Below are 898,856 nucleotides of genomic sequence, written 5' to 3' on the forward strand. Positions count from 1 at the left end.
TGCTATTCAAAATACAATTCATTAGCTGTATTTTGAGGTGGCGTGAAGGCCTGATAAGTGATTACATCAAAGCAGATTTGTTCCTTCAGTATTGAGTCAGGTATTCAATTCATTGAAAGTACGCGAGTGTTCTTAACCAATGATTTTCTTTTCACTAATTTAGAAGTCACAGCACAATAGAGCTGAAATGTTAACTGTTTCTCTCTTCAGAGATGTTACTTTATCTACTGGTATCACTTGTCTAAATACAAAATGTTCATCTCTCCCTTCTCACCTCAGCTGCCAGCAGTTTTTTTCCCACATTCAGGGCTCTCAAACTACCTATCAACAGAATCTTTATACCAAATGGTTACTTTGCTGGGAGCTTGTCTTTGCGCTTCTTAATTTTGCCTCTGTGCAGTGTTCCAATTTTTCTCCCAAATGGTGCCCTGCTTTTCTTTTGGGATGAATTTTTAAGAGGTCTACCATCAGTGTTAAATTCTGTTCCTCCACATGAACATTCATAAATATATATATAGATTTTTTAGAAGAAATAATTAAGGTTTTAATGTGAGAAATGAAATATGGCAAACTGCCTGCTGATCACAATTTAGGCACAGACAAAATATTCATTTTTGAACTGTAAAAAAAACCAAAAGCAGTAAATACAAGAGCAATTAATACTATAATCCAGTGAAAGCAAAGTTGTGGTTCAACTAAAACAGTGCTTAATATGCTGAACTTCAAATACTTTAGAACAGACAAGAACCCCATGAGAAAAATTAAAATTTTTTTTGTTTTCTCACCATTTTGTCATTAAAAAAAAATCACAGTTTTGGTCATTCTCCTTCTCTCCTGTGGAATTCAACTGTACATATGGAGAAGAAAATATTTCCGCAGATGACAGAATGGACAATTTATTAAGCAGCTGAGGCCTTCAAGGCATTATGCAATACGTCCTAATACATCAATATGCCACACTGTTTCCTTGTATGTTGAAATTTCAGTTGCAGCCTGGGGAATACAGGACATGTGCTTCTCAGTAAGGCAATGATTCCCATTGATGTGGCAAGAGCATGTGGTATTCAATTTTCCATGGAATTCACAAGAATTCAAGGTGAGCAAATGTTTTCAAAAAGATAAAACCCTGGAGGTGATGACAACGCTACTCTGAACAGGGCAGACACGAGGCCGAAGCTGAGCTCCTGGCCCTGCTCAACTTGTCTCTTGGTCTCTCTTCGGGTAACAGACTCCTGCTGATGGTCACTTCACTGAGTCTTGAAGCCTGGCCTTGACTATGAATCTGGCAGCAATGTTTTTGCTGCAAAGCTGCAGCCTGTACCCAATACCATACCCCAACTCTGCTGATGACCAAAATTAGCTACCTCAACGTGCATTTCATCCACTTCCTAGTCTCAGATGAAGACAATATTTTTACAAAGCACTTTTAAAACTAAATACTTTAATATTTGTGTGATGTATTGTAGATTAATGAGATTATATCTTGAATTTTACTATTCTACTTTACTGCTATTCTGTTGTTACAGGCATTTAGAGTCATGTTAGATTTCAACTATTAAATGGGGTTGTATTGGAAAGTAATTTGGGAAGCACTGCCATAGAGAGTGATAGAAGAATTGAACAGCTAGTGTCAGAGGTCCATTTTCATGCATTTCCGAGCAGCAGGCACACAATAGCAATAGGAAATTGGAAACCAAGTTTTATATGCATTTCACAGCTCTTGTGAATGTAAGACACACAGGAAAAAATGACCAGTTTGCAAGAAACAAAAGATCTTTTGGTAACCAAGAGAATAATCACAAACAAAAGAAACTTTTCATTCAACAAACTTCACCATCTATGTAATTCTTCCTTTGAGCTTCATGATTGGATCTTTGTTGTTAATAAATTCAAAAAATAAGATCCATATTTTATAAAGATCTTCCTAGTTTTCAAAAGAGAAAAGTTGAGGGACACAAATTTTGAGAAACTCGAATTCTCAACTCCAGATAAAATTTCCCCACTTTTATATAACAGCATTTTAAAAAAGACAGTGCCTTTATGAAATATCCTTGAGGAAATTTGTTTTGATAGATTAAAAAGATGTGGTAAATAATCTGAATAAATAACAAATGTATGCCTAACTGGGATGAGATCAATGTACTGAAACACAGTTCAGTTTTACAAACCTTTTTTGATGCATTACCCCCTTAACATTAGCAGCAATATAAATTTAAAAAAGATCAGATTTCTATAAACAATGTTGGATCCAAGTGAAATCTAACTGACAATTTCCCCAATCAATTAAATTATAAATGATAATTAGAGGATAATTAAGTGCTTTAGATCTAGATTTCAAATGGCAAAATATGATGGTTGGAGCTGGAAAAATATACAGATCAATGGGGACAGGGCTGGAATTGCTTTTAACTAGAAAAAAATCAAAAGCATTCACAATTATTACAATTATTCAGCAAATTTTGAAATCACAGATAAGACACCCTTTTCAAAAAGGTATCAGTTAATTTCCATCTGTGGTAATAAACAAATCAGTTGCTTTCAGAGCTACAGTATGAGGAGATAAACGTCAGTGTGTAATCTTTTGATAAATCAGTCTCCTTCAAAACTAGACAATGCTTTGATAAATGTTAGCTCATGAGATGTAATGATTGCTGCAAGTCTTATCAAAGGAGTACTGTTAAGGAATTCCTGTGGGTAGGTGTCCCCAACAAAACACTACCAACAACTGTTTATTTATGTTCTTGAAACAGTTAGCAAGCTGTGCAAAATACTGCCAACATTCTTGAAACATCAACTGACAATGGCTTTTAGTTCTTGGCTTTTCCCTTTTTAACTGGAAGTTGTCCAGTTGCTTCTAGGTATTTATTGACCAATTCTTCCTGTACACTGGGCAAGCAAGGCTGGTATCTGCTGTAGTCCATTGTGTATTCACCTTTACCCTGGAAAACAGTTAAAAAAGGTTATAACAAAGCTTACCTTTGCTCAAACAAACTTGAAAATGTTCACGTCTTGTAATAATGATAAACAGTTCAATCAATTCAAAACTTAATCAGTTCTTAATTTTTCATCATATTGATTACAAATGAAATCTAAAGCTTTATTTGTCACAAAATAAATCTTACTGATCACTAATAATGAATGTTACAAGTATTTATTTTAAGAATGAGTAACCTCAAGGGAGCAAGAAATGAAACTGAATGCCACGTAAAGAAGACATTTTTAAATGTTTGATAATATACCTCTGTGCAAGATCGCAGTTCTGTAGCATATCCAAACATGCCATTCAATGGTACCTGTAAAACAAGTGAAAACATTTTTCAAGTTTTGTATGTCAACAATATTGATAGTAGCTGGCCCTTCATGTCAAGTTCTGTTGCCTCTCATTCAGGTAAGGATTGCTATTACATAACTTGATAAGACAAGTAAAATAAGCCACAAAAACTGTAAAAATGAACAATTCGAGTTTTGGCTGTTACCCCAATTTTTGACAACACAATCATATAGACATCCTCTGTAGATTATAAAACTTAGCATGAGACTCTTAGAAATAGATTTGCATTCAACCAACAATACCGAGATGAAATTCCCACTAGAACAATTTATCACTGAAACAAAAACACAGATTGGCTTAGTAGCTCTTTATGTAACACCATTAGGATCTTTCCATAAACTTAAATATACCTAAATCTGGAAATTATTCTGAGCTGCTATGTTCAATTATTACTCAAAGTAAATTTCCTGAAGATAGAAATAGACACAAGCACAGGATGAAGAAAACCGAACTTTTAAGTGTGATTAAAAATATTCCAAAATCTACAGGGTGGCACTTCTAAATCAGTTTTTCTTCTGGAAAGCAGGAAGGTGCCAATACTTTGAAGGACCACTGGTATCACATTCAGGGAGTCCCAATACGACCACTGCAAAAAATAATATTTCTTCCCACACTATTCTAAATTTCTTTGATCTTTAACAACTGTCACAAACCTGGCTAATGTTCACTGCAAAGCTGTCCCAATTCGGAAACACACGTTCATGGTGATGTAATTCTGTTTACAGGAATGGTATAAGGGGCCAGATGTGATACCCAGTGAGTAGAAAAACACTTAAAGACTATTTATTACAATAAAAACATATACACAAACAGGACTATAATAGTCTATGACAGTTGCATATATGACTACTAAACACACCCACACACCTTAAGTAGGAATTATCTTTCTAATCCAAAGTAAATTTACAAGATCTGAACTCTTTCAGGACTTCCCTGTTGCCAACATCCAATCCAATAGACCTATAAGTAAAGACTAGCTTATAGAACAAAGAACAAAGAACAACACACAGCACGGGAAACAGGCCCTTCGGCCCAACGAGCCCGCGCTGCCGTCCCGTTGTCTCAGTGACCTATTCATGATTTTAGTCTACGCCTAATGTGCGAGGATCAGGGAGGTCCAACATAGGGACAATTTGTTACCCAATCAATCAGCCTAAAAGCGCATCTTTGGGATGTGGGAGGAAACCGGAGCACCCGGAGGAAACCCACGCAACCACGGGGAGAACGCGCAAACTCCCACAGACACAGGCCCAAATCCATGTGTCCGCACAGCAACAGAGATAGTCTCTGAGCTGTCATGTTGCCCTCGAGATGGTCCAGTTTAAGCACACTAACGACATGAAGCAATAGGCAACTCCCGAAGCAACATCCAAGAGCAGCCCACTACAACCTGCCGCATGCATGCCCCTTGCTGGTCAACAAGTGGACTTAAATGCCTGTGGAGACAAAAAATTCATTATTAAACAGGCAAAGACTGTAACATCCCTGAGGCAAAAACGGAATCCCAAGCCTACAATGTTTAGTAAGGCCTGCTATATCCCCCTATATGTAGACCGCTCATGTGGCTGTCTAAGTGACTCTTAAACAACCCTAGCGTGCCCGCTTCCACCACCTTACTCGGCAGTGCATTCCACACCCCCACTACCCTTTGCGTGAAAAACTGCCCTCTAATATTTGTCTTATACCTAGCCCCCCTCACCCTAAGCCCGTGACCCCTCGTTCTATCCATTTCTAATAGCGGAAAAAGCTTACCACCATTTACTCTATCTATCCCCTTCATAATCTTATAAACCTCTATTAGATCCCCCCTCAGCCGACGTCTCTCAAGGGAAAACAGCCCAAGTTCATTCAATCTTTCCTCGTAAGACAGCCCTTCCATACCAGGCAGCATCCTGGTAAATCTCCTCTGCACTCTCTCCAGGATCTCTACATCCTTCCGGTAGTACGGCGACCAGAACTGGAGGCAGTACTCCAAGTGAGGCCTAACCAACGTTCTATACAACTGCAACATCAGACTCCTACTCTTATATTCTATACCCCTTCCTATGAAGGCTAACATACCATACGCTTTCCTCATCACATTCTGCACCTGCACCGACACCTTCAGGGACTTGTGCACTTGCACCCCCAGGTCTCTCTGCGTATCTATACTCCGGATAGTTCTACCTTTTATCGTATAACTCCCCTCCACATTATTCCGGCCAAAGTGCATCACCTCGCATTTCTCCGGATTAAATTCCATTTGCCATCTATCTGCCCAATCTACCAGCCTGTTTATGTCCTGTTGCATTGCCAGGCACTGCTCCTCAGTACCCGCCAATCCAACCATCTTAGTGTCATCAGCAAATTTGCTGATCACACCACCTACCCCCTCTTCCAAGTCATTAATATATACCACAAATAGAAGAGGTCCTAGTACCGAGCCCTGCGGCACACCACTGGTGACAGACCTCCAATTGGAAAAGGAGCCTTCCACTACTACCCGCTGTCTCCTCCTCCCAAGCCAGTTCTCCACCCATCTACATACCTGGCCTTGTATCCCATGAGCCTTCACCTTTTCTATCAGCCTACCATGAGGGACCTTGTCAAACGCCTTACTGAAATCCATATAGACGACATCAACGGCTTGTCCTTCGTCAACCGTTTTTGTCACCTCTTCAAAAAATTCCACTAGATTCGTAAGGCACGACCTCCCTGTAACGAAGCCATGCTGCGTATCCCTGATCAGATTGCAGCGCTCCAGATGTTCATACATCCTATCCTTGAGGATCCTCTCCATTAGCTTGCCTATAACTGAAGTCAAGCTCACCGGCCTATAATTCCCTGGGTTATCCCTCTGACCCTTTTTAAACAACGGTACTACATTTGCAATCCGCCAATCCTCTGGGACCTCACCTGTGTCCAAAGAAGAGACAAAGATTTGCGTCAGAGGCCCAGCAATTTCATCCTTCACCTCCCTTAGCAGCCTGGGATAGATGCCATCAGGCCCCGGAGATTTATCCGTCTTTATACTGTCTAAAAGTCCCAACACCTCTTCCCTCGTGATGACTATTTCCCTCAACGGATCCTCAAACTCCTCAAGCACAGCACCAGACATCAGGCCCCTCTCCTGCGTGAATACCGACGCAAAGTATTCATTCAAGATGTCCCCCATTCCCCCAGGCTCCAAGCATAGTTCCCCTCCTCTGTCCCTGAGAGGACCAATCTTCCCTCTAACCATCCTTTTGTTTCTAACATAGGAGTAAAATGCCTTAGGATTTTCCTTAATCCTACCCGCCAAAGCCATCTCGTGGCCCCTTTTTGCCTTTCTGATGCCCCTTTTAAGTTCTCTCCTACATTCTCTGTATTTTTCTAACGCTACCTCTGTCTTCAAATGCCTAGATCTAATGTACGCCTCCCTCTTCCTCCTGACCAGGTCCTCAATATCCCTAGTTACCCACGGCTCTCTAATCCTACCCTTCCCATCCTTCCTCTTGACCGGCACATGTCTTTCCTGCAAAGATTTTAGTTTTCCCTTGAGAGACTCCCACATACCCAGCGTTGACCTGCCATCAAACAGCTTACCCCAGTCCGTATCTTTAAGATCCTGCCTAATCCGGTTGTATCTAGCCCTCCCCCAGTTTAACACCCTCCCCTTCGGATAGGCTTCATCTTTATCCATTAATATCTTAAACCAGACAGAGTTGTGGTCACTGTTAGCCACATGCTCTCCTACTTCAACGTCAACCACCTGCCCAGGCTCATTCCCCAGAACCAAGTCCAGTATAGCCCCCTCTCTGGTCGGGCTATCCACATACTGCTCCAGGGATCCTTCCATTACACACTGTACAAATTCCTCCCCGTCAGCACCCTCTGATCTCGGCACCTTCCAATCTACCCCGTGGAGATTAAAATCTCCCACTACCACCACCCTATTCTTCCTGCACTTATCTAGAATGTCCCTGCTTATCCCTTCTTCCACAGCCCTCGGGCTGTTGGGCGGTCTGTAGTACACACCCAACATAGTAACATCTCCCTTCCTATTCCTCAACTCCACCCATAGCGACTCGATTCCTATATCTTCTATACCTCCCTCCCTCTGCACTGCTATGATGCAATCCTTAACTAACAACGCCACTCCCCCACCTCTCAGCGACCCACCCCTATCACGCCTGAAGCACTTATACCCAGGAACATTCAACTGCCAGTCCTGCCCTTCCTTTAACCAAGTCTCTGTCGCCGCCACCACTTCCAACTTCCTTTTGAACATTAATGCCTTCAGTTCATCTGTTTTGCCAGTCACACTCCTAGCATTGAAACACATGCACCGAAGACCCTCAGAAACAATCCGATCCTTCTTCCTACCCTCCGGGCTTACCCTAGCCCCAATCCCAGATCCGTCCACCTCCCCACCCCCCCTCCATATTAGTTTAAACCCTGCCGAAACACTCCAGCTAACCTTCCAGCTAAGATATGCATGCCCTTCCCAGTTAACTGTACCCCATCCCTCTTGTATATTTGCCCCTCTTTCATAAAGACTTCCCAGTGGTCTACGAATCTAAAACCCTCTGCCCTACACCAATCCTTCAACCACGCATTTAGTTGGAGTATCTCATTATTTCTAGCCCTGCTAGCCCCAGGCACCGGCAGCAGCCCAGAGAACTCCACCCTGGAGGCCCTACATTTCAGCCTAGCCCCCAACTCCCTGAACTGCCTACGTATGTCCCCCCTGCACTTTGTTCCTACATCCTTCTCTCCTACGTGCACTATCACATCAGACTCAGTCCCTCCACCCTTCAAAATTCCCTCTACCCTTTCTGAAACATCCTGTACCCCTGCTCCAGGGAGGCAGACTACCATCCTGGAGTCCCGCTTTTGCCCACAGAACCGCCTGTCAATCCCTTTGACTTTCCCATCCCCCACCACTATCTCACACCCTGCACTCTTCCCTTCCTCCGAGGTATTTTGATCTCCCTCCCTTGCCTTCTCTACCCCAGCTGTCACCCCACCCTTGATATTCCGGGGTAATTCCTCCGGGGCGGTCCTAGTGCCATGACTCCTTTTCTTTTCGCTCTTCCTAATTGTAACCCATCCATCTCTCCTCCAGTTACCACTGTATACAATTGAATAGTTATTCTGGGGAATGTCTCTGCAGAGGAGATATGGATTTTAACTGCCTCCCCGTAGGTACTCTGTGCACTTACTTCTGGTCTGCTACCCAGCACTGGCTTACAGGCTGCCAGCTGAATTCTGCACATCAGGCTGCTAGATGGATACTGCCTCTCTCCTTCCATAAAACGGTTGCCAATTATATCATTGCTTCCCTTTGAAGATACTCTATATTTGGCTGTCTGTCCCCTTGGCTTCTGTCAGCTCTGATATTAGCACATGTATGTCTTCCCTGAATGGTACCATGATCTCCCCAAAGTATTTCCTATTAGGAGGACAATGTTTTTCATTTTTGATCAGTCTACACAATCTCATTATTGGGATTCACATCCTGTGAAATACCTTTTGAAATGCTGGTGGCTTTGGACCTACTGGCACATTCAAGACACATTCTCCAAAAGCAAAATCTTTTACTGAACCATCATTTTCTTGAAATAGTTTTTCTAGTGTCACAATCATGAATGTACAGTGAACAGTTCAATAAAATATAAGTATCTACACAAGGTAGAATATGACCATGGTTATTCAATAGTAATACCAGCAATTTTCCATAAAATGAAACAAAACAATGCATTATACATACATCAGCATAAAGTGTGAAGTATCCCTCTGCTCCATCCTGGCCAGTGATTACACCATGTCGGCGATTGACTCCGGCAATTACAGTTCCCTGAAACTCAATTGGTGCTACAATCTCCACTGACATAATGGGCTCCAGAATAACCACACTGGTCTTCTCCATAGCTGAGCAATAGAAACAAAGAGAAAGAAAGCAATTATTTCACAGTTAGTGTAAAGATAGGGGGTTTTGCTTCTCCCAGCATATTACACTTGCAGGGAATTGGGAAAGGTCTAGTAAGATACTCTCGACATATTGAACTCCAGGTAAATTTGAAAGGCCAGCTGCTCTATTCCTGCCTGTCAATTTCATATGCTCAATCTAATTCCCGAAATGCATATGAAATTTTACACATTAGATATGTTTATAACACTTACTTATTTTGATTCACCTGCAAAATAATTGTATTGCCATTATGTTTAGACATTAGCTGATCAGCCTGTATAAGTGACTCTCACAAACAGTTTGGTGAAAGTAAATGCTGATGAATTCACGTGCAGTCAAGATTTCTGAGCATGCTGATTTCCACAAAAGATCAGGCAACATCCTACAGCATTATAAAATAGTCTGGTGTAGAACATAGAACACAGAAAAGCTATTGCACAAACAGGCCCTTCGACCCACAAGTTGTGCCGAACATATCCCGACCTACTAGGCTTAGCTATAACCCTCTATCTTACTAAGTCCCATGTACTTATCCAAAAGTCTCTTAAAAGACCCTATCGAATCCGCCTCCACCACCGGCAGCCAATTCTACGCACCCACCACCCTCTGAGTGAAAAACTTACCCCTGTGATTATTAAAACCTGAGCGCAGGAGTACCGCATGGTAAAACATTATTCCATGATTCCACAAGGCTTGTAAAGTTTATTTATTAGTGTCACACGTAGGTTGACATTAACACTGCAATGAAGTTACAGTGAAAATCCTGAAGGCACCACACTCTGGTGCCTATTCAGATACACCAAAGGAGAGTTTAGCGTGGCCAATGTACTTAATGAGCATGTCTTTCGGTCTGTGGGAGGAAACTGGAGCACCTAGAGGAAATCCACACAGACACAGGGAGAACATGTAGACTCCAAAGAGTGACCTAAGCCTGGAACAGAATGTGGGTCCCTGATGTTGTGAAGCAGCAGTGCTAATCACTGCATCATTGTGCTGCTCTGTATGTGCATAAACAATTATAAAGATGAAATTGAAATAAAAATAACATACAAAACATAAAATAGGAAATTATAACAAAATTATGTCTGTAACATAACTGCATTTTTCTTGCAAATAATCTTTCATCCAAACTGCACACAGTTCCCATTGTGAAAATAATTTAGAAAATTAATTTATGGTATTTGCTTGAGAGAATATACAATGTACAGTTTTGGAATTAGCAAGATGCAAATTATCCATTTATGGACATAAAGATAGACAGGTTCAGTATGAATATCTGCAAAATTTTTATTTTTGTGTCAACTGATACCTGTTTTTCAGCAAGCTCAAGGTTTTAATAAAATTTGATGAAAGATTTCTAGGGACTCTATCGTGGATTTTTAGGGAAGAACATTGAACCATTTATTGTCAGTATTTTGAATTTCTGGTAACTGGTTCTATGAGCTTTACAAACCTTGCCTTACAGCACCCTCTCCAGCTCTGATGAATGAGATTTCATTGGAATCCACCATGTGATGGGCACCATCTTCCAGTACAAATCGTACTCCAGAGACTTTATGTGCAGTAAGAGGACCTTTATCACAAGCTTCAAGGAATCCCTGCCAAAATAATGCACAACACATTGTCATTTATGCCATGTTTTTGGTTGTACAGTTGTAACTTTGAACATTTTGTTTGAACTAAAGCAGCATGTTTAAGCAAGGCAAGATTTGAATATTTTATATATCTTAGCTTTCCCTTTCCATATATTTTAAAATGAGCTATACAGATCAAGGTGGCCCCAGTTTAGTCCACTTCTGTTCTGAAAGAGTGTCAAAGTAAAGATGCAGACATTGCAATTGGCTTTGGTATCACACAGTAAAATGTGGGCAAATTAAGATAAATTATACAAAAACAATTCAATAACATTATAGTAACTAATACAAATCCACAGCAAAACAGACAGATGCATTGTTATGACTGAATTATAAGCATCTTCCTTCTAACTGTATATAATTGCTGGTCAATGAACGGAATCCACAAATTTCTAGTGCTTACTCCTATTCAGTACGTGTCATACGATTTAACAATTTTAAAATACAAAAAATGTAATCTTACAATATCACGAGCTGTGATTTGCAATGGATAAAAGGTTGCAGTTGTGATGTCATCTCATGTTCAAAACACATTACTGCCTCAAAAAAGCTCCCGTCATGGACTGATTTCTATAATACAGATATACGGCCCTATTTTACCATTTTGATTCTAAGTGCTGGGTGGACTTGAAACCGGGAGTGTTTCAGATCTGATTTTTAGGCTCATTCTCAGGCGCTCCCATATGGACTCTGCCTGAGCAAATATTAGCGAGTCCGAATTGCATTGCAGAAGCAGCTCCAATTGGCTCCTCCAATTGCGCATATGCTGAAAAAAATGATAGAATGCGGCTTCCCTGCCACACCGCTCCCAGGCTGAACAGACGTTGCCCCACTCCCACAATATTACTGATCCCCTTATTCCCCCACCCCCTGTGCCACCCAAATAGATCGCAGGCCCCTCTCCCCCCCTCCACTGATCTCAGGCAGAGTGGCAGCGGATCGTCCCCTTCCCCCTCACTGATCACAGGTAGAATGGCAGCAGACCCCACCACCCCCTCCCCCTCACTGATCTTAGGTAAAGTGGCAGCAAATGCACCTCTCCCACACCCCCGCCCCCACCAATCTCAAGCAGAGCGCCGTCGGACGCGCGACACTTACCTCCTCACTGATTGGAATGCCCAAATTGGACTTTCGTGGAGCATGTCTGTTTTGCCCCGATTCTGGATGGGTGGATGCAGAGGTGAAGGGGGAATTGCCAGTAAGATTGGGCATGCAGCCCATTAAGTCAATTTAAATGCATGTTTCGTGGCCATTTTCGGGCCTCGGTAAAGGGTAACTGGTGCGGAGGCGGGCACAGATCACGTTACTCATCTCACATCCAACTTTACCGAGTTTTTGGACCGTGATGGTCAAATAGGGCCTATAGTCTCCATTTCCCTGTTAATTACGGTGCATTTGACAAGTTGTTTCAAACTTCATAAGTTTAGTTCTGTGGCAATACGTTATGGTTAGCAATTATTCCTATTCAATTTCTCTTGGAAAGGTTATATTTTGAAATGCTTAATTTCCTCCACCAGAAGCCAAGGTTTCCAAGTACAATAATTTAGGGTATTTGGTAATATTGCTAGAGGCAAGCAGAAGTCAGTCTAAGATGCCAGAAGGAAGTGAGGTAAGGAGATAATCAGATCCATTACCTTCTCAATGGCTGGTATAAACTGCTTTGGTACATTTGTTCCAATTGTTCTGTCAACAAATTCTAATTTGGTGTAGTTTTCAGGGTCCAGAGGTTCTAGTACACCAATAACTTTGCCATATTGGCCTGCCCCACCAGACTGCTTCTTGTGAGTAAATTCAAACCTGGAAAAATAAATGAAAAACATAATATGAAAAATCATCTGGTCTATAAACTAAGCCATGTTTCTCTTTTCATTAAAAAATATGTAACTTTTCAAAATTATTTATTCATTCGAAGGAGGTAGGCATCAATGGCTAAGCCAACATTTATTGCCCCTTCCCAATTGCCCTTGAAAACATTGTGGTGGAGAGCCGACTTCTTGAACTGCTGCAGTCCATGTGCTATAGGTAGTGTTAAGTTTGTTCCAGGATTTTGACCTAGTGGCAGTGAAGAAATGCAATGTTAGTTTCAAGTCAGCATAGTGTAGGGTTTGGGGTGGTGGTCCCATGCATCTGCTGCTCTTGTCTTTCTAGGTGTTAGAGGTTGTGAGATTGAAAGGTGCCATCTTCTTGTTGAGTTGCTGCAGTGCATCTTGTACATGTTATACACTGCTACCACTGTACATTGGTGGAGAAGGGAATCAATGTTGTAAGTGGTAGGTTGGTGCCAATCAAGCAGACTGCTTTATTAGATTCAGTTTTCTATTATGAGATAAGCGCAAATATTGGACTTGTTTTCCATTGAGGATTATGCAGTGGCACTATTTGATCCTTAAAATGAAGTGCATCTCTGATGCTTTTATTCCACAGTCAGGTCCTGGGAACATGAGACAGTGATATATAAACGCATTTAAAAGTAAAGATGGTTCTGGAATAATTCAACACAAGCATCCAATAGAATGGTTCCGCTGTAACAATGTTATTTTTTAAAAACATTATTGATTTTTATTATAATTAATGATTTTTACCATATACCCCTCCTGTATGCCTAGCTTTTCTACAGAGTTGTCACAAAATATTGGCATCATAAGAAATAGGAGGTGCACAGTAGGCTATTCGGAGGAGGTTTTGTTATGGAACGGTAGCGTCCTACTCCTGAGCCAGAAGTTGCAGATTTAAGTCCCACTCTAGGTATAGATGGCCGAGGAAGGTATGTTAATAATATGGCCAAGTAAGCACAGTATCAACTTGTAAAGCCTTCCAACGTACGCCAATGGCTGGCAGTAAGATCAGGAGAGATTCCTGGTTAGCCCTGAGATGTAAAGAAATTGAAACCTCCACTCCCACTATCCATTAGTGATAGTGGAGGTTTCAACTATCCGATGGTAAGGAAGGAATGTAGGAGAAGGGAGAACCAGCCGTGGTTATCAAAGGAAATAAAGGAGAGCATTAAATTTAAAGCTGATGCGTTCAGAGTGGCTAAAAGTAGTGGGCGATTAGAAGATTGGGAAAAGTTTAAAAATCAACAAAGAATGACCAAGAAGTTGATAAAGAAAGGAAGGATAGACTATGAAGCTAAACTAGCACTAAATATAAAAAAGGACAGTAAGAGTTTTTATAAATATATAAAGAGGAGGCGGCTGGCTAGAGTGAATGTTGGACCCTTAGAGGATGAAAGGGGGGATTTAGTGGTGGGAGATGAGGAAATGGATGAGGCCTTAAATAAGTTTTTTGCCTCAGTCTTCATGGAGGAGGACGTGAATAGTTTGCCAGATATTAAAGATAGAAGGATGGTAGGAGTTGAGGGCCTGAATGTGATCACTGTCACTAGAGAGGTAGTGCTTGATAGACTAACGGGACTGATGGTGGACAAGTCCCCAGGACCGGATGGAATGCATCCCAGGGTTCTGAAGGAAATGGCAGAGGTGATAGTGGATGCCTTAGTGATTATTTACCAAAATTCGCTGGATTCCGGGCAAGTGCCGGAAGATTGGAAAACGGCTAATGTTACGCCGCTGTTTAAAAAAGGTAGCAGACAAAAGGCAGGGAATTATAGGCCGGTTAGTTTAACGTCTGTAGTTGGAAAAATGTTTGAATCCGTCATCAAAGAAGAAATAGCGAGGCACCTGGAAAGGAATGGTTTGATAGAGCAGATGCAGCACAGGTTCGTTAAGGGGAGGTCGTGTTTGACGAATTTATTGGATTTCCATGAGGATGTGACTAGTGCGGTAGACAGAGGGGAACCGGTGGATGTGGTGTTTCTCGATTTTCAAAAGGCATTTGATAAGGTGCCTCACAAAAGGTTGCTGCAGAAGGTTAGGGTGCATGGAGTTGGGGGTAAGGTGTTAGCGTGGATAGAGGATTGGTTGTCTAATAGGAGGCAGAGAGTTGGTATCAATGGGTGCTATTCTGATTGGCGGTTAGTGACTATTGGAGTGCCGCAGGGATCGGTGCTGGGGCCTCAGCTATTTACCATTTATATAGATGATCTGGAGAAGGGAGCTGAGTGTAGGGTGACGAAATTTGCTGATGACACAAAGATGAGTGGAAAAGCAAATTGTGCAGAGGGTGTGGAGAGTCTGCAGAGGGATCTGGATAGGCTGAGCGAGTGGGCAAGGACCTGGCAGATGGAGTACAATGTTAGCAAGTGTGAGGTTATCCACTTTGGCAGAAATAATAGTAGGAGGGATTACTATTTAAAGGGCGAAAAACTGCAGCATGCTACAATGCAGAGGGACCTGGGGGTCCTTGTGCATAAGTCGCTAAAACCCAGTCTGCAGGTGATCAAGAAGGCGAATGGAATGCTGGCCTTTATAGCGAGGGGGATAGAATATAAAAGCAGGGAGGTCTTGCTGCAACTGTACAGGGCACTGGTGAGGCTGCAGCTGGAGTACTGTGTGCAGTTTTGGTCGCCGCACTTGCGCAAGGATATTTCGGCCTTGGAGGGAATGCAGAGGAGGTTCACTAGGCTGATACTGGAAATGAGGGGGTTGCACTATGAAGAGAGACTAAATAGACTGGGTCTGTACTCGTTGGAGTTTAGAAGGATGAGGGGGGATCTTATAGAGACATATAAGATAATGAAAGGGATGGATAGGGGTAGAGGTAGGGAGATTCTTCCCACTTAGAAAGGACAGCAGGACTAGAGGGCACAGCCTCAAGGTAAGGGGGGGGGAGCAGTTTAAAACGGAGTTGAGGAGGAACTTCTTCACTCAAAGGGTGGTGAATTTCTGGAATTCTCAGCCCGTTGAAGTAGTGAAGGCTACCTCGTTAAATATATTTCAGTCAGGGGTAGATAGGTTTTTGACAGACGAGGGAATTAAGGGTTATGGGGAGAAAGTGGGAAAAAGGAACTGATCCACTTCAGATCAGCCATGATCTTATTGAATGGCGGGGCAGGCTTGAAGGGCTAGATGGCCTACTCCTGCTCCTATTTCTTATGTTCTTATTAGCTCCAGGCTACAAAATGCACGTAAAGAAATGTATGCTGCCACAGCAACTTGGAATCTTTGGATCAGTTGGCACAATTGATAGATGGCTGGTGTGAATTTGATTGGTGTCAGTAGTACAGGTTTCGATCTCCATTTTCAGATAGAATTGTTTCAGGACCTGCCTGCTTGCCCTATCACTCATGGTAGAGATTGCAGCACCTGGTGTTGGACCTGCTTTGGGCAGAGAACTCAAGAAGACGATTCTGCCTGTCGAGCTTGAACCGCCATTCAATAACATCACAGTTAACGATTTGAAGGGCTTAAAGAGGACTGTGTAACCAGTGTAACTTTTAGAATGATTTCCACCATCAGTTACAAGGAGTAAAATGAAAGGCAGGAACTGGCTCACATTTGGCGAAAAGGTAGTGAGTTTACCAGAAACTCATCCAACATTAATTCCTGTAAATCATAATCAACATAAAGTTTAACATGGATGGTTTAAATTGAAACAGGCATTTTCCAACTTGATGAATTGCTCACACTTTTATTGCTGCTTTATTAAAATCTGTTTCTTTTCTCTGATAAGACAAAGTCCAACACACCACACAAACCAGGTAAAGAATGGGAGAAAGAAACAGAGTTGCTAAAGAAAGAACAATTGAAAGCAAAGCTCTCCCTTACATCATGTTGATTTAGAATTAAGTTTAAGATAAAGGCTGGAGTAAAGTAAACAAGCTAGTTGCTAGAATAAATCCTAGATAATTTTTCCTACTTCCTTCTCAGCAATGCAGCTGGATCAGATAAGCAAATATCTGAAGTTAAGTCCCAATGTGACCAATCAAATTCAGAACTCCAAATCAAAAGCACAGTGCTCCACTGCATGATCAGAGGCATACCATGGTGTTAAGTTCAACAATATAGTCTCTGATAAGTTTAATAGCTCACCTCTATATATTTTTAATTTATTTTAATTTAACGTTAAAGCAAATTTTACAATAGTCAACAGCAAATTTCTGGATCAATATTCAGTGATTAAATGAAATTTACTTCTTCCATGTGGATGCCTATCGCTCACTGATTTAGGGCATCATACCCCACTAATACCAACATAAGGATGCAGCCAGCGGTTAAATTGATCCACAGACAGCTAAACTTTCCAATAAATATTAGTTTTCAGATGAAGTCAAATGATTACTGATATTAGTTTTGGATTTCTAAACAAGCACAAAATAGCAATATTGGACAGGAATATCTGTAAATTGCATTAGTTTAGTTTTTGACCATTTCAAAATGGTCCACTTTATTCACTACACTACACTGAACAAGCATTACAAAAGGTCAATGAGGAGAAGTTAAATTGCATCCATCATTATGCTCATCTGCATAATTAATAAAGCAAAAGGTTGTGGAAATTAACATGATCACAAAATAATATTCCTTTCTCTCATCACTGATAAATTAAACAGGGAAAAGCACTTCAAAATATCAGATTCTGAACATGAATTGACTCAAATTCAAGAGTGAAAGAAATTTTTGGTGTTGAAAGTAAGATTAACAAAATAAAGTCAGCATTACATTCCAGACTTAAGCAATTAAATGCAGTAAAGACCAGATTAAAGGCAGAAGTGCAATTGTGTTGGAACGAGACGTTGAAACTGTAACAAAGTCCACGCAACATAAGCATTTATCAGTTGAATATATAACCATTAAGGTTGCGAGGGTGCAGCTGTGACGCAACTGCTGAAGCTATATCTTTCACACACTAAGGGCTCAGTTTAGTTCACATTTGGGTTTGCTCAAACATGTACTTAGTTCTATGCTTCATCGTTTGTTTCTTCCCATTATTGTATGGAATGCCAGTTACTACTGCTGCTGAAATTTCTACAACAGCCCACATTTCTCAACAAGCTGCAAATGTGGCTGTCCATTATTTAAACTATCGTTATGGATCCCCAAACAGAATTTATGAATTGCACAAACTGAAGAAAGTCTATACTGAGGTAAGAGTTTTAAAAATACAAACAGTATGAGGAACAAATTTAAACTGCTTGCTTTCTGAATGTTTCATTATGAGTGTGTCTTTTAGAATCCTTAATTCATGTCTTCTCTCTTAATATGTGTGATAAAAATAAATACAAACTAACATAAATGTGCTGCTACTGCAAAATTACAACACAAGTATTATTTATATGTTTCATACAACATGTTCCAGTTAGAACTAGAAGGACAAAATTAAAATGCAAAGCACACCAACAGGGAGATGTTAAATGCTTTTGTTTTTGGAAAAGTTGCTGAATTGGAACCTTTATGCAAGAAGCCAGATAATTGATTTCAATAATATGGGAACTCAGGAGCAGACTACATCTAATTTCCAATAATAATTTTTTTGAAAACAAACTTACAAACTAGTTTATACCAGTGGCTTGAATTGACAATTTTCATTCAATATTAAACTCTATTGTTTCAATACATTTATGAAGGATAGGTGGTGGATTTGGAGAAGAGTATTGCTTTCAAATTTCAATTTATTCCATTCCAAAAGAATGATAAATAAAATCAGTTTGAAAAGAATCAAAGCTCAAATGAAGAACTTTGCTGAAACTAGTAACTAAGGGAAACCCAAAACTCTTCTATCCAGTGAAGGTCAGGGTATTTAACGGTACAAAAACCATTTTGTATTCCAATCCATGGCACTTAGCAACTAAGGGCTTTCTTGCATATTTTCAATCCATAAGCACTTAGTGTTTAAAGTTCCACCTTAGAAATCTAAATAATGAAACCAAAGGTTAAGGTCCTTTCTTCCAGCTCACACATTGCACAGATTTTACTAACAGCTTTTCAATAAATCTTCTTTATATCAGTCAGGTCTCCCTGGTTTTTCAAATCAATTCAAACGATCAACCTGGGGCTAAGAAATTAAAGCTTTTTTTATTAATTCATGGACTGTATACTGACAAAACTGGCATTTGTTATCCCTAATTGCCCTTGAGGTGGTGATGCAGAGCCTCTTCCTTGAACCACTACAGTCTGTATGGTTAACAAGGTATTCCTTTAATTCTAGGATTTAAACCAGTGACAACAAAGAAACAATATATTTATAACTCAAGATGGTGGAGAGACTTGTGGCAGTGGGTGGGGGAGGGAGGTGATGATGGACCTTGGAGACAGTGGCATTTTTAGGGAAGTGGTGCTCCTGTCCGTCTAGCCTATGACTATTACGAACTTGATGTAGACCATTAACAAATAAAAAGAAATTCAAACTCCCAATTTCCTGAAAGAATTACACCATACTGTTTCACATTTTAAATACAAACCTTTATGTAGAAAAATTTACTCATTTAACACAACAAATATTCCACAAACCCTTAGATTTTAAATCTGAAAATATCAACAGACTATGCCCATTCTGTTTTTAGTTCCACAATACTTTCCAAGATCTTCAGGGTTCTTTCATTTCACCTGAGATCAAATTAAAGCATGATACAGCCTTAGTCAACTCTATTTTTTCAATACATAGATGAAGCATGGATTTGGGGCAGAATATTGCTTTCAAATTTCAGCCATTTCAATTTATTCCGTTCCAAAAGAATGATAAATAAAACCAGTTTGACAAGAATCAAAGCTCAAATGAAGAACTCTGCTGATATTAGTAACTAAGGGAAAGCCAAACCCACAGGTGGTAGTGCTCAATTCATTTTGACTCTCTTCAGTTTCCAAGTCTGGCACCTTGACTCCCTTGCTGATCTCTTCTACTACCTTTACCACGCAGATCCGACTATTTTCATCTCTCGTGAAAATGGATTTTTCATTTGAGGTATGGAGATCACTCTCAATTTCTGCTCAGTGACTCCAATTTAGAAATACCCCTGGTTCCTCTCTGCCCCTTGATGTGGTTACCAATAAAGTAACTGTTACTTTCTGATAGCTTTCCAAGTTCACTCACTCCTTCTGTGAGAAAGACAGGTAAACCCAAAACAAAAGATTGTCTCCTTGAAAGCTATTCCCAGGCAATGTGTCCCAGATATAAATTTCAATTGTTAGCTTAAATTTTAAGTCAGTCCTTTGATCTAAAAAGAATATGGATACTTTAATATCTCCCTTGTTTACTCTTTATTTTCGAACCCCTCTTTGATATGGGATACATATGAATAATTTACATTCCTTGTGAAGACAACTGTAAACATCTCATCTCTACCAAGAGGATAACCCTGGCCTTATCACTACACATGAGCGAATACTTTACATGATCTGGCAACTTCCGAATTCCAGAGTTTCTATTACCTTACACCAGTGGTCTCCAAATAGTTGACCATGATTGACAGTTAATCCTGATGTCTCAAATTCCATTGTCATTGACTGCCAAACTGCTGTCAAAAATGTGTGAGATTTGGTCTTCTAACGATGAGGAGTGAATCAACTCTGTGATTGCCAAATCACAGGGGCCAAAACGTAGACTCAGTTGGGTGAAGACAAAATAACGAATGAGGAGCCTGGGGCTTCCAAGAGGACAAAAACCTACCATTTCCACCAGGAATGGGAAAGTGGATTTCATTTTATGAATGTCTAAGACAAGACCACTTGTCAACAGAGTGTACCCTTGAGTAAAAGAGAAAATTTGGAACTGCATCAGAGGACAATGTATGCAAAATTTCAAGAAAATTTCCCTTTTAGCTACACCATTCAGACAAAGAAAGTTGAGGAGTTAATGGGAATGTTGCAAGTTCAACAGTCACTCTTTTCAAAACCTATGACTAAAGGCAAGGCTGGCAAAGAGGCATCTTGCTGCATTAGCACTGGCAAAATATTACAGACCATTCACCAATGGGGAAGTTGTCAAGGAGGCTGTGATGGTTGCTGCTGACACCTTGTTCAAAGACTTTAAAAACAAATTTGAAATTTGACAGTAATCAAAAGCATGCCAGTTAGTATCAGTAGTCAGAAGAGTAGAATTGTTGTCCAAGGATGTGTCTCAGCAAATCCAATGAGGCTTATTTCTCATTGGAGTTTGAGGAGTCAGTAGACATGACAGATATGGCCCTGCTGATTCAAAAATGCAACAATAAAGGAGAACTTCCTCACTCTTTTGCTACTCAAAGAGAAGACAAGAGGCAAGGATGCCTACAACGAATTTAAAAGGTATGTTACTGAGGAAAACATTCCGATCGAGGAACCGGTTTCAATCATAATTGATAGTCCACTGTCAATGCAGACTTTGTTGCATTTTGAGAAATTATCTTGAATTCCCCTCCATGGTCAATTAGCACTGTGATATGCACCAATAAGCACTAGCAAGCAAGTTTGTTGACTTTTTCATGTGATGACATTTGTTGCCAAGATAGTCAACTCAATGCATACCAGAGCACTTCAACATCACTTGTTTAAAATGTTAATCAATGCCACCCACAGTGAGGTAACCTTTCATGGACTTATGAGGTGGTTAAGTTGAGGAAAAGTCCTCCAAAGATTTTTTAGATCTGTTCCCTGAAATTGTCACCTTTCTTCGATCAAGAAGGACATACAGTGAGCTGTCAGATAACGTGTGGCTGCTTGACTTGGCTTTTCTTATGGACACACGTACAAATTTGAATGAGCGGAACCATGAACTGCAGGTGAGAGACAGAGACTTGTCACTCGTGATCAGTGCAGTGAATGTGTTTCAAATTGAAACCGGACCTGTGATCCACCCAGTTAAAGAACAAAATTACTATGCACTTCCCAAATCTGGAGAAAGTCTAACAAAAGGTCAAACAGAGCAGGTTCCATCCAAATAAATTGTGGCCATCTGAACAAATTGGAAAAGGAATTCAACAGGCGATTTCAGGAGTTAAGACGAGATGGAGCAAATCATTATGTTTGTCTCAAATCAATTTCTTCAAGTGGACATTGGAGATCTGACAGCAAAATTTCAACAGGTGATCAAACAAAGCAGTGGACATGACATGGAAATAATCACCACGCAAAATGACACACAACCAAAAGCAAGGTCAAAGGACAAAGGCTTCTGTGGACTTGCAAACAGAGAGAAGTACCCTCTTCTGACATTGTGGGCACGCAAAATAATGGCCATTATGGTTCTACATACCTCTGTGAGATGGCTTTCCCCCCAGGGGAAAATCATCAAGTCCAAGTATCATAGTCGTCTCATAGAACCCATCTGGTGAACTGTATGAGACTGGCCATCTCAAATGACAACCCAGGCTTCAATGCACTCTCAGATAGTGTGATTCTCGTGTTTGCACACTAAGAGAAAGTGACTATTATGCATAAGTACATTTTGGGGGGGGGGGGTTTCAGTAAAGTCCAATTTTTAAAAGTAGATCTTGTGCTGCATTTTGATGCTAAAAGTGACCTTGTGCTTAAAAAGATTGGAGACCACAGTCTTATGTTTATAAACTTAATTTCCCCAAAGTTAAAAATTATATTTCTACATCATTTAATTAGACATTCATAGCCAATTGCTCATCTTGCAAGCGTGGCAACAAAATAGAATGCATCCAAGCTATCCAGCAGGACAATGTTTATTATTATCACTTGTAGACTTCCATTAACACTCCAAGAAAATCCCCTAGTCACCACATTTTGGCGCCTGTTTGGGTTCACTGAAGGAGAATTTAGCATGGCCAATGCGCCTAACCTGCATGTCTTTTGGACTGTGGAAGGAAATCAGAGCATCCGGAGGAAACCCATGCAGGCACTGGGAGAACGTGAAAACTCTAGACAGACAGTGACTGAAACCGTGACTCGAACCCGGATCCCTAGTGCTGCAAGGCAGCAGTCCTAACCATTGTGCCACTGTGGAATCCTGGCCAATTTGACAATGATGTGGAGATGCCAGTGCTGGACTGGGGTAAACACAGTAAGAAGTCCCACAACACCAGGTTAAACTCCAACAGGTTTATTTGGTAGCAAATGCCACTAGCTTTCTGGTGAGTCACTCACCTGACGAAGGGCAAAGCCCTGAAAGCTAGTGGCATTTGCTACCAAATAAACCTGGTGTTGTGACACTTCTTACTATCCTGACAATGTCATTGTTCGTTTTGTATTGCATTATCTCATCATCAAGAGTTACATTATGGTCAGTGTCAGCTACCCAGTTCAGCATTTTTAGCTGCTAGTAGCCTCCCTGAAGTGGAGACTCAGGGCTTTTCATATCAGCACAGCCCTCCAACATAAACTTTAACAGCATTTCTAATGTAGAAAATTATATTGCACAAGCATGCTTTGTCATTTAACTCTGAATGTTACAATTTTAAGCACTTATGCATGTGACATAGTTTATAGTAGGAATCATTCAGTTTAGCTGAGAAGTGCAAAATTTAGTAAAACGATTTTTGTATAACTGAGTGATTTGATTAGATCATATTTTAAAATTTATAGGTGTTGCTGATTGTTAATGTACGGTTTGAATCATAAATGGTTCCATATTTCACAGTAATGATTCAGCTGAATTACATACATTATGAGGATCCCTGATTTTTAATAATTTCTGGCTGTGCCTTCAATAGTCAAGGTCCTAAGTTCTGGAACTCCCACCCTAAATGGCTCTTTCCTCCATTAAAAATGTTAAAAATCTAACTCTTTGGCCATCAGTCCCAATATCTCCTGACCTCGGTATCAAATTTTGCTCTCTAATGCTCTGGTGAAGCACCTTGGGATGTTTAATTTCAATAAAGAGGTGATATAATACATGATGTAATTTTTTTTCTGTCTGAATAATAATTTTTGCTTTAAAAGCCTTTTTCCGAAACATCCAGCCTTTCAGTTGATAGCTTTCCTCTGACAGCTTAAAAGACTTAACAATCAATCAGCATTCAGTACAATGCATTGTATGACAGAAAAAAAATATATAAATAAATCCTAAAGAAGAACCAGATTTGGTTTGGCATTATTATTTAAGTCACGGAAGGGAATGTTATTTAAACACCCTGGTTTTACATATTTCCAATATCTAATTGAAGCACATGCAGAAAATTGTGTTTTGAAACAAATGTTTTGTAGCCATGAATACATACCATGATAGCATTGTGCAGATACTGAACACCCACAATAAAATCATGGAGAAACTTCAAGTGGAGTGCTTAGAAAAATCTACTTTGAACTTTAGCGATAATAGATCTTTTTCACTGCCTCTACAAGTCCTGTACATCCAATATGAAGTATATTGAGCAGAGTTCAGTACAACATATGCGACTCTGCATTCCCTAAGACATCAAGATCTATATCCATAAATTATAATTTCCACAAATTTATAAGTGTACAAAAATGTTTTGACCAATACAAAATGAATTTAATGGAGGTGGCACGATGGCATGGTAGTTAGCATTGCTGCCTCACAGCGCCAGGGGCCTGGGTTCGATTCCTGGCTTGGGTCACTGCCTGTGTGGCGTTTGCACGTTCTCGCTATGTCTGCATGGGTTTCCTCCAGGTCCCACAATCCAAAGATGTGTGGGTTAGGTGAATTGGCCATGCTAAATTTTCCCTTAGAGCTAGGGTAAATGCAAGAGGTCTTGGGGATAGGGCCTGGGTGGGATTGTAATTGGTGCAGACAAAATTGTGTACTTTGCTGTAGTATTAAGTTTGATTCAATATAAACCCAATCAAATAAATGATTTTTTTCCCTCCAGGTGACTTTGAATAAAGGACACAAGTACTACCTAGAATTTGAAGTGAAAAATCAAGAAAGCGCTTCAAATGTAAGTAGAATCATAACAATATGGTCATGTCACATATGCAACATTCATTGTCTAAATGACTCTCATAAAATTTTATTCATATTTTCTGCTTTCGATGATCCATTTTTGGTATCAAGATTAAGTAACAAAGCTTCAGTATCTTTCACTGTTCATGTAAACTTGGGTAACTGAACTAAAATAAGTAGCTTCCTCATATAAATAATACAAGTGCAACAAATACTAAGAACCTAACTAACTCAAGATTACAATTATTGTTTCTCACCACAGGTTACTGCCACCTGTACAGCTAAAGTACTCTTCCATAAGAAAAAAAATCCAGGCACAGCTCTAATGTGTAATCTGAAAGATCAGATGAAGGACAGCTTCGAGAAAGATAATCAATTTTACCTCAATATGAAGGAACAGAAGTACCTTATGGTTGGCTATAATATCCCAGGTATCAAGCTTCAGTCATCCATATCACTCAACAGTTTAATTGGTTATCAAAATGATTTTTAGGATTAGAAAATATTCATAAATACTTGACCTATTTCCAAATCGTTTTTCTCAACATCTTGTTTCATTTTCTCCCTGCATATTAGACAATTTTGGATTTGTTGATCCTAAAATGATGCCAATTTGGCTCCTGGCCAAAGTTAGTGCCAGTTATATAATGTGGAAAAAATCCACTGAAGTCATGAATTATAACATGGTCCAAATCAAGAAAGTTAATCAATTGGTAAGAAATTAAAATATCTTCCTGTCCTTGAACATATATATTGCTGTATTTCCATCAAATGCTTTAGTAACCAAACAACTCTTTTCCAGAAAAAGACAGACACATTTCTTCAGTTTGTCTACATAATTCTTCTCCATGAGTTGCCAACCCAGGTAAATTAAACAACGACAAAAAAAGGATTATCTTTTCAAAGACCACTGATATCCCTTTCACAATGATCATTGCCAACTCATTAATTACATGTTTATAATGCTATTTTCTCTGGCCTGAATAGGATATACTTACTTGCTCTATGTGGGTGATGTGGCATCCCAAACAACCGCCGATTGTGAAATATTTTTGCCCGACTCCTCCATCTGAAAGTTTTCCTGAAGATCCAAGATTGAAGACATTTGAAGGATTGGGACCAGAGAGGTCCGAAGGGTCGGGACCAGAGAGGTCCGAAGGGTCGGGACCAGAGAGGTCCGAAGGGTCGGGACCAGAGAGGTCCGAAGGGTCGGGACCAGAGAGGTCCGAAGGGTCGGGACCAGAGAGGTCCGAAGGGTCGGGACCAGAGAGGTCCGAAGGGTCGGGACCAGAGAGGTCCGAAGGGTCGGGATCCGAGAGGTCCGAAGGGTCGGGATCCGAGAGGTCCGAAGGGTCGGGATCCGAGAGGTCCGAAGGGTCGGGATCCGAGAGGTCCGAAGGGTCGGGATCCGAGAGGTCCGAAGGGTCGGGATCCGAGAGGTCCGAAGGGTCGGGATCCGAGAGGTCCGAAGGGTCGGGATCCGAGAGGTCCGACGGGTCGGGATTTGAGAGATCTGAAGGGTCGGGATCCGAGAGGTCCGAAGGGTCGGGATTCGAGAGATCCGAAGGGTCGGGATCCGAGAGGTCCGAAGGGTCGGGATTCGAGAGATCCGACGGGTCGGGATTCGAGAGATCCGACGGGTCGGGATTCGAGGGATCCGAAGGGTCGGGATCCGAGAGGTCCGAAGGGTCGGGATCCGAGAGATCCGAAGGGTCGGGATCCGAGAGGTCCGAAGGGTCGGGATCCGAGAGGTCCGAAGGGTCGGGATCCGAGAGGTCCGAAGGGTCGGGATCCGAGAGGTCCGAAGGGTCGGGATCCGAGAGGTCCGAAGGGTCAGGATTCGAGAGATCCGACGGGTCGGGATTCGAGAGATTCAAAAGATCGGGATTCGAGAGATTCAAAAGATCGGGATCTAAGAAATCTAAAGAGTTGGGAGGAGAAAGATTAAAAAAAGGCAGGATTGGAGAGATTTGAAAGGTTGGAATCAGAGTCGAAGAGTCAGAATCAGAGAGACTTGAAGGCTCAGCTATGGAAGGTTTGCTCATGAACTGAATGCTAACCACTCATTTAGGATGCATTCCATTTATTCAAAATTATGGATTTCCATTGCACTTGTGGTAGATATAGTACAAAAATGTGAGAAAGGAAATATTACTAACACTGCATCCAAATTAATTTAATTCATATTTGAAACTAAAATGAATGTTCCTCAAATGTTGTCTTCAAGTTTTGAGATTGCATTTTCCATTAATGACAGACAAACATTTAAATGGCACAGGACATTGAGCCTTCAGTCAAGCCAGTAAGCTTACTTAATGTCAGATGAGTAAAACTCCTGTTAATCTCAACAGTTTACTCCCTCACTGCTATCAATTAATAAAGAATATTTATTGAAAAATGCTTTGTGAACAGATCTGTAAAAACTGCACACAAACTGGAAAATTGAATTATCTAACCTTGATAGGGTTTCATTCTTAGTAGGTGGATAAACAATTTTCAGTGAATCAAGAAATCCAAAATTGGCACATAGAACCCTGTCACCTCGAAATGTTTTCCTCCATTCAGAAATTGTTTCTCCAAGTTTTTGATCACAATTTATTTAAAGGAGCTCTTTAATAACACAAGAGTCTCCAAGCATTCCAGTAAGAGTGCGTATGCTGGAGAGGTCAAAACCGAACATTGACAAACAATTTAAGAACACAAGAACATAAGAAATAGGAGCAGGAGTAGGCCATCTAGCCCTTCGAGCCTGCCCCACCATTCAATAAGATCATGGCTGATCTGAAGTGGATCAATTCCACTTTCCCGCCTGCTCCCCATAACCCATAATTCCCTGACTGATCAGAAATCTATCTTCCGTGACTTAAACATATTCAACGAGGTAGCGTCCACCACTTCAACAGGCAGAGAATTCCAGAGATTCACCACCCTCAGAGAAGTTCCTCCTCATCTTTGATCTGAACTGCAGCCCCCCCCCCCCCCCCCCCCCCCAACCCTTATTTTGAGGCTGTGCCCTCTAGTTCTGGTCTCTTTTCTAAGTGGAAAGAATCTCTCTACCTCTACCCTATCTAGCCCCTTCATTATCTTGTAAGTGTCTATAAGATCACCCCTCAGCCTTCTAAACTCCAACGAGTACAGGCCCAATCTACTCGATCTCTCTTCATAAGTTAACCCCCTCATCTCCAGTATCAGCCTGGTGAACCTTCTCTGTACTCCCTCCAAGGCCAATATATCCTTTCGCAAATAAGGGGACCAAAACTGCACACAGTACTCCAGTTGCGGCCTCACCAGTGCCTTGTACAGTTGCAGCAAGACCTCCCTGCTTTTATATTCTATCCCTCTCGTGATAAAGGCCAACATTCCTTCTTGATCACCTGCTGCACCTGCAGACTGAGTTTTTGCAATTCGTGCACAAGGACGCCCAGGTCCCTCTGCACAGTAGCATGCTTCAACTTTTCACCATTTAAATAATATTCCATCCCACTATTATTTCTTCCAAAGTGGATAACCTCACATTTGCTAATGTTATACTCCATCTGCCAGGTCCGCGCCCACTCACTCAGCCTATCGAAATCCCTCTGCAGACTTCCCGTGTCCTCCACGCAATTTTCTTTACCACTCATCTTCGTGTCATCAGCAAACTTTGTTACTCTACACGCAGCCCCCTCCTCCAGATCGTCTATGTATATGGTAAACAGTTGAGGCCCCAACATCGATCCCTGCAGCACGCTACTAGTCACCAACTGCCAACCAGAAAAGCACTCATTTATTCCAACTCTCTGCTTCCTGTTAGATAGCCAATCCTCAATCCACACTGACATTTTACCCCCAACTCCGTGTATCCTAACCTTCTGCAGCAACCTTTTGTGACGCACCTTATCGAACGCCTTCTGGAAATCTAAAAACACTACATCCATCAGTTCCCCTCTGTCTACCGCACTAGTCACATCTTCAATAAAAATCCAGTAAATTCGTCAAACACGACTTCCCCTTCACGAATCCATGCTGCGTCTGCTTGATCAAACTGTTCTTTTCTCGGTGTCCAGCTATTTCTTCTTTAATGATGGATTCTAGCATTTTCTCAACTACGGATGTTAAGCTAACCGGCCTGTAGTTACCTGCCTTTTGTCTGCTACCTTTTTTAAACAGCGGCGTAACAGTAGCTGTTTTCCAATCCACCGGCACTTCCCCAGAGTCCAGTGAATTTTGATAAATGACTATTAACGCGTCTGCAATTACTTCTGCCATTTCTTTCAGAAGCCTGGAATGCATTCTATCCGGTCCCGGGGACTTGTCTACCTTCAGTCCCATTAGTCTACCAAGCACTACCTCTTTAGTAACAGTAATTGTATCAAGGGTCTCATCTCCTACCAACCTTCTATCTTTAATATTCAGTAAGCTATTTGTGTCCTCCACAGTAAAGACTGACACAAAAAACTTATTTAAAGTCTCAGCCATTTCCTTGTTTCCCACCCTCTCATCCTCCAAGGGTCCAACATTCACTCCACAAATATATAAAGAGGAGGAGAGTGGCTGAAAATTTTTTACTTTTTTTATATTTAGAGCTAGTTTAGTTTCATACTCTATCTTTCCTTTCTTTATCGCTTTCTTAGTCATCCTTTGTTTTTTAAATCTTTCCCAATCTTCTAATTTCCCACTATTTTTAGCCGCTCTATATGCATTGGTTTTTAATTTAATATTCTCCTTTATTTCCTTGGACATCTACGGCTGATTATCCCTTTTCTTACAGTCCTTCTTTACCACCAGAATACATTTTTACTGAGTACTAAAAAAGATCTCCTTAAAAGTCCTCCACTATTCGTCAGCTGTCCTACCAACCAGTGTGCGCCCCCAGTCTACATTAGCCAATTCCGCCCCCATCTTATCATACTGCCCTCTGTTCAAGCAGAGGACACTGGTTTGGGACCCTACTTTCTCACCCCCCATCTGTATCAGAAATTCAACAATATTGTGACCACTCATCCCAAGAGGATCCCTCACAAGAAGATCCCTAGTTCTACCTGCCTCATAACACAGTACCAGATCTAAGATAACTCGTTTAACAATCTTACTCAGGTGTGCATTTCCAAATTAGAAAAGTATAGGATTTTTTTACTTGAATGGGTGGAAAGCAGTTATAATTAAATGTCTAGGTTAGCAATCTATTCAACAGCATCAGCTGATGCACTGTGAATGGTGTGATGCCATCAGGAATAGATCTTTCAGGACAGAAGTTCAGTATATGGACAATGGCTTGTCTTGGATGGCTACAGTCATAATTGAGCCATTCAAATTCCACTTGTATCAGAACAACATTGTAACTTAATTTTGGTGTCAGCTTAAGTTACCAAACGTAAATTAAGTTAAGAACTAGCTCATTTGATGATACTCTGACTGTTGAGTCTACTTTAATATCTGCATTTAGAAAAACACCTCTTGGACCGACCCACATTTTTGGTGCCAAACAGCAATGCAAATTCTCATATACTGCCAATAGTTCCTGCATTTTTTAGCCTCCTGTGCCAAAGCTGGTCCCCTGTTTCAAATATTTTTGAAGAGCTTTTTCTTCACTAAATTTTACTTTGTTCCATTTAAATTTCTGCCTTCTTGCCATACTGTCATGATTTAACAATGAGAGCAGTGTTCCAGCTTGGCTTTTTCTGTACGGTTTAGTTCTTTCTTATTTGCCTGCTTTTAAGACTGAATTATCCAAGTTTGTGAAATCTTTCCTCAAAGCTCAATCCTCAGCAACCAACTTCATTACTTTTCATTACTATCTTGTGGACTTGAAAATCGTGGCTGCATCTGACCAACCAAAATTAGAGTACTCAAGTGGTCAGTACAATTTTAGCAGGTCATCTTTGAGTTGTTTTCGAATGAATAGTTAAGTAATTTAATCCACTTGCTCAGTTGACCACTCTTCATCATTAATCCAATACTACAAATGCCAAGTCTACCACCATCTCTGAATTTCCTTTAATATTGGTACTTCAGCATTATTCATGGAACATGTGCTTAATGTATTGCAATCAGCATATCCTTATACACCGCGCTGCGAGAACTCATCAGTGTGGCAACATCAAACTAGCATCTTTCTATCTGTGGCATTAAATGTTGGTATTATGGGCAGCACAGTGGTTGCCACTGCTGCTCACAGAGCCAGGAACCCAGGATCAATTTCCAACTTGGGTCACTGTCTGTGCAGAATCTGCACATTCTTCCTGTGTCTGTGTGGGTTTCCTCCAGGTGTCCCTGTTTCCTTCCATAGTCTGAAAGGCACACTGGTTAGGTGCCCCAGCCATGCTTAATTCTGTGCCAGAACAGGCGCCGGACAGTGGCGACTAGGGGATTTTCAGAGTAATTTCATTGGTGTTAATGCAAACCTACTTGTGACACCAATAAATAAACTTCAAAAAAATTTAAAGCAAAAAGGACAATGCTACTACACCCTACTTAATGTAAAATTTTTGCAAAGTAAACATATCACTGGTATGCTTAATCACTACATTTCCCAATATCAAGATCCTCTTTTATAATTAAAGGGATGGAATATACAGAGAAGTTGTGTTACAGCTATTTAAAACCCAGTTTAAATTTCATCTGGGGTACTTTGTACAAACCCTCAACAATCCACATTAGAAAGGAAAAGTTGGTCGTGGAATGAGTGCAGCACAGATTCACACGAATATTAGGTTAGGAGAGATTACATAATCTAGGTCTATAATCCTAGGATGAAAAGTTTTTAGAATTTGAAAAAATTTGACAGTGTTAATGGAAATGTTTTCCACTAGTGGGGAGTCAAGCAAAGGGGATATAACATTAAAATCAGAACCAGCTTTTTCAGGAGGGAAGTTAGGAAATGTTTATTTGTATAAAGGGTAATACAGGTGTAGAAAACTCTCCTACAAATGTCAGTACACGTCAGATCAATCAATAATTTGAAAAAGGTTTTAACAGATTTTTGCTAGCAAATAACTAAGACAGATGGATGGAGTTAGAATACAGATCGACCACGATCTTGTTTAAAAGCTTGAGGGCTGAATAGCCTACTCCTGTCACACAGATTTTTAGCGCCACAGGAAGATTAAGAAAGATTTTGATGTTAAAAAGTAAACTTTATTGCCAATTAAAAGGATTCCAGAATTCCAATCTCTTGAACTTCAGCTATGCCAAAAATAAAATACAATTTAAATTCCGAAGTACTTAATGACAAATAAGTCCAGTAAATTGACATTTATGAAACTACTTACGGAACACAGGAAGAGATGGTTTCTCTGAAGGCAACTTTCGGTTTTCCCATCACACAGGGACAATTGTATTCTCTTTCTAGTCTCTAAATATGGAGCAGAAAATAAAATAATTAACCATTTATGGCTTCATTTAAAGCAACACAATGGGATTACCATGAGTACTTGATAGCCTCTTTTATACTAATGCTGTTTTAACTGAGAGTTTGGGATACTGATGCTCACAACTTGATTCCTAGTATTTACATGACATTTAGTCAGAAAATTTATCCCTGGAGTAGATTCGACAGCATGATTTTGAAGGCTCTCGAGGTTCTACTCTTTCAGAATCTTAACAAAATCATGTATAAAACCAGCTTATAAAATATTTCACGTGATGTGTACAGCCAAGCTTAATAAGTCTCACTAACTTTCTCAACTAGTATGGGCCAAGTTCAGAAAACCTAGGAGCAGAATTAGGCCATTCGGCTTATCAAGTCCACTCCGCCATTCAATCATGGCTGATATATATGTTTTTAAGGTAAGGATAGATAATTCCTTTACTGTTCAAAAATTGAAGGGCTATGATGAGTGGGTGAGTAGGTGGAGTTGAGTCCATGAAAAGATCAGCTATGATCTTATTTAATGGCGGAGCAGGTTCGAGGGACCAGATAGCCTATTCCTGCTCCTAGTTCTTATGTTCTTTTATGCTCCTCATCCCCATTTTCCTGTCTTCTCTCCGTAACTCTTCAACTCATTAGCAAATAATATTCTGTCTAACTCCTCTTTAAATTTACTCACCAACCCAGCAGCCAAAGCACTTTGGGAAAGTGAATTCCACAGATTCACAACCCTTTGGGAGTAGTAGTTTCTCAACTCTGTTTTAAATTTGCTATCCCCTCTCCTAAGACTATGACCTCGCGTCCTAGAATGCCCCATAAGAGAAGCATCTGCTCCACGTCAACTTTATCCAGACTTTTTACCATCTTGTATACTCAGTTTGATCTCCCCTCACTCTTCTAAATTCTGGAGAGTTTAGACCTGAACTGATCAATCTGTCTTCATATGATAAACCCCTCATTTCTTAAATCAATCTAGTGAATCTCCTATGAGCTGCCTCCAATGCCACTACACCTTCTCTCAAATAAGGGGACCAAAACTGTGCACAATACTCAAGGTGTGGCCTCACCAATGCCTTGTACAGTTGCAACAATACTTCCTTGTCTTTGTATTTTTACTCCTTCGGCTATAAATGCCAACATTTTGTTTGCTTTCTTTATTATCTGCTGACCTGCATGCTAGTTTCTGTGACTCACGAAGGAGGACACCCAGATCCCTCTGCACCTGAGCACTTCAAAGACTCTCCTCATTTAGATAATAATGAGTCGCCTTCCCATTTTTCCCTGTTGTACTCGCAACAAGTCAACAGTAAACTTGTCTGGAAGTGTTTAGTCGAATGGCAGAATGGACTCAATGGGCTGAATGACTAATTCTGTTCCGATGTCTTATGAGTCAAATCAAATAGACGCTTTCCACTGATGTTCAGAATTAAAACTTCATGCTTTATGCTTGAGACTCATGCTGGTTGACACTACGCTAAGGACAGCAAACTGACCCATTCAGCACATTGCCACAACTTGTCAAGATTCCTCTTAACAGGAGTCAGGCAATTAATAGCAACACAACAATCTGTAACAGAGAGATAATAATGTAATACATTTACCAAATATATTTTCCATTGCTGGCACCTTCAAAGATGAAGTAATAGAAACACCATAAACAACACAACACAAACGAATTTATAATCAAGTGAAGCAGCGCAGAAGCAGAGATACAAATCACTTGCAAATTAGAAATGGTGTAAGCTGTTGTGCACCAATATTCTGTTGCCATCTTGGGCATTGCACAGCCAACTATATCACTATGGCAACAGCTTAAGCTTAAACAAACTCTCTTGCTCAGTTTAGATCTGCTCTAATATAAAAGAGCTTGCTCATGCTTTCTGAAAGAAGAAAGACTCTCCAAAAAGCAGTTTGGATATGATTTTTATTATCCACTCAGCTGTTAAAGCTCAACTGAGAGTACATCTAATTTTAAAAAGAATCAGCTTTAGTACTCTTAAATTCTAATACTGATTCTTGCAGGGTTTTGGTTTATGGAATAAACTTGCCCGCGGAACAAAGAAGTCCCCGACTTCTTTGGTGACTTAGAATTACTTCAATGCGAGTGCATTAAGTACTTCTGAAAGTGGGACTGAGACACATCATTGGCAAAAAGTTGAGGGAGATTGATTTTTCATTTGGCCATTCTATTTCAATCTTGTCTTCATAACACAAAATTGATTTCACAAGCCCCTGCTGGTAGTGGCTCCCCTTGGAGATCAGGTGTGTTGTTCATATTAGTTGCACAAGTTAGGGCACCCAACTTGCAGTAAGCCTTATTTTGAAGGAGAGTTGGGATTTTGAGTTTATTTTAATGGCCAGCACAAACCTCAAGAAAGATATAAATGGTTCAGTTCCTGGATTTTGCAGCTTTCTAATTGCTTTCCTACTAATATCAGTAGCAGTGTATCAACCTACTGCACAAGTAGGTTTTTTTACAAACCAACCATAAGGTTTTACAGTTTGGAAGTTTTTCTTCAATTTATCATATTACTACATATGCATTGTTATTAGTCCTTTAATAATTGCTTGAATGACCCAATGGGGTTAGGCTGCGGACAGGGGGAGCTGGGCATCTAAAGCAAAACCCAGAAGAAAAGGTAGAGGAAAACAGGGTATGTAATGTACTTAAAGGTGAAAGGTTGTTATAATTGTTAATTTGTACCATTGTTACTTGTTATTATTTAATAGGCTTTCAATAACAAATGACCAAATCTTCTGGACTCCAGAGATATTGAAGAAACACGTCAGGGCCTTATGGAAGTCCTGATGTGTGGACCTCTTTGGGAATTGCTTGGGATGTTTCAACTTTTGATGCACAATCCCCTGCACTCCAGAAATCTCCATGAATGCCACTGTCTTGGAGTTAAGAGTCAGAGACTTCAAACTGTTATGTAGTGCTTAATCCAAATAGCCAAGAAACGTCAATGCCTGGGTATCAAAATCAACTCCCCAATCAACCCCTGACAACCCTCAACCCCAACTAGCTCTGCACCCCAACTTCCAACACTTGACTACCTAAGACCCCAACCACTCACCAGCTTGATTATCCTGACTATCTGACTACCCCACCTCCGACCTGACCAACCACCCTTCATGGCAACCCACCTACACTGCTCCAGACCCGACCCAACCCAAGTACCCCCTCAAACCACTCACCAATCTGCTACCCAAGGACCCACCTCAACCACTGCCCACTTGCATACCACACGCATTCATAGACTCACCCACTCATTAACATCAGGCTGGACTTTTAAACTTATTATATGGAACTAGTGCTGTACAAGGGGGCATGTCTTCTGTGCTGATCCCCTTTGCAGGTCTCTGCATGGATTCCTGTGCTGAGGGAGGTCTTCTGCATTCCGGAAGTTGGGACTCATTTTAACATGTCAATGTTTAAGTGACCTTATTTTTGCAACCTCACCTTCCTTTAACAAATATTATGGGCAACTATAGAAAATGCAAGATAACCCTTGAACTTCGGCATTCAACAGTTATCATTTTGCAAATACAGGACAAATGCTTATCCTTGATTTGAGGAATTCAGTTAATGAGAAAATATTGAAAAGATTCTGGATAACCGGGTTAAACAATGAAGTTTTTGGCAGGGAATCTCACATCAGCAAAGGTATGACAAGCCAAATGGCCTTCTCCATTTAACAACTGCTTTGATTCCAGATAAATAACACACTTCAGAAATCTAAATTGCAGGATAAGCAAAAGGCAGCAGCAGACTCTAACTTCAGTAAAGTTTATCTATTAGTCATAAGTAGGTTTACATGAACACTGCAATAAAGTTACTGTGAAAATTCCTCAGTCACTACACTCCTGCACCTGTTCGGGTACACTGAAGGAGAATTCAGCACGGCCAATCCACCTAACTTGCACGTATTTGGACTGTGGGAGGAAACCGGAGCACCTGGAAGAAACCCACGCAAACATGGGAAGAATGTGCAAACTCTACACAGACAGTTACCCAAGCTGGGAATCGAACCCAGGTCCCTGGCACTGTGATGCAGCAGTGCTAACCATTGTGTTACTGTGCCACCCTCAGCTCATCATATTGTCTTTTCTGAATCTTGATATCAAGTAACAAGGTATCTATGCCATCAAAGTCTCTCCTCTATATCTTCACTTTTATATACAAACACAAACTATGCACTGCAAGTACCTTTCAGTTTGTCAACTACAACAGGGCTTCCCCCGCAACCCTGTTCAAGATATTTTCTCCTCAAAAAAAGCTGACAATTATACTGCACTGTTACAGCAAAATATACTGAATGAATTTGATCTCGTCTCAGCCTTAAAACAGTTTTAAAAAACAAATTTATTCTCTTGTTCATTTCAAGTCTGTTGAGGTACAGTTCTTCTTATGATCTCTGTTGAGACCAATAATTTTTTTAAAAATTCAAAATCTCAGTTAGTTACTGAAACAAAAATGTGATTGAATCTGTGGTTTCAAAGCTGTAAGTTTTGAGACAAACCCTAATTGGAAAGGGAAATTAAGGAAGGAAACTGTCCCTACCAGTTACCAAGAGAACTCAGACTGAAACTCATACTGAAAGCCAAAGCTTTTGGGAAAACAGAAACTGGTTGAAACCATATTAAAGGGCAGAGTCATTTAAAGTACTCAAGTTCAACGGGATATTTACATTAACAGCCTATGTACACCTTAGTTAGCTGTTTGTTCATTTGATGCAAAGCATTTATGTTGAAGTGAAAACATCAGATTTTCAAATTTATAAGCTGTTTTTCCTCCAATATCATTGAATGAACAGTTTCTTGCCCCCAAAGACTCTTGTTTTGATCCACATAAAGCTGTTTCCACCCTACCCATTGCATAGAGACAGCATTAATCTGACACTGGTGAGACGTAATGTGACTACTATTTCTCCTCAAACATTCAATGCAGTTGAGTACTCCACTTTTTCCCATCATCTCATTTGCATTTTACATTTGGGAGACTTGCCTAAAATAGATTCATTAATATTTTTTCTGACTCAGCCACCATATTTTCAGTAATGGTTCTCCACCCATTCTCTTGCCAAATTAAAATACGTCAAGGTTTCCTGAGTTCCCTTTTCTTTCTGGTTTAAATGCGGTGCCTTGGAAACATCACATGCAGAATAGGGGTCACAGTCAATACTTTGGAACACACTCAACCCCAGCTCATTACCAGTTCCAGTTTCACACTTCTTTTTTGGCAGATTTCTCAAACTGACACTAGGTCACAAACAAGTCAGAACTTCCTTTTACAGAACATAAGGAAAGCTGAAGTTACCTTATTCGAACGCTAATCTTGATCCTGACTCCAATTCTCTCTCAGTCTGTTTACATAGCTGAACTGGATGATGCACAAATTAATTATTTTATATGCGTGAGATTCAAACCCCATATGCTGTCTATAATCAAGGTTAGCATGTTTTGATTCTGATATCCAATTACTGATGATCCGTTGCAGAAAAAAATCTAAAGTCTGATTTACATCATGATCTTTGATTAAATGCAACTCTTTTGCAGGGTCAATACACAAAATAGCAGAGCTAGGAAACACAGAGCTGGATGGGAATAAAGGGTCTAAATCATATTACTAATGACAACTGAGGTTAGTTTAGACATTCCCACTATCATCCATGCCTATGGCTGTTGAGATGACCCAAAGCACATGAGCTCAGCAAGGATGGTTGCAAAGAAAGTTAGAACCTAATTTAAGAAGAGAGGTGACTAGTTTTATGAATGGACTGAATGGGGAAACAACTGAAAAGGAAATCATCAGAGCAACAGTAAATTCACTTGCTGTGATCAGAAGAGAGAAAAAGCCAAAATAAAATTTAAGTCAGTCTATTTGTTGGGAATGCACAAGAAAATCATGCCCAAAGAACTACTCATAGGACCAGCTCTGACTGAAACAGTGTTAGCCTTGACCAGTTTTAAAGTTAGATTGATTAAAGTACTAGCAATATCCCTAATGCAGGAGAAGGCAAGGCAATAAAATTGATTAATTCTCTGATGTATAGAAAAGTGTTTGAAATTAATTGCAGTAAGTGTTGATTATAACTCTTGGTATGTTCACTAGCTATCCATAAGTTAAAACAGTTCAACTATTTATACCTGGCTTCATTCCTGGGCAGCATGGTGGCACAGTGGTTGGCACTGCTGCCTCACAGCACCAGGGACCTGAGTTTGATTCCAGGCTTGAGTCTGTAAGTTCTTCCCGTGTTTGCATGGGTTTCCTCTGGATGCACCGTTTCCTCCCACAGTCCGAAAGACATGCTGGTTAGGTACATTGGCCGTGCTAAATTTTCCCTCAGGGTACCCAATCAGGTGCCAGAGTGTGGCGACCAAGGTGTTTTCACAGTAACTTCATTGCAATGTTAATGTAAGCCTATTTGTGACATTAGTAGATAAACTTTAAATTCACTCAATATTTTCCAGTTCATCCACTAAAAAAGTGGAGAAGCACACGTAAGAAACAATATGCAGTTCAGATCACATGGCTCATTGTTACTTGCTGTCCACTCTCCTCTCCAAGGATCCATGCAGATCAAAACTCAACCATAATACAGCGTTTATTCAAATTCCGATTGGCCTTGAAGGAAATCTGAAGGGAATTATTGATCTCATAGAGGAGCGTGCAGTTTACTTTGATGGCCAATTTGGGTAAGAATATTTTTAAAACGTTCTGGCAAACGCCCAGAGGTTTAGAAAACTATCCTTTAGGGCACTGTATGTGAAATATTTGCAGAAGGAAATCTAACTCTGTAAAAATACCGGAAGAGAAGTAAAAATGTTTGGTTTGCAAAATCACATTCTCTGAAAAATTGTCCTTCGTTTTTAAGGCTGGTAGAAATTTTGCAGCCTTCTTGACTCAGTAGGCCAAATGGTATATTCTTCCTAACAGCTGCATTATGATTGGGTATTATTCCTTGAGGAAAATCTTTACTCAGAGCATAGTAAGGGCATGGAATGCCCTGCCTGCAGCAGTTGTGGACTTGCCAACTTGAAGGGCATTCAAATGGTCATTGGATAGGCATACGGATAATATTGGAATAGTTTAGGTTAGAGGGTCATTAGATTGGTTCCGCTAGTCGGTGCAACATCAGGGGCCGAAGGGCCTGTACTGCATTGTAATGTTCTCTGTTCTATGCTTGTTGACAGAGTTTTGAGCTTTATTGGTGCCACCCTGAAATCCTTGGTCTTGCTACTTCCCTCCTTGTCTTGAAAACAACCCTGAAATGTATCTTTTTAATTGTTCTTTCAGCCAACTGTCCTACATATTCTTCTCCTGGGTTCTTTATGTCCAACAAGAAATTCTTTGGAACACTCTGTACTTTAAAAATGCATTGCAAATGTAATTTTTGCTGTCAATATTAAGCCTCACGTCAGTGACTAACTCAAGTATTTGGTCTATAGCTTTCCAGATTCAAAGCAGCTGAGTTTAATAGAAAAATAAAAATAACAAAGGTGAGAGTAAAGCTGGTCTTGAACACAGCCGTATGTCAGTATCAAAATATCTGAGTTAGATTTCAGGGCAGGGCAAAAGTACTTTGAAGAAAAACATAGAAGATTTTAGACTTTGTTCTAAAATCTGCCATGTAGATACAGAATTGATTTAAATCTATTCAAGAAAATCCAATCTCAGAAATAAAAGGAAATAACATTTCAATTATGTTAATAATCTCATCAAACTCAAGATGATTTGTTTGAGATAAATGAATTACCCAGTGTAAAAATACTTTCCAGTCCATAAATTCAGCTTAGAAATTCCACTTTAATTATTCTACAAGTATGAAGGTTGTACTGGCTTGTTTTATACTTGGGCAGGCTGGTGGCAAGATAAATCATACCAGTCCATAAAGCACACCATATATTAGCAGCCATAAAAATCTATTGGACAGGGTAATTTAAGCAGTGGAATTTTCAGTACTGCCATCCTTATCCCAATATTACGCCAGAAAACAAGGATTCCCAAAGTGGGGTGGTGGGGGGTGGGGGTGGGCGAGAGACGGGGGAGGAGCAAGAGGCTTGGGGGTGGGAGACGGGGAGGGGTGATGACGATGGCGGGAGGCAGGCCAGCGAAGGGTGGGCTGGTGGGATGCCAGCCTGTGTGGGGGGGGGGGGGGGGGGGGGGGCTGATGGTGCCAGGCCGGGAGTGGGGCAGGATGGCACCCGGCCTGTGGTGGGGGCTCAGATGGCACCGGAGGGTGCTGATGGTGGGGCAGGATAGTGCCAGGCTTTGGGGGGGGGTGGCACTGTAGGGCAGGATACCATCAGGCAGGGGGGGAGACGGTGCCCGGCGGAAGGGTGCCGGGTGAGGGAAAGTGATGAGTGTATGGTACAGAGAGGTGATTGGGGTGCATCTCTGAATTCAGGCTTGTTGACAAACCATGATCCCTCGAATATGATAGAATATATTTCACAAATGTTGAACGAATGATCGGAAAAGCCTATCATTCACATATTAACAAAACTATCAACATCAAATGATATAAACAAATAAGTATCTAAGTTTTGATTGGATGCAGAGCGAGCATACGCTCTCATGATCAATGTTGTGCGCAACCAGCACGCACCTTACTGCTTTGCCCTTTATGTGTACATCATTTTGGTCATTTGGAAGAACAAAACTTTGAACAGGAACCAGTGGAATCTGCAACCCTATATATGGGAAATGGTCAACAAAATATCTCGTGTGCTGCACTCACAAGCCTGGTGGACTGCATGTGGCCCTAGGCTGCAGGTTGCTCACCACTGATCCGTGAGGAGTTGTGGCCACATAAAATACATTTATATTGAAACCCAATGTTCACAACACACTTAATGAACTACACCAAAATTCAAACCTTAAAACTAAAATGAAGTTGCAAATAGGTTAAGTACCTGTGCATAGATTTCTAAGTGCAATTCTCCCATTCCAGATACAATTGTTTCTCTACTCTCAGAGTCATAATTAACTCTAAAAGTGGGGTCCTCTCGTGCAAATCTGCCAATTCCTTTGGAAAATTTATCCAGATCGTTCTGAAACAGAATATTGTGCACTTTGAAGTGTTTTCTTTATCATCTTACATTGAAATTTTTTTCAGTCTAAACAATACATTCTTAGTTTCAACATTCCTACTGCATTTGGAAAGCATAATGAAATCTTCCAATTCCCAGTTGTAGTGAGATGTAGGAAAATATCTTTGAATATTTGAGTCCGTGAGCTTAAGAAAGTATCTACAAATTTAATTTAACTTCATAAGCATGTCCAATATCTAATCATAACGATCATTTTTGATACAAAACAACTTTGAGTGCCTCAAATATTAGAAATATGCATATATTTATAATCATAACAGGTATATTTCCCAAAAAAGTAAAATCTTCAGTAAATACATCACTGGAGTATTTCAACTTAAATCATTACTCAACAAAACTGGCCCTCAATTCATATTTTATTTTCCCATGACTTTTACGTCATAGCTCTAACTTCAAATTATTCTTGTCACCTATATGGGTGGCATGATGGCACAGTGGCTAGCACTGCTGCCTCACAGCGCCAGGGACCCGAGTTCGATTCCCGGCTTCGGTCACTATCTGTGTGGAGTTTGCACATTCTCCCTGTGCCTATGTGGGTTTCCTTCAGGTGCTCAGGTTTCCTCCAGTCTGAAGGATGTGCTGGTTAGGTGCACTGACCCAAACAAGCGCTCGAGTGTGGCAACTAGGAGAATATCATAGTAACTTCATTGCAGTTTTAATGTAAGCTTTGTAACTCATAAATAAACTTTACTTTTCAAGTTCTTCAGGCAACCAACTACTCATTTTCATTTCAGATTCTGCATATTGCTATTTTTTCCTGCCACATGTCTGACTCTCAATTTAAAGTACATCACCATTCCTTTAAAAAAATGCAGTTATCAACAAAGGCACATAGGCTGAGGAAAGAATCTCTCAATTTTCATTTAGAATCAGAGTACAGAAATTACGCAAGGCAGAGACTAATGCCCGATTTTCTAAATGTATGCCAAAGCGTATTGCATAAAACCATTTAAGAACATAAAAATCAAAATCATATCATTTCTGTCTCTCCAATTTTACATACCTTGTTGGCAGGTTTTATTGCCACTGATATCACCGGTTCAGGGACATGAATAGATTCCTGTATTGTATTTTTAAAAAGAACAATTACTATAAATATTTCACATCTCAGATTCTTATATTTCTGTGTTACTTGATTACATTGTTGTATTTACATTAAAATTTTCATTATTTTAATACCACATTGTCTCCAACAGACAGCATTTCAATTAAATTAATTAAAAATACCAAACTTGGTTTGACTCTCCCAGCCCCTTCCTAAACTTTACAGATTTCAATATCAGAAAAATATAAAATGCACTTTGCGATACAGTACTGGGTTCTCGTCAATAAAAATAATTTTCTTGTTTCACTGTCATGGAGCTAGTTTACTTGAAGATTGAATAGCTGTGGGGAGACATGAAATACATTTTCTTACTGCCAGATTTTATTATCCAATAATGTAAGCAGTTATCCATCTGGTGATCATTATATATTAGATGAAATGTGTAACAATAAAACTTCAATTGTGTACAAATTGTTTGAAGCTAAAGACAACAAATTAACATTTAAGCAACATAAGTTATTCCCAATTTCCCCAAGTGAAGCTGCAAGTCAAAGCAAATTTGTTGTGCTATCACTTTCTTGTTCAACAGTCAGGTGAAAGGGCACACAACAGAGTGCATTCTTTTGCAATGCTGTGCTATTTTAACATTATCACAATTATGCAGCTCTTCCTTGAAGCTTTTCCCTGTCTAGTTGATGCCTTGTAACTAGAAAGCTGATAAAAGAAATCTCTTTATTAAGAGCTTCCATCTCACTGAGGAGGCTTCAAGCCAATGCACATCCAACATCTGCTCTGAAAACCTCTGCTCATAGTTTGACAGCTGTGACTATTTGCACCACAGTAACTGAGGAAAATGAGTGAAAGCATCAGCCACAGAGAAATCCATGACAAAAGATATTTGATCTCACAGATTGCTCACACTTCCACATGAACACTTAATTTTCCCATGTTGCTTGTTTGTGAGGGGTTTCAAAGATAAGAGTGACTCTTTTGGGGAGGCGGAAGTTATTCGGTCACTGTTGGAGAAACCGAACACTAAGATTTTGTTATACATTTTTTTCCTACCATTGAAAGGTTGTCGTTTGTTCTTGCAGTGAATGTATCACCACTGGCACAGTCAATGCCAAACAAAGCACAAATATCACCAGCATAAACCTCTTCAACATCCTATGGAAGACAAGCAAAAACAATGCAAATTAAACCAGTTTTTCAATAATTGGTCACCTTATTCCCTTCCTCCCAAATCAAACTAGGTGAAAATGCCTATCCAATCACTTCAATCACAGTTTTCATAAAATCAAATTTTGGATCAGTTGATAGCACTTTCAGTACTGATTTGGAAGGTTGTGTTTAAGCCCCACCTTGGGCATAGGCATAAAATTTCACCCTGTACTATGTTATTTTGAGAAAATGCTGCATGGTTTGAGACGTCACTTATGACAAAAATTAAATAGCTCTATCTAGTGTTAATTTTGTAGGGTTTCTCCGAAGTTAATAAGTTTTGAAGAGATTAAAGAAATAACTGTTTGCAGAAATAGTACACAACTAACTTTATGAACAAATATACAGATCTTGTATTGCCTTCATCGGTTTGGAGGTAACCAAATAGCAAACATGCACTATTATGCTGAATATGTGAAGATCAATGGGCCTTACTTCAGCTTACATGTTAAAAGAGGGACATCAAGCATTAAAACCAAATATAACCTACCATTATCAAGGAGTCCTTATTTAAAAAAAACTAATTTCACCAGATGTTACATCTATAAATCTGCATCAGGCCAAATCCCTGGATCAAACACTGCATTAAGCTTTGTCATCTTTCTGAATATCAGATCTAATTTCTAACATGTCACCTGTTGCAAAACACTGGACGACTAGACAAACCATAGATGAAAAAAGCTCACCCAACTTTACTGCAGAATGGACAGGGAGTGGACATTAGGTTAGAAATCATACCTCCATCTGATCAGCGTGCATTCGAACTAGGCGCTGCACTCTAATCTTCTTGCCAGTTCGTGTGTTGTAGATGTTTTCACTCTTTCTCAGCACACCCTGATAAACTCGAATGTATGTTAACTGCCCAAATCGGCCTGCCTGAGAAGTTAAAGGAAAACTAATTACATTGATACTAGCACATCTTTGCATGAGACTTACTCTTTAATAAGTAAAGTCACTGCTATGGTGATTATCTGAAGGATTAAAAATTATGCTATTGCTATTAAAAACAGATTCAAGTAACATTTTTCATTCAAATTTAGGTCGGTCCAGTGTGACATGAAATGTTTGGACTATAATTTCAAGTTCTGAAATAATGGTTCAGTAATATCTCTCATGATAGACCCGATTTTAATTCTGTACAAATGTATGGATTTTCAGTGAGTTAAAGTCTCATCCTTCCCATATTGCTGAACTTCCGATAATTCATATTCCACTTAACCATATCTGGAAATCAATATGGTAAACCTTTTCTGACTTGTGCAAATTCCAGCCTGTTTTCCTCACTTTAAATGTCTGCAACTCTTTAACTTGGGCTGCAGTTAATTACGTTTCTCACTGTCATCATATGTGCTCCTCCATCCATCTAAATCTGAGCATGGAGACATGAATAATTGTGATAACCAGCTGACCACAGAAAACTGAATGGTAGATATCAGGTTACTATTCTGACGACATTTGGGACAGAACTGACTTACACCTGTTCATAAAAATGGCTCCAAAGTTTCATCTGACATCAGTTTTTTTTATTTATTAATGTCACAAGTAGGCTTACAGTAACACTGCAATGAAGTTACTGTGAAAAGCCTCTAGTCACCACACTCTGGTGCCTGTTCAGGTACACCGAGGGAGAATTTAACATGGCCAATGCACCAAAGTAGCATGTCTTTCAGACTGTAGGAGGAAGCTGGAGTACCCGGAGGAAACTCATGCAGACATGGGGAGAACATGCAGATTCTACACAGTGACCCAAACTGGGAATCAAACCCGGGTCCCTGGGCACTGTGAGGCAGCAGTGCTAACCTCTGTACCACTGTGCTGTCATGACAAGAGACTGTAAACCCGAGCAAAGTTAATCATCACTTTGAAAGGACAGTTGATGCTGCAATTCAAACTTGTCCCTCTCTTTGAAGACCTGATAATTTTCTCTGCATCAACCCAGACATTATCAGAATCCAGTAAATAGAATAAACTTGAGACCAGAAGATTTGAACTCCTTCTGCAAGGTGAAAGTTCTTTTAATATTCATTTATTTATATTAGCCTTTAGCTTTTGCTGGTTAAATAATTATTTGTTAGGGAACAAAAATGTAATATAGGTTGGCTTTATTTTGGACAGATGTGCATGTTAGCAATGTTGAGTTACGGGAATTAAAAATTTCTACCAGGCATTTATCAGATAAGACATTCAATGACAGATTCCTTTGTTTGCTTAGGTTTGAGAGCTCCCATTATATATATATATATGTCTAACTTTTCAGGCAAACAGACATCTTTATGACAGTTAAATATGCCCCCAGACATATGTTTTGACATCAATTCAAGGAGTTATAATTCAATAACTAGGGATGTCAACTCCTCCAAGGACTCAGCCACGTAAGGAATGCGGTCAAGTGCTAAAATTGCTGTCGGTCACCTTTATTCTGTAATTGTTCTGCAACAGTCTCCAGTTGAATGATTCAGCTGACATTTCAGTCAAGGTGAAGCTAGAACAAAGTCTGGGGAGCTATCCTTTATTAAAACTTCAGTAGTTGATATGGGACAACAAGTAATCGAATGAACTATTCTATAGAACACATGATTCTACGAAACAGGACTAGATTTAAAAAAGTGTTAGAAAAGATACATCAGGATTTAATGAGGTGTTGTTAGCTTCAAGAAATCCTCAAGCTTAAAAACTGTAACCTACTCAGAATTCTTTGGGTGAACTCAAGATATCAGTATATTCTTCAGTTTATGTGTCATGATTGTCAATTATGGTTATCATAATATGTTTAATTCTGATTTTCAAATAATGCTTTTGAGCCATTAGCTTGAGCAGTAACTTATAACAGCACAAATCTTCTGGCCTTTCCATATGTGAATATGTGAATGAATCAACCAGAAAATACAGAAATACCTCTAGTTTAAAGGCCAAGCCAACAAATGGTTGAGAAGGGTCTCTTTTAGGATCCATTAGAACTTTAACTCTTTCCTCAGAATTCCTGAAGGAAACAAAGCACTTAAATAACATGTCATCAGGACCTCAGATTTGCTATTGAGTATACTTATTTAAACATCAGTGCATCCAAATATCCACTGACCATGCTCTACCCCTGATCAATTGATTTTTATGTTCGTATGCAAGTCCTGCTGCTAAACCTTCACTGCTGTCCTCATTGACCTACATTGGTTTATCATACTCCAGGCCGTAAACTTAAGATCTTGATCTGTATTTAAATCTCTTCATGGCCTCCACTCCCATTACTGTAGCCTCCTCCAGCCATACAACCAACTACCCTTCCCATCATACCTTCTGTTCCCCTGCCTCTGGCCTAATACGCCACTCCTACAATCCTCATTTCACCATTGGAGGCCTATGCCCTACATTTGGAAATTCACTCTCAAAACCCTCATTGATAGATTCTCTTCTTTTTCCTAAGAAAGTCTATAAAATCCTCCTCTTTGGCCAAGCTATTGTTCACCACTCCCTCATCTCTCCTACTTTGGTTCAGGATCCATTTTTTGATCATCACCCATGAAGCATTTAGGGATGTGATGCCATATACACGCAAGTTGTCATTAACATATTTTACTTCATTTTCAAAGTAATCCTCCAGCTCTAATTAAAAGCTCAGTGATTACAGAGAAGTAAGCCATTATCCATCACACATGGATAGAAGCCCAACAAAAAGCAAAATTCTTGAGTAGGAATTCAAGCTTGAAGGTCAGAGGCAGCCATGCTTTCTATATTTTCTACTGCTTGTTGGGAGAACAGTTATAGAATAGTACTTCAATGTGAAATCTCTGATTTATAAACTCTGCCAGTATCTTCTTTAACCACTCGATAAGGTCAAATATCAAATAAAAACATGATTAGTGATTCAGAAGTTATGAGTGTATGCTGCATAAAAAACTGTTAAGCAACAAATGATGAATGTAAAGCACTCACTCTTGATTAATAATGGCGTAATTTGGGACTTCACTAGGGTCTGGCAGATAGTCCAGAACAGCATCCAGTAGTGGTTGCACACCTTTATTTTTCAGGGCACTTCCCATTAATATTGGTGAGAATAGCCTGCTGATAGTTGTTCTCCTAATAGCAGCCTACAAATGGGTGGGAGAATAAAAAAAGTATAATGATCAAAAAATACAGCTACCTGTGAATATTTTCCATTAACAAATTTCAAAAAACATCTGTGTGAGAATAAAATTGCATCATTCCCAGTACATTCCATATTTTTCTTAATGAACTGCAAGCTACAAAATAAAGATCTAAGTATGTTGAAAGTGAAATCACTAATGGAGTATCTTTTTCATTTTTTTCTTAAAACACAGATGTAGTACAAGAAATATGAAACCTCCTCGGAGGCTGAAGTTTCCATTTCTTGAAAATGTGAATTTTTCATCAATAATAACTCACCTTTAAATCAGCAACTGTTGGGACTTTCTCTTCCAGAAACATTTCACCCAGCAGTTCATCCACATTGGCAACACACTCAACTAGCTCCTGGCGTCGATCTGCAGCTTCAGCCCGTAACTCAGTGGGAATGTCATCATATTTTAGATTTTGACTAAGCAAATGAAAATGATAATGTTTTAAGTAGCAAATCCTTTAAAGTACACTATATCTATCATTATCAATTGAAAAGATTGAGTGGACAGGCTGAACATGAATCAGCAAAAAATGTTTCACTTGAAGTTTAAATAAATGGTTTTAAAAAACGTCAATCTGTTACATCAGAAAGAGTACAAACTCTGACTATTGTTACAATCCCGGCTTGGTAGATTGTAACTTTTATTTCTTTGTTTAGAGGCACAGATGAACAGAATCACAGGATTGTTGATTCACTTTTAACAAAAGAATAAAAAATTCATTAAACAAGATTAGCTATAATAGCACTTCATCAACCCAGTCATACCTTCATAGATGTATACAGATTTGTATGAAAAACACAAGTTACAAGTTATTTTAGATTCCAATGTTCACAATACACACATAGTCCATGTAAATCAATGGGAGAAATGTAATCAGACATACCACACTCTGAAACCAAGAGACAGATGCCACCCCAATAAAACTTCTGTGGGTTTCTCATCAAAATCCCCCAGAGGCTTGTCACACTAAGACAACTGGTCTCACTGGAACTCTGGCTTCCACATAGGGGCTTCCAATCACTACTCTCAAAGGTCATACTTCAGAATCTTCTCAGATGCCTCCACTAAGGATCCATATCTGCGGTTTCAACCTCTCCTGTAGGCATTCCTCTGTCACATGCATTCTAAGTTCCTCGTAATGTCTCCGGTACTCAGCCATGCCAACAAACATTACTACTTTGTTCAGGTTCTAGTTCTTTGTCCCTTTGACTTCAGTCTTCCTGGGTCTTGACTTTTCATTCTCTCTGTTTTCTGGAACTTCCGGTTCTTTAGCTTCTGGGACTTCCTTTCTGCCCCTTTGTATTGGCAGCTTCTGTTAATAGTTTCTTGCTTTTGGGTTAGCAGACTGAACCACAATTGCTTGTGCTTCTCAGTATGGGGCTCTGGTTGCTAAGCTTAGTTTTTTAAACCTGAAATTGATTCTGTGTTGTATACCCTTAATTAAAAGGTTAAAGTGAAACCAAAAGCTATAGATTTGCAGGCACCCATGTTTAATGTACAAAAAGAAAACCCTGTGCTTATATATCATGTGTAATATTGTAAAACATCCAGGGCACTTCACAAGAGCATATCAAAGAGTTTGACCTGCAGCCAGCCGGGAAATACGGTGCTTGGTTAAGTGCAATAGGCAGGAGCTTAAATGCAAGCTAGCAAAATATCATTGACTGAAATTCATTGTGGAAATATGTGAAATAATAAACTTTGAGAGAAAGAATAAAGGAAAGATTTTCATACTTTGAGAATTTACATCACTTGGATGGGATTAATCTTTGGCTTAATTTTGGACATGACTTCAACACAAGTCACAATTAAAATTTTTGTGGTTTACTTCAAAAAATTATACTGCTTTTTTGATAAACTATGAAGAAAAGTCGGAGGTGTTGAGATAGTAAAATGACTGTGCACTTTTACAAGTTCTTGCAAAAAATAATTAGCCATGAAAGTTGTATCCCCAAAAACTAGACAGTATGGATAATTTGGGCCGAAGGGCCTGCTTTCATTCTGTAAACCTCTATGACTATAAATGATTTGCAAGAGTAGGCTGCCAATTCCCAATAATGTCAGGAAGCACTATATTTTATGATCTTGGGCATGAGGGGAGATGCGGTTCAGGACAATTAATCTTTTGTTTAAAGTAGGTAGTATTTGAGATTCAAGATGCTTACTGAGTGAATAAAGCTACAAGATTTGTTTGAATGAATTTGAACAACATTTTGAACAACCAAAATAAACTTTACTACACAAGTTCAGAAAGATAAGACAATTTCCAAACCTATCCTACACTCCAACATTTAGAAAACGTATAAGACACATGTGAATTAATAGGTGAACTATAGTAGGACGCATCACACTCCATGATAGATGACAGATGAAGAGAGATTGGATGGATTTCTCAACAACCCACCCAGATGTTTGTCACATTGTGAGCCAATAAATCTTAGGGAAACTTTGTCTTTCTTACCACAATTGCCAATTTCCACATTTCAAGATCTCCCCCTGCATTTTTCTTCATAATAGTCACTTCATAAGAACATAAGAAATAGGAGCAGGAGTAGGCCATCTAGCCCTTCGAGCCTGCCCCGCCATTCAATAAGATCATGGCTGATCTGTTGTGGCTCAGTTCCACTTTCCCGCCCTCTCCCCATAACCCTTAATCCCCTCTCTTATCAAGAACCCATCAACCCGCTTCTTAAAAATATTTAGCGAGGCAGCCTCCACCACTTCAACGGGCAGAGAATTCCAGAGATTCACCACCCTTTGAGTGAAGAAGTTCCTCCTCAACTCCGTTCTAAACCGCCTCCCTTTTATCTTGAGGCTGTGCCCCCTAGTCCTACTGTCTTTTTTGAGCGGGAAGAGTCTCTCCACCTCTATCCTATCCATCCCATTCATCATCTTATACGTCTCAATGAGATCTCCCCTCATTCTTCTAAACTCTAACGAGTACAAGCCTAGTTTATTCAGCCTCTCCTCATAGCTCAATCCCCTCAACTCCACTTGGATATCTTCAATAGTGAGCCACCTCGCAGTGTTTCAATCTCACTTGCCGAGGTGTTTTCCCCTGGATCTCTGAGCACTCTCAAGCTTTGTTTTCCAAGCACAATTTCAGATCTTACGTCAAGCAGAATACCATTGCTTCAAAGGGGCATCTTTACCATAATGGCCCACAGCACAGAGTCATTAACCTTTGGCTACTTTTGCAAATCCTCAGGGCTCCATTACAAAGAGGTCTCAATTATAAACTTGACTAAATTCACTAAGCAAGCTGACAGGGATTGAAAGACATCCTTTTTTTGCAACACAGTAAATTGCAAAACATTAATTGTTCCAGTTTGTTTATATATAAAAAAGATAAACTGATCTATATTTAACTTTGCACATTAAAATGTTAATCAGTCGACCATTCAGAATGTAGAAGAAATGCCTGAAGTGGCACATCCAAGACTACATCAGGCAGTTCACATATCAAGGAGTTTTCATTATCACCCCACATCACACAGACAGATAACTAGATACTGAGTAGTTTATTTATTAGTCACAAGTAAGGCTTACATTAACACTGCAATGAAGTTACTGTGAAATTCTCCTCGTTGCCACAGTTTGGACCCCATTTTGGTCAATGCATCTAACCAGCATGTCTTTCAGAATGTGGCAGGAAACCGGGGCATCTGGAGGAAACCCAGGTAGATACGGAGAGAATGTGCAAATGTGACATAGGCAGTGACCAAAGCCAGGAATCCCTGGCGCCGTGTCCTGGGCAGCAGTGCTAACCACTATCCCACCTATATCCAGTAGTAGAAGTAAACCTATGCCATAGATTCAAGATTTGTGCACGGGAAGAACTTTTGAAGTGGAACCCAGCAGAATATATACTCAACCCAAAATTGGTGACAAATGGTAGAATTTCAAATCAGAGCAGAATAGATTTACAGGACCTTTGCTTTTCAAAAAAGGGGCACATTAAAATGGTAATGGCAAACATATACAAATCAATAGTTAGACTGCAGAAGGCGGGTACCTGAGTCCATTTCACTTAATTTTAAACATTCCATTCTATTGTCATTCAAGCTTTGTCATAGAACAGAGAACATTACAATGCAGTACAGGCCCTTCGGCCCTTGATGTTGCACCGACTAGCGGAACCAATCTAATGACCCTCTAACCTAAACTATTCCAATATTATCCGTATGCCTATCCAATGACCATTTGAATGCCCTTCAAGTTGGCAAGTCCACAACTGCTGCAGGCAGGGCATTCCATGCCCTTACTATGCTCTGAGTAAAGATTTTCCTCAAGGAATAATACCCAATCATAATGCAGCTGTTAGGAAGAATATACCATTTGGCCTACTGAGTCAAGAAGGCTGCAAAATTTCTACTAGCCTTAAAAACGAAGGACAATTTTTCAGAGAATGTGATTTTGCAAACCAAACATTTTTACTTCTCTTCCGGTATTTTTACAGAGTTAGATTTCCTTCTGCAAATATTTCACATACAGTGCCCTAAAGGATAGTTTTCTAAACCTCTGGGCGTTTGCCAGAACGTTTTAAAAATATTCTTACCCAAATTGGCCATCAAAGTAAACTGCACGCTCCTCTATGAGATCAATAATTCCCTTCAGATTTCCTTCAAGGCCAATCGGAATTTGAATAAACGCTGTATTATGGTTGAGTTTTGATCTGAAATTCAAAAAGAAGTTTATTTTCCTTTTTTCATCTTGTTAGTGAGAGTAAGCAATAGTAGCAGGCATACACTATATTGCCCTCAAGCTTGCATTATCATTTAGCAATCATGGCTGATCTTCAGCCTTCACTTTCACATCCACTCTTCATATCCTTTGATTCCATGAGATCAAACAAATCTGTGTGTTCGAGCCTTGAATATATTCAATGTTGGTGCATTCACAACACTCTGGAGAAGAGAATTCTAAAGATTTACATCCTAGTTGAAGAAATTGTTTGAATCTTGATGTTGAGGCTCTGCCCCTGTGCTTTGGATTCTCAAGTTAGGAAAAGCAACTTTTGTGTCCACACCTTCAAGTTGTAATGCTGCTTCAAAATTTTGTACATTTCAATTAGATAATCATTTGACAATCATAACCAGAGCACCAATTATCTCTGCAGCTACTTCTTTTGGAACTCTGGAAGATATGCCTTAGGTTTCCCCAGTCATTCCTCTTTGCTGATATTAGTTACCTTAAGTTCTTAATTCTTATTAGGACCTTGTACTCTCCATTTCTCACACAAAATATTTGTTCAACATCTCAATTCCTTCATTGTTCACGAAAATTGCTCCTGTCTTTGCTTTTAAGGGGTTATGTTTACCTTAGCTACTCTCTTCCTTTGCTTTTAGCTGGCTTCTAAAATCTTCCCAATCTGTTTCAAGAAATAAGAATTCCCAAAACTATTCACAATGGAGACATTTGAAATATAACGTATGCAAACGTGATAGTGATGGATGATACTGCAGTCGGAGAATAGAGGCTGTTCTGTGCTACCATCACTGAGACATCTGAAGGTTGTGTTGTCTGCTGACTGATAGGCCTAGAGACAACTCATTGCTGCTAGAGGTGAACTTAGACTGGAAGGAGGAAGATCTGATTGTTATGGTCTAAATAGGAACCATAATATAGCTGAATTTTATATGAAATGTGAAGTAATATATTCGTCCAAAACAAAAATCTTAAACTTAATCATTGTCAATTATATTGGTCTTAGGGATCCATTGACTGAGATTGATTGAGTAAACAGACTAAAAAGTACTGCTTATGCTTACTGCTATGTTTTACAACATTATAAGCTTTTTATTTTTATTTATCTTAAACTATCTTAACTTCCCTAGTAGGCCAAGAGTGAATCTTTCTCACTGACTTTTTGTTTTTTTATTGAAATGTATTTTAGATTAACATTCTGAATAATTTCTTTCAAAGTTTCCTGTGGTTAATTTACAGCCATATCTTTTAGTCTGTTTACTCAATCAATCTCAGTCAATGGATCCCTAAGACCAATATAATTGACAATGATTAAGTTTAAGATTTTCGTTTTGGACAAATATATTACTTCACATTTCATATAAAATTCAGCTATATTATGGCTCCTATTTAGACCATAACAATCAGATCTTCCTCCTTCCAGTCTAAGTTCACCTCTAGCAGCAATGAGTTGTCTCTAGGCCTATCAGTCAGCAGACAACACAACCTTCAGATGTCTCAGTGATGGCAGCACAGAACAGCCTCTATTCTCCGACTGCGGTATCATCCATCACTATCACGTTTGCATACATTATATTTCAAATGTCTCCATTGTGAATAGTTTTGGGATTTCTTATTTCTTGAAACAGATTTCAAACATTAAGTGAAAATTGAACACTGAAAGCAAAGTACAGGAAGTCTGTACAATTTCCTCTCCAAAGCAGACACCAAAATTTAGTTCACAAAGGGGTCATAGATGTTGTATAGCTGTCATGATTTGGCAGGTAATCGCTGTGCACTATCTCCATATAAACAGGTCCTGGGTTTGAAGTGAGCTAGGCGCTGCCTTAATGATACTGGGAAGGAAGGTATCTCAGAAAAGGCAGAAGGAAAACAAAAGAAATGCACCTGCTTCTGACTGCTAGCTAGTGGAAGGACTAGCTTAACTGCATCGATCCAGAGGTTCAAAACAGCCCATTAACAGATGGTGTCAAAATGCGTAAACAAAGCAGTTACTTAACACCTGTGGAATTGAGAGTCTTACTTCCTTCAAAAAACGCCAGTGAAGAAACAATGAAAACACATTCTATTGACATTGCTCTTGATGAAAAGATCCCTTAGAGTAAAATTTTATCAAGTACTACATAGCTATCACATTATGCCCATTGAATAATTAACTGGCCAGACAACTGTAAGCTCTGTAAAGTACCACAGTCATTTGTCAGAGGCACTTTTGTCACGTCTTAACTGCCATCTAGTGGCAGTAACTTAGATTAGTAGCATCAAAATAAAGTTGGTTCCAAACTGGACAAGAATGGAAAATAAACATTTAAAACACATTTCGGAGTAATAAAAAAGATAAGGGGTATGTAGGGGGGTGAAGGAGGGGTTGGTTTTATGAGACATTACATGGAGGTTGGAGCTCAAAGCTAATGGGCTTGCTCCATTAGTAGAGGTGGATTCGCATTTCTAAATTATGGAAAGGAAATCAAAGATGAAATCTGCAGACTGATTAGCAAGATGAACAGGAATGAAGTAACAAAATTATTGTACCGGGAGTGACCCATATTGATTGGGATAAGGTGAATAAATGGAGAAAAAGGAATGAATTCTCAAAATGTGTGTAGAACTCCTTCCTCAGTAAACACGAGAGAGACATCATTCCCACTACCAAGAGAATCATAGAATAGAACAGAATCATAGAATTCCTACAGTAACAAATGAGGCCATTCAGCCCATTGAGCCTGTACCAACAACTTTCTCACCAAGGTCCTATCCCTGTAATTCCAGGTATTAACCCTACTAATCCCACTGACCCCAAGGGAAATTTTAGCATGGCTAATCTAACCCACACATCTTTGAAGTGTGGGAGGAAATGGGAGCATCCGGAGGAAACCCACGCAGACATGGGGAAAACGTGCAAGCTCCACATAGACAGTCATCCGAAGCTGGAATCTAACCCAGGTCCATGGCGCTGTGAGGCAGCAGTGTTAACTACTGTGCTGCTGTGTCACCCCCAGGGAGAAGAAGATTGTCACCTTATACAGGATGATCAAAAAATTAAGACTCTTTATAAGTATTTTGCATTGATTTTTTACCAAAAAAGGATATCAGAGAGAAGATGAATTTTGAAGTTGGTGAGCATGAAATGGCTGATGTTTTGAGGGAAAAAAGGTGAAACGCACATTTTTGTAAATGAATGTAAGACAACATGCTGGCATGAAAGGGTATATACATCCTTAAGAACTAAAGAATTACATAAGAGCTAGGAGCAGGAGTAGGCCATCTGGCTCCTCGAGCCTGCTCCGCCATTCAATAAGATCATGGCTCCACTTACCTGCCCGCTCACTATAACCCTCAATTCCTTTACTGTTCAAAAATGTATCTATCCTTGTCTTACAACCATTCAATCAAGTAGTCTCAACTGCTTCACTGGGAAGGGAATTCCAGATTCAGAACCCTTTGTATGAAGAAGTTCCTCCTCAACTCATTCCCCTTATTTTGAGGCGATGCCCCCTAGTTCTAGTTTCACCCGCCAGTGGAAACAACTTCCCTGCTTCTATCTTATCTGTTCCCTTCATAATCTTACATGTTTCTATAAGATCTCCCCTCATTCTTCTGAATTCCAATGAATATAGCAAATAATAACTCCAATGAGAATAGCAAATAAATATCCCAATTGATGTGGGTCACTCCCAGAAAAATAATTTTTATTTCATTACAGTATTTCAGAGAGCCTAAAATGATATTTCAGGACTTCACTGAATGTGGATGGATGCTGGAGGTCTGTAATTAACCCAATCTAATACCTATTTCAAAACAAGAGTTTAGAGTTAACTGAGTATTTGTTGGTTTTACATCTGTTGGCATGGAAATATTTCACCTACACTTCAGGATGAGGTTACCATTTTAGATGAAGGAAAAATAGTTGCATGTAACACAGCACAGGTTTCAAAAGGAACATTTAGGCTTGACAAACTTGATAGAATTCTTTCTGTCGATAACAGATATGGTAGATGTGAGAAATGCAGTCAATGAAGCATATATGGACTTCAATAAAGTTGCTGGCTAAGTGAAAGATTGCTGAAGAAGTGAATGTTGCACAGAATTTCAGGAGGTTAAAAATGGATTAACAGTTGACCAGAAGGGAGAAAGTGAAGCTAGGAACAAAGGACAGTTTTTTTTTTAAGTGGTTGAAAGTGGGAACTGCTGTCCTTTAGGGTCCTGTTCTGGGGTAGTTCTCGCTGTCTACCAATTATTTGGAAATGGGCCAAGAGGGAGTGAAATTGCAGTACCAAAATAGGAGGTATAGTTAATACTTTACAGACTAAAAGAAACTGCAAATGAGTAGTTATAAGATTAGGAATAAGCTGCAAGGTGATGTAAAACAAAGCAGAAAAGTGGAAAGCAAAAAAACTTAACATAGATTTATAGAACATTAGAGACAGCAGTTGATGTGTTTTTAAAAAAGATCAGAATGTACTATTCTGTTACTATGTAGTAAATCTTTGCTGTACTCTGCATTGTCCAAACATCTCATCACAAGGGTGACACCAAATGGGCCGATAGGTTTTCAATTTTATGATTTATTGAAGCCAATGTCATAAATGCGACAAAATTTCATATTCAAGCTATTCCACTTCCCAACCCCATCCACAAAAGAAGCTGATTCTGACATGATGGTGTCACATATTGATTATGTCTCGTCTTTGGCTGCATCTATCTTGTAGATGGCACATACTCTCTGCACTGTGCTCAAATATGAATATACCATGTTAACATATCACTAAATAATGGGTGCCATCTATGCATCATCTCTCATTCATTCCTTGTTCCCTAATCCTTACAGTTCTGTGGGTGCCAGTAGCCTCATGGCCCTTAAATGACAGTTTTGAAGTCTGAGCATGGGACACAAATATTCAATGTTTATCTCATCTCCATAAAGTACAAACTTAGTTTACTGTACGTATCTGTAAAAGTCAAATGGTGTACGATAAACAGAGTGCTCAAGTCTGCTGCCAAATGTGCGCATCAAATGCCACGCTAAATTGCAAATTGTCTTCCAGCCCACATACCCTATCACAATACCACCTTCTCACTTAAATACTGGCCTGAAACCAAAGGTATTACTGTAGGTGCAACTGGCAGAAAACAGAAAATATTAGCATTCATGTGAAAATCAGGGGATAGCAAATTAAAATAGACAACTTATCAAAATTTTCCACATTATAGCACAAACCTTATTTGATGAAGAGCTCGATTAGGATTAGCTCCCAACCTGTCCAGTTTATTTATGAATGTTAGAAATGGAACATTGTAACGCTTCATCTGTCTATTTACAGTCATTGTCTGACATTGAACTCCACCGACAGAACATAAAACCAGAATAGCTCCATCCAAGACTCTTAATGCACGCTCCACCTCTATTGTAAAATCAACATGTCCTACAAAAGCAGCAAAGAACAGTGTGATTAATGAACGAGAATATCTGACTTTCTTTGGTATGAAAGCACGTAGAGCACAATCTTTTGACATTCTGTGCTGTGAATGAAAACAGTAATAATTAATGCAAGTAAATAAGTAATTTCTAGAAAAGTGTCAAAATATAATAATGGAAAGACCAGTTTATGAAAATATTAGTGATCAAACCCCTCCATGGTGTTTCCCATCCCCAGCTCTTTTAGCTCCTCCAGCTCTACAACGTGGGCTTTTAGCTTCTGCATGTTGCAAACTATTGCTGAACTATTCCGTGACACAGAAGCTAAAAGTCAGCTTGCAGCAGCACCCCATCAAAAGCCTTTTGCAGGTATATCTCTATATCCCTGATTGAAATGAGCCAAATCAGCAGAAACCACAGCTGGAACAGAAATAGAGAAGCTTCTCCATCAAACTGAGAACACGGGAATCTCTCAAAGAACTATTTGCCTGAAGTCAACACTATTGGAATCTTGAAACTATACGCCTACTGAAATCAGTGCAACTGTCATCTTAAATCACGACAACCACAATGCTCAATCATCTATCCCTCACATGGTTTTATATATTTTTTCTTACTTATTTTGGACTCAGTGCTCACTTTTAATCTGTGTGAACATACTTGCATGTGTTTTACCATTTTTGTGCCTTTAGTAGTCAATACTCATTCTATCATTAACTCAAGAAAGCCAGGTTAAATTGGCTCCTCTTAAAACATAAATATTGGGATTGAGAAAAGGTATCTGCAAAGGGAGGGATCCTTATAAGATTAATCTTGTTATGGCCAGCTAAGGGGATTGAATTAGGTAAGGCAGCCAATTCATCCCTCCTCAATCGGGACATAACGATTCCCAGCCAGTCGGTAAAAAGCTGAGGTATATCGCCAGGGCAACAAATTTGGGGAATCTTACCTGAAGACCAGATGTAACAGCTTATATGTGGAAACTGATGCACACTAACACTGCTGACGTTTTGCATATGAGAGAAACACTAACCAAAAGAGAGAATGCTGCCAGATCTGCTGAGATTCTCCAGCATTTCCTCTTTTTGTTTCAGATTCTAGCATCCACAGAAATTTGCTTAGATAGAGAAACACTGCAACCGATTATAGAACATAGACATAGGACATTACAGCGCAGTACAGGCCCTTCGGCCCTCGATGTTGCGCTGACCAGTGGAACCAATCCAATGACCCTCTAACCTAAACTATTCCAATGTTATCTATATGCCTACCCACAGACCATTTGAACGCCCTTAAAGTTGGCGAGTCCACAACTGCTGCAGGCAGGGCATTCCACGACCTTACTACCCTCTGAGTAAAGAACCTACCTCTGACATCCGTCCTATAATTACCACCCCTTAATTTACAGCTATGTCCCCTTGTGTTAGCCATCACCATCTGAGGTAAAAGGCTCTCACTGTCCACCCTATCCAATCCTTTGATCATCTTGTATGCCTCAATCAGGTCACCTCGTAACCTTCTTCTCTCCAATGAAAATAACCTCAAGTCCCTCAGCCTTTCTTCATAAGACCTTCCCACCGTACCAGGCAACATCCTGGTAAACCTCCTCTGCACCCTTTCCAATGCCTCCACAACCTTCTCATATTGCGGTGACCAGAACTGCACACAATACTCCAAGTGCGGCCACACCAGAGTTTTGTACAGTTGTAACATGACCTCACAGCTCCGAAATTCAATCCCTCTACCGATAAAAGCTAACACACCGCACGCCTTCTTAACAACCTTATCAACCTGGGTGCCCACTTTCAGGGAGCTATGCACATGTGCCCTGAGATCCCTCTGCTCGTCCACACTACTAAGAGTCCCTCCATTAGTCCTATATTCTGTACCCCTGTTATTCTTACCAAAGTGAATCACCTCACACTTTTCCGTATTAAACTCCATCTGCCACCTCTCGGTCCAGCTCTGCAGCTTATCTATGTCCCTCTGCAAACTGTAACATCCATCCTCACTGTCTACAACTCCTCCGACTTTGGTGTCGTCAGCAAATTTACTAATCCATCCTTCTACACCCTCATCCAGGTCATTTATAAAAATGACAAACAGCAGTGGCCCCAAAACAGATCCTTGAGGTACACCACTTGTAACTGCACTCCAGGTTGAATATTTCCCATCAACTGCCACCCTCTGTCTTCTATCAGCTAGCCAATTCCTGATCCAAACTGCTAAATCACCCTCAATCCCATGCATCTGCATTTTCTGCAGTAGCCTACCATGGGGAACCTTATCAAATGCTTTGCTAAAATCCATATACACCACGTCAACTGCCTTACCCTTATCCACCTCTTTGGTCACCTTTTCAAAAAACTCGATAAGGTTTGTGAGGCACGACCTACCCTTCACAAAACCGTGTTGACTATCCCTAATCAATTTATTTCTCTCTAGATGATTATAAATCCTATCCCTTATAATTCTTTCCAAAACTTTGCCCACAACAGAAGTAAGGCTCACTGGTCTATAATTCCCAGGATGGTCTCTACTCCCTTTCTTGAACAAGGGGACAACATTTGCTATCCTCCAGTCTTCCGGCACTATACCTGAAGCCAATGACGACATGAAGATCAAAGCCAAAGGCTCTGCAATCTCCTCCCTAGCCTCCCAGAGAATCCTAGTGTAAATCCCATCCGGCCCAGGGGACTTATCTATTTTCACACTCTCAAGAATTGCCAACACCTCCTCCTTATGTACCTCAATCCCATCTAGTCTACTACCTGGTATCGCAGTATTCTCCTCGACTACACTGACTTTTTCCTGTGTGAATACTGTCGAAAAATACTCATTCAGTGCCTCTCCTATCTCTTCAGGCTCCACGCACAACTTCCCACTGCTGTCTCTGACTGGCCCTAATCTTGCCCTAACCAATCTTTTATTCTTAACATACCTGTAGAAAGCTTTAGGATTTTCCTTGATCCTATCCGCCAAAGTCATCTTATGTCCTCTTCTAGCTCTTCTTAACTCTCTCTTTAACTCCTTCCTGGCTATTTCATAACTTTCCAGTACCCTAACTGAGCCTTCAGGTCTCATCTTTACATAAGCCTCCTTCTTCCTCTTCACCAGAGATTCAACTTCCTTAGTAACCATGGTTCCCTCACTCGACCACTTCCTCCATGCCTAACAGGTACATATTTATCAAGGACTCGCAGTAGCTGCTCCTTGAACATTTCAGATGTTCCCAGCCCCTGCAATTTCCTACTCCACCCTATGTATCCTAAATCTCGCCTAATAGCCTCATAATTACCTTTTCCCCAGCTATAACTTCTGCCCTTCAGTATATGCCTATCCCTTTCCATCACTGAGGTAAACGTGACCGAATTGTGGTCACTATCACCAAAGTGCTCACCTACCTTCAAGTCTAACACCTGGTCTGGTTCATTACCCAGTACCAAATCCAATGTAGCCTCACCTCTTGTTGGCCTATCTACATACTGTATCATGAAACCTTCCTGCACACATTGGGCAAAAACTGACCCCTCTAACGTGCTTGAACTATAGCTTTTCCAAGCGCTATTTGCATAGTTAAAGTCTCCCATAACAACTACCCTGTTACTTTCGCACCTACCCAGGATCATCTTTGCAATCCTTTCTTCTACATCTCTGGAACTTTTCGGAGGCCAACAAAAAACTCCCAACAGTGTGATCTCTCCTTTCCAGTTTCTAATCTCAGCCCATACTACCTCAATAGACAGGTCCACATCAAACGTCCTTTCTGCCACCGTAATACCATTATTGCATACCCCAGAATACACCAGAGAAATCATAGCAGATCTCTCACTCTCTTTTAGTTTTCCTTATTCTCATATCATTTAATTTTTACTTTCATTCTTCTCCCTTTCAATTATTCAAATATCCTCCAACTTCTTCATTTGAAGGATTTATCAATCCTCATCTCACACATCACCTGGTGTATCAATTATATTGATATTCCTTTTATTCCATACTGTGTATGTAGCTGCAGACTGGATAGTGATTCCTCGCTGTCGCTCCAGTTCCATAGAATCCATTATGGCACCCACACCATCCTTTCCTTTTACCTGCAAATTAGAAGCAAAATCATCCCTTTAACACAGATGAGTTAATGAATTAAAGACTGCATTTTACAAAGCCCGCATTTTACAAAGGCCTTCATTCTGAACTAATGATTGGATTTAGTTGGACCTTACACAAGCTGGAATCCAGAAGTTGGACCTTACACAAGCTGGTTATGGTACACTCTATTATCAGACACTGAAATGTTGTAGTGTGAGGGTTACGATGTGCAACATTTTGGACTTTAGCATAGGCTTAACAAGCATGGAAGAGATCAATTGGTACTGAAGAATACTATCTAAAATGAAATTGAGCTCATTAAATGTTCAAAGAAAGTAGATGCTCTCTTCCACATCATCAATGCAATCACACTTTATCAACAAGAGTAGAGCTGTTCACATATGCAAGCACATATAGAATTCTCTCCTGACCATGCGAGTCAGATGAGCAGCCAGGCAGTGATTAAGTAGTTCTGAAGTAGAGGTTTGCGCCTCAGTAGACAAATGTGGAGTTACATGGATTTTTACTACTGCCCTAAATGAGTAACCTGTGAGCAGCTGTTATTCTCTGCTGTTGATTTTTTAAAAAAGCAATTACCTAGGATTGGTCAGAAAGTAAAAACTCCAGGGAGGGAAAATAAAGCTATTCACAAGCCTTGCTTAGGGTTAGACTGCTTTCAGATTTAATTAAATAATATATTTTTAAAAAATGAATATTAAAGTGCTGTATGGTACATGCTGAAGTTTGTGAGCTGGGAAGATATTATGTTACTGATGATGCTATATTAGTGAGTTTTCTTGCCTGTAGCTATTTACAAAGTGCATTATTAACTGGTGATTGTCATTGTGCACGCAGTAACAATGTTTTACTGAAACCATTACAGCAGTATTACTCCCTTGGGCCATAAAACAGAAAATGTCATAACTGTGTCTGGTACTTTGAATGCGTGACTTTCACTTCTGAATTTATCAATCAGATGTATTGCCCTGATCAAGCCACTTATTACACTTTTTTAATGTATACTCTGAATTACCATAAATATAAACAGAAAATGCTGAAACACTCAGCAGGCAGGCAAAACCTGCAAAGGGACACACACCGCTAAAGTTTCAGGTTGATGATCTTTCGAGATGAAAGTTCTTTCCTACCCTGCTGTGTTATTTCCAACATTTTCTGTTTTCACATCAAATTCCCAATATCCACAATAGTTTGCGCTTGGATTTTTATCCCGGCTCAAAATATTGTGGTTGCTTAGCTAAACCCAACAGGGTTCCAACTAAAAACTAACAAAACGTTGTCAGCATAACAAACATGTTAATGACTGAATGACTAGACACCAAGCATTGTTTCTTTATGGAAAAATTATAAACTGACTGGGAGAATACATTTTCCACAAAGTTCAGTGACAAAAATAGAGACATTTGATTCTGTAATAATTGAGTGGGCTTCCAAACAATGTTATTCATTACAAGATAAACTAACAAATTGCAGGATATCATTTTTTCCAGAGATCTCTTTGGCACCAGCCTGATATTTTTAATTAAACAGACAAATATGCTCCACATAAAATTATTTATTTTTGCAGGACACAAATGAAGTTCCAGGGTCATTTCACACTTGGAAATCAAAAAAAAATGTCCTCCCTGCAGGAGTTTAAAATGAGATCACAGAAAGGAAAGACAGCAATTTGTAGACTTTATTTAAAGCTTTGTAATTGATGAAATAAACTTAACTGATTTAGAGGAACTCATCTGGTGACCCAAGTGAAATAGTTTTTCTGGTGGAATTCCAAATACTTTTTATGTACTCTGTACTCAAATGTTTATGCCAGAAGCGTTTCACCTTTCTTTTTGAACTGTCAGAAACTTGGTTATTCACTGGATTGAAAAAAAAATTTATGTATCGGAGCACTTCAAATTAAAATTCACAATACCTCGTGCATTTCTGCTATTCTTCCTGTGTAGTACAGAACTCTTTCTGTCAGCGTGGTTTTTCCAGAGTCAATGTGTGCAGAGATTCCTATGTTCCGAATCATTTTGTTCGGTAAGATATTGGATGAACATTGTCGATAAATGTGTATAAGAATCTGAAAGAAAATATTGATTGTTACCAAACAGAAATGATCTTGCATCTTTTTTGAATTACTCTGGTTCTACGTTAAATTGTTGCTGCCTTTTAAAATCTTGTGTGCTGGTAACATGATTTGAAATTAAAAAAGAAATATGCAAGTCCAATTTCCAAATTAAAATACTATTGATGATGTGACAACGAGACTTGAGCGTTAGACACATCCTCTCCAGCCTTTTCATTTGAGCCCCTCTTGACTAGGATCTGCAAATCTTATTCTGCTAAGTCAAAGCAATATTTAGTGGAATCAAAGTATTAAGCGTATAAGAATAGCTTTAAATATGCATACACCTATGGTACCCCATACTTACATTTAAGGAAAACTCTCCTGGGATTTGTAATCCCATTTTAGGATCAAAGAGAAATGTGAAGTATTATTTTACTTAATGGCAAAGCAACTAAATAAAACAAATAGATGGAGATCTTTAAAAAGTGTCTTAACTGAGAGTTCCGACAGAGATGGGTCTTTGATCCTCAGGAAATAGCTAATACAACTGTCAAGCTATCAAGCACATATTTCACTGACAATTTCTCAACAAAAACATGTAAAGATTTACATGTATAATGTAGAATGGACCATCATAACATCATGATATTTATCAGGTTTACTGTGAGCAATTCATGGCATCACATATGAGGAAGGCCATATTAGTGTTGGAGGAGTGCAACATAGATTTACCAGACCAATGCTTGGACTCTAAGGGTTAAATGACAAGCACAGAAAACACAAATTAGGGTTATAGATAGAGAAACAATATCCTTTGGTTGGGGAGTTTAGGACTAAAGGGCACAGTATGAAAATTTGAGCCAGGCCTTTCAGGACAGAAATTGGGAAACACATCGTTACAAAAAGGCTGAAATATGGAAGTGTCTACTGCAAACAGAAATGCCAAATCAACTGTCAATTCTAAATTGAAGATTGATAGACTCATTGAATAGGGGAAATAGACTCAAGGGGTTAAAAGGTCTTCCCCCTGCTCACACATTCCCAAAAAAGAATACCGGTGCCTAACAAGTTTGAGTTGCAGTGAGACAAGCAGGTAGTTCTTAAGTTTCACATCTCAAACTCTGCCATTGAAAGCTATGGACGTGAAGGTTTCATAGATCCATATTCGTTTATGGCACAGAAGGAGGCAATTGGCCCACATTGTTCATGCCAGTCAAAGATCTGACTACACTAATCCCACTTTCCAATGCTTGGCCCATACCCCTTGAGGTTATGGAAGCACAAGTGAATATATAGATATTTAAATGTTGCAAAGGTTTCTGACTCAACTACCACTCAGGCAGTGAGTTCCAGAGTCCCACCACCCTCTGGCTGAAAGTTGCTCCTCAACGCCCCTCATAGCCTTCTACCTCTTACTTAAATCTAAGCCCCCTTGTTACTGACACCTCTACTATTGAAAAAACACCATTGAGGACTCTAACCATGTATTCCGGGTCTACACACAAGGTGCTGGCACTATTTCTGAGCAGCCTGTGGTTCCATGATGACATGCCTTTGTGGCAGGCTGGATAATCAAACACCTGAGCCAAGCAGATCCACAGCAATACAGGACAATATTATTACATGATAACCGTCCTGATTAATTGGAAAACCTGGAGAGTAGACCAGCTTACTGGGGTTGCAAGTTTTGCCAAATAACACTCCCAGTTAATGCTAAGGTGGTAGTGGCCTTCAGAGTAGCATTAAGAAACTTATCTGCAATTTGTGCTGGTAGGTGTATGATTTTAGGTAGCCGAGTTCTAGTAGCACATCTGGGAACAGCTGGGCCTTGGCTTACCCAAACACTTCTTATTTAGGAATGCGGCACTCCACCCCCTTAAAGGAAAATTACACTCCATATTGGCCAAACAGAAACTCAAGGCAGACATTTTCTTTACTCAGTATGGAAGACTCAAACATGGTAATATCATAGCCAATCAACCTAAGTTGCACATCTCTGGAGTGTCTCCAGAGGAAACCCACGCAGACACTAGGAGAATATTCAATCTCCACACAGACAGTCACCTGAAGCAGGAATTGAACCCAGGTCCCTGGTGCTGTGAAGCAAAACTTACAGGTAGGAAATATACAGTAAACAGCAGAACCCTTAAGAGTATCGACAGGTAGAGGGATCTGGGTGTACAGATACACAGGTTACTGAAAGAGACAACACAGGTGGAGAAGGTAGTCAAGAAAGCATATGGCATGCTTGCTTTCATCGGCTGGGGCACTGAGTTTAAAATTTGGTAAGTCATGTTGCAGCTTTATAGAACCTTAGTTAGGCCGCACATGGAATATAGTGAAAATTCTGGTTGCCACACTACCAGAAGGATGTGAAGGCTTTGGAGAGGGTAAAGAAAAGATTTACCAGGATGTTGCCTGTTATGGAGGGCATTAGCTATGAGAAGAGGTTGGAGAAACTTGTTTTGTTCTCACTGGAACGATGGAGGTTGAGGGGCGACCTGATAGAAGTCTACAAGATTATGAGAGGCATGGAGAGAGTGGATAGTCAGAAGCTTTTTCCCAGGGTAGAAGAGTCAATTACTAGGGAGCACAGATTTACGGTGCGAGGGGCAAGGTTTAAAGGAGACGTATGAGGCAGATTTTTTACACAGAGTAGTGGGTGCCTGGAACTTGTTGCCGGGGCAGGTAGTGGAAGCAGATACAATAGTGATTTTTTAAGGGCGTCTTGACAAATACATGAATAGGATGGGAATAGAGGGATATGGCCCCTGGAAGGGTAGGGTGTTTTAGTTAAGTCGGGCAGTATGGTCAGTGCAGGCTTGGAGGGCCGAAGGGCCTGTTCCTATGCTGTAATTTTCTTTGTTCTTTGCTAACCACAATGTCACCGTGCTGCCCTTGAACAGAGCATAACTTTAAGAGATGTGGATGAACAGAGTTGCAGTACTGCTGATAACTTTTAACCAAAGAATAAAACATTTATTAAACATGAAAAGATACACAGCTCCTTCATCCCACATACATTGTTACAGATGTACAAAGATTTGTAAAGATAACACAAGTTACAAAATATGCCTTGTAGGTTAATGTAGTCAGTAAGATCACAGTCCATGTAAATCAAAGGGCAAAACGTGGTCAGACACACCACACTCCCAGTGGAACTCTGACTTCCATGCATGCGTTTCCAAACTCCACTCTTGAAAAAACACATCTTGGAATCTTCCAAATAATGCTTTTTTTTGGATACCTTCACCAAGGATCTACTTCCAGGATTTCAATCTCTGCCTTCAGCATTCCTTTGCTTTGGATTGCCACATGATCAAGCCACCACATGATCTCCCAAGTGACCAGCATGCCAGAGCACTACTGCTTCACAGGTTGTACTAAGATGTCACCAAACTTTTGACTTCCTTGAATGCCATACTTCACACTTTAAATCTGGTTCTTGCAGCTGTCTCTTTACTGTGCTTTGCTTTAACACTGCTGCCTCACAGCACTAGGGACCTGGGTTCACTGTCTGTGTGGAGTTTACACATTCTCCCTGTGTCTGTGTGGGCTTCCTCCGGGTGCTCCAGTTTCCTCTCATAATCTGAAAGATGTGCAGGTTAGGTAGATTAGCCATGCTAAATTCTCCTTCAGTGTACCCAAACAGGCGCCTGAGAGTGGTGATTAGGGCATCTTCACAGTAATTTAATTGTAGTGAGAATGTAAGCCTATTTGTGACTAATAAATAAAATTTAAAAATTTTTAACCTTCACCCAACAGAACCATGTTGCAATTTCTTGTTCTTTGTTCCTTTAACTTAGCTGGTTGTCCTGAGACATACTTCTTGCCCCAACTCTCTGGTTTCTGGACTTTCACTCTTTCGGGAAGTCTGTTCCCTGCAGTTCCCTTGTCCTGTCCAGCTTTTTCACGGTCCAGTTTAAAACTAAACTCAGAAGTTCTTTCTAACCTAGAGTGGCCTGTGATTGCTAAGCAGCACCTAGTTTTTCCTTGAAATTCTTTACTTACATGTTGTAAACCCTTTAAACTGTTGCAGCATTGCAATTAAAGTGACCTAAAACACAGACATGCATGCACCTTTGTTTAACGTGAAACTAACTAAAGATATAACTTCCTAACATAGAACAACAAAACTAAACTTACTTAAAGCTATACCTGTTTTCTAATATCCACAGATACAAATATAGATGACTTAAATTACCTCTGTTCCCTGACAGTAATCTTCATCAGTGGCATAAGTTCACAAAGTATGGCGGGACATCATTCCATGTACAGACTATGTATATAGTTAATGTAATAATAAAAGATAGGTGTTTGCTCACAGCACCATTACCAGCATTACAATAAGTCTAGGACCATGACTACCACATACCAGACCAAAAACAATAATAACTGTTGCATGAATGGTTATATTTTAAACTATTTAAATCCAAGAAAAATATTAGCGAGTCTAAAGAATAACTGAATAGTATTTCTATCTGGATAGAAGGCCCATGTGATTCACACTGCTTTGGAGACAGGCCTTAAGGAAAGAGGCCTTGGGAAACGACTGCAGGATCGGAGTGCAGGTTTTCCTAAAACATCACTGGAAAGTCAGTCTGCAAGAGTTTAAGTGGGAGAGCGGGAAAGAGAGATACAGGCAAATAGTCTCATTTGTTTACCAGACAGAATGTGGATGGGTGATCAGGCATGGAATAAGAGAGCAGGTTTGTGAGGGTTTAAATGAAGTTGTAAGATTCACCGAGTTTTGCTCAGAGGCCTCCAGAGTAATCCTATCCATGACTTTGGCTGGCAAAATGAAGCAAACTATCAGCAGCTGAGAATAGTGTTAGATGGGTTCCTGAAGGAAGAAGCGTACACTTAAGGGGCATTGTAAGGTACATCTGTGAAGGGGGAATTTTCAGTCAGATGGAATATTTTCTGTAGCTTAGACCATAAACTGCCCATTAAAATAGCATTTTATCAATGTTGCTTTTAGTTTGTTCATTACAGTAGAAGTCTTAAAACTTGAAATCTTGTCATGTGATCCTTTTAGTCAAATCCCTGGAAGTTCCAATTTTTAAAAAAGTTATCGGGATTATAATATATGACAACACATCAAGCCGATCAAAAGAGGTCCCCATTTTCAATTAGTTTCTTAAATCTTCTAAAAGCTAATAATATTATTTACCTAAACATTCCTCCTTTCCTGTTGAACACTTTTTTTCCCCAACACAAGACAGTAACATGTTACATTATGTGTGCTGCATTCTTAATGCAGTAACAGAGATGGAGCTTGTCAAAGGAAACTGCATGAATGAGCCTCTGTCCAGAGGAGCATGTATTACCCTGAAAGGTAACGATGTCAGGAAGGTTGCTGCAGTTCAATGTATATCACTTGGCAGCATGAATGAGTAGAGGATCGCTGTCTGTTTCTGGAGCCATTTCCTTGCAATAGAAAAGCAATAAATGCTGGGAGAGACAGACATCCATTCTCAAAACTGATTAGACCGCCTCCAACTGCAAGTGAGGTTCAAATGACTGAGAAGTTCAATATCCCATCAGTTCCAGTGATCATGAGGCGGAGTATGACGAAGTGTCTTAAAGGAGCTGAAGCATATATTTGTTTTTAATGGGATGCGCACCAGCTCTGTTTACAGCATAGATAATGTACATCACCAGCGTGAACCTTTTTTCAGGTGGTCTTGCTACGAATGAATACAAGTTGATTCGACACAAGCATCCAAGTTAGTATTACAACAACAACTTGCATTTCTACAATACCACTGATGTAGCAAAACATCTCAAGTCATTTCACAAGAGAATGACAAAGACCAAAGGCAGTGGGTGTAGTGACTGAGACTTTGGCGTGTAGTGGTAATGTCACTGGACTGATAATCCAGTAGCTCAGACTAATGCTTTAGGGACACAGGTTGAAATACCACCAAAACAGCTAGTGGAATCTGAATTCTGTTAATAAATCTGAAATATGAAAATATTAAGTGACAATGGAACAATTATAGGTTGTTGTAGAAACCTATGTTGCTCATCAATCTCCTTTAGAGAGGGAAATCTGCCATTCTTATTTGCTTGGCTGGCCTACATGTGATTAGAGACCCACAGTAGCATGGCGACTCTTTACTGCCCTAAGATACAGCCTAACAAGCCACTCAGCTCAAACACAATTAGGCATGGGCAACACATTCTGGCTTGCCAGCGACATCAACATCCTATGAAGTAATTTTTTAAAAACTTACCCCTACTTCCCAACCTCTCTGACACAAGGTAGCCCTATAACAAACTATAACTATCCTCCCTGACAAAAATTAATAACCTAGATCTTAGTGTGCAGAGCATAACTTCAAAGTTTGTGAATGATACAAAACTCGAAAACAGTGTGAGGAAGATAGTGAAGAATTTCAAAGGGAGATAGACAAGCAGGTGAATGGACAGAGAGATGTAAAATGATTCATTTTCATGAAAGAACATGGCGAGACAGTATGAAATAGGAGGTACAACTTGAAATAGGGTACATATGTGCATTAATCGTTGGAAGTAAATGGACAGGTTGTGATAGCTGTTAATAAAATATACAATAGCTTGGGTTTTATTAATTGGGGGCAAAGAGTACAACAGCAAGGAGGTTATGTTGGATTTGTATATGATATTAGTTTGGCCTCAGCTGAAATATCACATTCAGTTCTGGGCTTTGCACTTTAAGAAAGATATGAGAGGGTATGTGGCAAAGATTCACAACAATCTTGGGCAGCACGGTGACACAGTGGCTAGCACTGGTGTTTCACAGCTCCAGGGACCTGGGTTTGATTCCCGGCTTGGGTCACTGTCCGTGTAGAGTTTGCACAGTAAAAAGTCTGACAACACCAGGTTTAAGTCCAACCGAATTTGGTCCCCATGGCTGTTCCGTGTGTCTGGATGAAAAACTGGTTGTGGAAAGTGAAGACATTGTGGTCCAGGATAAAGCAGATGAGTTGTAAAATTGCATCTGGAAACTGGCAGTTGTCGGCATTGAGTACTGAGGCAGTCACAAGACAGCCCCGAACATCACCCAAGCACAACGCAACGCCATCCACGCTCTCAAGACCAACTGCAACATTGTCATCAAACCAGCAGGCAAAGGAGGGGTCATCATCATACTGAACAGAACGGATTACTGTAAAGAAGTATACCGACAACTAAACAATGAGAAACACTACAGACAGTTACCCACAGATCCGACCAAAGAACACACTTGTCAATCAACAATCTGATCAAGACCTTTGATCCGGACCTTCAGAGCACCCTCAGTGCTCTCATTCCACGTACTCCCCGTGTTGGAGATCTCTACTGCCTCCCAAAGATACACAAGGTAAACACACCAGGCCGTCCCATCGTATCAGGCAATGGGACTCTGTGTGAGAACCTCTCCGGCTACGTCGAGGGCATCCTGAAACCCATTGTACAAAGAACCCCCAGCTTTTGTCGCGACGTTACGGACTTCCTACAGAAACTCAGGACACATGGAGCAGTTGAACCAGGGACACTCCTCGTCACAATGGATATCTCGGCGCTCTACACCAACATCCCCCACAACAATGGCATTGCTGCGACTGCCTCAGTACTCAATGCCGACAACTGCCAGTTTCCAGATGCAATTTTACAACTCATCCGCTTTATCCTGGACCACAATGTCTTCACCTTCCACAACCAGTTTTTCATCCAGACACACGGAACAGCCATGGGGACTAAATTCGCACCTCAATATGCCAACATCTTCATGCACAGGTTTGAACAAGACTCTTTCACCGCACAGAATCTTCAACCGATGCTATACACGAGATACATCGATGACATTTTCTTCCTTTGGCCTCATGGTGAACAATCACTGAAACAACTATATGATGATATCAACAAGTTCCACCCCACCATCAGACTCACCATTGACTATTCTCCAGAATCGGTTGCATTCTTGGACACACGCATCTCCATCAAGGACGGTCACCTCAGCACCTCACTGTACCGCAAGCCCACAGACAATCTCACAATGCTCCACTTCTCCAGCTTCCACCCTAAACACGTTAAAGAAGCTATCCCCTATGGGCAAGCCCTCCGTATACACAGGATTTGCTCAGATGAGGAGGATCGTGACAGACACCTCCAGATGCTGAAAGATGCCCTCATAAGAACAGGATATGGCGCTCGACTCATAGATCGACAGTTCCGATGCACCACAGCAAAAAACCGCACCGATCTCCTCAGAAGACAAACATGGGACATGGTGGACAGAGTACCCTTCGTCGTCCAGTACTTCCCCGGAGCGGAGAAGCTACGACATCTTTTCCAGACTCTTCAACATATCGTTGATGAAGACGAACATCTCGCCAGGGCCATCCCCACACCCCCACTTCTTGCTTTCAGATAACCACGCAACCTCAAACAGACCACTGTTCGCAGCAAACTACCCAGCCTTCAGGAGAACAGTGACCACAATACCAGCGCCGTACTTACGCAAGGATATTTTGGCCTTGGAGGGAATGCAGAGGAGGTTTACTAGGCTGATGCCGGAGTTGAGGGGGTTGAGCTATGAGGAGAGGCTGAATAAATTAGGCTTGTACTCGTTAGCGTTTAGAAGAATGAGGGGAGATCTCATTGAGACGTATAAGATGGTGAATGGGATGGATAGGATAGAGGTGGAGAGACTCTTCCCCCTCAGAAAGGATAGCAGGACTAGGGGGCACAGCCTCAAGATAAGGGGGGAGGGGGGGCGGTTTAGAACAGAGTTGAGGAGGAACTTCTTCACTCAAAGGGTGGTGAATCTCTGGAATTCTCTGCCCTTTGAAGTGGTGGAGGCTACCTTGCTAAATATTTTTAAGACGCGGGTTGATGGGTTTTTGATAAGAGAGGGCGGGAATGTGGAACTGAGCCACGACAGATCAGCCATGATCTTATTGAATGGCGGGGCAGGCTCGAAGGGCTAGTTGGCCTACTCCTGCTCCTATTTCTTATGTTCTTATGTACCACACAACCCTGCCACAGCAACCTCTGCAAGACATGCTGGATCATCGACATGGATGACATCATCACACGTGAGAATACCATCCACCAGGTACACGGTAAACACTCCTGCAACTCGGCCAACGTTGTCTACCTGATACGTTGCAAGAAAGGATGTCCTGAAGCATGGTGCATTGGACAGACCATGCAGACGCTACGACAACGGATGAATGAACAATCGCTCGACAATCACCAGGCAAGACTGTTCCCTTCCTGTTGGCGAACACTTCAGTGGTCACGGGCATTCAGCCTCTGACCTTCGGGTAAGCGTTCTCCAAGGCGGCCTTCACGACACACGACAGCACAGAGTCGCTGAGCAGAGACTGATAGCCAAGTTCCGCACACACGAGGACGGTCTCAACAGGGATCTTGGGTTCATGTCGCACTATTTGTAACCCCCGTGACTTGCCTGGGTTTGCAAAACCTCACTTACTGTACTGTCTGGAGACAATACACATCTCTTTAACCTGTGATCAGTGCTCCTTCCACTCACATTGTCAGTCACTTTAAGACTCGAACAGCAGGTTAGGTGTAAAGATTCGCATTCTAATCAGTAATCTGTAAACTGTCTGTGCTTTATATGCTCTGTCTGAGGCCAGAACTCTCCATTCACCTGACGAAGGGGCTAACCCCGAAAGCTAGTGAGTGTACTATCAAATAAATCGGTTGGACTTAAACCTGGTGTTGTCAGACTTTTTACTGTGTTTACCCCAGTCCAACTCCGGCATATCCACATCATGTGTAGAGTTTGCACATTCTCCCCATGTCTGTGTGGGTTTCCTCTGGGTGCTGCGGTTTCCTCCCACAGTCCAAAGATGTGCGGGTTAGGTTGATTGGCCCTGCTAAATTGCCCCTTAGTGTCCTGGGATGCGTAGGTTAGGGGGATTAGTGGGGTAAATATGCAGGGTTACGGGGATCAGGCCTGGTTAGGATTACTTGTCGGTGCAGACTCAATGGGCCAAACAGCCTTCTTCTGCACTGTAGGGATTCTATGGAAGAATGGTTCCTGAAATGAGGAACTTAATTGTAAAGAGAGATTGGAGAGCTTTGCTGGCTGAGCCAGCCTTCATTGCCCATCCTTAATTGCCTTTGAGAAGGTGGTGGTGAGCTACCTTCTGGAACTGCTGCAGTCTATGTAGTTACAGTTACATCTACTGTCCAGGATTTTGACCAAGCAACAGTGACAGAACAATGATATAGTTCCAAGTCAGGATGGTGAGTGTTTTGGGCTGTTTTCCTTAAGAGAAAAGGCTGAGAAATTTACATTCAAAAATGAGCAGAATTCTCCAACCTTGCCTATGGCTGGGATTATCCAGTCCCACTGCTGTGACAAACTTTCCATTCTCGCTGGTAGCAGCAGCAGGGTGCACAAGAGTAGAGAATTCTGGCTGAGGAGTCTGGCAGAGTAGATAAGGAGAAAATGTTTCTACTTGCAAAACAATTGCGAATGAGAAGACATAGATTTAAAGGAATCAGTAAAAGAAACAATAGTGATATGAGGAAAACCTTTTTCATGCGTTGAGTGGTTAGGATCTGAAATGTTCTGCTCGAGTGTGTGGTGGAGACTGGTTCATCTGAAACAGTCAAAAGGGATTTAAACTCATCTGAAAAGGATGGTGCAAGGTCACATAAAAGAATGGAACTAGATGAGTTGTTCATTAGGAGAGCTGGTGCCTCCTCAATCAACCACATTTCAATCCCCAGTGAATCAGCTGATCAGTGCTGGGGTGTTGCATTGAAAGAGACTTGACGTCAAATACTCAATTTGCTTTGGGACATGCCAATGTCAAAAGTTATTTAAATGGAAATTCTTTCTTCTAATTTTGAGTACAAGGGATCAGAGAGGGGGAAAAATATTTTCCCATTCTGGTGGGCAGCACAGTGGTTAGCACTGCTGCCTCACAGTTCCAGGGACCTGGGTTCGATTCCTGGCTTGGGTCACTATCTGTGGAGTCCGCACGTTCTCCCCATGTCTGCGTGGGTTTCATCTCAGTACTCCAGTTTCCTCCCACAGTCCAAATATGTGCAGGTTAGGTGCACTGGCCATGCTAAATTCTCCCTCGGTCTGTCCAAACTGAACCGACAGAAATGGGCGAATGTATTATGGGACACAAAGAATGGCCTTGGTTCTGTCTTCACAAAACAGAACACAAATCAAATGCCAGAAATGTTGGAGAATGCAAGATTTAGTGAGAAGGAAGATCAGAGGGAGATCAATATTAGTAGAGAAATGGTACTGGGAAAATTGATGGGATTGAAGATGGATAAATCTCCAGGGTCTGATCATTTACATCCCAGGTTACTTTAGAAAGTGGCTCTAGAATCAGTGGACGCATTGGTGGTCATCTTCCAGGATTCTATAGACTCTGGAACAGTCCCTGCAGATTGCGGTGGTGGGGGTGCACACGGTGTGTGTGTGTGTGTGCGCGTGTGTGGTGGTAGCAAAATGTCACTCCAATATCCAAAAAGGAAGATAGAGAGAAAACAGGGAATTGTAGACCAGTATGCTTAACAAATTCTCAAATCCATTATTCGAAGTAATTTATAGCAGAGCATTTAGAAAGCAGTTGCAGGGTCAGACAGAGTCAGCATGGATTTATGAAGGCGATATCTGCTTGACAAATTTGTTGGAGTTCCTTGAAGACGTAACTCGTAAAGCTGACAAGGGGAACCGTTCGATATGGTATATTTGGACTTTCATAAAGTGTTTGACAGAGTCCCGCACAAAAGATTATCGTGCAAGATTAAAGTGCATGGGATTGGGGGAAGTGTATTGAGATGGATAGAAAACTGGTTGGCAGAGAGGAAACAGAGTAGGAATTACTGGGTGCTTTTCAAATTGGCAGGCAGTAACTAGCGGAGTGCCACAGGAATTGGTGCTGGGACCCCAGCTATTCACAAAATATATTAATGATCTGGATAAGGGAACAAAATGTAACATTTCTAAGTTTGTAGATGATTCCAAGTTGGGTGGGAGGGTGAACAGTGATCGCCCAATTCAGAATGATTTGGACAGGTTGGATGAGTAGGCTAATCAATGGCAGATGCAGTATAATTTGGATAAGTGTGAGGTTATTCACTTTGGAAGCAAAAACAAAAAGGCAGATTACTACCTGAATGGCTGTAAATTGAGAGAGGGGAGTGTGCAGCGGGAGTTGGGTGTCTTTGTGCACCAGGTACTGAAGGTATGCATGCAGGTGCAGCAGGCAGTAAAAGGCAGCAAATAGCATATTGGCCTTCGTTGTAAGAGGTTTTGCGTATAGGAGCAGGGATGTGTTGTTGTTGTAGTTATACAGGGCCTTGGTGAGGCTACACCTTGAGATGTGTGCAGTTTTGTTCTCCTTTTCTAAGGAAGGATGTTCTTGCTCTCAAGGGAGAAGTGTTGGAGAACGCAAGAACATAAGAAATAGGAGTAGTAGGCCATCTAGCCTGCCCCACTATTCAATAAGATCATGACTGATCTGAAGTGGCTCAGTTCCACTTCCACGCTTTCTCCCCATAACCCTTAATCCCCTTGCCTACCAAAAACCTATCTACCCATGTCTTAAATATATTTAGCGAGGGAGCCTCCACCACTTCAACAGGCAGAGAATTCCAGAGATTCACAACCCTTTGAGTGAAGAAGTTCCTCCTCAACTCTGTTCTAAACTGTCCCCCCCTTATCTTGACGCTGTGCCCTCTAGTCCTGCTGTCCTTTCTGAGCGGGAAGAACCTCTTCACCTCTACCCTATCCATCCCCTTCATCATCTTATATGTCTCAATAAGATCCCCCCTCATCCTTCTAAACTCCAATGAGTACAAGCCCAGTCTATTCAGCCTCTCTTCATAGTTCAACCCCCTCATGTCCGGTATCAGCCTAGTGAACCTCCTCTACACTCCCTCCAAGGCCAAAATATCCTTGCGCAAGTGCGGCGACCAAAACTGCACATAGTATTCCAGCTGCGGCGTCACCAGTGCCCTGTACAGTTGCAGCAAGATTTAGTGAGAGGGAAGAACTGAGGGAGATCAATATTCATAGAGAAATGGTACTGGGAAAATTGATGGGATTGAAGGCGGATAAGTCTCCAGGGCCTGATAATCTACATCCCAGAGTACTTAAGGATGTGGCTCTAGAAATAATCGCTGTATCAGTGATCATCTTCCAGGATTCTAGAGACTTTGGAACAGTCCATGCAGATTGGAGGGTAGCTAATGTCACTCCAATGTTCCAAAAGTAAGGCAGAGAGAAAACAGGGAATTATAGAACATTTACTAGGCTGATTCCAGGGATGGAGGCACTGATTTATATGGAGAGATTGACTAGGTTAGGTTTGTTTTCGCTGGAGTTCAGATGAATAGAGACACAGAGACTTATAAAATTCTAACATGTCTAGACAGGATAGACTAAGGGGGGATGTTCCCAATGGTGGAGGAGTCCAGAACCATGGGTTACAGTCTGAGGATTCAGGGGAGACCATTTAGGATGGAGGTGAGGAGACATTTCTTCACCCAATCAGTGGTGAGCCTGTAGAATTCATTATGTCAGGAAATAGCTGATGCCAAGACATTGAAAATATTCAAGATGCAGCTAAATACAGCACTTGGTGCAACTGGGGTCAAACATTATGGGGAAAAAGCAGATTAAGCTATCGAGTTGGACGATCAGCTATGATTGTAATGAATGGCGGTGCAGCTTCAACACCAGATGGCCTCCTCCTGCTACTATCTTCTACGAATAGGCGACTGGGGGATTTTCACGGCAACTTCATTGCAGTGTTAATGTAAACCTATTTGTGACGCTAATAAATAAATAATGTTTCTGCCGAGAAGTGCCGTTCTTGCAGATCACAGTCAGTTGGGAAATTCAGGACAGCCACGGGAAGGGAGCAGTGACAGCACCCACTGAGCTGGAGAAGGGGGTGAGTAATTCCTCCTGAGAACCAGTCTATTCCCCATATAGTGACCAGTGCGGCACCAGCCCCGGGCAGCACTCAGCCCCTATCCCCGCGTACAGCTGCCGGCTCCGGCCCTCGCTCATCTCACCTGTCTCAGGTTGCGGGAACCCCCCGTGGTCCGCACCAGTTTCTGGCCCACTATCAGGGGGGCTCTGAGCAGGGACATGGCAGCGCCCTCCCGTCACACTCGCCGGCTCCAGAGGAAGGTCAGGCAGCCGGCACAGCGGGAAGATGGCCACCCGGCAAACAGAGGGCCCATACAGCCCATAGGGTGCGCTCCCTGTCGGCCGGAGTACCTCCCTCTCTCCGCAACACGTCCACTCTGAGCCGGAACACCTCGTCGTCGCCACACTGCGCGCCCCCTGCCGGTCAGAGTACCTCGTTGTTTCCGCATTGCGCCCTCTGCTGGATGCCGCGCACTGCCACCCCCGCCACCAATACATTGATAATTGTTTCAGCGCCTTTTCTGTTCTTGCCCCAAACTGGAAAGTGTCATCAACTTTGTTTTCAATGTCGACCCTTCTCACTTTCACAGATTATTTAACTTTCCTGTCTCAACAGCTGGGGATAGTTAATTAACCAATATTCACTGACAGCTCACTGACTCACCCTTAACTGTACATTTTCCGATCCTGCTACCCATGAAAACTCAATTCCATCTCCCAGTTTTTCAACCTCAGCTGTATCTGTTCTGATGCTGCTGCCATTATAAATTGAAACTTCAAACTTGTCATTCATTTTCCTCAACCAATATCTTCTACCGTAATTAATAGGCTCCTCAATCACCCCTGTTCCATTTCCCAAATTTCAGCTCTCATGCCATCTCAGAACCAAGGTGTCATAACCATCTACCTCACCAGTGTCCACATTCAATGGATCATCTTCTGGCATTTCTATCAACTAGTGTGATGCCTCCACCAAATTGGGCAACAACCAGGCAGCTTCTGCTCAAATTCCATGTTACGCTGCAGACCCAGAACCACTGGGGCTGAAGCCTTCACACATGTTGTAGCCTTTGTGTAGATAGGGAGGGCAGAAGAAAACATGACCTACAAGAATGCCGGAACACTTGCTGAAATATCCAGGATCTTATCACACCTCCGTCAGTATTCCAAGTCCTTCCAGATGTTGCAAAGGCAACAGTTCTTAAAAATGACTTTACCTGCAAGTTGGAAGACTGGCCTTGGACCCCTCTTGTTGCTGAAAACCTGGATCTGGTTGAGTGACGTGCAAATCTGTAAAATAGTCTAGCGTAGTCTAAATTTCAAAGAATCCAAGAGTGGTTGCTGCTCTAGGAGGCGGTTTGGTCCAGCACACCTGTGCCAACTCTCTGCAGAGGCCAATTCACTTGCCACTCTCCCTATATCAAAATTTGGGAAATGGGTTTCACATCAGCTCAAGAGGAACATCAACTGAGCTTCTTTTGACGCATGCAATAGGACAGTGGTTAGCATTCTCACAACACCAGGGACCAGGGTTCGATTCCCAACTTGGGTCACTGCATGTTCTCCCTATGTTTGCGTGGGTTTCCTCCAGATACTCCTGTTTCCTCCCAAAGACATGCTGGGAAGGTGCATTGGTGATGCTATGTTCTCCCTCCGTGTACCCAAACAGGCGACAGAGTGTGGCAACTAGGGGATTTTCACAGTAACTTCATTGCAGTGTTAATGCAAGCCTACTTGTGACAAAAATAAATTTAGGCTGGTGAGCTGCACTAGAAGCTGCTGTCAGTGCAATATACACCCTTCTCCCCGCAAGAGTTAGCTTCAGCAGTGTTGGTCATTATGAATTAAAGTCATGCTCATAATTTTGAATTTTGAGGCATAAATAGTAATCTAAATGGGAATGGAGGTGAGGGAACCAAATATCTCTCAAATGATTTCTGCAGATTAACACTAAAACTGCATTGGAAGTAGAGGCAAATAGACAGCCAAGTACTACTGAATGTAGTTAAATACTTCATGAGATCAAGAAGGACAAGTGATTCTGTGCTTCTTGCACCATGAACTCAAACTGGGAAATTGTGAAAATAAGACCAAGTACAAATAACTTTGGCTGCATGCAAATTGTTTCAGTTTTACAATCTGCACTTTTATCTTATACCTGGAGACAATTTTTGTTGTACACAATGTCACGTTTAGATTTAGCAGTAGAAATTCAACTGAATGTGGAAACAAAGTTGCTTAATTCCATAATCTTATATGCCAACTAGAAATTGCATACAGAAAGAACATCACTTTTCTGGCTCAATTAGGATTCTATACCACCAACCAGCTGCTCAGATCCCCTAAGCTTCAGGCTGTTAATATCAAGGGAGCTTCTCATTCATCCCATTACTTATCTGTCTAATTTATACCCTGAGTTAAAATTAGGGCTTTATTCTTGTTATAATCTTTGAATGCCACCAGATTGAGAGATGGATGATTGTGGCTTTTCACTATAATCATGGGAGGTCTGAGGTGACACTTGTCATGTTGTTGCAGCCTTTCTAGATCCTCTTGCTGAGCTTTTACAGTTGTAAATCGCTTCTGGAGCTACATGGCGGTGGGCTGTGTGGCCTTTCAAACTGCTTTCACTATACTGCTGAGATGGATGATGAATATTCTGGCCCTGCCTCAATCTAAGCCCATTTCCTGCTAAAACCATAATCTATTGGAATTGTCACCTCCTGAATAGACAATTCCAATACTCCTTTAGCTAGCCTGCTGTTCTCCATCGAAACCTGCTAATCTAAAACTCTGCTCCCTGTTTTCTAATTTGCACTGAACCTGGCTTACCTATGTACCCACTGAATTATATTGGCTTTCACTTCCACAATACTTCCAATTTCAAACTCTCTCACTGGTATTTAACCATCATCATGCTTCAGCTGTTCTCTATCTCCAGCCTTAAAATCTTCCAAAAATCTGTTCCCCTGTGTCATTTAGTGCAGACCTCATTCATTCCTTCACTTTGCCATTGACAGCCATCCTTTCCAACATTTAGGCTCTAAGCTCCAGTACTCCTTTTCTAAACTGCTTTCTCCTTCTTTAAGGCCTTCCTGAAGACCCACCACTTTAACAAATACTTTTATCACATTTCATACTAGTTCTTTGAATTGTTTGATTCCACTTTTATAAGGCTTCTCTGAAATGTATTTCTACATTGAAGGTACCATATAAATGCAACTTGTATAACTTTAATGTAAAATATCATGTCCAAAAAGGTGCCTGCAAAAAGTTATTAAAGAGCAAGGGACAAAAATAAATTACACAATGAAGACAATTCATAATTTGTATTTTATGTAGACATTTGTAGAAAAATCTTAGTAAAACTGCAATATCAGTGAAGCAAGCTATTACTTAAAAACTTTGTCACATTGCTGATCATGTTAGTACAGTAAAATTAAGTGCCAGGGTACATACTCACGTGGCTGTGCCATTATGTTTCACTAGGCCAAATTAGATAATTTTACTTTTCTTGAAACAAAATAAAGTGAGAATTCATCACTAAGATCATGATCACAGCTAGGCAGAAGTCTGAAATTAATATTTTAGTAAGCTTACTGGTATTTTTATTATGCTATGATGACAGTATTGTATTATCCAGGAGGAAGTTGTATCTAGTAGTCTGAACAATGTGTACATAGGCTTTTCTGCAAATACTGTTATTACTGTTATTGTCCACTTTACTCTGAAATCTTTATGTTGCCCTTAAAAATAAGATTGACATAAAGATTATAAAAAGTAAAGAGTAACCATTATTCACTCTCTCATTATTCACATTATTCAATCTGCAAAACATGGAAGTGAATTTCATTCCTAGAAGTCATGTTAGATTTGAAACGTTAACTTTGGGTGTGATTTTCCTTTCCCTCCGCAGTATGTTTCATGGTGACGAGAGGTGGCGCACTAGTTGCTGGTGTGGGATCATACGATCCTGCTCTTGTCAACATAGTTTCCCGTTGAACACACCCTTTGTTGCCAGGAAACGCATGGTGGGAGTGCACCATCAGTGGGACTGTAAGATCCCATCAGCATAAACGGCAGCAACATTTTGGTGTCTGTTTCTCTTACCACAGACCTGCTGAACCTTTCTAGCATTTGCTTTAGTTTCAGTTTTCCAGCACTTGCAATATTTTGCTTTTATAACAGAAAATCAGGATGCTTTGATAACTGCTGCTTCATAAAGATGCTTCCATCTTTATGAAGCAGCAGGTCCATTCAAAAAGGAACAAACCCACTGGATTTTCCACCTTGTCAAGTCCCAAGTGCCATAAGCAGTACTTGATGCTGGCAATTGGCCACATATTTAAATCATGTCCCTGCTACCACCGCCCCAAAAATAATTCCATCTCCCACCATCATCACCAATGTCACTGGATCAAATCATATTCTTCACCTGCATTTTTTAAACTCATTTTACTGACTGTCTATCTTGACTAAGTAGATAATTACTATAAACGTCTATAAAATGCATTTCCTTTATTTTTTGCATTTTGCTGATGACAGAAGTGAAATGCGGGTTATGAAGCTTACGCCAAAAGCTAAAAATGGACTGAAGTATTCTACATGAACTAAACTAGAACTCAAAAAGCACGGCCTTGGTCTTAACAACAGAGATGGTCTAAGACATACTATGAAGAGCTAGGTAGTTTTAGCTAAATGTTCATTTCCTCCTAGATTTCATCACACATTGTTCATTTTGGCTTCTGCGAGGAGGATTCATAAGAGGACAGCCACAACCACCAGGGGAAGTAACAGGATTTGAAGCTGGGAGCGGAGCAGCCGATCTTCTACAAGCGTTCCTAAAATGCAAAAATCCATAACATTGTTATTTATATTCTTACATTAATAGTGCACAAACAATTTTCATTGCCATCCAGTTTGAATAATACTGACAAAGGGTAGCCCATTTTCTTCAATATTTCTTCTGTTGTCAGAAACGAGCAGCAAGAGTTTATTAATTTCCAGTCCTGAAGTTTGAAACTTAATGATTCCATTCTGTATATTTTCAGGATAGATGATACTGCTTTATGACTCCTGGATGTGCAATGTTAGCACAGAACTTGCAGACAACAATAAAGGAATGATTCTCACTGGTGACCTCAGAAAAGTTATCTATTACTTTTTGCTAATCTTTACTGTCCAGATTTCCTAATCTTTACTGTCCAGATTTCCTATATTTACATGTCATTTTGAATTTGGTACCCTCTACAGGGAATTTGTGACTTTTGGCTATAGCGAAATCATCAAGCCAATCAGACTGAATAATTTTCACTGATAGCAAAGCAGGAACAAAAAAGCAAGGAATATGAGGTGCATTGAAATCTCACAGAAAAGCAAAATAAAGGTTGGGGCATAAACTTGTGGAAGACAGAACTGGAAATATCAGAATACATTCTTTAAAAAAGTCCTTTAAAATCTGTGATTTTAAAAAATGTCACTTACAGGTGATGAGACTTCACATTTAATTATTATGAGACTTCATATAAAATTATTGTCAGAGCAAAGGAGGTTTCTCACAGACATAACTTAGAATGCTACAGAAAACTTAGACTCAATAAAGTTTAACTTTTGTCATTGGGAGTAGGTGAGGATCATTGACACAACCTTTCAGATTTCAGTGTTTAAATGTGCATGTTGTAGGCAGATATTGCTGCCAGTTTTACACAGCAGTAACTTTCAGGCCAATATTGTCCTTCAGGTGAATGCTCTCACATTAAAGAACTATTACAGTGTGTGATACAAAACAATATGCCCTACTTTAAATTTCAAAGTGCTAAAACAGCATAGTCAATACTTTTGTTCATTTGAAGGCAAAATTTACAATAAACATTTGTAACATAAAAAAACTGCTACTGCCTGCTACTCTGGCTTTTTAAATGGCTGAATAGTTCAATCTTTATTTGTATAAGGTATACACTAAATTAAACTTTCACTATTGACCAAAATGAAATTAATTAGTAGTAACTGGCTGAAATGAGTAGATTGCTTTCCATGTTTTAGATTTTCCGACTAGCAGAAACATGCTGTGTCCTGGGGACGTTGGTAAGGTTTTGCCCAAAAAATAAGGTTCTGTTGCAAAAAGCGGAGTGATTCCCATCACCTCATTAAAAATAATACTTAAGCCCACGAGAATCATGCCGCTCCAGCAGCACATTCCCATTGATTTGCCCATCCCGCAAAGATTTACCTGTTGAAAACACTGGGGAGCTCCACATCAACAGCTTCCCAGCACTTGTTCCACAACAACTGCACGAGGATAGCAGGCAAGAAGGCAGCACCATGCTTTTCAGATGAGGCCGTCATCAGGATATTGGATGGAGTGGAGCAGAGGCAGGATACGCTCTACAGGAGATGACCTTTCAACAGGATTGCCAGCCTCACCTGGGATGCAGTGGCAGTCCAGAAGGGGATGGGGCAGCAGTGTCGGAAGAAGATGATTGACCTTTTTCACTCAGCTAGTGTAAGTGAACCACTCCCAGTCTCCCACTGGACTCCCTCGCACACTCCTTGCACTCCCAACCCCTTCACTCACTCAGGCATCAGATACCCCCTTTCTCCTACAATTACCACGTTCCCCCAGTAGTTGCTTTGCTCCTCATACTCCAGCTCCCAACCAAGCACCATGTCTGCCACACCTCTTCATCTTAAAATGTCAACACTCCAACCCAAACTCTTCTTGTGTCACTGCAGGACAACCTCAATAACAACAAGCATGAGTGGGTGCAGCCAGCTGGAATCATGTCCGAACTGAGAACCCTCAAGCAACTTGAGGAGCAAGTCCTTGACTTGGCCAGGAAGGAGGAAGAGTGTGCCTGCGCTGTTGGTGCAGTGGGAGCAGCAGAGAAAAAGTGAGAAATCTTAACACATATACCGTCATTCCTCATGTCTCAAGTGAGTAATCAATGTTCCCTCTATAGCCCTGTAATTTACTGACACTACATCCCTTCTCTTGCAGGCTGACCAGAGAAATAGGACAGACACATCTATTTAGTGGTCTATTCTTGGGTTCACCAAGGGCCAAGGGGGAGAACTGTTACAGGGGATCAAATTAAGTTAATGGAGCCATATATAATCATGAGTTTAAAACACTAACACAATACTGACATGGAGTGAATGGTCTTAGATTAAAGAATGTAACAGACTTGTGATACCAAATAAACCTGTTGGAATTTAACCTGGTGTTGTGAGGCTTCTTACTGTGCCCACCCCAGTCCAATGTCAGGATCTCCACATCATACCCAAGGACCAATTTAGTGAACCTTCACTGAGCCGTCTCCATGCCACTATATCCTCTTTCAAATTTGATGTCAAAAACTGCATAGTGTACTTCACATGCAGTTTCACCAAAGCCCTTAAAACTGTAGCAAGACTTCTCTATTCTTGCACTCCAAACCAGCTACAATAAAGGCCAACATGCCATTTGCCTTCTTACACATTTGCTGCTTGTCAACTTTCTGTATTCTGTATATGAGCACAGTCAAGTCAGTGTAGTGCAAGAGTTTAGAGCTGTCATTGCCTTTCACGTGACAGGGGGGCTGGCAACCATGTTATCTGGTAGTCATACTGTGTGGGGGAAGCCTCCTGTTCGGGCACCTTGTGGGCATAATATTTGATTTTCCCATTCCACTCTGACTTTTATGCTGAAGCAGGGTAGCGTCACCAACCTCTGCATAAAATTCAGCCCAAGAATTCATCAAAAGCAACCAAATAATTGCTAGTACTAACCCAAACAACAGGCTCAAGGTTCAAATGGCAATGCCTGAAGCTTGCCCGCACTTGCTGAACCTGCTTTTCTGAACGGCACTTGCAGAAGATTTGTTGGAAACTGATGTAGGGGGCTAATTAGGTTAATATAAACACAAATCCATTGGTTAAAGAACACTAACATAGTACTGACTTAGAGTGAATGATCTTGGACTATGGGAATGCTGGCAAGGCTGCAGCTATAAAAAACACATGAAAAATGAATTTTTTAAAGAAATATTTATATCTTGAATTTATGAAATCCTGTTTTAGGATTTTTGTGAAACTTTAGTCAATGACAGAATAGCACAAGCTCTGGTGAGAGAGGTATTAAGAAACAAAGTTTCATTGAAAGCAGTTATCAGGAACGAGATGGCTACCAATGCCAATTTGATGAATAAAGTTATACAACTTTGAGCTAATAACACAAGTGGCAAGTAATTATAGGGATTTCTCAGGGTCAGATAAGTGTCATGCAGGTTCAATTTGGTGGGAATTATTCTCACTGTCCAGCATCTCATATTGCAAGGCAACAGGAGGAGAGTACATCCGTAATTTATAACAAATAAAATCCCATTTGGTCTTGATGTGCATTGTTATTAGCTGGAGTTAACGACAGGATGATTATTGACTGCTTTATATTAATGTTTATTGGAAAGGTGAGCAATATGATTTGATAGATGTATAATTGCCTTAACAGAGGTATTGTTCTTCAGAGTGACATTGGGCTGCCTGCATTCACTACCTTGATGGTTGGGCTTCCTTACATCATTCTCCCATTCAATATGGATAGGTTTATGGACGAGAAGGGATTGGTTTAGGTTAGTGGGTCATTGTTTTGTAACTGGTCGGTGCAACATCGTGGGCCGAAGGGCCTGTTCTGCGCTGTAATGTTCTATGTTCTATGTTAATAGTTTGGTTAAATAAAGTCACGTCTTACATCAGTATATTGCATTTCATGAGTCTCTATATTAGCTTAAGTTTAGCAATACATAGCCTTGACAGGAAAACCCCTGTCTACAGAAGCAATACAAAGTAAAGCATGAGTCCAGGCACAATAGGATTTCTATCAGTGGAATTGGTTGTTTCCAAATCTAGAGCACCAGCTGCAATAGCAACTTTTCAAAATCCTAAAAATCTCAAACAAATCACTCCCTAACTTTCCATATTTCAGATAGTATAAGCCTTATTTATGTAATGTCTCTTCATAATGGGGGAGCCATGGGGCGGCACGCTGGCATAATGGTTAGCACTGATGCCTCAGCACCAGGGTCCCACATTCAGTTCCAGCCTTGGGTGAGTGTCTGAGTGGAATTTGTACGTTCTCCCCATGTCTGCACCTGGGTGCTCTGGTTTCCTCCTAGGTTCCAAAGGTATGCAGGTTAGGTTAACTGGCCATGTTAAATTGACCCTAGAGTCAGGGGGATTGGCAGGGTAAATAACTGGGGTTACAAGAGTAGGGCCTAAGTGGGACTGTAGTCAGTGTGGGCTCGATGGTCCAAATAGCCTACTTCTGTACTGTAAGGATTCTATAATAATCCAATTTGCTAACATTCTGCTTTTTCCTGTGCTTGTATTCCTTCCAGGTATAACATATTGTTTCTAAGGTGGAATGTCTTCATACATAGTACTCAAATGTGGTCAAACCCCAGTTGTGTGTAGCTGCAGCAAACTTCTGGATTTTTTTTGGTACCTACCCCAGTCTTAAATATGCAAAACAAGCATATATTTGGCAAGCAAAGTAAATATGTGGGAACATCAATGTGAAGAAGTTTATCAAGGGGAGAAACAAATATGATTAAAATTTCTCACGGAAACAGTTCACAACTTGACCATTAATTTTGTTTATTCAGATTGATGAAATCAACTCTAGAGATGCAATATGTCTTGGTGCAGTTTAAACTCGAAGTATTTTAAATTTCACCTCAATATTAGGCTACTTTTCCTTTCAAAAATAATCCTGTTAAAAGATAAAAGAAAATGATATACCTTTGTCCTTCCAGGACATTTTTCACATCCTGAATACCATATGGATGTTTTCCAGGAGGCATAAACTTTGACACCTTACTTTTCCATTCTTCGTCAAAATCCAGCGCCTCAGCTGTTATTAAAAAAAAGTCGGTTACAAAATAGGCATAGATTCTTGGATTCCACCACCCCACCGCCGCGCCGCACACCACCACCACCACCGCCCCCACCCCACCCCCCCCCCCCCCCACACCATTTCCCCCCCCCACCAAATCCTGGCCATGTACACACACTCAAATGCCCATCAAATGATGAATCCCAGCTGGCAATTGTTAGTGATGTAGAGATGCCAGTGTTGGACTGGGGTAAGCACAGTAAAAAGTCTCACAACACCTAGCTAAAGTCCAACAGGTTTATTTGGTAGCACAAGCTTTTGGAGTGTCGCTCCTTCTTCAGGTGAGCGAGGAGCTGAGTTCACAAACAGGGCATATACAGACACAAACTCAGTTTACAAGATAATGCTTGGCATGTGAGGCTTTACAGGTGTAGACATTGTGAGTGGAGAGACGGTTAAGCACAGGTTAAAGAAGTATATATTGTCTCCAGCCAGGACAGTTAGTGAGATTTTGTAAACCCAGGCAAGTCATGGGGATTACAGATAGTGTGACATGAACCCAAGATCCTGTTTGCAGAACTTGGCCATCAGTCTCTGCTCAGCGATTTGTGTGTCTGATAGCCAAGTTCCGCACATGAGGATGGCCTCAACTGGGATCTTGGGTTCATGTCACACTATCTGTAATCCCCATGATTTGCCTGGGTTTGCAAAATCTCACTAACAGTCCTGGCTCGAGACAATACACACCTCTTTAACCTGGGCTGAACCCTCTCTCCACTCTCATTGTCTGTACCTGTAAAGACTTGATTATCTGTAAAGACTCACATTTTAACCATTATCTTGTAAATTGAGTTTGTGTCTGCATATGCCCTGTTTGTGAACACAACTCCTCACTCACCTGAAGAAGGAGCAACGCTGAAAGCTTATGCTACCAAATAAACCTGTTGGACTTTAACCTGGTGTTGTGAGTCTTCTTATATTGTTAGAGTGGCTGCTCAGAAACTCTAAGGTATGTTATGAAGCCAGACTAGATCCCAACAATTTTTCTATTTTGACATAAATGGGAGGAAAGAAAGCTTCACCTCAGAAGTAATTCAATTAACAAATAAGGAATTTCTTTTATCTCAACAAACTTTATTCATAACAGACTTTAAGCACAACTCTAACAAAACAGAACAGTTTAACTCTTAACTGTTGAACAATCTTTAAACAAGAAAAGGAAGAGCTCTTTACTTTGAACTTATCACTGTTCAGTTCCAATGAAGCAATGTTTCCCTTATATACTTAAACCTTATTTTATAAGTAGTTAGCAACTCTAGGCATACTTGCTTTGACTTGGGTTAACAGCTTTGGAGTTTCTAGAAGAGCTGCTTGTTGGCTTCAATCTTGAAACAGCTCTCTCAAGCAACTGAACTCAGAAAGTTGTTTTTCTCAGTTAAAAACCTAGCTCCTCCCATTTCTAGTATCACATGACTATATGACCCTGCATACCTAACTCACCTTCCATTACTCCAATCAAGAAAACACCCCACAGATCATTTTCTTTGATAAACCAAAACTCATCGAGCCTTCTGATAAATAAACTCAAATGGCCACAAGGAGCAATTATCTTGCTTTCCAGCATCTGCTGTATTCCATCCAAACAAGTTGACTGCTTCTAACAAAACACTGCATTTTAAAGCAGTCCTCCTCAAATATAAAATGTTAATACTGCAGTATTATTGCACAATATTGTGGAAGTGCATCTGAAGCTTCTTGCATTTTCCGTTTGGGGTCATGACTTGCATGTTATGGGTGCATGACAGGAGCAAGGGGAGAAAATGAAACTTATTGATCTGAGCATGGGCTGAAGAGATACCTAACAATAGTCCAGAGAAAGATAGCACAATAGAAATCTAACTGTAGGAAATGCAGTTCAAGAAGATTGTACTATAAATGTAAACATGGATATGATGGTACAAATAGTAGACTAAATAAATGCAAGCAGCTCTATTCGGAGGATTTGCATCTAGTTATGTATATAGTTGCATGAAATTTAGTAACAGGACTGCAACATTAAATCATATTAATGCAATATATTAATTACTCTAATGTATTGTCCTTTTCCAACCACGTGTCACTTCACTTAAAGCTCCCTCTTCCCAGAGGTGCTCATTAAACTTCAAATTCACAGAACAACATCTGCTGAGCAGTCACCTCCCTTGGGTGAAGGACATATTGGACTACCCACTGTTAACTCCTAGTGTTAGCAACTATCCTCAGAGGACATCATTCCTTGAGGGTGTACTGTCACAGGATATAAAGAAATGCAGGGTCAAATATTTTCACTTTGGTGATCACCCTGTTAATGTATCATTTAAATTCCCATCTGGTGATTCATAAGCAAGCACTGGTGGCAGGGATCGCTATGAAGAATCAGTATTGTTGGATTCAATCCTCTCCAATCTTTGCCTTTTTGGAAACAGATACATTAATAGATAAATTGGGGCCATTGATGAGAAGGAGAATGGTAGAGATAGCAGGAGTAACTCTGTAAAGCATTGTCAGTTGTGCCACACACATGCACTCAACAACAGCAGAGAGGATAGTAGAGTCAAAACCAATATTAATGAATTTAGTCTGCCATGGAGAGATTCAGTCTTCCCAGGATTTCAAGCCTGGCTCCGTTTAAGTTTTGTCAACAGCCATGCAGTCTGAATGCCAAAGCATCTACCTCTTTAAACAGAATAACACATGATCTGAGAGTCTGCTAGGTGTCACTGACCATCATCCCAGCAGCGTAAGAGCAGTGATGGTTCAAGAGAGCAGAACGGGATATCAAAGTGGGAACTCCACTCAAAAGATTTCCACTTCTCACCTGCTGACACTGCATCTAGCTGCCCACTCCCACTTCCCGAATACAGCTAGTATTTGCCAGGTTGCATTGTCTCCCAATAGTCGAATAGGGCCCTGCATAGGTACAAACATAGCAGATTTTTATGGGGCTCTGAAATCTGGCGGTGATAGGCCAAAAGCAGTCAAAATAGGGATTAGAGAAGCGGCTCTTAACTCTGCTGAAGTTGCTTGGAATGTACAACACAAAAGCGATATGAAAAGTAAGTTAAAGCATTTTTAATTCACCAAATGTATGCACACTGATGTGTGACAGTGTTCCATTGTTAAGTTTCTGTTTAAACAAGATCAAAGAGCATCGCTTCTAGGTTTGCTTATTGTTGAGTCATGAGTGCAAACTTGCTCTTTTACTTCATGCTGAATGCAAATACATGACAGAACCCACTGTACATTGGGGTTATCTGTGGTCAACGACAGTTTTGTGCAAAGGGGTGGGGTTGGAGGCTGCTGGTGGCTCATTGATGTTGACAGCCTTCACTTGCTGTTGAGTCCATTCAAGTTTCTCAGAACAGTTAACAGAACCTTAAAGCTATGCAGACATCCTTCGAAGTAAATTGCTGGTCAAGTGATGGATGCCTCGTCTTCATATTCCTCCTCCTCTTTAATGTTCTCTTGACATATCGTTACCCGAACTGTTATCTCTGCCCTTATACTCAGATACAAGAAAGTAAATGTTACCTTGCTTGTCCTCCTCCCAATGCCTTTATTTGGTAAGAGGGTGAGAGGGAAACACTAATGTAATGTTTCACGCTTAACTGTTCCTTGAAACCAGTTCTTCCGCTACCCACTGTTCAGTCACGGTGACTGATCCGACTTCTCCCAGAATGCTTCTCAGTCACCTCTGTTGGATGCTGTTCCTCCAATTTATCACTAGGGGGAGAGGGGCAGGGGGTGGTTTTTTGCTGCCCACCATTCAGTCATGATGACTGAGCCAACTTCTCCCAGAATACTCCTATGCGGCCTCTGTTGGATCCATGATCTGTAGGTTTTGGCCTATCCTTAAACAACAAATGTATGATCGTCAATCGACTGTGAGGTTGCCTCACTTAAGTCCATGCTTGCGTTGACTTTACTGTCTCTAGTTCAAAGACTAGAAGTCATATAGTATGCTGCAACCATTTTAATAGCTTTGAGTTCACTTTTAAAACTACATCTTTAAAATTTGTAAAATCTCTGTGGCAGTGCGGGCATGACATTTCTACCTTAGAAGCATGAAAAGAATAACAGGAACAATACTGCTGATAGTAGGAAGAAGGATCAAAAATACATTTTCAGCTACTCAAGGAAGTCAAATGAGAGTGATCACCATGCTCAAGATGGAACATAGAGATTCACAGATGTGCGAACAAAATGGCTCCTGATGGAGGAGTTGACAGCAGCAACAGTTGGATAGCAGTCACATTGTACGTAGTTCTCACTGTGACTTTTGGTGGTAGGGCCCAAGCACCATAGGGATTGTTTCAAACTGTACTTAATTGTGTTATAATCATTTTCAAATGGATTGAGTATTGTACAGCCGGCTCTCCTGGCCTCGAATATTGATGTACACTGTCAAATTAAAAACTGGTAACAAACAATGAATAAATACATTTTAGGCAAATAAGGTCATTCCTTTATGATCCCAAATGTACCAGCAAAATTCTCAGCTTACCATTTAATACAAATGCCATGCATCACATAATATTAGTGACCTAATATATGCATTAAAGGATATTAATACTATTATAAAACAGCTCTTCCTTTGATCCAGAATGAGCAATATCACAAGAGATTTGCAGGTAAATTCTTAAAGAATGGTATGTAGTTTATGACCAATTTGCAAAGTTATTGAGCTTGAGCTACAAATGACAAGTTTTCTGCTTAAGCACTGGTCACTGAACAAGGTTCTAAAAAGTACCAGATTTCTGCCATAACTTTGTCAAGAATCTTATGAAATGGCTAAACACTCAGACTGGACTCTGATATGCCAGGTCCAGTCAAGTGAAAAGTTTTCTGATCAGCCTTATTAATTGGTCGAGTCTTTGATTTGATTTTTTTGTACAAAGCTTGTGGTGAGAAGGATATGAGCCTTGGATGTCTGCTTCTGTAATTCCACTGTCAGTTAAAACACAGGGTTTTGGCTGGTGCACCAATGTGATTTCTCAGTTGGGATTTAAAAATGTTTATAGTCATCAGCTTAGGATCCCGCTTCCAATTATAGTGTGGATCCTTGAAGAGAAGAGAAGAAAGTTATATTTTCAAAGTTTTGAAGTTGTTCCATTTGCACCTCAAATTGTTGAAGGCCTGGGTCCGCAGGCCACTACTGGTGATCCAAGAAACTTTGGTGGGGTTAGCAGCAGTGTCTCACAAAGGGACTCTGATGCCAACATAATTGTCAGGTTTACTCTCTGTGGAGTTTCAAGAGTTTATCCTATCTTGACACAAAAAAGCAATCTGAATGCACATTAAAAAAAAATTAAAAAGGATGCTAGGTCCTGGCATAAAGGCTGACTTTTGAAAATATTCTATACAAAGAATCAACAAGTTATTTCTATGCATATATGTTGACATCTTCAACTTATTTAATGGTATCTTTTGAAATAGACCTAACCAGAATATGGTTGTCTCACCTTCATTCAGATTGATAAATTCTTGATCAATTTCTTCATCACCTGTTCTCTGGTTTCTGGATTTCTGAATGACATGTGCACGGTCTTGAATGTGATGGCCAATTGACATTTTCTCAACTCCACTTTCAGAGTCTTTTAGTGCCTTCCTTACTTCTTTCATCTGTTAATTAATGAATGAATTAGTCCAATAGCTACAAAACCAACCAACAAAGTAACTTGACATTTAACAATGAGCTGTAAAGAGACATCTTTGAACTGAAAACTGTGTAAGCTTGTACATAATTTGCAAGTCACTGATATTTCCAACCATAGTGGTAAGGAATAAACACTGGCAATATAGTATACAATGAATTTATGCTAAAATATATAGGTCCATCTACAAAATTTTAAATAGAATGCTTCAATGTGTAATCTGATGTATTACTGCTACTAAATGATGGTCTTATCAGCGCAACATAGAATTCAATTAAATAATTCTACAGGCAGTAATCCAATATTTAGATTGAATAATAATTCAATGCCAAGAAAGTACAGGGTGCACGCAGGTGGGGAGTTAAAGAATAATAGAGCAATTACAGAACAGGAAGCCATTCATTCTGTAGTCCTGCAAATATTTTTGGTTGAGATAATCATGCAATTTTCGTTTGAAAGGCATATCTGAGTTTGCCTCAGCAACACACTCATGTGGCGCATTCCAGTTCCTAACCAACTGCAAAAAAAAGTTTTCTTCATGCTGCCATTGCTTCTTTTGTCAATCATCTTAAATCACTCTGATTCACAAACTCCTAAAGTGGGAATAGTCTCTCCTAATCTATTCTTCTCAGACTCCTCTTGATTTATTTTTTATTCATGGGATGTGGGTGTAGCTGACTGGTCCGTCCCTAATTGCTCTCAAACTGAATGGTTGACTTGTGAGGCCACGATGGCACAGTGGATAGTACTGCTGCCTCATAGCGCCAGGGACCCTGATTTGATTCTGGCCTTGGGTGACTGTCTGTGTGGAGTTTGCACATTCTCCCCGTGCCTGTGTGGGTTTCCTCTGGGTGCTCCGGTTTCCTCCCACAGTCCAAAGATGTGCGGGTTAGGTTGATTGGGCATGTTCAACTGCGCCTTAGTGTCAAGAGAGATTAGCAAGGTAAATACGTGGGTTAATGGGGATAGGGCCTTGATGGGACTGTTGTCAGTGCAGGTTCGATGGGCCAAATGGCCTCTTTCTGCATTGTAAGGATTTTATGATTCAGAGAGTAGTTAAGAATCAACCATATCACACATAGGCCAGAACGGAAAAAGGATATTTGTGAACCAGATGGGTTTTACAATCAACAGTAGTTTCATGATCATCGTTAGACTTAAATGTTTTTTATTAAATTCAAATTTCACCAACGGCTGTGGTCAGATTTTACCCTGGACCCTCAGAGCATTACTCGGGGTTTCTGGCTTACTAGTCCAGTAACAATACTACTACACAGCCATTTTGAACACATTGAACAAAACTCTTAGGAACATATGAACAAGGAGCAGGAGAAAGCTTCTTGAGCCTGCTCTGTCATTTAAATAGTCATTTAAATAGTCTGGATGATTTAACAGTCACTTCAAATCTGTATCCTGCTAATAGTCAATAACTTATCACTCCCCACTAATCTTTTCTTTTCCAAGGATAAATGTTTCCCAATCTATCCACTCAAATGGTTCTGGGGGTGAGAAACTTTGTTCTTGTCAATCCTTTCTGAACCCTCTCTCATATCTTCACATCCTTCCTAAAGTGTGATGCCCAGAATTGGATACATTGGTTAGACCACATTTGGAATACTTGTCCAATTCTGGTCACATATTACCAGAAGGATTTGGAGGCTTTGGAGAGCGTACAGAAAAGGTTTACCAGGGTGTTGCCTGGGTGGAGGGTATTAACTATGAGGAGAGATTGAATAACTTGGATTGTCTTCCCTGGAAAGATGGAGGTTGATAAAATTATGATGGGTTTGGAAAGGATGAACAGGTGGAAGCTCTTTGCCAGGGCAGAAATTACAGCTACAAGAGGGCATAAGTTCAAGAGGGGGAAGGTTCAGTGGAGATGTATAGGGAAGGTTTTTTTTTAAATACAGACGGTGGTGGATGCCCGGAATGCACTGCCAAAGGAGGTGTTGAGGCAGATTATGACTTAGCTGGACAGACATGAACAGATGGGGAATAGAGGGATTTAAGCGGTTGGTCTAGATAGGATCATGTGATCGGTGCAGCCTATCCTGTGCTGTATTGTTTTTGTTCTTTGTTCTATTACTTCAGCTCAGGCCTTACTTATAAAGCCCAGGATCTTGTATGCTTTATTGGCATTCAATATCAGTGGATAGATTAGAGTATCAAATTTAAAGTTACTTGGATATCACAGAATCCCTACAACGCAGAAGGAGACCATTCAGCTCATCATGTCTACACCAACTACAATCCCATCCAGGCCCTCTCCCCTTAACCCCATGTATTTACCCTACTAGGCCCCCTGACACTCTGGGGCAATTTAGCATGGCCAATCAACCTAATCCACACATCCTTGGACTGTATGTAATCAGAAAATCAGCAGCAAGGAGCTACATTTAATGGTAATTATTGGATCTCTGTCCAGCTTTTCCCCTGGTAGTTGATGATCCCTTTCAGTTGTGATGTAAATGGCCATAACCCATCCTGTGCTGAGAGTTATCTAGTTCCACTTGACTCAAGTGCTCATGATGTCTGTGGCCCTTAGCTGTTAAGCAACAGAATATTCTTTAAACCCTGTTTAATGTTGTAAAACCCTTATTACAATGTAGGCAACTTTTAAAGTGATTAAACTAAAACTGAAGTTTTAACCCGTTCTTAATAATAAATACTGAAACACAAAATTAAATTTGCTTAAACTTATACCTTATTCCAAACACACAATGTTAATATAAACACAAAAATAAACTTTTGAAAAGATTACATATAGATTATGGCTGCCAAAGTCACATCATTCCAAAATCTTGATTTTATTCATGATATGGATATGTGAAATTAGAAAATATTCCACTTCATATGCACATCTATTCTCACAGAATACTTTAGGCTTATCAATAATTCTGAATACTTACTCCACCAGGAACACTGTGTACATGACTGGAAGCTTGGAATATTTTGGGAGGTTCATTCCCCACTTTTGCATAGGTCATTACACTGGAACTGTTCATAGAATGACCACTGGCATCTAAGGCTCGGTTTCCCTGAAAAGAAACAAACTTCTCTAAAAAGAAAGCTCCTGTAGTTTGACAAAGCCCTTCAGAAAATTCACTAAGTCCAACCTATAAGCTTAATGTTTTAGTAATATGAAAAAACACGTAGTATTGTGGAAAATAAGAATTTGCCTTTGGCCATATCCACATTATGCTTACATGCATGTTTTGTGTGTTAAGCATTTCTTTTCTGATTTGTTCCATCATGGCGTTCATCCTATTGAATGGATCTGTCCTGGAAGAACCCTATCAAAGTACAGGAAAAGCAAATCAGAAACTAAAAGCAGAAATCATTCTTTTCTAAACAAAAATGGCATACTTGTAACACTAAAATCAAGTGATAAATGATAAATAGTAAACAGCTACATTTTGAAGTAGGAAAAGCAGTAAGTGGCTATAATTTCCTAACAACTTTTAATTATTTCAAATATTCGTTCTAAGGATGTGGGCATTGCTGGCTAGGTCAGCAGTTGTCCACCCATGAATCTGCCAATAAGGATCATGTTATGTAATCCGTTAAGTTATGCTGGACTTAACTACCTTCTGTGACAATGCCACTGACCAAACAAAATATTGTAATCTGTCAGGTTTTCATTTTCTCATGGGAAGTTCAGTTTTCAAATCCACACTTTCCAAAAGGAGCATTACTTCTTTCCAAATCCCTCACTCCCCACTATTTCAAATGTTTTCACACAGGATTACACAAAGTGTCATCTGAGCAAGTTAACCACTTGATATTGTTAACGTTTTATTACCAGGAAGTCCAAGTCTATACCGTGCTTCTCCATTATTGTTCACCTGATAGTTAGGTTACATTTACCTTTTAAATGTCCACTTCTACTTTTCATAGCCATGTATTACATTAGGTTCAATGGTCTCTCTTGAGCAGGTCTTTCGCACACAGATGGGCATGATTCTTATGTGGATGACACTGTAGCTAAAGCAAGATCTCTGGCTACCAATTTTTATACAGTACTACTGTCACAAAAACATCCCACAGTTTTGAAGCTCAAACTCCATTCCCTCACACCAGTAAGGATCCGATTTTAGGTCTCTGAGTTTTTCAGCCCCTGTGGCTCGAGAGGAATAGTGGGTGTAATAGCTACTGGACAGGTTTTGTCTTCAAAACACTTCAACCATCTTTATTGCTGGATAAAAGGATTGCAAATAAGGGGGAAAGGGGAACACAGATTTTGAGTACTTAGTGTAGAGAAAGGAAATATTGCAGGCTCATAAGGAATCAAGATAGGTGAATGATAAAAAGAGCAGGTTAGGGGACATAAACTCAAGTTCGATAAAAGTGAGATTCAGTAAAAGCCTGCTAGATGTCCAGGACGATCATTCTCACTTGCCTCTAGGATTTTGCTTGTTTGGATCAAGACTGCAATGATATCTGGAGCCCAGTGTTTCTCATGGAACTTAAAAAGAGCTTTGGTGAGCAAGTGCTGCATGACAGCATTGTTGTTAAGTCTTTCCATTGCTTTGCTGATGATGGAGTCAGCTGCGGGGATTGTAATTGGTTGGATTGGATTTGGTCTGCTTTCTGAGGATAGGGCATGTTTGGTCAATTTTTCACATCAGGTAGATGTCAGTCTTGCACCTTCACTGGAATAGCTAAGCTAAAAGCACTGCTCGTTCAGGAACACATTTCTTCAGCACTGTAGCCAGATGTTGTCAGAGCCATAGCGTTTTCTGTACTTAGTATATTCTGTCTTTTCTGAATACTATGTGGAGTGAATCAAATTGACGGAAGACTGTAGAGAGAATGCAGGATTAAACCAAGAAGGACCATTTACTCTGCATACTTGGCTAATATGGCTTCAACCATCAGCCTTTGCGTTTACATGCTAGATTCTGGCACCGATGGATGTAAGGATTTTCAGAATGCATTGTCCTCCCATTGATGTGCCAAGACTGGATAGTTTTGTTCTGTTCCATTAGTGTTGTAGCTTTGTTAATAACACACTGCTTAGCATGTATGTAGTCCTATGTTGTAGCTTGGCATCATATTTTTAGATATGCTTAGGGCTGCTTTTGATTCTCTTAATTACTTGTCTGTATTGTTCCCCTGGTTTTATGGTTACTGTAAAGTGTGGAATATGCCAGGCCATGAGATTACACATTACAGTGGAATACAATTCTGTTGTTGATGGTCAACAGCATCTCATGGATTCCCAGTATTTTTGAACTACCTTTTCAACACAGCAGTACTGCCTCATAACATGTTGGTGTCTGTCCTTAGTGTGAAGATGGGACTTCGTTTCAAAAAGGACTGTTACTTGTACCGAATTGTCATGGACAAACGCACTTGCATCAGGTAGACTGACAACGATTAAATCAAGTAAGTTTTTCCCTTGTGTTGGTTCTCTCAATGCTGGCCACAGGTCCACTCTGTTGACAATGTGTTTCATGACTTGGGAACCGCGGTTTACCAAAGAAGTTGAATCTCTGGTGAAGAGGAAGAAGGAGACTTATGTAAAGATGAGACGTGAAGGCTCAGTTAGGGCACTGGAGAGTTACAAATTAGCCAGGAAGGAACTAAAGAGAGTTAAGAAGAGCCAGAAAAGGACATGAGAAGACTTTGGCAGGTAGGATCAAGGAGAACCCTAAAGCTTTCTATAGGTATGTCAGGAATAAAAGATTGATTAGGGCAAGATTAGGGCCAGTCAGCAACAGTAGTGGGAAGTTGTGCATGGAGCCTGAGGAGATAGGAGAGGCAGTAAATGAATATTTTTCGTCAGTATTCACGCAGAAAAAAGTCAATGTAGTCGAGAAGAATACTGAGACACAGGCTTTTAGACTAGATGGGATTGAGGTCCAAAAGGAGGTGGTGTGAGCAATTCTTGAGAGTATGAAAATAGATAAGTCCCCTGGGCCGGATGGGATTTATCCTAGGATTCTCTGGGAGGCTAGGGAGGAGATTGCAGAGCCTTTGGCTTTGATCTTTATGTCGTCATTGGCTACAGGTATAGTGCCAGAAGACTGGAGGATAGCAAATGTTGTCCCCTTGTTCAAGAAGGGGAGTAGAGAACATCCTGTAAATCATAGACCGGTGAGCCTTACTTCTGTTGTGGGCAAAGTTTTGGAGAGGATTATAAGAGATAGGATTTATAATCATCTAGAGAGAAATAATTTGATTAGGGATAGTCAACATGGTTTTGTGAAGGGTAGGTTGTGCCTCACAAACCTTACTGAGCTCTTTGAGAAGGTGACCAAAGAGGTGGATACGGGTAAAGCAGTTGACATAATGTGTATGGATTTCAGCAAAGCGTTTGTTAAGGTTCCCCATGGTAAGCTACTGCAGAAAATACGAATGCATGGGATTGAGGATGACTTAGCGGTTTGGATCAGGAATTGGCTAGCTGATAGAAGACAGAAGGTGGTGGTTGATGGGAAATATTCAACCTGGAGTTCAGTTACTAGTGGTGTACTGCAGGCATCTGTTTTGGGGCCACTGCTGTTTGTCATTTTTATAAATGACCTATATGAGGGTGTAGAAGGATGGGTTAGTAAATTTGCGGACGACACTAAAGTCAGAGGAGTTGTAGACAGTGAGGATGGATGTTACAGTTTGCAGAGGGACATAGATAAGCTGCAGAGCTGGGCTAAGAGATGGCAAATGGAGGTTAATGTGGAAAAGTGTCAGGTGGTTCACTTTGGAAGGAGTAACAGGATTACAGAGTATTGGGCTAATGGAAGGATTCTTGGTAGCGTGGATGAGCAGAGAGATCTCGGTGTACATGTGCATAGATCTCTGAAAGTTGGCACCCAAGTTGATAAGGTTGTTAAGAAGGCGTACGGTGTGTTAGCTTTTATTGGTAGAGGGATTGAATTTCGGAACCGTGAGATCATTTTGCAGCTGTACAAAACCCTGGTGCGGCCGCACTTGGACTACTGTGTACAGTTTTGGTCGCCGCATTATAAGAAAGATGTGGAAGCATTGGAAAGGGTGCATAGGAGGTTTACCAGGATGTTGCCTGATATGGTGGGAAGTTCTTATGAGGAAAGGCTGAGGGACTTGAGGTTGTTTTCGTTAGAGAGAAGGTGGTTAACAGGTGACCTAATTGAGGCATACAAGATGATCAGAGGACTAGATAGGGTGGACAGTGAGAGCCTTTTTCCTTGGATGGTGATGGTTAACATGAGGGGACATAGCTTTAAATTGAGGGATGATAAATATAAGATGGATGTCAGAGGTAGGTTCTTTACTCAGAGGGTAGTAAGGGCGTGGAATGCCCTGCCTGCAGCAGTTGTGGACTTGCCAACTTTAAGGGCATTCAAGTGGTCATTAACTCTATATTACTTATATGCAGCAATCTGGCACCATCAAAAACAGTGAAGGTCATAAAACAGCAACCTGATGGTTATGTTTGGACAAGGTCTGAAGTCTTGGTCGTGCTGATATGACAATAACACAAAAATGTATTTTAAACATTTTAAGCTGGATCAATTTCAGCAGTAACTCAATTTAGTTAGAATAGTTAGGATCCATTAAACAAATATTTTTAACAGTTCCAGGCTCACAATTCAACTTAATACTTTTTATTAACATATTACATCATCATGGCAATATCAAAACAGACATTTAACTGGAGTATGGAAATATAAACAAGAATACCTCATTTCTTGCTGGTTGTTGATAGGAAGGTCCTGCTGACAATAAGTCTTGCCCCATAAAAGTCGGCACATTGTTCATCATCTGACGGAGGTGGTCATTGTGAGAATGGAACGGTTCCCTAAAATATGGGGGGCGGGGAAGGGTGAAAAATGAACTCCTTTCAACTACAATAATCTAATGGAATATTTCATGCAAGTTATGTAAAACAAATAAACAAGAAGAGTGCAGCTGGTCTACACCAGCAACATGAAGCCTGCTCGTAGTGGGGGGGTCAACAGCCAATTTTCACTGCGTGCAATCTTCCTTCCAACAACGTTCACACAGCAATAGTTCAGAAACCCCTCTGAGGTCCTTTTGCCAAACATCAGTGTCATTTTACTTGATTTGCAATTGAAAATCAACAGAAAATAAAAACGAACAGTTCAAAAAAAAACTGCAGATTTATGATGAGTTCACCTTGTGTTGCTGGCTAAGATCAATTTCACCCTAACATCTGTTAAAAGAAACATACTTTCATAAATAATGTGGCTGAAATTCAGTTCCAACCAATTTAGTTACAAAATACTGAATTTGATGATGTTCATGCCTATAGATCTACACAAATTTCAACTTGGATTAAAGACAAAGAAATGTGTATTTCTTGTTTTAGATATTTGCTAGTTCTTTTATCTTTAATCTACAAATATATTCTTACTCAAGTTACATTTCATGAAAATATACAACTGTGAAGCTATGCTCTGTGAAGCTGTGAAACTATGCTCTTAAATGGGCTGCACAGCTAGTTAGTGATGTAGAGCAATGCCAACAGCATGGTGTCAATTCCCGCATCAGTGGTTATTTATGAAAGCTCATGTGGCAATCCTCAAGTTGAATGACCACCAGTTAGTTCTCCCCTTTAAGGGGGAGAGCAGCCACTGGTCATCTGGGACTACAGCGACTACAATACTGTACCGAGTAACAACAACTCCGTGGGAAAGGGAGGTTTCTGTGCAAAATGTAAATTTGATAATGCAATAAATATTAGATTTGGACATCTTGGTTTTGCATAATATGCCTTGTCAATTCATCAGTACACTGACTTATAAAGTAGAAAAATCTTCACTTTTCTCCCATTCACCCCAAAGATATCCCTACCATTTTGTGTCCAAACACCATCAGCACCATTACAATAGGATAATTAAAAGCAAAAATTAATGAAAAACCAAGGGAAGGAATTGGAAGAGGATGGTGTGGTAGACAGTGCTAATAACTTACACATTTCAGGAAAGACAAGATGCAGTATGACCACTGTCCAATGTAATTGATGACTTTGGTTGGAGAGATTCAAACAAGGAAAGATAGTTTCAGATTCATCAAGGTTGACAGTTTACATGGCTAGAATTCCAAGGGTGTGGTTGTTGAAGGGGCAGTTGATAACCAAGGTTCAAGAATGATGGGGAAAGTGGCTTAAGACAATAATTAATTACTGCACAGGGGGACATTTAGTTGTTGACCTCATGCTGACTCTTGAGAATAATATGCTGTCGCCCTGCCCTGTGTTCTTTCTTTAGGTACTTATCCAAGACCCTTTTGAAAGCCATAATTGAATCTGCCTCCACTAATCTCTTAGGCAATGCTTTCCAGATCCTAATCACTCAAATGTGTTGATAGTTTTTCCTAATACTGCTTGCTGTTAGTTCTTTAGTCAATCATCTTAAACTGACGTCACTTGGTACTTGACCCTTCTGCTGATAAGAGCAATTAATCTCATTTACACCCCTCATTATTTTGACATTTTTATCAGATCCCATCTCACCCTTCTCTAAGGAGAGCAACTCAGCTTCTCTCATCTATCCAAATATCTTAAGTTACTTAATCCTGGAATGTTCTAAATCTTTTCTGCCCTTTCTCTAAAATCTTGACATCCTTCGTAGAATTGGGTCTAATACACCAATTCATGGCAAATCAGTGTTCTATAAATGATCAGCTTAGCAGATGATAAGAATTGTTGCAGCGTAGCAGGCCAATCAGCCCATGTTGTTTGTACTGACTCTCCGAATGAGCAATTCACGAAGTGCCATTTTCCCTGTAACATAGAAAACGGAAGCAGGAGTAGGCCATTTGGCCCTTCGAGCCTTCTTCGTCTTTTTTTATTCAATAGTGTTGCAAATAGCTTACATTAACACTGCAAAGAAATAACTGTGAAAATCCCCTCGTAGCCACACTTTGGAGCCGGATACACGGAAGGAGAATTTAGCATGATCAATGCACCTAACCAAAGTGTCTTTGGGACTGTGGGAGGAAACCGGAGCACCCACAGGAAACCCACGCAGACCCAGTGGTGTAGCTAGGGGGGTGCAGGGGAAGCGACTGCTCCCCAGAACACATTTTTCAGAAGTGGCGCCTTTTCAATGAGGTGTTCCTCATGGGCCCCTGCAGAGGTTGCGAAGGAGACAAATATAGGGCGGCACGGTAGCACAGTGGTTAGCACTGCTGCTTCACAGCTCCGGGGTCCTGGGTTCGATTCCTGGCTCAGGTCACTGTCTGTGTGGAGTTTCCACATTCTCCTCGTGTCTGCGTGGGTTTCCTCCCACAGTCCAAAGATGTGCGGGTAAGGTTGATCGGCCGTGCAAAGAAATTGTCCCTTAGTGTCTAGGGATACATAGGTTAGAGGGATTAGTGGGTATAATAGGTAAGGATATGGGGGTAGGGCCTGGGTGGGATTGTGTTCGGTGCAGACTCGATGGGCCAAAGGGCCTCTTTCTGCACTGCAGGGTTCTATGATTTCTCCCACCCACATCCAACCTCCTGACTGACAGCTTGATTAGCCAATCCTAGGATGATATGTCACCCCCTGCTCTGCCAATGTGGTACATGACTCTCATGTAGTCCTGATTGACAGCTGAGTTCACCAATCACAGCTCGGTGCATCCACAAGCTCCACCAATCCAGACGCGGCTCCTCAGTCCCACTCCATCAGTGGGACGGCCCAGTCTACAGACGAACATCGGGATGCAGCAATCATCATTTTTCAGAAGTGGTAATGTCTTAACATTCACAGCAAGCATTATGCAGGTCAGAGTAAGGTATTCTGTTCGCTGTCTGCAACCATGAACAAAAATGTATTGAAATGCTGTTAAGTCTGCAGCTCCACCTGATTTACCAGTGGAGGGAGGTTTGTTCTGAATAAAGTTGGCCGATAAATTTGGTCTGCCCTTTTCTTGCTTCAGTATAACTTGACTGCTTAACAATCATATATAACAGAGCACTTGATCATCTGTAATCAGTCAATATGACACATCATCTAATTTCACTTAGAGTTTCAATGTTTTGGAATAGGAAGAGGATGAATCAATGCCAAGAATTTGCATTTTATATATTTCAACTAAAACTTACTGAGAAAAAGAAATTGACACCAAGCCAAAAGGAAAAGGAGACAGGTGACCAAAATGGGGGATTTCAATCTACATATTGATTGGTCGACCCATGCTGGACATGGTGGGCTTGAGGAAGAGTTCTTGGAATGCTGCCGGGATAGTTTCCTTGAACAGTGTGTGTTGGAGCTGACAAGGGAGCGAGCTATCTTCGATCTGGTGTTATGTAATGAGGCAGGTAGAATTAGGGACCTTGTGGTGAAGGATCCTTTTGGGAAGAGTGATCATTGTATGGTGGAATTTCTGATGCAGATGGAGGAGGAGAAAGTGGGTTCCTGGGCCTGTGTCCTTTGTTTGAACAGAGGGGAGTACGATAGGATGAGAGAGGAATTGGCGAATGTTGATTGGGGGAGTGCATTGGAAGGTAGGTCTGCTGGGGAACAGTGGAGGATCTTTAAGGAGATCTTCCTTGGTGCTCAGCAGAAATTTATTCCGATGGTTAAAAAGGATTGTAGGAGGAGAGATAATCAGCTGTGGATAACGAAGGAGGTAAAGGAGAGTATTAAATTAAAAGCTGATGCGTTTAGAGTAGCTAAGACTAGTGGGTGAGAAGAGGATTGGGAGAGGTTTAAATATCAACAAAGAATGACGAAGAAGTTGATAAAGAAGGGTAGGATAAACTATGAAGCTAGGCTAGCGCTTAATATAAAAAAGGATAGTAAGAGTTTTTATAAATATATAAAAAGGAAGAGGCTGACTAGGGTGAACGTTGGACCCTTACAGGATGACAGGGGGGACTTAGTGGTAGGGGATGGGGAAATGTCTGAGGCCTTGAATAACTTTTTTGTTTCGGTCTTCACGGAGGAGGACATGAATAGTTTGCCGGGTGTTAGCGATGGAAAGATGGTAGGAGTGGAGGGCCTGAATGACATTATTGTTACTAGAGAGGCAGTGCTCGACAGACTGGAGGGACTGATTGTGGACAAGTCCCCTGGACCAGACGGAATGCATCCAAAGGTTCTGAAAGAAATGGCGGAGGTGATAGTGGATGCCTTGATGATTATTTTCCAAACCTCGCTGGATTCCGGGGAAGTGCCGGAAGATTGGAAAACGGCTAATGTTACGTTGTTGTTTAAGAAGGGTGGCAGGCAAAAGGCAGGGAATTAGAGGCCGGTTAGTTTAACGTCTGTTGTAGGTAAAATGCTCGAATCCGTGATCAAGGAGAAAATAGCGAGGCATCTTGAGGAGAATTGTTTGATACAGCAGACGCAGCACGGTTTCGTTAAGGGGAAGTCGTGTCTGACAAATTTATTGGAGTTCTATGAGGATGTGTCTAGGGCGGTGGATAGAGGAGAGCCGGTAGATGTGGTGTTTCTTGATTTTCAGAAGGCGTTTGATAAGGTGCCGCACAAGAGGTTATTACAGAAGGTTAGGGGGCATGGAGTTGGGGGTAGGGTGTTAGCATGGATAGGGGATTGGCTGTCAAATAGGAGGCAGAGTGTGGGGGTCAATGGGTGCTATTCGGATTGGCGGTTGGTGACTAGCGGAGTGCCCCAGGGGTCGGTGCTGGGGCCTCAGCTATTTACCATTTATACAGATGATCTGGAGGAGGGAACCGAGTGTATGGTGTCGAAATTTGCTGATGACACCAAGATTGGTGGAACGGCAAATTGTGCGGAGGGTGTGGAAAGTCTGCAGAAGGATCTAGATAGGCTGGGCGAATGGGCCAGGAACTGGCAAATGGAATTTAATGTTGGCAAATGTGGGGTTGTCCACTTTGGTAGGAATAATGGTAGGAATGACTATTACTTACATGGCGAAAAACTGCAGCATGCAACGGTGCAGAGGGACCTCAGGGTCCTTGTGCATGAGTCGCAAAAACCCAGCCTGCAGGTGCAGCAGGTGGTCAGGAAGGCGAATGGGATGCTGGCCTTCATAGCGAGGGGGATTGAATATAAAAGTAGGGAAGTCTTGCTGCAACTGTACAGGGCACTGGTGAGGCCGCAGCTGGAGTACTGTGTGCAGTTTTGGTCGCCGCACTTACGCAAGGATATTTTGGCCTTGGAGGGAGTGCAGAGGAGGTTTACTAGGCTGATACCGGAGTTGAGGGGGTTGAGCTATGAGGAAAGGCTGAATAAACTAGGCTTGTACTCGTTAAGAATGAGGGGAGATCTCATTGAGACGTAGAAGATGATGAATGGGATGGATAGGATAGAGGTGGAGAGGCTCTTCCCGCTCAGAAAGGACAGTAGGACTAGAGGGCACAGCCTCAAGGTAAAGGGAGGGCAGTTTAGAACGGAGTTGAGGAGGAACTTCTTCACTCAAAGGGTGGTGAATCTCTGGAATTCTCTGCCCGTTGAAGTGGTGGAGGCTGCCTCGCTAAATATATTTAAGACGCAGGTAGATAGGTTTTTGATAGGCAAGGGGATTAAGGGTTATGGGGAGAAGGCGGGAAAGTGGAACTGAGCCACGACAGATCAGCCATGATCTTACTGAATGGCGGGGCAGGCCCGAAGGGCTAGATGGCCTACTCCTGCTCCTATTTCTAATGTTCTTATGTTCTTAAAAGGTTTTAGGGGCACCCATCCAAATTATAAATGTATTTTTTTGGGGTTTATTTTCCTGTTTTGAGAAAAGAGAAGGGTTTTTGGTCAAAAATAAATGTTTTTTTGAAGGAAAGAAAATAAATTACGAGAACAGAATGGTTGGTTTGCGTGTGATGTGAAGACACCAGACTGTGATGATGTCAGCGCAGGGTTGGGCCTAGACAGGGTGGGCAGGGATTGGCAGAATAATGCCATCAGAATAATGCAGTCCTTTTTCATGTCATGGCGCCTTTTTTTATGTGCTCGCTCCCCCTAACCTTCGAACCTGGCTACGCCAATGTGCAGACCACAGGGAGAATGTACAAACATGGCACAATGATCCAAGCCAGGAATTGAACCCAATCCCTGGCACTGTGAGGCAGCAGTGCTAACCACTATGCCACCATGCTTCCTGATCATGGCTAATCATCAAGTTTAATATCCTGATCCACCCTTTCGTCCCACATGCTTTGATCCTTTTCGGCAATTTTTTGAACAGTAAAGGAATTAAGGTGAGCAGGGATGGGAGGGTTGGGGATGGTAAGTGGAGCTGAGTCCATGAAAAGATAAGCCATGATCTTATTGAGTGGTGGAGCAAGCTCGAAGGCTAGATGGCCTACTCCTGCTCCTAATTCTTATATTCTTATTTAGACAGGCTGAGCGTGTGGATATCTGCAAGGCAAATGCAGCATAATGTGGATAAGTGTGAGGTTATCCCCTTTGGTAGCAATAATAGAAAGACAGGGAGGAAACCGGAGCTATATCTGATTTGTTCTTGAAATCAGACATTTTGGTCTCAACTACATCGTGGTAGTGAATTCCACACATTCACCACCCTCTGGGTGAAAAAATTTCTCCTCACTTCTGTTCGAAAAGGTATACCCCTTATCCTTAAACTATGACCCCTAGTTCTGGACTTGCCCACCACTGGGAACATTCTTTCTGAATCTACCCTGTCTAACCCTGTTAGAATTTCATAAGTTTCTATGAGATCCCCTCTCACTCTTCTGAACTCCAATGAATATAAGCCTAACCAACTTAGTTTCTCCTCATATGACAGACCTGCCATCCCAGGATTCAGCCTGGTAAACCTTCGCTGTACTCCCTTTATAGCAAAAGCATCCTTCCTCAGGTAAGAACACCAAAACCGCACACAATACTCCAGGTGTGGCCTCACCAATGCCCTATAAAATTGCAGCAAAATACCCTCTTTCTATAAAGGCCAGCATACTATCTGCCTCCTTTACTGCCTGCTGTACCTGCACGCTTACTTTCAGTGACTGATGCACGAGGACAGCAAGATCCTGCTGAGCATCCATCTCTCTCAATTTACACCATGTAAGTAATAATCTATTTTCCTATTATCACTACCGAAGTGCATAACCTCACGTTATACTGCAACTGCCTTGCAGATATCCACACACTCAGCCTGTCCAATTAAGAACATAAGAACTACCAGCAGGAGTAGGCCATCTGACCCCTTGAGCCTGCTCCACTCAATAAGATCATGGCCTATCTTTTTGTGGACTCAGCTCCACTTACCACCTCCCACTCATCTTAATTCCTTCACTGTTCAAAAAATTATCTATCCTTGCCTTAAAAACATTCAATGAGGTAGCCTCAACTGCTTCACTGGGCAGGGAATTCCATGGATTCACAACCCTTTAGGTAAAGGAGTTCCTCCTCAACTCAGTCCAAAATCTACTTCCCCCTTATTTTGAGTCCATGCCCCCTCGTTCTAGTTTCACCTGCCAATGTAAAAAACTTTCCTACTTCTTTCTTTCCCATTCCATTCATAATATGTTTCAATAAGATCGCCCCTCATTCTTCAGAATTCCAATGAGTAGAGCCCCAGTCTACTCAGTCTCTCTCATAAGCTATCCCTTTCAACTCTGGAATCAACCTAGTGAATCTCCTGTGCACCTCCTCCAGTGCCAGTGTATCCTTTCTCTGGGAAGGAGGCCAATTAGTACACAGTACTCCAGGTATGGCCTCACAAGCACCTTATACAGCTGCAACATTTCCTCACAGTTTTTAAACTCCATCCCTCTAGCAATGAAGGATAAAATTCCATTTGCCTTCTTAATTACCTGCTGCACCTGCATACCAACTTTTTGTGATTCATCCACAAGGACACCCGGTCCCTCTGCACAGCAGCATGCTGCAATTTTTTACCATTTAAGTAATAGTCCATTTTGCTATTATTTCCACCAAAATGGATGATTTCATATTTAGCAACATTGTACTCCATCTGCCAGACCCTCACCCACTCACTTAGACTATCTATATCCCTTTTCAGACTTTCAGTGTCCTCTGCAAAGTTTGCTCTGCCACTCATCTTAGTGTCATCTGCGAATTTTAACACTACACATGGTCCCCAACTCCAAATCATCTACGTACATTGTTAAACAATTGTGGTCCCAACACTGATCCCTGAGGCACACCACTACTCACTGATCGCCAACCAGAAAAATATCTATTTACCCCCACTCTTTGACTTATGTTAGTGAACCAATTCTCTATCCATGCTAATACATTACTCAGAACACCACGCACCTTTATCTTATGCAGCATTCTTTGGTGCAGCACCCTGTCAAATGCCTTCTGGAAATCTAGACACATCACATCCACAAGTTCCCCATGTAAAGTTCTCAAAGAATTCCACCAAATTAGTCAAACATGACCTGCTTTTCATGAACCCATGCTGCTCCTTCCCAATGGGACATTTATATCCAGCTGTCTTGCTATTCCTTCCTTGATGATAGATTCAAGCATTTTCCCTACTACAGAAGTTAAACTAACCGGCCTACAGTTACCAGCCTTTTGTCTATTCCCTTTTCTTAAACAGTGGCGTCACATTTGCTGTTTTCTAATCAGTCTGGAACCACCACCGAGTCCAGTGAATTTTGGTAAATTATTACTAACTGTATTTGCTATTTCCCATCTCTTTCAGAATCTTGGGATGCATTCCATCAAGGCCAGGAGACTTGTCTAACTTTAGCCACATTAGCTTGTCCAACACTATCTCTTTAGCGATGATGACAGTTTCTCGATCCTCACCAGCCATAGCCTTCTTGTCATCAATTTTTGGCAGGTTATTTGTGTATTCCGACACTAAATACCAGTACAATGCCTCAGCCATTTCCTCATTTCCAGTTATTACATCCACCTTCTCATCCTCTAAAGGACGAATGTTTACTTTAGTCACTCTTTTCCATTTTATAAGCCACTCTTTTCCATTTTATATCATGCTGAAGCATCTCTGCATCTTCCTCAGAGCTCACCCTCCCATCCAACTTTGTATCATCTGCAAATTTGGAGCTAATACATTCAGTTCCCTCTTCCAAATCATTAACATATGTTATCAGTTGGGATCCTAGCACAGATAACTGTGAAACACTACTAGTCGCTGATTTCTAATCAGAAGAAACCCCATTTATGTCAACTTTTTACTTATCTAACCAACTTTCCATCCACTTTGAGACATTATCTACAAAACCTATGTGCTTTAACTTATACAATAGTCTGTTATGAGAGACCTTGTTGGAAGCCTTCTGAATGTGTAAATACACCACATCCACTGGTTCTCCTCAGTCAATTCTACTAGTTACATCCTCAAAAACTTCCAAAAGTTTTGTCAAGCATTATTTCCCTCCTCTAAACCAATGCTGACTTTGTCTGATTATACCACTGCCTTCCAAAGGCCAAGTTATGAAATCCTTAGTTATAGTCTCTAGCAACTTCCCCAGTACTGATGTTAGGCTCACTGGTTTATAGTTCCCTGTTTTCTCACTACCACCCTTTTTGAAAAGCAGGCTTACATTAGCCACCCTCCTATCTATAGGAATCAGTCCATCGTCCAAGGAATTTTGGAAAATAACCAACAATGGATCTACTATTTCCAGGCCACTTCCTTAAAGACTCTGGGATGAAGATGATCAGGACCTGGAGATTTATGCACGTTCAATCCTATCAACTTCCTTAAAACCATTTCTCTGCTCATGCTGATTTCATTCAGCTCCTTACAAAAACACGTTTCTCTCAACATTTCTGGCACATTATTCACATAACACTGTATGTTCTTCCTTCTCAGATAATGCTAACAGCCTAATTCTGTTCTGAAAAGCTTGATTGAAGATGCTGCCATCATGTTTTCAGACAGTATAGAATAATAGAACCCTACAGTGCAGAAAGAGGCCCTTTGGCCCATCGAGTCTGCACCGACCACAATCCCACCCAGGCCCTACTCCCATATTCCTACATACTTTACCCACTAGTCCCACTAACCTACTCATCTCAGGACACTAAGGGGCAATGTTTTAGCAAAGCCAATCAACCTAACCCGCACATCTTTGGACTGTGGGAGGAAACCGGAGCACCTGGAAGAAACCCACGCAGACACGAGGAGAATGTGTAAACACCACACAGACAGTGACCCGAGCTGGGAACTGATCCCAGGTTTTTGGAGCTGTGAAGCAGCAGTGCTAACCACTGTGCCGCCCACTTGCAGACCCCAACCACTCGCTCTATCAAAAAGTTTTCCTTGTGTTACTTTTGGGTTTTTTTGCCAATTGCTTTAACCTGTGCTCTTTCATTCCCCATCCCTTCGTGAATAGGAACAGTTGTTCCTTATTTACTCTGTCCAGATCCCTCATGACTTTGATAACTTTTATCAAATCTCCTCTCAGCTTTCAAATCCTCCCATGGCAGATGGTGAAATTTTAATTCCAGAAAAGTCTGCAATTAAAAGTCTAATGATGACTGTTGATGTCATTAAAAAAACTCATTGGGTTCGCTAATGTTCTTTAGGGAAGGAAATCTGCCATCCTTACCCGATCTAGCCTACGTGCGACTCCAGACACACAACGATGTGGTTGACTCTTAACTGCCCTCTGAAAGGGCCTAGCCAAGCAATCTGTTCAAGAGCAATAAATGTTGGCACAACCCATGAATGAATTTTTAAAAAAAGTCTCAACTCTCTATTTTATCTTCTTAATTCCTCTGCTTTTGTTTTTCTTATGCCTCAAAAAGCTCAGCATCCTGCCCGTTTGAAGGTAGCAAGGAGAAGAATCAATGAGTTGCAATGATTTATCTGTTCATGTATCCCCCTTAGAATAATATCTTTTAGTTTGCATTGCCTCTCCTCAAAACGTCACTGCATTAAATTTAATCCATACATATCCTTCTATATTACTATGTTCTTTTCAAGTCTGTCACTTGCCTCTTACACTTCACAATATCTCGAGGTCTTGTGTCATCTGCAAATTTTGGAATTATGCCCAGTACACCCAAGTCTGAATCATTAATATATGTATACACTAATGCTCAGTAACCCCACTGTAAACCATCCTCCAGTCCAAAACCACAATGAAATTAGCCTTTCTCCAATCAAGTATCTTTACTCCAGGTTGTCCCTTGTTCTTTCCCAAAGTTAATCAAAATTTTAAGATCCCACTTGACAAAAATTTGACTCACATTCCTCAAAGCAGGGGCAGCAATAATTCTTCTAGTTGGAACAGAAACATATTGGCCAAGAAATTCCCTGGATACACTTCAGAAACTCTTCTACTTCTCCACTATTATTATCAGTCTACATATAGCAAGGTAATTAGAGTCCCCCATTATCACTTTTAGTAATTTTAGATGCGTGCTCAACTGAGTGGCTGCATGGCTTTAGTTGACCAAAAATCATGATCAAAGTGGATGAATTAATTGAAGCACTAACAGGCAGATGATGCCATCACAATATGACAACGTAGGATAAAAAGAATGGACTTGACAGGTATGTTGCAGATTTCAAGATAGAAAACAAAGCCATCTGAAGCCACTAGTTATTGAGAAGCAAGAAACAGCTGAACTAGGGTAGTCTTTGTTCCTTAACTAACTTTTGTTGCAAAACAAATTTTCCTGTTAACACTGAATCATGTTTTCATTTCTGTGATTTATTGTCTGGTATCTAAAGTTCTTACAATCTTGTTCATACCAGTTGAGGAAGATCTCCTCAGCATAATCCTACCTTTCTGCAATGGGTCCATAGCAGTGCAGATTTTCAAGTAGATATCCACTTTTTAAGTGAGATAAGATTCTGCCTCTCCAATCCTTTCAGTCAATGAGTTTCCAGGTTCTGAATACCTTCAGGATAAAAAATTGTTTCCTCATCTCCCTGCTAATCCTCTGGCAATTATTTTGAATCTACAATTCCTGATCTTTCTGCTCAGGCAATTGGTTATCCCTAGGCCGCTCAAATATTTTACAGTTAAATTAAGTAACCCCTTAGCCCCCTTCACTTCTGGGAGAAAAACACATTCAATTCTATCTTTCCTCAATATCTCCAGTAGTGCAACATCCATGTAAATCTCCTCTGCACTCTCTCCAGTACAATCATATAGTTCTGATCACCACATGGCAGGAACAATGAACAATACTTGAGCTGTGTACAATTTTCATATGACCTACCTGCAGTTATATTTGGTGCCTTGGTCAGGAAAGCATGTCATCTGCCTTCATAACCAGTTTAACAACCTGGGCATCTGTGGGCATGCACTCCAAGGTCCTTCTGTACCTCTACATGACTCAATATCTTCCTGTTTATTGTATGACTGTCTTGTTGTACTTCCCAAACATTACTTCATACTTCTCCAGATTGAAATCCATTTTACAGCTTTTTGTCCAATACATCAGCTTTCTAAATTTTCCCACAATCTGAAAATTTCTTCCTCAGTCTACCACACATTTATATCATACACAAACAAATGTCTTTATCATGTTGAATCCAAATCATTAAGGTAAACTATCACAAGCATGGAATTGAATACTGAACCTCTCCAAACCTCATTGATAGTAGCCTTCCAATCACAAAAACACCTGTCAACCATTATCTTTTACTTCCCGCTACTCAGCAAATTTTGGATCCAAATTGCCATTCTCCCTTGGATTTCAAGGGCTTTCATTTTTGCCAGTAGGATCTCTCTAAAAGTCTTGGAGACCACATCCATCACACCACTCTCATTAATCCTACTTGTTAGCTCCTCAGAAAATTGAATCAAGTTATTTAGACAAGACTTCTCTTAACAAATTCATGCTGATTTTAATTGATTTATCTTTGCTTTTCTAAACAATGATTTAACTTGTTCCACAGAATTGATTCCAATAATTTTCTCACAATTGGTTTGTCATTATTTGGATAAACAACATAATCCTTTAGCACCACTGGTGTAGTCAGGAATAATTGAAATAAGATAGTCAAGACCATCAAAATGTTTACTCTAGTTTCTTTTAACAATCTAGTTTTTTCATCTGATCCTGGCAACTTATCTACTTGCAGAGAAGTCAACCTCTTTAATACTTCCTCTCATAATATTTATCCTACCCAATAGTTCACATTCTTCTTCTTTAATTACGATGTAATCATTGGTCCCCTCAGACAGCTGCAAAGTGTTCATTATTAGCTCTATTTACATCCTCTGCCTTCATACAGAGGTCACCTTTTTGATGCCTAAAGGTACTGCTCATTCTATAACTATCTGATTGCCCTTTGATTTTCCTTGGATTTTCTTTGCCATTATTTTTTCATACCCCTTCTTTGCTTTCCTAATTTCATCCTTACACTTGATATTTATCTAGGCTTTCTAGAGGTATAGAGGTATATAAGATACTGAAGGGAATAGACAGAGTCAATAGTGAGAGACTGCTCCCTAGATTGGTTACAAATACAAGAGGACATGATTTAAGGGTGGGGGGGGAGAGGTATAATTTGGATATGAGAGGAAGGTTCTTTACGCAGAGAGTTGTGGGGGTATGGAACGCGCTACCGAGTAGGGTGGTGGAGGCGGGAACGTTGGACTCGTTTAAGGTTCAGTTAGATAGGCACATGAGTGAAACGAGGATGGAGGGTTATGGTAGGGGTTATTAAATAAGGGTTAGAACCTCGGGAGACACCGGAAAGGCAGGCTTGTGATTAACGTTTTTGTCTTTTTATTCCGCAGGTGGAGGTCCACCTCGTTGTCAAACGAGGGGCATGCACACGGTGGGTCGTGCGTGGGCTGCTCTTGGAGGTTCCGGGAGTGGCCTAGTACTTCGTGTCGGTGTGTGCGCTTGATCCTGGACCGGTAGACGGGCGCCGCAACAGCTCGGTGACCAGCACTACTAGCTGTGCAGATACATGGATTTGGGCCTGTGTCTGTGGGAGTTTGTGCATTCTCCCTGTGGATGCGTGGGTTTCCTCCGGGCGCTCCGGTTTCCTCCCACACCCCAAAGATGTGCTCTTAGGCTGATTGGTTTTGCCAAATTGACACTATTCTCCCCTGAATCTGGCTAAGTCAGGGGTTCTATTTGTAGATACACAGGGTAGAATAGGTGTAGGGTGATGCGGCGGCGTGGGCTTGTTGGGCCGAAGGGCCTGTTTCCCGTGCTGGGTTGTTCTTTGTTCTGCAATATTAATCATGGTGTCGATATAAGCTTCCCTTTTTTTGTTTCTTCTTACCTCTAGGCACCTTAAATTTCAGAGGGCTCTAGATATGGCTCTCCCTTTTCCATTGTGGGAAGAAGAACCCTTTGAATCTCCTTTATGAATAACTCCCAAGGATTTGAAACTGATTTGCCTTCAAGTAGCTGTTTCCAGTTCATTTTTGCTGAATCCTTCCTATGCCTAATAAAATTGACCTTCCCCAATTTAGAATTTTACTCCTATTTTACCTATGTCCTTTTCTATGGCTTTGATAAATCTAACTGAATTATGATTCCTTACCACAAAATTGTTCCTCCCGCTATGCTCCTTCTACCATCCTTGAATCATTCCCTAAAGCTGAATCCAGAGTTGCCACACCCACTGCACCCTTCTGTTTCGTTCCCACATACTGGCTAAATAAATTCTCCTGAATGCAATTTAGGAACTCTGTATCCCTCATACCCTTTTACACTGACTGTATCTCAGTTAATATTAGAGTGATTGAAATCCTCTATTATTATCCCCTTATTGTTTTGCATGTCAAAAATCTATCTACTATCTCTCACCCTTGGACTGAGAGGAGATCTGTAGTATATTTCCCAGCACGACAGCCATTTTTCTGTTCCTGAGTTCAACCTATATAACCTCATTTTATGAGTTCTCTAACATACCATCATTAAATCAATATTGTTATCACACTTTCCTTTTCAATCTGTTATTTCATCCAAAAATCCTGTAACCAGAAACATTAAGCCAGTAGTCCTGCCCTTTTCTAAGCAGTAATACAGGTTGGATGCCAAAATTCAGTACTCTTGGGACCAAAAACAAAATGAATATTGGATTTTCTCAGATTTTGGATATTAAGTCTATCCAAATTAAATGAAGACGAGAACATGATAAAATATGAAAATAGTAAATAATGTATGCTTTTTAAAAAATAAACCAGTATGCTACTGTAAACAAACTAAAAAAGCTAATAATTAGTCCAGCATATCACCAAGAACAAAAACCTAGCCCAGTTGTCCCAGTATTTGGACAGTAAACTTGAATTTCATTTCACTGAATAAGATAGAACTTCTTTTAAAATGGACATTTCTGTTTTCAGACAGCAAGGATTTTGATTTCCAACCTGCAGCTTAAAAATGTGTGCTCTCGGCTTATTCATTAAACTCCTTGCATTAGCTATGGACCATGAAGTGTGCAGGGAAGAAGCTGTTGTTGAGTTGGTTGGTACGTGGCCTCAGACTTCTGTATCTTTTACCTGATAGAAGGTGCTGAAACAGAGTATGCCTGAGGTGCGTGGCGTCCTTGATTATGCTGGCTGCTTTTCCAAGGCAGCAGGCAGCTGAGAAACTGGTTTGCATGATGTACTGGGCTAGGTTCACAATCGATTTAGTTTCTTGCGGTTTTGGTCAGAGCCGGAGTCATACCAAGTTGTGATGAATCCAGAAAGGATGCTTTTTATGGTGCATCTATAAAAATTGGTGAGTCGTAGTGAACACGCCAAATTTCTTCCTCAGAAAGTAGAGGTGTTGGTGGGCTTTCTGAACTATAGTGGTGACATGGAAGGACCAGGACAGGTTGTTGGTGATCTGGACATGTAGAAACTTGAAGCTCTTGACCATCTCCACCTCATCCCTGTTGATGTAGGCAGGGGCATATCCTCCACTACACTACACTCCTGACGTCGCTTTCTCCTTTGGTTTGCTGACATTGAGGGAGAGATTACTGTTTTCGCACCAGTTCACCAGATTTTCTATCACTTTCCTGAACTCTGTTTCATCGTTATTTGAGATCCAACCTACCATGGTGGCATCAACAACAAACTTGAAAATCGAGTTGAAACAGAATTTGGCCACATAGTCATAAGCGTATAAGGTGCATGGCAAGGGGCTGATTGAATTCTTCCCTACCTCTGCTTGGTTCCAGCACTGCTGTGCCATTCCTGCACTGTTTTTAAATGCTTTGCTCTTCCACTATGACTTACTGCATAGCGGAATAACTTGCCAACCAGGTACGATGCCACATCTCCAGTAATGTTGTGAATGCCTTTATTGTATGATGTTACTAGTAGATACTGCAGGCCTTACACACAAATTTTGATAACGTAATTAAACAGTATAGACTGAGAATCTTAAATCAGAGGTGTTAAAATCTGTGTGACATGACAGTCACTTTAGTCTGACAAAAGATTTACTTTCAGATCATGTTCCTGTGACAAAAATGTTTTTTTCCCTTTGCTGCTAGAGAAATTACTAAACTTCAGAAGTAATTTGTTGGCTGTGAAGCACTTTTGAGACCATTTATAGACACAAATCCCACTATATAAATGCAAGTTGTTTAGTTTTTTCCCACCATTACTAGTACTGGATCTGGTCATCATGAATGATTTTTTCCCCATGCATTCCATAAATAATAACTACTGATATCACCTTGTGCTACTGTCATCATAATTTGCTTTGAGGTTTCAATTGGGAAGGTTTGGGTTCAAGTTAGAATTGAGGAGACAATATAATTATAGAATTTTATTGCACTTTTCTTGTTATCATTGGCTCAGAGAGTGTAGAGGAGGCCCTACGGCCTATCAAGTCTGACGTGAAAAAACACTGAACTCCCACCTCAACCCATCTACAAGCATTCGGCCCATAGCCTTGAATGTTATGATGTGCCATGTGCTCATCCAGGTAATTTTTAATATGGTGCGAGGCAACCCACCTCTATCATTTTCTCAGGCAGTGCATTCCAGACTGTCACCACCTTCTGGGTAAAAAGGTTTTTCTTTGCATTGCCCTGAAACCTCCTGCCCCTCACTCTGAACCCATCTACCCTTGTAACTGACTCTTCAAATAAGGGCAACAGCTGCTCCTCATCTACTCTGTCCACGTCCCTTGTATTGTACACCACAAATCGGGTCACACCTCAGTCTTCTCTGCTCCAACAAAAACAACCCAAGCTTACCCAACCTCTCTTCATAACCTGAAAGTTCCATCCCAGGCAACATCCTGGTGAATTTCTTCTGGACTCCCTCTAATGCAATCACATCTTTCCGATAATGTGGTAATCAGAACTGCACACCTTATTCTAATTGACTATCCTCAATTTCACGCGCTCCATCTCCTGATTTTTCCTTTCCCTTCCTTGTCTCCACTTCTATTAACTAATATTCATTCAGAGCAGCATGATGGCATAGAGGTTTGAGGGCACCATGGTGGCACAGCTGCCAGATTCAATTCCAGCCTTGGGTGACCGCATGGAGTTTTAATGTTCTCCTTGTGTCTGCATGGGTTTCTGTGCAGATTAGGTGGATTGACTATGCTAAATTGTCCCTTAGTATCCCAAGATCTGTAGGTTAGTGGGGTAAAAACATGGGACTAAAGGAATAGAGCAGGAATGGGCCTGGATAAATATACTGTTAGAGAGTCAGTGCAGACTTGAGGCCACCAATTGCACTGTTGGGATTCTATGATGCTATAATATTCATTACAAGTTCACCAACTCCCTACATTTCCTCACATCCTACACCCATTCCATTCTCCCAGTTCCTCAATTTGTGTTAAATCATTTTCAATCAGGCATCACTCCACACTAGCGTTTCTGAGATATCTTCTTTTATCCTCAACTATATTACAATATTTCCTGCAGTTTTGTTCTTATCCCTTCGCTCCCAAAATCAAGATCGGATTCTCCTTATCGCCACTTACAACTGCACCAGCTTGCACACTGAATGGAACATTTTCTGTCATTTAGAAACCATAGAATCCCTACAGCGCAGAAGGAAGCCATTCAGCCCACGAGTCTGCACCGACCACAATCTCACCCAGGCCATATCCCTGAAACCCCACATTTACCCTGCCAATGCGAACATACACATCCCGGGACACTTAGGGGCAATTTAGCATGACCAATCAAGCTAACCTGCACATCTTTTGACTATGGGAGAAAACCCATGCAGACACAGGGAAAACGTGCCAACCCAACACAGACATTCCGAGCTGGGAATCAAATCCGGGTCCCTGGAGCTGAGGGGCAGTAGTGCTAATCACTGTGCCACCATGCTGCCCATCTGCCACCTCCAGCGTTATTCCACCACCGGGCATATCTTCTCCTCCACGAATAGCACTCCCAAAGGATTGTTCTTTCCATGATACCCCAAGATACTACAGCTTAGAATAATTAACCCACACCCATAACCAGTTTTCTGCCTAGAGGTAGCTCTCAAAAAGCAAACTTTGTATTAAAATATTTCATTTAACATTTTGTGGAGATCAAAATGAGCAGGTTCAGAAGCAGTGAGCGTTATTGTGTTTTTTAATCTTCTGGAATGATTAAAATAAAAGCAATAACAAGTAAAATAGACTGAAGTGGGAATGATGGTCTCCATCCCAACAATTGCTGTCGTCACCCCATTGCACTGATTAGGTCCCTCTCAGTTTTCTTCAGCTCCAAGAAGCTTGGGTGATTTATTTTGTTCGTAAACAGCACAAAAGGCGGCTATTTGGCCCATCATGTTTGCACTAGCTTGTAAATGGAGCAATCTACCTACTGCCAATCCTCTGCCTTTCAGCTAGCCCTGCAAACTTTTCAAATAACGATCCAGATAGCTGTTGAATATTTGAATTGACCCTTATTTCCACCCACATTCTCAGGCAGTGCAGACAGATCCTAATCTGCTGGGTGTTCACACTGCAGTCTCACAGCACCAGGGATTCGGGTTCGATCCCCAGCTGAGCTCAATGTCTGTACGGAGCCTGCACGTTCTCCGTACTGCGTGGGTTTCCTCCAGGTGCTCCAGTTTCCTCCCATAGTCCAAAGATGTGCGGGTTAGGTGCATTCTCCCTCAGTGTACCCAAACAGGCGTCGGAGTGTGGCGATTGGGGGATTTTCACAGTAATTTTATTGCAGTGTCAATCTGAGCTTACTTGTGACACTGCGAAATGAAAGGTAAACGTCTTTCCTCCTGTTGGCATTGTTTCAACCGTCTCAACTCTAGCCTCTTGTTCTCGATCCTTCCAGTAGTCCTCGCTATTTACTCTGTACAGTCCCCTTACGATTTTGAATACCTCGGTCACAAAAAAGGAATATAGAAATGACAAAGATGTGTCTGTAACCGAGGCAGACACTGTCACCTAAACTTACGTGAAGAACGGGTCCTCCTCCATTTCACGGAACATGGTGCCGGGCCGGGTTGAGCAAAGGTCGGAGGGGCTGCTGTTGTTCTAATCCCGCTTGGCGTTTTCTCAACGGGCTTTGCTGCCAGGCTGGAGCAGCTTAAGATTGGATCTGATCAGCTTCCCTCTCCACTTCCCCCCCACCCAAAGCAGGGACTCCCTCTCCACTCCCCTCCCTCGCTGCCCCTCTTGTCGCCTAAATCCCGAAGAAACTTCTGGAGGCTCACAGCCACCGCGCAGCGTTTGTTTTGATGCGCAACGTCGTTATGGCAACGCGCAGCTGGGGGCGGGGCAAAGGTACAAGGGAAAACTGCGCATTGATGGACAGCTGTCCAATCCGCTCGGCTCCCGCTCTGAAAGGTCGCCATGGTAACCTCCAATCAGCAGCTCCGATATCACATCACAGAAGGTTGACGTCACGCCATGGTGACCCTTCCCTCCCGCTCTCCCGGCAAAGTTCAGCAGGGCATTGGCACCACGTGTGTGATAGATACCAGGGCAAGCAATCTGTCCAAGGTGGTGCGCTGCCATTCAATGCTTTTATCCCACACGCAAACAGCAGAAAATAATTATCAAGGATACCCAAAATCAGTTAAGTTTTTTAAAATTGACAAAACATTCCAATAAATGTCCTTCCAAAGATAAGGTTGAGATGAAACATGTGAAATTGAGGACAGGGTAGAAATTGGAAGCAGAGCTGATACCATTTTCCAATTTGTTTCTAGGCTTCCTGATAAAATCTATTAACTTACAAATTAAAGGGCAAAATTTAGTAACCCCCCAAAATATCCATGCAAACCTTGAACGTCTAACAATATGCGCTATTTTACCAAATTGGAAAAAGCTTACAATTAACTCAATTATCCTGTTTGACTTATCCCTGTCTTAATTCTAGTGTATGTTGTGAAATGGGAACATTATTCTCACTGTAGCAAAGATAGCAATATTTTAAAGTAGAATAAGTGATGACAATGGAGAAACAAATTTGGGTATCAGTAATTTGATAACCTGGATAGATTGTGCAATGTTGCAAGCATACAATCTCCATTTGGTACATTTAAATGCCATCTTTTTGCACTGTATGTTCATTAATTCATGACAAACAGCACAAAAACTCAAAAAATATATTGGGCAGGAGGCATGTTCAGGTGAGGTCGCACAATGGTGTAGACAGTTAAAGTCTCAGAGTAAATATTATTTGATTCTCCCCCTTCTCAATATTTGGTTAGAAATTTGATATAATATCTCACTATGTAAGCAGATTATTTAAATAGTTGCATTGGGCATTGTGCAAACTGTACTCATCAGGTCTGTGAAAGGCATCATGCAACTTTCGCAACTGCATGGGGCACCATCCAACTTTCATTGCCTGCACCGGGCAACGTATGACCTTCACTACCTGTTTTGGACACATAAGGTCTTCTTGCAACCTAAAGCGTACCGGTCACTATGCAACTTTCACTGAATTGGGCATAATGTGACATTCATTGGCTACATCAGGCACCATGCAACCTTCACTACCTGTATCTTTACTACCTGCATCAGTTACTGTAACATTCACTGGCTGCATCAGGAGCTATGAGTCCTTAGATAAAAGCAAATTATTGCAGATGCTGGAATCTGAAACCAAAAGAGAAAATTTTGGAAAATCTCAGCAGGTCTGGCAACATCTCTAAGGAGAGAAAAGAGCTGACGTTTTGAGTCCAGCCTACCCTTTGTCAAAGCTAAAAGGCATAGAAAGTGAGAGGTATTTGTACTGCAGGGTGAGGGAATGAATGAGTCATAACCACAGAAACTAGGGGAAAAGACTGCGAATAGCTGTCCACAGAGAGAATAAAGTGTGTAAATGGCCAAACGGCAGAGAAGCTAAAATGAAGATTTTCCTTTGGGGGAAAGGAAAATGGATGGGACATAGGTAAGATTTAGAAAAGGAGCAGCAAAAAGGGAGAAATGATCAGGGAAGAAGATAAAGGGGGAATGAGTTGGGGGAAAAGAAAAACGAAGAAAGACAATAAAGAAATAAAAGGTAGAGAACAGAAAAAATTAAATAACATAGATTGAAAACAAGAGAGTCAAGGTGGGGTAGAGCAAATCACCTGAAGTTGTTGAATTTGTTGTTGAGACCAGAAGGCTGAAAAGTGCCCAGCTGGAAGATGAGATGCTGTTCCTCCAGTTTGTGTTGAGCTTCGCTAGAACATTGCAGCAAGCCAAGGACAGACATGTGGGCATGGGAGCAGGATCATGTGTTAAAATGGCAAGCAACAGGAAAGTCAGGGTCCTGACTGCGCACAGACTGAAGGTGCTTAGCAAAGAAATCACCCAGTCTACACTTAGTTTCTGCGATATAGAGGACACCGTATTGGGAGCAGCGAATGCAATACACCAAACTGAAAGAGGTGCAAGTGAAACACTGCTTAACCTGGAATGAGTGCTTTGCACCTTGGATAGAGAGCTTAGAGGTAAAGGATCAGGTGTTACGCCTTTTGCAATTCCATGGCAAGGTTCCATGAGTAAGTGACAGGAGAGGTGTTGGGTATAGTGGATGGGTGGACTAGGTTATCCCAGAGGGAATGATCTCTGTGGAATGCTGACAGAGGGATTGAAGGGAAGATGCATATGGTGGTGGCATCATGCTGGAGTTGACAAAAATGGCAGAGGGTTATGCTTTGCATGCCAAGGCTGGTGGGGTGAAATATGAAAAGAAGGGGGACTCTATCCTTGTTCTGGGAGGGAGGGAAGGGGCTGAGGGTCGTGGCGCAGGAGATGGACCGCACGCTGTTGAAGACCCTGTCGACAACTGTAGATGGGAATCCACGGTTGAGGAAAAAGGAACATATATTAGAGGTACCACAGGAATATCTCCCACTCTCTATGCCTTTTAGCTTTGACAAAGGGTAGTCAACTCTTTCCTCTCCTTACAGATGCTGCCAGACCTGCTGAGATTTTCCAAATTTTCTCTTTTGGACTATGAAACCTTAACTGCCTACATCAGGCATTGTGCAACCTGCACCAACCTTCACCGTCAGCATTGGATATGACATTCACTGCCTGCACTGGGCAGTGTTTTGTTTAAAATCAGGTAAAATCAGACTATCCCATAATCAACAAGATGAATCTGATGGGGGGAAAAAAGTGAGATCATTGAGGAGTGGTGGGGCATGGGAAATGACAACAGCTCAGATTATTTTTGAAGGGCCTGGATCATCTTGGCCCATAAGAATAATTTTTCACTGATCTTTAAGGTCTCCTCTTCTTGCCCAACAGGTTCTGTTCCACCTAGTAGGCATCAGAGTACAATGCTTTTAGGAATCTACAGCTTGAATCAAGTAAACTCCTCCGCTATCTCTCAAACGAGCAGCTGAAAGATGTTAGTCTGATATCAACCAGTTTTGGATTAGATTTTAACTAGGCCAGTAAGTAATACTTTTAAACAAAGAATAACTTAAACCAAAAATATTGAACTTGGGATTAAAATAGTTTTCACAAACTATTGTCATTATTTCTCATCTTCTGAATTCCCAATCCTGAATTGGATTTATTGCTTTGAATTTGTAAATTTATTTTCAAGTATTTTTCTCTAATTATTGCATGATACAACATAAAATTTGCTGCACCACACAGCAATTTTGCTAATAAAATCCCAGAAGCAACAATTTAAGTTTCTGAATAACTATGAGCATGAACAAGTCACACACTTTCCAATAATATGAAATGCAGTGTAACAAATTTAAAGCTAAAGACTCTAGATATGCAAATTACTTAATGAAAAGTAACAGCTGTTACAAATTTAATAGTTTGCTAAATGAGAAATCCTCAACTTTCAACAATTAGCTCTCTTCATAATAGAAAATCATACATTGCAAGATAAAACAATGAAATGCAATAATTTCACAGCAGACTTATTGGCTGATGGTTCAGTCATTTAAGAAACATAAACAACATTCAAAATCCAGACACTGGACTTCCCATTAATTTCTCCTGCCGCAGAGTGATTAACCTCTTGAACCATTTTTCTTCTGCTTCTTTCTTGTCCATGAACAGCTGTAGTGGCAGAATAAGACCAAGTACAGAAATTAGTTCTAACAACGTACTGTTGTTCTTTAACTGAATACTTTTTTAACATAGAGCTGTTTGTCTGACTTACACTTATCCAATTTTTTTTTAAAGTGCAACTGCAAGTGAATGAGAACCCACACAACTTGCTCTTTTGTAAAAGTTGCTGTGCAGACAGTGATGCAAACTCTGTGTGAAGTATCTTCCAACCTTGGTATGTGAATCTCAATGCAGATGTCAAACATTACAGTGCAAGGATGGAATCAAAATGACCCATTAGTCCCTTTCCCAAGGTGTCAGAGGGGTCTCAAGAACAGAATACTGATGAAATATCCTACTTTGAAAATGTACATATATAAGAGTTTAATTTCTTGAAGAACCTTTGAAACTATTGACAAAACTTTCATCTTATAAACTCAGTGTTGCAGACGTCCATCGGGAGGAGCCGTCATGACAAACAAACATGAACAATTGCCTTGAATTTTTAAAGTATTTATCCAGCATAATTACAAAGCATTTTACTATTCTTGCCAAGTATAGTTGCATTGATAACACAGAATCATAGAAAGGCTATGGTGCAGGAGGAGGCCATTCAGCCATAATGTCTGCAACAGCCAAAAAGAGAAAAAATAGCTGTTTATTTTAGTCCCATTTTCCAAGCACCTGGCCCAGTCGGTTACATTAAATCTAATAAATATTCACAAAAAGTCAAAATGAATATAATAAAAGTCCCAACAGCAACTACACAATTTTTTGCTGTTTGGTTACAAGTTTAATGATGTGTCAAGGATGTCAGGATTGCTTGGACAGGTAATAGTTAGTAAAGGGCTAGTGTTGTATACAGGAAACCTTTGTAGTTTGGGACAGGGGCACCATGTTGAAGAAGGGCAAAGGATAAAGAATAGTTTTGTTTTTAAAAGTTCAATGGTGAATTTTCCTTTAGTCCTGTTTTAAATAGGCACTCTGCAATGGGAGAGCTTTAATGATCGAGTCCTGAATATTGAGGGGGTATATGACAGTCAAGAAGAATAGGAAGGTAAGGAAAGGTGAAGGGATAGCATTGTTAATAAAGGATGGCAATTATGCAATAGTTAGAAATGACCTTGCTTTAGGAGATCAGGATATAGAATCAGTTTTGGCTGAGATAAGAAATAGTAGGGAAAAGTCAATCGTGCAAGTGGTCTACAGGCCCTCCTAATAATAACCACAATGTAGGACACAGTATACAAGAAACAGTGTTGGATGCCTGTGATAAAGGGATGACAATAATCATGGGTGACTTTAATCTACAAATAAACTAGAAAGTCAGATTGGCAATAGAAGCCTGGCTGAAGAGTTCATTGAATTCTTTCAAGGCAGTTTTTATCAGCAGCACATTATGGAACCAACCAGAGAACAGGTTAGACTGGACATGACATTGTGTAATGCGATGGCAATTAATGGCCTCAGAGTAAAGGCATTTTGAAGTGGCAGCAACCAAAATATGATGAAATTTACACCAGAATGAAATGGAAAAGAGTAAGTCTAGTACTTTAAACTTAAATGAGAACAACATGTTCATCTTATATATAGGCATGAAAACTGAGCTCGCTGAGGTCAACTGGGAAGAATGACTAAATGGTTAATTGGTGAAGAGAAATTAGATTACGAGAGGAAGCTGCCTAGAAACACAAAAATGTATAGCAAGAGTTTCTACTGGCATTTGAACAGGAACAGAATAAATAAAGTAAGTGAGTGTTAATCCTGTATAAAATGACAATGGAGAGTTAATAGTAGAGAACAAGGAAATGGCAGCTGCAATGAGCAAATATTTTACTTCTGTCTTTACTATAGAGGATCCAAAAAATATTCCAGTAATAGCTATCAATCAGGACCAGAACCAGAGAGAAATTTAGTGAAATTACAATCACTAAGGAAGTTGCACTGACAAAACTTATGAAGTTCCGGGCTAACAAGTCTCCAGGCCTGATGAATTTCATTCTCGGGCCTTAAAAGTGGTGGCTAATGAAATAGTAGATTTGTTGGTGGTTATTTTTCAAAGTTTACTATATTCTAGAAATTAAACTGGAAATGAGCAAACATAACCCCTCTAGTTAAGAAGGGAGGGGGACAGAAAAGGGGAAACTCTAGGTCAGTTAGCTCGACATCTGTCATAGGTAAGGTGGTAGAGTCAATCATTAAAGTGGTTGTGGCTGGACACTGTAGGTAATCTGGAAGTGTCAGTATTGTTTTGTGATGGAGAAATTATGTTTAACCAATTTATTAGAGTTCTTTGAAGGAATAACGTATGCTGTGAATAAAAGGGAGCTTGTAAATGTACTGTATTTGGATATACAAAAGACATTTGATAAGCTGCCACATTAAAAATTACAGCAGAAAACAAAAGCCTATGTTGTAATGTCTGATACATTAGCTTGGATAGATGATCAGCTGGCAGGAAGAAAATAGAGAGTAAATGGGTCATTTAATTGGCAGGATGTGACAAATGGAATCCTGCAGGAATCTGCAGTGCTGGGGCCTCAACGTTTTACCATTCACATCAATGACTTAGATGAGGGGAGTGAAGCATGATAGCTAAGTTTGCAGACAACTCAAAGTAGGAAAGTTTGTTGAGAAGAAGACATAAGGAACTTGCAGACAGGATGAGAGAGTCAGCAAAAATCTGGCAGGTGGAGTATAATGCAGCAGGATGAATAAGAAAAGCAGAGTATTTCATAAATAGAGAATGCCAGCAGATTTCCAAGGTGCAAAGGGATCCAGGTGCATGGATCACCAAAAAATAGTATGCAGACAAAGCAGGTAATCAAGGCTAACGTAATGCTATCTTTTAATTATGAGAGAAATTGAACATGAAAGCAAGAATTTTTGCTTCAGTTATAAAGGGCATTGGTGAGATCACATTTTCGAATACTGTGTGCTATTCTAGTCTCCAAGGAAGGAAGTAAATGCATTGGAGGAGGTTCAGACTGATTAGACATCCTACTTCCAAATCTCTTTCGCTCTGACAAAGAGTCAATCAGGCTTGAAACGTTAACTCTATTCTCTCTGTTCACACAGATGCTGTCAAACTTGCTGAGATTTTCCAGCATTTTCTGTGTTCCTTTCACATTCCAGCATCCACAGGAGTTTGCTTTCATATCTGACTAGATTGTTACCTGGAATGAGTGGATTGTCTTATGGGGATAGGTTGGAAAGGCTGTGTTTGTTTCCAATAGAGTTCAGAAGGGCAAAGGGTGACTTGATTAGATCCTGAATTGTCTTGACAAGGTGAATGTGGGAAGGATATTTCTTCTTGTGGATGATTCCAGAGCTGGGGGGGCACTATTCTAAAATTAGGGGTCACCCTTACAGGACAGATATAAAGAAAATCTTTTTCTCTCAAAGGCTTGTGCAACTTTGGAACTTCCGACCTCAGAAGGTGGTGGGAGCAGAATCACTGAATATTCTTAAGGCAGTTAAGCAAGTGAATCAGAGATTATTGGGGGTAGATAGGAATTTGGAACTTGAAACACAGACAGATCAGACTTGATCTTAATGGCTAGTTCTGCTCCTATTATATATATTCATATTAAAGCACGTTAGTTGTTGTTTTTATTGTACAACCATCTCATTCGGGTGATACCAGGACTTAATATACCTTTATACCATACCTTATCCAGACTCCAAAATCCTCTTTGTGCTTGCTATCCACACTGGGACACAATGAATGCCTCATGTAATTTTGCAAGTTGCAAATACCTGCAGCCAATTTTTCCATATTACTCACCTTCATTCACATATTTAATAGAGTAGTGTCAATGTCGATATAATAATAAAGGTATTGACAACAAATGTCCATGGGAAAGATAATTTGATTTTTTTTAAATTACTGGAGCAGGACGAGTGTCTAATTCACTGATACACCATTCTGGACTTCAATCATTATGCATCAACAGATTCAGAGCAAGTGTAATTTAAATTATGCTCTCATCTTTGGTGTCATTGCAAAATTTCTTTAAAATGTTTTGGTCTGTAAATTTGGATCCTATCAACTGTAGTCTAATTCAAATGGCAAATTAGGTATGAAGCTCTGTGGATACTTCTTAAATGTATGAGTGGTGACAGATTTGAATGACCAATGTTTGATTTGGAAGTTGTAGATTCTTTGTTGTTTGAGAAAGTCCAAAATGTAAGTTATTTCAAACATCACACTTTTTGCAGGTGAACCCATGTTAAAGAATTTGGTGATAGTGAAGGAGGCATGTTGCTGCCCCCAGCCTCTCGACTGCTTTCAAATAGTTACAGAAGCAAGGAGGATCAAAGACATCTGGATAGATTGGTAGTTGCAGTTGTTGATCGGTATAGGGTGTTTCTCTGCTTTTGCCTTTTTGCCGCAGTCCACCCAGGTTTACTCATCATGGCTTATACCACAGTATCACTATGGGACAAGGCAAGGAGATGGGCCAAAAGAACTACCTCATCCAGTGCAGAGATTGAACCTGTACTGTTAGCTTTATTCTGCATCACTCTCTTAGCCAGCAAGCCAACTATCCCTTTGGTTTTTGATTATTTCTAATTCATGCCTTATTTGTAACATGATGTTTCATTGCACTTTACTCTCAGATTTTTAAGTAAACTATTAATTGTTCATCCCAATATAAAACTTGAACCTGAAGTTCATGCAGGCACCATTTGCAGCACACAGAACAAAAATTAGCTATTTGCCAAACAAGAATGAAAGCTGTGGAGGCAATTTGGAATTTTAGCAGAGGCAATAAATCCACAATGGAGAAAAGAAATTTGGATGGGATGTGCAACTAATGGTCAATCTGTTACTCTGAATTTCTGCCTTACTGAAGTCAAAAATTACCTCCAACGCCTTCCCACAAAGCTTCAGAACTCAGTTTTATTGCCCATCATTTCTATTTGACATATTTGTCTTATTTTTAAAAAAAAGTATGACAATACTGCCCCTTTAAGAAATGTGCTTTAATCATGTTTCTCTGCAGGATGTTTCGAGCAGTCCATGGCATTTTATTGGAGCCATTTTTATCTGAAACCAGTATCCTTTAATGTTACTGAAGCAGTTTAATTGATACCATGTTTGTTTTATTCTGAACTAATGCAATGTTTTGTTGTTTTAGTGTTCCCCTGGGATTGCAGCGTAGAGCTTGATTGGGATGGTTGACAGATCAAGTCACATGACTGGAGACAGCTAGACTTTCATGGAGAATTCTAGCTTAGTTGCTGTTTTCAGATGCGGTTTGGAGTTGAGAGACAGAGTAGCATCTGGTTTCCCCTGTCGAGTTGGAGATTCTGCTGTCCTAGTGTAGCGGTTTGGTAAACTACAGAAAGGGAAGTGTCCTTTTCTGTCTCTGAAGTCTGAAGACTGGAAGCTGCTAGAGATTTGCGTTATTTCTGTGCTTTGCTGCCTTAAGGATATATTTTTTGAAAATGGCTGTTTGGATTTCTTGGATTTCTGTCCATAGGTGTTAAAAGCTGGAAATCTAGTATCACGTGAGTATATTTGTTTTAGTGCTAACTAATTCTGAAGAAGGGTGTATGTTTATGGGGTATAGCTTTAAAACTGGAACAAGGGAAACAACTAGCTGTTAAGAATTATACCATGTCATGTTCAAGTCTTGCAGTTGGTAAAAGTTACACTATTTTTGTTATATTCTAAGTTAAATAAACTTTGATAGAAGCTTGTTGCGGGGGGGGGGGGGGGGGGGTCACTTAAATTATTTCTGGAGTGAAATATCAATGCCACAATCAAATATAAAACTTCGGGTCTAGGCTAACTTCACAAAACACCTTGCAGTTTCTGCCATTGGCCTTAACACATGTTAGAAAAGTAGCTTAAAAGGCATAAGTGAATTTTGAGTTTAAATTTTATCAATTAAAAAGGCTGAACTGTCCTCAACTAAAACTTTTAGCTAATATATGATCTGATAATCACAAAATACAAACCAAATCAGCCAGGCATATTTAACCAAATAAAAACTGAAGATTAATTGAAGGAACTGAGATTTGACTGAGTGGTTATAGCGCACAATCATAGAGTCAGGGGGGATTACAGCATGGAAATAGGCCCCTCGGCCCAACTTGTCTATGCCGCCCTTCTTTTTAATACTCCTAAGCTAGTCCTAATTGCCCGCATTTGGCCCATATCCCTCTATACCCATCTTACCCATATAATGCTTTTCAAAACACAAAATTTTATCTGCCACTACTGCTATTCTGACAGCTTGTTCCAGACATTCACCACCCTCTGTGTGAAAATATTCCCCTCTGGACCCTTTTTTACCTCTCCCCTCTCACCTTAAACCTATGCCCTCTAGTTTTAGACTTTCCTATCTTTGGGAAAAGATATTGACTATGTAGCTGATCTATGACTCCTCATTATTTTATAACCTCTATAAGATCACCCCGCAGCCTTCTATGCTCCAGAAAAAAAATACTCAGCCTCTCCATATAACTCAAACCATCAAGTCCTGGTAGCATCCTAGTAAATCTCTTCTGCACTCTTTCTAGTTTAATAATATCCTTTCTATAATAGGGTGACCAGAACTGTATATAATATTCCAAGTGTCGCTTTACCAACGTCTTGTACAATTTCAACAAGATGTCCCAACTCCTCTATTCAATATTCTGACCATTGAAACCAAGCATGCTGCATGCCTTCTTCACCACTCTCTCCACCTGTGATTCCACTTTCAAGGAGCTATGAACCTGTACCCCAAGATTTCTTTATTCGTAACTCTGCACTACCATTAACTGAGTAAGTTCCGCTCTGGTTCAATCTACCAAAATACATTACCTTGCATTTTTCTAAATTAAACTCCATCTGCCATTCGTCAGCCCACTGGCCCAATTGATCAAGATCCCATTACAATCCAAGATAACTTTCTCTTCACTGTCCACTATACCACCAGTCATTGTGTCATTTGCAAATTTACTAACCATGCCTCCTATATTCTCATCCAAATCATTAATATAAATGATAAATAACATTGGATTCAGCACCGATCCCTGAGGCACACCACTGGTCACTGGTCTCCAGTTTGAAAAACAATCCTCCGTAACCACCGTCTGGCTTCTGTCATCTAACCCATTTTGTACCTATTTAACTACCCTGGAATCCGTAAGATTTAACCTTATGCAACAACCTGTCATACCGTACCTTGTCAAAAGCCTTGCTAAAGTCCATGTAGACAACATCAGCTGTTTATTTTAGTTAAATAATTTGTCACCAACTTAGTTATGATTTTGTGATACTGGACATTAGAATTTCCCATGAACACTAAATTGTAATTTCACACCCCAAATGACTGCTTTACAAATGCAAGGCTTTACAGGATGGTTATGTATTAAAATTTCTCTTTTAATTTGAGGCAAAACAGGATGTCCTGAAGAGGAGATGGTGATCATGCTAAACGCTGCCCAGAGATAGGCTCATGTGGTCCATAACTGAACCCGATAGAAAATCAAATGACAGGTTTCACACTTTGATATGGAAGAGGGACAGCTTATTTTCTAGACACAGTGACGAACTCAAAGGAATCACTATTATAAGCAATAATCAGCAACTGCTATGAAAAGCAAAGATAAAGACTGTTTTTTGTGTTAGCCATCAGGAAGGATATTGGTGAGATCAGGAGACAGTGGCATTATGATAATATCACTAGACTAGTCATCCAAAGACCCAGGATAATACTTTGGGACATGCAGTAAAATTCCACCAGAGTTGCTGGTCAAATTTAAGTTCAATGAATGATATTTGGAATTGAAAGCTAGTCTTAGGAATGGTGACCATGAAATTATCACTGATTGTCCATATCCTTTGAAAGATTTAAACTAATCTGGATACCTGCTTGAAGAGACAGGACTTGTGGAGATTTAAGGAATGTGGAGTCACTAAAGTGGGTGTTTTTGTTACAAAGTAGTTCAGGGACAGTTAAAAAACTGAGTGGAATGATTTTCAAAGAATACTGGAAGATTTGCCCTGGCATAGCAGTGAGAGGGAATCTGCTGAAAATCTGGTATGTATTTGTAACTTAAATATTCATGGCGACATATCTACTGGGACTGTGTCATAAAGCAAAAATGGATTTTGGTTGTGTTAGTTTAATGGGGAAGAACTTTTTCATTAGTTTGATATATTGGTTGCTTATTAAGTAATGTTTAGCCTATGTTGATCCAGTTTGTTTGTTAGAGTAAAAGTCTTAAAATGTGAAATCTTGTACTGCATTCTTTCCAGTGGTCACTGGGAAATTCATCCCTTTTTTTGATATTGGTCTCCATCGGGATTGTAACAACCGGCAGCTGATAATTCACTGCAGCTAAAGAAAATGCACACATCAGGTAGCTATGAATACTTAATTTGCATCGGTTCATTATGGTTGTATTTTGTTGTCTATAACTACCAAATCATAAAATTAAGTGGCAAATACAAATTTCTATTTTCAGCACAAAATACTTACACTCGGGTGAGCCAATGAGTCATCATCTTGATATTTAATAGCACAAGGGACATAATCAATTTCTTGTTTGATTTCAACGTTCAAATCAGTTGTTCTGTTGCTAAGCACAGTGGATTCAGACTTGATTTCAGTAGGCTCTTGTGCCTAAGCAATGGAAAAATCAGATTAAACATTTTGAATCAGCTCCCATCCATTCAAAAATACCAATCACTTATGGTGTGGAAAGGCTGTTTCTGCATAGCACATTCAAATATGTAATCTTTTGTCACATAATACCCCAATATTTGCGTAGTTTATCATTTTTCCAGAACATTCAGTAAATGAAGCACATTGTGACAAATTAAATTCTAGCATACCAATTCACCTTTGCTAGATATTGGAAGCATTGTACTTAATAGGAAAGAAGCAGTAGATTTTAAAAGAATAATCAGCAAAAAGTAAAATATTCCAAATTATGCAGAAAAAATATAGCATTAATAATTATCTACGTTAGTATATTTTAATTGCACTTTATAATAAGAATGAGCTCATTTTGACAAACATCTTACAATCCTGCATCCCAAAAGTCTAAATCTAAAATTTCCCAGAACTGCTGTCCTCTTTCAAATCATAGAACTATTGTAATATTCGCAGTCCTCAGCCACCGTCATTATATCCAAGGACAATATGATGATAATGGCTCTTTTATCATCCAGGGGACTCTGACTTTGTTTGTTCTGCCTTTTTCCTCTTCTGTATGTATGTCAACTATACCTGAACTATCTGTTTTGTTAGTTTTGCTGTCTGTCTCTTCCATTTTCATGCTCAGTGTCCTGAGATGCATTTGATCCATTCTGGTGACTTATGCACAATTAACCCCAATATTTCCTCTTCATCAAGCTTTAGCCCATCCAGTATGATAACTACCACTTTGTCACTATGAATTTCTTCCACGGTAAAGCCAGCTGCAAAGTACTTCTTTAATACCAGAGCCAAGTCCCTTTCCTCCAAGCATAAATTCCCCTTAAGGTCCCAAATTGGCCCTACTTCTTTTATTCCTTTTATGCTACTTATATATTTACAGAAGACTTTTGGATTCCCTTTCAAGTTAGCTGCCCATCTGTTATCACACACACTCTTTGCTTCTCTTTTTCTTTTATCCACCTTCCCTCTGAACTTTCGATACACAGCCTGACTTTGACTTATGTTATCAACCCTATCCTATCCTCATCTTACTCTTTACCTTTCATCATCTGGAGATCTCTGACTTTCTTTGTTCTACCTTTTCCCCTTCTGTAAATGTACCTCAACTGTACTCAAACTTTATGTTCTTTAAAGACAGACCATTATTCTGCTACAGTTTTGCCTGCAAATTTTTATCTGGAATAGATCTGTTCTCATCCTATAGAAATTGATCCTCCCAAAGGTATTAATTTTATTGTGGATTGCTGCTCCTTGTCCTATTTCCACATTTAACCTAAATTTTATGGTACCACAATCATTTTTTCTTTAAGTGTTCCCATACTGACACTTGATCCACTTGTCATACCACATTCTCCTAAACCAGATCCAAACATGCTTCCTTCCTTGTTGGACTGAATCATACTAATTTTCTCTTGGACACATGTCAGAAACACTTCCCTCTCTCTCTGTTCTTCATGCCATTTTCTATCTCAAAGTTCCCCATTAGAACTTCTCCACAGTTATTGCAACTCTCCGTAATTTCCTTGCAAATTTGTTCACATATATCCTTCCCACTACTTGGAGGCCATAAAATACACCCAGTAGTGAAATGGTATCACAATTGTTTCTTAGGTACTTTCAAATAGATTTTGCCCTTGTTTCTAAGGATGTTCTCTCTCTGAAGCATTGTTATCTTTAATTAGTATTGATATCCAATCTCCTTAATTTTCTTCCACATCATTCCTAAACATTTAGTACCCAAATTTAAGCAAGGTCTCTAATACAGGTCAATACACCATTTCCTACGTGGCTATCTGCAACTTAATAATCTTATCTGTGAGGATGTGACCAGCAGGATAGATAAAGGAGAACCAGTGGCAATAGTATATTTGAATTTTCAAAAAGTACCTGATAAAATGCCACATGAAAGGTTTATACACAAGATTAGGTTCATAGGACTTGGGTAATAAGTTAGCATGGATGCATGACTCTTAAAAGACAGAAAACAGTGAATAGGATGGGTCATTTTCAGATTGGCAAGTTGTAACTCGGAGGAGAGGTCACAGCCATTTACATTCAATGTTAATGATTTAAATGAAGGGTCAGAGCATATTGTAGCTAAGATTGCTTACGATGCAAAAGTCAGGCAAGAAAGTTAAATTTAAAGGGGATACAAAGAGGCTGCAAAGGGATATAGATAAGTTCAGTGAATGGAAAATAAAGTAGTAGATGAAGTATAATGTGGGAAAATGTGACATTCTTCACATTAGAAGGAAGATCAGAAAAGCTGATTTGAGAAAGTATTGAATGTAGTCACCGAGTCCCCTTGTACAGGAATCACAGCAAGTTAATGTGTGGGTACAGCAAACAAATGAAAGGCAAATAGTATGCTGGTTTTATTGCAAAGGCATTTGAATGCAAGAGTAAGTAAGTCTTGTTGCAATTGAACATGGCTTCACAGAAACTACGCCTGGAGTATTGTGCACAGTTTAGGTTTCTGTATCCAAGAAAGAACATAGCTGCCTTAGAGGGGTCAAATAACATTCACTAGATTAATTCTTGGGATGAGAGGATTGTCCCAGGAGGAGAGACTAAGTACAATGAACTTTATGGACTTTATAAGAATGAGAGGTGATCTTCTTGAAATCTAGAAGGTTTTGAGATAGCATGACAGGTTAGATGCTGAGAAGCTATTTCACTGGCTGGAGCATCTAGAACTGGGGGCATCGTCTTAGAATAAGAGATTAGTCATTTTGCACTGCAAGAAAAGAAATTTCTACAATTTGATTTGATTTATTATCACATGTATTAACATACAGTGAAAAGTATCGTTTCTTGCGCGTTATACAGACAAAACATACTGTTCATTGAGAAGAAAACGAGAGAGTGCAGAATGTAGTGTTACGGTCATGGCCAGGGTGTAGAGAAAAATCAACTGAATGCAAGGCAAGTCCATTCAAAAGTCTGAGAGCAGCAAGGAAGAAGCTGTTCTTGAGTTGGTTGGTACGTGATCTCAGACTTCAGTATCTTTTTCCCGATGGAAGAAAGTGGAAGAGAGAATGACCGGGGTGTGTGGGTTCCCTGACTATGTTGGCTGCTTTCCCAAGGCAGCAGGAAGTGTACACAGAATCAATGGATGGGAATCTGGTTTGCGTGATGGATTGGGTTACATTCACAGCATTTTGTAGTTCCTTGCAGTCTTGGGCAGAGCAGCAGCCATACCAAACTGTGATACAACTAGAAAGAATGCTTTCTATGGTGCATCTGGAAACATTAGTGAGAGTTGTAGCTGACAAGCCAATTTTTTTTTAGTCTTCTGAGAATGTAGAGGCGTTGGTCGGCTTTCTTAACTATAGTGTCTGCAAGGGGGGACCAGGACAGATTGTTGGTGATCTGGACACCTAAAAACGTGAAGCTCTCAGAGGGCAACGAATGCTCGCTCAGTCACTGTCGCCGAAATTCTACCGCCTCGCACACCACAGGATCGGAACCGGCAAGAGGTGGTCAACAGAAATGTCTGTTGACCTTGGGTGGGAATTACCAGCCTTGCTCGAGCAAGGCCCTAAAATCCCGCCCGTGTACATTCAAGGTTATGATCAGTTGGCTTTTCAACTTGAAGGGAATAAAGGGAATTGTGAATAAAGGCAAAGCAAGCTGAGATTCAGAATCAGCCATAATCTTATTAATTGGAGGAGCAAGGTCAAGAGGCCATATGGCTGACTCTTGTTCCTATTTCTGAGCTCCTTATCTGGCTGTATTGTAGTTGACCTACAGGGCACTGGTGAGGCCGCAGCTGGAGTACTGTGTGCAGTTTTGGTCGCCGCACTTGCGCAAGGATATTTTGGCCTTGGAGGGAGTGCAGAGGAGGTTCACTAGGCTGATATGAAGCGGAGATGAGGGGGTTGGACTACGAAGAGAGACTAAATAGACTGGGTCTGTACATGTTGGAGTTTAGAAGGATGAGGGGGGATCTTATAGGGACGTATAAGATAATGAAAGGGATGGATAGGGTAGAGGTAGAGAGATTCTTCCCACTTAGAAAGGATAGCAGGACTAGAGGGCAAGTCTCAAGATAAGTGGGGGGGGGGGGGCAGGGCAGTTTAGATTGGAGTTGAGGAGGAACTTCTTCACTGAAAGGGTGGTGAATCTCTGGAATTCTCTGCCCGTTGAAGTGGTGGAGGCTACCTCGCTAAATATATTTAAGTCATGGGTAGATAGGTTTTTGACAGACAAGGGAATTAAGGGTTATGGGGAGAGAGCGGGAAAGTGGAACCGATTCACTTCAGATTAGTCATGATCTTATTGAATGGCGGGGCAGGCTCGAAGGGCTAGATGGCCTACTCCTGCTCCTATTTCTTATGTCCTTATGACCTAAGCATGCTCAATGTCACCACTAGGTGTCTCAAATGGAAAGTGTTCCATTCTCTAATACTCAGCAAAGTTAGTGATGTTAAACTAAAAACAAAAATAAGAATATTTTTCTCCTGATTTTCTCTATTTAATTGGTTTATCACCACATTATGATTTTTTAATTTTTCATTACCCATTTTGCAACAGATAAAAAAAACAGCAACTCCAATTACAAACACAGCTTTCAAATTTTTGGTCCAAATACTTAGGAAGAACTTACAAACATAGAAAATAATACCTGCCTTTTTTACATCTCGACCTGATCTGAAAGTTTGTTGGACGAAGAAATCACTTTCAATAGCTTCAATACTTTTTACTCGCTTCACTTGTTCTTCAATGGTATACTCTGGGGAAAAGTAGTGCAAGTTTTACACATTTTCATTTAAAGGAATATTAATACAATTTGCAGACATGATCCAAGGCCTTTCAATTCCAAACTGTTTTATAAAGTCATCACATTGGCTGCTGTGACTGAATGGTATTGTGTTGTGAATTTAAGTTGACAATATTATACAGTTTAGTGTAGTTCCAGGAAGGAGTGAAGAACAAGCAATGGTAAAGATAATTAAGGGGGCTAATTTCATGGAGTTGTAAAGGGATCTGGACTCAAACGATTGGTGGGTAAAATGGTAAGTGAAGATTGGGAAGTCTTCCAAGAGGAGATAGCACAGGTACAAATTGGGCATGTTCTTCTGATGAAAGGAAGGGCATTTAAAGTGGGAGTTCCCTGGATGACTAAAGTAATCAAGACTAAAGTCAAACAGAAAACGTGACTTTGAATACATAAAGTGGAATGCAAAAAAGTACAGAGGAGGACTGAAAACATAAATAAGAGGGACAAGGAGAATGCATGAGAAAAGAGTAGTGGGTAACAAACGGGAACACTAACTTGTTTTAAAAAAAAGTATAATGAGTTACAACAGTCAAAGAAATGATGAGGCTGACTAAGGACCAAAAAGAAACACTTAGTGTTGAGGGGTTGTACCATAGCCATGTTTCGTGCATCACAAATCTTCACGAAGTAAGATAATGCTGCCAATGTCACAATAATCATATAAATATATTAACTGTGTGCTCAAGGTAGTTAATCAATGAATGCCCTTCACCTGTGTAACCTTAACCTTGATAATACAGTTAACATATCATTAACACTTGTCATAGAATCCCTACAGTGCAGGCCCATTGAGCCTGCATCAACATCAATTCCACCCAGGACCTATCCTGTAACCCCACACATTTGCCCTACTAATCCCCCTGACACTAAAGTGCAACGTAGCATGGCCAATCATCCTAACCCGCATATTTTTGGACTGTGGAAGTAAAGCAGAGCACCCGGAGGAAACCACGCAGACACAGGAAGAACAAGCAAACTCCACACAGATAGTCACCCAAGTCGGGAATCGAACCTGGGTCCCTGGCATTGTGAGGTAGCAATGCTAACCACTGTGCCACCTGCTGCCCCTTGTGTCTGGTTTGAATTTCCAATCTTATACCTGGGGGCTCAGGTTCAAAATGCATGTTAATCATTCTTACATTATTCTTTTGTGACATAATTTTTTTGATTTTTTTCTTTAAAATAAGACACAAATGGCAATCTAATTTCATCACCATTATGTCATTGCATATGTGTTTATCAACCTAGTAAAAGCATAATCACCCTGTAGGAATTGGAAAGATTTCGAAATAATTAATTATAAAATATCTTGCTGTAAACCTATATTCATTTTTTAATCTTAACAGTAATGGAATGTAAAAAGCAAAACTTATAATTGAAAACTCTTAATTCACTTCTTAAAAACAGGTGCCATCTAGTCATCACAGATTGAACAATATGGAAAATAATTTATATTCATCAGTATGATTTTATTTGGCAATTACATTATGGTTGATAAAATCCCTTCCCTGATATTGTTGGTCAGATATCAGAAGACAATCTATTTGATAGAAAAATCAAATGTAATGGATTCTGAAATCCCCAGAAAGCCTCATATGTCTAGGATCAATATTCCCACATTCAGTAAAATTCTGGTCTGGGGTGAAAGATCATTCTTTTAGCGTTAATTGACATTCAATTTTAAATTTTGATTGTGCTCTTATAAAGAGTTAACAGACTTCTCTTTAGGTATTTAGGATTTCTTGTGCCATTTCAGTAGTCAAATTTAATGAAGTACATGAATAACATGCCTAATGAAATTTATCTTTGGCAATGCAGGTCTCTACCTAATCATTTAGCAACTTAATTTTTATTTTTATGCTATATATATTTTATCTATTAAATAAACATGACTTGGAAGGTAAACTTAAATTATTTCAGGATTGTTATTTTCTTGTAGAAACAGGTACATTTATAATGAAAGAACAAGCATTTTGTTCTTTGCCTTCCACCTGGGTACTGCAGGTATCTGCAGCTACTTGTGGGATGGCATCATGTCCAATGGCCTCTGGTGAATTGACTGAGAATTACAGTGGAGCTGTCACACATTTTGCGGTTTGTTTCATGAGTGGAAAACACATTAAAATCCATAGAATCCATTGAGTTCCTGCAGAGCAGGAGGAGGTCTTTTGGCCCATCAAGTCTGCACTGACTTTCTGAAAGAGAGGCCCTGCCCCAACCCTATCCCCGCAACCCTGCACACTTACCATGGCTAATCTACATCTTTGGGCACTAAAGGATAATTTAGCATAGTCAATCCATCTAACCCTGCACATCTTTGGACTGTGGGAGGAAACCAGAGCATGTGGAGGAAACCCACACAGACACGGGGAGAACGAGCAAACTCCACATGGATAGTCACCCAAAGCTGCTACACAGTACAGTGTCTCAATTGTTTCAAAAAGCAATGAAAAACACCACGTCTTTTTCAATATTTTAGGTCCAATTCCTGTTTTCAGTTTGGTTTGTAGAACAATGGGAAAAGAAAAATACCGGTCAAAGGCTATAATTTCACATCATGTTGTAGTCTAATGTTACCAAAGAAAGTTTAATAAACTATTGAAAGTCACACATTCCTTCAGGTGATTTTTCTTTAGGCGAATAGATTTTTTACATGAAAAATTCAGGTAGCTTTCACTCTTCAATCAACATTCCTAATTTTTCTTGACTATTAAACTTGAAGATCAACATCAAAGCCAGTTTTCTATTGATCACATACGTCATCAAACTCCAAGGAAGAACTCTACTCCCATCAGACCCGGGGTTCCATGGGTCTTCTTCCTCCTCTTCATGCAGTTCCAGTAATGCCCACTAATGTGCTCTTGGCACTGCCAGGAGTGATGGAGCTGCCGGCCACTCAAGATTGGTTAATGGCTCCCGAGGACAGAACTTCCCCCTCAGTTAGACGCCAAAGCCCCACTCAGCCCTTGTTTAACCCATCATTGGTGCATTACGGCTGTGGGGTGGGCTGGTGTGAAACAAGTCGGCTATATGCCAACTTTACTTCGTGGGGGTGGGAGAAGGGAGATGAGCCATCCATGCCCCCGTAATAATCAGCCCTATATTCTGTCATTGCTTATTGAAGTTCATAGTAAACTTGTACTGATATTTAAGTTTTGAGTGACTAGATTAAAATGCATTTAAACTCATAGCCAAATTAAGCAAATTATGTGATGTATAAGATAATATGCAACCTCACCAATGTGAAAGTAACATAACTTAGTAGGGATTGTCCCTTGAAATTTTTGAGACATTTTAGTCTCTTTGGTGGAGAGAAACTATGCATGTAACACACTTGTGACACTGGACATGGAATCTGTTTCTCAAAGCAGCATATGACTTAACAACTCTTTACAACAATTTGAGGTCCCTATCTACTTAAAGATGACCATCATCCCAGTACCAAAGAAATGGCAAGCAGTGTGCCTTAATGATATTGTATGGTAGCTCTGATATCCATCATTATGAAGTGCCTCAAAAGGTTAGACGTGGCACAAATCAATTCCAGCCTCCCTGGATTGCCTGGATCCACTACAGTTTGCCTATCACTGCAACAGGTCCACAGCAGATTCCATCTCCCTGGTCCTGCACTCAACCCTGGAACATCAATATATCAAAGACACCTATGTCAAACTCCTACTTATTGACTACAGTTCAGCCTTCAACACCATTATTCCTATAAAGCTAATCTCCAAAACTCTGGCCTGGGGTTCAGCTCCTCCCTCTGTAACGAGATCCTAAACTTCCTAAATTCATAGACCACAATCAGTAAGGATAGGCAACAACACCTCCTCCATGATCATCCTCAACACCGGTACCCCACAAGGCTGTGTCCTCAGCCTCCTACTTTACTCCTTATACACCTAAGATTGTGTGACCAAATTCCCCTCCAACTCAATTTTCAAGTTTGCTAATGACACCACCATAGTGGGTTGGATCTCAAACAATGACAAGACAGAGAACAGAGATAGAGAATCTGGTGAACAACAATAATCTCTCCCTCAATGTCAACAAAACGAAGGGGATTGTCATCGACCTCAGGAAAACATGCCCCTGTTTACATCAAAGGAGACGAAGTAGAAATGGTTGAAAACGTGAGGTTTTTACATGTCCAGATTACCAACAACCTGTCCTGGTCTCCCTCATGCCAACACTATAGTTAAGAATGCCCTCAACGTCTACTTTCTCAGAATACTGAGGAAATTTGACATGTGCACTATGACTGTCATCAACTTCTACAGAAGCGCTATAGAAAGCATTTTTTCTGGTTGTATCATAGCTTGGTATGGCTCCTGTTCTGCCCAAGACCACAAGAAACTATGAAGCATTGTAAATGAAGCCCAGTCCATTACGCAAACCAGCTTCCCACTCAATGACGCCGTCTATACTTCCCGCTGCATCGGAAAAGCAGCCAGCATAATCAAAGACCCCATGCGCTCCAGACAAACTCTCTTCCAAATTCTTCCGTTAGGGAAAAGATACAAAAGTCTGCAGTCACAACCAACTCAAGAACAGCTTCTTCCCTGCTGCCAAGAGACTTTTGAATGGACCTACCTTGCACTAAAGTTAACCTTTCTCTACACTCCAGCTTGACTGCAATACTACATTCCGCACTCTCTCCTTTCCTTCTTTATGAACAGTTTGCCTTGTCTGTATAGCATGCAAGAAACAATACTTTTCACTGTATACTTGTACATGCAACAATAATAAATCAAATCATATGGTAAGAGTGAGATTGAAAATGACAAACTTCTCATAATGGTCTCAATAAGTCTTAGCGATGATCCCTGGAAGTTTAATCTTGTACTGAACAGCCCGCTGCTAGTCAGAACTTTCCTGTTTTGAGAGCAGTAGTATGCAGGAGGATCAGATTACTTTGCAAAACATTTACAATAAAGTATGAGCAGTTTTATTTCCTCTCATGGCTTTCGCTAAGAAATCAGGGTAAACCATTGGAAAAGGATATTGGACCTTTTTGTAAAATAGAGATTCCAACTATAGGCCGTTCTGCAAAACAGGAATTAATTTGTCTTAAAAACATGGAAATCAGTTGCTTCTGAAGGAACCCATCTACTGTTAAGTTCTGAAATGAAGTCAACTAGGCTTGTCAGGTGTTATCCCTTCCATGTAAGTTTGCATTTTCTGCAAAAAGCAGAGTCCAGGAAATCTGTTCATTCCTGTTTGTCGGTATAACAAAACACTCCAGTGGTGTCAAACAACAAGAAAATTTAGTGCTTCTGAATTGGAGTTTGGAAGTATTGCATTACAAATATGTTGCCTAGTCAGACCTTTGAGGAATTGTCTGCAGATGCTGTTTCTTACGGTGAGGCATTTTTATTTTATTTATATTACATTAGCACTGCAATGACGTTACTGTGACGGATTCTATGGGTAACACGGTGGCACAGTGGTTAGCACTGCTGCCTCACAGCGCCAGAGACCCGGGTTCAATTCCCGGCTTGGGTCACTATCTGTGTGGAGTTTGCATATTCTCCCTGTGACTGCGAGTGTTTCCTCCGGTTGCTCCGGTTTCCTCCCACAGTCCAAAGATGTGCAGTTTAGATGAATTGAACATGCTACATTCGACCACAGTGTACCTGAACAGGCACTGGGGATTTTCACAGTAACTTCATTGACTGTGAATGCAAGCCTACTTGTGACTAATAAATAAACTTTAAAATCCCCTAGTTGCCACACTCTAGTGCCTGTTCAGGTATGCTGTGCGAGAACTTAGCAGGGCCGATGCATCTAACCAGCACATCTTTTTGGACTGTGGGAGGAAACCGGAGCACCCGGAGGAAACCCACACAGACATGGGGAGAATGTGCAGTCTCCACATTGACAGTGACACAAGCCAGAAATTGAACCTGGGTCCCCTGTTGCTGGGGCAGCAGTGCAACCACTGTGCCAACAAATAACAATTGTAAAATATATAAGTGTACTCCAATCAGGGTGCTGTTCCACTGCTTCAGCAAAGTTCTAAAAAGTTGCATAAATTTTCACTAACCAAAGTAAGAGAGCCTTTCACAGGTCACCACATAACAGAGGCAACCAGCATCCGGCTATCCCCGCCTGCTCAGCAATGACCCATTAAGATAACAGGGAAGGGAAAGCCAGTGTGGATGGCAGGAAAGTGGTTTAAAGGCTAGATTTGATGTATCCCATCTGAGATCAGTTGGAAGGAGGATTATAATGCAGTCTGCTAAGAAAGTCAACACTAGGACAAGAAAAAGGAGCAGTGGATAGCATTCACCTGGCATGGTATTATGGGAAGATAACAATTAAGTTTTCCTGTAGCCGAAGTTTCTCAGTAATCACGGTTGAGAGGGCTCCTCTGGGATAAGAAAGTGAAGGTTTCTGATAGTTTGGAAGGGTGGAGAAGTTAAATGATTGAAGGCGCAAAGTGAAGTGGGGGTACGGGGCGGTAATGGGACAAGTAAAGAAGTAAAGATGGTTTAGAGAAATTCCAAATGTGAAAAATAGACCTTCACCCCTTCACCCCTCCTCCCCTCCCCTTGAAGTTAGAACAGGTGAGGCTGAGCAGGAGTGCATTGAAATAGTCAAGTCTAGAGGTAATTAAGGGATGGGTGAGGGTTTCAGCAGCACAGGTGAGATAAGATTAGAATGAGGTAATGTTACCAAGCTGAAAACAAGAACTTCATTACTGCCACAGACATGTGGTCAGAAGCTCATCTAAGGGTCAAATACAACAACAAGATTTTGAACAGACTGGTTCAGCCTCAGACCAGAGAGAGGAATGGAGTTTGTGACAAGGGAAGGGAGCGATGGAGGGGACTAAAAATGACAACTTTGGTTTTCCCCATATTCAGTTGGAAAAGATTTCTGCTCATTTAGAAAATGGATGTTGGACAAGCAACTGATAATTTATAGACAGTGAAGGGGTTGAGAGAGGAGGTGGCAGAGGAGGACTAGGCCTTGCACACATGAAAACCAATGGTGTGCTTTTTTTGGGTGATGTCACCAAGGGGCAGTAAGTGTGAAATAGGCAGAAGCCAAGCATAAATTTTTGTGGGAATGCCAGAGTTAATTGTACAAGAGGGAAGTGAAACTACTGCACCTCATTCTATGACTGGATACATAGGAATGAAACCCACTGGAGGAGACAAATCCAACATTTCGTTGATTTATTTGTGGGATATGAAGGCCCATGGAAAGGCCAGCATTTGTTGCTCATCCCTACTTGCCTTTGAGAAAGTGGTGGTGGTCACCTTCTTGAGTCACTGCAGTCCATGCAGTGTTAGCTACGGAGTTCCAGATGTTTACCCAGTGACAGTGAAGAAATGGTAATATAGCTCCAAGTCAAGTTGGTGTATGACATTGAGGGAAATTGCAAGTGGTGATGTTCCCATGTGCCTGCTGCCCTTGTTCTTCTAGGTGATAGAAGCTGCGGGTTTTGGGTTGCCTCAGTGCATCTTGTAGGTACACACTGTAGCCATTGTATGCTGGTGGTGGAGTAGTGAACATTTAAACTAATGGATGAGGCGCTGATCAAGCAGGCTACTTTGTTCTGAATAGTGTTGAGCTCATCCAGGCAAGTGTAGCATATTCCATCGCACTCTTGACTTGAACCTTGTTGATGGTGGACAGGCTTTGGGGAATCAGGAGATGAATTGCTCGCCACAGAATTCCCAGCCTCTGACCTGCTCTTGTAGCCTGGTGACCCCAGGATGTTGATGGTGGGGGATTCAGCAATGAGAATGCCATTGAAAATTACCGGGAGATGGTTAATTTTTTTTCTTGTTGGAAATGGTCATTGCTTGGCACTTGTGCAGTGAGAATGTTACTTGCCACTTGCCAGCCTAATCTGAATGTATACGAATGTTTAGGACTTGCAGACACAGACTGCTTCAGATTTGAGGAGTTGCAAATGGTGTTGAACATTGCATTGTCATTACTAACATCCCAATTTTTGACCTTATATTGGAGGTAAAGTCATTGAAGAAACAGCTGAAAATGGTTGGTCTGAGGGCACTACCCTGAGGACTCCTACAGTGATATTCTGAGGTTGAGCTGATTTTCCTCCATCATTTTTTAATGTTAGGTTGGACTTCAAACAAGCATTTTACCTTTGATTCCCAGTGACTTCCATTTTGCTAAGGCTGCTTGATTCAACACTCATTCAAATGCTGCCCAGGTATTGACAGCAGTCAATCTCAAACCTCACCTCTGGAATTCAGCTCTTTTGTTCATGTGGGGATCAAAGCTTTAGTGAGGTACAGAGCTGAGTTGGCCTATAGGAAGTGGCTGGACAGCAGTGGAGAGGCTTTGGAGGAGAATGGTTTGGTCTACCATGCCAAAGCCTTCAGATAGGCCAGGAAGGACAAGGATGATAATTTATCCTCATCACAATAAGTTAAGATGTCTTTTGTGACTTTGATAAGAGCCATTTTGTCACTGTGATAGAAACCTAAACCTAACTGGAGGGATTCAAACATGGAGGGTTGAAAAAGACAGGTATGGATTTGGAGGGAGATAACACATACATGGACTTTAGAGAGGAAAGGAAGGTTTAAGATGGTTTGCAAGGAAAGAACAGTCAGCTATTCTTTGGGAGAAAGAGTTAATCATGGTAGATTTGAAGGAGGGGGCTGGAGGGGATAGCAGCTGTATTAAGAGGACTGGATAAGAATATCTGCTAATGTAGGAGGCAGGAAGGAAGATTGGGTAGTCAGCAATCCAGTAGAAATAGGATTGTGGAAGCAGGAAGTGGGTCTCATGGACAAGATGAACTTGCTGTTGGTATGAGGTGAGATAAGAGGGAACATAAGAAAAATATGAAAGTTCAAGGCCAGGATAGGGAAGAACCCCGGAGGAAGTTTGGCCCAGTGGGCTAAGGGAAGGGAGTAAAGTGACAGAGGCAGCTGAACATACAATCTTAGTGACAAGAAGTCCGTGAATGTGTTGCACTTGCTTTGGGGGTGGGGGTGAGGGATACAGGATAAAGTCGTTTAAGAAGGCAGCTTGCAGGTTATCTTTGCTTTCTGGGATGATCCTGGAACAGTGAGCAGTTTTGGCTATCGAGAACAAACCTGCTGGTCAATCCGATCTGGCAGTGAATTAATAAAAATGACAACATCTTTAAAATGGTTTTTGTATTTAAGTAGATCAGTGTGAACTGTAACGTAAACATCTAATCTTCTCGTAATAGCTGTAATTACAGAACTGTTTGAAGGCCTGGGAGTATTGGAGGCAAGAACTGTCGGGTAAGTGCCCTCTGGAATTTCTGCACCTTCCTTTGGTGGAACGCACAGAGTGTTAAGAGTAGACGCAAGTTACAAAAGAGCAAAGGAAGAGGAGGAATAAGCAGTTGAAGGGAAAAGAAGTGGAAATAATGAGAAGGGATAGTGAGTGAGTGAAGCTGCAGGCTCTAAGTTTGAGAAATGGGGAGTGCTGCTGAACATCATTCATTTTCTTAGCAATCTTTGACCCAAATGTAGCCTGCAGCCATTTTATCACCCACTCACTCAGTCCCCGCCTCCCCTCACCACACCCTGACCTCACCCGGCCATGTTACGTGAGAAAGAAACAAATAAATACAGACAATCATATGTGGGGGAGTGGGGAATGGGTAAGGGGGAAGGTAAGGGAGCAAAAAGATACAGGGAGAGAGTAACAAGAGAAGAGAATGAGAGAGACAGAAGTAGAAAAGGTGATTGAGAAAGAAATATAAACAGAAAGGCAGTAAAACGAGTATAAGAGTGACCATATTCTCTGACCAAAAAGATTCACTACATTGCATATCTTTGGATAGATTGTACTTCCTGAAATTACCACTAGATGGCTCATAAAGCAAGACTTTAACTGCATCTGACAAAGGTCATTTGCAACTAAAACCAGCAGATGTCAGTAGATAATAAGCTGTAATCTGGTTTGATTATACATGCTGAACAATGTCAACTTTAAACATTATCATGTGACAAACCATGATTAAAATTACCCCATGAATTAAAAATGCAGAACAAAACTTTTGCAGTTCTATTGGGCACATCTACATTGCTCACGCATTAACTGACATTTTGGTCCTTTTTTTTTACACATTAAAAATGTCACTGCCATTTTGTATTCATTATTTTCCTCTTTATTTGCACATGTGCATTCCTAGTAAACACAAAGCATTGAACTTCGTGAAATTTATCTGAGATAAATTCATGTTTACAATGGGTGTTGAGTTAACTGCTGGAGTATCACACATTAGGAGTAATTTTAAACCTTCACAACCAGCAGAAACTGGGCAGATAGGTGTTTCTCAGCAATTAGGAAAGACGCCCGATGGAAACCAGTGAGTGTTGATGCCATCCAGGATTACGGCTGTTTAAGTCAAGGGGGGTGGGGGGATGGGGGATTTGTGGTTTCCTGAGAAATGAATTTAGTGGGAAGAATCTGGCCCAGAAAGCACTCAAATAGCTAATTTTTCAATTTTTAAAAGTTCCGTTCTTAATGTTATAAAACCAATGTGCAGAGTGGACTGGGCAAACCTTAATCCACCTCCTTGCTTACTGCAAAAACCAATTCAAATTGAACCCAATTCATGGTCCCCACAAGAGAGACATATAAGATCTAAACTGATAAGAAAATGCATTGTACCTGAACTTGGGCTTGATCTGATGCTTGGCTTTAGCCAAAAGGCCAAGTTTAAAAAAAATCCTATTCTTAACGTTACAAAGCTAATGCTCAGAGGCAAACCCAAATCTATTCCTTGCTTGCTCCAAAAACCAAATTCAAAATCCAATTGAATCCAATTCAAGGTTTTTACAAAAGAGATGGACAAAATCCAAGCTGACCAGATAAGGCGTTGCATCCCAACTTGGGCTCGATGTGGTGCTTGATTTTAGCCAAAAGGCTAAGAAGCTAAGTATCTGATCTTAAAGCAAATGTCCTTGTGGGGCCTGATACCTCTGCTCATCATGAAGTCATTCCAGAAACCCCCCTTTTTTTTGGCAACATTTCGCTTCTGCTCGCTGAATTGTTGCCATTTCTGATTGGTTTTGAACACTAGAATGATGGAGGCATGCAAATAAAGCTAGAGTTACATTACTGGGTCTCATGCCCCTAGCTTAAATGCTCTGTATTGTTATGTATGTGAATTGGGGTCACGTATACTAACGTTGTTACCATGAACATCCATCCCTAAAACTATTCAAGGATGTTAGCAAAAAAAATTTATGTTCTTACTTCTGAAATATGTCACCAGCCTACTGCCACTTTTTCTATCCTTTTTACATGCAACAGGATAGTCATTAATTCTGAACTAATAGTGATTATTTAAAGCATATGGGTTACACATCTACTGCAATGTGTCCTATTTTAGCCAGCAGTAATATACTAACTAAAACTGTTGTACAAGGTATTATAATGCTGCAGTTGTATTATAGATAATTGATTCAGCTGGCAGACCCCAGTTACGTTGCTGGCTGCACTCAAGCACTAATTCAAAAACCATGAACCTTCGCACAGAGCTTCATTCCTTGGGCAGTTAATTTTAATCTTACAAGAGGTGCACTTCTTTATAACATTCAAGAAAGTCAAAAAGTAATGTTAAGAGATTCCCAGGAAATCCAGGTGAATGATTGGGCACTAAAAGCTAAGTACAACTGCTGCGCAGTGCGAAACTATTCCCAATAAAAAAAATGCAAGCAGAGAGTGAGCATCTACCTAACCGTGGTGTGGTCTCTGTTTATTGGTCCCACCTCTGAGTCAGATCATCAAACTGACTTTGAGATCAGACTGTGAACATTTGTCAACATACCTCTCAACCACTTCACAACAATCCATTCGCTGTCCTGGAACTGCAGCTGCCTAATAATAATTAATTCTTGCACTGCCAGCTTGTAAAGAAAACATGAGTTTCAGGAAACAATGAGGACAAAGATCGAACAATTTCAAAAAATACATTTGGAGCTCGACATTGAGCAAAAACCTTGAAATGTTTCTCAATATCAATTAAAGACATGTGGTCATTATTTGAAAAGAAAAGCTTGGCTGTGGCTAAATTGTTTGCAAACATTAAATAAGCCCTGTGTTCTGTTCAATGGCATTATGTGATTTCCATGTGTCTGAAGTCTAACACAGCAGAAACCCACAGCTAGGAGAATGGGAAACTGAACAATCTGAATTGATACTTCCACATATAAAAAGAAGAAAACTAACAAAAGCAGACCTTCCTCTGGGCAGACATTGTGCTACCTTTTTTTGTAAGCTGCCTGGGAGCTAAAACGATGATTTGATACTGAGAATATTTCTTGCCGTTGGGAGCAGGGAGGAGGCGTCAAACAATGTGGGGGTAGACTATAGAATCAATGATGCTGTTTTCACTAACTTCAATACATCTGTTGAAAAATAGTTCAACTTTCAACTGTAGCTGTAAACCAGTATAAAGCAGTAGGCCCATGCAAACAGACAACTTCAGGATTATGTCGAACTAATTTACAGATGATTAATTTGTGTTTTCTAAATTAAAATTTAAATGAACATTCTGTATGTTTTTATTTCTGCAATCACATCTAGGATTTTTGCAAAATCAAGAGGTAGCGTTTTCACAAAGGCACAAGTATTACTGGAATCTTTGTAGTGCAACCATTGATGGATTACCCTCCATGACAAACTCCACACTCTGTGTAACCATTAAATTCCTGTAATTTTACACAGCAAACATGCACGTGTGTTGGTCCATAAATACTCAGATTAACGTGAGCAGAAAACATATACCTGCTGTAAACTTAAGAATGACAACGGGTTTCAAGGTAACAAATGATGCTGATTTATTCATTCCATTGTTCTTTATATTTAGAGAGAATTTGACGACACTCCATTAGAAGACAAGTAACTGGAACTATTTGGGACTAGAAATAATATCATTAAAATGGGTTACTGTCAGGATGATCTAATAAAATTCTATTAATACTCAAAAGGATGTGAAATATTAAATAATTCAATGTATTTAAAACCCTCCTGATTGTTTTTTATATTTTGTACCCTCTTTAACTATGGCAGCAGAGGACATGAAATATTATTAAGACACAATAAGATAATAAATGTTTCAAATATTAAACATTTTACAAAACAGACAACACTAAAATAACTGAAGGCAGCCTTACGATCAATTATACGGCTGGAGTTCCTTGAAGGCCATTGATGCATTGATAGAACTGCTCTTCATGAAGGAATGGAACAGAATTCCTAATAAATCTATATTCCTTTTTAACCTTAACTAATTCATTCTGAAACCTTCTGAAAGCTAGCAAACCACCAGATAATAGATTGATTGTTGAAAAAAGCAGTGCCTTAATTTGCTGTTTTCTTGTGCGACTAAAGTGAAAAAATTGAACTCTTTAAGGTGGCTCACTTGTAAAGTTGTCATCTACAGTGGAAACTATGTAATTAAGTGGGATAAACATAATTTTTTGTGAATTTAGCAAAAACTCACATCATAGTCCACTGACTGGAAAAAATGATTGGCCCAAGTTAGCAACAATAGTGTTGCAGCCATTCCAAATTTGGAAGTTCCTTTTGACCCAACTGATTAATTTACTGTGAACCAAAGCACAACATGTTTACAAGGTACCAGTCATTAGATGCCATCTGCTAGCCATCTTCAAACACCCCATAACCACATACAACTGCTCTGTCAGGAGAGGTAACACAGACATTGCAGGGCATACCACATTTGTCACTTAGGCCAACGTCAGAGATATGCCTACAATAAGCAGCTCCCTCTTTCAAATACGCAGGGCTAGATATGTAATTCAATGCTCAATTTACCCTTGCCTCACAGGAGATTTTTGCCTGCTAATTGATAGAAATTAAGCCATTAATCAAGCCACTAGCCATCATTCAAGCCAGGGAAGATGAATACAAACTTTCATAATAACCACCTTCACCATTTTAGTGCTCATTAGCATTAATTTTTAATGCAATTATGCTATTCTTTTTCGCTGAGCTCATAAATTACAGCTCTTCTGTTGCTGGTTGGCCTTGTAAAATCTACAGTAATGCTTTGTAGTCTGATCTTAAAGGCAATTACTGGCTTCTTCTATCTTTTATCTCGCTGTCTACCCAATAACCTTTTACTACTGATTTATTCCAAATCCTTTCTTTCTGTTTGCTTTTATTTTCAGCTCATTGAAATGCTTTGAATCTAAGATTTGCAATATCCAAAAACCCTAAAATTCATTATAATTCAAAGTAAAATATGAGGATTTAGAGCTTTTCTGTATTTGATTGTTATCCTGAGTTTAAATTTGATATGAGATATTTTTATATCATACAATCACCAAATATTTAAAGCCAGAATGATCTGTATTTTACTCACTTTTTAAAAAGGATTGATGCTGAAATAAACATCCCATTATGTGACAAAAGTGTGTTAGTTAAATTTTTTTCCAAAAACATTTGACGTTACGATGCTTTTGAATCCATTTCTAGCTATTTCTATGAATTTTTTTGTAAATATACCTCTCTTACTATTTTGTTTCATTTCGCCTTAATTTTCTTCCCAACTCTTGTGAAGTAGATTTTGAAAAGATGGAAGCTATCGTTTGTCTTTGCCTCTAACCACAGAAGTCCATTCACATTTATCACCCTGACCACTGCCTCAAAAGAGAACAAGACTGTTCACAATTTTGGAGTCTACCTGATCTTGAGTCAACACTTTGACCCCACATTCTCTCTATCAAAAAGACCGCCTATTTCTGGCACTGTGACATCGTTCTTCTCTATCCCTGTCTCCATCTATCTGCTGCTGAAACTCTCAGTGCTCTGTTGTAGCTTTCATTCCATCTTTCACCCTCTTTAAACCTGAAATTATGAAAAACTGCTATCTCTGTCCTAACCCATATTAAGCCCCACGTGCCTGCCACCTTTGTGCTCACTGATGTACATTGGCTCCCAGTCTGGCATGATCTTGACCTTAAAATATTCATCGCTGTGTTCAAATTTCTCCATGATATTGCCCCACTCTATCTCCACAGCCTCGTCTAGCACTCAAACCATCCAAGAACTTGGTTCCTCTCCAGCACTTATCTTTTAGGCATGTCCCACTCCATTTTCTCCACCATCAGCAGCTGATTAGACCCTTAGCTCTGGAATTTGCTCCTTAAACCTCTCTTTTCTCCTGTGAGACTTTCCTTAAAATATACCCTTATAACCAAATTTTAATCACCCTTCCTCATATATCCTCCTTTGATTTGTTGTATATTTTGTTTAATTGCACCAGTGAAAATAATGTTTTTTCCATGTTAAAGGTGTCGATTGAAGGCCACGGTGCAAAGTTTCATGAACATTTAAAATTTCCTGGTACTTCACAGCAACAGGCCATTCATCCTGAGAAAGATTTGGCAATTGGAGTTAAGCAAAAAAAAAAATCATACAGAAATGTCACAGGCAACACTGATCCTCCTGGACAAATTTGTTGGCCACACATTCCATTCTCTAGCACAGGTAACTGGTCAGAATTCAGAAGGATGAATACCAATTTTTTCTCTTCCTTTCATGATTCGACACTGGGAATGCAGGTTTGGTCTAATTACCCTTTGATGTTAAGGTTATAAATAGATACTGACCATTTGAACAAGGTCACCGAAGTTAACTGGCAACTTTATAAAGCGAAATTAAAGCTGTAGCATTTATAAGTCACAAACACCTTCTTTGTCCCTCAATGTCAATGCAAATGGATCTGTGGTGTCTTGAGTCTTGCAATGTAACAGGTAAATCTACAATTGAACTGGGAGTGAGTTAACAGGTCATTGAATGTCTTTAAGACAGATAGATAGGTTCTTGATTAATAAGGGGATCAGGGGTTATGGGGAAAAGGCAGGAGAAAGGGGATGAGAAAAGTATCAGCCATGATTGAATGATGGAGTAGACTTGATGGGCCGAGTGGCCTAATTCTGCTTTTATGTCTTACGGTCTAACAACAGGAGAAGACAATAACCAGGACAATAAGAGCAAGATCAAGCAGTTGGAACAGGGCAACAGAGGCCCCTGAAGCAAAATATGTTCACGAAAGAAGTGGAGTGAATGCGAGTAGATAATTGCTGTTGAGAAAGTATTAAGATCAGATCAGGAAGGCAACAACAGGCCCAAGAAAGAGTTCTGAAAACTTCAGGTGTAAATAAATCCATGTGATCTTTCCAACACAAGAACCAAACCATGGTTTTGCCAATGCTCTAAAAGGAAAGCATTGTTCCTTGACATCAAAATCAGCAGTTGCCAACAGTACAACTGCAGACTTGGCAGTAATATTGTTCAATGTAGATTACATTTCTATCAATTAAAAATTGATTATAAAAACATATTGTAAAAAGTTGTGTCGTATACAATATTATCAACTTCCATTAATAAACTCTTTAATTGTATGATATATCTTTCAAGTCAGGAAAGATATGTTTATGGTTTATTTATTATTGTCACAAGTAAGCTTAACACTGCAATGAAGTTACTTTGAAAATCCTTGGTCGCCACACTCTGGGGCCTGTTCAGGTACACAGAGAATTTAGTTCGGTCAATCCACCTAACTAATCTTTTGGACTGTGGGAGGAAACCAGAGCACCTGGAAGAAACCCACACAGACATGGGGAGAATGTGCAGACTTTGCACAGCCAGTTACCTGCCGAGAATTGAACCTGGGGCCCTACTGCTGAGAGACAGCAGTGCTAACCACTGTGCTGTGTGTGTTCCTGTAATGGAAGTTTGAAGTATATTTGATTTACTGTAAAGTTGTACTAAAGTCAGCATATGTTGTAAATTTCTATTTAAATTTTCCAAACAATTTCACTTATATTTGTCTTGTTTCAATATTACCAGTTTCAACAACAATGCAGTATGATTATTTCCATAGAAAAATTAAGAATGTTAGGAATTGATACTTAAAACAGTAAGGAAAATAAAACTACAATAAATATGGCAATAGGAACATAGGAGCTGGAGTAGGCCATTGAACATAACAGATAAATCTCTAACTGGTCAGGGAGGGAGTTGAGTCCATCGAATCTGCTCTGCCATTCAGTACAATCATGGCTGATCATCCACTTCTACGTCTTCTTCCCCTCATTATCCCCTTATCCCTTTATGTCATTGGTATTTAGAAATCAGTCAATCTCTGCTACAAACATACACAATTACTGAGCCTACTTGGCCCTCTGGGGATTCCAGCGAGTAAAGCAATTTCTCTTCATCTCAGTCCTCAGAAGCTTCCCCCTTATTTTGAAATTGTGTCCTCTATTTCTAGACTCACCAACCAGGGGAAACATCTTACCTGCATCTACTCAGTTTATCCCTTTAAGTATTTTGTACGTTCCACCTCTCATTTATCAAAACATAAGAGATACAGGTTCTGTTCCTCCATCTCTCTTCATAGGACCATCCTGTCAGCCCAGAACAAGTCTGATGAACCTTTATTGTACTCTTTCTATGGCAATCATATTTTTCCAAGGGAAGTGGGCCAGAACTGCGCACACTACTCCAGCTTCAGTCTAAGCAAGATTCTCTACAATTGAAACAAAAATTTGCTACTCCTGTACTCAAACCCTCTTGTGATAAAGGCTAACATGCCATTAGTTACCCTAATTGCTTTCTGCACCAGCAATTATCTCATGATAATAATTTCCAACCAAACAATAAATTTAAGATATTTTGCTTATGCTTCAAGTAAAAGTTGAATTATGTTAATAACATGTAATATTCAGTATTCTACAACAATTCTGATTTTTATTTCAGTTTCCACAAACTACGTGGCACAGAGAAAACCTGTGCTCTGATGTGCTGTATGGTATTCTATGTTTCTGGTCACACTTTGTATTTGATGGTTTTCAGAATGCACTCCATAATGATCATAAAAGTTGGTAAGTTATCAATAGTAAGACAACATGGTGCTCAGTTCTCCTCCCTCCTTCTTTGCCTCCTGGTATGATTCAAAAACCCTTTATTTAAAAAAGAAACCCTCACATCCAACATTTTAGGATAACCCATCTTTGAACCGATGAATGTAGGACAATACTATTTATACAAGTAACCTTGTGCATTGATAGGAGAGGTGTAGACTCTTCATTTAGGGGTTACTCCTCAAATTAGATTTTCATCTTACATCTTTGCAGTGGCTTTCTCATTAAAAATAAGCCACACATATGTTTAAGGTAAAATATTAAACTTCTCTTCACACAATGAATTGCATTTAAATCTAAATGGGAATTTGTTTACACATAACTAAACGTTTGAACAAATGCAGTGGAAGTGTCTCCAGAGTTTTCTTTTAAAAAAGAAATCACCTTTTGGAACTAACCTATGTTTTGTGGAACATTGCAAGTTATCACTTTCAAAAATAAATGTTTTCAGCATTGAAAGTATTATTTTAAAATGTAATAATTTGTTGAAATCATGGAGGGATTACTTCTGCCAAAAAAGAGGAACTGTAACATAAACATCACACAGCTTTTCAGAAGTTTGCACTTCTGATAGTAATAGGAATTTTACACTTGCTGATTTCTTCCTAAAAAAATGTACAATTGAGTTATTCTGCAATTCCCTATTACTGCCCACATACAAACATTCTGGTGTAGCGGGGCATACACAGTTTGCTGACTTGAAACCTTATCTCCAGGGACAAAAGATTGGTGAGTTTTCAATAGAACTGATTACTTGCCCCAACAGGGCTGGCCAGGATAAAATTGCTCCTCCCCGATGAGCTTCTCATTGTTGGTCCCAGTGGCAGCCCCAACCTGAAGCTGCTGTTTTGCTTCAGGAATGGGCTCTGGGCTGGAACTGGGATATTCCTAGTCACGCAACAGATTTCCCTCTATGTTCCAGAGTCTTTTTCAAGAGCAAAGTAGTTTAGTCACATAGCAAATGTGGCCAGGACTGGAACTGAAGAGATTGCCCCTTGAGAGGCAGCTTTAGTTTAGGGGTGAAAAAATATCAAACATCAGGGCTGGAATTGTGTTGAATTTGTGGGAAAACTGGAATAATTCACACTTTTTTTTCAGTGGGAATTCACACTAAAATCACCGCCCAACTGTGCAATGCAGAAGCCACCAATGTCAATATCATTAGATTTCAAGGAGCAGGGCCTATTCCTGCCCAGCAGACTGAAGGGACTCTGAGTGTGTGCAGTGGCCCCAAACTGTCAGCCTCCTGTTTGCTGACCAGCTCGTGGTCCCTGCAGTGCTGCCCCCCACAAACCCTCCATGACCTGAACACAGACTTCTGATCATTCCAGGGTCAGCCTCAACCCCCTCCCTGCCCCCTGTCCCAGACTGCCCCGATCTCCAGAACCCCCCCCCCACTGACTACAGTGCAGACACCCCCAAAGACAGACTCCCCCATCGCTAGCCTCCCTCCTTCCCCCATTGATCCCAGTGGCAGAGGGACCTCCTACTGCACCAATCGTCCCTAGACACCTCCCCATAAGCCTCGCACCCACATGCCCTGCCCCCTTGGCACAGACTGATGCCCAGTGGGCAGTGTCAAGGTACCCATGGGCATGTACATTTTGCCCCTTGGACAGTGCCAGAGAACAGGCTGATACTGCCAGGGTGCCCATGCCAAGGGGGCACCAGCCCCTGCTGCACGATTCCCCTCCCCCATCAGGGGGCCTCGATTGTCTCCCTTCACTCCAGCAAGTCAGGCCATTAGTTCCCCAAATGTGGGGAGCTAGTATATTACACACCAGAGTAAAACACTCTGGCGGTGTAGGAGAGGCTAGCAGGCCTAGAGAATTTAGTCCAGGCCTGCTAATAGCATTTAAATTGTCTTAAAAATATCATTTAAATGTTAATCCCACCAATTTCCAATGTGGAGCAGGCCACACCGGCAATCCAGTGCTGGGAGGTGCTAGTAGGCACAAACTCTTACTCGAATCCTGTGCATCCCACCCCAACCGTGCAATTCTCCTCGCAGTAGTGGGATGGGAGAATCTCAGCCCACTTATTTTCCTGGAACTTCTTGAGAATATAAAACCAAAACCAGTAAAAACAAAATGCGTTTATGAAGAACTAGAATGTGTTTTTTTACTGTATTAGTTATTAATTTTGAGTGGAATCTGTACAATTGTGAATTGCCATTGATCCGATGACACACAAACAAAATTCCTACTGCCGGAGTAAGACTGTGATATTAATGCCAATTAATGCTGAATTAAGGGGCAGTTTGTTCTGTTACTAACTCCCTAAGGCATGCAATGTCCACTTTAATTTGCACCCTCAGCAAAAATCAGTGGGGAGAACTGCATCTGCATCAGGGTTGGAATTGAACCTTGACTATGATTGAAAATGCAGCACTGTTTCATCAGAACCCCTTCAAAATAATGTACATTCCAACTAAAATGAACACATCATTGGAAAAAGCTTAAGTTACTAAAATTTCTACGGCTAGTTTCTGTACACCATAGTAATACTTCTTGCGTACTATTTTGTAAGAAGTTATGGTAATGATATGAAATTCTCTTCTATTGTACATACTATTGGTCAAAGAACCATAGAATCTTACAATGCAGGCGGCAAACATTTGGCCCATTGAGTCTGTACCGATTCAGCATCTTTCCCAGGCACTCCCCTCCACCCGATTGTCTATAGCCTCGTGCAGTTGCCATGGCTAATCCAGTCAACCTGCACATCTTTGGATATCAAGGGTCAATTCCGCACGGTCAATTCACCAAACCTACACATTTTTGGACAACAACGGCAATTTAGCATGGCCAATCCACCTAACCTACACATCTTTGGATACCAAAGGACAATTTAGCATAACCAATCCACCTAACGTGCACATCTTTGGACTGCAGAATGATATTGCACAGAACGGAACTATCAGTCATTATGCCTACGTTAGCTCTCACAGCGTGTTAACCAATTAGTTGCTATTTCTGCACAGCCTGCAAGTCTTCCATTTTTGCACATTTAACATACTTTAAGAATTGGGGAAAATTAAGATTCAACAAAAACAATACAATTTGATTCAGGGAGTTGATTAGAGACAGACATCTGGAGAAATGTTGAATTGTGAAGTAGCCTATCAGTGGAAGAACAAGTGTTTACATTTTTTAAATTCATTTGTGGGACATGGGCATCATTTATTGCCTATCCCTAATTGCCCTTGAGAAGGTGGTGGTGAGCTGCCTTCTTGAATTGCTGCAGTGCTTGTGCTGTGGTTTGACCCACAATGTCATTAGGGAGGGAATTCCAGGATTTTGACTAGAGGAAACAATAGTGCCATGGTAACTTCAAACTGGAGAGATAAGGAAATTAACACGTATCTGCCAAACACCAACTCCACAGGGTGGATAACATCGAAGGGAAAGAAATATTAGAATTGTAGAACACAAACTGGGGAGTAGGGCTGGTGTAGCAGGGGGTGGGGGGAGACACAGCTAACATCAGAGCTGCAGACACAGTTCTTGCATGTACTTTTTCTTTTTAACTTAATAAATGTTCCTTATTAATTGTTCACACAATGACTAGACTGTTTCATCACTGGGTTGTACATCGTTCCTCACATTGGACAGAATTTTACCGCTCCGCCTGCCACAGGGAGGTAAATAAACTGATCTTGGACGGAATTTTACGAGTGAGGCCGTAAAATCCCACCCGTTATATAAAAAAATATATACTCCTTTAAGAGCCGGTATTCCAAGTTGCCCTTCTGGGCTTTGGGATACCCTCACAGATTTGTAACAATATATAATGCACATAATCACATTATTTGCTTTTGAAATTTACTACTGAATCTATTTCCACCACTTCTTCAATTAGTGCATTCTAGATCATAAATATGGCTGCAACTTCCTCAGAGTGGCAATCAGCAGCGAATTGCCACTTTGTGCCTAATTACTTGCACTAAATTTCTTCAATGCTTGTCCGGCCTGACCTTCTGACTCTGGAAGGGTGAGATCTGACACTGCAGCAATCTTCGAGGCCCAGTGCCAAAGTCCAGCAGAATCTGATTGAAGGAGGATGCATCCCCTTTATACATCATTAGCTGCTGTAAACTGGGTAAGTTAAAGGCCCCATTGAAATTGACAGGACAGAGAAAATCTAAGCATCTAAGGTAAGTGAACAGGATTTGGAGGGTAGTGGGGGGAGAAATCAGAGGTTGGAAGGGGGTTCAGAGGCTGGGGTGGGCAAAAGGTCAGGGGAATTGCAGGTTGGAATGGTGGGGGTGCCGAACGGACAGAAGGGAGTTAGTGGTGGAGGGGGGGAGATCCTCTAGGGGGTCAGTAGTGTGGGGGCCACCCATCAGGCAGTGGGGTCGGTCTGGGTCTTTATAATAGTTACCCAGAAGTAACAAGAGATTTTACCCATTAAAAAAAAGAAGTTAATGATGTGTACCACACAGCTGAAGCCACCTGAAGTTGTGATTTAAACAGCACTTTCAGATGTTTCCCAATGCAGTGCAATTGTTCAGAGGAAGTTTTCATTTCTTGTCAATTGCCATGCAAATTCTCAGAAGTTACAGCCTATCCTGCAGGAACAAAATGCTTTGTTAACTCCAGTTCCATTGTCAATCATTTTGATTGTGTCCTCCTGTTAATTTTTCGTCTGCTACTGGAAAAGGTTCTTCCTATTTACCCCATAAAATACATTGATGATTTTGAATAGCTCTATTAAATCTCTGTTGGACCTTTCCTGCTGCAAGGAAACCAACTTCAGTTTCTCCACATAATGGAAATCTGTTACCCTGGTGCCAATCTAATAAATGTCTTCTCCAACCTCTCCGATGTCTTGACATCCTTCTGAAATTATGGTATCCAGGACTGAAAACTATATTCCAACTGGGGCCTAACCTGTGCCTTACAACGGTTCAACATAACTTGCTTGTTTTTGTACTCTATTCCTCAACTAATAAAGTCAAGGATACCACATACTTTAACAGCTTTAAGTTGCCCTGGTACCTTCAAAGATACAACCCCTTGACCTTCATGTTCCTTCAGCCCCTTTAAAATTATTTAGTTTAGATTACTTCCTTTCATTCATCCTATCAAAATTTATCACTTCATATTTCTCTGCTTCATATTTCTATCTTTCCTTGTTGAAGGCATCAGTTACATTTAATTTCATGGCCTATGACGAAAGCAACATGATACAAAAAGCACAAGCTAGTACTTCATCAAGGTCATGTGGGAAAATGAAGACATGACTGTTTATAAAGCAGTGGAAGCCACTCAATTCTCTGTTCAGGAAAGATTTTAATGCATATGTTTTACTGATCATATAAGAATATATATTTATAATTTTTGATATTACCCCTTAGCTTTTCTGTGATAAATTGAACAGATAGTTTAATGAATTTCATTCTATAAAACTACATTATTTTGCAGCCAGTAGGACAAGTATTAGCACAATACCTTACTTGCATTTGTTCACACGTTAGCCTTTCCGAGTTCTTTCCAGTTACGTTGTTGGAAGTAGTTCAAATAAATAAAAGCCACTAAATCAAAAAAACTACACATAATTTCACAGATTAGCTCCCAAAGGAAAAAATTAAGAAGTTTATTTCCATAACTCTAAGCACTCTAATGTAATTTTCTGTGTTATATCAAAATAACGATGTAGACTTTTTCGATAAAATTAAGGCTTATTTTCCTCCAGTGTTTACTGAAATTAAATTTGCATGCAAGTACTCTCATTTATTGATTACATGCCTCCCAGTGTTTTCACAAATCCCATTCAGCCTTTCAGGATTTCTACTTATCTAAAGTCTAGTAGCATTACATATGTATATGGACTAAACACTGCATCATATAGGGAAACTGTTAAATGAATAGTGAATTACTCATGACAGAAGCACTGCCTCCCTGGTGGCCCTGCTAATCAATTAAGAGCTGCCAGCCTCTGATTGGCTGGCAGCTCTCAGCAGGTGGGACTTCAGCCTCTGAGGTCCTTAATTCCGGGCAAGGCCATGCACTGTCCAGTTAAGTGCATGATTTACAGAGCTCTCGCCGGCTGTTCAGCCAGCAGGCCACACTGCCATCACCTCCATTAAATACCTGCTTTTACAACATGCTGCATTGAATTCTTGCCCCAAAATATCCTTGTAACATTTATAACAAGGCATGTGGCAAGTATTTTGGCTTTGTTTGCTATCACAGAAATTGATGCTGCAGTTAATGAGAGGACATAAAAATGCTTTATTATTGAAGAAATACCACAAAAAGACATATGTGTTTGATGACGATAATACTGATTAGCCAAATCACATAAAACAGAAATAATTCATTACCTGTTCAATTTTTGAACAGTCCCGTGACATGAGAAACCTGATTCTAATTTTCACTTAGCAAGTTAAGTGCCTGGTGATAGTTTTTTCCGAACCCAGTTCCATAGGAGTTTCAAACCAAACAAGTTACAATACTTTTCATGAGCTTTGTAGCACTGGCCTTCATTGAAATATGACAAAAATACTTCCAAACATATTCAATATTTGTATGGGTAAAACTCTTTCTCAATAGTTCCATCACACAAATTCTTGCATTGAACTATTAGATTTAAATTAATTTACCCAATCACAAGACCTCACTCCTGTTTTGTCAATACAGTATGGCAAAGAGATGATGGAGAAGAAACAGCAGAATGTCACAGGAGTTAAAAATGGGATTTAACGGAAACCTGAATGAAATTTGAATTGAAACTAAAAATTAAAATTAACTTGTCACTTAAAAAAATGTACTGTACTTAACTGTACAAATTCAAGCTTCTTTGCATTATAAATGCAAATGATTTCAAGGGTCTGTGCAATTTTTCTTTTGAGTTCTCTTTCACCATATGTACACTTTGCCAACCAAGTTGATTCAGACTTTTAAAATACAGGTAACATCCTATAGCTGCTAGAAGACAGTTCATTATCAGCACAAGAAAGACTGAACAAGGCAAACAGAAAGCACACACATACTTTTCTCACCTGTCTTCCATTACTGATGGGAAGGGCAGATTAGGTACACTGGGCAGCCAGTCAAAGTTACTACTCCAAGTAGAATGCCTACCTTGCAATATGGTAACATGAAGCTCCCACATTTCTGTCTTAGTTAAATCTCCACCCTCCCCATAGCCAAAAGGAATGGGATTAAACATGGCTTCTGAGGTGCTGCAAGGAGCTATCTCAATAGCATGCAATGTTTGAGATTATCCCGAATGATCTGCCCACGGAACAGCTAATTAACACTTTGAATCAATATTGCTGAGATTAATTTCAGACTGCTGCCTTATTATCGAGAAAAAAAGTGCTGTGGGCAACATTGAACATTAACCCCACTGAAGCTTAATCTTATGTTGGAGAAACACTCTACAGGAACAACTGTCAGTCAGAGAACAACAACATAATAATCCTGAAGAATTGTACTCTTGTAAAGAATAATGAAGGAAACTATAGGAACTCAGTGGAGAAGTTGTAATATGGTCTGCGAACAATTCCCTCAAACTGAATAAAACAAGACAAAAAAAACAAGTGATAAACTTCAGGAAATAGTTAATGATATTTTGTCTGTGAAGATTCATGATATGAAAATTTAAATAGTTACTAACTACAAGTATCAAGGTGGCAAAATAGGGACATACAAGATCACACCTACCTTGAAAAATCAGAATCCCTTTGAGTAAATCTTACAAGCATGAAAATTTTTCATATGGTTGTAGTTGAGAGCGCTTTTCTCTTTTGGTACTATTGTCTTCTGAAAACAGACTCTTTATGGGTACAGAGATTATTGAACCTGGCAGGAAAGATATTTGATGAGCAGATCTTTCTTGATGAAATCTGCTCTCGATGAATTTTGATGAAAGTCGTGTCATGAACAATGAAAATCACCCCTAGCTTCAGTCTTACTATTGGATGCAATCTGGGAAAGACTACAGTCCCTCTCATACAGGAGAAATTCAGTTCCTTAGCTCATTTGTGCCCTTCTCTACAATAATTTTTAATAGGAGTTTGATGAATGGATAAGGATACACACGCAGGATGGAAATCATTGGCTGATTATTTTAATGTATTGCAATAGTTTTTAATACATACAAACATATGAATTAGGAGCAGGAAGAGGCCACTCTGCCCCTGAACGTGCTCTGCCATTCAATAAGGTCATGGCTGATTTGACTGTAACTTCAACTCCACATTCCCATCTACTTCTGATAGCCTTTGATCACCGCACCCCCTCCACCCACAACCCCTTCCTTATCAGGAATCTATGTACTACCACCTTAAAAGTATTCAAAGATTCTGCTTCCTTTGCCTTTGAAGATGAGAGTTCCAAAGACACTCAACCCTCAGGGAAAAAAGTTGGCCTCATCTCTGTCACTGCCAGCACTGCTGCCACATAGTGCCAAGAACCCAGGTTCAATTCCAGCCTTGGGGGACTGTTTGTGTCGAGTTTGTACATTCTTTCCGTATCTGTGTGCCTTTCCTCCAGGTGCTCTGGTTTCTTCCCACATTCCAATGACGTGCAGATTAGGTTGATTGGCCATATTAAATTGCGCTGTGTCAGGGGGATTTGCGGGGTAAATACATGGGGTAACAGGAATAGGGCTTGGGGTGTTGGTGGTGCAGGCTGATGGACTAAATGGCCTCTTTCTGCACCAAAGCGATTGTATAATTCGGTCCGAAATGGGCCATTCCTTTCATTTAAACAGTGGCCCTTTGTACAAGGTTCTCCTACAAAAATAAAAACTCTTTACTTATCGACCCTTTTTATTCTTTCATTGTTATCATTCATGTTTTAATGAATGGGCAATGTAATGAATTGGAAAAAACTCTAGCTCAGGCAACGCAGGCAAAATCCAAAAAAAATGACCAACACTTGATCAGTCTTGAAGTTTATCAAATCCTGCATTTTTAACTCATCAGCATCTTCCTGTTGCACAAACTGAAGTACAGTAATTAATGTATATTTGTCTTAGTTAATGTTTTTTCTCATGTTTGGGCTCTATTTGGGGTTCTCCAGAGATTGTGCACTTGCCTTACGTAAGCTACGCATGGTTGTATTTTGTGAACACCATTATTATGGTCATGCTTATTTCCTCATGTACAAGTAAATCATCCACACGGTATATTATTCCGTCCATGCCTTCTAGGGTCTGACACACAGTTCATAGAATCCATACGGTGCAAGAGGAGGCCATTTGCCCCATCAAGTCTGCACCGAATCACTGATGGAGCATCTTACCCACAGGCAACTAATGGAATCCACTGGTTAGGTGAACAGGATTACTGCTAGCTAGTTTGGAAGATTGTCATCTACTGATGGTGCCGGGGGATTCACGTTCCACAAGTTTGTTTAGTTCAATCAAATACACGCATATTCTAATTGAACAATTTTGTTTTGCGATTGTGATCATTCGACAACATCATTATGTTGGTATGGTTATGAGAAAGATAATGCCCCACTGTAGTATATCCTCAGTTTCATCCTTGACTTTATTTAAGAGCGAGTGAGAGACTTACCTCCCTCGATGTGGTAGAAAATTGGTTTAGCATCACTCTTAAGATAACATGGCTTTTGGTCTTCAGTTTTCCGAAGCCTTTAAATAATCTTGGAAATTTATTCCTGAATGCACAACTGTGCTTTTTGTCAGCAAGTTCAACAACTTTATTGATCAGCTTCAATTGTAAGCATGCCTTCCTGCTTAATAATGATGGTTCTTGGTTGTGCAATGATGTACAGACATTCAAATATTTCTCTTTCTTTGTATTTTAATTTTGTCAGGTGTTGTCCTACGACTTTCAGTGTAGTCTACCCGGACTATATAACTGGATGGATGATGATTGTATTGTAATGTGCTTCAGCTATCTTACTTTGTTAGAATAGACTGAAACACCTTCTCCAGTATCTAATCCAAATTCTGTGGATTGTCCATCCGATGCAAATTTAATGCATCAGTATTTATTTTCTGTTTCATGTCCTTCTCCAATGAGTGCAATTTCCTTTTCTGTGGTTCTTTCCCTTCTTGTACATGGTGTAGCTTTACTACTTTATCTTTCTTTTTGGAGGCTGAATTCTAGATCTGCAGACAATTTGGAATGTCCTACTTTCCCAAGGTTGTGGCACTCTGATCCCCCTGCTGGACATTCTTCCTGTTTTTGTAGGGTTTTCACCAGCCACACCGAGAGCACATCCAAATGACATTTGGTATACTTTTCTCAGTTTTCAAAGGTCTCTGTTTTGGTAGGCTTTCCCTCCTCTGATCTACATACTGAGTGGCTTCTTTCATGTGTTTAGAAGAGACCTCATTTTCCCTGCAAACTAACACACTATTTTGCCCTGTGATAGGTCCTGCCTTAAGTGGAGTCAAACCTTCTCCTGTTCGCAAGAAATCTGATAGAGCTACATCCAGGACCCCAACTACCATGTGATCATGAATCAGTTCATGCCTCAATATTCCATAGTCACAAATTTCTGCCAGTCAGTATAAATCACTGATGAACTAATTCATGCTCTTGCTTGGTTTTTGTTTTCACTTGTTAACTTATACCCATTCTATAATTAAAGTTTTATGAACACTGAAATGTGAATCAAATGCTTGCAGAACCTCATCATAAGAGCTTTAAGTTTTATCAACTCCTTATCTTACTATTCTGTTGTCAATAATAGTTCCAATTGCAAAGAATAAAGTACTGGTCTCATCCTTTTGTCCCCTTTTGTGGGGTTCTATATCTGGGAAACCTCTTTCTCCAGTTGTCCCAGATACGAGCCTTCAGTACTTCGGAAAGGTTCTGGGTGCGGCAGTGTAGATTCCACACTTACATTGAACTCTGGGCATTTTGCTGCTTTCCTGGTGTTGCTTGTTGATTCTGATTAGTGCTCACAGCTGTCTGGATACCAGGAGGGGAATTCTCTCAAAATAATTCTAAATGTTAAATTCTGAAAACAGAGGTAATACAAGCTGTTTTTTTCAGAGGGAGTTCAAAAAAGAATCACCCATACACTGTGCACTGCAGAGGCCACCAGCATGAATATCATTAAATTTCAGTGGGTGGGGCCTATTGCCGCTGCAAAGGCTGAAATCAGTGTGCTGAGCAGTCTACTGCACAGTGTTGAGATTGGCGCATACACAGTAGGCCCGCACTAACAACCTAATTGCTGGTCAGCTTGATTGCTGGCCAGCCCCGCAACCTCCTCAACGCTGGCTCTCTGCCTCTCCATGGCCCGACTGCCGTCCCCCAACCATTGCCGGGTCCAGCCCTGACCTCTCCCTGCCCTTCTGCCAGAGTAAAGCCCCTCTCCCACTGAACTGACCCACGCCCATTGCCCTGTCCCCCCCCCCCCCCCCCCCCCCACACACAGTTCTAAACCCACAGCAGGCTGACCCTCCCAGCCCAACCCTCTCTCCTTCTCTTGACTGATTCCTATGCAGAGTAGCAGTGGAACCCCACATCCCCACTGATCACCCGTGGCCCTGTCTACATCATGCCCTGTCCCAATAGGGCCCATTCTCTTGTCAGTGCCCAATGCACAGTGGGTAGTTCCAAGGTGCACCTTGTGCATTGGCACTTTGTCTCTTGGGCAGAGCTGGGGGCACAGGCTGACACTGCCAAGAACCCCAGGCCCAGGGGGTTCAGATTGCCTGCCCTTCACTCCAGCAGGATCGGGACTCCCCAAAAATGGGGAGCTAGTGTAATCCCTGTTGGAGTGGAAGAGGCTAGCGGGCCCGTAGACTTCAGTTCCAGGCCCGCTAATCTCATTTAGAGGGAAATTATCTAAATCATTTTCTTGTCTCCCTGACGATTTCCAGGGCAGAGCAAATGCTGCCGAAAATCCAGTGTTGGGAGACGCTATCACAGCAGGAATGCATGCGAAAATCCTAGACATTGCCCGCCCTGAGATTCTCCAGAGTCGCTACCCCTCCCCAGCCTGTACTTCAGCTTGTGTCTATTGCACCTGTGATGCTTGACATATTTTTGGTGATTGTTCAGCTTGCTCCTTCTTTCAAGGATCTGTAGGTGGTGGTGAGCCACCTTCATGAACTGCTGCAATCCATTTGGTGTGGGTACACCATGGTGCTGTTAGTGAGGGAGTTCCAGGATTTTCATTCTTCATTATAAAATAATGATGCTTACAATGAATAAAGGTGTAAGATATGGTAATATCAATGGCCTGGTGGCCATCAGATAATAGTTGTAAATTGAACTGCCCATAACACTGAGAATATTAAGACTTCACCACACAAATGCATTCACTGTGTGCAATAATGAAGAGCTATTAAGGCTATTGATTTCCTGTTTTCAATTGATAATTTCTAGGCTAAAGTAGCACATCAATATTTGCATGAGTAATGCCCAGAAGGTAACAGTGACAAATATAAACCTCTTTTAGTATAACAAAATATTAATTGAAATGTATGAAGGATAATAAAATATAAACATAATTAGACAAATGAGCAGACCAATCAGATGTAATAATTAGTTCTCGGTTCCGGTACCATTTTTTCAAATGATGGGGATGTCCAGAACAAGATAATTTTTTTTTTAAATTGAAGAAACATCAGGCAGGCCGTTGAACGAGTGGCCAATGTGGAAGTATCAGTTGTATGCTGCTTCTCAAGTTGAAAATTGTCCTCATATAATTATGGGATGCCAGCACAAAGACTAACCTTTTCTTCAATCTCAAGATTACTTTCATATATTAATTGGTTCTCTTTTCAGGACAATATGACTTGTGGAACAAATCATTTGGAATGGATCAAAACAACTGTATGCTCATAATGCAAGGACCATTCAAGTTGAATCATTCTCAACTCACAACAAGCAACTTTAATTGCAATAAAATAACAGAAGAAAATGAACAGGCTTAAAGAATTGTAATGATTGGTAATGAGTTCACACATTATATTTGCTGGTAGGAAATAATTAACTGATTTGATGGAAGAGTCTTTTAGTTTGACCTAATTGAAAATCCAAAAAAAGTTCAATAACTCAGTTTAACTGAAGCATCATTCAGTCATTTGGGTAAAAAGATAAAATGAAGGAAGAAGAAATTCAGGTATGTCTTTCAAATAAAACCTTTGAATAATTTGAGTTGTTGAGTACATGTTGTGTCAAAGATTACTGGCTGCATTGGGGTCATTACCAGAAAACAGAAAAATGAAAAGCTGAACTTTAAATCACAGATGGTTGCATAATTGTTAAGAAGCTGTGCTTCCTCTGCTTGGATTAAGGTATTTAGATTTTAAAAATAATGGACGGGTCCTTCAATGATGAAATAGAGGAAATAAAACTGATGTTTCATTTGAATTTATGACACTGAACAGAAGATAATAAACTTATGTCATATAGTGATATTACTATCATGGCAAATGGTGTAATTACAAACTCAAGACAAGGGCCATGGAAGTAAATGGATGACATCGGGAGTGCATTGGAGGGAAGTGATGCACAATATTTCCTCCCAATGGCAACAGCCTCCAACAGGGATTCGAACCAAATTCTGCAAAATTGCTCCCTAATGTTTTCCACCCTCATATGTTGGTGTCTGTTAACACTGATGAATAGATTTTCAAGGCTTGCCACACATACTGTACATGGGGCACAATATGAGGTCAATGATGATCAACATGAGGAGGAAATGACAGTAAATCATTCTTCACCACTTGCCTGAGCTACAGACAGTTATCCCTGGAAAAACTGTGATTCCATCCTCAATGTTGATCAGGAGATGTTTTTGAAAGGGAGTGACGCATCGTACAGGTGCTCAGAAATTTCCACCAACGCTTTTTCATCACAACTGCTTCAAGTTTAAGGAAATACAAACGGGCCTGTTCAGTTAAGTGCTGCTAAGTCCAGTTGTTCTTCAGTCACCTTGTTCTTCAAAAGAAAGGGAAGTGTGACAGTGAGTTAGGTGCAATGTCTTTGGTGATTTGGCAGCCAGGTCCCAGGATTGGACTCCTAGATATTTGGTCCTACTGTCTTCTAATAATTCGTCTGGAAGGCCTTGTGCAGATAGATAACATCTCTCTTCCTTTATATTGCCTTGATCGAGGTTGCTTTCTGCTATTTTGTAATTCAATATTCATCTTGCTCATACACTCTTCCGCAAGAGGCTCCAGCATCTACCTCAGCCAGAATACACTTCCTCTTAGGAGTACTGGGGTGAGCAGTTCTTGACCCCGTGTCTAAGGAAGGCTATGCTGGCCTTGGAAAAGGTCCAGGGGAGGTTCACAAGAATGATCCCCGGAATAAAGAGCTTGTCATATGAGGAATGGTTGAGGACTCTGGGTCTGTACTAGTTGGAGTTTAGAAGGATGAGGGAGGATCTTATTGAAACTTACAGGATCCTGCGAGGCCTGGATGTAGAGACGATGTTTCCATTAGTAAGAAAAAACTAGAACCAGAGGGGCACAACCTCAGGCTAAAAGGGATAATCCTTTAAAACAGAGATAGAAATCATAGAAAAACTACAGCACAAACAGGCCCTTCGGTCCACAAGTTGCGCCGATCTTACCTCTACCTACTAGACTTACCTATAACCCTCAATCCTGTTAAGTCCCACGTACTTATCCAGAAGTCTCTTAAAAGATCCTAACGAATTTGCCTCCACCACCACCGATGGCAGCCAATTCCACTCACCCACCACTCTCTGAGTGAAAAACTTAGCCCTGACATCTCCTCTCTACCTACTCCCCAGCACCTTAAACCTGTGTCCTCTTGTGGCAGCCATTTCAGCCCTGGGGAAAGGCATCTGAGAGTCCACTCGATCAATACCTCTCATCATCTTATACACCTCTATCAGGTCTCCTCTCATCCTTTGTCTCTCTAAGGAGAAAAGATCAAGCTCTCTCAACCTATCCTCATAAGGCATACCACCCACCCAATCTAGGTAAAATCCTTGTAAATCTCCTCTGTACCCTTTCAACGGCTTCCACATCCTTCCAGTAATGAGGTGACCAGAACTGAGCATAGTACTCCAAGTGGGGTCTGACCAGGGTCTTATAAAGCTACAGCATTATCTCCCAACTCCTAAACTCAATTCCTTGATTGATGAAGGCCAGTACACCATACGCCTTCTTAACCACATCCTCTACCTGTGAAGCTGATTTGACAGTCCTATTAACCCAGACCCCAAGATCCTTCTGATCTTCCACACAGCTAAGAATCTTACCCTTAATATTATATTCCTTCATCCCATTTGACCTGCCAAAATGTACCACTACACATCTATCTGGGCTGAAGTCCATCTGCCACTTCTCCACCCACTCTTGCATCCTATCTATGTCATGCTGCAACTTCTGACATCCCTCCAAACTATCCACAACATCTCCAACCTTCGTGTCATTGGCAAACTTACCAACCCATCCCTCTACTTCCTCATCCAGGTCTTTTATAAAAATCACAGACAGCAAGAGTCCCAGAACAGATCCCTGAGGCACTCCACTGGTGACCGACCACCATGCAGAAAAAGACTCATCTATAACCACTCTCTGCCATCTGTGGGCAAGCCGGCTCTGGATCCACAAAGCAACATCCCCTTGGATCCCATGCCCCTTCACTTTCTCAATAAGCCTTGCATGGGGGGACGTTATCGAATGCCTTGCTGAAGTCCATATAAACCGCATCCACCGCTCTTCCTCCGTCAATGTGTTTAGTCACATTTTCAAAAAACTCAACCAGGCACGTAAGACACGATCTGCCTCTAACAAAGCCGTGCTGACTACTTTTGATCATACTATACTTCTCTAAATGTTCATAAATGAGTAGGAATTTCTTCAGCCAGAGAGTGGTGAATCTGTGGAACTCATTGCCGCAGAAGGCTGCGGAGGCCAGGTCATTGAGTGTCTTTAAGACAGGGATAGATAGGTTCTTGATTGATAAGAGGACCGGGGGTTATGGGGAAAAGGCAGGAGAATGGGGATGAGAAAAATAATCAATCATGATTGAATGGCTGAGCAGACTCAATGGGCTGAGTGGCCTAATTCTGCTCCTATGTCTATGGTCTTATCGTCTCTTTAAGAAATGCATGCTGGTTTTATGTGGTGCAGGTTAATTTGAAGTGGTGCCAGTCTCTCATGATTCTGTATCACCTGCTTAGGCATCAAGACATTTCTCAGTGTGCTGAGCCTCGTTGCACAATACTTTAAATTAGTGGGCAGCACAAAGATTGTGTGCTGCTTACATCAGAAGCAATGGGTGCCAGGTAGTCAAGTATCACAACCCACGTTTTCATTTTTGGGACTTACCTAACTTTTGATCATCCTGTTCTATGTGGTAATCTGGCCTCCCAGAAATCAGTCGAGTGGATTTTTCTGAACAGCTTTGATACTTACTCGACTGTTAGTGGCAATATTCTGTTTCTGTGTCTGTGAAGAAATTTGTTCATCTCACATAAAATGGGACCCTTGACACCATTTTGCACCTCATATCAATCTGATGACCTTAGCTTCAATAGCTAGGCAAAAAAATTAAGCAATATTCTCTTTTGGAATAAAAATATCCCATTCATTTGTGCATTAAAAAAAAACAAGAAACAGGAGGAATGGTAGGCTGTTTAGTCCCTGGCACCTTCGTTGTTATTCATTATGATAGCTGAACTTTTATATCAATACTAGTTTCTCATCCTATCCCCATATTCCCGAATGCCCAATAATCTGGTAACTTTGATCTTGAATATACTCAATGGCTGAGCATCCACAGCCCTCCAGGACAGACAACTGCAAAGATTAACATGTCTTTGAGTGAATAACTTTATTCTCGTCTTAGTCTTGAATGACTGACCCTTTCCATTTTAGGATGGTTGGTTTTGTATTGCTCTCATTGGCAAAAAACAAATTATAGTTATTTTTGTTCTTGTCAATGATTCAAACTGCAGCATTTGATGTTCAAGAACACAAGAAACAGAAGCAGAGGTATACTATTCTGCCCATCAAGTCTGCTCTGCCATTCAGTAAGATCATGGTTGATCTGACTGTGGTCTCAACTCTATTTTCCTGTCTGCCACCAATAACCCTCCACTCCCACGTTTATCAAAAAAGTATCTAGCTCCACCTTGAATGAATTCAATGATCCAGCATGCACTGCTCTCTGGGGAAGAGAATTCTACAGACTAACAACTCAAGAGAAAAAAAAAATCCTCAATTCAGTCGTAAAAGGGAGACTCCTAATGTTTAAACTGTGTCCCCTAGTTCTAGGCTCCCCCATAAGGAGAACCACCCTCTTAGCACCCACCCTGTCAAGTCCCCCCAGTATCTTCTAAGTTTCAATAAGGTGATCTCTCATTCTTCTGAACTTGAGTGGGCACAAGTCCAACTTGCTCAAATCCTTTTTCAAAAACTAATCCTTTTGTCCCAGAAATCAGTCGAGTGGACTTTTTCTGAACAGCTTTGAATGTAATTATGCTCTTAAGTAAAGAGCCCAAAACTGCAGACAGTACTCCAGATGTAGTCTAACTAAGGCCTTATACAGCTGGAGCATCACTTCTCTACTTTTGTACTCATTTCCCCTTGCAATGAAGACCAACATTCCATTTACCTTCCTTATCACTTGCTGTAACTACAAACTAACCTTTTGATTCATGTACTTGGACAACTCGACCCCTTGCTTTGTACCAGAGAGATCTGCAGCATTTCCCATTTTAAATAATAAACCACCCCTTTATTCTTCCTGCCAAAGTGGACAAGTTCACATTTCCCATGATTCTTCATCTGCCAAATTTTTGTCTATTAATTTTTGTCCATTAATTTAACAGCTTCACTTGACAGTTACCCACAGAATTTCAAACTGATCTGACTGTGGTCTCAACTCTATTTTCCTGTCTGCCACCAATAACCCTCCACTCCCATGTGTATCAAAAAATTATCTAACTCCACCTTGAATGAACTCAATGATCCAGCATGCACTGCTCTCTGGGGAAGAGAATTCTACAGGCTAACAACTCAAGAGAAAAAAAATCCTCAACTCAGTCGTAAAAGGGAGACTCCTAATTGTGTCCCCTAGTTCTAGACTCCCCCATAAGGAGAACTATCCTCTCAGCACCCACTCTGTCAAGTCCCCTCAGTATCTTTCTATGTTTCAATAAGGTGATCTCTCATTCTTCTGAACTTGAGTGGGCACAAGTCCAACTTGCTTGAATCCTTTTTCAAAAACTAATCCTTGGCAGCTGCTTTATCTATAACCCTGCCCTACATATCCAAAGAAATATATTATCACAGCCTTCTAAACAGTCTGAAACAATAATACCTTTCCAACTTAATCAAGCTTTCCAGAGTGTCAGCTTGAACAGTCAAGTCAAAGAGTTCAGCATTGCATTTTGCCCAGCCCATTATTTCTGTCTCCTATATTTTGCCTTTGGTTTCTCTCAGGTTCTTCTCTTCCCTCTTCTCCCCTTCCAGTAACTGTGTTTCTTTTCTCTTTAACTTGACTCTCCAGGCCCTCATATCACCCTTCACTGTTCCTTTACTTTCCCATTCTCCTGCTTGAAACCACAGGATAAGCATACAGCTATCCTTTGTGCCTCTCTTTGCATTATTTGCAGGGTTCATCAAAACACTCATTTAGACCCAAACACCCAATTCCTTATTTTCTGCCTATTTTCCCACTTAGTGCATACAGTTTATCTTACCAACCAGCTGTTTCACATGTCATCTGCCACTGTCCCACTCATCAGTAAATCAATAATCACCAACATCTTTATTAACTCTCAGAATGTCCATCCGCTTGTGAGCAAAGCTTTTATCATTCATGGTTTGATTGTGGATAATGGCATTGATATCCTGGCTTTAACTGAACCCACATTGCCCACTCCTCTGATTTCACTACCTTCCTGTCCTCCCTGCATAAATTTCTTTTACTCATATTTACAGCCACACTCTTGACCTTGCCATTTCCGATTGGCATCTCTGCTGCCACGTTCTCAATCATGTCAGGTATTTTTAACTTACTAACTGCCCAGTCTGTGGGCTTGCATTCACCATAATATATATATACTGCTGTCAGAATTGAGCAATAAAAAAATGCTTCGCTGGTGCCACAGAAGGAACTCATCTGGTGCTGGGATGAGCCATCAAGAAAAATGAACTTGCATTCATATTGATCTTATAATGAAGTACCACAAGTTACTTTTCAGTGCAAAGACTATTATGTGACAAAAAGGAACAGCCATTTTGAACATAGCAATATCAAAGAATTGCAATAGGAAGGACAGCGCATTAATCTGCTTATAACGGTGATGGTTGAGGAAGGAATGTTGCTCGAGATCTCTCTGCTCTTCTACAATTAGTGCTGTGGGATTTTCAACATCCATCTTAACTAGTGAAACAGGCATTTGAAGGATGACACCACTGCACTGCACTTTTTAGTGCCAAGCCTGGAGGGCAGGTTTGAATTCGCAATTTTGACTCGGGAGGCAATAGGAGTGGCAAATGAACCAATGGCACGGTGCTGTACCGGGTGGGACAGATTAGAGGCATCTGATCTGAAAATGCTTCATATTGAAACTGTGCATCAAAAAAGCTCACTATTCTTCAGTGCTAATATTCCTCATGTTGATCAGAGCCAAGTTCATGCACAACAAGCAATAACATGCTGATAAATTATAATGAATGTCTCATTGCAAGCCATTCTTATTTATTAGAGAAACAAACCTTGAGGCTAAAGGTATCAAAGTGCCTCAGCTCCATCTGCATTATGATTATGATTTCCCATAATAAGCACTGAACAATGAAGAAAGATTTAATCAAAATATTTTATGCACTAATTGCAATCTTGCTGCTTAAATAACTTTATTATAATTACAGTCACTATTGATAACATCTCCTAAAGTATAAAGCTTCAATAGGGTTAAAAGTTAGTTTACATAGGGCACTTTTTGAAAATTGCATTCAGAATCAGTTTTGGACTACTGGCATTTAGCTTTTAGATGACAGTCCCCAGTAATTTCTGGTGGTTTTACACCTTTCTCCTGCCTTCCCATATGAAGAATCCTAATGAGGATCAATCAGCAGGTCAATAGATTAAGATCACAGTCACAGCCAGATGCTAAAGGAACCTCGGGAGGTTGACAATGTACAGGGCAGGTGGCTGAGTCAGCTTAATGAGGCCATGACATATACGCTGGGGAGGCTTTCAACTTCCACAAGACCCATCTGTACAGATTAATGCTGCACTTACCTTACAGAGCTGCCACCGACAGCAGCCCCAACTGTGGCATCTATGTTCTAACGTAAATAAGGTGGGACTGCTGCCTCTGCTGATTCTAAGAATGAACTAAAAAGGTGGATTTTTTCAGTACTCTGGAGGTGACAGCATAAGGCATTTTTGCATTTGGGCTTGTTTACTTCTGATCATGGGATACCTATGATCAGGCTCCATGAGGCAGTTCTGTCTGTGTACACCACTATAAAGAAAAAAGTATCTCCAAATCTACTCCCAGGCAAAGGAAATTAATTTTAGCATCATAGACAAAAACTGGAACATTTTGTCTTCTTGTGATATAAAACAAATAGTGCAATCTACAAATGATGCCAGAGGGACAGATTGCCCTTTTTTGCAGCTGCCAGAAGACTGAATAGTCCCTCCCTCATGGTTTTCACTTGTTGGTCTAAATGGTCCTCTCTCCCATCATTCATTCTGTGGTCAAAAAATATATTTGCAAGTTCTGATTTTAAACCAACAGCACACAGAGATTACAATATGAATATAGCATCAAGTGCTCCAACCCCATCAAGTACTCGGTTAATTATAGCAGCATATTCAGTTAACCTTTGATTTACTCTATCCTAAAACAAAGACCAATCAGTAACTCTAAAAGGTAACAGGCTAATTAATTAAATCATATAAGATCAACCAATTACTTAAAATCAATTAAACAATGCATTAAAACAACAGTACTTTCTGATTTGTTCTTCTAAATTCTTAAAGGATACAATTTGCAAATTGTGTCGTACTTTCTACATTGGTCTGACATGATCTGATTTGCTACAAAAGCTGCCTTATGCTGAAAATGCATTTAAATAATATATCACAAATATTTAGTATTAAGTTCACAAAGTACTTCTGCTGGATTTTATGCTATAAATTATTAATTATCACAGCAGCTGAAAAAAGAAATCTGTTCTATTAATGGTAATACATGATGTCAGTGCCTTTAGCTTTTACTGCTGATCATGGGCTTAGGTCATTATTACACACTCACATTGGGATAAAATATACTTCAGTATTCCTGCGCAATTAAACAAGCAAGTCTGACCTTTGACAAAAGCTAATGAACTGAAATACATCTTAATATATTATCTTATCATCTAGCATAGCACTTAAGGAATTGCACTTGCAAAATTTGACCTTTCCCAAATCGAATGTGGCTCCTGCAAACTTGAACATTGCCTCCTCAAAATTAATCAACAGAAAGCACAAGGCTTTAATGGTTTGTCTTGATATTTTGTTTAAATAGATAGCATAATATAGGCAGAATCTTCTCATTTCAGACTTTATTTCTTTGACTGGGCTGTGTGATTTTGCTAAACTATCAAGAAATAAAGAAAAGTGTATTTTTCACAAAGGTTGCATGACTTGTGGGTATGCTAATCCAGGTCCTGATAGTATCAGAATGTACTTTAGGTTCTCAGGCAATTTACAAAAAAGCTTGCTTGGTCTCCGCCACTCAGTGTCCTCAAGGTAGTTATCTCAGCAAAAAGCTGGCACTGCAAAGCTACGGCTTATTCAATAATAGCAATACAAATGGCATACATATATTTTGCTGTAGACCAACAAGTTTAAAAAGTAGATTGTGAACATTGTATGAATTTCCCCCTTTCATTTATGGGCAGTAACAATTTTTTTACATTTTGTTTTCCCAAAGCACTTCAATGACTGGCCTAGATGCTGGCAATGATCTCTGTGCTAGAACAGGAAAGCCTTAGGCCCATCTGATATTGGGCCTCAGGCCTCATTCAAATGAGAAGATGATTGCTTGTATCCACCAGCAGCTAGTCAGTGAATCAACAGTGGAGTTTGGGCTGCTGCATCAGTGTCCTTTCGTTACGTTCTGGGAAGGAAGTGGATCAGTTGGATAAAAAAAAAGAGTATTGGAGAGGGGTCTTTTGGGTGTAGTGGAGCCAAGATATGGAATCCCCATTCAGGTGAGTATTTCTTTAAACAAATGTGCCAGGTTAGTGGCAGTCTTTTGAAGGTCAGTGTGTGTAGATCATACTTTTCACATGCACCAAACTCAGCATCAGCTGTGTTCAGGCCAAACTAACTTTGCATTGAACATCCATTATTTACATATACAAAGGATAGGATTTTGCGTCTGCACTCGCCACAAGGCCAGAAAATCCCACCTGAAGTCAATGGGCCTTTGCATGGTCCATGTCCCGCCTGCTACAATTCCTGTGATGGGTGGAACAGTAAAATTCCACCCATAGTGTCTAATGTCTGCATCAGGCTCACGTCCTGGATGCTTCTTTTATTGTCTATACCAATACAGTGAGTGGTGCACCAGTGGGGTCCACTGCGCAGTGTATTAGATGCTGAGGTGCCTGTTTTGAACATGCCAGTTTCTGGCAACTTTTGGTATGAACATCTATTTCACTGTTTTTCTGGGTGTTAAGTGACATTTCATCAATTTTCCAGGAATGAATTGCTCAATGATAGGACACCTCAACTACAAACATAGAAATGGTTGTGTAAACTTAAAGACTGCTCTTAAGAAGCTGATAATATTCACTTGAAAACACATATTAAATAAACAGAATCCTACTCAACTTATTAAGCATCAGGATAATAACATTCCAGTGGCTTAGAACATAGAACACTACAGCACAAACAGGCCCTTCGGCCCACGAGTTGCGCCGATCACATCAACACCTATCTATAACCCCCAATCCCATAAAACCCCATATACTCATCCAGAAGTCTTTTAAAAGACCCCAGCGAGTTCGCCTCCACCACCACTGACGGCAGCCGATTCCATTCACTCACCACCGTCTGAGTGAAAAACTTACCCCTAACATCACTTCTGTACTTTCCTCCCCGCACCTTAAACCTGTGTCCTCTCGTAGCGACCATTTCAACCCGGGGAAATAGCCTCTGAGAATCCACCCTATCTATTCCTCTCAACATTTTATAAACCTCTATCAGGTCGCCTCTCAACCTACGTCTCTCCAGGGAAAAGAGACCCAGTTCCCTCAACCTAACTTCATAAGGCATGCCTCCCAGTCCAGGCAACATCCTTGTAAATCTCCTCTGTACCCTTTCAATAGCTTAGAATACAGAAAACACAAATAATTGACATAAGGCTGTAATACTTTAAATCTTGTAACAGGTCAATAGTCCCCAGGTAAAAGATTTAAACAATTTTGTTAGTAACAGATATGTGCTCACCTATGGGATGGGCTGAAGGGCCTTTTTCTGTACTGTATACTTCCGTACTCTATGACTATGAGCGTAAACATTATTTTCAATCATGATTCCTCTAATATGGCATATTTTATTTTCTTCAGAACTTAATGGAAATCATTTCATTCACTTGTCCCATTTTCAACATATGGGGGTGGGAATGAATGGGAATCAAAGTATTCATCTGGCATTAAAAAACGTCCATGATATTTTGAAGGATTTAATCATGATTTCTGTCTGAGATACAAAGATGAACAGAAAAACTGACATTCAGCTTTATTACTCCTGAGTTATACAATAAGTCTCACTCATTAAATAAAAATTATACCAAACATATCAACCTATTGTATCCCATATTTATGTAACATGTGTTTTGAGATTTGCTATGTGAAAAACAGAGAACAGATGGCCATGAGTTTGCCACAAAGATGTAACACAATCTCCGGGTTCTGAAGAATGTCATAAACCACAAGAGTAAAGTGGCCATGAGAGTGTGTTACATCTTGGAGCACACATTTAAAAAAAACATATACCAGGTAATATATATTTGATTTCATTCAAAGTTGAAGGTTATTTGGTTGCAACACAAAGGAATTACTCTTGGAATTCTGTGAGAGTTGTAAGAATAATCACACAATCTAAATTTTGTGGATAATTTCAGTAACCTCGAGGTCAACTAGATTATATTAATTGCATTTGTACGGTTCAAATGAACATAAATAAAAGATTAGAAACCAAACCTTTGTGTGTTGTAAATTATTTTATTTGCATATTTATTAATATTAATGTCCATATTTCCCCTTAGCACAAAACACACTGAGCCGGCAGAATATTTTGGGATTTTGCTGTGTTCTCAATATTTCACAGATTGCTACTCGATTGCCAGTGAATCAACTATAGACACTTAAAATGATATTCTACCCAAACCAACAGCAAATATTAATTACCTGTGCCCATTTTTCCTTCATACAGGATTAATTATATGTCCAATCACAACAAAATCAATGAGATTTACAGCACACATTTAATTTGAATTTCTCAACAAAGAACTCCTCCAACAGAGATGGGGTGCGATGCTTAATCAGTTTAATTAATTCCAACCATTATATAACTTACCTATGGTAAAGCAAGAACTCAGTAGGCAGAGTGCTTTGAAAAGTGCAAAAAAAAAATTGCTTGTAATAAATAAAATGTTAAAGTGGCTAAGTAATGTAGCCATTACATGTTTGGACTCAAAAACAGCAATGAATGACTGATACTATAAATCAGATATGGTTCCTGAAATGATCCAAAATAACTCACACCTAGATGAAACAATAGGCTAGATTTGCAATTAGTAGTGAAGCAAAGTCTTGCTCATCGCAAAGAAAGCCTCCCACAAAGATCTAATCATCTCTGGGTTTGCTAATATTCCCCAATCCCAACGGCAATTTAAGTCTGGCATCAAGTCAAGCGGATCTTAAGGCACGCAACAGCTGTGATGTCAGCAAACAGAATAAGCAACCAATCACAATGAATTATTCTCACAGACAGCAAAGAAAGAAGTTAACATAGTTTAACCTCCACTTATTATTAACATTTTCAGATATTGAATTATTCTAATTGGATTTAATGGAAACTAAAATAGTAATATGAAGTATCTTTTAAGCATGTGGAATTTCTTATTTTCGAGAAGTCTGACATTCAGAATCAGTGAGGGTATGTAGCAAAGATTATGAAGTTAATACGTCACTCAATATCAAAATATAACAGCAGATAAGTGGATGCTCTCATCAATTGTCTGATTGCTTTTAGATTACACTCTGGAGGACCTCAAATTGCACAACCTCTGGGAGCAGCATAAAACCACAGGCAGCTACTTCTGAATTTCTGTAATATTCTGCACATCTGCAGATGCTGAAGTTGTTGTCAGTTTCTGTGGTTAATGATCCTGAGTGCTGACAGTTTCACTATGAAGTTTGGACCACTATTCTTCTAAATTAGAACAAGATACAAATTCTAGAAAAAAACAGCTGGTATAATTAATGGAAAGGGCAGTTTTGCTGTCTGCACAGCAGGCATGAGTCTGATTTTAAATGATATGTTTTAATGTATTTCCATGCCATGGACTCATACAAGCTTGACAACAATACAGGTGCTAACATAATTGACAAGGAGCATCAGTGATTTTTGGTTATTCAGCTCATGCGAAGACCTCCAAGATTCACTCCTGGTGGCATACTTTGTTCACACAATATCTGTGATATTGAAGTTGACTTTCTGTCATTCATTAGTCATTTCTCTGGACTTGCAAATTTATTACATCATCACATTTCTGAGGATTTTCTATTTTTTAAAGTGGAAACCTTGATTATGCAAGATAATAGACATGAGTGTTTGCGAACACAACGCATACCCATTGCATCCATACCACATCATTATCAAATGAGGTGAGAGTAACTGTCCTTGACATCAAGACAGCATACGATGGTGTGTGGCATCAGATGCCTAACAAAATTAAGTTGACAGTGATCAAGGGGAAAACTCTCCACTGGTCAGATTCGCACCAAGTGTAAAGGAAGATAGTTGTGGTTTTTGATGACCAATCACCTCAATCCCAGAACAGCGCTGCAGGATTTCCTCAGGGAAGTATCCTTGGTCTAATTAGCTTCAACTGCTTCATGAATAAACTTTCCCCCATTAGAAGGCCAGAGATGGGGATATTTGTTTATTATTCAGTGTCCAGTACCAACTGCGACTCCTCAGATTTAGATGCAGCTCATTATCAGTATGCAGAAAAAACTGAACAACATTCAGGCTTAGGCTGATGAGGAACAAGTATATTTGTGTCACGCAAGTTTCAGGCAATGACTAATCTCCAACATGAGAGAAGCTGACCATCTCCTCTTAATAATCAATGGCATTATCATTGCTGTATCTCCCATTATCGATTTCCTGGAGGGCACGGAAACTGAATTGGACCAGTCATATAAATACCATGGCTACAAGAACAGGTCAGAGACTTGGAATTCTGTGACACGTAGCTCACCTTCCCAAAGACTGATATAGCACAATTCACAAGTGTAATGGAATATTCTACACTTACCTGGATGAATGTAGGTCCAACTACACTTGAGAAGCTTAACATCATCCAGGATAAAATATTCAGTGCAGTTTGATCAACATCCCATTCACAGCTTTAAACATTAAACATTCATTCCCTCCACGACCGACACGCAGTGACAGCACTGTGTACCATATAAGAGATTCTAAGCCTCCTTTACAGGACCACTCAAACCCATGACCTCCACCACTTGGAAGGAATAAAAAGGCAGGATTCACGTGGAAACATTACCAACCACAAGTTTACCACCAAGCTACAAAACTATCCTTATTTGGAAATATATCGCTGTTTCATCACTGTCACTGGGCGATAATCCTAGAATGCCCTTCCTAACAGCACTATGGGTGCACCTACACCAGATAAGCTGAATTGTACAAGATGACAGTTAACCACTGACTTCTCACGGGCAATCCGTCATTGGCATATATTTTAGGAGAACTAAAAAGGCAAGGGAATACACAACGAATGGTAGAATACAAGGAAGTACAGTGTATCTTGGGGTGCTTGTCCATAGATCCCTGAAGATGGCAGAACAGGTAGACAGGGTGGTTAAGAAGGGAAATGGAATACTTACCTTTATTAGCCCAGTCGTAGAACATAAAAGCATGGGGGTTGTGATGAAGCAATATAAAGCATTTATTTGATCACAGCTGGAGTAGAGCCTGCAATTCTGGTCGCCACGTTAGGAAAGATGCGACTGCACTAGAGGGGATTCACCAGGATGACACCTGGGCTGGAGCATTTCAGCTATGAAGAGAGACTGGTTAGGCTGGATTAATTTTCTTAGAGCAGAGAAGGCTGAGGGGGAACCTGACTGAGGTGTGCCAAACTATGACATGGAGTTGCCGGCTTTAGACTTGGGTCGGCAGATTAAGTCATCTCACAACACCAGGTTAAAGTCCAACAGGTTTATTTGGTAGCACAAGCTTTTGGAGCATTGCCCCTTCATCAGGTGAGTCAGAGATGAGAGGAGAATGATAACTGCAAGCTTCTGTTCTAGAAATCTGAACAATGGGAATGTGAATTCATTTCAACCAAATCCCTGTCCCTATTGCTGCTGCTACCCCTAACTACTCCTACCAGGTGATCTGTGGTTATGGTACGTCACAGTCATCTGTCCTGTGCCATCCTCGCACATTGACTGGAGTTCATCTGCAAACACTCTGGGACATTCATCACCCAACTACACCTAGGCTGACCTCTTTTTGAGGCACTCCACTTTGCTCCCTAGTAGTATTCCAGCTCTGAACAAATGGCTGAAATACTAATATTTTCTTATTCAGATGTCACTTTAAAATCTTCTTTGTGTTCTTGCAATTTCAGACAGTTCTTCGTCTGTCTTATGGTCTATATATGGCATTATTAGCATACATCTTAACATCCACATGCAATGCTCTGTATATATTATTTCACAGATCTGTATTCATTGTCCAGGTTTCTGAAATATACAGGAAAGTGAATAGAATGTAGCATCTGATGAGATTTTTCCTTGTTACAAACTTTAATTTATTTGGTATTAATGCATCCTTCATCTTCACAAAATTACTTTTGGCTATCTCTACCCTTTGGCATCACATCTACCATCTTCTGTTATCTTTTATCCTAAACAGATAAACTTATCTCCTTGTTCCTATGCCAGCTTTATTTACCAACACTTAAATGCAGAACAGTTCAGTTATCTATATGTCTAGCAGCTGCCAATAAGGTCACCCCTTGTTAAATTCTTCCAGATGCAAGTTAATTTCTGAAAAGCATACTTATGTTTCTCAGATATTTCTTTTTAGTGTTTTTTTTCCCTTAAAAGATTGCAGGGACTAAAACGTAAATGGAACAATTGGTTTGCATGTTTGTCCTCTTCAACTAATTTTGTCCTTTGAATATGTAGAACTGAGATTCAAGCAATTACAATGCATTTTCATTTATGTTTTACTGCCAGCAGAATAAATCAAATGTAAAATATTTAAAATGTTTGTTGTTCAACACAATTCAATACTCTGTTTGATAAGAAGAACCTCTGTACAGATGGCACGTGATTTTCCTTTAACTATTGCTCTAGCGTGCTGTCAAAATGTTAAAATGGATGTATCTTTTGAATTTTGGAATTCAAAAAAATGCTGCTTTTCGATCATTTAATTTGTCATGATGGATCTGACTTTCCTCTGCCTAATAAAGAAGTGTTTCTGCTGCACATACTCACTGCAGCATGATTCTGGTTGATGCTGTTTTTTTTATGACACTAACCCTATTAGACAGTGGCTGTACTCATTCAGTCTCACAGGCCACGTGGGTTTTACTTTCAAGCTTATTCAACTGATGTTTCAGTACCATGTGCCACATGACTTGTTCATATAAATAGAGCAAATTAAACTGTCTCCAAAGATATCCTATCACATTTGTACCCCGAATCGCCTATTTAACACGTGGGCAAGACACCACATTATCTGCCTGGAAAGGTCGACCCCTGGATATTAGATTCTGCCACAGTTCTCTCTTGTACTAAACCAAGGGGAAACACTTAATCACCCTCGCCTTTTCAAGAAAAAATCAACTTAAAATTTGCCATGATGAAAAATCAATAAACCTGTAATTGCTTGGCTTATCATCATGTGGAAGGACAAATTGAGAAGTGAAGCTTGGCGTCGACACAGATTTCCCTGTAACACTGACAGTTTCAGGATCACTGGCTTGGAAAAGGGAAAGGTCTCCAAGTGATAATTAAATCTTCTCATGCTGATTTTCTGCCAAATTTATTTCCCAAGAGTGTATAACCCTGATTTGCTGGTTACAAACCAGGCATAACTAATCAATCCAACACAGATGCACTATTTCCCTTTGTAAACATCAATTAAAAAGGTATAAGAAGCTTCACAAATATTTTTTAAAAGGTATAAGTTCCTTACAATTTTGTTAAGGATCATTCCAAAACTTTACACAGAGAAAATATTTCCGTTTGAATTTCTTGATTATCTGCAAAGCTGTTCTGAAAGGTTTTTGTGGAGCTAAATTGCATAAACACTTTTGATATATACAATGTGTTTGGTTGTCATCTCAATAATCAAAATACAAGTACAGTCAATTATAATTCTTTTTTAAAAATCTAGTACTTCTGAATGCTCATGGAGCAGCAAGGCTGTAATTCAAATAGCTGCACCACACAGTAGTCTGCTTAAGTTCTGAGCACATAATTCAATTTGTAAAAAAAAACATTTCCTCAATTGTCCTATGAGGGGGAAGTGCTGAACAGGTACTGGATTTTTGAAATGAGAGAAAATTGATACCCAGGTTATCTTGGCCAGCTCTGGTGCAACCCTTTGCAAATATAGCTGTCATTGAACAAGCAGCAAGCTCTTACCTCCTGTTTCTCTTGACCAGAAAATGCAAAAGGCAGACTTAATTGGAATACAATGAAAAATATACTTTAAAACTACTTTTTTTGTTGTTGTTGTATTTCCTCAGGCTGGCTGCTTAGCTGAAATAAGCCCAATGAAGACTGCTGGAATATTTTCACACATGAATGCAAGTAAAAATAACACATGCACGCTGTGTATTAGCATACTCCATCCATTTCCATTGTAGATTGAAGGATAGAGAGCTGACTAAGATTAAATATGGTAGATGGTCTCCAAGTGCTAAATTCAGTATTCCACCAGGGCACTGAATTTGCATACTAATTTATTCAATCCGAGGTAACTCAAAATCAGCCAGTATGCTTGAAATCCAAGCTGAGACTCAACCTCTATCGTAGATTTCAGTCCCAAAGGATTTGGGACTTAGGGGCTTGCTGGTCATTAACCCATGCTTAGCCATCATTCCCAACTGTGATATGCCTAAAAACATAAATACATTCTCAAAGCCCATTCCATACACTTCTGCATGCCACTTCAGCATGAAATGATGCCCAAAAAATACAGATCTGTGCACGGACAAACAATATCATTCACAGTGGCTGCATCTGCAGTGATTGCACTTGTACAATTTATTTCCAACTTCAGTTTTTTTGCTTTGCCTACAGAGGACCCAAGTCAAGGAAAGGAAATGCATTTAAATGTTGGTGTGCAGAAGCCACATGGTGATGCTTCCTCGTAGCTACCAGCTCCAAAAATCACCAGCAGTATAAATTGATGATTGTACAGGCTGACGGGTACAAGGACGTAAGGTTTTAAAGCAAATTCGACACCCTTTTCAATAACAAACAGGGCATTAATCAGCATGAGGTCTCCACATTAGAATAGAACTCTGAAATCTGCACTACAGCCATTAGTAGATAGATAGCATGATTGCTCACAGTATCACTCTCAAGGTCGAATGACATTCTTAGAACGCAAGATCCTAATAGGAACCAGTGGCTGCTAGTCAACTAATTGGAGTATGTAATATTCATACGTATTGTATTCATAAATACAATACAAGAGTACTTTACAGTTTTCTATAATTGCAATGAACTTATGATCAAATTTCCTTCAGTCACAGAAAGCTACAAAGCACATTGAAAATTTATAGGGCTATTCAAATAAAACATGTTACATTTATGTTGTACCTTATCACACTGAAATTTCTTGATCATGCAATGAATTATTTTTCAAGTGCAGTTGCTTACTTCAAAGATACACACGTGTTTTGATGCTACTATTTGAGCAGGTAACTGGTGTAAATTATTGAATTTACAAAACAATACACAGATTTTTAAGCATCATGTTTAGCATAAATATTTTACTTGGTAATTTTGGTCACATTAGTCACAAACAAATTGCCATTCTTGAGATCACTACTTTTCTCTCGGTTTACTCACTGACTTGAAATATTTAGTAAAAGTTCCAAACATACAGAATAAGTACCATTCATTGAGCTCCTTAAGCAATTATACAAGATCGGGTATTATTTAAAATTGCATGGTACTGATAGAAATATTGTGTGGTGCAGAACCCACATTATTTTTCCCTGTCGGAAGTCCTCAGTTCATTGTGGATCAAGGACAGTTCATTGGGACAAGAAGTTATGCTACACAACCACCTACATTTAACTATTTTGTTTCTGAAAATCTGTCAGTGCAATTTCATTTTATTAAAAAATCAAGTTATTACAAAAAAATGGAAATTCAGTCATAATAATTAAAATTGAGCAACAGATTATTGTGTGATTAAATATAAAGCAATCCAATTATACTTGCATATTCCTGCCCATTTCTAACATGCTATTTACCAACAGTTTTCCAAATATTGTATGTCCTTCAGATGGCAGTGAAGACTACGGTAATTAAAAGATTTAAAGTAGCACAAACCCCTAGCCTCTAATCTAATGCCTAGGTCAGTCGCTTGTAGATTCTAATTTGTCCTCTATTTGTATTCATGACATGATGGTTCTGAATATTTAACAGCAGGAGTGTATTTTGTAGGGCTTGGAGGTCAAATAATTTGATTTTCAAGCAGATTACAGTTAACATTATTGTCCAGTTGCTCACTTGTTTGTTGAGAAGATAAATAGAAAAAAGTTAAGCTAGCCCTACTCCATCATCAATTACAGGATATTCCAAAAGACCAACAGTGAAGATGATGATAAAAATCAATTTATCAACTTTTGAAACAATTTTGGACACTGGAAAGATAGAAAACAATATTCATATTAAAACGGTCATTTTACATTTAATCGGGTGTTAATTGCTGTTCTGGATGTAGTTCAAGGCCAGTTGGAATTCACACAAAATTCATTGCTAAAGCATTTTTAAGTTTACCCATAAAGAATAAAAATAACAAGTGCTAAGCAAAAACAAAAAAAACTACCAACAGTCCAATTATTATTTCAAAAGGAAAGTTGTTTTAAATGAGCAGTCTTCTTTATTTCTCAGGCAATTATTGCAAACACTTCATCAGTGTCCTACGATTTTCCAAGGAATTGTGGCCCAGAAGAAAAGATAGTTTGAGCCCATGTTCCAAAGAACAGTTTTAAAAATATTTTTTAATTCCCTGAAATGCTGGGACCAAACCCAACAGATGATTTATTCACCATTGCTTAAAGGTTTTCCATGGTTCAACTGCAAGCTCATCTTTTCCCATTATCAGTTTGGACAGTCAACTAGCTCCTCTCCTTCAATTAATTAATCAGTTTGTTTTTTTTTGTTCACCCTTGCCCCTTTCTGTCCCCCTCCCCTTCCCTCAACCTTTACTATGTTCCTTTTTACAAGTGCTTCATCTGACATATTTACCATGTAGGGCTATATTTGCAATGGTGATATTTTCCTTTCCTTTCCTTATAGATCCTACCTGACTTGCTGAAGATATATTTGGCACATTAAGTCTTGCGTATTAATGGAATTCCTTCCATGACAGGATCTGGAGGATGCTCCGTGCAACTCTGATTTTGCAGTACTGATGTTATTGGAGTCAAAATTCTGGCAAGCAATAGTTTCAAAAATGTCTACTGAAATCGAAGACCCCAAAAATATCTATTGCACTTGTACAAATGCAATTAGCACCAGAGCGAATGTTTTGGATCTGAAATCACAGGATCTTTTAGAGTCAATCTTGAACTTGCATGCTTTATTTAGTTGGAATAGATACCAGAAATGGGGAGATGAGACAATTTTCCCTGCACTTATTTTATACTTCATCTGTTTTTTTTTAAATGGAATGGAAACACTGAAATATGGCATATTTGAATTTTATCACAATAATCATGAGACAAGTGATACATGTCTTTTAAATGCTAGACAATAGTCAAGTATAAGCTGGGTTTTATCCTATGCACTTTAGGGAAAAACTGGTCAATTTACCAGAAGCTGAAATAAGTGAACAGATTTGGTTGGCTACAGGTGCAATGTAGTTCAGAACTGTATTATGAACAGTACAAAATAGTACAGTACCAAAAATACAGGTGAGGTGAAAGTGACTACTCTTGACATCAAGGCAACGTTTCACCAGCTTTGGCATCAACAAGCCTGCCAAAATTGAAGTCAATGGAACTATCAGAGGAAAACTCGCCACTAGTTAGAGACCTTATTAGCACAAAGAATGATGCTTGTGATTATTGGAGGCCAAACATCTCAACCGCAGTGCATCACCTCAGGAGCTCCTCAGGGTCGTAAGCCCAACCAGTTTCAACTGTTCCACTAATGACCTTCTTCCATCATAAGTAGGGATATTCAATAACGATTGCAGTGTTCACAATCACTCACAACTGTTCAGTTGCTGAAGCAACTTGTATCCTATGTGAAAGACCTGGACTTTATTCAGCCCTTGGCTGATAGATGGCAAGTCTTATTCATACGACGTAAGTATCAGGCAATGACCATCAGGAGAGCATCTAACAATCTCCCCATGACATTCAATGGCACTACCAATGTTGAATTTCCCACCATCGATGTCCTGGAGGTCACTACTGACCAGAAACTTAACTGAAGCATCATACAAATACTCTAACAACAAGAGCAAGTCAGGGATTGGGAATTCTGTTTTGACTAACTCACCTCAAGACTCCCCAAAGTCTCTTCATCATCTACAAGGCACAAGTCAGGAGCATGATGAACTACTCTTCACTTTCTTCGATAAGTATGGTTCTGATCAAGAAGCTCAACACAACCCAGGGCAAAGCAGCCTGCTTGACTGGCACCCCATCCACCACCATAAACATTCACCTTCCCCACTATTGATGCAGAGTGGCAGCAGTGTGTACCATTTACAAGGTGCACTGCAGCAATTCACCAAGGCTCCTTCGATAGAACCTTCCAAACCCACAATCCCTACCACCCAGAAGCATTAGAGCGGCAGGCATATGGGAACAGCACCACCTTCTGGTGTCCCTCCAAACAACATATCACTGATTTGGAATATATCACCATTTCTTCACTCTTGTTAGGTCAAAATACTGGAACAGCCTTTTTAACAGCACTGTAGGTGTAACTATACCAAATGAAGGAACCACCTTCTCAAGGGAAATTAGGCATGAGCAACAAATGCTAGCCTTCACAGCAATGCTCACATCCCTTGTAAGAATAAAGCAAAGCTTTCAGTTTTGACATGGACTGTATTATTGTGGAAGTGTTTCTGTCTCCAGTCAAAAGGCAGAATCTCTCCATACCAGGGACTTGTTCATTTTGTGCCAATGTGGTGGCTAGTCCTTCAGCTTGTGATACAGTTTTAAACGTGTATTTCATTTAGGAGGAGCACAAAGTGTGTGTAACAATTGTATGGGAAACATTCAGTGATGATACTTAGGACTCTTTTCCTCCTTGTTACATTAACTCCATACATAACTTGATGATACATTTTACAAAACACTCAAAAAAAGCTAAAAAGACCTTGCATTTAAACAGTAAGTGAATTAATAAGGGGGAAGAGTGCCAACTGTGTTCACTCTCTGGAAACAACATCAGTGTGGAGCCAATAAGCTCCACTTTGACTCACTCTGCAGCCATACAGCAAAGTGGGACTTCTGCCCCTCACTGGTAATACTTTGAATGTTAAGGGAGCCAAAGAAGGCGTCAGTGACTGCTGCCCAGGCTGCAGAAGAGACCAAGGCCCATAGATCCATGGAGAAGGTAGGTTCACAGTCTTGGGCCAAGAGGATTTGTGTAAGTTAGGGAAAGGGATGGGGAGTGGATTTAAGGGACGGAGGGGCCACGAAGGAGGGGTGGGAGGGCACCTCACAATCGGCAAATGGCAACCCCAAAAGAGGAATCCTCTCCCTCTCCTTCTTCCTACTCTTTAAACAGTTAAGTCAAAAAAAATCAGGCTGCCCACTCCCACCCAGCTGTCCACACCAAACATTAGGCTTGATAACAAGTCAGTTGGCCCTTGATTGCATGCATTTAAATACGACGAGGTGAGCTGCTGATTTCAGCATCCAACCACACCCCATATTGTGCGATGAGCTACTTTATGTGTAAACATTAACTCAGTTTCTCTCTCCACAGATGCTGCCAGACCTGCAGAGTTCTCGCAGCATTTTCTGTTCTTATTTCAGATTTCCACCGTACATAGTAATTTTGCATTTATTAAAGGATCTTTTGTAGTAGACACTTGTCTAATATCGGGAAACACTGGAACCAATTTGCATACAATCTCATATTAACAATAATTAGAAAATGACGAGATATTTTAGTCATGGTAACTGAAAGATAAATATTGGTCACTATACCAGCAGAATTCCCTTGATCTGCTTCCAATAGTGCCATGGGATCCTTTCTATTCAGAGGCATTTCATACCTCATTTGAAACATATCTAGGCTCTATCATGGAATTTATTCCAAACCACGGATTTCCAAAGACGGCAAGTTCTCTGGACGATCAGTTCAGACTACTTACATTTATCGATGAGGTTTACATTTGAGGAGGAATATGGGGCTGTCGAGATATATTACATTCCTTGAGAAATCATATGATTTCAAGACATCTGTTTTCAAACAAATGTCAGTCCTCTTAAAGCAAGTGAAATGGTCTGATATGGAGAAGTTGAGCCAAAAGTCTTTGCATTGAGATTGATTTTGACAAGTTGTATGATGAATATTGCATCTTAGAGCAACTAAGATGAAAAATAATTTCAAAGGAGCAAAAATTGATCAATAATGGGTGGAAATTTTCAAATGAATACAACAAAAACATTCATATTTTTAAACTTGCATTTTTACATTTTCAATTCTAGTTGTAAATACATACTGTGAATTGTTTTCTGTTTAATGACTTAGCTTTGGGACAAAGGAAGGATTTTGTTGAGTGGAAGTTTTGTGAAAGCAGAATCACAGGTGCTGCCAAACTACAAGATGTCTTGTCCATGATTTTGTCAAAAAGCAACCAGAAGCACCACAAAACCAATGTTGGTACCAGCTTAAGATAAAAGAAACTTTTAAACTACCGGGAATCAACCTCTAGTTTTTAAAATTTTATTATTGTCACAAGTAGGCTTACATTAACAGTGCACTGAAGTTACTGTGAAAATCCCCCAGTCGCCACACTCCAGCGCTCATTCGGATATACTGAGGGAGAATTTAGCATGGTCAATCCACCTAACCCGTACATCTTTGGACTGTGGTAGGAAACCGGAGCACCCGGAGGAAACCATTGCAGACACGGAGTTAATGTGCAAATTGCACATAGTCACCCAAGCCTGGAATCGAACCTGGGTCCCTGGCTCTGTGAGATAGCAGTGTTAATCACTGTGCCATTGTGCTGCTTTGTAAGCTAAGTGTCATAACATTTGCAAACCCCAGCAATTGACTGTTACGTGCTCCAGTTTTACGTGATTGGGTATCATGCGATTGAACCTTGAGACAAGTCTAAGCAGAGCTGGTCAAAGAGCCATATGGTGCAGAAGAGTCCCATCAGCCCATCAAGGCTGCACCAACAAAACTACATTAAATCTACACTAATCTCACTTTCCAGTACTTGGTCCATAGCTTTGAATGTGATGATATTTCAAAAGCTCGTCCAAATACTTTTTTAAAGGGTGTGAGTTTTCTGGCTTCTGCCTCCCTCCAAATAATGCATTCCAGACTCCCACCGCACTCTTGTCAGAAAAGTGTTTCCTCAAATCCCTTCCACACCTCCTGCCCCTCACCTTAAAATTATGCCCCCTTCAACTAAGTAGAACAGCTGCTTCCCATCCACCCTGCACATACCCCTGCTGATCTCATCCAGCCCACCTGCAAATTGGGCATTCATCTGCCCAGGGCAGCAAGTAGTATTCCTGATCCCAAAGTTGTCTTCCTTAGTGGGCCTTGCATTAAGGGCCAGTACTCTTTTCTTAAAAAAAAATTGGGGATAATTCTGCGCCCACTTCCTCCTTGAGTGTAAATCATGATGTGGATGCAAAATACCATAAGCAGATAGATCAATTTGAGGAATATAAGTCTGTTCACTTTCTCTACATGCCAGTTGGAACAGGTAATTAAACTCGCCTCAAACAATAATTTTGTTACTGTGCACAGATTTTTCCTTCCATTTTCTTCTCACCATCAGGTCTGATTTAATTTCTAGGTCTGGGTCTTTTCTACATGGGACATCTATGATAATTTTTTCTCTACAATAAACTGACCATCAGAAAGGAGTAAGGGAAAAAAATATATAAATTAAGTTTACTACACCTTCCATTGCTATCAGATGTCTGAAGTGTTTTACAGTCAATAAAATACTTTTGAAGTAATTTTTGGAAAGTGCAGTAACCAATCTGCTCATACTAGAGTCACCCAAAGAAAAAGTGACAATAACCAGATTTGTTTGAAAGAAGAAGTTGTTATTTTAAAACGGAAACTGTGGAAAGCCAGGTTGGCTGGGTTGATGGAGCTATGGTTTTTGACATGCTGATTAGTCTAACAACACTATAAACAGATGTTTTTCTAAAGCAAATTGGTAACAATGGAGAATAGAATATCAAAAGTTAAAGGATAGTAAAAGTTCAAAAGAGAATATGGAGGTGAATTTCACACTTGCTTTCTAAAAGGTAAACCGATGTAATAAAGATAATTAGGAGTGATTTCTGAGAAGACTAGTTCAGATAATGGAATATCAGAAGGAAGTGCAGGATATCAAAAGCAAGTTCACCCTATGAAAAGGAGCTGGTTTGAAACCGAACCCAAGCAGGAAGCTGTGTGCTTTTGTGCCTTTTGGCTAAGATCAAGTGTAGTATTGACATGCTATGCTTGGTGAAGTCATTAGGTTACATTTCAACTTCATTTAAAGCAATTTTTAAAAGCGGCGTCTCGGCTTTTCGGCTAAAATTCAATGAGATCAAGCCTTGGAGGAGGAGCTATGCCTACTACAATCAGCTTGGATTATATAGATCAAGCCCAAGACAGGAGGTGAGAGCCCTGTCTTCTCAACTTGTTGAGACTCTGAATTGGGCTTGATTTGATTGAATAGGAATAAAAACAAATCCCACCAAACTTCACCATTTGAGAAATTAGTTGTCTCCATCCTAAGTCAGAAGCAACCGCAAAACTGTTGTTTGCTTATAGTTTAAAAACCTATGAGTTGTTTAGGGAGGTTTCGCTATGAGGTCAGAAAATAGAGGGATTTGGAACTCGGTAAATTTAAAAATACAATGCATAGCCATTAATTAGTTTATACTGTTTGATAAACATTTATTTTGTTTATCATCACAAAAACATCTGGGGCAACCTTCATCGGTCTTCACATCTTTCCTCACATTATACTAAATTGCAAAACACAGTAGACAGGAAGCATTCCAAATTTCTCTTCTGGAATTTGGAACACCCTAGCATTTAACATCAGCTGTGCTCCTAAAACTGGTTAGCGGCAAAGTGGTTTCAAAGTCAATGGCAGAAACATTTCATATATAAAGTTTTCTTTTGTTTTTCCCCAAGAAAATATATAATTGAGCCAAGTGAGGTGTTGCAGACATAACAGTTGAAGTGCAGTCTATTGAAATTCAAAAACGTATCGTGGAGAATTATTTTTAAAATAACATTCCCACAATGATACAAATGAACCACCAAAAAAAACAAACTCTAGAAATATTCAGGTTTTTACCACTCACAAGCAAACTTTATATCAGCAAGTTAGAGTAAATGAGCAGTCATCTATTTTCCACAATTCACTTCAAAATTAACAGTGATTTTGACAAACCAGAAAATAGCATTCCAAAACATTCAGTATTATTTCACTAAAATTGATTTCTGTTACCTTGCTCTCTTTTCTTTTTGGCATCCTCCTCTTTCCTCTCCTTGGCCTTTAATACTTCATCTGCTTTTGCTGAAAATTAAAAAATATTTATCATTGAGAATGTCTTAAAATTATCTTCTTAATTCTCAAATCTTTGAAAATTAAGTTGTAAAATATTGGAACCATTTTACTTGTTAACAAAATCTTTAAATTATTACATTTTGACCATTTCAATATCTTCACCATTTTGAAGTACACATCACAGTTGTTTGCAAGAATAAACCCAACACTCCAAGTACAATTTTAACTTAATTTTCAAACTATAATGTCAAACATTCTTGCCACATTTACAACAAAGCTATAAAAATAGATTCTTCAAAACTTTTACTGTTCGCAATTTAAACCTCTGCTGTAAATGATGTGAATTAATTCAGTTGCATGCCCACACATCTTCACAAACTGTTACCAGTGCCAATAGATGAGAATCTAGTTCAGGTAAATAACATGAATTCTTTCTGGTCTCATGTTATATGCCTAAGCTATGCACTGAAATGGGATAATACTTGGCACCTGCCCTTGTTCAGTGGAGGATTGCGTAAAATACCAAGGAGACCAAATTCTCAGTTTGAATCCAGCACTAATGGACCAATATATTTACAATTGAACATCACAATTAATCAGAGCAAGGTAACTAAACCGAATGTGTCTTGCAGCATTTATGTAATTAAATGTCCCAATTGAACAGACAAGCCAGTTGTTAAATATTGGATGGTTCTTGCTTAAACAATTTAAGCATACGACACTCAAGATGAACAAAGTCCATCTGGCAGATTTCTGCCAAAAATCAGAAACAATCATTTGGTTATGGACTCCAGACACGCTCTCCCATGGAAAAGTTTTCAGAAGATTCTTTCTGTCCCTACAAAGCAATTGAACTAAGCTTGAGAATTCATGTTTAATTTTGTATTCTACATGATATAACTTTGATCAATTACATTCCATAAACAGTCCCATAATTTCAGAAGCCAAAGACCAATATGTTCCATAGAAGATCTACTTACTTGCATCATTTGCTACCTATTCTCAGAACTTTCAGGCTTGTTTAGGTGTTTATCTTACCAGAAACAAACCTTGTTCGGTTTTTTAGTGGTTTATACAAGAAGAATCCACCTGGAATACAGGCACAGAACTGACACTCCCATTTGGTGAAAAAGACAGGTTTCAAATTTATAATTAAACACCTCCAATCAGTAAAATATTTAATATGTCTATCAATTTTTTCCTTCGCTAGGCCTGCTTTTTTTTCTATCCTAAGCATTACATATAAGGGATTTTTTTCAGGCAGCATTTAAAGAAGCATCATCTTTCTATGGAATGGCGTTTGATCAGGGCTTAAAAATAAAAATACAGCATACATCATTTTATCATCTCATGTTTTGATCTCAGATCTGACATACAATTTTTCAATTTTCATTGGATATGCCTGTTTCTTAGATCAGCGATTCCCACAACTCTTTAGCTAATGCTTCGAATATCTTTGATGCTTCTTTTTATTGATTGACTGAGATCATTCCTCTACGCTGTTGAGCAATTATTCCAGCAATATCTCCCATCTATTTATTTTTGCTTTCCCTTTCTTTAAATATTATAAAACAACTTATTTTTACGTAGAGACTTTAACATGATGAAATCTCCCAAGCTGCTTCACTGGAACATTACAAAATAAAGTACAACACCAGGCCACATAGAGAGATAGTTGGTCAGATGACCAAAAGTTTGGTGAAAGAAGTAAATTTTAATGAGTATCTTAAAGGAGTAAAAGAAGGCAGAGAGGCAAAGGGTTCTGGGAGGGTATTCCAAAGCTAGGGGTCTCAGCAACTGGAAGTATAACTAATGGTGGGACAATTATAATTGAGAATGCACAAAAGGTCAAAATTAGAGAAGTGCAAATATCTTAGGTGGTTTTGGGTTTGGACATGATTTCAGAGATGGGAAAGAGCAAGGCCATAGAGGCATCTGAAAGCAAGGATGTGAATTTAAAAGTTCAAACATTGCTTTACTGGAAGTCAATGTCAGTCAATGAGCGCAGAGGTGGCAAGTGACCAGAACATGCTGAGAGTTCAGGCAAGAACAAATGGGTTATGGATGATTTCAAATTGATGGTGAGTAGAATACGGAAGACCAGTCAGGAATGCATTGGAATAATTGAGTCATGAATGCGAGTTTTATTTTGAGCTTGGGGCTATTTTGAGTTTATTCATTTTTATTTAATGCATTAAGTTAAATTCAGTGCACAAATGGTTAAAAATTATTGACCATGCAGCCTGTCAAGGGAAGGTAGTTATCTGAGGCTTAAGTTATTCATTTTGATGATAGGAGCTAGTAGCTCAGACCAGACAAAGTGTCTGATAGAATTTGTTTCCAAAGTAGTTAGGCATAATGATGTACTTTAACATATTCTAGTGACTTCACACATATAACACGGAAATAGTCTCATTCATTTAAACGGTCAGAAGACCGCCAACTGGAAGGGTGGTTTCAAGTTTGATTGACAAATAATCTGTTCAATCCCCAATATAGATAGCGGGGGGGAGGGTGGAGGGGGAGGTCAGAGAGTTCGACAACATAGAAAAGCTCCATCGATCCATCATATCTTTGCCGGTCAAAAATATAACTTTGAATCTAATTTTCCAGCACTTCTCCATAGCCTTGTATGCCTTGGCATCACAAGTGCACATCAAAATACTTCTTAAATATAATAAGGATCTTCACCATCCTTTTAGCCAGAGAGAGTTCCAGATTCCCATTACCCTCTGGGTGAAAAGTTTTTCCTCATATCCCCTCTGAATCTTCTGCCCCTTACCTTAAATCTATGCCCCCAGTCAATGATTTCTCCACAAAGGGGAAACATTTCTTCCTGTATTCTCTATGCCCCTCATCATTTTATGCATCTCAATCACATCCTCACTCAGTCTCCTCTCTCCGAGGAAAACAACCTGTCCAATCTCTCTTCATAACTAAAACTCACTAGCCCAGGTAACATCCTGGTAAATGTCCTCTGCACCCTTTTCAAAGCTATCATATCCCTCCAATAATGTGGATTCCAGATATACACATAATACTCTAGCTGTGACCTAATCATCATTTTATATAGTTCCAGCATAACCTCCCTAATCTCAAACCCAATGCCTCAGCTAATAAAGGTAAGTATGCCATATGCCTTCTTAACCATTTTATCAACCTGCCCTGTTCCGTTAAGGGATCCACGTACACGCACTTCGCCTGAGCCTCGGTGCTTCCCAGGTTCCTGCCGTTCATCGTGTATTCCTTTGTTTGTCCTGCTCAAATGCATCACCTCATAAGTATCTGGACTGAATTCATTCGTCACTGACCAGCCCATCTGACTAGCCCATTAATATCCTCCTGTACTCTAAGGTTACCCTCCTCATTATTTACCACCCCACTAATTTTCGTATAATCCAAGAACTTACTGTTCAACCCTCCTACATGCAAGTTTAAAACACTATTATAAACCACAAACAGCAAGGGCCCCAACACTGAACCCTGTGGGACTCCATTGGACAGTCTTCCAGAAAAATATCCCTTGGCCATCACACTCTGTCAGCTGCCACTCAGCCAGTCCAGGATCCAAATAAAAGGTCATGTCTACCCCAGGCTAATTTTGCATGGTACCCTTTTACAGATGATCTGTGCCTTTATTCAATAAAACAATTGTTCATGGTAACTTGCTCTGTGTGATTGGCTGCCAAATTTCCTACATTATAACAGTGATTGTACCACAAAAGTCATCTTGGGGTATATGGGACATGAAAGGTGCTATACAAATACATTTTATTCCCTTATTCTGATGCAGCAATCAGGGTAAATTTCAATGAAAACTGTGTTCTATCTGTACATCTGTCACAGGTAAAATAAATCAGTTAGTTGATTTATAATGGTCTCATCAGGTAGAGTGGTCATTTTTCTACCTTCCAATAGTTAGGAGAAACATACAGGGAGATATGTGTTGGATTAGAGTACCCAGCACTCAAAAGGTTTCATTACTTTGATGCAAATTGTACTGTTGCACAATAAATGTTAGCAAAAGTAAACTCCAGATTGCAAAGGAGGTGGAGCCCACCCAAGGGATGCTGAACTTGAGAGAAAATCGAGGGCAGACCAGAAACCACAAATAGTCCTAAGGAAGGGTAATTGACTTGAAACATTGGGCAGGAACTTCACAGGGGAGGTGAGGTGGTCAAATCAGGAAACTTCCCAACTTGGTAGCCCATTTTCTTCAAAATCAGACCATCATCTGACATATTTTCAATTCGGGGAGACAGGTGAAGGATTGATTTAGGGCCAGCCACCTCTTGAAGTGGCCACAAAAGTGGATGAATGGTGAGGCCGGCAAGCTAGAATACTTGCTTCCATTTACTGGGACATTGGCCTAATTGTAGCGATGAATGTCAAGCCCTCAAACTGCCACATGCCCTCTCATACACCTAATCCTCTTCATAACCCCCATACCTCCTCCATCACTCCCATATATCATCTATACCAGTCACCCAGTATCCACTATGCAAATGAGTCATATAAGAGCAATGGGAATCCTTCAAAATGGATTTAAGAAATACACCTATAACAATCTAATAGAGATGTCACTGAAAAACATAGTCATTCATATTATGGAAAATCCTGACTCAATGAAAACGTAAACCATGTAAGTGGCCATTCAGTTGTAAAATAAACAAGCATCTATTCAGGAACCCATTAAAACAGTTAATCTTCTAATGGCCTCTTAAAACTGTTAAGATATGAATTCAACCTCTCCTTGCATTGAGATAAATGGGTTGTTGCTTTTGAAACTCACCCAAGTATTCATAATGATACTAGCTGCCAAAACAATGACTTGAAAATGCAAGCAATAGAGCCTACTACTCAATAAATAGATAACCCAGTGTTTTATAAGCTACACCAGGTACTCTGTTAATTAAAGCAGTTCAGAAGCAGGTCCCTGTTTTTTTTTCCTCAGTCACAGCTGCAAAGGTCTTTTTTCTCCAAATTTAAAGGGCTGTCGATATTTAAATCACTTTAGATCACAGCAGTTTCTAAGTCCCATTTTCTTTCATCTTGAATGCATAACAATTGCCAATGAAAAAATACATGAAAGCTTGAATCAATGCTCTCACAATATGATCAACGTAAAGTCAACAGATTTCTTTTCAGGACAGGGCCCAGCGTAATAAAAAACTGCAGTAAAATTGTATCTATGTTAAAATATAGCATCTAACTATTGAAACTGAAAGAACAGTTTTTTTGCATTTCAAAGTCTGACAATTAAAGAACTCCAAGGGCAATTTTTTTTTGGTTCCCCGTTAAGCAATTGGGCTCCCCTGTGGTTCATGACTCTTTGGAGGTGGGCGTGCTGCATGTGGGCATGTTATCTCCATCACTATCCTGCACTGATTGTCAGAAATTAGAATGGCAGTGTGAATTCCAGAACTGAGTTCCACCCACCATTTTTAAGAGTTCTCAGGTCAGTCCAACATGATGTAATTTTAGGCTGTTAAAATGGGTGAATCTGACCCAGAGTTAAGAGTAAGTGCTGCGCCAGGGGTGGGAATATTACGTGTTTCCCACTGTGGTGGTTGGGAGAAAAATATGGCAAATCATCCGGTCCTGACCTCATTAATTATACACCTAAGTGTATCATGCTATATTCAGTAGCAGGGAAGGCCTCAATTGCACGTGGTCCTCCACCATTTTGAAAAAGGTGCTCATCATCACTGACCCACGATTGAAGAAAGAAGGTGGACCTCCTGGGAATGAAGTTGGATCTCAAGGAGCACTCCTGAGAACAAAGGTAGATTGACAGGAATATTCTGAGGCTAGAAGACAGGACCTTCCAGAACACCAAATCTAGAGGGTCCACCAGTAGATGCACTCCTGGCATTTAGAGTCTAGGGTTGCAGAAAGTCTCCATCCTGAAATCTGCAGGCAGCCTCAGGCATTGTTCAGGTGACATATTGGTGCCTTGTTGCACCAAATACATTTCACACTGGCATGTTTTTCTGCCAACATCACGGAAAGTGTGGTATGGGGAGGGGTTGGGCCTTCACAAACATCACTTTAATTGGATGAATTAAGGTTCACGCTGGCCTCTGGAAGGTTTCCTGACCTGCCATGGTGGGTTCCATTGGAAGATCCCGCTGTAAATTCACACTGGTGTGAAACACATTTCTGGGTATCCTGCCATATTTTTCCCCCGCTATGTCCGCCATTGAATCTGTCGTCAGAGGCTTGGCAGAATTACACCTGCTACTTCTACCTTCACAGGCCTATTAATGGGACGTAGACGAAGGCCTAAATCCATTACTTGGATGAAATTAAGATTCACGCTGGCCTCTGGAGGTTTTTCTGACTTGTCATTTTCGTTTATGGAACTTGTTCATCTTTCAGTTGTGAAGAACACGGTCTGAAACGTTCACCTGTTTTCTCACTCTACAGATGTAGACTGACCTGCTGTGTACCCCTTATTTTTGATTTTGTTTCAGATTTCCAGCATTCTACCTTTTGCTTTTTCAGTACGTTAAAACAAAACTCTCATCAAATGAGTTGACCATCCAATGATTGAAACTCATTGTTAAGGAGCCAGTGGAAATGAAGTTAAGATAATGGTTTTTAAACAGAATTCTGATGTTAAAGTATGGGTTTGCCAAGTTGTCTAGATGTTTAATTTTATTGATGTTAATTGTCATTACTGCTAGTATTCTTTTGTAAATACCAAATAAAACTTTAAAGCAGGATTTTTTTTTATTATTTCATCGGATGTTGGCATCGCTGGCCAGCATTTGTTGCTTATCCCCAATTGCCCTTGATCTGAGTGGAGTGGAGTGGAGTGGAGTCACATGCAGGCCAGACCAGGTAAGGATGGTAGATTTCCTTCCCTAAAGGACAACAGTGAACCCTATGTCTTTTCATGACAATCTAAAATAGTTTCACGGTCACTTTCAACTCAGCCAGCCTTCCAGCTAACTTTAAAAAACAAATTCAATCTTCCAAGGTTTCATGTTTTAGAACTTTTACTGCAACAAATAACTGAAAGAAAACTTGACTGAACAGTATTTTTGTTTTGTAGACTACAGAAAGTAACATTGGAGCTCTTGTGGCACAAGCTCCAGATTCAAGTCTCACACCAGGACTTGATAGCCAAGGAAAGTGTATTCATAATGCAGCCAAAAAGTTGAGTATCAACCTTCAAAGTCCTTCCAATATGCTAACGACAGGTGGTAAGATGGGTGAGACTCCTTGTCAGCCACGTTTGATGTGCAGTGGCAACCCTCAACCTATAAGCCTCTGGCAATAGGCTAGCAACCTATCCCAGGTAAATCTCACTGTGGAGTCAGATGAAAATTAGCCTTGTGCATATGGTGTGGAAAGAGACACATTAAACAAAAGAAAGTGACATAATCCTTGTAAACTTAACATCTATTGTACTCCCCACTGCATTACAGTCCCTTTAGCAAATAGTCCACAGTTGTTGCAAGATTTCATGAGTACTAATTTCCAGTGACAGTCTCCAGGTGCTTTCCTCAGATTTTGGAGAGTTTCTTAAATTCATGACCAGCGGTGAAGCCTCTTCCAATAATTCTTCTTAGAACATACAGCATTACAGCACAGTACAGGCCCTTCGTCCCTCGATGTTGCGCCAACCAGTGGAACCAATCTAATGACCCTCTAACCTAAACTATTCCAATGTTATCCATATGCCTATCCACTGACCATTTGAACGCCCTTAAAGTTAGCGAGTCCACAACTGCTGCAGGCAGGGCGGGCATTCCATGACCTTAACTACCCTCTGAGGAAAGAACCTACCCTCTGACATCCGTTCTATAATTACCACCCCTTAATTTAAAGCTATGCCCCCTCATGTTAGCCATCACCATCCAAGGAAAAAGGCTCTCACTGTCCACCCTATCTAACCCTCTGATCATCTGTACGCTTCAATTAGGTCACCTCTTAGTAAAATAACCTCAAGTCCCTCAGCCTTTCCTCATAAGACCTTCTTTTCCCTGGTCATGCCAGAATAAATCTTCCAGAAACTACAGAAGGCTGCAGGATGCATCTCTTCCAACAAGAGACTAAGTCCTTCCTTCAGCCAGCTATCGGAGCTCACAAGGTCAAATCGCTTTTCTTTCAATTGATCACACAGAACCTCTGTCTTTGATGTTCACTGATTTGTAGGGGAACCCGTAACCCAATCTCAAAAATGGCTTCCTGTGTTTGCTTCACCATGGCAAGGTGAAACACATTAAACTTCTATCTGGATGGAAATACTAATTAACTATTCTTAATTTCAACTCTTTTTCATCTTATAAGTAAATGGACTAGTTGTAGTATAACTATTTACAACATGGAACCTTCAACGCCTTTCTGAGATTTTGGCAAACATTGAGTTCACTCATGGTAAGTTGAGATGCTGCTGCCATTGTCTCCACGTGTAAAAATCTTGAACCCTTTTCTCAGTAAAACAATCTTAGCCTTTCTTTGATTACTGACAATCAAACCATCCAGGCTTATGGTCACGAAAATGCCAGAGCAAGTCACATGACTCTCTTCATTTACCCTAAACTTAAAACTACATCCCCAACATATAAACATAAATCTTATAAACCTTATAAATGTAATACGGTTTTCCAACACTACAGTACAGATGTTAAAAAAAATTAACAATCACTACCAAGTAACCAGGGGTTATCAATAAACTCTGTAAATTAATTAAATTTCTGTTCCAGCATATCATTTATTTCAATGCATAAATGTCTCGAGGGAACCATTTCCTTTTATTACTAAGCTGCTGGTGAGTGAACGACGTGCAAAGTAGTTTCTCGAAATAGACTGTAATAATAGTTGCCAACTTACTTTAACTTGCTTTTATTGCATTATAACAAAACATTTTCTAATTTCTCTTGTCAAAAAGCTCTGCATTCCGCCAAATATTTGCTGTGATTATTAAATCAAAACCACTAATGAATCTTTGCCACACTAAGTTCTGTTATTTAAATGATTGTGGAAATGTTATTTCCCTTTCATGTTTCAATCACGTACCAATCAATTTAAATTATTACTGAGTTAAAGATAAACATGTAAAACATCAATTGAAGTTTCAAATTTACAAATACTTACACTTTAGTTATAAAAAAGGATAATTTGTTGCAAGCTGCATATTGTGCAAAAACTGTGAGTGCAGTTCAAATGCAAGTCTCCAACCTTCCTCACAACTCAAATATATTAAATTAGCTTACAAAAACAATCATTTAGAACAGTAAAGAGCCATACTTCATTTACACTTCATTCTCACTGCCAGAAAAGAAAGGATAATTGAAATTCCATTTAAATTCAATTTTGGCCAAAAGTGTAATTGTAGATATACCCCTTGAGTCATGTAAAACGTTTGTCTAATGTTTCATTCAAATTATCCTGCTCCAGTACACATTCAGCACCATACAACCATCTTCAAAATGTATTAGCAGTACTCATTAGACTGAAATTTAATAACAAAAACATCAGGTGGATTTCAAGAGCCCCCATTATCAGGAGAAGATTGATAGCCATAATGCTGTTCAGAAGCCAACTGGGCACAATTTAGATTCAACAAACTAATGTGCCTTATTTTGATTTATTTGCTGTACTTCACAAGTTTTGTCTTTATAAAGATCTTTTATTACTCTTCAGCTTGATCAATTTATCTGAATTCTGAGCTGGTGTGGGGGTAGGCTTCCAGAAATTTTATTGGAGAACAGTGAGACACATACTTGTACTCCAGATTTAATAGATAATTTATTTTAGTTGTGATGCAATATATTTCATATTGCTTTCAAAATAACTGTGTTTGCTACAGCTTCCATGGTGGATGGGAGAGGTTAAGAAGAATGCAAAATTGCTCAATTCTGGATGTGGTGCTACTCAGTCTTCAAGTGAGGTTAACATCTACATATTGTGAACAAACGAGGCAATCCAATGGGTAAACTCAGAAGATTTTTCTGTTGTTTAAGAATGTTTGTTCCTGAAGCCTTTCCTATTCTTTTTATACAGTTCCCAAATTAATCCATTCAACAACACCTTGAACAGTCAGTTGACACTGACAGTCAAGCTCCTCAGTGAACAGGGGCCATTATTAGTAAGGTACTACAGAGTGGTCATCATCCATCAAGCTGTGCTCCAGCAAGGTTTCTACATCTTTGAAAGAAATGGAAAGGAGGGCATTGGTGGGGAACCAAGGAAAAGGTTTTATCTTGCTTGAAATGAAAATGATGTGACATACAAAAACATATGAGCCTTGAACAGCCAACATTGTTTTGTGAAAGGAAATTATGTTTGGTAAATGTCTCAGAGTATTCAAGAGTGTATGTGGAAGGGTAATTAAGGGAGTACTAATGGATGTTCTATTTTACGAAGGCAATGAATAAGATGCCAAAAAAAGGTTGTTGCACAAGATTAAGGTTCATGGGACTGGACGCAATATATCACATTGGACTGAGATTTTGTTAATAGACAGAAAACAGAGAGTAGGAATAAATGGATCATTATCAGATTGGCAGGTTGTTCTTACAGGGGTGCTGCAAGAATCAGTGCTTAAACTTAGCTCTTTACAATCGAGATCAAAGACTTAGAAGAGGGGATCAAGTGGAACATATCCAAGGCAAAAACAAAATAGTGCGGAAGCTGGAAACTGAAACAAAATAGAAAATGCTGGAAAATCTCAGCAGGTCCAACAACATTTGTGGGGAGAGAATAGAGCCGATGTTGAGTCTAAATTACGCTTCATCAGAACTCTTGACGTTGGCTCTATTCTCTCCCCACAGATGCTGTCAGACCTGTGAGATTTTCCAGCATTTTCTGTTTTTGTGTTGGAACATATCCCAGTTGTTGTTGATACAAAGATAGGTGGAAAATGGGCGAATGGGATGCTGGCCTTCATAGCGAGGGGGATTGAATATAAAAGTAGGGAGGTCTTGCTGCAGCTGTATAGGGCACTGGTGAGGCCGCAGCTGGAGTACTGTGTGCAGTTTTGGGCGCCGCACCTGCGCAAAGATATTTTGGCCTTAGAGGGAGTGCAGAGGAGGTTTACTAGGCTGATACCGGAGTTGAGGGGGTTGAGCTATGAGGAGAGGCTGAATAAACTGGGCTTGTACTCGTTAGAGTTTAGAAGAATGAGGGGAGATCTCATTGAGACGTATAAGATAATGAATGGGATGGATAGGATAGAGGTGGAGAGACTCTTCCCGCTCAAAAAAGACAGTAAGACTAGGGGGCACAGCCTCAAGATAAAAGGGGGGCGGTTTAGAACGGAGTTGAGGAGGAACTTCTTCACTTAAAGGGTGGTGAATCTCTGGAATTCTCTGCCCATTGAAGTGGTGGAGGCTGCCTCGCTAAATATTTTTAAGACGCGGGTTGATGGGTTTTTGATAAGAGAGGGGATTAAGGGTTATGGGGAGAGGGCGGGAAAGTGGAACTGAGCAGCGACAGATCAGCCATGATCTTATTGAATGGCGGGGCAGGCTCGAAGGGCTAGATGGCCTACTCCTGCTCCTATTTCTTATGTTCTTATGGAAAGTAAGCTGTGCCAAGGACACAAACTTCCCAAGAAGATATGGGCTGGTTAAATTAGTGAACTAGCAGGTGGCAGATGGAATTTTTCATAAATACATCCACTTTGGTTGGAAAAATAAGAAAACAGAATATTTGTTTGAAGGGGAAAGATAATAATGTTCATATGCAGAATGATTCGTCAACAGAGTTAACATTGAGGTATAACAAGCATTAGGAAAGCAAATTGTATGCTAGCCTTTATTGGCGAGCATACAATGGAGTGGAGTATAAGGGTGAGGAAGTTGTGCTGTGATTGGGTGCTATGAGACAACCCCTGAAGAAGGTCTCCTTATCTCAGGAAGGATATATTGAGAGCTGGTGTGACCAAACATTCATTAGATTGATTTGTGAAATGAGGCAGCTATGCCATGAGAAGAGATTGAATAGAATGGAACCATTTAATAAATCAAATCAAATCATATCCACTTGAGTTTCAAAGAATGAGATGGTATGATATGCAATGCATTTGATATAAAACCAAAGTCGGAGTGACTGAAAAAAGGCAAGACGTACAAACACCAAGGAACTGGCAACTTAAGTCAATTTGACAAGTAAATTGCAGCTCAGTTAATGGGTCTTGTGATCATAGCGGAAGATCATTGTGCTGTCAAAGGAGAAGTGTGAAGGTGAAAAGTAACTTGTTCATTATTGAAGGGAAGGATCCCCAACTTGAGAAGAGGCACAACAGAGTTAGTGAAAAATAGTCGAGTAGAATGAGCTGCTGTCTATATCAATATATAACCCAGAAATGGGCAGTCCAATTATGTGCAGTGAAAATTTATTTTGGATAGGCAGACTACAATAGTTTTTCATGCAAATCATTGTAGTTCCTGTATTTTAGTTCTGTGATTCTTTGGCTATCAACATTTGAGAAACTGTCAGAGCCCACAGCCACAATCTTCAAAGAAGACTGAATAATTAGAGTGAGCCTTGTCTTAAGTTGTCCAGTTGTTAAATTCAGAGAAACCAAAGTAAACCAATGTGAGCAAAATCTGTGTGAATAAGAGGATTATGATGTGACAAAGGATTAAGACTGAAAATGATCAACTGTCCACAAATATTCCGGAGAGAAAAATAAAACATATCCAGAAAGGTAATTTCAGATGCCTGTGGGCAACAGCAGCCAGCCCATTTAGCAATTAGAATTGTTGATGGACCAATGACAAACTGCAGTATTCACTCACCATGGCAACAACAGGTCACTTAAAAATAGTAAAATCTGTACAAAAAAGGACAATTATCTTTAGCCTGAAAACTGCAGAACAGCAATAACCCAGAAAGTTTTTAAAAATGTTTTTTGACAGCTTTGTTTATCATGAAGTTGCAAACAGAATTTTTTTATTGGTCAAGTGAGATAAACAATAGTTGGGAGGGGATTGAGGTATTAAAGTATTGGGGCAAATCTTGCTATTGACGAGTTTTTTTGGCATCCTTCTGCAAGTTTTTCAGTGTTATAACTTGTTGGAAATATAAGCCAATAATGGTCTGATATGGACAATGGGACATTTGGGACCAACAATGCATCCCTTTAAACAACTAGATTGAAGAATGGAGAAAGAAACAGAAGACCAATGGAAAGCGATATATTATTAAAGTCAAAAGAAGTACAAGCACCAGATCCTTTCTCAAGTGTCTTAAGAACGTGAAAACCGGGCATTGCTCTGGAAACTGCAATCCACATCAGCCATTGCTGTCTGTTATACCCAGGTTATGGCATTCTTTGAATCCAACTTTATTTATTCCTTGTTGGGATTAATGCCACAAAAGCCAGGCGAGTATGCCCTTCACCCCTTCCATCAGGCAGAAAAATCAGCCCATCTTAATTTATTATCCTACCCCTACCCTACAGGACTTAAAATCCAGAAGTTCCACAAATCTGGTACATGTCCAGTCCCGGGCTTTCTAAATACTGAGTCCAGTACCCATTTAGGAAGCTAGAGTTATAGAGATATATAGCATGGAAGCAGGCCCTTTGGGCCCAACTTGCCCATGCTGACCAGGCTTCCTGAACTGAACTAGTCCTACTTGCCTGCATATCCCTTTAACCCTTTCCCACCTATGTACCTGCCCAAATATCTTTTCAATGTTGTAATTGTACCTGCTTCTGGTGAGTCATAGAGGTGTACAGCATGGAAACAGGCCCTTTGACTCAACTTGTCCATGCAGCCCTTTTTTCTTAAACCCCTAAGCTAGTCCCAATTGCCCGCATTTGGCCCACATCCCTCTATACCCACCTTACCCATGTAACTGTCTAAATGCTTTTTAAAAGATAAAATTGTACCCACCTCAACTACTACCTCTGGCAGCTTGTTCCAGACACTCGCCACCCACTGTGTGAAAAAATTGTCCCTCGGACACTTTTGCATCCCTCCCCTTGCACCTGAAACCTATGCCCTCTACTTTTAGACTCCCCTACTTTTAGGAAAAGGATATTGACTATCTGGCTGATCTATGCCCCTCATTATTTTACAGACCTCTATAAGATCACCCCTCAGTTTTCTACGCTCCAGAGAAAAAAGTCCCAGAATATCCAGCCTCTCCTTATAATTCAAACCATCAAGTCCCGATAGCATCCTAGTAAATGTTTTCTCCACTCTTCTAGTTTAATAACATTCTTTCTATAACAGGGTGAACAGAATTGTATACAGTATTCCGAGTGTGACTATCTTGAACAACTTCAACAAGACGTACTTAATGTTCTGATCAAATAAAACCAAGCATGCTGAATGCCTTCTTCACAACTCTATCCACCTGTGACTCTACTTTCAAGGAGCAATGAACCTGTACACCCCTAGATCTCTTTATTCTGTTATTCTCCCCAGCGCCCTACCATTAACTGAGTAAGTTCTGCTCTGCTTTAACCTGCCAAAATGCATCACCTCGCATTTATCTAAATTAAACTCTATCTGCCAATCATCAGCCCACTGGCCCAATTGATCAAGATCCCATTGCAATCTGAGATAACCTTCTTCACTGTCCACTATGCTAACAATCTTGGTGTCATCTGCAAACTTACTAGCCATGCCTCCTATAATCTTAACCAAATCATTAATATAAATGACAAATAACAGTGAACCCAGCACTGATCCCTGAGGCATACTACTGATCATTGGCCTCCAGTTTGAAAAGCAAACCTCTACAACCATCCTCTGGCTTCTGTCATCAAGCCAATTTTCTATCCATTTAGTTACCTCACTCTGTATCCTGTGAAATGTAACTCTACGCAACAAACTACCATGCAGTACCTTGTCAAAGGCCTTGCCCAAGTCCACGTAGACAATATCAACTGCACTGCCCTCATCTACCTTCTATGTTACACCTTCAAAAAATGCAATCAAATTTATGAGACATGATTTTCCATTCACAAAGCTATGCTGACTGTCCCTAACCAGTCCTTGCCTCTCTAAATGCCTGTAGGTCCTGTCTCTCCAAATACCTTCCAACAACTTGTCCACCACAGATGTGAGGCTCACTCACCTGTACTTCCCAGGCTTTTCCCTGCAGCCCTTATTATACAAAGGCACAACATTTACCACCTTCCAATCTTCAGGCACCTCACCTACGACTAACGATGATTCAAATATCTCTGCTACAGGACCCACAATTTCCTCCCTACCCTCATAAGAACATAAGAAATAGAAGCAGGAGTAGGCCATCTAGCCCTTCAAGCCTGCCCCGCCATTCAATAAGATCATGGCTGATCTGAAGTGGATCAGTTCCACTTTTCCGCTTTCTCCCCATAACCCTTAATTCCCCTGTCTATCAGAAACCTCCCACAATGCCCTGGGATACACTCCATCAGGTCCTTGGGATTTATCTGCCTTGATGAGTTTTAAGACTTCCAGCACCTCCTTCTCTGTAATATGTACACTCCTCAAGACATCACTATTTATTTCCCCAAGTTTCCTAACATCCATGTTTTTCTCAACAGTAAATAATGATGAGAAATATTCATTTAGGATCTCATCCATCTCTTGCAGATCTGCACATAGATGATCTTGCTGATCCTTAAGGGGTCCTACTCTCTCCTTAGTTACTCTTGGCCTTTATGTAACTGTGGAAGCTCTTTCGATTCTCGTTTAACTTACCTGCCAAAACAATCTTGTGTAGATAGAGAGAAAAACAAGCATTTGGCTTTACAGCATGAGGAAAAAAAAGATAGAGGAAAGGGAAGGCCAGAACAAAATTCATTTACTGGGGCTGAATTTCTGCATTGGGCACAATTGGCAATCTGGACAAAAACTGCACCCAAATTAGTTTTTGCCTTTCGTTTTTGTTTATTTCTAAATAATTGAGAATAAAATCTGCCACAGACCAGAGCAAATATTCAAGGACATGTTCAAAATTTTACACTAAAAAAATTTAAGACTAGTAACTTGCTGCAATTTGATTAATACAACTGAAAATGGGTTTATCCCAATAAATACGCATTTTTATTATTGCTATTTACTATTTCATTATTGCAAGTAAACTGATTTCAGTCAATTGATAATTACTTATAAAAAGCTGTAGAGAACCAATTGCTAATTGTTGCGTAGTTAATTTCTTAATAAGTAAAAAAATGCACGTTTGAAAGATTTTAAAACATTTCATATTCCTGCACCCCAACGAAAGTGTTCAAGTTTAAGAGCCTGTGTGATGGCTTGCAATTAAAAGAAATGCACAGCAGTGAATAATTTAATGAGGGCATGACTACTTTTGTAGATGGGACTTGCTTCAAGTGCAACTTCTTAAACTAGAGTGAAGGATCACAGAATCTTAATTTGTGCTAGACACAATTTGCGCTCAAAATTTCATCTCTTTTTCTGCAATCTGGCCAATTTTAGGGCAACTGTGCTGAAGAAAACAGCTTATCTTAGAAGCCCCACGCCAAAATGTTTAAAATCTCCAAGAATTTATTACATGCAAGAATGAGACTGAGCAGTTTAAATTGTTCCCTGTCTGGGCCAAAGAAGTTGATAGGTATGCAAAAAAAAATCATGTTGTTAAAAGGGAACTTGCTCATTGATTACCAGTTGTAATTTTTTACGCCAAGTTTCACAGGTTAAGATGCAAATCCAGCAAGTTCTTTAAAATAACAGGGAGGCTAACATTGAGATGCCACTTGTGTAAAGAGGAATCTACATAAATTGACTGGCAAGTTATAAAGATTTGCAACTCATGGTATATCCCAATCTCCTGGACTTGCTAGCTGATATGTACAATAACATAAGCAATTAATAAGCTGTTAATTTTCCAGCAAGACTTGAACATAATAAGAACATAAGAAATAGGAGCAGGAGTAGGCCATCTAGCCCTTCGAGCCTGCCCCACCATTCAATAAGATCATGGCTGATCTGTCGTGGCTCAGTTCCACATTCCCGCCCTCTCCCCATAACCCTTAATCCCCTCGCTTGTCAAAAACCCATCAACCCGCGTCTTAAAAATATTTAGCGAGGCAGCCTCCACCACTTCAATGGGCAGAGAATTCCAGAGATTCACCACCCTTCGAGTGAAGAAGTTCCTCCTCAACTCCGTTCTAAACTGCCCCCCCTTTATCTTGAGGCTGTGCCCCCTAGTCCTACTGTCCTTTCTGAGCGGGAACAGTCTCTCCACCTCTATCCTATCCATCCCATTCATCATCTTATATGTCTCAATGAGATCTCCCCTCATTCTTCTAAACTCTAACGAGTACAAGCCTAGTTTATTCAGCCTCTCCTCATAGCTCAACCCCCTCAACTCCGGTATCAGCCTAGTAAACCTCCTCTGCACTCCCTCCAAGGCCAAAGTATCCTTGCGTAAGTGCGGCGACCAAAACTGCACACAGTACTCCAGCTGCAGCCTCACCGATGCCCTATACAGCTGCAGCAAGACCTCCCTACTTTTATATTCAATCCCCCTCGCTATGAAGGCCAGCATCCCATTCGCCTTCCTGACCACCTGCTGCACCTGCAGGCTGGGTTTTTGCGACTCATGCACAAGGACCCCGAGGTCCCTCTGCACCGTCGCATGCTGCAGTTTTTCGCCACGTAAGTAATAGTCCTTCCTACCATTATTCCTACCAAAGTGGACCACCTCGCACTTGCCAACATTAAATTCCATTTGCCAGTTCCTGGCCCATTCGCCCAGCCTATCTAGATCCTTCTGCAGACTCTCCACACCCTCCGCACAATTTGCCGTTCCACCAATCTTGGTGTCATCAGCAAATTTCAACACCATACACTCGGTTCCCTCCTGCAGATCATCTGTATAAATGGTAAATAGCTGAGGCCCCAGCACCGACCCCTGGGGCACTCCACTAGTCACCAACCGCCAATCCGAATAGCACCCATTAACCCCCACTCTCTGCCTCCTATTTGACAACCAATCCTCTATCCACGCTAACACCCTACCCCCAACTCCATGCCCCCTTACCTTCTGCAATAACCTCTTGTGAGGTACCTTGTCAAACGCCTTCTGAAAATCAAGAAAGACCACATCCACCGGCTCTCCTCTATCCACCGCCCTAGACACATCCTCATAGAACTCCAATAAATTTGTCAGACACGACTTCCCCTTAACGAAACTGTGCTGCGTCTGCTCTATCAAGCAATTCCCCTCTATCCAGTATCTGGTTCTAAAGAACTCTATCCACAATTTCAAAATATAAATCCAATTATGAATATAAACACTAGTTCAGCCAGCCACAGTGTGTCTGGAATTAATGTGTTTCATGTTAATTTCAGGATTCCGAAATTAAGTTACATAGAGAGGAGAAACTGAGGTTGTTCTCCTTAGAGCACAGGCAGTTAAGAGGAGATTTGAAAGAGGTGTTTCAAATCATGAAGGATTTAGATTTTTAAAAATTCTTTCATGGGATATGGCAAGGCCTTGACAAGGGTCACTGACAAGGCCCAAAATTTGCTGCCTCCTTGTCTGCCTTTGAAATGAATGGCTTGCTAGGCCATTCAGTGAGTTAAAAGTCAACCACACTGCTGTGGGTCTGGAGCCACATTAGGCCAGACTTGATAAAAATGGCAGATATCCTTCCCTAAAGGACATTAATAATAGTTTCACAGTCATTGTTACTGTGACTTGCTTTATTGCCAGATTTATTGACTGAACTTAAATTCCACCGGTTGCCAAAGCGGGATTTGAATCCATGTGCCCACAGCAATAGGGTGAGCCCTTGGATGACTAGTCCAGTGACATTACCATTATATCATCCATCATCTGCCAATAGAATACAACTGAATAACCAGAGGTACAGATTTAAATGACTGGCAAAAGAATAACAGGTTAGAATTTGGAATACTATCAGAGTGTGAACATAGACATGTTGGGCAGCTTTGCTCGAGCAGACTTTTTGAGATTAATTCAAACATCAGATACTTCAGAGAAATGTTTAATAGGTTCTTGAATATATGTATTCTGACCTACAGTGTTATAATAATTCTTGCGTAATAATTCTGAGTAATATGAATGCTGAATTCACATTTGGAGATCACAAATTGAATTGCAAACTCAATTCTGAATTCCAATTTGGGTTTGTTTGACTAAGACCATATTTACCGTCCTATTCCATATGCTTTCCTGAAAATTAAAACTTAAATTGACATTAAATATGTTAATGAAATTTACAGATGTTTGTATACATCACTAAACTAAAATAATCTTCAAAATCAATTCTTTTTTTACTTGTTGAAACTGATATTGTACCAGATCTGACGGTATCTTTCTGTAGATTATATGAAAATTACTTTTTTTTTCCCTTGAGTACAGTTGACAATTTAACACAAGACATTTTATTAATGCTTGTTTTTCATAATGGGTGTAAATGCTACCGAAGGTTAATGAAAAGATTATGCCTACTGACCAAGAAACACTAATGAATGAAAATCTGTAATGGCAACCCCACTGATGTTTATCATCAAAATGAATCTCAGTGCAATGAGCCACTGATAGGAACCCAATAAATCAATGTTTTAATAGTCTACTAAAGGACAGCCTACCTGCACTAATGCTAGTTGAGATACAATGGCAATCTCTACACAAGATTAAAAGAATATTGGGAGAGTATCAGTAGCTTTTCTCATGTCTACTTCTTAAAAAAAGGGCTGTTTTAAATAAATTAATTCATCTTTTAAAAACTTGTTCATAAATTTAAAAAGAAACATAATAAGGCTGAAAATTTAATGGAAATCAGAAATGAATTGCATTTAAACTGCAAAAAGCCACTCATGCTAAGTAACTCATGCTTAATTAGATTTTGGAGTTTGACACACAAACATCTTTTTGGTTCTCATACATCTATTGTATTCCAATCTCTCATTTATTTTCAATGGCTCTCAAGTGACTGTTTAAATTAGATGAAATGTTTTTGCTTTGGAAGCCAGTATTACTTTGAAAAACTAAATTCTACTTTTGGTCAGATAATAAAAATAATTTTAAAAAGTTAAATTGGGGAAATTAAATATTAAAATACAATACTGCAGTTGCAGTAAATCTGAAATAAAATCAGAAATTCATCAGGACTTGAAAAAACTAGAGGCATGACAAGTCTTCAGAAGGAAAATAGAAAATGAATTATATAAACAAAAATCCAGTGTTTTAAGAGAAAAATAAAAAAAAGTTGTAATAACAAAAAATGCCAAGCTTGCGGTATCTGAATAAAAATTAGATTTTCAGCTTCACTGTGGCTATTCTCACTTACAAACAAACACTTATTAAAGGAAGTAATATTCGGCTGCTTTAACCTTGTGAATAGAAAAAGTGTTTTGCAACTTTCAAATTACATTTATCTTTGCCATTAGATACATTGGTGAAGTTGTTTGGCAAATCTTTATTGGTAATTGAACAGAACAAATTACAACCCGAAATCAAACATTTCTCATTACTGCAATTTAAAAAATGTAAACATATCATTTTGGTTCAGTAATGCCATTATAATTTTGCAGGGGTTTGTTATTTGAGTTACTAGTTTGTTAAATTTTACACCATTGCTTGGGCCAATCATCCTAAAAAGACCGCTATTTGAATTGTGGTTTCTATTTCTTTCCTATTACTGTGCCATTATCATGATGTCAATATTTTATTACAATTATATTGCCTTTACATAATGATATACCATTATGTGTGGTGCTATTGCAATTCAACATATTCAGTGCAATTATCATTTGTTCTCCCGAGTGACAACAAAACAAGATTTCAATGTGCAGGAGGGGTTACAGAAAATCAAATCTCTATCAACACGTTACAGCGAGTGATGTCAAAGTTGTTATTTAATTTATTGAGAAATGAATCTCAAAACAGTGTAACAGAAATAATTGCAGAATGTTAGCATCATTACTCATATGTGCACATGGAAATAAATGGCACAAGGTGACCACCACAAAGTGCCATTTACTTGCAGCTGATTGGTAAACATTGTGACCAGCATCCTCAGTGTTGTATTTTTTATTTCCACCATAAGAACATAAGAAATAGGAGCAGGAGTAGGCCATCTAGCCCCTCGAGCCTGCCCCACCATTCAATAAGATCATGGCTGGTCTGTCGTGGCTCAGTTCCATATTCCCGCCCTCTCCCCATAACCCTTAATCCCCTTGCCTATCAAAAACCTATCAAACCGCGTCTTAAAAATATTGAGCGAGGCAGCCTCCACCACTTCAACGGGCAGAGAATTCCAGAGATTCACCACCCTTTGAGTGAAGAAGTTCCTCCTCAACTCCGTTCTAAACCGTCCCCCCTTTAGCTTTAGGCTGTGCCCTCTAGTCCTACTGTCCTTTCTGAGCGGGAAGAGTCTCTCCACCTCTATCCTATCCATCCCATTCAACATCTTATACGTCTCAATGAGATCTCCCCTCATTCTTCTAAACTCTAACAAGTACAAGCCTAGTTTATTCAGCCTCTCCTCATAGTTCAACCCCCTCAACTCCGGTATCAGCCTAGTAAACCTCCTCTGCACTCCCTCCAAGGCCAAAATATCCTTGTGTAAGTGCGGCAACCAAAACTGCACACAGTACTCCAGCTGCGGCCTCACCAGTGCCCTATACAGCTGCAGCATGACCTCCCTACTTTTATATTCAATCCCCCTCGCTATGAAAGCCAGAACTTTAAACCAAATAATTTACAGCAAAATTGCCCTAACATTGCATACATTTGCTTGAGAAGTGTACACATTTATCTGAGTATTGTAGACATTTACCGTTGGCACCTAACACCATATTCATTGGACCTTGAACACCATTTTCCTAAAACATCTTCAGATTAAACAGTAACCTGATTTTTCTTTCACAATAGAATACAAAACATTGAAGTGTCACATTGTTTGTTAGCTTTGCATCACAACCCGTATTGCTCAAAACAATTCTGGAAAATTGTCCTTATTGATTACATCACAGAAAGTAAATGCTCCCCATAAGCCATGCTTAAACAGACCAGAAGACAATTCAACATGGAATACATGTTCATGGCAGTTCTGTTCTTAGAGTGATTCATTCACACAAATCGCCCAAACTCCCAGGATCTGAGCCACTTCAAAGTTACTTAGTCCCACTGCTGCATTTTTCCATACACTTCCATTTCCAGTCATGTAACTGTATTTAATGCTGAGTGTTCTGTTTCAAATGTCTCCATCCTGAGATGTACCAAATCTAAAACAATCCCTATGTGATAATCTGATAACACTCTTTAATCCTTTGACAAGCACTCACCTCATTCCCAACTCCATTCTTCATGTTGCAAAGCCAACTGATGACAGTGCATTAAAGATTTTTAAGAACTATTAACCTGTTTGCAGTGAAATGTTCACAATAGAATGCTGACTTAATATGACTGGCACTGCAGAATTGCATGTGTGACACATTTACTTTTTGCACCTAACTGCCTCCAGAACAATTAGGAATGGGCAATACACACAAGTCTTGCCTGCAACGTTCACATCTCATGAATGAGTAACAAAATAATGTTAACACTGTTAAATCTAAGAGATATCAACTTTGGCAGAAAGAGGTTGAACCAAGGATAGTAAATTTTGAAGCAATAGATTGCTAGCAAATAGATTCCAATGAATTGAACTTTAACAACTAATTATGTGTGGTATGTGCACAAGTGTTATGCCATGGACATTTTTTTCCCCATCTCGCTGGTTTGGCCAGCAGTTGTTGCCCATCCTTAATTGCCTTTGAAGAGGTAGTGTGTTGCCTTCTTGAATTACTGTAATAATATAGGTACACCAACAGTGCTGTTGGTAAGGGAGTTCCCATATTTCCCACATGATAGTAAAGGAACAGTGATATAATCCTAATTCAGGTTGGTGTGTAGCTTGGAGGAGAACTTGCAAGAAGTGGTGTTCCCACGCATCTACTGGCCTTGTCTTTCTTGGTGGTAGAGCTCGCACATTTAGAAAGTGGTGTCAAGAAAGCCATGGTGAGCTACTGCAATGCATTTTGCAGATGGTACATACTGCTACTTGAAGATTATTCATTTTGTCTTTTCTTTAAAATGCTCTACAATTATTTTTAAAAGAGTTGTCAAACCAAGGAGAACTGGAATGTTTGCCGCACCAGTCAGTGTGGTGAGCCAGCAAGATAGCATGTGAGGCCTGTTTAGCTGGCAAGAACAGTTTCATGCACAGAAAGGGTGCAAAGCCCATTAGCATAGGATTGACTTAATTTCAATACTAATAACGAGTCCGCCCTCCCGGATGCTTCTCCCTCACTGGCAAGATGTCATGCCAGCGAGAATCACTACTGCTTTGCAATAATAGAGAAGGCTCCACGGCCACGCCAAGGGTATCGGAAGCCACTGAAGCTTCCAGGCGGTCAGGAGAATGGCCAGACAGTGCCAGCTTGGCAGTACCTTCCTGGCACCCTGGCACTGCCTGGTTGGGGCCATGAAGTGAACCAGTGCCAAGGGAGTGTGGCCTGTTGGGGTGGGGTTATGATAGGCAGGATATGTTCAATGATGGGGGGCTTATGCAGGGGGGAGCTTTGCAAGGGGGCAGCTCTGAGAGGGAGTGGTCAGCAGAGGAGCGCTGCAAAGGGGGTCATGACGGGGGTGTTTAGGGGGTATCTCAGAGTCCATCAGGGGACTCATCGGGAAGATCCTGATGCCAGCAATCCATGTTAGTGTGGGGGATATCAATGCCGCTAATGATGCAGGCTGTGGAGTGGGGACTTGTAAGAGATCTCCAGTTTGCTGTCAAATTGGGACGCTTGCACAGTGGCGAGCACTCTGAAGCTAGTTTCACCAGCGTACCAGCACAAAGCTCTCAACTGTCAGAAAAACTGAATGCTGAAAGATTGCAATGCTGAGCTCATCCAAAAGACCGGCGCAGAGGACTCCTGTTTTTATGCTGTTATGACACTTAGAACTTTTGAGGGAAAGTTGTGCCCCTGATTTTTTGCAAATCCTTATTTATGTTGAAATATCAAAGTTTGAGCAGAATATGAATTTCCATTTCATGTGTTATATCTCAGAACTGTCAGTTGGTGGCAGACGAAGCACAACCTTCTGAAAAAAATTTCTAATCTATCGAGGAATTTTAAATCTCAGGTCATCGGGTATTTTATAAGCAGCCTTTTCAACAGCTTTAATAATGTATTCACTCCATGGCTGGCAACTGTTCCGAACAGTCACATTGTAAGTAAAACAGAAAGAAAGCCTAAAATGAAAGTCATGGCTTATGGAAGTAACAGGACCTTTATTTATAACACAATGCAACTTCTTTATCAGCTTTATTAAGTACTACATTTACCCAATTTTAATACTAAAAGCAATGAAGATTTAATTAATATGCTGTATAAATTGATACAAATTGCCTAATTGTTTTCCATGCCGCAGGGCATATTCAATATAAAAGGGAAATTTATTATTTTTATTCTGCTATCAAAAATGTCTGTAGCTTTTTCATAATAATTTAGGACAAAATTAAACTTTTTGACAGTAGATGGCATTATAGCACTGAATATATGAATATAATTCATATTTCTAGGATGATTTATAGTATAAGACTATCTTAAACACAGCTGTTTTTTCTATCTTCTACACAAAACTGATTTCCTTGTTTCACTTCTCAAGATCTTAATGAAAATTCATCAGTTTAATATCTGGATTGAAAGGTTTTCTTTATCTACTTTTGCTGTAAATTAGTTAAAGAAGTAGAAAAAAAAACCCAAACATTAATCAGCAGCCTAAAAATACAAACCTGCAATGACTCAGTGTGGAGTGGATGAGCGTCTTAAATAGTACGACTGAAGAGTTCTTGCTGCCTGTGAATGCCAAGGATTGCTAAACAAGTAGCTCACATGGCAAGTCAAGTGCTAGGACAGCTGAATTTCACAAAAGGGTCCAACAATAAAATAGGACCTTGCTGTAAATTATCATTTAACATGTTTCCAACACATGCCCTGGATATGTGCAAAGCCGCCAAAAATGGCAGGTGGTACACCTACAGTGTGGGACTAAGTGCCTATTTTGTGCCTGCAAAACAGAAATGCAGTCAACAAATTTCTGGACCTGTGTCTCATCAGCATTAGCCAACAGCTGACACAATAAGCTAAGTTCCATTAGGTAGTATGCCTACATGTGGAAATCATACACACAAAATAATACTTGGTTACAGACACATAAACTGCACAATTGATGAAATTTAATAAACTTCCCATGAAGCAGGCTGAAGCGGACTGAAGCGGAGAGGGCCATATAACCAGGTGGGTAGCCATACAGTGCACAACCTGTTGTCTTTCATTCCTTTTAGTACTTCAATTATTTCCCCTGGTTAGGTCAATTGATTAAGTATTTTACGAGTAGTGCAAAGGCCAGATGCCATGTGGAGAGGCCACCAGTGTACTCTGGTGGCCTCATTGCCAGCTCAGTTTGGGAGGGGAGCAGAGCTATTTCCCATGGAATTCCCTGCTCTGAATAAAAGGCCTCGCCAATTAAAAGAAGTCCCTACCCTCCGCAACAGCCATACCCTTCCACCCCTCTCTGTACTGGGCCTGCCTCACTAGTCATGCTGAGCCTGCCGAATTCACCGTTTCCTTGGGCGAGTTTCCTTGGGTGCTGCTGGCCAGGAACCTCCTGCAGTGTCTCTGCTGGGACTGGAGAGCTACCAGCACTCTGGCTGGACAGCAACTCCTGGAGATGGGATCCTCACTTAAGGGCACAGAAACCCCAAAAACAGGCAGTTGGCTGCCTGATGGGTATTTACTCTCATTGGAGCCTGTGGAAATAGCTGTGGCAGGGTTGTCACTGGCTTTCCAGCCAATGAATAGGCCACCACCATGGCCATTAAATACAGCCCCACACCTGCACTTAATATAGACTGGATCTAAAACCAAATTCATATGAATTATACTCCATACAAACATTCCAAGCTGTTTGATTGTACAACAGCCTAATCTATTGCTATCTAGATATACACAACTAACGTATTCTACACTAAACACAACAAATATTACATCGCTGTATGCATACTTATAAGATTGTGAAAAAGCAAGTCCAGCAGGAACTGAAAGTGTTGAGAGCACGAAATAGATTAACCAGCCCCTAAAGAGAGAACATAAATTAGCATTTCAGGTATGTACTCCTTTATCTCGAAACAACAGCACTTAAGGGGAAGGTGGATACATAATAGCCACACAAAAAACAAGTCTAATCATCTTCCTTCCTTTTGTGTGTTCCATTTTAAATGTTACTTTTGTCAGTTAGAATGAGACGTTGTACCCCAAGTTCTTCTCACAAATGCTGACTGACCTACTGAGTGTTAGCAGTATTTTCTGTTTATAAGGGTGTACAATAGTTTTATAGATTGCTCATTTTGATTTCATAAGTGTGATAAGAAAGCTAAGCGTATAATATTCAATCAATCAATATTCAAGATTGAAGATTACACACTTAGCTTGTATTCCCTAAGTCTTTGCTACAATAATGCATCCAATTACAAGTGGTGATTATGAGTGGGATTCTCTGATCTTGAACATGCCCACCCCACTGCAAGTGATTATGGACAATTTGATGCTCCAGCCAAAACTTCATTCATTTTCAGTGGTCAGTGCCACTGAAGCGAGATTAGCAGTTTTCCTCATATATCTTGACCTCACGATATATGAACCTCAAAGCGAGGTTAGCAGTTTTCCTCATATATCTTTTTCCCCATATTCTAATTGTTAGTAATTCCAACCCTTGTTTTCCTGGGTTCGTGCTCTCCTTAATTTTTTGGTTTTAAAGATAAAATCTTGCATTTAACAAATGCTTCTCATAAGCTTAGAACTTTCCAAAACACATTTCAGCCAATGAAATACTTCTGGAATATAATCACGGTTGTGATGCGCAGAAAGGTCTCACAAATGACAAATAAGTAATGTTCAGATTATCTGATTTTGGAGGTTTTGATTGCGGGGTTAATGTTGGCCAGGATTCTAGGGAAAACTACCAGATTCTTCTTCTAATAGTTCCATAGGATCTTTTACATCAAACTGAGGGAGCAGGCTTTTGTTTAACATCTCATCAGAAAGACAAGATCTCCATCAATGCAACGTTCCTTCAGCACTGCACTGGTCAGCCTAGGTTATCAGTTCACACATCTGGTTTAGGATATTACTCCTGAAATATGTATATTAGGCACACATTTTACAAACTGCAGTTCCAAAATTGTTCTTTTTTTGAAGAGTCATTGAGGTAGATTTTCATCCTCATTGCCTGGATGTTAATTTGGCAGAACAGGTTACTTTGTGGAACACACTCAATTTTCATTCAATTATCCAAATCTGCTAGATTGCCTCGGTTTTATAAATAAGCTGCAGTGTCATGCATGTACTGAAACTAATTGTTGTGTGTTTTAACCCAGCTATATCAAAATCTATATTTAAATGTATTTTAAAAAAATACTTTGTTATATTTAGATAAAAGTGGCAGTCTTGCAGACAAGGTAACAAAAATCATGGATCATGCAAATACAAAGAAATATTTACTTTTTTTTAAGATGGAAATGCCAGTGCTCACTGTACTAAAAAGTTAATTATTATTTTGTGACTTTTTAAAAATCACAGAAATCATTGTTCCATTATATGACATTCAGTACAAAATGGGAATTGTTACATTTTAAGCAGGCTATCTCTCCTAAATGTGGCTTTGTGTTGTTTCTTCCTTGGAATGCCAACATTAAGTCAATATGAAAAACATTGCAGAAGCTTAATAATTATTTTAAGAATTAAGGTCATGATAGACCTTAGACCAGAAAGAAATTACCTGCAGCAGATCACAGGAAATTACAACATAATGTGAGCCATTATTTCTTAAGTGGTGAGAGATTGAAAAGTGTTGATGTCCAAAAGGATCTGGCTGTGCTTGTCCATAAGTCACTAAAAGTCACTACCATGTATGTGCAGCAAGCAATTCAGATGGCAAGTGATATGTTGCCCTTTATCATGAGAGGTTTTGAATACAGTAGTAAAAATGGCTTACTTCAATTTTACAGAACTTTGGTGAGATCGCATCTGAACTATTGAGTATAGTTTTGATCCCCTTACCTAAGGGAGAATATAGCTGCAATAGAAGGAGTACACCAGACTAACTTCTGGGACGGCAGGCCTGTCCAGTGAGAAGAGATTACAGAGATTGGAACTTTATTCTCCAGCATTTAGAAGAAAGAGAAATGACCTCATTGTAACTTACAGAATTCTTAAAGGGTTGAAGGGTAAATGTGGCCCTGGCTGGGTGGGGTTTGTCCAAAGCTAGGGGACATGGTCTCAGAAGAAGGGGTAGGCCATTTATGACTGAGATGAGAAGGAATTTCTGCATTTGGAGTTTAGCGAATCTTTAGATTTCCCAACCCGAGAATGCTCATTGAATATGTTCAAGACAGAAATTGAACGATTTTTGGATACTAAAAACATAAGGGGATATGGGGTTCATGGTGCAGGAAAGTGGCATTGAGGTAAATGATCAGCTATGACCTAACTGAATGGTGAAGTACATTTGAGGGGCTGAATGGCTGACTTTTGCTATTAAGTTCCAATTTGGCTCAATGGACCTCTATCAATTTCCTGAAAAAGTTACCCATTTCATCACATTTCCATGCTCAGATCTTTCCACATTTTCCTTTTCAAGCATTTATCTGCTTTTCTTTTAAAAGCTATTCTAGATTCTGGACTTCCACTTGTGTTTGTAATCCAGCATTCCCCAACTTCTTGCTTTTGGCTTGTAAATTCAATTTATGCTCTTCAGTTATTAACTTCCCAACCAGTGGAATTTGTTTTTTTTTACATTTTACTCATCAAGACCCTTCATAATTATGAATATCTCTTTTAAAAAAAACTGCCTTATATTTTAGCATTCTGGTGAAAAGACGCCAGTTTCACTAACCTCCCCATAAAAGTGCAAAATTGTATAATGCTCAACAATGCTTCCAAATTGAAAAATCAAAGAACTATTTGTTGGGTCCATTATTAGTCAGTAAACTGAGACACTTAGGCATGATTCTATAAAAATAACATGGCCACAATAGATTCTGATTTACTTTAAAGATTAAATAAAAAGTTTGCAAACAGCATAAATTTACTAAAACCCAAGCACCTCCTGATATGGTAGCTGAACATTAAAATATTGAAGGTGTAAGCTAATTCAACCATGAAGCTGCACAACACAAGCTAATTCATATGCACATTTTTGAGCTGCAATGAAAATGTTCTGTTAGTCTTTTCAAAAGACAATGGAGAGCTGAGGCAGAGGTAAGGGAAAAAAGATCTCAGCATTTGCAGTAAAAATACGATGTCCCCATAGTCTTGGCAAGTGCTGGTTACTGCTGCTATATTAAGTCTGCCTTTCTCATCACTTAATGCTTATTTTCATCACTTTGTTTAAAATATTGATAATCAATTACAGCTACGTCTGTTTTGCTACAGATTCTATGTCACAGTCTATCAGACTGTCAGGACCAATTCGGTCCTTATTCAAAGTTAATTTTTTCTTCATAAATCTGCCTTTGGAGAAGTCATTAAGTGCAGAACATAGCCTGAGGTGCAATCACCTATTCTCTTTCATTAGGCACAGGCAGGGAAGGTGAGGGAGATTATTAGAACTTTGCAATGATCACAAAGCAGCGTGCTGCCTGTCAGATCCCCCCAACATTTAATTCATCTCACCAACTTCAGGGCAGTCTTGCCAACAGTTTTAAATGGACATTATTCATGAACATCTGTGACACAGTGCGCATTTTGAACTTGAAATGATGAAAAGGAATTGCCCTTTTGACTTTAAAATTAATGTGAACATTAGAATATTAAGAATAAATAAATACATTTGAAGTGTTTCAAGATATTTATTTTGCAGGACTGCAGAATTATGTTCAATTTTAAATTTATAAACTGAAACTTAACAATATTAAGGAATGTATAGGAATTTGGGTGGATTTATTAGCATATAGGCCTGGATTTTTATGCATAACAATGAAAGGACAAAGCTTGTCACTGACCTATCAAAAAAAAAGTTGCCTGCAAAAATTAGCAGGCTGCGATCGTAGATTTCCTCATTTCCGAGATTGAATTTCAATTTTGCTCCATCTGCCAGGGATCCGTGGCATCCAGCAACAGAGCAGGCAGATCAATCAGGTTGAAGAATTTTCACAGACAGTAAAACATGAAGTGTAAAGCACGAAATATAAATCACACTTCAATCAATGAACAGAAATCAAAATAAAGATTGGGGCATACACATGGCATTAAGGGAAAAAAAATCAAAACAATATTTTTCAATAATTATCTCAGCAAACATCTCAATTTTAAATGTTTTCTGAGGGAATGGGACCTTCTCACTGGCAAAATACGTTTTACAAGAACAGAGAGGTCGTTCATTAGTAAACATAACTAAGTCTGCTGTTATAATCTTAGTTACTTCTGCCTGACCACAGCTTCAATTTTTAATTTTGTTTTACAGGACAGTGGGTGGGAGTTTTCAGATGTGATTGCCTCAAAACTGGAAGATCTTGCCAAGGTCAACAAACCTTTCCGATTTCCAGAATTACATAGTCAGCACATAATTAGGATAGTGCAGTAATGGCTAACAATGCAATGGAAACCTTATGTAATTAGTACACGTTCAAAAGCAGAGTCCACTGAAATTTTATTGAAACATTTAGAGATGCAGTGAGAACAAACAATTGCTGGAATTTTATCGCATTGCCGGCCTGAGGCTTGTAAGATCTCGTCTGAGGCCAACGGAAAATGCCATCCTGGAATCAGGGCGATAAAATTCCAGCAAACGTGTTTAATCCTAAATTTTACCTGAATTCTACATGCTTGAGTCATAGTGGGGTGTGCAGAAAGGGAAAAATCTGCCCCAGTATATTATCAATTGAAGTCCACAACTAACCAATGATGTTGAATAATTCCTTTGTGAAATCTGCAAAGAATGGGGGCATCACTGACAGCAACTTCTGGATTTCCAGAAATTATTGCAACTTTTACACTGTAATGATCATGAGCGTTAACAGTTTTGCCATCATGACAACTGCTAATTCCAGATGAATCATCATGAACGCTATATGAACAATGAAACTCATAAAGGGAACAGGTAGGTAATTTCAGCTAAGTAAGAAATACACAAATAAGGAAAAGAGTTGAAAGGGTTATTTAGGTTGCAGCCTGTATATTTCTCCTAAGCTGTTGTTTGCTGTTGTTTTCGTTATGGACAACTTAACAGGTAACAGGGCTGAAGTACTTTCTTTGGTATCTACAGGCTTGTTTCACACAATGTGCAACATTAATTAAATACCTCACTGGGGGGAAAAATGGTAAAATATAAAACTAGTTAGTGATTTTTCAAATATATAGCATTCAGGTAAAATTTAGGATTGAACACATTTGCCAGAATTTTACCGCCCTGATTCCAGGATGCACAGAACAGCATTCACTGTTGGCCTGGGGTGGGATCTTACAAGCCTTGGGCAGGTGAGGCAGTAAAATTCCAGCAATTGTTTGTTCTCACTACATCTCTAAATGTTTCAGTGGACTCTGCTTTTGAACGTGTACTAATTACATAAGGATTCCATTGCATGGTTAGCAACTGTCACACACTATTGGTGCATCTAAGGGAGCTGCACTATCCTAATTATGTACTGACTATATAATTCTGGAAACCCAACACAAACTGGATTTATACTAATTGCCAAAAACGATAGACAGTGATGTACACTTAAGTATAATGAATGTGCAAACTGAAAAGAGTTTTGAAGGCAAAGATCGCAAAGTTCAGGATCCAAATACTGATCCAAAAAAAAGCCATTTTTGAAAATACACTTCTGTGTACTCGTGTAAAGCAGATTGTCATGAATTTCATTGCAACTTCGAAAACATATCAATTTCAATACAGTTGCAATTAATTTTTATAACACCAGTTATTTTCCTTGGACTCTGAACCAGTTTTGCAACCATATAAGAACATAAGAAATAGGAGCAGGAGTAGGCCATCTGGCCCTTCGAGCCTGCCCCGCCATGCTGCAATATTATTGTCCAGGGTAAAATGCTCTTTCAGAGAGTTGGTGCAGACTCGATGGGTGGAATGGCCTCCTATGAATCGTGCTGTTCTGGAATTTTAGCAAATCTAGCTCACTGGGGACATTGTCTTTATGAAATTGAATCACACTTGTACTACCTGTTACGATGGGCACCATTTGCCTGCTGATTTAATGAATAATTTATTTAAGTTGCAATGGTATAATAACTCGCAGTATGAAACTCTGTGCACAGAAAATTAAAGAGATTATCCTAACTGACAATAAACCAAAACTATCACAAATTGCTCGGTGGCAATGGGTAAAGCAAATCACATATCAAAAGATCAATATTGAGCTAAAATAGTGAGGTAAGCCTTCCACTTTGTAAATCATTGGTAACACCGCACTTAGAACATTGGGTACAAGTTTGGTCATCACAGTATAAGAAAAAGATATTGCAGATATTAAACATTAACAGAAAAGAGCAACCAGAAATACTGAGGGGATAGAAGGAATGGATCATTTGGAGAGCATATGTAAATTGGACATGTTCTCACTGGAAAAAGAGAAGATTGGATGATTTTAGGATTCTAAAGTTAATCTACACCATGACAAGCTATTTCACAAAGTCCAGAACAGTAACATCATAGACATTCTGCATTTAAAGGAAGGTAAATTCAAAACTAATCAAATCTTCAAAGGTTTGGCCATTACTGTCAGACTATTCTGCTCCTACTTTTCTGCAGCATAGTGGAACTCGGCATTTCTGCCCAGGCTTTCCAATGCCGGCTTCTTCTTAAGTGTGGAGCATACCTTCAGTGGAACTGCTTCCTCGGAGCATTGGATTGTTGGGGGAAAGACAAGCCATGCCCACTTTTTATGACACACGCTAAGTGTTGTGGTAAAGCAAATTGCGTGGAGGGTGTGGAAAGTCTGCAGAGGGATCTGGATAGGCTGAGTGAGTGGGCGAGGACCTGGCAGATGGAGTATAATGTTAGCAAGTGTGAGGTTATCCACTTTGGCAGAAATAATAGTAGGAGGGATTACTATTTAAAGGGTGAAAAGCTGCAGCATGCTACGGTGCAGAGGGACCTGGGGGTCCTTGTGCATGAGTCGCAAAAAACCCCGTTTGCAGCTGCAGCAGGTGATCAAGAAGGTGAATGGAATGCTAGCCTTTATAGCAAGGGGGATAGAATATAAAAGCAGGGAAGTCTTGCTGCAACTGTACAGGGTACTGGTGAGGCCGCAGCTGGAGTACTGTGTGCAGTTTTGGTCGCTGCACTTGCGCAAGGATATTTTGGCCTTGGAGGGAGTGCAGAGGAGGTTCACTAGGCTGATACCGGAGATGAGGGGGTTGGCCTATGAAGAGAGACTAAATAGACTGGGTCTGTTCTCGTTGGCGTTTAGAAGGATGAGGGGGGACCTTATAGAGACGTACAAGATAATGAAAGGGATGGATAGGGTAGAGGTAGAGAGATTTTTCTCGCTTAGAAAGGATAGCAGGACCAGAGGGCATAGCCTCAAGATGGGGGGTGGGGGGGACAGAGTTTAGATCGGAGTTGAAGAGGAACTTCTTTAGTCAAAGGGTGGTGAATCTCTGGAATTCTCTGCCCATTGAAGTGGTGGAGGCTACCTTGCTAAATATATTTAAGTCACGGGTAGATAGGTTTTTGACAGACAAGGGAATTAAGGGTAATGGGGAGAAAGCAGAAAAGTGGAACTGATCCACTTCAGATCAGCTATGATCTTACTGAATGGTGGAGCAGGCTCAAAGGGCTAGATGGCCTGCTCCTGCTCCTATTTCTTACGTTCATTAGAACACTGAGAAGCTTTGGGGTATTTAAGCAACTTCTCAATGAGTTAGTGAATGAGTGTAAAGTGAATGTGTATGTATGTCAGGTGAGTGAAGTTACTGGATAGGTTGAGTGATGTAAGTGGATAGGGTGAGTGAAGTAAGTAGAAGGGGTGGTAGGTTAATGAGGTGATTAGATAGGTTAAGGGTAATCAAGTCAGGACAGTAGTTGTATGGGGTTGCTGGGAAGTCGGGAAGGATTCGGTTTTTGGGGGGGGCGGGGGCGGTGGGTGGTGAGGGGGAAGAGGCATGATTTGGGCTGACCAGGTCTAGTAAGGGGAAGTCAGAGGAGCATTGGGAGATAGTCAGGTGGCGGGGGGAGTCAATCGTGTCGGGTGGCAGGGGTTAATAAGGTCAAATGGCGGTGGGGGCATGTTGGGATGGGTTGGCAGGAAGTCAGACAGAATTGGGCTGGGTGAGAAGGGAGTTAGGTGGTAGGGGTTTATAGTCAGGTCCAGGTGGCGGGAAAATTGGGGGTGGCAGTGTGTCGGTTGTATAGTTACCTAGGAGTTTGACTAAGATTTTTCGGTCTAAAATTATCCAGGTAAGCAAGTCAGAACTGTATCAAGTCTGTGACCCTAATTCACAATTGTCCCATTGTCAGAGTGTTCCTGGTAGTAGGGGAATTGCCCAGTGGAAGATCAAACTTCCTGAGCAACTCCCATGGAATTATTCCATCAGGACCTGCGAGGGGTCTTGAAGTGCATCTTGGAATGGTTTATGCAGTCTCTGGCAATCCAGAGACTAGACATTTTACTGTCTGAACAGTCAATCTATGGAACAAACCTCCCACAGAAATGGTAAAGGCTCATTTAAAGGAAGATAAATTCATGGTTCATGCTGATTCATTCAGTTGTAAATTAGTAATTTCCTTCATAAATAATATTTTGCAGAATAGTTCATCAGTAATTTGAGATAAATGTGGTAAATGTAATATGCATGAGGGACAACAAACTTTGGACTTCTTGTTCCGAAGTTATCTACCACTGGGATTTTTCTCATACCGTTTCTGGAGTTGTTCCAGACTAATTGATAGAGACAGCTGTAATCAGTCAACAAGGTACTCCAATTTTCTCCCACAGTCCGAAAGGATGCTGGTTAGATGTTAAACTCTGCCTCAATGTACCTGAACAGGTGCTGCCAGAGTGTGGTGGTTCGGGGATTTTCACAGTAACTTCATTGCAACACTAATGTAAGCCTACTTGTGACACTAATAAATGAACTTATTTGCAAATAAATACCTGTGTGGCCATGCTAATAGGGCATGGAGGGATTGTTGTTGGTGTAGGTTTGATGGGCCAAATGGTCTCCTGCACTGTAGGGATTCTGTGACTCAATGAACTCCACTATTATTGAATCAAGTGACTTGTTTGCACCACTTGCACTATCCTAATTTTTCCCAGTCACCTATATCAACCAGGTACAACCAGTTTTCATCACCTTGTTATTTTTTATTAACATTACTATGCTCAATGGTTCTCTGAACATGCCACTCATTCTTGTTCGATTCAGTCTCCTTACAACCTCACAGTACTGAAATCAAGGCACTCTTCACTTCCTTATACATTAGTCTTCCATTCATCCTGCAATCTTCAACCTCAATGCATTTCACATCAGGCTTTAGCTCCTCGTCTGAATGCACAATGAAGGAAACATGATTAAGTACACAGAATATGGACTAGCAGATGGTCGCTATTGAAACATGAAGGCCAGTGTACTTTATTGTAGGAAACATAGAATATCGAAACAAACCATGTACACAATAGCTGAATGTCAACTGCCATTGAATAAAAATGGTGTAATTAAAAGACTGTGCTCTCTTATATCAAGTCAACTGAAAACTCTTAGGTTATTTAAAATGTTGCATGTTACAGTAGTTTCGGCAGGTTCATGAAAAAGTGGCAAGGATGTATTCAGGAGTCAAAAAATATTGGCAGTCAGAATTGGGTTTCTCCTTATTGGAGGAAAGAAGGTTGAGATTGGATCTGATCTCAGTGTTTAAAATGCTGATCAGCATAGATAATGTGATATAAGCAGGTTATTAAACTTAAGCTGTGGTTGCAGGGCCGGAAGACATGAATACAAAATTAGCCTGCCTCAAGCAGTACTAGAGATTAGAAGAATTTTCAAGAAGATTCTTTCTTTGCAGACCAGTAGATATGCAGAATAGAATCCCTCCAAAAGCAATTAATTTTATGTCAATCTAATTTTTCTAAATAGGAGTGGGCCGGATATCTAGTTATGAAACGGATTGAAGGTTACAGGGATAAGTGTAGGAATAGATGATTAAATATTTTACAGACTCTTTGGTTCCAATGCTACTGATGCATGGGAATGTCATACATAGGGTGCAGCCAATCACACTTGAATGATGTTCATTAGTAAGTTTGCAAAAAAGTGGCTGTTTGTTTTTTCATTGTTTGATTTGGAAGAGGCAACATTTTCAGTTTTTAAACATTTTAAATGTTTTACCTGTACTACTCTTATAGATTCACATCAGTTAGGGGAAATTCATAAGAATATAAATTGCTCATGTTCCATTGAACACAAAGTACCAGAACATAAGAACATAAGAAATAGGAGCAGGAGTAGGCCATCTAGCCCCTCGAGCCTGCCCCGCCATTCAATAAGATCATGGCTGATCTGTCGTGGCTCAGTTCCACATTCCCGCCCTCTCCCCATAACCCTTAATCCCCTTGCCTATCAAAAACCTATCAACCCGCGTCTTAAAAATATTGAGCGAGGCAGCCTCCACCACTTCAACGGGCAGAGAATTCCAGAGATTCACCACCCTTCGAGTGAAGAAGTTCCTCCTCAACTCCGTTCTAAACCGCCCCCCCCTTTATCTTGAGGCTGTGTCCCCTAGTCCTACTGTCCTTTCTGAGCGGGAAGAGTCCCTCCACCTCTATCCTATCCATCCCATTCAACATCTTATACGTCTCAGTGAGATCCCCCCTCATTCTTCTAAACTCTAACGAGTACAAGCCTAGTTTATTCAGCCTCTCCTCATAGTTCAATCCCCTCAACTCCGGAATCAGCCTAGTAAACCTCCTCTGCACTCCCTCCAAGGCCAAAATATCCTTGCGTAAGTGCGGCGACCAAAACTGCACACAGTACTCCAGCTGCGGCCTCACCAGTGCCCTATACAGCTGCAGCAAGACCTCCCTACTTTTATATTCAATCCCCCTCGCTATGAAGGCCAGCATCCCATTCGCCTTCCTGACCACCTGCTGCACCTGCAGGCTGGGTTTTTGCGACTCATGCACAAGGACCCCGAGGTCCCTCTGCACCGTCGCATGCTGCAGTTTTTCGCCACGTAAGTAATAGTCCTTCCTACCATTATTCCTACCAAAGTGGACCACCTCGCACTTGCCAACATTAAATTCCATTTGCCAGTTTCTGGCCCATTCGCCCAGCCTATCTAGATCCTTCTGCAGACTCTCCACACCCTCCGCACAATTTGCCGTTCCACCAATCTTGGTGTCATCAGCAAATTTCAACACCATACACCTGGTTCCCTCCTCCAGATCATCTATATAAATGGTAAATAGCTGAGGCCCCAGCACCGACCCCTGGGGCACTCCACTAGTCACCAACCGCCAATCCGAATAGCACCCATTGACCCCCACTCTCTGCCTCCTATTTGACAGCCAATCCTCTATCCACGCTAACACCCTACCCCCAACTCCATGCCCCCTGACCTTCTGTAATAACCTCCTGTGAGGCACCTTGTCAAATGCCTTCTGAAAATCAAGAAACACCACATCCACCAGCTCTCCTCTATCCACCGCCCGAGACACATCCTCATAGAACTCCAATAAATTCGTCAGACACGACTTTCTCTTAACGAAACCGTGCTGCATCTGCTCTACCAAACAATTCTCAAGATGCCTCGCTATTTTCTCCTTGATCACGGATTCTAATATTTTTCCTACAACAGACGTTAAACTAACCGGCCTATAATTCCCTGCCTTTTGCCTGCCACCCTTCTTAAACAACGGCGTAACATTAGCCGCTTTCCAATCTTCCGGCACTTCCCCGGAATCCAGCGATGTTTGGAAAATAATCACCAAGGCATCCACTATCACCTCCGCCATTTCTTTCAGAACCCTTGGATGCATTCCATCCGGTCCTGGGGACTTGTCCACAATCAGTCCCTCCAGTCTGTCGAGAAATTATAAATATTTTACCAATGATTATCTGGTAGCCTATTTAGCTTTTTCTTGCTTCATGTACTATGCAATACCTCAGAAAACAAGTGTGCCCTTTTACATTTTCAGTCAAAAGTGCTGCGGTTGCCAATGAGCCATTACCAAACCCTCCTGTTTCAAGCATCTATAAACAAAGGCAACAGTAGTTCAACCACAACTGTCTCAAATAGACTGGACAGTGAGATTCTATTGGCAGTAAACAGTGGAAGGGAGTGGTCCTGACTGAGAATGTCACTGGATATGGGATGACTGGAGTATCAATCAGCATTGGAGCAGAAAGTGCTGGAACTAAATCGTATGGAAGTAATAATTCAAAGTAGAGTCTCTTGCTGTCCCCTGCAATATCCACTCTGTCAACATTCTCTCCTGTTCAAATTTCAGTACACCCCGCCCCCCCACCCCCCCGGAAACAAACCTCACAACATTGCTTGTTCATATCCACACCAAGGTGACAACTAACACACAGAAATCAAGTCTCTTCTGAATTGAAATTGCCAGCTTCAGTTTCTGTTAGCTGAAGTCAGTTTAGACCAAGGTGAACAAAGAATACTTATTACAGCTGGTCATCACTGATGATTACAACGGATGCCAACTATGTTCTTCTGTTACCTCAAAGAGCAAAACATACTAAATTGTTAAGCTATTGTTTTCAATTAAAAGTTCCTCCTTGAGTTCAACCCATATGGTCTTATTTGATTATCCTTCTACAACGGAATTAATATTGCAGCTGTATATGGTGCTGGTGAGGCCAGTGCACAGATTTGGTCTCCTCACTTGAGAAAGGATAGACTGGCACTGGAGAGAGTGCAGAGGAGATTCACTAGGTTGATTTTGGAGTTGAGAGAGTTGGCTTATGAGGAGAGACTGAGACGTGGGACTATACTCGTTGGAATTCAGAAGAATGAGGAGCGATCTTATAGAAACATATAAGATTATGAAGGGAATTGATAAGATAGAAGCAGGAAGGCTGTTTCCACTGGCAGATGAAACTAGAAATAGGGGGCATGGCCTCAAAATAAGGGGGAGTAGATTTAGGACGGATTTAAGGAGGAACTTCTTCACCCAAAAGGTTGTGATCTGTGGAATTCCCTGCCCAGTGAAGCAGTTGAAGCTACCACATTGAATTTTTTTTAAGGCAAGGATAGATAAATTTTTTTGAACAGTGAAGGAATTAAGGATTATGGTGACCAGATGATAAGTGGAGCTGAGCCCATGAAAACATCAGCCATGATCTTATTGAATGGTGGAACAGGCTTGAGGAACCAGATGGCCTACTCCTGCTCCTAGTTCTTATGTTCTTGTATCATTCCCCACATAGCTTTGATCAGTATTGCAAGCCCCATCTTTTTTGTTCTCCTGAAGATGTTATAACTAGAAATGCTGAGCTGCCATTCCTACCCTTATTTCAGCCATGTCTCATTAATAGCTGTAATATCATACTCCCATCTGTCAATCTGCTTATCAGCCTTAATCTCTCGTTTCTTGAAGATTTTGAACTGCAAAAACTAAGGAAAGCTAATGGGGCTCAAGGTTGAAAAGTCTTCTGAACCTGATAGCCTGCATTCTGGGGTCTTAAAAGTAAGTGACTTCAGAGATAGTGAATGTGTTGGCTGCACTGTTCCCTAATTCTCTAGATTATGGAAAGATCCCAGTGGATTGAAAAACACCAAATATAATAGCACTATTCAAGAAAAGAGGGAAACAAAAAGCAGGAAACTATAGGCCAGTTTGCATAACATTTGTCATTAGGAAAATACTAGAATCTATTATTCAATAATATGCAACAAAAACATAAGCAACATATTAAATACATAAGGAGTGATAACTCCCACTGACAGGGCAAAATTGATGACAAATATCCTCCAAGTTGTAGTAGGACTACAATTTCCATAACTTTCATTTTCTTTAGCTGTTGTTGCCAACTGGCGAGTCACCTTACGAAAGTAAACACCTTTATAGAGGCTTTACATGACCACTGAATGGCTCAAAGTGCTTTACAATGAATGAAGTACTTTTGGAAGTGTAGTCACTATTGCAATGTAGGAAATGTAGAAAATGCAGGAAAGACAGCAGCCAATTTACACACACCAAGCTCCCATGAACAAGTTTGTCTTTGCAATGTTGACTGAAAGATAAATATTGGCCGGGACACAAGGAAAAAATCCCCGGCACTTTGAAAAAGTGCCATGGGACCTTTTAAGCCTATCAAGAGAATAACAAGATCTGAGCATAACTTCTCAGCCGAAAGACGGCACCTTCAGCAATGCAGCATTCCTTCAGTACTGCACTGGAGTGTCAACCTTGATTTTTGTACAGAAAATCCTGGAGTAGGACTTGAACCCAGAATTTCATGACATGAAAGCTTCCAACAGAGCAAGGGATTTTTTAAAATTAATTCATGGGATGTGGGTGTTGTTGGCTGGGCCAGCATTTATTGTCCTTTGAGAAGGTGGTGGTGAGTTGACACAACTTGTATTGGAATCTTACTACAATGTGTGCACAGTGAATGCATTGCTAATGAATACCAGGTGTTTGTGGAGGAGAAACAAATTACTGCTATTTAGTACTTCTCAATCTTCTGTATTTATTTTCAAATCACTTGCACCACAGATTCCAGCTGAAAGTCCCCAACTAATTCTTGACCATTTGATGGGCTTGAACTAGACAAGTCTTGATGGTGAAGGGCAGGCAAACAACATAATCTACAGTAAATCTGTTTAAAACTTCTCAAAAGTATTGACATCCTCTCCCAAGGAGTGGTGCCCAGAATTTAGCACAATACCTCAGCTGAGACCTAATTAGTATTTCAAAATAGGTTAGCATGATTTTTAGTATAATTCTTGTACTCAATTCCACTATTAATAAAGCTAAGGATATTTTACCAGCTTTCTCAGTTTTTTATTATTTATTTATTAGTCACAAGTACGGTTTACATAACATTGCAATAAAAATTATTGTGAAACTCTCCCAGCTGCCAAACTCTGACACCTGTTCGGGTCAATGCATCTAACCAGCACATCTTTCAGACTGTGGGAAGAAACCAGAGCACCTGGAAGAAACCCACACAGACATGAGGAGAATGTGCAAACTCCACAAAGAGAGTGATCTAAGCCGGGAATCCAACCCGGGTCCCTGGCGCTGTGAGGCAACAGTGCTAACCATTGTGCCACACATGCCGCCCCGATTTAAGTAAAATATTGCAGATGAAGGAATCTGAAAGAAGAATAGTTGCTGGAAAATATCAGCAGATCTGGCAGCATCTGTAGGGGGAGAATGATGAAGACTCAGATGCACTCGAAATGTTAACTCTGCCTTCTCTCCTGATAGTTGCTGCCAGACCTGCTGTATTTTTCCAGCATCCTCTGTTCAGCTTTCTCAACTTGCTCTGCCACTTGCATACATACACTACTAGATCTTTCTACATTGCACCCTCTTTTAAAATTGAAAATTTAGGTCAAATTTCCTCTCCCCATCCTTTCTATAAAAAATGTATCATTTAACATTTCTGTGCGTTAAATTTCATCTGTTACGTGTCTGCCATTTTACCAGTCTGTCTGCATCCTCCTGATATCTGTTATTATTTCCTTGAGGTATACCATATTTCTGAGTTCTGTATTATCTGCAAACTTTAAAATTATGTCCAAAGTCAATAACGTAAATCAAAAAGAGTGGACTTCAAGACAACCCCAAGGGAACACCATGGTAAACTTCCCTCTAATCTGAAAACTAACTTTCACCATTTTTTTTGTCCTTTGGCTTGGTTTGTATCCATGCTACCACTCTTGTTGTATTTTATCAAATGTCTTTTCAAAGTCATGTGCACAACATTAACTGGATTACCCTCAAACACTGTTATATCATGAATAAATTGCACCAAATTAGTCAAATTATGTTGACTTTTATTTATTAGCCCATGTTTGTTCCAATGCCAAATAATTTTGTCCTGAATTATTGTCTCCCCACCACTGATGTTAAGCTGACTTACCCTGTAGTTGCAAGGTTTGGCCCTCTCCCTCTTTTTAAACAGCAATCTTTTATTTGCAGTCCTCCACTCCTCTAGCACCACCCTCATATCCAAGGAGGATTGGAAACTCCAGTCTTGCATCAGTGCACCCCATTTCCAGAGGGTAACTTTTCTATTTCACAGCTGACAACCTAAGTACAACTTCTTCATCTATTTTATCTTATCCACTGGGCAGGATTTTACGGCCTTGCTCGATCTGAGATCAGAAAATCCCACCATAGGTCACCAGACATTCCCATTGTTCTCTCTTTTCCTGCTTTGATTCTGTGGTGGGTGTGGTGTAAAGTCCCAGCAAATATCTTTATTGCCTTGCCCTCTATTACTCCACTGTCACAAATGAAAACAGCTCCACTTATTGCATCAACATGCTCTTTGCCTTCACATCTCCTTCCTTGAATGACTGCTTTCCTATTTGTGTGCTTATAAAAATGCTCAGGTTGTCTTTCATGCTGGCCATATATCTTTCTCATACTTTTTTTAAAAGATTTTCTCTATTCTTACTGTATTCAACTTGATTCTCTACTGTACTGTACTCTGAACCTCACAATTATCATAAGTCTAATTTTTATTAGGTTTAAGACTTGCTGCAATTGTACATGGGTTTTGCTGAGACCAAACCTGGAGCATTGTGTACAGCTGTGATCTCCACATTACAGAAGGATATACTTACCTTAGATGAGGTGCAATAAAGGTTGACAAGATTGAATTCTGGGATGAGATGGTTCATTCACACAAACTTGTTGCTCTCCCACTCTATAACTGAACTGTATCCCACACAAATTTAAGGTTTTGCCTGCATTATAGAAAACCATCCCAATATAATTTTTGGTGAAAAATGTCCTCCTGAAATCCAGTTTTTGCCCATGTTTTATTGTTACTGGATGACTTTGAATTTACAACAATTCAGGATAGAAACAGTTAACACACATTTTTACACATTTGCTTATTGCAATATTAATTTATATTTCAAATTTGTTGGCAGTACAAAACTGTATTTGACGAAGGGTCATCTTGACTTGAAACGTTAGCTCTATTCTCTCTCCACTGATGACGTCATACCTGCTGAGATTTCCCAGCATTTTCTGGTTTTTGTTGCAATATTGTAACTAATAGTCTGGCAAACAACACAAAACAAATGTCCTCCATTTATAAACAGTTTTGGTATATGTTACAACTAGGTAACAAATAGATTCATGTTTCACACAACATCAATGTCATAATGACACTGAAATAAAAAAAACACTTGAAAATTGGAGCAAAAACAATCACTTTTCCTGACAAGCATAACCTTTTTATGCTAATACTTTTACTGACTGTAAACTGAAATAAGTTATATAAAGTAAGGTGTTTTGCTTGGAGAAAAATGTGCACAAAACGTCAGGCTGCATACAGGCAGTTAATTTTGCTGTTTATATTTCACCTACCTGTCTTGGTGAAGGCTACATAACTTGTCTTCTATTACTTGTGCTGTACTTCTATTCTATCCAACACCTGGGGTATTACATCTCACAACACCAGGTTAAAGTCCAATGGGTTTGTTTGGTAACGTGAGCTTTTGGAGCGCTGCTCCTTCATCAGCTCAATCGCTCACCTGATGAAGATGCAGCACGCCAAAAGGTTGCGCTACCAAATAAACCTCTTGGACTTTAACCTGGTGTTGAGAGACTTCTTACTGCGCTCATCCCAGTCCAATGCCAGCATCTCCACATCATGGAGTATAACAAGACAAAATGTGGATGCTCTCTATTACTCACTAATTTCCATCGCTCATCATTGTCGTCAACACCTGAATGGCGCATTACAGCTTATTATTAATTCAATGTGATATGTCTGATGTAGAAAAAGTTCAGTTTTGAAACTGTTTTGTATTTCAATAAGATCATAGTTGACCTCCTTCCTAACAAAAATCCATCAATCTCAGTTTTGATATTTTCAACTGACCTAGCTGCAACAGCTTTGTGTATGTTGGCCAGAAGAGACTGGGAGATGGAGGAGTCATGGCATTAGGGGGGAGGAAAGGGTTCTGATTGTAACTACCATTTGTGTGAAGAGATTCATTACATCACTTCTGAATAACCAAGCTTTATTGCTATGCATCCTTGTTTTAGGCTCTCCCACTATGGAAGATCATTGCCCCCCATCTACTTTACCAAATCCTTCAATCATCTTAAACACCTCAATTAATCCCATTAATTAAACATTTGTTGATTACTAAAGTAGCATTAATATTAAACTAGGACTCTAATGTACATATGAGTAGTCTCACTTTCATTCATTATTTAATCTGCACAACAATGTTTATTGAACTTCAAATACACGTCAATTTTCCCAAGATGTGACTACTGAGTCATTGTCGGATTGACAAGTATTCTCCATGATACGATGCCAAATGACTTAATCTCAAAAATATTACAATATTCTTATTTATATGCTTGAACTGATCTGATAAGTGACGTTACTTTGGTTTTAGAGCTGATCAGATATTGTGAGGTCTCTAGTCTGGTCTGTGGTATAGTTTGACAACACTGGATTCTTCAAAGTGAACCGAACTATAATCACCATTTGAGTATTGGTGGGTTCAGGTTTGCAATCACTTAGCCTACCCCATTCACTTTGAAATAGCAGAACATACATTTAAGAATAGTAATTACTTATAACTAACACAGCAATTGGAAGAATCATTTGCTAAGTTAAATTAAAGAGCCACAAGAAACTATAGGTTGTAGCATAAAGCCTGTAATTTGCTTGTGGATGAGGAGCAAGACAATGCATGATAAAGATAGTTTTGAGTGAGATTGTCTAGTACCAGTGTTGTTATTTTGTTATTTGTATATGGCTTGTAAGCAGTTGTCCTTCTGCTACTTGAAAGATCATAGAATGTTTGAAAATAGATTCAAAACTTGTGCCCAAAATGAAGATATGATTAAGTATAGTTTCTCACAAATTTGTAATTAGCAGAATTTCACTTAAACTTAGTCTGAAAAACTGGTTCATGCAAATAAATGTGGTTATTTTTCCACCCTTTTAAAATAACCATATATTTATAATTATACAATAATAAATAGAAGCTGTGATATTATCCTCATTTGGTTAAATAAGTTATATTATCACTTCTTGTCAAATCACTGTTTGAATAGAGGTTATTATCTGTTGTTGCACATCCTTGTCAACAGAGTAGAAAAATGTGAGGATATCATTAAATTCATATATATTATATAGAATAAAACACTTTACAGCATGATGTGAAGCAATAACACACTGATGACTTGAGATAAAGTCATATTTCATGACAGCAAAACTCAAGGTCCCCTACATAATTCAAATTGCGTTCTCAATTGTCCTATCTTTCCCATATGCACAATATTCCCCAGTTTTATGTCCATGGATCATGCCATACTAACATACTGCGGTGATGACATCATAATCCCTTTACAGTTCAGTAATCCTATTTCTGCATGACTTTTTACTGTTGCTGTAGCATTTATTTAAATGTAATATAAAAATTCAGGGACAGTAGAGAGTATGCAAAAGGCTTCAATTTAATTTTGAAGTTCAGATGACTTTCATCGACAACTACAGCATTATTTTCATGATTTGTAACTTTGCCTTGTGTTCTAGCCTTAGTATTCATCATTATCTTGCAAATTCAACACTTTGGTTAAAGTTTTTTCAAAAACTTGTAAAAGCAGATCAATCAACTTTTGAAATGATGACATTATGTGTATTATGCAAGTAAGAATCCATAACATTAGTTGAGCTAACTGCTTGAAATATTTATTGAAGTCTTGATATATTATAACCTGGCAACATTATGTTTTTAATGCAGCATTTAAGTTGAATCGAAAGAAATTTGTTTTGGTGCGATGTTCTTAGAATTTACACTTCGAAGTTTAGCAGAGGTGTGAATCAGTTTCAGGAATTGGTTAAAATAGTGCAGTGCAGGTCGGATGTCAAGGCTTGAGCTGACTTCAAAGTGAAGCAGAGTCAAACTCTTTTCTCCAGGCAGCCCAGTTGGACCCTGCCTTGAGATTAAGGCCGCATTATCCCATAACTGCAGCACTGCTGCAAAGCAAATGTATTTCATGATTTTAAATATTAGCAATTTGCTTTGTGAAGCTATTTTCTTGTGCTTATGAGATACAACCATGCTGGTTTGAGAATTAAATGAAACACTCACGAAAGCAGTCAATACGATTATGGTGATGTTGGTAGCTGAAATGCATTGGATAATAAATCATATAAGAATAATCTGTTACATGTTGTGTTTAAAACAGTCTTTGTTCAATTACATGAATTTCCTGAAAATGTGTGAATCAGCTGGAATAGTAAATGCTTTGCACAGAAGAAAAAAATTAATTTGCCTTTTTTTCCAATAATGCCTGTAGCAAACTGTGGTCAAATACAAGTGTGGAGTTCATTTTAAGAGGAGGCAGGGATATATCATAGTCAAAGCTTACCTCAGGATAATATTACAGCAAGTAAATATATTGACTTTCAACATATGTATTTGAAACCATTTTTATTTATTAAAAATCACTTGTTTTAGGTTTGAAGCTATATCTAACTCACACTTTATATCCAAAAATATGTAACATTACTCAGTCAACAAATGAACAATCCTATTTAATCACACCGTTACCAACCATTACTTAATAAAACAACAACACTGATTTTCTTGCATTCTACAAACTAAAACCTTCTCCTTGCATCTTTACCTTCAACTGGCAATGCCTGAGGAAAAGTGGCATTAATTTTATTTTAAACATTAGATCACTCTTGCGAAAAGCAAACAAGTAATCTTTCCTGCTCATATTAGATGGAAGCTTAGCACCACTGTCATTGTTTAAAAGTAATTTATGGGATTGGGCATTACCACCAAGGACAACACAATGTCCATTTTAATTATCCTTGATAAGATGGTGAGCCTTCTTCTTGACTGCTGCAGACTGTGCTGTGTCAATGTTGTATTGACACAATGCTGTTTGGGAAGAAGGTTCAGAAATTTGACCCAACAACAGTGAAAGTACCAGAGCAACATTGTTCCAAGTCAGGATGGTGTGTGGCTTGGAGGGGAATTTGCAGCTGATGATGTTCCCATGCAACTGTTGCCCTTATCCTTCTCAATAGTAGCGGCTGTGAATTTGGAAGGTTGTATTGAAGCAACCATGGTAAGTTGACGTAGTACATTTTTTATATGGTGCATATTGCTGTCATTTACAATGGTGGTGGAGGGAGTGGCCATTTGAGTTGGTGGTGGCTGGGGTGCCAATCAAAGGAGCTGCTTTGTCCTGGATGGTGTCAAGCTTGTTGCATGATGCTGAAGTTGCAATCAAGACAAGTGGAGAGTATTCCAGCAATCTCTGAACTTGTGCCTTATAAATGCTGGATAGATCTTTAAGAATCAGGAGCCGATATACTCGGACCTGCTCTTGCAGCCATGATATTTATATGATAGGTCCATTTAAGTTTCTGTTCAATGGTGAGATCATAAGGTCATTTGAAATAGAAACAGTAGGCCATCGAACCTGCCCCACATCAGGATGCAGATGGTGGGGCTTTTGCGACAGTAATGCCATTAAATGTCAAGGGGAGTTGGTCAGATTCATAACCACCTTGATGGAGATGGTTATGACCCAGCAATCATATGGTGAGTCTTACTTGCCATTTCTCAGCCTAAGCCTAAATTTGTCCAGGTCTTATTGCATATGGGCGCAGATTGTTTCATTATCTAACTGAACACTATGCATTCTTCAGCAAAGACTTCCACTTATGATGGACAGAAGGTCATTGCTGAAGCAGCTGAAGACGTTTCAGCCAAGGCACTACCCTGAAAAACCCCTATAGCAATGTCTTATAATTCAGATGAATGGCCTCCACCTACCAAAGCATCTTCCTTTGTGCTACGTATGACCACAGACAGTGAAGATATAGTCCCCCTCGATTCCTATTGTCTTTAATTTTAACTCAGGCTCTTTGATGTCACATTTGCTCAAATTTTGTCTCAACATCAAGCGCAGTCATTTACATCTCATGTGGAATTCAGTTCTGCCATCCAAGGCTATAATGAGGGCTGCAGCTGAGTGGTCCTGACAAAACCAAACTGAGCACTGACAAACAGATGTTGCTTGATAACATTGTCATCAACACCTTCCATCACACTGTTGATGTTGGAGAGTAGCCTGATGGGGCTATAATTGGCTGAAAGAGATTTGTCTAGTTTATTATGGATAGGACATACTTGGGGCAGTTTTCCAGGTTGTTGGTTAGGTGCCAGTTTTGTAGTGTAAAAAACGATTTTCTAATAATATACTTTTTAAAAAACTAACTGAATATTATAGAAATAACTCTCCCTCTAAGAAAAATCCTGTAGCAGGTGGCTGGGCTGAAAAGAAAACAGAGCAGCAGAGGCCTCTCCACCAAGAATACAACTCTAGCATGGCTCTGAAATTAAATATCACTAAAGCTGATAAATTTGGATCTCGCAGAATCCATACAGCGCAGGAGGAGGCCATTCAGCCCATCGAGCCTGCACCAACAACAATTCAACCAGATCCTACCCTCATAACCCCATGTATTTATCCTGCTAATCCCTTGACACTAAGGGGCAATTTTACATGGTCAATCACACCTTTGGACTGTGGGAGGAAACCAGAGCATCCAGAGGAAAGTGACACAAACATGGGGAGAATGTACAAACTCCACACAAACAATGACCCGGGGACGGAATTGAACCCAGGTTCCTGGCACTGTGAGGCAGCAGTGTTAATCACTGTGCCACTGTACACCCTCATGACCCAAGCTAACTGCTGGAGCAGGCAATAAACACGAGAGGTTATTGGGAAGAAAATGTGTTTGTCTCAAGTACCTATCCCTCAGTGACTGGATAAATGGAATCAAAGTAATTGACATGGCATATCCTTCAGTCACTAAAAATAATGTACTTTGGCAGGTTCTTGGAGGGGAAGTCTTCAATCTTTTTTACACAGAAAAGACCAAAGGAGAGTTGTATAGTACTTTAGTTAGCTCAAGAACAAGCAAAATAGGAGCACAAGTAGGCCATTTGACCCCTTGAGCCTGTTCTCCAATTCAATAAGATCATGGCTGATCTTTTTGTCTCAAATTCCACATTTGAATCCACCCCCATAAGCAGGATAAATGCATTCCCTTGCCCATGAAGAAGTCATCTACTTCGACCATTAAAATATTTAATGATTTCTCTGCCTCTTGAGTCAGAGTTCCAAAGTTGCACAACCTTCACAGAATAAATTTCTCCTCATCTCTGTTCTAAAAGGGTGACTCCTAATTTAAAATAGTGCCCCCTAGTCCTGGACTCACCCACAAAAAGAAACATTGATTCAAAGTCAATCTTATCAAGACCATTCAGCGGACTATATAGTTCAATCAAGTCACCCCTCAATCTTCTAAACTGGTAGAAACAAACCTGTTTTGTCCAACCCTTCCTAAGACAACCATGTTCATTCCAGGCATCAATTTTATAAACCTCTGAATCACCTTCAATGTATTTGCATTCTTCCTCAAATAAGGAGACCAAAACTGCAGTGTTCAAGATGTGGTCTCCCCAATGTCTTGCATAACGGAAACTTGCCATCCTTACTTTTATCTTAAGATTTCTCTTGTAATAAAGGACAGCATTCCATTGACCTTAACTACTTACTAACATTTTGTGACTAATGCACAACACCCTTGTACCTTGGAAACTTGCAGCTGTTCTCCATTTAACTAATACTCTGTCATTTAAAACTGAGAATGGAAAGGTGCTACCAGTCACTAAGATCAGCATTCCCACTGTTTCCTCTATCCATTCATCCAATCTGGGACATTTAATTGTTCTCACATATTCTGGGCCATGTGTCTTTTCTGTCTATTTATCCATGTATCATACCTGAATTGTTGCTTCTTGGTAAACTGCTTTAAAATCACCTATGATTTTCACCCCATTTTGAGTAATATGCAACTTCAATTTTGAGTACAGAATATAGGGCTAATGGAAGGACTCTTAGTAGTGTTGACAAGCAGAGAGATCTCGGGGTACATGTGCATAGCTCCTTGAAAGTTGGCATCCAGGTTGATAAGGTTGTTAAGGCGGCGTACGGTGTGTTAGCTTTTATTGGTAGAGGGATTGAATTTTGGAGCTGTGAGGTCATGTTGCAACTGTACAAAACTCTGGTGAGGCTGCACTTGGAGTATTGCGTACAGTTCTGGTTGCTGCATTATAAGAAAGATGTGGAGGCATTGGAAAGGGTGCAGAGGAGGTTTACCAGGATGTTGTCTGGTATGGTGGGAAGGTCTTATGATGAAAGGCTGAGGGACTTGAGGTTATTTTCATTGGAGAGAAGAAGGTTACGAGGTGACCTGATTGAGGCATACGAGATGATCAAAGGATTGGATAGGGTGGACAGTGAGAGCCTTTTACCTCGGATGGTGATGGCTAACACAAGGGGACATAGCTTTAAATTAAGGGGTGGTAATTATAGGACGGATGTCAGAGGTAGGTTCTTTACTCAGAGGGTAGTAAGGTCATGGAATGCCCTGCCTGTAGCAGTTGTGGACTCGCCAACTTTAAGGGCGTTCAAATGGTCAGTGGATAGGCATATGGATAACATTGGAATAGTTTAGGTTAGAGGGTCATTAGATTGGTTCCACTGGTCTGCGCAACATCGAGGGCCGAAAGGCCTGTACTGCGCTGTAATGTTCTATGATCTATGTTCAAGACTAAATCTTACAATAGTTATGTTGGAAAAACTTGGCTAGGAGTACAACCAGCTCAGGAGCACGAGTCTTCAGCAGTACAGGGTGGTTATCCTGGTCCATAGTCTTTTCTGTACCAGTATAGTCAGTCGTTTCATGATATAATGTGTAGCAAATTTAATTAATTGGCTAAAGACTGGTTTCTATGATGTTGGGGAACCTTAGCTGGAGAGTGAAATGAATTACCCACTTTTCAACCTCTCTGGTTGAAGATGGTTACAAATATTTCAGGCTTGACTTTTGCACCAACATGCTGGACTTTGCCATTATTGAGGACAGATCTGAGCATAGAACATCCTCCTCCAATTAGTTGTTTAAATGTCCACCATCATTCATGACTGGACCCGACTGTAATGCAGTGTTGAAACTCTCATTTTTGCAGGATTGATTAGTTCGGCCTATCGTGTTAGAATCTGCTCCAGTGGACTTGACACTGCTGATGCTGCTTGGACTGATTGGTGTTCTTTCGTAACTTTCAACAAGGTTTTTGTTCTGGATTCCTACCCTCAGCTTGCTCCTGATTTCCTTAAAGACTGTGAAGTTCACTTTCATTTCTCTATTTACTTCTTCTGCTTTCCTTTCAGTGTCATTTTCAGTTCAGCTTTGCTTTTAAGGCAGGGTCACCTCAAAAACATACAAATTAATTTAGAAAATATAAATTCCTTAACAATAACATCGTTTCAGAGTGCATGTTGTCCTGAGTTGAAGCTTCATCAGGTTGGCACCTTATTTTTAGGTATGCGTGGTGTTACTCCTGGCACTCTCTCGACCTTCTTCACTGAACCAGTTTCAGTGGTCTGGCTTGCAATGTAAAAGCAAAATACCAAATTTTAATAAAACCAAACAGTGCAGGAAATACTCAGGGTGGTTCTAGACCTGTAATAATAACTCTGTTTCTCTTCACAGATGCTATCAGAACTGATGAGTATTTTGAGCATTTTCTGTTTTTATTTGATCTCATAGCTGAACGTGGCAGAGTGGGGGATATGCCAGGCCATGCAGTTTCAGATGCTGGTGGAATAGAATTCTTATGATGGTCACACCATCTCAGTGGATGTCCACTTTTGAGCTCCTCTCCCAACTTATCACAGTTAGTGCAGTGATAGTGTCACTGAACAAAATGGAGGTTGTCCTCAGAAAGGAGGGAGGGCTTCATCTTCACAAACACAATGCAATGGTCACTGGTACCAGCACTGTCATGAATAGATTGATGAGGATGAGGTCAAGTCTGTTTTTCCCCCTTAAGGTGTTTCTCTCCCACCTTCTGGAGGCTAGTCTGTCAGATATGTTTTTCGAGAATCAGCCAGCTCGGTCGCTAGTTGCGCAACTAAGCACCTCTTGGTGATGGACAATGAAATTCCCACCCACTGTACATTCTGTGCCTTTGCTACCTCATTGCCTCTTGCAAGTGGTGTTCAACATGGAGAAATACTGATGCATCAGTTGAGAAAAGGTGGTAGCTGGTAATGAGTAAGGAGTATTCTTGGCAATATTTGATTTGATGTTTTGAGATTTAATGGGGCCTGGAGTCAATGTTAAGATTCTCAGGGCAAGTCCCTCCTGCCAACTTATCAATTGCCACTAGCTCTGGTGAGTCAGTCCTGACAATGAGAAAGGACATACTTAGAGAAGGTGATGGAGGAGTATGGGATGTTGGCTGCAAGTTATGATTCAATGAACATAATGATTATGTCAGGCAGCTGTTTGACTAGCCTTTGGGACAACATGCCTGATTTTGGTTCTAGCCTTCAGAGGCTAATGAGGAAAACCTTGCAGAGTCAACTGGGCTGGGAGTGTCTTTGCGTTTTCCAGCGCCTAGGTTGATGGCCTGTGTTTGGTCTGGATTTATTTTTCTTCAACATGTTTTTGTTGTGATTTGATATAATTGGTTGGCTATGTTATTTAGGAGGGCAGTTAAGAGTCAATCACATTGTCGTGATCCAGAGTGAGATCATATAAGGACGGCAGATTATGTTTGCCATAAAGAACACTAGTGAACCAGATGGGTTATTACAACAATTTGGCTGTTGTCATAGTCATCATTACTGAGACTACCATTTTATTCCAGGTTTATTTAATTAACTGTATTTGACTAATCAAGCTCTTAGAATTTAAACTCGTATCTATGGAACTCAGGTCTCTGGATTACTAGTCTGTATAACCACTCTAACTTTCCACTGCAATTAGAGTTATGTTTCACTAAAGTTTCAAATTGAGTGGAGTTTTATATTTAAGTAGTTGCTGATTGCTTTAAGAGCTCATCACATAATTTGGTGGTGATGTCATTAGGTTGTTGCAGAGGTTTCACTTTCAGCATGTACTCTATACAAGCAAGACCTCATAGAATAAATCTGTGGCTGCTAGTTTGAATCTATGGATGCAAACAATATTATTTTCCTCTTCATTTACTCCTAACATGGTTAGGACATTACAAAAAGGAAATTGGCGCCGAGATACAATTTTGTTTCATCAAGAATGTGGAGAAAAGATCCTAATTAGAGGAAAGAAAAATATTGAGAGTCTCAGAAGGCTGGGGAGAAGCGACAATAGAATTAAAGATTGAAGTGCCAGTATAGGAAGACAAGAAAGAAAAAAGCTCTGTGATTTTAAAAGAGGGGAATTTTTCTATGAGAGAAGTGTGAGATTCCAGGCAGTACTTGGCATTTTTGAAAAGAATGAATGCTTGGTTGTTTGAAAAAGTCAATAGTCTCCAGGATGAAGAAAGGGTGTAGTTGAAGACAGTACAGAAACATAAACAGAGTGATCTCAAGTTGCTAGTGCCTGCATGAAAAATGGTGCTTCAATTAGGCTCTGTAGGCCCTATAATGAAGAAAATGAATCATGGAGTTCCTATGCAGAGCTTTTTCAGTACTCTATATGAGAAAATAAAATTGCCAAAAACTTGTACATACTTGTTTTTCTCAGTGCATTAGCAGGTAAAACTTTTAATTTGCACTGGAGCTTGGTTCATCCAGCAAAACCAGGAACCAAAACTTACTATGATTTGAAGAAGATCCTTGAAGAACATTACTGTGCAAAGCCATTGATCACCACAAAAAAGTTCAGGTTCCACTGAAGGAGTCAAATGAAAGATGAAGGTATTACTCAGTTTGTGGCAATCTTTAAAAGACGGGCACAACTTTGAGAGTTTATTGAATCATTAGAAGATACTCCTCGAGATTGTTGGGATTGTGGTCTCCAGAAGTCAGCTACCCAAAGAAGATTGCCGACTGAACATGCTTTGACTTTAAAGAAAGCAGTAGAAATCACAGTGTCAATGGAATTAAAGTTCATTTATTTGTCACAAATGGACTTAACACTCACTCTGCAATGAAGTTACTGTGAAAATCCTCTAGACGCCATACCCTGGCACCTGTTCGGGTACACTGAGGGAGAATTTAGCATGGCCAATTCACCTAACCTGCACGCATCTTTGGACTGTTGGAGGAAACTGGAACACCTGGAGGAAACCAATGCAGACACAGGGAGAATGTGCAAACTCCACACAGACAGTGACCCAAGGCCGGAGTTGAACCCGGGTCCAGGGCTCTGTGAGGCAGCAGTGCTAACCACTGTGCCAAAGAAGGGAATATCCAGAAATTTGACAATGAGCTCTAGTTGAACATCTTATCCACACAGAGTGAATCACATAGATTCTGGATGATTCCAATGTTAAATGGACAAACTATTAAGATTGAGATTGATACTGGTGCTGCTTTCTCTTTAATTCCTGAGATTACATACCAGCAAAAGCTGAAGCATCTTCCTTTAAAACAGGCCAATGTGATTTTAAGTACATACATGGAAGAGATGGTGCTGTTAAAAGGTTACATTGTGGTCAATATACAGTTGAATGGACAAACAGTGGACTTGCCTCTCCATGAAGTCTGTGGTAATTTTTCAGACACGTTTGGGAGATCATGGTTGAAGATAAAGCTGAACTGCAATGCTGTCAATGGATAGGTCATTGCAAATGCAGGCCTACAGCACCTTCTGGATAAATACAAGAGCACATTCGAAGAGACACTGTGCTCACTGACGGATTTGCTGTGTGGCTCATTTAGGAATTCCAGAAGCCACAAGCAGACCAGTCCTTTGCAGACAGAAGGAGCAAGTCCATACTTTGTGCCTTTTTCAACGTAACAAATCTTGGAGGACAGCTATTCCCCATGGTAATGTCGTGACAAAAGAGTGTTGACCTCCTAGGTTTGAATTGAACAAAAGCTTGGCAGTTAACTGTTCTCTGCTGCCTTCTCCACAGTAATACCTCTACAAATCAGAGTTCACTTGCCAACCAATCAGTGCTGTCTTCTAATGAAGTATAAATTGTTGTTCCCTTTACTTTTGGTTTATCTTGCATAGATATTCTGATGAGTGCAAGATAAAAAGCTTCAATAGCATGTCTCTTTTTTTTGGCAATGTTCAAATACTCAAGTTCTGTGAACCAAGCAATAAATTGACTTGGGTTAGCTGCAACAATACCCTTCATAACCTTTTACATGTTAATTTGATAATCTTTCCTCAGCATCTTATTCCACACCAGAGACGTCTACTATTCAAAAGATCAAGACAACAAATGTATGACAACACCACTACCTCCAAGTCCCCCTTCAATGTTGCGGCATCAAAATCCTAAAATTTATTGCCCAACAAAATTTTTGGAACACCTTCACAAAACAAACTACAGCAGTTCAAAATAGGCTCATACCTTTCAAAGGGAACTAGCGATGGGCAATAAGTTCATGCTTGAAAGTGATGGCCACAGATCAAGACTGGATTAGATCACCTCCAAGTCTCTGCTTTCCAAAGATAAGTGCAATTTCTTACCTGGCTAATACTGGCCAACAGTATGAAGCCACATTATTCATCTGTTTCACATAAATTAGGTTCATTGGATTATAGGTGAAAGATCCTACAATTGTTATTAGGTTAAGAGGTAACAGGCATTAGTCATGGCTCCGTGTAGCACAGCCTCTGATACAAAGGATCCTGCATCCACACCGCATTCTGTAGATTTGAGCACATAATCCAATCCAACACTCCAATGTTATACAAGGGAATGCTGCACAGTTGAAGATGGCACCTTTCAGATAACATGTTAAATTGAGGCCCTGTCTTTCTTCTGAAATGATTGGAAAACATCTTGTGGCACTTGAAGAAAAGCAGTGAGTTCTGGCTGGTCCTGTTTAAGATATGGTCACTGTTACATCACGGTTTAAGGGACTTTGCCCCAGTGGACTACTGCATTTTCTACATCAAAAGAAGGAATAGACTTCAAAGGTATTGTATTGTATTGTACTTTGAGACACCCAGTCATGAAAGAAGCGATTATAAAAGCAATCTATTTATGAAGCAATCTTGAAAACAAATTGAAGTTAAGAAGGAACTGAAGATATCGCACAACTGAAGAACAATCTTTTTCACTAAAACTATGGTTATATTCACTGATTTGCTCTTTGTGAGACCTTGACGTACAATGTGGTCAGCTATACAACAGGGATTACTTCAAAATAATTTATTGTATGTGAAACTTTTGAGAATATTTCTGAAAACTGTTCAGGTGGAAGTTTATTTTGCTTTCTCTTTCACTGTACAAAATGGCAACTGTATGTATTTGGAGATTGGAGTACATTGCCTACATTGGAGATTTGCAATACTTCAGTTAAAGAGGTTTCCAGTATATCAATCTTTTTGTTGTACCTGCATTTGCTGTAACACAGAACCTTGCTTGTCAACTAAAGATCCACAAAATAACCAGAGTATACTGTTTCATGGATTCCAAACTAGGGTGAAAATATAACTAATTATGGGTTAGGATATTGTGACATGAGTATACCCTTAAGAAAGGTTTTTTTCATAACTCTTGTTCTGTGCCGTTGGAAGCAGATCTTTTTCAGCTTGGTGTCATTGCTGCCAAATTGTCCAAGAGGGGTCCTTTTATTGCTGTTTCAATAGTTTAAATGGGGTTTGGTTATTCAAACTCTGGATTGTTTTACGATCCTGCATTGTTAGGAGGATGGTTGTGTATTTTTGGGCAGTTATTTTCCCCTTTCCAGTCAGTTTAAGGTTCTATTTTCTGTTTGGTTGCAGTTAGAATAGAGTTTTAGAAGGGACAACAAGCTGAAAAGAACTTTCTCTCCCTGGTTTTGGAAATTCTGCTGGTTAGCAGAAAGCAAGGTCTTGCCTTTCTGAAGGGGGGCGAAATTGGCTGTTGGTAGCTTGCCTAGAGTTCCTGATATTTTGGGAAGTTGTCCTGAGTCTATCCAGAGAACTGCAGACTTCGTCCAAAGGACTCAATTCCAATATCACGTGAGCATTAGTCTAAACTGTGTTGAATCTGTTTTAAGGGTTTTGTGTGTGGCAAGGCTTTTGTTTGATTGGGACAGCTCCAATATTCATTAAGGGTTAAACATTATCATGATTGTTTCATTTTTATTTGTAATTGATAAAAGTTACTGTGAATTTTCTTTCCATACGCTTACTCACATTCTTAAATAAACTTTGTTTGATAAAAGCTCCTTAGTGGGTCAGTTGAATCATACTTAAGTGAAACATATCATGCTTATCCTAGCCAAATTCACAGTGCAAAACTTGCCATCCAGGCAGGCTCCATAAAACACTTTGGAGTTTCTGATATGAACCACAACAATATTAGCTTTAGTTAAAATACGTGTCACACGGTGGTTGTTTCCACCACAAACACTGCCTAAATTAGCTTTACAATATTTAGACCCAGTATCACACTCTAAAATCTGCAATTAACAACTATAATCTTCCAACATCATCTTGAATTTCTATCCCAAGTCATAGTGCAGCTTATGGAAGGAATTAAGATAATTTTGCAGTGAGTTACAACACAAAGAAAAATTCCTCAATACTTTCAATCTCATCAAATTTGTTAATTTTAATTCCGAAAGACAGAACGTGTTAATTTTCAGAAATTGTTGTCTAATTGGCATGTTGCACTTTTTCAGAAATGGAATCAAAAATATTGACATGGCTATCCCTGCCTGCAAGCACACTTCTTGGCAACTAACCAGAATGGAATTAACAACAAGCATAAAGATTGCTGCAGCATGGAATAACGGTTTATCCTACATTCAAGAATAGCTGAGGGACAATTGGCCTTGTGGTGAAGCAGAAAATCAGAAAACAAAAAAATGACCAAGAATATTTGAAAAATATTTTATCAAATTAACTTTATGGTTAAAATATTTTACAGATCCTAAACTATCCAAAAATCACAAAGGAAATATGGTATATAGTTCACTTCAAGGTCTGAAGCAAAAACCTTGCTTGAACCCCCTGGCCTTTTTCTTCCTCATGTATGGCTCACATCAACAGGGTCCTTTGCCGCTGTGGAAATACTGGGCTGCTGCACCCTATCGATCTCTTTTAAACCTACTGAATAATAAATTTCAGGACAACATAGCACATGCCGACTAAAGCCCTTTAATTACATCACTGCTGAAAGGAAATCATTGATCAATGGCATTATGGGAAATTAAACCACCCCCAAAACTGGATCAAAGTCAATGAAATAGCCTACTCTCTATCCCCAGTTGGGACACATGGTGGATTAGTGATTGTGGACAGGCAGAAGCAGCTCTACCATCATGCAATGCATGCAGTCCTTTTGAAGCTCTCCCAGGCAGGTGTCATGCTCTTAGCATGGTTTTTGATTACTCCAATTAACTATAATACTATTAACAGACATTCATATTGATCCCCTTTAAAACCCCTGCTAAATGGAAAATTAAAAGAACTTCAAGAAGAATGGAAGGAGTATCAAGGCAGTGTTGCATGTCGATTTAACTTGCCACCTTAAATGGTTCCTTTAAATACTAGTGTCTTATCTAGAAAATGCCGCATCACTTGGAGACCTCTCAGGATATAAAATTACAATTATTTCTGTAATTTATTTGCTCCAATACTGATGTTGCAATAGAAAATGACACAGAGGATCAGCTCAAAATCAATCTATAAACAGTAATAAATTAATGCTTAATTTATAACAACACCCACAGTATGAGTACAACGCTAATTCCACACTGGGTTATCAGGTGGGCAGAAATTCACAAGATTGATCTTTCACACATATTTACAGATGAATGTAACTGCTGAATCACAACCATTGCATACGATTATCATAAAGAGACCCTTCTGTCCATCACATATGCACCAGCCATCAAACACCCATCTATTAGAATCCTATTTTCCAGTCCACTTTATCCATAGCTTTGTATGCTGTGGGATTTCAAGTGCTTATCTAAATGCTCCTTAAACATTGTGAGGGTTCCTGCCTCTACCACTCTTTCAGGCATTAAGTTCCACATTCCCAACACCCTCTGGGTGAAGAAGTCTTTCCTCAAATCCCCTCTAAATCGCCTGCCCATTAACTTAAATCTGTGCCCCCAGTTATTGATCCCTTTACTCACGGGAAAGATTTCTTCCTATCTATGCCCCTCATAAATTTGTACCCCTCAATAAGGTCTTCCCTGGAAAAAGTTGGCTGAATAGTATTACTTTTGTATAATTACTTGGGCAAATGCAGTCAGCTTAATATTCAGTTCAAGCCAACTGATGACACATTATTTGGAGTGTGTGTGGAGTGGAAACTGCAGTTCCAGGTTAAATAAAATAAATTAATTTCATTCTTCAAACTGACATGCAAATACATGAAGAGAAACAGTTAAGATCAATTTTGAGTCCAATTTTAAAGATGTAGCTTGGGCCAACCTATATGTTTTAACCAAAAACCATGAAACCCAAATTGCAGAGTTTTAAAACTGGATTTAAAAAGGATGCTAATTTTTGGAGTCATTTATACACAATCTTCAGCCCATCGTAGTTCAAGTGGGCAGTATAAACACATGCATCATATTCCTCTGTAGCATGTTATTAAACTATCAATTTAATTCATATTTTAAAATGTTTGTCAGAACAATCAGTATGGAACTTGAATACAAAGGATCCAATTGAAATAATTATTGTATTGTGCGATATGTTTACTGCATGACATAGACAGATTACATATTTTACTAATAGGTAACATGAACTGTAGTGATAATTTCATAATGCAATCCAGATATTTGTCATTAGATAATCAATGACTGGCTGCTCTCACCTGCCCCTCCCCCATCCTCATCCCCTATTATTCAATCCAATTCCCTCAGGTGGTTCTTGTTGCCCGAGTCCAAATGGTTACAACCTGTTGTTCATTCAGCTTGTCTGTAAAATCCAGCCTTCTGGCTAATTTACCCATGGATTAATACTTTAAGACGATTCCAACCTGCTGCTGTGTTTCTATACAAAAATCCTGCCCATCAGGGTGATGCTGCTAAAAGCGAAGAGGTCACTTGTAAATAATTGATACACAAAGCATAAACTATTTCATTTCCACCTGTGTACCAAAATTGTAATAAACAGGTAGACTGGAATTAGAGTTTAGTGGAAAGTATGTCTGCTCTTACTATACAATTTTGGAAGGTTTTCAGCTCTTACATTTATGTACCAAAGAAAAATGATACACACATTGAAAACAAAAGCAGTTCATTTCATAGTGTCTCTTCTGCTTACTTGAAGGACTGCACATCTTTGTTGAATAAAATTACCAAGAAAGGAAAGTATAATTGAACACAGCAAATCAATCGCCTAGTTTGAATAATGTTGTTCAATTTCCGATTACATTTCAAAGTGTGATTTACTAAAACTGTCAATATAACATAACTAGAAAATTTGAAAAATGTTTCTTCTAAAATTGTGGTTCAAATTGTAATCTATAAAGAAATAAAACTTAACATATTAAATGTCTGACTTCCATTTTTTATTTAAGTAAAGGATGACAAGAAATTGTAACTCATCCAAAGCTTTGGGTATGTGAACATGACTTCTAACAAAAGCAGTTGAAACAAAGCCCAGTAACACATGTTAACTGGAGCTGGATAAAACATTTGGTTGGTAACACGACTGGCTGCATGCAGACAGGTAGATAAACACTCCAGAGGGCACCATGGTTCATCATGCTGTCAGGATGGGAAAAGTGAATGAGCTATGAGGAGTGCTACAGGCAGGATGCCACAGTGAAAATGTTCAGATAGACAAATATTCTGGAGTTTTCTTTAATAGCATCTGATGATCAAGGAGTATTTACACAGAATTCTCTCCTAGGATATTACTTGAATGGGACATGGCCCATCACTGTACAACACACTTGATCTGTGCGTGTGTTCTGTACATTCTCTCTCTAAATCGCAGTGATGAAGTGTTAGCTGTTTTTGTTCGACACTTGTTGTCACCTTATACTTTCTGATGTCTTTAAATGCTTCAAAAACAGTCCAACGGAAAATAAAAAGAATGCACACTTTCATTATTTTTTCCAGTTTCCTCCACATCTCTACTGAAATCACTGGGACACAACTCATGACTGTTGGCAACCCAACAGTGTCCTGTCAAAGTAGCCATTACTTTTATGTACCAGAGTAGGCAATTGGTTTTAACATACTAATCAAACAAAGACAATATCTCAACCAAGCCAGATTTTGTTCTCACAGACATCAACACATATAAGCTTTCCAACAGCACTTACTGGATAACAATCAGAAGTTGGAATCCTGACTGATTTTCCTCCTCCTAGGCGCAGAAGAACTGAGAACAAATGCAGCTATCCCAGCTGAGATTAACAAGCTCAAAACAGACATAGAATTTGACACAAGATCTTCTGATTTGTGTATATTTAGCCATTAAAGCACCAGGAGACTTGTTTCCATTGTTTTAAAACTGCCAACGATTGCTTGAAAAAGGTTGAAAGGATAATTTGTATAATGTTGCAATCGTTTTTCACAATACCTGTTAATTAAAAACTCTGAACTTTTGTTTAAAATGTGTATGCAAATTGACATCACATCAGAACTTCAATAGAGAATTGGTAAATGTTGACCAAGAACTTTAGAAAAATTCAAAGTCCACAAAGCTGAAAACCTACATTTACTTTATACAGCTCCTTTAACATAGTACAACAAACTCATTAGAGACCAACATCTTGTCAAGAAATGTGAACTTCAAGATAATAGTTGAAAGGATAACATAGCAAGATTGCTTGTTTTAAAACTTCTAATGTAACAAAGGTTTGACTTCAGAACAGATCACATGACCCCCTTTAATTTTATCCGAAATTGAAGAGTTCCAAAGCATAACAATCATATAAACTTCAAATCTGTTACATCAATGAAAACATCAAAAGAAGCTTCACTGAAGTATTAGCAACCTAGTTTGACGCTGAGCACAGAATATTAGGACGGGTGACCGGAAAGCTGTTGGCTCAAGTGTTGAAAGTCATGGTTGAAATTAATCTGACCAGGGGTAACACCTGAATCTGAAATAAATCTGACCACCATCAACATTGCTGCCTCACAACGTCAGGAATCTGGGTTTGATTCATGGCTTGGGTCACTGTCTTTGCACTTTCTCCCTGTGTCTGCATGGGTTTTCTCCGGGTGCTCAAGCTTCCTTCCACAGTCCAAAAGATATGCTGGTTGGGTGCATCAGCCATGTTAAGTTCTCCCTCAGTGTACCCGAACAGGTACCAGAATAGGAAATTTTCACAGTAACTTCATTGCGATGTTAATGTAAGCCTACTTATGACATCAATAAAAAAACTTGGAGAGAGGAATGGCACAACATGGCATCACTAGTTTTGCAAGTAGTGTAAAAGTATTACTGCAAAATTTGGAATACAACTTTCCTCTTTAACTTTTAAATCCACCGAAAACTCACAGCTCTACAGTACGCTGTCCATTCAGTAGATGATAAATTCTCCTTGAACCAATCAAGATCAGGCCAAGTCAACATGGCTCTGTGAAGGGCAATTGTACTTTAAATAATTTATTTGAATGTTCTAAGAATGTTACAAGCAAAGTGGATAAAAGCATTTGGAAAGGTGCTACATTAAAGGTTATTACACAAGATACTACTACACATGGTTAGGGAGTAATATATTAGCATGGACAAAGGAATTGGTTAGCGTGCAAAACATAGGGATAAATGGATCATATTCAGGTTGGCAAGTGAAATGTCACAGGGTGCTGGGGTGTCAACTATTTACAATCTGCACCAATGACTCTGACGAAGGGACTAAATGTGTGGCAACTAAATTTGTGATGACTCCAAGATAGGTAGGAAAGTAAGATGTCAAGAAGACGTAGAGTACTAACTGATACGGACAGTTAAGCAAGTGGGCACAAAATTTGGAAGAGTAAGATGTGGGAAAATATGAACTTCTCCACTTTGACAGCAGAAACAGAAAAGCAGGATATTATTTAAATGGAGAGAGACTGAAGAACTCAGGGGTACCAAAGGATCTCAATTTCCTGGTAAATGAATTACAGAGTTAGTATGAAATTACAGTGATTAGAAGGTAAATGAAATCTTGGTGTTTATTGCAAGGGAAATGGAATATAAAAAGTAGGGAAGTTTTCATCTCCTTATTTGAGAAAGATAAAATTGTGTTATAAGTAATTGAGAAGGTCCACTCGACTCATTCCTGGAATGGAGAGCTTAGCTTATGAAAAAAGGTTGAACAGGTTTGGGCCTATACCATTAGAGCTTGGATAAATGAGAGGTCATCTTATTGAAACACATATCCTGAGGAGACTTGAAAGGGTAAATACTGGGAGGATGTTTCCTCTTGTGGGGGAGGCTACATATAGGGGAACAAAGGTGTCCCTTTTAAGATGAAGATGTGGACAACTTATTTTCTCTCAGCAGAAGGATAGAATTCTCTTCCCAAGAAAGCAGTAGAATTTGTGTCGTTGAATCTATTCTAGGCAGAATTAGATTGATTTGTGATAGACAAGGGAGTCAAGGATGATGAGGGATTGACGGCAAAGTGGAGTTGAGACCACAGCCAGATCAGCTATGATTTCATCGAATGGCAGAGCAAATTCAGAGAGCCAAATGGACTACTCCTGCTCCTAATCCTACGTTCCGTAAGTGCTGCCAATTGTTTTCTTCTGTTCTTTCCTTTCCCAGCTTAGTAACTGCAAAATCCAGAAATGTTCTCCACAGTGAGTTTCCTGGGATGCAAATAAAGCAAATCTTCCAGTCTTGTTTCAAAACCTCACAAATTTGGTTTGAGTTCTCACCTGGTTTCCTGTATGGTGAACCTTTGAGACTTTTGGCCTCTCACTATCTTTCTGGAAACTGGCAAACTGTCTGCATCTGAAGTTTCAGGCATATCTCAGAAACCATTATCCTCTTGCGGCCCATCTCCATGGCAGTGTGAATCACATGGGCTGTGTGTGTCCAGATAGGAATGCTGATCAGCTACTCTTTGATTTCCAACCCTACTCTACCTTGGAAGGAAATAAACAGTTAAACATAACTATTTACAATCTGACATTCTCAATACCTCAGCAGGTCTGACATCATCCTCTCTGAGCTCTATCTAAGAGTCAACCAAACTTGAAACAGTAGCTTCTCTCTCCCCAGATACTGTCAGAGTTGCTGGGATTTTCCAGCATCCACAGTAATCTGTTTTTATTCTCAACACCTTCCTGGAGGGTTTGAAGACGAGCAGTCTAACCACTGTAAGCACAAATACTACTGCCACCTTTCACTTTCTATCCATCACAACAACCCTGGCCTTCCTTGAGTCTTCAACGGTCGTGTTACACAGACCTGTTTTTCACTACTTCCTAAATTAAAGACAGTTCCAAAGCATAACAATCTTACAAACCTCAAATTTGTAACAGTCATGATAACATCTAAAGCTGCTTTACAGAAGCACTATCAAACAAGATGTGGCATGGAACCATATAGAGAAATGAGAACAGATGATCAAAAAGCCTGAGACTAGGGCAAGTGCTCAAAGTCATGGTTAAAAAGAATCTGATGTGGGGATGCTGGCGTTGGACTAGGGTAAACACAGTAAGAAGTCTCACAACACCAGCTTAAAGTCCAACAGGTTTATTTGGTAGCAAATATCACTAGCTTTCGGAACACTGTTCCTTCATCAGGTGAATGGGAGTTCAGTTCACAAACAGGGCACATAAAGACACAAACTCAATTTACAGAATAATGATTGGAATGCGAGCCTTTATAGCTAATCAAGTCTTAAAGGTACAGACGATGTGAGTGAAGAGAGCATTAAGCACAGGTTAAAGAGATGTGTATTGTCTCCAGACAGGACAGTTAGTGAGACAGTTAGCAAGTCCAGGCAAGTAGCGGGGGTTACAGATAATGTGACATGAACCCAAGATCCCGGCTGAGGCCTTCCTCATGTTTGCGGAACTTGGCTATTAGTCTCTGCTCAGCGACTCTGCACTGTCGTGTGTCATGAAGGCCACCTTGGAGAACGCTTACCCAAAGATCAGAGGCCGTATGCCTGTAACATAAGAACATAAGAAATAGGAGCAGGAGTAGGCCATCTAGCCCTTCGAGCCTGCCCCGCCATTCATAAGATCATAGCTGATCTGAAGTGGATCAGTTCCACTTTCCCACTTTCTCCCCATAACCCTTAATTCCCTTGTCTGTCAAAAACCTATCTACCCGTGACTTAAATATATTTAGCGAGGTAGCCTCCACCACTTCAACGGGCAGAGTATTCCAAAGATTCACCACCCTTTCAGTGAAGAAGTTCCTCCTCAACTCCGATCTAAACTGCTCCCTCCCCCCCCCCCCCCCCCATCTTGAGGCTGTGCCCTCTAGTACTGCTATCCTTTCTAAGCGGGAAGAATCTCTCTACCTCTACCCTATCCATCCCTGTCATTATCTTATATGTCTCTATAAGATCCCCCCCTCATCCTTCTAAACTCCAATGAGTACAGACTCAGTCTATTTAGTTTCTCTTCATAGTCCAACTCCCTCATCCCCAGTATCAGCCTAGTGAACATCCTCTGCACTCCCTCCAAGGCCAATATATCCAGCTGTGGCCTCGCCAGTACCCTGTACAGTTGCAGCAAGACCTCCCTACTTTTATATTCTATCCCCCTCGCTATACAGGCCAGCATTCCATTCGCCTTCCTGATCAGCTGCTGCACCTGCAGACTGGGTTTTTGCGACTCGTGCACAAGGACCCCTAGGTCCCTCTGCACCGTAGCATGCTGCAGCTTTTCGTCCTTTAAATAGTAATCCCTCCTACTATTATTTCTGCCAAAGTGGATAACCTCACACTTGCTAACATTATACTCCATCTGCCAGGTCCTCGCCCACTCGCTTAGTCTATCCAGATCCCTCTGCAGACTTTCCACACCCTCCATGCAATTTGCTTTTCCACTCATCTTCGTGTCATCAGCAAATTTTGTCACCCTACACTCAGCCCCCTCCTCCAGATCATCTATATAAATGGTAAATAGCTGAGGCCCCAGCATCTATCCCTGCGGCACTCCACTAGTCACCAACCGCCAATCAGAATAGCACCCATTGATACCAATTCTGTGCTTCCTATTAGGCAACCAATCCTCTATCCACGCTAACACCTTACCCCCAACTCCGTGCACCCTAACCTTCCGTAGCAACCTTTTATGAGGCACCTTATCAAACGCCTTTTGAAAATCTAAAAACACCACCTCCACCGGTTCCCCTCTGTCTACCGCACTAGTCACATCCTCATAACAATCCAATAAATTCGTCAAACACGACTTCCCTTTAACAAATCCGTGCTGTGTCTGCTCAATCAAACCATTCTCTTCTAGGTGCCTCGCTATTTCTTCTTTGATGATGGATTCAAGGATTTTTCCAACAACAGACGTTAAACTAACCGGCCTATAATTCCCTGCCTTTTGTCTGCTACCTTTTTTAAACAGCGGCGTAACATTAGCCGTTTTCCAATCTTCTGGCACTTCCCCGGAATCCAGCGAATTTTGGTAAATAATTACTAAGGCATCCACTATCACCTCTGCCATTTCTTTCAGAACCCTGGGATGCATTCCACCCAGTCCGGTCCTGTTTGTGACCACTGAAGTGTTCCCCAACAGGAAGACAGCAGTCTTGCCTGGTGATTGTTCAGTGGTATTCATTCACCTGTTGTCATTGTCATCTGCTCAGATGAGGAGGATGGCAATAGATACCTCCAGACGCTGAAAGGTGCCCTCATAAGAACAGGATATGGCGCACGACTCATCGATCGACAGTTCCGGCACGCCACAGCGAAATACTGCACTGATCTACTCAGAAGACAAACACGGGACACGGTGGACAGAGTACCCTTTGTCGTCCAGTACTTTGGAGGAGATGTTGTAGCTTCTCCATTCCAGGGAAATACTGGACGACAAAGGGTACTCTGTCCACCATGTCCCGTGTTTGTCTTCTGAGGAGGTCGGTGCAGTTTTTCGCTGTGGCACTGCGAACTGTTGACCGATGAGTCAAGCGCCATATCCTGTTCATCTGAGGGCATCTTTCAACGTTTGGAGGTGTCTGTTGCCATCCTCCTCATCTGAGCAGATGACAATGACAACAGATGAATGAATACCACTGAACAATCACCAGGCAAGACTGCTGTCTTCCTGTTGGGGAACACTTCAGTGATCACGAGCATTCGGCCTCTAAGCGTTCTCTAAAGTGGCCTTCACGACACGCGACAGTGCAGAGTTGCTGAGCAGAGACTGATAGCCAAGTCCTGCACACATGAGGATGGCCTCAATTGGGATCTTGGGTTCATGTCACACTATCTGTAACTCCCATGACTTGCCTGAACTTGCAAAATCTCACTAACTGTGCTATCTGGAGACAATACACATCTCTTTAATCTGTGCTTAATGCTCTCTCCACTCACACTGGCTGTGCCTTTAAGATTTGATTAGCTGTAAAGACACGCATTCCAATCATTATTCTGTGAATTGAGTTTGCATCTTTATATGCCCTGTTCGTGAACAGAACTCCTACTCACCTGTTGGACTTGAACCTGGTGTTGAGGGACTTCTTACTGTGAAAAGAATCTGACCAGCCAAGAATGAGGCAAAGCACAACACAGGAAAGAGTGGACTCTAAGGTTTTCGGACACTGCACTTGACATTTTGGTGCAGGATGTGGAAGTGAGAAGAGACATCCTGTACCAGCAGCGGGAAAAGAAGACCCTGCCAGTACACATTCAAAAGGCAGTAGGTAAAGTAGGGACCATTGCCAGAAGTCAAGCCCTGCGCACCTGGACGCAGTGACACAAAATGTTCAATGACCTTATGTGAGTTGTCGAGATAAACAAATGCAGCTTCATGTGGCATATCCTACCAACTGCACAAGTGGGATCAGCAACAGCTCAATGCAGCACACCCCATTATTCACTGATCAACCATCTCTATCTATCATATCTCATTCCTAACATTCATAAGCTTAATTTCATCCTTACAAACCTAGCATGCTGCAAGCCCACATCTCACAGGCTCTACACACTTCCAACCATTTAACATGACAGGCACATCAGTCAAACAGATTGCATGACACTCACTGACACACTTTTCTTTCTCTTGCAGAGTTAGGTGGCATACCACTGAAGGCAGCAGGGGCTAAGCTGAGAGGAACAGGCAGGGAACTGGCTGCGGCCATGGCCAGGAGCAGGCTGTAAACATCAAATATGATAGTATCCTTGTACCTAATTTTTCCTTCTCGCATCCAATTTCCCCCTTAACCTATTATGATGGCAGCAGTCTAAGCTTTCGTGGCAGTGAGCTAAATTTGCATGATAGTAGTATGAACTTCCACTGCAGCACACAGCTGTTTGGTGGCTGGCGTTTGTGATTTAACAGAAGCTGTTGCTGTTCAAATACACAGAACTCCTATGATACACTACCTATGGTCATGCACCAGGTCATGGAATGCCTTTCAATTCTGATATATAATATAACTGACATGAGACACCTACAAAGTGATGTGCATACTGGCAGCACGGAAAGCCTGTTATCATAGCAATGTCATGTGTTCACTCCCCCAGCTTGTCGGTGGCACAGTGGTTAGCATCGCTGCCTCATAGTGCCAGGGACCTGGGTTGATTCCCGGCTTGGGTCACTGTCTGTACAGAGTCTGAACATTCTCCCCATATCTGAATGGGCTTCCTCCGGGTGCTCTGGTTTCCTCCCATAGTGCAAAGATATGCAGGTTAGGTGGATTGACAATGCTAAAATGTCCCTTACTGTCAGAGTTCCAACTAGGGTAAATACATGGGATTATAGGGATAGGGCCTGGGTCGGATTGTGGCCGGTGCAGAGTCAACAGGCCGAATGGCCTCCTTCTGCACTCTATGATTCTAAGGTACGACAGAATGAACAGTAGTTAACTTTCTGAATAGAAACTCTCAGTAACTTCTCTTATATAACAGTGAATGGCAGACAGGTACAGCCACCTTCACAAGTGCTGGGAATGGAGGTCGTTCCCTGCTCTGAGATTGCTGTTCTAGCTGCAGCAATTAACAAAGTTCATTGAGGACATCCTTATTCCACCACACATTGTTCCTTGCTGAGATTCAGGTAGGAAAATTGCCTGGGCAGACTCCTTTACCATCATCCAACAGCTTGCTGCTTTCCACATGGCCTCTGGTTATTCTCCAAGTCATGCTTTGTTCCAATAAAAATCCCTACTCAGACACTCATATCTGGAAGCAATTGGCTTGAGTCAAAGCCTTGAAACTAGCAGTAAGTCCTTCTGTAACTCTCTGTAGATTTCTTTGCAACTTGAAACACTATGCGAACAATTTTAGAATCACTGCAATAGCCAGAAGACCTCATGCAACAACTAATCTGCAAGCACTTGATTATCCCTTAAAATTATGCTATTGGGCGCTGGATTCTTTCTGCTGCTGAACATGGAGTCAGCTTTGCAAGGCTAAAAAAAGAAATAGCACACTGAGCTCTGAAACAGCACCGCTGATTTCACATCAGCATTGCACATTGACTGCCATCATAATCTGCTGGCTCTGCATTTCTATGACAGATATTCATGCAAGCTCATAATAAATGTGGTCGATAGGAAAGCTGCAACTGATGTGGTGGATGCTCTTTTTTCAGAAAAGTATCGATTTGGTACCACACAGGAAATTACCAGTGGAGATTTAACAGGTGTGTATTTATGGGAAGGACAAATAACTGGAGGGAAAATTGGTTTGAAAAGAAACAAAAGGATTAGGAGTTAAGGACTATGAAATAATGTTTCTTAGGGTTTCATTCTGGGGCCACTTCTGTTTGTTGTGTATATTCTTCCTGTGGGTGGTGTCAAAATTTACCAAAATTGATGGCATAGTGAATTACCTAGAAGGTCAAAGGAAACTGTAAACATGTACTGCTAAGATTGGGAATAGAAAGGGGCATAAGAAAATGGCAGATGGAATTCAACATCAGTAACAGTGAAATGCTATATCTGGGTAAAATAATAGAAATAATTAGATAAGAATATGAGAAATAGGAACTAACATTGGGCGTTTGGCCCTTCTAGCCTGTTCTGTCATTCAATAAAAGATGATCATGGGTGAAATTCTATTTCAACTTTACCTTCTCAGGCTTTCACATTGTGTGTTACTTCCTTCAATATCCCAAACATCGACTGAACTCTATCATGAATATAGCTAATGATCTAGCATCCACAGCTCTCTATGGTAGAGAATTCCAAAGATTCTACCCGGTGAAGGACCTTAAGAATTTTATACATTTCAATGAGATGGCCTCTCATTCTTCAAAACACCAGGCAATACAGGTGTAACATAAACAGGGCCTAGTTTTAAGGCTGATAAAATTGGATATCCTAAATTAAAGAATTGGGCATATTAAAAATCAAACACAGTCAAACCTCAGGCAGGCCAGTTGTACAATACACAAACCTGTCTGGGCCCAATTCATCAATCTCCCCTGCATCCGACTGATACTTGGCAGGAGATCATTGCACTCCACTGAAATTTACCAGTCTACTGTTAGAAGCCCAGATTGGGCCAGACTTTCTGTCACCAAGAGTTCCTGCAGTTGGCTCAATCTGATAACAGGTTACGTGTAAGCAGCAGCATGGAGATGGACACCTGGGGGCAGACCCTGGTGTACTGTCAGGCAGACATCAAGAAACCCACTGGGTATTGGAACCCCCCCCGGGACCTCATTGGCCAGAAGCCAGAGAAGTTTCTGGAAAGGCAAGCAGGCAGGGGGTAAAGGAACACATTTTCAGACACCAGGAGTGAAGATTCGATGAAGGAGGCGACCCTTGACCATTTGGAAGACTGACCAGAGAAGAAAGGAAGGAAGAAGCTGCCATTGAGACTCAACTTCGTGATGACAGACCAGAGGGACTCAGAGAATCGAGCCAGCAGTTTTAACCAAACCATCTTTGCGGGTAGTATATCTGATTTTGGGTGTATCCTCTTGTTTTATGTGGGTAATGTTGGCAAGTGTGAGGTGGTCCACTTTGGTAGGAAAAATGTTAGGAAGGACTATTACTTACGAGGCGAAAAACTGCAGCAGGCGACGGTGCAGAGGGACCTCGGGGTCCTTGTGCATGAGTCGCAAAAACCCATCTTGCAGGTGCAGCAGGTGGTCAGGAAGGCGAATGGGATGCTGGCCTTCATAACGAAGGGGATTGAACATAAAAGTAGGGAGGTTTTGCTGCAGCTGTATAGGGCATTGGTGAGGCCGCAACTGGAGTACTGTGTGCATTTTTGGGCGCCGCACCTGCGCAAAGATAGTTTGGCCTTGGAGGGAGTGCAGAGGAGGTTTACTAGGCTGATACCGGAGTTGAGGGGGTTGAGCTATGAGGAGAGGCTGAATAAACTGGGCTTGTACTCGTTAGAGTTTAGAAGAATGAGAGGAGATCTCATTGAGACGTATAAGATGATGAATGGGATGGATAGGATAGAGGTGGAAAGACTCTTCCCGCTCAAAAAAGACAATAGGACTAGGGGGCACAGCCTCAAGATAAAAGGGGGGCGGTTTAGAACGGAGTTGAGGAGGAACTTCTTCACTCAAAGGGTGGTGAATCTCTGGAATTCTCTGCCCGTTGAAGTGGTGGAGGCTGCCTCGCTAAATATTTTTAAGACGCGGGTTGATGGGTTTTTGATAGGAGAGGGGATTAAGGGTTATGGGGAGAGGGCGGGAAAGTGGAACTGAGCAGCGACAGATCAGCCATGATCTTATTGAATGGCGGGGCAGGCTCGAAGGGCTGGATGGCCTACTCCTGCTCCTATTTCTTATGTTCTTATTTCTTATGTTCTTATGTAATTTAAGGGTTAGTAGTGTCATTGTTAATAAACTTGTTGAACCTTTACTTGTGCTTGTCCTTTGTCCACCTTGCAAATAAGGGCACTGGGGTAAAACACTGGAATAAGCAAATTGGTCGAAAGAATCTGAGATTTTTTAAAATTACAACACAGGCCTCATCTACTCAGCACACCCCAAAATATTTTATTGCATACAACAGTGCCCTTGGCCCAAGAACCAGTCTAGTGAACTTTCATTGATGGAAGTCGGCTCGGCGCTATGGTAGAGTAGAGGAATTTGGGAGGACAGATTCATAGAGTGATAGAGATTTACAGCATGGAAACAGGCCTTTTAGCCCAACCTGTCCATGCCGCCCAGTTTTTACCGTTAAGAATGACCCAATTGCCATGTTTGGCCCTCTCGACCAATCTTACCCATGTAAGGGCACAGAACATTAATGTAGCAACTCAGGTTCATGCGGCTAAAAAGCTAGCTAATGGAATTCTAGATTTTATCACAATGCTTAGGATACAAAAGTCTCAAACTAGTGATGAGTCTACATGAAACCTTAATAAGATCTGTGTTAGAAATGTGTGTACAATTTTGGGCTTTGCCCCACAAAGGATATTGGAGCTTTATAGAGGGCACAATGTAGATTCACATGGGTGTTTCCTGGTACAATCCAAATAGGCTTGGAAAATTAGATCTTTTTCTCATTAGATGAATGAAGTTTATGGACAAATAGAAGTGTTTAAAATTATGAAACAATCAGCCAGGGCCAACTAAACAAAGAACAAAGAACAACCCAGCATGGGAAACAGGCCCTTCGGCCCAACGAGCCCGCGCCGCCGCATCCTCCTACACCTACCCTGCCCTGCGTGTCTGCGAGTGGAACCCCTAACTTAGCCAGATTCAGGGGAGAATAGTGTCAATTTGGTATGCCAATTAGCCTAAGAGCACATCTTTGGGCTGTGGGAGGAAACCGGAGCACCCGGAGGAAACCCACGCAACCACAGGGAGAATGCGCAAACTCCCACAGACACAGGCCCAAATCCATGTATCTGCACAGCTAGCAGTGCTAGTCACCGAGCTGTTGTGGCGCCCGTCTACCGGTCCAGGATCAAGCACACACACTGACACGAAGTACTAGGCCACTCCCGGAACCTCCAAGAGCAGCCCACGCACGACCCACCGTGTGCATGCCCCTTGTTTGACAACAAGGTGGACCTCCACCTGCGGAATAAAAAGACAAAAACGTTAACATATAAGTCTGCATTTCCGGTGTCTCCCGAGACTCTGACCCTATTTAATACCCCCTACTATAACCCTCCATCCTTGTTTCGCTCATGTGTCTATCTAAGTAAACCTTAAACAAGTCCAACGTGCCTGCCTCTACCACCCTACTCGGTAGCACGTTCCATACCCCCACAACCCTCTGCGTGAAGAACCTTCCTCTCACATCCAAATTATACCTCTCCCCCCTCACCCTTAGATCATGACCTCTCATAATTGTACCCAATCTAGGGAGCAGCCTATCACTATTGACTCTCTCTATTCCCTTCAGTATCTTACATACCTCTATCATGTCTCCCCTGAATCTCCGTCTTTCCAAGGAGAAAAGTCCCAGTTTCTCCAACCTTTCCTCATAACTCAGTCCTTCCATGCCAGGCAACATCCTGGTAAACCTCCTCTGCACTCTCTCCAGGGTCTCCACGTCCTTCCGGTAGTAAGGTGACCAGAACCGGACGCAGTACTCCAAATGCAGTCTAACCAACGTTCTGTACAACTGAAGCATTAGACGGCAGCTCCTGTACTCTATACCCCTTCCTATAAAGGCTAGCATTCCATAAGCTTTCCTCACAACCTTCTCCACTTGTGTCACAACCTTCATAGACTAGTGAACCTGCACTCCCAGGTCCCTCTGTATTTCTATACTCCTAATCGGTCTACCTTTTATCACGTAGCTCCTCTCTGCATTATTCCTTCCAAAATGCATCACCTCGCATTTGTCAGGATTAAATTCCATCTGCCACCTATCTGCCCAATGTACCAACCTATCTATATCCTGCTGTATCACCTGACATTCCACCTCAGTATCCGCCAATCCTGCCATCCTGGTGTCATCCGCAAACTTGCTGATCACACCACGTATGCTCTCTTCCAAGTCGTTTATGTATACTACAAAGAGGAGAGGTCTCAGTACTGAGCCCTGCAGCACACCACTGGTCACTGGCCTCCAGCCCGAAAAGGTCCCCTCAACAACTACCCTCTGTCTCCCATTGCCCAGCCAGTTCTCAATCCACCTAGCTACCTGTCCTTGTATCCCATGCGCCTTAACCTTTTCTGCCAGCCTACCATGAGGGACTTTGTCAAACGCCTTACTGAAATCCATATAGATGACATCAACGGCTCTCCCATCGTCAACCGTTTTTGTCACCTCCTCATTGAATTCTACCAGATTCGTAAGGCAAGACCTCCCCCTAACAAAGCCATGTTGCGTATCCCTAATCAGATCGCAACGCTCCAAATGCTCATACATCCTACCCCTAAGTATTTTTTCCATTAATTTCCCTACCACCGATGTCAAACTCCGGTCTATAATTACCAGGGTTATCCCTACTACCTTTTTTAAACAGCGGTACCACATTAGCTACCCTCCAGTCTTCTGGGACCTCACCTGTGTCCAAAGAAGAGACAAAGATTTGTGCCAGAGGCCCAGCAATTTCATCTTTCACCTCCCTAAGCAGCCTGGGATAAATACCATCAGGCCCCGGAGCTTTATCCGTCCTTACGCTACCTAAAAGCCCTAGCACTTCCTCCCTCGTAATAGATATTTCCTGCAACTGATCTACAGCTCCCTCCAAGACACTGCACGACACCGAACCCCTCCTCTCCTTCATGAATACCGACGCAAAGTATTCATTCAGGATCTCCCCCATTCCCTCCGACTCAACACATAACTCCCCACCTTTGTCCGTAAGAGGACCAATTTTCCCTCTAACTACTCTCTTGCTCCGAATTTAGGAATAAAATGCCTTCGGATTTTCCTTAATCCTATCAGCCAAAGCCATTTCATGCCCTCTCTTCGCCCTTCTAACTCCCCTTTTTAGCTCCCTCCTACTCTCTCTATATTCCTCCAGCGCACTCTCCGTACCCAGTTGTTTCGACCTAACATACGCCTCCCTCTTCTTCCTGACCAAGTCTTCGATACCCCCTGTAATCCACGGTTCTCTAATCCTACCTTTCCCATCCTTTCGCTTAACCGGAACATGCCTTTCCTGCAACATTTTCAGTTTCGCCTACCTCAACCTCAACCACCTGCCCCGGCTCATTACCCAACACTAAATCCAGTATAGCCCTCTCCCTAGTCGGGCTAGTTACATACTGCTCTAGGGACCCTTCCAAATCACATTTTACAAACTCATCTCCCTCCGTACCCCCAGCTCTAGGCCCCCTCCAATCCACTCCAGGAAGATTAAAGTCACCCACTACAACCACCCTATTCTTTCTGCACCTATCCAAAATGCCCCTGCAAATGCCTTCCTCCACTGACCTCGGGCTGTTGGGTGGCCTATAGTATACCCCTAGCATCGTAATCTCTCCCTTCTTATTCCTCAACTCCACCCACAGCGACTCAATCCCTAACTCCTCCATATTGTCCTCCCTCTGCACTACTGTGATGTTCTCCTTTACTAACAGTGCCACCCCTCCACCTCTCTTTAACCCTCCTCTGTCACACCTAAAACACTTATACCCAGGAACATTCAGCTGCCAGTCCTGCCCTTCACGTAACCACGTCTCCGTTACTGCCACCACATCTAACTTTCTCACAAACATGAAGGCCCTAAGCTCATCCGTTTTTCCTGTCACACTCCTCGCATTGAAACAGACACAGTTCAACCCACCAGTGTCCCTTGGAACCTCCTTCTCCCTGATAATTTTCCTTTCACCCAACTCTCTCCCAGCCCCAGTGTCGAATGAGCTATCAGCCACATCTCCACCCCCCCTCCCTATTAGTTTAAACCATTCCTAAACACACCAACTAACCTCCCCGCCAAGACACTAGTTCCCCTCCCATTCAAATTCTCCCCACCCCTCCTGTACAGTTGCCCTTCTCTCATAAATACCTCCCAGTGGTCTACAAAAGTAAAGCCCTCTACCCTACACCAATCCCTCAACCATGCACTCAGCTGCATGATCTCGTCATTCCTAGCCCTGCTGGTACTAGGCAACAACCCAGAGAATGCCACCCTGGAGGTCCTGCTCCTCAGTTTGGACCCCAACTCCCTAAATTGCCTACGGACATCTACCCTACTCCTCCTCCCTACGTCCCTCTCCCCTACGTGTATTATTACCTCTGCCTGGGTCCCCTCCCCTTTCAAAATTCCCTCTACCCTTTCCGTAAGTAGATGGGTCAGGGCCAGGGATACAATATTAAATGTAATAGGGAGTTAGATCAGATGGCAAGGCAAACCTCTCCAAACAGAGTTATAAATCTAGGATCACGTGGTTCAAGCAAAAATGTTATCTTCATTGGGATTACATTATATTTACATCAATCAATATAAAGGGGTTGAAGGAACCTGGGAAAAGAATTAGTAAATGTGATTGCAGCTGTTGCACACTTGGGGGGGTAAATGCTAACTATAGACTGGTTTGGCGTAAAGCCTTGTTTCTGAGTTGGTGTTCTACAAAAAAATAAGAAAGAATGCTGCATTCCCCAACCTCAGCACAGCCCAAAATGCTTCATTTCAGTGTTATAATTTATATAACTGTTATAATTTAAGAAACATATTTTAAATTTTAATCACATTGGATAGGTTTTATAGTTTTATTTAGTTCTTGTCACCCAGAACCAATTGTTTGTTCCATTTTTAAATAACTTTATTATCTTTGATATTTACTCTGTTTTTAAGCTATTCTCTGATCTCTATGTACCAAAAAAACCTTCTTTCCTTCAAATAAGTAAGAACTGTTTTCAAATAAGAAAACAGTTCTTACCCTCATTAAGTTTTCAAAGTCAATCTGCTTTTACTAAAAGAGCCCAATAACAAATTCTAAAATGAGCGTCAACACTGTGCATTTAGTGCTCGAAGGATTCATCCTCATAGCTGTTTCAAACCGAAGACAACAGGTGAAATTGCTGCTTTAGTAAATATTAACTGGCACAAATATATTCCAAAAAGAATCATATGCTTTAAAATCTGCCTGAAACTAAATCTTGATATAACTTTATGATGCTTTGCAATTGAGGTTTAAAATGCATACATTTCTGTACACATGGTTTAGTTTGTGCAGCTCAGGTGTCCGGCCAAGAAAGAATCTTCCACGGTACATTAAGAAAGCTTCAATTAAAACTTTATGAACATCTAATTACAAACCTAACCAAAAACAAAATCATTACAGTTGGTCTGGTTTGTTCACAATCTCTGATGCCACTGTCCGATTTTGGATAGCTCAGTTCCTTCACACAACATCAAATGCCTATACCTTCCATTCTGTTAATGTTTAGCTGTCAACAATCCAAATATAATTAAAATGATGGTAGCAGCTGCAAAATTCTACTTAATTGGTGAAGTAACTGTATGTTGTACAAAAACTCTCGTATCATCATTTTTCAATTATCTACACATGGTCAGGTGGGAGGTCAGACATGGTAATATTGACATGTGCAATAATATAAAATGTATAATAGCAAATTAACAACCACTTATTTCTCAATTTCCAAATGAAAATACAGATCAGGCTAAAGGTAAAACAGGCTGCAGACACACTGGTTAGAACTGCTGCCTCACAGCGCCAGGGACCCGGGTTCAATTCCTGGCTTGGGTTGCAGTCTGTGCAGAGTGTGCACTTTCTCCCAGTATCTGGGTGGGTTTCTTCCACGTGCTCGGTTTCCTCCCACAGTCTGAAAGATGCGCTGGTTAGATGTGTTAGCCATGCTAAACTCTCCCTCAATGTACCCAAACTGGTGCCGGAGTGTGGTGACTAAGAGATTTTCACAGTAACTTCATTGCAGTGTTAATGTAAGCAGACTTGTGACACTGATAAAATAAACATGAGGATTCACTATTACCTTTACTGAGATTTCCAAGAAATTAAGGCATTACAAATATATCTTAGGAGCATTTCCTTGTTGCTTGAAAATGGCTTAAATAAATGATTATTTAATAACTTACATAATAAACTATTATATGGTCAAATTCTACTCCAACGATTTTAAAAGTCTACATGGCTTTAGCAGAATATTGTCAAAAGCGAACACCAACTGCTCTCAAAAAACACAGCAATTGCAGTCATAAAACTCTCACAAACAGTGATCATATGCTGTTCCAGTCCATTAAAGATGTAATTTAATCATTTTCTATTCTCTTCCAAAATCACATTCAGACAAATTTTATTGCCACGCTATCTAAATAGTAAATAGTTATTATAGGCTCAAAATGAGTTTTTACTTGCCATGGGCAACTACTTTGCCTTTATTGTTCAGTTCTGTTACAGCAACAAGAAGTTAAAAAGGTTATAAAAACACGATTAACATCATGTGACGGTCTTGACACAACTTAAAAGTGCTTAGTAATTGAAGGTTTTATTCAAAGTATATTAGCCCCATATAAGGGAGCAGTTAATATATTGCTGTAGGCTTTATTATGTTGCAGCCTACCATGGTCACCTACATACTACTGAACAATCTGAAAAGACTCTCTTGAAAACATGGGTCATTTTATCATGTTACAGACTGGGCACTTTGAATGAAATGTCAATAATAAAATGTTATAAGGCAAGGAGGGGGAAAACAGCAAACGAGGGAAATACTTTGAATTATGAGTAATTGGGACAGAGAGCCTGTGCTGAAGGTACTTTTTCCACAATTTACTTTCATCAGTTTTCGACATAATTTATTTCACTCATCCATGAGGGATATGAATTGCAAACAAAGTGAGAAAACTGTAACGTAGTAAGACAGCCAGTTTCATCTTAATTGTTGAATGTGTACTGCATGGTTCATGTCAGTCTAAATACTTGCTCAATCAACCATTTTGAACTATGCAAAATGATTAGAGTTTACATAACAATGATACACCGAACTATCTATTTGTTTTTAAAAAAAATTAAATTCCACCATAAACCTAACCTTAATATCCACCATACTGTGGCAGATTTTGATCTGCTCTGTTTAGTATGAAGGTTTCATGATCTGTGAAACAATGCATATTATTCCCAAGATCATGTTTTCACACTTTTTATGCTCTTTACAGGTTTTCCAATTTATCCCTGGCAGATTCAAATCACCCAAAATAATACCTTCAGCAGCTCCTGAATCTAACTATCACGATGTTGGTCCAAACCCTGCTACAAGTCTGGCAGTTTTCTTCTAGCTGTTAACCCTAATCTTAGATTTACTTTCCTTAACATACAAGCCATTTTAAATTCCTCACAAATAACCTGACTCCACACTTCCTTAAAACTTTATTTATTAGTCACAAGTAGGCTTACATTAACACAGCAATGAAGTTACTGTGAAAATCCCCTGATCACCAAACACTGGCACCTATTTGGGTACATTGAGGGAAAATTTAGCATGGCCAATGCACCTAACCCACACATCTTTAGAATGTGGGAGGAAACCAGAGCATCCGGACGAAACCCATGCAGACATGGGCAGAACATACAAACTCCACACAGACAGTGACCCAAAACAGGAATCAAACCTGAGTCCCTGGCAGTATAAGGCAGCAGTGCTAATCACTTTGCCATCGTGCCGCTCTTAGTGGTTGCAGTTCATTTCAAGACTGGTGTTATGTTTACTGTAGAATATTTCCCAGTTTACACTGACTACTCTGTCTACTTCTTGTCATATCGCTGTACCTTTCCTCACCATTGTTCCACGCAGGCTCTGGTTCAAGAGTTGAAGACCTTTGGGCTGACATGATTCTGGAATTAGAAGACATTCTTGGAGATGTTTCATTGTTTGGAACACCTCTCTTCAGTCACAGTCAACCAAATTTGTTTGGTTGCATCCCCATTTTTGCACAAGGGCTTTGTAATAGACAACAACAATACTCAGGCCATAGATGCACAGTCAAGTAGGACATATTTTACTGCACCTTACTGAGAGGGATTCCTCTGGGTCCTCAGACAACTCAGATGCCTTCCTCTGTAGATATGTTGATGAATCAGCAAGGTAACAGATATCAGGGTTGCAGTCTACGAGCTAGACAATATGCAGTAAACTGCTCCACAACTTGAGTATCTCCAGAGCTTTCTGGAAAAGAGGGTGATGATGGTCCATTTTGTCTGTTCTACTGTTGTTGGAACTTGCTCCCTTATGGTGGGTAATACTACACCAACAAGCAGGTACAGATCATTCATTTCAGTAGTCTCAGGCAGCCAGTAATAGTTGCACTGAGGATGAGATCTAACTTATTGGTCAGTATTCCCAGGCAGGCATATGTCAGCTGCTCAGCAGCACAGAGCAAGGATAGTTATTCATCATGCTTTAGGTCAGTTCTCCACTTAGAATTGACCAGCTTCCTTTTTTTTTGGTTTCCATCTTCTCCTTTGACATGATTGTTGAAGCTTATGGTGTGATCTTACATTACTCCAGGTACACTGACTTAAAGTTTTGTGCCAGTGGTCTTCCATGCCAACATATGTTAAGCCCTTACTTTGTATCTCTATCTCTTAGATGAAAAGAATGGATTGTTGTCTTTTCAAGGTTGGCCCACAAATGATTAATCACCAGCTCAGCTAGTTCATCGCCAAGAAACTTCACTATTATAACTGAAGGATTGGTCCTATGATGCTATGTAAAGTCATCAACATAGAGGAAACTTCTGCTATGTGGATGAATGGGCTGGTCATTGGGGGTCACAGAAGCAGACTTCATATTGTAGTCCATGTCAGGTTTTGCTTAGCCTATGAGTCCTTCCGTGTGACTTAATCTAACTTTCTGTAACCAGAATCCACATACCTCTAAAAACTAGCCAGTCATGTTTCTAATTTTAAAAGAAATTAAACAAAAATGATTTGGCAAGAGCTGCATTTCAAAACTGAACTTTCAAAATAAACAATTGTCACTCCTGGAAAGTTGCCGATTTGCTTCATTAACTCCAACTTTAGAAAAATCAAGGCTGACACTCCTGTGCCTCAGTGAGAAATGCTGTATTCTTGGAGATGGTGTACTTTAGATTAAATGTTAAACTGAGGCTCCATCTATCTGCTCAAGTGAACATAGAAGATCTCATGACTCTAATTCCAGGAAGAGCAGGGGAGATATCCCCAGGGTCTTTATCAATAGTTATCCCTCAATCTACATCACACAAAACATCACCTAGTCATCATATTGCTGCTCGTACAAGCTGGTTGTGTACAAATCACAATTGCAAAAGGTGTCCCATTTCCTGCATTACAACTATGACCACATTGCTGTAAAGTGCTTTCAGACATCTGTGCCAAGATACGCCACAAAGGGAATTAAAAAATACTTCAGATGGTCAGCCAGTGTCCTTGTCTTTGAAGTGAATGAATTAACCCATTCCTGAGAAACCTGTTCCAACCACTTTGAATGATATGTTGTGGGAAATTAGCACATCGCCTGAGAATTATTGAGGACATTGCTGGATAGAATAATACGAAGGTTCTATACAAGAGTTATTAGAATTTGAATATAAAAGTAGGGAGGTCTTGCTGCAGCTGTATAGGGTATTGGTGAGGCCGCAGCTGGTGTACAGTGTGCAGTTTTGGGCGCCGTACTTACGCAAGGATATTTTGGCCTTGGAGGGAGTGCAGAGGAGGTTTACTAGGCTGATGCCGGAGTTGAGGGGGTTGAGCTATGAGGAGAGGCTGAATAAAATAGGCTTGTACTCGTTAGAGTTTAGAAGAATGAGGGGGGATCTCATTGAGACGTATAAGATGATGAATGGGATGGATAGGATAGAGGTGGAGAGACTCTTCCCGCTCAGAAAGGATAGTAGGACTAGGGGGCACAGCCTCAAGATAAAGGGGGGGCGGTTTAGAATGGAGTTGAGGAGGAACTTCTTCACTCAAAGGGTGGTGAATCTCTGGAATTCTCTGCCCGTTGAAGTGGTGGAGGCTACCTCGCTAAATATTTTTAAGACGCAGGTTGATGGGTTTTTGATAAGAGAGGGGATTAAGGGTTATGGGGAGAGGGCGGGAATATGGAACTGAGCCACGACAGATCTTATTGAATGGCGGGGCAGGCTCGAAGGGCTAGATGGCCTACTCCTGCCCCTATTTCTTATGTTCTTATGTACTACCTTTTGCTCCACAGGAACAACCTACAGAAACATATCAATTCTTTAATTAATTGAACAGAGTTTGTCAAGCCATCATGCACAGCCTCTAGAGCTTACAGTGATCACTTATAATCAAATGGGTGATGTACCTAATATTTGTGACCAGGCAGAGAATCTGATAAAAATTCTTGACAGAAAAGCTGCTTCATTTTGCTCCAAATAGTGTAACAAAGTGTTATGATCCCAGTGAGGTCAGTAAATCTCACAAACCAAATTTTCCAAACTACCCCTAAATGAAGGAATTACCAAAGAAGATTTCACTTTTTGTGGCTTTTACTTTAACACAAATCAGAATCAACACAAATGAAGTATAAATTAACAGGCAAATCACTGCCAGTAGGAACTAAAAATTAAACATGGAATAGACAATGCAACAAAGAAACTTCGGAGATCTTACAGGCTGTCCTGTGTGGTGCCAATTTTGGCTAGACATTTCTTTCAAGCTTGCTCTTCATCAGGTAGAATTCCAGTCTCTGTTCTTCAAGGACTTAGCTGGCAGCAGCTTTCATGTAAACGGGGTTCCTCCTGTGCATTCTTCCCCACAATTCTGCACTTCTTTCTGGAAACATCTTAACTCTCACCTCTCATCGATTATGATAATGTGGATCTACCAAAATTACCTTTACCTTTCTATGATATGGCCGATTCTGGACAATCAGAAGGAAGTGGCCCAAGAAATAGTGGATGCATTGGTGGTCACCTTTTAAGATTCTCTAGACTCAAACAGTTCCTACAGGTTGTAAGGTATCTAATGCAAAAGAGGGAGGTAGAGAATAATAAGCCAATCTGATGTCAGTCATGGGGAAAGTTCTTGAATTCATTATCAAAGATTTCTTAGCAGAGCATTTTGAAAAAAGTGTCAGAATCAGACAGACTTGCACGAATTTAAGGAAGGGAAATTAAGCTTGTCAAATCAACTGGAATTCTTCAAGGAAATAAGTAGCAGAATTGATAAAGGAGAGTCAGTGGATGTGATTTAATTGGACTTTAAGGAGGCTTTCGACAAAGGCCCATGTAACTGATTAGAGTGTGAAACTGAAGTGCACTGAATTGTGAATAATGTATCGAAGATGGATAGAAAACTGGTTGGCAGACAGGAAACAAAGAGTGGAAATAAATGTGTCTTCTTCTGAATGGCAGGTGGTGACTAGTAGGATACTGTAGAGATCATTCCGAGGACTCCAGTTGTTCACAACATAGATCAATGATTTAGATGAGAGAGCTAATGCAATACAGTGCAGCCCCGTTGTAACGCGATGGTTGGGGTCCATAAAATGTTATTGGGGTCGCGCTAAATCACTAAACTGGAAAGAGCAACAAAAAGGTTCCTTCTGTCATATCCGATTCCGTGGCTAAATCAATGTGCGTAAATTCGGGGTTCCACTGCACCTCCAAATTTGCAGATGACACAAAGTTGGATGGGAGGGTGAGCTGTGAGGAGAATGGGAGATGCTTCAGTGTAATTTGGAGAAGCTGAGTGGAAAAATGCATGGCATATGCAGTATGATGTGGAAAATGTGAGGTTATCCACTTTGGTAGCAAAAATAGGAAGGCAGATTACTATCTGAAAGACTCTCAGTTGAGAGGAGAAATATCAATCACTGAAGGTAAGCATACAGATGTAATAAGCAGTAAAGAAGGAAAATAGTTTGTTGGCCTTCATATCAAGAGGATTCAAGTATGGGAGCAGGGATATCTTGCTCCAGTTATGCAAGACCTTGATGAGGCCACACCTGGAAGACAGTGCATAGTTTTGGCCTCCATATCTTGGGAAGGTTGTTCTTGTCAAAGAGGGAGTGCAGAGGTTTACTAAGCTGATTCCTGGGATGGCGTTACTGATTTAGGGCGTGAGATTGAGTCAGTTAGGATTATCTTCATTGGAGTTCAGGAGAATGAGGGGGGAATCTCATCAAAACTTACAAAATTATAGACAGGGCAGATCCAAGAAGCATATTCCCGATGGTGGGAAAGTCCAGGATCAGGGGTCATAGAGTAAGAATAGGGGGTAAACCTTTTCGGACTGAGATGAGGAGAAGTTTCTTCACCTAGACCGTGTTAAGCCTTGTGGAATTCTATACCACATGAAACGCTTGAAGCCAAAACATTGTATGGTTTCAAGGAGGAGTTAGCTCTCAGGGCAAAAGGGACCAAAGGATATAGGGGGAAGGTGGAATCAGTCTATTGAGTTGGATGATCAGCCATGATCATACTGAATGTTGGAGCAGCTCGAAGGGCCAAATAACAGGAAGCAGTTGCATTGATAAGCATACTTTCTGAAAGCTCAGGAATCCAACTCTGACTCAGCTCATTGAGCACCTTCTTTATCCAGCTCTTCCATTTCCACTTTGTCTCTGCCATGCACCTCCACACTTTAATTTCCTTCTTGTTGGGACACCCAGGTTATGTATTGCTAGGCCATTTGGACCAGTACTTAATATCCAAAAATTTTAACTGATCCCTGTACAAGTGAAACAAACTCTTAAAAAAACTTTTTCAAACATTTTTTTTAAGTGACAGATTCCCCAAACATTTTGAAGCAGTTAGAATTTTTCCTTTAATGTTACTGCTTCTGAGGTAAAACCTGTCACAGAAAAATAGCAATTTTTTTCAAGGTCTTCTAATTTGTTGGTTAGTCAGAATCAGGGAGTCGCTCTGCAACAGTAATTTTGTTCCATCTGGTTGCCTTTCTCAGTTATTTGTTCAGTTGTTAGATAAACTTGCTGGTTAAGTTCTAAGGTAAAGCATTGCACTTTCCACGTGAAATGTTGCATCTTCTTCCAATTAGTCTCATTTAGAAGTACACTTCTCGTATTGATATTGGCTTTTAGTATGTTTATATAGTTTGGTGCTCCGTAAAATTGAGTTTCATTGATTTGTACTATTCAATTAGTTCTGTTGCTTCAAGCCAGTGTTTTACTGATTATCTCACGCTGCATTTATCAACTTCCTTGTGATTACATACCGAGTGCTCACAACCTCCAGTCTTCTTGTTGTCTTGAACCCCTCCCTGCTTTCATTACAACAATAAAATTCATCTTTTTTTCTATTCTTCAAAGACATAAATCCTCAATGTTTGAAATCTAACCAATCTATTCGCCACCCTCAATCCCTCTTCATCAATCATTTCTTTTAGCTCTGACCTTACAAGGAACTGCCACATCTCCTGGTCACCCAATAAGCAATTTCCTACTTGCATTTCCTCCAAAACAGGCACAACTGCATTTATGTGGAGCTTGCAACATAGTAAAATGTAATATGGTGCTTCTCACAGTTAGTGCTTTCAAACAAAATTTGCTATCAATCCACTTAAGGAGTTCCTGGGGCATATAACTGAAAGCACAATCAAAGAGACAGTTTTTTAAAGGAATGTTTCAGAGGAGGAGAGGGGTTTTGGGAGGAAATTCCACAGCTTAATGTCTGAGCAGTTGAATGGTGGAGTAATTAAAATTTTGGTTGTTCAAGATGCCAGAACTTAAGAACCAGAGATATAGAGGTTCACAGCACGGAAACAGGCCCTTCGATCCAATTTGTCCATGCCACCCAATTTTTACCACTAAATTAGTCCCAATTGCCCACATTTGGCCCATACCCCTCTATACCCATCTTACCCATGTAATTGTCTAAATGCTTTTCAAAAGACAAAATTGCACCCACCTGTACAATTCTGGCAGCTCATTCCAGACACTCACCACTCTCTGAGTGAAAAAATTGCCCCCCTGGGCCCTTTTGTATCTTCCCCCTTTCACATTAAACCTATACCTTCTGGTTTTAGACTCCTCTACCTTTGGGAAAAGATGTTGACTGTCTAACTTATCTATGCCTCTCATTATCTCAACAGTTTGTAGGTCCAGAAGAGATCTCAGAGACAGAGACGAGTATGGCCATGTAGGGATTTGAAAAGAGGGATGAAAATTGTAAAACCGGGACACGGGTGATTCAAGAACCACTGTAGGTCAGCGAGCATTGAGATAATACAACAGCAAGTTTTGAATGACCTCTAGTTTACAGAGGGTAAAAAATAGGAGACCGCACTACTGCGTGGGGAAGTGGAGTCAAGAGGAAACAAAGTTAAGTTCCTTTTGTCTCTTCATTTTGCTGTTGCTATTACAGCTGTGCTCCTCTTGTTTACGTGCAGGGATTCCAATGATTGCACAATTAGCAGCTTACCGGATTTGCATCAAATTGTACACAAAGTCCTTTTTTGTTTGGCTTCTGCCATTTTACTTGGGCCGCCATGATGTAGGTTATCACCAATTCCATCTCTCCTTATCAACTCACCCATCTCTCTTCTAATCTGCATCTGCAATTCTTGTCACTACCACACCTTTCCATCTGGTGTTAGGCCTTCCTCTTCTCCTCCTTCCTGCCAGTCTCACGTCCATGACTCACCTCACAACATTTCCTCTCTCTCTCCCTGCAACAGATGACAATACTATTTCAATCACTTCTTGACTCCCTCAGTGTACCTGAAAGATTGTGGTGACTAGGGGATTTTCACAGTAACTTCATTGCACTGTCAATTGAAGGTCTACTTGTGACACTAATAAATAAACTTAAACAATGCGTGCTTATTAGTTAATTCAGTATCAGCCTAGATCTAGGATTACGAACTCTCAGTCCAGTAATATCTATTTGGTTCACCAGTTTTGAATTGCATTCCATTCAAAGTTGTGAAGGGGACTGACTTGGAAGAGAATAATATGCCAATAAATATATTAGATATGTGCTTTCAAGTGGCAGTAAATATTTAGAAGCCTTGGTTTCAATTACAAGATTGTGCTGGAAAATAACTTCTGCATCTCAAGAGCTTTTAGAACCTTGAGTAGAAAGCAAAACAAAATAAAAAATTTATAGATACATTCACTTATGTCAGTATTGCCCAAAATGTTAGCCACATGTGACAAATCCAGATGAGGCTAATTGCATTTTTGAGTAGTAAATAAAAAATGAGCAATGGAAACCATTGTTGGGAATACAATAGCAACACTCAGATTCACATGATATACTTGAACTTTATGTCCATTCATTGGCAAAATTGATGAATTTAAAGCAGTGTAAGTCTTGTTTGCTGACCATGTGTAGTTACTACTAAAATTGTGTGTAACATGGCTGGAACACCAATAACGCTGTATGTTCAGAGGAAACATTGTATGATGAGGGGAAGTGTCATTTAAGCCAGCTTGACCAATAGGAGTAACCATTCAGCTCGACAGAAGATAAATAAGACCAATGAATATCAAGCAGCTCAAATAAGGCAATGAAATGCAATTCAAAATTGGTGAACGAAATAGATATTTCTGGAACTGAGTGTTTGTAACCCTTGATCTAGACTGATACAGAATTAATTTCTTAGCTGTAGAAATTATTGTACTTCTCTGACAAAAAAAAGTTTGTTTCGGAGTTCTAACAGTCCTGGTATAGGGCTCAGAAGAGGCAGATTGAATATTACTACCCCACACTGTATTTCAGAGCCATATTTTATTTACAATAGACTTACTTTCTCAATGCAGGGAAAAAGCAACGTTCTTGAAAAATATTGCATTTACACCACAATAGATTTCTTGACGGTAAAAAAAGTTTTTTAAAACTAAATTACTTTAATTGGAAAGACAAATTATATCAACATGTATCAATTTTTCCTGAATTCTATTTTATTATATTTGAAAATAATGCCACAGTACATGCCAGTGAGGCTTCAGTGAGTGAATGAAAAGGTTTCCATCATTTCAGCTGGAACAAATCTTCAAGACTATGAAGAGTTGCGAAGAGATAAATAGTGGCAGATTATTTTCATTGGTTGCCAGTAAGGTAATAGAGGCCATAAATAACAAACAGAATTAAAGGGAAAGTTAGAAACATGTCTTTATAAAGAGTAGTTAGAATTTAAAATTCTCTGCTCAAAGCCTCACTAACGTAGAATTCATAAATTTAACAAGGAGTTGGGACAGTTGCTTGTGAAAAATTAAAGAATATAAGAAATGCGCAAGAAAATTGGATTTGATGAGACGGTATCTTGGAGAAAAACCTCAGTGTAAATAGGCTGAGTGGTCCATATATGCTCTACCATCCAAATGGAATTGTTTTAGCAGATCATATCCCAACTTTGATATGATTAGAAAGCCCAATTTGAAACCAGAGAAAACTAGGTTCACTGCACCACTGCAGATTATTTCGAGTTGGTTATCAGTTAAAATTCAGATGCCAGTAAGTGCAAGAAAGTAGGACAAAACTAGTAGTTTTGCTAGGGAAATGCCATAAGGATATGTGAAATGGAAAAGGTCACTGCAATGAAATATTTAATTTAAAAAGAACATTTTTTAGGAAGAGGAGGGATGTGAACACACAAAGACTGAGCATAATAGTAGAGTTTTGGGGCATTACCTTACTGATATGGATTGGCAAATAAAAGCCAAATACAACCAAATAGAGGTCATGTCTATTTATAATAAGTGGAAAAACAATAATATGCAGTGATATTTCACAGGAAAATAAAGCTTCTCGTAACTGAATTTCTGTTATTTCTATTCTAAAGAGTTCAGCTCAATTTATCTCTTTTAGTCATAGAGTCATAAAGGTTTACAGAATGGAAACAGGCCCTTCAGCCCAACTTGTCCATGCCACCCCTTTTTATAATCACTAAACTAATCCCAATTGCCCGCATTTGGCCCATATCCCTCTACACCCATCTTACGTCTAAATGCTTTTTAAAAGACAAAACTGTGCCCATCTCCACTACTACCTCTGGCAGATTGCTCCAGACACTCACCACCCACCCATGTAAAAAAATTGCTGATGTGGAGATGCCGGCGTTGGACTGGGGTAAACACAGTAAGAAGTCTCACAACACCACGTTAAAGTCCAACAGGTTTATTTGGTAGTAAATGTCACTATCTTTCAGAGTACTGCTCCTTCGTCAGGTGAGTGGGCCCTACGGACACTTCTGTATCTCTCGCCTCTCTCTTTAAACCTTTGTCGTCTAGTTTTAGACTCCACTACCTGTCATTATTTTATAGACCCTTATAAGATCACCTCTAATCCTCCTAAGCTCCAGAGAAAAAAGTCCCAGTCTATCCAGCCTCTCCTTTTAACTCAAACCATCAAATCCCAGGAGCATCCTAGTAAGTCTTTTCTCCACTCTTTCTAGTTTAATAACATCCTTTCAATAATAGGGTGACAAGAACCGTACACAGTATTCCGAGTGTGGCCTTACCAATTTCTTATTCAGCTTCAATAAGATGTCCCAACTCCGGCATTCGATGTTCTGAACAATGAAACCAAGCACACTAGATGCCTTCTTCATCTCTCTGTCCACCTGTGACACCACTTTCAAGGTGCTATGAACTTGTACCCCTAGATCTCTGTTCTATAAATCTCCCCACCACACCACCATTAACTAAGTCCTGCCCTGGTCCGATCTACCAAAATGCATCGCCTTGCATTCATCTAAATTAAACTCCATCTGCCATTCGTCAGTCCACTAGCCCAATTGATCAAGATCCTATTGCAATTGGAGATAACTTTCTTCACTGTCCGCTATACCACCAATCTCGGTATCAACTGCAAACTTACTAACTATACCTACCAAATTCTTTACATACTACTCTATATACATATATATATATACATATATATATATATATATATATATGTGTATTTGTTAGCCATCATTCTTGTCACACAGATTATACGCGTTATTTACAGTTCTCTCCATAACTTTGTTTTAAATTTTAAATGTCTTAGGAACTAACTTATTTTGGAATCCTTTTCAAAATGGTTCATATTGATGCAACTTTTAAGAGATCATCTTATTGATTTGATTTGATTTATTATTGTTACATGTATTAACATACAACAAAAAGTACGTTTCTTGCACACTATGCACACAAAGCATACTGTTCATAGAGAAGGAAAGGAGAGAGTGCAGAATGTTGTGCTATAGTCATAGCTAGGGTGTAAAGAAAGATCAACTTAATGCAAGGTAAGTCCATTCAAAAGTCTGACAGCAGCAGGGAAGAAACTGTTCTTGAGTCAGTTGTTATGTGATCTCAAACTTCTGTATCTTTTTCCCAACAGAAGAGGGTGGAAGAGAGAATATCCGGGGTGCGTGGGGTCCTTAATTACATTGGCTGCTTTGCTGAAGCAGCGGGAAGTGTGGACAGAGTCAATGGATGGGAGGTTGGTTTGCGTGATGGATTGGGCTACATTTTTGACCTTTTGACCTTGTGGTCTTGGACAGAGCAGGAGCCAGACCAAGTTCTGGTACAACCAGAAAGAGTGCTTTCTATGGTGCATCTGTAAAAGTTGATGAGAGTCGTACTGACATGCCAAATTTCATTATCCCACTGAAGAAAATTACTCTAACTTTGTGTTTGTTATCAACTATTTGGTATAAAGTTCCAATTAACATAAATGTGCTGAAATATAAAGTGAAGATGGGAGTTAACAACATACATTGAAATATGTGGATTAAATGGGAGAATGCAACTCCTTTTTAAGGAAATTAGTTGGACACTATTTAAATGCTGCAATTCACAGGCATTCCTCAAAAGTATCACCAAATGAGTTCAACATTCAGTAAGCAAGTTAGGTTAACCATATGCTTTGCAGGTGCAGAGTCCCACAACAGATCCTTTATTGTGAATATTAATAGAAATGTAAATAAATCAGGAAAACTGTACATACCTTGCATACATGTTAACTCCTGGTTATAAATGGTTTACAGTTAGTCAGTACTTCATTGCACATTAAATCTTGCAGCAGCATGAAATAGTTCATCCAAGAGGGAAATTTTTAACGACTGCCAAATTGAGATTTAAAAGATTATCACAGTCATGTTTAGTTTCCAACATTCACTGTTTCTATGCATTAATCAGAAATCATAATAAATCTACATGCTTCTTTTGACAGCACATTAGTCAGAATAGTTTTGCGACATATGGACATTGACTAATGGGCTGCTTGTTGGAAGGGTCAATCATAAACTCATCAAATGCTTCATTTAATTTCTTAATTTAGACAAACACAATTTGTTTAGGGGAAAGAGATCAGGTGTTCTTGAATGAATAATGGCTGTGAAACCAAGCCCCATTAATCAGCCCATGATTACAAATTAATTTGCGAGTATTTATTCTAATTTCTCTCATTTAGGTTAACAAAGAAAACACAAGCAACAGTCATATGGAAAAGGACATTGTGAATCTTCATACCAATTTTAAGGTCATAATTGCCTTGCATTTGTTGAACCAAATGCCTTCAATCCATAATATATGTGTATATCAAATACAAACTTCAAAGTAGTGCACTGCCCAAAATTTCTTCTCTTAACCAAACACAGATTAAACAGTTTTTCACTTTGTGATTACAGAGTTTTGCCTTTTGGAAATCATTCTACACAAAAGCAGTCATTGCAATTCCAAGTAATTCATTATATGTAAATACATCCAAGATATTTCCCCATGTATTGAAATTTAACATTTGCATCAATGCTATAACATTTGTAATGGATTCAATACCTAAGTTCACAGCACTATAAACATCCTTAAGTAATTCTCATAATTGAAACACAAAACTCAATAATGGTCTCTGTCCACAGCTTTCATTTCACATCAAGTAAAAAGTATCAAGTCTCTGATTAAGTTTCACTAACTCAGTGATCAATCAGATGGAGACAAATACAAAGGTTAATGAGATCAATCTAAAAACTTCCTCTGAAAAGATTTGAATGTAGATAGAAAATGTGTTCCATATGCATGCCACAAACTGGACTGAAAGTATGAGGTAATTCAGGCTCTTAGTTTATGTAACAAGACAATGAGAAAGAAAATCTAACATGATTGCAAAGTTTACTTTCAGTTAACATTAATCACAAACAAATGGCTTAAATTTATCGTTCAGAGAATGTTCTATTATATCAATGATGTCATGCCTGAGAAGAGAATCTGCTGTTACTTCACATCCAAAATACACATCAGAAGATTATGGTCAAAATTAGCACATATACATGTTTACAAAGCAACATTACACTTAGAATAGAAGTCAAAATTTGCAAGTTGAGCCAAATCTCCACCTTCAACTCAGACATTTCAAGTCAACAGTTTGCATATTTTTTTCTAACATGGTCAATTGTTTGAAGATGACCATTTGGTTTGAAGCTCACATTTTGGATTGTTCAAAACTACTTCAACATCAAGGCAGCACTTGATCAAGTGTTGCATCAAGAAGCCTGAGCAAAACCAGATTTGATGGGAACAGAGGAGAAAACTCAGCACTGGTTTGAGTCACACCTAGCACAAGGAAGATGGTTGTAGTTTATGGAGGTCAATCATCTCAGTTCCAGGACATCACTGAATAAGTTCTTCATGGCAGTGTTCAATGCCCAACCATCTTCAGCTGCTTCATCAATGACTTCCTCCCCACCTCCAACATACTGTCAGCAGTGGGGATGTTCACTGATAACTGCATAATGTGCAGCGCCATTCATGATTCATCAGATATTGAAGCAGTCTGTACTCTTATGCAGGAAGATCTAGGCAACATTCAGGCTTGGGTTGACCAGTGGCAACTAACATTTACACCTCAAGTGCCAGATAATGACCATCTCCATCAGAAGAGAATCCCAATCTCTCATTGACATGCAATGGCATTACCATTACTCAATCCCCCACCATCAATATCTTAGGGATTACCATTGACCAGAAACTGAATTGGACCAGCCATATAAGTCTGGGGCTACAACAGCAGGTCAGATGATGGGATTTTTGCAGTAACTCACCTCCTGGTTCCCCAAACTCCTTTCCACTATCTACAAGGCAGAAGTGGGATGGAATACTCTCCACTTGCCTGGATGAGTCCAGCTCCAATAACACTCCAGAAGCTCAACACCACCGAGGATAGAGCAGCCTGCCTGACTGACACTTCATCCATCACCTTCAACATTCACTCTCTCCACCATCAACACTCAGAGGCAGCAGTGTGTACCATCTGCAATACGCTCTTCAGAAATTCATCAAGGCTCCTTTGCCAATACCTTCTGAACCCACAATCTCTAACATCCAGTCGGGCAAAGGTAGAAAGTACATGGAAACACTACTGCCTGCAAGCTCCCCTCCAAGACACACATCACCCTGACTTGGAACTATATCAATGTTCCTTCACTGTCACTGAGTCAAAATCCTGGATCTCCCTCTGTAACAGCACTATGTGTGTGCCATTACCACATGGACTGCAGCAGTTCAAGGCAGGAAAGCACACCATCTTCTCAGGGCAGTTTGGGAGGGACAACAAATGCTAGCCAAGCCAGTGATGGCAAAATCTCCAGACAGAATGAAAAAAGTAAACTTTTGTATTTTCTCAAACAGCTTGGATTTCTGATGCTGAAATATTGGCCATGCTCTGCAAAATACAGCTCCACAAACAATGAAGCCACAAACATTAATAAATCACTTACTGGGTCCCTAAGGCTAGTCTACGACATCTCCCTGCACCACTCGCCATATCTTCTACTCAAGACACTTATTGCTGTTTTCTTTCAAACAGTAATCCCATTGCTCAATCCCATTTTCCTTTGAGCCTTCCCATCCCACAGGAGGGGCAAATCCTCCCAATCTCTCCCCTTTTCAATTCACTACGCCATGTTTCCTGTGTTGGTCTTGTTGACTCTACCAGAGGACTGGCTATAACCATTCCCTTACCACACCTCTCTCCACAATGTCATCCCATTTGTGAACAAGGTCCTTGCCAATCATGAGCTTAGTGTGAATTATTGCACAGCCTTGATGGAAACTTAGCTGAGGAGTAATGATACTTCCTCACTAAATGAAGCTTGGCTATACCTTCCACAACTTTCCCTGTCGAGGCCATCACAGTGGCAGTGTGGCCCTTATCACCAAATCACACCCTGGTTCATTCTCTTTCTCTGGCACTTCTTCCTCCTTTGAACAATTGTTTTATTCTGAAGGACCATAAAAAAAAGCGTAGAAGACCATTCAGCCCATCCAGTTTGCACCGACTTCCCAAAAGAGTTTCTTATCCAGGCCCACCCCTACCCTATCCCTGTAACCCCAGGCATTTACCATGGCCAATCTACCTAACCTACATATCTTTGGACTATGGGAAGAAAGCCATCCAGATACAGGCAAATGTGCAAACTCTACATAAACAGTCCCCCACGGCCAGAATCAAACCTGAGTCCGTGATGCTCTAAGACAGTAATACTAAGCACTGTGTCGATCTGTTATTCAATCCATCTTAGCTCTCATTTAAAATCCCCATTCTCTACCACCCACCTCAGCATCATAAAGATTTTCTCACTGAGACATGTTACTAACTTTCCTCCCTCAACCCCTCCACTGAATGACCTCTCACCCTCAATAATTACAAACTTCATTTCAGTTTATCATGCATTAATTCTTCTGAATCTGCTAACCTCCTGTCTTCCCTTAATCTCTCCCTCCATGTAAATTCCACAATTTATATTCACAGCCACTCTTTGACCTTGCCAGTTCATGTAGTTGATCGCTTTCTTGGAGTGCATTCCACCCATTCTCTTCTTAACCTTACTATCTTCTGAGCCCCTCTCTTGAAAAAATATTCCCAATTCACATACAACTACACAATCAGAATTTCATCGTCTAGTCTTTGGCCTTCAACATCATTATTCTTATGAAACTCATTTCCAAACTCCGTGGCCTGGGCCTTCACTCCTCCCTCTAAGATTGGATCCTGAACTACCTAACTCATAGACCACAACTGAGAAGGACAGACAACAACGCCTCCTCCACGATCATCCTCAACACCGGTGCCCCACAAAACTGTGTCCTCAGCCCCCGGCCATTCTCCTTATACATCTATGACTGTGTGGCCAAGTTCCCTTCCAACTCGATTTTCAAGTTTGAGGGTGCCATCACTGTAGTAGGTCAGATCTTAAATACTGATGAACGCAGTACAGGAATGAGATAGAGAATCTGGTGAACTGGCACGACAAAATTAATCTCTCCCTCAATGTCAACAAAATGAAGGAGATTGTCACTGACTTCAGAGAACCTACCCCCGTCTACATCAATGGAGACAAAGTAGAAATGGTTGAGAACTTCAAGATATTAGGTGTCCAGATCACCAACAAACTGTCCTGGTCCCCTCTTGCCTACACTGTAGTTAAGAAAGCCCACCAATACCTCTACTTTCTCAGAAGACTGAGGAAATTAGGCACTTCCACTCTGACTCTCATCAACTTTTACAGATGCACCATAGAAAGCATTCTTTATGGTTGCATCACAGCTTGGTATGGCTCCTGCTCTGCCCAAGATTGCAAGAAACTACTAAGTTGTCAGTCTACACTTCCCACTGCTTTGGAAAAGCAGCCAGCATAATTAAGGACCGTTACATCCTGGACATATTCTCTTCCACTTTCTTCCATTGGGAAAAAGATACAAAAGTCTGAGGTCACACACCAACCATCTCAAGAACAGTTTCTTCCCTGCTGCCATCAGACTTTTGAATGGGCCTACATCACGCTAAGTTGATCTTCCTCTACACCCTAGTTATGACTAACATGACATTCTGCGCTCTCTTCTTTCCTTTATGTACGATATGCTTTGTCTGTACAGCAAGCAAAAACCAATACCTTTCACTGTATACTATACATGCGACAAATCAAATCAAATAATATTTTTGCAACTACCGATTTCCTCATCCACACCCTTGCCTCCACCATTATGCCTTCATCCCAAGGAAAATATTACTTCCTTTCACCCTGGGCAATCCTTATGGAACGGCCCTGATCAGGGTCCAAGGGTCTCAATGAAATCATTTGCCTCTGCGACTCCCCTCCCTTGTCCTCGCCAGTGAATTTGATCTCTGAAGCTTCTCTCTGCCCTAACCTGAACTCACGTATTTCTACTTTCCTTCCTATCGCTTCTTTTGTGGTCAGTTATATATAGCATTGTTTGTAACATTTCAGCATATGAACACAATTAATTGGGGATGGCACAGTGTTGAGCACTACTACCTCTCAGCACCAGGGACCTGGGTTTGATACCCGGCTTGGGTTGCTGTGGGTGCTGAGTCTACATATTCTCCCCGTGTCTGCATGGGTTTCCTCCGGGTGCTCCAAATTCCTCCCACAGTCTGAAAGACGTGTTGGTTAGTGCATTGGCCATGTTAAATTCTCCCTCAGTGTACCCAAACAGGCACAGTAACTTCATTAGGGGTTTAACGTAAACCCACTTGTGACACTAATAAATAAACCATGTTCTTTATTTTATGATCTGGACTGCTAATAATTGACAATTCTTTCCTGAATAGAAATATTCTTGTCCAGATGACACTGCAAGAAAGAAAACAAGTCAGAAAGAATGTCATTTCTATAACATCCTTTACAACATCAGCACATCTCAAGGCACTTTACAGTCAATGAAATCCCTTTGAAATGTCAATATAGTTGTACTGCAGAGAAATACAGTAACTGTCTTGAACATAAGATCCTACAAAGAGCAATGAGATAATAACTAGACAATGTATGTTAGCATTGTGGCTTGTGGGATCAATAATGCCAAGGATCATGGAGAAGCATCCTTTTCTTCTTCAAATAGTGCCTTCGGATCTGAGAGGGCAGCTCCTCAGTGAAACCCACCACGCTAAAATGTTACCCACGTTTATGTCCTCAAGTCTCTGCAATGAGACTTAAACCCACAACCTCTGACCTGAGGCAAAATTGTTCCCAGTGAGCTATTATTGATGCTGTATAATCCAACAATTAAATGCATAACTGAAAATTTTCTTTTATTTCTCCAACTATTTTAATCCACTTTTATATCTTATCAGCAATGGCAGGTGCGTGGTACTTCAAATTAGCCAACAAGAAAAGAAAGCTTGTGGGTAGATTGACAAAGACGTGCAAGGTGGTCACAACCTTTTACGCACCATCTTGCCAAGACTTGAAAAAAAGATAGAAGTGCTTGAAGAACTACACAATCTACTTACATTAAGCATGTAACAATACATGTGCAACACAGGAAGAAAACCACCATTACTATTAAACTTTGGAGCTGTCAATTCATGCACTCTTGTGAAACCATTAATAATAGCAAAGTGAAATAAGTCTGTCTTCCTCAGATGAACAAAATTATTTGCTGGAAATTAACAATTGGTGCACTTAGCTGTAGAGGTCAGTGTGGCCATTTGCAATTATCTCTGCCCATTTGTGATGGGCTGAAAATGGCAATGCATCACTTTCCATCATTCTGCTGCATGAATCATCACCATTATTGTTTTCTGGGCTTTAAGCAGCTTGGACAAATAAGTAACTTTAAAGTACCAAAGGAATGAGTACACACTGTGCATGCTGTACCTATTAATACCAAGCCACATAAAAATTAAATACTGCGGACACTGGAAATCTCAAAATTAAAGCAAAGAAATGCTGGAAGTACTCAGCTCAGGCAGATTCTGTGGAGAGGGAAAAAGTTAACATTCTAAGTCATTGACCTTTTATAGTTCTATTATATTTCTCTCTTCATGCACGCTCTCCAAACCGCTGAGTATTTGCCGAATTTTCTGTTCTTATTATCGGTATTTAAGCAACCTAACCAGTGCACTGAACGGGACTGCTCTGAAACCAGTTAAATTTCTTGGTTACTTTAAGGAGATTTTTTTGGGGTGGTGGGGGAACAAGAGGAAGGAAGCCCTCCTGGCTTTACAGAAATCAGCTGGTCCACTGCCAGACTGCCAAGATGAAATCCATGAGAAGATCAATAGCCAGACTCCAGGTGAGGTCACTAGAATTCCTGCTAAACTGAGTGGAATCGGCTGCCTTCAGTGGTGGTAGAGGCGAAGTCACTGGGGTCTTTTAAAAGACTTCTGGATGAGTATATGGGATTTAATGGGATTGGGAGTTACAGGTAGTTCTATGGCTTGGTAGGTATGAATGTGATCGGTGCAACTTGTGGGCCGAATGGCCTGTTTGTGCTGTAGTGTTCTATGTTCTAAACTTGACCAGTGAGTTGCCCAAACGATGCTCGCGGCTCAAGAATGATGAAAACAAGGCCAGCCACAAAAATAGAGTCTCTGCAGGGACAGTACAAAGCGAGCAGCAGATTGCACACTAAAGCAGAAGGTGCCCCCCCCCCAACAATTCTATGTGTAGGCCAATACGACAGCCTTCTCATCATAGCCTCCATGCAGTGCTCAGGAGCAATCCTTTGACTTCTTTCTCTTCTACTAACAGCTTCGCTATGGCTAACAAGATACTGTGAGGGGAAATGGTGTATTGAACCACTTGCTGTAATAAGAAGATAGTAATTTTTTTCCTGCTTAACAAGCATTCTTACACATTATCTTTATCATCACATATGACCTAAACATTGATAGAATAAAGGGCCTTTCATGTTGAAAAGTTGGTAGTATTCTGAAAAGTGGCATTTCTGGCCATGTGAGGGTGGTGGTGGACAATTCCGCTCCTCCTTCAAAGTTAATAAGCCGGGACAACATGGTGGCAGAGTGGTTAACAGTGCCACCTCACAGTGCAAAGGACCTGGGTTCGATTCCAGCCTTGGGTGACCATGTGGGGTTTGTACATTCTCCTTGTGTCTGTGGGGGTTTTCTTCAGGGTGTTCCAGTTTCCTCTCATAGTCCAAAGATGTGCAGGTTATGTGGATTGGGCATTTAAATTGCTTCTTCGTGTCCAACAATGTTAAGGGGATTAGCAGGTTAAACGCATGGAGTTACAGGAATGATATGATACGTTGTTGGAGAGTCGGTGCAGGCTTGATGAGCCAAATGCTCTCCTTCTGCACTGCAGGGATTCTATAAAATCTCACATACGATGCTGCATAACCATTGAAAAGTTACTAAATAATCAACTTTGGCAAACAAATCTTCTGTGGCTTGCCTGATGCAGAATTGACTAGGGATGTTACATTTATCTCCTGATGTAGTCCAAAGGAATTAGTGTCATAGTGGTTAACATTGGCACTATGGTGCCTGTGGCAGAGGTTTGAGCAAGCATGTGGTACAATATCTGATTTGCCTCAATGAAGGCAGTGCAGCTATTTTGGAGCAATAATGATCGATGTGGTTGAGATATAAACACCTGGGCTGATAAATACTGAAGTATAGATACCTGTAGATAGGTCCCAAATGCCCACGTGGTGCCATCTCAATCTGACCTCCCTGCACTATCCTTCCCTACTATCCCAGGACAGATAATGGGAAATCCCAATTGGAACAATACATTGGTCTGGAATTTTGAACCCTTCAAAGATGTCGGGTGGATGGGTCCTAATTCTGGGTTTTCCAGCCCCATTCGCAGGGTTTCCAATTTTAGGCAGCACCTTTTAAGGCCATCAGCCAGTTCAGGTCAAAAGCCCACACCCTGCACTCCCAACATGCAACTTCCAGCATCATTGTAGGGTTACATATGTCCTAGATCTTCACAATTTTCATGGAGTCAGCCCAGCATTTCAAAGAATCAGAAGTGTCATAATTCTTAAAATCTCATAGAAGTGTCATACATTCTGCATGAAGTGAGTTCAAAAGCTGTTCCTCATGCCTCCTCAAACAACCCCCATGCCTGTGCCCAAGTATGCCCCACAAAAACCCCTTTGCAATCTGCTCTGACAAAAAAGTGGACTGTAAAAGCTTCTTTAAGTATATAAAAAGAAAAGAATTAGTAAAGACAAATGTAGATCCCAATAAGTCCAAAACAGGAAAATTTATGAGAGAGAACAAGGAAATGGCAAAATAATTACACAGAGGAAGACACAAAAAGCTTTGCAAAAATGCTAAGGAATCAAGGGTTGAGTGAGAAAGAGGAATTGAATGAAATCAGTATTACTAAAAAAAGTGCTGGAGAAACTAAAGGGACTGAAAGCCGACAAATCGCGAGGTAATCTTCATCCTGTGGTATTAAAAAAAGTGGCCTTCGAAATAGTGGATGCTTTGGCTGTCCTCTTCCAAAATTCCTAGGTTCTGTTACAGTCCTGGCATATGGGAAGGTGGCTACTTTTGTTTTTATTCACATGTGGGACATGGGCATCGCTGGCTGACCAGCATTAATTGCCCATCCCTAAATGCCCTTGCTCACATTGCTGTGGCTCTGGAGTCACAAGTAGGCCAGACCAGTAAGAAAAGCAGATTCCCTTCCCTAAAAGGCATCAGTGAATCAACAGGTTTTTACAACAATTGACAATGGTTTCACAGTCATCAGTAGATTCTTAATTCCAGATTTTTTTTATTGAATTCAAATTCATCATCTGCCGTGGCGTGATTCGAACAGGGGTCCCCAGGATATTAGCTGAGTTTCTGGATTAATAATCTAGCAATAATACCATTAGGCCTTTTGTTTTAAAAAAAATAAGCAGAAAACAGGGAATTACAGACAGGTTAGCCTAACATTAGTGGGGAACAGGATTAGATAAAATCAACATGGATTTATGAAAAGGAAATCATGTTGGACAAATCTATTGGACTTTTTTTGATGATACAACCAGTAAAATAGATAAGGGTGAACCAGAAAATGTGACGCATTTGGATTTTCAAAAAGGTTTTGATAAAGTCTTACATTGGAGATTAGTGTACAAAAGTAAATTGGGTTTGGGGGTAACATACTGGCATCATTTGAGAATTGGTTGGATGACAGGAAACGGAGAGTAGCAATAAATGGGTATTTTTTCAAGCGGCAAGCAATGACTACTAAGTTCCTGCAGGGAACAGCGTCCCTGCCCCATCTATTCACAATACAATGAATTTGGATGAGGGAAACAAAAGTAATATTTCCAAGTTTGCTGATGACACAAAACTTGTTGGAAAGGTGAGAAGTGACAAGAATGTCATGTGGTTTCCAGATTATTTTGACATGTTGACTGAATAGGCAAATACATGGCAGATGCAGTATAATGTGGATAAATATGAATTTATCCGCTACTACTTATCCACTCAGAATAACGAAGAAACATGTTGGGGAATAAAGGTAGTTTTTAAGCGATTTACATTTGTATTGGTAAACATTAGAAATAAGGTATGTACTTAAGTGGGTTTATTTAACATTTATGTGCCTGAAAGGGTGAAACAAAGAGATAGATTCATGTTGGACAAAGGTGTTTGTATGTGTTGGCAGTGGTTTCAATTCCAAACGTGATTCTATTCTGCTTGGAGAGGGCTACAAAATGTAGAGTAAATAAACCAGCAGTGGCTGCTTAGCAACTGTGGCATTGTAAGATAGAGAAACTTTTAAGTTTTACTTTAGTTAATTTAATTGCTGTTGGAGATAGGGAGTGAGAGAAAAGGCATCTCTCACAGCTTTGCTGGAAGAAAAGCCGTACAATGGAGTCTTATTGCAGCTGTACTGACCTTGGTCAACTATACTGGGAATAACGTGCAGTTTTGCTCTCCTTATCTGAGAAAAGATATACTTGTCATCAAGGGATGCAGCAAAATATCAGACTGATTTTTGGGAGGACATGATTGTCATAGGAGGAGAGACTGGGTCAACTGGGCCTGCATTCACCAGAACTTTGAGGAATGAGAGATCTAATTTTAATGTATAAAATTCTGACAGGGTTAGATGGACTGAATGCAAAGATACTGTTTCCTCTGGTTGGAGAGTCAACAAGTGATCATAGCCCCAGGATGATTAGGTCATTCAGGACCGAGATGAGGTGAAATTTCTTCATTCAGAGGTTGGTGAACTTATGAAATTCTCTACCATAGAAGGTTGTGGAGGCCAAACCACTGAATATATATAAGGAGGAAATAGATAGATTTCAAGACACTGTTCCCGTCAAAGAACTCCACGGCCTCTCATGCCCCTATACTAAGTTATGACACTACCATGCCCAATGATCCAGTATGTACTGCATTTAAGCAACAAACCCTAAGGTGGTAGGGTAGGAATAACAGGTAATAAGAGTGATAGGTAAGGACTAATTTGACAAGCAAGTGAAGGAGTAATTTGTCAGGGAAGTATACTATGAAAGGTCTGACACTAGAAAGTTCTGAAGATCAAAGGGACCTTGGCATGTTTGTCCATAAATCTCTGAAGGCGGAAAGGCAGGTTAATAGGGTGGTAAAAAAGGCATATAGCACACTTGTATTTATCAATTGGGGTATAGATTACAAAAGCAGAGAGGTCATGGTAGAGTATAGAACTTTGGTGAGGCCACTGTGAAGTACTGTGTGCAGTTTTGGTCGCCACATTATAGGAAGGACATGAACGCACTGGAGGGGATGCAAAGAAGGTTTACCAAGATGCTGCCTGGGATGAAACATTTAAGTTATGAAGAGAGGCTGGATAGGCTTGGGTTGTTTTCGTTGAGGCAAAGAAAGACTAAGGGGCCACCTGATTGATGTATTCAAGATTATGAGAGGCATGGACAAGATGGATCGGGAGCAGCTGCTCCACTTAGCTGAAGGGTCAATTATGAGGGGACACAAGTTAAAAGTGACAGTGGAAGGTTCCGGGGGACTTGAGGAAAAACATTTTTACTCAGAGGGTGGTGACAATCTGGAATGTGTTGCCTGGGAGGGTGGTAGATGCAAGATGCCTCACATCCTTTAAAAAGTACTTGGATGAGTACTTGGCACACCATAACATTCAAGGTTATGGGCCAAGTGCTGGCAAGTGGGATTACGTGGGCAGGTCAGGGCATTTCATGTGTCAGTGCAGACTCTGAGTCGAAGAGCCTCTTCTGCATTGTTGTATTCTGAGATTGTAGGATATGTTTTTTTTAAAGTCGTTGATTCTTAAAAATATATTTTACTACAGCCAAATAAAAGTGTTAATCATCCAGAGCCTTTAAATTTTCAATTGCAAAAATCACAAGCACTTGAAACCTCTTAATAAGTAAATATTGTGAAATTGACAGAAGAGATCAGAGAGTCAGAGGTGTCAATCAAGAAAGGTGTTTTCGGACTCTGATAGATCTCTGGGCTCTTAGCAGATAATACATAATGAAGCTTGGCTGAAAGTTCATAAATCCATCTGTCTGTTGAAATACCTGGCATCCCAAAATTTTCATTGCTTGCAAGTATTTTCAAAGTGTAGTCACCATTGTAATGTGGGAAGCGTAGCAAACAATTTTCATATTGCTGGTCAGAATAACAGCAATGAAAATAAATAGCTAGAAAGTATGATTTTCTTAATGGCAAAGAGTGATAAATATTGGCCAGGACTCTGGGAGAAATACCCTGCTCACCCTGGAGTAGTGCTATGGTAACTTTTAAAACCCAAGAGAACAGATGCAACTGTGTTTTAAGGCCTCACATGAAACATGGCACCTTCAACTGTGCTCCTCACTCATTACTGCACTGGATTATATGCACAAATCCCTGAACTGGGAAATAAATTTGTTACTTTGAAAAGTTCTATAGCTTGCATCTGATGTGGATTTGGAATTTTGGAATTGAGAACGTTAGGATGAGTCATGACAGTTTTATAGCACAGAGAGTGGTCCTTTGGTCCATCATGTCTGTGCCCGCCATCAAGCACTTATCTATTCTAATCCCATTTTTCCAGGACTTGGTCCACATCCTTGTATGCAATGGCATTTCAAGTGCTCATTTAAATATTTCTTAAACATTCAAGATTCCTGCCTTGACCTCCCTTTCAGGCAGAGAGTTCCAGGTTCCCACCCCTTTTGCGTATAAAAGATTTTTCTCAAATCCCCTCTAAATCCTAAATCTCACTACCTAAGAGCTACACCCAATGGTTATTGACTCTTCAACTAAGGGGAAAAGTTTTTTCCTATCTATGTCTTTCATAATTTTGTATATCTTGATCAGGTCCATCCCCTCTCCCCACCCTTCTCTGCCCGAGGGAGAACAACCCCAGTTACTCAGCCTCTCTTTATAATGCTTCAGCCCAGACAGTGTGCTAGTGAATCTCCTCTGTACCCGTTCTAGTGTAATAACATCCTTCCTATAGTGTGGCAACCAAAACTGCACACAATATTCAAGCTGTAGCCGAACGAGCCTTTTATACAGCTCCATCATAACCTTCCTGCTCTTAGATTCAATGCCTCAGCTAATAAAGGCAAGTATCCTATATGCCTTTTTAACCACTTTACCATGCTGCCTCAGGGACCTATGGGCATGCACCACAAGGTCTCTCTATACTTCCTACATTGTATTATTCATTGTGTATTCCCTTGTCTTGAGTCCTCCCAAAATACATCACCTCACACTCTAAATTCCATTTGCCACTGTTATGTCCGTCTGACCAGCCCATCTGTCTATCACCCTAGTATCTCAGGCTTTTCTCCTTGCTCGTTACCACGAACCAATTTTTATGTCATATTTGAACTTAGAGATCATATCCCATACATCCCCATCTAGATCATTAAGGTACACTATAAACAGCAAGGATCACAGCACTGATCCCTCTGGCACATCACTGGACACAGGTTTCCAGTCACTGCCACTAAGCCAATTTTGGGTCCAATTTGCCAAACTGCCCTGGATCCCCTGGACCTTCCTGAACAGTTTCCCATGTGGGAACTTGTCAATAGCCTTACTGAAGTCCATGCAGAGTACATCAACTGCACTGCCCCCCATCTGGTCACCTCCTCAAAAAATTCAATCAAATTTGTTAGACATGATCTCCCCTTGACAAAACAATGACTGTCCTTGGTTAACCCTTGCCTTTCCAAGTGGAAGTTAATTCTGTCACTCAGAATTTTTTTCCAATAATTTCACTACCACTGATATTGGACTCTCCGACCTGTAATTATCTGGCTTTCCTCTACTTCCCCTCCCCTAGTCCTCTGTCGCTGCTCCTGGGGCCAAAGAGGATTTGAAAACCAATGTCAGAGCTACTGCAATCTCCTCTCTTGCCTTACACAATAGCATAAGGTACATCTAATCTGGGCCCGGGGTTTTATCCATTTCTAAGCCTGCTAAAATCTCCCTCTCAATGCTAATCTGTTCAACTACATTACAGTCCCCCTCCCTGCTTTCTATAACTACATCATACTTCTCCTTTGTGAACACGGATGCAAAATACTCAAAAACTATTACCAACAACTTTTGGCTCTACACACAGGTTGCCGCTTGGGTCTTTACTCTTTCTCTAAAAATGCTTATAAAACGCCATGAGATTTTCCTTTATTTTGCCCACTAGTGTTTCTTTATGGCACATGCACACGCACACAGAGCGCTAATCAACGCCCTCAGTTCATCAGCCTTACCCATAACATTCCTTGCATTAAAGTGAATGCCATTCAGCTGTGCCATACTCCTTCATGCCTTCAGATGTCTATCTTTGCTCTGCCTTCCAGACTGAAAACTTCAGTTCAAATAGAAGTGTCACATTAGATTTGAAACACTAACTCTGTTCCTCTCTCCTCAGCGAGACCTGCTGAGTTTTTACAGTACTTTGTTTTTATTTCTAATCTCCAGCACCTGGTATATTTTGTTTTCATTTTTCTCTTCCAGCTCCTTTGAATCTGCCTCGATGTAGGTGGAACAAGAGAAGAATAAGTGAACCAATTGTATGAACTGCATCACCTGCTGAATGCATGAAGCCATGATGTGGAGATGCTGGCACTGGACTGGGGTGAGCACTGGGGTAATGCGTGAGGTACCATTACCTTGCTAAGAGACAGCTAAACTTAGTTCATAGAGAAGGGGGTTTCATTTTTTCAAGCCATTTTGGATTGGCTCAACAACTATAAGTTAATAGAATATAGTTCAACAGTTACTTGGTGCTTTGAAAAATGAAGCAATTTCTTTTAAAATGAGAAAATGATGGAAACATTCTGCACATCAGGCAGCATCTGTGGCATGTTAATGTTTCAAATCATTACTCTTGTGATGGAACATTATCAGCCTGAAACATTAACTGTTTCTCTCTCCACAGATGCTGCCTGACCTGCTGAGTGCTTCCAACTTCAAACATTTTTATTTCAGATTTCACATATCTGATGTTATTTTAGTTTCATTTAAGAATCAGCATAACTGGGTTTATTTAGCTTAATTTACTAAGCTAGTAATTTAGCTTATTACAAAGAAAAATAAATTAAGTTAAAAATTATTCCACAATTCCTATAAGGTTTCTGATGAATAAATACAGGAATATGGGAGGATAACAAAATGCGTCAAATCTAGGCCATGTACATGGTTGCATTTTCATTATTTTTAGTAGGAGCACAATGTTCTGCTATGACCCATTTCTTAATCATTGTTTCACATTGCAGACCAAATGCTTTAGGTCATGCATTTTAGGTGTGGTATATCACTCATATCACAAAACATACTCCGTGTAACAAGTTAAGTGAGATGCTTTTTACGGGTTAACCCTGCCCAATACACAACACAGCAGATGTGGCATACCAATCTATGAAAATAAACAGGCACCGTATTTTTAATTACTCAGTCCAAATTGAAATTTAAGTTTACAATAAACTAAAATATGATGTGCCACTGCAAGATCATTGGAACTGAATCAAAATGTTAACCTTCATTTTCTTATGGACAACACTGTAAAATAATTATGTCATTTTTGAGGGTCCTTGCAGCTTCCTCCTCCTTCCTCTCTGTGATATAGAAAAAATACAAATTGCAAAAAGCAAAACAAAGAGTTTTTTTTCTGATAGAACAGGCCAGAATACAAATTTTGCCACATCAAATTATGTTTAACTTAGATATGCTATCATGCACAAATGTATTAAATGTCACAAATATAATGAAAACTATAAACAGGCGAGTGAGAACTCTTCAGTAACACAATTAATACCGAAATTAGAATATTGCCAAAAGGCAGATTTTCACACGTTTCACATATGTAGCCACCTGTCAGTAATTTTTTTGTTCTCCATATCTTCCCACATACAGATTGGCTGAATGGGATCCTCTTTTATTTTTAAAACAGTTCTTATAATAAGCCTAGGCCTCTGAAAGTGAAGAGTGATCCAATTAGTTCCACCAGAGTAAAATGATACAGTCTATGTATGTGGTCTCCTCTGCCACATCTGTCATGGGCCATTTCGAAGTTCAGGCTCCTGCAGAGTTCAGATCGCTTAATGCTCTTATTTACTGTGTAGGCATTAGGGAAAATCCAACGACTTTCCATTTCTCAAATGAATTAACCACAAACAAAATGATCTATAAAATAAATGTACATATGACAGTCACTGAGGGAGCTTCCTTTATTTCAACATACAATTAAATTGTAAGATCTGTGTTTTATATTACAGTGAAATACTAAACTGAAAACAAGATTTAACTGCAAAATCTATTTTAAACCACATTTTAGAAATGATATTAAAATGAATTTAAATTACAGTTTCTAATATAAATGCTGAAAAAATACATTTACTTATTCTGAAAAGTTTACTTAAGATTTCAAAAAAATAAATCACCGAACACCCTCATAGTTTGGCAGCTCTAAGTGACAGAAGCTTCACTAAATCCTCTGTTTACACTAGGGATTAACTGAGAAGATATTGAGCAGCAAAGTGAACTGTCCATGGTCAAGGGAACCTGCTCTCTGTCAGCCATTGGGGCATAAGGACAAAGCACAGCCCCGGCAGGAAGTGACCCATAAATACATCTTTACACTAGATTTCTACAAAGAAAGTCTGCCTGTCACAAACCCCATATGACCATTAACTGCCCTGCAAGGCTTGCCAGGAGGCCTAATTACAGGTCTACAGAGTCTAATAACAAAAGCTGAAGAGCTTTAGCCTAGGGATGATCTGCTTCATACTGACTTGAGAGAGTCCATATAGTGTGACATTAGAAAAAGGCCCTGCTTTAAACCTCTCCAGGGACACAAAACAGGATCCAAGACCAAGGAGCCATGTGCAACTCAGCTTTGTACAAGCTTATGGCATCAGTTTTGTAACATTAACATTCAACTTCTGCGTGCTTAACATCTGCTTAAGAAAAGACAGACTTTCAGTTACAATTTTCCTTGCATTTTGCTGTCCACAAAAATGGGGGCATTGAGGTAAATAAACAAGAGAAAAATAGCATGCATCTATAAATAAGCAATCTTTACATTTTGACCATGCTGGTTTTTAAAAGTAATTGTCATTTGTTAAATGGGTGTGGGAAAATGAGTTCCAGCAAAGGGTTAAGAAGTTTGCAGGTCTTTGTTTCAAATCCTACCCTTTCATACACAAAGCAGGAAAACACATTGCAATTCTAATGTGGAAAAATATTTGCAATATACATATAATTTATTACATTACTGAGCATGAGTATGGTAAATACTGCAACTTTCTGAACCCATTTTCCTTCAAAGGAAAGATGATTGGCAAGGTGGAGGAATGATGTGATTTTATGATAGGCTGCATAATCAGATTGTCTCAATATGGGGAAACACGCTTGGACTGGCAAGAGTAATTATTTTCTTATACAAACTACAAAACTCAGTAGCATTTTCTTGACCAAATACATTTAATCTATGGCTGAAAAGGTTTTCTAAATCATCAGTGCATTACAATCATTTGTAAATCAGTACAATTCGAGATAAAACCACCTTTAGTTCTCCAATGCCACATTTTCAAATTATTTTATGGTACGTTTGTCTATTATGCAAAAGGTTAAATAAAGCAAACTAGCCATTTCCAATTTTGTTATGGAAATTGTGCACAACTATTAAAAGTTACACATTTTTCAATACCATACTGAATGAAACAACATGGGGCAATAAAATATTTTATGGTGTTAACATTCTACAGGGTACTTGGTGCATAGTGTAATGCCACTGGACTAATAATCCAAAGGCATAGACTAATGCTCGAGGGAAGAGAAACAAATCCCATGACAGCAGCCAGTGAAAGTTAAATTAAATTCATAATTCTGGAATTGATAAGAAATGGTTACCAGGAAACCATCAATTGTCACACAAAGGAAGGAAGTCTGTGGTCCTTGCCTAGTCTGCCCTACGTGTGACTCTAAGCCCACAGCAGTATGGCTGATTCTTAACTGTCCTCTGAAATGGAGTTACCAGCCACTCAGTTCAAGAGCAATAAGGGATGAACGAGCAATGCTGGCCTAACCTGCCCATAACCCAGAAAAAAGGAGTTAAAAAAAAAAAAGATTGACGAGCACTTTAAAAGTGTGATTCAGGGGTCTTGTTCAGTCAGATTCTGGTATACATGGAATGAGACTGCCTTCATATTGTGATCAATTCCTTTACAAGGCAACCTTATCTTCCCCACGGAACCTTTGCCAATCGTTTTAGACAAAAATTCTTATTTGAGTGGTAGAAAATTACTGTAAGTTTTCTTCTCACATGTTTATGGCTGGCAGTCTTACTTTTTTTTTAACTTGGTTGCAGTTACTTTGGCTGCCGTCAAAGGAACACTGTGGTAGAGATTGGAAGTATCATTGATTCAGGTCAGAGGTCATTTAACACTTCATGGGGTTGCTCATTCCAGCTTGTTCTGGAGAGATCATGTTATCCCATTCATGTTATTTAAATCAATGAATAACAGGACACCAAGATTGAACGCTATAGTACGCCGAATGCCACCATACAATGAACCCCAGCTTTTACAGTAACTTGGTTTCAACTAGCTACTATACATTCATGGAGAATATTTAACATCTCATTAAGTCTGGGTGCAAACTAAAAAAATGAGAGAAATTTGCTCTTAACTTGGAAATGGGGTGGGTTTTTCTGGCACTTCGCGCTCGCAGGATCTTCATAGAATCATTCAGTGCAGAAGGTGGCCATCTAGCCCATTGTGTCTGCACTGACCACAATCCCATCCAGGCCCTATCCCCATAGCCCCATGAATTTACTCTAATTAGTCCTTGACACTTAAGGGACAATTTAGCATGGCCAACCTACAAATCTTTGAAGTGTGGGAGGAAATCAGAGCATCTGGAGGAAACTCATGCAGACATGGAGACAATGTGCAAACTCCACACAGACAGTGACCCAAGCAGGGAATCAAACCCAGGTCCCTGGCACTGTGAGGCAGCAGTGCTAACCGTTGTGCTGCCTCTCTTCTAGTCCCTGTGGTGGGATGGTTGAGCCACACAAAATGCTGTGGACTTCGGCTGGACAAGAAGATGCAACTAGCAGCCAAAACACGTTGCAGGGAGTGTGGTGGTGGTTGGGGAGGGGGGTGGGGGGGAGGCAGTCTCTTTTGAGCTCCAAGAAGTGCAAGGTACAGATAATCCAACATGAAACAACAAACAACAACAATAAAAGTAAAATTATTTAAAATACATTACCAATCTGGAGGTATCTAAAAGGTGAAAGCAATAGATGAAATGTTGACATTTTTTAGTTGATGGCTTACCTTGTGTTCTTGCAGCAATGTTTTGCTTTGATTCTGATTTTCAGCATTTGTTCACATATGTCTCAATGTAAAACTATATTGATCTTGCAGGTGAAGTGTCAAATTGACTCATTAAAGCACTGTCAGCTGGTCAAACTGTTGCGTACTCTAGCTACCCACCACCTCTGCAACAAGGCTTTGAGCACATCACCCATGTTAAATAGACACTTCTGAGAGAGGACTGCTTTTCCATGGGAGCTGTCTCTTCGAGGAATTTTAGGTTTATAATACTGGATCAGCAACCCAAAAGTTGTAAGTTTATCTTAAAGTTGATTTATTAGTGTCACAAGTAAGCTTACATGAACACCGCAATGAAGGTACTGTGATAATACCCTACTTGCCACACTCCGATGCCTGTTCAGGTACAATGAGAGAGAATTTAGCATGGCCAACGCACCTAACCAGCACATCTTTTGGACTGTGGGAGGAAACTGGAGCACCCGGAGGGAACCGGAGCACCCAGAGGAAACTGACGCAAATATGGGGAGAACATGCAGATTCCGCACAGACCGTGTCCCAAGCCGGGAACTCAACCCGTGTCCCTGGGGCGATGAGGTAGCAGAGCTAACCACAGTGCCACCGTGTCACCCCTTATCTTCCCTTTGACAAATTAAGAAAGTGAATTTAATAAATACCATCATCTGTGGATTAGCACTAGAAAAAAAACTGAACACTGCCACAGTAAAAATCCAACCCATCACATTCCAGCCACATACTGAGTGACTGAATCTTGACAATCTCAGAGGAAACTAGGAATGGTTGAATAAACAATTGCATACCATCCCAACAATAAATAAATTGGGGTGCACCTAAAAGATCCTACAACACTAGCCAGGAGATAGCAGAGTTCCCCAAGTATCTTGACCAATAAAACTGAACCACTTCTACTACCATTGACAGGTTAATTACTTCACTTGTTGTTTGTGGAAACTTGTTGTGTGCAATTTGCTGAAAAGTGACAACATTTCAAAAATTATTCATTGGTTGTGAAGCACTTTGGTTGACCAGAGATTGTGAAATGTATTACATTAATATAAGTTGTTGTTTCAAGTTTAAGGAAGTATATTTCAAGGACAGAAACTACATTGTGCGATTGGTTTGTAGCTCATGTTTCAAATGACTGCTGTAAACATGAGACTCCTCTTCCTAATAAGGGAACATTAATCTTGAAAATATATAATGCTTGCCATTTTTTCATCAAGTGGAAAATTAAAAAAGTGGGAGAGAGTGATCTCATAGTCCATGACGAAAAAAGAAGCTTGTCACAACAAGGAAGCTTCTCCCAGTTGTCTCTATTCATTTAGAACTCCATTAAACTGCCATTTTTTTTCATCAATAGAAAGCCGCTCCAGACAGACAATGATGCAAATGTAACTGAAACAAAGGTATCAAATAACAATCTGACTCCTACACACACTAAATCTAGGAGGCTGCTTTGATCCTGATCAGGTGCAGTGCAGGTCCAACATTTTGACTGCCAATTCTGCACTTTCAGGCACTTACCGAACACTTTTCTCAATGCTGGGAGAAAGTAGAAATTCTCTGCGCTTCGATGACATTAAAACTTTGCCCCACACAAGAGCAAACTCTGCACAAGTCAAAGCTGCACATCTTACTCTGCAGATACTGATCTGAAACTCGTAGCTGCAGTTGATTCCAACCTAAAAATACATCAATTGCTTCTGTAGGGCAATAACACACCCTGTTATGGCCTTTGATCTTATTAGAAACTCGTCTGAGAAATAGGTTTCTTAGGGCTGCATCTATTGAATGTCAGCATAATAGGTGATTATGCAAAAACCTAAATAATCATATGATCCATATTATGTCCTGTTGTGATATAAGTTGCAAATAACAAGTTAACTGCATTCAATTAACATTATTTTATTCTTTGGATTAGATCCTACTAAATTATGCTTTTAAAGTAGCCACCACAGTCCAAAATGTACTTGCAACTCAGCAGCTCTTCCCATTATCAATTGCTAATTGGATGTTATGTGTCTGAGCAAATGCATCCTTAAAAACATTCTCAATGTTTGCTTCCAAGTAATGCACCACATAACAAGGTTCTCATTAACCACCATTTACTGCACTGTAAGATTTATTTAATAAACAAAATCAAAACATCCTGCACATCATGCAATACAACTTAAGTTTCTTGAAAGTCAGAGCATTTTTAATCAAATAAAAACAAACCATCTTTATCTACGTTGCTATCAATGCAATTTGGATCAAAATTAAACTGCTTCATAAATTGGTGCTTTGAACAACTACCATATATTGACGTCTATTGAATTTTGAATGGTTTTAAGTAAAACAGCTGCGAGCAGCCATAAATATTATAGCTCTAAATACACTTTGATTATTGCTTAGCTATCAATGACTATTTGCTAACTGCCAAAATAAATATTGCTTTTTTAACTCAAGTAAAATTAAATAATGACATATGAATATGCTCTACATTGCTGACATTGTTAACCACACTCCTTGAAATAAGGTTATAAAAGTGAAATTCAAATAGAGAATAATCTTTTTCAACAGAAACAGGTTCCTGTTTCCCACCAAGACTGCGTGTGATCTATTCTCTCCTTCAATTTTTCACTCTAAAAATAAGATGCCATGCACTATATATTTCATTTGAATCACACAGATTCAAGACTGGAATGATATATAACCCATAGTAGCTTTATCATATTTTGGAGAGTAAGATTAAGAAATAAATGCTGACAGCTCTGTGCAAATTAAACAAATTGTACCATTCAGCTCACAACCGTCACATCTACTTTATAATTATACATTTCAAAAATATATTAAAGGTTCTCCAAGTTATATATACAATTTGAACCATGATACAATTCTACTCCTTTACTGTTTCTGTGCGTGTGCACGCGCGCATGCAACGCATGGGGAGGGGGTTGGTGGGGAGCATACCTGCATTGAAAGTTCAGCTAATATGGTGAGCTAAACATGCAATGCAATCAGTTAGCAAGTTCTAATTGAAATGTTTTCATTTTGCTCATATCAATTGCTTTTATAAATGAAAATTAGACAATTTATTTAAAAGGTAAAAATGAAAATAAAATATCGATCATGTATAGTAATTTGCAAAAAAAATCCAACTAGATTTCTGAGATAATGTCGAAGTGTCAAATTCACCAAAATTCATTGTCAAGGAGACAGAAAATTAGTTGTACTTTGTGAAAGCAATATGCATGGCGAATGAAATGTTTCATTTCTTTCATACATTATTTTCTTCCTTTTGGAAGGATTAACTCCTTGCCGGCTCCAGTTCCATAGGTGCCAGTTTGCCAATAGCTTGCCACCCAAGAGGCCTTTACTCATGTGTAAGCAATTATCTTTTGCTCGCCAGTTACAGCAGCCTGAACACAGTGGGACAGATACCATAACAAGGGAACAAGAAAAGAAGTGAAAAACATGCCGAGCCCAGGATGAGGTCTCAGCAGGTCCAAAAGAGACTAGAAGACATCAGTACTCACACAGAGAATCAGTACAACCCAAGTCCCTGTCACTTTGTATCTATCTGCCAATTATCTTGTGATACGGACATTGATCCTCTTTTCACCTTTGCAGCCATGTCAATTCCTGATTTCCAACGTCATCAAATCAGCAAATGATTGCACAATAAATTACTGCTACTTTACAAAGGTGCCTGACAGGACAGTACACTCCACTGCCAATGCTGATGTTGCTGTACTCAGCTGCTCTGGTCCTGTTGCTAATGCTCCAGTTATTCTCATGTGTTTAGCTATCCAAAAATTGGGAATTGCTCACCAAACATGGGACAGTCTTCAGCTGCCGAGAACATAGGAGATTATCAGGGAGTTAACACTGAAAAGAGAATATTCTGATCAGCATTTCATCTAAATCTAACAATATAATTTTTAAAAATGGGGAACTGTGTCTGTAATAACAGTAATTGCAGTCAATATCCGATTCTTGTTTCATACAAAAGCCTGCTTCAAAAGTGATATAAGGTCAGCACTAAATTGTGTATGAGGAGTGATAGCAAGGTAAATAAAATTGTGACAATTAGATTTCTCATCCCTCTCCCAATCTGAATTCTCCATTAACTGGAATTCTGGGGTTGGATCTGTTTTCTGATTGGATATATCAAATTCACTAGTAATATTGATTGGCCACTTATCCTTGCTCTGATCTCAGCCTCCCACTGCTCTGCTGCACCAGCTGTCCTTGGTGCATCCACTTGATCCACACGCTCCATCCGTTTGACCCATACGCTCCATCACCTCTCGAGACCCCAACACCCCCTGAATGAGCAACCTGGAATGTTCCAATTGGATAAAAATGTGGAACTCACCTTAAATTTCAGTTAACAGTATATTCATGTATATTTGATTATCTGGCACCTCCCATTCCCATAGTATGCCAGACAACAGAGATTTTACTGTAGTAAGTAAATGACAAACCAACATTATTCTGAGAGTAAATGGTCCAAGTTGTTCATCAGGAATTCGCTTGTGCCCCGAGAAATAGGAACAGACTGAAAATGTGGATTTGGGTCAGGTTGATTTGGGTTAAGTGATGTGCATTCATTAAGTGTACCTGTAAATAAATGCTTAAAGTATGTAAAAATTGACTCAATTTCTATTCTTCATCACCTGGTTTTCTGGTAACATACATCAGTGCTGTGGTTAAAAAAACCCAAACTTGCGAAAAACAAGCAGCAGACAAGGATCAGGTCGGCTGTCACAGCAGCTGCTCGACTGCAAGCAACAAAAAGCAAGGTCTGAAAGCTTGGCTTTCGCAGGGTAGAAAGGCTACATCTCCCGAAATCTTTCTAGATGGGGTGGGTTCTCAGCAGAGGACTGGGTTGACCATCAAGAACAGGATCTCTAAGTGGTCACATTGTTGCAATTAGTTCCTCATCACAAAACCTAATCTTCAATATGTCCTTCAGAGACACCTTGAAGATGATTTTGGCATGAACCACATTCCTCAATGTTGTTGTCCAGCATCAGGACCTTGAAAGCTTTGGCTTGAGATGGACACTGGAGAGCTGCAGAAACACAAGTGCTCATTATAATCAGATATATAAATATAGAATCATAGAATGGTTTTAAAAGCACAGGAGGAGGCTTTAGGGCTATTGTGTCTGTGCTGGATCTCTGAAGGAACAATTAACCTAGCTCTTCTCCATAGCCTGCAAAATTTTCCCTTTTCAGATAATGGTCCAATTCCCTTTTCAAAATCTCAACTGACCCTGCACCCATCACACCCTTAGTGTATTCCAGATCCTAAACACCTGCTGCATGGAAAGATTTTTCCTCATGTCACCATATACAAAAAAAAGGGGTTTGGCAGTGGGCAATATGTCTCCTGATCAATTCAGTTTCTGTTTCTCAGTTTTGAATGTTATAGCTACATTTTGCAAAAAACCTTTTCTGCCAAAAAAACAAATTCAACTGAATAGCGATAGAACCAACAATGATGTAAATATGGTTTTAGCTTTGCTTCTACGTTGTCAGGGAAACACAAAGTAAGCATACAAGATTTAATCATGCCAAGTTTGTAATTCATGCTTTTTTTCCTCACATGGTTTCTGGGAAGTGTGTGGTCCACAAAAAAATTGCAGTAGTGGTATGAAATGTTTTTTTGATACCTTTCTGTACTAAACATAGCTTTCTGACAATTATACACTAAAAATACAGAACAAAAATGAATCTACAGATCATTTTTGAAAAGCAGTCCAAATGTGTTTGCAGCTATAAATATACTTGGAAATGAAGAGTAAAAACATGGATTCATATAGCTGCAACTGAAAATCAACAATTGTATGAGGTTTGCAATATTGGGGTCCAAAGGATCCCAACCATTTTATTTGTCTCAAAATGCCCGGATTGACAGCCAGGTAATCAGGGAATTAGAAATGGTAACTGTAAGAATCTGTGTTGTTCCTACTATTGGCTGAAATGAAGCTCTAGCAAGAAGAGGTGCACAGGAAGAGAAGGTGAGCAAGAAAATAAGGCACAACTAAAAAGACAGAGGGAAAAGTGCAGACTGAAAATAGAAAAGATACTGTGGGATGGTGAAAACAAACATCCACAGGTAAAAGGAAATGCAAAAGTTGTCCTTACAAAAAACGCTGAGTGAATCTGGAAGAATTAGAAACCTGAATACCTGTTGGTGATTGAGAGGAGGATAGCACTCAATACACCACAGGTTAAAGGGGTATAAATGTTTATTGGAGCAAAAATGATTCAAATACTTGTCAGGTTAAACTGGGTGCAAATTTCTACCTGTTCAGACAAAATGTGTAAACAATAAAAATAGTTCCTGACAGTAGTATAAAGATAATGGTGAAGAACAAACCTGATTTAAAATAATCCAGAATTTGAATGAAAATCCCCAAATTACAATCAGGGTTAATAAATGCTATATTATTTAGAGTATCTGAACAATGAGAAAAATGCAAACATAAATGCTATGTTCTGTATTATATTTGTAATGCTAGGCTTTCTCTACAATAAGCCCTTTAAAAAAAAAATCAGGTTTCGTTTTAATTGCCAGACTGCAGCAGTGTAAAAATCACAAACAATTCCTTAATCTTGTCACCACCTCGCCACCTGTCGCAAATGCATCTGTCCATGATAGTATCAGTAGGAATGAATAGCATACAGGCCTTATTGAGACAAGTCCTGTCTTCGCTCTGCGCAGCAAGGCATTACTACCGTGCTAAATACGATAGATTCAGAACAATTTAGCAGTTCAAATCTGGGCACTCCATGACGCATTGGGATCATCAGCAATCTGTAACCTCACAGCCCAGATATCGCTGACTCAACCATTACCATCATGTCAGGTGACCAATTCTCATTCAATAAAGTGTGTCACATAGCATGCTAGGAGATACCAGACATAGTTGAACATTCAGTGCCAATCCGGTGAAGGTGCAATAAGATGATATCTATGTTAAACAGTAGAAGCAACATGCAATAGATAGAGCAATGGAGCAGATCCAAGCCCTCAAGTCCTGCTACATCCTTCCATGAATCGTGGTGGACAATGAAACAACTTACAAGAGGAGGTGGCTGCACGAACAGCTCAATTTTCAATAATGGCAGAGGCCAGCAAAGGGGTGCAAAAGACGAGGCTGAAACATTCGCAATCATCTTCAGCCAGAAGAGCTAAATGCATGAACCATTATAGCCTCTTCCTAAGGTCTCAACATCACAGATGCCAGACTTCAACCAATCTGATTCAGATTGAGAGATTCCAGGAAACAGGAAATGCACTGGACACAGCAATTCAGCAATAGTACTGAAAGATGTGTGTTCCAAAATGAGCCTCACCTCTAAACAAGCTGTCCACTACAGCACCTGCCCAACATAGTAGGAAATTGCTGAAGTATGCAGTGCCCACAAAAAGCAGGACACCAGTTCCTTACCTCTTCATTAGTTTACTGACAATCAGCAGCAAGGTGAGGTGGTGTCAGGGGCAATGATATCAGTTCCACCTACACACCAATAAACTATTTGCTACTAAGTTTGGGTTCTACCAGGATCAATTGGCTCCCAGCTTCATTACAGGCTTGGTCTAAAAAAAAACACAAAAAAGCTGGGTTCCAGAGATGGTGCGAGAGCCACTGCCCTTGACATCAAGGCAGCAGTTCGCAAAATGTGGCATCAGGGACTCCTAGTAAAATTGAATTCAATGGGGAATTAGGTTGGAGGCATACCGAGTCAAGGGAACATAGTTACAATCATTGCAGACTAATCATCACTCCAGAACATCATGCAGGTGTCCCCCAGGATAGTATTGAAGGTTCAACCATCTTCAGCCACTTCATCATTGGACTTCCCTTTATGATAAGGTCAGAAGTAGGGATATTCACCAATAATGAATTGCACAGTATATTCATAATTCTGATGAAACTGATGAGTATGCCCACCTGCTGGACAACATTCCAGCATCCAATGATTTGCATGCAAGTTTCATGCTAAACAAGTGCCAGAAAAGACTATCTCCAACAAAAATAGCTTAATCGCCTTCTCTTGACATTTAACAGCATTGCCATGATCAAATCCTCCACCATCAAAATCCGAGGGATTACACTGACCAACGACTTAAGTGGACCGGATCAAATAAAAACTGTAGTTATAAGAGAATGATGTGGGTATGCCGGAGTTGGACTGGCGTAAACACAGTAAAAAGTCTGACAACACCAGGTTTTAGTCCAACCTATTTATTTGATAATATACTCACAAGCTTTCGGGGTTAGCCCCTTCGTCAAGTATATTATCAAATAAATAGGTTGGACTAAAACCTGGTGTTGTCAGACTTTTTACTGTGTTAAAAGAGAAGTCAGAGGCTGGGCATTCTGTGACAAGTTCCTCACTCTCTATATCCTTTCTACCATTTACATGGCACAATTCAGGAATGTAATGAAATACTGCGTACTTTCCTACATGCAGCTCCAACAATACTCAAGAAGCCTGAGACCATACAAGCCAAAGCAGCCTGCTTGATCAGCACCTCATCTACCATCTTAAGAATTTTCTCTAGCCACCACCACTGCACTGTGACTGCAGCGTGCACCCCACAGAAGATGTACTAAACAACCCTCCAAGGGTTCTTTGACAGCAATTTCCAAACTCACCGAGAAGGACAAGGGTAGCAAGAGTGAAGGGAAATGACCCACCTCTAAATAACACACATCCCGAGTTGGAAATAGATTGCCATTACACCAACGCTGCTGGGTTAAAAGTCCAGAAACTCCCCATCTAACAATCTGTAGGAGTATCTTCACCACATTAACTGTAGGGGTTCAAAGAGGCGGCTCACTATCACTTTTCTTGAGGGAATTTCGGGATGGGCAATAATGCTGGACTTTATAATGACATCTATAATTCAGAAACAAATAAAAACCAATCTTCATATTTCCCAATGGTGCATTCAAATTAAGAATTCACTGCCTGATTAAGTCCAAATTTGTACCAAACACAGTAAAGATTAGGTTGTCAATGTGACAAATTTACAGATATATCAATACAATATAAATAGCTGCCACATGAATCTCACATAAATTCCAATGAAAATTTAACAGTCATTTTAAAATATTCATACAGATAATTTATTGAGGAAGATACAGAGTAACTGACAAGCAGTGATACAACATAACTTGCCTCCACTTTTCCTGCAACACCCAGGCATTTTATTTTAAAATTAGTCAACACATATTAATGGCCTGGAGATTCTTGAAAAACAATGTAACCAGCAAGTTACATAAAAATGTACTGTGATCTTCCCAGAGGCAAGTTATGCCAACATTTTCTGAGAACCTAACTAACATATGCAGAATGGAAAAATAACTGTCTGAAATGTGGAAATCATTGTAACAAATCTCAGCCCAAGGACAGTGCTGAACCAACACCATATCCCTTTTCAAGCATGAAAATTAAAATTTCAAGCCAACAAATCATTATTTACGTACATTAAGCACAGGTAGAAGTATTTCTGTTTTTAATGCCAAATCATTCTTGCGGCATAAAGATGCATTAAAATATATAGAGTGTACTTCATGACCCAGCAAGGAAAAAATTGCCATAAATCTGAGGCATGCATTTACAGCCAGTTCTGAGCTCCTGTAAATTCAGGGAATTCACGTGAGCTGTTCTTTTGTATTGGCCTTGGATCCACGTCATTAAGTGCCAGAAGGTTTTGGCAGAGGTTACGCTAAATTGATACAAGAAATGCAAGTAATCTGTACAAGGCATAAAAATTAGAGAACATTTTTATACCCAAATGTCCTTCATCTTTTGCACCTTAAACTGGCATTAAGCCTTGATTATATAATTTTGTCGCACAGAAAATTCCACATTACTAAATCTACAGAACGTGCTTGCATGGTGGTCTCCATTAATGCTCTCTGTTAGCTGAAACAAGATGCACCATTCTCAGGCAATATAGACAGATTCTGCTCTGTGCATAATTATTAACTATTTCTTCAACCTCTCCATCGTGCACACATGTTCTATCTTCATCAATCAAGTTCAAGTTGCCCCGCCACCAGATGATAACAGTAACAGAAGAAAAGCTAAGTTTCACCAAAATGTTAGAGGAACAGCAACAAAATACTTGCTCATATATATATGAAAATAGTAAGAACGGTTTGCTTGGTCTGTAAATGTGAAATACTTTGGTAAAACCCATCATCATTAATCAGTCTTTTACAAGCAAATACATGTTTCTAATTAAGAACTCATACAAGTCTATGTCAACTTAATTTGAATCTAAGTTTCAAGAAACTGAAATAACTTGGCAGGCAAATACAAACAATTCTTTTCTGCCAAAGAAAGAAATTGCACCAAACATTCAACAACCAATTTCAAAATCTGGTTTCAGCAAGCAAAAGTCTGGGCTTAATAGCTTTCATGGAAATAAACATTTACTTTATTTTTAGTGAGACAAAGCTTATTTTTACAACTAAGAAAATAATGAACAGAATGAAAATATAAACCATCGTTTGAAAATATCTACACAATATGTGTACAAGGAAATTCAATCTCATACAGTGCATGATACTTCAATATCGTCACCTACCAGCAGCCTGGAGGACCAACTGTAATCTTGCTTTGGCCTGTTCCGCAGGGGGCTGCAAAACAACAAAGATAAACTCACATCCTTTATAATGGATCTCTGTATTAATGATGAGATAGTCCAAGGGATTTTCATTCATCAAGAAATAAAAGAACTGTGCACGACAATATACAATTCTTTGTGTAATCAAAATGACGCAGCATTCAAAAAAAAGAGTTTGAATGACTGGTGAAACACCGTCAGTTTCTGATTCAGAGTAGAATACTAGGTACCCATAAAAACATTGACCAGCCAACGTTAAGTATCCTAGTTAAACACGACACAAGTAAAACATGGTTCCCAGTTATCATTTCAAAATAACTGCATAACATTACTTAAAATCTATCATCTTTTAGCAGCACTGTTCAAATAACTGAGACATAATGAAATATAAAATGTTAAGTTGCCAAAATATAGTTAAATATACTGTGACCAACATTTTATACAATACTCATCCTACAAATCTTAAAAATTACTCTTCCCACCAATTGTTACAAAAAATCCTCTTCATTTTCACATGCATGCTTAGGTGCTGCATCTATTATAGCAAAGTTCCAAAAAAATGAAAAAGATGTAAACTTTGCTTTAATTCTTTGTAGTTTGGGATCATTAGATTATTTGAGGATTTGCATAGTCAGTTCATACACATGTGCCACCAGAGCTCCTTGCAATCCCATTCAGCAAAGAAATGTTCAAATTTGCATAATCCTTCAAAGGCATCAACCTCCTCCTCCCCCACACAAATCCTCAGATTTAACACTACAGCTTCAAGTATTATCAAAATTATACTTTCTGCAACTTTGTGTAATGCAAATACATACACCACTTTGTATAATGGTTTTATTAAGACAAACTGGGGGCATAGAAACATTAGAGAGACAAAAAACATCAAAATGTATTCTGTAATATCTGAGAGGTAGTTTACAGGAATGCTTTCAAACATGACATACTGTTATGTCTCTATTTCTGCCAATTTTCTTCCTTTCCTTCATCTCCTAGAGACACTGGCACCTTGCAGGGACACATTCCAATCCTATTCTAATGTGTCAAAACATCCATTTTTCACATATGAGCCCTGACAGTGAGCGTTAACTGGCTATTTGAATATGGGTGCTATCACACTCAAGCCAGATCATGTCCTCAATTGCCTACGTGCAGATAGGTTATATAGACTGAACAGATTTCCTGGCCAATCCCTTCTCAAGCCTGGATTGCTAAAAACCTTTTGTAGTATAACTAATTGCCATACCCCAGCGGAGATCAGATAACTTAAAGCAAGATGAGGATCAGACTTGCTATAATAATCACATTTTTAAGAACGACATACATTTATATTGCGTCTTTCACTACCGCATAACATAAATTAAAACTAATTATGCACCTGCAAAGCAGTCACGGTTGCAATGTAGAAATGTAAGTAACCAGTTTGTGCAATACAAGCTCCAACAATAGCAATGTGATGATGATTGACAGATAAGTGAACAATTCTTTGAAGAATGCAGAGTGGACTCCAGCCTCTCAAACACCCAAAGCTGTATGTAGTGACATATAGGACCTTGGAATGTGCTAGTCTGCAACACTAGGTCGAGAACAAATCTTTGCACTAGAAGATCAACATGCTTCAGGCAGACGAAAGAGTTTCTCTCACTGACTTAATATTCCTCCAGAAGCAGTTGATGTTTGTCTTGGTGTATGTTCCTGGGAACAGCCCATATAGAATCCTGCATCACAGAGGTGCTAGGGATAAAACTTGACAAATGCAACTGCGACTCTCTTCAGATCCTCTATGAGAAGGCATGCGAACATCTCTTTTCCACAAGGGACAGGTGATATAGTACGGTCCAACTACCGGGAGCATTCTGTGGCAACATAGTCAAGCTCATCCTTCACAACGCCAGGGACAAGTCGGAGCTCAGTATATTGTGACACTTCGTGTTTGCGTACCAAGGATGTACACAGCTTGATGCAACTGCACACAAAGGTGGTCATCAGGACGAAGGCGGCATTGAGTTCCTTTTTACCACTTTATCCAGAAATTTGTACATGGTGCCCTTTCAGACACAATCCATCCTGGATCTCCAGATGAAATTGAAAATGGCTCAGGTGACTGCTATGATGAAGATTCAGAGTATGGGCCAGACCAATCCCCAGAGTACCTCACACCTGATGACAAGGCTTTTCTGGCAATGAAGAGGGAGCATTGCTCCCACATGCCCAACTTTTGCTTCACCTTGGCCCACACCCTAGCTGCTGCAAATCATATTCCCACCTGCTTCACATAATCTGAAGGGTCAAAGGATTAGTCTGTCCAGTCCCAAAGAACATAGCTTCACTCTTACCATGATTTACCTTGGCTCCTAAGATCATCCAAATTGGTCAAAGACATTCAGGAGCCTGCACACCAGCATCAGATCTGTGCAGAAAACAGCGACATCACTCGTGTACAGTGAGGCTTTGACTTGAGTGCCTCTGCTGCCTGGGATTGTCACTCCTCTTATACCCGATCCTTCCTGATTGTCTCGGCAAAAGGTTCTATACAACACGCAAACAGGACAAGGGAGAAAGGACAGTCTGCCTGTCTCCGGCTTTGAACAGGAAACTTTTTGATTTCTACCCACTGACTGAAACTGTGCTACTGATATTTATGAAGAGCCATTGGACCCAATAGCAGGTTCCCTCCTCAAACCCCATTTTGGTCAGCAAATCCATCAAGTAGGTGCATGATATTTAATCAAACACCTTCTCCTGCCCCAGGCTGTTGAGACAGGTGTCCACCCTCCTCTCCTGCACATAGGCAATCGTATCCAAACAATGGAGCGTGATTTTTTATATATCCAATTCAAAGTCTCAACAAGTGAGACATTCCAGATTCAAGCTGACAAGGCAGGCGAGCCACTTCCTGTCTTGGGCTTGATCTACATGATCCAATCTGATTGGAGCAGGCATTGCACCTACTCCCAGTCTTGATCTCATTTGCATATCAGCCAAATGGCCTAAGTGCCACTTTAAAAAATTGCTTCAAATGAATTCAGTGTAACCTCGTTGACTTTGACCCAGTGCAGGGCTGCTTGATCTTAGCCAAAAGACCGAAAAGCAATGGAGCACGAATTGCACTAGTATCAGCTTCAAAGCATCATTTACATCAATCGAAAAACAATAGAGCTCTTCATCATTTCTCAATAGTAACTCTTTCATGTTAGCCTTGATCTCTGTAATTAACTTGGGAAATGGTGAAATACATATTAAAATGCTAGAAAATACAAATTATATGTAACAAATTTTACAGTTACATCTTCAAAGCATTTCTTGCTCTGGTCAAAGCATTTCTATAATCCATACATGTAAACAAGTAAGTTACATGTGGCATGTGAAGAATACACAATCAACCAAAACTACATTTAAAACTTACAGTAAAGTGAAAACAAACGGACAGAGCTGGAGTTAGAAAGCAGACATATCAATTGAACCAGAACTAACTGTAGCCAACAAACCATTAGCCTTACTACTTGTCGTTTATCTTCAATAACCTTTGGACTGCAAGTAAATTACAGACCCAAATAATGTGACACCCCTCAACAGATCTTCTAGGACGTGTGCGAAGAATATACATAGCTGAGCATCTTGTTCACCTATCAGCCCACACCCCACCCTGTGCATACCCACCTACACTAGCTGCCAATTGAGCAATACACTGATTTGAAAATTCTCAACTTAGTTTTCAAATCCCTCCACAGTCTCATCCCCTCCTGATCTCTGCACCTGACTCCAACTCCATAACTTTCCAAGCTAACTGCACTCCTCCAATTCTGACCTCTTCTGCATTGCTGATTTCACTCACTTCAACACTGACAGCCAAGTGTTGCTCAAGGCCAAAGCTCTGGAATTCCTTTCCTAAAAATCTCTAACTCTTTTTCCTCCTTTAAGGCAACCATTTGACAAAGATTGTCGTCACCTGTTCCAATATTATCTCAGTGTCAAATTTTGCTTGATAATGTTCTGCTACCTCCAGCAATACATTTGCACCTTAGTGTTGCACTGAAGTGTCAATCCAGATTATGTGCTCAGTCTCAAGAGTGTGACTTAAACCCAAATCTTCTGACAAAAGTGATAGCGTTCTACTGAACCTTTACATTATGCAGTTTTAGACAAACAGATACAAATTGTAAATTGCCCACACTCACAGAAAGAGCTAAACAAACAGATCGATTGTCCAGACAGACAATTAAAAATAAAAACAGAAAACGCTGAATAAGCTCAGCAGGTCTGGTGGCATCTGTGGAGAGAGATACAGAGTTAATGCTTTGAGTCCAAATGACCCTTCAACAGAATGATAGACCTGAAACATTGGCTGTAATTTTACCGGTCCGCCCGCCATAGGAATTGGTAAGGGCAAGACGCTGACCATGAAAGATCCGTTGATCTCAGGCGGGATTTTCAGAATGAGCAAGGCTGTAAAATTCCATCCATTAACTCTGTTTCTCTCTCCACAGATGCTGCCAGACCTCCTGAGTTTATCCAGCATTTTCTGTTTTTATTTGAGATTTTCAGCATCCGTAGTATTGTGCTTTTATTTGGGATAATTAAAATGTGTTGCATAGCACAGTTTATTAGTTCATAAAATATGAGCATTGCTAGCACGGCCAGTATTTATTGTTCATCCTAATTGGTCAAATGGATGCTAGACAGCCACCTTCTTGAACTGTTGCAGTTTATATGGCAAAGATATTCTTTATCTGTCCTTTTAGAGAAGGTGTTCCAGGTTCTTTCCCAGTGAAAATGAAGGAGGAGCAAAAGCTTTGCAAGTCAGAATAGTAGGAGAATAATATCTTGGAGGTTGTAGTTTTTCCATATACCTGTTCCCCTTGTCGTTGATGCTTGAGGTCACAGATTTGGTAGGTAACATTGAAGAAACAGTTTGAGTTGTTGCAGCGCATATAGTAGATGACACACAATTACACACTGCACAAACAGTAGAGGGAAGAGGTGCCAACCAAGCAGGCTGCTTTGGCTTGAATGTGTTTGGAGATGTGTGCATCCAAACAAGTGGATAATATCCCATCTCACTCCTGATCTGTGACTTATAGGCAATGGAAAAGGTTTGGGGGTCAGTCAATACAGAATACCAGACTCTTATCTGCTCTTGTTGCCATGGTAATAATGTGGCAAATTCAGGTATGTTCCTTATCAATGGCAACCCCCAAGATATTGACAATGGGGAAATCAATGACGACAGCACCGCTGAACTTCAAGGGGAGGTGGTTAGATTCTCTCATTGAACAATGTCATGGCCTGGCATTTTTGTGGCCCAGATGGTACTTGAAAACTATTAGTGCAACCCTGTTGCACATGGCGTAGGTGCCTTGGTTTTGAGGAATTATGAACAGAACTGAACACTGTACAATCATCAGTAATAATCCCCACTGCTGACCTGACAATGGGAGGAGGTCATCGATGAAGCAGCAGACAGTGGTTGGGTCTAAAATAATGCCCTGGAGAACTCCTGGTGAAAGGTCCTGGGACTGAGATGATTTGCCCTCAAAAACCTTCTTCTAGACCATATCTTCACTGTTGCAGCCATGATGTTATCAGGGTCCATAACCTTTGCAGCATCCAGGGCACTCAGTCAGTTTCTTGATATCACATTGGCTTCAGATGTCTCTGATGGAGAGAACCTCAGGAAGAGGCAGATTGGTTCATCCACTCAGCAGCTCTGGATGGTTGCAAATGCTTGTCATTTACATGTGTACCATTATTTAAGATAAGGTATGAAGGGAGCCTTCTCCTCCCATTACTTGTTTTACTACCCTGTCATTATTCATGACCAAATGTCACACAGCCACAAAACTTTGATCTGAACTTGGTTGGTTGGGGGGGTGGGATTCATTTATTTCATCTATTGCATATAATCCCCACTGGTGTTACAGGTTCATCAGGTTGAAACCTTATTTTCAGGTTGGAACCTCATTTTCAATTTGATACAAAATCTCTGGGTCTGGTGTCACTCAGAGGTCAGAATGGGTAAGGGTGGCAAGTTTCCTTGGATGGAAAATGGACTGCCAATTGCATATGACAAATCTAATTATTATAATGGAAATTTTCTACCACAAATTACCAGATCAACAATAAAATTAGATCACAACTACAATATTTTAATTAATATAAACTGTTGGCATTCATCAAATTCAAGAATATTAGTTCTCAAGAGTAAAATGAGTTTTTTGGTCAGCACTAGCCATGGTGAAGCCAAGTGTAACCCAGGATAAAGTTTATTCTACTATGCCTCAAAATTGCATCTCAACATTCATCCCAGAGATTATCCCTGTCACGTCAGTGTAAAACAGATGTTTAGAAACAAACCATGGTCCAGAGAGAAATGGCCAGCTTCATGCTGAATTACAAATTACAACTAGTTTCCACTACAACATTGCCTGCTTATTAGTGGATATTTTTCACCTTTTTGTTTCTCCAATCTGAATACAACTATTTCAAAAAGTTTCTAACATTAATTGTAGAAAATGGGCTTCTGGTGTCACAGGAATCCACAATTCAAGTTAGTATATCACAAAACCGAAATAAGATACCAATCTTAAATGATATACGATTAGCAGTTTTACATACTACACTTGCAAAAAACGCAACTGAAAGACTATGCAACTAGCCACATATGAAGCTGACCATTTGATAAACTGCAATATTTCAAAAGTAACTTGACGTAAAACGTTTTTGGATTCTCTAAGAATGGAAAGGTAGGACATAAACATAAGTTTGTTTGTACTCATCTGCACTGTATGATTATATTCTAACCATCTGATGTATAGAACAACTATAGTAAAATTTCTTTCTTTATACATCTTAAACAAAAATGAAATAGGCTGTTGTAACTGTTGTGTACAAGTCAAATCTTCGTGCACCCTCTCCTCTGAGTAAAGGGCAACAATTTTTAAAGCAGTACAAATTCAGGCTCTGGGAAATACAAGAATGAAAAAGGACCTAATTCATAATCTGGATGGTCACAGTAATGAAAAGCCAAATTAAAAACTGCAAAATTATTCCAAATGAAAATCCAGTTAATTAGCTAACTTTGTACAAATGTACTCCACTGCTGGTGTAAGCAATGCATTAGATTATTCAAAAATTTCATGAACTAAGGCAACATCAAATCTAGCCTTTCCTTTCAAAAAATAGTTACATGGCGATCCTTAACAGAAATGGTTTAAAATTAAAAACACAATTTCAGCAGCATTTCTTTAAGTTGCTTCACGTACCATTATGGCACAGGGAAATGCTGACCTCCTGCAAAAGTGTTTTACCACCAGAAAGCAATTTATTCCTATGTTTCTTTAAAGGAGAGTAGGCGCATAATAATGTAATTTATATTGGCTCAATTTTATTTTGTAGCTTTGCACCATTTCTCAAACTTCATGACCTTTAAAATTGTCCCAAACTTTTATTTCCACTTATTATTCTGAACAGATTTCATTACATATTTTAAATGTAAACAACTCTGAATAATGATGTGGACTGTTCTGTGATTGTTGCTCTGACATTTGCGCATGAAGCCGAGATGGAAACCTACTGCATTAATTTAGCTCTCATCTCCAGTAACTGCGCGTCTGTAAAAAGTTTTAGACTGAATGCACATAAATCATGTACAAGAAAAATGAGAAAATCTGGTACCTAACTCATCTTCTACCATTCTGTGAAATGAAATCCACTAAAATACCTATCAAAACTGCAATCATCAGTAGATAATATCGTCTTAGGTCTATCTGCACTTTCCGATTTAATTTCCTCCATGCCCTTGACATCCACAGATACCATTAAGATTAAGCACATACAGTAACTGAGCATTTTTCATATTTTGATATACGAGGCCCAGGCGCTAAATGTAATATCATCATTTGAAAATTAATGCAATATTTCTTTTGTTATTTTTGACTTGGAAAGCAGGATGAATATTTTGGTTTCTCTAAAGTAATTTCCCCATCAGAATGACATACAATTATGAATAGATATGCAACTGGTCAAAGGTCAGCTAAATTACTACATCATTAAATGAGGGAAGAGATCAAAACTGAGCATGGTACTGCTGCTGAAATGGTTATACTGCCTGGTACATCAAATATGATGAAATCATTAGAGTAATAAGCATGGAAATCTGTTTGCAGATTAACCCGTGGTTTCACGCTGCTTTTATCTAATGGGGCACTGTGGAAATCTTGTCAGCTTTTCATCAGCCACGATCAAATTACTGAAACCATGAACATATCATGGCTGCAAATGAGAACAGCATGCCTGATTGGCATTTTTATTTCCACAGCAGCAAAAGGTTTAATTTTATGCCAATAAACATAGACAGACAATCCATCGTTTGGAATTAATACACCAGTGAACATCTGAGCTGATCTTTCATGTAGCTGCCGAAAATTCACATTTGAGAAACAAAATATTTGTCAGAGATATAAGCCCACCACAGTTTACAAATTACTCCCACTACCAAGTGGATGAAAAGATGGTCCCTTCAGTTGAATTCTATTTGTGTTGCTTTGAACCATTCCAGGGATCTCTGAGACCAACATCCATTTACTATCTTTCCTTCCTTTGGGGACGTCCCCATCTACACTCATCATACTATCGATGAATCCAAGTTCAGATCATGAGCATATTTTGTGGGGAATAAGAATTATGGCATTCCCCAATAAAGGGGAGCATACAGATGTACTGCACTTGAATTTGCATAAGGCATTTGATAAGATGCAGAAAACAAAGGCTACTAATATAGGGAGCAACATTTTAGCATGTATGAAAGATAGGCTGGCTGACAGAGACTGAAGAGTATGTGAAAATGCATCTATGATTGATTGGCAGGATGTGACAAATGGAATCCCACAGAGATTGGTGGTGGGGCCCCAGTTTTTCACAATTTATAGCAATAACTTAGATGAGGGGTGTAAAGGCATAGTAGCAAAATTTGAAAAGAACATCAAGGTAGGAAAACATTTTGTGAAGGTATAAGGAGTTTGCAGGTGAATATGAAGAGGTTGAGTGAGTAGATAAAAATCTGACAAATGGAGTACAATGTGGGAAAACATTGTTCACTTGGCAGGAAGAATGAAGAAGCAGAGTATTATTTAAACAGGAAACAACTGCAGATTTCTTAGCTGCAGTGGGATCTTCATGTTCTAGTGTACAAATCAAAAAAGCTCGCAAGCAGTTACAGAACTGATCAAGGTTAAAGAAATGTTATCCTTTATTATGAGAGGAAGCAAACTTAGAAGTAAGGATTTTATACTGCAGTAATGCAAGAATTGGTGAGACCACATCTCAAATACAATGTGCAGGTTTGGTTTACTCATTTAAATAAGGATGTAAAGTCATTGGAGGCAACTGACAGGAGGTTTACTGGATTAATACCTGGAATGACTGGGTTGTCTTATGTGGAAAGGTTAGACAGTATGGGTTTGTTTCTGCAGGAATTCAGAAGGGTGACTTGACTGAAGTATTTAAGATCCTGAATGATCTTGACAAGATGGACATGGAAAGAATGTTTCCTCTTGTTGGTGGACCCAGCACTAGGGGACAGTGTATTAAAATTAGGGAATGGCCTTGTAGGACAGAGATGAGGGCAATTATTTTCTTTCAAGGGTTGAGAGATTTTGGAACTCTCTGCCTAGAAGGCAGTGGAAGCTGAGTCACTGAATATCTTTAAGGTACAGGTAGATAGATTCTTGTTAGGCAAGGAAATAAAAATGCTATCGGCGGTAAGTGGGGAACGTGAAACTGAAGACAAAAGGATCTTATAAAAGGCTGAGCAGGCTCAAGGGACCAAATTTTCCACGTCTGTATGTCATACATTTTCAAAATAATAAAATCAGTGCCACTGAGAAAAAGTAAAATAACACATTACCCATACATCATTCGATAGTTCTTGCCAAACTCCATCGAATGGACAAGTACTATCAAGTCATACACCAGAATACTACTGCCCCCAAGAACTGGAGTGGGCAAGGGGCGAACAAGGGAAAGTCCGTTGACCTCGGTAGGGATCTTCCGGTCTCAGGTCAAGCGAAGCCGTAAAATCCTGCCCATCGGCTCAATATGAAAAACAGGTTGACTTTGCAACATTTATCAGTAAATAGCACACATTGTCCAACCTTTCCTCAAAAGACAACTCATTAATTCCAGATATCAATCCAGTAAACCTCGCTTCAATTGCCTCTGATGCATTTGCATGCACCATAAGATTTGAAATAATAAATCCAGAGAAATGCTTTGGTAAATGTCATGTTTGTGTTGATCAAATGTTGCAATTTGAAACATCTTACACAAAATTCCCTTTCACATGGAAATTCTCCAAAGTGTTGTAAGTAGCAGACATGTTCAATGGAGCACAACTTAGTAGAATAGAAATAATCATTCGCCTTTGCCCAGGCTCTTCAAATTCTTCTCCAATGTAGTCAGATGCAATGGACATTGATGTTCTCACGAAGACATCTGAAAGTTTTCAAAATGCTTAAAATAACATTTCTTTGAAAAATCCATGCATAATATCTATTCAAAATGGTTGTTTTTTTTATTCAGTTGTGGGACATTGGCGTCGATGGCTGGCCAGCGTTTATTGCCAATCCCTTGTTGCCCTTGAGGTGGTGGTGACAAATTGCCTTCTCATTCGCTGCAGTCCACATGATGTGGGTTGACCCACAATTCTGTTAGGGAGGGAATTCCAGGATTTTGACCTAGCAACTGCGAAGGAACAGCCATATATTTCCAAGTCAGGATGGTAAGTTACTTGGAGGGGAACTTGCAGATTGTGGTATTCTCATGTATCTGCTGCCCTTGTCCTTCTAGATGGAAGTGATCGTGAGTTTGGAAGGTGCTGTCGAAGGACCTTTGGTGAATTGCTGCAGTGCATCTTGTACACACTGCTGCTTTTGAGCATCAGTGGCGGAGGAAGCAATGTTTGTGGATGTGCTGCCTATCACATGGACTGCTATTACGACAATAGATATAAGACAAAGTAACCTGTCAAGTTATCCAAACAGGCAAAACCTGTGAGAAACATTGAGAAAGTTGAAACAAATGTGGATTGTGGCAAGGACACTGCAAAAATGATAAATGCTTCGCATGCTGCAAACACGTCCAGTCCCATCTTGTCATATGTTCACATTGATGCAAAGACAATTAGTTATAATTCCATGACAAATCATATTTACGAATGAGAGTGGAATTATGTTAACAAAAGCAAAATACTGAGGGTGCTGGGAATCTGAAAGAAAAACAAAGTGCAGGAAAAAAACTCAACAGATCTGGCAGAAATTGTAGAGAAACAGAGTTAACATGTTGAGTTTGTATTAACATGCAAAACTATGCTGAATCATAGTGTTATTAGATAGGCTGTAGAAATGAACTAAGCCTGCTAAATTCAACTTAATTACCTCCATCACTGAAGTAATGTTTTTGCCCCTGTCTGTAAATAATATCTCAAAAACTAATGAATAGATTTCAACAAAACTTGGTGCGCAATTAAGGAATGGCCCAAGGAAGAACTGATTAACTTTTAGGTAAGGTGCAGATTCAGATTTGGATTCTGAAATGTTTTAGATCATGCACTAACATATACATTTTTTTAAAGAACGTTATGGGTTGTTTTACTTCGAGTGCTTTTGATTTTTGTGGTTTGTTTTAGCTGCTGTGGCAGAATTTGTCACACTAGTTGAAATGTAAGTAGAGATTTCAGAGCAGGTTATTGGATATGGATTGGATTGAAGCCTCCTTAATGAGATCAAAACTTTCAATATTTATTCAGCTTCATAGTTAAGGTGTCAACCAGGCAGGGAAAAGCCTCAAGAATGAGTTGCATAATTGTATTAACAGAGTTAATACAGAGTGGCGGAGGTATGCATTCTACTGAGTGCCCCCTCATTTGTGTTAACAGTATAATTTTATACACATTTAAAGAAATAGTTCTAAAATGATCCCAAAACATTAACTGGAGGTTATCATGTACCAAAATTCTCCTTTCAAAGTTAAATAATACAATTTCATAGGAACACGAGTTGGTCATTCAACTCCATGGGCCTATTCTGCCATTCAATGAGATCACAGAACATAGAAAACTACAGCACAAACAGGCCCTTCAGCCCACAAGTTGTGCTGATCTTTTCCCTACCAACTAGGCCTAGCTATAATCCTCAGTCCCATTAAATCCCATGTACTCATCCAGAAGTCTCTTAAAAGACCCCAACGAGTTCGTGTCCACCACCACCGATAGCAGCTGATTCCACTCACCCACCACCCTCTGAGTGAAAAACTTACCCCGACATCTCCTCTGTACCTACACCCCAGCACCTTAAACCTGTGTCCTCTCGTAGCAACCATTTCAGCTCTGGGAAATAGCCTCTGAGAATCCACTCAATTTATACCTCTCATCATCTTATAAACCTCTATTAGGTCACCTCTCATCCTTCGTCTCTCCAGGAAGAAGAGTCCCAGCTCCCTCAACCTATCCTCATAAGGTATGCACCCCAGCCAGGCAACATCCTTGTAAATCTCCTTTGCACCCTTTCAATAGCTTCCACATCTTTCTTGTAATGAGGTGACCAGAACTGCGCACAGTACTCCAAGCAGGGTCTGACAAGGGTCTTATAAAGCTGCAGCATTATCTCCCGACTCCTAAACTCAATCCCTCAATTAATGAAGGCTAGTACACCATGCACCTTCTTGACCACATCCTCCACCTGCGAGGCCAATTTAAGAGTCCTGTGGACCTGGACTCCAAGGTCCTTCTGATCCTCTACACTGCTAAGAGTCTTACCCTTGATATTATACTCCTTCATCCCATTGGACCTGCCAAAATGGACCACTACACATTTATCTGGGTTGAAGTCCATCTGCCACTTCTCCACCCAGTCTTGCATCCTATCTATGTCCCGCTGCAACTTCTGACATCCCTCCAGACTATCCACAACACCACCAACCTTCATGTCGTCGGCAAACTTACTAACCCATCCCTCCACTTCCTCATCCAGGTCATTTATGAAAATGACAAACAGCAAGGGTCCTAGAACAGATCCCTGGGGCACTCCACTGGTGACCAACTTCCATGCAGAAAAAGACCCATCCACAACCACTCTCTGCCTTCTGCAGGCAAGCCAGTTCTGGATCCACAAGGCAACAGCCCCTTGGGTCCCATGTCCTCTCAAGAAGTCTTGCATGGGGGACCTTATCAAATGCCTTGCTGATGTCTATATAAAACACATCCATCACTCCTCCTTCGTCAATGTGTTTAGTCACATTTTGAAAGAACTCAACTAGGCTCATAAGGCACGACCTGCCCTTGACAAAGCTGTGCTGACTACTTTTGATCATACTAAACATCTCTAAATGTTCATAAATCCTGTCCCTCAGGATCCTCTCCATCAACTTACCAACCACTGAGGTCAGACTCACTGGTCGGTAATTTCCTGGGCTATCCCTGTTCCCTTCCTTGAATATAGGAACCACATCCGCAATCCTCCAATCCTCCGGAACCTCTCCCATCTCCATCGACAACGCAAACATCATCGCCAGAGGCTCTGCAATCTCTTCCCTCGACTCCCACAGTAACCTGGGGTACATCTCATCCGGTCCCAGTGACTTATCTATCTTGATGCAATTCAAAAGTTCCAACACATCATCTTTCTTAACGTCCACATAATCAATCTTTTCAGTCCGCCGCAAACCTGCAGTACAAACACCCAGATCATTTTCCACCGTGAATACCGAGGTAAAGTATTCATTAAGCACCTCTGCCACTTCTACTAGTTCCGCACAAACTTTTCCCCCTTCACCTTTTATAGGTCCTATTCCTTCACATCTCATCCTTTTACTCTTTACATATTTGCAGAACGCCTTGGGGTTCTCCTTAACCTTACCCGCCAAAACCTTCTCATGACCCCTTCTGGCTCTCCTAATTTCGTTTCTAAGCTCCTTCCTATAACCCGTGTACTCCTCTAGATCCTTAACATTGCCTAGCTCTCCAAACCTTCTATACACCTTTCTTTTCTTTTTGACTAGGTTCATTATAATCTTCGTGCACTACGGTTCCCGTAACCTACCAAAACCTCCCTGTCTCATCGCACGTTGTCATACAGAGCTCCAGACAAACATTCCTTGAAAATCTGCCACCTTCCTTCAGTACTTTTCCCCAAGAATAACTCCTTCCAATTTACTCGTCTAACTTCCTGCCTTATGGCTTCATATTTCACCTTGCTCCAGATAAACACTTTCCTAGCCTGCCTGATCCTATCTCTTTCCAATGCTATTGTGAAGGAGATAAAATTACGATCGCTATCCCCAAGATGCTCTCCCACCGAGAGATCCGACACCTGACCAGGTTCATTAGCCAGTGCCAGATCAAGTACAGCCTCTCCTCTTGTAGGCTTATCCACGTGTTGTGTCAGGAAACCCTCCTGAACACACCTAACAAACTCCTCCCCATCCAAACCCCTTACCCTAGGGATATTCCAATCGATGATTGATCGTGAAGATCATAATAAATGTGTCTCTGAACTCCACCTTCCTGCCTTTAATACTTTTGAGAGCAAGAATCACAAGCCGACAGTTATTAATTAATCTGCTGTTCTTTTTATGGAACAGAGTTCCATACTACAACCACCCTGCTCATGAAGTGCTCATGAACTGCAGAACAGACCGTCTGATTTTAAGTTATTGTTTCCTTCTTCCAGAGGTTGAAAAGTTTCTCTCCGTCTATCATAGCAATTTTTCCAAAATTCTAAAAAGAAACACAATCCCTTAGATTTATAAACCCCAGGGAATGCAAATTTAATTTATGCAATTTCTTCTCACAATCCAACCACTGGAGCCCTAGTAATCACAGGTGAATCATTCCAAACTCAATGTATCCATTCCAAGATATTCTGCACAGAATTGTACACAATTGTCTTTATGTAGCTGTAGCAAAAGTTCCTTTACCTTATATTCTATCTATTTTTCTAGTTTTAATGGCTAACTTTCCATTTCATTGATTGATTTGTTTTGAATCTGACTGTTATGTTTTAGAATTTTGAAAGGATCGCTGAATCACTTCAGAACTCCACTGTTTCTTGTTTTTCACCATTTGAAAATACCTCCGTATGTTTAAACATTTTTAGTCCAAACTTGGTAACTTCACAACATTCTTTGTTAAAATTTATCTGCCACAATTTTGCCCAATCTAAAAATGTTTCTTTCAAAATTTACGCTCTTATCTATACTTGTTCCTACACCACCAATGTGTCATTGGCAAAGGTGGATACATGTCTCGATTTTATCATTGAAGTAATTAACAAATATAGTGAGTAGTTGGGGCCCCAGAAAAATCCTTGTGGGACACCACCACTTTCTTTTGATTAAAGTGCATATTCATTATCCTTATTCTGCATCCTGTCACCAAAGCAATCTCCTAACCTAGTCATTTTTTAAAATCATTTCCATAAACTCTTCTTTTTGTTGACAGTATATGGAAACACTGGATGCTTTCTGAAAGTTCATAGAAAGCACAACCATAGACACTGCCCTGGTCTACTGTTTTAGTTACTGTCTCAAAAAAGGTTGCATTAGGTTTGTTTGACATGACCTCCCCTTTCCAAATCCCAGTTGGCTGTCAGTAATCAGCTCAAATGTCTCTTAAGTGCTTAGTCACTCTGTCCTTAATGAGATTCCAATAACTTTCCCACAATAGATGTTGGACTAACAGGGTTATAATTTCCTGGTTTTCCTTTTTCACCTTTTTTTGCCTCTAGAATGGAAAACATCCTAAGGTGCTTTCACAGACATACAAAATGTAACAAGATCTGAAGATTGGAATGGGCATTTCTTCCTATTCGTGGAATTTGGGCTGCTTTGCCAGCATTTATTTTCCATCCCTAATTGCTTGAGTGAAGGCAGATAAGCCAACTTCTTGAATCACTGCAGTCTTGCAGTTTCAAAGGGAGACTAAAAGTTTCGCAAAAGTGTTGGGATTCGAGGAGATTTTTTTAAGAGGAGAAAGTTAGAAAGGTTTAGTTTGGGTATTTCAGAGTGTGTTACTCTGACGCCTATCAATTATGAGACAAAGGGATAAGATACGCACAAAATGTCACGCGCAGAGGAACAGGATCCTTAGGATGGTCGTGGGCTGGTGGAGGTAACAGGGAAAGATCACATAAAGACGATGGGAGATTTATGGATGAGAATTTCCAATTTCAGGCATCGGAAGGCAGAGATTCCACATTAATCAGCAAGGACAAAAGGAATGGATGAGTAAGATTTGTTGCGGGACAAGATACAAACTGCAATTTGAACAAGTTACATAAAGTGAAAGTGAAAAATGGAAGGCCACAAGGCCAGCTTTCTTTTGGCTGAACTTAAAGACGACAAGAACTTTTAGATGTTCTTACACAGGGTTGAAGATGAACACTTGTGAAGGTGGAAGAAATTTAACTTGTAGACAATATAAACTGAGTTCCACAACCTATGGTCAAATAGGACATAAAGGGTGGGATTTAGCAGGCCTGTTAGTCTCTGGCATAAATCCTGATGGCCACTTAGTATTGCAAGAGGCCAAAAATAGGATTTGCACTGGCAAGATTTTGGAATGCAATCTTTCCGGGTCCTCCGCAGTTCATGCTGAGGGAAGGTGCAAACCTGATTAACATGATTTTGAATCCACTAGCATCACTTAGTGGGCTTAGTGTCGCATCTTCAGCCCGCATCGAATCTTCCCACCTAGCTGGTGCGGCATCACACTATTTTCTACTGCTTTTTAAAAATAGACATCAGACACTGAGCACTGGGAGGGAGGAAGGAGGTGAGCACAACCGTCTACACTGAGTCAATGAGCACTGAGGTATCCAAGGTTTTGAGGGTTGGGGGGGGGGGTGCAAGGAAGCTGTTGAGGGCATAAGGCTGTACTTGTGTGGCAGGGTGAGGGTCATGGTTGGTGTTGGTGGTCTTGGAGTCTGTGTTCAATGCATTCAGTACTCTATAAGTCTGCTATTTGTGTTGTTCGAGTATGCAGTCTGTGGCATGGGAGACTGCAGACACAGGGGTTGGGATACGTTGGGAATCATGGAACTAAGCCTAATAATGGACTATGTGGATGAGTCCCTGAAAGAGAAAGCAACATGGCACCCACCTAGAGATTGTGTGTGTGTGTGTGTGTGTGTGTGTGTGTGTGTGTGTGTGTGTGTGTGTTGGGGGGGGGGGTGCATTGGGGATCGCTGTCCAGGGGGCAGTAATGAATTCTGAATTATGCGCATGACTCGGAAGGGTGTCTATTAGCTCTGCCTCTCACTGAAGGAGAATGCAACTGTTCCCTTTAATATTCCTGAGACTCATGCTTGTGACACTGTTGGCCACCAAGAGTTAACACTTAGCATTGTTACCTCCCAACAGTCTCAAAGTCCAGCAATGGGATGAATCCTCAGGGTTCAGGGCTCAAAGCTTGGTGGCATGGGATGGCTTCTTTGCTGAAACCTCAGCTCCTGCCAGTCAGGATTCAGCAACCCCTGCAAGGCAGACATAACTATCCAGTTGACCGTAGCCAGTTGGGATGAGGGAGCACAGGACCTTCCTGTAAGAATCCCCAATGAGTTTAAGGGAGGGGAGAACCAGATGGAAGGTTACAGGCAAGTCTAAGTGTTGAGGGCATAAGCCAAGGCCAGCATGTTCTGGCGATGGAAGGGCACCAGAACTGTGAGTGCGCGATCATTGCTGGTGATGCTCTGGGATTGGCTGCTTCCAGGTTAGGAAGGCCAATGGGTCAGGGGAAGGAATGATGGTCAGCGGTTGTGACACCAATCTGATTTTCTCTCTGTCATCGCTGGCAGGATTCCGATTGATATCGGAATGGAGCCAGTGGAATTGCCTACCTTACTAATCACTGTGCTGGAGGAACACAGGCTGCAACAGTAACATATAGCAGCTTCAAGGGAAGATTCCAACCCTAATCCAAAGGAAACCAAGTGGCCACAGGGCAGGATCAGAGGCAGGAGCCTTCACCAGCCATGCAGGGGGTACGAAGGCACCAAAGAAGACCAAAGGTCCACTGGACTCATGTGTCCTTCATGGGAACTGTCTGACATCATATCTCATCAAAGACTCCACTTTAAAAAAGAGACTATGTGGCACCTGTGCCGGTCTTTGTCAACTTGGCATCATGTGGCAGCAGAGGATACCCACTGCTTATGGCTGTCAAGCTCAAGACAACACTCAACATCTATGCTATGGAGTCTTTCCAGGGCTTCACCAGGTACCTCTGTGGACATCACAGGCACCCACTCCTAAGTGCATCTGTGAGGTGATGAATGTACTTTATGCACAGGCTCTAAACTACATTCTCTTTGGCCTGGACCAGGCCTGGCATGGCATGTAAGCATGCTAGGTGGCAGCATGTGGGGTTAAGGTGTCATTCTGAGGAGTGACAGCAAGATGGAGTTCAGGGAGGATACAGAGAGCACTTACTTGACAGAACACAGTAGGTCATAGAAACTTAGAATTATCGAATCCTACAGTCTGGAAAGAGGCCGCTCAGCTCATCATGTCTGCACTGAGCACAATCCCACCCAAGCTCTATTCCCATGTTTTTACCCTAGCTAGTGCCCCTGACACTAAGGGTCAATTTAGCATTGCCAATCCACCTAACCCTCACGTCTTTGGACCGTGGGAGGAAACCCACGCAGATATGGGAAGAGTATGCAGGCTCCGCACAGATAGTGACCCAAGCAGGAATCGCAGCAGTGCTAACTACCGTGCCACCATGCTGCATTATACCCCTGTCCTTTTGTGCAGGCTGCTGGCATTCACTAGTGCTAGCAGTGTATCCCAGTAGGGTTCATCATCTTGCGAGACAGTCTTTTGCCAGCAAGAAGATATGTTGCTGTCTCGCCTCCACAGCATCCACTAAAGGAGGTAAGGGCCTCCTCCATGAATTGTGGAGCTGGCTTTCCCACTGTCATCCTCCTGGCTTGAATGAGAGCAAATGCTGTGCAGCCATTTAAATGCAGCACTTGATTCAACAGCTCAGATGATTCTCAGGGTGGGCAAATCAGGCACTTTTTGCCTTAGATGTGGCATTTTTCAGGTGGGGTAAAAAAAAATTGCGATCTGGATTGTGCCACCAAGGCCTGCAGCAATAGCACCAGTTTTCACGCCGAAATTGACACTTTGCCTTTTTTTTGGAAACTTGCATCCAACAGATCCAAACAGCTTGGTTTAGCTAGATATTGACTGGGGTGAGTTCACAGTGGGAAGCTGGGGAGGAAAACAATCAATTTTACTTATACTGCACCCTATGTTCATCATAGGGAAATCCAAAACTCTCAGCACCCACATCAATCCAACTTCCAGGGAAGAATGTAAACTGAACAGAAAGGACAGCAAAATAGACTGAAAAATAAATCTAAAAATAATTAAAATACATAAAACAACACAGTGCTGGGTCAGAATATACTAAACTACTCCTCGGGAGACGAAATGATGATCTAAAAAGATTGCAGAAAACAAATCCATGACTTTGACAGATGTCGACAGTCAGAAATTACCACCATCCTCTGTATAATCGTTGCTTCTTCTTCACCGAGAAGGACTCGAAATTTCACAGCATCACAATGAGTTTTCTTAATGAAGATGGTTAACCTTTTTTTGTTATATTGCACAAAATAAATTTTCTGCGTACTTTGATAACTGATTTTAAATGTGGAAATTAGCCACTATCAGCAGAAGCAAATGAGAACGTTTTGAAGAATTGAAATGAAAATTAACTTGTATCAAAATTTCCTTTATTATATATTAGGCAGGCAACATCAACATGCTTTCCAAGTGTTCCTGCCCACATTACACAACAAATATTTGTTAGCAATTTTAGGGAGCTGGAAAAGAGATGACATATGGTAGCAATAATTAACCTCAAGGTATAAATCTCCTGATTACTTCTGCTGCCAAGTGCTAATGAGTTTAGAAATAGAAATAAAGGAGGTGAATGCATGGCTGAAGAGGTGGTGGGGTGGCTTTAGATTCCAAGGAATTGAGACTGGTTCTGGGGTAGTCGGATCTGTACAGAATGAACATTGTACACGTCAACAGGGCTGGGACCAATGTACTCACAGGATGGTTAGCTTTGAAAGAGGATGAGGAGGAGTTGAGGAGGAACTTCTTCACTCAAAGGGTGGTGAACCTCTGGAATTCTCTGCCCATTGAAGTGGTGGAGGCTACCTCATTGAATATATTTAAGTTACGGGTAGATAGATTTCTGATAGACAAGGGAATTAGAAGTTATGGGGAGAAGGCAGGAAAGTGGAACTGATCCACTTCAGATCAGCGAAGATCTTATTGAATGGCGGGGCAGGCTCGAAAAGCTAGATGACCTACTCCTGCTCCTATTTCTTATGTTCTTATGTAGGATGAAAACCAATTCTGCAGTGAGATAGAAACAAGTCGTAGCATCATAAAAGAGTAACAAAATGCACAAATGATTGAGAGAGACAGATAGTATGAAAGTGATAAAAGGAAGCTATTGCATGGAACAGGACTAGGAAAAGCAGTAAGATGAAATTTAGGTTTTCACTGCATATAAGCAAATGCAGAAAGCACAGTGAATAAAGTTTGTGGGCCGAAGGCACAAACAGGCACTTGAGAATATGATATTGCATTAATTGAGACCCAAGTCAAAAACAGGCAGGACTGGGTATGATGCTGGGTGGCATGGTGTACAGTGGTTAGCACTGCTGCCTCATAGCACCAGGGACCTGGGCTCGATTCCCAGATTGGGTCACACTCTGTGTGGAGTTTGCATATTCTCCCCATGTTTGTGTGGGTTTCCTCCAGATGCTCCAGTTTCTTCCCACAATCTGGAAGACGTGCTGGTTAGGTAAATTGATCCGAAAGGCACCGAGTGTGGCGACAAGGGGATTTCACAGTAACTTTATTGCAGTGTTAATATAAGCCCTACTTGTGACTAATAAATAAACTTTAATTATTCCTGGATGCAAGGTGTTGAGAAAAGGTTGGGATGGAAAGAAAGGAGGAGCAGTAGCTGTACCAATTGAGAATATTAAAGTTCTGGAGAGAAATGCCCAAGAGATATCAAGGACATAATCTATTTGGTGAAAACTGAGAAAGAACAGGAACTGCTACTGCTCTACTAGATGTATTTTATAGGCCAAAGACTAATTTGCTTCTCTGCAAATTTTCTGGGACATTACATTCAGCAACCAGAAAAATAAATCTCACTGTGATAGTAATTGCATCATGAGCAGATAGGGGAAAGAGCTTCTAAAGTACGATCTGAAGAATTTCCTTGACGATTCAGGAGGCAGGGAGGTGGTGGAGCAATTGGCCTTGGCGCATTACCCAAGGTAATGCTCTGGGGATGGGAGTTTGAATCCCATCACGGTAGATGGTGAAATTTGAATTCAATAAAAACAATTTGGAATTAAAAATCTGATGATGATCATGAAACCATTGTCAACTGCTGTATTGGTTGACTCCTGAAATACCTTCAAGGATGGGCAATAATTGCTGGCCCAGCCAGCAATGCCCACATCCCAGGAATTAATTAAGAAAATATTTCGGTCTCAATGAGGAAAGTGTGATCCCTGGATCTGGTTCTGGAAAATGCTATGGCTCAAGTGGATCATGCACCTCTCGAAAAACATTTAGGAAACAGTGATCATTGTACAATATTTTGATTAGCAATTGAATAGGATAAAGAGCAATCTAGAGTAAAAACAATTATGGGGAGGTGGGAATTTCACTGGTGTTTCAAACCAAGAAAACGTAAACTGTGGGGCTTTCCAGGGGTCAGTATTAGAATCACTGCTTTTATTGATCTATAGCAATGACTTAGGCTTAGGTGCATAGAACACAATTTCAAAATCTGCTGATGACACAAAGCTTGGAAGTATAATGAACTGTGATGATCAGTGATAGCTTCAAGGGGACATAAATGGGTGGGTGGAATGGATGTACATGTGGCAGATCACATTTAATGCAGAGAAATGTGAAGTGGGGTATTTTGTTTGGAAGAAAGGCTTTTATATCTAAAAATTACAAGAGGCCGAGGGTAAATGTGCGCAAGGAGACCAAAAGGCCCACTGATTCCATGCCAGCCCTCTGCAAAAGTATTTAACTAGTCTCATTACCACAGCCATGAAAATCACTTCATTTCAGATAATCATCTAATTCCCTTTTGAAAGCCACTACTGAATCTCTCGTCCAGACTTTATATTCCATTTGTTTCATTCAAGAAGTTTGTCCTCATGTCACAATTGGTTCTTTTGCAAATCATATTAATTCTGCCTCCTCTGGTTCTTGACCAATGAGAACAATTACTCTCCATCTACATTGTCAAGATGCTCTATAATTTTGATTACTGCTATCAAATCTGCACTCAAACCTCTACAGGGAAAACAATCTCCGTTTCTCCAACCTAGCCACGTAACTGAAACCCCTGCATCCCTGGGATCATTCCTGTAAACCTTTTCAGCATGCTCTCAAAGGCCTTCTAAAGTGCGTGCCCAGAATTGGACTCAACAATCCAGTTGAGGCTGAATTAGTTCATCATAAAAATTAATCATACCTTTCACGTTTTTGTACTTATGCCATTATGCCTTATTCACCACTTTCTCAGCCTGCCTTGCCACCTTAAAATTCTTCAGGAGTCAACACTCCAAATGACAAGACACCCAAAACATAATATTAATAATAATTACTATTAACATGAAGCCAATTTTCTAATGTACTGCTGAACAAATTGCCTCAGATTTTTTTGGGACATTCTTGCCTCAAGACATTCTATTTGCAATTCTGGATAACTATCATCAGTACCCACTACTTGATATCAATTAACATTGACTGACAATGCCCATATCATTGATAAATAAAATGACAACATGACAAACCGCCTTCATGGTCTAAACAAACCAGAAATGACAGGCTTCTCTGACAGATTTCAAGTGGTTAGCTGTTTGGTCTGATCACATAGACAATGAAATTACACTTTTCAACATCGGCAGCAACCTAAACTCTCAATGACAGAAACACTGTTGGCTATAATGTCCATAAGGAACACTACTACTGCAGTGCAATGCATTTCAATTACATGCTGACTTGGCATCTTCGTAAGTTTAACTTTAAGAATTCTTATCGTACCTTTATGTTATAATGCTGATAGTATCTTGAGGATATATTGTAAATAATATTCTTGAATATATTTTGCATTGATGTATGTACTTTATCTCCTAATTGATTGAAAAACTTGGCAGGATGTGTCAGAGTTTGTTGAAAAAAATGACCTTTTACTGACCTGAAGGAAGCAATTGAGGGAGAGAGGAGGCTCCTGAAGAGTCCTTTTACTCAACCACACAAATTCATCAGTGTGCATTCCTAGCACAACTTATAACTGAATTGCATACCCAGCATCAAGCTGCATCCAATAAATATAGGCTTCCTTCAAGAATCAGGGTCACGTTTAGCTTGAGATTTGAACATTTAATAGGTTGTAATGGCATTTGTGCATTCGCTTGCATGACTTTTAATTTACTTGAAATATCTAGAATATTATTTCACTAGCTGTTCACTATTTTGCAAACATATTTTATCTGTGCTTTATGTTACAGGTACGGATTTAAAATAGGTAATTTGTGATTATGGTTATTTTGGAGAGAATAGTGTGTGTCCAAACATCGCACCAATGTTCATCATAACATTGGACTCAGGTATCAAAGTGACTGTATCCCTAAATTTAAAATTGCACAGGACCTAACATATGCTAAGGATTTAGACGACATTATTACTCTGGAATATAATCTTAAATCTCTTAGTCACATAGTTAAATTGCACTTTCTATGCTTTTTATATGTTCAGTTTATGACTGATTTTATTTTTCCCCGATGTCTTTCATGATGGATAATAATAGCAGTTAACTCAGAGCCATATAGTACATTGTCGTTAAATCAATTTTTTTTAGCCATTTGTTTAGTGAACCAACACATGGAAATTGTAACCATTCAGAGCCCAGAACGTTCCCATGCACGTTACATTTGATCTTAAGTGGAACCCTCTGGGAGTGTTTTGACAGGTCACTCAGACCAGTTCAAAGGTCACCAGTTTTATTCAGTCAGAGAGTCAAGACCAGGAGCAGTAGCTCCCTGAAGCTAAAGTGCTGCTGGTAGCTCTGAGCAGTTGGGTTAGCCATCTCCAGACAGTCAGGGCTCAGGGCAAATCCTGAGGAGCTGAGACTGGTTCAATGCTGGAATAAGTTAGGACCGAGGACAGCTCTTAGGAGCCATTTGATAGCATAGTGTATTTGGGGCTCAGTAGGAGCCATTTGTTTGTTCCGTGCTGGACAGGGTTAGAGCTAAGAAGAAGCCTGGAATCATCCACGGCTAAACATAGCCAGGAGACTGGAACGTGGAGAAATCCAAGCACTGTGCCAGCCCAGTGAAGTTAATAGGCTATTAAAGAGCTGAAATTGCACTGGTAATTAGAGGTCAGAGTGCAGACTTGGGAATCCAATGGACATATATTTGGGAGGCAAGACTGAAACAGTGGAAGGTTAGCAGTCGTTAAGGCAATCCGAGTCTGAGCAACTTTTGAAGGCAATTCCGAAGCTGGATCTTCAAAAGGGAAGACTGAAGATTTGCAATTCCTCATATAGGAGACAGAATTTCATCGTGATTGTATACCAGACTGATGTCTGGATGGGAAATCCATGGAATCTTGTCTTGATTGCATCTGACATTTATTGTGCAGGGTAGTGTGTTCGAGCATGGTTTGCCTGTTATTCACTCACATGCGCATGGGGTTGATTTTGAATGTTAGAATATAAGCTAGTTATTGTATGTCATTCTACTTTTCAGACTATGTGTAGTAAAGTTTATTTTGCTTATTTTTAGAAACATAGAATCTTGAGCAAATAGCTGGGGTCTCAAACTTTGTCTACTTTAAACAAAACAAGGCTCAATTGTCACATAAATTTTGGGGTCTAGTCCAGGATCATAACAATATCCCACATCCAGTAAGGACATATTCCGAACTTTCAAGATATGGAGTTCAGTCAATGTGGACTTTTTGAAAGTGACTTTACAAGAGTAGACACTGTACCCTCTCAAAATGGCTCTTCGCAATTTATACATAAAAGTAAAATTAACTCATATCTGAGCATGTCACTGGGAAGTTCCTAAAATGTAAATGACTGTGGGTATGTTGCATGTCCTTGAATGGGCATGCTGGAGACAAAGCCACTTGTCGAATTTACAGCTTCATTATGTGTGTATTTGCAAAACTTAAACTCAATACCCCACAGCCCAGATGCAATGGCTGAGAGAACATAAGAAATAGGAGGAGTAGGCCATCTAGCTCTTCGAGCCTGCCCCGCCATTCAATAAGATCATGGCTGATCTGAAGTGGCTCAGTTCCACTTTCCCGCTTTCTCCCCATAACCCTTAATCCCCTTGCCTACCAAAAACCTATCTACCCGCGTCTTAAATATATTTAGTGAGGTAGCCTCCACCACTTCAACGGGCAGAGAATTCCAGAGATTCACCACCCTTTGAGTGAAGAAGCTCCTCCTCAACTCTGTTCTAAACTGCCCCCCCTTATCTTGAGGCTGTGCCCTCTAATCCTGCTGTCCTTTCTGAGCGGGAAGAACCTCTCCACCTCTACCCTATCCATCCCTTTCATCATCTTATACGTCTCAGAGGTACATCGAGAGCTTGACTTAATAAAGATAGCTGCAGATAAAACCTGTTTTCTCATAAGCAGGTGTGAATAGCCACCGTGCATTCTCCATTATATAGCAACGGCTTCTAATTTTGAATCGTTTGTGTGGACAATAGAGGTTTTGATCATGTAATGACATGATCAAACCTGACTTCAGATAACAAATCTTATTACTCCAAGAGCCATGCAGAGACAGATCAGTCTGCAAGCCGACAAGACAAGAGAGATCATCTCCGGCAAGAAGAATGGAATGCTATATGAACAACCAATCAACCCAGGCATTAAAAGGGAGAGGGAGAAGGTATGTTCTCAATTGCAAAGATTCATCTTGATTTCATCCAGTAACTCAGAAGCTTCCAACTCCCATTCATGCAAAGAAACACAAGGGAGAGAACACAGTTAGGTTTATGATGTTTGCCTCTTAAAGGATTAAAATTTGTATGTGATTTATTTCTTGTACTTCTGGTGATAACTGAAACACATGCTTTGTCCTAGAATCCATCTATACTTATATGTGTGTCTGTGTGCATAAAGGAATGATTGTGTTGCATTGCATTCACATTCAAGGATCTTTATTATTGAAATTCACAATATTCAAAAGGTACAACACTCCCCATAAAGTACAACTTGTTATGGACAACTTAGAGGTGAGAAAGGGGAAAAGTTATCCCACCATCTCTCTCCCTGTCCATAACATATATCGTTGGGCCAGAGGCAATGGGTTGATTCTTGGAAATACTGAAGCTGCTAATAACTAACCCTTTGTTATTACAAGTTCAGTACAATTTAATAGTAAGTGATGAAATTCTTGTCATGTGTACAGCTGTGCAATGAGAAGTAACCAATGAAGTATATGGTTTCTACCATCCAAGCTTGTTATATCCACAGAAAGTATTTTTAAGTGGACAATTGGCTGAAAACCAGGTGATTTAATGTTTGTCACTGACATTGGTAAGAATAATCCAGAGGGAAGTAGAAGTATCATACATGTTCCTCGGGAGCACTGAAGCGAGGCAGCGATTTGCGAGAGGAGAGCTTGTGGGTGAATACAGCGATTTTTAAAACTAACTTTACCAGTTTTTTTTAATTTTGTACCGGAAACCGGAAGGTGTTGCAAAGACACTTGGGTAGAGTTTTTTTTTAACCTTACTATAAGTTGGAGCGGTGAGGAATCCCGATACTCTACACAGGTAGAGTATCTCACCCCTCCCTCCCTCCTCGAACCTAAAAAAGAGAGAGAGAGAAGGGCTCTGAGTGAGAGCAAGTAAGTTTGTTTTTGTGTGAGCTGTAAGGGCTTTGGCTCACAGGGCCAAAACAAAAAGGGTGAGGCAAGGTAAGGTGTAAGTTTTTATTACTTTTTTTTCCTCTGGATTTCTATAAAGGGCAAGTATGAATGTGAGGCCAGTACGTTGTTGCCAATGCAATATGTGGGAGGTCTTGAAGGCTCCAGGTCTCCCAGACATCCATACCTGTGCTCGGTGTGTGGAGCTGCAGTCCCTATGGGACGAGGTAAAGAAACTGGAAATGCAGCTCGAGGACCTTCATCTCATTAGAGAGAATGAGGAGATAATTGGTAGGAGCTATCGGCAAGTGGTCACACCAGGGCAACGGGAAGAAGGCACGTGGGTAACTATTAGGAAGGGGAAACCTCAGGTGATGGAGAGCATGCCGGTGGATGTCCCCTTTCAAAATAAGTACTCCTGCCTGAGTACTACTGAAGGGACAGCTCATTTGAGAGAGGCAGCTGTGGCCAGCTCTCTGGAGCTGAGCCAGTACTTCAAAAAACTAAGAGAGAGAGAGAGAGCACCAAGGCAGTACTAATAGGGGGGCTCCATAGTAAGGGGATCAGACAGGCATTTTTGTGGTCGCAGATGGTGGTTTGTCTCCCTGGAGCTGGGATCCGGGATGTCTCTGGACGCGTCCCAGACATCCTGAAAGGGGAGGGTGAGGAACCGCAGGTTGTGGTTCATATAGGTACTGCTGACATAGGCAGGAAGAGGGAAGCAGTCATGAAAAGGGATTATAGGAAACTGGGTAGGCAGCTGAGAAAAAGGAATGCAAAGGTAGTAATCTCAGGATTGCTGCCTGCGCCGCGGGGGAGTGAGAGCAGGAATGGAATGAGGTGGAGGGTGAATGCGTGGCTGAGGGACTGGAGCAGGGGGCAGGGATTCCGGTTCCTGGATCATTGGGACCTCTTTAGGGGCAGGTGTGACCTGTACAGTAAAGACGGGTGGCACTTGAATCCCAGGGGGACCAATATCTTGGCGGGAAGACAGGCTAGGGCTACTGGGGGGACTTTAAACTAGAAAGGTTGGGGGGAGGGAATAGAGATGAGGAGACTAAGACGGAGGAGGTTAGCTCCCGGGTAGGGAAGGACTGTGGACAGTATGAGGGGGAGGTTAGACGGGTGGTGAAGAGAAATGTCCAGACTGAGGGCTGAGGCGTGTCTATTTTAATGCCAGGAGTGTAGTAAATAAGGTAGATGAGCTTAGGGCGTGGATTGCTGCTTGGGAATGTGATGTGGTGGCCATTACAGAGACTTGGATATCTCAGGGACAGGACTGGGCACTTCAGGTGCCAGGATTCAGATGCTTCAGGAAGGACAGGGTTGGGGGTAAAAGAGGTGGTGGGGTGGCACTGTTGATCAGGGATAGTGTCATGGTTGCAGAGAAGGAGGATGCCATGGAGGGATTGTCTACAGAGTCTCTGTGGGTGGAAGTTAGGAACAGCAAAGGGTCGATAGCTTTGCTGGGAGTTTCCTATAGGCCACCCAATAGTGACAGGGAAGTTGAGGTGCAGATAGGGAAACAGATTCTGGAGAGATGTAGAAATAACAGAGTTGTCGTGATGGGAGACTTTAATTTCCCAAACATCGACTGGAATATCCCAAGGGTAAGGGGTTTGGATGGGGAGGAGTTTGTTAGGTGCGTTCAGGAGGGTTTCCTGACACACTACGTGGATAAGCCTATGAGAGGAGAGGCTGTACTTGACCTGGTGCTGGCTAATGAACCAGAACAGGTGTCGGATCTCTCGGTAGGAGAGCATCTTGGGGATGGAGATCATAATTCTATCTCCTTCATGATAGCATTGGAAAGAGATAGGATCAGGCAGGCTAGGAAGGTGTTTGTCTGGACTAAGGGGAAATATGAAGACATCAGGCAGATAATTGGACAAATAAACCGGAAGGCGGCGTTCTTGGGGAAAAGTACAGAAGGAAGGTGGCGGATATTCAAGGAATGTTTGACTGGAGCTCTGCACGATAACGTTCCGATGAGACAAGGAGGTTTTGGTAGGGCGTGGGAACCATGGTGCACAAAGGTTGTAGTGAACCTATCAGGAAGAAAAGAAAGGTGTATAAAAGTTTCAGAGAGCTAGGAGATGTTAAGGATCTAGAGGAGTATAAGGCTTGTAGAAAGGAGCTTAAAAAGGAAATTAGGAGAGCCAGAAGGGGTTATGAGAAGGCCTTGGCAGGTAAGATTAAGGAGAATCCCAAGGCCTTCTACAAATATGTGAAAAGTAAAAGGATGAGAAGGGATAGGACCTATAAAAGGTGAAGGGGGAAAAGTCTGTGTGGAACTGGAAGAAATGGCAGAGGTGCTTAATGAGTACTTTGCCTCGGTACTCACAGTGGAAAGTGATCTGGGAGGTTGTACTACAGGTTTGCAGCAGTCTGAAAAGATTGAGTATGTGGCTGTTAAGGAAGAGGATGTGTTAGAACTTTTAAACTCTATCAAGATAGACAAGTCACCGGGACCAGATGGGATGTACCCCAGGTTACTGTGGGAGGTGAGGGAAGTGATTGCAGAGCCCCTGGCGATGATCTTTGCATCGTCGATGGAGACGGGAGAGGTTCCGGAGAATTGCGGACGTGGTTCCTATTTTCAAGAAAGGAAACAGGGATAGCCCGGGAAATTACCGACCGGTGAGTCTGACCTCAGTGGTTGGTAAGGCTTCTGAGGGACAAGATTTATGAGCATTTGGAGAAGATTAGAATTATCAGAAATAGTCAACATGGTTTTGTCAAGGGCAGGTCGTGCCTTATGAGCCTAGTTGAGTTCCTTGAGAATGTGACTGAACACATTGACGAAGGAAGTGCCGTGGACGTGGTTTACATGGACTTCAGCGAGGCGTTTGATAAGGTCCCCCACGCAAGACTTATTGAGAAGGTGAGAGGGCATGGGGTCCAGGGGGCTTTGGCCTTGTGGATCCAGAACTGGCTTGCCTGCAGAAGGCAGAGAGTGGTTGTGGATGGGTCTTTTTCTGCATGGAGGTCGGTCACCAGTGGCGTGCCCCGGGGATCTGTTCTGGGACCCTTGCTGTTTGTCATTTTCATAAATGACCTGGATGAGGAAGTGGAGGGATGGGTTAGTAAGTTCGCCGACAATACGAAGGTTGGAGGTGTTGTGGATGGTCTGGAGGGATGTCAGAAGTTGCAGCGGGACATAGATAGGATGCAAGACTGGGCAGAGAAGTGGCAGATGGACTTCAACGCAGATAAATGTGTAGTGGTCCATTTTGGCAGGACCAACGGGATGAAGGAATACAATATCAAGGGTAGGAGTCTTAGCTGTGTTAAAGAGCAGAAGGATCTTGGGGTCCGGGTCCATAGGACTCTTAAGTCAGCCTCGTAGGTGGAGGATGTGGTCAAGAAGACATATGGTGTACTGGCCTTCATTAATCGAGGGATTGAGTTTAGGAGTCGGAGGTAATGCTGCAACTTTATAAGACCCTTGTCAGACCCCACTTGGAGTACTGTGCGCAGTTCTGGTCGCCTCACCATAGGAAGGACGTGGAAGCTATTGAAAGGGTGCAGAGGAGATTTACAAGGATGTTGCCTGGATTGGGAGGCATGCCTTATGAAGATAGGTTGAGGGAGCTGGGACTCTTCTCCCTGGAGAGACGAAGGTTGAGAGACGAGCCGATAGAGGTTTATAAAATGTTGAGAGGAATAGATAGGGTGGATTCTCAGAGGCTGTTTCCCCGGGCTGAAATGGTTGCTATGAGAGGACACAGATTTAAGGTGCAGGGAAGCAAGTACAGAGGAGATGTTAGGGGTAAGTTTTTCACTCAGAGGGTGGTGAGTGAATGGAATCGGCTGCCGTCGGTGGTGGTGGAGGCGAACTCGCTGGGGTCTTTTAAAAGACTTCTGGATGAGTATATGGGATCTAATGGGATTGAGGGTTATAGATAGATCTGTGGCTTAGTAGGTATAGATGTGATCAGCGCAACTTGTGGGCCAAAGGGCCTGTTTGTGCTGTCGTGTTCTATGTTCTATAAGTATGATATCACAGTCTTAAAAAAAGTGGAGTCAAATTTACTTATCCTTATAACAGCACACAAATTAAACCTTGTGACAACTATATGTACTAGGCATAGGCCAGGGCATTTTTGTATTCCTGCTGTGACATTTATCTTGCATGAAATATAAATTAGATCATCAGGGCTGTAATGAGGTAGCCCTCTCTCCAACTCATGCTCCATTTGAATGTGGAGCCAATTGCTAAATGACTGATGTAAAACCAAAAATATGGGGCCCTATTTTACCATTTTGATTCTAAGTGCTGGGCGGACTTGAAACTGGGAGTGTTTCAGATCCAACTTTTAGACTCATTCTCAGGTGCTCCCACATGCACTCTCCCTGAAAAAATAACAGCGAGTCCAAATCACGCTGCACAAGCCTGTGGGCAGGGCTTAACGCACCCAGAACCCTGCAGCTTCAATCCGCACTGCCAGATGCGCACGTGCAGAAGGATAGAATGTCGCTCCCCTGCTACATCCCTCCCAGCCCAGATAATGCCCCACGCCCTGGCCCATTGCACCACCCACAATATTACTGACCCCTTTATCCCCCACACCCTGCCACCCAGACCATATGCGCCCTCCTCCCTCCCACCAATCTCAAGCAGAGTGGCAGCAGACCTCACTTCCCACCCACTGGTCTCAGGCAGAGTGGCATCAGACTCCCCCGTCCCCCCCACACTGATCTTAAGCAGTTAGCCATTGTGCACTTGGCACTTACCTCCTCACTAACTGGAGTGCCCGAATCAAACTTAGATGGATTTTGTCTGTTTTCGTGCTGATTCTGTTTGGGTGATTGTGGTGATCAAGGGGGAAGCACTGGTAAAGTTCGGTGTGCAGCCTATTAAATCAATTTAAGTGCATGCAAACGCATTTAAATTGCAGTCGTGCCCATTTCAAGCACGGTCCCAATCGCAGTCATTTTCAGGCCTTGGTAAAGGGAGAACCAGCACGGAGGTGGATGCAGATCACGCTTCTTGCCTCATGCCTGACTTTACCAAGTTTTCACGCCTGAAAATGGGTGCAATGCAATGGTAAAATCGGGCCTATGTTCTTTAAAAGGGCTTCATGATGGAGTACAATGAGTAAAAAGCAGAGCTGCATATTGAATCTTTGAAGGTGGTGCAAAGAGAGACCTCTTCCTGAGTTGCATCCTAGAATATTTCAACTGAGATCAAATACTAGCATTGGATGAATAGGTGTGGATATTCCATGCAACCACTCTATAGATCGCAAAATGGTAAAACGGGGATTAAAGCATACACGTGGAAAATCTAATTCAATTAGTAAACAGCTTAAATTCAGCATTCTATCCTTGTTAGTGGACAACATGTACAAACCACTTGCTTGAACCATTGAGATTTTCAAAGAGACAGTACAATTTATCCAATTTACTAAACCAATCCAAAACTGTACATGCTGCCCTGCTCTCTTCTCTTAGATCTGACTATATTCTGGCAAGAATACTGAAGTATTGTGTTTCAGAAAAGCTACGCTCCTGGCCAAGCTATTCCAGTATAGCTACAACACTGGCATCTACCTAACAATGTGGAATTGACAACATGCTCTGCCTTCCAAAAGCAAGACAAATGCAACTTGGCGACTCCCAACTCATCAGTCTACTCTCAATCATCAGCAAACGATGGAATTGTCGACATCAAGCAGCACTTGCACAGCAATAAGCATCTCACTGATGCTCTGTTTGGGCTCTGCCAAGTCCTCTCAGCTCCTGATATCATTAAGGCCTTGGTCCAAAAAAAGGGCAAAGAGCTGACTCATGAAGTGAGAGTGACTGCCCTTGGCACCAAAGCACCATTTGACTGAGTGTAGCATCGAGGAATCCAAACAAAACTGCAGTCGTTGGGAATTAGGGGAAAAATTCTCCATAGCACAAAGGAAGATGGATGTGGTTGTTGGAGGTCAATCATCTCAGTCTCAGGACAATAATCCAGGAGTTCCCCACGGGAATCTCCTTCATTGAACCATCTTCAGCTGCTTACTGAATGACCTTCTTCTATCATATGGTCAGGAGTGGAGATGTTTGTCAATATTTGCATAATGTTTAACACCATTTGCAACTCCTCAGATACTGAAGCAGTCCATGATTATACACAAGCTCCAGACAGCATCCAGGCTTGGACTGACAAGTGATAAGTGACATCTGTGCCACTCTCGTGTCAGGCAATAACCATCTCCAACAAGAGAGAATCTAACCATCTTCCCTTGACATTCAATGGCATTACCATCACTGAATCCCCCATTATCACCATCCTGGTGGTTACCATTGACTAGAAACTGAACCAACCATATAAATACTGTGGAAACAACAGGGTAGAAACTGAGAATTCTGCAGTGAGTAACTTATCGCCTGACTCCCCAGAGTCTGTCCACCATTTACAAGGTTCAAGTCAGGAATGCGATGGAATATTCCCCGCTTCTAGCAAGAAAGTTAAAGTTTATTAGTCATAAGCTAGGCTTACATTAACATTGCAATTAAGTTACCGTGAACCTCCCCTAGTTGCCACAGTCCGGCGCCTATTCGGGTCAAAGCACCTAATCAGCACGTCTTTCAGAGTGAGAGAGGAAACCAGAGCACCCAGAGGAAACCCTGCAGATACGGGGAGAACGTGCAAATTCCCCACAGGCAGTGACCCAAACCCAGGGCCCTGGCACTGTGAAGCAGCAATGCTAACAACTGTGCTAATGTGCCACCCTCAGAGCTACACCATCCAGGACAAAATAGTCTGTTCGATTGGCACTCCATCCACAACCTGATTTGGAACAATTTTAACATTCCTTTACTATTACTGGGTCAAAATCCTAGAACTCATTTCCAAACAGGTCTGTGAATGTACCAACACAACACGGAAAGGTGACTCATTACCACCTTTTCAAGGGCAATTAGGGATGTACAATAAATGTTGGCTTAGGTAGCAACACCAACATCCAATGAATGAATAAATTATAAACCTATTTCCTCTGCTTTGAATGCCTATCTCACTGATAGAAAGAACAATTCAAAGTAAAAATACATTTTAAAACAAGGTACCAAATGATAAAAATATTGAAAGCATAAAATTTGGAATTGTTTTTGCAGGCACTTGAAACAAATGTTTCAACCAAAAGTTTAAAGCTATACAATTTTCCATGAAAATTAAAAGAGGGAGAGACAGACAAAGAGGCAGAGACAGAAAATAAACAGATGCATTCATTCATTCATTCATTCATTCATTCATGAGTGGTCTGCCCAAGGCAGGCCCTTAGCGTACTGTCTGCTGACTCTTCATCCTGAGCTGTTTTCTTGGCAGTTTTTGTCAGTGGTGGTTTTCCATTGCCTTCCACTCTCAAGGGCAGGGTGAGGAGGAGGCAGTTTCAAAGTATACCTCAGCCAGAATGGGAATTATTCCCGCACTGTTGGCAGCAATCTGAACTAGCCAGCTGAGCAATCCAACCCCCAAAAAGCTGTAGAAAAAGAGAGAAGAGGTGTGTGTGTGTGTGTGTGTGTGTGTGTATATATGTGTGTGTGTGTGTGTGTGTGTGTGTGTGTGGGGGGGGGGGGTGGGGAGAGAGAGAGAGAGAGAGAGAGAAAGATTGATTTAAAACCACTGAATTTTATGGCACTGAAGGCCATCCAGCCTATTGTGACTTCTAGCTCTGATTAAAACAATCCAAAACTAATCCCAGTGCCCCGTTCTCCTCATGGCCATCTATCTTCCATGATTCAAATATTTATCCAATTTCCCTCTGCCTATGCCACACATTCTGAACAAAATAATTCTTTAGCAAGTTAAGCACTTGTATTTAATCATACGTGGGTGGTGGTCATTAACAGGGATTGTTGTTTGGATTCACAACATTCCCTATTAATACGGAGATAAAACTGTGATTGTATGGTTCGGAGGTGCTTGCTTGTAATGCGTAACTTTGTGGATAAATATAAAGGTGTGAAAAGATTGGCTCTAATTAAATCCTTCACCTACTGGCTCTCTAGAATAAAATGACAAAACTTTCAAAACCAGTGAAATACTTTAGCAGTCTGCAAACTGAAATAGGGCTGATTTGTGCATGACAAGAGTAGAGAATGCTAAAGATGTACAATCCTTTAAGTGAAGAAATTTCTCCTCATCTCAGTGCTAACTGATGGACCCCTCAGCCAGAAACCGTATACCAAATTCTAGATTTCCCAGCTGGGGAAACAACTTCTCAGTATCAACCCTGTCAAACCCTTCAGAATTTTGTATGTTTCAATGAGATCACCTTTCATTCTTCTAAATTCCACAGCACATGGATGCAATTTACTCAGTCTTTCATCATAGGACAACACTTTCATCCCAAGGACCAATGTAGTAACTCTTAGCTGTTTTGCCTCAATGCAAATCTATTGTTCGTTAAATATGAAAAAAAATGTGCACAGTATATCTGGTGCACTCTCACCAAATACCTGTGCAAGTACGGTAACAGTTGTTTTGTTTTTACTCCACTTTTTTCAATAAAGGCTATTATGCCAATATCCTAATTGCTTGCTGTATCAGCATCCTAATTTTTTGTATTTCTCATCCAAGCACACCCAAATCTCTTTGAACATTAGCATTTAAAAGCTCCATGCCTTTTAGAAAAATGTTCTGCTTTTATGTTCTTACATCACACTTCCCCACATTATACTCTACTTGCCCCTTGTTGCTCACTCATTTAGCCTGTCCACTTCTCTTCGCAGTCTCTCTCTGTCCTCCTCATACCTTGCATTCCAACAGCTTTATATAGTCAGGAAGCTTAGATTTCCTACTTCCGATTTCTTCATCTAACTAAACTGAGGCTCCACTAATCACAGCCTCCCAACTTGACAATGCCCCACTTTACTGATTCTCTGCTTGTAATCCATGAGCCAATATCATGGATCCATGATCCATGCTAATACAACATCCCTAACGCCAAGAACTCTTATTTTGTGTATGGTACATTACTGCATGTCTTTTGGAAGTTCAAGCATACCACATCTCCTAGTTCCCCATTATCTATCCTACTAGCTACATTTTCTCCTGAAAATTATACATGCTACACTTCTGCAGGAGATCAAGTTAGAAATGTTTCTATTCTGCACATTTCTAAACAGAACACACATTTCATTTTCTCAATCTCTCCAACAAACTATACTGCGCTAAGTTCAATCTTATTTGTTTCCTGCTCTTAATCCCCAAATTATTTCTCAGCTGCATCATCAATGACTATCAAGTGTAAAATAAGCCAACTTTACTCAACAGGCAAAACTATCACTGCAGCATTAATGATATAATAATGAATGGTTAATGATAAAAATCACAAAGATACAGAAACATTTCACAAAGATTTGGGAATCTATATGCCAGGGTAAGAGATTAGCAAATACAGGGTTAATGTGGGATCAAGTACAGCACCACCCACACAGTAATGTAAGAGAACATATGGCCCACACCCAGGGGTTAGCCTGGTGTTTGAGCTGTGTGCACCAGCATGCATGGAAACCGCTCTTAGCTTAGAACATAGAACAGTACAGCACAGGGCAGGCCCTTTGGTCCTCGATGTTGTGCCAAGCTAAGTCCGAACCCAAGATCATTCCTACTCCCTATCATTCAGGTGTGTTCCATGTGCCTATCCAATAACCGCTTGAAAGATCCTAAAGTGTCCAACTACACTATCACAGCAGGCAGTGCATTCCACACCCCAACCACTCTCTCAGTAAAGAATCTACCTCCTATATCTCTCATCACGAACCTTATAGTTATGCCCCCTAGTAACAGCTACATCCACCCGAGGAAACAGTCTCTGACGTCCACTCTATCTATTCCCCTCATCAACTTATAAACCTCTATTAAGTCACCTCTCATCCTCCTCTGCTCTAAAGAGAAAAGCCCCAGCTCCCTCAAACTTTCCTCAGAAGACCTACCCGCCAAACCAGGCAGCATCCTGGTAAATCTCCTCTGCATTCTCTCCAATGCTTCCACATCCTTCTTACAGTTAGGTGACCAGAACTGCACGCAATATTCCAAATGTGGTCTCACCAAGGTTCTGTATAATTGCAGCATAACCCCACAACTCTTAAACTCAAACCCCCTGCTAATAAACGCTAACACACTATAAGCCTTCTTCATGGCTCTATCCACTTGAGTGGCAACCTTCAGAGGTCTGTGGATGTGAACCCCAAGATTTCTCTGTTCCTCCACATTCCTCAGAACCCTGCCGTTGACCCTGTAATCCGCATTCAAGTTTGTCCGACAAAATGAATCATCTCACACTCCATCAGCCACTTTTCTGCCCAGCTCTGCATCCTATCAATGTCTCTTTGCAGCCTGCAAGAGCCCTCCACCTCATCCACTACTCCACTAATCTTGGTGTGATCAGCAAATTTACTAATCCACCCTTCAGCCCCTTCTTCCAAGTCATTGATAAAAATCACAAATAGCAGAGGACACAGCACTGATCCTTGTGGTACACTGCTCGTAACTGGCCTCCAGCCTGAAAATTTTCCTTCCACCACCACCCTCTGTCTTCTATAAGACAGCCAGTTACTTATCCAATCAGCCAAATTTCCTTCTATTCCACACCTCCTTACTTTCTTCATGAGCCTACCATGGGGAACCTTATCAAACACCTTACTAAAATCCATGTATACAACATCAACTGCTCTACCTTTGTCTATACATTTAGTTACCTCCTCAAAGAATTCAATCAAATTTGTGAGGTAGGACTTACCCCTCACAAAACCATGCTGACTATCCCGGATTAAGCTGCATCTTTTCAAATGGTCATAAATCCTATCTCTCAAGACCCTTTCCATTAACTTACCAACCACCAAAATAAGGCTAACTGCCCTATAATTATCAGGGTCATTCCTGTTTCCTTTCTTGAAGAGAGGAAGAACATTTGCCACTCTCCAGTCCTCTGGCACAATCCTTGTGGATAGTGAGTCAAAGATCAAAGCTAAAGTCTCCGCAGTCTCATCCCTTGCCTCCCAAAGAATCCTAGGATGTATCCCATCTGGCACAGGGGACTTACTGACTCTCAGGTTTTTTAAAATTGCTAATATATTTTCCCTCAGAACATCTACCTCCTCTATCCTATCAGTCAGTATCACATTCTCATCCTCAAAACATGGCCCTTTTCCTTAGTGAACACTGAAGAAAAGTATTCATTCAATGCCTCACCTATCTCTTCTGACTCCATGCACAAGTTCCCACTACTATCCTTGCCGTAACCTCACCCTGGTCATTCTTTTATTTCTCACGTAAGAGTAAAAACCCTTAGGGTTTTCCTTTATCCAACCCGCTAAGGACTTCTCATGCCCCCTCCTAGCTCTCCTAAGCCCTTTTTTAAACTCATTCCTAGCTACCTTGTAACCCTCAAGCGACCCAACTGAACCTTGTTTTCTCATCCTTACATACGCTTCCTTTTTCCTCTTGACAAGACATTCAACCTCCTTTGTGAACCATGGTTCCCTCGCTCGGCTATTTCCTCCCTGCCTGACAGGGACATACCTATCAAGGACATGCAGTGGTTGTTCCATGAACAAGCTCCACTTTTCATTTGTGCCCATACCTGATAGCTTCTGTTCCCTTTATTGTATAAATGCACATACATTTGGTGTTACTGAATGTTTACAGTTAACCTACTTAAGACTATGAAAACTTCAGCAAAAGCTACTGAACTGTATCCAACAGCCTACAACATGGTGATAGCAATGAAAAGAAACCAAGCCCTCACAAAAAAATGTAGATAAAAATTGAAATCCTGCAACAGTAAAGAAAAATTCAAAGTATTCTAACCTGAAGAAAAGCTCAAGAAACAGATACGTAGAGGAAAACCAAAAGAGAAAAATCTTCAAAGAAAGGCTTGGAAGCTGAAGGCAGAAATGTAAACTTCTTCTGTGTGCCATGGAGTCTCTTCGAAGTCTAGCTTCAATTCCAAGAAAGCAGATTTAGCATGCCAAGAAGGGGTGAGCTAAGACTTTTAATTTCACATCACATCAAGTCCTAAAAAACCTTTAAATAGTTTAGTGGTCAGAAGTTGCTTTTTATAATGATCAGGGAAAAACAGACTCCCAAGTCGACATCTGAACCAGCACACACAGGCAGATTCTGCCTTCAAACAAATGGCAGCGCCATCTTGAAGTTAAACAACTTTCAAAACTTGAACCCAGACTTAAATTTTTCTAACCATTGAGTAGAAATCCACTCTTCTAGATCAATGTGAACTTACCCAAGGCCCAGATAATTGGACACTTTGAATCAAAAGAATCCTTTGATACATGATTATTTCAGGTCAGGATCAAAGACAAAAACTGAACAGTTAACAGACTGCTTTACTTGGTAGGCCTTAAGCAGACAACATTATTGCTGGCCAAGGAATCAATAAATCATCTGCTAAATGTGAAAAAGTACTGAAATTATTTGATGTTTATTTTATTCTAAGAAGCAACAAAATCCTCCAAAGGGCTAAATCTAATAAGCATGGTCAGCAGCTAGGCGAACCCACTGATTCATTCATTAACGATCTGTACAGGATGACTGAAGCTTATGACAACGGAGACCTAAAATTTGAACGTATTAGGAATATTGTTGCAGGAGTAGTGGATGATACACTCTCAGACACACTGCAAGCAAAGGCACATCTAACCCTTTAGAAAGCTATCCAGATTATATGGCAGTCAGAACTCCATGGACAGGACAGGTCTGTTTTAAGAGGAGAAAGAAAATCGTGGTACAAAGAACACCCCGCAGTCCAGTTAGTTAACCAGCACAGAAACAGGGCCACTCCAGGCTAAGGGAAGCAATACCCTAATCAACCCAGTAGGGGGACCATTCATTGCTTTTTCACACAGTGCCTCCCACAGCTGAGATTCATGTTTTGCCATTTCAGCCTTATGATTTCAATGTAACAGGGTTGGACACTTCAGCAAACTGCAAGGCTAAAATATCTAAACTGACAGAAGCCCCAAAAATGATTCATGAGATTGAGACTGTACATCAAGAGGGCACAAAACCATGCTTCATGTGTGAGATCAAAGATCCTGAATTTTTGTATTGAAATGCAGACACTTTGGCTAACGGTCATCTCACAAACTTTAAACTAGACACAAGAGCCAGTGTTAAAATTCTATCAGTCAAAGAACTGCAACTGAGACACCTCTGACTTCAACAACTGACCCACCATTCAACAGACCCAAAGGGATCCAACTTCCAGTCACAGGCATGATTCTGGTACCACAGAGGTATAGGCAGCAACCAAATCTTCAAGCTGTTGTACATAATTCGTAACCAGTCTTTTTCTCTCTTGACTGGAGAGGTCTGTGTAGCCCTGAATCTCTTCAAAACTGCGATGATGTCAAGGCAACTGAAGCTCAAACAAGTATCCTAACTGAGAGTTCAGCTCTGAACTACCTTCTCTCTACAGAGCAGGTTTGTCCATTCTTGTTACAGGTGCTGGAAGGCCCTCATTAGTCAGACCACTCAAATCATTACCATGATGCATCCAGTCGAGGTTGTGCAAGAGAGCAACCAAAAGCCAGAGAAGCCTGAATCTACAACACTGAAGACTGTTGATGAGGTCAGCATTGTGACCACAGAGTAAATGCTGCAGCTCCCAGCCAGCATCACAGTGCCACAGACAATGCTGGGACCAAGTTGCAGCTGTCTCTTGTCGACAGTACACCACACAGCCAAACACAAATGTGAGCTGACTAAAAAGGACACATCCTTCTAACAGGAAAGGCCATCTTCCAACACAGAGGACATCACAACAAAGGATGAAGAGGGAAAAAGGACTTGAGCAAGAAACAGGACGGAATAACAACCACCTATTATAACAACTATGGCAATTCAATACTGAGGAATGGAAAAAGAAGATGAAAAGATACCCAGATGCAGGATAACTTCCAAACCAACAGGGTTTACCAACAACAACAGATCCTAGCCTACCACTTTTCCGACAGCAGTACGAATGAAATACAAAAGAGTTATAAAGCCTCCAAACTACCTGAGACTTGAAGCGGGGAGAAGGTTAGTAATAATGATGTAGCTGCATAAGGTAAACAGGAATAATTAGAAATGCATTTGATAAAGATGGGGGGTATAATACAAGGGTCGAGCACATATTGAACTTAGTACAGCAGTACCCACATACTGATGTAAAAGAGCACATTACTTCCATTTAGGATTCAGTCCAGTGATTTGACTTCATTTATTATTGCCACACGTATTAGTAGACAGTGAAAAGTATTGTTTCTTGCATGCTATATGGACAAAGCATACTGTTCATAGAGTGCATAGGGGAGAAGGAAAGGAGACAGTGCATTTTATAGTGTTACAGTCATAGCTAGGGTGTAAAGATCAGCTTAACTTAAGGTAGGTTCATTCAAAAGTCTGTTTAGTAGGGAAGAAGCTTTTCTTGAGTCAATTGGTTCGTGATCTCAGACTTCTGAATCTTTTTCCTCAGTGGAAGAAGGTTGAAGAGAGAATATCTGGAATGTGTGGGATGCTTAATAAAGCTTTGACAAATGCCATCTACACTCAAAATACCTCCTCTTTTCTCTCCATAGAGATGCTGCCAGACCTGCTGAGATTTTCTAGCATTTTCTCTTTGGGTGTGTGGGATGCTTGATTATACTGGCTGCTTTTCCAAGGCAGTAGGAAATGTAGACAAAATCAGTGGTTTGCATGACGTGTTGGACAGAGTTGTGTACGCAAGCAAGATGGAGACAGTTCCTAGATTGAATCCTTTACTGTGTTTGTAAATACTTCTTACTAGTAAATACATAGTTAACCTATTTAAGGCCACAAAGACACCAGTAAGACTTGCTGAATGAACCCAACACCCTACAACACAAAGTTTAAGGAGAGTAGACAAAATAAACTCTGATCAGATGAACAATCAGTAATGAAGTAATATAAAAATCCCTATCCAAAACAAGGTCCACATCTGTGCTAAATGTTTAGAGTTGCAGCGCTTGAGGGCCCGGGTCAGGCAACTCGAGGGGCGTTTGGAGGATGCGTTTCTGGTCAGGGAAAACGAAGAGATAATGTCTAAGAACCATGAGCAGGAAGAGGTCTCAAGGGCTGAAGAGCAGGATGGGTGGACGACTGTTAGGTGGAAAAAGAGGAAGAAGAAGAGTAGTCATGGTCTCCCGGCCTCCCCAGTGGCCCCCCAAGATTCATCGACAGGGGCACAAAAGGATAGGCAGGAGGGCCAGAATGACTTAGAGGGACAGAAGGGGGCTGGCAAGGTGATAGTGGTAGGGGATAGGAGGGTCCAAGGCATTGACAGGAGGTTCTGTGGGCAGAGGCGTGACTCCAGGATGGTGGTCTGCCTCCCTAGAGCAGGGGTACAGGACGTAACAGAAAGGGTAGAGGGAATTTTGAAAGGGGAGGGGACCCAGGCAGAGGTAATAATACACATAGGGGAGGGGGACATAGGAAGGAGGAGTAGGGTAGATGCCGTAGGCAATTTAGGGAGTTGGGGTCCAAACTGAAGAGCAGGACCTCCAGGGTGGCATTCTCTGGGTTGCTGCCTAGTACCAGCAGGGCTAGAAATGACGAGATCATTCAGCTGAATGCATGGTTGAGGGATTGGAGTAGGGTAGAGGGCTTTACTTTTGTAGACCACTGGGAGGTATTTATGAGAGAAGGGCAACTGTACAGGAGGGGTGGAGAGAATTTGAAAGGGAGGGGAACTAGTGTCTTAGCAGGGAGGTTAGCTGGTGTGTTTAGGAATGGTTTAAACTAATAGGGAGGGGCGGTGGGGATGTGGCTGGGAGAGAGTTGGGTGAAAGGAAAATTATCAGGGAGAAGGAGGTTCCGAGGGACACTGGTGGGTTGAACTGTGTCTGTTTCAATGCGAGGAGTGTGACAGGAAAAACGGATGAGCTTAGGGCCTTCATGTTTGTGAGGAAGTTAGATGTGGTGGCTGTAACAGAGACGTGGTTACGTGAAGGTCAGGACTGGCAGCTGAATGTTCCTGGGTATAACTGTTTTAGGTGTGACAGAGGAGGGTTGAAGAGAGGTGGAGGGGTGGCACTGTTAGTAAAGGAAAACATCACAGTAGTGCAGAGGGAGGACAATATGGAGGAGTTAGGGATTGAGTCGCTGTGGGTGGAGTTGAGGAATAAAAAGGGAGAGATTACGATGCTAGGGGTATACTATAGGCCACCCAACAGCCCGAGGTCAGTGGAGGAAGGCATTTGCAGGGGCATTTTGGATAGGTGCAGAAAGAATAGGGTGGTTGTAGTGGGTGACTTTAATCTTCCTGGAGTGGATTGGAGGGGGCCTAGAGCTGGGGGTACGGAGGGAGATGAGTTTGTAAAATGTGATTTGGAAGGGTCCTTAGAGCAGTATGTAACTAGCCCGATGAGGGAAGGGGCTATACTGGATTTAGTGTTGGGTAATGAGCCGGGGCAGGTGGTTGAGGTTGAGGTAGGCGAACATGTGGCTAACAGTGACCACAAGTCCGTCTACTTTAGGATAAAAATGGAAAGGGATGAGTGCCGGCCAAACGGGAGGGTGCTGAACTGGGGGAAGGCGCGCTATAGCCGGATTAGGAGGGAGCTGAAGGACACTGATTGGGAGGGACTGTTAGCTGGCAAGTGGGAGGCTTTTAAGGGCAAACTGAAAATGTTGCAGGAAAGGCATGTTCCAGTTAAGCGGAAGGATGGGAAAGGTAGGATTAGAGAACCGTGGATTACAGGGGGTATCAAAGACTTGGTCAGGAAGAAGAGGGAGGTGTATGTTAGGTCGAAACAACTGGGTACGGAGAGTGCGCTGGAGGAATACAGTGAGAGTAGGAGGGAGCTAAAAAGGGGAGTTAGAAGGGCGAAGAGAGGGCATGAAATGGCTTTGGCTGATAGGATTAAGGAAAATCCAAAGGCATTTTATTCCTATATTCGGAGCAAGAGAGTAGTTAGAGGGAAAATTGGTCCTCTTAGGGACAAAAGTGGCGAGTTATGTATTGAGTCAGAGGGAATGGGGGAGATCCTGAATGAATACTTTGCGTCGGTATTCATGAAGGAGAGGGGTTCGGTGTCGTGCAGTGTCTTGGAGGGAGCTGTGGATCAGTGGAAGGAAATATCTATTACGAGGGAGGAAGTGCTAGGGCTTTTAGGTAGCGTAAGGACGGATAAAGCTCCAGGGCCTGATGGTATTTATCCCAGGCTGCTTAAGGAGGTGAAGGATGAAATTGCTGGGCCTCTGGCACAAATCTTTGTCTCTTCTTTGGACACAGGTGAGGTCCCAGAAGACTGGAGGGTAGCTAATGTGGTACTGCTATTTAAAAAAGGTAGTAGGGATAACGCTGGTAATTATAGACTGGTGAGTTTGACATCGGTGGTAGGGAAATTAATGGAAAAAATACTTAGGGGTAGGATGTATGAGCATTTGGAGCGTTGCGATCTGATTAGGGATACGCAACATGGCTTTGTTAGGGGGAGGTCTTGCCTTACGAATCTGGTAGAATTCAATGAGGAGGTGACAAAAACGGTTGACGATGGGAGAGCCGTTGATGTCATCTATATGGATTTCAGTAAGGCGTTTGACAAAGTCCCTCATGGTAGGCTGGTAGAAAAGGTTAAGGCGCATGGGATACAAGGACGGGTAGCTAGGTGGATTGAGAACTGGCTGGGCAATAGGAGACAGAGGGTAGTTGTTGAGGGGACCTTTTCGGGCTGGAGGCCAGTGACCAGTGGTGTGCCGCAGGGCTCAGTACTGGGGCCTCTCCTCTTCATAGTATACATAAACAACTTGGAAGAGAGCGTACGTGGTGTGATCAGCAAGTTTGCGGATGACACCAAGATGGAAGGGTTGGCGGATACTGAGAACATAAGAACATAAGAACATAAGAAATAGGAGCAGGAGTAGGCCATCTGGCCCTTCGAGCCTGCCCCGCCATTCAATAAGATCATGGCTGATCTGTCGTGGCTCAGTTCCACTTTCCCGCCCTCTCCCCATAACCCTTAATCCCCTCTGGAATGTCAGGTGATACAGCAGGATATAGATAGGTTGGTACATTGGGCAGATAGGTGGCAGATGGAATTTAATCCTGACAAATGCGAGGTGATGCATCTTGGAAGGAATAATGCAGAGAGGAGCTACATGATAAAAGGTAGACCGATTAGGAGTATAGAAATACAGAGGGACCTGGGAGTGCAGGTTCACAAATCTATGAAAGTTGCAACACAAGTGGAGAAGGTTGTGAGGAAAGCTTATGGAATGCTAGCCTTTATAGGAAGGGGTATAGAGTACAGGAGCTGCCGTCTAATGCTTCAGTTGTACAGAACGTTGGTTAGACCGCATTTGGAGTACTGCGTCCAGTTCTGGTCGCCTTACTACCGGAAGGACGTGGAGACTCTGGAGAGGGTGCAGAGGAGGTTTACCAGGATGTTGCCTGGCATGGAGGGGCTGAGTTATGAGGAAAGGTTGGAGAAACTGGGACTTTTCTCCTTGGAAAGACGGAGATTGAGGGGAGACATGATAGAGGTATATAAGATACTGAAGGGAATAGAGAGAGTCAATAGTGAGAGGCTGCTCCCTAGATTGGGTACAATTATGAGAGGTCATGATCTAAGGGTGAGGGGGGAGAAGTATAATTTGGATGTGAGAGGAAGGTTCTTTACGCAGAGGGTCGTGGGGGTATGGAACGCGCTACCGAGTAGGGTGGTGGAGGCAGGCACGTTGGACTTGTTTAAGGTTTACTTAGATAGACACATGAGCGAAACAAGGATGGAGGGTTATAGTAGGGGGTATTAAATAGGGTCAGAGCCTCGGGAGACACCGGAAATGCAGACTTATATGTTAATGTTTTTGTCTTTTTATTCCGCAGGTGGAGGTCCACCTTGTTGTCAAACAAGGGGCATGCACACGGTGGGTCGTGCGTGGGTTGCTCTTGGAGGTTCCGGGAGTGGCCTAGTAGTTCATGTCGGTGTGTGTGCTTGATCCTGGACCAGTAGACGGGCGCCGCAACAGCTCAGTGACTAGCACTGCTGGCTGTGCAGATACATGGATTTGGGCCTGTGTCTGTGGGAGTTTGCGCATTCTCCCTGTGGTTGCGTGGGTTTCCTCCGGGCGCTCCGGTTTCCTCCCACACCCCAAAGATGTGCTCTTAGGCTGATTGGTTTACCAAATTGACACTATTCTCCCCTGAATCTGGCTAAGTTAGGGGTTCCACTCGCAGACACGCAGGGCAGGGTAGGTGTAGGAGGATGCGGCGGCACAGGCTCGTTGGACCAAAGGGCCTGTTTCCCGTGCTGGGTTGTTCTTTGTACAAGGGAAGAGGTCCACTGACAACGATGCAAGAAACAGACATAAACCAACATCATGTCAGATGGTAAGCACAACAATGGATGTTACTTTAATCAGGACAGCTGATTGTGTGTCAGAAGTAACACTTAAGCTAATCAGACCATGTGTGGCATGAATTTAAGTTCTTGCACCAAATCACATGGGAAACATTGAGGTCATTGATGTGGTACTGAGTAGAGCATTAAAATATTGAGGTAAGAGAAAATATTGGAAAAACTGGGTCTCTTTCACTCTGAAATGAGGTGACCAACAAGTATCCTTACAGAACTTCATGAGATGTTGAAGACATAGTTAAAATAAATCCAGATATCTCTCAAGGTTTGTCAAGGTGTAAAGAAGATTCCCTTCACTTCAAGGAATGATCAACACTTGGAATTATCTTTTGGGAAGGTTAGCAGATGAAACCCTTAGATTTCTTAACAAAAAAGTTTGAAGCCAAAGATTGCAAGATTTTGTTTCTTGCTGAATGAGCGAAGATGGGCCAAATCCCTTTAATCTACTGATGGGGCGATTCTGTTGTTCATTCCCAAATACTGTGTGCTAATGTAAGAGAAGTGATGAACAAAAATCTTGCACTGATGCAGTATCTTTCATGGCCTCAGCAAGCAAAGCATTTTGTAGCCAATTAAGTAGTTTTGAAATGTTGACACTGCAATCATGTCTGGAAATGCAACAATCAATTTGCGCATGCAAAGACCCACAAGCAGCAACAAAATAAATCAGCAGACAATCTGTTTCCCCGATGCTGCTTGAAGAAAAATTGTTGGCCAACAGATGAGGAGACTATGAAAACTCCCCTGCTTTTTTTCCAAATAGTGCTATGAGATCTTGAGCATCCAAAAGGTGAGAGAGACCTCCGAGAATACAGCACCTCATCAGGTCTGACGTTTCAATTTAGCTTTTGAGCTGACATCTCTGGGCTGGAGTTTGAATCCATGATCTTCTGACTGAGAGGTAAGCATGGTAGCAATGAACCACGGCCAACACAACTACAGTTTGGTAACAAACATAAGTCAAATCAATTCATATTAATCTGGATATTTGAAATTTAACAAGCACGTTCAGACAAACTGTGTTCCTGATGACTTGGCTGCATTGGAAAGTACAGCAAAGAGAGATTAGAATGATTTGTGATTTAAGATTCTAGATGCAGAAGAAGCATTAAAATGCCTGATAACATTGAGAAAATTATCCAAAAAAAAACAGAGCTCTCGTGCAGTTTATTTCACATGTACTGCAGGCATAAATATAGCAATAAATATAAAATTAACATAAATCAAGACTAAAGAGTAAGACTCTGTGTCCAGCCTCTGGATATCAGAATCAGATTCTCATAAATTTAGTGCATTAATGTACCTATTGAAAATAAATGCAAGAGCATCCAATTAAAAATAGGATTGTAAAGGCAGAACTGAACATGGTGATTTAATAGGTTACCACACTACAACAGTTAAAAAATATGTATTTAAAAATATGGTACTCTTAAATCAATTATTGTTAATACAGAATATTCATTCAGATTCTTTTTGTAATTTATATTTAAAAAAATTAAAAACAAACCTACACAAAATACATAGCCAATGTTTTCTATCAGCATTATGCTGCAGTGCCATCCACAAGTTCCCTTCCATGCTATAGGTTTCAGTCAATTTTATTTCATCTTTACATCAAAAAGATATAATTTATAACAAAAAAAAATTAATTCCCTTGGAATGCAGAGATAAATGGAAGTGTGAGTGCCTAGTACATAAGAAAAGTAAGGCTGCCCCTCTGGGAAATTGTCTACTTTCAGAGTGCTAGGTATTCAAAGCTTGTTCAAAAGTGTTCGTTTAGAATACAGATATCAAAAGATGATGCAAATATTCAGGAGATAATCATAAAACTTACCAGATGTTCTAATCCTACTTTGATGTTCCCAGGATCCCTGTAAAAGAAATTTTTAAAAGTCCTAAATAACAGTTGTTCAGTTCCATGCAATGCCCACCCCAACATCCAAGATTCAAAGTGTTCTAACTTAAAACTATAACATTCAGCCATCTACAAGCTAAAAATGATCACCATAACAAATTATAACTCTTATTATTAGAAAAATGTATTCATTTTTGTTGCATTTTAGAATTATAGATGAAGTACATAATTGTTCTGGCAAAAGATTGTGAACCTGAAACGTTACCTCTGTTTCTCCACAGGTATTCCTGATCTGCTGAGTATTTCCAGCATTTGCTATTTTAAAAGCAGAACTGTAGGTTTTGATATGTTTGCTCCAGCAGAAGTGTAACCCAAATTTTAGCTGTCTGTCATGTAATATTTTTTGGAAATAAAATAATCCGATGATTACTGAAATATATACATATACTACATATGTGTGTATGACTGCAACTTTATATCGTGCTGCCTTCTTCTTTTCCCTTGGAATCTTCTTTCTCCCTTCCTTTCTAAGTTCAAACCCCAATAATGTCAATATGAACATTTTTATATTCATTTATGACATTTTATACAAGCCACAAGGTCCTCCCATCTCCGATCTTTCTTGGGTTGAATTCAAGGATTTAACTATTGATTCTTATTCAACAGCAGCTCCCAATCAGCTTGAGTTTCACAGGAACCATCTTCAACAAAATGCTGCAACTTCACCAGAATTTCCTCAATTCCACATTTGATGAGGAGATGCCAGCATTGGATTGGGGTGGGCTCAGTAAGAAATCTCACAACACCAGGTTAAAATCCAACACTTTTATTTGGGTTTTTTCCCCCACTTTGAACTGGTGGTTTGTGGTGTCAATGGGAGCCATGAGATGGAATTGCCGGCATTGGACTAGGACGGGCACAGTAAGATGTCTCACAACACTAGGTTAAATAAACCAGTTGGAATTTAACTTGGTGTTGTGAAACTTCTTACTCTACTCATGATGGTCTTGATGGCATAGTTCCATCAGTATTATCGTCATTTAAACCTATTGTGACATTGCTGTGCATTGTGTAGCCAACTTTGGTCAGTCAATTACTTTAAGCAATTAATAGATAGGGTTGTTAGGAAGGCATACGGTGTCTTGGCGTTTATTGGTAAGGGGGTTGAATTTAGGAGCCGCAGCGTCATGTTGCAACTGTACAAAACTCTGGTGCGGCCGCACTTGGAGTATTGTGTGCAGTTCTGGTCCCCACATTATAAGAAGGACGTGGAGGCTTTGGAGAGGGTGCAGAGGAGGTTTACCAGGATGTTGCCTGGTATGGAGGGGAGGTCCTATGAGGAGAGACTGAGAGATTTGAGGTTGTTTTCGTTAGAAAGAAGGCGGCTACGAGGGGACCTTATTGAAACGTATAAGATGATTAGAGGTTTAGATAGGGTGGACAGTGATAGCCTTTTTCCTCGGATAGAGAAAGCTAGCACGAGGGGGCATAGCTGTAAATTAAGGGGTGGTAGTTATAGGACGGATGTCAGGGGTAGGTTCTTTACCCAGAGGGTGGTGAGGGATTGGAATGCCCTGCCTGCTGCAGTTGTAAATGCGCCTAGTTTGGGGGCGTTTAAGAGATCCGTGGATAGGTTTATGGATGGTAAGGGTTTGGTTTAGGTTAGAGGGTCATTGTTTTTTAACTGGTCGGCACAACATCGTGGGCCGAAGGGCCTGTTCTGCGCTGTAATGTTCTACGTTCTATGTTCTAAAACAGCAGCAGCAATCTTTTATTTTTGCCCATTGCCAGTTCCTTGATCCAGTCTTGACTTGCTTCAGACTGCCTGCACCACACCGCTGGGTGTGTGAGCTCAGATGACTCTTTTCTGGCTTCAGTTTCCCCTTCAGTTAGGCTCTGACTCAAAAAATACAACCTTGAAACCAGGGCCAATGCATCCAACAAGTCCTTTGCTCACACACGGCCTAGCTGGTTCAGCATGTTATGGATTTCATTATATTTCAAGAGCTTCCTTATGATTCATTAAGCTTTGCAAAGCAGTAGAGTAAAATACGCTTTTGAGGTGAAAACTCCAAAATGGTTTTATGAAATAGCAACAGATAAACAGTAAAGGACAGTAGAAAAGATTGAATTCAATTATTTAACAAATATGTTCCTCCTTTAAAAATGATTATAACTGAACTAGAGGTAGATGTATGACAATATTTTTACTCGAGATTTTGAATTAATTCCCTAACAATGCAATCCATACTTCTGCTGAGGGTCTCAGAAGGACCGGTGAATTGAGCCCTCTCAGATGGATTTTGCTAACTTCCAAGTTTGACCTTGGACAAACAAAACCAACATTTTACAACAACGCCAGCTGAGGTTCAGTGACTTTTGCCTTGGTGTCAGGAGGTTGTGGACACAGCTTCCACTCTAGGTTTGGACCACAAAAACAAAGGCTGATACTCCAGTGCAGTACTGAGGGAGCGCTGCACTGTTGCAGCTGCTGCTTTTGCTTGAGAATTAAATTGAGATGTCATCTTCCACATAGGTAGACGTGGTAGGATTTCAAAACAGAGTCCAGAAAATAGGCATATTTGCTGAATTCTATGTGACCGCCTGAGCTGTGCCCACATTCTGGGAAAGAATTAGCAATTCCTTGCCGTAGATGTAACAATTCTTTGGATTTCCATTTGAGGAAGTGACTTAGTTAGCAGGTGCAGGTAGTCCAACTGATATCATCTGCCTGAAGTTTCCGAAAGCTATTGAAAAGGTTCCTCCCATGTTCTGACTAGTTACCAACAGAATTGCACATGGATGGTGTTTGAAGTAATACTGTTCATAATATTTACTCATGACCTGAATAAAGGCAATGCCTCTAAGTTTTGGATAATGCAAAGATTTGTGAGAGTGTTAGGGTCAGAGAGAAAAATTGGCTACAATCAGATCACAATGAGACAGAGACTATCCGTAAAGTTGACACGGCACCAGGACTGGATGAGATGCATCCAATGATATTGAAGGAAATGAAAATGGAAATTGCAAGAGTGTTGGCCATAATGTTTCAGTCTTCTCTAGATTCAGGGGAGATTCTAGAGGACTAGAAAATTGTGATGTATATGGACTTTCAAAAGGCATTTAATACACTGCCATGTAACAGATTTGTGAGAAAAGTTATAGCTCATGGAATAAAGGGGACAGCAGCAATGTGGATCCAAATTGGCTGAATAGCAGAAGGCAGAGGCTAATTTTCTTAGAGGAAGATTTGTAATGGTGTGCCCCAGGGATCAATCTTGGTACCCTTGCTTTTCCTGATAATATATTAATGATTTAGGTATTTGCACGCAGCAGATAATTTCAAAGTTTGTGAAAGAGACAAAACTTTTAAGTATTGTATACTGGGACGGGGCTGATGTAGAAATTCAAAAGGATATGAGCAAAAATCCTTTGGTATCAATGGGTGATATTCTGGTTGGCGACTAGTGGAGTGCCCCAGGGATCGGTGCTGGGGCCTCAGCTATTTACCATTTATATAGATGATCTGGAGGAGGGGGCTGAGGGTAAGGTGACGAAATTTGCTGTTGACACGAAGATAAGTGGAAAAGCAAATTGTGCGGAGGGGGTGGGAAGTTTGCAGAAGGGTCTAGATAGGCTAAGCGAGTGGGCGAGGACCTGGCAGATGGAGTTCAATGTTAGCAAGTGTGAGGTTATCCACTTTGGCAGGAATAATAGTAGGAGGGATTACTATTTAAAGGGTGAAAAGCTGCAGCACGCTACGGTGCAGAGGGGCCTGGGGGTCCTTGTGCATGAGTCGCAAAAACCCAGCCTGCAGGTGATCAGGAAGGCAAATGGGATGCTGGCCTTTATAGCGAGGGGGATTGAATATAAAAGCAGGGAGGTCTTGCTGCAACTGTACAGGGCACTGGTGAGGCCACAGCTGGAGTACTGTGTGCAGTTTTGGTCACTGCACTTGCGCAAGGATATTTTGGCCTTGGAGGGAGTGCAGAGGAGGTTCACTAGGCTGATACTGGAGATGAGGGGGTTGGACTATGAAGAGAGGCTGAATAGACTGGGTTTGTACTCAGAGTTTAGAAGGATGAGGGGGATCTTATACAGACATATAAGATAATGAAGGGGATGGATAGGGTAGAGGTAGAGAGATTCTTCCCACTCAGAAAGGACAGCAGGACTAGAGGGCACAGCCTCAAGATAAGGGGGGGGGGGCGCAGTTTAGAACAGAGTTGAGGAGGAACTTCTTCACTCAAAGGGTGGTGAATCTCTGGAATTCTCTGCCCATTGATGTGGTGGAGGCTACCTTGCTAAATATATTTAAGACACGGGTAGATAGGTTTTTGGTAGGCAAGGGAATTAAGGGTTATGGGGAGAAAGCGGGAAAGTGGAACTGAGCCACTTCAGATCAGCCATGATCTTATTGAATGGCGGGGCAGGCTCGAAGGGCTAGATGGCCTACTCCTGCTCCTATTTCTTATGTTCTTATGTTCCTTATGTTCTCAAATCTATGGAATGGGCAGATATGTGGCAGATGAAGTTCAGTGCATAAAACTGAGAAGTGAAGCATTTTGCAAGAACATGGAGACACAATATAAAATACGTGGTGAAATTCTTAATGGTGGACAGGAGCAGAAGGACCTAAGTGTATACTTCCATTGATCATTGAAGGTAACAGGCCAGGTTGAGAAAGCAGTTAATAAAGTACATAGATGTCCAAATCACCAACAACTGTCCTGTTCCCTCCACACTAACACTATAGTTAAGAAAGCCCACCAATGCCTCTACTTTCTCAGGAGGCTAAGGAAATTTGGTATGTCCACTATGACTCTCACCAAATATTACAGATGCACCATAGAAAGTATTTCTTCTGGTTACATCACAGCTTGGTGTGGCTCCTGTTCCGTCCAAGACCACAAGAAACTACAAAAGATTGTGAACAAAGACAAGTCCATCACACAAACCAGCCCCAGCGCGCACCCCCCCCCACCTCAGAAAAGCAGCCAGTATAATCAGTATAATCAGGCACCCCATGCACCCTGGACCTTCTGTCAGGAAAAAAATACAGAAGTCTGAGGTCATGTACTAACCAACTCAAGAACAGTTTCTTCCCTGTCAGACTTTTGATTGGACCTACGTTGCATTAAGTTGACCTTTCGCTACACCCTAGCTTTGACTGAACCACTACACTCCACACTCTCATTCCCTTCTCTACGTGCGGTACACTTTATATAGTGCACAAGAAACAATACTTTTCAATATATACTAATACATAAGACAATAATAAATCAAATCAAAAAAGGAATCCATGGGATTTATTAATAGGGGCATAGAGTACAAAAGCAAGGAGGTTATGCTGAACTTACACAAAACACAAGTTAGACCTCAGCTGCAGTACATTTGTGGGTGCCACACCAGAGAAAGGATGTGAATGCAGAAGACATTTACAAGAATGGTTCCAGGGATGAGAAACTTTTGTTGAGGATATATTGGGACTGTTTTATTTGGAGTGGAGATTTGATAGAGATATTCAAAGTCATGAGGGGGCTGGACAGAGTATATAGGGAGAAGCCATTCACACTCATAAAAGGATCAAGAATGAGAGGTAACAGATGTAAAGTGATTTGCAAAAGAAGCAAAGAGATGATGTGAGAGAAAATATTTCCACACAGCAAGTGGTTTGGGTCTGGAATGCACTGCGTGGAAGTATGGTGAAGGCCAGTTCAATTGAGGAATTCAAGAGGGCATTAGATGACTATTTGGAAACAAACAATACACAAGGTGCAGGGAAAAGGCAGGAGGATGGCATAAAGTCATAACGCTTATTTAAAGAGCTGATGTAGAGATGATCAGCCCAATGACCACTCCTGCGCTATAACATTTATGTGATTCTGTGAAATGACCTGTAGTATGTTAAAAACAGAATACTGGAAATAATCAGGTTAAACAACATCTGTGGACAGAAAAAAAGTTAGTCTTTTAAATCGATAACCTTTCATTTGTATTGACCTGAAACATTAACTTGGTCTATCACTCCACATTTCTGTTTTAATTTCAAATTTCCAGCATCAACAGTATTTTACTTTTGCTCCAATTCACCTATTTTGGTGGGGTTGGTTCAGGGATAAATGTCAGCCAGAATATCAGAAGAACTACTCCAGTCTTGGAACTGGGTTATGCTTTTCCTTTTGACAGGGGGGATTGACAAAGTAGATGCTGAGAGGTTGTTTCTCCTTGTGGGAGAGTATAGGACCAGAGGGCATAGTCTCAGAGTAGTGGATCAGCCATTTAGGAGAGGGATGAGGGGGAATTTCTTGTCTCAGAGTAGTGAATCTGCTAAATTCTTTACTGCAGAGGGCTTTGGAGGCTGGGTCATTAAGTATGTTCAAGGTTGAGACAGACAGATTTTTAATCAGTAAGGGAATTAATGGTTATGGGGATATTGCTGGAAAGTGGAGTTGAGGATTTGATATCAGATCAATCATGTTCCCATTGAATGGTGGTGCAGACTCAATGGGCTGAATGGCAGAGCAGACTCAATAGGCTGAATGGCCTATTTCTGCTTCTATATCTTACGGCCAAACTTGAGCAGTTCATTACCTCATCCAAAAGATGTCAACCAGAATTCTCCAGTCATGTATGCCCCGCCACTGCTGCCAGCAAGAACAGAGAATTTAGTGCTCTGCCAAAACTCCATTCACTGTAGTGGGACTGGAGAATCCCAGCCACAGGTAAGGTCAGAAAATTCCAGCCATTATCTGTAACATTACTGACACTCAGTACCTACCAAAATCTAAATTTTAAACAAAAATCTAATTTTATATCTTACTGTTGTATTCTAACGATGCTCACATTTAGAATTTTTTTTCAGCAAAATAATTTTATAATCTATCTATAATTATTGAAAATGCAATTAAAACTATACTCATTCCTTACTTTCCATCAAAAAAATATCTGAACCAAATTTTAACACCTTGCATATCTTCCAAAAATTTATTTTGGAGTGAAACTTTGTACCTTTTTTCATTTCCAACTTATTCCCAAACTGTGGAAAAGTTTGTGTTCTGGATCTCTGACTATTAGAAAATAGGTTGCAACCGTAAACACTGTTTTTCCTGCCATTTGAGTACTCACAGATGGCAGAGATCTCAGACTTTCATTCCAGCAGATCAGCTGTTCAAAGCATAAACATAATAGACAGTGTCCTGTAACCTTTGTGCCATTCCATTTTCACAGTTAACTATTCCAAAGAAAACCAGAACTAATTTGTGCAAAATTATGATCAGTTCACTGCCCTGAACAGTCTGAACATGTTAAAGATTTATGATGATGAAACAATATATGCACAGGAAGGAATAGTCATTTTAATAAGACAACGTGATCAGAAATTCTTGACTTGTAATCAAACTTGTGAAAACCTTTGTGTACATCTGTCTTGGTGTCTAAAGTTGAAAACACAATTACTATTAAATTGACATTTTAAACTAGTGCTGTCTTATGAGAACAATTTATTTAATTTTACACTTTAGGGAAAACGGTACTAATAGAGTAAATGTAAACATGCAAAACTTGAGGTGCCTCATTTTGTAATAGTTTTGGGCAACTTAAAAAGGGAAATATCCATATCATGTTTTTCACAAAGATTATACATTCAGAAAAGATAGGAAGTGGTCTTCATGGAAAATACCAAAATGTCAATCTCAATTCTTGTAACTACTTAAGTTTTGGACACTTCTAACTTATGTCAAGTAAGGAACACCTCAGTTCTACAATTTTATTAGTATATTCATAATTTATTAAATAGTGCCTATTAAATCAATGTGCTTTAGAACACGGCACTGAAACAGAATAGGAGCAGGATTGGACCATCTGGTCCTTTGAGCTGCTCTGCCATTCAATAAGTTCATGGCTGTTCTAATAGTAGCCTTAATACCATTTGTCTGCCTGTACCTTTGACTCCCTTAATCAAAAATCTAACTCCACCTTGAATATATTCAATGACTAAGTTTACACTGTAAGTCATCTCAACACCAGGTTAAAGTCCAACAGGTTTATTTGGAATCATGAGTGGGCACCTGATGAAATAGGTCAGTGGACACCTGATGAAAGAGCAGCACTCCAAAAGTCTGTGATTCCAAATAAATCTGTTGGACTTTAACCTGTTGTTGCACAACTTCTTACTGAGCCCATTTCAGTCCAACGCTGGCATCTCCACATCATAAGTATCCCCTGATTGTTAAAGAGGAGAATTCCAAACGCTAACAAATCTTCAGAGAATTCTACTTCAACTCCAACTTGAATGGGAAACCCCTTATTTTGAAACTGTGTCCACTTGCTCGAGATTGATCCACAAGGAGAAAATTCCTCTCAACGTCCACCCTGGCATTACCATCACTGAAGCTCCCAGTGCAAACACCCTGGAAGTTACCATTGACCAGAGGCTGATTTGAACGAGTCAAATAAATATTGTGGCTCAAGAGGAGGTTTGAGGCTGCGAAATCTGCATAGAGTAATTTACCTGCTGACTCCTCACAGCCTGTCCACAATTTACAAGGCACAAGTCAGAAGTATGGTCGAATACTCTACACTTGCCCAGTTGAGTGCAACTCCAACAACATTCAAGAAGATCGTACCATCCAAGACAAAGCAGCTCGCTTAATTGACATACCATCCACCAGCAGTGGCAGAAGTGTGTACCGTCCACAAGATCCCCCAGAATCTTACATGTTTCAAAATCATTTCTCATTCTTCTTTGCTCAATTGAGCATTGGAAATAGTTGATCTGTGAAATGTTAATTTTGTTTTGTCTCATTTATGTGACATTCTGCAATAATCTAGTCAGAATGGCAGGAAAATCTCAAATAAATTCTTCTTGAATGCTAACTGATTCAACTTTGCCTTCAATACTTTTGTGCAATTCTTGCATTTCAAAAAGTGTTCTGCTCTCTGATTTTGAAATTTTGAACAGTTTTTTTCAAGCCCCAAGAGAATTCATTCAATATTTCACACCTTACATTTCATAGAATCTTCAAACCAAGATTGGGGGAACGGCAAATTGTGCGGAGGGTGTGGAGAGTCTGCAGAAGGATCTAGATAGGCTGGGCGAATGGGCCAGGAAATGGCAAATGGAATTTAGTGTTGGCAAGTGTGAGGTGGTCCACTTTGGTAGGAAGAATGGTAGGAAGGACTATTACTTACGGGGCGAAAAACTGCAGCAGGCGACGGTGCAGAGGGACCTCGGGGTCCTTGTGCGTGAGTCGCAAAAACCCAGCTTGCAGGTGCAGCAGGTGGTCAGGAAGGCGAATGGGATGCTGGCCTTCATAGCGAGGGGGGTTGAATATAAAAGTAGGGAGGTCTTGCTGCAGCTGTATAGGGCATTGGTGAGGCCGCAGCTGGAGTACTGTGTGCAGTTTTGGGTGCCGCACCTGCGCAAAGATATTTTGGCCTTGGAGGGAGTGCAGAGGAGGTTTACTAGGCTGATACCGGAGTTGAGGGGGTTGAGCTATGAGGAGAGGCTGAATAAACTAGGCTTGTACTTGTTAGAGTTTAGAAGAATGAGGGGGGATCTCATTGAGACGTACAAGATGATGAATGGGATGGATAGGATAGAGGTGGAGAGACTCTTCCCGCTCAAAAAAGACAGTAGGACTAGGGGGCACAGCCTCAAGATAAAGGGGGGGCGGTTTAGAACGGAGTTGAGGAGGAACTTCTTCACTCAAAGGGTGGTGAATCTCTGGAACTCTCTGCCCGTTGAAGTGGTGGAGGCTGCCTCGCTAAATATTTTTAAGACGCGGGTTGATGGGTTTTTGATAAGAGAGGGGATTAAGGGTTATGGGGAGAGGGCGGGAAAGTGGAACTGAGCCACGACAGATCAGCCATGATCTTATTGAATGGCGGGGCAGGCTCGAAGGGTTGGATGGCCTACTCCTGCTCCTATTTCTTATGTTCTTATGTTCTTAAATCCCAGCAGTATAGAAGGCCATTTAGCCCATCGAGCCTGCACCAACTCTCTCACAGAGCATTTTACTTAGGCCCACACTCCATCCCATTCCCTTAACCCCATGCATTCCCCTAACCTATACATCTTGGGACACTAAGTGACAATTTAGTAACGCCAAACCACATAACCTGCACATTTTTGGACTGAGAGGGGAAACCAGAGCAACTGAAGGAAACCCATGCATTTCAAGGAAGAATGTGCAAACTCCACACTGACAATCACCCAAGACTAGAATCGAACCCAGGTCCCTGGCACTGACAGGCAACAATGCTAACCATTGAGTCTATTTTTTTTCAGACTCAATTTAATTTATATTTATTGGTTCATTGCTCCACCCATAAAAAATGTTGGCTGCTGGCTCTTTCAACCACAATTTAGAAGTTAAATCTATACTAATTCAATCTCAGCTCCAGGAAATCGCCGCAGGCGTTCCACAGAATAGTGTCCTCGGTCCAACTATCTTCAGCTGCTTCATCAATGACCCTCCCTCCATCACAAGATCGGAAGTGGGGATGTTCGCCAATGATTGCACAATGTTCAGCACCATTTGCGACTCCTCAGATACAGAACCAGTCTGCACATATTCAGCAAGACCTGGACAACATTTGGATAAGTGATAAGTGACATTTGTGCCACACAAGTGCCAGGCAATGACCATTACTTGACATTCAATGGCATTACCATCACTGAATCTCTCAGTGTAAACATCCTGGAAGTTACCATTGACCAGAGGCTGATTTGAATGAGTTAAATAAATACTGTGGCTCAAGAGGAGGTTTGAGGCTGCGAATTCTGCATGGAGTAATTTACCTGCTGACTCCTCAAAGCCTGTCCACAATTTACAAAGCACAAGTCTGAAGTATGGTCGAACACACTACACTGGCTCAGTTGAGTGCAGCTCCAACAACACTCAAGAAGTTTGTACCATCCAGGACAAAGCAGCTCACTTACTTGACATACCATCCACCAGCAGAGGCAGAACTGTGCACCATCCACAAGATGTGCAGCAACAACTCACCAAGGCTCCATCGATAGTACCGTCCTAACGTGCAAAATCTACCACATAGAAGGACAAGAGCAGCAGATGTATGGGAACACGTTAAAGTGTCTCTTCAACCCACACAAAATCCTGACTTGGAACTATATCACCATTCCTTCACTTTCACTGGATCAAAATCCTGGAGCTCCTTAACAGCACTGAGTATAACTACACCACATGAATTGCAATGGTTCCAGAAGATAGTTCACTACTAACTTCGCAAAGGCAATTAGGATAGTCAATTAAAGTGCTGGTCTAGTCAGTGATGTAAAAAAATTAAAAAATTATCTCTGGGCTGTTGCTATTGAGTTGTGGCTCAGTAGTACTATACTTCTCTTCTTTGTTCGAAGGTTGTAGGTTCAAGTCACACTTTAACAACGAGTTCATAATCGATACGGAACTATTAGAGCAATAGGTACCATTTTCCAGATGAGACATTAAACTAAGAACCATTTGCCATTTCAGGTGAAAATAGACTTCCGCTTATATAGCACCCTTCATGATGTCAGGGCACCCAAGACAGCTTTAGAGCCAGTGAAGGATTTTTTTAAATGCAACTGCTGTAGTATATCATACGTGTTGGGCAATTTGTGCACAGCAAGCTTCCAAAACAGCCATATGATAATCACCTGAAAATCTGTTTTATGACTTTTGAGGGATAAATATTGGTCAGGACAGCAGGGTTAACTCCACTGCTCTTGTCCAAAATAGCACCATGGGATCTTTTATGTCCGCCTGAGAGGGCAAACATCAGTTTAACATCTCACCCAAGAGACAATGCTTCCAATGGTGCAGCAATCTCTAAGTACTGCACTCATGTGTTAATTTTGATTTACATGCTCTATTCCTGGAGTGGGGCTGGAACCCACAACCTTCAAACTAACAGGCAAGAGGATTACCACCTAAGCTACAACTGACACACGAAAAGATTCCATGCCACTATCTGAAGAAAAGCAGGGGAATTTTCCCAGTGGCCTGGCTAATACTGCCTCTCAGTCAACAACCAAAGCCCATGACTTGGTCATTCATTTGGTAATATTTGTAGGAAATTGCTGGATGCGAGGTGGCTATTGCATTTGCTACAATTGCCACAACTTGTACAGGTAGTAACTTCTTGTGACTAATAAATAAACTTTAAAGCACCTCATAAGCACATTGTTTGACATCAAGCCACCTAAGGAAATATTGGCACTGATGATCAAAAGCTTGATCAAAGAGATTGGTTCAAGGAGCATCTTAAAGGAGCACAGGAAGATCAAACAATAGGTTTACTTGGGGAATTTCAAAGCTTATGGCCTTAGCAGCTAAAGGCACAGCCCATTGTGGAATGTTTGAATAGAGGGATGCTGAAGGAGCCAAAACTGAATTTAAGAATCAATGATGTGGGTATGCCGGCGTTGGACTGGCGTAAACACAGTAAAAAGTCTGACAACACCAGGTTTTAGTCCAACCTATTTATTTGATAATATACTCGCAAGCTTTCGGGGTTAGCCCCTTCGTCAGGTGAATTATTCAGGTCACCTGACGAAGGGGCTAACCCTGAAAGCTTGCGAGTATATTATCAAATAAATAGGTTGGACTAAAACCTGGTGTTGTCAGACTTTTTACTGTGTTTAAGAATCAAAGCATTGCTTAACTCGGTTCGCTAGCGATATAAGGGTGATAAGTAAATAGAACTTGGTGTGAGTTACAAAGCAGACCACAGAGTTTTGGGTTACTTCAAAGTTTAACATAAGAGGCCATCCAGTAATGTGTTGGAATAGTCAAATGCAGAGATAACAAAGACATGATTCAGGAGGCTGAGGAGGCGTTGAACAATAAAATGGAAATAGGTTGTCTGACAGATTTGGTCAGAAGCTAACCTTGGAATCAATATGAAATCAAGGTTGCGAATGGCTTGGTTCAGATAGTTTCTGGTAATTGCAGAGGACAGAGATGGAGCCAGTGACTCACAAATATTGTTAATGGCAGGGAACAAATTGGTCTTTCCAGTATTTAGTTGGACGAAATTTCTGCTCAACCAGTGTTGCCTGTTGGACAAGTGGTTTGACAAGCTAGGAAGAGCTGAAGAGTCGAAAGGTGTGGTTGTGAGATAGAGGTAGATGTTATCAGCGTTCATGTGGTATGGATGATGTTACCAATGGCAGCATGTAGAAGAGAAAAAGGAGAACCCCTCGAGAACACATACAACAGTGTCGAGATTTCAGACTTCATAGGTGTAATTTCCGAGGGAAGTTCAGTACTCTGGACAGACAGTTGGTTAAGGAAGCCAGTCCTTAGAAAAGAATCATTTATTTACACAGCAAAACAATATAAGCATGTATCTCCTAACTCCACTCTACTATCCTGTGCTCAAGTAGACACCCAATAAATGCCCACATGTGTGTACTTAACCTCAACTGATACAGTTAACATGTGAAAAGCATTAGATAAATGCATCTTCCTTTTATCCTTTTTACTGTTATATGCTTCTTCAGTAAGTTGGATATGTGCGAGACAGTATCACATGAAGATTTTTCTGCCGTATAGCCAAAGATAGAGCATTCAGAACAGTCAAACAAGAACTAATACCCAGATTTGCCATTTATTACTTCTGAGCCTGAATTTTTAAATGGGCCCTCTGGATTGAAATACTATAATAGTTCGTGATCTGCTTTAGTTCAATTTTTTCTATTTTTTTTAATTTTCATTTTTTTTGTGGTCTTCAAGTTACTCATTTTGATTTCCTGGATTATGCTTTGTTTCTACAGGCCATTTCCTTCATTTAATTAGAATTCAGATATTTATTTCTCTAGCAACTGCTTTTATACACTCATACTTTTGGCTGATTTTCCAATTTGTTCTCCATTATTTCATAATTTTTCCAGTTCCCACAGTACCTTCCTTTAAATCTTTTCTCCTACATTTCATCACTTTTAATATTAGCTGTATGAAATTGATCTGATTTGCAAAAGTTCCCTTTGATTCTGGTGCTAATCACGCACATTTTGTTATTGCAGCACGTCCATTGCATCCAAAATCTCAAAGGCCTCATTTCAGATATGCATAGAAAGGTTAAAAAAAAACGCAAAAGTATGCACGCAGCAAGAAAAATACAAACAACTGATTGAGGGAATCAAAACATAATCCAAAAAATCAAGTATATAATGATAGTAAACCAAGTTACAATTGTAATCTTTCTGAGGAGCAGCAAATAAAACAACACATCGAAATGCTTTCACATAAAGCGTGCACATGGTGTACAGCCTTCAGTCAATTCAGAAAGCTGAAATTGACTGAACCATTAAAATGTTCCAGCCAGTAATGACATGAAATATTTATTCTAAACCAAACTTCAAAAGACTTCATGAACATCTGAAAGGCTTGCATCCCCCCAAAAAACACCATTCTTAAGTTTTTTTTAATGTCACAACTTTTTAATTTATTTTGCGGATTTAGTTGAATGCTGAAATAAAGACATTCTTTGATGTAAGATCCTATGCTCGTGTTCACGGGCATGAACATTTTCCAGATGCTTTTCATAAACCTCCAAAACATTTGCTTTTCAGCAGGGTTCACATGTTGAAACAAATTTATTGCCCTGACATCAGAAAATAATCTATTTTCAATAAACTTTGAAATGGGAAAACATTCTAGATGCAATAGGGTGGAAATAGCCTATTTATTTTAAAAAGGTTACACTCTTAAGCTGGAACTGATGGGAGTTGTTCTGCGATTGCAACAACAAAAGTTTTGGAGGCTATAAGCCTGCCCTTTTCTATGCAACTTCCCTAACCACCAACATTCCCCAACTTCAGAATATCCTTCAATGTGATTGCTATGCAAGTGCCTTGATGTGGGCAAGCCTGTCCTGTGAACTGGCCTCAATTAGAAACCTAGCTTAGATTGACCACGCCTACTTCTAGGCATCTTGCAGCATGCAGTCAAAGAAACCTTTCATTCTATCAGGAAACAATTCATAGGCAGGGTCTCTTTTCTCTTGAAAATGTTAAGGTATTTAAAAGTATGCAAGGTTTTGTTAGTGTGGATACAAAGAGAATGTTTCCTCTTGCAGGGAATAGGACAACTCAAGGTCACCAATCCAACAGCAAGTTCAGAAGAAACTTCTCTACCCAAAAAGTGGAGAAAATATGGAACCTCCCACGGGGAGGATCACAGGGAGTAGTTGGAGCTAACAGCAGAGATGTGTTTAAGAGGAAGCTAGACAAGCATATGAAGGAAAAGGGAATCGAGGGTTACAATAATAATGAGATTTAGATGAGAAGACTCCAAGTGGAGCACAAACACTTGCATGCACTGATTGGGCCAAAGGGCCTGGTTCTGTACTGTATATCCTATGTAATCCACTCTGCATGAGCTTCAAATACAGATCATAGATGTGACAGGATTGTGCATTAATTCAAAGTCTTCTTTGAAACATTATTCATGTTTCTTCAAAAAATGCAGTTCGACCATTTAGTATTATTTTTCATTGGTCAAAAAGTGAAACAGATTGTTGTTCATATTTTGTAAACAGTGCATCATGGTGAACAAATCATATTCTATTTGGGCAGCATGATAGGTGAACAGTTTCAGGCTAGTATGTAAATTCACTCAAAGGATTCCTGCAAATTTAGCAGGTCATTTTCATTCTAGTTTGATGCATGAAAACAAACTGCAAAAAAGAGGCATTCAGCTTCAGAAATTACAAATGTTTTAAAATGTACAAATAGTAGTTTTGCAGCCTGATCCAATAATGTATTGCACGACAGAGTAATTTGACATTAACTCATAGCTATAATTTTTCTATGCTGAGTCCTTGGTAAGGTGATAGACAGAGCAGTCTGTACGTAGTGCTTTTTCATAGGGAGGAAACAACATTTACAGCATTGGCTAGCTAGGTAGCCTCAGTCAGAGAAACTCAGATTTATAAATGGGATTGGAAGTGATGAATGAATTCAAAAAAGAAAAAGTCTGCACCAAATCTGCTCAGAATTCAGACATCTGGTGGATAAAGATCATTTTTAAGATGCTGAAATAAAATAAATGATCCAGACTTCAATATGCACGTTTATGTATTCCTGCTCAGCAGATTTTATGGAATGTAATATCTGACGTACTCTGGGACCCACAAGTTCTTCTCCCAGTCCTGTAAATTCATATATTCGAATGTTATCCTACAACATACATAAGTTCATAGAAATGCCACTTAAAAACAAACTCAGTTACCAATTTCATGCAGGTATGCAAATTCAGTCACTTCTACTTTTTAAATGACACATCAACTATTACAAGTTCATTGCTAATGAGCAAAATGCCACTTCTATAACACTAAGGATAAAAACATAATCTAAAAATAATCCAATCTGCCACAATGAAAAAATTTATAAACTCTTAAATTTGCCATGGTATATTTTTGCACTGCAACTGGATGACTGCCTTCTTTTCAAATTGCAATAAACAAGAAACAATTCAACACAACCTGACTCCAAGAGAAATTAGTGCTGTTTGTTTTAGATTTATTACTGCAGAGGCAATACAGCGTAATCAGCCTAATGAACAGCAATTAACAGGAAACCGTTAACATCACATTTGAAGACAGTTCACAAGAAGCCTCCAGTTAATGGCATATGAAGACTGCCCTATCAGTGGTCTGTCTCCAGTACTGTCCTTGTCACGATTCCATCAATATTTGTACAACTTCTTCTCCTGCGCTGAAAGCAAACCTAATTCAATTATGGGTCTCAAAACTGATAAAATGGTCCTAAAGTGGAAAATGGGAAGAGATTATTGGCAAATGAATAAAGATTTGTATCGAACAAGCACAAAGGAGTACAACAGTCCTTTTTTTTATCATCTTCTGCCTTCAGTCTGCTGGGAACCTTGAGTTTCTCTTGCTCTCATGCAGCACATCGATTTCTGAATTAGACTGCAATATTAAATAATTAATATACTTGCCATGATTGATGTTTTGCATTAGTTGAATATTAGGTTATCAATCAAAATCCACTTGGTTTAATGTAATAATATTGAAAAAGTGTCAGGGGCTGTTCATCCAATTTGTAGTTGAAGCAGCCCAGATAGTCATATTGGTGTAACACGAAGCTCTGAAGCAGGAAATGTACTGGTTTAACATATATAAGTCAGAGATTATGAAACTTGTGGAGACACGGCTCAGGCTGCCCTAAATAAACCTCACGGCACCTGTCAATTTCAATCACAGCGAGGTCCACACAGAAATAAACCATCATCTACAACTGCCTTTCATCAGGTCCACAAGAAACCAGGTCTTCAAAAAACATGAATACAAATTTTATTTAACATTAAATCAGGATGCTAACTAGACAGCGCTCCATAAGCTTATCTGCATCAGATAACGTGCTTTTGTTGCAGAAGAGTACAAGACTTTTATTTGCCCACAGAAGACAAATTTTCACTTTTTAATTAATGTGACTGCCATAGGACGTCTAAACTGATGGTGAGTAAAGCCATCTGCTTCCTGAGTTTTATTTTACAGTCTGGAAAGATGAAAGAGAATTAGCCTGGTCAGCCTCTCAACAATAAACAATAAAATAAGAACCAAAAAGGAACACTGCTTATGCAAGAGGAAAACCACTATTCTCTTACCAAGTGAGAAGTCTTATTTATACCACACTTAATTAAGCAAAAGAGGAAGAACAAGTCAAAGTGTTAAAAAGGGCTAAATTTAATGCATTGCTTTTGCTGCAGTCAATATTGGCAAATTGGAAATGTCTAGCATATCATTCATGTCAAGGGAACGGTGTGGCTCCAACCCAAGTCTCTTAGTCCCAGGTCGACATCATTATCGACTAATTCTGAAGGCTACTGTTATGTTCGTAGTTACTAAATTTCTCTGCAACAGCTTCCTTTAATCTGTAGCTTGAATTCCAGGTAGCACACAATTAATTAAAGCCAGAACACCAGTTGAATTGTCATTCATGGTCAAATTTCAAATAATTGCATTTTTTTTGCTTTTCTTTCCCTTCCTGCTACAGCTGAGGCAAACGCCTATCATCAGTCAAGCTAAGAACCACAAATTTAAAATGCAAAGCCAGTCATTTGATTTCCACCTAACAGGGTGGCCCATTAGCACACTGCTCATCAGTGATGCATTATGGTATGATAGCTTCAATCCCCAACATCTAATTTAAAAAAGAAATCTTTGTACAGATATGATGTTAGTATATGGAAGCGTTTGCCAGTGATGACAGAAAAATCACAGGAAACTTCAAACTGTATCAACCAAGTTATACAGCATTCACTATAATTGTGAAATATGTAAGAGATGACAAAATATATTTTTTGAAAAAAACTGTTCTATCTTTTAAGCACTTGTCTGCAAACAGAACAAATCAATAATCAAAGCAAAAAGTAAGCCAGTTTATCATTTCCAGACGTAGATAAGCACAAAGGATTTTTGGTTTATTTCATCCCCATTCCACTTTACACAACTTACTAATTGAAAGCTCAGGCACACTCTTTTCTTCCTTGACCAAAAGTGATTTTTTTACCCAATATTTCATGTCACAGCAATAGAAATTCTAACAGCCATGTCATATTTTGCTAAATGCATGAACAAATAGTGTGGTTTGTGGGCAATTAAACCATCAACATCTAAGATGTCACCATTTAGGACTTCACCTACCAATTTTAGCTGGGTACAAAGCACAAAAAAAGTCCTCCACTTCTCTTTATTGGAGGAAGGGAGAAGGAATGATCCATGATTTTATTGCTGGTAACTAATTTATGACCTCTTATGCAAGTTTATCTCGGTGGGCCTACTCTGATTTGGGCTTGATTTTTAACAACAACCCTCTGATCACAATGTTGGTTGACGTAAAAACAAGAAAGAACGAGCAAACATTGTATGGTTGAGTTTTTGATGCAGATGAAGGATGAGGAAATAGGGTCCTGAATCTGTGTCCTCTGTTTGAACAGAGGGGAGTACAATAGGATGAGAGAGGAATTGGCGAATGTAGATTGGGGGCGCAGATTGGTTGGTAGGACAGCTAAGGAACAGTGGAGGATCTTTAAGGAGATCTTTTTCAGTGCTCAGCAGAAATATATTCCAATGGTAAAGAAGGGATGTAGGAGAAGGGATAATCAGCCGTGGTTATCAAAGGAAATAAAGGAGAGTATTAAATTAAAAACTGATGCATTTAGAGTGGCTAAAAGTAGTGGGCGATTAGAAGATTGGGAGAGGTTTAAAAATCAACAAAAAATGACTAAGAAGTTGATAAAAAAAAGGAAGGATAGACTATGAAGCTAAACTAGCACTAAATATAAAAAAGGACAGTAAGAGTTTTTACAAATATATAAAGAAGAGGAGGCTGGCTAGAGTGAATGTTGGACCCTTAGAGGATGAGAGGGGGGATTTAGTGGTGGGAGATGAGGAAATGGCTGAGGCCTTAAATAAGTTTTTTGCCTCGGTCGTCACAGAGGAGGACGTGAATAGTTCGCCGGATATTAAAGATAGAAGGATGGTAGGAGTTAAGGGCCTGAATGCGATTACTGTCACTAGAGAGGTAGTGCTTGATAGACTAGCGGGACTGATGGTGGACAAGTCCCCAGGACCGGATGGAATGCATCCCAGGGTTCTGAAGGAAATGGCAGAGGTGATAGTGGATGCCTTAGTGATTATTTACCAAAATTCGCTGGATTCCAGGCAAGTGCCAGAAGATTGGAAAACGGCTAATGTTACGCCGCTGTTTAAAAAAGGCAACAAGCAAAAGGCAGGGAATTATAGGCTGGTTAGTTTAACATCTGTTGTTGGAAAAATGCTTGAATCCGTCATCAAAGAAGAAATAGCGAGGCACCTAGAAAAGAATGGTTTGATAGAGCAGACGCAGCACGGATTCGTTAAAGGGAAGTCGTGTTTGACGAATTTATTGGATTTCTGAGGATGTGACTAGTGCGGTAGACAGAGGGGAACCGGTGGATGTGGTGTTTCTCAATTTTCAAAAGGTGTTTGAAAAGGTGCTGCACAAAAGGTTGCTTCAGAAGGTTAGGGGGCATGGAGTTGGGGGTAAGGTGTTAGTGCGGGTAGAGGATTGGTTGTCTAATAGGAGGCAGAGAGCTGGTATCAATGGGTGCTATTCTGATTGGTGGTTGGTAACTAGTGGAGTGCCCCAGGGATCGGTGCTGGGGCCTCAGCTATTTACCATTTATATAGGTGATCTGGAGGAGGAGGCTGAGTGTAGGGTGACGAAGTTTGCTGATGACACAAAGATGAGTGGAAAAGCAAATTGTGCGGAGGGTGTGTCTGCAGAGGGATCTGGATAGGCTGAGCGAGTAGGCGAGGACCTGGCAGATGGAGTACAATGTTAACAAGTGTGAGGTTATCCACTTTGGCAGAAATAATAGTAGGAGGGATTACTATTTAAAGGGTGAAAAGCTGCAGCATGCTACGGTGCAGAGGGGCCTGGGGGTCCTTGTGCATGAGTCGCAAAAACGCAGTCTGCAGGTGAAGCAGGTGATCAAGAAGGCGAATGGGATGCTGGCCTTTATAGCGAGGGGGATAGAATATAAAAGCAGGAAGGTCTTGTTGCAACTGTACAAGGCACTGGTGAGGCCGCAGCTGGAGTACTGTGCGCAGTTTTGGTCGCCGCACTTGCGCAAGGATATTTTGGCCTTGGGTGGAGTGCAGAGGAGGTTCACTAGGCTGATACCGGAGATGATGGAGTTAGACTATGAAGAGAGATTAAGTAGACTGGTTCTGTACTCGTTGGAGTTTAGAAGGATGAGGGGGGGGATCTTATAGAGACATGTAAGATAATGAAAGGGATGGATAGGGTAGAAGTAGAGAGATTCTTCCCACTCAGAAAGGATAGCAGGACTAGAGGGCACAGCCTCAAGATAAAGGGTGGGGGGGGGGATGCAGTTTAGAACGGAGTTGAGGAGGAATTTCTTCACTCAAAGGGTGGTGAATCTCTGGAATTCTGTGCCCATTGAAGTGATGGAAGCTACCTCACTAAATATATTTAAGTCACGGGTAGATAGGTTTTTGACAGACAAGGAAATTAAGGGTTATGGGGAGAAAGCGGGAAAGTGGAACTGATCCACTTCAGATCAGCCATGATCTTATTGAATGGCGGGGCAGGCTCAAAGGGCTAGATGGCCTACTCCTGCTCCTATTTCTTATGTTCTTAAGTCACAAGTAGGCTTACATTAACATTGCAATGAAGTTACTGTGAAAATTCCCTGGGCACCACACTCCAGTGTCTGTTCGGGTACACTGAGGGAGAATTCAGCATGACCAATGCACACATAACTGTATTGTGGGAGGAATCCAGAGCACCAAGAGAAAACCCACTCAGACATGAGGAGAACGTGCAGATGCCGCACAGACAGTGACCCAAACCGGGAATCGAACCCAGCTCCCTGATGCTGTGAGGTCAACAGTGCTGACCACTGTGCTGCCCTTATTAGTTATTGGGGAAGAAAATTAAGAAAATACTGGAAAGAAAATAAAATACAACGCAACTACCTTCTTGGTATAAATTTTAACACTTGTGCCTGAAGTGATGAAAAAAAAGACCTAATTATAATTAAGTTGTTTGAACTTCAAAACGTTATGGCACAGATTTGCATCTATATTCTGCACACAGTTCAAGTTACTCTTCCTTCTTCCTTTCAGGAAGAAGATAAAATTAGTAGGCTGCTCTCATGCACCTCCTGATAACGACAAGAAATTCACAAACGTATGAAGGCACTTTCAAAAAAAGCCCTATGCATGAATACAGCATATGTAATCAGGATCAAAGATGGTAAATTCAGAAGAGTATTAGCTGCAGCCAAAGAAAACTTAAATGTTTTGCAAGAGTCGAGAAAAGGAGTGATCAGTGAGGACTGAATTGTGAAACAGTACAAACATTGCACAATGCATGTATCATTTTAGAAGAGTAAAAGGAGCTCTTAATTATAAGCTGTATTTCATTGTGACATGAATTTTGCTTGTTTCCAAACATTGCACTGTAATGCACATGACTATTGACAAAGGTTTCTAAGAAAGCAATGTAATAACCAAGACAAAATGGGCAGTCAGTCTGAAGACGCATTCGAGTTAACATGCATCATGTGATATCACAATAAGAGAACAACATTTTCACCATTACTGCTAAATCCCTAGTGTATTGTTGACTCACACTGACTCAGAAGTTACATTATTGTTCCTTGTTGGGTGCATATTTGCAGGATTGCAATGATTAAAAAAAAATCTAATGGGCCCATTTATAGAGACTGAGGTTCTAGATCACTGGAAAACAAAAACCTATTTCTTTACCTACTACAGGTAAAAATATGTATATTTTTAAAAAATCTTTAAGATAGGCCAGCAACTGTTACATTTAGCCTCTATCAGTTCATAGTTCTCAGAATAAAAAAGATAAAATTTAAAATAATTTGCATCTTTCATTCACTCCCAAATACATCCAGCATCATGAAACAGTTTTATGAACAATAAACATGTTTGAATTGGGAATTTAATTAATTAACTCCCCTGAAAATGATCTCGTTCTTCTAGAAATCCAACAGAGGATTTTTTGGGTTTTTTTGAAATTTTTAAATTGAAATTAAACAAACAAATTTATTGCAAGCAAAATGAAAACTGATTGACAAAGATCATTGGTAAATTTCCAAGGGCATAGTTCAATTTGTGTCAATATGCAACAGGTTGCATTGCTACAACAAAAACAGAATTGCTGCAAAAACTGCAGGTTTGACAGCATCTGTGGAGAGAGAATACAGCCAACATTTTGAGTCAGGATGGCCCTTCGTCAGAGCACTTGACTCAAATTGTTGGCTCTATCTCAGGCTCTATTCTCTCTCCACAGATGCTGCGTTTTTCTAACACGTTCTGCTTTTGTTTCATATTTTGGTACCTGCAGTATTTTTCTTTTATTTTAGGGCTATACTGCTAATACAAACCCATCAACACCTAGGCAATTTTTCTATTTTCAAACAAAATTACTTAGAAGAATGTTACTTTGATTTGATGTCATGCTAAAAAAAGTCACAATTTCCAAGTGATATTTGCCCTCAGTAATTTCCATTGATGCTATAAAATCCCAGAAGGAGTGAAGTTAACCTGCCACAAATCATAGCTGTCGAATAAATGGCTGCGATTGGTGCAATCATAAACAAATATGGAGGCTTTGGTACAAATGCACGCTGGGAACTGTATTCCTTATTTTGTGAACATTTTTTGGTCGCTTCAAGCTGACAGAGAATTGTTTGACAAACTGGAATCTCAAGTTCAGTTTTTATTTTACTCATAGGAAATGTCACTGCATTGTTGCAATTCTTTATGTCTTTATTACATTACAAGTTTGACTTCCAGTTATAATTCTCAGTTCACTGGAAAAAAATCAAGGTATGAGCAATAAGGATTTTGAAAAAGATATTTGACTGGTTCTTTTTGTTCTTTTATTGATAAGATTTGCTGACACTACATGTTGAATCATTGTTCCCATAGATCCTTAGTGATCGCTCATTGGATTATTCTTCCAAATGCTTTCCTTTATGATTTATACATTGTCTTAAGATTTGTTGTTGTTTTATGCGTAGATCAGCAGCCAGACATCTAGTTCAGGAGGAAGGACTTGTTTCACCATTTACAGGGCTACCTGCGTATCACATGGGATAGGCATTGGCCATCACTGGGATGGCCCCTTCTGTAACTCCTCACCATACACCAATTTTCAATTCCAATAATGTTTCCCAGTGGCAAAATGGTTTGAATTTTATCTCCTAAATCTATTTTTCATCCACAAATTTTGATTTGTAGAGTTAACTTCAATTTTCATTGACTGATCAAAATGTTGGTGTTATTGCAATTCAACAGAACGATTAAAAAGAAAACTGGCTTTAAAGCTGCTATGCTTTAGGACCCAAGGTTTTCAAATAAATTGAAATTTACTTCTTCCACATTAACCTTTCTCGCCAAATGTCAAACAGTGAGTGCAGATATCTTCAAGCCCAATAGAAATTTCTAAAATTAAACTTGAAACTTTAACCACTGGTGCTGCTCCTTGTAGCCATTCCTGCCAGGAGATCTGCTGTCATGGTATACCATGCACCATCCTCACATCCACTGTAGCTCATGTGCAACTACTCTGTGATGTCCATCATCCAACCTAGGTTGATACCTCTTTCTGTTGCCCTGCAGAACAGAATTCTAAAGTTTTATGGTTCTGATCAAATGTCCAAAATATTAATATTTTCTTTATGTCACTTCTTAAGAGTTCTTTTCGCTCTTGCTGTTTCAAGTATCTCTGCTTTGTCTTATCAAACAATGAATAGTCAGCATACATTTTCACATCCACGTTTCAAAAATCTTTATTCTCTTCCACATATTATCTTCCTTATTATCCAGGCTTCTGTGGCATACAGAAAAATGGATTGAATGCAGCATCCTGTGATTTTAGTTTCCTTGATGAAGGCTTTAGTCTTCTCAATGTTAACACATCCTTCACCTTCTCAAAATTACTTCAGGTGAACTCTACTTCTAACTTCTGCATCACATCTTCTGTTATCATTTGTTCTTCACAGAGAAATTTATCTACTTGTTCCAGTATGACATCATCCACTTCAATCTTCATTATAGTTTTTTCTAATATATGCCTTCTAACTACCATTGCTTTTGTTTTGTTTGGTGTTTGCTCTCAATCCACATTCTAAACTTCTGAATTTTATTTGGTCTACAAAATTTTGTAGGAAAGCACTGTGGTGTATCATCAGCATACTGCAAGTTTGTTAAGTTCTTGCCTCAAATTTTTACTCCTGTAAGAACATCTAATTTGTTGATTATTATGTACAGATTAAATAACTTTGGCAACAGTACACAGTCTTCTTACACTCTTTCCAATGCTTGAAACATATCTGATTGTTGTTCCTCTAGCTTGATACTTGCTATTTGGTCCAAATGTAGGCACTAGTTAAATGTCAGTTCTTTATTGCTAATGTCATGTTTCAGCAACCCATCAACAGGCTTCTGGTGATGAACACAATTAAATGCTTTTTTTCATAATTGATGAAACATATTTACATGTTCTTGTATACTTCTAGATATTTATCAAAGATTTTCAGGATTAATTTTAATTCTAAAAAGATTAGTTTTAAGGAATCACAAAAAACAATTACCATAAATATTACCTATAACATCAGATTTAATCTAATATTTAACCTTCTTTAACCATGAGGCAGCATGATGGCACAGTGGTTAGCACTGCTGCCTCACAGCACCAGGGATCAGTGTTTCTGGCCTTGGGTGACTGTGTGGGGTTTGCATGTTCTCCCTGTTTCTGCATGGGTTTCCTCCAGGCAGTCTGGTTTCCTCCCACATTTCAAAGATGTGAGAGTTAGGTTGATTGGCCATGGTAAATTGTCCCTTAGTTTCAGAAGAATTGGTGGGGTAAATACATGGGTCACAAGGATAGGACCTGGGTGGGTGTTGTTGGTGCAGGCTTATTGGGTCCAAAGGAATTCTATGATTCTTAAAAATTTACTTTCTAACAGCATCTTCTCCAGTTACGAGTAAATGTCACGCTGGGCTGAGCAGTTTTAACATTTACTATAAGAAATCTCAAACAGTGGTGCATAAAGCAATCACAAAGTTCTCTCCTCATAAGTGTTATGATAAATTCAATAGCATGTTACAATGACAATAAAAAAGTTGAATACTTAAAGGACAAATAAAGTTCCGCGTGAGATTTTATAGCAATTTTTCAATTCCAAACATTGAGGTTAAAGCACGATGACATAAACCTCTGGTATAAAACTATCTGATGAAAGGATTTACTAACTGATGAAAGAATCTTGTCAGGATTTGTGCACTTCAATTCTAAGAGGTTCGCAACTCAGCAGGACACAGATTGTCTACCTGGGCACAACAACAAAGAAAGCATGATGAGCACAGATAAACGTTCCAGCATATTTGCCAGCTGTTATAAACTTTGAAGAGCTACTTTGAAATAGCAAGCATTTTCTCCAATTGGCAGATTCCAATTCTATTCATTTCCTCCTTCATTATATCTAATGCAGTAAACATATAACATAGCATGAATTGACAAAGGTGATCAGAACACAGTTAAAAAGAGTAAAACACACTGAAGCCAGAACAATCAGTTCTAAGTTTGATACAACTGACAAGCATAGTATCTGAATTACAACTTTGTCTAGGCAAAGATAATTAATAAATTCCAAAACAAATATCAAGAGCTCAACATAAATCCAAAACTCAGACCATATAAAACCGAATGGGGGTCAAATATTTTCATATGCTGTAATGCAATCCAATGAATTTAAAGGTCAACCGACATGAGGAATTCACGCCAAGTTTTTGCTGCCTCAGTAATCAGCCAGCCCTTCTTTCTGTGCAAGAAATTCCAATAAAAAGACAAGTCACTCATAACTAGCATGAGAGACAACTAATGGTTAACCACTTAAACATCAGGGTGAAAACAGACACCGCAAAACACTGAGTTCTCCAACTTACACAATCACAGGAAATAGACAAAGGCAACTAGCCTACACAGCTTTTTTTTTATATATTACTCCCCTCCATCACGCCTCTGTTCTGCATAGTTTGATTTCTTTACATTGTCTTTCAGTACTTCACCCAAGTAGTGATTCATTTCTAATTGAAACTCCATGCAATGAACACTCATAGGCTACTTTACCTCCATCAGGGCCAAACACCCAGATACTTTTCAGAGGGATTTGGTAATGGCCATCAATAGTTTCTACTGTGGCCTGACTGGTAGGAATTTTGGTTCATTGCAATCTCAATTTGTGGGTCAGCTTTACCAATTGAGCCACAAACAACACCAATAAATGAAGTCCATCTTCTGACAAAGTCACGGAATGGAGATAGCACAGAAGTTCCTCAATCCTGGACGCATTCTCATGAATCGTTTTTTTAAATGCCTTCACATCGATCCTCAAGATGTGGTGCAAGAACAATTTATCCCAATAATGTCCCTCATTCATTTTTGCTCATCATGCACAATAAACCCCTCATTCTAATTTCTTGTAAATATTTGAATGACTCTTCTTTCTCAAGAGACCTTTCTAGCTGCTTGAATTTTCTGGTCTGACCAACAATCATTTTTTTCTCAAACTAGTTAATGCTATACTTTTACATGGCATCTCTAAAAACACTTCACTAGTTGGTATTACAGATACTCCACCAATTCACTGACTTTAAAAAATGTGATCAGAACTGTATTAACAACTGGCCATACACTCTTTATTCTCTATGTACGTGGCAAATATTTGATTAACGATCCATAGTTTTTAATTTTGGGAATTAAAATTTGAATTGTAGAACAATGGAGGAAACCTGGTTGAGAAACTCAAAAATGACTCTGATTGCAAATGTAACTCACACAAGCCTGAATTTATTATACTTAAAAAGTTTCCTGTGTTGTCTTGCAGGATTTGAGTTGATAGCGAAAAGAAAGCTGAAAATGAATGATCCATTGTTATGCTTGTAATAGAGCTAGTGTGGAAAAGGGTTAAAACTACAATCGCAATTTAAATTATTCTTATGGGTCACAAAATCCAGTGTGATTAATTTATGTTTCTGTTTGACAGCATCCAAGAGCATGCCATATTATCATGGAGATGGGATGTAGGAGTAAGAGATTTCTAGGGGCGGCATAGTGGCAAGCACTGCTGCCTCACAGCACCAGTGACTCCAGGTTCAATTCCTAGCTTGGGTCACTATCTGTGTGGAGTTTGTACATTCTCACTGTGTCTGCCTGGGTTTGCTTCAGGTGCTCCAGTTTCTTCCCACAGTCTGAAAGATGTGTAGGTTAGGTGAATTAGCCATGGTGAATTAGCCATGCTAAATTCTCCCTCAAAGTGCCCAAACAGGCACTGGAGTGTGGCAACTAAGGGATTTTCACAGTAACTTTGTGCGAATGTAAGCCTACTTGTGACTAGTAAGTAAACTTTTTTTTTGTTTAATTTATTTGCGGGTGTTTGCTGACATTTCAGTTTGGGAACTGACGGACGAAGCCACAGTTTTGGTCTAAATGTAGGATACTGCTCACTGAGTGTGAGAAAGCCAAAAGAAATTTATGTTAGTCAGTCTTGACCTTCAAGTAGAGGAAATACAAATTTAATTGTTCACCATATGATATGCCAGTGGAGCTCAATCACAGTTTGGGATGAGAGGGAAAAGAAGTTGGAAGATATGCTCTAGCATACAGTGAGTGTACAAAATCTATACTGGTGCTTACAGGTGTTGTGGCAGAAAACAGCCAGCAAAGTTAGATTGCAAAGCTGTAGAATGCACCTGGGAGTCCATCAGAAATCCAAAAATGGGGCTGAGGTAATCACAGTTTTGAGGACTATAAAGATGTAGGGTCACGTAGCCAAAAAACTAATGGAAGGACCCCCACAGATTTTTACTTTGCAGAATAATTGAACAACACAGGAGAAATAAAGTGAATTTTGGACAGCTATACCTTTTGGGTTGATCCTAGGAAAAGTAAATAAACTTTCAAGATTTCATAAGGTAAGCAAATACTTGGGGTGGGGACAGCAGTAAACAGTAGAACTAAGTTTACAGCTTAAGGCTTTGTAAGCTTTAATGTTAAGTCAGTGATGTTTGCTTTCTATAATATCAGTTTAAAAACCTGAAATCTTGTTGCATAGTTCTGCCAGTTAATTCTGGATGTTTTGTACATTTTTTTTCAAATGTTAATAGTGCTTAGGTTAGTGGCTAACCTACCTTATATTGTTGTTACATAACAAATTTAGCACCAATTTCACAGCAATATAATTCAAGTTGAGAAGGCAACCATTCCCGATTGCAAATCAGCATAATAAATCATTGACGGAGAGACTCACAGAAATTAATATCAAAGGAAATTATTGCAGATGTTGGAAATCTGAAATAAACACAAAAACATTCAAATTTTACAACAGTTCCTACAACATATGTGAGAAAATACAGTTCTGGGCATGATCTTTTCTCAATAGAAATAAATAGTCTGTTGTAGATGCTATCCAGCAAACAGTGCAAAATAAACCAATGTGAAAACACCACGACAATGCAATTGAAATCCAGTACCAAAATACGAGGTGATGCTGGCTTTACTGATATTTTATTGCACATGTATCATGGAAGCCACTTTTCAGCAAAACATACTTGCAGTAAAAATGCTTTATAAGATATAGCTTTGTTGCAGTATTTGCTGCTTTAAACCCAGCACTAACTATCAGCAAAAGACGGTGATGTAGGCCCAAGTCTGGTGATTTAATTTTCGGTCTGCTCCCGAATTCATTTATAGCACACTTACTAATTTTGGAATTGATATTTTGCCTTTCTTTTAAAAACACAGATCAAAACACAATAATGGTTTTATCTGGTGGAAGAAGACTGCTCATGTTTTCCATTGCAGTGCTACTATTCCCACAGCAGTTCGAGTGCATGACAGAGGCTGAGTCAGACACAATTTAACTCAGGAGAAACAAATCCTCTGTTTTAAATGCCAATAGCGATACGTAAGACATAGTAGAAATTAAGTAGTGGCAAAAGAGATAACGTAAAAGACTGCCATCAGGGAATGCGCATCAGATAACACAGTTCAAAACAACACCTTCATTGCTCAGCAATTACGAGCAAAACGGAGGGAAAAGCATCAACTTATGTACATGGCCTTCTTTGACACAAAGGCCTTTGATACTGGCAATCGGAAGGGATTATGGACTATTCTCCTCTATTTTGGCTGCCCCCAAATATTTGTTACCACCCTCTGCCAGCACCACAATGCCCTGACCATTGGATTTATCACAGGCCTAATTTATGTTTGGACTGGGATCAAGCAAGGCTATACCTTCACGCTGACCCTCTTCCCGATCTTCTATGGTGCAATGCTCCATCTCACCCACCGCAAGCTCCTCACTGGAGTGCAGCTGAACTACAGAACAAACAAGAATCAGTTCAACATCTGTCACCTGGAAGCCAGATCCAAGTTCATCCCATCTTCTGTCATTGAATTACAGTATGCAGATGATGATTGCATCTGTGTACACTGAGAAGCCAAGCTTCAAGACATCATCACTGAGGCGTATAAGAGCCTGGGTCTTACACTAAACATCGATAAGACACAGATTTTCTGTTAAACTGCCCCAGCCACACAGCACTGCACCACTCCACCACTCCCATGTTATCAAAATCCACAGATAGGCCTTGGATTTTAATAACGTTGGGGACCTGGAGTGGGGCAGTGCTATGGATGTCTGCCCTTGTTAACAGTAGGCTGGAAGTCGATTGTTAACAAGGGCAGACAGCAACATCGAGGTTCAACACCATCTTCAGTGTACCAGCACAATCTTCAGTCGTTTGAGATAGAGTGTTTGTTTGAAGACCAGGACCTCAGACCTGATACCAAGCTCATGGTCTACAGAGCAGTCCTGTATGGCTCAGAGGTGTGGACGAGGTAGAGCAGGTACCTCAAAACCCTGTGCAAGTGCCACCAGCACTGCCTCCGCAAAATCCTGCAAATCTGTTGGCAGGAGAGACACCAATGTCAGTGTTCTTGCTCAGGTCAACACCACCAGCATCAGGGCATTGATCAGTTTCGATCAGCTGTTTTGGGTGGGCCACATCCTCCACATGCCTGGCATAAGACTCCTGAAACAACTGGTGTACTCAGAGCTTTGACATGGCAAGCAATCTGCAGGAGGGCAAAGGAAATGCTTCAAGGACACTCACAAAGTCTTCTTGAAAAAGGGCAACATTCCCACCAACATCTGGAAATCTCTAATCCGAGATAACCTAAGGTGGAGAAAAAGCACCCAGACAGGAGCTAAACACAGAGCTGCACAGCGGGCAGCACTGCTGCCTCACAGCGCCAGAGACATGGGCTCAATTGCCAGCTTGGGTCACCGTCTTTTTAGAGTCTGCATGTTCTCTCCACGTCTGCATAGGTTTCCTCCAGGTACTCTGGTTTCCTCTCACAGTCCGAAAGATATGATGGTTAGGTGCACTGGCCATGCTAAATTCTCCCTCAGTGAGTGTATGGTGTCGAAATTTGCTGATGACACCAAGATTGGGGGAACGGCAAATTGCGCGGAGGGTGTGGAGAGTCTGCAGAAGGATCTAGATAGGCTGGGCGAATGGGCCAGGAAATGGCAAATGGAATTTAATGTTGGCAAGTGCGAGGTGGTCCACTTTGGTAGGAAGAATGGTAGGAAGGACTATTATTTACAGGGCGAAAAACTGCAGCAGGCGACGGTGCAGAGGGACCTTGGGGTCCTTGTGCATGAGTCGCAAAAACCCAGCCTGCAGGTGCAGCAGGTGGTCAGGAAGGCGAATGGGATGCTGGCCTTCATAACGAGGGGGATTGAATATAAAAGTAGGGAGGTCTTGCTGCAGCTGTATAGGGCATTGGTGAGGCTGCAGCTGGAGTACTGTGTCGCCACACTTACGCAAGGATATTTTGGCCTTGGAGGGAGTGCAGAGGAGGTTTACTAGGCTGATGCCGGAGTTGAGGGGGTTGAGCTATGAGGAGAGGCTGAATAAACTAGGCTTGTACTCGTTAGAGTTTAGAAGAATGAGGGGAGATCTCATTGAGACGTATAAGATGATGAATGGGATGGATAGGATAGAGGTGGGGAGGCTCTTCCCGCTCAGAAAGGACAGTAGGACTAGGGGGCACAGCCTCAAGATAAAGGGGGGGTGGTTTAGAATGGAGTTGAGGAGAAACTTCTTCACTCAAAGGGTGGTGAATCTCTGGAATTCTCTGCCCGTTGAGGTGGTGGAGGCTGCCTCGCTAAATATTTTTAAGACGCAGGTTGATGGGTTTTTGATAAGCGAGGGGATTAAGGGTTATGGGGAGAGGGCGGGAATGTGGAACTGAGACACGACAGATCAGCCATGATCTTATTGAATGGCGGGGTAGGCTCGAAGGGCTGGATGGCCTACTCCTGCTCCTATTTCTCATGTTCTTATGTTATGTACCTGAACAGGTGCCGAGAGTGGCGATGTCTGGAGGATTTTCACAGTAACTTCTTTGCAGCATTAATGTAAGCCAAGTTGTGACACTAATAAATAAACGTTAAAAGACTTCAGTTTCATTGGCAAGAGAAAGCTGAAGCCAAACATCAACAGTAAAGCAACCGTGACACAACCTGGGCACCTCATCCACTCCTCTAACCACCATCTGCCTCACCTGTGACAGAGACTATATGTTGAGCATTGGACTCCTCAGTCACCTGAGAACTAATATTTAGTGTGGAAGTAAGTCATCCTCAACCCTGAGGGATTGCCTAAGAGCTGCTTCAAAATACATTAACTATCAGCAAATACTAAGGATGGTTATGCATCTGATGATTTATTTTTCTGTCTGATCTTGCAATTCATTTATAGCAAGGGACTGATTTTGGAGTTGAATGGTTTGCTTTTTTTTAACATATAGATTGAAACAGAATAATGGTTTTTATCTCATGGAAGATGACTGCTCATGGTTTCCATTGCAGTGCTAGTATTGACAAGGTAGCTAGAGTTCATGACAGAGACTGGCAAGTATGCAATCTGAATCAGTAGAAACAAATCCTCTATTTTATATGCTAATAGTGATTTATAAGAAATAGATGTTATAGAAATTAAATATTGGCAAAAGAGATAAAAGACTGCCATCAGTGAGTCTGCATCACATGATACACTTCATTATTTGACTCAAAAATCTGTTTCAGAAGTAATCTGCTTCAAATGGACTATTCTGTCTCCATTCACAAATCTGGTATAATCACCAAACAGGGCAATGATACTGAGAAATTCCAATTCCAGTTGCCTAGAGAATAAAGAAACAGACTAGCTGCTATCAAATTAGCTATTCTTTGGCCGTTGTTATGTAAATAGGTCAATGAGGCAATAAATCAATCCAATAGGAGGCATTTTTATTTACACAACACTTTTAGAAGACTTTAAATGGACTGACAAATGGCAAGTAATCACTACCTTTAGCTCTGCAGACGTGCTGGAGGACATTTTGCATTTGCCAATTATTTCATGATCAATTCACTCTCATTGCAATTTTAATTAAAACCGATATTCTCATTTCCATTTGAATCATTACTGTATACATACGAATAAGAATCCTTGACAAGGAAATGTGACTTATCTCGAAAATTCCATTTCCTTGCCAGAGAGGAAAATTTGTGCTCTATTCAGCCTGTTAACTCCACCTGCAGAATTGGTGTAAGGCATATTTCTTCTCTGACCATTAAGTTTATTTCATTGTGCTGAATATTGTCTGACAATAAAAAGCTCGATGTGGAGATGCCAGCGTTGGACTGGGGTAAACACAGTTAGAAGTCTGACAACACCAGATTTAAGTCCAACCGATTTATTTGATAGTAAACTCACAAGCTTTCGAGGTTTCCCTCTTCATCAGGTGAATGACCTGAATAAAAAATTTTTAATTTTAATATTAAATTTAATATTAATAAAAAGCTTGCCCTTTAAATAGCTGAAATCAGTTACAGTTGCTCAACATGAATGGTGACATGACTAGCATCACTCTTCAAACACGCACGCAGTTAAAGTTTTAATATTTGCTGTTTCAATTAACCTTACATCACACGTCATGTGCAATCTTCAAAATTTGATTAATTGCCAAGTGCTTTGTAATCATTCGTTCACCAGCAAGAATCTCTACAATTAACTAATTAAAACATAAAAATAATCTTAAAATATCTAAACTTTCTGATTCATGTGCAAGGCAAGGAGATTAATTATTTGTGATAACTAATTACATGTTAAAAACTAGTCAAAGAGAAGTAAAAAGCAAGAGTATTATATGTACAAATAGCATTTCATGCCCATTCCAAACAATCTGATATAACCAAGTGGCCTGCCACTTCAGAGAGCAGTTATCATAGACTACGACATACAAATAGATCTTTGTAGCTTCAAAGAAATCCTTCCAAAAACTGGGACAAACTTGTACACCAAATTGAACATTTAAACCAAGGTACTGGTATAGTTGGCTGCCATTTTGAAATGTGAAAAAAAAACTATTTCAAATTAATGCATATTATTTAATGAAATAATTCTACAACGGTAGTCTGAAACCTAATCAGTACATTTTAAAAACTGTCAAATTTATTGTCTGTAGCATTCAACAACTTCATCCCAAGTCACTTTGGCTATGGCATCATCACAAGAATCACAAGAGCACGTACTAACTGGAATTAATATATATGCTTTCAGATTCATAACTATCCTTCTACAATAAGTCATCTTCCACTCCAGAATTGGATATTTTGCATTCTTGTATGATCTGATGACAGTTCATTAACACCAGCCCATAATTTGATGATAAATCAACACAAAACATCAAGAAGGGCGGCATGCAAATTTCCACTCTTTGTGAAGGTTTTTTTCACTTCATCAACTATCCACCGTTTGGTGCATATGTGCTTCCTACTAAATGGCTTGTTTGAGACAAACATCCAAATGTTTAATGACAGATGCTGGACCTCCTGATACAACTGTAATTTGGGTATTATTTATTTGCAGGTGCCTTTTGATCTCATTGGTTATATGAGATTTGAACATGTCCCACATGAAAGCTGTGTCCTTTGTGTGGGCCACCAGGATACCTACTCCGCATATTTTGATCCACAAATTCACTCCACCTTCATCCATCCAGCTGTTGTGATGGACCTGCACAAAAGCTCTGGAAAGGAACTTGATTATCAGCCTATACATTTGCAAATTATTGGTTTTACTTTTATTCCGTCAGCCATGCAGGCTAGTACCACAATGAATCTTCACTAGAACCCTTTCCAATCAATTATTCAGTTGCTGCGGTTATGTAAATTCCTGGGCATTTTGTCTATGTTGCTAACATGACACAATGGGTACTCATGTTTCTGCTGCTATTTGATAATGAATCATTAGAAATTGATCATTTTGGCATTGAGGTTTTCTTAGTAGTCCAAGTGATCTATTACGCACAGTCTGTTCTGTGTGGGTGTGTCTTAATCTTTCACGCATTTTCTTAGCAACAGGGTCTGTAATACCCGCTTGATGCCATGCGCCAACTTCTAAGGTGAACAATGCATGGTGGCACAGTGGTTAGCACTGCCCCACAATGCTAGGGTTTCAGGTTTGATTCCCAGCTTAGGTCACTGTCTGTGCGGAGTTTGCTCATTCTCTCAGTGTCTGCATGGGTTCCATCTGGGTGCTCCGATGTCTTCCCATAGTTTGAAATACATGCTGGTCAGGTGCACTGGCCATGCTAAATTGCCCCTCAGTGTACTGGAACAGGCATCAGAGTGTGACGACTTTCACAGTGTGGGATTTTCACAGTAACTTCATTGCAGTGTTAATGTAAGCCTACTTGTGACACTAATAAATAAACTTAAACTTTATAACCCAAAATGATCTGAAAAGTTGAGACTAACTCTTAATGCAAGTACAGCAGCCTTACGAGGCCTTTTCATTAAATCATTATAAAACTCACTTAAATCAGTCCACTCACTCGCACATTTGACTAGGCAAGCTTGGGATTCATCCTTTTTAAGAAGTACTGTAAGGTTAGGTCATCCAAAGGCTAATCCAGACAATAGATGCAGGACTAAATGGGTAGAGTGGTGGTGCTGGTGGTTCAGAAGGAACCTAATGCACCCAGCATCTCCCGACAGCGCCCTAATGAAAATGGATATTGGTGGAATTGGGAGATAAGCTTTTTCTGGGGTATTTTCAACCTATTTTTACCAAACTATTTCAGTGAAAATCTCCCCTAATATTTTCACAGATAACATCAGTAAGCGTTAGAACAAATTCTTATCGGTCTGGTTCGACATCTACTGCAAAAGCAATAAGAAAATGTAGTAAGTAGTCATGGAATAACCACAAATCTCATTTTAAATTTATATGTTAACATCACACTGACGTATGATGAGCTGTACTCAAAGTAAGATTCACTCACAGTCCTTTGTCACTTAGCAAAAAAAGTGAAATCTAAATTATTTATTCATCATGCTTTGAAGTGCAACTGTTGTAAATCATTTAACAAAGTCAAACATGAAACAAAAAATTAAACATTCAGTGTATTTATTTGAATTACAAGACACTACCACAAGGCAGGAAAAACTGAAACATCAACCATTGTGCATTAGCTCATATTTTCTCAAAAAAAACACATAACCTTCAACCCACTTAAGTAGCACCACTTTCACAAATACGTTATTTTGTTTTTTATTAGTCTATAGAGTGTTATTTCAAGATCACATAAAAATGGACACAGCAAGCAATAGTAAAGCACTTCAATATCCGAAAAATAATATACAGCAGTCCAGTGGAATGTCAGTAAGTCACTACAATATAATTAAATAAAGAATAATGGATACTCTAGAATGGTTACAAAACAATAATGTCGTTGAGGGATTCAGATGATGTCATAAACAACAAAAAATGAAACTTTAGTACTGTATAAATATTGCTGGAACCCAAGTCAAGTTCAAAGTCTTAAAATCAGTCTTTTGTACCTGTCAGTATACTGAGCAATTTTAGGGCAGTTTTATTTAATTTAGATTCCTATTTTTGCTGCCAAGGAGCATCACGACCAGTGAGCATGTACTAACTGAAGTTGACTCATCTCCTTCCCCTAACTTCCTCCCTTCCTTTTCTGGAGACAGCGGCTTTTGCTGGGATATAATTCCACAGTTGTCAAGAATCCTCCAATTCCCCTCTTTTCCTCTCTTCAAAAAGTTTGGTTGGAGTTGATTAGGTTCCCAGACCTATTGTTCTGTCAGCTGAATGAAGTTAGCAACTACATTTGTGTTGACAATACTTAGTACACTGCTGTTTGAGTATGTGCAGTATGGAGTATATCCTACAAGTATGATATCAATTCACTGACTAGAGTCAGCACCCACAAGATTAATCACTACTTTGTGAGGTAGTGATATGGGCAAAAGCACCAATTAATATGTAGCTGGGTCTTAGCTTCAGTGAAGTGAGATGGCTTTAATACGCTGGTATGAATTGAAGCAAGGACATTGGATTTTACTTGTTTGAAGGCTAGGTGGATAATTATCGTAGACAGTAAGTAACCATAGAACATTAAACGTTACAGCACAGTACAGGCCCTTCGGCCCTTGATGTTGCGCCGACCAGTGGAACCAATCTAATGACCCTCTAACCTAAACTATTCCAATGTTATCCATATGCCTACCCACTGACCGTCTGAACGCCCTTAAAGTTGGCGAGTCCACAACTGCTGCAGGCAGGGCATTCCACGACCTTACTACCCTCTGAGTAAAGAACCTACCTCTGACATCCGTCCTATAATTACCACCCCTTAATTTAAAGCTATGTCCCCTTGTGTTAGTCATCACCATCCGAGGTAAAAGGCTCTCACTGTCCACCCTATCCAATCCTTTGATCATCATGTATGCCTCAATCAGGTCACTTCATAACCTTCTTTTCTCCAATGAAAATAACCTCAAGTCCCTCAGCCTTTCCTCATAAGACCCTCCCACCATACCAGGCAACATCCTGGTAAACTTGCTCTGCACCCTTTCCAGGGTCCAAACATCCTATGTTGTTGTCGAGGAATGGTCAACCACTTTTTTTTTTATGCGAAATACAGGTATTCATGAAAGAACTTCATTCAAATTATTTTCCAAAGAATTGGAATGACGCTTCCTTAAGTAGGTTTGCCGAAAATCAGTCTCACTATCGTATGGAAACTGTCTCAGATCTTTGGGATGGTAAGCCATAACATAAAAAATGGAATTCTAATTTCAATAAACAATGCATGTAGGAATATAGTGCAGTGAGATGTGGTTTTGTCATTTTGAAAAGGATTATGATAACATGTACTGTGTGCATTGAACTACATCCATTCACTCATTCTGCAATAAATTACAAGTCTTTTGGCTCCATTCTTGGCCTGGGAGAATGCTTGCAAATTCTGCATACAAAGGCAATATTAATAAAATGATATATTCCAGTAAGCCAATGTATAGAGAGAAAGATTCTCTGTTTGATCTATGGGTTTCACAATTAGGGAAGGCAATGGCCTAATGTTATTATTGCTAGATTATTAATCCAGAAACTCAGCGAATGTTCTGGGGACCCAGGATCGAATCCCACCATGGCAGATAGTGGAATCTGAATTCAATAAAAAATATCTGGAGTTAAGAAGCTACTAATGACCATGAAACCATTGTTGGTTGTCAGAAAGATCTATCTGGTTCACTAATGCCTTTTAGGGAACGAAATCTGCCATCCTTACGTGGTCTGGCCTACATGCGACAGTAAGAAGTGTCACAACACCAGGTTAAAGTCCAACAGGCTTATTTGATAGCACAAGCCACAACCTTCCGGGGCACTGCCCCTTCATCAGATGACTGTTCACAAACAGGGCACACGTAGACACAAACTCAATTTACAAGATAATGGTTGGAATGTGAGTCTTTACAGGTAATCAAATCTTAAAGGTACAGACAACGTGAGTGGAGTAAGTACTTCACAACACACGACAACGCAGAATCGCTGAGCAGAAACTGATAGCCAAGTTCCGCATACATGAGGACAGCCTCAATCAGGATCTTGGGTTCATGTCACACTATCTGTCACACTCACAACTTGCCTGGGCTTGCAAAATCTCACTAATGTCCTGGCTGGAGATAATACACATCTCTTTAACCTGTGCTTACCCTTCTCTTCACTCCCATTGTCTGTACCTTTAAGACTTGATTACCTGTAAAGATTTGCATTCCAACCGTTATCTTGGAAATTGAGTTTGTGTCTATAATGTGCCCTGTTTGTGAACACAACTCCTACTCACCTGATGAAGGGGCAGTGCTCCAAAAGCTTGTCGCTTGTGCTATCAAATAAATCTGTTGGACTTTAACCTGATGTTGTGAGACTTCTTACCGTGCTTATCCCAGTCCAACACCGACATCTCCATATCATGGCTATATGTGACTCCAGAGCCACAACAATGTGTTTGACTCTCAAATGCCCCTGGGCAACAAGCTATGGGCAATAAACGTTGGCCAGCCAGCAACACCCATGTCTCATGAATCAATAAAACAATTGTTTACCTAAATACTTGATCGATGATGGCTTGCTTACAATCACTGGAGTTCCACTTATGGGAGCACTGAGTGACTTTAGGTATCAAGTAGAATGTGTAGTGCAAAAACCAAAAAAATGCAGAAGATACCATTAAATTGTCAATATTTTGTCAGGAACAGACATAAAAAATACTGTCCTCCTACTAGCCCTGCCCAATACTTAAGACAGAAAGAAAACAGGACTAAATTCCCAAGCAACATGAAGTTGAGGGTTCATATCAAAATTTTACTATTATGAGATAAATTGCTAATCAACCCCAGAATTCTTACACAATGCAACAACAATGTGCAAGAAATATTGCCTTGGATAAGTTTTCTAAGTTCTTCATAAATGAATACAAAAGGACAGATGCTGAAACGTGGTGGGATAGGCGAAGAAGGGTGACTGTCTGGTTGATTACAAACCTCCCCAAAAGCCATATTTTCAAAAATGAAAATACACAGAGGTAGAAAGGTTTTGAAAGGGAATCAATGATGATATGATAGATGAAGGCCTCATCACCAATAGTGAAATGGGGTGGGGATTGATGAGGAAGAGGAAAAGTACACACAAGGTCAGTACCAGAGGACCAATGAACAAGGAAGGGAACCTATAGCTACAAGAGGTTTAAGGGATAGCATGAGCTAAGGTTTTGGAAGGAATTGAAGATTGAGTGAGGAAGACTTTGTGCATGAACATTTATAGGTAACTGAGCTTTGGCCAGGTATGGAGGATGACAAGTCAGTGAGAAAGAAATTGGATTAAAAAGCATGAGTTTCAATGGTAAAAGGGGTGAGACAGTGGTGATGACGTACATTACTTTGGAGGTTGAATAAAGCCATCTTGGTTTTGGACAGAATATGGAATTTGAAGCTCATCACATGGTCAAGCAAAATGTAACTGTTTATGACAATTCAGTTCAACCTTAGTGAGTGGCTTAGAAGGTGAGAGTTGCTGGTGAAAGGGAAGATTGCCCAAGATGACAAAAGCGATGACTTTGGTTTTCACAAGATCGTTTTCTATGACTAAATTCATTTTGCTCATTTTTGTCTTTTAAGTAAATCCAGGGATTTTGTGTCCATTCTCTATCTAGCAGTCCATTCCATGTCTTGGTTGCTGCATCTGGCAAAGAGCTTAACGATATCATTTCAATTTACCTTTTACAAGACTGAACCATGCTCACTTCCTGTCTTTTTTAAAAATTCCTTTGAAGCAATAATACAGATCTATCTTTTCAATTTATTTAAGTATCTGATATTACAATGTTCAATCAACTCTGAGGCACCACCTTTTCATGTTGAAAAGAGTACTTTTCTCCAGCCTTCCCTGATATTCATCACTGATATTAAGGATCAGTCTCGAGTCTTCCCTGCACTTAGTGCTTGAATCTCTCCATGTTTCCCCATAAAACAGAGAAGAAGCAATATTTAAGGTTAGTGTTGACTTCCTCTGATTTGTATTCTTCGACACTTTTGTTTGCGTCGTTCAATATCTGTTAGATTTATTGACTGCTGTGGCTGTGCATTGGTTTTGGAAGGGCTGATAAGGTTGCCAAGTCTATCTCAATTTCATTCTTAGCTATTTCAATACCATCTGAAGGATATGAACATCATATTTTTCTTATTGATCTGAATTTTTATCAACATTAAATTTCAACTGTTAGTTTTCTGCTCACAAGCACATTGGCCCAGATGTTCCATTCTCCAGAGGATCATATCCCAGAAGGGACCCCTTAGAAGTCACCAAGAAAGCGCAGAACAAGAATTATCGAGGAAGTTTAAACTTCCGTTGGGCAATGAGCCTGTGTTTTGAAATCGTCCAAAACTGCAATTTAAAGTTGAAAACTCTGGGTGGTTTCAACTTATCTAGTAAAATAGTTGTCCAGGAAACAGCCCCCCACACCCCTCCGTGTATTCTCTTACCATTCCATAACCATAACTACCCTTCCAACCCTGCCCAACCAAAGCCCCCATTCCAACTATCTCCCAATCCCAACACCTGCTAACCCTCTACTACATCCCATCTGCACTGACCCCCTATCCCATCCCATCCATACACCTTACACACTTACATTCTCTTTGCACTTGTCAAAGAGGCTGGGACATGGCAGTTACTGCCTTAAAAAAGGAGCATGGTTTCATTTCCCCATTGCTCACGCACTACACAGGATTCCAAGAGCAGCCGCACTCTACATTTCACAGCAGGCCTACTTGGATGTCCAGAGCTCCAAACTAACATAGGAAAATAGGAGGGCAGTTGCTATCCGATAGTGAATGTCACTCCACGGATGATTTAGCTCATCATATTCAGCTCATTCTGTAATCTCAGCTTTTTTTGAATACTAACCCCTCCAAGTTTTGCAAATGTTCAGATGAAAGAAACTGTTAATCATCTATGAATTTTGACAGCTCAGAGACAGTCATGTTTTGAGAGAGTTGGAGAGAGTGAGTTAGGTGCTCCTGGCATATGCATGGAAGCTAATTCAATTGCAACAGATGAGGTCTCATAGGTGTAGCAAAAGGATAAGGAAAAGAGGTAGAGAGGAAGGAAATCAGCTACTTCATTTTTGGAGATGAAGAAATGCATGAGCTGATCACATCTGGTATTGAAAGTGTGGGCATAGTTTTAAAAAAAGACTGAGGAGGGGATCTCAAACATGTTGGACAATTGCAGGGGCTGAGGCTCCTCCACTTCTACCATCTGGCCCCACAAGCCTGCCTCACTCACAGTTGCACCTTCCTATCCCTGACCAAATCAGGAGATCCTATTCTAAGGGGTTTGACTACTGTGATGTGGCAATTGCTGCCTCTTTTCACACACTCCTCTAGGTAATGGTTATCACTTCTGGGTACTCTTTTTTTGTCCATTCTTCTAGGTGGTGGTTACCTTCTTTGGGTCCTCTTTTTGCCAGCTCCTCTGGGGAGTGGTTGCTGCCTCTAATCCTCTTTTCAACATCTCTTAATTAAAGGCCTCTTCCCAGAACCAATGGAGTTTTAACCAATGACAGATGACTTCTCTGCCATATAAGGAGACCACTTAATGAACCTTCCAGGCTTTGCTTGGACATCATCTTATTGGCCACACTGGGACATGTTTTAGAAGGTAATTAAGAATCAACCATACTCCTGTAGGCAAGACAAGGTAAAGATCACAATTTTATTCTCCAAAAGATGTTAATGAACCAGATTAAATTTTATGATGGTTTCATGAACACTATTACTGTTTCCAGCTTTCTTTTTATTTAGAATTATTTAATTAATTTGAATTCAATTTCTCTGCTGCCATGGTGGGATTTGAATTCAGATTTCCAGAACTTCTGTCTGGGCCTTTGCATTATTAGTCCAGTAGCATAGCCATGATGCTTCTTTTCCTCCAAATGCTGATTCTGAATCTTCTTTTAGGTATGCCATGTTTCCCTCATTTCACTGTAATTTATGATTTAGAAGATGAAGATATTAGAAGAATGCACCTCCAGCTGTCCCATCCCCCTCCCCTCATCGTAATCCCATTCTTGTGTCTTTCTCCAGTAAGATAACCAAGAACTACAACCAGGTTTGACTGTGGCGTAACAGAAAAAAGTTGAAAAGTAGGAAAACAGTGAAGAAAAAACACTTGTCACTCACTCTTACATGGCAGCCACCAGCTCAAACATTAGCACTGCACATAATCTATAGGATGCCTTAAGTCCTTAGCTCTGAACATGGTAATTCACCAAACACCAATTTGCAAGGATGTAGCACTTTCAGCATAATAAAATGCTCCAAGGCATGTCCAATGAGCGTTATAAAACAAATTTTGATGAAAGACCACAGAAGGATACTAGGTCAGACGATCAAAGGCAAAGAGATAGATTTTAAGGATGTCTTAAAGGATAGATGGGTATAGAGATTGAGGGACTTAGAACAATTCCAGCACTATGGGTTTTGAGCTGACAACATGGTCACCATGGTGGAAAAATTAAAATCACGGGTGTTAAAGAAACCAGAACTGGAAGGAGGAAATACCTTGCAGGAATGAGGAGCCGGAGACAAGCACAGAAATAATGAGCACAGAAGTTTAAACCCCTACACAAGTAAGTTTTTATAGGGCGAAAAGGCCTTGACAATCATCCAAAATCTACACCTGAAAAGGGGAATGAATTAAGAGACTTTGGGAAAATTCAGGGTACTAGGCGATGGTAAAGAACTCTCAAGAAAGATTCCAGTAAACATTCCTGAGTGACTCAATAAATTGAAAACATTGGGGTGGCACAGTGGCAAGCACTGGTTCGATTCCCAGCTTGGGTCATTGTCTGTGTGGAGTTTGCATGTTCTCCCTGTGTCCGTGTGGGTTTTCTCTGGGTGCTCTGGTTTCCTCCACCAGTCAGAAAGACGTGGTGGTTAGGTGCATTGACCTGAACAGGTGCCAGGCTGTGGCAACTAGGGGAATTTCACTGCAACTTCATTGCAGTGTTAATGTAAGCCTGCTTGTGACTAATAAATAAACTTTACTTTTACTTTACACTTGGTGCACCAAGAAGAGAATAGAAGAAAGAAAAAGAACTGTACGCACTTGCAAACTATCCTGCCCAATTTGCACCAGTACTCACTATTTCCTACAATTCAATGTTTTGCTGCATAACTAGTATGTTATACTCCATCTTAACTCAACATGCCCAGCATATTGGTTGCATTCAATCCTGATTGATTCATTAGATACTTCTCAAGTATTTTCAAAGATTATAAATTAATATGTACGGCAAGCTGTGTTAAAGGCTACAGACAGGTTGAGATGGGTGAGGATGGATAATTGCTTGGGTCACGGTAACATTGGCTGTTAATTGTGACTTGCATAAGAGCTGTTTTGATGCTGAATGATGTTGCAAAAGTCCTTGAGCACGTAAGGAGCCAGATTCCTATAAGCTTATGAACATTGTCACATTCATGGCCACTGGCCGAGCTTTCATGTCCTTATTCTGACACCATGATTGTGGCTAGAGTAGGTGGCAGATGTCCTTAGTGAAGTGGAGATGTCTGACACACTGTTACCTGCTAAGATTCAGGAAAGAGAATTGGTCCTTGAGCACCCTGGGTAGATATGACCTCGCCCTAACAGCCCCGCTCCACCTCTTCTTCCCTCTTCCCTGCTGTTTCACCTCTGCCCATCTATATCTAGGATCAAGTCATTTATGCAGAATCCTTTAAGACAGGACAGAGCCTTTCAGCAAATACCACACCAGTGACGTTAACCATTTTAAACCAAACACTGTACAATCATAAGAAAAGCCAGTAGAAATCAATCAGCAACTACAACACAAAAGCAAAATACTGCAGACACTGGAAACATGAAATAAAGACAAATGCTGGATACTGTAATCAACCTGAAATGTTCACTGTTTCTCTCCAATGACGTTACCAATTTCCAGCATTTCTGTTTCAATCAGCAGCTAACCTAAAAGTAGTTAATGATTCCTTTGATGAGCACTGGTTGAGTTCCTTTCTGCTGCTGAGTGAATGAATGTTCAACTCTACGAAGTTAGGAGAGGGTATCAAGCTACAAAATGGCAGAGTTAGCATTACAGTCCACATACACCTGACAGATGTTCCCAGTCTGTGTGAGCATTAAAACTCTCATCAAAATGTTGTTCATGATGGCTTTCATCAGACATGTGCACACGGATCAAGACATAACTCAAGGTTAAGTTGTACCCGGAGCGCCAGAACTGTCCAAAGCTTTCTGGTCTTCCAATGCAAAGAATGGTTCCCAGCCTAGTGTTGCAAACTGGCACATTCCAAAGCCCAGAACTACATATTAAGGGTTGTATTAAAGCTTGACAGAACCACTGCAGAGGCGGGATGGGGAAGAGTCATCTATGACCTCTCAGCCACAGTGCACTGAGGGACTAGAAATTGTATTGAACCTCTTAGGCTGCATGACTCAGTGAATGTATGTGGTGAATATTGCATGTATCACAATATATCAGAGTGTAACATGATCTGTGTAAACAGCTTAAATATTATTGAATTTTTTATAATTACCATTTTGAACTGCCTAGAGTGTTCTTTTGATGGGACTGAAATACCTTGAAGTGCAATATGATCTATGTAGAAATGCTATTGCACTTAATGTGACCATTTTGATATGTTTGCAATGTTCTTGCAGATGTTCAGATTTTGCAAAATAAAACTGCTGCTACAAAGAGGAATTTCATGGCCTCTCTCTCTTCAAAACCCATAATGCTCTGAAATTACAACATCTTGCACGCAGCCACTGACTGTCCACATGGAAAGAGAACACAATTGTCTGCTCACACAAAGAAATGTAGCCATCCCTTCTTTTGTCTCTCTGTGCATAGCTGATTAGTCAATGTTAATGATATTCCCATGACAGTTTGCAAAGACTTTGTGGCATTGACGCACAGGCAGTTGTGACCAGAGGAGCTGAGCCGTCAGCAGCATACTGCATGTTGCAGTCAGCTTGCAGGTATAGTTTGGTATAAATGTTATGTCAGATAGCAAAGCCTGTAAATTCATTGTTCTGCACCAAATACTGACCATCTATAGATCCAATATTATAACAAATTGCCAGTACGTTGACAGATTAGTCTAACTGCACACTAAATCTGTCCACCCAATGGCAAGCACAGGGCATTCCCTTAATCCCCAACATTCCAGTTTTACCATCAATATACAGGTGGCTGTGTGTTAATGCTTCAGCCTGAGAAGACTGACCCCAATCAATCACACTGCCCCACCCCCATCACCCTCCCCCTTGCCAATCCCATGACTGTTCATTCTCCGGTTTCAGCAGCTCACCTGCCTCATCACAAGAACCAGTCTCTGGGGACCACATCTTGAACTCTGCTTCATATCTCATAACAAATGGCCAAAATACATAAAAAAGGATGCAAACCAGTCATTTAATCGTGGATGCCTGAAACAAATATTTTCCATCTTCCAATTCTCTCACCAAAACATAATTAAATTCAAATTCATCATCACCACAGAAAGTCCACCAAGAATCCTTGAAAACTGAAACAATGAACAGATTGTCAGTCTTTAAGCACCATTAAAGCAAACAGCAGTGCACGGGGGTAGCAGTAAGCTTTATGTATAAAGCTATTACACTACATTTATTCTGTTCCAGTGTGAACGTACAGTTGATCCATGGTTAAAAGCACACAAAAGCATACCTAAGTGGTTAGGAAAGGGTTAAGTACTTTAAACTTTAGTTTTATGGTAATTTCTCAGTGAAGGAGCATAAAATGTACAATAGCTACAATAATTAGCGACACACCATCTGTGTCGGCATAAATTTCAACTAAATAAGTGCAGGAGTGCAACAAATTTCAGACTTCCTTTAAAGTCCCCTTTCAGTTAGTTGTGATCACAAAACAGACCATGAGAAGAGCCACACCAAAACCAGTTTGAAGACAAAGGAGAAAAAAGGTTACATTCATTATATTTTCCATGTATGTTGCCAATATATGTTGTAAAAGTATTGAATAGTTATTTGCAAGTAAAATAGAAGGGTAGCTCCACAATTGCCAATGAAGATTTTTTTTAACCATAAACTACATCTTCATCTTTTGTTTCAATGAATTGTTGAAACAGCACACCATCTAGCTTGAATCTTATAAAAGAGGCTCATATCCTTTGTAACCCATTTATGACACAAAGGCACATTTCAATTTTTGCTTTAAAAATCTACACCGCAATTTGAAAAATATATTGGTTTCACCAAATTCTGAAATATAAGATTTGCACTGAAGGACTTGTACCGAAAGAATGAATTCCAAACACAGACATGCAAATGTCGAAATCCACATCAAAATCTCTCGCTTTTTTGCAAGTGTAAAACTGTGAGAACAAAAGAAGAAAACATAGCATCTGTCATATCAGAATATAAAAAGATGATCCTGGCACAAAATGAAAAACCTTCTAATTCACTTGCAAATCAACCCTGCCAGTTCTATTTCAAGCTGGCCGTAACTGTCAGGAGTTAACAAGATAATCACTTTCAATCCTGCCTTCAATGGCACATTACACCCGTTATCCCATTCAATAGGCTCTCTCTTTGGGGCAAAAGATGAATACATTTCATTTAAAACTCACACAAAAAGTCACAGCAAAAATCCTTGGAGCTCAAGCAAGAAATCCCTTTATGGATATTTATCTGACGGCACTTGGTACCAGGCGGGACAAGACATTCTGACTACATCTGTGTCCACTTAGCATCACTGGTGCTTCAGGCCTTAGTCTACTATTTTGAAAGCCTTTGGCATTAGAAGAAAAACAGTGAATAGAATATGTATGTGTTTTAACTGTTAATTAGCTTTAATATAGTATAACTTCATTTAGACCACTCGTATGGTGAAAGATTTGCATGACATTTTAAAAATTGAAACGATGCTACAACCAAAGCAGTTGTCAAGCCCCTGACAATGGCAACCGTTGTTCTTCAGCACGCCCATTGCAACAGTGCATGCATCAAATACAATTCAGTTTTATAACTGAAAACCTTTGCTCCAGGACATCCTGTAAGTTTCAAATCTTCTTTTCAAATATGCATCATAATTTGCCCTGAAATGCATAAACTACCACCTTTTCACACTGTGAATCTTTAATTGTTCTTCCAAAATAAATTGGGAGATTAAAACTAAACTAAGACTTCAACAGGAGACATAAGATAAAAGTAAATACTGAGGACAATCATAACGAATGTATAAAGTGTAGCAGAAAATTGAAAGTAGGAAATAAAGTAAAGGTCTACAAGTAAACGAGATTTTTTTAAAAATTAGATGGTTTGCATTGAATTAGGTAACTTTTAGGTGGAAAAGCATCCAAAGATGTTTCCGCTGAAGCAAAATCAAGACAAAAACATATGCAAAGCTAAAGTAGGGAGACTTCAGAGGTGATGAAAAGTTTAGTCATAGATGTAGATTTTAATGGAAATCTTAAGGGAAATGAGGAAGGTGAAGTGGCAGAAAGATTTCTGGGGGGGAAGTATAGAGCCTAATGCTTAGACAGCTGAAGACTAGAGGCCAGGTAAAGAGAAAAAGATTTCTCAGGAAAGATGGCACTGCAGATTAGAGAAATGAGGAGGATCTAAGCTACAAAGCAATTTTAAATTTAAACTCTTGGGACCTGCTAGCCAAGGTAGGTCAGCATAGGCAGGATTTAAGGGTGAGTGAGTTTCCTCCCTAACAACTCTGTGAGTATACCTACACTAAATGGGTTGCAGCGATTCAAGAAGATGACTCACCACCACCTTCCTGGGGTTAATTAGGGATGGTCAATAAATGCTGGCCTAGCCAGCGATTGCCCATATGCTGAGAAAGAACTTTTAAAAAACAGGGCCTGGTGCAAGAAAGGCAGCAGTGTTTTGGAACAACCTTAAGTTTATGAGATGTGGAGGACAGGAAGCAGGCCAGAGAGCACAGGAATAATTGAGTCTAGAATGAATGAAAGCATGGATGGGAACTTGAATGTGGAGAACTGAATCATGAAATTTGCTCAAAACACAAAAGCAGGAGGCTGGTAAACAGTAAAGAGGTCAACAAAATACTTTAGGAAAATGTAATCTGCTCAGTGAAATTGACAAAGAGGAATAAACTCAGCTTATCGTGGCTAAGTGTGAACTAAAATATTTCTGCATAAAAACCAAGGCACTGGAGCACCCATTTTTAAAAACTTTCTGATCATGCAAAACGTAGGTAGCTAAAACCAATAAAGCCCAAAGGATGCTCCAGTGCCTTGGTTTTTATGCAGGAACATTTTAGTTCACACTTAGTCATGATAAGCTGAGTTTATTCCCCTTTGTCAATTTTACTGAGCAGATTACATCTTCCTAAAATATTTTACTGAGCTCATTACTGTTTACCAGCCTCCTGCTTTTGGGTTTTATATGTCAGGACACAAAACACAAGAGTGAAGACGTGATGATGAACTTACAAAATACTAGTTGGGCCACAATTAGACCAACACCAAGCGCAGTTTTGGGTGCCCCATTATGAAGGGTATTAAAGCTATCAAGAGTGAACAATGAATATTCAACAGCACAATACCAGACATGAAAAATATTGTAATGAGGAAAAATCTAAGAAATTGGGACTACTCCCACAGGATGAAAGAAGGCTAAGAATCGATTTAATAGGGAACTTTAAAATTGTTAAGTGTTTTGATAGAGTGAATGAGGAAAGATTTGAAAAGTTGTAATGAATGGTCATCAATTTAAACTATCACTAGAGAGTGAGAAGAGAGGATAAGGGAATTATTTTTTGCATAGTGGATTGATGAATCACGGAATACACTTACACAGGAACTGGGGCATCTTTTGAAGCAGAGAGTAAGCTGGGGGGGGAGACTTGTTTTGGATTACTCCAACATCAAGAAGGGACAGGCTTGATGGGCAAAATGGTATCCCTCCGTGATGACCCATTGATTCAATAATATTTTAAATATAAATATATTGTCCAGATATAATTAAACAATTCCTGTAATAATTACACATTCAAAAATGTTTAAAGCATGCTGTTATTTGCATATAATCTATAACGATTATAAAAGATTATAAAAAGAAAACCGAAGATTTCACGGAGACCATCTTCTAATATATTTGTTTTCCTCTGGGGCCCATGTTTACCAAATATCATCAATAAATGGGTACCACAAATTATTGTAACGTAAACAAAAACAGATATACAACACCAGACCGACCAGTGAAATGGTGTAACATCACGGGTAATAGATGTCTGCAACTGAGTAACAAGGTTGTAATTTGATCAGCGATGATTTACACAATGTCAGACATCGATAGTGGAAGGCCGTGTCATCAGAACTTGTATCCTAAATTATACATCAAACTTCTTCCCAGGTATTTATATTTTGTAGTAGTCAACTGTGTTCAAAGTTTTAAGAATTATTTTTTTCAATTGCCCATGCAGCTTGTCATGCTACTGAAACTGTGAAAACCAAGAAAGTGATTGCAAGTTTCATGGGCCCTATATGGGTTTCAAATACACTCACACTAGAGGGTCGAAAGGTATCAGATGTGGACAAACAATTTTTCATTATCTTTGCACTTTACTGGGTTACCATGAACCTTGCACATGTTGCAACCATCTGCAGTAATGCATTATTGAAATACTGCATTTAAACTGGAATATATACGAACAATAAAACACTTGTTTCAAACAATCCTATTCTGCCAATACCACATTTTCACTAGAAGCTGTCAAAGGTGTAATTTTGTATTCTATTAACTGCATATACCACTTTAAACAAATAAAGTACAGCATAAGATTAAAATGATTTGGTGAAAATATGAAGTGAGTCATATGGTAGCTCAGCATACAACTCTTTCTTGATATTATTGTAATGGTTACATGTAAATAAGTTAATTTTGAAAATTCCGAAGAACTTTATAACTAGTCACTTGGTAAACAACAAGCAAACTCCTTTGATCAATGAAAATAATTGAAAACATGGAAATATTCTTACTTGCTTACGACACTGTCCAGTTTAAATCTGCATTATTTAGAACACTGCCCTTATACTTTTATATTCGGGTTTACATTTCCTTGCCTTTTTTTTTAAAAATATGCCTGATGTATGCTATACAAAGAAAAGACATCAAAGTTTATAATCACACAGATTCACAAAGCGTTTGAACAGCTATTATTTCTAAATTACGGTACCAGTGCAGCTTGGTTTAAAATGCAAGAAATATCAAAGTAAGCCTTGAAATGTATAGAAAACTTATGCAGAAAATTTAACAAAGCAGACTTTTAAGTTGACTTTATCTACATTTTTACTGCAATTTACAATTTGGTACCTAAAAGTACAATATGAAGTTGGTTTAGGCTATCAGAAATTAATTACAACTTAAATTAATTAGTATTCTACTTAAACACCTATCATAGATTAGTTTTACATTTGAAATCCACCTTACTGGTATCTCAATTCTAGAGTGACAGCCATTTCAATTTATATGCAACTTCTATAAACTATTATAAAACTTTGAGTGATGCGCTCCTATGTTATCTATAAAATCTGAAAACAAAAAGATTCTTTAATGTCTGCTTTACTTGAGGTTAGATTCGAAGTTTATAAGCTTTCACATTCATCTTAAATTAGTCCTGAAGGATGGACTGCCGTCCAGGAAGGTAAACACAGGGCATGCTACATTCAGTAGGGCATCACAAATATAACCATAGCCTCTGAAGAAAAACAAAGTGCTCCCTCCATTTGAGAAACTGCATATTTCTACTAGCAAGCACTGTGTCAGAGAGGTAAAACCATTGAATTCAAAAAACATCGTAACTTGGCTACCTGATTCTCAAGTACTTGTATAGCCTCTTCATTTATATAAAACCTACGTATTTGATTTACTAAAACAATTTTTAAAATTTGGTTGAAGTCAGACACAAGAATTAAGCTGGTGAATAATGTGAACTCAGGCAACAAATGCTTCTTTATTGGGCACATGGATGATAATCATAAAAAAAACAAGGTTTTTGTCCTAAAACGTAGCTGAAGAAAAAATATTGGAAGTAATGATGAATGCACCGACAGTCCGAGCAGAGTGAATCAACTAATGCTAATTTTTTTGAAAAAGCCGAGCCAACAAAAATCAGTTGTTCAACTTAGCTCTGATTTTGATTAAAAATCAGGCTGGAAATATCTTAAAAGACTGTACAAAAGGAAAACCTGCATCACCAGCAGTATAAGCCATGATATCAAGGGCACGTGTGTACATTGGCCACAGTTAATTTAAGACATAGAAATACTAAAGTCAATGAAGTCCCATTATCCCGCCATTTTATTGAATATGAAATAACAGACTGCATTCCCTAATTTCCAGAGATGAACAAATATATATTTCTTCCAATTGGTTCTGAAACACTATTAGTAGAAACTGTTTCAAACCTCAAAGAATTGCTGCTACTATTGTTTGATTTTTGTAGCTCAGTAAGTGATACATCAGAAAACTGTTTTGAAAGTAATGAGATTCTTGAATTGACAGTTAATGAAGCTTCAAAAGATCACAAAAGCTCACGTGGAACCTAACATTCGTCAGTTAAACCCTGCTGATCTCCCTTGCACCAAACCTCTCTTGTGATCAAGGCTTTCTTAAATCTGAAATTAACAAAAAAAAGCAAAACATACGGTGGGCAACAAACACTGAGCTTCTTTGCGATCTCAGGGCTCAGCCTGGTTCAGCTGCACCACGAGGGATGATCTATGGCCATTAAGAGCTAATTTGAATAATCAATATGACACCTTATTTTTTGATGCAAACAGGATTGCTACAGCAAGGTGTCTGACCGCCACATCACAGTCATGGCCTACTTTAACCTCTAATTAGATTTAGGTGATTATCCCTTCACTCTCTTACAAGTGTATAGCCTGGATAAGCAGTAACAAAGGCTATGTGCTACTTATGCTGGTTTGCAGGCTGCAGGTTATCCAGGGAGATATGGCAAGATCTTGGAAACAATTGTTATTCATATCGTCTACAGTTTTATAATAGTCACAGTTTTCATCAGAAGTAACTGAAAAATGGCCCAAAGCACTTGGCAAATGAGGACCATTTTAGGACATTAGGGTTATACAAATGCAAATCCAAGGTGAAATACTAAGAAAATAATCCAAAACTGATGTGCTTTTTGTGACATAAACATCTAGGACAGAGTTCCAGTGAGGTTTCCAGCTATTCTTCCACTTAAATGCAACCTATTTAAGACCTTTTATAGCATTTGATATTATTAATTCTTTATGCTAATAGTTTAACATCACAGAAAGGCCGACAATTATCCTATTGCAAAGAAGAAAAACCATTTTAATAGCTGTTAAATCTATTTTTCTTGCCTACATGATTCAATAAGATTACCCTATTAACTCTTTTGCTGCAAAGGTCATTAGAAATCTGTCAAATTCATGAACTTTTGAAAATATTGTTTTTCAAGTTGTCCTCAAAAGAAATTGTTAAATGTGTTGCTTCCAAGACCTTGGAAGATAAAAGACCATCCAACATCAATGAAATTTTAAAAAGAATTATATTTTGAAAGTACCTTGATGATCTAGTCTTTTTATTTCTCTAATTCAAATTTGGTTGAAAGAAACCCTCTTATTTATATCAAACTTCACAGCAAATTGGTTAACAATCATTAAAGAAATCCACTAAAAATGTTAAAACATCAAGGTGAAGCTTTCACTCAATTTTCTTCAGGTTTCAGATCAAGTAAGCCAGTAAAATATTCCAAAAACCTTAATATACAGTAGAACAACATCTAAAACTGTTTAAGATTATAGAAATATTTAACTTGCACGAAATAGGTGACTAAAAAGATTTCTAGGAACAAAATATTAAAGATATACCATAATACAGGCATTATGATTGGGTGTGATTACTTCAGTAACTAAACTTCAGAAGTCACTCACTGGTTGTAATGTGCTTTGGGATGTCCAGCAATCATGAATAAGAACTAAATAAGAACTTCAAATATCTTTGGTGAAATTCTTTCAGGCACCATTTTGCTTTCTCCATTAGAGTGAAAACTTGGTACTGTAAAAAAGGTTCATAATTTAGAAGTTTTTTTTAATTACTCATTACACAACAACGTATTGAGACCTGATAGAACAGTAAGTTTTCAATGTCCACATCAAATATAGCTAGTGGCCTACAGCTGCGTTAGAAATATGACCTTGAACGTCCAGATACATCAGTGTCCATTAAGGTTTCACACAGTAGCAATGCTTCAGCAAACATTAGCACCCACACATTCAGGATCGACAGAAAGAATCACTATTCACAAAGTGCACCAGCAACCAACTAAGGATAAAAAAAAACACAGGAAAACCATACTTAGAAGGTAACCAAAATTTATTATCTGTCCAGTTGAAGCACAAGAGGAAGTGTAAGAATGAACAGGAATTAATGCAAGTTAGGGCACAGGCAGGAATTCCAGAAACATTCAGTGATTATTTGGTAATGATTGGCAGCTGTGCCTTAATTTGCATCAGCCCGAAGTTCTGGACTTTCATCTCTATGGCTCACTACCTCACTCGCCCTTTAAGCTTACCTCTTCAATTGAACTTTTAGCCATCCATCCTAATAGCCGCTTCAGTGCTTTGCTGTCAATATTGTCTGATTGGACTCCTATAAAATATTTTGGAATACTTTCCTACGTTCAAGGCACTTTATAAGTGCAATTTGTTTTAGTCAAGAAAAGTAAGATTCAACTGGTTTTATCTTTTCTTCAATTTATTCATTGGCCTCAGCAAAAAAAAGTCTCATCTCAAAAAAGAAGTTTGGGGGCTGAGCTTTCCTCTATATTATCAACATTGAAAAAATGCATTTATTCATGGAAGTGTAGGCATGACGGTAATAAATCTCACGCCAAATCCTCTCATTTGAGCAACCGATTATACCAAGAAACCTCCTGGTTCAGATAAACACCAAACTCTCTGTTCTAAAAGCACAGATTTGAATAATCAGCAGCTCTATCCATGACAGAAGCGCAACTGAAATGGTAATTGCCTACTTTTCTCCAAATCCTACGACGGAAGTTCACCCAACAAAGACCAAGATAGAATTCTGCCATTAACACCGCCGCAGTAAAGGAGAAAATTGGTTCCTGGTCAGTTTTAAGACAATAAATTAGCTAAATCACACAGAACCCCCAAACCCCAGTCCAACCTCAAGTGGAAGACACTCCAATCAGCAATCCAAGGCAATGCTCATCTATCATCAACCTTACCACTGCAATAAGATAAATGCAGACCCTCCTAACCTGTACAGGGAGAAAGGAGCACATGCAGTGCTGCTTCCAACAAGACCCCTGCTTATCTCCTCTCCCAGCGCAGAACCAAAATTGGCTCCTGGGTCTCTACGGAAGCAACTGCTTCCTTCATTCCCCTCCCATCTACCATTCCCTACACAGGTTCAATTAAATCCCCACCTTACTTGAGCGCTCTTGATCTCGCCCCCAATGTGCAATGCCATGGGAGGTGGTATATAACTATATCTAGAACATACAATTATTGACTTTTAGGTTTCACAGTGATACACAATACATTAAATCACATACTCATAAGAAAGCAACTAATCACAACCAAATGCAAAACAGACTCATTTACTTTCTCATGTAAAACTTCTCATGCAAAACTCTGAAGAATTATGGGCTACAAGTAAAAGCTATCCTTATATGAATAGTAAATCAGTTAAATTATCCCAAATAGTATTGAAAATCCTTCCAGCTGCCTTCCTGGGCTCTCATAAATCAAGAAACTGAGAATTTCAAGCGAGGTTTCTAACAAAAACGTCAACATAAAAATGACAAATCTTTCAGTCAAAAGATTATACTTAACAAATGCGAGAACACATTTTAGGTCTCGTGTGGCTAACAACGTTTCTCATCAAAGCTCAGTAATTCCCTGAGAAGTCCAAGGCTGGAACAACTGTGGTATGCATTTTGCTAAAATTCACAAATGTTTATCAAGTCTAACTATTCAGAATATTGGAGGACTTGCTGCTTTTAAGTGATCTTTGTCCTTGGCTTGCCTGCTGTAAAAATAAAGCCAAACAAACACTTCAGATAAGTTATTGCAAGAAGCAGTTAGATTTCAAATTTGCTTTGCATAAAATTATTTAAGAATATACAAATGCTACCATTTTATCTGAACTAGGTGTCAGTGTTTCAGAAGTTGTTTGTTGAGCAAGTTCAGCATATTACATGTGTGACAAGTGAAATTTGTACTTTGAAACCTCAAAAAAAATGGCAACTTCCAAAGGAAGAGGGTTCCAAACAAAATACTCAAATTTAAGAATATTTAGTAAATATGTCACCTTATAGTAATGCACAGAATTGCTCTAGAGATATTTGGTTAAATGACGTTTTTTTTTTACAGCACAGCACTTTTTTTTAAGTTGTATTTAGACAAGCTGTTGGTTCAGAAAGAAACTCACAGTATGGTGCTTATTTTAATGCACTGGGGGATAAATAAACGATTTTACATTACATCTGTGATTTTTTTGGTGATCTGATATTCCAAGTGGTGGCTTTGATAAAATCACACATGGCTTAAACAAGATAGCCATTTTAAAAAAAATCAAACATGGCCAACTCTTCTGCCTAATTGAGGGACAAACGGTGCTAATGACAAAGGCTGGCTGATAGTGTAAGAAAGTTTAATTTGTGTGCTGTTATAAGGATAAGTAAATTTGACTCCACTTTTTTTAAGACTGTGATATCATACTTATAGAACATAGAACACTACAGCACAAACAGGCCCTTTGACCCACAAGTTGCACCGATCACATCTATACCTACTAAGCCACAGATCTATCTATAACCCTCAATCCCATTAGATCCCATATACTCATCCAGAAGTCTTTTAAAAGACCCCAGCGAGTTCGCCTCCACCACCACCGACGGCAGCTGATTCCATTCACTCACCACCCTCTGAGTGAAAAACTTACCCCTAACATCTCCTCTGTACTTGCTTCCCTGCACCTTAAATATGTGTCCTCTCATAGCAACCATTTCAGCCCGGGGAAACAGCCTCTGAGAATCCACCCTATCTATTCCTCTCAACATTTTATAAACCTCTATCAGGTCGCCTCTCAACCTTCGTCTCTCCAGGGAAAAGAGACCCAGCTCCCTCAACCTAACTTCATAAGGCATGCCTCCCAGTCTAGGCAACGTCCTTGTAAATCTCCTCTGTACCCTTTCAATAGCTTCTACGTCTTTCCTATAGTGAGGCGACCAGAACTGCACACGGTACTCCAAATGAGGCCTGACAAGGGTCTTATAAAGTTGCAGCATTACCTCCCGACTCCTAAACTCAATCCCTCGATTAATGAAGGCCAGTACACCATACGCCTTCTTGACCACCTCTTCCACCTGCGAGGCCAATTTAAGAGTCCTGTGGACCCGGACCCCAAAATCCTTCTGCTCTTCAACACTACTAAGACTCCTGCCCTTGATAGTGTACTCGTTCATCCCGTTGGTTCTGCCAAAATGGACAACTACACATTTATCCGCGTTGAAGTCCATCTGCCACTTCTCCGCCCAGTCCTGCATCCTATTTATGTCCTGCTGCAACTTTTGACATCCTTCCAGACCATCCACAACACCACCGACCTTCGTGTCATCAGCAAACTTACTTACCCATCCCTGCACTTCCTCGTCCAGGTCATTTATGAAAATGACAAACAGCAAGGGTCCTAGAACAGATCCCTGGGGCACTCCACTGGTGACTGACCTCCATTCAGAAAAAGACCCATCCACAACCACTCTCTGCCTTCTGCAGGCAAGCCAGTTCTGGATCCACAAGGCCAAAGGCCCTTGGATCCCATGCCCTCTCACCTTCTCAAGAAGTCTTGCATGGGGGACCTTATCAAACACCTTGCTGAAGTCCATGTACACCACGTCCACGGCACTTCCTTCGTCAATGTGTTCAGTCACATTATCGAAGAACTCAACTAGGCTTGTAAGGCACGACCTGCCCTTGACAAATCCATGCTGACTATTCCTGATCATGTCAAACCCCTCCAAATGCTCGTAGATCTTTCGTTTCAATCATATAGACTTGAGATAGCGTCACCTGAAACAGTATGATTAGTCTGGAATCTGTGATTGCCAAGGTCGCATTTTTTGACGCCTATCTTAACTGAAAAGGGAAACTGGAAAAGGAAATACAGAAAGAAACTTGAATCTCCCAGTTCCCAAGGAAACAAAAATTGAAACAGATTTGAAAACCAAAACCTCTGGGCAGACTGAAACTGACTGAAGCAATATAAAGGGACACAGACCCGTCCAAGTTCATTAGAATAAGTTTGGATGGCTCTATATCGAGTCATGCAGTGCAGTACAGCCAAGCTGAAGGAGACAGAATCTATATTCAGAAGCTAAAAATAAGTTGCTACAGCTCTTTCCGTTACTTAAAGCTAACATGGGTGAATCTATGTTTTCCAGATCAACTTGAGGCGGTTATGCAGATACATGCCATTTGTGGTGAAGTCTATGCCTCTGAAACTCAGGTTGAGTGAACGCTGCTATCAGCTGATTTCAGGCGACACCCATTTCACCCAAGTAACATTTCACTCATTCGCTGTGGTATGGCAGCTTTCCTTATATCCTCAGAATCAACTTGGCCATGGTTCAAGTCAAACTGCAAAAATAAGCTTTCAATGAACCAGCCACTGCCAACTAGATAAACACATTGGCACTTAATTACCAAATGCACATCATGCATTTCCTAAGTGATATCAAGTTCAATAGAAAGCCTTTCCCAGTTAATCTCCTTTACAATGTAACATCCAGGTATCTATTCAAAATTCTGCACTTTTAAGGATTACTTGCCAGTCTCTTGAATGTAATGCCCGAATGAGCTGCAGTAATATCACTAACCCTAAGTCTTTCCTTTGGAGAAGAGATGTTCAAATTTCCTCCATCGATGAGTTTTCTACATTTCCTCTTTATTTAAAATCAGTGTCAACCAAGAAACTCTCATACTTAGAAACGATAACCCTTCGGGGCTTAAGTTATTTGTGCTAATTATTATGAATGCTGATCTGAGATAGGTTCCCCTGGACATTTTCCAAACTTGAATAACCAATCTGGAAGTGATCAGTGATAATATGAGATTGACAAAAGATTGATTAATGACAGGAAGAAAATTAATTCAGAGGAAACACTGAATGTATTCAAGAGGCAGCTGGATATAGCACTTGGGGCGAAAGGCATCAAAGGTTATGGGGAAAAAGCAGGATAAGACTATTGGGTTGGATGATCTGCCATGATAGTGATGAATGACTGTCTTCTTTGTTTCTATGAAAGAAGGCTGGTGGAGATAAGGTGAAGTCTGCCATCATCAAAGATGAGAAGCCACTGGTGCAGCAGCTGAGAGAAGTGAAAATATCCCCAGGAAAAAATCAGGATGGAACTTTAGTGCATCTTAAGCAATGAAGATGATAGTTGAGTGTGGAACAGTGCAAGGCACGCAAAACATAAAGTGTCAGATGTACATGGGTGAAACCACAGTGTGACTGAGTTATGGACAATCCACTGCTTGACAGTTTTTACAGGGAGGTTTCAGGATTGGGGGTGGACTCATTATTCGTGCACCATATTTTTGTCAGGATGTTGATATGCTCATCTACTCTGACCTCATAGATATGTGTAAAAAGTAATTAGGATGAAATATAGCAGAAGAAAATCAGATGGGGGAATGGTGGGGGCAGTGAAATCTATTAATAAAATCAACATAGGAGTTTTTTTTATTAAAGCCAGTGGTACAGCAAAGAAAGCCCACTGACGCCTCTACTTTCTCACATACGCTAAGGAAATTTGGCAAGTCCACTACAACTCTCACCAACGTTTACAGTAGCACTATAGAAAGCATCTTATATGGTTGTACCACAGCTTAGCATGGCTCCTGCTCTGTCCAAGACCACAAGTGACTACAAAGGGTTGTGACATCACACAAACCAGCCTCCCATCCATTGACTCCATCTACACTTCCCACTGCCTCGGAAAAGTGGCCAGCATAATCAAGGATCCTACACACCCCAGATGTGCTCTCTCCCACCTTCTTCCGTTGGGAACAGGATACAGAACTCTGAGATCACATACCAAGCGGCTCAAGAAAAGCTTCTTCCTGCTGACATCAGACTTTTGAATGGATCTACCTTGTACTAAGTTGATCTTTCTCTACATCCTAGCAAGGACATTCTGCATCCTCTCCTTTTCTTCTCTATGTACGGTATGCTTTTTCTGCATAGCCCGTAAGAATACATTTCACAATAATAAATCAAATCAAACTTTTCCCCAATTTTCATTTGCACTCTGCTTCAAATTTATTAATCACACCATCAGAAATTGTTGAGCAGTAGATTACAAACCAATCTAGAAAATGATCACTGTGAGGAACTGTAATTGCATATCAGACCATACTATATATCAGACTATTACAAAGCTTTTTTTAAATTCAAGCCACTCTCAAAAAAAAAATAATTCAAACATGTAGTTGTTTATTTCTCTAGATTCTCTTTTCTGTTACTGTAGGCAAAAGAAAGGCAAAACAAGACTAGTATATTATTGGTTTTAACTCGTGTACACTAAGCCCAGAAGTGTGATGCAAAGTACAGCTCAAATATATGAGAAGAGTAACCATAGCTGACGTTTTAGCCTAAGGATCCAAAGGAATCTCTTCCAACTGTCTTTTGCCCCATTCAGTCAGCTTTTTTCTGACCTTCACTATTTTTAGAGTAGCTTTGTTCCTTCAACCAAGCATTAAGTATGCTTGAAGCAGTATTACTGCTCATCTTATATTAATACTGGTTTAGGTCTCCCTAGCATGTAGTCAGTTTGTTTCGATACTCAATTCTTTTTTCCCCATACACCATTAATACATGCACACAAATTTCATTGAATAGATATATCTGCAAGAAATAGTAAATTATGAAACATAGGAAGTACACACTTATAAACCAAACCCTAGCCGGCTGCATTAAATTCATGGATAGAAAAGCAATATTCCTACATAAGCACAAGTCAAACACAATTCCCTCCTGCATCCCAGCAATGCGGCATAATAGAGTCTTAGGGTAACACAAATTAAACCTTTGAAAAATACAATACCACTTGTTTCCAAAACTGACTACCTGACTCCAGGCAACATCTTGAGCCTAATCCTGCCCTTAATGATCACTTTTCCAGGAGAGATTGTTGATCTGGCTGATTTTTCCACTCTGTTGCCCTGGGACCAATTGCCATGTTGCCGAAGACAAACAATTCAATAAAGATCAGATACTGAACTTCACAGCTCCCCCAGATCCTCAAGGCTTAATACATATATATAGACCATTCAACTGCTGAGCCTACACAGTAATTTGTTTTATTTTGTCCTTTCACTTCCCATTGTACAAAACTCAGATATAACTCTCACACATTATATTCTGCTGAAAGATTGGATTGACAACACTCATCTGAACCTGATGAGGTCTAGAATTCACTTTGTGAGGAAATAACATATGTGCCACCATTCGATGGGATTGTTTCTGAGTGCATAACTTTGCTGGTCAATCAGGCTGCTTTTTATGCTCTTTCTGCAATAGTAATATAAATCAATTTAACAGGATACAGTACAAGTGTGCATTTCTAACTTCAAACAATCCAGCAAGGGAGAAGAGCTTGCACAGTTATTGTACTCAACAATAACTTGCTCTGTTTGTTGTGATTGTGTTTAAAGAAAACTGCTGCAAACTTTATAGTGATATAAGGCAACTCTTTTGTCTTTTTATTCATGACAACTGTGAAACATATTCATTCAGAAAAATTAAGGCTTGGCCCCATCACTGCTTAACCATAAGATCTGTGCCTTGTACAGTGAAATGCTAACAATCATTAAAAACTTATGATTTCAATGATCAAAATAATAAGTCCAACTGGTGCAAATGTTAGCATGGAAGAAGTCCTTTGAAAAATAATGTCAACTGTCTCAATGGGTGAACAAAATTTTCCAGTGAGAAGTTCAACTTGTTACAGACCAGATCAGGAACCCCAAGGTATATTATGAAGTTAGACTTGACCCTGATTTTTTTTTATTTTGGCACTGTGAGGTTAAAGTGACACCGTCCAGGTGTGATTCTATCGATATACCAGAAAGCTTTTATCAAAACAAATGTTACTTTAACAATACAGTTTAACTATTACAAATGAATTAGCTTAACTTTTACTAATTCAAATACTTAAACATAAGATACAATTCTTAACTGCTAACCTATCTCAATTAATTCCAATTCATGTAATATTCCTCTTATAGACTTAAGTGCCTCTTGAAAATCAGTTAACAAATACAGGCTTACATCTTTTTATTTGTTAACAGTTCTAGAGCCACAGAACACCTCTGGAGTGAGATGAACAAGAGGCAACTGTCTTCTGACACTCAAAGCAACAGCCTCCAGAGACAGAAACAGAGACACCTCTTGCTTCTGTCAGGACCATACAGGAACTGCCTAATTTTCCATGTGAGCTCAGCCCCACCCCCTCACATGACTCTGCCTCAATCAATCAATCAACATAATCAAAACACTATCCTGAAACCTCGGAGTGAAAAAATAAACAAAAATGCATTAACTCTGATTAACACAAACAGCCCATTATCTAGGCTTAATTATTAGCCTGCATTCTCAGCATGTGAGCTGCTTGGTACAGACAAATTGACATTGTGTAAAAGAGCCGAATTCTAAACATACCCCTTGCAAGAAACATTTTAAAAATACATTTTTTAAAGGCACAGTGGTGGCACAGTAGCATCACAAGCTACACTGATTAGGATGGTCCCAGATTTGCATGAAATTACTTGATTGCAGCCAGATTGGAAGCACAGATGTTGCAGTTGACCATAATGCTGCAGGTTAGGGAAAGAATAATATATCCGTCTTCCTGCTTTGGATAACAATTTAGGAAATCCATCAAGAGATGCATGTCAGTGATGCAGATGAGGACAAGATGTGGCTATGCCGGCGTTGGACTGGGGTAAACACAGTCAGGCTCACCTGATGAAGGGACAAACCCCGAAAGCTTGTGAGTTTACTATCAAATAAATCGGTTGGACTTAAACCTGGTGTTGTCAAGCTTTTTACAATGAGGACAAGATCAGGATTAACCACACTCCTGTAGTCAAAAGCCCATTCAATATCCATTGTGAAGGCTTCCAAAACAATAATTTACACTTGGATGAGATACCAGAAGTTAACCATGGAATCCCAGGAAAAGAGGATTGAGAATGAGAGAGAATTGGCAATAAAAAAAATGTCAAAATGGGAAATATTAAGTTAAATAAGTCTTAGTACCATCTTATTTTCAGTGAAACAAATCACATTGCTAAATAAAATTGCTGCCCATATTAATTTGACAAAATAATTTAATGCTGAACAATAAAGGGTCAACTCAATATCTAGCAGTCAGTTATAAGCATAGTCCAAAAGCTCCCAGCGGCTTCTACTTGTTTGTGCATTAGCAGACCAAATTATTCTTTTCATTTTGTGTAGGATTATTATCGTTGGTGAACTATTCATCTTTGCAGCACAGAGTCTCCAGGGGATCTAAACAGTATCATGACTATTCTTAGGCTGTAAAGAGATTACAGCTCACACTAACTGGATTTTTGCAGCTCTCAAAAACTCATGCAGCATTGCTCTGATCAAAATTAACGTGATCCAGTTCAATTTTTCTCCCAATTTTTAATAACAGGAGGCCACTATCAAATCTGACAAGTGGAATGGATGAGCCACTAACAAATGTCTCATTCAGGCAGCATGAGATGCATGCATGTTTATTTATTACATAGAAATATATACAGCATACCATTATATGTCATAAACAGTTGGTGCTAGCAAATATGAGTTAATTAGAATTGTTTCACCATTAATTAACTTGAGGCCTTTGAAATATCAAGTGATTCAATCAACATTATTCGAGATGTTAAGTTTTCGAACTTTGGTCATGAATAAACTAGTTTATTATGCCAGCCGATAGAAATACTTCAATTTCATGGAATGTATACTAGAAAGAGAAGTGCTCAATCCTTTTCCATAACTATCTGCATCTTTGTTTTTCTAATTAAGTGCATTCCTCCTGCCAATGTCCTTCTCCTATCAGTCCTCCTGAAGACTTTGACTCATGCTGAAGGTTGATCCTCTAGTACTTGGCTGGAACAGGTGTTCCAAGTGCATGAGTCTGGTTAGTGACTGTAAATGAATTAATCAATAATCCCATTTTCCATTACGACAGTTCACCACAGAAACAAATCCAACAGTCGTAGTGGCTACAAATAAGTATAGCAACTGATTTTCTATCCCCAGGCATATGAAACGCGGTCTAATTGCAGTGGTATCACCTACATCCTTACTGAGGGTCAACCAAGTTAGATAGAGTTCCAAAAACTGAACCATGGAGTTACAATCCCAGGAACTGAACAGGACACCATTATCAAATCTGACAAGTGGAATGTCTCATTCAGACAGCATGAGATGCATGCATGTTTATGGGAACCCAGGAACTAAACTTGTAAATTAATTAAAACTCACTAGTTCAATTGGTGGGGCTATGCTGTCAGCCAGCCTTAGCAAAGATAGCGTTATAGATGTGATACACTTGTTTCTTTATTTATTAGTCACAAGTAGGCTTACATTAACACTGCAATTAAGTTACTGTGAAAATCTCCTAGTCGCCATACTCTGGCACCCGCTCAGATACAGTAAGGGGGAATTCATCATGACCAATGCACCTAACCAGCACATCTTTCAGATTGTGGAAGGGAACCAGAGAACCCAGAGGAAATCCATGCAGACATGGGGAGAACGTGCAGATTCCGCATAGACAATGATCCAAGCTGGAAATCAAACCTGGGTCCCTGGCACTGTGAGGCAGCAGCGCTAGCACTGCTCACTGAACAATTGAGGGAATTCTCACTTGAAACACTCATCACCTGTTGTGCTGGGTTTTTTAATTTAATTATGATTCTCTGACTGCACCAATTTAGATCTTTAAGAACAACCATGTCATGAATTAAATTAGTGTTATGCATTTAAGGAAAACAGACTGAACTAGCTAATTACTACACAAATTGCAAAGTTTACAATCAGGCAAATTCAGTATGGAATCTTCACTAAAATAAAAAAGTACTCTGATTGCATGTCGGATCAAAACCGGTTTAGTGACATAAAACAAAATATGATCGTGAAAAATAATAAATTTAACATCACGGAGAGTTGCATCGTGCAAGAATCTGCTCTGGGTTCTCTACTGCTAACACTAGAATTGGGAATGTCAGTACATGGCCAATAGGATCCAACATAATTGAGAGTCAAAAAGATGTGATTAAAGCTTGGATTGGGTCTCCGGCTGTTGCCCATTCCCACAAACTGGTCTCATCATTCCCACTAAGCGCAAAGCAAGACACAAGCTTGAACAAAGATAGGGAGGTTTTGGTGTTAAAAGTTAATGCGTGTCAGTAAGGCTCTTATCCCACTGGCCCCAAACTGACCTCTCAACTTGAGCTGAAACCAGGACTTTTGCAGACCATATTTCAAACCAACCAAGTAGTTATTACCAACTGGGTTAAACACAACAGAGTAAGCTGATGAGCTTTAAATTTAAAGTATTTTTATCCCTCAATCTTCTAGAACCGTGGCAGGAAAAGTGCCTCAAATACCAACACCTCGGACCGGAGGTTGAGAGACTTACTGGCGGCCTAAATCCCCAATTCTTTGGATTTGTTGTTGGCGCCCGGGGGAAGTGGCTGGAAAAGAACAATAGCCAAAAAAAAAAGAACAAAACGCTCCGGTTTCCTCCCACACCCCAAAGATGTGCTCTTAGGCTAATCGGTTTCCACCAAATTGACACTATTTCTTCCCTGAATCTGACTGAGTAGGGTCCCATTCGTAGACATGCAGGGTAAAATAGGTGTAGGGTGATGCGGCGGCACGGGCTCGTTGGGCCGAAGGGCCTGTTTCCCGTGCTGGGTTGTTCTTTGTTCTTTTTAACCTGAATTGTATATCCAAAGTAACTAATACTATATTGCCACACTTCACAGAAATATTGGGGAGTGATTCTCCCATCCCTTTGCACTGATTTTTTTAGCGCAGCAGGCTAGGAGATTCTCACGTCAGCCAATTCGCAGGATTCATGCATGCATTCCTGCTCAATAGCATCTCCCAACCCAAGTTTTTTTAGCACCAACGGAGGCACGCTAAAAATCAGCGTAACTGATACTTGCGTGCATTTGCATACATTACGATCTGATTAGCGGGTCCACAACAACAATTTCTGCCGTTGTTAGCGTTTCCCAACTCTCTGGAGTGATGTCACTCAGGTGCGGTTTACAATTGCCATATAAAAGTTGGGAATTGGCATGGCAGCGTTTAACACGAGTAAGGAGGTAAGTTTTATGGAGCTGCAGCCCTTGGAGTGCTGGGGAGGTTGAAGGCAGGGCCTGGAGATTTGCTACTCACTGTGGCAAGCTTTCTGAAAATCTTCAGATGCTGTGTCCTGGCCCTGTGGGGTGGGCTCTTCACAGAGTGCTGGCCAGGCTGCTTTCTGCAGCCACTGTGCTGTTCCATTGTTCTGGCTGTGGGGTGTGGTGAGGGACTGTACTGAGTGCTGGGTTTTCTTTTGGGGGGGGGGCGGGGAAAGAGTGCACCATGTGCTGCTTGAGGGCTAATCAGTTCAAGGAGCTGGTGCTCCAAGCAGGAGTGCTCTGGTGAACATCGACACTCATTCTGCATGCACTCTGCAGTGAATGGGAACCCACCTTGTGATAATTAGGAGTCGTTCCATGTCCCATGTCCCTCATCTGCAACACATGCCTGTAAGGGAACCTTGTAGTTGCACTCATGGCAATGGCTCAAGGGGTACAATGGCCATGCCAGGACACCAACCTGCACTGCTCTCACTGCCAGTCATGATCACAGTGCCAATGGTAGACAACCTAATCAGGTAATGCATTGCGCCACAGATTGTGTGGTGTTATCAGCATCCACAAGTGGGAGTACTGGACCCAAATGATAGATTTGGGGGGCAAGTAGATGCAAGCAATGACATGAATCTATCAATCTCTCTCTCTCTAACCCCAATTTGCAGAATGGATCTCAGACTCATTAATTTTGAGCTGGCCATTGTAGTGGCAGGCTGAGGAGATAGCGGCTCAGGAGGTGAGGGCATGAGCAGACCACCACAGAAGTAGGCAGTGGAAAGCCGTCAGGAAGGCAGGCTGGAGGCTGTCAATAAAGGCCAGAAGGTGGGAGAACAGTCTCCTGAAAGGGTGGCCAGGAGGAGGAGAATGCGGAGGCCGAGGCGGTACCAGACCAGGATGTCATGTCAGAGATTATGTGCCATCGCCAGCTCCGCCTATCCAAGGACACGGTCCGGCACTTGCGTGAGATGCTCGCATACCTGGCATCTGAGGGGAGGGGCAGCCACCCGCTCCCAGTAGAAATTAAGGTGACAGCAACCCTCAACTTCTACACATCAAGGTCATTTCAAGCACCCAGTGTAACCTTTGTGGAGTCTCTTAGGCCTCCGTTCACAGATGTGTTCACCAGGTCAGATGCGTTGTGCCTCCAGGCAGGACAATACATCAATTCTGATGTTGGGCATGCTTAGCAGGAGGCCCGGGCTGCAGGTTTTATGGCCATTGCAGGGATGCCCCATGTCCAGGGGCAGTGGACAGGACATACATCACTCTGTGGTCACTGCAAGGTGAGCAGCAACCATTCATCAACCACAAGGGGTTCCACTCCTTTAGTGTCCAGCTGGTCTGTGACCAGCAAATGATCAGCATGCAGGTTTGAGCACACTACCCAGTGAGTGTCCACCCAGTGCTAAAGCAGTCAGACTTCTTGGGCTCTTTGAAGGCCAGCCCAGGCAGCCAGATGGTTCATGGGGGACAAGGGCTACCCGCTGAGATCATGGCTGCTGACGCCAGTATGGAGGCCTGAGACTGAGACCTCTGATAATGAGGCTCACACTGCCACCCAGTCCATAGTAGAGCGGTGCATAGGCCTGTTCAAGATGCAGTTCCATTCCAGAATGGGACCATTTTGGTGGTGCCCCGCAGTATGATCCTGTGCAGGTATCCTGTATCATCATTGTTATCTTCGTCCTGCACAACATCGCGCAGCAATGGCGAGACGAGGACGAGGGGTGACAGGCCAAAGTGGATGTCCTGCCTGTAATTTTCTTTGTTCTTTGAGCCACTGCAGGCACCACATCCTTACTCGTACCCTCCCCCCCCCACCTCCCCCCTCCTCTCCCCCCGCCGCCGCCTCCCCTCCCCCACCCCACCCTCCCTCCCCCGTCTCCCCTCCCCTGTCTCCCCTCCCCCACCCCACCCTCCCTCCCCCGTCTCCCTCCCCCCCACCCCACCCTCCCTCCCCCGTCTCCCTCCCCCCCACCCCACCCTCCCTCCCCCGTCTCCCTCCCCCCCACCCCACCCTCCCTCCCCCGTCTCCCTCCCCCCCACCCCACCCTCCCTCCCCCGTCTCCCTCCCCCCCACCCACCCTCCCTCCCCCCCCCCCCACTTTCTCTCTCATCTCCTCCATATCTTCTCGCAGCTCACCCACCACTCTCATATCCCCCCACAACCTACCTTCTTTTCCATCTTCCTCCCACACACTCTCCTATCTCTTTCTCCCACCCTCCCCCTCTCGCATCTCCCCTACCCTCACTCAGCCCTCTCATCCTCTCCCCGCTACCATACCCTTTCTCCTCCCACCATACTCTTTCTCATTTCCCACACCCTCTCTCATCCCCCCCACCCTCCCACAACCTCTCATCCCACCAACTCAACTCCATGAAACATCACAACCAGTTAATGGGCCTCGGCTGGCACTGATAGCAAGGCTGGAGGATGATGAAAACTCTCTAAGGCGGGAGAGCATGACAGGGGGTTTTGCTCGACTACGGGTCCGGTGGATGATGGGGAAAGTAGGGCAGGCAGTCTATAACATTTGGCTGAATACTGCGCAGCACAGTAGTCTGTGCCTTGATGCATGGAATTGGGGAACACTCATCTGAGGGGGTCATCTGCCCTACCATGGCTACATTCGCGGCTGGATGTCCCTAAAGGAGCGTGCGGTGTCCGAGAGCACTGTTGATGCCTTCTGTGATTGTTAGGCACCTCGGGGCTGGGATATGTTATCAACCCCTTTAATCACATTTTAAGTTTATGTTTTACTTTGTCCTTAGTTCCAAGTGATTCCCGTCTTTTTGAGGGATGCCCTGTTTAATTTGTCCCTCAATTAATTTGATTTAGTTTATTTGTTTAGTCAAAAATATTGACTACTGGTAACCTTCACCCATGTCCTTTTTGTGAAACTACAACTTTCTAATCTTGTGTGGCCTACTGCTTTTTCTAGGTGATCTCCCAGGATGCACACTGGAGGTGGAGGTGAGCAGCTGTGATACATGCCCTGTTGTCTGTGATGCCCTCGGCAGCCGAGACTTGGAGGACCCCAGCCAACTTATGGATGACACCATTTCTGTACTACCCTGTTCATCTAGCTGGCCCTGAAATGCCCCAGTGTGAGGAAGAGGGAATCGGAAGGTCTTGTGACATCCGGAGTCTCCTGGGTAGAAAGTCCCAGCATGGGCTCGAGCCCTTCCTCCTCCCTTTGGGTGCCCAGAGATCCTGGGGACAATCCTTGGGATGCCAGGATAGCTGGCCTGAGCTCCAGAAGCTCTGGCGTCAGCTGGTTCTGCTAGTCCTGGAGGCCCAGAAGCATCTGTCCCATGGATTGTGATCCCTCAACCCTGGCCTGAGACTGGGCCAAGCACTGGTGCTCCTCCACTATAGCATTCTGTGAGCTAGCCAATCTCTGGAGACCCTCAACGTTAGCCCTCGGAGACTCGGCTAAGTTGTTGAGGCTAACAGCCAAGGCCTGTTGTGTCTCCTGAATGCCAACAAGAGTCCTAACCATGGCCAGCAGTGTCTCCAACATGCCTCCGCCATCCATGGCCACATGGGAGATGGAAGGTGGGGTGAGTGACCAGCAATGTCCAAAGGGGATAGGGGTGGTGGTGAGAGGCGGGGGGGTAGCAAGAGCGAGAGGTTAGCAATGTCTGTGGGGGGTTGAGGCCAGCGATCAATGCTGGGAGGATATTTTAGTGATCTTCCAGAGGTGTGAGCATGTGTGGGGTCCCGCTTATCATGCTGATTTCACCCTCTTTAGTGGGAATAGGTCCCACCCTCCGGTTTTTAAATAATAACCACGCTAGTGGTCTCTGCTGTGCACACAGCGTGGGAGATTTATTTCAGAAAACACACTGAAAAAACCAATGTGATTTACTCCAGTTTTCACGCAAATTCAATGCTTAGAATTTTTTTGGGAGAATTCCAGCCACGACCTTCACATTGCTTTTTCCCTTGACGTGATTAATTTCCACTCCCCAATTTCAGCCTCCAACAGTGATGGCACTTGCCCCCATTCTTCCAGGCCAGCATTTGACCTGCTCAGATCTCTCCTTCTCACATTCTTCATTGGAAAAGATGCTCTGTACCCTAGATCCCTATGCAAACCCACTTAATTATATCAATAACAGCATCATGTGTTAATTGAATATCAATTGTATTGAACTTTATATGATGAAGCTCACTGATCACATTTTTCAACAAGTGTGAATCACCCGGGTTCCTGGGGGAGTTTGAAGGTGAGGGAGGTTGGTGCAGGGCTGAGGACTCAATCATAAAAGAAATGAACACAGAAGGAGAGTGAAAATGTTTTATTGCCTCTTAGGTGCTTTTGTAAGAGGCATTTCAGAGACTGGAAAAGGTAATGGGATGTTTGAGAAAGCAGCTAGCCATTATGATCCAAGATAGAGCCAATCATATGGCAAATCAAAGTTCCACACAAAAAAAATACCAGGAAGCAAGCTTTAAAATCCTTCAAGGACAGTAATCCCAATATTGATCTAGAATAAAAATCGATCGTAATCCCAATACTTCTGCTTGGCATGCAATTGCATCACCATTGCTGAATTCCCCACTAACACCACCCTGCGGGTTACCATTGACCAAAAACTAACTTGATCAGTCATATAAATGTGACTGCAAGGACAGATCAGGAGTTGGGTATACTGTGGCAATGGCTCACATCTGGATTCCCCCAAAGCCTGTCCACCACATTCAAAGCACAAGTCAGGAGTATGTTGGAATACTTTCCACTTGTCTGGATAAGAACAGCTCCAGTGATACTCTTGCGGCCACCCAGGACAATGCAGTCCATTTGACTGGCACCCCACCCATCACCTTAACCATTTATACCTTCTACCATCCGCTGCAGTGTGTACATCAATAATTTGCATGGCTTCTTTGACAATACTTTCAAAACTCACGATCCCTTAGAAGTACTAGGACAGCAGGTGCATTGGACCACTATCACCCGCAAGTTCCCCAACACCCAGACTTGAATATATATTGCCATCCCTTCACTGTTTGAGTCAAGTAACTGGAATTTCTTCCCTGACAGCAGGGAGCTAGAGCTTCGTAAAGCTACACCCACAAAACCCACGAAAGATTGTAACTCAATAAAATCAACAGATTTTTTGCTGGACAAGGTTATAAAAGGATGTGCAGCCAAAGCAGCTGATGGAGTTAAGATACAGATCATGATTAATGAATGGTGGATCTGGCTCATAGGGCTGAATGGCCTGTTGCTACTCTATGGTCCTATCTTCCCCTCCACTGGCGTTAGTTTGTTTGGCTTCTAATTGCTACTTTTTTTTTGAACAGGGCCATAACATTTGCAATCTACCATGTCTAAGGAGGATTCAAAAATTCCACCATTACTCCTCCTCCTTCAGACATCATGCCATAAAGAGGTGATGGTGACCACTGACTCCCATTAGACTTGGCAAAAATACTATTATAGTGTGCCATTGCCTTGTGTCATATGGCTGACCAGAAAACTCCTGCTCTTAATGCCCGTCATTGGATGTATTGAAGCATTTACAGGCTGATAGTCAGCCTGTTTGGCCATATTAAGAATGCATCATCTAAGGCCATCAATTGCTGGAAAGGGGCGTGAAGTGGAGATGCCGGCGTTGGACTGGGGTAAACACAGTAAGAAGTCTGACAACACCAGGTTTAAGTCCAACCAATTTATTTGATAGTAAACTCACAAGCTTTCAGGGCTTGCCCTTCGTCAGGTGAATGACATCAAGTTTTTACAAAGATGCAATAAGGGGCATGAACCCAGAGTTTTGGTTGCAGAGGAAGGGTGTTGCTGCTGCAACACAATCCCTTCCATCATTGCTACCTTCAGTAATTCAGGATGGATTCCATCTGAACTGGATGACTTTTCTAATTTTGAGTACTACAGACCTTTAAAATATTGCCTCTGTGTCCAACTTAATCCCAACAAACATTGCTAAACCTTCTAACAACAATCTCTTCTATAAAGATTGATGTAAAGTACTCATTTAGTACTCAGCCTCCCTTTTAAGTAGATAGTCATATGTCAAACATACTTTAAGGAGTCTGAAAAAATGACCATAAAACCAAAAAAGTGAAATTAAAGCAAAAAAATTCACTTCTTTGACAACACTTTTAAAAAAATGCAAGTTCTCCCATTTTCATTTCTTAATTGCAAGCACGTCTCCAATTTGCCTCTTCCTCATCTTCCTCCTCCATATCAGAATTCAATAATCTCTCTTTATTTTCAATCGTATAGATAAGAGACTAAAATATAAAAGAAAGTTTTGTTCACCAGATCAGGACCAGGAAAAATTACAAATTTCATATATATACTGCATCACATGGTAGGATACCATATCACAGAAATAACTGAAACAAACTTTCATAAGATATGTATGGGTGCATTTCATTCTAATTGTTTCAAATAGGTGTCGATGCTCTATTGCACATACCTACATATCAAAAGTAAACATGGTATTTAACACTTCTATTGTTTTCATGTGACCCTGTCAAATGAAACAATGATTGTGCCATGTCAAAGGCATACTTCCTTCTTTCCAACAATTTACCCTTTTGCCTCTAGTGAAAGGCGACAAGATCTCTTTACAATGTGTCGTCTTTTTCAATAAATTTTGCATGAAAACGCGTTACTCAAGCACAAAGTTGCCTGCTGTCACATTGGAAGTGTGATAAATGTTTAATGAAAACAACACCACACAGCTTGGTGTCAGACAACAGAAATCACATAAGCTCGCTTTGATCTGAGCAGACACTTAAAAGAGGTTCTATGCATGCTTCATGCTGCAGAACTCTGTAACCTGTATGCTAATGATGTAAAATTAACATAATAACTTCCTGCATCATGGGATGGGGGGGGGGAGCTTGTGAAGGAAGGGGGGATGGGAGGGATGTGTGGGCTGTGGGGGGTGTGGGAGGGCAAGAGTATTCAAAAAGAGACAGGTTGATAGAGTTTAACATGCTATCAGACTGAAAATTTCTGAGTATTATTTGTTTAGAAAACACCCCGTCAAAAACAACAAAATGCAGATCAGTAACAGCGTAAGGCATGCACTGAAATTTTAATTCCAACTTGTCTCTGTACATCTTAACAGATATAAAACACATTAATCATCACATCAATTTCTGATCTGAACTACTATCATGTATTCTTCACAAACAAATGAATTCAATTTTGAGTAATATAATCATATAATATTTCTTGGTTTTGAGTTATTAGAATGGCTTCTCATAGTTTACTATAAACAGCAAGGAAAAATCAGCTAAATTCAGACAAGTATCTGTTGATTTGGAAAGGAAATTAGAGGTATTTAAGCTGTCAGGACACAGGTCCATTTTTCCCGACATGACTGTAGGCTTTCTTTGGGTGGTTTCCAAGTATTTAAATAATTTAAAAGCAAAAAACTGTTCAATTATTGCCCATAAACATATCAAGTAATCATCTTTGTTCAGTCTAGCTCTTGTACATTCCCGATGTCCCATAAATACTTATTTAGAGGCTGCTGTTTCTGGCAAGTGCCTGTTATGAGTTTAAAACAGTTTAAACACTGCTCATTCCTAAATTATTTCTTTAAAAAACATTCAGGAAGGTTTGTTAATGCAATTTATGCATGGTTTACCAAACTTCAGCATCCAAATCATATTGTTACCATCCAAGTTGGTGTAGACGGAGAGATCCCAGAATGGAATCCTGGCTCAAAAGACCATGACTTTTACTTTCCTTCAGAAAATGTGGAGGAGCAGAGTCTCAACACTGCTAATTAGTTTTAACAAGAAAAAAAAATGCATTAAGCATGAAAGGCTGGATTATGCTGCAATATTCCTTTACTCCCCAGCCCTGCCCTTACTCAGGTTAGCAAATATACACAGATTTTAAGATTAACTCAGATTACAAAGTACACCATAAACTACTATAGAACACAGTCCCAATTGTGATGATGTTGTGCCTATAAGAAGTGTATTTCATATCATGTTTCTGGTGAAGATTGTGTTTATACTTCAACTCTGTCCAACGATGCCGAATTGTCCACAACGGCAGCTCACATGTTGGACATGCAGAAGGTTAAGTGCTCCTAATTAATGGAGTGTTTGCTTTAATCTGGGCTTGTGTATTATTGTTATTCTTAGAGTTGTTCCCTGGAGTTTCAGAGTACGATTTGTTTAGGTTGGCAGGAAGAAAATCATGAGTGGGTGGAGCTAGGCTTACTGAGCGAGAGAGAAAAAAAATCAGGCAGCTGTTGTTTGAATTTGAAAAAAAGCAATAGCTCTTTTCCTTCTCTCTCTCTGGAAATTGAAGTCTGAGGACCTGCTAGAAAATATGTATCTCTCTACAGTTTTGCAAAAGGCAAGAGACGTTTTATCCCTCCCTTTCTCACTGCAGTACAACTGAGAGATAACAGGTCTTCCTTTAGAGGCTGTTGTCTGAGTGTCACAAGACAGGTGTCTCTCTGTGCCTCTGTCCAGAGGGGTTAAAAGGCTGGAGGACTAGGAATTCACACTAGCCTATGTGTCTTGCTAACTGATTCTTAAGAGGAATTTACATCTGTGAGGATATTGCTTAAATTGAAACTAACAGAAATAGCAAGCAGTTAAGAATTATACCTTGCTCTGTTTAAGTATTTCGACTGGTAACTGTTATACTAATTTTTTTTGCTATATTTGAACCAAGTTGTCAAATGAAGTTTGTTTTAATAAAAAAGTTCAATCATATCTGGAGCAAAGTGCCTTATGCTCATATTAATGCAAAAATCAAAAATAGTTGGGATCTCGGCTAACTTCATAATATATTGTGGAGTTTCTAAACTGGTCCCGAACAATTCGAGCATGCAGGTTGGCCATAGTCAAATACCCTCTTCATTCTGAACCCAAGCAAATGGCTATGAATTTCTCCCTAAAATCCCCTCCAAACGACTGTCATGAGAATTTCCAAACTCCACACCCCAAAAAAAACACACTTTAAATCTTCTTTCACAACAATGCATCTGCTAAGAAAAACCAAGCAGTGTGCCTTAATGACTATTGGCTGGTGGCTCTGACATCCATCATGATGAGGTGATTCAAAAGGCTCGTCATGGCACCAATCAATTCTAGCCTCCTGGACTAGCTGGATACACTACAGTTTGCCTATTGCCACAATAGGTCCACAGCAGACGCCACTTCCCTGGCACTACACTCAACCTTGGAAAACCTAGATAACAAGGACACCTATGTCAGACTCCTATTTATTGGCACAGCTCAGCCTTCAACATCATTATTCCCTCAAAACTCATCTCCAAACTCCATGGCTTAGGTCTTGGCACCTCCCTCTGTGACTTGATCTTTAACTTCCTAACTCACAGACCACGATCAGTAAGGATAAGCAACAACACCTCCTCCATAATCATCCTCAACACCCGTGCCCCACAAGGCTGTATTCTCAGCCCCCTACTATACTTATACACTATGACTGTGTGGATAAATTCTCCTCAACTCAATTTTCAAGTTTGCTAACGACACCACTAAAGTGCATCAGATCTCAAACAATGACAAGACAGAGTACAGGAATGAGACAGACAATCTGGTGAGCTGGTAGAGCAACAATAATCTCTCCCTCAATGTCAACAAAACGAAGGAGATTGTCATCGAGTTCAAGAGGTGTAAAGGAAAACATTCCCCTGTCTACATCAATAGAAACAAAGTGGAAAGGGTTGAAAGCTTCAAGTTTTTGGGTGTCCAGATCACCAATAACCTGTCCTGGTCCCCCTATGCCGACACTTCAGTTGAGAAAGCCCATCAATGCCTCTACTTTCTCAGAAGGCTAAGGAAATTTGGCATGTTAACTACGACTCTCATCAACATTTACAGATGCACCATAGAAAGCATTCTTTCTGGCTGTATCACAGCTTGGTATGGCTCCTTCTCTGCCCAAGACTAGAAAGAACTACAAAAGGTCGTGAATGTAGCCCAATCCATCACGCAAACCAATCTCCCACTCATTGACTCTGTCTACACTTATCACTGCCTTAGCAAAGCAGCCAGCATAATTAAGGACACTATGCACCCTGAACATTCTCTCTTCCACCTTCTTCCGTCAGGAAAAAGATACAAAAGTCTGAGGTCACTACCAACCTACTCAAGAACAGATTCTTCCCTGCTGATGTCAGGCTTTTAAGTGGACTTACCTTGCATTAAGCTGTTCTTTCTCTATACCTTAGGCACGACTGCAACACTACATTCTGCACTGTCTCGTTTCCTTCTCTATGAATGGTATGCTTTATCTGTATTGCATGCAAGAAACAATACTTTTCACTGTATGTTAATACATGTGACAATTATAAATCAAATCAAAGCTTTCCATTCGCAGTTTGCATCCCAAAATTCAATCCAAATTTTTCCAATTAGTCTTTCAAACAAAACTTCTGCTCCACTTTTAACAACAATTCTTGTAACTGGGTTTTACAACTCCACTATCAATTCCCAGGCTCCCTTAAGATGGCATCAAGCTTTTGATTTGCCTCTCAGGTCTGCTTTCCCACTTGAATTCTGGTTACTGCAACTATCTCTTTCACTCACAACACTTTGTCTGCTTTCCTTGAATTCTCCTCTGAAAGGTACTTTGTTCTCTGTGTTCTTAACTTCAGTCTTAAGGCATTCTTTCTGTCCCAATTCCCCCATTATATGGGCTGCATCCGGTTCTTCAGGAAGTCTGCCTCTTTGTAGCACCCTTGTGATGTCCAGCTTCTTCTGGCACTTATCTTCAACTTCAAATAAATTCAGCAAAAAACTAAAGTTAAATGCCTTCCTATCTTAAAAGGGCCTCCAGTTGTGAAGCAGCACCCACATGCTTCTGTTGGTGTACTCTTCACTCTGTACCCTCTCTAAGCACAACAGGAGAACAGTTGGAATTGAAACCAATCCCTGTGCATACAAACACTTTTGTCCAGCATGAATCTAACTATAGTTTTTAACTGGGCTCTGGAAAAGAGTCATTCAGACTCTCAAGGTTCGCTCTGTTTTCGGTCCAAAGATGCTGTTGAACTGCTGAGATTTTCCAGCATTTTCTGTTTTTGTTTCAGATTCCAGCATCTGCAATAATTTGCTTTTATGATAGTTCTTTCCCTTCCTTATACAGAAACGTTAAATTAAACTCACTTAAAACTATGCCTTATTTCTAAGTATAAATCCCTTAAAACTTTTGTTTTCTTAACAATATGGTTGAACATTTTGCAAAATGACAGAAGGAAATCATTACACACAGCATTATTTAATAGAGAAGAAAACTACTGGACTCATTGCATCTGCAATGGCTGTTTTCACAATCGTCCTGCAAATTGGTAATGTTCAATTATACATCAAATTCCTTTTTTGAAAGTTCTGACTGAATCAGCATCCATAACCCTTTCAAGTACTTCATTCCAGATAATAACTCACTGCATAAATAAACATATTTAATTTCCCAACTGGATTTTTGCCCATTATTTGGTTCCCGGCCCTCCCATCAGTGGAAAAAGTCCCAAACGACACAAGACCCCTCATTATTTTGAAAACCTCTATTAAATCTTCCCTTAATTTTCTCGCTGTAAGAATAAATCTATCCGCACTAATCTCTCCACATAACTGACGGCCTGATTCTACATCCTCCGAGAGGTTCTGATAACCTTCCTGGTGTGTAGTGCTCATAATTCGGCATGTAACCAGCTGAAACTTAACAATTGATTTCTGAATGTACAGCATAATTTTCTTGATTTTGCCAACACTGCCTCTATTAATAAAGTAAGAAGTCTCACAATACCAACATCTCACTTATTAACTTGCAATATCTCACTTACTGTCCTATCTGGAGGCAATACGCATCTCTTTAACCTATGCTTAATACTATCTCCTCTCACATTGTCTGCACCTTTAAGACTTGGTTAGCTGTAAAGACTTGCATTCTAATCAGTATTCTGTAAACTGAGTGTGTGCCTTTATATGTCCTGTTTGCGATCAGAACTCCCCACTCACCTGACGAAGCAGCTAGTGGCTTTTGCTACCAAATAAAGGACTTTAACATGATGTTGTGAGACTTCTTACTGTGATTTACCCCAGTCCAACGCAGGCATCTCCACATCATGTCTATTAATAAAATCAAGGATCTCATATGATTTTTTAAAATGCTTCTCAACTTCAATGATTTGTGAGTGTAAACTTCTAAGTCTCTTTCTCCCTGCGCCCCATTTAAAATTGTACTATTTAATTTATATTGCCTTACATCTGCCTGTTTTCTTCCAAACCACATCATGTGCAGAAAAATACAAAGATTCATGAAAAATGTTTTCCAAGTGACAAGTTGTTTTCATTCATGCACGAGATGTGGGTATCGCTGGCTAGGCCAGCGATTATTGCCCATCACTGAATACCCTTCCAAAGATGATGGTGAGCTGCCATCTCAAACTATTGAACTCCATGTGATATAGCTGCATCCACAATGCTGCTAGAAAGGGGGTTTGATCCAGTGACAGTGAAGGAGTTCCAAGTCAAGATGGTGTGTGTCTTGGAGGGGAATTTGCAGGTGGTGGTGGTTTTCCCATGTTTGGGCTGCCCTTGTACTTTTGAGTGTTCAAGGTTTTGGGTGTGGAAGGTACTGCCAAAGAAGCCTTGGTGAATTATTGCAGAACATCTTGTAAATAATGCACGTTACTGTCACTGTGTGTCGATGGTGAAGGAAGTAAATATTTAAGGTAGTAAAAGGGGTGCTGACCTTTTATGGATGCTGTTGAGTTTCATGAATGTTATTGGAGCTGCGCTCACCCATGCAAGTGGAGAGCATTCCACCACACCCCTGACTTGTGTCTTGTAGATGATGGGCAGGCTTTGGGAGTCAGGTGGTCATTTACTCTCCGTAGACATTCCAGCCTCTGAAGTGCTCTTGTAGCCACAGCATTTAAACGGCTGGCTCAGTTCAATTTCTGGTGAACGGTAATCCCCAAGCTATTGATAGAGGGGAATTTACTGATGGTAATGCCATTGAATGTCAAGAGGAGATAGTTAGATTCTCTCTTGATGGAGATAGCCATTGACTGGCACTTGTGAGCCACAAATGTTACCTGTTATTTGTCATCTCAAACATAGATATTGTCCTGGTCTTGTTGCATGTGAACACACTGCTTTGCAAATGTGCAATCAACAAACATCCCCTACTTACGAAGGAGGAAAGTTCATTGACATAGCTTCTGAAGATGGTTGGGCCTAGAATATCAACCTGATGAATTCCTGCAGTGACCTATCAGGCATACACAGTATTATCAAGCAGATTGTAACACAATGGCTTGGAAACTTGTGACATGAAGGTGAAGCTGGTAGCAAAAATAAAATTGCTACATTTAACCACATATATATTAATGCTCCACAAACCATTTGAACTGTGCAGCTCAGATTTGTACAGATATAATCAAAACAGTTTAACATGCAATACCATCAATTTCTACACGCAACACTAAACAAGTATGTGAATAAACTATTTTTGCAAATACTTCTGAGTGAGGAATATCTGATGATAAACAATAGAACAATAGTCTATATACATTACCTAACAAGACCATTTTAAATCGAAAACCATGATAGCCTACAATTATTTCTTACCCTTTATCGCACCGTGATTCCCTTTGTTTTTCTTTCTCCCGGTCCCTTTCTCGCCCTTTGTCTCTGCCTTTACGTCTTTCCCTATCTCGCGATCTGCTGCGGCTGTAGCTTCGTCTGCGGCTTGATCGTTCACTGCTTCGGCTGTGGGACCGTTGCCGATGTCTCGTTCTTGAACTATTGTGAAAGTATTGAACACATTAATACGCATTCTCTCTTCTTTGTTCTAGACATTTAAAAGAGAAATTCAATTTTTCCTCGATAACTTTCAGGCAAAGGCACTCAAATGATTCATGTCGCTAAAAAAAACTATTTGCCAACAATTTCCCAAAGACTAAATCTTCAACCTCATCCAGTCATGAAAGCCATTACAATGATTTGACGATGGCTGATGAAAGTATATCAATAAATAAAATATTTTCTCCAATAAGGAGAAGAAAACTGTGGATGAATCACATTAGGTTGAAACTGATTTCAGATGCATCCTAACAAACTGTTTAAGCATTATATCAATACAGGCCTGGGAACAGGCCAGGTGCCCATTTTCTTGCAATAGGAAGTAATACGTGAATGATGAAGGCTGTTTCTTAATGTCCAAGAATGATTAACACAGAAACATAGAAAAACTACAGCACAGTATATTTTGGTTTTTGCCCCATGAAGCAATGCCCTGGTAATTCTCAAGATGTTTGCTTCCAACTATGGAGCAACAGGAAAAGAAATGAGAGTACAGTTGTTCAAGTGTTCATCTTGCTATCATTTTTTTGTTTCCTCTCAGGCTCCAGATTTGTAGCTGCTGTAAGGCTATCCAAGAGTACTGAAACCCATATTATCTTCCTGTCTACATAGCTGACATACCATGTATTGCATCTTTAGGAGCTTTTAGCTTGTCACACTGCTGATCAATCTTTATACTCTTTCTACTTCAGGACAACAATTTGCATTTATATAGCACATTTAAGTAACAAAACATTCCAAAGTCCTTCAAAGTTGAGGCAAAACCGAAGAATCACTGAATCATACAATGATTACAACACAGACGGCCATTCGGCTCTTCCAGCTCGTGCCAACTCTCTAGAAGAGCAATTTAGCTAGTACCCCTCTTTCGCAATAGTCATATTGTTTTTCTCATCCAATTTTCTTTTGAAAGACATAATTGAGTTGACCTCCACCACAAGTAGAGCGGCACAATGGTCAGCACCGCTGCCTGACAGCGCCAGGGATCTGTTTAATTCGTGCCCTGGGTGATGATCTGTATGGATTTTATACATTCTCCCCTTGCCTGCGTGAGCTTCCTCCCGTTGCTCTGCTTTCCTCCCACAGTCTAAAAATATGCAGGTTGGATGGATGGTAAATATGTGGGATTACGGGAAAAGGGCCTGGGTAAGATACTCTGTCAGAAAATCAGTGCTGAACCAAATGGCCTCCTTCTGCAATGTAGGTATTCTATGAATCCACCAATTTCTGACACAGAACGTTTTTTCTCACATTGGTTTACAGTGAATGGCAAGAGAACCAAAGGCAATGTCCTCTAGTTTTCGACTTTTCAATCGGGGGAACGTTTTCTCCCTATCTACTCCATCTAGATCCCCAATGATTTTGAACACTTCTATTAAACCTTCTTTCAATCTTCTTTTCACTCAGGAAAACAATCCAAGCTTCTTTAATCTATGCCGTAACTGAAGTTTCTCATCCTTGGAATCACTCTCCTAAATCTTGTCTGTACCCCCTTTAATGCCTTGGAACACAGAACATAGAAAAACTACAGTGCAAACAGGCTCTTCGACCCACAAGTTGCACCGATGATATCTCTACCTACTAGGCTTACCTATAACCCTCAATCCTATTAAGTCCCATGTACTCATCCAGAAGTCTCTTAAAAGACCCGATCGAATTTGCCTCCACCATCACCGACAGCAGCCGATTCCGCTCACCCACTACCCACTGAGTGAAAAAACTTAGCCCTGATATCTCCTCTGTACCTACTCCCCAGCACCTTAAACCTGTGTCCTCTCGTAGCAACCATTTCAGCCCTGGGGAAAAGCCTCCGAGTATTCACCCGATCTATGCCTCTCAACATCTTATACACTTCTATCAGGTCACCTCTCACCCTTTGTCTCTCCAAGGAGAAAAGTCCGAGCTCCCTCAACCTATTCTCATAAGGAATGCCACCCAATCCAGGCAAAATCCTTATAAGTCTCCTCTGCACCCTTTCAATAGCTTCCACACCCCTCCTGTAATGAGGTGACCAGAACTGAGCACAGTACTCCAAGAGGGGTCTGACAAGGGTCTTATAAAGCTGCAGCATTATCTCCCGACTCCTAAACTCAATCCCTCGCTTGATGAAGGCCAGTACACCATACACCTTCTTTAACCACATCCTCTACCTGTGAGGCCGATTTAAGAGTCATATGGACCCGGACCCCAAGGTCCTTCTGATCCTCTACACTGCTAAGAGTCTTACCTTTGATATTATACTCCTTCATCCCATTTGACCTGCCAAAATGGACCACTACCATTTATCCGGGTTGAAGTCCATCTGCCACTTCTCCACCCAGGCTTGCATCCTATCTATGTCATGCTGCAACTTCTGACATCCCTTCAAACTATCCACAACACCACCAACCTTCATGTCATCAGCAAACTTACCAACCCAACCCTCCACTTCCTCATCCAGATCATTTATGAAAATTACAAACAGCAAGGGTCCCAGAACAGATCCCTGGGGCACTCCACTGGTGACCGACCTCCATGCAGAAAAAGACCCATCTACAACCACTCTCTGCCTTCTGTGGGCAAGCCAGTTCTGGATCCACAAGGCAACAGCCCCTTGGATCCCATGCCATCTCACTTTCTCAAGTCTTGCATGGGGGACCTTATCGAACGCCTTGCTGAAGTCCATATAAACCACATCTACTGCTCTTCCTTCATCAATGTGTTTACTCACATTTTCAAAGAACTCAACCAGGCTCGTAAGGCACGATCTGCCTTTGACAAAGCCGTGCTGACTACTACTGAGCATACTAAACTTCTCTAAATGTTCATAAATCCTGTCCCTCAGAATCTTCTCCATCAACTTACCAACCACTGAAGTTAGACTCACAGGTCGGTAATTTCCTGGGCTATCCCTATTCCCTTTCTTGAATATAGGAACCACTTTATTACCTTCCTACAGGATAGTACCCAGAATTGGACACAATTCCCCAAATGAGGTCAAGTCAATGTTTTATAAAGGTTCATCAGAACTTTCTTGCTTTTGCACTCAATGCCTCTATTTGGAAAGCCTAGCATCACAAGTGCATTTTTAGCCACTTTCTCAATGATGTGTGCACATACATCTGCAGGTCTTTTTGTTCCTGTCTTCACTTTAGAATTGAGTCCTTTATTTTATAGCGTCTTTTTCCTTTGGCCAAAACTATTATTTTACACTTCTCTACATTAAACTTAAGCAGTCATGTCAGTTCCTTGCACCAGTCCCTTTGAAGTCTATCACAACCCTCCTTGCAATGCTTCTAAGTTTCAAAATTCCATCTGAAAATGTTGAAATTGTGCCCTGTACACTTCAGGCTAAGTCATTAATATTCATCAACAAAAGTAGGAATCTTCATACCAACTCCAGGGGAAGTCCACCATATACTTGACTCCAGTCTGAAAAACAACCACTCACCACTACTCTGTTCCCTGTCACTCAGCAAACTTTGCATCCATTCACACACTTTCCCTTTTATTCCACAGGCTAACATCAATGTGGCATTTGCAAATACCTTTTGGCAGTCCATCAGATTAACCATATAGCCCTCATCAATTTACTCTGTTGCATCATCAAAAAAAATCAATCAAGTTGGTTAACATTATGTATTGCTAACAAATCTGAGCTCTCTCCTTAATTATCCACTCATGTCCAAATGATTGTTAATTTTGTCCCAGATTATCACTTTTATAAGTTTTCCCATCACCAAGGATAATCTGATTGGGCAGTAATTGCAGAGTTTATTCTTACATCCTTCTTTGGGACAAGGGCTTTTTATATTTGTAACTCTCCAGTCCTCTAGCACCAAGTCCGTATCTCAAAAGGTTGGGAAGATTTTGGTCAATGCCTTCACAATTGCCATACTTCTGGTCCTGGTGACATCAATCTTAAGTACAGCCGGCCTATGCATTACCTTCTCTTTCTCAATTTTTATCCCATCCAATGTCACGGATGCCTCCTCTTTCACTATGACCTAAGCAGTATCTTCTTCCTTAGTGAAAACAAATGCAAAGTGCACATATAGTGCCCAATACCTTCACGTGTAGGTCCCCAATTAGGATAGGACTCAGGGAGACTCTGTTCGACAGCTAAGTCAAAAAGTGTTTACCAAGGCCATCTGCATTTCATAACCCAGGCTAGCCAATTTGAGTCTGCTCATCTACCAAGACAACGGGTGCCACAACCTTCCTTTCAAGTCTTAATGGTTTGAGATTTTAAAAAACCTTGGGGACTCAGACAAAGGCTGCATGTCCTTTTTCAAAGACGTGGAGAGATGGGAGTCCTGTGACATGGATCTTTTGGTGGCTCAGCTGTTCGAGGGGGTACAAAGAAAACAGGAAGAGCAATTTGTCGCATCTCTTCCTCTTACACTTTCACTGTTAATGCCCCCAATAATGTAGTCCTTTATAAAATCTTAATTTCTTCCTGAAGCATGATTTAAGGAAGATAACTTTCTAAAAGTATATACAAGAAAAATAATGAAGTTATAAAAGCAATTCTAATAACCCAATATCCTGTTTACTCGTCAACAGAAATACAAATATAGTTGCTGCCAAACTAAATCCAATTTAATTTATGATCTAAACTTACTGAACACTCTGATCTCAAATAGTCCTAGTATGAAATGAACCACTTTTTGCCTTATTATGGCAGGAGCAATTCAAAAATGATGTTAAGTAAACATTTAGCAAATTTGCTGCTCTGCCTGTTCTTATTTAAACACATCTTCCTTAATATGCTGAATGTCGTCATTCCAAGTCTAATATAACCACAACTTCAAATTAATAGGTCGCAATGAAAATAATCCACACACTCTGGCTCATACAAGATGCCAAGATAAAGGCATCAAGATACATTAGCAGTAAATATATATTAAGTGAGCACTGCACAAAATATCATTATGAACCAGGGTTACAGCGAACTTCAATATGTGGAAAGACATTGTCGAGAAAGCTGGGATGGACAGCAAACTACCAAGATTAATAAACATTTAGCATAGGTTACTTCATGAAATGTGATAACCAACAGTGCTATTGAAGTTGCAATTACAAAGAAATGGATGCTTCCAAGCAGACGCATCTTTTGAAAGGAGTTCAAATTTTCTTTAAAGTAGTAATGCATACCTGATGCCTGTAAGCAGTCAAAAAGAAATGCTAAGAAAATCTGACATACAAGGTGTAATAGGTTGGGACCAATGTCCAAGAGGCCTGCAGAGAAGCTCAAGTTTGAAGCTGACTCACCACCACCTTTTCAGGGGACAATGAGGGCCAAGTCATAAATGCCAGCCTTAACAGCAATGTAAGGAGTCTCACAACACCAGGCTAAAGTCCAACATATTTATTAGGAATCACAAGCTTTCAGAGCGCTGCTCCTTTCTCAGGTGTTACCGAATGAAGAATGGAAGTTTTCCACATCTTGGGAATTGCAAGCATGAGCTTGATTAATAATTCCCTTCAGCTGACAGTGTGATGGCTCAGGAAAAATCAACTCATGTAGAGCCTTCTGAAATAAGCTAAAGCTTCTCAATAAAAAAAAGTAATGGAGGTCAAAGAAACAAAAATAGACAGTTTTATGTTTGTCTAATATTATTAATTTAATATGTAATTTTCTATTGTTTTACATTAGAAATTTTACTTTGACTATCAGATATTTGAGTTTGTGACAACTGGCAGAGGGAAGGTTTTATGAAACCATTTTACGCTGAGAAGTTTGGTTTCTACTTAAAGAGAATACATTTCAATCACTTTCAACAGCTACAAATTTCTGATTTGTACTTGTTATGAACGTGAAATTAAAACTCATTTGGTAAAAGTATAAGGAAATTGTGGGCACAGGTGAAGGAGGGCGACATTGTGGCACAGATGTTAGCACTACTGCCTCATTACTGTTGTCCGTGTGGAGTTTGCACATTTTCCCGTGTCCACTTGGGTTTCCTCCAGGTGCTCAGTTTTCTCCCACAGTCCAAAAATGTGCAGGTGAAGTTGATTGGCCATGCTAAATTGCCCCTTAGTGCCTCAAAATGTGTAGGTTAGCGGGATTAGCAGGGTAAATATGTAGGGTTATGGGGATAGGGTCTGCGGAACTTGCTCTTTTGGAGAGTCAATGAAGACTTAATGGGCTGAAAGGCCTGCTTCTGCATTGCAGGGATTTTAAGAATCTACGTGCAATACTGACAGAGTGACACCAAGTCTGATAGATAGGAAATGTTATTCCACTTTTCTACAGTTTTACCATTTTTGAATTACGATATGGTCATTTTTGTTTAGCTAAAATTTCAAGCATGTTTAGATTATTACATCTGATTGTTTTTCTTTCATTAGGCTGTTTAAAACTTCAAATGTTTAAAACTTAAAAAACTCATGTCTCAGTTCCAATATACAGAATACTAATGGCAGAGCTCTATGGACATCAATGGTCAGGCAATACGATTCCTTTAAGTGCACACGTTACAAACTATATCTAAAACAAAACACTACGGTTCTTCAGAGTTGAAGTTTTCTGAAAGGACTCTCATGGGTCATATATATGGTTCAGGTGAAGCCATGAAGCTTGAACTATGGGAAAGAAAAACCTGAGTGGGTGTTCAGGGGTGCCATGTTGACCTTCACTTTAACCACTTGTATTTTCAAAACTCACCTCATGAAGCAAGTTCACCTGGTTCTAGGTAGTTTTCTAAAAGGGATATAATCAAATTAAATTTTAATTGAAAGACTACATTTTTCACAGTAAAATCAGTCATTCAAGGCCACTTCATGTTATGTCATTATGTAGCTTTGATTAAATACCGAATGTACACAGCAGACATTGAATGTCTCAATCCACAAGGAAGTTGCTTTTTTGCAAAACATTGCAGTTAGATATCAATTTCAGGGGAACAGTGTGATTAATTGAGAACTGTTCAAGGAGGCAATGTACAAAAAAACAAAAAAAAACCTTAATTCAACATATAAATGAAAGATTGCTTCCATTCTATTTAACAGGTTTAATAATCTCTTCAGTTAAAAAAAAATACCTGAGCTGGATCACAATATCATCCCTCCTCCAACTATTTTTCAGCTAACCTAGTTAATCTTCCTAATGTACTGTCCATTTCCCCACTAAACTGTCAATAAAGTAATCACTGCCACACAACCGCAGACACCAGCTTATCTCCAATGACCCACAACATGCATGGATACAAAGCTGAACCAGACCACAGATGATTGGGTTAATAGGACTGACAGTATCACAGCTGATGCTGTCACAAATTTTCAACAAACACCAACTACAGATGCTACCAAGGTTGTTAGGATATGATATGGTTTTGCTATCTAAAGTATTCTGGAAACTTACTGCATATCATAACTAAATATATACGCCCTTTACCCGAAATAATGTTAACCTGTAACTCAACATGTGTGGGCAAGCAGTACAAATAACATGATTTGTCATTTAGCAAATACAGTTGTAGACTGTTTTTGCTTCCAATAAAAGACAAACCTACATGAATTATGCAACAGAATTCTAGCAACTGTTAAATTAAGTCTCAAATTGTGTAGTCTACTTTGACTGATTAGTTCATTACAAAATGTTAGGTACTAAAAACTTGAAGCATTCAGAAAAATATTTTGGTCAGTATTTTTCATATTGCTTTTGCTTAACAGATCCTCTGCAAAATTCCAATTTTCCTGTTGAGAAATTATAGTATAGTTCACTATCAACAGGTTATTCCATAGTAATTTTAAAAAACTAGGATTTATTGGAAATCAGAAATCTTATAACTGTATTGATTTGCAGCATTAGAAATTAAAAAACAAATATTTTTTTAATGGCAGTATTTGTACAGCATTGATGGAAAATGCATCCAAGTACACATTGATTCACATTCAGCAAGTCCAAAGTCAGGTCCTGAACTGAAATCAGTGTGTAGCCATGCCCATGCACACCACCATTATTGCAGAATGGAGTACATTCCAGCCAGAATAAACAGCCATAGTCGTAACAGGAATAAACAAAAAACGCCCAATCAAGGGCCTTGGTATCAATAAAAAGAAAACAGCGCTGCTGTCTTAACATTTGTATACCGTTGCTTCTGTACGTTTGTTGCTCTTCAACTCAATTGCAAACCACACAGGCAATGAACACTTTACACAAATACAATCCATGGCAAAACAATGCTATAAAGGACTATTACAAATGAACCCTTTTCTCATCAGTCGATTATTTTGGTAAAGGAAGGTGACGATAATGTCACCAAATAAGAAAATGCTGGAAAATCTCAGCAGGTCTGGCAGCATCTGTAAGGAGAGAAAAGAGCTGACGTTTCAAGTCCAGATGATCCTCTGTCAAAGCTAAAAGCATAGAAAGTGGGAGATATTTATACTGCTGGGCAAGGGAATGAAAGATGAGTCATTGTCACAGAAACCAGGGGAAAAAACTGCTAAAGGCTGTCCAGAGAATAAAAGGCAGAATTGGCCAAATGGCAGGGAAGCTAAAATGAAAACATATGTGTGAAAAGTAGGGGGAAGAGTGGGGTGGGAGTGGAAGAAAAAAAAAGAAAAACAATAAAGAAATAAAAGGTAGGCAACGGTAAAAAATTAAATAAAATAGAATGAAAACAAAAGGAGTCAAAGTGGAGTACAGCAAATCATCTGAAGTTGTTGAATTTGAAGGATTCGAAGATAATGTCACCCCATCTAATCTCTTGATGGAATGCACACAGATGCAGTTTAGTTAAATCACCATTGCATGAATAAAAGGCTGTACAAAACTTCTCTCATTGATCACAATGAAGTATTTTTTGAGAGTAAATATTACATCATGTATACTTAAATTTGACACTTTGCAAAGGATCAAGGCTGTGCAACTTTCCTGCCAGTACTTGGCTAATAAAGTCTGTACCCTGATGACATGCTGCACATTGCCACTTTGCAATATTGTTAGTTAATAGATTATAGTATTGCTGTAGACAATGATGATACTTCAATCTCGCCCTTCCAGAATGTCAAAACTTCCAATCATCACAATACAGTGTTTAGCATTTCCTTAAATAAGTTCAGTCATCCAGTTTTGAGCACTCTTGCTGTATCTCTGTAGTCCAGCCTCACAATTCAAAATATCTGCACCCCTCCCAAATTTGGCCCCTTGAGCATCCCTGATTTTAATAATTGCATAATTAGTGGCCATGTCATCAGCTGTCAAAGCTTGAAACTCTAATTCCTTTCCTAAATCTGTCTATCCCTTTTACGACATTCATTAAAACATAGCTCCAAGATTTTACTCATCTGTTTGATGATACTCAAAGACCAATAGCTTTGTAAAAAGGGATGAATTTTCTAATAACCAATGGAAATAAACCAATGGGCAAAATTTCATTCACGTCTTTTACTGTAACAAACAAACTTAGTTCAACATAGACCAAACATTAACTCACAGGGAACAAATACAAAAATATTAAAAAACTAATTAATGCAACTGAAATATGTTTTGCAAAATGTTTTTACTTTATGCTGTTTCCAGAAGTTATATAGCCATAAAGGAGCAGTCTGCACAGTTACTCCCAATCTCCCCAACATGTTATGTCAAAACTTCTAGTGTCCTTTGGTAATCACTCCACTCTGCCCATGTCTTCCAAGACGTCGTCATCACTAGTACCATGCACCTCAACAAATCCCTCTTTTCCTCAAGTCACCACCACCGTTATGATCCAGCACCAGAATCTTTAAACAATTTACTCAGCTCTGGTAAAACTGTTTTGTATTGAGAACTTTACTTGAGTTCCCCACTATTTCTTACAGAACACAATCTGCTCAAGGGTGAGCTCCAATTCATTGCCTCTCCATATCTCAATATTAGCTGGCCTTTGTTCTGTGAGGTACTACAAAAGGTGCTAAAACTGCCACTTGACACCTCAGTGACTTCTGTTCCCATGGCAGCCAGATCATAAGGGCATTTCTCTTAAGGGTTTATCAGGAATTCACCATCCCCTTCTCAGAATTGTCTGCTTCAGTTTGAGTTAAAGGTGCATTTTAAAACACTATCATCTTGTAAAGCTAAAAAATCTTGTGGCTCAATATCAAATTGTCCTTTATAATGCTTAGCAAAAAGCAGGGTGACCAACAATCCTGGATTTTCTGGATCTGTCCCATAATTTGACTTTTTATCTCTCACATTTATCCAGGAAGACCTGATTTATGTTTCGTCTCAGATTTCTTTGGTTTCCACATAGAATCCCTAGTGCAGGAGGCCATTCAGCCTATCGAGCCTGCACTAACAACAATCCCACCCAGGCCCTATCCCCACAGTCCCACGTATTTACCTTTTAATCCCTCTGACACCGAGGGGCAATTTCACATAGCCAATTCACCTAACCTGCACATCTTGCATGTCTGTGCGTGCACGCTATGCTGATGTACATATGCAGGCCTTAGCCCACACAGCCAGAGGGGAGTCGAGGAAGCCGGCATTCTCCTCTGACAATAATTTGGCTTTAACAAGCGGATAGATTTGGGCTGTCCAGTGGTAGGGTTCTTAATTAGGTTTGTGGCAGGGTAGCTCATGCATAAATCAAGGCCTAATTATCCCAATCCCACCTGTTCCCAAGATCTCACCGCCACCTTCACACCTCCACCTCCTTACCCCTCCCAAAAATCTCAACACCCTGCCCCAATGGGAAAGTATGCCTTATTTTTTTCCCAAGAGTTGGTCACCTATATGAAGAGCCTTATTATGTTGAAGGTGCTATATGAAAAAAAAAAGTACTGTTGTTGACCTATTCCAGTTTCAGATCACTTGCTATGTTTGCAGTATCTGCCAACAGAAAAGTAACCAATATGCAAAATAAAATTACTGCATGTGAAATTGCACGCTAAGGAATTATATAACTAAAGCTTCAGTGAAGCTAAGGGATTATATAAAATGCCTAAATGGCTAAGGCATTATATAAAAAAAGCAAAATATTGCACATGCTGAAAGCTCTGATGAAGAGCCAAAGGTCAACTCTGATTTCTCTCCTCATAGATGTTGCCGGATCTGCTGAGTTTTTCCAGCAATGTCTCTTCTTGCCTTAGCTATTATATATTTGCTTATCTTTTTTCCCTCATTTTTTCTCTTTAAATGTCTATTACATCAGTACAGTCTCTTCTTAAGCTACTTTTTTTCAAAACTGAAGCAGCAAAATCTCATACTCTTCACCTCCAATACCAAGGACCTGCATCTGCACTGCCTCAAAGGCTTGGATGCTACCTTAAATTGTAGTGACAATAACGATATGCAGTAGTCAGATGTGACCAGGATATTGTGAAACATCAACATTACCTCTGGGAATTTGAATTCAAATAATTTGCCAGTGTAGCCAATTTGCTCTGTTCACATAAGGTGTCAAATAATAGCCCTTGACAAATACAAATCCATCCAAAAAATGCATTTCCCTCCTGATTTTTATTCCAAAATGCAATCTCTTAAATGTACCCACAGTGAACTTCATTTGATTCTGATCAGCCTAGACAGAACTCCTGTTCAACAAAATGGGATGTTTTGTTGTCAAGTCAGGGCCAAATTTGGTCAGGCAAGATTAACCTCTTCTAAAGTTGCACTGCCTGTTTTGTTTTAAATTCTTTTCAGGGTGGGGACTAACTCAGTCAACATTTATTGACCATTCTTAATTGCCCTCACAGTGATGATGGTGAGCTGCCTTCTTGAATCACTGCAGACCATTTGGCGTAGGTACATACTGCTGTCAGGAAAGGACATACAGGATTTTGATCCAGCAACAGTAAAAGAAGAGTGATGTCGTTCCAAGTCAAGGCAATGTGTGGTTCGGAAGAGAATTTGCAGTGGTGGTACTCCTTGGCATTTGCTGCTCTTGTCCTTTGAGGTGGCAGAGGTCACATGTTTCAAAGGTGCTGTTGAAGGAACCTTAGTGAGTTACTGCAGTACATCTTGCAGATGGTGCGCACTGGTGCCACTGTATGTCGGTGATGAAGGGACTGAATGTTTAAGGTGGTGGCTGGGGTATCAGTCAGCAGGCTGCCTTGTTCTCAATGGCGTTGAGCTTCGAGTATTGTTGAAGTTGCATTCATCCAGACAAGTGAACAGTATTCCAACATACCCCTGACTTGTGCCTTTTGGGTGTCAAGAGGTGAGTTACTGTCTAGAGAAATCCCAATCTATGATCTGTTATTATAGCTACAATGTTTATACTGGTGGTGCAGTTCAGTTCCTGGTCAATAGTAACCACCAGGATGTTGATAAAGGAGGATGCAGCAATAGGAATGCTACTGAATGTCAAAAGGAGATGGTTAGACATTCTCTTGTTGAAGATGGTCAATGCCTGGCACTTGTGTCATACTTGTCACTTATCAGCCCAATTACAAATGTTATCCAGATCATGCTGCAAGTGGACAGAGACCGCTTCAAAAGTTGCAAATGTTGCTGAACAATGTGCAATCATCGATGCATACCTCCACTTGATATTATGATGAGGAAAATTCATTGATAAAACAGCTGAAGATGTTGGGCTTAGAATTTTACCCTGAGGAACTCCTGCACTGATGTCCTCAAACTGAGAACACTGGCCTCCAACAATCACAACCATTTTCTTATGTGTTAGGTATGACTCGAACTAGTGGAGAGATGTCCCCCTGAATCCCACTGACTCCAGTATTACTATGGCTTTTGGTGCAATGACACTTGCTCAAATTTTGCCTTGATGTCAATCGCAGTCATTCTCACCTCACCTCTTCAGCTCTTTGGTCAATGTTTGGTCCAAGGGTAAAATGAGGTCAGAAGCAAACTTTATGACATAGTTACTATTACTGAGACTAGTCTTTAGTTCTGCATTTATTAACTGAGTTCAAGTTCCACCAGCTGCCATGGTGGAATTTGAACCTATGTATCCAGGGCACCAACCTGGGTCACTGGTAGAATCTAATGACATTTTACTGCACCACTGCCTTCACAGATTCTCTTCCATTTTTGTTCCTGATTTTTGATTGTACAAACTTTGTGATTTATTCATCTTCTTTGCGTCTTTTCCAGGTTTTTGTCTTTTCGATCCTGATTCCTTAACTCATCTCTAATGCCCTTTCATTGTTACACCTCTCACCATGAAGAAACATACATCTCTACAGCTAAAAACTGAGTTCTTCCACCATTCTTTCCTCCAAAATTTGACACTTCACATTTTATTATCTGAAGCCACATTCTGCATACCCACTTCTTTATTTCCTGGTCATATCTGTAAGCAACAATTCTGTTCACATTTCAGTTTATTCACCAAACCATCCTCTTGTAGTAATTCCACATCCAGTATTAACCTGCAATGCCAAGCTATCAAATTCTTCTAGGAATGTTCGGTGTGGAATTTCTTGCTGTCACCCTCCTTCATACATTGGGTACCACATCCCAAGCTCAAAAGAAGCCAGATGGAACTCTTGGAATAATGTATGTTTCATATTCTTCACAATGTAAGCACACAAATTTGGCCCACATGTCTTGTGGGGGCCTGACATCCTCCTTGGAAGTAGAAATGCTTCACCCTATCAGTATCACTATTTGATAACATTATTATTTCTATGAATTCCTCCTTGTAGGACTTTCTGGACTTTGCATCAACCTGCATGTCTAGAATAGTTTTCTCCATAGTCAGCCAACAGCTTTCTTTCACCTAAAGCATGCATTTGCAAATTGGTACCCAAAGACGCCTGGCACCAAGATTGGTTGAATTTGGACATGAAGCCCAAGATTCCTCTCATATGACACTGGCTAGCCTTAAAGCTTAGTTTTGTATATGTCCAATACACTGACATTGAAAGCTAACAACAGGATCCACACAAGTGTCATGGGTAATTGATAACAGAAAAGCTCAGAACATATTTTGAACCACTGCTGATTGCAACCAAGCCTCTGAAATGTGAGCCTCAGCTTTAAGAAGCTTACAAATCATGGCAGTTTTAAGAAAAAATAATGATGCAATTCAGACACCACTTTGAAGCTGCATGAATAATATTTTGAAAAAACAAAACTGCCATTAAAATGCATCATAAATCATCTTCTGGTACCAAAAGAATGCAAGAACTACAGAGCCAAATGGCACAGTGACACAGTAGTTAGCACTGCTGCTTGAGCACCAGGGACCCGGATTCGATTCCCAACTTGGGTGTCTGTGTGGAATCTGCCCACGTCTGACTGGATTTCCTCTGGGTGCTCCAGTTTCCTCCTACAGTCCGAAAGACGTGCTTATTAGGTACATTGACCATGCTAAATTCTCCCTCAGTGTACCTAAACAGGTGCCAGAGTGTGGCAACTAGGGGATTTTCATAGTGACTTCGTTGCAGTGTTAATGTAAGGCTACTTGTGACACTAACAAAATAAGCATTAAACGAAAAATCAGTATTTTGCTTTCACATTTTCATTATCACCCAACTTAGCTTGTTGGCTAGACGGCTGATTTGTTACAACTGCTAACAGTGCGGGTTCAATTCCCATGCTGGCTGAAGTTATCCATGAAGGCCCGCTTTCTCAACCTTGCTCCTTGCCTTAGGTGTGGTGACCCTCAGGTTAAATCACCACCAGTCAGCTCTCTCTCTCTCAAAAAGAAGGGCAGGCTATGGTCCACTGGAAATTTGGCAACTTTCATACCACATCTGACACTGGTGCAGTCCAAGATTCTATGACAGTGATACCAAACATGTAGAAAACTTTAATTTGAAGCAAAAACAGGTAAAGGGAGAAGGTCAACACTGAAGAACACCAACAAGCCTTAAAGGAATGGAAAAATACAGGAAATTGTGATCCACTTTTGGAATAATATTCACCTTTGTTGCCAGGGAGGTAACCTGGTGAAATGAAGTGCAAGTCCTTTACAGAACTTAAAAATAACAGCAGGAAGCCAAGACTGCAAGGAGTAATGAGTCAGTTTCAAAGTCAAGGAACATTTGATTGTGCACTCTTGATTTCAATATAACAACAGCACTGAAAGAAGGAAGAGTGTATGCAAAACTCCATTTGTAGTTTGGTAACGTTATTCACTTCAAAAAAAATGCCACAGAGAGAATTGAGTAGGCGGCGGGACAGGGATGTGGGTTTTTGATAAGACAGGGGATTAAGGGTTATGGGGAGAGGGTGGGAAAGTGGAACTGAGCCACGACAGATCAGCCATGATCTTATTGAATGGCGGGGCAGGCTCGAAGGGCTAGATGGCCTACTCTTGCTCCTATTTCTTATGTTCTTACGTTCTTAAATAGTAGAAGTCCTCCTCAAGTTCCATCCTGCACATCAGAGAGTTAAATGTTGTTGAGTGGAAAATAATTGTTTGAGATTAAAAACTAGAATAAGCTGACACTCCTTAAATGAGGCAGCTTTAGCAATGAAAGGACATGATGTGAGGCTTGAACTAGAGACCGGCATAGATAATGAGGCAAAGAATGTCATTACATGCAATAATTTGGATAAATCAAATGTTATGGAACTGTAGCTTAGGTTGTACTTGAAGAAAAGATTAAGGAATTGATGTTAGAACGCAAATTATTTTCATTGAGCCAGCAGTACAGCATCTAAACTCTGGAGATGGTTTCTCTTGATATCACTGGAGGGGATGTGGAAAACATTCATAAAAGAATGATTTAGCTTCAAATAGTTTAACAGAAATGTCCAACAAAAACAACATACTATTTGAAGCCAAATCTGTGAATGTCTTGCACATCCCCTCCAGCGATGCAGGGAGAAACCACCTCCAGAGTTCAGTTTCTGTATTGCTAAAGGAACTAGCATCACCTCATTTATATTGCAGCACTGCCACAAGGATCTAAGCCGTCTTCTGCAGCAGTTTTCTATCATGAAGAACAGAATTAATAAACCTGGTTACTATTCAGATTCAAAACAAAAGTGCAAATCAAGTTCCAAACAGCAAGCAATTAAACTGTCAAAGTTTTGACGGCTAACCCTTTTACTCAATTTTATCATTACAATTACCAGCAGTATCTGGACATAAAGATGATTTTTTTTTCAGAATTTCTAACTGAAAACAGCTTCAGAATGGAGATAGATGGTTAGAAAATCAATTTTGGAAGTATTTGACTTAAATGGTTGGGGCTTATTCAGTCTCTTTATTGTGCTCCTGTTCCATGTTGCAAAAACACAGTACATAAACACATATACACAACAGTGTGAACTAAACTCCTCTGTCTCAGTTAGAATGTGAATTAATTCAGATCTGTAGTTAACAATTTCAGATTCAATTCAAATTAACAGGTTGCATGTAAAAGGGTGCTTCTGGGTAAAAAAAAAATCTTAAAAGGTTTCTTAGATCTACACAGGTCCATATGGCACCAAAAGGCTGTGAAAATCTGCTTCTTCCCTATTTCTAACTCGGGTTATTACACGATTCCATCAACATTGCAAATATTGTACAAAACCTACATTAATTATTCCAGATCACTAATGATTAAGTATCAGTAAGAGTAAGCTGAAATCCCTGCATTTCTAAAGCATTTAGTCCAATCATTAAATTCTAAATACTTAAGTAACTTCCCAAAGAGTGATAATTTGCTAATTCTTCACAGGTAATCAGTTGAAAATTGGAATACAAGAACAAAATTAGTTGCACTAAATTTAACAGCTGTTCTTTTCACATAATTAGTTTCACAAGAACCATCTGTACACTGACTTCATAGAAAAGTATTGTAGTTAAAACAAACCAGGGGATAACATTAAACATGCACTGGTATTATAAAATTTGTATTTAACTAGCAAATGTGTTTTAAAGTACATACAGTACTGACTGGTACATTTATATTTATGAAGTGTCTTAAGACCCAAAGACTTCTTTAAACTAAATTTATAGCTTACATGTGAATTGTTTTGCTTCACACTTTGATAACTCAGGTCATTTAGAATAAAGCAGCCTGGGAGGAAAACAAGGAGAAAACAGAAACACCTAAAGGAAAAACCAGGACAATTATATTTAGAACAGACGCATGACAAAAAACAGATACACATAGCAGCACCAAAAGGAAAGTACACTTAATTAAATGAATACTTGCACCTGGAATCTTACCATAATAAAAAGTGAAACAATTAATTTCTAATGTTCCAAAGGAAATTAGATCAGTACTTTTGGCATTGTTCAAGTTCCAAATATTGTTACAAACAATATTAGACCAAAACCTTTCAACAAAATTCAATAAAAATAATCATAACTTTATAATATTCAGTAAAATGAAAAAAATCTGAAATATTTCAATATTAGCAAATGCTTTCAAAAACAATTTTGATGACACGGTCTATCATATTATGACACTCAGAATGCAGTTGATAAAAAAAATTTTAATAGATTTGTACATTCAATTTCAGGAGTCTTTAAAAGTTGCAGAATATATTGAAGAAATCGTAACACTAAATTTGGATTTGATCACATATTCAAAACACTTGCTGAGTGTGGATAGAGCATAAAACTTCTGAAACTGATCAGATGTTTTACAATTTTTACAGTTCTATATGTTTTATAACTGGTCTTTAAACTTGACATCCAAAGTCCCAGTCAGCGTCTTAAGGATGAAAGTTTTACTCTTGTTAAGGGATCAGAAGCAAGTAAAAAAAAACTTAAGGCAATTTGTACAACACATGTCTCATTCTATAATTTTTTTTACTATAATGTTAGGCATCCCAACTTAAACGTTGGACAATTTTATCTTTAGCATGTTTAGACAATTTTATCTCTTATTGAGAAATATAATCAACCAAACTAGTTAAAGATTAGCGGATTTACAAAAACTATTTACTTCCTGAATGGCTCTATGAAAAACAGTCATTAAAGGAATAATAGCATACTATCACATAGCACTTAAACTAAATAACCAAATATGGCATACTTGATGCCAAGTTATTGTGAGCAGCACTACCAATGCAAATCTGAACAGGAAACAGCTGACAGCTGAAAAATGAAGTAATATTGTTTGGAGTCAGAGAATGGAAATATCACTGCCAGCTAAACTGGAGGTACACTGATTGTTTAATATAGGTTAAGTCAAGAGTTGATACAAATACAGAATCAAAATTAGTATTTCTAGTGGCCCCTCTCCCCCCTGCTCAAAGATGGCTGAGGAAAATATTAAAAAATAGGCATGAAGCAGACAGAAACATCATTCAATTTTGTTTTAATTCCTGCCTAAATGTGTTTAATCTCGTTAATTTACTGTGGCTTGGATTGCTGGATAATTCAGCATAAATTATCTAACTGTCAACTAAGTAAAAAGTTAAAACGTGGCGTAATATCTTGAGGTTTTGATGATAGTTTCTGGTAAAACTGAATATTTGATATTTCTCACCATGAGATTAAAAAAAACAGGTATTTCTCACCATGAGATTAAAAAAAAAGGTGGAAAAATGTAGTACTTTAAGCACTGAAACAGTTTACATTTGTGAGATTTCAAATCATGCCGAAAACCAGATTTTTGGCCTCGAAATTAATTGGTTGTGATCATTGTAAAAAATTAATTATTACAGCAGCCTTATGTTGTGGTGTTTAATTTCATTCTAAAAATACACACTGTACAAAGAAACACAAATTATGCAGCAGGCTAAATCTCTCAAAACGTTGCAATAAAATATCCAGAAAAATAGCTGGTTTATGCAGCTCCTGAAAACCTAGCTGTAATATTTTTAAAAATGCATTTTTATTAGAGTTTTTCCAGTTTTACAAATAGCATAACACACCCTCAAAACTGGTACAGGAAATGAACACAGTTTGTTCAGAATGTTCAGTATACCTGGCATTTCCACACATACCCTAGAGGAGTTTAAAACTAGGTTTAAGGCAAGAGGGGAGAGATACAAAATGATCCAGAGGGCCATTTTTTCATACAGAGGGTGGTGAGTGTCTGGAGCGAGCTAACAAAGGGAGTAGTGGAAGCAAGTACAATCTTGTCTTTTAAAAGGCATTTAGACAGTTACAATAAGATGGGTAAAAAGGGATATGGGCCAAATGCAGGCAATTGGGACTAGCTTAGTTGGCAGCATGGACAAGTTGAGCCAAAAGGCCTGTTTCCATGCTGTAAACCTCTATGTCTCTATATACAAAAAAAAGCAACAGTAATGGGGGGGGTGGGGGGGGGGGTGGGGGGGAAGGTGGGATAAAGCTGTAGCAACATGGTAAATTGGTGCACACTTTCGCGTATATTAGAGGCAGTGCTACATAGCCTGCAGGAAACCTTCGAGAAGTAAATCAGAAATTACAGAACCTGCATATTTGAAATTGGGGAATGCATCCGATTTGGATCGGAGTATACAGGTTAGGAATTCCATTGGGATACAATCCATAATAGTTTTATGTCAATCTGAACAGAGTATTGCAGATCCAGGGGAAAAGGATATTCTTCCATTCTCCAAATGTTAGGATATTGTACAACCTTTTCTCATAGGTGTCAATTATCTTTCTGTCTGGGAGCTCCAGTGTCAAGGGCAAAGGATCAAACTCTTAAGGCTGTATCAAATATTCTGTCCAGCTCCTTATGTCCAACCAGTAAGACTTGTTTCGGACACAGGATCAAACATAATGTGCATAATCATCTCTCACCAATTTGCATTTTTGGTACAGAGAGGAGATAGCGGGGTCTATCCTGCGTCAGAAGCTAGAAGTAATATGCAGAGAGTGTAATGTTAAGTTGGGTCTCCTTCATTCTATTACCGGCTGAGATTCTGTTGACATTTTTCCACATAGTGCCCCAGATTTCCTCATTAATATTCACTGCAAGATCTTTTTCCTGAGATTGCAAATTCCCTAGCATATTGACATAGGATCTAGAACATAATGTGCCAAAAAACTTGCTGATCTATTGCTTTGGTTCTGTAGTTACCAAGATTTTTTCCATTGGGAAGACACTAACATCAAGATGCAGAAATGTCCTATTAAGAATAAAGTCTCTGAGTTATAAACAAGAGCATCAGGATATCATATTGTTGACAAAGTTGCTGAAAAAATAACAAGGAGGCACCTCTCAACATAACGCACCTGACATTCCAAATATCAAAACTATGAGTGTGGCAAATGTTGTTCCTCTCTTCAAGAAAGGAAATAGGAATGACCCTGGTAATTATAGGCCAGTTAGTCTTACTTCAGTGGTTGGTAAGTTAATGGAAAGGGTCCTGAGAGATAGGAGTTATGACCATTTGAAAAGATGCAGCTTAATTCGAGATAGTCAGCACAGTTTCATGAGGGTTAAGTCCTGCCTCTCAAATTTGATTGAATTGAGGAGGTAACTAAGTGTGTAGATGAAGGTAGAGCAGTTGATGTCATATACATGGATTTTAGTAAGGCGTTTGACAAAGTTCCCCATGGTAGGCTCATGAAGAAAGTAAAGAGGTATGGGATAGAAGGAAATTTGGCCGATTGGATAAGTAACTGGCTGTCTCATAGAAGACAGAGGGTGGTGGTGGAGGGAAAATTTTCAGGCTGGAGGCCAGTTCCACACTGATGAGATGCAGAGTTGGGCAGAAAAGTGGCAGATGGAGTTTAACCCTGATAAGTGTGAGGTGATTCATTCTGGTAGGACAAACTTGAATGCAGATTACAGGGTCAACGGCAGGGTTCTGAGGAATGTGGAGAATCAGAGAGATCTTGGGGTTCATATCCACAGATCTTTGAAGGTTGCCACTCAAGCGGATAGAGCCATGAACAAGGCTTACACTGTGTTAGCGTTTATTAACAGGGGGTTTGAGTTTAAGAGCCGTGGGGTTATGCTGCAACTATACCGGACCTTGGTGAGACCACATATGGAATATTGTGTGCAGTTCTGGTCATTTCACTATAAGAAGGATGTGGAAACATTGGAGAAAGTGCAGTGGAGATTTACCAGGATGTTGCCTGGTTTGGAGGGTAGGTCTTAAGAGGAAAGGCTGAGGGAGCTGGGACCAGAGAAGGATGAGAAGTGACTTAATAGAGATTTATAAGATGATGAGGAGGATAGATAGGACGTGCAAAGACTACTTCCTCGGGTGGATGTTGCTGTTACTAGGGGTCTTAACTATAAGATTCATGGTGGGAGATAATAGAAGGGATGTCCGAGGTAGGTTCTTTACTCAGAGAATGATTGGGGTGTGGAATGCGCTGCCTGCTGTGATAGTGGAGTCGGACACTTTAGGATTTTTCAAGCAGTTATTGGATAGGCATACGGAGCACACCAGAATGATAGGCAGTGGAATAGCTTGATCTTGGGTGTGGACATAGCTTGGCACAACATCGAGGGCCGAAGGGCCTGTACTGTGCTGAAATGTTCTATGTTCTATAACCAATTCTAGTTTTACATTGGTGGGAAGCAGCGAAGATGAACATTATCTTTAAGATGCAGTGTTCTCCAAATATCCAAGTACCCCACTCCCTTCCATACTGTTGCTTTGCCTGTTGAGTAGGGGGATTCCTAGTTATGGGAAGTTCATCCATCAAAAGATTAAGATGGCAAATTAAAATCCCTACCTATGAAGGAATTTGTTGATGCTAATTCAACAAAATCCATAAAGACTTTAGTAACAAAATCAGGCAAATAACTTGGACGCCAGACATTCATTATCAAAATGTTTTCCCTGTGCAGCAGCCCCTTAATAATCACATTTCTTCCCCCCTTATCCTTCACACAGTTCTCAAGTCTAAAGGGCAAATTCTTATTAACTAAGATCACAAACCCTCAGCCACTAGTCCAGAATGTGGCAAAAATTGCCCCATACAATTTCAGGTGCTCCTTGTCATCTAGATGAGTTTCCTGAACAAAGCTATGTCAACTTCAGTATTTTTAAGGAAAGACAAAATCTTTTTTCTTTTAACAGGATGATATATCTCCCATACATTCCAGAAGCAAAATTTCAACATAGCTACTGCCATTGTTTATTCAACAAAGTGAGTATAGGGGTCCTTGTGCATGAGTCGCAAAAACCCAGCTTGCAGGTGCAGCAGGTGGTCAGGAAGGCGAATGGGATGCTGGCCTTCATAGCGAGGGGGATTGAATATAAAAGTAGGGAGGTCTTGTTGCGGCTGTATAGGGCATTTGTGAGGCCACAGCTGGAGTACTGTGTGCAGTTTTGGGCACCGTACTTACGCAAGGATATTTTGGCCTTGGAGGGAGTGCAGAGGAGGTTTACTAGGATGATGCCGGAGTTGAGGGGGTTGAGCTATGAGGAGAGGCTGAATAAACTAGGCTTGTACTCGTTAGAGTTTAGAAGAATGAGGGGAGATCTCATTGAGACGTATAAGATGATGAATGGGATGGATAGGATAGAGGTGGAGAGACTCTTCCCGCTCAGAAAGGATAGTAGGACTAGGGGGCACAGCCTCAAGATAAAGGGGGGGCGGTTTAGAACGGAGTTGAGGAGGAACTTCTTCACTCAAAGGGTGGTGAATCTCTGGAATTCTCTGCCCGTTGAAGTGGTGGAGGCTACCTCGCTAAATATTTTTAAGACACGGGTTGATGGGTTTTTGATAAGAGAGGGGATTAAGGGTTATGGGGAGAGGGCGGGAATGTGGAACTGAGCCAAGACAGATCAGCCATGATCTTATTGAATGGCGGGGCAGGCTCGAAGGGCTAGTTGGCCTACTCCTGCTCCTATTTCTTACGTTCTTATGTTCTAAAACAACTCGCCAACCAAAGATTTTCCAGCCCTGGTTGGGCATACACCAAAACATATTTCCCCACCTCCAGCTCTACCAGGAACACCAGTGACACATTATAAAGTATTTTTCGACATCACAACCTTGTCTGCATCCTTGCTAGAACCAATTAATATTTCTTTAACCCCAGGATTTTAAAAACACAAAGAAGTTAGTTCCAAAGGGTTTTTCTTCACTAAATGTAAGGCCTTGTTGGGCTATACCTATAAACCTTCTATAATTCCACCAAGGAATCTTTATCAAAAAAGAGCATGGAGCATACTGGTTCTGTCACAAAAAGGGCAAGTATAGAATGCTCTTTCTGCATTCTAACCCCTCCTGTTAACTCTTAAGCCACAACTCACCCACCTCCCAGCAGCAGAGCTCCTCATGTTTATCATGATCAAAGGAAAGGAGATTGATTATAGGGCATATTCCACCATAATAAACATATGGTTGAAAAGAACGTAAGGAGGATATTTTTACATAGCCCAAGTGTTGCATAATCGGCACAGCATATTCCTTAAGTAGGCGCACACTAAGGGATGTTTGCCAATCTTAAAGATAAAAACTCACGGTGGTGTTCAATTACTAGATCGCTCCTGTCAGAATGATTCATAATGCAAAATCAGGAAGGAGTTACAATGGCAAGAGATTGCCCATATTTTATGGTGAAATATACAGTTTGTTAATCCAAATTATGGTATTCCACAGAGCTCATAAAAGCCTTGGCTTTGTCAAATGTCATCCTCAGTGTAGCAGGATATAGTAGGGCATATTGCACTCCAATGGCCTTCATTCATTTTCTAACTTCATCAAAGCCCTTGCATCTCAGTTATATCACCGCTGAGAAATCTTGAAAAGAAGAGACATTTGTTCCATCATAGAGCAAGGCCCAACTACACCTAGCTGCCTTCAAAAACGCTTTGGTGATCCTATAATCACGGAAATACATAATTACATGTCGGGGTCATTGATTGTCCATGGGCCTCACAGACAGGATACAAGGTGTCCTTCCTAACTTAATGCACCTAACTTTTGTTCCCAAATTAAGGAAATGTGATAGCCAGCTCTCAGAAAATTTAACTAGGAGCTTAACCTGAGCTCTTCTCGGCAAACCAACAATCCAGACATTTTTCCTCCAAATCACCAAGGAATTCTGTCATACCACACAGCTGCTTTTCCAAGTATTGTAAGTGGGTCCCAACCAAAGAAGTGCAATTTTCGACGGTAACAATTTTCTCCTCCACTTCATCAAGTCTTCGGTCAATATTTTGCAGTTCTATAATATGAACAATAATATTCTGCACTCATAGATTGAGTTTCTCATCAATTATCTTAATATTAGTGGTTGTCAGTTCTAATGTCTTTGACAGTCCCAAACGAGAACCTGTTCATTCACCAGGTCGCCATGTTGAGGAGTCAGCCCCATGTGTTATCTTCCAGGGACATAAAATGGAGTTCTCACTCCCAGATTAGATAAGTATGAGCTGTGTAAGCATGATAAATTAAAGGATTACAGGTAGATTAGCCCTAGAGCTCAAGAAGCACAGCTATTCCAGCTCTTGTGTTACATGATTTCCACCCCCCAATGTAAAGAGCCTCTGAAGTAAATGCAATTGCAAGAAACTGATGTACGTGACTCAGAAAATTTTGCACTGGAACATCATTATGAGTTGTGCTCAAGTAAAAGAATCAATGGACAATCATAAAAATCAAAACAATTTGGAGGCATTGTACATTACATGGTTATCTTAGTTATGCTTAAAATTACACAATCTGTAAAGACGTGTTAGTTTTACATTTAGATTGTTCCTTGTGCTTAGACACATGCAATTCCAAATTGTGGTTTGCAATGTAAGCTACTTGCATTGTGCAGCTCCATTTATGTTCTGAGGGGGATTCAGGTTGTGTACTAAAAAAAATAGAAGGTACAATTTAGAGGGTTATTTAAAAGTTTAGGAGATTTTGTCACAGCTCACTTGTTACCAGTCCTGTTTTTGGATTAGAAGATTATGGATTCATGTGCCAGCCACATCAGTACTTGAATGTTCAACAGTAGATATTTTGGTGGTCTGATGACCATTAAACCTCATCCTATCTTCATCCAAGTTTAACTAATGATGTTGCGATTTCAACATTGCAAGAACTCTAGAACGTATAGCACAAATGATTCACCCCATCTAGTTTGTGCTGGTGTGAAGAAGAGTGACACTCCAAAAGCTTGTGCTACCAAATAAACCTGGTGAATTTTAACCTGATGTTGTGAGACTTCTTACTATGCTTACCCCAGTCCAATGCCGGCATTTGCATATTGTTTCTACTCTACACAGGTCACATCCCATTAACCTCATCTCAGCCTTTCAGCATATCATTCTTTCACCTTTCCTGTCATACCTTCAACTCCTTTCCTTTCAAAGCGTCCAAATTATCTGCATCAACCACTCCATGTTGCAGCCACTTCCACCTCTTGGCATTTTCCTATTGGATTTAGTACTATCTGGCTCATATTTATGGCCCCTGGTTTTGAATCCTTCCACAAAATATATTCTCTGTTCACCTGCATTCAATTTTAAAAATACACATCAATGCGCCTCAATCTTCTTTCCAAAGAAAAAAGCCCCAATCTGTTTGATGTTTCCCTACAACCAGCTTTGGTACTATCTTCATAAATCATTTTTGGATTTTGTGCTTCTATCTCCTTTTTATATAATAAAGGCTCAATTGTGCACAGTGCTTTAAAAGTGTTATCTAACTAGGATCATGAGCAATTTCAATAACTCTGAATTCTATACCCTTGCAATAAATTCCAGTACTTCGTTAGCACTTCTCATGGCTTTGCTGACCAACAATGTTGCCTTAATGATTCAATCACCAGTTCTCCTAGATTCCTTTGTTCCTCCATCACAATCAGTTCCTTATTTCTGAAATGTAGGTCATGTATCTACATTTTCTACGAAAATGCATCAGCTCGCTTTATACCTGCCAGCCTGCAAGTTTGTCTTATTGTATCATGTTGCATCCTTCCTCAGCATGTACCCTTGTAAGACCATCGCATGGTACTGTCAAAGGTCTTCTAAAATGTTTCACCATTATCCTGATTTTCATTCCTTAGCCAATTTTGTTTCTACATAGCAACTTTCCTTTAATCTTTGCTAACAAGGTTATTATGTAGCACACTCTCAAATCTCTTTTGAAGGTCCAAATACATAATATCAACTGTATTACCCACATTAGCCCTAAGAACTCAATCAAGTTAGTCAAACATGATTGTCTTTAACAAAGCCATGCTGGCATTTATCAACCTACATTTCTCTAAGTGACAATTAATTTTATGCAGGATTATTGGCCTCGAGGCATGTTTGGGAGAGTGGTGGATGTTGGGGAATGGGATGCAGTGCAAGAAAAACAGAAGTTTCAGCACATCGAATGAACAAGGAAAATGTTGTTCAACATGGGAAAGAAAAATTATTCAAAATATTTTAAAAATATTATTAATGCTTCCACAGCAACCTAACCATTTCCATAAAACACCCAAAATAAGTTATCAAAATTGGCCTGATCACTAAGCTTAGCTCAATTAAGAATGTACAACCCAAGTAACAGGCATAACTAAAATTCATGTAAAACAAAACAATGCTGAAATGTGTGCTAAGCATTAAAAAAAAATTCTTGGTATGTAGAAATCTCTAACTATCTCTGTTCATAAAATTGCAATAGCATGTTTATGATATTCACATTGTTAAAATTTTCATTTGATGATTGAAAAAGTAATGACAATGAAATGTTCATAGCAAAAGGAATAACAGAATTTTAAACATATCCATATGAAATATAGGAGTAATACTGTTTTTTTAGCATTATGGAAGATATATTCTGGCTTTTCAAACATTAATCTCAGTATTGATAAGATCACCATGCTGCAGGATTCCTTACTTCTAATATACTTTCCCATATCTAACTACTTTAATAAGAATCAATAAATCTTTGCACAAATTGTTACTGTAAATTGCTCCATAAAATGCTTCCAGGACAGAAAAATGTGTCATTTGAATTATACACATTTTCACAACAGATATAAAATCTTTTGAGGATATCAATTTATGAGGATTTCAGGCTAACTATCGGGTTCGGCTATTAGTTCCATCTTATCATGTATTGAACAGAATAGGGTTGACATTTTGTGTCATATAAGCCACTGTACATGTTAGTGGTTCTTCTTTTTGCTTTTGAAGCATAATAGAAGTTGAATTAACAAATTTACTGTTCAACAAATACTTCCCAACTAAAACTATCAGCAGTATCAATCAAGGGCACTGTGCCCCATATAGCATAATATTATGAGCCGATGTTAACTGAGAATTTAGCCTTTAAGTTTGCACAAGACAATCTTATATGCCTAGTCGTATTGATTTTTATGCAAACTGTTTAAAACAGAAACTAACTACAAAAATAAATATTTTAAAATGCATTCAGGTTTTTAATGAAACCCAACTAAATTGAGTTTAACTTAATACATTTTAAATGGACTGGATAAATATTTTCTCTTCTTGGAAAAACAAATATTGATAAGGATAATTGTCAATCCAAAGTGATGACCTGGAATCCTCAGAATCAACCTTAGGTGTTAGCCATAACCCAAGCTGCAATTATTCCGCATAACAGCTGTGATTTGCAAGAAATTCTAAAATAAACTGGAATAAATAAGTCTCATAAATCTCTTACTGTCAAAGGTGAAGTTTATATATACATTTTTTTTTATTCGAGACTCACTGTTTTACAGTCTCCATCCAACAACAGATAAAATGAAGCAAGCCATACAGGCCCATTCCAATTTTCTCCCAAAATCTATGGCTGAAATTCCAAGTATCCCTAACATCATGGTTGAGACAGGGAACTCAAGCCATTGAGAATCATAAATACGAATGTATATAGTAAGGTAGGCCAGCATGGCAAGCTCTAAAATACATATCATTCAAACATTGATCCAGGTCATGTTTGAAAAAAAATGTGGCTTTCAGAACTTCGAAGTACAGACTATGATTCAAGACTAATAAAATCACAAGTCTGTTTAATGTAGAATTATAATGCAAGGTGGGGTACAACACAAGACAGTCGAATACCAAGGAGAAAGCTAATGACACACTTTAAACTTCAAATAGCTTATCATTATGATTTGAACACAATGTACAATTTCTCAAATCACCCCAATTTATTCCATCCTTTAAAAGTGCATACCCATGGAATTATGAATCATTCCAATTCCACTTTCAGCCTGCTTTTACTTGATTTCAATGGTTGATTTCAAAGGTGCAAATGGGAATACCCATCATAAAGTTTATTTAATGTTTAATTATTATCACAAGGAAGGCTTACAATAACACTGCAATGAAGTTACTGTGGAATCCCCCTAGTCACCACAGTCCAGTGCCTGTTCGGGTCAATGCACCAACCCAGCACGTCTTTCAGAATGTGGGAGGAAACTGCAGTACCCACAGGAAACCCACACAGACTCAGGGAGAATGTGCAAACTCCAAACAAATAGTGACCCAAGCTGGGAATCAAACCTAGATCCCAGGCACTGTGAAGCAGCAGTACTAACCATTGTGGTACGTGCAAGTTACAATCAAGATAACTGACATTAAGTTGCGTGAAATAAACCACAGTCAAATTAATTTTTTGCCACTGCTTGATTCAAGAAAAACAACAGCTTTTACAAGTGTTCTACATAAGTGGCATTCCATATGCCAGGACTTCCTCACAAGTATTCAGACCTCCAGAGAATTGAAAACTCAACAAAAACTCATTTTTGTTACAAGTCTGTTCTACCATTCAAGTGGCAAGGGGCATTTTTCAGATCAAGTACAGCTAAAAATTAAACTCTTTAGAGAAAACAAAACACTGAAAATACAGATTCTTGCCATCCAAATCAGAAGCTAGGATATGGGGTCCACAACCACAGCTCTCTACATCATATGGAAAAACATCGATAACACAACTCAAGAAAAATGAGAAGGATTAAAAACATTACGTTGACCTTCTAACAATCTAAGTCATCAAGAGCAGCCATTCAGTCTTGCAATTTAATTATCTGTGCCCATGCAGTAACCCTCACCTGTCACTAGATGCCACTATACCTTTATGAAGGCTAAGCTTTAGAAACAGCTTTCACATCCAATGATTGAAAATAGGGACAAAGATCAATTTCTGCACAGAATATTACAGCATCAAGTCATTTAGCCCAGTAAGCTTGTGCCAATACTTTTCTTCCCATGTGCTATTTATTCTAATCCACTCCTCTGCTTGTTCCTTATAGGCTTCAATATTCCTGTTTTCCAAATAATTACCAAATTTCCTTCAAAATGTCGGAATATCATTCCAACAATTTGTGGCAAAAGTGCCACATTAAAGACATTTTTCTGATCTTTTTTCAATTACAATCTTAATTCTGTCCCCAATAGTAACTATGTCAAAGATCAATGGAGACAATTTCTAAACACTTACCTTACCGTAGTCCTTGATAATCCTGAAGACTTCAGCAAATTATTCCACAACCTTTAGAGTTTCAATGCAAAAAAAAGACTTCCCTTATCTTTCTTCTTGCATGTCACCCCTCAACCCTGACAAACTCCGACTGATTTTATACTGCATTTTTCTCATTGATTTTACATCTTTATAAAGAAGGCCAAATACTGTACTCAAGTATGCAACAATTTTCCTTCCATCACTGAGACCTGGATTTAAAATCCACCTAGAAAAATGAGATCCAAGTCTTCTCCCATGGCTATAAAAGACAGACATAAAATTAATTCAGGCAAATTGAAAACCTACTCTCAGCCAATGGCATTAAACTGCTCAACAGCAGCAGGTAATTAAAGAGAGCACAAAGATAGCTTGTGTAGTAAGTGATCTTACCACAAAGTTTGGATTCAAACCATTGCTGATGACAAAGAGAACTTTATTTTTGCTCTTCCTTGCTGCATTGAGGAAAACCATAAAAAAGTAAATAATCTTCAAAAATTTGAGGAACTCCAAAATAACTCAAAACATTGGTAGACTGTTTAACACCATACGGTGTTGATTGAGTTGAATAATATTTACTGGCTGGCTAATTGCTTGACTTTTCATTAAAATTAGATCCACATGCTGGTTGGCAAATATCTCATATAAAAGAACTAATTGCTGCCGATAGCAAAAGTACAGCTTAAAATAAATACGTCTCTTTTCTTCATCTGCTGATTCATGCTCAGCGCTGTATTCTAATTAATCAGTAGGTTTTAACTCAACTGAGGATTCTATGGTCCTACCCTCTCCATTCCCAACCAAAGTCTTTGACCTACCCCACCCATTCACAACCAAAATCTTTCCCCAACCCTACACATACAATGTACACAAAGTAGGGTTATAAGTTATTTAGTGCCTCCAGTATTACTTGAACAAATGTGATAATTACATTTTTGGTGAATATGGAATAGAGACAATGTCCAATCTTTGGCTTAGTCACTACTTCACACTTCAGAGCTCTAGCCACTAGTGAATGAATACAATCAAGATGAGAAAACATGTTGTAATGCTTGGGGAAACCAAAGGAAAATGAAAATATTCCCAAATCACAGGCAGAGAATACCACATCATGTTCACAATAAGGAGAAAATATTACAAACTAGAATTAAAATGAATAAAGAAGGGGAGTTGATACCAAATTTCCAGTTGCCAATGCAATTTAAGTATTAACAGTGCATTGAACATCAGACATTTTTTTCTGAAAGTAACATAACACTTGAATTTCATCTAGAAATAAATATTAATTTCTTGCATTATGCCAGCATAAGACTGTTCTATTGTGTCCAATAAAACAATAAGTTCAAAATAACCTTGACCAATTAATCTGTAAATCTCTTCACACCTATTTGAAGCATATCTGGCAATCCTTTCACACTCTCCTTACCTCATTAAAGTGAGAGCCTGGCTCCTCTCATTTTACTTGATATATCTTTTTCCAGTCCCAATGTGTTTGTTCCGTTCTTCAAGGATATTTAAATACAGTCAAAACCAACCAAGATCTGGTTCGAAAACTAGGAATTATCTAAGTTAGCTCAACTTTATACATAACTTTTAAAAAATTAAAACTACCATTCTTCCCTTGAAGACAAAGCTGGCCTTCAGTTCTAAGTCTTCAATTTGCTCTACAGCTGGTTAGTTAAGCCATAAGAATGGTATTTCTACACTGACAACATCATACAGATGGTTTTGATTAAGTTCAACTGGGCAGCATACACATTATATTTCTTTTCTCATACGCATGGTTAATGGAATGTCAACTCAAGTGTAATCTGGGTGAATATAAAGGAGGGAATAAAACTGCTGAATTTATTACATATTTGCCAGACAATTATAAACTGCCTTACTTTGTAAATTTTCTTTATTAGCTGTCAAAAATACAGGTAATGGCATTGCAATACATCCATGTACGTACTAAGTGAAAGACAAAAGCGGATACTATGTCTCGCTTTCTTCTTGTTAAGTGCTGGCCTTGGGAACCTATACAGCTGTCAACGGCTGGAGTTTAGATGCCACTAACCCACAACAAAACTCTTCTGGAAAATGTCAGTATTGGATGGGGATACTTCTTGCTTGCATTTTAAAGAGTAATAACCAGTTCCTAAGGGATGTTGCTTAAAAGCCTTAAAAAAAAATTATCCTTGGGAAAGAAGTTTCACTCAGCAACTAATATAAGGTATTACATGACAGTGTTGAAAAGATAATCAGTACTTAACCTAAAAAAGTACAGTATACTTGAACACAGGGTGTAAGCCACAGGACCAAAACCAGTGCATGCCTAGACTTTAGAAATTTTTTAGCTTCCATCAGCAGTAGAAGGGACAGAGATGAAAGGACGCTCTGCTGTTGTGAAAGCTAAACAAAGTGACACCCACAATTACTTCAGTAATTGAAAATGAACACTGTCAAGTAGACTTAGAAAAGAAAAACTTCAAGCTTTGACCTCTGCATAAGTAAAAGCATTTTCAACTGTAGTCAACCAAAAGTGATTAACGGCGCCAGCCAAGGCCAGCAAATATTCCAAACTTTTTCTCTATCACATGGCCCCGAGGACAGTTAAATGAACACTAAAATGGCTACAAACAGCTCAATAACTACATAGACTCCTGCCAATTAGAAATAATTAGGTAGTCATTTTGGTGGCAAGTCTTTTTAAGTGCATATATAATGATGCAATGATGCTTATTAGCCAACTCACATAAGCATGCTCAAACAGCCTGAAATAATTATGTGTATTACTAAAGCCCTGCACATCTCTGTACTTCACCTTAATGCATTTAAAAATCCACTTCATTACCTACAGTAATTAATCCTCCATTAATTGCAGGAAAAGCCCAGTTTACTGTGCTTCGTTTCTAATTATCATCTTATAAATAGTAATCATCCTAATTAATGTGTTCATTATGATGAATATCTTTCTCAAAGCCATGCTTAGAGCAAAGGTTCATTTTCCCTCTTAGAAGCCTAACTAGCCATAAGGTGAGGCCATTTTGGTTGTATTTGCTTTTATTTCACTACATTCAACCTTCTAATTGGCATTTAAAATCCAATTTGGGAAAACTTCAAGAAGCTTAAATTGAAGCAAAAAACTGACAGGAAAAATCATGTTGGAATCAAATTCTGGTATAGTTGTTCAAATAAAAAAATGCAACTTTTAACTTGCAAAATTTTGAATGTGAGATTGTGATTATTTATTTCCCACTCTCCACTCCCAACAAACATTTCAAAAATGTATGCAATGATAATAGTAACCTTCAACTTTTTGTTTATACCAAAAATGTTTAAATATTTAAACTGGGCAATGTATAAGAACAAAATGACACAAAGTGCATCAAATTTTTCATTAGATTATTTAATAAAATAAAGTTTATTTATTAGTTACAAGTGGGGTTACATTACTGCTGCATTGACATTATTGTAAAAATCCCCTAGTCACCACACTCTGGCACCTGTTCAAGTGCATCGAGGGAGACTTTAGCATAGCAAATGCATCTAACCAGCATGTCTTTCAGACTGTGGGAGGAAACCAGAGCACCCAGAGGAAACCCACACAGACACAGGGAGAACATGCGGACTCCACATAGATACTGACCCAAGCCGGGAACTGAACTCAGGTCCCTGGTGCTGTGAGGCAGCAGTGCTAACCAATGAACCACCGTGCTGTCCACTACAACTTACAAACTACAAATTTACTACAAATATTCATGTATGAAAAGCCTATACAGTGTACAGAATTTCACAGGATGTTATTAAGTCATTAATTAAATTTAAGTTAAAATATATGATGCACAATTAAAATGTTTGCACCGTGGCATTATGGCTTAAGGGAAAATGTATCCCTTTTAAGTCATTGTATTGCTCGTTACTAAAAACTGTTAAATAAATTTTTCTAATTTTTAACTTCGAAGTGTTATCTTTAGTCAAGAACTTGCCAAACAAACCTACAATCCTTGATAACAGAAGGTTAAATGAAATACACGGAATGCTGAAAAACATTATTGTTGAAGTCTGAAGTAAATTAACAAAATGTTACACATATTTGCTGAGGTTATATTAAAATGCATCCTAAAGATATAATTTACATTTAAATACAGTCCTGTTAAGAATTATAAACACCTCTTCTTAGAATAGTTAATTATCTAAAAGTATTATTATTGAGTTATTTAAAAGGTGACATAATTCTATTCATGATTTTTTTCCAATTAAAATAAACTCCAGCAAAGTCATGACATTACATCAATATTTTGCCCTCAATTTGTGATCAACTCATTCAAACTTTTACTTACCTATTGGACAAGAGTTTTTTTTTAAAAGCTAAATCTCCAAACAATTTTCTATCCCGGGGTGCATTCACAAGTTTATTGTTGGAAAAAAGTGCTTTAGGCTTCTCACTTGCACAGAACTTGAATAATGTAAATCAGCTGTTAAAAGCAAAAATGCCTATCAAACAATGGAGAATGAAACTTTCTCGCCAAGTCTTATCCTGATTCAGTCAGCATTTGCCTAATAATGACAAAGGCAGCTGGAAGCAAGCTTGTTTTTCCTATATCACCAAAACAAGTGCACTCTTAGAAAATTGATTGCAAAAGAAAAATATTAAACCTAGGGCGCTCCTGATCTGTGTGGGTCGTTATCACAACATGTGGTGTATTTATCCATTCAGCCTTCAGAGAAGCACTCCACCAAAGATCCAATTCTACAACTTTGGATTGAGGGATGCATCAATTTGATTCACTGTCATGTGTGTGACATTCATATTTTGTAAAGCTATTCTTAGTCAGAACATTTGTGCGGTTAGCTGGAGAGGACAGTTACCATCTTTGCCCTCATGGCTCCTGGCAAGTCAACTCAGGAACAGCAACAACTCTTTCCATGCAGAGGTTAATTGGTTGGATTGTTTCACCTTTTGAACAGAAATTCAGTCGTGTGAATTTGGGGTGGATTAATAAATGATTTTTCAGGTGTGTTTTGGCCTGTCAAAAACAAACACTTGAAGTGTCGTGAACTGGTCCCTTGCACATTAAGATCTGTCATGAGAAACAGTAACAAGTTTATCAAATTTACATCTGAAATACTGGATACTTACTCCCAGTTTAAAAGGCGCGCAGTAATAACAAATACCTTTTCTACAAAATCTAAATTTGAAAGTATATAATTCCCACAATATCAGATTGTACCACCATAAGGGAACTAAATGGTATCGAACATTAGTAGCAACAAGGCATAATAAGCAAATACGTGTACCTAATAACACAAGTTATTTTTTTCTATAAATAATACAATTTCAGACTGAAAATTATTCAACTACAATGGAACTTACATCGATCACGATGCATCACGAATCGCTAAACATATATCATGCAGCCTGCTAGCAAGATCAGATGCAATGTTGTGGTAGCATCACCCCCCCCCCCCCCCCACCCCTTTAAGTGGGCATCCCTTAAAGGCCATCTGGTCAGGCTGAGCCCCACGGAGTATTGAGGTGGGAAGCCGAGCCAATCGAGTGCAAGGGCATATGTTGCGGGTCTGGAGAGGATCCACAGTTGGAGCCAGGAAGTAGTGTACGGTCACATAGTTAATGCTGTCTGACCATTTACAAATATTATTTGTTTGCTGGCAATAAAACCTTTTGTCACATCAATTCATCCTCGATTTATTACAATTATAAAACCATTTTCTTTGACAGTGCGCTAGTTTAGGGCTCCTCCTGATATTCACAAAGCCTGGCAGATCTGAGAAGTATCTCTTCAGAATATTTCAGAGTAACTACCTGACTTTTCAAACCATAAAGTAGTTGTGTTCGTACAATTCAGCTGCCCACAAACCTTGAAACATCACAAGAACCTCACAAATGAGGAAGGCCATTCGTCACAATGTAATGTTTTCAGCTGGAACAACTAGTCAATCGTTCAATTCCTGCACTTAATTATTTGATATCTCTTTAGAGTTTTAACATTCATCATTCTTACCAGAAGCCCAGACGAAGTATTGATCACTCTGTCCAATGCTCTCCTAGTTTCCAACTATTTCTCCTTGTCCTCCAATTAAAAGGTTCACCCTGTTCACACGCCTTCATGACTTTGCCCCTATTTCTCTCATCTCCAGCCTAACAAAACCCCACTCAACAAACACTTGCTCTTCTGACCCCACCAGTAGCAGCTATGCCTTCAGGCACTTATATCCCTATACTCGAGATTTTGCTCCTTAAATCTAAGCCTTCCTCTCCTCAAAGGTTATTTGTGACTTAGCTTTTCATTCCCCTTGCTAATATTTTGCTCATAGCTTAGCATTTTTATTTTCATGACGTCCTGTGAAATGTTTTGGTACAGTTTTCTACACAAATGCAACTTCTTGGCCTCCTCCCACAGCCTACTTGACAGTGGTATTCTGTATTAGTCGATTCCATACCAATTACTATACATTTTTGAGCTCCTTAATCATCCATTCTCAGCTCCCATCTAATTTTCATAAGCATGCCGTCTATTGTGACATCATCCAAAACCATATCAGGTTCCACAAATCCGCTATCACTATTTCTCTCAACCCATCTGCTTTCTCAGATGTGTCATGCTGCTCAAGTTATAATCCATATAGAGGCAATAACAAAAAAAAATTTGAACTTCCAGTTGATGGCTGAAAGGATGACACAACAGATTTCACATTCAAAAAATTTTATTATAACAAACATGCTAAAAAGCTTGAGTGACTAACCACTATTTTTGTACGCAGTTTAAACTTTAATCTGTCAGACAGAACTTTCCCCTTTACACTGAAGATTAATTTCATAGACATATGTTACACAGGCCCTTAAGTGGTCATTCGATTTTGGCTGGAACCAATCCAGGAGTGGTGATGAGTTCCTGAGGGTTTATTTCCATTCCTTTCCCAGCCTGGTAACTTTCAACCCCAGGACTGTCTTTCACAGTAAGGCCTTCTTCCAGAGATTCTTCTTCCAGTGCAAGCTAGGTGAATCCTCCAGCCTCATTTCAAATCCTCACACACAAATGTGGCCTTTCCAATTCGAATAAAACCTCCAACTCGCATTCTTGAGTGGTGAAATACTGAGATTTTCAGGCTCGCTCTCCCAAATCCTGGAAGTCTACCTGCATCTAAGAATTTCCGAGATTGCTTTCAAAGAGCTTGAAACCCAATTTCACAATCGCTTGTCCAAGAATTTTCCCACGCTCAAATCCCAACTCCATGCCAAACTGAATCAAATGGATCTTGTATTCAAGCAGAAATGCAGCTTAGCAATCCTTGAAACCACATCTCTCTTTCATCTTGCAAGGAAATGGACAGTTTAAAGCATAACTGTTTGCATTCCAATATTCTCAACACCTTCCTTGGACTCTGGAGACTAACAGACTAATTGTAAACAAAGATGCTGCTATAAGGGTGAACGGGAAACAACCTGGCCCCCCCTTTAATCTCTGACAGCCACATTACCCAGGTCTGCTGTAAGACTTCAAAAATGGTCACAAGACTTCCTTCATTTTATCTTCAATTAATGACCTGAAACAAAACAATCTTATGTATGTTATATTTGCAACATAAAGCTGAAATCTACGACTAATTTATCTCAAACCCTATTTACCCATCACCCCATGTTTGCCAACCTAAGATGTCTCCCAGGTCTACAATCCACTATTTCAGAATTCTCATCCTTATGTTCAAATCTCTCTTTGGCCTTATCCCTCTGCAATTCTGCAAATAACTCTCCTAAATCTCTAGGCTCTTCTAATTTCTGTCTCTTGCACATTCTCAACTGTCATCACGCTCCCATATCTTCAGCTGCCAGGCTCTATGCTTTGGAATTCCAAACTAATCTTCTCCCACTCTCTTTTCTCCTTGAACATGATCTATAAACCTGACTCTATGACAAAATTTTTGGTCACCTTTCTGAATATGTCATGTGGCTCTCCAAATTTTTTTTTAATATGCTCCTGTGAACACATCAAGATGCTTTATATGGTTAATGAAGCAGTACAAATGCAAAAATGAAATGCTGCTGATGCTGGATACTGAAATAAACATGAAGTGCTGGAAATGCTCAGGCAGCATCTGTGGAGAGAAACAGAGTTAACGTTTCGCTGGCCTTCTTATCATATACTTCTACAATATATTCGATAAGGCCCCCATGCAAGGCTTATTGAGAAAGTGAGGGGGCATGGGATACAAGGGGACATTGCTTTGTGGATCCAGAACTGGCTTGCCCACAGAAGGCAAAGAGTGGTTGTAGATGGGTCTTTTTCTGCGTGGAGGCCAGTCACCAGTGGAGTGCCCCACGGATCTGTTCTGGGACCCTTGCTCGTTGTGATTTTTATGAATGATCTGAATGAGGAAATGGAGGGGTGGGTTGGTAAGTTTGCCAATGACACAAAGGTTGGAGGCATTGTGGATAGTTTGGAGGGATGTCAGAAGTTGCAACGAGACATAGACAGGATCCAAGACTGGACGGAGAAGTGACAGATGAACTTCAACCCAGATAAATGCGTGCTGATTCATTTTGGCAGGTCAAATGGGATGACTGAATATAATATTAAGGGTAAGACTCTTGGCTGTGTGGAAGGTCGAAGGGATCTTGGGGTCCGAGTTCATAGGACGCTCAAATCAGTTTTGCAGGTAGAGGATGTGGTTAAGAAAGCATATGGTGTACTGGCTTTCATCAATCAAAGAATTGAGTTTAGGAGTCAGGAGATAATGCTGCAGCTGTATAAGACCCTGGTCAGATCCCACTTGGAGTACTGTGCTCAGTTCTGGTCACCTCATCACCGGAAGCCATAGAAAGGGTGCAGAGGAGATTTACAAGGATGTTGCCTGGATTAGGTGGCATGCCTTATGAGGACAGGTTGAGAGCGCTTGGTCTTTTCTCCTTAGAGAGGATGAGAGGTGGCCTGATAGAGGTGTATAAGATGTTGAGAGGTATTGATCGAGTGGATTCTCAGATGCTTTTTCCCAGGGCTGAAATGACTGCCACAAGAGGACACAGGTTTAGGTGCTGGGGAGTAGGTACAGAGGAGATGTCAGGGGTAAGTTTTTCAATCAGAGCGTGGCAAATGCGTGGAATCGGCTGCCAGCAGTGATGGTGGAGGCGGATTCAATAGGGTCTTTTAAGAGACTTTTGGATAAGTACACGGGACTTGGTAAGATGGAGGGTTATAGGTAAGCCTAGTAGGTAGGGACATGTTCAGCGCAACTTTTGGGCCGAAGGGCCTGTTTGTGCCGTAGTTTTTCTATGTTCTACGTTCTATATAAACTCTCAGATTCATCCCTACTGAGGTGAAAAGCTCAAGCCCCTCTGACTTTTCCAATGAATCAGACATCCAAAACTTAGGATCAACCTTTGTTGCACTTCCTCCAACCTTTGAATTACTTCAATGTTTTTCAGCGACCAGGATTGAACATCTAACTTATGGTGGAGTTTGTCCAAAACGATGTACAGCTTGTTCACAACTTGTGGTCAGTTATTCCAATCATGTGTCTATTGACTAATAGTTTTCTTGATTGTTTCTGCATATCAGCTGCACAGCAAGTCAACTAAAATTCCTACATTTCTTTCAACTTCAAATTTAGCCTAATCGTCTCATAAGCAATAATTTACATATATCTGGATTAAATTTCGTCTATCGTTGTTTGGCCATTCACATTTTGTTTGGTTGATTCTGGGTTGTCCTCTTCAATTGAATGCCACTCCAATATTGATATCATGTACACAGTGAGATAATTTTTGAGTTTATGAATCCAAGTTATTGATTTAAATTGGAAATAAAAATCAACCAGTTTCAGTGCTCCATATTCAATATTTCTTCCACCCAGACATTATCCCTCAAACCTGTACACCATTGTTTTGTGCTCTTCAGACAATCATACTGCAACCTTGTTCTGAATGTCCACAACTTTGTGCTTAATTTTAAAAACCTGCATGTGGAACTTTAAGATGTCTATTGGGTGGCTAAGTGCACAACAATGTAAGGTTTATTATAATAAGCTTAACACTTCCTCAAAGAAATTGGAGGATAATATGTAGTCTCTTCCCCATTTACAATCACAATGACTGTTTTCACTAGGCTGCTTTTGCAGAGAGACAGCACAACGTTAGTTATGATTGCAGATTCCATTACTTTACGTGGAATTAAAGTCTAAAGAGTCTGCATGTGTCTGTGTTTGTTTCATCATTGTTTTTGAATATGAGCACACATTAACTCTTTTTGAAGGGATGCACTGTTTTTTCTGTAGTTTTCATCAATAACCTACTGACAATTGTCCATAACTTATAACTGTCCCCTCAACTGGTTCTGGATAGTCAGCTGAATGCCATGTAAACTCGGGCATGCATTTAAGTTTTCAGCTTGTCCAAATCATTTCTATCAAAGTTTTAAATTTTGCCTTGTGATCATCACTGGTTTCAAACCAAGCATCTATTACTGCTTCCATCTGTTTGGCGAGAGTCTCTTGCTATTGTTTTACATAAATACTTTTGTTGCAATGTTTTGTCTTTGCACCTTAGCTTTTTTTTCTAGATTTCTCTTTGCTCCTCTGATTTTACTTATATGTTTTTTTCTCTTTATTATCTTGCATTCAGCCAGTGAACTCCTTTTACCTTTATTGCTGCAGGAGTTGAGGAGTCAATTCTCTTTGTTTCACAACCCTGATAAGACTGGCATCCAGCTGATTCAAATTTCATCCTTAAGGTCTAAAGCTTCCCTGGCTATTAACCCAAGATTGTGCACGTGAGAAATCTAAATATGCCTACCCATCCTCAAAATTGACTCTATTTTGTTTTCCCTTCTAAGTTCCTGCACCTTACTCTCTAATAATTATTTTAACCTATAAACAGTACAATTTGATCATAAAATGATGGGGAAGATTCTCTTCATTCATGAGTATATTTGTTATTCCCAAAACATCATCAAGCAATATTTAATTTTCAATGCATTTATTTGAGACAAGTGAGGAAATGTATTTATAATCCATATAATTTCTTCACCAAAAATAACTTAAACAAACCTCACTAAAAATTCAAAGCAGAAGATGTGTCATTAATTCTGTGTAGTTAATAGCAATAAATTTCTATACATCACAAAAGTGCCATTAACGAAGTTATTCACATATTAATAACTCAAAGTGGTAATATCTTTAAAGAATAGATCTAAAAACAACTGCAATAGGATCTGTCCTACTTGCAAGACCAAAGAACTGCCACAATATATGTTGCAACCATGAAGAACCAGACATCGATCAATAGGTCAACAAAACAAGGGATTCAGCATATTGACACTTCATGCATCTTTTACATCCTTTGCAAAAGCTTCAAGTCCAAAATGCTGTTACTCAAATGCTTAATCCAACATCCAATCACTAAACCAGCATAGCATAATTTTTTTTAAATTGATTTAAAAGTGTAAATTAAGTAAATACCTCCTGTTTTTGTATCAACATCTGTAATGTTACTGAGCTAGGTACTGTATATCATATTTTCCCAAAATAAAAAAAATCACAACTTTTACAAAACATTAACGTGAATCACCAAAACTTCATTAACTTCACCGTGCCTAAGAAATTTTTACATTTTACAAAATCTTTGATATTCTCTTTAGAAATAGACTTGCCTTCAGTAATACAGTCTCATTTAATAATTTTAAATCCCGTTACATGAAAACTGCTCTTTAGTTATCAATTTAAATACCACACTGACATGTACTTGTGAAAATTCAAGTTTAATGTTCAGTATTCAACACTAATGAGATTTAAAAAGTTGCTTGTCAGTTGTAGGCGTGTCACGTGAAAATATGCAAAATATAAGTTAAATTTATAATGCACTATGTTCAATGCTGCTTGAATAAAAATATTGTGGGTGATTTATTCATTCACAAAAATTCTTCATGGAAAATACTGCAAACATCTTCTATTACAGCTAAATGTGTGATATTGAAATAATTACTATCCAAATTTTCTTCTCAGCAATATTTTCATGCCACTGTTATTATTCTCATTTCTTTGAATAATGTCCAAACTCCATGGCCATTTTCTTCTCATTTTCAATATCTTGCATCCCTATATCAAGATTCTTCTCTTCATATCCTGTCAGAATATCAATCACTGCCTCCTGTCCATTCAATCCAGTTTTGATTTATCAGCAGATGTCTTTCTGGACTCCATAACTCGACCCAAACCATTTTAATACGACAGTGACAAATAACACCCCATATCACATCAACCTGTTCCACTTAGTAAACTAAGAAACAGTAACTATGACATCCCTGCATAAGTATTACATTCTATTCCCCAGACTGATGTATATTAATGAGGATCTGCTATTTGAAACCCTTCTTCCACATCAGCATCTAATATGATCAAATTAGGAAATGGGATGATTTATTAAATTTTGGCATGCTGAAAAATTTCTCTATGTTCTCATGTAGGCAGTTCTGGAAAATAATTGTTGATACTGTCCAATACAGATTTATTTTCTATTTTTCTTCAATTTCTAAGAACAGTTATACTGCATGGTTCCAATATTAAGAATTTGTCTAGTTTTAATTAGTGCATCTTATTTTCACCACTGAGAATACTGACAGATTAATTCTGGCTTTACTTAACATACACTTTAAATATGGAAACATTTAAAATTGATAGTTAAAATCACACTTGAATTGTATTTTAGTGGCACAAGTACTTCTATTGTAGCAAAGCATATTTCATAAAATGGAATGGCACATAATAATTGAAACAGATACAATTACAAAATTAATGGAATTGTAAGTGGTTTTTGAACTGACAACATCAGCCCTGGGCAAGTATGGCATAACACTGAAACTCATTAGGTCCATTAACCCAAATATAAGCTATTCAAAAAAGTTGGTTCAGCTAAATCATACATTGCCGCAGTTACATTGCCACAGTTACAGAATGCAAGTAACATATTTCAAGTGCATTTTATAAACACTATCCTTTATCATCCTCATAATTCCAATCCAGGCAATATATTTTGGAAGTAGTACTAAACAGCAAAATGAGAAAATAGTGTCAACAAAATCTTTAAATCTAAGAAAGAAATTTTGCTCTTCAGCACAAACATTGGCAGCCTCCTCCAGGAAAGCCACAGTCGCAACACCAACATTGTAGCTACGTGCGCATTCTTTGCAAGGTAATCGGAATTGAGAATACAGACTCTACCATATATGGTATTACGCGAGCATGTGTTAACATCATTACCGTGACATCTCACACATGCTGCAAATCTCAGGAGAATACTAAATATATTTCATGAGAGCCATTACATTAACATTTCCTAACCAAAAACAACATAGCCCTCTGATGACTCTTATGGACAAAAGCAAATCAACTTGATTCTAACATCTCCCCATTTTTTTTGTGCCAGTTAAGTGGAAAACATTTTTACTCAAATTCAAATTCTGCTGTTTATTTGAAAAAAATTCTTAAGTTTCAGTACTCTGACCCAAAATGTCCAGCATATTTGGAAGCATCAAGCCATAATTTAACAAGATGTATAGATGTTATTTTTTTCATTACATGAATTTAAAATTCAGCCATTCCATCCCTTTCTGATGTGCAGCCAGTTCTGTGACCATCTATAATCATAGTTTAATGATATATATTAATATTAGCATATTAAAAATGTTCAATTTTCTGATCCAATTAACCACATATAACTGGTAAACAGCAAACAGAGAAAGAAACTGGCTAAGGGTTAAAATTGGATTGTAACATGAAAATTAATAAATATTTTACTTTAAACGGCTTTGTATATAGATTGCATTTTGTAATTTAAGTGCAGTTAATCCTAACTGTTTCACTGATCCAAATGTAGTATGGATATACCAATTCCTGAACATTTCAGTATAAGATTTTACCTGAGTAACCAACCTGACGAACAGAAATATTGTTGCTACTTTCTTAAAATAATTTTGATCAATGGCAGATAGTTCCAATTTTCATTTCCTTTGAAATCTTTCCAAAATTTGGTAACTTTTTTGTTCAGTATTTGTGGTTTCCGCTTATTCTTTTTAATTTTACATGTGCAATAACAGATGATTATCTACCAGCAATGTGCTACCAATGAACAAATGAGCTATAATTTGTAACCTAATTACAAATAGGTAATTGTATTACCTATACAATACATAGGTACCTTGGTTTTAAGTTACCTATATCCTCACCCAAATTCTGCACAACCATCACACTTATTCTTGCTGACCTAAACTGGCTCCCAGTCCAACAAAGCCTCACTTTTAAAATTTATCCCCATTTAGAGATCCCTTCATGATTTTGCCCACTTATCTCTGTAATCCCCTCTAGCCCTCCAAGAAATCTATATTTCTTGAACTTTGGCCTCTTGCACACCACTCAGTTCCTTTGACCATCACTGGCACATTCTCAATGTTAAGGCACTAAGCATTGAATTCCCTTCCAAATCTCTACCTCTCCTCATCTCTTCCTTTAATATACTGCTTAAAACCTACCTTTGTGGCTCATGGCCTGATGCCTCCGTGTTGGGTTTTGACTGATTATGCTTCTGTGAAGTGGTTTGAACTATATTAAAGGACCAACATAAATGCAAGCACTTGTGTTACTCAGCCACAATTTGTATGTCAGACTTTAAATGCTTGCTTTTAAACACGTTTGTATATAGATACAGCAAGAGTGTACAACAGCAGAGACAACTTTGTTGCTTCACCTCTTTACATGTCAAGTTCTCAACAGAAACCAAGTCATTGGAAAAAAGTGCCATGCAGAGACAAGAAACAACCAAGAGAGATGGCAACCATACTTTTTCTGTGCATACGCCAATGGTTAGTAACACAGTGACATCAAAAGGATCAATTGCCCATGGCTTTATTCTCATAATTTGAGACAGAGATCAATAGCCTTTTTGATCCCTCAGGGAAGATCCATCATGATCATATTAAATGAGGAAGCAGGCTCGAGGGGCCAAATTATCCACTCCTGATTCTATTTCTTATGTTCTTTCTTTCTAAGATCCTACTTGTTCTCAATTTCCATCTCACAATTTTTCCAGATCTTCTGTTATTTGCTTCACTAGTAAAACAGTCCCATTGATAAATACATCTCACTCTGATTTTCAGACTGTTCCTTCCAGAATAGTCTGTCTATACTTCTAACCTCCTTGACATGCAATGATCTTTCCTCTAGCACTTCCCCAATATAACTTTAGAAAGTAGAACACTCGTTCATTCATTTCATCCTCACCTGTTGTTCGAGGCTCCAAACATTCCTTCACTGGCATACTGCAAGTTATACCTCATTACTCCATAAGTGACTTATAATTTTGTCTCCTCTGCACTGGAATGACAAATGCAGATTGTAATCCTTGCATACATGATACCAAACTCCACTAATTCTTCCTCCCATTTCCAATCTGATCTTCCTGCAGAGGGTTTCCACGTTGTTCCAGTCAAGTTCAATTTAAAAAAAAATTGAGAGCAATAAATTATGTTTCTTCTGGGAACGCTGGTTAAGCAAAATTCTCCCTATCTGCTTGCCCATTTCTGCCATTCAACTTCATTCTTGAGGTATTTTTACAGAGTATTTTCCTCATGTTTTTTCATAATCCTACTTAATGGTTTTCATGCCCTATGATTCTTCCCACCATCTCACTCAGATGATCTTCACTTATCATTCACCAACTTTTACCTGTTAATTGATTTTTGTCTTTAGGCCATTAAATCTAATAAATCCTAACAGTTTTCCTTTGTTCCCCTCAATTTCTACTGTCCCATAACAAGGATTGCTCATACATCAGTTCAGTTTGAATGAAGAGTCTTTATCCAAATCATTCCTGTTTTCAAATACTGAGGTATCAACTATATATTTTCACAACTACTGAGTTTTTAAATTTCAGATTTACAGCAGTTAGTTTTTTTTTAACTCTTAAGCCTATGTAAAATAAACATGAATCACCTCAGTCTGGTTTCATGTGAGCTTAGGCTCAGGAAAACCAGTTTTGCACTAGTTACCAATCTATCTCAAAGAGGATCGTGCAATGACATTCCTTGTGTTAAAAATGTCAAAGAAAAGAATCAGAATATAAATGCATCATTCTACCTCTGTCCCATCATTTCTCTCCGCACACCCCGTCCAACAAACATCTTCATCTGTCACAGCTTACAGCTTCTCTGCCATTTGGCCATTCACACCCTTTATTCTTTCTGTGGACAGTTATTAGAATCACAGAATCCTGCAGTGCAGAAGGCAGCTATTTTTCCATTGAGCCTGCATCAACCACAATCCCACCCAGGCCTTATCCCTGCAATCTCACATATTTACCCTGCTAATCCCTGACACTCGGGTCAATTTAGCATGGCCAATCAACCTAACCCACACATCTTTGGACTGTGGGAGGAAACTGAAGCACCCGGAGGAAACCCACACAGACATGGGGAGAATATGCAAACTCCACACAGACAGTGATCCAAGGCCAGAATTGAACCTGGGTCTCTGGCGCTGAGGCAGCAGTGCTAAGCACTGTACCACCATGCTGCCCCACTCTTTTCCCCTGGTTTCTATGGCTATGACTCGTCTTTCATTCCTTTATCTTACAGTATAACTATCTCCCACTTTCCATGCCTTTTAGCATTGACAAAGGGTCAGCTGGACTCAAAACGTCAGCTCTTTTCTCTCCTTACAGATGCTGCCAGGTCTGCTGATATTTTTCAGCATTTTCTCTTTTGGTTTCAAAATGCCCTTTACTTTTTTGTCCCATTGAGCAGCTATTTAAATGAACTGAACTGCAGCTGCATTTGTGAAATAACTTGAAGACGCTGACTTGTGTGTAGCCTGTTTCTGGTTGTTACACATTTATGAGGTTGTTATAAAACTATGTTTTACATTGAAAACTACTGTGTATTCAGTGGACTGAAGCCACAGAATAAATTCCAAAAAGACTGAAAACAGCATTTTAAGTGCTTTAAATAGCAGTTCTTAACATTTATATAACTACAGCTGACAATTAGCAGAAGTTAGCAGAATGGGAGGGAAGCTGTCCGAAGCAAGCCTCACCCAGGGCATTAGCTTAAAAGAGTGGATGATATCTGTCCCTTCTTCTGCAATCAGTAGCTGCTTGGTTTACGTTAAAGACACTGCCTGTGGTGTTTGACTGGTCAGAAATACAGGCAGGGTATGTTTGCAGAATGGTTAGCAAGGGAGCAAGAGAAAGGGACCAGGAGTCTTCATCCTGCTGTCACCCACAGATGTTCTCTCTAGACTCACTCTGGGGGGACGATCTTATCAAAAAATTCTAAGTGCCAAACGTGTGTGTGATTGGTTGCATTTATTTTCAATATAGAAATTATAAATTACTCATACCTTCTGTTCTTGCTTCTTGATCTAGATCGTCGTGATCTATAGGATTTCCCTCGATCCCGTGATCTGCTCCGACTGCTTCGTTTCTTTCGGACCTCATACGATGAGCTGCTGCTAGATCGACGTCTGCGTCTGAAATATTGATAATGTACTAATCTATATTAAGATCTGTTAGAAAGCGATGCCATATATGTTACATTATTTTTCCAAGTTTTTGTTTGTTATGTTCCAAATCTAACAACTTTCTCTTCAATTACTTCTATGCTTCTGGTCAAATGCTGTGCTGCAGCAAATCTGTTTTTTTTAATATACTCTATCATTTTACAGTATTTCTACTTACTAACATCTACTCAATCCCACTGCACTTATTACACTTTTTCCAAGATCCCCATTCTTTCCAAAAGATCCCCAATCAAATTGTGAATCTGATAGTGTTGTTTTATTATCAATTTTCAACTATTATCATTTTTGAGCACCAAGTATTCACATGCATCTATACTTCATCATCATTTTCTTCTTACTTCAGTCAGATTCATGTGTTTGTAGCAACCGTTAAATGAGCAATGTTATCACAATCTTCTCAAAATTGCACCAGCAGTCAGTCCAAAAACTGACGACTTCATTTTATAGAGTTTTATTGCAAAATGGCTCATCTTGAATGTTTCTCTGAGGAAAACACCACCATATTGGAACAAAACCACCTTATTGGCACCAACACCTAAGTCATATTGCAGTTGACAAATGAAATGTGACATTAAGAGCTATCTACTGTGTTATTCTTCAATTAAATCCCTTCTCTTACCCAAGAGAATCTCTTTTTTGAATTGAAATAAAACATTTCTGGAACTACATCTTTGAAAACAAGAAAAAGCAAGTGTATCAGTACTCATCATCAGTTATAATCCTCAAATACCACTTCAGTATTTGCTACATTATTTTGATAAGAACAAAAGTTAATAAATTGAAACATGCCAGAAGTCAATTTAGATCATCCTGATATCAACTTTGTTGTTCAATTTGATTTCCTCAGCTTTTAAACTACAAGCATACATTACAATTTGCCAGTGACTTCATAACTTTTCCCACAGCTGCAATTGCATTCAAAGGATTTAGTCAATTTCACTCTAAACTGCTACTTTGAACATGCTGAACTAGAGGAATGTGACAACTGTTAATTTCAATTCCACATCAGGTCTATACTGCTGTTTAAACTAAAGTAGATATGTGATTGTGAACTGGCAGACAACATCGTGAGATAAAGAAACAAAATACGCAGGAACACTGATACTATATGCATTATCAATGGAAGTAGGCGTAAATTACCGTGTCAGCCTGACTTTCCCAATTCTGCAAAACAAAAATCTGGAAGTTGCTTTTTTTGGGATCAGGACTTTTTTAAAATCTCAACCAAAGGGCCAAAATTACCTCTAGGAGGGATGAAATGTAAATATGTTTCAACAGTGTAATATCTATTCCAATTCTCAATTCCTTATAACATTAATTCTATTACAGCAAAAGCAAAGTAACAGGCTTAAGTTTCTGATTTGTATGAATTTTCCATGCTCTTAAATGAACTTCACTTGATCCACCCTGCAATCACATTTATTCCTATCTCAATTGTAAGAAAATCACCAGATCCAAATCCACAATAACCGATTACTCAACTGGTCATAAGCAGCTCAGGCATTCCCTTTGTATCTGACAACAACCGTTCTTGCTTTCAAATACTAAAGCTGTCTTTTAAGTAAAAACAGGAACAATATTTGGTTATGATATGTTTTGTCAAAATAAGAAAGAGTTAACTGAAAAATGGTTGATAAAAACAGGTGCAGCAAAATATCTCAGTGAAAAGTAAACAAAAGCTTTCAAGAAATCCCCAATTCCATTCTTGATTGTATAGTGTAATATTGTTAATTTCAGATACTTGTCAATTTTCAAAGCTACTGCTCCCCTTTCACACTGGAATAAGTTGCGTGCTGTAAAAGATATTTTACAACCCCTACCTTCTATCTTTGGATCGTGAATGGGAGCGGTGAGAACGAGAGTGTGATCTTGTTCTTCTGCTAGACTTCTTCCTGGTGAAAGTTCTGCTATCTGAAGAACTGCTGGAAGTTGATTTCCTCCTGTGTTTCTTTTTACGACGACCTCTGGTATCATCATCGCTGTCTGAGGAGTGACGTCCCATTTTCTAACTTCTTTCAGAATTGCTTAAGAAATAAAGATGAATAATTGTCAAATGGGAAGGATTTAGCATTTAGAATGGAAAATCTAATGAGTCAATGCCAATGGATCAGATCGAAGCACTACAGTCCAATCACATCCAGCCATCAATGACGATGGACAAATAACCAACTAAAAACAATACGAAAAATTGCCCAGATATTTCTCAAAAAAAAGGACAAATTCAATCTGGCCAATTATTGCTCCATGAGTCTATTTACTCTCAATCATCATCAAAGTGATAAACGGTGTTGTTGACAGTGCTATCAAGCACCACTGACACAGCAATCACCTGCTTGCTGACATTCAGGAACACTTGGCTCCAGATCTCATTACAACACTGGCCCAAATATGGACAAAAGAAAAGAAAAGTGCTTTTGCAAATGAGTTGTAACAACATTTAAGCCAGTAGGAATTGAGGGGAAAACTCTCCATTAGTTGGAGGCATAGTCCAGACGAAAGAAGATGCTTGCAATTATTGGAGGCCAATCATCTTAGCCCCAGCACATCCTTCAAGTTATTCAGGATAGTATCCTAGACCCAAAAATTTTAAGCTGCTCAACAACGACCTTCTTTCCAACATAAAGTCAAAACTTCTGCTGTTCACTGATGGTTCAGACACTGAAGCAGTCCTTGCCCGCATACAGCAAGACCTGGACAACATGTAAGCTTGGGCTGATAAGTGGCAAGTAACATTCATGCTATACAGGTGCTAGACAATGATCATGTGCAGCAAGAGAGAATCCAACCACTTCATCTGACATTCAACATCACTGCCATTGGTGAGTCAGTCAGCCATCAATATTCTAGAGGTTACCATTCACCAGAAACAACTCGATGAACCATAAACAGGGAGGAGCAAAAACAGTATCAAAAAACAGAGCCACTCTGCAAATTCAAGACACCCTATTAAAAAATAGAAATATCCATGTGTGAATCAGAAGGAAGTAGTTGGAGAGTGGCTGCTGGGTATTTTCTGTTTATCTAAAATAGGGAATTTCAATCAGGGCAAGTGTAACATAAATTGAAACTGAGTCAGGAATTCAATTTAATTCGGAAAATAATTAATGTCAACAAGAGAGGTTGGCAAGCCATGTGATGTGTTGCAGTGGTAGTATCTGGGAACTCATGGAGGCTCTTGTGACCCAAGGCAAATACATCTGCAGTAAACGTCACTGGCTTGAGGAACTTCAACTCAGAAGATGGGAGCTTCAGATACAGGTGCTGTATTACAGAGAGGGCAAATTACCGGCACACTTTGTTCCAGGAGGCGATCACACATCCGTTAGAGTACGGGGGCTGGGCTGGGAGCGCGGGGCTGATTGCCGGGGAATGGGGCAAGAGCTACACGAGGAATGGATTGAGCATGTGAGGTTGAGTGCGAAAAATGGAATCAGGTTTCTCATTCAGTCTCACCCATACACAGAGTTGCACTCACCACTTACATACACTGATCCTCTCACACACTGGTTATTTTTATACTTTTTTTTTAAAGTTAGAAGTTTATGAAATTGTTGTACTTGCTCAACATTTGTTTCTTTCCTTAAGCCCTCACTTCTCTTTTGAGACTCAGTTTATTGCTGCATCAAACTTAATGTTTCCTAAATTTGAAGTCAAAATTTCAAGCTTGATGTCAGAACAGCTTCCCAAAACACCAGGGAGAGGGAGAAAGGTTCTTGGTACTAACTAGCGAACAACCAGCAGCAGAATGTTTTCTCCGGAAAGGCAGTCTTCCTTCCAGCTTGCCAGTCAAATTTCCAAATACCAGGGAGAAAGAGAAACACTGCTTTTCAGTCTGATCATAGTAAGTAGTCTCACAACACCAGGTTCAAATCTAACAGGTTCAGTTGGAATCATGAGTTTTCGAAGCACTGCTCCTTCCTCAGGTGATTGTAGGTTGATTCACAAACACGGCATATATAGGCAAAGACCCAATTGCAAGACAATTACAGCTTGCAATTTGAAGAATGGTTGGACTGCAAATCCTTGCAGGTACAAACAAACATTGTGTGTGGCGAGGAGGATAATCACAGGTTAAAGAGGTGTGATCTGTCTCAAGCCAGGACAGATAGTAGGATTTTGCAAACCCACACAGTATGGTCAGGGTCATATGTTGTGTGACATAAACCCAAGATCCAGGTTGAGGACATCCTTATGCATGCAGAACTTGGCTATCAATTTTTGCTCGGCAATTCTGCATTGTCGTGCATCTTGAAGGCCACCTTGGAGAACGCTTACCCAAAGATAGGAGGCTGAACGCCCTTGACTGCTGAAGTATTCCCCGACTGGAAGGGAGCACTCTGTCTGGCAATTGTTGCATGTTCTGCTCATCCATTGTAACATCTGCATGGTGTCACCAATGTACTACACCTCAGGACATCCTTTCCTGCAGGTAGGCCCTTTTGTTAAAGTGGAAATTTTTCCTGCTTCTTGACTGTGGTAGAGACACTCAACAAAATTTGTTCCAACAAAACAACTTATCTTTATTTCTGAAAGACTGCATGCAGTATTGGCAAAAACTTGAGTTCGGAGAGCCGTTGTTGCAACCTGCTAATTCTGCTCTCAAGTCCGCCCTTACATAAAGGATCAATTCAATAGTTATACCTTTTCCTTATCAGTTTACATGACTACAGGAATTCGATTAGTAATACAAACAGTAGCAACATCATTAATTGTGTTGTAACCTGGTGACCTCCAAGATCTCTGTCTCATCATTCATACTTTTATCTTGTCCTTTTGATAGAACTGAAGAAGGCCAATGACTTTGTTATTTCTGACCTTATCTCGCTTCACTCCTCTAGCCCTAAGTTACGTGGAGTCAGCCTTATCAGGACTTGACCTTCTCGGTCTTATTCATGTCTTAGGTTATGCGGAGTCAGTGTTCCTTATTTTGTACCAAATACTTGACCAATTTTCCCATCATGCCACTATTTCATTCATACAACTTCACACTTTGACCAAGCTGCATGCAAATGTACCATGTAGCTGGAGGGTGGCGTTCTCATTGATAGTGGTATCCATGTCGATGATCCAACACATCTTGCAGAAGTTGCTCTGGTTGAAGGGTCTGACAAGTTGATAGTGAACTTCCCTGTAGTGATACTATTTTCTAGTGTGATTCTGGGGGAGGCAGTGTTGCTGCTGATGGTTATGCCAAGTTTCTCAAGTTTTCTGTTCTTGGTGTGCATGTAGGTGGAGTAGTTGCCTTGTCTCGTCTGCTTGGCAGTGTCTCGCAACTGGTGTGCTGAGAATATGGAAGTTATTTTGGTTTCAAGGTTGCGATATCTGCTGTGGAGCTGCTGTACAAGATGATTGAGGAGCATCAGAGAGGTGCGACAGCAAAGACTCTCAGCATAATCTGTGTTGTAGGTCAACTTGAGCTTGTTTGTGATTTGTAGTCCTTTTGGGATCTTGCCTGCTTTCTTGCATCTTTGTAAAAACTTGATGTCTGTGTCTAGATGTGCGATCTTCTTGGAGATCCTCCCCACTTTGAGCCAGTGGTTTGTGGTGTCAAAGGTAGCCATGATCCACATCATTTCAGTCCAATGTCCAACCACCTTCTAGCAGCCAAACTGAAAGTGAAACCTTGAATTCACTATATGATGTGCCACCCAGTCGTAAAATCCAAGCCAGTGCACAAGGTCCAGATTAAAAATAAACAAAACCCTAGTTAAACTATTGAAGCAGCAACAAAAGAGCTTGTAGCAGACAACTCGGCAACCCTGAAACTAACAGGCCTGCTTACAACTGCACAGAACAAGATTTCGAAGAAATACATCTCTTAAAGGTACACTAGCATCAGGGTGGTTTCTGAACGAAGAAAACATCCTTTCAGTGAATGATTGCTCAATCTATGGAATTGGCTCCCAAGTGAGACAGAGAAAGCTGATACTATTGATTCTTTCAAATAGAAGTTAGGTAGACTTTTTCCAGAAAAGTATATCTGCAATATATGAGTAATTTGAGACATTATGTGGTAAGTACAAATGAACCATGGACCCATGGTTTCCACCACTTTGATTTTCCCTCCATATCTGGGTCTATTGTCAACAAACTGGTAAGAGAATAATTATCATGATTAACCAACAGCTCCATTATCAGTGAATCATAACTAGACAGACTTTAACCTATTTTTATCCAGCAATACTTACATGTCTGAATCAGCTTTTTTTTCCAAAATGCAAGGTTATTTTCCTCAGTTGTATCTTCTGTGATACACACAACCAATTCTGCACACAAGTATTTTAGCTTACCACATTTTTTAGTTCTTTTTATGAAAATCCCAAAATCAAATAGAAGTTGTGTCTATGTCCATTTAAATTTAATTAAGACAATATCAATAAAATCAATTAAACTTAGCCAAAAATGGCTCGCATAAAATGTACGTAGCTATCTGCCTTCCTCACTAATGCCAAGATTTGAGTTTTGAATTTTGGTAAAGGAATATCACACAACATTCAAGACACAATGGCCATTTAAAATCTAACAAGCATACCCTTTAAATATTTGAACAAAAGAATTTAATGACATTTGATGACCATTTTATACCAATTATTATGCAATAGTGACACTTCTATTAGAATATCTATTTGAGGAACTTGAAGCTTATTTTCCTAATTCTTCCAATAATCTGATCATCAATAAAAATGTATATTGCTTAGTGTGCAGCATCTCTTCCTGGCATTCAAACAGTTCAAATACTCCATCCTCCTTCAAAGGACATAAGAAATAGGAGGATGATAAGACCCTACGTCCTCTTAAGCTTTTTCCACCATTCAATATGATCATGGCTGATCTTCTGCCTCAACTCCTCTTTTCTCACCTGCTCCTCATATCCCTTAACTTCCCAAGAGATCAAAAATTTATCTCAGCCTTAAATATATTCAATGATCTCTCCTCTTGGCCTCACCTCCATTCCTTTACTCCGTGCAGAGTGCCTCAGGATGTTTTCTACGTTAAAAGCTCTACATAAATCTTAATTTCAATTCCTAAGTGCCCACAGCATGCCCCATTGCATAAACTGCAATGCTTTCTTCTCCCAATTCTGTAGGCACCTCAAGAATGTTGTTGCTTGGCCACCATTTTCAACCCTTATGAAGCACTGCAAGAGGAGGTTCAGAATAACGTGGCACTAAAAGACTAACAAATCAGAGTAGATAAATTTAGATTGAAGCCACAAAGTGCCTAGAATATATCTTACTGCTGCTTCACAGCTCCAGGGTCCTGAGTTCGATTCCCAGCTCAGGTCACTGTCTGTGTGGAGTTTGCACATTCTCGTGTCTGCGTGGGTTTCCTCCAGGTGCTCTGCTTTCCTCCCACAGTCCAAAGATGTACAGGTTAGGTTGATTGGCTGTGCTAAATTGCCCCTTAGTGTCCAGGGATGCGTAGGTTAGAGGGATTAGTGGGTATAATATGTAGGGATATGGGGGTGGGGCCTGGGTGGGATTGTGTTTGGTGCAGACTCGATGGGCCGAAGGGCCTCTTTCTGCACTGTGGGGCTCTATGATTCTATAACCACTGTTAGAGAATTTAGACACGTATTTCTGAATATTCTGTATTGAAGGCATGTACCTTGATCAAAGGCACACTACTTTAAACATGAGTCAAGTAAAAGGAACCACATTCTTTGAAATAATACAGCTACTGAGTGCACACCGTTTCCAGATAAGGAGTTGCTAGGAGATTATGAGGAAGGCTTTCAAAATCCAAGAACTCACGTAATCCCATGCTGTTAGAGAGTAAATGTTATTGGCCACAGAAAATAACCCATACTAATATTGATTAGCTCACTCTGGGGTGACAGGGAGGGTGGGCTTTTAAAAATTGCATAATTGTAATGCTGGAAGTGATGTACTTTTAGAGTGATTTTGGGGATTGCCACCAAAATCACCCATCCTCACTGCATTGAACCAGGCCTGGGAAATAAAGGAACATCTTTAACCAGAATACTGTCTCTGCAGGTCTGTGTGTTAGCTGAAAAAGCCATCTTAATGCTTAGTCTCTGAAGACAAGCTCCAAGAAGCACATTGCAATCTTTTACAGAAATGTAGGTTATTCTATTAATAATACAGTATATTGGTTTATCAACATGCACGATAAAGTTTAAAGTTTATTTGTTAGTCACAAGTAGGGTTACATTAACACTGCAATAAAGTTACTGTGAAAAATCCCCTAGTCGCCACACTCCGGCGCCTGTTTGGGTACACTGAGGGAGAATTTAGCATGGCCAATGCACCTAATTAACACGTCTTTTGGACGGTGGGAGGAAACTAGAGCACCCAGAGGAAACCCACGTAAACATGGGGAGAACATGCAAACTGTACACAGATAATGCCTGAGCCAGGAATCAAATCTAGGTCCCTGGCACTGAGGCAGCAGTGCTAACTACCATGCCACCCCACTATGTATGAAGAGCAAATCATGAGGTTTCCGTCCCAAATATTCTACTCATCATTTTTGATATCAATATCATGGATATCAATGTCATTAATCAAGCACTTCAAAAGGGGAAAAACACATTTTAAAAAATCCTGGTATGAAAATGAAAAGGATAAACATTTAATTAAAATCGTTCATCACAAAGTAATTGTTAAATAAACATTTTTTACATCTATAGAGTAATTCAGAGCATAGAAAGAGAATAGATATCGTTTATGTAACAAAACTTATGAATCAGCAAAGATGTGGAAAGGATGTTCCCTCTTGTGGGAGAATCTAGAATTAAGGGTCAATATTTAAAAATAAACAGTCACTCATTTAAGATAGCAATGAGGTAAAATATTTTCACTCATAGGATCATGAAACTTCTGAACTCCCTACCTCAAAGACAGCGTAAGCAGAGTTTCTGAACATTTTAATGCAGCACTAGATAGATTCCTGATTAACAAGGGGGTGAAAGGTTATGCAGGGTAGACAGGAGTGTGGAGTTGAGGTTACAATCACATCCTTCATGATCTTATTGAATGGCAGAGCATGGTCGAGAGGTCAAGTGGCCCACTCCTGCTCCTAGTTTATACATTTATATATAAAGAAAAGGTCAATCTTATGGTTTAGAAATCACTGATCAAAATATACTAATGTTGATCTCCCCTTTTCCCAACATCAGAAGAGTTGTAAAGTGTCAGTTTATAAGTGTCAAATCTCACTTGAGTCAGGCCGTCGTGGATTCGTGCTATGTGGTGAGCACAAAATCTGGCCCAACACCGCAGCTGACTGCTGCTCGGAAGTGTTAGCTCTCAGATGAGTGACTGAACAAGCAAAGGAGCTTCTCATAATATCTTATCCAATGTTTACCCCCAACCAACACCAAAACAGATCAAATAGTTATTTCTCTAACTGATACTGTGAGACCTTGCTACGCACACAGTGGCTGCCATCTTTGTCTCCATGGACAGCACTGGAAGATCTAAGTGAAGCTAAGTGCAGTTTCTTGTTTTTGTTTTAGGTGCTTAATCTTTAGTCTACTGCACATTCTAAATCAGTGTAAAATTGTTTCTGTGCCAATACCAATCCAAGAATCACAGTATAACACAAAAATATCACTACACTCAATTTAAAGCAATACTCAGTCTTTTTTTAAGAGCCAAAAGACTACCCAGAGAAGGCACTGATGCTGAAAACTGACCTATAGCTCAATGTGAAATGTAAGGTATAGGCACACATCCATGCCAACCCTGAAGAGATTTTTAATAAGAGACAGACATAATACAGTGCCACGTAAATGACATACCAGCTACTTTAAAATCTCAAATATATTTATCTAGATCACCAAGTTGTCAAAAACTCACAACAATGGGTGTGGACATATCACAAAAGATGCATGCATTTCCTCAAATGCTCATGCACAGGACTCCAAACTACTGTTTAGAAACCTGATTGAAACAGCATGCCCAAAATATTAGCTGACCCTATTTCAAACTGTACAGATGTAATGCCCAAAGCACAGTATAAGTGCAAAATCTATCTATCCATCATCACAGAGCATAAAAATACAGCTGAGTGAAAATAAGAAAGGATGCATTAATTTTGAATACTACTCCTACACATAGCCAGTTCTCCTTGTTTACTGCATATATTATGGTATTCTGTTAGGCATGCTATAATCTTTCACTCAAGACATTTGCAGAACTTGACCATGTAATTTTTAGGGTAGGAGGATTGCTCCCATGTTTCAACATCATGGAATTTTTAGGTGCATTCTAACTAAACAAAATATATCTGACATAGTAAATTTTCCTTGCTTTATAACAACATTTTGTATGTATTATGCATTGAAAACAAACAGTTTGCAAACAACTTTTTGGTTCTCAACACACAAATAGATTCAGCAAATCCTGATTACAAACATTTCATAAATGAATTCTAAGAAAAAAGGCACAGCTTTAGCAGTTTGATGGCAAACTTCAAGTCACTGCACCATTGTAACATCTGCATTTATATTAAAAAGAGGAAATGGACACATTTCAATCAACAATTTTCAGATTCTGAATGGGAAAAGAGAGGTTTGGAATATCAACATACTACGAATTTGGCATTAGTGGTACGTGGTAATGACCTTATTGGAGAATTGCTAAGCATGTGACATTGATTATACTACAGAGGCCAGATGGAACACTTCGTGATCAGTGATTTTTTAGGTTAGTAGGACTTAGAAAATGTCTTACAATAAAGTAGCATGATCCTAAAGGCCAGTCTGGAGTGATTCATCTACCGCAGCCGCTTATTGGGAGTGATGAGGGAATGATAGAGGGAAGCAATACACTTCCAACAAAGCCAAGCAATTTAATATTTCTAAATGCATTCTACTCACATGATGCAAACTCAAAAATCAAAACGATCTGCAAATTTGGTATCAGGACAGCATAAGTAACTAAATAAAGATGCAGTTAAGCAAAGGTGAGAGAAATAGGCAGCGACAAAAACAAACAAGGGGGTACTCAGCAGAACACAGTATTAACTCAACATTTATATTATGCAGCTCTTCCTTGAGCATTAACCCTCCCTATTGAAGCTCCATGACTACATAGCTGAAAAAGAAATCTTTTCATTAAGAGCTTCCATATCACTGAGGAGACTTCAAACCAATCCACATCCAATAACATGCTCTAAGAATTCTGCACATTTTTGACAGTTGTGACAAATTGCACCATGGCAGTGGAGACAATCTACAACATTCTGAAATAAACAACACTCTAAATCAAACTACTGATAACATTTGAAGAAAATAGGTCAATTCAGCCTTTCATAAAAAGGAAGGCCCGAGTGAAAAAGTGTCAATGACTAATAATCCAGAAGCACATGTTCATATTCTGGAGACGCTGGTTCAAATCCCACCAAAGCAGTTGGTGGAATTTAAATTCAACTAATAAATCTGGAATCAAAAGCTAGCTTCAGTCATGGTGATCATGAACCATTAGCAACTGACATTAAAAATCCATTTGACCAAGTGTGCATCAAATAGACCGAGCAAAACAAAGATCAATGGGAATCAGGGGAAAAATCTCCACTGATTAGAGTCATACCTGTAAAGCAGGTGGTTATGGTTTTTGAGGTAAATAATTTAGGACCCAGAACATCACTGCAAGAGTTCTTAGACACAATCACCTTGACTTTCCTCTGCCATACAGTCCGAAGTGGGCATGTTTGCTGATGATTGCAACATTCAGCATCAACTGTTACTCAGATATTGTAACAGTCCCTGAACATATGCAGCAATACACGGACAACATTCAGGCTTGGGCTACTAAGTAGCAAGTAATATTCATGCCATACAATTGTCAATCAATGACCATTTTCAACAACAGAAAATCAAACCTCCAGTCCTTTACATTCAATGACATTATCTTTATATAATCTCCCACCATCTACGTACTGCAGGTCATCATTGGCCAGAAACTCAACTGGATTGGCCAAATAAATACCGTGTTACTGGTTTGAAGCTCAGAATTCTGAGTAACTCACCTCTTGACTCTGCAAAGCCTGTCTACCATCTACAAGGCATATGCCACAAGTGTGATGGAATATTCTCCACTTGCCTGGATAAGTGCAGCTCCGGCATTACTCAAAGCCCAACACCATTTGGGACAAAGCAGTCCACTTGACTGGCACACCATCCAACATTTCACGCATTCACCTCCTCCACTACCAACGCACAATTGCAGAGGTGTGCATTCATCTACAAAAGGCACAACAGCAATTCAAGAAGGTTCCTTCAACAGCACCCTCCAATCTCACAGTCTCTACTAACTAAATGGAGAGGTTTAGCAAATGCATGGTAATACTACAGCCTGCAAGCCACACATCATCCTAACTTGGAACTACATCATTGTTCCTGGGTCAAAATCCTAGAACTCACTCGCCAACAGCACTGTGGATGTACTTCATCATAAGGAATGCAGTCGTTCAAGTAAGTAGCACACTACCACCATCTCAAAGGGCAACTAGGGAAGGACAATAAATGCTGGTCTAACCAACAACGCCCACATCCCACAAATGAATTGAAAAAACAAGAAAGGCCCACTGATGATTACTTTGAATCTTCCATTATCTCTGTTCACCAACTTACTACCTGTAGTAGAGTGGCTATCGAAAACTTGACATCATTAGCCTTCTGTTCTGAAGCTTAAACACATGGATGATAGAGAAGGCTGTGCATTTGTGTTAAAACTAAATATTCCACAAAATTGAGAAACAGTCTTCAAAACCTTTTTTTTTGGATATAATCTCTTGCTTTCATTGACAATGGATGTTTCACCCATTTGGAATTTTGTGGAAACATATTTGGTCACCAATCATTTTTAAAACCTAGTTACACAAGTGAAATCATTTTCATTCCTTCCCTCTATCATGACGATTATTAAAAAATCTTATTTTAATTCATTCAATACTGCAACTGATACAATTTATGTAATAATCAGTTCCTTCTTAATGCATTAAACTTCTAATCTCAAAATAGCAAGTAACCAAAAGTGTACAGCTCATATTGACTTGATAGTCGATACTAATCTTGATGTCTCCAAATCTTCTGCACACTCAGTTTCTAAATTTCAAACGTTCATTTCCATGCCATTTTTCTTCTTGTTAGGCTCAGCTTTGAATTCTATCTGGATTTTTGTTCCAAAACAAGAAATGAACCATCAACAGGTAATCTGGAGTCTGGCCTTCTTGACAGTTGCACAATATCACTCACACTGGCATCATCAGTTTTCATCAGTACGTTTCCAGATCAAGAATTATATATTAGCCTAATTCAAATATTATTTTTATTCATCCTTGGGATGAGCACTTCACTTGCAAATCCAGAATTTATTGCCCATCCCTATTTATCCTTTTGAGGGAGGTGGTGAGCTCACTTCCTGAATGGCTGAAGTCCATGTGGTGTATTAACACATCACATCTTGAAAATAATTGATGGCTTGATTTGTCCATCAGGTTTCCATATTCTTAATGCTTTCAGATATTTATCTTCCCCTATTCAGCTGAGTGTCGGCATCACGCTTGCATTTACTAAAAGCAGTTTTACCTCCAATGTGTTCTAAATGGCTGCTATACTTAGAACCCTTTAACCTTTTTAACTTTCGTGCTACTCTAGTTGGTTAGTCCCAACCACTTACACTTAGGCATTTGCACTTATCCCAGTAGCTACATATTTAGCTTGTCCACAAAGCTAAAAGAGAACTCTTTTTCAGATTTTTTTTTGAGAGATTTTATTGTTTGCAATTGTAGTGATTGCCATTACTCGTCTTAAACGCCAATTTAATACAATAAACAGGAATCAGAGAAGCTAACCACACAAACAGTAACTTTTTAATTTTAAAAAGATAAAATAATTTCTCGTTGCAGTAGAAAATCAGAAATGGTTTGCAATTTCTCTTAAAAAATCTACAAAGTAATAATTTTTAGCTGGTGAGGTCTTTTTTTTCCCCAACTTGATAACTGGTTGCGCAAACTCTCTTTCGACATCCCAGGTAAACTCATCAATTTGAAAAAGGCTTGATTAATAAATTTAAACCATTACCTGGACTACATCAATTTAAGTAACTGTTAAATTTAAAAGGGCACAAATCCATAAAATCGGAACATAATGACTTGATCACTTCTGAAGGCCTGTTTTTCAGCCAAAAATAGTTCTGAGAGTGATACTGGTGTTTAACCCCCAAATAGTGCAAGGGAGATAGAAGAACAAAGAGGCCTGTAAGAACATGAGGGTAATAATAGTAGGAGATTTTAACTATCCTAATATCAAGTAGGATTCAAACAATATAAGGGACACTGAGGGCGAATAATTCATACAATGTGTCAAGGGTTTTTTTTCCCCTATTAGTAACAAACGCAACAAGAGGAGATGCAATTCTAGACTTGGGGAACAAAGAAGGCGAAGTGGGTGAAGTGATAGCTGGCACGATATCAGAAATAGTGATCACAATTCAGTTAGATTTCGAATTATCATAGAAAAGGACAGAGATAAAGCAGGAGTAAAAGTTTTGAATGAGAAGGGACTTGGCTGGACATCCATGTGAGAGGACAAAACAGTGAAAAACTGGTAGAAAGCACTAAAAATGAGATCGTAAATGCGCAAAGCAGACATGTCCCCTCCAAAAAGAGTGATACTGCCAAATCAAGACCCCAGTATTTGTCTGGAGGAATACAGGGGAAGATCAAACACAAAAAGAAAGTCTGCGATAGGCAGAAAGAACTAAGCACTGCAGATGGCCTAGGCAAATATAGGAAGTGCAGGGACAAAGTAAAAAATTAAATAATGAAATGAAAAAGAGGGCAAGAACAAAGTCTAGTAAGCAAAGTTAAAGAGAAACTAAAGATGTTTCACCAATAAAATAATGGTATAGCATTTGATTTATTATTGTCACATGTATTAACATAGTGAAAATTATTGTTTCTTGCGCGCTATACAAAAGAATACCTTTCATAGATAAAGAAACGTGAGTGTGTAGAATGTAGTATTACAATCATAGCTACGGTATAGAGAAAGATCAACTTATTGCAAGGTAAGTCCATTCAAAAGTCTGACAGCAGCAGGGAAGAAGCTGTTCTTAAGTCAGTTGGTACGTGACCTCAGACTTTTGTACCTTTTTCCTGACGGCACAAGGTGGAAGTGAGAACGTCCAGGATATGTGGGGTCCTTAATTGTGCTGGCTGCTTTTCCGAGGCAGCTGGAAGTATAGAGAGTCAATGGATGGGAGGTTGGTTTGTATGATGGATTGGGCTACACTCATGACCTTTCGCAGTTCCTTGCTGTCTTGAGCAGAGCTGGAGCCGTAGCAAGCTGTGATACAACCATTAAAAAATGCTTTCTGTGTGCATCTGTAAAAGTTAGTGAGAGTCGTGGTTGACATGCCAAATTTCCTTAGTCTTCTGAGAAAGTAGAGGTGTTGATGGGGTTTTTTAACTATCGTGTTAGCATGGGGGGACCAGGACAGGTTGTTGGTGGTCTGGATACCTAAAAACTTGAAGCTCTCGACCATTCCTACTTCGACACCATTGACACAGATAGGAGCATGTTCTCCTTTACACTCCCTGAAGTCGATGGCAATCTCCTTCATTTTGTTGACACTGAGGGAGAGATTATTGTTGCTGCACCAGTTCACCAGATTCTCTATGTCATTCCTGTACTCTGTCTCGTCATTGTTTAAGATCCGTCCCTCTCTACTGGTGTCATCAGCAAACTTGAAAATCAAATTGGAGGGGAATTTGGCCACACAGTCATAGATGTATAAGGAGTATAGTAGGGGGTGGGACCACAACGTTGTGGGGCACTGGTGTTGAGGATGGTCATGGAGGAGGTGTGGTTGCCTATCCTTACTGATTGTGGTCTGTGAGTTAGGATTCAGTCACAGGGGTAGATGCCGAGACCGAGGCCCAGGCCACAGAGTTTGGAGATGGTTTTTGAGGGAATAATGGTGTTGAGGATGAGCTGTAGTCAATAAATAGGAGTCTGACATAGGTACCTTTGTTATCTTGGTGTTCCAGGATTTCAGCAGCCAGCGAACTGTAGTGCATCCAGGAGGCTGCAATTGATTCATGCCACATCTAGCCTTTCAAAGCACTTCATAATGATGGGCGTCAGAACCACCAGCCAATAGTCATTAAGGCACACTGCTTGGTTTTTCTTAGGTACTGGGATGATGGTCATCTTCTTGACGAAGATAGGGATCTCAGATTGTTGTAAACAGAGGCTGAAGGTCTCTGCAAATACCCACATGCAGGATCTGAGTGCATATCCGGGTATCCCATTCGGGTCGGTCGCTTTCTGTGGGTTGACTTTCGAAAAAGCTGCTCTGACATCTGCAATGGTGATCCCAGATGCAGGTTCATCCAGGACTTCCAGAGTGGAGGGCATGCTCTTGATGACCTCTTGCTCAAGATGGGTGTAGAATGCATTGAGTTCATCAGGGAGGGATGCATTGCAGCATTGCAATTTTACACGTCTTCATCTCATAGCTTGTTATGCCTTGCAGACCTTGCCACAGTCGGCGGGGGTCGGTGTGGCTAGCCTGGGACGCGAGCTTGGTCCGGTACTGTTTTTGTCATCTTTGATGAATCTCATTAGACCGTAGCTAGCTTTCTTGTATAGGTCAGTGTCACCTGACTTGAACACCTCAGACCTGGACTTCAGAAAGCAGTGGATATCCCTGTTCATCCAGGATCAGCTAATGAAAAAGTGGGACCTATCAGAGATGAAGAAAGGAACTTGCATACACTTGCAGACGCTGTGGGAAGGGTCTTAAATGAACATTTTGCCTCTGTGTTTACAAAAGGGATGTACAGATATAGTAGTCCAGAAGATACACTGAGTTGTTGGACAGGATAATCACAAATAAAGTAGTACTCAAACGGTTGGATTCCTTTAAAGTTGATAAGTCACCAGGGCCAGATGGATTGTTTCCGAGGCTGCTGAAGGTGGTGATGGAGGAGATAGCAAAGGCTCTGAGGATGATTTTCCAATCCTTACTAGATACAGGAGAGGAACCAGAGGACTGGAGAAATGCAAAGAAGTTCCATTGTTTAAAAAGAGATTCAAGGAAATGCCAAATAATAATAGGCCAGTTAGTCTTGCATCAGTGATGGGCAAATTAGTAGAATCAATCCTGATAGAAAGGATTAATGTTATGTAGAAAGTCATGGACTAGTCAGAGATGGTCAGCATGGATTTGTTAAAGGAAGGTATTGCATCACAAATTTGATTCAATTCTTTGAGGAAGTCATAAGATGGGTTGATGAAGGCCATGCAGTAGATGTGTGTACATGGATTTAGCATAGGGTTTGAAAAGGTCCCACATGGCAGATTTGACAAGAAAGTAAACTCCCATGGGATACAGGATAATGTAATAAACTGAATAAAAAGTTGGCTTAGTAACAGGAAATGAATGGTAATGGTTGATGGATTCCGTTGCGAATGGAAAGTTGTTTCAAGTGGTGTTTGTGAGACCACAGCTTTGAAAAAATGTTTTGTTTTAATCATATTCTCAGCAGCTATAAGCAGCTTGGGTTTTTCCATTGTTGCCAGGCAGTCTAATTAGAAGTCATTTTATTGATGGCTTCAATGGCTTATATGGAGTTTTGTTTATTTTTACTCTGGACCTTAGGCACTTTGAGAACTTTTATGAACCTGCATTGTGACAGGGAAGATTGATCGACAAGTCAAAGTCAGATGGTTCCTCCCTCGAAAAATCTAAGGATTCATTTTCAGTTTGCGTTCAGAAGAGGGTGGATATCAGACCGAAAAATGTTTCTCTCTCCCCCAGTGCTAGAAATTCTACTGGTTAGTTGGAAGCAAGGCTTTTTGCTTTGCTGGAGTGAAAAAAATCCGCTGTTGGTAGTTGGCTTTCCTAGACTCTCTCTGTTTCCCTGGTGTTTTGGAGAGTTGTTCTGTGTGTATATCAAAAGGGTGCGAAAAGTCACAAAGCTGTGAAGTCAGAGTTTCAATTCTCCACCCAAAAGACTAACTTCCAGCGTCCCATGAGCATTCATATTTTCTGTGCGAAATCTGTGGCAAGGGTTTTGTATCAGGAAGTGTGTTCGAGTGAAACATTTCAAATACTTGTTTAAGACTATACATTATCATGATTGTGTTGTTTTGTTTCTAATTTATAAAAGTTATTGCTAATTTTCTTTCCACACAAGTTAACTGTATTCTTAAATAAACTTTGTTTGATAAAAGTTCCTTAGTGGACTAGTTGAATCATACCTGAAGGGAAACATCTCATGCTCACAAACTGCAAAACTTGTAATCCTGTTGGGCTTCATAAAACATTCTGGAGTTTGACCTGAATTATAACATGTTCCACAAGGCTCAGTGTTGGCATCCTTGCTGTCTGTATATTAACAATTTTGACATGAACGCGGGAACATGGTTGGGACATTTGCAGATGACACAGAGATTGACTGAGCAGTGGATAGTATAGACGACAGCTATAAACTCCAAAATAATAGATTGGTTGGTGGGGTGAGCAGTAAAATGGCACATGGATTTTAAAACAGAAAAGTGAAAGGTCACGCATTTAGGGAGGTCAAACAGTCATTGGGAATACACAATAAATGGGAATACATTAAGACTGGATAAAGTGAGAGATCTTGGCATACACATACACAGGTCCCTAAAGGCAACAGTTCAAGTGGACAAAGTTGTAAAGGAAGCATATGGAATGGTCTCCTTCATTCGCAAAGGTATAGAATATACAAGTAAGGATACAATGTTGGAATTGTATAAAACACTGCCGAGGCCGCAGTTAGAGTACGGTATGCATTTCTGGTCACCATTTTACAGGAAGGATGTAATTGCTCTGGAGACAGTGCTGAGGAGGTTTACAACCATGTTGCCAGGGCTAGAAAAGTGCCACTACAAGAAGAGATTAGATAGGTTGGGGTTATTTTCATTGGAACAAAGAAGGCTGGGGGGATGACTTGATTGAGGTGTAGAAAATTATGAGGGAAGAGGTAAAGTGGACAGGTTAAAATTGTTTCCTTCAGCAGAGAATTGTAAAACAAGGGGACATAGATTCAAGGTAAGTGGCAGAAGGTGTGGTGGGGACATGAGGAAGAATTTTTTTTTTGTTTACACAGAGGGCAGTTGCTGTCTGGAATTCACTCCCCAAGTTGGTAGTGGAGGTAGAGACCCTAAATCATTTTTAAAAATATCTGGATTTGCACCTTCAGCACCTCGACAAGGCTATGGGTGGGTGCAAGAAGGCGGGATTCGAAAGGGCACCTGTGTGTACATAAGAACATAAGAAATAGGAGCAGGAGTAGGCCATCTAGCCCCTCCAGCCTGCCCCGCCATTCAATAAGATCATGGCTGATCTCTCGTGGCTCAGTTCCACATTCCCGCCCTCTCCCCATAACCCTTAATCCCCTTGCTTATCAAAAACTTATCAACCCGCATCTTAAAAATATTGAGCGAGGCAGCCTCCACCACTTCAACAGGCAGAGAATTCCAGAGATTCACCACCCTTTGAGTGAAGAAGTTCCTCCTCAACTCCGTTCTAAACCGCTCCCCCTTTAGCCTGAGGCTGTGCCCGCTAGTCCTACTGTCCTTTCTGAGCGGGAAGAGCCTCTCCACCTCTATCCTATCCTTCCCATTCAACATCTTATACATCTCAATGAGATCTCCCCTCATTCTTCTAAACTCTAACGAGTACAAGCCTAGTTTATTCAGCCTCTCCTCATACTTCAACCCCCTCAACTCCGGAATCAGCCTAGTAAACCTCCTCTGCCCTCCCCCCAAGGCCAAAATATCCTTGCGTAAGTGCGGCGACCAAAACTGCACACAGTACTCCAGCTGCGGCCTCACCAGTGCCCTATACAGCTGCAGCAAGACCTCCCTACTTTTATATTCAATCCCCCTCGCTATGAAGGCCAGCATCCCATTCGCCTTCCTGACCACCTGCTGCACCTGCAGGCTGGGTTTTTGCGACTCATGCACAAGGACCCCGAGGTCCCTCTGCACCGTCGCCTGCTGCAGTTTTTCGTCACCTAAGTAATAGTCCTTCCTACCATTATTCCTACCAAAGTGGACAACCCCACATTTGCCAACATTAAATTCCATTTGCCAGTTCCTGGCCCATTCGCCCAGCCTATCTAGATCCTTCTGCAGACTTTCCACACCCTCCGCACAATTTGCCGTTCCACCAATCTTGGTGTCATCAGCAAATTTCGACACCATACACTTGGTTCCCTCCTCCAGACCATCTATATAAATGGTGAATAGCTGAGGCCCCAGCACCGACCCTTGGGGCACTCCACTAGTCACCAACCGCCAATCCAAATAGCACCCATTGACCCCCACTCTCTGCCTCCTATTTGACAGCCAATCCTCTATCCACACTAACACCCTACCCCCAACTCCATGCCCCCTGAACTTCTGCAATAACCTCTTGTGAGACACCTTGTCAAACACCTTCTGAAAATCAAGAAAGACCACATCCACCAGCTCTCCTCTATCCACCGCCCTAGACACATCCTCATAGAACTCCAATAAATTTGTCAGGCACGACCTCCCCTTAACGAAACTGTGCTGCGTCTGCTCTACCAAACAATTCTCCTCAAGATGCCTTGCTATTTTCTCCTTGATCACGGATTCTAACATTTTACCTACAACAGACGTTAAACTAACCGGCCTATAATTCCCTGCCTTTTGCCTGCCACCTTCTTAAACAACGGCGTAACATTAGCCGTTTTCCAATCTTCTGGCACTTCCCCGGAATCCAGCAACGTTTGGCAAATAATCACCAAGGCATCCAATATAACCTCCGCCATTTCCTTCAGAACCCTTGGATGCATTCCATCCGGTCCTGGGGACTTGTCCACAATCAGTCCCTCCAGTCTGTCGAGCACCGCCTCTCTAGTAACAATAATGTCATTCAGGCCCTCCACTCCTACCAGCTTTCCATTGCTAACACCCGGCAAATTATTCACATCCTCCTCCGCGAAGACCGAAACAAAAAAGTTATTCAGGGCCTCAGCCATTTCCCCATCCCCTACCATTAAGTCCCCCCTCTCATCCTCTAAGGGTCCAACGTTCAACCTATCCAGCTTCTTCCTTTTTATGTATTTACAAAAACTCTTGCTATCCTTTTTTATATTAAGCGCTAGCCCAGCTTCATAGTTTCTCCTACCCTTCTTTATCAATTTCTTTGTCATTCTTTGCTGACATTTAAACCTCTCCCAATCCTCTTCTCGCCCACTACTCTTAGCTACTCTAAACACATCCGCTTTTAATTTAACACTTTCCTTCACCTCCTTCGTTATCCACGGCTGATTACCTCTCCTCCTCCGATCCTTTTTAACCATCGGAATAAATTTCTGCTGAGCACCAAGAAAGATCTCCTTAAAGATCCTCCACTGTTCCTCAGCAGACCTACCTTCCAACACACTCCCCCAATCAACATTTGCCAATTCCTCTCTCATCCTACCATACTCCCCTCTGTTCAAACAAAGGACACATGTCCGGGAACCCACTTTCTCCTCCTCTTCTTGTCCATGCCCGTACTCAGACGGGCATAGACAAGATGGGCTGAATTCTCCTTCTGCTATGATGTAACTTTTCTATGTCCAGTAACTGAATTAAAGACATCAATATGTCTCAGGATTATTCTACTTTATCACAGAATTTTATCTAAATGTCTTTAAATCTATTTACCATGATCAATGCTATTTACTTGATGAAACAGTAAATACAGAATGTTATGCAAAGCTTAGCTTTGAGAGCAAGCGCAGTTCCACGATATTCAACCTTCAGCAAGTTGTTAGATTGCTCAATGTATTTTTCCTTTATTTCTCCCCCGATCACATACTATTTTACAGCTGCCATGACGATGCTTTTGTCCTCATATAAAAGCTTAGTACACAACAGCTGAACTCAGCAGGACATGAGCTATGTTAGTAGATACTTCAATGAAATCTACCCAGGATCCCATTAAGGGGATTTCTTTCTTGTTGAGTGCGTCATTAGCTGCTTTCATATCTGTCTTCAGTTGCCAATTCCCATAACCAAATTAAAATAAAGCTACCTGATTTTTTAGAAAAATTATTACTGGATCTTCCTAGTTCTTGTAAACACATTGGTTCAGCAGAAAAATAACTTTAATTAAGTCCCCACACATACAAACTAAAATTTCATCTGTAGTGTAAGTCTGAAGGCACATTATTACATGATGGATGTGCACAACTAGTTTGTTCACGAGACACACTGTGCAGCCTGCTGCAGGACAATCGACATATTTTAAAACTATATTTTAAAGCAACTATTGTTTCCATATGCAAATTACTTGTTTTCACTTTCTCAACAATCAAACTGAAGCATTCTGAACGTCTCAGCATTACCATCACGTAGCTCTGTTTGCTTTCCTATTGACTTCAATTCTTCTTGGCTCTCATGGAAAATGGACAGACAGTTATATGAAGCACCCTAAATAATGCCTGTGATATTGTTGAGAGACAGCAGCTTCAGAAGAAATGTTGAGATAACATGGGGTTGTCAGGGAAGGCATCATGGGAAGTGTGTTTTCTTAAGACTGACTGAAGCTTTCCAAATAAAAAAGCTTGTATTTTGCAATATTTGGTTCTTCACTTACATGTGCAAAACGAAGTTTGATTTCATATTTCTCTGAAGACCTCAATATATTTTGGTATAAAAAGTACAGTTCAACATCATCATAAATAGGGAGGTAAATCATTCCAAGATTTTCACTAGGTTGTCAAAAATGTATGATTCTTCTCAACAACTTCAGGAAAACGGTCAGTACCTTTTGGACTTAAGGAATTGTATAATTAACCACATGCCTGTACTTACATTTTATATGTTGTAAACAAATTCAAAGCTTTCACAAGGAGCACATCCTAACTTATTGAGTAAAGTTAGGGTAGAAACACTGAAGTTTCAATCCTCCTTGGAAGTAGGAGTGGTGATGCACTCTGGACGGTTGCAAATGTTATGCCCTTGTTCAAAAAATGGAAGGGATATAAATCAGACCACTCAGCCTCATATTGGTGGTGGAGAGGCTTTTAGAGACAATAATCCAGACAAAATTTGGTGCTGCTTGGAAAAATATAGACTTATTGACAAAAGCCACCATGGATTTATCAAAGCCAAATCGAGTTTGCTCATTTGATTGCATCCTTTAATCGAGTAAGAGAGAACGTTGATGAGAACATTCCAATCTCATTTGTGGCGGATGGTATGTACGTGGACTTTCAAACGGCATTTGATAAAATGCCGCATAATAGACTTGTTAGTAAATTAAATCACACAAAATTTAAATGGCAATGGCAGCATGGATACAAACTGACGAAGGAGAAGAAAACAGAGCAAATGCTGTGTTTTTTTTCAAACTGCAGTAGTGGTGTTCGCCATGTGTCAGTATTAGGATCACTGCCTTTTGATATACCAAAACGTGGACTTATGTATAAAAGGCATAATTTCAAAGTTTGCAGATGATGCAAAGCATGGAAAAAGAGTAAAATGGTAAGGATAGTAGCCAACTTCAGAAGGGCATAAACAGGCTGGTGAAATGGACAGACACAAGGCAAATGAAATTCAATATATATTTCTGAAGCAATGTATTTTGGAAGAATTAGGTATAGCAATATAAAATATGACAATTTTAAAAGAAATTAAGGAATAAGAACATCTCAGGATTTGAAAGTGACAGGGTAGGTTGAGAGTTGTTAAAAAGGCATTCAAGTCTTGGTTTTATAAAATAGAGCCTGAGTATAAGCAAGGAATTTATGCAAAGCCTTCATAAATCACTGTTTCGGCCTCTGCTGAAGTATTGTGCCCCATTTTAGGCATCACGCTTTAGGGAAAACGTGAAAGCAATTCTGCATACACAGGTGAGAGGCTTTAATTATGTGGAGTGAACCTGGATTTGTTCTTCTTAAAGCAAAGGTCATGGGAGATTTAATAATGGATTAAATCGTGAAGGGTTATTAGGAGAATCAGTTTCCATTGGCTGAAAGTTTGACAGTTAAAAGGAAATAGATGACTGTTGTTTAGCAGCACAGAACTTGAATATTGCTGAAAACAAATATTGCGAAAGCTTTTCATCTTGCCTTCAGTAAGACAAACACAAGAATCCCAAATTTTAAACAAATACAATAATTTATGTTCCAGAAGAAGGGTGCAGATTGGGTGACAAGTCAAGTCTAATTGTCATGAAGAAAGTAACAAAAAAAATGAAAGGCTCTCCAGACTCTGAGGTAATTCAAAAAAGAGCATACCGGTCCCCATCACTTTCTCCGTGGCACACCTCAGTCAGAATCAACTTGCCAAACAATCAGCACCCTTTTCTCCAGTAGTATAAATTGTTGTGATCGTTTGAAATTTTCATTTGTGTGTTTGTCCTGATGAGTGCAAGACAAAAAAGCTGCAGCAGCGTGTCCCTTTTCAGCAATACACGGATTTGAATTGTGATCTGGACTGGGCTGTCTGAAAGCAGATTTGATCATAACTTTCAAAAGGGAGCTGAATACTTGAAGGGGGAGAAATTAAAGGGCTATTAAGCATAGCTATCAAAGAACCAACATGCATGATGGGCATAGGGCCTCCTTCCACACTGTAACAGTCTATGATTCTAAGTACCCACTCTTTCATCCCATCTAAATAGATACTCCTTTATCAGAGAATTAAAAGATACATAATTCACAAGAAATTAATTAGTTGGTGAGCTTTTACTCAAAAATGAAACAACCCTTATTACACACCCATTTATATAATGCTCTATTATTTAATGTAAGCATCTTAGATTCCAAGTATATAGCCAGTTTCCTTCTGCCAGAGCTGCTAGTTAGGGAGTGATGGAGAGTAGGGTGGGGTGATCATGAAACTTTCGATTGTCACTGCCTCCACTCCTATTGCCTTCATCAAACAAATTTAGGAGGAAGGATTGTGGGCCCCTATTCTAATTGAAAAGTGATGGGAAATACATTGCCTGATGCTAAATTGATCCAAAATCAAACAATTAAACAACCAGCAAGATCATATGCTTTTTTAGTAAACATCTGATTAATACTGCCTGAGGTCTCCATCAGGTGTTCACACTGTCGACTTCTGCAGTTGGAACATGGAGACTTTGGGCAGCTTCAATCAGCTCTTCCTGGGGTATTTTAAAAAGGGTGCACAGTGCTCAGAGGGATTCAGCTGCTCAACTGAATAGTAAGAGCACTTAATTGCCTACTCCTGCTCCTATTTCTTATGTTCTTATTGCACTTGAACTCAGTGTGAAAATCTTATTGAATTGACTAAAACAGCCAGCCTGTTTATTATGTTTTAAGCATTTATAATTGAATTATTGGCCACTGCAAGGGATAAGCATATGAGATGCAAGTAGTGCGAGTACACATGCTCTTCATTTTCAGATTTTTATAACTCAATTCAAATTCAAAATTTATGGTGAAATTTGAATTGATGTTCTCTTATTTATTAATCCAATAACATAATCACTATACTATCATATTAGTTATGTGCACAGGTTGCCCAGATGTTACACATTCTGCCCCTATGCAGAGGGTTTAGACATAGTGTGAGGACTGAGATTAAGAACATGGTATTATAAAGGAAACTTTAAGTTACTAACCTCATACAGAAGTTCATTATACTGCATCACTGTGAGGTTATACCACTGAAGCCCAAAATGTATTATGCATGAGGAAATATTCAAAAATTGTGTTCATTGTAAAACTCATGAAAAACATGGAAGTGTAAATTATCAAGTTGCATTTTCTTGATCACACCATTTCCTACGATGAAAACTTGAAACAAAACATATGTTTTATTATAATTCTTCACATTTTTTTAAATAAATACATAATAGGAGTGCCATAGGGAGTCTTTTAATTGAGAGAAATAATCCTCCAATAATTCATTTCTTTTGTATGTGTCTTTTGGCGTTCTGAAAAGGGAACATCTATTAAGATGGGGCAAATGAGTACTTAGTGTAGGAGACCATGCATTCATCATGGGTTTGTCAGCTCTTTGACAGCAAGTTAGTCCTAACTCCATGATCTTTACTGATAAGTTCAGTAATTTTCTCCCCTTTCAGTATTTATCCACCTCCATTCTGAAAATTATGATCAAAGCTGCTGCCACTACACTTTCAGGCTTTGCAATCCAGATCATAATTCAAAATCTGTATCCTCCAAATATTAATCCTTTAGTCAGTGGAAACAGTTTCTCCTTATTCACTTTGTCATAATCCTTCACATTTTAACCCTTTAATCAAGTTCCTTTCCCAATGCCCAACCGGATTATCTAAAACATTTTTTTTTAGAACATGTACAATTGATAGCGATAATTGTCTGTCATGGGGGCAAAGTAGGATGGTTGGGCTTCCTGAGTCTCTTCGCCTAGTTTAACCACTTCTAATTCAGCTTCTTCCATGCTTACTGTCAGTCCCAACTTATTGATCTTATCAGTCAAGTTTCATCTTGATTTAACATCTATTGCATATAGGAAGCAATAGAAATTTGGACATACTCACTACGCATAACATGGACCACATAAAAAGGACCATGATGCTGATGGATAGTTGTAAGACTCCATTCACTTAACCTTTCCAAATCCCCCTGAAGTCACCTTTCATCCTCATCACAACTCACATTCCCACCTAGTTTTGTGTCATCAGCAAATTTTGAAATATTATATTTGGTCCCCACATCCAAACCATTTATCTAGATTGTTAGCAGCCGTGGCCCAAGCACTGCCCTATTGGTAACAGCCTGTGAAAATAACTCATTTATTCCTACTCTATTTTCTGTGTATTATCCAATTCTCAATCCATAGCAGTAATCCCAAATGCTCTAATTTTGTTTACTAACCTTCTCTGCGGGACCTTATCAAAAGACTTCTTATAATCTAAACACACCATCACCCAGATTGTCTTTCCATAAATTCATGCTGGCTCTTCCTGATCATTATTATTTTCCAAGTATCCAGTTATCACATCTTTATAATAGATTCTAACATTTGCCCTACTACTGTTGTCAAATTTAGAGATCTGTACTTCTATTTTCTCTCTCCTCTATAAATAGTGGGATCACATTTGCTACTTTTCAATCTGCAGGAAATCTATAGCATTTTGAAAGATAACCACAAGCACCCACAATCTCAACAGCCACCTCCTTCAACAATCTGGGATGCAGCTCATCTGGTCCAGAGGATTTATCTGCATTTAATCCATTTTTTTTGTGTGTTCTACAGCTTTACTAATGCTAATGTCTCTCAGTCCTTTGGTTCCCTTGTATTTCTTGGAGATTTTCTGTATCTTCCTCTGTGGAGGAACTTCTTCACTCAAAGGGTGGTGAATCTCTGGAATTATCTGCCCGTTGAAGTGGTGGAGGCTGCCTCGCTAAATATTTTTAAGACGCGGGTTGATGGGTTTTTGATAGGAGATGGGATTAAGGGTTATGGGGAGAGGGCGGGAAAGTGGAACTGAGCAGCGACAGATCAGCCATGATCTTATTGAATGGCGGGGCAGGCTCGAGGGGCTGGATGGCCTGCTCCTGCTCCTATTTCTTATGTTCTTATGTTCTTATGTCTCCAATTCTCACTTACCTCAAACGAATCCAAGTGTCAAAATAATTTGCTCCCAAGTATCCTAGAAAACAAAATATACTTTAAATTCTTTTTGCATTTAATCCACTTTCAGGAAGGCACATATTTAACTCTATTACGTGGCAGTAAAAAAAAATAAATACACATCAGGCTTTCCATTTCTGTTTCAGTTCTGAGAAATGTCTTTAATTGAATCATAGAATCCCCACAGTGCAGAACGAGGCCATTCAGCCCATCAGGTCTGCAGTGACTCTCCAAAGCAACATCCTACCCAGGACCTCTGCTCCAACCTATCCCTGTAACCCACGCATTTACCATGGCTAATCCATGTAACTACATATCTTTGGGTATCAAGGAGAAATTTAGCATGGCCAATCCACCTAACTCGCACATCTTTGAGGAAACCACAGCACCCGGAGGAAACCCATGCAGACACGATGAAAATGTGAAAACTCCGCATGGACAGTCACTCAAGGCTGGAATTCAACCCAGTTCCCTGGCGCTATAGGGCAGCAGAGCTAACCACTGTGCATCATAACGCCCCACTGATCTTCCACTTGAAAAAAAAAGTGCAAACCGTTAAGACAATTACAAAAAATGCATTACAGTGCATTTATATAGCACTTATGATCTCTGAACATCCAAATGTTTCCAAAACATATTCAAATGCTTCAAGATGCTTTAAAAAGGGCATTGCCATAGAACATAGAACACTACAGCACAAACAGGCCCTTTGGCCCACAAGCTGTGCCAATCATATCTCTACCTACCAGGCCTATCCAGAACCCTCAATCCCATTAAATTCCACGTAGCATCCAGAAGTCTCTTAAAAGACCCCAGCGAGTTCGCCTCCACCACCACCACTGGCAGCCGATTCCACTCACTCACCACCCTCTGAGTGAAAAACTTACCCCTGACATCTCCTCTGTACCTACTCCCCAGCACCTTAAACCTGCGTCCTCTCGTAGCGACCATTTCAGCCCTGGGAAATAGCATCCAAGATTCCACGCCATCTATACCTCTCAACATCTTATAAACATCTACCGGGTCACCTCTCATCCTTCGTCTCTCCAGGGAGAAAAGACCTAGCTCCCTCAACGTACCCTCGTAAGGCATGCCACCCAATCCAGGCAACATCGTTGTAAATCTCCTCTGCACCCTTTCAACAGCTTCCACATCCTTCTTGTAGTGAGGCGACCAGAACTGCGCACAGTACTCCAAGTGGGGTCTGACAAGGGTCTTATAAAGTTATAGCATTATCTCCCGACTCCTAAACTCAATCCCTCAATTAATGAAGGCTAGTACACCATATGCCTTCTTGACCACATCCTCCACCTGTGAGGCCGATTTAAGAGTCCTATGGACCCGGGCCCCAAGGTCCTTCTGATCCTCTACACTGCTAAGATTCCTACCCTTGATATTATACTCCTTCATCCCATTGGACCTGCCAAGATGGACCACTACACATTTATCTGCGTTGAAGTCCGTCTGCCACTTCTCCGCCCAGTCTTGCATCCTATCTATGTCTCACTGCAACTTCTGACATCCCTCCAGACTATCCACAACACCACCAACCTTCGTGTCGTCAGCAAACTTACCAACCCATCCCTCCAATTCCTCATCCAGGTCATTTATGAAAATGACAAACAGCAAGGGTCCTAGAACAGATCCCTGGGGCACTCCACTGGTGACCGACCTCCATGCAGAAAAAGACCCATCCACAACCACACTCTGCCTTCTGCAGGCAAGCCAGTTCTGGATCCACAAGGCAACAGCCCCTTGGATCCCATGCCCTCTCACTTTTTCAAGAAGTCTTGCATGGGGGACCTTATCAAATGCCTTGCTGAAGTCCACATAAACCACATCCACTGCTCTTCCTTTGTCAAGTTGTAAGATGATGCAAGATGAAAAGCACTACCCAGTCAAGTTTACAATTAAAGTTTTTATTATTAGTCATAAATAGGCTTACATTAACATTGCAATAATGTTACTGTGAAAATCCCCTAGTCAATGAGGCATATCCAAAAACGTAGGCAGTAGTTTATTCCTGTAAGTTTATTTATTAGTGTCATAACTGGGCTTCCATTAACACTGCGATCCCTTAGTCACCACACTCCGTTGCCTGTTCATTGAGGGAGAATTTTGTATAGCCAATGTACCTAACCAGCACATCTTTTCGGATTGTGGAAGGAAATTGGAGAACCTGGAGGACACCCAAGCAGACACGGAGTGCATACAGACTCTGCACAGATAGTGACCCAAGCCAGGAATTGAACCCAGGTCCCTGGCAGCAGTGCTAACCACTGTACAACCAGGCTGCTAATTTCAGTAGAATCATAAATACTTACAGTGCAAGAGGCCATTCAACCTATCAAGCAATCCCACCTAGGCCCTATCTCCGTAACCCCACATATTTACCCACTGATCCCCCGACATCCCCCCTAACACCAAGGAACAATTTAGCACGCCAATCAGCTAAGCTACATATTTTTGAACAGTGGGAGGAAACCAGAGCACCCAGAGGAAACCCAAGCAGACACGGGGAGAATGTGCAAACTCCACAGTCACCCAAGCTGGGCATCGAACCCAGGTCCCTGGCGCTGTGAGGTAGCAGTGCTAACCACTGTGCCATCCTGTAGTTGTGTTTTCCATGCTATTTTAAAATCAGAAACTGTCCAATAATATTAATACTACAAAAATTGAAGTGAACATAATAACTACTACATTGTTTAATGTGAACTACTATCCATTGTTATTAATTACATTCACAACTCTAAAACTGATCCTGAAAGTCCTCTAAATAATGTAATACAATACTGACAAATTCCTTTCAGATATATAAAATAATTTTAAAATTAGTCCAGAACCAGTACTAACACCACACTTTCAGAGTGTCACCATGAAGATGTGGAATTTTTATACAGCTGCATTCTGATATTCGGGTTTTCCCCCTTAGATTTCAATACAGCACAATATGCCTACATGAACTTTCCAAACAATGTCTGTCTGAATTGGAAAAAGAAACTGGTAATAATACTTTTGATTTTATCCTTCCAAATTTGTGGTTGGCGTGCAGTCATATAACACTAGAGTGGAGGACTGCGTGCTGTAAAACAGTAGGTGAAATATGCCTCATTAAAAGAATGTTTGGCATTTTAAACTATATAATGGTGTCAATTACAAATGCTCTGGCCACAAGTGTATGTCAAAGGTAAGTAACTCATCTTCAAAGTCTGCACACAGGAGTGTGGTATTCCCTGCACAGCAAAGCAGTTGAGGCTACCTCATTGAATGTTTTTAAGGCAAAGGATAGATAAATTTTTGAACAGTAAAGGAATTAAGGTGAGCAGGTTGGTAAGTGGAGCTGAGTCCACAAAAGGATCAGTCATGATCTTATTGAATGGTAGAGCAGACTTGAGGGGCCTGATGGCCTACTCCAGTTCCTACTTCTTGTGTTTGTATGTGGTGCAATGCTCTCTGCACATGCCTAGATGAGTGATAAAACTCAAATTCAACACCATCCAAGACAAAGCATCCTATCTATACCTTAAACATGCACTTCCTCCACCATCTCCAAGATGTACTGCAGCTACTTGCAATGGCTTCTTCAACAACACATTTGAAACCAACAACCTCCACCACTTAGATGAACAAAGACAGAAAGGTGCATGGGAACACATGTAAATGCCCCTCCAACTTGCACCTGACTTAGAACTATAATATATTTCTTCCCCCACTGTGCAAGATAACTGTTTGAACTCCTTCCCTAATTGTATGTACCTACACCGCATGGACTGCAACAATTTAAGGAAGTGGCTCATCACCACCCCTTCTCAAAAGCAAGGAGGAAAGATTTCTGATAAAAAGGTCTGAAACACCAATTCTGTTTCTCTTTCCACAGATGCTCTCTAACATGCTGAATGTATCCAGCATTTTCTGTTTTTATTTCAGATTTCCAGCATCCACAATATTTTGCTTCTATAAAAGGATTGTAGGTCTGGAAAGCAATAAAATTCATATGAATACATTGAAGGACTATTTTCAAACATTTGAGCAAATAAACATTGTTGACACTGTACAGAGTGCCTTTTACTTTGAATCTGGAGAGAGAACAGTAGTGATAATGTCAGTGGGTGAGCAACCCAGATGTGCAGGGCTGATACTCTGGGACAGAATCAAATCCATCCACAGCTTAAACATTATGTTTTCCAGCCTCTTCTCTTGCCAGCAACGAAAGTAATTGTTTATAGGTAAATTGAAAATATTTTGAAACTGAAATGCAACCAATGAACACGAGAAAATAAAACAAATTTCAAACAAAGCAACAGATTCAAACTGTTCTCAAGTCTGCGACAATAAAGACTACGACTGTGCTTTGAGCAGAGACATCTGCTTTTGTAAACAGGACTTTTGATGCGCATTTCAGAAACGTTGCCACATCACTGCATTTTGTGGGCAGCTTCTTCCGAACCCACTACCATCTAGAACAAACGCCGATCAAGATGTGGCCCGCGCGCTGTAGTTTGAAGACCCCTGATCTAGAAGGACAAGAGCAGCAGGTACTTGGGAACACCACCACCTGGAGTTTCCCTCCAAGTCACCCACCATCCTGACTTGGAAATTTATCACTGTTCGTTCATTGTCACTGGGTCAAAATGCTGGAACTTCGTTCCTAGCAGCACTGTGGCTGTACCTATACCTCAGAAAGCATCAAATCAAGCCCGAGATGTGTTGCAGTTCCTTATCTTGTCAGCTTGAATCTTGTTTGAATCTCTTGTGGGAACCATGAATTGGATTCAATTGGATTTTGAATTTGAATTTTGGAGCAAGCAGAGAATGGACATGGGTTTGCTGATCCATTCTGAGCATTAGCTGCAGCAGTTCACGAAGGCAGCTTACCACCACCTTCGCAAGGGCAACTAGAGAAGGCTAGTAAATGTTGGCCTAGCCAGCAATGCTCGCAGTCTATAAATTATTTTTTTTAGAAAGCAACAAAATAACAAGCTGTAAAACACAGACAGAAGGCTACCACTCAAGACACAGAGCTCCCTGGCTGCAGGTGACTCAGTTTACCTCAAAGTCTTACCCCTCCCACCCACCCCAAAGCCCACTATCTCTACCAACATCCCCCCACCCCCAAACCCACTATCGTCCCCATCTACCAACATCACACTCTTCACCGCTAACCCTCCCTCTCACACCAGTTCCCCCCTCCACAAGAACAGTTGTCCCACACATCACCAGCTGCTGCCCATATAATGCCACCCTCTTCCCTTTCCATCACGTTCCCCCAGACTGCATACTCCCTCCACCCTCATACCCCCTCCACCGTCCCCCCACCACCCTCGTATCCCCCACTGTTTCCCCACCACCCTTGTACTCCCTCACCAACTCCCCGTACTCCCTACCATCCCCCCTCATACCCCCACCACCCTCATAACCCCCCCGTACTCCCTACCATCCCCCCTCATACCCCCACCACCCTCATAACCCCCCCGTACTCCCACCCCCACCGTACTCCCAAATCTCTCTCCCCCACCCCTCCCCCATGTTCTCTACCGTTCCCCACGGTCCCTCACCCGGAGCTGGACACATTGACATAGAGAAAAGCAGCCGAAACGCAGTGTTTAGGCCTCCGCTGTCTCGCTCTCCCCTCCTACATAGAGAGATGGGAGGGGGGGGGGGTGGCGGGGGAGGCCGCTCCCTCTCCCTCCCCCCTGCCCCCTCCCTCAGTCACTGTCTAATTTCGGGTAAATACCTGCGCGAGCACCACCGGCCCTCAACTAAAGGAGAAGCGGCCGCCAGGAGGGCGCCATCTCTGAACAGACCCGCTCAGCCGACCGCCGATCCGCTCTAGCCCCGAACAGGACAGACAAAGCAATCCCCGAGTGATTGATTGATTGATTGATCGCTGACCCCGAACATTCAGGCGGCGAGCTCGCTCAGGCCAGGCTGCTGCTGCTGGGGAAGTTTCCACCTATCTCTGCCTCTGCCAATGAGCAGTGCTGCCAGGCTCAGAGTGCAATAGGCGACGCCTCAATAGTTATTAAAATTAGAAAGAAAAAGGATAAACTGCAGATTTGCTTACATACACATGCAGCATTTTCAAATAAAAGTCTGGAGAAGTCGAGCTAAAACAAGATGCTCAACACACAAATGTTATAATTATAAAAGGAAACAAATCGCTTTGGAAAATCTACATTGTTATTATTCTGTTACTTGTAGAAGCTGAGCGGCATGACTGGAAGCAGTGCCGAAGCCGTTTCATATTTCATGAATTAATAATTATTTTTGTACTTGCTGAGGGTTTGCCTCTGCGCATGAGACTGAGCAACAACACTTCTTCGTTAAGTATGTGTCTCTGTATCAAGCATTTACTTTTAGAAGAGACGGAATAGCGAGATATTTAGGTACGTACGTTCGCATTCAAAAAGGTCAGAACGATTATTTTGGAAATTGGAATAGCCGACAAATGGCATATGTTCCCAGTCGGATCTGTGACAATTACGGGAAAGTTGAACATGATTAAGTTTCAGCGCTCTACCAGAATTTTTTTTTTAATGTGGTGCACGAATTGAAAGTTGTGCTGAATTTGCTCCCCGAGATGGGAGATGTTGTAAATTAATATGTTTCTACAAGTCCCAAACTAATTAAAGTAACTACTCGTCATAAAATCCCAAGTGTTTATGTACACTTAGAGCAGTAAAAACAAACAATAAAAAACTTATAGTGTAATTTCCGCCTACTTTAAAAAGAAACAATTTCAGTTTACTGGTGAAAATGTGACTCTGGATGAACATAATACATAATGTTCCATTTGAAGTTGCATGGACATCAGATTGAATGCTTATCAAATGCTAATAAATCAAATCGGTTTGTTGGGTGAACCAATTTATTTCCGAAATACCTTCAGTGAAACGTGCAGTAATTGATGAAAAGTAAATTCTAATGTTTGCAATATACTGATGCCAACAACTATGAATGTTTTTTGAATCAATCCCCAGTCTATGAACGAAGTTGTGCTTTCGCATGCGCAAGAATTTTTATTGTGGTACCCTGTGGACTTCCACACACCATCTTAAATTTCGTGGCCATTAATATTTCTCTATATTAAACAACTTTGAGAACTGTTGTATTTTAAATATGGTGCACTAAGCAGGGCATATGAGAATTACAGCGTTATGTTTCAAGCGCATGTGTGTTACCTAATGTTTCAGTAAAAATAAAGTGTTCTGAAAAATTATATTGTTTTTCTTCCATAAAGAGTGTTTCTCTGCAAAGTTCTGAACATCACTGAAATGATTGTGTTCGTTATTCGACGGTTTAGCTGATCGCAAAGTTGTTTAAACTTATTTTGTCAAAATATCTATAATTGCAGGATTTTATGCTAAATACTAGCGAATAGAAATTGCAACATTGTTTGTTTCACTGAAACAAATTTGTGCATTTGAATTTTTATTCGGACGTACTGCATTAAAACAATTAATCTCCATATCAAAGTTCATATAATGATGGATTAATGGATGGATCACCCTTTTCCCCAAGTCGGTTTCTTTTAATTAAAATTGCGTCACACAATTTATCATATTGCTTCGTGAAGAATAGAGAATTCTATTTAAATAAACGCATCCCTTTGGCAAGGTGCAGCAAAATATTCGTCCAAATCATTCAAATCGAATAATGCAGCTGAAAAGATATAACATAGTTAAGGTCCAGTTTCATCTTTGTGATAATTCGATATATTTTTTACGAAGGATGAAGGTTTTATACTTACAAATATTAAGTTGATGAACAATATGTGAGAAATGCAAGTAATCGATCTTTAAACCGCAATTAAATATTTGTGTATTATGGCACTGCTAATTGTAAATTACATTTCTTAAGATTCAGTCAAACACGCGCGGCATTTCGATATTTAAGTGAAAAAATAAGATTTGCAAAGATTGTGATTTACCAGTATGACAGTAAGCACTTTATTATTCACTACTTTCAAAATTTCTCATGTTTTAAGTTTTGCATTTAAAGTCCGTTTTGGACAAGGATCTGGTGAATAGATTTAATTTCGTTCATTACTTTGATTATTTCAGTGCTCCATTTCATACTTTTAGAAAGTATGCAGAAAGTATGAAGACTGCATAAAATACATAAAGCATCTCCTCAAACATTGCATCGAGCGGTGGATGTCCGCGTAAATTGACATGAGTTCAGTATGTGCGGTTTCCTCAAATATAAATGTACATCAAAGATACCATTCAACCGTGTTTTGTCTGCACGCTATTACATACAATACCTGCCAACTGAAGGTCTAAAGCGCATTCAAGAGTACAGCAGCAATGAGTTAAGTGATACATCACTTTTATCTGTACACTTCTATTTCGAGTAACAATACAGAAACGTGGCCAAATGCTATTATTTACAATGCAGGTATGCGTTTAAAGTAAATTAGCGAACAAAAATGTCTATGAAGTACTTAATCCAAAGCGGACGTAATTCAGGAAAAAATAGATGAGCAGGTTATCAAGCAAAAGTATGTATGCATTTTAAAAAATATTCTGTGCGTGTATTGTTTAAAAGCTATTACATACGCTGTAAATAACATTTTGATTTACCTTAAGCAAATCAAAAGTTTACCTGATTTTAACGTGCTTTGGTGTTTTAATGTCGCTGGCTTTAGGGACGATCCAGTCACCGCGCTCGAAGATGTGTCATTCCTATTGGCCACACCCCAGTGCCATCCCAGCTCCCCCGTGTTTAGCTAAGTAATAACAATAGCAGTAATACTCGCTAATTAAATTAATTACGAATGCTTGTCAGTGGTGGATTAATGGCCAATAGCAGCCGCTAGGTATGAGTTGCAGCCCAGGGGCTGATGATAACTGTGTTCCAGGAGTGGGGACACATCAAGAGTACAAGGGGAGGTAATTGCTGAGTACAAGGGGCGCAGCTGGGAAAGCATTGCAAAGTATAAATAGTCTGACTTCAATAGCGCATCAGTACTAGATCTACACCTCCGAGCGACCGAATTCTGGAAGATCAGGTTTGCATTTCAATTCCGAGACGGCGGTACCACAGATAAACATTGCCTGGTTGATGTATTGGCGAGAATAAGGAAAGACAGGGACATATTCCTCTGAGCGGCAATGGAAGAACTTACAGCTTTTGTTTCGAAGTCTTTTGATCAAAAGGTGAAAGAAAAGAAGGATGGGATCACGTACAGAGAAGTTCTGGAGAGCGGGCCTGTGCGAGCTCGAGAGCCGAGTATGAGTGAAGGCAGCCGGGATGAAGTGATCAGCGCACAGCGTGGGGCGTCTCGATCCCCGAGCACTGAGCCAGAGATCGGGCCAGAGAGACCTCGGGACAGCGGCACTCCGAAACTAACCGATCCGGGTAAATAAGCTTCATACTCATACAGATGGTAGTTAGCGTGACTTCAGATGGCCCGCGTGGTGCTGTGTCAATGCTAGGCTGATTTATTTACGGTCATTTTCAACGGTATCAGCCCTATTATTAAATTCAAAGGATATAAGCGCATTTGGAACAAACTACTGTACCAATTTAAGTCAGTGGTTTTATATAACTCAAGAACAGTAAATCCTAGCGATAATATAGGAATGGTGTTTAATTACAGCACCACCAGTAATTTAAATCACATAGAGTGAAAGTTGCTCATTGATAAGGAAAGCGAAATATGTCCGGGATAACACCGAGAGGAAAGGATGTTTACAGAAGGATTCGGTGACGCACGCAGTTCAATCAACAACAATTATTGGGCAAAACTTAATAGCTTCTTCAGGTTTTTGTTGATAAAGAGCGTGCACTTCCGCCTAGTGTCAGTTTTAAATAAATATGATTCGGAGATACGCAGAATAATGCCATGGGAGTGTTTTATTAAAAGAATATTCAAAGTCAGTTGCGATACATTGCTTTTTAAAGACGTTTAGCGATAGGTAGATGACAATGACGGAACTAATCTTGTTGGTATGTTTACACTAGACGCTGCTATACAAAGTTTTTTTTTCCTCTTGCTGAAATGGGAATACGATCCCAGCGCATCGTCCGGAAATGATTTAATAAACAAATCCTGTTACTTTATATCGGACGCCATTTATAAGGCCACTTCTTATTAAGCAACACACTTCTGTTCATGATACTTTACAAACTACATGACACAGAATATTGTTGTTTTGTGGAGCCTAAAATTACCACCGAATATGCTTACAGCAATACAAACACAGCACCCACTACTCTTGCTAAGTACAACCATTCCATTAATCATTTTGTGATACTTTCTTCGGTAAATTAATTTACCATAATAAATGGGATTCTCGTGGTTAAATAAAATGAACCAGTTCTCTTTAATACAATAAATGTCATTACATTTTAGGTGTGGACACCATTTATAAAAGCAACATTTTTTTTGCTCGATTTGTTCTCCTTTCATCTGACTTGGCTATAAATCGGAACAACAAAAAAAATCCGACTGCTTATATCTCCCCTTGAGTGTAACATGCGATGCTTTCACGCCTTAACGCTGCCAATAATGAGTGGCGCAGTTTATTTCTCATCTCCGTTTAATGTACACGTGTATTTGACAGATGTTGTTCGACTTTTTTAAAAAAAGATACTATTCATTCACATGGCCATTATAATAATAATAACAGCACTGGTGAGCAAGTTTGCCGAGCTTCAGGCGATAAAGCATATTAATGCTCACGTAATTATACAGCACTTTGGAAAGATACTCTGTACTAAATATTAATACGTTAGATTTTTATTTCGTTTAAAAAATGCGAACATTTCAGAAATCCGAACAAAAGGTCGTTCTGATATAAGATGCTCTGGTTGAAAATCTATGGTCCTGAATAGAAAAGGTTTAAGTTAATCTATGCGTTGTATCCCAGCTTCAACTCGCTGTGTTATAGGGCATGGTTTATACATTTGGTTAAAAAAAAACCAAATCTAAAGCCTAAACATTTGGGAGCTTTTAATTTGACCGGTTCCACGCTTCATAATTAATAAATGCTGCAGTCCAGCTATTCAAAGTTGGTTCTTTGTCACAATCTAACGCATGCTGTAGCATTTGATTCTTCTCAACAAATGAGGGACTAAGCAAGCGGAATTAAAGAGAACAGACGCTGTATATTTCTAATAGTGTATTTAGAATATTTAAAATGGTTTAATTAAACATGCGTTCTCTGAATACAATGACAAATTTACTGAATCGAGTTATTTCAATAAATGGTGAGCGCATCTTTAATACTCAAAGATGCTGGCTATTGTGATCACAATGTGGCCGACGCCACTGAACGTAGAAGTTTATCATTGCGTTAGAGTGTACCTTGCGAAAATTCTGAAAGTAGAGATTAACTTGGACGATGATAGAAACATCACCGTGGAAAAAAGATCAGTTTTTACTGAATGCTGGGTTTTTAAGGGCAATGTATGCATAAAAAGTATGCATAAAATTTCAGTTCCCTGTATTTGCATGTCTGCTTCTGACAGTGAAAGTGTGGTAATAGTAAAAGCTATAGATACTCCAGTGACAAGTTTGTTGGAAAAGGCAAGAAGTTACATTATGCTTATAATCAGCGAAGCCTTTTCTGATTGCAGTGGAGACAACTTGTTCTTTATCTTAAAACTTCCTACACCTGATAACTTTTGTATATGGTCATTTCAAATCATTCTTGCCGATTTCCGGACCTGAAAACATCCGTGTAATTATAGCGTGTAATGGTCATTTGTAGGGAGTGGAGATATTAAAGAGAGGAAAGAAGATGCCAAACCTGTAGAAGAAGAGGCGCAGACAAAAATTAAACAACGGCGAAGTCGGACTAACTTCACACTGGAGCAGCTAAATGAGCTAGAGAGATTGTTCGATGAAACCCATTATCCGGATGCATTTATGAGAGAAGAGCTGAGTCAGAGGCTGGGGCTCTCAGAAGCCAGAGTGCAAGTAAGGCAAATACACCCTATTACATACATGCACCTGGTATATTGGAATATAGCAAAATGTATACCTCAGTGGAATTTGGTACCATAACGTCTTAATGTGCTGAGTGATCTTATTTATTTTTTAAGCTAAGGTTGTGGGTCGCACTTCTGTTCGAAAAAAATACAATACTGTACTTCTACATTTGGCTTTACGTGCAGGGGAAACAAATGAGAATATCCATACAACAGCACACAAAGAAAACGATTTATGTTTACATAATCTTCAGATGTCGACACTGTATGCCACTGCCATGAATTAAATAGCTCAGTGCCGTTAGAACTGATAATTAATTTACTGGAAGTTTCGGAGAAGTTGTGGTTGATAGGCCAGCGGCAGCTGCAGCTGCTATTGGGAAATTGCTAGCATGCGCCCTCTGTTACAGTACCATCTGCATCAAGCTGTATAGTATTCTTATGGGGGTTTCCAGCTTGTAATACGATAACGAGGTAAACTTAGCAGCAACTTGACCTGAACAAATCGACCAGCGTTCCAAACCATCAAACAGACCTGCAAAAGAAAAAGGCTGTGCAAAGAACCATTGAGGGGAAGCGGGGGGACTTTACTTTTGCGATTGCTTTGTGCACTTCGTGTTGTGGTTTCTCTAGATATAATGAAATAACATTCTTCCAACTAATTCTCATTTGACTACTGCTCAGTGTAGACGATTTCACATTTTTGGGTCCGAAAATGCGAGAATAAATTCAACTTTTTAAATAGTAACAATACTAATTAGCCTTTGCTACGAATATTTGAATCGCGCTATTTACTAGAGGCACTGCATTGGATAATGTCTATTAGATTCCATGCAGGTCTCCCTGTCATTCAGAATTCATTTTACATTGAGGTCTGTAAACTGCACATTTCAAGAACCATTTATATATTTTCAAACAATATTGTTTAAAATGCACTATAGCAATTGTAGTCTTGTAATGATCCGCCCCTAGCAACTTTCCCTGGTACCTACCCCAGTTATACAGAAAACAATTCTGCATAATTATTAGTCATTTTTACATTCTAATAGTCACCCAGCTATTTTGTTCTAAAAGTCTCCCCGCTATCTTTTTACAATATAATTTTTTTTTGCTTTCTGTTGCAAATGATACCTACGTCCCAAGTTCAAGTGCACATGTGGAAAATCAGAAATCTGAAAACATGTTATGGAAATTAGATTTTGATACAGAAATCACCGAAGAGCCAAACAAAGCTAACTTTAGCTGCCACATTGTCATTTTACTTTCTAGTAGGATTTATTTACTGTTTTGTAATGGGCTGATAAAATAGCCCACCAGAATAAAATAGACTAATGGCTTTCAGAGGATTAGTCTGTTTATATGCATCAGATTGCATTTATTTAAGTTATGTTAAATAAATAACCGAGTTGACAACAATACGCTCCATTGTGCATTGTATACGACACACTGGGGTCTTAATTTAGTTCCGTTTAATCGAAAGTGAATTTGGCTTCACAATTCCGAAATGCACGAAAGTTTTCTCTGCCAGTATGTGTTTCTGGGAAACTTCCTCATGTGATGCTACTTGCAGATAAAATTATTTCGATATCACACATGCATAATTTAACACCAGACTTGCATCTGAGAATTGCAAAGCAGCTTAACATATTAATGCGGTATTTATTGTATGGGTTTTAATCTGTGTCCTTGACAGCATAATGTTGCCTTGCAAAAATCAACAAAGGAATAAACATTCGATAATATATATGGATATATATATATAGATATGGATGCATTAACCTTGAATAATGCTAATTACTGGGTATCAATACCATTTAGCATCAGGAGAACATTTTAATTTCCTTGCAGTTACGATACTTATTTTTAGTCTGCTAATGAGCAGAACCTTATTGGACGGAACTCAGTGCTCAAACGGCAAAACCATTATCGCCGTCGTATTGGATGTCATAAAGTGTATCTAGTTCTTCTAGGATGGGAATCTATACTAAGAAGTGAAACGAGGCACAAAAATAATTTCTCATGAACCAATACAAATTAGGAAAAATAAGATGTTTGGGTTGATCGAAGCATCTTTTCTCTCCACCAACCTCCCCCCCCCCACCCCCACCCCCACCCTCACGCGCACACACACACAAGGTTGCCAGGCATGGTGTATGTAAGAGTCAGATAATTAAAATAAACGAGGTCAATCACATTAATAATTAATAAGTCCGACGGGATATTGCATCGCATAGTTGTCAGTTTGAACAGTCGAACTCGTACATCTCAGATGCGGCTGCCAATCATTGGCATTAAATTACTTCATTTTTTTGCCCATAGGTATGGTTTCAGAACAGGAGAGCAAAATGTCGAAAGCAAGAGAATCAACTTCATAAAGGTATGTTTGTTAAATTACATACACGGCCACGGCGACACACATGATTCTAATCACTCATACCCTGACATATACAGTTTAATGCATTGATGTAACATTCAAATACGCAATGCCTTCAACCAAGAGTGTGAGCCCACGATTAGAGGAGCACGTTTTAGTTTGGATCTGAGGGCTGGTGAGGGGGCAATGGGTGGGCAGCGGTGAGAACAAAAATGTAAACGTTACAATCATTCTTTATCCCTATAGACTCTCTAGCCTAGCTTTGAGCAGGTGTTTTTTTTTTCGCAATTCAAATAGCAATTTGGTCGTTGTATCTGAAGTCACAAAAAGAAATGGACAACAACGTCTCTCTAGCGTGAGGTGAGAACCTTCACTGGGAGCTGAACTTCCTTTTTATTCTATTGTAGGTGTACTTATTGGAACTACCAGTCAGTTCGAAGCTTGTCGAGTGGCACCGTACGTTAATGTGGGAGCCTTGAGAATGCCATTTCAACAGGCAAGTATAAATCTACCAAAGCGGATTGCACGCAGGAGCCGTTTATGGAGATCTAGCCATAGAATCATGGAATTCCCACAGTTCAGAAAAAGACCACTCGGCCCATATAGCCTGCACCAACAACAATCTCACCCAGCTTCGATCCCCGTAACCTCATGTATTTACCCAGCTAATCCCTGACACTAAGGGGCAATTTAGCATGGCCAATCAACCTAACCTGCACATCTTTGAACTGTGGGAGGATACCGGAGTACCCGGACGAAACCCACGCTGACGCTGGAAGAACGTGTAAACGCCGCAGATAATCACCCAAAGCCTGCCTTGAACCTGGGTCCCTGGCGATGTTAATCGTTCTAACTTTTCAACTCTCCGATTGAAATAGTTTATTTTGGAGGTTAATCACCACTTGTCCTTTTTAAAAGTTATTTTGAAAGATTATAATTTTGTTAATGTTATTGTTAACACCACTCCAAAATGAAAAGGCTAATTATCGCCATTGAGGGGAGATGGGGACATTTTCAGTCCAGTCACCGTCTTCATTTAGCTGCAGTTGATGATCGCCAAACCACCATGCTCCGCCATTTAATCCGTGAGTGCTGCTGACGCTCCGACGTGGTTCGTGTAGGTAGAAGAATGGTTTCCATGTCAAAGTGTTTTATTAAAGGTGGTGTACCTACCGGGTTCTTCACCCCGGTGAAAGGCTTCCCATGTCGCAGAACGACCTGCATTGCCTATGTATCTCGTCCATTGAATTAAATTTGAACAGCACTGCATTTTCGAGTTACCTCCTGTCTAAACTTTCAAGCTACCTGATCAACTGAAACAGGAATTTTATTTATTTACACACATTACCTCGAACACAGCTTTGTTTTTTACTTTTTGTTTTTCATTAGCAATTTGTCCAATCTTCATTCACTATACTTCCTAACTGCCATCAGTTTGCTTCGATATACACAATCTTCATCTCGCTATTATATAAGGTAACAGAGAACGTTAACACGTTTTCACCCTTGCTGGCAATGCTGGGAGACCCGTGAGTTATTAATATTTCAACCTCGACATGTATTTGCTAGCTTCGTTAACCTTAGAGCAACATCTCAAGTCAACACACATGGACCTTTTTTGCTTGATGTGAATCGGAAGCCAATTCAGGCTTAACACCTCCACCCGACACTAACACAATCTGGGACCTTTTTGGGGGGCCTTACTGTTTCCTGTGACTTAAGATCATCACTTGCCCATTATGCCTGACAAATATTGATTTTATGTATATTAGTTCAACTTTGATTCACTGTGCACTTGTTTTAAATCTCTTAACTATTTTAAATTAACATCTTCAAGTAATCAAAGATTCTGACATTGTTTTGAAACTTCTATTAACCTCATTTGTTCTATCCATTGTAAAATATACCCCTTTGCGATAAATTGCTGTCTGAATTGAACATGTTATTGTATCTTTATGTGAGATCTTGTGGAGGGATAACTCAACAGATATGAATTCACTCAGCTATCCATTCTGCGTTGGGAATCGAGTATAATCAAGGGGCTCAAAGTGGTTGGGGTACCAAGTCCCACTAATCAAAGGCTTCCCCACCCACCCCCCGCCCCAGTAAATTATAGAACACTTCGCCAAATAATGCAACATTAAGGTTTATCTTCTCGCCCTTCACCCGTTTAAAATTGATATTTCCCTAATGCTTTTCAAACATTCTGTTCACCTTCAGCGAACTTCCACAAAGCTCTTCCTTAGTCGTGGGTGTGGGAGGGCAACGTGTTGTTTAAAGTGATACAGAAGCCGACACACTTCGCAATGTTCCATTTTACAAAATTTTTTTTAGCTGGAACTATCTGTTTAGTGAAACCCCCTTGTTGACACAATTTCTTACATCTTTGAGAACATTCTGTAACTCAATGGCCTCTTTACCACTTTTAAAATAATTCCTAGGAAGCAATGGGATATAATTACTGCGTATTGAGAAACATTTTTTCTCACAACTTACGAGTCCATTATATTGTCCACTCGATGACAACGTTCGACTGGTAGAACCGCTGATGAAAGAAAATTCAGTTAGCCGAGGATTGGCGTGAATCTCATAATCACATGACCGTCTCATTCAAAACCCCAGGAACCACAGTTTTAAACGTCTTATTTTAGACATCGTGTTTTCACACCTTCAAAGGAATAGGAGTGCATTCATCCAATAGCCCCGGGATTGTGTGCAGCATTTGCAGTGCTCCCTCCCCCCCCCCTCCCCCCCCACCCCCCCCGCTAGATTCAGCATTCAAACAAGAGTGAAAGGCAATGGACCATCTCTACTTAACCCCTTTCATTCCCTTCTTTGATTTATTATTATTATCACGTGTATTGGTATACAGTGAAAAATAGTTTACTGTGGGCTGTACAAAGCATAGCATTCATTGAGTGCATAGGGGAGAAGGAAAGGAGAGGGTGCTGAATGTATAGAGAGCATTATGAGATAATTTATAAGAGTTAGTAGAGACTTAAAAGCATAGAACGAGAGTAAAAGATAGAATTGCGTTTGCTGGGGACACCTCGCACCTTTCATTTAATATTGTCCCATGTATTGAGACACAGTGAAAAGCATTCTTTCATGCGCTCTATGCAGACAAAGTATGCCGTTCATTGAGTATGTAGGGGAGAAGGAAAGAAGACGGTGCAGAATGCAGTGTTATAGTCATATTTAGGGTGTAGAGAAAGGTAGGTTCATTCAAGAAAAAGTATGGTCTATTGATCAATGTACCAATGCCTTTCAATTAGGTTCTCGCTTTTTAATGATACATTTGTTGGCACTGCCCTTATACAAAAAGATGTTTGTAATCGTTTTCTCTCTCATTCTGTTTCAGGAGAATCACTGCAACATGACACCCCTGTCCTTCCAGGTCCAAGCACAGCTGCAATTGGACAGCGTGGCGCACGCGCATCACCACCTCCACCCACACCTGGCTGCACATGCGCCCTACATGATGTTCCCACCACCGCCCTTTGGTTTGCCCCTGGCCACCTTGGCAGAATCCGCCACTGTGGTGGCAGCCGCAGCAGCAGCCAAAACCACCAGTAAAAACTCCAGCATTGCAGACTTGAGACTTAAAGCGAAAAAACACGCCGCAGCATTAGGCCTGTGATCTGAACGGTGGTTCCAAATACACAGATCTTAAAACAAAAAAAACCCTCCGAGGGAGGAAGGACGTGCAGCTGGAATGAGTTCAGAAGTGAGCTTTCTGCAAATTCATTTTAAACACAACTTTCCTTGATGCACTCAGGGGCTGGTCCCCTAAAGCAAAATGAAAATTCCTTTTGCTTCCCATAAACCATTGGAGTAATTATTCAGAGGGGAAAGATGGATTTCAAATCTGCGAGGGAATCGTTTATGAGAGTCAAGAGTGAACAAGCAAATGAAATACGAAGAATGACACTTGCATGTATATTTATACTATTTTCAATGATACTTATGTCCTTTGAGTCAGAATTGCACTTGGTGGAACACATCATTGCTTATGCAAGTGTGGAGAGGAAAATAGTTTCAAAGGTTTTCATTTTAACATTTTCATAAGTACTATTTTCTTCTCCTTTCAGTAACAAATAATGGATAATTATACCTATTCTACCTAGATGTCCATTTGTTTTAGAATAAAAAGATATAAATTATGTATTCTACATTCTTACCGTACTAAACTCTTGTGGTTTAAACCCTGCGATAAGGTACGGCCCTCTTGTAAAAAAAAAAGTGTTGATACACGAACAAAGTTTATTTTGGTTAAAATTGTGTATGACTGATAGGCTGTCAGTATTTAATTTTTATTTCCTAGAAGTGTGTTTATTCATAAATATTTCTCGTGCTGTCGTGGGAATTTATTTCACATAGATGTTTATGGGATATGTTTCTAAGAGGTGCTGGTTTCATTGAAACCTTAATTCAATCAATGAAGATCAGAATTTGAAGAGCTCACTGTACAGGGATATTACTCAGAGTAATACCGCCTTTCCCCGCCGTCATGGTAGACCTTGGAAGCAAAGATGTTTTGCAGTTCGTAGATGCTGCACCATTCTAGGATTATTTATAATAAACGAACAGACTATTTGTACAAGTGTTCAACAATGACTCTAAACGTGAAACAAAACCTTCGCTGTTGTACAGTTCTATGGTTTAATGTCAATGCAATTAATTTGAAAGAAATTGATTAACGAAAATCAACTGATATCGATCCGATGTTGCATCTATTGCAACAAGTGCCAAGGCAGAGTGAAATGATTTTATATATTTAATTAAAATATGTTGAAGTCATCATCGTTTTTCTTTTCTACCTTCCTGAACACTGCTTTCAAATTTGCGATTTGTATTGTTGAATTTTGCACACGGTTTTTTGTTCGAGAATCACAGCCTGAGCTCACCCTTTTAACTGATGTTGTTATCGTTTACCTTACTATAATGGGTCATTTTGTTTAATTGCTATTTTTAGACATAAAAGGTATGAAAAAGCTGCATCTTTGATGCGAGCGAACAGATTTCCGTGGTGTTAAACACACCGGAGTATATATCAGAACATTCTGATCAACCTCTGCTAATATTTACAGTCCCTTATTGGTTCTACTTCTCCAGTTTGAAAATACTTAATGATAAATACATGGAACAACAAAACAGACAATTTAAATAATCTCGAATTGTGCAAAGTGTGTCCCGTGCAAAACACAACATAAGATTTGGGAACGATGGGTAAAGAGCAGTGGGGAAAACTTAGTATGCATTTAACATGTTGATTGGGCGGACTTGGGCGCATTTAACAACTTGCAATTATAAACTTTTACAATGACAATTAAAAAAAACCCGAAAATGTAATTCCTAATTCAGGATAAGCATATATGGTTTAAATCTAGAACTGAATTAGTTTGCCAAATTTGACATGTGTATTTCGAAAAATCCACTGTGAACAAAAGGTGGTGCACAGGGAGCCGAACTGGCATTAAGGGTCACATGTCCCTGCTATTTCGTCTTGGAAAAATAAACGCGTCCATTAAAGTACAAACTGTGCAAATTCAAATATTCCAACCTCAATGTCAAAGGGAAAGTGTCCATCTATTCGATGAACAAATGTAGCATTAGAGGCCTATGTGTTAACTTCATTTGACTGGGGAGCGCGGATGTGCACACAGGCCATACCTGGAAGGTGAGAGGAGCTGCGTCCTCACTCGGGAACCTGGCAGGTGCGCAGTCCAGAAGGGACAGGACATGTGTTAAGAAGGTGCATTCCCAACACAGCACATTCCTTAACTCAGTTTCGAGCTGTGTGCCAGTGACATTTCATCTCACGCTGTTTGTGGTTTACAAACGTGATTTTTTTTCACGGCCTTTCTCATGTGGCTGGCGAGAGGACGGTCTGATTCAGATCATGAGGGCAAGAAGCTCTTTCGCAGGCAGAAAGCTGGCCGGCTCCATGCAAGCTTTGGGGAGAAAGCAGCGACAGCTGGAGACGCACAGCGACCCAAAGGCCACTGAGGTACCCGCAGGAGGACAGGCTGGTAAGAGATCCTACCGCAACTTTTAGCTCGCTCTGTTCGCCTTTCCCTAGCTTTACAAACTCTCTCTCCTTTGTTCAGATCCACAGCCCATTCAAGTTTGTTAGAACATTTTGTTTTGGAAGTTGCCATGACGCCGAGTTGGCTGTCAGATTCACTGGCTCCGTATGGGTCGATTTCAAACTCGTTGAAATCGGCGTTCACGGGGCAGTACTGGTCTGGAAATGAGATAGGCGGATTTATCGTCTGGTCAACGCCACTTTTCCGCCTCTGAGGGTCCTACCCGACTCAGGCGATTGGGGGGTTGCCAATCCTCCAGGATTGGTTGGAGTCGCCAAATATTGCAGATTAATCTTCAGGGCACTGTGGCGTGCAATGCTGGAGAAACATCATCGGGACATTAAAAAATTTGTATTTTCATTTTTTCTTCACCAGATATAAACATATTGAAAATCGTAAGGGGGAGGGGCGGCGGGGGGAGGCCACCTGGTTGACAGTCAAGCATCATCCAATTGGGGATTGACTTTCCTTTCCTTTCCAATTGGCTAGGAAGGTGGTGGTCACAAGGATGGGTATATTGACCCACCAATGGCTGGGGCTGGGTAAAGTCATGCAATGAAACCTCCAGGAATGCATTTAATCTCAGTTGCAACCTGAGGTAGCTTTGTTAATATGTAATTCACCTCTTAGCATTCAAGATAGTCCTGAATTTGGAATAGTTACTTTTTAAACACTTCAGTCTCTGTAAATGGTTATCGTTGGCAAGGTCAGAATTTCTTACCCTCAACTAGTTGCCCTGAGCAACTGTAGTTGGTTGCATTGAACCAATGGAGTCTGTTTAATGAAGATGTTCCCATGCTGTGCTTGGCCATGAGTTCCAGGATTTTGTTCCAGGAATAATGACGTATGCCCAGGTTGTTGTGGCCTGTGACTTGAAGAGGAACATGGTTGTGATGGAGTTTTCATGTATACATGGTCGATATCCTTCACGTTGATGAAGATTGCAGGTTTGGGACATACTGCTGGAGATGCCATGATGGGAACCAATATTTAAGCCAGTGAATGAAGGGCATCATGCTGACTACCTTATACTGGATTCTTCATTGCTTCTTCATTGAAGTGATGGCTGCATCCATCCGAGTTGTGCATATTCCATCACACCCCTTCCTCATCGTTTTATGGTGGTGGAGAGGCTTTATGGAATTAATGGTGTGCTGCTTTTTGAAGAGTATCCGGCCTCTGTCTTGCTTTACTGGCTATTATAATTATGTGGCTGATATAATTGTGTTTCTGATTAATTGTGATTCTGAAGATGTTGATAATGGAAAACTCAGCAATGGTAATAACATTGGATACCACATGAAGGTGGTTGTGGACTATTGTTTGGAAGTGGTTATTGCCTGACAGTTGAACATAGAAATGGTATTAGCCATTAATTATTTCAAACTGCTTGTTGCTTGGGTCCATCTGCATTTAGATGTGGACTGCTTAATTATCTGAGGAACTGCACCTTGACTTCAATATTGAGAGTCACCAGTCAATTTCTATATGATGGAGAAAGCATAGCATCTGTCGGTGTCAGCTCTAATACTCCTCCTGAAGAACTCTTGGTGACAATCCCTGGGGTGGGTGGGGGTTATGGTGAAATGACTGGCCTCCAACACTTACAACTATCTTCCTTAATGCCAGGTTTGACTCCAGTCACTGGACAGTTTCTAAATGATCACCCATTGACTTCATTTGTACTTAAATCCATGGAATCTCAGTCAGACAAATGTTGCCTAACGATAAGGGTAGTCACTCTCTTCTCACTCTCACATATAATTTGTGTTTACGTTGATCAAGACTGTGTTGAAGTCTGGAGTCAAGCGGCACTGGCTGAACTCAAACTGGCGAGCAAGTTATTAATCAATGCACTAGGTAATGACTCCTCCCTTCACTTTGATGATTGGCTGTCGGCTGATATAGCTATATTTGGCAGGGGTGCATTTGTCCTGTTTCTTGTGGACAGCAATGCAACTGTGCTAGAATAGCTTGGCTACAAGCTCAGTTACTTCTGGAGTACCAGCCTTTAGTACTGCAGTTGGAATGTCATTAGGTCAATAAACTTTGCTGTGTCAGCTGTTTCTCGATATTAACTGCAGTGACTCAAATTGGCTAAAGCTTGGAGTTGATGATGAGGAATGCCTTAGAAGGAAGATTAAAAAATCACCTATTTGCCTATTTTTGCCTCAGACTGATAAGTTAACTAAAAGATTGTGACTTGTATAATGACCACCTTTTTTTATTTACAAGGTTTGTAAAATAGTTTTGTTTACACTTATTTGTGACGTTATGTTTGGCAGCACAATTTTCAGTGGAGCAAATAGATGACTGGGTTGTACGGTAGGTAATTTGGTGACAAACTATTTTGAGATCTGTTGAACCCCAAATGAGGCAATTGTGGAATGTAAAATTGAATCTTGACAGGCCTGCAAAAAAATGACAGTAGATCAGTCATATGACCTGCACCACATGTGGATGAGATGAATTTTAACCTAAAGCACTTGGTGGCAAACTGAGAGGATCAGAGCCACTCTCCACACATGACCCTGCCCAATTTTAATATGGGTGGTGTGCAGCCCTATCAGTTTCTTGTTAGATGGTTAATGTTTCATCCCACTCCCCACTGCCCAATGGTGTTTAATAGCATGTTGCAGAATCATTGTACCTTAATTCTTTTGCAAATGCTCAGGGGTATTCATTGATTTGTTAACGGGCGACATCTTTCCAATCATGTGAGTGCAATGACGCAGTTTGCTTTCTATTTGTATTACATATTCAGAATTTTACATTGATCTTGAAATATTTGACTTGAACAATTGAAAAATTGGATTTACCATAACTTGTGTAAGAAAGTATTTTACAACATTTTAACTCAGTTGCCATCTGTGTTTAATCAGACATTGTGGGATGAATTTCAGTTGCCCATAGAGGTGAGGTTGATTGTCAGTGCACATTGAAAACTATTCACTCAGATGATATCTCAGTCTCCTGATGCATCTGGGAAACATTGAGACTTTTAAAGAGGGAGGAGGGGGGGGTGGAAGGAAGAGGGAGAGAGAAACAAGTAACCTGCATGCTTCTTATTTATTTGTGGTTTATTTGTTCGCAGGCTGAAAATCTGATTCTGTCCCTTTCCAAAGTCAATAATGAAAAGTGAATAGTCTGGGGTACCCGAGTTCACAGTGGGGAGTCATGATTTATAGTAGCTGAAAAACGCTATGCAAAAGGCACAGTTGAACTCAGGTGCTCATGTAGTGGCACAAAGTTGCCTTCACTTAAGCAGTTTCACCTGAGTACCTGAAGAGTGTATATTTGGGCACTTGGCTGGACTGTGAGGCTACAGTCATCTGTACTCTTGCCTACTCCATTGAAAAGATGTATAAAATCAATACAAGAAAGACAACATTTTAATTACTGAGGTCTCTGGGAAAAAAATGTACAAAATGGAATAGCTTTTTATTATGCCATTTGCTAAAGAGGTTACTTTCCAAATAAGAACAGAAAATGCTGGAAATACTCAGCAAGCCAGGTAGCATCTGTGAAGAGAGTTGGAATTTTAAATTAATGAGTTTTCATCAGAATAGCTTCCCAATTTATTTTAACTTTGGATCCATTAATGTGTTTGCACTGTTTTTCTTTCTGGGTGGGGATGATATGAATTTTGTGAACCAGTATTTTAAGGGTGATATACTTACAAAACTTATTTAAAATGATTACTGCCTCACTATATGGTTGCCACAAAATTTAAATCATCTTAAAGAGCATTGGCAAGTTATTAATGTTGTTTCATGAATTGCCACCCCGAGGCATTCCAAATTGGTATAGAATAACACCCTTTGAGTGTTTCCTCTAAAATGGAGCTTCTGATTATTGCAAACCACCCCATCTACTGGATGAGATCAAAACTGGTAACCACCCTTGAGGGCATATTCATGTTAAGCATGACTCTTGTTTCTCAACTGTATTCAGTTTTTAGTTGCAATTGATTTTCTTCCCAAACCATAGCAAATATTTGTACAAATCAGATTAATGATTTATAAACAATGGTTATCAAAGAAAAGCTAATATCCTCTATTTATAAAAAATAGTTATGTTTTGGGAACTTCATCCTGTTGATATCTGGGGTTTTAGCTGCTGCTTTACATTGACTTCCTTTTTTTAATCCACTCTTCAAATATCAATATTTGTGGAGAGTTCATTGGTCTATCTAGCATGTGGATACAGAATCTCACGTGCTATTGGTTCTAATAACCTCTTGTGATGTGATTCAATGCCAATCTGATCCTGTAGCCAGTGTCACTAGACTATGTCACAGAATTGCAAACAGACCCAATGCCATGCCACCCTGTAAAATCTCTGCTTTCTATTCAATACCATCTTAACCTGATTGCTTATTATTTTCTCTTCCTTTCAGCATCTGCAGAACAAACAGAAGCCTTACATATTTGCACTTACCTTTGAAGAAGACACTAACACACACGTTCTCTTTCTCTCTGAAGACCTAGACAGCACACAACAGCAAGACGAAAAGGAAAATTAGGAGTGACCCCTGGATTTGGTTAGTGGTCAGGGACAGAAGGGTGTGACTGCAAGCGAGGCAGATTAGGGGACACAGAGGGCAGGAGCACCAGAACCTCAGCCTTTCCATTGTCTGATAGGTTTGAGGTTCTCTCAGCTTCTTTAGATGAGAGTGAATCTGAAGGGTGGATGAGCAAACTGACCAATGCATTGTGGTACAGGAAAACATTTAAGTAGGGGAATATTCAAGCAGGAGGAGCAGAAAGGAATGTAATGGGTAGTAAGGGACAATATATTCGGGGGGGCTGGAGGGAGGAGGAGGGATTGACATTCTGCAGGAAAGAATGAGAATCCAGGAGGCTGTGTTATCTGTCCATTGCCAAGGCTTGGGACATCTGCTCAGTGCGGGAGAGAAATGTACACTGAGAGGGGAAGGACCCAGTGATTGTTGCCCATGTAGTTACCAATGACATAGGTAGAACTAGGAAAGCAGTTCTGTATAGAGAATATGAGAAGCTAAACACTAAAAGCAGCTTAACATTCAGGAATATTGAATCTTCAGGCCAGACAAGGGAGGAGGTAAAAGAGGAGGAGACATTGCATTATTAGTTAACGAGTCATTTACTGTATTAAGGAGAGATGATATTTTGGGGGGAGCATCAAATTAAGTTTTGTGGGTAGGGCTTCAGAATAAAACAGGGGCAGCCACATTGTTAGGTGGTTATTATAAACCCCCAGATAGTCAGAGAAATTGAGGAGCAAATATGTGCTCATTTTGTGGAAGTGTGTAAAAGCAATAACAATAGGGTTATTATATTAGGTGATTTCAACTTTCCCAACATTAACTTGGATATACATAGTATTAAGGGCTTAGATGAAGCAGGTTTCTTGAAATGTGTATAGGAGAACTTTTTAATCAATATGTGGAGGGCCCAATAAGGGAGGGAATTGTGCTGGACCTGATTCTGGAGAATGAAGTCAGACAGGTGGGTGAGGTGGTGTCGGGTAGCATTTTAGTGAAAGCAATTACTTCCACTAAAAAAGTAATTTCAAGTTTGTAATGAACATGGAAAAAGACAAAAAAAGAAGTTCTGGATTGGGGAAAGTGGATTTTAATAAAATAAGTCAGCGTCTGGCCAAGGTAGACTGGGAACAGCTACTAATGGGAAAGTCTACAGAAGAGCGGTTTTGGGGGGATGGGGAGGGGGGCGCATTCAGAAAGAAATGGGGAGGCTGCATGCACAGCATGTTCTCTGTAGGATGGTAGGAAGGAATAACAAGCTCAGAGAACCATGGATGACCAGAGATATTCAGGGTACAGTGAGAAGGAAAAGAAAGGCTTCTAAATAGTACAAGGACAGCAAATCAGTGGAAATGTTAGTGAGGTACAGAAAGTGTAGGGTGGAGCTTAAGAAAGCAATTAGGAATGCAAAGAGTGACTACGAGAAACCTCTGGCTGGTAAAAGTAGGGAAAATCCTAAGATGTTGTCTAAGTACAGCAGTGGGAAGAGGATAACCAGTGTAGGGTGTCGAAATTTGCTGATGACACCAAGATTGGGGGAAAGGCAAATTGTGCGGAGGGTGTGGAGAGTCTGCAGAAGGATCTAGATAGGCTGGGCGAATGGGCCAGGAAATGGCAAATGGAATTTAATGTTGGCAAGTGTGAGGTGGTCCACTTTGGTAGGAAGAATGGTAGGAAGGACTATTACTTACGTGGCGAAAAACTGCAGCAGGCGACGGTGCAGAGGGACCTCGGGGTCCTTGTGCATGAGTCGCAAAAACCCAGCTTGCAGGTGCAGCAGGTGGTCAGGAAGGCGAATGGGATGCTGGCCTTCATAGCGAGGGGGATTGAATATAAAAGTAGAGAGGTCTTACTGCAACTGTACAGGGCACTGGTGAGGCCGCAGCTGGAAGAAATGGATTTTACAGTCCTTCGGGCTTTACCAAATGCTTTTAAACTAACTCCCTGATTGTCCTTCCTGCAAAGTTTGTAAACATCATGTTTCAATCAAAAGGCCCACAAATATGTCAAGCATTGTTTAAAGTTCTCCACCTGTTATTTTATGATCTTACCTTTCAAGCTGTAAACCTCTGAGAGTCAATATTGTTCCAATCTTTCAAGTGTAACAGACTCCAACCTTGCATTAATTAAACTTACTCCAGGGTCACTTCTACAGATTCTGAACCAGACCACCATTTTCTGTTGTTAAAACTTTAGTTCCAAAAATTAAAAAAAAACTAAATGCTAAAACACATGAACCATGGACTAGGTGCAAAAGACGATGAAATTCTCCCATGCTCTTGTCAGTGAATTCAATGGTTGGGCAGGAGAGAGGTTCATGAGAGACCCAAAAATTGGATTTTCGCTGGCATAATTTTCCATGATCTTCCACTGGTACCCATCATGGCAGCTCAGGAAACCAGCTAGAGAACCCTTGTGAAACTGATTTGCATCCTGCTAATGGGATGCAGAGGAAGGCCCAAGTGCAGTCTTCAGCCCTTGCCCGATTCCCCATGACATCAGCAGAAAAGCACACTGGTATAAAACACGTCTGCAACAATATGGCGTGCACCTGAACAATCCTTGGGGCTGCCTCCAGTGTTCAGCATAGTGACTGCCTGAATAGCACAGCAGTGTGGGGAAGCATCTTCCAGCTTTGTCATTGAGGAGGTCTATTTTACAGCTGCAAAACATTCCTGGAGATCCATCTTCATTTTCAAACACTTCATCATCTCCTTACACTGGTGGGTCAGTGATTTTGATTGCCTTTTCAATATGGCACCCAGGTTTGATAGCAGACTACATGCTATGAAGCCTGCCCCACCTTGGAGTATGGCACAAAAAACTCAGTAGCATAATTAATGAGGTTGGGGCCAGAAGATGTGTGTGTTTTCTTTCCAGCTTCCACAGTGAGAAACACTAAAAGTTATCACCCCTGCCACGACACCTTATGCCTACAAGGGAAAATTTCGCCCAGGCTCACAGTACTGGAAACGCAGAAATGTCCTCCAATTAAATAGTAGGAAGACTGAAACTATTGGGCAGGATGTTCCATGCCCCCTTGCAGCACGTTTCGCAGTGGTGGAAACGGCCTTCCATTTATCAGTGTTTGGATCTTCTGATCCTGCCACTGTCAGTGGAGTTTCCTGTCCCACCATCAGGAAATCACAGTGGAGGTTCACCATTGGTGGGACCAGAAGATTCCACTGGCAAGAACAGACAGAAATTTCAGGCCATTATCTTTGTATTCTGCCACAAATTCCCAAGTGACAGACTCTATCCTACTCCCTGGTATTATCTTAAGCTGAACTAGACTATTGCAAATAAAGCAGAAAATGTTGGAAAAACTGAACAGGTCAGACAGCGTCTGTGGAGAGGAGCAAAGTTAACATTTCAGATTTCTGCAGTATTTTGCTTTTGCAGACAGCTCACAATCTTAATGTTACATTTGATCTCAAGGTGAGCCCCTGACCATATATCTGTGCCATTACTAAAACCACATATTTCTGTATTATTGCTAAACTCTGTCCAACCTTGGCCCATCAGCAGCTGAAGCCCTCAACCATACCTTTGTCACCGCTCAACTTGACCATTCCAATACATCTAGGTTGACCTCGCATTTTTCATTCTCTCTACACTCAAAATGATCTGTTTGTGTCCTAATTCACACCATTCCATTCACCTATTATAAATTTCCCATTTAAATACCTCCATGGCCTCACACCTTCCCATCTCTGAAACTTCCTCCAAACTTTCATGATTTCTCCACTCCACCATTGCTGGCCACTTGCACATCCATGATTTTAGCTACTCAATCATTGGTGGCTGTGCCTTCAGCTGCCAATGTCCTTAACTCTGGAATTCTCTCTTTAAACCTCTCTACTGATCTCTCCTTCTTTAACATGCACTTTAAAATCCAACTCTTTGATCAATCTTTTGCCCTAAAATCTCCTTGAGGGTTCAAGGTCAAATTATGTTTGGTAATGTCACTGTGAAATGCCTTGGGACATTTGGGATATTGAAGGCACTATTTAAATATAAGTTATCAGTGTCATTGGTGCCTTGTTCAGAACAGTCATGATAGAAGTGTATCTAAGGGCCGACTGTGAAAATGGTCTCACACATGCCCTTCATGAAGCTTTGCAAAACATAGTGTGTAACATGATTGCATCAAGCTGAACTGCACTGCATGTCACTGACTCTTTTCTGCTTCTCTGTGTCATCCTCATTTTTGCCCCTTTTCTTTTTCCTCTTGTTTTTTCTCAACAGCCACATCCTGCAGCAGACATCTTAGATGAAGATAATCTTGAGCAATCACCATCATGCATTTTGTCACTTGCAAGCATAAGCATATATATTGCCACGCTGAACAAGTTTTAGGGGTCTGCACATAGCAAGTGACCCATCACTAGTGAGCAGTTGGTCCTAATGGAAGAAACAGACCTAGCAACAGCTCATGAGAGGAACAGATCCTCTCGCATTTCTGCTTGGAAGGATACTGTTGGCTTCAGAATCTCGATTCTGAGGATAAAATGGCCTGCTTCACATAAGAAATTATATTGGGCATTGGTAGGACTGTCAATAGGTTCCACCATCATTGCTGCAAACATGGCAAAATGCTTTCAGTCATAGTGATAGGAACGTAGATAGTCTGGCAAATTGGGCAGAGGAACGGCAGATGGAATTTAATCCAGACAAAAGCAAGGTGACGCATTTTGGTAGATCCAATTCAGCTGGGAGCTACAAAATATATGGCAGAACCATTAGGAACATAGACACATAGAAAGCTCTGGGCGTGCACGTCCACAGATCCTTAAAAGTGACAGCACAGGCAGAAAAGGTGGTCAAGAAAGCATTTCGCACGTTTGCCTTCATCGGACGGGGCATCGAGTATAAAAGTTGGCAAATCATGTTACAGTTACATAAAACGTTGGTTAGGCCCCATTTAGAATACTGTGTCCAATTCTGGTGGCCACAATTCCAGAAGGACATGGAGAGAGTACAGAAAATGTTTACCAGAATGTTGCCTGTAATGGAGGGTATGAGCTATAAGAGATTGAATAAACTGGGATTGTTCTCCCCGGAAAGCCACAGGCTGAGGGGTGACCTGATAGAAGCTTATAAAATTATGAGGGGCATAAGAATATAAGAACAAGAACATAAGAACATAAGAAATAGGAGCAGGAGTAGGCCATCTAGCCCTTTGAGCCTATATAGATAGGATGAACAGTTGGGAGCTTTTTCCCAGGACAGAAATAACAATTCAAGGGGCACAAGTTCAAGATAAAGGAGGGGAAGGTTCAGTGGAGATGTGCGGGGAAGTTTTTTTACACAGGGGGTGAAGGTGGCCTAGAATGTGCTGCCAAGTGAGGTGGTTGAGGCAGATATGTTAGTGACAGTTAAGACTTATCTGGATAGAAAAACGTGGAATAGAGGAATACAAGCGGTTGGTATGGGGAGGACAACATGATCAGCACAAGCTTGGAGAACCAAACGGCCTGTTCCTATGCTGTATTATTCTTTGTTCTTTATAGGTCTTCGGAGCAAGAGTAGACCATTCTGCCCTTTTGAGCCTCATCCGCCATTCAGTAAGATCATGATTGATTTGGTTGTGGTCTCAACTCCCCCTTGCCATCTGTCCTCTGTAATTCTTGACTCCCTTGTCTATCAAAACCTGTTTAACCCAGCCTTCAATTCAATTCAATTATCTGGTCTTCATTAGTTTCTGGTGAGAGGAATTTCACATACTAATGACCCTCTGAGAGAGAAAACGTTTCATATAGTATGTGATATGTTATTGCAGGGTATCAACACTCTGCAATCTACCTTGGACAATGTGGCACTGCAACTTGAGTCCTCAGTTCAGTTGTCGACAATTATAGACTTTGCAGTTTTTCATAGAAACTTAATAACTTCAATGACTTTATTCGATTTGAACATTGAGAGAAGCATCCACCTTGGGCAGGTCGATGGATCAAATGGACAAGAGTTTTGAAGGTGTTACTCACCTTCTGTATTCTGTTCTCTCGCAGATGGGTAGAAAATGCTAATCGCAGCATTACGGGAGTGGCAGTGGCACAGCAGGAGAAGAGTACATAGAACATAGAAAAACTACAGCACAAACTGGCCCCTCGGCCCACATGTTGCGCCAATCATATCCCTACCTACTAGGCTTACCTATAACCCTCAATCCTATTAAGTCCCACGTACTCATCAGTACGTATGTCGGCTCCCTACTTCTCCTTTGACTAGTATTAAACATGTTGCCAGAAAGCCAGTTGGCCCAGACTGCCCCAGCAGCAGCTGAGGAGCTGCAGTCTTGCAAGTGTTGTGCCCCCTTAGGCTCAAACTCGCTGAATCTAACACTTACAAGGATTTCAAGAATCTCCATGAGACAGCACCATTCAAGGCCACACTGGGAGCATCTTGAAGTCATAAGAGTTACGTAACCTTCTGTTTTAAAAAGCGCTCTGGGTTTAACCCTTGGACAAAATAATTCATGGCACTATTGTGCTTAGAATTAAAATCAATTCTCAACTTTGAACTTTAGTTTTGTTATAGCTTCTTAATCTGTATTGAAATAATTTAATTGCCGGTGGTTTTGATCATCTTAAATCCAAAATTCAAGAACTTCAGCTTTTATACAAAGCAGGCCACAGCAAACTGGCTGGCATTTTACATTATCATAGGGTCCTTCTGCACAGTGGTGATTCTATCAAGTCTGCACCAATTGTTTGACAGAGCATCTTACCCAGGTCCTATGCCTGTAACCCCAAATATTTACCTCAATTCTCACAACCTATACATCAATCCCACCTAGGCCCTATCTCCATAACCCCACATTTATGCTGCTAATCCCCCTAACACTAAGAGACAATTTAGAATGGCCAATGTATCTAATCTGCCTATCTTTGTACTGTGAGGGGAAACTGGACCACCCGGAGGAATCCCACGCAAACTCCACACACAGTCACCTGGGTCCTTGGCGCTGAGAGATATCACTGGAGACCAATTTGCGTTATAATGAGATGCCTAAATTTCTTGATCTGATATAATATTTGATCTTTTAACCTTGAATGTCAGAAGCATTTTTGGAAGGTACATTGTTTGTCAATACTGCGGATGGAAATTTCCTGTAATTTTTCAGGCTCAAATTGTAAAGTGATATGTAGCTTTCCAACTGCACAGCCCGGTTTTCATTCCAAATCTTGAACTCCTGAATAAAAAAAAGAGTGGGTGGGGTTTGTGCCATCTGTCTGGTGGGGCGGGGGTCTGATAGAGCTGGCAAGGCTGGCACCACAGAGATTGGAGTGTCATCGTTCACGGGAACCTAGTTGTGTCAGTGAGGGCAGGGAAAACTGGAAAATGCGATCCCACTGGTGTGAGACACATTTCCTGATTCTTTCCTTGTTTTCCATCTATCTTGCCATTCTCTCATGGCAAACCTGGGCTGAAAATTTCCCCCTACATTTTCTTTCATTACTGAATTAAGTTCTGTCTTTCTTAAAATAAAATACAGTAGATACGTATTTAGCCATCTTCCACTAGCCTCTGGACTAGAGCCTATCTGATATCATTCAGCTTGGAGATGATTGTGGACTTGTACTTCTGGCAATCCAATGACAAGAATAATGGGTATGAAAATATGTTCCTTTCTTTTTGCTTGCCTGACCATCCAGCATACTGAAGTTTTTTTTCGATGTAGTGCTGCATTGCAGCATAATCATGTAACTTATTGAAACTTATAAATTTTTTAAGGGGCTAGACAGAGGAGATGCAGAAAAGATGTTTCCCCTGGTTTGGTATGTTGGGAGGCACGGGGAAGGGGAAGGAAATGGTCGAGAACCAGGAAACACCTTGTCAGAATCAGGTGCAGAACTGAGATGAGGATGAATTTCCACACGCTCAGGGTTGTGTATCTTTGGAATTCTCTACTCCAGAAGGCTGTGGAAGTTCAGTCATTGAGTATGTTTAGGACAGAAATCATTACTCATGACATCAATGGATATGGGGATGGTGTGGAAAATGACATTGAGGTAGATAATCAGTCATGATCTAGTTGAATGCGGACCAGGCTCAAGGGTCTGAATAGCTTACTCCTGTTCCTGTGTCTGCGTATAACCAACTATGATGTGGGTATGCCGGCGTTGGACTGGCGTAAACACAATAAAAAGTCTGACAACACCAGGTTTTAGTCCAACCTATTTATTTGATAACATACTCACAAGCTTTCGGGGTTAGCCCCTTCGTCAGGTGAATGGAGAGTTCTGGCCTCAGACAGAGCATATAAAGCACAGACAGTTCTCTAAACTGTCTGTGCTTTATATGCTCTGTCTGAGGCCAGAACTCTCCATTCACCTGACGAAGGGGCTAACCCCGAAAGCTTGTGAGTATATTATCAAATAAATAGGTTGGACTAAAACCTGGTGTTGTCAGACTTTTTACTATAACCAACTATGGCAGTAATATGGGGCACCACAATGGGCTCCAGTGTCCCATGGGCAATGGAGAGCTAAAAACAGCCTGATTTTCCCACCATTCAGTACAAATTATCAGCTGGCAATTGTGCATATGGCTGTCGTGTGAGAATGGAATTATGCTCAAGTGTGGTGCTTTCAAAGGTTAAATAATCTGCTGTATTGCCATGAGGCTATACCTCAGTGTCATGTGCGATGGAGAAATAGTGAGGAAACAAACAAGTAACTTACAAGTAAACAAACCAATTTGTGAGGTAAAGTCAAGATATCAATCTTTAGGTGAGGGATGCACTCCAGTGGGCTGAATATAATCTTTTTGGTCTGAAATCAAATGAACTCTTGGCAGAGAGGCTGCCAGGCTGAAGTAACAACTTCCTGGTTGAGACTATTCCAATTATCTTTGTCACATAGCCCAACCTTGCATTTGGTATTTCTGTCAAGATAGTATGAAAGGCTACTCAGATACAGATGAAGTGGTGGTCAGATGTGCCAGCTGGTGTTTTTTCCAGGTGATCAGGGGAATTGGCCAGTGCTAGATCTAAGTCGGCAGTATGGGAGTGCAGCAGATGGTGAAGGGTAAATTCTTGCCAAAAGGATTTCCTCCCCTCAAGGACTACGACAGTCTGCACTTTGAAGGTATTTGACACAAAATCTGCAGGAGGAGCATGTCCAGATTGTTAAAAGCTGCATGACCAATACGGGATGAAAAGTCACAAATGGCCAGAATGTAATGTAAATTTACCATCCCTGTGCATAAACAGTAGTCGGTTAAAAACAGGCACAGTTACTAATATTTCAGGCTAAATACCAGATTAGACAGCACAGAGGATTTGCAGTGAGCCTTTCCAGACCTGTGGGGTTGCCAAGTTAAAACGCTGCACAGAAAAGATTATTACAGTAATAAAAGCAATTCAAACTTTAGAAACAACTTCACAAACATTGAACATGTAAAACACAATTTCACACGCAGAATGTAAATTCTAGTTGTGTTTTCTCTGCTTCATCTTTTCCTCATGTCTCTGCTTTCTTCATTATTTTAAATCAGTTCTTTCTAATGAATCAGTACCTATTTACATTGTCTCTTCCATTGATACATGTTAGGATAATTTTATTCCTTTGCCTTTCTATTCTGACTCCCTATTATGGAGTTGAAGGGCAATTTAGAAGTAAAAATTTCTTTGCTCAATGCAATTTCCAGAAGATGTTTTTTAGCCAATTTAAAAAAAACAAGATTCTATAAATTTGCATGGTGATATCATAGAATCCCTGTACCACAGAAGGAGGCCATTTGGCCCATCAAGCCTGTAGCAATAACAATCCTACCCAATCCCTTATCCTTGTAACTCCACGTATTTACCCTGCTAATCTCTCTGACACGAGGGGGCAATTGAGTATGGTCAATCCATTTAACCCACACACAGACATGGGGAGAATGTGGAAACTCCAAGCAGTCACCTGAGGCTGGAATTGAACACTGCTGTGAGGCAGCAATGCTAACCATTGTGCCACTGTATAGAAAACAACAGCAATGGGCTTGTCTGGGATTTGAACTCAGGGCCTGTCACAGACTCATTAACTGCAGCACCCAAAGTGAGAATCATATCCTTCGACTAACAATCCAGATATCATAGATGTGTCGTATTAACTTGATCAGTAGCTTGATAGCCCAATAACTCAACAGCACCTAGCAGGGTAAATTTCTGTGTGACACTTAAAACATCAAGTTTCATTCGAAAGAAATCTCTTTGATGTTGCACTGAGATGTCAAAGGTGATGGAAGTTATTGAAATGTTTTATTGCTGATATTTTTAGGTACTAACCTTTCATTTAGTTTCACCACTGTCTTTATAATTGTGACAGATACAAATACTGCATAAAGATCGCATGTAAGATGCATAACAAATAGTTATTTTTCAGGATCTATACCCATACCCTTGTAACCTTTTTGTTTATTCTCTTAAATTGGATTACCTTCCTTCTGGTCAGCTGGATCTACTCAGACTCTGTGTGCTAAGTAAGATTGGTCAGTGATCAATTCTGCTAACTTAGAGCAATTGTTTCTTTCTTAAAGAGGAAAGAGATTGATTGGGATAAAAATTAAATAAAACAAATTTGCAAGTTGCTGTAAAATAAGACTAATAATATTCTTATAATCATTTGTGTGCATTGCAATTTGATTCAAGGGAACATTTCCTTGCATTATTTACTTTGGACAAATATTAGGCTCAGGAAGGATACGCTTGAAGTATTTAAAATAGAGAAAAGATTGAATTGGTTAGAAAGATTGTTTGGAACAGGTGCTGGAAGGACTAGATATCATGTCTATAAAATCTATAGGCTAAGAGTTCACTTAGATGCTAGTTAATACTTTTTACGCAAAGTCATTGTATTATGGAACAAACAGCTGGGACATGCGACGAGTGCAGAATCATTGCAGAATTTTAGAAGGCAAATTGATCACTTCCTCAGAGAAACTAACATCTCCAGTTGTAGTCACTTTGTTACTACTTACTTATAATTGAGATTAGTCTTTGCAAGTGTAGTCTTTCATTGCTTGATCGCCTCAGAAAATTCAAGAGGAGTTTCACAGGAGTTGACTTTAATTTTTTTCAAAACTCACATTAATATATCCTCAAAATGATGTGATGGACTGTTAATAGAAGCACTCTGCCACTGCCACTTTGAGACCTACGCATGGGTCGGTGATGCATTTGTCTGTTTCAAGTGTTCAGCCCTTCTTAATATCCAAATACAGGTTCAGTGATCTGGAAAATACTTGATTATAGGATGGAACTGGTCAGAACATGCATTAGGTTTTGACTACTTTTTCTGTCATGGGGTCAGAGACTGCTGAAGGAAAATTTAAAATGATTTCTGTGGGATCAAAAGGAGCAGGAGAGTTCATCCAGGCTTCACCAAGATAATCTGGGTGGTTACCCTCCTGTGTTCCTTCCCTCTCAGATCTTGGCCTGTTCTCCCACGCCCCTCCTCCAGATTTACCTTATTGCTGGCTGTGCCATCGTTATAAAAGTTTATTTATTTATTAGTCACAAGTAAGGCTTACATTAATACTGCAATGAAACTACTGTGAAATTCCTCCAGTTGCCACACTTTGGTACCTGTTCGGGTCAATGCACCTAACTAGCATGTCTTTCAGACTGGGAGGGAACCGGAGCACCCTGAGGAAACCCATGCAGACATAGGGAGGATGTGCAAACTCCACACAGAGACCCAAACCAGGAATCAAACCAGGGTCCCTGGCTAATGTGAGGCAGCAGTGCTAACCACTGTGCCACTATGCCACCTTGGCATATGTGAGCTGATTCTGGAAAACAGCATTTCCTCTTAATTTACTCCTGGCAACTGGAGTGTTCTAAAATTCTTCTGAAGAATACTTTTTTTGCTGCCAATAGATCAGAGTTGACGGAAAGACGGTATGAAATATGTCTCTTACAAAACAGTGTAAACCAGATACCAATAGGCTGACCTAACTCTGGCAATGATAATCACCATTCTTCTTTATAAGATTGCATTCAGTATATGTTACTGGGAAACATGCAAATGACTGACTGAAGCACTTTTTCAAATTCTGGAAATGGGAAAAGCTGGAGCCAAAATACGAGAAATTGGTTTGAACCAAGGCTTGGTGTGGGAGTCATGATTTGCAGAGGCCTCCAGCTTTCAAAGGCAGTCTGTTCCCTCTTAAAGGGAAGCTGCATTGATTCATAGGAGATTGCTGTTGAATTATATAACAGCAATTCTAAATAAATGAAACTGAACACGAAGCCACCAAGAGGGCTCCTAGTTTCACCAAACTATGATGGAGATGGATGGAAGGAGAGAGGTCATGTTTCCAGATGGAGACAGAATGCTATTAAGGCAAACTCTCCAAAGAGAGTGGTAGCAGGTGGCAAGTTCGTCACTCCCAGATTCTGGCCCTGTTGACCTGGCAGCAGTTTTGGAAAACACTTAATGACCTCATATTTGTTTTCAAAGTCAGTGAATGTATCTTCACATTACATTTCATACCCATCGTACCCCCAATCTTTTTTGGCGTTCAATACATCACACACGCACAAATTACATAACATCAGTTCCTAGCAACTAGAATTCACACCTAACACTCATGTTCCACCTCACGTACATATACCTTCCAAAGTTATCTCACATCACCCTTTCACTGCCTCCACATACTTCCAGCCATTCAGCTATAGCAAACACAGTGCCACACTATGAACCCCATTTTACCATTTTGATTATAAGTGCAGGGCGGATTTGAAACTGGAAATGTTTCTGATCCGGCTTTTAGAGCCGTTCTGGCTCATATGTATTCTGCCTGCAAAAATATCGAGTCCGAATCTCGCTGCACAAGACTATGGGCGGGGCTTAATGCACCCAAAAACCTACAGCTCCGATTAGCAACCTCCAACTGCACATGTGCAGACAAAACATGATTGATAGAATAACACTTCCATGCCACATCCCTCATGGATACTGCCTCCCCCGGCCCCCACAGACATTGCCTTATTCCTACAACATTACTGACCCCCTTATCCCCCCACCCACTCTACCACCCAGACTGATTGTGGCCCTTCCCCCACTGACATTAAGCAGTGTGGCAGTGGACCCCTGTCCCCCGATCTCAGGCAGAGAGATCCCCCCTCCACCCTACAGATATCAGGCCAAGTGATTCCCCCTCACCCCACCCTCAGTCCAACTCTCCATTTCTACTTGTTCAAGAATGGCTACCTGCTCAGCCACAGAAGAGTGAAGGCAACCTCGCAATGATGAGGAACCACTGGCACAGTGCATGCCTTAGAGAGCAGAGTAGATTTGGGATCAGCATGGTGAATCTCCAGACTTGAGTGAGCTGTAGCCAGGCCTTGGAGAAAGGTGCGTGTGTGCCATCTCCCCAGAGGACAAAATCGCAGAAGAGCTCTGCTACAAGTGATTCAGCTGAGGACTTTGAGAGAGCAGAATATAGGAGAACTCTGATGTGGAGGTACATGGAAGTTCTTGATTTATTGGCAGGCTTGCTTAACAGCTTATTGCCCAGCTCCAACAAGGCAGATGACAATCAGGCAGACTTTGGAGTCCATAATTTCCACTGTGGATTTGGGATCAACACCATGACAGCATGAGCAGATCCAGCCATGATGGAGCACCTAACGACTCTTGTCTCAGTTTCCATTTCAGCACAAGGTGGAAGTTCAAGTTGATGTTATGCTGGCTGCTGTGCAGGCTCAGACTGCTGCCATCATGGTTGCAGATCTCAGTGCTCAAAAGGGGTCTCTAATCTTCCAAGGAAGTCCAGCAATCTGTCCACCTACAGTGTATGAGGATTACGGAGATACTGCTCTGTAGCAGTGGCAACAGTGGAACACAAACTCATTGCTCTCTCTCTCTCAGGGTGACAGAATTCATACTCCCACCATTGTCACTTCTATAATGCTCTTTCTGATTCCTAGTAATCCAGTCTGCTACCTCCCATACTGAGATGATGAAGTCTGAAGCTGAAAGCTCAAAGGTGTCCTCCAAGGCTACCTGCAGTCTCCCCGCACTGTGAGTCAGCATGCTGCAATCAGTGGGGCAAGGCTGTGTACAAGTCAGGCACTAAAGGAATGCTTGTATAATTGGATGTGTTATTGGATAAAAATTTTAATGAGAAGAGTTTTCTGCATTGCTTTTATTATTGGCTATCGGTCACTGGAATGCTTGATGGGATGAATCAGATGTATGTGACAGTGGGGAATTATGGATCTATTATGATCAGCAGAAGAGTGCTCTCTGACAGCATAATCAGAGCAAAAGGATCCAAGTTGGTTCTCTGTGGAGGTCTGAAAATCATGATGCCAGGATAACATGTATTCATTAACATGATGTTATTGGTATGGTTGCACATCAGCTGCAAGTTGATGTAGTGGTAGCCCTTGAGGTTCTTGCATCTCTCCCTATTGTTGTAGAGGTGCCAAAGAGTCATTTGCATGCATTTGATGGTGAGCTATACCATAAGGACTGCTGCTATCCTGATGAAATCTTGTACCTTTGTCCCGCAGCTTACCAAAAGCTTCCAAAAATACTGCACAACACTTTCACAAATGCAACCTGTGCACAAGTAAGTTAAAAGCACTTCACCTGCAAATTGGTACCTAGCCCTTTGAATGACTTTGTTGGGAGGTGGGCCCTGGTACCGCTGAACATTTGATCAACTGGGAGTGATCAGCACAGTTGACTTTTGGTCTCAAAGATATGTGCAGTGTCACTGTATGTGCTAGTGTCTGAGAATATTACATTAAGTGATGGTGGTTCCTTGTCACTGTGAGGTTACTCCTTCTCTTCCTCCTTGATGAGCTCTGGTTGGGCAGGCAGTAGTTCTTGGCTATGCAGAAGTGGAGGGATGAGTTGAGGGCAGTGGCATGGAGAGTAAAGTAAATGCAGCTTTCACTTTGTGCAGATGAAGTTCTTGAAACTAACGCCAGATCAATTGGAACTGCTGTTTGACCTCGGGATGGTATCAGTTCTGCCACTTCTGACTCTCACACAGCATACTTAGCCCTTCTCAGCATAGTTCACCCTCCCAGATCATATAAAGATGGGCGGTGCATTTTCTTGTCTTGGGGCTTCTGTAGTACTGCTGATGCTGGCACTACAAAACCCAATTCCACACATGAGTGTTTGTTGTTTTCTAGACTGAAAAAATAGCAATACCATTGAACATTTTCACCTCGGGCAGATCGCTGATGACTCTCAATATTCCCTTTATTTCCTGATCCACTTTAACTTCTGTGTGAACATTCAGGGGAATTTTCCGATCGACGTTCAAAAGTTAAACAATGGATAAGCATTCCAAATGCATTTTTATATGTTCTTGCATGCACAATTATCTGATTTTTGTCCATATCCAATATTTTTGAAGGTATATTTTTTGACTTCTTTTGTGCTTCTTGTTTTAAAGATTGCAATTGGCAAGGGAGATCTATTTGCAGAAGTGTTATCTGGTGAGAGGAGGGCAGAAACAGTCATGGATAGCAGGCACCATTTTTGCTTTAACTGCCACCATCTGAAACTGACTGTAGTATAAAAGGACAGCTCTATAAGCATTCAGGAACACAGATGTCAGATTCATCTGATGAATCCTGTATCCAATCCTGTCGGATCAGATCACAATTTTACATGGTTTTTGTTGGCTAAATCAGTTAGACGAGTCTCAATTTTTATCCCTGATGTTCCTTGTTCCCTGATGAACACATGTCATAGTTTTGGCTAGTATTAATGCTTTGAAATGTGGTTCTGTAGCATAATTGAAGTATGGAAGAAGGGAAAGCAAATCAGGGGCAAGTACGGAAATTTGGGAGAAGCCAAGTATTAGTATTTGGAGAATGAAATGGTGAAATGCAGTATTCACTTGAGATTTTTAAAGTACATCTAGTTTTCTACAAAAACATTTCTTTCCCTTCTAATGAACTTTGTCTAAAATAAATATACCTAAAACAATTGTTTTATTGTGAGCTCTTTCCAAGCATCAATGGCATAAATAGAAAACAAAAGATATTTCCTTTGATTAAGTTGGTTTTATCCATACACCGCATTTCACATTTTAGATCTGCTATTAGAACATTTTGTTCATGAGTAAATATTTAGTTTTCACTTTAAAAAAGATTTGGTTTAAAAGTTTTCTGAAAAAAAGATAACGTTTGTAGTTGGATCAAGAAGAACATCGGTTGTGATATTCTTAATATATACAGTTTGTCAGCAATTGTAATTTTTGATTTACAAAATGCCATTTCAAAAATGAGTATCTTTGTGTTAAGTTTTGGATGCTTTTAAAAAGATATCTGAATTTTTATTTAATTTTTTATGTTATTTATTTAGTCTTCATGCAAGTTAATTTTCTGCTATTTTTCAGTTACAGTTATTTAGACTTTGCAAGTTTTCATGAAACATATCATCTTTCACATCTTTGTAGTAAGTTTATTTGGTCATAGTTTTGAAATCAAGCCTGTACATTCCATCAAAAGGGATGTCTGTCTCTTTAAAAGTTTATCCCTGTGGCACCATTATGTAAGCATACATATGGGACAGTAAAAATGGAAGACGACACATTAAATGACATTATTATAAAATGCAATACTCTTGGAACGATTCCTTATTAAATTAGGCTCTAAGATCTGAGATGAATTTCTCCAATCTCTAATCCATCATTGAAGAAATATTAAAAGATAGGCCTCAACTGGTATTAGATTGGTGCTCAGTCTTTTCTTTCATTATTTTGAATTAGGGTGCTACTGGGGGAAAGCCTCTTAATGAGAATTAGAGTGATTCACTGTCTTCGTTTCAGTTTCTGACAAGTAAAATATTAACTCTTCAGTCACAGCTGTCTGAATTAAAATACTTTGCAACCACAGATGCACAAATTAAATTGTGCTTTATGTTTCCACGTTTTTGTGCTCCTTTGAGTCAAAAGCACCAAATCAACAAGACTACAATGTCACAAAATGCCAACTCTGAACAGACACTGCAACCATCTTAAGTTCTGTGTGGTAAAATTCAGGCTATGTTGCAGAAGTGCAGACAACATCATGGGTGACTGACAGTTTTCAGGAATTGAGCATTATACGACCCTTCAATTAAACGGTAAAAGCAGTAACAGAAGCCTGTTCTTTGAAATTTTTCAATAATCAATCAACTTCTACTTACCCAGTTAAATGCAAATTGAAGTGTTATCAAAGGGTTTTTAAAATAGTTAACAATATCATCAATCAGACAAGCATTTAACATTGTGTAAGGCTCTGTCAGTACAATTCTGATTGTTGATTCATTTAGAGGATATTTGTTTCATAAATAAAATTAAGAAAATTATTATTTTCCTTTGTTTTCAGTACTCATGTCAATAAAAATGAAACAGAAACAACAAATCTTCAGATTTTGTGTGTTCTCCAGATGTTTGTCTAATATTAGTCCTGTCCCTGTGCTACAAAAATTTGTGAGCTTCTGAATCTCGAAGTAGAAGTTCGTTTAAAAAAAAAGATAAATCCATCATTACTTATTGATCAGTTATTCTTTATCTCCCAATGTGCATCTCATAAATTCTTCTCCTCCTTAATGATCGACTATTGATCAATTCACTTGATTGGTTGAGAGGTAACCTGAGATGGACATTGACAGATGATTGCAAGCAGTTTATTTCTCCCATCCTGTCTTTCTGATGATGTCATAATCATTGTGATGTGACTGAAATAGGCTCATTCAACAAGGGCTGTTATTTGCTCGTCAAAGTGCAACATTTCGTGGTGCTAACTTGAAAATCTTCTCAGGAACATTCACCATTTTAAAAACCATGACCTATAAGGTGTGTGTCGAGTTCTTCAGTATCAAACATTACTTTTGAAAAATCAGCATGTCACTTTATCAGTGCAAAAATAGAATTTCTTTGTCTCCCTACCAGTAGAATGTTTCACACATACACAGCTTAAAGTACATTAAGTACAATCCTTCATAGTAATGTGTAATACATCTTTTTAGAATTATGTGTGTAGGCTAATGCCATAGGGCAAGCCATAAGGCGGTTTAATTTATTTTTTTAGAAGACATTAGAGGAACTCGATAAAGGGTCAAGTAATTTCATCCAAGTTGCCACTAGTTAGTTAAGGAAAAATGACAATAGTTGAGGATGACAGTGTTACATTTCTACAAATATATTTTATCGAATAGAAATTTAAGATTTCATTTTTCCTCCACAAAGAATGATTGCTCATAGTATTCTTCTTAGCTCTGAAAAAATGACATTTCCTATATATAAATAGGGCATTTTGATTAATATTTTCTATTTTGTGAGTGGTCTGAAAGCTGAAATGAGATGGTTACTTTTAGACAGGAGTGACTTTGGTTCCAAGGCTTACTTTGTTTCCAGGGAGGTTGCAGTGGGAGTAATTTCAGCGAATTGTAAGTGGACAGTAACTCCACAGGGAGCTCTGGCAATCATGGCGGAAACAATGTTTACATCGATCAGCTGTCATGGTGATTTATGGCTTCATTTTGCCGTAATGGAGAATTAGTGGGAAGATTATCAGGGACTCAACACTTTGGCTTGTTACCCATGTCCAGACGAGCAATTTGTCTCACTGAAGCAGTGAAATACTTGTGACAGCACCAACACTTGCCCTAATTCAATCAACAGAAAATGTTGGAATTAATTTGTTACAAGAAAATTTAAATATGTTCAGCAAACAGTAACCGCAGAGAAGAAGGCTGATTTATTGTACTCGGCAAGATATCGATCCACTTCGATCTGACCCATGTTGAGGTTCTAATGTGTAATAATTTCCAATTTAAAGCTCCTTTTCAAGATCACAGGTTTAAGGAGAGGGCAGGTGGAGACCCAAGACCAGATTAGGTGCCTGTTGCTATGCTCTTGTCAAAAACCCAGTTTGAATGCAAATTATGTAGCTTTTTTATTACATTATCTTGAATATGTCTGATATGATTTGTATTGTGTGTCAAACTAGTGGCCATTGAGGTGTCAAAAACATCACAGACACATTGGTTAACAAAAAAAAATCAGGCACTAATGCAAACCAATTAAAAATCTTTAAAGGGTTTGCAAGCAAACAGATTTGAACTATACTATTGCAAACTTAAATCATTGTTTACTGTTTTTTTTCTAACTTAAGATGATTATACCCTGTTTTTATAGTTAAAGTTTACATCAGCAGATTGGTGAGCTAGGGTGATTTTTTTTTTCTCAGAATTTTTCAACATTTGTATGAAATAAGAGCCTGTGTATGTGTACAAAAATACTTCCCTTGGTACGAAAGACCTCATCAGGCTCATGGGGCCAAATAATCTGGCAGATTTAATGAAAACATTCCAGGGACAATAATTAATTTAATCATGCCAAATCAGTCAATCAAACAACTCACCGACACCGTTGCTGTGAGGATAGTTTAACCAATTATTGCATCCACTTCCCAAGTGGCTATCTGGATAGTGTTGCAATGGAATGTTCAGAAGGGAGCTGCCACATTACAGACAATTTCACATATATTTACATTAGAAAAATGACATGTCAGTAGTGAATGATAAAATCACAGCTCAAATATAAATGCCATTGGAGTTTTTCCAGCAGTGTTGGTATTTTGATTTTTGTTTTCTTTAAACACTTCTTTACATTGTTTAAACACTGCTAAATCCTCTCAAAAAACTGCATTCTGTTTTAGTTTGTGACACAAATGTCTTTTGAGGCAATGTAAATATATTCAACTGTTCTATCTTCCTCCCTTTTGCCATAGAATATCTGATTTGTGATTTGTCATGTTTAAAGCGGCGGGTGTGGATTAAGGCACAATTTAAGCAACAAATCCCAATAATAAAGTGATGTAAATTCTATGAGTAGGTAATCATTTATTTGCTGATAAAATGAACTATATTATACTGTTTTTTGATATGCATAATACATATTAAAAAAAAACAGTTTGTTTAACCTCAGGGAAGAAATGACCTGAGTATTTACAGGGTACCATGAAAGGTTTTCTTTTTCCTTTGTCTCTTAAAGTGTTGATGTTTGGATGCAAAATCTCCACTAGAAAAGATATGAAATCAGACCATTTTTGAAAGGTTAAATGCTACTTTATATAGGGAAGATTATATTGAGAATCATTATTAGGTATTGGGAGTAGTTTGGTAGGTCACATTAAGGTATTTGTCATCTTAGTTCAGCAATAAGTATTTATTAACTACTTGAAACTGTATACGCAGATAGAGTAAAGGTCCAAGCTTGGTATTATCTCCATGCTTGCTTCTACATACAGTTCAGTCCAAAACTACTGAAATTTAGGTGCGGGTCATGTGTTATTTTACATCACCATTTAGGATGGTTGTTTGGTGCCTCACTAGGTGATCTGGAGGCTTTTTTGATTGAACATAAACAATTTATTGGTAACCCGCAACTATATACGTCTCCAAGGTACAGTCCTACCGAGGTGCTGTCTCCATGTTGATCCCGTCCAGACTCTATTACACACAGTCCACTATAGAGATTTAGAGACATTTAACTCTCTATACTATACCGTGGCCACTACTGTTCTGCAGTCCTACATTAACCCTTTCTCTGCCTGAATGCCCTGAAATGACAGGCAGTACTGTACTCAGTCCTTTATGTGTCAGATACCTTGTACTACATCTCCCTAAATCTCTAGCCAATGCATTTATAAGGCATCTGAGTTTACCACATGTATTTACATCATTACTGCTATCCATCTCCTTTCCCACCCCCATCTCCAGCCCTGTCACAGCAGGTAAACTCTGCTGATTTGGAAGTTGTTCAGGCATTTGGGTGGTTTTTCATCTTCCTTTTCCATTCCTTTGCAATAAATTGCTCTTTGTCAGTTCCCCAATTGTAGTAATAGATGGCAATTAATTTATCCTGCTCTTTACAGGACAGATGAACTCTGGGCATGTTTCTATTGTGTTTTATTTCTTCACTTCCTTTTGCGCAGCTTGCCATGATGAATGCTGGTATGGAAGATGGCTCTTCCTGTTGTATGAGTGTGATTTGGTAATAAGCTCACCTTTGCATTTTGTTATATGGCGTGTTATGTGCCAATGAATGGCTACTACTCAGTTCCAGTAATGTTTATGGCATTGTCATGCTGGCTGGAGATGGCAGCATCTGCTTTGTGGTTTCAGTTTATATTTCCAACTGGCACCAGGACCAAAGGTTGATGTTTTTCTTGTTGCTAGTTCCCCACTTGACTGTTACCTACCCAAAGTATCATTTTATCCATCTGAGTGGTTGGCTGGTCTGACCAATGTGGGGCATCTGGCATCTGTAACGAGAGTGGACTAACTTGCTCTGCTTAGGGAGAAGACAATTCAGAGCTAGTCTCCCAGTCAAGAGTATCTTTCTTGTTGGTGTATTCAGGAACTTACAATTCTTGTAATGATGCTGCACATGGCTTTATTTTCCACTCAAAGCATGAAATGATCTACAACTTTCCCCTCAACTGTAGTTAGTTTGCTCTGCACTGCTGTTGTAGTTTGGGAAATGCATTTTCAAAACCACTTATCTTTAAGTCTTCTGGAAGTTTCCCAGCCTCTCATTGTCCTTTTGTAGTTTGCTTAGGTCATGTTTTTTTCCCTTCTGTAGCCTTACGGGGGGTTTTCTAACCCCTTTTTAAGCTCAGTGCATGCCACTACTTGAGGATTAAAGTATTTGTCAAAGGCTTTTAATATTTCATTGAAGCTTGCTGAGGCTTCAACAATACATTGCATTAGTGTTATGTTAACAGTAAGTTAACCAAAAGAAAATAGAAATGTACTGATCTGGATTTCTTCTGAAGTCTGACTGAGATCTGATATACTTTGGTGATTTAAAACATTTATTCTCCAGGAGACCTACTTTTGTGTCAGGTTTGGCCTCTGTATGTGTCCAAGCTGGTCTGGAAGGATGGATTTCTGATCCATGATTTTTTAAAAAAATTCAAGTTCAGCTTTCAGAGGTTCCCAAAAATCCAAAATGGGGACATCATAGCTCCTTTCAAAAGGGTTTTCCAGCCCTGCCATTATTTTCCTTAAAACTTAAATTACACATTCAGCCTCACTGATACCAACTGTGAGACATTTTCAATGCCCATTACAATGTAAAGAACACTGTCTCAGTTTAGCACCAATAATTTTTCATCACTTACATTTTTGCAATATCTTTAAACATCTCTGTGCCACAATACCGTCCCAAATTTTGATTCAATAGCTATGTCAATGTTAGAATCCAAAGTTCAACTGGAAAGTTTTTTTTGTAATGACCTGATGTAATTGTCACAGAAATATTTTGTAGGTCCATAAGTATTTTTATAGGATCATATTTCCTTACAAAATACAATTCTGATTGCATGATAATTTATGCATTTCTAAAAACTGCAGAGCTGCCTCTTTTTGAGAAAATTCTTAGCCAAAGGGGTAGAAACATTTTGACAGGATTCGAAATTCTCTTTAAAGTTTGCCTCCAAAGACACATCAATACAATGATCTCGTGTTAAGCATTTAAAACATTTCATGCAGTTGTCTTTGGTTGCGATTTGCCTACTAAAAATTAAATTTTCTCAGGCAGGAAAAGTCATATTAAAGCAAAATATTCACAATATGCGTATATAGGAAGTGAGCTTCCCCAAACACTTTTAAATAATGCAATGACACACCTTGTACATTATACTGTGCGCTCACAACTTTCATTTTGCAATCCCAGTGACATACTGTTAACAAATCTTTATACACAATCATGTTGTCTTCCTGAAGGTCTCATAATTTTATTGTTCTAATGATCAAATTACTGGTTCAAGGTCACAATTTACTTGTTATATCTATAAAATCACTGAAGTCAGTTACGTCTGCAATATGCACAGAATTAGGACGAGGAATGCTGCAAAAGGAACATACCTTTCTTTTAATTCTGAGTCATATCTGAGTCATACAAAAAAATCGTGAGTAATATTTTTACCCATGAGACATTTCATATTTCCTTGCTAAAGGTTCAGAACACTTTGAAAAATTCAAAAACCTTTTTTCAAGAAAAAACTTGTCTGTTTCTCTCAATCTAATTCTTTTTCTAAGATTAAAAATCTGTTATTTTCATATGAAGAGAAGAGCGCTCAGAGAGCCATAATATTTTAATATATCAGGAAATGGTGTACCATGACCAAGACTATATAAACATGGTGTGCAAGATCAACATTTTTGAGAAAACCCCACTTATGAAGCATAAAACAAATATGTGGAAATGAGGCATGATATTGTTTTAAAGGCAGGCATGCCTAATTTAGTTAGACAGCAGTGTTACCGATTTAACCAAATTTTCTTTTTGCTTTGCTCATCCAACATTTGTATGTTATGTGCATTTCCATCAAAAAATCAGGAGCGGGAATAATTGTTTTTTTTAATTTCCCCTCCGTAAACTGGGATACTAATGCAGTAGCAGTTCTACTTGTTGATTTGCTGAGATAGCTAATGTAACACAATTATGGGATTGAATCTACATTTCTTGATGTGACATGGCGTGCTAAAGGCCATATTGTGCATTTGTCCATTGAGTCAATGAGTGGTTCACAAAAAATAGTTTCGTATTTGTGTAATGTCAAATTTCCCATTCTAACAAAATTGCAAAGTTCTTAATGCAATTTTTTTTCAAAAGTTTGAATATTGCTGAAAAGAGAGATGTGTCACTGAAGCTTTTTGTCTTGTACTTATCAGGACAAATGCAAGAGTGTTGATTGGTTGGCGGTCAATTCTAATTGTTGTCATGGAGGAAGCTATAGGGAAATCTTGGCTCCCGAATCCACTAGAAAATTTGGAAAAAATTTAAGGCTTGAATATATTCCATTTATTTGTGGAGAACAGATCCCTGTCAGCAATTTAAGGTCATCAGTTGGTTAGGTTGATTGCCTGTAAAATACTTCAGTGTAATTTCCCTCCAGCAGGGTCAGGCCGCCTGTTCCCTGTTAGTGGAGAGCAGGAGTAAACCCCACTGGAGGGAGCCATTCCCAGTGGGGAGGGAGCAGATCTGGAGAATTCAGTCCCAGGTATGCTAATCATATGGAATTGGATATGATAGTAAGCTCCACGCCAATTTCTGGCACAGAGCTGATTACACAAAAAGAATGTAGTTCCAGAGACTCGCAGGGGCCATGATGCCCAGAGGGAAGTTCACAAAATGGTCCCCACTGATGTCTCCTGGCCCTCTGTGCTGCTTGAGTAGCGCAACAGGCTGCGAGAATCAACCCAAACATTTCCTACAAATACTGAAAAACCATCTGTTCTCACAAACATAATTGTTATTGAATACCTGAAGATTCCCTTGTCTTGGTAGCAGATTCAAATTGGCAAAGAGAAAGGTGATATCCACACAGAAATCTTCTTGGGTAGCTTTCTTCAAAGTTAGTTACAAAGTACTTCACTGTTTCACTGCTGACCGCATAATCTCTGGTATTGGTAGTTATAAATTAGGCAACAGAGTGAGATCTTTCACCCATTGACTGAGATTCTATAGATATGGTCCCTTGACATGACATACGATGTTTTCTTTCTCTGTGGGGAACTGAATCACCTCCATCTCTTCATGATTATTATGGATCTTGTTGAATGGTGAAATCTCTGTACTGCCATTCTGGAATAATGCCTTATTTTACAAGGTTTGTAACTGTGTTTGACTGAATTTGTAATTGTGTTTGATGTCCTGCTTATGTTTTCCCCCTTCTTACATATTAAGCAAAACATTCTTCTTTCTGCTGCTAGCACAAGTTATTCTGCAAAATTCATTTTGTGTTTTGCTTTTGTACTCCTGTTGTAAAATTGATACTTCTTCCAAAAATAGTTCATGTAAATCTCATGGATACGACATGTCAATTGCATGCAAATGGTGTATTGACTTCATTTCTATATATTCCAAATGTTTTGCTCTATTGGCAATAGTAAATTGTAAAGAGGAAAATGTGGTAAGTTAGTGAACAATGGATGGAGTTTTCTGGCTGTTCACGCCTTGCCACCACGCAAGCAAGGACAGAGAATTTGGTGCTCAGCCAAATTTCCATTCACTGCAGCCAGACCAGTGAATTTCGAATTGGTCGGAGAATTCCGACCAATGTTTCCATTTGGCTGGGGTGAACAGATTTTAAAAAATGGATTGTAGTTTGTCCAAGAGTATTGGTACAATAAAGAAGATAAAAATCAATACAACTTTCCAGTTCATAAGGACTACTGTGAAAAGTCAATGGTATTTGGATAGGATATGGATCAAGGAGGAGAACACCATGTCTATTACTACTGGCGAACTAGTCTGACAAAAATAATTTACAAACATTGGAAAATAGGATCTCATGAATAATATCAAGTAAGAGCAGTAGAAAGAATAAGAAAAGCAGTATAATTAAGTTACATATATAAAATAAAAATTAATAACCCATTTATTCCAAAGACTTGTCTTTCAGTTTAGTTTTATTAGTATAATGTCAAATTTCTGTGTATTGTGTTGGTGATAGGTCCATCTAAAACAAAATGGTCAAATATATGCATTGGTTCAAATTTAAATTTATGCTACAAAAGTAAATGAGTCTTTCTGCTGATCCGTGCTGGATTTTAATCTGCAGAAAAGAGCTCATATTTCCAGAAGCTGCCCTTATTATTCAAAAATTCAACAGCTCATGAGTCTGGTTCTGTGCATACATAAGAACATACACATTGGTTGGAGTAATGTGAGTGGGCAGTATGACCACTTTTTGCTCATTTCACTATTGATAATACAGTCAATACTACACTGCTTGGTACAACTCGAGATTGTATTACATATTTATCATGTGGCTTCCCAGTAATTAGCTAAACATTATGTTTTTATTAAAGTTGCAGTAACTATATTCCTGCAACTTTTCAGTTCATACCTAGTTGTGCTTCAAGTAAATGAAATTTATTTAGGTTTGCAGTAAGAATTCTTGGAGCACAAGAGCCCAGGAGTCCTCTATATTCCACACTAGCTTTCTCCCCCACTCATTAAAACAGACATGTAATAAAAAGCTTAACAATTTATTTTCATGGGATGTGGGCTTCACAGGCTGGGCCAGCATTTATTGTTTATCTCTAATTGTCCTTCAACTGACTGGCTTACCAGGCCATTTCAGAGGCCATTTTTTAAAGAGTCAATGTCATTGCTGTGGAGTCACATATAGTCATGATGTGGGAATGCTGGCGTTGGACTGGCGTTAACACAGTAAAAAGTCTGACAACACCAGGTTTTAGTCCAACTGATTTATTTGATAATACTCACAAGCTTTCGAGGGGACTGCCTCTCCATTCACCTGACGAAGAGGCAGTCCCCTCGAAAGCTTGAGTATTATCAAATAAATCGGTTGGACTAAAACCTGGCGTTGTCAGACTTTTTACTGAGTCACATATAGGCCAGACCAGATAAGGATTTCCTTCCCTAAAATGAACTAGATGGCTTTTTGCAACAATCGATTTTGTGATCATCATTAGACTTTTAATTCCAGATTTTTATTGAAATCAAAGTACGCCATCTACAATGGTTGGATCCAAACTTTGATCCCCAGAACATAACCCTGGGTTTCTGGATTATTAAACCGTGACAATACCATTGTGCCACCGCCTCCCTAATATAACTTTGTGAAGAATTGCAGCGTCTTCTAGAAATTCTTCCTCCATGTCTTCATGCCCAGTTATGAGATTCTGGGCAGGAATTTATGGCCTCACTTGACCCTAGACCAGAAAATCCTGCCCAAGGTCAAGGACCTTCCTATTGTCTGCCCACCACCCAATTTCTGTGATGGGCAAGGCTGTAGAACTCCGGTGTCTATTTCTGTTATTCTCACACTGTTCACCGGCTTCTCTGACTACACCTTTCCTCTGCTGGCATTACATGCAGGCCACATGGCACAAGCTTTAACTTTAGTTGTGGTTAGACATGACTAATTTCTGTATTCCACCAAAATTTAACTTTCCCATGGTCAGGTAACTAAGCCCTCCCTTTTGTTCAAATACCAGTTATTGCCTCCTGTATATTGCAGATAACACAACTGGCAGACAACATTGTTTACATTTCTGAAGTGCATTCAGTCCAGCTGTTGTTTGAAAAAAATGGGAGCAATCATGATGATCTGAAATTATTGAACTCATTGAGCCTGGAAAGCCGTGACATAGCAAATTGAAGAATAGTTGATGTTCTTCAAGCTTCTATGGAGCTTCATTTGAATGATGCAGGAAGCCAAGGGCAGAAGACAAAAGTGGGAATAGCTTGAATTAAAATGCCAGGCTACTCAAAGCTCAGGGTCGTGCCTGCAGATTGAAAGTAGGTGTATTGCAATTGTGGTCACTGAATTTAGCTTTAGTTCCCCATTGGAGGGGAGATCACATTGTGAACAGCAAATACAAGTTTTCAAATTGAATAACATACATGGTATATTGTTGCTGTGCCTGGACAGAACGTTTGAGATCCTGGACAGTTGGAAGGGATGATTCCATGGTAAGGGGAAGAGATGTCAGGAGTGTTTGAAGAACAGATAGTGTTGCAGAGGGAATGGTTCCTTTGGAATGCAGAAAGTGAAAGAGAGAGGAAGATGAGTTTGGTGGTGACAACACACTGAAGGTGGTGGATATGACAGAGGATGATCCAATGAATGTGGAGGCTGATGGAGTGGAAGGTGAGGACAAGGGGAACCGATCTTGGTCCTGTGAGGTGAGGGAAAGGAGTGAAAGCAGAAATGTAGGAAATGGGATGGATACGGTTGACAGCCTTGTCAACAGTGGTGGGAGAAATCCTCAGCTGAGGAAAAGGAAAGCATGACAGTGTCTGTGTTATATATGTGACAGATTTTATCATTATGTTGAACATTACTCTAACTTACTAGCTTTATTTTTAAAAAGTAGGTTTCTTCATATATGGAAGCTTTCAAACATTTCAGTTACAATTATCAGTGGTTGAATTTGACAGAAGACAGCAGGTAGCAAATTAAATTGTAGATTGATTCAACTTTTGTCCTGCAGTAATTGAGATTGCAATCTGAGTAAAACCAATTCAACTGAATTCTACCGATGCTTTCCAAAACAAAATTGCAGATTCTTTTTCTAGGTTGACGTAAGTTCTTATTTCCATTCAGTATCACCAGTGTGCTGATTTGTTTTCTTCACTAATTCAATTTTTGTGTAGTTATATCATCTCTCATAATGTTGACTTTGATTTACAGTTCATGTAATGTTAAAAAGAATTGTTTTCACTGGTGAAACTGCTGTTTTGTTAATGGCTATGTCTACTGAACGGCCAAGTTCTCACAGCAAAACCAAAGATATGGTTTCCAACAGCCTCTGCTTTTGTCACGGCTTACTTGTTTCATGTCAAGATCTGACCTGTGTTGACCCCATAACAGATGCCTTGCTGTGAGTTGCTCAGCCTCATGAGTAACAGAATTGAATCTATGACACATGATGCAGCAGGAACATTGAGACAAATCCATTACACATCTATGCACATTGAAGCATATTTATTTTAAAAACCTATTTTGTATCTTCAGCTTGTAATTTAAGATTTAAATTTTATGCCCACATAATAGAAATTTCAGTTTAAACCAACATTTAAGTTACAGATATAAAATGATGTGAAACCATAATCATTTCTCATCTAAAATGAATGCATAATAATTAGAGTGGCTACCCTCAGAACTCTCAATGAAGTGGCAGATGTTTCTGCAAATAGTTCATGATTCACAACAAAAATATATTCCAGTGAGGAAAAAGGATTCCAAGACAGGAATAAATTGACCAAAGAAGTTAAGGTTAGTATGAAATTGAAAGAAACAACATATGATGTGGTAATGATTAGGATTGGGAAAATTTTAGAAAACCAAGATGATCAAAATAACATGAAGAGAGAGTTAGAGATTCTTTAAGTATATAAAGAGAGAGAGGCCAAAGTGAACATAGGCCCCTGAGAGAATGAGAATGGGGAAATAATAATTAGGAACAAGGAAATGATGTTGAGGATTTAAATAAATACTTTGTTCTGTGTTCATGGTGGAAGACACTAATGCCATTCCAAAAATACTAAATAATCATGGGGCAAAAGTTTGGGGAATAAAAACTATCCCTAGAGGAAAGGTACTTGGAAAAGTCTGATAAGTCCCTTGGCACTGATGGTTTGCATCCTAGGATATTAAAGGAATTAGCAATAGAGATAGTGTATGTACTGTATTAAGCTTCCATGAATTGATAAATTCTGGAAAAGTCCAAGTGGATTGGGAAACTGCCAATGTAACACCCTTATTCAAAAAGGAAAAGAGACAAAAACAGATAACTGTGGGCCAGTGAGCTTAACATCTGTAATTGGGAAAATATTAGAGGCCATTATAAAGGATGTAACAGCAGAATAATATTATCAAGTAGAGTTAGCATGGCTTCATGAAGGGGGGGAAAATCATGCCCAAAATATCTACTAGAATTCGTTGAGTTGATATTGAGCATGAAGGATAAAGGGGAACCAGTTGATGTAGTGCACTTGGATTTTTAAAGAGCATTTGATAAGATACTGCACAAAAAGCTACTTAATGAGATCAGAGCTCATGGTATTAGGGATAGTATACTAGCATAACTAATAGAAGACAAAGAGGTGGGATAAGAGAGGCATTTTCAGCATGGCAATATGTAACAAGTGGAGTGCCACAAGGATCAGTGCTGGCGACACAGTTACTTACATTATATATTAGTGAATTGGATGAGAGAAATGAATGTTGCCAAATTTGCGGATGACACAAAAATAAGTGGGAAGGCAAATGGTGAGGATGGCATAAAGGGCAGGATTTTACAGCCACATGCTTCCCAAAACCGTAAAATCCTGCTGAGGTGAACAGACATTTCTAATTCCAGACATGACTGCCTCTCGCCCATTCTGATTTGTGGTGGGTGGGCAGTAAAATTCTGGCCAAAGAGTCTACAAAGGGATATAGACAGGTTAAGGGAATGGGAAAAACTTGGCAGATGGAATATAATGTAGAAAAATGTGAAGTTATGCAATTTATTAGGAAGAATAGGGGAGCTGATTGTTATTGAAATGGAGAAAGACCACAGCACAGACTGATTTGGGGGTCCTCATGCATAAATCACCAAAAGCTACTATGCAACTACAGCAAGTCACAGGGAAGGCAAATGGAATGTTGGTTTTTATTTCACAGGAAATGGAATATTAAAATAGGGACATCTTGCTAAAACTATACAAGGTGCTCGTTAGATTAAACCTGGAATATTATGAACAGTTTTGGTCCCCTTATCCAAGGAAAGGTATACTGACATTGGAGGTATCCAGAGAAAATTCACGAGGTTGTTCTGCGTATGGAGGGATTTTCTTATGAGGAGAGATTAAGTAGTTTGGGCTTATACTCATTGGAGTTTAGAAGAATGAGAGGCAACATCATTCTTTCAACCTCATTGAAACATATGATCCTCATGGGGCTTGACGAGGTGGTTGCTCCCCCTTGTGGGAGAGTCTAAAATCAGAGGGCATAACCTCAGAGTAAGGAGTCATTGATGAGGAGAGATTTCTTCTTACAGGGCGGTGAATCTGTGGAATTCTATATACTGCAGAGGCTGGGTTGTGAAGTATGTTCAAGGATGAGATAGACAGATTTTAATAAGTAAGGGAACCAAGTGTTTTGGGGATAAGGCAAGAAACTGGAATTGAGAATTATAATATCAGATCAGTCATGATCTCATTGAATAGCAAATCAGATTTGATGGGGGCCAAATGACCTAATTCTGGATCATTCGGTCCAGGAGACACCAAGGACTAGATTTTCCTGTTGGAGGTGGGAATTGGGAGATGAAGTCAATTCAGGGTCATGAACTTGTCCCTAATGCCAGCACGTTCTGAAATACACTTCTCATGGGGTAGGTGCTCTAGTGACGTAGAGACTGGTCTATTACTCAGTTAGTGGCTGGGGTTACAGGAATGGCAATGGTACTATAGGGAAGATGGTCACAATCTAATCTGAGTTGGTATCTATTACAGTGAATGCCTTGGGGTGTTTAAAAAAAAATGAGAGCACCTTAATGTTCAAAGTGGCCAGGGCAAATGGTGAACAGGGATCCGAGGTAGGGAAAGGTTGGTGAACAAAATGTTATTACTGCACAGTATATTTTTGTCCAAACTTCCCTTTTTTCCATTAAATGAAGTGTTTCAGTGCTGCCACCCATATTACACCAGTCTGCAGCTGGTCAGTTTCCAAGAGCTCATAATGGCCTGCCACCTAATGGAAATATTGGCAAGTCAGTTAATGAGCTCCATAATGAACTCAGCACATTCAATTAGCAAGGAGGGTTTCCTACCCCCTCCCGCTGTTCTGTGGAAAATCATCAGTGCAGGCAGACCAACACGCAAACCACTGGTGCCATTGTTTTTGCCATCCTGCCTTTGTTCCATCTGGATTTGGGAAAAATTCCAGCCCAAGAATGAAATTCATCTTTCAGGTGTCCCTTACAGTGCCTTGGATATTTGGTTTGCTGGGACACTAAGAAGAAATCAGGTGCAGAAGATCTTGCGTCCTGTAAGGAAGCCCAATTATTAATTTGCAGAAAGTTGGTCAGGCACCTATACAGGCATCAATGCCCCCTGCTCAATATTTGCTGTCCTCAGGATCCAAAATGCCTGGATGCGGGAATGGAATAATCTACCCATTTATGTCAATGCAAAGATAAATCTAATTTGCATTGATTGAAAATCTATACTTTGCATATTATACTCTGCATACATAATTTCAGTGTACATACAAACATGAATTACAAGCAGGAGTGGGCCACTTGGCCCTTTGAGCTTGCTCCACCATTCAATAAGATCATGGTTGATCTGATTTGTAAACTCAACCACATTCCCATCTACCCCTGAAAGTCTTTCACCACCTTGCTTATCAGGAATCTATCTACTTCTATCTTTAAAACAAAATCAAAAACTCTGCCTCCACCGCTTTTTGAGGAAAAGAGTTTCGAAGACTCACAACCTTGAGAGAAAAAAAATCTCTTAACTGGGTGATCCCTTACTTTTAAACAGTGACATGAAGCTCTTGATTCCCTGACGAGGAAACATCCTTTCCAAACCCACCCTGTCAAGACCCCCTGGGTTCTTGTATGTTTCAATCAAGTTGCCTCTTTTACAAATTCCAGTGGATACAAGTCTAGCCTGCCAGTTTTTCCTTGTAATTCAATCTGCCTATTCCTGGTATTAGTTTAGTAAATCTTCTCCAAACTGTTTCCATTGCATTTACATCCTTCCTTAAACAAAGGAAACCAGTACACTCACAGTACTCCAGATGTGGTCCCATTGTATGCCCTATATCACTGAAGCACAGCCTCCTTACTTTTGTTTTCAATTCCCCTTGCAATAAATTATAATGTTACATAAGAACATAAGAAATAGGAGCAGGAGTAGGCCATCTAGCCCTTCGAGCCTGCCCCGCCATTCAATAAGATCATGGCTGATCTGTTGTGGCTCAGTTCCACTTTCCCGCCCTCTCCCCATAACCCTTAATCCCCTCTCTTATCAAAATCCCATCAACCCGCTTCTTAAAAATATTTAGCGAGGCAGCCTCCACCACTTCAACGGGCAGAGAATTCCAGAGATTCACCACCCTTTGAGTGAAGAAGTTCCTCCTCAACTCCGTTCTAAACCGCCTCCCCTTTATCTTGAGGCTGTGCCCCCTAGTCCTACTGTCTTTTTTGAGCGGGAAGAGTCTCTCCACCTCTATCCTATCCATCCCATTCATCATCTTATACATCTCAATGAGATCTCCCCTCATTCTTCTAAACTCTAACGAGTACAAGCCTAGTTTATTCAGCCTCTCCTCATAGCTCAACCCCCTCAACTCCGGTATCAGCCTAGTAAACCTCCTCTGCACTCCCTCCAGGGCCAAAATATCCTTGCGCAGGTGCGGCGCCCAAAACTGCACACAGTACTCCAGCTGCGGCCTCACCAATGCCCTATACAGCTGCAGCAAGACCTCCCTACTTTTATATTCAATCCCCCTCGCTATGAAGGCCAGCATCCCATTCGCCTTCCTGACCACCTGCTGCACCTGCAAGCTGGGTTTTTGCGACTCATGCACAAGGACCCCGAGGTCCCTCTGCACCGTCGCCTGCTGCAGTTTTTCGCCACGTAAGTAATAGTCCTTCCTACCATTCTTCCTACCAAAGTGGACCACCTCACACTTGCCAACATTAAATTCCATTTGCCATTTCCTGGCCCATTCGCCCAGCCTATCTAGATCCTTCTGCAGACTCTCCACACCCTCCGCACAATTTGCCTTTCCCCCAATCTTGGTGTCATCAGCAAATTTCGACACCCTGCACTCGGTTCCCTCCTCCAGATCATCTATATAAATGGTAAATAGCTGAGGCCCCAGCACTGACCCCTAGGGCACCCCACTAGTCACCAACCGCCAATCCGAATAGCACCCATTGACCCCCACTCTCTGCCTCCTATTTGACAACCAATCCTCTATCCACGCTAACACCCTACCCCCAACTCCATGTCCCCTGACCTTCTGCAATAACCTCTTGTGAGGTACCTTGTCAAACGCCTTCTGAAAATCCAGAAAGACCACATCCACCGGCTCTCCTCTATCCACTGCCCTAGACACATCCTCATAGAACTCCAGTAAATTTGTCAGACTATGTTCTATTAGTTTTCTCAATTACTTGCTGCACCTGCACACTAACCTTTTGTGACTCATACATTAGGACACTCAAATTCATCTGCGCCTCAGAATTCTGCAATATCTCACCATTTATACAGTATACTTCTTATTCTTCCTGCCAAAATGAACAATTTCTCACTTTCTCACATTATACTCCAGTTAACTTATCCTTATACCATCTTATGAATGCTAAACCTGTCAGGCCTCTTCTTCAATATCCATTGCATTTGCTGCCTTCCCTGTGTGCTGCCTTCACTTGAAATATGGTGCTTGCCTGTTTTATGACAGTATCACCCTTACCCACAAAGCTTTATTGGCTGGCTCCCATACCTACCAGCCATTGATTGGATGACCCTGAGATGATCCTGTATTCTTTTCTGTCACCAGCTCCTGTGGCCATGCCACCCATTGTTCCCAGTGTGGGGACTTTGTCCATGGCCCCAGAATTCTGCCCTATATATTTGAAAGCAATGAGATCTTGTACCATCAGGTTATATTGCTAGCTCTGCATCAGTCTTACACTGGTGAAAGACAGAACCCTGTATGTTTCTTCAAATGCTTATTGAGAACTCTACTTGCTCATGTTCCAATATTGCCAACATGTTATTGTTGAAGAATGAATTGTCCAATAATTGTAGAAACTCAAAAAAATGGAAATAATTCACTGCAATGGTGATTAGAAGGGCCTGGCCCATTGATGCTAATTTTATCTAAACATTTTTTGAATCATACTCTAACGAAAGATCACTGACCTGAAACATTGCAGGTGATTTTCCCATTGCAACACGCAACTTTTCTGGTGGGTCAGGCTGGGAAACGTGCATAGTTAGTCTTTTTCCAGGATTTGTCCATGTGCTGGGAATACATGTGCATCTCCCAGAGCCGGGGAACAGAGTCCAGACCACGCTGGAAACCAGCAGGAAAACAAGTAAGCCATTTGAATCTTTTTTTAATCTAGTTTATATATGTTTTGCATTTCATTATCAAGAGCTTGCCTGTCCCGACAGAATCTTTCATCCCACCAGGAGTATTTCATTTCGTTGGGGTTTAGAGTAGCTCCCCATTTTTGGGGAACTAGGGAGAGACTCAACTGGAATGTCAGGGGGCAATTGGAGCCCCGAAGGGGTCGGAAGGCAGTGGGGGGAGGGGTGGTGCCCCCTGGGCATGTGCATCCTGGCAGTGCCAGTCTGTGTCCTTTGCACTGCCCACCAAGCATTGGACAGTGCCAAAGGGGGTGGGGCCTACTGTGGATGGGGCCTAGCGGTGATCAGTGGGCATGGGGTAGTCACGCCTCCACTTTGCATTGCAATTGGTCTGGGCAGGAGGTAGGCGACCGATCTGAGGGGGCTGGTCTACCAGCGGGGGTCTTCGTCCTGTAGGGAGATCTGAACCCAGGTGGAGTCAACGGGAGGGGGTTGTCTGCTGGGGTGAGAAGGAAATGGGTGATTCCCACTGCTGGGTGCCAGGGGGCTGGACATTGGGTGCTCTGGGGCGGGGGTGTCAGGGGTGGCCTGGGAATTGTCGTCGGGGCCGCATCGGACTGTGGGGCGAGGCTTGAGGGGCAGACCTCTGGGGTCCTGGACTGGCCAGCAAACGGGGAGACTGACAAATCAGGTCCACTGTGCATGTGCAGAGCTCTGGAACTGTCAGACTCTGGTGTGAAAAGGCTCTGCCTCCTGGGTTTTTAATGATATTCACGATTGGGACCTCTGTGCATTGCAGAGTGGGGAGATTCAAGTGTGAAGCTGCACTGAGAAACAGTTGTGATGTAGAACGGTTTTCTCACCAATTCAGCACTCCACAGATACTGCCTGCCTTCCTGAATATTTGCGGCATTTTCTGCTTATATTCCATATCCATTGTTGACTTTCCATTCCAGCTATTTAGTCTGAATTGACAAATTGTGTTTTTGAACAATTTCCACCCCCCACCTCCCCCATTCCCACAAATGGCATAACATTTTGCAGCATAGAATGTTTTATTCATCTGTTGACTTAGTATATCAAGATTTAAAATGGAAGCATAAGCTTCAAATGTAGCATTTTAGTATCAAAAATTTCATTTGCATTTACATTTAGTATGCGAAAATATTTTGGTAAAATGCCAAAGTAAAAAGCATAGTTGTTGTTGAGATCATTTACTGGCAGGCTCATCTTGAAAGAGTTCTGCTATACAATAAAGTAAAATCCAAAGTAATACAATTCCAGATGGGATATTTTATTCAATGTAGTTGATTACGAAAGTCTTTTGCAACCTAGTTCTGTGGGTGACAAGTCCCCACCTGGGACCACTTTTTTTTACATTATCACTGTTTTGCAATGAGATCAACAGACATACAAAGAAAAGAAAGTAAATCCTTGCTGCATGTGTAGGCAGAAAATGCAATGTTATAAGCTTGAATTGTTTTCAAAACCAAATAAGAGTTTCTATTTCTGAGTTAACAGTGAAAATTTCTCAATTGTGAAATTGGACAGGTTACAATTTACATCTTTATTTTCAAAAAGAATCATGTAAGGGGTAATATTTATGATTGGGACCTCTGCAGTGCACAGAGTGGAGAGATTTGAGTGTGAAGCTGCACTGAGAAAACATTCATAATCTAGAACAATTTTCCCACCAATTCAGCACTGTTCATCACTGGTTAGACAAGTGTTTATTGCCCAGCCCTAGTTACCCTTGAGAAGGTGCTGGCAAGCTGCTTTCCAAAACCACTGCAATCCCTGAGAAGTAGGTACACCCTCAAGTGCTGTTTGGGAGGGAATTCCAGGATTTTGACCCTGCAAAAGTAAAGGAACATCATTTGCTGAAGTGTCACAGGAGCTGAAATGACACAAAGCAAACAGTATCAATCATTGAGTGCATCGACTCAAATTAAATTTAGTCGTTGCATGATGTAAAAATGGTGAATGTAGGCTATGCATAACCTTACATTACCATTCCAGACAAGTAACAAGCATCATTTCATGAGTCCACAGTCTTCTCAAAGCTTGATATGCGATGGGACTACCTTGAGAAGAGCAAAGCCAATATTTTACAGCTTTTTTCACCCATAATGTGTCTTTCAGCATTGCAGAATGCTCTATGGACTAAGTTCTGCATCTAGTGCATTCCAGAAGATCATTTCTTCAGCCTTGTCACATGTTGAGGGGACCTTTAACCTACTTGATGATATCACTGTCCATGGAAGGGGCTAAGGAGAAGGCAATAAATGGTTATCAGCAGGGCTTACTTGACTTGCAAAACACAATTTGACACTCAACCAGGATTAATGAACAGACAACACAATCAAATTGAGGTCAATCAAACCATTGAACACTAGAGGAGCTATTTTGGGAATATTTTTTGCATTCTCCAATGATTCACATCCTTTTTAAAGTTTGGTACCCAGAAATAAACATATTGCTCCACCTGAGGCCAATGCAGTGTCTTATACAAGTTTAACATAACTTCTTTGCTTTTATACTTTTATGAGTAAAGCCTAGGATACTGAATGCTTTATTACAGGCTTTCTCAACCTGTCCTGCAATCTTCAGTTATTTATGCACATAAGCACAAATGTCCCTTTGCTTTTGCATCCATCAGAGAATTAGAATCTTTATTTTATTTTGTCTTTGTGTTCTTTTCACCAAGATTAATAATTACACACTGTTTTGCATTAAATTTAATCTGCCATTTGTCCACCCTTTCCACGAGCCCATCCATGTCTTTCTGAAGTTTTACAATATTCTCCTCCCAATTTATAATTTTAAGATTTGTATTTTCTGTAAATTTTGAAATTGTGCCCCTTACATTAATATATATATACCTTAGACAGAGCTTGGGAGCTAACACCAACCTGAGAAACTCCACCACCTTCTTCTGGTATGAAAAACATTCACAATCCACCACTCTCTGCTTCCTACTTCAATTTCCCATAATTTTCCATTCACTACATACAAAAATGGATTTGTTTCTGTTCCTGATTCCTACATTTTGGTCATCCAATTTTCAGGTGGTCAGAATATAAGAAGCTGAGATCTCCAGTTGATTTGGGTTACAGCATGTCTTGAATAGAAATTATGATGAATATATTATTGTACACAAAATAAAGTTTTGCAGAATATGCTAACAGTGTGTGAGACAATAAGATTAATTTGCATTAGTCATGCTAAAATTCTCCTGCAGTGTACTGAACAGGTGCCAGCGTGTGGCAGCTAAGGAATTATCACAGTAACTTCATTGCAGTTTTAATGTAAGCCTACTTATGACACTATTATATAAACTTTTAACACTTTAATTTCTAGAGCTTCAAACAGATTAATAATTGGCAGTTTTGCATATACATTCATATTTGATCTAAAAATCTTATTACTTGTACTGAATTTTTAATTTTGTTGGTTTTTATGTTATAACTTCCAATGTGCACATTTTATAATGGAAATTGCCTATGTAAGCTTGTCATGCTGTAATTATAGCCTCCCACTAATGGTGGCACTCTTGTGCCTCTGTTTTCCTTTATTGGCTGTTGCTTTAGCCAATAGAGAAACTCCTGTGCTTTGACCAACTCTACTTCTCTGCTTTTAAAACTGCTGCAAGTTTCACTATTTTTAATTAGAACTAAAATTCTAAGTAGGATTTAAGGAAATATTTTAAAATGGAAATTCAATTACAATTGCATCCTCTCATTCACGTATTCCTTGCCTTCGTATCTCTGAAAACTCCCCTAGCCTTGATTTGTCATGTGGGATGCAATTGGAGTTCAACTAGTATCCACAGCGTGCCTCAGAGTTCGGTCCTTGGGCCTCCAGCTATTTACAATCCAAATTAATGACTTGGATATAGGGATAAAAGGCTCTATAGCCAATTGTGCAAATGGCACAAAAATGGGCAGGACAGTAAGTTACAAAGAGGAAATAAGAACCTGAAATATGGATATAGATAGGTTAGGAGAGTGGGCCAAAATGTGGCAGATGGAGTTTGAAGTGAATTAGTATTGGGTCATGCGTTTTGGTCCGAAAAATAGGAAGGCGACTTATTATCTAAATGGGGAGAGACGTCGGGGTGCTCCACTGCAGAGGAATGCAGGTATAGCAGATAATAAAGAAAGCAAATGGAATGTTGGTATTTATAGCTAAAGGAATAAAATATAAAGGTAAGGAAATATTGCAAGGTATTGGTGAGGCCACACCTGGAGTATTGTGCACAGTTTTGATCCCCTTATTTAAGGAAAGATGTACTATCATTGGAGGCGGTTCAGATGAAGATCACGATATTGCTTCCAGAGATGGGTGGGTTTGAAGTATGAAGAGAAGTTGAATAGTTTAGGCCTATACTTGCTAGAATTTAGAAGAATAAGGGGAGATCAAATTGAGGTATATAAGATGATAAAAGGTATAGATAAAGTAGAAGTGGAGTGGATGCTTTCTTTTGTGGTGCATTCTAGGACAAGAGGCCATAGTCTTAGGATAAGGGATAGCAAGTTTAGAACAGAGTTGAGAAGAAACTACTTCTCCCAAAGTGTTGGAATTCGCTAACCCAAAGTGTGGTGGATGCTGGAACAGTGAGGAAATTTAAGGAATAGTTAGGCAGATTTTTAATTTTTAATGGATTGAAGGGTTATGGGAAAAAGGCAGGAGAATGGGGATGAGGAGCACATCAGCCATGATCAAATGGTGCAGCAGACTTGATGAACCGACTGGCCTAATTCTGTTCCTATTTCTTATTAACTTATTAAAAGCTTTTACATGGTGCATTCTTCCTCTCAACAAAACCTCCTGTCACGATTTGAATTATGTCAACGTTTAACATTAAAACCATATTTATCAACATCTATAATGTAAATTCCCTTAATAACATTCATAATGATTAAATCCTATTTCAACATGTCAACATTTTACCATTTTGTTGAAGAGCCAATCAAAATTATTCAATGATTTTTAAAAAATCATGTTCTCCTTTTTCCAAGTTAGCTGCAATCCTTAATGTCCAAACTAAAGTTTTATTGGATTAAAAAAACACAATAACATGATTGCTTTATCTAATTCAATTGTACTTTGTATCTGTTAGTGGTTTACTAGCTCAGATTTTGCAGCAGCAGTAATGCTTATGTAACAGACAGCAACTTCAGACATCTGTACAAGTGTAGTGAAATGTAGAAGTCAGGAATTGTCCATTTGATTTGCCCCACTTCTCAAGAAGTGCTCCAACACCGAAATTTCTCTGAGAAATTCAGCATTTACAAATGTGAGGGAAATGGCACTTGCCCATTAATTACCCACTAAACAAGTGAGTAAGTTAGACTGTGTCCATTCAAGTGGAATTTAATTTGTAACCGCTTTGTAAGTCTCAATTAATGCCAAACATTCTCTCTGGCACTGCAAGTTAACTTTTGCAAATGAAAGTTTCCAATTATAACTGGCTTGCCACCTGCATTGCTGATAGAAAATTTGAATATTTTAATTACTGCCACTTAGGTGATAGAGGCAGCAGACAGAAAAAAATATTTTCAGAGATCACTTAGCAAGTTACAAACCAATGCTGCCGGACCTCAGGCACCTTTATTCACACTCAGTTGCATCATGTTCTAAATACCACCTCCCCCTACCTTCAAGTTATTGCTGACAAGACATCAAAATCCACCGTAAGCCAAACCTCAGTCCGCCCTCAGTTTGCCAACCCAGCCTGCACATAAATGTCAGATCAAGCATCTCACCGTATGGCCAAACCCTAGCAATCTCACCACAGTGCTGTCAGACGGCATGATGCCTATCCAGAAACACACAAACCTCCCCTTAGTTATACCAAATTAGCATCTACATGACTACTGAGTCACCACAGTGCAGATATAGCCCATTTTTGCTATATGGTACTACCAAATGTTAGATATTTACCTCTGGTGGGTACACTTGGCATACTGTCTTGCAGTATGAACCTGACAAGTGGTGAAAATTATGTACATACACAAAGAAATGTAAAGGCCATTTTTCACACAGCTTATGCAAAAGTGTGGAATTTGATCCCCAAATCATATGACAGTCATTTAATAGAATTAATTTAATGTGTCAGTCCTTGAGATCCTTGCTGTTCTCCCCTCCATGAAGAAAGCAAACCTATTATGAAACAATATTCACTGTGAGCATTGACATGGACTATCTGCTAATATTTATGGTGTGACCATTTAAAACTTATTCCAGATGTTTTCTTAGAATAATGTAATGATATGTCAGCAGGTATGTGATATTTACCTAATTTACCTCAAATAAGTAACTAGGCAGTTAATTAACAGTCAAAAACAGACTAGGTAAGATCATTGAAAAGGCCACTATTGTCATCTTCACATTTTAAGAACCATTCTTTCTCTCAGAGCAATGTTAAATAATTCTAGTATACTCCTGGAGATGAACCAAATGTGATCGTGCCAGTAGGAATCGAGGCTCATGGTTGTGCAAAATAATAGTCAGTCTCAAGCTTTCAATCTTCCCTTTTTACCGTAGTAGTATGAAGTTACAAATAGATTGTGAAAATGAAGATCTAACGTTCTCTTCACGTTTCCCTTACTCCATTTTCAGCACCTCTTTCTTAACTTTATATTTTGCAACCTTACATTTTTTGGTTATGTCTTGCAGCATTTCATCTTCCCTATTAATATTTTGCTTGTACAGTCTTTTTCATTTATTTTTCTTTGTTTTGGTCATGACACTCTTAGTTGCTCTCAAGTTCTACCATTTTAGTGTTATTTTTCACTTTTAGCATTTTACCTCTTTTGAATCACTTGTCCTCTCATTTTGTACATAAAAGATGGCCCTAAGTTTGCTCAGACTTGCATTATTGGAATAGAACATCAGTGCCTCAGTAGCTGTTTTATAGTCCACTGTGTTTGCTGTCAACAGTTGCACTGCTTCATTCTGTGATGTCCGTATGAATGATGGAGATCAGAACTTCCCAGCCTCAGTGTGATAAAGAAAAACAAGGCCACACCTCTGGCCATTTATTTGAATAGAAGCGTACAAATGTTCTGTAATCCCTTACCCATTTCCTATCAGACATCTTTTCCATACTTCATACCATCATGTCATGCAGAAGAAATGCAAGGATGTAAATATTTAGCAGTTTCAGGATTTGAAGATCATATGTAAGCACCTTTACTCTTTACAGCCTCAAAGGTCCTAATAGCACTGAAATGTACAAATGAGTGAAAGCCTACTCATATTCCCACGATTGTTCTTTTGCAATGTGCAATAAATCAGTGATTGTAACTCTGAAACATTCATTTTTACAACAGAATAACTTGATCCATAGAAAACCTACCGTGTAGAAAGAGGCCATCCCACCCATTGAGTCTGCACCGACAACAATCCCACCCAGGCCCTATCCCCATATTTAGCTGCTAATCCCTCTAACCTATGCATCCTGGGACACTAAGGGACAATTTAGCTTGGCCAATCCACCTACCCGCACGTCTTTGGACTGTGGGAGGAATCCGGAGTACCCAGAGGAAACCCACGTAGACACAGGGAGAATGTGCAAACTCCGCGCAGACAGTGACCCAAGCCGGGAATCAAACCCAGGTCCCTGGAGCTGTGAAGCAACAGTACTAACCACTATGCTACCATGCCGTCCTTGCAGACATTTCTTCTCGCTGTTGAAATGTTTGGTTTCATTTTCCAAATGTTTCTTAACAGATCATTGGTTTTCTGCACATGCGCAGCCCTGTATCAGTGGCCACCTTTGAAGACTACTTGTGTTGGCAGGAGACACAGTATTCATAGATACCAGATGAAACAGTTCAAAGTTAATTTTAATAGCTTGACCCACTTTCAAATCAGTGGCAATCCTGGTAAATTTGCTTGATTTACAACAACTAATTTTGCCATTGCTGTTCCCAGTTTGTCTCTTCCTTTAGTTTGAGATACATTTTTGACAATTAAAAATTCTTATTTCACCAGGTATGGCTATTGGCTTGTTGTGAGAGAAGATGCGTATCATGTAACAATGTTCTAACTAAGATGGAAGATCAGAGTCAGGATGAGGTGCACTATGATTCATAGAAGAATTATAGAATAGGAGGTAATTCGGCCTGTCATGTCCATACCAGCCTTTTGTAAGAATAACTTGCCTAGTCCCACTAACTTGCCTTTTCTCACAGTCTTGCATCTTTTGTTCTGTCCATACAATTGTCCAATTTCCTTTTGAGAGCCATGGTTGAATTTGCTGCCACCACCACACTCTCAGGCAACATATTTCTGATCCTAAAGATCCACAATGCATGAAAAATGCATTGCCATTGCTTCTAATATTGCCATTGCTTCTAATTCCAATCAGATTAAATCAGTGCCCTCTGGTTCTTAACACTTTAACCAATGGGAGCAGTTTCTTTCTATCTACTTAACCCAGACTGCTCATAATTATCAATAGGTCTATCAAATCTACTCTCAACATTTCCTCCAAGGAAAGCAGACCCAGCTTCACCAATCTATCTGAGTAACTGAAGTATCTCATCCCCAGAATCATTACCGTAAATCTTTTCTGCACCCTCTCCAAAGTCTTTGCATCCTTCCTAAGATGTGATGCCCAGAATTGGACACTGTGATTGATAGTTTCACCATATTATTGTTGCTTTTGTACTTGTAAGGCTGAGATCCTACATGCCTTATTAGCCGCTTTCTTAACCTATCATGCCACATTCAGTGATTTGTGTGCAGATACTCTCAGATCTCTCTGCTCCTGCTTCCCTTTTTAGAATTGTATCCTTTGTTTTGTTTTGCCCTTCCTCGTTCTCGCTACAACAATATATTACTTCACACTTCTCTGCATTAAATTCCATCTGCCATGTATCTATCTATTCCATCCATGTGTCCTCCTCACAGTTCCCAATACTTCCAAATTTTGTGTCATCTGCAGATTTTCAAATTGTGCCTGGCACACACCTAAGTCGAGGTCATTAATGATGATCGAGAAAAGTAATGGTCCTAATACTGACACCTGGGGAGCAGCATCTTTTTTCACTCCAAAAAACAACCATTCATCACTACCCCCGGTCCCTATAACTTAGCTAACTTCCTATCCATGTTACCATTGTCCTTCTTATTCCATTGGCTTCCTTGCTGACAGACTGTTATATGACATTTCATTGAACTCCTTTTGGAATTCTAAGTACGCTATATTAAATGCATCAGCCCCTTAAACACTCTCTGCATCCTCGTTAAAATCAAATTAGTTAAGCACAATTTACCCGTAATAAAACCAAGCTGGTTTAACTAATCGAAATTTCTCCAAATGGCTGTTAGTATGTCTTGGATTATTGCTTCTAAAAGATTTCCCACCCCACACATCTTTAGTTGACTGGACAGTAGTTGCTAGGCTTATTTGCTTATACTTTTTTGAACAAGTGTATATAACATTATAGCTGTTAATTTTTGGGACAGAACTAGTGAAAAAACATGAAAGACACTGGATGGCCTTAACCCAACTCATTCCATGATGCTGTTTAAGTAAGTGGACCTCTGCTTCCCCCACCTAATCTGCATGCAGCTGCAGTCAACTCCAACAACAACATTGGAGATGTCAGGGGTAAGTTTTTCACTCAGAGGGTGGTGAGTGAGTGGAATCGGCTGCCGTCGGTGGTGGTAGAGGCAAACTCTCTGGGGTCTTTTAAAAGACTTCTGGATGAGTACATGGGATTTAATGGGATTGAGAGTTATAGATAGGCCTGGTAGGTATGGATATGATTGGCGCAACTTGTGGGTCGAAGGGCCTGTTTGTGCTGTAGTGTTCTATGTTCTGTGTTCTATTTGCAATTCTCCAATATTCTGGCATCATCCTTGCATCGAAAGAAGTTTGGAAGATTATGGCCAGTGCTTCAGCAATTTCCACCTCTAGTTCTCTTAGTTCACTCGAATGCATATGAGGAAACTATCAATTTTAATTGCAGCCAGCCCATCTATCCTTCGTCTTTATCAACTTCAAGCTCATCCAATGTCTCAACTAGCATTTCTTTCATTATGGTAGCGTTTTCTTCCTTGGGAAAGTCAGATGCAAAGTAGTCATTTAGTACCTCAGCCATTTTCTTTGCCTGAATGTGTAAATTCTCTTTTGGTCCCTCATAGGTCCTACTCCTCTTTTTATTACTTTTTCACAATTTATATGCCCATAGACCTTTGGATTTCTTCTTATATTGGCTGCCAGTCATTTTTCATACTCTTTCTTTGCTGCTCTTTTTTTTCATTTTCCCTGAGCTATCTCTATTCAGCTTGTTTCTCATGTGTACTATCAACCTATACAACACCCTTTTTCTATTTCATCTTACTTTCTATGTCTTCCATCACCCAAGGCTTTGTTTGTCTTATCTTTCCCTCACTTGATTCTTGTATCTTGACTTTATCCAAACCACCTCCTTCTTTAAAGGCTGCCTATTATCCAACTACATTTTGCCTGCCAATCTTTGATTCTGAATTACCTGAGCCATATCCATTCACACTCCATTGAAATTGACCCTCCCACAGCTAATTAGTTTTACGATAATGTATACGTTTATACATTCTGGAAATATGAAATAAATAAGAAAATGTTGGAAAATCTCAGCAGGTTTATGGAGAGAGAATTAGAGTCCATATGACTTCTTCAGAGCTATTTTTCCATGGCTAACCTAAACCACATACAATGATCACAGTTCCCTAACTGACACTTTTTCCAGTAATGCTTCCTTTCGCCTTGGATTGGAAGCATACTGATGTAGAAAATTCTCCTGAACATGCTCCAGAAACTTTATGCCCTTTAAACTATTACTATCCACATCTTTATTAGGATAATTAGGATCTCCCATTATAACTGCTCCACAGTTTTTGGACCGGTCTCTTAATTTGCTTGCAAATTTATTCCTCGAACATTTTCCACAGGTTAGAGGGCCATTGAATACACTTAATAGTGTAATTGTATTTCTATTGTTTCTTAGCATTAACCAAACAGATTCAGTTCTTGATGCCTTTAGGACATCTCTAGCATTGTAATATTCTCCTTATTTTATACTGGCACCACTGCTCTTTTCTTTCCTTCTCGATCTTTCCTCAACACCTTGTAGATTATTTACTGCCCAATCCTACCCTTTATGAGCCACATGTCTCTTATCACAATAACCAACTCCCATGTGGCTAATTGTGCCTGCAACTCACAAATCTTATTTAACACAGTAATTTCATCCACATACAAGCAGAGAGTAGCCCTAATTTAGACCTCATTGCATTCCCTCTTACTCTGATTCCACCCAGTGACTTATTGCCTGAACTATCAGGATGCAGAGCGCTCATCACATCCCTGCTGACTCTGACATACCCGCTTCTATTTTCTGCCCTAATGAACATTGATTGGCAGCAGGCCGGACAGCCCTTGGAAGGATGTCCTGCCTTGGAGAGCTGCTGACCAATCAGATTAGCAAACAGCTCTTTAGCAGATCCAGGCACATTGCTGCAGTGGCCAGAAAAGGTACTGCAATGCCATGCCTGGGATATGGATGGGATTTTGTGGCAATGCTCGCCCCAAGACCTGAAAATTCTGCCCGAGATCAACAGACCTTTACATCGTCAGTGTCCCGCCTGCTATGATTCTCATTGGGTGGGACGGGAAAATTCCACCCAATGTGGAACTGCAGTGCTGATAAGTACCAGGGGTCCCAGTGAAGGGTGGATAGGCGATGCCCAGATTTGTGGGGGCGGAAGGGTGCACATCACCCAGGGAATGTTCTCACTGTTGGATAGTAGGTCGGGGAAGAGGGAGGGATGGAGGCTGGTCTATGAGGGGGGTTTGAAAGGGTCCTCCAATGTAGGTGCCCCTGCCCCTGCCTGCCTGAGATTGTGAATTTTGTATGTTTCCCACCCTCAGGCATCGGGTGCCTAAAACTTGATTCTGGGCATTAAGTGGCCACTTAAGGGCCTTAATTAGGGTATGGGTGAGTTTCCTATCTGAGGCTCTGTCTGCCCCATCATAGAATCTTACCTGTATTGGAGCATGCAGGATCCTGGAGGGAATCCTGTCCATGCTATTCTACTCTTCCCATTCTTCACCTCCCACCTCAACCCTATCTCAGATCCTACTGGGAGGAGATGTGGGGGTAGAGGGGAGAGATGCAAAATTCCTGACACTATTTCTAATTCTGGAGCTATCTGTTTCTCCTAATTCTTCATGCATCTTTTTGTTTTCCTCTCTGCCAAATTAGTTTAAACTCTCCTGAATGGTGCAAGCAAACTGTTCAGTCCTTATTGTGTTCAGTTGCAATCTGTCTGGCCTGTATGGGGTCTCATCCATCCCATAACCAATCACAGTATTCCAGATATCTAAACCCTTCCTTAATGTGCTGTTGCTTCACCATGCATTCATCTGCTCTATCCTCCAATGCTCACTACCACATAGAGCTGGTACATAATGCAGAGATCAACACCTATGCGATCCTGCTGGCTGGTTCTTTTTCTAGTGCTGTAAAATATGCCTGCAGGGCATCGTTCATCTTTCTACCAACATCATTATTCCAGGTATGGACCATGCCCTATGACTCCTGGCTATTCATTCAGGAGGCAACAAACTGCCCTGGATTCACATCTGCAGTCATAGTAATGCCTCTCTGCTCCCCTAATTATAGAACCCATTACCACAATTGCTTTCCCCGTCTCCCTCCTTCCCCCTTGTACAGCTGAGCCAGTTGTGGTGCTATGGCCTTGGTTACAGCTGCAACCTCCAGAGGCGCCATCACCAGAATTCAGAACTGAATATCCTTTGGCCAACAAGATGCATTCAGGGGATTCTTGCATCACATATCTGGTCTTCCTTGACATCAGTGAAGCCAGCTGTTACTCAAACTCTAAAACCCATGGCCCAAGATTCTGCAAGTGTGGTCATCCAGGACACAAGAAGTATCCTGGAATACCTAAGTAGCACTGGCAGTGGGCGATCGACGGGGCCGTTCATCCCAACTGCCTGCCCCTCTACAGCGGCTATGTTCACAGCCAGGTGTCCCTGGAGAGGGAGCATGCAGTGTCCACGGGTGTAGTTGACGCCTTCCGTGCCCACTGGGCACCGCAGGGGCTGAGGTGTGTTATAGACTCTGATAATCACATTTTGAGTTAATGTTTTAAGTTTCCTTTGGACTTTGGCTTCTGTTCAGGCCATCCCCCCCTTCCTTTTTGGGGGGCTGCCCCTCTTAATTTGTCCCTAAGTTAATTTGAGTTCGTTTACTGGTTGGGTACATAAAAGAACTACCTAAGTAGCACTTCATGGGATCAAGGTGCCCTTCAATGCCTCTATTTACTAAACTATTAACTGACATAACAGAACTAAATTAAGACTTAAATAAATCAATGCCTCTATTTACTAAACTATTAACTGACTTAATAGAATTAAATTAAGACTTAAATAAATACGAGCTAGTCATTAATCAGCTGCTTCCATCGTGTCAATTTCATTTTATTTTATTTAATTTAAATATTTAACTTAACACCTGTTACCTATATACCTTTGATTTTAATTTATTGAATCTTCCAAAAAAAAATACGGAGGCACAAAACATTGGAACAATAATATGACAGCATGGATCAGTAAGACTGACGTTTGATCTCCTGTTCTGCAAAGTATCTGACCTGATTGAGTAATGAACTTTGATGAGAAGTCGACACTTATAGGAAGATTCTTCACTGGATTGGTAATTAGCTCTTGGTGGTTGGGTAGTAACCTGGAAGTGGATTGTGCAATGGGCCACTCTTAATTGGCCATGAAAGGTACATGGCCTGGGGGAAAAAAAAGCTTGCAAAAAGGAAAAGAAAATCTAGAGAGAAGATCAAAAGAGGACAACAGAGCCACAAGACAACTTGCAAGTTGGATTATTACCAACATGTCAGAACATCATCATTCAATCTTTTATTTAAAATTACAATTGGGGCTATTTTTGGTTGTGGTGCTTTGTCCAGAAGGATGTGTCCTTTTAAATACTCAGTATGATCCTTGCAGCAGAAGCATGTGACAAGGTGCAATTTTACACGTGAAATATTCAAATGATCCAGAAACATCAAGAAGTTCCAAAGCCTCACAAAGATGAGAATTCAGATTCAATATTTCAATATAAGTCACTGATTTATGATATAAGTTTTTTTCATGCATTTGTTAAACTGCTGCCTTTGTGTTATATTGTATATTATTTACAGTTTATCGCAAATAGTTCATAAGATAAATTGGAAATGACCTGGAAATAAATTGCAGCTTAGTGAGCTCGGAAGCTCTTTAGTTTTGCTGACAACATTCCATTAGGAAATTTCATGAAAATATTTGATTACTTCAGGCCATCACTGTGGAAGATAATTTAATTATAATGACACAAATAAAGTGAATCTAATTAGTGGTCCTGGGGCAACAGCTCATTAGCACTGTAGTTTAGTAAATTAAATTTCAACACTAATAAATTAGAGTATTTGTCTTAGATATATGGGAATCACAAAAATGTCTGTAGTTTGGCTCTATCAGGATTTTTTATTGACTTACAGACAAAATAGATAGTTATTAATAAAGGCATGAGGGAATATACTCACTGGTGATACAAAGTAGATGCCCTTATATAGACATTCAAAAATTATTCTGTACTTGTACAATATTGAAGAACTGCAGTAATATCTCTACAAATGAGGACTACTTCCAACGTTATTGCATTTTAGAATTGCACTAACCTATTGCTTCAGCCAAGTCCCTGGTAAACTTACTAAACTTGTTATTTCTGTAAAATTTGAAGCAGATATATTATATCCACGCAGCTGCAAATGGGTTTTACAAATTGCATTTTTGAACTGAGCAAACTTGTGTAGGTTTATGTCTACAAGGAACAAAATTATTTGTCCGTCAGACACAATTTGTTTCACCGATGATTTTTAAAATCAATGTCTAAACACACTCAATGCAGAAGTTATAAAAATTGATCCACTAGACCAATATACTGTTTTGACATATCTTGTCCATCTAAAGACAGAAATATGTGAATAAATGATAGATAATAAGTCACTGACCATGTAGTATGACAGTGATACTGGTGCTGTAATACAGTAATACAGAGCTGCTTTGAAACCACTGAATTACTTTTTTTCAAATGTGCTATTTGATTTCTTCATGTGCCTTTACATCATGAGTACTGAAGTACTTGTATTGAGACTGACGGATCCATTAACTTTTTATACTGTAATAAACAACCTCATTTCACAGTGCCTCTCAGTGCTTTCAAGACCTTATGATTATTCATCAAACTTTATTTTCTTCAACATCAGAATTTATTTTTGGTAAGGTTGGCAATTTGGTTCAGTTTATACACCATCTTCTGAACCAATAAAATAGTAGTTCTTTTGTTAACTAAGTTTGTTGAACAACACAGTACAGAATTTCTACACCAAGCAGATTGTTAGATTTTTACATTAACATTTTTAAATTTGGTGAATTCGCCTCACATTACTATGTATTATTAATACTCAATTTGTGAAATTATAGTAATTTAATATTGCCTAACTGATATATATCCAATTTTAGTCTTCTCAGATTCATGATGGCTTTCAACAGTGAGATGATTTGAATTGCGGCACTTTCCATAACTGCTGTTACTAAGAACAACTGGCATTTATATAACACATTTCATAATCACAGGATGTCGCAAAGTATTTTATAGTAAGAGAAATACTTTTGAACTGGAGACACTGTAAAGTAGGAAAATGATGGCTAATAGCCACATCTTTTTCTGCTAATTGTTTCCCCATCACTCCTGTTCTGAAGGTGATTGACTTCTTGCCGGAGTCCAATACTATAGATCCCTCTCTCATAGTAATTCATGTGTATATCTTGCTCAAAACAGCCATTTCACTTTACAGTTTGCCTCCAGGTCTTATGCCAGTCTCTAAAGTCTTTTAAAAGGATAAGGCAGCTCCCCTTTAATCATAAAGATATGCATAACTTATGTATGGGCAGTCTCTATAACACTCATAGGCATGTATCAATGTCCTCTCTTCCTCCAAATGGGAAAAAAAAAGACGTAATCAGAATCAAAGGTGGGCAACCCAGATAGGGTCATTGTGACAGAAAAAAGTCTGTAGCAAGAGGACATGTTAGATTTAGTATGTAGATGACAGAAGAGGGCAAAGGTGAGCTGGCACAAGAGGGTTGGTAAATTTGTGGCAAGGCTTATCATATGTCGTTTCAACTTCTTGAGCCTTTTAAAATTATTATTATGGCTTTACATTCATCCTCTCGTTCTTCAAAGGCAAGTATAGTTAATTGCATAGTTAAACAAGCTCCACTGTCTTTCATAAGCTATAAAGAAAGGTAAAATGGATTATGAGATTAAACTAGCTCAGAATATAAAAACAGATAACAAAAGTTTCTACAAATATATAAAACAAAAAAGAGTGGCGAAAATAAACATTGGTCCTTTAGCGGATGAGAAGGGGGATGTAATAACTGGAAATGAGAAAATGGCTGAGGCATTGAACATATATTTTGTGTTGGTCTTCACAGTGGAAGACACAAATAACATGCCAAAAATTGATGACAGGTAGGCTATGGCAGGTGAGAACCTAGAAACTATCATCATGAAAGAGGTAGTGTTGGACAAGTTAATGGGGCTAAAGATAGAAAAGTCTCCTGGTCCTGATGGAATGCATCCCAGGGTACTAAAAAAGATGGTGCGAAAAATAACCAATGCACTAGTGGTAATTTACCAAAATTTACTAGACTCTGGGGTGGGTTCCCACAGATTATGCTATTGTTTAAAAAAGGAAGTAGACAAAAGACAGGTAACAATAGGCAGGTTAGCTTAACTTCTGTAGTAGGGAAAATGCTTGAATCCATCATCAAGGAAGAAATAGCGAGACACCTGGATATAAATTGTCCCCTTGGTAAGACGCAGCATGGGTTCATGAAGGGCAGGTAATATTTGACTAATCTGGTGGAATTCTTTGAAAACATTACATGTGCAGTGGACAATGGGGAACCTGTGGATGTGGTGTATCTGGATTTTCAGAAGGCATTCGACAAGGTGCCATGCCAAAGACTGCTACATTAGATAAAGGTGCACGGTGTTATGGGTAATGTATTAGCATGGATTGAGGATTGGTTAACTAACAGAAAACAAAGAGCAGGGGTAAATGGGTGTTTTTCTGGTTGGCGATCAGTGACTAGTGGTGTGCCTCAGGGATCAGTGTTGGGGCCACAATTGTTTACGATTTACGTAGATGATTTGGAGTTGGGGACCAGGTGTAGTGTGTCAAAATTCGCAGAAGACACTAAGATGGATGGAAGAGCAAAGTGTGCAAAGGACGCTGGAAGTCTGCAAAGGGATATAGAAAGTCTAACTGAGTGGGTGAAGGTCTGGCAGACGGAGTACAATGTTGGTAAATGTGAGGTCATCTATTTTGGTAGGAATAACAGCAAAATGAAGTATTATTTAAACGCTAAAACATTGCAGCATGCTGCTGTGCAGAGGGACCTGAGTGTCCATGTGCAGGAATCTCAAGGAGTTAGTTTGCAGGTGCAGCAGGTAATTAAGAAGGCAAATGGAATTTTGTCCTTCATTGCTGGAAGGATGGAGTTTAAAAACAGCGAGATTACGTTGCAGCTGTATAAGGTGCTGGTGAGGCCACACCTGGAGTACTGTGTACAGTTTTGGTCTCCTTACTTGAGAAAGGATATACTGGCACTGAAAGGGGTGCGGAGGAGATTCACTAGGTTGATTCCAGAGTTGAGAGGGTTGGCTTATGAAGAGAGACTGAGAAGACTGGGGCTATATTCTTTGGAACTCATATAAAAACATATAAGATTATGAAGGGAATCGATAAGACAGAAGCAGGGAAGTTGTTTCCACTGGTGGGTGAAACTAGAGCTAGGGGGCATAGCGTCAAAATAAGGGGAAGCTGATTTAGGACTGAGTTGAGGAGTAACTTCTTCAAACAAAGAGTTGTGAATCTGTGGAATTTCCTCCCCAGTGAAGCAGTTGAGGCTACCTCATTGAATGTTTTTAAGGCAAAGATAGATACATTTTTGAACAGTAAAGAAAATAAGGATTATGGTGAGTGGGAGGTAAGTGGAGCTGAGTCCACAAAAAGGTCAGCCATGATCTTACTGAATGGCGGATCAGGCTTGAGGGGTCGGATGGCCTACCCCTTCTCCTAGTTCTTATATTCTTATGTTTTTATTATATCATACGAGTATCTTAGAAGAAGAGGGCATCCATTCTATGGCCAATAAGACTCTTGCAGATCGACAATTGCTATCATGTAATAACCTGCCCTAGTCTTAACATCTTGCATGTGCAGACCAGCACAGCTACACCCACTGTTGAGGAATTCAATCAATTGGAAGGGTAGTCACCCAGTAAATAATTGAGCACTGGTGAGAATGAGGACTTGAAAATGGGAGAAAAAGCATTTAGTTCCTTAGTGAAGGGGAAATAACTGTCCTCAGTTGAGAAGCCCATATTTCAGAAGCCCACTCTTCAAGAACACAATTTCAGGTGGAGGCTATGGAGATGGTTTCTAAGCAAGTGGTTAATAACTTGGCTAAGTTCAAAGAGATAGCAACCCACACCTGCAACAAATTGTAGGGGGTTCTTTGGCCCGAGAGACTGTGACAGTCCAGAGAATTATTATAGTAATTGGAATGAGTGGCAACCACCAGTTAATATCATGAAATATAATATTTATTTACAAGCAGATAAATACACAGTGTTAACAGTTTCAACTTCAGCATCCACTCTGGCTGCAAAAGTCTGCGCTCTTGCACTAAAGTCTCTGTATTCGTTCCCCATTGGACATAGGATCATCTCAGTATATGCACCTAAAAGGGGCTAGCAGTTACAAATATGAAGTTATCAAGTGGCAGTTCTAAAGGCGTATGTGGTCTCAGAAATAGCAGCTCCTATTGCTTCAAACAATGTTTTGAACAGAACGTCTTCGCAAGGCTTCCAAAATCTCATTGGAGGAAAAACCTATGATAACACTGACTGCCACTACCTATCTCATTTCCAGCATTTATGAGCTTCAAGAACCAGACAAGGAGACGTCATTGTCTCTTCAGAGTGGTCGGCAACCCATTTTGTTATTGGCCCACTGCCTTCATGTGAGTGAGTTCCGGACTGAATATCTCTTGCAATTGCAAGAACCATATTGCTAAAAACAGATCCCTATCGAACCTCAGCAAACCTAAGAAAAAGCCATCTTAGGCCTTGAAGGCTCCAGGGGAACCATCCCATTCACCACCCTGCTCAGTGGCACTCCATTCAGCTTGAACCTTATAGTAAGATTATAAGTAAAGTCAGTAATGAATTGGCATAAAGGAGAGTCATCATGATATGTGGTTTTAAATAAGGGGAATGAATTTTTGTACTACTACTTGGGAACTATCATTGGTTAAAGTAAGCATTCTACAATCACAAGAGGTTATGTGTTTATTTCTGTGTCTGCTTTCAACCTTTGAGTTGGATGATGTCAAGGGAAATATAGAGGGAAATTCTGTTTTATGAAAAACTTGGCAGAAGTCTTGGAAAATGAGGAACAACATGACAGAGCATGGAAGTAAATGGGTGGGTGTGAAGTGACCTTTTGTCTTGATCAACTTTTAGTTCTGGGTTCTCATTTGTATTCTCCTTGTTATTGGGGCTGGTTGATGGTTCCCTGTGTACCCTCCTCCTGTTATTAGATACTTCCTTGATCTGCAGATATTGCTGAGTGACTGCATGTAAGAAGGATTTATCTTGGATGATGCCCAAGTCTAAGACTCTATATCCAAACCTCTTCCATTGTCCTCTGCCGAACAGCCTCAAAACAAAGGTACTCCCATTTCTAGGTTTTAACTTAAGCAGAGCTGAGAAAAAGTAATAGCAAAAATCTTGATTTTTACTCCCAAAGTTCTGGAAGAATTTCTATGCAGGCCAAGTGATGCCAATCATAGGGGAGGTGGTGGCATAGTTGTAGTGTCACTGACTTGGTAAGCCAGAGGACTAGGTTTATCCTCTGTAGGTGTGGGTTTAAATCCTTCCAGGGCAGCTGGTGGAATAAAAATTATTTGAATTAATTTCAGGAAATCTGCCATCGTTACCTGGTCAGATCTGCACATGGTACCAGACCCACTGCAATGTTGTTGACTCTGAAATGCCCTAGTAAGCCATTCAGTTGAAGAAATTTGGGGATGGGTAATAAATGTTGCGCATGGCAGCAGTACCCACATCCCATGAAAGAATAGATTTAAAAATCTCTGTATCAGAACAGAAAATGGGCTTTTCTAAGTGATATCTGCTTTAAGAATACCTGCCACCTGTTCATATTACCACTAATATAGGTGAAGGAATTACGGAGCCAGATTTGGAACAGAAATGGAGCGAGGTAAATTAGATGGAGTGGGTAGACCCTCTTGACATTTTTAAATGTGGTGTGTAACAGGGGATACAGAAACCCCTGCTTTTTGAAGACTATTAAAACTAAGTAGACTAGTTTAAAATATGGACCACTGTGGGCCTTATACATCTCAAAGGTATCACAATGTGCCTTTTTTATATGTGATACAGAGGTATTGCCAGATCGTATGAACCTTGGGTGGACGTGCCGGTAAAATTCTGCCCATTGTCTGTATAAGCACATATATAATGATTTTTGAACAAGTATTATTTTTGTATTTTCTTGAGAGCTTTGGCTAACAAGCTATTTACTCCTTGACATAATGGGAACGAAGCTTAATTAGATAGACCGCATTCTTTTGGAAGAACGAAGCATGGAGCGCATGTTATAAGAACATAAGAACATAAGAAATAGGAGCAGGAGTTGGCCATCTAGCCCTTCGAGCCTGCCCCGCCATTCAATAAGATCATGGCTGATCTGTCGTGGCTCAGTTCCACATTCCCGCCCTCTCCCCATAACCCTTAATCCCCTCGCTTATCAAAAATCCATCAACCCGCGTCTTAAAAATATTTAGTGAGGCAGCCTCCACCACTTCAACGGGCAGAGAATTCCAGAGATTCACCACCCTTTGAGTGAAGAAGTTCCTCCTCAACTCCGTTCTAAACCGTCCCCCCTTTATCTTGAGGCTGTGCCCCCTAGTCCTACTGACCTTTCTGAGCGGGAAGAGTCTCTCCACCTCTATCCTATCCATCCCATTCATCATCTTATATGTCTCAATGAGATCTCCCCTCATTCTTCTAAACTCTAACGACTACAAGCCTAGTTTATTCAGCCTCTCCTCATAGCTCAACCCCCTCAACTCCGGCATCAGCCTAGTAAACCTCCTCTGCACTCCCTCCAAGGCCAAAATATCCTTGCGTAAGTGTGGCGACCAAAACTGCACACAGTACTCCAGCTGCGGCCTCACCAATGCCCTATACAGCTGCAGCAAGACCTCCCTACCTTTATATTCAATCCCCCTCGCGATGAAGGCCAGCATCCCATTCGCCTTCCTGACCACCTGCTGCACCTGCAGGCTGGGTTTTTGCGACTCATGCACAAGGACCCCAAGGTCCCTCTGCACCGTCGCCTGCTGCAGTTTTTCGCCCCGTAAGTAATAGTCCTTCCTACCATTATTCCTACCAAAGTGGACCACCTCGCACTTGCCAACATTAAATTCCATTTGCCAGTTCCTGGCCCATTCGCCCAGCCTACTTAGATCCTTCTGCAGACTCTCCATACCCTCCGCGCAATTTGCCGTTCCACCAATCTTGGTGTCATCAGCAAATTTCGACACCATACACTCGGTTCCCTCCTCCAGATCATCTATATAAATGGTAAATAGCTGAGGCCCCAGCACTGACCCCTGGGGCACTCCACTAGTCACCAACCGCCAATCCGAATAGCACCCATTAACCCCAACTCTCTGCCTCCCATTTGACAACCAATCCTCTATCCATGCTAACACCCTACCCCCAACTCCATGCCCCCTTACCTTCTGCAATAACCTCTTGTGAGGTACCTTGTCAAATGCCTTCTGAAAATCAAGAAAGACCACATCCACCGGCTCTCCTCTATCCACCGCCCTAGACACATCCTCATAGAACGCCAATAAATTTGTCAGACACGACCTCCCCTTAACGAAACCGTGCTGCGTCTGCTCTATCAAGCAATTCCCCTCAAGATGCCTCGCTATTTCCTTCTTGATGATGGATTCTAACATTTTACCTACAACAGACGTTAAACTAACCGGCCTATAATTCCCTGCCTTTTGCCTGCCACCCTTCTTAAACAACGACGTAACATTAGCCGTTTTCCAGTCTTCCGGCGCTTCCCCAGAATCCAGCGACGTTTGGAAAATAACCACCAAGGCATCCACTATCGCCTCCGCCATTTCTTTCAGAACCCTTGGATGCATTCCATCCGGTCCTGGGGACTTGTCCACAATCAGTCCCTCCAGTCTGTCGAGCACCGCCTCTCTAGTAACAATAATGTCATTGAGACCCTCCAGTCCTACCACCTTTCCATCTCTAACACCCGGCAAATTATTCACGTCCTCCTCCGTGAAGACCGAAACAAAAAAGTTATTCAAGACCTCAGCCATTTCCCCATCCCTACCACTAAGCCCCCCCTGTCATCCTCTAAGGGTCCAATGTTCACCCTAGCCAGCCTCTTCCTTTTTATGTATTTATAAAAACTCTTGCTATCCTTTTTTATATTAAGCGCTAGCCCAGCTTCATAGTTTATCCTCCCCTTCTTTATCAACTTCTTTGTCAATCTTTGTTGACATTTAAACCTCTCCCAATCCTCTTCTCGCCCACTACTCTTAGCTACTCTAAACGCCTCCGTTTTTAATTTAACACTTTCCTTCACCTCCTTCGTTATCCATGGCTTATTACCTCTCCTCCTACGGTCCTTTTTAACCATCGGAATAAATTTCTGCTGAGCACCAAGAAAGATTTCCTTAAAGATCCTCCACTGCTCCTCAGCAGACCTACCTTCCAACGCGCTCCCCCAGTCAACATTCGCCAATTCTTCTCTCATCCTACTGTACTCCCCTCTGTTCAAACAAAGGACGCGTATCCGGGAACCCACTTTCTCCTCCTCCATCTGCACCAGAAACTCCACCATACAATGATCACTCTCCCCAAGAGGATCCTTCACCACAAGGTCCCTAATTCTACCCGCCTCATTACATAACACCAGATCAGGGACAGGCCAGACAGCTACAAGCTACCAAGGTTTTTGGAGATGACTCGAAGGATTCAGCTTCTAGCTGTAATGAATAGATGTATTCGGCCTCCACTCATAAGGGGACAGAAAACAGACAAGAAAGATAACTCCCCTCTCATTTCCAGGATTGCATGTGTTAGGAGCGACTCTTGAACCTACCGGATTTGCTTAGGTAAGGTTATTAGGTAAACGGTAGGGAAGAACCCCTGGGTTCGGGTGACCAATAAATTCCTAATTCCGCCAGAAGGTAGAATGCTTTTGGCCAAAATAAATAAGATGTATTAACGTAGTTAGACTGCCCAGCTTTGATGACAGGTTGTAGGGAAGATTGAATCTTTGGAAATGTATATCTGTATGTCTGCTCGTGTGGCCTAATGTCAGAGAGGAGTTGGAAACCTTTGACTATCTCTCTCTCACTGCATGTTGCCCAAATAAAGAATGTCTTTAACTGCATACTGCAAGACCTCCCAGAGGGACGCCCCGAGAAAATCGCCTTATATGATGGAATGGAACTGTGGCAGTCTTTTTTTAAGAGAGGAGAATTGAAGAGCAGTGAATGCCTTTCAGAATATATCTTCCTCTGTTCATCATTCCAAAATGGTCTACAGTTAAGAGGACATGTAGCAGGACTACAAATCAGCATTTAACATTTAACATTGGAAGCATCTGATCCTGAACGTGAAACTTTCAGGTATGGGTTTCTGGATCCAAATCAGATGTGGAAACTTGGCTAATTTTTCCATCTCTGAAACAAGATTGATGAGGCAATATGTACCACTCCCACTGCCACACTAGCTCAAATCAACTCAACCAGAATTTTGCCTACAGCAGTTCTTTATATTTGTGCACTTTTAAATTATGGCTTTAACTGGAAAAAATCAGAATATTGCTTATTTGATTCTTACGGTCAATATAGGATACAGAATTACAACCTAGTTACGATTGCTTTTTGAAGTATTTGGTATCACTCTTATTTCCTAATCATTAAATAATCTGTGTTGTGCGAGTGACAGAAAACCATAACTATCATATCATATGACTGAATGTTAATTACATCAAATAAAATAATTGTTTTCAATATGTATCTATTATGAAGCATATAAAAATTAGAAGTTACGAGTGATTGATTGCATTGAATTCTGGAATAATAAGTGTGAGGGACCTCACTCCATATATTTTTATAAAATATGTATCAATAGCCTCATTGCTATTTTGTAAATTCTAAAACTGAACAATATCCTGAAAGTGACTGAACGTATGTTGTCTGTGACCTCTGAACAAAAGAAGCCAAAAGATTTTCAGGAAACTCACACCTCGCTATCTCTAAGGAGCCACTACCAACCACTGTGGACTGTATAGCCCTACATTAAGTAGAACTATACAAACGCCACCTGTATTCAATAACCAAGGCTAGCCAGGAGGAGGCTAATGATCTGCTAAGGCCCTAGAACCTTTCTTTAAACTCATAATAGGTGAGATAATTAACAACCTCCAAAATTGGGCCATTCCAAACAACGTATACAAATCCTTTGATGGAGACTGGGTTGAATGGTAGAGGTCATGAACGGCCTTCAAGAGGTAATTTCCTACCTCCACCTCAAACAGGAGCAACATGTAAAGTATGCATGATTCAATATGTTGGTGGTTGTTGAACTGTTTGCCCTCCTTTACCAGGACCTACAGTGTTGCCAGTCAAATCACTATTGTCCTCAACTTCTACGCAGAGAATTTTTCCAGGTCGGAGCAGATGACAGTCAAAATTTCTCATTTTATCCTCTGACACTTTATCAAGGAGAGGGCACTTCATCAGTTATTATGAAACAGAAAATGTGGGCTGACGGTTTCACCAGGCTTTTGGGATTCCGACTGATGTAGGCAACCATGGACTGGACAGATGTAAAGTCCAAATGTAAAGAGGGCTTGGGGACCACAGCCAACAATTGTACATCTGATTCATGACTTTCCCCTAACACCTAACTGTCAGCCAGGACGTTGCTTTGGACACTGAGATCTGTATCATGGTAGCAGTCTGAACCTGCGTGACACAAAGCATGGATATTATGACCTCATCTAAGCTTCCACTGTAGTATTGAGATATTGGAAGGCTTCTGCCTGTGCAGCAATGGATGCTAAAACATCAGCTGCTGGAAGTTTCATCATAGGTGGGTTCTCAAAAGTACTGTCATGGAGATGTCCTGCACTTCTTGGAAAGAATGTGCTTCAAGCTTTTTTAGAATCGGACTCCTCCATGTTCCTTCACAGTGATAACAGCCTTCCTGGCAGGCCTGATGATTTATTAAGGCTCTTGGTGTGAATGCTGATCAGAATTCTCCTGATCACTGCACCATTGAAATCCTTATCTGAGTCCCCGTCTGTTGCCTCATTTCCCTGGCCTGGGAGTGGCCCACCATATGCAGACTTTGACTCTATGTTGCCTCTAAGCTATATGCAGTATCAGCACCTGAGCTGGTGACTACAAGTGTGGGATCAAGCGATGATGCTTCTGCAACAGAGGTCTTACGCTGCTCTCACCCTTCCTCATGATGCTGCAGGTATTTGAATTGTAGAGTTGCAGTGAGGGTAACAAGTTGGATAGAAAGTGTGAGATCCATGATCATATCATCTGCAACTTTCACTTTGAGCCAGACAACAGGATTAGGATGAGGTGGGATTTTATGGTATAAAGCAGAACAATACCATTGTTCTGGATGTTCTTGATTGTCGCAGGATGCAAGGTTCTCTCTCACATCCATCCTCTGATGAGCACCGTCTCCTCCGGGGTCTCACTTCATATCCCATTCAGTTGTGCTGTTGTCATACAAGAGAGAGGGAAGAATGGCAGCAATTATGTTGCAACATGTTTGGGCAAGTCACAACTCCTATGCCCAAAAATGGGAGCATTTGAACTTTTCCTCTTGTGTCTCAGAGCTGTGATTTTATGAGCCTGAGCATATTTAGTCATCTGCACATGTGTTGTTGCACAATTTTCTTGAATGCATCCAATGTAGTTAGTTCAACTGCCGAAGTGCTTATTTTATGTTTACGCTATTGTATGCAAATAAGTTAGAGGACAATTTTAAAAAAAAGTATTCTGATTAAGTTTAGTCTGTGTGCATTTTTAAAACACACTGCACGTAAGTGAGAAAGGGCTCTGGAAACAAGGAGAGACAACAAATATGAAAGGCTTAATTACACACTTGGGATGGAATATTCCCATCCTGCCCAACTCGTGAATTGTAGCGGGCTGGACAGAAAGTTTGATTCACCATGCAAAGGTTGGTTGACGTCGGGCAGGATTTTCAGCCTTGAGGCAAGCGTGGCTAGAAAATTTTGATCCTGGTGAGCTTGTGTTTATTTTGAATGATGTTTTCAGTGAAAAACCTAAATTTTATCTCTGCAAAACTGTATTTCAGAAAATGATTAAATACAAATTGGGTTATGAATTTTACTATTTTAATAAATGCTATTTCTTATTTACAGGGAAAGCATTGCCAAGCTCAGAGAGAAAGTGAAAGAGAGACAGACAAGGGGGCTGTCTTTCCTCATCCTAATTTGAATTTTTTTTTAACTGTGCAAAGTCAAGAATGAATCAGATCATTTTTGAAAGCTTCTCGGGAAAACAAATCTTTTACCTGAATTTTATTAATTTTATTAATTTTCTGAATGAGAAAATATAACCATTCTAATTAATGAAAGCTGTGAGAGCAGTGAATATTCCTATTTAATTGAACAGTGGTGCAAAAGCTATATGGTCAGTACTGACCTCATGTTTGTTCTCCATTGTGCGATGAGGTGAATTTTTCAGCTATGTTGTTTGCATCTTAAAAGTAATCAGTAATTATGAACTTCAATATATCTTTTGAAATTTCCTAAATTTGTGGAATTGCGGATAAAACAGCAGGAGTATCTAGAAGAGCATGATTAATTAGCACATTGAAGAATGTAACAAATTAGATGAAGACAGCTGGTGAAGCATTATTTCTGAGTAAGATGCAATATAGTGGAAAACCAAATGTATTTTCACAGCACTGACGTGCACACTGCATTGCCCCGATTTCATACAGGCTATGTAGCTACTTGCACCCATGTAGAGTCAGTGTAATGAGCTCCATGAGCATTCAGCAGATTTACTGGAGCTGTTTTACGTCTAATGTTGGATTTTCTGATTGAAGTTTGCTTGAAATGCTTATTTCTATGATTGCTATCTGAATGGACTGTATAAGATTTTGAGGAAAGTTGGAGCAATCTTCTGTTTGTTCAATGATGGGCTACAATGAGAAAACTCAAACTACAATAAGGATGATGGAGATTAACAGCAACAGGCTATTCTGAGATCTTAGTGACAGAATGTGAACTTCTGTTGTTGGTTAAGATAATTTGTATTTAGTTTTCTTTGTCCAGTCCAACAATATCAATTGTTATTAATATGGAACTACAGCAATGGTTCAAGAAGACAGCTCACCACCACTTTCTCAAGGGCAACTAGGGATGGCAATAAATGCTGGCCTAGCCAACAATGCCCACATCCCGCCAATGAATAATAAAAAAAATTCTGTCCACCTTGTAGAAGTACATGGGATGATGGGTACATGGGATTTAATGGGATTGAGGGTTATAGGTAGGCCTAGTAGGTAGGGATATGATCAGCACAACTTGTGGGCTGAAGGGACTGTTTGTGCTGTAGTTTTCTATGTTCTATGAAGTCTGGACTTTCTCTGTTTACTTCAGAGAAGTGAACTCAAATTTGAAAAATTGGGGAGGACCAAGAGATATGTATCTAGTCTGAGGGAATGGGGGAGATCCTGAATGAATACTTTGCGTCGGTATTCACGAAGGAGAGGGGCTTGGTGTCGTGTAATGTCTTGGAGGGAGCTGTAGATCAGTGGAAGGAAATATCCATTACGAGGGAGGAAGTGCTAAGGTTTTTAGGTAACATAAAAACGGATAAAGCTCCGGGGCCTGATGGTATTTATCCCAGGCTGCTTAGGGAGGTGAAAGATGAAATTGCTGGGCCTCTGACGCAAATCTTTGTCTCTTCCTTGGACACAGGTGAGGTCCCAGAGGACTGGAGGGTAGCTAATGTGGTACCGCTGTTGAAAAAGGGTAGTAGAGATAACCCTGGTAATTATAGACCAGTGAGTTTGACATCGGTGGTAGGAAAATTATTGGAAAAAATTCTTAGGGGTAGGATGTATGAGCATTTGGAGCATTGCGATCTGATTAGGGATACGCAACATGGCTTTGTTCGGGGGAGGTCTTGCCTTACGAATCTGGTAGAATTCTTCGAGGAGGTGACAAAAACGGTTGACGATGGGCGAGCCGTTGATGTCATCTATATGGATTTCAGTAAGGCGTTTGACAAAGTCCCTCACAGTAAGCTGGTAGAAAAGGTTAAGGCACATGGGATACAAGGACAGGTAGCTAGGTGGATTGAAAACTGGCTGGGCAATAGGAGACAGAGAGTAGTAGTGGAAGGGTCCTTTTCTGGCTGGAGGTCAGTCACCAGTGGTGTGCCGCAGGGCTCAGTACTGGGACCTCTCCTCTTTGTAGTATATATAAACGACTTGGAAGAGGGCGTACGTGGTGTGATCAGCAAGTTTGCGGATGACACCAAGATGGCAGGATTGGCAGATACTGAGGAGGACTGTCAGGTGACACAGCAGGATATAGATAGGTTGGTATATTAGGCAGGTAGATGGCAGATGGAATTTAATCCTGACAAATGCGAGGTAATGCATTTTGGAAGGAATAATGCAGGGAGGAGTTACGTGATAAAAGGTAGACCGATTAAGAGTATAGAAATACAGAGGGACCTGGGAGTGCAGGTGCACAAGTCTCTGAAGGTGTCAACAAAGGGAGAGAAGGTTGTGAAGAAAGCTTACGGAATGCTAGCCTTTATAGGAAGGGGTATAGAGTATAAGAGCTGTCGTCTAATGCTTCAGTTGTACAGAACGTTGGTTAGGCCGCATTTGGAGTACTGCGTCCAGTTCTGGTCACCTTACTACTGGAAGGATGTGGAGACCCTGGAGAGGGTGCAGGGGAGGTTTACCAGGATGTTGCCTGGCATGGAAGGACTGAGTTACAAGGAAAGGTTGGAGAAACTGGGGCTCTTCTCCTTAGAAAGACGGAGATTAAGGGGGGATCTGATAGAGGTGTATAAAATAATGAAGGGAATAGATAGAGTCAACAGTGGTAGGCTTTTCCCTAGATTGGGGACAATTACGAGAGGTCATGATCTAAGGGTGAGGGGGGAGAAGTATAATTTGGATACGAGAGGAAGGTTTTTCACACAGAGGGTCGTGGGGGTATGGAACGCACTACCAAGTAAGGTGGTGGAGGCAGGCACGTTGGACTTGTTTAAGGTTTACTTAGACACATGAGCGAAACAGGGATGGAGGGTTATAGTAGACGGTATTAAATAGGGTCAGAGCCTTGGGACGACACCGGAAATGTAGTATTACATGTTAATGTTTTGTCTCTTTTAATCCACAGGTGTTGGTCCACCTTGTTGTCAAACGAGGGGCATGCACATGGTGGGCCGTGCGTGGGCTGCTCTTGGAGGTTTCGAGAATGGCCTAGTACTTCGTGTCGTTGTGTGTGCTTGATCCTGGACCGGTAGACGGGCACCACAACAGCTCAGTGACTATCACTGCTAGCTGTGCAGATACATGGATTTGGGCCTGTGTCTGTGGGAGTTTGCGCATTCTCCCTGTGGTTGCGTGGGTTTCCTCCGGGTGCTCCGGTTTCCTCCCACACCCCAAAGATGTGCTCTTAGGCTGATTGGTGTACCAAATTGACCCTACACTATTCTCCCCTGAATCTGGCTACATTAGGAGTTCCATTCACATACACACAGGGCAGGGTAGGTGTAGGAAAATGCTTTGTTGAAGGAGCGGCGCGGGCTCGTTGGGCCGAAGGGCCTGTTTCCCATGCTGGGTTGTTCTTTGTTCTTTGTATTTAACAAACAGCAGAGTTTGTCTAATGCTGTTGGTTGCCATCATCCTTGTTGTAGTTTGATTTTTCAAAGAGTGGTGAGCCTCTGGAATTCATTGTCAGCTTATGTGGTGTCTGCTAATTCACTATATACTTTCTATAGAAAACTGGACTGATCCATGTCTGGACAGAGATTACTTCATGTGGAAGCTAAGTGGATTAACCGTTATTGCACTCATGGTCACGGTGACCTTTTATTAGCTACCAAAAAAATGATTTCACTGTGGTTAAAGGTGGATACTTTGTGTTGTTGATATGAAGTGCTGAATTATGATTCTCCATGCACCATGATTGTGGTACATATTTAACAGAATAGCTGACCTCCTCATGATTGTCATTTTTGTGTGTTACCTGTTCAATTAGTGTGTCACAAATGGTATAATTTGATCCTGTTGGAGAATTCACAGATTTATACAAACATTTGTGATAGCTGTCTTCTCACCTTTGGGAATGGGTTCTGGCACACATGCAGGAATAGACCAGCCAATCCATAAAGTTTGCCTCATGTGTCCAAAACTTGTGTTTCATTTATTATGGCTAATTTAATAAGGACATCCATCTTTACATTATAGAAATGAGGATTGCATTGCCTCACTTGTTTTTTTGCTGCTTGCCTGTGGAAGAAAATGTGTGGTGCATGTTAAAGCGTGGCCAGCCAGTTATTTGTATGCAATTGTTCACATTTCTCATGGATGTATAATTTATATGACATTCAATAAAATGTGTGGTGTGGCCTGACAGATTGAAGTGTTCAGTGGATGCCAGCTAAGTATACCAGTTCTGATCAGCCAGAGACCGGGGAAACATTGAGCCCTGAAGTTTGTGATCTCAAGTGTCAGAAAATTGAGTTATGAGAGAGATATTGGATAAATTGAGCTCTCCTTCTTGAAAGTAGGTGGTTTAAAGGTGAATTTCTAGAGATCTAAAAGATATTCAACAGTATAAAGAAAAGGTAAACTTGGTACACTACTTCAAGGTAAAACTTATCAGTCAAAGGAGCAGAGGTTCAAACAACTGTGTGGCAGCTTTACAAAATGTTCAAAATATTCTTTCTTCAAGGAATGACTAATATTTGGAATGGACTTCTTGGTAGGTTAGTGAAAGTAAACTATTTGAAGTAATTCAAGACATACTATAGGAGGAGAGACTTTGATTATTCTAGGTAGGCAGCATGCAAGCATGGCACTGTCCCCTCGTCTTCATAATATCAGTGTGCACCTAATGTGGAAGGCATTGCTGACTGACTGAATGCAGAAAGGGAGCCTAGCGATGGGTATGGGAAGCACATGTTTCAGCTAATCTGTGCAGGGAGAGGCAGCGGTGTTGTAGTATTATTACTGGACTAATAATCCAGAGACCCAGGGCATGCTCTGGGGACCCAGGTTTGAGTACAACTAAGGCAGATGGTGAAATTTTAATTCCGTAAAAATCTGGATTTGAAAGTCTAATTAATAGTGACCATGAAAGTATTGTTGATTGCTGGAAAAACCCATCTGGTTCAATAATTTCCTTTCGGGAAGGAAAGCTGTCATCCTTACCTGGTCTGGCCTACATGTGACTCCAAACAATGTGGTTGACTCTTAAATGCCTTCGGGGTTGGGTAATAAATGCTGGCCCAGCCTGAGACACCCACATCCCATGAATGAATAATAAAAAAAGTCAACCTGTCCCATTCAAAGAGGAGGCACACTCATTTTCAATTTCCTCAAAAGCCTTTTGTTAATGTTGTTGCAGACTGTGGAAGGCCAGGAGAGAAGCAAAAGCACAGAATGCACCATACCCTCAGAACTCACCCATCAGTAGTTTCTGGCTGTTACTAATCCAGTTACTCCACCTCACCTTCATGGATCCATTGCCAGGCTTATTGCCATGGTCAGGGAGCACAGCATGTATTAGAGATTGCATCAGTGCTCACAAAATACATTACTTCCACAATTTTACAACTCTCCTTAGTGGTATTAATGTGTTGTGATTGCTAAACCTAAAGCAAATAATACTTTTATATTCCTAAACCTTTCACTAATCATCACTTCTTCGTGAATCAAGATAACATTTTAACCAGTTTGTCCCATATACTGAGTACAAGCCTGATCTTGTTAAATATAAGTTAAAAGAATCTGCAACCGACATTCATCACAATATTAAACCTCTATATGATCAGTATAATTTATTTTCATTCATCATTATCTTCACTGTCTTCTTCACAATTCTGTTTGTCGTGTGTCATACTAAGGACTGTCTTTGCTTTGGCTACTTCACTGTATAATGATACCTGGAAATCAGATTTGAAGCACCTATTAACTATTTCTTTGGGCACTTCTGGGATTCATTTGTGTTGTAACTTCAGTCAGGCAAATGAAGTTGGCCTGCTGGAGTATGAACTCCTTGGTTGAGTCCTCACCTTGGTGGACTCTGTTGCCGCCGGGCATCGGAGGTCCCCAGTGGAGGCCTTCCTATGGAGGAATCCTCCCCCACTATCTTGGCGAAATTTGAGTGGAGGGTGGTGCATGCAGCAATTCCTAATCACGTAGATTGCGCCAGTTCTCGAGCTCCCAAGTGTGCCCTTTTTGTAATCTTATGGAGTCTGCGGACCGTGTCTATGTTCTATGTTAAAGGCTGCACACCCTTTTCAATTTCCTCAAAAGCCTTTTGTTAATGTTTTGCTTGCACTTCAATCCCACACTCCTGATCTACGGGCACCTGCTGTGAAGGGGGACAGGGAAGGAGGAGGACCTCTTCTTGAACCTGCTTCTGGGCCTGGCAAGACATGCTATCTACAGGTCCAGACAGCAGGTGACTAAGAGGGTTGTCCAACCTGACACTCTGCCCCTCTACCGCAGCTATATTTGCGGCTGGATGTCCCTGAAGAGGGAGTATGCAATGCGAGGGCATTGGCAATGTGTTTTGTGCCACTGGGCACTGCAAGGACTGGAATGTATTACTGATCCCCTTATCACATTTTAATTGGAAGTTTTAAGTTTTTTTCCACTTTGTCTTTTGTTTAGGGTGGCTCCCCTCCTTTTGGGAGCTGCCCCTTTTCAGTTATATCTTTCGTATATAAAATAACTTTTGGTGACGGGACCTTCACCTCCATAGCGTTATTACAATTTGCCCATTGATTTTGTTCCAGTTTTGTCTTTTGCTATAATAGAGGATTGTTTCAGAGGTGCTTACTATAGTGTGATTTTACTGGAGGGAGCCAATTCACAGGCTAATTGAAGATGACACAGACACGGGAGGCTGACTGGGAGGGCCCTCTGGGAGAGATGGACGCTGCTGAGGCAGATAGAAAACACAGGGCAATGGGAAGGGATTCCTTGAAATGGAGGTGTTGCAATAATCTAGCCAAAAGTGCATTGACTTTTGGTAGGGCCTGACAGCGACTAATAAGAAGGAGGCCTGGAGCTTTTAAGGCCATCAGTGAGGCGGAGAATGTTTCTGGCTGTAACTGTGCTCATTTCAGCCATATGGCTCCCCGAAAATGGGATGAACAGAAGCTTCAGATGTCCAATTGACTGCCCATTGTGAAGCTACATCCAGTACATTATCAGGCTCCTGAGATAGTGCAGGGCTGATTTGTTCCTGAGGCCTGAATGAAATTACTGTTTGTTTGCTTACCCCCAATATTTTTAAGACAGCAGATGCAAGGTCCTATAGGGTTTCCATGCAGTATTTTCCCGTCCCGTCCACCAATGAGGTCAATGAACATTTGACTGGGTCACCACACCCATGTTCATAATTTCATATAATACAAAATGACTAAACTATTGTCAATGATACCTGAAAGTTAACAAGTTGGATTGCATGTTTGTTTTCACTGGAATTACAACAAAATCATACATGACCAAGATTTCTAGAATAATTTACACTTACATCCTTTTTTCACTAACACCAGGATGTGTTGAACAAAAGTACATTAATTTGACTAGAAATATTGAAAAGAACAACATATTTCTTCTTCCTCCCTTCATATGTTCAATTAACCTATCTGGCATCTTTCCCTTTCTACCTGAAACTTCCTTCCATTTCCAGCAGCTCTCTCACCATCTCTGTGCTAAACCTGAACTTGTATTTGGATGACCAAGTTAATTTAATAGTAGGCATTATGACATTCATTGATTTGCCTTAAATCAAAACCCTGATTCACTTTGCTGTACTGATGGATTCTGTAATGTTGCATACTTGCAGTTTCTTTTGTCTTGTACTTTGAGCTAAAGGAGGAATCTGGATCATTGGAAGCTTCTTATGTTCTCCATTTGTCAGATTTCATCTTTCAAGCAAACGATCTATATGACATTGGTGGAGTCTCTCTCTCTAATCTCCACCATATATGTGAATGCACCTCATCTCTTTGCAGCAACTCCAATTACATACTTTTTACCACTTCAGTGGCTTTTCATCTTCTGACTAGCATTGAACTTTCCAATTTTCATGCCTCGTGTATCATGACTAATCTTCACTTTATCTTGCTTTTCTTCTACTTTGCTATGGACATCAGACTTAAACAAACTAAACTTTGTCCAAGGAGCATGTTCAAACACTAACTTATAAGGTTAACTGTGGACTAATTCTGTAAGAGAACACAAAATTGTCTAGCCTGTGCCAAAGAGAAAAATGGAAATAACTAAAATACAAAAAGGAGTTAATGTTTCGGGTCAAAAATATTTTTTTCAGAAATGGAAATTACTGCCTAGTTTGTCATCAAACAAATACTCTGCAAAGACCTCTTCACAATCTGTACATTTTTTCTGCAGCATCATTGGTGATATTGGAACTTGCATGAATCTATTCTTACTCAGAAGTAAACTGTAGACCATTACTCAAAACAAACCCCTCTGATAACCCATAAATTGCAAACCAACTTTTTAAAACCTCAAACTTGCTATAGCTAATAACTAAAACAAGGTGCTCTTTTCCTTGCACTTCAGAGAATTCAACATGTACACATTCAAACCGTGTTTGACCATGGAATGAAAGAAACCTTGGTTGGATCATTTTTCATTCTGAGATACACTTCATAACTTTTCATCAAAGTTCTCTACCTTTGGCTGCCAAAAATAACTTCTTGCTATTGGTTTCATACAAACTATCGCCACGTACCCTTGATGATCCTCTAACCGTCCCACTGTCGAAATGTTAGCAGAATAATGGACCAGAGATTGGGAAAGTAATTGGGGGTAAGGAGGTTTGTTGAGAGGGGGGGGGGGTGTTGGGAAGGTAGTTTGGGGAGGGGGGTTAGCCAGAGGTTGGCAGGGTAGTTCTGGGGTGGGGGATAATTGGGGAAGGAATCAAAAAGATTGTCAGGATTAGGGGAGGGTAGTCAATGGGTCTAGAGGGTAGTCGGGGTGGCTGGGTGTGAGTTGCAGAGGTTAGGGGACTCAGGAGGGTAGGTTAGGGTAGGCAGGGTCAGGACAGTAGTCAAGGGATCACAAAAGTGGTTGGAGGCCAGGGGAGAGGTTAGCTGGTGGACAGGAGGGTAATCAGTGAATTGGGGAAATAGTTGGGGGTTGCGTAGGTTGTCGGGATCAGGAAGATAGTCAGAATTCAGAAGGTAAGTTGGGGGTTGGGTCGGTTGTCCTTAATGTGAAGACGGGACTTTATCTTCTTGTGTGGTGACATCCAGAGGCCTCTCCTCCAGCGCGTTATCTGTGGGCACCTCTCTGGTACAAGATCCCCAAATTTCAAGTTTAAAGTTCAAATTATTTATTAGTCACATGTAGACTTACATCCACACTGCAATGAAGTTACTGTGAAAATCCCCTAGTCACCATACTCCACCACCTGTTGGGTGCACTGAGAGAGAATTTAGCATGGCCAATTCACCTAACCATTTTTGAACTGTGGGAGGAAACTGGAGCACTCGGAGGAAACCCATGCAGCCACGGGGAGAATGTGCAAACTCCACACAGACAGTGACCCAAGTGGGAATCAAAGCCAGGTCCCTGGTGCTGTGAGGCTGCAGTGCTAAGCACTGTGACATTCTGTCGTCCCTATGTACTAATGGAGCTTCACAGCCTTAATGTACCCTCAATTCATTTCTACATGTGAAATACTCTTGCAGTTTCTCTCAGTATCACTCTCTTTAGGCCAGCCATTCATGACATGATTGAGCACTACATTGTTGAGAATGTTTTCACTAATTTCTCAGACAAACACTGGGTTGTCATTTGTGTATGTAAAATAATTTACATGTAAATGCGTGGCTAGAAATGAATCAGATAGAACATAGAACATAGAACATAGAACATTACAGCGCAGAACAGGCCCTTCGGCCCACGATGTTGCGCCGACCAGCTTTTAAAAAAAAACAACACTAACCCACTAATCTAAACCAATCCCATTTCGTCCATAAACCTATCCACAGATCTCTTAAACGCCCCCAAACTAGGCGCATTTACAACTGCAGCTGGCAGGGCATTCCAGTCCCTCACCACCCTCTGGGCAAAGAAAGTTATAGGACATCAGTCCTATAACTACCCCCCCTTAATTTAAAGCCGTGCCCCCTCGTGCTAGCTTTCTCCATCCGAGGAAAAAGGCTATCACCATCCACCCTGTCTAAACCTCTAATCATCTTATATGTTTCAATAAGGTCCCCTCTTAGCCGCCTTCTTTCCAGCGAAAACAACCCCAAATCTCTCAGTCTCTCCTCATAGGATCTCCCCTCCATACCAGGCAACTTCCTGGTAAACCTCCTCTGCACCCTCTCCAAAGCCTCTACATCCTTCCTGTAATGTGGGGACCAGAACTGCACACAATACTCCAAGTGCGGCCGCACCAGAGTTGTGTACAGTTGCATCATGACGCTGCGACTCCTAAATTCAATCCCCCTACCAATAAACGCCAAGACACCGTATGCCTTCTTAACAACCTTATCTACTTGATTCCCAACTTTCAGGGATCTATGTACACATACACCTAGATCCCTCTGCTCCTCCACACTATTCAAAGTCCTCCCGTTAGCCCTATACTCAACACATCTGTTATTCCTACCGAAATGAATTACCTCACACTTCTCCACATTAAACTCCATCCGCCACCTCGCGGCCCAGCTCTGCAACCTTTCTAAGTCACCCTGCAAACTATGACACCCTTCCTCACAATCTACCACACCTCCGACTTTGGTGTCATCAGCAAACTTACTAATCCACCCAACTATACCCTCATCCAGATCATTAATAAAAATTACAAACAGCAGTGGCCCCAAAACAGATCCCTGAGGCACACCACTCGTAACCGAACTCCATGACGAGTATTTACCATCAACCACCACCCTCTGTCTCCTATCTGCTAGCCAATTCCTGATCCAATTACCTAGATCACCCCCAATCCCATACATCTGCATTTTCTGCAGAAGCCTACCATGGTGAACCTTATCAAACGCCTTACTAAAATCCATATACACCACGTTGACTGCCTTACCCCTATCCACCTCTTTGGTCACTTTCTCAAAGAACTCGATAAGGTTAGTAAGGCACGACCTACCCGCTACAAAACCATGCTGACTGTCTCTAATCAATTCATTACTCTCCAAATAACTATAAATCCTGTCTCTAATAATCCTTTCCAAAACCTTACCCACCACAGAAGTAAGACTCACCGGTCTATAATTCCCAGGGAAGTCTCTGCTCCCCTTCTTAAACAATGGGACAACATTTGCTGTCCTCCAATCTTCCGGTACTATACCAGAGACCAACGACGACCTGAAGATCAGAGCCAGAGGCTCTGCAATCACCTCTCTTGCCTCCCAGAGAATCCTAGGGTAAATCCCATCCGGACCAGGGGACTTATCTATTTTCAAACCCTCTAGAATATCCAGCACATCCCCCGTATCAACTGCAATACTATCTATTTTACACCCCTGCACCCCAGTGTCCTCCTCAGCTACATTCATGTCCCCTTGCATGAACACCGAAGAGAAATATTGGTTCAACGCCTCTCCAATCTCCTCCGGTTCCACACACAACTTCCCTCTACTGTCTGTAACTGGCCCTAATCTTGCCCTAACCAACCTTCTGTTCTTGACATACCTGTAAAACGCCTTAGGGTTCTCCTTAATCCTATCAGCCAAAGTCATCTCATGTCCTCTTTTAGCCCTTCTTAACTCCCTCTTCAACTCCCTCCTAGCCAATCTAAAACTTTCTAATGCACTACCTGAGCCCTCAAGCCTCATCCGAACATAAGCCTCCTTTTTCTTCCTAACCAACGAATCAACTTTTTTAGTGCACCACGGTTCCCTGGGCCTACCAAATCCTCCTTGCCTGACAGGGACATACCTATCACAGACCCGCAGTAGCTGCTCCTTGAAAAATCTCCACATCTCGGACGTTCCCAGTCCCTGTAATCTCCAAGTCCAACCAATGCTTCCTAATTCTCTCCTAATAGCCTCATAATTACCCTTCCCTCAGCTGAAACTACTGACCCGAGGTTCATGCCTATCCCTTTCCATCACTAAGGTGAACGTAATCGAATTGTGGTCACTATCCCCAAAATGCACACCAACTTCCAAGTCTAGCACCTGGTCTGGCTCATTACCCAGCACCAAATCCAATATAGCCTCACCTCTAGTCGGCCTATCTACATACTGAGTCAAAAAACCTTCCTGCACACTTTGAACAAAAACTGACCCCTCTAACGAGCTGGAGCTATAGCAATTCCAATCAACATGAGTAAAGTTAAAGTCCCCCATAACAATTACCTTATTACTTTCACTCCTAACAAGGATCGTCTCCGCAATCCTTTCCTCAACCTCTCTAGAACTTTTTGGAGGTCTATAAAAGACTTCCAACAGGGTGACCTCTCCTCTCCTATTTCTAATCTCCGCCCATACTACCTCAACAGACAAGTCCTCATCAAAGTTCACAGGAAATCTTGAAAGAACATTGACATTTGCATGATCTGCTGACTTACAATATTCAATACCATAATAATGAATCATCAAAATCAATGCAAATCTCTGAAGCTGTGCAGCCACTAGTGATGACACTCTCTTCTTTGCACTAGATACGATTGTAAGAGCTTGATGGTTGGCTATCAAAGTAAATTTACTACTATACACTTGTGGAACTTTGTAATACTATAAATGATTGCTAAAACTCTTTCTCAACTTGCGAGTAACTTTTTTCTGACTTTATTCAAGTATAATAGCAGCATGGTATGGTAGCATGGATGGGTGGCATGGTAGCACAGTGGTTAGCACTGCTGCTTCACAGCTCCAGGGACCTGGGTTCGATTCCTGGCTCGGGTCACTGTCTGTGTGGAGTTTGCACGTTCTCCTCGTGTCTGTGTGGGTTTCCTCCGGGTGCTCCGGTTTCCTCCCACAGTCCAAAGATGTGCGGGTCAGGTTGATTGGCCATGCTAAAATTTGCCCCTTAGTGTCCTGGGATGTGTAGGTTAGAGGGATTAGTGGGTAAATGTGTAGGGCCTGTGTGGGATTGTGGTCAGTGCAGACTCAATGGGCTGAAGGGCCTGTTTCTGCAATGTAGGGTTCTATGTTCTATGTCACAAGCTTCTTCAGGCCATCTTACATTATGGTGCTAAAACCATACCTCATCCTTGAGGTGAGGCATTGCACACTGAAAACCAATGTTTTCCCTCGGATTATTGTGAGTCAAGACTAGTTGGTACTTTCCTCTGATACTCCACAGACCACTTCCAATCTATTCCATCTTTGAGTAGTTCATACAGTAGTGTAAAAGTCAGGAACTAACTTAGAATAGTACCAAACAATCCCAATGGATGCTCTAAATTCTTCTTTGTTCCCTGGTCTCTTTGTTTTCAAGACCCCTTAACCTTCTCCCCTATTGGGCGGGTGCCTTCACCATCTATCTGAAGACCCTCGTATGTTAGCCTTGACACCATGAAGCAACACTTGTTCATTTAACTTTGATCTTATACACTTGAAATCAATACAGAACTTTGTTCAACCTTACAATGTGCCTTTTCTCTGTCTTCCTGCTGATTAGAATATCATCTAAGAAGCAGCAGTTTCCTTTCATCCCACTTAGTACCTGATTCCTGACATATTGGAACAGTGCCGGAGCAGTAGCCATCCTAAATGGTAACCTTTTGTACTGGTAGAAGCCTTTGTGTGTATGAATGTTAAGCAGTTCCTTACTCTTGTCAGCTAATTCTAATTGTAAATAAACATTTGAGATACATGTCTTACTGAATATCTTTCCATTGACTAAATTGGAAAGCAAATCTTCACTGGTAGGTAGTGGGAAAGCGTCATTCTTAGTAGCTTTTTCTGCTGTTTGTTTGTAATTTTTGCAAATCCAAACAGAACCCATCCGCTTTTGAGCTATCACAATGGATGTGGTCCATTTGCTGCTCTTTACTTTCTTAATTGCCCTGTTCTTTCTAATCTATTCAGCTCGAACTGCAGATAAGGCACTGGCCTGGCCTTTCATAACGCTAGCAGCGCACAGTCCTTTTTCTTAACTTCATCCTCATGATGCCTGATTTTACCATTTGGTCCTCCTTGCTCAAAGATTACTTTGTGCTCTCTTTAGTGCTTTCTCAAAATCCGGTGTCTTCTTACTGATCCTGGCGAGAAATAACTCAGCCTAACTTAACTCTATCTTAAACCAATTCCTTCTGATCAGGGAGACTTTGTTCCCTCCTCTGACTGCCATCATCATATTCCACTCGAACATCTCTTAACCGTACACTCTTATTGGAATAATAGTATAGTTTCAAACCAGTTTTATAGAGGGAATAAAACTTAAAGACTTCTTGTCCTCTCCTTTTAAGATGACAGACAATGCTGCAGCAGTATCAATGATGGAAGTAAGTTGTAAATCTCTGAATTTCTATTGTAGGCACTGTACCTTCAGTATACCGTTAGCCTCTTTTATTCTCATCTTGCATGCAATGTTTTCTTGCTCTCCGAGTATAACTCTTGAGCTTGCTGCTTGAAAACATCAGCTTTTGTTTCCAGATTTATCATATGCAATTTTGAGGATTTCTGGGTTTTAAAACTAGCTTTAGAATCACCATGCTTTCATATTGGTACACAGCTGAAATTTTACCACAGCCTGGAGCATTACAGTTTCTTCTATTTCTACCTGCTGTGTAGATATGACTGGCTTTCTCACAGGCTTCATACTTCAGCTGGAAATGGGGGCACTTAGATGGTTGACGGGCTGCTGTGTAGATATGACTGGCTTTCTCACAGGCTTCATACTTCAACTGGAAATGGGGGCATTTAGATGGTTGACGGGCTGCCATTGCAATAACAGCATAAACATTTCTGACGCTGGGAATGTGAACTTGGTACCTATAGCCTGCACCTCATTGAAATTGACTGAATCTTTCCTCAGTGTTCAGGAAAATAATTCCCTTCAATCCCTTTCTGTGTTTTCCATAGCTGTGCCTCAATGCAGACCTCCTTCCATGTCAGTCAATTTATTGCCTTTGCTCAAAAAACTTGGTCTGGATTTTATTGTTCTTTAGACCTCCTACGAATTTGTTTCTAAGGTCAATTTCTAAGTTCCTGCTATAACCACAATGATAAGAGAGTTTCTTCAATTCAGAAATGTAATCTGCAACATTCTCACTTGGCAATTTCTTCCTTTCTCTGAATTCAACTCTGTGCAATTTCGTTATTACTCACACCATGATGTAAGTCCAAAATTGATTTAATTTCAACGGAATCCATCACCCTGAGGTCACTTGGACAACACCTGTGTAAAAACTACATCAAAATCAAATGGCCCAATCATGGGGAGTAAAACATTTAATTTATCCTTCTTGCCTGCTTTATTCACTTACGGCAAATGTGAAAACTTCACAATTGCATATGATCTCTCTATTAGAACTGAATTCCCCCATTGTCCCACATGTGCTTTCAGTGGCATATTTTTCAGTTATGTACCATGTTGACTCACTGTGTATCTGAACACAGTGCAGGATTAGAGGAAATTGACAAATATTTGGAACTCCTAAAGGTGATTCTGAGCCATTAGAAGGACTGCTCCATGTGCTCACTGTGTATCTGAACACAGTGTGCACATGGAGCAGTCACTGTGTATCTGAACACAATGTGCACATGCAGCAGTCCTTCTAATGGCTCAGAATCACCTTTAGGAGTTCCGAATATTTGTCACTTTCCTCTAATCCTGCATGCCGTCTGAATATGACAAACTTTTCCACAAGCACCGCATTGTGACTTTTTGTTGCATATTACATTGAATAAGGATAATATGTGGACTCACAGCAGGCAGCCACTATTGAGCTAACTTTACTTTCACCATGCTTGTCACACCCTGTACTTCCTCAGCAACTAGTAAAATTGTAACTCTCCACAAGTAGTGATAACTTTTTGTGTGGTTCCCTTCATGCAAACAGAGGACTGTTGTGTTAAGGAGCACTATGCAAAGTGATTTGTTGAATTTTCCTGGTGTCTCACTATTCACTTCCACCATCTAGCTGTTGTTAATGCCCACAGACAGTTCAGCAATAGCTACATTAAAATTGTACGCACAAAAACAAAACAATCTAGATACCAGAAATCTGAAATAATTAAAAAATAGTGATGAGAACAGGATGGAATGTTCTTTTACATTTCTGAGAAACTAAGGACTGAAGAGTGTTATGACCTACTTTTGGAACCCCAAAGTTGATCTTTCTGTGGCTGGCAGCATCTGAGGAGGGAGAAACAGATTAATAGAAAAGGTCTGTGACATTTGAGAGAGTGTGCAGATCTGATACTTCACTTTGTGTCTCATTAAAATTCTGTGCTGCGCATTTGCAAAACTTGGGAATGTAATTTGCTTCTTCTGAAATTTGGATATGTAAATTGCATTTCTAAATCCCAAATCTTTGATAGTGTATGCTTCATTATTCCTCCAATCATTGGGTTTAGATATTTGGCTGCAAAACCTGGTCACAAATCTTCTGACCTGTATATTAATATATTCCCGAGTCAGCTTCTACCAATCAGTTGATTTTACATAAAGCCTTTCCCTTGTCTAGAATTGTGAACAATAAATCAGTTGAGGGTGATGTCAATGAAGCATCTGTGATGTTGTAACTTGATACTACTTCGGCATTAATTGAATCAAAGACTTTTCTGTTATGGTGGCCTAGATCTTCTGTTCTCCAGAGTGTGGTACCCTGGTAAATGCACTTGGGAACCCCTCAGAAATCTCCACACAAGGATACATGGGAATGGCTTGCAAGTTTCAATTTTCTTTGTTAAATTATCCTGCTTCTGAAACTGAAACTCTGATTTGAAGTCAGTGACTTTGGATGGTTCTGACTTACTTAACAGAGTAGTCACCTGGAAAGGTTAAAAGCATTAAATCAGTTCTAATTCCTGGGTAACGATATTATTCAAACCCTCTGGGCTCCTGACCCATTGACTCCTCCCTCAACCTCTTGACTCCCCCTTTGACCTCTACTCCCCCTTAATTTCCATCAACCCCTGCTAATCATTGAACCAAAATCCAAGCTTCTCTGACCTCCTGACTACACCCCACCCCACTCTTGACCACACTCGATCCTCCACTAATATCCTCCTTTATCCTTGATCACTTGACCCACCCTGTCTGCACTGAATATCTCAATCCTGACTCATTCTACTCACCGTACGCATTCATCTGAAAGTCACCCCCCAACTCCCTCGCCCCCAACCCCCCTCCAACCAGATTCTTTCTGATGGCAGCAGGAAAACATGTTGGTCTGAAGCACATTTAAAAAAACGTGGTGTGCAGGTGTCAGACCTCACCTAAACAATGCCTGGGGCTACCTGCAGAATTCAGGATGGTGGCCACCTGCAATCCTACAACACCGCAGCAATGGGTCAACGACTGCATCTGCAGATTCGACGACCTGGAACAGTTCCATCTTCAAGCTTCAGAATGTTCCTGGAGATCCATCTTGGTTCTTAGGAGGTCCATATTCTGGTCTTGGAGTGCATCAGGAGATCTTCCTTAATTTTCAGGAGACCCAACTTCTTTCTTCACCAGTGGCTCCATGAACTTGGGCACTTTTCTAAAACACAGTGGTGGACTACGCACCATCCAGGTCTGCCCTACAACTAAATACAGCATATTACACCAGGGTGCATTATTATTGAGGTCGTGGCTGGAACATTTGTTGTATTTTCCCAACAGCTACGACAGTGGGAATCACTGCATTCCTGTCCCTGCCACGGCACATAGTCTCAAAGTGGGAGAATTCCACCCAGTGTAATTGATTTATTTTGACATTCAGGGGCACAGCACTTACAAATATTTATTCACTCCACTAATGGCGTACCGTGCCTGCAGAGTGTAACGTCTACTGGATGCACTGCTGTAATTTGCTAAGATTTCTCTACACATGACCACTCTCATGTGGAAAGACAATGGCAGTAGGCACGTGCGAATACCTCCACTTGTAAATTACCCTCTAAGTCACTTACCATCCTGACTTGGAAATACATCAATCACTGTTCCTTCCTCATTACAAAGTCCTGCAACTCTTTCCCTAACAGTGCTGTGGGTATACCTACACCACATGAATTGCAGTGGCTTCAGGCTCGTTGAGGCCAATTAGGGGTACCAAAACACCAAATCCTATGAATGAATAAAAATAAAACAACCTTTTAGATGAAACATGAAATCATTTGCTTGCTTAGATGGAGGTAAAAGATCCCATGACACTATTTGAAGAGCGGGGCATTCTCCCAGTACCCTGCCAAACATATATCCCTCAAGCAACAACACCAAAACACATTAAGTGGTCATATAACTCATTACTGTTAGTGCAAATTGACCATTGTGTGTATCTACAAAATAGCAGTGATTACACCTCATAAGTAATTCATTAACTGTAAAGTACTTTGATTTCCTGAGGACATGAAGAGTGCTATATTAATGCAAGTTAATTTGTTCTTTATAAATGGGTTTATGATTTTATTACACATAGTGCGCAGAGAAATTCTTTCCCCATGGAATTCTATGCATTACAAATTCTCCATTAAAATACTGCATGCAGTAAATGCAAATTTACCAGTATATTTTTCATGTAATTGTCATGTTTTTCTTTTTTTACATTGCTATAAACAGGATAAGAAATCTCATGTTATGATTGTGAAAGATTAACCTTGGAGGACCGTATCCTTCATCTTTTATGTGTTGAATATAAACAGATTGTATATTTATGTTTTTTTAAATGAAGACAAAGTTGACTTTGAAATGTCAAAAACCATTGCTTTTACCTTAAACAGTGACACGTCATGTATGGCAGTTTTGTATAATTTCCATTTCCTTCTCAGCATTTTCTTCCACTAATGTCATTGTAGATTTTAGTGTCTTTTTCCTGTACATCGCTGCCCTTAATCTGACAGTGTCAGAAGGATCTATCTTCATTTTCTCACTCTTTTCATAATCTAATCCTCAGGTCTAACATGCAATTAGTGCCCTTCTTGCCCCCTGAATACCAAACAGGCTGATTGCTACAGCTTTCCCTGTGCAATCCGTTTAGCTACACAGCCAGTAATGAATATGTACATTTTAAGGACCTAAGCGAAGGGGGTCATAGGCAATCAACCTTGAATTCAATTACGTGAGTCAAGGTTAATGACTCTGCACAGTGGTCAGAGGTGCTTGGAATGCTACAGATTAAATCAAGCTGTCAGAACTGACAATGTATAGGACTGAATTACTTGCATGTGGAACAGGGAATCAAGTGTAGATAAAATGGTGTTGGTCTTCAGAGAAGATTACATAGAGTTCGTAGTGACAAATCTGATTGTAAATCTCCCTTAGGTCTGTGATATGATTAGCACAAATAAAGCCATGCCTAGGTTGTAATGCACTGCTTGCTAATGAGACAAACGCCACAGTGTCTTCTGCAGTCATATAGGGTTGGAGGTTATCATGTGCAATGCATCGGCGCGTATTTCTGGAACTTCAGTTACCAAGGTATCAATTGCAGAAGCCCCAAATCTTTATGAATTAATTGGATTCATATATTGATTATTAAAACTTTGACCCTGTCACCTTTAGCCTTCTGAACTGTTGAAACTGAGCACAAGCTTAAGGCATAGCATTTTATCTTTTTGTAGGGCGATTGGCAGCCTTTGATTTTAATAATTTTACTGGTAACTTCAAATCTTACGCCTTTTGGCTCTGTCCCTGGAGATGCTGACAATGTATTTTGGGCTTTAGGAAAGGAGGGCAGAAATGGGTAGCCGCTAAATGCCAGCTTATCCTTGGAACAGCATACTGGCAGAATAGCATACACCTTTGGGGTCAGCCTTTTTATTTATTCACCAACACATTTGGGCTGCAGTTTGAATTGATTTGATTTATTATTGTCACATATATTAACATACAGTGAAAAGTATTGCTTCTTGCTCACTATACAGACAAAGCATACAGTTCATAGAGAAGGAATCAAGAATGCAGAATGTAGTGTTACAATCATAGCTAGGGTGTAGAGAAAGATCAATTTAATGCAAGGTAAGTCCATTCAAAAGTCTAACAGCAGTAGGGAAGAAGCTATTCTTCAGTCAGTCGGTACGTGATCTCAGACTTGTGTATCTTTATCCTGACGGAAGAAGGTGGAAGAGAGAGTGTGTGGGGTCCTTAATTATGCTGGCTGCTTTGCAAAGGCAGCAGGAAGTGTAGCCAGAGTCAATGGATGGGAGGCTGGTGTGCCAGGGAGAGAAGTCACAGGCCCTGGTGCTGTTCCTGCTTCTGGATCTCTTATTTTGCCTCCCACATCCCTTGGGTGTCCAGAATTGGGAACCATACTCACAATGTTGTTCAACTGTTCTATATATGTTTCGCTGACTTTTTTAAAGTTTTAGTTTATTTATTAGTGCCACAAGTAGGCTTACATTAACACTGCAATGAAGTTACTGTGAAAATCCCCTAGTTGCCACACTCCGGCACCTGTTCGGGTATACTGAGGGAGAACACAGCATGGTCAATCCACCTAACCAGGAAATCTATTGGATTGTGGGAGGAAACTGGAGCATCTGGAGGAAACCCAAGCAGACACAGGGTGAATGTACAGACTCCACACGGACAGTGACCCAAGCCAGGAGTCAAACACGGGTTCCTGGCACTGTGAGGCAGCAGTGCGAACCACTGTGACTCTGTGCCGCCCCTAGCAACTTAGTGGCATTTATACCCTATGCATCTATTTATGTTCAGGTTTCGGCATTATACACTCTGCAACATTGTCAAACAATTACATGCAACTTGGTCATTCATATTATACAACCTGCTCCATTTTGAACAAGGCCCCATGTAATATCATGACAGCAGCATCCAAAAGACTTGGACCTCGCAACGACTGCAAATAACAACCCTACGTATAAATGAGAATATCTTGAACAAATAATGACACAGTCTGTTGGTGCATGACATCTCGTTTCATTTCCAAGCTTAAAATTGGCAAAACCTTCCAGTGAATTAATAGCAACCAATTCACCTGCAATAATGTGCTATTTCTATCGATACAAGTGGGTTTTTTTTAACTGAAAAATTACCCTTTGCATTAAGTGACAAATATTTTCTTATTTTAAAGTGAAATTAACTTAAAAATGCCCAGCAAGGAGCCTATAACAGGAGAGAAAAGTACTGCAGGTGCTGGAAACCTGAAATATAAGCAGAGAATGCTGGAAATGTTCAGCAGACAATGCAGCATCTGTGAAAAGAGGAACAGAATCAACACATCTGGTCCACGATTTGTACGAGCTCTGACGAAGGGTCACTGAACTCTCTTTCTCTATACAGCCACTAGATGGGCTGAGCGTTTCCAATACTTACTGCTTCTACTGGAACAATGATAATCTCTGTATTAGCTCTCCAAGAAGCCGAACTCTCGTTAGAGTCTTATTCCCCTTCAGCAAGAAACCTAACAGCTGATGCCTGAGGTTTGGTTTGGCATAACATTAAACGTGAATATCAAAAAAAATGTTAAGCTATGAAGAAAACCATAAATTTATATTTCAAAAGGGAGTAATTAATAAAAAATAACCATTAAAAAGTGCCAGGCAGCAGATCTAACTCATAGAACCTTTTCAGTGAAGAAGCAGAACTAGAGACAAACAGACTAAGCCCCAAGTCCCGGTCACCAGGGAGATGCAAGGAGAACAGGGCTGAACAGTGGACATGGATAAACTGACACTGACCTTGTGCTTGTGCTTGGTGGTGCATACTCTGAGCTGATGTTGGCAGGATTCATATGAAAATCGGGGTGGGAACTGAATTGCCTTTTAGCCAAGGTTTTCTGCCTCTTCCCATCTGTGTGCGGATAAGTTGTTGGTGGGTGTATGTCTGTGTGTTTGTGTTTTCATTTTCCCTCACACAGTCACTCATCACGGAAGGAATGTGATCAGGAGGAAACATAGAACCCTACGGGGTGGTACGGTAGTAAGAAGTCTCACAACACCAGGTTAAAGTCCAACAGCTTTATTTGGTAACAAACGCCACTAGCTTTCGGAATGCTGCTCCTTCGTCAGGTGAGTGCTCCTTCATCAGGTCAGTGGCACAGTGGTTAGTACTGCTGCTTCACAGTGCCAGGGACTCAGGCTCAATTCAATGGCTTGGGTCACTGTCTGTCTGGAATTTGCATGTTCTCCCTGTGTTTTTGTGGGTTTCCTCCTGGTGCTCTGGTTTCCTTCCTCATTCTGAAAGACATGCTGATTAAGTGTATTGACCTGAACAGGCCCTGGACTGTGGCAACTATGGGAATTTCATGGTAACTTCATTGCAGTGTTAATGTAAGCCTTATTTGTGACCAATAAGTAAACTTTACTTAGCAGAACACATTCAGAAACAGAACCAGAGCCACCAGTGGAGGAAGTAAAATCTGAACCTGTATTGGAGATCAAAGTTGCTGTGGACCCTAATATAACCTTTGTGCCCTCTGCCTGCTGATTCAGTACTTGTTCTGGTTAAGGATTCCAGGATGTTCCCCTGGGATTCAGTATCAATGTAAGAACCTGCCAACAGTGGCATTGTTCCCACCATTAGAATTCCACCTTAAGTTGTCAAAGCCCTGAGACCATAATCCTGACCGGAGACTAGAAATACAGTTTTTATCTGCAAGGTCTTATAATGACTGAATTAGGGAGCAGCAGGGTGAGCCATCAGGGGATCCCAAGCCAGGTTGCAGTGAAAATGAACTGGGGAATACAGAAACAGGCTGCACATTCTGATACCCTGATAGTCATCAATTATTTGTCAGGAGTAATATATATATCATGATATTAATGTGATGGAGCTGCAAGGTTTTCACAGGATATGACAATATGGTGGAACTCTAAATTAATACCATGTAGTGACTGGAGGGGACTGAGAAGGACCCGGCCAGGGGTTAGGATTCACAATCATCAAGGTAGGAGGGTCGAGAAGAGTAGAAGATGTGAGGCACGAGGTACTTCACCTCCGACCTTGCGCTCCAGCCGTCAGGTTTGAAGAAAGAAGAGTGAAGATTAACAAAGCAGCAACTGAACAACGACAATTCCCAAACCACGAGATAGGCAAGGAGGGTCTGGGAAATCTGGCCCATCCTATTACTTATTGTTCAGAATACCAGAAATTATTGGTCACTTAGCCTGTCAAGTGGGATAGACAGCTAAGTGGGTTGACACCATATTAGCTGCTTTGGATACTGACTATCCGATTGACATGCTACAGCCAATAAGCCTAGGCCTCTGTGGGCTCAGTGATTAGCATCATGTGTACATACTCTCCCGGGCCCTGGGCTAATGCTCCTTCCAGTTTGCAGCTTTTCTCTCTATTTCTCATTGTCTTATGTCTCGCTCGCTTAGCAACTCATACATTTTCTGTGTCTCTTAAATGCATTTAATTTCTCTCATTATGCTTCCTATTGACTCATATTAATTTCACCAGCCATTTGAACATCTTCTGCTTTCCATGTACGAACTTGATAGGCCATTCACGTGCCTGTTTCTATTCTCATTATACTTGGTAATACAACATGCCAGGTTCTGAGCAATGAACAAGAAAGTGGGGCTAATTGGATAGCTCTTTCAAAGCATGACACAGATATAATTGGCCAAATGGGTTTCTGTGCCGTATGATCATGTTATTCTCCCCTTTGTTCTGTTCTTTTATAACTCCTGCTTATCTGTACTTTTTCTAATTTTCCTATTTTGTCTCCATGAACTTGTTTATTATTTCCACAACAGCTAATTAACTTGCTGAGTGTTTCCAGTGTTTTCTATTTTTGTTTTGGATTTAGATGATTTTGTGCTAATCGGATGCAAGTCCACGAAAGTGGCAACCGGAAATTGAGTGCAGCTGATCAAGCAATTGAATCCGGGAACTTGGTAGGTGAAGGAATTTGGTACAGTGAGGGAGGAGGTGCTTTTTGGCCTTTTACAAACAGGAGTGGTCCAAGAGAGGGAGCCAGAGATAGCAAGAACTGAGAGTTGAAGCCAATAGGCTTTAGTTAGGTATGCAGAGAGGTAATTAATGAGTTTTATGTTTCTTTTCTTCTCTTTACCCAAAGCAGACTGGCACTGGGGAGATACAAGTATTGTCTAAATCTTCTGGTCTGCCATCATCCGGAGATGCATGCCAGGGCCCTGTGGAAGTCCAGACCCATTGACCTCCATGGAAATTGACTGGGATGTTTGAATTTCCAATGGGCAATTCCCTTACTCCCGAAGACTATCTTGAATGTTTCCAACTCTGAGTTAAAGTCGGAGATTTCAATACTTCTGATGTACTTTCCTGAATCGTTACCCTGGAAATGTTATAAAATTGAAACCTCATCTAACTCCTGGGTAACTACAGAATTGATACCCTTCAATCATTCACACTAACGCTGGCATCACCCCCTTGACCATCGGACTACACCCAGGACTACCATGAGCACTGACATGCCGTCACGCTGACACCATTTACAACAGGTTCACCTAGATGCAAATCTGTCCTGGGGGTCTCCCCAGTTGGGGGTTGTAAAGGTAAGTATATCCCCCAGGGGAGAGGGAAAAGACCAGGCAGTGGCCTAATAATGCCCGCTGGCACTGTCTGTTGGCTCAGGTTGACACCATGCCAACTTGGCAGAGCCAAACTGTGCCAATGGGTGGCCATTGGACAGAGTGGGGTTTGGTGGAGGGTGGGAGGTGATTCAAACTGGGGATGGTGGGGGTGGTGGGGTGTGGAAAGAGAAGGGGCAGATGATTGGGTGAGGGTAGACAATTGCCAACTCTGATCAAGGGTGGTGAAGAGGGCCCCAAGACCATTTCTGTGCTGGGCCAGGAATGGATTACTCAGGCTCTGATCAGGGATCCCTTTAAAGATGGTGCTCCAATTTCTGAGCAGCAAGATTTTGCTTGTGTGCTGAAGCCTTAACCCCTGTATGACGATGTGAAACATTCACCCTTGATTTTTATTTTGGTAGTGTCATATAATCAGGAGAGAAAACCAACTGATTTCTGTGGAGAGAAACACACATGTTTTCTCACTGGAAACAACATTTTACCATTTATTGGTAAAAATTTGCCCATCATCTGTCAACTGGAGCATTTAAAGGGGTATGCTTTGTCTTGCTCCAACTCTCCTCTGCTGCAACCCTAACTAACAAAGGAACAGCGCACTCTGCAGTTCTGAGAAAGGTAGGCTTGGAAAGTCCCAGAAGAAGTGCAGAGCAGATTCAGGTAGGGGGGGAATTCATGAGCAGAGCGAAAATCAAATGATGACTGCTGTTCTTTGCAAGAACCGGGCTATTAACATTATAAATAATTGGTTAAACTCTATAATGTAACTACCAATAATTGTTGTATGAAATTCTAAACTTGAGACCTAATTAGTTAAATAAATTTGAAATAATGGTGACAGGCAGCTGATGTATTACAGCTCCAGCATGTGGGAGCTGGTTGACCCACAGCAGCCACACCTTCACGTAGTGTCTGCATCTCGGGCAACTTTGTCTTTGAGTTGATGAGCTGGAGTCTGAGCTTTAGACATTGCAATATATCAGAGGGGCTGGAGGATCAATTGAAGAGTGTTCTGGACAATTTATGTCAGGAGCCAGTTACATTTTTTAAGTTAGGTACTTCTGATTTGGTTCATGGTCAGAGATGGGAGAGTGTGATTGTAAGGTAGGCAGGTATGGGGATGCAGAGAGTAACAATAAAGGAGCCTCAGCCTTTGCTGTTGTCCAACAAGTTTGGCGTCCTTGCAGCTTCTGTGGATGAGAACAGGGGACACAGGGAGGATGGGCACTTTGTTCATGGTAACATGATGCAGGAAACAGTCTAGTGTAGAGGATGTCTGAGCCAGAAATAAATTGGCATAAAGCAAATAAGATCAGAGTTGAACGATTGGCTCAAAGGCTGGTGTGGGAAACGTGGTTTTCAATTCTTGGGATATTGGCATCAGTACTGGGGAAAGTAGGAGCTGTACCATTGGGGGCCTTCACTGAACCATGCTGGGACCAGTTGGGACCAATTATTGGTTAATCATACAACTCAGATTATAGAGAGGGCTTTAAACTGAATAATGAGGTGGTGGGGAGGCTTCACATGACGGCAATTTGGAACATTAAAGAGAGACGACAAGGCAGTAGTGCAGGATTACATTGTGGATAATGATAACCAGAGTGTGACAGGAAGGGACACAGTGTACAAACACAAAAGTGCACCAGCCAATTAAGTCAGAGCAGAGAAAATGGTAACAAGGCAGAATTAAAGGCTCTTTTTTATCTGAATGACTACAGCATTCATAACAAGGAAGGTGAAATGATAGAGCAAATTGAAATAAATTAATTTGATATGACAGTCATTATAGCTCGTGATTGTAAAGTGGCCATGGCTGGGACCTTCTTTATTAAAGCATATTTGACATCTTGGAAGGGCAGGAATAAAGGAAAAGATGGGTGGGGTAATTCTGTTAATCAGGAACAAGATCAATATTATGATGATGATTTAATTTGTCCAGAGGATCAAAAGGTATAACTAGCTTGGTGGAGCTGAGAAATAGTTAGGAAAGAGATCACTGGTGGGAGTGGTTTACAAGTCCCCTGACAGTAACTACATTGTAGGATGGAGTATACATGAAGCAATCATGGGGAAAGGTAAGAAAGGTACAGCAATAATCATGAGAGATTCTATTCTTCATACAGAGTGGGTGAATCAAATTGGCAAAGATAGCCCTGAATATGAGTTCATTCAATGTATTTGGAACAGTTTCTCAGAACATTCTGGAACTAACCAAGGACCAGGTTACAACAAAAACAGAATATGATGGAAAACCTCAGCAGACCTGACAGTGGGATGATTCTCGGACAGCTGGCAATGAATGTGGCAACGGGCATGAGGGCCCAACCTGCCCTGCTGGCCCCAATTGGGTTCCTGCCCAGAGTGGGGGGCAACCTGATAATTATGCAAACCCAAAAATTTGATTATTATTAGTGCGTTTGACAGCCTATTCATCAGTCTCTTGCCATTTAGCCAGCCTGCCAGTGGGACCAGCACCAGGTGAGTTTTCCATAGGGATATGGCATGCTGGATCTCAAGGGTCCAGGGTAACACTAGAAACCCCATAGTAAAGGGGGGCACCCCCTTTCCATCGGCATGAGGGTGCCTGACCCCCCCCCCTCAGCTCCTCTTTCCCCTCAGACTCATCACACAGCCCTCCAACCCCCCTCAGAGCCTTCTCATTCAGCCCCCTCTCCCCTCAGGTCTCCCGCACAGCCTCCCTTCAGTCCTAGTGCCTTGGCAGTGCCAATGATGCACTGTCCCCTGGCACCTTGATGCTGATACGCTGGCCTGACACCTTGGGCTCCAAGGGGACTTGAGGCGGTAGGCCAAGTGCCCATTTCCCCTTGACTGCTGCCAGGCTGCAGGGCATGGATTACTCAAGGATCCTGAGGGCAGGCAGGAATGTGAATTCAGGCCACAATCAGATCCGCCATGATCTTATTAAATGGTTGAGCAGGCTTGACGCGCTAAATGGTCTACTCCTGCTTCTAGTTTCTTATTTAATAATCTTATAGATTTGTCAATAGGGTGAAGAATATAAGATTATAGGAATTATTTATTACTGTGATTGAGAACAATACTGACAGTATAGGCCAGATATTGTAAAGTTTAGGGTAATGCAATTTTTCATGTTTGTGGTCCACATTAATTGTAAGAAATCTCACAATACCTGGTTAAAGTCCAACAAGTTTATTTGGAATCATGAGCTTTTGGAGTGTTGCTCCTTCCTCAGGCTGCTCCTTCACGTGATGAAGGAGCAGTGTTCCGAAAGCTGCTGATACCAAATAAACCTGTTGGACTTTGACCTAGTGTTGTGAGCCTTCTCAGTGTGCCCGCCTCAGTCCAACGCCAGCATCTCCACATTATCACACTAGTTATTATCCCACTCAAGTTGTAAAACACTAAAATGTTTCTGTAAGGAGAGCCATCTTATCAATAGACTGGTTTGAGAAAAAGGAGAAGTTCTCTTCTATTGAAGGTTAGGTAATTTTCCTATAAATCTCAAGCAGACATGAGGTGTATCTTTCCAGTTGAGATCAGGATGTTATGACATTGTAGTGATGGGGAATGTGCCATGAGTTTTGAGTTTGCAAGTTTCTTCACCTGTAATTGTTCGAGAAGTTTGTGAACTGCATTTATAATGCTGCTTTAGTTTCAATGCTTGAAAGTGCCATTAAGAGATAAACTAGATTATAACAATCTTTGAAATGGACTGGGTGGGAGTAGGGGTGGGTGCAATGGCTTTAAAAGTCAGATTCTTGACCCAAATCTGTCTCCAATTTAACGAAGCTGAGGCTGGAAGCTGGGCAGGCACTAAGCTGACACTAAGGAGGTGGTTTTGTCCATTAAAAATGATACTGAAGCTGATAAAGACTTCATTAACATTCAGCTTTTCATTCTGACTGGCCAGGTTTCCTGACCCTAGGGCATCCTGGTAGCTTCATGCAGTCAACCCTTAGATCCAGCTGCCTGCCCAAGCAACCCCTACAATCAGGTATCACCACCCACTGCAGTGATACCTGATTGTGGCCTTCACCAACAGGCTCCCTTGACTGGGAATCAAGCTTGTCAATTTGTCCATTAAACGCCGAGCATGCTGGAGGGTTAGGGAAGAGAATCCTGTGTTGAGGGTTCCCTGCAACTTTCAGACACCTTGGCTCTAGCTGGTCAGGTAAATAAAAATTAGTCCTTTAAACCTATTGCAGAAATATGAAATTCAGAAATTTCATTGTGCCACTTGTATATTGAAGTTTCAAAAGTTTACTCGTAATGAAAAGCATTTGCTCCATTTTCTCTAGGCATTACATCCAATTAGAAATGAAGAGAGAAATGGTGAAGAGTCAATAAATAAACTGCATCTGTGAACCTGCCCATCTCAGATGAAGAAATAAATGTTCAACTCCACCCATTTAATTTTGAACAGCTGATATCACAGTGTTGTGATGCAGTGGGCTTTTAGGCTGTCCAATCTCATTGCTCAGTTTTGAACCCAAACTTAAGGGGATTTTGCTTATAGTGTTCTGGGATCTTGATTCTGAGCTATTGGAGACATCACATCAACAATCTTCTTTTTGATTTGATCTAATTTATTGTTGTCACATGTATTGGGATACAATGAAAAGTATTATTTTTTGCATGCTATACAGACATAACATACTATTCATAGAGTACATAGTGGATGGCACGGTGCATTAATGCCCCACAGCGCCAGAGACCTGGCTTCGATTCTTAGCGTGGGTCACTGTCTGTGTGGAGTTTGCATGTTCTCCCCATGTCTGCGTGGGTTTCCTCGGGGTGTTCTGGTTTCCTCCCACAGTCTGAAAGATGTGCAGGTTTGGTGCATTGACCCAAATAGGTGCCGAACTGTGACGACCAGGGGAATTTCACAATAACTTCATTGCAGTGTTAATGTAAGCCTTACTTGTGACTAATAAACAAAATAAACATAGAGAAGGAAAGTAGCGTTTACAGAATATAATGAAAAGAATTAGAGTACAATTTTAAAAGCATCGAATGAGATTAAAAGATAGAATTAGAGGCATGCTGGAACAGCTCACAAAAAGTCATCTCACTCTGGTGCCTGACCTGACGACAGTTAAAAGGTTTCTCCTCAGGTTTCCTATGGTTTGCAAAACAGCTGAGGCCAATCCCAGTTTACACACCAACTTTAAAATCATCGCAATGCTGAAGTTGGTGTATATTGCATGCTGAATTTCTCACAATGACATTACTAATGTCTATTATTTATCCCCTCTTTTCACTCTGCGTACAGTTTGAAATAAAGGTCAAGTAAGTAAGAATAACATTTTCTGATAATTTCTTAAAGTCTTTCAAATGCATAATTAATATATGACCACCTAAAAGCTAATAGCTCTCCAGAGATGCTTTTATAATTAACACATGCATTCTCTCAAACCAGAGGCAGTATTTTATGCCTGGACTATATAATTCCTTCTAATAGCTGAAGAATTGCAAACTGTATGGTTCATATCTACAGTCTTCACTTCATACTAAAGCTTTGATAGGTTCACAATTGGTGCCATCCCATTGTTATTGATTTTAGGAAAGTAAATCTTCCATCTGCAAAGATTAATTGAGCTGGCCTTCTGCTTGAGAAAGTTGGTGCCTATTGTATTTCTGCTCCATTTATTTTCTCTTTTCACCTTTTTATCTCCTTTCTGTCATTGGCTCCTTGCTTGGGTAGGATTCCGCAATGCTGGATGGATTCCAGGAGCTTGCTTGGGTGTCCACAATTCATGCATGAGTCTTGACAAAGAGCCAGCCAGCTGTTTGGCTGTGATGGTGATGGGGTGGCAGGGGGTATGAGAGGGGAGGGGAGGTAGGAAAACATCACAGCCAAACTAATTCTACTCTCCAAGATTACATTGCCATAATAGCAGGTTACAAGTTCATTATGTGTAATGTCAAAAGATAAGGAGGAAGCTTCCTGAGAGGGCACAAGTAGAAAATGAACAAATTGAACAGGTCACAGGAAGGTTACATAGTACTTGAGAAGACAGATGGAGGAAGTACATTTTTCGTTTGTATCCCATATCTGACTCAATTTTAACGCAATATTGATTTAAAACTCAGTCCTTATGTATTTGCAATTCCAGCAGGGATAATTGGAAAGTGATCAGATGTGGGGCTTTCATCAATTTCTTCCTCATTCTGTCATTGCACTACTGCTGCCACCCTAACCTCAGCATTACTTCAGTTCATTTCTAGGGCTCCTATATCCACCCTGGCCTAGCTGACTTAGTACATGGAAGCATACCCAGAATCTTCCTTGGCTGCATGACTGAACTACATTAGATCAACAAAAGCAAGATATTTAGCACTTTTAATGTATTAAAATATCCCAAGGTGCTTCACAAGAGATGTATAAGAAAAAGGTGATACCGAGCCACATAAGGAGAACTTTGGTCAGATGACCAAAAGTTTGGTCAAAGAGGTAGATTTTAAGGTTTGCTTAAAGAAGGGAAACGAGGCCATGAGGCAGAGAAGTGTAGAGGAGGAATTCCAGAGAATAGGCCCTAGAGCTGAAACATTTTGAAATGTGGGTTTGCAAGAGAATGGAACGGATCAGATGGCCAGAAAAAGTTAGAAGTGATAAAATGCTGAGGTGAGTGAATGAACAAAGAAATCTGCTGAATGTAATTAAGAACAGAAACTGGATGGTGCACATCTTGAGAGGAAATGGACCGTAACATACTTTACAGAGAGAAGATTTCAAGGAAAAAGTAAACGGAAGGAAGGGAACATCAATTCTGGCTGCCTAGCAGGAATATTGTGTTTAAAGAAAGGATATGCTTGCATTGGAGGCACTATGGCAAACAGTCAATAAGTTGCTCACTGGAATGAAGGGATTGCTGTCTGGTAGGAGCCTGAGTAAAGTGGGATAGTATTCTTTAGATTTGAGAAGAATGAGAGGTGGTTACTTTGAAACCCACACAATTTTAAAGAGGCTTTATAGGATAAATGATGAGAAATTGTTTCTGCTGGTTGGGGATTCACAAAAATGGGGGCACACTCTCAGGGTAAGGGGCTGTTCATTTAGTACTGAGATGTGGAGAAACTACTTCACTGACAGGATTGTGAATCATTGGGATTCTTGACCAAAGAGGATTGTGGATGCTTCATCATTGGATACATTTAGAGATGGGATAGATAGATTTTTGGTCTCTCAGGGAACTAAGGGACAAGGGAAATGGTAGAAAGTAGAACTGAAGTCTAAGATCGACCAAGATCGTATTGAATAATGGACAAGCTTGCTGGATCCTGTAGCCTTCCACTACTCCAGTTTGTTGGCTTGAAAATTGAAGGAAGTTATTAAAAAATAGAAAGGCTGGTAGAGAACAGAGAGTCACAGAGAAGACCTTAAGGCAAGGATCTAACTTTGGACAGAACACGCATGTTGATGAAGATTTACTCAACCAAAGGCATGGCCTTTAAATGTGGGATGTTGAAGAGGTCAGAATGAGATGAGCATGGATATCTTGGAGGGATTTTGGACTGGAGAAGATTCCAGAGATGGGGAAGGGTGACTCTGAAGAAATATTGAAAACAAGAATAAGAATTTTTAAATGGAGGTATTGCTTGACTGGTCAGCAAGCACAAGGAGCAGCAGAATTTTGGAAGACCTCAACATAGTGGAGGGTAGACTGTGGGAGACCAACCAGGAAAACATTGGAATAGGCAATTCTGGGTGTAACAAAGGCATGATTGAGGATTTCAGCGGCACAATGGGCAAAATCAGCCATGTTACAGAGGTGAAAATAGGTGGTCTAAATGAATGCATAAGTAAGATAAATGAGGTATTCATGTTTGGATTAGAAATGACTAGTGACATTTAGATTCTGCCATGGAAGAGCACATGATATTGAGCCATCACATCAGTCAGATGCATTAGTGAGGTTTTGGCTCATTCATTTATCATTTATACAGAGGCACTATCTTCGCTGTCAGGCCACAAACACAACAGCTGCACATCATTTTCATTGCAATGATGCAATACTTAAACAATTAGATATCTTTAAAGTGCAGTGATGTGTTTCATTGCAAGTTAGGTCATTCCATGACAGTACTTGGCAAGCAATTTAAAAAAAAATGCCAATTACTTTTGGAAATCTTGCTCTTTTAAAGGCTGAAATTTCCTTTATCATAAATTCCAAGTTGTCCCCAAGTTTAAGCTCAATCAGTGTAAAATTCCACAAGCACTTTAGCTTTATCTAATTAACATTCCTCATAAGTTGTATGTAGATATGTATGGAATACAACACAACTTTATATTCACAGTACCAAATCGTTACAATTTTCTTGCCATTTCTTTGACTTGATGAAGATGATGATTCTAATTATACTATCTTTAAACTGAGGCTATTAAATTTAATTATGCAGCAAATCTTTGGATAATTTCTGGTCCATGAATCTTGAGTTGATACACACAAGGGACATTTTCCTCATTTATGGTGGATGTTCTTGTGGGGAAGACCCACAGAGAGATCACATGTTTTATTGTACATATCTTCTCAAAACTTAATTTTAATCTTAACGCTATCAGTGATTTTCAGTACAAAGGCCAATTTATTTTGCACAAATTCAAGAACAAGCGTGAAAAGGTTTCCTCTGCAAAATCGTACATTGTGGGACTCAGTCCCCGTATTTTTCTTCACTGCAAAACAGGACTAGTGGTGTAATAATGCATTCATCACTACTGTAATAAAAGTAATCTTTTAGCGTTGCTATGGTGGATGGCTAATGCTTATGAAGCCCATAGCTTATTTTCAACAATTGCTGGAGTGAAAATTGTGTGGGTTTTACAACAGCTGGACACTGCACTTGAACGACGGAATACTGCAGATGCTGGAAATCTGAAATAAAAAGAGAAAATGCTGGAAATAGTCTCAAACAACATCCGTCAAGAGAGAAACATAGTGAAGGGGCTGGATTTTATGATCACTAATTGGAAAGCAACCCTGTGTGAACGCAAAATATGGCATGCTGATGTTTGTTCAGCAGTGCGAGTTCAACATGCCAATTTCAAAACATATGGAAGACAAGTGAGTACAGAAATCAGGAGCCCATCCACCATTTTGACATTTGCCAATTAACAAGCAAGTATGATAAGGCTGCACAAGTGTGGAAGAACAGGCCTGTTACTGCGACCATGGCTGAATGTAGCAGTAGATTCTGCTAGTGAAGACAACAGCATCTATATGATTTTTGACTTTGTTCATTGACATATTTGAGCCTTCCAAAATGAATAACAATACATTCAAAGAGCTGGAGACCTTTACATTGGTAGCCATGACCAACCTTCTGTTCGTAGCATGGTCCCTCTGCTGCATGACATCCTTTCACTTCTAATTGGATATGGATCTCCTCTCTTGCACTACAGATTGGCCTCCTTCCTGCTGGGATGGCCATCCGATGCTTGACTTGCTGAGATGAGATAGCAAGGGTTGGAGCAAGCAAACCTTCACACCTCTGAGAAATGTAAAATCCAGCCCAATGTTTCAGCTGTCGTCAGAACTCTGCCAGGTCTTTGCCCATCAGCAAAGTTGAAAATTATCTCTATAATGTGTACAGGTTTGTATTTATTCTCTTTGGTAAATTACAGAAGCATGACCCCACTTAAACTAAAGGTTTGGTTCTTCAGGAGCTAAATAAACAAGCTCAGGCGAACTGTTTGATGATAAGCGAGCCCATAGCAATAACTTGTATCACTGTCAAGTCATCAAGAGCCCTCCACTGCCATTACATTTGGTGCAATGACGTGAAAACTGGCTTATTTGCAAGAACATAAAAATAGTTGATTTAAATGGATGTGGTGCAATGGACCTTTTAACTATTTACAGTGAGCATAATGGTGACACAGCACAGAAGTCCCTGGGAAATGGAATGGAGTAATTCATGGCATGTCACATACCCTGTGCCATGAATGGCACAAATCCGAAGGAAAATCTGAACATAACTTTGGATATGGCAGCTCATTGGCTAGCTTCACTTTGATTGGACTTGCAGGCTTCGGTAGTGGGCCGGTGCTGTTTAAGTGAAGGTAAGTATATAAAGTTTAAAGTTTATTTATTAGTCACAAGTAGGCTTACATTCACACTGCAGTGAAGTTACCGTGAAAATCCCCTAGTTGTCACAGTCCAGAGTCTGTTCAGGTACACTGAGGGAGAGTTTATCATGACCAATTCACCTAACCTAATTCATATAACTACAAGAATGTATAGAATAGATTGCATACTTAATAAACTGAATAAAAACAAACCTGTGTTGTAAAATCAAGTGCTGGCCATTCTCTATCCATTTCATTTCAAATTCCACACAGGTAAATGACTGCTGAAGTACAATTCGGCCTAATGGCCTTTGAAAAGAGTGATTGCTGAAAATAAGGGATAAACAGATCATACCGCAAAAAATGTAAGCTGACGGTGTGCACCTAATTACGTGGACACAGTTAGCAAATTAAATTGCAGGATTCCTCATTATCATGAAATAGGTGGCCTGCCAGTATGAGTTCCTGTTGGTTGGCAGCTTGTTTAATTGGTGGCTTGAATGTTGTCCATTGACAATGTTTAAGGTGATTTTCACTATTGTAAATTGTATGCTCAGTAGGTCCTATGAAGAGCTTCTGAGTTTCATACAGTTGAGTATTAAGTGCTAATTGATAACAATAAGTATGTGTGTATACTTAGGATCCATCACTGCCCTGAGCATATTGATGAGACCATGCACTGGATATCCACTCAAAATCCCAACATCCACTTGCTCCTACTCACCATGATGACAGAATATGTTCATGTGTGTGAGAAATGGATTCACTTAATTCTTGAATGGAGTCTTTCACCATTTGAGCAGGGGACTTCACTGCCTCTGGAAATTTCAGCAGATCCTCACACTTGATACAATAACCCCAGGAATCAGCTGTAAAGGAACAGTACTTTATTGCACAAAATAAAGCAAAGCAAAATCACAAGCCTGTGGTGAATGCAAACAGGTCCCAACTGGGACAGTACAATAATGGACCTACTCAGGGGCCTAATTTATACAGGGCTTATGAGCTCCACCTGATGAATTAATTACGGTGAAAGTGTTGGAATGATCTGCATGGGAGGCGCCGGTGTCAGTAAGGGCCAAGGCCCCAGGGCCAACCCCCATGAGCTCTTCTGCTGGCCCTAAGGAGCTCATATTAAAAGAGTCCTACAGGGAAGTCAATCAGTGATTCGCCATGCAAGTCCCACATTTGGGGCATCAGTGGAGTCTCAGTTGCTTTGAGGATGATACCTGAAACTTGGTACTATGCCTGAAGCTGAACATCACAAGGTCTCTCCTCACTCCTCCAAGGGGAAATGGCCATAGCTATTACATCCTGCATTCCTCCTGCATGTCTGTGAAGTGCTCACCAGTCTGTGCCTCCCATTCTGCACGTGCGGCAAAACCCACTGACTCTGGTGGAGGATGCACAGAAATGAAGTGAAGCAGTGTTTTCAGATGAGAGCTTTCAAACGTGGCTGTATTCTTCATCTATCCCTCATTTGCTGCTGGACCTGCTGCAGATAAATCATGAAAGTGAAACATGAAGTCCTTCAACTGAAGCCTCTTGCTTCCCTTTGCTCGGGAATGCACAGTAATGTGACAACCCAGACAGTTGCCACATACCAGACATGCTGCAGGGAATGTTGGATGCAAACAAGTCTTTATACACTCTCCAGAGCCCTGTCTTGCCCTCAGTAACAGGCTGTCTTACAGTGACCCTTCCCATTTGCACAACCTGCTCTTCCACTTATGTCACCACAGTCATATCAACAAATCTACTCCTGGTCCATTGGCATTCTCTGGTTTTCATAACATCCATCCCCTGCAAGTATTAACATAGGCAATATCAGTACTGACTCCCAGCAATGTAACGTTCACTCTGGGGTACTGTAGCTATGCAATGGTGTGGCATGTTGAGGCGGCCATTCAGTCAAGTCAACGTAGCATTCACCCATGCCTGAACCTGGTTTTAACTGGGTGCCTTAATGTTAACATTGGTATCTGGTGTTGTCCCATGCATGGCCTACCTCCTGGCCTCAGATTTCATGAGGGCCCATCACTTAATAGTGTCCTTCTAGTAGCCAAATGTTAACTACTTGTGTATCCGGACTGATGCTGATCTTGCACTTTGTTCTTCACTGGATCTGGTATCTGGCAATGACACCTTGGTTGCTTACGATGTCTGTCACCTCCAGCCATATCTTCTTGGTGACACTTGCTGGTTTCGCCCCCTCCTCTTCAGCGAAGAGAACATGCCTCCTTTCATAGACAGCTTCCAGAACTACCTCAAAGGTGGCATTGTTGAAGTGTAGGATGACCTTTCCTCATTCTGTCTCCATTTCCATACTTCCATTGCAACTGATCGCCACTCCTTGTTGCCTCTGGGTTCAAGCTACTTAACTGTTGCACAGGTGCGTTTAAAAATCCCAGCTGCGGTGGAGCTGCCGATACCAGGATCCTCCTGCTTTTGTTGATTCACAGGCTCATTTGACAGCAGTCCCTTCATTGTTGATGAGAAAATACAGAGGGAAGACCCATCGCGTATGTCAAGACATGCTTATCTCCCTGACCTCAGGACCTCCACTCTAACAACAAACTCCTGGTCAACATTTGGAAAGGAGATTGTGCGTGCACGTCTAATGACTGTTTGCAGCCTTGCAGAGCCAGCAGATACTGATGTCAGTGAGCATGTAGCACATGTTCGACACTGGTGCTGCCATCTGGATCCATGCTCCAGACCACACATGCTCCTACTCTTAACCTCCCAAAGCTGAACACGCATTCAATGGTACAAAGGATCCTGCCCCCAGACTATTTAAAGGGATTATCAATTACCTTCAAATGTTAATAGGTTTTCACTTACTAAGTTTGTAGAAGGATTTGGTGGTGTAGCACATTGATGAAGCCCTTGGTTCTCACTTCAGTCATTCTGCTGTGGCATTTACTTCCAGTTCTGGAAGCAAGTTTCCATCCCTGTTGGACTGCAACATGACAGGGAGAATGAGTAAAGGTGACAGAGAGTGGGAAAAGATGCTTGAAGAAAGAGAAGGAGGAGGGAGAGAAAGAGTTTCAGCAGATGGCCCTATATCTCGCAGGGAACTGCAGAAGCATTTCTTCCTGAACCACAGCAGGGAAAGGTGTGTCACATGTTCTTCTAGCTACTGAATGCGCATTAACTGGAGCATTTGGCCAAAAATGGCACCTCAGGCTTCACATCAATCTGCCTACTCTGCATACCTTTGGTACGCATTCCCTGTTCTTGCATAAAAGATCTAGGACAAAATGGTACCCAGCATAGCCAGCACTAGAAGTGACATCTGTGGTGTCAAAAATACTGCTGCTTTGCAACTGAATTATGCTGACCAAGATCCAAACTCTTGGGACAACTCTAAGAATCCTGGTATCAGCAGCTTACACGCAGCTGGGATTTTTAAATGCACCTGTGCAACAGTAAAGCAGCTTGAACCCAGAGGCAGCAAGGAGGGGTGTTCAGTTGTGATGAAAAGCGACAACAGTCCAAAGATGTGCGGGTTAGGCCATGCTAAAAATTGCCCTTTTGTGTCCTGAGATGCGTAGGTTAGAGGGGTAAGTGGGTAAATATGTAGGGATATGGGGGTAGGGCCTGGATGGGATTGTGGTTGATGCAAACTCGATGGGCCCAATGGCCTCTTTCTGCACGGTAGGGATTCTATGAACTCAGTTGCATTAAGGAAAGAAGAAAGAGCAAAAAATCCACAGAAGAATTGGAATCAAAAGCAAGAAAACAAGACATGCGATTTTCCACATGTTTGATCTTTGTACTTAATCAAAGGTATTTTTTAAAATCAATAACATTTGCTACAATGGGAATCTGAAATCAAAGTCATTTTTTGACAAGCAGGTGCAGCCTGAAAATTTAGCCGATGCAGGAACATTGCTGCCAGACATTGAGCTGTTTTTTAAACAGCTTGTCAATGGCAGATATTATTCTCAGAAAAAATCATTTTGCAGAGGGCTTTACTAGGAATTGACAAACCTGATTCCCTGATAGGTTTTGCAGAGTGATTTATTGCTTCTTGGCATGGGAATTATGGTGATGCTTTGGTGCTCATCATTCTGGATTCATTTAGTGCACCAAGTACTGACAGAGACCTCATACAAGCATTGGTCAATGCTCTTACAAAAATTCTGTCCATCTGCCAGATCAAAGAGCTTCTTCCTTTTCATATGTTTCAGTACATTATTACTTCTCTTTATGTTGGGCTGAAGTCAATATTTTGTTTTATATTGAATACTTAATCCATAACTTGGCTTTTTTGGGTAGATTGTACTCAGAGCTCATTGAAGCATTCTATCTATGTTTTAACTCACTCATCGGCACCCATGAATTATGAATTCTTGTTCGGAAAGAATCAGAAGCTTTCTTCCCATGGAGAAAAACAGAATTCATTTTAACTGCTGTGAATTTCTGTTTCTTCCAAAAATTGCTTCGTATTGTCCGCCAAGTCTATTTTACATTCAGCTTATTGGAAATTCTTTAAAATTTGATTTTCAATTTGATGGCAATTATGCTACAGTTCATGCAAACTCATGCAACTTTTTTCAATGTGGTCTCATGCTGCTTCTGTAAATTTGGTTGAAGTAACTTCAAATTGAATCCGACTGCTCAGTTTCACTTAGATGGGAAACCAAAGCCATTTCACAATGATGTAAAATGTGGAATATAACTGGTTTAAGACATTGCGGTGATGAGGGAGGAGGAGGGTATGGGGAGAAGTGATAATTTTATCTAGTCTTGGTAATGATACAGAGAATGTTTATGGATCCACCTGGAGATTTTCTACTTCTGTGCGGAGTTTGCAGGTTCTTTGCATATCTGCATCAGTCTCCTCCAGGTGCACCAGTTTCCTCCTGCACTCCATAGATGTGCAGGTTAGGTTGCTTGGCTATGCTAAATTGCCCCTTAGTGCCGGGGGAATTAGCAGGGTAAATACATTGGGTTACGCAGATGGGGCCTCAGTGGGGTTATCGGAACAGATGGCCCAAAAGGCATCCTCCTCTACTGTAGGGACTCTGTGATTCTATTTGATGCCTGGACAGAAAATAAACATACACGCCCATTCACTTGTATCTGAATTTTGCTAAAGATTTCTCTCACCATTATAGGAACCCAATATGTTTAAGAGTGCTGCACACCTATTCCAGGCTTGCCCATTAAAATTTTAACCTTCAGTTAGCTGGGCCTTGGGCATCAATGGAACAGTTGAAGCAGCTAACTCCCTAGTCTGTTTTGCAAATGTGCATTCGACAAAACAAGTGACAGTGAGTTAAATTTCATCCTCTTTGTTTCAAGAAACAAATTAGAGAACCCAAGCTTCAATACCATCAATAAAGAGAAACAAAAAGCAGATATTATTTTATAATAACAACAAAAACTTGTATTTTTATAGTCTTTAAATGTAACAAAACATTAATTCCAAGACACCACAGGGACATTTCGAATCAACATTTGACACAGAACCATATAAGGCAATATTAATGGCAGCCCAAATTCTGGGAAATAATGGATTTTAAGGAGCATCTTGAAAGCAGAAAGAGAGGTGAAAAGGAAGAGAACTTTAGGGAGGAGATTCAAGAGCTCAGGGCTCAGGTAGCTGAATACATGGCCATCAATGTTGAAGCAGTTACAACTGGGGATGCCAGAGACGAAAGGGTTGGGGCAGAGCAGATATCTTGGGGGTTATGGGGCTGAAGGTGGGGAGGGGTTGAGCCATGGAGGGATCTACAAACAAAAGAAGATAACTATGTGTAAGGCTGCAGACAGATCCAGACGGACTAAGAAAGATAGTTTATCCTTGTATCATTTGTGACTATGATTTGAGTCTGGTGCTGTGGCAAAGGTGGACATCTTATTGGATGGATACAAACATGGAGTTCTGGGAAAGATCTGCTTGGATTTGGGAGGTGGCAACACGTTTATGGTCTTTGGACAGGGAAATGGGTTGGAGATTGACAATAATTTAGAAGCAGGGTGAGGTCAAGTGTTGGTTCTTTGAGGAGAGAACTGCTGATGGCAGATTTGAAGGAGAGGAGACAGTACCTCAAGAGAGGGAAAAGTAAATAATATCAGCCTTCGTTCTTTGGGACCAGGGAGGGAAATTAGCTGGTTACCAGTTTAGTGGGAATAAGATCATGGGAGCAAGGGATTGGCTTTTTGGATGGGGCATGAGTAGAGATGGGAAAGAAGCTAAAGAAAGATTCTAGTTCAAGGTTAGGGTAGCAGAACCCAAGGAGAAGCTTGGCCTGGTGGGAAGTGGCAGAGGCAGCTGATCAGATGGTATCAATCTTCGTGACAAGAAACACATGAGCTCATTGCACTCATTTTTAGAGGTTGAAGAGATGAGGGAGAAGGGTTTAAAGAAATAGTTTATAGTAGTGAAAGGAAGACATGGGTTATTTTTGCATTCTATAGTGAGCAGCTTTCGTAGATGAGAGCAGAAACTGCTTGAGCTTTATGTGATCCAGTCAAATTTGCAGTGAATGGCAAAAGCAGTTGCCCACCATAACCTTATAAGTTTGGCCCCTTTGAACTTAAGGGAGTAGAGATAAGGGCTGCGCGAGGGAGAATGGCCAGGATGAGGGAGAGTAAGTGGTTTAGTTGGGATGCGGGTATCAAAGGTGGAGCTAAGGTTGAATTTGAACAAATCAATAGTTCCAGAAATGTGGTGAAGAATTGAAGGACAAAGATTAGATTGTTGGGATTTTGAATGTGCAGTTGTAAGTTAATTGGGGAAAAGTTTTCTTCCAGGGGTGGACACAAAATGAAGCTGTATTGGAATGGGAAGGGGAGGTTTGGGTGGAGGGAGCAAGGGAAATGAAGATAAGAAGGCAGTGAACTCAAAAGTGAGTTGAAATGGAGGTTGAAGTCACCGAGGTTGAGACGTCGCTTTGTGCAGATGTTAGGGGAGGGAATTCATGAAAATTTCTCGGTGAAGGAACTATTAATGGCACTTGGATAGGTGGGAAAGAATAAAGACATTTAATAAGAGATGGGGAGGGGGCAGGGGGCCGGGGGCCGGGGGAGGGGGTTCAGAATAAGGTGAGACATTAAAAGGAGGAAAGTATGCCAGAAGAGTAGGGAGACAAAACAAGGCAAAATTTGGTAATAAGAAGCACACCATCAGTGTGACAGTGTTGACCAAAAAAAGCAACTGGATTAGTGAGAGAAATATATATGCAAAATGTAACTCAGTATCTGAAACGAATGAAATAAATGCTACTTGTACTAATCATTGTTTATTGTTCTGTAATGAATGATATTCTGGCAGATAAGTAAATATGTCTTTCAAGGAACTTGGAGAGAAGTAGAGAAAACGGTTGTTGTTGATCAGAATGAATGTTATTTGCCTGTTCAAACTTGTAGAAAGATTGTGCATTTATGTACTTTTAGGACAGGATATAGAGATAATTACAGTAACAATGCCTCAGAGATCAGTGCTGGGCCCATTGTTATTTGTCATTTATATTAATGATTTGGATGAGAATATTGGGGGATGGTAAGTAAGTTTGCAGATGACACCAAGATTGGTGGCATGGTGGATAGTGAGGAAGGTTATCACCATTTGCAGCAGGATCTTGATCAATTGGGCCAGTGGGCTGATGAATGGCGGATGGAGTTTAATTTAGACAAATGCAAGGTAATATATTTTGGTAGATTGAACCAGGGCAGGACTTATTCAGTTAGTGGTAGGGTGTTGGGGAGAGTTACAGAACAAAGAGATCCAGGGGTACATGTTCATAGCTGCTTGAAAGTGGAGTCACAGGTGGACAGAGTGGTGAAGAAGGCATTCAGCATGCTTGGTTTCATTGGTCAGAACATTGAATACGGGAGTTGGGACGTCCTGTTAAAGTTGTACAGGACATTGGTAAGACCAAACTTGGAATACTGCGTGCAATTCTGGTTACCCTATTATAGAAAGGATATTGTTAAACTGGAAAGAGTGCAGAAAAGACTTACTAGAATGCTACCGGGATTTGATGGATTGAGTTATAAGGAGAGAATGAAAAGACTGGGAATATTTTCTCCAGAGCGTAGGAGGCTGAGGGGTGACCTTATAGAGGTCTATAAAATAATGAGGGGCATAGACAAGGTAAATAGTCAATATCTTTTCCCAAAGGTAGGGGAATCTAAAACTAGAGGGCATAGATTTAAGATGAGAGGGGAGAGATACAAAAGTGTCCAGAGTGCAATTTTTTCACACAGAGGGGGTGAGTGGCTGGAACAAGCTGCCAGACGAAGTAGTAGAGACGGGTACAATTTTATCTTTTAAAAAGCATTTAGGTAGCTATATGTGTACGATGGGTAAGAGGGATATGGGCCAAATGCGGGCAATTGGGATTAATTTAGGGGTTTAAAGAAAGAAGGGTGGCATGGACAAGTTGGGCCGAAGAACTCTATGCAAACCTTTATGACTTTATAACAGGGAAACCAATCAGTATTACAAAGTAAGTGATCATATGAAATTTCCTTTATTTGTTCTGAAGATGGACTTCAAATGATGTCTTGAAGACATTTTGAAGAGTGAGTGGAGTATTGACGTGTACAGGTACTGTTAAGCATAGTATGCTTAAGAAAATTCTAGGCTCTTGAAAAGGTCAGAGTTCAGCACAGAGCTGCAATATTGAGGTCTGAGTCAGGAGGTCCATGTGGAAGAATTAGGAACTTCAAAATTATTTTGCATCTTCAGATTAATATGGGACTTGATCATGACAACATGGCACAGTGATTGGCACTGCTGCCTCACAGCGCCAGGAACCTGTGTTCAATTCCCAGCTTGGGTCACTGTCTGTGTGGAGTTTGCATGTTCCCGCAGGCCTGTGTGGGTTTAGCCTGGAAACTCTGGTTTTACCCCACAGTCCGAAAGATGTGTGGGTTAGGTGGATTGGTGATTGTAAATTGCCCCTTAGTGTCAGAAGGACTAGGTAAACTAAATGCATAGGGTTGTGGGGATGGGGCCAGGGAGGGATTATGGTTGGTGCAGATTCGATGGGCTGAATAACCTCCTTCTGCACTGTATGATTCTGTTCTATGACACACAGCAACCTTACCAGTGAAGTCATGGAGCAAAAATGAGAATTTCATGATCTGTTTCACTCAAACTTAATTATCAGAACTCAGGCAATAATTAACTGGAATTGTCTTTAACTGAAGGCTAAATGTCAAGATTTAAACAGGAATGTCAATAAGTATTTATCCTAATTATAGTAAATAACAGTTCTACAACAGTTTGTAATGATGTTAAGAATAGATTACAATCAGATCCATGTTTGAATTGTATCAATCCACTGTGTATCCACAGCATGGTTCTATAAAATGGCAATTAGCTATTGTCCATGAGGGAGCATGGGCATCTTTTTCTGTTTGAGACAGACAAGTACTGATATAGATTGAGAAGCACAGTCCATAAGAAGCACTTTAAAAAAAAATCATTCAGGGGATGTGGGCTTTGCTGGCATGGCCTGCATTCAGCTAATTGCCCTTGAGAAGGTGGTAGTGAGCAACGTTCTTGAACCGCTGCAGTCCATGTGGCATAGGTACACCCATGATGCTTTTAGGATGGGAGTTTAACCTGGTGAAGTAATGGTGATATATTTCCAAGAATGGTTTGGAGGGGAACATAAGTGGTGGTGTTTCCAAGTATCTGCCACCCTGATCCTTAGGGATGGTCCTGGTTGTGGGTTTGAAGGGTGTTGTCTATTGAACCTGTAGTGCATCTTGTTAAAGGTACATACTGCTGCTACTATGTGTCAGTGGTGGAGGGAGTGAATGTTTACGCAAGGGATGCTCATCAAGTGGGCTGTATTGTCAAGTTTCTTGAGTATTGCTTTCATCCAGGCAAATGGAGAATATTCCATCATACACTTGACTTGTGCATTGTAGACCTTAGACCAACTTTGTGGAGTTAGGAGCTGAGTTAGTTGCCACAGAATTCCTAGCCTCTGACTTGCTTTTGTAGCCACAGTATTTATATGGCTGGTCCAGTTCAGTTTCAGGTCAATGGTAAGCTCCAGGATGTTGATAAGGGGGATTCAGTTATGGTAATGCCATTGAATGTCAAGTGGTGATGGTTAGATTCTCTCTTGTTGGAGTTGGTCATTGCTTAACATTTGGGTTAGTTGCCACTTGTCAGCCCAAGCCTGGATATTGTCCAGGTCTTGCTGCATTCAGATATGGATTGCTACAGTGTCTGAGAAATTGTAAATGGTGCTGAACATTGTGCAATCATCAGCAAATATCCCCACTTCTGACCTTATGATGGAAGGAAGTCCTTCCATGGATGAACTGAAGATGAGTGGGCCTAGGACATTACCCTGAGGAGCTTCTGCCATGAAGTCCTTAGTTTGAAATGATTGATCTCTAACAACCACAGCCATCTTCTTTTGTGCTATCTATGACTTCAACCAGAAGAGAGTTTTCCCCTGACTCCCATTGACTCCAGTTTTGGTAGAGCGCCTTGATGCTACACTTAGTCAAATGAAGCCTTGATATCAAGGACAGTTGCTCTCACCTCATCAGCAGGCACACGAGTGCTGATCATGCTATTCGCCTCAAGCTTCACTTTGCCAAGTTCTCACACCTGAAAACGGGTGCAACTCAATGGTAAAAATCAGGCCCAAATAATTGGCATTAATGTATAATTTTCAGGTTGGCATTCAGCGACTAGTGGGGCCATTGACATGTACCTTTATCTTGTTTAGCGGCCTTTTGTGCAGCACCTTGTCAAATACCTTCTGGAAATCCAGATTCACCACATCCATAGGTTCCCCGTTGTCCACCATGCTCATAATGCCCTCAAATAATTCCACTAAGTTAGATGAAATGACCTGCTTTTCATAAACCCATTGTGTGTCTTCCCATTGGAACAATTTCTATCCTGATGTCTCACTATTTCTTCCTTGATGATAGGTTCAAGCATTATCCCCACTACAGAAGTTAAGCTAATTGGCCTGTAGTTATCCAATAATTACCAATAATTGGCCACTTAAGGGCATCAAGTGGGGCAAGGATGAGCTCCCAGCCGAGATCTTGGCTGCCCCAGCATGGAAGTCACTGAATTGTTGGTGCGGGTGGTGACCGCTGCTTTCCCTCTCCCCAGTATGCATTCCCCCACCACCATGCCGAAAATCCCTCCAGTGCAGGAACATAGAATTCTGGCCTTAATCAAATATGCTGACCCACAGCAAATAATTTGCCTTGAGAAAGTACAGATCCTTTGGATTTTCTGATTAAAAGGACAGAATCCAATGCAACTAACGGACAATAAAACCCCTGAATAAACTGTTTTTTCCCATGTGTTGAATGCCGCATTTCTCAGCACAGATATTAATAGATCCACATCACTGACTTATGAATTCAGCTGTTTTTCAAGTTAACTGCCACTGAATTGTAACCATTAACTCGACACTGATGCAAAATAGGAGTGATAATCTGAGAATTTTTATTATTGCTAATATCAGTTAATTATGTCTTATATGGGAGTTAGATTAACTCAATTGGCTGGATAGCTAGAGTATGGTAAAGAATGATGCCAACAATGCAGGTTCAATTCCTGTATCAGCTGCAATAGTTCATGGAAGCCTGCTTTCTTGCCTTGCCCCATGCTGTCCCAGAATAACTGCAACACTGGCATTTACCTGGCAATGTGGAAAATTGCTCAGGTATGTCCTGGACACAAAAAACAGGACAAATCCAACCTAGCCAATTACTGCCCCATCAGTCTACTCTCAATCATCAGTAAAGCAATAAAAGGGGTTATCAACTGTGCAATCAAGCCGCACTTGTTTCAACAACTTGCTCACTGACACTCAGTTTGGGTTCCACTAGGACCACTCAGCTCCTGACCTCATTACAGTCTTGATTCAAAAGACAAAAGAGCTGAACTCCAGAGATGAGGTGAGAGCAACTGTCGTTGATATCAAGGCTTCATTTGACTAAGTGTAGCATCAAGGCGCTCTACCAAAACTGGAGTCAGTGGGAGTCAGGGGAAAACTCTCTTCTGGTTGAAGTCATAGATAGCACAAAAGAAGATGGCTGTGGTTGTTAGAGATCAATCATTTCAAACTAAGGACTTCATGGCAGAAGTTCCTCAGGGTAATGTCCTAGGCCCACTCATCTTCAGTTCATCCATGGAAGGACTTCCTTCCATCATAAGGTCAGAAGTGGGGATATTTGCTGATGATTGCACAATGTTCAGCACCATTTACAATTTCCAAGGCCCGAAAATGGCTGTGATCGGCATCATGCCTGAAATAGGTGCAATATCAATTTAAATGTATTTAAATGCATTCGCCTATCCAGATTCGGCGCAAAGCAGACATGTTCGGCAAAGGTCCATTTCGAGCACTCCAGCTTCTGAAGAGAGAAGTTCAGAGCTTCCAGCGGCTGTCTGACTCAGATCGGTGAGGGTGGGGTAGATAGTTCTCTGGTGGAGGGGGTGGAAGGAGGAGTCAGGCCAGATCATTCTCTGGTTGGGGGGTGGGGGAGGGGAGGAGGAGGGAGTCCAGGTCATTCGCTGGTTAGGGGGAGAGGTGCAGGAAGGCTGGATCGTTCTCTGGTTGTGGAGTGGGGAGAAGGAGAGCGACCAGATCATTCTGTAGTGGGCAAGGGGGGCAGGGAGGCCAGTTAACTCTGGTGGAGGGAAGGGAGGGAGGCCTGATCATTCTCTGGTAGGGGGGGAGGGAGGTGGGCCAGATTGTTTTCTAGTTTGGAGGGGGGAGGGCCAGATCATTTTCTGGTAGGGGAGTGGGAGAGGGTGGAGGGCCAGATGGATCTCGGGAAGGGGGGTCCCCATTCTGCGGGCAATCGGTGGGGGGGGGGGAGGGGGGGTGGTGGGAAGTGGGGCAGGGCTATGATCGGTCTGGGTAGCAGGGTGGATAAGGGGGACAGTTTTGTTGCAGTTGTCGGGCCATTGCTCCTGGGTCGCTTTATCTGCTTTTTGTGGCCTGGGAGTGATGTGGGAGGGGAGCGTTTTTCAAATTTTTTTAAACTGCACATGTGCAGTTGAAGACTCTGATCGGAGCAGCAGTGTTTCGGGTGTGATAAACCCCACCCACAGCACGATTCAGATTCGTGACTTTTTTTTCAGGCTGTGTGTGTATGGGGGCACCTGGGAACAGATTTACAACTCGGATCTGAATCACACCCAGATTCAGCACTTAAGAATCAAAATGGTAAAACCAGCTCTCTGTCCATCTCAAGACATTACCTGCAATCCCATGTGTTTTAACTTTACATAGTACTACTCTGTTATGTGAGACCTTGTCGAAAGCCTTCTGAAAGTCTAAACCACACCCACTGGTTCTCCATGGTCAGCTCTACTAATTACATCCTCAAAAAATTCCAAAAAATTCGATAAGCCTGATTTCCCTTTTGTAATTCCATGCTGATTTTGTCTGATTATACCACTGTCATCCAAATGCCGAGTTATGAAATCCTTGATAATAGACGTGAGCAACTTCCCCAGTACCAACGCTAGGCTCACTGGCCTATAGTTCCCTTTTTCCTCTCTACCTACCTTTTTGAACAGCGGGCTCACATTAGCACTTAAAACTCATTCGAGTGTGAAATGTCTTGGAGCAGTTGGAGTTGGCAGGGACTCTTCAGATGGCAAGAATCAAGGTCCCATCATCCAAAAGATGGCCAATGCTTTGTTCCAAGTATGCAGTCTCAGTTTATGAAATTAATATGTACATATAGGTGCAACAATTTTTCACTCAATTATTCAATAATTATGCTGCATGAAGTTTTAGTGATACAGATAAAACTTTTTGGACCATCTTTTGTGGTGAATTACTAAAACCATTAAATATTAAAGTTGCCACTTTAGATATAACCAGATTCTTGTTAAAATTTTACATTTTTAACTCTGGGCAGTGCTATGTTTTAGAATACTCAATTCTAAAACATAGATTCACGTTAACTTCAGACTAATGGGCTGAATACATTGCTTTGATGTAAGGGTTCCATATGTATATACTTAGCTGCATGATAACAGAATACAGCTGGAAACAATTCAACAAGGGCAAATCGATATTCATAATACCAATCAACTATTAACTAAGAGTGCAGAAAATCTTGAAGGAATTTTCTAAGATGTAACCTGGAGCTTTGAGTGGCCTCATCCATTCTCCAGCACACATTTTCTTTTAGCAATTGTCGTTAATTCTTCACAGAGGAGATATAATTCCAAACAATGTCATCATCTGGAGGGGAGTTCTTGGAACCTTTTGTGTTTGTAACGTAACCAGGGAATTGTTCTTTTGAAGTGGTGCTTTGCTGAATGCTTGACCGCATATTACTGATGTCAAATACAGACTGGACTAACCCATTTTTATCTAGTGAAGTGATCTTAATGACTTTGGTGTATGTTGGGTCCAGTAACAGGTGTTAGATTTTCACTGTTATTTGCCATACCAGGGCTACAATATTCCACAGCTGGGGAGATACTGGATTGAGCATTATTTGCCTATCAGATTGCGGCAACTAAATGCAAACTTTCTTCAGGACTTTCATATTTCTTAGTAGTTGATATTTATAGCATATAACTATTTTTAATTTGCCATTAACTGCATTAATTTTTAGCTTTGATCTTATAATTTGTCATGACACAATCATTGAATGTGAGGAGTAGAGTATTTATGCAGAGGAATGCTCTGTTTGGTTGAGATATATTAAGTTTGAAGTTTATTTATTAGTCACAAGTAAAGCTTACATTAACACGGCAATGTGGTTGCTGTGAAATTCCCCTAGTCGCCACATTCCGACACCTGTTCAGGTCAATGCACCTAACCAGCACATCTTTCAGAGTGTGGGAGGAAACCAGAGCGCCTGGAGGAAACTCACACAGACACAGGGAGAACGTGCAAACTTTACACAGGCTGTGACCCAAGCCAGGAATCGAACCTGGGTCCCTGGCGCTGTGAAGCAGCAGTGCTAACCACCATGCTACCGTGCCATCCCAATTAATCATTCAAAGGATAGAGAAGCACATAGATGCTATACTTTAAGCACCTCTGGGAATCAGTTTCTGCTCCTTAGGGTTAGTTTATTTTTTGGAGTGATCCAGATGCTCCAGGTCAATAAAATGGGACAGGAAATAACAGCAGAGGACCTCAATGAATTGTAAAGGAAACTGTAGAAAACTGTCAAAGCTACTATTAGCGTCACCACCCATGACCACCACCTTGTCCACTGCAAGACTAATTTTAATGAGGCCAAAGTACATAGACCAATCAGTTTTCCCTTTCTTTCTTGGGCACCAGAAAACTTGTGACACCCTGTGTACATCTTCTTTCTCACTGCATTATAGATTCAACAATTCATTGATTGCATTCATTGATGATATGTTGGCACTTAGCTTTACAAGAATTATTTACATACAGAACGTAAGAACAATTCTATAAATTTAACAGTATTCTACCACCACATATGTTGTATCATTTGTCTGATGCCAGGCAGGGAAGAAAGCTTGTAGACTATTTGTTTTATTTGTTCATGGGGTGTGGGCATTGCTGGCTGGGTCAGGATGTATTGCCCATCCCTGAGGGTGTTTCAAAATCAACCACATTGCTGTGGATCTGGAGCCATATATAGGCCAAACCACGTAAGAACAACAGATTTCCTTCCCTAAAGGACATGACTGAACCAGATGGGTTTTTACAATAATCAACTATAGTTTCATGCTTATCATTGGACTTTTAATTCCAGATTTTTATTAAATTCAAATTTCACCATCTGCCATGGAAGGACTTGAACCCAGGTCCCCAGAGCATTAACCCGGGTCTCTCGATTACTACCCCACCAACAAAACCACTCTGCTACTGCCTCCCCAAATGATGAGGACAATAATGATGATTGGACTGATAAACTTTAAATCACACAGAGATCACTGGAACAAGTTTCTGTCCCTTGGCGCTGAGATCATTGCTGAGAATTAGTAACTAATAGTATTGGCACAGGAGAGCTCATCCCTCATTTTAAGCAGCATCAAGGAAGGCCTTACACGCATTATGGAGTGTATGGCCTTCGCTAGAATCTACAACATTCCCTGATCGCTAGTGGACTGGATCAGTCAGTACCTACTCTTTCATGGAAAGACAAACTGGAAGCAGAAGAGGATGGGTTAGACAGAATCTGCATTTTGGCCTTCCAACATTTATTTCTGGGATAACAGCGGCTGTCTCACAATTTGTCATAACCTTATGGCAGCCATTACACCAGGCATCTCGTTGTTTAACGGACAAGCAGATCCAGAGCCTAATAGAATGGCGTTATGTACATTCCAACTGCTTTCCGCTTTTGTTTCCCAGAACTGCAGAATATGTCAGGTATCTAACCTGTCCTCTTTGAACACCCTTGGACACATATGAGACAAGTCCAGTCCACCCAGACCAGAGTTCCAGAGATGCAACCCATGGTGGGTTTTGTCTTGGGATTTCCACTTCCCAATCTTTTTTAATTGCACAGTTGAGCAGGACACAACAAGCTACAATTATGAGCTTGGGCATATATTGCAGAACTATCACAGCATTAAAAACCACTCCTTCTAAGGCCCTTTAGTCCTTTCACAATTCTTGTCAAAGAATATAGTTATGGTTTCCTTTCGTTGCTATTCTTGTAACACACAGGGATCATGATTTATGGTAGTAGAGGTGTACAATGCCAGCCACAAGTCTGATTCTTTCTTTTAAAAAATCAGGGAGGGCATCAATTAATTACACTCCTCAGTTTGTGTTTTCAGTAACTTGATAAAGCAATGTGGCTTTATTATTTTGCTATCTGGTAGTCATGGAAGGATGAATGAACTTCTCTGCTCTTTTAAAATTGTGCCTGAATCCTGAAAAATGTATGTCCTGACAGTACACACAGTGGTATTATACTGGCCCCTGAGGCAACAGGAAATGAACTATAAATATTGAGCACTATAGAGTAACACTTACTGTCAGAGGTTCAACTGTTAGGGCAGATGTACTTGAATGCACATCTTCATGTAGAAGAGGCTAAAGGAGAACTGGAATAGTTCTCCTTTAGCCTCTGTAGTGAAGTGCATCTTTTTCTCTGAAGAACACCTCACCCACATCTTGTAAGATTAGAGTTGCCTATAAAATTGTTGAGAGGACAGTACCTGATGTGGGGTATGTTCATCTTCAGTGCTTTTTCACTCTTCTTTCCTCCAGCTTGCACTACTCCCTCTCCATTAAGATAGCACACAATGGGATGCTCAACAGGAGTCCTATAACTTTGGCTCGTAGCTTCTTACTTTGTGATGGTTGAAAGAATTTCTAGTGGTGTTACAAGTTCTCAGGTTGGCTGAAGCCAAGTTCATTGTGCAGCAAATATTTTGATCGAAAAGTGTTCTTATAAAAAGGAGAATCAAAGAAGAGTAGCAGGAGTAGATGATAAGGTCTAGCAATCTTGCTCTGCCATAAGCTATGATTATTGTTCATCTTGGGCTTCAACTCCACTTTCTTACTTACTCCCCACATCTTTTGATTTCCTGAGTGATCAAAAATCTGGCTATCCCAGCATTAAATTTCTTCAACAATGGAGCAATAACAACCCTCTGTCCAAATATACATCACTATTTGAGTGAAGTAATTTTCTTTAGTCCAAAATGATTGACCCCATAGCCTGAGGCTGTACTTTGTGTTTTAAATTCCCTGACTGGTGAAAAGAAACTCTTAGCACCTTCCATATCAAAGCCCTGATTGCCCCTCATTCTTTTAAATTCCAGAGAATATAAGCCCAGTTTACTCAGCCTCATAACATTGGGCAACCACCCTAATCCTAGGGATCAATTTAGTGAACCTTTACTGCATTGCTTCCAATGCAAGCATACCCTTTCTTAAATGTGGAGACCAGTCCAGTTGTGGCTCACCAAAACCAATTGCAATTGTAGCAAGAATTCTTTATTCATGTCCAATCCCTTTGCAATAAGGCCAACATGCTATATACCTTCCTAAATGCTTGCTGCAACTGCATTTCCTGTACAAACACACCCAAGTCTCTGAACGTCAGCACTTAGAAGTTTCATATATTTTAAAAAATATTTCTGTTCTTACAACCAAAGTAAGTAGCTTTACAATTCCCTATATGACACTCCACTCACCCTCTTGTTGCCCATGCATGTGACTTGTCTATATATCTCTGCTTATTCTCTTTGCCTACTTTGCAATCAAAAAAATATTTTTAGTTTGTGGGCTCCAAAGTAAAGCACTTATTCCAGTATCAGATGGCAACAGATGCTCCTTTTTAAATTTGTGAATGAAGGCATTAGTCACCACTGCTGGGCACCCTTTTGCAATTCCAGGTAATTTACATCTGCTACAGTAATTTCCCAGCACATCGACGCGTATGATACTAGACGAGAAATATCCAGACAAGAAATGGTAATTCAGTATTAAAGCTGCAGAAACTTGACATTGATGGAATCCACTCCAATTTGCAAGCCTTCATGAACACAAAATATTCTTTTAGCACCAAAGAGTGAAGTAGAAGGTTGCTGGGTTCTAAATTGTATCTTTGAAGACAATAGATCTTAGCATCAATGTGTCAATTATGGACTTTTCTAGGGGTGGGGGGGTGATGAGTAGGAATAATGGGGTTCTTTTAAGATAATTATTTTTCTGGCGTAGAAGTGGAAAAGGTTCTGGTTAACTATGGGTTTGATAGCCTAAGTCCGACCAAAGGTGCCTAAATCTAGTACAATAATTATCCTTACCTTGATGATTTTTTAAAATTTAAGTCTTCACTGCAAAGGTACATGTGAAAACAATTACCATTTGAAGCTTGGAATGGATCTATTTTTGTTTCATCTTACATTTATGTTCCAATTTGTCCATAGTCAACTCTCTCAAGCTACATCCCCTTTTTGTTGGAATATAAAAGTTTGAGGTTTGCAAAGTTTACTTCCAAGATGGAATGGAAATTTCACTTTTTTTTTAAACAGTCTGTAGATATACCATGAATATGAAAGAAGCAGATGCTGAAGGAAGTACAGCAGATTCTTTTCTCAGTCCACAGTTGCATGCATTGTAATAATGTGAAATGCTGATTAATTTTGCTGCAAAATTATTAAACTACACATTCAATCTAATTGAAAACTTTCTGTAGTAACTGTAGTAATCCAAATTTGAATATTGGTGCTGTGTTTTCATTTGCTTCTGTTAAAAATCCCCCTTTAACTAAGTGTGATATGTGAAGATATTTATTTGCAACCTTTAGTAGTTGAAAGTACAGGCTTTTCATTTGTAAAATATTATTAGCACTCAAGTAATCGTATAAGACTGTTTTGTCTGTAAGTATGGAGTCATTCAGTGAAAACTACAAAGAGGAAATGTTCCACTGAAATATGGTTATTGTTTAAGAGGTAGCACTGTCCATAATATCAGAATAATATCCTGTAATAATTATTTTGTTTATTCTTTTCCGCATAAATTTCCTTGACACTGTGAGAAAAATCTGGTGAAGCCTAATGGACACTGTCAGTCTACGACAATGCCTATGAAGAATGCAGGGAAGTGTGATAATTACTCCTGGTCTGAGAACTGGTTGTGCAATTAATTGTATAAAGTAGAATTATTGTTCTGTGCCATGAAAAGGAAATAAATGTTTCCCTTTCTACAATAAATATTTATTTTATGTGTTAGCTGATGTTGGCAGGCCAGACATCAGGAAACGTACATAGTGTCCTAAAATCTGATTAAGAGTCCAAGGACTGTGCTGCACCATTCACTGCTAATTTCCTTGTTGTTACAATACATGTTCTATAAAGTGGAATTGACAGCAGGAAGAAATTTTGCTGATTGAGTGGTTGTTCAAATGTTGAACTTTGAAAGTCAATTGAGTGTGTTCTAAGGAAAAATAGAAAATTATATGATTCTATATTAAAATTACAACTTAAAATCAACTTTTGGAATGTAGGTGTGGTCACAAAACATGCAGCAAATGGCATTTGTTTATTGATATTCATGTGAAGTGTGTTAAAAATATATTTTCCAGAATGAATATTAATGTAGTTTACAACCTTTACTGAAAACCTAATCACCAGATCTTGTTTGTTATTTACTGCAACTTCTAAATTCATATAATTCACATGTCATGGCAATGGATCATAGCCCCAAGTTACTTATGGACATATTGAAATTTTAAGTAAGACTGTTGTTTCTTTTTTAAAGACATATAAGCAAAAACTGGCTGAGACTGTAACATAACCATTTGCTGGAATTTCTATGTGAATTGCACTTAACCAACTTGTCCATAGAGAATGGCATATCACAACTTTTTCACAGTAAGAAGTCTCACAACACCAGGTTAAAGTCCAACAGGTTTATTTGGTAGCAAAAGCCACTAGCTTTCAGAGCGCTGCTCCTTCGTCAGGTAATGGGTATTACACATCTCTTTAACCTGTGCTTAATCCTCTCTCCACTCACATTGTCTGTATCTTTAAGACTTGATTACCTGTAAAGACTCACATTCCAACCATTATTTTGTAAATTGTGTTTGTCTTTATATGCCCTGTTTGTGAACTGAAATCCCACTCACCTGACGAAGGAGCAACGCTCCAAAAGCTTGTGGCTTTTGCTACCAAATAAACCTGTTGGACTTTAACTTGGTGTTGCGAGACCTCTCACTGTGTTCACCCCAGTCCAACGCTGGCATCTCCACACCATGACAACTTTTTCAGACAGAGAAACCTCAAAGGAAGGGATCCTACAGCAAAACCAAAGTGTAATCTCCAGTGGAGTTAATTGAGGCTGATTACCACTTCAGCAGAAACTACTCCCTGTGAGCTTTATCCCAGACCCTGGACATGCTGTGAGTTGAAAGAAAGCAATTCCTGGGAAGGATGGGTTTGTTTTTTCTCTCTTCCAAGAATACACAAGGAAAGGAGTTATAATCCAACAGCAACTTGGCCTGAATGTGTTCTAGTTCTACTGTGCTCATGTTTGCTGTGAAAGGCACAACTGAGAATGTCCACTAAGCAACCCTGCACTTTCAGGTTTAAAAAAAAACTCTGATTACTGGAAGCAAGTCAAAAAGGAAAAACCAACAGTTCAACTGCCAAACAGCAACTTAACGGCTATAACTATCTACTCTTCACAGACAAACCAAAGACTAATTAGTATATCTTCTTTAACTTTCGTTTTTGGACTTATTTCTCATTTCTACTCTCTGCATGTACATCAACATTATTCTTTTTTTCGTTTCGCGTTTAGTAACTGATAAACTTCCTTTAACTCAAGCCTGGTTAAATTGGCTGCTTTCAAAACTTAAGTACAATTTTGAACTGAGAAAATGTATCATCAAGGGATGGGATTCTTTTTAAATTAACTTTGCTGTGACCAATTGAGGGGGTTGATTAAAGAAGGGGAGTCAGTTCACTCGAATGCATAATAAATTGGGGGATGTTGCCTGGGAACCGGTCATAACACATGTATAAACAAACTAAAAATTTTTGGTACAGAAATATGTGGTGTGATGTTCTGCTCATAAAAATATGAGATAGTCAAGCATTGCAGAAAAATAATGGATAGAATTGTATGCAGCCTGAGTGGGCACATGCCTAATCCAAAACTGTGTGAGAAGACATTGGACGCATGGATGTCTTGATGTCTTCATGCACTGGCACAAAATTATAGTCAGTGGGCGTGCATGGAAGCTGGAAGCCTGCCCGCTGACAATTAAATGGGCAATTAAACACATTATACATGTAATTGTCCTGAATTTTGCATGGTCTGTGCACTGTCAGACAAGTTGGCCAGGCAATGTTCACAAATTTCACCACTCTTGAACCAAGGCCTGAACCGGTCAGTGTTTGAGGTTTGATGATTCATGGCTATTGTTGTTGGTTGTTTGTTGTGTCATTATAGATATTTCATATCTCGTCAACAGTTCTGCAACTTCCTTAGGCATCTTCACTGAACTTATGTGATACTGGCCATACCCTTGGTGCCCGCCTTTCCTGTCACCATCCCTATTCCTTGTGAAAATGGTTGTGCACATAAGCAAATGGTGGAACCTAGATGGTGGATCCTATGGGATGTTTCCTGGGTTAGAATTGTTATTTGACAGAATACATTATTACCAGTACTGACAGAAAGCACTGGTATGTAGCTTGGCTGGTGTAAATCCTTCATGTACACCTGGAGCTCAGCACCAGCATATGCTGTTGGTAAGGAAGAGACCATCACTCATCTCATTCTGGGAAGTACCTTTGCAAAGAAACTCCGGGAAGAGATGGAGTGGTTTTTGTCAAAGTTTATTCCAAGTAGCTCCAAAATGCAAGACTATGTGACTTTTGGATTGTTCTCAAGGACACAACCATGAGTGGAGGATTATTAACTTTGTAAATAAAACTCTTTAGTCTGCCTGACACTTGCTGGTCTTCCAATGCAAAGGGCTGCTGATAATATGATATAATATTTCAGACTGGCGCATTGCAAGGTTAAGGACAACCTGCTGAAGGACTCAATAAAGCTTGTACCAATTGCTGCAAAGGCTCAATGGGAAAAAGCCACCTTCTAAGGCCCTCCTATCATTGTACACTAAGTTAGCTGGAACCTGTGGAAAACCCATGTACATTGCTAACATGAAATGCATATTGTAATAACCTGTAACTGAGGTGCCTCACTACACTAACAGAAGTGTACCATAAGGAAAGAAATTGAGTTGTATGCACTTGACGTTCTGTCAAATTTGAACTGTTATGTAGTATTGACCAAATCAAACTCTTGTGAGTGATGTCCTCATTTCAGGAAAAACATACTGATTTATCTGAATAACTGAAGTAAAACAGTCCAAGTCTTGGTCGTAGATATTTGAACAATAGATACCCTTCTAAGCTGACATTGCATACATATATAGCGACATTTATTTCTTGAAGTCAGAGCAGAGAAGAATGTATTTTCAATAACTAACACAAAAGGAATATGGTTAATTCATACACAACATGATAAAGCTGCAACTTAAAAAGAAGAAATTGAAGAATCTGGAACATTGATGCCATACTAAAATAGTTCTTTAGATAGGTATTGAATATGTAGTTTATCACTAGAGGGAAACAATCGGTTTGTTAGGCTTTATAGATTTTGTTGTGACTGTCATTTGGCAATTAAGCAAAAAAAAATGTAAAAATTTCAAGATCTGTTTTGACATTTAAATCCAATCAAAAAATCTCTCTCCAAGTTCTGAGAGGTTTCTGAGCGTTTATACAGTTACATTTCAATGTTATGTTACATTTCCTCAGTCTGTTGAGCGATCTATTAGATCATCCAACTAGGTGCACTTACAGAAAATTAGAGTAATTAGATTATTGAACAATAGATCCAAATAGGGCACTATTACAATTAATTAGCTATCTGAATTATGAGTGGCCAATCAACCCAGGTGCTTTTAATTGGATTTATTGTTTTATTTATAAGGGTGACACAGGATGTGAACTTTGGTCGTGCATTTACTTTTTCTTTGAATGTATGATCCTCTGTCAAAAGACCTGCAGTGTGTTTGGGGATGTTTCCTTGAGGTTGTTTGTTGATTCGATGTGGCAATCTCAGTCATACAAAACCAATGACATCAGCTATCCTGTGGACTGAGCAGAGGATTGTAAATTTCAAAACATTTCAGTAATTTACTTCCTGCGTCGAAATTGTTGCCCATGTTTATGGACTACACTCACAGTGGATTGAAATAATTGCGGGAAGGGGGATGGGATGATGGAGGTAGACCATGACGTGTGCCACAGCGTATTTAAATGTACAAATAAATGGATATACTTCCTGGAAGACAGAAAAGTCTGTCTTGCTCACAGTGGAAGGAAATGGGCTATTAACAAGAAACAATGAGGGGAAATTTAATGGAGGTATTTCAAGTTGCATGTTTGTATTTATACTGAAATGAAAACAAAAGTTTGCCTAAATTTCAGTTTAGTTTGGTAAAACGCTATACTTGATAAAATATGCCTTTCTAAAGGTCATCAAATTCAGCATCCAGGTCTTTTAAATATGGAGTCCTTAATTTCTGGAAATGGCCAGATTTAGCAGATATATTGAGGCAAGTGACGAAGATAGAATCTTCTTCAGTGATGTCAAAAAGACATGTACTGATATCAACGTTAAGCACTGCTATGGTTCCTGCCCATTTAAAAATGTTGCTCAGATTGTTGAGGCAAGTATTGAATGTTATCCTTCCTCTTCAATAATATCAGCATTTTTTTCAAATGACGGAGGCATCATTGGAAACTGAGTTCAGTGGGTCTCCATGCAGTGTGGAGAGAAGATACTGAGAACTAGGGTTTGAGAAAAATGAAACTAAGGAATGACAGTAAATTTTCAATGTGTAAATTCACACAAAGTTGTGCAGTAAAGTGATATTAATGATGTTATGAATCATATGCCTTGATTAGAGCTGGAAGAATTACCCACAGAGGATCAGAAAACATTGCAATTTTCCTGTGATTCCACCCCGCAATTAGCATTCTTTTCTCTTCCTTTGGATGGGTGAATCCATCAATGTTCCCCAGCACCCCCAATGCATCAAGGGAGCATGACTGTAAAAATTACCAGGGTATTCTGAAAATTCAGTTTGGTGTATCCTCGGTAGCTGCAGAAAACGTTTATGAGCTGAGAGGTGTTACAAGTTTGAACATATTTGAATATCCTTGAACACTTCATTGATTCTGAAACAGATCAATTAATCTCAATAATGGCTCCAATGGCTATTTCTGAAGGTGAATCAGTCCTTCTCTTTATTAACATTGGGCCTTTGGCCTCTCCTCTTGAAGCATTACCACTTGGTTCAGATTTTCTAGTAGCTCTTGGCAATTGCCTTGTCCTGCTAATTTGGGATCTTGCCTGGGACTTAACATGTGATTCGGATTTGGGGGTGCTTTGTCATGCTTCTGTCGATTCAAGCTTGGCTGAGCTAAAAGAGAAATGTTGAACAATCAGAGGCACACCAACCTTTTGGTGTTATTTAATGCTACTGAACACTATACATGCAGCCCTAGAAATTCCAGCAAGTCCATTTTTGGCATAGAGATCAATCCTTAAGCCTGAATAGTGAAGCCTTAGATGCCCTTTAGATTTACTTTGTGCCAGCAAAGCACAATTGAAGATTGGTTGCTGCTGATGTGGTAATGGTCCTCACATAAATCATGAAAGGAGAGATATGAGGGCAATGGGCTCCTGTAGCAATCAGTGTCAGAGGTGTCAGCAGTGACCACCAGTGAGATAATGGTTTTTCCTGGATGCAGCAGGGAGGAGCAACCTCGAGGAAAACTCATCTCTGGGTTCTGGTACGGAGAACTCAGATGAGCACTTTGAAGGGGCAATTGCAGAAAAAGGCTGACCCCAACCATGATGTAGCATTTGCCAGATGTCACAGCTGCCATTGCAATAGAAGTAGCAGCTACCCAATGTCTGAATACTACAGTGGAAGCTAAGGCAGAGGCCAGGCAAGCTCAGCTTAATACCAAACAAGTGTAGACTGCTTCCTCCAAAGTCTTTAAGCAACTCAGAGTTTCATTTTCACTGTTTCCTCTGCTCCTTTTCTCTGTTATGCTGTAGACCAAAGAGGATGCAAACTATGTCACCCATGGCTGGAACAAGTGGTCTGAGAAAAACCCTACAAGTCAGAACCAATTCCTTCACTCGTGTCAAACTATTCCCTGGAGAAGTCAGCAGTTTCAATGTGCAGTACAAGCCTTCTATTAACTTAGCAACAGCCAGCAGAAATCAGTCAGCAACTAACCTGAAATTAATTGACGATCCCTTAAAATAGCTCAATTGTGGGCCATTTCTGCTGCTAAATGCGTTTTCAGCTCTGTAAGGTTAAGAGAGGAAGATAATTGGAGTGTTTGGGTCAAAAGTGGCACTGCTAGAGTCAAAACAGCTTTCTAAGCTGACCAACGCCACAGTCTGCATCCTCTGTCTTTATGCATGCTCCCTGCACCCATGCTACCAACTTACCCAAAATGTGTTCAGAGTGACTGGAAGTGTGCAAGTGCAGTGCAGATGTGGTTTTGGAGCTGAATCAAATTATGTAGCATTCAATTTCAGTTTGGATTGATACTAGTTTCCCCTTTTGTGGGGTTTAACTGATTCAAATTATTTGTTTGGCCATAGCGGAGAGTGTTATAGTGCACTGCTGGATTGGTTACTCTGTCAGCTGCTGTAAGTTCACTGTCCTCCTGACTGATGAAAAAATCATGGACAAACTGATCATAGGAGAAAATGATTATCTACTTTGTAATTTTCCTGTGATTACTATTTTTCTCAATGTGCTTACCCTTTTCCTTGTAAGTAAAATTATCATTTGTGAGGTTCATGCTCTGCAAGGCAAAATATACCAAACAATACGGGAGGATTAGACGAAGGAATTCAATGGCTTGGACAAATAACAATGGGATTTAAATGGAACACTGAAAAGATTTACCACCAACATGTTATGGATTTCCACCATAAAATTTATGTGACTGTTTGATTTCCAGTCATTACAGGTCACATTGAATCATTGGATATTTAGAGTTCTGCAACTTGCACTTCATCTTTCATTTTGGAAAGAGATTTTCAATAATATGACAGCATGGCCTTATTGATCAATGAATCAATACCTTTTAATAATTTGATGTCTTATAAACAATTCATTTGTGGCATGAAAGGGATCAGTGTGATTAAATTAAAATGCTATGGTTATAGGAAGGATATTCCAAAAACAAACCAAAGATACCTGACATACTTGAGTGATTAGTTTTGGTCTGTCTTTTGGAGACGGAGGCAATTTTTTTTTTGCTTTCACAAGAAAAACTTGCATTTATGATAGCATGCCTCAGATGGGAGATGATGTTTCAGAAGGGGAAAAAGACACAGTAGTTAGCGAGTGTGGAGAAAGGAGAGGGTAGTAGCATTGATGAGCAACTGAAGGCATAATTGAAGACAAGTGAGAGAAGCATTGACTGAAGAATTCCATTATGTTTCTGAGTGTTTGAAAGGGCCCATTGTTATGTCTTCTATTTCCTATAACTTTGAAATAATCACACTTTTGGGCTCAAAATACTGGTGCTTCATGGCCTGTGTTTCTTACAACACTCCATATGTGGTCAGTGGACTGATCCATTGTTGCTCTGGGTGTATACCCTGCATGTAAACTCTCATAACAATTAGTTGTAAACTTTTTGCAAATAATATAATAATGCAACACCTACCAGTGACTGAATAGCTGGAGTTGATCTTGAGGATGTGTTGAATTTTTGAGGAGTTGAGTGTAAATGCAGTAATAAAAGTTAAGAGGTTGCAGGGTGCTGCGTGTGGGGGTGTTTGAAAATTGTACAAAATTGTAAGTTTACATGCTGAGATGCTGAATGTCACTGGATATTGATGAAGATAGAGTGATGGAAACATGGAACTTTGAGAGGATGCCAATTTGTAGACTTAAATCAAAGTTGAAACATAATTTCTAACATTTCAAATCACAGCTGGAATATAATAAAGTTGGAATGTCACCACCGTGATGCTCATGTAAAATGGTGCCTTCCAAATTCCAAAAATAGTAAAGTGTGGGAGGACCACAAAACCGGCCTCTGGAACTCCATCTTGCAACATGTACTCACAGTGGACAAGATCCAGGTCAGTTCATCAGGGCTCAGAGCACATTGCCCAAGAATCAAGGGCAAGTCAAATTTCTAATTTTGCTCTATGAAAGAGATTGGCACAAATCAATATGCTGACATCAAATTTTGAGAAGTTACATAGTAGAAAGCAGGAATGCAGCCTTGAGGAGTGAAGGCTATAATGAAAGGAGGACAACTGCACCAATTCTGCCAGCCTGTCAGTGAAGGGGCACATTTTAATAATTAATGCCACCTATCAGTGGTCACATGGATTCCATTCATTCAGCATGAACAAACCAATGCTTGTAAATATCAAGCCAGTGAGTGGAGTTCAGACTCACATTGGCTCAATGAGGTAATTCACTTGTTCTCACCCCCACACTGGGTTCTACGTTACACCTGTGGAATGGAATGCTGCTAACCTCAATGTGTGTGCTAGAGTTCCATGGGTAAGGTAGTGTCAGCGGGAGAATCTCAAAGAAGTCACTCAATACTCAGGGCTGATCCTTGCATCAAATGGTTTATTTTCCTGCGGGGAGATGGCGTCTGGTAAAGCCCAGTACCTCTCTCCGATGAACGAGGGAAAAACACCCTTTCGTATACGTTTTCCAAACATCTACACAGCCCATCATGGCTGTACCTTATCCAAAATATTGATTATAAGTTACATACATTAGTCACATAACCAATGAAAATGGCTTGTGCATAATCAGCTTGTGGTCTCATGGACATGACTCATGGTATCTCATTAATATTATCTTCCTTTCTCCCATCTGGAGTCCTTGAGTTTATAATATTCCTTGTCCGGTGGGCCTCCTTATCATTTTCTATGAATACCCTCCCTAATCTGATGTGCCTGGCTTCCATCTGAGACCTTGGACCAATTGTTGGTACCAGCCACCAGTACCTGTGGTTGTCTCTGCTGTTGTACACAAGCTTGTGACTAACCCAGCTAATTATGTTCAGGAATGTGGCTAATCCAACTTGAATCCATTTTGTATCATTTTAATCTTCTGAACTTGATCGGATAGCAATAAATTCACACACATTCATTACATATTATCTATTCCTACAAACATAGATTGTTATACAGGCACTTAAGAATATAAATTGTTGTGCAGGCACCTAGACCGATGATGCTATTCTCTTTAAACCTATTCTTTAAATCTTCTTTCAATAGTAGCATGAGGAACAGTGCGATTTTAAATGCCAAAACTTAGCTACCTAACTTCCCCCCCTCGCTCTTCACCCTTTGTACTCAGCAACATTTACCCACTCTGATCATTGGTCAAGGGAGCCTTTCTACAAACCTTTATTCGAGGTAGGAGGAGAAGAACAGAAAAGCATTTGTGCACATAGCTCCAGTAGGAGGCACTGTATATGGGACATGGTTAAGAAGCATAAACTGGAGGCTGAGGAAGAGAGGCCCAGACTGCGAAAATGACTGGCAATGTTGAGGGTCTATTGTCCACAAGAGTTCTTTCTGAAAATGAGTGACAAGCAGTACAGGGCAAGACTTTAATTGTCCAAATAGTTTGCCGCATGTGCCACATGCTTCAAGAAGAACTAATGCCAAGTGGGTTTGCAGGCTTCTCCCTGCCAGTCACTCTGAAGTTAAGTCTATTCAGTGAGCAACTATGGCATTTCACAGTCAGCAACACATCTGTGTATTCAGCAGGTGACCTTTATAGGAGGGCCCATCATTATTTGAACTCTCTGGAGAAGAATAGACTGGCTCAGAGATTCATGAGCTTCACAGTATCTTTGGGTTCACTAGGGGGCAGGGAGCAATAGACAGCACCCACCTAACTATAAGGGCTCCCTGGCAGCAGCTCTTGATGTTCATCTATCAAAAAGAGCTTCCTTTCTTTCAGTAGGTGTGCAACCATCAGAAGCACATCCTGCATGTTTGTGCATGGTTCCCTGAGAGTTGCCATGAGTCCTACATCCTCAGTCGTTCTGAGCCTGAGCTCTTTGAGGGACAGAAAATTTGCAGGGATGGTTGCTGAAGGAATAAGAGCTGCTCACTTAAACACTGGCTCATGATTTTGATGCGCCACCCTCAGACTCCAGCTGAGGAGAGAAAAGCAGACCATGAGACTGCTGAAGATGTGATTCAGGTGCCTGAACTACTCAGGTGGTTCTTTGCAATTTACAGTAGAGAGGGTGTGCTGCATGAATGCAGTAAGATGTGGTTGGTTTTAAACAGCCCTCCAAGTATCACAGACCTGTGCAGTCCTTGCTTGCAACGGCTGTGAGGCCATGTGTGTGAGATGTTGTTCAGAAAGTGATCCGAGTCTAACCTTGAACTATACCCACTGAGATGTGTGTGTCTGAACTGGTAAAGTACTATGATGGTTCTTCCTGAACACCCTCATTCTCAGATGTGCTCTGGAGGCTTGGGGTGCTGCTGCTCTGGTTAACCGGGCATGGTCTGCTGTGACCTGTGAAAGACAAGAGGATGAGCTGCAGTTAATTCACAGAATATTGCACCCAGTTTGAATTGCAGAATTGGGGGAAGTGATGAAGTTGAGATTCGTAGTAGGTTGTTACGAGAGGCCAAACTCCGCATTGGCACAGAACTGATCCTGGGCCTCGGTGGTGAGCTCTGTAACAGCCTCTTCAAACTCCAGTGAGGCTGATGATTCCTTCGGTCCTCCCCAAGTTTGGGCTTGCTTGCATTTGTTGTGAGCAAGTTTGGTCTGTATGAGAACCAAAGAAAGAGATGTGATCAGAGAGAATGGAGCAGATGTTGGGTGAAATGTATGCCTCATGAGTGTGGTGAGCCCTACCCAGAAGGGCAGAGGTTGGATTGGAGCAACAAGGCAAATGGGATGGTGGTGTCATGAAAGTCCTGTTGAGAGTGTGTGTTGAAATGTGTACCCTGCTAATGAACATGTGAAATCTGTGAAGAGAGTAGTCATTTGAGTACATTATTTCAGACTGAGAGTTTGATATTGGAACAAATATTTCTTTACTGTGTGATGTTTAGTGGGCAGGTGACAGTCACGCTAACCTGGCTGGTGATGTGAGGTTGGTATTCTTCTAATGAGCATCCCTCACAGGTCCGAGCACTGAAAGCTGACACTGCCTTCTTCTTGAAGCTGCTGGATGTTTGCCCCTGGGTCCTGGACATGTTGGTGAAGACAGGTGGACTGGACTGGTATTCAAATATGGCATTCAAACCTATGAACCTGCCACCTGAGGGCAGGCAGACAAATCAGCTGCTGTCCCGACAAGAGACTTGGAGGGGAACTTGCATAATTAATGCTGTTCTAAGTGCTGAATTTGCTATTCTGCATAGTAGAAAACATGCTGCTGGAGGCACCCACTGTTGCACTTAGTCTGAATGGAGGTTGAACAGATATATGTTAATTTCTAGAAAATGCAAATTTTAAAATTTCTTAAAAGGCCAGCATTTATTGCCTGTTTCCAATTGCCCTTGGACTAACTGGCTTGCTCAACTTTGAGGCTTACCAGGCCATTTAGAATTAACCTCATTGCTGTGTGTCTGGAGTCACATGTTAGCCAGACCAAGTGAGATTGGCAAATTTGCTGCTCTCAAAGGTATTAGTAAACCAGAGAATGACTCATAGTCAGCATTAGTTTACAGATTTTTTTAAAATTGAATTTAAATTTCACCATCTGCTATAGTGGGATTTGAATCCAGGTCCTCTGAACATTACCCTAGATCTTTGGTTGTACGTGTAGTGATAGTACCACTACACCATTGCCTCCCCTATTGTTGCTAGTGTTTAAAAATTGCAAGCTGCATCTGCAAGTGATTTATTACCAGATTCCATTAAAAAAATTGGAAAACAATTGAAATGCTTACAGCTTAAACAAATTTTAAATTCTCCTGTGTATCAAATCAAAATGAACAAAGGAAAAGCTTCAAGAAAATCAGACTTTTTTAAGAGAGGAATCTAGGATTACTCAGGACACATAAAGTCACAGTGTTATGTAATCCAGGAATTAAAGTAATTAAGTGTCACCTGCCTTGTCGGATATCAGGTTTAGTGGTGTGATTGGAAATTCATTAGGCTTACTTCTGATCTAGTTTGTGCTTCTAACTGCCTGAATAACCTAATTATGAATTCAAGGTGTGTTCAATCTACCTCTCATTATTCTCTGTTTTACTGAGTTTCAGTCTGAATGAGATACACGGCAATCGGGTGCCTCATTAAATGTAAATCCCTGGTCAGCCCATTGCGTGAGATTAGTTATATCAGTTTAGCAATCACCTATGGGGAAAAAAATCAAATTAGTCACTTGATTTACCAAGTCAAGCTAACAAATAGCTTAATCCAGTTCAGATCTACCTTTACTAATTATTTTAGTTAAGATATTGGAATACTGCATGACATGAATAGACTAATTTGTTCTGAGCTCAAATAAAACAAACACTTTTTGTGAGTAAATGGAGTCAAGGAACTGTTTCATTGATGAAATAATTCAATATTTGAGACAATTTGGGAAAAAATAATTAAAAATGATTAAATAAATTGTCATCAATTCACTTCACTTGTTAGGAACACAAACATCATCATTACCTGGAACTATGTGCAGTCTGATGTCCATTTGTCTGCACTTTAATTTCTTTAGCCATCAGGCCAAAAAAAGCATAATTTGAAAAGTAAGCATTTTGATTTGGGCAAGTAATTATGAAAGACTTCATCCTGTAATTCACTGGAATTAAAGTAATAGGGGAATAAAAAAAATTTTAAATTCATTGGTGGGACATGGGCGTCACTGATTGACCAGCACTTATTGCCCATCCCTAGTTGCACTTGAATTGAGTTGCTTCTCAACTGCCATTTCAGAGGGCAGTTGAGAACCAGTCACGTTGCTGTAGCTGTGGAGTCAGAGACCAGGTAAAGATGGCAAATGTCCTTCCCAAAAGGACAGTTGTGAACTGGTGAGTTTTTCTGACCATCAACAATGGTTTCACGGTCATCAGGAGATTCTTAATTCCAGATATTTTTTATCAAATTCAAATTCTGCACTCTGCCGTGGTGGGATTTGAACCAAGGTCCCCAGAACATTAGTATCAAAATTATACATTGACTACCTATGTTCCAGTTCACAGAAAAAAAATGATCTCAGTCTTATTTACCCTGTTCATTACTAAGTAAGTTTTAATTTGGATTTTCAAACATGCTCCCTATATAGTTTGATCATTGGCAATTAAAGTTGTAATTTGATAAGTTTAGCTCAGCTGGTTGCATGGCTGGTTTGTGATGTCGAGCTATGCTTAAAACATGGGTTCAATTCTAGTACCTGCTGAGGTTATTCATGAAGGCCCCACCTTCTCAGCCTTACCCTGACTTGAGATGTCACTGCCATTCAACTCTGCCCCTCAGTGTACCGCCTATATTTATTGCTTCTCAGCCTTTTGGCTAAGATCAAGCCCAGGATGAGGTGCATTGCCTTAGCTTGTTGGCTTGGATCTTGTGGGGATCATGAATTGGATTCAGTTGGATTTTGAATTTGATTTTTGGAGTAAGCAAGGAGCGGATTTGGGTCTGCCTGGTCCATTCTGAGCACTGGCTTTGTAAATTTAAGGATGGGTTCTGTTTTGTGTCGACTGAGTCAGTTGGCAGAAAATTAACAAAAGTTGGTAACCATTTTTCTTTACGTGCTGAAAAGCATATATTTACATAGGTGCAACATGGGTATGAAACCTGGGGAGTGATTGTGTCACTGTACGTTGTACTGTGTTGCACAAGTTGTTGTTATTGTTCTTGTTGTTCATGAGCCCTGACAATGTATCAGCCCATGTCAGCCACCAACAGGACCCAGAAAGTATCCAAATTTGGGTTAATGTATAGCAGGTAATATTAGCATCGCATAAACATCAGGTAGTAACCATCCCAACAAGAGCAAACCCAGCCACCTCTCCGCATCTTTCAGGGATACATTAATAACATCCAAGGATTGATTATTTACTAGAAACTGAACTGGAATTGCCTCATCAACACCCTGATACAATAATAGGTCAGGGGCTGGATCCTCTGTCTCATCTTCTAAGCTCTAAAAGCTTCTTCATTATCTACAACATTCAATTCAGGATTGTGACAGAATACTTGCCACTTGTCTGAATAAATGTGGTTGGTACAACATTCTAAAATTCTGACAGTCTAATATAGCAGTTAGTCCCCCTTGACATTGGATTCAATATTCACCCTTTACACCACCCATGTATTGTAGCTCCAGCATATATTATCATCGGGATGTACTGCAGCAACACGTCAAGGTTAATTTCACATCACCTACAATATCTATGACTTCTACACCAGAAAGAATGAAAGCAGCCGTGTTGTGGGAGCAGCATCACCAATAAAATCCCCTAAAGTCACAAACCATCCTGACACGGAGATATATCTATTTTCTTTCACTCTTGCTGAAAAAAATGATACCTTTGCAAGCCATTCATGAAAAGGGTTGTTTCATGACTGAATTATCATTGTATATCTGCAAAAAATCTCGTATACAGTTTTTACATAGGCCTTGATTTTCTGGTCCTGCCCACTGGTGGGATCTTCCAATCCCACCAAAGCCAATGGACTTTTGATAGGTTTGCCTCATCTGCCACAGCAGGATTGGAAAACCCTAGCCATAGTTATTATTTTTCTGAATATGATTTTCACTTTACAGATACTTTTCACTAAATATGCTTTTGCTCCTTTTTTAGCCAAGTTCATGTATTCTCGGAACCGAAACATTTATAGGAGTTTATATATTAGTGTCATAAGTGAGTGTACGTTAACACAGCAATGAAGTTACTGTGAAAGTCCCTGAGTTGCTACACCCTGGTACCTGTTTGGATACACTGAGGGAGAATTTAGCACCTAACCAGCAAGTCTTTAAGACTTTAGGAGGAAACTGGAGCACCCGGAGGAAATCCACCCAGATATGGGGAGTCTGGAATTGAACCTGGGTCCCTGGCGCTGTGAGGCAGAGTGCTAACTGCTGTGCCACAGGAAACTTCGTGATATGAAAATGCAAGATATCACTGTGCTTTAAGATATGATGCAAGCATTATTTAGTTGCACGAAAGGGTTGGAAAAATAGAATAAAAGAAAAGTATAAACGACCATGACAGTTTTATTTTGTTTTCAGAAACAGAATTGTTTGATTTTAAGGCTATTGCTTTAGCTCAAATTTTACATTTTAGTTTCATTTTTCTGGTAAAGATCAATATACAAGAGGGCAGATAGTTCATAATGTGGCAGATTCTTGTTCTTGTAGCATTCTCCTCTGCAGAATATTATCTTCTCACCATTGTAAATACGCCAAACCACTGGTCAAAAACATGCAGAAATGACTAAATATCAGTTTTCCATTTTATGTGATTTATGTCAAGTGCTATTTTTGATATTTTATACATTGTCATCTTGTTTTAGATTGCACAGTCAGTTGGCTAGATTGTTTCTCCTCCCAATCAGTGACAGCATGTCTTATTGCATGGACGTGAGGTGTCTTTAGCAGCATTGAGTATCAATCAGAGGTCAGTGTGAAAGTTAAGGGATTTGAAAGTACATAGTGGAGTTTATTCTGACTACGATTACCTTCCCTTTTCATGTTGAACCTGATGGTATGTTTCTGCAAAATAGGAATTCTACATTATCATTGTATTCAATTTGCATTCACTTGGATAATAAGAACAAGTATTCACATTTTTTAATATTAAATGATACATAAACCATGTAACTGCAATGATCCTTCATTCACCTGTGTACTACTTTATTCTAATTCAAATTGTTATGGTACCGTAGAGACTGATAACTTTTAAAAAGATACTTGAATTACCACTGCTAACTGGGAGGATCATGTGATTACAAGTTTTAAGACATTTTCTGTCACAAACGTAATGCAACAGTATCTAAATACTTGAATTGGCAAATTATAGTTCAAACTACCAAACAATTTCCCCCCCTTTAACCTTTAAAAGTACCAAAAATTTCATGTCACAGTTGTACTTTACTCTGACTCATAAGTTGTCATTTTATTCTCCTGGAGCTAGACTACAGCTATTCTCCGCTCATCCCCATGTGTATCACATGGGCCTGTATCCAGGTAGAAATGCTAATTAATTATCCTCTATATCACACTCACCCCCTGCCCCCAGACCATTCATTCTGTCTTAGAAATAGATGGACAATTTAAAGTGTAAACGTTTATTCAATTCCCTGTTCTTTTTCCACACTTAGTGATGCACTAAGGCAGGCTTTTATTTGTTTCCATAGCCAGTTATTCTGACTTATAGCATGAGGGGCACCACTATATATCAAGCATTGCTGAAGAGAAGTCTCTCCCACTCTTACTGCCAGCTACTGGTGAGTTGGTTGGATTTGCAGATCGATATGCAATCTGTTTGGCCACGTTATGAACATACATTCCTTGGCCATCAAAGTGGGACTTGAATCTGGAGCTCCTGGCTCAGAGGCAGAGACTTTACCCACTGCACCACAAAACTTCCTGCGAATGTTTGGACCTAACATTCCAAACGCCTCCTTACGAAATTGGAGACTAACAGTTGTTCCACAGCCATCACAGATGTTCTTGCCATTGTTTACAGATGTGAACATCCTGTATCATCATCTCATAATAAAACAACTTCGCTGCGATCCAAGCTTGTTCTTGGGCAGGATTCTGAACAGGTCACATGAGTGCCTGCATTGCTCCATTTTACCCTAAGTTAGAGAAACAATCACAAATAACCGTTGTATAGATGTTGTATTGAAACAAAATGATATAACAATATCTTTAACTTGCCACACTACACTTCGGGGTCCTTGTGCATGAGTCGCAAAAACCCAGCTTGCAGGTGCAGCAGGTGGTCAGGAAGGCGAATGGGATGCTGGCCTTCATCGCGAGGGGGATTGAATATAAAAGTAGGGAGGTCTTGCTGCGGCTGTATAGGGCATTTGTGAGGCCGCAGCTGGAGTACTGTGTGCAGTTTTGGGCGCCGTACTTACGCAAGGATATTTTAGGCTTGGAGGGAGTGCAGAGGAGGTTTACTAGGCTGATGCCGGAGTTGAGGGGGTTGAGCTATGAGGAGAGGCTGAATAGATTAGGCTTGTACTCGTTAGAGTTTAAAAGAATGAGGGGAGATCTCATTGAGACGTATAAGATGATGAATGGGATGGATAGGATAGAGGTGGAGAGACTCTTCCCGCTCAGAAAGGACAGTAGGACTAGGGGGCATAGCCTCAAGATAAAGGGGGGGCGGTTTAGAACAGAGTTGAGGAGGAACTTCTTCACTCAAAGGGTGGTGAATCTCTGGAATTCTCTGCCCGTTGAAGTGGTGGAGGCTGCCTCGCTAAATATTTTTAAGGCGCGGGTTGATGGGTTTTTGATGAGAGAGGGGATTAAGGGTTATGGGGAGAGGGCGGGAAAGTGGAACTGAGCCATGACAGATCAGCCATGATCTTATTGAATGGCAGGGCAGGCTCGAAGGGCTAGTTGGCCTACTCCTGCTCCTATTTCTTATGTTCTTATGTTCATCAATCAAATGAAGTAAAAATAGCAAAATGCTAGAATCACCCAAGCGGCATTTGCGGAGAGAAAAGCTGGGTTAATAGCTCCCGCTCAAAACCCATTCACTAAGACAGACTTAAAATAGGACCCACATTACTGTATGATGTTTGAGGTTGATGACGGCTCATCAGAACTGGAAGAAGTTAGAGAAAAATTGGAGTCAGAGGGAGTGAAAGAACAAAGGGGATGGTCTTACATAGGATGGATGTGATAAAACAACAGAAGGGATGATGTTGCCAGGGATAAATCATTGGCAATGGGGGAAGTAAAGAAACAAAATATGGGGCCAGCAGAGATGCAAATGCTAACAGCAGAAGCACTGCCACCATTTGAAGTTACAGTGCAGAAAGAAGCCCCACAACCCACTGAGCCTGCACCAAAGAACAAAGAACAGCACAGCATAGGAAACAGCCCTTCGGCCCTACAAGCCCGCGCTGTCCATTGTAACACTCAGTGAGTGCCTCATTCCAATTCATCTTCTACCTACGACTTTTGTCTACATCTCATGGACTCCACAATAAAGGGGTGCAAATTTATATGTGCGCCAGATTAAGGGAGATCCAACTTAGGGACAATTTGTTAACACCAATCAGCCTAAAAGCACGTTTAATTCAATCTATTAAACCAACCACAACCCAGACCCTATTCCTGCAGCCCCATGTATTTACCTGGCTAATCCTGTGATACTAGTGTCAATTTAGCATTGCCAATCACCTAATCTGCACATCTTTGAAAACCGGAGCACCCAGAGGAAACCCAAACAGACACGAGGAGAATGTGCAGACTGCACACAGATGGTGATCCAAGGCTGGAATTGAATGGGAGGCAGCAGTGCTAACCACTGTGCCACTGTGCTGCCCAGAGCCTACTGCACCTGGTATTCCCAGGTGGTCTCCCATGCAAATATTAACCAGGCCTGAGTTTGCTTAGTTTCTGAAATCAGGCGCAATCGGATGTTTTCAGACTAGCATGGTGGCAGCTAATTCATAGGGAACCAATGGAGATTGGTGACTATAAAGAGTAATGAGAATGCTGATTTTTGGGTAATTGGAAACATGGGGTGCAGTATTTAAGCTGAGTTGAAGTTTGTACCAGGTTGAAGCTGAGTTGAAGTTTGTACCAGGTTGAAGCTGAGAGCCTATCACCCATAGAATATTCAATCCATGGATTTTGACCCTGGCTTTAGCAACAAATGGAGACAAATGGGGCAGAAGGAGAAAGATTTGTACAAGTGGAGAAAACTGGTCTCAGTAACAGAATAATCCTTGAGGTTGACTTCACAGAACAGCAGCAAAATGTAAATCAAAGTGACTTAATTTTAAAATTCTTACCTTGTTTTCAAACCTCTCCATCACCTTGCCCATCTTTACTTCTGTAACCTCCTTGAACTCATTGGAGAACTCTAAAGTTCTCCAGTTGTAGTCTCTTGTGCATCTCCAGTTTCATCACTCCACATTTGGCTGTCTTGGCCCACAGCTCTCTAATTCATACTCACAATCTCTCATCCCCTACCTCTCCCTCTTTTAAGGAACTCCTCAAAACCTACCCATCTCTCCTGATGCCTCCTGAGAGAGCGGGCATATGACATTGAGAAAGAAGATCAGCCATGATTATATTGAATGGTGGAGCAGGCTCGAGAGGCTGAATGGCCTACCCTTGCTATTATTTTGTAGGTTTCCATGATACGATAAAATTTTGTTTGACCATACTCCTCTGAAGTGCATTGGAACATTGTACCTCATGAAAAGCAATTTTTAAATGCAGATTATTTCTGTTCTTCCTCTAGCAGGAAGGCCTGAGTTTCATAAAAGAATTTCAAGTTTAAAAAGTACTGATTTAATTAGCCCAGATTCAACCTTATAAATTCACTCCTAAATATTAGAAATGTTAAATTATCTGGTTCATGTCCACAAATTTTTGCTAACGTCTGGTTTAAATTATTCTTTCAGAAGTACATAATTATGATAAGTCTTCTGGTCTTCTGGCATCTTAAGGAGCTCATTGCCTTCTGTGTTAATCTGCCTTCTTGAGTATAATTAAATAATTTGTACTTGACCATGATTGTGCTTCATTCATGATTATTTAATTAAGACTGATTGTAAATTGCAGCATGCTGGTTACTTTATTTTCTATATTGACATTCATTGTAACTATATTTAAAAGTATTTTTCTGGAAGGCTGAGGGAAGCTGTTGCCATCAACACTCATTCTTAAGTGTGCAAATTTTCCAATTTCCCACATTGTCTGTGATCATTTATAGTTGCAGCATTTGAAATGAAAGACTGATAAAATATGATTTTCAAATATTTAGAATTTTAAAAAACAAAATAATCTTTCTGAAGATTTCTATCAAGCCTGTTAAATTATCCTGGAATGTCTAGATGCCATGTGTGGAGATTGCATACACAAACCAGGTCAAATGCAAAATATAGGACCCTGTGCATGCCTCTATTTTATGTCATTCATTATATCCATTGCTAAGCAAGATTGGAGTTTCCCTTTATTACTTTTTTTTTAAATATTCCCAGGATTTTTGCTTTCATCACTCTACTTAGAAGTTCATTGCATACGGTAATCGTTTTTTATGTCAAACAAGAAATTTCTGCCATCATTTCTATATTTCAATCTGTTCCCCATTACTTGACTCTGACGATTTAGTTTGAAGTACTGCACATAGGATTGTACATAGTTTTATGGTGCAGAAACAGGCCATCTGGCCCAACAGGATGTGTATTGGTATTTATGCTTCACATGTGCCTTCCATATTTCATCCCACCCTTTCAAAATATCCTTCTGTTCCTTTCTTCCTCACGTACGTAATTATTTGCCTTGACTATTTGGTATGATCATGAATTACACTCTCTATTTATCTTGAAACTTACAGTCTTAAGTTTACTTATTAGTATCACATGTAAGCTTATATTAACACTGCAGTGAAGTACTGTGAAAATTCCCAAGTCTCCGCAATTTGGCACCTGTTGGGATACACTGAGAGAATTTAGCATGGCCAATGCACTTAACCGGCAAGTCTTTCGGATTGTGGGAGGAAACCGGAGCACCAGGAGGAAAACCACCCAGACGGGGGAGAACGTGTAGACTCTGCACAGACAATTACCCAAGCCTGGAATTGAACCCTGGTGTTGTGAGGCAGCAGCGCTAACCCCTGTGCCACTGTACTGCCACATACTTTCTCTATCCTTAATATCTTCTATTTCTTCATATATTTCTGTCCATTGCTTGATTTAGGTGATAGGTCACATCACTTTATTGTTGCTTTCTTGCTCTATTTTGATTTTATTAAATATATAAGTAGGATTTAGCAGGATTTTATTGCCCCTACCCCCCCACAATCCCAGTGAGTGATATGTGTTCTGATGGCAGTGACAAATTGTCATTAGCCACTGGTGGAATCTTCTGGTCCTGCTGACATCTACAAACATCTTCCATAGCTTGCCTGTCGCGCCAGTGGAGAACCCCCCCACCTCGCGTGGGGTTGCCTTTGACGTGACTGGAAGATCCCACTGGTGGGAAGAGCTGTAAAATCCCACTTGGCGTCTTTTTTTTCCTGATTATGTTAGTGTACTTGTCTGACTTTTATTTTGAGTCCTGAAGAAGGGTACTCCTTCAAAAGAAAGATGATCCCCACCCATGCTTATTAACCTGTTGTATGTTGTGAGTTTTCTCAGTATGAACTAACTGGAGCAAAAGTTGAGTGTGCCTGTAAGATGAAGCCCTGCTGACACAATTGTGGGTTTTCCTAGGATCTTGAGCTTATTCGCTTGCAGTTGCAGACTGATTGCTCTGACCCTAAGTTGACATAGTATAGATCAATGCTGATTACTTTAAATCTGCATCTTCTTAGTTACAATTCTATCTGCCTTGTCCAATCAAAGCAGAGCAGCAAACAATAAAACAAATAATATTTTTAATTGTGGAGACCAAAGAAGTACAATTGAGGATATAATGAATTTATTTATTTTTAGTGCTCTGGCCAGACCACATCATGGGCACGATATTTAATTCTGGGTCACCAAGAAATGGAAGACAGTCAAGACCTGCAGGCAAAGCAGAGAACACAAAGCTGAACCTCAGTGTCTTGAATTTGGAAGAATGTTGGGCTTTTCAGCCTAGAAAAGAAATAACTGAGAGCTGATCTTGTAGAAGCACACACAAGATAATTACAGCAATAGAAAACATGTGGAAGAAGAACAAGGGGACATAAGTTCTAACTAAACAAATATCACACATGGAATGATCAATGTGTAGGATGACATTCCAGTTTCGCAGGCAACAGCACAAAGATCATTTAACAAACAGCCGGATGGTACGATTAGTGAACATTAGCATCTCTCAAGGTTGGTGAATCAAAATGGGCTGAATGGCTTTCCTCAATCTATAATTATCTTGTGATCTTGTTCTTGTACATCACTGCCAGTCCTATACAGATTGCTCCCATTGTGTGTTTTTCGTCACTAATAGCTCCATTCAGCTTGTTTTTGTCTGTGGTTTCTCATTATCAGTTTCACACTGATTGTTCTCCTCTTGCTATGCATAGTAATGAGAAATCATGCCCAGGAGAATATCACATGGGAGCATTGGTCCCTCAGAAAAAATACAGTAGTTGGAAAAGTTAAGGCTGGGAAAATTTACATAAATCATGGAACAAGTGGAGTAAAAAGGAATCTATAAAAATACCTTTCAAAAATAACTGGTTTCTAATTTAGACTTTTCAATGTTATTTCCTACCTGGTAGTATTGTGGAGTTAATTTTATTTTGAAGAATGAATACTGATGAAGACCACAAGGAGACTGTGTGGGAGCTGAGCAGTGTAAAAATGCTAAATTAAGTTGTGCTCTTGAAATGACATAACCACTGAAGTACCCTGGGTTAATTCTCAAGTTTAAGATTAATTTGGCTTTGTCTTAGTATTGGCTTAGTAACTTCTTCAGTCTCCTTTCCTCCAATGATATAATGAGCGGCCTTTACTTAAATAGCAGTACACAATCAAAAAACAAAATAAGCCAAATTAACACAAGTCATTTTAACTGTTTGAACTTTCAATATCTTATTGTGAGAATCATCCTGTTTAAAACAAATAACTGAAATAGTTTCAACTACATGTATTGTTGGTCTAGGGATACACCAGAAGGTCTGGAAACATTTGAAACTGCAATCTGCAAGGATGGAATGGTGGCACAATGGTTAGCACTGCCTCACAGTGCCAGGGATCTGGGTCTGATTCCCGGCTTGGGTCCCTGTCTGTGAGAAGACTTCATATTCTCCCAGTGTCTGCATGGGTTTCCACCATGTGCTCCGGTTTCCTCTGACAATCCAGAGATATGCAGGTTAGGTGTATTGGCCATGCTAAATTCTCCCTCAGTGTACCCAAACAGGCGCCAGAGTGTGATGACTAAGGGATTTTCACAGTAACTTCATTGCAGTGTTAATGTAAGCCTACTTGGGACATAGAAAAAAACTTTTTAAAAACCGATGCCACCCTCTGTTTACAGTAAGAAGTCTCACATCACAAGCTTTCAGAGCACTGTCCCTTCATCAGGTGAGGGATACTAAATAAATCTTTTGGACTTAAACCTGGTGTTGTGAGACTTCTTATTGTGCTGGCATCTTGCACATTATGACTCTCTGTTTAGGCAGTGACTAAGGTGGCTGGAGGAAAGCAGTAACATTAACATTTTAAATAAACTAATGACCACTACAGATGTTTTTTTTTGAAGTAATGAATTCACGGGCAAGCCTCCATTTTACAAAAAGAGCTCAGATCTAAATTTGACATCAGTTCAAACTCATCCATAATATGTACTGGATGTGACATTAAACTATGATCAAGACCTGTTCTATAGGATTGTTTTTATTTACTAAACATTAAGCTTAGCAATGCTTAACGTTTAGTAAATTAAAGTCATTTTTTGAGAAAGTCATTATGCATCTTTATATTTCGTGAAGTCAGTGTAAAATTTGCACATTAATTTAGGAAGAATACAATGACTAATATTTATATAGTTCAATTAAAAAAAAGTCCCAAAGTATGCTGTGGAAGTATGATAAAACAAAAATGACAATGACTCACATAAAGAGATATTAGATCAGACAAGGTCAAAGAACTAGGTTTTAAGTTGCATCTTAAAAGAGGAAAGTGAGGTAGGGAGACAAAGTAACAATGGAAGGAATTCCAGTGCTTAGAGCCAGATAGCTGAGGCATGACCAGTAGTGGTGGAGGAATTAAAATTAGGGATGCTTGACTGGCCAGAATTAAATGAGTAATATAATTTAGAGGGTTGTAGGGCTGGAGGAGATTACAGAAATAGGGAAGAGCAAGGCCATGGAGGGATTTGAAAACAAGGATGAGAAATTTAAATAAAGCCATTGCCTGCAGAACCTATCCAGGCATGGAGTAGGGAGGAGGGGTGGTGGCAGGGTGGTGGAGAGTTGAATGAAAAGATGCAAGTTAGGTCACAGACAGGAGATACTTGGATGACCACAAGTTCACAGGTGCTTGAACGTGGCGCAACAGCTAGGAATATGTTGGAATAGTCAAGTCTCGAGATAGTTCAGGCATTAATTAGAGTGTTAGCAACCAATGAAGTTGGGCAGTGTTACAGAGGTAGAGAAAAGCAGTCTTAGTGATGGTGCAAAAATGTGGTTGGTAGCTTTTGTCGGGGGTCAGAAATAACATCAATGTTGTGAACAGTTTGGTTAAATCTCAGACTGTTGCCAAGGAGAGTAATGGAGTTGTAGCTCGGGAACAGAGTTTGTGTTGGGGACTGTAAACAATGGCTTTAGTTTTCCCAATATTTAATTGGAGGAAATCTCTGCTTGTGCAGTACTGGATGTTAGATAAGTAGACTGATAATTTAGCGATGGTGAAGGAGTCAAGAGGTGGTGATGAGATAGAGTTGGGTGAAAATAATGCTGCACTTTAATAAATAAAACAATGATTGCAAATGCTGGAAATTTGAAACAAAATGCTGGAAATGAACAGCAAACCTCACCATTTGTAAAAGGGAAAAACAGGTTAGTATTTTGATAATGAAACTTTCATCGGAACGGAAATATAAACCAGTTAGTCTCCCCTGCTCGACTCAATTTTAGCATGCTTTTTGTTGAAGACATGTTCCCATTTTCTCAATCTGTCAGAATTGCCGTCTATTTCTAACTTTTTCATTTGTCCAGGGAAGAACAGAATGAGTACTTTGATACTTCAATTTCATTGGCCTGACCACACAAACATGCGTTATTAAGAATTGATGCAATTTGTTTCATTTGCTTTATTGAGTCTGCTTGGATACAGTTAGACAAGAGTGGTGCTGGTGTGGGGGGTTTGGAGGAGGACTTTATTCTTTCCATGTTCCATTATTCCTCATTTTGTCTAATTTATTGTTTATTTGTATGATAATTAATACTGAAAACATTCTATCTATTTTTACATCTATGAAATAAAAAAAAGAACATTGCAAAATAACTGTCGTTTTACCAGTCTTTCCTTGCAAATCATCCTTTTTCTCTTTTTTGGGTTTTCAGGCTTCACACTGAAAAAAACAGGCAGATTACATTATTTGAAACTATGAAAGTTGCTTTCTTTCCTTTCATTTATTCTTATTTATTTTGCTTGCTGTTAGAATCATAGAATCCGACAATTCAGAAGGAGGCCATTTGGCCCATCAAATCTGCACTGACCACAATCCCACCGAGGCCCCATCCCCATAATGTATTTACCCTAGCTCGTCCCTTAACATAAAGAGCAATTTAGCACAGCCAATCCACCTAACCTGCGCATCTTTGGAGTGTGGGAGGAAACCGGAGTACCCAGAGGAAACCCATGCAGACACAGGGAGAATGTGCAATCTTCACACAGACAGTGGCCCAAGAGGGAGTTGAACCCAGGTCCCCTTAGTGCTGTGAGGCAGCAGTGCTAACCATTGTGCCATCATGCCACCCCTGTTTGTAGAGAAGTAACTGGATTTTTCCTCATTATCCATTTATTTTCTTCACATTCCTTCTCAGTAATACTGACACACACACACACACACACACACACACACACACACACACACACACACACACACACACACACACACACAACACTGAATTCCTTATACTGGGAGTCCTGTTTTCAAAAATTTATATCTAATAAGGCATTATTTAATTATATTTGACATTAACATTAGAAGAACTATCAATTACCTGAGATGCACCAAGACATGTTGGGCTAAATTTTCATTTCTGGGTTCTTATTCCACTGTTGGGATCCACATATGCTGATGTCGGGACCCAAGGGGTGATTTTGGAGGAGATGGCTAAAGAAGTGGCTGCAACTGGAGCACTGTCCAATTAAGGATGGAGGGTGGACTCTTGAGGCTGGAAGGTCATCCGGAGACTTCCAACCCCACCATTGAAAGTGGAGCTGCTAATTCAGGTAAGAGAGAGAGCGGTTTCTTCAAGATGGGGATGCCAGGCTGTCATCGTTGACTCGAGCCTTCTCTGCTGGCTGCAATCCATATTGCATCTGGCCCCCTGCCCTCCAACCCTTTGGGAAAGGTTAGCCATTGGGGAATCAATTCCATAACAGCTGGATTTTGACCTCAGTGCGGGATGGAATTTCAATTGTACTTGGGACATAAAGGCCCTTTATTTACGTGCTTTGTAGATGGCTAGCTGGCATCGCTGGAATCTTCTGGATTGAAAATAACACAGATGGTACCATGGCACAATGGTATTGCTAGCATGTCTTTGTGTGTCCCTCCTCTACAGCCATTTAAAAATTCAGCTTATTGATTTAAAAATAGCTCTCTAAAGTCTTGCTGCAACTAATGTGGTCAGAAAGCATGGATGCATTCTTAAAGAGCCAAAGGATATTCAATATCTAAAAGTTTCATAATGTATGCCATTACTTTTGGAAGTTTGTTGTGTCATACTGATTTTCTGACCTATTCATGGCAGATGCAAATCCCATTATGGCTGGAAACTTTGGAAACTTGAGGTGGGGTGGTGGTGGTGCGGGAGGTGGGGGGGGGGAGTTGGAGGCCAGTATGGTTAGGGGCATGTCAGGGTACTGTCCCTTGGCACCTTGGCACTGTTGGGGGGAGGGGTCTGTAGGGGGCAGGACAAAGGGCTACCCCATAATGAAGGTTCATTTTGTATGGACGGGGGCGCCGATGTCCTAATGTGGGTGATTAGGGGTGGGGGACCCATTTCTGGTGATTAGGGGGATGCCCCAAAATCAGGGATTAGGAGGAGGTCTTTAACATTAATTTGAGATCAGGGCGCCCTATAAAAATGGCACATGGTTGCTGCTGGCGTTTGTGTGTTACGACGCCTAAAATGACAGTGCAAAAATGCTTTAAAATGGTCAAGTGTCATGAGATCCAGAGAAACACACTAATTTTCAATCAGAACCTGACACATTGCGGGTGATTTTACTGGTTCGTCATGCCGGTCCATCAGTGATAGTTCGTGCCCAGTTTCTGGCCTCTCACAATGATGCTGACACTGGATTGCTGGTGTAATCAAACTTGTGTCCAGGAATGGCTGATTCAAATATTTAAACTAGAATCATATTATTAATGAGCTGGGGATGTAATTGTCCCGGCTCACTTGCCTTAATAGCCTCTCTGGTGTAGGCCCTCACCAGCGAGGGTTATGTATAGTCCCCAGCAACGGGGACCAGATGTGATGGCCGCGCTGATGCAACCTGTGGCCACTTAGTCCATGGGTAATCGGGGCAGGACAGGGTACTGCCAACCTAGGACCCTGGGGGCCACAATCAGTGGGGCGGGGGGACCATGATCATGGTTGTGGGGAAGGCGACTTCCAGGGGAATGGGGATTGACAATCTTCCAATGCACTATCTAGTATTGCACATAGTGCATTGGGAGTTCATACACATGCGCAATGGCACTCTCCAGTGGTCAGGAGCTGGCTTCCCAGTGTGAATAGACTCTGTGCACAGCCCCCACAGGCAAGAATCACATTTTGCCCCATTTTCTTTTCTCTAAGTGACATAAGATTGAAGCTTTCTCTCACCAAACAAAATGGGCGTGAATCTCTCTCGTTTTCATGCTCATTCAGCACTTAGAATTTTCTTTTGGTAAGGTCGCCCCTATGGATGGGAATTTTCTCCCATTACACTGCATGGTTCATGGAGTTGGCTGTGGAGCACACTCACTGATGGCAGAATGTTATAGTCCTGCCATTGTCAACGGGGTTTCCCATTGAATGCACCCCTTGTTGCTGGGATGCCCCATCAATGGGACAATAAGATCCCACTAGCATGAATGGTAGCAAGATTTCAGTCTATGTCATTTCTTGGGAAGACTTTGTCCACTGTTTGTTGAGGTCGAATCTTTTTTTGTTTTGCAGCTATTGTGGAATACATTAATTAAATAAATTAAGTTAAATTTGAGTATAATTTTAAGTACAATAAATATAACTAACAAAGTAAAATGTGCAGATAATGGTTATGTTGTCATTCAGATGAAAGCTTGATTTAAAAACTACATCTTTTTGAAATAGGTCTGTTCAGTTTAAAAACAGAAATTTTGGACTTTCTGGAAGCAAATAAATATGCATAATTTCTTTAGTATAAAACAAAACATCATGTTTGTCAAGCTATTATTGACAAACCACTTAGCATCTTGAAGAATTATTTGGTGGAACATTTGTGAATGTTATACTTTATTAATCGTTATAATAACCAGTTCAGTTAAAAAGGGAACAGTTTAAAAAAAAGCACATAATATTTGTCCTAACATTCAGATCCATCTTCTGGAGGCCTGAGGGTTCACCAGGTACCAAAGAACAGAATGAAAGGTGATGGCAGATGCATCTGTTTGATGCTACATAGAAGGGGGCCAAGATTTGCTTGCTTGCAGTTGACACAAGGGACCTCCAACAATCTGGTTCCGTTATATCTAGTCCTGTGAGTATTTATCAGAAGTTCTGAGAAAAATGAAATATTGCCACTCACAAACAATCAAGAATTAAACTGGTTCTAAAATTTTTCACTGCTGGAAGCGTGGTGCTCTCCATTTGTGTATAGTTAATTGATATTTACTGTGGCATTTGGAAAATTATAATTCAACATTCTTTGAATGCTGTATGAATGGTAGCATCAACAACATCCCCTTGGAGAGTGTATTTGAATTTACATGGTCTGGATTGCATAGAGTGTTGCACTCTTGGGCATGCTGGAGATTATTTGTAAGATAAGTATGATGAGCAGGTGAAGGTATTGTTAAAATGGTTCAATAGCAATGAATGTAATTAAAAAGCTAAATCCATTATGATAGGATTGCAGTATATGTCGATCTAATTGAAATGGTTCAATCTGTGGTTTCAGTGGAGAGAGAAAGGAAGAATATGGAAAAACATTTGCAGAAATATGAAATTCAGCACAATCCACTGAGTAATATGATTGGATTGGGGTTGCTGTAATTAAGTTTTAATGCACCAAAGCAAACTTTGGAGGAGTAAATTGGTCCAGATTTATTTGTTTAATATGCCAGTGAATTACTCTCCTTCATTTTGTTTCAAATTGACTTCAGAACAATATCCGTTGAGAGTTTTAGATCTAAGAAAAGATGAATCAAGAAACACCTTGGTTATATTTTAATCAGACAATTGCATGGAATAGAGTTTAATCCAGAAAAAGTACAATTTGGCCAACAATTCTGGATCAGACGTGATTGAGTCAAAGATTCTACATATTGGAGGCTGTACTGTTACATCACATGATTGAATCAAAATTATGTTTACTTCACGCAGGTATCATGCGGTAGTACAATTCCACTCTCATTCAAAATCTAACACGATATATGATAACCATAGCACAATGGAATACTGAGCCAGTTGTGCTATTTTTGAGAAATTCTTCCGCTTGGGCTTAGTTTTATACACTTTATAAATGTAACCATTGGAAGTATAACAACTTTTGGTTGCAAAATGATTCATCTATGTGCCAAATGAAACTATAATGTCGTATTATGAGATCACTTTTGTTACATACTGAATTATTACTGTTTGTTTTATTCATTACAGTTGACATATTAAGCTCCTGTATTTTGCATAAAGGACACAATATTGCAGCATATTGGCAAGCTGCTTTGCCTTTCACAGCTAATGTTATGTCCTAATATCAACCCCTCGGGATAAACACATGTATAAAGACTGGAAGCAAATGAGGCCCTGCAGCAGGTGGCCTTTTGCAGCCTAATGAATGTGGCAATCTGTTACTATCACTGCAATGCTTTTTACCAGACAATTAGTCAACTAAGCGTGTAATTATTCCAGGCCAACAAGAAGAGGCTCTTCTCTAATTTCATCTTTTCATTGCTGTTTACTCACCCACACTCCCCTCATTAATGAGAGATTTTCCAGTCCACATTAATTGGTTTCAATAACATTCATTTTAGTTGAAAGGGAATGATTCTGTTAATTGGGAAGTGAAAGCATCTTTTCATTTCAAGTGCATCCTACTACAGTGAATAGACTCAACAGGTCTTAGCTAATGAAATTAAGTTACGTAGCAACTGGAAAACGAAATTAAATCTTTCTACATTGAAGCCTGGAGCAGAGCCCCTGCAAAGACTATAAACTGTACAAAAAAAAGCATAAATACAATGTATTTAAAGAAACGAGGAACTGTTTGTTAGAGCTTCTCAGAAACATAATTAACACTTGGACCTTTTTTCTGGTTAAATTTAATCAATACGCTTTTAACTGCTTAAACAAATTGATCTCACTGTTACTCTGTAGGTTAAATGTTTTTGGATTCTACTAAAACTCATTTATGTCAGTGCTTTAATCAAGCTTATTAGTGTTTTCAAATACTAGAAGCTTGTATTATCAGAGTTGCCAGTTACTTTTGGAAACCAAGTTTAGCCCAAAAAGCGTACGATTATCCTCCTCTCAGGTGACTGGCATTTCACAAGTGAAGTGCATCCCAGTCATGTTAATTTGGCTTTGAGGAGGGGGGCACAGATCAGCTGGACAAAAAATGATCCTTGAATTTGGAACCAATGCGACTAATTTGAAAACAATGTTTTGGAAAAATATAAAAAGAATGTCTGGGAAGTAGAACAGTCATGGTGACAGCAATCGTAGCTAGAGTTAGGTTGCTGGGATTGGAACATTCACGTTCAGGTTAAAGGATGTGATTGGCAAACCGTAGGTTGGGAACCATGCTTTGTATCCATCTATACTGGAGTGCTTGATACCACGGGATGAAAAGTATATTTCAGGCTTATCAATTTTACTGCTTCTCCCTTTGATCATCAATTTTATATGTACTTTTTGTACATGGATCGCTTTATTTCACTATGTATACAAAAATGTGCATAGATCAGAGAATATAAATAGTCTTTTACTTTTCTTTGTTGTCTTCTTCTTTCTATGTCTCGGTGATAGATTTTATGTTTTCTGATGGGGTGAAAGGAGACGGAATAGAAACTGAGTGGTCCTCTTGCTCTTGCCCTTGCCACTTCGCTTGTTCAGTCAAATGTCAGATGGCCAATTGGTAACTTTCCGGTAAGAAGGAGGCCAATTAGAGATGCAAAGTGTGCTCCCCAATTGGGACTGTAAGCCGGGACAGAGGTGTAATGCTGAGATAGGAAGTCAATCATGGCTACAAAATTATAGGCCACCTACTCCCTGAAAGTCTCTTTTTTATTGAAGACTCAAAGTTCAAAAATGTGTTTTGATGCGGCCACCTTCACAGCAGAATCTGCTGCTGCATTCAGCTATGGTCCATGGTGGTAAGCTTTTCATCTGCTCTTGTGCCACCTCTGCATAGCTGCTGTAAACCCCTCCCAAATGCTTTCACAGATGAGAGCCAGAAATTGTAGTGAGAAATGAAAGATTTCAGGCAAATAGGTAGTCAACAAGCTAAATAGCTTAATTGTTTCAAATGACAGGTTGGTTACTGAGTTCTACACCCACAGCACAAAAGATGAGCTGGTTAGGTACATTGACTATGCTAAATTCTCCCTCAGTGTACCTGGAATGTGGTGAATAGGGGATTTTCACAGTAACTTCATGACAGTGCTAATGTAAGCCTACTTGTGACACTATTAAACTTTAAAACGAAACGTCTTGCAATTGCGCAGACTGATTTGATGGACGTTGTATTGCCAACCTGACATTATTATGCCTAGTTTTATGTTTGCGTGGAGAGGGCTGTGCCTAGCTGATTTGCGAACATAAAACTGAGCTTTTGAATTCCCAATGTCTAGATCTCTCTTTTCTTGTAGTAATTTGCAAGTAATGAATGCACCATCCCACCCTCCCCACCCCAATATCATTGGGTTATCTTGCATGCCTAAAACAAAATAACTCCTTAATAACTCTGAATCTTGCAATGAATCAGTAAACCACCTCATGATTACAACCCAAAAAATGCATCTACGTAACTCTGCCTCCGAGACCTAGGACCTTCAAACGCGATTGATGTGAGGTGTTTATCAGCTTCTGTAACAGTCTAATGAATTATCTAATTCCTGTCTTTGAGAAAATAATATCAAAACTTTGCTGATTGGCAATTTAACCTTTGATGAAACTTTGCAGTCCTGTCATTAAATTTACAGATGCATTTGTATCTCTATACTGATTGCTGTAAAGGTTGTGCAAAGCACTTACTTTTGATTCTTTTACCATTGCAAATATTTTACTGCCCGTGTTTTCTGAAGATGTTAACTTCTTATTGGGACATGGTTACTTAACAGTAATCACTTTTCAGTCCTTCGCCCAATTAACTAATATTCTTGCACAAGTCACGATTGTCAATTATTTATTCAGCCTGATGTTTGTCTTCATTCCACATTCAAATGTATAGCAGGTGTCGCTGGATAGTGAGCACGGATGGGAATTGTAACTGAATTCCCTTTTTCGCAACAAGTGGGTCCTCATTAGTGTCGAGGTTAGTATCCCCACCTATCAAGTGGATGACTGGGCTTCAATTCCCCAATGGCGATGTCTGGTTCCATAAAAGAGGTTCCCAACAAGTGGTTTTTAGGCTAACTTCATCACCTCAACACAGTCTGACTGATATCTTAGAACTCAGCAGGTAACAGCGAAGGATTTAATTTGTCACTAAATATTTATGAAATTTTTATACATACAATTTCATCTTCAATTCAATAACCAAGTGTAGATTTGAGTACTTTTTACATTCTTCATACTATCATTTAAATATTAGGTGCAATGTACATTTTCTTAAAGCAGTGTATTTTAAATATATTGTATTATACTGGAACTGTCTTTTTCAATACTTATCGACTTCCATGTTCCTTTAAAAAATAAACCTTTTTACCTAGCAACTTTATAACTTTATTTTTCAATCAATACTTTTTTCTTTGCACTTTGGCGGACAGGACGAAATTTTCTTTCTTTTGATCCAGGTACATTTCCTTCATTTCTTTGGTCTAAGCTTAAGCAGACTGGTCTAAACTCTGGTTTCAATCACTTTCAACTCAGTTCACTTTTGAATTTATCCCCCTTTTGGGATTTTGTGTTGACTGGAATCTTGTTTTTGGAAATGTGAATCTTGTTGTTCTTAATCTTAGATAATTCAGTTCAGTTGTTCATAATTGAGATTGCTTTTCAAAAAATTCCAAGCCTCATTTAGTATCAAAAAAGAATAAATGCTGCCATGCAAACAATCTGGAACAGAAAATGATGAAAACACATACCCCTTTGGATAAAATGGTTGGTCAACTGGCAGAAAAGAAATAATGATTTCATCTTGTCAGATAATTTGTTAATTAATGTAGATGGGAGGGAAATGTGCTTTCGTAAGCTGGTCATGAAATAAAATTTGAAGGGAAAAAGAAAACAAATCTTGCTGCTTGTGAGTAAATTGGTATATTCTTCTCTTAGCTGTTCCAGTAAGTGGAAGAAATATATTACCACTACGATATGAATTTGGAAAATAAACATTCATTCTGATACAGAGAAGTAGAACAGATATTTATTTCTGCATTTTTTTGAGTAATACTTCTTATCAAGCAGGATGTTCTATCATACTTTTAGTCCAAAGAATATTACCGTGGTCAGGTTGGTCTGAAAAAGATGAGTCAATCTTCCAGAAGAACCCCAAATTTGATAAGGGGGCTTAAATTGTACAAGAGGTCATAAATGGTTTGAGATTTAAGCATCTAAATTAGACAGTGTAATTGATTTGTTCCACACTTCAGCTGTGCTTCTAATTTCTCCACATATTTAAATAATAGCTTCCCTAGTGTTCTTTGGCTTAATCATTTTATCTTTTTCCTTCCCACAACCACAAGGTTTTTAGTGTTTTATCTGTGTTATGTAGAATCTTGACAGCTGGTCTGCAGTTGGGTATATGCACCTGTGGTTGTCAAGGTTACCCAGTTTCATCCGCCCACAGATTTCTTTGATTTGCATAATTCTATCATATCAGTTTATTGCATTCCAGAATGAAGTTGATAAATGGCACATTCTAAAACTGATATCTTCTTGGATTTTAGAAGCCAACGTATTGCATTTTTCTGAGATAATGGATTTCAAAGATTAGCCAAACTTTATAGCAAGTGTGGCAAAGACATTGAGTAAAGGGGAAAATGCAATGCACACAAACAACTTCTCTTAAATAATCCTGGAGGACTTGAAATATACTTGAAGTTTGAGCAGTTTTCTTTCCCAAACAGGATGGGTTTAAAACTTGTGATAAAATGTAGTCTAAGGATCATCTTTAGATTCACCCTAGTATTGGAAATGTACAGTTTTCTTTTATTTATGACAAGTGACTCAATGAATCAATGAGCTTTAATATGATACTGACAACAATACAACCCAAGGAGAATAGTTACAATTCATGAGTTTCATATTCTAATCATAAAGGTCAAATTTACTGACCACTCGGCAAAATTGCAATCAACATGACTAGCAAAATTATATACTGCATAGTACAAAATATTTTAAAACCATCTCAATTTGAAATTGAGTTGGCCTCAGCAACCTACACTATTGATATTGGCCTGCTCTTAAACTGAAACTGAAATTGGCCCAGGGTACCAAGGGCTAAACAGTGCCAAGGTCCCTAGCTTATTAACATTCCAGTTAGAGGTTGAATTAATTCAACACAGGTACGAAGTATTCCAATGTATTTACAGCACAAAAATAGGCCATTGATGCCAACAGGCCCATCCAGCTGTTTATGCTCCTCTCACCATTATTCATCTAACCCTATCTAATAAATATTAAATAAGTTATTTCAACTTATTTAAACTTTTAGTTGCCAATTCTAAACAGTTAGTGCTACTTCAACTCATTTAAAAATTCAGTTTAGTGTGAAGCTGCAGTGGTTGCCCTGTATGTTTCTGATTCTCAGATCCATGCAGGAACACAAGCCTAGTTGCAATCAACCAGAAGGGAGATCTGTGACCATCAGTAGCTCTGATTTAGGAGCCACGTGGTTTTTGCACATTAATTAGATTCCTCAAAAGAGAATGATAGACAAGGGTGGACAATTTGTTTTATTTATATAGATTTATTCAAAAATGCAACCCTCTGTTCGTTGTTGAGACACACATTACATAGTGTATAACAAAAATCCATTTTTTCTGCAGTGCATTGGTGAATTCTGAGCCAAAATAGTACAATTGTGTGCTTCTGGTACAGTTTCATTATATGACTTCATAATTTTGATTTGTCAAACATTTACTGAAGTGGAATGATTAATATTTATAGGAAAAGAGAAAACAGTTAATTGGACAAGAATGTATAATACCAAACCATCTTCTATTCTAATGATAACCATATTAATATTATAATAATTCTTAATTTGAGATAATTTTACATACAAATTCATGTGAAGTGAATAGTTTAAAAATGCACAATGTATAAAACCTACATATGCAGTTATATTCTAACATGTTATTTGAATTATCTTCCTTCAGCAATCAGCTACAAGGTAAGTAAAAACACTACCTGATGTAGCACATGTTGCTTAAAAGAAAAAGATCTCACTTAACAGGCAGGATTTTATGGCCTCGCTCATCCCAAAACCATAAAATCCCAGTCAACTGACCTTTCCATGGTCCACCCCTTGCCCCATCCGATTCCCGTGGTAGGTGGGGTGGTAAAATTCCAGCCAACATGTCCCCAGTATGTGCTTTAATTCTAGGATTTTAAAAAAGCAGCTCTCGTTCCAGCAATTTTATTTTTCTCTATTTTTCCATAACAAACGTTTTTATCTTCTGAGGGAGATTACCAAATTGTACTGAAGTTTGAGTATTTCTGTGTGACAGAACCACATTCACTGGAAATTAGATTGCTACTCTGAAATATTCATTTCACATCCAGTAGAGAGAGAAGGCTTTCAACCATCAATTCAAACTAGATTTGCTAAACCTGTGAATCACCCAGTCCAACGTTTTATTGTTTGTGAAGGTGTCATCCCTTGTTTCTAATTTATCTTTCTTCAATATTTGCTATATCTACCAGGTTATTTTGCAATTTTGACATTTTGCTCAAATCCAGTGTTATTTTGTAATTTTATAACTTTGCATGTGTGCCTGTCAAAAATAAAAATATTCTGGGGATGAAATCCAATTCCATTGGGTAGCAAACTGAGCACAAGAGAATGGGTAGTCCATGAAACATGGTCCCAATTTTCCCTCTGAGGTCAATGGAAAAGAGACCCTAGTGTATACTGGATGGGTGATCTGCTACTGATTGTTTTGTGCCTTTTTACAATCACACTTGCTCTATTCTCTATTACAAAATTTGGTGGTAAATGACACAATATAAGATCTACATAACAAGTGCAAATTGCAAAACAACAGCAACTGAAATTAAAAATTACAATTTTTTGATTTATAATTGTCACATGTATTAGCATACAGTGAAAAGTATTGTTTCTTGCGTGCTGTACAAAGTATACCATTCATAGAGAATGAATTCTGAGAGTGCAGAATGTAGTGTTATAGTTTTAGGTAGGATGGTAGAGAAGCATCAAATTTATGCAGGGTATGTCCATTCAAAAGTCTGATGGCAGCAGGGAAGAAGCTGTTCTTGTGTCGGTTAGTACTTGACCTCAGACTTCTGTATCTTTCCTGACGGAAGATGGTGGAAGAGAGAAGGTCTGGGGTGTATGGGGTCCTTAATTATGCTGGCTGCTTTGCTGAGGCAGAGGGAAATGTAGGCTGAGTCAGTAGATGGGAGGCTGGTTTGCATGATGGATTGGGTTACATTCACAATCTTTTGTAGTTTCATGCGGTCTTGGACAGAACAGAAGGCATACTAAGCTGTGATACAACCAGAAAGAATGCTTTCTATGGTGCATCTGTAAAAGTTGGTGAGAGTCATAGCTGACATGCCAATTTCAATTATTTGTTAACAGTTGTTTATTAACTAATTAAACAGGTATCTTTCTATCTTCCCTATTTTGTAATTATAATCTCACCATAAATATAATTCTAAGTGTTTGTCAAAAAAATTGTTTGCAACTGCAGGCTATATTACGTTTCATGGCAGCTGTCAAGATTCATTCATCCTGTAACAAAAGCAAACTACTGCAGAGGATTCGGGATGAGCTTTGCATTGCAGCCCTAATGCACTATTTATTCATATTTGTGCTTGACTGACGTATGCTGCGCATCTTTGTGACAATGGTGTGATCAGCCCTTACCACTATCTGAGCAGCAAGGGGTTCAGAAGGATGAAGAGGAGGAGGAGAAGAATAACAGCAAAAATAGGAAGAAGAATAGAAGCAACAAGAACCACCACTGCACTGAACTCTTAGAGAGCAGTTCATTCATGAGTACTTCTCATTAATAGCCCCTCCCATCCCAATTACACCAACCATTGCACAATCCTTATCACCATTGTCCTTCCTACTACCAGTGTTCCTTCAGTCCAACCAAATGGGTCTTCGCTACAAATATTAACACCAACAATAAATCCAGTGTTTTGTGTGCTTTGCTAATAGTCCTAGTGTTCCTCTGAAGAAAATACCAGCAGTTGCTGCTTTAGAGATGGAAGACATCTGGACTTCAATTAGGCACCTCAGCCAACTGTGTTGGATTATTTGAGCAGCTCCAGACCATCATCGTTTGACTGATAGATTTCCATATCTTGGCGTTGCTGAGCCTGTCTGTCTCAGTTGGTTATTTGGCAATGCAAGGTTTCAGAATGGGTTGCTGAGGAGGAGGCATGCTATTAAAATGAGGGCAACAGGAGGCGCCTCTTCTATGGAACCAAGGCCACCCTTCTGGGACTGCACCTCTACTCATCTCCCAGAGAACAGTGTATAAAAATGATGTAAGGTGGACTACCACAGCCAAGATGTCAGCTGTCTGCGATTCCATGATTCCAGTTTGAGAATCCATTGAAGCAGAGGCTCTATAATAATGAAACCATGTTGGATCACTTACTCCATATTGGACAGTATGATCCTCATGCTTTGTGCAAATCCCTGGTAGGAATTTGAACTGCACTCCTCTATAATCCTTGAGTCGTTGTGTACAAACTCATTTGCAGGCTGCAGAGATTTCTTGATGTATGCATATCAGATTTCTTTCAGGAGCTGGGCCCTTGAAGTCTGCATCCATGCCCTCAGCAGCAGGGCAAGTATGTGATCTTGCCCTGGACAGCGCAGCATCTTTGGTGCCCTGACTCTCTGCCTTATCACCTGGACATTTGTGGCAGCTGATTGATTACATGAAAACGTTAAAGTGCATATATTGCCAATCTGCGAGTTGGCCTTTGCTAGGATCAGCTTCAGTGTGACTGGATCTAGAGGAAGACTGGCCACTTCTGGTGAAGTTGGAGATGAGCATTTACATTCTGAGAACTTGAAATGAAAGAGAGGGGCAAAAATTGGCTTTTAAAGTGAAATTTTAGATGTTGGCTGGCGAAGGAGGCTGCACATTTTCATACAGCGTATATAGATTGGGAAACAAGTCAGAATGGAAAATGAGGATGCAGTGTGAAGAAACTCTGTATGCAGCCTCTCCTGAGTCACCTTTCATCATGTCCATAATTCCCCTCCTGCCATTATGGTTACTTTCTACATGGGAGGAGATATGCAAGCAAGTTCATACTCATGTCTTCTTGCTGCAAGTTGCATGTTTCATTCCCTCTAAGAAAGAAGAGTGTGACATCCTAGTCACATGTCATGGTGGAATTATTTCTATGTCTCATCTAAGATGTGGGGGAATGAGTTTTGCTATAATGATGAGAATAGGAGTTGCAAAACTGAGTAAACAAAGAGAGAGGTGGAGGAGGAGAGTAATGTGAGTTGTACAACAAGAACATCTTGTATTTATGTAGCACTTTAAAGCAGCACTTTGCATGAGCGTGATCAAACAACACTTGAGACCAAATCACTTACAGATATTGGCACAGGTGATATAAGGCTGGTGAAGCAGGGAGGAGTGAAGGACCATTTTAAAGGAGAAAAGAAAGTAAGAGAGGCAGAGTAGTTTAAATAGAGTATTCCAGAGCTTAGGGCCTTGGCAGTTAAGGGCTGCCCATCAGTGATGGAACAATTAAAACCAGGATGCTCAAAGGTCAATCTTGGAGGAAGGTGTATATCTTAGAAGGTTGTTGAGCTGCAGGAGATTGCAAAGATGGGGGAAACAAAATGGAAAAGTTTGCAAACAAGGATGGAATTTTAAAATCGAGGTATTTCTTAGAGTCAGTGTTAGTTAATGAGTACAGGGTTATGAGTGAACAGGATTTGGTGTGAGTTAAGACATGAACAGCAGAATTTTGAATGACCTCAAGTTTACAGAAGATAGATATTGAACATTGACCAGTAGAACATTAAGATAGTCAAGCCTTGAGGTAACAAAGGCATGAATGAGGGTTTCTGCAGCAGATGAGCTGAGGCTGGAGCAAAGTTCTGTAAATGGAAATAGGCAATCTTATTGAAGATGCAGCTGTATGGTCAGAAGCTTATTGGAAGGCATTTTGATGGAGGGAACATTGAAGAACTGTGACAATACGACCAACAAAGATGTTGGCATGGTTTTCTCAGTGTGAGGTCCAGTCTGGTAAACGTATTGGACCTCTTTGAGGAAATAGTGAACTTAGTGTAAAATGAGAGTTCAGTGGCTTCTATTAAATTGCAACCAAACTTTTCATACAGTTGTCACATGGGAGGAGTAGTTTTAAAAATTAGTTTTTAATTTCTAGGCATGGCTGCGTGACATCAGTTTTGTTGCTTGCAATGATTTCCACGTGTCTGTGTTGATCACTGTATGATTAGGTTCAGAGCACTATTACTAATCGTGATTTAGGATTTGTGTAGTTTATACAACTGTAAACTGTTTAGGTTATAATGTGATTTCAACCCATTTGTGAATCACTTGTGTGTGTTTTCCCAATTGCATTATCCAGAAAAGTATTGAGTTTGGAATACACTTGTAATATAATGGATTCATGATTTTTCTGTGAATTAAAAGTGTAATTTTTATTTACATTTCTTTGAATGGATCAAGCTGTGAATTTTGAGGTCCTTCTGCTAACTGAAGGATATCATGCAGTATTTGTGCATTTTGATTCCAATAGGAAGGCTCCATTCTTTTACTTGAAAAAGGACAAGTTATATAAAGATAAAACAAAGTATAAATATCAACCAGTGAGAGAACAGGGAAGATATATTAAATGTATGACAGCAATCTTCTCTCAAGATCTTACCTTCCTAGTATCTAACACTAAAACTAAAACTCTGTTGGTTGAAGGATGCATGTTGCAATAAAAAATAGATCAGTATCTATGAAGCCCTTAAGGGAAAACATTGGCAGAACCTTTAAAATGGTATTACTACCTTATTCAGTTCTGTTCTTTTGACAGTGATCTGAGGTCAGGCCACTGTTGATATCTTTGAGCTGTTCAAGTAAGTTAGGCATCCATTGTTGCAAAAATACAGAAAACTTTAACAGTTATCTTGAATGCAGACTGCATTCTTAATAGATACTATGCAGAAGAGACTGTGTAGCAAGGCCATTACTATTGTATAACTAAAGCAGTTTGATCTAATGTTGTCATAGTGAAGTTCTGAGAATGTCTTGAACAAAAAGCACTGAATCTAATAAAAACTGCATAAAGAGATGTGCTGTCCCAGTTGTTTATATACTATTGTATGTTTTTGGAAGTCTGAATAAAAGCAAGTAAGTCAGAAAGAAAATGACTAAAAAGATATCTCAAATATATTTTGAGACTTCAATCTGCAGTTAAAGGAACATAGTAGCTGAAGTAAGTTGACAGTTTTTCTTTTCTTAAGCAAGCATCTTTAACAAGCATCACTGAAGCAGGCTTATGACATAATTTGTTATAAATGTAAAATTAATTATCTCATATAATTAGTTTTATTTGTGGGGAAAAATCTGATGTCTGATATAGTTTCCAAATCACTGGATAACATACACTTGTTTTGTAAGACAATTTGGATCAATTAAGTCAATCTTATGTTAGTTTTATCCTGCAATTTGTAACCCTCCAAAACCCCCTTAATTTTACCACCTGTTTTAAAACTTCATTGATTCATTTCCTTCTCAGTATTAAAAGTGCATTTCTTTCTCAGAATATTTTGTGCTTATTTTCTTACTATAATTTCTTGATTAAAAATTAAATTTAGCCATTGTAATTATACGTTCAGGTGTACAGTTGTGCATTAAGTTGCCATTGGTCATTTCTATTTTCTTGAAATTTATGGGCATACCCTGTACTTTGATATGATATACTGTTTATTTCGGTCGCACACTTGATCAACTCTACAAACATTATATCCCCTCACACATTTCTGTTCGATTTTATAATTGAATTCAGCGAAAACATTTCATTCAGTGAGTGATTACATTTAGTGCTAAATTAGATTGTGATTGTTATTATTAATGCCTGCAATAAGAAAAGAGTCAGGCGTAGTTGGCAATAATTAATGAGCTAGTTTTGGCGCATTATAACCACTATGTTGTTAATCTTTAAAACTGAGGAGCTATCGGCATATTTTTCTTTCATATGTTAACTTGTTTATTATAACTGAGAAAAATATGATACTGAATTGATTGGATGCTACTCAATGAACATTTTAAGCAAAGATTGATACTACTGGAGCAATGGTATTACAGGTTTCATAGCCAAATATTATTAAGCTGTTAAACCATTTAATATGCAGAGTTGTATTTAAAATATACTGGATATGTATTTCCGGTATTACTAATTCTATCATAGTAGTCCAGTAGTCCTTTAAAAGAATATAATGCATTCGGTCGAGGTGCTTACATTCCAATTCACTTTGTTTCCTCCCCAGGGAGGCATCTCACCTGAACAAAGAGAAAATAATTCTCAAGTGGAGACTCTTTTAAATGACCAGCTATTCAAATTCTGATTCACTTAGAATTTGTAATTGACTAATGATTCTTGAATTTCAGTATGATGTGTTTTCAGCGAATGAAGGAAGGAACAAGAAGTAGCCAGCGCCCTCCTGTTACACTAATAGTAACTGACAAAAACAATATCATTTCTGTCACACACAAGATCAAGCCTACTCCATTTGCTGCCACCATTGGGACACCCATGTTCCCTGCTGATGAAGTTATGAAATACAAAATGTAATTTGACACTGGTTCTTTTGCTGATGCTGTTACTCCTGCTTCTGATTTGGAATTTGATATGGTTCCACATTAGGTCTTAACATTCAAGTACATTTACAGTGGTCAAACTAGTTCAGTGGAATAGTTTAACTCCGGTTTCTACGTTGAGTGTAATTACAGCTAGCAAAACTATTCAAACATAAGTTTTTTTCCCAATAAACAACATCTTAAACTTTCTAAAATTTAAATATTGCAAGATGTTTGGAATCAGCACCTTGGTAAGTAATGCTGGATTTTTCAAAAAACTTATTTGTTTCTGCATGGTTGTAAAGCATAAAATCTGATTTACTTCACCTCTATGTTCAAAGAATGATGACTAAAACTGTAAATTGACAAGCTGGTCCATTGTTCTTGTTGTCCACCGTGCCACATATAAAAGTAAGTTTTATTTATTAGTCGTAAGTCAGGCTTACATTAACACTGCAATAAAGTTACTATGAAATTCCCCTAATCGCCACAGTCCAGTGCTTATTCAGGTCAATGCACCAAACCAGCATGTCTTTCAGACTGTGGGAGGAAACCAGAGTACCCAGAGGGAACCCACACAGACACGGGGAGAACATGCAAACACCACTCAGTCGGTGACCCAAGTCAGGAATTGAACCTGGGTGCTTGGCGCTGTGAAGTGGCAGTGCTAACCGCTGTGCTACTGTGCTGTCGCCACATATATGTGGGTGGGCATAGCTGACACTTCTACATCATCCCCACACCCCCCCCTCCATCTCCCACACTCCAGCTGGGCCACCCTTTATTTCAAACTTTACCTCTCAGAGAGAACTATCACTATTTTATTGGTTGTATAAGCAGCAGGTGATTGTAAATTGGGAGAGGGGAGCGTTCAGCAGGACCTGGGTGTCCTTGTGCACCAGTCACTGAAGGTAAGCATACAGGTGCAGGAGGCAGTAAAGAAGGCAAATGGTATGTTGGTCTTCACTGCAAGAGGCTTTGCGTACAGGAGCAGGGATGTGTTGTTGCAATTATACAGGGCCTTGGTGAGGCCACACCTAGAGTATTGTGTGCAGTTTTGGTCTCCTTTGCTGTGAAGTGGCAATGCTAACCACTGTGCCACCCCCACATATATGTGGATGGGCATAGCTGACATTTCTTGCTCTTGAGGGAATGCAGCGAAGGTTTACCAGGCTGATTCTGGGGATGATGGGACTGATGTTATGAGTAGAGATTGTCTGACTAGGTTAGGATTGTTGTCTCAATTCTAGCGAAAATGAGGGGAGATCTCACGGAGACTTATAAAATTCGAACAGAACTAGACAGGGTAGATGCAGGAAGAATGTTCCTGATAGTAGAGGTGTATAGAACCAGGTGTCACATTCTGAGGATGCAGGGACCATTTAGGATAGAGGCGATGAGAGGGGGGACTTAGTGGTAGGGGATGGGGAAATGGCTGAGGCCTTGAATAACTTTTTTGTTTCGGTCTTCACGGAGGAGGACGTGAATAATTTGCAGGGTGTTAGCGATGGAAAGATGATAGGACAGGAGGGTCTCAATGACATTATTGTTACTGGAGAGGCGGTGCTCGACAGACTGGAGGGACTGATTGTGGACAAGTCCCCAGGACCGGATGGAATGCATCCAAAGTTCTGAAAGAAATGGCAGAGGTGATAGTGGATGCCTTGGTGGTTATTTTCCAAATGTCGCTGGATTCCGGGGAAGTGCCTGAAGATTGGAAAACAGCTAATGTTACGCCGTTGTTTAAGAAGGGTGGCAGGCAAAAGGCAGGGAATTATAGGCCGGTTAGTTTAACGTCTGTTGTAGGTAAAATGTTAGAATCCGTCATCAAGGAGGAAATAGCGAGGCATCTTGAGGGGAATTGCTTGATAGAGCAGGCGCAGCACGGTTTCGTTAAGGGGAAGTCGTGTCTGACAAATTTATTGGAGTTCTATGAGGATGTGTCTAGGGCGGTGGATAGAGGAGAGCCGGTGGATGTGGTCTTTCTTGATTTTCAGAAGGCGTTTGACAAGGTACCTCACAAGAGGTTATTGCAGAAGGTCAGGGGGCATGGAGTTGGGGGTAGGGTGTTAGAGTGGATAGAGGATTGGCTGTCAAATAGGAGGCAGAGAGTGGGGGTCAATGGGTGCTATTCGGATTGGCGGTTGGTGACTAGTGGAGTGCCCCAGGGGTCAGTGCTGGGGCCTCAGCTATTTACCATTTATATAGATGATCTGGAGGAGGGAACCGAGTGTATGGTGTCGAAATTTGCTGATGACACCAAGATTGGTGAATGGCAAATTGCGCAGAGGGTGTGGAGAGTCTGCAGAAGGATCTAGATAGGCTGGGCGAATGGGCCAGGAACTGGCAAATGGAATTTAATGTTGGCAAGTGCGAGGTGGTCCACTTTGGTAGGAATAATGGTAGGAAGGACTATTACTTACGTGGCGAAAAACTGCAGCAGGCGACGGTGCAGAGGGACCTTGGGGTCCTTGTGCATGAGTCGCAAAAACCCGGCCTGCAGTTGCAGCAGGTGGTCAGGAAGGCTAATGGGATGCTGGCCTTCATAGTGAGGGGGATTGAATATAAAAGTAGGGAGGTCTTGCTGCAGCTGTATAGGGCACTGGTGAGGCCACAGCTGGAGTACTGTGTGCAGTTTTGGTCACCGCACTTACGCAAGGATACTTTGGCCTTGGAGGGAGTGCAGAGGAGGTTTACTAGGCTGATACCGGAGTTGAGGGGGTTGAGCTATGAGGAGAGGCTGAATAAACTAGGCTTGTACTCGTTAGAGTTTAGAAGAATGAGGGGAGATCTCATTGAGACATATAAGTTAATGAATGGGATGGATAGGATAGAGGTGGAGAGACTCTTCCCGCTCAAAGGACAGTAGGACTAGGGGGCACAGCCTCAAGATAAAGGGGGGCGGTTTAGAATGGAGTTGAGGAGGAACTTCTTCACTCAAAGGGTGGTGAATCTCTGGAATTCTCTGCCCGTTGAAGTGGTGGAGGCTGCCTCGCTAAATATTTTTAAGACGCGGGTTGATGGGTTTTTGATAAGAGAGGGGATTAAGGGTTATGGGGAGAGGGCGCGAAAGTGGAACTGAGCCACGACAGATCAGCCATGATCTTATTGAATGGCGGGGCAGGCTCGAAGGGCTAGATGGCCTACTCCTGCTCCTATTTCTTATGTTCTTATGTTACGTCTCTTGACCCAAAGAGTGATGAGCCTGTGGAATTCATTACCACAAGAAGTAGTTGATGCTAAAACATTGAATGTATTCAAGAGGCGGCTGGATACAGCACTTGGGCCAAATGAGATCAAAGATTATGGGGAGAAAGCAGGATTAAGTATTGAGTCAGATGATGATGAATGGCGGAGCAGGCTTGAAGGGCTAAATGGCCTTCCCCTGCTCCTATCTTATGTTTTTATGTGACTACCTGGAGCTGGCCCCTGCATTGACGAAACCCTTTGGATATTATGACTGAAGCATGAAGGAACTTTGCCTTCACAGTGGTCTTTTGTTGGTTTTTGCTTTGAAATTGCTGATGGATATTGCTTGAGAAAATACATTTGTGAATTGGGAAAATAGCTTAAGGAAATAAGAACATAGGACTAAGGAGCAGGAGATGGCTGATTATGTTATGAAGAGGAGGATATGACAGAGAATAAATATGGGATTTTGGAATAAGACATCACAGAAAACATCTGCTTCTTACATGTCAGTACTCACTCTCTCGGGTATCTCAATCTAGAAAGTCCTACTTGAATTTCTCTGACCATTAATGACACAGGGCACTGTGCTTTTCCCTGGAGCCAAAGCAAAATTATACCAGTTGCTGGATGAAGACCTGGGGCCCAATTTTAACTCACTCAAAACCTATTCACTTTCGCAGCATTCAAAATCAAGCCTGAGGTCCGTAACCACCAAGAGAGCAATTAAGTATTCAGTTGTGGAAATAGCAATATCCATTAATTGCATTACCACAGGGTTGTTTCACATTTCCTCAGATGAACTTTGTTATTCATGCAGTAATACAAGCTTTTTTACAGATCTGATGTTTTATAAACTTCATTGTAGAAACTGAAAAATAAAGAGATGGAACAGCTCCATTCTTCAGATAGGCACAGGGGTGATGGATAAGTGGCATTTGGTGCAGGATATATGATCAATTGAAGTGTATGGAGCATGGAGGAAGAGAGACTAGCCAGGGTATTGTAATAGTTAAATCTGGAGGTGGCAAATACATCAATAAGCGTTTTGGCAACAGATGAAATGAAACAGGGGCCGAGGCAGATGATGTTATAGAGGTGGAATTGGGCAGTCTTCGTAATGCAGAGGATATGGAAGCTCTGTTCAGGGCCAGATAAAACACAGAGTGAATAATGCACTGCTTGCAGGTACTGCCTCCCTGAAACACCTATCCTTCCACGAGTATACCTTCTCATAGCAGGCAAACTTTGTATGTGATTTCCTGTTCTCAGTCCTCAAGAAATTGACCCTCTTCTTCTTGATTTCTGTTAGCAACATGTCAATAGATGGATCAGAAAATCTTGGAAACTCCTCTTAGAGTGATTCTGCTTCATTGCCCAATGCAGATCCTCTGCTGAGTACTGTTGCTCTTTCTCACTGCTTAATGTGTGGCTCTTTTAACAGGATGTTTTAAAATGAAATGGCACAACTCCATATGTTTTTTTCCAGGTTGCAGTGACCTGTGATTTTACCACTGCTGGCCCTTCTGAGGCAACCAGATTGATGACAAATTGCGTAAGCAAATGCAACTCCCATCCTGGAGCTAACACCATGTGAATTGAGCCCTTGATCTCACAATGCTTTACCTGGAGTGAAAATCATTTGAAATTTCCCTCAGTGTCCTGATGAATTTGTAAAATATCCATACATCAGAAAGTATTAAATTATATGGATCTTTTCTCACAGAAGAATTGATATTTGAAATGATTAAATGCTAACTCACACAATTCAGCACAACCATAGGTTTCAAATCTCCTCTGATTGCTTAATTTTCTGGCTTCCTGGTCACAATGTTTCAGATATCATTCAACATTGTACCTCTCACATAATTTTCCAATGTTTTGTTCAGGGAACTCCGTGTAAATTGAGAGTATAACAGAGGGAATCCCTAATTTGCTATGGTGCTGTGTATTGTCGGATGAATAGTTCTGAATATGCAAGATAGTTCAGAGCCAGCACTCAGATACCTTGTGCACTCCCTCAACAAGTGTTTGAACATTCTTGTACACCATGATGGTGCTGGAAGTCTCTGGGCTCACTGTGGCCAAACAACGAAAAAAAAATCGCTCGACTACCAGTCTGGGTAAATAGGAAAAGCACATTTTGACCCCACAAAATATTGAGACAGAATATGTGGGTTGCCTAGCAGCATAACATACAGCCAATCGCACTGGGGGCTGTGTGCTCCCTTTGTTGCTTCAGATTAAGACACAGGCCTCAGTCTTTTGAGTCTGTGTCTTGCACTTGTAACTGTCACTCTTAACCAATCAGGAATAATATAGTGATTTAGAAATTTCTTGTTGCTTAAAGTTTATTTTTGAGGTTTGTTTAGGATTTTAGAAGTGACTTCTCATTTTGGAAGATAGTTCTGAAAAAGATGTTTGTTGATTCAATCTAAAAGTTTACTGCTGACACAATGCTGTCTTTTGTGGCTTAATATTTGCATATTTGTTCTGTTCAGTGTAAACTTTAAATCAACAAATATGTCAATATTGTTTCTCAGTGTTTCAGAACACTTGCTATGCAGGGGATGACGTCTGGCTATTTTATTTAGTGGAGGAACAAGTTATTCCATTTTTACTTACTGTCGTTGCAGGATTTTGGACTCTTAATTCTACAACCCTGTTCTGTATTTGATGAAAACTGAAATGAATGGTCTCAAGTACATATATATACCTATATTAATATTTGTTATTTTATCTTTATTATTTCATCTTCAAAGCTAATACTACATAGGATGATGGTGTACAAGCTCCATGAATTGAAGATATATGTGTGAGACTCAAATTGATGTGGTCATTACAGTAGCTTTGGTTGTCCAATGAAATGCCTGGAAACTCCGCTGGGAACTGAACGTACTATGTCTGAGCCTTACACCAGAGTTTCTAGTGGCACTTGTTGCAGATGTAGCTTTTGCCCCTGTTAACAGGGTCACCATCTGAATTGTTGATGGTGATTTCCTGCACTGAGTTCCAGTTTCCTTTGCAATGGGATACACAAATTCAGGCCAGTGCAGCAAGTCAGATAAAGCATGCTGACCAGCCCCCAAAAGGGTACAGGTAGACCTCACCTGACAGTCAAACCAAGATTGGAACCTAAGGCTCTGAAGAAATTGGTGCCAGAGTTTCCATCTTTTGTCATGGTAGGTGCCTCAGATTTGCCCAGAATGGAGCAGGGAGCTGCTGCCCATATGCAAGTGAGGAGTGCCCTCCAAGTGTCAGTGTGCAATCTGGCAAGAAAAGTGCCAGAGAACACTGGTGTTTGCAGCCCTAGTGTAACTACCATGGCCATGGTTGGTTTAAACATGACATTGTATTTTGTAATATAAAATGTCGGGAATGGGATTTAGCTGCACGTGGGACGCTCCTGTGGTTTGATTGTATTTGGTATATCCTTACCTTCAAGAACTAGAGAGTCTGGTCTTAGGGCTTGGCAGAACTTGAGTGACATTCCTGTATATGGTGTTGGATAGGCGCTGTGGAACTTTTGCAGCAAGGAATGCTCCTTTGGCCTGACATTGCTATGGAGGTGGAGACTGGTTTGAACTGTGGAAGGCAAAGCTGGGTCTGGCAGAACTTGGAAGCATCGGAGGGAGGAATAGGAGATTTTTTTTCTCTGACGATTATTTGGTCTGTGCAATTCACCTCCACATGGTGGAGTCATGATTATTGCACATATTGAAGGCTGAGTTAGGTACATTTTTGATGAAAAATGGAGTAATGGATTACGGGAGATAGACTGGAAAGTGCAGTTGAGGCCACAATCACATCAGCCATGATCGAACTGAATGGTGGAGCAGGCATGTGGGGTGGAATGGCCTCCTTATGCTCTTAATTCTTGTGTTCAGATGGTTCACTGGCGAATTACCAATACCTGTCAGGAGGTAGGGGAGGGGCTAAGTCATAGGCCTGACAGCATTGGATGGACAAGACCCATACTTAACAGCACTAGATGGACAATACCCGTGTCTAAGCATTGGATGGACAAGATCTATATCTAATAACAATGGATGGAACAAGACTCATACCTATCAGCATTGGTTTGTGCTGTTTCTTATGGGCCTCCTTGAATACTGAATATGCTATTTTGTGTTGTCTGCATGTCTCTGTATCTCTTTGTCTCTTACACAGCAAGAAATGTAACCTGTCTAAGTACCATCAACAGAAATGGTGTATAGATCTTTTTTTTAGGAAAAAGTGGTCATATTAAAATTAGGAAAAATTCTACGATTTAAAGTTTATTCACAAACAGGCTTATATCAATACTTCAGTGAAGTTACTGTGAAAATCTCTTCGTCACCGCATTGTTCGGGCACACTGAGGGAGAATTTAGCATGGGCAGTGCACCTAACCAGCACAATTTTTGGATTGTGGGAGGAAACTGGAGCTCCCAGAGGAAACCCACACAGACATGGGGAGAACGTGTAGATTCCACACACACAGTGACCCAAGCCAGGAATTGAACCTGGTTCCCTGGTGCTGTGAGGCAGCATGCTAACCACTGTGCCACCCTGCCATTCCCGAATAAGATAAATTCTCGATGCCTGGGTCATACTGGGTTTGGTGTCAGTGGGCATATCAGTTTTTTTTCAATGACATTCATCTTATTCTCAGTTTAAAACCTGTTGAAGATTTTATAAACGCTTTTTGCACATACTGGCTTTTTTGGGTCCTCAACAAATTTCTCAACAGAAACAGTGAAAATTATGTTTATCATAACTTCACTAGAGAGCTATTAAAGTTAAGTGGAGATGCTTATTTAGTATTTGAAATCCTGGAAGCCCAATTATTTTCTCATTCTGTTGAAGTAATTAGTTTGCTCATTTAACAGTGAATTATTATTCTCGTTCCCTCTGACTAATGGTTAAAAAAAGTTATTTCCTGTTTACCGACAGTTCCTCTACAATGGAAGACAATTCCTCTACAACACATTGCAATAGTAATTAAGATACTGCGGATGCTGGAATCTGAAACAAAAACAGAACTGACTGGAAAATCTTCGCAAATATTAGTGAATCATCTGAATAATATGCACATTCAAATTAAAACAAATTATCATTGCCAGAAAATGCTGGAAAATCTCAGCTAAGATTTTCCAGCCAGTTCTGTTTTTGTTTCAGATTCCAGCGTCCGTAGTATTTTGCTTTTATCTTAATTACCAGAAAATGCTGGAAAATTTCAGGTGAGATTTTCCAGTATTTTCTAGCAATGGTAGTTTGTTTTAATTTGAATTTGCATATTATTTGGATGATTCACTAGTATTTGCATCATCAGAGTATAACATCTTGCAAATAGCCTGTCAGCAATATTTTCTCTAAGGAGAACTTTTTTCTAGATAATTGCTGTAATGATGATCTAAGCTCGCCATTAATTTAATTGACCATAGACTGACTTGATGGTTACTCTTCGTTTACCTTTCTTTGCTTTATTCACTTGAAGTAGAAAAACCCACACTGTAATACTACAATAGAAACCAGATTTTTCCACTTAAGCACAGTTTCTTACCATCACTTAATAAATGTTTATATCAGAGGAATTTGATTGCACTAACAAATAATTTTGTCTATACCATTGTATAAAAATTTATTCTCTTTCCTTCAAGAAAACATTGGACATCTTCCTCGTTCAGCAAGCTTAGAAGATCAGTCGCCCTTTTCTTGTTATGAACTAACTGACCAGTAAGTATTTTAACTCACCAACTATAACTGTTTATTATTTGAATACAAACTCCTTTGAAACATGAAATGAATATGAAAATATGTCTGAATTATAATCCAATTCTAGATCAAAACACTTAATTCATTGTAGATAATTACTCCTCTTCCCAAATTGAGTGTTATATATTATACCATATTATAGAAATGTTGAATGTGGCAGCATTTCAAATGTATTGAATTTGTAGGCATAATATTATGTGATGAATGAAGGATATTTGAATCTGAATATGTAAAGTATAATTATTTATTTTATATATTGTATTATGTACATGAAGAAAACTTAAAATAGGATTAGACAGAGTAGATTTAGAAAGAATGTTTGGAATGGTGGTGGAGACCAGAACTAGGGGTTATAATTTGAGGATAAGGGGTAAACCTTTTTGGACTGAGGTAAGAACACCCAGAATGTTGTTAATTTGTTGGATTCACTACCACAGAGTGTAGTTGAGGCCAAAATGGTGTGTGATTTCAAGAAGGATTTTGATATAGCTCTTGGAATGATGGGATCAAGGAATATCAGGTGAAGGAGGGATCAGGCAATTGAATTTGATAATCTGCCATGATCATAATAAATGGTGAGCAGGCTTCAAGGACCAAATGGCCTATTCCTGCTACTATTTTCTATGTATGTCTCTATGTACAAATCTAACAGCAAGTTCAGGCAATTAAAAATGTGTTATTAAATGTGAAAATCTGAAAGTACAAATTGTGTTGCTCCTCTGTGTGCTGTATAAAAACAACAGCTCAGTGCCTTATTCCCCATTTAAATGTACTGAGTGATGAGAAGCTCCTGTAACGATGCCATAGCTAAGAAGTAAACTCACAACTGAAAATTACAACTTGTCCAATTCACTCTAAGTTATCTTTTAATGGTGTGATGAACCTTGCCAAATATTCTCTAATTATGTTTACAAGTATGGAGTCCCATTCCTTTTAATCATTGTACAATTAAAATTTTAAGTCTTGAGATGTTTTTCTTTGTCTCTCTTCTCTCTGTCTCTTCATCAGACCTTACTTTCCCTCTCCTTATTTTACATTTTGCAGCTGATTTAATACTGAATTTACTATTCTAATGTACCGGATTCAGATTCTGGGCAGTTCATGACAATACTTAAATCTGATTAGTTTTGAAGATGCACCGTTGCTTGACCTCTCGACATCTGTTCTCAGTTGCCCTGTAGCGGGCATTGCACTGTGTGTATCTCCAACTGGGAAGACATTCCAGTGGAAAATCTCATTGGAATTAGTTAAGGAAAGTACAAGTGAAAAGAATGGTGCCTACCACTTTATCAGTACCTGCAGTAAATTCTGGCCCTAATTTTTCCACTTAATATTGAACAGTTCCATTGCCAACTGGGCTACCTTAGAAACTTATGAATACTTCTAAAACTTAAAATTTGTTCATTAATCATGGTCATTAAAACAGTTATGACACAATGTATTTTCTTGTTTAATTGAATGATCAGTCCAGAATCTGAGGAAATAATGACAAACTGGATCACTGAGTCGTGCAAGATTCTGAAACACAATGAAGAACCACTGCTGTTTACCAAACGTCTGCTTTCACCCAGGGAGGTAAAATCTAATCGCATGATATTTAGCAAGATACTTTTTATTCAACAGAACTAATAGATGTCATGATGTTTCAGGAGCTGGGGATGGACCACTTGAAGCAGGGATTAAATTGATTACATTGAGTTAAGCTTTTTGCGTAAATACCAATGTCTGCAAGAGGAATATCTGGACAGTGGACTTTTTTAAATTGTACATTTGCAGTGTAGAATTTGATCATCTTCCCCTTTGGAACTTTCCCCTTTGGATTTTAACTTATAAATAATAAAATCTGGTTTGGATAGATGGATTATTTGAAGTTTTGTGTATTCGCTCCAATGCCTCAACTTAGACTTCTGGACATTCTTGACGCAACCTCTGTGTTTGCTGGCTTCCTGTATGCACCTGCTTCATTTTGGTTGGTCAGATACTCCCATGATTCAGTGGGGATGTTTGATCTCTTCAGGGATGCTTTGAGAACATCCCTAAAGAATTTTCCCTGTCTTCCTGGGTGTCTCCTGACATGACCGAATTCCAGGTAGAGCAGTTGCTTCACGAATGTGGTGTTAGGCATATGAATGATACGTCCAGCCCAGAGAAGTTGGTTTTGAATCTTTGGCATCTCAATGCTGGACATGTTGGATTGGAAGAGGGATTTGCTGTTGGACCCTCTTTCTTTCCACTAAATTTAAAACATCTTTTGAAGGTTCTTCCAGTGGTGATCCCGCTTCAGTGTTTTGAGATGTCTGCAATAGGTTGTTTAGATCTCTGAAGCATATCGGAATGCAGCTGCCCAGTAAACCATTATCTTATTCTCAGGTTCGAGAACCTGGTTCTCATACACTCTTTTTTCTCATTCAGCCAAAGTCTGAGCTGCCACATTGGACGCAGTGATCAACTTTATCACCTACGTCTGCCTTTGTCAGGAGGAGATTCCCAAGATATGAAAAATAGTTGTACTGCTGCATAAGTAGGGGGAGGAGGTAGTATAGAGGTATTGTCACAAGACCAGTAATCCAGAGACTCAGGGTAATGCTCTTGGGACCTACCCTGGCAGACAGTGAAATTTGAATCCAGTAAAAATCTGGAATTAAAAATCTAATGACCACAAAACCGCTTTACTCCACATTGCCAAAATAACAATAATCATACCAAGGCCAATCTTACCAAGGCCAGTCTTCCGTCACCAAACACTCTTTTATTTACAGCAACATCTGAGCAGCATTCAACAGCCTCAGAGTGCAGATCAGTCCTGAGTCTATTGACTGCTGGTCTGAGTGGAGCCAGCTGGTTTTAAACCCCCCACTGCTCCTTCCTTATTGGGAGAGCCTCAATTCACCTAACAGGGGAGCTCATACTCGTTGAGGCTTGTGGGGAGATCTATCAGTGATCCTCCATAGTCATCATAAAATATTTAAAAGAACTAAAAACAACCAAACTAAAGTAAATTGAAAGCACTATGTTTTACGATTTCAGGATAAGCATTACCATATGCAGAGCAGAACAATGAAGCACATTCACTACACAATACTGTATATCTTAATTCATGAACAAGAAGTCAAGATTACTGAAACATGGAAAAGTTATTTTCCAATTCAAACATTTATTTATAACTCAACTTCAAAATGTTCACACATTCAAGTATTAAGTAACCTAATTTTCTTAAATCTTCTGAAATAAATGTGTCCATCAGAAGCATAGTTTGCAATGATCCATAAGAAATTACAATACATTAAAAGATACAATTTTAAGTTTGCCATTATGAACTTGCATTTTGATATGTTTATAGAGTTTCTCTTTAGAAAACACATTTGAACAGTAAAAATTCTCTAGGATAGGCCCGTATCCTTGACCAACCATCTTTTTTTTAAAAAAAATCCTTCTTTAGTTATAAAAACCTTTCATGTACTAAATACTTAAAAATGATACAATCGGGTGACTTACAGCCTGATCAAGTTCTCTAGTTCTGAGATTGTTACTAAAGCAGTATAATTGACATTGTGTTTGTTTTAATCTGAACTAAGGCAGCGTTCTGTTGGTTTAGCGTTCCCCTGGGATGGCAGCTTAGAGCTTGATTGGGCGGTGATTGACAAGTCAGGTCATATGACTGGGGACAGTTATGTTTTCACAGGGGAGTCCAGTTTTAGTTTCATTTTTCAGAAGCTGCTTGGAGCTGAGAGAGACAGAGCACTTTTCCTCCTCTTAAATTGAAATTTCTGCTGTCTAAGTGTTGCTGTTTTGGAAGCTCTCTTCTTGTTCCCTGTCTGAAGTCTGAAGACTGGAAGCTGCCAGAGACTGGGTTTACCTTTCTGAAGCTTTGCTATTTTGAGGATGTATCCTTCTTTGAAAACTACTGTTGAAATCTCTGTCCAGGAGTATATAAAAACTGAAAATCCAGCATCATATGAGCATCCTTATTTTAGTGTTGATTGATTCTGAAGAAGGGTGTATGTCTATCAGGTATTGCTTTAAATTGGAACAACAGAGATAGCTAGCTGTTACGAATTATACTGTGTCATGTTTAAGTCTTGTAATTGGTAAAAGTTATGCTAATTATTTTTTGTGATTTACTAATTGTGTTCTTAAATAAACTTCGTTTGATAAAAGCTTCCTAGTGGATCACTTGAATCGTACCTGGAGTGAAATACCTTGTATTCACCCATGCCTAAAACAAATGAAAAACTTAGGGTCTAGGCTATCTTCACAAAACACTTTGGAGCCTCTGGCCTGGACCACAGCATTACAGAGAAGGGAGAGATTGTTTTTAGTGAGGAGAGAAAATGGATGGGATGGGTGAGATATGGTCAGGGATGAAAATTCAAGATTGGGGACAAGATTGTCCATTGTTCTTGGGAGAGTTTGGGGCTGAGGAGAGGGAGGGAGATTCTGAAAGGGGGATGGATTGAGGTGGGAAGGAGGAAAGTTCATAATTGGAGAGAAGGTAGTTGGAAGAGAGATCATGCTAGAACATGAGATCCTAGTTATGGGAGCTCATTGTTGTGGGGGAGACATTGAGATCAGGGTGGGGGGAGAGATTATGGGGGAGATTGTGGAAGTGGGTGGAGCTCGTAAGGAGTTGGCAATTGGATGAGTGGTCAGAGGTCAGTGTGGGATAAGGTCAGTCAGTTGTGGGTGGGAAAGCAAGTAAGCATTTTGGCCTGAAGGATATGCTGCTCCGAGCCCATGTGCAATGATGTAAATCAACAACCTTCTTTCCTCCTTTTATACCTATCAGGTTTCCTGAAGCTAATGTGTGTAAAAGAGCAGATACACAGCCTCCTTATAAGAATTCACTGACTGACCCAAGTGTGGTCTCTGATTTTGCTCTGTTAAAACCAGAAGTAAGAAAATTGGAGTCGTGCCTGAATTCTTTTTAAATTTCAAGTTTCACTTGCACCCAACCTACCTATTTGTGTGATTTAAAATTACTCCAAATCTCTATATCATAGGTTTGCAAGTGTAGTTCACATATTTAACAAATATAACAAACAAACTTTTACAAATATATAACGAAGAAGAGGCTGGCTAGAGTGAATGTTGGACCCTTGGAGGATGAGAGGGGGGACCTAGCGGTGGGCGATGACGAAATGGCTGAGGCTTTAAATAAGTTTTTTGCCTCGGTCTTCACAGAGGAGGACACAAATAGTTTGCCGGATATTAAAGATAGAAGGGGGTTTGAAGATGAGGGCCTAAATGCGATTACTATCACTAGAGAGGTAGTGCTTGATAGACTAATGGGAACTGAAGGTGGACAAGTCCCCAGGACTGGATGGAATGCATCCCAGGGTTCTGAAAGAAATGGCAAAGGTGATAGTGGATGCCTTAGTAATTATTTATCAAAATTCACTGGACTCTGGGGAAGTGCCAGAAGATTGGAAAACTGCTAATGTTACACTGCTGCTTAAAAAAGGTAGCAGACAAAAGGCAGGGAATTATAGGCCGGTTAGTTTAACGTCTGTAGTTGGAAAAATGCTAGAATCCGTCATCAAAGAAGAAACAGCGAGGCACCTAGAAAAGAGTGGTTTGATGGAGCCGACGCAGCACGGATTCGTTAAGGGGAAGTCGTGTTTGACGAATTTATTGGATTTCTATGAGGGTGTGATTAGTGCAGTAGACAGACGAGAACCGGTGGATGTGGTGTTTTTAGATTTCTAAAAGGCGTTTGATAAGGTGCCTCATAAAAGTTTGCTACAGAAAGTTAGGGTGCACGGAATTGGGGGTAAGGTGTTAGCGTGGATAGAGGATTGGCTGTCTAATAGGAAGCAAAGAGTTGCTATCAATGGGTGCTATTCTGGTTGGCAGTTGGTGACTAGTGGAGTGCTGCAGGGATCGGTGCTGGGGCCTCAGCTATTTACCATTTATATAGGTGATCTGGAGGAGGGGGCTGAGTGTAGGGTGACGAAATTTGCTGATGACACGAAGATGAGTGGAAAAGCAAATTGTGTGGAGGGTGTGGAAAGTCTGCAGAGAGATCTGGATAGGCTGAGCGACTGGGCGAGGACCTGGCAGATGGAGTATAATGTTAGCAAGTGTGAGGTTATCCACTTTGGCAGAAATAATAGTAGGAGGAATTATTATTTAAAGGGCGAAAAGCTGCAGCATGCTACAGTGCAGAGGTACCTGGGGGTCCTTGTGCATGAATCGCAAAAACCCAGTCTGCAGGTGCAGCAGGTGATCAAGAAGGCAAATGGAATGCTGGCCTTTATAGCGAAGGGGATAGAATATAAAAGTAGGGAGGTCTTGCTGCAACTGTACAGGGTACTGGTGAGGCCGCAGCTGGAGTACTGTGTGCAGTTTTGGTTGCCGCACTTGCGGAAGGATATATTGGCCTTAGAGGGAGTGCAGAGGAGGTTCAACAGGCTGATACCGGAGATGAGGGGGGTTGGCCTATGAAGAGAGACTAAATAGACTGGGTCTGTACTCTTTGGAGTTTAGAAGGATGAGGGGGGATCTTATAGAGACATATAAGATAATGAAGGGGCTGGATAGGGTAGAGGTAGAGAGATTCTTCCTGCTTAGAAAGGATAGCAGGACTAGAGGACACAGCCTCAAGATAAAGGGAGGGGGGGGCAGTTTAGATCGGAGTTGAGGAGGAACTTCTTCATTCAAAGGGTGGTGAATCTCTGGAATTCTCTGCCCGTTGAAGTGGTGGAGGCTACCTCGCTAAATGTATTTAAGTCATGGGTAGATAGGTTTCTGATAGACAAGGGAATTAAGGGTTATGGGGAGAAAGCGGGAAAGTGGAACTGATCCACTTCAGATCAGCCATGATCTTATTGAATGGCGGGGCAGGCCCAAAGGGCTAGATGTCCTACTCCTGCTCCTATTTCTTATGTTCTTATGAACCCATTACATCTGATGGAAAATACATTTTGTAACTGATCATTAGTTTTAGGACTCTACAATAACTTTTTTAATTTGTTGAAAAATGAGAGAGGAATGTTGCTTCTGCATATTTCTTTGTCTGTTTTTATTGGTTGGGGATCTAGCAAGTTGAAAAGATGATAATTAAGACTGCATGATTGCTATCAGACGTGACCTGTACCATTGGTGGAGAATTAGAAATTCCATTTGATCTGTTTTGATCTAGATTTGATGCAGTGAAACAGCAAAATTTAATTATTCTTACTTTCTAAAGTATATTTGTCATGTAACTGGACAGACATAAAGTGGATTAGCATTTTATTTAGTGTTTATATTCTGTGTTTATATGCATTATGTACCAATATATAAAAGTTTGCCTCATAAAAGTCAAATTGTTTCTCTGTTTTAATTTGATTGAAAGTGTTTTCTGAAACTAAGCAAAAAATCATTATTAAATGAAATATGATCAAGTCTCTGATACATTTTCTCATGGCATTTGCACAGTGGTTTGCTGACTTTGATTTTGCATGTACAAAAAAATCATTCGTCGAATAATTAGCAGTCCCAACAACTAATTTCTTAATGGAGGTTGGGTAATTTTAGGTAAAGAGTGGAGATGAGCACACCTTTGTACCTCAGGATGGATTGAAGCAAGTAAAACCCAAAATGGCTTTGGTGCAATCTGTGGGCAAATCCAGTGGGACAAGGCATCGCAGCTGTTAGTCTGATGTAATCCATCAGTAGGTGGAGCAATCTGTTCCATCAATTAAAGAACAAGCAATTCAACTGATTTGCTATTGACAGGCTAATAGAGATAATGTGCTTTACTGGCCAGACTGGATACAACATAGAGAAGTAGTGACATTACATAATTTTGAAATAGGGGTTTACTAAAATACCATGATTACTGTCACAAAGGAATGTTTGCATGCAAGTGTTGAAGGATAAAGGGGACCAATGTGACTAGCATCAGCCACTGTCATGATTCGACTATTTTGTGATTAATCCCATTCCTTTTTTTTATTGCATTCATCTTATCAAAGCACATAAACAAGTTCCATACTATAATGAAATCTTGGGTAGAATTTTACTACCTTAGTCAATGTTGTAACACAGGGACCACATTCGGGTTCAGAACTCAATTCTTCAAAGAGCTCAACTGGCAGTTGCTCTTTCCCAGAGCAAGCCAATTGTTATCCTTCCTCCAGGCTCTCTGAAAGATGAGGGAAGGTGGATGAGATGGTTTATCCGTTCTGTCAAAGGAAGGATTTCTAATTAAAGTGAAAGCAATATGCGTCAGAAGAACTGGATTTTTCAGGTTGTTGCAACCCCCAGGGTGGAGAGGAGACCTGGGAAGGCTGCTGGCCAGGTCTCTCACTTTCGTCTGGATGTCCTGCTGCCAGCACCTGAGGGGGTAAAGTAAGATGAGCTCTAACAAAGATGTGAGAAAGCAGACAACCTCCTCACCAAACAGGCATGTTTGGAAGTAGCGGATGACATCAGTGGCATATGCCTCCTCCAGCCTGAAGACAGTGCACCAAGAGCATTCAAGATCTCAGAAGCGCCACTCAGGTGAGTGGCACAACACTTTAAGATGTCAAGCCCAAACACTCTGACTTACCTTGCATTCCCTTACATATCGTGCATCAGGTCAATGTGCCTTGCAGCTCCATTCATTCCTTTATCTTCATTCCTTTATCTTGAGCAGACAACACTTGCATTCACTCTTACTCTAGTGCCTCCTCGCACATGTGCCCCACAACTATCTTTCAAAATGATGTCCTTCCCTCCTTTTGCACATGAGTTATATGACCATTTGCATCTCTCTTATTTCTTTCCTTGTAGAAACTTGGTGAAAAGCAGAGATCCTGATGGGGTAAGTGGGGAGTTCAGTGTGGTGAGGCTGATGGGAGTGGGTCAGCCCTCCAGTAACAGGAACCTTATTTGTCATTGGCAAATGCATGCTCACCTGCCCCACAGGAAAGGAGTTCTTTTTCTAGGAGGGTGCAGATGTCAACAAAAGCTCACCATGAATACCTGAATCTTCTGAAGCAATAGAACCTGGACATGTTGAGAGAGCTGATCCCCTGTAGGCTATTTGTTGTGGGTCTCGCCTCCTTCCAGTTGGATCTCTGTGTCCACTCCCTCTGACTTGGGAAGGAGTCTTCTTCGCTTTTCTTCAATCCCACTCTGGGGAAACCCAACAGAGGGTAGGACCATGTGAGGATCTCCACCAGGGATCAGTTTTCAGGCTTTACTGCCCTGCTTATCCTCAAATTCAACTGCAACAGCCAGGGAAAATTCTGCACCTTGTTTCTGAAGGTGAAATGTGGTTCACTTGTGCAAATTTTCAATGGTCTTGCTACTTCCTGAAACAAAAGGCTGTCTTATAATATCTCATTTGAATCCCTCTGATGATATAAAAAGGCAAGTTTAGTAATTTCATCAAGTTCAATGATCACCATGTACCTCAAAATTGCAATTACTTTCAAGTATGATGTTCTTTTGAGGATAACTACCTTTTAAGATCATAAGACATAGGAGCAGAATTAGGCCACTCGGCCCATTGAGTCTGCTCCACCATTCAATCATGGCTGATATGTTTCTCGTCCCATTCCCCTGCCTTTTCGCTATAACCGCTGACCCCCTTTATTATTCAAGAACCTATCTATCTCTGGCTTAAAGACATTCAATGACCTGGCCTCCACAGCCTACTGTGGCAAAGAATTCCACAGATTCACCACTCTCTGGCTGAAGAAATTCCTCCTCATCTCTGTTTTAAAACATCATCCCTTTAGCCTGAGGTTGTGCCCTCCATTTCTAGTTTTTCCTACTAGTGGAAACATCCTCTCCACGTCCACTCTATCCAAGCCTCGCAATATCCTGTAAGTTTCAATAAGATCCCTCCTCATCCTTCTAAACTCCGAGTACAGACCCAGAGTCCTCAACCGTTCCTCTTACGACAAGCTTATATGTGCCTATGCTGTGAATTTTTTAAAAAATGTTTTCTCACGGTATAGTATTTTACAACTTTCTGCTTAGTTCTCAGTGCCTTCAAATTTAATGTTCTGTATCTGTTTTGATGACTTCCTTTCCTGCTTTCCATTCTTTTTTTTTCACTTTTTTAATTTTGTAATTGCTTTTATCTTTTTAGTTTCTCTCTTTCTGACTGAAGTTTAATTGTCTTGATGATGGATGCTGGATTCAAGTACGCAGCAAAGTAAATCTTTCAACTGAAAGCAAAATAATGCTGTTTAATGTAAGGGCTGGCAATAAGTACAAGTGGATTGGATTTGTAGCTAAGTTATTCAGGTGATCAAATACACATTTAAGCTCTTCAAACCAGAATTTTGAAACGTGTAAATGTGATATGTGGGAATAATGGAAATTGAGATGGTTCTTTTCTGATAGCAGTTCAAATTAGAGCATTATTCTGACGTCTTTTCCCTGGGAATATTTTGGCTGGAACATTCATTTGAAGAGGAGGAAGAACTCCTGCAGAGTGTCAAATTTTAGGTCACAAATGATGCAATAAACCTAAAAATACTTCAGTGGAAGAGAATGTGTAACGCAAGTTGCCAACTGAAGTAATAATTCAGTAATTTTAACTGTCAGTGGCTGAGCATTGACATTGAGTTTTGGCAATGCAGATGGATTCCGTTTCAACAGAAAATTGTTTCTCTAATGAAAGTTAGGGATATATTTGTATACAGATAAGACTATAATTGCAGAAAGAACCCGAGAGCATTATTAGATAATAGAAATTATGCCAATGTGCAGTTGACCAGAATTGCCAAAACTCACTTTTAAAAAGTCTAAATGAGGTGTGATTTTTATTTACTTATCAGAAGTATGTATAAACTGGATTCATTAATTATAATTAAGAAATTCAGCAGGTAGCTGATATGACACCAACTTCAAACTATTTCAATACATGGGGCACTGCCTGTCCTCTCAGGTGGGTGTGAAAGATTTAACTACTACTTCAAAGAGAAAGGGATTCTCTTCAGCGTACTGATCAATATTTATCCCTCGAGCAACGTCACTACAACATATTATCTTTGTAATGTCCTGCAATTGTAAAATATGCTATAAGGTGCAAGTTCTTCTTATAAACTTACAGTAACCATGGGGCACTCTTGAGCCTGTGTTTGCATTCTTGTGAATACTGGCAGGGGCTGAAGATCTGGAAGTTGCAGTTCTCGCTGGTGAGAACGTGAGTTTGGATCTTCCCCTCCCTCACAGGCAACGTCATTGGTTTCAAGCCCATAGCGGATTACGCTAGCGCAGTTACAACAAGTTCACAGAGATGTGAATCTGTCATTGTGGTTTTGCTAGGGGTGCAAAGGTAAGTGTAGTCCCCTAAGGAAAGGGACATGGCCAGGCAGTGGCTTAGTAATGCTCCCTGGTACTGTCCTTTGGCACAGGTTGGCACTATGCCAACCTGGCACTGCCTAGTTGTGCCAGGTGGGAGCCTCACAGGGGAAGTGGGGGAGGGCAGAGGGATGAAACGTTGCGGGGAGGGGGGTTCATTTCAATGTGCTGGTGGCCAAAAGGAGATGGAAGAGGTGGAGATGCCAGTGACGGCCATTTGGGGGACAGGCGGTGATTAGGGCAGTGAGGGTGGGGATATGCGGCCAATGAGCAAAGGTGGGGGGGAGAAGCAATGATAATTGGGGGATGGGGGAAGAAGAGGCCAACTCTGATCAGGGGTCGAATGGGGAGGAAAGCCCCTGAGGCCTTCTTGGTGGGCTGTGGGGGAGGTTTATATATGCTATGATCTGAGCGCCTTTCTGGCGTGTTTAGGCTCAGCTCCCCATATGATGGTGTGAAACATGCTCCCTTGTTTGTTTTGGCAGAGTGTGGTAAGTTCTGAAGAGAAAACCAATGTGTTTCTCTGGGAAGAAACATGTCGGTTTTTTCGCTGGAAATAACATTTTGCCATTTTTGGTAAAATGGAGCCCTGGGTATTTATCACGCGTTTTTCATTTTGAACCTTATCATGCATCAATAACATAGAACACATTGTCTTTAGTGACCCTTTATTAATAGCATTTCTCAACCGAATGAAATCAAAACTGAATTAAACCACATCTATTATGGAAAACAAGAGGAAATATCCTAGAGTAATTTCAAATTGTGATCTTATCTTGGGGTCCAAGCCATGTTCAAAGTCACTTGAGCTTTATTCTCATAGTTAAGATGTCATATGAGCCCTCAAGATTACATTTCTACCTTGTAAACTGTCCCTGGTTATCACTGATTCGCTACAAACTTTAAATCATGTATTTTCTGTCATGTTGAGTAGGCAGTTGACATTAATACTGATTGAAAAAAAAATTCAATGTTTTTAATGATAATTGCAAGGTTTATTTCTATTTACTGTAGAAAAACATATATGTTTCATTTAATAATGAGAACCTTTTAATTTATGTATTTCTGTATGTACTGAGATTATCTGTCTGACTCATCATAACTGCAAACTCTTCAGTTAATTCAAACATTTTAGATTCATTGGGTTTGTAAGTCATTTGAAAAATATTGGAATTGTATTTTGTAAGTACAAGGGCACGCAGCAATTCCATTTTATTGGCAAAGCAAAATTTCAGCTCCTTTTCATACCTTTGTGGATTATCATTTATTTGAAAGTAACACCTTTCGTCCTTCTTACTCTCCTGGTCTCTTGGCATTTTTCTTACCCTCAATGTGAGTAAGTGACCTGTTTTGAGCTCTGTGTCCATAATTTTGATTTGATTTATTATTGTCACATGTATTAGTAAGTAGGGAAAATTATTATTTTTTACACACTATATAGACAAAGCATACTGCTCATAGAGAACAAAATGAGAGAGTGCAGAATGTAGTGTTACATTCATAGCTAGAGTGTAGAGAAAGCTAATGTAATGAGGATGGTAGCCAGGAAGTTTGTAAATTGGCAGTGGATGACTCACCCTATTCAGTACATCTCCATTGTGATAAAACTGAAAACTTGGCACATGGTCCAGTGTTAAGGGCTCTAGGACTGTGCCACATAAACTCCTTTAGGGAGAACAGTGACTCCAGGACTATTTCAACAAACCATTAGTTACTAATAAATCTCAACTGGCTCATTTGACTTTGTGGAAGTACGTGCAAGTTTGAAAATTTGATGAAGTTGACGGAGTGGTGCTCACATGGAGAAGACTTTTGTCCTGACTGCAAATGTTCGTGTTATACCACTTGTTCCCAGTCGTAGATTCTATAGTTGCAATGCCCTCAGGGTGTGGCATGAGAGGGAGCGGGGCAGAGGTGGTGAGGAACATTTCAAGCTGCTTGCAGAGTGGGGGAAGGAGGAGCAGGTTGAGAAGGGCTCTCAGCAGCACTTTTCCAATATTAATCATTTGTAAAAGCACTTGGGAGGGGTACATTTATTATGTTAAAGGTTATTTATAGTATGCAAATTGTTGTTTGTAACAAAGGAAGGGCTCATTGTACTCTGCAACCTTTTAAACCCAGAGCAGAGCCAGGCAAGAACAAATGACTGTGTAGGTGACTGTGATGTTGAATTTATGTTAGGATCGTTCCATGCAGGAAAGGAGGGAAAGCAAGAGGTGCAGGTTTATACCACCTGCAGCTTTTAATTCATAAGATACTGTGGGATGAGGGGCAAATGGGATGTGTGAAGGTGGATTAGATAGGAATGTATTGTCACTTTCTGTGGTTTCAGCCTTGCCACTGGCCATGTCCTCATTTCTGGCTTCACTGATGACTGTCAACATCACCTCCACCACAAAGTTGAGGAAATGCAGTCTTGGCTGTCCCCCGGAGATCTGGCACTGCTGCCTCCAATTATAAGTCACTTTGTCCTACTAGAGAGGGGGCATAGTGTCTGTGAGTGTGGTGCGGTGCTTTCTGGTGATATAACTACCAGTGTGTGTAACTTGTGAGGTGTGAGCAGTGCAATGTTTTGTGATGGTGAGATGAGACTACAAATGATGAGTTTGACAGTGACTATTAATACAAAAGTGAAGGAGTGGTGATAAATGAAGCACTACGTAAAACTAATAGTTCATCTATAAGGATATAACATGTGACAATGCATTCTCTAAGCTGGGTTATTGAAATTTTATTTCTTATGACATTGCATCCAGGTCTTCAGAGTTGGTCTGCTGGCATTGACAGTGATGCCTATCTGCCCCCACTTACTTCATTACATCTGTCTGGAGGTCTTCCTGACTCATGTGAGAAGAGGACACCTTCTTCTGCCCACTTCCTTCATCAGGCCTTCAGTGCTGCACTGCAAAACCTTGAATCATACTGTTTAGCCTGTGTGTTATTTCTTCTCGGACTTTCTTCTCTATCTCGTTCCAGCAGCTGCCCCAAATAAATTACATCTTGACTTTAAGTGGTGCTAGCCTCACATGAACTTGGAGCCCTCTGCTAAGGCTTGAGTTCACTCGACAGCACGTAAGTGCTGGGCTGCCCATCACTATCATCTAAATAAGCAGGCAAAGTTTTATGCTGCCTAAGAAATGGGCACCGCTTAATCACACATTGTGATCCATCTGTTTGATTACTGAGTTTATCCAATTGTTTCCCCCAGTGGTTATTTCAAAATTGTATTTAATATATGACCTGATAAATGAGCGTCAGTTTCCATGTCAGTGCAACAAGGGGGGAAGAAAGGCCAACATAATTGGAAACAATTTACGTTCTCCATATTTTTCAGTGATTTAATATTTTATTGAGTTTGAGGCAAATATTGGTATGTTGCTCTCAAAATTCTTAATCACTTGTTTCCCCTAGCCATTTGCATTGTTCTCATTATTATATGTTTGCAGCTGTATAACATGCTAATAGGAAACTGTGCTCTTCTGCTTGAGCGTTCCTTCTCTATTTTGCCCATGAAGGTCCCACTGTTGCCTCTTGTGCTATCTGCTATCTGCTAGATGTAAGTGCCTGTGTCAGGACCTCAGCACAGCTCTTTTGCTGGCTTGCTGCAGCCTGGCAGTAAGTGATACTTTAATGTAGCTTGACATGTTGTACCAGTTCAACCATTTGCCCAGGGTTACATGGTGCTTCATCTAGGGGCCCAGCCCAGAATCAGTGAAATCCATCCAAGAGTCTGAATGATTGTTCTTGCTGCCACTTGAAGCCCCATCCTCTGACAATATATTTTGCACAGTAAGAAGTATTAGAAAAAAAATTAGAAAAAATTATTAGGGATAGGATTTATGGTTATTTAGAGAGTAATGAATTGATTGGAGATAGTCAGCACGGTTTTGTGAAGGGTAGGTCGTGCCTTACTAACCTTATTGAGTTTTTTGAAAAAGTGACCAAAGAGGTGGATGGGGGTAAGGCAGTTGACGTGGTATATATGGACTTTAGTAAGGCATTTGATAAGGTTTACCATGGAAGGCTTCTGCAGAAAATGCAGATGTATGGGATTGAGGGTGATTTAGTTAATTGGATCAGGAATTGGCTAGCTGATAGAAGACAGAGGGTGGTGGTTGATGGAAAGTATTCGTCATGGCGTTCGGTTACAAGTGGTGTGCCTCAGGGATCTGTTTTGGGGCCACTGCTGTTTGTAATTTTTATAAATGATCTGGATGAGGGTATAGAAGGATGGATTAGTAAATTTGCTGATGACACCAAAGTCGGAGGAGTGGTAGATAGTGAAGAGGGGTATCATAGTTTACAGAGAGACTTGGACAAGTTGCAGAGCTGGGCCGAGAGGTGGCAGATGGAGTTTAATGCGGAAAAGTGTGAGGTAATTCACTTTGGCAGGAATAACAGATGTGTAGAGTATAGGGCTAACGGTAGGACTCTGAATAGCGTTGACGAACAGAGGGATCTAGGTGTATATGTGCGTAGATCCCTGAAAGTTGGAAATCAAGTCGATAAGGTTATTAGGAAGGCATACGGTGTCTTGGCGTTTATTGGTCGGGGGATTGAATTTAGGAGCCGCAACGTCATGTTGCAACTGTACAAAACTCTGGTGTGGCCGCACTTGGAGTATTGTGTACAGTTCTGGTCCCCACATTATAGGAAGGATGTGGAGGCTTTGGAGTGGGTGCAGAGGAGGTTTACCAGGATGTTGCCTGGTATGGAGGGAAGGTCCTATGAGGAGAGATGGAGGGATTTGAGGTTGTTTTCGTTAGAAAGAAGGCGGCTAAGAGGAGACCTTATTGAAACATACAAGATGATTAGAGGTTTAGATAGGGTGGACAGTGATAGCCTTTTTCCTCGGATGGAGAAAGCTAGCACGAGGGGACATTGCTTTAAATTAAGGGGTGGTAGTTATAGGACGGATGTCAGAGGTAGGTTCTTTACCCAGAGGGTGGTGGGGGAATGGAATGCCCTACCTGCTGCAGTTGTAGATGTGCCTAGTTTGGGGGCGTTTAAGAGGTCCGTGGATAGGTTTATGGATGGAAAGGGATTGGTTTAGGTTAGAGGGTCATTGTTTTTTTCTTAATTGGTTGGCGCAACATTGTGGGCCGAAGGGCCTGTTCTGCGCTGTAATGTTCTATGTTCTATGTTCTAAGTCTCACAACACCAGGTTAAAGTCCAACAGGTTTATTTGGTAGCAAAAGCCACTAGCTTTCGGAGCGCTGCTCCTTCATCAGGTAAGAGGGAGTTCTGTTCACAAACAGGGCGTATAATGACACAAACTCAATTTATAAAATGATGGTTGGAATGCGAGTCTTTACAGATAATCAAGTCTTAAAGGTGCAGACAATGTGAGTGGAGAAAGAGTTAAGCACAGGTTAAGGAGATGTGTATTGTCTCCAGACAGGACAGTTAGTGAGATTTTGCAAGTCCAGGCAAGTCGTGGGGGTTACAGATAGTGTGACATGAACCCAAGATTCTGGTTGAGGCTGTTCTTGTGTGCAGAACTTGGCTATCAGTCTCTGCTCAGCGACTCTGCGTTTTTGTGTGTTGTGAAGGCCACCTTGGAGAATGCTTGGGGGCCATTGGGGACGCTTGAAGGAGCTAGTGGCTTTTGCTACCAAATAAACCTGTTGGACTTTAACCTGGTGTTGTGAGACTTCTTACTGTGTTTACCCCAGTCCAATGCTGGCATCTCCACATCTATATTCTGCACCATAATGCTAAGTGTATGAATATAAGAAATAGGAACAGAAATAGATCGTTTGGTCCCTCATGCCTGCTCCGCTATTCAATGCAGCTTCAACTTCACTTTCCTGCCCTATCCAAATATCCCCTACTGCCCTTAATGTTTAAAAATCTATTGATCATGAAAATACTCAATAAGAGAGCACCATAGCCCTTTGGAAATAGAATTTCAAAGATTTGCCAAGCTCTGAATGAAGGAATATTTTTGACTCAGTCCGAAATGGCTGATCTCTGAAGTTGTTGATTTACTTGAATACTTATCTAGTTTTAGACTGACTGTTTATGTTTATAATCTTGCTCTGTTACAACACTTTGATAAAAGTACTGTGACATAACAATGCAGTACCTTTATTTGAGACTTTTGGTCACATTATATCTGGAGCATCATGGTGATTGACTGAACAATTGCATTTAAATTTATTATTTAAACATAAGATCTAGAAAGCTAATAAAACTAGTTAAATTATTTGAATCACTTGAAATTAAATGCCATCAATTGCAGATCAATTTTAATATAATAGCTATAATAACTAAAATCTTAATAAAAAGCCCCTGGAATTGGCCCCAGAATTGTTATTCTTTGGATCGAAGCCAAATGGCAAGTACTTTAAACATCACAGGAAATTAAATGTTAGGATTCCAATTTTGTATGAAGTTAGTAACAGAATGAAAATGCCACCCATTTGATGCAGTCTCCAAATCAATTCGTCTTTCTAGTTTTACAGAAAGCAATAACCGCACATGACAGTCATATACATTTATACATCTTTATCTGCAAGTTTTATTACACAAAATTAAACACAGACAAAAGATAATAATTAAAATAGGGTCTTAAAAAGAGACATGCATTATAACGACATCCCACTTCTTCCCAGAGTCAATTTAACTCTTTAAGAAGGTACTTTTAAAAGAAGAGTTTCCTTTTTTGTTTTCAACTAACCTCTTTGCCGTGGTCTTCCCAAAGTTTACACAAAGCTCTTGAGTTGAGAGCTTGGTTGAATTAAGTGTAGCCTGAGGTTTCATTTTCTCCTCCTTCTGTACCTACCTGTTTGGTAACTCTTGCGATGACATGGCTAAAACTGAGAATTAGATAGAAACTTACAACCTAAAATGTGTTAGGACATGTGGTTGGTTCTCCGGCTCATTAATTTGTTCCTGCCAAATATTTTCTTGTTTAAAGAATGTCTTCTTAAAGAGTTAATCTGGATTTGGGGAAGAAATGGACGGCGTTTAAGACTCTATTTTAAGATATTCTGCCAGGATCTTATTTAATAGCAGAGCAGGCTTGAAAGGCCATACCTTATAGTAAAAATAACAGTTAACTGCTTCTCCATTCACTTTTAAGGAAATTTGATTTTGTGATGTTTTCATATGCTTTGAGCATACATGTTGTGCAATGACATCATTAAACACGTGAAGGGGGGAATGGCGATTCTCCCAAAAAAAATTCTAAATGTTGAATTCACGTAAAAGCTGGAGTAAATCTCTTTTTTATTTCAGCGGGATTTTCAAAGTGAATCTCCCACACTCTGTGCACTGCTAAGTGCACCAGCGGAAAGCACACTAAAAAGTCTGGGGGGGGTGGGGGGGGGAGGCTGGTGGTCGGGTTGGGGCCTATTCCCACAGGACTGCACAAGGGTGGAGTTAGCAATCATGAAGTGAATCCAGAGTGCTTAAGCGATGAGGAACTAGTGCTGTACAGCATTTATGCCAAAAGTAATCACTCAAATGTCAGAACTTTTATATAAAGATAAATTGACAGTACATTAACATGTGCATTAGTATGGCTGTAGATTGTTCCATTATGAGTAGAGACATGTACAAAAACAAATTAATTGACATCGCTTTCACTGAGTGCACAGTTCAGTTGATATCTTACTCAAATGAGGTATCAGAAACATGTGAACAAACAGTGTGAAACATCCACTGTAAAGTCAAATCTCTGAAATTTCCTACTGTTGCAGCAAATTCTCGACAAACCAATGTTATTGGGCAAAGATTGATTTTGTAAACAGAAGTTAGGCTGAAAGCATATTTTTCAATGTGAGACAAACAAGAAGCTTGATCAGCTATTGAAAACTATAACAATATTTGAGGACCATTCTGGAGGCAAAATTACCATAGCTTCAAATAGCACTCTGCAGACTTACTTTGTTTCACCAGAATAGGCCAATAACTTATCAGCTCAGTGCTCTTCAATGATCTCAATGAAGTGCTATGCAAACAAATTTCTCCCCCTCAATATTTGATTAAGTACAGAGTTCTAAAATCTATACCAACCAGTCAGATTTAATCAACAGATTAATAATTCTATTCCCATCTCCCCAGTGAAAATCTCTTGATAATAAAAATCTGTTGCATTGACCCATGTGAAATATAATTATCAGCTGTTGAAATGAAGCCAATAAAAATATTGTATTTAGGAGATGCTTCCTTGCCATCAACGTAAAATGATTTGGGGTACAAACAACACAAAACCAGCCGCATAACTCTGTCATAATGCCTTGATCTGACTCCAGCACACAATTAAGCCATGTATATGAGAAGCCCTTAAAGAATGTTGCACGGCACCCTGAGGATTATATGTGCAATGTTCAATTGGCTTTAACAGTTTTAAAACAGGTGATTTGTTTCTTTGACATGCAAGACGATAAATTTGAGATGAAAAACAGGGTCAACATATTGTGTACGCCAGAGCCGTCTTGTGCCCAATACTGTGGGGTCCCAGAGCTAAAGGGAAGCTCCTGTTGATTACAGGAATGTCTGACTCAGTTGAGTGACTTTCAGATTTATTATATACATTCTCCCCTTTAATGCTCACCTGTGCGTGTTTTTGTTCTGAGATCTGATGCAATGTATATTCAATGATGAATGTAGCTTTCCTCAGTACCAGTTTCAAGGTAGGTTGCACTTTGCCCTCTATTCCAATGCAAGTTTGATACTTTATACCTATGCAAAGGTGAAGATACACCAAAACATTATGGACTGTCTCGGGTGATGTTGGATCAGATGCTTGTTATTCCCATTGCCTGCATCAATTGGGCGCCTGATCTAGTTTTGCCCATTTTCTGTCATCTCTTCAATTTCTAGCCCGATAGACCTTGACTAGGTCAATATCATCTCCTTATTCTAGAAGCTGCAGACTAATACTATTTCTGCCCAGAGTTAATGTAGATCCATTAGCAAGAAAACTACTGTCCTTTAGGTACTTTTTGGCATTAAGTTCATCCAATTGTGTATATAATTGAAAGGATCAGAGAATCTGAATTAATTTTTTCCTCTTCTCATCTTTCAACATAAAGATTTGGTGTTATTGCAGTATTCTCAGTTGAGGTCCTCTTTTTGGACATGGGCTTACATTGTCATCATCTTTTTTATCTGAGACAACTGATTTTTACCTCCACTAACCGTTACTCTATCTGGGAATTTGCATTTGTCAAGAAACTCTGCACGCAAAGTGCAGATGATTCTCAGGAGTGTTGAGCTCCATGTTGCTGTGGTTGCTGCCATATGCTTGGGGAGTTGAGAGTTTTTGTTGATCACAAGGAATGTTGAGGTCATCCAATAGCAAGAACTATAACAATTGATATTTATATGACACCTTTAAAATAATAACAAGTCCCAAGGCATGCCACAGGAACTTTACAAAATTTGACACTGAATCCATAAGGTAGATTTTGAGGTACGCTTTAAGGAGTGCCTTAAAAAAGGAAAGCGTGACAGAAAATTTTAAGGAAGGAGTTCAAAGCTTTGGCCCCTTACAACTGAGGAAGGTTGCAATGGTAGAATGATTAAAGTGGGATGCTCAATTGCCAGCCTCGGACCCTGGAAGTATCAGTCTGCCACCCTGGCACAACCAGCCTGGCACTGCTCACTGGGCACTGGGCAGTGCAAAGCGGCAGACCTAACGGGAGGGGCAGGATCAAATGGGGGTGGGCCTAAGGGGAGACAGAGTATCTGCACACTCTGCAATCAGGGATCAACCAGGGCAGCGATTGGCTGGGGCAGAGGGGGAGTATCAGGGCAGTGATCAGCTGGGGGGTGAGGGGGATATGGGACACTTGGCTAGCGGGATAGGTGATATTGGAACAACGACCATTGGGGGGTATTGGGACGATATCAGAGCATAGGTTGTATCAGGGTGATATCTGGGGGCGGGGGGTGTGGTGTGGTCGGGTACGATATCCAGAGGGCTGGGGATTGACAAATCTCTCCTGTTTACGTCTGTACACTGAAGTTCGAGAGATCTGCACATGCAGTACCTAGTCGTACTTCCAGCCATGGGAATCAGCTTTCTGACGAGAACAGAATCCATCCATTCCCCCTACTATCATGAATCACACTTTGTTTCATTTGGCCCATCAAGTCTGCCTTAACCACAATCCCCAAAAGGCCCTATCCCCATAACCCCTGCATTTACCATAGCAAGTCCCCCGACACTAAGGGACAATTTAGCATGGCCAATCCACCTAACATCTTTAATTTGTGAGAGGAAACCGGTGCAAGCATGGGGAGAATGTGCAAACTCCACACAGACAGTGACCCAAACTGGTAATTGAACCTGGGACCCCTGGCACTGTGAGGCAGCAGTGCTGACCACTGTGCCACTGTGTCACCCTTACTGTGCCACTGTGCTGTCCTTTACCCCACAGAATATCAGCTTCAGCCTTTTGGATTACTCGTCTAGTGATATTACCACTATGCCACTGCCACTAGGAAAATAGAGTTAACATTTCAAGTCCATATGACTGTTTTTCATGGTTTGGGAATGGTGTGGCTGTTTGAACTGAGAGTTAACTTGCAATTAGGACTAAGTTGTGCCCATTATTCGAGCCAGGGGAACTAAGAGAGGGTATTAGCAGCAAAAGGGTGGCAGTGAAGGATTGAGGTGCACAATAAGGAGGTCCCTGGAGAGTTGACTGCCTCAAAGCTATTTACATTGAACTTAAAAAAGGCCCCAAGTTCCTGATGCAGTGTGTGGAGGGTTAGTTCCTATGAAGGGGAAGGATTACTCTTTAACCTCTTTGATTGAATGGAATTAAAATTTACCAAACCTTTTCCCATTATTGAAGACCATCAAACAGACTTTGGCTCACACGATGTGCCATTGGAGATCAACGATTGTTAGTTCAGGTGCGGTTAGTCTGAGAAAGTTAATCAAATTCATGAAGGCTTAATTTGTGATTGTTTTAAAAATGCATGTGCAAATAAGAAGAGCTGCTGTTTGTTTACTGTTAACCCTTGGCTATTAAAACAAACAAAAAGGAAAGTGGAATAAAACTCATCAGGTCAGACAGCATCTGTGGAGACAGAAACATAGGGTTAACGTTTCAGTTCCATGACCTTTGGTCAGCTGAAAGGAAAGTGCTTCTCAGTATCTGCACATCTGGATTATTCTAATTCCTCCACCCCATCAGTGGATGATTTAGATGGCCTTGACCCCAGCCCGACTGCAGGGATTAATGTGGTATAATGATTGCTGAGGCTATCATTGCAGCAGGCATCATTAATTATCCTTATTGATTGCAGCTTTCAAAGATAAAGCATACTGCTGACTGGAAAGTACCCTCTTTCTGCAAGGTCAAGGCTAAAAAAAAAGACATTAAATAACAACATTCAAACAAAGAAATAAAATAACCTTTCACAGAATTGGGTAATTAAGATCCAATTACGGCATTAATCCATGTTTATAAAATGACAGAGTTCTGCTTGTAAAGTCATTTTCATAAAATCGCTTTGGTACATGATAATTGCATTATAGCAGGTAACTGTAACAGCACATTAAAAGGGGATCAGTTTTCCTGAGTGTCTGCTACTTGCTCTGTAGGCTGACTTACTCACCTACAAAAGTGCAATGGCCTAGTGGGACCTGTCTAAAAATACTAATGATATGATAAATGAAATGGGTAGATGGAGGAAGTAATAATGAGACTCAAATCCGATTATATTTCCTGGGATGATATAATGGAGCTGTAAGGCATCCTGAAGATGTAATGGTTTATATATACACATCCTTGCATTTGCAACAGAATTATGTTGTCTGGTATCATGCTGTAATAATTTGAAGCCTGTTTAAATTGTAAATTTTGTATTAATGCCTTGCTCATCATGATTTTTCTTCAGTTGGCGTTGATAAATTAGGGAAACATGATGCATGCTATTTTCTGACTTTGTAGTTTTAAGTATGGTAATGCCTCCTGTTGCAACATACCAATATAAATAAAGGAGGACTAAGTAATTAGGTCAGTTTACTTGGTTGCTAATAGAAAACTGTTTTATTGACTTGCAAATCTATTTTAATTAGTATTTGACTGAAGAAAGTGAAGGTGAGGGAATAAAAGGGTTTAAGGATGATAGTCTTAAATATTGCTGCCTTCCTCAGTTATACTTGTGTCCGAAACAATTAATGTCCCTGCAGTGCATTTTTTTCAAGTTGCTTATAAGTTGATTAATAGGTAGGTACACTAACGGTAGCTGGGGTGATTGATCAGACGTGGCTATGTACACATTCCACTTCCACACATTTTCTCATTGAAATGCCACAATTTGGGGCCAGGAACAAATAATTTTATGTCAGTGTGAAACGCATCCGAGCAATGTTTCACATGTTATCAGTTTTGTTCACGACTTGAATTTGTAGGCATAAACGCTTTGAAACCTGATGCCTGGTTTTGGACCCCAGATCTCCCATGGAATGTAGATGCCTTTGAAACCTAAGCATAAGCATTGTGTGAGCAAACTGATGAAGTTTGAACAAGCCCTATGTTTTCTAAAACTTTGTTGCTATTTGAAAATAAATACATCACATAGTTTTGAAATGCATGATGTTATTGATAATTTTTGTAAAGATAGAGTTGAAGGTTCAACACTCCATTTATCCAAAACTGAGGTGAAACTTAAACAACCAAGATTACCTACAAGAAAATAATAGTAATTCACAACTTTTTTTTTAGTTATTTATAATCTAAAATTGCCAAAAATGAATATTTTCAGTCAGATTTTAAATAAAGTAATGTAAAAACTCATAAGGGCTGGTTCACTAACTCCATTTGCAATCTGACTGAAACAGATGGTTTTAAACCAGTTGTTGCACTCTCCAATTCTGATAATTAAGGAACTATCTTAAGTTTGAAGTTATATTCCATTCTTTGAGGAAAACAACTGCTACACAGTTTCTATTTTTGATTTTAGCATACATTTTATATAGATTTGCACTCAAGTACATTTTGTTTCACTGCAGGAATCACTGTGCAACCTAAGTTGCATTTTCAAACTAATACAAAACATCGGTTATATAAATAGCTCGATACCCGCTTATACTCTATAATTATAGTGGCAGCCATTAAGCTACCAGGGATCTCACATACTGGGCAGCAAGGAATCACATATATTCTGCTTAATCACAGGGGAATTGAAGAAATATCATTGACATTGACAAGCAAGGGAAAGGAAATGTGTAAAGTGATGAAAAGTATCCTATTTGGACATTACATGGCAGATCAAACAGTGTAGCCAAATCCAACTAGGACCAAGTGTCAGTTCCTGGAACAGAGAAATTGTATCTGTTCAGATAATGGATAAGGTACAGATTGCCCACAGCTGTTGCAAGTGCTAATAACCCTGTGTGTGAGTTCAGTGTATTACTGGGCAGTATTTTGTGAGGCCTGTAAGAGTGGGAAATGTGACGGACAGTGTGATTTAATTAACAGGAGCTGAAATTTCAGTTTCCTAGTGGTTGGCATGCAGAGATGACGTTCGCCAGTGTGACAATGGCCTCATGCCATTGCGTTGCGGTACCATCCCATAGTGACTCCTCCTTGTAAAACAATTACATACTACATTCTATTAAAAATCTTTGAAATTTTTAAGATTTCAAGATTTCAAAGCCAGCAGCGCACTGGAAACCTGTGGCACCCGGTTTACATTCCTTTAATGGCAAATGGCTTTATGCAGTTGTGTCAGAGGTGAGTGGTTGTTGGCTTTGTTGAACTCTGTGGCACAACAGAGAGAACCAGGAGAGTGGCAGCTCGGGACCTTCAAAGACAGGTCAGGAGTTGGGTGGGGTGTTCATGGAGTGGAAAAGGCTCCCAAGGGAGTATACAGTGTCGGGTTGGAGCATGGAAGACTACAAGAGGGTTCTGAGGTATGACATAAGGATGGTGGGGACATAGATGAAAGTGACAGGTGGCGAGTATAGGGTCACAGGAAACCAAAACCATGCTCACTAATTCTAAACATCGCCATTTTGAAAACCCACTTGTCGCTGCCAGGAGTAGAGGAAGCCTGAGTGGGTGGATGGAATTTTGGGTCTGAGCAATGGGAGTAGAAAATCTTAAATGCTCAGCATATGCTAAGGATAAAACCCATGGACACCCAGGTTCTCATACCACTCATATATCCAATCTTTCTACAATCCTTGGAGCAGGCGGAGAGGATGTGACAAATGAAGGCTTTTGTCAGTCAACATTGAATCCACAATACCAGGAAAAGGGTGGTCAGGGGGCAGCCACCGGGAAGGAGGGTAGCTAGAGAACTGCCATCCAGGGAAGGCATTGGAGAATAGATCTTTTATGGAGCAGCGCGTATTCAAGACATGGAAAAACTGTCTCCTGACATCCAAGGCACACTGCCAGAGACACATGAGGATATCCCAGGAAGCAGTCATCAAAAAATGCAGGGTCCTGAAGCAAGACCTGCAATCACATGGATTCAGTGGCACCCCTATGTTAGTGGTTCTCAAAGTGACTGTGACTCTCAAACCTTCCACCACCTGCTGCTTTCAGGACTTCACAGGCAACATGTGGCATTTCACTAGCTGAGTCAAGGAGGTGACCAATGTCCTCTTCCATTATGCCATTGGGCTCACGAGATTCATTCAAGGTGAAGATAGCCAGGGGAGAAGGCACTGAGGTTTAGGGCTCCTGCTTATTTACCTGGAATGCAATGAGTGTGATAGAATCCCTACAGTGCAAAAGGAGGCCATTTAGCCTCGAGTCTGTGGCAATTTACCATGGCTAATCAACCTAACTCTCACATCCTTGGACTGTAATTACTTTGGAGTAATTGTAATTACTTTGGAGTAATTGGTTGTTACCGTTAGAGATCCCAGGGAACAGTTGGAGGCACATGTGAATTGTAAGTTATTTCACTCTTTAAATGTCCAACTAATTTACAACCAGGGACAAAGAATCATATAGTCCTAGGGTGCTCTTGTGGCTCACATATCTTGGGGAACTCACAGCCTTTGAGATTCTAGCCCAGATTGAGGGCTGGATTCTAGGTGACTAGGACATGGTTGATGACACCAGTGAGGCATCCCCAGAGAGCAGTGGATCAGCACTGCAACAAAACCAATATTTGTACAAAAGCCATTATCAAACAGGCCACCAGCATGTTAAAAATGTACTTTGGCTGTCTAGACCGGTCTACAGGGGCTCTGCAGTATGCATCATAGAGTGTTTCATAGATATTCATACTATATCGAAAACTGTATAACATGGGGAACCCTGACAACAGGGTGCCGGGATGGAACACTGTCCTCAGAGGAAGATAAGTGGGATGAGATAAATAAAAGTACAGGAAATCCTCAGCAGGCCTTGCAGTATCTGTGGAGAATGAAACAAGAGTTAAGATTTCGAGTCAAATATGACTCTCCTTTGGAACATCAGCACTTTCAGGTTTGATATCAGGCTTGAACCATCCACAGTATTTTGCTGATATTAAATGAATGGAATGAGCCTCAGGAAGAGGACATGATTGTGCGTGAGCCTCTAATGGATATCAAAGCCAGGGATATCAGGGGCAATCTTATGTACATGAGATTCATCCAAGTTTGAGGAACCTGCAGAACTATTCTCTCCTCATGGGGGACAAGTTCACCATTTTGACATGCCTAACAATCCCTGCTAGATTAGATGGAGGCTGATCTCAAACGTGAAACACCATCATAATATTCTACACAATAACTTAAGTGTCTAACATTCTCCTGCAACCATTAATGAGTGCCAGCCATAAGACATGCCAATACAGTTAAGTCTATGACTAATCAAGAGCATGAAAAGGAAAATAATGCAAACACAAATAAACAATATATTCTGAGCAATTTACATGTGACCAAGTGAAATTCATTAAAACACCCATGCTACCTCTACTCTCATCAGTTCTTCAACTTTCTACCACTACATCCTGCTGCAAACCTAACATCAGCAGCAAGAAGTGGCAACAGACTGCAGAGTGTGAAGCCTTGTTGCCAGCAATGACTTTGGCCTGTATCTTCTGGGAGGTCTGGGGTCTTTAGGGCTCTGTCCAAGTGGGGATGTTCTGGATATATGTGGGGCAACTTCCTCAGCCATGCCTATTAGAGGAGAGGGGGTTAATGGTGGAGGGAAAGGTGAGGGATCGGTCATCTGGTGGTATTCTAAGAGGTAAGTCCCTGGGCAGGTGTCATGTGCTTTTCCTCCATCTGGGTGCATGGTGGTACCTGCCTAAATCCCGAGGGGAAGTGCCCCTTGCAGGGAGATCCAGGTACCTTTGTTCCCTCTCCTCCAGCCATGGATGCACTAAGCCCATGGCTAGAATAATGCAATGCAAGTCATCTGGACAGATTGTTTGATCTGACTGCCCATGGCAGTTGCCAAACTCTCCATATGCTCGTTTGTCCGAGACATAGCAGAACTCCTGGCTTTTCCATACTTTCACAAAGCTGCCTATAACGCTTAGCATCTCCACCAATTGTTCCCCTAACCTCTGCTGCATGTTCAGAAACCTTCTGTGGCCACCATGAATGGCCTGTCATCAATGTGGCACTCCGTGGTGCCTGATCCTGAGCAGTCCTCTTGAGCATCAGGGATCTTGACTGTTACAGTCTCCCTCAACTGTTGGAATGTGTCTGTACTGTGCTCACCAGAGGCTCCAGGCTCCAGCTCCAAATGAGACCCATCTGCAACCTGGATGGATGTAGCTAACTGGTGGTGGGTACAGGAGAGTTTGGTGATGGTGAATCCGCTGTATCTCTGTGCCCAGAGGTGGAATCTACTGTCTCCAATGACAGAGGTCTGTGGTCTGGATTGCAGGCATCTATACAGGAGAACTGGTAGAAACATGTTCTGGTTCCACAGAGTTGAAGCACAATTCCTCGCATGATCCTGAACATTCTTTATGGCAGGTCTAGATTGGTGTATTCTCACCTTTGCTGCCTTGCCATACTAGCCTCACCATCAGCAGCAGATTTGCTGCCCTCCTCCTCAATAATCTGGATGGCTTCCTCCTTAGCAGGGGTGAGGACTGTCATATCACACACTCCTCTGCCCATCTTTGCCATTTCTTTCAGATTATACATCTATTTGTCCTGTAGGAGAAAGTGGAGAATTAGTGACTTGGCAAATGCCAACTGACCTATTTGTCTGCACATCTCCCCATCACACATAATGGCCCATATCTAATTGCTATCACATGCTTTGGCCTCAAGTGTTCTGTAATCTTAAGGCCGATAATGCATTCACCTGCCTAACTTCAGAGTTACATTTGCCTGATACCCTTATCAGAGACAATCCCATGCCAATGTGGTATTTACACAGCTGGATTGAAAGAGCCGTTTACTGCAGTGCACTGCATCTATATTCTTGCATGGATGCCACTGTGGCTGACCTCATTTGCAACTTCCATCCAGGCTGCCTTGGTTAGGTGGAAGGATATTCTGTTGCCACCATTCAGGAAGAGCACCTGGTACCATTCTGAAACACCTTGAGGACAATGTGCACTGAGGCATCACTGAACCATGAGACTTGTCTTGCTCTGGCATTTTGTTGGCTTTGACATAAAATGATGGGGAAAGGGGCCTGAAGTTAATGGATTTTAAGAGGGGGTGCAGTGAAAGGGGGGAGAAGTTTGAAGGAGTTGAAGGTTGTGAAGCATCAGAAAAGAAGTTGTTGCAGACTGAAAAATGAACAGGTATGCAGCCTCCATCTTTGATGCACAGCTTTGCTTATTTGTCCAGGTGGGTCTTTTATAGTTTGCCCAAAAGCAGGACCCTCCAGTCAAAACCTGTCCCTGCCACATATTTCCCACACGCGCAGAGCCAGCTGTTTGAATTTTCATATGAATCGTGTGGATGCCGGATCCTGACACCAGAATAGAAGTGGCACCCTCCTCATGTTCTGCTGTTAGGAATAGTGTGCACTGATTAAATTCCGCCCACAGTTTTTGTGTACGGGGAGACTGGGAGCTCACTTGGCTAATCCCTGAAAACCAGCATTGAGATTACAATGTGCAGTTAACCTGTGCCTGTACATTGCATCACAGGCAGTATGTTAAATTTATGCTGCCTGTTGTTTTCAATGATTTCCATGTGCAGGCATTTCTACCGAAACTTTTTTTGTCTGTATGCATCACCAGGGAACTGGATTTTGCGAATGCCTTTATAAAAATTCCTTAATGGGAGATGGGTGTCACTGGCTAGGTCAATTCTTTATTGCCCATTCCTAATTGCCTGAGAGAAGATGGCGGTGAGCCGCCTTCTTCAGCTGCTGCAGTCCATGCACTGTTTGGATGGGAGTTCCAGAATTTTGAGCCAGAAACACTGAAGGAACAACAATAAATTTCCAACTCAAGATGATACGTGCCTCAGAAGTGATGGTGTTCTCATGCATCTGATGCCCTTGTCATTCTAGGTGGCAGAGGTTGTCTCTTTGAAAGGTGTTGTCGAAGGCACTTTGTTGAGTTGCTGCAATGTATCTTGTTGATTGTACAGATTGCTGTCACTGTGCAAGATGGTGGAGAAAGTAGACATTGGAGGTGGTGGATGTGGTACCAGTCAAGGCTAGCCTGACTACATGCATGTTGTCGTCTGGAGCTATGCATGTTGAAGGTGGAAGCTCCAATGATCTTTCTGTCACATGGCTGATGAATCTCTCTTGCTCTTGGTATATGTTGAAAGGATTTGCAGGTCGACATTTAATCTGTTTGGTCATGTTGTAAACATACCTTTCTTGACTGTAAGCCCTAAGGTGGGACTCAAACTCAGAACTTTTGACTCAGAGGCAGGGGCTCTGTCCACTGTACCACCAGGCCAGAATAGGTACCTTTGAAAAGCTTATAACATTAAAAAGTGTAATTTATTAAAAAACTGACTGCCCATACATCAATTAAACTAGTAAGTGGTTCTGTATTATTTCTTAACTAATTTTATTGAAAATCAGCTTACTTACAGAAATGGATTAGACACTCTTATTAAAAGTGCTTTTTTTTGTGATAAACCCATTTTCATCTGTACTTTTAAAACTGCACTGGGTTACCGTTCTTCGGTTCAACAAGGAACACCTTCTCATGCAAGAAAAACTGGGCAAGAAGCCCAGTTGCGTGCATTGATGAATTTACACTCTGATTATGCAAGTGAGGTTGAATGAAAACTTTAACCATATAATCAGTTTGGAAAATTATGGCAATATTGAACATAATTTGTGTATGGATTGTTGATTGTTCTAAAAATGGAAACTTTACCTCAAAAAAACATAACTTCTGCTCCAAGTGATATTTTATTCCATTTGTCTTTATTTTTCTTATTTCTCCACTATTCTCACAAAATTACCATTTTGTTTTGGATTGATAATGGCTTAATAAGGATAATGAGTTTAAGATATATGATGGGATATTCTTTAGGTTATTAGATTTTTTAAAAATCAATTTCTTTGGACTCCTTTCAGCGATATCACTCGCTTTCCACTGCCTGCTACATTTACATTATCTCTTGCTTGACAGCTGCCTATTGACAATATGGTAGCTGGGAAATCTGGGCAATTTGCAGTGATGACATTGTCTGACATTTTCAGGATGCTACAGTTTGGCAGATAGTTACAGTATGGAGAGATAACTCTATCTCGCTATTGGTGTGGCTAGATATTTTCCTTGCTATGAGCCTCTTGGGGAAGCAGTGAAACTATTATAATGGATTTAACCCTATAGCTGCTGCATGTGTTTTTTGATGATAGGTATAAGTGTAATTATCCCCAAATTTGAAATATTAAAATCTCATTATCAAAGTAAACTTGCTAAGACAATCACTTCAAGATCATTGTGAGATACGGCAGGGAAACACCTGCAAAAGCTTATTCTTAAACTATGAACACCATTCCCAAGGATCTTGGATTTTTAATAGAGATATAAATAACACATATAAAACGTCAGCCTGCCAAATGCCAGTAGTAGCCAAGCAGGACTTTAAACTACAGTGTACATGTACAACACTATTAAACAGTTGCAGCTTTTGTTGAACGTAAGGTTATCATAATATTGTTTTAGCATTGGAAGTGATGATTGTGACAATCAAGGGCCAGAAGGACATGTGATTCTATAATTATTCTGACTACATTGCTTTGCTGAAGTAATTCATTATGAACATGTCCTTATCTTGTCATAGCTCGGTGTCATTAGCAATGTTTCGGTGCATTAGTGACCAGCCTCAGGTTGCATGAGCAGTGATTAGAGCTGTGACAGTGGCGGCAGAGTGAGTGATGTTTGAAATATCAAAATTGTTGTGCTAATTTATTTTAGCTTACGTGTCTAAGATGTCAAGACAAAGAACTATTTTTGTTTCATCTTTGAACAATTTATCTTCGTGTTACTAGAAATAACCTTCACTGTAGACATTTTGGCCAATTTCAAATGCCATAGAATAATTTTATAGTGAATTTATGGTAATGTATAACAAATGTAGTTGAGTGCTTATTTCATTACTGTTGTATTGATTTTTTTTTGGTTGTTTGATAATAAACCTACAATTAATATTTTTCACATACAGCTTCACATCATAACATTTGTCGTGATCTAATAAATGTGGGTTAAAGAAGTTCTGGGACTTAATATTACATTTCTGCCAGCAGTGAAAGATCAATATTAATTTAATATCAGACCACAAAAAAGCAGCCAAGCTTTCTACTATTGCAAATTGCATGTGCTTCAGGAGTACAAGCCCATTCTTATGCTGCAACATCACTAGTATCATTCTAGTTGAGAAAACACAGATTTTCACATGAATATTAAGCAAGTGTTAGTGAACAATTAAAGGAACTTCCAGAGGTCATCAATTAAACAGTAAGGCTATTTCTCTTTCTCCTTATTTTTATGTTGAGTCAGGAGAAACAGAAATGCTCCAGTCTGCCATGTATCTTGGACTGATATCTTTGGATACACATTCTAGGTGCGCTGCCCCACACCAGTCCCTTCATCATGGTTTCCTAAGAATGCAGCATTGTGGGTAACTTTAAAATAGCTGCCCACATCATGCCTAAGATACGGCCATCGGCTGCAGATTCCAGGTTCTTTGCCTGTGTTTCACTTCAAACATTGTTAACGATCCAACTGTCTTTCATCATTAGTTCACCCTTGACCATAGCCTGGAAATTTGATGGCATTGTGTCGCTAAACAACTGTTTACACTTTGAAAATACTGGATAATATTTGGGTTGAATAGCATCTGTGGAGGGAAACTTTCCACACCTGCTTTCAGAATTTATGCCTTTTAACGTCTGCAAAGCTATGCAATTCCTCTTCATCATCTTGCAACCAATCAATTGTTTTAGTGAATCTTGGAGTGTTGAATGGTAGTTTCTGCTTGTAATTTCCTTTGCCCTCAGGAATCCACATGATGCTGAGCTCTCTTGACTGTCTGACCCTGTGTTCCTTCACTTCTTTAGCTCCATTGATGGATATACCTGTAAGTCTTCTATAAAGTGACCTATTACACACAGATCCTGGACTTTACATAATATTTTAAATATATGCTCCTGTGCTTGAGTGGGAATAAAATGACCCAATTGTTTAATTCATTGCATCATTTATGGACGAAAAGGGATTGGTATAGGCTAGTGGGTCATTGTTTTTGTAACTGGTTGGCACAACATCGTGGGCCGAAGGGCCTGTTCTGCGCTGTAATGTTCTATGTTCTATGTTCATAATTTGCAATTGAAGTGGGATCAACACAAAAGAAATCCAATCATTATTTGACCACTGAATACTCATTTCAGCTTCTCTGCCCATATCTTTAAGGTGTGGGTATGCCGGCGTTGGACTGGCGTAAACACAGTAAAAAGTCTGACAACACCAGGTTTTAGTCCAACCGATTTATTTGATAATAGACTCACAAGCTTTTGGGGTTAGCCCCTTCGTCAGGTGGGGCTAACCCTGAAAGCTTGTGAGTCTATTATCAAACATATCTTTAAGGCTCAGTGTTAGGGAACTAAAAGTTCAATCTGTCTTCGCCATTCATAATTGAATACGGCTAGCTTTGATTAATTTATCATGCACCAGACCCTTAAATAGATCTCTGGACATCTATTTCCTGATCTATAGTCATTTTGGTGCATTCTGCCATCTGTGGAAGAAAACTTTTCAGATCTGCTTTGCTTAAGTCATAGCTTTTCAGATTTCTGTTGGTATAACGCCAATTTACAATTGTGCCACCTCTTTTCCATCTCTAGTCTTTGTCTATGCATTTTAATTTAATGTTGGCACTGACTTATCTGTCTCTGTAATATATCAACTTTACATGGAACAATTTTCCCTTTAACTCCACTTACTTCCTCCAAATGAAAGGTGTCGCTATGGAAACCTACATGGATCCTAGCTATGTCTGCCTTTTTGCAGGATGTATTGCATTTTCTTTGTTCTAGTGTGAATCAGTCTCCCTGATTATTTTTTTCTAGTATGAAGACTTCTGTTTCCTGTTTTCACCAAGCTAGAAAGCTTCATTAATTTTGCTTTTCACTTCCAAACCTTTTTTACCTTTGCCCGGTCCATCTCTGACTTTCCACTTCCCTTCCTTCACTTCTTTGTCTCCATTGATAGATATAAGCTTTGCACCAGTATCTGCCACAAATCTACTGACTCCCATAGCTACCTCAATTACATTTCTTCCCACCCTGTTTCTTGACAAGACTATTCCCCTTCCTAATTAACTTCCACGACTAGGTCAATCAAATTTCTTAATGGGTGCAGTGGCATTGGGATTCCATTTGAAATACATAATCATTAGGGTGGTTTTCACCCTGGATGGCATCTGCCCTTTCCTTCCAGTACATTACCAGATTATTGGTGCCATTTCCAATTTGCCAGATTTTCCCCTTTTCGTTGTCCTGGAAAAGGGCTCTAGAGATGATGAGCCACCTTCTTGAGCTGCTGCAGTCCATGTGCTGTTTGGATGGGAGTTCCAGAATTTTGACCTAGCATCACTGAAGGAACAACAATATATTTCCAAGAACTGTATCCTACAGTATACAGTTCTGGTCACCCTGTTATAGAAAGGATATTATTAAACTAGAAAGAATGCAGAAAAGATTTACTAGGATGCTACTTGATGGTTTTGAGTTATATGGAGAGGTTGGATAGACTGGGACTTTTTCTCTGGAGCGTAGGAGGCTAAGGGGTGTTCTTACAGAGGTCCATAAAATAATGAGGGGCACAGATCAGTTAGATGGTCATTATCTTTTCCCAAAGGTAGGGGTGTTTAAAACTAGAGGGCATAGATTTAAGGTGAGAGGGGAGAGATAGGAAAGTGTCCAGAGGGGCAATTTTTTCACACAGAGAATGGTGAATGTCTGGAACAAACTGCCAAAGGTAAAATTAGAGGTGGATACAATTCTGTATTTTAAAAAGCATTTGGACAGTTACATGGGTAAGATGAGTGTAGAGGGATATTGGCCAAATGAAGGTTATTGGGATTAGCTTGGAGGTTTAAAATAAAAGGGCAGCATGGACAAGTTGGGCCAAAGGGCCTGTTTCCATGCTGTGAACCTCTATGACTCTAAGTCAAGGTGGTGTGTGCCTCAGAAGTGGTGGTTTTCCCATGCACCTGATGCCCTTGTCATTCTAGGTGGCAGAGGTTGTTTATTTGGAACGTGTTGTCAAAGGTGCCTTGTGGAGTTGCTGCAAAGCATTTTGTTGATTTTTTTTATATAGAGGCTTACAGCATGGAAGCAGGCTCTTCGGCCCAACTTGTCCATACCGCCTTATTTTTAAACCTCTAAGCTAATCCCAATTGCCCATGTTTGGTCCATATCTCTCTATACCCATCTTACCCACATAACTGTCTAAATGCTTTTTAAAAGACAAAATTGTACAAAATGGAGAGAGTAAACATTGGAGGTAGTGAATATGGAATTATTTTGGAAAGATGCAGAAACAACAGGGTTGTTGTGATGGGCGATTTTAACTTTCCCTATATTGATTGTGTCTCACATTGCTAGGGGCTTAGATGGGGCAGAATTTGTAAGGAGGATTTGTTGAAACAGTATGTAAATAGTCCAACTTGGGAAGGAGACATATTAGACTTGGTATTGAGGAATGAGCCCGTTCAGGTGATTGAAGTTTCAGTAGGAGAGCATTTCGGGAACAGTGATCATAATTCAGTTTAGGTTTTAAGGTGCTTGTGGACAGGGACAAGAGTGGTCCTCGGACGAAGGTATTAAGTTGGGGGGAAACTGACTACAATAACATTCAGCAGGATCTGGAGAGTATAGACTGGGAGAGGCTGTTTGAGGGTAAATCAACATTCGACATGTGGGAGTCTTTCAAATGCCAATTGATTGGAATTCAGGACCGGCACATACCTGTGAGGATGAAGGATAAGTGTGGCAAGTATCGGGAACCTTGGATAACGAGGGATATTATGGACCTTGACAAAAGGAAAAAGAAAGCATTTGTAAGGGCTAAAAGGCTGAGGATAGATGTAGCCCCTAAAGAATATAAAGAATGTAGGAGAGAACTTAAGAAAGAAGTTAGGAGGGCTAAAAAGAGTCATGAAAAGTCTTTGGCAAACAGGATTAAGGAAAATCCTAAGCCATTTTACATGTATGTAAAGCGCAAGAAGATAGCCAGGGAAAGGGTTGGTCCACTCAAGGATAATGGAGGGAAACTATGCATGGAATCAGAGGAAATGGGCGAGGTACTAAAATTAATACTTTGCCTCAGTGTTCACCAAAGAGAGGGATTTGATGGATGAAGAGCTAAGACAGGGTGTGTAGATATTCTGGGTCATGTTGATATCAGAAAGGAGGAGGTATTGGGTGTCTTAGAAAGCATTAAAATAGATAAGTCCCCAAGGCCTGATGGGATCTATCCCAGAATACTGAGGGAGGCAAAGGCGGAAGTTGCTGGGGCATTGGAAAAGATCCTTGGGGACAGGATTTACTCACATTTGGAAACACATGGACTTGTTAGTGATACACAGCATGGCTTTGTGAAGGGGAGCTTGTGCCTCACTACCTTGATCGAGTTTTTCAAGGAAGTGATAAAGATGATAGATGAGGGAAAGACAGTGGACATTGTATACACAGACTTCAGGAAAGCTTTTGACAATGTACCTCATGATAGACTGGTACAAAAGATGAAGTCACACGGGATCAGAGGGGAGCTGGCAAGATAGATACAGAACTAGCTTGGCCATAGAAGACAGAGGGTAGCAGTAGAGTAACGCTTTTCTGAATGGAAGGTTCTGATCAGCAGTGTTCCGTAGGGATCAGTTCTGGGACCTTTGTTGTTTGTAGTACATATCAATGGTTTGGAGGAAAATGTAGCTGGACTGATTTGTAAGTTTGCAGACGACACAAAACTTGGTGGAGTTGCGGATAATGAAGAGGATTTTCAGAGGATGAAGCAAGATATAGACCAGTTGGAACCTTGGGCAGAGAAATGGCAGATGGAGTTTAATCCGAACAAGTATGAGATAATGCATTTTGGAAGGTCCAATTCATGTAGGAGTTATACAGTAAATGGTAGAACCCTTAGAAATATTGACAGGCGGAGAGATCTGGGTGCATCTGGACAGATCGATGTCTGTGAATCACTGAAAGTGGCAATGCAGGTAGATAAGGTAGTCAAGAAAGCATACGGCATGCTTGCCTTCATCAGTCAGGGCATTGAGTATAAAGATTGGCAGGTCATCCCGCAGCTGTACAGAACCTTTAATTAGGCCTCATTTAGAATACAACGTACATTTTGGTTGCCACACTAGCAAAGGATGTGAATGCTTTTGAAGAGAATACAGAAGCAGTTTACCAGGTGTTGCTTGGTCTGGAGGGTATTAGCTATGAGGAAGGGTTGGGTAAACTCGGTTTACCCAACTTTGGAATGACGGAGGTTGGGGGGTGACCTGTTAGAAGTTTACAAGATTATGAGTGGCATGGATAGAGTGGATAGTCAGATACTCTTTCCCAGGGTAGAAAAGTCAAGTACTAGGGGGCATAGGTTTAAACTGCATGGGGAAAAGTTTAGAAGAGATGTGCGAGGCAAGATTTTTACACAGTGGGTGGTGAATGTCTGGAATGCGCTGGCTAAGGAGCTGATGGGAGCAGGTATGATAGTGGCGTTTAAGGGGCAACTAGATGGATAGATGAACAGGACAGGAATGGAAAGATATGGACTCTGTAAGTGCATACGGTTTTAGTTTAGGTAAGCACCATGATCGGCATAGGCCTGTTCCTGTGCTGTACTTTTCTTTGTTCTTCTTTGTTCTTTTAAAACAATGTAAAGTGATGAATGGATTTGGTTTTTTTCTCCTATTGCATTCATCAATCCTTAAAAAGTCAATTTAGCCCTGGTTCCAAAGTGTTGTTCTGTAAGGTCTTGTTCGGTAAATTGTTTTTGAATTAGACAATAAAAGCCTGGATCTCACAGTCTGTCTAAGCAGCAAATATTGTACAGTATGTCGAACTAGTGATTTAATGCACTCTTTTATGGTTAGATCTGGGGGAGTTGGGAAAGGAATCAGTGAATTTGTAAAGGAGGACCACCCAGAATAGTCTGAACTGCTGAAATATTTATCCAGTAATCAAGTAAACCCGCATTTGTAACAGAATCGAAAGAGAGAGATTAAACTGAAATCTCAACAAATAATTATTTTACAGAACCCTGGAGCTGTATTCTTTAGTTTAAAAGACAAACACTGACATTCTGGTAATGTTGTTACTACTATATAATGATTATGATTTCATCCCTGTGTTGTAGGCTCTGACAAAAGGGAACAGCTAAAACGGGATCAGAAAGGGGGTCTGTCCCAGGGGCTAGGATGTTAATGGCAGAAACCCATAAATCCTGAATATGTAGAGGTGTGAATTCACAATTGATCAGCTTTTATTTCACTTCTGGGGTGGCACAGTGCATAGCACTGCTGCCTCACAGCACCCAGGACCCGGGTTCAATTCTAGCCTTGAGTCACTGTCTGTGTGGAGTTTGCATGTTCTCTCCATGTCTGCGTGAGTTTCCTCCAGGTGCTGTTGTTTCCTCCCACAGTCTGAAAGATGTGCTGGTTAGGTGAATTAGCCATGCTAACTTCTTCCTTGGTATCTACAGATGTGTAGGTTAGAATAATTAGCTATTGGTATTAGTTACGGGGATAAGAACATAAGAAATAGGAGCAGGAGTAGGCCATCTAGCCCCTGGAGCCTGCCCAGCCATTCAGTAAGATCCTGGCTGATCTGATAGTGGTTCAGTTCCACTTACCTGCCTGCTTCCCATAACCCTTAATTCCCTTATTGATCAGAAATCTGTCTACCTGTGACTTAAACACATTTAAGCCTCCACTGCTTCAATGGGCAGAGAATTCCAAAGATTCACTACCCTCTGAGAGAAGAAGTTCCTCCTCAATTCTGTTGTAAATTGACTCCCCCTTATTTTGAGGCAGTGCCCTCTAGGTGGAAATAATCTCTCCGCCTCTACCCTGTCTAGCCTCTTTATTATCTTATATGTCTCTATAAGATCCCCCCTCAGCCTTCTAAACTCCAACGAGTACAGGCCCAATCTAGTCAATGTCTCCTCATAAGCTAACCCCCTCATCTCCGGTATCAGCCTGGTGAACCTCCTCTGCACTCCCTCCAAGGCCAATATATCCTTTCGCAAATAAGGGGACCAAAATTGCACACAGGATAGGGCGAGGGGATACTCTGTCAGAGAGTTAGTGCAGACTTATTGGCCCAAATGGCTTCCTTCTGCACTGTAGGGATTCTATGATTCTATTTAATTTACTGGAAGGGTGATAACTCCAGAATCTGTTGATTTAATTTGTTTTGTCACAGGTAAGTCCATACAACTAATTCACGTAAGCAAAACAGTTATAACCAGTTTCACTGGCTTTGTCAAAGAAAATATAGCATTTGTCAAAGTAAAATTAATAATTTTGAAGGCTGTGTCAGTGGTTCTCACTCTTAATTTGCATTCTGCCTTTTAAAAGTGGCATTTTATAACCCTGAACACTATGGGTGTCAGCTTGGCAAGTTACCAGGACGTGTGCTGGAATTAATTTTGTGTTTCTTTTTGTGAAAAGCCCATCAATCTGCTTTGTGAGCTACAAGTAACTGTGGTGAGCGAATAAAAACAGAGAGACATTATGAAGCAATTCATGATGAGAAATACTGTGACTTGTATTATATAGTGCCTTCAACATAGTAGAACTCCAATGGTATTTCACAAGAGCGATTTTCAAACAAATTGTCAAGTGGGTAAGTTGGGTAAGTAGTTAGGTGGGTGAGGTAGGTAGGGTGGGTAGGTGAGTGGATGGGTACTTGAGTCAGCAGGAGTAGTACGATCTGGTCAGGGCAAAGGCCAGGTAGTGTCGAGGAGTAGTTAATTGATTAAGGGTGGTTAAGGCTAGTTGGGTCACTGAGTGTAGTCAGGTGTCCCAGGGGGTAGTAAGATTGCATTTGTGGGCAGTTGAGTGATCAGGGGATAGTCAGGTCGGATTGATGGATAGTCAGGTGGTAGGGAGGATGGTTATATTGGGTAATGGGATAGTTGGATTAAGGGCTAATCATATTGGACCAGCATGGGGGTGAGGTAGTCAGGTGGTCAGGGGGCTGTTGAGTGGTCAGGGTTACTTGGCTCAGGTTAGGCTGGTTGTTGAGTGGGGAGAGGGTTGTTGGGTGGTCAGAGGTGTATTCAGATGATTAAGGGGTGTTCGGGTCAGGACAGGTCCAGGGTTATTGTGGTGTTGGGGAGGTGAATGCAGGTCAGTTGGGGAATTACCCAGGTGAGAGATTAGGTTTGATAGTGTCTAACAGTTCTTGGATTGCTGCTTAGGTACATACTGTCTGTCAAGTCTCTGGCTGTAGGTCAGAGTTGGAGGCATTCGTGGAGGATCCTGGGGAGCACAAGAATTGCCCATTGGATGTTTAAACATCCCAGGCTTCATCAGGACTTCCCTAGGGTCCCAACTTGCATCTTCAGCCATACATCCAGTTTCCAACCATCCTGAGACTGGACAATTTGGCCCAATGACTTCCAAGTTCAAATGAATTGATGAAAATAAAAACTGGTGGTTCCCATCATGAGCAGAAGATCCAGCACAGCAATTTTACACACTGGTGACAAGATGAAAATATCTCACACTGTGGTGTTTAAGCAAATGAGAAAAGTACCTCAAACTTGGCTGTAGCCCAGTTTTGGTAAATTGTCATTGACCTTGGAAAAATTGGGCTGAATTTTCATTTTGAGTGGGAATTAGTTATTAGGAGGCTTCCCAATGTTGCAATCCTGTCTTCTAGCTGGTAGAGGTGGGTTCAGCCTGACATTAGTCCTGCCACTTCTGACAGCAAGCCTGAGGCAGAGATAGAAGGTGAGCTGATCGTAGAATCCCGACACTGAAGAAGGAGGCCATGAGGACTATCGGGTCCGCACTGACCCTCCGAAGAGCATCCAATCCAGATTCGCCTTCCCCGCAACCCAGCACATCCCTCATAGCTAGTCCACCTAACATACACACTAAGGGCAATTTAACATGGCCAATCCACCTAACCTGCACATTTTGGACTGTGGGGGGAAACCAGAGCATCTGGAAGAAACCCATGCAGTTGCCAAGATGGCCAGATTAAAAAGTCCACTTCAATTCCCCATGCAATTGACTTAGTTCTAGAGGTGAGTGTGAGGTATCCCCTTTAATCCACAATCCCAACTCTCCTCTCCAATATATCCCACATGCCACATATTCCTTCAATTCACTATTATAAACAAAGCTTATGACCCCTATAATAGCATTTGGAAGTTTTCAAATGCACATAAATCAGTTAATACATACAAACATTACTTGAATAACTTAATTACTTTAATTACTTAAAATCCATTAGTCTCTTTGAAAAGTCCATAAATCTGTCAAGATAAACAAGCTCACATGCCCCTTGGCAGATGTGTCATGAAACCCTGATGAGCAGAATCCATTAATAGGTTAGAAAGCAGCTAAGAATTCATAATGATATTCTACTGAACAACAATATACATTATCCTCAGTGAGCAGAATCCATTGGAGCCTTTGAAGACAGGCAGAAACTCAGTCATCTGTCAAAGCTTTGAAACAGCCAAATAGATAGGTGAGCTGAACTTCAAAGGAGGAAAAAACAGTGGGGAAATATTACACCATCAGATCTGGATTTCAATGGTAGACAATGCGGAATCGCACTTTGGCTTTGGATAACTGCAAACTAATGGCTTCTTCATTTTCCCAATGCTGTACTTTTCTTTGTCTGCTTGCCAGTTGTTAGGAGTAACAACCTGGCAAACACATAACTTAATTGTCACTGATCTTTTCAAAGCAAAGCGCTCTGATTAATCATTGTAGTAAAAACCAATGTAACTGATGCAGCACCACTTTGTTATGACATATGAAGTAGGCAACATTTTTTCTCATGAGCATTCATTTTGTTCCCATCCCTAAACTATAGTCTACCTATGGTTCATGACACCTCTGTGATTCATGTCACCTACTAAGGCCCATTCTCCTCCTTGGAGAGAGGGCAGATCTGAGGGTGGTGGAGTCAAAAGCGTATGGAGACCCAGATAGTTGGAAAGAATGGGCAGGGAGTCACACTGGGGAGGAGGGGGTGGGTCAGAGTTGGATCTGGAGAGGGGGGAGAAAGTTGCGTAGGGGTGGAAGGGGGTGTCCAATGTTGGGTTTTGTTGGGCTGGACCAGAGGAGTTGGTGCGCTTGATTAGGATAAGGAGTGTGGAACATCTCCGGGGTGGGGGGATGGGAGGGGGGACAAAGTTGTGGGTGTGAGGAGTGTACCATGCCGGGCTCCATCTGGGAGTTTAGAATAATAGTTAGAAATGCTTTTTTTCCTTCTAACTCTTCCACAGTAACTGTTTGGATAAAACTGGCAGAACCATCTGAAGTTGCGATTTAAATCACATAGTCAGCTGGCATAAATGCTCAGAGGAGGTTAGCCCTAATGGATGATGGCTGAGTAAACCCTAATGCGGAACTTCCTAGAGGACTTACCCAGCATCTTACAGGGGCATCCCCCACCAAATGCGTGTTGGAGAGCCAGGAAGCTATGTGTTACTAATTCATTAAAAAAATGTGTATTAGTAGCAATGGTGGGGAGGTAATGTCATTGGACTAATAACCCCCAGGCCCAGACTAATGTTCTGGTGGTATGCGTTCAAATCCCGCCATGGCAGCTGATGGAACTAAATTAATAAATCTGAAATTGAAAGCTAATCTCAATAGTAGTAGCTGTGAAGCTACTATTGTCATGAAGACCCATTTGGTTCACTAATGGCTGTTAGGGAAGGAAATTTGCCATCCTTACCTGATTTAGTCTAACTGGGACTCCAGATCCACATCAACGTTTTTGACTCTTAACTGTCCTGAAGGACAATAGAGGTAGGCACCAAATTCTGGCTTTGCCAGCGACACGCATTCCCCATGGCAGAATTTAAAAATGAAGAATTTTCAAAACGAGTTTGAATTTTATTTGGCACGATATGGTAGACATGTTTACCTTTAATTAAGGTTCTGTTGGTAGTTGAGAAAGTCATTTTGGGATGTGGAATATATGAACACCATTCAAAGAATAATGATACAGATAGTTTCTCATCATAAATCTTACAGATAGTTGTGTAACAATGAATGGTGGCGCATCCCCAGAACTCCTTATCTGCATGAACTATGCCCTAGTACGCAATTGCTTTAAACTTAATTTTCCCACAAACTATTTCTGAATCTGGGTAACAAACTCATTTCCAGATGCTGGCCAGAATGTGAATCTGAACATTTTCCACATTTTATGTTGGCTGCAAGAACAGATTTTCCACTAAGGAAATAATATTAATTACTTTAGAATAATAAAGTGGCTTTGAATCAAAAAGATACTATAATGCTTTGAATAATGTACTGTTATTTATTAAAAGAAAGAGTTGGATCATTTAAAAAATGTTAATTCTTCCTGTAGCTTTATGTAAAATATTTAAGATAAAACTTTATTATAGAGAACTGTACTTCCAATTTTTGAAACAGTTGCCAGCATAAAATATTAAAACACTAAAGATCATGGGGGGGAGCGGGGTGTGGAAATTTTCCTGGTCTGTTAGCTCCCAGTGAGTATTATGATGGCCCAAAAAACCAGGTCCTGCTCTGGTCGCCAAACCTGTTGTGACCCTCCCAGGCCAAGCTGCCAACATTGTTCAGAATCTTGCCTATAGCAGGAATTCAGATTCACTATTTTAGATGTAATTAGTGGGCTTGAAGCCCAATTCAAACAGTTCTCGCTATTCACCTGCCTCCCCAGCACGATCTGGAGCAGGCGAGCTTTTGTACAGGTCCTGGCATGTTGAATCCTGAGGGTTGAGGAAGAACCGCCTAAGTCTTCAGCAATGAGAGGCATCCTCCCTCCCTACACCACACTGGCATGAGGTTATCCTATTCGGCCCAACCCAGGGCCCCTCCCTTCTCAGACCCCCCTCACACGGCCCCCCTTCCCCCCTCAGATCCTCCTCACACAGCCCCCTTCCCTTCCAGATGCTCCACTCAGCCTGCCTTTCCCCTCAGACCTCCCACTCAGCTTCCCTTCAAGCCATGTGTCCTGGCAGTGCCAATAGTGCACTGCCCTAGTGCACCCTATCACTGACACCTTGCCTTGGTACTTTGGGCCCACAGGGTGCTCAAGGAGTTAGGTCCAGTGGTTATTTGCCCTTGCTGCTGGCAAGCTGACAAGGATGGGTCCTGGCAGTTGGGTGGGCTTGGGCTGGCGGCATTGAGTTGACCTAACCGCTCTGCTGGAATGGGGCTGGACATGCTTTCCAGCCCAGGCAGACGTGAAGATCACCCCGGGAATGGTGACTTCAGGTAACCTGTGATGAATATCTACATTCCTGATGTGTGAATCGACTAGGTCGCTTTAACCTCCATGTTCCCTGGCAGGATTTTAAATCATTGCAGCTGGGAGTGGGAGATAAGGAATGAACTGGACCATGCTAGCAAACCAAAAAGAAGCAGTGCAGCAAGCTTAGTTAAGCAGCTTGAACTTGGCCAGAGGAAGTTGTGGAAAAACCTAGTTAAAGGGGCCCCAAGGTTATCATGTTGAACTTGTTGCTCCTTCTGAGACACAAGGCGTATTTCCAAAATTTAAACATTTACCTGGCCACATCTCCGGCTGCTTCATGACTTGTGCCCTTCAACATTTAGAAACACTTTAGAAGTGAAAGGGAAAATTATTCTTGGCCCCTCTGGCTATGACCATTACTGGAAAATAAGTATTGGAATGTTGGGTGCAGGCAGGAAAAGCTCAGCTGTAATATAGCTTTACATGTGTAGAATGGTGGTGGGTGCAATACCTGAGGTTTGCTGGTGTCCAGCCAGCTATAACTGAGCAGGGGAGGGGATCAAAAATAAAACAGCCTGAGCAATTTTGATTTTGGGTGAAAATAAGTACATTATTCATGTACATGGCTATCAGTGAGTTGCTGGAAGTGAACTGGCTTCAAAACATTGTCCTGCAAAAATAAATTCATCTGAATGAAACAAAAATGGGACATTAAAAGTTATTTTTCAATGGGAGATCCATTGAATGAATTCCAAGAAGAACATCGGATGTTATGACAGACAAATTCCCCAACTCAATATTGGACCTCCGTGAATGTTTGTGATGTAAAATTAACAATTTAATTTTTCCATGATATGTTTTACTGTTGGATCGGGGTTTTTTTTTGCAAAGTTATATTGTACTTGGCTTAAAACTACCTGTACGTATTGTGCCAAGTAACTGTTTCCTGTCCCATGAAGTATGTTGTGCATACCTAATTGCAAAATTGCTCTTCACCAAAATAATGTGTTGCATAAATCAGAACACTTTAAAAATGCTTTCATTTCTTTGAAACCTCTTAGCACAAGTTATGCCTTTAGAATTGTTTTAGCTGGTTGTATTATTTCTAGCTCTGCCCCTGCAAAAGTTTAACGTTTAAGCCAAGTCAGTAAAAGCAATAAAACGATTGTTGTGTTAGTGACACCGCCCAGGTTTAACAGAGATTAGGGAATTAATTGGCAAAGTGGTATGATTGTGTGAGGGCTGTTATTGAATTTTTAACAAAGTATATATTTTAATAAAGCCCATTTCAATGTTCCTTTTCTTTATTTCTGCAAGAACGTTCTACCTCTGTACTTTCTAGAAAGCAGTTGAATGGACAGTGGAACAAGCAATACATTTGAGGGTAGGAGACTTGATTATTTGTGGTGTGAAATTAATTCAGCTTCAATCTTCCATTTGCTCTACTTTTACCAGAGTTCCAGTCTGACTCTGAAGCAATCACATTGATTTTATAATGTTTTAATATCTGCCAGCACGAAAACATAATCCACAATCACACAAGGATGAAAAGAGCATGTTATTAGCTGAGGTGTTTCCATTATTACTTTTAGATTTTAAAGAGATATTAGTGTGCCTTGTCTCAAATTTACTTTCAATTAAAACTTTCATTGCCAAGGTAACTGTGCTAACATTGGGATGTGTTGCAGTTAGTCCATAAATGATCAAAGTTTTGTGAACTGACTTTTGCATACACGTTGATACTAAGGCAAAAAGAAGGAATCTCTAACTATTCCATTTTAAGTTTTCTGATAGCGTGCCTGACATTTACTCCTCTAACATAATGTGAGCTTAGAATTATTTCAACAGTTATTTTGTTGAGGATATTCTGTATTAGTTTGTAAAGTAGAATCTGAATGATCTATTCTCATATATTTACATAAATGCATCATGTCTATAATCATTGGTAAGAAAGCTGCAATCAATGGAAATTCCAGAAAGGCAATTTCAATAACAGGCAGATGATCCATTACGTTAGTTTTATGCCCAGACAGCAAATTGAAAACATATTCCCACTTCTTTGCTAGCCATTTGCTCCAGGGCTAGGAATGTTTGGATAGCGGAATTTCCCTTTCTACCATCTGAGGAGTTTGCAGTGAACAAATCCCTTTTGATACTGGCACTCTAATCTGATTGGCCAGTAGTTATCTCGTATCAGCAATGCCAGAAGGTGCAGGACATTGGATTGCAAAAGTTTATCTCCCAGGTCCAAGACCAGGTAAGATTTGGGGGTCATAGGGCAGAGAGGGTAGGTAAAGTCCAAGGGAGAGGTAGAAGTAGGGAGGTGGTGGTGGTGGGGGTGGGGGGGGAGCGGTAAAGAGGTGTTGTCGGAGAAAGAGTAGAGTGTTGATGGAGAGACCAACAGGGTGAAAGCACCCACAGCAGCCAGACTTATTGTAGGGGTCACCCAATGTTAAAAATAGACTACTGGTGGATGTGCCTCCCTTCCTCCTGAGGCCTGAGCACAGTAGTTTTGCAGACTTTCTTCCTGCCCCTGAACTTCTCCCACCAGCCTAAAAATTGAGGCTGGACAGAAAACAGCACTTATGTGGTCATTAATTGATCACTTAAAGGAGCCTCAATTAGGGCAAGGGTGGAGAGGGCAGCAGTCTAGGCCTCACAGTCCCAATGTAAAATTGTGACAATCCATTGGGAAGGCTATTCAAAGAATTTTAGGGCTACCCCCTTCCCATTTACAAAACTGTCAGCTGGGGAATGTAAAATTCTGCCCCAGTGCAACTACTGCCCTACTGCCACTGTCCAAATGCATTGTGCCCTCTGACAGTTAATTTTCTGCAGCTCAGTGCAGAACAGAAATCATTCTTTGGTCTCACCAGCACTTATGTATATTTGGTTCTGCTTTCACTCACTTTTCTGGCTGCTTCTTTGGGTGGTGCAAAACTTTGGAAGTCTCCTGTAACCATATTTTCCACTCCACACCCTTAGCTCTGAAGCTACATCAACCTCCCTCCCAAAGTCACAGTACCTTACTACCTTCCTCTTTACTTTCAAAAATCTTTTGAAAAACATGTTTTTGAACGTACTTTCAGTCTGTCACCATAATTTTCTTTTTCTTGCATAGTGTCCATGTAAAGCATTATTAGAAATTCTTTCAGCTAAAGAATATTATATAAATGGAAGCTGGTCGGTGAAGTTGTTTTTCAATGAAAATGTGTAAAGGGGACTAATGAACCAGCAGCTTGTTTTGAACTGTATCTGACCTTTTGACTTGAACAGGCATCCTCTCACCATGTTAGATCTGCCGCCATAGAATCCCTACAGTGCAGAAGAGACTACCTGGCCCTTTGAGTCTGTACTGACTCACTGACAGAGTAAATAGCCCAAGCCCTCTCCCCCACTTTGTCCCTGCAACCCACACATTTCCTATGGCTAATCCATCTAACCTACATGTCTTAGGACTCCTAAGGGGCAATTTAGCATAGCCATTCCACCTAACCTGCACATCGTTGGATTGTGGAAGGAAACCAACTCCGAAGGAAACCCACGCAGGCACGGTGAGAATGTGCAACCTCCACACAGACAGCCACTCAAGGCCAGAATTGAACCTGGGTCCTGGAGCTCTGAGGCAGCACTACTGACCACTGTGCCACCCATCAAACAGTAAAAATAGCATTTAAACACAAATTTCATCCCAACCACTGCACATAGGCAAAAGTAAAATTTCTCCCTCATGGTATCCACAACTGAAACCAAGAAATACAACGCCTTGCCTAGAACAAGATCCTGAACCATAATATTGTTGACTCCAGGAAAAACCAGTTATACGTATTTATATAGCTTATCCATCAAAACAATTGTTTTACTGATTTCCTTTCCAATTTACTCAGGGTGATCAGCGATCAAGCCTGCCCTCTTCATGGATGTTATACTCAGAAAGAAATTGGACAGTTTCTCCTTCTGACGAACCGCTATTCTACAGACCAAAAAGAGCACATAAATACCTGCATGCTAGTGTCTATGGATCAACTGTGGTTGATCTCACTGAGAAGGATAGAATACATAACCAAGCCACAGAAACTCAGCTGGGTAGACCAACCAGGTCCAGGTGCTGTTGAGATTTTTATATTATTTTTATTTGTTGGTTCTTAAAGGCTTAGAAGTTGTGTTGATTGCTTTGGAAAGCTTTCTTGCAATGCAAATAAAGGACACAGGCTGAGTTGTGCTTCCCATTGCCGTAAGAAGTCTCACAACACCACATTAAAATCCAATAGGTTTATTTGGTAGCACAAGCCACAAGCTTTCAGAGTACTGCTCCTTTGTCAAGTGAGTGGGAGTTGTGTTCACAAACAGGACATATAAAGACACAAACTCAATTTATAAGATAGTGGTTGGAATGTGAGTCTTTTCAGGTAATCAAGTCTTAAAGGTACAGACAATGTGAGTGGAGAGAGGGTTAAGCACATCTCTTTAACCTGTGCTTGACCCTCTCTCCGCTCACATTGCCTGTACCTTTAAGACCTGATTACCTGTAAAGACTCACATTCCAACCATTTTCTTGTAAGTTGAGTTTGTGTCTTTATATGCCCTGATGGTGAACACAACTCCCACTCACCTGATGAAGGAGTAGTGCTCCGAAAGCTAGTGTCTTTTGCTACTCAATAAACCTGTTGGACTTTAACCTAGTGTTGTGAGACTTCTTACTGTGTTTACCCAGTCCAAGAGTAGCATCTCCACATTATGCTATCCATCGCCACCAACTCTTGATTTTTTTGGCATAAGAAGGGATGTACTGAAAAAAAACTTCAAGAGGGAAAATTGTTGACTTACTGGTGTGTGATTTTCTTGCCAATTTCTTCCCAAAATCAATAGGATTTAAGTTAATATATTTTAAGAAAGGGGTCTTAAAGAGCTAGGAGTATGGCAAAATAGTGGTAATGTTCCTGATCTCATAATCCATCTGCAGGCATGGACTAATGATCTGGAGACATGAGTTCAAAACTGACCAGTGGCAGTTTATCCAAAGTTTGGAACAAAAAGCTAAAGTTAGTCATTGTGACCATTGAACTACTGCTGTGCTATGAAAAACCCAACTACTGTTTGGACCTAAATGCAATTTTAATGTCAAATAGCATTACTATCCTTGAGCCTTCAGCTTTGGGCTGTCCTTGTGGAGGTTGATATTTACAACACCTCTTTCAGGGATCATAAGCTGAGTTAAATAAACGTACGAACATGAGTAGAAATGACAATTTTTGGGCTTCAAAGCTTTTACAAGTTTCTTTTATTTCAAATCCTAGCTGCTTGCTATATTTGTTACATTTCCCCATAATTTCAATCTGCGACTCCATTGCTCCTCTGATCATGATAGTCTGTTGGGCCTTTTCTGGATGTCATTGAGTGAGCAAAATGCCCTTGCAAGCCATCTACCTAATGTAGGTCAGATACCAAATTATATACCCATGTCTCTTTTCTTTATGGGTTTTATTTATTTTTAGCCCTATAGCTGAATGCAATTCAGTTTAGCCACCATGCATGATTCCCGTCTCTTGGTTCACTTGGTGATGCTGCCTGATATGCATTTTATTGGCAAACCTAGTAATGACATTCCAACATATGTGAGGCAAGTTGAGTATTGGCAGGTTCTGCCCAACTTTGATACTACTTGACAAGACACAAATATTTTTCATCAGGAGTTGCTGGTTAGTTATCAGAAGCAGGAATCTGTGCCTGTTACTATTCTGACAGAGGCTGGGAATCCGATCTGGGACTTTGGTCTGTATAGTACAGTTTGGAGGGATAAATTTATGAGACAATTATTCTGGGACCTTAATGTTGACATCTCGACTGTTTCATGTCTATACACAATTCATTTGTTTTCTATTTTAATGGCAATCAAATATGAATTGCACATGAACTTGCTGAACATTTGGATGCATTAACGTTAATATGCACATAATGCAATATCAGAGTCGATATCTATAAAATTAATGATGTTGCACATTACAGTCTTAAGGTGTGAAGCGTTGTTTTCATGGGATATTGTCCCAGAAAAGAATTATTACATTTTCCAGAGTCAGTTCCAGGATTTGATTCCAGTAATGTAACGTTCGGCACATTTTCTTACCTTTCTCAAACAACACTGCTTTCAACAAAGCAACAAGGCCAAAATGCTTAAAAACACAACTAAACAAGACTTGTTTTTATTATTGACTGTTGGTAAATGCTTTAATATCTCATTTTGTCTTTTTGCCTAGTCTTCTCAGAGCCAGATATTGTTCTCTATCAACATTCAGTGACCAGTACAGGGAGAATAAACGGCGTAAGTTGTGAAATACATTGCATCACATTGTCACATTCTGCCATGGAACTCAATTTATAAATAAATGAAACTGATGTGACAAGATCTTTGACTGTATGATTGTGGCTTAAAAAAATAGGGAAAATTTGAACACTAAAATTAACTTTTTGTCCTTTTCTTGTAGAGAATAAAAATTCTGCAGATTCTGGAATACAAAATGTTTGTTAATAATCTGTGTAACCCTCATTTTTAGTTCTTTTGGCTTTAACAGATCAATATTTGCAATTTTGATATAAATAGAAAGTACATGTGTGGTATATATGCACCAACACAGAGTGGCATTTATCCATGTTGTATGAAAGTACATATTGTTACTGATACAGGTCTATATTCTTGTAATTGCCTTAATGCTAACGTGGATATGAAATTGGCAGTCACACATTTCTTCCTGAGGCAGCAAAACTGACTGTTTGGATTGCTGTATTTATGCCTGGACTGCAGTATATGGGAGTTTGTAAACAGTGAGACTGAGAGAGAGAGCATATCTGCAATAGATGTCTTTGTCTCAGATCTCTCTGGCTTAGAGTCACTGTGGCTGGAGTGTGAGTCGGAGACACCCTGACATATAAGGGAGGGAATGAAATAGGTGAAAAGTTTAGTCCAGACCTTGGTCACACTTTCGAGAGAGCTGCAGGTTTAGACTGCGGTTGGTGTGACACACTAAACGGAATCCAGCCATGATAGGGAATAAGGACCTGCAGAAGCTAATCCTACTAAATGGGTACAATGTATCCTGAGAGGATAAGACTAAGGACTGTTGGAAGGGCAGCCAAAATCTGACCATAGTGTCTCATAGCAGTGGCTGTTCAAAGAGTGCGAGATCAGAAGAAATGTAACATGGTAGTTGTAGTGGACTCAATAATAGCACCATTTGCACTGATAATTCGGAGTCCCTGATGGCATTTTGCTGGCCTAGTGCTCGGGTTAGAGATATCTCAAACCAGCTTGAAAGGATATTTGTAATGCATGTGGAAGATTGTGGTCCATGCTGGGTTGAATAACATAGGTAAGTGTAGGCAAGAGGCTCTGTTTAGAGAGTGCCAGAAGCTAGAAACTAAATTAAAGATCAAAGCGTTCATGGGCTTTAATCTCTTGATTATTGCACAAACCACATGCAAATTGGTGTAGAGTTGAGCAGATTATAAAGATGAACGTATGGCTGAAGGAATAGTGTTGGAAAGAGGCATTCCATTATAGGGGATACTGATACCAGTGTTGGAACAGGAAAGAGGTATAATATTGGGATGGTTTTGACCTGAACTGGGTCAGGATTAGAGACTTTGCAGAAAGATGAATAGATTGAGTGACATAGGGAGTGATCTTACTTTCTCGTCCCATCGGTCTGATGGGCAGGGCGAGCTAGTAAGATTACGTGAGAAAAATTAGATCCACACTTGCAGTCCAGGCGCACAGTATCCAGGGACGGATGCCTGACAGATTTCTCTCTGTTCGGTTGCACAGATTGTGCAAAAAATGATGTACAAAGTGGCATAAGATTGCATTTTTAAACCCTCCCACAAAACAGATCTGGAACTCTCCCATTTTCATTCTCGTTTGGCACTTAGAATTGTTTTCCTAAGTTCGCCCCCAAAGATTTTAAACAAGTAAACAGAGAAGACATGTTTGGAAAAGGTAATGCACATAATAGTTCGATAACCAAAAGGGAAAGACATGAAATGTTGGTCAGAAATTGTGCTTTAGATGCTACAGGTAAAGGAAAAAAGTTCATAGGTAAATATTATTTAATTTAGAAGGAGCCAGTAGTAAGAAATGTGGAGTCTTGTGGCTCAGTAGCCCAGCTTTGGAGCCAGAATACTCCATGTTCAAGCCCTACTCCAGGACCCTGTTAGCCATGGAAGAATCTAGTCATTAGTGCAGGCAAGTAATGTGAAGGGTTAGTAGTAGTTGCATGGAGCACATCCCACTCTACCCTGCCCCTGCCAAATCCAAAAAAGACATGGTGGTTGTGGTGACCCCATGAATATGAGGAGGTGGGAGAAACAAGAAAGAAATAAGAATTGTGTGAGTAAAACATTAGAACAAAAGGGCAGATATGTACCCCATATAATTGTTTTTTAAATAAACTGTTTGCATGTAAGAAATGAATTACAGGCACAAATTCAACTTGGTGGGTAAGGTATGGTAATCATTACAGAGATGTGGCTGCAAACAGTCAGGACTGGGAACCCAATATACCAGGTTATAAGCTCCCCAGCAAAGTTAGGAAAAATAAGTCAATCAGAGGAGCAGTTTTGGTGATTCAGGATGAAAAACTTCAATGTTAAGAGAAGATATAAGGAGAGGTAAGAAACAGTGTTATCTTAACAAGGTGGTTTTGTGGTGCAATGAATAACATCCCTGTCTCTGAGCCAGAAGCTTTGGGTTCAGGTCTCACCCCAGGACTTGATGGCCAAGGAAGGTACGTCATAAGTCAGTCAAGCAGGTTGAGTGTGTTAACTTGCAAATCTTCCGAATGTGCCAATAGTTGACAGTAAGAATGGGGAATACTCTTGGTCAGACACACTTGATGTGAATGGCACCTTTCAAGTTATAAGTCGCTGACTACAGACTAGTGACCCATTCCAGGAATTAGTAACTATAGAACCAGATAGAAGTGCCTTAGTGCACCACTAGGCCAGTCTTGGAATTACTTTCATGGGTGGATTTAAGGAATAGGAAATAATTTAAGTGGAAGTTGGCTATAGGACTCCTCGTGATTATAGAAATAGTTTGTATCCCGAAGGGACAGGAACTCCATTTGCCAAAAACACGAACAGCTGTGGACAACTAAAGAGGTCAGAGATGATATTAAATTAGACAAAAAAGTATACAAAGATGTAAAAAGTAGATGTAAGAAGGTCAGGGAAATGGCAGAGATACAAAGAACACAAAGGGGAACAAAACAGTAACAGCGACAGAAAGATAGAATAAAAAGAAATTTGGGATTTCTAAATCAGCACAATAAATGTTTGTATTTGCATTAGAAAAGGTTCTGGACACCAGCCCTCAGGAAGGATATATTGGTCTTGGAGAGAATTTGGAATGGATTTACCAGCAAAATACCTGAACTCTTAAGGGTTAACTCACCAGGAGAGATTACATAAAGTAAGGGATTTAGAAGATTGTGGGATGAGTTGATAGGAATTTTCAAATTACTGAAGGAACAAATTGGAAGAGACACTTTCTGCTGGTTCTGGACTCAAATGGAGGAAAAGGCTGAAAACTAAAGTCGGGGAGGGGGGTGATTCTCCCAGCTCGCTGTAATGCTTTTGCAGTGCAGTGAGCCAGGAGACTCAAGTGGAGACAATTTAGCAGGTTTCTTGCTGGGTGCCAGAACCTCTGCAAGTCTCTGGCAGCTGGATTTCTGGTGCCATTAGCTCTGCCCCAGAAATTGGCGTGGAGTTCCATAAATTATTTAAATACACGTATCAATGCAATTTGAATATCATTAGTGGGACCAGAGACTTCAGTCCTGGGCCCTCCCCACTGCCAGGAGTGTTTCACCCCAGCAGGATTTAGTCCCACTTGCAGGGAGCCGGCGGCTGGACCTTGCTGGAGTTCAGGGGGAAAATGAACCCCCCCCCCCCCAACATTCCCACCACCCCCCCAAGGAGGAAGTTAGTAACACGGGTGCCCCTGGGTAATGCCAGCTTTGCAGTGCGAGCCTGGCTCCCTGGCACTGCCCAGGGCAAAGTGGCAATGCCCAGGAGTATCTTGGCACTACAGTTTGGGCCTAATGGAGACTGGGCCTAATGGGGTAGGGGGCTCAGGAGATGATTGATGGGGGTGGGGAGGTCCCAGAGACACTCTGCACTTGGGCTTGGTGAAAGGGGGTGGGAGGCCAGCAGTCAGGACTGGTTACTGGGGTGGAGGGAGAGGTGTTTGCCTGGCAGGGCAGTTGAGCTGTAGGAGGGTGGGGATTTCAGTCTGTGGGCAGTGAGGGGAAATTGGGATTGCCAGTGGGGGTGGGGGGAGATTTGGACTGTCGATTGTGGGGGGTGGAGGTTGAGGTTGGTCTAGGTGGTCAGTGATCAGGCCTTTTGGGGGGGGGATCAGGTGAGGCAGCGATGAGCGGTCGCGGGGCTGGTCAGTGATTGGGAGGCCAGCAGTGTGGGCTATTTCGCATGCACTGATTTCGGCCCTGTCAGATCGGTGCATGCACAGTGGCCCTCTTAGCACCATGCTGCCGGCCTCTCCACCGGGAATAGGCCCATTCACTGATTTATTGCGTGAATCTCATTAGTGCACTCTGCAGTGCACGGAGTGAGAGAGACTCATTTTGAAACCCCCACTGAAAAAGACAGTGAGGTTTACTTCAGTTTTTACGTGAATTTGACACTTAGGGTGGAATTTTACCGGCATGTGCTCCCGAGTTTGTATGATCCCACACGAGACGAATTGAGAATGCCGTTCTCAAGCCTTGCCCATCTCCAGAATTGGGGTGGGTGTGAATTTTTTTGGAAGAATTGCCCCCCCCCCGCTCCCCCACAGATCTTTCATGTGTGAAACTAGGGAAACACCTTAACACAATGGGTGGTAGATAACTGGAACTCTCTTCTGGAAAAGGCAATTAATGCTGGATGAATTTTAGACCTGTGATTGATAATTGTTTGTTGACCAAAGATTTTAAGAGATAAGTGGCAAACATGGGTAGATGGAGTTATTGGACAGATCAGCTGTGAATCAGTGAGTAGCAGAATAGGCACTGGGAGCTAAATAGCCTACCCCCTTGTTCCTAGGCTTCCAATGTCCTATGTCTATGGTGTAATTTCTGGCAGTGTGAAGTTCTTAGTTGGTAACAATGACTAGTGTTAATTCTGGCAGGCAAAATGATTAAATGCCACTTAACCTTGTAATTAAGGGGTGGAATATCAGGCAGAACAATGATAAATTCCAGGGTTAAAGACTGGCAAATTGAAGGTAGACTTCATACTAGCAAAACACTTTAAACATGCTCTTATAGAAATATAATGCATTTAAATTACCGATATGGCAGGAGCTGGAGAGAAGCAATAAAGTGCTAATGAACACGGAGGAAGAAGGAACATCAGTTTTCAAAGTCTCCATGCCATTGCAACTCTTACTGAAAGTTAATATGCTGTGGAATCAATCACTGATGCTTAATATCAGTTTCCAGCCATGTGACTATTCAGTAAGTTTTTTTTGCTAGGAATAATTTCTTCAAAGTGCTTTCTGCTGATTTAAGGAACCATCAGTTAGATTTTTGTCCCTGAATACCTTTTGCAGGCAGATAAATAAAAACATTACACACCCAGTTGACTTCTGAATTGAAATATGAAAATTTGTACTGACTTTAAGTCCCTCAAGAATAGAGAGTATTTTTGTTTAAAGAACTAACCTTTTTGCAATAAACAGGAGGGGGGAGATGGTCACGTAGTGGTAATGTTACTGAACTAGTTAAGCCAAAGCCCAAACAGAATGTTTTGGAGATCTATGTTTAAATCCCATCACAACAACTAATGGAATTTATATTTAATAAAGTCAATTAATAAGAAATCTGGAATTGAAAAGCTAGCCTTAGTAATGGTAACCGTGAAACTGTTATCGATTGTCATCAAAAGCCATTTGGCTCCCTAATGTCCCTAAGGAAAGTAGATCAGCCATCTTTTCCAGGTCTGGTCCTCATGTGACTCCTGGCCCACAGCACTGTGGTTGATTTTGTTAAATATCCTCTGAAATAGTCTGGCAAGCTAAGTTCAAGGGAATTTGGGGATGTGCAACAAATGTAGGCCTTGCCAGCGGCACCCACAACTCACGAAATAAATAAAAAATGGTTCAGTAAGGTACATTCTGTCCAGTCATTTTCAGATACCAACAGATGAAAAACCTAATGGATGGTTCCTTAAATCAGCAGACAGCATTTCATATAAATGGTCATGTGGCTTGTAACTGATATTAAGCATCAATGACAGAATCTACAGCACATTAACTTTCAGTGAGAATGGTAACGACAAGGAAAACGATGTTACTTCTTTCTCCGTATTCATGAGTATGAAACAGTGGGTGAAGGAAAGTTGCATGTGGCTTGATTCTGATTGTAAGTCAACAGTCTCAGTGATTGCTTTAACAGTCTTGTTCAGAAATCTTTTACTCAGTTTCCCTCAGCTTTAATTCGAGAAATAAAGAGCAGGATTGTCTGGCCTTGCTCTGAAACCAGGAAATCTCACCTGACATCAACAGACCTTTCCAAGATCCATCTTCATTCCCATGACGGGTAGGGTGGTAAAATTCTGGCCAAAAGGTTTGTCTGTTAATGATTTCAAAGTCAAAAAATGTTTCTTTTGTTCTCAAATTGAGTATTTCTGGCATGCAAAGGGATTTCGCACCAATATTAGGTTAATATTGTTTGAATAATGCACTTGGATTAGATGCTCTTTGAGGACACTCATAGTAATCATTTTGTTAGCTGAGATAATACTTCAATAATTGACTGAGTTAGTTTTGATTCACAACATTTAGGAAGTTAGTATGCAGATCTGTGGTCCTAAATGGCAATTTAGGCAAAGTACACTTGGCTTGACATCTTGCTTAAATTTTAATTTTTTTGTTTGCCAGAAAATAACAACAAAGTGGCATTTAATCATAGCAATCGGGAAGGATTCTATTCTTTCTCCCATTCGCATGCACACATGCTCTATTAATTATTACTTCATAGTAATTAGGAAGAGGAATGTTGACTAAATTTTCACCTCCCTGTCCGGGGGACAGTGAGGCACGTTCCAATGCTCTTACTAATATCACAGTTGGGAATAGTTAATTGAACACAGACTCGAGATAAATCTGCATTCTCACTGTCAGCATTCAAGATGGTACATTTACCCATGGTTCCATCAAAGATCTGAGGTTTATGTCACATGTTCTTTATACACTTAATTCAATCTGTCCTTTCGTTTTATTGCAAACAATGTTTAATGCTTCATTTTCCGTGCTTATTACTGAAAAGTGTGACCTCATACACTGTACTTGAGTGCTAAATGGATAGCAATTAAAAAATGAAACAGCCATTCATTCTAAATGATGTAAGTTCTGACCTTCATAAAAGCCTAGTATGTTTTAAAATGCAGTGCCAGGGAAGGTATCTTACCAGTAATGAAGAGTTATGACAATTCCTTCACATTTATCGAGAACCTGTAATACATCAGTGGACTACTAAGATCTTTAATGTAGTGAAAGAAAGTTTGGAAATTGTCACTGACTGATGAGTCTTGCTATTCTATGGATACCTGCCTCATGGTAAAACCTTAGGTAGGAGCCTTGGATGGAGTTTGTTTAGTACTCCTGCAATATCTTGTCACTTGGAGATTTTTTTTACTGTTTCATTCACAATGAAACAAACTTCACAGCACATATATTTTCTTAACCATAAACGTACAGCATTTGTTGAGATTGTCAGCAATCAAATCATGCTGTCACCCTGATCACTGAAATTAAAGGGTAATCACAGTGAAGTTTATTCATTTTAAATCCAAATACAGCATGGCAGAAAAGTGGAAGGTTACTTTTCCAGTGCAATCTACTTTATCTGGGCAGGTTTTTGACCTTGACCTAGCCAATTCCATCCAACGTTCATCGCCCCTTCCGCACTACAAAGGGACATGCAATGTTTTGGGTTTGAAATGAGTTCATCCGATTTCTGCTGTGTGATCAGTTGGAACAAGTTTAGCATCTCCTTTCATGCTCCTCCAAAACATCTACTCATACCATGAGCTTCCCTTTATAGTTCTCCCAAGTATTTCATTTATGACTGGCAAACTGTCTGACATCACGTCAGGCTGCCAATATCCGATTTTTCAAAATGTTATAATGTCGATTGTGAGCAATCTTCATTACTACAGATTATATCTTCAATTATAGTACTTTAAATAAATCTTGACATGATTTTAATTTCAGTGAATAAGTGTTATGACAATACTCAAAAAGATTAACTTGCATGTTGCTACCTAATCGTTAAAATTTGAATTACTGGAAGCGTTAATACAATCCTTCACTAATATTTAAATTGAATTTTGCATTGTGATGGAAAGGGCTTTGGTAGATGATCTCTCTAGATCTGAAGTATTGATGCCTAGATTAACAGATTATTGAATCTCAGCCTCGAGTTAACCATGAAAATGTATTTCTATCATCTGTAGACTTGACATGCCCAACATATAAAATGTCAGTTAATTGAAATGCTTAAGGAGTGAGAAGGGTTATAGAAATCTATATAATCAACATATTGCTCATTTTGTTCGCAGTGGAAAATTATACAAAGATCTTCATAATAATGTTACATTTAGGAGCTTTACAAAAGCATGCTGAGAGTGCTTTAGTACCACTGTTCCTGTTCACATCCCACTTTTAATTAAATTAGCTGTCATATTTATAATGAAAAATACCTGAGCCTTGATTAACCTATTGTGTAGTGATGTGAAATTTCATTTTTTCACTCTTAGAGAAAAGTTGAACCATCAATTCTCTGCTCTTCAGACCACAAGAGATTTTTTTTTCACTTACCCAAGGGGTGTGCGATAATTATGGGGGATTTCAATCTACATGTTGATCGGTCGACCCATGTTGGATGCGGTGGGCTTGAGGAAGAGTTCTTGGAATGCGGCCAGGATAGTTTCTTTGAATAGTGTGTGTTGGAGCAGACGAGGGAGCGAGCTATCCTAGATCTGGTGTTATGTAATGAGGCAGGTAGAATTAGGGACCTTGTTGTGAGGGATCCTCTTGGGAAGAGTGATCATTGTATGGTGGAGTTTCTGATGCAGATAGAAGAGGAGAAAGTAGGATCCTGGACCTGTGTCCTTTGTTTGAACAGAGGGGAGTACGATAGGATGAGAGAGGAATTGGCGAATGTAGATTGGGGGCGCAGATTGGTCGGTAGGTCTGCTGAGGAACAGTGGAGGATCTTTAAGGAGATCTTTCTTGGTGCTCAGCAGAAATTTATTCCGATGGTAAAGAAGGATTGGAGGAGAAGAGATAATCAGCCGTAGATAACAAAGGAGATAAAGGAGAGTATTAAATTAAAAGCTGATGCGTTTAGAGTGGCTAAAAGTAGTGGGCGAGAAGAGGATTGGGAGAGGTTTAAATATCAAGAATGACAAAGGAGTTGATAAAGAAAGGAAGGATAGACTATGAATCTAGGCTAGCGCTAAATATAAAGAAGGATAGTAAGAGTTTATATAAATATATAAAAAGGAAGAGGCTGGCTAGGGTGAATGTTGGACCCTTAGAGGATGAGAGGGGGGATTTAGTGGTGGGGGATGAGGAAATGGCTGAGGCCTTGAATAACTTTTTTGCTTCAGTCTTCATGGAGGAGGATGTGAATAGTTTGCTGGGTGTTAACGATGGAAAGATGGTAGGAGTGGAGGGCCTGAATGAGATCGTTGTTACTAGAGAGGCAGTGCTCGACAGAATAGAGGGACTGATGGTGGACAAGTCCCCAGGACCGGATGGAATGCATCCAAGGGTTCTAAAGGAAATGGCAGAGGTGATAGTGGATGCCTTCGTGATTATTTTCCAAACCTCGCTAGATTCTGGGGAAGTGCCGGAAGATTGGAAAATGGCTAATGTTACGCCGCTGTTTAAAAAGGGTAGCAGGCAAAAGGCAGGGAATTATAGGCCGGTTAGTTTAACGTCTGTTGTAGGAAAAATGCTTGAATCCGTAATCAAAGAGGAAATAGCGAGGCATCTTGAGAAGAATTGTTTGATAGAGCAGATGCAGCACAGATTCGTTAAGGGGAAGTCGTGTCTGACGAATTTATTGGAATTCCATGAGGATGTGTCTAGTGCGGTGGATAGAGGGGAACCGGTGGATGTGGTGTTTCTTGATTTTCAGAAGGCGTTTGATAAGGTGCCGCACAAAAGGTTGTTACAGAAGGTTAGGGGACATGGAGTTGGGGGTAAGGTGTTAGCGTGGATAGAGGATTGGCTGTCAAGTAGGAGGCAGAGAGTGGGTGTCAATGGGTGCTATTCGGATTGGCGGTTGGTGACTAGTGGAGTGCCCCAGGGATCGGTGCTGGGGCCTCAGCTATTTACCATTTATACAGATGATCTGGAGGAGGGAGCCGAGTGTAAGGTGTCGAAATTTGCTGATGACACAGAGATAAGTGGAACAGCAAATTGTGCGGAGGGTATGGAAAGTCTGCAGAGGGATCTAGATAGGCTGAGCGAATGGGCGAGGACCTGGCAGATGGAATACAATGTTGGCAAGTGTGAGGTTATCCACTTTGGTAGGAATAATAGTAGGAAGGACTACTGCTTACAGGGCGAAAAGCTGCAGCATGCTACGGTGCAGAGGGACCTGGGGGTCCTTGTGCATGAGTCGCAAAAACCCAGCCTACAAGTGCAGCAGGTAGTCAGGAAGGCAAATGGGATGCTGGCCTTCATAGCGAGGGGGATTGAATATAAAAGTAGGGAGGTCTTGCTGCAACTGTACAGGGCACTGGTGAGGCCGCAGCTGGGGTACTGTGTGCAGTTTTGGTCGCCGCACTTGCGCAAGGATATTTTGGCCTTGGAGGGAGTGCAGAGGAGGTTCACTAGGCTGATACCGGAGTTGAGGGGGTTGAGCTATGAGGAGAGGCTGAATAGACTGGGCTTGTACTTGTTAGAGTTTAGAAGGAAGAGGGGGGATCTTATTGAGACGTATAAGATGATGAAAGGATGGATAGGGTAGAGGTGGAGAGGTTCTTCCTGCTCAGAAAGGACAGCAGGACTAGAGGGCACAGCCTCAAGATAAGGGGGGGGGTGCAGTTTAGAACAGAGTTGAGGAGGAACTTCTTCACTCAAAGGGTGGTGAATCTCTGGAATTCTCTGCCTGTTGAAGTGGTGGAGGCTACCTCGATAAATATATTTAAGACGCGGGTAGATAGGTTTTTGGTAGGCAAGGGGATTAAGGGTTATGGGGAGAAAGCGGGAAAGTGGAACTGAGCCACTTCAGATCAGCCATGATCTTATTGAATGGCGGGGCAGGCTCGAAAGGCTAGATGGCCTACTCCTGCTCCTATTTCTTATGTTCTAATGTTCTTATGTGTGAGCGTCGCTGGCAAGACCAATATTTATTGCCCACACTAGTTGCCCTTGAGAAGGTGATACTGAGGTACTTCACAGGGGATATTAGAGATAGCTAATAAATGCTGGCCTTACCAGTGATACCCAGATCGCACAAAAATAGTTTTTAAATAATATAATACGGTCAAATGGAAAATTGTGCTCTATTCATCCATATGTGGACATTCTAATTTAGACCCAGATTTTCATCATGACAGAGAGCCTCTCCATCATGGTGAAATGGCCGAAGCTTTAAGTCCCACCCTGAACATGGCACTTTCCATCTTCACTGGGACAGCAATGGGAGTGAAGTGTGTTTTGCACATGTGTGTTTTAAATGGAAGTCATTTGTATCATTTGCCTCCATTAAACTGGTATTTTAGTAGGCCAGGAGTGTGAAACCTGAAGTGTGCAGATTAGACCGGGTTAAGAGCGTATGAACTTTGCAGATTTGTTTGGACAGCTTGGTTTTGCCTTCAGGGAGGTAAGGTACCTCTTTGGATCAGTCCCAAGACACATTTAGGTGAGGTAAGGTGCCCTTTGGTGGAAATCGGGTACCCTTTGTGGTGGGTCAGGTGCCCTTTGGAAATGTTAAAAGTAGGAATAAATGTGTGTTTAAGGTGCACCTGCACTCATTATTGTCAAACTCATTGAAACCGTCAACAGTCTTGTAAAAATCAACTTTTAAGACAGTCAAAATCAGGTGTCAAAGGAACTAATCAAAACTGTAAGAAGCACCTGTCAAGGGAAACAGTCAAAGCAAACTGTCAAGCATTTAGAAGTCCTGTCCTTTATCACTTTGAAAGAAAATATCTGGAATGTCTTTGGCTCTGGCTGTTCATGTATGTCTGAGCGCTTATATTACTGGATTAATGCTGCATGACTTATGTCATAACCACCCATTGTCACAGTAGGGTACCTGACATTTCACAATATGATTGACAGCTACAAATGATTATAGACTCTTTGATCTGGGATTTTGAAGTCTAATATTTGTTGTTATAAAAGATTTTACAGGTGAATTAAATGTTTGTTGTTACAAAGCTTTATTTAGTTGAAGGAATGTAAATGTAGTAAATGGGTTTTTATGAATGAAAATCTTGTTCAATATAGTCAAATCTGCATTTAACACAAAGAACTTTATTTATAGAATCTTATTTTACCTCATCTCTGCATGGGTCCTGAGGCCTGTCCATGATGGACACTGGGTGAATTGATTTGGTTGGTGTAAGGGCAAGTGATGGTGTCTGTTGTTGCATCATTTGGCAGCAGATTGGAATTGGGGCTATAATGGACCATGGGGTGCGTGGGAGGCATAGATTGACTTGGAGGGTGTGAGGGGTTATGGGGTTGTGTTTGGGCATAGGTTGGCACAGAGGGAATGATGAGTTATGGGTGTTGATGGAGGGTATGGGTTGGCATGAAGGTATGATGGGTTATGGGGGAGGGTGGGAGCATAGGTAGGCACAGAAGAAATGTGGGGTTGTGGGGATAGATGGAGAGAATGATGTGGGATGGGTTGACATGGATTGGCATGAGAGAGGTGAGGATTAGAGGGAGGGCAACTTGGTGGCAAAGTGGTTAGCACTGCTGCCTTGCCACGCCAGGAACCCAAGTTTGATTCTGGCCTTGGATGATTGTGAGCAATTTGCACATTTTGCCCGTTTCTCTGTGGGTTTCCTCCAGGTGCTCCATTTTCCTCTCAGTGCAAAGATGCACAGGTTAAGTGGATTGACCATGCTAAATTGTCCCTTGGTGCCAAAGGTGTGTCAGTTGCTCGGATTAGCCATAATAAATGTATGGGATTACAGGGATAAGGCGGAGAGAAGGGCCTTGGTGGGATGCCCTTTTGGAGAGTCAATGCCAACTTGATGGGCTAGCCTGAGGAAAGTGTCCCTTTTGCACTGTAGAGTTATGATTCTATGGATGTTTCATGTTGTAATCTTTATTTTTAACTTCTGGCCTCCAAAGCTTGCATCCTCCTCAGTTCTTCTCAGGTCACCTGCTGTGACCTTTTACTCCTCTATCCCCACCACCACCATCTCCCCACAACTACCAACCCTCTACCCCAGACTGGAAATTCATCATTCGGGCAGCTCCTTTTAAAGGTTGTGTTTGCAGATGCTCCGAATGCTCCAAAAACCGGGAGTGAAAATCTGGGCTTTCAAATTTTTTTTTCAAATAATAGTCTCAAGACCACAATCCCTCTAGTTGATAGTAGAAGTTGCTTTGGACATTGTCTGCAGTTGGAGAAGCAGGACTGTGCCATGAGAGTATTGAATCAAGGTTGAAAATGCAGCAAATTCAGATTGAATTGTTTACCATAACACTATGAATTTTCATTGCCTCACCAAATTGTCAGACAGTAGTTAATTTCTGATATGCTGAATCCACTGTTACAGGAAATCTCAGCAAGATTTTACTCTCTCTGACTATATAATTCTTGATAGTGCGCTGTTTAATAAGTTGCAGATTCACATTTATGATTATGAACTTACTGAGTTTCTTAGTTATGCTATCAGGATAAGAAAGCAAATGGCGAATAGACACGTCTCTAGTGAGAGCGAAAAGCAATTGGGAATCATCACAAAAATTACAGCAGTAATACTTTTCTTCAATAAAACTTACTTTATATCATGTGTTGTGGCCTGAAGGCAGTGACAATATTAAAAAAAAGTATTGCTGCTGCAATTTTTGTGATAATACCAGTATTGGGACATTCACTCTATATTCATATTGGGGGTAGATGGAACACTGTATGACTGTACTATTTCCTGACCTCAGGCAGGCCTTGACTTTCTTGCTAACTTCCTTTCCTTGCCTCCTGCTTTTCTATAGCCCCGGGTATAGATCCAGGCATTCTTACTCACTCACTACCCTGACCTCTGTCTTTTTACCTCAGTGCCAGGCACATTCCTTGCTTGCTCTCTCCTGGTCTCCTTGTATTCTCTGACCATGCAGTCTAAGCAGAGCTCTCAGTCTCTCCCAGCTTGTTCCTATTCTTTGCCATCTTGCTGTCTTCAAATATCTGATATGCTGCTCAATCTCTGTCGATTTCAATCACCTCGCTGAAAGTGTACTGGACATGGGTCTTGGACTGAGGTTTTGTGGTATTGGGAGTTCAGAACCTGAAACTGCCTGGAACTGAAACACAAATAAAACAAGGTTCCTGATACAGGCAGGAAGGACAGAAAGGCCTCCTTCTATGATGTGACATTATAAGTAAAGCACGCTGGCTCCTGCTTCTGAGGAGTGCCCTGATTTATCTTCTGGGATTGGGAACAGATGATGGGAAGTTTGTGGGTCTTGACTCCATCCCAACCTGGCAAGGTGAAGCAGTCGCAGTCACTGAGTTTCGCAGGGGCTACCTTTAATTGGCTGGTTGGCACATTGACTGGCCAATTAGTGACCATGGCAATGGGAATGGAGGCTGGACTAAGCGAGTGCAGGCCTGATTTAAACACATGACCGTAGAATCCATTATTGTGGCTGCCTTTTTTCTTCTTGAATTGCAGCAGCAGTCATTCAGCCGAAAAAAAAAACACAGGGAAGGCCTGCTCCTCACTTCACAAACACAGACTTGAAGGTCCTCCTTGAGACAGTGAGGGACATGAGGGAGGTCCTTTATCTAGAGAGTGGCAGGAAAAGGTCATCCAAACCAAGCAGGCCTGGACTGAAGTTGCTGAGACCTTCTATAGATCAAGTGTGATGAACAAGAACTAGGTTCCATACTGGAAAAGGTTTAATATTCGCTCTGGCAAGGTGATTGCAATGTCACACCTTCAGAAGTGTTTTCTAGCTATTCAGCCTCCTGCTAATACACCAGCAGAGATCTCCTGAACATAGGAATGTGTGTCCAGACTATCTATTGAGCCCTTAGCAATGTTCAGACCCCTGGCACTGCTGAGGATTGACTGGCACTGATACATGCAAGTTCCTGCAGTGCCATCTCTCTGTCTCTCTCTCTCCCTCTCTCTCTCTGTCCCTTTCTCTCTCTCTCTTCTACAGGAGGAGGTGGTAGCAACTGGTAATGTCACGACTGGTAATCCAGAGATCCAGGTTAATGCTCTGGGGACAGGGCTTCAAATCCCACCATGGTATTTAGTATAATTTAATTTTAGTTAATAAATCTGGAACTAATAACCTATTTAATGTAATATGTCTATGAAAACATGAAGGATTGTTGTAAATGCCCATTTCATTCACTAATGTCCTTTAGGAAAGGAAATTTGCCATCCTTGCCTCCCTTTGTGGGAGGTGATGGTCTAGTGGTATTATTGCTAAACTATCAGTCCAGAAACTCAACTAATGTTCTGGGGACCCGGGTTCGAATCCCACCACGGCAGCTGGTGGAATTTAAATTCAATAAAAAAAATCTGAAATTAAGAATCTATTGATGACCATTGATAGTTGGAAAAACCCATTTGGAACCCTAATGTCCTTTAGGAAGGATATCTGCCATCTTTACCTGGTCTGGCCTCCTTGTGACTTCAGAGCCACAGCAATGTGGTTGACTCTCAACTGCCCTCGGGAACTAGAGATGGTCGATAAATGCTGGCTAGCCAGTGATGCCCATGTCCCATGAATGAATAAAAAGAAGTCTGACCTACATGTGACTTCAGGTTCACTACGATGGGGTTGACTCTTAACTGTCGTCTGAAATGACCTAACAAGGCACTCGGTTGTTTAAAAAAGTAAAGAAAGTGAAGTAAAAAACTAAAGTTTATTTATTAGTCTCAAGTATGGCTTACATTAACACTGCAATGATGTTGCTATGAAATTCCCCCAGTCGTCACATCCTGGTATCTGTTCGGGTCAATGCACCTGACCAGCACATCTTTCAGATTGTGGGACCAAACCCACACATGCACGGGGAGGATTTGCAAACTCCACACAGACAAACACCCAAGCCGGGAATCGAACCTGGGTCTCTGGCACTGTGAGGCAGCAGTGCTAACCACTGTGTCACCACGCTGCCCTTATTCTATGAAACCATTGAACATTGTTATAAACTATAAATTGTTGCAAACTGCTATGATGTCTAAAATGAATGAAACCAGACACGTCACCTGGCATCGACTGAAGCAGTTGAAATGACAGTGGCAAACCCAACTCTGTCAATCCTGCAAAATCCTTCTTACTAATAGCTGAGGTCTTTGGCCAAAATAATTTGGCCTATGAAGTAGCAGCTTTATTTAGTCATACTCACGGAATCACACCTTACAGACAACAGGCCATCATCCCTGGGTCTGCCCTGTCCCATCAGCTGGATTGCTCCACAAGACCTGGTGGCACAATGGTATACAGTGCAGGGTTGGCCTAGGAGTCCTTTACATCGGCTCCAGACTCTATGAAGGCTCATTGCATCAGGTCAAACGTAGCTGAGGAAGCCACGTGCTGGTTGCTACTTACTGCCTCCCTCCACCTCCCTGGAACTCAACTGATGAATCAGCAGTCCTCCATGTTGAAAACCATTTGGCAAAAGCACAGAGTGGCAAACGTGCAGAATATACTCTGCAAGGGAACATCAATGCCATAATCAAGAGTGGTTTAGTAGCACCACTATTGACCAATCTGGCTGAGTTCTAAAGTCATGATGTGGAGATGCCGGCATTGGACTGGGGTAAACACAGTAAGAAGGGTTTCCTATCAAATAAACTTGTTGGACTTTGACCTGGTGTTATGAAACTTCTTACTGACTTCTAAAGGGCAAAGCTGCTAGACTGGATGTGTGGCAGGTGGTGAGGAAACCAAGAAGAGGAAAATATTTCTTGACCCTATCCTCCCCAACTGCCTGTCGCAGATGCATCTGTCCATGAGAGTATTCATAGGAATGACCATCACCTAATCCTTGTGGAGAGGAATCATCTTCATGTAGAAGATACCCTCCATCATGTAGTGTGGCACTACAAATATGCCTCACATATACATATGTACGTCTCTGTTTCAGCACAATGGAAATATTGGCACATGATGCCAGCTATGTAAATTTTCACTCTCTATTGATGAGTCTAGAAAAGAGATGGTAAAGGAAAACAAAGGTTTTTGAAGTTCAAGGGGACAGCAAAATCATTGGACAGATCTGCATTATTGATTGGTGGTAAGAATGAATCTATTCCAGGCTGTGTCTTTAATGGAAGTCTTCTCTCAGGCAGCACAAAGTGAGTTCCAGACCATTGAGTCCTTGTGGGTCACAAGTCTCTGCTGAAACATGACTGGATCAGTGGTTTGGGAGATGGAACCAAGAGGTTCAGCAGCCTGGACTGTCAGAGGATGAATGGCAATTGCCACTGCTGCCATTGCCAGCTAGGCCCCATTTGTCTGGAATCAAATGGACTACATAGCTTTTGCAAATAGGGCACCAGTGACCACTGAAATGCAATGGTGTACAGCCGTTTGAGAGAAGCCGCAGCTGATCCTTGTAACAAAGCACTGGTGGGGAAGTCCAGGACTGTGGTAACTTAGGTGGCTACTGGCAGGGAATGGCAAGCAGTGCTGCAAGACATGAGACCTCCCGTCACAAGGGAAAAAATCTCTGTGACCATCTGTCTGGAGAATCACAGTTTTCTATGGCACTGCTTCTCTGGATGTCTAGGCAGCACCAGCTTTCACTAGATCTTATGCTGAGGGGTAAAGCTTCCACTGTCTTCCTGTCCCTTGTCTCTCTCTGTTTTTATAATCAAGGCTCCATCTCTCCTGTGGGAATGTTGCTTCTCATTGCTGCTGGATCCAAAATCTGAGAGTCGAGTTGCATTTATAAGCAGCTGGCTTCTTTGCACTCAGCTAGATTCCCAATAACTTGTAAAATTCTCATCCCCTCTGTTTGTGCCCTTCTGATGCTAGGAGGCTTACAAACCTCTGCATTGCCTGAATTTTTTTTTAAATACTTTCCGTGCAAGCTATGGACACCTGATAGCACCTGTGTGCCAATGGTTGAGTGCCTTTCTCAACTGAGCTCTCTTGTAAGAGCTGACCTAATTTCAGGGGGGCAGCCACGACTGGTTCCCATTGTTTTGCCATCTCCATGAATCTGGTCTGCCCCTGTCTCAAGATAGAACACATGAGTAAATACCAAAATCCCTCAACAAGTGCTCAACGAGTTCCTCAGTTTGTTCAATTGACCTTACTGCTGAATTGGATGGGTTTCCAGGGCTGGCTTTGCTCCAACCTCCCACGAAGAGTCTCCTAATTGATTCTAAATAGTGCCTCCAACGTTGGCAAGAATGGCAGCAGGGAAATTGCCACACCAGCCCTGCGAGTGACATTGTTTTTCAGTGTCCCTTACCTTTGTTCGTACTCCTGATGGAACCAAAAGGTCCTGCTCAATGTGGCTATTAAATGGTGGAGCAGCTTCAAGGGACTGGGTGGCCTACTTTGCTCTGATTTTTTTGTATTCTTGTGTAGTGAAGTCTCTTGAGAGAAAATGGAGAATGAGAGAGGAAGGTGAGCCAGTACTGCACTTTGGTTGCAATTGCAATTTCAATTACATACAGTCTTGTATACCACAGCTCATGTAACTATTTCTCATTTGCCTTCTGATGTAACATTTCCTTTGCTATTCAAAGCTTCTCACTAATGTTCATTTATCCATTTTTGGAGGGGCAAGACATCTCAAAGCGATGCTAAACAAAAGATGAGCAATTCTTTGGTACTTTTGATCAGTGTACCGCCTTTCTTTATATTAATTTACATTTTTTGCTAAAATTAATAAATTGTACAAAATATGACCTAGAAGACAAAGTGCGTAATCTGTAAATGATATGGCACAATAGCCCCACCAGCTGGTGAGTATGAGGATCAGAGGTCTTTTGCCTGCATTGTTCTTTTTTGAGGTTTGCATTTCTGTTTTGCAGCTGTAGATACATTAAAATGGAATTTATTCTACAGTCTAAACAGTCATGTCCTATTATACTCATGGTCTGGACTATTTTACTCTGTTTTAGCTACATTTCTGACTTGACATTTACCCATTATAATGGCTTAATTAGCATTTCACACCTAATGACTGACTCTTTCCACAACAGCAACACTCCTGATTGTCTGTGATCCCACACAAACCAGTCCAGGTATCACATGGGTTACGTGAGGCTTGAGCGCTCTGAACAAACACTACAGACTAAGTTCAATTAACTATAACATTTAAATTAAAGAATTGTGAGTCTGAGATTCATTCAATTTATATTTGGTATCTATGCATACTCAACTGGAAGCAGGATTGCTGAGGGATTCTGTGCTAATTACATTAACACAAATCTTTGCTCATCTTAAACCAGTTGGTTTTGTGCAGTACACAAAAGCATTTACAACACTTCTATGCAAAGAGCTTGTGTTTCTGATGAGGAGTGTTTATTAAATATTCTAATAGGCGGGGAAACAGTGAATTGCCACCCTTGGGAACTTGTGTCCTTATGAAATACAATTGCTATGAGACTTTCTGGTTATTTCATTGGCTTTAGCTTACTATTCTGTTGCCATGGTTGCAAATACACCAAGGAGTCTGAAACTAAGATCATTGCTAACAAAGAATGTATCTTTATACGGGGATATCAGATCATGTCAGACAGCATCGCCATAATTAAAAGCACCCTGATGTGGCCAGAAACATGGGGTAAAGTATGCAGGTAGTGTTTTGACAGGGATTTGACATAACAACTCTGGTATTATCATCAGTAACAATGTAAGTAAACACATCGCAACATCTAGCAAACTGAAATTAATCAGTTTGCTCCAGGGTGTTTTACAGTTGTATGCATCTCTCACATTTCTTTAGGAGTTCCTCTGTAATCCTCATTGTTTGTTTTTCTGAGGCATATGATTTGAATTTCCATAAATCACTTATTGGTCCTGGAGGATATCAGGTGCCATAATGTGACAATAATGATGTCCCAGGAGGTGTTAATTGATTTTACACTATTAGTGGGGTAATTTGGCGTCCAAAGAAGCTTTTAGTTTATGGACTACTGATTTTCTGCCTAGGTAGTATTACTGCTAATGAGCAGAAAACAAAGTGACCCAACTAAAGGAATAGGAGCGATAACCACAAAAAGATTTGACAGGATTGGCGACTACTCTATTTAAAAAGGACAGCGGTGTTTCAGTGTAAAACACACACCAGTTTCAGAAATGAATTCTTTATTCTGAATTCAAACTGCTGGGCATTAAAATCTTTGCAGTAAAAGGATCATATTAAATTGAGTTTTTCTTTTCACTGGCACTTGGTCAGACCATCTCTTTTAAAAAGCAATTTTGCGAATAACGTCCAGTTACTTGATTTCATGGTTTTCAAAAACATGTATAAATCTGCCCCTGAAGGATATTGAGGTCCAAAACTTTGCAGTATAGCACGAATGGTTTCCAGCTTTGAAAGTGAAATATTATGAAAGCTGAGCTGTTTTGTAAAGAAGCCCAATATATTTTGAACTCTACAGTGTCTTGCTTGAAACTGAGCTTTTTAAAGGCATAAATTCAATCTCACCCTTTTATATTGCGGCAGAGTCATTTATACACAAATGCTAGGTGTTTGGAAGATGCTAAAAACTTTCCAGAAATGATTTTGTGATCATTTCTTGTAATTTTTTTGTATTCAAAAAAGATCTTGAAATTAATTTGTAACAATTTTTTCTCATCAAAGCTGTTTCCTTCGTTGATTAGTTGAAAAGATGAGCAAACAGCCTGTCTCCAGCCTTGTGCAGCTCGGTGAAATGGAAACTTAAAGGTTGAACCTTGCTAGAAAAGGAACAAAGATAATCCTAGGAAGTGCACAAAGGAGGCTTAGTGATTTGCACTCTTACTTATGTTGTTTCCTATGTTACAGCAACATGAGGAGTTGTTCATGATAAGAAACTTACTGTCTCTGAAATGGAACTGCAAAAGGAAACTATTTTAATATGCAGAAGTAAATGGAAGATTCAGCCTGGTATCTATTTGTAACAAGGTTACAAATGCACTCTTTTTTAATGTATTTATCGCTACACAAAGCAGTCCGAGCAATCCTTCACCCAAAACACTAAATTACAACTTTTAGAGTTAATCAATGCTTAAAAAAAAGTTTGTTTCAAAAATGGCATAAATAAATGAAACTGAAAAAATCTCAATGTGTCTCAGAATTTAGTGTAAAAATATACATTACACTCTTTATATTAATGTACTATTTTATTGTGCAATTTTATTATGTAAATATTACTTGACAGTTTTCTGTGATGTTTGAATTCATAATATGTCCTGCCATTAGTTATTTATGTGCACAATTTGATCTTTGCTGTATAAGATGTCACTTTGGATGTGTCCATTAAATCAGTGGAAGAATGTCTTTTATAATATATCTCAGTCATTTACGTTAAACTTATGTACACACTGTTAGAACTGTTAGATAGTCAAAGTAAACAATATTAATAATTTGTTTTACTTGGAAACAGAACAGTATGTGGACTTCTAATGACCTTTTCATTTAAATAGTTTCTTCCAAAGGTGAACTTCAAAAATTTGAGGAAAGTACAAAAACTCCACTCTAAGATAACTACACATTGTGTGGTTTTAGTGCCTCGCCAGTATAATATTGGCAATTTAACTATGTCTGAGCCAGTATCATATCTTGACATCCAGAATGAGACCGCCCGGCAGAGATGGCCTCACAACTTTCTCCCCTTCACCTGTCATTGTCCAGCTGGGCATACTGTAAAGCAAATTTCTTTAACAATAATTCGAACCATGTCACCGGAGCCCTCTGACACTAATTGTTAGGTGAGAGGTAACAGCAAATGATCTCTTACACAACATTAAAATTTTAAATGAGCAGAAGTTGGCAAGACCATTTAAGTAAAAATGTTCAGAGCTTTGATTTCTCTGACAATAGAATGGAACACAAGAAATAGTGCAACTCAGTTGAAACCTCCAGTTAATGGTATGAAATTGAAATAGTTCAAAATGATGACAACGATTTTAGCTAACTGCCCTGGTGTTAGATACAAAATAATTGTTTTATATAAAAACAATAAACTAAACATTGAATTCAACAAACGCATGGATTAAGTTTAGATTTCACTATTGTTAAAAATGAAACTTTGTTGTTGGTGGGGGCAGTGGGGGGGGGGGGGGGGGGGCGTGTGAGGAATGACATTTAATCAGACAGAAGGGCGGGACGTGGGAACCCTACCAAATTCCTGCCTCTACCTGATTAAGTCTGTGGTGGAAAGATTTGAGGACAGCCTCCCCATATGACAATTAAGGCTCATAAATGGTTAATTACTACTCACTTATGGGCCTCATCCCACTGCCACTGGTGTTAACCCATGTTGGGGGACCCACATGCAGGGAACACAACAGACAAACCCTTGCAGTGTTGTTGCCAGGCTCCAAGCTGGGTTACTTGTTCAGAGACACTTCGTGCCTGATCAAGGGACCAAGCATTGAGAATCCACCATCCTGCACTTACTGCCAAACCCTTTCCCCTATGACGCCCATCCTGTCATCACTCACTCTGATTTCTGGCCTGGGACCCAGTGAGGATTTTAGCTCTTGGTGGTGACATACTAGCAAGAGCCAACATTTCCCTGGTGCTGTTGCTGATTGATAGAGCTGTTGGCTTCTGGCCTGTCAAGTGTCCGAGTGCCACCGGCTCTCACCTACACAAAATTTTGCCCAATATTTCCAGGCGATTTGTGACATTACATTATGGGCTGAATGTAAGATTGTTCCTATATTTGTTGGGTTTCTTGTTAAAGCCCTCCAAAATGAGGTCTCCAGTGAAGGCTGTGGCATTGCCCTACATGAGGAGGGAAATCGGAGAGACCAAACAGGCAAAATATAGGAATACAGGCAGTCAGGATAGACTCACTCTTTGATGCACCAGGAAGACCAAAGGTGAGGAATTCACTTCAAATGAAGGAAAACTACAAAGTTGCATACACAAAGATATCCTGATTTGTAATAAAATATCTGACATTGTCTATATTAATTGAATATCTGGGTAAAGAATAAACTTGTTGCCTGAAGACTGAGGTTTCAGATAAGAGTCACAATGTTAAGGAATGACAGATCCGACTGTTGACAGGAAAGTCACTTTTATCTCTTGTGTGGACAAAACTGTGGGGCAGCATGGCAGTACATTGGTTAGCATTGCTACTTCAAAGCGCCAGGGACACTGGTTCGGTTCCTGGTTTGGGTCACCATCTATGTGGAGTTTGCACGTTCTCCCCGTGTCTGTGTGGGCTTCGTCTGGGTGGTCCAATTTCCTCCCACATTCTGAAAGATGTGCTGGTTAGGTGCATTTATCAGAACAGACGCCTGACTGTGGCGACTAGGAGAATTTCACAGCAACTTTGTTACAGTGTTCATGTAAGCCTTACTTGTGACTTATAAATAAACTTTAAAAAACTCATTAACATTGTAGAGCATTTTCTCTTTCTATGTCAATGATTTCCTGTCAGTTGATTGTTCTCGGGTAGGCAGGGCGTGTTACAAAATAAAGTATGTTTATGTGATAATATTTAATGAATTATGAGGATATAGCATTTATGGGGATCCTTAAAATAGTATGTATTAAACAAACAAAAGCATCAATATAGCCCAATTCATAAAAAGACTGCTGAATTTTAAAACATTATGATAGTATTGGAGGTCTTGTTGTATAGTCGGTGGTGTCCCATCCTCTGAGCTGGACGCTCCAGCTTCATGTCCCACTCCAGGATTTGTTGGCGAAGGAAGATGTGTCCGTGATGCAGCTGAACAGGTTGAGTGTTAATCTGCAAAATCTTTCCAACATACACCAATGGTATGCATGAAGAGTGAGGAAGATTCCTGGTCAGCCATGTGATAGGAAAGAAAATTGGAGCCTCTACCATCACTGTCCATAGCACTGGACTACAAAATTGATGTAAAATGCATGTTGCCACAGCAGTGTGAATGCCTGACTGTTGGCTCAGTTGGTTAGATGACTGTTAGATGTCAAGCAGATTGGTGCCAGAAGCATGGGGTTAGATTCCATTCTGGTTGGGTTGTATTTCAGACCTGCCTGAGAGTTAGAGGGCTGGATTTTCGCTTTGCACAGACAGCCCTCCATTGTCAGGTGGTGGGACCTCCTGGCCATTGTCAACTCGATTTCCCATTAAATGCAACCTTTGCCACCTGGAAACCCATGGTGAGGGTGTGCCATGGGCAAGACCAGAAGATCCTGCCACCATGAACAGTTGTAAAGTTTCAGCTATAAAGTCATAGAAGTTTACAGCACAAAAAGAGGCCCTTCAGCCCATTGTGTCTGCACCAGCCATCAATCACCTGTCTAATCCCATTTTCGAGCTCTTGGTCCATAGCCTTGTTTGCTATGGCATTTCAAGTGCTCATCTAAGTGCTTCTTAAATGTTGTGACGAATGTTGCCTGCTTGCCCATGGTGCAAATAGTGGCAATGATGGATTGGGTCTACCTTTAGGTAGAGAACTGAAGACAAGGAATATAATTCTTGATTGGTCCTTATTTGTTGATGTAACATAGATACCTGTGTAAATCCAACTTCTAAGAGGAAGTTGGGGCCAATGATACACTCTGTGTTCTGAGGTGATTCTTGTGTTTGAGCATTGAGTTTGCACAACTGGTTAAATTTTAAAATGAGCAAATAGCTGGTATGACAGTCAGCTCCCTATTAAGATTAAAAAGATTAAAGATAAAGGCCCCCAAACTCTTGAAATGGATTTAAGACAGGACCAAATTCTGCTAGCTCAATGTCTGTTCATTATGCCATTAAATTCTGACAGGAGGAGTTGAACAATTCTTGAACCCAGCTCCTTCTACCTGATACTATTTCGTGAACTGGCCATGTTATATTAGAACTCTGTCATAAATCCCACCGGTTCTACCTTTCCTGAGACTGATTCTGGTTGCAACTATTTTTAAAACTCCACATTTGAACGAGCAATAGTTGCCGTTAAAATGTAACTAGTGTGAAGCCAAATTAGTTTCAGACTTCTTAATGGAGACTGTCATAGTATTTAGCAAACTTCAGATAGGGGCTTTTACATTGAATTAAATTATACAAGGCACGGATTCCCTGATATCGCGCACCCCCCCCCCCCACACTCACTCCAGCAAAAAGGTGGGGAAGACCACCAAGGGGAACATTGACTGCCTTGCAGCTGTTTAACAATTCCTACTGGGCTTCCACCTTTCTAGATCAGGAATTTTCACCTCAGAGACTGACTGGCCAATCAGAGGATACGATCCCACCAGGACTTTGGGACAGAGATGTGCTATGTTGAATCAGGATTGGGATACATTTTTGGTGATGTCAAACTAGCATGCTCCAGGGACTGTGGAGAGGAGGTAGGGGCTTGGGTTTGCGTGGCATTGAGGGGAGGGCAACTTGGTGGGGGTGGGAAAGTATAACATTAGCAAAGTTCTCTGGTAGGTCCAGAGGGCTGGTTAAGGACATTACCCTCCCCTTGCTGCTTAGTATAGGTCTCTCCTGCTACCGTTAAATCTCAGTAGCAGTGAGAGGAGGCCTTTAAGTGGTCAATCAACTGGCCTACCTGTAAGCAGGCTGTCCAGTGCCACACCACCACTGGCATAATTATGGTGAGGGAAGGGTGGAAGAATAAATTGTGGGTTAGTCTTCTGCTGGATTTTCTCTGGTTACTAATGCCATCTCCTTCCTCACCACTATCTCAGGTTGGAGCTTGATAATTCATAACCATTGTGTCTCCTTTGACTCTGGATTGAATTTCCAACCTCATATCCTCTTCATTACCGTATTTTTGCATATCTCTACCCCTGCCTCAGCCCAACTGTTGCTCAAACCTTCATTACATCTCATATTGACAATTCCACTGTTCCCTTCTTCCACTCTCCATAAATTTCAGTTTATTCAAAGCTGTTGGATGTTATCTGTATTCATTACCACTGAATTTGCTGTTTGACATTGTCTTCCAATCTCTCAGTGGCTCAAATTAGAAATTATTGTCCTCATGTGTAAATTGCTTCATGGTCTCGTATACCTTTTCTATCTCTATGACTTTCTCTAGTCCCTCAGAGTTCCAAGAACTCTGCATTCCATTTTGTGCTTGTAACCTCTTTGTCACATCACTAATGGGTGTGTGTTCAACTGCCTGGACCTAAGCTTTACAATTCTATCCTTTTCCCCTTCAACCTCCCTTTCAGCCATAAAATTCACCCTCTTAAATGAGCTTTTTCCCTTCAAGCATCATACTTAGCCTGCTGTTGATTTTTGTCTAATTATGTTCTAATAAGAGCCTAGGGATCTTTTCCGACATTAGAGGTGCTATCCAAACATACAGTGTTGTTACTTCTTGCCTGGATAGATAGCTCTGAGATTAAGAACTTATTCCCTAGGGAATTCATACCATAAGAACAGATCATATATTTGAAACAGCATTTTTTGTATTATTTCAAAGAACTGAATTGAAAAGCTGAATTATAAAGAACAAGATGATAATTATTTCTGTTGAAATGGATACTATAGCATAGGTTCCCCAAATTTTCAACTTGAAAAATAAATTGTTCACTTCTCTCATTTCATTAATAATGGAAAAGGATTTTAAAAAAATGTCACTTCACATGATTGTCTTGAATTTTAGTTTGAAGACATTTCAGCTAATTTGTTTCATTTTAAGCTCAAAACACACCTTTAATCTGGTGACAGCAAAAGCTCAAAATAAATCAGGTTTTCTATTCCTCGTAACTATTTCCTAGCATTGTATTAAGTTTCACTTTGAGTGCATGCGTTTCCTGGGCAGTTCACTTTTGTGTCTGTTTCTTATTTGTTTTACACCCTATATTAATTAATGTTTCTTTTTTTGCTTTCTGCTAAGCTGTTCCTTAAGTTACAACACTTAATCTAACAGCTTTTCGGAGATGAAGGTCAAGAATTTTTCCCTTAATTGAAGAAAAATAAACCAGCATTTTCCTTTCATAAACACTGTTATTAGTGTGCAAGTTAAAACTTCATGATTCATTTAGAAGAGGAAATTCAATAAAGTGAGACAGATGGGGGAGAGGTATAAACAAAGAAATGGCATGTGCTGGAAAACACTCCATTTGGATCACATTCTGGAATATGTGCTCAAAGATTTCAAATTGAAAATTTCACCAGCTGAAGTTTACACGTTTTGCATTCCTATTTAGCATTCCTGTGTTAAAGTTTGGTTAATTACAGTTTCTTTTGAGTAAGACATGATTTACAAGAATTTGCCTTTTTGCCAAAAATGCAATAATTTTGTAAACCTGAACCAATTTCAACAAATTAATGAGGAAATGTGCACATTTGGAACCTTTAATGCTTTGCTTTGAGTTAAAAACAAACTTGAGAGAACACTTCAAACCTGAAATTGAAACAACTATGTTCTTTTTACAGAACCATGTGATTTCTCTGCAATCAGATGTCACCGGCATATGGAAGCGTATGTTTTATTTATGCCATGGAGAATTTTCTGTTTGTATGATTGTATTTCGGATGAACTCACTCTGTATGATATTTGTCTCTGTCCTAATGACCACTAAGTGCCCAATACTTTCCTATGCAGGAAGCTTATGTCAAACTAATTAACTTTTAATGAGAGGAAATCAACTGATTAGAATGTTTTTCTTGGCACTCTTGCCAATTAATTTTGTACACAGTCTCAAATGACTGTGGTTGGTCCAACATACTTACAGTGGTTTTAGCCGTACAGCACACAGTGGATTGTGCGTGTCTAGGAATGTTTACTTGAGTCAATTGGTTTGCAGACCTATTGTGGTGAGTTCGCTAACACGATTGTAATGACTAATTTGAGGAAGTTTGACAGAAAACTGCTGACATAAGTATTTCATTGTAATTTTGGGGTTTATTTTTTCAGTTTATAATAGTAAATGGAAGAGGTCGCTGTAGCCTAATTAAGAATTCATGATTTGCAAAACATATTGTGCATAAGTCTGTCTTCCTCAATGTGGGTAGAGTTGTGCAGACAAAAGGTATTCATTTATGTTTTGGTTTCAGAAGAATATTGAATGCAGATGCTTAATGGCTAACTTGATGTTCTATAGTCAGTCATACTTAAGTAATTTATTTTTAAAATGAACAAATCAAATGGTTGCATTCTTTATTTTAGCATTGTTGCTGACATAATTACTTATATTAGGTAATTCTGCTGTCTGGGATTTGCAAACTAAAAATGTGCATTTTTGGTCATCCTGCTTTCCATCTTTTTAAATGTGGGTAGATTGTGAAAGCTGCAGGTGTTCATTTCCTGCAAACAGCCTGAGTTCCCCAGTTATTATGCCGTACTGAATGAATGTGATAGATCACTCACTTCGTCTTCAACCATACCTGATACATGGATGAAAGCGAGGAAAGTGGAACAAACTGGGTTAGAGAATAGCAATCTCATGATTCTTCAAACTGCAGAGATAAATAAATACTCTCAGGAGAAATAAAGGCACAGAAAATCCAATTTCCAACAAATAATTCAATAAGGTGTACAGTCATTAAAATATTCCTGTGGAAGATTAAAAAGGAAATGACAACTGATTCTAATTGTACAAAATCAATATTTTTCCTCCACATCTCTTAATTTACCAATTGACTCTAAGCTTTTGCCCATTATGCACTCTGAGTTTTGGACAGCTTATTTGCTGATTAGTTTTAGCTTCAAACTCTGTCAACATTTGAGTACATGAACAATAATTATGAGTAAAATGTGTGACATTTTCCAAATTTACTTTATTATGCTTTGGTGAATGGTGATCGGGCTTCATAACACAAATAGGTATTAGCTTAAATAGGTACCTCACAGACCTGATTATACTTCAGGCTCATGTATTGGTTTCGGTTCAGGGGCAGTGTAACTCTGTTAATGCACATTTGTGCGTATGTGCAAAGCTCTGCTAATCATCGGCATTGCCAGTAAAATGTTCAGTAGAAAACTGAAATCTCTGAGAGACTTTTCCTTGAATTGGTAAGCTTTAAAAATGAACTTTAACAAGTTCCAAGGCAATCCATTGGACATTTCCAGTGACTGCAAAATTGAATCTGCACTTTTTGGATGGCTTCTCCCCATTCCTGCCAAAATCTGCTTCAAATGACTCTGGAACAGAATTACACAGCATAGTTTGTTTGTTGCAAGGCCCATAACCACAATGGTCAGTGCACGCTACATATTATAATTGGCTTATTTGTGTCTGCATGTGAATTATTCTGCATTCTTCTTAAAAATGTGCCTTCAAGCAGTAATATACAAATATTTCATAACATATCAGTAATTCCTCATTTGCTATTGCTGACTAATTTATACTTCCAGATGATCATTACTGTATGTGCGGTATATGTGCATAAAATATAAAGTAATTCCAAACATGGTTAAGGGCTCATATAAAGTAACTAATGGTTTTTCTTTTTTTTAATTATTTTTGGGTCTGTCTGTCTATTTTCATATCTTGGTCAGAAACCCAGGCAAATATTCTGGACTCATTTTTTCCCTCTGTATAAGCATGAGAAACTGCATATCAATAATTGGTGAAAATTTGAGTTTATATCTATCTATCCTCCCCAATTTTGTTCCTTTGGGATCAATTCTTTTTGGCTCCTTTACCCAATAATGATGCTAACATCAACAATTTGGGGAAATCCAAAAATGGAAACCAGTGTCACATGACTCCTTGAATCATTAAAGTTTATCTATTTATTAGTCACAAATAAGGTTTGCACTTACATTGCGATGAAGTTACTGTGAAATTCCCCTAGTCGCCAAATTCCAGTGCCTCTTCAGGTCAATGCTCCTAACCAGCATGCCTTTTGGACTATGGGAGGAAACTGGAGCACCCAGAGGAAACCCATACAGACATGGGGAGAATGTGCAAACTCCACACAGACAGTGACCTGAGCCAGGAATTGAACCCAGGTCCCTGGTGCTGGGAGGCAGCATTGCTATCCATCGTGCCATTATGCCATCCATTTGTTTATGTGTTCACCTGTTCTGAGACAGCAAACTCATTTTAAAATTAAATACACATGAAATAACAAAACGAACAGAACATTTGCAAATATCATCCATCAAAAAGGTTGTATTAAACAGTTGGCCATTTCAGTTAGCCTTCAAGTGAACTCCAACCTTTCTGCCGACACATCTGCTATGCACTTGTATAAGCTTCTGAAGATTCAATAAAAATGACACACAGGATGAACATTTTCATTCAAATAATTGAGCTCCAGCAAAGGATGCAGGCTAAACATGTGCGAGTGGAAATTCCTGAGGAGGCCTTCTCTCAACAGACCCGAGATAGATGCCTGAGTTCTAATGTACTCCAAGAAGTACATTTTCCAGTCCCGCCCACTGCAGAAATTTTCACAGTTGGGGACAGAAAACTAGATGGACAAGTTAAAAATCTATTGACCTCAGATGGGAATATTTGGTCTTGGGGTGCATGTGATTGGAAAATCCCACCTCAGGAGAGCACGAGCACCCTGATGTGGTCCCAAATCTCAGTATGTTAGTACATTTTGAGCTTCTACCCACACCTTCTCTGATGTATCCGAACAGGTGCCAAGTGTGGCAACTGGGGGATTTTCACAGTAACTCCATTGCAGTGTTAATGCAAGATTACTTGTGACACTCATAAATAAACTTAATTAAACTTAATGTGATTGGGCTTTTAAAAGTTCATTCCTGGGATGTGGGTTTGCTGGCTGGGTCAGCATTCATTGCCCATCCCTAACTGTCCTTGAGAAGGTGATAGTGAGCTCCCTTCTTGAACTGCTGCAGTCCCTGAGGTGTAGGTACACACACAGTGCTGGTAGGAAGGGAGTTCCAGGCTTTTTACCCAGCGATTGCAAAGGAACAGTGATATAGTTCCAAGTCAGGATGGTGAGTGACTTGTAGGGAAACTTCCAGTTGGGGATGTTCCCATGCATCTGGTGCCCTTGTCCTCCTTCTAGATTGTAGCAGTCATGGGTTTGGAAGGTGCTGCTTGAGCAGCCTTGGCAAGTTCCTGCAGTGCATCTTGTAGATGTTAAACACTGTTCTTACTGTGTGTTGGTGGTGGAGGGAGTGCATGTTTCTGGATCGCCTGCCAATCAAGTTGGTTGCTTTAGCCTGGATGGTGTGAAGCTCCTTGAATGTTGTTAAAGCTGCACTCAACTAGGCAAGTGGAGAGTATTCCATCACACGGCTGACTTGTGCCTTGTTGATTGTAGATAGGCTTGAGGAGACAGGAGGTGCATTATTCTCTGCAGAATTGCCAGCCTCATGTATTCTTGTAGCCTCATTATTTATATGCCTGGTTCTGTCATCAATGAATGTGTATGTATTGATGGCCCATATCAGTTGTGCTGGTGGGGAGAATTCTTCCTGTTGCTGAACACATGCTCAGTAGTGCGAGGTTAAAAGAGGGAATTGATTGCAGCATAGATCTCCAAAATGGCCCCATTGACCACCAACTAATGTTATATACTGATTGATATCATGATTTCCTATGCATATCTCTGGTGGGCATTCACTCAAGTGTACTACTGTTCACATCAATATGGTGTCTAACATGATTCATCTCATACGTTTGCATGCGTGTCATATGTGCCAGCTTGATTTCTCACCCAAGTCTTTCACTTGGGGTTAAATCGAACTTGATTTAATAGCTCCAAAGATTTCTCTGTCTGGTAGCCATGGATTCCAAATCACATCCAAAATTCTGAATTGTTTTGACAAGATAGTTTCTGGGCCAGTTTTTCCCTGATCAAGGAGACTAGACTCAGGGTCACAGTCTCAAAATAAGGACCAGTCATTTCGGTCCGAAGGACGTCTTGAGGCACACTGAATAATGCCTCTGCCTCTGAGCTAGAAGCACTGGGCTTAGAACTTAAGAACATAAGAAATAGGAGCAGGAGTAGGCCATCTAGCCCCTCGAGCCTGCCCTGCCATTCAATAAGATCATGGCTGATCTGAAGTGGCTCAGTTCCACTTTCCCGCTTTCTCCCCATAACCCTTAATCCCCTTGCCTATCAAAAACCTATCTACCCGCGTCTTAAATATATTTAGCGAGGTTGCCTCCACCACTTCAACGGGCAGAGAATTCCAGAGATTCACCACCCTTTGAGTGAAGAAGTTCCGTCTCAACTCTGTTCTAAACTGCCCCCCCCTTACCGTGAGGCTGTGCCCTCTAGTCCTGCTGTCCTTTCTGAGCGGGAAGAACCTCTCCACCTCTACCCTATCCATCCCTTTCATCATCTTATACGTCTTAATGAGATCCCCCCTTATCCTCCTTCTAAACTCTAATGAGTACAAGCCCAGTCTATTCAGCCTCTCCTCATAGCTCAACCTCCTCAACTCCGGTATCAGCCTAGTAAACCTCCTCTGCACTCCCTCCAAGGCCAAAATATCCTTGCGCAAGTGCGGCGACCAAAACTGCACACAGTACTCCAGCTGCGGCCTCACCAGTTCCCTGTACAGTTGCAACAAGACCTCCCTACTTTTACATTCAATCCCCCTCGCTATGAAGGCCAGCATCCCATTTGCCTTCCTGACCACCTGCTGCACCTGTAGGCTGGGTTCTTGCAACTCATGCACAAGGACCCCCAGGTCCTTCTGCACCGTAGCATGCTGCAGCTTTTCGCCCTGTAAGTAGTAGTCCTTCCTACTATTATTCCTACCAAAGTGGATAACCTCACACTTGCCAACATTGTATTCCATCTGCCAGGTCCCCGCCCACTCGCTCAGCCTATCTAGATCCCTCTGCAGACTTTCCACACCCTCCGCACAATTTGCTGTTCCACTTATCTTTGTGTCATCAGCAAATTTCGACACCTTACACTCGGCTCCCTCCTCCAGATCATCTGTATAAATGGTAAATAGCTGAGGCCCCAGCACCGATCCCTGGGGCACTCCACTAGTCACCAACCGCCAATCCGAATAGCACCCATTGACACCCACTCTCTGCCTCCTATTTGACAGCCAATCCCCTATCCATGCCAACTCCTTACCCCCAACTCCATGCCCCCTAACCTTCTGTAACAACCTTTTGTGCGGCACCTTATCAAATGCCTTCTGAAAATCAAGAAACACCACATCCACCGGTTCCCCTCTATCCACTGCACCAGACACATCCTCATGGAATTCCGATAAGTTTGTCAAACACGACTTCCCCTTAACGAATCTGTGCTGCGTCTGCTCTATCAAACAATTCTTCTCAAGATGCCTCGCTATTTTCTCTTTGATTACGGATTCAAGCATTTTTCCTACAACAGACGTTAAACTAACCGGCCTATAATTCCCTGCCTTTTGCCTGCTACCTTTTTTAAACAGTGGCGTAACATTAGCCGTTTTCCAATCTTCCGGCACTTCCCCAGAATCCAGTGAGGTTTGGAAAATAATCACCAAGGCATCCACTATCACCTCTGCCATTTCCTTCAGAAATGGGCTTGAGCCCAACCCCAGGACTTCATGGCCAAGGAAGGTGCATTCATGACATGGCCAAACAGATTGAGTGTGCCACCCTGCAAATCCTTCCAAACATGCCAGTGTTTGGTGGTAAGGCCAGGCCAGCCATGCTTGATGTGGAGTGATGCCCCTCAGATGATAAGCTCCTGGCTACAGACTAGTGACCTGTTCCAGGAGTTTTTAGCTATAAAAACAGGTGAAAGTTCCTTAGTGCACCACTGGATGCAGGAAGAGAATAGGAATTGGGGTTTAGGACTGAGATAAGGAAAAATGCCAACTCATATCAACATTGTGGGTTCAAGTTCAACTTCATAAACTTGAGCACATAAGGTAGGCTCCAGTGCAGTACGAAAGGAATGCTGTAGTGTTAGAGGTGCCAACCTTGGGATGAGACATTATACTATAGTCTTGTGCTCCCTCTCAGTGGATGTAAATGATACCAGAGTACCATTTTGTAAAAGAATATTGAGATATCCCTGGTGTTCTGGCCAACACATAGTTCTCAATTAATTGATTATTGGCCATTATCACTTGTTTCTGGGAGCTTCCTATGAATGTTGGCAGCTGGATTTTCTACACAATAACAGTGGCTACACTTCATAAGTAGTTCATTGGCTGTAATATTTCTATAGTAATGAGAAGTACTATATGCACTCAAGTATTTCTTCTTTAGTAATGTTCATTAAACTGGCAACATCATTGACAAAAACCACTGGATGATTGTTATCACATAATCTTTACAGTGGGGAAGAAGGCTATTATCCTTATAACCTTGCACATTCCCTTGTTTCAGGTAACAACCCAATTCCCTTTCAAATATCTTGATCGAACCTACCTCAACTCTTGAGAGGGTGGTGTAATTCTGGCCTCAACCCCACAGTGGATGAAAAGTTTATTTTCCTCACATCGCTTTCCTCCTTTCATCAACTATTTTAAACTTGCGCCTTCCAATTCCTGATGCCCTTGAGCGGGAACTGTCCCTTACTATTATGGACAACAAAAATGCAACATGATATTGCCAGCTGCTTTTGAGGTTCCGTTCAAGCATTGTGGAGCTCTTAGAATGGAGCTCCGCAATGGCTTTTCATTGCACCTATGTTGTACTTGATGTCAGAGTACCTTAAAGTGGTGGTTCCCAACCATTGTGCAGTGGCACACTGGTGTGCCATGAAGACGCCTCCAAATATGCCGTGGAATTAGTTCCAAAATGATTCAAAATTCATAATTAAGCTAAAACAACTCCAGCTCGTGGTCCGCATCCCCAAGACCCGATGAACCTTGAGCCTTCTGTGCACATGTTAGCTGGGAAAGAGCCGCACATGCATGCTTTAGACTTTTTATGTTGGTCAAGCCCGGGACTTGGAGTGGAAGACAAAGATCGGATGTACCCGCAAAAAAGCAAAAACTCAAAAAGGGTGCAAAAACCCTGGGAGAAGCGAGAGAGACAGAAAGGTTAGAAAAAACAGGAGAGAGGACAATGAGAAATTTAAAAAGAACATTCCCAGTAAGGAAAGCAGACAGAGTAAGGTGTACCAAGACATATAAAAGGTTGGGAACAGCAGCCTTAAAGAAATATTGGCCATCAACATGAAAAGTTGTTTCTTTCATCAATGTTGATATGAACTTGCTGAAGACAAAATCTCTTCCATCCCTTTCTCAGAAAGTCTCTTTATTTTAATTATGTCAAAATGCTATAAGGCAATAGGACACAAGTGTGCTCCAGTAATTCAATGAAAGTGACTGACAGTCACATGATCCAGTTCTCACATTCAGATAGGCTTCTGATTACATCAGGTAATATAATGATTATTTAGCCCATTCAATTCAATTCAATTCAATTCAACTTGACCCAACAGAATACCCAGTAAAAAAAACAATTTTCCTGAATTAGAGCAGCTAATTTAAAAAAATGTTTCTGAGAATGATGTTATCTCAGAAAGGGTTTTTTGCTAATTAAAATACCTCTGTGTTTGTTAATCTACTCTCTTTCCCTTTATCTAAAACATGCCAGGATATTAATCAGCACACAGAGCACTGACTTTTGTCACCAAAATTCAATCCATGTGTATATTATAAAAATAATCTTTCTCTTTAAAACTTCTACTTCAGCAGCTTGGCTGGAGTCCATTGCACCCATATCATTACTGCATGTTGCTGTTGTGTTTTGTATTAGGCTTCTAATAGACACCAGAAAACCAACATACAAGCAAAATATTCCGAATGCTAGAAATCTGAAATAAAACAAAGAGAATATGCTGGAAAGTCAGCAGATCTGGCAGCATCTGTGGAGAGGGAAGCAAAATTAATGATACAGACTTAAAACGTTAACTCTTTTTCTTTCTCTACAGACGCCGCCAAACCTGAAGAGCTTTTCCAGCATTTCCTTTTTTTTATTTCAGTAAAATAACAACTGTTTTAGGTCCAATGTACTTGTGATTCTGATCACGGAAAAAAAAGTAGATTTGAAATTTGTACAGTCTCTTTTATATCTTGAGGTTATTCCAAAGTGCTTTCCAGTTGAAATATGTACTTATACACTGACTTCGTCTCCGCATGGGAGCACCATATTGGAATGTAGTCATGGGATAAGGAACAGGGACAGGGGACAGGGAAACACCAGAAAGAGAGAACAGGGAAACAAGCCACTGGGAAGAGGAAACCACTGGAAGGAACCATCGCAGAGAGGAGCAAAGAAAGAGGCTCCAAGCAGTAAAATGTCCAATCCATCTATAGCTCCATTCCTCAACAGGATGACCTGAGAGCTCTCTGCTCTCTGCTCGAACAGAGGCTTGTACAATCCCCATCCGCCATCACTCCTCCATCTGGCTGAACTGGTTCTCTCACTCAACAATTTCTCCTTTAACTTGTTTCACTTCCTCCAAATAAAAGGTGTGGCTATGGGTACACGCATGAGTCCTAGTTATGCCTGTCTCTTTATGGGGTAGAGATACATTCCTTGTTCCAGTCCTACTCTGGCCCCCTCCCATAACTCCTTTATCAGTACATCGACGACTTTTTGCTGTTGCTTCATTCTCTGGTTTAGACCTGGAAAAATCTATCAATTTTCTTTCCAATTTCCATCCTTCAATCATCTTCACATGGTCCATTTCTGATACTTCTCTTCCTTGACCTTTCTGTCTCCATTCTGGCAGTAGACTGTCCAACTCATATCAATTATAAACTCACTGACTCCCACAGCAATCTCACTACAACTCTGCATACCTCACATTCTGAAAGGACTCCATCCCATTTGCTCAGTTACTTTACCTCCAAAAGTGTTGCATCTGTTCCAATGATGCTACTTTCCAAAATGGCACAGCTGCTATGTCTTCTTTCTTGCTTAAGTGTGGTTTCCCAACCTCTGTGATTGACACGGCTCTCAACCGTGTCCAATCCATCTCCTGCGCCACTGTTCTCACCTCCTCCCCTCCTCCCAGAGTCAGGATAGAGTTTCTCTTGTCCTCATTTTTCACCCCACCAACCTCCGCATTCAACATATCATCATCCTCCATTTCCACGAACTCCAGCATGACGCCACTACTCAACACATCTTCCCCTCCCTCCTCCTATCAGCACTCCACAGTGGCCATTCCCTCCAGAATACCCTGATACCTTCCCATGCAATCACAGAAGATGCAACACCCGCCCCCTCTCTGTTATCGACACATCTCCGGCCAAGGAAGGAGTCAAAGATCCATGCTTCATGGACCCAGCATTAGGGGCACCACCACACTCACCCGGCACCTCATCTCTGTGGAGTGTGAGAATGGCAGTGCTCAGGACGGAGGATACGGCAAGTGCTGCCTGCATGCCACAACCCCTTTAAAGCAAGGGACACTTTGATATAAGGGAAGGGAAGGCCTACAAATGATCCCTCCCAACCTCTCTCCCTGAAATGACGATTCAGGGATTCCCCATCCTCGAGTTGAACTTATCTGTATCCCCTGAGTCCTGCCTGGTGCCCCCTGAGCAGTTCATACTTAATGGATGCAGGTTGTCTGAGTGCTCACCTCTGTAATCACCCTTGGAAGTGAAGGAGGCAGGTTCACACTGATGTAGAGCTATTGCCAGTAGGATGTCACGCCAGCACTTGCTGAATATCAGGTGAGGGGGGAAATCCTGGAGAGAGTGCTCACTAATGACATGCTAATATATTAAAATAAGCTTTCTGTGGTCCCATGGCATGTTTCACTCCATTATGTGGAGATGCTGGCGTTGGACTGGGGTAAACACAGTAAGAAGTCTGACAACACCAGGTTTAAGTCCAACCAATTTATTTGATAGTAAACTCACAAGCTTTCGAGGTTCCCCTCTTCGTCAGGTGAATGGAGAGTTCTGGCCTCAGACAGTACATATAACAGCACAGACAGTTTACAGATTACTGATTAGAATGCAAATCTTTACACCTAACCTGCTATTCAAGTCTTAAGGTGGTCGACAATGTGAGTGGAAGGAGCATTGAGCACAGGTTAAAGAGATGTGTATTGTCTCCAGACAGTACAGTAAGTGTGGTTTTGCAAACCTGTGCAAGTCATGGGGGTTACAGATAGTGCGACATGAACCCAAGGGTTATATGCTCTGTTATATGCTCTGTCTGAGGCCAGTACTCTCCATTCACCTGAACAAGAGGGGAACCTCGAAAGCATGTGAGTTTACTATCAAATAAATCGATTGGACTTAAACCTGGTATTGTCAGACTTCTTACTATGTTTCACTCCACTCCACCAACGGGGGGGGGGAGCCGGGAAGATCGGAGCTTGTAAACTTGCCGGCACAAACGTACTCTGTGGATTTTTAACACATGCCACCCTTTCTGCAGATGGAACGTGCAGGTTCAAAATCACTTCCCATATTTCAAGTCTGGATGACCCTTCATCAGAGCCGAAGACAATAGAAAATAGGTTAAGATCCATACTATTAGGATGAAGGGAGCAGGTGGAGTTGATAAAGATGAATGGACAAAAAGACAAAAGGAAATGTCAATGGTGATCATGGCTAACCCTTCGGTCCAACTAGTCCATGCCGCTGTTGATAGCAGCCATAAAAAAATCAGAATGTGTAAATGGCACAACAAAGGTAGACAGAGTGTCAAAGACAACTTGAAACACCCAACAGACAAGTCACCTACACCTGGCACCAGCGCAGATATTCATATCTCAGGTTCAATAAATAGGCAGGCTTCTGGGTCACTCACTGGTAAGCACCTCACAGCTGAAGATACACGGTAGGCAGAGGCAGGGATGTCCCAGTGAACCAGCACTTGGACAGACACTGGAACCTGTGGTTCTGCTAGGTGCCTTGCAGATGATGTGCCCTTGGGCTTGGGCACCCCACAGCTGCATAGGCAGCATTGGGAGTATCAGGAAGGGGTGACAGCAGCCCTGTTCAGAGTGCAAGTCTGATTGGAGGAGTCCCATCACCTCCTATCCAAGAAGATGGTGCCCACTGCAGCACACTGAGCCAACACTGCGAAGTTGGTGTCTGCGATGGAGGCCTTAGTGCCAGACTTTGACTGCATGGCGCAGGCACTGGTGGGAATCCATGAGTGTCAGCTCCAATGGACAGTGGAGCTTCTGGATCTCACTCCAACTGCCCCTCCACTCCTTTGGAGGGGCCCACAGGAAGCCAAAAAGAAGAGGATCGGTCAGAGTGCAGCCTGGGGCCCTCCAGCCAGAGGACCCTGGGCGTCTCTAGGGTAGTTGAATTTGTCCTGCAAGAGGAAGAGTGCAGGTGGAAATGTGGACATTTAAGGGGCGATTCTCCCAAATAAAGTTTGAGTGCTTAATTCGCAGGAAAATGGTGTAAATCACGATTGTTTTCTGAGTGGGAGTTCAGACTTGAATCTCCCCACTCTGTGAACTGCAGCGGTCACAATATTGAATATCATTAAAAGTTCAGGGGGCAGGCCTTATTTGCATTGCAATCTGATGGTTCCAGGCCTCTATGCATGTGTAATGCCCCAAATTGTTAGCCATAGAGCCGTCGAGGTTTACAGCATGGAAACAGGCTCTTTGGCCCAACTTGTTCATGCCACCCATTTTTTTAAAACCCCAAAGCTAATCCCAATTGCCCACATTTGGCCCATAATCCTTTATATCCATCGTACCATGTAACCATCTAAATGCTTTTCAAAATACAGAATTGTATCTGCCTCTACTACTACCTCTGACAGCTTGTTCCAGACACTCACCACCCTCTGTGTGAAAAAATTGCCCCTTGGACACTTTTTGTATCTCTCCCCTCTCATCTTAAACCTATGCCCTCTAGTTTTAGACTTCGTACCTTTGGGAAAAGATATTGACTATGTCGCTGATCTGTGCCCCTCATTATTTTATAGACCTCTATAAGATCACCCCTCAGCCTCCTACGCTGCAGAGAAAAAAGTCCTAGTCTATCCAGCCTCTCCTTATAACTTAATCCATCAAGTCCCAGTAGCATCCTAGTAAATCTTTTTTGCACTCTTTCTAATTCAATAATACCTTTCTATAATAGGGTGACCAGACAGTATTCCAAGTGTGGCCTTACCAATGTCTTGTACAACTTCAACAAGATGTCCCAACTCCTGTATTCAGTGTTTTGACCGATGAAACCAAGCATGCTGAATGCCTTCTTCATCACTCTGTCCACCTGTGACTCTGCTTTCAAGGAGCTATGAACATGTGCCCCTAGATCTCTTTGTTCTGTAATTCTCCCCAATGCCCTACCATTAACCGAGTTAAGCCCTGTCCTGGTTCAGTCTACCAAAATACATCATCAGCTCACTGGCCCAATTGATCAAGATCTCATTGCAATTGGAGATAATTTTCTTTACTGTCCACTATACCACCAATCTTACTGTCATCTGCAAACTTACCAACTATGTCTCGTATATTCTCATCCAAGTCATTAATATAAATGACAAATATCAGTGGACCCAGCACTGATCCCTGAGGCACACTGCTGGTCACAGGCCTCTAGTTTGAAAAACAACTCTCTACAACCACAAAGCCACTTTTGTATCCATTTAGGTACCTCACCGTGGATCCCAATGGATTTAATCTTATGCAGTAACCTACCATGCAGTACCTTGTCAAAGGCCTTGCTAAAGTCCATGTAGACAACATCAGCTGCACTGCCTTCATTTACCTTCTTGGTTATCCCTTCAAAAAACTCAATCAAATTTGTGAGACATGATTTTCCACTCACAAAGCCATGCTGACTGTCCCTAGTCAGTACTTGCATCTCTAAATGCCTGTAGATCCTCTGCAGAGGCTTTGCTGGCCAGCTCAATTGCTGGCTAGCCTGTGATCCTGGCAGTGCTGCCACCCTCCTGACACCTCCATGGCTTAATCATGGCCCCAGTGACCATTCCCAGAGCAACCCTGATCCTCCTCCTGTCCCAAAGCTATTGGGCCTGGAGAATTCAGCCTTGGGCCTGATAATAACATTCAAGTCACATTAGAAATAGATTAAAATTACCTCATGTTCCCACCCATTTCCTGCATAGTCCCGACCACACCGGATATCTGGTGGTGGGAGATGTGCATGCATCGGGAATGAATGCAAAAATCCCGCGAATCAGCACACGCGCGAATCTCCTGGCCCGACCCGCCAAAAAATTAGTCATTCAGAATAGGAGAATCACCCCCTTAAGGTGTGACAGGCATGGGGTTTAGGTGGGAGCTGAAGTGTGAGGAGCTGGTGAACAGGGTGATTATGGGAGGGAGGGAGAACTTGGTGCCTGCTTTTGACAAAGACCAAGGTGACTGAGTGAAAGAAAGGGTTTGGAGTGTGAAGGGGTTCAGTGGGAGACAAGGGATTGTTCACTTATCCTGGCTAGACAAAGAAGATCAGTCATCATCTTCCAACATGGCTGCTTCATCTTCTTCTGGTGTGCACTTGCACTGACCAGGGCTGCCATTGCATCCCAGGCATGGGAGGTGACCCTATGGAAGATTGTCTCCTGGAGCAGGGGTAGAGTGCATCATGCCTCTGCTTCACTCCATCCAGCATCCTTGAGGGCTCCCTCCAAAAAGCACAGTGCTGCTTTCTTGTCTAACATCTTGTGCAGTTATTGGGAAGCTGTTTATACGGAGCTCCCCAGTGATTGTAGCAGTTAAATCAGAGGGAATGAAACTCATGGGCATAAATATTATAGCTAATGAGGCATAAGATTTGACCTGAAAACACACCAGTGCCATTGGCGGGAGATGCTCTGTTTTTGGTACTGCCATTTTTTGGTAAGATTATGCCTGTTATCTCTGCTCCCCCTCCACAGATGCTGTCGGACCTGCTGAGATTTTCTAGCATTTTCTGTTTTTGTTTCAGATTCCAGCATCTGGAGTTATTTGCCTTAATTTTATTATAGTCGAAATTCTGCAGTAAGCAGGCTCCAAATGGTGAGGTGAGCCCAAAAGGCAACAGAAAGTAGGTGACCTCATGGCATAAAGTTAACTCTTAGGAACACTGGTTTTCTGCCTGATGCAGCTGAAGAGCTGAAATTGTGCCTGTTATGTGACAGAGAACAGGCTCGGATAAAGGGAACGGCATCTTAGGAGATGTAATTGCAACCCTGCAAGATCAGCAGTCATTGAGGCAGTCCGAGTTAAAATGATTTTTGGAGGGAATTCCAGGGTTAAGTTTTCAAAAGGGAAGGGTGAAGACTTACAATCCCTCTGAAAGGAGACAGAGTTTCAGCGTGATTGGTGGGTTCACAGTGTAGACTGATGTTCAGGTGGGTCACTGAGAAATCTATGGGATCTGTCTTCGTTGCATTTGTAATGTATTGTACAGTATAGTGTGTTCGACCATAGTTTGCCTGTTAAATCACACATGTTTCATGTTGATTCTGATTGTGTAGAGTAAAATTTATTTTGTTTATTCAAGAACTATGGAATCTTGTCATGTCATTCTCTTAGTGGTTGGATCTCAAACCCATGAGGGGAACCTTACCTCTGTAGCTTGGAATTTTAGAATACTTACCTCACCCCTGCTAGAAGTTGGACTTATAAAGGAGCTTCAGTGGAGTCTTCTGCTGCAATTTAAATTTATGCCTCCAGTTTCCGAGCCTTTCTTTGGAGCTTTTTCATTGTGATTTTTACTCTGATCCTTGAACTTATTTTCAGCTCAGACTGTTTTGCTGATGTTTTTTTTATCAGGCTTCCAGCATTTTAGTTTCTTTCATTTTTTTTTACAAGGTTTTGGATTTTTTTACTAGCTACCATCTTTTGTCCAATGTTGGTTACAGTTTGGTAGGTCTTCATGGTCATATGTAGGTTAGTTGTAAGTCTGAGAACTATTTAGAAAATTACAGTAAAGTGTACAATCTAGGAGCGGTCTCCACACTTGTTGGTACACACGGTTCTGCCCAACATGAGACTAACCCTGGGTGTGGGTCATGTGCTCTCTGACCTCACTGTGTGGACAATACTGTAATCAGTTCCACAATGATCCTTAAACTACAGGTTACATGAAATGTATGGCAGCATAGTGGCACAGTAGTTAGCACTGCTGCCTCACAGTGCCAGAGACCTGGATTCAATACACAGCTTGGATCACTGTCTGTGCAGAGTCTGCACATTCTCCCTGTATCTGCGTGGGTTTCCTCTGAGTGCTCAGGTTTCCTCCCACAGTCTGAAAAACATGCTGGTTGGGTGCATCGGCCAAGCTAAATTCTCCCTCAGTTTACCCGAACAGGTACTGGAGTGTGGTGATCAGGCATTTCCACAGTAACTTCATTGCAGTGTAAGCCTACTTGTAACAGTAATAAATAAACTTTAAAAAGTTTTGTTTTTCTTGCTTTGGTCCAAATGATGAACTGGAATTGGTTATCTAATGTACCATTTTCCAAAATTGCATAAATAAGTTGCCAAAATCTCCTTTATGATCATAGCCATGGTTCACTTGTTCATTTCAGAATGCATATATAGTTTTGTGTAAAGGCAAACCAAAGATTGCAGCTGTAATTGAGAGAGGAAGGAAAAATTAAACACCATGAAAGGTAATTGTGAGAAGATAATTAACCAGAAACATACACAGAAAACCCAGGCTATTAGGCTTGCTGAGATTAAGAACTACAGATATGAAAATGCATTGAAAGAAAGCAAATACAGAAGGTGTTCAAAATCGTCTGTCAGTCGTGAACTGAAACCAAACCAAATGATCCAAAGCCTAACATGTCTGAAGATCAGAGGATCTCAGAAACCAGTAATTGGATGTGATTTATAATATAGTTTAGAAGGAAAATAGGTTGTTGTTTGACCAAATGTGCATATTCACAAAGATTTATTTAATTTTTAAAAACTTGTATAGCTAGTGTAACTGGAATGTTTTAAAAGAGGGAAGCAGAGTGTAATATATTTATATGTTTTGAGTATGCCAGTGTGTGTGATGATGCCATGAAACAAGTGATCTGACCATCTTGGTTCCTCCCAATATGGAAAGGCAAACTTTACCTTGTCAGGATCGATTACTTTTCTAAAGATGCCGAATGGTTCATTCCAGAGTTATAGGGCTCAACAACATTTTTGACTTTGACCTGGAAGAGCCTTTAGAACATGCCCTCAAATGCAGTGGTTATGGGCCGTTCTGCCTTACAAGATATAGGCGCCTCTGATATCGCCTTACATGCATTCCTTTCCTTCCTTGGCCATGCAAATAACTCCATCACTGAAACTGAGGATGGGGTCCACAGTCAATCAAACTGCTGAATGTTTGGGTGTTCTGCACTGTCATTATTTCACCATGATGCAGCCCCTGAAGAGTTTTTGAGTCCAATTGTGCATAGTGTAAATAGCCTTTACACAAAAATTGAATTGTTGCTGATAATGTACTTAGCTTTGTTAGGTTTTATTAAACTAAACAAATAAGTATGTATTGGTTGTAAGAGCTATTTTCCAGACTATAAAAGCAGACTTTGTTTCTGTACAGATTGAGTTAAAATTTAAGAGGAAAGTGTTGTGTTGTCACTTTTAATATTTAACAACAGTACACTTCCTTTATTGTTGAGTCCTACGTTAGCTGCAGTTTATTATGTTCCTCATGGAATTGTCACTTCCAAATCATAATGCTCCATGCTTCAGTAATGTAATTTGATGTAAAACATATCTTTAATTGCAGCATACAATTCCACTCAAGTTGGAAGCGAACTTTAGTTTCTTGAGACGTACTTTATACTCAATTCCAATTTTTTTTTGATTGATTCCAGCATTTGGTTAATTAATTTTTGATTGGTCATTGCATTTTCAAAATGAAATTGTAGTTCTCATGGAAGTAGGCTTGATTTTCACAATATGGAACAATTTCTGTACCAGCATTTAAGAACTAAAAAGCATCTGCAGTTGCCAGTGTTTCAAAGAATTCATTCTTTAAAGATGAAATCAATCCAGTTTCAAGTTTATTCCCCTGTTATATGATTAAGACTCCAGGGGTCTATTTTGTGCAAAAAAAAGTCTTTTTGATTTGTCAGAAATTTTTTTGATTAATATGCAGCTGTCATTGCACAGGCAAACCCAGATCTCAACTTTTCTTTTTATCTTTCTCTCTCACCCCAGGCTGAAACGAGTACCTCACTCTTCTGGAGAGAATGTCCATTCGTTTTTGATCGGTGCTCGATACAACAGGTCAGTTAAGAACGTTTGAAATATCAAGTTCATTTTTAAACTGTCCCAATGTTGTTGAATATTTTACACTGATCTTATGGTTAATGTTGGTGGATCAGCTCTGCATTGCTATTGGTAAATTGGAGCACTTAGGCTGAGTTTTCCCATCCTGATAGTGGTGCCCTGACCAGCACGGACTAGGTCGGTTGGAGTCTTCTAGGAAAGCCAGGGATCTGGGGCCTCACGGTGGTGGGGCGATTGGATCTATTGAGGCATTGGGAGGAATCAGGGGAAGGATGAAAGATATATTATCATTGGCGGCAATGCAGAGGAGGTTCAAAAGAATGAGAGATTGAAATACAGAAGATTCTTAAGACAGGGTAAATGTTGGGTGGAATTTCCACTCATTAGAGAATGTAGGACAAGAGGGCATAGGTGAAGAATAAGGGGATGCTCATATCAGACGGATTTGAGGAAGAGTTTCTTCTCTCAAAGAGTGGTGAATCTTTGGAATTCTTTATCACTGGCAGCTGTGGAGGCCAAGTCCTCGAACATTTTGAAGGCCAAGATTGATAGGTTTTTAATCAGTCGGAGAATTAAGGGCTATGGAGAGAGGCAGGAAAATAGACTTAGTGGATCCGATTTCACCATCAAGTTGCGCCCATTTTCGGGTTCAAAACTTGGTAAAGTCAGGCATGAGGCGAGTCGCATGACCCGAGCCCACCTCCATGCCGGTTCCCCCTTTACCAAGGCCTGAAAATGGCCGTGATCGGGATTGCGCCAGAAATGTTCGATTTGTAGTATGGACCCGAGTCTCAGCACTGACCTTGCGTCGTGTGGATTCTGCTGGGTCCTAGCTCACTCAGCACTCTGCCAGCTGAAGGGTGTGCACAAAGCACTTGTAAATAGCTCTACGATTTTCAAGGAGCTGTGATCGTGGGGAGCATGTGGCTGGAGAATGGGGGGGAGGGGTGTCTGTGATTCTGGGAAGCATGTGGGTGGGGGAATGGGGGGGAGGGTCTATGTTTCTGGGGAGCATGTAGCTGGGGAATGGGCAGTATGGTCAGTGATTGTTGATGGGCTGGGGCCAGCAACATTCCTTAACCTCTACACGTGTTCCTCTCCATCTCCAATCACACTTCCCTCCCTTCAGAATGACAAGATGGCTTTTACAATGCAACTGATTGATCTTGCTTTTCTCTTGGTTGCTGCTGGAGCTGAGGAGGAGGAACAGGAGGAAGAATTGCAGGCACAAGAAACCCAGACCTTACCACTTGCAGGAGTAGAGGGGGATGACCACCAGAGGCAGGAGGTGGCTGCCATTCATCCAGAAGGTGGGTGCAGGAGAAGGAGGGAGTGGAGACCCCAGCAATTCCATGCACAAGTGCATCGTCGAACAGATGTCGGACAACTGTGTGCCGCTGACGTCTCTGCCTCCGAAAGGAGACACTGCAAAGCCTGTTCCACCTATTGCAGGACATGGCACCTCGGGGCAGGGGGGCACCCACTCTGGGTGGCTGTAAAATTGACGGCCGCTGTGCAACTGGTTCCTTCCAGACCCCGAGTGGAGATGTCTGTGGCATTTCCCAGTCAACTGTGCACACCTATTCCAAGCAATTTACAGGAGACCTGTGTGCCTGGGCAAGCCTGTCCATCAAATTTAACCTGAACCAGGCCCATCAGGAAGCCCTGGCTGCAGGGTTCACAGCCAGTGTGGGGATGCCTAATGTGCAGGGGGCCATCAACTGCACCCACATTGTCCTCAAGGTCACCTTGGAGATTCTACGAATAATCATCAACAGAAAAGGGTTCCACTCCCTGAATATCCAACTCACATGTGACCATAACATGGACATTATGCATGTCTGTACAAGACACTCAGATAGTTTGCACCATAGCTGCATTCTCAGGAGCTTGGACATCCCGGACGCATTTGGGGAGGAGCCTAGGCTGAGGGTCTGGCTTGTAGATGGTGTGGGTTCCCCCTTTGGACATGGCTGATGACACCTGTGCAGAAGCCTGTGACTGTGATGGAGACCCGCTATAATGAGGCCCATGTAGCCACCATGCCATAGTGGAGAGATACATTGGGCTCCTCAAAATGTGATTGTGGTGCCTGGACCACTTTGGCCGGGCCCTACAACACAGCCCCGATTTCTTGCCGCATTGTGGTGGTGTGCCGTGCCCTGTCCAACCTGACACAGCAGAGAGATGACCTATAGGAGGAGGAGGACGTGGAGGCCTACCAGCCAGGCATTGCCAGGGAGAAGGTTACCCAGCAGGAGGAGGAAAAAGAAGAGGAAGAGCATGTTGAGGGACACCAACCAGGCGCTGGAGGGCTGGCAGCTCGAATGAGGCATGCGAGGGCGGCTAGAGAGGCCCTGATCACCAGGTTGTTGAGTTCCTAGGGGCTTGTGTCTGTGTTTTCCATTACCACCCCCACCCCAAAGTCCTTCTGTCTCCTGCAAAATTGTCACACCAAAGTGATGGGCCTAGGTACACTGTGTTAGCAACTTTCTTCGGCAGGCAGGAGGGTGATGACAACTCGCTAAGCACCATTGCGGTGATGCCCTGGTGCAAACTAGTCTGACATCTCCCTGAGCTCTACACCTGGCACCTGGGGCCATGTCTGTGCAGTGGGTAAGGGATCTGAAACCCCCATACAGGGCCCTGGGGTCGGTGAGGTGGGAGAAGGGAGGGAATTGCTTTTGTGTTCTAGGGAACCAATGGTTTCCTTTTCTCAGTGATACAGCAGTGAGGGGCCACCCCACTGACATCAATATGAAGCATCCATCCGGCAGTTATCAAATTTCAGACAAATCTGAGACAAATTAGTCACAGGTAGATGGTGAAAAAACATTTAATGATTCCAGTAAAGGTGTTTAAATAATAAGTTGTAACATAAAAACTTGTGAACAGAAAGGTGCTTAAAGAGTATCTCACTAGTGCAGCCCTTCACCCTGCCATCTTGGTGCAATTACAACTTCCTAATCTTACATGGCCTACCACTATTCTTGGTGTCTCCCCAGAATATCATCAAAGGTAGAGGGGGGTAGCTCCCTACCTCGTCCCATTGCCTGTGATTCTGGTGCCTGGACTGCTCTGGCGGTCATGAGGGACAATGAGGGCCCTGGCCTGCTTCCATGGGTCTGGGATGTTTCCACGACACCCTCTTCATTCCGCTGCCCCTGAGGTGCCCTGGTGTTAGGAAGGGGGGAGTCAGAAGACATAGCCACAGCTGCAGTCTCCTAGCTGGAAGGCCCCAGCATGGGCTTCATCCCTTCCCCCTCCCTTGAGCTTCTTGTGAGCCCCTGGGTCACTCCATGGGACAGAGGTGCTTCTGCAGTGAATTCCAAAAGCTCCAGCATCACCTGGCCCTGCCAGTCCTGGAGGAACACCTGCATCCTACCCATGGTGGTCGAGCCCTCTGTGAGGGCCACCTGAGTTGGAGGCCACCTGCCACAGCAAGTGCCCTCTGAGACTCTGCAGCCCCTCTGTGATGGGGCCACATTCTCAAGGGCTGCTGCTGCAGGCCACTGTGTCTCAGTGCTGTCCTGCTGGGTCTCCTGCAAGCTCTCGAGCCTCTCAGCCATGGGCTGCAGAACCTCGAGAACCCTGTTCAGTCCCTCAGCTGTGGCCTGCTGTGACTTGACTGTGGCTCTCAGGGACTCCGCTGTGGCCTGCTGTGACTTGGCCACATGGCCCCGGGGCATCCAGATCTGACTCTGTAACACAGGACACAAGGTTAAGCGCAAGGGAGGGAGAGGAAACCGGGATACAAAAAACGTGATTCACATTTCATTGTTTAACATAAAACAAAGCACAAAGAAGAATACATCACAGGAACAGGTTCTTCGGCTCTTCAAGCCTACAGTGACCAGGCTGCCTTTCTGAATTGTAACCCCCTATCTTCTGGAGACCATATGCCTCTATTCCCATCCCATTCACGCAGCTATAAAGATGCCCCTTAAAGGTCACTCTCATATCTGCCTCCTCGACCTCCCCCAGCATCGGGTTCCAGGCACCCACCACCCTGTCTGTGTAAATAAATATATCTCACACATCTCCTTTAAACCTTGCCCCTCGCATCCAAATCTCATGCCCCTGATAAGTTGCCTCAAATTGAATAGAGGATTGACAGGTGCTCACTTCTTGACTCCAGCCCGACCATGCTGTCGCTGACAGCCCACATCTCCCCTTCCCTGAACAGCTTCAGTGTCTGCTCTTCAAAGAGAGTGAGGACCCATAGGTCTGGTTCACCACCCTCTGTCTTCACCCTCTGTCTGATGTTACGGTCATTCTTCTCCTGTGGAGACAGAAGAAGGAATGAAAGGAATGATGGCGTGACTCCTGCAGGTACCAGATGGTGGCCCTTCAAGGGGAAGCACAGTGGCGCTTTTGGGGGGCATAGCAAGATGCTTGGGGATCAGGAGCTGGAAACATGCAGAGTTCTGGGGATGGAAGCATCTGGGGAGATTTGGGGGAAGATGCTAGATGAGGTTAAGCACTCATTCTTGCTGCCTGGATAAGGTCATTGACCTTCTTGCGGCACTGCTTCCCAGTTCTGGGGGCCAGTGCCCTGGCACTGACCAAGATGGTGACTGCCTCCCAGGTCGCATTGCCATCAGCCCCCCGGGTCTGCGTCCTCCTGGGGTGGAGGGAGTTGGGGGGTGGAGAAGAGGGTGTCCCACCTTGCCTCCAGGTTGTCCTCAGTAAATCAGGGGGCTGGTTGTGTAGCATTTTTTTCTTGTACTGCTTGCCTGCCTTCCATCCTTGGGTTTTTTTATGGAGCTGTCACTTGTTAATATTGAGGGGAAGGCAATTGGTATGCTGATGCTGGTGACAGGGTGGCGGGGGGGGGGGGGCAATCAGTGCCTCAATGATTGGGGACAGTGGAGAGAGAGGGAGGTGTCTTACAGCCATTGGAGTCAGAAAGAGATGGGGGCCTTGTGCAGGAGGGTCTGAGGAAAGGAGAGGGGGGGCTCACTTTGCCTGAGACCGGTGGGGGCGGGGGGGGGGGGGTTGGAGGAGGAGGGTGGATCACTCTGCTGAGATCTGCTGTGTTGTGTGGGTGGGGCAATGCCTGTGGGGGTCAGGGGGAGGCATTATCTGGCCCGGGAGGGATGTGGCAGGGAAGCAGCATGCTATCATTTTCTTTCTGCACGTGCGCAGTTGGAGGCACCAATCGGAGCTACAAGTTTCAGGCATGTTAAGCCCCATCCACAGGCTTGTGCCATGTGATTCAGACTCGCTGATGTTTTTACAGGCAGAGTGCATATGGGGGTGCCTCAGATCTGAAACACTCCCACTTTTAAGTCCTCCTAGCACTTAGAATCAAAATGATAAAATAGGACCCAGTGAGTGTTAAATCAAACATGATCTTATTAAATGGGGGCGCAAACATGAAGAGCTGATTGGCCTACTCCTGTTCTTATTCCTTATTGTCTTACGGGAAGACCAATCATGGAGGCTCCAGAGCCTAACAACTGGACTCAGGGAGTCGATGTGAAGGCATTTATCTCTTAAATCCGTTAATCTTTGCCTTGAGGAAGCTCCCTGAAGCTCATGAAATGCAGCCACCAGCAGTTACAATTCCAAAAGCTGCAAGGCAATGTGGCTCCCAGCTTAATCATCACATTTACAGGTGGAAGCTACCTCCTCAGTGTGAGCATTCCCCCCTCTCCCCTCCCAATCCAGTTTCAGTTGAAGCCAGAGATGGATAGATTGGAGGACTTTTAAGTATAGAACATAGAACATAGAACATTACAGTGCAGAACAGGCCCTTCGGCCCACGATGTTGCGCCGACCAGTTAAAAAAAACAATGACCCTCTAATCTAAACCAATCCCTTTTCGTCCATAAACCTATCCACGGATCTGTTAAACGACCCCAAACTAGGCGCATTTACAACTGCAGCAGGCAGGGCATTTCAATCCCTCACCACCCTCTGGGTAAAGAACCTACCCCTGACATCCGTCCTATAACTACCCCCCCTTAATTTAAAGCCATGCCCCCTCGTGCTAGCTTTCTCCATCCGAGGAAAAAGGCTATCACTATCCACCCTATCTAAACCTCTAATCATCTTATATGTTTCAATAAGATCCCCTCTTAGCCGCCTTCTTTCTAGCGAAAACAACCCCAAATCCCTCAGTCTCTCCTCATAGGACCTCCCCTCCATACCAGGCAACATCCTGGTAAACCTCCTCTGCACCCTCTCCAAAGCCTCCACATCCTTCCTGTAATGTGGGGACCAGAACTGCACACAATACTCCAAGTGCGGCCGCACCAGAGTTGTGTACAGTTGCAACATGACACTGCGACTCCTAAATTCAATCCCTCTACCAATAAACGCCAAGACACCGTATGCCTTCTTAACAACCTTATCTACTTGATTCCCAACTTTCAGGGATCTATGTACACATACACCTAGATCCCTCTGTTCATCCACACTATTCAAAGTCCTCCCGTTAGCCCTATACTCAACACATCTGTTATTCCTACCAAAGTGAATCACCTCACACTTCTCCGCATTAAACTCCATCCGCCACCTCTCGGCCCAGCTCTGCAACCTGTCTAAGTCTCCCTGCAAACTATGACACCCTTCCTCACAATCTACCACACCTCCGACTTTGGTGTCATCAGCAAATTTACTAATCCACCCAGCTATACCCTCATCCAGATCATTAATAAAAATTACAAACAGCAGTGGCCCCAAAACAGATCCCTGAGGCACACCACTCGTAACCGAACTCCATGACGAATATTTACCATCAACCACCACCCTCTGTCTCCTATCTGCTAGCCAATTCCTGATCCAATTTCCTAGACTACTCTCATGGTGAACCTTATCAAACGCCTTACTAAAATATGGAAGCCAATTTCAGACAGTTCAAACCCAACTGACCCAAACCCACTTGTTTATGTCAGTTAAAAATCAACCAATAATGTATTGTTCTTCTGCCAGAATGGCCCTGTGTGTTCAAGCTTACTTTTCACTTTAGAGATTTGAGGGAGATATTCTGCTTTGTCCACAGTTGAGAAATTGCATCCAAAAATAGCCTTTAAATTGCAGTGGTTAGGGTACACTTCAGGTTTCCACTAAAGCTAATTTGGAGATTCACAAACACAAAATCTTCAATTAACAGGTACAATTTGGCAGTGTAATGGAATGTAATTGCTTCCTTTGTTTTTCTTGTCATTAAAATGTCGTCCTTGATATATTGAAGAGTGGTAAGCTAGTGCAGCTTTATTAATATAGCTGAAAATAGATCTATTGTCAAAAATAACAACTTTAATAAAGGTGCCCAGTCTGCCAGCTGAGTAACCTGATTCAAAATAATTGAAAATGAGTTCAAAAAACTGTACTGCAACATTTACTAGTTTCACTGCTGTAGCCAGTTGCTGAGTCATTTCATTGCTGTACCCAGTTGCTGAGCAAACTGAATACATTTTGATACAACAAAAGCATTTAAAACATGTCCATGAGTGCACCTGAAATAGTGAGTGCGATTTGAGGAATCTTCCCATACCTGCACAATTGATGGATTCTTGGAAATTTGACCAAGAGGTGTGGCCAGTTTTGTGGGAAAGGCCTGGTCATGTCACATTGATGGTTCAACCAGTGTAAAGGGCACAGAAAAATAGGACAGAATTTTACGCTCCCCACAAGGTGGGTTCTGAAGTGCGGGGTGTGGGGGGGAACACATAATTGAACGGATGGGATTACTCCTGGAAACCTGCCTGCCCAAACCCAGATGCAATTTCACACTTGGGTGGGCAGGGTCTCAGGCAGGGAACTCGCCTATTCACCTACTAATGCCTTTAAGTGGGCACTAAGTGGCCACTTAAGGGCCTTATCCCACTCAGCCTCAATTGGCGGGAGTGGGTGTGGAAAGGGTGAAATAGTGATATTTGCAATTTTCCCCATCTTGGGGCAGGAAGTTGAGAGATGCTTCACCTTTAAGGCCCCCCTCAGAGTTGGGCTACTCCTCCCTCCCCCAAGGGAAGTCCTGCCCAGTGCCAACACTGAAGTAAATGTTAAATGGGCAGCACGGTAGCACAATGGTTAGCACTGCTGCTTCACAGCTCCAGGGACCTCGGTTCGATTCCCGGCTAGGGTCACTGTCTGTGTGGAGTTTGCATGTTCTCCTTGTGTCTGTGTGGGTTTCCTCCAGGTGTTCTGGTTTCCTCCCACAGTCCAAAGCTGTGCGGGTTAGATTGATTGGCCACGCTAAAATTGCCCTTGAATTGTGTAGGTTAGAGGGGTTAGTGGGTAAAATATGTAGGGATATGGGGGTCAGGCCTGAGGTGGAATTGTGGTCAGTGCAGACTCAATGGGCCAAATAGCTTCTTTCTGCACTGTAGGGTTTCTATGATTTTCTATGAAGTAGCAGTTGGAGTTTGAGAGTCAATAGTTGCACGTTAGGTGCAAATTCTCAGGATGGCGAGCGCTGATCACTCTAATCCGTAACATTCTACTCATAATGCATGTTTCTGGCTGTAGTTCACCTGTGCTTTAAAATCCTTGATCTTCAGTTTTGGTTCGGCTAGAATCAGGGTGGCAAATCATGGAAACAAACGAAAACTTTTTTCAGTCAAACTTAACTTGTGCAAATAAACACATACTCTGGTCTGTTTGACCTGAATTACTGTTTGTAAAGGATGTTTGATTTTGATGATTGGAATGTGCTCATTAATTTCTGTCTTCAGGTCAGAAGGAGCACAATAAACCAACAGCCTTTTTTTCTTTTTTGTTTATATTGTTGACACTTTAAAGCATAATTTCTAAAGTGTGACATCTGCACAGGCTGTTGTATCATTATTAATATTTTAGCAGTTGATCTGTCTGTTGCTTACAGAGAGAATTGGAGGATAATTTTATCCCCTGTGTATGAAGCACTATTAGACTCAGTGATTTACAATAGTTTTAGTACAGTATTGTTGTATTTTTAACTTGCTGAAATCCATAAAGAATGCATGACATGCAGAGCTGTATGTGAGGAAGAGATCATGTGAGGTGGACAGGTGGAAAGATTTGAAGATACAGTTACAAATTCTGTAACAGTCTGGATTTCAAAAGGCCAATGCAACCAGGTGAGAATGGACCAAATGGAAATGCATGAAAGGATCTGCACCACAGTATTTTGAACTGGCTATAGTTTGTAAAAGAAGGAACATTCAAGAATGAAACCCAGAAATGCTGAAACCACCAGTGTCCATCTGCAATTTGGGAACAAAGTTGGAATGGGCAATATGTTGGAGATGAAACGAGGCATTCTTGTTCATTGGAGCACAAAGAAAGCTCAGCTTCAGAAGCTTGAAGTGAACGTTAGGGCAACATTTTAGAAATGCTGCTTGAATCAAAGACAGTGAGTGGGATTTTCCAGCCACATTCACCCCAAGGCTAGAAAAATCCCATCCAAGGTCAACGGACTTTTGCATGGTCCACCCCTGCCTGCTGTGATTCCCGGGGTGGGTGGGATGGGAAAATTCCAACCAGTGGCCTTGGTTTTACTAAGCTGGGAGAAGTTAAAACGCATCAGGGCGTAATTTTGGACTGACGATTGAAGAGGATAGCAATAGCAGTAGAAACTTGAAGAACAATAGACAGGGGGCAAAAACAGGAAGTGCAGGAAAATCTCAGCGGCTCTGACAGCATCTATGGGGAGAGAACAGATCTAATGTTTCGAGTCTGGATGACTCTTCATCAGAGGGAGGGGATATTGATATAGATAAGAGGCATTGAGTACAAGGAGGATCTGATTCCATGCTTTTAGATAATTTTGTGCACAGCACGTAATGGATAGATAAGGTGACCAAGGATGGCATTCTGAAATACATAGTGGATGGACTGGGAGTGAAAGATAACATTCTGGAGGAGGCATACATCAGGCTGGAACTTTAAGAGATCAGCACCATGGAGATTGACTGTGAAGGAGAGGATTACACTGTGCATTCTTTGAGAGATTACAAATTAGTATGAACTTGTGGCGGCATCAAACTGTACATGCCCACTAGGAACTGGGTTAAGAATGACCAAACTAATTTGTAACCGGAGAAAGCTTGTCATTTATCATTCTTGGCTGAATTTGTAGCTGGGTACCAGAGTCAAATTTGAATGTTCTGCAGTTCAGAAGTGCTAAGTATTAAAAGCTAAAGTTTGTTTTTTAGTCACAAGTAGGCTCACATTCACATTGCAATGAAGTTACTGTGAAAATCCCCGAGTAGCCACACTCCAGCACCTATTCAGGTACATTGCAGGAGAAGTTAGTATGGCCAATTCAACTAACCTGTACATCTTTTGGCCTGTGGGAGGAAACTGAAGCACCCAGAGGAAAGCCACACAGACACAAGGAGAACATACAGATTCCACACAGACAGTGACATAAGCTGGGGATTGAATCCAGGTCCCTGGTGCTGTGAAGCTGCAGTGCTAACCACTGTGCCACTAAATGCATATGTAACATAGTGATGAAATAAAAAAAAATTGTTCAAAGGCATTAATATTTTTATGCATTTAAAAGATGGCTATTTCATGAATGAGTGAAAGAATAGATGTGATTTACATGGACTTCAGCAAGGCGTTCGATAAGGCCCCTTGCAAGACTTCTTGAGAAAGTGAGAGGGCATGGGATCCAAGGGGCTGTTGCCTTGTGGATCCAGAACTGGCTTGCCCGCAGAAGGCAGAGAGTGGTTGTAGTTGGATCTTCTTCTGCATGGAGGTCGGTCACCAGTGGAATGCCCCAGGGATCTGTTCTGGGATCTTTGCTGTTCGTAATTTTCATAGATGACCTGGATGAGGAAGTGGAGGGGTGGGTTGGTAAGTTTGCTGATAACACGAAGCTTGGTGGTATTGTAGATAGTTTGGAGGGATGTCAGAGGTTGCAGCCTGACATTGATAGGATGCAAGGCTGGGCGGAGAAGTGGCAGGTGGACTTCAACCCGGATAAATGTGTAGTGGTCCATTTTGACAGGTCCAATGGGATGAAGGAGTATAATGTCCAGGGTAAGACTCTTAGCAGTGTAGAGGATCAGAAGGACCGGGTACTATGGTCCGGGTCCATAGGACTCTTAAATCCGCCTCGCAGATAGAGGATGTGGTTAAGAAGGCAAATGGTGTACTGGCCTTCATTAATCAAGGGATTGAGTTTAGGAGTCGGGAGATAATGTTGCAGCTTTATAAAACCCTAGTCAGATCCCACTTGGAATACTGTGCTCATTTCTGGTCACCTCATTACAGGAGGGATGTGGAAGCTATTGAAAGGGTGCAAAGGAGATTTACAAGGATGTTGCCTGGATTGGGTGGCATACCTTATGAGGATAGGTAGAGGGAGCTCAGTCTTTTCTCCATAGAGAGATGAAGGATGAGAGGTGACCTGATAGAAGTATATAAGATGTTGAGGGGTATAGATCGGGTGGATTTCCTGAGGCTTTTTCCAAGGGCTGGAATGGTTGCTACGAGAGGACACAGGTTTAAGGTGCTGGGAAGTAGATACAGAGGAGATGTCAGGGCTAAGTTTTTCACTCAGAGGGTAGTGGGTGAGTGGAATTGGCTGCCGTCAGTGGTGGTGGAGGCAAATTTGATAGGGTCTTTTAAGAGACTTCTGGATGAGTACATGGAACTTAATAGAATTGCAGGTGTAGGTAAGCCTAGTAGGTATGGATAACATCTGTGCAACTTGTGGGCCAAAGGGCCTGTTTGTGCTGTAGTTTTTCTATGTTCTATTTTTAATATTCTCTCTTATATTTGTTCAGTTGTGCAAACTGGCAGTTTCCATTTATAAATAGGTGCATTAGTGTTTCAGTGCCAATTTGTTTAGTATCTTGTATATTATGAAGTTAACCATTATTAGCCAGTAATTCAAGATGGGGATTACGTGGATAACGAAGGAGGTGAAGGAAAGTGTTAAATTAAAAGCGGAGGCGTTTAGAGTAGCTAAGAGTAGTGGGCGAGAAGAGGATTGGGAGAGGTTTAAATGTCAACAAAGATTGACAAAGAAGTTGATAAAGAAGGGTAGGAGAAACTATGAAGCTGGGCTAGCGCTTAATATGAAAAAGGATAGCAAGAGTTTTTATAAAAATATAAAAAGGAAGAGGCTGGCTAGGGTGAACGTTGGACCCTTAGAGGATGAGAGGGGGGACTTAGTGGTAGGGGATGGGGAAATGGCTGAGGTCTTGAATAACTTTTTTGTTTCGGTCTTCACGGAGGAGGACGTGAATAATTTGCCGGGTGTTAGCGATGGAAAGGTGGTAGAACTGGACATTATTGTTACTAGAGAGGCGGTGCTTGACAGACTGGAGGGACTGATTGTGGACAAGTCCCCAGGACCGGATGGAATGCATCCAAGGGTTCTGAAAGAAATGGCGGAGGTGATAGTGGATGCCTTGGTGGTTATTTTCCAAACATCGCTGGATTCCGGGGAAGTGCCGGAAGATTGGAAAACGGCTAATGTTACGCTGTTGTTTAAGAAGGGTGGCAGGCAATAGGCAGGGAATTATAGGCTGGTTAGTTTAACGTCTGTTGTAGGTAAAATGTTAGAATCCGTCATCAAGGAGGAAATAGCGAGGCATCTTGAGGGGAATTGCTTGATAGAGCAGACGCAGCAAGGTTTCGTTAAGGGGAAGTCGTGTCTGACAAATTTATTGGAGTTCTATGAGGATGTGTCTAGGGCGGTGGATAGAGGAGAGCCGGTGGATGTGGTCTTTCTTGATTTTCAGAAGGTGTTTGACAAGGTACCTCACAAGAGGTTATTGCAGAAGGTAAGGGGACATGGAGTTGGGGTAGGGTGTTAGCGTGGATAGAGGATTGGCTGTCAAATAGGAGGCAGAGAGTGGGGGTCAATGGGTGCTATTCGGATTGGCGGTTGGTGACTAGTGGAGTGCCCCAGGGGTCGGTGCTGGGGCCTCAGCTATTTACCATTTATATAGATGATCTGGAGGAGGGAACCGAGTGTAGGGTGTCGAAATTTGCTGATGAGACCAAGATTGGTGGAATGGCAAATTGCGCGGAGGGTGTGGAGAGTCTGCAGAAGGATCTAGATAGGCTGGGCGAATGGGCCAGGAACTGGCAAATGGAATTTAATGTTGGCAAGTGTGAGGTGGTCCACTTTGGTAGGAATAATGGTAGGAAGGACTATTACTTACGTGGCGAAAAACTGCAGCAGGCGACGGTGCAGAGGGACCTCGGGGTCCTTGTGCATGAGTCGCAAAAACCCAGCCTGCAGGTGCAGCAGGTGGTCAGGAAGGCGAATGGGATGCTGGCCTTCATCGCGAGGGGGATTGAATATAAAAGCAGGGAGGTCATGCTGCAGCTGTATAGGGCATTGGTGAGGCCGCAGCTGGAGTACTGTGTGCAGTTTTGGGCGCCGTACTTACGCAAGGATTTTTTGGCCTTGGAGGGAGTGCAGAGGAGGTTTACTAGGCTGATACCGGAGTTGAGGGGATTGAGCTATGAGGAGAGGCTGAATAAACTAGGCTTGTACTTGTTAGAGTTTAGAAGAATGAGGGGAGATCTCATTGAGACGTATAAGATGATGAATGGGATGGATAGGATAGAGGTGGAGAGACTCTTCCCACTCAGAAAGGACAGTAGGACTAGGGGGCACAGCCTCAAGATAAAGGGGGGTCGGTTTAGAACGGAGTTGAGGAGGAACTTCTTCACTCAAAGGGTGGTGAATCTCTGGAATTCTCTGCCCGTTGAAGTGGTGGAGGCTGCCTCGCTAAATATTTTTAAGACGCGGGTTGATGGGTTTTTGATAAGCGAGGGGATTAATGGTCATGGGGAGAGGGCGGGAATGTGGAACTGAGCCACGACAGATCAGCCATGATCTTATTGAATGGCGGGGCAGGCTCGAAGGGCTAGATGGCCTACTCCTGCTCCTATTTGTTATGTTCTTATGTTCTTATTCCGCTTATGGTTTAAAATGTTATCTGAATCATTCAGTTGAATTATTACCTGGTAAATTACTGCCAGACTTCTATTATTCCATGTATATAATATGAAGTTGTTATTTCATTGGATTGCTGTTCTATTGTCGTGGAAGCTTTAAAAATGCACAAATTTAAAGCAATATCTTCCTGATTGCTGATTGGAATTTACCATATACATCTTTTTTGAATGTTGCCAGCTATTGAACCAGCAAATGTGGTGGTTGAATGGCCATGGGCTATGGAAATTCAGTGACGTGATATATTGTAGATATTATGGTCAATATTGCCTTCAGCAGTATTATCAAGTTAACTCTTGATGTGCTTGAACATTGCTCCTTCCACAAGCTATTTTAATGGAGTTTTTATAACCTATTGATGCACCCACCAGTAAAATGGCAGAGTGGAATCTGTTATTCAGTCTGATGCATTGGCACCTGTTAAAAGAACTACTCTGGGTCACATATGAAACTTTCTTCTATAATTACATATGAGATGGGAAATGGAAATGTGCCATATCCATTATGCTAAAAATAATATGTTTGTGAGTATTTTGTTTGTATTATGTGCATGTGATTGAGAAGTGCAAATGCATGCCCTTCAGAATTTTCTTCCATGTAATAAAAGCCATCCTTACTGAGCTCATCCAGTTCCAAACTATTTTAACAATTGGAGTGTTCACCAAATGCCATCAGTGATGTGGAACCATTGATTTGGTAAATAAATATGGGTATTGACCTATCTTAGAGCACACAGTACCTATTAAAGGCAAAACCTAAGGATTGATGAGAGCAATCTTTTAAAGTGAACAATTACTTAAGTTCAACTTCTCCATTCTTACACATCTCATAGTATTCAACTAATCGGAGGAATAGGGGGAGAAAAGTGTTCTTATTTCAAGGCATCATTTGTAGCATCATCTGAGCATTAATTGTGAAGGGGAAAGATAAAAATATTGACACTGCTGTCACCAGTTTCTATTTAAAGGTGCTCAAAACTCTGGCAGTTATTTACAGTTGGAAAAGAAATAGCCCCAGATGATAGTTCAACTTCAGCATTGTTGATAACAGGCTATCTAAGATTCTTTATTCTGATAAGCGTTAAATTGGGCATTTAGAAATCCTTTTATGGAAGAACCTTTTAGATGAGTGGCTCTTTGGTGATGGTTTATATTTTTCAACACTGTCTCATACAATGTAAATTTGTCCAATCCTCCTTCGTGCAAGTGATATTTCACATTGATTTCATATCGCGAAGTGTTTTACTGACCTTTGCTAATTTAGTAGTCCAGATACTCTGTCATTCAATACATGTTATCTGTTTACATCTGCAGCCTGGAGCTCTATGCTGCGGTGAGCCTGGATATCTGGAATATTCCAAACTGTTTTGAGCAGAATATTTCAAAACTGGGTTATAGCAAATGGGTGATGCAGCTGAGGATAGTCACAAGATAAAAACATTCTAATATTTGAAAAAGTAATGTAAATTCTATCATATCGCATAACTTATCATTTCATCAAACTGATTATGCTTCCAAAAAATGAAAATTATGCCACATTTATTGATAAAAACTGAAGTAAAGGGAATATATGCCTGAGTTCCAGTTAAAAATAGACAGCTTACGCTCATGGAACCATTTAACAAATTAATCAAGATCTCATTTTTTTTCTGTTTAGCAATGCTAACAATATTTGAAATATCAAAAAGCAGTAGCCTGCAGTCAAATTACTGTAATTTGGTGCTGTGTCTCTGTAGATTTTTTCTTGTGATGTAGAATTTCTGCAGTGGTAAGATCATGGATACTGAAGAAAGTTTGGCCCTGTATTTTTTCATGTCAGCTAATAGGAAAATACAGTTTTGAACACAAAAAGAAAAGATAAACAATTCATTCTATTTAAAATAATCTTACTATTGGCTTACTGATAAACGATTTTTTAAAGAATTGTTTGCTTGAAAAGTACAACAAAGGCAGACTTTTGGAAATCTTTACTTACCTAGAATTTTAAAGGCTCCCATCTCCACCATTCACTCACTATACTCATAATATTAATGTCTTGCTGTAAAAATAAATATATAAATGCAGTTGCATAACTAAATATTTTAGTTCCATTTTCGCAAGGCTAAAAAAGGACTGACAGCTAAATACTCACCTTGCATTTTATTGCTGATATCATTATTATAAGCAGCTAAATTACCATGCATAATTTAATGAATACTTATGTTGGAGAGTTTCTGCTTTGGACGCAATCAGTGACTTGAGTGTAAATTGAGCCCAGCTTGAGCTAGTTTTGGGAAATAGTTATTTTTCTCAAGTTTCTGCTCAAACCCATTTTCATATTGTTGAATATAAAAGCTGCCACACATCATTACAATTACAGCCAGCAGTTTAGAATACAGCTTTTTAAAAATTCCTGTAAAAATAAGAATATTTTGCTATTTTTGACTGGTAACTTGTCAGAGTTTGATTAATGCAGCAGAAAATGGGCTTAAAGCCCATCCAATTCACCACCTGTGAGTAACACAACTTTAAATAATTGAAAGTGATTTTAAAATCTATACAGAACCACTTGCTAGATATATTGTTTTACAGTAGTCAGTTTCTTAGACAATTAAAAAAAACATATATTTGAAAAGTTTTATAATACACCAATTAGTGTCTCTATGTCAAAAGGAGATTAATGTTAAGTGCATCTTGAGTGCACTTAGCATGAATGCACAATGGTGATTAACTTAATCTGGGAACATGGTCAGTTTTTGGAGGGATCAGCTTAGAGCACACTTTTTAAAGTTAGCACAAAAGATCGCAGAAACTGGAGTTGCTGTAAATGCAATTTTCAATTAATATTCCGTGATCTTTTGCACTGATTTTAACTATTTTAAATGAAATGTCCAAAATGAAACAGAGTGACTGAGAAGCAAGTCCCCTCCATTATTACTTATGTCTGGCATTGATAGGATGATAAAGTTATAAAATTGTGAGTATGTCATTGTGTGGAACAGATGAATGGAAGTAATTTTGTGTGTGTGAGAAAAGTACAAAAAAAAAGGAGGATATATGGTCCCAGATCTTTTAATCTCTGGATAGTTGGAGACTGGATGCAGTTCCCAAGGTGCACCATTAGATCCCTTGGAAGACCCAACAGCAATGACCTTGTGGGAATTGCCTAGGAAGTATAAACTGCTGAACAGCAATTCCCTAGCTCCTGGGACCCTCCGAAAATATCTCAACCCTGAGTTAGAGTCAAAGATTTTGAATAGTTCTGACTTCCTGACCTGGATTGGTACCTAGGAAAGGTCGGACAGAAAAAATAATCTATCTTAACTCCTGGGTGATTCTACAACTGGGTCCTCCCCCCATCTAGTTTCCCTGACCCCTGACTCACTTGACCCAAGCTGACCTGGCCTCAGCACTTGACAACACTGACTGCCACCGATCCAACCCACCTCACCACTCCACAAAAATGCCACCCTTCCCCTTACCCATCCTGACCCCTTACCCATTTATCTTGCCCTTCCTATCCCCTTCCCCACTTATCTTACAAACCCTATCCCTTTACTCATTGGCCAGTTATTTCATCTCTTGCTAGTATTGGAAAATACCAATACGTCAATGTGCATTTAGATCATTAGGTTGGTCAGTTAAAAACATTAAGCAATCACCGATCCATTGAATAATGTAAAATATTTAGGGTCCCATTTAATCATGCTAAGCTGGGCATGTAGTTGTGCGCATTCTGCATATGTGAAGGTGTCTTGGTTTGTTAGACTGAGCACTTACATGTTAGAACACTGTGGAACACCAATCAACAAAGCAAATTAAATGTAGAACTGCTTTATTAAATTACAGGATTTCATGTTAGAGCACATCATACCGAGAATATACAATACTCTGTCGCAGTAATCTGTGATTACCAAATATTGATTACCAAATTGTAAGTGGTACAGAAGAGCCTTGGAAGATAGCGAAGGGATAGGGCAGTGTAATGATTGTAACTGGAACACTAGAGGATTTTCACTTGAACTTAATTCTTCCATACCTGCGAAGGTCAATGTGCAGCCAGACTCTGCCACCAGCATCAATCCATTGCAATATTTTTCATTCCAACTCAGATGGTGTCCCACTATTAAAGGTCCTCCTTAAATGTACTCCATCAGGCCTTCTTTGGCTAGCTCTGTTGTCTTTTTCATTTGGCAGTGTCCATTCTACTGCCGATCTGATGTCTAGGAGGCAAAATACATGTCCATCAACTCATCTTTTCATGACAATGTCCCACAGGTGCTTCTGACAAGCTTTCTGCAGTACTTCTTTGATAATGTTGTCTCTCCATGTGATGTGCAGGATCTTCTGGTGAAAAATGTCCAATGTACATGATGTTGTTGATGTTCTGTTCTATGTTTTGCTGGCATAGATTGCAGTTGGTACTAGCATGGACAAGTAGAGTGGCAGCTTCATGGCTGTGTTGTTGGTGTTGGATGTCCAGATCATGTGGAGTCATTGGAGGACCAGTGCTGCTTTGCTGATTCCTATGTGGATGTCAATCACCCTCCCTGGAGATGTTGCTACTGATCTAAAATTAATGTCCTCAGAGTTCTGTTGCACAATGGTGATGAGAGGGCCTTGTTGACACCATCATCTTGATTGCATCACTATCTTGTTCCTCTTGCAACTAACGCAGAGATCAACTTTAGCACTGCTGTTGAAGACTTGGTCAGGCATCAGAGTGCGCATGATTCTTCAGTGAGCAGAGTGATATTGCCTGTGAATCCAGATCCATCAAACAATGATTTTACCACAGAATGCCAGAGTCTGCAGCCACCATCACGTTCCTCACAATGAAATTGCTAACCAAGAGAAAAAGGAATGGGGAGAGTTTGCAGGCTTGCTGTATTCCTGTGATGAAGTTGAAGGAGCCTGTGGTGGTCTTGGCAGCAACAGCTGGAGTCATGGCTTTGGAGATGTTAATGTACCACACTGGAATGTGATGTACTAGAGTGACTGCTAATGCATGCTATTGAAAGCCTTCTTGAACTCAGTGAAGTTGATAACATGTGGCTTCTAATACTTTGGGCTCTGTTCTAGGATATGCTCACTACACCATCAGCTACCTCTTAAACTACCTGTTCTTCATGAAAGTACTGTTTGCTCCTGCTTTCAATCTGTTGAGCAACACTCAAGGCCTTACTGACAGCAATGTTTCCCCTCTGGTTGTTGCAGTCGCTGAGGTTTACTTTCTTTGGCAGCTTGATGAATACTCCTCAACTGCCAGTCATTTGGAACATCCTCTGTGGTGCAGATCTTCTTGAAAAGGTCCATGAGCTCTGTTGTAATGGCATTCTTGTTATGTTTCAATAACTCTTGTGATATCTCGTTTATTTCCGGTGCATTGTTGTTCTTCAGGCACTTGATAGCTCTTTGGACCCCTGATCTGGCAATTTCTCCCAGGCTGACATTCAGCTCATGAGTGTGATGCCATCATTGAATTTGAACAGGAAGCTGGGGTTGGGTTGGTTGAGGATCTCCCAAAAGTGTTTTAAACCTCACCACTGCTCCTCATCCATCAATCGTGTCTCGCTATTCTTATCCTTCTTTTATAGTGATGTTGTCAATGATAGAAATGCAGGTCATTTTAGAAGGAAACCAGGACTAGCTTCAGAGTGAATTGAAAGCAGGTGATGCTCATTGAAGCTTGTATTTAAGAGCTGAGAAGTTGTTTCTGGAGAGGGAGAGGATTTGGAAGGGAATAGTGATTCACAGTCGTGAATCATCATCATCATCATCATCATCATCATCATCATCATGTCTATTGCTGCCTAATTTGATAAATGGATATTTACATGTTTAATACCAGTTTCTGTACAGCATCTTGGAGTCATTTCAATTTGCTGTTTCTTCTGCTTTCCTATATTTTAACTATCCATTCTGCAGCTCTGCTCCATGTCTTTATCCAGTCTTCTCTGCTTCCCATTGTCTTCTCCTTTTCATTCAGTGTTCTTTTCCAGATCCCTCTTGCACTTCACCAGTTTTCTGTCACCGATCAATGGTCAATTGTTCTTTGTTGGTTCCTCTCTTCTGTCCGATGGTGGCTTCTGAACTGGTGATTTTCCGCTGATCTTCATTGTTGCCTGACTTCATTAGTGCTTTGAATGTTTTGGAGAGGGCCAGCTGGAATCTGTCCAACATGCCTTTGGGACTTTGTGGTTGTTGCGTTCTTCAGCCTCATGTAGATTTTACCTACCACAAGATGGTGATCAGAGACTTACATTAGTAGCTTGGCACATTGGTCCTCTTGAATGTCTTCCATCTGTTGCTGATGTGTAGATCATCAGTCGTATTCAGGGTGTTACCATGTGGAGATCCCCATGCATTTTTGGAGTGTTTTTGAAGAATATATTCTCACTGTTGAGCCCATTGCTGTTGCAGAACACCAGCGGTCACTAGACATTCACCAATGATGATGCATGAAGCCTGATTGTACTGTTCAGCCTGGGGCAGTTGCCATTGAGATTAGTATTGAGGTCACTGACCAGTGGCTTTATATCATAGCTTTATATCGTACCTTGCCTAGTGGAGAAAGAGTATCTCCGAAGGAGACAAACACCTTGGGTTTCATTACTTAAACCAAGTACTGACAGTGAAAGGACACATGGCAGCCAGAACACTCCACCCACTCACTCCTCCAACTACCATCTGTCCCATCTGTGACAGAGACTGTAGGTCATGCATTGGATTCCTCAGTCACCTGAGAACTTATTTTTAGTGAGGAAGCAAATCATCCTCAACTCCAAGGGACTATCTAAGAATTCCCTCTGATCTTAAATTAGACTCTCTCACATCCCCTTGACTGAAGTTAAGCCCCAAAGTTTTTATTTTTCTTTCACCCCAAATTCTCTTTCCTCAAGAGTGCCCCAACAACTTTTCATTCCTCTTAAAGGCCAAATAAGAACAAGATTGGAATATTGCTTCAATTTCTGGAATGGCTTTCGTAACACCTTGGTCAAATCATGCACTAGAAGAAACTTATCAGCTGATATGAAAAATGCCCTTTTCACCTCTTGCCCTCAATGTCACAATCTTTATTCTTTCTCATTTATAATTACTATTTGCATCACTATCCCTCTGATATTTATTCTGTTCCTCCAAGTCCCAATTATATGTATTGTATGCTGTTGCTCCTGACATCTCTATTGTAGGGAAATGAAGATTTATTTTTGTTTCATATTCTAAATTGTTCCTCTTCAGCGCCTCACTTCTGTGAAACCTGTTGGTCCCTTCAATCTCTTCTTTCAGCAGCAACTTTCAAGGGTTTAAAACTGAAGCTTGGCATCAACAAATTGCTAGTTACTGATAAACTATTTTTTTTTCAACATTGATAGTATCCCTTCACCTTTGTTTTCAACCTCATCAATTTTACTAAGAAGCTGTGTGGAAAGGTAAGTGGTTTGACTACACTCAGACTGATGAAATGAAACAAAGCTATATATCAACTAGCCAGTGCTGCAAGCTGTTGTATATCATAGAGTCCCTGAAGCGGATAATTAGCCAGAATAAAAACCTCCTGGGAAGTGATATTGGCATCACAGACTATCTGCATGTTAACAAAATAATAGTTTTTCAATTAGAGAATTCGATTCCAACAGTGCTTGTAGTTTGACACATATTTACTTAATATGTATATTGTCATTGGTTCCGAGAGCCATGAAATGCTAAACACACATTGACAAATTCTCTGATGGGGCATTTTCTTGGTATGCTGGAGGGTGGGTGAGTCAGTCAGACCCACTTATCAATGTTCCCTTACAATTGTTACAGAGCAACGTTAATAGTGCACTGGAAACTTGCTCATCCTCTAAGTCACAGTTGTATTTGATTTTGGATAAGGGAAATCTGAAAAGGGGGAAGAAAGTATTTTGAAAGAAATGTAATTTTAGCTGTGACAGTAGGAAAAATCCTCTGCGTTCTAGTTGCATATTTACATAGAAAACAGCTTTTACAATCTGCATTCAGAACAACACAGTGTTTATACTGTAATAATCCATGGATTTGAAAAATACTGCTATGTAAAATAGGTATTGGTGCCTTAAATAATGATTATCTCATTGAAGAATCTGATCTAAGTTATCACATAACTCTTGGTAGTCTACTTTTTTTGCTTAATCACCTAGTATCTCTAATGCTGTGTTTTGATTCATTACATAACATTATATATCTGTATGCTTTAATTGGCACTTCCACTTGTCAGGATGTACAGCACCCAAGATACATGATAAGACCGAGGTCAATGTAGTCAAAGCATACATAAGTTTTAAAGGCATAAATTCAAATGATGTGCTTGTGTTTTCCATTACAGTGTGTATTTATACTCATAAGTGACAGTGTCACATGATTTACATAACAGTAATACAGAATAACATAATTTGCACAGTAACTCTATATTTTAATATGATTTGTCCAAGAATAGTAGAATCATGCCACCTGTGCAATAATGGTGCAAATGCATGTTATATATACAACAGCAGTGTATTTATTTGTTCAATAGTTCATATCCACATGATTTGTCTCAAAGCAACTGCATACTCTTTTTTCAATGTCAGTCTATTTTATGTCCTTAACTTCACTTCATTCACGAATCAACTCAGTGCAATATTGGCACACTGTGACTTCAAGCTGCGCTATTTAAATGAGGCACTGTAATAATTTATCAAGGCTTTTTCAGCAATGCCTCCCAAAGCCACTGGGTTCACCAACAAGGAGGCTAAACACAGCAGGTACAAAGGAACACGACCAACCCCACATTCCCCTTGAAGCCGAACGCCATTCCAATCAGGAGATATATTGTCATTCCTTTATCGACACAGAGTCAAAATCCTGAATTCTCTGTCCAGTAGTGTGGGAATAACTTTACTCCATGTAACGAAGTCATTCAAGGTGAAGACCCACCCTTTTGATTCCAATTTTTGGTCAATAAATACTGGCTTTGCCAGCAATGTCCATAACCCAAGTATGAGTGTGAAGAAAACACATGCACAATTAGTTCAGGAAACTGACTTGGAACATTTTTTATTCTAGGCAGATTGCCTGCTTATATTCGTTCATCAATTGAATGAGGGAAAATGATCTCGGTAGAAATGCTTTGTATGAGGGTATATATGGGCGGCATGGTAGCACAGTGGTTAGCACTGCTGCTTCACAGCTCCAGGGACCTGAGTTCGATTCCCGGCTTGGGTCACTGTCTGTGTGGAGTTTGCACATTCTCCTCATGTCTGCGTGGGTTTCCTCCGGGTGTTCCGGTTTCCTCCCACAGTCCAAAGATATGCGGGTTAGGTTGATTGGCTATGCTAAAATTGCCCCTTAGTGTCCTGAGTGCTTAGGTTAGAGGGATTAGTGGGTAAAATATTTAGGGATATAGGGGTAGGGCCTGGGAGGGATTGTTGTTGGTACAGACATGATGGGCCAAAGGGCCTCTTTCTGCACTGTATGGTTCTGTATCAATTAAAATTGAATACAGTATACTACATGCAGAAACAGCACTTGCTCACAAAAAAAATGGTGATATTAATGTGGTAGTGTATCATAAGAATTTAAAATGGCCCCAAATGTCTGAAATAAGACACAGCGTTAATTTTGATGAGGGAGACATCTTTAAAGTAAATGTTTACCACACAGGTTAAGACAATGAGTGTGATTTTCCCACCCTGCTATGCTGCTTGAGCAGCATATGGGTGGGAAATTTAAGCGGGCCCCAATAGTCCTGATGCTCACCCGGTCTCCAGTAGGTCACAATTCTCCCGGGTCAGTTTTCTGAAGTAATCAGCACTTACTGAGGAATAGCGCATGCTGATTTGAATATTCAAAAACCTAATTTAAATGTCTTTAGCGAGCACCAGATGCTGTTGTCCGGGCTCGCTTGGATTTCCAATCTTGCCGGCGAAGGTTCCCACCACCAGCAGGGATCACAGCTGGTCCCAACAATGGGATGGGACGTGATGGCCTTGCTGGTAGGACTGGGGGGCATTGAGGCCGCCTCTGAGAGGTCAGGAACGAGGGGCAGTGCCCCTTGGGCAGTGCCAACTGACACTGCCAGACTGGGACTCTGGCAGTGTCAGCCTGGCACCCTGGACTGCCTACTGGCAGTGCCAGTGGGCTGGGATCTTAGTGGGCAGGGCAGATGGGCTTGGAGCCAGGTGGAGGGGTGGGGGGTGTTGGGAGAGGAGGGAACAGAGGTCTCTACTTCAGGGGGTGGAGATGGTGATCATGGATTGGACTGGTGATAAGTAGGCTGGCAATTGGGGGTGGTCAGGGCCAGTGATCTGGGGTGGGGTATTGGGGCCGGTGATCAGGATGCCACCTGGGGGAGGGGGGGTATTGCTGGTGGGGAAGACGTAAACCGATCTCCCAATATACTAGGAGATTGGTGCATGCCCAATGGCCTCCTGAGCACTATGCTGCTGCCCTCTCTGGCAGATTTAAGCTCTCCACCACCGCCCCCCCCCTCCCCCCCTCCACCCCCCACCAGTTTGCTTGAATCTCCTGATGGACTCGGCTCACCAAAAAACGGGTGGGAAAACCTCCTGGTTTGTTTCCTGCCTGTTGGACACTTTGTGAATTTTTGGAGGAAAATCTCCAACACCGCCCCCACCTTATGTGTAATAAGATGTTGGAATTAACTGCTGTGTACAAACACAAGTTTGGTTGAGCTTAAGGAATTCCTTGTTCAGTTTCAACCCTTTATCTGTGTACCATGCAATTGTTATTAAAATCGTAAAATAGATGCAGTACAGAAGTTGGCCACTCAGTTTGTTGTGACTGTGCTGGCCCTCTGCAGGAGTACTGGACCTCACATCATTCCCCTGCATTATCCCTGTAGCCATGCACAATTTTTCCTTTCCAGATAATAATGCCTCAATTGAATCTGCCTCCACTACAGTCTCAAGCACAGCGTGTCAGATCCTCGCTACTTGCTGTGTAAAATAAATCTCCTCATGACCTCATTGTTCCCTTTGTCAATTATCTTAAATTTGTGTCCTTTGGTTTTTGATCCTTCCACCAATGGAAACAATTTCTCAGCATCTACTCTGCTCACACCTCTCATGATTTTGAACATCTCTATCAAATTTCCTCTAAACCTTTTTTCCATTTTAAAAAATTCCTTCACAAGATATGTGTGTTGTCTGTGTAATATATGCACCTGGCATAAAAAGAGTTAATGTGCAGCTGGGTACAGTATTGCCCACACTGTGATGTACAGAAACACATGACCCAAGGCTAGAAGGCAATCTTGTACTACATAGAGATGTGTATACAGGCAAGCATGGAGACCAGTCCTACTTTTGACCTTATGCTGTATATGTGTACATCATTGAGTCATTAATAAACACTTAATGTTCAGCTATGCAAGACTCAGAATCTCTTCCTGAAACCTACTGAGCTACACAAATCTTAACAATGTGGTGGTGGCTATTTGAACAACCCAGAACTTTACAGAAGCTAAAGGAGAAACTTAAAACCTAGAAAATTGGAAAAAACGACATTCTAACCTGACAAAGCATACCAAAAGCAAAGACGGAGAAGAAGATTGTAATGTGGCGATGCCGGCGTTGGGCTGGGGTAAGCACAGTAAGAAGTCTCACAACACCAGGTTAAAGTCTAACAGATTTATTTGGTAGCACAAGCTACAAGCTTTCAGAGCGCTGCTCCTTCACCAGGTGAATGGGAGTTCTGTTCACAAACAGGGCATATAAAGACACATACTCAATTTACAAAATAATGGTTTGAATGCGAGTCTTTAGAGGTATCTAAGTCTTAAAGATACAGACAATGTAAGCGGAGAGAAGGTTAAGCACAGGTTAAAGAGATGTGTACTGTCTCCAGCCGGGACCATTAGTGAGATTTTGCAAGCCCAGGCAAGTCGTGGGGGTTACAGATAGTGTGACATGAACCCAAGATCCCAGTTGAGGCTGTCCTCATGTGTGTGGAACTTGGCTATCAGTTTTTGCTCAGTGATTCTGCATTGTGTGTCGTGAAGGCTGCCTTGGAGAATGCTCACCCAAAGATCAGTGGCTGAATGCCCGTGACTGCTGAAGTGTTCCCCAACAGGGAGAGAACACTCCTGCCTGGTGATTGTCGAGCGTTGTTCATTCATCCGTTGTCATAGCGTCTGCATGGTCTCTCCAATGTACCATGCCTTGGGACATCCTTTCTTGCAGTGTGTCAGGTAGACAACGTTGGCCAAATTGCAAGAGTATGTATCATGTACCTGATGGATGGTTCTCACATGAGATTATGGCATTGTGTGGTGTTGTGGTCGCTGTTCTCCTGAAGGCTGGGTAGTTTGCAATGGACAATGGTCTGTTTGAGGTTGTGCAGTTGTTTGAAGGCAAGAATTGGGGTGTTGGATGGCCTTGGCAAGATATTTATCTTTATTGATGACATGTTGAAGGCTCTGGAGAAGATATTGTAGCTTCTCCACTCCGGGGAAGTACTGGATGACGAAGGGTACTCTGTCCACCAAACAACAAACACAGGACACAGTACCTGTTGGACTTTAACCTGGTGTTATGAGAAAAGATCACCAGAGAACACCTCCAAAACAAGATTGAAAACAGAAGGCAGAAATAAACTTCCACACCGCAACAAAAGAATCCTTGGAATCCAGTTTCAGTAGCCAAAGAGTGTAAGGTCAGAACACATAGTAGAGGTATGCTAAAAATACTTACATTGTTGGCCAGAACAAGTTTAAAAAAAGCTTTTAAGTTACCAACAGTCAGAGTGGCCATTTTAAGATGCACCACCGACAGCCCGGGTCCCGAGTCAGTGCCTAGCCACGTGGTGACCAAGCTCACTTAGATACAAAAAAAATAAACAAATAATTGTCAGTTAAAAGACCCAGTAAAAATTGGGAATCAACAGTTTCATGACACAAAAATACTTAGATGCTCTGGGGAAGACTCAGAAACATAATTCCATTGAGTCACTGCTGAAGATGTTAAAACATTGAAATTGCAGACACTATTACTGTGAGAGTCCACCAAAACCAACAAACATGGGAAATCTCATTGAGAAGAAGGGTACGGCAGCACCATCCTTGTATTTCTTAACAGCATTTAAACTATATACACCTTTAGTTTTATATAACCATGGATCAAGCATCTACCATATTAAACTAATTTGGACTCATCCAAGACACAGACTAGTAACAAAATTAGAGATGTTGGAGAAGGTCTTTCTAAAGCCTAATCACTTTAGACATGTGATTACTACAGGTTGATACAAAGGACAGAAGCTGATCAGATTAACACACTGCTTTATCTAATGGCCAATGTTATAAGAGCTAGACAGTGGTATTTGAAATTTAGAAAGGACTTAAGACAGTTTGGAAAGCTACATAAAGCTAACACAACCAGATGCACAGATGATTCATGAGGTCAAGGTACCACACCAAGTGGAAACATAATCATGTTTCATTCTGGAACATGGACATTTTGATTAATGGTAATCTCAAACTTTAAACTGACCAAAGAGTCAGTGTTACAGTCCTCTCAGACAAGGAACCGTAGCTGAAACATTTGGCTACAAATGACAGACATGCCACTCTGTGGGCTCGGAGGAATCTAACATCTGCCAAGAAGCATGATTCTAGAGTGATTAAATATGGTGGCAAACAAATCTTTGAAGTCATGTACATCATCCATTAGCAGTCTTTTTCTGCTCTGAGCAGAGTTGCCTTTGTGCTGAAGCTTCTTAAAACGGCAGGAGATGTCAAAACAATCTCTCTCATCAATTACATCGAACTGCAAGTTTCCAAGAGCCCCAACAGAAAAGATATTCTCGCAGGGACTTCAGATCAGAATTGTCTTCACTCTTTGCAGAGCTGGTTTATCCAATTTCATTGCAGATGCCAGAAGCTCCTTGCTGGCCAGACCAGGCAATGACTCAGATGGTTATCACCCCACCTCAAGTGGAAGGCAGCCAAGAGATGAACCAGCAGCAAGAAGAGTGCCAATCTCTGGCTCTGACACCTGTTGGTGAGATCCTCAAGACACCACAGCAAAGACACTGCAACTTCTGGCCAGTAAAACCATTAGCCAGATGATGCTGGAATGGAGAAGTAGACACCATCTGACCACAGCACATCATTGCACAGAAAGCTAAACTGCGAGGTGAGCCTGTTCGTACATTACACCCACCCAATAAGAAGAGAATGATCCATTCCAACTTGCAGCGCAGTGAACCGCATATAGAAAGAAGAACAGAATGAACACTGTGGATTAGCTATGAGTTTGTTCTTCCCATAAGAAATGGGATAAACAAATAACTTTCAATAAAGCCAGGTGGAGAGTTGAGAAAAAGCAGTCAGCGCAAAAGAAAGGAATTAGATCAACTAACCAAATACCAGAACAACCATATTTAAAACAACCTCCTATACATTAAGGTGCCCAGAATAACAGAGTCTACCACTCCTCCAACTGTTATGCCTGGAATAGTTATAATGCCTCCAAATCACCTGAACCTGTAAGCACAGAGACTTGAGTGGCAGGGAAAAGCGGTGATAGAAGTAATATAAAATTATGTATTATAATAGTAAGTATGTCAGATGAAGACTTGGAGGAAGATGTAGTATAAGAGTCTGGCAAAGTGAGGGTTAACATGGGACTGGGTATAGTACCACCCATGCTGTGATGTAAAAGAACATATGACTTTAGTCTAAAGGGTAGACTTGTACTGGACAGAGATATGTGATGGGGCAAGCACGGAAACAGCTTCTAACTTTGACCTTTTACTATATATGTGTACATAGTTACTAGTAGTTAATAAACACTCACAATTGAACTATACAAGACTCAGAATCTCTCCCTGAGACCTATTGAACTCCAAACAACATCTTATGACAGCTAGCTGGGACAGTATTTATTGCCCTTGAGAAGGTGCAATCCATGCGATGTGGATACACCCATCATGCTGTTAGGAAGTGGGTTCCAGTATTTTAATACAGCAATAGTGAAGGATGGGTAATATGATTCCAAGATTGGATGGAGAGGGTCTTGCAGTTGGTGGTGTTCCCATGCATGTACTGCCCTTGTCCTTCTTGGTCATAGAGGTCATGAGTTGGAAGGTGCTGTTAAAGGACCCTTGGTGAGTTGCTGCAGTGGACCTTTTAGATGATACATACTGCTCCTTTAGGATTGTACCCTTTATTTCATACTGTCTCTTTGCATTCTTCCTATCAAAATGAATCACTTCATGCTTTTCTGCATTGTTTCATCTGCCACTCGTTTGCCCATTCCATCAACCTGTCTGTGCCCTTTCGAAGTTCAACACTATCCTCCTCACACATGAAAATAGTTTCAAATTTCATATTGTCCTCACAATACTTCCAAGTTTTGGTGTTATCTATAATTTAATAATATATTTAATGCAGAGTTTTTTCAAGACCATCTGTTATTCTATTTGCTTGTTTTTTGATTTGCATTTAGAACAAATTACTTGGATTCTAAAGCTGTGGAAAAACATGGGCTATTCATCTGCCGTAACAAGCCACACATTCATTTTATGGCTGATCATGGAAAAGAGCCAAGTAAAAAGATCCACACACAAGCAGGTAGATGGTACTTTCAATGATATTAAACCAGGGATTTATTGTGTCTGTAATATAGATAGATGATTTATGAATCAATTGTGTGAGCAGAGAAATCTCAGTAGTCCCAATCAAGTCTGTCTGTTTTTCAAAGAACCAAATCACTCATTACACCTTTGAATTCATTCTCTCTCCAAAAATGTATCCATCGTGTCTGCTCCAATTCCCAGCATGGTTACTTGCCACAGAACTCTATTATACTTGGGTGAAAAAGTTTCACTTGATTAACCTTCTCGATCCCAATTTCTGACTTTTGCCCTTGACGTTTGTTTTGGCCACCATCGCTAGAAATTTGGCTGAATCAGTTGTAATCTTTTTTGTTTTCAAACTTCTAATCTTTAAAATTTGATTAGATAATAATGAATTTTTAAAAAATGTGATGCCTGAAATCTTCATTGTTGCTCTCATTCTTACTATTCCAGGGGCATAACCTACCTTGTATATTTCAATAAACAGAACTATGCACAGTATTTTTTATGAGATTTGTCCAACACCTTACAGATCAATGATACAACCTCTTCAGAATATGGTTATTTAATTAAATTGTATTTTCAAAAATAACTAAAATCGTAAAAGTATTTTTATTCTTTAAGGATCATGGAATCAGCGCAGAAGGAGACCATTTGACACATCCTGTCTCCTCTGGCTCTTGAAACATTTATTTAATTAGCCTAATTCCTCTGCCCTTTCCTCATTAACCCTGCAATTTTTCCCCCTTCAAGTCATGAAAGTTATTGAATCTACTTCTGCCACCCTTCCTTACAATTCCAGGTCGTAACTCGCTGCAGAATAAAACTTTAATTACTTTAGTTCTGTGTCTTCAAGTTAATGATCCTTCTACTCTTTATTTACTCTATCAAAACCCTTCATAATTTTGAATATTTCTATGAAATCTCTCATTCACTTCTCTAAAGAGAAGAATCTCGACTTCTCTAGCCTCTCCACTAAGTCTCTCGTCACTGGTACCATACCACAAAATCTCCTGAACATGCTGTTGAAGGTCTTGACATTCTTCCTGAAGTGTGGTGCTCAGTACTGGACGCAGTATTCCAGTGGGACTTAACCAGTGTTTAAAGTTTAGAACAACCTCCTTGCTTTTGAATTCTATAGCGTGGATTTTTGCCACATCAGAGAATCTTCTTGTAGTGAGGAAAATGCTGGAAATTGATGAAATATTTAAATCCTGCCCCCAAACCTGGCATTTCCCATCTTCATGAGGACAAGCCTGGAGTCAGGCTGGGGGTTTGTACATGCATGATTTCTGGGGGCAGCTGGCCATTTAAGTTATCATCTGCTGCCAAGGAAGTGAGATTTAGAATGAATGGGAGGGTGGAATCCAGAGTGTACAGAATAGAGCAGGTAAAAAGAAGGCCTGAACTTAGTGCATTCCTATGATTAGTCAGGGTAAACCTTTGGAGAGGTGAAGTATCCTTTTGGATAGCATTCTGGGTCATATTTGGAAGAGGAAAGTCACTATTTGGGAGAATTAAGGTACCTGTTGGAATTATCAAACATGAACATGATTGTTCACTTTTTATGTACAAAAGCATTGGAACTGTCAAGCTGTAAAAGAGTTGTCCAGTTATTCAGGAGATGTTCCCCTGTTGAGGAACTGTCCAGCTGCCAAGGAAAGGTTAAATAGCTATCCAGCTATCAAATTTGTAAAAACTATATACAGGAAGGATTAAAGCTGTCAAGGAGCAACCCACTGATAGTAGGTGAGTTGGCAAAGAAGAAGTAAGGGCAAAGGGTGCTGGGGTGGGGGTCATACATTGTCATGAATTGGTGTTAAGTTTGCATTGGGGTGTAGGGGCAATGCGGTGGGTGGAGGGGCATTAGGGATGTGAGATGCCATGGATAGTGAGTGGAAGGTAACTAAATTGTAGTGCAGGGCCATGAAGATGGACAGGAAGTGTGGGTAGGCATAGGTTGGCATGGATTGGGCATAAGAAATGTGTAGAGAAGTGGTTAGGAGTGAGGTCTGGAGTTATGTTTTTTGTTTCATTGCTGTGCTTTATTTATTTAAGGGCAGAGTCAGGTCTTGCACCCAACATGCCTCCATACTCGGCAACTTGTGGATTCATTCCAGAGTCAGCCACTCTGACTCATTTTTCAGCTCACTCCTCTAACTAAAAATCCCACCTGTAGTGCCTGGGAGTTTTTCCAAAAGTCAGGTTCGGTGATGGCCTGGAATGTGCTACCTGGGAGGATGGTGGCGGTGGCTTGCCTCACATCCTTTAAAAATTATCTGGATGAGCGCTTGACATATAACTTTCAGGGCTATGGGCCAAGTGCTGGCAGCTGGGATTAGGTGAGAGTTCAGGTTTTTCTAATGTGTCGGTGCAGACTCAATGGGCTGAGGGGCCTCTTCTGCACTGTATAATTTGATAATTCTAGGTTAGCCAAGCTGGGAAATCACTCTACTCTTTGCTCCTGACTCAGGAATGAAAGTCTGGACCTATGTCTTTGTTAATGAAGCTGTATGCTTTTGTTTGCCAGGCTTTTCAATTTATCCTGCCACCTCCATATATTTTTGTACTTACATTTCTAGGTCTCTCTGCTCCTGCACAACATTTAAAATTGAATCATGTAGCTTATATTGCCACTCTTCTTTCATAATGCAATATTATACAAGTATGTGGATTAAATTGCACTTACTATATGTCTGCCCATTTCATCAGTCTGTCTGTAATCTAATGAAATCTGCCACCGTTCTCCACACTGTTTACAACATCTCAACATTTTATGTCATCTACAAATTTTGACCTTTTTGCCCGGCAAACCCAAGTCCAATTCATTAACGTACATCAAAAAGTTCAGTGGTACTAATACTGACACCTGGGGGACCCCACTGTATACTTTCCTCCAGTCTGAGAAACAACTGTCTTACTCTCTGTTGCCTCTTAGTCATTTCTACATCATGCTGTTACTGCCCTTTTAATCCTATTGACTTCAATATTGCAAACAAATCTATTATGTGATATCTTTTACTAAATTAACATTAAACCATAGTTTAGAAAGTATTGAAAAACACTATATTAGCATTACAAACGCAGGACACTTTATTGCCATCATGTTACCGTATTAAGAATCCTGATTGTTGTTACAAATTATAAACAATAGAAATATTTCATTAATTCCCTTGGGTTTAAAAAAAACCTAGCAGTTTGTTCTATAGTAGGTGCAGTTTTGCAGTGATATAAGCATAACCTTGCAGCAAACACTGTATCTTGATATTGAGTTTTTGAGACAAACTTCTTCATGATTGTGTAAGTTGCATGAAAATTTATTTATGGTTACAATGCCTCTTCATTAATCATAGTGCTCACAGTTGGAAAATGAAGTCAATTCACAATTTCTTAGAGCTAAAACATTAGGAGTTACCTAAATTTTTATAAGGCGACTGAATCAATCCAAGTAACCAGTGATCAAGAAAATAAGCTTTGTATTGTTGGTCTTCCCCTCAATCTTTTATGTAATCAATCACATTGTTAACAGCCATATTTTAATATTTGCACGAAGCTTAGAAAATTTAATGTTGTTTGATGTGTGATAATTCCCACAGTCTCTACATTGCTGCAAGAACCTATTGTGTGTTTTAAGCAAACCACTTCAGCATCATATGTAAGAGAAAGCAACGTCCCGTCTGCTCCTGGGCTTGACCGATTAAATAACAAAGTCAGTGTACCTTGGAGGCTTTCAACCAAAAAGGCAAATGATAAAATCCATATGTCAAATGAGGTACTGTTGTTAAAATTAGAATGTTAGATCACTGTTCTGAATTATCTGCTATTCTTGAAACGCTTGATCTGACATCTTGATTTTAAGTCATCTCAATTGGCCAAATGTTTTAATTGTGCTTTCTCCTTGCATTTTTCTCTTTTAATCATAATTATGTTTTAGCAAAGTTACTTGTTTTAACTTTTATCGTGAATTTCTGATCATTCCTTAAATTTTACATAAATTACTAAGATATTAATATCTTGAAGAAACAGTATTGTAATTCATTGTGCTTTCAGATTAAAACACAAAGCATTTGATTTGATTTATTATTGTCATGTGTATTAGCATACAGTGAAAAGTTTTGTTTCTTGCATGCTATACAGAAAGAGCATACTGATCGTAGAGAAGGAAATGAATGAGTGCAGAATGTAGTGTTACAGTCATAGCTAGGGTTTAGAGAAAGATCATAGCTAGGGTGTAGAGAAAAATCAACTTAATGCAAGGTAGGTTCATTCAAAAGTCTGACAGTAGCAGGGAAGAAGCTGTTCTTGAGTCAGTTGATACATGACCTCAGACTTTTGTATCTTTTTCCTGACGGAAGAAGGGGTAAAAGAGAATGTTCAGGGTGTGCGGGGTCCTTAATTATGCTGGCTGCTTTGCTGAGGCTGTGGGAGGTGTAGGCAGAGACAATGGATGGGAGGCAGGTTTGCGTGATGGACTGGGCTACACCCACAACTTTTTGCAGTTTCTTGCAGTCTTGGACAGAGCAGGAGCCATACCAAACTGTGACTCAGTCAGAAAGAATGCTTTCCATGGTGCATCTGTAAAAGTTGGTGAGAGTTGTAGCTGCCATTCCAAATTTCCTTGGTCTTCTGAGAAAGTAGAGGTGTTGGTGAGCTTTCTTAAATATAGTGTCAGCATGGAGGGACCAGGACAGATTGTTGGTGATCTGAATACCTAAAGCTTGAAGGTCTCGACTCTTTCTATTTTGTCCCCATTGATGTAGCCAGGGGCATGTTCTCCTCTACGCTTCCGGAAGTCAATAACAATCTCCTTCATTTTGTTGACATTGAGGGAGAGATTTTTGTCGCCACACCAGTTCACCAGATTCTCTATCTCATTCCTGTACTCTGTCTCATCATTGTTTGAGATCTGACCCACTGGTGTCGGCAGCAAACTTGAAAATTGATTTGGAGGGGAATTTGGCCACACAGTCATAGGTGTATATGGAGTATAGTACGGGGCTGAGAACATAGCCCATGGGTTGAGGATGTTGGACCGGGGAGAACCGGTGTTGAGGATGATCCTTATTGATTGTAGCCTGTGGGTTAGGACATTCAGTGGCAGAAGGAGGCACCGAGGCCACAGAGTTTGGAAATGAATTTCGTGGGAATAATGGTATTGTAGGCTGAACAAGTTTATTTTGTTATTTTCTGATTTGTTTTTAGAACAAATTACTATTCTCTCATTGCTTAGTAAACTCCAAATTTGCAACCTTTTCTCTGTGATTAGAAGGATTCAACAGCAGGAAAACCGAAGAGCTCATTAATCAAGAGATGTGTTTTTCATTGCACGGCACAGGTATTTCTCCCTCAGTTTCTTAATGCTAATCTCCATGAAATATGACCCAGAAGGAAAAAACACTTTGGACCAGTGTTCTTATTTCCCCATTTTACTGGTGTCCCATTTTCATTTGTAGAAGATCAGTTCGAACCTGTACTCTATTTTCCTGTTTTACTGCTTTTTCCTTCTGGGGAACTTAAATTACACCGAGTACTTCTCAATGTCAGATTACCTGAAAACATTCTTTACTAAGAGAGCAACTAACAATGAGAACCTTTCATCCTTTCCTATTTTGTTGACATTTTCAATGAATAATCTCAAACTGGATTTTAAAAATGAGTTAAATGTTGCATTCCATGTTGATATATTTCCCAATTAGATCAACGTTTTGATTTGCTGTTCTGTCTAATGAATAATTGTGTTTTCCCCAGCAGTAAGTATGCATCTCTCACACACACAGGACACATATATGCCCACAATAATCAAACCATCTCACGCCTGTTGGACTGCTTGTTCTGTGTTTTTATGTTGGCAGCCATATCAGTGATTGAAATACTGTAGCCAGCTCTTTCTGGTCACACAGTTCAACATTGATTCGGTGGATTGATTTACAGACTGTTAACTGGCAATAGTCTGATTACTTTACATGGCAACTAATTTTGGCAGGCTGGGGGAGGAGGTTGTATGGTCAAATAAAGCTAGTAACCTGCCAGAGAATAAGTGCCACTAAATGTAGGGTCCAGCAATTGGGTTTATCACCCAGAGATAGCAGCTTTAAATTCACACTTCAGATTCTTGCGTAGATTGTTTTGTAATGTGGGCAAACTCACACGTTTGTAGTTGGAAAGGGTACTTAATTGGGTGGGATGGTGTCAGATGAAAACACCACCATCTTCCCGCCTCATCCAGTTAAGTCTGTGGTTAGAAGGTGTCTAAATGGACTTCCTGCCCTGTCATCAATTGGCCTCCTTAAGTGGGCAATTAATGCACATTTAGACGTCCCTTCCCTCCGATGCGGCCTTTTGCCACAACCTACAAACCCACGCAGATTACTTGTGCTCTCTTGGGCGGAGTCCCTCCTTCAAAGACTCTTAGTACTGACTGAGGAATGCAGGATCGGGAAGGGTGAGCTCATTGACAGCATCCACCAACATCCCCCCCGCCTCCCCTCTCCCCAAGCCCTACCCTTGCAGCCATCTCTCCTATACCCACCTGCTCGGCAACCCCCAATGTGCAAAATCACTCCTGCCATCACTTACCTCCAGCATGGTTCACCTCAAAATCGTGGATTTCGAATGGGTATCTTTCCTGCAGCAGCCAACACCTCTGTTGTTTTGCTGCTGAGCACAAGAGCTGTTGGTCTGTAATTGACTAGCAGCTCCCAGTAGGCAGGGCTTTTGTGTTCCCTATCCACTGGTGACCTCTCAATTCTTGATTGGTTCCATCTTGGCATGTCATATTATGAGCCAATGTTGCAACCAAGACTCTCATCACCTCCATAAAATTCTTTGCCCCCTGCCGCTTTTTCACAGCGAGGTACTACAAAAGACAGCTACTGGTTATTGTCTGGGATTATCATACTGCAATATAAAAGCACATGAATTATTTTGAAATTTTGGGGGCAGATTCAGATGGAAATAGATGTCTTATTATTGTTTTCATTGTCTAAAAATGAATAGATAATGGGAGGAAATTTTGATAGTCCCATTTTGGAGAACCTGTGATCGCATCCCACGGCTTGAGTACCTGATTACACTGAAGTGAAATACAATATTGAAGGCACAAATACAACATTGAAGGCACAGTGCACTGTTGAAAGTAGTATGGTTTGAATGAGATGTCAAATGGAGGTTCTAACAGCCCACATGGAAGAAATAGAAGATCCAAAAGGACCATACGAAGAAGAACAGCACTGTCTTTGCCAGTGTCTTGGCTAATTTTTACCTCTCAACCATCATCACTGAAACAGATGATTCATTCATTGAATCCCTGCAGTGCAGGAGGAGGCCATTTGGCCCATTGAATCTGCTGACAGAGTATCGTAACCAGGCTTTCTCCCCATGCCGTATCTCTATAACCTACACATTTACTGTGAATATTTACCCTGGTACATCTTGGGACACTAAGGGCAATTTAGCATGACTAATCCACGTAACCCACACATCTTTAGAGTGTGGGTGGAAACTGGAGCAACCTGAGGAAACCTATGCAAATGGAGGAAGAATGTGCAGACTCTGCACAGAAAGTGACCCAAGGCTGTAATTGAACCCAGATCTTTGATGTTGTGAGGCAGCAGTGCTAACAACTATGCTACTGTGTTGGCCTTAAATCACGATCTAATTGCATCCTATTGGACCCTTACGTGTGCAAATTGGCTGTCATATTGCCTATAATGCAAGAGTGAACATATTTCCAAAGATTTTTGGAAGTCTTATGCTGCAAAAAGCGCCATTCCTTTATATTATTGTCTGAGCTTAAAGTTCATTGTGAAAGTTGATATGAGCAGAAGGTGCTGGGTATTTGGGGGGGGTGAGTGGAGCCGTGAGGGGTGGGTGGGTGGAGTCGTGAGGGGAGGGTTGGGGTGGTGGTGATGGGAAGGATGCTCCCCACCTCACCTTTGTGGGCATTATTGAGTGAGGAATTTTTGAATAAACTTATGACCCTTTTTTTTACTAGAATACATGATTTTGCCTTTTGATGTTTGACATAAACTGCTTGAATTTTTTGCTCCGGAAATGGATATATAGGATTCTGGCCACAGACTATGGTCTAAGGCTTGATTTTACCAAAACTGAGGTCTCCGTTTACTTATTTCCCATCTTCCGGTGATGACCTGGGCATAAATGGCCACATAATTTACTTTTACAGTCATTTTTTATCTGTGTAGTTCCTTGGAGATTGACATGTAAAATTGATTTCCACAAAATACACACTCTTGTACTATTTATTTATCTGAATATGTACCTAAACAAAGGAAAAGATTCAGATCCTGCCCTTTGTGCAAACACCGTTAGTGATAAGATCTTGGTCAAAATTATTGGGAAACATATTAAGTATTGATTATTACATTAATGTCATATAAAAGGTATGATACCTTGCACAAAATGTGTAATCTTTTATTTCTATTTTATCTCTAGTATTTTTATTATTCCATTTGTAAGTTACATTTCTGCTTATTTTTTTTTGTTTCCCCTCCACACTATTGCCCAACTAAAAGGGGAGGAAATTATCTGATCACATGGCAGGTTTACTTAAACATTCAATTTCTCCTCATTGCTCATTTGGCCTGAGGTGCATAAAAATTCTAAGGGTGAACCCTCCTGTATAACTGTAGGACGTTGCTCCTGGTACTCCAATGCACCATGTCACCAGATTTTCCATTAGTTTGATCCCTGTGTTCATTCACAGAATGTGAGTATCACTGTGTTCTTCCCAGTTATCCTTGAGCAGCCAATAGTGAACCATTTCCATGAATACAATTTGCCTTTTCAGGGGGTAGTTAAGAGCCAGTTGTATCACTATGGGACTGGAGCCCTGGTACATTTCCACCCCTAAAGGACAATATTGAATGAGAAGTTTTACTACAATCTAGAAGTTTCACAGGCATGCTTCCTGACACAAGTATTTTTCTTCCAGATTTATTTACTCAACTGAATTTAAATTCTCTAACTGCCATGGTGAGATTTGAACTCATATTTCCAGATCATGAGTTCAAATGTCTGACATCGTGAGTCCTCTGGATTACTCATCCAGCTATAAATGACCATAAGAAATAGGAGTAGTGGTAAATTATATGACCAGGACAAAGCTGCCCACTTGATTGGCACTGCATCTAAAAACATTCAGTTCCTCCACCAATGCTCAGTAGCAGCAGTGTATACTATCTACAAGATGCACTACAGCAATTCACTAAATTGCATCTTCCAAGCCCATGATCACTTTCATCTAGAAGGACAAGGGCAGCGGATAAATGGGAACACCATCATCTGCAAGTTCCCCTCCAAGTCAGTCACATAAGAACATAAGAAATAGGAGCAGGAGTAGGCCATCTAGCCCTTTGAGCCTGCCCCGCCATTCAATAAGATCATGACTGATCTGTCGTGGCTCAGTTCCACATTCCCGCCCTCTCCCCATAACCCTTAATCCCCTCTCTTATCAAAAACCCATCAACCCGCGTCTTAAAAATATTTAGCGAGGTAGCCTCCACCACTTCAACGGGCAGAGAATTGCCATTCCTTCATGGTCAAAATTCTGGAATTCCCTCCCTAACGGCATTGAGATTCAAGCCACCGAACAGCAGCGATTCAAGAAGGCAGCTCACCAACTAGGGATGCGCAGTAAATGCTGGCCAGCCAGCGATGCCCAAGTCCCACAAATGAATTTTAAAAAAGTCAGCTCTGTGATTTAATGGCTTGACTTCTGCCTCAATTCCACTTCCTGCCTATTCCTTGATTCCCTGAAAGATCTCAGCCTTGAACATAATCACCAATAAAGCATCCACAACCCTCTAGAGGCAAACACTTTCAAAGCTTTATAATGCCCAATAAAAAAAATCCTTCTCAACTCATTCCTAAATGATCAATCTCTTACCCTGATAATGTGCTCCCCAGATCTATATTCCCTTAGTGGTGTCTAACCTGTCAAACCTTTTCAGCATTTTGTATGTTTCAATGAGATCACCCCTCATTCTTCTAAGCTCCAGCGAGTGTAGATCTATCTCTCACCAGAAGATAATCCTTTCATCCCATGAACTAATCATTTGCACCTTCATTGCATCATCTCTAAGGCAAGTATATCATTCCTTAAATTTGCAGTCACTACGTTATTGTGCTCCTTAATCATAGAATCCCTACAGTGCAGAAGGAGACCTATCAGCCCATCGAGTCTGCACTGACAACAATTCCACCCAGGCCCTATTCCCGTAACTCCACCTTGCTAGTCCCCCTGACGCTAAGATGCAATTCAGTATGGCTACCTAATCATTAATCATAACTATTTTAATTATATATCAGGGATATGTCTTTAATTTTAATTAAATTAAATAATTTTTCTTGTTCCTTTCTATTTTTATTCAGAAAGTGAAAAGAAACAAAGAAAGGAAAATAGTACATGACAAGAACCCTGAAGAAATGCTCATCACAAAACTGTCTATAGCCTCCAAAGCATTAACTGCACATTCTAGTCAAACATGCAGAATGATTTCAGACACACACATGCTTCCAAACAAAATGCAGCATAGAAGAACTGTCTGTGCTACTACAGATCAAAACAACGCTCCCAGCTTGTTGGTAAAATCTATGAAACCTCTAGTCACCTGCCCAATCCCTCCCGCACCCTCTTCTTCAAGAGGAAGTTCACAGTGCAGTTCAATTACAGATGAAATATGTAAAGATATTGGGCCAGGTGGCTCACTGACTGTTCTGAAAATTCCCATTAATCTATCAGCAAATGATGATGGCTGTACAGAAGAAAAGGATGCTGGTTACTGAGAGACAATCAATAGAGTCTTTGGAAAGGTTTTAAATTAAATGAAGAAGATGTATTAGCAAACAATCATCTTCATTTTCCACAGGAATCATATTTTGTGTTATTAACCAGAGATTATGTAAATCTTTGTCCTCTTTTCAACAAGCAGGCTTGGACATGGTAAACTCAATGAATGCTATTAGTAGTGATTGCAGGGATAATTAAATAATACCATTTGAAAATTTGCTGAAGTCTTTTAATGGGTCGTAATCACATAATAGCTCTGGCATGTTTTGTTTAGCATGAAGGAATCCAAGCTCAAGTTTTTGTTTGTTTGATGTGGGGTGGGTATTGTTAATTAATCCATCATGTTATCCAGTTTTATAAAGATATCAATGACAATGTTATTGCAAATGAAGTACTTCCACTAACCCATTTAAATCAAATACTGTTGAAAAACCAATTCAGGAAAAAGATTGTGTTAAGTGATGTACAAATGTATTTGCAGAACATTGGAGTGATTTTAATTAACTTCTATTATTATAAATAATTTAAACTAATAAAACTATTATAATCTTTTCTTATTTCAGTTTAAAGGCATTTTTATTTGTCAGCATGACTCAGGTGGCAGCCCTGATGTTATGACCAATACTTATAAGACCATAAGATAGAGAAGCTGAATTAGACCATTCGGCCCATTAAGTCTGCTCCGCCATTTGATCATGGTTGACATGTTTCTCAACCCCATTCTCCTGCCTTTTCCCCATAATCTTTGACCCCCTTACCAATCAAGAACCTATCTATCTCTGTCTTAATACACTCAATGTCTTGGCCTCCATGGCCTTCTGTGGCAACGAATTCCATTGATTCACCATCCTCTGGATAAAGCAATTCCTCCTTATCTCAATTCTAAAGAGTCATCCCTTTACTCTGAGGCTGTGCCCTCGGATCCTAATCTCTCCTACTGATGGAAGTATCTTCTCCACATCCATTCCATTCAGGCTTTCCAGTATTCTGTAAGATTCAATGAGACCACACTTACCCTTCTGAACTCCATCATGTACAGACCCAGAGTCCTCAAATGCTCCTCATACATTTCACCTTTCATTCCTGGGATCTTTTTCATCAACCTACTCTGGACCCTCTCCAAGGCTATCACATCCGTTCTTAGATACCGGACCCAAAATTGCTCACAATATTCCAAATGTGGTCTGACCAGAGCCTTATGAAGCCTCAGCAGTACATTCTTGCTTTTGTATTCTAGTCCCCTTGAAATGAATGCTAACATTACATGAGCCTTTCTAACTACCAACTCAATCTGCAAGGTAACCTGAAGAGAATCCTGAACTAGGACTCCCAGTGTGCTTCCAATTTCTGAATTCTCTCCCCATTTAGAAAATAGTCTACCCCTCTATTCTTCCTACTCCGTAAACATCTGGAAAAAAAACCTGATCGTTATCATATTGTTGCTTGTGGGAGTTTGCTGTGCACACATTGGCTGCTGCATGTTCAATATTGCAATTGTAACTACTTGAGCCGTAAGGTTCTTTGGACAACCTAAGGCTGCAAAGAGTGCTGTATTGACAGAAAGATTTCCTTTTTTGTCAGTTGTGTAAAGCTACTTTGCTTTGGAATCTTTCAAATGCCTTGAGGTTAATCTTAACTTTTGGTAGGTTGATCAGTGAGCCTCATTTCAATCCAGCTGATGAGATATAGGTGAAAAATGAACATTCTAAGGCACTTCCTGGCTGTGGGCCACAAGGATGATGGGCAGCTGAGTGCCAGTGGCAGCTGCATGTAGGTCAGGGGTGAGGGTTTAGTGGTGAAGCCACAGAAGGACAAAAACATCCAGCAATGCTTATGGGGAATATAAACAACATTCAGAATCAGAACGGCATGTGCTGTTAAAACATTGATTCCTTTATTTCCTGACTAGGCTCCCTCTGCTGGTATATGTTTATGCCTTAAGTGAACAACATGTGTAACATAATTTTTAATACATTACATCCATCTGCTTCTCAGTAAACATTTCCAAAGTATAAGCAGTAAACTTAAAACATAACTTCAACATTCAACTTCACCAGTAATAGTATTATCTATTTTAACTTTTGAATTAACCTAACAATGCACTCAATCTTATACAATGTGATGAAGATTTGCTCACCAACTGAAAATAATTCACTTTGTAACATAATCACTTAAGTATGGTGGACAGTTTCTCACATGAGTAGGATATTGTCTGACATCAAATGTGATCTCATTTAACTCATTCTTCATTTGAGATGCCGACGTTGGAATCGAATTCAATGCTTGTGAATGTTCTTTTCAGTGATAATTTGTGAACTCCACCAAGCAATCATCATTGATCCTTCTGTATTGGTCATGAGAAATGTCTGGATGTAATGAGGGCTGTTTGCTCTCCTACATTACTATCAAGCTTCATAATCACTTTGGGGGCGATTTTACCATCATGTTGCACCCATTTTCAGGTACGACGCACATGGCAAAGTCGGACATAAAGCGCATAGTGCGGTTAGCGACGGTTTTTGCGATCGGCGCCACATTACGAGTGCCGGATTTCCGGCGAGAAGCTGACTGCGAATGGGCGGGAGGCAAGTTAATATATGGAAATTTATTATAATGCTATTTTATATCTACTTCGCGAGCCCGGCATTCAATTGTCCAGGCCCACCCCTCCCTTTATGACCTCACCAGGAAAGGTTAGCGCCAGCGAGGAATAGGCGTACTCCTCATGAATGGGGAGCAGTCAACGGCCTCACCAGTGTAACCGGAGGCCATTGAGGCCCCTGGCAAGGCTGAGGGCAAGAGGGTGCCCCTGGGCAAAGCCAGACTGGCAGTGTCACCCTGGCAATGCCAGCCTGGCACCTGAGCAATATCCACTGGGCACCTGGCTATTGCCAGGGATGAGGTCAGTGAGGGATGTGGCTAATGAGAGGTGGTGGGGCCTATATGGGGGAGGGGATAATGGGGGAATAGGCCAATTGCCACTGTGTAGGGATCAGTATGGGGGGAGGGGGGAGTGAAAGGGGCCCTTTGCCACTTTGCAGCTATCGGTAAGTAGGAGGGGGAAGGGGCCCACTGCCACTCTGCAGGGATCATTGGAGGGAGGGCAGTGGGTGTGCGATTGCTGGGCGACAGTGGCGGGGGCTGCACCTTAGGCCACGGGCCCCTGTGATTGCAGGAGGACTGCACTGGCAGGGGTCTGACAGAAAAGATAGACATGCCAGGTCCCTGCTACTGGTAATGCACATGTGCAGCATCTGAGGCCTGCATATGCACACTACTTCCCTCTGCAGTTTGTTTTGTGCATGTTAAGCCCCACCCACAGGCTTCTGCAGCGAACAACAAGCTTGCTGATATTTTTGCTGGCAGAGGGCATGTGGGGGCTTGAAAACACGCTCAAAAGGCGGACCTGACATTCTCCCAGTTTCAAGTCCACCCAGCACTTGGAAAAAAAATGGTGAAACTGCCCCCTTTATCTCCTGGCTCTGAATTGCATGTGTCACTCCGCATTTACTTTCATTCGCTCCTCCTGTTCTCGATCATGTTCGTAATTGTGTTGATCATTAGTTGAGCCACTAAGGAAGATGTGCGCATGTACGAAGAGCGCGGATAAGTAAGCTGGAGTTTTTCCAGTAATTGAATGAGGAATCACTCTATAATTGTGAAGAAACTGATGTAATGGTCACTCCCATATGTAACTGTACGTATTACTTTTTCAAAGTACAAATAAATCTCCCAACTTCTCCATTGGTTCTTGGCCAAAGGGGTGCGATTTCTGATGAGCCCAGATCGCTCACAAACTTATGGAACCCATCGCTTTTGAATGGTCACCTCTCACCATTTGAAGTACTTCAAACAAAGCAAAAATCTGGTCAAACTTTGGGTTGAGCACTTTCATTGACTAGGAATTTGTTGTAGTCCTCAGTGGCAACAAGCAGCTGGCTAAACTCAACACTAACCTCAGTCCGTGGTCCTGGAAGTGGTTCAAATATTCTGAAATGATTACAAAGATTTTATATTGTGGTGACCAGCGGGAAAACACTATAAATTCCTCTGGCCCCTATCCCACCACATTAATTATACACCCAGATGTTTTACACTCTATTCTAAGGCTGGGCAGGCATGATGGTGTGTAGTCCATCATTGTACCCAAGTGTCATTTGTAAAAGGTGTCTAATATCACTGACTCACTACTGAAGAAAGATGGTGGACCTCCTGAAAATGAAGATCAATCTCCAGGAGCACTATGAGACCGGAAGATGGACGCCCCTAGACTCAAGTTGGATCTCCAGGAACATTCAGAGGGTGGCAGATGATTCCCTCCAGGATACCAAATCTGGAAGGTCCATTACAGATACACCCCCTGACCCTCTGCTGTCTTGTTTTGGGGTCCAGGGCTGCAGGCGGCCTCCATCCTGATTTTCAGAGGCAGCCCCAGTCATTATTCAGGTGAGTCCCGACATCTTTGCACCATGTTGTTCCAAATGTGTTTCACACCAGTGTGTTTTCCCACTGACACCTTTGATAATCTGGTGTGAGAGGGTCAGGCCTTCATCTGCATCATATTAGCAGGGTGCAAATGAGGTGCCAGCTGGCATCTGTCAGGTTTTCTGACCAGCCATGGATTCCATGGGATTCCGTCGCAATTTCACATTAATGTGAAACCAATTTGTGGGCCTCCCATTGTATTCTCCTGCCATTGAACCTGCCAGCTTGTGAGAATTCTATACATTGTCTTTGTGCAAGGTGAGGTTGCATTATCCAAGATGTTGTGGGCATGCATGCAGGATTGTCTCCTGGTTCCTTACCTACACAGTGGAGAAATGAAGAATTCTTTTCTTTTTGTTATCTGGGGTTGCAAAACGTGCCTTTGTACCTTTGAAAAATTACAGCTATTCTGCCAACATCAAAATGTGATGAATTAGGCACAGACAATGCTATCTTGCTCTGCAGCAATAGTGTGTGATCAAGCATCTGGGATTGCATTCCTTTCAAAGAAAAACTTCATGGTAATGATCCGAGATTAGTTCTTTTTCTGTGAATGATTATTTTGGTGAGATCAGTGCATGTGTGTGTGCACTGTGGGTCCGACGTGTTGCTAATCCTGAGCTGGAGTTGCTCCTGTGTGGCTTCCCAGGGTGAGAGTTTTCCTTCCTGGAGGAGCCGGCTCACGCACAAATGGTCCCTCAACAGCAATGACTGGTCCTCCACCTCCAATGCTGCTACTGGTGCCTGTGTGTCTGGCCCCCTGCACCATGAAAGAATTTCTTACTCCCCCTTCAGGGGTACCTCAATATGGTGAGGTGACTTTCCTTTTCCCTCAGATCTCCATCAATGCTGCCGTGCTGATTGGGCTGGCAGTCTGGGGAGGCAGGTTGCCATCCCTAATTGGAAGGCAGACCCGGAAGTGCCTCTTAACTGACTGCCATTACTACACTCCCCTCCACTGCCCTGTTGTTCACCCACAGGCACAGGATTCTCGTTCATTCTGATGGTGATATCCACTTGGGTAAATTTCCAACCACCGTTAAAGATGAAGTGGCGCTGAATGTCTTACTTTTTAAATCACACAAACGGAACCATCACTTATTTTTTATGACTAACCGGAGCAAAACCAGTTTGTGGTTTTGTATCCTACATTTTAACACACTTTTCATAGATGAGATTTAAACAATTGAACCTTATTGCAGTGTTGTGTCACCACCTGCTGGTACCAAGAGGAAAGAATTCTACCATTAAAAATGCCAGGGAAGGAGATTGCTTTGTGATTATTCAAATTTATAGTTCCATTTATTTATTATCTGAAAAAGAAACAAACTCCTCCATGATATTTCCTTATCAGAATTGTAAATTGGCTTTGACTCTTGCTTTCTGGGGTCAATTCTCCCAGAGATTATAGCGGTGCCCAATTCGCAGACTCCCCTCTGGGAACCCAGGCCTGAGTGCATCTCCCTGTGCCAGATTTCTAGCGCTATCAGCTCCACGCTGGAAATAGGCGTGGAACTGTATTATATATGAGTAATATAATGTATTATATAATGTGTAATTTACACATTATTTCAATGTTGACTCTATGTGTTTAGACAATTACATGGGTAAGATGGGCATAGAGGGAAATGGGCCAAACATGGGCAATTGGGACTCGCTTAGGGATTTTAAAAAAAGGACAGCATGGACAAGTTTCCATGCTGTAGACCTCCATCTAATTAGCGGGCCCAGGACTAAAGTCTCCGGGCCCACTAATCTCTACTCCCGCCAGGAGTGGCTCACTCCAGCAGGGTTTACAATAACTTGCCACTTTTGAGGAGCTAGCAGCCTGTCCCTGCTGGAGTGTCGGTCGGCAGGGGTGCCACCTGGGCATTGGGACCTTGGCAGTGCCATCCTGGGCCCCCTGGCAGTGTCCAAATGGCAAACTGCCAATGCCAAGGGGCCACCTTGGTACTGTCCACTGGTCATGGGGCAGTGCCAAGGGGGTGGGACTTCTTGGGGTGGGGGTTCTGCTGCCTCTCTGCTCTTGGGATCAGTGACAGAAAGAGGGAGGTTAGTGATCAGGAATGCCCATCTAGGTGGGGGTAGCCTTCTGGATTGGTCAGGACTGCAGGGGGTGGCTTGGAACTGTCAGTGCATGCGGTGGGGGGGGGGCAAAATCGAGTCTGCCAGGTGGTCCAGCAATCAGACCTTGGTAGGGTCGCACAACCAGTGATGGGGAATTGGGGCTGGCCAGTGATCGAGAGGCTAGCAGACAGGGGCCACTGAGCATGAACTGATCTTGGTGCTCACTCAGCGCCATGCTGCCACCTCTTGAGCGGGAAAAGGCCCCGCTCATTGAAATTTAAAGTCATTTACGCTAGTGCACTCCACAATGCACAGAGTGTGGGGGATTCATTTTTAAATTCCTGCTGAAAAGAAAGCCCAGGGGGATTTACTCCAGTTTTTATGTGGATTCAACACTTAGAATTTTTTTGAGAGAATCGTCGTGTTGTCTCCAAGATAGTTTCCAAATTTCAGGTGAAAAGCAAGAAATGCTTCAAGACATGGAAAGGTATTATTTGCAGATTACATAGGATCCAGACTGAAAGAAAATACTTAAAGAAGTCTTTGAAATACTGCCACACAAAATGCAGTCATGTTCTCAGAAAATGGTCTCAGTACAATTTAAGGAAGGTTTGAGAATGTCATTTACATTGGTGCAGTTTGCCTTTCAAAGAACGACATGACAAACTGGAGAAACATGGGCTGTCCAACCATAAAAGGATGTAACTTAACAAGATCTCACTGAGAAATGTAAAATTATAAATGTTTAAAAAGAATAAATCACCTGGAGCATTTTCCAAATGAAATTTCAGCAATTGGAAGAGAACTGGTGAAAAGTAAATTTTTAATTTGTAAGGAAATTGCTCATTGCATAAAGGGTGATAAATCCTCGCAGTCCACTTCCAGACTGGGTAAAAACATTGGAACCATTCAATGCTGCAGTGGGGGATCAGGGGATGTTTATGAATGGATAAATTATGATGGGGAGGGAAAATGCAATATGAGCAGCAAGGATAACACTAGAGCTGGACATTTACAATTATCAGAGGTAAGACTGAACAGACTGGGGCTCTTTTCTTGAGAAAAAAAGACTGGCAAGGTGATCTGACAGCAGCCTTTATATTTGTGAAGAGGGTTTATAAGCTTGATGTGCCCAGTTCTGGTTTTAACTAAAGCAGGATGAGGGGAAAATGGCCAATCTAATCATAGTAGACTGGTTTGTAACTTAAATCTCTCTTTCTTTCCTCTGCTCACTAGTTTATAGCCTGGGCTGTTTGGGCACTCTGTTGGTTCTCCAGCACTCTTCTGCCTTTTTATTTATATATTATCATTGTCATTTTTGGTGCATTTAGATGGTTCTCAGGCAGGGGTATGTGTCGGGGGCTTGTCCCCTGGCCATGGGGAGCCCTGAGCCTAGTTGCGTTGGAATGTACACGCGAGCACAGTGTGATTCTGTATCTGTGTTTGTTTACTGTGTAAAATATATGAAAATCTTCAATAAACTAATTAAAGGCAATTGACCTCTGTAACAAGCCAATAGACTGATATTTAAGTACATGCACCATATTTCAATTGCACAGGAAAAACCTTTGGAAGGCGTTACACTAGGTATGAGGAGCCATTGCGAAAACAGATCAAAAAATGGCTAGCAGAACTATGTCTGATTTTAGCAGAAGAGTCAGTTGGAGAGTTGGTGCCAGTTAGTTTAATAATTGTTTTGTGTTTTAACTTGGAAATATTTGTCAAGGAAGAGCACCTAGAGATGAGTGTGAAATGAATTTCCTGCACCATAGTATTGGACCTTGAGATTGGAGTTCCAATTGGCATTGTACATTCTGGTGGTGGCTCCTCCTCCAGTGTGGAGGAGAGGAGAAAGAGGAGGAGCCTCCTGTGGCAGTTAAAGAGCCTTCCTGATAGAGCCATTCATGAACAGAAAAGGCAGCTTGTCCAGCTTAATGTAATTGTTAACATGTTATTCTGGCAACAGTCATGATGCCTACACATTAAGACACTGACAGATGCCAGGGATGTTCTGTGGACTGGACTCCTTGGATGGCTGGCTTCTGGGTGACAAAGGATATATCTCCTGAAGATTTGGCTGCTGACTGAGCCTGAACTCTGTGCCATGAGCTACAAGTCACACTTCTACCAGAGGCAGCACTGAGCAGACCTTTGGTCAGAATGAGATTTTGAAGTTTGGACTGGTTCAATAGTACCCATGAGTCTAACTTCCGGTCGTGGTATGTTATGACTGGGAAACCTGGCACCCCAGAGAGGGAGAACCAAGAGGAGAATGAAATGGTGCAAGTCACTAACTTCTCACCAGGATTTTAGGATGTGCCTCACAGCCACCTGCACAAGTCGAATGCCAGGGAGATGTGAGATTCACCAAAAATGTGAAGGTTTAACTAGAACTCCGTAATTTGATCTGTGAGACCACCTTGGCTGCCTTCACCTTCTTTTGATATTATCCACTCATCAACAGGGCTGCCTGTGCAAGTGCCAGTGTACAGGTACCAAACAAGACCAATCAGAGGAGCCTTTATGAACACTAACTCCTCAATGAGCATGCAGTCAATTCAAATCAAAACCAGCGCAAAGATTTAACACTGATTCAGCCGGAGGGGCAAGTGAAAAGAACAGTTGACAAAATAAATCAAGAAATTTCACATCTAACACAAGTAAGCAATCACACTCATGAACTCATATGTGACTAATATGCTGTTTTCTCAAATCATTTCCGGGTACTTTGGTGTGGCTCCCACCCCTCACTGCCAGCTGTACTAGAGACAAGCTGCTGACCCTTATGCCGCTTTGGCAGAGATGATTTTGGTGGGTGGTTGATGCCATGAAGATCTCGGCATGTTGGGAGTTTCCATCACAATGGCAAGAAACTCATCTGTTGCTGCACACTCTGAACCATTTGTGTCATTGGCAGAGGGGTGGAGGACCTGGTAAAGGGTAGTATTTGAGCCTTTTCCTGAACACTTGTATTCTTAAGGAGAATGAGACAGGTGTGTTTAAATGTTCCTTCCTACCTGGCAAGGGTCCTGAAGAATGCGCTCCTAGCTGTTACCCGCTCCAATAACTCAAAGGATTTCAAAGTTTTGACACAACCCATTGCCTGGATGCTTTTAAATGGCTGTGACCAATTCCCTCCGCCTCTGTCCTTGGATGTTCCACCTTTCAGTCCTTATTGGGCAGGTTACCAAACATTCTACTGGGCAGTTGGATGGCTTCCCATTACTCTTGATCCAGCACAGAAGGAAGCAGAGATCCACACACATCTTTTTAAATATATTTGGAAGTCTAAGTATAGCCATTTCAACTTAGAAACAGAAACTACAAATTGCTATCTCTAACTTTGCAAGGGATGTATCTAAACCAACAAAAATTTAAAAAATATTAAAGCATTGGGAATGTTGGTGTCTGACTTCCGAGGAAATCTACTCAACTGCAAAATTTTTAAACAATGTTCTATTTAGCATACCATCACAGCAAAAATATTCACCTGAGAAAAACTAAATGCATTTTGTTTCTGTTGGATAATTGACATATCAGGATTAATTAGAATACCTATGTATTAGTATGCATCGTGCTGCATTTCTTCGCTGTATTGTTCTTTGATAAATGCGTATTGGCAATTTTGTTAACATTTGGATGGACAAAACAGTTTAACATAATATTGTTGGCTCCCTAGAGAATGAACTGATGCGAACATCTAAAATGCATTGACAGCATGCCAAAAGGACATTGAATTATGGATCGAACAGCTGTATTAGAATCATTTAAATCTTTCACTGATCTGTCATGAGAAGCTATCTAAGGGTCAATAAGGTGTTACCATGGGTTTCTACCTAATTTCCTGGTAATACACCCATTTGCAATTCAGCTTACAACTTCCATATGAAGTTGTGCCACATACAAGAGCCATGTGCAGTCATTAGCCAACAAGCAACAAATGTTCACATTTTACTCCTCAGCTTAGCATGCCATCTGCACATTTGTTGAATGAAACCCCTTTCTGCTAATTTAAATACACTCATCCCATCAGGAGCTCTGCAAAGAACAGGAGTATAGAGTGTTGCACGTTTGACACACGGAAGGCTAGAAATCTGTTGAGATCACATCTGAGGCTAAATAACTGCCCAGGTATGAATAATTTATTTTGATGAATCGACCAGCAAAGTGAATATTTTAACTTAAGCAGTAGCATGAACCTGAGAAATGTTGTCAAACTGTTTTTCATCTCGATCGATGGCGGGAAATTTCTAAACATAAAAATTGCATGTTGTTAAGTTCCTGTCGCTTGACATTATTTATTTTGGCTCCTTCCAAAGCAGTTCACAATGGTTGACTAAGATTTGAAAATAATACTTTCAGAAAATCTATTCTGCATTGTCAAATGTTACTAACTACAAATAGTAGTGCTAATATTGACATCTTCACAAACACAATTAATCCACAGCACTGGTTACTGGAAGCATTACTAAAAGTCAAGAGACTCAAAATAATCCAGAATGTGGATGTGAAAATCATTTTTATCTGAGGGAAACTGTTGTATAACAGGATTTTAATTCAGTGTTGATACAATTCAACATTTTGATTGTAATGGGGGCTGAGGAGAAGCAATATTACCAAATGCAGGCATAAGAATAAATTTGTTGCAGAATATTTTCTCAATAGCTTCATAAATTTGTTTTATAATGCTGGAGCAAGTAATTTTAACTCAATGTTGCTGATAATATGAAGATGTCCTGAATTCTTGATGCACTCTAGAAGCTCAAAGCAACAGGGTGACAGTAGTATCAAATTAATTGATCAAAATTATGAATTTTGCATGCTTAAAAGAAGATAAGTTAGTGTTACCACCAACATCATAAAATATTTAAAACATCCTATTAGCTGACAGCACTTCGTCTGGCTAATATAGCCAGCTTTTATTTCGGTCCAGTTATGACACTATCTCAATCTCAGAAACTATTTTGTGTTTTATTATACAGTGAGGCCATTTTTTTCTTTTTTAAATTCTTTCATGAGGGTGTAAGTGTTGCTGGCAAGTTCAGCATTTGTTGCCCATTGCTAATTGTCCTTATTTGAGTGACTTGCTCGGCTATTTCAAATGGTAGTTAAGAGTTGCCCACATTGCTGTGGCTCTGGTCACATATGGACCAGGTAAGGATGACAGATTTCTTTTCCAAAAGCATGTTACTGAACTAGCTGAGCTTTTATAGCAATTGATGATACTGACTGATACTTTGAAAATAGACTGGTCAGTATTATAGCAATGTGTTTCTGATACAAAGGAACTTATTTTGCCATTTTGATCCAAGTGTGGGTGAACCTGAAACTGGGAGTCTTTCAGTTCCGACTTTTAGACCCATTCTTAGGCAACCTCATACGCACTCCGCCTGAAAAAATATCAGCGATTTTGAATCACGCTGCAAAAGCCTGTGGGTGAGGCTTAACCCTGCAGCTCCAATTGGCGCCTCTAACTGTGCATGTGCAGAAAAAAGAGATAGAATAACGCTCCCATGCCAAATCCCTCCCTGGCCAACTAACACTTTCCCCCTGGCCCCCACAGACATTGCTCTATGTCCACAACATTGCTGACCCCCTTATTCCCCAACCCCTTGCCACTCAGACTGATTGCGGGCCCCTCTCCCTCTTCCCCCTCACTGATCTTAGGCAGAGTGGCAGTGGACCCTCTCCATTCCCACTAATCTCAGACAATGTGGCAGCGGACCCCCCTTCCCCCTCACTGATCTCAGGCAGAGTGCAGTGAACCCCACCTTCCACTCCACCAATCTCAAGCAGAGAGCCATCAGACATTCGGCACTTACCTCCTCACTAACTGGAGCGCCCGAAGGGTACTTTTGTGGAGTTGATTCTGGATGTGCGAATGTGGTGGTAAAGGGGGAAGTGCCAGTAAGGTTTGGTATTTAAATGGCCATCGCACCCATTTAGTGGGGGTCCTGATTGCGGCCATTTTTGGACTTTGGTAAAGGGGGAACCAGCGTGGAGGTGGGCATGGATAATGTTACTTGCCTCATGCTCGACTTTACCATGGGCACAACTTGTTGGTGAAATCGGGCCAAAATGTTTGGGCATGAAGAACTCTGCAATTTTCTTCCATTAAGTGAATCTCTGCGCAGGGAGCATTAAATTGTAACACATACGCCATGGTGTTTTTCTTGTCTACTGCAGATAAATAAATAAATATCAGTTCAATAAATAATATACTTATTAATCAACCAACTTCTGTATATTATTTGGGAACAGATGTTTTCTTCACTGCTTTGGAATTTTTAGTTATGAAAACTGAGTACATAATATTAATTTTGCATAGTTATTTTCTTTGCCAAATGTCTCTGCAACCATCCTTGTTACAGTAAAGATTCTGCTTAAACTAATGTCTTCAAGGTCAAATCACTTTTCATAGTTATTAACTGTTAATGGTTACAGGTCTGAATGAAGGGAGAGGTGGTTCCTATAAAAATTAAACATGAGGAAATCTCCGGACTTTATCTCCCTGAGGCTTATCACAGTCAGCCTTCCATATGATGGCCCTGAAAATTGGTAGAAAGTGGAATCAGTAGATTTTTCCATAGGCTTTTTCACCCTGAAATGTGAGTCCTGAGCCCGGATTTGTCAGCAGAGAGATGGGCCAGGATTTGCGCATGCGTTCTTGACGCCTGGTGGAAACAGCAAGTAAGTCATTTTTATCTATTTTAATCTTATTTAAATGTGATTATTGGGCCTGGGCATCTCCCAACCCGCCAGTACAATTTCACCCTGGTCGGGTTCAGACTAGCTCCCCACTTTCAGGGAATTACTGAAACGACCCTCCTGGAGTGAAGGCAGGAAATCAGGGCCTCTTCCAAGGGGTCGGGTGGTGGGGGTAATGCCCCTTGGGCATGGAGGTGGCCTTCTAATTGACTGCATCCTCAAGCCCCATTCTAGTTAAGATGGTGGTGCACTCCCAATGCTGCCAACTCCATCAGAGGGCCAGCAGCTCTGGAGCCTCAGCAACCCTATTGGGAGATGCAGAAATTACTAGCTTAGGTCCATGACTGCAACAGTACCTCAACACGCAGCTGCTCTCAGAGACATGGAATTGAAATACAAATTAAGAGGAGTGATTCTATATGGACCCTCAGAATGGAGGGGGAATACCTCCACATCAACTGTTTGGGTTGCCCGCAAACCTCACTTTGGGTGCTTGGAGGCTTTGTCTTTAATTGCTCCCCAGCGAACCATCAGAAGGCTGCCTTCATTGAGTTGGTGGCCTCCAGATGTGGTGGGAGGCTGCTCCACCAGCAGCAACATGTTGGTCAACCTTGAATATCACTCCCAATAGGGGCTTTACCTATCTTAATTGGCTGTCTGTCTTCATGGAGTGGGCAGCTGATCTTACACCAAGCTAAACCTGAGGGAAAGTTCCATGGTGGCGGGAATGCATTGGGGAACCATTTAGATGCAGCTTCCCCCTCTATTTTCCTCCCCCTCCAACACATCCCTTCCCTGGCCTCCGCCCCACCCCACCACTTTAGCCCATCACCATGGGTCCACCCAATGTCTGCAAAATGCACAAGGGACTTTGGCCTGGCTCGAGCAACCCCCAACCCTTGTTTGCATAGAGCGGGTCAGAAAACAATGGCTCGGGGGGTTGACTCAATGGGGATCAAGAGAGGGAAATCCATGTTAGGATGGTCAGGTTATAGTTGACAGTTTTCTTTCATTCCTCAAGCTACCCACCCAATTGCAAATGGGATCATAAAGGAGAATACAGTTTCAAAAATCTGATTAAAGCCTCAACCAGTAGCATGACAGGATGTTATGGCCAGTAAGTGGATATTTTTACATTTTTGTCCCTCTCATTTATTTCAATTGATTTTTATTTGTTATTTGTTCCTCCTCTGGCTCCAGCTCTAATTCTCTGATCGAAAAGGTGTTGGATACATAAGAACACAAGAAATAGGAGCAGGAGTAGGCCATCTAGCCCCTCGAGCCTGCTCCGCCATTCAATAAGATCATGGCTGATCTGATAGTGGGTTCTGTTCCACTTACCCACCCGCTCCCCATAACCCTTAATTCCCTTATTGGTTAAAAATCTATCTACCTGTGACTTAAACACATTTAACGAGGTAGCCTCCACTGCTTCATTGGGCAGAGAATTCCAAAGATTCACTACCCTCTGAGAGAAGAAGTATCTCCTGAACTCTGTTCTAAATTGACTCCCCCATATTTTGAGGCTATGTCCCCTAGTTCTTGTTTCCATTGTAAGTGGAAATAACCTCGCTGCTTCTACTCTGTCTAGCCCCTTCATTATTTTATATTTCGCTATAAGATCTCCCCTCAACCTTCTAAACTCCAATGAGTACAGGCCCAGTCTACTCAACCTCTCCTCATAAGCTAATACCCTCATCTCTGGAATCAACCCGGTGAATCTTCACTGTACCCCCTCCAAAGCTAATATATCTTTTCTTAAATAAGGGGACCAAAATTGTATACAGTACTTTAGATGCGGCCTCACCAGCACCTTGTACAATTGAAGCAAGACCTCCTTGCTTTTATACTCCATCCCTTTCGCGATAAAGGCCAACATACCTTTTGCCTTCTTGATCACCTGCTGCACCTGCAAACTGAGTTTTTGCGATTCATACACAAGGACCCCCAGGTCCCTCTGCACAGTAGCATGTTGTAATTTTTCACTGTTTAAACAATAGCCCATTTTACTATTATTCCTTCCAAAGTGGATAACCTCACACTTACCAACGTTATACTCCATCTGCCAGATCTTTGCCCACTCATTTAACCTATCCAAATCTCCCTGCAGACTTTCTGTGTCCTCCACGCAATTTGCTTTTCCACTCATCTTTGTGTCATCCACAAACTTTGTTACCCTACACTCGGTCCCCTCCTCCAGATCGTCTATGTAAACAGTTGAGGCCCCAGCACCAATCCCTGCAGCACGCCACTAATCACCAACTGCCAACTGGAAAAGCACCCATTTATTCCGACTCTTTGCTTTCTGTTAGATAGCCAGTCCTCAATCCACGCTAACACTTTACCCCCAACTCTGTGTACCTTTATCTTATGCAGCAACCTTTTGTGAGGTGCCTTATCGAATGCCTTTTGGAAATCTAAATACACCACTTTCACTGGTTCCCCTCTGTTAACCACACTCGTTATATCCTCATAAAATTCCAGTAAATTAGTCAAACATGATTTTCCCTTTATGAATCCATGCTGCGTCTGCTTGATTGAACCATTCTTTTCCAGGTGTCCTGCTATTTCTTCCTTAATAATAGATTCCAGCATTTTCCCAACTATGGGAGTTAAGCTAACAGGCCTGTAAGTTACCTGCCTTTTGTCTACCTCCTTTTTTAAACTGTGGCGTTAAATTAGCTGTTTTCCAATCAGCTGGCACCTCCCCAGAGTCCAGCAAATTTTAATAAATTACAACTAATGCAATTGCTATTACTTCTGCCATTTCCTTTAGTACCCTGGGGTGCATTCCATCCGGACCAAGGGACTTGTCTACCTTTAGTCCCATTAGCCTACCCAGCACTATCTCTTTAGTAATAGTGATCGTTTTAAGGTCCTTACCCCCTACAGTCCCATGACTGTCAATTATCAGTATGCTATTTGTGTCCTCCACTGTGAAGACTGACACAAAATACTTGTTTAAGGCCATTTCATTGTTTCCCATTATTAAATCCCCCTTCTCGTCTTCTAAGGGTCCAACATTTACTCTAACCACTCTTTTCCATTTTATATATTTGTAAAAACTTTTACTATCAGTTTTTACATTTTGTGCTAATTTAGTTTCATAATCTATCTTTCCTTCCTTTATTGCTTTCTTAGTAGTTCTTTGTTGTTTTTTAAAGCTTTCCCAATCTTCTAGTTCCCAACTAATTTTGGCCACTCTGTGTGCATCGGTTTTTAATTTGATATTCTCCTTTATTTCCTTAGTTATCCATGGCTGGTTACATGTGCGAGTTGCCAAAATTGAAGCCCACTCCCAATTTTCCCTTCCTCCTTTCGAAGGAACACCTCACCTCTGCTTACCTCCTTTCCTGAATAACTTTTAAAACATCAAACAACTACTGAGTGAAGAAGTTTGGATGTGAATTCATGTCTCATTTCCCCTTTTGGTGTGCCAATGAACTGCAATGTTATACTCTTCAGCACAGATTATTATTTTCACTTGCACACTGTTTGGATTCTACCTGCCAACAGATAGCCTTCTCATGTGGGGCAATTCTCTCACTGCGCTGCACCAATCTTCCAGCGCGGCGGGCCGAGAGAATCGCTTGTCGGCCGATTCGTGGGATTTGCGCATGCGTTCTTGAAGCATCTCCCAGCGCCGGATATACAGTGTAGTCAGGACCATGCTGGAGGCTGGTGGGAATAGCAGATAAGTCACTTTTATCTATTTTAATCTTATTTAAATGTGATTATCGGGCCTGGGCATCTCCCATCCCGCCAGTACAATTTCACTCTGGTGGGTTTCATACTAGCTCCCCACTTTCAGAGAATTAGTGTAATGACCTCACTGGAGTCAAGTGACCAAGGGGTCAGGTTCTGGGGGACTGTGCCCCTTGGGCATGGGCACCCTGGCAGTGACAGCCTGTGTCCCTGGCACTGCCCCAAGGGGCAAAGTGCTCATGCCCAGGGGGCAGTGCCAAAAGGGTGGGACCAAGGGGGCAGTGCCAAGGGGGCAGGACCTAGGGGTGGGGCCAGCTGGGGGCAAGACCTGGGGGCAATCAGTGGGAGTGGGGGGTCCTGCTGCCACTCTGCATTGGGCTCAATCATTGGGATAGAGGAAGGCCAGCAATTGGGGCGGCTGTGGGATGTGTCTGCCGGTGGGGCGGGGGTCTGCCAGAGGGTGGGGATGTCTGCAGGGGTGTCTTGCCTCCCGTAGCAAACAAGGCGTGAATGGGCCCCCACCCCTGAACTTTTAATAATATTCACGATTGTGATCTCTGCATTCTTTTCTGAAGTCAGATTGAAAAGACAATTGTGATTTACACCTGTGAATTCCTGCGAATTCAGCACTTAGAACATTTTTGGGAGAATCACCCCCATGGTTTTCTGCCATAAATTCAGTGTTAAAGTGCCCATGAAACTGCTTATTGCAGATTAGTAATAAAACATTGGCCGGAATTTTATCAGCACGCCCGCCTCGATTCCGAGAACGGCATTCTTCATTGGCCTCAGGCGGGATCATATGAACCTTGGGCAGCCGTGTCAGTAAAAGTCCGTCCATCGTGTGGTTAATAAATAAACTTGACCATTCAAAATACAATTTATATTTCCCACATTAGTACATATACTTATACAGCAACATTTATATAGCCTTTTGAAATGTATATACTGTAGAATTGAATAATTATATGCAGATAAAGTGAGGCTGAAGATTTTTTATGAAATATTTGCTACAAGTCAATATGTATTTATTTTAACATTTTGTTCCTTTGAAATGTCACACTAAAAGACATTCATATGGTTTAATATCACCCATCCTGACCTATCAGCCACAATTTTCCTACCAGTATAATTTTTGCTCTGCTATTTGCTGCTAAATATTCATCGGTATCTGTCATCAATACAAGCAAAGGCCAAATTAAAATCTATAAATGATTGATTCAAGCACGAGATTAGAAATCATAGCTACTGGTACTTTCTCATCATGTATCTAATGAACGTAATGCAAATATGTCAAACCAATTGGTTTAGATTTGAGATATATATTAATATATAAAAATAATTGTATACAATACATATTATTAATGTTATAAAACGACAGTTATTGTTTGTGCCATTACAGAACAATACGCTCACGTGCTCAGTGTGGATTCATTTTGGCGTTGTGTCACATATATCATTATATAAAAGATGAGATTAAATGTGTCACTGATAATTATCCATTTACATTAGTGCAGCCACAACATTGTACCATGTTGTATATTGGTAGGCAAACAACAGACCTCATTGTTTATAACATAATTCCCCGCTTAGTGTATTCATTCTTGAATTTAGTATGTCTCCTTTTCAATTTTGACCAAGGGCCTGCGCTGGAATTGTTATCTTGTTTTTTCTCTTTACAAATGCCAATAGACCAATGTATAGTTTCAGCATCTAAAGCTTTTTGTTGCATTTTTTAAATATATATTCGGTAGCATAGCAACACTTTGTGAACAGATCAATTGCGATGGAGGAACTGCTGTAGGGATGAGCTAAAATTAACCAATTCACTTGCTTTAACAATGCTGTCAATTTTAAGGTGGTGGTGTGTGGCGAAAGGGTGGCGTTTGGGACCAGTGCAAGAATTTCCGGGATCTATGCCACTGAAAATCTGCTTTCAGAAATTGCCATTGCTTCTAGCTTTGACTGTATTAACAGATTCCTTGCTATCTATTGGAATACAATCCCCATCTCACTCTGATGAAATTTCAACCTGCTTTTGGGAAAGAAAGAAATTATCTGACTCTTTATTTTTCTGTTTATTGCAATTTTGTTACTATTCAAAATCGCTGTTATAAAACCTGACGACAGCAAGATAAATCAATTGCCAATTGATTTGAACGTTCCTCTCAATGTATAGGGGTTCACATGGTAAATGTTTAAATAACAATGATTCTTCATTGAACTGTCATTTTTTTTGTTTGTTGGCAATGCACAAATGGGTTTGTATTCGATGATCCCTCTTCTCCCTAATCCATCAAAGATTTTCTGGGAAATATGTACAGTTGAGTTCCTCCTGTCACTTTTATCACTACTTCTTCACAATTGGCACTCGCTTTATGCAGTTACAGAATGTAGTACATTTGAATAATAATAGTTACCGTGTGTGCCAGATAATTGAAATTAAAAGAGGTTCCTTCCAAACAAAATCTGTTCCTCCAAGCAAGATAGTTCTACTTAGGGTTAGGGTTCACAATTGCACAAATAACTGGGACAAACAGGGCAATCTTCAAAAATATTTTTAAGTCCAGTATGGGTAGGAGAACAGGAGAGTTTCTCACAAGTCTTTTGGATGAGTTCAAATCTAGAATCTTGTGCACTTAGCACATGAAAAAATGGGCTAAACTATTCCTCGCTTATAGGGGAAGGCGCAGGGCTTAAATCACCAGCCAGCTTGCTTTTAGCGGCTGAGGGCACTATAGCACATGTACAGTCCTGTGTGGCTGCACATTTACTATTGTAACCAGCAGAGGCCTGAGAGATCTGAGAGAGATAACTGTCAGGCCTCTGCTGCTACAGCCGATCTCAATGAACACTCCCCAGTGTTGTGGGGGCCCATAGCCAATTGCGATCCCAAAACACTGCAAAATATTGCACCCCCACCACCCACAATTGTATCCCTCTACCTCCCACTGATCTCTTTCAGAGTGAATGTGGGGCTCCCTCCTCCCTCCCACGATCTCCTGCAGCGTAGTAACAGACCCCCACCCATCTGATTGGGCCCTATCCCCTTCAGGCCACAACCCTGGCACTGTCAGGTGGACCTGAAAGGGCGGACCAGGCTGGGGCAGGCCAATCTCATAGGGAAGTGGGCAGTGCCGAAGTGCCCCTTGAACAGTGTCAGGGTGCCAGGCTGACTCTGCCAGGCTGGCATTCCCCCATCGTGGGGACCAGGTGTTTTCCTTGCTGGAAAGAACCCTTCCCAGTGAGGCCACAAAGGCAAGTAATTCTGGAAAATTGTGTTTGCATGGAAATGAGCCTTTACGTATATTTTAATAATTTATTCAGTCACTTGCTGGAAATGGGCGGGAGGCTGAATGCGCTGGATAGTCAGTGCCGGTATGATCATGAGAAAGGAGGAATCGGATGCAAACCTGATTTCTGGTCCTTGCGTGAATTTACCAGCTAGGGCGGAGCATGCTGGTAAAGTGTCCCCCAAAGGGCTAGATTGTTCAATCCCAATTCAGGGATGACTTGTGATGGGCTAGTTTGTAAAATTGTGGGAAAGGATCAATTCTTGATTCTTGTCTCCATTCCCTATACCAGCCTTCTTGACTGGCACAGTCAAGGACCCACTGTTATCAAGATATTGTTGGCTCCATTGCAAAAGTGGGCATTTCTGTAATTTACAAAAAGTTAGTCCAACTTTGGAGGGCATCCTGATTAATGCCAACACAGAAATGTCAGGAACTACATGGGCTGAAGTGAGGAATCATTTGTAAAGGAAGTTCAAAACGTGTATCCAACTTCACATATCATAAGTTATATATATTTTCAGTGAATGGTTGGTGATAGGGCTTTGTTTGGAAAAGGTAAGTGATCACTGAATTGAACAGAATTGTGAAAGCATAAAGGTCTTCAGGTGCATCCAAGTGCATTAGCCATAGGATAAAGTGATACTTTACATTGTGCATGGGTAACATTTGGATTTGATTGTGTGAATTGTCCCCTTGTCTTTATTGTTTTCTTTGATGTTGAGCTCAGCCACCTGTTTGGTTATTTCAATGCTTTGACAGATGGTTGAACTTTCACCATCATTGAAGTTTAACTCAACCTTCTGTTCTGTTTCAGAACATATGAATTAGGAGCAGGAGTAGGTCGTCTGGTCCTTCAATAGGTCGCTGAGCTTCTTGTTGTCTTCAAAGACTTTAATGTATTTAACTCTGAAGGCTTTGACACAGTTGTTTCATGCAATCTCATTATGAATGGTTGGTTGAATTATAAATCTACTGATGGATTCAGCTCAGCAGAGGGTATTGAAACAGTTGTCAAAAGAACTGTGAGATTGGTTGGTTATTTGACATAGTTATGAGCCATTAAGAGAATCATGATTTTTAAATGGATTTTCAAGTATTATTTGTTTATTTTGGCAGATTTATGAGCATCTCAAAAACTTCCAATGTTGTCATAGGGCTTGTAAGGTTTTATTGAAACTGGACACTGGGTGAGTGGACAGATGGGTAAATGTAGGTGAATGGGGATATGGGATTTGAGGCATATGGGGGGAGTAAGGAGGGCACAGGGTATATATGAGGAAGTAAGAGGCAAAGGGAATATGTGGTTGAGGGGTGAGTGTTGGGGAAACTCACACTCATTCTACACCTGGACTAATTTCTCAGCATATAGAGGCAAACCATTCAATCCGGCCAATTTAGCACCAAACTACCTTATCTCCACCCTGGGCTTGCTGTGGGAGATGACTCCATACCATGAAGATAGTGAGGGTAGGCACTGCCGATCAAGAGGTGGTATCGCAACATTGGGAATTTCCACAACTCCCGCTTCCAGCCTCCATGATGTAAGTCAGGTCAAAAGGGTTAGAAACTGGGCCCACATTCAGCCCGAGCGATGTGATGAAAGAGTCATTGTGGTACTTATGCGTCATTATTCATTGAAAGTTTATTAATAATACTACAATGTTATTATGAAAGAGAGGAGGTTGTTAGGATATATTGCCTCAGCAATCAAAACATATAACCTTGGTCAGTCTACGTAGAATCATACAGCACAAAACGAGGCCACTTAACCCAACATGCCAACACTTTGAAAGGGCTACCCAATTAATCCCACTCTCCTGTCCTTCCATTAGCCCTGAATTTTTCCATGTTTCCTTTGAAAGTTATTGTTGAACCCACATTCAACTCCCTTTCATGCAACACATTCCAGGTTGCTGAGTAACAATACTTGCCCTCACTTTCCTTTGGCTTTTTTGCACATACCTGAAACCTATGCCTTCTAGTTCCTGATTCTTCTGCCAGTGGAAACAGTTTGCTGTTATCAAATGTATTAAAATTCCTCACAATTTTTAATATCTCTATTCAATCTCCTTCTTACTTTTTTGCACAAAGAACAATCCCAGATTCTTAAGTGTTTCAGCATAACTAAAATCCCTCATGTCTGGTACCAATCTGCTAAATCTCCTCAACACATTCTCAAAGGTCTGGATGGATGTTCTTTCTGAAATGCTGACAATACATCTAGAATATTAGGTGGAGCTTTCCAAATGGCAGGAGTATTTAAGGGTTCAGAAGCTGAATGTGCTTTGCAAGGCATTTGAATCAAGCTACAGCGTTAGCATCCCATCTCATTGCTTCCTGGCTGTTGGGTACATTCATTCATTTGAATAGACGAAGGGACAGCACTGATATGAGTTTTAAAATGGTTTTCTTTCATTGAACAGAACTTAAAAAGATTAACATGATAAAAGAAAAAAGAAAAAATGAGCTTGGAGACTTGCTTCTACCACCAGTCCCTGTACTAACATAAACACATTGAACGGATCTCAAAAAGAAACTGAAAAAAACACACACTGAAATCCAAACTATATTTCAACCATTGTCTCATTATTGAAAATGTTTTTCAGAGTCTGTCTCCATCTTAGAAAAACAATTCTTGCAGCTGCTATTATAAAAATCTTGTTTGCCAGCATTGTTTCCCTTCAGCAACAGACTCAATTTTTAGCTAACCTTTAGCCTTCTGATTCTACATGTAACCAAGTTAATGGTCATTTTTTAAAGCTTGGCAGAGTTAATTGCATAGGCAGAAATATCTTAAAATTAAGTCTTTGCATAGACTGAAACAAACACAGCTAAGCATACATAGCATCTCTCACCAGCCAACCACCAGCAAGCTGGATTTGACAAAGAAGAAATTTCTAATTCAGAGGACCACAGCATGGGGCACATTCACCAACACACGGACTCATCAGGCTGCAGTGTGTCTGAAAAAGACACAGAGGCCCTGGAAAAGATTCCAAGGAAGTTCACAATGTTTATACCTCATTAAACTCTCCCTAATTACCAGGACAGACTTGCAGAGCTTGGCTTTTATGATAGAGACTTCAAAGAGATGGAATTGCACACTTTGAAATAAAGAATTAGTCGCAGTCCAAGCCGACAGTTATTTGAGTTGGATAGATTATAAAGAATGAGGGGCATATGCATAAACTAGGAAGACAGAGAACCAGGTTTGGTTTTAGAAGGTGCTTCTTTTCACAGATCCATTGATCTCTGGAGTAAGTTGCACTGCCAAAGGAGGGCATGGGGAGGGGGTGGGGGGGGGGGCGGTGCAGGTGGTGTGCTGGGGTAGGGGGTTGGCTGCAAGCGTTCATAAGGGGAACTGTAACTGTGAATGTATCAACATCAGTAATGTAGCAATATTGCAGGTTGTGTCACTCAGTCACTGTAGTTTCCTTGGGTTTGTTAGATAGCCTTCAGGGGTTAGAGAGAAACTTCCCAATGTTCTTCTTAAATTAGCCATCTTTTTTCTTTTGTTTTAAATTTTTCAGGGGTGAATAATGTGGACAGTGCTGACAGGGGTTTCAGCATCCGGATGTTGGTGGAGTTCTGAATTCTGGGCATGCATTAGAAGGTCCCCAATTTGACATTAATCGTTACCAATTAGTGACAAGGCTGGGTTGTGGACCTTCGTCTCACCCAGTGAGTGCTGGAGGACAGGTTGTCCAGTCTCTGAGGCTGCAGGCCGAACAAGGTCAGGGCAGCACTTCAAAGGTCCTCTGGCGCAGGCCAGTGTTAAATAGCCAATCAGAGAGGATTAGTATATTTTCCACTTTATAGAAGGCATAGAGTTTAAAAATGGCAAGGCTCCAACCTTTTGGCTTAGAGGGAATTGTACATTGGGTACATGTCTCCATGCATGTTTGCACCATTGGAGGGGAGAGATGTACCAGAAGGAGAAAACTAGCCCCAGATTCTGCGAGGCCTCACTTGATGTCTTCCTGAGTGCAGTTCATGATCAATGTCACAGCTCATGCCAAACTCTGGCCGGAGGAGAATGGCCAGCAGCTTGCATACTGCGTGGGAGGAGGTCACCCAAGAGCTCTCTGGTGTAGGTGTGGTCCTCATGCCACCAGCCTGCAGGTGCAGCAGGTGGTCAGGAAGGCGAATGGGATGCTGGCCTTCATAGCGAGGGGGATTGAATATAAAAGTAGGGAGGTCTTGCTGCAGCTGTATAGGGCATTGGTGAGGCCGCAGCTGGAGTACTGTGTGCAGTTTTGGGCGCCGCACCTGCGCAAGGATATTTTGGCCTTGGAGGGAGTGCAGAGGAGGTTTACTAGGCTGATACCGGAGTTGAGGGGGTTGAGCTATGAGGAGAGGCTGAATAAACTAGGCTTGTACTCGTTAGAGTTTAGAAGAATGAGGGGAGATCTCATTGAGACGTATAAGATGATGAATGGGATGGATAGGATAGAGGTGGAAAGACTCTTCCCGCTCAAAAAAGACAGTAGGACTAGGGGGCACAGCCTCAAGATAAAGGGGGGGCGGTTCAGAACGGAGTTGAGGAGGAACTTCTTCACTCAAAGGGTGGTGAATCTCTGGAATTCTCTGCCCGTTGAAGTGGTGGAGGCTGCCTCGCTAAATATTTTTAAGAAGCGGGTTGATGGGTTTTTGATAAGAGAGGGGATTAAGGGTTATGGGGAGAGGGCGGGAAAGTGGAACTGAGCCACGACAGATCAGCCATGATCTTGTTGAATGGCGGGGCAGGCTCGAAGGGCCAGATGGCCTACTCCTGCTCCTATTTCTTATGTTCTTATGTTCTTAAAAGACTCAATGGCCTCATAATGATGGCTAGGATGAGTGTGGCATCAGTATGAGTAATCTTGGTCCAGGGTGCTACAGTTCTCCTTAGCAAATGCAGAAGGTAATTGAGATTTGCTACTCCTCCTGACACATCACATCACCGTTCACATCGTGACTGCAGTGTTTAATCCACTCATGTCGGAGAATGAAATGATTAATCTGTATCAGCCCTAACAGTGTCAAGTTATTAAATACCTGATTATCCCTTTACTCATGTCTTCTTGTCACAGAAGAAGCCAAGCAGCAACCTCCACAAGGAACCTTCAGAGGATACACTGTCTCCCCCTCTCTCTGAATGTAGCACCATCACAGTGGCACTCCAGTCAGTTCAGTGCATCGGACACGGAGCATGGACACACTTTACATTTGCATGTGCAGATGCCAGAAGGTGCGGTGAAGTAGGCCTTGAGCCATTGGAGGAGTGTCCCAGATTATCCAGAGATTAATTCCGAGTCGGATGATGAGCTTCTGGCATTATTCCTATTTGGTAGATTGCTTCATGAGGTCTGAGAAGATTTGGCAAGTATACCAGAGGGATTGTGTGCTCTGGTCACTGTGATGGTGCTGCATCAGAGAGAGGGGGAGACAGTGTATCCTCTGAAGGTTCCTTGTGGAGGTTGCTGCTTGGCTTCTTCTGTGACAAGAAGACATGAGTAAAGGGATAATCAGGTATTTAATAACTTGACACTGTTGGGGCTGATACAGATTAATCATTTCATTCTCCGACATGAGTGGATTAAACTCTGCAGTCACGATGTGAACGGTGATGTGATGTGTCAGGAGGAGTAGCAAATCTCAATTACCTTCTGCATTTGCTAAGGAGACTGTAGCACCCTGGACCAAGATTACTCATACTGATGCCACACTCATCCTAGCCATCATTATGAGGCCATTGAGACTTTTGTGGCATGAGGACCACATCTACACCAGAGACCTTTGGGTGGTCCACTGAGACCTCTTGGGATAATCCACTAGATTATCTGATTGGCTGGAGTGTCCATCCAGGCTATGAGCGCTGAGATCACCCACACACTGGAGCACCAAGCTTCCTCCATGGACAGACAGGCAACTGCCTTGGAAAGGCAAACCAAGCACATTGCAGATGCAATCATCAGGATGCAATCTGACCTGCACACCATAACCCTGGCTCTGAGCTCATTGAAGTTTTCAAATTACACAAACACACAATAACCTTGTGTTTTAAATCTTCCAAATCAGCTTAGATGTGAGTATTTTCTGATCTTATTTCTGATTTTGTTTCTCTGCATGCTGCAGAGCTTTGTACTTGTTCTTCATTTTGATTTCCCTGATACGCAGGTCTATCTCCAGAAAAGTAAACTTGATTCAGTTCTGTAATTGGCCACACTGTCTTGGGAAGACACGACAATATTTCCTTCAACCGGCATGATGTTGGTTAAGCATTGCCACCTGCTGTTGCAGTTTGGATAATGTGCAGGCATTTTAAAAATATGTAGATATTATTAAGACCTGGAATGTTCTCTGCCTCTCGGGGACTCTTCATGTGGTTTGTTCAGGAATTGTTCTTTTTATTCATATCTTTACTGGGAGTTCAGGGGTTCTGGGGAGCAGAGCTCTCTCTTTTTAAGCTCTGTGCATTTCACAACTTGAAGGGAAAAGTATTCGTCAAAGGCTTCTAATATTACATCCAAACTATTTGAGCATTCATCAATGCACTGCATTTGGATTGCTTCGTCAGCAAGTTCAACTGAGCATTAATCTGGACTTCTTCTGAGTTCCTGCTTCGACCTGATGTACTCGAGAAAGTTAAAAATCTTCTTCTCCAAGATGCAATTCTGCAATAGGCTTGAGTCCAAATTGATCTGGTATGCTATATATTTTAAAAATGATTGTTTAAAATAAAACATCTGTTAAACAGTTTCAGATTCTGTAAGGAAATCCAGGTGTAATGAATATCTGCTCAACAAGTTTTGCCGGTTTTGGAGGGCTCCTGCAGTCATGACTTTCACAATTTCTATGTTTTAAATTTCCAGCAAAGGCTCCCTGGATCGACATTTTTTTGTCTTCTCTGCAGTATCTGATTATTTTTGGATGTAAAACCATTGATTCCTAGATTTTACTGGTTTATTTAACTGCTGATTATTTGTTATTTATTTATCCATTTATTTTTCAGTCAGAGAGAGTTTGGCCACCCTGTGTTGAGGCAATGATTCAGCTTGCTCCTCATGCAGTTTAAAACTGGCAATTCTGACTGCTGCTGACTTGAAAACCTTTTAAAATTCATTCTGACCAGGGACTGAAGTTAAAGTTTATTTATTAGTTACAAGTAAGACCTATTTTAACACTGCAATGTAGCAACTGTGAAATTCTCCTAATCGCCACAGTCCAGTGCCCGTTCAGCACATCTTTCAGAATGTGGGAGGAAACCCACTCAGACACAGGGAGAACATGCAAACTCCACTCAGGGAGTGACACGAGCTAGGAATCAAACCCAGGTCCCTGACACTGTGAAGCAGCAGTGCTAACCACTGTGGTGCCATGACACCTCAAAGCCTTTGCACCCACTGTACCCAGGTGGTCTCCCATCCAAGCACTAACCAGGCCTGAATTTACTCAGCTTCCAGAGACTAGATGAGATTGGATGTTTTCAGACTAGTGCAGCCATAGGCAACGTTTTAGCTCAAGGCTGCACAGCTTTCTTGATTTTGCACCTCCAGGTATTGAAGCTGGACATCCATGGGATTCGGTGCAATCACTAGTGCAGTGACTGTTTTCCAGTCCAGCTTTGGAGCTTTTCTTTGGTGATTAACTCCTGCTTTTGTTTTTTTTTTGTCAGGTCAGAATGTTGCTTTTTCCATCTTCCAGGTTTTAAATTTATTCTCCAGCTTTAGTGAGGTTCTGGGATGATTCAATACTGCCACCATGTTGTAAGATATGTATAGTTCACTAAATTCATGCTGTGCTTCTGAGTCCTGTATTTTTTAACAGTAAGTGTTTAATAACTATTGGTAATTATATACACGTATACGGTATAAGGTCTAAACTAGGTCTAAGCAGTTTTCCAACCAAAATGGGTAATCACACATTCATCCGGGTTAAAGCCATCTGCCACATTTTGGTCCACTCACCGAACCTATCTATATCCATTTGTAAATTTCTTATTTCCTCTTTGCAAGTTACTATCCCATGCAATTTAGTGTCATCTGCAAATTCAGCTACAGTATTCATCTCTGTTTCCAAGTCATTACTTTAGGTAATAGATAGTTGGGGCCCAAGGACCAAATCCTGTAGCCTCTACAAGTTACATCTTACCAACTAGAAAAATACCCATTTATCTTGACTTTGTGCCATCTGTCAGTTAACCAGTCTTCTTTACAAGCTAATAAATTACCCCTAATCCCATGTGATTTTACTTTGTGCATTACCCTTCGGTGTGGGACCTTGTCAAATGCTTTCCTGATGTCTGGATTGTTATATCATTATCCATTTGGTTTGTTACATCTTTGACAAACTCTAGCATGTTAGTCAGACGTGAGTTACCCTTCATAAAACCATGCTGACTATAATGGATTGACTTTCCAAATGTCCTATTTAGAGCTTCCTTAATACTGGATTCTTACATTTTCCCAACCACAGGTTTTAAACTAACTGATCTGTTGATTCCTACTTTCTATCTCCTTCCCTTTTTGAACAATGGCTTTACATTAGTATTTGTCCAATCCACTGGAACCTTTCCCACATCCAGGTAATTTTGGAATACTATAATCAATGGATCCACTTTCTTTAACACCCTAGAAGGTAGGCCATCAGGCCCTGGGAACTTGTCTGCCTTCAATCCCAATAGTTTGTTGAGTCCTATTTCCCTATTGATGATGATTGTTCTAAGTTCTTCCCTTTCTATTATCTCTGCAATACCTGTTACTATTTAAGGGGACAAGTCTCTTTGTACTCTTTCTAAAATGAAACAGATATCAATAAATTAACACAAATGAAAAGAGTGACAGCCCTTGGTGGGTTTGCCCTATTTATACTGTTTTCATGAAATAATAATCAATAAGTTAAATAGAAATGGCCAGGATGTATCCCCTTTTATATTCTTCTTTAAAAGTATAATAATAACCAATAAATTAAACAAAAATGACAAGGGTGACAGCCCCTGGTGGGGCACTGTAACTAGAATAAAACATCAAAACAAAACGTAACAAATTAAATCAAAATGTTATTCCGAGAGCAATGATTCACCCAGCCCCAGTCTCTCTTTATATGTGCTCAACATACTGAATCAGTCAATGCCCTACCTGTATATCTTTAATCTTAATAACACAATTAACATTAATACTTATTATGAAACAGTCATACTTTCTCTTATATCTCCCTTTGAACCTTCAGCTGTTACTTTCTCAGCTTTGAAGAAGAATGTTGATTGATGCAGATGGAAGATTCCTCCACAAAAAACTGCATTGAAGGATGCTAATTTTGACTGTACTCTACCTGGAAATAATTATTAAGCATTTGTATAGTAACAAGTCACTGAGATATTGCATCACTTTAGGAGCAGTTGTAATATGAGTCTCACAGCAAATTTTAGCCAAAAATATAACTTCAATTTCTTAGTTTTACAACTCAGGCTTGCTGTCACTGGATCAGTTCTACGTAATTTTCCTTGGCTTCATAGAATAGAATCCCTACAATGCAGAAAGAGACCATTCAGCCCATCGAGCCTGCATCAACAACAATCCTGCCCAGACCCTATCCCTGTAACCCCACATATTCATCCTACTAATCTTCCTGACACGAAGGGGCAATTTAGCATGGCCAATCCATCTCACCTGCACATCTTTGGACTGTGGGAGGAAACCGGAGCACCCAGAGGAAACCCATGCAGACAGGGGGAGATGTGCAAACTCCACACGGTGACCCAAGGCAAGAATGGAACCCGAGTCCCCGATGCTGTGAAGCAGCAGTGCTAACCATTGTGCCATCCTATACCACCTATTGTCTATTTGGTTTCAATCTTGCTGCTGTCCTATTTCTTGGGTGTCAGCTCTTCAGTCGTAAAGTCTTTTCCCAATTTTCTCTCTGATAACTGTGGCATTTGATTTTGATGATAGCACAAAACAAATGATTGTGAAATGACAGTAATTTTTGCTTCCTGCATTGATTTTCATTTCCATGAATTGAAATTCAGTCAGGATGTAAAACTTGATTCACATTCACCCATCATTCTTTAACATGAAAAGCTGCAGCATGCTACGGTGCAGAGGGACCTGGGGGTCCTTGCGCACGAATCGCAAAAACCCAGTCTGCAGGTGCAGCAAGTGATCAAGAAGGCGAATGGAATGTTGGCCTTTATAGCGAGGGGGATAGAATATAAAAGCAGGGAGGTCTTGCTGCAACTGTACAGGGCACTGGTGAGGCCGCAGCTGGAGTACTGTGTGTAGTCTTGGTCACCGCACTTGCGCAAGGATATATTGGTCTTGGACGGAGTGCAGAGAAGGTTCACTAGGCTGATACCAGAGATGAGGAGGTTGGCCTATGAAGAGAGATTGAATAGACTGGGTCTGTACTCGTTGGAGTTTAGAAGGCTGAGGGGAGATCTTATAGAGACATCTAGGATAATGAAGGGGATAGATAGGGTAGAAGTAGAGAGATTCTTCCCGCTTAGAAAGGATAGCAGGACTAGAGGGCACAGCCTCAAAATAAGGGGGGTGGTGTTTAGATCGGAGTTGAGGAGGAACTTCTTCACTCAAAGTGTGGTGAATCTCTGGAATTCTCTGCCCATTGAAGTGGTGGAGGCTACCTTGCTGAATATATTTAAGTCACGAGTAGATAGGTTTCTGATAGACAGGGGAATTAAGGGTTATGGGGAGAAAGTGGGAAAGTGGAACTGATCCACTTCAGATCAGCCATGATATTATTGAATGGTGGGGCAGGCTCGAAGGGCTAGATGGCCTACTCCTGCTCCTATTTCTTATGTTCTTATGTTCTTATGACAATGAAAATTTTCTTGGCTTATAACAGAGCTGGGAAAACTAACATGTGACTTCAGTGAATTTCTTTACAATGTGGTTAGAGGCACTTCATCTGCGGTTTGAAGAAAATGTCGATACAGAGAAAACTTAGTTGAAGACAGATTCAAGTTTGCAAAAGCTCTCAAAATAGCATTTGGGGTAGGGACTACTGTCAAATATGCCAGTGGGTTCAGCATCTCCAGAATGAACAGAATCACTCAATCATGTTTCAGCTATTTTAAAAATAGTCATCTTCCAGGCCAATGTTTTTCTAAAGAAAGTTAAGTGGCCTATCTCCACAGAATTAGACCATTTATTTCATTGTTGACAGAATCAGTCAGTGCTAATGGATTGGGATTAATGAGAGATAGAAAGAAACTGAGGAAGAAGTTGTATTATCTTGAGGTATAATGGATAAACAGGAGATGCTTTTCCAACCTGGGGAAACAGTAGCAAAAATTAATGGTTCCTGAGTAGAGAGAAGGCATTAACTTATTTGAATTAGACCCTGGGGCTGCAGTAACTGTTACATCATCAAAGGTACAGAGGAAACATTTTGAAAATCGTCTCATAAAACCTAAATTTTACTGAAAATCTATTGTGATGACAAATTGCAGGTCTTTGGTAAAACAAATGTTCAAGTGAAAACAATAAGTAAATGATAATTGTCTGCAATTGTAGCTTTGCACAGTGCCCTCCATTGATTCTCTGAGATTGATTTTGTTGCCAGAAGTCAAGGTGAATCAGAATGAGGTAAATCACCACTCAGAATCTCATGGATTTTTTCGTGGCAGAGATCCAGGCCCTTATTTAATCCTTGGTACAGCAAAAGGTATCCAGATGCACTTAATTGCCAAGAGGAGGCAAAGCTTGATCAGATTTTGATCCCAGGTTGGTATCCTATACTTTAAAGGAAATGATATAGGTCCAAACTGCATGGAACACAAGAGCATAGTTGAGAAAGTTAACCATAGTCGCCACAAATGCTTGTGGTAAATTTAATTATTTGGGAACATTCCTGAAATCTTTTTGATCACTATCAAAGAAAACCCTGATGATGGTGAGTTACATGGTTTCAAAGAAGTATAGTGGAAATTCCTTCATATGTCTAGCTATTTCTTCTTGCTTTCCAGTTCATATGAGGCAACATCCAGAAATCAGATGGTTTGCCAATAATGTTTTTGACTAAACTAACAAGATCATAAACACGCCTCTGGTTCACTAATGTCGCCTAGGGAAGAAAATCTCCCATTCTGACCTGGTCTGGCATACATGTGGCTCCAGAACCACAACATTGGGTGGGATTTTACAGCTTCGCTCATCTCAAAACTGTAAAATCTGCCTACGGTCAATGAATCCTTCCATTGTTTGCCCTTCACCCGCTCCGATTTCCATCGTGGTGAAATTCCAGTAAAAATGCTTCACTCTTAAATGCCCTCTGAAATAGCCCAGCAAGACATTCGGTTCAAGGGCAATTAGGGATGGGCTTTAAATGCCCACATCACTTGAATGAGTAGACAAAAAACCCTGAAATACAAAAACAAAGAACCAAGAAGCATCATAGATAAACTCAGCCCATTGCTGTTTCCACAATGAAGCAGTTTCATGAGCTGACAATTAACAATGAGGCAGTAGTTGTTACAATTCTACAATTATTCCCATATATATCAGTCCACCACCCAAAACAGTGGCCGGAATTTTACTGCTGACAACAATTGCAGCAGGTGAGGGAGTAGAATGTGGAAAGGTCCATTGATCTCAGGTGGGGTTTTATGGTTTCAGGATGAGCGAGGCCATAAAATCCCACCCATTATGCTTGTTGATGTGAACTCTCCAGGACAGCATCTGAAGATAAGTGTGAATCCTGACAGTGTTGATCTGAACCTGAGAAATTACCATCTACTGTCCCTGTTGTTAATCCCAGCTTGCCCATTGTCAGTCCAACTTCTCAAAGGTATCAGCAGAGGCCAAGCAAATTGCCAAATTATTTGGATTTATAGATAATAATGAGAACAGTTGATTTGTGTTTAGCATGATTTGTCATTCTCGCATACAACCTATTGTAATAGTTATTTTGAATTGTTATTGTAAGATGTAATTATTGGATTTATTTATGTATTTTTAGCTGTTACTTAATCTTGGAGATAATTTTCACCTTATAATTATTGGTGAGGAAAAATGATTGTGTACAGTACCTACATATTGTTAAATGAACATATTGCGTCCCTAAAGGAAATCAGCATGTTGCAGCAATTTTACTTGAATATCTTCCATTGTATTTGTTGTAATTCTTTGATGGGAGGATTTTAATTAAGGGTTGGGAAATAATAAAGCATTATCACCCCTTCAATGTGTATATTAATTTAAATGTAAGGTCTTCCATCAAATGCTTGTTGAAAATAACAAAATATTAAAAAAGAATGACCTCGAAAGCACACCTATTGTATGATCTGCTGTGTTTACTGTGATAGACTTTCTTAAAGGACACCTGCCTCCCATTTTCTGCTTACTTCTCTTGAACGTGCTGACATCATGCAAGAGTAAAATTATAAGGGTGAATAACACTTTCCATTATCTCTGACAGAAACTGCTCTTTATCTGTGAGACAGGAAGGTTAGTGCAGCCAACTATTAACAGTGAGAAGAAGCATTATATAATGTCCACACATTTGGATACAGAAGTCGAGGCCAAAATGATATCCTTACTTTCGTTCCAGCTGAAATGTGAGAATGAACCTGATACTTCTCAGCTGTTTAACACAATAATGGACAATGTGTTAACCAGACACTGAGTGAACTACATTGCTTCTTTAAAAAATATAGAGGGGTAAAGTTTCATCCTCACAGCCTGCACATTAATCATCCCCTGGGAATAGTACAGAAAGGGAAAGCACAAGTCTCTTACAGAATCTACTTAATATTACTTCCATTAATTAATTTCAGTCATGTAATCATCCCTGTCAGATCAACCAGGCTCTGCTCCTCTGGGACGGTACTTAATACTTAGGTGGTAGAGACAAAAACTTAACCATAGTAGCTAGTCTTCAAACTGACTTCAACATTACAAAGTCTCAGCAAGTATTTACAGCACAGAAACAGGCCTTTTGACACAACGGGTCCATGCCAGTGTTTATGCTTCACATAATTCTCCTAAGATTTTACTTCATTCAGCTATTTCCATATCTTTCCTCCACTACTGCTTAGCCAGTTTCTCCTTGATTGCATTTATGTCTTTTGCCCCAGCTACTTCCTGTGGTACTGATTTCAACATTCTAACCACCTTCTGATTAAACATATATCTCCAGAATTCCCTATTGTACATATTGTGATTATATTTATGACTCTAATTATTTACATCTACTCTATTATAGGGGGCAGCATGGTGGCATAGAGCTGCCTCACAGCACCAGGGGCCCAGGTTCGATTCCTGGTTTGGGTCACTGACTGTGTGGAATTTGCACATTCTCCCCGTGTCTGCATGGGTTTCCTCAGGGTGCTCTGGTTTCCTCCCACAATCCAGAGATGTGCAGATAAGGTGTATTGGCATGCTAAATTCTTCCTTAGTGTACCCAAACAGGTGCCAGAGTGTGGTAACTAGGGGATTTTCACAGTAACTTCATTGCAGTGTTAATGTAAGCTTATTTGTGACTAATAAATAAACTTTAATTTTATTAATTCTACCTAATTTTTTTGTATCATTTGCATTCAACAAATTTTATTTAATGTCAGCTTCTCTCAATTGCAATAATTCTACCATTGTTTAATGTCAATTGTTCTCAGTTACTATTATTTTATCATTGCTTGACATCACTTGCACTCACAAGCAATCATATGCTTGTTTGAAAGCCCACCAACTTTACTTTCTCAGAAGGCTAAGGAAATTTAGTATGAGCTATGACTCTCACCAATTTTTAAAGATGCACCATAGAAAACATTTGTTCTAGTTGTATCACAGCTTAGCATGACTCCTGCTCTGCCCAAGACCACAAGGAACTACAAAGGGTCATGAACGAAGCCCAGTCCATCACACAAACCAGCCTCCCATCTATTGACTCTGTCTACACTTCCTGATGTCTCAGAAAAGCAGCAGCATAGTCAAGGACCCCACATAACTTGTACATACTGTCTTCCACATTCTTATGTCAGGAAAAAGATACAAAAGTCTGAGGTCATGTTCCAACTGACTCAAGAACAGCCTCTTCCCTGCTGTCATCAGACTTTTTGAATGGACCTACCTCGTATTAAGTTGTTCTTTCTTAACACCCTAACAATGACTGCAATACTACATTCTGCACCTACTCCTTTTCTTCACTATGTATGGTATGCTTTGTATAGCGTGCGAGAAACAATACTTTTCACTGTATACTAATACATGTGACAATAATAAATCATATTAAATCAAACTGTGAACGAAGCCCAATCCATCTTGCCTTGGAAGAACAGTCAGCATTATCAAGGGCCCCATACACCCCAGACATTATTTCTTCCACCTCCTTCCTTTGTGAAAAATACACAAAAGTCTGAGGTTATGTACCAACTGACTCAAGAACAGCTTCTTTCCTGCTGCCATCAGACTTTTGAAAGGACCTACCATATATTAAGCTGATTTTTCTCTGCATCCTAGCTATGACTGTAAGATTATATTCTGCACTCTCTCCTTTCCTTCTCCCCTATGTATTCTATAATTGGTATGTTTTGTCTGTATAGCACACAAGAAACAATACTTTTCACTGTGTCTCAATACATGCGATAGTAATAAATCAGATCATTCATTATCTGATCATCTCTGTTTATGGAGCTGGACAGAAACAGACGTGACATTTTCTTGGGTGGTTCTGTAAAGATTTGAAATTAACAAAGGAGCAGCATCCTGGAACAAGTCCTGGGGATGTTGGAGGCTTGATGTGACTTTGGAAGAGAGGCCCAGTGCAACTTCAGAAGCCCCAACGCCTGGAGTGGGAGGGAGGGACATAGGATGAGAATTTAAATGGCAGCAGTAACAAAAAAAATTGCTCCAGAGTAGGTTGTTAAGAGCAGAATAAAGGCTTTCTCTGTTTGAAAGCAAACAATGCAAACTGGCACTTTGGGAAAGAAATTCAAAATGGACAACAGAGTCCGTGGTCTGAAATTGTTCTGCTCAGTATTTAGTCCTGAAAACTATGAAGTGCCCAATTGGAAGGTGAGAAGCTGCTCCTCCAGCTTGTGTTATGTTTCACTGGAACGTTGCAGCAGGCCAAGGATAGAAATGTGAGCATGAGAGTGAGATGATGTATTAAAATAGCAAGCATATATTTTTGGACAGAGTGGAGGTGTTCTGAAGAGTGATGATCCATTCTGCATTCAGTCTCCCCAGTGTGGAGGATACTGCATTGTGAGCAGTGAATACAGTACACTAAATTGAAATAAGTACAAGAACCTATCCCTGATTTTCCTTTTTGTTTCATCTGATGTTCTCCAACAGAGCAAAACTCATCACATTTCTACCTTTCTTCTGTTCTGAAGGACTCAAAGCATGAACTCTTTTTATTTTTCCACAGATGCTGCCAGACTTCCTGTTTTATTTCCAGCAGTTTCTGCTACATGCTTGTAGAACAACTTCACTCCATGCACACGAGACTTGGACAGTGTACCTGCATCATGCCAAGAAACTCAACCACTTTCACTTGGGCTGCCTTCAGAAGCTTCTGAAGATTAGATGGCAAGACAAAAATACCAGATACTGAGGTACTCACCCAAGCTGACATGTAAGTGTCCACATCATATTGAGACAGTCATAGCTGAGTTGGGCTGGTCATGTAGCCAGAAAGCTTGACATTTGTTTATCAAAGGACATTTTTTATAGAGAGCTTGAATCTCGGTCTATATAGCAGTCAAAAGAATCACCTGAATACTCTGAAGGCTTCACTTAGGAGTTTTGATATTGTTTTTGAGACCTGGGAGAAGCTCACCCAGGATCACTACAGGTGTAGAACCAAATTAAAAAAAGCATAGTCACCTTAAAAAGCAAGTGCATATCAGCAGCAGGGAGACAATGCAAGGAGAGGAAATGCTGAGCCAGCAACTTGTCCAAAGCTCAGTCTTCTGCTGTATCCTGCCCTATTGGCAGCAGAACCTTCTGGATCCAGACTGGCCTTAGGAGCCACCCACATCTGAACCCTAACAAATATCTCAGATGATAAATGTGGTCATCCTCACCTCAAAAGATGAATAAAATACCTCTCACTTGTGGCATCATTCTATTAGCATGCAGGCTAGATAATCACAAAAGTTCTTGAAAATGACCATTTCATTATTTCATAGATTAGTAGTGCCTGTTAAGAAAGGGGAGGAATTGAATGATGCAAATTTATTTAAAAAAATACAAAGTTGCTGTATTGCATTTGCTCTTGGAATTGCAGTATTACTAGTTTAAGGGGAAATTTTGCTGTATGCCTGTATCAGTAGCATTTATTTCTGATTATCAGCACAAACAAAGTGTAGCTAATGAAGGGCTGAAAGGTTTAGTGAAGCTCAGTTGTGTTGTTGAAAATGGGCTAATTCCTGTGGTACTCTGCACGCTGAAGTCTGTGGAGTGTCGGAATCTTTGCCTCGTCGATTTGCATGTGAGAGAGACAATGCTTTTCTTGTCATTAACTCCCTGCATGAGAATGCAAAGCCTACAATTATTTATCAACAAGAACAACGATAGCTGTCTGTGCTCTTTGTGTACGTTCAAGCGCCATGCTTTGGAGTAAGAATTCAGTCATTGTATTTTTATATTGTAATCAGATGTCCCTGACTCGATATAAATCTAGATCTGACGACTTGGGAGATTTAAAGTTCAAAAACGCAAGCATGTCTGTCCTGAGCATGGTCTTCATTGTTTTCATGTGTAGAAAATGTGAAATATTTGTTGAGGAATTTGTTTCTTTTTTAATGTATCTTTAAGAAATGTTGGTATTTTCATGGCTTTGGTACAATGCTAAAATGATACAAACTGGTAAATTGATTTGCAATATTTAGTGCTTCAGGGAAAGAGTGAGCAGTTGAAATAACAACTTGAAGAATCAATATTACGTAAGTATTCTGATTTGTTTCAATCCCTCCTCCCAAGTCATCCTGCTGTTGCTCGCCTGAAGTCCAAATATGTGTTTTCATCTCCTTTCCTGTTCCCACAGAAGAAAATAAAAATTTGGATTTAAGTTTGGGCATCTTGAATTCATGAATAATTTATGGCAATTTTTCTGAATAAAATCAATCCATGGACACACACTGTGACCATTAAATAGCTCGTTTTTGTTCAGCAACAAAATATATGAAGTGGAAAACTAATATCAGTAATATCATGCCAAATACTGGAAATTGGAAATAAAAACAGAAAATGCTGGAAACACGAAGCAGATCAGGTGGCATCTGTGAAGAGGGAGACTGAGTTAATGTTTCAGGTCAATGACCTTTCATCCAAACCTTTCACTTTTCATAAATATCTTTCTTTTCATTTTGAATTGACTTTAGAAAGTAGAATTAAAGTTGGTGTTTGCTGCTCCGTAGTTCAGCATTCTGACATTCCTAGTTTGAGTGAGCACGATTATTTTGTGTATACCCTTGCCAAATGTGATGGTAACTCAATTCTGTATCCAATGTGCTGACTGAGGAATGAGGTCATTGGAAGGACACAACTACATTCTACACAACCCACTCTTTGCCAAAAACAGTAAAAGAGCAGGTGTGCTAGTTTGATTCAAGTTCAACACAAGCTGGAGGAAGAGCATCTCATCTTCTGATCGGGCACTTCTGGACTGAACATTGAGTTCAACAATTTCAAACCATGTACTGTGTCCTCCATTTTGAATTTCTATCCCAAAATGTCAGTTTGCATCTTGTTTTCATGCTTTTGCTTTTAAATAGAGCTGACTTTTATTCTGCTATTAACACCTACTCTGAAGCAATGCTTTGTTTCTTTACTACTGCCATTTTAGCTCTCCTCGCCTTTTGTTCCAGGACATTTTTGATATTTAATCTCTCCCACCCCAGTCTAACCTACCCCAATCTTCCTTTTCCACTAGATCTTCCCCCCCTTATTGTCTTGCCTTTTGGCTAAGATTAAACATCAGATTAAGTCCAAGATGTTTCTCTTGATCCTATAAATATTTTAGTGTCACAAGATAGGGTGCAATGTCTTATCTTCCCAGCTTGGATCTTTTATGCCTCTCTTGTGGGGACCTGGAATTGGATTCAACTGGAATTTGAATTTGGTTTCTGGAGTGAGCTAGGGTTTAGATTTTGGGATTTTTGGGATGTCCACTCTGAACATTGACTTCATAACTTTGAGGATGGAGTAAAAAAATCAAAACAAAAATTTAAGTTTGACTATATTTTAAAATTAGATGATTTAACTTAGTGGAATATTTGTTCTGGGATACAGTAAGACAATTTAATAAAGTACAATTGCACAGCATTGCTTAGTTACATAAACTTCTTTTAAAAATAAGTATCTGATTTTTGTTGGTTAGTATGATAACATTTACACTTTAAGATGCTAAGAAATAGGAACTGGAGTGGGCCACTTGGCCCACCTAGCTCCACTATTCAATAGGAACATGCAATAGGAACATGGCTGATCTGATTGTGGTACTGGCACTTGCTTTCCTGTTCCCATAATCCTTGGGTTCCTTGTCAATTGAAAATATGCCTAACTCAATCTTGAATATATTCTTTGACCCAGCCGTCACTGCTCTCTGTGTAAGAAAATTTGAAAGACAAACAACCCTTTGAGAGACGAAATTCCTCCCCTTCCCAGTCTTAAATGGGAGACCCCTTAGCTTTAAACTGTGGCCTATAGTTCTCAAGTTCCTCCACATGATGAAACACCATCTCTACTTCTCCCATTTTGGCAAGTGAGCATCAATGACAGCATTTCAGCAGCACAACAGTTTGGTATTTATTTATTGACCCTGTCACAATATACTTTCAATAATAACAGAATTTCAATGTATTATCCACTACTGAGAGGTCTCTTGCACCCATGAGCCCTGATTTCCTCTCTTGCTCCTGCAGATTGATACCCACTTCTCTCTTTCTGCACTAATTTGCCTTGAACCACGGGCAATGCTCGCAGGAAAATCTAGGTTTAATGTCTTCCATGAATATATTTTTGGGGCTAACTATCCCAACAGGGAACATTGTCTTATTATTGCTACTCTACAATGATTCAATTATGCACATTTGTATGTTCGGGAGAAGAACCAGTGCAACTGTGTGAATAGGATGCAGGTTGTGATATTTGAATAATTTGTTTCTTCTATAATTTTTATACCTTTGCAAAAATAAAATGTACATGTTTTGTGGATATTATCATGCTTTAGGTTTATCTATTAGCATCACAAGTGGGCTTACATCAACACCGCAATTAAGTTACGATGAAAATCCTCTAGTTACCACAGGTCAGCATTTGTTCAGGTACATTGAGGAAGAATTTAGCATGGCCAATGAACCTAATCAGTGTGTCATTTAGATTGTGGGAGGAAACCAGAACACCCAGAGGAAACCCACACAGACATGGGGAGAATGCACAGACTCTGCATTGTCAGTGACCCAAGCCAGGAATTGAACCCAGGTTCCTGACACTGTGAGGCAGCAGTGCCAAACATTGTGTCATTGTGTCTTTAAGTTGCCGCAGTTTGTTTTGTTCAACTTTGAAGCAACACACTTCTTAGTTCTTACATTGTAAATTAAAACCACCTCCAGGTAAAACTATTCCATCGCTAAAATCTCGGGACATTTTTGAAGGGCCATTTTATATCCACCAACACAGACACGGCACTATAAGTGTTTATTTTCAGGAATTGATGAGTAACTTCAATGCCTGCAACTATCAGCTTTCGTTTATCAAAATGGAAAACATTTCAAATGGGATTGACAGTAAATTACAAAGAAAAAGCAATTAGTGCAGTTACTTTTGGCATGAAATAACTGAAACATCGTTTTCCTGGATGTTGCAAATTCAAGAGTTAACAACTTGCCAGTTCTTGAATTGATGTTTTTACTAAAATGGGTTTTATGTTGTGCTCCGAGTGTTTTGCTTCCTGGTGTCTTGCGGAACTTCTCATCTCGTGTTATGGAATAACAAATCTCTCTTTAAACGTCCTTCCACTGCTCTCTGCAAGATCTCAGTTAATTACTTTTTGTTTTGATAGATGAATCAGAATAGTCCCTGGTGGGGTTTTGAATACTCAGCTGAAATAATGAAGGTTTAATTATCAGTAATCATGGCAGAATAATAAGTGATAATTGAAAAAGAATTCTGCATGGACGTCATTATTAATCATGATTTATAGCCTCTCAACATAACGCGTGAAAAGTAGGTAGGGCTAAATTTGATAGCTTCTTAAAGTGGGCATGGGGATCATGATACTAAACAATTTGAACCCAATGACAGCAATGCGGGCAGCAAGCCAACTTTGTGCTGCCTGCTGTTGTTAAATTATTTCAACATCCAGCCAGTGCTAATCATGTTATTGAGTGGCTGGGTGCCTGAGCAGGGGAACAATATTGTGCATGGCGAGAATCAATTAAAGCTAGCCTCCACCTGTTCACAAGGTAGTGCATTATGGCTGGAGCATGTGCTGGCAGTTGTGTAGCAAGTGAATCAGACCTGAGGAACATTAAATGATGGGATAGCATGGGAGAGAGCGCGCAGTGAGATTTTTGGATGCAGAACTGGAAGGAAATGGTTGGTGTGGGGAATGTCCTGTTTCCTCAGGGAGCCTCTCTCAGATAGGCTCAAAAGGTAAAGGGGACATTTAGCCAGGAGTCAAGCCCAGAGGATCTGGATTTAATGCCATGAGAAGTTTTCTTTCTTTTTCACACAGTAAGTGATTTGGGTCTGGAATGTGTGACCTGAGAGTGTATTAGAGGCAGCTTTAATTGTAGCATTCAAGAAGGAAATAGAAAAGAAACAATCTGCAGGGTTACAGGATAAATGCAGGAGAATAGCACTAAGTGAAATGTTCATTCAGTGCAGCTGCCAGTGTTGGACTGGGGTGGGCACAGAAAGAAATCTCACAACACCAGGTTAAAGTCCAACGGGTTTATTTGGAATCACGAGCTTTTGGAACACTGCTCCTTCATCAGGTGAGTGGACGTTTAACTGATGAGGGAGCAGCACTCCAAAAGCTCGTGATTCCAAATGAAGCTGTTGGACTTTAACCTGGTGTTGAGAGACTTCTTACTGTTCATTCAGAGAACAAGTGTGGACATAATGGGCCAAATGGCCTCATCCTTTGCTGTAACAATTCTGTGATTCCATGCAGTTAGAACCATAGAACCATAAAAAAGTTACAGCGCTGAAGAAGGCCATTCAGCCTATCTTGTCCATGGCAGTCAAACTGTCAGTTAAACCGTCAGTTGCTGAGAGTAGGAGCCAGAGCATTGATTGGAGGAGTAGCAGGTGTGGGATTGACTGAGCTGCTCTTCCGATCACAGATGCTGTGTCTCTCAGACTGGATATATGCAAATTCCTCCTTTTGTTCTTCGATTTCTGATGATTTACTTGCTGGATTTTCAGTGGCTTTTCAGGGTGCTGTAAGATCCTCTCTCCTTTATGCTGATTGGTTTGTAAAGGTCATCTAGCAGTACAATTTACTTTAGTATGAAAATTAAATGAACAAATTGTAATGTTTGAAAAGATCTGTGGGAACAAATGCACTGCTGAAGACTTTCTTTTGAAGTACTCACTTCATCTTCCCTTGAAGTTGCAAAAATCTGTTAAATGCAATCTACTAAGGAAATAAATGCGACTACTCAAGACTGTGCGTTCAGCGCTCAAGTCACTCTTTGTTCCAACTTCTCCAATCCCAAGTTTCTCCATCTTGCTCTTGCCACTCCTCCAGTGACAGAACCAATGATTGGAAGAGCAGTAGGGAAGAGAGGGAACCTGTGATTGGAGGAATTGGAGCAGCAATTCTCCTATATTCTGGTGATGCTGAATTACCTTGACCAAGGTGAGTACATGCTGTGTCATTGTGTCAACTTAGGCCCTAGAAAGTAAATGGCACCGATCCCACTCCTCTACCCCTTCCTCATCTTTCTAACAATTAAACAAGGTGAGCTGTAGTATGCAGAATGAATCTCATTTCAATTTTTGTAATGTGGAGATGTCACAATACTGCCTTTCTGATTCTGAAAATATTATTTTCAACTTTCAATTGATTGGAAATTTTGTGGTTTGAAATGAGAGAGAACAAAACAACTTAAAAATGCAAGGCTACTTTCCAAGCGAAAGGTGAAATACAAACAACCAAAGGGCAGCATGAAGAGAGAGACAGTTCCTGTCAGTCAGAGATCTATCAAAACTCGTCACTTAGAATCATAGAATCATACAGTGCAGACGAGGCCCTTCGGTCCATCGAGTCCACACTGACACATTAGAAACACTTGAACTTCCATCTAATCCCATCTGCCAGTAATTGGCCCATAGCCCTGAATGTTGTGCTGTGCCAAGCGCTCATCCAGATACTCTTTTAAAGATGTGAGGCAACCCATCTCTACCATACTCCCAGGCAGATCATTCCAGATGATCACCATACTCTGGGTAAAAAGGTTTTTCCTCACAATCCTCCTAAACCTCCTGCCCCTCATGTTGAACGTATATCCCCTCGTGAAGAGCTGCTTCTTATCCACATCCATCCATATCCCTTATAATCTTGTACCTGTTCACTTTCTCAGAAAGTGATGGTAAAATACAAAACACTGAGTATTGAAAAAATGGCTGCCATAGACAAGCCCAAAACCCTTGGAAATACACAATGGACAAAGTATTTCAGGGCAAGACTGCTAGCCACTATAGAAAGATTACAACAAAGACTTCAGCAGAAGAAATAGACTGGAACAAGTGTATTACCAAGTTTGGAAGCCAACTTTACCAGAAATGTACCTGCGAGCTGAGAACTTATAATAATTGTACCATCTTCTACATCTGACACCATCCACAAAACCGACTCATCCAGATCTTATAGATCTTAAAGAAACATATAAGATTATGAAGGGACTTGATAAGATAGAAGCAGGGAAGTTGTTTCCAATGGCAGGTGAAACTAGAACTAGGGGACATAGTCTCAAAATAAGGGGAAGCAGATTTAGGACTGAGTTGAGAAGCAACTTCTTCAACAAAGGGTTGTGAATCTGTGGAATTCCCTGCTCAATGAAGCAGTTGAGGCTACCTCATTGAATATTTTTAAGGCAAGGATAGATAAATCTTTGTACAGTAAAGGAATTAAGGCTTATGGTAAGTGGGCGGGTAAGTGGAGCTGAGTCCACAAAAAGATCAGCCATGATCTTATTGAATGGCAGAGCAGGCTTGAGGGGCCAGATGGCCTACTCCTGTTCTTAGTTCTTATATTGGCTGTAAGTTTAAAAATCTATGCCTCCAGCGCAATCAAGGGTCACTTAACTGCATATTAATTTAATGTTTTTCAATTAAACTCAGAATTCTCTTTTTTCTGATACGTGTGTGTATGATGTCACGTTTTTATTATTTTTTCCATCTTTCTTTGACTAAAGAAATTTTTGTTTGATTGGCTCAACTGCATAATTAATTAAATACGTTCTGATACGGAAAAGACATGACTTCATGAAAAAGAAATGTAAACTTTTTCTATGGCCAACCAAGAAGGTTGAATAAAGGGGAGCCAATTCATCACTTCTCACCTGGTCATAACATTGATATGAACTGACTTCTGCTTTACTTCCATCCCATGGCCAGACATTAAATGCTCTCCTTCTTGCTGTAAAAATACTTCCATTGTTGAAAAAAAAATAGGTATATTGATCAAAAGGTAGTGATTGGTTGACTTGTAGAAAGCTTGTGTTCTTAAATGAAGAAAATACTGAGGCAGATTTGATGTTGTGGGATGCCACTGCTTGAACCTGTCTAACTCCTAGACAACAGTTGCGATTTTACGACCGTGCCTGCAATGGGAATGGCCGTGGGCAGGACAGGAAAATTTGAAGATCAGCCAAAAGTCTGTTGACTTTGGGTAGGGGGGAATCTGAAAATCCAATGTTTGGAAGCATTTATATTGGTAGGAGACAATTGGATGCATGGCTTTTAAATTAATAGGAAAATCTCTCACATTCTATTGCTTTCAACTAGTCTACAAGTTACAATATGTGGTATTAAAGGTTGAAGATGAGTACATTCACAGTCAAAAATATGATACAGACTAACTTATGTGCTTTATTAAGTAGCAGAGAAACATGTTAAGCTCCCATATAACACATTGTGTAATTTCCAAGCTGCTACATATTTAAAGAACTTTTTTACTTAGTAAAGGTTCTGTTTAGTTTATCTACTCATCATGGACTTGTTTATTGCAAACCTTGTGAAATTAGCCAGAGTTGTCATCAACAGTACATTTACTTTTTTAGCCAAGCTCCACAGTGTATCATGAGTGGTGTGGGTCATCTGTGTGTTGACCTCAGGTTAGCTGAAAGATCCAGCACATGTTGAATGATGACTGACACCTGAATATATTCAAAAGCTTTAACATGAAATTTAAACTGGTTACATGCATATTAAAACCAACTGGAAAAAAAGAGTGACCCAGAAAGAATGATAACTATTCACCTGTGCATATTCCAAAGAGCTGCATCCATCCTGCATATTAAACAATTTGACTGGTCTGGAATGCCAGCAAAAAAAAATTGGTCATGGAGAATAGCTTAAAAAGGAAAATTAGTTTTGGAAGAGCCTTGAAATAGCATGGTCTACAAATCTGACCATGCCCAAAAATGAATGTGTATAGGGTGAGGTAGGTGCTGCATGACAGCATGATTTCTTCCACGAGAGAGAAGATGAACTAGAAACCTGTGAAACTGGTGCTGGATGTAATGATTTATATGAACAGTCAGCAATCCTCATGCTATCACTGACAGTACGTATACCAGGAGCTCATGATAGGTTGACTATATGCTATTGCACTAAAGGGCAACCATTACCTCTTAAAGGGGAAGTGTTCTTTGGCTGCAGATAATAGAGAAACTTCCAAGTTTGTAACAAATGTCTAGCAGAGATCCATTGAGAAAATATTATGATCAGTATTAGAAGCCCTGAATGAGAGCCAGAAAGAAGTACCTCCTTTTCCCACTGTGCCCAGAAAGCTTTCAAAGAACTGCCCATGGAAGGAGTTTGCAGACAAGAATATAACCAATGGTTTAGCTTCCAGGACTGCAATGTCCAAAGAAGTTTAATGACCTCACCAAACTTAAAAATATAGCTCATATATTCTCTGCTCATGCCTCCATTACTTTCTGTCTCACAGCTGATAATACTCCCCTTTCTGCTTTCCTGTAATCTCACTACTGCTTCTTCTCCTCATACTCACATACTCTGCAAAATTCCAACCCTTACTCCCTAACATGCTGTACACCAACTATTCCACCGAAACGCACACATGTTCTTTAACTTTGCCATTAGTACACTCCATTCATCCTTGCAGGAAAATACTGTTCACAACTCCTTACAACATATTGCCAATAGAAGAGACATATCACAGACTAGTTCTACAGCAGAGAACTCATATGTTAGCTGAGGGCCCAGGATACTGAGGAAGGCTGTTGGATATTTCCCAGGAAATACCAGGAGTGTATTGTGAGTGGTAAGGCTGGATGTTGTATTCCATAGAGAACAATGCATATTTTGTCCTGGTTCAGAAAGTTTTGCTCCTACAAATAAAATCTTTGGAATCCAATCAAAAGTTGTTCAACAATGTATCTGTTGTATCATTTTTGCAATCTTTTTACTTATTGTAATCCTATTTTTTCCCGAATGTACTAGGATATACTCAGGATAGGTGGCCTATATGAATAATGTCAATAACTGGAGGTTATGTGATAGCTTTAACAAGCTATAAAAAGAGCACATAACCACAATCCAAGTCTCTTAAGGGATGAAAGGGACAAATCTCTTTGCAATCCTCCTTGCCTGGAGATATGCTTGAACAGAATAAGACTTCTGTTTCAGTGATTCTATCCCTTTAACTAAGGGCCCCAAATCTGCCCATGTTGACAAGCTGGATTAAGCAATGCCTGTTCAAAGAAGACATTGACAATGGATATAGAACTCTATCATATGTTCTGTTAAGCCATGCTACTCAGGATATATCACTGCTACATTATATTTGTGTATACTGAATATATTTGGTGTATGGATTCATGTTATTATTTGCCACTCAATAATAATTATTGTGATCTGTTTCACAAGATATTCTCAGGTTTAGGACTTTAGCCTGGCTCAGCTGCATTATATGTGAAGTTGAAAGGCACGAATAAATTTCAAGACATTCACCATTCAAATATCATCTAACTTTTGCCATGTTGAACTTATACTCTTTCTGATTTGCTGTGATCCATTTCCTGGCTACAAACTGGTTCTTTCCAATCCTCTTTATTCTGAGCTATGTAAACCTGTAATTGTGCAACTGCCTTGACTGGTTCCTTTAGATTGACCCTTTAAAAAGGAATGACCAATGTGGTGGGATGTTCACTTCTCTGTGATTCCATTCCTTGCTGATGAGTCTCCAAACAGCCTAATAGTATGCTTGCATACATAATTCTTTGAGATATATTTATAAGATGAGACACATCCATTTTCCTTGGCAGTCTACAAAGATTTGCACGCTGCTCCAGTAATCAGTTTAGAGTTTGGCTTCATTCATACAGATTTTTACAGGTGGCAAATCCATCCTCAGGACTATTGTGATTTATCCCACTGTCTAACTGAGATTGCAGTTTCTGCTTAGCAGAGAAAGCAATAAGATGCTGAAATGCATGCTTACAGGGCAAGTATATTTCACAACTACAAACATATTTGACAGTAATTCCTTACAAATATTGGAGCTTGCTTGTTTACTAGCTAATAGCTGATAGTGAAAGCTTCTCATTTTTCCTCAGTCTATTATACAACACTACAGAGTGCTAAACAAGATATCTTGCACAACCAGTGTATGATTATGATTATAACTCTCATTTGTATTCCAGTCACAGTAAACACATGCTCTTTTAACATTCTATAGTCCATGTAATTCTAAATGAAATGTCTTCTACGATGTTGGTTAAACTTGAGTGGTATTACTGTATATACAGTGTATAAAGCTTTTCTGCTTCTTGGAACTGACACAGTTGTTTAATTGAACCTTTCATTCTTGCCCAATCAAACAAAATCGATTGGAATATAACTGGATCTTATATTCAAAGAGTCTTTTAATATTAAAACTCATTGAATAAATAGCATATGCTGTGCAAGATCATTTTCTCACATTTTAGTATTTATTTGACAATTCAGAGTGGTTTGACTGAAGTGAACTCATGTGAATATATTTGTTTCTAAATGTTATTTTGCAGTAAACAGTGGGGCAGACTAAAAATAATTTCTCTCTCTGCATTAATCCATTTAGTTTATGAGTGTTTATCAGCTATACCTTATTCTGACCAGAGTAGGTCACGCTCATTTCTTTAGGCCACCTGCATTGCCATGATAACATTTTTTTTTTGCTTAGAATTGTAATTGATATTGCTGCAGTTTTGTTGCTTCTGTAGAAAGCTTCCCAGATGATAAAGTAGTTCAACTGATACCACAAGGAGAAGAGTTGCATTTAGAAATATGGCTGCTAGACATTACGGATGAATCTGGTATTTGATCTCTAAAGCACATTAACTGGCATGTAGATCTGCATTAATTTCACACTTAGTATGTGTACATCATCATTATAGTCATAGTGTAGGTTATTGTAACTACAGCTTTGGAGATGATAAACCTTCTCATTCAGGTTTGCATTAGGGTCTTGCAGGTATTTGTGTGATTTTCCCAGCTTGCCTCAACGGGTAACACCACTGTCTCTGAGTTGGAAAGCTTTTGGCTCCAGATTGTACCCTGAACTTAGTATATAATAAAAATTAGTATAAAACATTCATGAGAATATGCTGTCTTTCAGATCAAGTTAAACCTAGATCACATTTCCCTTTTCATCCTCTTCACCAAGATGTAAACAATCCCGCAGCGTTATTTGAAGCTTGTAACTTTGGTGCTTGACTCCTCAGTGTCAGACTGGGGGGTACTGAGAGCTTTCCAGGTAAGCATTTACATGGCAATTATTCAGAAGCACTAACTTTCCTTGAACAATTGCACTGGGAACCATCTGACAAAAGCTAACTTTGGATGGTACTGTCAGGGTTATGCTAAAAGTTACTCAGGAAAGAAATAATACCACCTCTAACAATTTTAAACACCCAGGTCAATCCCTGCAAGGGACTCCCAACACAGCCCTGAACCCTGAGGGAATTCCCCCCACCTGAAACCCACTCACCTGGGAACCCCCGCTCCACCAACCCGCAGACCAGACTTCCACACTGACCTGACCTAATCTGACCCCCTGACCTTACTGGACACGATGTAGAGATGCTGGCATTGGACTGGGGTAAACACAGTAAGAAGCCTCAACACCAGGTTCAAGTCCAACCAATTTATTCGATAGTAAACCCACAAGCTTTTGGAAACAGTGTCCTTTTGTCAGGCGTCAGGACACTTCCTAGCTTATGAGGAGAGATTAAATTGACTGGGCCTGTACTTGTTGGCATTTAGAAGACTGAGGGGGGATCTTATAGAGACTTACAAGATAATGAAGGGGCTAGATAGGGTCGAGGTAGAGAGATTCTTTCCACTTAGAAAGGAAACCAGAGAGGACACAGCCACAAAATAAGGAGGTGGGGGGCAATTTAGAACAGAGTTGAGGAGGAACTTCTTCTCTGAGGGTGGTGAACTCTGGAATTCTCTGCCCATTGAAGTGGTGGAGACTACCTTGTTGAATATGTTTAAGTCATGGGTAGATAGATTTCTGATAGATAAGGGAATTAAGGGTTACGGGGAGCAGGCGGGAAAGTGGAACTGATCCACTTCAGATCAGCTATGATCTTATTGTATGGTGGGGCAGGCTCGAAGGGCTAGATGGCCTACTCCTGCTCCTATTTCTTATGTTCCGATCCCCCAACGTCTGATTTGTCCTCGATGTCTTGCCAATCCCAGTCTTTCAATCTTCCCACCCCCTTGACCTTTAATCCCTACCATCCGATCACCCAAATCCTATCCATTTAGCTTAGACACTTACCTCTCCCTGGTTTGTCAAGTTCTTTGGGCTATTTAAACTTACCTGTTTTACTACAGCCAGTGCAGTAACAAAGAGGGCACAGTCTACCTGAATCTGATGCTGCTGGACCACGTTGGGGCCTGTGGGAACTCTCTCAATGCAGGCCTTAAGCAGATCTGACCATCAGAGATTTCAGCACCGTTTTCTTGAGCAACCAAGTGCTAACTAATGTCTTGTGATTCCAGTGGGTCATCACTTCACGTCACTAGTTATAAGTTATGGCCCATTATGTTTCTCTGATAACCTGGTCAACATTCTTGTCCCAAAACAACACATGAAACAGATTGACTAATCACTTTGTGATTTGCTATTTGTGGAACCTTGCTGAGTACAAATCGGCTATTATGTTTACTTATACAACAACAGTGAGTGCAGTTCAGAAGTAAAGTGTTGAGATATGAGCTGAGAAAATGATAGGGCGCTTCATCAGCATTCATTCTCATTTCATTACTTTAATAGCTGATGTTAAGTTTTTCAATTATAATATTACAGCAGCTACTTTTTTTGATGAGCTATTTTCTTTCATGGTTGTTTGCTGGAGAACATCATTCCATAATAGGCATAGGTAATAAGTCAGGCAGAAGGTCATTGTAATAACTTCTCATTTTACATTTGGCAATGCTTTCAACAGGATACAGGAGAAATGATCAAATGTATGGCTGAATGGAAATTGAAAATCTCACCAATAGCAATTTGAGAATATAAGTTATTTTTTAAAACAGCTTTTTAGTTCAAGACAGTTGTTTAAAAAAAAGCTGTAAAACTAGTTGGATTGTCACAATAACCAAACTGGTTTACTAATGTTCTTTTGAAAAGAGAGGCCAAAGTAGCTTACTTGTTCTGGCCTTTCTGTGCTCCCACCTCAGGTTATTTTGGCTGCCTCTTAATTGCCCCCTGAATTGGCCCAGCAAGGTGCTCAGTTATATCAAACTGCTTACAGCAGTGAAAGATTTGACAATAAATGTTGGTTTGCCAGTGACGTCTGCATCCTGAGAATTAATGTTTAAAAAGTTAGATCAGGCTGTGGTATCTTCCTGCAGGCTACTTCTTTCATTAACCACTGACCCATGGTTTGTTGCCTTTGAATGTATTACTGTTCATGAAAGCATGTGCTTTGTCTTTACTATCTTTAATAAAATGTCACGCTATCCATTGTGGTTCATTACTTTTGATTGAGAGGGTTGTAAGTGAAGGCTAAATACTGAACTTGAACACATAAAGTAGATTGACATTTCAGTTCACTGTGGGATATCTTCTCTTTTTAGGCAGTTCCTTTGAGTCAAGGATGACTTGCTTCCATGCTGAAAATGAGTTCTTGGATGAACGAGGAGTCTGATGCATGATCTACAGGGTGGAATTTTCCCAAGATTTGACAAAGTGTCAGGTTCTGACTGTCAGGCATATTTTCTCTCCAAATCCTCTGAAAGACAAAAAAAGCAGGGAGTGTGTTTTGCGCAACATAACTGAGGGGTGAGGCCTAAAGATGCTGACAAACCCGGCTGCACAGAGATTAGGAAGACCAATATCAAAGTGAAGATCCAGGCACCCTCCCCCATTCCCTCAGTCATCAGGGCGCCTGAAAACAAGGGGGAGACCCCCAACCCTGTATACATCTCAATTGCCCTTCTTCTGATTAGATATTGTTTTTGGTTCAGATGGACAAAAATTCAGATAATGATATATATTTACAGAAACTGGTATACAACACAAATTTTATCCAGACAGATCGCATTATGAAGTTCCATGGGATCTGATTTATGTGATGAGGACATGATAACTCAAAGCAAGAGGTCAACATTAAAATAGAATATGAATGATATCCCACTAATCTTCGCAGGCCATTCAATTTATATCATATCCTAAAAGTCACCTGGGTCAAAAGGTAAAATCTAAATTTAATAGAATTATCATCATTGAATTCATACAGTGCAGAAGGAGACCATTCGGCCTTGAGTTTGTACTGCTTCTCTGAAAGGGAATCTTAACCAGGCTGACTCCCCATCCATTTAACACTGTGCAATTATCATGGCGAATCCACCTTACCTACACATTTTTGCATACTAAGAGGCAATTTAGCATGGCCAATCCATGTAACCTGTATATCTTTGGATTATCTGGGGGAAACCCATGCAGACACATACCCAAGGCCAAAATCAAACCTGGGTCCCTGGCATTGTGAGGCAACAGTGCTAACCATTGGTGCATTATGTGTTATGAAATAGCCTTGGGGCTATTGGAGATGGCATGAGAGCAAATTAGATCATTGTTATGGTCAAGTGAGGAGAAGGAGAATGACTCTCCTCTTTTTCCCATTCCTCACTTGACTGCAAAAGGTTTTCTTAGAAATTATATGCTTGCTACTTCAGTGAGACATTAACTATTTACATGCTGTGACTGGAAAGTAAATACACAAACAG

At 40.5% G+C, this 898,856-nt stretch overlaps 6 protein-coding genes across 10 annotated transcripts; 3 read left to right on the forward strand and 3 right to left on the reverse strand.

The window, feature by feature from the left end:
- Positions 1-1,206: 1,206 nt before the first annotated feature.
- On the reverse strand, positions 1,207-77,908 carry gfm1 (G elongation factor, mitochondrial 1). Its single transcript, XM_080185509.1, has 18 exons — positions 77,783-77,908; positions 63,587-63,739; positions 61,526-61,658; positions 57,370-57,574; positions 52,003-52,119; positions 47,710-47,860; positions 47,239-47,393; positions 46,207-46,291; positions 44,050-44,187; positions 43,156-43,257; positions 42,049-42,105; positions 40,848-40,985; positions 31,831-31,913; positions 12,532-12,694; positions 10,717-10,861; positions 9,063-9,223; positions 3,240-3,293; positions 1,207-2,939 (listed from the first exon to the last, which is right to left on the reverse strand). The coding sequence occupies exons 1-18, from the start codon at positions 77,858-77,860 to the stop codon at positions 2,808-2,810; spliced, it is 2,250 nt and encodes a 749-aa protein (XP_080041635.1). The 5' UTR covers positions 77,861-77,908; the 3' UTR covers positions 1,207-2,807.
- On the forward strand, positions 17,609-26,554 carry lxn (latexin). Its single transcript, XM_080186559.1, has 6 exons — positions 17,609-17,882; positions 24,507-24,575; positions 24,843-25,011; positions 25,157-25,293; positions 25,383-25,445; positions 25,568-26,554. The coding sequence occupies exons 1-6, from the start codon at positions 17,685-17,687 to the stop codon at positions 26,552-26,554; spliced, it is 1,623 nt and encodes a 540-aa protein (XP_080042685.1). The 5' UTR covers positions 17,609-17,684.
- A 3,016-nt stretch (positions 77,909-80,924) lies between the features above and the next one.
- Positions 80,925-123,312, reverse strand: mlf1 (myeloid leukemia factor 1). 2 transcript variants are annotated; one of them, XM_080185510.1, is made up of 7 exons: positions 120,386-123,312; positions 100,866-100,983; positions 96,407-96,493; positions 96,110-96,238; positions 93,009-93,168; positions 87,414-87,525; positions 80,925-82,480 (listed from the first exon to the last, which is right to left on the reverse strand). In XM_080185510.1, the coding sequence occupies exons 1-7, from the start codon at positions 120,418-120,420 to the stop codon at positions 82,342-82,344; spliced, it is 780 nt and encodes a 259-aa protein (XP_080041636.1). In that variant the 5' UTR covers positions 120,421-123,312; the 3' UTR covers positions 80,925-82,341. The 2 variants fall into 2 exon arrangements, with proteins under 2 accessions (XP_080041636.1, XP_080041637.1); XM_080185511.1 differs by lacking the exon at positions 120,386-123,312 and adding an exon at positions 120,169-120,362.
- A 77-nt stretch (positions 123,313-123,389) lies between these two features.
- On the reverse strand, positions 123,390-524,675 carry rsrc1 (arginine/serine-rich coiled-coil 1). Of its 3 annotated transcripts, none has more exons than XM_080185516.1 (11): positions 524,577-524,659; positions 518,819-518,861; positions 493,038-493,241; positions 491,038-491,166; positions 444,284-444,445; positions 364,541-364,577; positions 316,266-316,317; positions 194,977-195,045; positions 137,747-137,850; positions 132,933-133,076; positions 123,390-124,458 (listed from the first exon to the last, which is right to left on the reverse strand). In XM_080185516.1, the coding sequence occupies exons 3-11, from the start codon at positions 493,217-493,219 to the stop codon at positions 124,360-124,362; spliced, it is 978 nt and encodes a 325-aa protein (XP_080041642.1). In that variant the 5' UTR covers positions 493,220-493,241; positions 518,819-518,861; positions 524,577-524,659; the 3' UTR covers positions 123,390-124,359. The 3 variants fall into 3 exon arrangements, with proteins under 3 accessions (XP_080041642.1, XP_080041641.1, XP_080041639.1); XM_080185513.1 differs by having other exon boundaries at positions 123,392-124,458; positions 444,272-444,445; XM_080185515.1 differs by lacking the exon at positions 518,819-518,861 and having other exon boundaries at positions 123,391-124,458; positions 444,272-444,445; positions 524,577-524,675.
- Positions 524,676-527,958: 3,283 nt separating this feature from the next.
- On the forward strand, positions 527,959-536,796 carry shox2 (shox homeobox 2). 2 transcript variants are annotated; one of them, XM_080186398.1, is made up of 5 exons: positions 527,959-528,205; positions 530,572-530,771; positions 533,102-533,159; positions 533,564-533,652; positions 536,518-536,796. In XM_080186398.1, the coding sequence occupies exons 1-5, from the start codon at positions 527,959-527,961 to the stop codon at positions 536,794-536,796; spliced, it is 873 nt and encodes a 290-aa protein (XP_080042524.1). The 2 variants fall into 2 exon arrangements, with proteins under 2 accessions (XP_080042524.1, XP_080042525.1); XM_080186399.1 differs by having other exon boundaries at positions 536,554-536,796.
- A 221,535-nt stretch (positions 536,797-758,331) lies between these two features.
- LOC145340924 (uncharacterized) lies at positions 758,332-846,654 on the forward strand. The gene is made up of 8 exons (XM_080185512.1): positions 758,332-758,539; positions 760,689-760,753; positions 788,206-788,251; positions 805,786-805,854; positions 835,230-835,354; positions 838,956-839,131; positions 840,626-840,694; positions 845,752-846,654. The coding sequence occupies exons 1-8, from the start codon at positions 758,355-758,357 to the stop codon at positions 846,163-846,165; spliced, it is 1,149 nt and encodes a 382-aa protein (XP_080041638.1). The 5' UTR covers positions 758,332-758,354; the 3' UTR covers positions 846,166-846,654.
- Positions 846,655-898,856: the final 52,202 nt, after the last annotated feature.

This window comes from Carcharhinus amblyrhynchos, chromosome 3 (genome assembly GCF_965287045.1).
Source record: "Carcharhinus amblyrhynchos chromosome 3, sCarAmb.v2.hapA, whole genome shotgun sequence".
NCBI classification, from domain to species: Eukaryota; Metazoa; Chordata; class Chondrichthyes; order Carcharhiniformes; family Carcharhinidae; genus Carcharhinus; species Carcharhinus amblyrhynchos.

Bases quoted from the DNA above. Each gene is read 5' to 3' on its own strand.
- lxn (XM_080186559.1), top strand. From the start codon at position 17,685: ATGTACTTAGTTCTATGCTTCATCGTTTGTTTCTTCCCATTATTGTAT. The intron at 17,883-24,506 runs GTAAGAGTTTTA...TTTTCCCTCCAG, and splicing joins TGAAGAAAGTCTATACTGAG to GTGACTTTGAATAAAGGACA. The intron at 24,576-24,842 runs GTAAGTAGAATC...TTCTCACCACAG, and splicing joins ATCAAGAAAGCGCTTCAAAT to GTTACTGCCACCTGTACAGC.
- gfm1 (XM_080185509.1), bottom strand. From the start codon at position 77,860: ATGTCCCTGCTCAGAGCCCCCCTGATAGTGGGCCAGAAACTGGTGCGG. The intron at 63,740-77,782 runs GTGAGATGAGCG...ATTTTCTTTCAG, and splicing joins GTTCCCGCAACCTGAGACAG to ATTCTTATACACATTTATCG. The intron at 42,106-43,155 runs GTAGGAAAAAAA...AATACAATACAG, and splicing joins CAAACGACAACCTTTCAATG to GAATCTATTCATGTCCCTGA.
- mlf1 (XM_080185510.1), bottom strand. From the start codon at position 120,420: ATGTTCCGTGAAATGGAGGAGGACCCGTTCTTCAC. The intron at 96,494-100,865 runs GTATTCTTGTTT...GTACTTTGATAG, and splicing joins AACAACCAGCAAGAAATGAG to GGTTCTTCCAGGACAGATCC. The intron at 93,169-96,109 runs GTAAGTATTCAG...ATTAATTAACAG, and splicing joins TACACAGTGTTCCTGGTGGA to ATGAAAGAAGTAAGGAAGGC.
- rsrc1 (XM_080185515.1), bottom strand. From the start codon at position 493,219: ATGGGACGTCACTCCTCAGACAGCGATGATGATACCAGAGGTCGTCGT. The intron at 444,446-491,037 runs GTATGAGTAATT...CTTTCACAATAG, and splicing joins TCAAGAAGCAAGAACAGAAG to TTCAAGAACGAGACATCGGC. The intron at 137,851-194,976 runs GTAACAGAAATC...ACTTTTCCCCAG, and splicing joins CAAAAAGAAAAGAGAGCAAG to AGTATACCATTGAAGAACAA.
- shox2 (XM_080186398.1), top strand. From the start codon at position 527,959: ATGGAAGAACTTACAGCTTTTGTTTCGAAGTCTTTTGATCAAAAGGTG. The intron at 528,206-530,571 runs GTAAATAAGCTT...TAGGGAGTGGAG, and splicing joins TCCGAAACTAACCGATCCGG to ATATTAAAGAGAGGAAAGAA. The intron at 533,160-533,563 runs GTATGTTTGTTA...ATTCTATTGTAG, and splicing joins AGAGAATCAACTTCATAAAG to GTGTACTTATTGGAACTACC.
- LOC145340924 (XM_080185512.1), top strand. From the start codon at position 758,355: ATGTTATACTCAGAAAGAAATTGGACAGTTTCTCCTTCTGACGAACCG. The intron at 788,252-805,785 runs GTATGTTTTATT...CTCTCACCCCAG, and splicing joins TGTCACCGGCATATGGAAGC to GCTGAAACGAGTACCTCACT. The intron at 835,355-838,955 runs GTAGATGGTACT...TAATTCCCACAG, and splicing joins AAAGATCCACACACAAGCAG to TCTCTACATTGCTGCAAGAA.